Here is a 1,153,433-nt window from a genome sequence, read left to right as displayed (position 1 = left end):
TCTCTTGCTGTAACTTCACTAAACAATTTTTTAAAAATTTAATTACCAAGCAATTCCAAATTCTTAAGAATTATACTTTATATCTTATAAGAATCCTGCTGACAGTAATTATGCCTAATGACTTACTTGATAAAGACAATCACCTTATTAAATTATGCTCTTTTTAAAACGGTGGTAACAAATCAATGAACAAAATAAAATGACAGAATAACTAAGTTTAAGCTTACTTATGGGAAATATAAAACATTTTGCTGTTCATTAATTTTGAAGAAGGATCTCAGGAAAAATAGATGTGGTCCTTGTTATGAGTCCCTTGTATCCAAAGATCTAAAATATGTGGAAAATTATTCCCTTTTCTGTAATATGCTATTTTTTCTTTTAGATTGTATTCATTTCAACCTTTGAAAATAAGTTCCAAATATTCGACAAAAAATACAAACCTTGCTTTTCCAGGTAATCTGTGGATTATAGACAAAAGCTTTAAAAGAGAGGAAAAGGAAAAATATAATAGCATCCAACCTCTCTGTGTACTCAAGAGGCTGAGACATTATCATAATGCCTCTATTATGGCAATTGCTGAAATTAAATGCCTGCCGATTTGACCCTAAGGAGTATAGTGCAGTGTTTGCTATAATAAAACACTTACTGTAAATGCAGAACCTTGAATAGATTCTATATTAATACAAGTCAACAACAGCTATTTTGACAACTGTCACTATATATTTAATAAATAAGCCACATTGAAACATCCCATGTTACATTTTTGGTTATCTATCTTCCTTCCTCTTTGCAAGTGTGTTCTGCTTTACAGAATCTATAAGATTCCACATATACTATAAAAAATGGCATGGTGCTTAGTGATTATTCAAGTTTTAAAGAACTTAATAGAAAAAATTATTTGAGGAGCAGCATGTTTAAAAGTGCATGCAGGTACAGTTTCATAGATTATGTACAATTCAGAATGAAATTATATAATTGGCAGCACTTATCATATTATAGATTTATGCTGGTCTTTGCCATCACTTTGCCTTAGTGTTATCTCAGCTGCTTGCTCGTTAATAACCTTGTATTAAGTCATTATATTTAATTTACAGGTGACCATTAAAAAGATGTAAATATGCCTTTTCTTGCATTTGCAGAATAACTACAGTGGATAATGTGTCTATCTTGCAGTTTGAATTACATTTGAATTGTTGGCTAAATGGAAACTAGATGTCATCTGTTTTATTTCCTAAAATATCAAATTTAGACAACTACACATGTTTTCCAAAGCAATCGAAGAACTGAAGTCTTAGAAATAAATAATAAATTTCTACATATAAGTGTCATGTAAATTAAAGATAGGAAAGCAGAAGTGGTTGTAGTTCCTATTATCCAATGAGAATCCTTTATTTCCCAAGGTTGTTTTTATTTTCTAACTATTAGATGTAGCCATAGCTTTTGCTATTGTTGTTGTTGTTGTTGTTTATACTACATTAACTTCACTTTCTGATAATATAGCTTGAATTTTTTTTTAAATAGAAGCAATCTAGTACTATAATTCATGCTATTGATTTCAACACTGTCTCCACTTCTTTTTCTCCCTTTTACTCTATTGTCCATTAGTATACTTTCCTTCCTCATCAAGTCATTAAAATGACCCTCTTGAAGATCACAAATGGCAACCTAACTACTAATTCCAATGGATAATCTTTTATACATCTCACCGGCCTAGATTTCTCTTTCTGTCTCTCACTTGGTACTTTTAGTAAATCATAATATTGAGTTGAGTCTACTTTCTTCCTACTTTTAAAAGCATATCCCTCTCAGGCATAATAAACAATTATGTTACAGAAACAAATTCCAAATTACCACGGCTTAATACAATGGATATTTGTGGCTTGCACTCAGTGTTTGTTGTGGGTTGACAGGAGGCTCTGCTCATAGTAGTCACTCAAGGAACCAAACAATCATGTACCCAAGATACTGAATATTGCCCATCATTGTGCCAGAGGAACAGACAGCTTTAGAAAATGTTGCATCAGCAATTAAGGCTCAAGCCCAAAGATGACAAGCATCACAATTCATTGGCCAAAACTAGTCACTTGGCTCTACCAATCAGAGAGGATTGGAAAATGCAATCCTATCATGTCCCTGGAAAGAAAGTTAGGATATCTGTAAATATTTGAAGAATAGTACTTACTATAAAACACTAATGCTCAGAATTTTTCCAAGGTCATTACTGATGACAATATCAAATCTATTATCCTACGTATCAACTCTCCTCTCTCTCTGACCCCTTCCCTTCCCAATTCTCCTAAACCTGCCACTCAGAATTTGTGCTCTGGTAATGCTGACTTACTTGTAGTTTTTTAGGAAATGACATACTGTTATATGCATCCATGATTTTGTTCAGATTATTCCATCTGCTTCTCTTGTACCAGAAAACTATTCATCTTTCTCGTTTTATCTTAAAATGTGTCTTGCCTTTGAAGTCTTTTCTGACCCCACTCAAAAATGTTTTTACACTTTGTACATACTTTCCCTTCATTACAATACATGTTATTGAACAATCTATACTTCTTTACCCAATATACTATAAACAACAAAGTCAAAGAGTAAAGCATTTCAAATTTAGATCATTGGTATCTGACATAAAAGTGAAGGACAAGTGTAATGACCAAAGCCCACTTGACTTCTCTACCATTTAATCTATTTGATGACTATTTTAAAAATTATTTCAATTCTTGCCTTTTATGACACCAGTCTATTTGGATTTTCTTCTCATCCCTCTCATGGTCAGGTTCTTGAGAAATTTCACTGCTTCTTTTCAAGAGCTGAAATAATTCATCTCTTAAATGTTAATGTAGTGATAATAGGGATGCAGGGGTCTAACTTCGTGCTTCCTGGACAATCTGGTCAAAACCCAATGTCCTTAACTATCACCTGTATATAGAAGTGACTCCAAACTCTAACTCTTCAGTCTATCTTACTCCATACACAAAAATTAACTTAAAATGGATTAAACTCTTAAATGTAAAATTTATAGAGATTTGAAATGTATCTCCTGCAAGTGAAAATAATTCTATTTTCCTTCTAAAATGTAAGGGGTTTAATTTTTTAGAAACTTAAAGATATAAATGGTATCTACTATCACATTTCCAAATTCAATAATATTTTTTAAGTTCTTTGAACAAATTATACAAAAAAGTAAGCTGTGTATCGGTATCAAGATTGAAAAGTAGATAAGAGGAAGAGAATAGAGTTAGAAGTTGTCTCATAAATATATGGACAACTAATTTGAAAAAAAAAAGTGTAAAAACAAATTCAGTGGAACGATGAGTCTTTTATCATATGAATGCACAATTACATAAAGATATGCCAAAAATGAACTTTGATCTATAACTTACAGTATATGTAAAAATTAATTCATAATGGAATTTAGACCTAAATTTAACGTAAAAGAAAAATCATTATTTTGGGTTAGGCAAAGAATGATCCAAAGTAGGGGGGAAAAACACTGATCAAAATAAAAGATTTATGATTTTTGAAAGACACTGTTAAGATAATGAAAAAGACAAGCCTCAGGCCAGGATGAAATACTTGTAAAGCATATAGCTGGTAAAGTATTTGTATTCAGAATATAAGAATCTTCAAAGATCAATAATTAGAAAACAAACACAAATTTAAAATGAACAAAATCATTTCCACACTTCACCAAAAAGAAAAAAACACATGTACACATGAAAACATGCTCAACTGCATCGCCATATTAATACTCCTTTTTTCCCTATTAAAAAGAATATTTCATATAGAAAATGAAATACAAGTAAAATTACTCTTCACAAATATAATATGAATGGAATATCCTCTCTTTTAAAATCTTTTCTTTTTAAATATAATCTATAACATTCATGAAATCTATACTATGATCACACAGTGGTGGCATCGTTTTTGACTGAGAAGGTATAGCATGCATTACTTATTTTTTCTATAAGCAAGATGTTGAAAACATTTCAATATGGATTTAATTATAGTACAATTTAAAGAATATCCTCTATAAAGTGTATAAAGACTAATTCAGCTGTGTCTTAGAGAATATAATTTTTAAAAAAGGAATAATTATAATGATGATTAAATCCACAAAAATTGTCAATAACTGTGCCTTATGTCATATCTCATGGGGATACAAAAAAATAAAAATTGTTCCTACCAACATGAGCTTATGATCTAAGTGGAGAAATAAGAAATATCCCAGAACAGACATATTTCAGAGAAATACACATGACAATGCTAATAAAATCACAAAGGAAGTCACAGTGTCCTCTGGACTGCTAACCATGATTTTCTGCATGGCTTATTTGGCAATTAATCATGTAATGTCTTGTTAAATGGATAAGTCCTTTTCACTTATCTTCCTTTGTTTTAAACTGTTACTACATCACTTACTATATTTGAACTTTTCGTATATGTATAAAACATCAGCTCAGAGACCATGTTTTATGGCAAGTAATATGATGAAGAAATTCCATGTAACTGATTCAAAGAAATTGAGTTTTAATCTTTGCCATTGTACTAACAAAACTTCTTTGTACCTCCAAAAATGATGTCTTATAGTAACTCATAAGACCTGTGCTGTGATCTTTAAAGGGTGTGTGTGCAATCAATATGTATATGATTAATTAATTAATTTGTTTTGCTAATAAATAGAAATTAGTAGTGGTAGAGAACAGAAAACATAGAGATTAATTTGCCAACAGTAGGTAGAATGAATCTGTTCCCCAAAATGGGAAACAAAGCTCCTAAGCGACATGAACACTTAAAATGCATTCACAGGCAGACGCTACCAACCTAGTAATTCCAACATCACATGGATTTATACCTGCAAAATGGCTATAAACACTCCCAACACATAGAAATAATACTGAACAAACATAGCAGAGGTAATTTTTATTTTATGTTTCATATTTGTAGTAAAGCTTATGTACCTTCAAATAAAAACTAAAAAGATGTAAAAATATTGCAATTACCTGTTTAATAATAATACAAAACTATTATAAGTTTTATTTCTCGGGAAAATGTTGGGTACCAGGTACAATTTACTTTTTATTTACTACTTAGAGTAACAGTATTAGCTTCATTTTATAAATGACAAAACTAACATTCAAAAAAGAATTGATATATGATCATATGGGTTTATTTGTTTGTTTGTTTTTTAACAGAGGTATTATTTAAAACTAGGTTTGAATCATTTGACTATATCGGATTGCTTCCTGATAGTATTGCCAAACTTGATAACTCAATTAGGGTAATTGAATCAAATATTTATAATTATGGAGATAAATACAGGTAAGGTAATACTTGAAATTTATTGGAAATAAAATATGTAGTAAAATTTGCAATTCAATTAAGCATAAATAAGATCTATTAGGAAAAATGTTCTAATCAGATGTTCAGGGCCTGATGTCTTAAAACAACTGAAAAATAGGTATATTCTATAAGCAACAAGTATATATCTATTTTTTATTTGCTAGAAATAACTTTTTAAAAATTAAACATGTCATTCAGGGAAATCTCATATTAATTTAAATTTTTTAAACAATCCTTTAAACTTACTTAACTTCTTAATTACATACATATAACCTAAATCTTTATATGATATCTTTAATTTTATCCAAAGCAAAAAATAATAAAAATCTTAATAACATACAAATTATCATAGCTCATATCAAACTGCAATAGTATCAAATCATTAGTCTTAACCAGCCCTGGACACAGTATTTCTGTCATGTCAATCTTGCATTCTTCAGTGAGGGCCAAAGGAATTATAATGTATACTAGTATGACATACTTAGTACTCAAAGTATTAGAAAATCAGATGGTTTCTGGAAGTTGCCAAGACAGTGTCAGCATCTATGTATGTGGATTTATGGGTAGGCAAAATTAATCCTCAATAAAGCATGCTCTTTGTTTTATACAAAGCAAATAAGAACCAGAGGAAATCCGGAATAGCTAAGCACATTTCAGACAAAATAAAACTAAATTTTTATTAGAATTAGGATAGTAATTTCATTATAATAAAACTTTTAACTCATTAGTAGTATGTAAAATATATAGTTCTAAATTGTATGCACACAATTTAAAAACCCTCAAATATATACATCATAAACTGAGGAAAACAAAAGACAAAATTAGTAAATCAATAGCCTTGAAAGAGACACACAACTCTTTCAAATATCAATACGTTAATTAGACAAAATTAATAGTTATAGAAATTTATAACAATAAATTAGCAAAATTAATTTACTGAATATTACCAGACTGCAATCAACAATTAGAGAATATACATTCTTCTAAAGCACATGTAGAATATTAACAAATATTGACCATATCCTAGGTCAAAGAATAAGTTTCAAGAAATTTTAAATCATAGATCACCTTCACTGATCACAATGCAATTAGGTTATAAATTTATAATATTAATAAATATATTAAAATCTCATGGGTCAGAATATAATGGAGATTTTAAATACTTGAAACCAAAAAAAAAAGAATACTACACATGATAACTTGTAGAACATATTAAACTTAGCACCTAGAAGGATATTAATAACTTTACATGCTTACATTAGTCTTAAATAAGTTTTAGTAAACAATGTTGCATAAATTAATCCAAAAAATATTTTTAGTCTTCATGAGAAAAAGACACACACGCTTTGGAAATATGATTTGCTTTATGAAATAATATTAGTATGTTTTAATTTTTACCTATCATAAAATTTCTAAGAGTATATTTTAAACTTGTTACAGAAATTCTTCTAAAATATATTGTGATATTGCCAAAAAGTATATTCCACATACTTACAAATATATGGGATAGAGCTAATAAGCATGCTAAAGATATTTTCATTAGCACCAGAAAAAAAAATTGGTAAGTATTTATAAACAAGAAATCAAATGTTCAAATAGATAAAAAGACTCAATATACAGATGCCCTTTCATGTGGAAAATTCAGTGGAAAACCAAGAAAATTAATGAATCATTTCAGTCAAACATATTGGTATCAAATATCTGGTTGAATTTGACTGAAAATTGCTGTTGATATAAAAATTAAATTGTTATATCTTAAAGTATTTATTACTGAGTTATACAAAAATGTGACCTTGTGTTTGTGTGTAAAATTTGGCTAAGTCTGAAGATAGAATACTTTAAAATATTTTAAAGTCCAACAAGTTTCAGAAGGTCAAATATTGAATTTCTGTAGTGAGGACTGTAAAACTTCTTCCACGTCGTTATTGAAATATTTATGACTTTTACATATATCAACTTTTACAGAAGGTCTGATTCTATCCTTAATATTCTGTCACCATATGACAACCAAAATAGCACGGTCCTGCCCTCATTGCTTCTTCTTGCATAGCTACAGTAAGCATTATTTACATATATAAACTGTAATGAGAATAGGGCTACTAAGGTATGAAATATTGTGGCCCTATTGATAGTCAACTGTGCCAAAGCATAAGTATATCACTGCTTCAAAATTATAAATAAAACTAAAGCACATAGATTATAATAATAAACTTAAAAGATAGTTTCATCTAAGCCTAGATAAGTTACGATAGCACCATGTCATTTCTATAACTCAACTGGAAAATATTTTTTATATATCATATATTATTCTATTTTATGCTTCTTGTTTTAAATTAATGCCCCAAGTAGATAAAAGATCTGTACTTGAAAAATTATAAAACATTGGAGAAAAAAAAATGAAAAAGATACAAATAAAAGAAAACATACACTATGTTTATGGAGAGGAAAAATTAACATTGTAAAAATGTACATACTACCCAAAGCAATCTATACATTCAATGCCATCCTCCTGAAAATACCAATGGCATTTTTCACAGAACTAGAACAAATAATCCTAAAATTTACATGGAACCCCAAAAGACCCCAAATAGCTACAGCAATCTTGAGAAAGAACAAAGTTGGACACATCACAATATTTGATTACAAATTATACTACAAGGCTATATAGTAATGATTACTTCAAAACAGCATAAAAACAGACATACAGATCAATGTATAGAGTCTAGAAATAAACCCATGCCTATACAGTCACTTAATCTATGAAAAAGGAGTCAAGAATATACAATGAGATAAAGACTATTTCTTCATTAAATGGTATTAGAAAAAGTGGAAAAATCTGTGCAAAAAAATGAAACTAGTCCATATACAAGAATAAAATCAAAATAGATTAAAGACTTAAATATAAGACCCGAAACTAGAAAAAATATATAGGCAGTAAATTCTTTGACATTGCTCTTAGTAATATTTTTTTGGATATATCTTCTTGGGCAAGGGAAACAAAAAATAAATAAATAAACAAATGGAACTACATCAAACTAAAATGGTTTTCCATAGCAAGAGAAAACATTAACAAAACGAAAAGACAACCTATGTAATTGGAGAAGATATTTACTAATGATACATCCTATAAAGGGTTAATATCTAAAATATATAAAGAACTCATACAACTTAACACAAAAAAAAATAAACAATCTGATTAAAAAATGGGCAGAGGACATGAATAGATATTTCTTCAAAGAGCAGATGGTGAATAGACATATGAAAATATACTTAATGTCACTAATCACCAGAGAAATGCAAATTAATATCACTATGAGATATCACCTCATACCTGTCAGAATGGCTATCATAAATAAATCAACAAACAAGTACTGACAAGGATGTAGAGTAAAGGGAACCCTCATACACTATTGGCAGGATTGTAAATTGGCACAGTCACAATGTAAAGCAGTATAGAGTGTCTTCAAAAAATTAAAAATAGAACTACCTTATGAACTAGCAATTTCACTTCTGAGTATTCAACCAAAGAAATCCAAACCATTAATTCAAAAAAAAAAAAAATATGCACTCCTATGTTCACTGCAGAATTTACAATAGTCAAGATTTGGAAGCAACCTAAGTGACAACTTGTATGGACCTAGAGAATATTATGCTGTGAAATAAGTTACACAGAGAAAGACAGATACTATATGATTTCACTTATAATGAAATTTAAAGAACAAAATAAATGAACAAACAAAACAGAAGCAGACTCATAGATATAGAGAACAAACTGATGGTTGCCAGGGGAGAGAAGCAAGGGGTTGGGTAGTGATAAAGGTGAAGGGATTAAGTACAAAGTGTTAATTATAAAACAGTCACAGTGAAGTGAAGTATAGCATAAGGAATATAGTCAATAATACTGTAATATCTTTGTATGGTTCCAAGTGGGAACTAGACTTATTGGAGGGATCACTTCATAAATTATATAAATGTCTAAACAGTATGCTGTACACTTGAAACTAATATAATATTGAATATCAACTATAATTGAAAAATTAAAAATAAAGTAACAGTAATAAAAACAATAAATGTAATTTATTAAATATGGTACTAAAATTACAAAGATACAATTCCAAAAGATAGTCTTAATGTCAACACATAATAGTTTCAGTACAAAATAATTTTTCTATATTCAATTAAATACATGTTTTACAATAATTTAGTAAGGACTTTTTAATACCAAAAATTCAGTTACAGTGCTTATTTTCCTTATAGCTCCAGAAAAATATTTTCAAAAAAAAAGAATTCCTAAAGAATTTTCCAAAATTGCCAAAGAACTTTTAAATAAAATTCCCTAAATGCAAAAATATTTTGTTTTGTTTTGTAAACATACTAGCTACCCCACCAACCAGTGGCGCAGGCTACTTCCAGATTTCTATCTCATCATGTTAGAAACTAGCAAGTGACTAGGTGAAAATATTTCTCCATGAGTAAAATAATTCCACAGAGTATTTACTGAAAACCTAAGGGAAAAGTACCTCTTAAAGGATTCTTCTATAATAAAAAATGTATAGTGTAGGAATTTCAAGAAAGTGATCACTAGAATTTAAAAAGTTACCTCATATTTCAACATAGAAATCTTACTTGTGACATTAATCAAACTAGAATAGTATAAAAGGTCTTGACATGTTAAAAAAAGAAAAAGAAAAGAAAATTTAAGAGATATAACGTGAGATGAAACTCCTGAAACGATTAAATTTCTTATATTTACAACAGCAATATTCACAGTAGTCTAAAAGTAAATTTGCATCTTTTAAAAGCCAATATGCAAGGTTTATGGTGCTTGTAGGTCTATAATTTCACATAGGTCAATAATTTAAAAACTTGTATTTCCCTCAGGTAATGAAATGTAATTTGTAACATGTTTTGAACATCATTATTAATATTTGAACAAAATAAAAATACATGGCTTCAAAGATTGTCTTTATAATTATATGAACTATATAATTATATTTATAATTATAGATTGTTATAGAAGTAAAATATATTTCTGTAAAAAATTATAATTTCATCCAATTTATAAATCTTTGCTTTTCAAAATCACACTCTTAAAATAAGCTTCATAGATGCCATGCTCTCTTTAATATAAATTATTCTTTAAAGAAAAACCCATACAATTCTGTAAGTGATTTGTTATAAATTTAAAAATACAACAGTTCAAATTTGAAAACCAGATCAACATTTTCTAAAATTGCTTCTTCTTTTTCTTTTTAAACAGAGAGAATGTAGTCTTTTTCACTTGAGACACAGGAAAAAGTTTTTTACAATGAAAAGGAGCAGGGAAAAGAAAGGAGCTTGTTATCTATTTTTCTAATTATAGTACATATTTAAATAAGAAATGTTAATACTGAACTATAAAGAAAAATAACACAATTGCGAGGCACATTGCTAAAATTATGAGAAAATTGTGCATCAGTCTCCAAAAATAGTCCAAAACTTTTTCATATAAGTATAAAACATAACAACAGAGAGAGGATTCATTTGGGTGGTGAATCATTCCACTTTGTTCTGTAAACACTTTAACTTCGACTGCTAGAGACATTCCTTTTCCTGATACCTAAACTAAAATTGCTCATAATTCTATAATCTAATGACTTATCATCTTAAATCTGTGTTATATTGAGAGAAAACTTTATTGAACTATGGTTACCTGATGACAGAGAAGTTACACTATTAGAATTAAAGTGTAAAATGAGAGAGACAGAGAAAGTTCTGTGAAGAGTCTAGTAGGAGCCTGCAGTTGCTTGGGCTTAATAAGGTAGGAACTCTCCCTGGTTCCTTTTTTGTCCCTTGAGCTTCTTAGTTAATCATAAAAGTCAACGTCTTCCTCAAGAAATCTCCTATTCAATCATACTAATTATAGTATACAATCACACTATAGCTTTATTTTTTTAAGAAGGACAGTGTGCTTACTGATTAAAATGAGCTTTGAAGCCATAGATAATTAGCTTTAAATCCCATCTCTAAGTCTCAGTTTCTTTATCTGTAAAATAGTAATGGTTGTAGTTTCTATACCGTAGGTAATATTTAAGTAAGCTAATGTTATAAAACACTTGGCTGGACATAGTAAACCATGTGCCTGTAGTTATCTACATTCTCATAGCAGCAATCTTTGTAGTATTTAAGGAAGGAGGAAATGAAGGAAAGAAGGGAAGGATAGAGGGAGGGAGAAAAGAAGGAAGGGAGGGAGGGGAAAAAAGCTTCAATTAAATAAATTGTGTAAAATTTGTTCTATAGTATATCTATTAAATTGCAGCCATTAAGTTGTGTTGTAAAGAATACTTAATAATATAAAGATATTAAAAGCATATCATTAACTAAAAATAAGCTTAGAAAACCATGGAATGTGATAGCATTTTATTTATAGATAGAAAGGTTAACTAAGCATATGGATGGCAAAAAAAAGGTAGTTTTTCTTTATTTGTTCTTTTGTTTTCTAGAGGAAATATAAATATTTTTAAAGATATTTGTAAACGGGAGTTACATCCAATTGTAAAATTTGATTAACTATGTCAGCATAGATTTCTTTAAAGCACAAATAAAATTTATTTTTTATATAAAATATGACATGGAGAACGTTAACTAAATCAAAATGAGCAAATTTAGCAAGCAATTATTACTGTATTTAATGGCAGAGAATTACCTAACACTCATCTGACAGCAATACCTTTAAATGTACAGCAAATAAAAGAAAAAAAAAAAATTCCCCATTACTGAAAAGAATGTACCTGGAAAGCCCAGTCTGCTCATTTTCTGAATTAATCACAAGAAATGGAAAATGATTCTAATTCCAAACCACTTATATTCAATTTTTTTCAGGAACAGATGAAAGCAAAGGAAGAATTTATCTTCTTCTTCATGTACTACTTAAAGCAGTATGGAGTTAAGTGTGCGAGATGAAGACACACATCAAATTCAAGCAAAGCATTAAAACTCATTAAACCTAATTCTCACCTAAACATAAGTGGAATAAATTAAGACACAAAACTAAGTTTTCCATTTTCAAAACTTAATGACTACCTAAGCATTTCCACGAAGCATCATCAGGTGGTTATACTATCTTGCTTAGCTATTTTTCCTTACCATAAATTTGGGTACATTGTAGAGTGCATTCATTAAAGTCTATAATCCTTTTAAACAAAAGTATAGTTAGTCATAGCTTTAAATTCTGAGAAAACTATAGTCACCTCCAGTTTTCTTCTACATAAGTCATAAGGTCTTTTAGGGGTTTCATTAACCAAAAATACAATCTAGATTTGTTTTATTGTGTTTTCTTCCACATCCCACCACGCTGACTTATGCTTCCAATTATTATTACATGTGGCATATTACAACTTCAATTACGGTCATTTAAATGTATTTTTGTCTCCCTCCATCCTCAAAAGCTTTAAAATCTATGAAGACAAGGAACTTGCATTGTTTATTTGCATTTTTAACATCATCTATTCTAAACATAAAACTTAGTAAGCACTGAATAAAATAAAATTTAGGTCTCATGTAAAATCTGATATGTAAAACCTGTACTTGGAGACACAAAAGTCAGCTCTTTACTAAAGACATCACCTTCAACAAAACATAACTTCTCAAGATCATCCTCTGTGACACATGTATCATAGCTACCCACCCTGTCTCAATGAGTGCCTAGGAGAAAACTAAAGCTCAAAACATGAAACTTATCCAAGTATATATAATGTAGCAGTGGCAAAATTGAACCAAGCATCATGGATACCAAAGCCTATGTTTTCCCACTGTATCCTACTTTCAAAATAGAGTTCAGGCACCTCCCACTATATATGGCTCCTGAAAATCAGACATAAAAGAGCTAGGGAAATATCAGTATTTGTTATACATTAACCTCAACACAATAAATTTCAGAAAATACATTAAAATTCTAATTGGCAAACTATCATCTTAGGATATAAACTACTTAAACCTATGTTTCCTGATTACCAAGTGATCAATACAGTAGTTAGCAAACAGTTGATTTGGATGCAGTAGCATGGCCTCTCAGCATTATGCCACACTCAAGCACATCATTTAATGTTGACATGCAACATGTTTTCTGGAGAGGCTACAGCTAATTCAGACATTATAGTTCCTAAACACAGTCCTTCCTCAAACATTATTTTATGAAAAATCACATATTGAATTTAGATTAATAAATATAAAATTTCCCTCCATAAACACTGGCCAAAAAATGAATTTGAGGAATATGTAAAAGTCCACAGCATCTGAGAATACATTAGCTATACACTGACCTTACATTAACCTGGGAAATATTTTACAAGGAGCACCTTATATCATACATCAGTATAAACACTTGGTATCATTAAATAATACACTATAGAAAACTGGATGAACTTATTTTTATTTAAAGTCAAGGGCAGACTAAAAATATATTTACAGTGATATTCTGTCAAAAATGAACTGTGCAATGTTTAAAATACATACGCTATGGAAAATATTATTTGTCATGGTTTTTGTAGGCAATTCACATATAATAAATAAAAATATAGAGAACTGAACATTTATATTATCGTATGCATTTTATGATTATTTAAAATGTTGTAAAATATGAATTGAATTCTCTGGCTACAGAAGGTAAAAAAGTGAATGTCCGCCTCAGAAAGATGAACGACACAGTAAAATTTCCTGTTGAAACAAAATGCTCAATTGGACACACCATAAACATACTTTAAACACTTCTTATACCCCACAATTAAACACTTAATTGAATCTCTGTCATTATCCTGGATAACACAGATCAATGGTCAAAAGATAAAGACTTTGAGTGTCTTTTAAAAAAAAAGAAAGAAAAATTGCCTACTTAACAAAGGAGAAGAAGTATTTTGGTCAACAGAAAATAAGTCAGTGGCTTTAACTCAATCTTTTAAACTCTGTTGCAGGATGAAGTCATTAGTAAATTTTTTTTTTATGACAATATAAACAGAGTAAACCTAGGAGCAAGATCAGAACTTTGAGATCATCAAATGGGAAAATAGAATCACGTATAGGATTTTGGGAGGACCCAAAGTATGTGACAATTTTGAGGCAGATCTGGAGTTGCAATTAAGAAAGTCATGTACAATGGCAGTGAGGCCACGTACTTGGTGCACCTCATTCTGGTGGGTGAACACGCAAAGCTGTCTACATCAAACCTCAAATATTAAAGTTAAAAGCATTTATCCAAAATTGTAAACTAACAAGCATGACAATTAATTATGAATTCAGTTAGACCAAACATAAGATTTTTAACCTACTGGGAAAAATGTCAAAATTAGAAAAATCTGTCTTTTAACTTACCATATTTTATAAGTGAAGCTGGGCTGCAGATGTTCCTTGTCTCTGACCTGAAGCACTATTTTCATATTGCTGCTTAATAGTAGCAATCTGCCAAACTTTCATTATATTAATATAAAATACCACCCAATATGTTTTATAATTCCATTTTTAATAGAGAGAGCAAGGCTTTTGCTCTTGGGTCCTTAATAAATGTTTGCTCAGTGATTACAAAAAAAATTCAATCATCAGGAACACAGTATCTACTGGTCTCCCTTATATGAATTAACTATTTAATTTGACTGAATTATCTTGCTTTGAATTTCACAGTACATATGTCTTAAAATATTTATTCAAAAAAATTCTGTTATTAAAATCGTGTCCACAGAACTAGCAATGCTACTTACATAATTTCTATTCTAGAAGAATTCAGCAGGGCTGAGATTCATAAAAGTTTAAGTAATATTCACATTCCCACCCATTTCACTCTGTTTCAACATCATTCGTGCATTCTTATTTCCTAAAGATTTTTATAGACAGTGCAAAGGAACCCCAGGTGTTTAAAATCACTGTAATTAGTAATTATATTACATAAAATGTTTATTTACCTAGGAAAAATATCTAAAAGCTAGACCGGTATTAATTATAGGTAATCAGGATGATTTTCCTCTTACTTTTTATTTATAAAACCTATTTATAAACCTTTAACTTCTCTCATATATAATATTTGTGACTAGAAAATCTTTACTAGGTATTCACAAACCAGTTCCAATTTGTAGTGAATCATATTTATAGTCAAACTGTGTTTAAAAATGCACAATAAATTTAAAATGTACATTAGCAACTTAAATAAACTCTATTTATGACAATCCAATGATGGGTGTTAAAGGTATAGAAAATGAGAGGATTGAGTTGAGGAACAGAGAAAAGGGGCAATAAAGATGATAGGAGTCAGTACCCTTTCCTAAATTAGGAGATTTTTAATAACAGTTCAGTTCAGTAAAGACTCCAATTCTGTCCCGTTGGCAGTAACCCTAGATGGAGATATGAAAGTAGGAAAGAACCAAAGAATCTTAAGCTTCACTTACTCTCAACAGTTAAAAGCCTAAAAAGAGTTTTTTCTGCATTCCTTTTAAGTGCTTTTAGATTTTTCTCATTATTAATGAAATACATAACTATGTTAGGAAATCTGAAAATTATAGAATAGCATCAATGAAAATATTTAAATTGCCTATAATTCAAGAATCTAGAAAAAAATAATATCTGCAGTTTGGTGCATTTTCTTCCGGTCTTTTTTTTTATGCATATGTACATGACTTTTAATCTACTTTGTACTGTACCGTGAGTGCAATTTGCTATTTTGCTTTTTCACTTAACACACCAGACACTTCCTTATGGTATTTTAAGTACTCTTTAAAAACATCATGTTTAAGGAGTTACCGAATACTCTACCATACAGCTTCACCATAATTTAAAAGCATTCCCATTTCAGAAATTTAAGTTATTTCTAATTTCATATTTGCATACTTAATAATGAACATCATAATTTTGATTTGTGGTTTTAATTATACCTTCTTTAGAAGTTGTTTTCCTTCTTTAGAAGTTGTTCCTTCTTTAGAAGTTGTTTCTAAAAATAAATCTCTAGATCAGAGGTATCAACTTCTTATAGGCTGTTGATATATATTACCAAATTGCTTTCTTAAAAAATTATATATATTTATATTTAATTCCAGAGTTTATGAAAGTGGTTCCTTTTCCACTTCTAGTTTTACTCAAGAATGTGGTGGCATCAGCAAAGCACAAACTGGTGAGGCATTTTTAATTCCTTTGTAATTTACTACTCCAACATTTAGTTTAAATGCTATAAAATGAAAGTCTGAAGAGGGCATTTCAAAATGTTCTTACAATCATGTTAAGTCACTTTTAATCTGCAGTTTAAAGAGCTGTGACTATTTTCACCAAACTTTACAACAATGCCACTTAACTCCAAACTGTAGCTCCAGAATGGAAAAAATAAAATTATATGATGATATCTTAGAGTGTGAGATTTTGGGTCATATAAAACTGAATGAAAAAATATAATATTATACCTAATGACATGCATAACTTTGAAAAATTAACCTTATTTGATTCTGTTTCTTTATCACTAAAATGGGAGAAATATCTACTTTTCTGAGTTGTTACAAAACTTACATGTATATATATCATCAGATACTGAAAATGAAAAAGCTTGTTTCTTACCATTCCGTAGTGTAGCTCACCAGAAAACAAATCCCACATAAGTGTAATTATGTTTTTAGTGTTTCATTCTCAAAGTAAGCATTTAAGAATTATTAAACATATGAGAAATGCCTCTAACACTTACACACACACACACACAAACACACACACACACACACACACACACACACACACACATACACACACACACACACACTCACAGTAAAAGAAAGGGAATAAAAAAGGAACCAGGCATTAAAAGCTACACTTTTCTGAGAACAACAACAAAACCCATTTCCCTTCTGCCCCAAGAATACTTGCCAGGGGCACTTGTGGCTTCAGCATTTACACAGAGATAACTTGCCAGTTACAGTCCTAACTTAACCCCAAAAGTTTGCTGTGAAATATCTCACTTTTATTACTTTTTTCGCATCGCTCTAGTACACTGATAGTCTCTAAAAACAAATGACATCATTCTACTTATAGCATTTTGTTTTTAGTAGTAGTATTTCCATTAACAAAGTATAGTAATTATCGATAGCTGAAAATGTCAAATCCTAGAAAACACAGCATTCTCACATGTGATGTTAACATCATTTAGAACGGTTATTAGCTGAAGATTCACTTGATGAATTCGATTTTTCTGAAAGAGACAATTCTGATGATTTTTTTTGGATAATGCTTTGGAAAACTATATGGTCAGGTCTCCATCTGATTCAGAATCTGATGGAAATAGCCCTACGACAGCTGATTCGGGTCACACTCGGAAAAAGTCAGCTCGTGTCATGATTCCACATTAAAGGTATGAATTTACCAGCACACCAGGCAGAAAAGTTGACATCAGTGATACCACTGAGCCACTGCAGTCTTTCAAAATGTTCTTTACTGAGGAATTTATTTCAAAAATTGCCAGTGAAATGAATGCCCAAGCTGCCTTGTTGGCTTCAAAGCAACCTAGTCCAAAAAGATTCTTGTGAATGGATAAATAAAAAGATGCTAACAATGACAAACCGCAAGTCTTTTTTGCAATAATGTTACTGCAAGGTATTGCACAGAAATTGTCGGGAGCCATTTTGAGGAAAACAAGACTGTTTGTTAAGCAGGATGTTTTCGGGAAGTTGGCCAACTGTGCAGTCTGCTGACTCAGGAGGAAGTGCACCTGGTGTGGGGGCGGGAAACGGAATGTTTTTTGAATAGCTACGGAGTTTCCGTGATTGGTTGTTATTTAGAGGTGTTTTGCTGCTTACCCACTCTGTAGGGTATAAATACGTGATTCAAAAAAAACTCGAGGCCCCTCCGTATTGACTGCGGGCTCTCCCAAATCTCTCTCTTATCTCTGTCTTTTTCTCAATCCTCACTCCCCACCTCAGGTGCTGTTCGACCTAGGCTGGCTGGCTCCGGCAAGAAACCTGAGCTGGAGATGTTTGGTCGACAAGGCCTCTTTTGGATATACTTTATCTCAGGCAAATTACAACTGGTGAAAAGTTTTTACTTTGCTTCCTCACCTGCATTTTGACAACAATTCTTCCATATTCGTTGGCCAATCAAAGGCCCAGATTTCATTGCAGAAGATCAAATCTATGTTCAATATTCTTGCAAATAAGTTTTCAACTATTTATACTCCAAACATAAACACTGCAGTTGATGAATCACTGATGCTGTTAAAGGGGCGGTTAGTTATGAAGCAATATATCCCAACAAAATGAGCACAACTTGGTCTCAAGGTTTGTGTACTTTGTGAAAGTCAATCTGGTTACATGTGAAATGCACTTGTTGACACAGGGACCAGTATGAATTTGAAAGGTTCAGTTGATAGTCTGAAACAGTTGTGCATTATTCTTTTCTTGGTCAATGACTTTCTTGGCCAAAGATATTGTGTCTTCCTTGGTAACTTTTATACATCTACCATGCTTTTCAGAGAATTTCATCAAAACAGGACTGATGCAGTTGGGACAGCTCATTTGAATAGAAAACATATACCAAATGATCTGAAAAAAAAAAAAAAAAAGAAAAGAAAAGGATTGCAAAGGGGACAACTGTAGCCAGATTCTGTGGTGAACTTATGGCACTGAAATGGTGTGACAAGGTGACAATGTTGTCAACATTCCACAATGATACTGTGATTGACATAGACAACAGAAATAGAAAACTAACAAACCACATATTATTGTGGATTACAACGAGAATATGGGAGCAGTGGACTCAGTTGATCAAATGTTCACTTCTTATCTGAACGCAAAAGGCACAAATTTTGGTACAAGAAATTCTTTTGCCAACTTCTAAACATTACAGTGCTGAACTCCTACATCCTGTTCTAGAAGGACAATCTTGAGCACACGATCGGCCATGTGAACTTCAGACTGACAATGATTGAATGAAAGAATGCTGGAAAAGCACCACAGGCCAGGGCAGCAACGTCTCCGAGGTTGTCCATGCTCTGTTGATGTCGCACCTCTTCGCCTGTCTGGAAGACATTTCCCCAAGAGCAAACGGTAGCAGCAGGGAAACAGAATCCAACTGGTGGCTACAAAGTTTGCTGCCCGCACAACAAGGATGGCAAGAAGATCCAGAGAGGAACACAATATTTTTTTGTGAATGTGAAGTTCTGCTTTGTGTTGGTCTGTGCTTTGAAATTTACCACACACAAAAAAAAAATTATTAAATACTATCATATACATTTCTGTTACATTAGAATTAGAGCCACATTCTGTTTAGAAATAACTAAGAATAGTTTTATATTTTATTTTCACATTGAAAACCAGTCAGATTTGCTTCAGCCTCAAAGAGTGTGTTTATGTAAAATTAAATTAACACTGGCAGCAAGCTGCACCTTTTTTCTGAATGGGAAATGGATTAATAGATCTGTTCTAGAACATTTGAGAACAAATAGAAACAGATACGAAAAACTAAGCAAACAAAAAATAAAAGTGTTAATTACAGGAAAAATGTTTAAAAATATGAGAAACATTGATAATACATGTCTGAGTTTAGAAGTAAATAATATTCACTTAGTTACTATAAATACAAAAAACATTAAATTTTTGAACTGTGCTATAATTTTCTATTAAAATAAAAAGAGGATATGTGGGATGACTGGATATGAGATCTTAGGAAAATAAACTCTCAACCAAAAAGAAAAAAGAAGTCGATGGATAATATCAATAATTTATAAATTAAGAAATAACTATAAAAACATAGAGCTACCAGAAAAAAAAATTAAAACAGTTAAAAATGATTATCTGTTAGAGGCGCTACTGGGGAAATACATTAGAAGGTTGTTATATTTTTCATTTTAAGCCTACATGATTTTTAAACTCCATATAGATAATACTTATGTAAAGTGATGATTAATTTTTAAAAATAATTTACTAAAACTCATTTTAAAATTTTGTTCTTTCAGACAGGAAAGCTGAAAGGAGAGGACAGAAAAACAAAGAGCCAAGGGACATACACGGAAAGGGGAAGGATGAAGGAACAGCAAAAGAGAAACTATGGAGCGAGTAGACTACAAAACATCTTAGAAGGCAGCTTTTTAAAAATGTTTTCCATTAAATGAAAAGAGGTAATCAAAATGATTTAACCTGATTGCTAATTATGGTCTCTGGAATGTGTTAAATTTGTAAATAAGAAATAAGTATCAGCGAAATATATCTTAATTACTTATACTGGATTTCTTCATTCACTCACCCATCATCACCCTAATTCAACTACTCCTCTTGTGCATAGATAGATTCTCTCCTGGCCAACCATGCTGCCTCTAATCCGGCTCCTGCTCATTTTGCAGAAGATCCTATCTTCAAAATGGCCCTCCAGCTCAGAAACTTAACAACAGTCCATTGCTGAGGTTTAAGCTACTCTGCCTGGCTTTGAAGGCCTTGACTCTACTTAAGTTCTCAGGACAAATCCTCAGCCACTAACGTCTCCTTCTTGCACTGCCATTATCCTTGACATTACCTGTTTAAAACCACTGCCTTTATGGTTCATGATTTTTGGTTACCCCAGAAGAATACAATAGGATGTTTCCTTTCCACCTCTCTCATCTACCCAAATTCTCTCCATCTGGCATCATCCAGCTCAACCCATATTGGCTAAAATGCCTTCTCTAATAACTCTCACTGTTGTCTTCACCTCATAATTAGCATCTACTTGAATATGCTCCAATTTTCTATTTTTGCATTATTTTTTCACTATTTTGTTTTCCTATAATTGTGAACAGCTCTGTAACAGAAAACATACTGAACTCCTCTACATCGCTAAATAAATAAAATGATAAATAGAGCCCACTAATGCTTCTTGATTATTTTAAAGCATTTCATAACATCCAGTGCATTTCCATGCACATGCCACATACTCAGGATATGCTGAATGGTTGATTGTTTAACCCACTTTAAATTTGCTAAATAAACATGTATTTTTACAGCTGTCAAATCCTTTGACCATTAACCTTCATTCTATTTAACGACATCTTATCTTTCTGACCCGAATCTGTGCTTTTCCACATATCAAGCTATCTCGTCACACATTCCAATTTTTGAATTTAGAAGAAAATGAGTCAGTATGTAAAACTTTTATAAAAGATCATTCAAAAATATGATGAACAAAAATAATCTCTTACCAGGAATCTTCACTAAATGCTATTTATAATTTTATCTTAACTTCATTCCCAATTAAAATTAAATGGAATGTGAAATGTGGGAGGTATAATAGTTATTGAGAGGAAAGAATTTCTGAAAAGTTTTCTTTGAAATTCATTTCATCTGAATTTTTTTTATTTTAGGGATAAATATCTATTAAGAGTTTGGAGTTAAAGACAAGCGATATGTTAAGACTAAGAAATCTGAGAAAAGTTTGGTACTACTGTGTATTAAACCTTACTTCCAGTAGGATAAATATATCCCAAACTGAAACGTTTTATTCCAGTTTTGAGGGATGTTTTATTTTAATTCTCCACTTTCATCTCCATAGATGGACTGCAACTAGGAAGAGAAGAAAATTTTATAAAATTTTCTATAAAAAAATTCAAAATATTTAGCATTAAGAAAATCCACATGTAAATTCCCTAGTCTCCAGGCAACAAGTTGTCATAAGCCACACTGCAATTCTGGGAAAAGGCTTTGTCCTAATACACAAAACTGTTTTTGTCTCAGTTCCTAGAAAATGCACAGATATGTATGAAGAAAAAGAAAGCCAAACTGAGCATGTTAGCGTGAACAGACATTCAAAAATAGTAATGGAATGGAGGAGATTTACACCCCTTCGTCAAGACAATTAAAAACAATTAAAATTGTCCTTGTCAACAAGCCAGCTTCTAATGTCATGTGTAAAATTCACAAGAGGTCTTCCTGCTTTCATAAAAAAAAAAATTGTTTGGCTTTATCCTGCTTGCTTTGCAAGTTTTTCTTAACAATTGCCTTTGGTAACTAACTTAAGGAGAAAATTTGGCACAGAAAATCTGTCAAATGTACATTAAGCCTGCCTGCCAAGGTAATGGTACAGAGCAGGTGCTGTCAGAGCAAAAGAAGGAAATCAACAGGCTGCATAAGTGTAGAAAATGACCCTGAAACAAGGCATCCTGTGTTTCATACTGTTACCACCACATGGCACATCCCTCCATCACTTGTCCAGCTTGCGGTTGTTTACCCATCACACTGGCAGGCTTGGCCACATCTTCTGCCTTTTTTTCTCTCTCTCTTACTAGACTAATTCTATTTTGTGAACTTTTGATTCACTTCCCTAAGGAAATAATCATGTTTGTCTGATTTATTAAAAGTTTCTGTTTGTTTTTATATGATAAGGTGTTATGAATTTGAGGCTGATTTCTTTGGGTTCTTTTTTACATTAAAGAAAGTAATCAAGTTATTTTACTTATTAGAAATTCATACTTGCTGTTAAAGGCAGAGGGATTATGAATACATTCAGAATGACTTTGTGGTTCAATTTTCATCTTTTCATTTGTTAGTATGTTTCACCTGGACCAACTTACACTAGAGGCAGGGCTGTTAAATTAGTTTAGATCAAGCATAGACCTTGAAGGTAGGGGAAGCAAAGTACAGTAGGATCCTCTTACTAAATAATCTGAAAGTGAAATCCTTAGTGCTCAACATGACTATGAGTTATGAAATAAAAAACAGATAAAGAAAAACAAAAAGAAATTTATTAACATGTGCATTGGTCACACACATAGGTGCACTCGGAGATAAGTAACTCAGGGGGTAGTTAGAATTTGGGGTCTATATATCTAACATACTAGGAGAAAGGGAATGGGAAGAAAGGGCAGTTATGGAAAAGCAAATGACTTTCTGGAAAGATAAAAGGCCCTTGGGAGAATAGGTGGGGAATATGATAGTCTTGTGACAATGTTTACTTTCACGTGATAAGATCAGAAAAGCTATTCAGAAGGGGATTTAATGACTTTTGAGTTCTTTTTAAAGGCTCTGCTTTAACGCTGATAAGGCAGATGCCTTTAACTCAAATACTTCTTATGCCAAAGAGGTATATTTTGGGGTGGCATATCCGGATCCCTTACAACACCCCCAATTTTTTTCTGCCTCTTTTCTACTCTTTCATTAAGCTTTCTTAATTTTATTCTTAACCTTCATTTTGACTGATAGCAAGGCAGATAAATGTCCTTTATTTCAAAGCACCAAGGAGCATTTCTTTAAGAACGACTCCTCTTTACTATGCAAATGTTTAACATTACTCTATGGTTACAGGGTAATGATTGGTTACTCTAGGTGGTCAGATTCTATATGCAATGTGGTATCTTTACTGATCAAATTTTCTTTACTGATTAAATATTCTATATCATTAGGTTTCATATTTTTAGAAGTTATTTTCATTTTGGAAAAAATATTTCAAATGTCCTACCAAAATTACTAGGTTTATTGAAACTACCAGTTTACATCTCTTCATCATCAGGCCACTAAAAGACATGAGAGCTGAGATCCTACTCTGTGAAACCTTGGGTGACTATAATACTTCCAGAACTTCATGGGGCCACACCAAAAAAAAAAAAAAAAAAAAATCACAGAAATGCTCCACTTAACTCAAGGACAATCTGGCAGCAAGGTAACAGCACATTTTAAAGAAATAACCTCAGAGACGCCAGTCAAAGGAAAGTCTCTAGAATAAAGAATTTTACAATGATAACAAATACAGAATCTACTTTTATAACTGAACCCAAAGTGTTCAACTATATAATAACATATATTATTAAAGTCATGTTGTGATTTGTGAATTGCCATATTTTTTAAAGTCACCTCATTAAATTATTTTTCTTACAAGTGAAATGAATCTTCTTGATATTATTTCTTACAATATCTGACTAACAATTGTTATAGTTCCATCTCTCATTAAAAATGAAAGCTTTTATAATATATTGACTATACATTTTCTCAAGTTAAAATAAATAAAAATCATAAATATTGGCTATTTCCCTAAAAATTATTTTCTTCACTTAGTTTCCTCCAAATCTTTTTTAGGTTGTTTAAAGAGAATTTATTGACATATAATTGTTTTTCAATTAAAACATTGTTTATTTTAGAAATTGCATTTCATATAGATTTTCTTTGATGAAGCCTCTTAGATGATCTAAAAGTAAAGAGGAGATGTGGAGAAGAACATTCCCATTTGTGACAACTGATCAGAGAAAGAAGAGTATATATGGCCATAAGCAGTCATTCTTTGAGGGGAGCCTCTGTTGGGTCAACCTATCCATTTTCCAGATTTTTACATTTGATTCTGTCATCTCATACTATATATACTGAGAGCCTACTATTCATAAAGTACTACAATAGATCCTCGGGAAACAATGTGAATTAGTCCAGTCTTTACTGACAAAAATCTTATATTCTAGGAAATACACTCTACTTATATGGGTATAAAGGAGGAAGAATGGCCTACCTTCCTGTTTATTATATATAGTAAGTGGGCTCTGTGAATGTGTGACCACACATTTAATGAGAGTATTCAATACCAGATGAAGTCTTTCCAGTTTAACTGCCGCTGTCCACAATTATATCTGATTTCATAAATATGGTTCATGAGAACATTCATAATCTGCTCCTTCCTTAATTCTTTAGACATATCTATCTTAAACATTATATTTCAGACATCGTAAATTACTTTGCAATCAATATCCTACCAACTTCTATTACCACATCACTCCCTGAGAAACCATCCCTAGCCTGGCTTAGGTGATCACCTCATCTCCCATGCTTATCGATACTGTTTTCACTCATTACATTAGGTTGCACTTGCCTATTCTCTTGACTACTACCAGACTGTAAGCTCTTGAGAAGCAGATACATATTCTTCACCATCATGTCATCACTGTAAAGTAGCTGGTATTTAATGGGTGCTCGATAAATATTTGTTAAATGAATGAGTAAATTACTTTGACTTCTATTTTCCAAGAGAAACTGAATATTGCTTATTGGTCCATTCCATGATCTTTCAAGTAGAAAGCTAAATAATCTCAAATGGTAGCATGATCTATAAGTAATTATACTGATTAAAATCTCTTAAAATATAATTATATGAAGACTTTCTTTCCTTTAATTTAATATCTGTAATAAAAAAACTGCAACTAATTTCTAATTAGTTTCTTTTTTTCAAATCCATATTAATTTAGGATTCAAGTACCACTGTGATACATCTATGTAAGCTAATTCACATAATTGCTTAGCAGAGTGTATGGTTCAGAGTAAGACCTCAATAATGTTAGCACGATGGCAGTAGTGCAGGTGGACTGATTTATTGTGATGGCAATAATAAATGTGTATTAATGATGTTTTACATAAATTATATGACAGACTTATATATTCGAGATAAAATTATTTTAAAAAGAATGATAACATTTAGACACTTATTGAGTTCTTTTGAAAAACAGGAAAAGCATAACCAGATGTCATTACAAATAACATTGTTATTAGCTTTAGTATTAAATTAAGCATAATAATAACAAATCATCATACCAGGGATGAAAATGTGAAATATAATTGTATAATTTAACAGTGTTTTGTAATGTATGAAAATTATTTCCCCCAATGATCAAAAGTGTAGGTAAGCAATATCAACATCTGAATGCTTTTTGACAAAAAACAGAAAGAGGAAATGAGTTTTTATATTCTCAAACTGCTAGACGGTTTTACAAATATTTATAAAAGGTCACCAATAGAGGGCCTACCTGGGGTCAAATGAAAGAGACCTTAAACCATCAAAAGCTATGTCCAATGTCCAGCTGGGAGATCTAAAACAGAGAGTAAAAAAGACAGTTTGTGACAAAGCTGACACACAGTATTCTAGAAGGAGTGAAATCAATTGTGACATTTTTCATTTATTTGTAAATGCCTCTTTGGCAGTACACTCACTCAAAACGACAGTTGCTTCTTACAGAATAGGGGAGGTGATGGTAAAATAGAGGAATCCTGACAGTTGCTTTAATGAGATTTTGCATTAGGGCTGCTCTAACACTTTCCCCCAACAAAGAGCTTGCCCTTCATTTTCAATCTTATAACTCAGTAATTTGAAAAATGTTATCTCTATGAAAAACTTAACCAGCCAGTCCTTAATAGCCAGTGCCCAGTTTATTTACCTCTTATCTTTCAATTAGAAGAAAACATTCTAAAGAAGGTATCTAAATAAATATCAGCCATACTGACCAATTACCTCTTTTTATTAGAAGAGTATTATTTTTATTAAAAACAACATTATGGAGTAAGACTGAACAACTCAAGATATACTTTCCAGTAACTCATATTTATATGAAAATAACAGGAAATTCACTTCAAGCTAATCTTAAAAGGCTTTAAATTTTATTTTTTACTTTCCCAAGGAAAAGGAAATTATTGGCAAAATATAGTTTCACCAGTCCTTGTATTTTGAGCAATTCCAAATTAAACAGTCTAAAGATTCCACTTCATTAATTCATTCAGTTGTTCTTTTGATCATATGCTAGGTGTTTGCTGCAGTTGCAAAGCAACCATAAACCCACTGCAGAAAACACACAACTGTATATATAAATACATATATAAATTATATAATGAGCAGAACTTATCAGACCAGTACTTATCACCTATTAGTCATAGATACTTGCTGAACTGGTAAACTGCATAAAATAAAATCACTGTGCATGACAAAATAAAAAGAACATGCCTTTTGGCATTATATATGCCAGCACAACCATAGCATTATGGGTTCAAATTCTAGATCCCAGTGAAATGAATGAATTAAGAGATCTTAGTGAAGTAACACACTCTCTTGCTTCCAATTTCCTTATCTATAACGTAGAGTCAATAAAATTCACTGCATGTATTTAACGGTTTAAATGTTGGGGCTTTCTTCTGGAGCTCCAGGTTCCATTTCTGGTATCTTTTCCATTCTGTAAAACTTGGCAGCTTAAGTCATGGAATGGATCTACATACTCTAAAAAGTTATAGGTGCTCATATCTGTCTCCAATCCTCATCATCCAAAGACAGAGACCTGGCATCATCTCTGCATCACCCCTACTCTGAACGGGTTTAATAAATGGCTGGTGCATTGAACTAAATTATAAAGGAAGTACTAATTGTTTACTCTGTCTCTATACTGTAACTATCCTTAGATAATAATTTCATGTCTTTTGGGAAAAATATAACCATCAGGGTCCTACACTTGATTTCAGAAGTATATACATTAGTTTTAAAAGTTCCACAAGTTTTTAAGAAGAATTTAATATGTTTAAGTTTCTTTTTTTTTTTTTTTTTCTGGAAGCAAGCCATTATTTCTTGTGAATCCCATTTCATTCATAGAAATATATGAAATGTCTTAAGATCCATTGGTATTTCAAATGTAAATATTAAGGAAAGCTGCATTACAATGCAGACAAGTAATCCTGAGGCAGACTAGAGCAATAATGATTAACAATACCCTCTAGGGTATAAATTTTAATAGTATCACTCATAAAATCCATGTTTCAAAGGTTACAAAACAGAATCAAGTTTACCAGAAAGCAAATAAATCACCTTGCTTTGGGGTTTCTTCTTTTATCACTGCTTTTTAAATAATCGGCATCATCTCTCCAGAGTAGGTAAACGATACATATGTGCAAATGAATTACAGGAAGTTCTAAAATCCATAGAGAAGACTCTTGCTGGTTTCTGCTCCCAATGTTCATTCAAGTTTACTTTTAAAAACAGAAAGGAGACAGAGAGAGGTGGCCTTTGTCTGATGATAATTGTGATGCACAATGCCTCACACAAGATTACAAGGGTTAGAGAGTAATCCAACTATCGCTCTTGGACTGATGGGAGCTCTCTTTGAGTGCTGATCTCAATTCTGGACTACAAACCATAGAGAGAACTTAGAGAATCCAAAAATATATGCAGAGAATCATGAAAATAATGGCTAAAAAGCCTAGAACTAAATGAGCAAAAGCAAATGAGATGAAAATTGGCGAAAAACGTTAAGAAATATATCATACACACAAACACAAGAATAAATTCAAATATCAACAAATAGGTCATTTTTAATGATGCTAATAATGCTAATGATGATAGTTTTTTTCAGCTTTTTTTTAGCTTATTTTTTTAAGTTTATTGGTGTAACATTGGTTAATACAATTATATGATTTTCAGGTGTACATTACAATTTGACATCTATATATTCTATTGTGTGTTTACCACCCAAAGTCCAGTTTCCTTCAGCTACCATATATTTGATCCCCTTTATCCACTTCACCCTCCCCCGAACCCCTATATTTGACCCCTTTTAACAGTCTACCTATCCCTTCCTCCCCTACACTCTACCTTCTGGTAACCACCAATCTATAGTCCATGTCCACGAGTCTCTGTTTGTTTGTCCTGTTCATTTGTTGCTTTTAGGTTTATATCCCACATATAAGTGATATCATGTGATATTCAATCTTTTCTGTCTGGCTTATTTCACTTAGCATGATTATCTTGAGGTCCATCCGTGTTGTCGCAAATGGCAGTATTTAGTCTCTTCTTAAGGTGCAGTAATATTCTATTGTATACATGTACCACAGCTTCTTTAGCCAATCATCTATCGTAGGACACTTCGGTTGCTTCCATGTCCTGGCCACTGTGAATAATGCTGCAATGACACCGGTGTGCAAATATTTTTTTGGATATAGGTTTTCAAGTTTTGTGGGTAAATACCCAGTAGAGGGATTGCTAGATCATATAGTATAGGTCAATTCTTAGTTTTTTGAGGAACCTCCATACTGTTTTCCATAGTGGCCGTACCAATTTGCAGTCCCATCAGCAGTGTATGAGGGTTCCTTTTTCTCTGCATCCTCTCCAACACTTATTACTTGTCCTGTTGATTGTAGCTATTCTAACAGGTATGAGATAGTATCTCATTATGGTTTTCATTTGAAAAGCTAGTGATGCTGAGCATCTTTTCAAATATTCGTTGGCCATTTATATGTCCTCTAGGAAGAAGTGTCTGTTCTGGTCCACTGCTCATTTTTGATTGGATCATTTGCTTTTTTGTTGTTATTGAGTTGTATGAGTTCTTTGTATATTTTGGATATTAGGCCCTTATCGTAGGTGTTGCTTGCAAATATATTTTCCCATTCAGATGGTTGTCTCTTTACCTCGCTGATTTCTTTAGCTGAACAGAAGCATTTATTTTAGCTTTTACTTCCTTTGCTTTTAAGGTCAAATTCATACAATCCTCTCTAAGTCCAAGGTCCTTGAGTTTAGTTCTTATGTTTTCTTCTATGCTTTTTATTGTTTCAGGTCCTATATTCAGGTCCTTAATCCATTTTGAGTTAATCTTGGTATGTGGTGATAGACAACAATCTAGTTTCATTCTTTTGCAGGTAGCTTTCCAGTTTTCCCAGCATTATTTATTGAAAAGGGTTTCCTTTCTCCACTGTATGCTTTTGGCATTTTTGTCGAAAAGTATTTGTTCATATAAATATGAGTTTACTTCTGGACTCTTTGATTCTATTTCACTGGTTCCTGTGTCTGTTTTGCTGCCAATACCATATCATTTTGATTACTGTCACTTTGTAATATAATTTAAAGTTGGACAGAGTGATGCCTCCAGCCTCATTCTTTTGGTGTTGGCAATTCGAGGTCTTTTGTGCTTCCATACGAATCTGATGATTCTTTGTTTCATTTCTTTAAAAAATGTCGATGGGATTTTGATGGGGACTGCATTAAATCTGTATAATGCTTTAGGTAATAAGGTCATTTTACCTATGTTGATTCATCCAATCCAAGAACACAGAATATCTTTTCACTTCTTTGCATCTTCTTCAATTTTTCTTAATAGGGTCTTGTAATTTTCATTAAAAGGTCCTTCACGTTTTGTTAGATTTATTTCTAGATATTTTATTCTTTTTGTTGCAATTGCAAAAGGCATTTTTTTTCCACTTCTTGTTCTGATGCTTCATTATTTGAGTATAGGAACCCAATGGATTTTTGAACATTGATTTTGTATCCAGAAACTTTACTGTATTTGCTTATTGTTTCTAGTAGTGTTTTTGTGGAGTCTTTGGGGTTTTCTATATAGAGAATCATGTCATAAGCAAATAGTGAGAGTATGACTTCTTTGTTTCCTATTTGGATGCCTCTAATATCCTTCTCTTTTCTGACTGCACTCGCTAGGACCTAAAATGTTATGTTGAAAAACAGTGGCGATAGTGGACAGCCTTGCCTTGTTCCTGATCTTAGAGGGAAGGTTTTTAGACTTTCACCACTAAGTATAATACTGGCTGAGAGTTTATCATAGATGTCCTTTATTATGTTAAGGTACTTTCCTTCTATACCGGTTTTGTTAAGTGTTTTGATTATAAATGGATGCTGTATCTTGAAGTTTTTTTTCTGCATCTATTGATACAATCATATGATTTTTATTTTTTAATTTGTTTATGTGGTGTATCACATTAATCGATTTCCATATGTTGAACAATCCCTGTGCCTTTGAGATGAAGCCCACTTGATCATGGTGCATAATCTTTTCAGTATGTTGTTGCATTCGGTTCACTAGTATCTTATTTAGGATTTTTGCATCTGTATTCATGAGAGATATTGGTCTGTAGTTTTCTTTTTCTGTGTTATCTTTATGAAGTTTTGGTGTTGGAGTAATACTAGCATCATAAATTGAGTTGAGAAGTATTCCCTCCTCTGATTTTTTTGGAAGAGTTTGAAGATAATAGGTATTAAATCTTCTTTGAATGTTTGGTAGGATTCACTGGTGAAGCTATCTGGTCCTGGACTTTTACTTGTTGGTAGGTTTTTGATGATTGTTTCAATTTCCACACTGTTCATCCATCTATTTAGATTTTCCAGTTCTTCTTGATTCAGTCTAGGAGGTTGTATTTTTCTAAGTACTGATCCATTTCTTCTAGGTTATTAAATTTGGTGTTATATACTTTTTCATAGTATTCTTGTATGATCCTTTGTATTTCTGCAATGTCAGTAGTAATTTTCCCTCTTTCATCCCTGATTTTGTGTCCTTTCTCTTTTTTCTTTAATGAGTCTAGCCAGGGGTTTGTCAATTTTATTAACTTTCTCAAAGAACCAGCTCTTTATTGCATTTTTTTCTGTTGTTTTTGTTTTGTTTTGTTTTCAATTTCATTCCTTTTTGCTCTAATTTTGATGATTTGTTTCCTTCTGCTGACTTGAGGCTTCATTTGTTCTTCCTTTTCTAGTTTTTTAAGATGAAGCATTAGGTTGATTATTTGGGCTCATTCTTATTTTTGGAGAAAGGCCTGTAATGATATGAACTTTCCTCTTATGATCACGTTTGCCATATCCCAAAAGTTTTGATATGTTGTACTATCATTATCATTCATTTCTATGTATCTCTTGATCTCTCTTTTTATTTCTTCTCTGACCCAGTTATTCTTCAGTAGCATGTTGTTTAATCTCCATGTATTTGTGGTTCTTACTGATCTCTTTTTGGAGTTGAGCTCTAGTTTCAGAGCATTATGACCAAAGAATATGGTTGGTATGATTTCAATCCTCTTATATTTGTTGAGGCTATCTCTGTGTACCAGTATGTGGTCAATACTTGAGAATGTTCCATGTGCACTAGAGAAGAATGTATAAGCAGCTGTTTTGGGATGGAAGGCTCTGTAAATGACAATTATATCCAGCTGGTCTAATGTGTCATTTAAGGATGTTATTTCCTTATTGATTTTCTGTTTGGATGATCTGTCCATATCCAAGGGTATTTAGATCCCCTACTATGATAGTTTTGGTCTGTTTCTCCCTTTAGTTCTGTTAATAATTGCTTTATATATTTCTGAGATCCCTGATTGGGAGCATAGATATTAAGAAGTGGTATGCATGATTCTCTTTATCATCCTAAAGTGTCCCCAGTATCTTTCTCTACCTTTTTTATTTGGAACTCTCTTTCATCCAATATTAATACCACTACCACCAGTTTTCTCTGAATGTCATTTGCTTGAAATATCATTTTCCACCCTTTTACTTTGAATCTATATTTGTCTTTGGAACTGAGATGTGTATCCTGGAGATAGCATATGGTTGGGTTTTGTTTTTGATCAAATTTGCAACTCTGTGCCTTTTTATTGGTGAGTTTAGTCCATTTACAACTGGGGTGATTATGAGGTTTTCCTATAACAATTTTGTTTTGCTTTCTAGAAGCTCAGTGTTTCCATTGCTTCCTTGTCCTTCTGTATCTGTTTTATCGTTTGTTTTTTTGTTAGTTTGTTTGTTTTTGTTTTTTAGGTTGGCATTTGTGGCTTCTGCCTCTGGTTCTTCTTGTTTTATGTTATATACTTAAGTTCTGAATCTTCGGTGTGTGGTTACCATTACGTATATGTAAAGGATAGTTTTATACACACAAACACACACACACACATACATACACATATACAGTCGTCCATTTTCTTCTGCATGTGCCTTATCTTCATTCTCCTTTGAGAATTTGGATCTTTGAATCCTCTTCTTCTCAATCATTGTTATCTCAATTTGTCCCTGTGTATGTTGAACATTCATTACTCTCGTTATAACAATTCTCCTCTTATTATTTAAATGTATAACACCATGTTCTTAGTAAGGGTTGCATTCCTCTGCTTCTATTTGCCTGACAGTCACTTTATTCTTCATTTTGTTGTTGTTGTTATTTTTGTTTTTTTGTCATTTTGTTTTAGGTGAACTGAGCCCTTTCAGTATTTCTTGTAGTACAGGCCTCAGAGTGGAGAATTCCTTCAATTTTTGTATGTCTGAAACGGTTTAATTTCTCCTTCATATCTAAAAGAGAGCTTAGCTGGATACATTATCCAAGGCTGGTAGTTCCTTTCACTTAATAGTTTAAATATTTGATTTCATTCCTTTCTGGTTTGCACTGAGAAGCCCTTTATGAGTTACTTTTTCTTCTGCCTGGCTGCCCTAAGAATTCTGTCTTTGTCATTGATTTTTGATAATTTTAATACAATGTGTCTTGGTGAAGGCCTTTTTTGGGTTGAGATAATTGGGTGTTCTGTTGACTTCTTGAATTCCATGCTCCAGTTCATTCCTTAGATTTGGGAAATTCTCATCAATCATTTATCTGAAAATGCTTTCTAACTGCTTTCCTTTTCCTCGCCTTTGGTAATGCTCATTATTCTTATGTTTCCTCTCCTGATGGTAACAGCTAATTCTTATATTTCTCTTTCATTATTTTTCATTCTTCAATTTCTCTCTTCTTCCTTCTGATTTATTTCTAGATTTCTTTCTTCAATATCACTGCTCCTTTCCTCCATTTGGTCGACTCTATTTCCCAAGCTTGTTATTTCATTTTTCCAACTCTTGTAGTGTGTTTTTTATCTCCAGAACTTCTATTTGGTTCTTTTTGAGGGTTCCAATCTCCTTGCTGTGCTCATCTAGGTGTTTTTAAAAATCCTGAAATTCTTAATATGACTCGTTTCGGAATACACTAAGGTTTTTCAGAAGTACCATCCTGAATTCTCTGTCATTTAAGTGGCATATTTCTATTTCTGTAAGCTTATTTTCTCGAGATTTTTCTCTTTCTTTCCGAGATGCTTTCTCCCCTTGGTTTTCATGGTGTTTAATGGACTATTTCTCCATCTGGGCATTAATGGAAATGTATTCTGCTTTTTTTTTTCCAGAAAGATTTATTATATAAAGGTCTGTCTTTAGACTGCTGCAAAGAAGGTGCTTTTCTTTTGGTTTCCAGTCAGTGGCATCTAAGCCTCTTGGATCTCTGCTTTATATAAAGCCTTAGAAATGCCTTTTTATTTTCTTACAAATAATTAATAAAGCCACTCTCAGTTTCAGTCCCCATCAGTGTTAGCAACAGTTTCACTAGCATTTGCTTAGATTCCCGAGGCTCTGCAGTGTTTGTTCTTGGGGGGTATGAGGGAGGGGCCCTCTGGGTTGGGGGTTGGGGGCTGCGGCTCAGCCTCACTTTTGCAACCGCAGGTGGTAAAAATCAACTTTTGTTTCTGTGTCATCAGTTTCTCTGTCTTCTGCCCTGATGACAGGGAATTGCTGCCGGCCGCATAGGGTTCACGGAACTCTCAGGCAGGATTGTTCAGGAAAGTCGTGGCACCTTCACTCTCCTCCGCCACATGGAGTTCCGGGGGCTGAGAGAGGCAGCTTCTTTATTTCTTCCAATCCATCATCTGACACCCACCATTCTGACCTGTGGTAGCTCTTATGCACAGATCCCATGCTCAGATGTACAGTTTAGGTGTTTTTTGTTTAGTTTTAGATGTTCAGCTTATTGTCGTTTCGAGGGGAGAGCTCTGGATGTCTCTCACTCTGCATGTTTCCTCTACTCTTATTTCAGTGTTTTTTAATACTCATAATTTTATGCCTTTTTTCCAAGTCATATAGACTATGTTCTTTTTTTTTTTTTTTTTTTTTTTTTTGGTAAGTCAATGTTCTTTTCTCAGCAAAATGCTTCAACAAATTATTTGAGTTTCATAAAATAATGTGATCATATAAGAGATCAATCAGTTGTCCCATTCAATATTTTAAGTCACATTTCCTATTTTCTATTTTTGCAACATTTTATATTTTCTATCAGGATATTACTATACTGCTAAGCACGCTATGGGGGCCTATAGTCTAAATAAAAAGGAAAAGCGTAACATACAGGGAACATAAGCCATTTTTAATCACTATTGTTGATGTTCATAGCAAAATCTTATGGGGAGAGGTGATATTACTGGCAGAAAAAGTATGAAACATTAAGTTGAAGTAAGCTCTTATTTGTGAATATATTTGTTTACTCCAGGATTGGCAAACATATTTTTCTGTAAAGGTCCAGAAAGTAAATGTTTTGGGCTTTGTTGTCTATACGGTCTTTGTTACAAGTATTCAGTTTTGCTGACTCAGTATGAAGCAGCCATAGACAATATGTAAACAAATGAGCATGACTGTGTGACTCCCAATAAAACTTTATTTACAAATACCTATAGAGGGCCAGATGTGGCTATGGGGAACATAACTTGACAGTTCTTAGTAGAGTTAATCATTTTGAGAAGTAATGCATCCCATTTTCAATAGGAAATAGAAAGTAAGAAAAGGACTGGGCCTAGGTAGAATATTTGTAGATACACCCTGAAATCCAGAACATCAGAAACACTTATATTTGATTATAGTTCTTTTAAAGGTGATGGATTTTTTTATTGGTTATTATTTAATATTATCCCTGCAAATTCCTCTCACCATTGGGACAGATTCATTAAAACCCACCAACTAGGCAAAACTTTTCCTAAGTTTGCTATTATTGAATTTCCTTGGCAATTGAGATAGCTTTAATGCAACAGTCCACATATCAAATTTTGATAATTAAAAGCTTAATTACATTTTAAAAGACCTTTTTATTTCACTTAGATGTGCCTTAGTTTTCTACCTCTTTCCTAGAAATCCAAATATTGCACTACATCAGAAAGTGGAACAAAATTATTACAAGTAATCTTAAGCATCATGACAACGTCCTTCTTTCACTCCAGCCTCCATTATGTAATATATCACAATACGTTCAAAATTCTAAATATAAAATGTCAATGATTGTAATACTGCTCTCAAGTATTTCAGAGATAAACCACTAATAAAAATTTTCACTGTAAAAACACAATTGGTATTTTAAAATTCGAGTTAAGACTTAGTCTTTTCTAATGTTGTTTCCTATAGAAAAGTTATAAAATCGATCATGATCCACTTATCACAAATAATAATAGCTAACAAATATTAATTATTATATGTCTAGCAATATGTCAGATTTTATACATCTTTAAAATAATTTAATATTCCAAGCAATCCTATATAATGCAGGTACTATTGTTACTTTTATTATACAATGATGAGGAAACTGTGCCACAGAGAGATTATATAGCTTGTCCAAAGTCGCAGGGCTAATAAGTAGAAAATCTAGGATTTAAAAGCAGATGATCTAGGCTCTAAATGTAAATGAAGCCAAGACCATGATTCAGCGTCTGCATAAGAATGCTAGTCTACTGACATAGCTAGCATGCCCTATACTCTGCCTGGAAAAAGACATCACTGGCAAAGAGGATAATGAAACAAGAGCTGGAGGTATCTGTAGAGAAGTACAAGCCAAAAGTGGTTGATGAAGAGAGAGGGAAGCTTCTGAGGCTTATAACTGGGGATCTAAAAGTCATTTATTCAACAAAAGCTACAGGTCAGTGATTCTCATTAGACACAGCAAACACATTAACTTCGGGCTATAGAATCAGATCAGCCTTTTTAAATCCTAGTTCCACTGCTTAGTAGGTAATTTTTTGATTACTTAAATTTATGAAGCTCAGTTTTACCTTATACATATTGAGGATCATAATCAGGGTTGTTTTTCAATGATGGTATAAGAATTAAATGAGCTTATGTGAGCCAGATAAATAGCGAGTGCCCCGAATGGTAACTGCTATTATTATCTAGGATTTTGTTTGTTTATTTTTAATTGCAGAAGTGTCAAATAGTAGCTATGTTAACAAGTTAAACAATGCCAGATTTCAAGATAAAAAGTAAAAAAATTATCAAACTATTTGAATGCCTTGTCTATATAACTTTGAGCTTCTCAAAATTTACTGATTATCTATTATGTGCTAGAAACCCCATTTGGAAAAAAAAAACACACAATTGTCATTAATCTTAAAGATACTCTAGAAGATTGACTGATTTTTTTCACTTACATCTAAAGATATGAAATGCATAACACTAAGACATTACAATTCATAGAGCTTCCTACCTTATCTGTGGCTAAGCCCTTGGTAAGCCTTATGGGGTGAGGACTGAGACAGGTTGAACATCTCCCTTCACCCCAGTCAGCTTAACAATTTAAAGCAATTCCCTTCATCCATTTTTCCCAATGTGCCATACAAATATTTTCATTTTATTGCTCTCCTAGTGTGCCTTGATATACCAAAGATATAAAAGAATTATACTACTGAATGCAACTGATATATTCATCATTAAATGAGGAATCACATTTTAATGTTGCTAAATAATACTTCAGTAAAATTTTTAACATATGATAATTATGTAACATTGGGCAAAATCATAAAAAAGCAGATCAGATTATAAGAAGATTTTGTTAAGTAAAAAAAAAAAAAGATGAAGCAAAAAGATATGGGCAAAAAAGGAAGAAATAAAGAGAACAAACTTACTCATAGAAATACATTCCTTTTTTTCATAATTTTCTTTTCAGAGAATTGTCTGAACAAACATTTTTTTCTGAATTTCTAAATAGACATTTTCCAAAGAAGATATACAAAAGGTCAATGGGTATATGAAATAATGCTCAAAATCAATAATGATCAGAAAAATTCAAATCAAAATCATAATGAGAGATCATCTCACACTTGTTACAATGGCTACTATCAATAAAACAAGAGATGACAAGTGTTGGTGAGGGAATGCAACATAGTACAGCCACTATGGACAACAGTATGGAGGTTCCACAAAAATTAGAAATAAAACTACAATATGATCCACAAACTCTACTTCTCAATATTTATCCAAAGAAAACAAAAACACTTATTTGAAAAGCTATATGCACCATCATGTTAATTTCATTGTAGTATTATTTATAATAAACAAGACATGGAAATAATCTAAATACACATTGATGGTTATATGTATGTAACCATATATATAATACAAACACACATATAATGGAATGTTAAATATATATATATAATGGAATATTATTGAGCCATAAAATAGAATGATATTTTGCAACAACATAACAACATGGAAGGCCTTCAGGGCATTATGCTAAGTGAAACTAGTCAGACAGGAAAAGATAAATACCCCATGATCATACTGACATGTAGAATCTAAAAACAAAAACAAAACTGAGCTCATAAACGTGGAGAACAGACTGGTGGTTCCCTGAATAAGAGATGAATAAAATGGGTGAAAGGGCTTAAATAAAAAAAATTTCCAATTAACAAATTTCCATTTATTAATGAATAAGTCATGAGGATCTTATGTACAGCATAGTGACTATAGTAAATAATACTTCATTGCATATTTCAAGGTAGCTAGGAATGTAGATCTTAAAAGTGTTCATAAAAAAATATATATATATTAACTATGTATGCTGATGGATGTTAACAGGACTTATTGTGGTCATCATTTTACACTATATACACATATTGGATTTGTACATTTTACTCCTGACACTAATATAATGTTATGTCAATTACACCTCAATAAAAAAATAGAGAATGAAGTACCTATTGTACTTGTTCTACCTCATTCACAAACTAAATTTTAGAAAGAGGAAGAAGCAAAATAATGTTGCAGAATCATGTGATTATGATGGCTAAAATAATAAGGTGCATAATTATATTGTTATGTTTAAGAATAAGTTGGCAATGACCTAGCAATATAAGACTAGCAAAGTCATAAATAAGGAAAAAGACATTTTTTCACAGATGAGATAAACAGGCAACCTAAAGCCTCAGGTGGGTTAAAGTTAATGTGATTCATTCTGGCAGACAGCAAAATCCCATGCGACACAATGTATCTTTCATCTGTTTTCAATTCTTCCACCTAGTAATAAGCAGTTATTCTTTGTTTCACTCCATTATTGTCATCTTATTGTAGATTGTTTTCAAACTTAAAACCAACCTATTACATATCTTTGTTACAAGAAAGCTTAAACAGAATGAAATATTATGAAAGATTCAAGAGTACTTCATTAGATGACCATCACTGTTCTCTGTTTTTATAGAGCTTATTTTTGATGTGAATTAAGCCAAAATTACACTGAAATGATTGTAACTATGAAAATTTGAATTTATTAGATATAACCTTAATTTATGTATACAAATGATGTGTTTTCTTCATAAGAGACTCTACATTGATTTCAATGGTTCTGCCATTGTTTAAAAATTTTAATAAAACAAATGAGAATTTGTTAAACATCAGTCTTCTCACTTAATGAGGTTGTCTCCAAGTTCATGGTTAGTGTGATATGAATACCAAAACAGTCCATTCAACCATTGGCTGTATTAATCCCAGAATGAAGTAGAGGACATATGACAATCCCACTGTATTCTGGGACATATAGGAGGATAAGAAAAGAGCGATGAAAGAAAGACAGGAAGCATAGAGCCCCTCCACTCCCCCACAAAAATCCTTTCACTCATTTTAATAACTTTGCTGAGGACTAACTTTGCTCTTAATGTTGAAGCTTTTGAATGACTTTGTGTTTCAAAAAATCTATGAGAAAATTATTTTCTTTGAAAATGTTATACCCATGTTTAAGAATATAAAATCTATATATTGAACACACTCCTTAAATGTTAGTTTGAGCCATTACTATTAGTTCTAATAAAACTCTCATTAATAACACTTTTTGTTTGATGTAACATCTAGGTGTGTGTGTGTGTGTGTGTGTGTGTGTGTGTGTGTGTGTGAGAAAGAGAGATAGATACAAAGATGTAGAGAGATATCTTGCTGACTTAGAAAAATTAAAATATACCTTTATAATGTCAGAGTTTTTCCTACTCTGGATAATCCAAATAAGTAAGTTTTTGCCTTGAAAAACATCCAAAATACATAGAGACTTAAAATGTAAGTGTTATTATTTCTGCTGTCCTAAAAAGTTGACCAAGCTCTGGACTTCGAAAGGGCAGCTGGGACAATCATATACTCAGCAAAATTAGATCTAAACTTTTTTAATGATTTATCTATCCTATTCTTCACACATTAACTTGCTGCAGAATGGGTAATGGGAAGAGGCCTGAGCTAGAGGAACCACATTTATAAAGGCCTATAAATAAAAGAAAACATAAATGTTAAAGAAATTCAATCTGGCTACAGCATAGAATATGAAGAGGAATGGCAAGAGATGATGTTAGAAATGTAACCAAAGGCCTTGCAGATCATGTTAAGGTAATTAGTTTTTATTCTAAAGTTAATGAAGAAACCTTGAAAGATCTAAGCAGGGCTGTGATTTACTTTATTGTTATGTCATTCTTCGGACTCAAGTGTAAAGAATGGATATGGAAAGACCACAAGCAAAGAGAACAGTTAGGAAATGGTGACATTAATTAATTAATTAGATGAAAGATGATGGTGGACTCAACTAAAGAAGTTGAGATGGATGTGGAGATGGATGTCAAAGTGAATAGATATGAAAGTTATTAAGGAAGCAAAATTATATGGATTTGTTAAATAACTGATCTTGAGGAATAAGAACAGTACAACAAATCAGATGGAAACACAAGAAAGGAAATAGACTTGGAGATATTGAAGAGAAAGAGACAGTCCCTAACCAGCTTTTTGTCACCCAACTTATAAACCTTGGGCTCATTTATATTTAGATGGGTTTAAAAAATTGGGGAAATGTTTTAGATAATCACCATAAAAAGAACTATGCCTAAACGTTTAGTAGTTTGAAATTCTTATTTTTATAGATGAAACTTTAAATGAGATATCCTAAAGCAATTTATGGATAAGTAATTGATATGTCAGTATCCATCCATACAATGCTTTTTAAAATTATTTGCCAAATTTTAAAAACTAGGAAATTACACACATACACACACACACGCACACACACACACATACACTATTAGCTTCTCTATATACCTGGAATGTCTGAGACCTCTGGGCTATCCCACCCACATAGTAAAAACTGGCTGTAGCTATTCAGTGACTACTGCACTTAAAAAGCAGATACTCTCCAGTTTTCTAGTCTCCCCACTCCCTACTTTCTCACCAGCGTAGAGGCCTTATGTCAGTTACAAGAAATCATTCATCTATTTTAAGTGCATGTTATCCATAGACATTTGAGCTTCAGTCATTTTTTAAGTGACATTCTGGTTTCAGGGGGAAATATGTGTGACAGAAACATAATACACTAGATAGTTCTGCAAGAAACATGTGCAAGGACATGAGCAAATTAATAAGATAATAACCCACCATAGCATCAATTAAGGAGTTATCACAGGGCACTTATTTAGCTTGATCATATTTATCACTTGGTGCTACATTGGTCTTATAAACAGAATTAATATCTCCTCAAAGGAAAAAGAAAAAAATTTTTAAGTTCGACTTAAATTTAAAATGTTTCAAAACTAACTAAAAACAAAATCAGCTAAATACCTCGTCTAGATTTTCTTCAGATATTATTTTTTTAAAACTGGGGAAAAAAATGATATCCAAAATAAAAAACCAAAACATTTTCCATTTTATATTACCTACTAGACAAACATCCTAACACTATTTTCAATTAAATCTAAAGAAAAAACATAATTCCAAGAATAGGAAAAGAAACTGCTAGGATAATTATTTCATAAATACTACAACTAAAGACAAAGATAAATGCTTTCTTTTGCCCCCCCCCAAAAAAAATAAATGTTTCACAAGTACCAATAGTCCCTTGTATAAGATTTGAAAATCAGTAGATAACATGTAAATATCTACAACCATCTCCCCTCACCCCAAAAAAGCCCTATAAATTCAAGTCTTAATTAGAGTATGCAATTTTGTTCATTTTCTCATATAATATAGAAAATAAAATTGAAAATAAGTTTCACATTGAAAAAAATCACAGCACTATGTGCATTAAAAACATATGTATTTTACTACAGGAACACCACATTCATTTAAAATTAAATTTAAAAGTATATCAAGGGAGTGTTCTACAATCCCTAGTTAAAATCTAAATTTTTAAAATATATTTTTTAAAACCTAAGGAACGATTTAAAAGTTGCAGTAGTATTCTCAAACATTATGCTTTCAAATCCATTTCTTGATGTTTTCCCTTATTTAAATTTTTTTTTTCAAATTTCAAAAAGAAATTACTATTCTTTAGTTATATAACAGCATTTATAAAAATGACTTACGTCTGAATTTGTTTCCATTAAGCATAAAAACATGCTTTTAATAATCGCCCCCTAAATTTCATTGAGTGAAAAAATAATAAAAATTTTACAAAAGCAGAACTATATATCATAGAGATTGCTCCAAACTATACATGCTCATGGTTTTAAGCAAAGATAATATTAAAATAAACCATATTCATTAGACAATAGTGTACGGATCAATTTTTATCATCTTTGTTCAATGAGTAATTTCATAGAAAGCCTTTAAAATTAATCCAAATGAATTCTAACAATCTAACACATATATTCAATGAGGCGGTTTTTGTAGGGACACTATGAAACATGAGCTGTCAGTTCCAGTGAATTCATAAAGGCCCTCTTGAGCCCTTCAAAACTAACTCTTGGTTAGTAAAGTGAAATTATCAGGTAGAATTTAAGTGTCTGCAAATAGAAGGTGAGCTGCTGTGTATTAATGTCAAAATAGTAGTTTCCATGTCCTCTGCTCATTTTCTGATTGAATTGATTTTTTGTTTGTTATTGAGTTGTACAAGTTCCCCGTGTATTTTGGATACCAACTACTTATCGGTTATATGATTTGTGAATATATTCACCCATTCAGTAGGTTGTCTTTCTGTTTTGTAGATGGTTTCCTTTGCTGTGTAGAAGCTTTTTTATTTGAAGTCATCCCATTTGTTTATTTCTGATTTTGTTTCCCTTCTTTGAGGGAATATATAAATATATATATATATTTATATATTTATATTTATATTTATATATGGTCAAATAATTATTTCAAATAATTTGCTCCTTATATTTCCTTCTAGGAGTTTTATGGTTTCAGGCCTTACATTTCCATTTCTGGGTATTTATCTGAAAAAATAAAAACACTAATTTGAAAGATATATGCACCTCTATATTCACTGCAGCATTATTTACCATAGCCAAGATATGGAAGCAATCTAATTGTCCACTGATAGATGAATGGAAAAAGTGGTACACACACACACACACACACACACACACACACACACACACACAAACACACACACACACTCTAGAATATTATGCAGCAATAAAAAAATGAAATCTTACCATTTGCAACATCCACGGGCATTGAGGGTATTATGTTAAAGTGAAATAAGTCAGAAAAAGACAAATATTATATGGTTTCACTTATATGTGGAATCTAAAAAGAAACAAACAAAACAAAAACAGACTCATAGAAACAGAGACCAAAGGGGTGGTTGCTCGGGATTGGGTGAAAAGGGTGAAGGGAAATATAGTCAATATTGTGATAAGTTTGCATAGTGACAGATGACTACTAGAATTAGTAGGGTAATTACAGTATAAGGTATAAAAATGTCAAATCACTATATCATACACATGAAACTAATATAACTAATATATCAACTATATTTAAATAAAAACATGTTAAATGTAAAAGAAATAGAGAGAGATTTTTTTTCCCCCAAAGGGAAAAACGAAATAGTCTCCAGGTAGGTAGTTAACTCTTTTCATACATACAGAATTGGGTTAAATGGGTAAATGCATAACTTCTACCTGAATATAGACTATTTTTAAAATATAATGATTAAATGACGTCTGCTATCAGATTATTGACAAAAAGCAATGGGAAAGAAAATATGTCACTATTTTAGAGGTACTTGTTCCTGGAATGTAACATTTACATCTCCACTAAAACAAAGGGGCAGAGCATAGAACACATGAATCACTAAAATATATATATTTTAAAAATAAAGTGTGTGTGTGTGTGTGTGTGTGTGTGTGTGTGTAATTTTGGTAATGTTGCAGATTAGTGTCAAAATCGACAATAAATGTTCTGTGGCATCCTGGTAGCAAAAGAGTTACTTGGGTCAACCTGCCATTTTTCTTTCTATTCACATTTTAAGCTATTTCTTTTGCTCTCTCCTTCTACTCTACAATTTCTTTCTTCTCATCTATTTTCTCTTTTGCCCAGGTTTAATGTTTATTGTTATCTTAGACTAAAATTAGAATGTAAGAGGATTATTTCTTCTTTCCAGGCATCTCATTGAGACAGTTTTTAAACTTGCCTCAGACAATCTTGATCCACAGCTATCAATGATGTTCCCTAATCATAATTCCATTGATAAGCACAAATCTCTCAAATCTAAACTCTACTCCTCAGCCCTTTGTTTCCAGGTTTATTGATATATAATTGACATACGTTGATGAATAAGGTTAAGGTGTACAGCATTATAGTTTTAATTACATATTTTGTGAAATGATTACTGCAAGTTTAGTTAGCATACATCATCTCATACAGATAGAATAAAAAGAAATTTTTTGCTTTCTCTTTTTATTCTATCTGTATGAGATGATGTATATGTATATTTTTTTGCTTTGATGAAAACCCTTAGGATTCACTCTCTTAACTTTCATATAGATCATACAGCACTGTTAACTAGTTATTATGTTTACATCTCATCACTAGGACTTATCCATCATATAACTCAAAGTTTTTACCTTTTTCCAATTCTCTCACACCTGGTAACCACAACTCTGATCTCTTGTTTTATGAATAACAGGGTTTTTTAAATGTTTTATATTCCACATATGTGTAATTATACATTATTTGTCTTTTCTGATTTTCCTTAGAATATCTTCGAAGTCCATCCATGCTGTCACAAATAGCAGGATTGACTTGTTTTTTATGTCTGAATAATATTCCAGTATATAGATACCAAAACATCTTTATCCATTCATCCACAGATGGACATTTGGGTTGTTTCCATGTCTTGATTATTATAAATAATGTGGCTATAAACAGGGTGAGAGTAGGTATCTTTCAAGATAGTGTTTTCATTTCCTTTGGATATATTTCCATAAGTGGAATTGTTAGATTATATGATGATTATATTTTTAATTTTTCGAGGATCCTTCCTTGTGGCTGCATCAATTTATAATCACATAACAGTGCATAAGGGTTCCTTTCTCTCCCTGTCCTCTCCAACACTTTTTATTTCTTGACTTTTTGACAATAAACATTCTAACAGGCCTAAGGTGTATTTCTTTGAGAGTTTGAAATGCAGTTCCCTAATGACTAATGATATTGAGCATCTTTTTATGTGCTTGCTGTCCTTTGGTATATTTTCTTTGAAAAAAATGTCACTTCACGTTCCTTGCCCATTTTTAAATTATTTGGGTGTTTTTGTTTTTGATTTTTACTATTAAGTTATATGACTGCTTTATATATTTTGGATATTAGCCCATCAGATATATAATTTGCAAATTTCTCTTTCTTGTACGGTAGGTTTTTTACCACTTTGTTGATTGTTGTTTGCTGTGAAGACTTTTAGTTTGATGTAGCCCCACTTGTTTTTTATTTTGTTTGCTTGTGCTTTAGGTCTCATATGCAAAAATTCATTGCCAAGACCCATGTCAAGAAAATGTTTTGTTTTCTTCTAAGAATTTCATGGTTTCAGGTCTTATGTTTATATATTTAATCCATTTAAGTTCACTTTTGTGAGCAGTGTACGATAGGGGTCTAGTTTCATTCTTTTGCATGTGACTATGCAATTTTCTCAGCACCATTTATCCAAGAGACTTTCTTTTCTCCACTGTGTATTCATGCCTCCCTTGACAAATGTTATTTGACTATATATACTTGGGTTTATTATGAGCTCTCTATTCTGTTCCATTGATCTATATGTCTGTTTTTATGTCAATACTGTCCTGTTTTGATTATTATAGCTTTATAATATAGCTTGAAATCAGAAAATATAATGCCTCCCACTTTGTTCTTTCTCAGGATTATTTTTGTGGTCTTTTGTGGTCCTATATGAATCTCATGAGTATTTTTCTTTCTACTTTTATATTATATGAAATTAGAATCTTGATAGAAATTGTATTAAATCTATAGATGGCTTTGGGAAGTATGAACATTTTAAGAATATTAATTCTTCCAAACCATGAACACAAAATATTATTCTATTTATTTATGTCTTCTTCAAGTTTTTTTTTTTTTTATCAGTGTCATTTAGTTTTCAGAGTAGAGATATTTTGCCTCCTTAGTTGTTTATTCCTAAATATTTTATTGTTTTTGATGGTATTGTACATAGGATCATTTTATTTTGTTTCAAATTTGTTGTTAGTATTTGGAAATGCTACTGATTTTTGTATGTTAATTTTCTATCCTGCAAATTTACTGAATTCATTAATCAGATCACTTTTTGGATAGGGTTTTTAGAATTTTCATCTGCAAATAGTGATATTTTCATGTTTTCCTTTCCAATTTGGATGCCTTTTATTTATTTTTGTTGCCTGACTGCTCTGGCTAGGACTTCCAATACTATGTTGAATAAGACTGGTGAGAGTAGACACTCTTATCTTGCTCTTGATCTTATAGGCAAAATTTTCAACCTTGCAAGATTGAGTACAATAATAACTGTAGTCTTATCACATATAACCTTTATTATGTTGAGGTACATTCCTTCTATACCTAATTTGATAAGTTTTTATCATGAACAAATGTTGAATTTTGTCAAAAGCCTTTTCTACTGTGGTAATTTTTTTTCTTTCATTCTATTAAAGTGATGTATCACATTGATTTGAGTATGTACATTGAAACATCCTTGTTTCCTAGGTATAAATCCCACATTATTATGGTGAATGATCCCTTTAATATGCTGCTGAATTCAGTTTGCTAGTATTTGAGATTTCCTCTATATTCATCATGAATATTGGTCTGTAGTTGTTTTTACTTGTTTGTTTGTTTGTTTTTTCTGGTACTGTCCCTATCTGGCTTCAGTATGAGAGTAATGCTGGCCCTGTAAAAGTAATTTGGGAGTGTTCCCTCTCTGTTTGGAAGAGTTTGAGAAAGGCTGGTGTTAATTCTTCCTTAAATGTTTGGTAAAATTCACCAATGAAGCCATTTGGTCTCAGGTTTTCCTTCATTAGATTTCTGATTGCTAATTCAATCTCATTACTAGTAATTGTTCTATTCAGACTTCCTATTTCTTCCTGATTCAGGCTTGGTCATTCGTATGTTTCCATTTATTCTGTGTTGTCCAGTTTGTTGATGTATAGTGCTTCATAGTAGCATCTCATGATTCTTTTTATTTCTGTGGTATAAAATTAATGTCTCCTTTTTTTATTTATAATTCTGTTGATCTGGGTCTTCTCTCATTTTTTCTTCCTCTAGCTAGCTAGTTTTCTCAATGTTCTTTATCTTTTCAAAGTACTCTTAGTTTGGTTAATCTTTTCTATTGTTTTCCTATTCTCTATTTCACTTAATTCTGCTCTTTGTTATTTCTTTCCTTCTGCTAACTTTGGGCTCAGTTTCTTTTTCTAGTTCCTTAAGGCATAGAATGGGTCGTTTGAGATCTTTCTTCCTTAAAGTAGGCATTTATTGCTATGAACTTTCCTCTTAAAATTGCTTTTGCCACTTCCCCTAAGTTTTGGTACATTTTTTTCCATTTTCATTTGTCTCGAGATATTTCCCCTTTTTCTTCTTTCATCCAATGCTTGCTCAATAGAGTGTAAATTAACATGTATTCATTAGTTTTCCAGTTTTCTTACTGATTTCTAATTTCATGTGGTGAGAAACCATATTTGGTATAATTTCAGTTTTCTTAGACTTGCTAAGGCTTGTTTTGTGGCCTAACATATGGTTTATACTAGAAATTCCAAATTCACTTGAGAAGAATGTGCATTCTGTTGTTCTCAAATGGAATGTTCTGTATATGTCTGTTAGGTCCATTTGATCTAGTATGTTAAAATTCACTATTCTCGCATGACTGTCTGGATGATTTAAGAACTGTTGAGAGTGAGTTATTAACACCCCCAACTAATAATGTATTGTTATTTCTCCTTTTAGCTGTTAGTTTGTTTTATGTAATTAGGTACTTCAATATTGAGCACATTTACAATTGTTATGTCTTCTTAATATGTTGTATCTTCTTTATCCCTTTATCATTATATAATGACCTCCTTTGTCTCTTTTTACCATTTTTAGTTAAAATTTATTATGTCTGCTACAAGTATAGCTACACCAGCTTTTTTTTTTTTTTTTGGTTACCATTTGCTTGAAATACCTTTTTCAATCCCTTCAGTCTGTGTGTCTGAAGGGCTAAAATGAGTCTCTTGTAGGCAGCATATAATTGGATAGTGTTTGTCTGATTTTTTTATTCAGCCATTCTATGTCTTTTAATTGGAGAATTTAATTCATTTACACTTAAAGGAATTATTAATAAGTAATGACTTACTATTGTCATTTTGTTAATTGTTTTCTGGTTGTTTAGCAGATCCATTATTCCTCGTTTCTTATTTTGCTATCTTTTTTGATGTTTTGATGTCTTCTAGTATCAGTATGCTGTGAATTCTTTATGATATTCTTTTGTGTAATTACTGCAGATTTTCCCCTTGTGCTTAAAATGAGGTTTACATATCTTAAAATTATAACACCTTATTTTAAATTAACAGTAATTTAACTTCAATAGAATTCCTAAGCTTTACACTTTTACTTTTCTTCTCTCACACATTTTGTTATTGTTACAATTAATGTTTTTTATATTGTGTAACTAATAATAGATTATTGTGGTTATGGTTATTTTACTGTTTGTTTTTTTTTTTTAATTTTTAAAGTTGTACATGAAATATGCACCACCATTGTCATATTACAAAATTCTAATTTTTACTATACATTTAAATTATAGGTGAATTTTACATTGCCTTATGTTTTATGGTGTTAATTAACACCCTTCTATTTCCATTCCAAGAACTTCCTGTAGTGTTTCTTATAGCATATCCCTCCTTTATTTCTGAAGGACATAAACACTAGGCTAACAGTGTTTTTCTTTCAGTACTTTGAATATGTCATCCCCTTATCTTCTAGAATAAAAAGTTTCTGTTGAGATCTGTCATATAACTTCTGCATATAACTTCTCTCTCTGGATGCTTTTAAAATTCTTCATCTTTGGCTTTTGACAATTTAATTACAGTGTGTCTCAATGTAGCCCGATTCAGGTTCTACCTATTTGGGGCCCTTTGGGTCTCTTGAATTTGGACGTCTATCTCTCATCCCAGATTTGAAAAGTTTTTAAGCATTATTGCTTTAAATATACTTTGTGTCCCTTTCCCTTCTTTCTAGTGTTCCATATGTATATATTGTTTACATTGTGCCCCATAAGTCCCATAGGCTTTCTTCACTCTTTATTCTTTTAGTTGTTGTTCCTCTCATTAGATAATTTCAAATGTCCTATCTTCCATGTTGCTGATTCTTTCTTCTGAATGGTTTAGTCTGGTTTTGAAGCTCTCTACTGGATTCTTCAGTTCAATACTTTTTAGTGCCAGGACCTTTAGATCTTTTATGTTTTCTATTTCTTTGTCACACTTTTCATTTTGTTCACGCATTGTTTTCTTTATTTTGTTTGCCTGTCTGTGTGTTCTTGTAGTTCACTAAAGTACATTATCCTGAATTCTTTATAGGACAGTTCACAAATCTCCATTTTTTTTAGGATCAGTTATTACAGCTCCATTAGTTCCTTTGGTAGTATATTATTTACCTGATTTTTCATTCTCCTGATACCTTATGTTAACATCTGTGCATTTAAGTAAGTGCCCTCCTCTTTCAGACTTTGCAGGTTTGTTTTGGCGGAGACAATTCTTTGCCAGTCAGCTCAATTTGGTTTTCTCAATATACATCCTTAGGCAGATAGGGCCTGCTATTAGGGTCTATTTTAGAGTGAGGCAACTGTTCAAGCACTGAACTTGGGGTAAGGGATGTGTTATTGGCTGAGAACAGCTAGATAGCACCACTGGCTTGATTCCCTGCCCCAATGAAGCTGTAAGATGAACTTCATGGTTGTTTGGATTCTATGGTCAAGCTTTCTAGACAGTCAGGACTGGGTACTATACTCAACGGCAGGTGGAGCTATGAATTAGGTTCCTTGCCCTGGTGCAGCAGCAGGGCAAGACCCAAGACTTTCATTACATTGTTTGGGGACCCTAATCAGTTGAGAGTGTATACTAAATTTCCGGAGGCTACCAGTTTTGCTCAGAAAACATGGAAAGCCCTAGGCAGTGCTCTCTTTTTACATGCAAATAGAACTGTTAGGTGGGCTATGCAGATTCTTGTGGGCTCTGGTAACATTCTCTGGTCCAGGGAGCCGAAGGCTATATTTAGCAATAAGTGAAGCTACTAATTATTTTCCCTGCCTGGGCACAGCGGGAGAAGCAGCTCCAAAGCTATTAATGTTCTTTGTTTGTGGTCTTAAGGTGTCCCATGTCCCAAATTCTCTGAATGAGCAGGACCACTGGATTTACTCTGATGGTAATCCTGCTTGTCAGCCTTTCAACTCGAGTTGCTGGGTTTGGCAGCTTCCAGGTGTTCTTGTCAGCCCCTGTTAACCCCATAGGGCTGGGGGGAAAAGGTCACACTCTGAGCAGGTGAGGCTGACCCAGGTCCTGCCTGGGCAGCACTGGGATAACCCACTTCAGGCACCTCCTAAAATTTCCTGACAAAGTTTCCTGGACAGAAGTGGCCAAGAGATATGATCAGTAGTGTGTGGGGCTACGACTAGGCTCTTCTGCCTGGGCATGGGCAGACCAGCCTCAAGGGCCAGCAAAACTCACTTGGGGACCCAAATTAGGCAGACATGCACTCTACTGAGTCCCCTGGTGTGACTGCACACCTAAAAGGGTTCCACAGATGAGCAAAGCTGCTGGCTGGGACTACTACTTGGGCGCTGCAAGTTGGACGAGATCCATGTGCTGGTTGTTGCAGGCCTCTCCTCGCTTCTCTGTCAGTCAGATTCCCCTGTGGTCCCTGGGGGGATAAGCCAGAGTAGAGGCTCTCAGGAAGCAAACCACAATGCTGGGGAGGTGGGGCTGGATGTCATTCCTGGGCATTCTTTTCCCACCGGAGAAACTGTAGGCTGAGTAAACCTCTCGGCAAGGTGCTGCGCCAGCCTGGGGGAGAAGCGGTGTAGTCGGCATGCCGCCCTTCCCCTTCCCGTTCGCGTGGTTTGTCTTAGTCTCTGTGGTGCAAAGGACTGCTTCCACCTCATGCCCATGTTCTAGGATCCTTTCAGTGCTCCTGCCCATGAATAGTTGTTAGTTGTTTTCCCTCTAACAAGCAGCGGTCAAGAATTACCTATGTCGCTATCTTGGTGATGTTACTCCTCCCTACTGCTCAGTCTTTAAGATTTCCTTCTGATTATCATTTTTCTGATTTCAACCAGTTACTTCTCCAAAAGGCTTTTCTACTTTGGACAATTATTTGTTCTGTAAAAACTGATTTCATACCTATATTTGTCATTATAGTGCCTGATATATAAAAGTTTCCCCTTCGAAGAATTACAGCTTACCAGACTAATAAGCGCTGTAAAATGTGCTAAGTATTGCTTACAATGCAAATACATACAAAGAGCAATAATGTAACTTAGTACTTACTACTTGGCCAGCTCTGTACAAAAGATTATAGATGCATCATTTTATTTTATTCTCAAGGTAGGTTAATTTTGTCCCCCTACTTAAAGATGAAACAAATAAATAAAGCTCATTCAAGAATACATAGCAAGTATGTGGTAGAGCAGAATTTGAAGCAATACGTGGCTCCAAACCTACATTTTTAACAACTACAGGTTTTAAAAGAATGAGCCCAACAACAAAGCTATCCTTTGTACTTAGTATGACCATATCATCCTCAATGCTTTAATAAATTACATTCTTCTCCCTCTGATATTCCTTTCTAAAATACTGTTTTCCTTGCATTTGGCACTTACTCCAAATTCACCTCAAAATGCCTTCCTGATTAATACTGCTACACTCTGTTTGCTCCCTTAGAGTCTTTGCTTCATTTCTAAAATCTATTTAGAGTATTAAATTTGAACTCATTTGTAAACATTCTTTATAAGTAATTTCACAGGTGAATATTCTATGACCTCATCTAGCTATTAAGATCCTTGGAAGCAGGTATCAAACCAATATTTCTTTTGATAGCTTTGCGGTACCCAGTATAGTAATTTATAAATGATGATATACAAGCAATTCTTTTCAGAGAACAAACCAATAGAAAAGTAATATCACTCAATAAAAAGCAGTACTGTTATTTTCCAAATTGTCTTTATTCCTTTCAGTGATTAATAATAAAACATACATATAATCAAGGAAAAATATAAGAACATTTATAAAAGTTTAAGGAAACACAAAACCAAACATACTCTTAGAAAATAAGTATCCCAATGATATACAGATAATTTAACCTATTCATGTATACAGCCATTTTCATTTTCCTAAAAAAGATTATATAAAACTATTTAGTAATTAGTCAATCCTAATCACATTCAAAGAAGTAAAAATGTAGAAAATCTTCAATTAAATCAATGGGCATAAATGAATATATGCATTTAACTGTCTCCTGATTGGAGACAGTATATTCCAATTGGCTATATATTGTAGATATTTTCACATTGCTCTTCATGTGATTTTTTTAAATGAAACTTAGATAACAGTAATTTTTTGTTATTCTTACTCAAGACTACAGTTAAAGTCTCAGTATCTGGAATGTCACCACAGCCATCAAATCTCCAAGGAAAAATATACACCTTCAATTTTAAAACATTAAAATAGAATATAAAATGTAAAAATAGAGAGCATCATTTTACAAATGCAGTGGGTGAAAAATTCATTATATTAACAACAGGTACCAAAATTTAGGGGAAAAAAAATCAATGAGGATTCCCTGGGTGAAAGTAGGACCAGAGGATCTGTTACAGTTGGTTCTGATACAACTAAAGACAGCTAAACATTGGAAACGATCAGAGTTTTAAAGGTACATAAGAAAAAGAAAGCTGAGAAGAGATTCAGAAAAAAAGACATTAGCAATACTGAATTAGGCAAAGAAAGAGCACGGGGCTGAAGTAGTAAAATAAAAAAAATCTGATTTTGGGGTAACAAAAGAACTTTAAATACAGGAATGTATCATTTGATGTAAAATTGTAATACTACAATGCAGTGTATCTCTCCAAACCCAGATACTTAATAAAATGTAATCTCATAGGTCTTTTTGAATGGATTTTGTAAATCAAGATGAGTTTCACATCTGAGTCAACGGAGGAAACTAAGGAAGCACAAGATCACAAGAGGATCTCTAAATTGATTTTATTCAATAAAAGCAAGAGCTCAAAGAAAATAACAATACTGACAACAGGAAATACCTCATTCACCAACATTCCACCCACAAATGTTTTTGGACTTCCATAGGACATGATTTGGGGCTCCAGGTGACCTTATCAATACCTTTATTAAGAAAAGATATATCCTGAGGAATACTGGAAATTGACATAAAATTCAAAACATGCTAATTACACAATTTTAAAATTAACTATAATTGAAATATCTTCATTAAAATGGATTAAATAATTAAATTGGTGTGGCATTTTTTATTAGGAAGGAAGGGAAGGAGGAAGGGAGGAAAGAAGGAAGATACATGTAACTAAATTACTAATCTAGAAACAGATGTATATAAGACATCAGCATATCATTGGAATTCAAGCTTATATTTTGGCACTGGACATCTTTGTTCAAAAGAAAGTATAGACTTCCACTTCAATAAAAATGAAACAATAATAACCAAACCTTAATCGAAAAAAGCCAAAAAATATATATATAAAAACTCTGTTCTCAGACATTAAACAACAGGTAACACTCGACTGTGACTTCTGAGAGAAGGGAAATATGAAAGATGAGCCTTAAGATTGTCCCAGTTTGCTGCATGGAGGCAGTTTTCTTGGCTGCCTCATTGAGTTGAAGACAGAGACTGGAGTTTGAGGAGGTCAAGGCAGCTTCAATTTGTGGGAAAGAATAACATGGATACCTTGATGCAACACAGAGAAAACTCTAAAAATCTACATGGAGATCATTCCAGTGAATGGGTGGCTATTAATCTGCCCTATGCAAGTAGAAATCACCAGGGGAAGAATCACTGTGAAAGAGTAAAAATAAACAATTCTCAGAGCTCACCGTATTTGGGAGAAAATTTTCTGCCATTTAGAATGGCGATACATCAAAGAATACCAGGGATATTCAGAAGAGACTCCAGGGGGTCATGCCTTAGTGAAGACAGCCGGAGGAAAGATATTATTTAAAAAAAAACAAAGATAAGAATTGTATCCAACTTCTTATCATAAACTGAAAGGTAGAAGACAATGATGGACACTCTAAGCAGGGGTCCCCAACCTCTGGGCCACAAACTGGTACCAGTCTGTGGCCTATTAGGAACGGGCCACACAGCAGGAAATAAGCAGTGGGTGTGCTAGTGAAGCTGCATCTGTATTTGCAGCCGCTCCTGGCACTAGCATCACTGCCTCAGCTCCACCCCAGATCACTAGGCATTAGGTTCTCATAGGAGCACTGGACCCGAGTGATAAAAAGGTTGGGGACTGCTGCTCTAAAGCACTGAAACAAAACGATAACAACAAAAGAAAACATTAAAATCATGAATTTATAAATTTAAGCTCAACAACAACAAAAAAATTATAATTAAGGCAAATACTTTTTCAGATAAAAATTGAATTCTTTGCCAGCATATGAGATATATAAAAGAAGTTCTTGATGTACAAGTAAAATGATATAAATGAAAATGTGCTTTCACACAAAAAAATTATGAAAATGGTAAATACACAAGTAAATGTAGAGTATGTTATTCCTCATTTTAATCACTTCAAATGGTATCAAGGCAAAATTAACATGAATTACCGTGAGATTTATAATATATGAAGAGAAAAATAAAAGCGAGAAAACAAGGAAAGTAGGGGAAATGAAAGTATATTTTTTATAAGGTTTTCTATTTTTACACAAAGTGGCATATTATTTGATGGTGAACTATGATAAGTTAAAAATCATGTTGTAGACTTTGGAGTAACCACTAAACAAATAAAACAAAAAAGTACAGATGTTAAAAATAGTAAAAATAAAAGGAATAATAAAATATATTCACTTTTTCTTAAAGAAGGGAAAAGTAACAAAGGACAAGAGAAATAGAAAACATATCAAGATACCTGATTTAAACTCAAACATAGAAATAATCATATAGAATATAAATATAATGAACAATACAATTAAAAAGTAGAGACTGAATAAAGAACTTTATATTACTCAAACAAAACTACTTTGAATTTGAAGGAAAAGAACTGAGCTGAGAGTAAAACTATGTAAAAAGACATAACATGCAAACAATAATTAAAAGAAAGCTGTAGTGGCTATATTAATATTAGAAAAGATCAAAGAGCAATACAATCAGGATAAAAAGGTTAATTGCATAGTGATAAAGCAGTTGATTCGTCAGAGAACAGGTTTACACATTTAATAAAAGATCTTTAAAAACATCAAGTAAAAGCTGATACAGCCTACTTAGAACTAGAAAAATACAGTTGGAGATTTCAACATGTCTTTTTCAATAATTGATAGAACAAATACAGACAAAAAGTATGTAGATTTAGATGATACTGTCAACTAGTTTGAGCTAATTTACATTTGTAGACTATTCTACATTTTTTTCAAGTGCATGTGGAACGACCACCATGATCAACCACATTCTGAGTCATAAAGCAAATCTTGGTAAATTTAAAAGATTAAAATACTACAAAGAATGTTCTTTTTTTCACGACCATGGAGTTAAATGAGAAATCGGTAACAAAATATACCTGAAAAATCTCAAATATTAGAACCTCTCTCTCTCTCTCACTCTCCTCACACAGAGTGGGCCATGTAAGGACACGGCAAGAAAAGTGGCTGTCTACAAGCCAGGAGGAGAGTTGTCACCAGAAATCAATCCTGTTAGTATATCGATTTTGGACTTCTAGTTTCTAGATACATGAGAAAACAAATTTCTGTTGTTTAAGCCACCCAGTCCATAGTATGCTCACAGCCTGAGCATACTAATAAAGCATCTTTGAGAAAACTATATCATTCTTGTATAGTAAAATACTGAAAATACTGGATGCTTTCCCTCTAAGATTAGGAACAAGAAAGATGTCTGTTTTTACCATTTATATATTCAATATTTTACAAGGCATGTAAACTAGTTAAATAAGGGAAAAACAATTAAAAAGCATATAGCTTGGAAAAAAATGAAAACCTTTATTGTCATAAAAAAATGTTCTTACAGAAATCTACTCAAAGATGTAGGAATCTACTCAAAGCTATTAGCACTAATAAATGAATTTAACAAGTACATGGGATATAAAATCAATATACAAAAATTAATTATACTTTTTATACTAGCAACAATTAGAAATTTAAATTTTTTAAAGTGCCATTTCAAATGACATCAAAATATGATTTAGAAATTTTTTTAAATTCTGAAAAATTTGTACCCTGTAAACTATAATATTTTACTGAAACAAGTTAAAGAAGACTTGAATAAAAAGACATACCATGCTCATAAGCTGGAAGACTCAATATTATCATATGTTAGTCCCCAAATTGTTCCCGCCAAATTTATTAAACAAAATCTAAATTAAAATTTCAGAAGATCTTTTTGTATAAGTTGGCAAACTACTTCTATAATTTATATTACAACGCAAAACACATTAGACATTAAGGAAATGCAAGTTAAAACCACAGTGATATACCACTATTCACTATGACAACTAAAATTAAAGAGGCTGACAATACTAAGTATTGACAACTACGTAAAATGCCTAGAATTATCATACATTGCTAGTGGGAATACAAAAGGATACAGACATTTACGAAAACCATTTGACAGTTTCTTACGGAATTTTGTACACTAACCATTCAACACAGCAATCCCACTCTTAGGTGTTTGCCCTAAGAAAAATAAAAACAAATGTCTACCTGCCATGTATAAGATTTGTCATTGTAACTATATTCATGATACCAAAAAAACTCAGCTATATTCATGATGTCCAGATATCCATATGCGACTGGGTAAACAAATTGTGGAACGTCCACGTAAATGAATTTTACTCAGTAATAAAAAGCAACAAAGTACTTGAGCACGAACAACATGGATAAATGTCACAAGAATTATGCTGAGTAAAAAAGAGCCAGACCTAAGACTACCTGCTCTATTATTTCATTTATACAAACATTTAGAAAATTCTAAACAACAGTTCAGAAAGCAGATCATCAGTTTCCAGAGGCCAGCATTAGAGGAACAACAGGAAAGGCACAAAGGAGGTTGTGGTGGTGATGAAATGTTCTCTATTTTGAAGGTAGTGGTGACTATACAACTTCACTGACATATGTATTATACATGTATTTACTGTACTTCAATAAAGAGGATTGTGAAAAATCAAGAAAAAACTGCATATTTATAATTATATAGATGGTGATTTTTTGTGTTGATCATTTTACAATATATACAAATATTGAATCATTCTGTTTTATATCTGAAACTAAATGTTATATGTCAATTATAACTCACTTTAAAAAGAGAATGCATTAAATAAGTAAAAAGTGAACTGGAAAAATGTCACAGATGTTCCAATGGAAATATAAAGAATGTAAGAAAGGAACCTCAGTTATTTAGTTTACAGCTCTTGAACATCCCCTGAGAGCACATCATATAATGCCTAAATCTCCTCAGAACTCAGTTTGAAAACATCTATGATAACTGAGGAATGTGAAAGCCAATTGAACAGTTCGGGCTATGCATTAAGTGGTACTGTGTCAAAGGCTAGACATTTCAAAGTAAAGTAAGTTAGATTCTTGTCTCAAATCATATATAAGAATAAATCCTTCATGGATCAAACATTAAACATAAAAAGTTAACAGATGAAAAATGTAAATAATTAGTCATATAACTTTGTGTATGGCAAGCTCCCATAAGTATGACTCCACAACCAGAAATGATATGGAAAAGATTAACACAAATGTGGGGGAAAGATAAATATAATAATACAATATATGAACTTTTAGAAAATTCTAAATTTAAAAATTTAAAACATAGGTAAGAGATTAATATCCTTTAAAATACTGTTATTACTAAATAGCAATGACACACTAATAGAAAAGTGGGCAAGACATGAACAAGAAATTCAAAAAAGGCAGCGCAATTACCATCAAACACTTGAAAATTTACTGAGTATCACTAATAAATGAGAAAAAAACTGCTGAAATATCAAATTTCACTTACTTAATAAAATACCTTTGTTGTAAGAATGTGGCTCTGATAGAAATATATACTTATACCATATTTTGATAGGTACCAAAAGTATAAATGTCCCTTATTTTTAATTTTAAAATTTACTTTATAAGCTAATAGTTATCGAAACTTGTATTTATTTCAGAACTGTTTATATGGTGAAAAACTAAGTATTCTACATGCTCATCAATAACAGTTATGATGGATACAACCTGGAGCCATTAAACATGAGATTGTCAAACCAATAATTACTGACATAGAAAGATGTTCATGGCAAGTTGCTAGATGAAATATATCTTTAGTGTAAACTCATTTAAAAAATCCATCTTCCTCGTCTCTTTTCTCTACACATATATACATAGGCACATGCAGAGATACACACATGTGTATTTCTGGAAAGTACATGCTAAAAGATCTATAAAAGTTATCTGTGACTAGTAAAATTAAGGGAAAGCTTTGTTTTCTTTTTTAATCTGTCTATATTATCTGAATTATTTGTTTAAAAAAATACAATTATTGTTTAAAGGACTATTACAATATAATTTCAAATTGGGTAAGAGAAATAAAATTTCAAAGTTTTCTAGAAGTTTAAAAGTGAGCCATAGTCATCATAATCAATGTTTACACTAAATACGATCTACAGCGAATTTTTTTTTTAAGCACTAGACTAAAATTCTAGAAAAATTAACTTGAAGATTTCTTTTTCCACATGAAATACTCTTTAAAGACTTATTAAAGTGTCCTGCTATCCTCACCCCTGGTGTTTTATATTAGAACAATTTTGTTTCTCCAATAAAATAGAACACAGGCTTTAAGTGTCATTTCTTTGAAAACTGTTTTCTGCTAGGTCTTAAGAAAATAGAGTAGGAATGTAGTTTGTGTCTTATTTGAGAGTGACAGATAACCTTGAGTCTTAAACCTTCTCTGGTATTTTCTTGATCTTCACTAACCATGACCAAGGTAGAAAGGTCTCATCTGCAAATTACTAAAAATAATCAGCTCTGAGAAGTGACCTTGGATGAAGTAATGTTAAATTGGCCGGGAAATTTTTTTGAGGCATCACTGTTATTAACTCACAATTTTTTCATTTCACTCTGCCACTGATGCTTGGCAGGTTATAATTTTTCATTTTCGCACTTGGATGAAACTCAGTGAAGTAGAGATTATGGAGATAGTGGTAGAGAATTTTTACAAAGGGATTTCCCCCCTTTACTCCATAACATTAGGTTACAATATGGATCACTATTTAAGACAACTTATCAGTTGAAGACACATTATCAGACTGTTAGGGTAACAGTAATGACCTATTCATTATTTATTTTTTAAGTGCTGCCGTCTGTATATAGAATTGATGTTACAACCAATTTATATACTTGAAAATATTTTCAATAGTGGAGATGGTTTAGGCTGATTCTCCTTATGACAACTTCATGCCTTCATGGGATGGTTTGCTAAAATTAAAGAAAATGTGAAAACAAAAAAGTACTTCTTTATACAGAGAATTCCAATGATACAAATTGGAAATAAACTTGTAATACTCTTAATTGATGAAGTGCTAATCTTACTTAGATGACAAATATTTTGCATGCATCCTCCCTCCTTTTTCACCTCCATAAGACCAGTCCCAATGCCAGTAATCTTGTGATGTCCACTTACATTCATTTTCCTTCAGAATCTCTTTTCGGTTTGCTATTTACTAGACAGCTCATAACAGGCACTAAATAAGTGTAAATTGTCATTCACTTAAGTAAAAGAGTAAAGAAAACTCATTTAAAAATAAGGAATACTATAATAGAGATGACAGCAAATAAAATAAATGTGAATTTGGAAATTATTACCTAGAACAGAAAACAATGTGTAAATAGATATTTAAGATAGAAACTTGAGACTAGACTGAAAAGAACTAAGAAATGCCCACGTGAGTCACCAATTCCCTTATCTTGATTTGACTATTAACATCCAATTGCAACTTGGGTAATGTCACTACTTGCTAGAAACAACATTACGTTTTGTAACTTCCTTAAATTTTTGAACTACATCATCCCTAAGTGTCATCTTCATATTGTCTATCCCTTAAGGTAAATGTTGATTTTGGTAACTTCTTTTTGTTTATCACTAGTAAGGTAATAAAATGGGGGGGGGGTTAAGTTATAGTTAGGTTTTCTTAAGAAAAACAAAAATCAAGGACTATTTGTAACATCTGGAAAATCCTTATATAAATGCAGAAATACGGAAAATATTTTTTGTACTTTTATAGTACTGAAGCTCACTACCCGGGGTAGGATACAGTGCCTCATGTAGTGCATGTCCTCAGTGCCTTACAACTTTTATCTTCAACTTTCATAAATCTGATTGACTAAGTAGTCAAATATCTCTTCCTGTTTCTTCTGGTTCTAAATTGACCATCCACCCCTCTTGCACTGTCAAAATTTTCTGAACATAAGAAAAATGCCAAAATTGTTTTTCATATCAAGCCTATAATATGTACCTCAGAAACACCTTAAAAAGTACATCACAGAGAAAATGGAAAAAAAAATATTATTCTCCCCAATTAATAGTCTCCTCCACTTGAAACAGTGAAATGTAATATAAATACATGTCAAAAATAAACTTTAGGTATGAAAATGACTAATGAAAAATGTAGTTAAAAAAGATATGGGGTATTAATAACCATAAATAATGTGTATAATAAATGTATCAGTTTTATAGGCTATCACATTATATTAATTAAATGACTGTGACACCATTCAAGAAGTAGAAGTACTTCAAGTAATCAGGATAGCCGAAAAAGTTTTGTGCAGTTAAAAAAATAAAACTAAAAAGGAATCACAATAATGTAAATTTGACATCAATTATAACTACAAATAATTAATATTAATTTAGGCGAATGCTCTTTAAGCATGATACAATTAAAATAAAAGCATGTATACATCGCAAGTCAGAGAGGGAATCTCAGTTAACACATAGCTTGGTTAACTGAGTTTGGTGTTAAAGGAATAGAAGGAAAAAGATTGATCTAAAGCATGCATTAAATCATCTACGCTGCTCCAGCATCCCTGTTTTTCTTAAGCATCTTAAGTATTCCTGTTTTTCTTCTTAACCCATGAAATATAAAACTAAACCAAAATAAATTAATTAAACTCAACATTTCACAAAATACATCTTATGAATAATCTTTAATTCAAAAGTATAACACTTTCAAAAACAAAAGAGGAAAATAAAAATAATAAAGACTATAATAGAAATCAAAGATATTGAAAAAGTAGAAGTCAATGAAAAACTGATATTTTGAAATAATCATGGGGAAAATAAAAATAAAATTCTAGCCAGATTTATTAGAGAAAAAAGGAAAGCAAAGACACAGGAATCTGAGATATGGCATCACTCCAAATGTTACAGTTATTACAAAGATATTAAGAGAATATTATGAAAAACTTTAGGCCAAGAAATCCTACAATTTAGATGAAATGCAAAAAGATACCTTTAAAAACAACTGCCAAAACTCACTCAGAAGAAACAGATAGTCAATCATACTTTTGTACCTTTTAGGGAATTTAAGTTTGTAGTTAAAACGGTTCCCACAAATTAAAATCCAGATCCAGATGGCTACACCGGAAAATTCTCCTAAATACCTAAGGAAGAAATAATCTCGACACTGCACAGTATCTTGGAGAAAACTGAAGAAGAAGGAATATTTCCCAAGTCCGTCTATGAGACTATCACTACTATTATAGTGCAAGATAAAAATAATTGAGGCAAATATGCCTCATGTAAATAAGTGCAAAAATCCAAAAGAAAATTTTGCCAACAGAATCCAATAATATATAATGATCAAATGGGATTTATCCATATATTCATTTATCTATTTATTATGCAAGGTTGGCTTAACATTCAAACAATAATTAACATAATTCACCATAAGAACGAACTGAAAAAGAAAAAAAATGATAATTTCAATGGATGAAGAAAAATCATTTGACAAAATCTCTTTCCCAATCATGATAAAAGTTCTTAGCACACTAGAAATAGAAGGCAACTTCTTCACCCTGATAAAGAACATTTGCCAAAACCCTCTATTTAACATTATATTTAATGGCGAAACAAAGAATGTTTTCCTCCTAAGTTCAGAAGAAACATAAAGATGCCTGGTCTTATCACTTATACACAACAGTACTCCAGAAGTTCTAGCCAAAGCAGTTGTATGTATGTATCTATGTGTTTAGAAAAGGAGGTGTAAAATAATAAAAAACATTTATGCTGGGAAAGAAGAACTAAAACTGCCTTGGTAAGTGATCTTACAGGACACGAACAGCTACGGATAATGCAGTGGAATAAAAAAAAAAAAATGCTACTAGAAAGCAATGAACTTAGCCAGATCGTAAGAACCAAAATCAATATAAATATATGTCTCATTAATTATAATTCTATGTCTAGCAATAAATCAACAGAAATTCAAATTTAGAAAAATGCCATTTAAAATCATAAAATATTATATATTTAAGAATAATTCTGAAAAAATATTTGCAAGGCTTATGAAGTAAAACTACAAACCACTGCTTAAGAGAAATTAAAAGGATATATGAAAATAGAGGCATACCTTGTTTATAGGTCAGAACATGCAATAGTGTTAAGATGCCATTTCTCCCTAATTGATATATAGAATCAACATACCCAAAACAAAATTCCAACAAGCTTTTTGTAGAAATTTAAAAGTGATTCCAAAGCTCATGTAGACGTGCAAGGGAACAACAGGCACAAAGACTTCTGAAAAGAACAGTGTTATGGAGCTAACTCTACCTGGTTAAAAGTCATATAGCTAATAATTAAGAAAGTGTAGTGGGGGTTCATAGATAGGCAATACACCAATGGAACAAACGAGACTCTAAAAAGGGACACACGCATAAAAGGACAACTGATTTTTTTTTTACAAAGGATAAACACAATTCAGTAGAAAAGGATAGTCTTTTCAACAAATGATGTTGGAACAATTAAAAATCAGTATACAAAGAAAAAATTGACCCATTCCTTACTCTATACATAAAAATTACTCATAATGGATCACTCTTAAACTTTTAGAGCAATACATAAAAAAAAAAAACCCTTTATGACAAAGATTTTAGACTGTTTTCTTAGCTGTAATACCAAAAAAAAGCATCATTCCTAAAAGAACAAAGTAATACTGAAACTCCTGCTATTTAAAAGACACTGTTAAGTGAATAAAAGACAAATCAGACTAAAACGATGTATTTGCAAACCACATCTGATAAAGACCTTGTATCCTGACTCTATTAAGAACCCTCAAATCTCAATAGTACAAAGAACTCTCAAAACTCAACAGAAGTACAATTAAAAGTTTGGCAACAGATATGAAAAAATATTTCATCAAAGAATACATATGGGTGACAATCAGCAAATAAAAAGGTGCTCAACATCATTAGTCATCAATGTATATTAAAACCACAAAGATGTACCAGTATGCCCCTATTAGAATGGCTAAAATTTAAAAATCTGACTATAAAAGTGTTAGCAAGAATGTAAAGAGCATGGAACTTCTCCTACATTGCTGACTGAAATGTAAATGATACAATCACTTTGGAAAATTAATTTGATAGTTTCTTAAAAAATTAAACATATATCCATCATATAACCCAGCCATTCCACTCCCAGATTTTTCCCCACGAGAGATAAAAGCATGAGTCCATACGCAGTCTTTTATATCAATGTTCACAGCAACTTAATTTGTAAGAACCAAAAACTAGAAATTCTTACATGGTTATCAACAAAGGAATAAACAAATCGTAGCATATCCATAAAATCAAATGCTACTCAATGAAAAAAATAAAATAATCTACTACTACAAGTATCAATGTGGATGAGTCTCGAAACCATGCTTTAAAAAATAAAAAAAGAAAATACATACCATATGATTCCACTTACATAAAACATAGAAAATAAAAACTGACATATAATGACAAAAAGCAGACCAGTGGTTTCCTGGGAACTGAAAACAGAGACCAGGGTTAGGAAGATTATAGAGACATGAGGAAACCTTTGGGGCTGATGAATATGTTCACTATATTGTGATGATGGTTTCGTAGGTATATAGATATGTCAAAACTTCACAAACTGTATAGCTTAAATACTGCACTTTATTGTATGTCAATTGTACCTTAATAAAGCTATCAAAAATAAATAGAAAAAAATAAGACTTCTAAAATGTTAGAATTCACTGGTTTTCACATGACTCATTTAACATGTTTAGATTGAAAATGTTTATTTGTTTCATTCAAAAGATAGTATTCCTCGGGTTCATCTTTCAGTTTCATCATTAAAGACTCTAGCACTAGAAAACTTTAGAATTAAATATATTATCACACATTTCAGCCAAAGTTTTCTAATTTTCAAAATCACTACAAGTAATCAACAAGGAATGAAACTATCATTTATTCATTCAAAAATATTTGAGTGTTACAGTCTGTGCTAGGTAATGATATTTAAAAAATTAATAATTCCAACACTGAGTATTGAAGAGATCCCAGCATAAACAGATGGTCAAATAATCTTTTCCTTTACCCAATTCTACTGTGTATGTGTGTATAGAGGTAGAGCTATAGAGATAGACAGAGATAGAAATGATAAAGATAGAGATAGAGATAGAGATAGAGATAGAGATAGAGATAGAGATAGAGATAGAGATAGAGATAGACACAGAGATACAGAGATAGAGATACAGAGATAGAGATAGATACAGAGATAGAGATAAAGATAGAGATAGAGATTAGAGACAGATATAGTGTAGCTATATATATAAAATAAGCTGGCAACAGTGACTACATACCTTTAACAGAAGAGAATTCACTGTCCTACATTCTAGGTGAAGAAAAAATAAACACAACAATTTATGATCATAAAAACAGCCAAGAAATGAGTCAAATACATTATCAGCATCTCACATCAACATGAAGTCAAAGTGCTAATGGAAGTTATATTTTCTTCTTGGCATATTCAGCTCTTTGAGAAATATTAATGTTTTCATAGTACATCAAATGAGAAAAAATCAGGGTAGAAGAGACAGTATGTCTGAGAGACTGAGCTGAGAAATACTGAACTAATGCCTAAAGAAGTCATAGAACAAATCAGTGCAGCTGGCCTGCTAAGTGTTCATTAGCTGACCTGGAAGAGCCAGAGGTGTCTCACCTAGAGCAGCTGCCAATCCAAAAGAAAGCATCAGAGTTCGAGAGAGTCAACATCATACAATCAGAAAATTTTAGAGCTGGAAACGCTCTAAGAGGTCATATTAGTTCAGTGTCTACAAATCTGGAGATTGCTGCACTTCATCTATTCTATGAACTTCTTGAAATTATAAGCAAAGTTTTACATGTATGTGCTTAAGAACCATCGATCTAGTTCAATTATTTCATTTAACAAATGGGAAAACAGTCCCATTGAAATTGAATCTCAGCTCACTGGTACTAAATTGGAGGCAGGATCTCTTGAGTTCTGGCTATTGGTTTTTCCTATCATACCAAGTTGTCTCCTATTAAATACTAAAAATCTTAACTTCAGCAGAAAAAGACAGCTGGGATCCCAAATCCCTGATTCTCCAAAAGATTCAGCATCTTCTGTGTAATCACTCAATAAACTCTCTGTGAGTCCATTTATACTGCCCTTCCTTGTCAAAATGCCCAACATAACCTGGGTGACATCTGTGTTCCGGCAGCCCTTGCAACTGAAACATCTGACACAGTAGCTCCTCTCCTAGTGGCACCACAGAAGCCAATGAAGTCTGTCAAAATACTCGAGAGATGTGAGAAGAATATAAAAAGGTTTTGAGAATATAAGTGTTCAAGAGCAATGTTATGCAGTTACTTACATTGTATAGTTAATGTTCAATGTGTTGAAGTGAATTGAATTGGGGTATAAAGCATCTAACAAATAGTCACCCTGACCATTCTCAAAAGAGGAAGAATTCTTGCTCAAGAAACACCTCCCTTATGAATGCACTAAAGCTATTTAAACAAAACAAAAAAACAAACAACAAAAAACAATCTTTCCTTAAGCAACTCCAAACCTATTGATGAGTCTTTCGGTTACTCCAAAATGGCTCTGAATTTATAGATGCCGGGATGTTTATACATTCAAGAAATTAATGGAACTTTTGATGTTGCTGTTTACGTGTGTGTGTGTATACTTATATATGCATATCTGTATTTGTATATATTTATATATGTATTTTTTTTAATCTCTCCAGTAAGATAAAGAATCTTTCATCAAACTAGTAAGAATAAGTTCACTTACAGATGGCTTAATAGTGGTGTTTGAGGTCTAATAATATATTGCTAACTTGGGCAAGATGCCATTGGGCCGAATATCAATTTGTACTAAGTAAATTCTCTATCTCAATTTAAATGAAGTGTTTCCCCTGCAAAATCTGCTTCTTTCTATATACTGACTATTCTGATTAGTAGCATTATAATTTATCTAGTCCCTAATCTAAAATGTTTACTAAATTTCCCTCTCCCTTACCTCGAACATCTACTGAATAAGGATATCTAATCAAATATACCTTATAAACATCTATCAAATTCATGTCTTCCTTTTTCTCATGGCCATTACTTTGTTATAGGCTGTCATCATCTTGAGCCTGAATTCACAGTTCTTCCTACCTTAAACTGCTCCCATTCTAGTTTTTCCTTCATACGACATCAAAATTAATTTTCTAAAATGTACATATGATCATTTCTCATTCCTGCTTAAAACCTATCAGTGCCATCTACTATATTCAAGTAAACTCAGATTTTTACTTTAAAGTATATGGCTTTTGTAATTGAATCTTGTTGTCTTTCCTGTTCTTATCTCCAGCAACTGGTAACATCTCCCAGAGGCTCTTTAAACCTCCTGCTTAGATATCCTGTCAAGGTTCCCCATGCAATTGTTTTTCTTTATTCCTTTGACCTTTGGCATATACTATACCCACTCGATGAAACACTCTTTCTGACCGTTTTTCCATCTGGCAAAGAAACTAACCTTCCTTCAAGGCTTATGCCATATATGAAGTTAATTGTTTGCTCTACAATTTGCATTCTTTGTCCATATTTCTATCACTGCATTTTTAAGACAGTATTTTATGATTTGTTCAAGTGTTCATCTCTACCATTAGAATTTCTTTAAGAACACAAACTATACCAAATAAATTTGCGTGCCATAGAACCTAACAAAAAGTTTAAAAAGAAGTATAACTGTTTGATGAAGAATTAAATGAATGAGTTAATAAAAAATATAGAAGAACTAGGATCCCTATTCTGTTGTACACATAATTGGTTCAACTTTTTTTTTTTTTTTTTTAATTCTAGGATATTCAGACTATACTTGTTTCTACTTACCCTAGGTTCGATTAAATAAAACTCACTGTTTGCTAGGGCTGCCATAATAAAGAACTACAGATTAGGTGGCTTAAACAACATAAATTTATTTTCTCACAGCTTGGGAGGCTAGAAATCTGAGACCAAGAAAGAACATGAAAGGTTGGTTCCTTCCAAGGACTATGTGGAAGGAAGAATCTGTTCAATGTGTCTCTTCTTGGGTTATAGATGGCTATCTGCTGTGTCTTCACATGGTCTTCCCTCTTTCCATGTCTATATCCAAATTTCCTCATTTTAAAAGGACAACAGTGATACTGGATTAGGGCCCACTCTAATGTCCCCATTTTAAAATAATCACTTCTCTAAAAACCCTATTTCCAAATAAGGTTGAATTCTACAGTACGGGGGTTAATACTTCAACATGAATTTTTTTGAGGGGACACAATTCAGCCTATAACACCTATGCTCACACTTATTAAAAAAAGTTGAGCTATGGTTGTTTTTCGGTCTTTTCAGAATGTTTCTAAATAATTAGCAAGATTTTTAAGAATATTTTCTACTACCTTTAAATCATTTTCATTAAGAAAAAGTCCCTAAGGCCTCCAACAGTGGTTTTGAAACCCAACTGTTACACTGAAGTCAGCACCAGAGCTGAAGGAAGAACAACTGGATTGAAATTAATCCTAGCTGACCTTTTAACCATTGAGTTTTCCCTGGGCATAGTACTCAAACTGTGCCTTACTGTTTTACCTGGAAAGGAAAGTGGTTGGAATGAATTCCTCTGCAGTTCCACAAGCCCAACGACTGAGTCTACCTTGTCTTATTTTGCCAGGCAACTGGCACTGTGAGAGGTGACCTAGAAATAATACAAGAACACTTATTTAAATGAAGAGATTAATATAAATTCAGTTGAGTTTAGAAATGTTTACACAGCTGAAGACTATGAACCTTCCAGACTTCTTAGACAAATTTCATCCATTCTCTGAGGACAGACTGCTTTTGGAAATGTAAATGCACACAGATGTTGCCTTTAGCACATACATGAAAAAAAAAAATACCTATGATAGGTATCCCTCATGGCAGTTCTTATGCTACTTCAAAATTATTTTCATCGAGGTTGACTATTCCAGCAATATTCATTTTCTTGAAAATTAGTCCTAGAAAAATAGAACTTATCACAAAGTAGGTTAAAAGATTTTAGTTACATATTGATAAAAATTCTCTTGAATTCTGTGATGAAGTTCAAAGCATCTAAGTGTTCTCTTACTAAATGGTATCCAAGTGCTACTCTGAACTAACAAATTAAAAAAGAAAAGGAACACAACACTGTATCTATTTTATGATTATTTTATATTATACAGTACAATAGTCAGACATTTATGTATGACATGATCTCCCTGATTACTCTAGCACCCATCTGGCACTGCACACAGTCATTTTAATAATATTGACTATAATGCCTATGCTGTACTCTACATCACCCAGACTGTTTTGTAACTAATTCATACTTCGCCCCTTCACCTTTTTCACCCAGCCCACAAACCTCCTCCCATCAACCAATCACCAGTTTGCTCTCCGTGTCTATGAGTCTGTTTTCATCTAACTGTTGTTTCTTTTGTACCTTATATTCTGCATATAAATAAAATCACATGGTATTCATCTTTCTCTGACTTATTTCATTCATCATAACCTCGAGGTCCATCCACATCACTGCAAATGGTAAGATTTCATTTTTTAATGGCTAATATTCCATTGTATGTGGGTGTATGTATGTATTTATATGTATACATACACGCGCGAGTGCGCACACACACACACACTTCTTTATCTAATCATCTATTGATGGGCACTTAGGCTGCTTCCATATCCTAGTTAGGGTGAATAGCACTGCCATGAACATAGGGGCATGTAGATCTTTATGAACCAGCGTTTTGGTTTTCTTTGGATAAATACTCAGAAGTGAAATTGCTGGATCAAAAGGCAGTTCTGTTTTTAATTTTTTGAGGAACCTCCAACTGTTTTCCATAGTGGTGGTACCAGTGTACAAGGGTTCCCTTTTCTCTGCATCCTCACTAACACTTGTTGTTTTCTGATTTACTGATGAGAGCTATTCTGACAGGTATGAGGTGATATCTCGTTATGGTTTTAATTTATCTGATCATTCATGATCTTAAGCATTTTTCATATGTCCATTAGCCATCCGTATGTACTCTTTGGAGAAATACCTATTCAAGTCTTCTGCTCATTTACTTGGACTGGTTTTGTTGTTGTTGTTGTTGAATTGTATGAGTTCTTTATAAATTCTAGATATTAACCCCTTGTCAGATATATTACGAGCAAATATTTCCTATTCTATAGGTTGTTCCTTTTGTTGATGGTTTCCTTTAATGTGCAAAAACATTTTTAGTTTGAGGTAGTCCCATTTATTTTTATTTCTATTGCATGAAGAGATATATAAGAAAAAAATTACTAATGGCTATTCAGATTTTACTATGTTTTCTCCCAGGATTTTTATGGTTTTGGGTCTTACATTTAAGTCTTTAACTCACTTTGAGTTTATTATTGCATATGGTGTAAGAAGGTGGTCCAATTTCATTTTTTTTTGAATGATCTGTTCAGTTTTCCCAACACCATCTGTTGACAAGATTATCTTTACCCCACAGTACATTATTGTCTTTGTCACAGATTAAATGACCATATAGGCATGGATTTATTTCTGGGCTCTCTATTCTGTTCCATTGATCTAAGTATCCATTTTTATGCTGGTATCATGCTGTTTTGATTACTACAGTCCTGTAGTACAGTTTGATATCAGGAAATATGATACCTCCAGCTTCGTTCTTCTTTCTCAAGCTTGCCATGGCTATTAAGAGATCTTTTATGGTTCCATATAAACTTTAGGATTATTTGTTCTAGTTATGTGAAAAATGATATTTATATTTTGTTAGGGATTGCACCGACTCTACAGACTGCTTTGGGTAGTATGGACATTTTAATTGATTCTTGCTACTGATGAGCATGGTATATGCTTCCATTTATTTGTATCTTCTTCAATTTCTTTTTTTCAGTGACTTATAATTTTCTAAGAACTTACCTCCTTGTTTGATTCCTAAGTGTTTTATTGTTTTTTATATAATCATAAACACAATTTTCCTAATTTCTCTGATAGTTCATCATTGGTGTATAAAAAATGCAACTTGCCTCTGAATAGTAATTTTGTATCCTACTATTTTGCTGAATTATTTATCTTCTAACATTTTTGGTGGAATCTTTAGGGTTCTCTATAGATAGTATCATGTCATCTGAAAATAATGGCAATTTTAATTCCTCTTTTCCAATTTTGATGCCTTTTCTCTTTTCTTTCTTCTTTCTTTCTTTCTTTTCCTTTTTCTTTTCTTTCTTTCTTTTTTCTTTCTTCTTTCTTTCTCTTTCTCTCTCTCTCTCTCTCTCTCTCTCTCTCTCTCTTTCTTTCTTTCTTTCTGATTGATGTAGCTAGGACTTCCAAATTACGCTGAATAGAAGTGATAAAAGTAGACATCCTTGTCTTGTTCCCAATATTAAGAAAAAGACTTTTAGCTTTTCCCATTGAGTGTGATATTAGCTGGTTATCATATATGGAATCATCATATATGATCTTTATTATGTTGAGGTATGTCCCCTCCATTCTCACTTTGCTGAGAGTTTTTATCATAAATGGATGCTGCTTTATTTTTGTCAACTGCTTTTTCTATATCAATTAATGTGATCATATGATTTTTGTCTTTCAATTTGTCAATGTGTTGTATAACATTACTTGATTTGAAGATATTAAACCAGCTTTGCATACAACAAATAAACCCAACTTGATTAGGGCATAGATGTTTTCAATGTGTTGCTGAATTAGGTTTGCTAATTTTTCATTGAGAATTTTTGCATCCATGTTCATCAGGGATATTGGTCTACAGATTTTTTTTTTTTTTTTGGTAGTATCTGCTTTTGGAAATAATAAATGGTAGCCTTGGAAAAAGAGTTAGGGAGCCTTCCTTCCTCAATTTTTTTGGAATAGTTTGAGAAAAATAGTGTTACTTCTTTAAAATGTTTGGTAAAATTTACCTATGAAATCATCCAGTTCAGGCCTTTTGGTTTTTTGTAATTTTTTTGAATACTGATTTGATTTTGTTGGTGGTAATCAGTCAGTTCATATATCTACTTTTAAATACAACAAATAACAACAGCACACAATGAAATTATCTTTACTGACACAGAAAAACAAATATGTATTTGAAAGAGTTAAATTCTCTTGATAAATGTGCTTTCCTACATTTTGTAGAAAGTTTACTGATCAAAAGTTTTGGAAAAAAGTTTTGAAAGAGAATGACTCATAAACATTTAAGAAATAATGAAAATATTATAAACACAAAGCTGTAGGATATGAAAGGACAACTTGAAACAACATCAAATCTGGAAGGAAAAAATACATTCAGATTATTTAGGACACAAATAATTCCTTAAAAGGGATGTTTATGTTATATTAACCACCTGAGACTAATTCTTTATTTTTTTTTTGGGGGGAGGCTAATTCTTAAAGATACGAGGTATATATTTAACTGACATTAATTAATTTAAACATATATTTAATGCTGGAGAAGAACAGTGAGCTCACATCAAAAAAGAGCTATCTCAATATTCAACACTAGACAATATTAATGATAACAAATTATTTAAAGAGCATCACCAATATAAACTTTAAGATGCATATAGAATGTGGGTTTGGGTTTTTATTACAACTATGTTAATGAACAATTTGACGGTGCTTTTAGTACTTGAAGTTTCTATGGATTTACGAATTTTGCTTGGACTACTGCTCTTCTGGATAGTCAAAAGATACTGTAGAGAGTGGGGCAGATGGCAATACAATCATGGCCTACAGCTATAAGATTCAGTAATTGATATAATGGTAAAAAAAAAAACGATACAGGGTTGCAAAAAGAACACCGTAAATATTTATGCAAGTTATCGTGATCTGAGGTTCATATGTACTTTAAGAGTATACTGATCACACAAATTTGATAAAATATTTCTTCCATTTAAAGAATACCTCATTCCACAAGTCATTTCTTCAAAGATACTGTGTCTCAAAGTTCTTACATGGTTGATTCACTTCTTATGGCTAAGTGCTCCTAGAGAATGTTTTATTCATTCTTGCTGATAGCTCTGGAAAATATAAGTAGTTTGCATACCCATATTTTTAAAGCACACATCTCTCCTTTTCCTTCTATGATGAAAAATCATTGCAAATTTTAATTAAGATTTGAGGTGGAACTAAATATTTATATGTGTGAGTCTAAAGTAGGAAGGGATTAACTGGCCAGAATATTTTGCTAACCATGAAAAAAAGGCCAACAAACTCCCACTTCACTAAGATATCCAAACACAGGTTCTCAAAGGTATGTTTCCTGAATATAAAGGTTTTTTCCATCTGAGGGGTAGGAGCTAACATTACTCCCTACTATTTAGTTCATTCCACTATTTTCAGTTTATCTAAGTTTTTCCTCCTTTATACTCTCCACATATTTTGAAAATTATAGGCTGCTCCTTTCCTCTAAACTTGAAACGAGGTGTTCTTGTTTTTAAAAAAAAAAAAAAAAAAAAAAAACCACCACTGAAATATAATTCACATACAATAAAATTCACCTATTTAAAGGGTATAATTCATTGGTTTTCAGTATTTCACGGAGTTGTGCAATAATCACAGTTAATTTTAGAACATTTTTATCCTTCCAAAAAGAAACCCCATACTGATTAGCAGTCACTCCTATTCCACTATCTCTCAGCCCTAGGAAACCAATAATCTACTTTCTGTTTCTATAGAATTACCAATTCTAGACATTTCATATAAATGGAATCACACAGTATAGTCATGTGTTGCTTAACAATGGGAATACTTTCTGATAAATGCATTATTAGGCAATTTCATCACGTAAGAACATGACTGAGTTTAATTACACATAGATGGTATAGCCTACACATCACGCCTAGGCTATATAGTATAGCCTATTGTATTGCTCCTAGGCTACGAATCTATTGAGCATGTTATCGTACTTACACAGGCAACTGTAACCAAAGGGTATTTGTTTATCTCGACATATCTAAACATGGAAATGGTACAGTAAAAATATGGTACAAAAGATAAAAAAAAATGGTACACCTGGATAAGGCCCTTACCATATAACTGGAACTTGCAAGACTGGTAGTTGCTCTGGGTCAATCTGTGAGTGAGTGGTATGTGAATGTGAAGGCTTAGGAAATTACTGTATACTGCTATAGTCTTTATAAACATTATATGCTTAGGGTACACTAAATGTATTTTTAAATCGTATCTTTGAAAATTAATTAACCTTAGCCTACTGTAATTTTTATTTATTTTATTTTTTTTTTAAGTAAAAGAGACTTGTTTTATTCTGTACGGACTGTATACAAACAAACCACCCATTCTGAAAACAGCAGAGTCTCTGGGAAGCGGTTCCTTCCTAAGAGAGAGGAGTGAGAAAGGAGTGAGAGAGGAGAAAATTTTTTGATTCCATGGGATTTGGCTAGCCTCATCTGCAGCCACACACCCCTCCTTGCCTTAAACCTTGGTTCCAGCTTCTCAGGTCCAGGAGGAAGCCTCAGCCTGGGCAGGTTTAAACCAGTCACTCAACCTCCATCTTATTTTTCTGCAAAGAATCAATGAGGGCTTGCCATTCTGCTGAGAAAAACGCTTATAGACTTTGATCTTATTTCGAATTGGTTTCGAGTTGTCTTGATAGTAATTCTTCTCATCCTGGGCCATTGCCTTGTAGTCCTCCCCATGGTTCTCTACCATGTAGGGTACATACATGAGGTCCCAAGACACTGTATATCCTTTCTTTTCTGGGAGGCTGGCTTCTGTCTCCAAGTCATTTAGCACATAGGGCTTCTGCATAAGTTCCTGAGGCCACTCCACTCTGTCCACCCCCATGGCCTTGACCTTTTTCTTTTGGAGGGGTCCTGCCTTGTTGCGGTCCATTGACAACCCCATCTCAGCCGGGTTCTACCACACAAATTTAATGTGGTCCCAGGCATGCCGAATGTGGGAGCATTCGATCCAGGGCACTGCCTTCTGTTAAGCATTCCAGTTAAGACACTTTTGGTTAACACTGTAACCGATCTTCTGCCTCTGGGTCTTTCCCTTGGCCTTGGGCATCATGCTGACCACCACACAGGTAACTCAAGAGTCTGTGCTCTCACTCCTGTAATTTTTTTTTACTTACAAACTTTAACTTTGTAAAACTTTTCAACTCTTCTGATAACATTTAGCTTAAAACAAACACTGTACAGCTCAGCTGTACAAAAATGTTTTTTTCTTTATATTCTTATTCTTTATACTTTTATCAAGTATTATGTAATGTACATAATTGCATTTCTATACCTTATACAACTAGCTGCAGTTTTGTTTACACCAGCATTACCACAAACACCTGAGTAATATGCTATACTCTGACATTATGATGTCACTAGGCAATAGGAATTTTTCAGCTCCATCATAATCTTATACTATTATATACATATTCCATCATTGACCAAAATGTCATTATGTAGTACATATCTGGACCTGGTCTTTTGTGACTGGTTTCTTTGCCTTACCATGTGGTAGAATATACCAATACTTCATTCCTTTTCATTGCCAAATAATATTCCATTAAATAGATATATCAGATTTACTGATTCATTCATCAGTTGATGAACAGTTGGGTTGTTGCCACTGTTAGGCTATATTAAATAATGGCATTATGAGTATTCACGTACAAATGCTTAAGTAGACAAACATGTGTTTTCATTTCTCTTGGATATGTAGCTAGCAATGGAATTTGAAACATATAGAAAGTCTATGTTTAACAATTTAAGAAACTGTCAAACTGTTCTCTAAAACAACTACACCAGTTTATATTTCCTTCATCAGCAATGTATGAGGCTTCTAGTTTCTTTCTACCCACAACAGCACATACTATTATCTGATCAACTTTTTAGTTATCCTAGTGGGTGTAAAGTGGTATACTATTTATGGTTTTGATTTGTATTTTCCTAACATGTAATAATGTCAAGCATTTTCATGTGCTTATTGGCCATTTGTATATCTTCTTTGGAGAAATGTCTATTCAAACTCTTTGCCCATTTTTAATTTGGTTATTTGTTTTTATAGTACTGAGTTGTGAAAGTTCTTTACACATTCTAGATATATTATTTGTAAATATTTTCTTCCATGATATAGATTTTTTTTTACTTTTTGGTGGTAAAATTTATAACAAAAAAGTTTTAAATTTTGATGTAATATAATTTATTTTCATTTGTTCCTTGTGCTCTTAGTGTCATATATAAAAAATCACTGCAGAGCCCAAGATCATGAAGATTTCTTCGTGTTTGTTTGTTTGTTTGTTTTTTCTAAGAGTTCTATAGTTTTAGCTCTTATGTTTAGGTTTCTGGTCAATTTTAAATTGCTTGTATGTGTTGTGAGGTAAGGCTATCCAACTTCATTCTCTGCATGTGGATACCCAGTTGTCTAAGCCCCATTTGCTGAAGATTCTTTCCACATTGGATCTTTTTGGTACTCTTATCAAAAAGCAACTGGCCATAATTTTAAGTTTACGAATATAGTATTGAAGGAAAAAACTGACCTTAAATATTTCCATCAAATCTGATGAGATTTACTAACCAGCAATGTGGTAGAAAAATAGGTAGCCAGCATCTAGATGACAGATACAACATGGCAGCAAAATACAGACTCTCTATATATCAATATCAAAAACAAAGCCGATAATAAGCTAGAAGGAAAAAAAGGTGATATCATATGTTCATAAAGCCACAATAATGACCCAAGTCAAGTAGGTAGCTACAAAGAGATTTTATGTGATTCATCTAGATTAAAGATGTATGAGGAACAGCCAACTGTTTAACAAGCTGGTTCAGTATAGAGATTCAATGAAACAAGAAATGAAAATAGAACACAAGCCATGTAGACAAAATAAATAAGACACAAATTTGGGGAATGCCATGAGAATGTAAAGAAATAGACTAAGATTTAACCCAGATATACCAGATATGAAATTGAGAACAGTCTCCCCTCTTCAGTTAGAAATATACTTATCAAATACTGCATCCTTAGTAAGGCCTAGCTTATGGATTTGTAGAGACTTAGGGAGCACATCACTGCCTACGACTAAGAAGCATTTGTTGACTTCTAGCTAAATCCCAGGCATCTCTCAGTTGCTTTACATATATTATCTCACCTAATTCACATGAGTACCATAAGAGGTTAATCCTCTTATATTCATATTAGAGGTGACAAAACTGAGATTTTAAAAGGTTAAGTATCTTATCTAAGTCTCCCAGCTATAAAACAGCTGAGTCTTGATTTAAACCAGATCTCGCTGACTCCAAATTATATGGTCTTTTGATTATAGTGGTGAAGATTTTTTTAAAAACTTCATTTAGATAAAGCTTAGCCTTTCACTTAAAATAATATATGAGTGGTATGTGGCTTGGGTGCTAAAAGCTAGAGGTTGACAGGATTTCTAATATTCATGGGTTATTAATAGTGCCATCAAGCTAATCACTTATATTGGAAACTTATAAACTATCTCTGATTTCCTCTCCCAACATATCATTTATACGTGACATCCGTTTCCTCCTTTCCATTCTACTCTCTTAGATCTATTTCAGGTCATCATCACTCCTAAACTTGTTCACTGTAATATCTTCCAAACTAATATTCTATGTGTTGGCTCTGTTCACATAAATTCAGGTGATTCACTACTACAAAACTAATCCTGAAATGCAGCTCTGATCATGGCATATCTACACTAAAAAATATTAAATACTCTCCCCTCATGCTCACTAAATCAAATACAGCTAATTGATCTTCACATTCAAGACATCCATAATACAGCCATGACTTTCCATTCCTGCCTAGACAACTTAGCTGCCTACAGACAAACTGAATCATTTACTATTGTTGGAAATTACTAAATGCTTTCCAAACTTAATGCATTCTCTCCTCTAGGAAAGGAAAGCCTCCCTCATATGTCTGCACAATGAAATCCAATCCATCTCAAATGCCACCCCTTCCAGAAAAACTATCCCAAATCCTTCAACATGATGATTGTGCCCTCTTTTAATTAATTTTTCTTATATAGGTCATATGACGTAAAATTATTCTAGCTCTGTGGACTTACTTAATCTCCCTTTTTAAGCATCAAGTTCTAGACATGAAAGCAAAGCTTGTATATTCTTCTCTGAATTCCGTGAACGCTTAACAGATTCTCTGAAATTACAGGCATTAAAAACTAACCATTGGATTAAATTATTAAAGTTAAAAAATATAGTCTACGGCCATGCTACCCTGAAGAAGCCTGATCCCATGTGCTCTTTGAAGCTAAGCAGGGTCAGGCCTGGTTAGTACTTGGATGGGAGACCACCCAGGAAGACCAGGTGCTGTAGGAATAAAAAAATTAAAAAATAAGGGATTGCAAACTGGCAAGGTCCTTGTAATCTGTGAGGTCAACCAAGAGTTGCTTCACCTAAAAAATAATACTAATAAATAATAAATAAAAATTTAAAAAATAAAGTTAAAAATATAGTGACATATTAACCAGAACTACATTGGTTGTAAATGACATGTGCTTAGGCAAAAGAGAGAATTACTTTTGGCTCATATGAACAAACTATGGAAAAGGAATGATAGGATGGCTTCCAAATGACACAGATACAGACAGGACTTTGTTTCATGTCACTATGCCTCTCCTTTGGAGGTGGGGGGCAGCTGGGAGAAAGCGGCGAAGAGTTAAAGAAGTACAAATTAGTAGTTGATAGATGGTCATGGGAATGGGGAGTATGGCATAGGGAATGCAGTCAGCAGTAATGTAATAGCTATGTGTAGAGCCAGAGGAAAGAGTAATCACATATATGTGTCTAACCAATGTACTATATCCTTGAAACTAATAAAATCTAAAAATGAAAAAAAACTAAATGAGAAAAAAATGACCTCTAAGGCAGTGAGTCAAATGAATTATCCATTTATTCTTAGTCTTCTCATATGATATTAAAAGGTAATACATAGTGAGCATTTATTAGCATTCTCATTTATTCCGTTACTAAAATGTTTAAAATGCTCAAATGAAACCTCCCCGTGAAGACATATACATCTACTATAAGCATACTGCTATCTTTCTTTGAATTCCTACAGCTCTTATTTGTTGTCTGTTGCTTAATCACATGTAATCAGGCTTCCAGGAGCTTCTTTACTAATAGAAGTGAAACATCTACACAGTGGAGCAATGGAAAGAACTAACTTATTAGGAGATCCGGTCAGATTCAAATTCATGAACTGTGGGATCCTGGAAAAGGGAATTAAAAGGTCTGCTATGTACATCAGCGGGAATTCTTCAGCAGTAGTCAGCTGACAGAGAGACAACAGAAGGAAGCCAGGATTTAGTTGTCCTGGCAACTGTCAATTATCAATCTGTCAAAACAAAGGAGATAGATATGAGAACTAGAAGGGTAGTCCTAACAGGACCTACTATGAATAGATGTTAGTAGAAAGAAAAAGAAGAAATAAAAATGGATGCCAAGTTATGTGGCTAAAAGGTAAATTTCTAAAGAAAATATAATTGAGTGCTTAAAGCAAAAAATAATGCAGTGTGGATTCTACACATATATAAAAGGAAAATCTATGAAAAAAGAGCCCGAGTGAAATAATAAGGGAAATGAAGATATGCTTTATTTTGTAGCAAATGAAAGGAAAGAAACCCCACCTTAAGAGTTAAGAAGAAAAACAGTAGAAAACAAATAAATAATACTACAAAGATGAAAAGGACAAGGTCTGAGGTAAAAAATATACCAGATCAGTTTTTCAGTAGATTATGTGAACCAGAAAAACACAAACAAACAAAAAAAAGGGTGGTGAATTTGAAAACATAGCAATGGAGACTGTGAAAAAAGAAACAGAGAAGGAAGTAAACAAGTCAGTATAGGGAAAGGGAGAGATGGAGGGGAAAAAGAAGAAAAAAGAAGATATTGTAGGAAATATAATACGTATGTAAATAAAATATTTGATAACAACAGCATAAAGGATGGGAGAAGAGAAATATTAGAATATTACTGTAAAGTTTTTTATATTATATATATATATATGAAGTGGAATAATATCACTTGAAGGTAAAATCTGGCAAATTAAAAAATGCATGCTATAAGTTCTAAAGCAACCACTAAAGTAACAAAATGAAGAATTACAGCTAATAATAATAAACTGAGATAATATGAAACTATTCTAAAAAGTACTCAATCCAAAAGGAGGGAGATAAAGAGGGGAGGAGATCAAAATAAAGATAAAATAGAAAACTAAAAGCAAAATGATAAGCTTAAACCTCATATCAATAATCGCACAATATGTAAACTGTTTATAAACACAGCAATTAGAAGGCAAATATCATAAAACTGAATTAAAAAAAGATCTAACTGTGCACTACATGTACAAAACACACTTTAGGTATAAAAAAATAAAAAGGTTAAAAATAAAAGGACAATAAATATATACCATGCTAACACTAGTCAAAAGAAAGCTAGAATGACTATATTAATATTTAAAAAATTATATTTCAGAGCAAAGAATAATACTGGGAATAAGAGGTTTTCATAAAAGTAATAATTCATCAAGAAAACATAGCAATCCTAAAGATTTATGCATCTAATAAAGGAATGTCAAAATACATAAAGCAAAAATTGATAGAACGGGCAGAAATCAATAAATACATATAGTCAGAAATCATAGTTGGAGCAGAAAACATCAAAATAGAAATGTAAAACAATGATAATCAATAAAATCAGCTGATTCTGAGAAAAACAGAGTAGATACAAATTAACAATATCTGATGAAACAGAAAACCTCCCAAGAAGACAGCACATAGGAGAGTTCATTCAAGAAAAATAGGAAACCCTATATAGACCTGTATCTACTGAAATGACTGAATTTGTAGCTAAAAAAACCTTCTCACAAAGAAAATAAGATTAGAGAATAACTAAATAAATGCAGAGATATTCCATGTTCCTTGACAGAGAGACTTAATGTTGTCAAGATGTTAGTTATTCTTAACTTGATCTATAGATGCAATAAAATTCCAATCAAAATCCCAGCAAATAATTTTACAAATATCAACAAACTAATTCAAAAGTTTATATGGAGAGGCGAAAGATCCAGAATAGCTAACACAATATTGAGGACTGACACCACCTAACTTCAAGACTTACTGTAAAACTACAGTAATAAAGAGTGAGCTTATTGGTGAAAGAATGGACCAATGGAACGAAATAAAGAGCCCATAATAAGACCCACATAAATATAGTCAACTTATCTTTTATGAATGGACAAAGGCAAAAGAATGGAGCGAGACAGTCTCTTAAACAAAGGGTACTAAACCAACTGAACATTCATATGCCGAAAAAAGAAAAAAAAAAGAAAGAAAAAATCTAGGAACAGACCGTACAGCCTTCATAAAAAATGACTCAAAATGGATCACAGATCTAAATATAAAATGCAAAACTCTAAAACCATAGAAGATAACAGGAGAAAACCAAAGAAAAATAAATAAATAAAATAAGCAGTTTGGCTGGATCCCAGCTGCTAATGGAGTTTAGCCCACATTTCTGTTTGGCTATAATATGGAGCTTCCAACCTGATAGTTACCAAGTAAAGTTCTTAGGACGCAAAATTTTTAGTTTGTCTTTAGTAAGATTTTGCATTCTTATCCTTTTCCTTTTCTTCTTAAATGCAGAACAATTGTACCTCCAATGTACTGATTTATTTTTTTTTTACAGTATCTGCAAATATCTGAAGGCAAAACAGCAATCAGAGTGGACTTTGTTTTTTTTCTAACTTTTGTCCTTCCATCTTATTAAGGAAGTCTTAATGGTTAGCCATTGTAACAATATGACAGCTCCCCTCTCCCATTTTTTCTTTTTTTCAATTTGAAGTTTTTCCAATTCAAAGGATCCATTGGCTAGCCACTGAGGAGCAACACCTAGTCATCTCAATAGCGCCTCAAACCAAAGAACCCTTTTATGGCTTAACCAAAAATGCAAGCACTAAATCCAGAAAATTCACTCCCAGAGTTAGCTTAAGAAAGATGAGGGGCCTCTTTTAGCTAAATAGCCATTTTAAATCAAAGGGAATCACATGTTTCCTCCTTTGGAACAAAATAAGGTGACTTATCAAGCCAAGAGTTCTTCCATTTTTTCATTTCCTAAACTAGGATCCACAGATTACTTGGCTACCCAGGAGATGGATATGCATCCTCTAGCTAGCAGAAAATCCATCTCTGGGAAGAAAAGTATTAACAAAATCCATGAGCACTCACACCAAATAACCAAGAATCACTATACCCAAGCAACTACTAATTCCACAAATAATTTTTTTTTCTGCTAATTTAAATATAGGGGGAAAAAAAAAAAACAGACTGTCACCACTCTGCTTCCACTGAACTCTTCAAGTAGAGATCCAGAAGTATGACTTGGCAAGAATGCTTATTTTTGATGGAAAACCTACCCACTATGCTAACTGTTGAGGAGGAAAAATTGTGTACACTGCCCCTCTGGTTCCTTCGACTGATCTAATTACATCAACATGAGACCACTTAAAAGGAAAAAATAATCAAATTTAATTACATACGTACAGAAACCCCACATACATTCAGTTAGAGACTGAAAAATAAAATAAAGTATATATGACATCCCAAGCTAAGGAATGGGATAAGGTATCTAGGGCTTCAGGAGGGAGGAGGGTAATTCCCAGGACAATAAGAAGAGCATATGTTTAGTTATTAGATATTTGCCCTGCTATATAGATAAATCATAAAAAGTTATTTCCAGCAATAACTATAGCAAAGGTCCCCAAACTTAAATTCTTTAAGGGAGAGATAAAAGTTTGTCATGAGCTCTCAGAGTCTCTACTGCCCTCAGCTCAAAATAATCCACATGCCAAAGTAACACATCTTGGGGAGTCCTATTCTGAACCCCTTCACAAAACATATAAAAAATGTTCTAAACTAAATAAGAAAACACAGCCCCAATTAAAAATTTGGCATAAGAGTTGAACGGATACTTCACAAAAGAAGATATGCAGACAACAAATAAGCAAATGAAAAAATCTCATTTTTATGTCATTTTATGATATATCATTTTAATGATATAAAAATGTCATCATTCATCATTAGGGTAATACAACTTAAAATCATTGTGATACCACCACTCCAACCCTATTGGAACGACTAAAGTTTAAAAGACTAACCATACCAAGGGTTCGCAAGAATGTGGAGGAACTGGAACTTGCATAGTGGCACACGCTGCTTATTAGAATGTGATATGGTCAATCACTTTGGAAACTAGTTTGACGGATTCTTAAAAATTTAAACGCACACCTACCATATGTCCAACCATTTCAATTCTAGTTATTTACGCAAGATAAAAGAAAGCACATAACCATACAAAGATTTATACACTAATGTTCATAGAGCTTTACTTGGGAGAGCAAAAATCTCAAAACAACCAAAAGACTAGGACATAAATAGAATTGTAACTATCATCATAAATAACAAGACTGAATCTCAAAACTGCCTTGGGTGAAAGAAAAGAGAAGATACTACATATTTCATTTATATAAAACATTATAAAATGCAGAGTAATATTCAGTTACTGAAAGCTGAGCAGTAGTTACTTGGTGCTGCAAGGAAAGGGGTCAAGTGGGAGTAATTACCGAGGGGCATTGGAAAAGGCCAGTGAACGATGGATACGTTTACTATCTTGATTGTGGTGATGTCTGACAATGTATAAACAAATTCAAATTTATCAAACTGTATATTTTAAGTAGGTAGTATATATTGCATGTCAATTATATCTCAAAAAAATGTTAAAATAGAGAAGCATCCTTCATTCATCAAAGGATATGTGACAGAAACATTTTTAAAGAGCTCTCTCTCGATTACCAATGTAAATGTCAAGTCTAAAACAAATGGCCCATAATTTTCTCCATGTAATCCATTCTTTATCAGAATCCCTAACATAAACAGCAGTAAAACAATATTTAAAATGTTAAAATAAGACTAAAGGTCATCTGAGTCATGAAAATGGAAAAATTTTCTCATGGAATCTCCCCAATATTGAACAATATAAATAAAAAAACAGGTTCTCCATCTGAATCAATGATATAACAGTTTCTGAAACATTCTTACTTCTATTTGTTCAAATTGTCTCCCAAGCCTGGAATTCTTGCTCCTTATTGCTTCTGTCGCATCCAAACGATAGGAAGCCTATCATTCCTTCATCACATCCCAAATGCCATTTCTTCTATTGAAATGCTCCTTGAGGAATATAATTCCTTATTCCAGGAGTGGACAAATGACAGTCTTGGCCTGCTCCCCGTTTTTGTAAATCGTTTTACTGGAATTCAGCCATAAGTATCCATTTGAGAACAGTCTATGGCCACTTTCATACCATGGCAGAGTTGTGCAGTAATGCCAGAGACCGTGTAGCCCACAAAACCAGATATTTAGTATCCAGCCCTTTATAGACAAAGTTTCCCAATTTCAGTTTAATTCTTTTTAATCCCTACACTTCATATCTCTCTTTAGCAGCATTCATTAAAATATTCATCTTAACTTACACTGTAAAATCCTTAAGGACAGGGACTCAACTTTATAAGCAATACACAGTGCTTTGTGATTACTCGGTACTCAATAAAAACCTGTTAAGTAAGATTAAGTACAATTTATGACTGCCAAAGAATTAAATCAATAGCAAACACTAACGAGAATGAGCTCTGTAATTGTGAAATAATAAGAGTGCACTGCTTTCATCAGGTTAAACTGTGATACTGCAGTAATCTTTGCCTGCGGTTCAAAGAGTGTGAGAGTTGTAATAGGTTTTAGAGGTCATCACATCCAAACCATTGCTTTTTAAATGAAAAAGCTGGGGGCCTGACACTTTAAAGTAGCAAAAGATAAAATAAATGATTAGTGTTTTAAACCCTAACGATCATAACTATGAGAGATAATGGAACCAGGTAGGTCCATGGGCAGGTTTCAAGAGATATGCTAACCTCCTTAAACCGGATAGCATACAGAACCATGCCTATGTAAACATGTAAACATCTTCTTGCGAAGCGTTTTATATTTTCATTAGAGTCCAAAAGGAATTCATAATCCCAAAATAATTAAGGAAAATCAAAACTTTTGGAGGAATCACTGATTCTATCATCTAATAAATAAAAATCCATGAGCAGCCCACAGATCTAATTATCGTCTCTATGTTCTTCATTATATGCAAGACAGTAGTAATACATATTCTGCCAGCGTAAAGAACCAATGTGAATAGCTCTTCAAACAATCCAGGCATCCCTCTTTATTTGCCCCTTAAGATCCCACAATATATAAGTATTTTAGCAGTACTAATCAAATGAATCAAACCAAGAATACCTGTGTATGGTGAGGAGATAGGCGGTAGTTAATGTGAATTGAAAAAGCTGTGCATTTCCTATTTTTATTATTCCAAGGAGGTTATAGGATATGGGGGAAGAAAAATAATCTAAGGAATAGATGTCAAATACTTTACTGGTGATACTTCTCATTTTATTTTTACAAGATCTCTTCACTCAAAAAAAAATCTTCCAATAAAATGATTCAATGAGACTCATGATGAAATACAAGTACATACTCAGTGTGACATGAAGCTTCTAGAGATAATAATGGGCGATCCTTTCATGTATTCTAAATCCTAACGTGCACTGCCTCCAAATAATAGCATCACTCTTACCAAACTTATGAGGCCACACTTAAAACTTAAAAACCTGTAAAAGTTATAACACTTAAAAAAACAAAACACTAACTTGAAAGTTCTAGTGGAAGGAAATTACTAGACTGAAAATTGGTTAAAGAGGTTAAAAACAATATAAATATACAAATATTTCACTCATGATCCTCGAAAAAGAATAAAATACTTAGGACTATTTTCACCAAGAATGGTCACAAAACCTTTATAAAAAAAAAAAAAAAAAAAAAAAAAAAAAACACTAAAATCTTATTAGAGGATATAAAGACATTCCCCAACATGGAAAAATAATACTTTTAAGTCAGAACTCTTATTATTAAAAATATTGTCTCTCAATATTACTATGTATATTTAATGAATTCCCAATGAGAAACCTAATTTTAGTCCTTAATCTGATACGATTATCTTAAATTTATATGAAAGAGTAGATGCCCGAAATTTGAAAAAAAAATCTAGAAAGGACACGTACATATCAGAACTTACTGAAAAAGCCTCTATTATTAAATAATGGAATTAACATAAGAACAAAGAGCAAGAGATAATATGATTATTATCAGATAGATAATCTCCAAAAAAATGAGACCAATGGAAAGAAAAGGTGAATGGCTTAATATGTGGTACTGGCAAAATTAAATATACATCTGGAAGAAAATTAAATAGGATGACTATTTTATATCATATCTTTAAACATTTAGGATTAAAGACTTGAATATAAAAGAATAGAACAAAAAAGTGCCTGTTAGCAAATACAGCCTGTTATGTGTATAATGTAAAGTTCTGGAAGACTTTCATGGTCAAGGTAAATATATTATAAAATTATAAAGAGAAAAGATATATTTGACTATACGAAGTTTTAAAATTTTCATATGGCAAAGACAATATGAATAAACTCAATAAACAAAGTATAAATTTGGGGAAAATATGAAATAAAGAGAGAGATTAAACTCTATGGTATAAAAGTGTTCTTAAAACTTGATAAGACAGGTATAAACAACCTAACAGAAAATGTGCAATTAAGCGGCAATTTATGTAAGAAAAAATTAAAATTGGGGATGGGACATTAAACAAAAGCTCAAATTCAGAGATTTACAAATTAAAGTAACAATGAACTATCAGTTCACATCTACAGAACTATAAATATTTAAAAGACAGATTCCCACTATCATTAGTGCAGATAAGCCAAAAAGTGTATTCTCAGATATTTCTGGCATAAAAAGACTATATTTTTAAAAAAATCTTATATATAGTTAAAACATTTCTTGGTAGTTACTCATGAATACCAATAAATAGCTTTTCGACTGATGTCTAATTACATTAATATATTTTAATGAGGTTATTTATGAGGACTATGATTTTATTGAATTAGAGGGAGAAAAAATTTCCCAAATTATACCTGATTTCTAAAACTGACTCATTTTTAAAAGTGATATTATGAACATTTATATATATACTGTGAATAGTTTTAAATGATACTCTCAATAGACTCTAGATATTTGTGGAACTGCACAATACATAAGATAGTATTCTTTTTCAAATTCTTAAATTCCCAGAAACATTGTTAGAGATTGTCACTAGGGTGAAGTCTTGTTTTCCAGAGGCTAAAATTAAATTGCCATTAACAGTACAATTGCACATTTCTATAAATAAAAATATATCAGGAGATATAATTCAAAACACAAAATTTTCCTTTCTAAATCAGTCATAAGTTTCTGAAAACACAATCCATCCTTGTGAAATGTATTAAAAGTAATTTAAAATTTTGCATCATATACAGATCATAAAGTTTCCTTATGTAAAATGGAAAATAAGCCATATTTCACTTTAAACAACTAATAATTTAGATAAATGGGCATTCTGTTTTCTGCTAAATGTAGTAACTTTTCAATTCCTCATTATAATCTTCCTGCACAGATAAAGCCAATGACTTTTCTCCATTCATCCATTAAACTCTTTTACCAACTTCATAGTACAATTGTTCCTTGACAATTTCCACAGAAATACTCATGGATAAGTGAAAGAATAATACTTTCTGTAGTTCCTTACAATTATTCACCTATTCAATAATGTTTATAAACCAAGAATGTTAAGTCTCTTTAGGTTGCTGACTTCCCAGTTTTAATCCTCCCCCAAAGGAAATCTATGTGTGGGTAATTTTTGCTACAAGGCACTTGCTCCTGATAATAAGAACTGAACAGCTAAGCTATTGCATACGAATTCTTGCTCTGGGAAGCATATATTTTTTTTTGTAAATTAACATTGTAACTGTGATTATTTCAAAAACAAAGTAAACAGGGGAGTTCTGTAGAAAGCCAATTAACCAATTTAGACAGCGACTTAATGCAAATCACTGCCCTTTACTTTCTCTCAACAAGATGTTTGATGATTGTAAGATGTCAATTTCTAAGTGTATAACTATAGCAAGTAACTGTTTAAAAGTGACTATACAAGCATTCCACTGAGACACATACATTAAGTACCAGTTTTGATTTATTTCCACTTCCTACCTTTGTCACATGGTTTTGTTCTTTCAATGCTCTATTATAAACAAAATCGGAAAAATGTGTAGAAAGAGCACAGAGCTAAGAATCACCAGAATGAGATTCCAACCCCAGCTGTGTATCAAGGAATTATGAAATCACTTCAGTCAATGCATAAACATGAGCCCAGTGATCAATGGGGGAGGGGGGGGAGGGAGACACAATGCAATAGATAAATATTGACACTGACAAGCAGGTAATGGTTTATAAGACTCTATTTCTGAGCATTTATTTACTACTAATTTTAAAAAATTAACCTCACTCTTCTATAACATTTCAAAGTTTATATAGCACTCAAATATTTTAAGGATCATACTCATTTTGGGGTATTTATATACCTAAAAAATTTTAAGTGTAAAAATGAATGGACCTCTTGAATAAACTTCGAGAAAATTAAGACATTCTAATGAAACATAAGAGATTGCAGTAACTATAAAGTGGAAATAAAACTAAAGAAAGAAGACTGAAAATGAGAAAAATGAAACGTGATGGGACAAATAAAAAGCAAATATTAAACAAAAAAATGCATAACTGATCTCTGTAAAGTTTTTGTCTATTGTCCTCCTCTCTTGCTGTACACAGTTCATTCTATCTGTAATATTTGCGTCCTTTATGTCAAAAAGAAGACTGTTCTGCTTTTGTATTTTTAACCATTAGCAAATCATAAGGACAGATACTTGTCAAAATTGACTTATACATTATTAAAATGCATGAGGTAATTCACAAGCAATGATGTTCTCACAAGGATTTGATTATTTCATTAAGCATTACCTTAGAAAGAAAAATATCTTGTGTTAAGAGTGTAGAATCGAATAAATAAAATGCATTAATATTTTGGTGTCAATTTTTAAGATCTACACAGTGCTATGTTTCTCCTCAGGGAGCCAGAGATATCTATTCTTTGGAATAACTTCTATCTCTGGTATCGCTTAACCACCATTTCCTCTGCCCACCCACTTGACTAAAACACCTTAATGACAGTTTCATTTTTTATCTTAATATTCCTATACCTATTATAAGGCCCTAGGCCTTCTAGGGACTCATTAAATCTATTTTGGGGATGGACAGATGAGTGGATGGATTGATGAACTAGCCTTACGAAAGAGAGGAAGAAATGGGGAAGTGTTCCATCCCTAAGCTTTCCTTCAGAAATAGCTCTTTATTATTCGTATTTATCATTTTAGCAGTTAGTATGGTATCTGGAACATATTAAATCTTCAAATAATGTTTGTAGAATAAATGAGTGCCTGATTTATGTTGGCATTTCCCATAGCATATGATTCTTCCAGTGTAACAGTTTGTATCATTAATTAGAAACTCAGTCAAACCTTTCATAAATTACTCTTTTCTGTCCTAAATTTAGTCCCCATAACAAATTTCCTATGACAATAAAAGAAACAAATTATACAAACATATAAATAAGACTCATGTTTATGATCATCCTTTAATCTTATTCATTCAGTAATTTAATATTTTCTCTGCAAATAGTTCATTTTCTTTCCTTCTTATTTTACATAACTAACTTTAATTTAAATCAGACTATCTTTTCATTAATTACATGTTTCTTTGCTTTCAGACTGAAATTCTTTTCTCTTCCAGATGATTGATACTAATTTTACTATTTCTAACTTATGACCAGCTTGATTTTTTTTTAATTTTACTATTATCCACTTGGAACTTATTTTGTTATGAACTGTTAGGTGAAAATCTAAATATTTTCCTAATTCCTAAGAAAAAGTCCAAACATCATTAATTATTCTTTCCTCACAAATTTGAGTTGTCTCCGGACAATGTCTTATATTCTTACATAGATTCAAGTTTTATTTGAACAGCAATGTCTATATCAGATTGTGAATGACTAAAAGACAAAAATCATGAGTCTGCTGAACGCAATACAACAGAAAAAACTGCTAGGTACTTAGTTAATAAATGCTTTCTATTAACAAAATAACAAAATTCTCAATTATTTTACCTGCTTTGAGATTTAAATATAATAATGAAAATGAATATGTAGTCCTTCTGTAGCATACTAGAAGACCCTTGAAAGCAAAATACCTGTCTCACTCATTTTCAGATCCAATATGTTTAGTATAGTACCTGACACAGACATTCAACAAGCATTTGACAAATGAACATAATTATGACAAGACTGAAAGAGAGTTCCCTGAGAAGTTAAAATGCAAAATGCAAGAAGGTAGAAGATTTTTTCCAAGTAAATAAAAAGTGGTAGCAGGAGAATTTAACTAGAAACACACCTGCCTATTCACATCAATTACTGTATAAATATTATTGATTTTCAAATAACTCCCTTTTTATAGATTAAGTTAGGCTGGTTCTCGCTTACACTGACAAAAATTACTCTGGCAAAATACACTCTAACTCTCATTCCTCATTAACTACTACATACTAATTATTCAGGCAAAAATTCTTATTTCTAATATGATTTGAGAATGTTTCATTCATAAATGGAAATTGTGACCCTAATTTTAAAGCTCTGAATCCTCATGACTATATTCAGTGTTTTTAAAATAATCTGAATTTCAACTTTGTTAATTAAAATTTGTGAATCAATGGCCTGAGGAAATTTTCACTAGAAATGTTAAATTTAGTGAAGCGTTATTTAGAGAATGTATGCAATTTCCCTTAAGCTGAGTTGTGGAGGATAAGATGCATTTTATACCAGCCACAAAATATCAATTTATCAGAAAAACATTCTTCGCTTCAGATAATATCTACTGTAATTAAATAGTGCATTCCAAAACAAACAGACATATTTCATCTTTCTTAAACCAAGGTTATTATTACCACCACATCACTCCTCTCTACCCCGCACTCTCTCCACCCTCCACTAAAACAAACAAAAACAAAAAACAAAAAAGAAAATATCCTTTTATATCATTTTCATGAGGTACGGTAATCTCTTAATAACAAATTTAACTTAAAATGGCTTTTAAATATGTTGGCACATTATTGTATTTCCAGTAAGAACAACTGCTTGGCAAGTAAACAGAGTAATCGTGAAAGAGTAAGAATCTGATTCTCTAACTTTGAAACTGAATTCCATTGACATATAAAATAAGGAGAGTTTACAGGAAGGAAAAAGGTTCATTAAGAAGGTTAGCTGACTCTTAATAGCCAGAGGAAGAAGAAACATATGATGATGGCTCCTGACACTGGAAAGTGAGTATAGAGATGAATGCTCTTCTGTAGATTTGACTTCAATTAAGCAGAAAGTGGTGTTTTCTTAGGGAAGATCACCTGAGACTGCCTGAAAGCCTTTCACAATTTAACAATCCTATAGCCTCTCGATCTTCTGGCTAAGATCCAAGGCAGTAACAGTCCTCAATCATTAACCAGATCTACTGATTCAAGTTGGCAGACAGGGCAAATAGTATGAGATAACTAACTGTCACCCAGATAAGTATTATTAGCCCCATTCTGTAAATCTTGAAATTCAGGTTTGAAGCTTTTAAGAAACAGGAAAAATCACACTGCTAATTGGAGAAAGTGTCAGGGTTTGAACACAAGTTTCTCTCTAATTCCAAAGACTATGCATTGTACACTGAACCACATTTATGATTATGAGGAAAAAAAAATCTACACAGATAAAAAATTATAGGCCATTGAAGCCTAGGTTATATTTTCCTCTCTCCTACTCATTGAAGGTAGTGATACAAGAAAATGAACACAAATATGCAAAAGGAATAGTTGGTTATACAGATGGCTTTAAAAGAGCAACACCTGGTTCTGAACAACACTTGGGATTCATTCCACTGAGATGCAACTTAACGCCTAGTGGTATAGACAGACCATTACAGTTGGCAAGGAACAATGAGTTTGTCCTCAAGCTTAATGAAATAATAAATACAGTAAAGAACAGACATCTTGAAATTTAAAATGAGAAATGTTATAAATAGAATTTTGTGATCTCTCCTCTTTCACTGATACCAGTTCCTCCCTAAGCACCAGAGCAATTCTGTATACTTAGTTGTTCCATAAACACTCGCTGAATGAATGGAAACCAATGATAGAAAAAGTGAAACTATTCGATTCCAACTTAGCTCTATCAAAGAGAATGATCTTCAAACTAGAACAGGTATAATAAACATTATTAAGAACTAACAGAAGGCTAAGATCGAGGCAGAGACAATAAGAATACTTGTCTTGCATGAATGATTCCAACTTCTCAGACTCTGACAAATTCTTAGAATTTTCTCATGAACTACAGATATGATTTCTGACCGTGCCAGAAGATTGAGACTAGAAAATAAATTCTGATTCCCAAAATGAGTATAAGATAAAACTATAGAGAATGGAGATAGTCGTATAATCCCTAGCAAACTTTTAGGCTATATCTTATAAAAATAATTATTTAATAAATGATCTGTGAGCTCTTATCAAAGGAAGCACTGATCACGAAGAGCTATCATGAGTTAAGAGGCCATGCCAGATTTTAATTTTCTTTTTTTATTAAAATTACCTAAAAAATTATAGACACCAAAGTTATTAACAGGAATATCAACACTCATCAAACACTTACTTTATGCCAAGCATTGACAATAACCATATGAGAAAAGATACTATCATTGCCATTTTAAGGATGAGGAAACTGAGTCATACAGAGATAAAGCAACATACTCAAGGTCATAGAGTTAGTCAATTATGGGTATATGATTCAAACACAGAACACTCTACTTCTGAAGCTTCCTTCTTACAACCACTATGCATGTTACCTCACATAAGATATCTAGAAAAAAAAAACTGATAAAATATCACATGGACTCTTATGAAAAAGATAGAAAACTGGGATGGCTGAACATTTGCCCAGGATTATGACTCATTAGTAGATCTTTATCAATGTAGATAAAATGTTTCTAGTATTATGCCTTGTGATTCTAATTTTGCACTCAACCTATTTACAATATTGTGATCAGTGAACTTGATGATGATATAATAGGCTTATGAATAATACATTTAACAGATAGAGTAAATCTTGAAATTATAACGCATCTTTTAGGAGACATAAAGAGTAATTTAAAAGGACTCGAAGGACTTTAAGGGAAAGCTTATACTTATACATTGAAATGTTAAAGAAATAAACATAAGGTCTTACCTCAAAATACAAACCAACTGAAAATATAAAATGAAAGACAATACTTATCATTTTAAGCTATCTAATTGGTAGGCTCTGCAGATAAGAGTACTGCTGGAAGGCATTTGGGATTTTTTTTATAAAAGATTTGAAAATTATGCCTGTCTTCTGACCCACCAATCCTATTTCTAAACATTATTCATAAGAAAAAAAATAAGTATGAAGACATTCGGCTGATTTATTTTAAATTGTTAAACAAATTTATTTAAAAGTGTTAAAAACAGAAACAACCAAAATGTCCAACGAAAAGGAAGAGTTAAAACAAATTACAAAATCAGTCAATGATGGGGCCATCTACATCATGGAATACTCTTTAGTCATTTAAAATGCCTCTAGAGACAAATGCTTGACATAGCCAGTTGTTCAAAACACAGTTGAATGAATTAGTCATTAAAAACAGCATGCAAAACAGGAATTCATTTTTATAAAAAAATAAAAGGAAAGAGAGAAAGGAAGGGAGAAAGTAAAAGAGGAGGAATGAGGACAGAGAGAGGGAAAGGAAAAAAAGAGAAAATCAATCCTCTAACTTTTTCAGTGATCGTTCTTATAAATACCTTGTACATCTTGGTCCACCGCACACATACATACATACATACATAAAAGTATTTAACTAACATGGAACTTTCATAGAACGATACTTACTCTTTCTGTATACAACGTTATACAATAATTTCCATTTTACACTAGTGTGTGTGTGTGTGTGTGTGTTTTTTAATGCTAGCTGTAATTCACTAACTTGACTTAACAGCTGACTAATGGGTATCATCCAGCAGCCTGCAAGGATACGCAGAGAAGTATTAATAGAGGCTACAACTGAGTATAACTTGGAATCTCCTTTCGCTTTTCAATTTTTTTCTTTTTCTATAATGAACAAAGGAGAAACATAAGAATATTTTATGTAAGAAATAAAAAATACTGTAGACACAGCAATTGTAGAGACCATCATTAGTAGTGGCTCATATAAAAAGTATATGGGTACTCTAACAGCCCTCGAACTCAAAATGAGACAACAAATGTACCTCAGGTGCCAAAAGAACTAATATGTTCTTAGTTAGCAGTCACACAGACACACACACACACACACAAGCTCAATCTCAAACAAGACAGGTGCAAGATCTAATATCATTTGTATTTTTAGATACTGTCTAGAAAGTTGTATTCACTTCTGTATGCCACATTTCCATTGAAGAATATCCAGAACAGAAGACGTTAGCATCTGGAAATAGACTATGATGAACCATCAAAGGAATAAAGGTTCTTTGGCCTGGTGCCTCTTTTACTAAAAGAATAATATCTAAAAGGCTGTTAAATACGTCACAGGACAGAATTAAGATCTAATGCATGTAAGTCATGGAAGAGGTTAATCTGGGTAGATTTTATCATCATATAAAGAAGAATTCTAACACTGTTTAATGGGATGCACTGCCTCAAGTAGGAACAATGGGCCCTCTTTACAACATTTCTCATGGCAATTGGACCACTTATTTCAAGAAACCATTTTGAACATTTCAGTTCTTCTAGGCTAGTAATATCTAGTTCCCAGATCTGTCCTACCCTAGACAGATCTTCTTTGAGCTTTCTCACTATAATTAAATCAACAAAACTAGCTATTGTAGAAAGGTAATCAAGCCTCTATAATGTCAGTGTTTAAACACATCAAGGACAACTAATTAGTAAGGATACTGTGAAGAGAATTTCTGCATCAAAGAGAGTTGGACTAGCTAATCAATAGTTATTTTTATAAAATGAATATTGTAATTTTTATCATCATGAAGAAAAATTCCCTTTACTACACTAAAACAGACAATTTCATACAGATAAGACTAGGAATCCTAAGAGAAAACTTTATAGTGTAACTCCTAAATGAAAATATTTTGTTTCTACCATATGCATTTCTAATTCTGTAGGAGATATTTTCTGTGCTTACAAGCATATATGAATATATACTATTTTATTCCCTTTTTACAAAGGAGTCTTATCGCATGTTTTTCTATAGTGTTTTTCACATAATAAATCATAGTTTTTTCATTTCAGTATTTAATTTAAACTGCTTCATCATTTTATATAGCTGTATAGTATTCCATTTTATGGATGTACCATTATTTATTTAACCAGTCTCTAACCCACAGTTATTCAAGATGTTTTTAACCTTTGGTATTACAAATAACCTTATAAATACATCATGTCTCATGTGTAAGTATACCTATAGAAACAGAAATGCTGTATTAAAAGGTATGTGTATTAATAATTTTCATAAATATTAACCAATTCTTCTCTAAATGATAATTTAGACTCCCACCAGTAATATATGAATCCCTGAGTTTCCTGAGCTTCCACAATGTTTTAATGTGAAAAGCCTTACGGCCCAAGATAGAATACATAAATCATAAACAAAAAAATGTTCTAATAAATCCTGCATTTCATTAACCTAAGACTGTGCAGACAGTGGACAATACATGAAAAGCATCGATGGGAATTATAACTTCACCAAAGTGCTAATAAAGAAAATGAAGGAAATTACAGCTGTAACATTAACATTAAAAGGAATGTTTAACAATATGTACACAATCTCCCTTAATAAAACTCCTCAAACCCAAATTCTATTACAGTTGATACTTAAGGGAAAGTCCTTCCATGGGGTCACCTAGGCGTTAAGTCCTACTAATTATGCTTAACACACCATGCTGCTAGATCAGAACAGACACATTCCACAAAAATGAGAATACTCTATCCTTCCCTGGATCTCTTCCTTAATTGCCTCAGGGGACAAATGAAAGAAGACCACCAACCAGCACGATACTATTTAAATGCATTCTGGCAACTAGTAGTGGTCACCTAAATCCATTTTTCCCTTCTTTCATAGTAATAGAGTTTTAGCTGAATGAATGTCCACCTATGAGGACATTGTACTTCCCAGCTTCCCTTGGAGTCATATGTACCCATATGACAAGGTTCTAACCAATGAAATGTCAAAAATGTTGGCCACTTGCTTAAAAGGAAATTGCTTGCCTTCTACCTCTACTTTTCCCTTTCTCAAACTAAAATGCAGACATGGCAGTAACCCAGATATAACCTTTGACCCAAACTCAACTTCTTAAGACACTGCAGAGCAATCAGATACAATGAATTTGGGGCTGGTAATCTTATGAAACTAATGGCTTTGACAATCTGAACTACCCTACTCTTGTTTCATGAATAAGCTTCTATCTTATTCAAGCCAATGTAAATGTTGAATGTCTTTGTTATAGCTACTTAACGTCTATAACTACACAAATGCATGCAAATACATACATACACTAAATACTGGGCAATGGAGGTATTACGAAAAGTTAAAAACTTGAAGTAAAAATAAATTTTAAAAAGTGCATATATATTTAGCTATCAGAGTAAAAGACTACAAGTAATAAATGAAAATGAGTACAAATTAATAAACAGAAGGACAATATTAGAGAACTGACCAAAATGAGGCTGGTGTCAGAAAACAGATATTTTCTATGCTCAAAAAATTGCTATAACATTGCAAGAGCATTAGAAAGAAAAACACATTGTAGTAGTTCAGATAGCTGATTTTTAATTTAATGACTACTTACAGCAGAAAAGCACAGTAATTTAAATATAATTAACAACTATATTTGGAAACATTTAAATTTATTTGAACTTTCAATGGATCATATAATAGTTATCTTAGCTTAATTAAACAGTGACAAAAACTTTACAAGATGCTGAAACTCATTCAATAAACATTACTGAGTATGTACTTAACTAGACACACTTGTGCTAGAATCGGGGATTCAGAGGTTAATGAAAGACAGTCCCTGTTTAAGAAAGGATCACTACCAAATTTCTTTGCATTGATATATAATGATAAAAGTTGTTCAATTCAATTGTGTCAAATTACTTTTTTAAATATCGATTGCTTGAACAAGTCTTTTTAAAAACACATGCACAGAGAATCATTCATATATAATCTCTCTAATATAAGAATCCTAAAAAAAAATTTTTTTCTTGTGCATAAAAATGAATTTTCAGGTCAAAACAATCAAAACTCACATTACTTATACTCTAAATTTACCAGTACCTTTTAATCATTAAAGCAGTGTTCCTGAAGTAAGACACTAACATTTCTTAGATCTTTATATACATATGATCCGCTCAATAAATGCTAAATGCTTACAAATCACAACATGGTCACCAACTTCTTTACAGTCATTAGTTTATTCTAATTATTACAGGAAGAAAAATATCAGCAACACTGAGATTTCATTTAACATATTCACCTGAAAAGTGACTCATAATCGAATATTTACAGTGTTAGCAACTTGAAAATAATTGATGTATGTTAATCCAATGAAAAACAATCTATACATTAATCTAATTTAATATTCACTTGGAATTTTGTCAAAATCAAATATTTGTTTAACTCACTTTAATGCATTAAAATCCTGGAGCAACTGGCTATTATATTAGACAAATTCCATCAAATGAAAACATAACTGCAACAATTTTATTTATTTTCAAAAACTGTTTGAAACTTCAAACCACCCGGTTATGTGAAGGAGAAATAAGATCGTTCCTTATTCAAGACAATGTAAATGGTTTAATAAGACAACACTCCTCTCCCTTTGAAAAATGTCAAAAATTACAATAAGTAAATATAATAAACTAAGGTAAAATAATACAAAAAAATGAATCTAACAAATTAAAATGAAGATTGCAGGGTTCAACTTATAAAGTTTTTCTACTATAAAACCTATTACTTTTAACTTGATAAAAAAAATGTTACAGATAAAGGTTAAAATAAGGTACTACAATCTCATATACATTACTTCTTTAAATATAAAACACTTTAAAAGGATTTGAATATTAGTTGTGGAATCAGCCTACCAACTAAAGACAGTAAGGTCTAAATCAAGAAAAGAATAAAGATTAAAATCAAGAAATATTGTAGCTCAGAAATATGAGGTTTTCTGGAATTCCTTATTTTTCTTATTGTTAGGTAGCTAGTCTGACGTGAGTGACAGGGGTACAAAGAAATTGGGGCCCAGCTCTGTAATCATAGAAACTTCCCTTGAAGACCTTCCTTAATGAACTCCCCAAAACACCTCCCTTTTAGGGTTATAAATTACTCCAAATCCTAGAGCATGAAAACCATAAGAGCTGCTAGCCTTAACCAGCTACAAACGCATGCGCAGAAAATACTGCCGATCACATAGCCTCATTATACCATCATGAGTATAATATCATGACTATATCTGGAAGTTCATGAGTCTAATTATAGCAGACTGAATTATGAGGACATATGTGAGCAGTAGGCAAAGTTATTGCCTAGTGTCAATCAGATGTCAGTCAAAATGACCTCACTTGCCTTTGGAACCACCCATCACAGCCCAAATAGGAGCTAGACTTTCCTACTTCTGGGTCCTTTGTGCCCTTCGGGGCTCTCCTCCCTTTTTGGTGACCTTTTGGCCCTTTTGTAGCCATTTTGGCCCCTTTGTGTTGGTTATAGCACTGAGAACATGGGCCTCCTTGGGGCATTCTTTGCCTTCCTAAAATAAACTTTTAATAAAATTATTAAATCTCAATGACCTGTGATTCTTCATGGCTTCATTTGAGGAAGAACCAAGGAAAAATGCTAACTACATGTCTGTGCTGTCTTATCCCTCTCCCTCTCCCCTACCCTTAGGGCAACCAAACTCCATTGGCCCCAACGGTGACACTACCAATACATATTATCAGCTTCCTAATTTCTAAATTAGCCTTCTAACCTCTAGTGATTACTTGTAAATTTATTTCTTACTCAACTTTGGATTCTTCCGTCACTTCTACTTAAGAAAAAGGTGCTTCAGAGACAAAGTAAATTTAAAAACCTGACTACAAATAGAAAAAATAGGAGGATGTTAAACTACAGCATTAAATTTAGGATTCACACAAGAAGACTTCAGATATATCTACAAATCAGGTATCTTAACCTAATTTTTCCTCTTCCAATTTGATAGCTATTTCTTAAAAAGTGTATGCAAAATCATCTCAGCTTATCAAATCGCCCTTCAACTTGACTGCCAGTCTTCTTGTCAAGCTTGGCTATAAAGGTCCTCCTCATGTAACTGATATTTTTCATTATTTTTATTCTTTTCTTTCAGTGTTTTAATACTGTTACGGTTTCCAGCAAGTAGAAGGCTTTTTACTTAGTAGGACAAAAGCATACAGAGCACAGACAGTTGAGAACCATAAGCAATCCTGCTGGTTCTTCCCCACAGGAGATAATGTGCTATAATGCAGATTTTGCTTGACTCTCCGCAGGATCTCACAAAATCTGCAAATCCCTCCCAGCAACTTAACTGTATTTTCCTGTCTCCTCTGTACAATGTTTTGTTTTACGTAGCATTCTTCTAAGGGAGGTGATTCACTGTGCTCAAGTTATCGGAGGCTGAGCAATTACTTTCACTTTAAAATTCTGCAGGTTCTCATGGCTAATTAAAGCCCAGAGATATATAGACTGTTCACAAGTATCTTTGTAATATGACAGAACACTGACAACAAAACAAATGGGATTACTGAGTTACCATTTTTATAAACTGGATTCTACCAGCACCTCTACACTATAAATCAAAGAAAACAAAAAAATTTTGTAGGACCCTTTCCTATTCTAACTCTGTAATATGAATTAGCTTATTTTAGCGAACTTCATTGTGTGTTGTTCTGTCTTCACCTTTATTACTTTCACTTCAAGAGTGTGCAGTGAAATCTATCATCTCCTAACTGAAAGATGAGTATCCTGACACCTTTCTACAAACACTTGACTTCATTCTCTAAATTATCTCAGAAATGTCAGTTTTGAATCCAGATTTATTTTTACTTTTCAGAGCATCAGTCATTTTATTAAATGAAGAGATATATAATACTAAATTTTTTTTCAATTCATCTTGGCAACTTTTCATTGATTTTCATAGTACTTCTACGTTTTTACTCCTAAAGACATCTTTTTAAATGGTCCATAGTATTCTCAGTAAATGTTTGTTAAATATTTTGAGAATTACTCTATTAAATTAACTAAAACAATACAGAAGAAATTTGAATTCTGATTTCAGTACATTTGTGAAAACAAAATATCTTTCCATTTGGAAAGATAGTGAATGCATCATTTTATTCAATTATTCATTAAAGCTGTACTGTGCTGAGTTCTGAAGGATTTTGCAACAACCAAGGATAAATCCTCTAACAGCCATTCGTTTCTGGAAATACAGAATAACATTTAAAAAGAAATATTTAAAGAAAAATGTTTTAAAACAAAAATCAGGACTCTTCTAGGGGCAAATTAATATTTTTCCAATGCCTTCCATGTAGAACAGTGGTATTAAATGAATAAAATATTAAATATTTGCAATAAAAAACAAAAAAAATGATAAATTGTATCTTGTTATATGACAAATTTCTAAAACAGTCTAAGTGGAATATTACCATAGAACACACAATTTATTATTTCAACTTCAAATTATTATTTTAATGATATATAAAATTCATAGTACATAATGGCAGATAAGCTATTCTTTAAAGTAATTTGAACATGTAGATATTAGAAAAATAAACCCTTACATACACACAAGCATGCACACACATACACACAGAGCACTGTCTTAAAATTCTTTAAAATATATAAGAGAAATGTAATTTAGAAAGCCTAATACCATAAAAAATTATCTTTTAAATGAAACAGTAGACCTTGGTTTATAATCATATTTTGTGACTACTACCAGAAATAAGTTTAACATTCAATTAAATTTTATTTCACAGCCTTATTTAAAAAATAAATTATTATAATGTTTGAGAAAAGAAGTGTTTAGAAAAGTTTTCATTTGAATATTAATCTACTCGTGCACAAAGTGGCAGATTTTTCCAATATAAATACAAAGATCTTAAACCAGGGAAGGATCCACATAGCCTTATCACGGAATCTATAAATCAAAAATTTTGTTCAATAATCTTGTCCACAACATTATCCATCTTTTCCTACAAAATGATAAAATGTATTGAAAAGACTATAATTATTAAACTCAGATATGACCTAAGTAGTCATCAGATTGTTTATAATACAAACTGTTGCTGTACTTCTGAAATCAATAAAAAATAAATTATACATAAAAAATCAATAATTCATGCAGTCATCAGTATTAATATTGGCATAAAACACTTCATTTTTGCATACAACTGAGGTAAATGCTTGATACTAGCAAAAAAATTAAACTATACAGTGAATAAGTAGTATTTCACTCCTTACATTCAATTAGGCATCTTTGTATATATTCTAAGTATTTTTATGGCTCTCAAGCTGCATAAGAACCTGTGGTTGAGGTTCCTAGTAACTTAAGAGGAGTCATATGTACTTTGTACAACTGCAATACATTCATTACAACTAAGCTAAAGCTGTCATATCGGTAGTGGAGAACAAACTTTTCAGATTACAAAGGACAGGGAGAAAAATTCTAGGAATTAGCTAGCAAGTAATTGAAAGGATGAAAGAAAGAAAAATGGAATCAAAAAGTTTTTTTTTTTTTCAATAACCTTACTCAATTGAAGAGAAAAGCCTCAACAAAACAAACTTGTGTTAAGGATTTAATATTCCTACAAGCAACTTAATATCCAACAAAAGAGAGAAATAGATTTATTACCACCAAGTGAGATGATGTACCATGCAGTCATCAACAGTTACATTTGCAAAGTTTAAAATAATATTTTAAACACTCTATAAATGTTAGGTTGTAAAAGCAAAACATTAAAATTTCTAGTATGATCTCAAAAATGTAAGAAAAAAAAACAAAATAGAAAAAAAATCAGAAGAAAAAAATGCTGAGATTTTAAAGAACATCTCTGGGTAACAAATTTTTCTATTTCCTTATACATTTCTAGGCTTTCTGAATATTCTGCAATGATTCTATTACTTTGATTAGAAAAAAATGTTAATGTTAGTTTTTCAAAGAAAATATTCTCTGAAAGTCAATCTGAAGTAAATGTAATAAACCAGAGTAATAATGTATGTTTGAATAACTGTGCTTTGCTATCAGAAAATAAGTAAATAAATGCATGATCTGTATCACTTGGATCTTCCCATCCAATCTTCTTCAAATGGGATTAAATGCTAAATGTGTCCATTTTCCTAACACTTTTTTAATACATGAACTAAAAAGCTAACCGAACACAAAATTGATCTTTGAATTCTTTCTCTTTCTGATCCAAGAGGAAAATACATTTAAGGCTTTGATGATATGAAGAAGAAAAAAATAATAATAAATAGTTCTTAGTATGCTTTATTCTATGTTTGATTCCAGGTGTCATAATTCTTAATGCACTAGAACATGCTCTTATTTGTTGAGGATTATTTATGAGTGTTATTGGCAAGGGGAGTGTTTCTGCTTTTGCTTTTTCATTTTGCTTTAGCAGCATGCATTTATGTTCCTATAAAGTCAGAACATCTGTAAGCAGGTTTTGCTTTTAATCTTAGTAATGTTGCCAGTATCCTATTAACATGTTAAGGCAACTTTCCAAAAAAATTAAGTAATTTTTTCACATCACTTCATAATTACAGAGCACATACAATATGACATGCACATGGTTTGGAAACATGAATAAAGGGCAAGATTGCTGTCATTAGGAATACTAACACCACTCTGTAAAGCTTCAGTTGAATCTCATTTCAAAGTGGAGTAACTGTATCCAAGTGAGCAAACTGTCTTTGAAGTTTTCAATGGTACACTTCATTTGAGAATCCCAAATCGCTTTAAAAATCAGCATTTTAATTCCCATTTTAAGGGTGAAGCACTCAGCAATTCTATAACTGAGCTAAAATTACCAAAGAAAATCAGTGCAGACACCCAGAATTCCAAATAAGCATTCTTCCAAGCCACTGTCCACTGCATGTTCTTCCTATGCAAGTAACACCAACCCTGAGAAAACCAACTAAACAACAGCCTTCATTTTCATTTTCCCCACTTCCCCATTATCTTCAAAGCTGACATTTCCTCCATTTAAAAACACACCAGTCTCTTTCCATCTTTCTCATACCAGGCATCTAGTACTTCGCTATGAGCCAGTCTTCTATTAAGAAGCCTCGTCTGGGTCTTTTCTCCCTAAATAGCATGACAGATTTCTGAATGAGTCTTTTGGATTTCATCACCCATAAACTAAAAACAAAACAAAAAATTACAGATTGATACTAGGTTAGCAACTTTGTATTTTGTCAATAACATTATTCAATATAGTAGGACAGATATAATTACACAATAAAAGAGTGAAAAAATTCGCCTGCATAATCCTTATTTTCTTTTTGTCAAAGACCAGTGGAAATTTTCTAAAGACCTTGGGAACCACTCCTCTAGACCATCCCTTCCCTCCAACCCACCTCCCCTCAACTCTCCTGCTCATTCCTTCAGGTTTTCCTCTGCCCTGGAAGAATGCTAGCTTGATTGATATTCTGGTTTTCTTTGTAGACCCAAGAAACATAAGAGAGGCTTGAAGAAAATATTAACTAAGAAGCGGTCCTGAGTAGTTTAATAGTTCCATCAAAATAATGTGAAATAACATAAATTCACTGAAAGTACAACTGCACAATACAATGGGAAAAAAATGGTAAAGCCTTTACTTGTACCAAAGCTTCTTAAAAAAAAAACAAAACAAAACAAAACAAAACAAAACAAAAATAATAAAAATGCCAATGCATGGACTTAGATAATAGCAGAGACCTGGACTGCGAGCCAGGACATCAATTTCTAGTCATAGCTTGGTCTCTTTTGAGTCAGACCTATGTGAACCTGAGCAGGTCATTTAATACAACTTTATAAATGAAAAGAGCGAAACTAGATGATCTTTGAAAGTAACTTATAACCTCTAATATAAGAATCATGTTCTAAGAGAGTAACAATTAATTAAATGTAAAATAGTGTTGATTTTTGTATCCTAACACCTTTGTTTATTTATTAGTTTTAATTTACTTTATCAGTCACATGTTTCTAAGAAGAATGTGGTACAGCTTCTAATAGAGGACACATAAAATTAAAATGTTATAACAAAAAGTAGATATTCTAAAAATATTACATTTTTTCAAGTTTAACTAACCTCAGTTTTCACTCACGTGTTCAGTCATAAGAAAAAACAAAGCCAGAGCAAGCTGAAAAGAGAGTAGGCATAATAAATTTTTGAAAAAGCAAATCCTACATATGTGTTATAAGCTACTGCTATCTAATAATATCAGTATCTAACCATCATCTCCCTAGTTTACCTTCATTACAACCCTTTCTTACCTTTTAGTGACTGTTTTAGTCTCTCATTCCTCCAATGATAACATAAGCTCTTGTGAAGGGCAAATCAGGGCATCCTTTGTTTCTCTCAGCAAAAACAGCCCTCAGTGTTTATTGACTTTACTAAATGCAATGTCCAAATGATCTCCAGCTATCTATTATCACTATAAAAACCCCTGATTTCTTAGATCTGTCCACAAACCATGTTTCTAACAACATATCCAAATAAATATTCATTCTGGGAAAAATATGGTCAAGCTGATTTAATCTTTCCTTTTCTCTGTTTCCCTATGCCATCCCTGTTACGCAGTGTAACCTAGTACCTTTAAGCGTCCCAAAAAGTGAACACAAGCCCAGTGGATGGCATTTTTATGACCTGCATGTGACCCATTCACAATTACATTCAACTCCAATTCTATTACTAACCATCACTCATTCCTCTCAGTTTAACTACATGCTTAATATAACTCTTAAACATAGTTTATATTCTCAAGCTTCCTGCTTCTTTCCTCACAAAGTTCTCTTTACCTATTTACTTCAAGTGTCCTTGGGAACTGTTGAGAAACAAACTTCCCTGTAGAAACATAGGATTTGTCATTGTCTTCATTCCTGCCCAGCTTACCCACACATCTGTACACCATCATGCCCTAACACACATACTCCTTTGTAAGCTTGCAACGGGGCAAAACCTGGCCCTACTGACTATTCTCAGACACTTTCAAGTAAAGGAAATCCTCAATTCCTATCTGTTAATCCATTTTCTTTTAAAGTACACCAGCTTTGTGTAAGCAGCAAAAGACAGTGAAATAATACAAAGTTGTATCTTCAACCACTAATCCTACCTGATGTTAGCCTAAACCACCGTGGTGCGCCTGGCAAGGCTAAGGAGAGTACAGTTATTAGATTATGATCCACTTGGGGGAGGACAACTTTACATTGAGGGTCAAGGTGGAATCTGGGAGTAGCTTTGGTTTGAATGGCTATATTACAGGTTACTTAGATTTTGTCATGAAAATCAATTCATTTAATCAGTTTAATAAGCACACTCTGGTCACTGTGCCCATGTTGCAAACAGAACATGGGGAAAATGGAGAATGAAAATATATTGAAAACTGTGCTAATAAAAGTAGCCATGTATACAAGGAAACATAGGACAACAGTAAAGAGAGTGTGACTGTCTCTGGGGTTAGAGAGGGCATTTACAAAAAGATATATTTTAACTGGGTCTTGCTGGATAAAGAGGTATCTGTCATTTAGAGAAGAAGGGAGAAAGCAGAGTGTCCACATGTGTGCAAAGACAAGAGACTAAAAAGAGAATTATATTCAGGATGGGCGTGAGAGAATTATATCAAAAAGTATGTTTAGGATAAGGGATAGGAGATGAAGGTGAAGCCTTTAATGAAGGCCAGATTACAATGGGCCTTGTTCAGTGGGCTACGAAATTTAACTTCATCCCGAAGTTAGTGAGAAGCCACAAGAGATTTTTAAGCAGAGTGACAGTTACATGACCAGATATCAGACAACTGTTGAATGACAGGTTGTAAAATCTATCCAGTCTTTCTTTCACCCATAAGGAAACCCCATCACTAACCTCAATGAAGAATTTCCTTTGGGAAAGAAAAGCCCCTTTCTTGGTGCCTTTGGCAAAGAACAGAGAATGAAATGGTTTCATCCTAGTACACATTGATCTTACCAGGTCCCTATCCTCAAGACTGTAGAAAATGAGAAAATGCTGAAAGGGGGAAGGGAAGGAAAAGGGAAATGACATTTATTAAGTATTAGGTGCCAGTCAATGTATTGGTGTTTCATATACATTTATCATGTTTAACTTCAAAATAATCTGAGGCAGGTAAAACCATTACTATTTTAGAGAGGAGAATATAGAGGCCAACCAAGTACTCAAGAATCACGGAGTAATGGAATACTAAGATAGAAAACTATGATTTAAACCGAGTCAAATAACCCCAAAGATACTCATGTATGTAGATTATAGTTTCCTCAGCATGCCACCTTAACTTATTCTCACAATAATCCCTGTATAGTGGACTATTAGTATCACTTCATAAATTTTAAAAATTAAAAATCTGAAACATCGGTCAAGAAGAGTGAGGTGCAAGAGAAACACAAAGCAGATGTCCTAGAAGGATGTATAACTGCTTAAAAGCAAGCTACCAAAATACATATACCAAAGTGACAAGGCCCTTCCTTCACCACTCTGCTAACCTTAGCACTTCATTAATGACTAATGTTTTATTGGTTTCAAGGCAATTTTGTTTTTACATTAAAGTGAAGGAACAGCTACATAGCCAAAATGTGTTGTGAAAAAGGTAAAGACTTTTTCGCCTACCCCCCAAAAAATACATAAACCAAAAAGAAGATATGAGCAGTAGAGTAATTCCTTAATGGCAAATCTTTTTTTATCAAACATTAATGTACAGGTTTTGTAACTACTTTGTCCTGAACACACTGTGATGGGTTTTTTAAATCATAAAAAATGCTTAGAGGAATTCAGATTGGATATATACTAAGAAAATGTCTAGATTATAATACAAACACATCAAGCTTCTATTATGTAGTTTTCGACTTGCTTTAAAATTTAATTCTTGGTAACAATGACATGAAAAAAATCACACAATTAGATTTTTATATTTGATACTGAACATATAAATGAATGGCTGCTCTTTTATAAATAGACACCAGGCAGCAATGAAGTCAAAAGCAACTTTTTCCATTGAGGGGAAGAACTGGTGATGAGGAGTCATTTTAATCTCTCTGATATCATTGTCTCTAATATTGGCAATAAATTAAACCACCAGTAATAGCAGTATCCACAACAACATTCCCAAACTGAGATTGATAGAGGTTAGAGACAGATGGCAGCATACCATGTTATCCTTGGTAAAAGTAAAAACTATCTGTACATGCGCAATATCAGGGTTTGGTTTTTTTTTTTTTAATTAACTTAAAAAAAATGTTCAACATTTAATAACCATTAAAATAAATTTATTTTTTCATTCTGAGTGAAATTAAAGATTTTGGAAAAAATCATTTTCAAGCAGTAGAACAGAATAAATATATTTGAGAAGATGAACATCTCACTCTCTGCCTTGCCATTCCTATGCACCCAATTTAAAATTAATAAAGAAAACGAAAAAAATATGTTTATATATATATTTGTCTTAACCTTGGAAAACTGATTAGGTACATAATAAAGCAACAATGATATGTACCTAATATTTAAATATCACAACAGCAACAATATTATGAGAAACATTTAGACTACTGAGTAAACTGAAGAGACAGGAATTCTTTGTTTTATTCAAATAACCTAAAAAGAAGGAGAAAAGGCTAATGGAGAAGCAGCTATCATTATTAGAGTACGAAATGTCAAGAGTATCTCCAAAATTCCAAAAAGTTATTACCTGTACAGCTAAAAGCCAGACAGAAGGTACCTAGTTAATATATTGAAAATCATAAATTTTCAAATAAAGCTAAAAATATCTTGTAAGCTATTAAAACTAAGATATATGAAATCTGTACTTTAACAATACCTTTACACTGTCAATATGACAGTATATGAGACTAAAATCCCAGATCATGATTGCTGGGAAATACTTCTGAGAAAATCTATCAAGAAAACCTTCAGAGAACCCTAGTAACAGAATAATTATCCTCCCAATATTGGTTAAATGAAATAAAGTGAGTGATCTTGATGCAGTTGTAGACATTAACACCTATCAAATGATCTTGATGCAGTTGTAGACATTAACACCTATGTAGACACCTATGTAGGAACAACGTCATTTAACAGTGATTTTGGTAATGTTATTTTCCTCCAACTCTGGGTTCCACAGCAAGATAAAGGTTGCTTAAGTACAAAACCCCTCTATTTGCTTTCCCATTTTCTCTTCTAAGTTATTTTCTGGGATTTCAGCATACATATAAGGATTACTAATAGAGATGAACACTGATATCATCTAGTCCCTATCTCCAAACATATGAATGTCTAACATTCTAAAAAGTTTTCAAAGGCAACTTGAGATTGAGCCTTCAAAAATTTCTTTCACAGATAACTTTATCCATAATAAATATTTTTACTAATTAAGTTTTCTTCCTCTTACATGGCCAAAACTACTAAATGATCTAGTATTTGTATAAAAACATTTCAAAAATTAGATGGGAGCAAGTGATTAATTCCTTTACTAGATTAAACGTCTGATTCTTTTAGTATCTCTTATGTCAGATGCTGTAAGAGAGATCTGTGTTGTGATGGAAGAGTTTTATATCTTGATTGTGGTGGTAACTATGATTCTACATGAAATAAAATGGTATAGAACTATACACACAAATTGTACCAATGTCCATTTCCTGGTTTTGATACAGTACTTTAGTCATGCAAGATATAACCAATGGGGAAAACTTAGTTAAAGGAAACACAAGACCTCTCTGTACAGCCTTTGCAAATTCCTGTATTTCTATAGTTTCAAAAAGAAAGTGAAAAAGGGAAAGGAACCTTATTACAGAAATCATATCTCAATCTCAGGAGTATGGGAGAAATATAAAAACAGTAAAGAGAAACATTATTCCCACAGACCTAAGAGATCAGTATGGATAAATACTAGGAAAGCAAGTAAACCAAAGCAGGTAAACAGTAATACTCTGAATATTTGATAGTTAAAAAATAAGCTCAACGTGACTAAAAATAATGTGAATATGACAACCAAACTGCCTACCTGTATCAACATGTGTCCCTTCCTGGGGTCTGAAAATATATTCTATAGAGATCTACCAAAAGCAAGAAATTATTTTTAAGTCTCATCTTTTATTTTTAAAATCATGCATTTTGCATTGGATATCATATTTGCATTCACTTATGTTTTTAATTTACCAGTTAAATTACTTAACTACTTAACTACCAGTTAATTACTTAACTACTTTTCCAAAAAGAATTTTTACTAAATCTGAAATTCCAAGAAGATAGCCATGTTTATCTGTGGCCTCGAGTCCTCCAACATAGCTCACAAGACCCCTGTTAGAGAATCATCATCTTTAGGTGACATACAAATCATTCAGGCTGGCCTATTCTGAGGTAGCCACTAGAATCCTGGTGACTAGGCTACCTTTGGAGAAATTCTTAGAAGAGGGATAATTTCTTGCACTGTATGAATTCAGTTATGACTTACTAGAAAGGGGCTTATACTAGGAACCATGTAGCTCCTGTAAACAGAGCCTCCCTCAGAAACATCACTAACACACTGTCACATCTCAAAAGAAGCAGTAAAGCCTTGAGGCGTTTTCACAAACACACACTAGACTAGGCCTCCTACATAATTAGCAGCCATTTTGCTTGAAAATACTTTCTTATTTTGAAAGTTTTCTGGGAATTTAGCAAAATTAAATTTAGGGAAATGGTACAGGACTGTAAGACTTCTTAATTTGTTCCCAATCAGATTCATATCATTTGAGAAAGTTAAAAAAAGGATACTTTTATCACCTAATTGTAATTAAAAATTTAAAGCTGATTTCTATGACCAGAATTTCTTAAGTGTTGAAATGCACCAGACTGTATTTACTTTAGTTTCAGTACATTCTTAAAGTTCTGAAGCCTAGAGGAGACTGTTTCAGTTTGGTTCAAAAAACTTACATGGTACCCCTGGGAGCTAACTAGGATGTAAGTGCTGCTTAGAACTACGAGATGCCCCAAGAAGTTGTCAAGTTACTGAGTAGTGCGTTAAATTAAAAATCAAGGAGAAAAAATATAAATATATATATATGTTAATATATATATATTATTCACAGAGATTATTATTTGTTTAAAAGTGTTTCTGTTTTGTTTTTTTACTCCAGTTTCTAAGTGTAAAAGGATAAGGAGACCCAAAGTACATTTAGGAATGCATTTGAGGGTTTTTTTTTTATCACCAATGATAATTAGACAATGCACAGGAATGAGAAAGCACAGGCTATGCAGAGTAATAAATTTATCAAAAGATAAGGCTGGAAGAATATAAGTTCTAAATCTAAAGAAGTTCATAAATAATTTTACATGTCAAGGTTATAAAAAAGCAAAAAGCCACCTGTAATATAAAAACACTCATATGTTGTATTATATACAATGAAAATAAGTCAAAAGTGTAAAATTTTCATTATGTTTTTAAAGGATTCATAGCTCTTCTTTTCATGACTGAATATCTAAAAAATAAAATATCTATAACATATTCCTATCAAATCATACTTTGGTAAATAATACTGAAAGCATAAATTCCCATTATGATTAAAACTCAACTTTTTAAAAATTGAAATATTTATAAATAAGTAGTTAGAGAAAAATCCTGTTCGGCTCAAAATACTAGGTTTCTATGCAAGATAAACCAACTTTCTAATCTGAACCACTCAGATCAAAATGTCAAAACAATTAAATTACAATTGTGTCTGACATCAATATACCATGTAAAAGTATAAACAGGCAACCCTGATATCAGACATAGTTTGCTTTTAAATGACAAACAAATTGAGCAACGAATCAAATTTTGCTAAAGAAAATATGCGACAATGTCAGATCACAGAGGTCAAGGAATTCATCAAGACTTACTTTCCACAAAACTGTATGTTTTTGTTTTCGTATTTTTTTTGGGGGGGGGGGGATCTATTCCCTCGTACTAATACAAAAACACACAAATATAAGAACAGATGTTTACCTACACACCAAATGTAACTATAAATCACAATGATTTGTTATAGCATATGTACAGGTTAATATTTGTTTATACATATCTGTATATATGTTTATGTGTGTATAGAGAGAAAAAAGGGGAGCTTAAATTTTTGCCTTAACAAACCTGGTTCTTCCACAGTTACCTCAACTATTTCTTTGAACGTGCCATGTAAAAATTTACACAATCATATTTTTGAGCTATAGGAAGCCCCAAATAATCTTGAGCTATCTTCTTGTTTTTCAGTAAAAAAAAAAAAAAAAAACTGAAAGCCAGAGAAGGCCTGGGCACAAAAGCTAGCTGGGTCAGGACTTTGATTAGAACTTGTCATATATTAGAGATGGACCCCAAACAACTGACAAATACTGTCACAAGAAACAATATTTAGGCTCCTATTGTTATATCATTTTATATTTACTCACTTTTTAAGTAAAGCATCCTGCTTTCAAAAATCCACTAAAGCTACATGAGAAAATGATGATGTACTAGAATTTTCTATCCACGCATATCTGAATTTCATACACTTTTCAACTGTAATATACTTTCAGGATTAGTTGGCATCTTAAAACCTTTACATCTGTAACCACAATATAGGACTTTACTTAAGTGCAAATCATTGATTTATGAATTAATTTTCATTTTTGACTAAAATTCTTTTCATATGTATTTGCTCTATGTATCTAAAGAAAATGTCACATTATAGTTAAGGATACAGATGCTGAAACAGGACTGCCTGGGTCCACTACTTACTACTATGTAACCTTGGGCAAGTTACTTACCCACCTTACGCCTGTTTTATTTGAGAAATAACAGAACCTACCTGATAGGGTTTTGAGGAAGATTAAATGAATTAGCACATACAAACCAAAATAACACTGGCTCTTAGTAAATGCTCAAGAAAAATTAGCTATTATCCCTAATTTTTAGTCTGTTATTTAACAGATTAACATATTTGAGCTAACGGAATCTCAGAGATCATATAGAATAGGATTTGGCAAGCATTTTGTAAAGGGCCAGACAGTAAATATTTTAGGCTTCTCTTGCCATACCATCTGTGTCTCAACTACTCAACTCTACAATCTACAGCAAATGCAGAAACAAACAATAAACTGATGTAGTTGTGTTCCAATAAAACATTAACACACAAAAAAAAGTGGCATACTGTATTTGGCCTGAGGCCTGTAGCTTGAAAGCCCACTGATATAGGTAGAGTAACCACTACATTCTACAGAGAAAGTAAAGAATAGAGAGATCAAGTGAGCAATAAAAAGTTACCCAAAAAGCCCCACAGGTACAGAACCAGAACCAAGAACTGTACAAGACACTTTAATGTTCTTTCTACCTCTCTTATATATGAGTTGCTTGATTAACTCTTCCTATCCTGATCTACAAATAGAAACAATCTCTCCCTTCTCTATTCTCCCATAACACACAAGATTAGGAGAAAAATGATACATTTTGAAAGGTGATGAGTACACTGGAGTTCATTATTCTATTTTTTTTTACTTTTGAGTGTCTGATAATTTCCATAATAATTTTTAAAAACTCTCAAAGCACTTAGAACTCTTCATAAGGCATTCATCAATTCTCTCTAAATATTTGTGTACATTTTCTTTTTTCTCTACTAGAAATGGTCATTTGAGGGCAAGGATCATGTCATTTCCATCTTGGCAGCACCATCCCTGACAAGATCTCATACAGAAATGTGTTTAATAATGAAGATTCAATAAACAAATGGTTCTTACATGACCGAGTCATCTCAAATAAAGTACTATTGCCAACTCCAACAATTCTCCCCATCTTGTCAAAGTGCTCAATATCCATGAGCAATGTTGTCAAAATATTATCTTTGCACTATACCCAATTTGTTGTCAATCCAGTCTTCATTACATCATTTTCAAAATGTAACCTGAAATCTATGCCCAGTTAACATCTCTTTAAAGAGTTATTAGACCTCTGGTATTGTCTCTCTATGAGGTTTACCATCAGCGACAATACTGTTCTCCATTGATCACGTGGTCTTTAAAGTACCTCTCTGATATAATAGTAATATTCTTAGAACTTTACTGTAGTTATACAACAGCACTGGAGTTAAGAGTTAATGTTTTACCCTCCTTATCACAATCTTTCCCTATGATCTTGCTTGACTTCCTCCTTTGCCTCTAGCTAACTTGTATTTTATAATCTCAACTTTCTTTCCAAGTCTTCTGCCAAACAGAACTTAAGGTAGAAATCCCTTCTCTTCTTTCCTTAATTAAACACTAAATTCCTTGCTTCCAGAAATTCTCAGAATCTCAAAGTAATCTCTCATCAGATATATCCTTGACCAAACTGGAAAAGATAACATTTCCTACAAATTTATCCAGGAACACAACTCCTCTGCCACTCTCCAAAGAGAACATCCATACCTTTCACCTGCACTTATGTTCACACAGTCTTCCTTCTCACTTTATACTATCAATAAATAGCCCATAATCCTAAACAACAGATAATCTCTCCTGTTGCATCCTCCTTCCCCTCTCCCCTGCATCAATTTTGCATCTTTACTCGCTTTTTCTCCTTAACATTCCCTTATTTTGCATTTTTAAACTCTTTATATCAAATCACCCTCCAACTAACGCTTCATTTCTCTCCCTCCTTTTTCAATAAAATTCTCTGAGGGATGTATGTGTGTGTGTGTGTATGTGTGTATATATATGTATTTATACACATATATACGTATATGTATGTGTGTGTGTGTGTTTATATGTGTGTGTAAATCATACTCTTCAATTTCTCTTCTACTCTGTCAAATATTCCAAACAAGCTTTCACTCACCACTCCATGGAAACTGCTACCATGAGAGTCATTAATCGAACAGTGATTTAGTAAATTAATTAAAACAGTTGACCAGTTCTTTACTTCTTCAACACTTCCTTTATCCAAATAAAGGGTTCTAGGATTCCACACTCTCCTGCTCTTCTTATTTAGCATACATCTCTTTTTCAGAATCCTTTGCTGGTTGCTCTCTATCTCATAATGTTGGAGTGCCTCAAGGCTCAGTTCTTGGTCTTCAGTTTTCTAATCTCACACGTTTTTAATGAATTTATCAAACTCTTAGCTTTTAAAACAAATTATATGCTGAAGAATTCTAAATGTATGTTAGCCTGGCCTTCAGACTGCATGACTGACATCCCTTCTTGGATATTTAAAATTTACCTAACCCTTAATATGTGCAAATCCAAATTCTTAATCTTCACTACCACATTCTGCTATCTTCCTCATCTCAGTAAAAAGAAATTCTGTCTTTTCAGTTGCTTAGAAAATTAAGTTCCCCTTAATTTGTTTTGCTCTCACACTCTATATCCAACAACAGCAAATCCTGTGGATTGTACCATCAACATACATCCAGAATGTGAACTTTTCACCAGCTCCACTGTTAATATTCTCTTCTAAGCCACCCTCATGTCACGTGGATTATCATAATAGCCTAGCCTGCTCCCCAGCTTCTGTCCCTGCCTTCCTGCAATCTTTACTCAACACGATAATCAGGCTAATGGTGTTAAACAGTTCTGTTAAACAGTTTTGATTAAAAACAAGCAAACAAAAAAAAACACTTCAAAGGCTTCCTATATCACTTCAAGTAAAACTAGAGTCATCATAATAGCTTACTAAACCATTAGAACTAACTAGCCTCTATTTTATTTAAGACCATATATCCTACTTTCCTCCTTCCTCAACTTCACTGCACCCACACTGGTTTCTTTGCTGATTCTTGAACACACCAATATGCAGAGCTTCTGCATTTTTCTATTCTATGCACCTGGAAAGCTCTTGCCCCAATCATCACATGGCTCACTCCCTCTCCTTCAAGTCTACTGAAATGTCACCTTCTCTGGAGTCTTTCCTTACAATCCTATTTTAAATTGCTAAATACACACAAACACAAACTCTTGCTTTATGTATCTCCAGAGCACTTATTACAGTATCAAATTATATTTTTCTCTTTCCTATAATGTCTTCCTCCACTGGAATGCATGCTCCAAGAGGGCAGTGTCAAGAACAATGCTTATAAGCAATTAAGAAATCTTTGACTAAATGAATAAATACTGAGCTCTCAACTTGAACCTGTAATATTTTATTCATGCAATTAAGAAACTGTATCATTTCACTCTTGTTGGTCCTATAATAAAAGTCTACAATAGTGTTTGTATGGTACCAAGAATACCATACATTAGATGGCCTTTGTGAAAAGGAGTTACTTTTATGTTTCCCAGAAGTTTTGAGATCAGGGATTACTGCCAGTTGTAAAGAAAAATCTCTGAATAGTTTGAAATGAAAGTACTGTTGAAAGATCTTTTTATTGAAACTTAGGGGGGAAAAATAGGGAAAATCTTACTCAAACATCAAAGCACAATACAAAAACCAACCCTTTCCTTAATTATTTTGTCAGCCATTCACCCAGAGCGATTTGTACCACTATCCCAGTACTCACTATGGTCCCTTCTCCTGGAAATGGAGTCTCTGGAAGACAGGAACTGAATCTCTTTTCTCTTTTAACCTGTCACCAGCTATCCGTGACTGATATTCAATGAACTGTTACTGGATTGAACTGAATGGAGTGAATACTACAGGAACCTATGACTGCTTGTGAAGATGCAGTCCATCAACAGAAAACAGGACCGTTGTATGTTTCCAAAGTCGGTTTCAAACAATCTCATGTCCTCCTGCTCTGCATGGCTAATTTAGGCAATAGGACAATCCAAAAACTTAGTCACTTGTACAGGTCCAGGATCCTTCACTCTGCTCCTCAGGATATACAATGCATAGTAAGCAGACTAACAGCTAAGAACTACAGAAAAGTAAAGGCTATTGTAGGTGTACTTGTTATTCGAACAGTGAGGAACAAAAGAACACAAGACACCAAAAAAATGAGCTACCCAAAAAGAAACAAATAGAAAGGGAAAAAAGTAAATAATGTGGAAAAAGAAGAGGGTGGGGACTAGAGCGATGGAAGGATGAGACCGTTGAGCAAATGTGGTAAACTAGACACTAGGACAGAAACCAGCGCAGGCACTCGTAACAGGCTGCTCTCCCAACAGCCTGTTGTCATAAACTTCCTCCGGCACCTCCTCTGGACAGGCAATGCACACGCGAGGGCGTCGCACCGGTCCGCAGCGCGGCTCGTTTTTACCTGCGTCCCGCTAGGGTGCCTCCTCGGGCAGCCAAATAGGCACGTGTGCATGAGTGGACATGTGAGAACGAGCACTCGGGAGCTGCTGGGCTCCGCTCTTAAAACGACCGGCTTGCGGAGGTGGCCGGGGGCCTTTAGGCGGCGATGGGGACTCCGTTTGGCAGCGCACGCACGGAGACGGCCGGAGCCAGGCGCCCCGCGCGCTTCCCCTCGGGGTCGCCCCCGCCCCGCCGCCGCCCAAGCGCCCCTCGGCCGCGGGACTCGGCGCCCAGGGACCCACGCAGGGGTGCGGTCGGAGCCACGGCCGCGCCGGTCGGGGCGGGAAGGAGGCCCGACAGCTCGGTCGAGACCGCGCTGCCTCCGAGCGCCGAGCTGGTTTTGGCAAAACTTTGAAAACAGAAGGACTCCAGTTACCTGAGCGGCGCGGGCGCGTCTGCGGTACGGCTGCCGGGCGCGGGCCGGGTTTTCAGCAGCCGTAAAGCGGGAGGAGCGCGCGCGAGCCGCGGCGCGAGCCCTCGCCCCCGAGCGGCGGCCCCGGCGCCTCCGCCGCGAGCGTCAGCCGCCTGGCAGGGAGCGGGCTGGGCTGAGTCATAATGAAAGACACGTTTGCCGAGCAAAGTGGGAAGAGGGGCCTCGAGGAATAGCGTTAAATGGCGAGAGGCCCAAAAATGGGAGAGTAGGGGGTTAAGTAGGCAAAACTGGAAAACTTGGCCCATGGCGAGAGAGAGATGAACTTCTTTTATAATTTGCATATATTTTACAAATATTCTTTGTATCTTTTAAAACTTTTTAAATATGTTTTTAAGTGCATTGCCTCTGGAGCCAGATGGCTGGGTATAACGCGCTGCGTCATCACTTCTAGCTCTAGGACCTTAGGCCAGTGACTTGAATTCTGTGCCATCTCATCTGTTGAACAGAATAATAAAGGTACCTCCCTCGAGAGAGAATGAGGGGAGAGTACTGCCTATCGCGCCTGCAGTTTGCACTCAGTAACCATTATTATAATTTAAAAATAAAGGGGTAAGTGAAGAGCCTAGATTAACCGCTTTAAAAGCAAGGAGACCGAAGGGGGACGAAGGGGATTTATTTTCAAGTGGGGTAAATTAGACAAATGTCTCAATAGAAGAAAAGAAATTGCAGCCTCCAAGGAACAAATGAGGCCAAGAGATGTAGTTGAGGTGAAAGAAAGAGACGGGAAAATAAAATTCATTAGCCAAAAGCTGAGGCATCTTAGCGGGAGGGAAGTATATGCTTATTCTCTTTAGAAAATCATGACATACTCCCTCTACTGAGGGAGAGTTTAAAAAATAAAGACTTTAAACAGATAAACAACTTTAAAAATGAGCCCCAAATGAGGAGCCTTCGCAGCAGTGAATGAGATTTGGCAGTTCTGCAAAATGAGGAAATTCTTCCCTGTGCTGCATCTTCAGGGGGTGAGTCATCAGACCCATAGCAAAAATTAGTGGGTTGGATTCCTGAAAGGCACGCCAGATGGATGCATTCTGCTTAATTTTAATAACTGTATGATGTTCCCTCTGTAGTGTCAATTTAGAAGAAAAATCTGAATAAAGATTTGAGATGTGAACTTGAAAAAAAAGGCAAGCTAGTTACTTAATATATGACTATCCACCCACAATAAGCATACAGTTAAAGATTCCCAAACAAGTAACAATTTCTCCTCCCATTCTTCCTCCCTTTTGTTTCTGCTTTCACTCTATTTCCTTTTTATTTACTTTTGTTATTTTTATACAATAGAACTGTATAAGGGAAAGGTGATTTTAAGAATGGAAGGAATTTTAGCTAGGCTTTTCTAAGTAGGGTCAAACTTTTTGAAAGAAAGTATTTTCACTTTAAGTTTTAATGAGAACAAGGGTAAATTGGCAGATGTGAAATCAAAAGTTGTTCTAGAAAAACAAAACAATAGTAAGACCAGTGTGGAAAAGAATTTAATAAAAATCAGAAACAGTTCTATTTCCTAATTACTGTAAGCACCAAATACTAGAGCAAAGTTTTCTCTAGCAGATGAAGAAAAATGAATGCCTTGCTCTACCAACCAACCTTTCAAATGGAAATGAAAAGGGATGGGGAAGGAAAAATCCTCTATCAGGATCTTCAAATGACTTACCCTTTCCTAGGAGGGCTCCTGCAGGGTAAAAGGCTTGAATGTGCCCCCCTCAGTGTTGGAACTACAAGCAAAATACTTGAGGGGATTAATCTTTACAGAATTGGGGAAAACCCTAAGTAGCATGAGAATCCCACTCTTTCTTTCAGTTTGCAAAGCCCTGGAGTTGAGGCAAACATTGTCATTAAATCTTTATTAATATGAAACAAAGAGGTAAAGCTTTAAATGTTGTGGAAACTCTTAAACTAGAAGGAGCAAGAAAACAAAAACAAAACCCAGAAAATAGAGAAATAATAGGAAGCTTTTCTAGGGGAAACTTTGAACTTTTGGCTGTGATAGAAATGCCGATGACTTGCTTTAGACAAATAGGCAATACAAACTAAAGCTGGGAACGATGATCTGGTAAGATCAGATTTAAAAAAAAAAAAAAAAAAAAAAACTTGCCCGAGATATTTTGGTCTGAGAGATAACTCTGTTTTCTGTTCATTTCCGTGGAGACAAAAACTCACTACCTGACTTTATACGAGCATTAACCTCTATCACCTGAGTCCACTTATATGCATTTTTTTAGTTGGACTCATAGCATTCTGTGAATGATGGGCCTTTGAGCACTTTGTGAACATACCCAAAGGTGGATTTTGCCTAATAAGCATTTGCTTTTACAGCTTTTAAATCCATCATTAATTAATGTTACTAATGTAAAGCAGAGAGAGAGATCTACTTCTCAAGTTGTTTTATGGATAGATTATAACAGTTATAATTAAATTAATTTGGTGACATTATACGTCCCTTTTACATAACTGAATTTATCTTTAGTGTGCTAATATGATTTTTATGTAAGATTTTTGTATAAGATGATTTTGGAAATGACTAATGATTTGGATTGCAAAAGGCTATATTCTTTCTAATTTGAAACTTCAGCATAGTGATGATTTCATGCCATTCTCCAAACACTGTTACACTACCTGTTGCTAAATCACTACTTAACAGAAGCAATAGTTAACTAGCCAGACAGCTTCAACAAATTCATAGTTTTGGAAACTAATTTCAGGAAGTGAGGTTCTCAAGCCAAATTTGAGCTTTAACTGAAAACTTTGTGTTCCCAATATTGCCAGCTAGTCCAGCTCAATAAGGGGAGACAATCTTAAAGATTAAAATCCTTATTCTTCTCTGTCAATACATATATTCACTTATGGAACATGTCGTGCATATTTTAGAAGAATATTCTAATTGAAACTATTCAAATGTAAATTTTCTGATCTTTTTACACATTTGAAGTAGGTTGAAGAATGGTCACTTTATGGTTTTGGTTTTTGGATATGACACATCTAGAAATTGTCTGGTAATTAAAATAAAATTTTCATTGAAAAATTAAACAACTGAAGAAATAGGTACGCTCATACATTTCTGATTGGAGTGGAAATCAATAAAACCCCAATGGAGAGAAATTTGGTAACAAAATTATATACACCAAAATTTTATTCCCCTGGAACCAGCAAATTACTTATGGGGATTGATTCAATAGAAATAATACATGTACAGCATTATTTATTACAATAACAAAAGTTTGGAAATAAGTCCATTTATAAGAGACTCGTTAAATTATAAAAATTATAGAATAATATACAACAGAATGTACTATATGCAACTGTAGGGGGCAAGAAAGAAAAAACTTCTGTAAGCAGTTAGGGAAATACAAAAAGACATAAATTTTAAGAAAGGTACAAAACAATGTGAAAAATATAAGACCTTTTTATAAAGAAGAGATGTTTACATTTACTTGTACATGCATTAAAAAATTCTTGAAGAAAACATAAACTAACTACAAGACTTATTTATAAATGGAGACGTCATATGCTCTGATTAAACAGGGAGAAGGGCAAAGGGGAATTTTTATTGCATACATTTTTGTTTCAGGGAGGCCATGCACATTATTTATTTGAAAAATTAGTTTTAAAGAATGTTAAATAGTTTTCATAAGGTGTAAACAGATAAAGCTGGAAAAGTTATTTTGAAGTTGAATAATCTTCCTGTCTTAACCCCAAAAGTATTGAAGTTTACTGTTAAGAATTCCCGCTAAGTAAACTATGAATTCTATGTACATCTGTTCTGACTATAAAGATTCCTAGTATGTGAAAATAGCAGATAAATCTTTATACACAGATAAAATGCATTTTTATTTCTTTCCTATTAAAGTTCGCAGTAATAAAGTATGCATAAAATAGTGTATCTTGTGCTAATTAATTACCCAGAGAGTCTACAATTTACTATTCTTTTGCTGATAATACTGCATAGTAACAAGTACTAAATTTTGATTCTATAATAACCAAAAGAAAATAATTCTTATATTAAAGTACCTCTGAAGCACAGACTTTATTGATAACTATATAAAATTCCTGATATTTCTAATGTTTCTTGAGAAATTAATAACCTCAATGTGAGGAACTCAATAAATAAGTAAATAAATAAACTCAAATCACTGTGCTTACAGAGTGTTTTGAGTTTTTGCTGAAATTTATTTGTGTAAAGAAAGTTACTTAGCTGAGAAAGTGATATCCAGGAGGTGTTGACAATGTGTGTATGACTCTTTGAAAATTAAGCAGTGAGGCAGAAACTGTTAGTCTCACTATTGTCTGCATTCTCTGTATAGTAGTCTGTCGGGAGCCATTAAGAGACACTGAAGAAGTCACGTAGCTGATAGCCATGAAGCTGCTGACTGCTTAACAATGGTTCAAGGAAGCAAGATGTTAACTTAAATGTTACTGACCCTGGTGGGGAGACTTGCATCATAAAGAAACCCTTTTAAGATACTGGAATGTTTTACAGCCCAGAAAAAGATGTTCTACCCTGAGGGAAGGATGTATAGGAATTTATGTAAATGTCAGCATTCCTATGGTAATGTACTTTGTGCTTTGCCATTGTACCCTGTACTTTACTATATTGTACCTTGTGCTTTGCTATGGTATCCAGAAACTTATATAAGGGCTGTGCTAAATAAACTCGGGGCTGCAGCAGTGACTGTATGCCCTCCCGAATTGCTTTCCTATCTTCTTTTTTCTTAGGCTTCACCCCCCTCTTTCAGGTACTGACCGATCTCTGCCGGCGGGCTCCGGCAGTAGTCCCCCCTTATCAATGGTTTAGCTTTTCAGTATTTCAGTCACCAGTGGTCAACCATAGTCCGAAAATACTAAATGGAAAATTCAAGAAACAAACAATTCATAAATTTTTCCATAAGTTTTTAATTGAGTGCAGTTCTGAGTCCCGTGATGAAATCTGCCATCTAGCTCCATCCTGCCCAAGACATGAATGATCCCTTTGTCCAGCAATATCCACACTGCGTGTGCTGCCCGCCCATTAGTCACTTAGCAGCCATCTCAGTTATCAGATCCACTACTACGGCATTTCGGTGCTTGTGTTCAAGTAACCCTTATTTCACTTAACAATGGCCCCAAGACACAAGAGTAGTGATGCTGCTAATTCAGATATGCCAAAGAGAAGCCATAAAGTGCTTCCTTTAAATGAAGAGGTATGTGTGTATAGAGGGAAAAAACATAGTATATTTAAGGTTTAGTACTATCTGCTCTTTCAGGCATCCACTGGGGGTCTTGGAACATATGCCCTGTGGATGGTGGTGGGTGGGTACTGTACATTTGTCACCTCTGTATTTGTAAGCAGAATGGTTGGAGAAACTCCAGCACAGGATTCTAAGTTAGGAAAAATAAACCACACTAGCTAAAGAGAGGAGATTGTATTCAGGGCGACGATTACGCAGGGTATAATCTGTGAAGCTGAAGAAGCACTCAGGTCACTCAGAGATAATTGTGGAAAACAGCTACCACTCATAGGGCTGAGTGTTGTCAAGAGCTTAGAAAATGGCCTGCATAACCTGCACCTCCTGCTACTCAAACCCTGTGCAAAACTTCCCTTTGAATATGGACTGGACCTGGTGATAATTCTAATAGGATAAAGTAGAATAAGATGTATCTTCCAAGATCAGGATATAAAGAGACTATGTCCTCTCTCTTAGTATGCTTTCTTTCACTCTCTCCTGGATCACTCTCACTTGGGGAAAACCAGCTGACAAGTCCTGAGACAGTCCTGTGGAGAGAAAGGCTAATGGGGCAAGGAACCTCAGCCCGCCAACAACCATATAAAAGAGCTTGGAAGCTGATTTCTCCTTCCAGTCAAGCCTTCAGATCAGTCTGCAGTGCTTACCAACAGTTCGAATGCAACCTCATGAGAGACTTTGATCCACAGGTACCCAGCTAAGCTATATCCACATTCCTCAAGCCTGGAGTCTTTAAATAATAAATGTGTGTTTTCGGGCACTAAGTTTTGAATAATTTATTATGCAGCAGTAACAACAAATACTTTAAGAAAACAAAAGGACAGGGATGAGTTACCAAAACCTAAGAACTCAGAGAGTGACTATATGTAATTTGGTTCTCAGTCCTCTGAGGAGGGACTGTTATTTTATGGTCACCTCACCAAAGTGGAATGGACTCCCAATTGTAGTAGGATATAGAGGCTGATGACACTCCACACACTGGGAAAATTTGAGAAAAATTTATTGCTCACACAAACGACTCCTGAGGAAAGAAGAGCTGGCACAAACAGGTCCATGCTGACTTGAGTGAGGCGGAGGGATTGGGTTGGGCCTTTATAGTCTCCTAGCCGCTACTGGGGAGTAGAACTGAGGATAAAATTTGAATTTCCCACTAGTACCAAAGGAGGAGGCACACTTGGGCTTATCAGCCTGTTCAGATGTGGGCCCAAACAGGAAAAGACAGATGGAACTTAAAAAGAAGTCAGAAGTCAAACGTCAAAAAAGAAAGTTAGACTCTTAAATACAAAGCATTCTCCCAACTACTGCTTGTACCTCGAGAGTTCAGAGGAGGGACCCCAGGATATGGAACTCCGACCTTTTCAAAGGGTCATTTGTCTGCAGCCGACACCTCAGAGAGCACAAAAGACAAGTTCTGAGAGTGGCAAAAGACAATTGAGACCATATCTAACTCTTGCTACTCAACTCATGCTGACAGAAAGAAAAGTCCCCTTTCTCCTTCTCCCTCTTCATGCCACCTGTTAGCAGAAATTAAACAATGTTTCAGAAATGTAACCTAGCCTAGCTCCGCATTTCAGAAGACACTAGGGAGGGTGGATTTGGAGCAGAGACAATAGGCAAATACCTAGCACGCTCCTCACCTTTGTCATCTCAGCATCTGTGCACATTCCTCCTCACATTTTTTTATAATTTTATAGCAACAACCGTATATGCCTGCATTTATTCAAACAAAAACACTCTCGCCCTCTCCCCCAAAAGGGGAGACACCAACATGAGTGTCAACATTGCCTTATTCTATCGGTTAGATTAGTTCCTCTATTTGTTCAGTTCTACCCCAACCTTGGACAATCTATGATGGAACATGAATGTAAAAACACTAACTACCATCACCAATTCTTATTTAAAATAATAATGACATAGGAGAAAAGTAAAAATACTATATGCAACATTGCTAAAGTACTTGTTTCTGTAATTAGTCTGAAGAAAGTTACTAATCATAACTTCTTTTATTACCCATTGCACATTCCTTTGATCTCAGCCAGTATCTCTGGCTGGTCATGTCTACTGAGCAGGTTGAGTAATTTAGATCTTTATTCTTGAAGAACCTGATGACTCAGTTATTCTGTCTTTATTGAGATTTTATATTTTTCCATTAATTTTTACTATTAAATATGAACATACTAAGATGTAACCCAGATAATCCACTAGGTTTGAGATATAGTCCTTTCTGTCCACATTGTGTAGCAAAGTCTAATCTCTTCAATCACTTAAGACAAGACAGTATCTCCCCTCTTTGATATTTAATTCAGTGATAGGAAATGCCCAAAATGGCCAGGTAGTAGTCTCAACTTCAGATTCAAGAGAACTGTGGTTGTTTCCATGGTGGAACATTCCTTAGTTCCTTAGGAACTGATAGCACTAAATCACAGAGTCCAAAATTTTAAGGGTTAAAAGAACACTTTTGCAAGTGAATAGTTAGATATAGTAGTGAGAGGAAACACTTATATTTCCCCCTCTTCATTCTCAGTCATACATTCTGACTTTGGGAGAAAGAGCACTATATGCTTTCAAAATATATGCTGTATGCTGCAGGAGAATATCTCAGTTGGTGACATAGCTGGAAAGACCAGTGAATGCTATTCTATCACATTTCTTTTGCTGTGAAACAATGTTGTATGGGATTTCAAGACGGTGAGTTTAGGTGTTGTGTAAGTCCAAGAGTGGTGCTACTGGCCAAAGCATTGCTGGCAGGTAAAGCAAATGTGCATTCCTGTGAGGTCAGATGCCTGTCCTCTCCATGGAAGAGCCACTAGATGAAAAGAGCCTGGGTCCTTGACTTCCTCCGTAGAGGAGAGCCATTAGGAGAGCCACAGAACCCAAAACATCTGCTTTGGACTCTGTATGCAAGTAATAAACTTTTATTGCATTAAGCCACTGAGATTTTGGTGTTGTCTGGAACTGCTTGTAGCCTACTTTGACTAATTCAAATGGAAAACTTCCCTTCAACAAGAAATAAAGGAATTCTAAAAATGTATCAAAGAATAAAGATAGTTATTATATACAAAATCTTTATTCTTGTAACATAATATTAAGAAATACACATATTTCTGTTTGATCTATGCATTGAGTTTTATATCTTTATTTGGAAATAATTGCCATGTCTAAAATGTGAGGATAAATTTAAATTTTTTTATTATTACTATTATTGTTTATTATTTTCATATTACTATTACCATTGATTGATTTTTTCAAAGTAACATTTCGAGTAGCTCAAAGTTTTCTTTTTCTGTCTTTATGAAAAGATATGTTTTATTTTAAAAATCAGAGAAAAACCACATGGAATCGAAATTTTAATTACTCAGAAAAAGTCCTTTTCTTTACCTCCATTCCTTTTTTCTTCTTATGCACAGTATAATCTACTTATTTTCTTATTATATTCTGGTATTCTCAAATGGTTTATTAACTAAAAGGATAACCGTGAGATGGTTAGTTTTATTTTTCATCATATTACAAACCATTAAATACGATTACATATTGAAAATCCATTTTTCACAAAAATTATTGATATGTGGCTAAACTGTAAGGTTGAAAAAGATTTGAGATTTTTTCTTTCCCTGTGTGTGAATATACCAAATGAACCAGAAAAAAAAAATGCAAATGATATATACTGCCCACACTTTGTTTATTGAATAGATGGCTTAGCATGAATATCTGTGAGAGTTTTCCACACTAAAGCATGTCTTACATAGTTATAACAAACAGTCCTAAATATGATTTAGTGTCTCCTTTGATATAGAAATAAAATGATTGTCTAATGATTAAGAAGGAAGATTACTAGAATGCAGAATGGTTTAAATGACTTAATGTCTTGTATAGGGAAAGACAGAATAACCCATCACAAATATTACATAACATTTTTCTTTTAATTTATTTATATAATATATATTTGATGTTTCCTCAATTCATTACTTACATTATTTTTTCTATTAAGTGTATGATTTTATCTATTAACATAACTTTTATCTCTTCCATTACTTCCCGATACCCCCCAACCCCACTGTATGTCTTTGTCTTTGGGAAAATTGTTTTCTTGCCATATAGATCTGATAAGGCTATTGAGAAAAGGGCCCTTCCTCTACCACCAGAGACAAATTCATGATCCAAAAGCATCAATTATTATTCATAGGGAAAAGAAAGTTGCAATTCTCTGGAAAGCTATACAAGATCCATTGAGTAACATTGGGCAAGCCCAGCACCACTCTGTTGTAAGATGGAAGTGGTATATAGATAGAGTTCGGAACTCAAATATGTCCAGAGAGCATACGTAAGCTGTAAGAACAGATGACACTGATCCCCATGTCATTTGCAACTGTTGCATTAGCAGCTCTCCTTTAGCCTCATGGTAGGGGATCTCAATTTCCAGCTAATGAAAAAAGAAAGTTTGAACTTGATCTATGAACGGATTATCTTGGTATATGACTGCAAGCTGAAAATAATCTTATATTTTTACTACACCCTCCTACTTAAGAATGTCTCTTAATCACAATGGTAAGGGTAATCCTCTCAATGAGCAAAGCATCAGCCAGTTCTTATGGTCACTTTGTGTAGAAAGAGAAGTGGTCCAAAGAGAGTACACCTGGGCTTTTAGACAGTGGTGAATGTTTCAGCTTTTTGGTCAGAACTCTGAAAGGAGCATGATTAGAGAGGACCAGGGTCCAGTAGGTCTAGGAAAGAGACATACATTTGGAGTGGGCATGCAATATGAGCATCTTAGTATTGCATGCTAATGACTCTCCTTAGACCCCTTTTCCCGTTTTTCTTTTCCATTTTTTTTTTTTTTGGATGGACATGCCCTCAGATTCCCTCACCTCTTTTATGCCATTTCTCATTAAAGTTACCAGATCAGTTGTGCTGCAGAATGTCTCACATTTTTCACTGAACTGATTATATCAGTATATTAATTAATATGGTCCTCCAAACCCATGTTTTTGCAGTAATCTAGCAGTAGACCCAGACTTGATTAGATTCAGCTTTGCTCCTCTTTCATTTTCTCTCCCAGGAACAATAAACCACAGAGAGGTGATATGATGTGTACTTCCTATTGCATCTCATCAAGAAAAACATATGCTTGTCTCACTTTTATTTAGGTTAAGATGGTCAAATACTATCAAGCCATTAAAAATTTTTTTATAACTTTTCATTTAATAGTTTAAGCATTTATTATTTTACTATGCACTACAAAATGGTGATGTTCTAATTCTAATGTTCCTCTTGAATTTACTAACTATTTGTCTTCTATAAAAAGAACTTTCATCATTGGAGGCAGTATATTCTGAAATACAGTCTGAATAAAAAAGGCAGAATAAATAAATACTTTCTTTTTAATTTTATTATTATAATAATGAGTTTCTTTTTTAGCAACCATCAAAGCCGACCCATGAGTTTCATTTTAAATATAATTATAAAGTTCAGGGGATACACACACACACACACACACACACACACACACACACACACATATGTAAATCATAAATGAGACAGATTTTAATCTATTGCAATCATAATCTTTTTATTGCTCAACTTGTTTCATCTTTACAAATAGTGCTGAAAAGAATTTTTTTAGAAATAAAACATAAGTTCATTATTTGTTTTACTAATTTATTTGATTTTATATTTGCATCTCTTTTCTGTTGCTTTGAAAAAACTTGTTTCCTAATGATATAAATATAATTATTCACTTGTTTTATCAATGTGTACCTATATAATGTATGTATAATGTATACAATAATGTCTATAGTAATTAAAAATAATACCAGTATATCAAATACTAAAATAACGATTCCAAAATTACTAACTTCAAGGCCACTGAACACAATTTCAGTGTTTTTGGTTTTGTTTGTTTTCCTTAGGAAATATCCATTAGGAACATGGAGTCAAAATAGTATGTTTTAAAGATATTTGGAATAATCCGTGGCCATGCAATTATGGTACCAACCACATATACACTTAGGTTGATTTGTTTCATTTTGTTTCCCAATCTGGGGCACAGTTAGTCTGTCACCCTTTGATTTATTACTTAAAAAAAAAATTCTAAATTCAAAACTAGCATCCATCCTGGGCTGGCTCTTCTATTCTCTTTGTCTTTGTATAGGTAAACCATTTTTATTTGTTTTTGGCCTTCTATCGTTTTGGATTTTGAATTTAAACCCAGGTAATCTGATTTCTTAGTCTATGGTCTTAAACAAAATGCTAGACTGAAACTGCTTCATCAGAAATTACCAAATCATTTTTGGGGGAGGTGGCGGAGGGGAGGGCAGTTGAAAATTACATATATCTGGAGCTAGTTCTTAAGATGTAAACTTGGAAAATATCATTCTATGGCTCTCCATAAGTCCCACCCCCACCTTTGCCCTCCAAATTTAAAACCACCTAGCAGCAACTAAAAGCCTCTTTTATGGCTTTTTGTGTTCCAAAAGCTTATAGCCTTAACCCAGATACCTACTTTATAAATTCATAGCATGCAAGCTTTGCAGATATTCTTTTGAAGTTTGCATTTATAAGCCTTTGTGTACCAGCCTCTGTGAATTTTCATGTGACCTGTCTGAACTTCTTGAAGACAGAGTGTGAACAATCATTACAAGCTTTTTGTGAAAGAGAATGTAGCCTCCACATAAAAGATTTTTCCTAAATCCCATTATACCTCCTTTAACCATCCTTGTTCATTCTCAGAAAGTTTCGCTACCCTTCTTTACCGTAACATCTCTCCCTTCTCTGCTTTCGCTTCTATTCCTCCCAGCGTCTCTAACTCCAAAAAGTCCAGTCAGTTCACAAGGCCCACTCAGCATAATAAAAAGCTGGTAGTAGGTAGAATAGCTTTAGACAACAAAAGCACCAATAGCTTTAGACAACAAAATCACCAAAGCAACAAAAGTACCAAAGCCACTTTATAACCACTTATTCTTCTTTATGAATACCCCTGGGATTCCTCAGTTTATCCAGTTACACTTTAATTTTTTCATGACCTTTGACCTAGTAAGTCCTGGGAATCTAGCCCAATGGAGTAATGCAAACTAAAAAATACTCACAAAGATATTCATCACAAATATCATCTAATAATGAAAGTGTATTAGTACTTAAGTATCCAACAATAGGAGGATGATTAAATGATGATACTTGTTTATATTAGGCTATTAAAGATTAATTATATTATACTATAAAGACAGACATCTTAATAACATATACAAGCTCTAAGTGATAAAGTATGAGCAAAGTATTATCTGAAGAAATATTAACAATATTTAAAAAAATAATTAAATGTGATAAACAGCATTAATATATTTTCTAAATTTGAACAAGTGGAGATACATTACTTTTATTACTAGTGTATGCAAATACACACACAGGTACAAGCCTGTGAGCTGGAATGGTCACACTTTTTATGCCTATAAGAGACTGCTCTGAAGGACAATAGTCCACGGAGAAAAGATGGGGCTTATAGAGTATTATAGTTTGAAGATGTGAGCTTCAAAGGAGGACTACTGCCAAATGAGGACAAAGTCAAAATCTGGAATAGATAATGAGAGAATACATCTCCTGGCCTTTTGGTAGCTGGAATGTAAGAGATTAGCAGAGTACATACTAGCAAAAGTAACGGTGAAATTGGGGTTTTCAATAAAAAGTCTGGTTTTCATTACCACTTCTTAAACTTAAGGCATTCTGGATTTTTACCATTTCTACTTTCTACATACATTATTCTTTTCTCAATATTTTTCTTTAAATACTCATCATTTCTGTCTCTTTTTTTAATCAAAGGACTTCCTTTAATTTTAACCTAAGTGATAATGTATGTAAAAAAATTACTGAGATATATATTTTTCTAATCCATGTTAAAATAAAATGGAACTATTAAAATTTAATAGTTGTCCAATGAACAGCCTGAAATATCTTTGAGACATTACTTTAGAGCAAGGAAATAAAAGAGAACTTTCTCTTAACAGACTGAATATGCAGGGGAAAAAATGTTGACAGTGGAATAAAACTACAGAGAGTAAAGTGAAGGGGTTTGAAGAGCAGTCAACAAGAATACAGGAGGTGAGTTGGGATAGGTATAGTAGATCTTTAAATAAGAGAAAAGAGTAATATGCCAGGAGAATCTTCATTTTGGGTGATGCTTAAGTATTAAAGTTGAGGAGCACGAATTAATTATCTGTAAGCATTCACCTTTGACTAAAGTTATTTTGAAAATGCTAGGTCTAGAACAAGTAGTATGGACTCTGCAGGTATTGTGTCCTTACAGCAGGGTGGGAAATGCCTTTGTGGCCCAATGATACCAATTGACTATAGGTAATAAATAACTGAGCCCTGAGTTAGGTATCAATCTCAGACTGTTGGCTAAAATTTCTCTCTGGTTTCAGGAAGCTACTTCATATTTTTTCCCAAGTTATCAACAAAACCTTACTACCCTCTATAACATATACATCTAATTGTAAAAAGGAAGATTATACTTACCTTGAATGTGAGTCAATATGTCAGATATTTAACACAAATGCCTGAGAGGTTTTTGGCTTCCCATATCTGAGGTGCTATTTTACACTTGTGCACAAAAGATATGGGAAGAAGGAAGAAAGTGAAGAAAATTTGCCACATTAAATAAAAATTATCTTTAAAGTCATTAATGAGATTTGAGTCAGTGACCTAGATCACAATTTATCAGGGAGTAAATGATTTAATAGGTGTGCCCCTGCAGTCCATCAGTATGAGGGGATTAAAAAATCAATGAATATTATTGATAAGACACTAAAACAAAAAACAACAGAAATTCACACTTGTCCTTGGTGAAAGTCCTCAACAAGTAATTTCAAGGATTCTAATATTTCCCAAATCACTTCCACTCCTAACAAGGAACCAGTTTGGGTCTTATTATGCCTTTGATAAGAACATCTCTCTTTCTGTGAAATGATACAGGTAGTATCACATCTCTGTTCATCCCTTTTCTTCTAACCTGCTTTTTTCTCTTACAGTGGTTGTTGCTACTGAGTATTGCACTGAGCCCACAGACAAATTTCCTGCTCTAATGAAAAGTATGTTTCAGTAAGCAAAATAAAAAAAATAATATTTAGCGATATGAACAAAATAAAACAAAATAGTGCCTGTCAATGGTTAATAAAGCAGGTATTATTATAATTATAATTATTTTATTGCTGTATCTATTTAATGCCCTACTCTAATGCAGTTAATATTAATTTCAATATAGATGAGTAGACCCAAATATTAGGGACTAAGCCTATTTGACCTCGCCTATGTGTGAGATCATGTTTTTCTTCCCTATCTTCCTTACAGCTGAGCAATGACACATCTCTTGGTAACTAGAAGTTTGCTCTGCAAAGGTTACTCTGGGTTTAGTGCTTGCAATGTCTATCTCTGCTTGTTAGTTCTCCATGCATTAGACTATCCCTCTAGATCCTAGTGTTGCTTCTGTCGGTCAACACACTCCCTGTTTATAAACATATCTTGCACTGTGAGGTTGCCATTGTTTGGTCCAATTGTTCGAGATCCAAATTCTCCCTTCTCTCCATCACCTCCCAACATTTTTTTTTTCTTGTTTAAAACGCCCTCTTTTTAAAGGTGTTCCAGTGGAACACAATCACCAATCAGAAGCTTTCGAAGACATATTCTTAGAGCAGAGAATGAGGCAATCAGTGTTATAGTTTTTCCATGCTCCACTGATACGATTCCCTCGTTACTCTTTCCAGTGTTTTTCTCCGTGAAGCTGGTTATGGACTCTGACTGACTGGGTTCAAATTCCATATCTACCACTAGATAATATGTAAATTTGGATGATAAAATAAGTTTATCTTTTTAAACCTCACTTTCCTCACGTGTACAATGGGATATGAAAGTCTTAGAGGAATGCTGATAACTCCAAGCAGTAGTGAGTAAGTTTTTTTCCAATGGTAGTCTCTAACTAGAGAAGTATTTCTGAGTGAGAGAGGAGAGAGAAATAAAGGGATTAAGTATAGTGATGCCATGCTTTCTGGACAAGACCCCACGAGAGATCGCCTGCATTGTATTTCTAAACACTTGAAGCCTCCTAAAGGGTACTTACAAGGTAAACTTGACCCCTCATGACAAAGACACATGCATATTTTTCAGCACCTCCATAAGACAGAGAAATAGAACATGATTTTACCTGAGAAAGTCAAGTGGACAGGATTAAGACAGGGTGATGCCACCTCAGTAAACACTTGCATGAACATAAAATTCAAAGATGCCTTGGGATTTACCACTACCCTTCTGTGCATTAACCCATCAGTTGTGTATCGAACTTCCAGAAGTAGACTGGCTGGATTCGAATTTAAGATTCGTCATTTATTAGCTCTGCGCCTTAGGCAGGTAAGGTATTCCATTTGTGCCTCAGTTTTCTCATCTTTAAAATGGAAGTAATTACATTCTCTACTTCAAAGAGAGGTTTTGAGGAACAAAAGAATTAATATGCCTAAGTGCTCTGAACTGTGCCTGGACTGAGCTGTGCCTGGAATGTAGTTAGCACCTTACAAATGTTAGGTACTGTGTTGCGGGTCCCTCAGAGCTGGTGATTTGCTAGGAGTCACAGGACTCAAATCCATTATACTCACAGCTATAGTTTTATTTGTTTTCCAGTTTTAAAGAAATACAATTGACATAAAACATTGTGTAAATTTAAGGTGTACAACTTGATATTTGATACACTTAAATATGATTGCTACAGTAGTGCTAGTTAATACCTCCATCACCTCATGTAAATACCAGTTTTTGTGTGCATATGGTTACATTTAAGATCTACTCTTTCAGCAAATTTCAGGTATATAATATAATATATAGCTATAGTCATTATCTGTTACATTAGATCCCCAGAACTTTTCATCTTATGACTGGAATTTTATACCGTTTGACTAACATTTCCCCATTTCCCTACCTCCCCCAGCCCCTGGTAATTGTGCAAGAAGAAATTTTAAGCCATCACAATTTTTCATTGTATAAACCGGAGTATCTAGTTAATGAAAACAATGTTTCATTAACTTACATTTTTCTATATGTATATGTTGGCATAATACTAGTTATTACATTTCACTTGATATTTTAAATTTGAAATAAGGATGAAGAAGCAGGTAGTAGGTAGATATGAAAGAAATAAAATTAAGCCATAGAGAAAAAATTTGTCAAGCTTTTGTGTTCTCATCTTTTACAGCTCAGAATTCTTTTTACTCTTCACTTTTATTAGCAAATACAAAGAGATTTATCAGTGTCAATATTAATTTGTACCTAAATTTCCTCATTTATCCATTCCTTAATTTATCAAATTCCTGATAATTATGATATAATGTATAAGATATTACCAGGAATTCTTAACTGCGATTGTTTTATAATAAGAGAGAACATTTTCAGCTGAAGTGTCATATTTATAGTGAGTTTCTTTTCATTCGTATCTTCTAGGTATCTTCTAGGTGGGAATAAAGGACTGAATCACAATTGCACTCCAAGGTGACGTCTGTAGCACCTCCTTAAGATTCATATTATACAATGGAAGCTCTGTAGACAGAGCTCTGGCAAGGCAGAGGAGAAGCGATATGAGTTTGTTTTTAGAAATCAAGGATAAACACATCTACTCTTTGCTAAGAAATATCAATTTTTCTTGAAAATCGTAACAAAGAAGATCTTAAATTAAACAATTTTTCCATTAGTTTAAGTAGGAAATTTTATAATGTGTTCCATCTTAATTCAAGATAACCAAAAAATGTTCACAGATAGGAAGACATTTCAATAAAACAGCAAAAACAAGTTAATGTATGTAAGAACAAAAAATTGAAAGTAAATACAGTTTGTACTTAAAATGTAATGTAACTGCGGTTTATTGCACCTGCCAATAGAGGGAGAGAAAACTTGATAAAATATGATGAATAGTAGAGTGAAGAGAAAGGATGTAAGGAACTGATTCTTTAGAAGGTATATTCTCCTATTGTCACCATTTTGAAATCATTTCTTTTTCAATCCTTCTGAGGCTCATAGCTCATTTACATAAAACTTCCCTTAAGTTATAGCTCAAACAATTTTAGAATAAAGATGTGTGGGACAAAATAGAACCAAAAGGTAAGTGTTAGAAAATATTTGGAAATAGCTCAAGTTCACAATAGAGCAAAAATGAAAGACAATACTTCACCTTTGTTCTTTTTTGCATATATAAAACCATGGTGACAATTCAAATTCGTTCACATGATATTCTCTCACTAGAAAATCTTGTGAAAAATAGGTATGTTTTTCCCTGAAACCAGAATGTCAAAATATGATTTCATGTAGAAAATTTATTTAAAGTGTTTTTGAGTTTTTTTTTTAAATGTTGTACTGAGAGAAACTAATTGCCTGAAAAGTGCTATAACTTGTTAATGATGAAAGTAGTTAACCGAATAGTCACTCTGTATGATTAAGGCTGTAGTTTTCTATCAACCTTCTTTCCGGATTCCTATCTGGAGGTGAAGGACTAAGGAGAAACTTTATGAAGCCATTTCAGGGCTACTGAAGCATCTCTGCACAGATTCTTTACTTCTGGAAATACACACACACACACACACACACACACACACACACACACTATGAGTCATTCATTCATCCTGACTACTGAATAGAAATTCTACAAAGAAAAAAAATCAACAAGCAAAAACAGAAACCAGATTTTATAGTGGCAGCAATATCTTATGCCCCTATTTCATGTGATTGTAGACTCAACCACATCTCCTGATACTAAACCATGATTTAAGAAGACTCATCCTGCACTGATTTAATGTTTGTTTGTGTTAGATGTCTATATAATGTTGGCTCTTAGAGTAAAATCGAATTTCCCCAGATGAAAGCAGGACACTAGGAATTCATATTTGCAATTCTCTTTCATTTTAAAGAAATGTGATCCTGTGCCTAAATTTCTTCACCTGTAAAATGGAGATGGTAATATGTATTTCCTTCATAACAAGGATAAAATGAGGGAATGCATCAGAGTTTTTAGATCTGTACCTGATACAAATAATTATAGTCACACACCCCTCATGACCAAGAGGACAATTTATTTTACTATCTACCAGAAAATGTTACCCCTTTTCTTAATAGTTGAACAATTTAAATGTCTGAGTGAAACTGTGTTTAGCCTCTTCATATAAAACTTCATGATGGTTGATAATGGTAAGCAAGAGATGGGGCAAGAGATGAAAATTATTGGTGTTATTGCAAATATCTTCTTAGTACATACCTCAGAAACTTGGCAAACTAAAGTAATTGGAATCTTTTATGAGTAAGTAAGTGTCACTTCTGCCTTCTGGTCATCATTAAGAATTAGTTATGAAACTGGAAGGTGGTAATGGTCAGCCAAAAACATCACTTGGCATTCACTAAGCTGGAGTGAGTGGCTAGTCTACAAATTATACCAATGGTTCTCAACCTATTGTATCCAGTGGCTCCCTGTTTTTAACAAATATTTTAACACTCTATCATGTGACAGTTAAATTCGTAGTTAATATAACCTAATTACACAATAATAAAAATCAATCAATATGTTTAATGTAATATGAAAGAGGAATAAAAGGAATGTAATTTATAATAATATAGTATGTACTTCAATATGTAAATATCCATCACCTAATCACTAGAATATATAATAATGGACAATTATTTGTACCTGTACGTACGATTGCTGCTAATACTATAACTACTTATCTAGACTGATGAAACAAGTTTTAATGCCTAAAAAATTATTACAAATAGTACTGTCATTGTGAATTTCAGCAGTGAACACTCTTAACAAAGTCTTCCTTCAATTTACATAGTATATGGTTCGTCAACAAATTCAATTTGGTTAAACTTGTAAGAAATACATATTTCAACATATAAAATGAAGTTAGATTTTAGGTTTGATTGTTATAAAGAGATTTTTATCATTTGTGGAATATTTGGTGGAGCATTATATTGTCTTATGGGACATAGGACAAAACTTGGTTATATGAGATGTCAAGCAGCCCTGCTTCCACTCAATGAATAGCACTATTATCTACTAATCATTGTAATGAACAATATCACTTTTCCTCAAAATCTCCCACATTTACAAAACATCCCCCAGTGGGTAGTACTACTCTCATGGAAAACACTGATTTATATCCTGCAGATTTCAACTGCAAGTACCATTCAGGGGAGCAGCAATCAGATAGACATGAAATAGTCTCAGGAGAAAAGTGCCAAAACACCACAAGTACATTGCATGACTTAAAGGAGGTCCATTTTGTTCTCCCTGCCAAAAAGAAACAACAAGAAACACCCTACTCTGTACCTAAATGTCACCTTGGAGAGATATTTGAGAAGCTAGGAATTTGTACCTAAAGAAAATGCAACCTAATGCTGGGGCTTAAATTATTACTTTGGACTAAATTTTCCCTCATTTTACATTAGGTGAGGACTTACTATATTCCAGACAGCTTAGCTCTACCCAAGAAATAGTTATCAATTCTGAGAATTGCTTCAGGCAATGATGCAAATGCTAATTGCAATATCAAGACTTCTTGTGACCTTAAGGAAAACAATTTTCATGGAGTTCTGTGGCCATTAGAGATGTGCTTGGGAGATAAGGATATGGAACCAAGGAAGCCTGGCTATGAAAAGAAGAAAAATGTTTTTTTTTTTCTCTTGCTAATTTGTTTTTTCTCAGTTTAATTTGCAGGCCATAAATACTGAGTATAAGAGGGTATAGAAAAAGTATTTTTCTAGTGTACTAGCTAGAGGGAACTGAGAAACGAAAAGGATTTTTTTTTGGGGGGGGGAGTTGTTTTTGAAAGTGGAAGAAACTTAAACATATTTATATGCTAAGGGGAGGGGTTCAGCAGAGAGGAAATGGTTGACATAACAGAGAATAGAGCTGATCAATGAAAGATGCATTTCTTGAACACACAGCAAGATGAAATGGAAAAAAATGGGGGAAAAATTTTTCTTGGACTACAGGAGGGACCAGCTATGAGAGTCAAACCAAAATATTCATGGATTTAAAATCAATTAAAAGGAAAAGCTTGTGAATTATTGAGGTTTACCCAACGCATGAAATCATTTTATTTGAATTATATCTTGAGTAGATTTTCAGGAAATTTTTAACTTAGTTTTAATTAATTCTTTTGTTAACTTAATTATTTTATTAACTTTTTAAATAAATTATAACACATAAATAAAATTATACAAATCATAAAATTATAGCTCAACGAATTTTTACAAACTAAATAAAACCCCATAACCACCATCTAGATTGAAACACAGCATGTTACCAGCATCCTCAGAAGCACCCTCTTGCCCTCTTCCAATTACAATCTGCTCCCAAGTGTAACCACTAATCTAATTCTTAAACCATAGATTAGCTTTGCATGTTTTTTAACTTTATAAAAGATATGGAATCCCCTATCGCATACTCTTTTTTATCTCACTTCTTCCACTCAACATGTTTTTTGAGATTTATTGTGTGTTATATTGTGGTTATAGTTTTTTCATTCTCATTGCTGCATAATATTTCATTGTGTGTATATACCTCCAATGCATTTATTTATCTTACTCTTGGTTGGCATTTAGGTAGTTTCTAGATTTGGATATTGTGGATAGTGCCACTATGAACATTTGTGATCTGTTTTGTTTGTTTGTTTTACATATTTACATATTTATTGCATATATACTTAAGAATACAAATATAGAATAAATTAGGTTTTTCTAACTGCCAAAATTTGTTGCTCCATTTTACTAGCATGGAGAAACAGTGACATCTGGTGTGTAAAATAATGAATTTCATGTCAGTGTATATTTAATAAGGAATCTGTTTTTAAAGGTAGTCTGAAATCTTATAAGAATCTATATGTACACTGAGCTTACAGTTCTTGCTTCTAATATTAAAATTAATCTACAATGTATTCACTTTGAATACTTAGAAAATTTGAGAATAATGTTTAAACTCTTAAATAAAAGATAAAACAAAGTAATTAGATAAGATTAATAGATTTATGGAAGAAAGGCTATTTTGATATGTACTAATGACTACTTTCTAATGCAAATCACTATCCTTAAAGTTGCCTCACAGCAAAATATTTTTAGAGTTTAGGAAACACAAAATTGCCTTTATAACTTAAGCCAGTGAAATCTGAACAAAATAAAATGCAGATACACGCCATGACATGTTTATAAGGTACTATAAAAGTAAAATTAATTTATATATTGGAAAATTTTTAGACTTAAATTAAGGCAGCTCTCCTTCCCTTTGTAACTTTTCTACTGCTACTGGAAGAGCTAAATTTTTTTCTCCCATCACATCATATGATTAGGAAATATATATGCGCATTCTACTTTACTTTTATGTTTGTGTGTGAACTTTACCGCTACAAAATAGGTGGAGGGGTTAGGTATGTCCTTGAGACATTATTGGGATTTATATCTACAGTTCTAGAAGGGTGATATAGTTTTCTCCTTTGACATCATAAAGCTCATAAATCAAGATTTATCATTCTGAAATTTAACGCTTTCCAACATTTATTTCACAAATATTTGTCATAATCTTTTATTTGCCAAGCATATTAGCTGGTAGAGTCCTGGACAAGGTTCTTCTTTAACCCCCTGCCCTCTACGATTCCCTTATTTTTTTCTTTCTTTCCTTCCTTCCCTCTTTCTTTTCTCTTTCTTTAATATGAGAGAAATCTGACTAAAGTTAAATGCTGACAAAAAAACTTGATCTCTGGCAATGTTGAAGACACAGGACACTGCTGGAGTGATTGATGGAGTAGAGAAATAAGAAGTCAAGTATGGAGGCCATTAACATTATGAGAAAGAAATCCTTTTGAATTGCATCAGGGAAGAAGACAGAATGGGAAAATGTGAAATAACAATAGAGTGGCAAGAAGTTGAGAAAAATTTGGTTACTATTTTTGACGAGGTAATGTTTGAGATCATGTTCTGAAAGTGACATTGAAAGAGATATCTTGACAGTTTTAGTAAAGTGAAGAAAGTTTATGATAACAGTTGTTGGCAGCTGAGAAATTTGGAAGCAACTACAGGAAATACATAGGATTCCTGAGAAGCACCAGTTTACGCAAAAGATTTTGAATTTGTGATGATGTCAATCATCGGCAGTGCTCAGTAAGCAAAGTTTAGTCAGAGAAAAGGACAGGTGAAATGATTTTGATTGTTTTTTAAAGAATATATATAATGGAAGACAAAGGGCCAGAGAAAAAAAAATGTAAAGGATGATGGTAAAAACATTTCATGGAGTTGATGTGGGTCTAAAGACAAGAGGTGTATTATAGGTAGAGTGTAGATTTTGACAGAGAATGGTAATGATTCTTAAGTACTTGGCAACTAACAGAAGACAAACTATCATGGTAATAATGAAGTAGGAGAACTGCAAGGATGAGAGAGGTTAAGGTCAGAGGGAAATTGTGAATTTATAACTTTATGACTTTAAGAAGCATTTGCAGTGATAAGTGAGACAGGAAAGTATGGCAAATGTGAGTTGGAGATGAAAGTCATTGGAAGTGAGGAAGTAATAAAATGAGAGGCAAAGATATTAAATGGACATTGATAGATAATCAGAATAATTACAGACTTAAGCAAGTCTGAGTGACTTTACAAATCCTTAAATAAATGAGGGGCAGTGATCAGGATGTTAGTAGATGAGAGGTGAGAATCAAAAGTAAATGATTGAACCATATTAATAATTTTAATAGAAGAAAATTAACTGATTAAAAAGCCTGTGAAACAATGTCCAATTTATAATTAATAACTGTAAATTGAAAAAAATGAGAAACCATTTATTTTGTCTACGAAATTAGCAGAGATTAAAAAAATCATTGTCAAAGGTCTAATGAAATAGACACTTTTATAATGTGGATGTAAACTATTCAGACATTTAAAAAAGCAATTTAGCAATATTTGTTAAATATGTATCAATACCAACTAATTTCACTTCTAGGAAACTATTATAATCATTAGTGTGATTTAAAATAATCAAATTCGAAAATAATCTGAGCATTTAACAAGAGAGGAAATGCTTCTCATATAATGTTAATTAGAAAAGTATGTTATAATATTTTATACACAATACGATCAAATTGTTTAAAACAAAAATTGATACATATAAAAAGTGGTTGGAAGAAAATGTCCTTAGAAGAAAAAACATTAATGTTTTTTTCTCTTGTTTAAAAGTATTTTCCTTTGTGCTTTGCAAAATTTCCCTAGTGTTGTTTTATCATTTTTCGCTGGAAATATACAACCAAGTTTATTAAGAGTATAACCAACTCCCAACAACACTGCCATCAACAAAAATTATAATGGACTAAAAATGTAAAAGAAAATTAAAATTATATGCAAGACAAAAATAAGAAAATGATAACCTGAATTATAATTCTAATGGTATTTAAAAGCGGAATTTAGCTGATTCTAAAGTTATTCTTGAGGAGTAAATGAAATTGGAAAATACATACTGTAGAGTTTAATTTGGTAGAGCCTCTTCGTAAGTACTATAAAAAGTTTTATTGACACAGCAATTTCACTTCTGGATCTCAAACCTGTAAAATTGGTAGAATGAGTACAGAAGATGTTTATAAGGCTTTTTATCATAAAATTGTTTCTAATAGTAAAATCTTATAAGGAACTCAATTGCCTTTCACTGAAGAGTAAATAAATAAATTGTGTTATGCTCGTGTTATAGAATGCTATGGAGGTACCAAAAAGATTGATATGTGTTATGTAATATTAATATAAAAGATCTCTAAGGCATGTTGTAGGTTAAAAAAATCATAGGAGTTCTTGCTTCTATTCACAAGAGTGTCAGACTCACCTTTCTGATGCTAACAATGATAAATTCTGGAGAAAACATTAAAAACAAGATTGTTTAAAGGCAATCAAAATCAAATAGAAATTGTGGGGAGTGTTAATCTTGGAAGAAGGGGACCCCGTGAATACTGACAAAACTCATTCTCTGTGTATTTTTTTATTCTAAACTCTAAATCTTTGACACGTTGGACTCCAATCTCTATCTCATCAATTCAGTGAGATCATTGTACTCTATTTGGATGTTCCTTCCTAGTACTACCATCTGGGAATAACTTCCAGTCAGAGAGCCAAGGCAATGACAGAAGTCACCTCATTTGTTTTTCTTTTCTTAGAGATCACAGTCTTATGCTACCTATTTCCCACTACCTGAAAATAGTAGTTTTTTATAATTTTTCCATTTTCTAGTTGACAGCAAAAGGTATTTTCAGACCATCTTATTTTCTCATTGATTGTAAATGGAAGTCTCACCTAGAATTTTAGATCTAGAAAAAATATCTTTCAAAATGAAGGAAAAATAATAGATTTTTTAGAGAAATTACCATTTATTTGAGTAACTGAGAGAACTTGTTGCCAGCAGAATTTGCCACAGTACAAAAAATGCTAAGGGAATGTCTTCAGGCTGAAGAAATTGATGCCGGATGATAATTCAGATATGTAGGAAGGAATAAAGAATATTGGAAAGATTATATATATAAGTAAAGGTAAATCTTATCTTTCAGTTGTTTTCTTAAATTTTCTTTAAGTTATGGGCTACCTAAAACAAAAGTAATCACAATACATTTTGAAGTTTATAACACATGTAAATATATAACACAATATTGCAAAGGATAGGTGCAGTGCAAATTGAATTTTATCACTGTTTCTTATGAAGGGACATAATATTAATTCAAGAGGTTGTGATTGAGGATATATACTCTAGATGAAATATGCTAAAAACCAAAGAACAAAACAAAACAAAAATCCAAAACACTCCACAAAGCCATATTAGCTAAACAGCTAATAGAAGTGGTAGTATGAAATTTTAAAAATTGCATTAACCCAAAAGAAGACAGATAAGGAAGAAGAGAAAAATGAGGCACAAATAGCAAATAGCATGATGGAAATTTAATCTTGTTTATATCAATAATTTGGATTCAGAATTTATCAGACTGTGTAAAAAAGCAAACCCCAATGATTTGCTGCCTACAAGGAATCCACTGTAAACATAATGATAAAGATAGATAGAATGTAAAGGATGGAAAAAGATACACCATGCAAACACTATGCGTTTGAAAGCTGGTATGCTATTCAATGTTGGACATTAACTTCATGACGAGAAACATCATTAGACATAAAAATAGTCATTTTATAATCACGAAAGGGTCAATTCATCAAGAGGACAAAACAATCCTAAAGTGAATACATTTACTAATAATTTTTAAGATACATAAACCAAAAGTGGATGCAATTAAAGGGAGGAATGTGTAAATTCCCAAAGTTAGAGATTTTAATGCTTCTCTTAGTAATTGACACAATAAAGAGACAAAATGTTAGTACAGATCATCATAGACTATTTGAACAACACTATCAATCAACTTGAATTAAATGACATTTACAAAACACCATATCCAGCAACTGCAGAATAGTCATTCTTTTCAAGACACATGGAACATGCATTAAGATAAATGATATGCTAAACTATACGACAAATATTAACAAATTTCATCATTTTGAAATCATGTTGCCAATCCACAACCAAATTAAAATTTAAAAGGTTGTAGAACAATATGGATAGTATGATCCTATTTATGTTAAACAATATCCAACAAACAAATATACTGTCAATCTACAAAAATATGCATGTACATGTAAAAAGAAACTGGTAAAAAATAGATCAAAGATTATGTCTTAACAGGAAAATGAGGATGAAAAAGAGGATTAAAGAAGAACATTCATGCTTTATTTATATACATATTTCTTTATCGTTGGATTATTTTTATTCATTTATCACTTGTGTATTTAGGTTGATAAGTCTTATAACTAATAAATGAGAAAAGCTCATAAAAGTTTTGAAATAGAAGAGTAGTGAAGAAGAACCTGACCTATCTCCATCAAAGAGTTTTATATAGCTATGGTACTTGAGGTACAGTTACAAGAAGCAACAAAGACCTAAATGAAACAGAGTCCAATAACAGACTTATTGCATATGAGAATTAAGTAGACAATAAAGGTGGTGTTTAAGATTGTTGGGCAAAGGATGTAATCTTCAATAAATGGTGTTAGAAAAAATGACTAAATGTTGGTGGCAAATTAAACACAATTGTAGTCATAAGTGCTGTTCTTTCTATGCTTTTAGCTCTCTAACTTTGGTCACACGGTTGGCTTATATTTCCTCACCGTCTTTGAAGTTATGTGTGGCATTGTGATTTTTTTTGGCCACTTCCTTCCCTGTTGTCACAGTGATGACTGATGTGCATGTTGAGATAGCATCTCTTTAAGATTGGCTCTTTTGAGTGGCACAATGAGCAGAAAGCCTTCTTTCTGCCTGAATTAGATAAGAAGTGCAAGTGAGAAGTAAATTTTTATTGTGTTAAGTCACTAGATTTGGAATGGGTTTGCTACCACACATAAAATGATTAATGCAAAAATGGATATCTAAAATTTTAAAGGTATTGTGATTAAAAAAGATTTCTTGCATTGGCAAGGAAGCTAAGAAGCAGGTGGGAAGAAAATTATTACTGGAGGTTGGAATATTTCTTTGCAGTAGCAAATCTTAATGTAAAATTGTTACTTACAATGATGTGGATGACTAATTATGTATCTAATGAAATTTTGTCCTAAGGGGAAAAGATTGGAAAACAGAATGATAGTAGCAGGCATTGGCTAGCCTAAGTCTGGCAAAATACTACAAGAAGGGTTAGCTCAGATAGAAATTTCCAATTTGCAAGCAAAAAGGAACTATAATAGAATCTATGAATATGAATTTGTAAGGGACGGAAGAGGGAACTGCTTCTCAATCTCAAATAGTTAAATGTAAAAATGAAAAAAAATAATTCGAACAACAAAGGCAATGTAAAACTCCACCTTGGTTTATTTATAATTGCCCCAAACTAGAAATAACTAGATGCCCTTCGACTGGAAAATAGAGAACACACACAACTGGAAAATGCACTATGGTGTATCCATTCAGTTGAATATTACTTAAAAGGAACAAATGACAACAAAATGGGTATATTTCAAATGCATTATACAAAATAAAAGATGTTAGGCTTAAAAGGCTACATATTATATGATTCCATTTATATGACATGTTTGTACAGGCAAAACTATAGAGACAGAAAACAGATCAATGGTTGTAGAAGCTGGGGGCGAGAAGAAGACAGTGTAATTCTGGGGATATTTGAACTTTATTTTCATTGTGGTGATTATGTGACAGTGTTAAGGGTGGAAAATTTTTAAGCAAGCCAACTTCTGCTTCTGTAATCTGCTTGCTTTTTTTGATATTAACCAGGGTGTTGTAATCTGTTTAAAGATATGCTAACAGCCAATTTCTGCTCCTGTAATCTGCTTGCTTGTTTTTAACCAGGGTGTGGTTCTAGGCTTTATAAACTGCCTCTTTTGGGAGCTCGGAGCTGATCTCCTCTAACCCTGCGTGGTAGAGAGTCAGTCACAGACCAGCTAATAAAGGCTCACAATTCATCTCAATTGGCTCCGTGGGTCTTAGATTTGATCATGCCAAAACAACAGTATACATTTATAAAAAATTATAGAGTTGTACACTAAAAAGAGTATATCTGAACACATTTGTAAGCCCAAGAAAAAATTTATTTTCATGACAAAAAAGACACGCAAATGTGGAGGCCATTCGATGATCTTAGAGAAGTTGGGAGAAATTAACCTTGCTAAGGAAAAAAGATATTTTTTTCCTCAGAGATAAAAATAACATTAATTCAGCACCTATAATGTCTCAACTAGAGCCAATCTCTTAAGCACACTTATATAGAGAGATATACTTTATTTTGAATCTTTACATTACTATTCCAATTTTAAGGAAATTAGAGATCAAAGAGATGAAATCACTTGCACAAGGTTGCTTAGCGAGGAAGTAATGCAAATCTCTTTAACTTTTAAGTTCTGGCAGCTTCCTCTACATAATGTAGAATGTACAATGAGTGATGATGGAGATATTCAGATGGGAAAGAAAGTTGAGGAAATTATAATCAGGAGATTCTATTACAGTGACATTATAAGATTGGACCATCTGTTGGTAGTGAGGGGATTAATGGGGTAAAGTGAAGTTGAAGCCTTGAATAGAGTGGGGAAAACTGAAGGAGGTTGTGATAATTTTGACAATGTTTTTTCTAGCCTTTGTCCTCATACCATAGGGATGAGATAACCATTCCATTCTCAGTTACATTACAAGGAAGAAATCCTGCAGCTAGATGCAGAAGACTGGCAGTAGTATTCATTCAGTGCAGATTATCATAAGAATGTGCAACTTGAGAGCCTCTTATTTTGCAAAGACCAATTCTAATCCATTCCCCAAGTCCCATTCATTTCTGTATTCTGTTTACAGAGTATGTCATTGAAATTATAGTGTATTCCTGAGGGTGGGAGAGGAACTTTGAAGTATAAAAAGGAATTGTAATTTGTGGATGATTGTCACACTGATCTCTGCTGGATTGATTAACCTTGATTTCTCACAAAGTCTTTAGGATCTCAGAAAAAAACAAGAAAACATAAAGTATAAGATCATAACTGCAAACCCTGTACTCATGACATTAATGAAACCCAGACTGGGTTCAAAGAGATCTTTTCCATGAATATCATCACTCTGCTAAATTGTAAAGTTCATGTCAGCTTCCTTTTATAAAGGTGCATAGTATGAAGCTCTGGATATTTTCAAGGTCGATATGGTGAGTAACAGTCAGTGTTGAAAGTATTAGGAAATTTCATTTCACAAAGCAAAATTAAATTGATTTAAATAGTGGTAAATGGGAAGAAGTCTTAGAAATCATCCAGTTCAACTTCTTCATTTTGCCTGTAAGTAAAATAGTTTGGATTAAACAATTTTATCTTAGCTCATGAGAATTTGTTAACTATTTTCAGCATACCTTTAAAAAATTGTGTTACATTTACCTACTCCTTTATCATCCTTTCTTATATTGTGCCTACAAGGTGACAGAATCAACAACATAAAAAAGACAACATCATTCTGAATAGTAATAAATGAAGGTTTTTAAAAATACTGTTATAGGTATTATATTTTTTGTTCACCTTTAAGGCAGCACAACTGGAAAGAACACTGAATTAGCGATCTGTAGCCAGAGTTCTAATCCTGCTCACTCTCTTCTGGACTAAATTTCCTCATTTTATACCCATGGTTCCTCTAGAATATAAAAATATTTGATTTCTGAAAATATATTATTAAAATAAGTGAGGTTATTAAATGTTATTAAAATAAGTAAGGTTTTAGATATATAAATAGAAGCCCTTCTTATAAATTGGATGATTTTAAAACAACCTTAAAAATTATGGAATTTCTTCCTGGAATATGTTTATAAAGAAAACAAACAACCATTAGTCTTGAATGATACTGAGATATTTGGAGAAAAATGTGTAAATCTGACAGTCTCTAGAGGTTTCTTTTAGATATATAGTCTGATGATTATGTCCCCAGTGTAGTATGTGAAATATAGCTTAACACACAAATTCTCATCATTGCAGAATATGCTATCTATAGATTCATAAAATTTTACTGGATTACTATTGGTTTACATACATGCCATAGCAACCCAGAGGTGATATCAAAGCTGTAAATGGGTGATCTTTTGATCTTTTATAAGAAAATAATTCAAGTAGAACTGCATCAAGTAGCTGAAATTGAGTATTTCCTGTATAAAAGTTGGTGTATTGGTTAGAAGTAGATTCCTGAAATCACATTTAAAAATTTTCACAGATATCTTATGAAATAAAACAAACAAACAAACAAAACATCTTTAGACATAAAAGGGTTTTCCTTTACACAGAAATGATAATGACAACCCCACTGCTCTTTTACAGTCTCTCTGGGAGTTTTTCTTACCACAGCAGTTAAAAAAGAATGAAAGCTTCACGCCTCGGGAAGATGGCATTTTTATGTCTGGAGATTTTCCATTAGGTCACACTGTTAAAGGCACCGCTCCTTCCTCAGGAGACCTTTCCTGCTTCATCGCAGCCCCTTATATTCTGCCAGCAGCTGCTCTGTTTCCTTGGACTCCATGCAGACCAACCTTAGTAAAACAGGTTAAAAATGGTTCCTATGAAAAATGCCTCACTGTCGGCTTACCTAGTTATTATAAATGTAAAAAAATATAGTTTCGAGTTTTGGAAAAAAGAAACTGTCTTACAAGTTGTATTTGGACATCTCCAGGAACGAGCAGACATAATACTGCCAGTATTTGCACAGTGCATATGTTTGGCTTCCTCTATTATGGTCTAAAGAGAGGTACAGAGATGACTCTATACTCCCTGGAGGATAAGGAGGGAAAAACCCAATGTATAAAGTTCATTCTCATTTGCTGATCAATATGCCCAGCAATGTCAGGATCCTCCCAAAGAAGAAACAGGGAGTAGAGAATATAATATGGTGATTCTGCACTCTTTTCAATTACTTATATATATTTTTTCTTTTTTAGTTGTTCAGGACCCCAAGTTCTAAAATATTGTTACTGTTAGTGGCAGTCTGAAATCCGGCATTGCCCCAGTAACACTGGAGGTCCTCAATTCTTTTTACCAGTGCAGTAAAGAATTAGAGCTTATTGAAATTTTTAAAAAGTAAGATTTATTACAGTATGTTTCAAGAGAAAACTGGGGTATAGCAATGAGGGCTATTCCCGCACAAACAAAAGGTATAATTAAAGAATGCTCAAAGTGAGGGGTGGGTTACAGCTAAGAGCACTATAACCTTGTAGAAGTGGGGAGGTCTGCGTTATACTAGGGCCATGAAATTAAAAGAGTGGTCCTAGATGATTGGCACACGAGGTCATTTTGGTTGATATTTGGCTGTTATGTAACTCTGACTACAACTCATGTGGTTATCCATAATTCAGTCTGTTATAATTAGATTCATGAACTTTTAGGCATAGGCATCATATTATAATATGGTATAATGAGGCCAAGGTAAAAAGGTCAGTGTAGGACTGATTGTGCAACTGCTTGTGGCCAGATTTAACCAGCTATTGGTTTATGGCCCTTTATTCCTTTTGTTCTTCGGGATGTAAGGATGATTTCTAACCATAAAATGGGTGTTTCAGGGAGGTCTTTGGGTAGGGCCTTTATTCCTTTGTTCCTCTGTAGCTCATGTATACCTAACTACCCAACAATAAATATCATCTTAACTTTCTTTAGCGAAATGCCAAAGGGAGTTTCCTCTAATAAAGCTAACTCATTTTTCCCTTACAGCTGAGTGATGTAATTTCATCTGATCTTTCCTTTGTTTTTTTCTTCTGCTTAAAATATGGACATTTTATAAAAACATAGATCAAACTCACAGATATTAAACTTAAAAAAAGTATATATTTTTATTATCGTGAAAACTACTTTCTGATTCAAAAAATACAGTGGAGGCTTTATTTTCTTTTTTCTTTTTCTTTTTTTGTATTTGAAGATGAAAACTGGAGCATGTTTCTCAAATCCAAATCAACAGCAAACTACCTTTTCTGAGCCAAGCAGCTGTTGGACCAACTGACTGGGGCCTGGAGGGTATGAGGTAGGCCTCGACTCTTCCAAGAACAGATGGAGAGAAATGGAAGACCTTTTGTCCTTCTGGTCTTAGAATGCCTCTGGAGACAAATGATGAATTGCTATGAGATGCTGATGAAAATTATGAGAATCCTGGAGAGAAATTTTGCCCTACAGAGACCCACAAATCCCCAGAGGAAAGATGAGTGTCCCTGGAAAAACCTGCTGGTTTGCCCCAGGCAGCAGGGATAGCAAAACAGGTGGTGTGGGTCATTTCTAACACCAGAGCCTGGGAAACGATACCTTTTACACATGAGATGCTAGCAGAAAAAGTCTTTGTGGTGCTTCCTTTTGGGACTGGCGAAGTGCTCTCTTGTATGCACCAGTCCTTTGCTGTGCATAGTGTGGTCCTTGACCCCAAGAACGACTGTATCACTTTGTTTAATAAAAATTCAGAATCTCAGGCACAATCCCAGATCTACTGAATCTTTTAATAAGATTTCTAGATAATCTATAGGCACATTAAAGTTTGAGAAGCCTACAGATGCAGAGACAGCTGTAGCTCCCTTCACCTGTAGTATGAACACTAAGGTAGATTAGCAGTTGAACTGAAATCTCACTGAGAAACCTAAAATCCTGCCAGTGGTGTTCTTAGCCAAGTGCTGCTGGAGGGGTCTGATGTGCACAGTAGATGGATGGGATGTAGCAAATTTCATGTAGAATTGAGAGGAAAAGACAAATCAGACATCATTATAAAATCCTTGGATTTTAAAATTAAAAAGAGCATTTTACAAACTGAAGATTGAAAGAAAAAAGAAATGTTTACCAAATAAAAGAAATCAGATTGACTTTGAGCTCTTCATCATCAGGAAGCTAATAGAGTTATAGCCATAGACACCTGAAAGGTTAGAATTGCAATTGTCAGGAAGGACAAAAATTTTTGTCCTTCTAGGTTCTTTAGTTGGTTTAATAATTAAATTAATACAAGAGATTAACAGAAGAAAAAAAATAATTTTGTACTTATGAGGGCTCCATAAGAATATGAGGGCCCAAAGACAATCAGGCAATTGCGATGTGTATGTCATCCAGAGCTAAGGAGAAAGGGGTAGGAGTTTGGTACTTCAAAGGTAAGAAGGCAATTCATGTGGAGATGAAAAACAAATATTTAGTAAACAGATAGTTGCCATGAAGTGCAGAGACAATGGGACACAAAAGAATTTGAACGAGCAGTACTTGCTAAGTTTTCTCCAGTCTACCTACCACATTTTTTCTACTTATCTCTGGTGATAGCTGTCTTCCTGGAACAGACCCTCTGTAAATTCTTTTAAGAATATTAAGTGAGGGAGTAAAAGAACTCTTTTTAAACGTTTTGTTTCTTAAAAATAATTAGCCTGAAATAATCCTCGTACCAAACAGACATACTTTGGGTGGTAAAATCTTGTTGCCCTATGCAATGCAGCCTAGATGTCACCTGCCGGAGAGGAGGAATTATTTCTACAGAGCTACAGGAATTGAAAATGTACTTCCACTTTTCTCATGTGATGATCACAACTGAAAAAAAACACCACCTCAACAATAATGAATCAGAAGATAGTCCCTATGATAAAAGAAAGACAGTCGTAAGTAATGGATGGATGGATGGATGGATGGATGGATGGATGGATGGATGGATGGATAGATAGATAGATAGATTTCTTCTAAATAGAAATTTCTAGGAAAATCTTTCATAATCGTCTGATGCCAAAAGTATTAAACTATCTCAGTAAAAACTAAAGATTGGTTGGCTAGATGTGTGGTGGGAAGTACAATCATACTAAGTCTAATATATGTGATGGGAGGAGGAAGTTTTGAGTAATATGGCATTTTTGTTGAGGGGAATAAATAATTGGTATCTTGTTTTCAAATTTTAAGAGAGATATACCCTTGATTATGAACATCTTCAAAAATATGGAAATAATTGCTAAATAAATATAGAGAAGCAAAACAGAACTTTAATAAGAAGAAAGTAAAGAAAGAACAATAACTTAAAAACCAGAAAAAGAAAAAGCACTAGAACAAGTAGGCAGGGCACAAAATAAGATAAAGGGAATAAAATCAAATGTATTGGTTATTACCTACATGTGAATGGATTGAATTTTCTTATTTAAATATAGAAAGGACACTAAAATAACCCAGAAATTTCAGTTAAAAAATAAGCTATATATATGCTGTTTATAAGACACAATGTGATAAAGATGGTAAATGTGATAAAGAAAAAAAATAATTGAAGAGATACTAGGCAAATAAAAACTGAAAATAAGCAAGAGATACAATAACAATGTTAGTCAATCTGGAACGCAAGGTTAAAAGGGATGAAGAAAGGCATATTTTAGTGATTTAATGTACAGTAAACCACCATGCATCGAACAATGTAGCAGCAAAATAAATGGCCAAAAATATTTGAAATATAGTGAAGGCCCAATACAAGCAATTATAGTAGAAGAGTCTAACACACAGTTTTTTTCCAGAAATATATTTGACTAAGAGGATGTTGCATAGCCATTAGAAAAATTGAATCAGATAATCAACAAACTTTATAAATGTATATATGCATGCATATATATGTGTATATATATATGTATGTATGTATGTATTTGTATGTATGTCTATATACACTCTTTGGATGATTTAAGAGAAAAATGTCATATGTCCAAAAAAAAAAAATCACAAAAATTATCCCTCCTTGACCACAAAGGAAACTAAAATATTTTGCAGAGATTTTTACCATATATTACCATGTATTCTACAATATATAATCTGATAAAATTAGAAATAAATAATAGAAGCTTACTTTAAAACTCTTAATTGTTTGGAAATTAAGACATATACTCTTGAGTAATGCTAAATTCAGGGGTAAAATAAAAGCTTAATTATAAACTCTCCAGAAATAAAAGTTTAAAACCTTTGAAATAGTTCAAAAATACACCAGGGTATACATTAAGCCTTAAATGCTTTTGTAGTTAAAAATATTAAAAAAGGAACCTAGTATATGTCTCAATGTATTTTCGAAAACAGGAATAAAGAATGGCAACAATTACATTCCTATCGATAAGTACCTTAAATGGAAAAGAATTAAGTGCTCCAACCAAAATCAAGAAAAAATAGAAGGGAATGCATAAAGTTAAAAGCTGAAATTAATAAAATGGAAAAAATACAAAAAGGATAAATAAGTCTAAAAATTGATTTTTGAAAAGTTCAATAAAATAGGTAAATTCTTTAGAACCTTGATTAATCTATCTCTGATGCTTATACTTAATGGTTTAAAAAAGATTAAATAATACAAATTTGGAAGTCAACTTCGAAGACTAAATGTGTAACTTAGACTTCGAAAATTTTTAATCCAGATGAGAAACCCACAATATATTGAGAAAGATAGACATATTAACTTAATAAATATTAAGACATATTGCCTACAAAACTTGACAGGCAAATTATAAATACAACATATTTGAAACACATATGATAGATAAAAAGTTAATATCTATGACAAAAAGAACTCATAAATTAATAATAAGAAAATATATCCCAATAGAAAAATTATAAGAATATTAAAAATCAATTCACAAAGGAGTGCATTTAATTGACTGTTAAACACTAAAAATATGTTAAATATCTCTAATAGTAAGGAAAATGCATATTAAAGAAACAATGAGCTATATCGTTTTACATCAATCATATTGATGTATTGATATAAAGTTTAAAAGTAGTATTAATCTCAAATGTTGATAAGCATGAGAAGAAAAAGCTAGGTACATTGCTGATAGAAATGTAAAAGGTTACAGATCTTTTGTAAAGCAAGATGGCAATTGATTTTAAATTTAAAAAGGTATGCATGGCCTTTGATCTAGCAATTTCACTCTTGGAAATCTATTCTGTAGAACTAAAAGCATTAGTATGTAACATTCTATACATATCCAAGTGTATTATACAGCATATTTCTTATGCTAAAAAACCAGGCAAGTAAGTACTTATTGATAGGTGTATGTTTGAATAAATTTTTAAATAGAAAATGTTATATTAAGAAAAGATTTAAAGATATATAAAAGTGTACAGCATAATACAATGAATCTATAAACTTACGCAATAACATGAAAAATTATTAACGGTTTTTTCAATTTTATTTTATCTATCCACGCCTACACATTTTTTTTTTACTTTGAGTATGAAAACATATCCTATCATTACATCATTTCACTCATAAATACTTCAAACTATTGCAATATTATTTTACCTAGGAAAATTCATAGTAATTCTTTAATATCTAATACCCACTTGGTATTCAAATTTCTTCTTTGTTTTAAAATGCTTTTTATAGTTGATTTCCTTGAATAAGAATCCAAAGAGAATCTACACATAGCATTTTGCTGATATGTTTTTCAAGTCTCTCCCTTTTTCAAGTTTACTCACTTTTTTTTCATGCATTTTATTTGTTGAAGATACTTGGCCATTCGTTTCACAGCATTTTCTACATTCTAGATTTAGATTTACTCTTTATATCTTTTTGTTTTTATTTAGCATTCGCTAATTGATTCCTCATGTTTTCTTGCAAACCGGACAGTTATTAGACACTGAGGGTCTAGACGTCAGTTAAATTAGGTGGATAGGACTATTTCATAGATGGTACTAAATACTTCAAGTTACATCACATCTATAGGCATATCACGTCTAGTTGCCCTATTTTTCAATGTTAACATTAACTAATGGGTTCAGGTGTTATCTGTCTGATCACCAAACTACTCTTCATTCAAAAGTTTTAGCATCCATTGATGATCATTGCTTGCCTAGATCCTTATTTCACTAAAGGTTTTCTTTTTTTTTTTAATTTTAATTAGTTTCAAGTACACAGTACATTGTTTAGACATCTATATAGTTTATAGAATGATCTCCTGAATTGCTCCCTCCTTCCCCTAACCCTCCACCTACCCAACGTATTAATGCTAACTGCATTCCCTCTGCCATGCTCCCCGTGCCCAACTATCAACTACTAATTTGTACGTCTTTAATCCTTCATCCCATTCTCCCAGCCCTCAAGTCCCCCTCTCCTATGTCCATCACAAAATTGTCCACTATATTTATGAGTCTGTTTTTGATTAGTTTGTTTTTTTATTCCTTAGATTCCACATATAAGTGAAATCATATAGTGTTTATCTTTCTCTGTCTGACTTAAATACCTTCTAGGTCCATCAAAGCAATATCTTTTTCCATCTCTTCCTTTTCACATGTAGGAGCCTTGTTTTCTTATCCTTTCAACCACTCTATCTTTTGGTTGGAACACTTAATTCTTTTCCATTTGTATGCCAGATATTGTCATTTTTTGAAACTAGGCATTAAGCACTAGAAACTAGTGCTAGGCACTAGAGAGCAATAGAGATAGATCCTCATAATATGTCTTGGTGTGCTTTTTAAGTTAGCATATGTAGATGAATTTTATTTTTAAGAGCTACTTAGTATTTCATCACATGGATGTAATTTATCTAAGCATTTCTATGAATAAGAGATTAAGGCTGTTTTCACAATTTCACTTACTTTAAATACTTTAAATAAGACAAGAATGTAATATCCATAAGGGCAAAGACTTTTTCTCTTTTGCAATGCAGTTTAAAATAGCACTAGAAACTTAGGCAAAAAGAAAAAAATTGTAAGTGCGTTGAATGAATAGTGTCATAAATAGTGTCATCTTTGTATAAAACTCTACCTGTATTTCTGATTTTTTTTTTATATTTTAAAAGTGGAACTTTTTAACCAAATAATATGTGCTTTTTCTCCATTCCTTACCATACACACTTTCCAGTCTCTTTAACTGACTTTTAAAAAATTTATTTGAAAAAAAAAAAGTAATCATTCACATGGTAAAATATACAGAATGGTGCATCACTATATTCCTAAATATAACTAATTGTTTAAAGTTTCTTGTTTATACATGAAACTTTAAGAAGTCACGTACATGATTTATATGTATTTTAAAATTTTTTTGAAGAAAAATATTATAAGAAAATAGATGGAACATGCCAAAATTCAGAAGACCAAGACTCAACTAACAGAAATACCAGAAAGAGAAAAGATGAAACATATTAATGAGATAACAGAAACAAATCTACAAGTTTGAAGACCTCTATGATCTCTACTATCACTTTAAGGCTATCTGTCCCAATCTTGAAACAATATTTCCTCCTTTAAAGTCTGTTCAGTGTTTAGTTAATTCCTACGTTAGTGCCAGGGATGTATCTTAGTTACCTTCCTTGTACTACCTCAATCCTCTCCCTTTCACCATTTACCTCCCATTTCTGCTGCCATCTGACAAATGTGTTTTTCATCTCCTAGTTTGAGCCACTCTCCACCCTACCTGGAGATTGGAGATTGGTAAGCAAATTCAACTCAAGGATGTTACCTTAAATTTTTCACCCCATTCCAAGGATATCTGCTTCTATCATTGGCCATATTTCCCCATTGTATTATCTTTCTCTACCTAACAGTTGCTATTCTTGGTTTCTAGAGCTTATGTACTCAAGACCTATCCTAAGTAAAAGTCAGGATTAAACAGCAGACCACACTTATAGCTAATAGTTCTCAAATTTATATGCCCAGTTCTGAACTCTCCCCTAAATCCCAACCTCAAATATCCAATTGCTAACTGCTTATTAGGTATCTTGAACTTCACAGGTTTAATAACTGCAAACAAAATTATAGGCATCATCTCTCTACACCCTAGCCCTTTTTTGTACCCTTCCTGATTCATTACAGTTCTGCAATACTGGCCTTCTTTCTATTACTAAAAAACACCTAGCTTGTTCCAAACTTAGGGGCTTTCTACTGAATGTCCTTTCAGTCCTAAATAATCTTCCCTCAGATCTGTATGTACATCACTGGCTCCTTTACATCATTCAGGCCTCAGCTCTAATATCATGTCCTCGGAAGACTCTTTCCTGACTAAACTAAAGCAACCCTCTTCTCCATTGTTCTGACTATGTATTAGTTTATTTATACCACTTTCACTATTTGAATTATCACATTTATTTTTTTATTATGTGACCCTCTCCACTATTTACACATGCTTTTAGAGAGAGATATTATCTGTCTTCTTCACTTCGTATCTTTAGGCAAGAGGAAAATACTGTGTGGGGCATAGTAGCTGCACAGTTAGAATTTTTTCACAAATGATTGAATGATACTATGTTTAAATAAGTACAACAAAACCAGGATTTTTTGTTTGTTTGTTTGTTTGTTTGTTTGTTTTTACTGTAGAACATACCACTATTTCTTATGTTGAGCACTGAAGGAAATAGTTTGATTTGTTTAAAGACCGTGTTGTACAAGGAGTATGTGTCTTCAATCTCTAGCTTCAAGCTAAATAAAGGCGATAAAATATGGCACAGGGGATCTGAGAACCCATAAAGGAAAAAGCAGATTTATATTTTCTGTTTCATTCTCACTCTGTGGTTTCTTCAATTATAGTTTTAGCTTCACTTTAGTCTGCCCACCCTATAGATTTATTGAGACACCCAATTATAGAATTATCCCTGCTTTCCGATAGCACTAAATTCACAGCAAAGCTCTACTTCTTTGGACCCTCTCCAAAATCACTCAACCAAAATCCAGATTATTTTATAAATCCTTTCTGACACTCTCTTACTGAGACACCTGAGGATTCTCCATAATGCTTGTTTTCTCTTTAGGCAAACAGTAATAAACCCACTTGCTCAATTAAATGTGTTCCTGGATCTTTGGCTGGAGGGCATTGTTATACCTGAAGCTTGTTACATCTGGCGGCAACTGGTAAAATCTTACATATACCCAGGTAACCCCATATAAAGTCTACTCCTCCAGGATGTCTACAAAATTGCTGGTACTGGTACAGTCCCTGTAGGCTGGATTGGACAAGTCTATGGCAGGACACGATCCAGAGCTTCAAGCAGTGTGGTTTCCCTGGCATTGCTATTTTTACAGGTAACTTTCCATCCCTTGAACCAAGGCATGTGAGCACTTGGCTCTAGCATGTTGTCGCCATTCCAACCAGAAATTGGCACAAATGCTACTGTGTCAGAGTTGTAGCCAATTTTCCTAATGTGGATGCTGACTTCCTTAACAATTTCCTGTATCTCTACTGGTGGTAGGATGGCTCAGTGGAATTCATTTTGTTAATACCAACAATTAGTTGTTTCACACCACGTGCAAGCCAGAGGGAATGAATGCTCATGTGTCTGCCCATTCTTGGAGATACCTGCTTCAAATTCACCAACACCAGCAGCAACAATCAGGATAGCACAGTCAACCTGAGATGTGCCTGTAATCATGTTTTTGATAAAGTCTCTGTCTCCTGGGGCATCAATGATAGTCACATAATACTTGCTGGTCTCAAATTTTTACAGGGAGATATAAGTGGTGATACCATACTCACATTCAGTTTTCAATTTATTCAAGACTGACACATACTTGAAGGAGCACTGTTCAGTCTCAGCAGCCTCCTTCTCAAATTTTTAAATTATTCTTTTGTTGATTCTATCACATTTGTAGATCAGATGACCACTAGAGGTAGGCTTGCTAGAATCTATGTGTCCAATGACAACGATGTTGATATGAGTCTTTTACTTTCCTATTTTGGCTTAGATTTAGCAGTGGTTTTCATGACACTTGTGTTCTGGCAGGACACCCATCACAAAAAAGTGAGAAGCTAGTTTTTAAAGGACCTATGAGCTGCACACTTAAACTCTTACTCCTCAGATAAGCATCTATTTCCTCAGATGCTCAGACAACCACCTAATAGGTGAAATATGGGTTGAGTCCTGAAATTATAGACTTCTGCCTTTTCTTATTGTGAACAAAGGGTAGGAAAAACAGAAGCTTTGTGTTTAAATTAAAAGTGTGTACATATGTTTGTGTTCCTAATCTTTAGGCACAATCAAGAGCATAAAATATTTTAGATCGATTTATAACCAGGTTTGTTATTCACTGTCTTTGTTTGAATTCCCCCAGAAGTACACACTGAGAGATTTGAGAGTCAGCAGGGAAGTGGTCCTACGGAACACAGTAAGGTAGTAGGAAAGGGAAGCAAGAAAGAGAAGAAAGACAATAGAGAGTAAATTACACAACTGTGAGAAACTGAGCTTAGTTCCATCACGAAATTCCTGGGATATATGCATATTATATTTTAGAATTATCTCAAGAGAGAGATGTCTGTACTTCATTGGTTGAGTTCTGCTTCAAGGGAAATGAGCTATCACTTTGTTATTCCCTGATAGCTGGCGTATTGTGTTACCAAGCCAGAAAAAAAAAAAAAAAAAAAAAAGTAGCGAATAAGGAGTTACGCTTATTCATAGCAAGCAGCCTTCAGCTTAGAGGTGAGCATTGAGGAGATATGGGGGGCCATGGACAGCAACTACTTTTTGAGTAGCAGGGACCTTTGCTAACACACAGGCGAGAAGTAATTCACATATTAGCCTTAAGAAACTATAGATGTTTCTGATCAAGGAAGAATATGCCTGAAGCTAGTTCCTGTTACAAACAACTTTTCTATTGTGGGTTGACAGTAGGGCCTCCAGAGAGATCCTAAAGCATCATTCAAATGGTTAAAACTTTACTCTTCAGATAAAAGCTCTCTTTTCTTTATTCTCATCAACTATAAATGCTATCTGGTAGTAACCATTTTGCAAATCTAACAAGGTGAACTCTAGGTGTTCTCTATAAGAAGTCTATTGATCACTCTTAGTTCAGCAATTAACAGTATGTTAATTCACACACTCTCAATTTTTTTTCAGACTTTTTTATCACTATCACAATTGGGGAGGCATATGGACTATGATTCAGTAATGATCCTATTAACTAACAGTTTTTCAAATGATCCCTTAGGTCATTAATCTCCCACAAAGCAATCCTCCTAGATTGTTCTAGAAATGCCCATGAGTCATTGAACATGATGGTGTGCTGCTCCCCTTGGGCACATCTCACAGCTAGGCTTGTAGGGATTGACTTCGATTTTCACCTTAACCCCACCTTATGTTCAGATGCTAACGATACCACAAAGTGCAAGAAGATGAGGCTTGGTTCATGGATGTTTCTAGCACAAAGTTAGAGAGAAGGAAACAAGAGAACATTTTATTTACCCGCCTCCACATGCATTTAAAATATTGCGTATTAGACATATTTGGTTTGGCTAAATATTTCCTAGTGTTTAGCGCTAGCCATGGTGCTCCGCAAGCTATAGAGAGAGTTAACCCTCATCAGAGCCACCACTACCAAGCCCGGTAAAGCAGGACGTATCACACAGCTACTTATTATTTCTTCCACAGTCTCTTCAAAGGATTTCAAGATCATGATAATGCACCTTACAGGACTTGCTCATGGTACCCAAACCCGATCTTGGTTGGATCACATGTTAACTCTAGAAGCACTCGAGGATCATATTTATCCAGATTTATATGATGTGACTGTTCTTCCTCCTAATTTCTGGACATACTACATACAGTTCCTGAGGGTAGAGGTAGCAAAAATTAGTTGAGTCTATTCCTAGAAGGGTTCTTCCCTACTCTTCTCTTGTGCCATAGGGCTCTTCCAATACTGACCTGGTAACTTTTTGACTTGCCTTTTGTCATTGTTGTTTCCTAAATGTGACAGGATAGATTCCCTGGTGTATTCACTGATATTGACTTCACTGAAGTTTCCCTTTGTCTCTAGCAAAAAGAAAGGTTCAGAGTGATTTTCTAGGACTTGTTTCTTTCTTCTTGTAGGGAAATGTGAGAGAAAGAAGAGGAATTGGGTTGTATTTGAAGGAGAGGGAAGAACATCTAGTAACTCCCATTCTATAAATTGATCTAATCTCAGGATATAGATCCATACCTACAGCTCACCACCAAACCCAGGTTGGGTCACTGCTAATATTTCTTTAGTTTTATACTTGGTCCTTTAAACTTCTAAAAGTGTTGTTTTAGAAGTGTGTGCCTCCTCTGTGATAAAAATCATTAGTGAGAAATCAGGGAAAGAGGTTAATTCTTCAAGTGTCTCACATACTCTTAAGCTTTCAAAGGTTTCAAAACTCAGGTTAGAAAGCTTGTTTTTTGTTGCTCTAGATGAGATTAACTTGATAATTTTAACTCAAAAGAGAGGTTGTTTGTTTCCCTTTATAACAGTCTTTCCAACATGAAGATTGAACTAAAGATCTTTTTCCTCACACCTGGCATTGTTGTGAATTGAACTTTAGGTTCCTCTTAATAATATTCACTCATTTGGTTGACTTTGAACTAATCAGCTATAGTCCTAGACATTTCCATAAGGTGATCCCATTATGTAACACATTATATATGGAAACTGAGTCTTGGAAAATCCCTGCACCTCTTTCCATCTCCTTGTGCTGTGGGAGCAAGGATACTTCTTTCTGCTACTAGTGCTATTGTGGCTTCTCAATATCCATGAATGACCTGTTAGATGTCAGCTCCTGCACTAGATAGCTTTTCCTGCTTTGATACTTTCCCTCTTCCCATTCGGCTGTCTATGTAGAAGAGAGGGTGACCCAAAGAATTTCTTTTCCTCACCAAATACTGGTCATCAACCATTCTATTTGTTTTCAGTCTGCCACCTCCATCCAGTTTTCTGAGCAGATTTTGTTTCAGACATTTTCTTCACAAATGTAGGCATTGTTTATTGTTTATTTTTATTTTTATTATTTTTACATGTATAGCTGGCTCATGCTGTTTCTTACTCATCTACATCAATTAAGATCTATTGTTGTGTCTTCAAGAATATCTAGTTGTCTACCTTTTTCATCATACCTTTATTTATTCTTTGAAATTACTCTAATTCATCTCCTTCCTCAATTTAAAATGTTGAAACTAAGATAGTATTGGTAGAAAAAAAACATTAACAAACATTTAATGCAACTTCTTCTTTCCTAGATAAGGATACGGAGGCCCAGAAAAGTTGTGACTTAGCGAATAGCAAAGAGTTGTTTAGTAACAATACTAGGACCTGAATGCAACATATCAGAATAGTATCAAAAGATCTTTTCTCAAAGAGAGAAGCCCTGTAGGTTGTAAACACCTGACTTCCTGTCAACCTATAACACTAGTTACATTCTGCTATTTATCAATATTTGTTTCATTGTCATATTCCCTATTTGATTGTAAAATCTTCCTAGGCAGAGGTTATGTATCACTCATCTCTGTATTTCTTTTATTATTAAGCACAGCCCCTGCTCTGGGAAACAGTTGGTGCTCACTAAGTGTTTAACCAGTAAACAATGCATGAATGAATTAGTGAATGCTTTTTTTGCTAACAGTTATAAGGCAATAAAATTAAATTGAAGACTTAATGGCTCTGGTATGCCAGTTGTTTTGTGTGATGTTACCTTAACAGCTGGCTAATTTAAAAGTAATATGAGTCAAACCAATGTTTTGTCATCACATAGACAAAAATCGGCTCATTAACTGGATTGTTCACTTTCCAGTTTGTGGCTGTAAGATCATGTAGTTAGAAATTCATAGTGTTTTGTCTTTTTCCTAGATAAAGCGATGTTTAATTGGATAATCTTGACCAAGTAAATTAAAATCCCCCTGGGTTTTCTCCTCTCCATCTGCTAAACGGTTTAGTCAACTCTGCCCACTCATTGCTTCACAAGGAAATTGTCACGCCAACATTTTCTAAAGAGGATTTAATGGAAAGAAATAAAGGACCAAGTGGCCCAGTTCTTATCTCCCCCCGAAGAAGATTCTGTAACTGAATGGTTTTATTCTAACTCATCAACAGTGCTTTGTGTTAGAGCTATGACAATTTGTGAGGCACAAACTCCTCGACATCATCCTTATTTTCACATCCTCATTTTTTGGTTGATTTACTAAGTAATGTGATTACAAATAAAGACACTTATGGATTTTTTTTGGTTGCTTCGTTCTTGTGGTTCCTTGGACTATAAAACACACACACATATTGAAAGGAGAGATTTGCTTTTAAAGATCTTTAAGCTTTTTGGTTATTGAATTTGTTTTTTCTTTTTTACCAAGAAATAGACATATAAAGAAAAAAAATCACTTATTGACTTAAACTAACACATAATCTATTCTTGTGCATTTTCAAAAGGGAAAGTTCTAAGCTATAAAGAGGATCAACATGTGATCTAAAAATTTGACATATTTATATTTTATATACCTTTCTCCTTTCTTTTCATGCCTTCTACCAAATCTATTGAGTCTTAGTCTTCTTAAGCTTTCTCTGCCTGTGTTTCCTTCCTCCTCCAAATCATCATGTACATTACTAACAAATTCATCCTCAAAAAAGACATCTCTGACTAAATCCTTCTCAAGCACTTTCAGTCACTTATTATCATTGATGGCAGGAGTTGCAAACCATGGCATGAGGACCTAATACAATCTACTATCCGTTTTTATAAATGAAATTAACTTTAACACAGACATGCTTATTCACTTTCTTATTGCCTATGGCTGCTTTTCTACTGCAGCAGCTGAGTTGAGTAGTTGTCAGAGACACCACACAACCCAAAAAGCCTAGAATATACACTGCCTTCCCCTTTACAGAAAAAAAAAAAAAAGTTAGCTGACTTCTGAACAACAGGATAAAATAAAATTGTCTATATCCTGGCATTTATGGCCTTTCATAAATGGTAGTTAACAGGTGATCAATAAAAGCATAATCTAGGTAAAAATTTATGTTGGAAATAGTCTACACTATTAATTCCTAGCAAAGTCTCTGAGCTCTAGCAGTTTCCTGTCCTACTGGCAGCGAATTGTCTGGATACATATGTAGCCTGGGTTCAAGGTCAAACTTTGGCATTTACTAGTTGTGTGACTTTGACTTTTCCTTTTTGAACCCTGATTTCCTCATTCGTAGAATAACTTCATGGGAGTCTAAGAATAAAATGAAATAACACATTTAAAGTACCCAATACAATTCCTGAAATATAATAGTTCATACTCAAAAAAAGTTATTGTATAGTTTCTTGAGTAGTTCAGGAGTTAGAAGTGCCTGAAGGGTAGAGTATATTAGTTAGCTCTAGTTGCCATAACAAAGTATCACAGACTGGATGGCTTCAATAATAGAATTTATTTTCTCACAGTTCTGAAGGCTGGGCAGTGTAAGCTTAAGGTGTTGTGCAATTTGATTTCTGGTGAAGACTTTCTTCCTGGCTTGCAGATGGCTACTTTTCTTGCTGTGTTCTCACATGGTGGACAGAGAGCAAGCTCTCTGTTGTCTCATTTTATAAGGATACTAATCCTATGGGCTTAGGGATCCAACCTTAAGACCTCATTTAACCTTAATTATCTCTTTATAGGCCTTCAAATATAGTTACATTCAGTGTAACTATATTTGGGGTTAAATTCAGTGTAACTATATTTGGGGTTAAATTCAGTGTGTGAATTTGGAGGGACACAATTCAGTCCATAGCATGTGGCATACAGAGAGCAGTGGTTGAATGTGGATTAGCAGATGTTCAGTCCTGTGCAAAACAGCCATAGAGACATTTTGTCCACCATGTGAGAACACAGCGAGCCGAAAGGTCTTTGATAGTTGGTATTGTCAATACATCCACAGAGACACGTGGTCCACACTGATCCATCAGCCTAATTCTATGTGCCATTTTCAGCTGGGCTACTGAGTTAGAAGAGTAATTATTGGCAATCACAATGCAATTATTGGACCAATAAAACATGATAGCGTTTTTAATGTATTAATCCTGTAAAGCCAAAGTGTAAATAAACATTATGAACTATCTGAACTCATGGACAATTCTGAGAATAGATATTTGGGACAGGACCAATTATCAAAGACTTTTTGGCATAGACTGAATATCTTCGTGGATGTTTTGGACCAGACCAAATATCCTGCAAGTTTGTCTGTACTTGGTGTGTTGGTCATTTTATACCTCACAAAAAAGTTTCACATTTAAGTAAGGTGGGTATTTAGTTTTCAAACTTCAAAACCATGTCATCTTATTGTCATAACATTTATGTATATCATTAAGCTGCAAAAGCATATTGCAGAGCTACATAAGTAATGTGATTACATTTTTATGAAAATACACAGAAAAGAGATTGGCAGAATATATGCTCTCAGATTCACCGAGGTTGGTGATAGGTGATGCAATAATGGGTAATTTAAAAGTTATTTTTTTCTTTCCAGCTTTTTATATAATGAATATGAATTGCATATATAAAAATAAATAAATAAATAAGCACATAATTAAGCAAACGAAAAAATACATACCAAAAGCTATAAATTCAGACAGTGCCCATAACTTTTTAGTTATTTCATTTTTATTTATGTGAAATTTCCATAACATAAACATTTAAGAGTGTACAATTCAGTGACATTTAGTACATTCAAATGTGCAACCATCATTGCTATCTAGGTCCCTACCCGTAAGTTTTTAAAATAATTTTATTGAGATATAATTTACATATCATAAAATTTCTCCACTTAAAATTCACAATTCAAAGGTTTTATGTATTTTCAGAGTTATACAACTATTACCACAATTCAGTTTTAGAACATTTCTATCATCCGAATAAGGTGCCTTATGTTCATTTAGAATTAATTCCCATTCTTATTTCTAGCTCTAGGCAAATACTAATTGACTTTCTGTATACTTAGATTAGTCTTTTCTGGACATTTCACATGTATGAAATCGTACAATGTTATATTTTGGTTTTCTGGCTTCTTTTATTTTGCATAATATTTTTGAGTTTCATTAATGTAGCATGTATCAATATTTTATTACTTTTTTACTAAATAATATTTTATTGCATGGATGAATCACATTTTGGTTATCCATTCACTCATAGACATTTGATTTGTGTCAACATTTTTCCTATTATGAATAATTTTGTTATGAACATTCACATGTAAGTGTTTGTGTGGACATATGATTTCATTTTCTCCTAGGTAGGATCTTAAAAGTAGAATCACTGGGTTGTATTCTAAACTTATGTTTAACTTTTTATTAAACTGCCACACTTTTCTTCATAACTTGATAATTGATCTATACAAACATGAGATGAGAACAATTACATCTTTAACTTCCTTAAATTTTGTATCTTGGGGTCATTTTCTTATGGCCTCTATATCTGTTTCTACAAAAAGGAGGGAAACATGGAACTTAAGTCATGTAATTGTTGTAAGAATTAAAAGTATGATATATATATATAAAACACTTAGAACTGTGTTTAATATGTGTGAGTGTAAAGTTAAGTGTTAGCTGTTATTATGAAGTTTGTTCAGATGATTGCTATTCCAAGTCAAATTTCTAACATAAACTTAATACAAAGCCATAATAAAAACATAATATAAATACAATATAAATGATATAAAGTATTTATTATTTATAGATTTTACTGTAAAATAATTCTTGCAAACTTTTTCTAGATTTTTAGAAATTTTTCATCACATTTTTTTATTTCATAGGTCACTCCTTGTTTGATGATCTTTATTTAGTTCTTCCAAAACCATTCACTTAGTTTTCATGTAAACAAATTTTTATAGAAACATCGACTGTCACTCATTTTGCACTCGTATATTTATGTTTCACTATTTTATACAATCATATGTCTCAAGTGTTTGAAGCTGAGAGGCTTACTGAATGTTTGTTCATACGTTGAGACTATTAGCAAATTTTACAAAATAAGTGAACATGTCTAGAAAATATAGTAATTGAGAAGAACTTAGTAAAAATCTTTAATTTTTTATAACAATATCTAGAGACATTTCTACTAGTTGCAAAGTTTAAGAAAAGGACAATGCATACTTGCTCCACATTCTGCAAAATATGAAGCAGAATTTGGCATACCTATGTAAGCTACATCAATATTTGTGGGTAATTTTTTAAAACATGGGGAATAAGATATTAAGATTAAAAAGTTGAATACAAATAAGTCTTAAGGAAGAAACTGTGACTCTCAGTGATAGAATTATAGGTTAATATTTTTTTTCTGCCTGTATATACTTTATTTATTAAAACTTATGATGTGGATAGATTTGATAAAAAGATAAAAAAAATAAATAGAACTACTGATTTCAGTTCTAACATGTAAAAAGCTTAGAAGTCAGCAGTTTTATCCTTACAATAAGAAAAAGCTAAACAAATGGAAAATCAACAACTTTTGAACCCATCAGATAACTGAGGTCACAGGAGATACTGCCACCCAGAAATCTGTAGACAAGTAAATCCAGAGAGTCACTGGAGCCATAAACTGGTAGGAACGCTTACATGGTAATTTTAATGAATCTTAGTAGGCTGAGTGTAGATTCATAAATCCTGTGGATATTATATTAGCTTTATTATAGTAGCTTTATTCATAATCACCAAAAACTGGATATTATAGTAGCTTTATTCGTAATTACCAAAAACTGGAAAAAATAAGATGTTCTTCAATAGGTGGATAAATAAAATGTCTGTGGTACATTCATATAATGGAATATTATTCAACAATAAACAAAAGGGAAGAAACTATGAAAGCGCAAAAAAGACTTGAGTATGAATCTGAATTGTATTGCGCTAAGTTAAAGCAGCCCATCTGAAAAAGCTATATGCTTTATGAGTCCAACTATATGAGAGTTTGGAAAAGGCAAAACTATGGTGACAGTAAAATCAGTGTTTTCCAGGACTTTGGTGGTGGAGGGGAATAGGTGAATCACCGAGGATACTTGGAGGGCAGTAAAACTCTTTGGTATGATACATGACACTATGCATTTGCAAAACTCATAGAACTTTACAGCATAAAAGGTGAAGCTTAATGTACACAAATGTAATTTTTAAAAAATTTAGGGGGTTAGAATTTTCCAGGAAGGACACTGATGAGAGAAGTTATCCATACTATGAATGTATGAATTAACCTCACTGAATGGGGCAGGAGGGAAAGGTGCTTGCCTAAGTACTTTTGGAAATGAGTGATATCTGTAAAATGAACAGCAAAAGGAACTGCACATAAACACTGTTCATACTCTAGTTGACAATTTTTTTTTTTTATAATGAGGGGATAGGTTAATAATTCTGAAACTTCTATATGTGTATACTGGAATTGAATGATTAATTAAATGGTGGTGGATAGTGAGAGCCAGATGTCTAACTGTTGGAGTAGGAATATATGAATAAACGGTGAAGTTGTCTAGAATGATCCATGGGGTACTTAATGAATTAGAGACATCAATATAACCTCCTCTTTAGTTAGTAGAGATGCAGATGGTTGCAAGTAAGAATATTTACAACTCTGTGTGTGTGTGTGTGTGTGTGTGTGTGTATGGATTAGTATACACACATATTTCTTTGTTCTGTTAGCTGAGAGAACCTGGAAGCAATGATACACTTAACGCCCAGATCTTGGTTTCTAATACCATTTCTTATCAAAATGAACTAGAGCTCCTTGGAGAAATGTTTGATTCTAGTACTGGAGCAGAAAATACACAAGATGATCCTGGAGAATCTACTAGTGCCAAAAAGTAAGGAAGTATTTAAAAATGAAAAAATACAATAATGAGTATGTAGGACATAGGAGCCAATTGAGAGAGATTTCAGTGGCCAAAACTGGGAAAATTTGAGCATCAAAATAAGTAAAGTATGGGTTATAACTCAAAATGTAAAATAAATATCCATAAGACTATATTGTTCTAAAATTTAAAAGTAAATAGATGAAGTATTTGAAGTGAAAGAATAAATATGATAAAATCCATGGTAAAATTAGTAAAGAAAAAAAAAACATACTCTTCTTTTTAAAAATATTTTTAAAATTTTTCATTTACAGTTGATATACAATATTATATTAGTTTAGATGTATATCACACTGATTAGATATTTGTATGACCTGTGAAGTGATTACCCCAATAAATCCAATACCCATCTGACACCATACATAGTTATTACAATACTACTGATTATATTCCCCGGGCTATCCTCTACACTCTACATCCCCATGACTATTTCGTGACTACCAGTTCGTACCTCTTAATACCCTCCCCACTTCACTCATCTACCCTCTGCCTCCAACCCTCAATCCGACAACCATCAAAATGCTCTCTGTATCTATGAGTTTGTTTCTATTTTATTTGATCATTATCCTGTTCTTTAGATTCCAAATATAAATGAAATTATATGACGTTTATCTTTCTCTGACTCACTCTGCTCAGCACCTTCTACGTCCATTCATGTTGTTGCAGATGGCAAGATTTCATTCTTTTTTATCTTAAGTAATATTTCATTGTATATGTACCACCTCTTCTTTATTCATTCATCTTTTTATGGACATCCAAGTTGCCTCCATATCTTGGCTCTTTTACGTGCTCTTATAGATGGACTGCATATTTCTTCTGAGTATCCTCACAGTCAAAGCAAAGAATAAAGCAAGTTATAAGACTCCTAGTATATGTTAGCATATATATAAAAAAAATTTAAGGAGAAAGCCAGCTTCTCTTGAAAATGAGATTCAAGAGACATTTCACTAAAGATGAATTAATAGGTAATTTGTTTAATTTCTTGTGGTACATGTACAAGATAAGCTTTATAGATACTATAATCTGTACTTGTAGAAAACCTAAATCATCACTTGCTTCTAAAAGCTTTGATTTATTTGAATTATTGAAATCAGGTGGCAGAAACTGACAAAAATTAAAATATTTAAACATGACTTCAAATTTTATCAATTTTATGCTTTTTACTGATAATTAAGAAATTTACTTGTTAAAAATACATATTTCTAATTTTAATCCTGGCTTTTACAATATGTATTTTAGGAATAAGACTCCAGCTATTGACCTTAATTCCTCCTTTTAACATGATTGTATTGTGGCCATAAACCTCTGTCTATCTCCAGTTGTTCACACAGCTTCATCTAAAAGCCAGAATGGTTCCAGATTTATTTATAATAAGTTGCTTATGGGTCGAAAGGCAGATATTTTCATCTATTCTGAACTTTCTTTGTAAGGTTGGCTTGTCTTTCTAATTTACTGGAGTTGGAGAACAAAGCTGCGAGATCCCACTGAAAGTGGTCAATTGGTGCCCTGCAGTACTTTCTTCCTCAAGAAGATCTAGGAGCACTGTAGGGAAGGGGAGGAGGATGGTTTATACAACCTTAGGTCTAAATAGAAAACCAATCTATATTCCCCCATACTGAGGATTGAAACTAATTTTTTTCCAAGTGGGGAAGAAAGACTGCAGAATCCCTGCTTTAAACTGTGTGAATTCTTACCTTTTAACTCATCATGGAACTTCCCACAGAAGCTGACCTGGAATTGTTTTGAAATGAGACTACGAAGAAAAATGCTTGTGATGATACTCTGATCTAACTGTTTCCATCAGATGTCACATTTAAATTACACTGTGCTCTAATACTCAGTCAAGTAGAGTTTCTATAAACAGAGCTGCTGCTTAATTTGCAACACTTTTATTACTTCTAGTATTTAATCCAAAATAGGAAGCTATATCTAAGGAAGTGATTGGTAAGTTAACTGAGGCTCCTTTTCCTTATGTTAAAAGACCAAGACCTATATTCTTCTCTTCAGTGTACAACTGAGTAGCTTGGATTAGATGATTGGATTATCTTAGAGCCAGTTATTTTGTCAGGTATCAAATAAACTCCAGTAAAACTGAGCACTACCCTCATAGTGTTTGTTGATAGTGTGTTATTTAATATAAGAGAACTTTAGCAATCCACCTTTCAAAGCTTCAGCAGATACTTTACCTGAGAAACAAAATTTTAAAAGTATATCCTTCCCTCCATCAAACCTTTGTTGTGGTGTGTTTTAATTTCAGGAGGAATACATTTCTTCTAATAAAATTGTGCCTTTTAAAGTATGTTATAAAGTAATAAAATTATTTCCTTATTTAGCACCCAGGAATCTGAAGAGAACAAAATAAAAATACCAGCTTAATCAGGAGTACTTATATAAAACCTAAATGTTTACATTTAAAATATACTCTTTAAAAATTTTTATTGATGGATAATAGTAAACATTATGACACATTCATACACTAGAATGATAAAAGGCACTGCTATTACTTAGATAGATACTAGGTGAAACAAAACTTCAAATATAGAAGTGGTCACTAAGTAACTAGTGTGAAAAAAAAAAACAATAGCTGCAAAACTCTGAAAAGTTAATTGGGAAAAAAAGTTTCTATTGGGGGGATTCACTTTTACTTAAATTGTTATAGGATTCCAAATTTCATCTGTCTCTCCACTTTCAGCATGTTTATCTCACTCTCTTTCTTATATCTTCTATCTTTTTCTCACTCCTAGCTATTTTCACAAACATTCTTAAATAATCTCAATTCAAAAAATGACTTCCTTCAAACCATTTCCCTTCTGCCTATTGCATTTTAACTCTTCTTTCATTTACCTGTACACATGGTGAAACTTTACTTTGCTACCATTTATGTTCAATCACTTGCCAACTGTCACTATTAATTATCTTCATATTGTCAGATCTCTTTAAATCATCTTTTGACATGAACTCTGTTCCCTGTATGTACCCTGCTCCCACTTCCCACGTGAAATATATCCCCTATCTTGGCTTCTTGGGTAACACTTTATTTTTTTTTTCCTTACTAAACTTTTTCTTTCCACTGTGACTGCTTTTCGATCTCTTTCTTTGATGTCTTCTCTATGCCTCGCCTAAAATATTGGTTTGCTCTCCTTAGCCTTCTTCTAAACCTGTGGTCATGCTGAATGATCTCATCCATTACCAGGGCCACAGATACCACTAGTGTGCTGATGACTCCAAAATCTGAATGGATCAGACAATGGAAAGTTGGGCTATCTAAGAAGAAAAAGTGGACATTATGAGTAATAAAAACTGAAGGATAATTTTAGAATAGTTATGAAAGAATACTCAATATATTTGATTACAAAGTAGATTTACCGGCTCTAGCTATTAAAGAAAAAAAAAAATTGAACCCAAGATACTGAATTTGGAGGATGTGGACGATAATGGAATTGCTTAAATAAAGATCAAAGGGTCATTACAGTTTTTTTTAGATCTCAAAGATGCCCCTTCTTCTTTGCTGGATGGAGCAGAAATCTCTTGGCCTATCCCTATCGCTTCCAGGTAGCTTGTACTAAATAACAGAAAATGTCATGTGATAAAATTTTCTTGCTATGATTACAAGGTATGGATCTTGTGAATAGAGAGAACAAAAATAAAAACAAATAATAACAAACATTAGGATTTCTAAATCAGCCATGAAGTATTGTATTATCACATCTCAAAGTGACAAAATGAGATGAGTGGTAGACAGACAAATTAAGATATTACGGCTAAATGGCTCAGGACTGCTTTCCTGACTCATTGGGAGGTATACAATGCAATGTTGAAAGAACCTGAAAAAATTGCCTGAGCAAGAACTGGGTTTTGTGGGGCAGCAGTAGCATGTGGCACAAACAGTGCAGCTTAAGGAGATAGCCAGGGTTATATGAGGGAACCATACCGAGAATGGGGTAAATCTTCATATTTTAAAAGTGAAGAAAAAGGAGAGCTTCATTGATTAAGTAGCGTCACAACAAGGGTTTACTAACGGACATGGTATTGAAATTCAGATTTCTGTCTTGTGGGCCATTATACCAGGCAGCCTTTAAAAAATGAGGAGGGATTAGAGAAATTTAAAGACATTCTTTCTTTTTGAAAATCACTTTCACATGCTTTGCCCCAACCAAATAAACATCAACATTTCTTAAACAAAACACCTTAATTCACAGGGAAAATGGCAAGTTTTGAAGGGTAGCTGACAAATGTTTCATTGCTTCTTCTGCTGTTCTGCTCCCTGGAGCCTGTTCAGCATCGTTGACTACAGGGACAATTTGCCACTTCCAAAGTTCTCTAAATTTAGAGCTGAGATGCTCGGAAAATCATTCATCACACATAAATGAACAGCCTGATTGTTATTTCCAAAACACTGAAAATCTTGGAAAAGACAAAGAACACAAACTTCTTTGAAAAGGGTATTGTCTTTGCTGTGTGGGCCACACCAGTTTAAGAGGCTATTTGGCTTCTGTTTTAGACAACCCATACATAGCACATTCCTATTTGACAAATCAAGTGGATTTTTTTTTTTTACAGTGGGACTATTCTATTGCAGACTTTTCTTTCTCATTTGACTTGATTATTAACAATTTAGAAACATTTACAAATGTTGAAAATTGTCCAGTTTAATTAAAAATACAATATAGATGAGGTATATATTGAATGAGATTTTGTAATAAAGTAAAATCAATCTTTAAATGAGAAAGGCTCATTTCCTATAAAGCTCATGCACAAATTGAGCGCTATCTCTGTCGCTCCATCCTCCCAGCACAGAAAATCACTGCATGGGTGCTGTACAAAGGCTTGAAGCTTTAAGGGATGGGCCATGTTGATTGGGTTTTGGTAGTTGTTTTTAATTTTCTTTTTTTATGTTCCATGAAATTCCTACAATTAAAATATTTGAGCTCAAAACAAAGAGTACTCTGATAATAATGCCACATTTCTGGAAATAATAAATGGCTTTTAGGCATTTACACGTCAGTATGGACTCATTTAATCCAGTTATTTTCCTTGTAAACTCACCTGGTCTTTGGAAAAAGGAGTTTTGTTTGGAAAAAGGAAAACAAATAATTTGGAGACATAAAACACTCATGTTGTTGTGGATCTGATCTGGGTGGGCAATGCTGTTGGAAAGAAAAGATACCGAAAATAAGTTTGATGAATTAAAAGAAAATAGATTTTCTTAAAAAAAGTGTCCTCTGTTTTCTGTGTGGGTATGTGCATGTGCACGTGCCTGTGTGCCCCCCCCCCCCCCACACACAAACACGAACACTCTCAGAGGATATATTCAAGTTCTCTGTTTCATCAGGAAATAGAACTCAGGGAATATTGATAACACTATAAAGATTAGCTATTTCGTGGCTTAAATAGCTTTTATGAACCTCGCTAGAACATCTTCGTGAATTTCAAATTACAGACAAAAATAACAAAACTTTGCAATGTAATTGGACTATAAATTTTAGAAGTTCTAAATCAAAGGAGATTTTCTTGGGTAGTATTTTATATAATAAAATTATTTTTAGGGTTTAATACCCCCAAAGTGTTTTTCTATCTCAAAGAACTGAAGAGTTTCCTTTAAGTAGTTAATAATTTTATAACTATTTTGTTTTGATCTTTAATAAATCCAAATTTTAGGCCTAATCATATATACGAAACTGCTTATTTGTTGGCTTATATGCCACTCATTTCTTTTAATTATTTTGATTTTCAATTTCTAATTAAGCAACCTACTTATAAGTTGTTCTCTTTTTTTAAAATATAGTAACTAAGAGGAGGAAGAAACAGAATGCTATAATGAATGATGTGCTACAAGTTATACCTTGATTATCTCAGTTATTCCTTCCAACAACCTATGACATAGGTCCTAAACGAAGCTGGGTTCAAACAACTGAAGGGTAGTATTGATATTCAGACTTCAGTGCGTATAACCACTTTATTGAATAAGCAATATTCTGATAGGTACTAATAACAGGACACAACATTTTGTTTCTTCCATGCTTGCATTCCAAAAAGATCTTTTGTGTCTCCCCATCATTTGATCAAGAGATTGCAGTTTTTAAGTCACTTTCAGCATAAGGAAATTTTTGATTTTCAGATATTATCAAGCCTAATCGTTCTTAAAACAAATCTTCAAACGTCCATCTAATTCAAAGCTTTTCCTTTACCTCAGCTAAGGTCTGAGAAGGACATTCGAGATTGGAAGTGATAAAGCTTCTGTAGGCCTTTCATTCATTCTCTCCACTTATTCTGTACGTGGCTGCTTCAGAATCGGTATTGAGGGAAAGGGGACCTGGAGAGGGATGGAAGTAGAAGGAAAAAGTAATGTCTCTCTTGCATTAGGGCTCTAGTGATTCATCTGTTCGTGGCTTCTTTTATGGCAAGTTTACAAATGCTGGCTGACACACGGGATTCACTTTCCAGTGGACTTCTTAAAACTTCAAGTCCTCCACAGGAAGGCACATTTCCAGCTTCCTTCTATGGGATGACATTTTGCCTGGGGTCACCAATATGGTTTTTAGGTATCCATTTGACATGAGGAAATTCAAATTTCCTTGCTTCACAGAACAATATAAATGCTGTCTGCTGCCCGCTGCTGCCCTCTCTACTTACCTTGTTATTCAGATCAGTTTATCCATCCTCTCACTTTTACCACTTTCCAGGTGAGAGGCAAGGACCAATCTCCATGTTTGCATAGGTCCTGGAAATATGTCAGGTTCTCCCAATAGCTAGCTGGGGAGTGAGATTCTCAGTCTTTCCTTTTAGACATCTCTACTGTTTATGCCAATTCTCTTATTCCTTCTCATTTATCTTGAGGTCAGGGGGTGGGAGGGTGGCAGGTAGCATACCTCAACTTTACCTTGATTAACCTCTTTGATGAAATTGTTTTCTTCTATATAGCTAGGAAGTTGGAATCAGTTGCTGTACTGATTTTGCTATCTTACATTTGTCCCATATAGGTATATCTAACAGCTTTCTTTAGGATGTAGAAAGTGCCTATCATCCATTTTTCTCAGTCTTGGGGCTTTAGATGAAATTCAGAGGCAATACTATAAGCCCCATTTAATACCCTGTTATATTGCTTTTAGAGTTCATAGCCTTTTCACTGTAACATATTGTTTTCCCAAATTTACCTTAGGTGGATCTACTCACATTCTTCAAATGTCTTCTTTTAATCTAGAAGTACAATATAGTAATAAATGTATACATAATATATTAAGTACAGACTTATATTGTGAATCTCTTCTCTTCTTCTGTTGTCTGTTATGAATATTATACATATTTTCTGCTACACATATAATATTGAATAGCAGCTATGGATTTTCAAAATGTCAATATTTGACAAACCTTAAATTTTTTCTATGGAAATAATTGCAAGAAAGCATTAAGGACTTTATCACTTAATTCTGATTTCTTTTCAATATGACCACTAGTTGGACAGTCAAAAGTGCTCTGCAAAGAACTGCTATGTGAAAAAAAGGTGTAGGTATCATATTTGGCCTTTGTGTTACATAGCTATGTGGATTTGGCAATCACGTTAACCTCTCTTCCACTCAGGGTTCTCATAATTAAAGACTCTTACTTAGTAAACTTGATAGTCACAAAAGGTTAACCATGCACATAGCACTTAGATGAATCATTTCAATGAAGCACCAAAATCCTTCTAAATAAAGTCAGGGCCATTGAAGCTGCTAACTAGAAAATAACCCCTGACAGATAATATGTCTGGACAAGCCATTATCCAGGATGGGTTGCTTAGATTTCAGTAAAGTGAAGTGCTAATCTAAGCAGTTAGTTCTTTAGAGTTTCCAGAGACTAAAGAAGAGGCATACCAACAAAACAAGCACACTTACAGAGCATGCTATTTCTTAAACTCATAGGCAGTATGTTTTTGTGTGTTCACAAATTAATAAATAATGTTCTGACATTTCCACAAATAATAAACTAATTTTCATAAATAAATATATTTCAAAATACAAATGAATATCCATCTGTTCCAGGATAAAAATCAAACCCTTTGGCATAAATTACTAGGATCTCTATGACCTAGCCTCTGCTAATCTCTTTAGTCTTGCCTTTTACCTTGGCCTGACTCGAACTATCAGCTACTTTTTCTTGCTAGGAAATACCAGGATGTTTTAAACCTCCATAGTTTGTCTTAGGCTGCTCCCAGTGTCTACTGGTTCAGTTACCTACTGCTGTGTAATAAATCTGGCCAACACTTTGGATTTTAGCAGGGCTTAGCTAGATGGTTCTTGCTGAGTGAGATTTGTCATGTGGATGTGATCAGATCGTTGCTGGAACTGGAATTGTTTGAGATTTGCTAACTCATTTGTTTGGCTCTTGGGCTTGAATGGCTCAAAGAGCTGAAATCCGGAATAGCTGGCTCCGTGGGCACCTCTCTTTATGCAGTCTCTTGAAATGATCTCTTCGACATGGCAACTTTAGGGCAGTCAGACTTTTTATAGAGTAGGTCAGGCCTTCAAAAATACATGTCTCAATAGAACAAGAGAGTCATCTTTTATGACCAGCTCTGTTGCACTCTTCTCAGTAGAAGTGAGTAGCTAATAACAACTCATGTTCAAGCGAGGGGGACTTAGACTCTACTTCTTGGTGGAAGAGTGTCAAAAAATATGTGGACATGTTTTTGGATCAGCACACATACATAGGGAATACCTTTTATCTTTCAACACTCAACTCAAAAGTCTTCTCTATGAAGACCTTGGATCATATTCACATTCCACCTTACTCCTTTCTCTTTCTCAAATTGACCATTTGCTCCATTGAACCTCTAATCTTCCTTGCACCTGCTTCTATTACTACATATATGATATCTTTTTTGTGCCTATATTAGTTTATGTTTATCTGACCTATTAAAATACACATTTCTTAAAGATGGGAAATGTTTCTATATCATTTTCTTTAGCCTTATTATTTAGCCCAGTGCCTCAAAAATAAGAGATTTGTTAATTGAATAACTAATGAATTGAATAGAATATTGACTAAAAATATGAGGATATAGGTGAAGATTATAGACACCAGAAAATTTATTTACTATAAAAACAGATTTACTTTTTAAAATGATATTAAAGCATTTCTTCCAAGGTGAAAAACATTTAGCTTTGGGCATTATGAAAGTTTTTAATTTGCTCAGCACTTTTCTTTATTGAGCAACAGGTGATTGGAAATCCTTAAGTTTTTTTTTTCTTGCTAGAATTATAATCACTGAAAGCAAAGTGCCACAGCTCAGATTAAGAGCTCATCTTCTTTGTTTTGAGGCATTGAAAAAAAATTAAAGAATAATGTAGAATATATTCATCTTCTTTCTCCCAGAACTATAGATTACATGAATCTTGTAGATAATCCACACTGATTACAATGAGAGCCATCAAAGGTCCATAAAAGCCCAATACAATAATGGAAGAAGGAAATTTTCCAAGATGAATTTAAGATGTGATGGATTTGAAAAATATAATAGTTAACTTCTCGGCAATTATCTAAAGAATGAGAAGCAGAATTTAAGCAATGCACTTCTATTTGCTTTAGATTTATATGTTTGCCTTTTGGATGCATGCTGACCACTTAAATTGACAGCATTAATCTTTGGCATCTTCATTTTATCTCCTTTATAAAAGCTAGTTTAAAAAGATGTTCCAACTCTTACCCAAATTAGTGGAAGCAAAGCTATTTATATTTAATTTTCTCAAGAGGTAGACTTTTTACTTCCTATGCATTTCTGTATTAATATTAGCACTTTGTACATTGAGAATTTTTAAAAGTTAAATAGTTTACTGACATTTTGGCAACTCAAAATCTCTGCCACTTGCAATTGCAATTGCATAGGGAATGGGTAATTATTCTTTAATAGTAGAAGAATAGTAGGGATCACATTTGGCTCAGAGTCTTGGGTAGTGTTTTTATTAAATATCACCCTGGAGTCATTACTCATTGCACACTTTAGCAAGACAGCTGATGAGGAAGGATGATAGAACAGGCGCATTGCCATCAATAGGCAGAGCACGCACAGGCTCAAGAGTGTAATTTGGTTCGACTAGTACTTGGAGACACTTACTGTCACACTTTGCCGCCCTACAACTAAAAAGAGTTTAGGGAATAAAAACTATTGTTTAGGGAAAATGAGTGGTTGCTTGATGGCACACACTTCAAATTCTGTTCAAATAAAAGCTAAGACAAGTGAGAGAGTCCACCCATTCTATTGTGACTTCAATGAAATCTAGGACATTGAATCTACAATTTCATAATGTTTCCTTAGGCAATACATGTAATAGCATCCTTCATGCACGTCAAGTGATATGAAGTAAGACATGCTGCCCAATCATTATACTTAAAGCTTGAATATAGATGGAGGTAGAGGCAGGGCTCCTTTACTAAGTTTTTGATACCGTTAAACATAGTATAAAGAAAACTTTTACACTGATTCCCATCATTATCATTTTATATATTTTTAATTTTTCCACTTGAGAAATAGTCATAACTATGATTACTCATTAATTTTTAGACACTTCAATTCTAATCCTTTGCTTTGTTATTTTTGGTGTATTCATAAAGTGAAAAAACAAAACCAAGAATCTCAACAACCAAGGTACATGTAGTGTTTAGTATCAGTGCACATGGATGGCTTGAGAAGATTTATCTCCTCCATCGGTCACGCTTCTCTTCTTAAGCTTTTTCAAAAGGAAACACATGCTCCAAGAAATCGGTGAGCATGCATGGCCAGCACATCTCTCAGATGAGTCTCTGAACCTCTGATTCCTGCCAAATGATTACCTCCAAGTTCCTTCTATACAAAAATCTTGAAGTTGTCACTGGTTGCATTATTTTCATTGGCACACCTAGCTCCCATAAACACTTTATGCTTCTTCAAATGCTTGCAGAAAATGAGAAAAATAAGTCTGGATATGTATTATTTGTACTAGCTTATTACTTAAATTATGACAAAACAGTAAAGTTATAATTCTGTTAGTCCCCTAAGAGATCAGGAATAAAGACTATTGAAAGAGAGCAAAAGGATGGATAAGGTCTTTTGTATTAATAATAATACTTGAATTAAATTTATAGGGTTTTATAAACTTATTTTAGGGGGAAATTCTTTTACTTCGTGTTTCAAGTGTTTAGTAGATTATCTGTATGTTGAATGAGAGTAATCAATGTTGGTGTATGATGCTGGTCAATAGGGGCTTTCTCTCATTCATGAAATAAGAAAAAAGAATAGGAAAGAAAGCAAAAGATTCATATCAAAAGAGAGGTCATGATCTGAGAAATGACAGCCAACATAGACCGTGCCTGTCTCTTTGCCTCATCTGAGATTGTCTGTCATAATTCTTCTCTTCCTACCTATTGTTTTAAATTTGACTTCTGCCTTTTAGATGATCTTGTGGCTCTATGTAATCTCTTTTATTTTCTTTTTATTTTTTAAAATGGTGAGATATATAGTGCAAAAAATATAATGTAGTTTTAAAAATAATTATACACCCTGTATCCACCATTTACACCAAGAGCTGAATCATATTTACAATAAATTTACAATTTTAGTGGGAAAGAGAAAAAAGTAAGTGATTGTGGGTGCCAGATCCAAATAAATCCAAGGTCTGGCTGGTCCACGGTTTGGCAGTCCCAGGTTTGGCTGTGATCCAAGCCCGCGGCTAGGAATAGGACCCTGGATTTATAATGTTACATTAGTGTAGTAGGGCACCTGTGCCTAAAATATGTAAACATAATTCAGCTTTTGCATCACGCATGTGTGGCTTAATGCTACTATTGTACTCAGCTATGTGTAGAGCCATGTGGTCCCCTGAAGAGCAGAAGGGGCGCACAAGAAGGGGAGCAGTGAGTGTGCACAGTACTGCACTCCCTCCACTCTGTCCAATAGAACTGCACTTCTAGAAACAGAAGTGCGCTCTGCACAGTAAAGCTGGTGCCTGCCATTTCATTCTCATGCCTGCCCCTTGTGCATTCTTCCAACTGGGCATCTCACCATCAAACCTTCCCTTTTGGATCAGCTCAGCACTGACAGTGACTACGTATAATAAAATGTTATAAATATTTTTAAAAACGCATACATGCAGATAATGAGGACACTAACAACGGAACAAGAGCTGTTGATTAATTAATTGAATGTAGAGAGTAATGAAAGGAGGATAGAAAAATCAGCTGCAAGTTTTATTTTAAGTGATAGCACTTAGGTTGATTGTGATACCACTAGGTAAGATAGAAACTTTAGTAAAATGGCTCTTAAACATGAATGTTGTAGATATAATGGAATTTATGATTCATTCCAATTTTCCTTGCATCCCTAGTTCTCAAATAGGAAAGATACGAATGAGCAAAAGAAAAGGCAGGGGGAAGGATATGAGCAAGGAGTAATTGAGAAGTGAGTGCCTTATGATCTTTGAGATTTTCTCAATGAGTGTGTGGTTATTTACACTCAACTTATATTTCACTATCTTTACTTTTGTGCCTATTATAATTTTATAGCAAAATTTTAAAATTAACCTTGCAATAAAGTAACCTTGAATTTTAGCTAACACAGTTTTTTGAACCCCACATAAAGAATTTTTGTGAGATTCTACTGTATAGGAAAGAGATAGAATCAAAAATATAGAGTTGAGTTTTGCTATTGAGTTCAATAGTGCTTATATGCATGAGCATGAAACCCATTAAATAGGTATATAAACAAACATATTTGAATATCAAAACTGTTTGAGATGGAAATAAAGATTTGGTAGCCATTAGTATATATTGATACTTGAAATTATGATTATATTTCCTGAGGGAAACAGATATTTTAATTGTAGGCAGAAGAAGAGAAAACAGAAAAAATGATCATGATCAAAAATATTTCAGGTGATCAGATGAATACATCATCATGAAAATTGAAATAATACAAAGTTGTTTTGAGAAAAAACAAAATGAGGCAGTAACATAAAACTGGAAATTTTCTCTGCATTTGATAATTAGAAAGCAATTTGCACCCTTGGTTAGAGCCATTTTGGTAGCACTCTGTGGGTAGAGGGCAGACTGTAGGAAGATGAAAAATTAATGATGCTAACAAGGTGAGATGAGTGTATTCTTTTAAAATGTTTGAATAAGGAAAAGATCGAATTTGGAGGTAGTATTTCAATTATGTAGGGTCAGAAGGTTTTAAGATGGAAGAAACTTAGGGCTGTTTGTGGTGTCAGCAGCTGGAGAGAGATCTAAGACTCAGGAGAGAGAGAAGGTAGGTTATAGAGCCAATCTCTTAGATATTGATGAGAATTAGATCAAGTACCAGGATGGCAGATGTGGCCTTGAAAGGAGGAGGAACACCTTTTTTCTTAGATTAATCAAGAGAAAATTAGGGTAAATTTGTAGATCAGAAGCAATCAGAAGTAGATCCAAAGGGAACAGAAGTAAAAAGTGACCTTGGCTGATGGCTTCTATTCTATCAAGGAAATAGGGGGAAGGGTTGATGACAGACCATGTGGCTCTTGAATATAAACTAACAGAGATTCAAGGCTCATTAATGTGTGCTAGTGAGAAAACGACCCAAATGTACCAAAGTGCTTTATGCTTTCTTAAGTGATTTTATAAAAATACTTTATCGTTTTGATTACCAGAAAGAAGAAATGAGAAACACTTGCAAAAGAAGGAGCTCTAAAGTGAAAATCTGGAGACTGGCTTTTGATACCAGTCTTGCTATATTTCCAACTCCATCATGTTAGAGAAATCAATTTAACAGATTTCTCATCTGAAAAGGGAGAATTAAAATAAATGACCTCTAAATGTCCTTCCTGATACAAACCTAACTTTATTCATTTTAATTTTCATAAAGACAACTAAAAAGTATGGAGAAATGTTTAAGCCACACTATTTAATTTATATACCCATGCCATGCTGTAGACACCTGGTAGCAGGAGACTTAAACTATAGCTTCAGGTTTGGAGTAGAATTTTTAATTTATTTCAAAAATATTTACGGCATTTCTACTTTGAGTCAAACACTGTGCTAGGTGTTGTGTGAATAAAAAGATTTATTAGATGGATTTGAGTCCTCGGGCGAACTTACAAACTAGTGAAAGAGTGGAATATACATCTTTGAAATGGTGAAACTATAAAACTGAAGACATGAAGAGATAATAAACATTCCAGGACCAAGCATAACAACATAGATAGTCTTTGTTCCCAGGCTGTTTGTTAATTGCCACAGACATTTGCTGTTAATTGGCCAGGACATTTTCCAGTTCAGTTCATGTGATACGCTGCTAGTTCCCTCTTGTCTACTAAATCTGTTGCCACCATAGCCTGGAGAGATTCTAAAAGTACCACAGAAGACTACAGAAATGTTACCTCCCTGCAGAGGGAATTGGTTTGGGCATGAACCCATGAGCAGTTTAATGTCATTCAGCTGATGTCATGTGTTATCCTTGAGCTAACTAAACTCTGCCATCAGAATCAGAGTTGCAGCTTGGGGGCTGGGGATTGGGGGTTTCGAGGAACAATATTCTATCTATTAAACTTGGCATTAATTTCTTCTCTGCATATCTGCAAACCAAGTGAATTTCTAACACTCCTTTCCTCCTTTCTTCTCTCCCTCCCTACCTCTTTTCTTCACTCTCTTCTTTCCCCTCTCTCTCTTTCTCTTTCTCTCCTTGATTTCCCCATGCATATATAAATTTGTATTTATATAAATTTTTATTTTAATTTTACTGGGCCCTGTGCTGGATGATGCTGCAAAGATAAAAATATGATTTTTGTCATAGAGTTCATAGTCAGGGGAAGAATATAAATAAACTGTAATAAAACATCTTGATAACTGGTTTTTTTTTTTTTGGAGAGTATTGTTCAATAAAGCAAAAGAGGAGTGATACATCTGGAGAAGAGTAAAAGGGATAATAGTCAGGGAAGACATTCTGAGTTGAGTCTTAAAAGATAGATGTGTGTGCATATGTGTGTTTGCATTTGCTTTCTGGAGAAGTTATTGAATGTGCAGAAATCCTGAGGCAAGAAAGGGAGAGAGTTGATGGAGGTCTTAGCATTCTATTTCTTCTCCATATGCTGGAAGAAAATTTGGAAGAAGTCAGCAGAATCCTACTTCTGCTACTCACCTCCTTCTTTCTCTCCTATTACATCTTCTCTCCTCTTCAAATGACATTTCATCAAGGCACACCTCCTCTACACATAACCGTAGTTCCCAGGACCTTGTCTTAATCTATTTGAATGGCTCAAAAGAAAAAGAAGAAACGCCACTTTTGTTGTTGTTGTTGTAGAGTAAGTGTCTATGTGCTGTCACTCATTTTTACTAGTTAGGATGCTAATGAGAACAGGACAGGGTCGCAAGAGGAAGTTCCAGTGGACTGGATGGGGCTATAGGGTGCAAAAAAGAAAAGAGTACAAGGATTGAGATTGGAAAGGTAGACAGGGGTCAGACCTTGAAGTGCCTGGTATGAATCTTACCCTGAAGGTTATAAAGTAACAGAAGACTTTCGAAGAGGGAAAAGATGCAATCAGCCTTATATTTTATAATGAACATGATTAATCATCTTTCATAGTGTATAGTCAAGAATTTGGCATTGCCCAAAGAGAGTTCTGACCTTTACCTTCAGCTTCTGGGAGGTAATCTATGCCAAACCTGTCAGGAGTATCTTTGTTCAGGGTGGCAGATATCCACATCAAATCTAAACATGAGGCAAATCATACCTGATAATCTTATGGTAGAGATTGGTCATGCCAGAGAAAGCAACCCTGTGATTTATAGATTTCAGTGAGTTTTATGAGTCCTTTTGGTGAATTACTAAAAATAAGGGTGGCTTTGGGAATCTCCTTTCCCTAAACTTCAAATTGATGGCAAAATTGGTGTTCTGCTACCTTCCCTCGGCTTACCTGAGATTTAGCTGCAGCTGTGCTTTATCGTTCCCTGTGAACTCAGACTCACCTTGCCCTGGTAATAGTGTATATCATGTATCTCAAGAGTGTGCTGTGTATTTTTCCACTTTTTGCCCCTGGACTGTGGGAGTTTCTTAATCAGTGCAAATATGGCCCAGGGCCTGTCCTCTACCAAGTGGGACAGCAGCTGTAGCAAATGCCTGAAACTCTTATCTTTTGAAAGGCCATTTACTGGAGGCATTCTGTCCATCTCTCAGATATCCCAGCACCTGTTGCCTATAACAGCAACCATGATAATCTACCTTATATTAGCTCTTCCTCCCTATTCCCTACTACTTTCTACCAGACCTTTCTTATGTTCTATGTTAGAAGTTAAACTAAGACACTACCACATTCTTATACGAAGAGTAAGTGAGATACCATATTTACTTAAAAGAGATTTAGTTCTCAGTATATAAAGGCTGCCATTAGAAAAGGACCTAAATCAAGGCAATGTTTATAGAGATGGAGAGAAGGGTACTCATTTGAGAGCTTTAAGGGAATCACCTGAGTATTTTTTTAAGTTACTAGACAAGCATAACATATAGCTAGATGTACTAAAGGATAGTGAAGAATCCAAGATAACTCTCAGATTTCTGACTTTACCATTCTTAGAAAAAGAGACTATGAGGGAGAGGCAGGTTCACTGATGGAAAGTGCTAAATTTAATATTTGATATATAAAGCTTGATATTCCTGTGGGTAGGTATGCATAATTGTTTATTATGATGTTATTTCTACATATCTAGATCTAAAAATTCAGGTTGTCTAAGAAACAAGTTACCACTGATCCTAAGTTACTTTTGACATCATCAGAGATGTATGTAGAACAGGGGTTATAAACTGGACCTGTAAGTCAGACACATAAATGGCTTTTGTTTGGTCTGAATGGTGTTCCCTCAGTCAAAGATTTGCAATATTACAAATTCCCAGGCTCTACTATCCTCAGTATGAGTATTGTCCCATTTTTATCCAAAGAGTGGTTTTAGGATTTGTAAGGTGTGGTGCCTGTAAAAATGCCTCTCTCAGATCTCTAACTGTGAAGAATGTAATTCATGTATGTCCACAGCTGCTGCACTGCGAAGTCAACACCACAATCATGACAACTTAGCACTTTCTGGGGGCTGCTCCCATCCCATGACAGTGCAGTAAGCATACTAAGGGGAGCCCATTCCTTGAGAATGTGACACTTGTATGATGGGTAACTTTGGTCCGAGGACTCCCTGTTGACATTACTAGTCTTTTAGAAGTACCTGTAGTCTAAGACTTTCCTACCCGCCCTTCTTTCCTTCTCTGTTTATAAGAATTGGACTTACACTGCAATCTCTTGGCTCCTCCAAGCTCTTGTGGCTTCCTCCTCATTTTCCCTCCTAGGCACTCCTCCTGGTTAATCTTACTAATTCCACATTTAATTCTACTTTCCTGTCTATTTCTTGCAGACCTGGACTAACACATGAATGAAACTTCTCTCTAGGGCCCAAGGCACATGACATTGTCTCTTTCTCAGGTCTTTGCTTTCCTAGAAAGCATTTTGATAACAAATCCGCAGGATATTTAGAAATTTCTTATCCAAATCAATGAGTTCCAAAGATGAATGTTCTCCCATGTTTTTAGTTAATGTCATTTATTCTATCTTCTCACTCTTCCTACTTCTTATATTTCCCTCTCTTCCCTTCTGGTTCTCCCCACTGCCAGAGAAAGCAATGACCTCCACAATAGTTTTAAGCCATGAAATTTTGCCTGCATGCCTCCTTGTTTGAGGAAAATACAACACATCACTACCAGATGATGTGCATAGGACTAAAGTTTATTATTTAAAGTGTATGTGTATGTGAATGCACACATGTGTGTATAAAAAGATTTCTTGACACTCTAGAAATGGTAGCAATGAAAAAATATTAGATTTGATGTGGTCGAGGTGTCAGGTTCTTGAGCTCTAGTTCATATTCTGTTAATAGCATATGACCCCTGATAATTCTCAGTTTGAAATTTTTCTTCCTTTCTCCTTCATTCTTGGTTCCTTTCTCTTATACTCTTCAGGGGGTCTCACTTTTAAATCTTTCCCTCCCTCTCACATATGAGATCTACTGCCTCTCAAATGAGTTTTTCTCTGAAGCATATAAGCATTCTTAACTGCCTCCCATCTAAACAAACAAACAAACAAACAAACAAACAGATAAGACTCAAAAGAACATAACTTCTTTACCTACCTCACAGGAATATTATAGATGGGCATGAAGCTCATTTGATTGTAAACTTCATGCAAGCAGAGACTATGTCTACCTTCTTGCCTGTTACCTGGATCATGACAGAAAACAAACAAATGAATAAACAGTTATTGAATAGATGAATGGAATGAGATAATACATGTGCTTTTTGAAAGATAATACACATGCTTTGAAAATGATGTTCAATGCAAATATAAAGGCATATGTCAACTAATTTTTATTTTCTTTTTGAGTTAACTTTTACCGAACTATAAAACACATGCTGAAAAGTATACACATCATGGCACAACTCAATGGCTTTATAAAGTATCCATGCTTGTGTATCCATGACCAAAATTTAGAAATGGAATATTACTGATTCTAGGTACTCCAGAGTTCCCTTTCTACTTCACTTCCAGCTTTCTGGTATTCAGCTTCACCGAATCAATTTTTTGTTTGGGAATTTCATCCGTATTATTTTATGCAATTGATCATTCTCATGGCCATGTAATATTCTTTTAAATATATGTACTAAAATTTATTTATCAATTCTATTATTGATGGACATTAGGGTTATCTCTGGTTTTTGGCTACTATGAATAGTGCTTCTCCGAACATTTTTGAAAATGTGTTATGGTGGATTATATCTAGGAGCGAAATTGCTGGGTCATATAGTTGATCCTTTAAGGCTATGTATTAAAATGCTTCCTGTAAACACTCCTAAAACAACTAATAAGGAATAGAAACTCACTCAAGTAAAAAGGATTTTATTGAAAGGTACATTAATTATACAGAATTCAAAAAAAAGAAAAAAAGAAAGAAAACTATCAAAACCAGACATACGAATTCATAAAGCACAGCATTTGGGTTTAAACAATTCTATATATTTTAATAGATCTAGAAGCATTTTAAATTTTAGAATACCAAAGGATGGTCACAAGAGCAAATTAAATTGTCAGGGTTATACATTTTAGAAAAATTTCTATTAATAATTAAAATATAATTTGGATCTTAATAAGAAAAATATTTGTAACATAGGAGTATCTTCTACCCAAATCTTGCTTTATTAAGGAGTCTCAATTGCTGCTATTTTATTGAGAAGGAAAAAAATATTTTCTATAAGTGAAGAAAAATATAGTGGGGAACCCTTAAATGTACTTTTCAGCATATTTCAATTTCACATTTTCATATGCTTTAAATATATTTTATAAGACTAATATGTAGTAATCATTTAATAAATACATTGTTATAGTTATGAATTATATAATTATCTTACATATAATATACATTTTATAAAGTACAAGTAGAAAGACTTTTATTAAAATGTGTTGATTAAGAGCATATATGTATTACATACATTTTATATTCATCTATCTACATTATTAAAAGTTCTATTAGCCACACAGTTCCATCCAGGTGATGAATTTGTGCACTAATTTTTATTCTGATTTCCACAGTGATGGCCTACCTATACCATTAGGGAAGTAATTACTGTTTTCTCTAGGTGCTTATATAGGTGACCTAGTGCTTTGTTATTCAACCTTCATTGAAATGTGTCACAAAGTGTACGACTGTTATATTATTAGATAAGCATACCTGTCCCCTGGTTAGTTCAAAAGGACATTGTAAGAATTAATGAGATTATATCATTGAAGTACCTTTAAATACTGGAAAAATTCAAACTATGTAAATGGTTATGACTTTAAAGTGATCACCAAAGGTATATTTTGAGAGTTTGATTGTATTACATTCAAAAATTATTAAGTCAATAAATTAGCTTTATAATGTCATTTTTACTAAATTCCAAAGGTAGAGTCTTGAACTGATTTAACTTCTGTGAGAGACCTTTTCTATAAGGCAGGATTCTCTCAGTTGCAATCTAAAAACCCAGCCCTAAGGAGCTTAACTATTAAATGGAATTGATGGGCTCTAGTAATTGAAAAGGCTGGGTGGGGGTGGTATATCCTCAGGCATAGCTAAATGTAGTCTCAAAGGATAGAGTAACGTAATGGTCACGCTCTCTTCTCAGTTTTGCTTTCTCCTAGGTTATTGTCATTCTTGGACAGATTCTTCTATGTAAGAAAAAATTTCATCAATAGCAGACTTCAGAGGTTTCTCAATCTATTTGGACACTCCAGAGAAAAAGGATAGCCTATTTTTTCCAGCAGTTTTATGAAATTCTCCAGACTGTTATTTGCCCACAATGACGATGCTTTCCCCACCGTGGTCAGTGAGATGTGGCCTCCATTAGCCAAGACTGGATCAGTATTGTTAATATTCCCTGATCCATAGACAGAGGGGGAAAGGGCTGGCTGCCCAAAGGAATACCAGGTGCTGCTACTGGAGGGCAAGGCTCAAAGCAAAGTCGGCAAAGGACCAAGATTCCTTTCACCAGTGTGAAACGTGCAAATCAGAAAATCCACAAAGAGAAATTCTTCCACTAAACCCAATTTTGTTTTTAACATATCTTGAATATTGATAAAATATTTAACAGTTTGTATCTAAATATTCTGCCACTCTAAATTACCTCCTGGGCTTAGCAAAACTCCTTGTCAAAATCTTATTTATTCTGTGTTTCGGAGATTCACTGCCACATTTTTCCTCAGAGAGATCACAACTGTACATGTGTTAATCTGGATATTTGAGACCCATAACTGAACAATTAAAAAATGCATAAGGCAAATCAAATGACTCAGTCATGTTTGGACACATTAATTAGAAAGTTGTGAGGTTTCAGAGAGCAAGTAACACATTACAGTCTCCAATAGTTAGAGGAAAAACGGATTACCAATCAACCTGATTTTGTCAGTAGAAGAAATTCTTCACAAATAAATAATTAAAAAGGAATTTATAGCCTCGAGGGAAAAATTAAAGCTTTTGTAGGATAGCAGGAAAAAGTAACAAGGGCAAAGAAAGTCAAATTACAATAGATGTGCTTGTTGGTGGCTCATATGAATTTTGCTGGCGGGGTAATCCCAGCAGGAGGGGTAGTTTCACATCGTTTAGCAGAGGCCACAGCAGGGATAAGGAGTTCTAATCACTTTATTAGAATCCCAAAGTCATTAAAGGAGGCATGGGCATGGGGGAACTATTAATAGAAATATTCGATGAAATGCTTGTGTGACCACAAGAAATAATGGCAAGTAGATGTAGCTCGTGAACATATTAAGAGAAAAAAAAATTGATTTATTTTGGCTGAATAGATGGACTTATGAGATTCTGGTGAAAAAAAATTTGTACTGAGAATGAGGTCTTATGCTGGCAGCTTTAGGGCACAATCTTGGACCATCGACTCCAATTAAGTTCTTATGCCTCTTTGGTTATAGTGATTAAAATATTAATCTACCTTATAATGTTGACTGTAACAGATAAACTTGGACAGAGTTTTTAAAAATCACTTCTGATAGAGAAGTTTTGAACTATTTGGGATTCTGTTTTTCCCACAGATGATTTCTTACCGAATATTTTTAACCTGACACAACAGATCTTGGTGATTCTATAAACTTAAATTTGATATGTAAAATCTGCTGGTTCATAACACCAATCTCATTCATATGCATGGATGAGAGAAGTCAAAGTGTGAATCTGAATGGCCATGCTAAGATAACACCTATCAACCATAGGCCAGGTATACTTTTATATAAAGTGAGTATGTTTAGTTTTCTATTGCTGTGAAACAAATCAATATAAATATAGCAACTTAAAATAACACCCATTTGTTAGCCCACAGTTCTATAGTCCAGAAGTTCAGACATGGGATTGCTGAATTCTCTGCTTGGGGTTTTGTAGAGTTTAAAACAAAGTGTTGGCCAGTTGTATTTTTCATTTTCGGGCTATTTTCTGAGGGCTACTCTTTACTCCTGGAGTCTGCCAGCATACCTCGGCACAGGACCCCTTTAACCTGCAAATCCAGCAATGGAGATCTTGTCCAATCTCTCTAATGTGTTGAATCTTGGACTTCAGGAAGAGCCCAGTCCCCTTTAAGGTCTCACCTAATTAGATCTGGCTCACCCAGGATTATGTCTCTTAAAATCTACTGTCCATATACTATAACCTGATAATGGGAGGAAAATTCATCATAAACACAATTTCAGGGATTATGCAGGCTATGTACACCGGGGAGCAGGCATTTTGTGGGTCATCTTAGCATTCTACCTACTAGAGGTAGGGTAATATTTTTAACCTAAGTAGAGGTGGTTAAGTCTACAATGGTCTACAAAGAAATCATCACTCCAGTTTTCAACCCATTTCTATATATCTCTATCCCAGCCGTGAAAATTGTCAAACTGACACAATAGGCAGTGGTTCCCAATATTAAGTGTGCATAATCTCATGGGAAATTATTAAATTTGCAAACTTCTGGCTACCCCTCTTAAGAAATTCTGGCTCAATAGGTCTCAGAGAGAGAGCCTAGGAATATGCATTTTAATGTGATTCTGATGTATGCAATCACCAGAACACAGTTCAAGAAACACTATAGCTTCAGAACCCCTGTAGTGATCCTGGCATGGCCACATAGGCTGGTATGGCCACATAGGCTAATCATAGCCTGGTGTACATAGATAGCATTGTTCAAATTTGACAGCTGAGATTTTTGAAAATATTTAAGAACTAAATTTGAGATTTACTTTATTTAGTTTTTAAAAAATGGCAAATTTTTTAATGTAAAGGAACTTTGAATGTGAAACATAAAAAAGGAAAAAAAAGGCAAGTATTACAGAAGAATTACTTAAAGAGTTTTAATGTTGTTTCTTTGAAGGTCATTATTAAAATTGTCATCTTTTAAATCTGTCCTATGTTTTGTTGGATTTACATTAGTTACTCTTTATTAAGATGATGTGGTGTTAATATTGACTGCATTTTGCTTTTATTCATACATAATAAAAATCATGGAACAAAACATAAAAAAAGTCTTGCAGAATGCACCTGAGCTGAAATAAATGTTTTGGGAACATTAGTTGACTCTTAAATGCAGAGTCAAAGACTTGATTTATGAAGAAAAATGAAAAAATGAAATAAAAAACATTGTAATAAGGAACACACTCAAGAAAATATTTTTCTTTAGATAATTTTTAGAGTTATTCTGAAATAAGATTCTTTCATTTTTTTTAATTTCAGTGACTTCAGTTAATTCATATTTTATTTTGCAGACCTTTCTCCCATTATTAAATTAAAATCTTTTTGTCTCAGTAAAATATTAAACACTTTAAAGAAGAAATTTGTGCATTTCAGCTAAGTCATTTGCAATCAGGTATACAGTGAATTTCCCTCATGATTATGCTGCTCTGAAAAACAAAGTAATAGATACAAATTCAGATACTCTCTTTAAGAATTTTAATACATATACAATACTTACCTTGTCTTACTTGTGAGATGCAAATAAATCTTTTCAGTTGCCACTAGTAGCAATGATTATGGTAATAAATGAATATGAATATCCAGCTTCACTTTTGCTTGCCCAGTCACATAAACCAGTATAATATACATTTATCACATTTTCATGCCTGCTAATGCCATTAGGTAAAAATCTTGGATTTTTAAAAGCAGATTTTCATTTGCTATTGAAACATTTTTATGATAATGTTACTGAAAATTATTGATTTAAAAATATATGTGATGATTACATATGATGATTACCAATGCAAGTATTCTAGAACGTAATTCATCTAATATGTTGAAAATGTATATATCAGTGTTTTTTTGTTTTTTCTGTTTTTTTCTTACCACTGCCTTTTCATATACATTTTTCTTTCAGGAAATATTTTTTCTTTTTTTCTTTCTTTTAATTAGAAATTTATACCCTCCAAAGTCATCTCTCCATGAATTGAAAGGCAGTTTTTTCCCTCCCTCAAGTCCAGATCTTTCCTTAATATCTCCCTTTCTTTTCTATACTTTCTCCTCTTTTCCTTGTTTTGAATTCATATGATCTTGAATTATACTAATGTGTTGGAAGACAGAGGTGGTAATTTAAATAACTGGCATAATCTTCATCACCTTTCTCATCACCCTTATCACCTGAAGACATGGCATATGACCCTCCTCCTATTTTATTGAGTAAAATCTAAGTTCTCACACATAAACTCCTTCTGATTTCTTCTCTGAAATTCAAAGTGTATTCATATAGCGTCCCCTGCTTGCCTAACAGAAGAAATGCCTTATTGTATTAATACTAATTCATTTGTCTCTGTTCCAGACTCCAAATTATTATGTCTCTTATGAGAACTGTTTTATCACCACCTGTTTTTTTGTTTTCCAGTTTGATCACTAACTTTTTCTCTTTAGATACGTAAGGGAGGAAAAATAATTGTCATTCTAGATTCTTGGCTGAGAAACCCTTTAAAAAATAACAGATTAACAGGAGAAAAAATTTAATTACATATTTATGTACAGGAGACCTACAATGATATGAGACTCAAAAGGCAGCCAGATGATTTAGGCTTACCAAGCTGAGCTAAGAAAAGGAATAGGGGTCTATGGCTTCAAAGAGAAATGTTAAATCATGAAAAGGTGAGGAGAGGAAATATTTGGTAAACAAAAGTTGCCCTGCGATGCATATGTCTCTCAAGTAAAAAATAGTGTTCTCTAGTAATGGCTCTCTTCCTGGTACAGACCTCCTTTCTGATGTAAATTTCCCTTACAAAAGGGGGATTTCTACTCTTTTCAGGGCATCTTTATGTCTATGGTTTCTTAAAATAATCAGCTCAAAATAATCCTTTGCCAGCCAAAGACATATATTTTGGCGTGGCACATTCTGCTCCCCTTCAGCTTATAAACAACACATTCTAGTCTTTCTTAATTAACCTCACCTCCCCGCCCGCCCCCCACACAAAACAAAACAAACAAACAAAACCAAACATTATCTTGACCTGCTGACTATTCATTCCACCAATTATATTTTCTAATAGCGTAGTCTACATGAACTTTCTCTATTTCTGATCTTTAATTGACAGTCTCTTGTATTCTGGCTTTTCCTCTGTTAAACTCACATTTTCCTTCTGAAACATTTCTTTTTCTGGTCTTTTCTCTTTCTAGTCACTCTCTGTTTCTTTTGATTGATGACTTCAACTCTTTGAAAACTACTTTTATAAATTAATATCACTTCGATGATATTCTAGCATTTGGTTTCTATTATTTATATCTATCTCTATCACTAGTCTAACATAGTCTTCTTTATTTTTACAATGTATACTTATAAATATCACTGTTCTGGTTTTTGTCTCTGGGTGTTGCCTTTTAGTCTATTTTCTTTTTCTTCATGATTTCATATATGATGATAGCTGGAAAAATTACCCCTAACAAAATTTCTCTTAGCTTAACTTCTCTCTTAAATTTCAAAACCAATTTTTCAATTTTTTTTTTTTGTATATTTCACAAGAATGTCCTACCCGGATCATAATTTCAGCTTGTCCAGAACTGTCACCATTATCACACCGGTCATTTTTCAGAATGGTGCTCTTTTCTGTTCATCTTTATATCACTAGTATCTGGCATTGGGAAGGATTCGATTGTTAAACAAGACACTTGCAAGGCTGAAGGCTTTTCTGAAAGAAAGGGAGTCATATGCTAACCCAAAGAAGAAAAGACCAGGTCCTGGGGGCATATGATCTGAACCAATAGCAGAACAGCTAGTTAGTAGGGACAAATATGTCCTCCATACTGAAGCTGAGATTTTTTATGGAAATAGTTCTGGAATCAAAGATATTTGCTGTTTTGAAAGAATTTTATTGACTATAGGAATAGGAGGTAGGAGAAAGTGAAGCAAGACTGATCCTGGGATAGGTGCAATGTTGGTAAGGAAGAAGTGTTTGCTTCTTCGGACTGGTAATGGGCAACTGTCTGGAAAGTTCTTGTGGAAACAAGAAACAGAGGCTCCTGCTGGTCTATGGAACCTGGATATAGGTTTCAGCATACATTCAGAAATGTAAGCAGTCTTTTGTTGATTTTGCCCTGCAGTTGTTAACTAATTAACCTCTCTTGTCTCTTCCTTCTACCCTCTGGCCTGCTATAATCAATTTAGGACATCTTAGAATTTTCTCCTTTTTACAACATATGCTGAATAAGTTGTTCCATCTCTATCAATGGTCTTTCTGTTTTTTTTTCCTGTTACTTAGCTTTAAGGCCATAGAATTTTTTTTTTTTTTTGAAATTCTTTTTTTCCTTGACCATCAGTACCAAGAAGTCTCTGCCAAGTCAATCTTTACAATAACTATTGCTATCATAGCCTTTTTTCTCCCATTCCTTTTGTATTTGATTATTAAAATGTGAGTCACAAGAGGGCAAGGATATTAGACTGTTTTGTTCACAATTTTAGCCTAAGCACCAAGAAGAGTACTTGGTATATAGTCAGAGCTCAATAAATATTTATCAAATTGAATTGAATCAAGGATTCATTGGTTTTTTTGTTTGTTAGTTAGTTTTTTGTTTTTTGTTTTTGCATGGACTATTATGATAGACTTCCATTAGAATTCTCTGTGCCTGGTCATTTCTTTAATCTATCCTGCACATCACTGTCACCTATGTATTACCACTTCCTCTGTCTTGGTGTAAAAATTCTAACTTCTTTGAAGTATATACCATTCCATTCTGCCTCATAGCTATCATTGACCAATCTCCCAGTTATTCTCCAATATCTGTCCAAGCTTTGGATGCATGAAACACATTTTTCTTTTCCATTTCAAATTCTTCCATCACTGAGATTACTTTAGTATCTATGTATATGGCCATTTAACATCAAATATCACAATTTCTAGTTCACTGTAATCGCCATCCAGAAATTCTTGAAGATTCCTTAATTTGAAAGTATACAGTCTAGGCCTTTCCTGAGGTATCCCTGTATCTTTTAGTTGGTCTGATTTTTTTTTTTTCAAAGTTTCTACTTAATATCAGAAACTAGCTTTGATAGCTTGTAAGCTTTCATAATATACCTATAAGACTATGTCTCTACCTCTCTGGAAAAAGTGGGATGGGGTCAAGAAGCTCATTAAAATCAAATTAGAAATTACTAACATAATATATTGAGAAGATAGTATTCCATGCATGATACTTCTAGACAATGTAGAGACATCATGTTGTCTTCTTATGAGTAGTTCTCCCGAGAAAAATAAATTATTTTCTAAATCTGAGTTGCCAATCCGTTTATAGTATACTTTAATCAGATTAGCTAGATTATTTCTCATTTTAGTCTTTGCATTATACCTTTGCATTATATAATATTAATGTAAAACATTATTTTTTAATTGACTTTATAAATATTTGATTAGATGTTGACCTTTATGTTCTAGATCTGTGTTTGGAAAAGAAAGCATATAAAATGGACATCAATTTTTAGAGTCATGTTTCTGTATCTATTTCATTTCATTCTCATGGAACGGAATTTTTCCGTCAATTAAAAGATTATGTTTCTTAAACTCTCTCCCATATTTCAACTATAATTGCATGAAATTTGATTTCCCACACATTACAAAAAACCCAAAGACAATTTCTTTTACACATGGAGTTTAATAGTTTAATTGCAATTTTATAGTTTAAGGTATCACTTTGCCATTACCTGCAGTCATTTGCAGAAAGTTTGGATTAGAATATTATCAATAGATAGTTTTGCAAATTGAGCTCATACATCATTGACAGCCATCATCTGTATTACCACAGATGCAACAGTTTGCATGTTTTAACTCTGATTTGATACATTAACTACTACGATGAGTTACTTAACAATTTAGTTCAGAAAAAAAGTCAATAAAATTAAAAATAAGAGAGAATAAAAAGATAACGGGTTTATAATGAAAAACCTAATGAATGGATTATTTTCTGGAAAAGCATAAATTGCCAAATTTGATTCATGAATAATTTAAAAATATAATTAGAATAACAGGAAAATGGATAATAGTATAAAATAATTATTTCTAGAATACCTTTAGAGCAAGATGACTTGTTGGCTAATTATTTAACCTTCAAAAGACATATAACATGTTATACACCATAGCAAAAAGGACAAAACCATCAAAACTGATTTTTAAAACTAGAAAATCTCAATATCAAAACTTGACAAAAAACAAAACAAATTTTAGGTCAATATTATTTAGTAACAAAACTATAAATAAATATTAAATTATAAATAGGATATTAATATGTCTAATTATAAATTATAAATAAAAATAAATTATAAATAAATAGCATGTCAAATTTAATTTCACACTAAAAACTATCACCTATTATGACCAAGTAAGGTTTATTCCAGAAAAGTATAGATGATTCAATCCTAGAAAATCTATTAATATGATTCATTACTTCAAACCGTCAAGGCAGAAAAGTTTTAAAATACCAATCAAATCTAAATCAAATCCTGGGAATATCTCTAATAAAATTTAGAAAAAATGTTTGTTTAAAATCATAAATAATTTCTGTTTTGATAAATAGCTCATGTCATACTTAATGGTGAAACCTTAGAAGATTGCTTTTAAAAATTATGAACTAGATAAGAATGGATTCTGGTTGTCATTTCTAAAGGAAATGTAGTCAGGATCCCAAAATCTTCTAATCTCTTTCAATCATCAGTTGCTCATATAGCTATTCTTGCCTATCTTTAGTTTGTACACATAAAATATGATAGCTAAACTGACATCTTTTCTTTTGTGCTATAGCTTCAGTACATGCTATCAGGGAGGATACATGAATCTGAATAAGTTAGCCTGTTGTATGGTTTATCTATCAGTGAGAAAGAAGTCAGTCATGCAGGAATCCTATCAGTCTCAATGTTGTTAAGCCATCTACGTTACTGTCCAACACAAAGATCAAAACCAATCCTTCTTGGGGGCCCTCTAACCAGTGTATGAATAAAATCCACTGGGTGGGATGGGAAAAATAAGAAAAATGGACTGACTATTAATTTAATTATTTCTTACTTTAAGTAGCTGTGACCCTCCAGGTGTTACCAGGAAATTAATGTGAACTGTAAATACCAAATATATTTTATAATTTGTAGCTTGACCAGTACTATGTGCTTATAACCAAGCTATACGGAATGTCAACATTATCAGACAGTTGAGGTGATCCTAACTTAGAAAGAGGAATATAGTTACATAATATTAATTTATAGTAACAATATCACAAGAACAGCAGATACTACCTGTATTAATCTTGTGTAATTGCATAACAAATTGCCACAAATTCAGTGACTTAAAACAACACAAATCTATTATCTTACTGTTTCCATAGATCAGGAGTCTGCATATGGCTTAACTGGTTCTCTGCTTGGGATCTCACCATGATAAAATTATGATATCAGCCAGTTTCACCTGTAATTTGATGTGAGAATTTCCAGTCTCTCTGGTCGTTGGTAGAAGTTATTTCCATGCCTCTCTATGAAGTCCCATTTTCTTACTGGTTTTCAGCTGGGGACTACTCTCAGCAACTAAAGATCCTTGCCTATGGCCATCTCTTCTCACAAAATGGCAGTTTATTATGTCTTTGAAGTCAGCAAGAGAATCCTTCTAATCTTAAAAGACTCACTTGATTATGCTTGGCCTACTGAGGATAATTTCCTTTTTGATTAATTTTAGTCAACTGATTAGGACTCTTTACTTTTTTAAAATAATTCTTTTATTCTTCAATTATAGTTGGCATACAATATTATATTAGTTTTAGGTGTACAGCATAGTGATTAGATAAATTTATATAATTTACAAAGTGATTGCCCTGATAAATCTAGTACCCATCTGACACCATACACAGTTATTACAATATTATTGACTATATTCCTTATGCTACATTTTATATTCCCATGGTTATTTTGTAACTACCAATTTGTATTTCTTAATCACTTCCCCTTTTTCACTCACTCCCCTCAACACTTCTCCCATTTTGCAAACATCAAAACGTTCTTTGTATCTATGAGTTTGTTTCCGGTTAATTTGTTTGTTTATTTTGCTCTTTAGATTCCACATGTAAGTGAAATCATATGACATTTGTCTTTCTCTGTTTGACTTACTCTACTTAGCACAATACCCTCTAGGTCCATTCATGTTCTTGAAGATGGCAAGATTTCATTTAAAAAGCTTTTTTTACGGCTGAGTAATATTCCATGTATATATGTACCACCTCTTTTTTATTCATTCACCTGTTGATGGACACCAGGTTGCCTCCATATTTTGGTTATTATAAATAATGTTGCAATGAATGTACAGATGCACATGTCCCTTCAAAGCAGTGTTTTGGGTTTCTTCAAATAAATACCCAAATGTGGGATTACTGAGTCCTTCTTTGTCTCTTGTTGTAGTCTTTATTTTAAAGTCTATTTTGTCTAGTATAAATATTGCTAACACAGATTTTTATTTTCATTTTCATGAAATATATTTTCCTATTTCTTTTGTTTCAGTTTATGTATGTCTTTCAATCTGAAGTGAATCTCTTGTTGGAAGCATATCCAAGGGTCTTGTCTTTTTATCCATTCAGCCGCCCTATCTTTTGATTGAAGCATATAATCCTTTTTCATTTGAAGTATTTGTTGATAAATATGTAATTATTGCCATTTTATTATTAAAATTTTGATCTTTTTTTTTTCTTCCTAAAGAAGCCCCTTTAACATTTCTTGTAAGACTGGTTTGGTGTTGATGAACTCCTTTAGCTTTTTATTGTCTGAGAAGATCTTTGTCCTTCAATTCTAAATGATAGTTTTTCTGGGTAGAGTAATCATGGTTGTAGGTCCTTGCCTTTTATCACTTTGAATATTTTGTGTCACTCTCTGCTGGTTGGCAGTTTCTATTGAAAAATCAGCTGACAGTCTTATGGGACCTCCTTTGTAAGGTGACTAACTGTTTTTCTCCTGCTTTTAAGGTCGTCTTTAAACTTTGACCTTTTATTGTGATATGTCTTGGTGTGGGGCTCTTTGGGTTCATCTTGTTTGGGACTCTCTGTGCTTCCTGGGCTTGTATGGCATTTATTTTGCCAGGGAAGGGAAGTTTCTCATCATTTCTTCAAATAGGATTTCAACTCCTTGTTCTCTCTTCTTCTTCTGGTACCCCTATGATGCAAATTTTGGTGTTATTTCAGAGACTGCTTAAACTGTCCTAATTTTTATGGATTGTTTTCCTCTTTTTGCTCCTTAAATAAACATTTAAACCTAGTTTCCGATTGGGTGTTTTTTTGCTACCTTCTCTTTCAAACTGCTAATGTGATTCTCTGATTCATCTAATCTATTGTTGATTCCCTCTAATGTATTCTACTTCATTTCAGTTATTGTAGTCTCCATTTCTGACTGGTTCTTTTTTTAAGTTTTCTATCTCTATTTTTATATTTTCTATCTCTGTTTAAGTTCTCACTGAGTTTATCAACTCTTCCTCTAAGTTTATTGTACATCTTTATAACCAGTGTTTTGAACTCTGAATCTGGTAGATTCTTGTCTCCTGGGAGGGGCTCAGCCATAGGTCAACTTCAGCTGCAAACTGCGCCCTGCCTGGGGCCACCTGGCAAGAGTTACCAAGCAATTTGCAGGTAGCTGCCACTCATGCTGGCCTTAGAGGTGCTTCGAGAAGATAGGCTGTGAACTGAGGCTGCCGACACTAGTACTGGGCTTGGGGCTGCTCAGCATGAGGCACAGAGCATGCTGAGGCCAGATGCTGCTTGTTTGGGGTTTTGAAATTTTAGGTAAGTCTGCAGCATGTGCCAAAGAGCAACTGTTTATATGGAAAAGCCACTGGAGGTGGTTTGGATGGGCCTGCAAGTTGAGAGGGGCAGAATCTCAGGGAATAACCTGGGCAGGGTGATGTTAGCTGGGTTGTTGGAGACTCAGATATGGCAGCTGCCAGTATTTGCACACTGGGCAGGGGAGGGCTCAACAAAGAAACAGTGGATTCTGCCAGCATTTTGTGTGGGAAAAGGTTGCTTTTCTAGCATTTGCCCTTAAGCTAGATAATACAGTTCCTCCTCATATGTCCCTGGTGTTTTTTGAGCAGCTGCTCTAGCATTGGAACTCAGAGAAAGTGAGTCTGTCAGTAAGCCTGTGTGCTGGCCTTTTAAGAAAAATGTCTGCAAAACCCAGAGCCCTCTATCTCACTCAACCACAATCTCCGCTGGTTCTCACAGTCAGAAGTTGTGGGGCTTTTCTTCCTGGCACTGGAATCCTGGGCTGTGGAGTCCAATGTGGGGATGGGACCACTCATCCTTCTGGGGTGACCTCTGAAGCCAAGATATCCCTCCTGATTCTCAACCACCACATGCAGTTATGGGACTAACCCGTTTTGTGTTTCTGCCCCTCCTAGCAATCTCAAGGTGGCCAGAACTCAGGTAATTCCCAATGATAATTATTATGTAGTTATAATTTTTACATGGTCCAGAGTCTACCACTATGCCATCTTCACCAGAAGTCTCCAACTGTTTAGGAATCTTAAACATGGAAGTGATGCCCTATCATATTCACTGATTCTTGTCACACTCAGGGGAGGCGATTATATGGAGTGCGTACATAAGAGGAGGGACTCTTTGGAGCCATGTCTGAATTCAGATTACTACACTCATAATATTTATTGAGTGCATACTTTGTATTGGGCATTATGATAAGCATTTTATATTCCTTATTTCATTATTTTATTTCACAAAATCATGTGCAGTAATTACTATTAGTCTTACTTTAGAGATGAAAAAAATGAATGTCCCAGAACAACCCGCTTGTATTAGCACAAGCAGCAATTGCTGAGTCAGATTTGAACTCAGGTTTGAAGGACCCAAAATGCAAAGTTAGTTTGCTTCACTCTATACTACATTGTTTTTCCTTTTATTGCCATTACTGTTGTGTGTGCCTAGTATCACCACACTGGACATTGCTTGCATCTGTGCTGGGTGCTTTGTTTTTTCTTTATACATCGCTCATGACACATCTTCTTCTGAGGGATGTATTTTTCAAGGCTTTTTTTTGTTTGTTTGTTTGTTTTTGAGATTCAGGTGTTGCTAGTCCTAGAGCCATTCTGTTTTCCTGAGAAGGCTTCGGCTATGTCTGGTTCGGTCTATCAAATTTTAATATAACTTCCTGAAAGGCAGTTTATTTCATCATGCTCCAGGTATTCCCTATAGAGTTGTGGAAGTGGATATAAAAAAAAAAAAAAAAAAAAAAAAGACACTGAGTGCTGGTGAGTCTACTTCTAAAAAATTTTAGTTTTCCTTAAATGAGAGAAATATTACAGGCACTGTTCTCTGAGAGAGAAGAATGTTTTCTTCACTTGAGCTGCTGTTGTTTTTAATCAAAGGCTATGGAAATTTTAGTTTTGTAACATCTCCTGAGAGATATATCTTCTAAGTGTTATGAAGTTTACTTTTGTTAGTTTCTGAAAAACTGGCACAAAATGCCTGACATAAGCTGAAACTCAGAATTTGAAACCTTAGTTCTTTTTCTTTAATCATCTGTGTCATCTTCTGATTCACTTAATCACTAATTCTCTAATTTAGTATTCAGAATGGTGATTCTTAGGTTGAAAGGGAATACGTTTCGCCTAAAGTACATTTTTTCCAACTCTTTCCTCATAGTTACACATTTTAAGAGGGAATTTTCTTTGTTTACCCCTTACTCATCTCCATATCCTCAAATCACTGTTGCACTGAACCACTTTAGTGGTGGAAGATACTATCCTGTGGATATATTGATGTTGGAAAATTGTTTGAGAATAATGGCCCAGAAATTAAGAAAAGTTTTGGAATTTGTTACTCATAATTTAAAAAATTTTTTCTTTACTTATGTGTAATGATACTGCATCTTTTTAAAAAATTATTTTAAAGTTGAAAAACTTAGACATTTATACAATCCATAAAGTGATCTCTCCAATTGCTCTGGTACTATATACAACCATTACCATACTATTGACTATATACTTATGCTATATTTTGTTACTCAACTTTGGAATGAGAAATATTATTGTAAAGAGAAAAGTACATAGAGTAACAGCAGTTAAAGTTACTTTTGTTCTGAATCTGATTCTGTTTTTGAAAGTCTGTGGGTGTGCTGATACATATTCTTATGTGATTGGCTGGAAAACAGAAGGTCGATAAGGAAGTCTTGGAGCTGAAGTTATACACAATTTCGAAGGTTGTGGAAAAGTGTCTCAGCCATAGCTGCTGAATGAGAAATCCAGACTTAAACCAGTGACTCTCTGAGTAAGATTCAAGAGAATATGAAGAAAATTGGGAGCAGGTTGGCTTATGTACAGTTAGCTAACTGAAAAAGATACATTAGGTGGCTTAGCTGGATTGAATATTAGATAAGGTTTGAAGGTTTAAATTTTATGGAATGGTATAAATGTTGGGGAATTCTATATAGTATTACATTATTAGGTTACAGATGATATTACCTTTGAGGCAGAGATAGGGTAGAGGGGAACCATTCTCTTTTTGGAGTCAGACTGCATGGATTCTAATCCCTTCACTTACTGGATTAATTAACTGGAGTTATTTAACCTATATGTTTTCTAATTTATAAAATAAGAATAAAAGTAGCATCTGCTAAATAGGATTATATATAAGTATCAAATGGATTAATGTCTGTCAAAGTACTCAGCATAATGCCTGACACATAGCAGTTAATCATTGTTAGCTATAAAACAGTGTGCTATTAGTGTAGTAGGACAACAGAGCCAGGAATATTTTGAGAATTGGGAATAGTCTAGGTGTGGACTACTAGCTCAATATATAAGGTGGAATAAGAAGGTCACTTGAAATATTTCACTGGCTTCTGAAAAACACCAAACAGCATTTATAAATGACTTCAGGGCTAGGAGAAAAAAAATAAAAATAATTCTCATGAATGTGCAGGCAGTTTTTAGGAATAATCCTCAAAAGGGGAAAACAGCTAGGAAAGACTATAAATTTACAAATACATTGGGTTAACTCAAGGAAGAAAACATGATTGAGAATGAATGTCACAAGATTTAATCTCAAAAAGGGAGTTGAAATGTTCTCATTCCCTCTTACACTTTAGTCCTCGGAAAGACGACTGCAGAATTAAACTCTCAGTCATATAAAATTATGCCAATGGCTCAGAAGTTAATTTTCTGTGGGAGAGATGTACATATTACAAGTAAAACTCAATCTACCTTGAATACTTTCTGAAGCAAGTTGAGTAATAAACAAATATAAATGTATCAAATCTAGAACTAAATTAAATGGATTTATTTGATCTTTCTTTCAAGTACTAATGAGGTATTAGACCATCTGTCCTATCACCCTCAGAGTATAGCTGCAGACCATAAAATTACTTATCAGGAGTCTAGAACAGACTTCTCAGCAATAGGGTATCGTACAACTCATATTGCTGTCAACTAACACCTTTTTGTTTTGTGTCACCCATTTTGGTGTATAGGACGATTCAAGGAGTTGGCACTTTTAGCTATTCTTACTTTCACTGTAAATATAAGTAATAAACTCTCTGGATTTAATAGTGGCTCATTATATCTTTACTGACTGAGTCATTCAGACCTTGGCCTTTACCTTTCCTTGCCTTGGCTCTGCCCGATGTTTTGTGCCTAACAAATAATTCCCATGATTCCTTCAAGTGTCAACTTAACCCTCTCCTCACTCTGAAGATAATTCTGTCCCATAGGCTGTCTTAGGATAGAATATCCACTCCTCTACTTTCATTATATTCTGTATACACCTTTATTCTAACAAGACACTGTACTTACATCTGTCTGTACTGTTTAATATGGTAGCCACTAGCCAGACATGGCTATTGAGCCCTTAAAATGTGGCTAATGTAATTAAGAAGTAGCGAAGTGTAAAATAAACACTGAATTGCATACATTTAGTATGACCAAAGTGTAAAATTTTTAGATCAAATTTTAAGAATATTGATTCCATGTTAAAATAATATTTTGGATCTATTAAATTGAGCATATTATTAAAATTAATTTTACCAATTTTCTTTCTTTTTTAATAAATTTTATTTTTTTAGAGCCAGTATAGTTTTATAGAAAAATTTCTCAGAAAGTACAGATAGTTTTTTATAACTCATCTCCTTCCAGTTTCCTCTATTATGATTACCTTGCATTAGTGTGCTATATTTGTTACAACTGATGAACCAATATTAATTCATTATTATTAACTAAAGTTCATAGCTTACATTAAAATTTACTCTGTGCCGTACATTCTATGAGTTTTGACCAATGCATAATATCATGCGTCCATGATAACAGTAACATACAGAATACTTTCTCTGCTGTAAAAATTCTCTGTGTTCTATGTATTTATCCTTCCCTTCTCCCAACCCCTGGCAACCACTGATCTTTTAACACTCTCCATAGTTTTGCCTTTTTCAGAATGTCGTATAGTTAGAATCATAAAATATGTATGTAGCCTTTCAGACTGGCTTCTTTTATTTAACAATATGCATTTAACGTTCTTCCATGTCTTTATAGATTGATAGACCATTTCTTTTTAACTTCATCCCACTGTGATTAGAGAAGATATTTTGTATGATACTTTTTAAAATCTACTGTGACCTAGCATACGTTCTATCCTAGAAAATGTCCCAAATACACTTGACAAGAATGTGTCTGCCATTGTTGTTGGATAGAGTGTTCTATATGTCTGTTAGACTTGGTTTATTGTTTTAAGATCTCTATTTTCTTATCTTCTGATGGTAGTTCTATTATTAAGAGCAGGTAGTGAAGTCTCCATCTATTTTTTTAGAAATGTCTATTTCTCTCTTTGACCATGTATTGTTTCATATATTTGATATTCTGAATGTTTTGAACCTTTTACTAATATATATTGTCCTTCTTTGTCTCTTATAAACTTTTTAAATTTAGAGTCTATTTTTCTAATGTCATCCCTGCTATTTTTGGTTACTTTTTACATAGAATATTTTTTTCACTCTTTTACTTTAAATACATTTGTGTCTTTGATGTAAAGTGAGTCTCTTATTGACAGCATACAGTTAAATCATATGTTTTTATATGTTCTATCAATCTCTATCTTTTACCTTTAAGGTAATTACTGCTAAGGTAGTATTTACTTCTGTCATTTTGTTATTTGTTTTCTATTTGTCTTAATAACATTTTTGTTGCTCATTTTTTGCACTACTATCTTTTGTGTTTAGTTTAATTGAGTTTGTTTTGCAATAAAATGTTTAAATTCTTTCCTCATTTCCTTTTGCGTATATTCTATAACTTTTTTTTTTTTTTTTTTTTTTTTTTTTGCGGAGAGAGAGTATGTGTGGTACCATGTGGATTACATTTAACATCTTAAAGTTAAAACACTCTCGTTTGAATTTATACCAGCTTAACTTTAATAAAATAAACTTCAATAACTTGAGCTAAAACTTTAACAAAAACTATGCTTCTTTACAGCTCTATCTCAACCTCTTTTTGGTTGTTGATGTCACGAAATTACATATTTATACATTGCGTGCCTAAAAACATACACTAATCTTTCTTTTAAATGCATTAACCTCTGAAATTGTGTAGAAAATAAAATAAAATGCAGACTTACAAACCAAAGTTAAAATAACACTAGATTTAGACTATTTCTAAAAGATATATCAATCTCTTAAATTATGTAGAAAATAAAAAGTGGATTTATAAATATTGCTATGATAATACTAATTTTTATAACTGCTCTATAACCTGTAGTAAGGTTTTTATTTCATCAGATGGCTTTGAGTTACTGTTTAGTGTACTTTCATTTTATCCTTTCGCACTCCATTGAACATTTATTGCAGGGTAGTTTAGTGGCAAAGAACTCCCTCAATTTTTGTTTGCCTGAGAATGTTTTAATTTCTCTCTCACTTTTGAAGGATAGTTTTTCCAAATATGGGATTCTTGGTTACAAATTTTTCTTTTAGAACTTTGATTATAGAGGGCCACTGCCTTCTGGCCTCCAAAGTTTCCGACAAGAAATCTGCTGTTAAATGTATTTCATATGATGTCACTTTTCTTTTGCTGCTTTCATGAATCTCTTGTCTTTTGAAAGTTGGATTATAATGTATCTTGGTGTATGTCCTTTTGAGTTTATTCCTAGAGATTGTTGAGATCTTTGGATGATTCTATTCGTGTGTGTGTGTGTGTGTGTGTGTGTGTGTGTGTGTCAAATTCGCCAAAGTTTCAGGCATTATTTCTTTCTCTCTGCTCCTTCTGGGACTTTCACAAGACATATGTTGCTTTTCTCGATGGTGTCCCACAGGTCTCTTAGGTTCCATTTTTTCTGTCTCCAATCTTTTCTCTTTCTGTTTCACAGACTCAATACTTTCCATTGTCTTGTCTTCAAGTTTGTTAATTCTTTTATCTGTTCTTTTCATTGCAGTTATTATACATTTAGTTTCCAGATTTTTTAAAGGTTTTCTTTCTCTTTACTGATATTTCCATTTTGTTCAAGCATAATTTTCTTGACTTTTTCCATATCTTCCTTGAGTTCTTTAAGCATCTTTAAGACAGTTGCTTTAATGTTTTTGTTTAGTATATTTGTCATCAGACCTTTTTCAGGGACAGTTTCTGTAGAATTATTTATTTTTCCCTTTATGAGCCACACTTTCTTGTTTCTTTATATGCCTTTGATTTTTTTGATGAAAACCAAACATTTAATCTAATATGTGGCAAACTCTAGAAGTCAGATCCCCCACCCCTCTTTCTCATGGTTCATTTTTAAAATTTTTCATTTATAGTTTTTGTTGTTTGTATTGTTGTAGGTTGTTTCTGTGCCAAGAATTAGCTTCATGTATAAATTTAAGGTTTGCTCAGGTCTTTGCTGAGCCTTTCCCTGGGCATACACAGTCGCTTTATAATTTTTCTTGCATATATAGTTATTTTTAAATGTCCTGGTCTCTAATGTCTGGCTCCCAAAGAGAAAAATGAAGGGGGAAAAGAGTGTTGGCTTTTAAGATCCTCTGGAAGTCAGTTAGGCTAGAGGGCAAGGAGCTTTCAACAATAGAGGGAGTTGTGTTGGTAATGATCTCCTTCCTCTTTTTCTGCACTTCTGTGATTGGAAGCAGCAGGAATCATAGCATAGATCCAATATATTTGGAGGACAGAGTCCTTTTTGCCTACCTGGTTTCTGTAAGCTGTGTGCAGGTTGCTCTAGGAACATGTACACAGCTGCCTGCCATGGGTGGGCGATGGGTGGCTGCTATATTGTACTAAGAGATAAAATTTATGAAAATTAAGCCAGATGTACCATACAAGCTTTCCCACTGGAAGTTGTAAACCTTCAACACACTCCAGAGTTTCAAAATAATGACATAAATCAGATTCTACAAGGGAAATTTTTGTCTGAATGGGAAGACACATTCCTGGTGCTTTCTGCTCTACCATCTTCTTCATTAATTTCTTTTTATTTAATGAAGTTACTAGAAAATTTAAAAAAATTCCATGGCTATATTGAAACATCTTGCTTAGAAATCAAGAAAAAGTACCACGTAATTTGAATTTCTGCTCATATAATCCTAGAAGTCTTGATAGTCTAAAATATTTGTATCTTCAGTATGATGTAGACATAACACCTAGATAAATATCTGAAATTTAGACCTTCATTTTTCAAAATTGTATTTTATGTACTAAGAATAACTGATATGAGATTTACCTTCTTAAGAAATGTTTACATGGATAATACAGAATTTTAACCTATAGGTAAATATTTTACAGCAGCTCTCTAGAACTTATCTTATTTAACTGAAACTTTATGTCTTGTCGTGAAACTTTATGCCTTGTTGATTAGCAACTCTCTATTTTCCCTAGCCCCGGCACTTGGCAGGCATCATTCTACTCTTTGATTCTATGAACTTGACTATTTTAGATACCTTATATAAGTGGAATCATTCAATGTTTGTCCTTTTGTGAATGAGTTATTTCACTTAGCATTATGTTCTTAAGGTTCATTCGTGTTATCACATATTGCAAAAGTACCTTCTTTGTTAAGGCTGAATAATATTCCATTTTATATATATATAATATTCATACACACACACACATTCCTTTATCCTTTCATTCGTCAATAAAAATTTAGATTATTTCTACATAGAGCTACTTTCAATAGTGTAGCAATGAACATGAGTGTTTTAATATCTCTTTGAGATCTTGATTTCAATTCTTTTAGATAAATATCCAAAGTGGTTATCTAGTTATCTAGTGGTTCTGTTTTTAATTTTAAAGCAAATTTCATCCTGTCTTCCATAGCAGCTATACCATTTTGTATTCCCAGAAACAGAGTAAAGACTTCCAACTTCTCCACATCCTTGCCAACGCTGTTATCTTTCTTTTTTTTTTTTTTAATAGTAACAATCCTGACAGGTTTGAGGTGATATATCATTGTGATGTTGATTTTAATTTCCCAGATGAATAGTGGCTCAGAGCATCTTTTCATATACATGTGGTTATTTGCATGCATACCTTTAAAAAAAAATCTTTTTTTTTCCAGCTATTGAGTTACAGATATTCCTTAATAGTTTGGAAATTAACTCCTTATCGGATGTATAGTTTACAAATATTTTTTAACTTTCTGCAAATTGCCTTTTGAATCTTTTGTTTGTTTCCTTTGCTGTGTAGGCTTTTTAGTTAGTTGCAATATTATTGATGTATTTTTGTTTTTGCTTTTGGTGTCATGTCTATGATATCATTGCCGAGATCAATGTCATGAAGATTTTCCTCATTTTTTTCTAGAAGTTTTACAATTTGACATTTTGCATTTAAGTCCTTAATCCATTTGACTCAATCTTTGTGATGTTATTAAGATAAGAATTCAATCTCATTTATATGTGGATACGGAGTTTTCCCAACACCATTCGTTGGAGAAACTAACCTTTCTCCATGCGTATTCTTGGCACACTTGAAAATCAGTTGACCACATATGTTCAGATTTATTTTTAGGTTCTCTGTTTTGTTCTGTTGGTTTACATGTCTGTGTTTATGTCTGTGTTTACATGTCTGTGTTTATGTCTGTGTTTATGTCTGTTTTAATTACTATAGCATTATAATATATTTTGAAATCAGGAAGTGTGACATGTGCTTTTTTCTTCTTTAGACTTCGATTTGACTATTTGGGACCTTTTGTGGTTTCATATACATTTTAGAATATTTTTCTGTTCCTGTAAAAATTATTATTAGGATTTCAATAGGGATTGCATTGCATTTATAGCTTGCTTTGAAGTAGTATGAACATGTTTACAATATTAAATATTCCAAACTGTGAACATATAATGTCTCTCCATTTGTTTGTGTCTTCTTAATTTCTTTCATTAGCCCTATAGTTTTCAGTGTAAGTCTTTCACTTCCTTAGCTAAGTTTATTCCTTAATATTTTATTCTTTTTGGTGTTATTGTAAATAGGATTGTTTTCATAATTTCCAATTTAAATAGTTATTAATTTGTTGATGTATAATTATTCCTAATTTCCTCTCATGATCATTTTCCCTTCTGTAGCATCAATTATGTCTCCTTATTTATTTCTAATTTTATTTTTTTTCCTTAATAAGTCTAGTTAAAGGTTGTCAGTTTCATTGATTTTTTTTTCATTGTTTTTCTATTCCTTATTTCCTTTATTCCTGCTCTAATTTTTATTATTTTCTTTCTTCTGCTAACATGGAGTTAGATTGTTTTTCTTGTTTTATTTCCTTGAGGTATAAAGTTAGGTTCTTTATTTTTATTTTCTTTTTAATGTAGGTGTTTACTACTATAAACTTCCCTCTTAATACCACTTTTGCTGCATCTTGTAACTTTGAACATATTGTATTTTTATCTTTATTTGTCTCCAGATATTTCTAATTTTTCTTTTCATTTATTTTTTTTATCCACCAGTTATTTAAGAGTATGTTGTTTAATTTCCACATATTTGCAATAGACCTTTAAATAAAAAGTGTTGATGTGTATATGGCTTTCATGATAAGTTTTTGAAAAAATTATATGCCTATGTGACATGTAGCAACTTCTCTCTTCTCTGCAACATTCTGTAACTGTCTCTATTATTATGTATTTTATGTTCCATTCTAAGAGTTGATTATGCATTTGCACATAGCATACCATGCTGTAAGTACATTAAAGGTAAATTCTTATCTAGTGTTCAGAGTGCCTATTCAGTGTCTACTGGTTTATATGTGCAAGTAATTGAGTAAATGTTTGCTGAACCAGTGAATAAATCAATAGGTTGAAATATCTGTGGTGTCAGATGTGTTCTACCATCCCCCCAACCAATAAACATATGCACCAGGAATAATTATATGCAGTTAATATTGAATTCAGAAAGCCAGCACAATTTTAAGAAGCATGAGTTTTTGAAAGAGAGGGTGACATCCATGTCTTAACCCCAGGAGGCACAACAAGTAATCCTGTGTTTGAAGGCATGAGTAACACTTCATTACAAAAGTCAATTTCCTACTAGATCCCTGGAGCAGCTAACACAGGAATTGTCGGTTTTCAACTTATTTGCAACTGCTGTATTTTATTTTTCTCTTCAAGGACAATATGAGTTTTAGTAATTCTAGTACTCTAGAGAAGCAACACATTTGAGCACAAGCCTCTGTTCTAATAAAGAAGGTAGCTGACCCTTTAATTCTCTCAATGTTATATTGCAGTGTTGTTGTTTCCCTCAGAGAGATAAAAGACTAGAACAATTTTTAGAAAAAGTTTAGGAGAAGATAGTGAGCCAGAGGAAAAAAATAAAAGGAAGAAGTCTGAAAAATTCAAATATGTCAATCTCTCATTGATACTACTCAGTCTAGAGCAGTCAAAGCAGTTTTAAACTTGTAAAAACAATATGTACTATGTTTTTGATTTAATTCAAACAGATTTCAAAGATAATTTATTTTAATGTTAATTTTTAAGTTTTTGCACATTTCATCTAATATTTACATGCTAAAACTATCATAAATACATTTATATGAAAGAATTTATTTGTTTCCAAAAAAGTATTTTTTTGTCTATACTTCTATATTCTTTGCTTTACATTAAAGTTTAACATTTCTAACTTGGCAAGGCTTTAGTCCTGCTAATTATAAATAAAGATTCCAAGCTCTATCCATGGAATTTAAATTTATTTTGACTCTGATGTAACTGACACAAGTTGTTTTGGTGACAAATCATGCTGATAATTCTCTCTTGTTACTGATCAGAATTATAGCATATCTAATAATATAATAGAAGTTCATGGAGAAAACAATGGTTCTATAAAGTATCAAAAAAAAAAAAAGGCATTCTTTTAGCTCTTTATAAAAATTTTGTCTTTACAGTTTGTAAAATGATTTTACATGTGTTTTTCACATGTATTATTTAATCTTCAACTTCATATTATCATTCTCATCAGTCAGAGGTTCAGAGAAGTTAAACAACTTCTCTGACATTAACCATTTCAAGGGTGTGGCAGAAGTGCCAATTGAATGAGGTTATCAAAGGGCATATTTTACAGACAAACTGTTTAGAACACATCTGTTCATTGTCTGTTTTATGAAACATCTTATTTAGCTTTGAGTAGAAAAGCAAAAGTATTTTACTTCCTGGAATAAACCAACCAATTCCTAACAACAATAAACAAATATATCCATGCATAAACAAATTTTATTGCCAGTACTAAAGTAATTGGGACTTCAGTTTGCTCCAAATCTTGTAAAGCTTGTAACAGTAGCATTATAATGTTTCTGTTGACATTATATGGAGTCTACCTGCAGTAGCATTCTGTAATGGTACAAGATCAATTTCTTTTAAAACCCCCTGTTAATCGCTTTCAAAGAATCATCTACTCACCACAATGTCACTTCTGAAAGGTAGTTGTTTAATATTTATAGAGTTCTTGTATATATTAGATTCTGTTCAGAATATAAATAGCCTAAATCCTTATTCCCTGGACCAATAGTTTCCAACCTTATACACCACCAAAGGTGCTTTTTATAATTTAGCTATAATTTGTCTGATGGTTTGGACAAATATTATATCTTCTAAGCAAACAGTTTACAACAGTTTATTGTGGTCTTATCTTGGGGAAATAGAATTTTTTTTCCAAGAATTTTTCAAATATTTAAATTAGTTTGAGACTTCTGTGGCTGCCTCTTGGGTGTTTGGATTCCCAAAATTTAGGCTTCCTTGTGCGAATCCACACATCTACATATACAGAGCAACCAACACCTCCATAATGGGACTGAGACAACTACTCACCTGCCTGGTCACACTATCTACCCTAAAATCTCCACGTTTTCACTATTTTCTTGTGTAAACTGAATCTAAGCTCCAGAAAGATTTTATTTTTCAGACCAGAGGTAGCTCTGAATGAAAGAACACTAAACACAAGATGTTGGGGGTTAGGGGATTAAAAAAATGTCTTGAGCATAGAATTGGAGAAAATTGAGAGAAGTTGACTAAGAGAGGCCAGGATGGACTGAAGAGGCTGGGGAAGCTTGGCAACGGCCTGAAAACAGTGATCAAGTTAGATGTTTGGGAGATATTGCTAAGGTAGCGAGTAGTAACTAAGTGGTAACTTGCCATTGAGTAAAGTTTAGCTAATACAACATGGCTTCTATTTCATTTTAGTTACCTCCTACTTCAATTACAAATGTGACATTAATTTTTTTTCTCTGCTGCTTTCATCATTTTATGTTTCTTATTTGGTGTAATTTGGTGGATAGGATTTCCCTGGTGGCATCTGGGCTCAAATTTAAGAGTGTTAAGAGTTCTTATAATTCTATTGAACTGAACTTATGAATATTGATTATTAGCAACTGTTAGAGCCTAAAATTAAACAAATTATATAAATATTCAAATAGACATTATTTTAGGTTGTAATACGATGTGAGTATTACTTTTGGCCTCAAAATTCTACTAGCTTTGTAGTGACATATGAGTCACTTACGCTATTTAAGCTTTAGTTTGGCTCTGTTTTAGCGTGGGCTGAGGAGCACCTGAGGAGACTTCTAGAAGTAATACTATCTCATGTTTAGTGAGAAAACATTAAATATTCTTGGTAATTTAATTCAGAGACCTAATAGAAGACAACCTAACAGGGCTAATTAGGAAATGTGCGGTCAGATTTTAAAAGAATATAAAGCTGAGGAATGCTTTGGGATCTAATGCTATGCAAACCAAAAAGTTCTATCTGGAATATTAGCTGAAAGTGAGGTCCTCTAGATTTAACCAGATGCCAGAACTGTTGCTTCAGGTACATCTATACTGAAGAAATAAAGTGTACAAAAATGTGTGTGTATACATATATATATAAATATAAATATATAATATTTCTATATATATAATACTTTTAACCACGGAAATTCCTATTTGGAATTCTGGTTTAGTTCAAGTTCCAGATTGGTCAGAACCATGGTTAGCAAACCAGACATATGTTTATTTATTTCATTTAAACTTTTTAATTGTAAAATATAACATTTTAAAGGGCATATGACATAAATACGTAGCTTAATGAATTTACACAAACGCCTTAATGAATAAACACAAACGCCTGTGTAGCCACCACTCAATTCAAGAAGGAAAATGTTATCAGCACCCCGAAATCCTCCGGGGCACCACTTCCTTATTACAACTGTCTATCTCCTATTAAAAGTAACCACTAATCTAGTTCTTATGGAAATCACTTTTTTTTTGTTTTGCTTTATAATTATGACACAAAAGACTGCATTTCTAAGCAATAGAATTTAGTTTTGCTTGTTTATGACGACAATATATTTTTGGCTAGAAATTATTTGATGTATCCAGAAGCCCAGGTCACCACCACTCATTACTGATTAAGCACAGTCAACATGATCCAATCACAGCAGGAGGCAAAGTGTGTTTCCCCCAAACAGCCTAGTTATGCCTGTATTCATAAGAAGTTAATTGGTTTTTAAACTACATTTTCTTCCATTTAAGCTCTCATCCTCTTGATTTCTCCTTTTTAATATTCCTCCTGTTCCCTTAAAAATGTCACAGGATGTAAATGTTAAAACACAATTTTATAATACATTAAAAAATATCTTGGGCTATTTTTATATTCATGACTGTAGACTGTTCCAACTTTAAATTTAATTAAGCTAATTAACTACCATTTGCCTACACAACAGTATGATTGGTATTGATTAGTTCAGTCTTGCTGATGTCTATAAAGACTGCTGAGCCTTTTAAAAGAAAGTTGTGGCTTGGGCAGTTCTTAGTACCATTCTGCCATCTCCTGTGTAGACCAGTCTATTGATCTCATAAAACTTATGGATGTACTTCAAATTGTTTTACTTGTACAAACCAATCCAAGAAGAGTTTAGCCCTTTAAAAGGCAGTTGCCGGGCATACAGAGGCTAAGAGTTCAATGCCTCAGAGTATTTGAGACTAGCAGAAAAAAAAATGAAGTTATTTTTCTTCAGCTCAAAAAAGACTAAAGGGACAAAGACTCCAATACATTAATAAATGAGACATGACCCTTCCCACTGATCCCAGATATTAAAGCTGCTTTTCCAAAGTAAGAGTTTTATTTTTCAAGAGAGACAGGGTCATGCGGGAAAGAAAAAGATCAGAAAATGAAAGGTGATGTCACATCAGAGCAGTTATAATTAATAAGTGCTATTGGAAATGTTATGATAAATGTCAAGAAGGTAAAAAACATAATTTTAAGTGACTGTTGTAACTTAGAATGTTGTTTAAAAAATACTTGCAAATACAAATTTGTGTGCGTTTAATTGGATCAAGCTAAGTCACAATTAGATTAAATACCAGATGTAAACTAAATTATTTCAGGGCATGTAGAATCAATCTCTCTTAGTTCCTCATGTGCAAAATGATAAGTCAACCTATGCCCAATGGAAACAGTATATAACGGCATGTTTAAAAACTTTACAGTATGGGAAATTTAAAATATATATGAAACTAGGATAATAACTATGTTTCTATCATCCAGCTTCGGCAATGATTAACTCAGGATCAATGGTGCCCTACTTGGACACCATGACGTTTCATTAGTAAATAACATTTCAGCAATTATCTCCAAATACATGGACATTTATTGTTATTTTTACAGTTATCATTGTTTAATGTTTGTAAAATCTCTTCTCAAATAATTACTTTACTTTTTTCTTTTCCTTCATAATAGTTTTCAAACATTGGTGTGAGTGAAAATTATTAGGAGAGCACCTAAAATAGAGCTCAATAATGTGCATTTTGAACATGCATATTGGAAATTTTGATACTGTTGGTCTATGGAACACACTTTGAGAAATACAAGTGTAGAATTCCATACTAGAGCTTCAAAATAATTCAGTGAAATTAAAAGAATAACATTTCATGTGAAGACCACCTTTAAAGTTTTTTTTTCTCCATGTCCATTGTAAGTATTTAGAACTCATCATTATAACACTATTTGCTATTTCCATTATGATGATTTTATTTTTCGTTTTCTGTTTAAGTAAGTTTTAAGTAAGATTATATATTTGTTTTCTGTTTAAGTATGTTTAAATTTAAGTAAGTGAGTAAAATATAGATATTATACTGTTAAATACATTGGGATTTTATCACTTCTTTTAGGAGGTATTTAAATATTTAATTTTATAAATTGCACAGCTGAAGTTCTCTTTAGGAAGAAAGACATAAATTTGAATTTTTCTTAGAAATAAACAATAGCTAAATAAAAAATGGCATTCCTGTTATTAGTTTTAAAAAAGATAGAAAATCATTCTAGTGGAGCAAGCTTGGGATGCACTGATTTCTCTTTTTGACTCTGCCCATGAAAGCTAAGAATTGATCTACCATATGATACGGCAATCCCTCTACTGGGTATTTACCTCAGAGACGTGAAAACTCATACCCCAAAAGATATTTGCACACTGAATTTCATAGCAGCATTATTCACTGTGGCCAGGACATGGAAGCAACCAAAGTGTCCCACGATAGATGATTGGATAAAAAAGCTGTGGTACATATATGCAATGCAATATTACTCAGCCATAAGAAGAGATGAAATATAGCCATTTGTGACAACATGGATAGACCTTGAGAAAATCATGCTAAGCAAAATAAGCCAGAAAGAAAAAGTTGAAAAATCACATGATATCACTTATATGTGTGATATAAACCTAAAAGCGACAAATGAAAGGGACAAACAGAGACTCATAGACATGGGCAATAGACTAGTGATAAGAGAAGGTGGAGGAGAGGGGGAGGAGAGAGATAAATGTGGTAAAAGGAGTCAAATATGTGGTGGCAGAAAGAAATCTAACTATGGGAGGTGAACACACAATGCAATATATATACATATACCTTACTGTTGTATTGTACGCCTGAAACTTATTGGATTTCATTAACCAATGTCACTATAAAAATAATTTAAAAAATAATATTAAACAGAAAAATAAAGCATGAGTTGAGAGACTTAAAAGCCAAGCTAACTTTTGGCCAAAATTCTTGGAGTAGAAGGATCGTTGTGAGGAAAAGTTAATGATTGCTCTTTTATAAGTTGTCAGTAAGCAACGGTTCTCACTAGAGAGACAAAGAAAAACTTTCCATGTTAAAAAAAGTTTAGACATTGAAAAACACTTTCCTCAAACATTAATATAAATGATTTGTATCTCTCTTGGCCAAAAAGGTAAGTCTAACAAGAAGAGATATGTGGTCACCAAATATTTCAAAAGAAAAATGAAATTCAAAGATCAACTTTCCTGCCCATATAACACCCTTAAGGATTTGTCCTTGTTTTGGCTGCCCGAATAGGGCCTTTACACGGAGACTGAAATTTTCAACTTATTTTCCTAAACATCCAAAAAGTGCACATTTCATCTCTTACTCTTCTTGGTATCTTCTCTGGCCTCAGGCCAGATCCAGGTAAGTCCTTGTTTATGCCTCCAGTGAGGATGTATTTCAGATTTTTGGAATCATTATTCTGCAGGTCCTCTCTCCTGCTTTGATCCCTGAGTATGTAGAGAAAGGGGTGTTGAGAAAGCAGCTGGACCTCTGTCCCAGCAAGGAAAAGCTCAGGGTCCATAGGCTAGATCAAATGCCACATCCCCACATTCTTTCTCAGATGCAACAGAAGTCAGAATTCTTTGTGGAGTGTTTTAATCCCTTAAGAGATGTTCAAATTGTGGAGGGAAAGAGACTCTTACTACTGGGCCCTTAGGAATAACAGGTTGTAAAGAAGCACTGTTTTCTGTGTAACATATGTTGATTTCCTTTCTCGCATTATTTAATAGGGGCTCTAGAACCTGGAGAATAGGCATACTTATCAATGATGATATGAATATGCTGGTGGAAGAAGAGTTATTAAGAGAGAGACTGATAACTTCCATCATTTTCAGTTTCTTCTACTTTTAGGATAAAGGTAAGTGTGGATGTGGCAGAAAAGAACAAAGAGCATCTCACACCAGGGTCTGGTGCTGCTTACTTCAATTCTTGTACAGTTACAAAAATATTTGAAGTCCATCTAGGTCACCAGTTGTACAAATCAGCTGAATGTTATTAATAGATGTAAAAAGCAGATATGACTCTGAGGGTTGAAGTAAAGCAATGGAAATGGAATTCATAACTTTAATGTGAGAGAATATTATAGGTAAAGAAATGCAGGGAGTTAGATTAAAATTTTATGGTGTCCAGGTAAATGCACCAGGAATGTGCTAGTAGGCAATATAGAAATACAAACCCTCTAATGATCAATTGATATGTTCCACTGTGTCGTCAGTTTGATTTTTGAGTTGGGAATTTATAGCCTGTGAGTTCCTTAAATGGTGCCATCAAAAACTAGGAGACATTTGGGGAAGAATACCCTTATTTTAAACGATATGTGCTTAAGTATTTGGTTGTAAAGTGTCATACTATGTGTAATTTATATCCAAATAGTTTAGTCAAAAGAGAGAGAGAGGGATAAAACAAATGTAGCAAAATGTTAACACTTGGTGAATCTTAGTAGAAGGTATCATTCTTCCAATGCTTCTGAAGCTTTGAATATTTTGAAAAAAAAAATAGTTGGAAACTAAAAGAAACTGTACAAGTATATTTATAAATATAAAGGTAAATACCACATAAAATAATCAAAAGAGTTGAAATTGATTTCCTCTGGAGAGAAAAATCTGATACTAGTAGCTGACTACTTTTTTTCATTATGTGACTTTTAGAACTATTTGAGTCTTTAAACCCTATGAATGTATTACTTTGGTGGAAACTAAACACTGGCTTTAAAATAAAAAAAAATTAAATAGACAAACTGGGACATCATATTGTTATGTGCTTCATGGAATCAGAAAATTCAATGATAATATGCTGGAACAGTTTTATCTACAGGTATAAAGAAAAAGTGCACCATCTCTATGAAGACTACAGTCACCCCAGGAAGAAGATAGTATAGCCATATGAGGGAGCAAGTCAGAGATGAAATATAAGGAATCTGAGTGTCAGGAGAAGAGACAACATTCTCTATGCCCACTTAATTTAGTCTTTCTTAAGAAACGATACAAGATAATTTATTCATGAAGAATTACATGACCTTGGTCATTTCATAGATCGAATGGAATCACTAGATGCTTTTATTGTCTCACTACATCTCAAAAGTCATTGTCTATACCTCAGCTTCATGAGTAAGTTATAGGTGCCCTAGAAAACTAACTTACTAACTATGGGTTCTTGTTCAAGAGGTCAGAGATCATCGTGGGTAGAGGAATGCAAGTAGCTACTTCATATTTTATAATTGTAATGGGGAAAGAGCTCACCAACCCAATGTTTATGTTTTTATTTTATTTTGTTTGTTTAACAAGAACATCAAGATGCCTAAGGGGAGGGAGAACCTTGGTGATACTTCTGTGTTCCAACAAGAGATTTATGACTAAGATTTGGACCATGATGCTGTTCAATATTTCTGAATCTTGGCGCAGATTAACCTGTGCTGCCAGTCCTTTTTCTCTGCTCTGTTATTACATTTTTGTTCCTGGGTGAAGTGCAAGAACTGCACAGCTTCATTGGTAATTGATCTTGCCTCCTGTTTAAGTTGGTAAGTAACCTTTGTGGCTGTCTCATTATAGAATGTAAGAAGTTGCAACTCAGTGCTGAGCTGTCTTGGTGGCCATGTGATCCAAATGACTCTGCTGCATGATGGAAGAGAGATCCAGACCCACTTCAGTCTTTGTGCAATATGAGAAATAGCCTTTATTATGTTAGGCCAGAAATGATCATCCTCATTAAATGTAATATGATTTGGAGAAAGAACTGGAAGACCTCCAGTTCCACAGTGAATCAATACATTGGCATCAGGTACTTTAGAGGCATTCCTGGGATAAGAGTACTGAGTTCTAAAGTAAGAGAGTAGATTCCACATTTGTGATTAGATCATGGTTCCTGGTTGGCAGAATTAGGTGGAAGCTTTCAGCAGCTGCCATGAGTCAAGCTCTGTAGCAAATCTCAGCCGCTGCTTGGAGAGAAAAAAAAAAAAAAAAAACAAAAAACAGTCACTTAAGGAAACAGAGAGGCTAATGAAAAATATTAGTTCAAGGTATTCTTGTATGTTGGTCCCAGATGTCTTTTTGCAAACCCCTAGAGAGAGGGGTGTGAAATAATTATCTGTAGTTGTGTTGTAATTTTGATGTAGACATGAGAGGAAGCGAGCACAGTGTTTACCTGCTCTGCCATCTTGACTGGACTCTTTTTATCACCACTTTTGGTTTCACATCTCTTCAAACACCTTTGTAACTGTTCCCTATATTTAAGGTCCCTTTTGAACTACCCTGTCAGGGGCTTTGTTTTCCTTATTGGACCTAGCCGACTTGGGCTATAGACCTCACTGAGGTCACGGGAGCCAGGTCTGGATGAAGTAGTGCATAGGAATGGACCTATAGTTGTAAAAGATAGATGGTGATGCCTTTGGATTTGTGGGATGATTTGGAAAAGATTCTTGGCAGAATGGGACATTGAAGGAGGAAGGCATCTTTCGTGGGGTTCCTCTATTGGTGCTGTTAAGTAAAAAATGTGCATATTCTGCATCCCATTAGCCATGTTTTAGTCCTTCAGTTTTGAGTGGGCTTACTTAGGAAATCTAACTTTTCTCCTGCTAGCTCATTATCAGGACCTGAATCTGCATTTTTCTTCCAATGAATAACTACACTCACTATCTCTCCTGGTATCTGAGGGAAGACATAGACCTCAGTAATATAGACAAATTGTTTTTGAGATGTCGAAGCTGGTTTTCTTAGGTAAACTTTCTCTTCCATCTGGACGGTTTGCCTTTTGCAGGTGGTAAGGCCCTTATGTAGTTTCTGACTCACATGCTAGTACAGGTATCAAACTATGCCAATACTTTAAACTTGAAGTCAGGTTCACAAATATAATTAAAGTAAAAAATAGAAACTTAAAATAATTAAATTAATACTTTTTCCCAACACATCGAAATTTTATTTAAAAGTTAAATATAATTAACACTGCCAATTAATATACTAAAAGTTTATCAACTTAACTATCGATCAAACATAAAAATATGCTGTGTCCTGCCAATAGTACTTAGTTAGACTTAACTAATACTCCTTTATTTTTGAACTGTTTAGTTAGTGTTTCGGCATGCTTTTTGAGCAATCACTTAGGAACTAGTTTAATTGGATTCATTATATTTCTACTCAAGTCTTCTAATATTACTTATTATTGTTATTTTAAGTGGATGTATATGTTCATAAAAACTAATAATGCCATTAAATGTCCTTAAAAACATTCAAATATAAGTTCCCAGATTTTCTATTCATAAGTTCACTATTCACACTGAAATGTGAGAGAAGAAGAAAATAAAGGTGAACTGAAATGCCATTAACTTAAATTAGTTCTAAGCTTTTGGAGAGAAGCTATAAATTGCTAAGGAGGAACTTTAAAGACCAAATTGAAAAACACTCTATTTCTTTGTAACATGCTTCATTTCATGCTTTTTAAAACTTAACCAAGGTGATGTGTACTCATGGTGGCAGAGACGTTCCAGGATTGTTTGCACAATTCCACTCAGGCAAACTGGGTCAGGCAAGGAGGCATGATTGAAATGACAGATTATTCCAGTTCTCTTTCAATTCTTTCTCCTTTATATCTAGTCATCTCTAACCTGTCATTTAAGCCTAACTCAAATCCTTCTTCCTTTGTGTGGATTTTTTTATTTGGAAGCCCTCTGCTTATTCCTAACCTGTCTGGTTATATTGTTGGCTTTTATAATTAACACTTCACACAGGGGGAAATTTTATTCCTTTTTTTTGTAATGAGAAAACTGCACAACCTAATACTTTTTTTTTTTCTTTATATGTGACTTTTTTTTTTTTAATTAGAAAAATATCAGGAGAGCAGGCATTAAGAAAAACTCAAATAATACTAAATAGTTCTAGTTTAAAGGGCAAGTTTTTCCAGTTTTCTTCCCCAGGGCCATTTCCCTCCCAGATGTAACCACTTCATTCAACACTTTTTCACAAGTGCTTCTTCATGCTTCCGTGCCTTTGCCTGTCATTGTTTCTCAGCCTGGAATGTGTTCTCACATTCTCTGCCCATATTTCAAGACTCTTAGAAGTGACATGCTCTGTAAACTCTTACTTGATACTCTCAGTCAGCATTCGGCATTATGTTCTCTGTACTCCCTCAATATGATTCTTGTACTATTTGACATTCATTCATTCCGTCCTGTTTAGTAAAAAGCTCTTTATCTATAAGTTTCACTATAGTATGATATTCTTTCCTTAAGGGAAGGAGCACATTTATTCAACTTTGTTTCTCTTACAAACTCTAACCTAGCTACTCTTACTACATATTTACGTGATTGGATTAAATGTATATAATATAACATATTCATTATCCATTCTTTGAGGCTTTGTCACAGCCAGACTGTTAACATCTTTAGGGCAAAGGCTGAAGCTTTTTGCTTTTGTAATACAATAAAAATGACATTAATTAAAATATTATAATAGCAACTTTCTGTAATGCTTTGTTTTTTAAATAAAGTTCTTTAATTTACGAAAGTTTCTTTGAACTTCACAACATTCTATATTAGTAGGTTGCATTGGTCTAGGGAAAAACAATACACAGTCTTTTAAATGGTCTTTGGAATTAGATAGGCTTGAGTCTGAATTCCTTCTCAGCTATTTGTAGGCGTGAAATTTTTGGAAACTTCTTTAACTTCCATAAGCCTCAATTTTCTCATATGAAGACTAAAAGTTAGTCTTATAGAATTGTTGAGAGGAATGTGTGATATGTGATACATATTCGACATTAAACTTAAGTGAAGAAGCCCCCTTGCCACCCTCCTTAGGAAACAGAAACTTACATAGGCTAAATGATTGTCTAAGGCCATGTTGCTGGCAGAGTTGCAAATGCAAAGCTGGGACTAGCATCCAAGTCTTCCAAATCTATGCATATGTACATGCCTGTCCCTTGTGCCTAAACTCTGGGCTGATACTGAACATTCTGCAAGAAGCTGAAAACAACTTGCCTTTGCTATCATCCTGCTACCATGTATACTCCATTGCCTAAGATACCACTGAAGACTGTCGTCTCCTGGTGTGATGAGAAAACTGAGGTTTAGACCTTAAATGACTTGGTCAAGGTCAAATAGCTGTTTAGAGTCGTGTCCACCTTGTTGCCCTCACTCTTGCCCATGTGACTGAAACATTGTGGTTTAATCTGGATGGACCCTATGTGGCGACATCTACATCAACAGAAACAGCAGTATCAGGCTTGGCTCCAAAGCATCATGGAGAAAGACAACGACTTGGTATTTCTTTTCAAGACAGCCTCAGATATGATGGCATGAAAGAGGAGGATATGATAGCATGAAAGAGGAGGATGATTAAGATGCAAAAGATAGTGAAGTCTCAGAGGATGATGAGGACATGGAGGACATGGATGAGACACGTGATTATAGTGCATAGCCTGATGATGGAGAGGTCATTGAAGTAGACATTGAAGGCAATGAACAAGATCAGGACCGGTGGATAATGTAGTATAAGCCCTGACATTTGTTTATATTTTTTTCTTTAAATAATACTAGTGCCTAAGTTTGTTGCCAAGGCACTCATTTCAAAGAAGTGTTTACTTCAAAGACAGCTATCTACAACGAATACATTGCTAGCCACATGCCCAGATAAAGAGACAGGTCACCTCCCCAACTAATACTCCTTTTTTTTAGAGACCTTGGTTGATTTCAATGATTTACCACTGGGCTACTGGTTTGTGTTCTCTTCCCGTGCTTTAAATTCCTGCATTATGCTTTAAACTCACCAATATTGACTGAGCATGTGAAACCCTAGGCCCCCACCCTGAACTCCAATAAAAGCAGAACCCCAGGCCAATATGTGCCCTCTCTTTCTACCTTTGATCTCACTCTGTGACCTCAGATGTGCTGTGTAATTTCCAAACTTGTAAGTAACAGAGTTTTTGAAACTTTTCAGTTTCATCATGGTTACTGCTGAAGGGCATCTTACAATTATAAGAATCACAAGTCTTGTCCAGCCACAACATTGGTTATTGTTAGGCTGAGACCAGTACAAAACAGATAATTTAGGTAGACAGGCAAGGAGGCCTCAGGAAGATTCCAGGACAGCCCAACATGCTTTATACTCCCTGCAGAACCAGCTTTAGGAAAACAAAATCAAAACAGTAAGAAAGACTTCTTCTCACTTGGGCTACCCTTAAGAAAATGTCATATCCAACCCATCTCCAAGTAAGGAAATACAAATAGTAAAATTGTCAGTAATTTATTAAACTATGGAGGTTTATCTGTTACCCATGAATGAGTATCTAGTTAACATAAATTGGCTAAAATTATACATCCAGTAATTGAAATTACTACCCATGAAGTGGAACCAGGGAGAAATAGCTATTGAGCTATAATGAGTGAAACTCACATTCCCAACACATTCTTTCTGTCAATCGTGCTCCCTCTTCTTCCCTTACTAAGATTTCTACAAATTAAGTTGGAAAAAAAAATGTGGCATGCGCATAGTAAAGTAAGAAGGGTTTTTAACGAAAAGAATAAACCCTCACATGCATTCAACCACTATGCTTTAGTATAAGGAGCCTGACATCCTTTTATGAACTCATGGGAACTGATTAGAAGAAGTAAAAAGAAGGACTTGGCAACTAAATGTGAAAACTTAGAAGGACTTGGAGCTCCTGTGATATCACAATATCAAGTATTTGTTGGGAAGATTTTAAGAAATAAAATTAAACACAAATTCCGAAATTACTGAGCTCTAGATCAGAGGTTACCAAATTTGTAATGCGTAAATTAATTACCTGGTGAATGTGTGAAAATTCAGATTCTGACTCAGTAGGCCCCTTGGAGGTCTCTAGGTCTCTAACAAGCTTCCATGTGTGCTGAGGGACCATATACTGAGCAGTAAATCCTTTGACCATGTTGACCATTTCTGGGATGATGAAACACTGTGATTCCCTAAATAATTGCTCTAATGTTCACATTTTGAAAAAAATGCATTGCTGGCAGTAAACATGTTCAAAAATAGTAGCTTTATCTGAACTAATGAGGGTGGAAAGCCAAATCATGAGTCAAAAGTGAGCCCCAGGATGAGTTTGGGTCACAGTGAAATCAGCTTCAGAACCTGTTTTAATCCATATGAAGATAGGTCTACATTGTTTCTCAGGTTTGTAAGTACTGAATTATTCATATGAATGCTTCAGAGCAGCCTTCGATAAATCAAACAAAAAGAATTGAATTGGGAATTGTAATGGTGAGAGAGTTTGAGCTCCTAACCTGATTTACTTGGGCATTCTCTCAATTATTTTTCTCTTGTTCTGACCAAATCATTCCAGGTGATTTAACGGCACCTAAATATAGCCACAGAGGATCTTTCATTGCGGTATGTGATTTTTAAGCTCTGTGATTTTTAAAGCCTTGTTAAATGGATATTAGAGTCAAAACTGAAATCTCAAAGTGCCATGAGAGAGATCTAGAGAAAGTTTACAGTAGTTCATCCAAATGCTTTTTCTTGATTAACAATGTTGGACTAATAAAACTCATTCATAACAATGGCTAATTGTGATAAAATCACCTTGTCCAACTCATTTATAGGAATATTCTGTTATTGCATCTAATAATACAATGTTATTCCCTTTAGCCCTTAGGATAATTTGGCTTATATAAGAATCGAAATATTTTGTATAGAAGAATTCCATTCATATATTTTGATTTCTATTGATACAAAGACCTTAAATTACGGGCTGATAATAATACACTAATTAAAATAGTAAGAAGTTATGCTCATTGCAAATTATGTGTAAAGATTTTAAAATGAATTGAAATAATCATCAATATGATACAAGCAGTTTTATGGTAATTTTTTTAAAAGTTAGCTTTTGATAATGCTTCCTCTTACCTGCCTCACAAGATTGCTGAGGATTAAATAAAATAGTGTCTTTGAAAGTGATCTCTAAAGTTTAAATGGTATTGTTGTCTGTCTCCCCTCCTACCGCTATTTTACATAAGACAACCAGATTAATCTTCTTAAAGCCTCACTTTGATTACATTTTTTCTCAATTTAAGTATCTTAGATGCCCATCCCAACTTCTGATGAATTAGATTTGGCTTCCCTATTCATTTAAAAATTTCCTTCTGCCTTTCTAGCCTTATCTTTAGCTACTTTCCTAATCTAACCTCACATTCCAAAGTTGTTTGGTTACATGAGATCTACCTTGAGTTCCTGGATGAAATTTTCCACTGTCTTCTGGACATGTCCATCTGGTTGTTCATAGCCACCTGAAAACCAAACGTGACCAAAACTAATAGTATAAGTTTTATTTATATATTTCCTATTGCACAGTCAGCTACCTAAGCCAGAAAATGGAGAGTTATTGTTGTTTTGTTTTCTACCTCAAATCCAAATTCAGTTAGTAATGGGGAATTTTTCTTTACTAGCTCTTCTTCAGGCCCACCTTCAGCTGTTACTCATATTCATTTATTCTGTCAGATATGATTCAGGCCTAATATCCTGTGGTTCTTTTAGTAAGCAAATATTTATGAATCATCTGCCATGTGTTGACTATTTTATCAGTTTCATTTCATTGCTGTAATATATTACTATGAACTTAGTTGCTTAAAACAACAGGTTTACTATTTTATTCTTCTGGAAGCCACAAGTCCCAAAAAGATTTCACTGGGCTAAAAAGAAAATGCAGGCAGAGCTATGCTCCTTCTGCATGCTCCAGGGAGTAAGGACTCCATTTCCTTGCCTTTCCCAGCTTCTATAGGCTACTGGCATTCCTTGGCTTGTGACCGTCTCCCATATTCAAGGCTACTGATTGTATCCATCCAGCCTGTGCTTCTGTTGTCATATCTTCTCTGACTTTGACTCTCCTGCTTCTGTTTTCCACTTACAAGGATCCTAGCAATTACATTTAGGTTCTACCTGGATAATACAGAATGGTCTTTCCATTTCAAAATTCTTAACTTAGTCACATCTGCAAAGTCCCTTTTGACATATTAGGTAACATATGTATAGGTTCTAGGGATTAGGACATGGACATCTTTGGAGGAGGGACATTATTCTGTCTAGCTTCCTAAGCAGTATAAACAGAAAAATCAATATGATGATATGGCCCATTCCTCAAGGAAATCAAATGCAAAGCAGTTAAATAAGTGGGTGGCTATAATATGCTGAAATTACAATAAAAAACTATAAGAAATCTTTGGGGATCATAGATGTCTTTGGAAATAAGTGATATCTGAGATATATGATTAAAATTCTATTTGAGGTTCTTATTACATTTTAGAAGGGAGAATAATGGCACCAAGATAAGTTCGATATAGTAATTTAGGCTCTAATAACATCAATCAATCTGGTTTTTTCACATATACATTGGTAAGCAAATGGGTTTAATGTAGATATTAGTTCTGCTCCAAATATAGGCACTGTATGTACATACCCTGTTCATATACATATTCTTTATGTATATGTTATATACCATTTAACAAATAATATAAGTGATAGAACTAAAACATATGTGCAAGAAACTTTTCTCTGGGTAAAGGGGAATGCCAAAATCAGGCACAAATTCTGCTCTCTGGGAACTCACACTTTAGAATGAATATAAGAAATGAGCATAAATATTCACGAAAATATGAGGCAAAGAGAGATCATTGTCATTGAGAGATACAGATACTGTATTTTGTGTATAGAGGACTGGAAGGAAATATTTTCGGCTAGAGGAAGCAGGAAAGACTTCACAAATAATGTCTGATTTGAGCTGGGGTATCTCAATATGTATGATTGGGCTTTGGTCATGTTGGTGATAAGAGAAAATGTGAAAAAAGGGTGTATATTCTACATTGTTCTTAGGTAGAGGAGAAAAAAGTTTCTGTTGGAGGAAGATCTTTGAATCCTTGACACATTAGTTGAAGAAACGTGAGTTCTAATTACGATTTTACCTGTACCAAACAGAATTATTCATGTACTTCTATTGCTACCACCAAACCTTTGGAAGGATTTCTGCTACAGTTTGGTAAGAGAAATATTTAGAAATAAATCAGGTAGTTCCTAATTAGAATGAAAAAGATTAAGAAATTCATAAGTGGGAAAAGTGCTATTACTGAACATTTTCTAGAAAAGTTCATAGTTTTGGAAAATGATTTCACAATAATTCATTCAATACATGTTAAGTACTGACTCTCCGAAAAACACTGACAGATTATGTGGAAAATATGAACATTTCAAAACATAGTCCCTACTTTTAATCCACCTATTTTGGGAGAAAAAAATAGAGATCGAGTATACTACAAAACAGTGTGTGATTCATGTTACATGGTTTTAATACAGAGCAGATTAATTCTAGTGGGTCTGATCAGGAAATGTTCATGAGAGAGAACACCTGAGACTGACTTGGAAGAATAAGCAAAATTACAATAGACCAAGGCATGTACATAGGGCTGGAGGGAGGGAAAATTGGTAGGAATGAAATTCAGGCAAAAAAGAACATGTAGAAAATCACGGAGATAGAAAAGTAAGGGCATTTTTAGGAATTGTACATGCCATTCCTCCCCCCAACCCCCTGCAAAAAAAAAAAACAAAACAAAACAAAACAAAAAACCCTAACTGAGCAGTAAATACAGGGAGTACAACTGCAAATAAGATAGTCCTTCACTTTAAAAAGTTTATAGCCTTGAGGAGGGTACAAAGAAGCATACAACTAAAGTGTAATTTATGTTGTTGCAGAGATAAAACAGAGAACCCAGTTTTTACCTAGGCTAGAAGTCACAAAGACCAGGTGCCATTTGAGCTGAATCCTGAGGAATGACTTTGATTTGCCAAGAAAAGACAGGGAAGATGGAAGAATCTGTGCAAAGACCCAGAGCAGATACGCCAAGAGCACAGTGCATTCGAGGAACATCAGAAAGTTTATTTGTGGTTGAAATCTAGGCTATATGGAAAAAGAATAGGGAAGCTTATTGATTTAATAGCAACTGGGTCGTACAGAATTTTGGAGACTACGTAGGAGGCTGTTTTATCAATTAGATTATAGTTAAGGGTTAAAGCTATGAAAAGGCAGTGGGGACTAATAAAGAGAGTAAAAGTGAGATAGATATGAGATACATGAAAGGAGGTCCTTAGAAACTTACTTTAACTAGGAGGGGTTTTAACACAAGAAGTATCTATGCATGTACTGCTATAGAGATCTATGAGGAAAACACACTGAGGAGTCAAGTTGATGTGAGAAAGACCAGGTGCTCCATTCAGGGAAAAAGGACAAAAACAAGTTTGCAAATAAGAAAAGAAAATTTGGGGGTTATAGAGGGCAGGAGAAGTGGGGGAAGAATTAAGGATATTCAGGGTTTGCAATATGTTCTTTTTGTATACGGGTCACTATAGAAAAAACTTGGTGGAAGGTTGCCTTTGTAATATAATTACCTTAGCTGGGTAAATGCAACTTGATGGATCTTTTTACATAACGTACAGAAGAATGGTTAGATGATTTGGCCAAGATATTTAAAGCTGAATCCTCTTAAAACAACAACAACAACAACAACAACAACAACAACAACAAAAACAACCTCGTGGGTCTCAAATCACCTTTTCACTTCACCGTTTTGCTGGTTTACATAGCAAAGAGAAGACATAATATTTCCTGGTAGATGGAAGTAGTTACCTTCATGTTGAATGTATACAAATATATAGGTTTGTATTTCTTGTTTCTTGGTGAAAATAACTTTCTGATTTAGAAAAAGGAAAGAAAATATTTAACAGTGGATTTAAACTGTGGGAAAGTCAAAGGGAAATTGACAAGACTGACTCCTATTTATGAATATTATCTTGATGACTGCTTCTTCCTTCTATAAATAATGATTTCTTCAACTTCAAGTTCTTCAACTTCAAAGAACCTTTTCAGTTGCCAGAGGAGAAAAATGCTTATAGTTCTCCCTCTTTAACACATCTTTTCATGTGTATTGGACAGCCCAGTTCTTTTTTTCTTCCCTTTCTCACCTAATTCCCCACAAAATGTTTTATTTAAAACTGTGCACACATTGCTAAGCTCTTTTGTCTCCCAAAACTTTATGTACATATGTATAGAATGGCAACCTGATGTAGACATAGGATATATGAATAGTAAGGATACCAACCCTCAACTAAATGGGTTTTTTTTTTAGTCTTGCTCACTCACAACCAATTAACCTTTCATCACTTTCAAAAACATAGCTTTATGGCATGAGCTTATTCATCTTTGCTAAAAGACTTCATAGATATTTGAACAAAAGTAGTTTTCATTAAATATTCTTCAACTCTAATATGGAGCCTGCTATTGTTTCCTTTCAGTTTTCTTCCTTCCTTCCTTCCTTCCTTCCTTCCTTCCTTCCTTCCTTCCTTCCTTCCTGCCTGCCTTCCTTTCTTCCTTCCTTCCTCCCTTTTCCTCCTCCTCCTCTTTCTTCTCCTCCTCCTCCTTCTTCTTCTTTTTCTTTTAAATAATTGTTCTTAGACTTGTTAAAGCTTAGGGCTAAAAAGTCACGTAGTGAAGTGTGGGCCCTGAGAATCAACCTTAAAAAATGATGTCCAGAGAATCAGAGATGCAATAGTGCAATAGATACCTTGGGCAATGGGTGAAGAAATTAGGCAAATGAATAAATTAGATTTTTCTCAGTAGCAGGAAAAAAAGTGATCAGAAGATTATCTATTCTATTGTACAATTTGGGAAAAAACAAGACCACCAGTAGGGTATCTTAACGATGTCAAGACTATCACTATTGTCTTTAAAATGCTCTACTTGGTAGAAATCCCTAGCAATCCTTGGACAGCATGTATGAGGCATTTGATTTAGTCCAAGGGAAGGAGGAGGTATACTTTTTGTAGTTTTGCTCTTTCCTGACTCCAACCTAAATCAAAATATTTACCCATTACAGTTCTCTTTTTGTCATTGATTATCTTCTGATTTAATGGCTCAGTAAAATTGTTATACTTAAGCTATTTCATGTTGAGTTGCAATTAGAAAACATGGTTTGTAGATGTGAATATACTTCATAACCCAAAGCCCCATGACAACACCCATGTGTAGACTGGGGTCATAACCCAGAGGACCTTTCCTTTACTGGCTGGGTAGTTTTAAACTCTGGAAGTTTTCTATTTGAAAATCAGATGTCACATACTAAGGAAGTAGGCAGATTTCTGTCATAGGCATATAAGGAGAATCCAGAAGTAGTAACATCCACACGTGGTTTAGCTAGCATCTTGGTCTTCTACAGTCATGTAAATTTCAGTGGCTGAAAATAAAAGTTAGCTTTATAATAAAACACAATCCATTTTCCTCAAGTCTGAGAAGTTTAAAATTTTAATTTATCTAGGAAAAAGTAAAATCAAATTTCTCCTTACCTGTTATGTCAACGTATATTTCAGAAAGATCAATGATTTAACTGTAAACAATGAGGCTACAGAAGAAAATATGAGCAAATAAAAAAAAAATCTTGGAATAAGGAATGTCTTTCTACACGAGACACAAATTCCAGAAAACATAAAGGAAACACAGATACATTTAAATAATAAAATGCAAACATTTCATCCTAACATAAAATTGCATAAAATTAAAGGAAATATTGATTAAATTATTTACAACACACATGACAAACATTACTGGTTTTATTTGTCTAGAGAGCTCTTATAATTTCATAAGAAGAGATTTAATAAACGATTAGAAAAATATACAAAATAAAGGAAGGCATTTAATATAAAAAGAAATACAGTGGCTTGTTAGCATAAAAAGATGCTTTTCCTCAATTTAAAAATGCAAATTAACACAATGACATTCATTTATGTTAAAATGAAAAAGTTAAGAAATTTTTAAATGCATTTTTGGCCAGAGTGTAGGGAAATAGTTACTCTAATATACTGTTGGGGGGCGAGGGACACGGTAAATTTATATAACATCTTCGAAAATCAATCAGAAAAGAGTAAAAAAAAAAAAAAGAGAGAGAAAATATCCTTTGATCCAACATTTCTATTTGTAAGAATTATCAGTTAAGTGTACTTCCATTCACATGCCCAATTATACTTTCAAGGATTACATTCCATTTCTTACAGTAACTTTTGTTTTTCTCTGTATTTACGATGATCATTTCATTGCTTAGTTTTTTATATCCTTTCCAAATTCAGCAAAAGATTATAAAATCATACAAATAATACTTATTTTCACATGATAAAACACATTAGATACTCCTATAGTTTCAATTTTATGGTAGGGACATCTTTACCCAGGTTTCCAGAATCACAGTCTGAGCCAGGCTTATTGTACTCTGACCTTGTAGCAGCCGTCCTAGATTCCCTCGATTTTTCTCCTGGATCCATGCCTTCTTGGATTGATACACTACGCTAATATATTGTTTAGAAATAAAATTCTAGGTTAATCATAATTTCCTCTAAAAATGTGAAGGCATTTATTTGAGTCTTCTAGCTTCTGGGGCTGCTGTTGAGATGAGAACCCTTTTTCTTCCTTGCTTGAAGCTTTAAACACTGATATCCTGACAATTCATGCTGGTGTGCCTTGATGGGAAGCTTTTTCCATCCATTATACTAGACAGTTGGTAGGCTCTTTCAATTAATAAACCTGTATTTTTTAAGTCTGAAATCTTTTTATATATTCTCTTTTATTACATTTTCTTTTATTGTACAATATAACACAAGCCAAACCTCATGAAATATATGTTTGGTTTAATACATCATTGTAAGAGATATACCATGTAAAAAAAGAACACCAGTTTAAGAAATACAACCTCCCAAACCACCGCCAAAGTCTTCCACATGCTCCATCTCATTTACAACTTCTCTGCTCTCCTACAAATAATCATCATCTTGGGGGCTTGTTACCTACTAAGTGGTATTTCTTTAAAAAGCTTTTGTAAGTTTCTTTTAATCTTCATGTTATTTCACCATATTTTTCCTTGTAACATATTCATTGAAGAAACTAGGAAGTTTAATTAATAATATTTTCTGTAGTACAAATTTTGCTGCTTTCATCTCCATCATGTATTTTAACTTGCTTTTTTGCTAATTGGACCTACATATTTTGTGCCCATTGTTCGTCCTTATATCAATGTCACTTTTCTATTTGAAGGCCATTTTCTGATACTTTTCTTAGGAAGTGTTTATGGGAACAATATTCTCTGAGTTCTTCAATGTCAATAACATTTTGTCTATGACCTTCATACTTGTATCCTAAGTAAACTTAGTTTATAGCTGAATATAAAAATCAGTGGCTCGCATGCTCTTTCCTTCAGTATCTTGCATATGCTAGTCTATTTTCTTCTGGCATAAAGCATCACTTTTAAAAAGTCTGATGATAATCTAATTATATAATAAGAGGCTCCATCATAAGTGACTTGGTCTTTTTACCTAGGTGTAAATGACTAAAGATTTTTTCATTTATAGTCAATAATCTTACTAGAATATGTCAACATTTATCATTTTTTGACCAATATTCTCAGATAATCAGTCTGTCCTTTCAAAATGTAATTTCAAATTTTTTTCTATTATATTGAGAAAGTTTTCTTGAATTATAGTTTTTTTAATATTTATTCTGTTCTGTTTTAGTTTTCTTTTTTGAAGATACCATGTACACATATGTTGAGTCTTTGTCTCTCTTCCTTTTTCTTAAGTTTTGAATCCTTTTGCTCCCTTCTTCTTTTCTTTTTGCACTTTTCTTCCTTTTACTTTCTATTTCTCTTTAGGCGTGTGTGTGTGTGTGTGTGTGTGTGTGTGTGTGTGTGTAAAACATTCTTTGGTCTTGTGTTTCTTTTGGTGTAATCTTAAAATTAAAATCTTAATTTTTCAGTCATTGTTTTTAATTTGTAATTCTTTCTTGATTTTTTTCTAAAGCACCTCTACTTTTCTAATTCTAATTTACGTTATTATTTTTAGGTTGTATTATTTCCTCAGGACAATTTAGTTTATCCACTTTTTATCTTCCAAAATCTTTTTAGAATTCCTCATCTGTTATCTCTTCCTTTATTCTTGTTCTGATGGGTTTATGTATTTTTTACCTTTTTAATGTATTTTTCTTGTGAAGATTAGAGAAGAAAAAAAGATATTTTCAATCTGCAATATTTAATCAGCCTCATTTTTTTTCTCATGAGTTCTTTTCCTTATTGATTTATATCCTTTTTCTGTCCAATTTCTTAATTAATCTTTAATTACTTATGTGTATTGTAAATATTTACTTTATTATGTACTTGTCATCATTTTAAAAATCTTATCTAATACATTTAAATTTTTAAGTTCAATTTTTTATCCTTTCCTTCATGGTTTATATTTTGTCTTGATTAGTGAATTCCCTACTTCAAGTACATGACAGTGTTTTCCTATATGTTCTTCTAAAACATTAAAAATTTGCTTTTTACATTTATATTTTTAATTTATGTGATGTTAATGTTTGTGTGTAGTATGACACAGAGATAATTTTATTCTAAATAGATTGTTGTTTTTAGCTGAAGAGTTTCTTCTTTCTTCTGATTTATAATGTTACACTACCATACACCAAAGTTTATTTTCATAAGTCTGCTTGTGAGTTCAGTGTTATTTTCCATTAATTTCTTTCTGCATTGATACTATTACTGTTTTAATTACAAAATCTTAATAGTAACTCTTGAAATATGGCAGGTTACATAGTTGATCCTTATTGTTTTACTTCAAAATGATCTTGGCCATTCTTAATATTAACTTATCTAAGAACTAGAAACAAACAAGCAAATATATTCTGTTGCAATTTTAATTGGAATAGCTTTGGATTTATAAATCATTTTAAGACTTATTTTTATTTACTTCAATTTTCTCATAAAGCACATATAGTGTGCTTCCACAGAACATATCCAGATAAGTTAAAAAATATATACACATATAATGCCTCCCCACATATATACATAGATAATAAATATTTGCACATATTTTTATATGAATGGAATATTTGTAGAAATGTATACAAATTTTTAATTGTCAAATATTTTATCTTATCTGGATTTTCTTTTCTTTTTTTTACTTTGTACATGTTTTTCTTTTTCTATTAAGAAATCTCATTTGAAGACTATACTCGACTGGCCTACATCAACATCTTAATTATAATGAGTAATTGGTGCGAGACTTTGAGAAAATATCATAGTGGAAGAATCACATTTTTAAAACTGATTTCTTCTACTATTTAACATAAAGCACCAGCAATTGAGAAATCTCCATATAGAAAGCCTAAAGTAATTATCCCAATTTTCTTACTAAAGTTGACTATGCTGTCAAACATTTTAAATGGAAGAAAGTAGGTTTTTCAAATAAATCTGATAACACTTTTGTATATGCGTGTAGACAAGATGAAGAATTCATCAGTTTGTATCTAGTAATGGGAGAACAACTGCTACGTTTTATTTACTTTTTTATCACCAGTAGTTCAGTGACTCTCATATCATAAGTCCTTAATAAATATTTTTTAAAGAATGAATTACTGAATAAGTATGTTCAAAAGTATTGACAAGTACTTTAAGGGTGGTATGCAGTGGTATATTGTGAGATGTGATATAGAATCTAGGATATAGTAAGTGCTCAGTAAATGACAGCCATTGCTTTTCTCAATACTGTACATGCTATCTCTATTAATATTACCCCACAACTTTGTTTCAACCTGATTTTGAACAATATTTTTTGTAAACAATCTGAGTGAAGATAGAAGATATGTTTATCACTTTATTGGATTTCATAGCACTGGGAGGGATAGAAAGATATTCATAGGCTAGAACAAAGTGCTCAGTCTAATGAGGTAGAATATAATAGAATTCAATATATTGAAGATAAAGTAAAACTCAAATCATTAAGGACAGGATGAAGGCAGACTTTGCCTAAAAGCAGACATGTAGAAATTTTAAGGAGTTTTAATAGTAAGTAGGTCTCAATTGGAATTGCCAAAGTGCTGTAGCCACTAAAAAAAAAATGATACTACCAGAAGTAATATTAATACACTCTGCTATGAGGAATTTGTAGTAGTCTATATTAGGTAAAGATCCACCAATACTTAAAACATTTATTATATTCAATCCCAGACATCATCACACTTTCTAAGAAATTTAGGCTTGGGAAATTATATATATATATATATATATGTATATATATGTGTGTGTATATATATACATATCACAATGGTCAGAATGATGTAAAGATCAAACTGTTTTGTGATAAAAATAGGAAATTTTGCTATGAGAAGAAAATGACTCATAGAAGATATGATAGTTGTCTTCAAATATTCGAAAGGAAGTCATATGATGAAGACTTTATGATCTTTAGAAGAAAAAAAAATAGAACAGTATGTTAATACAAGAAAGGAATTCTAAATGGTCTCAAATATAGACACCATCTTTAGAATTCCAGACTCACGATGTTATGCAATGTTAGGGTTCATCACTACATATTTAGATAGAGGATTAAAGAATTAGTTAAGTGGTTAGATCGGATGACCTTTAAGATGGATATTTTATATTCCGTGATCTATTTTGGCATAGTACTGTGTAGCTTCAGATATGGCCATATTTATTATTGGGAAGGACTGCTTCACACCTGCCTTTATCGATAGACTTGCTCAATAGAATTCAATTAATATTGCTGTGAACTCAACAATAATGTTTTATACTTATAATTTTGAGTCATATAAGACAGATAAAACAAAGTGTTGTGTAATGATTTAGCACAGTGGGTAGCACAAAAGGTGCTTTGAATAGTTTGTGTTTAAACATATTTCTAGCTCGGCTATAGTTGTATGTTAATAGGTAATTTATAGAGTTGGCCCATGTATGTAACAGTCAATACATCATCTGGCAATAGTGGGCACCATTTGTTGAGTGAATGAATGACTAATTTCTATCATGGCTTGATTAATGTTCATTAGCTGCTACCACCCTGAATCACTACTTAATTACTTCCTCTTAAAACTTTTCCCACATATTCCATACCCTTGGAGGAAAAGGAAAAATTTTAATGGGAAAGGGCATAAAAATAGAAGTGGTGGTAGCTGGTGGGAAGATCTTCTCTAGAGCAGAGAAAGTCAGTTCTGAGAGTGAAATTATTTTCAGAAGAGAGATAGAAATGTTTTAAGGGGATATTTAAGTCCAGGATTGGGGTAGTCGGAAATACTTCAAATTATAGCACTCCACTGGAAAATATTGCTTTCAATGAACATTTACAGGATATATTTGAAACTTCTTTTTTTATGACAAAAAAATATACTGTAACCTGAAAAGAAATATAAAAATGTAGTAAAAAAAATGTAATTATATAAAACAACATTAAAACCCATAAAACATCAAAACTTTTTATGGAAAGTAACACTCTTGAAACATGTTTTTGAAATGTTTATTTTGTATTGATGTCTACATGCAGCCACAAAAACCTGCAAAACTATGTCAATTATTTTATTTAGCAATTTGGAAATATTGATCTGTAGGCCATGTATGGGGAAATTCTTTAATGTCCTTTTTTTTTTTTTTTTTTTTTTTGCTATATTCTTATCTTGGGCTATATTTAGATAAGAGTTGCCCATACTTTAGTGTTCTCTACCCAGATCATTACTGATTAGAGATAGTACAAGGTTAGAAATACATTACTCTAAAATTTTATTTTTATTTGTTTCCAGTAACGTATTTGACCAAAACTTGGATCAAGGATTAAATTTACTGTTTCTTCCTAAATATTCTTTATTTTGTTCTGCAAAGACAGTAGATTATGTTTTAAAGAGATTTATTGAAATCTGCTCTTTTAAAAACAAACTGTCAAGTCTCATTAAAAACAAACAAACAAACTCCTCAAAGGAAAAAATTCATTAATTTAAAATTGAGGTTTTTCCCCCTTTTTTCCTCTATCATTTTCTCACTCCATTTTACTCTTTCTTCTTTCTTTTACGACAAACTGTGTAACGACTGTATTGAAATTCCCAAACTTTACTTTCCAATTGTTTTCCCTGCATTCACCAAGAGATGAACATTGTTCCTATCAAATCAAAACTGTCAGCATGTGTGTGGGCAATACAAAGAAATTGCAAGACAACATTTATCTTGGAAATGTTTTTGTGTGTGTCAAACAGAGAAGTAATTATTTCTAAGTTTAAGAAAAGTCAACACAACTTGGAAAACACAGTAATATTTATTCATGATAATAAAAATGTTTTTAATGGAAGCCACGGATATCCAAATACAAACTGAATCGTGACAACCCAGTGGCCTTTTTTACAAAAACCATGACATATGTCCAATTAATGTGCTAAATGATATGAGTGCAAGAAAGTATGAATTAAAAAACACTGAAATGGTTTTAAACATACCTGGTCTAATATAGATATCAACCCTGGACATAGCATTCAAAAATAGTCCCTTTGCCTTAACTTAATCTGCTGAGTTTTTGTCACTGTACTTTTAACGATTTTCTTTAAAGCTCTAGTTGTTATAGTTCATTTCAACACAGGACTGCTAGCACTTTGGCTTGACTTTACAGAGAGGACTAAATTCTATGGTATTTGTACATATGTAGGAAGATACACAAAATTATTTGTAAATATATGATTCCGAAAAGACCATCATAAATATCCTATAAACCATATAATACTTAGAATATATATACCATGTGGTATATATAATGGTTGACTAGAAAAAATTATATGTCTAATTTGTGTTTGTCCCTAACAATTTGACTTATTTAAATTGATCTTACCTAGTATTTTAGAAGAAGTTAAAGTTTGTTAGAGATTTAAATTTTTACCCATAAGTACCAATAAATCAGATGTGTAAATAACTGTTGCTTTCCGAAAATTCACCTCACTCTTTTCCAGGAGTCATCTGGATCCATTTGGACCCATTTAATATTATACAAAAATCAAATTATATGTAAGAAAAGGCCTTTCTAAATAAAATTTTCTTAGTTGAAATTTAAAATATGGTCACCCTATTATACCTTTTAAATTGAATTATCAGGCTCTGCAAATTAAAAAAAAAAGATGACAAAATTTATAAATAAAATCCCAGGAAGAAAGGCACTTATGCTCTGCACACCGTTATTGCAGTCTGTATACTCCACGACACTTACCAAATGGAATTTATTTCTGGACTGCATACAAATACAGCAAAGTGCTAGGATAAAATCAAATCAGAATGCTTATGAAAAAGTTGGCTATCAAATGTTTTACATCAGTAGGAAATTTCTTTAGAGATTTCTGATGAAAATTTAAAGTGTATGTTGTTATATCAAGTACAGGAGAGGTATAAGGTTGTTGGAAAAATTCCCTTAATTTATTAACTAAAAAGCCAAACAATTGTCATTAACAGTAAATCTTGACAAAATAATTAATGAATGATAACAAAATCTCAGCAGAGAAGTGCCCATTAATTAAATTTATTTGAGAGCATGTTTCACAAGGATAACCAAATTATCTAATTTTCACTCATATTAAAAAGTGATAGTCTATAACAACTAATTACTAGAAATGAAGGAAAAGGCCAGTACTTTGAACCAATAAAATAGAAGAAAATTATCAAAGGACTGCCATTATATTTGACAGCTTCCTGAAAATTCCATTCATTATTTTGCCCTGTGAAATATTTCTGTGAAACTCACCAAAGAAAAGAATCCCAGTAATGTCTATATATTAGTGTTTTTAAAGTTGGAACACATTCACCACATTCTTTTTATCTTTTCATGATGTTAATATGTGTATCAGTATGAGTATGCCAACAGGTGAAATAACTGAGAAGGTTATGTTACATATATATCATATATATGTTATGTTACACACACACATATATATATAATATATATACATTTCGAATGAGTTTTGGCATTTCTTTTCTGTAAGAAAGTTAATGCCATTCTGTTTTCCTCTTTAGTGTTACATATAATTATTGATTTAAAAATTTTTTTGGCTGCTTCCATATTGTACAGATAACAAATCTAAATTAAAGCATTATTATAGTGAACTTTTAAATTTCAAATGAACGAAATGCTGTATACTTTACTTGGATTTTCCTCCTTGAGTTGCTAGCATGATCTTTCCAATTAAAATTGAGTATTTTTAATGCTTTAGCAAATGACTTTCTAATTCCCATGAAGGGAGGGATGGACCTCATGATACATCTGTAGTACTCAACTAGATTTCGTTCATAGTGAACATATTCGATAGAAATTTAAAACTATGAAATCTGCCACTTTATATTTTTAATTCCATATTCTAAAATAACATTAATCTGTTGATAACATTTGGCAATAATTTTAAAAAATAGTAAAATAGTTAAAGTCCATTTGGCTTAATGTTTGTATAAATTTTAAGCAGCCTGGACTATTTATAATTTAATCTGAGGCAGGAAAATCTGAATTAATAAGTTATGCCAAAAATATTTTTTAATTTTGTGACTCACATTTTTCTAAAGAAAATTATCGTCTAAATAATACATTTTAAACATATTGGTTAAAAATTGAAAATAATTTTCAAAATATTTCTTGCACTTAAAAATTATGTTTCAGCTTTAACAACAGTTCTTAATGTTTGTTTATTGTGGGACATCAGTTTACATTCAGAAAACTAGCTGCCGTAATTATAAAACTTCAATTAACACTCATTTGCAATGACTTTATCACAACAGTAATAAAACCTAGAACAGGTTTATCATCCACAAAGTTGATACTATATTAATTTAGAAAAAAAGGATATGGCTATGTTTTGTTTCCCTAAATAATTTCCCGAAATTAATATAGAATAGATGCCAGTTATGGTATAATTAGGTATATTGGTTGACAGATAAATTTAGAGTAACAAATAGGTAGATATAAATGTGGCTATCATTGAAATAGAATGTTTGATTTTGCCAAGTGAAGTAATGCATATGAAAGGTTTCATTCATATCTTATTTTGTTGTCATTTCTATTTTTATTTTGATTTTTTTGTTTAATCAATATAGTAAAAAAAAAGTTTTCTGGTTAAACAATATTTCAGATGCTAAACAATTCTTTTTATTGGTTTACATTGGCAGTTCACAGTTTAAAAGTACATCCACATCGGGCAAAAACTACATGTGGATTGTTCTGGATTTTGAAGACTTTTTGCTTCTATCAAATTTTTATTTCAAGTTATGGAGCAATATCTACATTTTACTGACAGTTAATAATTGAAAGGGGGAATTATAGGCAAAGGAATTCCTTGAAATAGAAGATTTTATCTTTTAGTATAAGCTTAATGCCTTGCTCAGCACTTTTAAATTCTCTTTGAAGGATAGCTTTCTCTCCATTACTTTATGATAGTTCAATCACCTTTACATTATGGCCCTCGCTATTCTCATTCCGTGAAATACAGCACATTTACTTCCAATGGATCTTTCGCTCAATGATCAGAATTGGAACTTGTGTTTGTAACTGAAAACAATTGACACATTTTATTTCTATAACACTTTCACATAAGAGGTATTTAAAAATACAAAATTGATATTTTTTCATGAGTTCCTGGGTTTATTAATTCATAACATTAAAGTTTCATCAGTTTCATCTTAGATGAGACTTGCCTATAAATACATAGTGTGTTTTCTGTAGAAGTTACCTATACGTCTTCAAAAATTCAATTGATCTAGAAAAATGACTCTGAGACAGTCATGTTTCTTTCTTTCTTTCTTTTTTAAAAAAAGACAAAACAGCAATAAACATTTTAGCTCTTTAATGAGCAAAGATCATGTCTCTTAGCATTGGACTAATAGTCATTATCCAGATTATCTTTATTTCACGCAATGACCAATGACATGGCCAAGATGTACAAAGTTGCTTCCATCAAGTAGTATACAATTTTTTTTTTGTATAATAAGCTTTCATTCTTGAAAAAGAGTAACTGAAAAGAAAGGTTTCTGTTACTGCAGTTAGTTTGTCAGAGAAAGTTCTTTGCATTATCTTACAAACTATCAAAATTGCTAGTCATCTGAAAAAATGTAAAAAAAAATCACATAACTTTAGTCTAATAGAAATATAGTACAGGTAAGAGAGAAAGTATTTATCAGGATGTGCTCTTTAAGTCCATCTCAATTTTTTTTTTAATATAAATGTACATCTGATTACATATACAAACATTTGGAAAGGTCTGTGATATACCATTACTGGTAAACAATAGGAGGATGAAGAGTTTCCTGTGGTCTTAGAATATTCATTTAAAATCACATATACGTGTAAGACTAAAATCCTCCAGATGTTGACTCTCCTTCTAGGTTCTGTATCTACGTTGTACTCTACTGAGATTGCATGAGTAAATTCCAGTGAATGAACCTCAGTGAGAAAGGTAAGTGATGTGACAAGGGACATAACTTTATATTGAAATATTATTAGTAAACATTTTGTCATGCAACATGAGTAAATTAATTAACTGAGAACTGTATTCAGAATGGTAATATGGGGCATCCTCATATCATAAAAGACTGTTGCAAGTAACTCTTTGGACACATTTCACCTTACCAAAAGGAACAAAATACAGAGTAACAAAAACCACAGCAAATTATAGATCCTGTAACACATGTCCAGTTAGGGTTATATTTCTACAAATTATTTAGATGGAAACAAAAAGAACATTAAAAACACAGAAAACTGTTTTTTTTTTTTTCTGGGATTCATATCAGTGAGTATTCACCACTATACCTATATTTTCTTCAAATACCTTTAATAACTAATTCCTGCTATTATCGAAACTACTGTGAATTATTTAATTGTAATTACTTTTGCCCCTTAAAATCTTCTTTAGGTTCTGCCAATTGATGGAGGAAGCTTCTATTAAAAATTCCAATGGGATGAGAAGAATTTTAATTACGGCTTAATCAGCAGCACAGCCACCAAGCATATAAATTATCATGCACATCGTGCTAAAAATATCCAGTTTCCTTTATCCCCACAACTTTATACTGACAGCACTTATGTGATAATGTTGTACCTGCCAGTCTTTAAACTTCTTTGTTTTACTGGCAAATTTCAGCGTGAGCCTCTGCTAAGGCCATTAACAGCATTGGTGCTTTGTGTACTTATCCAAATATGTAAATATGGTCTACGGAATAAAACAGCTCCAAATAAAAACTGGTGAAAATTATCTGACATTCCATTGGTGTGTCCCTTGTGCATATTCATGGTTGTTTTTTATTTTTATTTTTTATATTTCAGACATAGTTCTTTCCTGTTTGGTGTTCCACATGCCTACTTCCACTATGTAACATAAATCTTCAAAAAATTAATTCTTGAATGTGAATGAAAAAGTATCATTCAGAACAACTGCTTCAAGCAATTGAAATTCATTTTTAGAGTTGATTTGTGTATATATGTACAATTCAATTTTTCAAAACCCCCAAAGTTCTTGATATGTATATTCACATAATATTCCTCCTTATTTAAATAGTAAGAGTCTTGTAGGTTGAAAGCCAAGGGATCTTCAGTAATCTTTTACCATAATCCATCAAAAATAGAGTTTGTTTCTCTTGTCTGGCTATACCCTGGTTGTTGAATGTGAATGGGGGTGGGGATGGGGGTGGGGCAGAGTATTGTTCTGTCCTCCGGTAAATGTATTGAATGTGTGTAAGGGCTGGATCCCTGGTATAGTGTTGGGAATCATTGTAATGGTGTTGGGTGTCATTAAAGGAACATCATCAGGTGACCTCCTCATAGCTAGTGTGTAATCTGGGGGGCAGGCGGTCCGAAGAACCACCTCATGTGGATGGATGGACTCACATTCATGATCCAAATCAGTGTGCTTCATTTGGAGAGACATGATCTCCTCTTCTTGTGCATGGGTCAGATCGTTGGTAGTAGTACGCTGAGGGCTACATCTCCTATGAACGTCATGTCTCCTTTTATCCTTTTTGTAGTACAGGGCTGCAAAGGCCAAGATGTTCAGAAATAGCAGTGATGCTCCAACTGCTATAGTGACACTCAGCTCTGTTGAGTAGTCCCTTTGATCCACTGAAAATGGACTTGGTTGTTGTTTAGGATCATCTTGCTTGGCAGTGGGAAAGGCTGATGTGACAGGTACAGAATTTTTTCTTGTAGGTCTGAAAGTGATGTCAGTTGATGGCACTTTAGTTGTTGTCGAGGTATACTGAGAAATATCATTGAGATTATGCAGATGAGGTACCAGTTCCAACCAGAGGTTCACCTTATTGGCTCTATAATGTTCTTTAACTCTTGGTTTTAATCCAATATGGAGATAAAGTTGATCTTTCTGGGAATATCTGGTCCATGCTACTTCTTCAAAACGGTTGGGTTTGGTATGGATGAATTTTGTGTCTTGAGGGACGGGTTGATTTGGGTCACTAGAACAGAAAAAGGCAATTAAGACAACAAAGTTATTTTACTATTTTTCTTGATAGAAATAGTACTGGTTTAACATGTAATTGAAGAGATAATTCAGCAAGGCTTTAGGTTGTGTTTTAACAACTTGGGTCAAGTTAGAACTATAAATAGCATCACAGGCAGATTGTTAGATAGATGGCAACGTAATATGAGTAAGCCTTGTTCTCAACCTGTTTGGAGATGAGATACTATCTACAAAAGGCTTTGAAATTCATATACTCATGCATTGTCCTATAGGCAAATTGGCAGAAACATCATAGAATAGTGGAAAAGACAGGATTTAAAATAGACAGATGAGGATTTGAATCCTAGTACTGCTATATATTAGACATATTAATATGGGGTTCTCATAGCTTTAGGCCTCTCCTTCATAAAATGGGATTAATAGTGCTTGACCTGTCCACCTCACAAGGTAGTTGGGAGGATCAAAGGGCATGTAGTTTTAGAAATTGGAAAGCACTATGAAATAATATTCATCACTATTTAATAACAATAATAAGCCATGTGTAATTAAAACACCAAAATAAATGTAATTATCAAATAAAATAATAGAAATATAAGCCTTTCTTAATAAACTTCTAAAAAGTCAGAACTAATTAAGTAATGATTTTTGAAATATAATCACAATTAGCATTTTAGAAAAACAACAATATATAATTGCTGGTATTAATCTATTAAATTAAATCATTTGGGCACAGAATGTATATTATCTTTAAATGTTTAAAAGTATTTCTATTAAGTTATAGAAAACTTTATTCTTTAGGTACATACCCAGTTTTAGCAAAGTTTGTCCAGTATGTCATTACAACTGCACTCAGCATCACATCATTTTTGGAGAAATTGCAAGGAAATAGCTCTGTAGGCCCAATCATGGGGATTCCTAATACGTAGGGAACCTCATCTCCATGAGCTGCATCAGCCCAAGCTGGAACCTGATCAGTTTGGCAATGATGGTAAAAGGCATAGAAATATGTAGGTGAACCAAAGTTTGAGTGAAGATCTGCTGTTGCTACAGCTGGTGCCACCCACTGATGGTCTGTAAACAAAGCCAATAATGTCTTCCTCCGAGTTTCAGGGTTATGACGGTCAGCCCAGTCAGTGTACATAAATTTAATGGTTTCTCTCAAAACATCTTTTCCTTCAGGATAGCCATATAAATTATCAACAAAATTGGAAACAGCAAAGTCAAAATCACTAGCTGATATACCATCATCGCTATCTACTATATTTTCAACAAATTTTAATCCTTCCCCTTGGTTAACTCCTAACATTATATCATAGTTGAGAAACTCTCCTTGCTCCATTAATATCTGAGGGTCATCTGGTATTACATCACCATCAATCACAGGTCCAAAGGCTATGTGGTATCGCGCTGGTTGAATATCTTGATCAACAAGTTCTTTGTAAGGCTTCTTCTGTAGGCATTCCACTAACTCTACCGTATCTGAAACATTGCAACCAACTTTTGTGGCCAACATTCTAGCATATTTTGCAGGCTGGAAACTAACAGCCCAGCTGGAAAGGGCTGTTCCACTTTGAGCAATTGCTCGTTGAAAAAGGCCTATGGGAAAACAACAAGAGTTTCAGGTGACCTTTGAATAATGTTGTGATAAAACAATAACATTAGATATTTTAGATATGTATATAAAACCCAGATACAACTCGAGAAACAGGAAGATAGAGACATTTTTGCTTAAGGTACATAAAGTCATCCCCAGGGTATAATGCGTCAGAGAAGTGGATTAAGTCTTCTGCTTCAAGTGACAACCACTTTATGGATCAAGAGGCATAAATTGTGCCATGTCTCAAAGAGCCAGTAAGCAAGGAGAGAAAGAGAATGTGTAAATACTAGTGGTAAAAAGTCCCCAAAATGTTTTTGGTTTGCATGTCAATATCTATATTATTATCAAAGCTAACTAGATAGGGCCAACTCTTTCCACTTGAATACTTCATCAGATTCTGTGTTGTCTTTTGAGGATATTTCCTCCAATTTGGCTCCCTATATCTTCCTTCCTTCAAAATGGCTCTGTATGTTTGATTCGATGAGATTTTATTTGGAAAAGAATTGTTGAAAGCTCACACAAATACTGGGGCTGGGGATTTGCTCATACCCTGGGGATGGCCCCGAAGGCACACAAAACAGAATATCACTTTAGACATACTCTTTCCAGCTCTTCATGTCAGACATAGTATGCTGAATATTCATCTTTCAGAAGCAGACATAACATTTGAAGTGTTTTCACTAGGTTAAAGAAAAAACTATCAGCAGAAGGATTTAGTGGGGGTGATTTAACTTTTTTCCACTGTTAAATGTGCTCCGCTACATTTTTTTCATAAAAGATAAAAAGTACATGGTCCACTGCTTTTCACTAAATTGCATTTAAGAATTATAAATTATGGTCCAATATGTAGTTTGATTAGAGCTGCATGCCGTTCAAATTTACAAATGCATGTTATCTACCCATTAAGGTATTTTCAAATAAAATGCTTGTTTTAAAAATATAATTTATCTATTTTCTTTTGAAAATTACATTTGTTATCAATTTCCAAATATAGTTTTGTAGTTCAGTTATTTAAACACAGGCTCAATTATTCATGTTAATGTTATAAAAATGGTTTTTACAAAAATGAATATGTATTCAAACTTCAGTCTTCATGTGTTCTTGGATAATTCTAAAAATATTTAAAAAGTCAAACAATACTAATTAATTTGTTTTGGTTTCTTATATCTTTATGAACATATTTTTAGTTTGCAGGAGCAATGTATGCTAGAGTAAATGATATAAATATAGATAATTTTTTAATTATTATTGCTTATGCCTATAGCACCTAGTCTTCCTAAGTGGTCTCCCACCCAAGTACTAACCAGGCCTGACCCTGCTTAACTTCTAAGATCAGACATTGGGCTTGTTCAGAGTGGCCTGGCCGTAGACCACGGACCGTGGCTCCACTGGGGCGTGAACCCAGGACCTTTTGCATGTAAAGCGGATGTGCTAACTGCTACACTATGGAACCATGTTTGAAATATAGATAATTTAAAAAATTATATAAGCTATGTGTTTGTCAACATTTGCTCAGAAAAATATTTTACTAATTAAAATCTTAACAACTAAAATAAACCTGGTTATTTCTATAGTACGCTTTCTAATTTCAGGGGTTCGATGACATTAACTAAATATATGAGAAAAGATTTTAAAGAAAATACAAGTCAAATATAGTCTGAAATATGCCATCTAGATGGTGTTGGAAAAACCACATCATTAGTGAGAGTGCTTGCTTTGTGTATGAAAGCTGTGGTCGATTCCTAATGATACAGGCCTAATCGTTGCCCTGGATCCGAGAAGTTAACAAACATTAACGTTTTGCCTTACTGGAGATAGAATTGGCCTGATGACTTCAAGACATGTCCTAAGTATCTCCTGGTCAAATCAGGCAATTTTATTTGTGGAAATAAGCTTAGGACTAGAGCACACGTATGCCCATTTGTGTGGTCAGGACAGATTTCCTTAAAGAGGGCGATGAAATGCTATTTTTTGAACTGTTTGCATAGCCATTTGCCACTGTTTACCATATCATCGATTGATAAAAAGCAAAGCCAGCCAGTGAATTTATTAATTCATCTCTTTACTGAATGCTAGTTTTGGACTGGCTGAAATTGGCTTTGGTGCCCATTTTTGGTGCCCATTTTGTAAAAGAGGTCTGAACGAATTGTTTAATGTTAATCTACATAAATACTGGCATAACTATAGTCCTCAGGCTAGAATAATCTAATCTGTTCAATTAAAAAAGCATGAAAATTTGTCATTTTGAAATAAGCCATTTCATTAGAGACCAAAATCTCTGATAATTTTCTCAGGTGTAACATTTTATCGTCTAGAATCAATTGAACTCAACTAATTTAAATGCGCTGTTACAGAAACTATTTCCATAAATTATGTTTATAATAATATATATTTCTCTAAATATATATACTCATCTAATTAATGGCCATCCTTTTGAAATTCCACATTAATTTGTCTTTGATATCAAAAACAAATATTCTATTGGGTGCTTATATCATAAAACTCAGACAGTATACTTTCTTAATATATATGAAATAAAAATTAAAAAAGAAAAAATATAAGATGATCTATTTTGATGTCTATCCTCTATCTTCCTATCTTTTATGTATGTATAATGGAGAGAAAATATTTGCATTTACAGACTTCTCCAACAAAACACTTCTGTTCTTGTGTATATTTCAAGTTAATAAATACAATCGAATGAGTGACTAAACTCATGGTAAGGTCCATGAAAAAGAACAACTTGATAACTCTTGGGCAGGCACTTTGGAAAAAAGGTGTCATGGCCAGAAAATGGAGCTAGGAAAAATATCTTATGGGTTTAAGCCACCTCAGTGCTCCATGCTGATTTGCCAAGCTTTGAGAGGGGAAAATAACACTTTTAGAGTCGAAAATTGAAAAAAAAAGAAAGCACAATTTCAAACCTATTTTTCTTTTTAATCAAAAGCTCTACTAGTGACCTTGATGGTTTGACAATTTTGGATCATGCATGCAAAATAATCAAACATCCATTCTCTACTCACATAAGTGAAAATCTCATTTTCAGACAAACTAGCTTATAACTGCTTCCTTCTTTCTAGCAAAAGGTTTTAAATGTCTATTATCTTGAAAATAGATTATACACAAGCCTTGCATTAAAATAAACCTCGTTTTTGATTTTGGTTACTGAATAAACAGAGATGACAGAACTGTGAATGCCTTTGATTTTTCCAAAAATCACCCTCTAGAAGAATAAAAAGTAATGGTAATAATAACTATCCTAAAGTGTGCTTGAAAGGGCATACTTACTAAACTCCACAGGAGACAAAGAAAAGAGCTTGACAAAAATCTAAACATGCATACCAAAGCTAAAGAAACAACATTTCTAACAGTTATTAAATTCAACCTAAAACTCAGTTTGAACAGAGAAATATATACAGAGCATCACATACTACTGATGGTGGTGGCATGCAGACACCAAAATTGTCAAAATTTGCAACCCACATAATACCTTTGGTTGAATTGCTCCAACGGTTACCTTCAGAATAATGGGATAAAGTCAGCAGATTGACACATGAACCCCCAGCGCCAGATCCAAAAACAGTGATTCTTAAGGGGTCACCACCAAAGAATCCAATGTTCTCACTAGTCCATCTTAAAGCCTGTATAAGATCAAGGAGTCCATAGTTTCCTTTTGCAGCCTGATCTCCTGTACTCAAGAAACCTGGAAAATCGAAATGAAGAGATACCTTAGAACACTGTTTTGAGTTGACATGAATCAAATAGGCATTAAATTTAAATGCAACTGAAGCCTGTGTTCATCAAGATAAGAACAAATTTTTTAGTAAAAAATTATTTCCCATGAGAATAAATGGATTTCCTTTAGGATAATAGTAGAGACTAAATTCTGAAAAATGACCTTTGTCTTCCCTAAATTATCCAGGTAATAGGTTATAGGGGGCAGAGAAAGAGAATGAAAAACATTTTGAAAGTCCTCAAGGGAGACATTCTAGAGGCCAAGTTACTAGGTGAAGATATTTGAGATAGTGTCATATAGCATATGAGAATGCGATTTTGCCATAGAACAGTGTGTTGGTCCTCAAGTTGCCCGTTGTGTAACATGATTGGAATTTAAGGTATGTGTAGCAGAGAGGCAGGATGCAGTGGTGAAGAGCATGTGTATTTTTCTAAAACTTGTGCATAAAGTAATATACAACTCTTTGCATGTATATGTATAGATACATTTTTATTGATGGTGCATGGTTAAGAAAGAATCACTGTGTTAGAGGTAATCTGAGACCACATTTTGGAATACCTTAAATGCTAAACCGAGGAGATTTGTTCAATTAGAAAACCGTATAGAAGAACTGAAGATTTTTGAAAAGTTCTGACTCGTAGTTCTAGAATGTCTAAAGCTCTGCTTTGAAGTGAATCTGATAGATAATAAAGAGAAGCATATGTTGCACAATAGAAAGAATGGAAGTAGGGGAGAGGTTATAGGAATCTGAATTGACAGAGTGGCAAAGGCATTTGAAAAAAGGAAATAGAAAAAAAATGTGGCAGTAAGAGCTGAGTGACTTTATTACGCAGAAGGTTCTCAAATAACATTTCATGCAATGTCATTTCATCATAAGGAATAGATGCTGTAGGTACTGAACTCTTGTTTAAATCAATTAGCTTGATGTAAAATTGGTTTCAGTATATGTCATTTCTCTTGAAGTCGCAGAACCTATCAATGATGTTAAGTGAGGACTTAACCGTATTTGGAAGTTGTACAGAGAAGAGTCAAGTATATTACTTTAATAATACTTTGAACATATTTATTATTTACACTGGCAATAGATTTTATAATATGTTTATTACAACTTGTAAGACAAATGTTTACTTTAATATATTTCTGTAGTTGGTAGAAATAAAAAAAAGTAGAATGTATTTCATAAAATGTTTTATTTTATAGACAATTCATATATTATGTAAAATATTTATAACTATATTACATAAACATTAATTAATTATATTCAAGGATATAATTTCTGAACTCAATAAGTTTATGAACTATTTTTTTTTTAATTATATTATCTTCTACTGAAGACCCATTATAGAAACTCAATATAATGGGTCAATATTTGTCATTAAAATTATGTTATTTAATTTGTAAAAACATAATTTCACAAATTACATTTGTGAAAACTAAACTGTGATGACAATACCTATGAGTATATCAATCTATACCCAAAATGAAAATATGGACAAAAATTCTTTAGGATCATTATAGGAAGTAATAGATAAGGACAAATTTTCTTGAATAATTTTGAAAAACATGAAAAAATGCACATGATTAGTCCTTTTCCTACAAGAACAAAAAGAAACAAAAAGACTACTCCATTATGTGTGTATATGTGTGTGTGTATGTTTATATGTGTGTGTATAACTCTGAAAATATTAAATCATTTTTGAGATGAAAGTTAATTTTCAAAAATTAGGTTCCAAATAAACATATTTTTCCTATAAAAAAGAAAATTTTTATAGGATCTGCTTACCTAGAAACACTTTCAGATACTCAATAGTCAGATAAATAAGAGCATGTAAAAATACAAAACAAAAACATGGCAGGGAATTCTTTTTAACTTTATTTGCTATTAAGTACACTTTGGTATAAAACCTAACCATTAGCTTAAGTTCCTGAAGGAATTTGTTGCAAATGTTTTGACCTATATAAATAGACTGTTGGCTCAAACCCTGAAAACAACATTACAGAAAGATTACTGTGCATTAGATAGAAAGGCTCTTGAAAGATAAAGGAGGCATGAGTTAGGGAGTATGTGTGTATATGTGTGTGTTAGAGAGAAAGAAAAAGCGAGAATGAATGAAAGAATGAAAGCACACTCTAGGTAGTTTATTACATATATAATTCTATACCACAAATATATTCAAGTAGAAATTTGATTTCTGCATATAGCTTATACCACTCAGCCCAAAACCCAAGATTTGTATTTAATTCCTCTTGAAATAATATTGAATAACTCCAGTTAATATTCAAATGAATCTCTACATTTGTACAAAAATGACTCACTAACAAAATAATCATTCAATATAGAACATGTAGAGAATCACAGTAATAAAATTATTGCCTCCACATTAAATAAATAGTATCCCCTTTATAGTTCCAGTTTTAGTAGCATCATTTTAATTACTCTGGTAGATTGGTAAATAGTTTTGTGTTTACATAACAATATTGTAATTCCAAAAATTAGGGATCCGAAGAGGCCCACACCAAGACATATCATAATTAAAATGCTAAAAAAAAGAATATTAAAAGCAGCAAGAGAAAAAAAAATTACATATAAGGGAACACCCATATTACTGACAGCTGATTTCTCAAAAGAAACTATGCAGGACAGTAGGGCTTGGCAAAAAATATTCAAAAGGATGAAGATCCAGGATATACAACCAAGAATAATTTATCTAGCAAAGCTATCATTTAGAGTTGATTGACAGAAAAAGAGCTTCCCAGACAAAAATAAACTAAATGAATTTATCACCACTTAGCCAGTATTACAGGAAATGTTGGAGGGGATTCTTTAAGAAGAAAAAAAAAGCGTATCAAAAATAGGAATAAAGAATGGTAACAACTACATTACTATCAATAAGTAACTCAAATGGAAAAGAATTAAGCGCTCCAACCAAAAGATAGAGTAGCTGAAAGGAAAAGAAAACAAGCCCCCTACATATGAAAAGGAAGGGAATGCAAAAAGATATTGCTTTGATGAACCTAGAAAGTATTTAAGTCAGATAGAGAAAGATAAACACATTTATATGATTTCACTTGCATGCAGAATTTAAGGCTTACAAGAATAAACCAATTAAAAACAAACACAAATATAGTGGACAATTTGGTGACAGACAGAGGGGACGGGGGTGTTAGGGGTTGGGAGAATGCGGTGAAGAGTTAAAAAAGTACAAATTAGTAGCTGATGGATGGTCATGGGCATAGGGAGCACAGCATAGGGAATGCAGTTAGCATTAATATGTTGGCTAGGTGGAGGGTCAGGGGAGGGAGGGAGCAATTCAGGGAATCATTCTATAGACTATATAGATGTCTAACCAACGTACTGTGTACTTGAAACTAATTAAAATTTTAAAAAATAGAAAACATTAAAAAAAGTGTGAAGTTAGAAAAAAATACAATCTGTAGATAGAATATGTTTGTGAAAATAAGCAGAAAGATAAAAATATACACATATGTTTGCATATGCACAGTATATCTCTTGATGGACACTCAAAATTGATTGCAGTGGTTACTTCTAAGGTGGGCGACTGCAGGACTGAGGTTGGTGGGAAAGAACAATTTATTCTTCAGTGTATAACCTTTGATAGCTTTTGCATTTTATTACATGTGCATGTTTTATTAAAAGTATAAAAAGTTCAAATTTTGGAAAAAAACAAGTAACATGCTCTTCTTTTTAAAGGGAGATGGTGGTGTGTGTGTAGGGAAAGCAGCAGAATTTTTCAGAAAAAATCAACTGTTTAATTTAACTGACTCATAAATATAAAACATTGAAAAATTATTACATTCAATGTAAAGCAAACTTTAAAAATTTATTATTACTATTACGCCAAGAATTATTTCACAAGTGTTGGAAAGATTTGTAGAAAAGGGAACCCTCATACACTGTTGGTGTGTTTGCAAATTGGTATAGTCACTATGGAAAACAGTTTGCAGGTTCCTCAAAAAATTACAAATGGAACTACCTTTTGACCTGGCAATTGTACTCTTGGGTATTTAGCCAAAGAAAATCAAAACCCGAATTTGTAAAGATCTATATAGTGGCTTATGTGTCCACTACAATTAGTCTTCAACTATGTGATAGAATAATTTAATACCATTTTTCCCACCTAAAAATTCCTTCTATTAAAAAAAAAATCTCCAACTATTGTTCCTACATGCAACTACTAGTTCTACTGATCGTATTAAATTTACTGAGTAGGTTTGGTTTCAATTTGATGTTTACCTGATCTAGCAAGTAGGATTACTTTCAGGTGTTAGAGAGAACCCAGTCAATTTAACAAAGGTCCATAGGCCCTTAGAATGGAAAAATAAATTGGGTAAGGGGAAAAGAAATAAAGACAAATAAGTACTGTGACCAAAGTATTGGTTTAGGTTATTAACGTTTACAGAGCTCAAATAGCTCCCTGAAAGGCAGACCTGATGGTGTGTGAGAAGCTAAGCTGTCTGGTAGCACCCTCTGCAGTTTATTGGTTGACCCGGGTCTCCTACATACAACAATATAGGTATTGTCTTTAGAATGTAAAACAAAAGGAAAGCAGGGTGCTTCACCATAGGAAAACAAAAGATCTAAACATATTCAAGAAGGAAGTTGAACTAGGAAAAATGCAGACTGTTTATATTTATGGTGACACTGGAATGTTGGAGATTTAAGATGTCGGTGATTCTATACAGCAGTTGTGCTTTTTTTTTTTTTTTTTTTTGAAGGAGGGGGAAAATTTAAATGACTATGCTTATGATGTTTATTCTCTAGAAGTGTTACATAGGATCTATATATATTTAGAGTCCACAGTATGTAGTTCATGCTATAAAGAAGTAGAAGAGAACTCTTCTGTGTTTATCAATGTCGTTGCCTGGATACAGATTACTATAGTTGGCTTTTTGAGTCAAATTGGTAAGTACTTCAAAATAGAGACCGTACTGAGCATTAAAGAGCCAGCCTTGAGACTTTAAATGATAGCAAGACATTCTTCTAAGAATTTTAGGATATGAATCCAAAAAATAATTCATTAAGAATTTTGCATCTCAAAAGGATTTAAAACTTTGGGATTAATATTTCAAATCTTCCCAACTGAAAATGCAACTGGAAACCCCATGTGTTAGCTCTCCCTACCTTCTTAGTTGCCAAGTCATCAGTTTTACTTCTGCATTGTCTCTGCCTCCTGCTTTCCACTCATTTCACTAACTTACTTTAGGTCCTCCTCTTCTACTCTTAGACTCATAAAAATCTTTTCACTAGTCACTCAAGCTCCAAACCTCCAAGCTCCCAGCAAACAAGTATTCTGTCATCAGACTTGCTTTTGAAAAATACTCTGTTCTAATGGGGAGACGCAGTTGTATCAAAATAAAATTCTTATGTTAAAACATAATGGGATAGTTTTTCCTTTCTTTTTAAGTCAAAATTGTTTAAAATTTGACAGCTTAAAATCCCCCAATTGGAAAATATGGGATCTGCATAGGGAAAAAGAAGACACACAATACTGTTTAATTACCCATCACCTCTAGATAGTCTCCTTGTGTTCTCTTGAGAGCTACTGTCTAAATTCTTCTTAGAAAACAACAAAGAATAGCTTCAAAATAACTTTCTTTTTGCATATATCGTCTAGAAAAAAAGTTGCTCTGAAATGAGGCTGATTTCTTAATATCATGTATTGGTGGTATTTTCAAAATTTAATATTTTGATGCATTTATTTATTTGTTCGTTGTGAGATAATTTGATTTTTAGTGGCTCATCTTTGGGAAGATCAAAATGAATTACTGGCTAAGCCTTCTGATTCCTGACAGCTGGACACAGAAGCATAAAATAAGAAAGAAGGTGACTGCCAAAAGATGCCTGGAAAGAAAACACCTGAAGATGTTCATCTATTTTTCAGTCTTAAATGCCCAATACTTCCACCATCTTTAAGGTAAACAGCTGAGACTGATTCTTCTGTATAATATTTAGTTTTAACATGGAACTTCCAAATGGAAGTAAAATATTTATTTTAACCAGTTTATTCTGAATATAGATAGTAATGCAGAAGACCCTGATTTCCTTAGCTCTGATTTATGTATACTATTCCCATATCGAAATGGCCCAAAATACTGGGGCAAAAGGAACCCCCAGCCCCAGCTGTCTCGCCATCCCCTTTATTCTCTACCACAGCCTAAGGCTGTTAATGTTCACACTTGTTGGTTTGCATGTCAAAAGAAGCTCATCCAATACTCCCTGAAGCAAGCTGTTGTGTAGTGTAAGCCTGTTTGAATCTGGACAGCAAACCTGATATCAAAAATAATGAAATTGCCATGCTTTATGAATAACTGCTCTCACAAAGACATGAAAAAGGCTATTTAAAGAAATCACATTGTTCATTTCTAATTGTTCTTATTATGCAGGAATGTGTCTAATGATTTAAATTCATAATTTACAACAAAGCATGACATTGAGGGAGCCACAATGGCTAACATATAAGAAAAACTTTCAGGAACTATACAGTTTAGAACTATACTATATAGCATCAGGAACAATAATAACTATAAAACTTGCATAAATTTCTGTCTAATGCATGTTTTGGTCCCTTTTATGTGCTCCCCTTGTAATATGAGTGTGTGTCTGTGTGTGTGTATGTGTCTTGTAATTTATAAATTGTATTTATAATTTGTTCATATTCTTTATTTTCTCTGGACTATGTGTCTGCCCTTTTCATTTTTGCTGAGTGAAGGCAGGAATTAATATATTACAATTCTGTTACTGTGTGGGGACAAATAATTAAACTTTCCAAATAAAAAAAAAAGAAGGTCTATGTGTTTTTCTTTGTTGGCGGCAATGGAGTGGGAATTTAGGAGATAACCCACTCAGCAGCCAATCTGTGGGGAAAATGATCTTAGATACAGAGTGTGTCCCAGGAGCTTTAAAGGAAGAAAAATAGAACAGTATTGGGTAGACCCTACCTGAAGAAAGAATATGATGACATGTGGTCCTGCAGGCTAGCCCAGGTATTGGCCCAGGTTATAGGCCTGAAGGCGTGAATTTGAGAGGCATTTGAGATTATCTCAAAAATTAGTGTTGTGAATAGAGCATCAGGTTTAGCAGGACAACTTGAGTGTTAAAGCAAGTGACTGTGTGAGCCAGTAAGCCCCTATGAATCGCATTTTCCTAATAAACAATATTAATAGTAGTAGCTACCCTACAGAGTTATCTTATTAAAAGATAGCATTTTGGCACACAGGAAGGTTTAATGTATTTTGGGTAAAAATGCATTAATTAACTAAATTTGACTTTTTTTCTCATTATCACCTCCTTGTGAAATCTATTTTTATTAAAAAGAACTATACATTTCAGAAAAATTAGAAGAATAAAGATCAAATATTACAAAAAATGTTAAACATATGCATGTAGACAAGAGGTTAAATTTACCATAAAGTTGTTTAAATTGTTCTACAGACTGTAGTTGGCCAGGCAAATGAAAATGCATATGTTCTCTAAGTTCGCAGTCCCCAACCTTTTTGGCACCAGGGACTGATGCTCCTATGAGAATCTAATGCCTGATGATCTGAGATGGAGCTGAGGTGGTGATGCTAATGCTGGAGAGTGGTTGCAAATACAGATGAAGCTTTGGTAGCTCACCCACCCACTGCTCACCTCCTATTGTGCCGCCTGGTCCCTAACAGGCCATGGACCAGGACCGGTCCCTAGCTCAGGGTTGGGGACACTTGTTCAAAGGTTTAACTGAGCAGTAAGGGTATTTGTTATGATATAAACACATTTAAAGAATCCTATTAAGGGCAAAGGACAGATTTGTATTTACTGTGGGTATTTCCTTAGAGTTCAACTCAAACATTTAATTGGGTTATATTGAATGAGAACAGTTTTGATGATTAAATAGAAGACTTTGTGTCTTGCTTTGCTGATCGCTCATTTTAGAATAGTTAGCAAAATTACTAAAACATGTTAGTAGTACATATTTTTAGACAGTAAGAGAAAAACAGCAGAAAAAAGAAAAGACAAATAATATATGAGTAATTTTGACCATTATAATATAGTTAGTAGTAGTAAACTGGATAAAGCTGAGACTTGAGTGGGAAGAAGGGATATCGTGTTATTTAATTTCACACTAGCTGACCCCTGTGGAGACACAGTAAAAATAAGGGAAGAATAGAAGATAAGGTCTGAGTAATGAATAAATCTGACAAGACAACTAATTTCATATAAATATTGACTAAACCAGATTATTTTACTTATTTGTTTCTACAATTATAGGATTTTTTGAGAAAAAATCTCACCCTAAGGTATGAATAGTAAAATCTGGTATTCATCAAGTGCTGTTTTTATTATTCCTTCTCTATTAAAAGCAATTCAGGCTGATTTAGTGATTTAAAAACTTATATTAAAATAATTTTAGTATTACAGAAACATTTCAAAAATAAGACAAAAAATTATGAGTACCCTTCATGCAGATTTCCCACAAACTAAAATCTTCCTTTCTTTCTTCCTTCCTTCCTCTCTCTGAAATCACATATTGAATTTAGTTTTCTATTTAATCTGTTTAATTTTGAATATTTTATTGGTCTGTCCTTTATTTTTTCTTGACCTTGACCTTTTTTGAGGGCTACAGGTCAATTATTGTATAGAAAGTGTCTCAATTAGTATTTGTTATTTTCTCATGATTATATTTCCTCAGGTTATGAATTTTGGCAGAAAGATTTTAGAAGTAATAATGTGTTCATCTCAATGCATCATAGCAGGAGGTACACAATGTTAATTTGTCCCATGGCTACTTGGTTAATTTCAAGTGATAATTTTCCAGATTTCACTTATTAATTTACTATTTTTCTTTGTGGTTAATAAATACAACATGGTCAGACTATGCTGAGACTATGTAAATATCCTGCTTCTCATAACACATTCATCCACTAATTTTAGCATGTGTTCATGATTCTTCTGTGAAACAAATATTGATTTCATCATTTATTATTAATAGAAATTGGCAGTAAAAAAAAGCTTTCCCTTCTTTCTAGTTTGTATCCATTCATTTATTCACTCATTTGTTTATTCACATCATTATGAATTCATGGGTTCTTATTTTATTCTAGAGCTTATAATCTTTTACTGTCTTTTACTTTGGTGCTCAAATTGTCCCATATTTGGCCAGTGGGAGTCTCTCCATGAAGTCTTCTTTCTTATTTTCACATGTTCTCATCATCATTGAGCACATCCTTACTCCTCTTTGGCACAATAAAAATAGCATTTTTGCAAGAAACTTTTAACTTGTAATGTGGTCTTTCTTTGTCTTCCTTTTGGTTAAAATTTTTGAATAGTCTTTCATATACAAAGCACTTAAAAATTTTTTAACAATTAAAAATTAATTAGATTTACAAAGTAATTTAGTGAAAGTACATTAAGATTATAAAAAATAATTACAAAAGATTAGTAATTATGAAAAACAGAAATGAAGCTCATTCCTGTATTTTGGAATATAAGGATATCTCAGTGAAAAAGTAGCATTCAATGAGGTAAAAACACTAATCTGGAACAACACTAAATCTCACAAATACCACATATAGGTGTACCAACACTCCTCCACACACACACAAACACACATGCACACACCCAAAACAGATAGCAATAACAAATCTATAACTGACTCTAGCTAAAAATATTTTTAATGACAACGTCTGTGGATTGTGGAAAGATCACGGCAGTATGAGTAATCTAGACGATACCACTAGAATAAAATAAAAGTGAGGAGGAGGGCAGGGGAACAACTTCTTCCTTGTAAACAATAGGAAAGATGCACACAAGATTATTTAACACCCAGTCTCTGGGTTACCTCCATCTGAGCTCTTGCCACACTGTACTGTCATTGGTGTATCAGTTTATCTTCCTGAATAAACAGAGAACATCTTTGTGTTCCTGATACTTAATTTGATTATCATTGAATAATATTCCATATAGTATTCAATTAATAAAAAAACAAAAAAGTGAATGTCTTACTAGGAAATTCTATCACTATGCTGTCTTGTTTGATGGAACATGTAGCTAAATGAACTTGGTCTTTCCCTTGATTGTCAAATATTCTTTTTAAATCTCAAAATTCATCAAAATACTTTAGCCACTGCAGCGAGAGGAAGACTGGCTTTGATTTGATCACTTCATCACCTTCCTCTACTGATTCTTCTCTGCTGAAGACCGCTGCTCTTTAGTTTGTTTAAATGGTCAACTTCTATTCTATCTCCAAGGCTCAGCTCAAACGTTGCTGGAAGAACTGCAAACAAAGTTAATCCACTTCCTCTAAATGCTCAGTTTACTCTGGACATTCTTTTGTGAGTATGTATCAACATTGAATTGTAATTATTTGTTGGATTCTATCTCCAGATGGGGTACACTGCCACCCATACAGTAGGTATACAGTAAATGCTTACGGAGTTAAAGGTGACTATTTCTAGGTACTTTTGATTCCAGCAAAGGTGGTTAATATATATATGTGTATGTGTATATATATGTGTATATATATGTGGGTGTGTATATATATGTATATATATGTGTATATATATACACACATATATATACATATGTGTGTATATATATGTGGGTGTGTATATATATGTATATATATGTGTATATATATATACATATATATATGTATATATATGTGTATATATATATACACACCCACATATATATACACACATATATACACATACACACTAATATATATTAAAAATATATATAATAACATATATATCAAGAGAGAATTAGTTAATAATTTCTTTTTATGCACAGCCTAAATATACATATAATTAGACTATTCGGTGTTTACAAATACTGGAAAAATCTGGCACCATTTCTGACATTATATAGACATAATTACTAAGAGAAAGCTAAATGTCCACAAGATAAACCTAATGAAGGTAAAATGTTTATTTTTATCTAATACAATTATTCATGATTAAAGGCATAATAGTTATATGTAAAAGTGAAAACAAGAATGATGTAAGTATTCTACAAAAAATGGTTTAGGAACATACGTAGAAAGGGAAAAGTCTCAGATTAGAAGTAGTGAAAGCTGCAATCAAAAGAAAATTAAATTGAAGCTATTTCCCACTAATGAGATCTCAAATAAAACTGGAATGATGATCCACAAATCTCATTCCCCAAAATTTTAAATTATAAAGATATATTTTTTAAAAACTCAACTTTTCTTGGGAACTTTCAATTACTGATTCTTAAAAGACAAGCTTCTGAACCCTAGATTAGGGCCATATGGTAGGCATTATAGAGCAGCTGCTGGTGTCCGTAAATGTATTAGACTAGGGAGCCGCAATATCCTGAGGCAGTCCAGAGACCAACATAGCAGCACCAGCAGCTCGCCTCAGGTCATCTTATTTACTAATGCCAAAGGGATATAAGACAGGTCTTAATTAGATGTTAACAACAAATCCACCTAAATAATAAAAATTGGAATAATTTTTTTGCTTTTTGGATTTTACTCAAGCCTTGTGGCATTATTGGCCCTGCAACCCATCGAAAGTACTGCCGGAAGCCCCAGATTTACTGCTGTGTTAGCCAGTGAGGGCTCACCAAGGAGGACACTATTCATGTAACTTGGCCTTCATTTAGAGAGATTTTTCAAAAGTTTTCCTAGCACAGCAATTCCCACAGTCGCAAATATGGATCTTTAGCTCAGAGGGTCATGGAATGCTGTTCAATAGCGAAGGAAATATTGAAACAAGTAGAAGGTCAATTTAGAAGAAGCAGTGATCTGAATCTCCCCCAGGGTGCCCTCACATTAAGCTTGGATTTGTAATTGAAAATAAATCTTTCATGTGTGGGTGACAAGTCTGAGGTCCTGTCCTGGGTGCAGTTTTCACTAAGCATTATATTTTCCAGCTTGAAGTCGCTGTCCTTTTCAGCTGATTTGACCTGCAATGCCACAGTAGGGTGTTGGCTGCCAAGTGATTAGCTATTCAAGAAAAAGTGAAACTAATCTCTGTATTAATATACATGAGGTGAAATGAGAAAGAATCTGAAACTCAAAGGCACAGAGACTGATGTTACAAGCTGTGCAGCGAGGCATACTCCCCCAGATCCAGTAGCAGAATCAAACCCCAGAAAGGAAGGGTGACATTTGGCAGAGGTGGTGCAAGAGACAGCTGCTGTGGGTTGAAATGACAGCTTGATTTTCTAGTACTTAATATAAAGAGGTAGTCCTTTTCCAGAATAAAAAGAGCATCCTATTATTATGCCACTGTGTAAAAAGCATACAAGGGCTGAATTCAATTTTTTTTCTTTTGCATTGAGGATTTAAAGGGAGCTATAAAGAAGAGAAGATATACATATATATTTTAATTTGCTAACTTACAAACCACTTTACGTCAGTTTGTAGTTACTGAGGAATCTGAATATAGCCCACCTCCCTTCTGTTAGAAATGCCCGTTCCTTCTCTTAGAGCTTCAGATAATCATGAAGATAACTTAATATCGCAAATATGAATCTTTTGATAAAAATAATTCATTAAACCAGCATTTGCAGGGCATGTACTCTTTGCCATGCACTCTGCTAGTTACTCAATATACAGTCTAGTAAGACATGTTTCCTGTTCTTCAGAAAGTTAGGTTTTATTCGAATGTTTTTTGAATATATTCCTTGGCCTTCTGGCAATCTCATCAAGGAGAAATTCATTGAAAAAGAGGTTTTGGACTCTACCTATGGAATTAGAATGTCTGGGGGAGAGGCCCAGAATCCCTGGGGGTGGAATCTGAACTTTTAGCAAATTCCCAGGCAATTTTGATGTACACTAAAATTTTAGAGCTATGATGTCTTAAAGATAAAGAATGTAAGAAATTCCTACTAAAAATACGAGGACTGAAAAGAACTTTAGTAATTAGTGCAATCACATAATTTTACAGATGAGAAGACTGAGAATCAGAGAGTGAATAACAGTTGCCCCATGTCTCACCAGTGGTCAGAAACCCCCTTTTCCTGGCTTCTAAGTCCAGTACTAGTAAAGAGTAAAAAGTAGGTTGTGGAATTTTTTTTTACTCAAAAAATTCACTACATTGAACATGCTCCCCCTTCTTTTTGCTTTACATAACATCACCGAGAGTTATGTAACAGTGTTTTCTATGATAAAACTATAATGGCAAAAATTTGATATATGACACTATCTACTCTGTTAACCTTTTCTCCAGACTACCCTTTGTTCAGCCTTAGCTATTTTAGACAAGCAGGGGTATTTTCCCATGAAAAATACCAGTTCTCCCACAACAACAACAAAAAAAATGAATGTGTGAAGTCTATTCTATGTACCTTTATTAATTTTTCTCACATTTAAAAATACTGATTTTTTGTTTAAATCTACAAATTATCCTTATATTTCCAATGGAAATGAAAAACTGTATTTTAAAATGTAAGATAATAAAATCCTTAGTCTTACTTTTAAGATTCTATTTGCCGTGGGGGAAAGAGTTTTCTTATAGACTAATTTTATTATTCTCTTTGCAAGGAGATTATTTTCAAAGCTGAAATATCTATGTAGTTTAAGTTAGTTTCCTTTTGTTCTGTGTGCAGAGAAGATGGAAAACATCTGGCAGGTTCTTCTGGCAAGATATTCAAGGAAAATCTTTACTCATCAGGCAAAACTATCCAATTTTTTTTGTTTACATTGTATGGAACTTATTCTCCAACTCTTATATAAATAGATAAATATATAACGTCGATTGATATTTGTTGATCAGAGCCAAGTTATAGTAGTTTAATTTGCAATTTATTTGAATAATGTCAATTATAACAAAAGCAATGTTACAAATTCTACAGAAAAAGAAATATTATACAGCATGCTAAGAATTTTTCTTGAGCTTATGTAATAGAAAAGACCCACTGTTACCCTGTACTTGATCAGCATTGCTCAGGTGCTATACGGTTGCCCATAAACAGGGCCACCTCAGGGTGAAGAAATTGTTGTGGCACAAGGGAGTTGGCCTGTAGTAGGTTTTTGTTGTTGTTTGTTTGTTCGTTTGTTACTTACACGAAGGTATCATGAGTTAGTGACAACCAGTCCGAGAGGTTCACAACAAGCTTTCACCAATTGTTCAGCATAATGTTTGCATGTAAACAGTTTTAGATGCTGCCCAGATGTTGAGAGAAGTCCATCCAACCTTTCTTACATTGAAGAAAATACTACCAGTAAATTATATACTGTAAATTGGTTCCATATTAAACAAGTATTATTTGAAAAGTTTTCATTACTTAGTGACCAATTTTGTAGATAGTTTCCTTTTGTTTTTTCAAAATTAGAGTTGGTTAATATTGCTATCATTGAAGGTGAAAAATTAATTCCACCAAAGTATATGTCGTGGGCTGACTCATGAAAACTGGGCAGCACCGGTTATAGGAGCAAGTTTGGCAATAGAGCAAGCCTTGATATCCCACTGAAGTGAGCAGGTATAGTCATATTGTGCTCAATGGTAAAACTAAAAGTCCTTTCCTTTTTAAAAACAGCATATCAGATTCTGCCCAGGGAAACCTCATGCAAAGGAACAAGTGGAGCTCTGGGAGTAGAGGTGTGATCAGTATTTATCTATATACCCTAGGTCAGAGCTGCGCCTTTCCTCTAGCTGGGCCACAGTTCCTCTTACCTTATTGATGATCAGAATTAAAGAATGTTAACTTCTTAAACTCAGCCTCAAGGCCCCGAACCATCTCCACTAATATGACCTCCTTCTCCCTCTCTTTTCCTCAGCCTCTTTGATTTGGCCAGGGAAGACTTTTATTTATTTTTTTTCCCAGAGTCTTCCTCCAGGCTTTCAGTTATGCTAAGTTTCTCTGCAGGAGATTCTCACTCCTTTTTTTTATAACCCTTTCCCCTGAACATAAACTTTTTAATTCAAACCAAATTAAAACAAAAAAAATCCAGTATATATATGTGTGTGTATATATATATATATAGTCTTTCCAGAATATACTAATTTCATGACTTTAGTAGTGCTTATTCTATTATAAAGCAATTAATTATTATTAGTCCTATATAATACAACTGGAATTTGTTTAGAAACTTACACTATACTAGGCGCTTGGTTAATACTTTGCATACCATGTTTTATTTAATCTATATAATAACCCTGAATAGTAGATAAGAGATTGAGGTTACCTAGTGAGATAATGACAGAGGAAGACATGAAAACTTTGTTTTGAAAAAAAAAATGCTCTTAATATTTCGATAATGAAATGTGCCTTTATGTATGATCTTTTTAAGCAAAATATTCATCTGCTGTAGCAACCTGAGAGATGACTTTTCCTGGGCTTCTAAGCATCTATCTTCTGAACACTTAACTTTTTTTCTCCCTTAACAAATCATCTAGCCTACATAACCCTCTTTTCTCCTTTGATAATATAATCTCTCCTTTCCATAGGTCACACACTGGAACAAATGTATGATCCATTTGTGACAATGAAACACAGCAGCCTCCTTCTTAGAATACAAAGGCACAATCAGAGAGGAGAAAAATAACTCAGCGAAAAAGAAAAGTGGGAGAAAACTCCTCTGGTTTTAAACATAACTCAATAGAAAATTTGTCTTTCATCAAAAGTATTTCCAGGCTAATAACTTATGGTTTCTTCAGCCTTCGTTTAAGTAAATGGGGCTCGCTTTTCATAAAGTGGTAAGTGGATAAAGTACTCATTCAATTCTACATTAATTTTAAAGGGAATGTGAACTACCTTCACTTGATGAGAGCACTCATCTCAACAAAAGCTGGCTGTCAGTAAGGCTCCTGGGGACAGAACTAGTCTTATTTCAAGAAAGGGCCACATTCCTCAGTTGTGCAACTTAAAGAGACTGGCATTGGATCTTTGCCTGAATGTTCTATTCTTTATATCTTTTATCTAGTACTATATGGTTTTAAGAAAGGGGTAAAAGCTCTCATAATTACATTCAGAACATATCTTGTAGTTTGGTTCAGTAAAATATGTTTTGGAGCATGTGACAGAAACTGAGTTTAGAGAGGCATGGGAAATAAGTAACACATGAATTAGAACTATTGCAGCTCATTGCTATCTGTAAATGGAGCAGTGGTATAATATAAAAGGTGGGAAAAGGCATTACTTATACTAAATATGTTTTTTAACATTGAGAAAACAGAATTTTGTGGGTACATCATTTTATTCAGAGTCTAAAGCTGTACCATTAAGAGACAAATATATGGGTACTAATGCAATTGTTACATTTCCTTTATGGTTCTTTAAAACTCTTATCTGAAACTTTTTAATTGTATAAAGGGCCATCACAAATTTCCTGGGCATGGAGAAGCCACAGAGTAGGCAGCAGAGAAGCAAAGGTGAGAAAATGAGTGTGGAAGTGATACAGAGAGCTCTAATATAAAGATTGTAAACTGGATCATGTGTCCATTTTTGGTTATAATCTCCCACACTATAATCTAACACAGTCTTTACATTAGAATTCCGTATTATGTAATATGTCTCTATAATACTTCCTAGAAAATAGTAAGTAGTCAATAAAATGTTTGCTGAACTATACAAATTTATTGAAGATAATCTTTATAAATAGTTACTATGTGCATGACTCTTTTCCATATTAGACTATAAATATTGGAAGAACTTGAGGAAAGACAATGAGAATACATCTTTGTATCCTCTGCCAGCCTCTAGTACATAGTACACCATATGTAAAAATTTATAGAATGAAAGAATACATCAATAAATTTAGGCATCATTTTCCTAAGCTAAAAAGAGGTCTTGGCTCTGCTGTCCCTACTGCACATCCCTTCACTTGCCAAAGATCAAGCCGAGCTCCACTTGCAAATCTGAAGGTGGAGCTCGAAGTCTGGCACCTACAGCTTCCGCAGCTGAACTGATTGTGCAGTGATCCACATCACTCGCTAACACAGCCAATATGAGTGAATTAGTCAGATCTGGTCTCCTTATTTCTTGTGTACAGTCACGGACTAAAACATGTCCTGTGGATTTTTATTTTTTTAAGAATCTGTAATTTACACACATCGCACATCTGCAAATTTTCAGGCAGTTTTACAGATGCTCTCAGTCTTTATTCAGATGAGATCAAACATTGGAGCAAAGCAGAGCAGTGGACATTACCGTGAAGCTTAAAATGTCTAGTTTTTCACAGCCGGGGAGGTTTCCAGTTGAGATGGCTGTTAGTGGCTTCCTGAGATAGCTATAATGGACTGTTGGCTTAGGTTCTCTATCTCATCGTCAAGCTGGGCCTCTTGATTGGTGAATGATGAATGTAAGTTGGTTTAGCTGACAGCTGTCTACTACCAAGGGGCTATAGATAACTGTAAGTAAAGTTAGAAGATTGGAGAGACTTCTTGGCTGCACTGATAAAATCATCCAGATAAAAGGTCTGAATAAGAGATAGAGTTGTGAGAGAGAGCCAGGACAAGACCTGTCACAGAGCCCAGTTTAAGGATTTTTTAGAGATGGACTCTTAACAGAGAAATGAAGGTGGGTTTTTCTCTCAAAGACATCTGCCAGTTAAAGATGGAGAACCCATGTTAAGAACCAGCTGAGTGGCAAGCCTGTGGAGATCAAGATTTATTTTTACAGTATCTTTAGAGCTTGACACATAACAGACACTCAATAAATGTACATGGACTTGAACTGAAAATGGACACAGCTCTGTTAAGACCAGAAAATCACCTTTGATGTTGGTCTCTAACTAATGGCAGAAAACAATGATGACTCATAAATTTTATTGGCATTTTAAAGAGGCATGAGCAATCTTCCTTAATGTATGATTGATTTACAGCAATTTAGAGAATGCTTAAAATGTATCAGTCTTCAGAATTGGAAATGCTCCAATTAAATAGGTTCTTGTGCTACTGGTTCCTAAAAATTATTCTATTCTATTCCATGTGCGTACATGGCCCATAGTATAACAAGGTTAAGGATCAATGGGAACTGAAGTTGGAATAGCTCAATATACTAGTCACTGTCCTGCAGCAGACTATCTGTGATGCCTTTGGTTCCTACTAAAATTCCATCCATTTGTGTGGCCAGCTGCTGATTATCAAGAGCTATTTTTTCCCTCACTGCAAAGGACTTAACCACCCATTCATTCATGAATGTATTTCCTCTATGATCCAGAAAATAGCCTTATTAAAAATAGAACTAGGCTTATCCCCGTGGAAAGCTGCTTTTGCAATAATAACCAGTTGGATTTTGAGATAAGATCATATACAGAGCAACCAATATATTGAAAGGCCAATGATTTCATTTTCATTAAACTTGACTTGCAAAATTAGATAAGTAAGATTATGGTGGGAATATTGCCAATTCTGCATTTTTTTTAGATCTGTCTGCTTTCTTCTAGCCTCAGTGGGAATCTAATGCTATTCAGGGCCAGTGCTACCATCCTCATTCCTGAAATATTTGTTTTGGGACAAGCTAAATAATCTGATGAATGATTATTGAATGTGTAAGAGTCACTTAATGTGTATCCCTAAGGTTTGTCACATAATTGGAGCTCAATAAATATACAGTGAATTAAATTGAAAATAAGCATAATTCCATTAAGGCTATAGAATCACCTTTGATATTAGTCTCCAAGTTATGCCAGTCAGGTTCCATATTAGGTAATTTTTGGAGAAAAAATTCAGAGCTGGTTATGTCTTAAGAATGTGAAAAGTAATTGGGCAAAATATTTGAATCAAAACATAAATTAATTACCTCGATCATATAGAGAAATTATAAAACTTACTTTTAGCAAACACCTAGTGGTATAATCCTTTGTACCATTAACATTTACCCATAATGTTGAGAATTGGGAAGCAATTTGATTATCACTTTTACTCTTTGTCTAGTTAATTCTATCCATATCTATTTAGTCACTATAATTAAAGACCATATTTATTTTCTTTATGGTTTTTAATTCCAGGTAAAAACTGATAAACCAATAATACTTCTTCCTCAAATGATAACTAGTTAGGAAAAAACAGAGACTGTATTTTAAAATAAGTTACCTATTAATATTCAGCAGGTATTGGCATATGTCCTTCTAACAGTTTTTAAAATTGGTGAAATGAAATGCTTAGTATTTAGTTCATTCATGTTGACCTCCCACATATTCCAGACAAAAAGCTTAAGTCATGTTTTATATATTAAATAGCAGCTATGTAGGAGAATTAGTTTAAAAAATAATAGAGGTGGTTGCCTTTTGAATTAAAAATCACAGAGACTCTAAATGCCACTTTGAAAAAAATGAGTGCTATTAATCTACTCTTCCCAAATGGAATCTGGGGAGATTAAACTACTGCTGGCTGCACATCTGTTACACAAAACAGCTGCATCAGAGGATATAGATTAAAATAGAAATACATTGTATAGATGCTCTTTTGGCTCTAGAATATCCTTATGAAAGACCTAGTTGCACAGAGTCTCCCTCTAATTTTGTAGCAACAATTTAAATAAATACAAGATGTCAGACAATGGTGTTAGTTCAGGGAAAAAAGGGCTTCAGTTCTACCCTAGTTAATTGAGGCTAGAATCATTTCTGCAACATCTATGGCAATTTCACATTGGTGCACTTCAATTAAGGAATAATAAGAGTGCAAAGTAATTTATACCCATAGATTAGATGTCGTCTGTGAAAAATTACCGATTAACTCAAAGGCAGCCTCTGGAGTGCTCACAAAGCATTTTAATGGGGGTCTCTCTGTCACCTCTTGTCCTAATATCTGGTCAGAAACTAGCAACACTCTAAATTTGCCTTTTAAAAGAGACAATATACATGTTTTACACACCTAAGTCTTCCCCTTTTATAATTCTCTAAACCACAACCATTTTGCAGTAATACTCAATTTTAATCATCTCCTATTTTCTACTATTTCACCTCCAATTTTCCCCTTTTATTTCAATTCTTATTTTACTTAGCATTAAAGCATATTTTCTTCTATAATGTAACAATAAAAAGACATTGTTTCAGATAACATTGTTATTCAAATGTTCTGCATTGTATTTCCACCTCAATGAGCATACATAACTACTCTCAACTAGAAAATATAATGTTTGTAGTAGAGACCAGATTCTTAATTATTGTTTTCCCCAAACTAAAATTTTAAGTCTTAGTAGATGAGGATCATCATGGAGAAAATTTTGTGCATAATATTTGACCTTTATAAACTCTCCACAAATTAAACAGGAGGATTATCACTTGATTAACTGTTTTCAAATCAGTACTTTTTTTCTTAAGTGTCTAAAAAACATGGTTAAGAAATATTAAATTAAAATAAAAAGGCTAAAATTAGCATTATTAAAATCATTATTTCTCTTTTCCTCTTCAGTTATTATTTGAAGAAAACCAAACTGAAACTTAAAGAAAACTCACATTTATTATATTAGGGAAGAACATGATCTACCTTCAGTTATTAATAATTTATTCTTAGAGGTAAAAGACTGAAATTAAACGCAAGTGAAGTGAATTGACTTTTGTTCTTTTCCAGTGATGATGGAAGTGTCAGAGAGCTTGGACCTAATAATGAAAGTCAGAAAATCTGGGCCCTAAGGTGAGTTCTGTCACTTACGGTTGGTGTGAATTTTGAATGAACATTTTGACTTCCATGAAAGTGTTCTCTAAAAAATGAGGCAATATCTCAATTAGTTGTTGTGAGAACTAAACATATTAATGTGTGTTCACTCTGTGTACTCAGTTGTCATTTTCATACGGTACTTTTCAGAAAGAACACCAGAACTTTTGGAATGTTATTTCTATCTGTTACAATTTGTCCATGATCCTTTTTCTAAGAGTAAGGAATTACATATACTGTTATTAGTAAGAACCTGCAATATCACCAACCAAATATAACTTTCAGAGAACATATTAAGAAATTTAAAAAGGAATTGGAATAAAAAAGGGGTTACAGAGGGAAATTAAAGAGATTTCAAGAAAGAAAAGGTCCATGATAGGGACTTAGCTAATGTAATATCAGATAAAAATTTCTGAGCTTATAGTCATTAAAATGTGTTTCTGTGCTTGGTTTAGAAGTCTTGCTTTGTGGCAGCAGCTTATTTATATTTCTGACGCTGTTTATTTAAACTTGTCATTGCCATAGTGACTAAGTCTCCTGGCTGCTCGCCCACAAGCCTGAAAATCAAGTTAAGTCATTTTATTACCCCTAGATCGATGAAGACAGACATGTTTGAAAGGAGGAATTTAAATATGATATCTTACTTCCTTGAATCAAAGGGTTATCAAAGCAGGAGGCAAAGGGCATATTTTTTTTTGAATATGAGAAATATCTGTAAGTTAACATTTGAATACACCAGTGGCTTGGGCCTGTTTAGATATTCGGCATTGCAAGATTTAGGATTAAAAACGTTATGTGCTTGAACAACCCCAACATACCCTCTCTCAACTTTCTCTCAAATAATAAAAAAGATATAAAAAATTAAAAGCTTGAAATAGTGAAAATCAAAGCTGAGAGTTAAACTACAATAAGCATCTTGGAGGACTTGGAACTGATCATAAAGTTGATCAAGGTGGATTTTATTTATTTAACACTGAAGTTCATTTATGATGTATCAAACAGTCTGAGCAACTTACAAATGTTGACTCATTATGTCTTGATTAGCCAGTATTATATCCATCAGCTCAAAATCACACAGGTGTTTTTGAAGCTGGATGGTCTGACTCCAAAGTCCATGCTCAAAACCAGTATTCTCTGCTGCAGTGAGAAACTAGACTAAGAACTTCAGAGAACAGAGTTGCTGTGCTTTGTTAGCATATATCCAAATTGGCAAGGATAGGTAGGAGATTGGATTTATTGGTTTACTACCTGTCACCCTCCAAAACTGTAAAATGATAAAGGACAAGGACTATGATAATTTTGTTCTTTTATGTATGCTAAGTACTGGGAAGATGTTAATTTTTTTTATTTGTGAATAAGTATATGCCTGAACAATGGCTAGAAAACTGTATCTAAGAGGCCTGGCTCAGAAGTCCAAGGTCAAAACCTGGTCGGGCATCTGTCTCTGTACTGTGTGAAAACTGCTTTTTAAAATTTTTAATTGTCTATTTTTTTTTATGATGAAAGCAGTATACTAAAGAAAATTTGAAACCTAAAAAAGAAAACAAAAATTAAAATATAAACTAGAGAAAAATAAATTACTCAGTTTATGTTAGAAAGATAGAAAAATAGTGACTTAGGTTATGAAATTTTAAAAAGATATAGAGAGGTATGATCAAATTTCCTGGTGATTGAAATAATTATAATGTGACTTCATTTACCTCTGCTTTTCTAGGAGTGAAATAAAGGAGAAGAAGAATTACAAAGTGTTCTAAGGGACGTACAACTCTTGAAACTACATTTTGTCATTGCTAGCAAGTGCTGAACTAGGACGATACCTGTTATTTTAAGTGCTCATTAAATAAGTTCAGATAGGCTGTCTCAATTGTAAAATGGAAGATGTGGCACAAAGAATACATTCTGGAAACTGATGGGGAGGAAGAAAGATAAGAAGTAGCTCTATAAGAGCAAATAAAAAGTCAAAGATACAAAAGCAAAGAAAGAATAGAAATTAAAGATTGAGAAAATGGGTATGTAACCTTAGAGTTATAGATACATATTCCAGAGGAAAACATCATCAAGGCAACTGCAAAGTAGGCAACTGGCAACTACAAATTAGCAAAGCCAAAAGTCAAATACAGGAATGATACTTCTAGGAGTTTAAAAACAACACAAAACAAAATAACAGTATTGTAATGGTTAGTATGAAAAGATACAAATATATAGACATTTACTATAACAAAAATTTTGAATGACAAGGATAATTAATACATCCTACTATCATTTAGACAGGTTAAAAAGAAAGTTACCCACAAAGAAATAAAAGTCTGACTAATGACTGACTACTTTGAGATAAAATACCTGGAGATAATAGAAAAGGCGTTATAGAGTTTTCAGGGAAAGATATTAACATATGACTTAAAAAATTTATCCTAACATTTATTCATACATGAGAACAATGGAATGATAATTCAGATATGCTTGATTTGGAAAGTTATGTTTATTTTGCTGATATTACTACAAGATGCATTCCAGTTGACTGAATGATGAACTAAAACTCAGAATTTAAAAAATTGGAAAACTAAATCATTAAAGGACTGATGTGACATAAAATTGTTAAAATAGTTAATAAATATCTTAAGTAATTGTAGCTTAATAAATAAATACAAATAAATAAACAAATAGACAAATAAATATAAATAAAGTGTAAAACAATACTGAAATAGAAGCTATATAATCTATAAAAATTAATGTACACTTTTATATCCAAAATGTTGATTATATTAAGACTTTTATATGGGAGGGTAGTAAGTAAGAGTGAAGACAAAGTATTTTGTGAAATTTCTTACATTAAATTAGGACAGCAAAAAAAAAATTTAATTTTGACTTTATTAATGAATTGATTCTAACATAATAATTATTGTGATTTATTAAAAGCAACCCACTAAAATGAATGTTTCATGATTTTTGTTTTAATTACTGATATACCCCAACTGCCGAGAATAGTTTCCAGGATATAGTAAGTGCTCAATAAATATCAGTTGAATGAATTAATTAATGAATTTACTCAGAGTTAGAAACACAGTGTGAATATGTGTGTGCATTTATTTACTTTTATAGATTTGGAAATAGTTGTACTCACTGGGAAACAAAAAGTAAGCCCACAAATTCCATAAAATAAAAACTAAGAAAATAAAGATATCTGCCAGGAATTACAACAAAAATAAAGACTAAAAAAACTAAAGCAAAATTTAGTAAGATCAAACATAGTAGCAATTATAATCAATATAAATGGAATAAATTCTACTTTTAAAAGATGACGAATTTTTGACAGGTTAAGAAATAAAATCTAAATGCATGCTGATTGCAAGCAACACAATAAAAAAATGTAAAACTCAATGGATAGACAAACTTTACAAGGTAAACATAAGCTAAAAGCAAATGCCGAGAGCAGTATTAAATTTAGAAAGAGTATAAGTTAAGAAAAAATATTAAACAACTTATTTTTTTAGAGAGAATTTTTTTTTGATCAGAGTTACACCTGCAATAAAAATAGTCGTCATGAATTATTACATAACAAAGAGAATAACACTAAAATATGTAAAACAAACCTCTTACAAATATAACAATTTAAAGAATTAATAAGATAAATATTAGTAGAAGCCCAACTATTTTAGAAGACTTTTATGTAACTCTGAGGATTTTAGATATTACATGGGATATATATATATATTATATATATATATATATGAGAATTTCAATTACATGGTTTTAATTTTGTTGTTTGGATTATGCATTGAATTAATATGCCTGTATTAAATCACGAGCAACCTATAGAAATCATAAGTTCTTTTCAAGCACCTATGTCATATTTTTGCAAATTGATTATATACCAGTCCTCAAACCTTTATAGATTTCAAAAATATTAGTAATATTTAGTTAATCATTTATTTGTTATTATTTATTGATTCACTATGAGCCATCGCTCTTCTGAGGTAAAAAAGTGAATACCACAGATCAACTCCCTACCTTCTTGAAATTTAATACTAGGTGTTGGGGAAGATGGGAATAAACAAATAAGCCAGTTAATATATAGACTTAAGTAATGACGAGCAAGGGTAACCAGGGGGTGATGGTTTTGGAAGAGATTTTATTTTTTGCTTTTGGGAGGTCTTCTTTCTCAAACCTACTGGGAATTTGGACTATTCTTAGTTCTACTCTTTAAGAAAACATTGTTCTATTTAGAATTAGACTTTTTATAATTTTACATAAGCTATATGACAATAACACAGAGGGTAAATTAACAAATCCACACTTTTAATATAAAAGTAGCAACTATAACTCCTATTTATAAGCACAAAAAACACAAATTTATAAAATATCAAGCCTATAAAGGAGGACTTTCCATTTTTAATTAAACTAAAGTTCTTATTTTATTTTTTCTGGTTCTTAGGAATCTGAATTTATGATTCTTTTGACCAGGGTATTATAAGAGAATAATTTGGTAACATGTACTAGAAAAATTTTGTTAACCACTGAGTGAGACTCACATTATCTCACAAAGATACAGTACTGGAGTGTGAATAAGAAACTTTATTAAGAAGTATGTCCTCTCTGCTCTTCTCTTTTCCTCATGTCAACCTCACTGAAGTTAATCTCTCCCTTGGATTGAGGTCTCAACAGAAAGGTCAGGGAAAGAGAGATGGAAAGAGTGGATGTCAGATATTTTACATGTACTTAGGAGGGATGATTCTTATTTAATTCCCTATTTAACCAAATTAAATATTCTTAAGAGTAGATTTATAAATAAATCCTTAAAATTCAGATATATGAAATCTGAGTTTTCAGCCCAAGTCAGTGACAAGGTTGAGAAAATCCAGGTCAAATGTTCAATATGTTGATTCGAGACTGTGTTAAAACTATAAAAACGACCAACCAACCAACCACAAAACAAACAAACAAAAAACCACACATACATAAACCAAACAAATAGTAAACAAATAACAATTCTAGCCATCATAAGACTAGTGAGAGAAATGATTTACTTTTTTTTTTTTTACAAAGCCTAAAGGATGAGATATAAAAACATGTACCAAAGGGAAGAAATGTAAAGAGAAAGTATTTAAAAATTCAAGATACAAGATAATTTCAGAAAGATTTTCTTATGTATTTTTATATTGATGTAACAAACGTCAAGATTTTTATTTTACATTAGTTTGGTGCTAAAAGTTGAGTGGTTTAGTGTGAAATGACTAAATTTTATATTCTTTTATTCACACAGAATTAAAGTAGGTTACTAAAGAGAACTACAGAATATTAAATTTTAAATCCCCACATAAAGAATAAAAAGAAAATGAAAGTATATGTCCACATAATAGCCACAACCAAAAATAGTCTAGAAATTAGCATATAATGCTGAATATGATAAATGTTGAATTTCATTCTGATGCCCTCTACTTTTATTTTAGTGTCAACTTGCTGTCCAGCAGCAACACCCAAAAGAACAGCTGACCCATTTCTAGCTTTATACTGCTCAAACTCTAAGGAACATTGTGAAATCCTCTGCCACCTCAATCACAGCACAGCTAGGTTAACAGAATATCCCACCCCTGGAGTTCTGTCCCTCAAAGGAACTCAGAGAGAGTAAGGGGCCATCTGAAGGAAGCACAAACTAGAGCCATGGGGGAGTGCATGGTATTGAGAAATCACCTCAGTGCAAAGTTAGTTGTTGCTGTGAGTCTGGAAGCTTCTAAATGTTGGGTAGCTTTATATCTGATAGTAATAGCTGAAAAATTATGCACATCTTTCCCTTGTTTTCCAAAAAATGAGTTGAGTTAGGATTTAGCAGGCCAGTTCTGAAGAGCTGACCACTCATATCTTGGGCATTCTGAGACGTCTCTCTCTTTTCTACTTGCAAATGACCTGTCAGTGTATCACTAGTTTTGTAAAACTAATTTAAACAGGCTACCTAGAATAGTTCTGATTTATACTTCCTTTCTAGATATAATTGTTAATAGTGTCTCTTTTTGCTTTCAAAAAATGTCCTGGTTTGGTGAAGATGTAATCCATGCAAAAACACCTCAAAGAGTTACAGTTTAAACCATTATTTATTTGTTCCAAACCATCTACTATTTTCCTTTCTCATTATTATGGCTTTAGTTTTAGGTGACATCGTTCCACACTAAGAATAATCTTTTAGCTTTAAAATAAATTCCCTCCCTCCAGCCTTACACTTCTCCAACGTACCTTCTATATACCTCTGCCAAATTAATAGAAGATCCATATAACCGCTTTTTCCCCTCTTCACGTTAAAGACCTCCATTGATTTCCCATGGTGTAAGGTTAGAAGATAAGATTTTCAGTTTGGCACATATGATCTTTCATAATTTAGCTCCTACCAATGGAATAGAAAATACTCAATAAATGCTACTGTTTGTTATTATTATCCTGCAAAAAACAGCTGTATCATTTCTGCCAGGAAGCCTTACCTAGAATTTTTTGTGCTACCTCTGTTTGTACATCCCCTGTCAATTACTTTTCATACTATTTTTTATTCTATGTCTGTGTTCCATATTGACCTGTGAAGACTAGATCTTGTCTCTGTATTTCCAGAGTGCATGCCTAGGAGTAGGTGCTCAAAAATATGTATTTAGTTAAATAAAATTTAATTGTTAACTGATGTGTATCAGAGTCTTTCCTATGGATCAGCTCGCTGAGGACAGGTTTACAAAGCGGAATGGAGAAGATTTGGGCCTTAGGAGTCTAAGATGTGGACAACTAATTCATGAAAGAAATGCTGATAGTGGAAGTGATGGGGCATAAGTATTCTGGACAACAGACTTCACCATAGTTTTCCAAAGCAGTATGTCTACAATGTTTAAGATTGCAAGCTGCCAACAGGACTGGTATCAGACAAGTGGTAAAATAGATGAGCTCTGCCTTTCAAAGTTCTCATCTTCTCTGCAAGATAGCACTCTCTCTAATCTAGGTTTCTCCAGACTCTAGATTCCTGATCTCCAGGGCTCTCATGCCCTACTGTCAACCCAGAACCTTAACCATGGATGCCATTTATAAGTCAAGCTGGCCTGGCCAGTGTTGGCCTGCTCATACTTGTCTCTTTTCTCATCTCGGCTCCACTCCACAAAGTTCTTCTTCCTGGTAGTTATGTAGAGAAATGCCTCTGCCTTTCTAAGTCTGGGCTAATCCTCTCTAAAAATTATGAAATTGAACATTCCTTAACTTTATGGCATAATGATAGCTGAATTTTTAGTTGATTGTCCTCTTGAGTCAAAGAAATGATTTGCAAATGTGGAAACTTCAGCAAAGATAGCTGTGCACTGAAGATGGTATTTAGTGACTACCAAACACTGAAGAGTGGTGCCATTACCAACTTCAGATACAGAGCTACCCAATGTTTAGAAGTCTCCAGACTCACAGCAACGACTAACTTTGCATTGAGGTGATTTCTCAATACCATGCACTCCCCCATGGTTCTAGTTTGCGCTTCCTTCAGATGGCCCCTGATTCTCTCTGAGTTCCTTTGAGGGACAGAACTCCAGGGGCAGGATATTCTATTAACCTAGCTGTGCTGTGATTGAGATGGCAGAGGGTTTCACAATGCTCCTTAGAGTTTGAGCAGTATAAAGTTAGCAACAGGTTAGTTGTTTTGGATGTTGCTACTGGACAAGTAGTAAGTTGACACTGAAATAAAAAGAGAGAATATCAGATCTTCTGCATCAAGGACTAATTTTTTTTTTTTAATTCATTAGAAAACTTTCTAACATATGCATTAGGGATTAAATCAATTTCCATAAACCAATCATGTGCTAACATTTTAGAATCCTTTGCTGTATTTCATGTCATTCGTAATCATATTTGCGTAGTTTTAAAAGGCATTTAAGTGGCTGTACTTATGGTACATGTCACTGTTGAAGAATTTGGAAAAAAGAAAACTATGCAAATGAAAATAATTATCACCCATATTTTCTTCATCTGAATATCTATTGTTAAATGATAAGAGAATTTCTTACATTTCTGTACACAATATATACAACTTTCATTTGGCTTTCTCACTTAAAATTGTACCAGAAATAATTTTTTATACCATTAAAGGCACTTCAAAATATAATATGTAATAACAAGATAATATTTTGTCTTATAAATAAGCATAATCATATAGATTTAGATTGGTGCTAAATTTTACTGAACATTTAGTTTGGTGCTAAATTTTACTAAAACAAATAATGCTGAAGTGCACACCTTTGTGCATAAATCTTTTTTTCCTATATTCTGATCAATTGTATATTTTTAGTAGTGAAAACACTAAGGAAAATTTGATTCATATTTTAAAGTAGATATATATTAGAAATACCTTCAAACAAAGTTTATATTACTTGATACACCAGTAATAGTGAATGTTGAATCTATATCATTATATTACTCTTAACATTGGGTATTATTTTTGTAATTACCTCTGATAATTTCATGAGCGAAATGACATCTCATTTTCTTTTAATTTGTAAAATTAAATCTTTGTTTTTTTCAAGTGAGGCTGCAAGTTTTCTCATGTTTTTACAAATACATTTAAGCTTTCTTGATTGACATTTTCTCAAGAAAATACTCATCTTAATTCATAGTCATTTTTTGAAGTTAAATGTAGTGCTTTTTCAATTTCATATTCTTTATCCCATGACAAGGTCACATAAAATCCTTATGGAGGTGCTGTGTGTATAATGGGTGTTTAATATATATCAGGCTGAAAACCTTATTTGCACCTCACTACATTGCTAGGTATAGACATGTAAGGCCTTTGCTTGTAGAAAAATTTTCTAGAAAAATGTATCTGAAGACTATAGTAAAATGGAAAAAAAAATGTTTTGATGAGATGAAATTTAAGAATTTTTCTGACTTTTAATTTTTTAATTTGAGTTGAGTGTGTTTACTTTTCAAATTAATATCACAAGAATTGGAGGTTCAAGTATTTTTTGAAAAATACAAAAAGATAAAAAAGAATATTCTGACTAGATAGGAGTGGATAGATTCCCAATGCAGGCACTAAACAACAACAATAACAGATTTTTGTAAACTAGGCTTCAGAAATTATCATATCACAATTACAATGAAATGAAATTTTATTATATTATTTTGCTTTTTCTTATTAAAAACATCCTTAAATTAATTCACCAAAATTTTGTATTTTAAAGAGATTTAGTAAATCCTATAGATATATATCTGCAACATTTTTTTTTTAACCATCCATTGGGCAGAAGAACTTTGCCTAAGACAAAAACCTGAAAAAAGTGCATTATGCTTTAATAAAAGCTACTAAAACAAATATCATTCCAATTTTATTAATTTTGAAGTCATCTAATCTGATTTTGTTATAAGATTGTAACTGGGAGTTAGAAGAGAAGAGGAAATGGAACAGGGTGGGTGTGTATTACAAACCAGTCTTGATGTATAATCTCAGTCCTATTTTCAGATGAGGAAACTGAGACACAAATTTTAGAAAGATCACACAGTCAATAAAGGCAAGCTCATAATTACAACCTACTTCTGCCTGGCAGTAAAGCCCAAGTCCTTCTACGTCACTATCTGTCTCCCAGGTCCTCTTATAAATCCTATGGAAATAGTAACTAATTCAATTTTCTTGACGGGAACTACTATTACTCTTATTTTACTGTGGGGAAACTAAACCATAGGGAGAAAGAATTTGTCCAAGGTCACACAGCTAGTGAGTGGCAGAGCTAAGAATGAAATCCAGGCACCTTGACACTAGAGTCAGTACACTGAACCACGGCATCGCATTACCTACTGGCATGGTATGGAAATAGATGGAATAACTGATTTCGAGTGGGAATATTACTCTCCACCATAATTTCTGCAAGGTAGCACCCTCGAGAAAATTATTAATTGTCTGCTTTATAATAGAATAGTCTAATATAATACAATAATCTACATCATGATCCGTATTTGTACTATTTCTTGGTTCCTACAGAAAGCTGGCAAACTAGAAACACTATGTTATTATCTTGTCACTAATATGTGTATAAAAATGCTTATTTGATGACATGTCATACTGTAAAGGAGAGCTGTGGAAAGAAAGAGAATATTGTATGCTGTATTTTGAAATATAATGTTTTTCATCTGATGTAATGAAATTTTATTTGCAGGAGCATATCTTTATGGGATTAAACTGGCAACTATATAGTTACCCCTACACTGAATAACATTTATGGTTAATGTTCCCTCCCCCTTATATGCATAATGAAGGAACTATATCGATGTCTCTAGTTTTGTTTCCTTAGTCTCTACTATGTAGTAGATTTCCTGAAAATATGTGAAAGTAAATGAAGGTAAATGATTTATTTTAACAAAACCATGATTAGACTCATAATTGTGTCAAATCTCTGTTATGTAGAACTGCATACCATTTGATTTGCAGAATTGTTCCATCTGACTTTATAGAAGATATGCTGATGATGTATCATTTTAATTTCTTTCATGAGCACTCACTGGAAAAAAAAGTGGCAAATGACAAGGTTGTTTATTTGTTGTAGTAATGCTTCTTCAAAATCTAATGAAAAAAGGTAATCCTAATTTCATGAATCAATTACCAATCGAGAATTGATTTAAATATAAGAATGTAGAAATATAAAAACACAATAATTCTGAGTTAATAATAAACTTTCTCACCACCATCAAAAGCGATATAGGAACTTTCCTAAGTATATGTACAAATATATATAAAAGATCACTTAAGTATATATAACATGGATATTATGTCAGATTAGAATCTGTTATGTGTGCTCACTCATACAATGGCCAAATTTGAAGGCAACTAGCCAAATTATATTTTTAATACAATTAGTATATCTATAAGGCAAATAAATATTAGTTTATGCTGACATTATTTCTGCATCTCTGTACTTCGTATATAATTTCTCTTGAATTAATTAAATCATGTTGTTCAATAAATATTTTGAAAGACTTGGAACTCTAGGTTCTAACACCTGACACATTTGCCACCAGATATCTATTTGTCTGTAGGAAATTTTCTCTGTCTTTTTTGGTCGGAGTTTTCTCATCTGCAAAACAAACATGTTGAAATCTATACCTCTTAAAAATATGACTACAGTGATGAATTATGAAATAACTGCAAGTAAAAATAAAATAATTATATTAAGTGGTGTGACTACTTTATGTTATAGAAAAATCAAATAGAAATTAGGGGATTGAAGAGAATTTTGTGAATCTCTGAAAGTCTGATGAACTTTTTTGACCTTATTAATCTTTCTGAGCTTTAAATTCCTCATCTATAAAATAATGATAGTAAAAATCTTATTTTTTTCCTAATAAGTAACAATATGTTCCTAATATGTTTTAGTCTTACGATTTTATAGGAATTTGATTAATGTAACAAGTCTACAGTTTTTTAAAATTATCTAAATGTTCAATTAGCTAATTGCACAGGTAATAAACATGGCTTTCTGTTTTTCACATAAAGTCTACATGTACCTAGCAGGTAGGTACAATGATTGCTTGTTTCAATTTATAAATTCAAGTAAAGCCTATGCAGTTAATACTTATTGTTTTTATCAACTTGTTTATTACAAACCTTATTGGACCAGGCCTAGAATTATTTTTAATATTTGAATCGTTAAAAGTCAAGGATCTTTACTTGCTTTCATTTCTTGTACACCAGTAATAAATAACCAGGTCTTTAAGATATAACTTCATTAAAACATATTTGCTTCTTTATAGCTGGAACAAATGGAAAACGTCATCACTTCCAGAAGTGAGTAATTCCCTGAACTGCCAATTTGTATAAAATGGCCATAATCAGGCCGCCTGAGAAATGGGAAGAATACTCATAAAGGAATATTTCAGCAAGTCATTTCTTCCTTATAGAGTTTTGAAAAAATTTTAGTAGATGGTATATTGCCCTTTTTAATTGAGTAACAGACATATAGCACCTGGTTCTTGTGTCGTAAGATACTTTAAAAGTAGAGAAAGTAACAATAAAATTTGATGCCTCATGAGCTTAGTAAAAGCTGAGCTCTACAAAAACTAGATTAGATGAGTCTTGTATATTGTCTTTATACAGCAATATAGAAAGTCATATATGAACTGGAACTTAAAATTACCACTAATGTGTCATGTTAATTAAACAAGAAAAAAAAATCCCTGTTAAACCATGACCTGTTTAGTTCTTCACACTGAGCTAGGCCAGGGTCTTGGGTTGTATGAGATACAGAAGGTCACAGATATACCTAGATAACCCAGGGAAAGCAGCTAATGGTCCATCTCATCCTTCTATGATGCAGTATGTGCATTTAATTAGAAACCATATACTTTCTTGGCATCTATAATTATTTCCTAGCTGTGCTCATAAAGAACTTCAATGCTTCTTTCATAGCTGAGACAATTCCAGTCATCTGTCTTTTAATCATCTCTTTGAACAGATTTTGATGATAATTAAGTCTTGGTGGCCATTAATGAGTTTCAATTTTGTTTTGTATAAGAAACACGACATTCAATACAAAGGAGAAGACTATATGAAAATATATGAAAATTTGTCTTCTAATAAAATAAGATTTCTGTTCTTTTGCTATATTTTCTGTTGGTTCTTCTGCTCTAGAAATCTTTTTACTGACTTGTTTAATATGCCTTACTACTCCAGGGTTTAATTGTACTGATACAAAATAAAAACAATCCCCAAACCCCCTAAAGTGAAGATACTTATATTCCTAATTATAAACCTTGTTTTTCCCCATCCATATATTTATGACTTGCAAGAATAATTGAATAGTACAGGGATAAACCAACGGTGCATTGCATATTGTGTCCCTTTGGGTATTCATATTACCAGTTGGTTGGACCACATGTTGGTTGTTAAACTTTCTTCTCCCCTCACCCACCGTACAAAATAAATGTCCATTAGGTCCCAGGGCAGGGATTCTTTACATGGGATCCATGGATGCGTTTAGTGGGATCCCCAAGCCCTGAAAATTTCAGGTATATTTTTGTTTGTAGAAAAAGTATATATTTTTGTGTTAAAATTCTAAACAAGATTTAAAACTTCTATCTTGAGATATTTTGAGAATATTATATTATAACTAACATCTCAAACTGCACAGACAAACATTTCCGACCAGGCATGAAATTGACATACTTAGGACAGTTGACTTTTTGTTTTCTATGAGAGAAGATAAGGGCAGGAGAGACAAAGAAAGAGCCCATATCAAACCTAAAATAAAAAACAAAACAAAACAAACAAACAAACAAAAAAACATGAACTATATAACTTAGAAGGTTTGAATTTTCCTTTTGAGTTAACCCTTGGGAAGCTCTCTGAATTTGGACCTATCAATTTTTCCCTCTTGGTCTCAGATTCCTCATCTCTAAACAGAATGTGTTAGGCTACATCAGTGATGTTCGAAACATGTTCCTTGATGCCATACAGATTCTGAAAAGACAGTTCAATCACCATTCCAAGATGAAAGACTGGTAGGAAAAGGTTCTGTAAGCTTCATGCAGCTCCTAAAAAAAAAGGTAGCAGTGGAAGCTGCCAGGCAAATGTGTGGATTCACTTCTTCAAGATTGCAACTGTAAACTACGTTAGGTCATGTCTTCGGATTCCCACATCATTTCTTTTTTTTGAGGTGTTGACATTCTCATACTTTTAGGAGAACATTTTATATATAGTGCGGTGATTATAAGTTTACAATTCTTTTTCCTCCACTGAATTGTACATAACTCGGGAGAAGCATTATTTTTGTCCTTCTCTAGAACCTAGCAAGTTTGCTGCATGGAAAAGAAAGATAAGCAAATAGAAGGTGAAGGAAGATAATTTATGCAGCAGTGAATTTGAAGGTGAATTAAGTGTTCATGAGACAGATAAGAGACAGGTAGAACTATCAGGATTACCATACAATAATAGTCCATTCAGTGGGATGGAGATTTGGGGTTAAACTTGAGAGATATTTAAGAAGTAGAATGCTTATGACTTTGTGGCCAACTTGCTAAGACATATGGGGGTGGAGAGAGTCCAAAATAACTTTCAGATTTCTGTACTGGGATCACATTAACAAGGAGAGATAATACAGAAGGAGGAACAATCTGGGAGGTAATACTGATTTGTTAACATGATCATGTTCCTCGGGGCGACAAGTCATGTCTTCCTTTTGTGTGTTTAGCAATATCTGGTGATTTAAGATACAAAATGCATCTACTTCTGTGGGCAGCAGTCAACAAAGTTTAAAAAACATTTCTTAACAAAGTGCGCATGAGACGTTCAGTTGTTGACAAAGTACTGTCCCGGATCTAGAATTCATACTTAGAAGTCAGCAAGAGACAGCCGCCTGCACACACTGATTTGAGAGTTGCCGGTGGGCAGTTTAGTTGAAGACAGGTGAGTGGGTGAGATTAGGGAAAGGAAAAGTGAGAAAGAAGAAAGTCTGGAGAATGTCAATGTTCAGGGACAGACAGAGCAAAAGGAGACAGGAAAAGAGATTGAAAAAATCTTCTGAAAGCTAAGGGAGAAGACCACGCTTATTAGGAACTTCATTGTGTGTGATATTTTGGTGTAGTGCCAAGAAAATAACACACATTTGAGCTTTCCCTGTAGGAACCTGTCATCAAGGACCAAGACGACATTGACCACATTAACAACAAATACAAAAAGCAGAAGTGGCACACTGATTGCTCACAAAGGGAGAGTAAGCTAGGCAAAGCAAGAGTCGGAGGAGAGGTGGGAGGTGCTGAGAAGGATAAGAACAATGTAAAGTGGTCATCTCTCCTCTGATCGATGCTGAGAACCCTGTTAGGAGAAGGTAAAATATTCTCAGTGATTTACAGAAGAGATATATAAAGTATCTGAAGAGTCGAAACTGGCTGCTCCCCTCTCTGGTGGCACAAAACATGTAAGAATTGATTTTGAAAAAGTGAAAAAAATATTAGTTGTACACTTTCAAAAGTAAAGTAGAATCTTAGAATAGTAGATATATGAGGGGGAAAGTTATATTTTCAAATAAATAGTTCCACTTATATCAATTCAACAAATCCATATGGTAAAATAGATACAAACAGGCACTGGGATAGTCTAATCAACACTTAGGAAGCAATGGATGAAAGAAATGAACCAGCGGTGTGCGGAAGGGAGATTACATTTGCATGTGTCTTCTGAACCTGAAAAATGGAAGAGAATTGCAAATTCAGAGAAAAGAAAACATCACTTGCCCAAACAGGAATCTTATTTGGCCAGTTATATTTTCTGAACTCAATCTAATGAGTTCTTATGCCCATGCAAAATGGACCCTGAACCTAACCCAGGAAACTTATTCCAAAAATGATTAAGTGAGAGAGAAACATGTCGATTGTGAAATAATAAAATATTTGCTTGGCGAGCCACATATTACATCTATTTACTGTTTGAGATAATGTGTGCATTGAGTCTGGGCAAGGGAAAGGCTCTGATTTATCTGTTTCCTAAACTTTGAAATCAGATTATCTTGTGTCTATCAAGTCTCTATATAGAGCAAAAGAATGAATTTTTAACACTAGAAGTCTTTTGTTAGTTAATGTGTTTGCAAATAAAGTACAAGCAAGAATTATACAATTTTATGTTATTACAGCTAACTAAGAGGTTTTAAATAAAATGAATGTTTGCTGTGTAAGTTAACATACCAGAAAATCAAGCAGACTGTGTTGGTATATAATACATACATGCAATAACCCATTACTGAAAAGACTTATGATTCAAATTACTTAAACACTCATGTCTAGTCATCTCAAAATATTAAAAGATTTAGGACTATAAATTTAATTTTCCTACTGAACAAGGTTGAATAGTGTCTCCCCAAAATTTATGTTCACCTGGAACCTCAGAAGGTGAATTTATTTAGAAATACAGTCTCCACAGATATAATTAGTTACGATAAGACCATACAGGATTTGGATGGCCCTAATTCCAATGACTAGTGTCTTCATAAAAGAAAAGAGAGGGACATTTCAGACATGGACACACAGGGGAGCAGGCCATGTGATGTTGGAGGCAGAGACTGGAATGATGCCAGCATAAGCCAAGGAACACCAAAGATTGCTGGGGTCACAGAAGAGGCAAGTAAGGTTTTTCCCTAGAAATTTAAGAGGGTGCATGGCCTTGCTGACAACTTGATTTGGATTTCTAGCCTCCAGAACTTTGAGAGGATAATTTTCTCTTGTTTTAAATCACCCAGTTTGTGGTAATTTGTTGTGGCAGCCTGAGGAAACTAATATACCACTTTTTTTCTTTTAGAAAAGAAAATGTCTAAGAACGTTTATGTAAGTATTGCTTACCCAGGAATCTAGCTTCTGATGACATTTAAGGATTGCTCACAACACCAAGAAGTTGAGAGACTTGTCCAAGATCATTTGGTGAATTTGTCTTTGTCGTAATTGGAACCCAAGACCACCATTTATTACGAGTCTTTGCTCCAGTCACAGTCCCTTGCTGCCTCTGACTTTATGAGGATCATTCTGTAGAAAAATGACTCCTATAAATTCTGCTGTCAGTCAGTGGGAGCTGGCAAAATGCTCTCGCTGATGCCTTTCGTGATTAGAATACAGGGTAAACAGACCCACACTCTGGTTTATAAAACAAGCTTCAGTGTCGCCTGCTTCCTCACCTCATCATTTTTTGAATGGTACTTATCTTTCAAGCCACAAAACAGTGCTGACGCCAAGGCCATAAAAAGTATTATATGGCTCTGCCTGCCATCTTTTCAAGGTGGGCTAGCAAAGCAGAGGACCAAAGACAGAAAAATGGAGTAATAAAGTTTAAATAGTAGGCAATAATATTAATCTGCTGTGCTGCAGTGCCGATTAAGAGATTGAACCAACTCCCTGCAGTTCTAATTGGATTTTTTCTGTGTTTTCTACAACCCTTGGGGCTCTACACTGATAAATCCTATTTTTGTTTGCCATTTATTCCCCATGAATGATTCTACGTAATGGACTTCTCTGTTAAAACACAAAAATGCTTGTATTGCCATAGAATTTTTTTTGTGTGTGTGGTTTTCTTTGCAGGCCGTTACTTTCTAAAAAGCAAGCAATTAATACACTGAGTCACTAGGTTAATTGCTGTCTAAATATTTCATATACATAGTAAGATATAAGGCTATAACTCAGGTACTGGGAAAGTACAAGCATGGGTCAAGAGATACCCTGGAAAACTGTATTATGTTAAGACTAGGAAAATAAATTTATATATCGTTATGAATAATATTTGAGGTAATCAAATGTAAAATGAAAGAGAAGTAAAACTTTATGTATACACATGTCAGGTATATTTCTCAAGTCTCTTAGATCATTTTCACATGGTCAATTTGCTATTTGTAAAATAATGCTATCTTTGTATAAATTTGTCTTCAAGTATGTGTGTAGCTAAACAATCCTTTCATCGGGATATTCCATACATAAAGGTCTAATCACTGTTTGGTTATGATTCTAATAAGAACCAGGTTAGCTCTAGTTATACAAATTAATTATATATTCCTTGATCTAGATCAGAGATGGAGAGTGTCCCAATAGGTACAGCTCTGCAGAAGATCTCTATACTGATTTAGAACCAAAATTTTTGATTATGTAGGTCTACTCAATTTGTTTGATTTTATCGTAGAACTAGTGATGTTTCTGTTTCCTTTCAGTATAGTTTTAGTTTTGATTTCATCTGGTACCACCCCTGAAACTATCTACTTCTGGTGATTTGCTTATCAGAATTTCACTGCAAATTTCCCAAATCAGAGAGGAGCCCGTATTTTCTGCTTCAGACTCTAAAGGCAAAATCTGTTCTCCAGCTTGTGGTGCCTTGCCCTTCTTTCTTGACTTTGTTTGACACCTTGGTTCTGATTGCCAATGAGTTTGCATCATCTCCCTGCTTGATCTTTTCCTGCACAATATCCATTATCTTCCTAACTTTTTCCTTTCACTGCCTTTCTGATGGCTTCTACCTGTCTGAGACTTGGTGGCTGCCCTTTTGCTCTAATGCCGATATTTGGAAAAAATAAACTGCAGTCAGAAATCCTGCTTATTTCCTGATGTTATATCTTGCTTTTGTGCTGTTTCACTTGAACCAAAACTTCACTGATTCTCCTGGTCTTTGCTTTCAACTCTGGTGATTTCTAATCATCTACAAACATTTACTGAGTATCTGCCATGTGCCAAGGCACTGTACTATTGGGATTACAAGGGTGAACAGACACTATCCCTGTTTTTGAGGAGCTGATAATTTGTCCAGGGTAGATCTGTTTTTTTTTTTTTTTTTTGTACTCCTACTGCAAACCAGGTGGTTTACACTTAAATCTCACAGCTGTGGTTCTCTAGGGTTAGCAAGCGTGGTAGTCATCTGGGATGCTTGTTAAAATGACAGAGATCTGGGTTGCATTCCAGATTTATTAAATCAGAATCTTCAGGAATGGGGTGTAGGTATCTGCCTAAGCAAGCAATCCCTGTTATTATGTGATTATGCTGCAGATAATCTGAGGACCCTGCCTTGAGGTATAGTCTTATATCAACTCTATGGAGTAAGTTTAATAATCTCCATTTATAGGTAAAGATACTGAGGAGTGGAAAATTATGTAGCTGGATGAGATTTGCATTTGAATTGGTAGACTAAGAAGAGCATATTGCCCTCTCCAATGTGAGTGGGTCTTATCCAATCAACTGAAGACCAGTACAGAATAAAAAGGCTGAATGAGAAGGCCTGATTATTGAGCTCAGATGTTGGTCTTCTTTGGTCTTTGGACTTGGACTGAAACACCTTCCTGATCTTTGGTTTGCTGGTTTTTAGAGTGGAATTATATGTCAGCTTTCCTGGATTTCTAGCTTGCAGATTGAAGATCTTGGGACACATGAGTCAATTCTTTATAACAATATGTATCTCCATTATGTTGGTTCTGTTTCTCTGAAGAACCCCAACTAACATAACAGCATTTGTTAGCATTTTAGAAAATAGGGAATTTGTGGAGGGGGGGGCGGGATTCGAGGGGAGATATCCTGACAAGTTGCCTGAAATAAACTTGGATATTTTGTACTTATTTTAAAGAGGAAAGACTGAATATGAACAAATATGGCAGAAAATGATCTAGGTCAGGGTCAGAATGAATCATCAGCTGAACATAAACCAGGATTGTCTGTCAGAACTAGAGCATCATCCCAATTTCAATAAATGGCAGTAACAGCCTGGAGGCAATCTTTCCACTTTAGGCAACTGATGAAATATTTTCAAGTAATAGAAAATGGGTTGTCAGCTGGATCCCTGAACAGAGTAGGAAACTTAGAGAATGTCAAGAATCAAGAAACTGCAATTAAAATCAGCCCATGGAGGAAAACAAAGCTTAAGAAATGTAGGTTAATTATCTGATACAAAGCTTAATAAACAGCACCTCAGAGTGGTCTTATTCTGAAGGGTCATATTAGCCCCATCCAAGAGTTTTCCAAATATGAGGATACTTGTTCTGAAGAAGGTTCATAGTACAGACCTTGGCTGCAATACTATTACGAGGTAAGGACATAAGCACTGTTTATTAAAAAAGCAACTCTGTGCTAAGAGGCAAAGAAAAAGAGTATTTATGCTAGGAAAGATTTTGGTTAAACTAAGAAAAATTTATGACTGAGTGGAGTAAGGCAGCATTGCATTCAAACCATTTCTGATAATCTCCTTCCTATTCTTTAATCTCTCTCAAGGAAAGACGATGTAGCAATACTGAAAACCAACCAACCAACAAATACCCCCCCCCAAACAAAACAAAACAAAACAAAAACACCTGTATTGAGAGCATTTTTATTATCTGTCTTAAATCCTCCCTAATGCAATTTTATCTTTTTACTCTCAGGAAGGTAGGGGGTGGTCAATGAATGGCATTAGTCATAGTTTTCTTGGTAAGCTACTTTCCCCTGGTGGCAGATTCTATTATCATGAATATTCTCATTTTAACTTTGCTTGATTATTTAAAGAGAACTTAAGTGGTATGGATTCAACTTGTCTAAAGCATTTATTTTTCCCAGGAAAAAATGATGTAAGCCATATAAGAGCTGTGAGAGGACCAAAAACAATTTTCTAAGGAAATTATTCATTGACTTAATTTACTTTAAATTGTAAAACTCTGCTTTTAAATTTCCTTTATCTTCTGGCCCAGCCAAACTTATGAAGTAAGTAAAGTTTTTTTCCTCATCTCCCTTACTCCTTTAGCTGGCATAATCCTTTTGTGCCCCACTTTAATACTGAGTATCTGGTTTTCTGCTTGACCAAAAATTGCCTGTCTTTACACCTCATTTGAAACTGGCCTCATTCCATACTGCTTCACATTTCTTCCCAGCCCTCTCCCTCTCTCCCTTCTCTCCACCTTGTTTATACATTTTTTTCAGAGTTCTTGTTTTCTGTTAGATCTGACTAACCCTATAAGCAACTTCATGTGTTAATGGAAATTGTTATGATTTGAATTGTGTCCCCGGCAACAGATATTTTGAAGTCTTTACCCACTTTATCTCAGAATACAACCCTACTTGAAAATAAGGTCATTGCATAGGTATTTAGTTAACGAGGTCATGCTCGATTAGACCGGGTCCTAAATTCAGCATAACTGGGGTTCTAATAAGAAGTAGACACACAAGAAGAAAGCACCATGAGATGTCAGAGGTAGGAACTGGAGTTATGTTGCCACAAACTAAAGAATACCCAAAGCTACCAAGAGCCGGAAAAGGCAAGAAAGGATTCGCATCTGGAAGCTCTGGAAGGAGCATGATCTTGCCAGCCAACACCTTGTATTCAGATTCTAAACTCCAGAAATGTGAGATAATAAATTTTATTTCTAAATAATTTACTTATGTCTATTACAATAAGGCCTTCAGTAGACAATGACATAACACAAGCAATGCTACTAATGATGTGACTCAGGTACCTGAAAGGTCACTGAGAAAGGTATTTTGAGATGGAAAGGGATGTGTGGCATTTACCAACTACTCAAAATTGATTTCAGGGTTCTCTGGCAATCTGATATCTAAACTACCCTGTTTAGTTCCTAGAACTTCAGTTCCTAAATATTGCAAATACAGAGAGGGACATAGAAAAAGAGGGAGTTTTCATTGGTTGAGAGCCTAACGTATCAGGGACTTTGGTATATTCTTGCTCTTTCCCTGCAATTTTGTGACTCAAAGTTTTCTTATCAGTAAGGCGTGCTTCTATCTACCCAGTTGCTCAAGGCTAACATAACAAAGATGAAAGAACAGAAATTTTTTTCCCTTGAATCCTGAGTGCCTTGCATAGTGCATGGTGCATAACATGCGTTCAAAAACTATCCAAAAGAAAGGGTGAAATAATAATCAGTTTAGAAAGCCTGAACAAGCTTATCCTCATGATAGGAAGTCACTATTTGTTGTGGTTTCATGGGTGCTCTGCTGGCGGAGAATTATGCTCTTCTGTTTATTTCTTACACTGATTCCATGAAGCCTTTTTAAAAATCTTAGGATGCAAATCCATTTACCGATGATTAAAGGGCGTACAGAAGGAAGTATTAGAGAATCAGTGGGAGGAATCCAGATTCTAGCCTTAGCTCAGCTATTGACCAGACAACCCATACCTGAACAGGGTACAATTTAATGAAAATTATTAAAGAACATAGTAACGCAATTGAAAGTGGATTGGAAATCCACTAAAATTGGATTTCTAATCTCTGTACTGCCAAAAACTCACTTGTGGGGTTGTTATGAATCTCCTCTGGGTCATATTTTCTCCTCTGAATATTAAGGAGATTTGACTATTTAAAAGGAAGCAAGCATAAAACTATTTGGTGCTGTGGGGTGAGGGAGTGTGGAAGAGTGAAGGGAATAGAGGGAAGAAGGTTGTCACACTGGGAGGCTGCAGCAGAAAAGATAAAAACACCATTTTATTTAGAGCCAGTGATGAGTATAGAAATAGTTTTCTTTTACTGTCCTCAAGTATATTCATTGACAACACACTGCCCTTATGTTAGATTTCCATGGTTTTCTGTGACCTACATTTGCTGTGATGTTTTACTGACTCCTTCATTTGAATTATCTGCTTTTTTTACATGCCTCCAAATGCCATTATGAATCACTGAAGCTCAAGACCATCTATCACAGTTATAAGGCATATGAAGATGACAATCATCAGTCAAATATCCTCACTCTGCCTGAAACAAAATTTTCTCAGTACAAAATAAATACTTTCCCTCCTGCTGGATTAGCTAAGATTTATATTCCTAATATGCAAATAACCCTCAAAATTTTAGATGAATAAAAGCATTCAGTGTCTTGCCCCAATCATAGGCAGGAGATACAATTTTAAATAAGTATTTCTGCTTTAAGGCTTATCCACAGGCTTCTGAAAGTGTCACATTTTTTATTAGTGGGACAGTAAGTGGCAGTCTATGTGCTTAAATATTTCTCCAAAAAGTTCTTAATTTATGTCTTGAGCATACTGGAAGCCTACCTATTAGTTAAATCCAACCATAGTTTGTTTCTTAGGCCAAGAAAGAAATATTTTTAAAAGAAAAAAATGCAAATTGAAATATATTATAAAGTCATTGAATTTTTGAACTGAAAGAAACCTAAGATATATTTCCTGTTAAGTCAGATAATGATACAAAGTTCAAAGTTTAGGTAATTTAACCAGGGAAAACTCCTAATTAATAATAATTGGGCCTGAAATACAGAAGTCTTGGCTTTGATTTGAGCTCTCTGTCAATTCCATCAGATTCTAATAACTAATTTAAATAATTAATTAAGTGGCAGAAACTGCTCATTACCACTGAACATTCAGTTTTCCCTTCCTTTTCTGATTTTATCCCAGGCATCCTTGCACTCAACCAAAAGCTGCATTCCCCAGGTAAGTTTTGGACAAGGACATTTAAGTGCAAATATTTGGTGCAATTTCTCAGAAGCTGCCATTTATACTATAAGCTGACCTTTAAGGGGGAACCTAGGCAAAGATTACAACTCTGAACTCTTGGTACCTAATAATCATCAATTCACCTTACTTTTTGAACCTTTGGAATGTTTGAACTGGGCAAAAGAAACTTTGAACTGGCAATGTAGCAGACATTATGACTGAAAAAGACTGAAAATTAAAGACATCCTTTAGGATCAGTAAATAGCCACATATAGTCAAATAAGAACTTAGCTTATTGGCACCAATAGAGATTCCTTCCTTCTGTCATGTAATTATTTCCCTTTCTCAGTAAAACCTGTTGCTTTCATCCCATAATCAGGACATAATCTATGCCCCTAGATTGCAACTCTTTTTTTTAAGATCAGATAAACACTCATTGCTAATAGAATAACATCAAGAACAATACTGCTATTATTATTAAAACAGTGCTTCATGGATATTATCCTGATAATTTTTTTAAAAAAAACCCTTTAAGACAAATAATTGTAAATAAGATATGGTGAGACAGCATCACAAAGCCAGTGCTTCATCTTGAAATTTAAATCTAAGGGAGATAAACTTTCATCACCTAAAACTTAATAGTTTTCAAAAGTTCATTGTGACCTTAAAATTATGCATAACTTTTAAAAATTTTCTGAAGAAATTCATTCTAACTTGTTAGGAAAAATTATCCAAATCTTAGAAGTAAGTAGGAGAGTGACTGCAGTTCTTTTCAGTGTCATTGTTTTAACAGGTGCACCCAAGGACTAAAAAATTATCTAAGAGAATATACCTAGATATTTGATGACGGTGAAGAATCTGTGAAGTTAAATCTTCACTAGTAGATTTCTGTCCAGTAGAAAAAAATAACCTCAAAGTTTATAACTTGATGGTCCCATAAAATGTTAAACAGTTTTGTTTCTTAAAATTTAGTATTTCTTTTATTGATTATATACATCTCTTTTCCTCACATATTCCTTTGAACCAGTCTCACAATCATGGTTCCTTTATTAGTTAATAGGGTAAATAAATATTTGACAAGTGTTTACCTTAAACTTACATGAGAGTCCTATTTTTAGTGTTCAGAAAATTATACTTTAACAGAAAAATTAAATATAGATTTGAGCAATTATATCAGCAGAATTAGTCAACACCAAAAACTGTGTACAACTCAAAGGGATCCACATACCCCCAAATGTAAGTGATAATTATTTTGGAAGAAGGATACTTCAAAATTTTTGCTTCACATTCCTTCTTATAGGGTAAATAATGCACCCCAAAGATATCCACAGGTTATTCCCCAGAATTTGTGAACATGCTACCTTACACAGGGGAAATTTTCAGATGACATTAAAATGGCTAATTTTAGGACCTTAAAAAAAAAAGAACATTATCCTGAATTATGAAGGTTACCAGTGCAATTACAGGGTCCTTAAACATGGAAGAGGGAGGCAGAAGAAGGTCAGAGTGATGCAATGTGAGAGAGACTTGACCAGCCATCACTGCCTTCAAAGATGGAAGAAGGTACCATAACCTAGGAAACATGGTGGCTTCTGCAAACCAAAATGTCACGGAAATCAATTCCCCACCAGATCCTCCAGAAGGAAATGCCATCCTGCTGACACTTTAATTTTAAAGCAGGGACACCTGTATCAGATAACCTTGTGTTGTTTTCATCCACTGATGTAACTTGTTGCAACAGCTATGGATAACTGATAAACTTCTCTATTTTGAACAATGCCATTTTTAATAGAGCTACTAGGAGTGTACGGTCTGAAGGTAGGGGTTGGTAGGAAGAGGGAAAGCAATGCAAAGATTTTGGACTTAGTCTGTTATGCCAGTTATTAGCTGTGAAACCGAAGATCTTATTCTTTTTGGCCCGCGAGTCCTTTCCAGGTTTTAAATTTTACGACATTTTAGGGCCTCGGATGATTTAGTCATTAGAAAAAATATGCAATGATTCCTCCTATCACCTTTACATACCAATCACCTTCATTGATCCGGTCTACAATACTCTTTGAATGGTACAATAATTTATTCAACAAATATTCGTTGTATATCTATTGTGTGCTAGGTACTTCTCAAAGTGCTTGGAGATACAATAGTGGGCAATAAAGATGAGGTCCTAAATCTCATAAATCTTTTACAGTGGGAAAGGGATAAATACACAGAGAAAAATAAGAAAATAAATATGATATCTTTAGACAGTGATAGTAAAATAAAGAATATCAAACAAGGGAATGTGACAGGTAAAAACTGGTGCTAGTGGGTGTGGAAGTGGTTGGGGAATATAAATTACATGAATTCTATGTGATGATCTGCAAGAAGAATGTTCCAGGAAGGGGTAATAGAAAATACCTAAGATAAGAATGACCTCGTGAGTCTCGAAAGAGAGACAATGCCGAGTACCTGTGACATGCGATGTGGGTGAGGTTTGTGGGGGATAAAGGCAGACAAATGCCAAAGTAGCCAGTGGGGATGTACCAGTATGATGAGCATAACCATTTCTCCAGAGTGACAATATGACTATTCAAATAAACACATATTCATTCTCATTTGGCCTAACCACTTCATTAGGCATTTATCTGCAGGGATATGTCTACCATTGTGTGGAGGAAAGATCACTGGAAAATACAGAATCAATACTATTTTTATGTTGAGAAGTACTGAAAAACAACAAACTTTGTGATGTTCTTCCATACTCTGATCTAAAATATAAATAAAGCACAATACTAATGATTGCAATAAGAAAGAAATAGAGTAATGGTGCAGTCACAGGGAAGGATGGAGAAAGGGTTTAACAAATCATCAAAATAAAAGTAGCAACACCTCAGTCAAAAACATAGAATTCCTACTTGCCTATATCACCAGGCTAAGAGACACACATTGCTCCCTGCCACAAATATACTAAAAACCCTCACAAACACAGAAAAATAATAAAAAAAAAAGTATTCTGTTCTTTAAGGTTTGCAGTTGATTTCCTTTGGGCCTTTGCTGATTAAATTGAAGTTGTAAGCACTGTGCTTATTTTCTTGGCTCTCATGATTGATAAATTATCATTCTCTTTTTCCTCTGTAACAGCACTATCTTGCAATAATGGTACACCTTTGAAAGCAAAAAATGGATAGGCTGTCAGATTTATAAATGCAAGCTACTTAAGGCAAACTATGTGCCAGAATTCTAGAGAAGGTTAGAGAACTTTCAGTAAGGGCTTAGACTATATCTGATCCCAGACTTTGCTCTCTGAAGTAATACTGGTCAGATTTAAATTAGGTGTTGGAAATGAGGGTCACGTCAGCCACAGTAATGGTGAAGCATCTGTCTTGACCTACTGTTTGTTTCCTCTTGTCTGAACAAACTCACTGTTATGCTGTGGTAGCAAATTGGATCACTCCCACCCCTGCTCTTTGCTGCACAGATTTAGTGCAAGCTTTGCTAAGAGAAATAAAGTTTGACCTGACCAAATTCAACTGTCTCCTTACTTTCCTCAGAGTACTGTTTAAAATGAGAATGTAGTCATACTGCTGCTTTCCTTTGGTTGGTCATGCGGGAATCATAGAATTGAAAATGAATGATACTTTCATGATCTAAAAGTAATGGGGAAAGGACATCCTTTTTATATCATTCATTCATGTCCCCAAAAGACATGCTTAAAAAGTCTCTGTTAAAATAATTGATTTGCTTTTTGCTAAAGCTTTGTTTTATCAGGTGTCAAGGGATTTGAAAAATATAGACAATTTTCAAAGAATGCAAACACATGCAGTGTTTACATTATTTACCAATTAGAATTTGGCAAGCAGTTCTAATTTGCATAAATTTGAATTAAGAGAAATTCGTTTGCACTTTTCTAACAAGAATATTAATTCGATTTTCATTGAAGGCCAAGAATATGTGAATTTCTATGCTTGACACTATGAAGGGTTCAAAGAAAATAAAAGATTATAGTTTGGTGAGGCAGCAAGATATACACCTAAAGAGTTATTAATAGTTATGACAAAGTGTGAGCAAATATCTTTGAGGACAGTTATTTCTGACTATGTTACTTAAAGAATGGGATTTATAAAGTATCCTAGAGTACAAAAACATCCTTATAGTGCAAATTTCTCATAGCCTGTGACATCCACGTATAGGAGCCATATACATTTGAACTATAATAAAATCCATTCAATTCGCACATTTAGCTTGGCAAGACGATATGCATCAATTTCTTTGTAACAGAAAAAATATTCATTTTATTTCTAATTGAGCTGAAAACAGAACTGCAGACTGTCTATATCCTTGTATAGGTCCATTTGTTGGACAGATATGTACTGAGCCTTGTGCCCAGGCTAAAGAATCTGTTGGGATCTCATAGGTAGGATTTGGGCAGAGCCATTATACCAGGAGCTTTTATAGGGGGATAGACTGGCCAAGTATGTCATCTTCATTTCTTATTATCATTTTTTTTTGTTCCCAAATCTTACTTTTAATCATGGATGAACTTAGAAAAACTATGTAGAGTCCTCATGTACCCCATACATCTCTCAGCTCTAGATATTAACCTACCAGCCCTGAGCATCCAGATAGTTCTTTTTATTCTTCTTTCGACTTTTTTTCAGACCCCACTTAGTTACCCAAAGGTATAAACATAAGCACCTTTTAGTTTCAAAATCTCATCACTCTGGAAGAGAAAAGTATTGACATCTTTTTACTTGTCCCACAAAAGGCTAAACCAGCAGCACTTAGGACTGGGCAAAGTTGTCTTACCCATTTTGAGGCCCTGATATGTGTATTGTTGTAACTCTGAGAGGGTAAGGGAAGTAAGTACGCAGAAGATCATACTTCACATTCCCAAACAGAAATAGATTCTCTTGGATACTCTAGGAGGCTCATGCCAATTGACTATATATATATATATATATATTTTTTTTTTTGTGAGACCTAGTATTAGATCTTGCTGAGTAAATAAAAGCACATCTCGGCCTTCTAAAGTCTATCAATTTCAAAAGGATAGGAACATACAGTGCTGTCTGGGCTCTAATGATCTTCCTCCCATTCCACACAGGTCTTTAGAATGTCAGTTAAGATGAGAAGTACAGCAAGCAGCTCTCAGAAAAAATCTTTGTATGCATTATTTCACTAAGAACTGAAAAAAAAAAAAGCCTGGGAAATTCCAGGAGGTAACTTCTATAGAGTTCCAACAAGTTTCCAAAACAGTTGAAAATGAAGAGCAGTGAGGTGATGAGTCTAGAACACAAAGCACTCCTCCTTGTCTGGGAGTTGGGACCTTGGAGGTGAGGAATGAAAAATATTGAACAAATAAAGGTTTTGAGTCAGGGGAAGTGGTATGAGGTTAAAGAGGAGCTCTCCCTGGAAAAATGGAAACACAATTCACAATTTTGCCAAGGAGAGGCTTTGAATCCCTGATGCCTGATATTGCCTCTTTCACCTTGGTAGCTGAAAGCTAATGTGAGCCCTGAGCATACTACCCAATTTCTCTCTTTTCACTGGAGAGACAGAGGAAATCGAATGAAGAAAGGAACATGTTGCCTCTTCAAGGCTTTTGGAAGTTATTGCTCAGGAGATGATTTTTGATTATTTTGAGAGACCACATGCTACATTTTCTTAATTTGAAATCAAATCATATGTTTTTACTTTTGGTTTGGAACAAATATGGCCATCATAACTGGAGAGTTTGGGTAGATTTGTTTAGCCTTTAACCATTCAGGTGTTTGCTCAGTTGCTCCATTTGTTTTGGGGTTCTGGATTGACCAAATTAACTGCATGATTCCCAATCCACTTTATCTATATTGACTAAAATATTTAATAAAAACAATCATGGCCATTGACTATTGGATGCTGAGTACAGACACTGCGCTGAAGCATTTTACATGTAGTTACCTCAGTAATCCTCATAAGAACTTTCTAAGGTCAAACTTAGAAGTTTTGTAACACAATATTTAAAACAATAGTTTAGAATATATTGTAGAAAGACATTAAAATTAAAAGAACACGTTTTCTAATCATAATTTAAGTACTACTATATTTTTTATTAAAATATATAACTTATAGTCATCTATATCAGTATTTTCTTTTTAAAAGCAAAATCACAGAAATTAGAAAGAAAGGCATATTCTCAGGTGATTTAGTTCAATATTATGCTATTGTAAACTTAATTTTCAAATTTCTGTGTTAATTCAACTTAAAAAGAAATACAAAAGAACTTCACATATACAGATACTATAACTGTGAAACACATAAAAGTGCTAAATAGTTAAAAACTTTAAAAATGACTGCCATAAAAAACATTAAAATATTATTTCCAGTAATACAAATGCAGTTATTTTGATTTTTCAAAGTTAACTAAAGTTAAAACTTTTATTTATATTAAATTTGGAGTTGTACAAACAAATTGTTAAAGAAGTACTAAAGTGATAGCAAGCAATGGAATTCTAAACATCTCCATTTTTTTTTCACTTCTTTTTGAAAATTATAATGATATAAGATTTAGCTCTAACTTCAGGCTAATTGTATTTAGAAAATACATGACAAAATCAATGTTAAATCTTCAAGTTCTTTGTTTTGAATATGTTACTTTTCTTAAGAAGGAAATTCAGTGGATTCTTAAGGGTAAAATTATCACAGTTATATTTTAATGTCACTTGAGATATTTGTTGAATCTATAAAACTTTTGTTTTTAAATTTGAATCATAATGAGATTAATAAAAGTGTCACAATAATTTGCTAACTATTTGTGTTAAGCACAATGCCATAATTTCTGGATCAAGAAACTGCGACCACATGATCAGATGACTAGTTTTCTAAGTTCCATTACTTTCAACTCATTGCTGGCTATCACATTTAAATAGTATTTAATAAACCCTGCAGCCTAAGATATGATATCTTGAGGTGGATAACCCAGACGGATTCTCAAGTGGCATCTAAAAAACCTGTTTGAAGTTTAGTTAATAGGCATTTTAAGGTTTTACCTGCCTAGAAATTCAAAAGTTGGAAAGTTCTGGTAGATGATCTACTAAGCTGTCTTAGAATGAAACATTATTCATGTTAACAACCAAAGTCTTTGTCTATGAAGATTTTCTAGGGCGTTAGCCGTGGAAATGCCATAATTTTCTATAATCTACCATGCATAGATACAAATACTGCTAATCAGATTATAGTTTTGCTTTTTTGTGAGCTAATGCTGTCTTAGAACTTTCATCTCAAACTTCATTTTTAGGAAATGCAAAACAAAACAAAAACAAAAACAATGTTTAGTGTAGCAAATGCCAACAGAATTTGATACACTCCACTAACACTACAAGGACTTCAGTTACCATTCGTGGATGAGTTTATCTCATGAACTAATTCAGTGACCGATCAGCTGGAATGTTCAATGACGATTTCTTTACATTAGTGGAAACACAATTAATCCAAACTTTGGGTTAATTAAATTTTAGGTTAAAAATATTTTTAATATAGAAAAAATATGTTTCCCTCTGGAAACAAGTGTAGAGTGTTGTGGAGTGTTAAAATATATTCTGATTCATTGTCCTTTAAATAAAGCAAAATTATTCTGGCATTAGAGGTTATTAAAGATTTGAGCTAATGATATACTAATTTTATTTTTTTAAAAACTTACTTCTCTACTAAAAAATTAGATATTTGGAGAAATAATCCATATTTAATGAATACTTACTGTCTGATCTAATTCTACGTGTATTGATACAAGTCTTGTTTCTTATGTTTAATTGAAAGATATAAGAACCTTAATTTGGGCATGAGTTCCTTGCCCTAAAAATGTTAATGCATTGAGAACTGTACAATCATTGTAACTTTAAAATAACAACCCCAATACTACTTCTATGTTATCTGAATCAAATTATAATGTCTGCTCAAGAAATGTGTTTTGTGTCTGTGTTGCTATAGAAATGTTTTGTTTGTCTTTTTATAATAAGAAATGATTGGATTAAGTCTCCAAAAAGAACAGATTAGCCATGTCGCTAATAAGAACAGAATAGCCACAGCATTATCATTCAAGTCTAGAAATTCTGTAAATATACTTAGTAAAAAATCTGCTTCGTGAGGCACAATTTCACAACTCCTAGTCTTAATTCATGTAAGATGGCATCCTACGCTGGTGATGCTGGAAGAGAGATGATGGGGCAGTGTTTTCTGGTCTTTCATATATTTCCTTCAGATATCTAGGTACCCCAGATGTATCAGATCTATATCTGCCTTCTGCAGGTGAAACAACATGGTTGATGATGAAAATAGCTGTGCCATGAGCAAGAGAAGAATGTCCGAGACAAAACACCACAGGAAAGCATGTGTACAATGCCTTCTCTTTTTCTTAAGATCCATTCAATTCCAGTTGTTCAAGAACAAATGTTCAACCAACTAATCTGTAGGTGTTAATGTCTACATGCTCCCCCACTCTCTGCCCACTCCAAGATCTTCCAAAAAAAAAATTCTAAACATTTCTCAATAAAGGAAATCTTCAGTAGCAATTGAAATAGTAACCTTTGCTAGACTGTATGGGGACAGAAAATTACTCCTTTTGTCTAGGTCACTGCAGCATCAGGGAATTTCTGCTACTCAGAGATGTGAGATGGTGGGTAAACATGGCCAAGAACTCTAATAAGCAAAGAAGAGATCTTAAGTGTGTGCTTCAGTAAACAAGTACTTCATACAGACATAGCTGTTCAGTGACACGTTAAAATCTGTCAAAAAAAAAAAAACTTGTAAAGGAAGTGTTTTCTCTTTTATAAGAAAAAGAGGAAAGAATCCAGAACTTCTAACAAAAAATAAGGCAATTTACTCGACTGACGGGTTTCAGCATTCACCGAGGGCTAAAATCCACTCATGTGCAACTCACTGACTTTTGTGAGTGCTGACCTCTATTATTATCACTGCAGATATTTATTCTCGAATAACAGATTTTTGGATGAGTCACACTCAGATTCTCCTCTACTTCTTCCCCACAGTAACACCAGAAATCTTCATTTGCATCTCTGTTGCCATGGAAAAATGAACATTCAGAAATGCAGGCAGGATTATGAGTTTAAGGAAAAGTCCAATAGTAGGGAACAGAGAGAACATAGGTTGAAAACATATACACACCACAGCTAATATTACAGAAAAATGCCAACTTCAGTAACAGAAAGAAAAAGAAAGAAAGAAAGAAAGAAAGAAAGGATAAATAGAATTCCATTGAATCTCTGACCTTTTAGTTAATATACTTTGAGCTTCAAAATATTTTTCAGTTTGTTTTGTTTTGTTTTGTTTTAGTAGAAAAACACCCTGAAGCTTAGGAATGAAGTAGGCACACTATTTCACCACCTAGTATAACGCTGGCAGACACAAAGGACATTGTGCACCAAACAGCAGATAATTGGAATTCTATCTATGCTGTGAGCTGCTAGATCATTAGCAGTCTTTTCATTTGGAAATAGATGTGGCTATTTAAGAGGAGCAAGGGATAGGAAAGAAACACCAAGCCCTCTGTGTTTAACTTAGTAGGGCAAGAGAGTTTGTGTTTGGATGCAAGCTATTTTATTGCAAGTTCTGTGGTTATTGTGTACAGAAGACATGTTTCAAGGGAGAGAGAAAAGAAAAAAAGGAAGAGGGATATTGAGAGATAGGAACATGTCAAAATAGTAAGAAGAGAATAAAGAAGTAAATTGAGAGTATAAGAAAAAGGAAATAATAGAGAAATGGGATGAGAAAGAATCATAAGAAAAAAAGGGAATGATCAAAGAATAAGAAGCAGAGAGAGAGAGAGAGAGAGAGAGAGAGAGAGAGAGAGAGAGAGAGAGAGAGAGAGAGAGAAAATGAATAGAAAGAAATTTGAATGAAAAAGAGAACACAAAGTGAAAAAAATCTTCCAGTAACAAGAAACTTCACCTAAAATATCTGGGCAAATTAGGTAAAAGAGAACCATGGAAAGAAGCAAGTACAATGAAACATTTTCATCATCTTAGTCTCATTATCTTGTCCAGGGAAGTGAGGTTTCCTTTGGTCAAACCCTAAGCACAAACTTTAGTTGGAAGTGAATGACAGTCCGAGCTCTAAGAACTGGCGGATTTTTTTTAACATTTTGATACTTACTCCTGGTTGGACCTCATCCATTCAAGCTTGCAATCTCTGGATCTCCAGGATGCAATTTCTAACCTGCCAATCCATAGGGTGAGCAAACTGTCAGCAACCTGCTGTTACCGGGGAGAAGTGATGTGGTGCAGTAGAGGGAAGGCAGAACTGAGAGATGGAATACCTGGAATCAACCTTAGACGTGCCACGGAAAAAAAAAAAAAGATTTTAGAAGAGACGAGAACTAACGGGAGCTCATATCAGCCCTCAGGACACACTTGTAGATTCTAAGGATGTTACTTTTCTAGGTTGAGAAAAAAAGGTTATTGGTGCCTTGTACCCCATATAATTGGAATATTCGTGCCTGTTGGCCAAGAAAAATAATGAGAAGAGACTTAACTGGTATGTTTAGGGTCAAATAAGATAAAGTTGCCCAATGGCTAAGAGAGAGGTTCGAGTGAAATTTTAGTCCCAGATAAAAGTCTATCTAAAAGGAAAGGGTTGTTAATATTACTACTTTGTGCCCTTTATTAGTTGAAAGTAATCTTTCCTCAACATTTATAGCACTTCCTCTGAAATCTGTCCTATTGAAACATTTACAAGCATTTTACTATGTGTATGAATTGTTGATATTCACAGCTCATCTTATCTGCTAGACCAGCATAAAATAGCTATCCCCAACCTTTCTGACCCCAGACACTGGTACTCCAATGAGAATCGAATACCTGATAATCTGAGATGGAGCTGAGGCAATGATGCTAGTGCTGGGGAGTGGCTGCAAATACAGATGATGCCTCTTAGCTTGCCTACCGCTCACCTCACGCTGTGCTGCATGGTTCCCAACAGGCCATGGACTGGTACCAGTCCATAGCCAGAGGGTTGGAGACTCCTATGCTAAATCGTAAGGACTTTGAATGCAGAATCTGTGTCTGACTAACCGTAATGCCTCCCACAGTATCTAGATAGACTCTCATGCACAGTAATCACTCAGTTTACATTTAGTGTGTAAGTGACAAAAATAGTGAAGGAAGTCTGTTTCTGGATCAGGATATGAAGAATTAAACTTTGGGTTTATATGAGTGCTAATTTTGAGGCATTTAAGTTGAGAACACAGTGTTCAAAACTTACAAGTTGAGTAGCCAATGTCTGAGTTACTACTAATAGCTACAAATTATTTATGTGTTAGGAAATTTAAAGCAGTTACTTCTCCTTGTGTTAACACTGTAAGGTAGCTTTTGTTATCTCCATTTTACAGTTGAGGAAATGGAGAATTAAGTTATTTGTCCAAGGTGACACAATGAGTAAAAGGTGGAACAGGAGGACTGAATACAAAGTCAGGGCTGCTGGTGCATAAATATTAGCACCTAAGTCCCTGCTGGTTGACTGGAACTATAAAACTTCCCCTATTAAATCTGGTCTCCGGAGAGAGCTCTCCATGCCTAGATGTCCAGTAAAGGCTACTAGCAAGGAAAAAAGTTCCAGACTAACTTGACTGTAACTGTGGGCTTTGAGTAGTCATTAAATTTCTGCAGTGTTTTCTTGCTTCTCTTCGAATAATACTACTCTGTAAATAACAGTATGTTATTCACAGCTGTCGGGTATATTTTTGTGTTAGGTTGAAATGGGAAGTTTGAAAAATTAGAACAGTGCCTTGGCACATGGTAGGCACCTCAGTGAGTGTCATTTGAATCTGAATTTCTGCAGAAGGAGTAAAATGTTGATATTTCTGGTACTACAATGATAATGTGACATTTTCTTTCCATGAGTCTTTCAGAACACCTATTCGAGAGCTCTACCACCTCTGGCCCTGACTTCAAGGCAAATCTCATCTGTCATATGCATTCACTGATGCAGGTATCTTCCCATTGAGAGAATCATGCTGAATCAGACTCTCCTAGATTTGGAACTCTAGGACAACCCTGTCCAGACTTGTCTCCCTCTGCACCTTAGATCAGATCTCTCAGAATTAGAATACTATGCTTTTAAGAAAAGATAACCTTGACCGCACATCTATCCTCACTCTTTATACTATTACCGTTATGACTAATAGTAGCTAACATTTATGAACACTTAGAAGGAGTCACGCATTGTCCTAAGCCTTTTATGTCCTCCTTCACTTAATCCTCGCAAAAAAACCCTACAAGATGTGTACTATTCTTATCATCATCATTTTACAGATGAGGAACCTATAGTTTATATTCTTTGTCACAGTATTAGATAATTCAGTGTATCAAGGTTCGATTGACACCCACAAAGCTGATGTATAAAATCAGTATAAGAATGTGCAATCCAGCATAAGATCAAATTAGAAGAGATCTCATGAATATTACCTTTATCATTAAATAATACTTCAGGGGAGAAAAGTGTGGGGGGAACTAGATAAATGTGGCTCAGTGAATGTTACTTAATTAAAATTAAGATAAAAATAATTAGTGGAACTATAGCCAATCTCCTTATTAATTAAAAATACAGATGAAAGTAAGATCCCATTTGTTTAAATCTGAGCACATAAATAATAATGTCCAATGTTGGGAATAATGTTAACGAAATGCACATTTAGTATACTCATATAGGCAAACTGTATTAAGGGCTTTGCAAAATTTCACATTCTTTGATTTAATGATTCTCCATCTAAGAATTTATCTCAAATAAATAAGTTGTAAAAATATTTATATATAAGAATGTACATTATAATATACTTAATAATCACACAAAGCTGTAGCTAGCAACTAAAAACATAGGCTCAAAAAATTGTCTGGGTTTAAATTCCATCTCAGTAGTCATTAGATCTTTGACCCTTGGGAAGTTTCTCTCTTCAAGCTGTAGTTTCCACTTCCGTAAAATGGAGCTCTGCAGAATGTCTGACACAGAGTATATAATCAACAAATATTAGCTATTTTATGCTTATTTTCTTTATTATAATTATTACTTATTTACCTAAATGTACACTGTAGAATGGTTGCATTATATATGATAATCTATTAAATTGAATCATACATTTGAAGATTAATGATGTATAGAAATAATAATAATCAACTAAGTGACACATGTACAATTAAAAATTATAAGAATTACATTTTTTTGTATATAGTGGATAAATGCATTTATGTGTGTGTAACTATTTGTAGAAAGAAAAAAAGAAAGAAAAAACCAGAATGTTAATACTAGATAGTGCTTGAGATTACAGGTGACTTTTTGTGTTTTCTTCCAAATTTTCTATAGTAGATATGTGTTGACTTTTATAATCAGAAAAATATTTTAACAAAATATGATTTTAAAGCAGTTTTCACGACAGATTGCTTTTATCCACTCCCAAACACACTCAGAATGTTGTTATTATTTTAAAGCTTGCAACCATAGATATTCGTATAATTTTGATTGCACATATCTGTTTCTATTTTCTAATAGTAAGCTCAGTTGTCTTTAGGAAAAGTGTGTTGTCCTCACTGAACAACAGTCTAGCAAGATGATATTTAGTCCTCTCTTCTGGTCAAGGAAAAGTCATGTTGTTAAAGTCAGGTTAATTGGGTCCTACTTTATTAGAATTTGAATCTAAAATTTGCCTAGAACAGGAAACAGGTTGAAAATATTTATAATTCACCCATATTGGTGAATTAAATATTCTGTCGAAGAAAAAATTATTACATTAAGAGTATGTAAATTCTTACTACAGCTAGAATAAGATAATGTACATACACTTAACATTAAAGTTATACCAAATATAAATTTCTCTTTCTACAATGATTAGAAAGGCACTTTAGAACCTTGAAGTGCTCATCATCATGCACATAATTAGCATATAATAATATTTTTTAAATGTGAGTATTTGAACTTTTGGGCCATTTAGTTTCTGAATACAACCAACAAAACCTATAGTTCTCCCATCCTTCTCCACCAAGATGACTTGGTTCCTGCTAATTTCCAAGCTTGGTTCTCCAGCCTCCCCATGACTCCATATCTTCTGCTATGAGTCTTTGTTTTCTGTTGCTTACAATCAGAGATCACTTCACTTGTATTTCATCTCCAGTCTTGAAGAAATGGTTAAGTAACTTTATAGTATTGTCTTCAAAACATATAAAGTATTTTGGTTTATCATCAGAACACAACACACACTACATTATTCAAATTTATCTTTGTCCTTCATTCCTATGCTCTGTTTGTGAGTACTCAATACATAAAACCTTCTGTGGGCATGGCCTATCCAACATTTCAGCAATAATGATGGCTAAAAAGGGTAGTGATATATGTTTTTGGCATTCGTACATCCCCAAATAACAAGAAATGTTATGAAAGATTTTGTTCTTTTAAATAGACAGAATGACATTTTCATTAAGCACAGACATCTCTTTTAACCTAGATGAAACATGGGAATCAAGATGTGGCATGTCAGGAGTGAGGTATTGCTAGTTTACAGATAATTGGGCTGTCTTGTACAATGCGTGACTCCTAGAGATTTCCCTACACCCCAACTAAATCCAAGTCCAAATTCAGACCTTGAAATTTTTAAAAGCTCCATTTTCTGAAAAAGAGAGGTCATAAACTTTTTGTATACTCTATTTTAAACATAAAATCCCCCAAATTATTATATGTAATGGGAAGAGAAATAGTATAAAAGTCAAGACTTCTGTGTTTGGGCCAGCTGTGATTTGAATAAAAAACATGAATTTGAGTAGGTTACTAAAAATTTCTGGGCCTTATTTTCTTTATTTTTTGAATGAAAAGGTTGTACTTTTTTATCAAGATTCCTTTCAGTTCTAAAAGGTGATGCTATATCTGTTTATGTCTATATTTATATATGTATATCTATATCTATGTCAATGTATATAGTATCTATCTAATATTTTTTAAAAATAATTTAATTCTTTCTCTAAAAATGGCTTTGTGATTTTGTACATCTTGGTTTGCTTTAGCTCTGGCTATACTATGACTTAATTTAGCTGAAAGCATTGAAAATGGATAGATGAGCTATAAAAGAGAATAATAAAGATTGTTTCTCAAGTTTTAATTAAGAATCTGGGCTTTTGGTATTTTGGGAAAAGTTGTAGCGAGTGAATCTTACATCATATTAAGGGATATTGTTTCCTTTAGTAAAATAATAACAACAACAATAACAGAAGCAGAGAAGCATCATGATCCAATGAATAGAAACACCATTTAAAAATGACGGGGTATGGAGTCCCATGGGTAAATGTAAATAAAGAAAAATTATAAACAAAATAAAATTTATTTTAAACTCTGGGGTAACTTGGCTTTTTAATTATTTTTAAAAATAAATTGATAAAACAAATAGAAAATTTTATGAAATAATGCTATGCTAGGGAAGAATTTTTAATACACATTTTCTGAACCAAAGCTTTAAAAAAGTAATCTTATACAAGACAGCTCAGCAGTGCTACTTTTAGAAGTGAGAGATGGATAACCTTTTTGGTTTTCTCTTTATAAAGCAATTATTCATTCAGTCTCCCCATATGCCCATCTACACTATTTTTTCATGGCAGAATGGAATAACCTTAGTCATAACTTATTTCCCACATAATGGCAATTTCTCCATCTCTCATGAAAACCGCATCAAGAGGCACAGGACTGAGATCAGTGGAGTAGTAAGTAGTTTTTAGATTGTGTTATTGGATCTCTGAGAAAACTCCTACTACTCTTATTTCTCTTAGTGCTTGAAACCTCATAATTAAAAATCTACTTCTTTGGTTTAAAGTAATTTATCTCTCATTGGAATGTAAATACGTCTGGAAAGTATATCATCATTACACAATTGACCCCCTTCCCAACTGTAGTGTGGAACATTTTAAAGTGAGAGGCTTCTGAGAAGGATACTCTGGGGAATCGAAGAACAGAAAAGTCTAAAGAAAGGGAAGGAGTTAGAAGCAACCACAGATGGAATTATTCTACTTGCTAATTTAGCCAATGATGTCAATAACTGATTCTTAGGCAAAGTTTGAAATATACCCAACTCCCTTTTCATTATAATAAGCCATGTTGTTGCTTTGTATCAACTGTTATATGTTACTTTATGGATATTCATATGCAGCAGGATATTTTGACATAGTAATTTTAATAAGGATGTATCAAAATGCAAAATCAGCAATTTGCCAATAAATATCTCATGGATCTTATATCTCTCACTTTCTCACTAACCTCTACCCCATTACTGATTCTCACTTTACAAATGAACCTTCTTCCATCTCTCATCCTATCTGGCTGAGACAGGGGTATGGGCCAGGAATCATATATGGATGTTTATTTTATAGACCCTAGGTAAATTGAAAAAGCTGACATTTGTTTGTTTTTTTTGTTTACTAAATTGCTTCAAATGACCCTGGCATCAAAACAGCATGTGTCCCACAGTTGCTGGAAAATAACAAATGTTTAGTAAATATTTTTTAAAAATATAGAAAAATAACCGTGTGTGTCTCTCCAATTAAATTGAATTCAACTCATACTTTTGAATACCTATTAAGGATTAGGCATTCTCCTGGGCACTGTAGATAAAGATAAAAAAAAGATACTAAACTTCCAGTAGCTTAGTGAGATGGAAAGACAATTATACATTAATGAAAGTAAGTTTTAGGTGGAACCAATTTGTCTGGATTTTAAAGGAGGAGTTAAGTTTGTGAATAAAGGGGTACAGGACTTTTTTTTTTTTTTTAGCATGAGATTAGCAATAGCAAAGGCCTAGATATTTGGAAATACAAGTCAGTCTGAAGAAAAGTGAGCAGCTCTGTGCGGATAAACTTGCTGGCTGGGGAGAGAGGGTCAGAAAATGAATGAAGGAAGGTCATAACACATGTTTTTCATAAGCAAATAATAAAAAAATAGTTTAGTAATCACTTTTTCTGTGGAAGCACTCTGGGGAACACTTAAAACTGTATAGCTTTTCCCAAGACCTTATAAGCCAATGGGGAAAGCCAAGACCAAAACACATAAAATAATGTAGTTTAATGGCAGAAACTAGTGTCTGCACCTCTCTGGGAGCCTAGTTGAATGTTAAGCACAGAACAGACACTTAATGAATGGCCAATTCATACATAAATAAATATATTTGCCCTAGTAACAGGTTGAGAATAAAATTCATGAGTTATAACATCTACACAGTATCAGCGATTTCTATATGAATTTAATCTCTTAAATTGCATCTAGATAGAATATCAAAGCAACTAGTTGAAAAGGTAATGTCACCTGAAGAAATTATTAGTCATCAAGGAAGCAAGAAATCCTGGTTTTCTTGATCGAATTTAATATTTTCCAAAAACTAAGTTTAGAATAAACAAGGTTTCTGTTTAAGATTTTAAATTTTTTTTTAAATTTTTCAAATATGTTTCAGGAATTCTATTACAGCTTATTAACCAATGTAACCCAAATAATTATCATTTTAATTTAAAAATTTCTTAAGAAAGAATTCTATTATATCATATCTTTTGTAATCTTTTCAAATAAAATAATATATATATATTTTTTTACCCTCTGACATTATCAAGCAAGTATCTGCTCTGGGTATCCTGCTATATGGTCAACACAATGGCATTTCAGGGATTTAGGTACAATAGACTATTTGAAGTATAAGTATTATTGACTTTGAATAAGCCACAGTCATGTTTGTTTGTTTGCTTTAAGAAACTTCTGTCAAACTATGTAAGCGAGAAGTTCTAATAAATCTTACTGAAGAATTGAATAAGAAACTCTTTTTGAGGTAAATTTTATAAATAGGTACAATGCTCAAACACCCAGATTATTTTATTTGAAACACAATTTTAAAAGATCTGAAAGTGCATGTTCAAGCCCCAGAGCCTGTGATACAGCATCTAAGTATTCTTAATGGTTCCACTTCTTGAGGCTTGTTGCAATTGTAATTTTGCTAAGCAGACAACACCTGTCAGCACTCTCTTCATAGCTTGAATGAGATGGCCTGTTCAAACAAGTATATGAACACCATCAGACGAAATGTGATTTGTAGTTTCATTTTTGGCAAGTGACATGCTTTTCTTATAGAGAGGTCATAAAGTTGCAATCCACTCTCACTCTTTGATCTCTGTTAATAGCAAACTATGAAGCAAAAATACCTTTATTAATTTATCTTTTGCTTATTAGCTATATAATTTCTCTAATGACTTAAAGGAAAGCATAGTTGTAATACTCCACTATGTACTAGTAAATAACTATATACTGTACTTTGATTACTTCTTTTCACATGCATGTCATGAGCAATGATTGTGACAACAAATGCTATTTTCTAACAGCAGGTAAAATTTTGATAGAGTAAAAATATGTTAGAGAGATTACCATACAGGTCTGTTTATTTGCATAAAAAAATTCCTTTATAATAAACTTGTGGAGACCAACAAGTGGATCTCTAAGGAAGACGTGATCTGTGAATGGGCCAAACAAGCCTGGCAACTTTGGATTCCTTTCACGATGTATGCTATTTTTACCATGTGAAAAAGCCTCTGTTAACTGGAAGAATATTAATGTAATATATTGGATGTCTGAGGGAAAATAAAGGTTATATATATTAAAATATATATGTATATAAAACATATTATATATGTTATATTAATATATGAGTAATATACAAAATAATATACATATATAGTTTTTTATGTATATATACACACATACAACATACATATTATTGTCAACAGAAAAAGGAGAGAATAGAATAAAATCTCACTATTTCTGTCCCCAATCAAATCTTTAATATTTGCCTTTGGAAAAAAGGTTTCTGGAAAATCAGTTGCTTTTGGCTACATGAAGAGTCAAATATGACATTCCTGATGACTGTATGTAGAGCACAGCCTGTTTGGACACAAGGAAAAGGATTTTGGAAGTGTGCAGATAATATTGAAGTGATGAGAAACAAAGGTGGGATTTATTTAGGTAACAGTTATGTGTCATGAACAAATAAATTGTGTACACATGTGCAAACCAGCATCTATACAGAACCATAAAGAGATATCTTCTTAAACGTGTATGTATGCATAAATGAATATATTGATCGGAATAAATGATTTGGTTAACATAACCTACATTAAAAATTTCTGATGTTTTTATAATCAAAAATATTTTATTGTTAATGTCAAACAAATTGAATATATAGTTACAAAGGACAAATGTACTTTTCTGAGTTCCTTAAAATGTTACATGTTTTAGAAAAAAAGAAAATGAATGACACTTATTTGTCACTTTTTCTAATACTGCATATATTTACAATAGGGTCAGTGTCGGCTAATCAGTAGGTTCATTTTCTTTGCTTTTTAAATTGTACAAAATCTAGTAGATACTATTCTTGAACATGATATTTTTCTTTTTAAAAATATGGAACAAATATTGCATTTGAAATCATAAACAAAAATGTCTAAAGTTCTTATTCAGCATGCTACTCAAAAACAACTCAAAAGTAGAAAATGTTTTCTAAATCATATGATTCACTTTAAAAATCTGAATTGCAGCACAGTGCTTAAGTGTTGTACCCTTTCTACTCTTAAGCCCCAAATGGCATCATGTTCTCATTTAGTGAATACCCCTGATATTCAAGTCACCTAGCTGTAAGTTGGCTTCCTTCCCAGTCTAATAACTAAGAGGTTTTTTTTTGTAAAACAATCGTAGTATTAAAATTTAGACAAGAGATCCCAAAATGGCCTTAGAGGGTAGGCCTACACTTTCCCGATTCCCAGTTTTCTTATTCCCTCATTTTTTAAGTTTTGCAACATCAATTTTTATACTGTTGCTGTTTTATCCTCACCAAATGATCGTTGAATTTTAATGAACTGTCTCCCTTTGACAAATGAGTTATTGTTTGATATGTTACATTAGGGATATAGAGAATAAACTACTTAAGGATGCTAGATATTTGGATAAAACACATTTACATAATACTAGCCTATTAGTGTAATGAGTTCTAGCAGTTGTAAAAAAAATACTACACAGCAGTTTTTGAAACATGCTGAAGAATGATGGACATATACATAATCTAAATTCCAGTACCTCAAACAAAATAGCAAATATTTTTACATTATATAACTTGATTTTTTTCCCTAGTTATGATGCTAAAGAAAATTTTTCTTTCATGAAATAAATTTGAAGGATGGAGAATTATTTTTTGATTATTAACAATTACTCAAATAAGGTGGTAGTTGAATGCACTATTAATGAAATAAAATGTGTATTGAAGAGTAATTCAGAAAGTTGAACACACTGGAGCTATGCTCCCCTTCCCCCATAATACTTCCATTCCACCAGGGAAGGTGACATTTTTTCGCTCATCTGAGGATGTAGGGCTTGGATTAAAAGTGCCCTGTGCTCTGTGTCTTCCACTGAATTTGATTTCAAAATAATTTACCCAGATACTGTTACAGTAAAGGAAGATATATAATGTAAACTCACACCTTTTCAGAAACTCAATGGCCCAAAGGTTCAAATGCTCACATTTAAAAAAATATTATTATATGCTAATTATGTGCATGATGATGACCACTTCAAGATTCTAAAGTGCCTTTCTAATCATTGTAGAAAGAGAAATTTATATTTGGTAAAACTTTAATGTTAAGTGTATGTACATTATCTTATTCTAGCTATAGTAAGAATTCACATACTCTAAATGTAATAATTTTCTCCTCACCAGAATATTTAATTACTATTGGTATAAGGTGGCAGTTAAGAACCCTGCTGCCTCTTTAAAGTGAACTTGAGTCCATTCTCTATTCTATCATCGACTAGATTTGTAAACATGAGCAAGGAGCCAAGATTCTTTACGCCTCAGTTTTCTCATCTGGAAAACAGGATAACCAAACCTACAGGATAAATGATGCAATGAAGATCCAGTACAAAGAACATATGATGAGTGTACTAATAGTATTAGTTGTTGTTCTTAGTGTTGTTATTTAAGACTGAGGAGGCAGTTTAATTGGGTAGATAAGAGCATGGACTTTAGGGGCAGACAGACTTGGGTTCTAATCCTAGTCTTGCTCTTCCCCCACTATATGACCTTTGACATTCTTTCTCAGATTTCTAACTCTCAATGTCCTTCAGCATAGCAGGGAGTTTCCAGTAGTTCTTCCTTCACAGGATTGTTGTAAGACTTGAATGATGACACACAAAAAGTATTTTTTTCTACTGGCTGGCACATAGCAACGATTCAGTGAATGGTAGCATGTGTTTTTGTCATTATTGATATTATTTTTGTTATTATTGGCTATTATTTTATACTTTTTCACTTCTCCATACATCCTGGGTGAACAGAAACTTATTTTATATGAATTCAAATATTCCATATTTCATAACTATACCAAACAAAAAAACAGAAAACATATCCAAAGGAACTTTAGAAAAGCATAAAATGTGATGCTGTTATCATAAATGTTATTCTAATTATTAAAATATTTGACAGCTCTTAGTTCTGCCTTCAAAACTTTATTCTCTGTGATAAATGTCATCTAGATATGAATGTCCTAGAACTCAAATAGCTTTTTAAAAATATTATTTCACAAGTCTTTTTATTTCACTTTTGTATAAACACTAGAATATATTCATTCAATATGTTGATTGCTTGATTCAGTCCATAACTATGTAATGAATAACTATCACTGTGCTAAGAGCTGTGCTTAGTGTGAAGGATACAAAGGTAACTGAAGCACCATCACTGGCGTCCAGGAACTCACTGTCCCAGGAAACCTACAATATCACTTCTACCATGGAGAAAATCATGGTGGAGTTTAGAGATAGGGACTGATTCTCCCAGGAGTCCATGAAGTCAAGGTGGGCCTAGAAACAGTAATGTCATCATTCCTAACTTTTAGGAAGCAATGAGGTAGAGGCCCCCACCCTAAAGTCTGCAGGCTCTTTTGGGACTCCGTTGGATTAGGTTGACTCCTTGTTATGGTCGCCAATTTTCCTAATTTCCAAACTTCTGTGTTTACAAATCCCCAACCTTCTGGTCTGAGCTAGTAAGTATGTCACTAGGAAGGATTTAAAGTTGCTTTCTCTGGCCCCTACTATGGCTACTAGATGAGAATAAAATAATCAACCATTAACCACACTGTTTGAACAGTATTTAAGACAGGATCTATCATGAAGAAACTCACCTGATCTGGGATATCAAGGAGGGCTATGGCTACTTCCACACTTACCCTTTTCTGAGTACTTGTCCTGTTGTAGCCCCCTTTCTTTATAACTCTCATCATGACCTGTTTGTTTGTCCATATTTTCCCCTACTAGTTCAATTATTCCTGTGAGAGTGGGAACCATTCATATTTGTGTCATTCCTCCTCAAAGACACTTAGCATGATGCATCATATACTGTAGGCATTCAATATTTAGATAAATATAATTATTAAGAAAATTATTAATCTACACCAAATCTCCTGGCCTTTTGAATTATTGTGCATAGCTAATGTCCTTCTCACACTTTGCCTTTGCATTTTCTTCATTTAAATCTCACCAATCTTTCAGTCTCAAGTAAAATTCGAGTCATCATATAGCAAAAGCATTATTTCTCTAAGCTCTGAAAACATTATGCTTTGTGCCAGGTACTGGCTAAGAGTTTTATACGTGTGCCAGGCACAGAACAATGTTAAGGTATGCACGTGCTTGGTCTCTCTCATCCTCCCTCAGAGGAGTGGGTTTGGCTTTATTCAGATTATAGCTCAATAATTCAGAGATGAAAATAGTATTATTTGAGAAAATATTAAAGATGAGAAAATTAAAGCTCAGAGAGGTTACCATATCTTGTCTAATGTCACACAGCTCTTAATATGAGAGCCAAGATATAAATCCAAGGCAGTTTTTTTAGGGTTATTTTCTAAACCATTGTTCTAAACTTACCTATTTCTGCTTTGCAAGTACTATATACATATGTTATATTCCAGAAAAGACTATATCGTTTGAGGCCAGCTTCATGCATGACTTACATGTATATCCTTCAAAGCACTTAGAGTACAGTCTTGTATAGTAAGTGCTTAAAAAAATCTTTGAAATTAACATGTCTTTTCAAAGCATCAACAATCAAATCAAGATCTGATTTTTTTTTTCTTTAATTGATTCCTAAACTACATGAAGGAACAAAAGCTAAAGATGGTAACCCAATTTTGCACTTCTCAAGGGCAAAGTAAAAACAATCCCTCCTGACTTGTTAGGGCCAAAAACTATGCACTGGCTGGCAAATATAAACCAAACTTTAATCTATCAAAAATGATAAATGGGATATGCTAGGCAACATGTTAGTTCTGAAGCAGAAGCATTAGGCAAAACTCCTGCAATTTGTTCTGATTAGTCTTTGGTGACATTTTCATCCTTGCATACTCATAACCACCTACCACAAGAAAGCAAAGGAAACTCAATTCCACTCTCTTAAGGTCATGGAAATATTAAAAAAAATAATGAAAAGGCCAAAGAGGCTGAAACCAAATTTAAAACTAAAAGAAATGGGACTATATAGAACAGGAAGGGGATAGAAAGAATAAAACAATTGTGATTTTGTTTCAGAAAAAGTTATTTGAAATAGCACTTAAGGTTCATTAAGATATAAATGAATACATAAAGTAGATGTCGCACAGTGCTTTATAGATGATAGACAAAGCTTTTGCAATAGCTACCTTTCCTTCCTGAACGTCAACTCTGCTAATTTTATTAACATACTTTATTTACTGTTTTTTTTTACTTATCCAATAAACATTATTGAGTGCCTACTATGTTCTAGGCTTATGTTAGAAACTGGAGATACGGTGAGAACAAAAGTTCCTCTTCTCAAAGAGATCACAGCCTAGTGTATGAAGAATTAGATTTAATTGACAGTAAATTATAAGGGGGTAAATTAAGTATAAATAAATTAAGTATAAATATGTAAAAAATATAAAGCATCAGTATTACAGCAGAGTTTAGGGCTAATTTCTATTCTAGGCCACTAGTATCAGTAATTTTTTTTTTTTTTTTTTAGGTGAGGCAACACTTGGTTGACCTCACAGATTGCAAGGACCTTGTCAGCTTGCAATCCCTTATTTTTATTTATTTATTTTTTATTTATTTTTTACACCTACAGCACCTGGTCTTCCAAGGCGGTCTCCCATTCAAGTACTAACCAGGCCCAACCCTGCTTAGCTTCTGAGCTCAGATGAGTAATTTTTTAAAAGTAAACTTTATTCATGCCACATTATTTATTGTCTGTACTCGTTTTTCATTACTTATCTTGAAGTGCCATTAAAATTTGTAACTTTTTCATGGGTCTTTTATTTATATTCATCACTTCATCACATACACACTGGGATCCACTCAGATTTGACCATTCATTCATTCATTCATTCATTCAACAAAACTGTATTGAATATTGCATTGAATATGCTGAGGTATTTGGATGATAATATACAATTCTTTCCTTCAAGAAGCTCATAATCTAGAATTACATTGTCTGATACAGAAACCACTAGCCACATGTAGCTGGCTAAATTTTCATTTAAATTTATTAAAATTCAATAAAATAAAAAAAAGATCAGCTCCACTATAACATCAGCCACATTTCAACTGCTCAGTAGCCAATGTGGCTAGAAGCTCTTTTATTGGACATTGGAGATGTATTTTCATCATTACAGAAAGTTTTATTGGACAGTGCAGATTTATAATTTGTTTGGGAGGAGTAGTAGTGAAAGTTGATAGGATGATTGTATATAATGATGGCCTATGGAGAGAACTGTTAATAGATGTACAGAGTGTGATGGAAGGTTGAGGATCTAGAAAGGCTCTATAGAGGCAGTAACGTTTAGATCTCAAAGGATGGAATCAAGTGTGTTTAAGAAAGCTTTAAACAGCATAACATGTTCATAGAACTACAAAGCAGAGTCTTTTAATACAGCTGGGTAGGTTGTACATGTTGCAAATCTAAAGGGCTCCATTTATATCTTTATTGTGTGTGTACTATACTCATTCCTGCCCCTGGATCTATGATGATGTCCTTTCTTGGATCTGGAGGGCTTTCGATCTTTTCATATCTCTTCACTCTGGACTTCACTTCATGTCTAGTTACTTCTGAAGTCTTTTTGATCTTTCCCTCTCCAATCCATAAGACCATGCCTGAAATGTAGAATTTCTCAACACTGAATCCCAACAGCAATTTCATCCTGAGCTAATGATAGAGTTTGTATGCTGGTTTCCACGGTTCCTCACTGTTCCCATGGTTAGTATTGTCTTCTGATACATTTTAACACGAAGGAAGGTAGGCAAAGTCCATGTCCTCTGTTTCTTCAGTGTGATTCTCAGCATAAAAGTAGATGTGTCAATTGATTGATATTATAACTCATTTTTGTTTAACTTCAATATATATTAAACTTATAAACAGGTAGAAACTCTGAAGTTCTGGGTATAAAAAGATGAAAATGAAAGATGAAATATGAAAGTACTATAAGAATGTAAGAGGAAGGTTAAAATACATACATTTAATTACTACAGAAAAATTATTTGAAGTAACTCTGAGGTTAATCTTTATGTAACATTACACTATTCTTCACAATATGATTAATTGCCCATTGATATTTTTATTTACATTAATTTTTAGTTTAGTGCTTTTGTTTGGAGTGAGATGTACTGAATACTTCTAAATCATTTTACTCATTGCCAAGTTGCTTTTATATTATTGATGTAAGATTTCTTAGTAACAATAATTCTGATAATATAATTTATTCAGTATAAATGACAGATCATCTTTTAAACTTTTTATCTGCTTGATGGCTTATAATTTTGTCTAATGTTTTTGACTTTTATATTTTTCTATTGAGCAGTGGTCTAGAAAAGGTGCTAAAGATATCCTTTTTTTTTTTTTTTTTTTTTTACCAATATAATCATTTATGTGGTTTTCTCATGAGTTGCTATGGGGCATGATTTATTTTTATTCAGGATCATCTCTGAATTGCTTCCTAACTTTCAAGGTTGAGCTTTGCTTTCAACTGAAAAATAATCATTCACATACATTGTCTATAAGCACAGCCATGCCATCTATAAATAGGAGGTACACTGACCACGCTCACCATGAGACTTTTCATTTCCGTTCAATCCATTACTTGAGATATAACTTTCAGGACCTAGGCAAATAATGAAGTCACTTAAAAACACACTTTTCTGTCTTTTCTGCTGATTTCTGGAAATAGGCTACATTTGGTAGAATTTTAGGGCAGCTTTAATTATGAAAGTAGTGTGTGTGCACATGCACGCACACATGCATATGTGGAGGAGCAGAGACTTAACATGTAAGTAATAAATATCTGTTTTCCTCCCTCCTCATTGCAATGTTTCTTAGCATTTTCCTCTTCTATCTTCTCTTTCTCTTGCATTTTTACTTCAATGATTAGTTAATTCCTCATTATATTGAAATTTCATCACAATATGCATTGGTTTTGTTGATTAGTTAGATCTTAAATTATTTTCTAGTGCGTAGAAATATTTGAGGAACTAACTAGTTAGAATTTACTCATTCATTTATTCATTCTTTCAACCAATACTGACTGAAATATCTTTTATGTTTTGAAAATAGCCTTATGGGTAGAAGATGCAAAGAAAGATGAGATTCAGATCCTTCCAAATAGAGGCTCATATGTGAGTAGCGGCATAAATAAAAATAAATAGAAGAAGGTAATGTGTTACACACTATGGAAATAAAAGGAGCACTGAAATATCTAACTCTGTCTGGCCAGTCAAGGCAGGCCTTCGGAGGAGGGGAGTGTCCTCTGAAGAATGGGTACATTTTGCCTAATAGACAATGGGGACTGGGCTTTCCAGGCAGAGGCATCAGCCTGTGAAAGCAGAGGTAATAAAGAATATGGTGAAGCCCAGGTGAAGGTGGATTACATGTGGTGGAAGTGGTGGAAAGTGAGGCTGCAGAGCTGGGCAGGGCTGGATGGGAAGGGCCTTCAAATCTGGAATCTACATAGCAGGTGATAGAAAGACACGAATGGGCTTCGAGCCTAGGAATATCAAAGTCAGATTTGTGTTTTATAAAGATCTTTCTGAGCATACTTCAGTTAATGCATAAGAAGGGGGTTGGGAAAAAAAACAGAAGTGTAGTTATGCCAGGGAGATTCAAGAGGCCTTTAGAGGTGAGATGAGAAGTGAGTCATGTCTTAAAAACCGACTAGGAATAAGATATGGACTTATAGCCTCGCAGTTTACATTCTCCTATCAACATGGGGAGTTTTTTCTTTTTTTAATATCTCATACTGCCTCCATGAAGCCTTCCCTGCCCTTAGAATCTTCACTATGATGTCCCTCTATGGCACTTAGTGGGTTTTAATATCTTTCCATTCAAAGAGTGGACCACAGACCAGCAGTACCTCCATTACCTGGGAACTTTTAAAAACAAAATCTCAAATGTCACTTAAAATCTACTGAATTTGTATTTTAGTAAGATCGCCAGGTGATTTGTATGCACCATGCACTTTGAGAAGCACTTTTTCACAGTTCTCCATGCCTACATTATAGTGTTTTGGGTGGAGTAGTTGTTTCTATGCTCTGCTTCTTCCCACTCCCCCAATTAGCACATATTATAGGGGGGCAGCAGGTACTTGTGAGTTGATTTATTTTGAAAATAAAAAGTGTTACTTTAAACAATTCAACCATTTCAATTTAATAGACATTTACTGCAACTGGGAGACCAGTTACGAGTTTATTGCAATATTGTCTCGGTGAAAAATGAGGTACTGTATTAAGCAATGACAGTAGAGATAAAAAAGAGTGCAAAAGAAAAGAAATATTTAAAAGGGAAAATTAGTAGGTTCTGATAATTACAGACAATGATGGTGAAAGAAAGTACAGGGTATATGAGGATTATGAGGATTATGTTCATGGGCCAATTTCACTGGCCAACTGAAGTTTGGATGAGATTTCATGTTTATTTAGAGATGTTCATTCTACATTTTTTTACTTTTGTTTTTCTCAGTCAACAATATTTATTGAGCCACTACCTTCTATAGGGCAGGCTCTGTTCCAGGTGCAATAGATAAAAGGCTCATCTAATATTATTTGGACTTTGCCTCAAGGAATCTACAATCTAATGAAGGAGATAGAAAAACAAACTGGCAACTGAAACAGAATAAAGTGCTGTGATTAAGATAACATCAATGGGCTGTGTGGCCCTGAAGAGGAGTACATAATCAAGATTTGGGCTAGGTGGTTTCAGAAAATGCTTTTTAGAAGAGGGGCTCCCACAATAAGCCCTCAAGACTTAATAAATAGCTAGGTATATATGCATACAGTCAGTGGATAAGGAGGGAGGGTGGATGTGCTTCCAGGCTAAAAGATAACCATGTAGAAAAGGCCTAGGAGAATGAGCATAGATCGTTTATTCAGTAAATTTATGTTGTTCCATGTGGCAGTATGCAGTACCAATAAGTGGTTTGCTATATCAAAAAATACAAGTAAATGATGTTTTAAAGTGTTACTGATCTGGCTGGTTATTGAAGATCAAGGTACACAGCAATTTCTTGCCAACCTTGTCTCTCAAATGAAAAACAAACACGGCAACTTAGTGTTATCCTTGCTCCTTGCGTGCAATGAAGTAAATCAAATTTAAATGTTTTCTCTGCACTCCAATCACTTCTTAGAATCCTGCTGATCTTTCAAAATACCATCTAAATACCTCCCTCCCCCTTTTTAAAGACGCTAACTCATATTCTTTCTCTTTTTTATCTAAAAGTTTTTTATCCAAAGTTTTTTGTACCTTTCTTAGTCTTATAGTCTGAATCTTCTACTTGGTTGTGATCTCCAGGAAGTAAAGAATATTATCCTATTTATCTTTATAAACATCTCAGTAATTGATATCATGCTTAGTATAGAATAGTCACTCATGGAATAGATTTATCACCTCAAACGCATAAACTGAATTCTTAATTATTGAACTAGGTCGATAATTGATGATGCAGTAAAATTTACCATCTTTATAAGAATAAAATCAAAAGTGAGCTTTTCCCCAAATTTACCTTATATGTATAAATCATTCGTAACTTAAATACTAGGTTTTAACAGGGAAAAGATTAGCAAACTTCATCCCTTCATTAAAGCCATTTTTTTTCCTGTAAAATATTTCTGGACTCCACATTTGTTTTTGTTATATTTGCATGATATTTCTTTATAAACATCTCACAAATAAATTTGCATTTGTTAATTTTCTGTGTTAGCTAAATGCAGTCAGTCAGCTAGGTCACTTCCACACTGCAACACCTTGTGTAGCCACAGGAAAGAGATAAAAAGAGTAATAAAGCTACCAACTTTCCCTCAATCACTGGAGGTTTCTTTTTGTAAGGGACCCATTGCCAGTGATACTGGTGTCCTTGATATTTTACTCTCATCTCTCTAATGTATGCTAAAAGGCACTCTTATTTTGCATTGTGTTTAATTTTTCTTTCATCTCTAACTCTTCTGTGACTCTTTTGCCTCCTTATTAAATTGAAAGAAGGTGTTTCATTCTTTTCATATAGAAATGGCAGCAGGGGGCATAAATTGCGCTTGACAGCTCTTTTCTTTTATTTTATTAAAGAAAAATAGATGGTCTCACTGAATCAGCTTGTGATTCTATTACTATAATTCTATCGCTGTTTTGGAAAGAACATCCCTCCCAATGTAGGGCACCGTAAATGATTAACTATAAGCACAGATCAAAAGCTGTCACTGTTTGGGTCCTCCTCTATGGGAGGAGGACACAAGTTAAAGAAATGTATCACAAGGTGGCCTTGAGGACTTTACTCCTTAGAAATGAACTTCAAATTAAAACTTTGTTCTTAAACTATTAAGGCCCTTGTTAAAAAGCTGAGATCACATCTAAATGGCAGTCATTAGGGTAAAAGCCCTCAGAAATGTTCTGTTTCTCTAGAATTCAAATTTACTCATTTGACTCAAGCATGTATACTATTTTGATTTTACAATGGACTAACTCGTTCTTCTCAAGGGTAGATATGGTATTCTTTAAAAATCTACAACATAAGTGTCTTAAGTTAAAAATACATTTATATGATACTGAACCTTTTTCTTGCCAACATCTGAAAAATAATATTAAGATGGTGTGATCCTAGAAGGGGAGACTAAAAAAAAATCTACTTGATATTTGACCCTGGGTATGTATTCATCAGAAACTGTCTGGATACTGATGTTTTTCATTATGCTATTGCAACATACAATATATTTTCTCTCCTACTGCACTCATCACTTTCTCAAAGACACATATTCAATTTTTCTTAGCTCCTTTCCCTGCAATTTCTCATATTTCTAAATATTCTTGCAGGTACACATGGACCTTAAAATTTCTTTTTTTTTCTCCAAAATTAAGACAAGAAGGTAACCTGCTATGTAGCCAATAACTCAATTTAATCCTACCTAGACCTTAACTTAATAGTTTAAAATATTCTCTTTTGAGACAAGCAATTCATTTAAAAATATATACAACGTTTCTCATGTCACAATCTTGGCCTAGCAATTGTTGTATATTTGAAGATTCTAATGACAACCTTTGGTTTATCACTGTAATTATCATAAAATCTACTGGTAATAATAACTCATTGACAAAAAATAATCTGCAAAATAATGATGTGGTAGTTAAAATGAGTTGAATCACATATTCTTCATACACTTTCCAGATCCATCACAAAATGATTTTACAACCTCAGGAAAGTCACTGGACCTCTTTATACTTTTATTCTCAGCTCTTAAAAATAAAGATAATAACTTCACCTTATTATCTACTTCAGTGATGAAGGTGTTAAGGCTAATAACCAATAAAAAGCACATCAAGCTTTCTAGAAGCCAAGCAGTACAAATATAAGGTATTTATGAAAAACAGCACATGCAGAGTTTGTAAATAGAGTTTTAATAAAATGTCTTGGATGAAAATACATAGAACAAATAAATTATACGCTGATTTAATTTTCTGAGATACGCCTGTGTCCACCATATCGCCTGCATTGTTAGTTCAAATGAAAGACCTGAGGGAAATTTTATGTCATTGCATTTAACATTCAGCTATGGCTTTCTATTTCTAGGCAGTGAAATACTACTCATCTTCTACTTTAAGCACCGGATTTACTGCTCCTAATGGGAGATTTGCATTTGTTCTAAGATTACAAATAACAATTATGCCAAAGCAATTACTCTTAACCTCAATTTGTAGTTCTTGCTTGCAGCAGGGCACTTTCATCTGTTCCATTTATTTTCATTCTCATTTTGGCCTGGAGGTATTTCTAAATAAATCAATCACAGTAGATGTTGGAACAGGTCTGTTGGATAACACCTAGGCTGACTACACATACTGCGTAGAGAATGAAGAAAATTATAATTCAAGTAAAAAAAGAAAGCGTGCTTCTGGGGTCAGTTATCTGAATAAATCAAGAGAAAAAGCTTTTGCCCTAGATTAGCTAGCTTGTTCTCCTTTCCACTTTTTCTTGTGAGTACAGAGACAGCATTTTATGTGGCGAATATAAAGCAAATAATGCACCGCCTGCTTTAAAAATAATTTGTCAATACCCCGCACAGCATACATGTTTTCTTTTTCAACAACCATAATTTGTAGAAATCACTAATTATAACAATAATAATTGTTAATCTTCGTCACACATTTTCTGTCGTGGCATGCACTATTAAGCACTTTACCTTTTTTGTCCCCATTTTACAGGCAAAAAACAGGCAAGGAAGATTAAGGAACTTGCCCAAATTTATAAAGCTCATGAGTGACCAAGCTAAGAATTCAGCTTAGGCCTGACTCCTGAGCCTTCATTCTCTTCACTTCACTCCTACTTTCTCACAATGGGCCGAATGCATCATAGAGTAATATTGCTATCCAAGTTGTCATTACGTCATAGTTAAAGGCTGACTCCACCATGAAGAATATATTAAAAGTTTACTAATTGCAACTATGCTTTTACTCCCATTGTCAAAATAACTTATTTCTTGATTAAATAACACGGTGAAAGATCATGGGTAAATTATTATATTTTGACGAAATGAAAGTATAATTGAATTTTTAAAACCTTGCATTTTTCTTTATGTTGAGACTTGGTTAATCAAGTAATAATCTATTACTTGGTGTTGTTACTTTATATCAAATGATTATTCCTCTTTAGGATTGTAAGACTGAAAAGACTCTTGTTCCAAAAATTTCAATAACATTCTTCCTTATGAAGACACTGACTTGTAATTTGTTATTTATTTCAATTTATTATACATGATATATATATAACCAATAATATAGTTTGTAAACAAAGAAATCAAACAAAATTTTTCACCAATGTAGTCATTGCTTCTAATCAGAGTACTAATTAATATTGTTTTCAGTAAATATTATAATTTAATATTCTATTTACTGATTTTCTAAAGCAGCTTTTCAAAACCAAAAACTATAAAATATGCACCCAGTATAGAAAACTGGAGAAAAAATGTAAAAAGAAGGGAAACAATCACCTATAATATCCTCAGGTTGAGAAAACTAATGGGTAGGTATGTTTCCTTCCAAATTTTTTCCATGAAGATTTTAAGGAATCATTTGTTGTTAAAGTAGAATGTCTATACAGTCAAAAGTTGAAATAGTTTCCAAATTTTTAATATATTACATAGATAAGAGCACAGTAGAATTTTAATAGTATACTTTCTAAATTAACTCTTCTATAATAGCATTATTTTAAATTAAATATTTATAGCTTCTCACATTATAACTGTCTTCTCCTCTAGGCATAGCCAGACAACTCTTTATTTGGTGTGTTTCATGAAATTTAGCACTGCACAGTTAAGAGCCTGCATGGATTAATTTTGATAAGTCTCAGAGGTAACTTTTAGTTGAGGCAAGCTATACACATGACTAAAAACCCTCTTTTCTATCTATATGTAATATATATAAATTATGGCCAAATGGTATTAACTATGAGTATGTGTGAGCCTCTGTGTGGGTGTATGTACACACTTGCATTTAAAAATATATGCTTCTGGTCAATGGCCATGCTACCCTGAACAAGCTTGATCCCATCTGATCTCGGAAATTAAGCAGGGTTGGGCTGGTTAGGACTTGGATGGGAGACCTAGGAAGATGTAGTGCTGTAGGCATAAAAAAATAAAATAAAATAAATATGCATACTTTTGATTTTAGGTTCGACTAAATGATGTTACTGGCTTCTCTGCTTCTCTTTGGATAGAAATCTATATTACAAAGTCATTATTCACTGTTCCTTTACTGTTCTGCACTTGAGCACATAAAACAATTTATAATCTTTCTTAAAAAATAAAATTCAGAGTACTAAACTCTCCTGGCTCTCTCCTTCACAAAGAGGCAGTCTATTTAGTAGACAAAAGGACTCTTACACCCGATGGTCTACAGAATATTTGTACACTGTAAATGTAAAGTTCTATTGTTTTATACATCATGAGTGAGACTTTTAAAATGTTACTGGTGATTTATTTAATTTATATCTATGTACGACTAGAGTTAAGAAGTAAAGTTTTAAACATCATTTGAAGACTTTTACTGCAAAAATCTTGAATGTTTGTGTTACGTAAAAGAATTTGAGAGATTCTTAATTGACCATTTCCTATATTTAACTGATTCAAATAAATTTAATGAGGCTCCAATTGGGTATTCTAAAAAGTGAAAGATATTTTACACTAAAAAATAAACAATTATATGTTTTCATTTCCCAACATGACTTGTAAATTGTACAGTAAAATACAATATTTAATGAACTTAATTTCAGAACAAGAAATCTGACCTGAAAACAAAATTCATGGATGTGTGTTAAGTACAAAATCCTCCTAATAATGTGTATCTTGAACTGTTTGTAGATGTGGATGCAGAGTTAATATGAAAAACATATACTCAGTGATGAATAAGAAGAGCAAATCTATTATTTTCACCACAGGTGGGAGAAGAGAACTATCTCAAACACGTTCTTAATGGTGATTATGGCATTGTTAAGAAGCCATTGTGATATCTCTAGCATGGACCCACCAAGTATTGCTGTGGCATCTAACTATGTCTGGATACATTACTTGAGTAAGTCTTTTCACCTCCTCTGAGTCTTTTTTTCCTCACTCTGAAAATGATGAATAAAAATGTAGTACCTGAATACTTAAATATGAGACATTTTATGAATGCTACAGCCCCTTGCCCATGTGAGGTGGAAGGGTTAATAAATGCCATAGGGTTTTGGGAGTGGAATTTTAATAACTTTCCATGCACTATTGATGCCACTAAAGTAGCAGATTTTATAGGTCAGGAGAACTTCATAAGAAATTTTTGTCATGATAGAAAAAGCCTTAGGAAAAAACTCTTAGCATCCCAAAACCCGAAGATCGGAGTTTAAATCCTATCTGGGGATTACATTAAAACTTGAAGTTAGCAAATAAATTGAGGAGAAGATTATTATATTAAACAAAATGATGAATAATTTGCCTGAGAAATACAAATTGGGGGAAGAGTGAAAGAATTGAGTTATTGTTACTCAAGGTGGTGACTTTGACATATAGAACATGAGCTTCTTAAGGTAAAAAAATTTGGATGGAGAGGTAGAAAAATTGGTGATAAGGAGAGGGTCTTAGATTGTAAAAGAAGAGATCAATTGATGTAACTAAATGTTTCACAGTTTGGGAATAATGTAATACCTGAAAATTAAAAATCCCAAAGTATGATATGATTTGTGGTGCTGGTATTATGAGAGCTCTGTAAAAATGCTTATGAACTCATTTTACTCAATTTTATTAGTGGCCTCAGAAGGAAATTAAAGACTTTAATATCTAATTCTTCAACATAAAAGATCTTTTTTCGGCACTAAATGGGTTTTTAGATAAAGATAGAAACTCGTTTACAAGCTCACTCTAGAGCAGGATTCTCTTTGTGCACAGCATGGTGTCCCACTATTTATTTTTAACAAGCAAATTCTACCGTTGGAAAAAAAGATGCAGAGGGGGCGTATTCAGGATAATGGATATAACAGGCTTTGTCCTAAAATTCATTATGTTCATGATATTATTTAATTTAAGAATAAAGAACAACAGTGTAGGCACACTAATGTACACATTAAGTCTTGCAAAGCCCATGTTCTCTGTACAACTCTGACAACCAAAAAGACACCTACACCTGATTTTAAATTATTTTTCATAGAGTTATATAAAATGTTAATCTAATTTGCTCGCAAAAATATTTGGCTCGTTTTATGACTCTTAAAAACATATTACTGTACATTTCAAATGGATTTATTTAAGTAAGAAATTAACTTAGAGTTTATCATATATTTGTCTATTCGTTCAACAAACATTAAAATCCTACTAAATGTCAAGTATTGAGTAAATAAATAACAAGTTTTATGATTGGTTTTCTTTCATAAGAATGCAAATTTTTGTTTCACATTTTTGTGTACAAATAAGTAAATATGTATTATTAAATTCAGTGATAAATCTGTTATTCGATAAGAATACATAATATAGTGAGAAATTAATTAAACATTTGGGTGAATTGAGCAATAGCATACATATGTAAACATTTTTTGAAGAATCAAAATGCACATATTAGAAAACCTATGCTGATATCACTTAAGTATTTTCTTTAATTTATATGATTCTGATTATCTGTAAGATGTTGCCAAATATTGCAGTCATTGTTACACACATTAACTGGAATGATACATTCAAAATGAAAAGAAAAGTCTATTTTGTGAACCAAGAAAATCTGGTGACTGCTCTCAAATATATATAATTCATAGAGCTGAAAAGTATAGTGAGTTTTCCTAACTCATCCATACTGTTTCAAACCATTTTTTTTTCTTTCATTAGAACAAAAACAATTTATGAATGAGGCCTGTTTGAAGCACTTTCTTTCCTGTCAGCCCTTGGGCTGATGATGTAATACAACAATCTATCATGGAGCCAGGGAGCCTTGCTGATGGATTATGGCAGTGGCTGATCCACGTGCCGCTGTACTTGAAATATACTATTACCAGGGTACAAAAACAAAGTAGCCTTGAAAGAACTAAAAGTTCTAAGAAAAGTTCTATTTTGATTTTTTTCCCCCCAATTTAAAAGATGTTGTCAAATGTTGTGGAAGGTGAGAAATATCCTGGATTAATTGAGCAAAATTTAAAGGTGTCACAGAAGAGAAAATAGAAAGTTTTCTAGGTTCGGTTCTGAGTCATATGGAAATTTACTTTGTAATTAAAGGAACAACATAAATTTAACTAGAGAAATTAGGCTTAAAAATGCCCATGGGTAGTGAATGATGATCTCAAGAAAGGAGAGAAAAGAAAACATAACTTTCTAATCTACAAGAGAAGGTTCTTGCTTTTTCTTGCTGTCCTACCTAAAAAATATTCTAGTCTAGCAGATAGCAGTGTCCTGTAGTTAGTAACAACCTGAATATAAACATCATTTATTTATAAGAATTCTTTTTGTAAAGTTTAATCTCATCTGTTCTGTACTTTAAGATGAAGATTCAAGGAACATGCTTGTAATCCATGGCTAGCAAGTGGTGGATAAAAATGTGAGCCTAAATGTCTGGACTTTAAATTCGGTGTGGTAAAGCACAAAGAGAAACAGATCTGTGTGTGTTGTCCTCTTAGGATGACGGCATCTTGTAAATAAATAGTGAGAATTTGTACACCTAATCCTGTGCCTGACAAGGGACTAGCCACAGAAAAAAAGTGATTTTTTTCTTTCCTTTTCCTCATCCTCATTTAGCCAGATGTCTCTTTCTTTAATTATAGGCTATTATAGCATCCTAGATGTGAACTCATGGAGAGTTCATGAATTCACAAGATGGCAGAATAACCATAAGATTACCTTAAACTTGTCACATTTCTTAGTGCAAATCATTAGTCAGGATCCGTAGCCATTCTCTCATTGAGGGTAATTCAATAGTTTCTTTAGAAAATAACAAATTAAAATTTAGAAGAATAAACACAAAACCTCGTTTAAATTTAAGAAATCAATTACACAGTACAAAAATGGACATAATTCAGTTTATAATTGATATTAAAAAGCAGAACAAGAAATAATAGCTTTATTAATCATTTTCTTAATGAATGAAAAACTGTAAAGCAACAGCTCTCTAGAAGTTAAGCAAATGACAATAGTTTTTGATTAGAGTTTATTATTCCATCAAACTCAACCCATACCTAGATTACTACATGTCTTTTGAAATGTTTCACTTTGATAGAATAAATATTTATATTAGAGTCCAGAAACCATTCCGAGTTAGTAAGGCCCAGAAGAATCGACTAAATAGAGCTGACAAAGGGAAAAAAAAAACAACCTAGGGGGAACATGAGAATTCTTACTTCTATTTGTGCATGAGGGGTATGATGTTTACATTATCATGTTTATATTGCTCAAAAAGTCATAACTAGAACACATAAGCACAAGATACTCAGGGACCAGACTCTGCCTCAATTTAGACATTAAATTGTCCAGAAGTAGGTTTGGCTGATTTTTTTCTATGATTAGTGAGGGGTCAACTGTGAACATTTGTTGAACTAAATGCTGGAAGATTCCTATATTACATGGAGATTTGTATTGGCCATCTAAACGTCTTTCAACCCTAGAATTCCTGATTTTGTGGAAGCAGATGGAAGCTGAGGCTCACAATGAAGAATATCTTGAGTCACATCGAAATGGCTTTTTATACAAGCACATATAAGTACACATATTTATTGAGCACATAGTAGGTACTCAATATTTTCCTTCCTCGATTCCCTCTAGAAGTTTATGTAGATACTACCTAAGTGTATGTGCAGTCCAAATGAAGTAATCTTTTTCTTCCTGAGTAAATATTCTACTTCTGAGGTGTGAAACCCTGACAGTGACTAATGATTTTCAGGTCGATTCTTTGGGTTGTTATTGTATTTCTAAGTTATAATCTATTACCCTGAATATTATTCATATAGTTTTTCATCACAGATTCAGAGTTAATTTCACAATGTTTTACTCAATTGAGTAGATAAAAGGTAAAGAAAAGACAAATCTGCATTATCATGTTTTAAAAATTGGTCATTATTTTTCCATAGAAATGAAAGTGACTCTATATATAGTGTTACAATTAACATTTAGTTAGATTAACAATTTAAGAACACACTAATTTTCAGTGCTGCTACATTTATTCAACAATGGAATTATAGATAACACTAGAAAGAATTTTCTCCTAACAACTGATTAAAAATTAGATATGTTAAAGTTAAAATATAACAATAACATCTCACAGAAGACTTTATACTTTAGGATGAATGTTCATAAATATTCTTAACTAATGGATAGATTAAAAAAAGAGAGAAATATATCATAGACAGCAGGAGTATTGTGGCGTGAAAAAGCTGACGTAGGATGCTATTTTCAAATAGTGTTTGGAGATGGTGATCTGGTAATGAAATGGGAGGATGAGTTGGAACTAGAATACTAACACTACAGTAGAGACATGACGTGGTCCAGTCTAGTGGCAGTAAAGACAGGAAAAAGTACGAAGAGGAGAATAATTAGATGTATTTGCCTAGAGATAGAAGTAGAAATGCGGTGGAAGGGGAAATAGGGAAATTTGATGATCACTCTAAGAAATTAAACCTGTGTGGTTAAAATATGATATAACCATGGGAAATTAACAGGAAGAAAAGATGGTTTTGAAGAATATTTTGATGTAAAAAAATAATAGTAGGAGCTCTCATACAACATTTACTGCCTGGCAAACATTGTTCTTCAGTGCTTTACATTTATTAATGTACTCTATCTTCACAGAAGCCTCACGTGGTAGATATTCAGCTTGACATGACTTCAATAAAGTTAGCAATGCAAAGATTGCAATTACAGAATTTGATGTTAGCTGATGAAAATAAACCACTTTCAGTTCTTGTGATGCCTTTGTTAAAGTGCATATTACATTGACCCGTTTTAAAGTGAAAGAGCATTACACTATTTGTAGAGTCAAGCCTAGAGTTTAAGAAGGAGATGGGAATAAATAGTTAGAGGAAAAAGCAGTGTTCATTCTTAGTATTGTGCTTTGCAGTCATCTCGTCCAAAATACTTCACAAACATGTAAAAATAAATACGAAGAGATATCAGCAGCTAAAAAAACTGCTCTTGTGGAAAACAAAATGCTGAATTAAAAAGACATTCTTTAACCTCTACTTTTATTGTAAATAAGGCATTTAGTGGTGGAGAATATAAGTTTTAATAGTAGAAAAAATATTTTACCAATTGGTTATTATGGTTAAAAGTAAAAGAATTTCCTATTTTTTTTTAGATGGAGGGAAATACTGAATTATTTAGGAGCAAGGATCATCAGGATTTATAGGTTCACAACTTCCTCACACATGGCTTGGGAAAAAAATAAGAGAGTAAATTAAAATGTAAAATATTAACATTTGAAAAATCGTAGCTAAATTTTTTTGTATAATTCTTATAACTTCTGTATGTTTGAAATTATTTTAGAATACAAGCTAAAAAAGAAAAAAAGTAATGGGTACTGTTTGTTGAACCCACGTGTGTGTGTGTGTGCGCGCGCGTGAGCATGTGTGTGTGTTTTGGGTTCTGAGTTGGATGAAAGGAAAAAAAAATCTATGCCAAAAATCAGGGAACAGAGTACATCTTTTGCATGAAAAAGAAAATCCCATAAGAAATTGATTTCATCTGGCCCACTCCAAATACTTATGGCTCTAATACTACATTTAAGAGAAAGAGGCCTTCATGGCATCTTATTAAATGCCTACCGAAGGTTAAGATATAAGATATAAGAGTAGTTGAAGAGCAGTGACTAGTGGTAATTGCAGAAAAGCTCTTGGAATTTCAAAGAATAACAGCTGATAACTTACTTTGATGACGATAGTACAAATAAACTGTGAAATTGGACCAATCGCCTAACTCGATTAATACATCACCCTCACAGCCTAGGGCACTTGTCTTTTGTTGCCTTACTAATTTTTCTCCTACATGACCTTTTCTTTATAAGTATTTCTTGCCTCCCCATCTCTTTGAGAAACTCTTCTTTCTTTACTGGGCTTCTTTTTTCTCTCTCCCAACTTTTCACTATATTTTGTTTCTTTTTCTTATCCTTTCCTATCTGTATAATCAGAACAAATTGGATTTTATAAAACCAAGTTGTTGTATTTAGTGAATACGATGTGAGCCTTGCTATCTTATATTTTAGAGCTAAATTTTAAAAATGTTTCCCTTAATTAAAAAATATCCTTAAATTGCTATTTCCTTGGATTTGGCCCTTTATTGATTTTGTTAGTTTAGTGGTGGTTGAGCAACACCATTTTAAAAAATGTATCAAAATTTTACTATAGTCACATAGGAATAGAACCAAAGATTAAAACCTCTCAAATATCTTATTTCATACTTGCCATGAATTCAGAGAACTGCGGCTAAAGAATAAAAAAATCTTACTTCTTTGTAACAGCCATTCCCTAGGGAGCTAGTCAGGATATTTTACAACAGATACAATGGTATCGAGTGCATACTGAATGAATATCAGCCTGAGTATTCCTGAGTTGGCTCAGTGGTTACTCAGTAAAGAATTCTTCTCTACTATGAAGAAAGAAAATATCTTATCTTTCATGTGCACTATAAAGACCTCAGAAACAAGATTTTAGAAAGAGACTGAAAAAAAAAAGATGAAGACATCCATCCAGTAGTTGTGAGCAGCTGTTACTGTGGCCTGGATTAACATAGAAAGTGATGCGAGAAGCCTGAAGAATGAAGGTTGGTTTATAAGGTGGCAATCAGGAGCTCGGATGTGATGAGACTGGTATCTGTAAGTGATAATTGATATCTGTAAGTGAGCCTTGATAATTTGATTAATGCTTTTTCAGACCACAGTATTTATATCCTGCCCTGGTTCCTCTCATTCCCCTCCCATCTCCTCAGTCCCTTACCTTACAAAGTACATATACACCCACATAAGAAACACTGTTCTACATAAGTGTTTCTCAAATATTAATGTGCACACAAATCACTTGGGGATTTTGAAAATTCCGACTCAGTAGATATGAGATAGAGTCCGATACTTTACATTTATAACAAATATCTAAGCTGGGGCTTCTGGTCCATAGACCACGATTCAAGTCGCGAGACTTTATATCAAAATGACTCTCTGGTGAATGTTAATGACATTCTATTTTATATTGTATCTAAAGTTTATATAATTATAAATGTTATCTCCTTACCTCCCCAGACTATTTGGGATTTGGTTTCTACTTATATTTTATTCCCACACAATATATAGAGCTCCAGATACAGTAGGCATTCAAAGAAACACACTTGAATTCTATTTTAAATTGTATCACTTTACATAATCTTTGAATATAAATTTTATTTCACATGAGAGAAACTCATGTGCGAAATTTTGTTGGCTAGCACCCCAAAATAAGAGCAGAATAATTATTTGATATAACGAGAAAAAATACATTTAGCAAGGTAAGTAAACACAAAACTAACTGCTGTTCTTTTGACAATCTTAATGTCATCTAGACATAGCATTTTATTTATCACAGATATTCTCTCCCACATATGACCCTACAGAAGCTCCATAATAGATGAACTAATGGACTGGAAAATGTTCTTTCTACTTAGAGCAACGGCAAGGAAGCAATTTTAGTGAGTGGCGTTACAATCTTAGATTGTTATTTAAGGCTAAAAGGTAGTGAAAAAAATTATGTAGTAGTGAGTAAGAGGGTTCCAATGGGGAGAGAAAAAAAGGATGTGATATAGGAAAATATCTTACTAATGTTTATGATGTTTCTTCTAAAATATTTATTTCTTTCCTGTGCCCTTTCTGTTTTTAATCTCCTCGCAGAACTCTTTGCTTTCTCCTTGTGCTTGGAGAACAGATGACAGGAAATCATGACCAGGGAAATCTATTTCCTCAGTTGTGGAGGGGAGGAGTTTGAGTAGCAAGTAAAAGTTCTCAGGATCACTTAGAGGTTAAAGAGACATTTGCAATAATCTCGACCAAGAGTGCTAGTAGAAATATGTATAAACATGCAAGTAGAAATACATATACACACACACATATATATGTCATGACACTTTATAAAAGCTTGCTCTACTTTCATAAATACCTAACATTTATTGAGCACTGCCTATGTATCAGGCTTTTTGCCTCTTTTAATTTATTGATTTTTTTGGAGGGGAAGAAGGTTATATTAACTAATGCTTGCGGGAAAATTCAAAGCATATATTTTTAAAAGAATATCTAAGTTATCTAAATGTATTACCGATAGGGAAGAAATTAATGTTCATCAATTACATTTAGTAATATGACATAATACTTTTTAATAAGCAAAAGTATATGCATTATATAAAAATATACTACTTATTTTACTTAATACTCTACTGAACAACAATATGAAAGAGAAAAAGAAAAGTGTTTTAAAGTTACCAATTGCACTGGTTCCTTGTATCTATGTTTTTAGTTAAATAAGCAGCTCATTAAGGAACATCTTGAACATAAATGGTCTAAAATTCTTATTCACAGCACATTGGTCAGATTGGCTTTGGAGTAAAACATTCATTTCTCTTCAACACATTTCCAGATCTACCTCTCACCACTTGCTTTTTAAGTTCTTGTGTTAATGTAATGAGTAGTTAAAATAAAAATATAGGGCATTTCCATATCATTTATTAAATATATGTGTGTATATATTATATATATTTATTTTTTAAAAATTAAATGATTTAAAATAAATCCTTACAGATGATAGTGAGATATTTTCATTTATCATCTCAAGCGGTATTATAATGTAGAAATAGAGTGATATATAGTTTATAATTACTTAGTCAGCTAATAATTACATTTTTAAATGGTTCTTGTTTTAAATTTTGGCATTAATTGCAAATTCTGTGCAAAAATTAGCTTTATTAATATTATCAATATCATACTTTTTCAAATTTGCATATTATAAACTATATTTACCTCTTAAATAAGAAGACCTCCTTAAGTGTGGGACCCCTTATGCTTTAAATTTAACTATGTCTTAATTAAGATCATTCTTAAAATGATTACTTTTGATACACAGGTATCAAACCTATGTGACCTGTAACAAAATTGTAGAGAAAAACCTCACTTTTTCACTGACAGATAATTAAGTATATAAAGTCATTGAATAAAACGGATTTCTAAATATTTGATTCAAATTAGATCATCTTAATTTTATTCAGAAAACTAGGAGCATTAACAGAACAATACAAAACAAAACATGTCAAAAAGAAAATCTAGCTGCTATGTACTAAATTGTGTCATTTCCCCAAATGTTAAAATGTCAAATGTTCAAATGTTAAAGGCCTAACCCCCTGTGTGATGGACTTTGAGAGATAATCAGGTTAAGATGAGGTTATGAGGGTGGGGCCCTCATGATGGGATTAGTGTCTTTTAAGAAAGATCAGATAGCTTCTACCGGCTTCTTTATCTCCTTCTCCCTCTCTCCCTCCCACTTCACTTACTCCACTCCTCACCTCCCACTCCAACCTCCTCTATATACCCCTACCCCTATCCCTGTACACCTGACACGTGAGCATTGTAAGGAACACAGTAAGAAAATGGCCCGTCGCAAACCAGCAAGGGGGCCCACATCAGAAAACCACATCAGCCAGCAACTTGATCTTGAACTTCTTAGCCTTCAGAACTGTGGAAAATAAATGTCTGTTGTTTAACCTACCCAGTCCACGGTATTTGGTGATGGTAGCCCAAGCTGACTGAGATATAGGGCAATAAGATGAACGTATTTCTGGGAGCCCAGCTGGCCCTGATTGAAACATCTTCTAGTCAGATTTTCCCCAAAATATACTATTCTAGGAATAGCTGTCAGTTTAAAAGGTTTACTATAGTATTAAGGCAGCTGACTGGCTTAAATTGTATTATTAATGTCACTATCTAGCAAACAAGGAGTTTCAACTGCCTTTACCCCATATAGGTCATAGAGAAGAAAAGAAGTACAACATGATGTTATTTATTACAGAAAAACAACTTTTTTTTTCACCAAAGTTCCTACGACTGCTCTTCACGCCTTGACTTGTTAAAGCTGGTTAGTTTTCTTCTCACTGCCTATGTACCATGTTACTTAAAATAATCAATGTGCCTTAAATTTGGCTTCCTGCCGGTTTATGTTATCATGGAAAGGTGTTTCAACGTATTGTAGCTAGATTACAAATAAAGACAGAAACATTTTAAAAAAATAAATAAAGGAATATCTTTCTTTTCTGCAAGGCTTATAAAAGGAATTTTACTAAGAATTAGTTTGCTCTCCGGAAACACTGCAAGACTTCCTTTTCATTACAAAAAAAAAAAAAAAAAAAAAAAAAAAAAAAAGTTAAAAAACAAACACACACACTCCAGTTTTGCCACCCTATTTCTTTATTAATTTTGATACTTTCTTATTTACTATGAATATTTTTATTTCAAATTATGCTCTATACTACTTCAGTAATATAAAGCAAGTCTAGCCAAGGAGACATTTCTTTTGTCTGAAAATGAGAGCAAATTGGAAAAAAAAAAAAATTACACTCTTAGTAGCTATTTGGTTGACATATCATTGAAACCTGAAAAACATACCAGTAAGATTTTTCTATTTTGTCTAATGAAAAGTTTGCAAGCTTATTTTCACTATACATTGTTCACAAATGCTTCATTGTCCCCTGACAAATGGTCTGTAGCAAATCTTTAAAATCTTCTCTCACAGTACTACAGCTTAAAAGATTCATACCATCAAACACCATACCTCAAAGGCTAATGTCTACTCTCCAAATTTCAAATACCATAGCCTAATAAAAATTTAAAGTCTGAGCTCCTCTCCAGGGAGCAGCTGTCAAGCATCTCTTGAAAGAAAGAAACATAAACAGCCTCCACCTAGAGTACCAATGTCTTGTCTTTGAGAAAAGACATAGTAAGGGCAAGTTTTTTTTTTTTTTTAATAAAAAAATCCAAGTTATGCTATTTGATGTTAAAATGATAGACTTTTGATCTTTCAATAATTGAGGAACAAAAATGTTCCAAATATATAAGAAATATTTAGGAAGCAAAAATAAAAATCTTTCTACATATGTAAAGATATATCCACACACCAACACACACACTTATACACAAACATATACACACATATTCTATTTTGGGTACATTGTGGTTTTTTTAAAACTGCTTTCATTGTCAATATTCTATATAGAGTCTGATTTATTCTGTTCATAACTGTATTTCGTTAAATCATGGATGCCCTGGAGACAGAACAAAGTTCATTTTAGTTCAGCAGGATTTCACATTTTGCACTCTTTTCAACACACTTTCTCAATGATCCTTCATTTACACTTTCTGGTTCAGTAAAATTCTTTGTAGTAATAGTTCTTCATAAAAGCTTGATCTGAAAAATCCTATGTAGAAAAAAAGCAAACCACTTACTTTACATTACCTACAGAACAATTTATTTGAGAACGAAGAGCCCTAAATTAAGTGGGAAAGATTGCCACTTGCCACCACAGAAATGCAATTTCTTTTTTTTTCCATTACAGCATCTTAAATGTATTTATACTATCACTGTAAAGAAATTTGTTTAAAATCAGTTTAACATTAAATTTCTTTATAAAATGAAGCATAAACTATCTCTTTTGTGATTCATTTCCTTTCAGGATGCCTTCTGCTGACTTCTAGTTTGAGAAGAAAACAATGCCCATTTTAAAGATGAACGCTCAATGAATACTATGTGCAAGCCTAAATAGTATGTTTTTTAAAATAATATATTTTATAAGCAAAGTATCACTCATCTTTAAATTATTTTTTTGTTTCATTTAAATTGAGAACATCTTTTCTCTTTTCTTGGTGAAGAATCTATGCTAAATATGGTTCAGATGGTATATTTATTCATATAGGCAGACAAACAGACAGATAGGTAGGTTGATAGATATAAATATATAAACATATTATATATAATTTTTGCTATATGAATAGTATATGATACATTTGGGATAATCCTAGATGAAAAGTTTATTTCTACTCCCTCCTTTTTATATATTTTAGAGTTTTAGTTAATAATTTTTATTTCCCACCATTGTATTTTGCAATATAGAAAAATACAAAAATCACACCTATTCTTTGTTGGCTGCTTTTCTGTGATTTCTGATTAAAGCTTTTTTATAATGTTTCGATATGAGAAGTGATATACAGAGGTGTTTTTGTACTTGTATTTTTTTTCTCTCAGCCATTTTTCATTCTATTCACATTATGAGGTTCAAAAATGCTAATAAATGTTCAAGACTTTTTTTTTTCTCAGCTAACTTTTAACTTGGAAATAGGTTTTTGAAATAACTCTTTTGTCCATCTGTAGTGTGGGAATTAGTTAAAGAACAGAAGAGAAACTCTGGCTGTTCCAAAGGCTTGAAGAATATCTGAATCTCATATAATACACAAATGGATCAGGCAGCATATTTGGTCTAAGTCAGTCACTCAGTCCTTAATGCAAAAATCTTTATAGTACTAGGTTGAACAAAGGAAATTCATCAACATAACACAATGATCTGAATAAATCTATACGAAGCTGTGCTTGTTTTCTGAAGGCTATGTAATGGTTTACAAAGAACTATTCTAGAGATTCATAGGAACTTAGTCTGTCTGTGATAGTTCTTATGAGAATTTATTTGAGAACATAAATACATTTTCACTTAAAGGCCTGAGGACAATTCAACATTCCAGAGAAATGCAAACAAACACAAACTATGGCAGAGATGTCAGAAGAATGTTTTAAAAATTGTGTACATGACCAGCATGTTCAAATAACAGCAACTCTTTATAACACCCATAGAGGTTCTCAGGAGGTAATATGGGTAGAAAGTAAAATTTTTGAATATTAACAAGCATAGATCAATTGATCAATCACTAGAGAGCAACTTTCCTATTAATAATCATCATTTTCGAAGTTATAGTACAAAGCAGAGTTAAAAAAAACTTCTATAAGTGAGAGTGAAGAATTAACTTCTATTATATAACTCAGTGTTTCAAATAAAAATTGTTTTTATTTTCTATGTGTAAAGGCCACTACTTGTCAATGTATGATATTGCAGCCCTGCTCTGTTAGATAGAAAAGAAAAAGGGAATTATGTGAACTGTAAAGATGTTTCCAGACTTGGGGTAAAAAAAAAAAAAAATCTATGACCCAGGGAATTCAAAGACAGAGGAGAGTGCCTTCAATAGGGGACAATGTTGTTGGAGAAGAATGATCTTCTGCACCAAATCCTGCTAGTTTGAGAAGACTGTGTTTTATGACATAATTAATGGCCAGCATGTTACAGAATTAATTTTTGTTTTAGCATTTTTATTATCAAGAACTTAGTTCTTGATTATTTTATCTTTTCTTATGCCATCATAGTCTTCAATGTTCGAATTTTCTACTCTTCTGTCCCTACACTTTTCACTCCAAATAAAACTAGTGATTTACCAACTCTTCCTAATATACTCCTCATTCTCTTCTATCCTTTCACTATAGGGTCAATAGTAATTATATGAGGCTTCAGTATTCATATAGTATCACATTAGGTTATGTTGTGCAACTTTCCTATTTCTGGCTTATCTGCAGCCCTTGCTCCCAACATGACCCTGGGATTGGCTTTAGAATAGTGATTCTTAACTAGGAGCATTTTTACCCTATGGGAGACATTTGGCAATGCCTAGGGACATTTTTAGTTGTCATAACCGAGAAAGTGCAGAGGTCAGGAATGCTATTAAACACCCTGCAATGTACAAGACACTTCCCCCTCATTAGTGCTGAGGCTGAGGAGAAACTCAGTTCTAGGGACATTTGTGTATAATCGACTTTGTCGAAACACGTAGATTTTGATATAAAAAAGAGAAGGGGGCAGAATTCATTTTTGTAGATGTTAGTAAATATTTACTAACAAAATTTAACAATGCCCACTATATGGCCTGATTTCTGATATTTTAGAGAAATAACTAAGTTTCTTTTAGCTGAATTTTCCAGTCTTCCTATGGTTCAAGTTACCAGCTGTATTCCTTCTTCTATACTGTTAACTACATTGTGACCATTTGTCTAGTCTTCAATTACAGAATATAAGAAGAGAGGGAAAAATACTACTTTGGAGTTTTCCTTGACAAAATGAGTAAAAGAATAGAGATTATCTATCAACAAGGGTTGAAAATTACCCACGTATTGAACAATCATGTCTTAAGTTTATTTATAAGAAAATATATTTATAAGTCATATTTGAAAGAAAGCAACATCTGCATAATTTAACATGTTTTCCTTATTTTCATTGCTATTCAAAAGCTCTCTTACAAATTTATTACCCAACCTCAGGTTTCTTGTTACCTCTGTTACAATAGTATATGATCTCTTTCTATTATTTATCATAGGTTGGTCTAGTTTTGACTTGTAATCCACTTTAAATATTTTTAGAGATCTTTGGGTTAAAATTTTTAATGGTATTCAGTTTATCAAATATTTGTTCAGTACCTATATCAGTTTAAGAAAGTGATGAAAGTTTTGAAGGCCATAAAAGATAAGAACCGACTTTACATTCAAGGATGTTTACAATTTGATATGCAAATAAAGAGATGCATACTGATCAGTATCAAATAAAGCAGACAAAATTAGAGAAGATAAAGACAGACTAAATGTTCAAAACACAGGAGTCACTCCTTTTCATGAAGGAGAGGAGTAAGAAGGCTTTAGGATAAAGTTGGTTACTGAAATGTGGCTCTTAATAGGTAGAGATATCAGAGGAAGAAGATATTTCAAAGAAATGGTATGAGGGAAGATAAAGATTTAAAAAAGAATGGTTAAGTTGGAATTATAGTAAGTGTTTGTGATAGACATTATTGGTGGATTAGTCAATAGTTTAGCCTAGGACAAGACGGTGATCTGATTCTGACCAGTAGAACACTGGAAAACAGCAAGGTTGAAGTTAATGAAAGTTTTGCCTTCTTATTAAATATAAACATATGAGAGATAGATGAGGTCGTGACCCCTAGATGAAGGCAAATTTTCAGAAATTTCTTGTTCGCCAGATCCTTGAAAATAAGAATATTCCCATTGATGGTATAATCAGATGTAACTGAAATATTACACATAGAAAAAGAGTAGGGAATAATGTTCGAAAGAGATCATGTACTATTGTAACAGGTTTTGAATAGCATACCGTAGGAGCTTGTATTTCATTTGGTAAATCTCTAAAAGATCTAATAGCAGAATAATTGTGGAAATGTATAGTAAAGTAATAAATGCTTTATTGTTATATCACTCACACTTATATTAGTAAGTGCTAAGTAAATATTTGATGAACAAATGAATTAAACCATACAAATAGTTACTATAGAGTCTTCAATAATTATTAATAGCTTAATATCTTTGACCCTTATTTAATAAAACTACTTGGATTTATCACAAGTAAAATTTCTTAGAATGCATGTGTAAATATAAATGGTATCTATATCAAACAGATCTATATACTTAAGTGGGAGGACACAATTAAGTGCTGGTAAATCTAGTTATACTGCTGAGTATTAATTATATGCTACTAAAAATGGACTTAAAAGAATATAGGCAAGAGAGTCGGGAAGGAGAGAAAAAAATAAAATGCAACTATAGGAGTATAGTGATTTGGCATATATTTCTAAATTAGCAAGGGGAAGATGTTGCATATTTATGTTTATTTATGCACCTGTAAGTAATGAAAAATTACCTATCATTTAGGTATAATTACTTTTAACCTACCACTTCCACAGGTAATGTATAACTTGTGTAAGATTGTAATATCCAGTGCATATTATGTCACTTTTGAATGTCATCTAAACTAGCGAAACTGAACAACAACAAAAAAAACCCAACACATTTGTAAGTGGCACATTTTTCTAAGGCTTTCTTTCTTTCTTTTTTTTTTTTTTAACCAGAAAAATGTTGCAACATCTACAAGTGGGAAAACAACCAAATTCTTTAAACAAATTGAAGAATAGCTGATATTTGTCACTGACAAAATTAAAAATTCATTGTTCAGTTTAGTAGGTTGAAACCTTGTTATGTCACGTTCTTCATTGAATGACACATATTCTTTTGTAGAGTGTTCATCTGCTAAATGCACACCAGAATGTTGGTAATTGGGGCATGCAAATTTGTTCTGCAACTAAGAAAAAGAGGAGGATTTAGAAGCTATTTTAATGTGGTGGTACATTTATGTTTAAAGTACAATAATATTCATGTCATTATCATGTATTATTCATATGCAGTGTTTGAAGTTGAAGTCTTTCCAAATATATTAAGAAACTCTTATTCACAATAATCTAATTAATTCCCACACCCTCTCTTACTCTGGTTTCAGCAAGTGTGAATCTTCAGGATGAATTATATCACAGGCTATAAACTGGTACCTCTTGGGCCAGATCCAGGCAGCAATATGTTTTGTTTTGCCCACACAGTGTTTAATTTTTTTTAAAAAATTATTTGCCAGAATCTAAAAATAGGAAGCTATTACACAAAAATCCAGATTTTTGTAAAAACTCTTTTGTAAAAAATCAGAAGAGCTGGCAACAGGGAGCCTACACTTCTACATGGCAACAATTCGCTTCCTGGTTAGATATGTAGGTGGGGCTTTTATGCTCTGATTCCACTCGGGCACCACCACTCATGACTTGTCTTCCTGTGTTCTAAAGAGAACTCCTCCAGGCATTGAGAACGGTTATGATGTAATCTATAACATCCTTTTACACAACCCAATTCAGTTTGGTAGACTATGGCTTTAGCTGTAGTTTGGCATGAATAAAATATATTAGCTACAATTAGTATACTATTTCTACAATGGGATGAATGGCAAAGCCAAACTCAACTATTAGGGGAATTCACTGGGTGTCTACAGCTATAAACCATCTTGAAGAAAAAAGTTTTCAATTTTGTTTACATGGTGTTTTTCACCCTTGTTAAAGCAATTTTCAAGAACTGAATTTTTTTCTCATAATCCTGTTTTATGTAAACCTTATTAAGGAAATCGCTATACTACAGGTTACAGATTACTTTGTTAAGAATCCACTTTGTATTTCAGATTCGTATCAGCTCGTTTATAACAAATTTTATTTAAATGATCTATAAACAATCAAAAGTATTTGCTTTGACTTAAAGTTAAAACTACTAACACTTTTATTGTTACTTCACATTTATAGAGTAATTATTACTGCTGATAAAATTGTGTTGATTACTTTATATACATTAATATTTTATTTAATCTCAAAAAAGATATATGAACTTTGTGCTTTTGCTATTCCAATTTTACTGTTAAAATTTAGATAATGCTTCTAAGGTTGCAGAGTGGTGAAATCAAGTCTTGAGACCAGTTTCGTTTGATTTCAAAGTCATGGTCTTTATCACTATAACGGTGTGAAGGAAAGACAGGAAAGAATGAATAAAGCAAGGGAGGGAAGGAGGAAGGATGGAAGGATGAGAGGGAGGAAAGGAGAGAGGGAGGGAGAGAAGGAGGAAAAGAGTAGAGTAGAATAGATTAATACAATAAGTTATATCTAGGTATATAAATATTTTAATGGTAAATTTAGATTCCGAAAATTTTGATGTAGTTAAAAGGTTTGTGCATGTGTGTGTGCATGTGTGTACATACGTGCTAGGAGGAATGTAAAAGATTTTTCTTATTGTGAAATTCAATCAAAAAATTTAAAGCCACTGTACTACAGCATACTGACTTCTAATAGAGTTTAAGTATTTAGTAAAATTGTTAATACTTTAGGTAGATGTGAAGTTTAGATTTAAACATCTTTATAAAATACATTATGTTCCTTTAGCTTCACAATGCCAAAAAATACTAAAATGTATTATAATTTTACAAACTAAGAATTACAGGTGAATCTTAGACTATTCTTAGTCATTATATACTCTTAAAATGGAGAATGTTATTAGAATAGAATCAACTTGTCGCAAAATGAAAGTAGTAATATTGGAGATTTAAGACTAAAGACTCATTTTAAAAAAGCAATGCAGTATATGTTTCATCAATGACTTTTTCTGTTTTATCTTAAATACCTTATTTCTTCTGTGGATACAAGGTAGGCACATTAATTAATCAGGTGACACTGCTTTATTCACCTTTGTAAATGTTGTCTAATCAGTAATTAATTTCTGCTGTAAAGAGTTTGTTAATAAATGCTAAACATTTCTGATGGAGAAAAATAAACATATTGGATCCTGAAATAACTGACTGTAATTTCACATTTAAACTGTTTCTCTGTGATTATGACAAGGAGTATGTGATGGGAGAGGCTTTAGACCCCAATTCTTCATAAGCATTTGACAAAGTCAACCCTAAAAAAGAAAACTGAGTTTTAATCTAATACACACCTTTTCTGCTGGCTGCTTCTCAGCCGGGCTAATCAGCCAGGGGCCATTAGGAGCAGGGAGACTATTAGAGGTGACATCTTCAGGGAGATCAATTGCATCTTAAGTTGGAGGAATAATAATTGTAAAGATATGGTCAAACATCAATTGCAGCACCTTTACTTTCTGTAGTTCTCTTCATTTTGGTTACAAAACTTGGAGTTTTTCATAAAACACAAATTTCCTAGTTGCTAATGATGGCTCCAGTTGTCTCTCTGTTCTATATAGTCTATAATAGTCTGCACATTATATATATATATATATATATATATATATACACACACACACACATACACACACATATACATATATATAATTTTATTATTTTATGTATCTCTTATATAATAATATGTGTTATACATAATATAATATAATATGTATTTATATTTTATCATATTATTGATATAAAATAAATTTATATAAATTTGAAGGTTGAGAACAATTTGGTGTAGTGCATAAAATCATGTGCTCCTCATTCTACTCATTATTTCAAATGTCTTAAAAGACTCTAACTTTTAGACCTCTTGCTTTGTTTTAGCTTCTCGGCCCTTCTTTCTTTTCTTAGAACAACCAAGGGCCTTGCGCCTTAGGGCCTCTGCTTGTATTTCTCTTTGTATAGAACATTCTACTTCCAAATCATCGCATTTCTAGTGTGCATAGATATTACTTGAAAAAACAGAAAATGTATCAGAAAATTTAAACAGGAACATACCCTGTGACTCAGAAATTCCACATCTAGGCCCATACCATTAGAGAAACACATATGCATCAGAGTAAAAGTATGATAAAAAATGATTAGAGCTATGTTAGCTGTAATAGCAAACAAATGGAAAACAAAACACCCTGGAAACAATCCAATCGTCAATTGCAGACTGGATAAATACACTGTGATGAATTCATGGACTAGAATATTATACACAGCATTGGAAATGAATGAATATGCAGCATGAATGGCTAACAGAAACATAATGTAGACTCGAAAAGCCAGTCATCCAAAAAAGGCTATGATTTCCTTTATATAACATTTTAAACATGGAAAACTAAATAATTTTTTTCATGTACATATGTGTGTGATAAAATCATTAGGAAAACTAAAAATGGAGGCAAATTCTGGAGATAGGGGTAAGAGAGATGTTGAGATTACAAGCATGCGCAGATCTTCAAATATTTTATTTCTTAAGCTTGATTTTAAGAACCTATGTATTTTAGTTTTATATATTTGGCATACACATGGAATAACTAATATAAATAAAAGTATTAAAAAGTAACATATTTTTGCGTTTAATATTTTAAAATTAAAATAATAGACCATCAGTCCTGAATTCATCCTGTTTCATTTTCTTATAACTTATCACTATCTGCAATTATCATATTTATTTGTTGCTAATCTGTTTATTGTTCATTTCTCTCTCCTTCCACATGAAACTGCAGGGTTCACAAAAGTTGATACCTGGTTTAATGCTCAAAATTAGAAGAGTGCCTCAGACTTAGCAGGTACTAAATATACTATCTATTGATTTAATTAATCACCAGCAGATATGTATTACAATATACTAACTGTAGAATATTGGAAGGAGAACATTTTTATATGTATTGTTCTTATAGAGGCCTTTAATTTTAGTTGTATTTGTTCAATATTATATATCTTCAGGGAAGCAAATCAATTTCTTATCAGTTTCGTGTTCATGTACCCATTGCCCTTCCTTGAATAGCTGACCATCAACACGTGTAATTTTATTTTCTTCGCAGAGAGTATTTTGAATTTTGTCATTTAATAAATCCAAACTTGACAAGATAAAAAATTAGGAAACACTTCAGCAACCTCCTCTCATCTAGTTATCATTGGTTAGAAAAATTACTAGTAAATTTCCTAAAGGATGTAATCCTGTTCCTGCTAACTGCATGAAAAATAATTTGCTTATATTAAAGAAATGTCTTTTTCTTGCTAATTTCTTAACGAAAAACAGTGTAGAAACTATTACTTAAATGGCACGGAAAAGCCTGAAGTACTTAATTACTAAACGAAGACTAGAAAAATGTTAAGTGAAGTGTAACAACAATTATAAGAAGAGCCAAGAAGCCATTAAACAACATTTAACATACATATTTTATAATTTTGCTTTTACTCAAATTGTGCTATTTGGCTGTTTAATTATTTTAGAAATAATAAATGATAATACTTTAATGTAGAAATTAAATACAGATTCCAAATATCATTCCAAAGAATTGTCATTAGCCAATATAGTTTTTTTTTCTAATCACAGAGTTATAAAAAATCACTCAACTTTTAGCTATACATTTATCATTATGGCCACTTATGGAAAAAATACCCTAAGTGAAGTGATATTTTCTTGCTCAGCAATTTCCTCAAAATTTAATTTCTGAAAAACGGTCACTGATTTGTTTCTTAAAAAAAAAAAAAAAAGATTAATTTACGTGATAGAAAACTGAAGGAAATACTACCAACCAAGAGAAATCATGAATTTTAACATTTCAGGGAGGAGGAACATGACTTTCAGTAGTTAATAGATAATCCCAGGTTCCTGGACTAGATTGCTTGGGTTTGAACACTATTTCCACCACCGAGGAATAAGTCATATGACCTTCAGAAAGTTACTGTCTCTTTACATCATTACCTCATCCATAAAATGGGGATAATAATAATAGTCCCTGTCTCATAGGATTTATTGACTGAAATAATACATACGAAATACTTGGAACACCCTGAGAATATAGTATGTGTTTTACCACTGCTTATTTAAAATATGAAACTTTAAGTATGAAGATTAATTTATCTGACTAATTTCTATGTTAAAGAAATGATGGGTATTTTATAAAATATCTATTAAAGCCTAACTCTAGTCGATGAATATGTCTAAAATAAACTTAGAATATGTATTACAAAGAATCAAGTTAGCATATAAATTCATCTGGCCAAAAAAAATGGATCAATTCTATGTTTAAAGTCTTATAGTAAATTTTTGCTCATCTGAAATTACAAATCTCTTCAAAATTTGATAAAATAAATAATATGCGACAAATCATCTTAAAGGTATATATAGTATTTCCACGAGGGGGAGAGGGGCGAAATCAGTTCTAGTCAACAGAAGGAGAAGACAAGCCATAAACAGAGAAAATATTTGCAAAAGACATCAAATAAAGGACTGTTATCTGAATGTAAAAGAATTCTTAAAACTCAACAATAAGAAAATGAATAACAATTTACAAATGAACAAAAGTCCCGAACAGCCACCTCACTAAAGAAAATAATTCAGATGAAAAGTGATCTTATGAAAAGACTAGGAAATAGCAAATTGAATAATAATGAGATAACATTACATACCTATTGCAATGGTCCAAATCTAAAGCATTGACAAAACTTATTTTATTTACTTCATGTCAAATTCTTTATGTTTCATCTTAAGCATTATGTTACATTTTAGGGGACCCGAAACTTCCTAGTATTTGGAATGATGCCTTTAGATTAACAAACAGAATGGTTGGAAAACAGTGCCATTTCTAACTCTGAGTCAAACCTATTAGCAGTGCAACTGGAGTGAATAATTTTTTCTATGCTAATGGTGTCTAAGTCGAATGACAATCAATTGTTACCAGATAAATGGTTTCCAGATCAGTTTGGGCACTGTATGTACAAATAAAGCCAGTTTTAGTTTCTTTCTAGAAATCAAGAGCTAGATATTATTACCCCTTTATGCCCAATAAGACTAGAGGAAATATTTTAACTTTTCAATATTTATATTTCCCCCCATGTAAAAAAGCTGAAATAATACAGACCTATACATATTTTTTTTTACCCAAAGAAATGTCAAAATTAATGTGTGTATACTGATTCATTATGCATATTTACAGTGTTTTGTTATCTCAGAGCATTAAATGATACATAGTATTTCTGATAGAGCATGATAATAATCCTCCAATGCAACAGTTTTAAAGTTGTTTCATATCTTTGACCTTATTTAAGATTTCCAATGATCCAGCAAGCTTGCTAAAATAGATGTGAATATTCCTATAGAATGATGAAAAAAACTGAGGTTCAGAGTTGACATTGCTTTCACAAGGTAATATGACTACTAGGTTAGGTAGAGCCTATTGAAACCTAGGTTAGCGATTCCCAAACTAATACAACAACCTAAACTTTTCTTAACTACAGAATCATATCATTTTCATTTTTAACGTTAGAGTGTAATATTTAAACAGCCTTAGGAAACTATGTAGTTCATATTTACTTATAAATTTTTTTTTCTTGCTGATGTATTTCACTTTTTTTTTTTTTAAAGATTACACAGAAACATATTCCAGGAAAAATTGTTCAAGGAAATATAATTTATAGCAGTGTTTCTCAAACTGCATTCAATGTGACTGAAGTTAATAAATATTCCAGAAAAAAAAGTTTCCACAGTCAAATTAGTTTGGAAAATCTAGTATATTAGTAAGTTTTTAAATTAAAAAATATTTATTAAATTTATTGGAGGACATTGGTTAATAAAGCTATATAGGTCTCAAAAGTACAATTCTATAATATATATATTATAATATGTAATAATGCATTGTGTTTTCACCACCCAGAGTCTAATCTTATTCTGTCACTGTGTATTTGACTTCCTTTACCCTTTTCTACCCCCATACCCCCTTTCATTCTAGTAACCACTACACTGTTGTCTGTGTCTATGAGTTTTTGTTTGTTTGTTTTGCTCATTATTGCTTTCAGTTTTATATCACACATACAAGTGAAATCATATGGTTCTTGACTTTTTCCCTCTGACTTATTTTGCTTAGCATGATATTTTCAAAGTCCATCCATGCTGGGTAGTATTTCATCTTTTCCTGTGGCTGAGTAATATTCTATTATATGTGTACCACATCTCTTTATCCAATCATCTGTCGAAGGACATTTCAGTTGTTTCCATGTCTTGGCCACAGTGAATAGTGCTGCAGTGAGCATAGAGGTACTTATGTCATTACAAATAAATGTTTTCAAAAGTTTTGGATAGATACTCAGAAAAGAGATTGCTGGGTAATTTGGTAATTTCATTTTTAATTTTTTGAGGAATTTCTGTACTGCTTTTCATAGCAACTATACCAATTTACATTCTTACCAGCAGTGTATGAAAGTTCTTTTTCACCCACAACCTCTCCAATACTTATTATTTCTTGTCTTATTGATGATAGGCATTCTAACAGGTGTGAGGAGGTATCTTATTGTGGTTTTGACTTGCATTTCCCTTTTAACTAGTGAAATTGAGCAACTTTTTATATTTCTGTTGGCCTTTTGTATGTATTCTTAGGAGAAGTATCTGTTCAGGTCCTCTGCTCATTTTTAAATTGGATTATTTATTTTTTTTGTTGTTGAGTTTTATGATTTCTTTATATGTTTTAGATATTAACTCCTTACCGAAGCTGTTGTTTGCAAATATCTTCTCCCATTTCCTTGGTAGCTTCTTTGTTTTGTCGATGGTTTCTTTTGCCATGCAGAAGCTTTTTAGTTTTATGTAGTCCCATTCATTTATTTTTTCTTGACTTCTCTGCTTTTGAGGTCAAATTCATAAAATCCTCTCTAAGACTAAGGTCCATAAGTTTAGTACCTATGTTTTCTTCTATGAATTTTATTGTTTCAGGTCTTATACTTAGGTCTTTGTTCCATTCTGAGTTAATTTTTGTATATAGTGATAGCACTTTTTTCATTCTTTGCATATGGTTTTCTGATGTTTCCCGGCACCTTTTATTGAAGAGGGTTTCTTTTTTCCATTCTATGTTTTTCGCTACTTTGTTGAAAATCATTTGTCCATATATATGTGGTTTATTTCTCAGTTTTCAATTTCGTTCCATTGGTCTGTGTGTCTGTTTTTCTGCCAATACCATGTTGTTTTGATTATTGTTGCTTTGTAGTATAATTTGAAGTCAAGAAGTGTGATACTGCCAACTTTTTTTTTTTTTTTTTTCCCTGAAGGTTGCTTTGCTATTCTGGATCTTTTGTGGTTCCATACAAATCTGATGATAGCCAGAGAGACCCCGAATCATCAGATTTTTAGTAGCACCTTTTAACAGTTAGTGTGCTAAGTCCTGCAGTAAAGCTACATGTTTAACTTTGTTACATATCCCTTATGTACTTATGATATAACCTAAATTGATTTAATCATCAGCTCCTTTTCTCATGGAATAAATTAGTATATAACTGACCACAGAATAGTTTGTGAAATATTGTTTTGAAAAAAATATACTGAAAAATAAATTACTTCTAGTTTTTCTTTAATTTTACTTTTTCTAGTTAAAGCCTTAACTCTTCTCTAGGTTAAACAGTTAAATTACTGGTATTGTAAGAACTTAGTGGGCAGAGACTATATGTTACTCATCTTATCTCCTACTAACTAATAATTGCTAGGCACATAGTGGTAAGTTTTATATGAAAACAATCATCAGGCATTTATTGAGTTGTTATAAGTAAAATAATCAATTTGTAGTAGTTTTTCTAGTATTGAACAAATATGATGAAGAAAAAAGATTACACCTCTAACTTTGATATCTTTCTCCTCTTTTCAGAAGAGAATACAAATGCATCCACTCTGATAGAAGACAAAAAAAAAAAGTTGGGTGTTCCTCTGAGAACACTCAACTTGAAAGGGGGAAACTGATTTGACTGTAGACAGGATAAACCAGAATCTCTCTCTTTAGCATGTGCATGTACATGCACGCACACACACGCACACACACACACACACACACACACACTTTTTTAAGTAAGATAAATGCAAAAGATAACACAGCGTGGGGGTAATACATTTACTGAAGAATACTTTCATGACAGAAAGTGTGTGGACTTTCAAAAGTTGAATATAATACTCTTATCACCTTTAGCACGATGTTATGACAAAACTAACTCCCATGAAGGCAGAGACTGTATTTCCTTTACCACACAGTACCTGAAATTTGACTGAGAGCTGACATATGGTAGACATTTGCTGAATGAGTGCATGAATGAATGAGTATACAATTGATCCTACCCTTCTCGGTATAAACTGATTAATTTTCTCATTGAGCCAGAGAATTAGGAGTATCTTCATTTGAAAACTCCTACTATTTTCTTCTCACTGAATAAGATTGCAAGAAAATACCCTCTAACCAAGTTTTAAAAAGCAGTGACTTATACACAATAATGTGTATCTAATTAAATCTTTGGGCATGGAGTCGCATAGAAAGATAACTGCAGGATTAGATCACTACCAGCAATGTTAGGGGTTAAGTCTGGGCCATGGCCAAGAGGGCCTTTGTACTATTACAGTTACAAATGATCACTGTTCTTTGTAGTATCTGGCTCTAGAGAAAGCTTAGAAGCCTGGAGAGTTTGGCCTAATACTGGAACATACTCCCTTGTCCTAAAGTCTCTTGCAAAGCTGCTATCAGCAGACCTGCCTGAAACAGATATATTTTCAAATGGAATAGAGCTAGTTTACTTATGGTAAACTGAGTTGTTTCCCTGGAACCTAATGAAAAATGTCAAGAAAAGAAGAATATTTCTCTCCAGCTTCTAGTAGAATCCTCTCCCTAGCTTCCTCTTAATAATCAAGTGGTCTCTACTAGGTATCTTTTTCCTAAAAAATTATAGTTGGATAATTCTTACTGTCATAACAATGTTGCTTGTCCTCCTCAATAGGAATGAAATTTTCCCTATATCTAATTTGACTTCGTGGCCTTACAATTCAATGATCTAAGTCCAAATTTGATAATACCGAGACACACATATTTAGCATTAGGGTTCATGAAAACAGGCTTGAGTATTCATTTGACTTGGTACCTTCTTATAGTATGTATCTGAAAAGTGGAGGTAAGAAACACCAATAATAAGATACATATTGCTATGTGTCTTTTTATTTTCCTGTTCTGAATAGTAATATGAACATCCCACCAATACATCAAAAATTCTAGTTTGGGAAATTACAGACATCTGCTATATTCTATGAGCTGCAAAATATTCAGTAATTGAAGACTGTTCCAATTTTGCAATTTTGGACTTATTTCCAGATTGAGCAAAGATCGAAGCCCTCTACTACTGTGCGTATAGTTTTAAATATATTAGATTAAAAACTAAGCCATATTTAATAACATTTTAAAATTAAAAAACAATGATCTGCAAATAATAGCCACTTTTCACTTTCTTGAATGTTCATTTCCAATGTTTCTATTTCTTTATATCACCAGATTTGATCTAGGTCTGAAGATTAAAAATGGCTTTTTCAGAATTTGTCAATTTAAAATAATTAAGAATTACTTGGTCAATACAGTTTTTGATCTGTAAATTTTATGCTACATACTGAGCAAAAGATAAACATCATATGTCGAACCCGATAGATGTGTATATATATTATTCCATGGAAGATCTGCAAATGACAGGATGTATTGTTAGAAGTCACAACCGTTAGAGCATTAAACCCACTTACCTAGATTTAGAGTGAATAATAAAGATTGCTACTTTAGAGATATATTCAGATCATTAAAACCTTATGAGAGTTATAAAAATATTTTCTTTAAACAACAGATTCTCCAGGTAAATACAGCCCCCTCCAATCATATTTAACACCATTTACCTGGAAACATGTTATGCCTTCATGTCATCTGCCTATCATTAGGATACAACCAAAAACAATTCTGATGTACATTATAGCTAGCTACTCACAATTTTACTTGATGAAAAAAATAAAATTTTACCTCATCTATTTAGTCGGTATTTTCAGACAATTATCTAATAAACAATTTAAAATAAAGATTCTTGAAAACATAATCTTCATGAAATTGCCTAAAAGTGATTAACTTAGGAAACTGAATGTATGATTAAGATGCATTAGAAATCTTAAGAAACAATATTACATGTGGGATGATCAGAATGATAGCTATTATAATAAAGACATTAGGGAAATGGTTTTAATAATCTCAGGACTTTGGCAGAACATTAAATTGCCTTTTACTATATCAGAAGTAGCTACAATTGTTTCTGAAAAGAAAGCAGATTCTTGCAGGGAGAGAGCCAGCTCCTCCAGGACAGACACAGCCCTGCAACTCCCTTGCATACCCTTCTGAAAATATGCTTGATATCTGGGAAGGTAGGATTAGACTCTGTTCTTTGCTTTCATCTGAGCACCCAGCTGGACCTTCACTGGTCATGTAACATTTCACTGTGTATGATAAATCGATCCAGTCTTTGTTCCCCCAGTGACATGAGTTTCCTCAGAATTGCTGGGCCCACACTATCCAGCTTCAAGACATTTAGTGACAAACTGCAGGCTCCTTTGGGGTTATGAAGAAATATCAAGGATAAATCAGGTTTTTCTTACTGCTTTGCACGCCTCAGTCTCTTTACGTAATAGCACATTGGACACCCACCATGGGGCTGGTTTCTCAGCCTCTCAGTACAAAGTTAAAAAGGGACAATACATCTCAGACTCACAAAGGGATACAGAAAGTACCCTCAAAGCTTTAAACATAGATATAATTAAAATTATAATATTCCCCAAATAATTAATTTAATGTTTTGGCTAAGTAAATTGCTTTCTGTACATGAAAGTATTGAATTGATAATCAAACAAGATGAGTCATATTGCTTTCCCATTTTTCTCAGTTTCACCTTTAGACTTTGTAAAAGTACTGTTGGTTTTTAGTTCACCAATTCCTCATGATCTAGTCACTCCTTAGTGTTCTGCAAACTGTTCTTCCCATTCACCATTTTCTAAAATGGCCCTTTGATTTTCTTTTAAGTCCGCTGGCTACTTAGCCTGTTACTGTCCTATTTCTGTCCTTTAATCACAATCATTCCTTCTTAGTCTTATGGCTACAATAAAATATAATTTTTCCTCTTTCTTTACTTTCAAGATCAAAACTGAGGAGGAGTGAAGCCTTGCCTAGAAACCTATTAATTGTCTAAGTCCCTATTAATTGTGGCTTCAAACCTTTGTCTAGGTATTGGAATAACCATGAGAGTTTCCCAGGTGTGCTTCCAATTCTTAAAAAGCATCAAAAAAAAAAAAAAAAGGAAAAAAAAGAAATGTGTGTGTGTGTGTGTGTGTGTGTACATGTGTGATGTAGTGTGGGTATGGATACTATTATATGGGGAGATACAGTCAGGAAGAGATTTAAAAAATCACCACTTTCTGTGATAAAAAATATTTACTCCAGTGTGAGAAAGATGGCCTTGGTAATTAAGAAGACAGGTGGGAAAAGGTTTTATCTTGTGGGATTTGATAATCTGCTTCTCAAAAGTTACTGTTTCTCTTTGGGAAGAGTGTGGATTCACTTCTACAGTCATAGGTGGAATTAAGAAGGTCTTCTGCTCACACTGAGGAAAGACCTTCAAGTTGGCTCAATTGGGAGACCTTGTCTACAAAAGACTATGTAGCCTGACGGGGTGTGCCAAATCCTCTTTCCCCATTTTCCATCTCCTTTGCACCTAACCCTTCACCTGCTTCCCAACAAAAGTCAAAATCATGCTTGATTTAAAGGGCAAAAGCCCTCTGAAAATTAACTGGCAGATAACTCAGGCATTAATTCACACTGAATTTCTTACACTTGGACTTGAACTGTTGGGGAAAAAGGGCAATTGGTTCTGAAGAAGAGAATAAATGGATGGAGTTGCCTAAAAAAAGGTAGTCAAAAATTTAGATGTCAAAGATTAGAAAGACATTTTCCCAGCAAGACTAAAATCTGAGGACAAAGAAACAGGTTAGAATATGTTTTTTTTTGTTTTTTGTTTTTTGTTTTTTATGAGGGAATGGCCTATGAAGGTTTTAACTTTTTGGCTGCTATTTTCTTTGTCTTTACATCTCTTCCTTTCTTAAACATAATTAATGTTATTGATGACATGGCCTCTCACAATATTCTACTAAACACATAAAATCTGTGTTTTCACATGAAATTTAAGGAATGGGGCTGAACCGACATGGATAGAACAAAAACTGAATTAAAGTACTGACAGTAGGTGAGTGGAGTCTGAGATGACTAGGAGAATCAACAGTACCTAGAAATTCACAGCAACTATGGGGAAGGCACTAGACTTCCACAAATCATGGACTAGGCATTGAGTCTAATTTATCTCTGGCCAAAGGACAGAGTGATCCAAATAGATTCTTGGATTCTACACTTAGCAACCATTTCCTATGGCTCTCTTAACCTCTATGTCCTTTAAGCAAGCTCATTCACTCACTTGGCAGAGAACACTCTTATACCTGGGACATATTCAATCATTTGTTAGATTGAATTTCCTTGTTGAGATCACTTAAAATAATCTCATTACTGGATAAAGAACAGAATCATTTGCTGACACCCAAGGCAGTGACTGAGTCTACTCTGAACACTGTTAAGCCCACTGTGACTAGTAGAGAGCCTTGAACTCTGGGAAGTGCTTAGTAAATGTTTATTGATAATTAATCCAAAAGGTTCCAGAAGCTTTACAGGAGGTTATAAACAGACTGAAAAAAAATCCATAAATCTCTCAAGACAGGGCCAGTCTTACAAGAGTACTGAAACTGTTTTCTCTGAAGCAGTTTTCAAAGAAAAGATGCATGAAAAGAAAATTCTAGATATTCTATCTTTATGATACAGGTTTGCAACCCTATAAAAGGCTTGGATTTATTGGTTTAACTCTCCCTTCTTCCATTTTTTATTGTAAAATATTTCAAACAACAACAACAAACATAATAGAATAGTAAAATGAGTGTTCATATGCATATCATTTAAATTCAGAATTAATAATATTTTGCTATATTTACTTACTCTCTTTCTTGTTCCAAGAGGGATTATTTGAAAATAAAGTTTATATGTCTTTTTTTAAATAACTCATATTCATCTTCTAAAAATAAATATATTTTTTTATGTAGCCATATTATCATTGTGCTTAAAAATTTTAGTATTTCTGTACAGATATCCAATTCATATTCAAATATTCTCAATTATCCTGAAAATGTCTCTATAGCTATATTTTTCAAACCAAGATCCAATTAAGGTTCCCAAATTGCATTTGTTTGTTATGTCGAGGGCAGTCCCTGCCATATGCAGTCCCTCACTACATCGACCTTTTGAAGAGAGCAGGACAATTGTCTTGTAGAATGATCTACAATCTAAATTTCTCTGGTTATTTCTTTTTGGTATTAGTTAACTTATTCCTCTTTCCTCTGCATTTCTTGTGAACTGGAAGGTGGATCTAAAGCCTTGGTTAGATTTAAGTTGACAGTCTTGGAAAGAATACTCCATAAGTAATACTTTCTGCTTTATCTTACTTCAAATAAGAAGGTACACAATATGCCTGCTCTTAATGAAGTTAAATTTGACTTCTTGATTAAGGTTTTTCCCACCAAATTTGTTCACAGTAAAGGTCAATTTCCCTATTTTCAATTAAAAAGTGATCTGTAGAGTAATACTTTGAAACCTTGCAATTATTCTGTTACCCACCCAAAACTTTCACATATGGTTTTAACGTCCATTGGTGATTGATTTCTGAATTAATGTTTCACTGGGGGTTACTGAGAACTTTTTATTACTACCATATACACAAATTAAGTGATATCCTAAAGGAAGTGCAAAGAGGAAGCCAAACCATTAATATAAATGTTTTTGTCTTGAATTCATTTGGAAGTTTCTAGATCAGCATTAATAAACAGAGAGCAGATGAGATATGTTGACAACATAGCAGAACATATTTGTTCTATGGAACAGATATTTGAACAATAGCTAAAAGATTTAGGAAAGTTTCAAGAGGGTACGCTTTATAGTTTGTCGCTATGCACTATGATGGTCTTCATCAGTTATTGATTACCTATTTTAAGAGAATCTGGAACAGTTTGATAATAAGCATATTAGAACCATCTACCAAGAAACAAGACACATAAGAGGGGAAATAACATAAATAGTAAATACCTTTGAGGTCTGAATAATGAGATTCTAAAAGTACCTTAAATTAGAAAGACCAAAGGACATCTTTAAACATTGAAAGAATTCCTTGACTTCTCTAGTGCAGACCATTTCAACATTTTACCAAAATCAAGAATTGAATAAGTACAAAGAAATGGGAGTTTGCTGTTGAGTCATGAAGAAGCACAGCTCATCTGCAAACCTGTTTGCCAGTTAGAGTTACCCAAGTGGCTTTTGTCAGCCTGTGAGTTCACAAGCTTGTTTTTTAGTTCTATGATTTGAGATAGAATATAATTTTCTATTATTGCTTTTTCTTAGTATAAAGATTTGATATGTCATTAGCAGAAACATGCAAAATTATAAAAAGAAAAATAAGGATCACCACTAATTATGCCTTCCAGATATAATCTTTTCTAATATTTTGGTGTAAATCATTCAAGATGTTTTCTATATATATTTCAACAAAAATACGATTATACTATTACACGTTTTACTAATCTGCTTTTTCATCTAATGAACATTATGGATGTCTTTCTGCATCAGTAATATAGTTCTATATTATCATCATCAACATGGAAATTATTACATTGTACAGATATACCATAATTTATTAAATAATAAACTGTTGAAAGAAATAAGGTATTGCCAGTTTTTACTGTTGTGAACAATATAGCAATGGTCATTTCTATATTGTAATTTTTATGCATTCTGTAATTTTCTCATACAAAATTCCTAGAAGGAGAATTGAAATCTAGTTCTTGCTACATGTTTAACTGCCTGTTCAATTTTGTTTTGTTGAAATCTGACTAATTTTATTTTGTCTAAATCTAGTTTTTAGAACCTTTTTTATCGTATATTATTCTTTTTAGATTCTAAAAACTTACCAGAAAGGTAGATATAACATCACCCTCAATGGTCTGCTTCTCCTGTAAATATCTGTAGCCTCTGGAATCAGTGGAGTTCTGCAGCTCTCCAGGCTGCCAGGTGGTATATTACAGTAAAAGCAAATCTTACACCAAATTCTTTAACAAAGGTTGACTGGCAAGCAGACACAAACATTATCATACATCCTTTTCTTGTAAGTTCAAGGGAGCTCATACTCTTTGTACTGAGGAACTCTGAAAAAAGGTATGAATGAAAAACTCCTTTTCTTTTACATCCTAGGCAAATGCAACAAAGGTAGGGCCAGCTAATTTTTGAGCTGAGCCAGGCACCAATGTGTTCCATAACATGGGAATGACACAGTACCAAATGGAAGTCCAGACCTGAAACACATTTCTGAAGGCAATAGGCTATTGAGCCTTTTGTCTCCCTCACTCCTTGCATAAGAAAGGGAAGTGATGTCATTACCACCTTTCTAGGCAATGACAAATTTTAAACAAGTGTCATTTCACTATGTAGATATCTAACATCCCTTGTACTAATTGTCAAACTCTCTGACAGTTTTACTAATAAAGTTTGAACTGCTTACATAGCACCTTAAAATGTGGATTTCTGATTAGGGTTCTTCGAATGCTCAGTAATAGATTACAATTTATTTAAATGGACGCACAAACATATTATACTGTTTATACCAGTTTTAGAAAAATAAATTATCTTTAGATAATATAATAGGTGTTATTATTTATTATTATTGATGTTAATATTGTCACTATTATTCCCATTTTCCAGATGAAAGAACTGAAACTCAGAGAATTCAAATAATTTGCTCCAAATTATGAAAAAAAAACTTTATGGCTATGTAAATCAAAACCCAGCTTTGGATTTTCATCTTCTACTGTAAAAAGGTAAGTGGCTTATGTAGCTTTCTTATGGCTAATAGACGAACACGAGAACTAACAGGAACATATGTGAAAATTTTACATATATTGTTTTGGACAATACAGTTGTTATTAATAGTTTGACCAATGCAGAGATATTCCTTTGTATGATTATTTCCAACATTAGCCTTGAAAAAAGATAAAAGTGTCATGCTATCTACATGCAGAATTAAAATGCATGATGATGCTTAAAAGCTTCCTGGTGATATGGCTTAATATAGAGATGAAGCTTAACAAATGAATGATTAACATACTCATTGCACTATTTTTTTTTCTCTTCTTGGGAAGGGGACATGATGAATAAGAATCACATGAAGATATTTCACAATATATGCCTACATTGTCGTGACATTTTAAAAAAATGTTGTCTCGGTGAGCATTTGGCAGGGACCGAATGCCAGACACTACAAGAACATAATTTCTAGCAAGTCATTTCAGAATAGGGATTCTCTACTATTCACCAAAGGATGTTCTGCATGTTCTTAACTTTTAGTATAAAAATCAAATTTCTAAACCCAGTTTTTACTGTTTTTTCTCATTTTTCTTCCTCTGATACACTATGTTTCTGCTTTCATGAATGACTGCAACTCTGCTAATGCACTGTCCTGTCCTTTGCCTTTATTCTTGCTGCCTGCTTCACCTGACATGTTCTTACTGGACTGTCTTCTAGTCACCAGCTCCCAGCTTTTTCTGTTTTTTGACTTTGTGTCTCTTCCACACCACACTGCTTGACATGTCATAGGACTTCAAGACTATGTGGAATGAATAAAGGCATGCGGGAATATTTTTATATTAATTATATTATATTATACTTATTATATTATAATAGCCCATTTATAGTCCTCTGGATTCAGATCTTCCAGGCAAGGAACAGATTTTGGTTTGGAAACTGGAAAAAGATTTAGGGGCATGTGAGTTGATCTGCAACACGATGATTCGATCTCTGGGTAGTATTACTTGCCTGCTGCCCTGATGCCGCATCTCTTTCTTGGTATAAACTGCAGCTGCATTCTGTAGGCAAGCAGTAGATGGTCTCCTATAGATGCTGATGATTATAGTAGAAGTGTGGATTCAATGGCCAACACAGCATGATCGGTAATAAATCTAAAGATATCATTTACTTAAAAATTACACATGAACTTTGAATGGCAAATTGCTGAAACAGAGTGAAAAATTATACTTAGGACCCATTTAACATATTTATTTGGCATCTTATTCTATAAAGCACATTAGCTACTTTATCTTTGCATGCTTAAAAATTATTATTAAATGCAAATATTTCTTTGCATACATAGTGGTATGGACTGACATAGTTATCAGTATTACGCTTAAAGATAAAGCTATATTGTTTCATTGACTAGGGTATCCACCTGGCCAGCAGTACAGCTGTAGTCTGACCAGCTTAAATTTTTTAAAATGTCAAGTCCTTAAGCTATCAATCCCATCTTAACCCATGTCATATGCAACTTGACCACTAAATTCACCTTTGTGAAATTAGAAAAATTTCTTTTTTCCTAAGAATAGTGCCGGTTGTGGTTTCTGGATATTTTTAGCCTCACCTCACACTTTTTAGTAGATACAGTAGACTTAATAAATGCATGCATTTGTGTGTGTGTGTGTGTGTGTGTGTGTGTGTGTGTGTGTGTGTGTGTTGTGTATCCAGTGGGGGAAGTAGGAGGAACAGGTGATGTGTTGAGCACATTTCTTCACCCATTCCACACAAGCTGTATGGGATTCTTACTTCTTTAAATTCTGAATCCCAAAACTGATTATTTGAGCTCTAATGCTTCTACATCTTGAAGGAACAGGATCGAAAAATTCCCTGGCAGACCAAGACTTCTGAAACCAAATAAGTGCTTCACAAAAAGTACAATCATCCACTTTTACTACACAATACATACCTGCTGTTATTAGGTCTCCCATCTCCAGATTTGACAACAGGCTAACCATACATGTTTGGACATGTTTGAATTGAAGACTGTTACCCATAATGTCTAGGTAACGACCCCAAACAGATGCAGTGTTCTTGTGCTCTTCACAGTACAGGGACACACTCTGAAAATACACATGTCTCTAATTTCCTTTATTTTCCGTTCCTATTTTGATTTCCTGAGCCTGCTGTATTTGGCAGGCAGACACATTTTCCAGATGAGGCAGTGAGGAAGGCAACAATCAGGACGTGCTTTTTGATGTTCTTTTCAGGTTGTTTTATGCAGCACCATATCTAAAGAACCCAGCCTTCCTGAATGTCCAGGCAGGTGGCTCCTTTATGAAGCCCACTGAAATAGCTTGTCCCAAAATGGACAAGTTACAAGCTACCAACTGAGCAGGTAAAAGCATTGCTCTCTGGGTTCTCTAAGGTCAGTCAGTTTGACTAAACGTACAAAGACAAGAACTACATGACCTATGGAGCTGCTTTTAAAATGGGTCAATAAATAATCACCATTCAATCAGAACAGCAGTGAAGAGACTGGATGTATTCAAGGGCAGTAAAATGGAGGTGAAAGCTACTTTCTTTCGTTTTAACCAAGCCTGTTGTAAGGATCAAGTGAAAATCCAAATGATAATATTACAGAAAAAGTTAAATATAATTTCTATCTATCCTGTATACTATTTTTCTATTACTATTGTATAAACTTTCATGACTCTAGCTTAGGATAAGCTAGATGTAATTTTTGAATTATTAACCTTTATAAAATTATTAAAAATGAACTCCCTCTAGAAAATAAATAAAGGGTAGGTAGAAAATTACTGGCTCTCAGGTCTAGCTTGGTCTGTAGATGTATTTGGTCAGAACAGACTTCATTTTAATGGACTAGTCATCAAAATTAAAAACTGAGAGTGTATTCAACAACAGAGTTTGGAATTTTTCTTCTTTGTTGAGAAATTAGGAGATTTGTAAGCAATAGTCTTTAGCATTCATTTATTTAATTAACCAGTCACTTATTCAGCAATACTTACGGAGGTTCTGTTCTGTGCCAGGCCTATTTCTAGGCACTGAGAAAATGACAGAACAGTCTGGTAAAAATCAGCAAAAAGATCAGGGGCTGCTTTTATACACAAGTATATACTCCCTAGTTTTATCACAATTACCATGCTATGATAAAATATTATATTCTGACTGCCAGGTTCACCGTACTCATTTATTTTACTTGCCTGGTCTCTGTAAACATTTGTATTTGTGATGCCCACAACACACTTACAGTTTATACATATTTGCTCAATTTCCAGAAAAAGATATTTAATGGACCAAATTTATTAAATCTCTGCGGTGTCTGCAGAGATTAAAACGGTCATAAAACCAACTAAAGGCCCAGAGACTTTTCATGACACATAGGCACCATCGACTCTAATGACACCCCTGCAAAACGCAGCTGCTCTTTAGTTAGTCCGAGTTCTCTGAGCAACCCACATGCCAGTGATGCAGTCGGTCCTTCTTATTCCCAGGGGTTATGCTTCCCCAAATTGCTGGACATGTACTACATAGTATATGAGGAATTAAGTTGGGATGAAAATTGTTGACTATTACTAAACTCAGCTCAAGCCTTTATTGAGTACCTGCTATGTGGATTTTCTTTGAGAGGGTAATCTTGGAATTGAGCCTTGAAAAGAGCGGAATTTCCATAGTAGGGTACATGGGGGATACGTGACATTTAAGAGGAAGGTGATAGAACGGGAGTGTTTAAAAATGTTGAAAGGACCTGTTTGGCAGGAGTGTAGGATGAGGGAGGGAGCAGCATTATTTCATAGCACTACACATGATCCCAAAGGTGCTGATGCTATTGTCACTCTCTTCAAAGGAAATAGCTATCACAGGTAAACAGATCCTCCAGAAAATAACAGAAGGATAACATAGAATCAAGCAGTTTAAAGATATTATGTTTGTATAATGGCTAAACAATACAAAATGAACATACACTAGGATCATGTAGTTGTTACCATACTTGTAAAGCTCTGAAAACAGACAATTAAGGAATTTTTAAATGTTTGAATTATTTGGTCCCACATAAAATCCCACATACTTGGACATGATTAGATTTTAGGTAAGATTTCTCACACAATATAGTAAGCTTGATGAGTCATGATGGTAAAAATATTTATTAAGCCTTGACTTGAGTCTAGGAAACATTTTTAGTTTGTTCATGTGTCAAAGATAACCTCTGAAATTATTCTCATGATATTTTTGGAAAGGATGATAAGATATACCTTATTATGCATGACTATAAACTATACATAACTATATTACAAATGAAGTTTAGAGCAGTAGTTAAGAAGTTAGAATGCCATGTTAGCACCTGACATTTTGTAGTTCAGGAAAGAAAACTTTGAATGGTCTTTAGAGGCCAAGAAATCTCCTCCTTATCAACATCCATTTCTTTTTTTGTTTTATTTTAGTAAGTACTGTGTAAATATCATGTGCCTGGTGTTAGATTAGGTACAATGGAAATGGCAGCCTAGAGAAATCACCAAACTTGTCCTCAAAGAGCTCGTGATTTTCAGGGGTCTAGTTTTCCATTGTGGCATTTGCATAGGCTTAAGGAAAGGCAGAGTATCTCATTTTCTATTCTCTTCTTAGTCCCAGGGTAGGGAAAATTTTCATTATTGGGAATGGATTGACTTCTAAACTATATTAACAATTATGATGGGTACAATTAACTGATGAAGAGCTATTATCATTTACAGTATCCTAAGAATTAAATTTGATATTTATTTAATCTTACTCTGTAGAGCTCATTGGGCTGAAAGGAATACAAAGAAATAATAAATATCACAGTCATTCAACACATGGCTCATCTGTACCTGTCACTCCACTAGACACTTCATGGACATTATAATTTTTAAACTCTGACCCAAGTCTGTCAGGTTGCAAAGTCTATTTTCTTTCTCCTACACTACACTCTAATGCTATGCTCTGGTGCTTGCCTTTAGCGAACTCATAAATCTAGTGGGAGAGACAAGGCTACTACATGCACACAAAGCAATAAGAGAATAAACAGAATCTAGTTCTGTAGCCTTGATTTAAATTCCAGAATAAACAAAACAGCAACAAGAAAAACAACATAACCAGTTCAGAGAAGGGCGGAAGTGGCAGAGTAGGAATATAGGGCTCCAATATCATAGACCTGAATTTGAACACAAGATTCGCCCCCGCCCTTTCTAAATGTGTAACTTTGATCTCTGATGCTTGGTTTCTTCATCTGCCTGATGACAATAATACCTACTGACTATGAGAATTAAAGCTAGATGTAACACGCTTTGTATGGTGTCTGCCCTAAAGTAGAACTGTGTTATTAATTCCAACGGACATTTTCTACCTCACATTATATAACCTCAGTGATTTTTGACAAGGGAACTGTTAACTACTTTCCTGAAACATTCTCATTCCTTGTGGCCTGAGATTCTAGTCTTAAAGTTTTTCTCCTATATCTTTGGATACTTCTTGATTTTTTTAGGGCTCAATATTGGACCGTAGCATGCTACTTTTATCACTGTATACGCTCTTTCTGCACAACCTCATGTACAACCATGATGTGTGTGTGTGTGTGTGTATTCTGACAATCCTTAGGTGATGTTTCAGAGTTTGCTCTCTTTTGAGTCCCAAACTAGATTATAGAATTATTTATTCAACACTCCACTTGACTATCGACTTGATCACCATCCCAAGGGAAATATGTCCAAACCTGATCTCCCTGTATCACAGCAACACCTGCCAACCAACTCCACCTTCTCCATATTTCCTTGTCTTAGTAAACGGCACTATCACCTTCCTAGTTGTTGAGGCCAGACATCTAAGTCGTCTTTAATAATCCTCACTTCCTTGACCCATATTTAATCAATTATCAAATTTTTCATAATATTGAAACTTTGATTTTTAATCTTCCCTCATTGTACCCTAGCCAACTTTGCCTCCAGAGTAAACTATTAAACAAATCTTATTCTTTTCTTTTTGTGATTCAAGTTATCCTACAAACGGTCATCGAAAAGTTCTTTTAAAACTGAAGATCTACTCATAACATATTATTAGGTAGTTAATCAGGGATGAGTGACAGGAGCAAAGGCTCAGTTCTGTAACCATAGAAACTTCCCTTGAAGACCTTCCTTAAGGACCTCCCAGAAACATCTCCTTTTTAGGGTAAATTACCCCAAGTCCTAGAGCACAGAGGCCAAAATGAGCCTGGCTAAACCAGACACAAACACATGAACAGAGAGTACTACCTTCACCTGCCCACAACCTCATTCTCATTATACCATCATTACAATGTTATGACTATGCCTGAAAGTTCATAAATCTGATTATTACAGACTGAATTCTAGGTAAGCACATGCATAGTAGGTAAAGTGTAATGTAGCAGGCAACTGTCAGTCAAGGTAACCTCATATACACAGATCATCTAGGACCCTCCATCACTGCTCAAACATAAACAGACCTTCCCACTTCTGTGTAATTACAGCTCTCTTCACTGAAAGTCCTCTTCTTCCTTGGAATATATTCTGTCTTATCTTTGCACCTCCCAAATTCCACAGGGCTGCAGCCTTTCTTAGTGCAGCCCGTTTCCTTCTAAAATGTACTTTCAATAAATTTTACTTCTTCTAAGTCTCACTGACCTGTAATTCTCTGCGGCATTGGTGGGGAAAAATTGAGGGAAAACACATAACCTACCAAATGCTGTTTAAGCCCTTTGATGGCTTTCTGATGCGCTTAGAATAAAGATTAAAATCTTGATCTGTGCCTACAGTGTCACAATGTGATCTGCCAATTAGATGTTTATCCAGTTTTACCTCATGCCATTCTTCATCACACTCAGTAATCTTCAGCTAGACTGTCTTTTGTTAAATTCTCCAAGTGCCGCAAGTGTTTTCCGGGTCAGGGTATCTGTATCTGATGTCCCGTCTACCTTTTTCCCTGGTAAATTGTGGTCAAATTTTACTTTTTAGTTTAAACTTTCTCAGAGAAATCCCCAGGAACTTTTGGACTTCTGTTACATGCTTTCATAGAACTGTGCTTCTACTTGCCAGCACTTGGCACATATACATTATGTATTTGTTTTATTTCCATCTCCTCCTGAAGATTGCTCCATAGGACTGCAACATTGGCAGTTTTATTCACCAGTGCCAGTGTATTCAAAACTAGTAGAGCATCTTGTATAAAATATTTTTGTAATGGATTAATGTTTATCAAATGATAGCTGTTAATAGAACAGCAATTAAACTAGTAACAGTGTATATTAATTTCTTTAGGCTGTTATACAGATATCACAGACTGGGGGGCTTAAACAACAGAAATTAATTTTTCTTACAGTTTTAGAGGCTAGAAAGTCAAGATCAAGGTATTAGCTGATTTGGTTCTTGGCTTGCAGATGGCCACATTTACACTGTTTTCTCATGAAAGAGAGAGAGAAATAGAGAGAGAGCTTTTCTTATAAGGCCTCGATCCTATTGGATTAGGATCCTGCTTTTATAACCTCATTTAACTTTAATTACCTCCAATCCCTATCCCTAGATACAATCACATTGGGGGTTAGGTCGTTAACATATTAATTTGTGTGTGTGTGGGAGGAGGGTCCATAGACAATGTTTCATAACAGAAATACGACTTGAGATGGAACGAAGTATGTGGGAGGAGAAAGTGACTGAAGTATATAGTATATGTTCATAGAAGATTCTCAAAGCCAAACAAAGGTGTTGATTAGTGCAGGAGGCATTAGAAAACAATTGTAGATTCTTCAGCTTTGAGCAGTGACAGTAGAATGGATTAGATGAGTTCTGGCTCTGATATTCACCCATGCATTAGGCATGAAAGCAAGAACTTCAAAAATGGCAATGAGAATAGATAGAAAGGAATGATTCTAGAAAAATTCCATAGAAAAAGAGAACACCCTTATGATAGCTGGAAGTGAAAAATATATATTAATGACTCCATGAGGCAAGAAGGTGAAAAGAGCACTATAATAATAAGGCTTGAAGGGATTTTTTTTTTTTTTAAACTAGGAAAGAGACATCTTAGGCAGATTTTCAAACAAAACAAACAAAACAAAACAAAACAAAACAGCCATTTGACTACAAGCTCTGCGTTGATTACTCACAGGCAGAAGTCTTTGACCACCAAGCAACATCAATTCTCAGCTTTGTATCTCCTGTTATTCGCAAGCAACAAATCCCAATGTTCTGCCCACTTCACGTGACCATCATTTTTTCTGCCTTTTCTCACTGGATTTTATCTCACAAACATGTCTGAAAATGCTTCTCTCTCTCTGCCTTGGATTCCCAGTTATGAATCGTAACAAGTTGGTGTGGTATAAGAGATATAGTTGATCTTTGTTCCTGGTTCCTGGGACAGAGCTCTCACATCCTTTGAAATTTTTCAAGTCAGAGGGGTCTCTTTTGTTATTCATAAAAAGCTCCTTTAAAGCACATCTAATTTTATGCTAGAGGTCAGTTAGGGTGGGGTCCTTAGATAGCCTCAGGATGGGGCTTGACAACCAAAGGACCAAGATTTAGAAAATTAGAATTTTCAGCCTTACCCACTGGCCTCTGGGAAGGAGAGTGGGGCAGAGAAAGATGAAGATTTAGCTGTATTGTACTCTTGAACAATGAAGTTTGATGAACTTCTGGGTTAGTGAACACATGGAGGTGCTGGAAGGTCATTGTGTCCAGAGAGGACAGGGAAGCTCCACGGATCTTTTCTCTTACCTTGCCCAATGCATCTCCTCTAATTGGCTGTTTCTGAGTTGTATCATTTTACAATAAATCTGTAAATATAAGTATATGTTTCCCTGTCTGTGAGTCATTCTAACTAATTATCAAACCTGAGGAGGGAATCATGGAAATGTCAATTTATAGCAGATTGGTAAGAGGCATTGGTGCCAATCTGGACTTGCAGTGGGGGTCATTTTGTAGGACTTAGCCCTTAACCTGGAGATCTGATGCTATCTCCAGATAGATAGTCCAATAGTCATCTACTGAGAATTAGAGAATTGCTTATCGTGGGAAAATCCCCATCTATCTGATGTCAGAGTTTTGAGAACAGGGGAGAAAAATAGCTTTCCTTTACAGTTGGAATCTAGACCAGAGAGCCTCATGTTGGGTAAAATTAGATTAAGTATCTATGGTTCCACTTGCCGACTACCTAAATGCATAACTAGCAGTATTTGGCAACCCCAGCCTTAGTGGTTCCAAACCGTGCTCAAATATCAGTGGGTATTTGAATATATACTTACCGTCTTAAAAAGCTTTCTCCTTATCTCAGCCAAGGAATCGTCTATTTAGTTATTTGTTTATTTGTCAATTTTCTTATTTTTTAAATGACATGCTGCTGAAACAAATTTTCTTTGTATATCTCTGACTACTAGAGCTACCAAGTTATGCAGATATGGCAGATCAAGTTATATATATAAAGTGAAATCTGTCCTTTCCGTTATTTAAAAACTATAAAATAAGCAAGGCTAGGAGTGATGTTTTATGTGAGGGAGAAGCCAGAACAAGCAATCTTTGCTTTAGGAGATCTAGCTCTAGGTTTTGGTTTAAAAACAATGTCCTTGTTAAATCGGAAGGGCAAATATGCCACATGGTAATCACGGGGATATCATAAATTGCATTCTTTCCTTCTCCCTGAAGAGGTTATTATAGAACAAGAATTATTTTGAAAATGTCATCTGAGAGGTAGAAAAAAATAATCTCCCCCTCTAGGTAGAAGATAATAAAAGACTAAGGGATCCTGGTGGATTTTGAGCGAACAAAGGGCACAACCCTTCTCTCAGTTAAAGCAAGAAAGAATGCAGAAGGTTATATTTCCTTTGTACGACCCTTCTATTTTTATTTTATGGTTATTAAGCATTTCTTTCATGCGCAAGCTCTCATAGAACATGCAGAAAACCAATTTTAAAAATAGGTAAAAACTTCAGTTAAAAAAAATTTGCATACAAGCAGGTTACCTCTTAAAAGAGGAAAAAATAATTAGGTACAGGTGACATTAAATAATTTATAATGTTTTTATGGAGATTGAAAATAGGCAGTATGACTGAGCTTAGGAAATATGTTTACTCACTTTTTCTTTCATCTATTTCCTTAATTCCACAGGACATTTCAAGGCAGCATGATCAAGAGCCAGTCTAGAGGTGAAGAGCTTTCAAAGAGGGGAAAGAGAAGTCTTTACTTATGAAAAATGGGAAAATTTTTCACATATATAAAATAGGGTAAAAGAATAGATGGAAGAGAGTGTGGGTGTAAATTAGAAGCAGAAAAGTCTGCTTGATTTAAAGTAGAAAATGACAAGTATAAAAATAGTGAGTTCAGTTTCTCATATTTATATGCTCATGTAGTTCAGCTCTACAAAATAAAGAAATTAGAAACATATGTTCTGATAGTACATTCTAGTTTATGATTTTTATCTCCATAAAATCCTGTGTACCATAAATGATGTATTTTTTTTTTTAATACATGGGCATATAGTTCTCATTGTATAAGATCCTAGAGGTGTAGGGGTTTAAAAGTTAAAACAAGCTGTTTATATTTGATGAAAAATTCAGTGGTGAGGATTGGATATTTGAACATACAGAAATGAATCTATTCAGAACTAAATTTTAATCCCATAGCAATGGAGCAGAGTTTTTTTTCTTCTTCTTTTTCTGTGCTGAAAGCCTACCTTAGAAATAATTTCTAGGGTTACTCGAAGCTCATGCCCTAAGAGCTAATTTCATACACTTGCCAACTTGTCTAGAATACAAATGTGGACCAATGTGGCAGTATTGCCCTGTGCTCTAGACGCAGCTTTTTCACACGAAGCACTGGTCACCTTGCTGGGTGAAAATGTGTCTGGTCAGTGATCTCAAAATAAAATGCTGCTGTACACAATAGCACTCTCAGGTACACTCATTCCACTTAGGATCTATGGACAGAGTAGAGGTCTAGCAGAGTTAAAGAGATCAAGTGGCTCTTAGAATTGACTGCTTTTTTTCTTTCAAATGCTGTCACCAGTCATTGCTCCAAAATAGCAGAAGTAATGAGGGTGTGTGCTTGTCCTGAACCTTCAATGTTTTACCAACTGTAAGGCACATACAAGGCTACTCAGTTGACTCTAAAGGTATCCTTCAAGTTGAACTTGAATTTCCATGGCTCTAAGGTACTTCCTAGTGCATAAGTTACAGGAATTTGAAAGCCACAGACTATTAGGTTACTGAAGTGAAGAGCTAACATAATAAGGGCCATTGCTCTTGGTTCAGATATACTTCAGGTCAAATAATGACTATTTGGCCTTATTTTACCAAGAATCAGGAACACAGCCAGCATAGTGGTGTTCAGTGAAGGCTGGATTCAGAATTAAGTAGATCTAAATTTTAGTCTTGGTTCCAGCACTTTTAAGTTGTTATGCCTTGACCAAGAAAGTTTATATTTTTGAGGCTTAAAATTTTACTTTTTTTGGGGGGTGAGGATGGGGGTGGAGGGGGGAGGTTAACTTTCCTCTGACAATTCAACTTCTCTTCTGCTCAGAATGAGAGAGATAGATTTCTGTGAAACGCAAACATGACCATGTCATAGCCTGCTTTAGCATCTCCAGATGTTATTATTCAATGCCACAGCATAAAATTTAAATTCCTAAAGAAAACAAAGTGGAAAAAAATAGGAAAGTGTTAGGGCCACGAGAGGAATTTAGAGAAAATGTTTGCTGTTTCCTCCCCCTAAAAAAAAAAAAATCTGAAAAGTGATACATGATATTGACTCAAATAATTTATAAATTTTAAAAATAAAAATAAATTAAAAGATGAAAGAAAAATAACACTTTTAAAAGTAGATGAAAAGTTAATGTAAGTATTAATGATATGACCTTAGCAGAGAGAAAAAAAAAAAACCTCTACGTGAAGCAAATTTACTCTCTGCATATAAGATTTCTTTGTTCTCTTTGAAACCAGATTAAATTCAAGTCCTGAAATAAAATATTGGACTTCAGTGACTGTTAGGAATATAAATAATGTTAAATAAAGGAAATTATAAATGGGTAATACCAAAAAAAAATAATAATGTAAATGTAAATGAAAGTAATAGAGTTTTCTTCTACTCTGTGGCTAAATCAGTCATATGCTTTACGGGTCCAGAGCTTCTCAGCTAGTGGGCAGCAGCACAATGCTGTGGTGCAGAGATTGTAGGTGTATTAGATATTGACCTCTGGCAACCCCCATGCCCCATTCCTCACCAGCCATAAGCAGAATGGCTCATTTATCCCAGCGATTTTGCGTGTGCGTGTGCTATGATGTAAAAACTTGAGAAACATTGATCTACTGTTACTTGAAATCTTCATTCTTTCACATAAGCCAGCTTTTTGATAAATGTCTGTTATAGATTGTAATGTAATTGAAAGGAATGGCAACAAAACAAAATTGAATATAGAGTTTAAAATTTTTAATCATTAAAAATTTCAAATTATCTGTGCTCTTAAAGAAGTGGCTTAATTTCTTTTATCCTTAGTTTGCTTGTCTGTAAAATGGATAAAGTAATATCTGCTGAGATTGCTTTCATATGATTGCTATAAATATCAAATAAAATAATGGAGGTAAAAGTGGTTAGTATACTGTGTATTATTAAATTATAAGGTTGTCAATGCCAGCTTATACTTTCCCCGCCTCCATGGAACAAAAATCACTTTATATACATCATCCCTTTAATTCTTCTCAGAAATAAGAAAATATTATAAGTGAAAATCATTTAGGACTGAAATAAAATTTAACTGGAATACGGCTCATGTGCTTTCTATTTCAATTGTCATTATCTAAGAATATTTGAATTCTATACTTGCACCAAGTTAATATTGAAGTCCAACATCAATATTGAGTTTTTTGGTATGCAAGCATATGGTTTCCAAATGCTATTTTTGCCTGTGTTCCCAAAATATTACAAGTCTCAATTCGTAGTGCAGTAGTACATAGAACTGGTGTTCACATATGTAAGATGATGGTCATGTTGATTTTAATAATGATGACGATGGTAGTAGATCTGCTGGTGGTGATGACGATGTGGGTGGTGATGATAAAAATCTACATTTGACTAAAATGTATACCTTCGATGCCCTTTATTATCTAGCACAGCATTTATAAGCGTGATTATACAAGTTCCATGAAGGCTATTAATGTTGGGAATTTCTGGGGTTAATAATTTTCCATTTGTACTAAAGTTTCTAAAGATTTAATATTTCTAGAGGTTTTTATTGTATATTTTCAGAAGATGGATGGCATATGCAAGAATTTTCTATAGGAATATTTCATCTCTTTACCCCAAAACACCAAGAATATTAGATATTTAGTGGAATATATTTTATGATACTCTCATCTAATATATACACACATAGAACCTTGGTACTGGAGGTGATCACAGTCACATGTCATCTAGTTCCATATCTTCATTGAGCAGATAGAGATTTGAAGATCAAAGAAGGTAATAACATCTTTAAGGCTACATAGCAAATTAGCGGTACAGGAGAAATTGTAGTCCTGACTTCTAAACTTAGGGCTTTTTGAACTTAGGGCTTTTTGTTTTTCCTTACATCATCTAAGATGTAAAAATAGCCCCAGGTTTCCTTTATCTCTGCTCAGTCTCTAAGTTAACCCTGTCATCCTTTCATTATCACCTGTTTCTAGACTCACACCTATCCGTTCTTGGATCTGGGGTTCGAAAGTTATCTCTATGACTTCCAGAATCTCTGGGTTCAAGGACCTCTCCATGAATCATTTATACTTTAATATACCTATTTAACATATGAGGAAAGCAATATTCAGATGGATTTGTGCAAGGCCATGCAGCAGTTAGTGACATGCAGAATCAGGGTAAGAGCATAAATGATGCCTGATTTCTAATTCTCTGTCCCCACATGCTTAATAGTTACAAAATAATGGCTATTATTTATTGAACTTCAGTATCAGTCATTGTATTTAACTGAGAACTTTAGTTATATAATTCATGAGTAAACTTTGGGTGATTACATCACTTTCCAAGATTCCAGTACTAGCAAAGCAAGCAGTCTTAGAGGATTTGAATGCAAATCTAAGTTTAATGTACTGCTCCCCTGATTATACTCTGCTGACTTTGATTTCTAATTTGCAAATACGGAAAACCAAAATCATAATAAATCTTAAAGAAGCCAGTCCACAATCATAGAAACACTTAATTGTCAGTGTAGTAAATAAATAGTCCTTCGCTAACCGGGCAGCATGGACGTCCCTTTCTCAGTTTGGGAAACGTAGGTTCCTGTCCAACTTTTACTTTTTATTGCTTTGTAATCTTGAGCAAATCATTCCAAACCTCAGTCTCCTTGCCTTTAATAGGTAAATAATGATAACCACTATTGTATAAGAGAGTTCTGAGATTAAGGAATCTGTAGAGTCAGAGATGATTGAGACTTGGTAGACTCTATCCTCTGAGAGAGACCAACAAGCATTGCTAGGGACCACCTGCCTGTGGTGAAAAATGAGCTTTAGGGAGAGAGATGCATTTGCTGGGTATATCTGTGAGGTAGACAACGCTAACGACAACTTACTGATATGTAGAAGTGAATGTAAACTACCCAGCATGATATAAATGTGACAAACATAACTAGAAGCTATGTAAAGAAAATCACCAAATTCGTAATTTAGGAAGAAACTTATTTTAAAAGAAGGAAAGCATGTGTATACTTTTTTTGTCGTTTTTGACAGATTAATTATTTTTGTGCCTTGGTCTAGTTGAAACTGATAGCCTCATTGAGTGAGTTATCAAATAAAATAGTATGAAGCATCCATTTTACAATATTTAGAACACTCTTGGGAGTTTTGAAATTGTTTATAAGCCATTTTAAAATGGAAAATTATGCAAAACGAGAGAAGAGATCATTTTTACAACTTCAGTCATATTACTGGGGGCTTTACGTTGATATTCATAGATTGGTATTTTGATGACTTACATAAGTCTCCCTCTTAATATTTATGACATGTTTGTTACTGCAAGCTGCATTTCTAGGGACTTATAAATGCCTAAATACTTCTAATACCTTAAAAGCCACATGTGTGAAAACAGTCAAGGAATCCAAGCAGGTTGGATCACGTGGCATAAAAACCAAAACCCGTGCATGTACAACACTGAAAAATTAAAACTGGTACCTCAGCCTAAATAAATGTGATGCAGAAACATATTTCTGTTACACAAGAGTAGTTCCAATTTAACACATGTTGAATACTTATATCTAATCTTTGTACTGCTTAATCTAAAAATAAAGAAGGAAAGGGAGATAAAGTTAGAGAAGAAAGCTTCTGGCAAAATGAAAAATTATCTTTATTAGAATAGCATTGACCACTGCTGCATTGTAGTTAAGTTTTGTTCGAGCTTATGTTGTAAGTCCTGATTCCCAAAGATGTGTAGTGTGACTATAAAAGGGGCTCAAATTTTCAGCCTTTAAGATTTGAGTTGATTCATTCATATATATTTATCAATATTTAAGAACTTAAGAGCAAGCTTATTAAAATATCAGAAATATTTAAATTATTATTATATTATAAATATTAGGCACATAAAAATAATACAAGAACAACAGGAAGCATCTCCAGTTATTGTCCTTATGATAATAATTGTTGCAAAGTCCTCCGGACAAAATGGGGATTTAAATTCATTTTAGCTAGGGAGATGAAAATGATGGGAAAGTCATAGTGTCAAAAAGTTTAAATCACTTTTTACTGACACGTTTCCCTAACAAGTACCAGAGTAGAATTTGAATAGATAGTAAAAAATGTCTCATAAAACTTGGCCTCATTTTGCATTGCTTTCACTTTATTGTTTTTCTTCAGAAATATCTGGAGCTCGAAATCACTTTGTTACTGTTTGATTCTTTGAAGATCAATTTTTGAAAGCATTAAAATTAATATCCTAAATGACTGGCATGTGAAAATGTGACTTTTGGAGCTTATATACTGTTGATAAACAAATGCTCTTAGGAATGTTTATTCAAGTGAGGAAAAATGTCAAAGCGCTTACCCATGGTATAGGACATAAAGGCAAACATTAAAAATCTAGTATAACTGGTAGGATTATTTATGTTTTGACTAGTCTCATATTCCCCAATCTTATTGATATTCCATAAAAAATAGGATTGCAGGAATTATAGAGGATGCTACATGCGCGTAGACATGTGTTCATATACATATTCTATAAAAATAATGCATATATACATGCTTGTGCTTAGCTATAAAGGTGTAGTTTGTATCAAGTTGTTTTGAGAGTAAATTGAAGGAGAAAAAGGCCAAGCCATTAATTCATTTTCACTATTTATTGAGTGCCTACTATATACTAATCACTGTGCCAGATTCATGATCAATAAATAACAGGCCCCAAATAATGAATAAGTTATATTTACATTTTAATCTAAAATATCTTTTAAAATGTGATATTATAAATATTATAAATAAGGACTTTAAAACAATTTACTTTGGTTTCTTACTATTTGAATTCATCATTTTAATAGAGATGCAGGAATGATGAGTGGCATTTGAAAATGACTTTTCAAATTCTGCATCCAACCTAAGCAGTTAATCTATGTCATGGATCTATTGAACAGTGAGAAGAACAGAGTGGTATTAGCAAATATCACTGAAATGGCATTGAATCAAAAAAAGAGAGAACTAAGAATTGCAATGATCAGGTTAGAATAATAACAACAATAATACTGACATCTCTCACACTTATTTTAATGACTATGCATGCAGTTCAAATTAGATTTTCAGAATTAGTTCTTATATTCATAACAGTCTTCTGAGGTATAGGGGCTTTTAAAAAATGTATAGATATGGTAATGGAGTAAGAGAAAGTTTAAATTTATATCTATATATTGCAATATCCAGGTGACTATTTTTCTACTGAATAATTTGACTTTGTGAAATTCTTATATGTAAATTACCTATACATCAAATCTTAGCTCTTATATCTCATGTAGAAATCTTTCTAAGCCATTTGAGATGTCCCTAATTGATGATTTAGTGTCAATGGCTTATGTATTAATTTGGCAATTATTTTGACATTACTTTGTGACATTTCTTGAGTCATTTTATTAAACTTGTGTTTCTTACGTGTCAACATCTCACCCAAATAATCATCATCTTGCTAGCTGAGACATTCTCTTTGAGCGGAGGTTGAAAATTGAGCCTGGAACTGATAGATCTAACATGTACATGTGTTTAGCTTAGTCAAATATATATTTTTAATTAATTTCAATATGCACAGATTTTGACCCTTATTTCATGCCATACATTCCTTGTAATTTTATGTGTGGCTCTCATTTATTTAGTTCTCTTTTAATTAGTTATTTTTAAAATGTAATAGCACTCAGGAACCTCTTCACTCAAACCATAAGATAGGATCTTAAGTATAACCTTTATTTAATAATTCATTTTGGTCCTTCCTCCACCAAATATAATTCCATTCTGTGTTCTTTGTGTTCATTATTCTATTATTTTCCTTTTCCTTGAATTGTATTCCACAGGCATATATTCATTAAAAGTAGATTTTATAACTTTAAACTTTACAAAAAGGTAAAGAGTTTAAGTGAAATACTTGGGGACTCTTTTTCATTTAATATATTGTTAAACTGTAGTTGGCATATTTCTCTAATTTATTTGTTTTGATCACAGTTGGTTTAAATGCACATAAAATAATTGTCCCCATTTAAAGACTGAGAGAGAAGAGTTCACAAAAAAAGCTGAAGTTCTAGCTTCTCTTACATAATTTTAAGATCTGGAGATATTTGGTCTGCATTCTTACATATGATTAATCAAGGGTAAGAAGCAGCTTTAACAGACTACTTTCCAGTCCATATCTCTTCCAACTTCACTACCTCATTTGGCATACTATGGAATGTGAGTTGGTACCCTCTCTGTTAGATTGCTGATTAGAAATTAACAAAAATAATAGCTAAGTTAAGAAAATCACAACAATCTTGACTCTTCAAAATTTCTTTAAAAATTAGAACTATAATTTAAAAACTGATCTTTTTTGACTGATCTATCAGGACAGTGTTACAGCTGCTCAGTACCAGGTGGTACCCAAGCGTGTATAAGAAGGAATGACAATAAATATTTCTCAACGCTTGCCTTGGGTGCTTCTGAATGTGACCTTTAAAAAGCAGCAATAACTATTTACCAAAAGCCAGAAAAGGATTGTTCTCTAAAATAATATATTTTTTTGTGCAGTACTTTAAATTTGTTTAATCCATCTACATTTTACCTTGGTTTTCTGCCGGTTAAAAGAAAATACTGTAAGGCTCATGTTTACCTAGTCAAAATTCACTGAAAAATTGAGGCATTTATTCAAATAATTTAAGCAAAGAACCATGATATTAGGAAAATAATTCTCTGGTCAAAATGATATATTTTGACAGTCTATACCAAGCAATCATTCTTTATCGCTTATAATTATTCATTTGTTTATACACTGGAATGATCTTTGAGTACCTACTAAATGCCAGACATTGTCCTTAGGGTTTGTTTGTGTTATAATAACTAACCCCAATAATATTCATTCATTTTTACAAGGTACTTAAAGAACCAATTAGTAAGGAATAAAAACATTTGCTTTCCACTGGTTTCAGGTTTTTATGCTCTTTTACTGGATGTTGGATCCAAAGAACAACAGGAATAATATCTAACCTTACCTGAAGAAAAGCAAGAAAATAAATATCCCTTTAAAAACAGCTAGATTCAAGTAAAACCCAGACACAGTAATAATGCGAGAAACCCAAGTGAATACTGTGATTAGTTCATTTGGGAGGTAGGGATGTGGAAAAGAAAGTACAAATCTACAGGGAAATGTAGCACAGTACCTGATGGAATAGAGAATTAAATAACTACAAATCAGGGAAATGTTCACTAAGGAGAAGCCACCCAAGTGAACATCTGTACTTTCAAGCTTTAACAAGTCTGGGGAAGTATGTACTGGCAGAATGTTCACTTCTAAAAATGACAAATCAAGTGTATACCTCTCTGAAAACCAAAAAAAAAAAAAAAATTGTAGAATACGCCACAGCATTCAACGAAGGTAGTGCCTTAGGTTTTTGCAGTTCTTTAACGTGTCTTTAATTCACAAAAAGACCTTTCTTTGCATTTTCTCCCTTTTCAACTGACCAAGCGAGAAATGGTTTAGGAAATTATGGACAGCTTTTGATTTTACTTCAGACATAAATGCTACATCAGCAGACAAGAATTCTCATTTAAATTTCAAAGGATTTGTTCCTAGAGAATAATACCAACTGCAACTCTGGAAGGAAAACTTTAGATGCTTAAAATATCTTTACATCTTTGCTTATAAATATTCCAATAAGATACAACACCTTAATTGCTAATACTTTTTCTTCTCTGAATAAAAATTCAACTTAGCCAAAATAAAAAAGGATAAATATTTGTAATATCTTAGTTTTTTTTTATAGAGTCATAAAATCAGCAATGGAAAAAATACCATCAAAAGAAAAGGAAGAGAACCTTTTCGACAGTGTAGAAGACACTTGTTTTTAATTATATTATGTTATTAATTATTAAGAAGCCAGTTACTTCTGAAAGCTTAGCAAAAGAAAAAAACACAATAAGACAAAACAACATAAAGATTATTTAAATATTCAGTATGTAACTGTACAAACAGTTCTATTAAAAGTTACAGAGCATCTCTTGCTATAAATATATTGAATACTCACTTATAAAATATAGAGACTCATTTAATATTAAAGATGTTTACATTTTAGCATGCAAAAACATAGATATAGAAATAGATAGATATATGTACAATCACCTGAATGAATCTCCAGAGAGTTAAACTGAGTGAAAAATGCCAACCCCAAATCTTCCTTACTGCATGGTTTCATTTACATAATGTTCTTGAAATGTCAAAATTACAGAAACAAAGAACAGATTAGTGGTTGCCAAAGGGTTAATGAGAGGGTGGAGCTGGAGGGACCAGATGAGGCTCTAAAAGGGCAGACAGACAGCAGGAGAGAACCTTGTAATGGAAGCATTCTTTATCTTGGCTGTGTCAATATCAATATTTTGGTTGTGATCTGGTATATCATTTTGCAATATCACATCATTGTGGGAAACTGGGTAAAAGTAACACAGGATCACTCTATTTATTTTTTTATAACTATATGTATATCTACAATTATCTCAAATAAAATATTTTAAAAATATGGTGTTACAGAAAGTCATGGTTTTTTATTGCTTTACATAAGTGAAATGCAGTAAAATAATTCTCAAAATCGTAAATGACAAAAAGAGAACATTTTGTTGAGGAACCCTGAGTGTGGATGACTGGATGATTTTTGTACATTTGCTTGTAGATCAAGGAACATTGAGAGAAAAGATCAGATAGAAAAGCTCTAGCTTCCATTTATAATGGAAAAAATGTATCCAATCTTGAATTTTTGAGAAAATATTATTCACAAAGAATAAATCTAAGTTCTTGGAGGAAAAAAGCATATGTGAAAGAGCCCTTTATTCTCATCAAAGAGTTAACAATGTAGTTTATAAACTTTAAACTAGGACTAGATTCTAACATCAGTTAAAATCATTTCTCCCTGACTCTAGTTGTGAGACTTTGGCCAAATGATTTAACCTTTTTGAAATTTTAATATGTCTAGCTTGTAGTATATGTTATATTATTTGTTGAATTTTTAAAATAAATACAAAATACTCAAAGGCCAATTCTATGCCTTGTAGATTATCTTTGAATCCCCAGTATGCTCTGTGGTATTAGATACATGCAGAATACTCAGTTCTAAACAGTCAATAGATATTTTTTGAGTAAAAGAATGAATTACTGTACACATCAGTATCCCTGCATGAATTTACTCTAGTGTAATATATCTAATATGTGTTTAGTAGAAGCTATTTGAGTAAAATAGCTTTAGTGAAATATTATTATAATATTTCTAAAAGCTGATATGGTCAATTTGAGTAAAGCATTATTAAAATACTTTTGAAGCTCAAATAGCCAAAACATAACACATGGACAGAAGATAAATAACCAAACAACTGCAGAATGAATAAGGAAATAGCAAAGGCTAAAGAAAGATAGTTTGTAACACTGAAATGAGACGAGAAGCTATTGTTAAAGACTGGAAAATAGAAAATTGTATTAAATATATGAATAAACAAAAGATAAAGTGAAATATTACTGTATAAGATAGAAGAAACAGACAGATGACTGTTGTTTTTTTTTCCTTGCCTTTATACAAAAGATAAAGTAAGAAATGTTACCAAAAATCTATTTATGAGAAAAGGAAAATAATAAATATCAGTTGTGTGAAGTACATAGTGTTAAGCATCATGGAGAAATAATACAAAACAATAAGAAAACATTTTATATTCTAGCCATTTTCCCTCAAAATGTGAGAACAGGTTTATAGGAATTCAAAAGGTAAATGTAAAGCTATGTCATACAGTGCAAACTATATTCAAGGATATTGGTTCTCTGGGCTGTGAACAAACAATGCTATATATACAGCATTGTTTCATCTGTTTCTTCTATCTTATACAGTATATATATATATATATATATATATATATATATATATATATATGCTTTACTGTTGAATTGTACACTTGAAACTTACTGGATTTCATTAACCAATGTCATCATAATAAAGGATAAACAAAATAATTTTTAAAATATTGGTGGTAAGAGATGTAAGTGTGATTCTATTAGGTAGTAATGTCTTTGTTATGTTATATACGGCAGCTCACCATACCACTAGTACACTGCAACGTAGCAAAAGGCTCTGATTCTAAGGCATATTTTCTTATGAAGTACAGATAGATTATGTTATTTTACTACATTGCAGTAACATATGTAATAATTGTCCATTCACCAGAACACTTAACTGCCAATAAAAACGAACCCCCACCATTATATTTAAAATAAAATCTGATCCAGTTCTGAAAATTCAGATGAGAACATTCTCTATTTGTGATAGTGTTTCCCAATAGAAATTTTTAACTTGAGATGATATTCAGATAAGCAAGAATGAGCCTTTATCTATAAAATTAACTACTTTGAAATATTTTCAAAAAGATTTTTGAAATACAAACAGCAATGACTACTCTTTTGAATATTCCTTCTTTTCAATGAAAAAATTTTTGAGGAAATTGCTTCCTATCTCTAATCAATTTTATGCTTAATCAACATCTTTCTTGAAAGATTTCAACAAGGGTGACACACCAGGACCTTCCATGTAGAAAAATGAAAACCTGCTCACTATGACTAACTTCTAATGCAAATAAACAAAAAAGTCAAAACAATGTGAAAATTATAAGTACAACTTCAAGCTGAGAAAAAGATTTACAGTTCCTCCCAGTCCCCCATGTATTTTATAGCTGCCATATGAGATTTTATTTCTGGATGAAAAGTGCATTGATAAAGAGGTTTAATTGTCTGTCAGTGTGCCGTATGGTGAAGTTGCTTCATTTACTTCAAGCCTGAATCTCATTACCAATTCAATCCTCTAGGCTCCTCTCCATCTTAAGGTGGTGCTTAATTAGTGTAACCCTGGTGATGAAGGCAGCAAATGCAGCATACTTTCCTTTCCTCGTCTTCTCCTGACGAATCTAATAGACTATTGATTTTCCAACCTCAGAAAGATCAGGCACCATTCGATCATGATATTAGCTGTCCATTAACTTGAATCCCCCACTCTGATGGGCTGTCAACACCATGAAGGCCATCCCATCAACCAATCAACACCTAGGCACAGCTGCAGTTGGCGATTTCTTTGAAAACCGTACCTAAAATTCTGTTCTTTTGTTATTTTTTTCTCCAGAGGAGTCTCTATTCCTATTGTCATTTTTCTTATTTAGCATTTGAATAAGGTTTTCATTTCCTAACAACTATACTTGGAAAGAGGTGTTTGCTTTTGAAAGGTTGATTGTGTTATCTGCTGACAAACCATAATTTTACTCAAAACTAATTCTACCCCTTTTCCACATCTGTAATATTTTGAAAATAATCTGACACTATAAACAGTTAGTACTTGTCAAAGCAAATAGATCCTTCTAATTTTAGAAAAAAAGCTCTTTATTAATTTCAACTGCAGTTTTATGTGGTTATCATATTAAAAAGCAAAGGGGGAAAAAACGAACACTTCACTCTCCCCCACCACATACACATAAACATTCAACACTTAAACCAAGAGAAAACATAAAGCCTGACTATGATTTTTTAAAAATTACATATCAACATAAGACAAGTTACATTCAGCAATACCTCTGCCATTGGAAAAAAAATGACAACCATAAAGGTGTCTACAGAGGATGGAAAGCATGAACTTTTGCATTCAAATTTCGAGATGCTATTTATTTTTTAAAGTTATGGTACATATCCTTTTTACTAAGACAATCATTGTACAATAAAAATATGGTGATCATGCCCTTTGTCTGGAATGTCATTTATTTTCACATCTTTCTACATGTCATATTAAAGTACCATTTTCTTTGTGAATACTCTCTCATTGCCTCAATTGAAACAAGTGCAATTTCCTCACTGCTCCCATTATCTTTTATTTATTAGGGCACTTTTAGCATATAGCGTGGCTTATATGAAAAGTACTTTTCTTCTGTTGAAGACAGGTAATATGTCTTCATGCATTCATTTACTCAGTCAGTCAATCATTCTTCTAGTCATTTATCGATTTGAAAAACATTTATTACAAATCCTTAATATGGCAGCTACTGTGCTAGGTCTCAAGGAAAAATAGAAAAGACAAACACAAGTCTGTCTTTAAGAGGCTCAAGGTCCAGTGAAGGAGGTAACAAGTAATTACAATACAGTGCCATTATTAACTTAAAAAAATAAGCTGTAATTTATTGAGCCTACAATGTACCATGAACTAAACTATGTACTTTGCATGCATAATTGAATTTAAAATCACAAACCACCAGAAGTTAGTTATCATTTATGAATGAGGAAATTGAAGCTAAAAAAATGTTAGTAGCTGCCTATGTTCACATCTCACAGCTGACAGAAAGTAGAAGGCTTTGAAATCGGACCTGGCTGACTTCAAAACAGTCATGCTCTTGGCCCTTTACTTGCTGCATAAAGGCAGGTGGACGGCTTAGAAGTGTGACAGCCATGAAATATAGTACCCAAATTCTTGGGCCAATACATTATATTGTGAGGGAAAAGGTGTATTCATCAAATGTAAAGCAGGGATTTTAGAAAGTTTCTGGTAGGAGACGACTTCTGAATTGAAATTGAGAAATTTTGGAGAAATAACATAAAGTGGCTTTTTAGATATAAACTTCAGTTATGTAAAGAACTGGTAGCTTGGGAGAGGATAGTCAATTGGGGGAACCACTTTTAGAAATCAAAATGACTGCAAGCCAGAATACGAGAGTGAAGAAATTGGATTATAAATCAAGGTAGGTACAGCCAGATCATAAGGAATCTTGAATGCTACACTAAACAGGTTTGACTTTATTAAACAGTTTTTGACAGTAGAACCATTGTAGGACTTTAAACCAAAAGACAGCATTAGCCATGCACTTTTGGAAGATGATTTCAGCAATGGGGCAGAGCTTAATAAAAGTATGTTAAATTAAATTAATAGCAAAGTTCATACTTTAAGTTAAATAATAGAGAATAACTATAAATAAAATAAATCATTTTAACATAAAAATTTGTTGATTCATGCAAAATTTGAAACCATGTTGAAAGATTCCTAAGTTGTCTAGACTCCAGCATGGCAAATGGAAATAACGATAAGAATATGGGATTATATTGTGGGTTTTCATTTCAAGTAAAACCTTGGAAAACTCAAGGAAGATTTTTCTTCCTATTTTTTGCTCAACAAGGAACACAAACCCCATACTCAATGCAAAATCTGAAAAACTGATTTACGTAAACCTTCTATGGTCCACAGAAAGGTCTAAGATTCGCCATAGCAAAGTTTTAACGCACACCTTTAAAGATGATGTATCAATCTTGATCATTGCCTTGAGGAACTCTTGACTCAGCAAAACACATCAGAACTACATTCCATCCATAACTGAACATCTATAAACACTGAAACTTTTGGAACAAATGTTCATTGCTTAAGAGCATTAACTCCACAGATATTTTCACAGCTTATCTTTCTTTGAAATATATGCATCGACTGACATTTTCTTTTTATAAGAGTGCTTATTTCATGCAAGCAAATTCTTTTGAACTTTTGACTTCCAAGATTCATTAATTAAGCCTTCCTTCATATTTTTTTTGCCATGTTGTAATAAATGGTTAACATAATGACACATATAAAGTAAGTTAAAATAATCACTAACACCCACCACTAAATAAGTTTAAACCACTTTTGTAACTGTTTACCCAGTAACAAAATGGAACTCTATTCTCTCTAGTCCCAGAACTCCAGGGACAGACTTCAATAAGAACTATTATGTTACCACACGTTTAAATGGAATCTATGCCAAGGGAATCTTGAAGTTTATTTTCAGGTGAAACCAGGGCATTTAAAAAAATGCACAACCAAATAAAATTGACCATTTTTTCCCCTACATATGTTAAAAGCTAGAGATTATAAAACAAACTTACATACTGCAAAGTAGCATATGTACCAATTTGGACTATTTTATGGCCCGGTATCTATAGCAGAATATATATAATATTTGAAATTTAAAAATGTTTTATGTATAAGTTATAAATTATTTCAAAATGCATACATGTGGGTTATCATATTTAGATCTCACTACATTTTATGAGATTTAGGGTAGATGTTTATCATCTTCAATTTACAGATAAAGAAAGCTGTTTCCCAGAGCAGAGCTGGGACTAAAATGTCTGTTTAATAACTCCTAAAGTTTTCCCTTGGATATTTGTTTTTTGATTTATACAGTCATTTTTAAAGATAGCTTTTAGTTTTAATAGAAATGACCAATTTTAATAAAGCAATTTGTTTTTAATATGATTAACTATCAGAATTTCACAACAGGCAGCATAACTTGGTAGATATCTTTATTTTGCGGCATTTCTATTCATTTAATGAGATCTTATTTAAGTAAACAAACCTAAAACTTCCAATAAATGCATAACCAGCCTCTTATGTAATAAATTTTCTAAGGGTTTATATATTTTTAAGGCATTACTCACTTTTTATTTTTGGGGTTATAACATATCATTTGCTTAATATTTGTTTTTTTTTTAAACTGGAAGTGATTCTATCTATTAGTAGTTTAATAAACCATCCTCTTGCTACTCCAAGTGTGATCTACATGTGGACCAGTAGTATTTGTGGGATTTGGTTAGGAAGGCAGAGACTCAGGCCTCACATTAGACTGATTAATCACCGTCAGACTTCAACAAGATTCCCCGGGCGATCTGGATGGCATGAAACTCTGAGAAGTACTAGTCTGTACTCTAGTGTCTCACTCCTGAATAGGAATGGAGAAAGCTCAGACTACCGGATACCCAATGTTTATATATCTTCTTATTGTCTACCACATTTAAAAAACATTTGAAACAGTAGACTCTGAATTTGACAAAAATATTTTCCATTACTCCTTTTTTTACTTTCACCAAATAATCTATTAGATGGGTAGAGAGACAAAGGGACATAGACATATGTATATCATACGGAGAAAAAATTTGCCCTGTACATTATTAGTCTGAATTTTATTTTTTATTATAAGAACAAATTTTACAAATTTGCAAAAATTGTGAATTACCAGATGTGAAATATAATTAAGTATAGTAAGTACATAACCATAAATGAAGGAAAATTGTTTGGGGAGGTTAATGGAACTCTCAAGAGAAAGGGTCCCAATCCCAGATAATCTCATTAAGAGCTTTACTACAAGGAGTAACAAATTAGCAATTTTATGAAGGCGATTTGTAGTTAAATTAATTTTTTATTTTTCCTGTAAATGTTTGCTTTGGTCCAACATTTATGGAGAAATGCTTTGATTTTATCAGATGAATGTTAATACCGCCTCAGTGACATGCTGCAGAGAATGTGCTTGGAGGAAAGACGGATAAAGCAGCTAATCCAGACACATGCTTAGAGTACATTAGTTACATGGTGGGCAGTTACGCTGGTAACCATGCACCACTCGCCCCCTGACAATGAATCACGGCCTTATTAGGAGGAACTGTGGTGGAGTGAAAATGAGTGGGTATCCTCATTGCTAATTAGAGGCTGTGCCATACCTTTGACCACTTCCGTCAGGACTTGATCTCTCTATGAAACTCCAGGAGCTATTTCAGTTACTCTTGATAACTGCTTTCTTTGTAAACCCCAAGAAGAGATTTTTTTTTTCCATTATACACTATGTTTTTATTCACAGCTGGATACACTGACTCCAAAACTGTGCCCTGTATTCATATCAGTTGAAATAATTTTTGATTTAATGATTGACTATTCAAAAGATTGAGTGAGTGACTGCCAGTATTATCTGTTTTTAACACAAACTTGATAGAAATAACTCATATACATTATATTAATACATAAAAACAATTCTTTGCACATCTAAATCCAAACAATTTTAAAGGCTCCCTTTTGGTTCTGAGTACTTCCATTTGTCAATCTACACTGATCAAATAAATTGAACAACTGCCAAGTTTTCATTGCTTTTTGGTATGTTGACCATCCAGTTATTCACATCCATTCACTAAATTTTCCTCTGAGAGATAAATATGAATGGTTTCTAAAAGTGATTTGAGTTCTAGGCAGAGCTATACTTGAACTTTTGAATAGTGATAAAAATGAAATGATTAAGCCTTTGAAATTCCTTGCCATGAATGGAAATTTCCCATCTGCTTATTAAGAAAACATTCAGAAAATTGGATAATTATAATCATTTATATGTAGCTAGCATCTTTCTACAGTGGCACTCACAGACCTATTGTCTCATTAACCCTCAAATCATTCCCAGGGTAGAGAAATGGAAGCCCTTTAAATAATACTCAGTAATGGCAAAAGCCACAATTCATTGGTTAAAAAAATCACACACACACATTTATTTGTTTGTTTATATCTTCATTTATTTATTTACTTAGTTACACTCCAGGATGTTATTTCTAGAAACACATTTCTTTGCCTTTTAAGGTGACCTATGAAAGTTTCAGAGAGTTTTGAAATACTACTATCATGGTTTCTAAAAACGCAATTATGTTTTCAAAAAATTTGAATATTTTTAATTAAGAAGAGCAATATCCAGAGTGTCAACTAAAATCATATATTTCAATAAATTTTCTCAAAAATAGTCACTGCTAACAAAAACCTAAATAACAAAAAAAGTCAGGTGGTTTTCCATTGTGTTATGTTATTCAAAAAAATCACAAAATATTACTAGAAACCACATCTCAGTTAAATGTTCATCCTTATCTACATATTTATTTGGGGTTTTTCATATTTTAATTGTATCTATTTTCAAATTGATCTCCTATCTACTTTAGTAATCTGGCAGTAGGGATATAGTCATAGTCTCTTGCTATTGCCTCCCATTGGTTCCTAGCACTTCATTTAGTATTACTCTTGATTAAGACTTGCAGGTCATTTTTAAATGCATGTGTTCTCTGTAGGAATGAAAGAGACATAGGTATAAGCTGTTCTGTTGATATTAACACCTATTTATTAATCATCATGTATTAGTTTATCTTGAAGTCTGGATTATAAAAGAAAAAAGCAAATCTGTATAAATGAGTGTGATGGTAGGATGTATCAATGAAAAGAGCTCTGCCTTTCTTAAGAATGGTTTTCAGGGATAGAATGGAGAAACTGTGCCATCTGTTTCCCTGCCCGTCCATTAATATTTGAGGGTTTTATCTAATTAAAATCAGATGCATAAAGGACTGCTGCTACCTTGTTCCAAAAAGAATTTATTTACGTACTTATTTACCGAGAGTGCTATTTGTTGGCATAATTTGAGGTTATTCATTCATAAAATTAATGTGTTTATATTAATGTAAAATTGAGAGCCTCCAATGGACCAGGGGTTGTGCTAGATACTGAAGCTATGGTGACAATATGACATGGTCTGTCTTCAAAGAATCTGAACTTCACTGGGGACCCAGAAAAATACTGATGTAGCTCCTGGACCATGTGAAAAGCAGCATGATAAAGTATTAGGGGACAAAAGAAGAGAGGCAGCTGAACCAGTTTGGGAGAATTAGAGTTAGTAAAGAATTTAGCTGAAGAAGGGAGGCAGGGGAAGGGCACCTCATTGTAATAGTGTGGTCAGATGAGATTTCTGTACCTAACTGCAATTGCTTTACCATTTCTCAGCAAAGCAGAAAATAAGAAACCAAGTTTTTAGATCTTTGATGGTTCTTTAATGTCAGATGTTTTAATTTTTACTTAATTCTCATTCACATAGAGGACGAAGGAAAGTAGCATTTACAGTATCTGACTGATGACAAGTTTCTGTGAATAGGTTAAAAGAATTTCAGCCAACCTAATGAAGCTGCAACCAGCCACTCACTGCAACCACACCAGAAAAAAAGGTTAATAATATGTCAGGAGAAAATAGAGCAAATGCTTATCAATTTGAGAAGAGGTTTCTTTTTGTTGTTGTTGTTACTTCAAATGTGTTTCCCAAAATAGTTTCTAAATAATAGAAATTAATAGTAAGTGCTATGCAGAAAAAAATATTATCAACCTTCATATCTCCATTGATATTGATTTTGAAAAGTCACATTTATAATTTTTATTGATGATAATAATAAGCAGCCTTTGGCAATTTTTATCTTTGGGTTTACTTATTTTCCTGTCTACAACAATACTACATGGATACATACATAAGGTCTCTTTATTGGGAACCTAAAAGAGCGTACTGATAGTAGTCATTAAGACAAGAAATGAATCTCAGTTCTTAACAAAACCATCGACTTCTCCAATAGGCTTATAAAGCCACAATCTAGACCTCTTTCACCCACATGCATCTTTCATAAATTAATAATGAATCTGCACTAAGAAATTTTTCTCCATTGCCCACTTTTTTTTTTCAAATATGAGTATAATCTTCTATCCTGAAGCTGTGCCAAAGTGTGATCCTGGAAATCTTTAAGAAGAAAGCTAGTCTGGGTAGGAGATCGACTTGAGTAGTTCACCTTATGACTTCTTTCCCCTAGTCCTACATCGATATCTGAGCCAAAGAATCCTTTCTACACCTGGAACATGAAGCATAGAAGTAATCTATTTCACTCATTCTCTTTGAGAGTGGAGGTAATAAGAATGAATTTTGACTTTCCTCTAGAGTTCAAAGAGTTTGATGAGCTTTGCCATTTACATATTTAAGAATTAATAGAAGTTTACTTTGGTAAAATTTCCAAAGAACTAAATATATGAATATTTACAAAATACTTTAATCCAGCTAAATATATTGAGTAGCTTGAGAAAAATAGCATTCCCATGATTTGGTCTCTCGAGCCTTCTGATTTCAGATTATTCTCATCTAAGGTTTTTGTAAATGTACTGAAATCTTTCACAACACAAGTAATATTTTTTTGGGACCCCCTCATGCAGAGCTGCACATAGATGGAATACCTGCCATCCAAGGTCCAGGAAATGGAATTCTGATGCAAAATACAAAGAAACCACTTGATCTTTACTGCTCATGTCTTCCTAGGAAAATTTATGAGAATAAAGTCATAAGAGTCTCACTTTCTTCAACTTTATTTGACAAATTTTTCTCAAAGCCTTTCTGAATTCTATAACTTTTGTAAAAATATTTGTTTACTTTCTGATTTATTCCTACAAAAATAAGGTAAGAGATATTTCTTTACACAAGTAATTAATGCTCTATTAAATTATATTTTTATGTTTATATTGTTTAAGTGTGTTTTAGAAAGTTTTACACTATTAAAATGTATAGGCTGGGACCCAATTATCCTACTTCCAGGCATTTATCTGAAGAAACTCAAACCACTATTTTGAAGGGACATGTGAATCCATATGCTCATTGCAGTATTATTTACGGTAGTCAAGATATGGAGGCATCCTAGGTGTCCATCAATGGATGAATAGATAAAGAAGGGGTGATATATATACACGATGGAATATTACTCAGCCATAAAAAAGAATGCTATCTCGCCATCTGCAACTACATGAATGGACTTAAAGGGCATTGTGCTGAGTAGAATAAATCAGGCAGAGAAAGACAAATGTCATATGTGGAACCTGGAGAACAGGATAAACAAACACTAGAAGCAAGCTAATAGAAACAGAGAACATTTGATGGTTGTCAGATGGGGGTTGGGTGAAAGGTAGAGGGGTTTAAGAGGAGCTGGTAGATACAAATAGTCATGGGAATGTAGAGTATAGCATGGGAATATAGTATAGTCTTTAGTATTGTAATAATTATGTATGATGTCAAATGGGTGATCACTCATAAGTTATATAAATGTCTAATTACTGTGATGTACACTTGCAATTAATATAATATTGTATATTAACTATACTTAAAAATAAAAAAATTAAAATTTAAAATAAATAAATACATACGTGTGTGTATATACGTGTACACACACACACACACACACATACAGGCTGTATTTGTCCTTGATTGGATCAACTCAAGTTATGTGGAGGACCTTACAGGGGCCACATGGGAAGGCCAAATGCAGGGTTTGGAAATTGCTAGTAACTTTCCAGGAAGGTTATCTAAAAGATGTGTGAGGACTGCCCTTAATTTAATTTTCATTGGCTACCCATTTGTTACTATAATTAAATTTTCCTTCTTGAACTAAATACAGATTCATACACATGTAATTTATCTTTGACAAAACACTTATATGACTTACTTTTAAAATTTCTTTTGCAAGTTCAAGGTTTATTTGTCTATTTTTCAGACTGGATCAAGTGAACCTTGTATATTATCTTATGTCAGTCATGGTGACTCTGAAGAAATAACATGACAAGAGTACTGAGAGAGGAGAAGGCTTGTCCAGTCATAAATCCCTTCTTTTATCCCCCCACGAATGCCACAAAGTAGGTGTCTATAACATTTGATGATGGCCACATGCCTGACTGTCTTTGCCCCTTCCTAGGGAAGAGAGGAATGGTTAAGTGCTACTGGCCAGCCTTCTCCGATCAACCCGATCTGCCTCTTTCCACTTTGATTAGGCCTTTTACTTTTCAAAAGGAAAGATCACTGCTAGCCAAGTCTTAAAGCTGCTGAAATGAAAAACGTTAGAGCTTTTATGGCCGACTCACCATGCTTCTCTTTTCTAGCTGAAAATATATGCTCAACTCCTTTTCCCCCCCTGGTGCCAAGGAACGTTGTGCAGAAAAGCAATTTATTTTTCTTGGAAACAGAGAGGGAGAATATTTATCATGGTTTAATATCAAAGGAATCCTAAAGAGTAAATAATAGATACTATTGTTTATACCCTTAGGGCAGACTGCCTGAAAAAGAGGGAGAAATCAGGCTTTGGAGGTTTTACAGTGATATCGTTTGAATGATTATCAAATTAAAGCTAAATTATGAGACAAGGGATATGAAAGTATTTTGAAAAGTGACTTTAAAAGTATGTCATCATTATTACAAATTATAACTTGGTTCCACAAAGATACATAGAAACTATTGAATCTTAGAATAAGTCAATAAGCACCAACCAGGAATTGACAATATGTAGGTATAACTATGAAAACTGTGAGAACTAAGAAAATCCCTGCTCATATTATTTTTATAATTTAATAGGAGATATAATCATGTAGATAAAATGGAGGAACTGGGGACGTGGAGACTAGTCAGGAGTTAATGCAGATTTTCAGATATGAGACAAGTGAACACGGAATAATAAGGAATAAGGAGTCTTTCAGATAAGAAATCTATTGGGATGAATAAAGTGAAGAAGATGAAGGACTTAAATATAATCCCCAAGTTTCCTTTTGGACTAGGAGGAGGATGAAGCCATTACAAGAAATAGGCAGTGCAGAAGGATAAGTAGGCTTGATGGAAAGTACGGGAAAAAGAGAAATAATAATGAATTGAGCTTAAGGCATGTTGAGCTGAAATGTCAGCAACAGATCCACAAGGAGATGTTCAGTCAGTGATGAAAACCATCCAACCCAATCTTCTGAGACGGTGTCCCTGGACAAATTCTACTTTCACAAAGGCACTTAAAATTCTGTTTTTTTTTTTTTAGTTTATTTATTTTTTGTTTATTTTGCAATTCATTTAGTCAGTAAGTATTAATCGAGTGCCTTCTATGTACTAGTCACTCTTTAGATTCACAAAGAGGAACAAAATAGATATGCTAACCCTCTCTCATGAAGTTTGCAGTAAACTGGAGGAGACAAACAACAAATAAGTTGAAAAATAAGTTGATTAGTGCTATAACAATAATAACAATTAAGTAAAATAGGTGGGATGTATTTTAGAATCAGTAGTCAGAGACATTCTTTTGGATGACGTGACCACCTGAGACCTAAAAGAGGAGAAGGAGCTAGATAGTCAAAAATTTCTTTTAGGTAAAATGAACAGCATGCATATGGATGCTGAGGCCCACAAGAGCTTGTCAGTTTTAGGAATTCAAGACAGTGTAGTATGAGATGGAATAGGACATGTTAAGTTTACAATGATGGAGACCTCTAAATGGAGAGAGATGTAAAGTATGCATCAGATAAGAAGCCAGTTTCATCCGGTGACCCGAAAGAATAGGGATGTTTACCAAGAATAAAGGACTCCTTTGAAAGCATTTTTCTGATTTCTATGTAACATATCACTCTTTCCATTTAGAGGCATCTCAGTAAAATGAAGCAAAGCAAGAGTTTATTGAAGAAAATGCACTAATAATCCTTCATCGAAGTAGTTCTGTGCTATTGGGCAGGAAGGATGAAGTCCATATGAACTTTGCGGTTGAGAAGAAGGAAGTCATGTGTTTAGAAGTACTATCTAACAAGGAATGCACATTTTTATGATGGGTTATTTCAAAAGTGAGTACAAAATTTTCTTTGCTATTTACAACACAGAATAAAACTAGCAATAGCAATTTTCAGAGTGATATTATTGGTTAACATATATAGCACAACTTTACAATTTACAAAGAGTTATTATACCTTCATTTATTTCTTACAACAATCTGGTGAGATAGGTGTTATTATTATTAATTTTATTTTATTGAAGAAACTAAGACTCAGAAAGAAGACAATTGCCTAGGACATTACACTAGCAGATGGGTAAAGCCCCAGACATTCCTAAAATTCCACGTTTTCCAGGAGACAATTATGTTTCATAATAAAATTTTCAAATAGAATTTCTCACAGAGATTTATTGTGGATTAATATAAACTGTAACCTTTAAATTTGAGCCCAAACAAAATGAAACCCAATAAATACCTATTAACATTAATGGCAAATTGTGTAAGTAATAAGCATCATTTCATATATGGGGAAATTAAGGCAAACTGATATGAAAGGACTTGAGTTTCAAGCCATGTGAGCTTTGATCAGGTTGAAAGATGGTGACTTCACCTAGTAGCTATAGGTTCTTATTAGATAGGAGTTTTTAAAAATACAAATGTTTAACCATATTACATGGAAAACAAAAGGTAGGTGATCTTTTCATTTATGGTTTTAAATTATGCTATTTGCAGATGTAATTTACAAATTGCTTATTATATAATCGAATACTATATCAATGAAATGTAAAGTAATGAAAAAGTTTAATAAAATTTATAAAATCATCTGTTTCCCTAGGTTTGAATTAGGATCACTACTTCTTTGAATTTAGTCTATATTATACAGAACACTAGGATATAGATTTTTACTTTTTTGAATAATGTTCAGATTCACGCATTCATATAATAAAATCAAATTCCCTCAATTTCAAAAGAAAATTTGAATTTCCTTACTTAAAATTCAAAACCATAACACTGAATTTTATTATATTCTCCTCTTCAGGTATATGAGAATGTAGAGAAGAAAGGTAATTAGAGGAAAAGAATGGAAATTTATGAAACATTTCAGGATGGGTATATTTTGGGGGTGAGAAGAAAAGAAGCTCAATCTTTATATTTGTAATAGGTAGTGGATATTAACTGAATTATTCTGACTGGCTAAACAGATGGTCTAAATGTTAAAGGTATACTGGTAGAAAAAGTATACTAGTAGAAAAAACTATATCTGAGAAAAATTATATTTATTATAACACATTATATATAATTTGAAAACTATATCATAATTATATATAATTAAAATGTTATGTACATAAATTATAGATATATATATTTCACTATAAAGTCAAACTTGGGAAAGATGCAATCACAATCAAATTCATACCTTCAATAAATGTTTCCTGTGGTTTCATTTATATCAAATAGGCTAATGTGTAGCATTAACCTATTGCTAGGCATTAGCATTATTGATGAGTCTGTGTGTAACTATTAATCAGTTTGCTTCAGAGAGACAAACTGTGGTTCTAATTTGTTTTCTTAACTCTACTGAGATCTGCCTTTACTTTCTTTTTCTTAGAAATATCTTATGTACACCTGCGATATGTATTGTAACTGCTTAGCTCAAAGCCGTACCTCTAAAATACTGTTGTCTTCTAACAGACTAGGTGGGATCTTCCTTATTAATAAGAAAGCCGTATGCTGAAAACATGTATCTTTATTGCTTGCAGTTATTTAACCATAACTGGATTTTTGTATCTAGTTAAATTTATTTCAGATAGATATCTCAATTCTTCTTTTTCTTTCTCTCCTGCAAAATTGTGTTTGCTGAAAATGAGGATACATGTTGGCACAGTGCCTTTCTGGTTAATGCAAACAAATGGAAGATTGTATTCCTTTAGATTCCTGATATGCTGTCCAAGGTTAAAGTTTCATTCTCATAAGAAAACTAAGTTCTTTAAAGCCTTCCAGAGTTTGATATATTTTTTTGTATTCACTGTTGTTAGGTATGGCCCCTGGGACTGACTAGCTCAGGGAATAACAATGAACTATGGGGCTGCTCACTTCTAGAATCCAGGTACAAATCCAGTTCATTTTGATAATAGCTGGAAAATTTAAAGACTTGATGGATTAAAGATTGGGGGAAGAAAGATAGAGGACAGATTTAAGGTTCAAATCTATAGGCCATATTTGACTCGACAACTGTCCATAACTTTTATATTCTTTCTCTTTAGAAACACCATGACTGGACTAACTACATATTTTCATGAGATGACCAGAATTATCATGCATCAAAGTGCTTATGTGCCAACAGACCTGGGCTCCAGAGACCCACTTACCCTCTGAAGTGGAAAAGAAAAGGAGAGAAAAATGTTATGAAAATGTTACTTTTTTGGTGTTTCGAAAATGTGAAACATGGGATACTGTCATTGGTATTACTTTCATTCTTGTTTTTCTAAATTATCAAATGACAACTTACTTTGAAATAAACACAGCTCTTCGAGTGTCCATGTATAAATGAAATCTTCTGATGTACCAAAATTCTCATTTTATCTTCTACAAAATGTTCTTCTACAATTGCTAAAAAGACAACAAATCTTATCTGTTATACCATGGTAACTATCCTTCATGTTTTGTATGTGTGAAATTATTCTCTCTCTTTTTTCTATTATATTTGTATATTTTCCTTTGCATAGTCTCTTCCCTTTGTTTTTTTCTCATGTGTTTTTCCCAGCTAATAGTTTCTGCCTCTCATTTGACAGTCCACTACTGTCTTATAAGTTCTCTAGAGTCACTCGTTTTTGGTTTCTTCTCAGAACAGCTGCACTTTACAATACATATCCATGTGGCTATTAGGTACCTGAGGAAAGCTTTGCACGAATCATATTAATTTCATTTCTCTCTTCATACTTATTTATATTCAATGTACTTTTATTTATAATTATAATATAAATATATTCATCCATTATATGTTGAGAGATTTAAAAGCTCAGAGATAGTCAGACATTTATTTTTCATCTCATTTACTTCAGGATTTCCTCAGTACAGTATTCTTAGAATAGATTCAAATAATTTGTTTGCTCTTTACTTTGAGACTTGGCCATATTTGAGGAAGCTTAAAGCAGTAGTGATATTATCAAAGTCTGGATGGCAGAAAGAGGCAGAGGAACCTTAGTAATTAATGAATTAGAAAGTGGCTTTTAAGCACAGTTATAAATTTAACTGGAATTAAGTAGACTTCATAAAGTTCTATTATAATATCTTAAATGCAAAAGAAAAATCCCTCTAAACAAAATAAATGTATTACATTTAGAAAAATCAAATTTTTACAGTCATAAATATGTATTTTAGTTCCTAAGGAAAGAAAAAATAAATGATTCATGGAAAGATGTTAAAGAATGATATTTCTGAATTAAAAATGATAGTAATCACAGGATGATCCCTTTGTTAGTTTTAAAAAGAAAATCAAACAGTAGTTTTGGACGTAGCATGGTCCCTGGCTAGAGACTATACTGTACTAGCTAAAGAAAATATTTCTGCAACAGGCGAAGTTTGAAGGCAAGCTTATTATTAATTTGAATTTTTTCTTTTAAGTAATTGGAGAATATTTTCTATCATCAGGTGTAGTTCAGCATAAATCACCTAAAGGAATTTTTAAAAATTTACAGAGAAGAAATACTTTCTATAATTGTTGAATAAATATAGAGACCATATGAAGCGGTGGTGATTAAAATAGAAAGCTATAAACACAAATAGCTGCTTTAAAAGATTTAACCAGAGATGACCAGAATTGAAACCCTTGAATAATCCATTTGCCAGAATGATTAGAGATCACCACAAATCTCATTGGCTTCACAAGTTCAGGTTAATTTCCTTCAAGCACCAGGTCATCTAAGATCAATCATTGCTCTGGGTAGGTCAGAGCTGATCTGAAAAGAGAACTTCTACCTCATAGCTTCAACACTCTACCTTCTCAGGCGACACCGGCTTATGGCTAGCAGTGTTTCAATAATATTTATAATTGAGAAAATCTGAAGTGGGTAGCAGATATCTTCGAAGGCTAAACATTACTACTTTAACTTTAAAGGGATTAAGAATCACTTGGGTTGATCAGATTAGGACCAGAGATTGGAATTTATAACCAGCTCCCTAACGATGCCTATGCTACCGGTCTGAGGGCTACATTTTGAATATAGAAAGGGGCTAAAGATCCTTGAGCTTTCTAGAAGACTGTTATGACATTCTGAAAAAAATCTTTGTTTTCTTAAATCTCACTGTGGATTATGTACAGATATTGCCAGTCCTAGTAGATTTTCGATACTTACATGCCTCTGAAGTAAATGAATGCTGATCAGGCTCCAGTCCCTTGAACTATATGAGATCCACAAGTTTGGTTACAGAGCATGCCTTTTAGTTTGGTTCTCAAATGACCAACTCTCATACTGTCTCTGTATTTTCCTCTGAAATATCTTGGTGAGTCTTTCTAGAGCAATAAACAAATCCTTTCTTAAGCCATTCTCTATTTTTTTTTCTATTTAAAATTATAACATGAAATAATTTGCATTACATGAAAAAACATTTCATTGATTGTTATGCAGAAATCAAATGATTACACAGGAATGTGTGCTCATCTTTATAGCAGCCAAGTTGATTTCTCTCTACATCTCTGGTCTATATTATATGCATGGAATTTTTTTTTCTTTATATCTCACTTCAGAAATTAGTGCATTAAGTAGATGACTATGTTATGAGACAAATGGTGGCAGATCCTTAATGAAGAGCAAATATTTATTGAACTGTTTTTGGCCGATAATGAGTTAATGGGTTAAAGAAAAGTAATGATATATTTAGATACAGTGAATGTACCACCAAAAAAACCTAGGCCTGCCAAATATTATGTTTAAAAAATGGTCTGTTTATATAGTTTCTAAGGCAAATATTGCTTAGCATATTTTGCCCTCTTTATGCATTTTTGAATTTTCCATAAAAATTCTGGATGTCTATCAGTGAGAAAATTACTTCTTGAACTTAATTGGATTAAATGGATCTGTTGCACATTACATAAATACTGCAGAATTCTCTTGAATGATTTATTAGTGGCCTCACCCTTTATAAAAATGAAAGTGCAGCTGAAAGACCTTTTATATTAATATATATTAATTACTTTTTAATTTTTTTAAGTAGAGGTCTCTTTTACCCCAAAGACTCATAAACACAACGGGTAAGATATGTTTTTAGGTACTTGCAAAGACCGCTTACAAAACTGTGCATTCCTTTAAGTTTACAAAAGTCTAAATTTAATATATATACATTAATGTTTAATTTACTCTCTTACGTTTGAACAAAGCTGCTGTTTTTGTGGACTCTGGACTACATGTCTTTAAACCTGAGGCAGAAGCCACAAATTCATGATATTCTGCTCAAGTTCTAGTTAAAAAAAAAAAAAAAAAAAAGCAATAATAAAGAGCAGGCTAGAGGAAGAACTACATACTGAGATGGCTATGTAAGTTTCCATGGAAAGTATTTTAAGCAAATGATACCCAAGACAGGTTATACGTTTATTTATGGGACAAACTTCCACATCTTCCATTATACTCTGAAGTAAATGAATGCTGATCAGGCTCCAGTCCCTTGAACTATATGCATTTAAATTAAAAATATAGAAAGCACAACATACACTGAGGTGGGATCTATTGACTGTGTCAGTAATAGCAGCGTTTTCATTTTTCCTTTTGTAATAGAAGTCATTGTGTGTGTTCAGGATGGATTCTTGGTCTTTATTAATCTCAGCAGTGAGAGCATTTGGGATTTTAAAAGCTATTGATTTTTTAAAAAGAGATCGTATTACGACCTATTCTATAGAATCCTTCAACTTCTATTTCAAATCTGTCATAAGTGGGTATTTGGTGTGGAGGCTCCAGCACACGGTGATGCATTTCAGACACCTTCTTTAATGTGTCTTGAAAGATTTGGATATTTGTTTAATTTTAAGGAATAGAAAATATTCTTGTTTAATTGATGATTTTTCTTTATTTTTTTCTCCGCCCCTTTCTTTTAACAATTTGATAAACAAGTTCCTCGATTATGATAATAAAGGTTGCAAAATGGGCACTTTTAATGTGCCTTTTATTTGCATGCTCTCTCAAGGTGTTCTAAGTAATCAATTTCCCTTCTAGTCACTTGTTTATTTTCACTTGCCTCTGAATTTTATTGTCTTCTCTCTTGAAGTATTTAAAACTTTATTGGCCCCTGGAATAAATTGTTTACTTTTCTTTAAATTAAACATTAACTTATGCTCTTAATAGCAGTATAAAATGAATCTTGAAACAAAATAGATGGCTTTTTCTATTACTTTATGATATTGCTTTATTTTACATCATGACTCTGTAGTGAAAAGCACAAAAAGTAATGAATGCTAAACATAATGTAGTGAAACCTATTAAAACTTAGTTTGTATTCATAATGATTTAAAAGTCTCTGCCCTTTCCTGCCAACCCACACACACTGCAGAAATACAAAGCAAAAAGATGACAATAAAAAATCTTTTTTGAGATAAAAACTCATTTGTTTATTTCCTCCTGTTACGTAGTTTGAAATTAAGAGTATTGCATATGTCACCGCAATTCTCATTCAAAGAGAATGGGACAACGGATCCTTACAATCCATTGCAAAGCGTATTCTAGAAACATGGGCAAACATGACACATGAAAATTAATTTTATGGTGGCCACTCTAGCTGTGGCATAGAACTTTACATTTAAAGGCCCAGATGTACAGTTATAAAAAATCCTAGAGAATGAGCATATGCAAAGGTCTAAAATTCATATTTGGGTTTAGATTTTGAGAATGGGAGGATAGGGGAATATTTAGTAGTTAAATCACTTAAAACAGTATACTTTTTTCCTTTGATGCTATCTTTGTGAGTCAAGATAGTAAATGCATTTTATACTTTCAGTAATTTACTTATGTATTGGCAGCTTTGTAATTTTACATTTAACTACTGTAGTAACATTATCAGCTTGTTCTTATGCTAGGTATAAAACAAAGTGGCTATAAGGAGATAAATTCTTCAAACTACTGCATGCTTTTTTAAAAAATATAAAGAAACTAATGGTTTGTCTATAAAAAATAATATAATTCTTCAAAAAATTTTACATAATATTCTCAGACTAATTACATTTTGGATGCAAGAGATTCTGAATTTTACCTTTGGGGATCTATAACTAGAAAAAAAAACAATATTATAAAATATTAATTTATTTTTATAGATTTTGCTGTAATCTTTTGATATATAATAAGGAAAATGAATCCTGAATTATACATTATTTAACCATACATTTTTTCAAATATTTATTTCAAATAAAGTAATACTCTGAATATTTTGAAAAGTGTTGAAATTGTTGTGGGGCAATGAAGGGGGGGGAATCCTTGAATTACCACGGAGGTAGAAAGGCTATTAAATATTTTGAGTTTTCATTTCCAGTCATATTAAGTAAGTATGTGATTTATATAGTCATTTATATGATTAAAATTTTGCATTATTTTCTGAACTTAACATGATGTTGTATTCACTTCTATATATTTTTACTGAGGCTTTTTATCCTATCATTTTAAAGACTATAATGAATATTTTTACATATATGACTTTTTTCCTTAAGAGTGGATATTAAAGTTATTAATAATTAAATTAATGTCTCTAGATCAGAAAAATTACTTAACAATGACATAATAAATCCAAAATTGTATACATACATAAACATATGTATACATGCTTCATTAAACATTTACAAAAGGAAAAAGGAATTGTGGTTGAGGCAGAAAGTTGCTGAGATATTACATATATTTGTTCAGAAAAGAATAATTTTCTACTGTATGTATATTTTCATACTATTTGATTTTTTAAAAATTATGGATGAATATTAATGATTTTATCCAAAAACGCATTCATTTTATTACAAATCTATGGACAGTCATTATTGTAATGGAAATTAGAAAACTGTTTGTTAAGCAAAATGGTTTGTAGTGCCTGATGTGACTACTGCCATCTTAAGAAGCTAGTTGCTCTAAGTGACTACCACTTTACTTCCAGAGGTGTGGATCTGTATCACCTGAAAGGACTGTTATTACATATGTAAGTAAGCTCATTAAATTGTTTACTGTTTTGTAATATACAGTGCTTAATAAGCACTGTGCCACTGGACTAACAAGCCACTTGTATTCCTGCAGACTACATATATCAAGCCCCCCATCCCCTTTTGGATTCTACCCTCTTGCTACTGGCCAAGACAGCTTCTGTGCATAAGTTCCAGTAATAATCTATTTAATTCTGAACTTATCACTCTCTTTCTTTGGTTTCTTGGCCCAGTCTTCCTTTGGAGGTCAGTGCCAGTACACCCGGAGAAATTTTCTCCCAATTGTTCTATTCAAGGACTTTTTAAAACTATAGTAGGAGCTCAAAGAATATATATTAAAAATTATAGAATAAATAAATTTATTTTAAAAAGTTGAACTTACATTCAAATACATTTTAAAATCTATTTGCTGTCAACAAACTGGATATATTAGCTATTTCACTTTTCAATAAGTTGTTTAGCAATAAATAAAAATTAGAAATTTACCAATTAGATTTTTAATTCAAGGAATTTAAAACCATCCTTTTTCCTTTTTTCCTAAAGCTATCCTTTTCCACCCTATAATCCTCTGTTATGGAGGGTAAAATACAAATGATCTTCTCTCAAAATGTTAAGAAACATACACAATAACTACAATACAAGGTAAATATGAGGTATTATAGTGGAAGAGCTATGTGCTATGAAAATTATTCAGCATAAGGTTTGAGTACCAAGTTAGAAAGAAATTTGAACAAGATCTAATGGATAAGAGTGAGATCATTTATAGGGCCTATATTGCCCAATAAATGACTGATTCTCACTAGATTTATGAGGTACAACTTCATGAAAACATATTCATAAATGAGTAATGACAGCAATAATTCAGTGAAGTAATTGAAAGCCTAATAAATGCTATTTTTTTATAATTTCAATCAGGAGTTTTTAACTGTTCCATTCTAAGAAGCATATTTTTCCAAACATTTCATTTGAAAATTATTCAAATATACAGCAAAGTTAAAAGCATTCATATAACAACTACACCTAACATTTTATAATATTTGCTTCATTATTTATGAATCCATCTATCTATTCGTAAGGAGCAAATTTTAAGAGTTTTTACATTTTTGTAATTATAACATATGAAATTAAATCACATTACACAATCAATGTATATTTTAAATAAGACGGTAATGTTTTTCTTTCAAGGATTGTTTCTAACTTAGTGATGATCTTACAATCAAAGATATTTTGGAAATATAGTTTTAGTTTTGACATAAAAAATGAATTAACTTTCTATTAAATTTTTTAAGAGATATTTCACATTGTTCAAATATTTGGAGTTAACTTTAGCAAGATATCAAGACTGAAGCTCATCATTCCAGTATAAAAACATGAATCATGATTGAATTACAGAAGAATAACTTTAATGACATAAAAGAGTGGAACAAAAATTATAGGAAGAATTTAGAACATTTAATGTCAGGAACAGTATTTTCTCAGGGAAGTTATTAACAGGTTTTCATCACTGTTTATTTAGGCCAGATAATCCTTTTTCATCACCATTTTTTTTTTTTTTTGCTTTGGATACTAATAACTGCAACCATATCTCTCCCTTATTTTGGTTATCTAGATTCTTTTGTATTCTAAATTCTTATAGAACAAATAATACAAAAATATAATCTATATGTTCGATCTCTGTTAACGCCCCCACTTTCCTTACCATTAATAAATCTTCAAGAACTACTGTTAGTTAAATTAATTGACTGTAGCTGTAATGTAAGTGCCTTATGATTTTAGAAAAAAATATATGAGAAATTCAAAAGGAGAAAACTTAAAAAAAAAAACCCTGTGGTTTAGAATTTCTGTATTAGCACTTAATTATCTGAAATTGTTAAGGAATCAGCTATTTCGTGTAATTATTTCTTCCCACATCACATCCCACACAAAAGTACTAAATTAAAAACTTACCCTTCTAAAATGTGTGGGAAATTTTCCTACTTTATAAAACAGTGACATCTAATAGTAACTTCATGATAACAAGTTAGCAGAAGAATCATCTTTTTGTATTCAATGTACTGAAAAATATTAAATCATATTTTGCTCCCAGAACCTGTTCCTCCACGGAATAAATAGTTAGTAAACTTTTTTGTTTTTATAATACGCAGCTGTTATGTCTCTGTCCTTACTATCTGCCTATCTCTCTCTCTTATTCCTGTCAGAGATTCTGTTACTAATGTCCACTATATTTTTATCTATTCCTTTTCTTTGTGGTTATGGGGGGAAAATACAACTGGAGTATTAGTACTGAAAAATAAGGACAAAATCTCTGAGGGCTTGAGAATTTTTAAAGAATGAATTATGTGAGCTCAGTATATAAACATTTTGATATCTATTTTTTAAATATTCAAAGACTTAAAATCCACATTTTTAATATGTTCAAATTGTTTAAGAATTTAAGTAAATAATCAAAAAATGGGGTGCTACTGAAAATTATAAATTAAATTTCAGGTTTTAACTATATATTTTCAAAAAACACTGAATGCTAGTTTGTCCTTAATTTGTAATGTGTTTTTAATTACAAATTTAATCATAATAGCTAATGCATGTTGACTGTCTTCTATGTACCAGGCACTTTTTAAATTGCTTTATATACATTAACATGTCTGTTACTCACAACAGACCTATAAGTTTAAACTCTAAGTGTGCACAATTTATAGATACAGAAATGGAGGTAAAGAGAGTTGAAACAACTTGCTGAAGGGGAATTACTGTTTAGGCTCAACTAGTCTGGGTCCAGAATCTACATGCTTAACCACTCTGGATACCATATATTAATGCAACTTCACATTAATATATATTCATCTAAGTGCATGTTATTTTCTTTTAAGAACATAATCTTTGTTCATTAAAGAAAACTATAAATGGGAAAAAATTTTTAAATGACCAGAAATTTTACCACACACACATGAAAACAAACTGTTAATATTTTGACATATTTTCTTATTCTAGAAAAGTTTCATAGCTTTTTTAAAAAAGCTTTAATCATATTGTTATATATATTGCATTTGCTTTTATTCAGTTTACTATATAGCTTAAACTCTCTACAAACCATTATATAGTTCTTTTGATCATTACTTTTTAGTTACTGAAGAATATGCCATCAACTACTTACAAAATGGTCTTATTTTAAACTAAAAAACATAAAAAAAAATGATTGTTAAAGCTAGTATCAATAAGCCTGATAAAATATGTACCATCTCTCTTTAAAATTCTACTTAAAAAAAAAATTTCTCACTGGCTCATTGATCTAGATAAAGTCTTAAGTAATAGAAAGTTAGGATGTATATAAAAAGGGAGGGATAGGTAGTCATATTAAGAAAGTTTTGATAATATATATATACATCTTATATAAATATATGGTTTGCCTCATGAATAAATCTCTAAATTGAAGATTCAATTAAAATTGTTTGATATTTTTACTTTAATTGAGAAGCAGGTACAAAAGTATAATTTGAATAATGAAATCTATTCCTTAGACCTCATTTAATGTACATCACCTGTCAAGTAATAAATAATAGTACAATAGCCATTGTACATTCTTCTGTATCAGTCTTGCAGCCTAAGTAGCTCATATTAGAACCTTTGATTGCTCTCTGGTATTAGCTCAGCTGGGTAGTAAAAATGTCCTTAAATCTGATTAAATAATTCAAAGTAAGCTTCTGTAATTTAAGTATCCCTCTTTCCCCAAGTCATAAATAAATATGACATGAGCTTTTTTTCCTCTGATGCAAACCGACATGGAGCAATGCAGAATTTTTCTTGTCCAGTTAACAACTCGCGGTTAAGTACATAGCAGAGAAATGCAACCTACCAAATGATGAATATGATCTTCAGACCTGGCAGCCCAGGCAACACAACAACCAGATTTCTGACATTTAACTTCTATGAAAAAGGGTGAATTTATTCCATCTATTATGACTGAGCATCTCTGTCCCATTGGCTAAGATAGCAGGGTGGAAAGAATCATATATGGTAGATGAAGATCATGCATTCTTGAGCCAAAAGCACTAATACTGCTATCTGACAGATAAGTAGGAGAAAAATATTTTTTCATTTGCACACACATAGTTATATCATGCTATTTTGTTTCACTAAAATAATAAAGTATAATCTGAGTTTACAGATATCCAGCTAATTTTAAAGGAAAGATTCTTTAAATTTGTAGAGTGGTGGGGAGAGTTATGCAAGATATTCCCAGAGTAAGAAGGTGCAGAGCATGATTGAAATAAAGTTTCTCTTAAAATAACACATACAGTGTTACTTCTAATGGAAAACATCAGTAAACAAATTGCCAGCCCTTTTCTTTTTCAGAGACTTTCCATTAGACCATTTTCATGTTTTTTTTTTTAATATCCATATATTTTCATGGGAGGAAGAATCTTATAAATACATGAATAGGAAGACAAAATTAAGATAACATAAAATTTTGGAGTTGTAGAAGGCTTCAAGAAACCATATAGACTAAATTTCTGCCTGGAACCTTCAAACGGACAATTGATCACTGTTAATTATTTTAACAAATGCTATTGAACTCTTCCGCGTTTTCTCAACTGAGCAAAAATAGAGTGTTTTCAAACTTTTCTTCAAAAGGGGTAAATCCAACACATATGTTGGTTATCCTTCGATAACATTACATGCTATAAATCAATTAGCAAAATGACCTGTCTTACATATATTGCTCTCCTGGAAATCCTCACTAAATAATAGTTTTTTTTTTTCTAAAAATAATTACAGTTATCATAAAAATTAAAATTTGAAATATTCTACTTTAGAAGTTTTTAGCAATATTAAGTATTTATTTTTCCTCTACAGGCATAAAAAAGTATGTAGCATGTATAAATAAATATTTAACTATTCAGTTTTGTTCTTGCATCTCCTACTCCCATTGAAAAAAACTCTAGAAAAAAGGCTTAAAATTCATTACAGAGTCACTGCGCATCTGTGAGGTTTTTTTCCTGGATTTCATTCTCTCTAGAGCCCAATTTTTGAAATTTTGAGCTATATAAAAATGTGCCTCCCTTGTCTGATTAATGAGACAATTGAACAAAAAGATAAAGGTCTAAATATACTAACTTTCTTTATGTTATCTGAATATTTTCTGAGCATTTACTACTAGCTATACAATTAGTTTTACATTACTCATTCTATTATCACAATTTATAAACTAAACTACTTCCCTTGAATAAAACAAGTTTCACTTAAAAACCAAGTTAGTGAAACTATTTTACAGATTTCAATGTTGTAGTAGTACATACACTCCTGTAAAATTATGGTACCTTGGTTGATGCATTCAAATAAATCTTAATGAAGCAACACTTTAAATCAGTGTAATGCTTCATTTCCTCACACAAAATATACAACATAATCTTATTTTATAAGTGAAAATAAATATTTTTTTCTTGTAAAAAAATTCTAGTTTTTTCTGTAATTTGTCACTTGATGTGTCCATCAGAGTGCTGATTTATCACCAAAATAATGCATATATGACACATAAGGTAAACTCTTTTGAGAATCAGTTTAAAATGTTGTTATTTGAATAAATCAGCTTTATAAATAGCTGCAAAAATATTCTGTGGATTAATCTATGGCCATGCTACCCTGAAGAAGCCTGATTCCATGTGATCTCATAAGCTAAGCAGGGTCAGGCCTGTTTAGTACTTGAATGGGAGACCACCCAGAAAGACCAGGTATTGTAGGCGAAAAAAATAAAAAAATAAGGGATTGTAAATTGACAAGGTTCTTGCAATCTGTGAGGTCAACCAATGGTTGCCTCGCTTAAAAAAATAAAATTCCATAGATTAATTGTTCACAAGTTGGCATACCTGGATCTGCTTTAATTATCTAGGTGCCATTGTTGAGAATTTCCAAGGGCTCCATATAATCTCATGGCCTGCTCCAGTAAGTGGTGATGCTCTTTGGAAGCAGCAGATAGAACACATTAGCCTTCTCCTGTATCCAAAATGTACTGTTATCCAGACAGAGGAAATGTTATTAAACAAGAAGTCTCCTTGACTCACATGCTAGATAGTTTTGGTTTAAAATATTTTGTGGCTTCTGCCAGCTTTTAATCTGATGTTTTCTCAGTGGGTAAGTATCATGAGCTAAGAATGTCCATACCTTTCTTATCAAAATGGAATTTATTAGCCTTTCTTTATTGGATGAGATCAGAAGTGACCTGCTATTAAAGAGACCTGTTAAAGGTATATCAGCACCAAATTGAGACTTTCTTTAGAACTACGAAAGAGAAATGGGCAGAAACTATTTCCCAAATATTTTTTGCTGAGAGGATAAATAATCTTAATGACAGTTTTAGCATTTTTTGGTTACTATAGTATAGGGAAGGTTTTAAATATATCATCTCTAATTGTCTCCAAACTCTGCCAGGTAGAATCTATTATATATATGTCACATATGTAGAAATAAAGAATCAGAAACTTAACGTGGGACACAATCTCCCTAACACCAATGTGTTTGTTTCTTTTATACTACAATGTCTTTGTATTTGAGTCTCCAGAAACTTCACCTTGCAAAAATTACACATGAACAGAAAACAAGAAAAAAAAAATCAAGATATATGGTTCTCAAATGAGACTGCAGCAAGACCCACTGAGACCCTACTGAATGCAGCCTGAGTGCAAAACAACTGTGAGGCTTACTCACACGTTCAGTGGCATGTTCCCCTGCATATACTTTACAGCTTCGGAATTAGATGGTTTAGGTTTTGTGGGGCCAGAGTGTATACAACTTGAGGTGGCTTCTTCTTTTTTTTAAAAAAAAATATAAAGACTAATTTAAGTACAAAATAAATATTTATTTAGAATAAGAAAATAAAGCACAGCAAATATTGAAATCTTGGGCATTCAAATATCTTTCGAGATTTCTTTACTATAAATAAATAAGGGATCTTACAAGCAAATAGTTTATGATCTTGATTGCCCCCTCTAAACCTAGATCATTATATACCTTTCGTTAACTGCCAGTACTCACAGGGACCTATGCGAATAAGAGATCTTGAATATTGGGCTTCTTTAGCATCATGTAAATTGTTTTGAGTGTAGACGATTCAAATGTACTTTAGTAATATTACCCATTATTCCTGATAATGAATCTTTGGGTTACCCACTTTCAATCCACAACCACCAATAGTTTTAGAACAGACACACACACACACACACACACACACACACACACACACACACACTCACATATTTTATAGTCTTGGAGGAGGGAGAAACTAATCCTGGCAGCGTCAAGAAAGATTTCATGGGAGATATGACAACTTAATTGTTTTGGGAAGACGTATGGGAGTCTGTTAGGCAAAAAGAACACAGAGAAGCAATTCCAGTTGAGATGAAAGCTCCGCCCGAACACAATGAAAAGGTGTTTGGGTCTTCTCTGACCCATCCTGCATCTCTGTAATCTGGTGCAGATCTAGACCCATTGTGAGTGTTCAGGAAACCCCAATGAAGTTTGAATAGAGTGATGGGAAGAATGCTAAAGCTTTATCACTGCATGCCCACAAAGCAGCTAACCTAATAAAGGAAAACTGGGTCTAATGATTAAAGAGCAGAATTAAATATATTATAAAATTTAGAATTATGACATTGCCTGTATCACTTAAAAAATCAATTATTTAAAAAATTATAAAACATCTTAATTTAAAATTACTGGTCAAATTTTAGACACAAGATATACATATATACGACAAATAATATAATATATAATATAAATTATCATTTAATTGGGTTAGCAATTACAAACTAATTGAATGATACGGTGTGGGCAGAGATATGCCAAATAAAGTGCTGTAGCTTAGTTTAATTATGATCTCAGATGTTTTATACCCAGAGTGATTCTTCACACAACAATGTAAAGTGTATATTCATAATATTAAATAAGCTATTTCCATGCATCATTTAGTAGTGATAAAGTTAATTACAGCAATAAAATTAATATATTAATAGCTTATTTTCAGTTGCATGGAGACATATCTAAATAGTGATATCTACAAGCATCAATAATCTACCTATGGATTATTTCTGTGTCTTCTTTATTTTTCTTTTTAGCTCTAACAGTAAGAAATAAATATCTTCAAATAAATTTGATTTCCCCCCTAAGATATTCTTTAATACACAAATGCTTGCCAGGTTTAGTGATAAAAACTGAAGGAAGAGTCATTTTAATTTGCAGAAATGTCTACTCCTATGTGTCTCCATTCTGCCCTCAATTAGAATGTGTAATTCCAGGGCGAGTTATACTGCCAACATGAGTATCAGAAATAAATTTTGATTCATTTTGTGACATTTTCAATCATGTCTGGCATTTACTTTAAAGAACCACTTAATCAAAACTGTTCTAATTTAGAGGTTCTGATTATCATTTAAATTGATTCACTATTTATTGATTGATTAAGGGACACAATCAACCAATATTATGTGGTTTAAATTTTTCATGTAATGATTTATCTTGACAGTAATCTTCCTTAAAATAAATTATTGGGTGTATTCTAAAATTCCCCAGATCCTATGACATGGAAATAAATATTTTTTTCAAATATTAATGGAATCGTTTGTAATTATTTTTCAGATTAATTAAAAATTAAGTTAGATTATTATAAGAACACCCTTTAAACACCACTCAAATTGGGATAAAATTTTGTGGTAGATTCCATACTTCTTTGTTAAATAGTTCACATAACTGTTTAAGAGTCTGTTAACACCACTCCAAGAGATATCTGGGTAATTAAACCTTGCTCTGGTTCCATAGCACTAAATTCAGGAGTGTACTTCGTTCAAGTGGGGTGATGTTAGAAGAGCATGAGTAATAGATGAGAAGTTTGTTCAGAATTAAGTAAACAAGGTATTTACTATACAATAGTAATCTTATTGTTCATTGTACAAGCCCAAGATTGATTAGCAGCTCCTGGTTCATGTGTGGTGGTCACTAGCCTCTATCTGGGCAGGGCTGTGTCCCACTCTACTTAACTTGCATGTTTTTAAGGCTGGACTGAAGTGAACAGTTGAGTTTTCAGAAGGTCTGATGTGACCCTTACCCACTGAAAATGATCCACAACTGTTTCTGCTAGTGAGGTCTCACTAGGGAAGCCCAGAAGCTTATGTCAATATTTGTCATAGCATAATGTTGCTGATTTCTCCGCTGTCAACTGTGTGCTTCCTTCGCATCTATCCTTCAGAAAAGTAAACTTGTATAATTTGCTAAAGTTAAATCTGTGTCTAATCCTAAATATTATCACTTGCAATTTGTTCCAGATTTTCAATATGTTTTCAACAAGAAAATATGTAATACTCCATAAATTAAACTCACTCTTTTCATCTTTTAATTGGTTGTAAGTATGAAAAACAGCTTTGAATTAAATATTTCCTGGTTTATGTCTATGTTTCCACTGAAATAAACATTGTTTAAATTAGTATAAAATTATAATCACAAGCAACACCTAAACTGCAGAAGCTTAACCATATATATTAGCACATTATATCTTTGCCAATAGGAAATGGGCGATAATTCTGATTTATAATTTCTGTTTGAGAGACTTTATTTTCCTAGCTATTAAACAGAGTCAATCTTAAGCAAAAGCATATGAGTTATCATTTACACCCTGAATCCTCTATTTGGAAACAAACCTTTTACTTTGAGAAGCTTTTTTCTACACTGGACTCAAATAAGCTTATATTACAAACATTCCTATTAGAGTCCTGTTTATGACCTGATTTCAATTTGATTGAGATTGACACCTTTCCTGTATAGTGTATTAGTCTCTGTTTTCTGCTAGTGCTTTTGATAAAGCAACCTTTGCTTTTACATTGGGTAGGAACTAACAGTTTACTTATTATCTCAATCCAGGCAATATTTACATTTTAAGTCATTCCCCAGTGGTGGTTCTCATGCTTTTAACCTACAAAGGATTGCTTTGAGTATTCCCTTGTACATCTTGTTTTGAAAGATTTTGACTATCATTTTATATTTTTGTGAAAATAAGTGATCAAAATGGATGCTATGATGAACATATACTAGATTCACATAAGAGTGTCTGCTCTATCAACCACTTTCCAGGAGCCACAGTGATTTCACTAACAGATCATCTGAACGTGTAGAATTACTATACTTTTAACCAAATGTGAAGAAGCAAAATAAGGTTTTTCATAAGGATTTCCAAAATACTAAAAATTATCTTTTAAGCTTCACTACTACTTATGTGGACTTCTACATGGGTGGAAGAAAGAACTGAAGCAAAGAATCAGTGTCTTAATCCAAAAGAATGATTTCAAGGTCTAGAATTTTCTACCAGTGGAGGAAATGATTTTAGGTAAATCTCATCAGCTCTATGCTCAAAAGATGTTCTTAAACATTCATCCTGAAACTATTCAGATATTCTAAGGTGGCTTCCCCTTCTAAGAATTCCGAAATTCTATTTTTTATTTTTATTTATTTTTTTGAACTTTTATTTTTTAAAAAGTTATTAAAATATATGCAGCATAAACTCTTTGTTAATCTCAGTAAAATATAATACTAAAATATGTAAAAGTTGTATATACTTAATAATTGATTAGAATTTTTTTGGTATTAAAGGAATGCCCTCTGTAACCCTATTATAACTTTATTCTATTCATTTGAAGAAACCAAAGGGTTGAATTAAGTATTTTCTAGATCCAGCTCTCACAATCTATGCTTCTTGACTTAATTAAATCTAACATTTTATTTTTTTATTGATTCATTATTCTCTAGAGAATCTGATTTAATAGTTGAGTTATATAGTTTATATTAATACCATACAAACATAACCTATGGAATTATTTAAGTATCGAAGCCATTTGATACTTGGAAAAACTTTCACACAAGAAAGCATGTTTTATTCAAAGTCATTCACTTTATTAATAGAAGAACATGATACCCTTTACATTGGGAGCCACAATATGTCTTAATGTCCTCAATTTGAGTCCTTTATGTTTCAAATACACTGCACAGGTACAACAAACACTTATACCAGTAATGTTTCATCTGTCTATTCCCCAATCACTCATATATCATTAGCTTCCTCATAGCGACTCTGGCCATGAACTCATTTTAACTCTATGGTCAGTTTCTTCTGTGGTGCTCCCAAAGCAGTCCTTGATCCTTTGCCTATGCTAAAACAGCCACACCAATACCTTTCCCTAGGCCACCCACAGTGTCTGCTTTGTCTGTTCCTGCCCTGGACTGACAACATTGTGGGACGCAGTTAGCTTTACTGACACAGCCGGCCTCACATTCACGTTGCCCAGTTTCAATTCAGACCTCACCTTTGTACCACAGACCTCTATTTTGCCATCAGTGCCCTTGATGTGCTCCCTGCTTTCATAGTTTTATTATTATAAGTCATCGATTTATAACTTTTGAGAGTACATTTTCCAATCTTGATTTGGCTTTTCTACAGGCATCTGTTTCATAAAAATCTCAGAACGAACTCTTCACCATCAGGTCAAATTTAGTTTTCTGCTGGCTTTCTCTGGTCCCTACAGAACACCATTTTTCAGTTCTTTCAAGACTGAAACCACTTCTTCCTCCTTAATCCTCTTCCCCAACGATATAAAGTCTCTCTTTGGGATGGGGAATCTTCATATCACACTTTTGGTTAAGTGATTTTTGACAAATTAATGAATTCTCTAGTTCTCAAATTTATTTTATAGAATGAATAAAGTAAGCCACTGCTACTCAGTGTAATTGTGAGGCTTAAATAAAGTAATGAAAAGTGTTTTTCTTACCCTAGACTTAATGTCCAAAGTCTCTCCACTATATTTGCCCTTTTTGTCAGCCAAGTAGCCTAATTGTTTTTACTTCTCAGTTAGCAACAAAGCATCTCTTCCACCCATTTATTCATTCAGATCCCTCCCACATGGAATGTCTTCTAACCTCTGTTAAAATCTTTCTTTAGGCGTTGTCAAAATCACTTCCTTCAGGAGGGTTTCCTGATCCTGCAACTATATCTAACTTGTATGTAAGCTACTTGAAAGCAGAAAACTATCTCTGTATCCTTATAAATTCTTAGCATAGTTTCCCACAGAAAGTGTGTGCTTAATAAAGAATTGAATGGACTAAGAATATTTCTTATCTGCTCGCCAGACTCATATTTTTAAATGCCTACTTGACACTTTCTTAGGTGAGATAGCCTACTCTTGCCTCATATTCCACACAATAAAACTAAATTTTCATCACTTCCTCCTAAGTTGATTTTATTTCCCTACATACCTATGTCCTTCAATATTCAATCAACATTTCCTTATCTTACAGGATTAAACACTCAGTTATCTCTAAAACAAAATTGTGATAAAATAATACAATAATGAAAAACTGAAAGCTGCCTCAAATCCCTGTTATTTTTTCATGATTCACCAAGAAATGTAAAAGTTTTCCTATTTAGATTTTCACTTTTTAAAAAAATCTCATCTTAGCCATGCTCCTTATTCTTAATGAGTACAACAACTTCGTAGTAACTTATCAGCTTATATATTTAGCCATTCCTGACATCTAAATAAAAATAGTTTTAAAATTAATGTTCTGATATTTAATATATAAACTTTTATATTAAAATGTCAGGGATTATGAGGTGCATGTTATAAATTATCTGGCAAATGATAACAACTACTACGCATAGTTATAGTGCTTTTATCCTACATTTAATAGAAAATCTTAGGCAGGAACCTTTTTCCTAGGTTCTCTTTAATTCACCTTTGATAGTCAGCTTTTTCTAGAGTTGCAGAAAAAATATCATACTCCACATTGCTTCTAACCACCTCCCAAACCATCATTCTCTGCTCATTTATCCATATTATAACAGTGTCGTAATGATAACAACTAATATTTATATACTGATAAATTATTATATGTGAAACTCTACATTAGAAATTGTATGATAGCTGTTTCACTTAATCCTTACAATCACCCTATTATTGTTTCCATTTCACCGGGGAAGATAGTGAGATTTAGGAACGTTTAAGTCACCCAGCTCAGGTAATACAAGCAGTAAGTTTTAGAGCTGGATCTCAAAACCTGGTCTTTCTGCCTCCAAATCCTGTGGAGGTTCAGACTACTTTCCTGTCACTGATCTGAATACTGAGATAATTTCTTTATCTCTCTTGATCACCAGGCTAAAAGCTATCTAGACAGCTGCACAATCAATGAGCTCCCTGCACTGTTTCCTGTGTGGTCCAGTTTCACACCTCCATGCACTATTATCAACTCAATTGGTTGAATTTCTCCTCCCTCTAACTAAAAATATGTTTAAATAATATACATTTTAGTTTTACACATACTTAGGAGAAAAATGTGTGATACACATGCAGGTGGATATCTCAAGGGTATCATAACCCCCCCCCCCCCGCCTTCATGTGCCATATATATATAAACAGAAACTCTCATCCATGAGATATCCCTTCAAAATGACTCCCAGGATATTCCATATTCTTCATTCCTACTGTCATCATTTCTCTGGTCACTGCACTAACCTTCTAACTTGTTTCCATCATCTGGTCTCTTCCCTACAATCTTACCTATGCACAACCCTGATCAGAGTTACATTTCTAAAACCCCACTTTGATCATGGTAAACCCTTGCTCACAAACTGAAGGACACATTTCAATTATGTAGCCTAGCTTCCAAGGCAGTTAAGTTCCTTCTAAGTACTTTACCTGACTTCTCCATGAGGTTCTGCTATAGCTAACACACTACTTTTTCTATGCCTTAATGCGAAGTCACAGTTATTCTAACTTATATGTCATGAGGCTTCTCTGCTTTTCCAGAAACATTAAACCCCTTTCTTTATACCTCTCCAAAGCTTATGCCAGTCTCCTGTTTTCTAATATGAACCTCCTTTTTTTGAAACTGTTATCCCCCACAGTTTAGCACAGAATTACACACACACACACACGCACAGAATTACACACACACACCCCCACACACGTATAGCAATAACTCTTTTCTTCCCACCAACTCATTTCTCTTTATACCTGCATGTTATAGGTATAGTATCACCTTCTCCTCCCCCTTCCCCACACCCACTTTAATGTGGAATATACTTGCTGTTCAACAAAGTGTTTTCAGTTTGCATTTTTACATTAAAAATTCAAAATGTATTTTTACTGCACTTATTATCTTGAGAAGTGTCATATTAAGAGTTTAAAATGAAGCAGAATTAATGTCAATTAAAGGGAACTTGTGGCTTAGATAGTTTCTTTATAAAATATAACTTCTTCAGGACTATCAACATTTTCTAAACCCATAATACTTAAAGTCAAACTAAAAGCTTACAAATAAATTCAATCTACAGCGAATATTTCTGTTGAGCAAATTATGCTTTGCAAATTCTAAATGCAAAATAGACTTATTAGGCTCAAATCAAGTAAATGCAGGGTTTAGAGAAGAGAGACATTACAGGAGAAAATAGCTAACATACTAAGCTCATGGTAGCAGTCTGTGACAGACTTGAAGCTTTGCAACAGATGCCGATGTTTTTTCTACAATATATGCATTCAGTACATTTTTGCTGTGCTCCCTAACTTACCCTCAAGATAGGGCCCTAGAGTACTTAGAGCAGGCAGCCACTGTACAGCAAATTTAGAGAAGTTCTAAAGGGCCACCCTCAGCACCACTTTCCCTCTCAGCTATTTTCACAGTGCCTGAAATGCCAATTTCCAGTAGTTAAAGCAAGGAAGCCCAGTTAAAATGCAAATGAACATATATTGTTAGAAGGAATGACTCAAGGGGGATGAAAAGTACTCAAATCTCGCCTACTTCCCAGTTCTGCCTCAGGCCAGCCTGCTGAGAGGAAATCCTATATTGCTTCAAAGTAAATAACTTGGGTGTGCTGTTCAGGACTTTTGTGTCTTGATTCTCAAGACAATTTCTCTGTACTTGAACATTCCAAATTTACTTTCTTTAATATTTATGTCCTTTGGAAATTTCCTTCGAATGCCCCAAACTATTTTCTTCAAATAGATAAATTTGATCGCCCCATTTCTTAGAGGGTGTTTAAGTTTAGACATCCCTGGCACAAGGTGTAAAACATAACTTAAACTAGTCAACAAAGCTGGTCTGTATAGATTTATAACAATGTTGCCAATGAAATTTCTCTTTTAGAACACTGTGCCCCATTAAAGTAGAGGAAACTTGAGAACAATTACTTTTAGAGAAATCTACTCAGGTATACCCACCTCAATCCAACTAAAACTTCATCTAACTCAGTAACTATATTGAGAAGGAAAGTAACACTGACCTTTCCAGTAGACTTTTAAGATTTTCTAAACAAATGCATTATAAACCTCTTCTCTAATTTAAAACAGAAGAAAATCAATTCTAGAAATTAAATTTTCAATTATTGATTTACCATTTCTAAATACTCAGTAGAAGTTTCTACAGTTAGCACAGCCTCTATAGTCAGTAATAATACACCCCCAAAATATATTCTATTTTTACTAAATTAAATTCTCAGTTGCACTATAATTTAATAGGATTTTGGAGGTAGAAAGGAAAATTTATTAAGTTTATCTCGGTCTCTTAATAACAAAAAAGAAAAAAAAACATTCAAGATTTGCCAACTCTGACAGTTTTAAACACGGTGTTATTATTAACATATTTTACTGTGCGACGGTGTTTTAAATTTTTATTTTTTCCTTTATCTGAGGGAGTTACTTAAGGCAACTTCTTTCAGTAAAACAGTGAAATAGGTATAATTTTTATTAAGCAAAGAACTCAGAAATACCAGGAAAGAAAAGGATTTTAGATTAAATGTGTCAAATAAATTTTTCTGTTCAATTATTTTTATCACCAAGAACATCAGTCTGAGAAAAACATTAGTTTCAGTGAAAATATTTTAAGAATTTACTTGCTATCAAATCTCTCTTGTATCAAACACTAGGCCAAGTACTTAAACAAACTGTTGGTTCTGATCTATTGTGTATAAGTCATAATTTCCAACACGAAGAAGTCATTCAGATGAAAAATCCTGCCAAAACACACCTTGCCTCAAGCAAGGCTCAATTTAAGTTTAGCAATGGAAAAATAAAGAATGTCATGGAGATATGATTTTACCTCCAGATCACATAATACATCCTTGTTGACAGATCTTAGTTATACTTAGCTACAGTAGAACTATCAACCTAAAAACAACGAAAACATGAGATACATATACATATACTAGGATTTGATCCATAATCCATCTAAAAGTTGTATTTAGATGTAATGGAAATCTATCTGTGTCAATAGAAAAAGTTAAATAAGAAAAAAAGCTTTTATTAAAAGTAAACTCAACTTTGGAATAAGTTGACAGGTTACTTATATATATTTGAAATAATTTGACTAGATTTGACTAGATATTTATACCTTATCTTGACAAATAAAAACCAGTCCATTATTTTCAAGTCACATTAGTTACTAGATCATCTGTTCTAAATGAGGGGAAGAGAACAAAAAAGAATATAAACTACCTTGGCAAATTTGTATTAGTGAGACCTAAATTATTTAGTCTAAGAATTATTTATATAGTGATGTTGGCATTAAGTCTGTTGTAAAAACCCTTTTAAGATCTCAAAAATACCATTACCATATCTTGCGATTTAAATTTACTTTAAAAATCCACTTTTGTAAACCCAAATGTATTAGTTATCCAATGCTGTGCAACAAATTAGCCCCAAACTTCATGGCTTAAAACAATAATATTTATTATCTCACAGTTTCTGTGGGTCTCAAATTTGGGTGTTGCTTAGCAGAGTCCCCTGGTTCAGGGTTTCTGACAAGACTGCAGTCAATGTATGAGCCACGGCTGCTGTCGTCTTAAGGCTCAAATAGCGGATTGACATGCTCCCAAACTCATTCATGTGGTTCTTGGCAAGATTCAGTTCCTTGAGGATTGTTGAACTGAGGTCCTTCCTCATTTCTCTCTGGTCAGAGGCCACTCTCAGTTCCTTGCCTCATGGGCCTCTCCACAGGGGAGCTCATAATATTGCATCTGGATTCGTCATAACCAAGTAATTAAGAGCCAGAGGGAGAGAGAGTGTAAAAGGGCAAGACAGAAGTCACGTTGTTTTACAACCTAATCACATTAGACATATTCTATTCACTAGCAACAAGTCAGTAGGGACCTTGCTCACACCTGAGGAAAGGGGATTACACATAAGAAAGTATAAATACCAAGGAGCAGGGTCACTGCGAATAGCCCGCCACACTGCACAGGGAGATTCAAATTAATGTCTTAAAACGTTTAAATCTTGCTTGAATTATTCTTCATAAAGAGAATCTCTCTATTAGAAGTTAAGATTTGGTTATGTATTTTAAAGAATATTTTCCAAATATATTTCAGAAGATATGATAATGAAGAATTTATCATAAAAATATAAAAATATATTTTGTTTCAGGGCTATATATTGTATTTATCTATAAAATGATTAGATGCCTTATAAAATATGTACCTTTCTTCAAAAATATTTTAAAGTGTTTGATTATATAATATAATAAGAGCTAACATATCTATAGTACTTACAATGTGCCCACTATTGTTTTAAGTATTTTATTTATGTGTGTATATACATACATATGCTCAAAATAACTATACAGATAAGTAGGGTAATTAAACTAGTTCAAAACTCAGACATGGCACAATTAAGTAATATATCCAAGATTACACAGCTAGTAAGTAATGGAATCAAGATTTGAACTCACACTATAAATCTATCTCCTAAAATTATGTTTTTAATTACTATATTATATGTTCATATGAGTAAGATGACAGATTAATACTCAGAATTATCTCCCTTTTCTTCTCTCTACTCTCCCTTTTCTTGTTTCACTATTCATTAACTAATTAATCCAAAAATATTTTATACCTACTAAATTCCAGTCCTATATTAGTAATGAAGTGTTATTTTCATGCAGCTTCCAATATGTTTTTCTTAGGTTATTTCTCTGTTTATTTTTTTTAATACTAAAAAATATTTAGTTATTCATATTTTAGGATCTATTTCTTTTGCCTCTATTTTATCATTAATTTTTTTAATTTATAGAAAAATTGAAAGACTAATAAATAAATACCTATAAACTCTTTTCCTAAATTTACCAAATGTCAAAATTTACATTCCTTAATATAAATATAAATATAAATTTATATAAATATAAATCTACCTCTCTTATTATTGTTTTTGGTAAGCTATTTGATATCAAATTTTAGTACTTCATATAAAATATGGGAACCTCACAACAACATAATTTCATTTATCTTTCATACTCTGAGCTATCGTTGTCATATATTTTATGCCTATGGAATAAAACCTACAATACAGCACTATTATTTGAAACAAACAGAAATATTTTTAAAAATAAGAAAATGAAAAGTGATTACCTCCTCTATTTACTCCAAAATTTATCATTTCCAATGTCTTTCATTTTTTCTTGTAGATCAGTTTCCATTGGTGTTATTTCCCTCAGCATCAATAACTTTTAAAAAGCATATCTTGTAGAAAAGGTCTGTCAGTGATGAATTCTGTCAGCTGTCAGTCGTTATTTAATGCTTAATTTTGAAAGATATTTTCAATGGAAATAAAATCCTGAGTTATTTTTCCATTCTATCAACATTTTTAAAATGTCAATCTATCCTCATCCAAACTCCATTAATTCTGATGAGACATCAGCCGTTGTTCATATCATTGTTCCTATGTACGTAATGATGTTTTATATTCTTTGGTTGCTTTCAGGGTTTTCTCTTTAATGTTGGATTTTAGCAGTTTGACTGAATGTGATTCTCTTTCTATTTATCTTGACTGGTATTCCCTGAACTTGAATCCATAACTCGACATTTTTAAACAGGTTTGGTAAACTTTTAACTATTATTTCTTAAAAATTTTTCATCATTCTTTCTCTCCACTCTTTTTGGGACTCCTATTATATGTAACTGAAGTCACGACATCATCTCTCAAGTTATTCAGACTCCATTGTATTTCAAGCTTTGAAAGTATTCTTTGGACTGAGGACCTTCTATTCTGTCTTCAGTTTACCAATCTTTTCCTCTACAGTCTCTAAACTTCTTTTAAGTCTCATCATTAACTTTTAAAATTTCAGATATTATAACTTTTAGCTTTAAGGTTTTCATTTGTCTCTTTTTCATAATTTCTACAATATTGATGAGATTTCTCCATAGATTTAATGATGCACACTCCTTTTAAATTCTTAAATTAATTTATAATGGTTAAATTTCTTTTCTACCAGTTCTAAAATACAAATCATCCAAGCTCTGTTTCAGTAACTGCCATTTTATTGATTACGAGTCATATTTTTCTGTTTCTTTATGTATCTAACATATTTTAACTTTTTTTCTGCTGAAGGGAGCAGTAGGGATAATATATTTCTGGGACTTTATATTGTCAATATACACAATTTTGAACTTTTCTTTTTTAAATTCACAAAATGTCCTGGAAACTATTTTATATCTTCATATTGAGATATGTCTCATTATTTTTCATGGCTACATAGTATTCCATTACGTGAATATATGGCTTACTCACACTGTGTTTTCTATTATCTCATCAACATTATCTCATTTTTTTATTAAATTTTCAGAGAGTTAGGCAAAAGTAGTCTCATGGCTTTTAGTTTTTTTCTATCTGAAAATATAATAATGTATATGATATCTATTTTCTTTTTTCATTCTGCCCTTTTTTCTTGATCAAGGTAGATAATGGTTCATCTAATATGTTGATGTTTCAAAATGACAACCTTTTTATTTATTTATTATTTCTATTGCTTTCTCTTTTCTACTTAATTAAATTCAATCTCTTTATCATTTACTTTTTTCTTGTGTGTGTGTGTATGTGTGTGTGTACTTACCTTCCTGGGCCAAGAAATTCATTTATATCATTCTTTCATATATATTAATATAAATATTTAAGGTTATGAATTTTCCTCTGGTCCCTGCTTTATTTTCATTGCATATATTTGAATATGTGGTCTTTTAGTATTAATTTTTGAAATTAGGGCTCATATTTCATATTTCCCCTTTTTCTCAGAGTTGTTTAGTATAGAATTATAATATTTCCAGGCAGAAAAGTATTTTTAAATTATTTTCTAGTTTTGTTGTGTATTGATAAGAAACTGTTGCTATTGTAAAACTTTATATAACATAATAAGATTTTCTTTATAACCTTTACTTCTTTTATATTGATTTCATTTTGCCCTATCTTATAGTGATATAATAAAGTCTTCTTTTACTTCGCAATGGCATTTTACATTTTACATTTATAAATTAAAATAAAAGATATATGCCTTTCAGAAAAGTTTGCATGCTCATATTTAAAAATGTCATGGTGTTATCAACCTTATCTATCTCTTAGCTCATTCTGAGACAACTTCCCGAAATTCATACTCAAACACTGGACTCCCTTTCCATGCTTTTCAGAGCATCTAACTGGTATATTTTTAACTTCTGCTTCTTAGATTGACTTTACCCAGCCAACTTCAGTTCATCTGCCCAAGCTATTCTTGCTTCTTCCTTCACTCATCCCCTTTAGTGAAGTCTTTTCAATCCACTAAGGAAGCTAATTAGTCTCCTCTCTCCAGGTTGCCATGAGCATCATGTATTGTTTTAAGCATTTATCTTTCTGGATTGTAATGATTTTAATTCCTCTGTTCTTCTACTGCCTCCTCTACTTGGCAGTAACTTCTATGAAGGCCAGAAGCCTTCTTTACTTATACATTCAAAGAGTCCAATACAGTGGGTGGCACACAGTAGCTGGGGAAGCCTCAATAAATATTTGATAGACAGTGAACCAATTAACTCGATAACAACTCTGAATGCTTTCTGAATGCCAGGCCCTTAAATTATCTCACTTATTACCCAAAACCTCCCTGATTTCTATATATGACAAAGTACCCTTTTGGTAACTATTCTACTGCCCTACATATACTCATATACATATTACCATTATACATATTACCATCTGAATAGTAATTGTATTCCTACATATCTAGTTCTTTGCTAGATAATAGGCACTTATCTCAGAGGAAATTTTCTATAGCTTGGTAATACGATTGCTAAAGAATCACTTGTTGGATGAATGAATGAATAAATGAATGTATAAGTGAGACAAGTACCACTGGCAAGTCAAAGACTCTGGTTGCTATAATCAGCACCTAGCATAATGTTATACCTGGGAGACAACATAATAAAAGTAATTATTATATATAATTATCATACTTAATTCATTATTAAATTAGTAGTCAGAGTATTTTGAGTACATGTATTTTAATAAGAAGGTAGTTTCTAAAATGGTAAAGAAATAACATTAATAAGAGATTATGTTTCTGTCATCACAAAAGCAATGATTTCAATGATACTTATATTTTGGAGAAAAAAATTTAGGTAAAAAAATAGTTTTCTCCTCTGAAAAATAAGACTGTGAATGAATGATACATATGACATATACAGATCATTGTAGTTTTAAAAAGCTGTGATATAACATTCCAGTTCATACAATTACTGTTTTCTTTTCAAGAAGTACTTTCAAGCCACTGAATTATATTGTCTTTTTAGTTGATATTTTATCAGTTAGAATTTTTGGAAAACAAAAATTTAAGAATTAAGAAATGTTGTGGTTTTTGTTTGTGAACAACATTAGGAGATACTCAAACACCACTTGGCCCAAGGAGGTCCTTTAACAGGTGTTAATAAGGAAAAAAAAAGTCAATTTGTATCTAAAATAGAATACCGTAGATGAAAATAGAATGTAGGAATTTCTTCTATTTTATAAGCCTTGATACCTTAATATTTGATAATTACAAAGTAAGCTTTTGAATAAATTGTCAATAATTTTCTATTGTCTGTCACTTCTAAACTTTGAAAGCTTTTTAAAAAGTCATGTCTACTTTTCCAAAATTTTTATGTAATTTAGATCAATGGATCTGAATCAAGCTGAAACTACTAACAATAATATTGATTTTATAAAAAATGTATCTTAATTACTCTTATTCTTCTTTAGAAAAAGCATTTCTATCCCTCCTCTTTCACATAGACACATCTTAAAACTGGTATATAAGTTAAAGAAACACATTGAACTAGTCTTGTGAAATGTCTAGGCTTCCAATTATTTTCAACTAAAATTCAGACAGTTGACTTAAGTCAACAACAGATGGCTTGAGGCTTGTTTAAAGAAGAAATTATTTCACTTCACATGTAAGCTTCTGAGATGTGCAGTCAACTGCTGCGTTTTCGCACATAATTTCTAGAATCTCATTTTAAGAAAATGCATCCAAAGAAAATTCAACGAAGAACTGGCAACTTTTGAGTTTCTTCCCCTTTTAGAGCAGCTCGGACCTCATTAGCTTACCTTGCTGGTCCTTACTAAATAAATTGGATTGAAGGTGCTGCTGTTTGATGTTATTTTTATCTCAAATACTTTTAATTAATTCTCTAGATAGCTATTTTAAGCATTTTAATTAGCTATACTTACACCTATGGACCATTAAAGCTAAAGACAATTCTATATATCTTTTTAAGAAATTTCATATGAATTGACAATACTTCTCACAATGGTGACCAGGAAGGCTGAAGAAATACTTTATCCCTCTAGTTCTACTATTCTTTTTGGCTGGCCCATCCACAGAGCATTTACCAATTCCACTGGCTTTCCTCTGAATGTAATGACTTTCCTTGTACTCTGTTAAAAATATATCCCCACAAATCAAGAAGCAGCAGATTCAGACTAAGTGGCTGAGAAGATTTACATTCTATTGCTAACCCAGTTATTACTCTGCTGAAAACCCCATAGCATCAATATAATGAATCCCTCAACTTCTGCAGCAAGCGCAATTTTTCTTCCCAACCTCATTGGCTTCCAACTTTCTGCTTGACCTTTTACAATCTGTGTGCGGCAGAACTTCATTACAACCTTTTAATGATGCACAAATGGCACACAACACCAAGGTCACAGAAGATCCCAAGTGAAAACTTTTCAAACACCACCAGAATAAATATTGAGACCTAATTTAAGAGGCAAAATAACCTTATGGAGAAATCATACCTTAGGATTTAGTACATCTCCCAAAGGCTGATAATACAAAATATTGACAGTATGGTAAGTTGAATACACTCAATGCACCCTTTTTTAAGAAGAAAAGAATCTGATTTCTCAAGCTATAAATAGCTAAGGGATCCCGAATGGTTCCTTTGGTGTCCTATCTCAGTGCTAGAAGGATAATAGTTTTAAAATTCCAACCCAGACAGGTTTCATTACATAATTCAAAACATTGATATAAGCTCAAGAAGCCAACACTCATATATTTTTTCTTATCAGCTTGAGCCAGCAAAAAGCACTTCAAAATCCCACTGTAAAATAAGTTAAGAATGTGAGCAGCACAAAATTACAGCATGGATCTTCACATGATTGATTGACTGAAAGTGGAGGAATCTTGAAGGTGTAGGAGTAAGCAAGTTGAATTATAAGACAGGATGGTGTGTAGCAAGAAAGAGGAAGGGAGAGTTTGATTCTGATCAGCAATCTCCTTCAAAAAAAAAAAAAAAGAATATTTGCTTGGAGAGAGAGTAAAGGGAAAGAGACTCAAAGAAAAGTTTAGCTTCACTCATTTTTAATCTTACTGCTCAAGGAGAATAGAGAATAAAGGAGAACACATATGTGCTTCTTTTCACAGTTTTAAATCAGTTCCATGGTTGGTTCCCATTTTCTTTTTTCCTGTCCTTCCTCTTCTTCCTCTTTACTTTTTACAACTCAAAAAGTCCAACTTATGCATTGCTGAGGTTGTGTGATCTGCTAACACAGGAGCAGCCTGTTCAGGTTTGTTTAAAATAGGGGAAACATTCTAATTCATTGTTCCCTCTACCATTTTCATCTCCCAAATCAATTTTTTTATTATAAAGTACATACTGGATACCATGTGAAATACAAAAGGGAAAAACAAGTCCCTGATCTGAAGACTTGAGTCCAACAATTGTGGTCCCATGATGATCACCCTCAATGCCCTTTGAAAAGCTAAGTAATTACTATGGATGCCTGTACTCTAGCTCACATTCACCAGAAGTTTTAAAGAGGACAAAGATGAGAGTTCAAAAGCCACAGATATTGGTTCTAAATCTCTGAGGGCCTTGAGCCCTTAGATACAATGTGTACAATGGAATAAAAAGGTGGGTTATGCTGCCATAACACAGCCAGTTTCAAATATCCAGCCTAGGCATTTGATAGCTATGTAAATTCAGCAGAATTATCTAACTTCCCTGAGCCTCAGTTCTTTTTTGTCAGTTTGTAATACTATCTAACTTGTGGAGTTATTTTAAAAAATTAGAAGTAATTATACATATAAAGCTTCTTGCACAGAGGCTGCCACCTAATGGTGTCTCATTAAATGGCGATGGTGGTCATCATAAGGCATATGACTTGATTCAAATGTTGCCAGAAGTCATAGATATTCAATTTTACTAAGAAGAATCTCAATAACTATGAAAAATGGCTATTAGCTTAAATAACAAGTATGTTTTCCTAAGATTTTTGCAGAAAGGGGCGTTTGATTTAGTTTAGCACACTATTTAGTAGTGAGTGAAATCGGGAATAGAGGCTGGTGCATTGTATATCAGACCCACAAATTTGATTACTTCAATTTCCCCCACACTCTCTCCTAAATTTATAGTAGTTCCAATCTTGAGCAATTCCATCTCCTTAGCACTGAAAATACTGTTATATGGACTTCTAACATATTATCTTTTCCTGGCAAAGTTGACTTTGGGCCATGATAACCCATGGCTTTATTTCATAGTCCAAGTCAATGCTGGGGACAAAGCGATCCTTTTACTATATTAACTAGCTAGGCTAACTCAAGAAGAAATACTAGATTGGGCCATTTACCCTGTTAGGATCTCTGCCATAGGCTCCGGGGCCCACACAGTATGATAGCTGGCAGCTCTGGTAGTGGGCACATTGTGAAAGCTCAGAAAGGTATTAAACAGCAATGGAAAACTGTTCATATTCTCTGTAGATACAGCTGCTATACACATTTGTGAATATATTTGTAGATCAGATTACTCACATTTCCTCCTCGAGCCTGCAGGGTTGAAAGTGAAAGACCTGGCATTTGCTTTAAGAGTTCTCAATATCTTACCCAAGGAAATGTTGAACCTTTGGCAATAGAAGTTATCTATAAACAAAGAGGTTTCAGCAAATTTACTGCTTTATATATTTCTGCATAGAAATTTGCTGCTTTAAAATTTTAGAAAAATTGTATGGGTTATTTTAAGAAATAATTTTTTTTTAACAACAGCCATACAAAGCATATGTCTACTTCTAAATTATCCCTACATGTTCTGGCAGAGGTAAGTCAGGTAAAATTAATAATAAAAGATGCATCAATATTTTTATTAATATTTAAAATATATATGCAAGTGACTTATGATGTGAATTATCAAGTAGTTTTTGATTCTTATTCATCTATATACTTATGAATTCTTAAGCAAATATTTATCAGTATCTACCTATTGTGTTTCAGGCAATTTGATGAGCCCTGGGAAATGGCAAGAGAGAAACAAGATGAAATACATAATTCTCTCTATTAGTGCTACAACATGACACTCCTAATGATTTTTTCCAAAATCCGTAAAAGTGAGATTCATCTGCAGTGGGATGGGAACTGTGTCCAATTCATGCGCTTTTATCTAATTTAACTGAAACAGGTACTCTCCAGTAAAAATGCCTTACTTTGCCATAAAATTTCATTGTGTACAAACACATGGAATTAAAAAAGTGAAGTTTTCATAATTCTAAAAAGTCAACTGTGAAAATATAAACTGCCTCTCTGGCTAATTCCCCATGCACAGATCACTTATACATGAATAATGATATAAAAAGCTCTGAACTCATTCATTTGACAGAGGAGGCATAACAAATACTGGTAAATATAGTCTTACCTGCCTTGTTACAACTTGCTATCTGTATTGTTACTGCGTTCTGCAGTCACTTCACTGCAAATGCAAAGAAATTGTCTTAGCTATAATTCTTTCTTCTCTCATATCACCATCGATGCCCTGGGAGAATGCCAGTCCAAATCTTTTACCCTTCCTTCTATATCTGACTTTACAAGAACATCTCTTCAACATCTAAGACTACCTTCTTTCCATAGTAAAAGAGGTGAAAATTTATAGCTAATTAAAAGAAATTATTTCCCCCAACAAGTAAAGCTAGTTTTGTAATTATACCCAGGGAATTAAATACCTACAATACCTTTGATTGAAGATAATTTCTTCTCCATATTGAAAGTCATCTTTTTTGATTGAGCTTTGGGAGAGATGCTAATGAAGAAATGAGGGGGAAAGAATAGCCTACCTAGCAAGTCAGATGAACAGAAGCAACTCTGGAGAACAATGGGTGATAGATGTGGCAGCCAGATTGTTCTCCCATCAACATAACACCACGACGATTGTAGGATCAATGTCACCTTCAGCCAGAACTGGCTTCTGGTGGCAAGAATAATGTATATGAAAGATTAGAAGACTTTATCAGAGGATATTCCTCATATGCAGTTGCCAAGCAACTCGTTTCTATGCCCTGTGTCTTGGTGGATGGTTTTGTATGTATATTAAATTATACTTTTAACATTTCTGCCTGGCTATCCCCAGTCCTGGGCTGGACAGAAAATATGGAATGCCCAGGAGTTCTTGCTGCCAAATTGCAGCTCATCAGCATCTCCACAGGTGCGGACTTTTTTTTTGTGCTAAGCATTGCATTATGTGTAATTACTAGAAATTTCCCCCCATCCCAACCAAAAACAGTGCCCTGACAGATCAACACCTCTGTATTTTGTTGTGATACAAAACATCTCAGTTATGACTTACTTCTCTTCTCCTCTAATTACATTTCAAGGCCAATTTAAAACCAATTAAGTCCTTGGATTTTTTTCCCTCCAGTCTGCCACTAATAGGCCCTAAATTACAAGAATATAAGAAGGTGTGGAACATCAATCTACAGTCACAATAGTTTTAGTAGAGTTGTCATGAAATTACAGAAGGATAACGAAATGATTGGATGTAATTAGGTGAGAGGAAAACAGGACCGAACTCAAAATGTCGATCAGTGAATAATTAATCTTAATGTAGAAGAATGAAAATCTGTATACATACACATGGTTTAAAAGTCACATTATAAAAAACTGTATTCCCCACAGGGATGAAAGCATCCAAAGATAAATTAGAAGTCCTTTATTATTAATTGGATATAGTTCATATGTATCATAATAAATGACAAGGCTTCTCAATTTATTAAAATTGCCTGGAAAGAGAATGGTTTTCTTAAGTCTGAAATATAGCTCTTGAGCTAGTTTGCCAATGACATACAGAAATGTAATGTTTAATTAAATGGTTTATTACAGGAAAATAAAAACAGATATTGCCATTTTATTTTTGAAGAATGACTATAAACATCCCATTACGTGCACTTGTCTTAGAGAATTTCTTTGGTGAGAACTTCGAATTCTCCTTTATACTGAAAGAAAAACCTGCTCCAAAAAAAGATTTAAGGTTTAATATCTTTTAAGAATATTATAACCCTGAGTCAGCAGAAAAAAAAATACACCGTTAAAATGACATGTGAATGATAATTTCTATTACATCTATTTCAATAAAGAGAAAAATAATTGTTCCCAGAAGGAAAAGATTATTAAAGAAGAAAATCTTCAAACCCATCTTTGTGCCTATTCATTCAACCTGCTTTCAGAACCCCCAGAACTTGAATCTGAAAAAGAAGGAAAGAAAAACTATTCTGCCATTAGTAAGAAAGTGTGTTTGAAAGACTGTGAAGCATGAAGTATGAAAGAAAAGGCAGGCATGAGGACTCATCCAATACACTCATTACAATCATTAGAAAATACTTAAAATATGTTTCTTGATAGACTATATGATATCATAGATAAGAGTTTGATTTCTAGGGATAGACCTGTGCTCAAATTTCCTTGGACAAATTAGTTTCTTCATCTTTAAAGAGGATAATAAAAATATCTGCTTCTTAAAGTTGTGAGGATGAAATAGTAGAGAGGATGCATGTAAAGCCTGAGCACAATGCTTGGCACATAATTTGCTCTCAATACACACGACTCTTACCAGAAAGCACAATTTATACTTAGATTCTGTTGGGACACACATTGGCTGTAAACTACTTTTAAAAGTGGCAAACAAAACAAATCCTATGTCCTGTTTTATTGGATACATGTACTTGACATTAAGAATGTTGGGAATTTACTAATAATATTAAAGGAAAAGAAGTCAGGTACAGAGATGATTATTGCTAAAATTTATGGAGTGCTTGCAATGTGCCGAGTATTGTTTGAACTGTTTTATTCATGTTAGATTATTTAATCATCACCAAACATCTTGAGGTATATTCCATTGCTGCTTGTCCAGTTACTTCAGTAGCTGTTTGAGAATAAAGATTATGTTTTAGGGGCTGGACTAAACATACTACATGGCATTCAGTTGTTGCTTAGAAACTGAACACATGAATAAATCTTAACAAAATGTCCCAAATCTTTAATAATTTCACATATCCTACAAGTTCAAATGTCCCCCTTTCCAGATTTCTCTTCAGTTTTATCTTCCAGAGACCCAAAATTCAAGCCGCATTAGACAAGGCAGTTTCTTGATCACATCATGAACTCATGATCAGTATCTCTTTCTCTTTTTGCCATATCTGTGGGCTAAAATATGTTGCGTCTTCCTTATAACCAGTGTTTTGAACTTTTTATCTTATAGATTGCATGTCTCTGTTTCCTTTAGTTCTTGTCCTTTTCCTTCATTCTATTTGGAACATTTTTTTTTTATCTCTTCATTTTGGCTTTCTCTGTTTATATCTCTGAATTAGGTGAAACAGCAACTTTCTCCATCTCGAAAGAGTGGCCTTATGCAGAAGCTTCTTTGTGGAGTGCATGTGCCAGGTGTCTTTGGTAGAACAGTTGGAGCTGAAGGTGAAGTAGGCAAGGGCCATGAGAAGTCCCTGTGGCAAGCCTTGCTGGAAGCACCTTGGCAGGCCTCCTGGATCTGCAGTTGGAATGGGCAAGGCCTGTGGGGAGTCCGGGGGATGAGCCTCAGAGGTGGTTTGGGCCTAGGGCCTGGTGCTGTGCACTCTGAGGGTTTTTACTGGCTGACTAGAGTTCCTGAATTATGCTTCTGCCCTAGATAAAGGAGGTAGGGGATAGCCAAAAATGGCACTGTTTGATGCCTTCAACACAGAGAGAGTTCCTGCAGTTCCTCTTTCATTGGACAGATGCTCTAAGATTAGTGATTGGATTTTCTTCCTATATAGCCTAAGTGCCCTTTAAACCACTGTTTTTCACTGTGCCCCAGGGTGGGGCAAGTCTGCATGCAGGCCCTTCAGTGATCCCTCCCAGTCATTGGGGTTGGGGTTCCCATGTCACCCTGTCTCTGTCTCTCCTACCTGTTTCTATGCAGTCTCTCTCTAGTTTGTTGTGCAGAAGCTGTCAGTCAACCCTCTATTCTTTGGAGGAAATTTCTCTGTTTGTAGGTGTAAATTCAATTTGTTTATGGGAGGAGGCAAGTTGAGGATCTTCCTTCGATGCCATCTTGGACCAGAAGTCTATGTTGTTCCTTCCTATGCCTGCCTACTTCTTCTTCTTCCTCCCAGAATTAGTTCAAATACTGCTTCTTCTGTAAAATCTTCTCCAGTTACTTCAACCAGAATTAATGTCTCCCTATTCTGTGTTGCTTGAGCCATTCACATGCTTTTTGGTTCACTCAATGATTCACTTATTCACTAATTAGATATTAAATGTCCATGGTGACATTTAAGTTAAGTTATTACTTAAAACCATGACCCATCAATTCATTGGCAGATTGTCCACAAAGGGTAAGTTTAGAAATTGGGAATAAATGTGTAGAAACTTGTTCAGAAAGTTGCCCCTGCTGTGACATCAAAGCATTGATGGACTCATCGTTGCCTTGAGTATGGATTAGGTCAATTCTCATCTTCTGGAACGAGTGTAGCAAGTCATTGTGGCATGAGCAGTATCCTAGTCAAATGCACTAGGACCGTGTACTCCTCCATGGTGGATTAGAAATAAAACAAACAAAAGCAATTGGTCCTTCAACCCAGTTGAAGAAGCACTGATTTAGAACACCTGAAGCATAGGAAGGGGGTGCATGGCAAGAAACTGAGAGAGGAAATGAGGGGTCAAATTATGAGAGGTTATGTGAACCTATATACCACATTTTATTATAGAACTCACTTAATTCAATCCATCAATATATTAAACTCTTTGTCAGTGATTGATTTTATTTTAGACAGCTTTGTGTTCTTCACAACTGCTTATGTCTGTACTACCAAATGTGTTTTTAAATAAAATCGTGTGTGTGTATGTGTGTGTGTGAGTGTGTGTGTGTGTGGTTTGCTATACAGAAAGAGTTGGACTCCATGTAGCAATCGAGGCTTTCTTGATGTGTTAGCGCAACCTCAATACTATTTCAAAACAATAGCTTATGTTTATCAAATCTGTCAATTTTCCAATTTGCTTAGTTACTCAGAGCTCTAAGCTAGGTACTAGAAATATAGTTATGAATCAGACCCACTCTCTGCTGTCTAGTTGCTCACAAAGAAGTTATACTTTAAACAAATTAGCTTTTTTACAAGTTTGGTTAACTGTTGCATGTCCCTAAAAGTTTCAGTCATCTTTTTAAGACTATTGAAGTCTTGAGACCTGTTAAAATTTGTATTGGATATTAAAAAATATTCAAGAAATTTGCTATAAATATATACCTTATACATTAAAACTTCAGAATTTTCAATAATAAAGACAGGCAAAAGATTTAAACTAATCAATTTTAGGCAACTATGTATTTTCTTCTCTAATAACTAGCCACCCAAGGAGAAGGTAGCAAAATGAAGCAAAAAAAAAAAAAAAAAAAAAAAAAAAAATTAAAGAGTGAAATGTCAGAAAAAAGGAAGAGAATTAAGGAACAGAGAACAAACCAGGATGCCTCTAGAAATAAAAAAAAAGGAAAAGCAAGGAAGGAAGGGCCAAAGTCCAGAGGAAAACAGTTAAATGTTGACACCTAGACCTAATGATCATTAGCTATCGTTAGCTTCACTCACTCCGTTCTGTTCTTTTTCGAGACACCAATCCCTCAGAACAATGACTTCAAGTGTTTACAAAGTGTTTTTGTTTCAAACTAACAAAAATCAGTAAAACCAACTAAAAAAAGTACATTTAATTAGATATGATGTCGAAATTATATATAAATGTGATCAATATCAAATATTGATTTTATAGTTAATAAAATTGTAAGGCCACTAGAAGCAAATATTATTTAAATATAACAATGGTCATTTGTCTCTTGTCTCACAGTTTACAAAATACTTTCACTTTTATCATCATATTTAATTATCGACAGCACTGGGACCTGAGTAAAACAGAAAATAAATTCACTTCTAGGTTGTCAATGAGCACACTGAGACTCAGGGATATTGAGGAATTGGCCCCTAACTACACGATATTAAGTCTTAAAACCAAGAGAGACTCGACCAAGGTTTTTTTTTTGTTTTTTTTAGTACCATTTCAGAGAACTTTATTCAACAGTCCCCTATCCTCCTAATATTGCTCTGACACAATACAATAATTCTGATAAGTACTATACACGTGCTTTGGAACTAGTACAAGGACAAGCATGGAGTACAGATAACTTCACTCCAGAATGATTCTACTTGGATGAGGTGGCAATTAGTTAGCTATAAAACATTACTGCCACATCTTGTTAGAAGCATTTTTGATATAGAGAATATTGCTGCTACTTGAACAAAGCAGTTGGCACTGTAATTTGATAATCTCTACTGATTAAACCAAATTGGGAAGCCTCCTAAGAAGTCTATTGATTGTGAATTTTGTTGTCAAATTTGCAGTACTAAAAATCTTACAAATCTCTGCCATTAGTGTCAATGATTCTATTGCTAAAACTGTACACCCTCTAATAGAAGCATTCAATTATCTCACCTTTGTCCTAACGACTAATAAGATAAGAATTTAAATAAATGATACCATAAAATATTAGCCTCAAGGCTCCCTATCAAGTAAATTTGGTTAGTTATATTTGATTTTTATAACCATATTAAAATATGCCTGTATCTCATCCTATTTAAGGCCTTGAAACAAATGTTATACTAAGAAATATGGCCATTTGCTAAAATGTATATAAGCTAAAAACTGAACAGGTCTCAATGAACTTTGCCTATGGCTTTATAAAGTATTATGCTTATTTACTATAAATTATGCATTTTCAGATATATCTTTGCTTAATTTGAAGAAATCATTAATTCTCTTGTCTTTAATGAAATCTCCAGAGAAAATAATTAAGATTTTTATGAAAATAAAAGAAAAGTAGAACATGATCAACAGAGTAATATCAGAATATGTCTTAAACATGCACTACAGATTGGTGCACTGAGTAATTTTGTCCCTACCAAACACATGCTCTTCCTTTGCTCCAGATTGAAACAACAGCCTTGTTTTACATTTTCCACCTGACACATTCATCAACCAGTTTATAGAGGGAAAAACCCAGTGACATCTCAATACAAGTGTGAGGCTGCAAGTAAAAGGAGACATTAATATGTTACCGAAGAATTGTTTAAAATATGTGAGCCTCGAGGTAAGTGGTAGAACAGATTATGCTACATGAATAACTGAATTTCTCCACTGAGAGAAATGGGGTTTTTTGACACTTGAAAAACAGAGAACCCAAATGTATAGAGCTATTACTGTCAAACATATAAATCTACATTTCTTTTCAAAATTATTGCATTGTATTTTTATTCAGGCAAACAGGAAATTAGAGCAAAAGCATATGAGGTTTATCTCTCAGGGGTATACTTTTCACTTCCGGATGAGTGGGATAAAAATTTTAATAACACAAAGCATAATTCTAGTCTTTCTGAAGCTCTCACACAAGCTAATGTCATTTGCTCTCAAGAAACATCTCTTTTTATTAGTTTAATCCCATTCATTTTTTTCTCATAGCCCTGAGTACCATAATCACCCTCTTTCTTCAGTTTGTGTGATATGCCCTGGTATATAAGCTTTTCAATCCCATTCACGTCCTCCAATCCCTGAAGCATCCTCCAGGTGTCCATGTAGAGTTGAATGCCATACATAAGGGTAAGAAAAAGTCATAGCCATTCCAAACTAATCATAAGAAATCTGCCTTGCAGCAGATTGTAAGAAATTTGCTACAGCAAATGCCAGTTCACACAAAGCACATGAAAGCTCTCCTTGGTGTATGTGGCAGCTGACCAGTACACAAAAGTGAGATTGGAACAGTCTCATCAGTGAAATGCAGGGCTTGGCAACATGTCAGACATGCCAAATATTCATTTAGTCTGTCTCTTAAACTCAGGCTATAAAGTTAAGCCAACTTGGACTCTTCACACAAAGGCATGATGACACTGTGGGTAGCATCCTGGAATGGGGAGATCAGTGGGAGCTTGGGTGAGTCACTTTGACTCCCTAAATCTCAATTACTTATATTTTAAAAAGAAAACACTTTAAAGAGTAGAATTTCATTTCTCAATAGAATAATACCTGGAACTTCAGTGTGCAAAACAAGTAAAGGCAGAGTTGGTATGGTAGAACCACAGGAGAAAACCAGAGGGCCTCTTACTTGGTCTCTGCACACTCACCAAGTCCTAACTGCCAGTGAAATGCACCTACAGTTTTCAGTAATTATAATGATAACATTCTGAGAAGCAATGGTGAGGGCATCCCTCTACAATACTTTGCTAATTGTAAGATTCCAAAGTTAGCCAAGTCTTTTCCTAATATCTGATCTCTTATCCTAGTATTCTCTTTTCTCTGTAGCTGGAATCATCATGCTCAACAGACCAAATAGACAGAAGTGACACTTCTTACCCTCTGAGCAATATCTCTAGACCCCATTTCACCATAGCTTCCTTCTTATGATCCTAAAATATTCTTCAGTGTTCATCAGTTCAAGCTTTAAAGACACCCTTGGTGAGAATGGGTCCAAGTGTTGGGGGTGGTACGATTTCAACAGAGAGAAAGCTTACGAAACAAACATAATTAACTTAATATTTTAATCCGAAACAGAGCCTCCTCTCTGCATGCAGCCATACTATTAGTTATCAAACTGTAACGTATCTTATGATTAAATAATGCACTATTTTCTATCAGTTTATCGTAGACTTTTAATCTACGGAAAACATTTGTTCAGTCTGGTATTTAATCATGTTAGGAAGAAGCAAAAGAAAAAAAAAGTAACAGACATTTCAAAGCCCAAATTTTGATGAATTTTTTTTCCATGGTTATCGATATAGGTATGAGATATAAACATGATCCTAAAGTGGTTTTTTTGGACACTCCACATGTTTATCTCCCTAATATCAGTACCACAGTAACCTATAACAATGTCCATTCTTTTACACTCTAGTTATTTGAACTCTATAACTGTAATGAATGTCTTTGAAATAAAATATTATTCTATAACGCAGCTGTATATGGAAGCGTTTATCATCTTTGGTATAAAATTCAGAATGTAAATCTATCTGCATAACTATTCCCATTTCTTTCAATAGATGCTACCAATGCCCTCTAATTTTTATTTTAAACTTTTTTCTATTCTCTCTTAATATTGAACAGTGACCTAAAATACTCACTTTTTTTCTTGAAATTATTTAATGTAACATAGATCCCTTTCACCAATCTTAACTCCCAAATGCATTATCTCCTTCTATTTTCTTTTTATTTAGTATTCTTCTATCAATGTCTTTAGCCCTCCACATTAAACACCGTATTGATTATCTAGCTTCTTTCTCTCTCAATATCCTTAAATGGTTCTCTTGTGTTGGCTTGGCACATCCATCATTCTGTATTCCTCTTTTATACATAATGAATAATTGTATTTACATAATGGCCAGTTCCAAAGAATTAAAGCACTTTAGATTTCTTTGGGGAAATATGTGCAATCAATTCTGACAGCATCTCTGAGACAGGTGGAAACAAAACACCATAATCCATTTTTACTAAGTAAGAAAGATGGCACCAGAGATAGGGCATTAGCCTTAGGTCACGCTGTCATTTTTCAAAAGTTACAAATTGACATTCAATTGCTGGCCAAGTTTGCAACCTTCTCTGCACTCTTGTTTTCATTCCCACTGTAACTTCCTTACTTTAGGCCACTTACACAATTGCCATAATTAGACTTCCTACACTATTGCCATAATTAGACTTCTTTCTGAGACCTCCCATCCTAGAGGCTCCTTGTTCAAATCCTGCTTTGTCCTATCTCTTCCTGACAGATGTGTCTTCCTAAAGAACTTCTCTGATCGTGCCACTTACTGGTTCATAGACCTTCAATGGCTTCTTATCATTCAACAAGTTGAATATAACTTTTTGTACACCACCATTTAGTGTCTCAACTTAACTTTTCAAATATAACAAAAGCTACTGTCTCCAATACTCTATGTAACCAACATAGTTACTAACCATTCCCCTTAGACTCAAACTTTCCCACTTCTAAGTCTGTGCCCATGCTGCTTCTGATGCTTGAAAACACTTGTCTCCTCCCCTCTGTTCTAATTTTGTCATTTTGATTTTAGAGATTATTTTGAATTTTTCTACTTCTGTGAATTCCACCTTAGATCTGCTAGCCAGATGTAACCTATCTTTTTGAAAAGAACAAAAAATTTTACTTGTCTTTTAACATTTATGATAATTTAATTTATTTTTGTTTTACTTCATTGCCTTTCATAGAATATAATTTTTCATAAAAATTTTAGAACTGTTTTTCTAGTATTTTAAAAGACCTGTGTTATCTAATATCTATAATTACTCATCTAATAAAATTTATTTATGAATTTAATTTTTATTCATTAATTATATTTTATCATACTAGTATATCTTAATCTCAAGTACTTTTTAATTACAATTCATAAAATCATCATTTATCATTATATCCTCTTCAAATTCCTGAACTTTGTTTTTTTATATCATTCTTGTTGTCTCCTCTTTTTAACCTCTTAATTCTACCATTCCTTATGGAGTGGCACATTTATCCTTATGAATAGTTCATGTCTCATACATTCCTTCCAAGAGAAATTCTTTTTCTCATCGCTCTAATTCATGACACATGACACTAATCAACAATTTTTTTTCAGCCCTGATCAGTCCCTGTTGCCTGGTTTCAAACTGTCTCCCTAAGTTTCTACAAGGATGTCAACCAAACTCAGTAGCTCTCCCTCTGAGCCTATTCTGCCATCATTCATACCAGTGACTTCATCTCTCCTCGGCACATTAAGTTAAAAATCCTTCTCTAAATCATCTAATCAATCTAATCCTCTCAGTGCGCACATGAGGAAACTAAAGCTTTGAAAGGACTGGTCCAAAACTGCACAATGCCACTAATTTCCAGATCAAATTAATATTAAACCAGCAGTGCATCTGAAGGGATGTCTTTAAAAAATCCTGTGAAATCTGTTGTGTTTATAGCAATGATGTGTTGAGGACATCAACTCCCATATTCTCTTCTCAAAGATAAATAGAAAACATTTCTCTTCTTGCTAGGCCTTGAGAATAAATGGGTTGCTTCTTGTACAACTTAGACTTTTATTTATATCTCCTAAATGACAAACTTGATCAGATATCCATTCTAGTGCCTTCTGCAAAACTCATGCTAGTGCTTTTTTACCCACCCAAAGCATGTGTTTATATTTTAGAGCACCCGTCTTGAACCCTAATGTCCCTCTTGCTTTCGGATTACTTTTTTCTGCCAAAATATTTATTTTACATATATTTTTTTCAATTATCTTTGTCTTACAAAATAGCTTACTATTTTTGGATTATCTAGAAGATTTTTGGGAATAAAACAGAATAAAAATATTTAACTATGAAAATAAAATAGTGATAGATTTAGAAGCAGTTACAAAGTTTCTAGACTCCAGTAGCACACTATGTCTTTGCTGTTCTTTATATTTATTTGAAACATATTGCTATGTGTATCCTTGTGTATGTGTGTTTAAAATTTATTTTTCTTATCCCGTCTATCAGATTGTAAAATCCCCAATGACTGAAATTGTCTTAAAATTTTTTTGCAACTTTTCAAGCAAATATAATAGTACGTTCATATGGTAGCAACTCAATAAATGGATTTGGATGGTTCTCAATCTATCACTAAATCCTAATTCATATCTCAAATCTCAATCACCATCTCACTTATATATAGAATTTTCTATCTGACCTTGGCTAAAACTGTCATCTTCTACTTGATAGAATAGATATGTAATCTTAGGGTTTACTGTAAAATAAATTTCTGTTAACAGAATCTTGTCTTCTCACTAACTTGGAGGGAAAGAAAAAAGTGTGTATTTCATAAAAACACACATGTAATGCAGCTAGTATTTAAAATTAGGGTAATATGATAACATTTAAATACATATTAATTTCAGAATATCAGTAATATTATTTTGTGCTTAAGATAAGTTAAATATAACTTATTTTATATTTTATTTAATATTTTTATTTTATTTAACATTTATTTCAAGGTGAAAATAGAAATATTTACAATTCTAAAAATCCTATCTAATCATCATTGATCTCTTCCTTTATTTTTATTTATTTATTTTTTATGCCTATAGCACCTGGTATTCCTAGGTAGTCTCCCATCCAAGTACTAACCAGGCTTAACCCTGTTTAGCTTCTGAGATCAGACATCAGGATTGTTTAGTTCCTTTAAATTTTTTAAGGTAGATTTGCTTTTAACTCTTTAAAACCTTTAAAAAATCTTGTAAATATACTGTATCATTTTCATAGATATTCACTATCAGAGTCTGCAAAATTTGTTGAATGGATGATGCAACACTAAAAAAAGTTAAGGAATGAGAAAGTAATCTTTGTTTAGCAGTGGAATCTACCCCTAATACTTTACAAATATATAATCATTCAGAAATTCTGTTTGATCTTCACCTCAATTTTATAAAGTAGGCAGCATGAGTGTGGAGAGTCCCCTTATGAGACAGAAGTATGAATCATGGATCTATACTTCCTAAGATATAATTCTTAGGAAACAAATACTTACAAAGTTGCATCATTATTATTATTATTAGTCCATGTAAACACAGGCAATCATGTGTTTGTTGAACCTAGCAATGTAGGCTCAAACACAGGAACAGGAAGTAACTGAGGGGGGCTGGGCCTGTAAGAGCATGAGCAGATCCCAGAAATTCTATACAGTCCCATTTTCCTTCCACTAATATAGAGCTATAAGAGACATAAACAAACACAGAGGAAAAAAAGTCTGTTTGCTTCTATTCGAGGCGGCATGCCTGCTCTTAATAAAGCAGGGGGAAATATATTATTCTTCCAATGTTCAATTTCCTTTTATTATTTAAAGAACAAAACTCTTGTGTTAAGAGTCCATTTGAAGAAATACCATTGTCATCTTTCTATATATAAAAGCAATTTCAAGTCACTGCTAAATTATATATAAGAAAATATAGTATGAAGCCTCAATTTTTCACATGCTTTTGCAAAGCAATAGAGTTTTTACTAATATGCTTGCAATAAATTTTATATATATTGAGATAGAACCTTTTTCTTTAGGTTGTTGTTAAAATACTAAGAATATAATGACCAAATATTCCTTGAACAAATAGTTTTCAGTCTTGTAGTACTCTAAATCATAATTCTTTTTTTCAGACTTTCTGAAACTAAGAAAATCTGATTTGAGATCAGAATTCTTGTGATAGAAATTATTTCAGAAGATTAAAAAGACTGCTTTGTTTCAACTGATAAAAATAATTAAACAGCTTTCCATACTTACTCTCTGTGGCATTAGTTTTAATCACATTTATAAATACATTTATTCAAACACTGTCAGTACAATATAGAATAAAGGATAAAAACATGTCATTAAAGACATCGAGATACCATTTAAAGAAATATTGGTTTAAAAACTCTATTTTCTCAAGGTAGAGTGTGAATTCAAATATGCCTCTCTCTAGGTATTAGAAGCAATCTTAGCTAATGTTAAATCACTTTCCACCATATAAAATATATGATTGGCACATTAGTCTTCATTATGGGCAATATAGCCCACTGATTAGGAGAACAGTTTGCTGACTCAGATAGACCTTGTAGTTATTTTGATTTTGTCACTTATGAATTGTGCGACCTAAGCAAATTATTTCACCACTCTAAGTTTGTTTCTTTATCACTAAGTGGCCATAATAAAATGTTTATTTAATAGAGTCAATTTGAAAATTGAATGAAATAATCTATACTAAGAAACAGCAACAATGACTATTAAATTTGGCTATTTTTATTTGTATTATTTTTCATTAGCTACAATTTTGGAGGGGATGAACATAAATAGCATTTTTCAATCAAACATGAGTTTGGACTTTTGTTCCTTGACCTGCTACCTGTGAAATCTTGGGTAATTTACTTAAAGTCTCTGAGAAGAACCGAACCAATCAATAAAGAAAAGTCTTTTCAGTAAAGCGTACTAGAAAACTGGATATTCACATGAAAAAAAAAAAAAACAACAACACCTACCTTACACCATGCACAATAATTAATTTGAACTTTGACAGATCTGTAAAATCTAAAATAATAAAGATTTTAGAGAAAAATACGAGAGAATATCAGTATGACTTAGAGCTAGATAAAAATTTATTAGATTATAGAAAATAATAACTATAAAGAAAAATTAATAAATTAAATTACGTCAAAATTAAAATCTGTTCATCAAAACACACCATTAAGAAAATGCATAGGCAAGTCACAGAGTGGGAGAAAATATCTGTGAAACATATATGTAGGAAAGAACAGATATTCAGAATATAAGTGATTCTATAATTTAATAACAAAAGTCCAATAATCCAATTTTTAAAATGGGCTAAACATTTAAACAGGTCTTTTATTTAAAAATATATGAATGACCAATAAGGACATGAAAAAGTATTTCAAATCATTAGTCACCAGGAAATGAAAATTAAAATCACAATGGAATACCACTGTAAATCCTAGCAGATTGACTAGTATTAAAAGACTGACCACATCACTGTTGGTAAGGATGTGGAGCAATTGGAACTCACAAATATTGTTTGTGGGAATACAAAATGGTACAGTCACTTTAGAGAAATATCTCACAGCAATTTCATTCCTAGGTATTTACACAAGAAAGATGAGATTATATTTTCATAAAAAAGATTTGTATAATATTATAGAAATTTTATTTATAATAATCTAAAGCTGCAAACATCTTAGGTGTCCATTAACAGGCAAATGAATAACAGACTGTAGTATAATAATAAGGTAGGTGACTACTCAACAATAAAAAGGAAAAAAAAATACTGATATGCTAACAACATGGATAGATCTCAAGATAATAATGCCGAGTAAAAGAAGGCTCTAAGGAAAAAGGGCACACTCTTTGATTCCATTTATAAGACCCATCTAAACAGGCAAAATTGAACAATTGTAAAAAAAAATCAGAAGAGTGGTCCTTTTGTAGGACAAGTGGAGAAATGACTGTGATGGAGCATGATGGTGAAGCCAGTGTTCTATATCTTGGTCACAGTTACATAGGTGTATTTGCATTTGTCAAAACTCGGTGAATAAACATTTAAGATTTGTTCATTTCATTGTATGTATGTATGTGTACGTGTGTATGCCTTATATCAAAAGGAAAAGAACTATGAGCAAATATTGAATTCTAGTTAATGTTATGGATGCTGAGACATTTAGGGAGAAATGTGCTGATTTCTGAAATTTACTTTGAACTACATTAAAAAATAAGATGTAATGATGGATAGGTAAAAGAATGAACAGATGGATAAATATGAAAAATAAGTATAATAAAATGTTAATTATAGAATTTAGATGGTAGATATATGAATGGTGACTGTAAAATTCTTTCAACTTTATTGATGTTTAAAATTTTTCATTAAAAATGTGAAACAAATTAAAAATTTCTGATGTTGCTTTATCTTTTGGAAAATGGAAAATTATAATTCCTACCTAAAGGATTTATAGGAAAATAAGATAAAATGAGACAATGATGTCTCAGGTATGTTTTGCAAATATTTTTTCCCCACTCCGTGGATTTTTTTCACAAGTAAAAAGGCTTTTCACTGCCTATTTATTTCTTCATTGGTGTTCTTTAATAAGTAGAAGTTTTACATTTTGATGTAGTTTATCATTTTTTCCTTTTCTAATGAATAAGTGAGGTTGTCAGCACAAAATTGATCATCAATTGTTCATTCTTTTATCCTTTATTTCGCCTACACTCCCCTAGTGGAATCTGGAGTCCATTCAGATTTTGCTACCTAACTTTAACTCCTCATCCCTCTTGCACACAGACAGCAGTCAGTTGCTCAGAGTTTATTGTGAAAGGTGTCCTTGACCTCTCCTAGTCACAGATTTCCTTTCCCTCACTCCCCTTATAACACACAGACCTAATCAGAAGTAGATCTATGATGGCCATTTAACTTTCTTTAGCTCCCAACTCCCTTTCCTTGAAAAGAGAGGAGGAGTAAGAAAAAAAAAATGAGAGAGAGAGAGAGAGAGAGAGAGAGAAAATGGAAGAATGCATAATCCTATATGTCAAATTAGTGATCATCATGAATAGTGGTCAAATTCTATGAAAAGTCGAGGAGAATTAGGACAGAAAAAATGCCTTTGAGTTGTGAAAATTGACCTCAGAAAGATCATTTTCAGGAAAGTGGTTGGAACATCAGAGGATTGGCCTTATTTCTATTCTGGGCTTATCAGTAGCTCGACTTCAACAAACTTTCCAGCTACTGTTGCTGCAACATGAAGGTCTAACTATTTTACTTTAGTTTCTCACATTCTTAAGCAGAAAATTGTTACCTCTCAATGTTCCTTATCTTCCTAAGCACAGGCAGTCACAGACCTACAAAGGCACAGTGAACACAAACGATTCCGAACATACTGTCCTTTGCACCCTCACTGCCAGAAACCCTGACTGCATTTGTTGGCCCTGGAAATCACTCTATTGCAGTTTCATTTTTCAGGTGTATATATTTTGTCCTTTGCAAGGAGTGAGCTCCAATAGCTTCAATAACTTACTGAACCTTATCTTTCTTACCTGATGCCTTTGAATGTTTCATCCTCAAGGGAAAAAGAAAATCACTTGGAACCAATGAAAAGGCTTTGGAAATATGAAAATTAAACTGGGGATCTTGGATAGCCCTTCCATAAAATCACTTTTACTGAGGTAAAAAAAAAAAAAAAATGTCCTGGATCTGAAGGTAAAATGTATGAGGTACCAGAGACTGGATGCCTTCTTCCTAAATGACTGGCTCCTAAAGCAGCCTCTCTTATTTTTTAATGTTCAAAGGAGTCTTATACTATGTAAAAAAATCTTCAGTTGGATTAGAGCTAGCTAAGTGAATTATGTTTACATTCAACGAGCAATTTTTGATACTTAAGATTATGATAGGTTGTGTGGAGCATAGAAAAGGAAAATGCCACATGTCTTTTTCCTTAAGAGTTATGTATATGAAGCAATCAGGGAATACTTCAGAACAAAATAATCAAGCATCACTGACTACTGTGGTATGGAAGGAAAGGGATTAAGGGGGCTGGAATATATTTCTTTAGTCCTCCTTCAAAGATCCTAGAAAAGGAAAAGGAAAACAACTTCAAGAATGTGTAGGCTTTACGCAGGATTATATGGACACTCAGAAAAAGAAACAAAAGAGATTTTGGACTGCTCCAGATCCAGAACATGACTTTTTTTTTCCAAAGCAAAAGATGTTACCTCTTTTTACTTGTTGTTTTTCATTTTTTAGAAGGAAGAGTTTTCCTTAAATTAACCAGTGATGGATTCAGGAGGTGATTGTAGAGGAAACGTTCCATAAGATGCAGCACATACAGGGACATTCTGAATAGTACTTAAAGAGAAACGGTAAAGGAAGATGGTGTTAAACTTCATTTTTCAGTAACTTTTTACTAAAACTTTACTAACCTTCATCATTTAGTAGTTATGTGATGCCAAGACTACCCTTAGAAAAAGTCGTAGACATGGTTCACTGCTAAGATCTTTTTCTGAAAAGGTGTTGTAGGTAGAGTCCATATCCCACATTATACAAAGGGCAAAAGATACAGTTAAATTGTTCGTTGATGGAATGAATGAATTGAAAAACAAGCAAGAGATGGAATGTCTGACATCTCAATGCATCAGCTTGGTATACTGAGTGAAAAAGACTGTCTACTAGACACAGAGCAATTAGACGCTGCATAAACAACTTTACCTTTCACTAAAACCCAACAGTTCAGTAGTGCAGTGAAGTTCCATAACTTGCTCATAGAAGCTAAATGAGATTTACTGAGTTAAAACCTTGTTTTAGTTCTTATTCTTTGGGAGGCTTCATGCCTCATAACACTTTCAGAATCAGAAACATAATCTCCCATATTTGCAAAGGTATTTGCATCATAAAATTCATTCAATATATTTAATCGTTATTGGAGGCATTAATACCAGGCATCATCTCTGCCCTTACTTTTTGCATCAACACTTTTTTCTTCAACCTATTAAAACCACAGTTCTTATAGCAGCCTTCTTCACTAATGTTTCACCACACTGTTAATTGTACTTTGTTATTGTTGAAATCATCACCCAATTAATATGCTCAAAACCACTGCCTTATCCTTCATCTATGGCTATTAATTACTCTTGTGTGTTTACTTCAGAGGAAGCTAAAGGTGCTAAAACATGCAAAGTAGCATTAGTGACAGGTTTATCCTTTAAAAAGTCATTATCCAAAGTTAATCCACTACAAAATCAAATTTATCTTTAACTAGCAACCTTAGCTAATATCTAAATAGTTTGTTCCTATTTCCTCACCCGTGCTTATTAGTAAATAGTATTTTATGTGATGGCACTGTCTAAATATACTTGCTCCATGGAGCTCTCTGTTATTAAGCCTTTTCTCCGAGGGATCTTATATGGCTAGTGTTTTCATCAACATTGTGATCTCTAACACTGTGAGTTTTCTTAAGCTTAGTCCTGCATGTGGAATTTAGCTCACCTGACAGGAAGGTGGCACATTTGTTTGAGTTGCGTGTATCGAGAAAATATCACTAACAATACTTAGTTTTGAAACGTAAGCAGAGGTGAATGAACGCATGCCTGTATGATGCAAGTTAGTGCTGAAAACCTCTTCCCATAAATGCTAAGGGTCGCCAGATAAAATTTGTTTTGGTTTTGCTCCCTAAGTTTTCTTTCTAGGAATTCTCAGCTTCTGGATTTATAATTTGATGCAAACTTCCTTCTGCTTAATAAGGGTTGGGATTCTACTATTAGTTTTTATTTGCATGGAGAGACCCTGTTGAAAGAGCCGGCCAGAAAGTGAGGGAATAAGGCCGATATTAAAGGAAGTATCAAGGGTCTTTGCTTTTTACTCTTTGTCAGCGGTTTGGCCTACATCGGAATCACTCAAAGAACTTGTTATAACACATATTTCTGGGCCTCATCCTCAGGTTTCCGATTCAATAAGTTTGGTGTGGGTACTGAAAAATTGTATTTCTAAGAAGATCCTAGGTCATGTGAGGCCACGCACACCTTGAAGACTGTTGATAAACTCATCGTTTCCAGAGAATAACTTGCCGCCTTTCTAATCCATGGGACTATTTTCTCCATTATCCTCATCTCCAAATACTTTATGCTCTCATCGGTTCTCTCGCAGGCTGTGTATCTTCAGACTATGTTCATTTCCCCTTCTGGTCACCCAGTTCACTTATTCTTAAACCCAGTTGAAACATCATCTCCTCTGAGAATCTTCCTCCGTGCTTCTTTTCTCTGTGAGCCTCCAATAATTTTGACCTGTCTCTACCTCAGCACACTTCAACGTTTATCTTTCCCACTAGACTCAGCTTTTTAAAGAAAGAAAACTAGTCTCTGTCACTTTGTATTCCCAGAACATAGCCTTGGATGTAGTTACATAGCTAGTACCTGCTACATAGGTACTCAGAATCGTGTTCGCTGCCAGGATAAATAAATAAGCTTAAGAAAGATCAGCTTCATCCAGCTAGATGTTGTCAGGCAACTAAACAAACATAAATAAATAAATAAATGAGAGTATCAAACATGTCTGCTGTGAAGGAAAATGAAGAGCCATGCACTCACCCTTCAAAGACGAGGCACACAGAGGAAACAGGAAACCTGGATTGGAGACTCAGTTGGTCTGAATCCAGAAACTAGGGATTAGTTTCTGACTCCCAAAATAACACAGTTATTCCAGGATAAAAGAAAGACTAGAACTTCTCACTTCTGATCCTCAGCCTGTTGTCTGTTGCCTATACCAGGCTGCCTAGCTCATTTGATAGTTATTGTTGTTTTAAGTTTGACCAGTCGATGTGACTCTGGGCAGTGTAATTTTCATTAGATTTTTCCTCTTAATGATGTAAATTTCATTTGGCTTCTGTGAGCAAGTCGTTAAACTTCACCGTCCACTTAATTGTTAGTTTTGAGTCAAAAGTGAACTCCTTTATGCCTTGTCTAGTTCCTCTGCAATCAGTAAACATCTAGGGTGTCCTTATCATGATTTGTTAGGAGTAATGCATTTCCATAAAAGTAGGAATTTGGCTTGAAGTAATACTGAAATTTAGCAATGAGGATACACTGTTGTGTGTCAGGTAATATAACACAGAAGTAGTTTTAATACCAGGCTATGCAGCATCTTTGCCTGGTTAGACTCTCAGCTCTGTCACTTTCTAATTGTGTGACTTTTGCAATGTTTCTTAAGCTACTTGTGCTTCAGTTTCTTAATTAATAAAATGGAGGATAATAATAGTACCTAATTCATACAGTTGTAACAAGTACTAAATGATTTCATATTTGTAAAGTGCTTAAAAGGGAACCTGGAGTTTAATAATCACTATATATAAGAGTGTTAAATAAAACTAATATTTATAAAATGAACGCCTGAAGCCAGGAAGGAAGTCCGTGGCATTAATATCTAGGTCAAACTATTTGCTCGCATCATTATTTATTTATTTATTTATATATTTTCGATCTGGGTTTTACTTGTTAAGTTTCTCTGATTTAAAGAATAATATTTATAATATAGCATTAATGTTTTGGTTTCTTGTTTAATAAATTGCTATGTACACCTGATAAAATGATACCAACTATTGTAAAGATATCAAAAAACATGGCATTTTTCATATCAGAGTAAATTATAAATATATTATCTATTTTGTAAATAAAATGCATAAGGTTGGTGATCCAAAGGGTCGTTTAACTATAAATGAAGTCAGGGGCTTGAAATACTGATGTACAGTACAGGGATAATCAGATGTAGACTTGCCAGCATGTGACTTTCTCAGGCAATTTTGTCAATAACACCATCAGCTCTTTTTATCATTAAGTAAATTGCAGATCACTGTCAACAAGACCCTGGATTCCAGCCAGCCCAGCAACACTGAAGACACACTCCCTCCAGTTCTGCTCTGCGGGGTTAGGTGCTTGTGAGTGATAAATAGTAGCAGGACACCAAGGCAGGAGCTGTATTAAGTGGAATAAACAAACTTGGCAGGCAGATAAAACGTTCTAAGCACATACTGAACACAATATCAAACCATAGGGCAACGTTGTGAAACACTAGAAAGCAGTAGAAATTGCCACCAGGATTACATGTGACAGAGACTGCATGGAATCAGTATCCTATGAGACAAGATGACCACAGACCACACATGGCAAGATGACCACAGACCACAGGCTGGCATGAATGATTCTGTTGACCACAGATCTTCCTGAATCTCTTGCCTATCTGGGAGGAGTAATGGTGTGAGCAGTTTTGAATAGACTCATATGACCATAATCAATGTAACACAAGATTAACAAACATAATGGCATATTTAGTTCTTGTTTGCAATTTTCAAATGCCAGTTTTCTGTTTGCTATTTCAATGTAATTTAAATAAATTTTAAGTAAAAGGAAAGCAATGCAATGCCATTTTTTACATTTTATTAGTTTTTTTTATATATATTCGGATGTAGAATAAATGCCACTCACAAATTGAATTTTCATGAGAAATAAATGAGATAATGAAAGTGAATAAACACTGTCGTGATTTTAGACACACAGTAGGTGTTTTACATGTAATACTCCTCTTAATCTTTGGTAATTAATCTCCCTTGTTCTGAAATTGGCTATTTCAGAAGTTTACATTGTTAGTCCATCAGCTTTCTGATTAGGGTTAGTATGGCATATCTTTCTGCCTCCCTTAACTTTTAACCTATCTGAGTCTTCTCTTTTAAAGTAGATTTCTCATGGGCACATAGAGTCTTGCTTCTTTACCCACTCTTAGAATCTGTTCCTAATTGGTCTGTTTAGATTATTCACAATTGAAACAATTATTGATTTAATTGGATTAATATTTAGCTAGTTTGTAACTCTTTTCCATTTGTTATATTTGTTCTTTGTATCTCTTGACCCCCCCCCCCCCCCACTTTATGCCATCTCTGGTTTTAAACAGGCATTTTATATGATTCTATTTCATTTCCTCTTTTAATATGTCAATTATATTTCTTTAAAAAACTTTTAGTAGTTGTATTAGAGTTTACAATACACTTTTAAAACTAATCTCAATCTACAGGTAACATTTTACCACTTCACAAGTGGTTCAGGTGATTTACAAGAGAACTCTAATTCTTCCTTTTCACCTCTTATGACATTTATGGCATTCATTTTCACTTATCTGTATGTTAGCTGAATTTATTTACTATTAGTGCTTTAAACAGTTATCTTTTAGATAAATTAAGAATAGGAAAAATAAAAGATTCTATTTGTCTTCATTTATTTCTTCTCTGGTGTTTTTCCTCTATGTGTAGATTCAGGTTTCTAATGTATAGCATTTTCCTCTTGCATAAAGAACTTCTTTTAAGATTTCTTGTAAATTAAGTCTGTTGAAAATGAATTCCTTCAGTTCTTGCTTGTCTAAGAAAGTCTTTAATTATCTTTTACTTTTGAAGAATAATTTTGCTGGATATATAATTCTACAGTGGTGTTTTTTTTTTTTTTCTTTTTTAAAGCGTTTAAAATATTCCACTCCATTCTCTTCCTTCTTGCATGGTTCTGATAAGTTCTACATAATTTGTTTCCTTGTTCATCTATAGCTAAGTTGTTTTTCTCTGGTTTCTTTCAAGATTTTCTCTTTGTCTTTGATTTTCTGAAGTTTAAATGTGATATACTTATTGTAGATTTTTTATATTTGTTTGGTTGGTTGGTATTTATCCCATTTTACGGTCTTTGAATTTCCAGGATATGTTGTTTGGTGCCTGTTACTAACTTCAAAAAGTTCCACACCATTTTTATTTCCAAGATAACTTCTGCTCCATTCGCTCTTTCTTTTCTGATATTACAATTACACGTATGTTATACCCTTTGAAATGATTCCGCTGTTCTTAGATATTTTTTTTCTGCCTTTTTAATTATTTTCTTTAAGAGAATTCACTTTTCAGTTTGGGAAATTGCTATTCACTTATACTCAAGCCCATTGATTCTTTCCTCAGCCATGCCAACTCTATTAATATGGCCATCAAAGGTATTCATTCATCTTGAGTGGTTTGGATTTCTAGTTTTTCCTTTTTATTTTTTTTTTTAGAAATTTTGTTTCTCTGCTTCTATAGAGTTTTAACCAATATTTTCCCTTTAAATCTCATTCTTATCCTTGCTTCTAGGGATACCTAATTTGGTAATTTCTTAAGCTTTTTGAGGATTCTGAACCATAGTTTGGTTTCCTATTGGTTTAGAATTTAGTTTTCTTGGTATTCTTTAATTATTTACTATTTGTCCATCCACTTTTGAGTTTCCAAAATGTTATTGTTATCTTTCCTCTAACACCCTACCTCTCTCTTACCTACCCATGAAAAAAGCAGTTTTAAATATATCTTTGCTGTTATTTCAGTGAGGTTTCAGGAAGGAGAATAGGTAAATACATGTGTTTGATCTGTCATCACTGATCAGGGGTCAATTCTTTGAGGTTAAGAGTCAAAAGTATGGTATATGATTAAAAGCACATGCCTTGAGATGTTTTTAATCACATACCTTACATGGAAATTCAACTTGGGGCACAGAGTACCCAGATGTATATGGGCAAGGTACTGAGTATCACTGTCCTTCTCTATACAATTGGGGTAACAAGAATATCTAACTAAAGAGTAAATGTAAAATTAAATGCAATAATGCATGTCTATGGGGGCCATAAAAGTATATACTATTATTAACAATGATCAAGCCAATACCCATTATGTATTTATACAATGATCTATGAGTTTTATGCAAATAACTGATGATTACTATACTTAAAACTGATGTACAGGACAACATTCTTCCATTTCGATTTTGTAATTCAAAAGCAATAACAATTAAGCTTTTAAAAACTCATTTTATAGCAGAACTTGACCTGATCTAAATTTATTTAGGGATAAAACCTGACCTGAAGTGATATGAGTCTATCCCATGTAGTATGAATCTCTTATGTTTTGTTGCAGAAAAGATTCTGTAATTGCTACTGTATAGTGCAGCCCAGTCTCTTTAGTGGTCTTTCTTATAAACCATATTTACTCAAAAAACCTTAAATAGAATTCTGAAATGCATCTGATTCCACAGGGATGTGGCCCTGTTTAAGAATTTATAACTGTTTCCTCTGAATTAAGATAATGAGTAGTATTGCAGAGCTCAAAATGAGAAATAGGCGTATCTATGTTAGGAAGAGGAAAAACTAAACAACCCGAAAGCTGGAGAAGAGAGCGCTGGAGAAAAGGATTGGAGCTATTAAGAGAATCTAAGAAGAGGAATTTTGCAGAGAGTAGTTGTCCAGATGAATAGGAATTTGGGCAGATATCTGGGTAAATAACATTTTAAGGAATTTCTTCTGGATGTTGTACCATGCAGAAAATTCAGTACAGGCTTATACTGTTTTAAAGACTCGGTGAAGATCAATTTTTGTTTTTAATTCTTTTTCTCTTTCATTTTTTAAATAGAACTGAACCTAACTTAGCCAAGCTTTATTAGGATTATCATTCTAACCCTATTCTTCTTGAGCAACTAGGAAACCAATTCTCATACACAACTTTAGCTTAATGAATGTTTTGAATTAAATTATAACAATCCTTATAGCATGAATATTTTGTGGAAATATTTAGTATAAAAGTAGCACATAATTTAGAAAGAAGATAAAATTAGGAACAGAAAATTTTACAGCTCTGCTTTCAGTCCTGCCTTTGCTGTCAGTAGCTATTTAAGAGAAGGCGGGGGTAGGTTGATTGTTTCCTTATTGGATCATACATGCAGAATTTGGTTAACCATTTCTAACAGTTCATGCACATGGTCACGCTAAAGATTTTATTTATTTATTTATTTATTATTTATTTATTTATTTATTTATCCCTTTGATTCCTGACCCTCTCTTTTATCCAACCTCCTGCCTATTCTTACTCTACTATGTTTGTAAAATATGTAGTAGTGTTGTATGTTTGAATGTTTTCTTTTTTTATATACATGAGTACTATTTGTGATATAAGCTACATTTTAATTCTGTTTTGTTTTTAACATCACATTTAAGATTAGCCATATGGCTGTATGTACTTGTTGGGCATTAGGATTTTAAGTCAGCTATATTTTTAAAATTTATTTATCTAAAATAATTTATTAGCATAAAATATATTTAAGGCACGATAATGGACATAGACTTTGGCCTCTGGGAATAAAGAGATAAATAACTATATCTAAAAAATGTTTTCAATATTTTGACAAAATTTAAATTTCCAGTAAAGGGTTTGAACTACTGATAAAATAACTTCTTTGCCCTCTTATGTTGTAAGAAAACATTTCCCATGAAATACAAGTTATTGTTTCTTTGTGACTTTTTAAATATAGGAGTTTTGTACAGCTGAGTTCTCCTCTGAACCCGATGTTATACGGCAGTCTTATAAGTGCTTCTTCCCAGTGATAACCTTTTCTCCAGAAAGACTAATTCAGGTTATGCTCCTCTCAGCAGCACACAAATGTCGCCAGCTTCCCACACTGCAGCAATCCTAATAGTTACTCACTTTTCTAGTTTTTGCCAATATGATTGATATAAAATTACATCTAATTGTTTAACTTTGCATTTTGCTCCAGTTACTAGTGAATTCAAACATCTTTTTTATAGGCTCATTATCCATTTGGGCTTCTCTTTCTGCATCTTTCTTTTTCTAAATACTTTGCCCATTTTCTTTTGGAGTCCCTGACGTTGTTGATTTGAAAGTGTTCCTAGTATATTCTAGATAGCATCTCCTTTATCAATTTTAGATGCTAAATACATCTTCTGTTAAGCTGCCATCTTTATTCTAGCTTGTGTATAGAACAGAATATCTTAATTTTCTTGATTATGCTTTGTGTTTTTTGTTTGTGTTTTCTAAGTCATGTTTGTCATACTTTTGTAACTTTAAGTCAAAAAGATTACAGGCTCGTTACTTAATGATTCAAAAAAAAAAACCTATGTAATTTTATAATTAATCAGAACTGAGAATGTAGTTAAATGAAATAATATAAATAAAGTATCTCTAATTCCTAGCAGATATTATTACTATTAGAAGAGGTATTAGCCAGGAAGAGCTAGAAAAAGAACAGGGTGGACTCATGAAAAATAATGGGTGTGATTTAGAGGTGGTTATCTAATTTTTGTTTATCTCTTTCAATTACACATTGGTGAAATGGAATGTGTTTATTTTCTCTTTTAAAGATTTCTAAGTGAAGAATGTCACAAAATACAAATGGCATCACTATAGAGCCAACTATTTAACAATAGCTAGGTTGACAGTGCAGTGGTGATCTTATATTGTCAATAAGCAGGTGAAAGGTTTCAAGGAGTCATTGGTGATTATGAAAGACTTGATTCATGGTGTCCCTTTGGCGGGCACTCTGATTTTTACCAGCCTTTTCAATGCTTCTGATAGAAGACTTCAGTCTTCCACGGCTTTGAATGATGACTATTTTAAAATATTTTACTTTATTTTTTATTTTTTTGCCGGAAATGTCTTTGGGGGGGTCACATATAAATGATTGTCTTGTGTCCAAGGGGGACATTTTTTTCTCAGTGGGCTATAGAAAGTATAACATGGTGAGTTGTTATATACAGGCCATAAACCTAACGTATTTCCAATCCTAACTTGTTTTTATTTCTTAAAATCTAATTGATTCTACCTGATAGATAAACTATTTTCCTAAAGAGAGACATGATATTCCTATAGCCCTCATTGCCTGCACTACTCATTTAGCAGGCTAACATTTACTGGCAGGAATCCTGGGATCTCTCTCTTTCAGTCCCCTCAAATACTTAACACTTCAAGCCTTATACCCAATAGATACTCAGAAAACATCTGCTGACTTATGGATGATCTATGCTCTGCTATGACAGTTTAACTATGGTCAAGTCCATGTTATTATAGGGATCTTAGTAACACCAGGGAGCTATGGAATTCTGGATGTAGTGAACAAAGCCTTGGTGCTCTGTTTCAGTTCTTGCAATGGACTAGAGTTTTGTTTTTTCTACACTACCACCAAATATACTTACTTGCACCTTGCAATGTTACCAGTATATTTTATTTCCTAAGCTTCTACATGTGATGGCTGGTATAGAAGGGCTGGGGAAACACATGGAACAAAACTCCCCGAAGTGTTATTGGCAGTCAGCTCTTCCCATTTTCCAGATCAGTTTGCCCTTCACATAAAATCTGCAGCTGCTGACTACAGGGCCTGTCACCATTACCAGTTCTGCCTCTTCATCACATAGTCAGCATGACTTTTTTGCTCAATCAAACTTACCTCGATTCGGAAATGTTCCATTGGAGTGGTCTGGCTGCTGCCGCTGCTATTTCCCAGCTATTAACACAGACATTACAGCGCTCCAACCACTCAAAGACTGCAGCAACACAGTCATCCTGGACGGCAGCCACTTCAGGGAGATCTCAGACAGATGGCTGTTTGCAGAGGGCAGAGAATTTAACAGCAGTGCCTCTCCACACTGTGATGATGGATTTCTACCTCAAAGGAAGTAATGGGCATTAATCCTCTTGAGAATTCATGATACTCATTCTATGCCTTCCTACCCATATCCCATTCCTCACTCTTGCAAACAGCAAGCAGATGCCAGCATTTTGGATGCCTGAGAAGAGGGAGCTCCTATGATTCCCCAAAAGTACTGTATATATCCTGAAATCATATAACTTTACTGAATTCTTAGTTTTTCATCTGTAAAATGGATATGATAATATTTAAGTCACTAAGTGTTAGGGAGAACTAAACGAGGTGCTCTGGCACTTTCGTAAGTGCTTGATAAATGTGAGTGGCAGCAAGGGGAGCCATGCTGTGACAATGGCGTTCTGCCTCTTTTACCTCCATTTTTTTTTCCCGTTTTCTCTTTCTCTCCCAATGATTTCCTCTTCCAGTAATTTATGGATATACTTTTTCCAGTGATTTCTTTTTGTATGATAGAGCTTTTTAGCTTTTTTTCTTCTTAAGTAAAATCATATTTAAGTATACCATATGCAGAGAAAAGCATCCAAATCTTAAATATACAGCTTAATGAACTTTCAAAATGAACAAACCTGTGTAACACCCAGATCTAAAGGAGACTATCATTATCATCTACAGAAGCTCCTTTTTGACCCTTTCTAGGTCCTATAAAGTTTTGAAGGAAAATTGAGAGCCAGAATGTACTTAGTAGATTCAACATATCTTGAGAAACTTTGTACCAAAGACAAATGAAAATTGTATACAAATACATGTTCTTCCAGAAGAAAAAAGATAGAGCCATGACTTCAATCTGTGTCCAGCTCTGCCTCATTGCTCATGGATGGCAAGAATTCAAAAACTGAATTCAAAATCTTGAATCATTAGGATTTATTTGTGAAGACAACTCTGAGATTTTTTTATGTTGTGCAAACTCATGTTGGTACAACCCTAATTATACAGTTCAATTTAAGTTATTATCAATAAGTGATTGAAATTTTTGAACTTTTAAAATTACTACTACAGTCAATACATAATTACCAGTTTGTTGTCAAGAGAAGGAACTTGAGGATAAATTAGAATGTTCTAAAATTAGAATATTGATTGTTTGCATATATATGTAAATTTAAAGCACTTAAAAATTAGATATTATCTTAATAATCATGCTAATATTATTGATTTTCTCTGTAAAAAACATTTATTTCTGTTATGTGGTTAAAGATACATAAATTTACAATAAATTATTTGTATGACTTATTACAAATCATATATTTCTTGGATAATCATCATTTAATGGACCTTATTTAATGTAAATATGAAAACTACATATCATTAAAAGAGAATGAGAAAAGTTAGAAAAACGGAAATAAATACCAGATATTTTAGATAAGGATTTTCAAGCTATGATCTCATACAAGTACAGTTGACCCTTGAAGAACATGAGGCTTGGGAGCTCTCACTTCCCCATGCAGTTAAAAATTCCTGTATAACTTTGACTTCTCCAAAATTGAACTACTAATAGTCTAATGTTGACTGGAATCTGTACCAATAACACATACATATATACTGTATCCTTACAAAGGAGTAAGCCAATGAAAAGAACATATTAAGAAAATCTTCCTTAAAATGTTAAGGAAGAGAAAACACATTTACAGTACTATATTGTATTATCAATACCATAAGTTTATATTATCTGTTTACAAGATGGATCCTTTGTCTGTCAGCACATACATTAATATTATCTTAGGTAATATAAAACACTGTAAACATTATACATATTAGTAACACTAGACATCAAAAATTGAAAGATAAAGTGAAAAAAATCATATTTATTTACAGGTATAACAATTCATGTATTAACTAAGAAGCAGCAAAATGATTACTTTATGGTAGCCTAGTGTAATCAATACAATTGCTTCATAGTAGTAGGAAAATCTCCAATTTTCCAATACATTTACTGAAAAAAAATCTGCATATAGGTGGACCAACACAGTTCAAACCCATGTTGTTCAAGGATCAACTGTGTATGAAAAAATGTGTTGAAAAATCATACAAGTCCCAGTATCCTTCCTTGTTTTTGTACTTATAGCCTTTGAAAAATTCACTGCTCAGGTATTCCTTCTCACCTTGCAATTCTGGGATTTTTCTAGATCGTTTCATGCCACAGTAACAAACATTAAATTTCAGCTCAGAGCGAGAGCATGATGCTGTGTAAAGCTAACTGAATAAATAAAGAGAGCTGTTTTATTGGGGTTGAGGAGAGACCTTAGGGCTCTGCACCTGACTGCCAGAGAATGCTCTACATTAAAAAGAAGATTTATTTCAAGTGGTAATTAATCAAGCAAGAAACCTAGAGATAATGCAAGATCAGAAATTTGCCAAAGGTGACAGAGATTCCCACCACCTACTGGCCAGCTGCAGAACACCAAGTAACAGAGCCTAGAGATGGGAGAGGAAACAGCAGAGAGCCTCCTTGCAGGCTGAAGTTACCTAAACTGGGTTAAGATTCTCACGCCCATATCTGACTGCAGGCATTGTTCTTGAAAGAAAATGTTCAAGGGTCCCTCACAGGTAGCTGGAGATTGCCCTTTCCCAAAACTCCTTCACCTGAACAGGTGTATTTGCAAGTAACTAAAACCGAACTCAAACTATTCTGGGCAGAAAATGGAATGTATTATTTCATGTAACTAAAATTAAGGACAGAGCTGGACTCAGATTAGGAACCAAAAATGTGATGACCTCTGGATCTCTCTCTCTTCCCAAAACACTCTCTCCCTCTCTCTCCTTCTCTTTCTTGATTTTTTCTCTGATTTTCCACATACAGAATTATTCTCTCAAATCTGCTTTATTCATAAGGCTAAAACCATGGAGGCTGGCAGTTCTCAGGTGTGCATTTTCACCTGAATGCTGAAGGGAACTGCCTTTGTTCTTTTAGTTTCTACTAGGTTGTTTTCAAAATAATTGTGTTTTATAGAAAAGTAAAATTAAAATATTTTAAATTGTGTATATTTGGACAATCAAAACAGAATTTCTACCTTATTGCTTTCCAAAAAGAGATATAAAAAAAATCCAAACTTTTTCTATGAAAATCATTTTATTAAACAAAGGGACATTTTTAACTCAAAAAAGAGAGAGTTTTATAATCTCAAAAAAGGGCAGTTCTTTAAATTGAATATATTTAGTTTTACGAAAACTTTATTACATTGCCCTTATATTTTCCATTTCACCCATGAATGCATCATCACTGACCAGCACTAGTTCTTGTAAATCATTGTTTAAAGATACCTAGAGATACAAGACAACTGTTACAGGAACCTGCAGTATAAATTTATTTTTTCCTCACCCAATTTTGACTTTCTAATCTTTCCCATAGTCCAATCTTCTCAACCCATTAATTTACCAGAGATCAGAGGTAAGAAAGGTTCATCAAAAACAAGAAATCAAGAGAAAAGAGCAAGAAGAGAAAAAAAACAATTGAGTAAGATAAAATGGTAAAATCATTTATGGGAAAGGTGTGAAACTTGAAGGGGATCAGGATATGACACCTCAAAATAAACCACTTTGACATAAGATTTCTTTTCAGCTGAAGGCATTTGAGTTTCTGAAATCCTTTATCTGCCTAAAAGCAGAGCCTCCCAAGAGAACTCAGTTGTCATAAATCTCCTGCCCTAAAGCAGGTCCTAGAAACAGAAGGTGCTGAAAGGACTCTCTGACCTCCGCATTCTCCCCTGAAGCAAGTGACAAGACCCTCATGGGAGAGATGCCCTCTCTCTACTCTCAGGAAAGCAGCATCCTGTCTCCAAAGATGAAGACAGAGGGACGCCCAGAGGAATCTTAAAGAATGGCCCTTGTTGTTTGTTCCTCACCATTTACTGCCTTTTAGTACCTTTAGCTCATACCCTTTGTCCTGTCATGGTGTTCCATGACTTTCCACTCTTCATTAAATATAGAATAAAAATGCTCAGGTCAGGCTTAACCATTTCTTTGGGTCTTAATTTTCTCGTGAAGGCTCCCATGTCACATAAAACTGACATCAAATTTCTGTGCTTTTGTCCTGTTAATCTGTGTTGGTCAGTTTCATTTTCATACCCAACTAGGGAATTTATGATGAAAAGGTTGTCCTCTCTACAGACACCTCATCTCTTCTGGATTATGTACTTTGAAATCCTTTCTTCTTTCAATCTGCTACACGATATAATATAAAAACACATGGATGTGAACTGAAGCTTTGCTTTTAGCACCAATTAAAGGATACAATGTTACTTTTGAGTTCCAGATATTCACATAAGACTAAGCATGCTAATTTGCTGGTATTGTTTTCTAATTGCATTTTGCTCATTCCTCCTCAATATTCACAAACAATGAAATCTTGAAACTGAAAGTTTTTCTCCACCACTAAAGAGCACAACCCAAACCGCTTCACTGAAATATATCCATTCAACAACAAGCCAAGCTTTTAAATTAGCATTTGCATTAGTGAATGACTCAGATATAATATAAAATTAATCATTTATAAATTTCTACAGGCTTCCTCACACTGTTACTGTAATAGATTTTCTTATGAAAGCACATTTAATTACATCTTTTGGGGAGAGTAGTACATCAAGACCTAGAAATCAGTGTTTAAAAAAAATTAGGTAAAATTGAACTTCTAAAAACTAAAAACTAAAACAATACTAAAATGATCTACATAATTTTCAATCTTCAAAAGTAGCTGATAGAAATTCCCCTCAATTACTTGGAGTCATTTTTGATGGGGAAAAAAAAATCATCTTTCCTAGGTGATGCAGCTTTTGCTCAAACCTCAAGTTAAAATTTTTCTCTTTGACAAAAAAAAAAAAAATCACATCATATTCATGTCACTTTCTCAAGCATTTATTACAGAGAGAATCAATTAACAGTTAAGTTAATTACAAACTATAAAATTGCTAATTGAGACAAATTACACATGATAGCTTTGCAATTTGGGTAAATGACAGGTTCAGTTGAATATGTGACCTAGAAACTTATGTTATCCAAGGTATTTTTTTAACAAAAATCTCAAAAAAGACATGTGTGTAAAATTACACAAAGAGCAGAATATAGCACACTATATTTTAGCAAAAATACAATAACAGGAAGTCTCCAACCTATATGCTTTATTACTGAAAATTTTAAAGCAGGTCATTGTATATTGTTAAACTCATCAGATAATCTTGTGATATAAACCCTGAGAGCTGAGTTATAGTGAGCGTCAAGGTATATTGTTTAAATAGCTTCTATTGTGCTTGTTATTTGCCTATTATTATTATAGTTTAAAAGTCAGTCATTTGTCCTGGTGCATATCTATGCAAGAAGTTTAAACTAAATGCTAAAAGAAAATAAAGCTCTTTGGAGTTTTTCTTTGTGAAAGCTGATTTCTCCCTTTCTCCTAATATAAAGTGATACATACTCATTGTAGAAAACCTAGAGTAAGAAGAAAAATAAAAATCACTCATAATTCTACCATCCAGAGATACTCACTGTGAATATACTGATGGCTTTCTGTCTACCTATTTCTAGCTATATTTGCCTATATGAAAGTGTGTACTTGTAACAAAATAGTATCATATAATACATAGAATTTTATAATCTACTTTCAGATTATTTAGAGATATCAAGAACAATATATATTTTTATTACTGCTTTTATTTGGTGTTATTGAATACATGCTTTAATAGAACTCATTTTTTTATGACATTTGGAAGTTTCTGGTTTACTACTATAAACAGTGTTGTCGTCATCACATTTCCTGTTTACATTGGGAATATTTTTCAATTTTTCTTTCTTATATTCCAAAATAAATTTGCATGTTCATTAGATTGGTCTTATTTAAAAAAAAATGTTATAACAAAAGTAAAACACACACACACAATGCACATGTTATGAGATCTAAATTATACATAGGAGTATTTGGCTATGTTAATCCAAGGTAATACTTAATCCTGTACTTTCTTGTTTGACAATGAGGCTGCAGAGGAAAGAGAAAAGTAGGGAAAACAATCAGTATCACTTGACGGTTTAATAGACTTAAAAGGAGAATCCTCTGTGCGATGCCCTCTAAAGGCAATTGTAATTTTGTTTGAGAATGTTTCTAGATATGTCTCTGGAATATCACTGAATATGAAGTCATGTAGAACCTTCTCAATAAATCCATTCTAAAGAGACAAATCGTATGAATGGATCTCAACTAACTAGAATACTTTGAAAGGATGTCAAAGAATTGATTTATTATACACATTCCAGAGATTAAGGTATACAGATCTTTATTATAAACCTGGCCTGAAATAAAATGGTCATGAAGCAGCCATAGACTTCTGTTAAAGTCATAGGCGATGATATAGACATCTCTAGATCCAACATTAATCAAAAGAAGAGTGAGAAACAAGATAAATGTTATACTAGCTGTGTAAACTCATGATCTAGGGGTTTCATCTATTCTACTACATTCATCCTTCAAAAATTGAATACCTATAGTTTTTAAGGCCTCTAACAATAGAGTAGCAGATAATGGGGGTTCAGGACACATTGTCCCCAAATAGGGAAACTTAGCATATTGAATATTTTAAGCTGAAGGAATTTGAGAAATCAAATGTACAGAAGAGACTCTCCGACCTTCCCCTGAAACAGGTCATAAAACCCTGATGCGAGAGGAAAGGAACACACTTATCTCTAAAACATGAAGAGAAAGCTAAACAAAGAGGCCTTACTGTTTCCCCATTTACTATTCTTAGCTTACACGTCTTTTTGTCCTATCACGTTTTTCTATGACTCTACTACTCTTCATCAAAACTAACATAAAAAGGAGAGTTAACCACCTTTTTGGGTCTTCATTTTCTTATGAAGGTCCCTGTGTCATGTAAAACTTAAATATATTTGTATGTTTTTCTCTTGTTAATTGTGTTTTTTGTTTGTTTGTTTTGTTTTGTTACAGGGGCCCTGGCTAAAAACTTAGAAGGGTAAAGGAAAGTGGTTATTTTTCCTTCCTTATACAGCCTTATAAAAGTTAGTTACTTGTTGATTAGATTTTATTTCATGTACTGAGTCTTTCTCTAACATTAGCACACTCTTGAGAGTTGCAACTTTTGTTCCCCAGATCATATCGGCCATTTTCCCTATTCCTCATACTAAAATGAGTCATGCAATAATATTTTTCTGATTGCACCTTTCTTTATTTTTCCCTACTCTGCTTCCTTCCCAACCCAATTCAACGTCCTTAGCAAAATAAGACTTCAGTGATATTCCTCCCTAGCAGCTTGGGAATTTCTACTGTTAGGAAGTCATCTTGGCTGCCATATGGCCTCAGGTATTTCCCCTCTTGTTGAGGACTGCAATGGGGGATATACTTTGTAATTTTCAATGCCAAAACCAACAGCTCAATAGATACCCACAGAGAGTGCTTCTATTTATTTTGACATTCCCCCTGTCTGCTGATGCTCAGTATTGAGGGTGCTGCTGTCTATGCCAAGATCATCGGCTCTATCGTGGTTCCCAGCCCCAATGCTGTTAATGTCTTGTACCCTCAACGTCTCATGGTCATTTTAATGAAACGGCTTTTTCTGGTGCTTAGTCTTTTATCTCACAGTTCTGGAGGCTTGTAAGTCTAAGATCAAGGTACCAGCAGATTCAGTGTCTGGCAAGAGCTATTTCCTAGTTTGCTGATGGCTGCCTTCTAGCTAGCTCTCCTATCTAGTTTTCTTCTTATAAGGGCACTAATTCTATCATGAGGTCCTCATCCTTATGGGAGTAAGGCATGTTTTCATAGGGAATCTGCCCTAACATAATCTCATTTGTATCTGAACTTTTTCCTTTAAACTCTGTCCTGTATACTCTCAAGCTCTATTCTAAAGCTCTATAACTTTAGAATAAATTATAACCCAGAAGTTTCTCTGATTTTGACTTTAAACTTCCTCTGTCAAATTTACATTTCTAGGTTTCCAACCTCATCTCAATCTTAGCATAAACATAATTTAGGCTCAAATTAAAGCATCTGCTACCCATATGTTGTTGGTCATTATTCAGAACTCTTGGGAACATGCTATTGCAGCCCAATCCTATATGCTCTAATTCCTAAAATGTTAGGTATGCTGCTGCTTTATATAAAATTCTGTTTCATAGTCACATCTGCCATTCCTTCAAGGCTGCTTAGACTTCCAGACATTATTCTCTCCTGTTTTCCAATTTCTTGCTACCCCTTTGGCGATCATTCTCAGTCATTGTTTTTACTTCTTCTTCCAAAATTTTGTTCTCATTTTTTAAATTCTCATTATTCATGTGTTTTCTTAGTGGTTTATGAATATGTGTCACTTTATGTGTTACTTATATGATGAAAACACTAGATGAAGACTCAGACGACCTGAGTTCTAATTTCTTTTTATCTGTTAATTGGTGTAATGTTTTGGGCAAGCCATCTAACCTCTTCTGTCTTCTGTTTTCTCACTTGTATAATGAGAGACTTTGGATAAATGAAAACTAAATCCCCTTAAAATCTATAGTTATATTGCATCTATAATTAAATATTCAAATATTTTTATGTATAGCATATGGTTTAATAACAAATTCTATAAGAATATAATGTGTTATTTCTTAACTGATGACCATAAAATTATAATAATGGTTTAACATATTTTTATCTTAAAATCTATAGGAATAAATAGAGGCAAAATATAGTTTATAAAGATAAAATCACCACTTTGACACACAGAGTAAATAAGACTATGTTTTTGTCCATCTAAGAATCTCTAGTTATTCAGTTTGTTTGTCAGACCTGCCCCTAGTCATCATTTCCATTTTCAATGCTGCTCAGATAGACTTGGAAATAATCTCTCTTCCACTACCTTTTCTTCAAGAATAGTTATCACTATTTATTAAGCTCTACTCAGCGTTAGGTGCCATGCCAAGTGCTTTCCGTGGTCTCTCACTTGATTCCCATAACAATCTTGAGAGGTAGGTCATTACTCTCATTTTATAAATGAGCAAATGTAGGTTCAGAGAGCTTGAATGACTTATTCTAGAACATAACACTTGAGAACTCAGAGTCCTAATCCTATCTGGTTTGTCTGCCTCCAGAAACTCTCTTTTAAGACATGCCATTAGAAATTAGGGGAGGGAAACTAACAGTTTAATGAGTAAGAAATAGGCAAAGAGCAAAATGCAATCAAATGGAGAAATGATAATAAGTATTTAATAGAAATATGCACCAAATGGAGCAGGTGAAGGTGAGATGATTAATTCTTCCTAAAGTAGTAATATTTAAATAGGGCCTTGAAGAATTAGTAGACTGTTGACAGATGGCAGAAAGAGAGAGAACAAAACAGATGGGTTCAAGGATGAGCAATTGTTGGATGTGGCTTAAATTTAAGCAAAATATGAAGTAATTCTGAAATTGTAGATTAGGGTAATATAGAACAAAATTTAAAATGATATAGTAAGAAGTTTGATGCTTAATATGTAGGACAAAAGAAGGATAAAGCGAATGTTTATCATTTACATGGAATAATACAGTTTACCTATCTGGGATATTTAGAAGTTATTTGGTTATTTTGTCTTTTTGATCTTTTCTTTACATTTTCCAGAGGACTTGGGTTGTTTTCAATTTTGAGAACCTCTATTAACTATATTGTTAACTTTTCAACATTTGTAAGATCTTGGATAAAGTTTTAATTCACTTAAACCATGTAGCAATATTAACAGTACCTTTGTACTAATAGGATTTTTAGAAAACATCAGTTCAAGATAAGAATAAAAAAAGAGATTTTCCTTATGTTTTCTCTGGTTTAAGGAATATATTCGAAGTATCATAAATGCATGAATTCTGTGTTTCGGTCTGGAATTTTAAGTTCTATTAAATCACCAATAATTTTACATAATTGCTAGATGACCTTGTAGCTAATTAGAAGTTGATGCCATTGTATTAAATTTGATCTTCCCAAAGATAAACTCTCATTCACTGATGTAATTGCCTCTGACTTACTAAAATCCTATTATTTTACATTTTATTTTTTTTTTGATTTCAGATAATTATGAGCATATTTGCTTTAAACTCAATTGTGTTGTTATTTTGAGGGAGAAACAGTTATTTGCAAACCATGCAACATCAGAAACTTTCAAATTCTTTGTAACAAAATATTAACAGTGTGAGAACAGCTAGAAATAAAGACTTTGTTCAAGCACACTTGAAATCCCAAGTATCTATTATCTTTTCAAGAAAATACCCTTAATTAAGAATTAGACTCATTCAAAATGTACTTCCTTGTGATAAATATGGAGGAGTTATTTGAAAGACTTCGTCTATCATGGGTATCACAATTTAAAATTATTCTCAATTTGTATTTGCTATGCCCTCACATTTTTGCAGAAGCTTCTCTTTATATTCGAAGACAACAATTTTGATGCATTTATTGGCCATGTATAAATAGTAACGTAGCATCTGCTTTCTCCCTCCTCACTATCTGATTCACCTTTACTGCTCTATGCTTTCTCCCTGCTTTAGTAACTTAACATTGAAGGGTAGCAGATAATGCCACCCAAAATATGCCATTTTGGCATGTGGATTACTTTGAATTGAAAACAACCGAAAAGAAGTAGATATAAAAAAAAGTTGTTTGCTCTCCCTCTTTTGCCTAAAAGCAGGACATAAATTTACAAAGATGCCTCTTCTACCCTAACACGAAGGACAATGATTGATCTCTTGACAACTTTAGGCCCTATTAGCCTGGAGAAGGCACCAGAGGAATGTACATAACAAATTTCACTAACTAGCTTTTAGCTCTGCCATTGGAAGGCTAAAACTATTTTCTTCTGTCTTGTCATTTCTCCACAAATTTATTGTTCTTTATTGAAAATGCTATATAAACTGGAATTCTAAACTACCTCAGAGTCATTCATTTTTCCCTGGGTATTTCCCATGTATACATATATACTTGTTAATCAATTTTTCATTTTTTTCTTGTTTATCTGCTTTTATTACAGGGGTCTTAGCTAAGAACTCAGAAGGTAGAGGGTAAAATATTTTCCTCCCCTACAATATTGTATCAAAAATCCTCAAAGAAATAAAGAAGAGTTCTTGGTTAATTAGTATATCCAAATCTAGCATCTCTATAACATCCCTTGAAACTGGTATCCACAATCTCAACTTTATTACAAACAAACAAATAAACAAACAATAACAACAAAACCAGAAAACAGTGTATTATATGTGACAAAGAGAATACAGTCTTTCCAGGAGCAAAATCTGCAAAAAGAGTAGAGAGAGCATCTACTACTATCATTTTCAGGCTGAGCTACTAACAAAATTTGATTCTAGTTTTTTTGAAATTATAATCGTGAGAATGGAATTGTGACTCTTAAATTAGTTGGCTTCAAAACTAAGAAGCTGAGGCAAGGACAGTAAGAACTTATAGAATTTCTCCACTGGAAGAGAAATGGTAAAGAGGATCGGACTAAACGATAGGTACCTGGCAGTGTTAGTCAAGAATGAGAAATATTATATTATGCTAACTGTTCTATAAGAAGCTAAGGGTAAGGAAATGTGCCCTTTGAGTCAGAAATGGTATTTTCTCTGATGCCAGTGAGATTTATAGTCATTCATGCTAATATATCTATATCTACATCTACATCTACATCTATATAAAATCAAACTAAGGGATGAAAACCAAAAACTAGAGAAATGAGCTTTATCAAGAAAATGGAGTTGAGATTAATTCGTTTTCTGCCTATCAGGATAGTAGGGTAATGAGGACTTGGCATTCGTTGAGGCTGGGGTGCAGATTTAGGAGGGAGGTACTGTGAGGCACTTTACAGGCACAGGGCTTTGCCAAGCACAAATTCAGCAGCATGACTGTCATAGGGGCTGGAGGAGGGAGAGCCAGGCAAGTCTTGAGCAATTTTTCTGAGTTTGCACTAGAAGTCTCCTTGGGGGCTCTGAAAAGCACTGAATGATGTTTTGTTGAGAATCTCGGGTCCTACATCTATCAAAAAATTGGCATTTAAAAGAAAGTTCTTCTAATTTTATAGTCATAGGTTGGAAAGTTCTGGAAATAGTGAGCACCTGCTCTGTACCATAAAATTGCAGTTTGTTTTCTTATGTGAGAAAATATAAGCTCCAGGGGAGAAGAAATCTTTCTAGGTTTTGTTCACTGATATAATTTGTGCTTAGACAAATATCTAGCACAATATGAGCCTCAATGAATATTGATGAATATGTTATTTTATTTTACTCTTACAATAACTCTGAAAGGAACTTTTACTATCCCCATTTTACAGGTGAAAAAAATAAGACTTGGAGGAGTTAACAAAACTGCCAGGGCCCCACAATTTCAAGTCTACACTTGAACCTGGTCTCTTCATTACAATTATAGCTACAACTATTCCAGCATAGTGTGCATCCATAAAACATACACTGAAACTTTGACAATACACATATTTAAGCCCCAAAGCTAGTTTATATTTTGTGTTTATAGCTACTCTTCTGAACTAAAACTGTGAATAGAGATACTGTTTTCCCCTTCGAAATATCAAGGAAATTAAAATAAATGGGCAACATTCACTAATGTGAAATTAGAACCATTTTCCTTCCAGTCAGTTAAAAAATGAAGGCACATTATGCAATACAGCAAAGCAGGAAGACTGAAGGGAGGGGAAAAGCCAACAAATACTAAAGCCAATTTATTACTTCAATAAATGTCAAGGCAGTAATTGTGTGGGACATGGGGATTAATACCAAAAAGAATGGATATGTGTCATTCTTAAAATATAAATATAAATACTTTTGATCACAGAGTTAAAAAAAGTATATTGTCTACAGTAACTAGCAATTGATGTGAAACAGTTACCTTTCTGTTATCCTGTAAATGGAAGAAACAAAGCTTCCACTGAGGGGGCTATTCACACTTAAATTGTGTTTTATGGTTTCCTGTTAATGTGTTCTATTTTTATAATGAAAGTCTAGCTAAATTATAGGAGAGATTCTCTTAACTCCTTTATTGCTATCAAATTGAGCAGTAATTGAATCAGGCAAGAAATCCCTTTTGACCTTGAAGGCTGAGATTTAGATTTTACCTTCTTGTCCCACCATCAAATTTGACAGAGCCATGGTATTAATTTTTCTAGCCTTTTACATTTAAATGGTAACCTAATGGCACTAAATAAAATGCTTGGATTTGAAAATGGAATAAATCATCAACGAACTTTAATTTTCATACAGAGACAAAAAATTTTGATGAAGCTCAACTTTATTTCCCCAATTCAAGTTTCTCATTCAACACTACCTGCTATATAAAATTTAACTAATGAGCAATTCAGATGTTATGTGAAATCTGTCATAAGAAAAATTGTGACTATATGTAGAACAATCAAATCAGAAGGAAATATAGTATATGGGATAGACAATACTATGTTTAGATACTGTTAGGTCGGCAGGGAGGGAAGGGCAAGCCCGAGTCCTGCCTAGAGACTTCCCAGCTTGATAGCGGAATCCAGATCTTCCAGCCTGACATCAAAGTCCTGAGTCCAACTGATAAGGGCCCACCATAAAGCCCTGGTGCCACCACCCTAATCCAGATGCTCAACTAACATTCAATTAACACTTCCACATTCAATTAACACTCCCTCATTCTATACCCTACTCCCACATGACCCCATAAAAAATATACCCTTCCGCCCCAGGGAGGGACTTCTCTGACTCCTCTCCTCTCGGGACCAGTGAACCTTGTCTGGGAGAGCTCTCACAATAAAGGCTTGCTTTTAAAACTTCTCTCGGCATGTCACGCGTTTACCTTACAGATACCTTAGCAGAATTGTTTCTAAAGCATTTAAATAACATGTAATTCAACTGAAAAGTGTTTTATGTCTTTTTATTATTAGGTTGTGAATTATAAGAATCAAATCATAATTTGAAAAACAGAGTCAGTATTTGGGTTCAACGCTTTGAAAGGGTTATTCCTTTATATAACTTCAGTGACTTTCAGAAGAACATGATGTACATGCAATTGACAAATTACAAGCTACATTAGACAGATTCATACTCATTTTAAGGGAGTAAATGGCTAATTCCATTCATGATCATTTGAAATTTAGAGAGTGAATTGGTCTTAAGCATTACAGTTTGTCTTCAGAGGTATTATGTTTTGATTTATAAAAATTATTTTTAAAGCCTTATTATTAATCCATCCTTAAGCTGTCATTCCACATTCCCTAGAATACTCATAAAAAGTTGATACTGATTTACAGGGGAAGAAACCCTATACTGACTTTTTTATAAAAGTGTCCAAAACTTCAGTAGTATAGTCGCTAAGGTCCTTTGTGATCCTAAACTTCTCTAACCTCACTAGGTATCCTCTTCATGTAACATCCTCTCTGTACAGCCACATCCCTCTGACCTTGTTCAAGGTGCAAATGCCCTCTGCCTATGAAATGCCTGCTCATTCTTTATGCACAGCTTAACCACTGCCTTCTTGATTAAAGATTCTCATGGCCCCCTTCTGTTGCCTGTTAGAATCAAACACTTCCATTTTTTTTCTATTCGCCTATGGAACTCTGCTTACAAATATGTTTTGTTTTCTTTTTATTTAACTTAGATATTTAAAAATCGATACTTCAGATAATATGTTTCCAGAGGAGGCAAACTATGTATACTTGGTGGTTAAGAGTGTGAGCTCAAGTCAGAGACCATGATTCATACTCTAACTCTACCAATTTCTGGCTGAGCAAATGTGGCAAAGTTGTGTAGCCTCTCTAAACTTTTTATTTTTAATTTTACTATAAAATAACAGTATCTACTGCTTAGAGTTTTATAAAGATTTAAAGAAATAATGCCTTTGTAATGCATTTATCATGATGCCTGACACATAGTAAATACTCAACAAATGTAAGATATTTTACTTAATAGTTAGTATCTTTCATAGTGGAACAGAGAATATAACACAGGGCAGAGAATCAATACTGTTGGATGAATGACTAAATAAATGAATTAAATGAAGTTAATACAAAAGAAAACAAGGTTCCTATTTGAAAATGGGTTTTTAATATTTACCAAAAAACACTGTACATCCAAGATCTTGAGAAGACTCTAAGTTTTATGAAGAAATTTGCCTCCTCATTGGGTAGGTGATCATATAGGGAAGGATATCCTTGATCCCCTTGTCTTGCATTAATATGTGCTTCTCCTTAACTCTGCAGAGGACAAGCTATGTTGCAGAGTGAGGATCAGTACCTCGAACACCTTTAGGACGTGCTCTCCTCCTTCAGTGATGGATATATCCTACAAGCACACCGGAGTGGTTTCTTGAAAAGCCAAGAATGAATCAGCTGTTCTAGGGCTTAAGGCAAGAGAAAAGGTGAAAAACAAACTGAAGAGGAAAATGGAGATGAAAATGCTAGGGTGGGAAGCCATGGGAATTGAGGATTTTTCCCTATCTGCCTTAATTTTCATGTTTTTAAAAATTTTCAAAATTAAGCATTAATTTAGCTATCGATATAGAACCCTTCTCTGTGATGGAAATAGAATTCCCATCCTACTGACATCAGGCTTGGCCATGTGACATGCTTTGGTCAATGAGATGTGAGCAGTAGAAACACATGCCATGTCTGAGCAGAAGCTTTAGGAGATATTGTATGGTCTTTTCATTGTCCTTTTTCCTTTACCTGACATTTGCCTGGAAGAAATAAAGAGCAAATGAAACAGAGACATAGCTAAACTATAACCTTAATTGTTGCGAGAGTAGAGACTTGAGGAATTATTACCACAGCATAACCCAGAAAAAGCTGATTGACACAGAACCCTTCTGAGATTTATTCTTAAGGCCACTAAATCCTGCAAAACCTTTCAGCAGCTTCCCACACACTCTTGCCACACACCCTCCCCCCCCCCCCACACACACCCACACACAAATACCATGATTAGCCAAAAGTAGTCTGGGCCAACAAAATCAACGCACTCACCCTGGAGAACTCAGTAGTTAAACTACTGCACACTCCTGCTTTCTAGGACTTATAATATTGATGGGATTAATACATGAAACCCTGGGAACATGAAAAAGGAGTCCTTTTAGTGAGCATTTCATTACATTGTGTACTGGTTTGTTTCATATAGTGTGCTAAATATAGAGCAAGATGCATCAACTTCTTATTAGATGTGCTTTCTGTTAACAAGGAGATTACCTCCCAGCTGGGGATATAAATATGCACATGATCAGCTGCGACCTCTCCTAAGATATATAGTAGTAATATGTGCCATGAGGGAAGAAAAAACAAAGTGCTATGGGAGGTTACAGTCAGAAAATACTTCACAATGAAGTGGTTTTTGAGAAGATTGTTGATTGATTGATAGGAGAATGGGAGAAAGGCATGATCAAATAGAACAGAATGGGAAATAATAACTTGTTTTGGTTAAAGCATTGGGCCTGTGAAAGATGTATTAGATGTGTTTTAGTTTGCTAGGGCTGCCATAATGAAATATTACAGATTGAGTGATTTAAGCAACACAAATGTATTTCCTCACAGTTCTGGATTTTGGAAGTCTAAGATCAAGGTGTTGGCAAGTTTACTTTTTCCTGAGGCCTTTCTCTTGGCCTTCTCTTGTTTACCTTCCCCCTGTGTCCTCATATGGTCTTCTGTGCAAGCATAGCTATGTGTGTCTTTGTGTGTCCTAATCTTTTTTTTTTATATAAAGCCACCTGTTCTATTAAAGCCCCACCCTAACGGCCTCATTTTAACTTAATTACCTCTTTAAAATCCTGTCTTCCAAAACAGTCACATTCTGAGATACTTGGGGTTAGAGTTTCAACATATGAATTAGGAAGGGACACAATTCAGTCCATAACAAGGTGAATAGAGGAATTAAGGTAGAAGCTGACTGGCAACTGGAAAGAACAGAATTTTGAGATCAAGAGATGAACACACAATTAAAAGTGTGATTTAGATAGATTGTGTTTGTGTGTGAGGTGTATAGGACTAGGAGAGATACTGAACAGATCTTTTAAAATATAGGTGACTGATAACCTGATTAAAGAGAATGAGGATGGAGAGATGGGTATACATGTAAGAGAAAATGTGAGAGAATAAAGAATGAAAATGAAAATATAATGGATTTTATTTTTGTGATTGGATGACAATATACTGATGGCCAGAAAAAGGTAAAACTTTTGATTAGATTAGAAATAGGAGTCTTAAAACTAGAATACAGTCTAGAGAGGTAGAAAGAGATCCTGGAGTGAGCTATGAAGTTAGAGAAGGAAGATTTTACAAAGTCAGTGGGGTCTTTAAAAATGGTTTATGGGAAAAAACAAGAACAAGTTCCAAGAAAGGTCATTAGATTTAGCAACCAAGGAAATATTGATAATCTTATCAAACAGTTCAGGAGAGAATAAAGTGTAGGTTATGAGGAGATGAAGGTGAAAGCTGGAGAAGGAAGCCTGACTGCACAGTATAGGGGAGTATAAAAACAAGGTCTTAAATATAATAGAAAATATAATAAAGCTAACTTAGTAAACTTTTTGGTCATTTAGTTTTTACAAAACCCTGTAAGGTAGAAACTATCATACTCTTCACTATAGAGTTGAGGAAAATAAAATACAGATAAGGTGAAGTATTGTATTTAATGTTAAAAGCTAGTAAAGAACTAGATTTAACCTCAGGTGTCTCATTCGAGAATACATATTTAACTGCGTTTTTTTTTTGCTTCTCTGTGTAAATTTAGTTTGATGGTAAAATAAAATTTATTTAAGATAGCAAGAAAAGCATGAACAATATGAAATTGCCGAACAAGGCATGTGTTTTTGTGGGAAGGGTTGGGAGGCTGTGTACACTCGATTAGCACAAATGCAGCAGAGGGCTTATGTTGAGTACTCATCATAAGACGTAAAACAGGAGTAAGTTGATGGAAAAGTAAAGTTCATGTACCTGGACTTTGCAAATGAAGTCTTTTCCTAAATTAAGAGTCATATATATTACAGTCAATTGGTACATTCATTCAACAAATATTTATTATACCTACCACATTCTAGGCACTTATGCTAAAATCTAGAGATATGACGGGAAATAATACAGGTATGGTCCCAGAACATATGGATTTCCCAGCTAGTAACACTTAAAGGGATCATTAGCAATTTGATAAAGAATCAAGCTACCTATTTGATATAAGAGGTCATAGATTATAATAAAACTACCTTCATCATTAATAAGACATACAATTCAAGGAAAGTCATTACATTACGCCTTTGATATGTCAGCTTGTCTATCAATGAAACAGAGATCATATTATAAGACATTATACCCTTGAATAAAAGGTTCATTGGAAAGGTGAAGCAATATTAATAAATGAAGATAGCATATAATAATAAGAAATTTTCATTTTGTTTTTATTAGGGAAATATTAATTATTGGATTTGACTCAGGTAGTCTTGTTATTTTAAACACATTGAATAATCATTTTATCTAGAAGTAATTAAGCTATAATTTGTAAAATCAGAAGTTAATTAAATAAAAAAATCTTACAGTAAAATGATGTTATGATTGAGATTTAACATGAACATAATGTAAGACATTTTTATGATTCCCACAGTAACCGTACCTGGCCATACGTTGCCCTCTTCTCTGTAGACTTTTATCCATTTAAACAATAGATGCTAATGCTTGGACTGAGTTATTCTCTGACCAGATACTTTAAAGTATTTCTACATTTTGAAATTTTGATGACTATTACTCCATATTAAAGATAAAGTAAAAAAAAATTTCTTATTACTTATAAATGAGCACTTTTTCATTCAGAATGCCATGAACCAAACAGAAGGAACCAACATAGATTCACATAGAACCTTCGTTCAAACTCATCTCATTTTATTCAGTATAGTTACTATATCAGTAAATCAGAGACCAAGAATATCTTGATTTTAACAGAGTGGTCCTTAGGTTTAAGTATTTTTGTCATTTAGTTAAATAAGGATATAAAAGTTTATATAAAATTTACTGTTGACACATAAAACATGGAGGGATAGCTAATAAGCCAAGTGACAGAATCAAGATTCAAATTTATCTTGACCAATACTAATACACTAGTCCTAAATCTAAACAACTGATAATATAGCTGTTACATTTTTGCTTTTAAAAAAAATTAATTTTACAAGCCCACCTTAGTAGAGAACCTCCTTGGCAAGAACTCATGGGAAAGTGTCCTGATATTTTGGTTAACCAGAAATTTAAACAAATGGCTCTAAATAATATTAATAGAAATATATTAATAACAAAGCTAATCTTTGGCTACACAAATAATGTATAGTTTCTGGATAATAGGAAGTGATTATTGTTTGTGAATCTGGTGCTTGATTTAATTTTGAAAAACACATATCAAAACCTCATTCATAGACACAGAAAAGAATTACGGAATTGAATGTGAATTACTTTATTAGGTCATTTATAAGGTCTATTGCAGCATTAAAATTCTATGATTTCATGCAAAGTATGAACTATTGCAGATCATGCTTATATCAAACAAATCTCATTAAGTACTATACATATAATCTTTGACTTACTTCTGAAACTCGAGTTTACATCAAAAATTTTATTATCATAAGTGCAATTGTAAAACAATACCAGTTCTTACAATATTAACAAAGGGAAGACATCTAAATTATTTAAGCTTTACAGTTTTTTTAACAAATTCTTTTTTTAATTAAATTTCTTGGAGTGACATTGGTTAATGAAATTATATGGTTTCAAGTGTACAATTCAATAATACATCATATGCATATTACACTGCGTGTTCACTACTCAAAGGTAAAGTTTTTTCCATCACCTTACATTTGACCCCTTTTACCCTTATCTGACTCTTCACCTCCCCCTTTTCCCTAACTAATCCTATTTTTACATTGGAATTTATTTAAAGAGATATATTAGAGTTTAAAAATAATTTTTTTGTATTCTTATAGGAAAAAGCATCTATTAGATTTTAAAAAAACTTTTAAAATTATTTTCTGGTTAAGCATGACTTAGAATATGAAAGAAAGGATTTCCAAAAATTATTTTGTTTTAATATATATGCTCACTCAAGCTTGACTCCCAAATTTAGAGCAGTACTTCTCAAACTTTAATGTACCTACGATACACCTTCATATCTAAGTGGAACCTTAAATCATGCATTTCCGGCAAGCTTGTGGGTTATATTGTTGCAGCTGGTCCATGCACCACTCATTGTTTGGCAAGGATTTAAAGAACTCTCCTTCACTAATGCCATTGATTATTCTTAAGCAATTCCCACTAAATATATCACATAAAATAAAATGTTTTTTCAAAAGGGAAAAATAATCTTTGCAGTTTTCCTTGTAAGTTCTTAGCAACTCTGATGCTATTCCTCTGAATAATGTCACTATTATTTCTTTGACACACTAAGGCCTTTGTTCTACCTCCCACACCTCAAAAGGTGAGTCCCTTTTTCTCCAAAAGGATCATAAACTTGTCTCTCATTGAATCATTGCCACCCAGCCTCAATCCTCCTCAATTCTCTGCTACTTCCTTTTGATTTTATGCTATACCCATTTTCACAGGACTTTGAAGTTATGAGGAACTGAATGTTACTGTCTTATCAAAATTCATATGTTGAAACCTGACCCCACAATGTAATGATATTAGGAGGTAAAACCTTTGGGAGGCCATAAGGGTGAAGCTGTCACGAATGGAATTAGTCCCCTTGTAGAAGTCTCAAGACAGCTTGCTGCTTCTGCTCTGCTCTCCACTGCATGTGTCTGCAGCCCGGATGAGAGCCTTCACCAGAACCTCACACTGCTGGCACTCTCATCTTGGACTTCCACCTCCCAAATATAAATTTCTGTTGTTTATATGTCACCTAGTTTACGGTATTTTGTTATAGAAGCCTAGACTAAGAAAGAGGTCTTCTGTGTACTTCCCTAATTTCTTTTTACTGAAGTATTAACATTTTGTGGATAAATGAGTTATTTGAAAGGTTTTATCCCAACCTACCTTGAAATCCTAACTTACACGAGAACTTCTACTTGCTATGAATAGTCAAGATTCTGACCCTAACAAAGCCATGAATGGGAAAAATTGGGGCAGTCCCAATATATCTCCACTCCACATACTTCTACTGTTCTCCCAATTTTCTTTCTAATAAATGGCATAAAATGACTTCCTCACCGGGCATAACATTTTTCTAGAAATTCACTGTGGCCTTTAACATATATCTTCTTCCGGGGAACAAAGACTCCAGGCACAATTCATACAGCCTTCCATCTATTAGTGCTTTCATCTAGACCAGCAGTGCTCAACTTGTGGTGCCATTAAAACTAACAGGGAAGTGTTAAAACATATGGACTTCTGGCCCCCACCCTCCCCCTCAGAATACCAATCTATGTTTCTATTATCTTAACTTATCCCCCTTGCATCCTAAATACATTTATTTTTATCTCTATGGCATGTTTTTACTCATGTTATGGAATTTCTTTTTTCTCTTCATTTCTCAACCCCAGTAGTATGGACTTTAGGAACTGAATCATTATTAATTGTGGGGCTATTTTATACATTGTAAGATGTTTAACAGCACCGCTGACCTCTCTGAGTAGATGCCAGCATCACTTTTCCAGTTTTGACATTAAAGAAATGTTTTCAGACATTTACAGCTGTCCCCTGGCAAGCAAAGTCATGTTGAAAACCATTGCTTTACATCTTTATCATCATTGCATTTCCACCAACACCATCATATTAACTATGTCTTTCCATATGCCAGGCATCCAACCAATTGCTGTACACAGAAAATCTATCTCATTTCATCCTCAAAATATGGTTATGAGGTCAATGCATACTTTACTTAAGAGGAAACCAAAGCCTAAGAGATACAGACATGGTATAAAAATTGCCAAAGGTCCCCACTTGGAAACTGGCAGATGCAGAATACAAACTTACATCTGTGTGATTCAGACTTTAGTGTCTGAGCTCTTTGCACCTACAATGTATTTTAATTTTACTTCATAGACTCTTTAGTTGCTGATTTCCTTTTAAGACAGTAAGCTCTCTGGAAGCTTATCACATAATGATGTATCCTCAATTCCTGGCTCATAGTAAATATTAAATTACTATTTATCATATTAAATTGTTTCTAATAATGAGTTTATGTGTTTTATCCAAAGCATACCTCCATTCCCAATTTTCACAGGTATCCTTATTTGCTTCTCACTCTGAGTTGTATTTTATCCTCCCTTTTGCTGACCCTCTCAGTACTTATTTTGTCTTGGAAGCCTATCATCTTTCTACTCAACTCAGACCAAGCCCTTTCCAGTAGCTTTTTTAAAAAAATAGCATACTTTATTTTTTTACCGCAGTTTTAGGTTCACAGCAAAGTTGAGTGGAAAGCACAGAGAACTCTGATATATTCCCTGTCCCACATTCACAACTTTCCACACTATCAACATTCCTTACCACAGTGCTACAGTTATTATAATTAATGAACCTACATTTGACACATCATTTTCATCCCAAATACATAGTTTACATTCTACGGATTTGGACAGATATCATTGTGGTATGATATAGAGAAATTTTACTGTCCTAAAATTTTCTGTGTTCTGCCTAATCATCTCTTTCGCACCCTAATCTAACCTCTGATCTTTCTATTGTCTCAATAGTTGTGCCTTACCCAGAATGTCATATAGTTGGAATCATAGAGCATGTAACCTTTTCAGATTGGCTTCTTTTACTTAGTAATATGCATTTAAGTTTCTTCAATGTCTTTTTATAGCTTGATAGTTCATTTCTTTTTAGTGTTAATATTCCATTGTCTAAGTATTGCATAGTTTACTTATATACTCACCTACAAAGAACATCTTGGTTCCTTCCAAGTTTTGTCCATTATGAATAAAGCTGCTATAAATATCTGTACGCAAGTTTTTGTTCGAACTTAAGTTTTCATTTAATTTGGGCAAATACCAAGGAGTGTGATTGCTGGATCGTATGGTAAGATTATGTTTAATTTTGTAAGAAATCACCAGACTCTCTTCCAAAGTGGCTGTACTATTTTTCATTCCCATCAACCAGTTTCCACTGCTCCACACCATCACCAGCATTTGATGTTGCCAGCTGTAATAGGTGTATAGTAGTGTCTCACTGTTTTCATTTGCAATTCCCTGATGACACATGATGTCGAATATCTTTTCACATGCTTATTTACCATATGTATATCTTCTTTGTTGAATTGTCCAATCAGGTCTTTGGCCCAGGGTTTATTGGTTATCTATTTTCTTACTGCTGAGTCTTAAGAGTTCTCTGTGTATTTTAGAGTATAGTCTTTTATTAAATATGTCTTTTGAAAATATTTTCTCCCAGTCTATAGGTTGTCTTCTCATTCACTTGACATTGTCTTTTACAGTGCAGAAGATTTTGATTTTAATACTGTTATGAATCATGCCTTGGGCGTTGTATCTAAAAATTATTGCCATACCCCATTTCATCTAGGTTTTCTCCTATGTTATCTTCTTTTAATTTCACTATTTTGTGTTTTATGTTTAGGTCTATGATCCATTTTGATTAATTTTTGAAAGCATAAGGTCTGTCCAGAGTCTTTTTTGCCTTTTTGCTTGTGGATGTCCAGTTTTATCAGCATTATTTGTTGAAACATTTTATTTTCCACTGTACTACTTTTTGTTTCTTTGCTCAAGATGAGTTGGGTATATTTATATAGGTCTATTTCTGGGTTTTCTATTCCGTTAATTAATCAATTTGTCTATTCTCTCTCAATAGCATACTGTCTTGACTATAACAGTTTTATACGTCTTGAAGTCAATAGCGTCAATCTTCCAACTTTGTCCATCACTTTCAATACTGAGTTGGCTTTTTTTGATCATTTGCCTTCCCATATAAACTTTAGAATCAGCATGTCAATATTCACAAAAATAATTTGCTGGTGTTTTAAGTCGGCTTGTATTGTATCTGTAGATGTAGTTGGGAATAGCTGACATCTTGATAATATCGATCTTCCTATCTATAAACATGGACTCTCTCTCCATTTATTTAATTCTTCTTTGGATCTTTTATCAGAGTTTTGTAGTATTCCTCATATAGATCTTATCCATATTTTGTTAGATTTATATCTGTCATTTTTTTAAAGTTTAACTATGAATAATTATGTGCTTTTAAATTTCAGATTTTACTGTACACTGCTGGTTTGTAGAAAAGTGATTGAATTGTATATTAACCTTGTATCCTACAACCTTTCTAAAAATACTTATTAGTCTAGGAGTTTTCGTTAGTTCTTTCAGATTTTCTACACAGAGATCATGTCATCTTGAAATAAATAAAGAATTTTATTTCTTCTTTCCATATGCCTTTTCTTTTTTCTTTTCTTCTTGTTTTTCTCCTTCTTTCCTTCCTTCCTTCCTTCCTTCCTTCCTTCCTTCCTTCCTTCCTTCCTTCTTTCATTCTTTCCTTCCTTCCTTCCTTCCTTCCTTCCTTCCTTCCTTCCTTCCTTCCTTCCTTCCTTTTATTTTTTTCATGTTATTGCATCAGCAAGGACTTCCAATACAATATTGAATAGAAATAGTGACAAGGGACATCTTTGCCTTATTCTTGATCTTAGCTGAAAAACTTCTAGCTTTTCACAAGTAAGTGTGACATTAGGTTTAGATTTTTGTAGACATTCTTTGTCAAGTTGAAGAAATTCTCCTCTATTCTTAGTTTGCCAAAAGTTTTCATCTTGAATGAGTGCTGAATTTTGTCAAATGCTTTTTCTGCATCTATTGATATGATCATGTGATTTTTCTTTTTTAGTCTGTAATTGTGACGAATTACATTAATTGATTTTCAAATGTTGAACCAATCTTGCATATGTGGGATAAATACCACCTGGTAGAGGTGTGTAATTCTTTATATGCAATGTTATGTTTGACTTGCTAATATTTTGATAATGATTTTTGCATGTATGTTCATGAGAGACATTGATCTGTAGTTTTCTTGTAATGTTACTGTTTCCTTTTGATATTAGGATAATGCTGGCCTCACAGAATGAGATTGCAGAGAATTTGAATGATTTCTTCCTTAAATGTTTAGTAGAATTCACCAGTGAGCCCATCTATATCTGACGCTTTCTGTTTTGAAAGATTGTTGGTTACTGATTCAATTTTTTTGATAGATGTTGGTCTATTTAGATTGTCTACTCTAATAATCTGTTAATAGTTTTCTCTAGTTCCTATATTTTTTTCTTTAGACCCAGACTTTATTCTAAATAAAGATAAATCTTTTGAAAATATGGATTTTTAACTCATTAAAGAGTCAGTTAAAATCATTCCATTATGATTTTTATGGAGAAATATAAAAATTTTAGGCTGGCAGTTTGAAGCTTATTTTAATTTTGTCCCCATCTGCTTTTTCAAATTTATCTTCCATGGAAGATGTTGGATTATCATGCTTTACAAACATCTTTTTTTTTTTAATAAACATTTTTTGTTGATGAATCATCGGTATAATTAAATCTTGCATTTAAACCTGACAATGTGGAATTGAACTATATGTAGGGTGGGTGGGAGGGGAGGTTGACAGATAGCGTACATTAAGTTGTAGTACCACACAACAAACCCCATACGGGCAGTCCTTGGTTGAGCTCCCTGGATCTCTTGGAGTTCAGAAGAGCCCAAGGGAATATTAGTGACCATCACAGCACCCCTACTCAGAGTAATTTAATCCTGCCCCACTGCTGAACACACCTGACATATGTTTGGACTTGTACATGTTGCCACATTTATCCTTTCAGGTCAATTTTACCTCTTCTCTCCTTCACCTCAGTATTTAAATCAACCTGTCATTTAAGTTCCACTAATCTCATGAATTCTTCTCCCCCTCACTTAATGGGATCTCTCTCTCCTTTGCATCTGTGCCCTATGGGTACCCATTACTATCACATTGGGTGCTTAATGTATTTTACCTTTTATAAAATGCACAGATAATTTCTTAATTAATATAGTAAAATTTTATTAACTAACTTTGATTTATCCAACTCTGTGGATAATTAAGGCTCACTGTTAACTTTGTAAAATCTACTGACTGTTTTCTAACACCTATGGACCCTGGGAGGTAGTAGAATTCTCTCTGATTCAGCTACTTGTTTTTGTTTCCACAAGTGGAGTTATCTGTCTGCCAAAATTGTTCTTGACATTGTTTATGTCAGTTGAACTTGTTACATATATAAATTATTTTTATAAGGATGACAGTAAATTTAAATATAAAGAGTCATTGCTACAAAAACTAATATAAATGCATTGACAAGCTCAAATGGTAAATTAGGTGTGGAGGTGCAACAATTAAAAATAAAATAGTAAAAATTTAGAAATATTTTTTTTCTTATATTGATGAGTAATTTTCTTTAAGATTTTACTCCACTTTAAAGAAACAAAAGTTGGAAATCTGTAGTCAGGGTACTGTAGATGACAAAAAGTAAGAGGAATTCCCATCAGTGGAAGAGAACAAAAGTCTTATATCAAAACTTTGGCACAATAATGTGTATGTATATGTTTAGAGATAATAAAAGTTTTAAGGTATTCATGCACCTTCTTATTATGATTTTTCACTTTAATGGACTTTTAAAAAATCTAGTCATATTAGAAAATGTATTTCTTCAAATTAATAACTCTAGAAAGCCATGCAATTATCACACTATTTAAAATAAATTTTTATAACTTCTTTTGGAGATGCCATTGTATTTTAAAATGCTTTTCCCTGTGATATGTTTTCATTTTTCAAGGGTGGATTCAATTCTTTGGCTTAGCTAAATGTCAACTGAAGCACTTTTGTAAATAAAATAGTGATCATGCTGGTAATACCAGCTTTGGGCAGAAACAAGATATAACTAGAAATAAAATTAATTTCTTTGTCTTATATGTTAACTCGAAGAGCAAATGAAGAGGCATGTTCCCAAAATATTATTAGTATTTTAAAGTTTAAAGCGGTGGTAGGAGAATAAAGGTAATATTTAGCCAGAACTCTTAAAAAATTATATTAATTCTTTTAATCAGTGATTTCATTTTTTAAAAACATATTCTATGAAACTTCTATTATTTGAATCATCTTACTCTTAGTAATTTTTTTCTATTATTAGAGAATATACAGCTGAAATTGTGTTTCTGGCTACTTACAACATAAATTTGGAGATACCAAAGCTTAAATCATCTCCCAGAACTCCTCTAATGTTATTCATGACAAAGTACTTCAAATAAAATTAAGTCTTCAAATTTTTAAAACCTTGCTAGGTAAATATTGGTGGAAAAAAATGTCATCTAAAAACTTTCTTCAAAACTCCTGGAAATCTCTTTTGGGGCAGATTGTTCTTCTATTCTAGGAAAACTACCAAACAGAGTTTCTATTATGAGAATATCAAGCAGCTACCCTCTTCTGAAATGGATATGACTAGTCATTGACTCTCTATGGAGTTCAACTGTTCGGTAAAGTAACAAAGGTTATTTTATGGGGCATCTAGAGTTTCACTGCATCTGTGGAGATAATAGTGCCTATGGGGACAGTTTTCTAAGTACAGAGAAAGCATGCTCTATGTCTGAAGACTGCTGCTGGCCCTTACAGAAGTAGCATGCTTCTTTTACTGGTGTGTACAACTAGTAATAGGAGCTTAGTTGCTGAAGACTAGCAGCAGAAGAAATTGTTTGCAAGGGACCTTTCATAGACTGTGTAATGGGTAATAATGCTTTCAGACCCAGGTGATAACATTTAGCATGGAGTTGGAGGGCATATGTAAGTGACTAACATTCCTTTCACCTTTGTCCAGAGCCCAGAATTAGATTAATATCTCAGGGGTTGGCAGGTTTGAAATAACTAGAATTGGAACAACTATTGGTGTTCTCAAGAACAGCAGTGGTAGGACAGGCAGTAACTACCCAATGAGAATAAACAATGTAAATAAATTTAATCCTGAACACATGTCAGCGTTCCAGGGATTCCGAAATAACTGGCCTATTGGTCGCTAATCCCTAGTGAGCAGGGAAGGGAGAAATTATCACTATTTGGGCTTAATAAAAGTGATATATTTTATTTGATACACATAACCAAATGAAGCCTGACTTTGAGGTTACATTCTACCATTTCTTCTTAATATGTTTTAGTCACCTGCTAAAGAGAAGTAACATTATTATCTCCTTCACTTAAACACTCAGGGCGCATAGAAGTTTTCTACTCAAGGTGTAACAGTGTACCTTAAGCTTAGATAAATTATATATGAATGGGAAAGCTGCCTCTGAAGTGGGAATATTTCAAATTCAAAAGTAACATGAAAATGGAGTACCTGGCAAGTGAAATATCAATGGATGAGGTAAAAGGAATGAATGCTTTAGAGGCAGGTTATCTAGACTGTAAAGCCTGCCTGTGCTCCTTACTAAAAAGGTAACACAGGAAAAGTTATAAATTCCGATTGGACTTCACTTTTCTCCTAGGTAAAATACATATAATATGAGTACCTACCTGGAGGTTTTGCAGATCTTGAAAGCTAGCCATAGCTATCCCTTCAGCTAATCTCAAGTGTGGCTCAATTTGTATAGAAATTTGTACTGATGGTATTATGTTGCCCATCAGGACATTAGTTGTCAAAGTGTACTGACAATAGGCAAGATCTTGTTTGAATCCTTAATTAATGGGAATAACATTGAAACAACTGTGGACCTCAATTCTAGGCCTGGATCCACAACATGGAGCCTGGTTCTAGTAGTTTACTTCATTGAGTTATAAAAGTTTCCTCCTTAAATTAAGTGATTGGATTAGCTCAGGATTAAAAAAAAATAACTTCATTTGTTTCTTAATTTCAAAATTGGGTTTAGTCATACTATGAGATGTAGCTATAGTGTAACAGTTAAGAACACAATCTAGGATCTTGGGCAAGTTATTTAAACTCAATGTGCTTATTTCTTCAATTGAAAATTATGGATGATAATATCTCCATCCTCATAGCATAGATATGAAGAAGTACAGTGCTTGGAATACTGCTAGGATGATAGTAAGAATTTACAAATGCTTTTAACCCTAGAATCCATTCAATAAAGAGCTTTAATTGAAGTAGGATTAGGAAACCAAGAGCCCTACTCTCTTGGCCTCCATTTCACAATTCTTACCAGCTATTGAAACCTTAATACACTCTTAGGATTCCGTAAACATAGTTTAAAAGCCACTGTAATAGATGATTCTGGATGTCCCATCGAGCTCAAAATTGCTGTGACTCTTGAAATATTTGAAAGTTGCAAAATCCTAATCAATTAATATGAATCTCCTGTGCCTCCTCTATTAGATAACTGATTTCCAGTTTGACTATGAGATGGGAATATTGCTTCTCCATCATCATTATTTTGCACGGAAGTGCCCTGAAGCCCAATTCCAAGATAATTAAGTTTTCTTATCTTTTATATCTCACCTACTTCTAAAAGTGATTTAATGAAATTTATTGTAAATTTTTATAATAACTTTTAACGAAAGTTTCACTGTGTAATAATGAATAACCTTAGGTATAAGATACCCTCTGATATTTTCCATCCTACTTCATCCAAAAAATGATAGATATAATCCACTAAATTGATTTCATCATTCATTAACATGTCACAATTCACTATTTGAAAAATATTTTCCTGTACAAATTTGGAGTTTATAGTATGCTTTGTTAGGATTTTTTTTTTTTCTGAAGAAATTCCTAGAGGAAATTCTTGGGGACATACTCCAGACTTACTGAATTAGAAAACCTGGGTGCGAGGCTGAACAATCTGTGTTTCAACAAATTTTCCAGGTGATTCTGGTACACTGGAAAGTTTGAGAAGCACCAATTCAAGAAAAAAGCATTTCTCTGCTGCCACATATTATTGTAGAATAAGGAATAGAAATAGAAATAATTTAAAACATATGGATGGCAAGAAAGTACTACGTAAATAGTCGACGCTGAGCCACAGCTATTGAATAGAAGCACTAGTTTTCTATTTGACACCATTTGTGATTCTGTACTTTACTTTCGATCAAAAAAATGTCAAAACAAATGCACTAATGCTTAGACTGATGCTCTGCTCGTGGGCATTCAGTACATATTGGTTGATATTTTGGAACGAATTAAAGTCATCGTTTTGATTAAAAACAAAACACAAAACAGTTTATAATTAATCAGGAGTAATCAAAGTGTCTGATCAATTTACACTAATCTCTTCCTTAACTCCCACTTCATTCATGGCAGAAGGTCCTCTGCAGCCATGACTTACAATGGGATGTCATCTGAACACATTTGATTGGGTCAGGATGAGTACCTGACCTATTCTAGCTCAGAGTTTCTCTTGTAGAAATTTGGGAGCAGGATTCATAGAGATCTCTTCATTCTCTCTTTATGCAGTTGGACTTGAAGCATAAATTTTGGAGCTAAGAAGTAGCCAAGTTTTCTCCTATGTGTTTTTGAAAGAGAGAAAGCTGGTCTGCAGAAAGAATGGAGTAGGTGCACAGACAGAGTAGAAATTTCTATTGGGCTTTAAATTACTGGCTTCAAGTCCTTCCTTGGGATCAATGGCATGCTCCCCCTTGGGTTTATGACACATGAATAATCTTGAAATGAAATTTCCTTTTAGCTCAAGCCAGCTCTCATTAATTTCTCTCACATTCGACCAAACATTGCAAATGATAAACTGGTGGCTAGATGAATTATGTGGTCCAAGAAAATCCACAGAAGTGAGTATGTAATAATTAAGAGATAAAAGCAAACAGAAATTTTGCTTTTCACTTAAAAAAAAAATCTAGTATTGATCGGAAGTTTGGTGCCCACTATTATCTTTCATCTCCCTCCTTCTGTCTCCTCTTTGCAAGGGTGAAGTTTCAGACATTTACTCTGGAAAGCTACTGATGTTGGTCTAGCCTTCTGCTTGTATTAGTATAATTATTTGACATTTGTAAAGTGCTCATAGTGTTCCAATAACTGTTAAGAATTTTAAAAACAAAAAATACTCTGTCCCCTTTAGGCAAAACACATGTCCCCACTTCTAACCTAAAGCCAAGAAATTAGATGCTGGTAGAGAGAAATAAAGGATTAATGTTGTTACCTAATTTGACTGGGTCTTTTCTAAACAAAATGTTTCGCTACGAAAAAGGCATAAATCACATGTGAGATTAAAATTTTGCCATCAGATATAAGATAGAGAACTGAATTTTAACGGGATTTAACCTGGAGTTAATGCATTACTAATTAGGCTATTTTGCTTGTTCTCAATGTTAAATATGAAAATTTTCGCACAAAAGAAAATCTCACTAGGTAAAATATATCAATATATTATCTATGTGTTACACATTTTTTTAATGAAATATGAAACTTGCTTATTCTTTCTAATTTATTTAATTTTTTTTCATAAAAGTTAAACATGCAAAATCCTTTCTGGAAATCCACTTACATTGATTGATGTAAAATATGTCTATTATAACATGAGACAAAAAATCTGTTTGCTTTAATTTGATTTGTGTGTATATATGTGTGTATGTACAAACACATACATTCTTAAGATTAAATTACTGAATGTAAAAGCTGAGTTATCCTTTGCAGATAGAGAAAGATAAATACCATATGATTTCACTTACATGCAGAATCTAAGGAACAAAAAGAACCAACTAATCGAGAACTGACTCACAAATGTAGAGGACAATCTGGTGACGGACAAAGGCGATTGGGGTTTTGAGGCTGGGAGAATGGGGTAGAGGGTTAAAGAAGTACAAATTTGTAGTGGATAGACAGTCATGGAGGTGGGGAGTATGGCATAGGGAATGTAGTTAGCATTAATATATTGGCTAGGTGGAAAGCCAGAGGAGAGAAGGAGCAATCAGGGGGATCATTTTATAAACTATATAAATGTCTAAACAATGTACTGTTTGCTCGAAACTAATAAAATAAAATTTAAAAAAGCTGAGCTATTCTTAGTTGGCTCCTGTACAACTGTGTGTGTGTGTGCGTGTGTGTGTGTGTGTGTGTGTGTGTGTATTTTTTCTGTTTTGAATAAAGCCGAAGTCTAAAAAAAACATGTCTGGGACCGGCAACTCCATCTGCTGACCAAAAGTTACCATAGCATTCTTAGGGACACACACACACACACACCCCCACACACGCGTGCACACACACACACACACACACATACACACTTCTATCTCCTTTTTTCTCAATATTTTACCTATTTGACGTAACAACTTTTACAACTGGAATCTGCTCTGCAACAAGGAAAGTAAACCATATGTCCAAATTCAATCTGACATTATGTTGCAAATATAATTAGCACAAAATGGAGCATTTAGAGCACACATGGTATATCTTTTACGAACCACAAGTATCAACATGAATAACTAAATGAGTGAGTTGCCTTGGCCTCATACAAGTTAATTCATGAAGGATAGATCTTCAAGATGGTCTATGTGCTCCTATAACACATTTGACTATCTATAAAAATGTTTTATCGCTGAATATGGGATCTGTGAATGGACCACTCATTATGGGAGTAAACTGTGTCCTAGAGATATCAAAATAATGAAAATGTCTGTGAAGTGTCCTTCTTCTATTTATTTATATATTTTAACAAGAAACAAAAAGAATAATACATGATAATGAAGAACAATTTATCCCCCAGGGATTGAATAGTCTCTTATCCTATTATACCACACGATCATTAATTTTAATTGCTTCAGACTTATAACCCGCAAAGATAAAATTAAGATCTATTTCAACAGGAGAAAACAATAGACTAAAACTGCTATAAACAGAAATATCATCAGGCTATTTTTTAACAAAAACCACAAATATTGCTGCGTTATTTGGCTTACGGGGACATAATAAATAATTGGGCTCTTACAGTAAACAGAACTTTAGACTATATGTGTGCTATTAATATATTCTTGTCTTTTCATGGTCTATAAAAATGAAAGAATACATTAAAACTAACATAATATACCCCGAGAGTACATTAAAATTACTCATTTACTGTTCAGCATAAAAAGTCACCATGGTATCTATTTTTGGACAAATTCATCATCATATTTAAAAAGAAATAAGCTTTTTTACTTATGAAAATACTTTTTATATGGGACATTAATGTTCGATTTTTATGGCAGACAAAAATAAATATGTAGTTTATTTTTGAATCATTTAAAAGACAAAAAAAAGCCACTGGTGCATTTGTTGAATCAGAAAATTTTTAACCATGTGGGGGTGCAAATGGCTTAGTACATGTGAAACAGAAAAGTTTTCTGCACTTGCTGTCTCTGTACCTCTGAGGTCCTATGTGCAGCCTCAGGGCCTGAATAATGACTATCCAGCATGACAGTTTTTCATTTGAGTCCTGATATATCATTGAGTCACAACTCATTTCAATGGGTCACCACCAGATTTTTAAAAAATGAAATAAAGCACAATATAATTTAAATGATCAGAATTCATTGCACTAATAAAGGTAAATATGCTTTTGTGAAACATATATTTTGCATGTGCGTATACATATACTTTATATATATTTCTATATATTCATATATATTTGTATATATTTGTGAGTAGTATACAAACATATGTATATGCATATATATATGCATGCATACATGCATGTATATACACATGCATGCATACATGCATGTATATACACATGCATGCATATGTATATTTTTAATTTGTTTGCGTGTGTGTTCTGGGTAATGATAAATTTCTCACTATGAGTCGTGGACAAAAAAGCATAAATGTTTGAAAGTCATATTCAAGTGAGAGCAGTTGCTGATGCTGGTTCTTTCAGACAAGCTGGGAAAAGGATACAAGCAGAGCTTACAACAGTGTCTTTCAAAGCATGGCTCTCAGACCACTTGTATCAGAATCACTTAATCCTAAACTCAATTTAAAACTTTCTGATCAGGCATTCACTGGTGTTGAGGATCTTCATGTAAAATTGGTTCTCCAGGTAATTCTTCTGTATCCTGATATTTGGAATTCATTATTCTAGGGACCATCACCACACTAAGAGAGGGGCATCTAGAGTTTTCAATAATGTACAACAAAAGTATTCTTCACTTAACTTTATACTTCCTTCTGAATCTGGGATGCCAATGCAGTAGTCACTAGCCACATGTGGCTATTTAAATTTAAATTAATGAAATTGAACAAAATTGAGAAATCAATTCCCCAGTTACACTAACCACAGGTCACGTGCTCAACAGACACATGTGCTAGTAACTATTGGATGGTGCTTTTATAGAACACATCTGTTTTCACAAAAATTGTTATTGAACAGCTCTGCTCCAGAGGTTTTCAACAAATTATAGAATTAGGCACACTGTATTTTGACACTGAATAAATTTAGAATACCAAATCACAATTTCTAAAATGCATATGTCATATAGATGATATATTTTATTGATATTAAAAGCATTTATATTAGATCATATAAATTATTAGGTTTTTTAACATTTCAAAAAATAATATATGGGGTGGAGAGGAATAAGTAGGTAGCACATAGAGAATTGTTAGGCAGTGACACTATCCTGCATAATACTATAATGGTGAATATGTATTATGCATTTGCCCAAACCCATAGACTGTACAACACCAAGAGTGAACCTTAATGTAAACTCTGGACTCTAGATGAGAATGATGTGTTAATGTAGGTTCATCAATTGTAATAAATGTACTGTTATGATGAGGGATGTAGATAATTGGAGAGGCTATGCTTATGTGGGAGCTGGGAGTTTATAGAAAAATCTCTGTTCCTTCTGCTCAATTTTGTTATGAAGCTAAAACTGCTCTAAAAAAGAAAGTCTAATAAAAAAGAAATATATGCTTAGAAAAAAATATACTTAACTAGAAAATAAAACACAGACTCAAAAAGTAGTTTTTAGATTCTAGTATTCACCATTTTTTCTCAAGAAAAAATAAAATTAATGTATTAGGATAAAATGTTTATGAATATTCATTACTATACATGCACATTTCATATCCAACAGCTGTGAGTTGTTTACTAATTTTCCCTTTAAATTATAATGACATTATCTCATGAAGGCACATATTTCTCAAACTGCCATTATAATCAAGTTGCCAATAGAGTAAACAACTTTCATGACACTAGCTGCGTCAAATAATTTTCAAATGGATTTAGACCCTCTGAAAAATAAAACTTTAAAGAGATGAAGCATCGTTAGCTGGAATTTTTATGCAAGTCATGTAAAAATTTGCATGTTTATTTGCAAAGATTCTCAAACTAGCTGAAATCTTAAGTATGTTTGCATCAAACAAAATGTGTCTTTCTGTAAAGCTACTGTTGACCTATTCTTTTCTAAAACGTGTTCAACTAAGACAGAGAGAGTAAAAAGATAGTCAACAAACAGAGTCTGGATGAAAAAGAGAAAGGTAATGTAAGCAGAGAAAATTATGAGTTCACCTAGCACTCTAAGAACTTGGAGAAAAACAAGTCACATTTCCTTAAGACTATAACTCTATAATCACCTACTAGGGTGTGATGTGGCAATCGTTTTTATTTCTTGCTTGTTAAGAGAACCTCATCTCCCACTTCCATTTTGGGCACGTGCTCAGCTGTACAGGATGGATCATAATATTTTAAACCAGTTATACTACCTATTTTTCTGTACCAGTAGCTTGTCTAGAGAAGAGTGTGATCCAGGTCTGCTGAAAGAGAAGTATAGTAGGAAGGAGAGCTTGGAGGAGGTGACGTGTAGATATAGTTCCAATAAAAGAGTGCTCCAAGGTGAGATAGCTTTTTTGCCCCTTCCCTCCCTGCTTAGTTTGTGTACAGTTCTATATGTACCTGAAGGTATGTGAGTGATGAAGTGCAAAACCAAAACACTGCACAGAAAGAAAGGAAGGGTGAGAGAAGAAGGTCCTCAATGACATAGTTAAGCTGCTGGTACTACTTGCCCTGAAACTGCAAACTCTCAGCCTTCTTTTTAAATGTCTTTATAATTTTAGCCACTGTGAATGGGATTTTTAGGTCCATTTTGGCTGAACACATTCTAAGCATTAAAGAGGGTGAGACCAAAGATATGTAAAGTCATCTTAAAGTTACAGAAGACTATATTTGACTCAATGTATCACCATAATTTAAAAAAGAATGTGTCAATCCTATAGAAGTCTGCTCAGACATGGAAGTATAGAAAAAGAAACATCAGAGGAAAAAACAAACAAACAAAACGAACAAACAAACAAACAAAAACAAGAAAAAAAAAAAAAACCTGAATGGCCGTTCAAGTGCTGGAGAGGAGATTTTGCCCAGAGACTTGAAGTATTACAATCCTCTTGTCAAAGTCATCTTTTTAGCAGACAAGACTTTTCAAACTTCCTTAGCTGAGGATCATTTCTTAAGAAAAACGGACTCAGGTTGTTTTGAGGACAGCATGTGATTTCCTATGCAGATTTGCCTAAAACTAAGGAATGCGTATGTCATGCTGATGTTGTTACAGCAATCAATGTGATTGCTGGGTTTCTTATTCAAAGACAACAGAGCCTTACACCTTAGGTTCTGTGGGGTTAGTTAACAAGGGACAATCTATAAGAAATGTGACAGAATGAAGTTAACGGAGTCAAACTCTGGTGAATTCACCAAATTAAATGCCACCTCATGAAGATTTCTTGCCAATCAACTGGCTGGTTTCTTGTGCCTTATCTTTCCTTCAACATTCTAAGGGAGAAAAACAAAAGTGGATTGAGCCACAGAGGTGGACAGAGAATGAGAACAAAGATGAGAGGTGACTGAATAAGATGACAAAAAGCGTAGGTAGAAATGGTAGGGAGGTTAATAATGTGCTTGGAAGAGAACACTGGTAGTGAAGAAAAGGAAGGTGTGCAGTTAATAGGAAAACTAAAGTAGGATCGATTTGTTTAACTGAAGAAAGTACTAAATTATTTAGGAATAAATAAATTTCAAAACAGAACTATATGGAATTCAAGAGAGTTGAACAGAGAACAAGGAAAGTAGAGGAGAGAAAGTTAACTTCTGCCTGGACAGTTGTGCTTCCAGGAAGCATTATTAATATTTATTGGAACAAATCCTAGTATTGCTTTGAAGTTGTGATAGGTAGCCTTGTACCAAGAAGGTAAACCCCTTCCACCCTGGTTCTTCTAATTAAAGTCAGAGCAACCTTTTTTTTTCTTCATTCATCTTAGAACTGGTTAAAAATAGTGGCTATGGGAAGCTCTAATAAAACACAGCAGGTTATTATAAAGGATTGACAAACATAGTAGAGGAGAAAATAAAAACTTTGTATTTTCACCTACTTTTAGAGAATGAGCTTATCCCTAACTCACACAGACCTTTATCTTATACAAATAAAGAACATTTAAACTAGGTCCTGCCATTTGTTGTAAGTCTTTCTCCATAGAGAGAAATAAGCCGGATGAATTCTGGGCCCAGTCCCTGACAGAGCTATCAGACAAATCGATTATATTTTATGAACTTGTTCATGTTTATTCCAATATTTGTTCCCCCAAATCTCTTATATATTTGGAAACAAAATAAGAAATATACTCATGAGTACATAAAGCATATTTCAAAGTGGTCCTATTCAGTAATTGGGCATCTTTTTATTTGGGGTGGTAGAATTTTTTTTTCCCACAGTTCATCTTTATTCTTGTTCTAGTCATGTGAACAGAGTAGAAACTACTAGCTCTAATAAAATGAAAATACAATTTACAATATTGGTATTGATAAGGAAAGGGATTTGGAATATTTGACAATAAAGCGATGACTAATTGACAATCTCATTAATTCTCAAAGCAAGTGAGAATTAGGAAGGAAGACCTTCCTTACTGATAAAACCAAAAAGAATTATTAAGTCATATGCTAAGTCCAACTAAATCACAGAATGGACTATTCTCAATACAACAATATAACTATAAATAACTACAGGGCAAACCTGGGTCTCCTCATTCTTTGCACAACTTCAGGAGAATAAAGCACTGAATTATTGCTTTATTGGGGAAAATGAAGTTAACAGTGACAATGGTGATGTTGTAAACAATGATGTTTTTCAACAAAAGTAAGCTGAATGAACAGATATAGAAAAGAACTGTAAACAGAGGAGAAAACCATAGACAAAGCCATAGCAATTTTCAGACTTTGAATTCAAACCTTGATATTTTTCATATTATATTTCCATATTTGTCAGCCCGCTAGAAGTTAAACATCAGCACTAACTTTCTTTTTAAACTACAAAATACAAACGGCGATCTAATTTTCTCAACTGGTAGCATTCTCACAGTTGATTCACTTCGATTTGGATTTCTTGATTCAATAACAGGTCCAAAGTCAACTTTAAGTAACATCTGAACTAATTAGTGACAAGAGCAATTTGACTCTTCCCTTAGTGCCCTTTTAAAGCTCAGACCTGTGTTAGGCTGAAGAGGTAGAAAGTGCATTAGTCCAGTCTTCAAAAAACAGTGGAAATGGTATTAGTAATTTCAAAAAAGATCCACTTCAGTTTTCTATAGTACATATTTCTGACATCCACTTAAAAAATCCAGACGGTTTTTTCTCCAAATGGTTTTTAGTCAATCTTCTGGGATTGTACAAAGTATGTTTCAAAGTAATTTCATTGCCTTTTATCTTTCCAAATATTTTTTTTTTATAATCTTTCCCTATTATTGCTGAAGCAAAATACACTAGAACAGTGAAGGAAGGTTCACCAAAATGTCATTTAGAGTACTATCCTATGACATGAGCTAAACCAGCTATTCTAGGGCATAAGAACCAAAGAAGAAGATTGCTTGCTGATCTGCTCTGTTGTGCCCCAGGGTTACTTAGATATTTGATATTCTGGAGAGAGAAACTTGTCTAGGAATTGGATAAGTTTCTATATAGGACCAAGAAACTGGATTCCAAAATTTAGACCCTCTATTATTTCGTTAGGCCTGCTGAAACAAAGTGCTCAAAATTGGGTGACCTAAAGAACAAAAATGTAGTGTTTCACACATTGGAGGCTAGAAGTCTGAAATTAAGGTGCAGGCAAAGATGATTCCTCTTGAGGGCTGTGAGAAAGGAATGTAGTCCAGGGCTTTCTCTTTGACTTGCAACTTTATCCTGTATCTTTTCACACCATCTTCCCTCTGTGCATGTTTGCCTTGGTATCCAAATTTACCCTTTTTTTTTTTTTTTTTAAATGGCAGTCATATTGAATCAAGAGTCCACATTACTCCAGTACGACTTTAAACTTATCAACTTATATTTCAAGTAATTACATTAGCATTGGCCCTGTTTCAAAAACAGGTCACATTCTGAGGTGCTGATGGTTTGGAATTCTACATATGAATTCTGGGAGGGACACCATTCAAAGTATAACAGATCCAATAGTTTCTTTCTAAAGACAGCAAGTGTTGGTGAGGATGGGGAGATAAAGGAACTCTCTTGCAGTGTTGGTGGAATTGCAAATAGGTGTAGCCACTATGGAAAACACTGTGGAGGTTTCTCAAAAAAATTAAAAATAGAACTACCTTAGACCCAACAATTTCTCTTCTGTGTATTTCTATGGAAAAATCCAAAATGCTAATTCAAAAAATATATGCACCCATATGTACTTTGAAGTGTTATTTAAAATAGCCAAGATATGGAAGTAACCTAAGCGCCCATCAATAGATGATTAGATAAAGAAGATCTGATACATATATGTGATGAAATATTACTTGGCCATAAAATGAATGAAATTTTATTTGTGACAACATGGTTGGACCCAGAAGGTATTATGCTAAGTGAAATATGTCAGATAGAGAAAGACAAATGCAATATAATCTCATTTATATGTGGAATCTAAAGAATAAAATAAATGAATAAACAAAACAGAAACAGACTCATGGATGCAAAGAATATACTGGTGGTGATGGTTGCCAGATGGGAGGGGGTTGGGGGCTGAGTGAAAAGGCAAAGGGTTTAGGAAGTTCATATTAGTAGTTATAAAACAGTCATGGGGATGTTAAGTACAGCATAGGGAATATAGTTAATAATATTGTTATAACTATGGATAGTGCCAGGTGGGGACTAGATTAATTGGGAGGATCACTTCACACATTATATAAATGTCTCACCACTATGCTGTACACCTGAAACTAATATAAAATAATATTGAATGTCAACTGTAATTGAAAATGAAATAAAATAAAATGCATGACTTCAGAGATATATGAATTTTCTTGAGCAGAATCATTCAAACCATCTGAAGTATGGCAATATTGTGCTAATGACCATCAAAGAGAAATTTTTAAAACTCCTCGCTTTGTTTTTTAAATGCATATTTCCTACAGAAAAAGACAAAATGGTCTCTGTTAATCCATCGTCTGGCACAAAATTGAATTTCTGTCATCAGATTAAAGGTTCTCTTGACCTGAACCCTTTAATCTTTGCGTAGCTTCTGAGACTCAGAACTTGCCAAGATGGAGAAGGCCGCCTGCACACGCTCTAATAGAAGGCTGTTTCCCATCCAGGACTGCTCTAAGCCTTAAGAATGGTTTCAGCATTGGAAAGCAGAAAGGTGCCAATCACCATAGTTCTTTCTTTCCACAGATGTGTACCCTATCTCAGGGGGAGTGTAGAGCTTCTAGAGTGGATGGTGACTATGCATGAAATGTGACACCAATCTTGGACTGTATGAACCAGAAGATAGCTTTAAGGTCATCTAGTCCAGCATTTCTTATATTAAAATTGTGGAAAATTAGTTCATAGTTGTTGCAGGATCAAAAGAACGCTGTGATAAGTTTGATGAATGCTGGGTTAAATCAGTATGAACAGGTTTATTTCCTGAAGAATTTTCCGTATTTTAAAACTGTAAATGTGTGCTGTGAATCTCCAAGTGAGGTATATAGCAGCTCGAATTTCTTACTGTTTTTGACCATATAAGTTTTTGAAATTTCTTGCATTATTTTTAGTAAGAAGTCAATTTTTAGGTCTTAATGAAATAGCATTTTGTAGAATCCAGTATGGGTTACTAATCTAATCTCATTCTCTACTTTAACATATGTAGAAATTTAGGCCCTAAGAGATAAAACACTTCTACGAAGTTCCTAAAGTCTATAGACTTCAGTGGTTTGGCCTAATGAATTTATATAATAAACCAGCAGAGCCAGGGCCCAAAGTCAAGGTCTTGATCCCAGCCAATGAACTTTCAGACTGCACAGGGCTTCTCTATATACCCAAGTATTCCTGGAGGCTTCAGTTAGTTTGATTAGCCTCAGAGAAGACCTGCTTACCTAGAACAAATGAATCACCTGAGCCATCACATTGTTTTGTTTTTAATTGAGAAAAATATGCTAGTCCTGATGTATTCTCTAGCCCCATAGTATCAAATTTGAGGTGACAGTCACCTGAGGAGCTTGTTAAAAGTTTAGTCATTTATTCTACAAGCAAATATAAAAATGAACGAAGCAAAGAAAGTCTCTGTGCAAGTAGATTTTCAAATTTATCAGAATGAGACAGACACTAAGTATTAAAAATAAAGTAATAAGTAATATCTGACATTGCTAAATACTTTGACAAACACAAAACATATTAACGAGGCAGAACATCTTGTGGTGAGGGTGAGGGTTTACTTTGGGTAGTCAGTGCGCTCTGCTCTACAGAGGTAACAGTTAACGTGAGAGCTGAAGGAGCATAAGGAACCACTCAGGAGAAAGTTGAGAAATAAGAGATCTAGGCAGAGGAAAAGCTGTGCATAGGTTCTAGTGAAGACATACTTGGTATGAGTTAAAGACTAAAGGAGGCTGGACTACATGGACCAAGAGGTAGGTGGAGAGATGGGCATTAAGATCAGATTCCTGCCTGAGACCCAGCTTCAGAGATTTCTATTAAATAAGTCTGGGATAGACTCAGGGATCTGCCTTTTAAACAAAGATACAGGTGTTTCTGATTCAGGAGGCCCATGAAAAATGTTTAAGAAATTTCCACACTAATCCTTTGTGCATACACTGGACTCAAACTCGAAGTCCAGAAGCATCTCCTGAGAAGAGTGAGACCAATGCTCTCCACTTACACTTACAGCTATATATCTATAGCAACTTGGGAACCACTCAACAACTGATTTGAGAAAATTTAAGGAAAGGGTGCCCTGTGTTCATGCTATGCATAAAGTAACTTACTAGTTAATTCTATAGCACATGCCAATTGATAATGCCTCCTGATATACCCATGTAAGGCCAAGTAATGTGTTGCTCTTCACATGTAAAGGTGAAATTTTTAAAACTTGACAATTTTATGAGAAACATGTTAAGGAGCATATCCAACATAACAAAAAAAAAAAAAAAAGGAAGAAAGAAAAAAAAAGAAAACTAGAAGAAATAGATAATGTTATTTTAAGTTAAATTATTTGGTATTTATTTCCTTTTTTTTCTTCAGAGAGAAAGAATAGGTAAAAGGAAATACATGTTTTTAAGAGGAAAGTACTAGAACTCCAATAGTCTATCATTCTAACTCTATCCAATATCTTTATATAGTGATACACATTTTGCTCATTTGCCTAGTGATCTATGCCTTCGTTAAGATAGGTGCCAGGTATAGAGTTGCATCTTGATGTCATGCAACAAAGTAAAGTTTGTTTGTGACAAGGGAATGTAATGTATGTTCCTCAATTTGGAATATATATATTTTTAAGTATACTGTAATCAAAACTCAACTTGAAAAAGAGAGTCAGATTATTTACAACGTACTTAAATGTTTCAGATATATATCAGCACTGCCCTCACTAAAACTCACAGCAGCCATGGAGCTAAAAAACTGGATCACCCTTACTGATGTGACAGGCAGCAGTCTGACTTGGTAATTGATACAGGGTATGTCCGATCGAGGCCATCAATCAATTCATTCATGGTTTATCATTTCTAAACTTTCTTATTATTTAGAATAATCAATAATCCTTCACCCTATAGGTTAACTGCCCTTATTTTAAATTTGCTATCCATGACATTCTCTGGCTACTTATCTATGTGTTCTTTAGTTCTATGGACAAAGCATTAAGGATATGTGGTACAGTTAGAATGATAAAGAGGCTATTGCTGTTCTATTTTTTTCTCCTAAAAGCATTTTCTTTTTCCCCCATTAACCTTGTTCTTTCTTTCTCAAGGGGAAAAAAAGTATATAGAGAATAATTAAATATTAAAAATATAAATTATTCATTTCTTAGTTTTATTTTTTTAGATAAAGTTTCTTGGTGTGTTTCTCAGCAAAGTCATTGAATTTTTTTAAATCCTCAAAACCAGAGTGGCTCTCTCTCGGCATTTACATATATACCTAACCAAAGCATGACACCCATGAATGGTTAGAATAGAGCTAGTGGTTAGTTAGACACCTGGATTCTAGTCCTAGTTATTTCACCTTACATTCATATGACCGTACAAAATGTCAGTTATTGCCTTGGAGTCTTCATTTTCTCATCCTTCAATCAAAAACACTAATATTTATATTCACCTCACATGTTTGAGGTGAATATAAAAACTGACTTTTTAAAAATGTGACAATGAGGATGTTTTAAAAATCATAAAGATGGTACAAAAATGTCAGCTATTGAAGTCATTTTACTTGAAGCAAAGAGAAAGCAGCATGGCAGTTGATCTCTTTATTATGACACTCACGTGTGTGACTTAAGTAAAGCAACATTTATTAATCAAAGAGAAAATGAATGCTTGTAACATGTTTTGAAAATTATGAAGTGCTATGTAAATATGCATGCTATTGTTTTACTATATGCAAGAATATATGCTTGGTACCTTTTTGAATATGAAGAAGTATACAATGCAAAGAACAGACACTATTACATAGATATCAGTAAATTCTATTAAAAAAAAGAGACAACCCCAATAAAATAAACAGCACATCAAAATATGACTTTACATAGCAGTATGAAAAATAGATGACATATCTAGCCAATGTCATTGAACAGTAGATGTAATTCACTGAATGAAATGAGATCCATACTTAAATATAATATAGAAATTGTTGGAGTTATGTGGTGTATCAGTGATACCTGTGAGTAGTGAATTAGGCTTTCTAGCATTTTGAGCTAAGATAACTTCATATGGAAATATATTTGGTCAATATTCTCGCTAAACATTTAACCATCCCTGTATGAAGCCAGCCAAATACTATCAACAAAAAGATAATTAAAATGAAATAAAATACAATAAAATAAAATCAGTTCTTCTAACTTGCTTGACTGATATCTAAATCAGCAAATAGGCAAACTTCGTTAAACAGAATACTTAAGTACTTTATATTTAAGCCTCACACAACTGTTATGCTATAGTTATTATCCCCAGATGATAAATAATTGATATTTCTCAAAATATAAATGGGCTAATCTTATTACTCAAATATTGAAGGAATATTCACACAAATTTGAAATAACTCCCCCCCCAAGCAAATTCAAGCAAAGGTGCTATTTCATACATATTAAACTAACAAACATTTTTAAACTTGATGCTGACAAAGATGAGATGACTCTGGAACTCAGTGTGACATTGCAAAACCTTTTTCCGAAAGCATATCAACATTCACATGAACGTCTACCTTTGATCTAGTAATCCCACTCATAGTTACATATCTCAAGGAAATAATCCAATAAGAAAGAATATTATATTCCCAAAGATGTTCATTAAAGTATTGTAATGAGGATAAACACAAATAAACTAAATGTCAAACAAAAGGGGAATAACTTAGTAAATTATAAAGCATCGACCCAGTAGCATTTTGTGTGGCTATTAAAAATGATAAAGATAAAGACTATACAACAATATGGAATACTTTTATGATATAATGAAAAGTAAAATGAAATGTAATATTCTATAATACTATGATTAAATAATAGAAAACAGTCACAAAAGGTGAAAATAACAAGAAAAATTAAAAAGAGCGCATATTTTAGAATAATGTTATTTTACGTTCAATGCATTCCTTACCATATTGCTTTTTGTTTACTAGATATTTTAAATAAGGGGTTCATATGTTTACATTACAGAATAATTTTTCAAATTAATTTCCTATTATTTAAATTTGTCCAAGAGACATAACTGGCTGATACAACCCACTATATTTGTATTGAGGTTTGGATGAGGAACAACACTACACTACTTTTAAACCTTTACATCCTAAAAATATCAAATCTCAACCCGGAAGATGGGATGAAAGTTATTTTTATTGCTACTACCTGGAAGCTAAAGATCTACTTCAGAGATACAAATATACTGGTCATTAAGATGGCGAATGGGAAAGCTCACTGAATCTATTGGACACACTTATTGAGTATCTTTATATTCAGAAATCTTCGGTGTGCTTTAAGAGAAGATAGAAAGAAGTACTTCAGGAGCTCATAATCCAGACTTATCTGGACAGATACATAAACAATTAATAAAATGAGGTGGTGATAGGACTAGAATAGAACACAAAAAAATACCATGGTCATGCTGGAATGTAATGTGCCCCTTTGGTAACCTTGGGAAGACTTCTAATCCCATGGTTATCTTGGAAAATTCTGCACCGCGTTCCAGGTTGACCATAAACTAAGTTACAACAGAACTCTCTAGATATTGCTACTCGATTACGCTGATTACTTCTGTTGTTACTCTCATAGAAATCTCCACATCATTAGAACTTTTTATTTCTTATCCTAGTTTATCCTCACACCTTCCTTATTTAACCTAGTCTATAAGCTGTTATTTTCAATAAGCTCTCACATTTAATAACTCTCTGATCTTGCACTTTGTACATACCTTATAAAATCTGTGCTTTGAATTTCATCCCTTTTCATCTGTTGATATTCCCTTTATTTTATATATCTTTAATTTCTTGCTCTTTCTTGGATTACTCCTATCTACATTTAACATGTCCAGTTTTCTTTCACCAAGCAAACAAAATAACTGATCTGATCCCACTTTCTCCTTTAGCTATTGCTTCCTCTCTTTACAATTAATTCTGTGTTATCTACATTTATAGTTTGCCATCCTTCCTGTTTCTGTTTCCCCAAGCACTTTTTAATTCACTATAATCTGACTTAATCTTCCCCTCTCACCTGCCTTTATCTCTAGTTTATCAGTGAAACAAACATCTCTTGATGTCATCCATGTCCTTAGTCGTAAATTAAAATCGATGTTTTAGTGATCATTTTATTCATTCTCATTTTACTTGATCCTCAGGAGTGTCTGACAAAGGTAACCCATCTTTTTTTTTTTTTTTGAAAGTCTCTCTTCCTTTGGGTTCAATGACATCACACTTTTTTTTTCCTTCTTCCTTTCAATGTCAGATGCTATACCTTCTTCAATTTCTTTATTTGTCTTTTATAGGCAATTCCACATACTTTTGTAACTTCACTTACCACTTTCTTTTAATTTTAATTGCCCAGACTACATCTGCACTTAGATGCCTCACATATCTCTCAAACTCATCATGCCCTATAATTAAACTAAACTTTGCTCCAAACGGCTCGTCTTCTATATTATATATTTTAGTGAATAACACCAATATATAAACAGATGCACAAACCAGAGTTTGGGATCCATGTTTAATGTTTCCTTATCACTCACCCTTCCATCCAATGAATATAGGGAAGATAGGGCCAATGCCACAGAAGGCAGGAGGGGGAGAAATATTGTTCTTAATAGCATTGTCTGAATGAGGCTTTCATGAAGCTAGACCAATGTCAGGTATTAACTACAATTACCAGTCAATGAATACCATTTATTTGTTACTTGTAAAACAATAGAGTCATGACCCGTTATCCCTTGCTTGGTGTCTCGCAAACACTGACACTATTGATACTTTCCTTTCCCTTGACTTTCTCCTTGTTTTCATTCTTTTTCTTTGTCTCCCCTTTCTACTCTATTGGCATTCTCATCCTCCAATCCACAAAATGTTAACATTCTTCTAAGATTCTTAGCTCTCTCTCTCTTTTTCTTACTTGATACTTTCTCCCTGTGTGATCTCATCCATGCTCACAGATTCAATTATCGTCTAGTCACAATTGATTTACACAATTATATCTCTAGGCCATAATACTCTTCTGACTTCCAAATGTGTATAACCAACTGCCTACTTTACATCTCCTCCTGGGTATTTCAAGGACGTCTCAAATTCAACATAGCCAAAATTGAATACATAATTTTTCTTCTCTCCCTCTCCTAGAGTCTCACTCTGCCCATTGTTCCCAGACTCAGTACATATCACCATTAGACTTTTAGGAGCAAAAACCAGATCATTAAAGTCATCCATAGTAACTTCATTTTAAAACATAAAAAATTTAAGTTACTGGCTAAAAACTTTCAGTGGCTGCCTATTTCTTTTAGGGTTAATGAACTTCTTAATATGCTGTACATGATCCTACGTGATTCGACCTCTATCTACTTGTCAACACAGATAAAGTTTCCCTGCACTCAGCACTCTGATTACACTATTGCACTGTTCTTTTGTCTTTCCTTTGCCCTCATCCCCCCCATCACAGAATCAATCTTTGTGCATGCACCCTCTACTCAGCATCCCCATCTAAAACATATTTCCTTCCTTGATTTGCCTAATTATCATCTGATCATGCTTCAGATTTCAGCTTAAATATTATTTTCTCAGAGAAGCCTTCCCTGATCACCTTGGCAATGTTAAATAGTTGTATCATAGGTTCACGTAGCATGAGTATCTCTCTACTATAGCATTTATCACAAATATATGTGTATTACACTCTGTGTATATTACTCATTGGGGTTATACAGATTTATCACCACTTAACCCACTTCATATTGTAAATAGTCAGTTAGTAAATGATTATTGTGGAATTACCAATAGGATACTAGGTGTGGGGGAACAGTGATAATAATTAGATTTAGAAATAGCAGTGAACAAGATAGAGTATTATCCTCAGGAGACTTCATTTCTAGTGGAGGGAAACAATGAATAAACACACAAATGTGTGAAAATAAATCATAATGATATAAATATAGAAAAGGTCATAAAAAAGGAGATAAAGGGTAATGTGATAGGCAATGCCTGGGGTAGAAGAGAGTTGATAGGATGGTCAAGAAAGGCCTGAGCATTCAGCTTTAGAGTAAAAGGGGCACTGAGAAAGGAGGAATAAGATACTAACTCCAGATAATAACTCATATTACCTGTACGACCTTGAGGTAAGTCAGGTACCTTATAGGAATCTCTATTTTCTCATCTTTTCAATGAGAAATAAAATATCTCCTATATTTATTTTTCATATTTCAAAAAACTACAAAACTTTTAAGCTTTGGTATTTGAGTAATTCACCTTCTTTGAAAGTCAATTATATTTTTTGTTCTGCAATTAATATTATCCCAAAGGTTACATAGCACCAAACCATCACTTTCTTGTGATACAATAATTCTTTTGTTGTCATTCTTTTCCTTCCACAGTCTCTCTCTTCAGTCAACTACTCTTCACCGATTGAACTGGAAGACGGCAGATGGGGTGGAGGGACAGAGGAAGAGATTTGGAGAAATCCCCAGTGTTGAACTCCGCTCATCAAATATCCATGTAAACCCATTTCCTACTTTCCCGGGAATCCCAAAATTGATGAGACAAAGCCTAGATTCTTTTTAGCCCAAGGCATCTAGGAAGAAATAATGGATATACTTTAAAGCTAGCCGAAGAAGTAACTATACTCATTTTCTGAAACGAGCTCAGTCCATTTCCATGATGGTGACAACATCGAAAATCCTAGCCCTGGGAATGTCTAAGTCCCATCAACCAATGTTCTTTCTTTTTTTTTAGAGAAGTGTGAACTGAGCCACCACTGTATTTTGAGCTCATTAACCTAATATTAAATATTCAGAGTGGCATGTAAGAAGAGTATTAGTTTTTGAATCAAAATAAGAGTGGATAGCCTAACATTTGCAATTTATGGCCCATGCTTTGCTTCTAGTTTCAGTCATCTGAGGAATAAAACCATAAGACTATAAAATTAAATACATACTTTCAATTATAAAAAAAATACACATAAACTAACAAAATATAAAATAGGGCTCACCCTGTGGTTATTGTAAAACAAAATGGTCCTTTCTTTATCAATATGTCAGATTATTTAAACTTTTAACAATTAGGAAGCAATCGTAAAGTTTTCTCTTAAATCCTTGCAAAAGTAATCAATTCTTTCTAACTTTGCAAGTACTTCATCTCTACCTTTCTTAAAGGTTTTCTACTTTGTTCCACTGTGAATCAGAGATTTTTAAAAACACACTTGAGTTCTCCACTAAACTCAAATCTCAAAGGTTAGGATTTGTGACTGTTTAACCTCTCTTCAGGTAAGAGGTAGTGTTTCAACAATGTTTTATTTAGAGCCTTGCATCTAGTAAGTGCTTAATAATTACATCAGGTAAATAAATGAATCAGTCCAAAGACTCATTGAAATAAAAGTACGTGCATTTGTAAAAAAATATATATATATATATCAATGCAGTATAAAAAGTCTTAAATGTTTCTTAAGCAATGTTAAGAAAATGTATGCAATAATTCCCTCTTTTAAAAGTTCAATGATTATTCTAGAATACCAAAACATTTTTTACCCCCTTAGGAATAAAGTAAATCTTTCACCAAATACCCTCCTAAAACTTCGTGATTTTATCTTTCAGCCTCTCTTAATCCTAATCACGAAATAAAATTTTATTAACTCCAAATTGCTCTTTGATCAGACATTTGATTATTTACCCTGAGGCTACATTGTAGATTCCAAGTTGTTTTGCACAGTTGTAATTGCCATATGTTTTCATTAATCTAATTCTGTTAGCTAGCTGCTTACTGAGTGGTCTTAGTGTCAATCAATTATCCTGCTAGCCCATGCATCAAAGCAATTAGAATGGGGCTTCATTCTCAAGGTGTAGCCATTAGGTTATTTTATTACACATTTCCAGACTATTAGAGGGTAACCAGAAAAAGACAAATAGGAGATTTTCAAATGTAGTTTTCTCACTGATACTAAGTATAGATCCATGTGGCTAACATTATGATCAAAGGATACAGGTCTTGGAAAACATTATTAAACACAAAAAATAAAGTCATATAAATCTAAATAAATGGAAAAATAATCAATGCAAACTGACATTTTTTTAAATATACTAGAAATCAGACCTCTAATTAATAAAGAAATTATCTTTTGCCTGACCAGTATATTCGATACGGTCTCCTAGCAATGTTTTTTCAAAGAAATATTTAAAGTTTTACCAAAAATATTAAAAACAATTTTATTCCTTGAAATTATTTATCACATATTTGTTCAAAATTCCTAGAGAGTTTACCTAATTCTATATGCATTGCTCTGCACACATTATTTTGCTCCTTCCTCCATTTCTTCAATCAAATGGTCCCTGAGCACGCCTCGTGCTACTAAAGCCATTGCACACCCATGTGCGTACACACACACACACACACAGAGACACACACACACACACACACACACACACCACAGCTCCTGGGCTCAGAGTCTTGTGGCAAGGGACTAAAACAAAGAGTTCATGCCACTAAGGGGGCAAATGTCACAAAGTGTATCACTTTAGACTAATCAGAACTACCAAGCCTGAAGGGATATTTAGAATTTTATTACATTTTCCCTCAATAATAATAATTAACATCTGTTGAGCACTTTCAATATACAGGAGACCGTTCTAAAGACTAAAGATGTGTTGAGTCATATAAATTTTATAATACTCTGAGTTGGGTTCTATTAGATAGCCTTATATTACAGATGTAGAAAATGAGGTATGAGAGGCTGAATAATTTGCCAAAGGCACTCAATAAGTAGCAGTGTTACAATGTAAACAGAGATCCAACCTGTGCCTTTAAACCACTCTGCCAGGGTGGTTCTCAAACTTTATAGCATGCATGAGAGTCACCAGGTAAGCTTGTTAAAACGGATCATTAGGCATTTAATTCAGTAGGTCTGGTCAGGACCAATAATTTACATTTTTGACAAATTTCCAGGCACTCGCTGTCCAGAGACCACACTCTGAGAACGACTGCTCTTCTAGATTCCAAACTTCTATCATATCTTCGACCTTCCAGTCCACCTACCCGCTCACCACCGCCCAACTGTCAGCAGGGAAGCTTATCACCTCCCAGAGAAAATAGGACACAGCAATTCACTTTTCCCCCCAAATTATTTCTGTACTCTCAAACCCCTCATCTAACTAAGTCTTATTAGTATCTTCCTTCATTCTTTCTTCTTCCGCATCTATAAATCTTGTTTTTCAAGGTTAGTTTTTCCAAATGTGGACTCTTCCATTCACACTTCCTCAGGACCTTATTTAACAACATGTACCAGTATCCTTAATCAGTATGACTTGTATATTATCAAAACACAACTTTATTTTTGTGTTCTCTTATCCTTTTACATGTATTAGTAGAGGAGTCCCTCCCCTATATCACCACTACTATAAAAATCCAAACAGTCCATGACTTTTCTGGTCATTTGTGGCTAGTAGAGAACTAATCACTTTAAATCACAAATAGAGTATCTACTAAATCATAATCTAGTCCTAAATAATAATCACAACTGAATTCTTATCCAAGTCGAAGCTTCTGCTATTACAGGCAGGAGGCATCCTGTTGTCAAGGTAAGCAATGTGATAGTCTGTGTTTCTTACTCTCTCCTCTTCCACTAGGAGAAGGAAGATGGTACATTCTTACTTGACTACTGCTGTTGTAATATGCATTAGGCTCTCTAGTCCTGTTATATATATTTAAAGCTGACTCTTTATGGAGATGTTTGTGGGTTCTTCAGAAGCTCCTCAGCTGGGCAGTTTCTACTGTAGCTTTCATAATGTAACCAGTGAATTGCTCCTTTTTTGGATCCTGGCTGCCTGGAAGTCCACTCCTCATAGACCTCTAAACCTTATACCACCCCCAGGCAGTCTACTTGGGCAAGAGACAAAATGACTACATGCTGATTCTCAGTCATAACCATATCTGGTTCTGAGGGAAACCTCATACATCTTTGGCCCAGTGAAATTCTTGGGAGGCACTGTCTTTCTAGATGTGTACAAGGAGGTCTTAACTCTCTTGGAGTGAGCTGGGCACCAGTTCTAGGTGCCCTGTGACTGAAGGAACCTGTGTTGTGGTGCCAGGGAAGCCTGAGAATCTTAATTGATATCTCTGGTGCCTCACTTTAGAATTTCACATTTATTTTTTCTCAGTGCTTTGGGAAAATTTTTCAAACAAATTTCTGTTACAAAATTATTTACTATTTTTGTGTGTATTTATCCTCCATCATTTTTTTTCTCTGGGATGTAATAATCTATTTCAATTAAAACAAAATAAAACATTTGCATCCTTCTCTCTCAGATTCATACTTCTTTCTCTTTCTCTTTTCAGCCAAATCTCTATATCTGTTTCTTCATGTTTCAATCACTCTTCATCCCATTGAAATTTGATTTTAGCCCCTTTATCTCTATGAAAGTTGCCAGTGACTTCCTAGTTGCTCTTTTCTATGAATATTTCTCAACCTTTATCAAAGCTGACTTCTCATTGGCAATCCATAGTATAAACAATTCCCTTTCTAGAAACTTTTTTTTTCTCTGACTTTTGTAATATTACTTTCCCCTAGTCCTCTTTGTTGTTCTCTCTCTCTCACTTTGAGAATTCATTTTTTTCCAGACCATTCCTCAAATATTAGAAAGTGTATGCAGATTTTCATCTTTGATATCTTCTTGTCTATATCCTCTTTCTAAGCAATTTCATCATTCACATACAGTTTCAACAAATCGGCAATAACTCACAAACTGATTTCTACTTTCTTTAGATTTCCACTTTTCATCTCAATTTTCACATGTCTAAATCACCAAACTCCAAATCCACTCTTCTTATATGTCAATTCTTCAGTAGCACTGAATTTCTCCTTTACTTCTAGTATTCAGTCTTTAATTTCACTTTTTAAGAAGTGGAAGTAGCAACTAGCATCAGATGTAAAAACTACCACTTATTGCACAGTAACTATGTTTTGTAGATAAGGACATTTAGGTTTAGAGGTTAAATAACTTACCCAAGTCACAGAAATCTTAGTTGAAAAGGACAGGATTTAAAGCCAGATCTAGGCAGATCCTCTTAGTCACTATGCTATGTTGTATTCTTTGAGTAGCTCTGAAATATACTCTTCCTATAAATCTCTAGGCTTTAATTCTTGCTTTATAACTTTGGATAAAATCCAACTTTCCATTGCAAGCAAAGCCCTTAATTATCTGGCTCACACATTTCTTCCTACTTATTCTCTTCCTACTTACCCAAAAAACATCTAGACTGTAGCCACACTGAACTTCTTGCATTTGAATTCAACTCTTGTCAAAATGCTATTCCTTCTAGCTAGAATGGCTGTCACCCAACTAAGAACCAAATGGCCTTCAGGGTTCAGGCTGGTGAGGTGGCTTTCCTCTGGTCTCATAAAGCACCCTGGACATCTTCTCTCACCATACTTACCACAGAATACTACAAATATTTACTAACATTTACTTGTCTCATTCTCTAAACACAAGTGCTCTGTTGGGCTTTAGCAAAAAGGACTGTGCTTACCTTATTCTAGGTGCAGAATAGACTAGGGTACATTTTTTTTTATTAATCTGTATTTTAAAAAATACCAATCTTAATTACTCCTATTGATTTTAAATATCAATATCTATGAAAAGAGTTAAAAAGAAACTCTACTGTAGAAAATGTAACACATATATGAATTTATTAAATGCATTAACATAACTATAGTTCATTTAAAAATATCATAGTGATATAATAACAATAGGCCATTAAATGGTTTTATTTTATTGCTAAAGTTTTTAAGCACAAATATCCTCTCTGCTCTCTGTTAAGCATAACTCTGAGATTTCAAATTACTTGAGCCAAACTCTTTTTTGGTAATGATTTTGATTCTATCTGTAAATACCTCTCTGTGCAAAAGTGGTGAGAACACAAATCATGTTCTCAAATTTTCATAATAAATGTTAGTTCTACCACAGACTTATGTCATGTTTAAAGAATATAATTGCTATTGAATCAACAGTATAGAATATTGGCACTTCAAAGGCTCATCACAGAATCCAGCCCTGAACTAACTATAGTGTAATCCTAAAACAGACTCAATTAAATCCAGGATATTTGAGACAGACTGTTCAAGGGACAGACTAACGTTTGCTCTAGTTTTCTGTATGTTATCCATGTATTAATTTAAAATATAAATAATCTAAATTGCAGATAACCTCCAATGTATTTGCTAATGGTAGTTAATCCTTGGATTTTATAAATGGGTAATATAAGAATATATAAAGAAATTTTCCTCTTTTCTGCAAAATACATTGTTCTTATATTACTTTAAAATCTTTTTTAAAAATTTCATATTAAACTTAAAACTAGTATATAATCTCTCTCTCCAGATGAACCGGTATGTACTCTTTTATTAAATAATAAAGATCATATCACATGGTAAATTGTCCTTATAGCTTTGTCTTCAGGAAACTCAAAACTTCTTATAATTTATTTTTTATTCCCTTTGGTCACATTTTGATGTTGAAATTATCTTCTAATCTTTTTTGTTTAGACAATCAGAAGTATGTAAAAATAAGCAAAATGACAAATACATATCAACAAGTTGACAGTAACAAGGAAATTTGCTTTTTTAAAATCTGCTTGCATATTCATGTCTTATCTAATCTGTTAAAGATGATTTTTTCAGTAATTGTAGTGTTAGAGAAAGTGATAACTTTCCAAAAAGCTTAGGATTCAATAAAGCATTCATTGCGTATCCTCTGGCTATAAAGTTTTTTTTTTTTTTCTAGTTAACACTTTATTATAAGCTTCAGGCAGTATCGTGTCAAAGAAGTAAAAGTTGGCATTGACTTATTTTTTCAGTAGTGAATTTGTCCATAGCGCTATAGTTGTTTGAAAAAAAAAAAAAATATATATATATATACACACACACACACACACACACACACACACACACACACACATATACACAGATATAGATACGGGTATATGACATAATTAATTATTTAAAAAATAAGATTTAATTATATTCGAAATGCGAAAGTCTAATAACCATACAGATTGTGTAGCAGGTAAAATGGCAATTCGAAATTAACTCATTATTTTAAAAAATAGTTTTCTACAGAAGGAAAAGAACATTCTGATAGTAACTAATTAGAAAGTAGAAACTTGAGAATTGCATGCTATAAGTTATATGACTTGTTGTAAAATTATATAATTGAAAAACTGAGATGTTTTCAAGGATTGTGGGTTTTTCAAAATGCAATTTCACAATTTATTATAATTTATAGACAAACAAATACAAATATGAACCACTCAAGTTTTAAGGAACCAAGGTAAAGTTGAAAACTCCAGCAAGTTTCATATGATGACTGAGACACGTCACCTACCATCAAAGCTTGTGAGGCATTGAGCCCAGTCTTCTTAACAGTAGAAACTTGAATATGTTCTGATTAGCTTTACTGCTTTGAGAAGACTTCATGCTGGGGCTTAGACTTTATGTTAAATTTCTAAGGAAGAAAAATGAAGTGTTTAAAGAAATGCAAAGAGGATGAAATAAGATGATGCATATTTACTGAACATCCTTATTTTTTTCTTAGTACTTATGAAAGTAAGGATTCATGGGACTAACAATTTCGTAGACAGGCTAAGTCTGAAGGAAATGGAATGAAATTTTTTTTCGGAAGGATTGAGAAGAATACTAGACCTCTAAAGCAAGAAGTAAGGATCATATAGATTATCCTGAAAGAGACAGAAATTAAATAAATATTTCTAAGAAAGTGAATTATCTGGAATTATGAACACGTAAACAGAAGTTATAACGCAAGCTTGGGGTGGCTTACAAGTGAAAAAAAAGGCACCTGTCAGAATGACAAAAAATAGATTTGGACAAGAACTCCTTCTATTGAAAATATTAGTTGTTTTCAAATGAACACACTAACGATTTATGTATATTTAAACTATTTCAAAGAGAAAGTATGCCATTATACATCTCTATAGGGTCGCCATATTACAGTTCAGGCGAGAGTCCTGGAGTTTGCATAGCAGTCACTAGAAGGGAACCGTACGTGTTCTGACTGCTGTGTGCCAGCATGGTCTGTTAGCTGCTATCACTGGCCAGCAGTCGGGAGTTATGCCACATTGCTTAAAGGCCTTAGAGTACTTCTTCTACCTACTGTGCTTACAATCACTCCATTTCAGATAGTCTATCAGCCGCTTAGACACCCTGCTGTTATCCATCTCCCACACATGTCTGGCCCAGTAAATCTGAATTTCAGTGAGCTTGACTTCCATGCTGATGTCCCAGGATCCTGCTGTTGTTGACCTTGCTTTGCCATTAGATGTTAAGTATGACTTGTAGGCAAAGTTGATGAAATTGTCCCAGATATGGTATGATTTTTAAAAAAGATTTTAGACCCTTAATTCATTTACTGAAGATATTTTGTCACTGCCATCATTTAGTCCTAGATTTTTCTCTTTGGGTGAGGCTAGATGCTTGGTCCATGTCATAGTTCTATATACTTCACGTGCAAAATGTATTCTAGTCCATTAAACCACTTTCATGTGAGGTTTTACCAAGATCTACTACTAAGATTGTAGTACAAGACAGTGTCATTATTTTAAGAATACATTTCATCTATTTTCTATGGTGTTATATTCAACTTTTGTTTTTTTTTAATCTATCAGTATTTTCAAAGTTGATTCTGCTGAGCAAGCAATTGTCACAACTCATAAAATCTACTTATCACTAAGTAATATATGATAGATAGAGTCAGCGTATGGAATGTATCTATACTTTTAGTGATCAGCTATGGCATCTGAATATTCTTAAATTGGTAGCTACAGGTTTCCATGTTCTCTTATGTAATGTAAAAACATGGGTGGGACAAATAATTCACGTACTGTCTTCGTTTATTATTTAATTATATTTATGTCTTTTGTTTGATAACACAGATGAAAGTTTGTTTGTTAGCCCCTTGGCATCTTTAGTTTAACCATATGTTATATACTTTTTGAATTTAGGAAAATTGCCTAACAGGAGATTGTAATAAAGTGAGCTTTAAAAGGCAGAGCTGGGTCAGATTCTAAGCTCGGGAAGGAAGAATTCTAGGTAAGAGATTGTTGGCTCAATGATAATAGAAAGGGACAAGAAATCAAATCATGATAGAAATAACATTTATCTCAAATATCAGTTGATGCTATCCAAAGTTACAATCTTTAATTTTCATAAAGAAGACAAGGTAAATACTACTGAATTGTACAAAACTGAAGTATTCCCAAGATATGAATAAACCTGATTAAAGGTAGATATTTGTACTGATAACTCTATCCTGCAAAATCTGTACACACACACACATGAACATAATAAAAAAATAGTTAATATAACTACATATTTTAAAATTATTTTTTACAGTGTTAGTATCGATAGCATTTACATGAACTATAACAAAATATGTCACATTTTCTCTTTAGCTGTTTAGCTTAGTTCTTAAAGTGTAGCAAATGTACCTTTACTCAGGGGAGGATAAATAATTTGTATTCAAAGATACTTTAAAAACTTGGCTATTTAAATGTAAGATCCTAAGAAGAAGAAAAAAAAAAAACTAACCCAAGAAAAATTTCCCCCACTTGTAGGCTGCTTTTATCTTTGAGATGGTAATAGATGCTCCAGAAAGCAAAGCAAAGCAAAACAAAACAAAACAAAACAAAACAAAACAAAACAAAACAAATATCTGCTTTGTGGTCAAACAAATTTGGAAAACATGAATTCAATAAAGCTAATAGGGGTTCTTCACGCTAAGACTATTTAGGCCTTTAACTCTGAATTATACATTTTCACATAGGGGTAAGGGAGAAGTTATAGTAAAAGTATGGCATCATTTGAGCACAGACTTATTCATTTAAAGAATACCTATGAATAATTCAAGAAACACAATTTGAAAAACAGTGGCTGGAAATATAAACCAAGATACTAACATGCCACTCTTGATAGTTGTCCTAAGAACAGCTATGCAGCTCTCATCTCTAAACAGCAACCAAAAAATCCAAAATCTTCTCTAAATTTAATCTACGTGATTGTCGATCTAGCCTCATGTACTACCTGAAAATGTTTACTATAACTCAAACAATGTTCTTTTTTTAAGAAACCTTTACATAAATTCTCCCCATCCCTCCCAAAATAGTTATTTGGATTCAAGGACATAAATGTATAACACTATCATGAAAAATCAAACTGCTATATTCTTACCAGGCCTTCTTTCACTCATTTAAGGAGAACCATTATTAAAAATTAAAAGGTTAGAATTATGGCTGATTCACATAGCTTTCATGAGCAGGACCAGTTTAGAAAGCAAGAGGAAAGTATTCCCAGCCTATACATCGTATCAGGTGAATTCAAGACTCAGGATGCTGCGAAGAAGTGTTTTGATATTCTATCGCCAGAAGCATAGGCTTGAGTCTTCATTTCTTAGTTTAGTGGAAAGAACACTGACTCGAGAATCAGAAGCAGATCCCGGTCTTGGCTCTGCTCCTACCTAGCTACATGGCCCCTCATAGGGCCTGAATGTGCTCAAATTAACATTTCCAGGTTGTGGTAGATAAACTTGGGGTCCTTTTTTTGTCACCAACATTCTGTCATTTCAGTATGGTAATGAGATGAACTGTAGGATGTTGTGCTGTCACTCACTATTCAGAAGGACATAAAACAATGCTAGCCTAATGCTAAAATTTGGGCTGTTACTAGCAAAGCTTTGTACAAATTAGAAAAAGGCCATCTCTTTTGGGAGGATGAAGTGTAAAAGGTGTCCTTTCTGAGAAGACCAAATGGAAAAAGAAGCCCCATTTGGTGGGACAATTAACAAAAAAAGCTCCCTATTCTCTATCTGACATGGATTGGCAAGCAAGGCTCAGGCAAAATTTTGACATCCAGTCTCTCCGTCCAGTCTCAGTGCCTTACACAAATGTCTGGGGTTAGCCCTAATTAGGACATGCTGTTGAGGTCTATGTGCTGAACCTCCTTCAATACTTCATTTTGGTATCATCTATCTGGCCCACTTTCTATCTCCACTGATAAATGTGTTTAAGTCTTCCTAACAAAACACTTTTCTTGAATTCTAGCTACTGACCTCTTAGTCCACTTCTTTGCACACACTGGTTATCATAAAGTTTCCATTTACTTTCTCGCCTTGCCACCTACCATTCGCTCATGAATACATAGAGCACCGAGTTCTCAATGGTGACTACCTCAACTTGCTCATTCGCTAACTAATATAAGCAAACCCACTACATACATTTCAAGTCTTATCTTACTTGACCCCATAATTCAACATTTTTGGCTATTCTCTATATCATAAAATCTCTTTTAACTTTAGTGATAACCTTGTTTGGATGAATAATTTTCCTAATACCTTTAATTTTTACTGCTTTTTAAAATGTCAGTGTTTCCCAAACCCTATCTTTTGTCCTATTTTATTCTCAGTCTATGATGCTCTTTTAAAATATCTTCTTGGTATCTAAAACTTCAACTTTTATTATATACCGATGATTTTCAAAGCTATAACTCAGATCCCTTTTCTGAACTCTGGACCCCTATATCTGACTAATAGCCTTCTGAAATCTCACAAGCATGTTAAGTATAACATTTGTGAAATTAAATTGGTCATTTTAATTTCCTTCTGTGTTTTCCTTTATCTTTCCACAGTATTTAAGGCATTACTAAAGTAATTTATAAACCTACATTACAAAAGCAATTTATAAACCTGTAAAAATATTACCTATAAGATTTTTAAAAGTCCTTTAATAAACCCCATCTTCTAATTGCCTCTTTTACCCCACCACCGAACTCCCGGATCCCAAACCTGTCTTAGTTTAAACTGTCCTTTTTCTCACTTCAGTAGCTTTAACTGTAGAATTGAAATGATAACTTTCCAACACAGTCGTGGCATGACTCAGATGAGATAATGCATTTAAAAGTCCTGGAACACAGCAGGAGTGCAATAAATGGTAGAATATTATTATGTTGAAATCATTATTTTTATTACTAGTAGGGTTATGAAGTTCCATAAATTGCAACTCGACCATAACTACCACTAACTTTATTTGCTACAGTAATAATAGTTTAGGGTTGAGCTTGATCCGATTTACTAAATTAGCATTTTTTCAACTACATAGCAGTGGAAGAAAAGATTACAGACTAACTCAACATAAGAGATCCCAGATTAATTTAGAATCGCAGATAGATATGGTATACTGAGCATCAGCTTTCAAAATTTTAATTAGAAAGCACCCTTAGGCTATTCTGTATCAGAAGGATAACTTTGTAGTTAGTTACTGAGTCAAATCCAAGAATATGTTTGTTAGTTAATGGAACTATCATGTACCCTTGTAGTAATAATTTCCTAGTTTATTGAATAGTAAATTCTTTATCCTTTTACAACTTTAATATTTGGGACTAAATTTTACATTTGAAATAAAAAAATTAAACTATTTAGAAACTATCTGAACCATTTGACCATTTGTTTTAGAATTCTAAACTACTTTCAAGTGTGTTCAGGTTATAGGGAGAAATTAAATGTCCATGCTGAAAGCATTGACTAAAATGTGACTTTTCGCCAAGCGCACATTGGGTCTAAGTAAGCTCAGACTAAAAACAACGTTTGATTTAACACATTGTATTATAAAAGAGAGGGTGAAATTCTCTCTTCACTGGGCTTCCAGTTTAAGATGACATTTGACTAAGAAGCTTCATATTTGACCACTCCCTTCTAAGACCTCCAAAATGCTTCCAAAGATAAAAAAAAGTCATCTAAAATCCAATTACATCTAACAGACCAATTGCTGACCTATGGAAGAAAATCCTGCAAACTTTTGTTTGAAGTAAATAGGAACAAACAAAACACAACACAACACAACAAAACAAAACAAAACAAAACAAAAATATATATATATAATTATATATATATACACACGCACATAAATACACATATATATTCGTATACATATATACACATACATTTTTATAAACTCAGTGTTTTGTATTTGATTTTCAAAGTTTAACTTCATTTTTAAAAACTTTCTTTCCAGTAAAAACTGCTTATGAACTGAGTACAAAGGTTCAAGTCTTTTAAAATGTTTACTGGTTTTCTGCTTCTTTGTCACTTTCTACTCGGATCAGCAGGAGGCAGAAGAGACAGCTTGAGAAAGGTCTTCATGTGACAGAGCATCTAGGAGTCACTTTTGGGGCTCAGAGAGCTGAGTAAACAGTAGAGACAGCCTTAGTAAGGTTTAAGTGGTCACTGAAGCTTCTCTAACTTGGGGTACCTTGTATAAAGTTATTTTCCCAATTCTCTTCTCAAAGAAGATTCTTCAGAGACCTGAATCCTCAGACCTTCCATTCGTTGTGGAGTAGACCCTTCCCATCTACATATGGGGCACCATCCCCATCTGTGCTATACTCTGAGTCCTCTGTCTTCCCACATGATTTTTCTTTATTTACAAAAAATTGAATCCACCTTATATTTAACATGTATAACTACTGCCCTTGTCATCAACTTTAGTCTACATCGTATACTACTTATGTATGCACATATTCCAGCTATTACAAATGAATTGCCAATTTAAAAAATATCCCATATGAACAAACAATATTTTTATAGAATTACTAAATCAGCCCTAGGATGGAGGGAAATCAAACTCCAATATGCCGTGGTTAGTAAAGTTGGAAATAGATTAAAGTTTTTCCCAAACCTAAGATTAGCTACATATCTTTGGTGAACATTTTCACACTGATTTTTTGAGGCTCCCATTTATTATTTCTACCATATTATATTCATATCTTTATACAAAGGCAATAGCTCTCAGGAAAAAAAAATAGCAAGAATAAATGTGGCAGAACAACTGGAAAAGTATAAATACATAAATAGAAAAATAGATATAATTTATATTCTAGTTCATATAGGTAAGGAATGTAAAGTATATTTAGAAAACAAAAAACAATCACAAAAATAGAATGTAGGTTACCAAATTGTTTTACAAAACTAAATCCAAATGCCATCCATAAAACTACACCTAAAGAATGTGCCATAGGAAGATTAAAAATAAAAACACAGATAAGGATCAAGGTCCAAATTCATCGTGAAGACAAAGAACATATAATATAAATTAAAGTGTTATTTCAGACATTGATATTGTAATATTGATAATCTGTACAATATGTTTTAAAGATAGACTAAGCCTGAATATTTACAAAATTAATAACATTGTATTTAACATATAAAGAAAAATTTTTTATAACTTCAAGGGCAAAAGGACAGAAACATTAGAATGGAAGAAAAAATAACTCACCTCGTACCTTTTTTAACTCAAATATGTAGCAGATAAGTATGCTAAGGTTCTAAAAAATAATATCAATACATATATGTAATATACTTTTCTTTATAGTTTAAAATGTCTTTGTTTTAAAATTCCATGCAAATATATTAATTATCATATATAAGTACAAAATAAAACTGAATAAATCTCCAATAGCAGATATTCACATTCTCTGAACTCAATATTGTAAAAATTAAAATTAGTAATAAAATCATGACCCTTCTAAAACCCCTGAAATTTAAAAGAAAAGGACTTGGCAAAGTAACTGTTGGGGCAAAAAAGAGATAAAAATTATATTTGGATATTAGTAAAAAAAAAAAATGACAGTGAGAATGTCACATATCAAAAATGTGAGGACATGGTCTAAAGTTTAATTTGATATTAAAATCTTATCTGCACCATTACCAAAATGAAAAGCTAATTCATTGAATGGGGGAGATATTTGCAAATCATATACCTGAAGAAGGATATCCAAAATATATAAAGAACTCATATAACTCGACAAGAACAATAACGAAAGCTATTAAATGGGCAGATCATTTGAATAGGCATTTTTCCAAAGAAGACATACAATGGCCAGCAGACCCATGAAAAAATGTTTAACTTCGTTAATTATTAGGGAAATGTAAATCAAAACCACATTGAGATATCAACTCACAATTGTTAGAATGACTACGAAAAGACAAAAAACAAGTATTGGAGAGAATGTGGAGAAAAGGGAACCTTGGTACACTATTGGTGAGAACGTAAATTGGTGCAGCCACTATGGAAAACAGAATACATATTCTTAAAAAAATAAAGTAAAAAATAGAAATGCCATATGACTGTGCTATTCCAATGCTGGGTATTTACTCAAAGAATACAAAAACATCTATGAGAAAAGATATGTGCACGCCTATGTTCATTGCAGAATTATTTACAATAGCCAAGATAAGGAAACAACCTAAGTGTCCATTGATGGATGAGTGAATAAGAAAGATGTGGTATATACAGTAGAATATTACTTAGTCATAGGAAATAAATTTTACTGTTTGAGCCAACAAGGATGGATCTTAAAGGTGCAGTGCTAAGTCGAGTAGGTCAGAAGGAGAAAGGCAAATTCCATATAATTTCACTCATATGTAGAATCTAAAACAAACAAAACTCAACTAAAATACACCCATAGATACAGATAACAGATTGGTGGTTACTAGAGAGGAGAAGGGAATTGGGGGGTGGGTACAAGAGGTCAAAGGGATCAATGGTATGGTGAAGGAGGGTAACTAGACTTTTGGTGTGAGCACTTCATAGTATATATAGATTTTAAATTATAATGTGGTATACCTGAAACTTACATAATGTTATATAGAAATTTCACCTCAATTAGAACAATTTTTCTCTACAAATGCTTTAATTATTAAGCAAAAAAGAAAAACCTTACAAATAAATTAATGAATAAACTAATTCAATAAAATAAAAAAGCACAATAAAAAGGAAGAGATGGTTTTTATAGTAAGTTAATAAATTGTAAAGTAGAAACAAATCGGTGAAAGTTATTTGACTAAAGCAATAAAATAGACAAACTTCTGCCTTATATAATACTGAGAAACAGGAAAAAAAAATCCAAAAACACCATTAACAATGAGAAAGAAATCCAAAATCTGGGGAAAAATTTGAGAATGTGACATACAAATCTGTGTAATCCAATATACGAATCTCAGTGTAATGATAATTTTCTAGATGTATGTGCTTAACCAAAATCAATCCCCAAAAAAAACAATTCCAAAAAAATGAAAAACAGAGAAAGCCTTGAAATATTGATAATTATAAAAGAAACTGAAAAAGACAGGATTAAAATTGTTCAAAAGCAATTTCTTTCAAGCTTTCGAGTATTCCTCTGACATATAAACTATACATGAGTATAAAAATTATGAAAGATTCTGAAAATCAGCATAGAAATCTAACATTATTCTGATATCAAAACATTAACAAGAAGAAATTTATAGACTGATATTACTTTTTTTATGTGAATGTAAATAATCTAGGTAAAATAATAGCAAAATGAATTTATTGCAAACTCCAGTAAGTAGGTTTATTTTAAGAATGCCAAAGGTTTGTTCATTAAATATAGATTCAATATTCATGTAATTCCTCATATGATTATGTTAAGAAAAAAACTATATGTTCATCTCGATAGATAACACAATTTTATAAGTTAGGTTGTATAAAGCAAAAGTTTATTTCTTTCTCATGCATGAATATAAGCATTGTAAATCCAGGGTTTGTATGGTGGCTTTAATCATGGGTTACTCAGACTCCTTCACTCTTGTTATTTTGCCATCCCTAGGTGTTTCCTGCTTTTGACCAGAAAAAAGACTCACAACTACATGTACATTCATGAGGGAGACAGAAAGAAACTTCTATTTATGTCCCAGGAGACAGAGCTTATACACATGCCCATTTAAATGGGATTATTGATTAAGAATAGAAATACAGCCTTTAATCTGGGTTAAAAATCAGGTGCTCTGCTAGAAGACGAGATTAGATATTGAGAAAACACAGCAATATCTGCTTCAGAGCATATATTTCTCTTACATGTCGGTATTTGATTCTAACCCATAAGAACCAAAGAATAATATTTTAAAAGTTCCTAATAGTCTATAGCTATCTAAAATATAATGAGCTTTGATATTTATATATGCATTATAATCTACAGGGTTTGAGCATTATTTAGGAGAGAAAATTCTTATAATATTTCTTTTTGCATTAATGTAGACAACAATTAATTAGTGTTGATTAAACTTAAACAACTTGTCCACACAAATAAATATCACGTGTCTTTCAGAAAGACATAAATTTTTAATGCTAAGATATTTAAAACTTGTCTTATAGAGTATTTGATTCTCATTAAATCGCTATTTGATTCTCATTAAATAACTTTGCCCTCCAAATGTATTTTTTCCCCTGTAATTTTATAACACACATCTTATAGTTTTGCAGCTCTATCTCTAATATTGCTTAGTTATTGATAGCCTTTCACATAGATGCTTAAAATCATCATTTCATGCTGCTGACCATATTATCAACTCATTAAAAAAATTCTAACTCAGCAGGAGAGTTCTCTGAAGGAAAAAAAAATCTTCTATATGCTCAAATCAGTGGAAAAAAATAAATTTTAAAATCCCTATAGCAATCTGTGTATATTTAGGATTCATGGGAGAAAATATTATATTTTAAGTTAGTTATCAATGAGAAATTTCAATCATGAACAGTATCATCATGCTTTGTTCTAAATAAAACAAATACAACCGAATACAACTCTTTAAGTTTATTTAGTATGTCAGAAATATACCGAAATATTCAAATATACAGTCAGTACCACTGTGTAGGAATCAGTGTTTCATAAAATGTGATTTAATTGAGAACGCATAAAATATGTTTTTTTAAAGATAACAATAATGACAAATGGTGTTTAATTTTTTTTAAGTCATAACATTAATAACTTACAACTAGCTTACTAAAGAAGTGGGAGGAATGAGAGAGTGGAGTGGAGAAGAATGAGATGATGACAACAATGAAAGACCTTTTGGCTAATTTAAAATTTCATTTTATTTATTCAGTTCCCTAGCTAGCTTTCTCTTACTTCCTTTGGTTATAGAATATTGTAAGACAGAACACTCATTCTTGTCTTGATTTACCACTAATTTGCTGTGTAACGTTAAATTTGCATCTCTCTATTTAATATCCTGTTTCCAAAGGAAAGGGCTTGGTAACACCGCGTGATGCAGTGAAGCATTTAAACTCTGCTTCAACAAGTGACTATTCTGATAAATCGTTATTTACAAAAACAGGCAGTGAGTACACAGTACATAGGACATAGTTCGTTGACCCCTGTTCCAGATCTTAAGAAGAGTGACTGGTTGACAGATGATCATTTTTATTATAATGCTTTATAATTTTCAAGCATTCTAACATATCATATATCAGATAATATATTTTTTACGTAACTTTAAAAATCTATACCTTGGAACAATTTGTAAGGTTTGAATAAAATCTGTAGATTAGATAATTGTATTATATCAATGTTAAAAATTACTTAATCTTTGGGTGTTTTTTATTTTAATGCCACTTAAGATCCCTACAACTCACTCTTTCTTTGTAATTTTTATATTAAAAATAATTCACTAGTAAAAATATTACATTAATTATATATTTTGTTAATAATTGGCATCAGATTATAATTTACACTTTCATATGGTAAACCATGCTTATTCCTGAGCATTCTGTATGGTTTCTAATTGTATTAATAATATTTATATATGTAATAGAAATGTTTTCAAAATGAACTATTTGCCTAAACAATAAATTAAAGGATATCAAACATTTCCAAAGTTCTTTCCTCATTAGATCTTATATTGATGGTTATAGGGGAAACAATTTTAGGATAATTTCTAATACATTCATATATTAGTAATATTCTTCTTTAACTATTTTTACCTAAAGTTTAAGTCAAGCAATTATCGGTTTCCTGTTTATATTCCATATTCCAACCTATCAATCAAACTGTGATTATGCCCAGACACGATGTCATACCTATGTATAGCATTGTTTGGACTGGCAAGAAAGCTGGTTATACATAAAACTGACATCATATCTCTGCATAAAAAAACATTCTCTTGACAGTATATTTGTCATGGACTCTTTATGTAAAAACCAATTAGAAGCAGATGTTTTTATAGAATTTCTCTGGTGCTATAATAATTTATTTTCTAAGGGAAAAATATATAAAGCCTCTTTTTAGACATATTACATGTACCTTGAAGCACAGAAGCACATTTGGGAAAATTTGTTAAATGCCACACACAATTCTTAAATTTATTTATTTTTTTTTATAAAGCACAGCCTTAATGCTCTATGACAGAGGTCAGCAAACTATGGCTCACAGGCCAGATTCAGCCCATTACTTGTTTTCTGCGGCTTATAATTTAAGAATTTTTTTTTTGTATTTTAACAATCAAAACAATTCAAAAAAGAAATTTATTTAATGACTTATGATAATTATATGAAAATCAAATCTCACTGTCCATGAGTCAAGTTTTATTAGAGCATAGGCATCCTCATTATTAATGTTTTATCTATGGTTGCTTTTGTACTACAATGGCATAATCCAAATCACAGCCAAGATCATAGGGCCCATAAAGTCTAAAGCATTTACTATCTTGTCCTTTATTAAACAAGTTTGTCAATCACTTTTTTATGGTCTGTTGATACTGAAGGAAGTTTTCATAGATTCTGCAAATACTCAATATTATTTCAAGATTCAATGAATAATTGTCATATTCGTGAGCTAGTTCACTATTTCTGTATTTGTGTGTGTATGTATATACAGCTATATAAGGTAATAAAAATAAAATGATGAAAATATACTTAAAAGGAGAGTCCAGAAATAGAAGCCTTGGTTTTAATGTGTCCTGCGTTTGAACCCTAGTTTAATATGGCTTAATATGGATTATAAATTATAAATAATAAGTTGTAAATAATCAGCTGTTATTCTCTTTTTACTTTAGAAATAGATTGTGTTTCTACTAAAAGAATATACATGAAGAAGATGAGACATAAGAGCAAAAACAAATCAAAAGTGACGTTTAGAATATTTGACAGATGTAGTGAAAAGTTGATTCCACTTTAACCTAACAGTTTATTCATCTTCCAAAGCAAATTTTCTATAAATTTTAAATGTAGGTTTCCCAATGGCTATGGTTACACTTTGATGCACTTCAATGATGATAATAATAATATTGATAATATTAATAACATTTTAAATTTATCTCAAAATTTATAATTTAGAAAGATCTCCTTAGTGGTGAGTACTGATATAGATGATTAGTGAAGAATGTTCCATTTAGCATGAGTCTTGCTGTAGAATGCATTGACATAGATGAATCAGGTAATATATGTGAGTCAGACTTGATTCTTGTTTCTTAAGAATAGTTTGCTGAAGGTTAGCGAGTAGAGCAAAATTCGGCAATAAGCATATACCACATTTCTTTCATTCTTTTCTTTAATAAATATGGTAGTACAATGATGATAATATTTTAGATTTTATAAATTGTTTCCATATATACCATTTATAGTTATAAAATGTCTTCCAGATGCCTCATGTGTTGTCCAAGGCCTACGAGTTCATTGCCAAGACTTTTTCCCTTATTTTTTGTTTTAGGGTCTTTGGTGGCCATATCTGGGATGATCATATAATTTTTTTCCAAATTGGTATACTTTTGATAGTGAAATGAGGGACAGTTAATAATTATGTCAAGAAACTAGACATAAGTTGAAACAGACCTAGGCAATCTGGGACTGTCCACCATTAACCAGGATATCATACAAGTTTTGCATCCATTTGGATAACAATCAATTCTAACAGTGCATTTATTTTTTAGGACAGTCTTTCTGCAAGACAATTAATAAGTGGTATTTTCTGTTGTTGTTTAGAAAAGTTTGTCTTGTGGTACAACAATCTAAATAATGATAATAAAATTTGGATAAGTATGAGGTAGGAGAATCTAATACAATAACCTTTTTTATAAATGTCAGTTGTTTTTTTATTTCACAGTCAAATATATGATTAAGTATAATCACTCATTGAAAAATATGGAGGTTAAAAAATATGGAGGCTAAAGAGACTAAAAAATAAAATGAAGAAAAGCAGTAAATACTTATGTTTTTTTTTCTGATATAATAAACCTATGTGCTCTCTGTAACATAGTTCATGTGGTTATAAATATAAGCTTTGATTTCTGAAAAGGATGTCATGGAATATTTATTCTAGGCCCTTGTTTTGTAGTTGAAATAACTACAGTACAGATTATTATATCTATCAGTTATTACTATACTATCCTCTAGAAGTTACAAGTGGTATTAATCCAACTCAAACAGGCTTAAGCAAAAATAAGGTCATTTGTTAGCTGATGTAACTAAAAAGAATGCAGCGTAGTACTAGATTGAAATTGGACAGCATTCAGAAGTCAAAGGATTCACAAGAACTCTTCTTTGCAGGAGCTCTCCTCTTGTGAAATGTAAGCTCTGGGCTTACATTTCCACCTCAGTGACTCACTGAAAAGAGTTAGACCAGAATCTGGGACTTGAGACTGACTGGCTCTCATTAGGGCATATGTCCATTCTTAAACCTATCTCTGTGGAGTGAACTCAATTGATTGGTCATGTGTGGGTCCCATGCCTGTCTATGGGTCTGTAAAAAAGAGACTGCCGTGTTTAAAGTGTATGTATGGGCTGATGGAGTGGGAAAGAGGTGTTTTTCTAGTGTGTCCCCACTCCCCTGCAAAAATAGTGTCATTATGAAAAGAAAGGGAAATTGGGCCAGGAACAATATCAGGTGGGTGTGATACGAATTGTCCAGTATAGTAGGTATGACTTTGTTCACAGACATACTTTCCACTGCACTGTGCATGAATCAGCTTTGAAAGAATTATATAAAATGACTTAACATAAAACCATGGTGAAATCATGTGAATATATAAAGACATAAATTACGTTTTACAAAAATTCTATAATATAAGATACAGCCTATGAAGATAAGAATGATACTTGCTCTTAAAGAGGTTACATCTATTGGGAAGAGGATGAGATAAGACCAATTACGTGGTGGCTTCAGTATTATTAATATACTAATCAATACATACTGTTAAAAATGACAAGCAAAAGTCTTAGTCATAGTCTGATTTTATCATATAATATATGCATGTATTAAACTTTTAATAAACTAAAAAACTATCACAAATTTTTCAAAGAGAATGTTTTTAACATTTATTTTTTCTGTTAGATGAAATCTAGTTATATAATAACATCTTTATTTTTTATTATTTAGGACTTCTTAAGAGTAAGTTTGAATATGAGTTTATTTGTTTAAACTCTCCTTTGCCTGTAAACATATATTAAATAAGATTAAATTTACAGCATATACTTAAGCATTCTAATTCCAGATTCCTTTGTCACTACAAAAAATTTATACTTCCCAATAATCATATTTTTTTGTCAGCAAATGCTCACCTAATATTTATAGGAGAGATAAAACACATTTGACTAAAAGAATCTTACATTTACAGAGACAAATTTTCTAAGTACTTATCATTTTGTTCAATACAGTTTAAAAGTTAAGCATAAATTATTCTATTAATTATTTTTTGAAACATTTTATAGATAATAAAGAAAACCAATAATTTTACCAAATCCCCTTCATTTTCTTAGCTAAAAAAGAAGATGTTTGTTTAAGCCATAGCAACCATACAATAACTATTTGTATCTTTCAATTGCTAACGCTTAATAAGCACTCTGTTGAAGCAATTTTCAGGTCTATAAATGGAAATCTCTCTAGAAACAGATTGTTAAACATCCATCAAAATCAGAAGACAAAATTTATTAGAAGCCACAAAGGTAATTGATCCAGCAACGCAAGACATAATGATTTCCTTCTGACACCTTAAAGTCTAGCAACACTCTGGTAAATCTACCGTAATAAATCCTTATAATTTCCAGTTTTATTTAATTTTCACTTTAGGATTATTGCAATGTCATGCTTCACTTTCTGACATAACATTCTACATATATTTTTTAGTATTTTTTGAGTGAATATTTATAGGATGGCTTCATTTTTTAGGACTTGGTTTTACCAACTGAAGATTATTTAACAATTCACTATATTTAGTCTGAAAGCTGTAAAGAACAGATTTTAGAAGCACAATTCAGATACTTCTTTTACCTGAGTCTATAAAATGACATTTGTAGCATTTGCTATTAGGAAGATTTTGCTGAAAATCTAAATAAACAGAATAGAACTTGTAAAACGTCCCAAATCATATCGGTAGATAAATCTTTCTAATTATACTTTATTTATAGTTTACTGTTTTCTACTCTGTAGATTAAGAAGCCTTATATTTCTAAAATGTATCATTTCTGCTAGCGGAAAAGAATGAGGCAGCATTGTATATAAGGCCCTCTTCTTGGCAGTCCAATATTGAAATAATTAAGAATATATTCAGAAGGGGTATTTATACCTCAAGGATTTGCAACTATAAAAGAAGATATCTAAAAATACGTTATCCTTATGTAAAGGGAACTGCATTTCTGGAGAGAATGTGCTAGGAGTTATTTTTCCAAAAACTAATTTTGATTACTTAATTGTTTAGTTGTTTCTCTTTATAAGTACTATTTTTTACGTGGTTTGACGACAGTTAAAATAACAGTAAAAAGAGATGTCTGCTATAGGACAAACCTTTTCTGGGAGTATAAAATTATGATTTAAAAAATTAACAAATTATCTTCCATTTTTAAAAAAATGCCTTTGAAATGCATTCATTATAAATAAGTTACTCCAAATCCCCCCCCCCCCTTTTTTTTAGGTAGGGTGAGTTTATTGTTTATTACAATCAACTAAAACTTCTAGATCACTTTAAAATAAAACTTTAGGAAGAACCAGATGGAAAGCATTAGTTCATTAAATAATTCAAAAACACAGGTACTAGAGTTTCTGAGCAGTTTAAGATGAATACATAAATATTCATGCATCTATTTGCACCCATCTTCACCTTCTCTCTTGTTGTCATGGCTTAGACATCCCTCTGCCTATGTATGTAAGATTTTCTCTTTCTGTGTCCTAGGCTCTATTTTCTCCTACTTTTTCAAGCACACAATTCAACTAAATGTTAGTTAGTTGCCAGATAGGAGGAGATTGGAGGGATTGGGTAAAAATGGTGAAGGGCTTAAGAAGTACAAATCGGTAGTTACAAAATAGTCATAGGAATATAAAATACAGACGGCATAGGGAACATAGTCAATAATATTGTAATAACTATGTATAGTCCCAGATGGGTACTAGACTTATTGGGGGAATCACTTTGTAAATTATATAAATGCCAAACCACTATGTTGTATGCATGAAACTAATATAAAATAATAATGAATGTTAACTATATTTAGAAAAAAATCAAGCTATAATTTTTTTTAAATAAAACACAGTCACTCATCTTCACTTGAAGCCAAATGTCAGGCTATTGAGAAGCAAATGAACATAGTGAACGATATGACATTTTAGTTGCTTGATTTCATATAGTAGCAGATCCTATAATTGAGTAAAATGGAGAAATCGTTGCTTTTTTTTTTTTCACTATCCAGATAGACTACATCCATTGTTCCAATTCACTAGATAGCTGCTTGATTCTACTTCATTAAATCTATATATTCCCATTGTAGCAGTAAGAACACTGAATGTTGGCACTTGATATGTCAATAATAATTATATTACTTACTAACCTATTTCTTAAACATTCATTCTTTTCATACTTTTGTCTTACATGAAGCTGAAAACCAATTTTAAACTGCCACTCACAATATTTAACATCTATATTGGATATTTTAAAGCAATTTAATGTGGATGATTTGAAGGTGTTCTGATAACCATACTTTTCATCCATAACATTAGTATATATTTAGCACATACTGTAAAAATAAACATACTAATTTTAAAAATAACAGTTAATATTTATTCAGCATTTACTATGCAATAAGCATTGTATTAGATGCTTTGTATATAGCTTCATAATATAATAAAAAATTAACATGTATAAAGTGCTAAAGGTAGTACCTGATACATAGTAAGTACTATAGAGGTATTAATAATATGTTTATTGTTATTATTATATGTGGGAATATATTAATCCTAACAACTAAAGTGTGAGATAGTTACCACTATTGTCCACATTATATAAATAATTTAAGACAACTGTTCTAGGTCACATGACTTATGTGAATATTGTAGAGAACCAGGCCATCTGACTTTCAAAACCACACTCTCAAAAATGACACTAAGCTGCTACTTAAGTTGGGTTTTCCTTTCTAAATAAAACAACGATTAAACATTTGATAACTATTTAAGTTCACAAATGTAAATTAAAGAAAAGATTCCGTATTTCACCTGTCATATGGGCAATGATTAAAGATAATGAGAATCTCAGTGAGCGAGGCCAGTGCAGAGAAAAAGTCTTTCATTTTCTGCTAGGGGAAATATAAAAATAGTTAATCTTTTTGTAGGGCAATTTGTAGTAGATATAAAAGTTCCAACATATATATAGCCTTTGATCCAATAATTCCATGTCTAAGAAAATGTCCTAAAGATATTATCCAGGAAATGTACAGATAAAATTTATGCACAAACTAAGAAATGAGCTAAATGTCCATTAACAGGAGGATAGGTTAAGTAAATTATTGCATTGCCATATGGGAGGGTATACTAAAATTCATACTGTAAACAATACTTAGTGATATGGGAAATGTTCATAAACCGTTGCTAAATGAAAATGCATGCTACAAAAACATCACATAAAATGCTACTTTTCTGTGAAGGAAATAATACATATCTGTGTATAGATACACACATAAACGCACATATAAACATGTAGAAACCCTTACATAACCCTCAAAAGGACTTCACCAGAATATTAAATTTGTTATCTGCAGGGTGGATCGACAGATTATTTTGTTATTAGGTACATTTTTTATGAATTGCTTATGTTTCTTCAGATCGAATGCATGTTACTTCTATCAGAAAAGAAAATGTTATTTAAAAAAAAAATCTAATTTAACAAAAGGAAAAACATTCAGTGGGCTTTTTCCTATTATGTGAAAGTTGGTCTGTGTGGAAGAAGCTGATGACATCTCCAAGGAAAGGGACAGATGACATAGACACATAAATATGTACTCAGCATTGGTTTATGGCACTAGGCAAAAATCATATTGTATTTGCCTCAAAGTTCTGTTGCCACGGCCCACCCTGACAGCCCAGAGATGCTTTCCTTAAGAAGCACAGTCTGCTTTCTCAGGGAGACTCCAACTTAGCCTTGTCCTTTTCTTACAAATGCAACATAGAGAAAAGAAGATTGACAGCTTGTTAAAAGCTAATTAGGAAGAGTAGGCAAGAAGCAAGCCTTGTGCATCCAAGTGGGTACATTTTCCTCCCTCAATTATGCTGAAGACTAAACCTCTCATAAATGCAAGTGGGAAAAAGTACATTTATATATCGAATGTATCATGTAAATATGAGGTAAGAGTAGAAATTCTGGATTCAGAAAAATAATATATGTGTAAAATAAACAACTTTTTATTGGCATCAAAAATATGTGCATATTCCTTACAGGGGAAAATAGCATTCCAGCTCATTAAATTATGTCGAGAATCATAGCTAAAACTCAACACAGACTGTCACCAAGCATCACACAAATAATATGGCATGGGTTGGCAGCTGAATACTACAGACTGTGCAAATAATGACAAGGAAAGCTTTTATTCCCAAACCACTTAGTGAAGATTCTAGCCAGCTTTGTAAACTTCAGAAGCACTAACATTATGCAAAGGGAAATTAGGTTTACACCCACATCAAAAAGAAAATGTATTTGTTAGGATAGAGGTGTAGGAGAAAATACTGATAGCTGCACAGATGCAACTAACATTTCCAGAGAATGATTTCTGGTTTCTGTTCTCACCGCCCTCTCCAAAGGGAGTAGAAATATGATGGAAAACACCCATCTATTTCAGAATTTCCAAAAGACTCCATGAAATCAAGGCATAGATTAGAGTCCTTCTATTAGCTCATGTTATTGACTTTCAAATCAGGTCAAATGAAGCTCAGATTGGATGAAATCAACCCAATTAAATTTTTATTTAAGTCCAGGTAAAGGGGCTTATGGAACTAAATTATTCAGAAAGTGGCTTTCATCTCATTTTCTCTTCACCATCCAAGTTTGTCAAATATAAAATTACCCAGAGAACTCTCAGACAAAACAAATAGAAAACTTTGGTTAAAACTCTTATCTTTATCACATGTTCATTTACACAAATAATGATTACTGAATACCAACTCTGAAGAACTAATGTGTATCTGGCATAGACATTTCCTTCAAGGAGCTGTGAATCTAGGAGAGTGAATGAAGATACAAAACAGATGGTTAAAATACAGCGCATCAAACTGTCAGTCTAGAAAGCACTGAAAAGAAGCACGGGTGTCATCAACTAGCCTGGGGATTATGGAGCAAAGGTGAAAGACCTCCTTGAAAGGCAGTTTCACAATTTTCCAGCTGAATTTAAATTGATAATAGAAAAAGTCAATGAGACTGGATGGAGGCATCCTCCTTCCTAGCTCTAACCTCATCCCTCTTCCCTCTTAGCCTTGCTAGGCAGTGCACACTCTGGGCGTGGAAGAGAGATAACTTATTACTAACATTTTATCTCAATCAACTTCTACAGGACCAGAGAAGGCTACCCTCCAGTTTGTTTCTGAAGTCCAGCATAGAGCATCAGAGTGATGCTGCAGGGAGGGTTTCTACTGACTTCACGTTGCCTAAGTAAACAGCATTTCAGAGAGAAGTTCAGTTTTAGACCCTTTTTAATATGGTCTTTTTCTCCCATATGATCATTCATGATTTTCTAAAATTGCGCTCAATTTGGGATTATCATAAAATAAAATATAGACATATATTATCTTACAAGGTATAACTGCTTCTAAGAAAGAGGTGCAATGTTTCCTTCCTGGGGTATTTATTTTAATTCTCCTTGTACCGGGAGCAGAAACTTTGGGTAATATGAACTGGACATTTAAAATTAGGTTTTATTATAAGATGATGAAATGTTTCAGTTCCTTATTTTATATTTTGCTTTGTCTAATATTAGCTGGCACATTTATATGTCTGTCAAATTCTTGTTAATTATTTGCATTTCCTGTCACTTCTCTTGGAAAATAGAAGCAAACATATTTATTACTAATGATGTTAGGAAGAGATTGATTTTCCTCTGTTTTACTACATGGTGAATAATTCTTTAGCAGCTGCAAAACATTAAATGTTAAGTAGAAATACAGCATTGCTTCCTGAAGTGGTTCTGGAATAACAAAATGTCACAGCTTCGCACTTGGGAAGCCTTGTTGGGCTCCCTAAATGCTGTTCTCCCTTTTTAGGCAATAATAGTAGGAGATGAGAAAAATCAGATGGCAGTGAGGGAACATTGCCTGTAAAACACAAAAGCTCAAACCCACCAAACTAAATGAGTTGAATTCCTCTGGAAGCTTCAATTACTGGTTCATTTTCAATTATTAGAGTTCCCTCACAAAGCAGATGAAGAGAATGTTACTCAACCCAAGGAGGAGTACCTGAAGAAGAAAAAGAGCTCAGATGTAATTGATTGTGAATGGCCTTTCACTTAAGTTAACGTCTAGCCTTGGGTGCTCTCCTGAGCTGGCTTGTTTTCCTGGTGAGAAAGACAGGGGCTTTAAGAAAGCATAAAGAACTAAAGTCTGGTTCTGAAAATCCAAGAAAGAACGCATGGCTCAGCAAGAATTGCACTGTGATTGCAAGAAGTAGAGAAAAACTGAAGGTCCCTTTATAAAAGTAATTGATATGGAAGTCTTCCTCCCCCAAAAGTGTTTGAATATTTATGTCCTTTATTACTTTCAGGACTACTGATATCCTAAACTGTCAGTTCAAAAAGTGAATTAAGTAAAAAACAAACAAACAAAAACCTGCCATTATAATAATAGTTTTACTGCTAACCCCAGGTCTGTATATTTCCTAATTTTCAGGAATGTCGCTACTTTTGTGAAAGATTAAGTTATTCATGCAAGGTAATATTTGAAGCTATAATAAACTGTTAAATAAAAGGGAAATAAATGCAATTTTGTTCTCATAGGCATGAATGTTTTATCTCTTTTGATTGTAATTTGCCCTCAATGAATGAAAATAAAAATATTTTCTCCAAATTGAAATATATATATGTGTGTGTGTGTGTGTGGGGGTGTGTGCATGTGTGTATAAAGGCCTTGAAACTAAAGTTGAACTATAGAGCTTATGCAACTTTAAGTAATTGTTGGTGCTGTTCTGAGACCAGTATATGCTGGAAATAAAGTAAAATTTGAACCACATTATAATCATCTGAAACAGCCTGAGATGTCTCACCCTCACCCTATAATGGCAACTAGGCTAGTCCCATTGAATAATACACTTTAGGTTTACATTTTTTGATCCTACTTCAAAGCAACACTGTTAGAGTTTTCCTTCTGGGGTTACTTTCATGAGTTAATTAAGCAGATGTGACTCAAAACTGATTGACCATAGCTCTTAGCTCTAAAACTAGAACAGTCATTACAAGCTGCCGAAAATACTGACAGTGTGTGTGTGTGTGTGTGTGTGTGTGTGTGTGTATGTGTATACTGTAGTATATATAGTATGTATGTATGTATGTATACTATAAATATGATTTTATTAAAAAATGTAATATATATATTCCCCCTAATATTTTTAACCATGATGTTTCCCTGGAAAAATGTTCCAAACCCAAGAACTTACTTAGAAGTGGATAAATCAAAGTTCTGCCAATTGTGAAGAAGTGGGCAGTTCTCTTTATCAGTGTCAGTGTCTGGGAACAAAAAACCAGTGTCCCATAACATCTGTGTATGTTTGTTGTTCATAAGTAGATGATTTTAAGGTGGGCAACTCATGTATATTTGTGGCACGGTATCAATTAGCAATTGACAATAGCAACTAATGGACAGTGAAATAATCAAAATGGGAGAGGTGAACTCTAAACAATCAAATGCATAGTTAGCCCCTGAATAATCCAAAGATTACTGCAGACGATCAGTTCACTCTAACTCCATCTTGTTTTCCCTTAAAACAAACTAAAAAGAAACGCTTTGAGAGTCAAGGACAAACAAGCCCAAATAGATTTAATTTTTTAATGTATCATCTATAATCTATCTGTCTATCTTCTATCTATCTATCTATCTATCTATCTATCTATCTATCTATCTATCATCTATCATCTATCTAATTTATCATCTACCTACCATTATCTATCATCTACCTACCATTATCTATCATCTATCTATCTATCATCTATCTATCTACCTATCATCTATCTATCTATCTATCTATCTATCTATCTATCTATCTATCATACTAGTCATTGTCAACCATCCAGCTAGCTAGCTAGCTATCACTTATAGATCTACCTCTATCAATACATCTATCTAAACAAGCCCTCAAACGCCTTTGTTTTTGTTTATTTGAACATCCATCATAAAATACATTTTGATGTGCTTAATGTAGTGCGTGAAGTGGAAGTCATATCCAGTCAACCTTTTAAGCCAATTGTTTTGTTTTAGGCTTCAAACCATGGCAGTAGTGAGTAGGGGGGGAGTCCAATAGGATAATCCGAACTGTCACTCTAAAACATTTAGAGATGCCTGATTCTAATTAAGCGTATCAACTCTGATGCCTGACTTCAGTGAAACAAAGGGTGCCATCAATTTGATAAGACTCTGCTAAGCAGGGTTTAAAATTAATTCATAATTTCTTTTATGTTTGTCATGTGTTGTGAAAATGAACTGTCATTCAATTTTTCATAAGCCATGCACAGGCAGAAGATTTAATTTCAGGCAGTGTTCTGGAAGGCCTGGGTAGTTTGAGGAGCAAATTATGATTCCATACTGTGATCTTTTGTATAATTGGAGCAGCAAGCAAAACTCTCTGGCATGTAACTATTGACCTTCACTCTCAAAGTCTATACACATTTATACAATTAGGGAACTTCCTCTTTTTCTCTCCATAAGTAATCCTTGAAGTCTCCTCAAAAGCCCCTTTATCAAAATACAACAAGTGTAACATTTAAAACTTTTTAAATTTTCTATAATTTTGGAGGATGGAATAAGAATTTGAAATATTAGAAGCAGTGAAAGTTAATGGCAGCCATTAAAGCAATTTATAGTCAGTATTCATGTATGTAGTATAAATTGATATTTATTATTATAAATATATACTGATAAGCCAGTTTAAGAATATGCGGTTGAGAAATTCACATAATCTTAAACCATTTATGATAATTCTGTCACTATCAAATGTCACCTGGGGAGAAATTATATGGCTACTTTATGAAATAAGGAAATAACAAAATATGACTATGGAAAGACAGCAAGAAATTTTACATCAGATATTCTGTCTCCAAGTGTTCTAGATGGGTCAGTCTTCTCTATTCTTGTTGTTGTGAGTTGGAGTGGAAGCTTCGTTTTGGAATTTAATTTATTCAGATTGATTTTTCAGAATGGAGCATATCAAATCTATAGTTTTATATAAATGTTAAAAGTTTCAGGAAAAAATTTAGGAAAGGTAAACACATGCTGATTAATTTAATGGGCTCCATTATTTCCTTCAAGGAGAACTAGAATCTACAAGATATGATCATTAGAGTGTGAAATGTTTAAAGATGAGTTTTAATGTATCCATGACTTTATTTTCTGTTCCCAAACCAGTGCTTGAAAAATAAGTTTAATATATTTTAGTTGATTACACACAATGTGCTTTATGTTTAAGACCAAAAGATCATTTTTAATTGAAGATGCACCAAACAATTTTCAAGAACTCTAAGATACATATCATCCAACTTTTAGATGATAAAAATGGACCTGCCTGGATACTTTAGGCATTAGCTAGGCAAAAACAAGAGCAAAAACAACCCAATAATATTCTAAAGGTAACAAAAGGCATGTTTCATGATTATTTGGACAAAAATGCAATGCAAGAATCAAATTCTCCATTAAAACAATTTATTTATTTATTTTTTAGTTTTAGTTGTAGTATACTGAGGCAAGAAAAGTGGCTATGAAAGCCAAATGTTAAAAACATTTTTCTGCCAGCCGGAAATCCTTATGTCTGTTTTGACAATCCTATCACACATATACAGACTGTCACAAAGGAAAAATCTTTCAGTTTCCTCTCAGGAAGATCATTATGAGTTTTTTCTATTGATTGCTTCCTGTGGTATGTATAATCCTCTTTGTGGTTTTGTGCTATCCAGGGAACCTGTTGTGTGTAAACAACCCCAGGTGATTAGCAATCAATGAATGATTCTAACCTACTAGATAAATGCAATAGGACATGGACCTTCATGTTAAGGGCTGTTTAGTTTTCATTCCCTACAGATTTAACTTGATTCTTTTCAACTGAAGGGAGAAGAATATGGAAAATCGATGTTGCTGGTTGAGTCCAACACTGTTGAGCTCTCCACGCAAGAAATGTTAGATGAACATTTCCAGTTGAAATATTAAGCTACATTGTGGACAGTAATTTTTCTGGTATGTGCATATTTGGCATTTTGGAGTATGATTTTACAAACAATTCATTTATATAAGCTCATTTTGTATAACCCACACAATGTTTCTCTAATTTAGAGAAAAGTGAAGTAAGGCACAAAGATCCAAGGTCAAAGTTATTTAATTGTCAAGATTAAACAGATGGCAGTTATATGAAAAAAACAATAGGAATGTCTCAATTTTATAGTTTAGTTGGAGATATTTTAGAATCTAAAATGTGCATTCCCAAAGAATGTTATAGAACCCTTACTGCAGCAGTTTTCAAAATGGCTGACCATTGAAATTACCTAAACAGTTTTTTAAATGTAAATATACCTGGGGCTTTCTTCCAGATATACTTAATCAGAGCCTGTGTAGGCCTGATAATATGAATTTTAAAAGGTCTTCAACTAGAGATATATTAAGAAAAAGAGCAATGTGTAGTATAACTATCATATATAAATCTATTTTAGCAGAAATAAAACATTAAAAGCATGTACTGTATATATATATTTTTCCATGTACCATACAAATACATGTATATATTACATATTTCTGGGAGAATACAAAAACTACACTAATCCTTTCTTGAATTCTAACAGCCTAAGAGAGAAAAGAGATTTATGCTTTTTATCTTATAACCTTTTGATTTGTCTTACATTTTCCTTGTGTTATATATGGCCTAAAAAAAGAAATTTACCTTTTAAAATAGGCCCCTTGGGCTATTATGTTGACTAGCTAAGTTTGAGAAACACCGATTTAGTCATTCAACCTCCAAATTTTATCCCTGAATCAACTGAGAAGTGGAAAATTCTGTGGGGTATAGATTATCATCCCTAAATTTTGCTCTTGCCATCAAGGACATCAGTCATAAATCACTGAAACTAGGAGTGTCTAAGATGAAACTTTTTCTCAGTACCTCTCTCTGTAGAAGCTGATCCAAAGCAGAGAAAGAGGTCTAAAAGCCTACCCCAGTCTGGAAAGTGTTTGTTCTAGTTCACTGGTCAAGTGATAGCATTGGAGAAACCAAGCTTATGATTAGACATTTGATTCTATTTTTTACGAGCTAGAACAATATGCTGAGAACTTCCTTCTTTGTGTCTCCTTGACATTTTATGCATAATAGCAGTGTTATAGTAGAAGTTAAACTGCAGTAGCAAAGAACTCCAAAGTCTCAGTGGCTTAACACAACAAGTAAGTATTTCTTGGTTATTATGCATTCTAATGCAGATCACCAAAAGGCCTGCTCATCCGAGTAATTTGGCAACCAACGCTGAGGTTCCATGAGGAATACATACTGCAGTGCTCATACTGACAGTGAGGAGGTAAAGGATTGTGGTGAATCACAGTCTGGCTCTTAAGTGTTCTGCTATATAGTGACACTTTTGCTCACATTTAATCTGTTAAACTATTCAAATGGCCATACCTAACCTCAAGAGACTAGGGAGTGCAATTCTACTCTGAGTTTAGAAAGAGAATTGAAATTCTTGTGAATAGCACTAGTGACTACTTAACTATGTTCAAAATGCAATGCAATTTTTTTTTTTCCTTTTTCCCATGCTATAAAGTGAGCTCCTTGAGGACAAGCATCCTCTCTTAATCATCTTTGCATCTGCAATATTTGAAAATTTATAGACGCTCAATAAATATTTAACTTAATAACCAACTTATATTTGTTTTAAGTGCTATATTTACCTAATGTTAACCCTAGAAGCATTATTTTTAACATCAGAACAACTATAATATTGGGCCACATATTAAATTTCAAATTTTGAAATGTTAGAGCAACTAGCACTAACTTTGTAAAATGTAAACAATAATATATATCTTACTTAATTAACCAGAGTTTTTGATGAAAGACATTTGCCTCTATTATGCTATCTTGGGCTAATTACATTTGACAATATCCCAACATTTTACAGAAATATAAATAAAGAGTTATGGATGATATAAAATAACTCATTATGTATATAGAAATGATTAGTGGTTAATTTCTAACAATTGCTTTCTAGGCATAGGGCACAGATAAGAAAAGTCACAGATTATCTGTTTTCTCATACATATTGGCCCTGTCTCTTTTTTTCTTCTTTTTTCTTTTTAATTATTTTTTTTAAAGCTTACAAACTTTGGGTATTTAATTCTCAGTAGTAACGAATCACTTGCAATACAAAGATCTGATCAAGGTACACCTGTTTGAAATATCATCATTGGGATCTTCCACACTCAGTCACAGATCATGACTCCCAATTTGAGCTACTACTAAAGTTTGTCCTGAGTCAGAATTTTTGTTTTATCTGTACATATCTCAACATCTCTCATTGGTGGGTATTTTATAAGTTCAGTAACCTGAGAATCATTTTATTAATAAGAAAGAAACAAAGAAGGTACCTGAGCAGCTGATATAGTCATAAGTCCATTACCTGAAGTTTATACACTCATAACTAATATCTCATGCCCTTACTTAGAGCCAATGTATCCTAAATTTGGTCATATTTCTAACAACTTGATGGTCTAGTTGCTCATTAAATGGTCTGAAAGACACATTATGGAATCAGAAGAAGCAGATGGAAAAACAATTTTTAAAAATTATTAGTTTCATAATTTGAAATTTTGTATTACAAGTTAAGTCAGTAAACTTGCATTGTGTTTCTATGTATAAATCCCTGTGTTCATAGGAGTTTTGTCTTACATGATTTTACATGCTACTCTAATTAGAGGGAAAAACTCTTATTTTGTTTTATTTCTAAACAATGAAAATAAATGTATTAAACTAAGACAGATACAGTAAAACTAGAGTCACTTCAAAATCTTCTAATTTGTTAATATGCTCACTGACTAACATGTGATGGTGAATGCTGAAGCAAGAGTACCAATATCAGAGTGAAAAACTGAGACAAGAAAATCTTCCTTTTCAGGTTATAATGTTATAACCATTATGGTACAACAAAACAAGGCATATACCCTGAATTCTTAAAAGAATGATAGAATCAATATGCTAATTATGAAAACTTATGCAAATTATATCATTCTAAAGATCTTTCCTTCAGTCTTTTGGTACCCTTTCAACTGAGAATTTCAATTTAAAATTTGGGAAAATGCTTTAGTAAACTACGACAGTAATGTCCACGATTGCCATCTGCCACTGTAATCTTGGTCGTCCACACAGATTCACAAGAGTATCACAGTGCTTAGATGTTATTACCCTCATAGTGCCAGAATAAATGAGAGAAATAATTTTTATAGTGTTTATTAACCTGAAATTTCTAAACTCATGATGTAGGAACCTGAAATAATTCAAATTAAACACACTGTAATAAACATAAAATGCACAGTACTTATGAGAACATGTAGGAGGTAGACACCTATATGGCCATGCTTAGATTGAAAAATGGTAGCCTTAATGAGAAAGCAGATATAAAGACTGGATTTACAAACTATAAAACAAGAATAAATCTTTGAAACATATAAACGCAATACAGAATCCGACTGTTTATGCCTAGCTTATTTTGTGACAGCTATTATATAAAATTCTTGATTTAATTTTTGCCTTAAAACTTCAGACAGTCTATCCGGAATTTGAGTAGACAATAGATAAAGGGTTAGTATCCTCAAAACTTAATTTGTTACTATATTCATACTTCACAGCACACTTTGAGGTTGGCATAACTACCCCCATTCAATGTATATGACAGATTAAATATCTTACATAGGAATTTGAGTCAAAGTGCATATTCTTTTGATTATAACAAAAAGATTGAGAAAGAGCATTTTTTTTTCTTTAAAAATGAAATTTCCAGAAGCTTCCTTTCAACAGGTGTCTCTGTTTAGAAAATATATACTCTCAAGAAAATATTTTTTGTATTAATCATCTTGATGGCTGAAGTTACCAGCTTTATAGATGTAATGAATATGCTAGGCCTTGAGAGAGACACCTGATAAAAGTAAATCAAAGGAGTTTCCATACTTTGGCAAAAAGAGAAACAGATGTCTTCCACATTGGAGGCAGTTTTGGAAGACTTAAAAATCACTATCTTAGGTCAAAGTTTGGCAAATTTTTACTGTAATAGTCCAAATACAAAACATTTTTGGCTTCAAGGGTCGTAGGATATCTTTTCAACTACTTAATGCTGCCTTTATAGTACAAAAGCAGCCATAAACAATAATTAAATGAATAAACAGGGCTGTGTTCCAATAAAGGTTTATTTATGGACACTGAAATTTGAATTTCATATAATTTTTACATCTCGAAATATTCTTCTTTGATTTTTTTACAACCACATAAAAATGTAAAAAGCATTTTTTAGCTGTACAAAAATAGGCATCAAGCTCGATTTGGCCTCTGGGCTGTCATTTGCTAACTTTTGTCTCCAATGATCCTACTCTTAAAAACTATTTTGCTAGCAGCAAGTGAAAATAATGAATGTTTGAAAAAAGTAAAATTAACATAAAGAGTGGAAACCATTTATTTTAAATGGTTAATAATTATGTGAAATTCAACATTTTTTATGAAGTAAATTACAATTTTGCACAAAGAAATCCATGTTCATGAAAAATTTTGGCAACTAGTACAGTATTTTCCATGAGGTATTGCTCTTGAAACTATGCTTAAGAATATCTAACTAGCTCAGAACAGGATTTGCTGAAGGCTTTATACTGTCCATAGGTATTGATATGTCTTTGGAGTCTGAAAATATATATTAGTTTATACTTATTTTTATGGTACAATTCCACATTTCTTAAATTTACAAATTCAAATAATTTTTGTGTCCTGATTACTAGACAAAAAATTACTTCTCATGTCAAAAACTGGTTTAAAAGATTCAAAAACATTTACACAAAAATCACACAAAATTTCAGACAAACTAGTTAGTCTAGCCCAAATCTTGTTTCTGGTTTTAATGGATTTTTCTTTTGTCTGAATCAACATAATAGGAAGTTTGCATGTCTGTGTGTGTATGCGCACGCACATGTGTGTGCTTGCTATGTAGACTTCATATTCTCCTTACAAATGGAACCAGTCATTTGGAACTTCAAGGGACTGGAACTTGGCTGACTTTGCAGAGGAGTGGCATTATTGGATATTTTGTTTCTCCTGGGTTTCAATAAAACTAGCGTCTATTGACCTTCAGGGCAGATACAAAAATCAATAGTTTCATGTTGGTCTGCATGAAAGAAAAGTTTTAGATTATACTTTTGCTGTTGATTCTTGTTTCAGATTTTAACTAAGAATTGTATCTCTCATTCACTAAGTTGCAGCTAAATCCTATCTCCGATATTTTTTTTTATCTGTATAACCTTAGGCAAGTCTCTTAACTTCTATAAGCCTCATACAGTTTAACTGCAAAGTGGTAGACAAGGCCAAGATAATAAAATGCTTTGTATGATAGAGAACTAGTTGGATGTAATGGAAAATAATGAGGTAGCAGGATAAGAAGAGAAAGAATCCCAAATGCTCAGAATTTAAGAGCAATGGCTGGTCTAAAAATTTAGCTTTGCTTGTGAATATGAAAGCGGTCTAGGACCATCAGGATATAAAAGATAAGGGGAACATCTTAATTACCAGGAATAAACTACGATGATCTCTAGTGCAGAGAAGGACCAGGAAGCTAGCAGCCCAATGAGAAGTAGATAAATAGTTACACAAGTAATTCTTATCTTTTATTTTTTTTTTAAAAATCTTCACTTGAGTTTTATAATATAATGCAACTTGATGTTGGCATGTAATCAATGAAAATATCTGTTGATAATTTAAATGCAAACCTTTACTATTCACACTGCTATTCACTTTTTCTTGCAACCTCTTTATAAGACAACAAAGGTGAATGAGCAACTTAGATAGTCATTGTTTTATTTATCTGCCACAGAATGTAAACTGTGTGTCTTTTTTTCATGATTTTGGTAAAATAACAATTTAGATGTTATTCAGATGTTTTTTAAAATTGTTTATTTATTATAGCTCCTTTACTTGTGCATATGGTTTTTTTCTAATGATATTATAAAATCTTGGAAAGTGAACCAGTATCTTTTGTACTTTCAATGTTACTGAGAATCACTGCTGTGCATCGTTCAGGTGTTAAATACTTCTGCTTCAATGAATGAATTACTTGTTTATTTGATCATTATTCAATAAACATCTTTACTCAATTACTATATATATTTATAAAAAGGAATGTAATCTGACAAACATCTTAAGAAAAAGAAAATCTACCAAAACCGAACTAAGCCTTTGCGATTTGCCAAAACATATGAGATTAACATTTATAGCTGGCACTGAGAATCTACTTGATGTTATTCAGAGCACAGAAATAACTTAGTGGGATTTGTGTCTACATTAAGGAAAAGTAAATAAAATATCACAAGAAAGCTCAGTTGATTTATATGATACCCATTATCATCTCATCATATGTTTCTGAAAGAGGAAACAGAAAAGGCCAGCAGGAACAATGACTAATTATGTAAAAACTGACTCCTCCTAAAGTGCTTGGGGTCCCCTCAAACACCAGTGGGTCCGAGTTGCTTGTAATTTTTGTGGCAAGCTAAATAAACTGACTCAAATGTCTGCTATCTTTATTTGTCACTCAAGACAGCCATTTTTTCATCTCTTCTTATCACCTCTTTTCCAATGCACTCTTTAGAATCCCCATCTGTTGTCATCAAAGTACCATAAAACATGATTCCTTTTAACTTCTGACCTTACCTGAAATGTGGTTTATTGTGAAGTGTTCTTCAAGTGAAGGCTCATTTTTATCTTACTTGCAAGTTCAGTGTTAGGAAGCCCATCCCTTTTCTGCACAATGAGGCTTCCAAACCATGACGTCACTGTGCTCCTTTCTCTGCCGTTCACTGAATTTCTAGTCTCTCACATGCAGTACCATTAGTCACTAAAGACTTTGCCATCTGACTTATGGTCCTTCCTAATACAAGTTCTATAGTTGCCCTGGATGACTCTAATGTTCCTCTGAGTGTTTAATTTGTTTCCTTCTCATCTCTTTGACCCTTGATCCCTATTTTTCCCATTTATTTATTCAGTGACCCCCAAGATATCATTTTTATTCATCACTAGTACTCATCCCTAAGATTGCCTAAGCTTCTTTGCCGTCTGTCCTTTTCAAGATTTGATATTTTAAGACTTTCTGTGATTCCTTGAGCATCCTTCAAATAAATTCTACTCTTAGCCATTGCAGCAGCTACCATCATGCTTAAATTATCTTCCTTGATCTCAGGTGGCTTATACCAAAAGAACCTCTGCAGATACTCTCCCACTTACACATAAGCTAAGCTATAACAGAGCAGCTCCCTGAGGCAGCCAGTATCTGGGATGAGTCACATTTTCCTAAATGATCATGTCATGCACGTACATCAGTCATTCCCTGATCTTCAGCCAGTCACCCATACAGAAATCTTCAAGATTGCTAAACTCATTCATTGTCCTTAGCCTGTGTGAAATCTGATGAAACTATAACCCTAATCGAGATTAACAATAAAAAAAAATATTTTAGTTATTCTATCTGTTTAGTAGTTTAGGCCCCTACCTGCTGCCCCTGCATCCCCAAAGAATCTGTTCGCACACCCTAAGTTCAGTCACTGCACATATTATTATCTCAATAGTTCTCCAGAACAATAATATTGGAGCTAATTTTTTTATTTCTTTCTACTCTTCTAGATTTAATTCATAGAAAAATCCCATTACATCTTTTTTTAGTTTATTTATTTATTTGTTTGCTTATTTATTTTATAATAGGCACTTTCCTTTTTTCTCACAGACAAGATTTCTTAGTTGAGGATGGGTTCATTTTCTAACTAGATACAATTCTTTGCTCTCTATTATACTGGAATTAATCCTAACATCTGCATGTTTTCATATGTATCTAAAGTTTAGTAATAACTAACAAAAATTATATAGAACAATGAGGTAGTTATAGCCTAATTTGTTTCTTATGAATTAATTTTTAAAAAGTCATAGCTAAAGACTAACTTATTGCCACAATAGTATAAATCAATTTGAAATAGTACTAGATTTTTCTTGATAATGGTAGGAACAGGAAAACTCATTATAAATAACTGGATAAGTATAAGCAAGTAACTTGCCTATTATAGACCCTATGTACACACTTGCTAACCCAAATACAAATACACTAAAAAACAAAACAAAATAAAACAAAACTCTACCCTCAGTTAACAGACACCTAATTCTTCTATTTGCTGAGGTGAAAAACCTTAGAGTTATTCTTACTCCATTTTTTTGTCACATCTCTCATCCAAACTATGAATAAGTTATTTTGGCAGTATCTTTAAAAGACATCTAGAATCTTAGTACTTTTCACTACTCTCAGTGCTACTACCCTTTCCCAACGGACCATCTTTTCTCACTTGAATCACTGCAATATTCTCTTACTGGTCACCTAACTTCACACAGAAACCAGAATGATCCCATTAAAATATAGGTCAGATCACATGGTGTCTCAAAACTCTAGTGATTTCCTTTCTTCTACTCACGATCAGTAAAAGATAAAATTCCTCAATGGCCTAAAAGTCCCTATGATATCTGGCTTTCTACTCTCTGGCCCTATTTCTACCCACTCTTTTCCTCACTCACAATTTTCCAATCTCTTAGGAGTTACTGTTGTTCTTTGAATACCAAGAACATACTTTTGCCACAGGGCCTTGCTTTTGTTGTTTCCTTTCCCTGAAATCCTCTTTCCACGTTAGCCACAGGACTTGCTTCCTTACTTATTTCCATGTTGAAAGTTTCCACGATAAATCTATTTTTAAAATACTGTGCCTAGCCCCCTACACCCCTGCCAGCCTCCATACCTTTTATCCCATTTCCATGCTTTATTTTCCTCTCAAGCACTTCTCATCTACAACAAACGTAATTTGTTATATAGTTATTACATTAGCTTCTTGTTGACCTCCCCTAAATAGAGCATTGGCTCCATGCAAGTGCAATATATTATTTGTTTTGTTTATTGACTTATCCTGAGCGTCTAGAATGATGTTTGGAATATAATAGGTTATTAAATATTTATTAATAAAGTATGTGAATTTATTTATTACCTCATTTATTACAAGAGAAGAGAATAGAGGCAATGAATGTAAAAATGTTAGTATAACTAAGCAATCATAGTGATTGAAACTAGGTTCCACGTGTATACTAAAATTAAAATTAGGTAATTATAATAATCGATAATTGCATGTTGCTTCTTCATTTATAAAACACTGCTGCATACACGTACTCTCACTCTCTTTAACAAGACCTTATCAGTGAGGCTGTAAAGTTATTTTTTTTACGAGTAGAAAACAGCATCAGAGATCTCAGTGACTTACTAGAGGCCAGACAGATTTTAAGAAACAGGCCATTTGGCACGCTTGAATAATGCTATCTCTAGGAGACTATAATTTATTACCTCTTCTAAGAGAACTCTAGATCGTCAAACCACCTCCCAAATTCAGACAATGATAGGATAATAAAAAGCACTCTGTTTTCTTTTATTATGAAGATTGGGCATCAGAAGCACCAGGATAAAGACGACAATTCAATTAACTCTCCATTTTCTTAATTCATGGTTTGTGATACAGAAGGCATACTCTAAACTCTATCCTTTCTTAGATTATCTCATTCTATCCTGTTTCCTTAGCTGAGGTAGAATAGCTTTTCACCTACCTGTATTGCATTACCTTAAGTACTTAAATTTCATTTTCAATGAAACCCTGTTTAATGAATATTTATGAGTATGTCCCTGCAGTGTTCATTCAATGTGTAGACTTTACTTCACAGCAGGTTACAGTTTTACATTTTGCTTTTTATTGCTAAAATGTTAGCCATACAAATTGATGTTGCTTAGGAAATATGAAAATAACAGTTCCTCTTCTAACTGGAACATTTCCACTCTAGTCACCGGGTGTAGCACTGATGGTGCTAAAAAATAAATAATAATAATTAGAATAATTGGCCCCAACCCAGAGTAATATGTAATTTACATTTTTGATAGATGACATTAAAGTGTAATTCCCCAGTAGGTGCAGAGTTTCCTAGCTAAAACATTCATCATTTTCTACAAGCATCAAGTGCAGAGGCTGCGATTGATATTCTCTCCTCACCATGAATAGCATCTACTAAGTTTTTTGCCATCAGGTGTTAGCAAGAGGAGTTCTAGGAAGGAATTAAGTTAAAAGTTCTTATTGAATAGACATACCCTTAACTAAAGAGACTTGCAGTCCCAGAAAATATCTGGGAAACTTTAAGCTGCTCTTTTTTTCTTCTCCATTTGTGACAGTGATCATCTATAAAATATCCCATTATAACTACAGAATCAAAAGTCACATAATTTCTAACTCAGCAAACGTAACTCCAATTAAAACTCTTAGTGGGTGGTCTGACATCTGATATTGTGTGGGCAAATCTGACAGCCTGCCATATACTTTGAATTCCTTTAAGGTGAACATACAATTTAGCTGGTAATTTGCAAGGAAAAAAAGAATATGCAGGAATACAAAATAAGTGACACCAACCATATGGTGCTCAGATTGTAAATCCCTGATGACAAGATAGCTGATCATCCTGCAACTGTTACAAGTTTTTCTTCCATCTGAAGTCACTGTAAGCGATTGAATTATGCAAGGAACACTTTGCTCCTTTCAAATCAGGGAAAAGTAAGAACTTCATGTAACTTTTGTGCATGAAATGGATTAAACTGAATGCATCTAATTTGCCAAGATGATATAAAACCTCTGGATTGGGCATATAGAACCTGACTTTCACAAGAAAATTTAGAAGTTCTTTAATATAGAATTATATAAAAATGGGATTTCTAATAACAGATGTTTTCTCTTAAAAATTTAAACCTCTCAAAAGTTAACTATACATTGTCTATTTGATAGTAGCTCTAAATGTCCCTTTGTCGATGATACCAAAAAAATGAGAAAATTGATCAATTCACAAAATATCCAGAAATGTTGTGAGGAGTTCTTCAGTTATGGGGAGGAAAAAAAAAATGATTTGCTAGAGTTTATTAAAAAGGAAGATAGTAAGAAAGACTCAATTGGCATTTTGCTTATTTCCCACCAAAATGAAACCAGGCAGTCCAATAGTAATACAGCAACCTGACAGTTCGAAGGTAAATACTGAATTGCCTTAAGATTTGGTGACACTGGGTTAAGGCTTATGTTAAAGTTAATGCCCATAATAATGCATCATGTACTGCTTCCTCTGCCCCTCTGCCCCACTCAATCCAGTTTCTTAAAATTTCTAACATGAAGCTCATAGTCAAACATATGGAACACAAAAGACATTACAAGACCCAACAAATGATAGAGGGTAAAGAGAGTACTAGTAATAAAAACCTCATAGAATCAAAGAAATGAAATTTACCGTGCCTCTAGTCTAGAGAGGGAACAGTTTTAATAGGATAAAACCTGGTTGGGTGGTAGAGATTGACAGATGTGAGAATATATAAAACAGGTAGGTTCTATTGAAGTAGATTATCCTCAGAATGTAGTGGAAAATGAGATCGGGATCAGAGAGTAGTCCTTACAAAGCTGACTCAGGTGGACTTTATTCTCTAGGGACGCTATAAATTGTTTTTTAAGTCTTATGGTTAGAAAAGGAAAATGATGAAATAAAACAATACATCTAGGAAAACTAGAGTTGGGGACTTTAAATAAAATTTTACAGAATACTTAAAATTATTATTTTAAAAAATTTTCACAGAATACTTAAATTATGATTAGTAAAACTAAATAATTTCCAGAATGCAAAAGGTAACTCTGTTAGAGTTAGAATGGTGGTCTTTTATGACACAGTTTTTGTCTATTTTTTCATAGATAGTCAGAAAATAAGACAAAAAAAAAGAAGCCCATACTATTTAAAGAATAAAATTATACTTTAAGAAATATCTTTAGATGTAAAAATTTAGAAATATTTCATTGCACAGTCATTTTAATTTTTTTAATGGAATTATAGTAAGGTCCTTGATTTTTTAGTACACCATAAGTCTAATAAAAATGATAGCACTAGAATAAGAATGAATGACAGCAAAAGAAATTTTAAATAACACATATTTTTGAAAATCTTTGCATCCTAATCAGTGTAGGAGAAATCAAAACAATGAGATAGATGTTACTTTAAAATTAATACATTTTGTAAAAGTACTGTAATGTTGTATTCATTAATCTGGATGTGGATTTATTATTATGTAAACTATGAATACATATTTTTCACATGTGTAACTACAACATATTTTAAATAAAAATTATAAGAGAAATGTTTCAAACTAGACTTTTTAGAATATATTTACAAATATATATCTGTCAATAGATCCATTTTTTGAGGAAAACATTCAACATTCCCTTTCTCTATTCTGTAATTAAGCTTTGCTCTGAGAGCTGGCTCTTCTTATCTGTTGTGCCACATTCAGAAATGGAACTCTTAATTCCTCTAGGTCATGAGTTAGCAACAAGTAGCACAGTGGTTCTTTGAGTTAGGCAGCTAAAGAAAACATTTAGTTGATAATAAAGTTGTTACTACTCCACATTTGGTCCACGTAGATGTATTTTTAATTGTCCCGAATTGATAAAATAAAAAGTAGCTGTCTCGGAAATTTCTTTTCTCGTTTTCAATTGCGTTGGGCTGGTTTGTCAGTTGGAGAGTTCCTACCCTTTGAATTTTTAAAATAAACTGTGTTTTCTTTTTTTTTCAAAATGTTGTTATTCCAAAACTTGCATTAATATACCAACATCCCCCAAAGAACCTCAGTGATCTACTTTTATTGTCCTCGAACAGCTTTCTAAAATGTCACTTTTTAATTAATTACTTAAAATGGATTACAATTGTCCCTCCTTATCTGAGGGGAATGCTTTCCAAGACTCTTCGTGAATGCCTGAACACTACATATACTGTTTTTTCTTATACATACCAATGATAAAAGTATAATTTCTAAATTAGGCACAAGAAGAGATTAACAATAATTAATAATATGGAACAATTATAATGATATACTATAATAAAAAATTGTATGAATGTCTCTCAAAATATCTTATTGTACTGTACTCACCCCTCTTGATGTGAGATGATAAAATGTCTATGTGATAAGATGGAATGAGGTATTCGTATCAACACACAATTTAAACCTTATGAATTATTAATTTCTGGAATGTTGCATGTAATATTGTTGGATCATACTTGATCATGCATGATTGAAACCATGTAAAGTGAAATCTTGGATAAGAGGGAACTACTATATATTAATATCTACAAAATTGAAATTTGTGGTAATCTTAAATTTTGTCTTAATTACTATTCCCTGGTTTTCCTCTGGAAAAAAATCCCCAAACCTCAAAGGTCTGGTCCATTGTGTGTTTCTATGTGCAAGTACTCTTTTTTTTTTTTTTTTCAATTTTTAGGAAGAATATCAAGTTGCCAAAGAGAATTTCCACAAAGAAATAAAAAATATTGAAAATAGATTTTTACAGGTCATAACGCTAAATATTTTTAAAGAAATTCTTAATTCTCGATAAAATTTCAAATAAAATATTAAATTCACCAAGTAAAGATTATTTCATTTTCAAAATAATCATTTAATCTTAGAACCAGATGATTCCTTGAAATGTTTCACCAGTCAGTGGTTTGTAAGCCCTTTTGCTTATATACCTTCTAAAAGAATTTTAAAATTTTTGAAAATTATGCACTTTCATGCATTTAACATCTAAAATGTTTCCTCAAAAATTTAACATTTGAAAATATGTAATTCCCAATATACCCAAAATATTGGAAGATTAAAATAATTGTTCTTCTTTTTATTTGTATTTTAATTGATTCTAAATATCACATCAACTTAATAACCCCTATCATACATTACAAAATAGAGTACATCAACAAGCTTTGTTTAAACACTAAAAATATTTTGCATCATTTCTTTTTCTCCTCGAACTTTATTTTAATTCTCTGACAACATTGTATTGTAATGGAATAACTTTTTTACACTTGAAAGATCTCTACTGGTCACCCTCTTATAATTTTCTACTATAAAAATATGAATATAAATAGAAAGAAATGAAAAAATTTCTGTGATCATAATTTAATAGTTAATATTTTTCTTCCAGATTTAGCTATTAGTATAATTATTAGTAATATAATTAGTATTAGTATATAAGTGATCAAATCAAATAAATATAAAATTTGATAATTACTAAATATAAAAATAAAACCATTTTTGAAATTAATTTTTCAATGGGATGGATGGCCTTGTATCTCTAATCTGTAATGTTCTTGTATCTTCAATGTTCATATGTTAATGGCTGAATATTTTTATTGCTATAACAAAATAATATTAAGCATACATTTTATTGTTAGTCTTTATTTTTATACATGTCAGTACTGAGAAAAAATAATTTACATAAATAAGAAAATGAGAATAGAAGTTTTGTTATAGAAATGTCATTCACTTCTTTGAACTCCTTCCAAATTATGTGCCAGAAATCACATAGTAATCTATAATAAAAAATTACTGTTAATGATCTCAGCTGACAGCTCAATTAACATTGCCTTCAGTTTTGTTGAAAAGAAGAACTGAAAATTAACTGACTTGTAAAAGGATTTTTCACTCAGCCATTGTCTTTCTCAATACAATCACCAATATTCCAAAGTTTCTGTTTAGTGCTCTGAAGATTGTTTTGTTTTAATTCATTCATCAAATGTATACTGAAGATTTAATGAGCTAGAAGAGGGAGATTATATCATATATCGCTTAGAAAACTAAAAATATTTCCTCTAGGTTGCTTTACCTTGGAAGATGTTTAACCCACCCCTGAGATTTTTAAACTACAAGGATCAGTAATCTTTAAAAAATAGAGAGATGAATTTTATTCTTTGTGAAGTACACCTACAAAAGGAGAAGGAAAGGAGCACACAGTACAATAGCTCCATACCAGGCACACTGTCAGGCCAATCCATCTTTGAGTGGGTATGACTCTTTGGGATGCAAATGGATGTTGCTTTCTTCAGAAGTGCTGATTCTTAAAACTGGAAATTCTTGATGTTCCAGAGGTTTGCCAGTTTGGTTTGAAAAAAAGCAGTTACCATCCAACAGGACCCTATACTAAAGACTGTAATCTCTACTGCTTGTTTTCTGTCCTCTCTCACAGACCTCAGCAAAGATGGTTATGAATTGACTTTTTTCCATTCCCCAGCCTCCTATTTCCTCTTCACTTCTAAGATCTATGTGGTTAAATTTTAAAAATATATTCAAACGAGTCTTGAAAATATTGAATTAGCTTTTTAGGTAAGATTCTTATCAAAATAAAATATTTATGAAACCACAATTATAATGATGATGATGATAGCAAAAAATTACATAACACTCATTAAGTGCCAGTTATTGTAACAAAAGCTTTTCATAGAGCAAATTATTTAAATTTGAGAATAGCCTTATAAGGTGGGCACTATTACTCTTTCCAATTTGGAGGTGAGGAAATTGAGGAATGAAGAGGTTAAGCAACTTGCTCATGGTATCTAACTCAAGAAGGCTGCATGCTGCTACTGTACACCTACATCTATTTCATAAAAAAAAAATCATTCTATTAATCAATGAAATTGCCTTCCAGAGAAGATAAATAACATTAGGAAAAAAGACAATAATTGTCAGCTTCTTTTCCCAATTAATTTTACCTAAAATCTTCCATCTTCCCTATTCCGAGAAGATACTGCAGTTATTGAAGAAGTATGCAAAATTAGTATAAATAAACCAGCTTGGAAAAATTCAGCCAATTCTCACTTGGGAAAAAATTTTAAATAATTCTATAGAAGTATAATAGGATTTATAAAATATAATGATTAATATGTTTATCTATTTCCCAAGAATAACTTCTCAATTTCAGAATGTGAACAAATATGTTTGGATGCATACAGAGAAATGGCTTTTTAAAAAGTTTAAACTATATTTCCTAATAAAGTTAACATCATATATGAAAATTTATTGAAAATTAATTAGGCATAGTGATTAAATTGTGAGACTGGTTTTAAAGTGAATGACATATTTGTAATATTCCATTTTCTTATATATCTTAATTGAATTACATTATTACTTTTAATATTCATGTAGGAATTATAATTAGTTAAAAGTTACAAAAGGAAGATACTGTGATTTCATAGTTGTTAAACAAAGAAGTACATACAGCTCTTTAGCATTTACATAGCATTTTAATGTTGAAATTACTATTAAATATATAAAAATATATTGTGAATACAACTGCTTATGCAGTTATGATATGGCAACTCTGTGAGTCACTGCCTAACAAATATTATTTTAATGTAGTAATATCAGCTTTCATATACTCAAATCTTGGTTTCTTTAAATCATCATATCACATCATACAATTCTAAAAATCTGTAGAATATAGTTTGTAACGTGTTCATTGTTTAGAACTTTTTTCCGTACTCGTTTGCTTCTTTTTCTATGTTTTGTAGATTATTATCCATAAACAAAACCAGACATGATTTAAATAACTGGATAAAAATCCATACCATCATGATAAAATTTATTATGTGAAATTAGGTATGAATGAGCATTTGTCAGAAAACACAAGCTTTGTAATTTATTCATGTTTTGTCAGGTAAATCATATTGTATTTGTATTGAATCATATCCATAAGTTATCATAAAAGGAAAAAACAAAGTGAAATCAAAGAGGCAATAATAGATGCACAAAATCAGATTTTAAATATATAAAAATTTAGAATACTACACATGTAATTTTACATAATGGTTATTAAGATATACATTTACATCATCAAGATAAAAAAAATTATTTTATGCTCATAACACAAAAGGTCTCAAACACAAATGCCAGCAGTTGCCAGGAAGGCAATGTAAGTATGAAGTGCACCAGGTACAGAATGTGGAGGCTGCGGCTTTCATGCTGTCCAAAAGTGTTAGCCATTGACAAGCTACAGATATTCTTGCCAGAGATTCCCATCACTAAATGGAAGGTAGAAAGGTGGATCCTTTTAAAGTAAAATCTTCCATTTTTTTAACATTATACATTAACTCCATTTCTTTTGAAGGTAGCTGGCCCTAAAAACAGCTCATAATTCTGCTTCCTGGCTCTTGTTAAAAAGTCCAGGCTGCTCTGCTACAAAGAGTCGCCTCATAGAAAAACACAGAGGCATCTGACAATTGAGAGAAGAAGCCATTTGGATGTTAAGCCCACTCAAGTCTTCAGGTGACTAGAACCACCGAGACCATTTGAATGAAAGACCCAAATAAGAACCATGTTAAGCCTAGTCAAACATAGAACCATGAGATAGCCCAAAAATAAGTTGTTGTTTAAGCTACTGCACTTTCAGTTAATTTGTTATACAGCAATTAATAATCAGAATGGGAACTGTGTTGGCTATATAAACAAATGCCTGTGGGTCTCAAGTTTGTAACCTCTGCTCCACTGGCCTATGGCATATATCAGCTCAAGGTTGATTTACTATCTAGAAATTTTCATCAAAATGTCATTTTATTTGGGTGTTTGGAATGGTTTTATTATCTTGTTTATATTGTTTAAAGGGACAGTTCAGACAATAGATTTTATTTTTTAGTTTTCTCATATTAAGATGTTTTATCATTTGAGCTGTTATTGCACAAAAAATAAAATGCTTTATTCAAAAATGTTGCTGTAATTTTTTGGTCACTTGGTATACATTTCATTAGTACATGTTACCAATTCAATGTTTTTTGTTTTTGTTTTTGTTTTAGTCTGAAGACAACAACTTGTATTTAAATAATTGTCTCATTACTGAGTCATTCCAGATACCTTTCACAAACATATGTCTAATAACCCATCAATTCCTCCCCTGAGTGTGCAATTCCCTCACAGAATCTAAAATTATTATATTCTTCTGAGACAATTTCTTGCCATGTACCTTAAATCATTCATTTGAAAGTGCCATGCAAACAAATGATTAAATAATTCTCTTCGAATTTATCCTAGTAAACATGCAGCTAGAGGCATATTGCCTAAACTATATTTATATTTTTTTTCTTCTCTCATGCTTGGCAAATAACCTATGTTTGCCTGATCCTTTCCACTTGAAGTCTAAAGAGAGTTTATTAATGAACATTTATCAAAAATATAAAAAAACATAAATACTTATTTCTTTATAGAACATGATTTTTATTTCAAGTCAGAAAGAAAATCTATCTCTATATTCTCCAAAGATTTCTAGTTATAATAGCCTGGATCAATGTGGCTCTTTCCTTAAAACCTTAGTTTATGTGATAAATTTAGCAAAAATTCAAGGAAAAACACCACCGTCAATACATTAGATAAGACTTAGAAAGTATGTGGCATACCTGTCTGCTAAGATCCTGAACTTGGCAAAGTGTTCAGAATGGCATTAAGGAAAAATGTTCTGCTTAGGATAGAAAATATGCAGCAAATAAGAATAGTCATGTCCTAGGGGATGTTTCAGCCAATCAAATGATTCAAATTATCCCAACTACTACAATTAGGAGTAATTAACAGTAATCAACAGTATTTCATTCTTTATAATTCAATTTTGATATAGTAAGCCCTCACTTAATGTCCTTGATAGGTTCTGTGCATTTAAGTGAAGCAATGTATAATGAAATCAATTTTACCATAGGCTATTTGATATAAACAAGAGTTAAGTTCCTACGGCATCTCATCAACATTATAACAAGACAATGTTGAACAAAACAACATTATTCCAAGGCCTGCTGTACTTGTATTGTCAAAATTTTTATATACAAAAGGAACACCATGGTGAGAATACACAATAGTCATTAAGAGTCTTCAGCTTCCTTTCTCGTTTTGACAATCGTTTAGCATATGATTTGGGACAGGTCATAGAATTCATACACATTTTAATTACTTCCTTCAATGAAGATAATACAATCTAGTTGGAAAATTACCTTGATTATTTTAAATGAAGTGAAAACTCATTAAATTTGAGTTACTATAGAATAATTATTTTCCTAGGGCAAAATAAATGAGATTTGATCATAATCAAAACAAAACAAAAGACTAAGCCTTTAGACTGAGAGAAAACCCAAATGTCTTCAAATGAATTTCATAGTATCAACTGAACTTGAACAAAAATAAATAAATAAATCACTACAACCAAAACAACAGGTTACTAAAATCAACTGCATTATTTTCTACTATATATACATTAAGCATCAAATTGGAACGAAATCTGTTACTATGAACTCCATACAAATTCAAAGTTGCTTTGAAGGATTTTTTAGGTTTACTTCATTTAGATTCTCAAAACTTGAAGAAAGTGTCTTAGTTGAAAAAGAAGTCAACAATAGATCTTGAAACTGAAACACGTATGCTGAGTTCCAATTCATTTTTATATCATGTTGCTTGAATTTATAATTCAATATGTGAAACCATACTAATCTTAACCATGTTTATATGCTTGTCAACCTGGTACAAGGTGCTAGAACAGTAATATTCAAACATTTCTCCTTTCTTCGATGGACCCCTCTCTGTCTCTCTGTCTTTCTGTCTCTCTGTCTCTGCCTCTGCCTCTCTCTCTCTCTCTCTTCTCTTTTTCTTTCTCTCTCTTCCTCTCTCTCTCTCTCTCTCTATCTCTCTCTCTCAGCCAAAACAAACTAAGAACTTAAAAACTCTGATTGACAAAGGTTGGATGTATTCCCATAAGTTCAAATATGGCTGAAGATGAAAACCACCAAATTAATGGGTTGGATGTTATGGTAACTTCTTCAACCAGGAAAAACACACACCTGTTATATTAGGTAGACTTTCCACTACTCTGTGCCTTCTTTTGTTAATATGATAAGATACAATGCTTGGCCTGAATCTGAAGGAAGCAAAATGTTATAGTTTTCAACTCTAACTTAGATTAATCATACTTTTCATTATCATATGAGCACTCTCAATGATGCAATAACATATTTCCACTATCTTTCTAACACATCTGTTTTAGGAATTAATAAATGATTCAATCTAAAGGGCCATTTATTTGCTTTATTTTTAAAATACAAGTAGACTAAGTTACTATAGAGGTAAAGTAAAACACCTGATAACCATAAGTAATAAATCATATTTTATTTTCACTTCACTTTAATGCCTTAAGGTATTTGTATTTAGTCTTTTCAAACTGAAAGAACAATACTGTAACTGATAATTCATAAGATATAAGGTTTGCTCCTCTTTTCTCAATGTTTCACCCTTATTCAGAGAAGTTTGCAATCTGGGGTCCCTGTACTAAAACTTAAAAAATAAATGTCATCTTGATATGCTCATTTGATTAAATAAAGTTACAGAGCTCTTCGACATCCATATTAACATTTTCCATAGTGATTGCATATCTTCTAAGATTTATGGAAATCTTAGAAAAATATTACCTGTTATGAAAGCAAAGTTAGTCATTTTTCTAGCAAAGCTGTTCACATTTAATAGTCGTACGTGTAATAGATTAATAATTTCTGTTTGCATGTTTTTCATTTTCAGTTTAGCACAGGTATAAGCAATTAGCTATGCAAAGTGATATAGAAATCATTAAAAATTTTATTTATATATTAGAAATCCTTTTAAATTATTCTAGTTAAGATACAATGACTTACAGGCAGAACATGACCTCATTAAGAGTGTGAAATTTGGAACTGGCTCAGCTTGTTCCTAATTCTTGATTCTATGACTAGCTGAGTGACTTTGGACAAATTGTCCGAGGAACCCTGTTTCTTCTTCTGTGAAATAGGGTAAAGCAACCTACTTAATAAAATGAGTATGGCTTAGATAATTTAATGAAATTATGTAACATACCTTGCATCATTTTTATCACATGGTAAAATCTCAATAAAAGTTTCTTCTGCTATATCCCCTTTGATTTATATTTGTAAAGTAAAATATGAACAACATTAAACTGGAATCATTCCCTTACTATGCTCTCTATGACCTCAAGGAAATAGTTTTTTCTTTTAAATTTGCTGTGGTAGACAAAATAATGGTTTCCCAAAGATGTCTATGAGAAACTGGAGCAAAATTAAACTAATATTTAATGAATATTGATTTTGTAGCTGGCCTTATGCCAATTACCATCACATATTATATGTTATACCTATTAGTGTTCTCATTTTTACAAAAAAAGACCTAAGCCTCACAAAGTTTATCTAAAATTACAGTCAATTTAATTCCAGGTGTGACCGACTCCAACAGTCATGACAAAGTATCAATCCAGAGAAATAAAAATAGCCCAAAAGATTGTTATCACCTTGTAATTTTCCTTTGTGATTCTGCTAACCAGGACTTTAATTTCTAAATTCGGCCCTTGTATCTGTTCTGTAGATTCTCAAATTTCCTTTGGAGTGCACTTACTCAGATTTTCTTGCTAGAACTAATTTTTAAGGAATGTGTATCTCCTTTCTTTTCTAAGTCGTTCTCACTCAATTAAGTAGTGTGCTGGAAATCAGCTTATTCTGCATAGTAGTCTGAAGTTGGGAACAAAATACAAATCAAAACAAAACATCCACATTGACACAAAACAAGCCTGTTTCCCTGCTCTCTGCTTCTTTTCACAGTTTAGTCCAATCACGGGAAACTATCCAAAACATTTCATTTCCTCTTATCTTCCAAAATTATACTGATTAAAGTATTTTATATTTGTTCTCAGCATTCTTCGGGAGGCAGTGAGCCCTCAACCTCACAATACTAGGATATCCTATTAATGAACTAGAATTTTCATCTTATATTTCAACCTCATCTCCATTTTTCATACATTTTGTGTAGTCCTCACTATAAAATGTATCTATTTAGTCTTTGTGATAATTAAAATAGGATTAAAGGAGTCATTCTGTTGTAATTGCTGCCTTGAAAGTCACCAGTGATTAACTGGTTACCATATCTAATGGCTTTCATGCAATTCTTCATTGTCATTATTATGAAAACACAAAGAATTTTACAGGTATTCAATTATTTAATATTAAATATAATTAGTCTATTGTAATTATGTGTCTCCCTATATAGTTTCTTAAGTTAGAGCTTATTATGTTCTTCTTTCCAATGTCCTTACATCTATGTTGATCAATAAATGAATTAGTCAGTGAATGAACAAAATATTTCTAGCATGCCACAGATATGTTGTACTAATTGTATTTGGAGTGCCAAAATATAATAGATATATCTTTAAGATAATATAGATATCTTATAAAATGATTTATAATCATTTTAAAACATGTTATGTGAGATTATAGCTTTTTATTTAATGCTTCATGATGTGTTACAACATGAAATGACTTAGTTATCAGGTATCACCACAGCTATTTTTAGTTTGCTCACTAACCTCAGTAATCATGGCAAAACTTAAAAGAAATTGGACTCTGACTCTTCAATGTTTGATGGGCATAATAAGTAATCATAATCACACTAACTTACTATGTGCTACATACTTACAGTGCACTAGTTTATATAATGTGCTTACCTGATCTTATTCTCACAAGAAACCTAAGATAGAATGAATCATTACCTAAACTTTATGGATATGAAAATAGGCTCAAAGGAGTTAAAATGTGTTCATGACATCCATACTCTAAACTCTGTTGGATTTCTCGCACAATCTTGATTCTGTCTAAACCAATATTATAATCTAGAAAGGGATAAGAAAGACTAGGATAGTTGTCAAATATAAGCATTAACCTAAAAAGGAAAAAAAAAAAAAAAGAAAGCTATATGGACATTGCAAATAAAAGAAGACAAAAACATAAACATTCTGGTTCTAAATAAAAATTAAAAAGCTAGTCAAGATCTAAATAGAGAAGGAGCAGATAACAAGATACATGGGTACAGCTTTTAATGGCAGTTGCCCACTACTATTTCCAACACATTTACTAATTCTTTACTTTTAAAAACGGTGATTCCAATGGCAAAAAATAATTCTAGAATTTTTCTTGGTTAGTTGTAAGGTAAAAAATGAATTAGCAAGAGAGTATAGTTTGGTTCTCCTTCTCGAAAGATCTTATAGCATGTTGAAAAATTGAATTGAATATTATTCAAGAGCAGTAAATTTCCTGGTTGCAGATACAGACTTTTCAGTCTACTGATCTGTCAAGCATAAACAATATTTTTAATGTAAATTTGTTTTATCCCGGCATCTGTTTAGACAGCTACATTTGAAAATGAATGAATTAATTATGTTTTCCATATGCAAAGATGCTGGTTACTATGAGATGTAGGTCATAAAATTTGAGTTTTTTCCAATAGGAAATCAATTTCCATTGATTTGTTCACATGCTCTTACAAAATACCCCTTGAGACCAGAAGAATGCATTTAAAACTGGCATGCTAGGGTTAGAAGAATAATCTATAATTATGAAATGGAGTCAGGTTAGCCTGTCCCCAGGAAATTAATGCCTATGTTCTTGGCCCTGGTATGCTGCCCAAACTAGCTAATCTAAATGGCCAAAGTCAAACTGAAAGTGTGAATGATTTTTTAAAAAGTCCCGAATAATGCTATTAATAATTTTATCTATTATTTTTAAATGCACAATCAAAAATTATGTCATTCAAAATAAAATTGATTCCACATACAAATGCAGGTACATCATCAATAAACATCATCACACACTAGGTATGACATTCTTTTAGCTTAAAGGGAAGTCAAAATAACTAAGCTTGAAATAGCCATTGATTTACCAAACAGTGATCTCTAGAGCTGACCTAGCATCAGTGTGAAGGGCCTGTATCAGGGAACTCAAATTATTACTCCACTCAACCTCGTGATCTTGCCCTATTGATTCATCTTTGCTTTAGTCTCCCTGTCTCAATATCTCTACACCTCTGCTTTCACTTCACATAGCAACAACCACCTCCCCACCCCCCATCCCTACCCGCACCCAACCTGGCTCCCGTCCATAGTTTCTCTACTTTGTACTTTGTCCTGGACCATGAAGGTGTACATCTTAACAGATATTAAGTTTTTCTCTCCTTGTGTTTTCTCAATTCCTTACCATTATTCAAGCAGCCCCAGTGCTTCATTGACTCTGGAGATATGTAAGGCTGACCACAAACGAGGCACAGTCTGTAAGTCTTGCTGGTTTTTGTTTTGTGAAAGCCTAAAGCTTTTGAAGAGGACGAGGGAATGAGAGGGAATGAGTGGTTAAAGTAGAGCAGAAGTTGCCCTCTGGTTCAAAAGTGATTTCCACAGGGATTTAGGGGAGAGGTAAAGGCTATGGCTAACATAGCAAAGGGATCTTAGTTCGCCATGTGCCAGAGAGTGATGAGATCTCAAAGAGAGACGGCTCCGGGAATGACTAGGAAGGCAGGAGCACAGTCCAAAGATGTGACGCACACATCATAAGGAAGCACAGGACCACCAAATTTCAAGGGACCCCTTTGGCTTATCAATGAGAATGCCAGTGGTGTCCGTACTTGATTGGAGTATAATACGCTTTTCTCGTTTTGAGTATACCATATATATCTACTGGTGTGTGGTATGATTAGGGCCTAGAGAGGAAACTCTAACAATAAATGACACAGAACTTTAACTAAGACCAGTAGGATAGAGTTTTAGACTATATTTTTAATCCTTTCCAGTATATATTTTGTTTTAAAACAGCAACAATAAAATTTAACAGATTCCTCAGGTAAAATAAGAATCCCCTCACGGTTAAAAGCAGAGCAGTTTAGATAAGAATACTGTAAAAAAGCATCAAGCACTTTATTTTTGGCTGTTACTGAGTTCTTCTGCTTGACATACTTTTTGCATGAAGTAAAATGTGGCCTGTCCTTGCCAGAGTAGATAATAGCACCTGGACACTAGCCAGTGTAGCTAGAATGTTGAGAGTGAAGAGCATGTCAGCATTCACTGCGAGACTTACCCAGCTGCCTCTGTCAATGCCTACTTATCTGTCTTCCTCACTCCCTCCTGAGCTGTCAGCACTGAACCTGGCACTCAATGAACCGCTGCCACTTAAAAACTCTTAGCTAGAAAATCATGTGTCTCTTAGTTTCTGTGAATATCGGTTTGAGATTATAATGAACTTTTAGCCCTATGGAAAACACTAGAATGTGGACTTACATGCTGCTCTTCCCACATGTGTGGGTATCTAAGGTCTAAATGCTAAATTTGAAAGAAAATGCATTCCAAATGCAAAATGCACCTTTTAATCAACCTTGCAAATTGCTTTCGCTCTTCCTCTTCTACTTACTCTATCTCCTTGGTGCATAAAGAGAAATTCTTTCACACATGGATTCTTTCTTGTAAATTCTTTTCTGTTTCTCACTTGAAGCAGTACTACTCTGGGGACATAAGGGACATGTTCAAAAGTGTTAGCAGAACCGCATTTTAGTGCCTGTCGTGGAGCTTGGGTGAGTGGATATTCTTAAGTGAAAGAAAAAGAGACTTAAGGATTCATTCTAATTGCTGTAGGCCACAGAAGGTGCTCCCCTCCCCACCCAAACCTCACATTCTTATCTTTCTCTATATTTTTAAATAGAAAAGGTAGTAAATTGCCTTAAAGAAGGTAGTTTACATTAATTAGTAATTACTTATAACCATGTACTATTTTTGTGTGGCAAGTTACCTTCTCTCTATGTGTATATTTTATATCATGATAGTGTATTATAAAGCCCATAAGTCTACTTCTGCTATTTGTAATACTATTATTTTTATACTATATCATATAAGCTCTTCCAGTCATATTTATTAAAAAACTAAATTTTAAATGATTACATCATATTTAATTCTGTTAATACACTTAATTTACTAATATAGAATTTACTAACTTATATTTCTAATTCAGGGCATAGGAATTGTTTCCAAGGTTTTGCTTTACAGATGATGCTGTGCTGAGAAGTGCTGCATTCTGAGAGCTCTGAGAGATACATGGGGGACAGACCAGATACTTACACGTGATTTATAAGGTTCCCAATCACCATTCAGGGTGGATACTCTCAAGTCTATTTTACAAATGAGAGAACTTGAAGCTCATAGAGGTAAAATACTTGCCCAAGGGCATTCAGTGAGCAAATGACAGAACCAGGATTTGAAATTTATTATTTTTCTGATCCCAAATCTCTTTCTTCTGCCCTATGTCGTAGAACTCTTTCTTCAGTGGAATTCCCCCAAGATAAAACTCCAAGAGTGGAATTGTTGGATCAAAGAGCATGACTATTTCTGTGGCTCTTTTAACTTATGCATCAATGAAAATAACAGTGAAAAGGAAACAAGAAAAATTACTTGCAAACTTATTGCCTACCGTCCCTAAATATCTCAGGTTCTTACAGATCAAGAAGGGAATACTTTAAGCCTCCATTTTTATATTTGAGAAAATTATATGCAGGGAAACTTAGTTATTAGCTCATATTTTATGCAACCAGATTTCTTGTGGTTTTATAAAAAGTAATAGAAAAAATGCTATTTAAAATTTAGCACATTGAAAATAAAATTTTATTATTATGGAAGATTAAAATATTTGTTTGCAAGTCTATTGGCATAGATGGAATTTTCGGTAAACAGAGAAACACATATTTAATCTATGAATAAATAAGGGGCCTTTGTGTAACAAAAATTAGAGGAGTCCCTTTAGCCAGAATAAAAATAAACGTCAAGGAGACAAAGAAAGGCTTTCATGGGTTGAGATACACTATTATTATTATGCCTTTTCAACAAGTATCAATGCTCTCTCTTCCCTTTCACTGGAAACAGTGGAACCTTTGCTGAACTGACAGTCAGTTAGAGCCAGTCAACAGAAGCTTTGGGTCACATGGTACCAAGAACTGTTGTTGCCATCGCAACTGCACTATGATAAATTAGCCTGTCTCCACTAAGTATTTGGTTTGCCTACATGCCCTAGAAGGTGCCGTTTTGATATCCTTCTTGACAGTTTTGAGCTAATCTCTGATTCAACCTTTTCAGCAGGCTTGCTAACATTTACATATATTAGGTGAGAGTAAAAGGAAATTAATATTTTTGGCTCATTAGATACACGTGTCTGTGTTTTTGAATGATTATCGTATTTAAGCAGTATATTTGCATTCACACGAAGTTTGATCATTGTTTAAGAAGCCATTCTGTGTAAGGTTAATATGGATTTATTTCACCTCTTAAATACTTACATATAAGTGTTACTTAATAATTGAGATAAACTACTAGATTTAGCAAAGCTAGAGAAAAAATATGTTAGCTATAAAAGCACTGGAGCTTGTAATAACTTAAATAATTATTTCTCAAAAATTAGCACATTTTTATTGTTTGGGAGATTACTTTCTTAATAAATTCTGCATGGATATTATAACAAACAGTTTATTTTCTTTCTAGAGATACAGTGTGTTCAGGAGGTTTTTTTTCCCCCTTTCTTTTATTTTTTAATTTACTCTACCTCATACTTAAATTTAATGAGGTTCATAGATATTGGTATGTGGAATACAATAAAACATATTGTGATTTCATGGTACATGAAAACTTAATGAATAGTCGAATTTAGCCACTATGTAAAATACTTTGGGTTGGCACGGTATTTCACATAAATGTTCTCTTTTAATCTTCAATACTTCATACCCATTTTAAAGATGATGATGAATATGAATAATTGGAAGAGATAAGAAAATCTCCAGAGTTAAAGTAAAATTAAAACAGTCCAAGCTTAAAATCAAGTATCTGACCACCATATAGATCCTTAATGATACGCCATCACTAGAATAATTGTTTATTTTTGCCCCAAGAAAGCACATAAGTATTTACATAATTTATATGTTATATGAGAGCATTATATATTATTAATAAAAATTTAGTAATTAAAAATTTAAAATCCAGTGGAGAATATTTACACTGAAGTTGTATGCATATCTGCATACCTTATATAGAACCTTAATAAGAGATTACCAAAGAATCATGAACTCTATTAAGGAATTATCTATATTATTATTTCCTGTATGAAATAAGAAAAGAAGAAAGAAAAAGAGAATCTCTATAGAGCAGAATATCTCTATTGTAGCAAATTTCAAATTTTAGACTTGGATGGTCACTTGAATTACTGGCATGGAGAATGAAGGGTAATATTCAGTTTGTTGTAGGAAAAGGTTTCCTTTTTTCCTTTTCCATCATTCAGGGTTTGGCTCATTCTGTAGTCCTTGTTACTCCAAGTATAGTCCATAAATAAGCAATATGACCTGTACCCCTGGAGGGCATGTTATAACTGCAGAATGTGAAGTGTAACCCAGTTTACTGAACCAGCATCAGCCTTTTAGCAGGACCCAGGTAATTCACATGCATGTTAACATTTGAGAAGCACTGCAACCACTGGAACTGATAACAATCAGGAAGAAGAAAGAAACTGAACATTAACCCCAGTGGTTAAGTACCCGAATCAAGACTGCAATGACTTTAGAGTTTAAAAGTCAAAGGCCCATGGGTTAATAATCTGTCACCCATTGACCTCACTTGTCTTCATTGTGAGAGATTTTTTGGAGGACTGTGTAGGTATATGGAAGCTCTGCCTTGTAGAGTCCAGGGTTAAATGTAAATACTGATAAGTGAGACAACAATATAATCCACCAGCAACAGTTCAGGTGAATTGATTGTTCAGTAATGGAGAATGAACAAGAGAGTCTTGATACGATGAGGTTTTTAAGGTCTAGAATGCCGGGGTCTGTAGCTGGTAGAGCATGTGCGTGCATGTGAGCGCACACGCGCGCGCGCGCGCACACACACACACACACACAAAATCCCTGTTGAATTAAAACTGTGTTTAGGGAAAGGCTCAAAGGATGCAATGCTTCTGTTTGGGAAAAGTCCTATAATAAAGTATGATCTGCAATATAGGCCCCTGGGAGCAATTTATCGACAAGTTATTCCAAAAGGAACAGAAGATCAACACCTTACAAGCTTTGTTGACTAGTGAAGCCCAGAGTTCGTGTTGCTTTTTTTTCTCCAGGTGCCGAATGCTAGGTGTGTACACATTTCTATATCTTAACTGGGCCTTCCCACTCCCTCAATCAAACCTTTCTATCTTGAATCATTTAATAAGAACTTTCTGACTTAGTGACTAGCTAATATAATAAAATGTATACGCTAGTCATTTCTTAAAAATGAATAATATTAATCTTGGGAGACAATGCCCTAATTCAAATGTGTGAAGTAATGAAAGAATGATCTATTTTCCTGTCCCACTGGAAGGAAGAAATACCTTGTGAAAGTTGAGACAAATGGTGACTCTTAAGGCACTTTGTTTAAACAACTTGAGTCTGGCCAATTGAAGTTATTACATTTTAATCTTTAGATAAATTAATAAAGCTAAAAAAAATCTTTGGCTTGCCAATAGTTTCCATTAAAAATGTTTGTACAGACATTATAATTATGTTAACAGAATTCAAAATGAAAGAACAATAATTATTGCATAATTATGCTATTTCAACAAGCCAAATCATTTTCATTTCTCTCTATTACCTTCTGGTTATTTACAAGCAGTGTCTATTTTTTTAATATTATTTCAGCAGTGATGTCTATATTAATTGCCCTTGGCATTGCCAGCCCTACTACAGTCACAGATATCTACCACCAGTGGGTTGCATTCTGCCTGTTTCTTGAGCCAACTCTGTACTAGATAGGCTTCAAACCCAGCACAAGCAGGTGGTGTTATATTGTTGGGTGTGGGGTGAAAGAAATAAAAATTAATTATTTTCCATAAAATATTAGGTTATTTAAATTTTTATATGTTATAAATAACTGAACTTTTCTCATGTATTTTTTTCCTTATTTTGAATTATTTCTTTAGGGTAATTTACCACAAGCAAGATTATAAGGTTCGGAAATGTAGATATCTTTTGTAGCTCTTTAAATATTATAAAAATTACTTTTAAAAATTATGTTTAACTCTAGCCCTAGGGTAGGAGCAGAGGTCATATTGGCAAGTTGCAGAAAATTCCCACAGGGTTCTAATGCACAGCCCTGAGTTGAGAAGCACTATATGAGGGTGACGTTTTTATTGCAATCAAACTAGCCTATACATTTTCATTTAAACACTTTTTAAAAATACTTTGTTCTCTTCTAATTTAATAGATATAAATAGTGGCCATTCCCTTATAGTATTCTCTTACGTATGTTTATCTATATTTTTATAGAACATGCCCTGTTTTCTACTTTTGGCTCTATAGGAGGTTAAAAGGTGAAAGATAATTGAAGTAACTATAAGTTACACCTTCTCTAGTATATTCTTTTCTGTCATAGTCACTCTCACCTCTTTACATAAGATAAGAAAAAGAAAATGACTCAGCTCAAGGACAGAAATATAGGGACATGTGAAGGAGAGTGTTTGTCCTTGGTCTAAAGAAATCCTATGTTATCCCGAACTCTGGAAATTCGATGAATGGGCTGTTCTCCACCAACTAAAAGGGATGATAGATATTTTAAATTGTTCCTCACAGTCAGAAGGTATCAACTGATATAATATTTCAATCTGAATAATAGGGACTTGCTGGGGGAAAAAAAAAACTCTTACACTTAAATATCCTTTCAGATAGAGATGTGAGAAATGCTGGTGGTGGCATTTTTTTTTAATAATGAAGCAGAGCTAGAGGCCTTCCTGCTGAGTCTGACCAGTTATAAGTAGCTATTTCATACCACCAATTCTACTTCAGGTTTTAGTAATGACTCAGCCCAGATGCTGGTGAAGACCTTCGACTGTTCTTGGTGGGATGGGGGTATGTGGGGGGGAATTGCCAAAAGCTAAATGAGAAAGCAGTTTACAATTTGCTTAGTATTTGAGGTTTTCAAAGACCTTTTCAAGCAGATATTAATTAATCAAAGAGAGCCTTAGTCAGGTAGGCATTCTTAATATTTCATAAAAGAGAAAAAAAAGGAAAGAAATGTAATGTTACAGAAGAAGCAGATTTTAAATAGTACAAAGAATCAGCTGCCATTTTTCTCTGTGTTGGGAATTAAGGAAAATGTAGTTATAATTTTATCACGTGTTTGTTTATAGGTTGTTTAGATAGATGGCTGTGTGGCAATACTCTGCAATTTTTCAGGGCAGGGGTGATATCACTTTTATATCACAAAGTAGGTATACAATAGTTGTTAACGGCAGTAGGTCTTATCGACTATTAACACAAGTCATAAATTCATTTATCAGATGCTTACTAAGTGGAAAGAAGCAGATACCAAATTTCAGTAGAGCAAGATACACAGTAGGTGAACTGGACAGGGAGGAAGATAGGTGGTAAGAATGGTAATAAAACGGAACAATATGATCCCATGCAAAGGGCTTATAGGCTTAGAGATCAGATGAAGTCGAATTCAAATTCTGACTGTGATACTAACCTAGCTGTGTGATCTTAAACATGTTACTTAAATGCTCTACTTTCAAGTTTCTTAATCTAGAACACAGTTGATGCTAACTAGAATAAATACTAGTTTTCTTCTTCCTCATAATTGGTGAAGGTGCCTCAGTCTCTTCCACTAGAAAACAACAGAAGTGGAATTAATAATCTTAATGTCACTTGTCAATCCAGGAGTTCTTTAATTCTTCAATCTATTTGCATAGCAGAGCTCAGTTTCCTTAGTATACCACAGGGATACGTTCCCTGTGATTAAACTTCAAGGACCACTCACAATCTGAAGAATGAGATTTTTATTTCTAGTAGGACAAGAGTTTTCAGAACCCAACAGATCTTATCAGGTCAGTCACACCCATTTTGCCACAAGGAAAGACTACGCACAGACTTCTTTACAATCATAGAGGCAAATCTGCTAAATAAAGTGTTGCTGGATCCATGTCCTCTGTTATTTTTGCCAAACATTTCTGTGCTAGCTTTAAATATCCCAAATGATGTATAACTTATTATATCCATCATTACTGGAAGATCTGGTAAAATAACTCACAACCAGCATCCAAAAGACCTATGCTTGCCTCAGGGGAGCCACACAAGAGGTTTGTCTTCTCTCTAAAAGATTTAAGATAGTGCTAGACAAAAAATGGGAAATGTCAGGAAAGCATGCTCTTACTCCCCTCCCTAGTCTGTGGGATATATTCTTGATGGACTAGAATTCTCCTTCACTGAACCAGTGTGCAGTCTTAGAATCCTCCTTAATATGTTGCTCTAAGCAGTACAAATTAGGGTAGAAATGAGTATGAAATCTTTGGCTCTCCTTCTCCCAGAGTCATCGTAACAATAAGGCTGTAGCTGCAGATTCAAACTGTGCAAAACAAATACAAAGAAATAACCAAGAGATGTGCAGTGTCATTCAGCTGTAGAAAATTAATAGAATTCAGAATAGCTCTCAGCAGTCAAAGCCTCATCTTGCTATGGAGATGGTCCACCTGGGAAAGAGAGCATGAGCAAGTGCATAGGGAGATTCTAGCACTGTAACCAATTACTTGCACCAGGCAGGTAGCCAGAACTTGCTTTTATTGTCAGGAGGAGTCAAGGAGCCAAAACACTATGAGACTAAAAAAGAGAGCTTTCTAAAGTTCTTATAGAATCCTCATCATAAGAAGATGACAGAGACAGCAGTAGCAGGGTCTTTATGGAGCCTGGAAAGCCAGGGCAGCTTGGCCTTCTCCCCAGGATCACTGCAGTGTCTCCAGCTTTGTGTATACTTTATCCACCTGTGCAAAGCTCATTCTTGTTCTGCATCTGTTGGTATTTTTCTGTCAAATTTTATCACTATCACTTTGCTGATTGTCAAGCAGAGCCACAAATGCAAGTATACTTTCCATGGTTAGATCTGGTCCATGCCATTGCCTCTCAGAAGTAGGAGTGATCCAGAAGAAGAAAAGAAAGTGTGTACCATTCATATCTTCCCCTAACTGCCACAGTGAAGGTGAAAACATTCAGTAGGCCTGTATGTCACCTATCTATGCTTGCTTACTTGAAAACTAATTGAAAAAAAAAATGCTATATACTCACATATGTACAAAAGTGCAGGCCATTTATGAGAAAAAAAAAGCAGAAAAAAAAATAAGCAAGATAGAAAAAAAGGTGAAAGTTAAAAAGGGAGAAGCAGATAAGATTCTAATCACTTTGCAATAGGGATAACCTTTTTCTTTTTATGTTTTCAGGGCTTACACAATGCTTTAAATATATTAGCCCAATTATAAATATTTGTTGGACTGAAAATGAATAAAGAGAGAAATAAGGAGGCAGAAAAAAATGAGAAAGGGAGAGAGTTTTACACTATACCTCTTTCATTAAAAAAAAAAAAGAGAGAGAAATGTAATAATAAAGTAACATGTGGTGTCTAAAGGAACCTACAAGAATTTATATGTGAACTAAAAGCCTCAGTTAACTTGACTTTTCAAAAAATAAAATAAAATTGGCAGCCTAAAGTCACTAAAGTTGAATATACCACAAAGTTCTTAAAGTTCCAATTGTACTGTCATACACAAGACCTTCAAAATTTCTTGGAAAAGTAAATCTCTAGAATTTCTTCAAAAGTAAACTTTGTAGCTACTTGAAAATGAAAAAAAAAAGAGCCTTCTGTGTCTGTGCTGGGGGAAAAAAAGACTACAAGTATTTTAAAGCCAACTTCTAGAAGGCACATCAAGATTTGAAAGGATGTAATAAAAGATCCCCTTACAGCTCCCTGAAATATATGACAGTATTTCAAGGAATTTGGCTGAAACTGACACTAACTCTCATTTGAGACTTTAAAATAGAAGACAAACTATCCCAGCTTTCAACAACCACTTCATTGTTTCAGAAGGTATATACCCTCAGGTATAGTTCCTACCTTCTCTTCTATATCCTGCACCTGGAATACAACTAACTGCCTTGATGATGTAGGCCTGGCTTCACCGATAGATAATTTTCACTTTTTAATCACCTCTTTCCAATCTGCAGCTGCCATCTGTCCCTTCTAGTAAAGCAATATGAGAATGCATTAGTAGAGAGCTTCACTTGTTAAAGAATTCAAAGAAACATGATTATATTTTATATAAATGTTTTTTTCTAATTTTTTCTAAATAATAAAAACACAGAGATTAAATCATCTTTACCACACGTTTCTTTATTTTTTTAACATATGCACAGATATGTCCTAACCTAAATGCTTCATGATCTATCGAGGCCACAATTAATCTTTTAATATCTGATCATTATTTCTTTCAACAGACTAGAAAGCCCTACTCTTTTATTTATTTATTTATTTTTTAACCCTCATTGAGTTAAACATAGAATAGACATGGGATAGACATCATACGTTTTGGCTTGTTTCTGGGGCCCCCGAGAACACGACTGTGATTGTATTAGACTATAGCTATTTTGTGATGATACAGGGAGTATCCATTTAACAAATATGTATTTTTTGACTGCTGTGTGTGAAACACTGTTCAGGTGCTGAAAACAAAATGTAAATGAGGTTTAATTAACATTTCTAACTCATTCAGTCAGCAGCCAAGTCTTGTCTGGTCTGCTCCCTCTCTAAACCATCCTCTTCATTCCATTCAAACCTCTTTCCTTAGATCTAATCACTGGTTTCTCTCCTGGATTATTACAGATCTAATCTGATAAAGCTATAGTCCTCTTAAAAGCCCATCAGTGGTGTCCTTTTGTCCCCAGGAAAAATATAATAGACATGAAATGCCCTTCCTGACCTGGGCACTGTTTACTTCATTATTTTCTGTGCTAAGATTTGTGCTAAACTTTTCTAGACCTTTACACACATCATTCACTCTACTTAGAATGCCCTGATACATTAGAACTAATTCAGGTACAAACTCGAAGTTTCCTCTAGTATTTTTACAGTAACATGAATCACACAGTATTTTATTTGTGTTGATCAATTTTATCTTATGAAAGTTTTTTAATATAAGTACTGAGTCTCACTTATGTTTTGTTTTCAATACCTGAACAGTGTTTGGCACACAGTAGTCACAAAATACATATTCGTTAAATGGATACTCCCTGTATCATCTTTAGACTTGATGTCGTGAGCTAACAAAATAGTTATAGTCTAATACAATTATAATCGTGTTCTCAGGGGGCTCAGAAACAAGCCAAAATGCAAAATGCTAGATATCTATTCCGTGTATATTCTATACTTAACTCAATGGGGGTAAAAAAAAAAAAAAAAAAAAAAGTAAAGCTATCTAGTCTGTTGAAAGAACCAGGGAACAAATCTTAAAATGTATTTGCCAAAGCCTTTCCAAATTAAAAACTGGGTTGAGTTTGGTCACTCAAAGGTCATGTAAGAATAAATGCAATCTTAAATTATTCCATCTGTGAAAAGGAAGTCCATATAAGAATAACAAGTAGGAAACATTGCTGCTATAGGAAATCAAGTTGACCTGTAAATTTGGGATATCACATTTTTCTTTATTCTCATACGAACTCTCTCTCTTTTGTAAAGTTTAAATTAATAAATTTAATTTGTTCTTTAAATAAAATTTACACAGAACATAGGAAAACAAAACAAAAATAAAGGTTCTTGATAATATTTTATTTACTTAAGATACTAGTTACATCTAATTAAGATTAAACATGTGCAGTTTTTTCAAAATAAGATGAGTGAATCCCTGGAATAGAATAAATATATCAAAAGAGCACAGTTTATTAGTGTGATCCATTTTCAAAAATTTAATTTGAAAGGCAATAGATGGCTTTGAATATATAAATAAATTGCAAAAATGTATTTTGGATGAAAAAAGCAGGTTTGGAGATACAGGCATTACCATTATTAAGAAAAAATGTACTATACTGAAAAGAATGTACTATACTAAGAAGAAATGTAAAGTACACAGTAAAAAAAGTATAAAAATTGAACAGTTTAGAATTATATAGAAGACAACTACAAGTTCTATCCTTTCAACTTTCATGCTGCCTATCCAAATCCTAGGAGATATTTATTCTTCTAAAAATAAATATTACTACAGTCCTAAAGATAAAGGAAGACATATAGATATAACTCTACCATATCTACTGACAAAGATAATGATATATTTGTTCACACATATGTATGTAAATTCTATGTTCATCAAGTAAGAGCCACAGGCCATCATTTTGACAAAACTTGAATAAAACATTATAAAAAATTAAATTTACTGTTATATAATTGGTTATATATGTTAGATATATGAAACGTAAGAGTAAATTTGCTTTTCATATTTTCAACCTATTTTATATATAATCTCTGCAATAATACATAATTTACTTCATAGAGTTTTAAGTGAATAATTTCTATAATCCAGTATTCACTTGTTTGGCAAATTAAATAAATGTGAAAAGAATTCTTTACATACTGAAATATTTGTATAAAAAATATAAACAATGTGTGTAAACAATTGCCATCATTATTTTCTCTCTCAGGATTATTGCACAGTAAGTTTTCAAGTTCGGATTACTCTCTATTCTTTCTAATATATCACAATTATTTTCTAACTTCAAAATACACCATTGATGCTTGACATTATATGTATGAGTGATTGAGTGATAAAATAAGCTTAAAATTTTAGTCTTTGCAATTTTAATGAAGGGTCAACAAAATGTGGAAAGGACAACACCACAGGCAGAAGCTGAGACACCTAAGTGAATTGTCTCATGGGTCCTATCCAAGAGGAAAAGGAAAACTGTGGGATTTGGAAAAATTAAAGGAAAAGAATCCAAGCTTTGGGATTTGGGATATGGCAGATGGCAAAATTGGGGAAACTGGAAAGTTTTTTGAAAAAGCATGAATACTGATTAAGATAATCAAATAACATTTGGTCAAGGGCTATCTGTGTAAGGAATCGAATTTTGAATGCTAAGCAAAGCGCAAACTTGTCATAATAAAAATCTAAACCAGAAGGCCTGACCATTAGATTTTATACTAAGTTGTCATTAATGACTTAAATAAAAAGTTTCATTCTAGACAAGCAGAATGTATCTGAAGTTTCAATATATACTGTGTAATGTTGTGAGACAAATGGCTCCATCTCTGACACAGCAACTGCAAAACGTCCTTTCAATCTAGCTCAGGTTTCTTGAAGGGCAGTGCAGCAATTTTCAAAGCAAATCAATACAATTTCATAGCATTTTAGGGCCTCTTCTTTAAAAGAAATTAAGCCCCTTGTATAAATTCAGATCATTTCTCAATGTAGTTTGCAAAATGAAATGATCAAATCAAAATATCCTGAGTACTGTGAAGAGAGATCCCACCATTTCATACTTTAGTTTTGCGAAATAGAATCCTTTCTTACTTTGTAGGGAATCTTAGAAATAAGGATCTCATTTTCCTAAATTTTATATATGGAATATGTAAATCTTAACTAGAAAAATAAGAAATATTCTTTAGGGGGAAGTTAACAAATATAATAACTATAAATGAGATTGCAAACAAATTTAAGTATAATTTTATAATATTTAAGTCTAACACAATAGAGAGAAATGGCAAACTACTGCAAGAAAACGTATTTTTTTAAAAAAATCACGGAAGCAAAAACAAAAATATCATAATAGCTTTCAAATAATCTAACTGCCTTTTTCAGTTAGTGGTTTCAAAATCAAATCTATTATTAATTGTGCTTCTTTCTTGCTCCCTTCCCACACCATGGTGGGCCTCATATTATACATGCACGTCTTAAAGACAACACATATGTATAAATTCCTAATACATTCTTAGTCACAATGCTATGTTAAACACTGGAAAAGAGTTTTCTTGGAAACTGAGAAAAAATAAATTTATATGCTAGATTTTAATAGGCCAATGACATTAACTGAATATTTTTAAGTTAATTGGTCCATAAAGTCCTAACAGAGCATTCCTGGTGCTTTTCTAAAACTCTACATTGTTTGTTGCAAAGATATGGATTTGGAGTCATAAGACTTAGCCTAAAAAATGGGGCTATATTATTTATTGTTTTTGTGACCTTGAAATAGTCACTTAACAATTATCTAGTTTTCTCTGATGCAATATTGGAAATGTATCATTTGCTTCACTACCAGTATAAAATGCTAAGCAAATGATAATTAAGCCTGAATTGTTTTATTGATAAATTAGGGTTACTTTATCGGTTAAAATGAATGGTGCCCTGTCTCAGCACAAAGATTCAATCTCTGATCTTTGTAGTTTGCATATCTGCCTTTTTCTGAAAATTTTGAAGACCTCAAGATGGTTTGAATTTGGATAGATAATCCTAAGTAAACTCGACTCTCAAAAATGAGAAGTTAGATTCTATGAAAACCTACTCAGAACAGGTATGGAGACAGAGTTATTCAAACCTACATTTAGTAATATAAGGAAAGTAATAAAAAGGGGATTCATGGTCAGAAGTCTATGATTTTTTAAAACCTATTTTTGTCTATATTTGGGCAGCCTTAATCTGGAGATAATTACCTTTATTTTTCACCTGGTTGGTTACCTGCTTTGCATATAAGCAGGACAAATGACATTAGGGTATATTCACATCTACAATATAATAGATGCACCCAAAGGTATGTCAGACTTTGAGAAGGTCCAGACAATGTCAATCATTTGAGGCTCTTACTATTAAAAAATTGAAGTAATGTCAAAACAGGGTTTATGAAACTTTGGTGCACTTTAAAAGTATATGTTTGACAAATTAATGCTTTAGCATTCAGAAAAATAGAATACAATATACATGAGACCTCTTATTTTCTGTCTTGAGCATTATCTTTACTGACTTTTTAAAAAAATATTTCCAAAAAGTTTTGCCCTTTTATCCTCTGTGCTTTGGTGAAGAGAGAACATGAGTGGAAGATTTACTAGCTGCTCAAGAGCCTTTGGCTGGAGATGATTAAGAGAAAAGAAAAAATCTAAACAAATAACCCATTATGAACTTGGTGGACTGAATATGCGTTATTTTATTGTTCACATGTTTAATGATTAAATTATATAGCTTTAGTGTGCATATAAAGTTTTGAAATTGTTAATTTGATTCCAATCAAAGAAATGGAATTAAAACATCAAATAAAAAAAGAAGTGTACTTTAGTCCATGATTAAGCAAACTTCTTCTGTAAAAAGACATATAGTAAATATTTTTGGCTTTGCATGTCATATAATTTCCATTGCAACTACTCAAGTCTGTAGTTATGGCCTGATAGCATCAATAAGGACATATAACAGAATGGGCATGGCTATGTTTTAATAAAAATTTATTTACGGAAATTTGAATTTCTCATAATTTTTATGATACAAAATGTTCTTTTGATTTTTTCAAGTATTTAAAAATGTAAAAATCATACTTAGCTTAGGTACTGTATAAATCATGTGATAGACTACATTTGGCTTATCAGCCATAGTTCATCAAGCCCTGGTTTAAGCTAGCTAGTCTAGTTTAACTAGGAGCTATAAAGCAATGGCCAAGGTTCATTTATGTTCTCAGTTGTAGAGTTTTATAGAAGCAACATCTTTTAGCATTATTAAAATATTTTTGAAAAAATAAACAGCAAATAAATGTAGTCTACTAGTGCAATCTAATTTTCTTTTACTAGTTTGAAAAATTATCAATGTGTTAATTTCAATTTCAAAACTTATAATACAGATTCTATTTTGACTCTATATCAAGATGAGCAACATTGTGTTATCTGAGTCTAATCTTCAGGTTATTTAAGCTTAAGTGCCTCAAAACCTCTAAAGTATTTTTTGTTTTTGCTAAACTAATTGACAACCAGAATTTGATGGAAATTGTAATGGGGACACTGAAGATAAAGTAGAGGAAACAGAGTCAGCTTCCTGTCTATATTATTTTGCTAAAATGTTCAGAGATGTATACTGCTTATCATTCTCTCTTGAAATTGAATTATTTCCACTTAATATTTTCAAGTAATTCTATTCTTCTTGGAAACAAGTAACTCCTTAACACACTAATCAAACTTAATTTTTATTGCTACTATCATTTTCAATATTTTCTGAAAGCTCTGTCAGAATGACCCACAGGACAATCTGGTTTTCCTTGGACCTCTTTAAAAGTATGTTGATTCTGTGGCTGATGGTTTATTACAGTGACTATTTGTAGTTGGTGCGCTGTTGAAGGAGTGCACCCTACTAAAAAAGGATTCTCAGTTCATAGGAATGATTTTGCTACAGAAAAGGATAAATCCCTTGTTAACTGTAAAAAAAAAAAAAAAGAAAAAAGAAATAAAGAAAGTAAAAAGAAAAAAAGACAATAACAACAAAACAATTAATCAGTCTACTTGGTTCGTCGGATCTCACAGCTATCTATATATGTTGTTATAGGAGATTATATATATGCTAATAACAATGGTATGCCAGTTAATACTGAAAACCTGCTCTCTGGGGGAGAAAAGCCCTGATTTGTAGTATTTGCTGATTTCCATGGTGTGAATATTCCCACTGTGGCCCATTTTAAGCTACTAATGTGACAACTCTGAATGCAGAATTGGGAAGACATGGATGCTGTTGGCTCTTACAAGCCAGTGTGAGCTAGCTTCATCAAATCACTGCCTGATACTATACTAAGAAATTGTAATTTTTCTCCCCATGACTGAAAGAGGAACTGAAAAGCAAAACTCCTCCCTATGTTTGTTTACTTAAGTGAAATGTAAAGTAAAAATGCAGAGTGAAATATAATTGTATAAAATGTACAATAAAAATAAAATCCTCTAAATGATTAAAACATGGCAAAACATTGAACTAAAAACACATCTTCAGGACAACTTACAAAGAAAGTGTGGCATTTTACATCTTTCACTGAGGTTTAAAATTGGTACATGTAATAAAGAAGAGATCTAGCAGTTAAAATGATCATTTGTAAATGTCGGTGGAAGCTAATTTTTAAGACAAACTTTCATTAGGTATTTTTTCTCTTTCAAAACATGACAATTCAAGCTTAATCTCAAAATGCATTTCTCTTACATGTGGCTTTTGAAGTCTTTTTTCTTCCTCCAATGTTAACTTTTTACAGTACACCATGGCTTTTAAAAATGTAAATCTGATTGATTGCAATGACTTGTATAGTCTAAAGGGGGCAAGAACATCATGCTATTCTATTACTATTGATTTGTAACATGAGTAGTAGATGTTCATGGCAAGGAGAGAAGAAATCTATGCTTTCCTTGTAGAACTGAGTCCCTAAAGCGTATCTAATTCAGCGAACAAGACTTTCCTCTTGTAATATATCTATTGTTTACCTTGCTTTCACTAGTTAGAACACAAATATTTTACTTGTTTTACATTTAAATGAAGGTATTGGTTTCATATTATACTTAATACTGACATAATGAGATCAAAATGTAAACTGTCAAAGGTGTACACTCTAAATAAAATCTCGTATTAGGATGAGCCATGCCTGTTGGTGGCTGAAACTAAACTCAGTAGCTCCACAACTCATTCAAACTTAGTAGTTCAGATTTGGATTCTAATTTTAAAGTTCTACAAAGCTGCAATGGGCATCGGCAAGTATGTTTGTTAATGATAGATTTGTAGAAACTAAAGACCGCAGCAGTATAGTGAAATATATTTAGTAGTAGGTTTGAAAATCAAAGCAGTTTGGGTACACCAATTGATAGTCTAGTTCAAGGAAAGGGGGAAAGGGAGTGTGACAAGGAAGGAAGCATTTTCTTGAGTGAAATGAGAATTGAGAGTCAAAGTCCCTGAGGGAGAAAATGATTGGGGAGTGATGAAGGTTAAGAAGGCTGGATTAAGAGAGCTGAAGATTTCACAGCACCTTATATGAAGCATTCCAATGTTCATTAGGTGAATGGGAAATGTAATCAGAGGCTGGATTAAAAAAGAGAACAAAAAAGGCAGAGGTAATATCAGAGAATTCCTAAGAGAACATATACTAAATTTGCTCCAGATGCCTATATTTTGTAAATCAAACTAACACATACCAAATTAGATCCTAAATACTAGGGAAGTAAAACACTTTCTCAGTGCATGGGGAACTCACCTGCACAATCCCCAAACCTTGCTATTTTAGAGATGAAAGTCTATCCCTACTTCTTTCAGAAACCTTAAAAGAGGGTGTTCAAAAGATTCAATTAGAAGATGATATCCTGTTTCTCAGAATCAAAGAGACTTTTACTCCATATATCATTAATCTCCTAGTGCTCCAAAAGCCAAGGCTGACATTAATTATTGAGTTCCATGGCAGGCAAAATAATGTTCCCCCAAAATGAGTATGTCCTAATTCTAAGAACCCCTAAATTTGCTACCTTCTATGGCAAAAAGAATTTTTGTAGATGTGGTATCCAGAAGAGCCTAACCTAATCACATTAGTTCTTAAAACGACTGTGGTCAGGGAGAAACAAGATGAAAGCATAGGCAGGGGTGATTCGCAGTAAATCTGGGAGGCCTTTAGAGGCTAGGAATGGCCCTCAGCTGACAGCCTACTGAGAAACTGGACCCTAATCCTACCACTGCAAGAAACAATTTTGTCAACAACCTGACTAAATGAGGTAATAGATTTTACCCTAGAGCCTGCAGCAAGGAATACAGTTCTGCAGACACCTGATTTCATCTCAGTGAGGCCTGTTTCAGACTTCCTAATTTCTTCATTATAAATAATAACTATGTGTCATTTTAAGCCACTAAGTTTGTGATCATTTGTAAGGCAGCAATAAAAAACTAATATACTATGTGACTCAGAAGTATCTGGGACAGTTTAACTTATCAAAGAAAAATAAGAGCCAATTTATATAATCTTCCAGGAGCATGAATGACTTGGATATATCTTCTCCCACTTCAGGTGGTTGGAAAAACTGCCAGCTACCAAGGACTATACCATTCCTATAAACTTCCATCTCTAGAGATGAATTATGCTTGGCAACTAGCTTGAATGTCTTCCTTTTACCACTTGGTAAGCCACTATTCTCCACTGGTTCCCCAGGGCTTCGATTCAGGTTTCTGCTAGGTGGTATGGTCAATGTTGGCATCCAAGAGGACTAGACTAGCTATATAATAATCCTCCTCCTAATCATCATCATGACTATTATTACTGTTGCATTATGATTATTAATGTAATACACTGTGATAATGCTGTAATAGAAGTCTATAGCAAATGCAGCATGTTATAAAGGATAAAGCAACCATCTCACCCCGAGGGATTGGGAATGGTAAGAAAGAGGTACTTGATTGGATTTTAAATAGTTTATAGGAATTTGAAAGTTGAATAAATCAGCAGGACATCTCAAACATAAGCAAGGACACAAGTAAGGGCTTGAAGAGGTGAAATGACCTTGACTCCTTTTCATTCACATCCTGCATGAAAAGAAATAAAGGGTGTGAGTGGCAGAAGGCCAAGAATGTTGTTAAATATTCAGGGTACATGTCGTGCAAGACTTGCTATGACATAAAAAGGAGTTTAGGATTTATAAACAATAGGCAAACTACTATAGAATTTTAATCAGAGAAAAGCCAAAATATATTTATGCTTCTAAGATAACGTGAAGGACAAATGGAGGTGGGTGAAGCAAGAAGTAAAGAAATAGGTTCGTGGCTCATTCAATAATGATTACACGAAAAATAATTAGGCTTAAAGCAAAGTGATAATCATAAGGTAAAGATGTGAAAGTACTTAGAATATGCAGAATTTAGTGACCTTTCGTGAGCAATGAATGAGGAAAAGTCAAGGATTATCATTAATCATCATGGTTGTCACCATAGTTAATTTTTGCTGGGTTTTAATACATGCCTGTCACTATGTCAAGCACTGTATTTGGATTATATCATATGGCCTGCAGAGAATAGTATGATTGTTACATACATCTTATTGATGGAAAAACTAAAACTCAAAGAGGTAAAGTAACCTTTCAAAGTCCCACTTTCAGTGGGAGAGGTGATTTCCAAATCCTGGCAACTGACCTCAGAACGTTCTCCCTACAAAGGTATGCTCTTAACCACTCTGTCACTGCTTGGGTGGCTGGGTAGATAGGGGTTTTTCTGAACAGAAAAGTTAAAAAAAGAGAGAGAGAGAGAGAGATCCGAGGTTGATAACAGATTCACTTCAGGGCATGTGGAGTTTGAGATGCGAGGAGACGAAATGTCTAGGTGAGACGAAGGGCTCTTGGATTTCTTGATCTGATTTTTCGGAGAGGTATGGATGGCAGATACCTGTTTCCTGTCTGATTCTCATGCTATGTCAAAATTTAATGTAACCAGCCGGTATTTGAGAGGCGAGGGCCCAGGAAATACAAAACTGTAGCACAGATTAATATCAGGGATAAAAGAAAAAAAAAAAAAAGTTTTCCAAATTTCCAAGGTAGTACAATATCGCCACCTACTGCAATGGTCGTCAAGGAATATACCTTTGAAGTCAGCTTAAAACCTAATCTCCGGGTTATTGGCAATGCCCTGTTGGCACTCTTCACTTCTTTCTCCCCTCTACGTGCTGCAGTCATCTCCCTCTGTTTCCTCACATTTTTCTGCCCCATGGCTCCTGAACCATAATTAGGATGTAGTTCTGGGTAGGAACCCCGCAAGTGTCCAGTAATTGGAAATCATAGCAGGTGTTCCAATCTGCAGATGTTACAATGTAATCTTGTATTTCTCATTTCTTTACTGTCATTTTCGTTGTTTGCTTTGTCTTTTGCTGGTGCCTACACTTATTAGCCTGTGGGAAGCTGTATACTTTTTAATACTCAGTTTTCTCATCTGTAAACTGGGGCTACCATTATTTACCTAACAGCACTATTCTGAAGGTTTAAAGAAAATGATGTATAACAAACATAGGGAAATCTTAATAATGTTTTGTTCTTCCCATCCTTCATCTTACCAACTTCCACTTAGAAAGGTTACAACATATCTGAAAAATATAAGCTGCAAAAAATAAAAACAGAGAACAGAGATGGCAGGAACTATTGGAGGAAATGACACAGAGATCTTTAAAGTGGTCCACGTTCACAGACCCAAACAGAAATAGAGAACAATATGGAAATATGTAAAAATAAGAGAATCACAAAACAAGCATTTACATATGTGTAGCAAACGTATTGTCTCAGTGATTTAAAATGTACTTAAAAGAGGTAAATACTAATAAAGTAAAAATAGATACTCTCTCTCAAGTATCAAGCCTCCATGGTGAATAAAACCCTTTCATTTATGTGTTTAAGTAGAACAGTATTCAGGTGACCACTACTTTCATGAAGCCTGCTTCGAAAAAATGTAATGGCTCTGACCTTGGCTGTAGAATATGCATTTTGCCATTTAGTGCACTTTCCTGCATATTTATTCATTAAGTATTTATTACTCACTGCAAGGTGTGAGATAGTGTGCTAGAAGCAATTTTGTCTTTTCTACATGATGAGCATTATTGTGACTTGATTAGGACAGAGCTTGAATATGTTAGATTTGAGAATTGTCTCTAGGATGCCTCACTGAGGTCCACTCATACCCACTGTTCTGGCAAGTTTTGGAATTATGCTGGAAAGGTTGTCAGTTGGCCCTGGAGATTGGCCAGTAGCGAATCAGCCCCATCGGTCAAGGTTTGAGGACATTTTGGCTAGGAAATATTGGATTTGGGCATTTTAGAAGGAAAAATTAAGGTCAAACTAGATCTAGCAGATGAAGGATGTACTGGGCAAAAGGCATAACACACATAAAGAATAGAAAATATTTTAGGGCTGTTCTTTGACCAAATGAAATACTATGAAGAAATCAAAAATCTTTTGCTATATAAATATCTGAAATGATTTTCCGATTATTCAGATAACTTTAAAATAGAACAAAATACTACATCAAATTAAAAAGAATTCAGGGAGATATTATTACCCTGTAATACTCCCAGCTGAGGAGTGAGACATCAGAGTACTTTCTATTTTCTATTATTTAGGCCATTGCGCCTAATCAATAGCTGAAAGAATGAATAGAGTAGATTCTAACTATTGTGTCCAGAGTTCGTAGTGCTTTGCCGGCATTACCTGTCAACATTTCCAACATCTCTGTGTTATGTGGAACAAGTGGTACTGTATCATCCTATTTCATCACAGAATTAAACAAAGGAAGATAAATGCTTTGGTGGAAAAACAGCTATTTATCACTAAGGAATAAACAGAGGAAGAGGCCATGTTTGCTGAGCTCCACTACTCTCTTCTCCAGTCCACACATTCTTTCCTTTGAGATAAACACTCAATGATGAAAGATTCAATATTTAATTTCCTTCTAGTTTTTCCAAGATCATTTAATTGAACTCTCATTACAGGTGCAACCAATTCGGTTTCAATTTGTAGCTGAAAATTGCCGTAGCACACAGATTGCAACCATATTTTAATGAGGCCTTTTATTAGTGCAGTGCCTTCTATTGCCATGTGTGAAGGAGCTCTCAGAGTTTCTATTAAAGGCCAAGCTTTGGACGGGTTTATAACTTGGATGTAAACTTTTCCATCAGGTTGAAGTAGAACAAAAAAGGTTTTAGCCTTGAGAGTACTTTGTTATTTCATAATAATAAATCAATTTTCCTTCAAGATCAGAGTGCAATAACAATTTTCTTTCAATGCCATCTACTTGTATTTCTCCAGGCTTATATAAATGACCACCTATCACACATTTGTATCTCCAGAAAGCATTCATTTAAGGTCAGGAAAAGGAGTTAAGAATACGGCCGTTGAACAGTTTGTGCACAAGGCTAATGCAATACCCATAATGCCATGTAGATTATGATCTAAGAAGAATCTTGTACCACAGACACAGGCTGCATCTTAAATCCAGGAAGCCTTTTCACAAATGTATTCTGTCAATTGTCCGAGAACTAGACAAGCAGGTGTGGTTAGTTCTGACCAAACCTCTCTCCATTGTCTGAAAAAAAAGTGAGGAGATAGATTCCAGGAACGATAGTCTAAAAACAGGACAGATGGTCCTCTGTGAACTTGGTAATACCATCACTATTATAAGGGAATTTTATCTTATAGTCTAGGTTAATAGATGTAGAATCTTAAAGAGGATAGATTTTGATTGCAGATTACTACTCTATACTCTTTACAGCTAAGTAAAGTAACTAGAAATGATCCTTGGGTCAACAGAAAATGCTGCAAAGCCCAAATGAACTCCTGTAATTTACCTAATCAAATATACACATGCATATATAAATGCGCATCAGCACAGGAAACAGTAAGCCCTTTATTTTCAACAAAATCTTGACTAATTTCCACAATTTGACACATTTTTTCCATGTTATGAGCTTGAAGAATTAAAAAAATTTTTTTGAGTCATTCAGAATTGGAGTTGGTGATGGTGCTATCTAGAGTATAAATTTGAAACTATATCTCTTTGAAGGATGTGTATTTTATTGGATGCATCTGAATTAAACAGCTTTCTCAACCAGTACAACTAGTTCTTATTACTGCTGTTGGCAGCCAAACAACTATCATGGTTGTTGCCAGACCTTATGTTTGCTGTGTTCTTTTATTCCTTTTCATGTATCACTGTCTTTCAGTCTCAACCGTCCTAGCTACCTTCTTTAACATAAATTGGACAGAATTTTAAAACATCATTTAACAACAACAAAAAACCTTTTACTTCTTGACAACCTAGAGAAATGGATTCTTCTAAAAGGAAACGGATTGCTTTAAAAACGATATGTCACAACTAAATGGTTATGCCACCGAGCTTTATAATAAAAGGTATTAACCCCTTGGGATTCCTACACTGACCTCTATTTTACTCTCTTTGTCACAGTCTCCAGTAAAGCAGTGGCAGGTAGCTGGCTAGAGGCTGCAGTTATGCAGAAAGAAAGGGCAGAGAGGCAAAGTGGCTGCAAAGATGGGTAACCCACCTGTCAGCAAGTTTCATTCCTTCTCCCCCCAATAACTGTCTTGTCATGCTGCCTACAGGCAAAGCTCTTTTTGCTTATATGCAGCTCTGAAAATTATGCTTATTAATGCCATGATCTCAGAAAGGCAAATTATTATTATTATTCATTCCCACGGCCTACTTTCACACTGAACAATTATGACTTCAGATGAAAAATAACAGCTTCATATCAAAATGCTCGTACATTTATGGAAATACATAGCTGTCATTCTGCATAAAATTAGAAACCTTCAATTTTAGTTTCAAAATCATTCTACATGCAAATAATGAATACAAACAAAAATTTTCTACTGCTAGTTTGAAATGTAGTATTCTACCCTAACAACAGAAAGTTTTCAGCCAAAGTAGTTAATTACCAATAAATCATGTCTTATAAATGATGAGCTGTTAATAGGCCATATGCAAATGACGAAGAGGGTAACGAAATGAGGGCCTCTGAGCTTTGATTTTAATTAGGACACTGAAGAGTTTAAATACTCCTAAAATTCTTAATACTCTCTCAACACCTAAAAAAAGAAAAAAAATCACATAGGAACATAATGTGGGAGAAAAACATACTACACAAGAACTTTGTTGGAGCTATTATTTTAGGTAGAAGTCTGGAGAATCAAACATTTATATTAACAAAATTTCCTAATATAATATGCAGTCATTATCCATTCAAAAGATGAGCATACATTAAAATTAGCAAAACACAAAAATATATTCAATGTTATTTAGTTTATCTATAATGTTTATAAGTATTACAGAATCTTATTTTGCTTTAGGATGTATATTAAATAAATTCTTATTGGACTAGGAGATTCACAAATGCTTATAATTAAGAGTCCTGGAAATAAAATAAAGAAGGTATTGTGATTCACAAAGATTTTATTCCCTGCCTCATATATAAGGATGACATACAATACACCAACATGTTCACTATCATTTGCAATAAGTATTTCCTATTGGTACTAAATATCTACATTATTTTAAGGAATGGGATACAATTAAAATATCAGTTAAAAGTTACTTAGAAAATTTTAATTAAAGTTTATAAATTATTTCCTTGAAAATAACCCATATTTTATTAACAGTGGTTTTTAAAAGGTTGCTTTCATTTTAAATCTTCTGAGTGAAATTTTTATAACAATTGATTGGTAATTAAAAACAACAATTATTAAAATAATGATGAAAATAATGATGAATAAACTGTCATAGCGGGTTATTTTTAGATAGCAAAAAAATATGTTTTAATAGTTTATTTAGAAAATGATTGTGTTTCAAAACTAACCATGGAAGAACATATACCTTGCTCTTGGATAAAAAAAATTAACATCGTTATAATGTCCATACTATCTAAAACAATCTATAGATTCAATGCAATCCCTGTCAAAATACCAATGGCATTTTTCGGAGAGCTAGAACAAATAATCTTAAAATTTACACGCAACAACCACAAAAAGACCCTGAATAGTCAAGGCAATCTTGAGAAAGAAGAATAAAGTTTGAGGTATCACAATATCTGATATTAAACTATACTATAAGGCTATAGTAATCAAAACAATATTCTACTGACATTTAAACAGACATATAGATCAATAAAACAGAAGAGAGAGTCTAGAAATAAATCTAAGCTTCTAGAGTCACTTAATCTATGACAAAGGAGGCAAGAATGTACAGTGAGGTAAAGATAGTCTCTTCACTAAATGGAAAAACTGGACAGACACTGAAGTTGGACCACATTCTGACATCATTTACAAGAATAAACTTAAAATGGATTAGAGACTTAAATGTAAGACCCAAATCCATAAAACTTCTAGAAGAAAACATAAGCAGCAAACTCTCCGACATCGTTCTTAGTAATATTTTTTTCTGATGTATCTCCTTAGGCAAGGAAACAAACAAAATAAACAAATGGGACTACATCAAACTAAAAAGGAAACCATGGATGAAATGAAAAGACAGCCTACTGCATGGGAGAAGATACATCTGATAAGAGGTAAATATCCAAAATTTATAAATAACTCATACAACTCAAAAAAAAAATTAAAAAATGGACAGAAGGCCTGAATAGGCATTTCTCCAAAGAAGACATACAGATGGACAATAGACATATGAAAAGATGCTCAATGTCACTAATCATCAGAGAAATGGAAATTAAAACCACAATGAGATATCACCTCCTACCTAGCAGAGTGGTTAACCTTAATAAATCAAAAAAAAAGTGTTGCCAAGGTTGTGGAGAAAAGGGAACTGTTGTGCACTGTTGGTGGGATTGCAAATTGCTACAGACACTGTGGAAAACAGTTTGGAGTTTCCTCAAAAAATTATAAATAGAACTATCTATGACCCAGTAATTCCACTTCTGGGCATTTATCTAAATACATACATACATACATACATACATACATAAAAACACTAATTTGTGAAGATCTATACATCCCTATGCTCACGATAGCACTACTCAAACAGCCAAGATATGGAAGCAAACTAAGTGCCTATCAATAAATAACTGGATAAAGAAGAGTTGCTACATATATACAATGAAATATTAATCAGCCATAAAATAAATAAAATCTTACCATTTGTAAAACATAGAGGACCTAAAGCGTATTAGGCTAAGTGAAATAAGTCAGTCAGAGAGACAAATACCATATGATTTCACTTTTATGTGAAATCTAAAGAACAAAATAAACAAACTGGTGATTGCCAAATGGGAGAGGGTTTGAGGGTTGGGTGAAGAAGGTGAAAGAATTAAGAGGTACAAATTGGTAGTTACAAAATAGTCAAGGGGATGTGAAATACAGCATAGAGAATATAGCCAATAATACTGGAATAATCATGTATAATGCCAAGTGAGTACTGATTGAGGGGATCACTTTGCAAATTATATACACGTCTAACAATTATGCTGTAAATCTGAAACTAATATAAAATAATATTGAATGTCAACTATAATTGAAAATTGAAATAAATAAAACTAACCATCAAAAATTAGAATTAAAATGATCTTAAATAGCAAGACAAAGTATTAGATAGAGAACTGAATAAGAGTTGAGAGACTTGGGTTTTCTGTTAAAACTCTGCCTCTGAGTAGTAATTGCTATCCAACAAGTCACTTAAAGTTTTTAAAATATTAGTGAGGTGGAGAGCGAGAATTAGTTGACAGTGTTCAAGTCTTGTTCCAGCTATAAATATAAAACACTTATTAATATTTTAGACAAAATTTGCCAAATATTTTTTATTATGATCACTAAAAATGATAAGTTCATATTTGACTAGATTTTGTCTTTACAATTGAGTGTTTAGATGTAATGGTGAAAGAAAGAAGTCAAACAAAATTGAGAAAATACGTGTAAAATCTGATCTCTAAACTATTTAGTCTTCCAGAGCCACTGCTATCCAAGAAACAGAACTACAGTCCCCCAACTAAGTTTCTTAAACGTTACCAAATCCTGAGAATTATAAAGGTCCATATCTCCACTCATAAATGGTATCAATGAGCTTTTCAAAAGGAATATTGTTTAAAGATTATAAAGAAATGCACTTTGTCTCAGATTAGATAAACAATGCCTTAAAAAATGAGCGGCAACGGTGAATTTTGACTTTACAAATATTGATTTACATGCTGGAAGACGAACATCTCAAGACTGATTCTGCTGATGAAACTCTCCTATAATTAGCCTATTTTATAATATGAGGAGGATTATGATATAGCATGATTGCAAAGGCATGTGGGGTTGACAGTTATTTTTACTGGTTTCAGTGGTTTCTGGTTATGCACATACACTTCTTGTGGAGGTAGAAGGCTACTCTTTTTCCAGGAATTTCCTGGGTTGAAACAGCAGGGTGATATTAATGTAACTAAAGTATTTCATCAGTTATTTTGACTTTTACAATAATCATATCTTAGATTTTATTGGTAAAATGCATTATTAAAATATTTTTACTTTTAAAATATTTTGCCTAATATACTATTTAAGAGATCAGTTTATAATATAAGAGCTATAGAAATTCTGATAACCAGAGATACTTGCACTTGCCCCTTATTGAATACTGTCTTCATAAGAAAAGAAAAATAGTGATTGATAAAATTAACCAAACTATTAAATATGTAGAATACAGATTAGGGTATTTTTAGTATTAAAGATGTAATTTTTGTCATTAAAAAAATTTTATACCTTAATATTTATATTTACATTTAAAAAATAATATTTATATTACAGGAAATTTGAGAAGTAAAAGAGAACAAAAATAACTCATGGTTTTTCATAATGTATATAATCTTATAATTTTGAGGTATTTTTTTTCACTTTCTTTTCATGTGTCTTTCTTTTACATAACTATAATCATACTGTTTTGCCATTTCATATGCTAATATTTCATTTAATAGTACACGGGAAACATGCTGCCATGGCCTTAAAAGATCCAAGAGATCATTTTTTGTAATAGCTGCATAAAAGTCTGTGTAGATGTACCATAATTTGCCTAAATATTTATTAATTTGCATTTAAGTGGTGTGGAATATTTCTTCCTTGAGTAACACTGAAACGAACATCCTGTAGTGTGATATTTTTCTCATATTTAGAATTTTTTACTATCGACACATTCTTTATAAAGGAAATAACAAACACTTATCATGTATATGGTACCTGATACAAAATTTCAATTACTTTCTAAAAAATTTGAACAATCAAAATATAACTGATAGTATAAAAGGTATTATTATGTTTTTAAACAATTGTTAATTTGGGGATTAAAAATAGATCTTCAATGTCATTTTAATTTGCATTTCCTTAAATATAAGAGGAGTTAAATGTTTTTTGCAGATTTATTATATTTTTTATAATAATCACCTCATGTCTTTGTCCATTCATTTTCTAATATATTTTCCATATTTATGAATACTTTAGCTAATAAAGATTTGTATTATTTTTAATATTTGCTGAAAATGACATCAGATAATTTAAAATTTTTTCTTCTTTCCAGTTTATTTCTTCCCTATATTTTCTGTTTCCTGAATTTTGATGTTCAGCAGTTTAAAAATATTCAAGTGATTAAACCGAATATTTAGTAAATTGATAAGAGTGACATTATAAATTTTATTTCCTTTACATATTTATCCTTTACCCATTTACTTAATAATCTTCCTTTTTATTAATAATTTATAATTCATTTATCATATATTTAATACGGTACATATATCAATTCTTATATGTAACTATCTATTTCTAGGCTAAGCATATAACATTAAGTATTTCAGTTCTGCAATTTGTCCCTTGCCTTTAAATCTAACATGATAGTGATAATAAATGACTTAGCCATTTTTTTTCACTTCTCGATTCATCTATTGTATCTAGCACAAACACTTTGAATTTCATGTATATAAAGTGTTTCAAATGAGCTAGACAGATATAATGTATTTATGCAAAAAGTAACAGAATACAGTATACGAGTATTGTTCTAAATAGTATTGTTCTAAATTGCATGGGTAGTTGATTACAAAAACAACACTAAATAATAAAAGTCAAGACAGGAAAAAATGTATAACATAATTTCACAGTAAGATACTTGTTAGATTGCTCAGAGAAGATCTTCAGAATTCATGGATACTCTGATAATCTAGCTTAATCTTACTGTATTGGTAGATTATATATGTTTTTATCTGATTTTAATTCCTTTGAGACAAAAATAAGTATAGAATCCAGTTTCCTATGTATGTGCAGATGTAGAAGACTTCCTTTTATTTCCTCTGTGCACTATGCATAAGTGTGGGTGCACAATTTTCAACTCATTCCACAGGATGTAGGTCTTTAATAAGTAACCTAAATCAGTACTTCTCATCACTCTCTGTTAACAGTGTATTAGCAGATAGTACATAAAATGTTATAGTTACTTTTCTTACTTGGAGATCACTAGGAACAGATGTATGGCATATCATTAATCTGAAACCATCTCTATTCTACTGTGCCTTATTATAAATAGCCCATAAAAATAAAACTAAGACTAGGACAGGTGGTTTGAGCATGTCCAGGAAACGAAGTTGTAAATTGCAGTTGATCTTTTCTATATAATTTTTCTACCTTATTTTTCATTGTTTAAAGTATCTATTTATAATTTTCTCTCCTCAAGAGAATTCTTGTCAATTACAGAGCAGAGAATTTCTTGCAAAGGCAATGTAAATTTATTTTTTTATGTTGATCTGATCTCATGAGAAAAAAAACCTTTTTAGATGATCAAACACATTAATAGGTTTTAGAATGAGAAAGAAAAAAGTATATCTACATATAGGATATAGCTACAAAGTAATAATTTTTAAAAAAAGTCCAAAGCATTTATATGTACAGTAGTGATTAGTCTGCAAATATACTCTGATACTCAAAGCATTTTAAAATACACTTGAGAAATGCTTTCAGGGATCAGTTTACCAATCATGGCCAAGTGGCTCCTATTGGAACATCTGTCCCAAAAATGACAACTATAAATTCTGTAAAATACACAAAGCTATCTAAAGACACTGGACAACAACCACAAACAGGAAGATTCTGAGGGAGATATGCATACCTTTAGGAAAATATAACAGAATCTAAAGTCTCTACACTGTATCATTCATGATGTCCATGATATAGGCCAAATTACATTAAAAGTAATAGGAAAACATTATCCATACCCAATAAAGAGACAACTAGTGAAACTGATTCTAAAGTGACCCAGGTGTCAAGACTAGTAGACAAGGATTTTAAACAGCTGTTATAACTATGCTCAAGGATGTAAGTAAACTATACTCAGCCTTTCTGCAATAATAAGGCATGTCAGCTGATAAATATAAATTATTAAAAAATAAACTTTAGAACTGAAAAATACATCCAAAATAAAATTTCACTAGATAAGATTAACGTTAGATTAGAGCTAGCAGAAGAGTCGGGCAACTTAAAACTAGATTAACAGAAATTATCTAACTTAAAGAGTAAAGAGAGGAAAATATTAAAAAATCAGTTTACTAGGATTCTTTAAAACATTTCTGACAGGCTTGTAAATTGCCACAAATTTTTTAGGCAACAATGTGGTAGGTAGGTCAAAATGACACGGGAAATGTAAAGAAATATAAGATAGCTTCCCTGTCCCGGAGGAATTTTTCCAACCTCCTCAACCTGGAACACTACCTTACCAGCACTCGTTTACAGAAGACCACCAAGTATGTGGAAGTAACCGATGTATAAATCTATCTGTCTGCCCTTGTTCGGGGCTCAGACTCTGGAGAATGACTCCTCTGAGTCCGCCAGCATAAATAAACCTCCTTTGATTCTTAGTTTGCTGGGTCCTGCTTGGTTCTTCTGGATACACAGGCCAAGATCCACAACAAAAACAGGTAAACACGCATATAATTATTGACTCAACAATTTTATTTCTAGGAATTTATCCTAAAGAATATGAATTCCTTAAGAGCAAGAGATAACTTGTTTTGCTGTCTGCTGTATCTCTAACACCTAGAACAGTGTCCAGAAACTAGTAGGTAAAACTAAATAAATGTATTTGAATGAATAAATGAGTAAAAGAATGGATGAATGCCTAAGTGTGTAAATGAAAATAACAATACAAGAATGCAGATAAAGGGATCTTCATAGCAACATTGTTTCTAAAAGAATAAAACCAAATATCCCAACACAAATCCTTGTTAAAATGAAGTCTAATATATTCATAGGCTTAAATATTAAAAGTGATGCAGATGAGTAATGATAGCTAAGGAAAGATATTCATGATATAATGTTTAATCAAAACTGTAGATACATGTCATATTTTAATAGAGTAAGGTGATTAAAACCTTTCCTTTGAAATTTAAAAATAAAACCCATCATAAGACTAAAGACATGCTAGAGTCTTTACATGACTGCACCTTATTTTTTTATTTCAAACTACCTAATTTACTTGGCCCTAAATAATATAAAGACTTAGCACTTTCTCATAAGACAAACATTAACTAATATAAGAGATATTCAAAAGCATGTGCTACAAACTCTGAAATAAATTCCCAAGGTGTTTAAAGCAAAGGCAACATTATCATGGTAACCGTATTCTTTATAGGTAAGCCACTTATCTTGGAGACCATTATATAGAGACTAAAAGTACATATTCTAAAGTTAAAATTTTCTGTTGAAGTCCCACCTCCATCATCAACAAGAAGTATGACCTCAGGAAACTCTTATCTTCTCTTGGCCTCAGTTTTCTCATCTTTAAATTAGTGATGCTAATAGAAGCTAGATAATGTTGTAATCATTATAAAGTTAATATATGTAAAGAACTTAAAACAGTACCTGGAACATATTTCTATGTGTTAGTCATCACCCTATAATCATATATGTAAGTTTTATTATAATAACTATTTTTTTTAACTTTTTATGTTGCGATAACTAATAGGAGAGCTGCAAAAATAGTATAGTTCCCATATATCTTTCACACAGGTTCTCCTTATGTTAACATTTTACATAATCATAGAACATTTATCAAAATTAAGAAATTGATCTGGGTGCCATACTATTATCTAAAGTACAACACTTATTCAAGTTTCTCCAATTACTTTTACTGACATGTTTTTTCTTTTTTTCTGTCCCAATACCCAACCCAGAATCCTGCATTGCATTTAGTTATCACATCTCTTTAATCTCCTCCAATCTCTAACAGTTCTCCTCTTTTCTTATTTTTGATGAACTTGACACTTTTTAGAGGAAGGTTTTATTTCATAGACTCCTATGATTTGGGTTTGTGCGATGTTTTCTCATGATAGAGTGAGCTTGTGTACTTTTGAGAAAGATATCAGAGAGGTGATGTGCTCTTCTCAGTGCATCTTATCGATATGTATTACTGGTGACATTAACCCTGATCACTTGGTTAATGTAGTGTTTGTCAGGATTATCCACTGCAATGTTTTTATTTTTCCTTTTGTGATTACATAGTTGGGGAGGTGAATACTGTGAGACTATACGAATATCCAGTTTTTGTTTAAATTTTTACTCACCTATTTTATCATCCAGCAGTGGATGACTAAAGCGATTATTACTTTGATGTTCTAATAGTGGTTTTCTTATTTCTCTCATCCTTTCTGAATTTATTTGCTAGAATTCTTCTGTAAGAAGAGTTGTCACTTCAACCCCATTCACGTATTCATCCACTTATGCATTCGTGTCAATGTGGATTCATAAACATTTGTTTTAAGTTTTGGGTATAATCTAAAATTTATTTATTCAATTATTTTATGTATTTATTTATGCTACTTATTTCGTTGCTTAAGTTTTTCCATCTTTGGCAATTGGGAGCTCTTTCAGGTTAGCTATTATAACTCTTGGAAATGCTCCATTTTTGTTTGTTTGTTTGTTTGTTTGTTAGCACCTTTTATTTTCTGGTAATGCAATATGCCCCAGACTTAGCTTGTTTTTTCCTACTCCAGCTCTAGAATCATATAATAGTTTTTAAAATCACACTGTTTTTAGGAAGTTCCATAATTCCTTCACAGAAATGTAAACTAATAATATCCCTCTAAAAATCTACAATTATTGTTTAATTTTAGTATCTTCATTAATTATTCTAAATGAAAAGGTGTTTCCATTGGATGTATGCAAACAAAGTCCCTGAACATTATTTTAATTACTTAGAATTAATTAATTCTTGCTAAATTTTTAAAAATAAAGTAAAGCTTCTGAAACATTTTAAACTATGAGATACAGATATTTGGTGGTTGTGTTATGAAGATGAAAAAGCATTTTAGAAAAGAGATTTAACCTATTCTGAAGCACAACGACCAAAAATGTTCTGTCAAAATTACTCAGTTCCATAGCCGTCACAACCTACTGTTCAAAAATTATACACCTTGTTTCCTCTAAGAACCCCTACCAACTTGACATTTCTTAATATATTCCTACTTTCCAGGGGAATCGATTTGATTTTTCAGCTCTTTATCACTGCTACTATACTTAGAATGTTATCACATTCATCAATCACTATCTTAAGTTTTAAAATTTTCTTAGGGATTTTTTTTTTTTTTCCGAGAGGCTTTTAAGGCATGTATTAAGCTTTACAACTCTTATCTATCACAGCCCGACCTGCCCTAAACTCTTTGTAAGCATCTCTTAAGTTCTTACTGAGTAGTTAGATTTCATTTACAAAGTCATGTCTGAGGTTCTGCTTGCTAATCATATGAAAAATAAAATCTCTCATTAGGTAGATAAAATGTTCAGTTGAAATGTTGAACTCTTGTTAGAGTTTTAGAGAGTCAGAAGTTTCCTTATATCTAAGGACTACCTTATTTAATATTATAAAACTTACCGGAAGCATTACTCTATAAAAATGTAGGCCGGTATTAGGAATATTTTTGGACTAAACATTTAAAGTCAAAATGCTTTCTCATTTAAAAAATAGTGGTGGCTTTTCATTTAAAATTGTTTTAGATAAATAAAAGGTCTTGGCACATTAATTTTCATTTGCTTGTATTTGCATTGCATTTCACAACTTATGGTAAATGGCTTTTTTCATGTATTATTACGTCTGATGATTTAAACAGATCCTTTTAGAAGAGAGAACAGATATTTTGTTATACATATTTCATAAATGAACTAAGGCTGAAAGAAATTTAGTGTACAGTGCAGAGAACAGAACTTGTATACAGATCTTATGAATTAAGAGTCCAGACACGATTCTGCCTGCCAAGTGAGGCTTGGATGGAAGTAAGTGGTAGCTCAAAGTCACTATCACGTGTATAGCTAACAACTGCTACGAGTTCATGAACTCTTATACTGCCTGTATTGGTATATTTGGGCTGCTACAACAAAATACCACTGACTGGGTAGCTTATTAAGTGACAGAAATGTATTTCTCACAGTTCCAGAGGCTGGAAGTCTAAGATCAAGATGCCAGCATGGTCAGGTGAGGGCCCTCTTCTAGGTCTTACTTAGGCTTTTTATTTCTGTCCTTATGTGGTGGGTGGGGCTAGGGAGCCTTGTGGGGCCCCTTTTATAAGGATCAGAGTGCTACCCCAACAAAGCATACATTTCAGCAGTTACTACACAGTTTCTCTGCTAATTCTTAAAATCGTCATGTCCTAGATGGCAAAGTCTGAGAGGGAGTGAGGAAGCTTGTGAAAACATTGCTCGGCAACAGGAGTAACCTATGGGGACATGGTTTATCTTCCCAACACCGTGTTGCCTTTAAAAACCAAAAGCCTAGTGACCTGCTGAAGTTACTAAACACATCTAAGCACATGGCTTTAGTGCACATACTCCCTAAACACTTCACAATCCATTAATTAAAAAGGCCTTGGATTAGGTTTTCTTTATCTATAATCATCTTTCCATCATCTTTCAAAAAATACACTACTACTCACAAAACGGAAGGATCAAAAGTTGGAACAGAATTATGCAAATGTATTACTTGGAACACACATCCTATTAGGTAGTCTCAAATCTTTACCCTTTAATACAGTAGAAATAATACTCATATTCGTGCTTTATGACAGGGGTTCATAACTTTAATCTGTGAACTTGGATGAGAAAAAATATTACATGTCTATCATCACTAACCTATGACTGAAATTTTACATGGTGTTCCCTTTTGAATATAGGCAATAAACCACAGTAGAATTAGCAGTACTGTGACTTTGTCATCAATAGAAAGCGCAGATACTTTTACATCACATTCTAATTGTTACAGATATGCCAAAATATTATTTATGCTCATCACCATCTGGAAATGATGGTTGCTATTAGACCTACTTGCTATTATTGTTTACTGTGTTAATGCTCATGTAATCTTAAATCATACATTTAAAAATTATGTTTATATTTTGTAGTTTTATTAATTGTTTTTTTCAGTTTTACATATTTTATTTTATGCATTTAAAGCATTATTCTGAGAAGGCTCTATAAGATTCATCAGATTGCCAAAGGAGTTTATGGCACAAAAAGCGTTAAGAATCTCTTCTTAAAAGGAAAGGCTGACAGTATAGTCATCCTCCTGGAATGAAGGTAGGAAGTCCCTTGACGGATACCATAAAATTGTGGCTGTCCGAGGTCTGTTATCCAAGAGACAGGATGTATAACTGAAGGAAGAAAACACTATGTCTGAAGCCTGGTCATATAATTTAAAAAGACCAAACTTTTGCAGATAACTAGGCCATTCTAACTTGCAAGAAAGACCACTCTGAAAACCTTTACAAAATTTATAAGTATCTTTAACTAAGAAAAAAATTCCACAATGAAATGAAACAAGAATTTATATAATTTCTTGCTGCATATAGAGTGTAAAAGCATCTAGAATTACAAATGGCTTCTTTTAAATAGTTTATAGTTAAAACTTGGAGTAATTATAAGTTTATTTTCATCATAAAAATATTTAAAGTATCTTCTTAGCTTAAAAGTATATTTTTAAAATACATAATATATGCATTCTTGCATTTAGCAAGTAATAACTGAGTTCCCGCATGTTCTGGGCACTATTGACTTGGGGTTTTGAGGACATTGCACTGTGTGGGTGACATCATGTCAACACTCTAAGATCTAACTCATTTCCTCTTTCACCTACTTTTCCTATATCCTCTTTGTCTCCCTGTGTAATAAAGAACAAAAGACTAAAGATGCCAAAGGATGAGGGGAAGTTCCAGACAGTATTCAAATAAAAGCCCTTTGTCAGTGAAATCAACCGCAGATACTTAGTGAGATCACATGCTTTAAAACCCATATCAAAACTTTACATTTAAGAGAAGCCAAACAGAAACCGGAACACTAAAATCCTTTAAGTAAGCTAGCTGCAGGGACTCAGTGGGAAAAAGAAGCAGTCACTCTGATAGCCGCGAAGCCACTTGGGCTCACCCCAAACAGTAAAGAATTATATGGAGTGGGACATCTACCTAGCCTCAGGGAACTAAGGAGCTTCAGGAGGCAAACACACACACACACACACACACACACACACACACACACACACACACTCACTCACTCACTCACTCACTCACTCAGGTAGGGAAAATTTTTAAAGTAAAATTAGCAGAAAAAATTTCTCAAACAAACAAAACAACTTTATTTTGTCAAGACATCATTGAACAAATCTAATAGTCATTTAGACATTTTCCCAGAGCCCCTGTCTGCCTGCAGAGATAAAGGGAAGATGGCAGAGACAGTACAGAAGACATTTGTAAGTCTAGGTTTTTTACTTTCAGTTCAGACTACACTGCAGTCTAAATCACATTCACTCAATCACCAGCACAGGCCCGCACTGGAGACACATTAAAGACCCTCCCATTGCACATTTGCTCATTTTAGGCTAAATAGCTAGTCAGTCAGTCAGCAGCTAGTCAGAACAACCAGTTCTCCTGCCTGCTTAGAATCCCTTGGCTACTCCAGCCAAGGAGTCCATGAGACGGAAGCAACTTCCAATGCCCTTGCCCACATTATCAAACTCTCCTATCTCATTACCCAGCTACCCTCACCGCAGCGGGTACAGCCTCATTTTCTCATGGTGGATCATCCAATCGGTCTTTATTTATTTAATATATAGACCAAAGGTGGCATTCAGTAATTTATTTCTCATGAATTCCAGTTAACTGCCATGAGTGTTTGAAAATGAAAGGTCCTATGGGTAATAAATATTTCATATTTTAACTGAATGTCACCCATGTTTTAAAAATTGTATATCCTAAACAACATCCCAAAAGTTTCTGGCTGAATCAAGACAATGATTGGCATTTCACACATCACGTAAAGCAGCAACGAAGGCATGCATGCTCCTATGGCCCCTATCCAGACCATTCTTCTACCAGATGAAACGCAAGCAGTAACACACAGGCTTGGCCTAGTCGGGAACTTTTCCTGATACGATATCAAGACTGTGGTCCAGACACAGATCTATTGTACAATTTCTGAGTTTCAGGTATCACATACATGTGTAACTACTAGTTGGGCTATACTATCTTTGCAGAACTAAAACAGTGATCTATCTATAACTTGCTTTTTAATTGAGATTGTGATACTTCAATTCAAGCAACATTTATGAAGATCCTCTTATATGCCAGACATTTTTCTAAATCCTAGGGAAACAAAGATCAAAAAAGATCTTTCTTCCTCTGGTGGCTCCTGGATATAAAATCCTCACTGAGTAAACATGTACTTTCGACTCTCTCTTTTAATTGAAGGCTAATATAAGAAATGAAGACTGTTTCTGTCCCTTTCAAAAAACCGTATATTTTAACTATACTCCAGCTTTACATTTTCAAATTCAGAACCAGGTAAATTTCTCATTCCAAGTATTCTCTTTATTGGGCAGTTCGAGCAAAACCAAACCAATTCAATTTTTTTGCTGAAACTATCAGAAAACTCTGAGCTAAGATAAAGAAACACAAATGCTCATGATCTTGCTGACACGTGGAATCTAAAAAACAAAACAAAAATGAACAACCTCAGGTCACAGGTACAGAGTATAGATTGGTAGCTGCCAGAGATGAGAAGTTGGGGTTGGGCCAGACGTGTGAAAGGCGTCAAAAGGTACACTCTTCCCAATAACCATACATTAGACTAGTGGTGATCATTTTAAAATATATACAAATATTGAACATTATGTTGTATATCTGAAACTAATATCATGTTGTATGTCAATTTTCTTCAATAAAAAGTATTAACAAAAAAAGAAAACTCTAAGCTAAATTAAGTGCTAAATTTTACCTCAAAACAGCTCTCAGGTTTCTTTTGTTTTTCTAATTCTTTTTAATTTTCCGACTTGCCTCAAACTGAGCAAGTATTCATTCCTTGAACAAATAGTTGCCAACTAGGTGAGATGTATTTTATTAGGTTTTTGTAAAGATGTGGTTCCTAGGTTCATGAAATTTATAGTTTTTGGTTTTGAAGTCAGGAGCAGATATGCATAAATAACTTTTTTAGGACATGAATTTTAAATAAGATAAAAATAATGGCAAATATAATTATGCAACTTAATAATAACAGGCCTGAAAAGACACATCGTTACTTGATACAAAAGTGAGGCTCTCTACTAAAATCTAGGAGCACTTGCTTGAACAGACCTTCCAATAATCTTCATGCTTCACACACTAAAATGTATTTGTCCTGGTCAGCACTTCCTCTCTCCCAGTCTCTGGATCTATTGCTGAACATCACAGCTAGCAGTGAAGTCAGCCGTGTCTAGAATAAAAGACTTTCTTTCAAATGTGCGCTCAATTTATCTGAATCAGATGCCTCTGCCTGCTGGAATTCTTGATACAGACTGAAATTGTAATTTGTCCTCCGTGGAGCATCTGATACAAAGAGCAACAAAAATACCAGTCAAAGAGACAGTGAATTAGAGTCTCATTTGCATTATATATACATATGTATGTATATATATAATCCCAATGATGCCAGTAAAAAATGGGGGTAGAAATGGAGGAAAGTGCTCTTGTGCTGATTTGAGGGCTTCTTTTCCCACATCCAAGAGCCTGTGTTTTCATTGATATGATCAGGTCAGGTGCTGACCACCAGCAAACGTGGCTTCCAACAGTATTTTCATCCATTTTCTATTTTAAAAATCAAGGGTCCTCTTAAATGTAGATTCTGGGTGTGGATTTAAAGAGAACTTTCATGTTTTCTTACAAGAGAAAATGACAGGTTTCCGGAGTCCAAGGAATCAAACCAAACGTTTTCTACAGGCCGTTAGTTAGCATACATATGCAGTCCTAAATATGATCATCTTGCAAAGTTGAAGACTAGTTACATGTTCATTAAATTTTTTGGCTCTTCTTTAGCAGCATTTTATATGTAGAACTAGTTTTAAAGCATATGTTCATTTCCATGTTGAAAAAAGAGCTCATTTTTATCACAAATGAGCAAGTACTAATTGAAAGAAATTGCTTTTATTTCTTTCTAAATCTGATAGCAATTTCAATAGCAGTGCATGATTTGGCCATTTAAACTGCAAAGTTTTTATTTAATGCTATTCACTATTTATCAGCACTTTAAAAATAAAATATCATTGTAGACAAATGATATCCTCAGCAGTTGGAATTAACTTTTTCAGGTCTATTGCTATGTTCCTTAAAAGTTTGAAATATCACTCCATAAAAGTACAATCAGAGATATGAAAGGTGCTATTTAAGTCGAGAAAAGACAGTATCTTGTGCTCTTTGAGACTTTATTGATAACTTATGCCTTTCAGTCCAACTTAGGAAATTTCAAAGGTTTTCTCTTCTTTTCTCTCTTTTCTTTCTTCGTTCTCTCTCTCCCTCTCCTCTCTCCTTTTCTCTTCTCTCTTCTCCCCTCCGCTCTCTTTTCTCTTCTCTATCCCTCCATTTCTCCTTCTCTCTCTTCCCACCTTCCAAACACTTCATTCAAATAATATGGGTTTAAGCTCAAGTGGGGACTAGGGTACTTCAAAATTGGTTAATAGAACACCTGCCATAGATCACTCAAGATGCTTGTAAAAATGCAAATGTTATGTCGCACCACAACTATTGACTCAGTTCCTTTGGTGAGAGGGTCCTGCTAAGTTCAAATTTTTTACCAATGTTTGATATGCTTAGTGAAGATTGAGAGCCACTGCTGTAGACTTTCTTTATGTAAAACTAAGCAGTCAGATCCTGCCTGACTTCTGGTTGAATCCCTCCTTTTGCCATAACTGGAACCATTGTACTCTCACTCAAAATGTGGAAACCACAACAATAAGGGGCACAAGATGTCCAAGTGTGTTTTTATTCATTAATAAGAAAATAACTTTATCTTGTGATTTACTATATTCTAATTATTTGAAAATAACAATCCAATTAAATTCTGTAATGCCATATACACCAGAATCTCTGGGTAGCTAAAACATGGTATTTTTCAGCCTCTGAAAATGTTGATATAGACACAACTATTGATTAGACATATACAGACAAATCAATTAAAATATCACTGCCTTCGATATCTTCCCTTAACCTCTTGGGTGTCCAATCCCCATAGATTGCCATATTCACCTTCTCTGGTGCCCATACTTACCCATTTCACTTCTCCTATCCACTCAGTAATCAAACCAATAGGGTTATATAACTGCTCAAAAGTTTAGAACTCTCCTATTGTTTCACTTTCACTAAATATGTGTCAGTCATTGATGTGAAATAGAAAGCCATAGGTATGAATTGGGTGTTATTTCTGAATGTAAACAAGAAATATTAGAAAATTTGCGTTTTACAATCTACATTAAGATGCTAAAGTATATAGATCTGGACTAATGTCCGTTTGGTGTAGTAAGGCTTTTGGACAACATGTAACTTAAAAAAAAAAAAAAAAAAAGGCAATAAGCCACATGAAAACATTCCCCTGGGCTATATTTGCTAGAGCCAAAGCAAATCTAACTCCCAGTTCAAATAAGTAAAATCAGTGGCCTACCTTGGTACATATATACATGTATTCTTAATAACTGAATTTGAAATTTCTCAACCTATCACATGTTCCCATCACTCTGCCTCTTCGGGTGATTTTTCTAAGAGTCAAATGTGTCTATATTATTATAACTGAAAGAGTAATTGAAGTATCCTCTCAACCACCATCACATAATAATTTTTTCACAATGTTTATTAGTAGTAGTTGTCTTATAATATTAACTAACAATTTATCAATAAGCAATGAGGTAAGTGTACATGCCTAGATTTTATGTTTCTTTAAAAACTCTAATAGTTTGTCTAACTTCTTGAAAGTAGCTTTATAATATTTGTATTTAAAAATTATTATTAATAAAGTAAATACCATAAAAATCAATTTACCTACCAAAGGTAGACAAAAGTCAAAACCGTCCTATAAGTGACACAAATTTATAATGTCAAAGAACTCTAAATTAGCAACTACAGAAGAATACACTTTTTTTCCTATCTAATACAGCCTGTTTACTAGGTGTATGAACTCAAGCCTTTGAACAAGATTGCCTCTGCTTTCTGGTTTGATACAGGGTACACATTTGTTTCTAGGTTGAAATTAAATTTAGGAGAGCTGATTGACTGATTGCTATGTTGGATTCATCTTTGTAGATTTGGGTCAGGAGAGGGTTGCATTTTAAATTTTTATTTGACAATTTCTATATACAACAATTTTAAGAGTGCTTAATTGATCGAAAAATGATCCTTAATGTGCTGCTCAGATCTTCCTAGTAGTACAGACAGTCTATATTGCTGGAAGATAGTACTGTGCCTAAAACAGCATAAACATTCAAAACTTACAGTTATGAATGGTATCATTTGTCAAGTTTGAACTCTTCTCAATTTTTACCCTCCTCCCTTATAAAAACATTAGAAATGTCTCATATTTTTTTTGAGATAACTTAAGCCCTATAATATTTAGGAACGGGAGGCTGACTATGCCCCAAATGTTGCTATATAACCAAACTACCACTATATAAATCTCTACGGCCTCCCTAATAAATATTCTTAAATCAGAAAACATGGCTTTATCAAAAAACTGTTTATGTTTTAACACAGACACATCTTCCATGAGATTCCTTTTTGTCTGAAACCAACAAATCAATTGGATACTACTGAGGTTTTAAATTTTATATTGACTAAAACTTAGTTGAGAATATAAAATCAACTCTATGCAAGTCAGTTATCAAAAATTCAATTTCTAAAATAGTTTTACTCATAATATATGGTAGCAAAACACATGACCAATTTTTCAATTAAATATTATTTTCCTTCTCTCTCTAATTATCCATTCATTCATTTATTCACTCATTCATTCATGTACAGAGAAATATACATTAGTTCCTGTTAGTTATATCATGTAGAAAAATAATTACTATACATCTATTTACTGGCATTACTGTTTTCAAATGTCTGTCCCCCTGACCATGATCAGACATTAAAGTAATGAGCTGTCATATTACTTGTTTGCAGAGCAGTTCATAAAACTATTCCATACCCAGATCTTCTCAAACTACAAAATTACCCCAATGAAAGAACAAATGTCAGGCCCAAGGGAAAGAAGCAAATGTGGACATAGGTTATCTGGTTCCTTTAGGGGGCTCTCTCAACTGTGTAGGCCTAATACTGTTGAACTAGTCAACTGAAGAGGAAGCCTACCACCCTTACATCATATACTTCAGACTTACATAGCAAATACCACAGGACAGCTCTTACACATTTTTCTAATCAAAATTGTGATGTAAAGGGTCTTGTGTTTCTAAGATTCTAGCATCTCAGTTCTTTCCTCTCCAAAGAGCCATCTTTCTTCCAGTGTCAAATTTATGCCCATCAAAGTCTCCTTACCAATCATTCATTATGACATGAAATTAATCTCTAGTAACCCATTTAGGATCATCCTTCCAAGAAAGATCTGTATTTCAAAATATTAAAGCTCCATGTTTAAGACTCAGGGCAAAGTGTCTTGGAATCAAGATGCCTGTATTTAAACCTCACAATCCCACATCATGATTGGGTTACCTTGATGAAGTTTCTTCCTCTTTCTGTGCCTCGAGTTTTTACCTGTAAGTTTGAAAATATAACAGGACCTCTCTCATAGACATGTACTCAAGAATACATAATTTAATATAGATATAAAGCACTTAGAATGGTTTCTGCACATAATATATCCAGTAAATGTTGGCTATTATGATGTAAGCACGAGTACTAAGTGTTTAGATTGGAGCATTTTGGAGGTGAGAAAGTGTCTTTTCTAAAGATTCTGAAACAATAGTATATACATAATCATATAATCATATTGATTTTAAGACTTTAGGAGATTAAAGGGCTAATGGTGAGTTCAAAATTGAGGAAGTCAAGAATTAACACAACTGAGGTTATACTCATTTCATACTAAGTCTCTAAAAGAAAGCTGAAGATGTCACTTAATATGAAGTAGCATTTACTTTTGACAAATATCATACTAAACTCACAATCTTACTCTGGAGTTAGTACCAGCAAATTATATCATTATATTGACATTCCAATCAGCAATAATTCAAACAAAGTTTCATTAGTAAACATCATCTATATATGCTTTGTTATACTCCCAACAGAAGCTGATGGAAAGGTATTGCACATATAGTAGAAAATGTAATTTTCCAAAAAAAAAAAAAGGCATTTCAGATTTTCTTATTCTACTTTTTCTGTCTTTCTCATCCACAACCAACATTTCCAGAATTCCTCTGCAAATAACCCCTTCTTGCCAGTAGAACTATTTACTTTAACAGCACCTTTATAGGTTAAAGAGATGTATGTGCCCATGTTAAAACCATGGAGGTAACTCCTGCCTTCAGATCTGACTAAAATATTTTATAACCCCTTGCATTTAAGTTTCAGTTGTAAATATAACACACAGAAAACCTAAGTTCATGACATGGTTACAAAATTAATTGCAAAATAATTACATATTTAAGGTTAACAGACAAAACACAAATGTTTTGGGGAAGGCAAATGTGGAAATATCAGTCATCAAAAATAAAATTTTTATTATTTTTTTCAAGATACCAAGTATTCTGAAAATTCAAAAGTTGAATGATTCCTAATATATAGTTTTCTTCTCTATGTAACAGTTTTGGTAAAATTGTCTTATGATAAATAAAGATTTTGCTGAAGGGAAAGAAATTTGTCATCCATGATATAAATAGATTAAAGACAATGGAAGATCCCATTTTAATTTAAAAAGCGACAGTAAGTGATAATCTACTAAGCAAATTGCCAATATGTACATCTATTAGCTATCACATCCATGAACTAGGACACATTTATAATAGGTTAGTTATATCTCATTTCTACCATGCAGACAAGAGGTTATTTTTCCTATCATATTATGCTTGTGAAACTAAGGAGTATAATATTTCATGAACACTACACTAAATTCTTTCATTTAAGTAAGCTGTTCAATAGTCTATTACTAGATTGACAACTTTATTTATACCAAAACAAAATGGTAAATTTTTCCTTTCTGATCATAATTTTTCCATTTGAGACAGATCATTACTCTTTCAATTTTCCTCTCACTGCTGTCATCCAACTACCAGAAGCAGCTATGTCAGGTTGTACTTTGGATTTAAAGGGAGAATTAACTTTTTCTGTTGCAATAGACTAATAACTTTCCCTTTGTTGATGTAAAATGAATGCTCAATGACAGCCGACCAAGTTCTCTTCTGCCTGTACACTTCCAGACCTCATCTTCTAGGTTTCTACATTATGGTCACCATCACTCAACAGAGCAGTAGTCCTGCCAGTAACACAACTGATTTACCTAAAGCAAAGACAGAACAGGGAAATAACTCCAGTATCTTGAATTTTACTTTTGTTTTCAGCTTTAGGAAAACCCTGAAGGGAAATGGAAGCTAATGGGAAGTCACAGCCATCAAATGAGCCCACTTGTTTCCCTCCCTTTTCCTAACTTTGGTCATGACTGAGGCTTATTGTCCTTGAAAGATATTCAGAACGACTTCATTGACACAAGTTCTAGCATATTTAAATGAAATTCATTGAGGAAGTAAATGTCGTTATGCACTCTTGTACTCAACAGGATTTTATTGTAGATAGGACTTACCAAAAAAAGAAACATCACTCTGCTTAATAGAATCTGAAACTTAAAAGTAAGCAAAGATTTCTGCTGCTGGTTTGCTGATATGAAAGATAATAATGAAGAAGCTTAGGAAATACATTATCCATTTTGGAAAAATCTAGATTAAATATGAACCACAAAAACAGGCAGGTATATGCCATTGAGAGAAACAAAAAGGCGCAAATGAGAATATCCTATTTTTTATCTTGAGCCAAAATAATATGAAATTCACTTCTAAATAGTACTTTTTTAATTTTAAAATGAGATGTGTATAGAAATAGATCATTTAAAAACTACAGCTCGAAAAATAATAGAAAAAATAAAGTTTTCCATTAGCCATCACTCACATTGTTATTTTTTAAAAAATTTTATTTTGTATTTTAAAAAGTTAGACATTTATACAATTCATGAAGTGATCAACTCTAGTATCCATCTGGCACCACACACAACTATGACAATAATACTGACTATATTCCCTACGCTGTACTCCAAATTCTCATGACTACTTTGTAACTACTAATGTGTACTTCTTCATCCCTTCGCCTTTTCCCTGCAGCCCCACAATCCCTTTCCTCTCTAGCAATCACCAGTTCGTTCTCCGTATCTGTAAGTCTGTTTTTGTTTAGTTTAGTTCTTTTGTTCCTTAGATTCTGCATATAAGTAAAATCATATAGTATTTATCTTTCTCTATCTGATTTATTTCATTCAGCATAATATCCTCTAGGTCCATCCATGTCCTTGCAAATGTTATTTAATATGCCTTTACATTTCTATTTAAGTAATTTTTAATTTTAATTAACAAAAGCTATTAATTCTCACTAGTTCATATAGATTATTTTCTAAAGCAAGAGCTTTCATCTGTTGTGTAACTACTATATGCCACATATTACATTAAGAACTTTGCTTACATTTATTAATTTATTCTAAAAATATTTAAAGAGTTTCTATTTTGGATTTAGGGACCAATCTTGATTGACTGCCAGGATTAGAGCAGTGAGCAAGGCACAAGGAATTCTTGTACCCCTAAGGTACAAGTAGTCATGAGAATTTGGAGTACAGCATAGGGAATATAGTCAGTATTATTGTAATAGTTGTGTGTGGTGCCAGATGGATACTAGAGTTGATCACTTCATGAATTGTATAAATGTCTAACTTTTTAAAATACAAAATAAAATTTTTTAAAAATTGCACCTTTACCATTTATAAATACTCAGAATAAGTAATATATATATATATTACTTATATATAAGTAATATATATATATATATATCTAGTACGTATAAAGAAGTAGCTAATTATCTGAAAAGGAATTCTTTGCTTGAACTTGAACATTGGAGGCTCAGAGTAAATTAGGTTAAATTAGCTATCCTTCCAACTAAATTATCTAGGATCTCAATTTTTTTTTTTTACTATTAATATTTTATTGTGTAATCAATGCATTGTACTAGTAAAAAATTTATATAAATAATACAATGGAATACAAAATAAAACACTGCCCAAATAGTTACTGTTATTGGTTTGCTGCATTTCTTTTTGTATATTTTCCATGTATTGATTAAATACATATGCACCTTTACCATTTATAAATACTCAGAATAAGTAATATATATATATCTAGTACGTATAAAGAAGTAGCTAATTATTTATCTGAAAAGGGATTCTTTGCTTGAATTTTAATTATTAAATAAATTATTTAATTATTAAATAAATTATTTAATTATTAAATAAATTATTGTCATGCCTATGATTAAATATTATCAACCATAGAGAGGGGCATAAAATTAAAAGTTAAGAAACACACACAAAAACACATGCATCATAGTCCCTCATCTGCACTATCCAAAAGTTTTTATTATTAATTGTTCTATTGGTAATTATTTTCATTTTTATTATTAATTGTTAAATAATACTATTATCCTATTTATATAATTAAACTATTATGGTTGTAGATGTACAACTATATATACATATACATGCCAATTACTAGAATTACCAACTTCTAACAGTATCTATTAATTTACCAGTAAGAAAAATAAGAAATTTAGGAAATTAAACATTATCTTTCCTCTTTTCTTGATCTCTAAGCTCTGTTCTAGATTCTGCTATTTCTTTTATTTTATTATTTTAAAAAAGATGTCTAATGGTTGTCATAAGGAATTTAAAATTTATTGAACTTTCACTGTTTTTCTTGATTTACTAAGATAACACATCATTTATTGACTTTGCAGTACGAAAGACAAGAGAAAAATACTCATTTTCCTTCAAACTCTCATACATTTTCCACTATGCAATTTATGTTACTTTGTTATTATTATTATTATGTTGTCAAGGTTTAAAGCATATACTTTAATTTATGAGATATAATAAAGTCTTCTCTGACTTTATGACAGGCTAATTTTTAAAAAAAAACTAAAAACAGATAAATGGCATTATGACTATTAGTCATGTATTGTGTTTAAACTATAGAAAAGGAAATATAAATCTATGCTGTAAAAATCTTACTCACTTATAGAAGATGTCTAATACTCTTTGGCTACCCATCCATGTTTATGTCGACTAGTATAGGCAACTGCTATGGATTTCTTTGATGGTCTATATCATAGGTTTGTTCCTTGAATGTGCCCTCTTACTAAAACATGTGTACATTCAGGTCGCATTAACAGGTAACCTGTCCTTAATGATTTGAACAGAGCAAGCAGGCGACATAGTGGAATATTCTTCTTTAAGAACGAGATTATAATAAATTTAAATTATTTACATTTCATCTCCCTACATAGCAGTTTTCTTTAAAAGAGACTAGAAGGTTGGATGCAAATGTCCCTGCTTTCTGAAATCTTTAATAAGTCAGGTTGTTCAAGTTCAACCTGATCACATTGCTCACAAGGGTAGTTTCTTCGCTCTTTGAAATGTGTTTTAACTAATCTACCGATGACACTCATTTTCTTTTTGCTATAATTGTTATTCTATGTCTTAATTTACTAATTTTAGAAAGTATTTTTGACTCTCTAGTATGAAATGGATAATCTTTTTATGGGCCATAAAGGGAAATGTAAACATAAAAAATAATTGATAGTCTATAAACTGTGATCAGAAAAATCAATATAATTAGAAATTTAAAAATAGCCAAAAATTCTCAGAAATTAAAAAACTCAAAAATCACACATCTAAATAAAGCATGTTTCAAAGAAGATACTCTAAAGGAAACTTCTAAATATCTAGAATTGAATAAAATCAAGTATTACATATAAAAATATTTGAGATACATTTAAATGTTAGTGTTAATTAGTAAATAATAACAAACTTTAAACATTTAATTAAAAGTAAAATTAAAATTAATGAATTAAAGTGATACTAAAATGAATGAATTAAAAGTAAAATAAATCTTTCTAATGAAAAATTACAAAATATAACAAAGTAAGCTCCAAACAATAAAAAAGAATTTTAAAAAAAGCATAATATATAATGATAGAAAAACAAAGACAAAATAATGAGGATTAAGTAATACCAAATTTTGATCCTTTGAAAGATATATAAAATCAGCAAACTTCTGGAAGGAATGATAAAGAAAATGAAAGAGAAGCATAACTTTTTTAAAATTAGAAATAAAAAGGTTTAGGAGTGAGTGATACAGCTACTGACCTAGTTGAGATTTAGAAATATCATGAAAATACTGTGACCAACTTAATGCCAAAAATTTTTTAGTGTAGATTAAATGGATAATGCTTAGTGTAGGTGCTCTATATAACATTTTGAACAAGAATTTCAAGTGTATAAAAGCAGGGATCACATTTACACATTATTCGTTTCAAGTCTCTGAAAATACAAATGAGAAAACTGAGGTCTAGAGAAGAAAATTCAACATTTCAATGGGGAAAAAGCTGTTTAAGTTAACTTATTTTATTGACTGTATCAATGGATTCAAAAAACATTATCAAGTACCTTTTTTATTGTTCTTCTCTCTCATCGGTATCACATGACAGTAAAATATCCTAAAATAAGGGCTCTTTCCAAGACTCCCACCTGCATGGAGGTCTACCTCAGAATACACTGGGTTGGCTTGCTATTGGTACAAAGAGATAGACTAAGGAACAAACCAAAACAAATTTGCTGGGTCACAGTTGAATATGCCTGAGAGGCAGAAAAAAATAAAAGAGGCCCAAATGCAAACTTTTAGAATACAAACAGGAAGACAATTTTTTTGAAATATAACTATATCATAAGCTCTTTGAAAGCATGATATAGTTTTCATAATGTTACTTATTGGGAAGATGCTCAAAATACTTCATTATTTTACTGCCAAACTAGATAAAATGCCAAACCCCTTGAACTGGGAAGAGTTCCTTTCTTTTCTTTCTTTCCTTTTACTTTTTCTTTTGACTGAAGTATTTCAGGATATATTGTTATGCAAAGCAAGGCAACAACAAGTGAAATTAAACCATACTGAAATAGAATATTAAACATACATCTTTTTAATAAACAGAGAAACACCTTTAATTTATATTATTATTTTCTCTAATCTAAAAGCTTAGGAGGTTTTATTATAGACAAAAGTTGTACAGACATTTTTAAACTAAGACATGATCCATGATTTCAATTAACCACTGACATTACTAGTGTGCTTTCTATGACTGTGAAGACATGAATAAATGATTTGAAGATACTTTTCAGACCATTCTAGGGATTTTGCAGGAATGTTGTAGTAATAAAACATCCAGAGCTACCTGTATTAACTATACATGCAATTTAAATAAATAAAGAGTCCCGTATAAAAATTTTATTTGGGCTCAGTTCTTAAAGGTTTAAAACCAACATTCCAAATGAAATGAAAGCAAGTAATGTATAAGTAAGGAATTATTGTGAGAACCATCCACGCCGACTCCTTTTGACATTAAAGTTGTGTTTTACAATGGGATAACCAACGATAGAAATTTTGACCCATTTTTATCAACAACTCTGATGAATAAGAGAATTCAGAAACTGAAAACCTATCCAAATGTGTTTCCTGAATAAATCAAATCATAGCATTTTACATAGGCTCTGCATAGTCTTGATTACTAGATTATAATTTTAAAAAAGAAGGTAACTTTTTCCATACCTTGAAAAAGGTATCCGAATTAAACTTACCAGAACAGGAAATGACAAATCATTCTGTCCTTCTGTTTTGTCTGGTGTATGGATATAGGGAAAATATATGACTCAGTCCAAAGCAGAGAAATCTGGCAGAGCTCATTTTTCTTCATTCATGCATCTTTTAAAACCTAGCACAATATTGTCCTCTGAGAATTCAAAATGGAAGAGAAAAGGCTAGAAATCTCTTTCCAGGCTTCCCGTGCATGTGAAGATGATAACAGGTAATTGCAAAATGAGGTCACTGATATAGCAAAGTGAAAAATATATTTTTTATTTAGTTATTTATTTTTTTACAAAGAGAAATGTTTTTATACCTAGGGTAATGCTCTTTTAAACATTTTTTAATGCGGTATTCTTTCTATTATTAGCTCTTAGTCATTCTTGATTTACATTATATTAACATGCTTGATACAAAGAATAAAGGGATTATGGATTTTTGGGATAGTAAAATCAGAAAATAGTAACATCTAGAAGATGCTCAATGTAGCCCAATAAATGGAAACTATTTCGGAGGCTGCAGTCTGTAAATACTTCCCTCTTTTCCCCTCCCAAAGTGGAAACATGATTTTCAGTGATTTTTTTGTACTCGTGGGTTGGTTTTCAAAGCTTATTCAACATTGTTATCAGCAACTCCAAAGTATTCATTTTGTGTCTACTTTGTAGGTTTGAAAGGTTGAGAGTCAGAAAATCAGTCAGATCAGTTGGGAAAATTGGAAGTTGACTGGAGTTTTGAAAAATAAATTATAAAAATCTCAAAGAATGACATGAAAAGGAGTTTCAGGTAGAGAAGACTGTGTACAAATCATGAAATTGCAGATGTTAAGAGCATACAGGAAACACAAAGCAGTCTACTCTTTCAAAATTCTGATCACAAATAGTGTGTGAGTCCCAACAGGCCAGGCATCAGCAGTCAGTGAGTACGAATTGTCTCAACAGTAAAATATGTGCACAAATTATCATTGCTCTCACTTTCCATTTTCTGGACTTAAGGCCCCTCCACCCAAGGCCCACTCACTTGAAAACCTTTGGCAGTTATTCTTGCATGTTTCTAGAATGTTTGCGATTAATTCTTATATAAAAGTCCTCTTGTCCTTAAGAATGAGTTCTAAATAAGAGCATGAACCACATGAGGAATCTTGTTTTTCCAGTTTTTTGTTTTGTTTTGTTTTGTTTTGTTTTGTTTTAGATCTCATGCTAATTCACTCCACCCTCTAATTTTCTATCACTCCCTGGACCTCCATGTAAAGCCCAATTCTTATTTCCTTCAGACTTCCCGTGCAACAGTCTCCATATTATGAATTTATGCAAGTAGACTCTAGGAAGTGTCATCAAACTCTCAGTTTTTGCAAAGCTGGTTTTGAATCCCAGATTAGATCAAGCTGTCAAACTTGCAATATAACATATCTCTTCTATTTTTGCTGGACAATAGCTCCTGGCTACGGGGAAGTTCTTGCTGGCAAACACAGTTACCAGATTTCAAGTTTGTGATCCCTATATAGTCAGATAGTTTTTGCCTAAGAGAGGTCTGCCTTTTATAACTATTTTGACTACGTGATTTACGGAAAGTTTTTAAACCATTTTAAAGTTCCGTTATGCTTAGTTGAAAATTAGGAATAACACCACCTACATTACAGACCATTTTAAGGATTAGATGAAATAGCCTAAGCAAAGTGCACAGCACAATAGATAATGTGTAGTAAAAAAAAATTTTTTTTAAATGCTACTAAGTCCTGATTAATAATGTTACTATTACTACTACTATAATAAATTGAACATGTTGCAACAATACTACTTAGAGGTGAACAAGTTTTAGTAACATTCAGAAAGCAGCTTTGTGTTCTATAAACATTAAAATAAGAGGTATACACTTAACATAGTACCCCAAGAGGAATGCCTCAAGATCCTGATACTGGGTACAGCTAAGTCAAAGGACAGAAACAGCACCTTTGCTTTTTGCTCTTGATGGAAAAATAAGACCTGGTCATGAATATTTAGGGAGAGTAGATTCTGACCAGTATCATTCTTTCATCAAAAAGTAACTAACATGATGGGAGAATCTGAAATTGTTTCTTTTTTTAGAAGGATGGTAGTAATATGGAGTTATGTAGTCCCCAACCTACAGCCTGGGTGCCATAATGACATAAATCATGAAAGATTTGGCATATTTATTTATAGTATTGAATAAGGATGTTACCTTGCCTCCCCTGGGGGGTGACTGGCAATGTTCATAATTATTGGAATTTCATGTTAAAATTAGTTACAGTACTGCCTGAATTTCAAATCATGTACATTGAATAATAGAAATGTATTAAGTGTTAATACTAGCAATTTGAACAGTCATATCATCCTTTATTTTATTTGTAATGTCTCTTGGTTTGTGACTCTTAGGAAAGAAAGATTCCAAAATGTGCATATCTTGGAAGACAACAAGAATACATTATGTTGCCATAGAAGCAATCCAACTGGAATGGATGTCTCCAACTCATTCTTTATACTGTCAGATAATATCAAGAATTAAGTACTACCAAAAAGAAAAAAAAATAACTAAAGTACTAGAAGAAGCTATGTGTAAGCATGATTCTAATCACATGGTGACGAAGATCTAAGAATAACCCAGAAATCGCAACACAATGATTCTTAAGAAGGGTGAGAACTTGCCACTCAGGACCTATCAGGATCAACTTGGGTTATTATGTACGTTTTTATGACATCAGTAATAAGTGTAGTCATTACTATGGAATAATTTTCTTGTCATATTTTCAAATGTGTGTATATATATATGTACATATATACACATACTATATATAGATATACACATACACATATATTCATATATACATATATTCATATATACACATAAACACACACAAATATAGACATATCTCTATATGTAGATATAGATATAGAAACATACACACACATATGTATAAAATGCAGTTCATATAAAATTTTATACTGCCTTGGTATGTATTAATACAAGGACTGATATCTGGAAAGATATGTGCCAAACTATTTTTCAATGGATGGCGAGACAGCAGGGCTTTCTATAGTCTTCATTACATCTTTCTTCTGTATTATTTGCGTGTTTTTTTTTTTTTTACAGCAAGTAATCTATTTCATTTGAAAATATATAATTAAAACAAATACATTAATATAGGGAAAATATACTCAGATAAATATATTTTATTTTAGTGTACACAACTCTCTTACATTTGAGCTCAAATATACTTGGAGATATCAATGAATTATGAGTCACTTATACTTCTGAAAGAAAACATCTATTCATTAAATGGAGAATTTTCAGTCACTAGATCTAAGAATTATATCACAGTAGAAGAACATAGCAACCAGTCATAATTTTAGGTGTGAAGAAAGAGCCTCAGGTAGTTAAAATGGGTTATCTAAATCCACCCTAGTGGCTAAAGTTACAACAGGAATAACTTCCAATCAGTGTCTTGTACCACATCATGTTTTCTTACCATGTTCCCACCTCTGTCCCATGGTACTTGACGAGGGACACATAATTAGCATTGGTTGAAGTGGTATTTTAAGAAAGCGTAAAACTCATACCTGAATGATGCTTAATTACCAACCTAAAAAAGTGCTTAATATTTTTTATACCACAGATTTTATTAGTAAAATAGTATGAATTTTCAAACAAGCTTCTATTAACAGGTAAACCCTACTGTTTGTAAGTTGTTCAAATATATCTAGATGAAGGACCTAGTGTTACTTCGCAGTCTCTTGCTTTGTCTAATTTGTCTTACGATCCTTCAGATGACTGAGTGACACAGATGACTGAGGCCGGCTTTCTTGGCGAGTCAACTAGAAATTGAATTTGTCAAACATTCTATACTTTCATGTCTATAAAGTTTAGTTAGAGACTGAAAAGTGACTAATAGGAATTAAAATCAAGTAAAAATCTACCTGGTAACATATATAGAGTAATTCAAATAATAAAAACTATTAAGTTTTAGGAAAAAATACATTTCCCCATGTACAAAAACAATTTTATCTTCATTTTATGGTAGTTATAAATTTATTAGCTATAACCTATATCTCTGATGCATTTTAGAGTGTTATTTCCTATTCAAGTGGTTTCTCATTTCACATATAATTTTTCATCAACCCTAGAACCCCATGTACACACCTTATGTCTAGAAAATGATCTTTTAGTTCTTTATGAGTTTTATTTAAAAAGAAATCTATTGCAGCGAATTTTAGCTAATTTTTAACATCAATAGATAATTTTTAATTCTATAACATCTAGAAAATAAAATAGTTTACATCTTATTAAAACCCAAAAGAAGATGAAACAATTCACAAAGATTAAATGAAATATTTACTAAGAATAAAAGGAAAAATACCCAATAATATCAACAAGGTGTTTCAAATTGGAAGATGAATGTCTATACTTTAGTAAATGCAGGACAATTTTCTAGAAGGCCTATTGCTTATTTCAAATCTTCTTTTTCTCAGCTGCTCAGGGGGAAATGGAACTCTATTGTTTTAAATGCTAAAAGCAATGTAAGAGTAAAACATTTTAACATCAAAGATGACGTTTGTTGTAAAAAAAAAAAAATCGATCTAGTTTTATATTATACTACCTTGTGAGACAAAGGATTTCAAGATTTTTAAATGTTAAAATTAATTTAAAAACCAGTGTGAAGACCAGTGGCATTGGGAGTCTGGTGAGTTGATGTGGGATTTGCTTCATGGCTCTGCCCTCTCTAGAATACAGCCTGGAAGACTGACCTGACTTCTCTCAAATTCTCTGTCAGAAATTATGATACATATCTCATAGTTGTGAAATGAAAATCTGAGTTACAGATAGCCACTACTGATTTCACCTGTACTGTGTACCAAACTCTTCTAGACTCTTTACCCTTATCAATGTATTATTTTATTCATAAGTGCATTAGATACCATAATTATTACTATTTTACAGAAAATGAAAGAGGGGTTAAGCAACATGCTCAAGGTCTCACAGCTAGTAATTGTAGAATCTATAATTTAATCCAGGTAATATTGCTTGAGAAATCATGCTCTGCCATTAGCAATAGAGCTGGCACAGAGTAAATAAATGTTCAGTACAAGGAGACACGAAAGTACTTGTTTGTTACTAATTATTAGACTGTGAGCTTCATATGAGGAGAAAATTTCTGTCTATTGACTGTCTTTTATTCTTTGCTTTGACATTATATTCACCTAACCTGTTTCAAATCCTCAATAAATGCTTGAATTATATAAGTAAATAGCACTAAATGTAAGTTTTTCTCCTATTAACTTATTGGTTGAATGAAAATAACAGTTATTTTTAAAGGGGATAATTGATATGATTAACTTCTTTGTTATTTTTAAAAATGTGCTCATGTGGCCAAGGCTGAATTACAGAGATATAGGTAGAAAAAGATAAAACTAAATGAATTTTATAATATAATAGTTTTATCTTTTTCCCTACATACTTATAATTTTATAATGAATATAATTTTTATGAGTACCTAAAATAATACAATAATACAACTTTTTAAACTTTTCATTGGAATAAACCACTCACTTTAAAGCTAACATTTCTAATATAACTGGTAGCAAATCATTGGGAGAAACATATTTGAAGAATTAAGGACTTGGTCAAAATGTCTGTTTTCCCTTTGTATTTAATTTGCATTTGGTAAATGATATAAAAAGCCTGCCATTTTTTAAGATGTGAGGAAAATGCATTTAGAGATCGCAGTAGTTTATAAATAGTCTTTCTGGCCAAAAAGAAAAAAAGAGCAAAACAAAGTCATTCATCAGTTGTCATCTCAGAATGCAATTCCAAGATATCTTTTAAACAACCTTCTCATAGCAGTATATTTTTAAGCAAGAGTATATTTAACTGTCTTTTGCAAGTTCATCATTTCAAAATGTTGTTCTTTAAAGATCTAATCAGATAAAGGAAGATGTAAGAGAGGCACCTTTAATATATTTATTTAAGACAACTGCTTTGGAATACTATTAAGCCTAAAGGGCAATTCAACAATTTTCTTTCTTGTGCACTCATGGAACAATAGAAAAAAATAATTATGAAAGGCTTTAATTTTTTTTACCTATTTATACTTAATGGAGATATTTACTAGAGTGGCTCCTTGATTCATTTAGACATAAGGAAAATGTCCCCTATTCACATGGTTATTAAAGGAAAAGCTTCCATTCAATTTAGTAACTCATAGACAGCAAGGGATTATCTGAGTTCAGTGGTCCTAATTATGTGGAAAGAAGAGTGTCAGATTGGTATAATTCCGTGAGCACACGTGTTTCATTTTACTTGAGTAAATTGTCCCATGATTCAATTTATTCCTCAGGAAAGTAAAATATCATAATCTCAGGATGCTCTATGACTCAATTCAAGACATTTGTGTAAATGGGAAGGTCTACAGGCAGTGAAATCAAATTCTCCATCAGGTCAGAGTCCTGATTATAGCATCAAGAGAATTAAAAAAAACTTGTAATTTGATGAGATCTTAATGAATATTCCTCGGCTTGGGTCCATTCTATCCTCTTCTCACTGTCTCTCATCCCAAGGCTCCAGGTGATCTTTAGATCTCTTTTTAGCCTCCACCTGAATACTTGGGTGTGTGCACCTCAGAAATGTCCCTGAAATACCAGGACCCATTTACCTTATGCAAAAGCACTGAGCCCTGAGTAATGTTATTATCTACTGAGAGTGTACTCTGGTAGGCTAGAGAATTTAACAGAGGGGAGAGGTTCAAAGAGGCTTCATTTGGCAACAGTTGATAGATGTTTAAGTGGAGAATTTAGAATTTAGAATAGGTAGCTCATTCATACTAATTTTTTCAGACTACCTACTATGTTCTAGGAGTTATACTAGAGACACAAATAAGTAAAACATAGCCCATCAAGAAAATTACCATCATAGAAGTGAGTGTAAATAGATGAAAAAACAGATGGCTATAAGACCAAGTGTTGAGTACTGTGATATAAGGAATTTTTAAATTAAAATGTAATATATAAAGCTTTTTAAAAAACTAAACTATGAACTAAAAATTAATGAAAAAATAGGAAATCCCTATTTTTAGCTCTCACTTTTATTTTACCTCATCTCAATTTTTTTTTGCCTGTAAAGAAGAAACTGATCTAGATAAGTTCTATTTAAGTCCCTACCAGCTCTAATTTTCTATGTTTTCTATTATGTTGCTGCTGGAATAATTTGTCTGTCTGTCTATCTATCACCTATCATCTATCTATCATCTATCTATCTATCTATCTATCTATCTATCTATCTATCTATCTATCATCTATCTATCTAATGTGAATACTACTGAATCCTAAAGAAATGTTTGAAAAGATTGATTTACTTTATATAATCATAGAAATTTCTCATTAAAACATTAATATACTCCAGGTGTGCTTTTTGATTTTTGTTTAATAGAAGATCATTAACCTAAATGTTCTATAGTAAAATAAAAAAAAAAGTAGATGAAATTTGGCCTTATGCCTCACAGCACACAGAAGCTATTATTGAAAGTACAATAAAGCATGTCCTATTATGTATTGATGCTGTAATAAAATTGCAGGGTTTGATCACCAAGACACAGATTCATTGTACACATTACGAGATTACTTAAAATTATATTTGTTCCACCATATGTAGCCATATAAGCCTACCAATATATTAGAATCAGTTCAACTAATATCAGCAGGAATAGTGGGAGCATAAAACAAAATGAAGAGTGAGATACTATTTTATGGAAATCACTATTTTTTAAGATTACTGAAAAACCCTTTTCACATAATTCCGTGGTCTTTTCCCCAAACTTCTTTTCTCCCTAGAGATACTATCTTAAATGCATGGCATTTTACCAGTACAAAGAATTTTCCCATATATAAGGTAATATTTTCATCCTTAAGTCAGAATCTTTTCTGCATTATAACCGTTGATTATTCCAAACTCCTTGAATTCAGCAACTGTGTCATGTCTGTATGTGTGGGGGGAGGGGGTATAGTGGGTAAACCTTATTACAGGCTAAATGTCAAATGAGTGAGAATATTGATGAATAATCATGTAAAATAAGGCTAGTCCTATGCTTACTACATTAAACAAATAATTAAACAGTTAAAAATATTATCATTCATTGTCCTTCTTTCTAATAGTTACAAACTAAATCAAGAAATCTAAACATCTAAGCAGATTTCTTTTTAAGCAAGTTGAAAATTTTTCTTTCTCTGCCATTAAGTGTGAAGAAAATGTATTCTGAATTCAAGCCTGAGTATCTCAGTCTCTCCCTCATATTTCGGTAACTTGTTGTATCAATTATAAATTCCCTTATTAAACTTTCATTCTTCACTGTTTTTGTTTTCATTTTTTAATTTCCCTTAAGGGTAAGATCACCCCTCCAATACACCCACCTTCATGCAAATGAACTCACACACTCCACCAATAAAGAAAACCAAAATCAATCCAGCACTTTTCTTCCACTCTGATTTCTCCTCAAAACACCCTCTCTGTCTTATTCCCCCTTACTATCAATCTTCTTGATAGAGAACTCTATGATGGCTGGTCTTTCATCCTCGCTAAACATAAATTCCTTAATTGCTTACCATTTGAATTCTGGCCTTAACACTCTATTAAATCTATGTTCTCAAATGCATCCATGACTTCCAAAGCCACCAGTGTTTTCCATTGCCTCCTTGGAGGACCGACCACTCCTTTTTTTCATATTGTATCCCTTGGCTCTCCCTTTGGCCCTATATTTCTTCTTCTACTGATTCTCCTTTGCTGTGATTTTTTTCTACTTCTATAGGCTTTTTCAAAGTTTTCACCTTCAATGTATCTTGTTCTCAATATTTCTCCTTTAGTACTATTATTTGCACCCAAGACTTCAGCTATATCCTCTAAAGATACCATCTGAGTGTACATCTCCAACTAACAGCTCCCTCCAGAACTACAGATCAGTGTTTGTTATTGCTCATCTTGGCATGTCCACCTGACTATCTCATTATAAGCATAAATCGCTAAACATGGAAATGACTAACTCATCCTCTGTCCTATGTAGTTTGTGAATGAAGAGATAATTCTCCCCATTTCATCTACTTCAGGTGTTAGGTTGAAAACTTTTCCAAAGCTACCTTAGTTTAGAAAAAACAGCACAAAGTAATACTAGATGTTTTATATTTGGAAAAAATGTATAAAATAGCAATAATGATCTACTTATAACATCACAATATCAGTTTTATGGACTACCATGAAATTGTCACATCTGACTAGTATTTGGTTTAGAAGATGTAGATATAGCTATAAATATCCTTCTAAATATACTCACCTACTTGTAAACAAACCCACACATTCTAGATTAAAACAAAATCAATACAGCACTTTCTTCCACTCTGATTTCTCCTCAAAACACCTTCTCTGTGTTTTGATGTAAATATAGATATAAAGATAATTATTTGGTAAAGTTCTGAAATATTTTCAAAAACTTTAAAATTGCTTAAATACTGTAAAAAGTATGAAATAATCATTATAAAGCTGGGAGTTTCTATGCTCGCAATGCGAAATCATCTGTATTTTATAATTCTTAGAATGGGGTGACATCGACATATTTGCAGGACTGAGAGAAGAAATGAGCAGTACAGGTAAGTTAGTCATGTATGCAAGTATTAAAAACTAGGTAGGACATATCAAAAACATAGTTTCATCTTTGACTCCTCTTTTTTCCATCCATTCATGAAGTGTTTTTTAATATCTCTCACACACAATTCTCCTTCTTTTCATGCTCACATTTTTAGTGCAACCCCCTTTCGCTCCTGCGTAGTTAACGTGTATCCTCTGTATAGTTTCCCATCATTATGTACCTAGTTATTATCTGCCATTACTTTCTTAATCAGAGAATATCATTCTACCTCAAAAAACTGTCACTAGATTTCTGATCTTAATTTGTCTCTCAAATTAAACATAAGATATACTTTAACCAAGGTTTTAATTTGTAGAACAGTGTAGTACTTAGGCTGAATCTCTGCCTCAAGTTGTCTCTGGGTTCAAATGTCCACATCCATCACTTATCAACAGTGTGATATTTCAAATTACTCATTTTTTCTATGCCTCAGTTGCTTTATCTATTAAGTGAGGGACATAATAGTAAGGCTATTAGCTATAGTCATAGTAAGACATTTCCTGATGTGATGCAGTGGTTTTAGTTAGCCCATATAAAATTTTTTCTCACTGATGTTAATTTTGAGGTGATTTAAGCATTATCTAAATAGCCTTAAACATTTGTTAAGAGGGTAAGTATCATGTTAAATGTTCTTACTACGAAAAAAAAAAAGGTGCACGCTAGTTTTCAACGCCCTTCTGAGTGTCTTTGGAGCCTCATCAAGCTGATGACTAAGCTGATCATTAGGAAAAAATTCATTGTTTAACAATATGACAAATTTATATTCATGTAGACATTCTAAACTAACTTGAAACTTTTTTAAAAAGTAAAACAATAATAGGGCAATGACTATTGACTTACATGATTTAAATTTAAATCATGAATTAAGCAAAGATTGATGAATATTTTTTCCTATTCGCATTAACCAAAGGTAATATAACTGACTGGCTAAATCCATGTTTAATCTATCTATCTATCTATATATTTTTTAAAAGTAATCACCCAATTCAAAGAGTTAAAGAAATATCATTATGAAGTTTTTATTTTTCTTTTCAAAATTTGGTTCTTGATAATACAAAATTAAATTAAGAAAAAAAGGTTTGCTCAATAAAAAATAATTTATACACTGTAGCATCTTCAACTGAATGAATATATGCGGGAGAAAAAATACAGTTCAATAACAGTAAGACTTTTCATGTGAAGCATCAGTCAAACTAGACTGCTTGCACATCATATTTTTATTCGCATACTCTCAGGATTCCAAACATAGAGACAATTTCACTCTATGAGTATAGAATCCATTGCCTCAGCAATCATAAGCCCCAATTTTTTTCTCTCTCTAAGCAATTCAGATGTTCTTGGAAATATTCTGAAACTCTATCAACATAATTAGCCACTTTATTTTTTTTTTTACAAGTTTCATAGAAAAGCAGCCGTGGATCGTTCATTCATTTCTTGAGTGGCTCTCATGTGACAGGCAGGGATTTAAGGCTAGAAATCTAGCGTTAAATAAGAAAGACAAATATCCAGTTCATATTAAAAATACATTGTAATGGAACTGACTTTTAGACTAGAGCTTCTATTTTCAAAGGTACATAAAATTACTAAGCCAATTTTCACTTGATAAATGTCATAACCCAAATTAAGTGAACAAATCACTACATGAAGGCTAAAGGCTAACTTTCAAGATAAAATAGTTCAGGAAACTGCAATTGGTCAAACAAAATATGATAAATGTAAATTATTCTAATTTTGCAGGGCTATACATGTTTTACAAGGCTATACCCTTAGCCAAATCCAATGTTAAAACAGATAAAAATAAAATGTTATTTTTATATATGTCCTTCAAAATATGTTCTTCAGTTTTCCCTGTCGAAATAACAAGATGACCAGGAGGTATGCAATTTCAACTGTTCACACTAAGTAGAATGCTCAGGTTAACAGGCATTATGTAAAAAACAAGACTTGATGAAAGAATAAAAAAAACTGGTTCTAGACTCAATTATACCATCATTCCCTATCACTTACCTGAGTAGACCTGTTTCTCATTTTGTAAAGTTAGATTATAAAATATAAATGTGTGAGTATGACATCTGTAAAATTTCAAAAATATGAGTTTTTGTTGCAGCACTATTCATGATAGCCAAGTTATACAAAACAAAACTAAATGTCCATCGACAGACAGATGAATACAGAAAATACATATAATGAAATAAATATAATGGAATATTATTCAGCCTTTAAAAAGGATATCCTACCATTTTTGATAACATGGACGAACTTCGATGAAATCATGCTTAGTGAAATAAGCCAATCATAGAAGAACGAACACTACATGATTCCATTTATATGATGAATCTAAAACAGTCAAACTCATAGAAACAGAGAATAGAATGGTAGTTACCAGGGGCTACTGGGAGAGGGTAATAGGAGTTGTTTTTCAACTGCTATAGTTTCAGTTATGTAAGGTGAGTTAATTCTGGATATCTGTGGTAGAGTATAATGTCTAATATCAATGGTGCTGTATTATGCACTTAAACATTTATTAAGAGGTTCGATCTCATATTAAGTGTTCTTACCACAAAATGAAACAAACACAATAACAGTAATAACAAAGGCACATAAAGAAACTTTTGGAGGTATTGAATATGTCTATTACATTGATCATTGTGGTAGTTTCATGGGTGTATGCATATTTCTTAACTCATCAAATTATGTACTTTAAATATGTTTAGCTTTTAGTATCAATTATACGTCAATAAAGATGCTTAAAAATACAAGATAACAACAAAATTATGAAATTATATAAACATTTTAGATCAGGAATACTGACACATTAGCTGGAATTGTATACAGTCTCCAAACCTTTTCTCACCTCCTTTTTCTGCATAGAAACTCACCTTACACGCATACATTTTAGTTAGCTATTCTTTCATATTTTTCTGATTTGATTTGCAACGGTCGAAAAATAACAAATTTCTACTCTGCAGTAGAAAAAATTAATTAGCACTTTAATACATGGATACAAATGTAGAACACTTTATACAGTGAAATTTGAATTTAAATGTTCAAGAAGTCACTGAGTTTGCTTTTCCATGCTAAAGATTCAGAGAAGCAGACAGTCTACCTTTTTTGCTCAACATTTAGATTGCCTCATAAAAAATGGAGACTGGCCTATGTTTACTGTCCTAAAGTAGATTTTCCTCTATTCTGTAATTTCTATGATCAGTATATTTAAATATAAATACCTTTTTAAATTAATAGAAATGTTACACTAATGTATATGTATAATTTTACTTAATTTTATGTACTTTTAGAACAACAACAACAAAAATCCTTTTTTGTCTTTAAAAAGTAGCTATACATGAGCCTCAAGGAAGTAAACTAAGAATTAAGATGGAGTACTCCTAATTTCCTATTTCTTATTTTTATTTACTGTTTGGAGGAAAAAAAGATTTTTATTCAACATGCAATTTTACAATTATTTAGTGTATTATGTGAATACATAGAAAGGGTTCGAAAGTTCCAAAGGTGATAGTAACACCTATTAAGTAGATATATTTTAGATGATTTTCGTAATACACATCATGTTTTTTTTTTTTTTTCAAAAACGAATATCACATTACCCAATAGATCAATATGGGGCCTTTAGATAAATCTAGCAAGTAATTTCCGATATGAGTATTATAAATTTTGTTAGCTTTAGAAAACATCCAAACCAGAAATTACAATTTGAAGTTATATGAAATGCTATACTTTTGCTGCCACCAATGAGATTGTACCACATTGCCTGAGTTTAGAAAAAATATGGTACAGGGTTAGTGATAGGGGACTGAAAACGTTCCTTTCTCAGTAATGGAGGAGATGGAAGTTGAGTCTCAGAAGTTTAGGAAATTTTTCATAAATCATAATAGCACATTAAAGTGTTATATATAAATTAAATTTAATTTAAATGGCCTGGAATAAGTTGTAAAGAAAATTCCATAAAATGATATTTTTTTCTGCAAGTTTATTTTGTTTAATTTGTGAGAATACATTGTCAGGAACTTACACATTTCTCTTCAAAATTCAATTTATAAAATCCTCTGATTTGCATGTAAAGTCTATAAATCAATAAACTATTATTGTTATCCATAGTACTACAATTTTTACTATGACAATTAGTTATAATAGAAACAGAAGTAGTAATATGGTGCTAACACCAAAGAATAATCAACTTCATAATATGAATAACACTTTAAAATGCCAATATATATCTTACTAATAATGTTTTAAGACTCTTAAGTCATTATACAATTGTCCTAATGATTTAGACTTGATATATAAGGCATCATAAAGTTAGGACTGTACTCCAAAAAATTCTAGTGTCTTCAATGTCTCCAATAGTTATGATGGTATAGATTTATGTTATAGATTTATCTTACCATTTCGAAGTTACATTTTTATCCTAAGTGAGGATACCTGGTCGCAAGTTCTAGCTCTGGTATGTAACAACTATTAGTGAAGTTGCTAACATCACTGAGTCTCAGGTGTCCTACAAACAAAATGGAATTAACACTTACCTTGCTAACTTTACAGAGATGTTGTGAGCATCAAATGATATAAGAACTCTGAAAACAATTCATAATTGCCAAAGTGATATGTAAACAAATTTTTTCTAACTTCCTTAAGTTTATTAAATTATATATTCTCCTGTATTGAGCTATATTTGTTCTAAGTTTTACATTTTCAAGATTTAACAGATGATCATTTCTTTCCCTCCCAGAAGGAAACAGCTAATATTCTTGGATTGTAATTTGTGAGTTTAAATCAATATTTAAAACTTTTATGTTTTATGTATCTGTTGAATCCAAATATTATTTTATATCTTCTTGGCAATAGATAAAAGCATAGATGAGAGAAGTGTGTGTGTGTACAATATTAAATACATTATTACCTAAATATTATATATAATAACATTTTTATTCAATATATACTACATCTCTATTAAAATAACCCATTGACTGAGATTATTTTTAAAATTTTTTTGACTTAGATTATTGACAATAAAATGAGTTCCCAAAGAAAACATCTGAGCCTTAAATTTGTTGCAAATTTAAATTATGACTCCAGGAGTATTTTAACAAAGACAATTTTATCGAATATCAATTGCAAATTAAACAGATCTTTTATTGAGAAGCCTCTCCTTTTTATTTGTCTATGCACTGACACAATAACAGTGTATGAAAATGCATGGAATATTTTCAAACTGGTTTTCCAATAAAATACATACAATGTTTAGAGTCAACTACAAGAATCACTACTAACTTTGAGAAAAATTACAAAGGTACAAACACACAAGTGTAGTAGGGGAAAATTCTACATATTATTAATAAATACTTTCTCTTGTGATATATTTAGGAAGATTATTCGTTATAAGAAAATTTCAGTAAGCAAAGCATCCACTGGTAGAATTAGACAGCCCACATTGTTCTATAAACAATGAATGACCTTTATTCCAGTTTGCTTCTGGTGAAATGGAAAACATAGCAATGCACTTTTGCTCATGTGAAGTCTACAGGATACCTCTGTTAAGTTTCCTGCTCAGTTTGTAGATAAACTTTGCTTTTTTTCCATTGATAAGTCAGCGATCGAATAGAGATAAATATAGTGAGAGTATGAGCTTTAAATTCATGTCGATCTGGGTTCTATAATCAGTACTGCTGCAAACATATGTAAGTTAGTTAACTTCTCTGATGCTCAGTTTCCTCACTTATGTGATTACATGGTTCAAGAATTAAATGAGATAATATGTGTAAAGCTTGTAACATAGCATTTGGAAAAGACAGTGCTCCATAAGTGGTAATTGTTGCTGTTGTTGTTGTTTTTGTTGTTGTCGTTATTGTTGTTGTTGTTATAAAATTTAGAAAAGTATCAGATTATTTGTAAATATGAAAATTAGCTAAACAAAATAGCTTCATTTGAATGAATAGAAAACTATGTTTTCTATAGAATAATTTGCTGTGAAAGATGTTCTTCCTTAAGTAAATATGTAATGAAATCCCAATACTATATGATAAAATTTTATAACTAAAAGATCTGTTTCAAAAAATGCATGTAGGAAAAATAATACATGGAGGTTAGAATTTTTCTAAAAAATAAAGAGTAATACAGGGCAGGAATTACCCATTCCTCAAAACAAAAGGTATTATAAAGCTACATAAATAAGTTTGGTACGTGCATATGAATACATACAGCTAAACTAAGATGGAACAGAAAGTCCAGAATATGAATGTGTATGTAAATATAATAGAAATTTGGAATATAAAGATTTAGCATTTTAAATTAGTGAGAAATATATATAAATCAAAAATGATGTTGGGTTTGTCATTTGAAGAAAACATGGTTTTGAGGAGAAAAGTTTGATTTTTATTTTCTATATACCAAAGCAAATCTTATTTCCTACATGAAAAACTAAATCTTAGAACAATTATAAGTTTAATTAAAAAATAGTCTTTAAAAATAATGAGATTATTAAAAAATAGACTGATTAGAAAAGACCATATAATCTTGGTTTATAAAGCAATGCATAAAATGTTAAAGCCATTTAAAATACATACATTCGACTATGTAAAAATATATAAAGTTGACTGTAAAAAAATTTATAGTCTTATATAAGACTTAAAAGACTATGAAGGCTATGAATATGGGGTAAAAGGAAATTCTTTTCTATCTCTTTTCTAACCTTAATTTATTTAATTACTTTTATTGTACACATGTATTACTTTTTAAATAAAATATAGCTATAACAATATGTTTTTAATGTGGGCTAGAAATTAACTTTTATGACTTTACTAAACTAATAAAATTTAATAACAAGAAAATATTAGCTTTGATGATGAACATAGTCTTTTATATCTTAATAATCTTTCTGTTCTTTAAAAGGAGGCATTTCAACATGTCTTTTTGTTTTTAATGTTTAAACACACTTTCCTAGCAAACTGAGAGATTTATTTTTGCAGGGTAAAAATATAAGACTTGGCATAACTAATGAATAGCACATAATGTGGCACTATTATATGGTAGAAAATTTAGTAGTAATGATATAGCGAGATATAAAGAAAAAATAAATTGAATAAGCGATATATGTGTTTGAAGAAACATGAGAACTTTAATGATTCCTTGATCAGAATAAATCACTTTTTTAAAGAATAAAGTAGAATATAGGCAAAGCTGTATGAGAAACAATAATAATTAATGATTGGTTGGCTGTTCAACCTCGAAGGTGAATAAGAACAACAAAAAGAAAGAGGAATCCAAAATATTTCTGTCCAGGTTCTGTATGTATCACTGTTTAATTATAATAAATGATGTATGGCCACGGCATCCCTCAAGTACTTATAATGAGTCACCAAAAGTTCTAGATTGAGGGTTCTCAATTTAAAGGTTTAACAAATTTGCAAGTATATTTTTAACTGATATAAAGTAGGTTAGAGAGCTGTGCAGTGCATGGGACTATCATGCAAAATGAAAAATTGTCCTGTTTTCTCCATAACAATTAAAAACAACAGTTATGACACTTCGTACAAAGTACAAACATGGTACTTTGTTTTATTTGAAACTTTATTAAGAATTTTATATTAGTTCCAAAAATGACATCACCCAATAACAATACCACTAGTGGTGTCTGATCCACCAATATCACACACCAGTGTCCTTCAATCTGCCTTCATAGCTGTGCGTTCATGGTGTTACTACACACAGAGGAAAGCATCTGACTGTTTCTCTATGTCTTGTAGCACAGCGCTGGTACAAACCTTGCCTTTTGAAACACATATTTCTCTCAAAGTCATTTTCCTTTTATCTCCTGTTTTATTTTACAGACAGAAAATTTGATTGATATATTTAAACAATATATTGCCTAGGTAGGTAATACAATACTAAGCATATTTTTTTCTAGAATAATTTAATGTGATTACACATTATTGCTTTTAAAGGGGGATATTAGAGATGACCAAGTTGAGAACTATAACTCTAGACCAAAGCTGAAATGGTCTGTCTATGCTTATTAGAGAAGGCTGGTGGTCAAGTACATTCTTCGTTGATCTTACTCTGTACCAGTCTCCTTGAAAGTTCTGAACTTTCATTCTCATGTAGAACTTGGGTGGGTAAAACAGTGAAGGGGAAGACAGTCAATGATATTGTGGTAAGTTCTCACAGTGACAGATGATTACTAGGATTGGTGGGTTGTTCACATTGTAAGGTATAAAAATGTCAATCTCTATATCGTATACCTGAAACTAATATAACCAAACATAATATTGTATACCAACTATACTTAAATTTTTAAAGGAAGAGTAAATAAAGATTTTGGTTAGGAGGACAAGGTAAACATGGACTTGTTATTCATGTGATCCCTTCAGAGCATTTACTATACTGACCAATGTTTATAGCAAACACAGGCATATGACAGTTAATTCATCAGTATCATATCTCTATACAATGCAAATAATATATTAGCAATATGGGCATAGACTGCTTTCTATTCTAGAAAATTATATTTTATTATTTTTTCCTAAAGTGTAAAAAGCTAAATGTCACAACAGAAATTTTAAATATATATATGTGTTATGTTTGTTACATAGATTGGAGTACTTCAATATTTCTTAGCTATAGGGTGCCATCATATTTTAAAAAACAATAAAGTGACCACGTGTTCTAAATAGATGGATAATGCCAATTTATTTTGTTGAAAAGGACATAAAATGAGATTTATATTATAAGACCTAAATATTTTCAAGAAGCTTATTTCATAAATAACTTGGCTATTGTGCCTTGCAACTGTAGGCATACCAAGCACTAACCTATTGTTTATTATAGACCCATTTTGTCATTTTGATGGTACAGATTCAAGTATGGCAACCTTCTTTCCTTTCTCTGCTTCACTGCATACATGACTTCCCTTGGCTAAAACCATACCAAGACATACACGTGATTGTCATAAGTTCTAACAGCCTGGGATCTGAATGGAATTCTATTAACTCATCTACAAAATTAGAGAATTATAAATCTTGATGAGTATAGATTGGACTGTATGCAAAGCTTACTAAATTAAATAGGTATCTTTTTAATATGAGCAAATAAATCCAAGTAAACATAATTTAAACACATGGAAACATACTGATAAATTGATTGACTGTAAGAACTTTTAAATAAATATATATTTATTATATACTCTAGTAATTCTATAACCTACTACAACTCATCTGGAAAATAGTATTACTACTACATGGAGCATCTTGGGATCAATTAGCTATTTAGTGTAGGTAAGAAGAAAACATTATAGATGATATTTAAAACCATTAGATAGATAACTATGCTCAAGGATGAGTATTATATAAGAAGGGGCTGAACGTTGACTATTATAATACAAGAGGGTAGAAGAATAAATGGAAATATGAATGAAAGGGATTTAAGAAAACCAATCATGTAAACCGTGGCAAGGAATCCAAACGCTGAAATTCATAATTAGTTGGATTATGGAAACCCAATAATTTTCCAAAATTTTCTCTGTAGCCCAGACCTCTTTTCTGAACCCCAGACTTACATACTCAGTTATCAAGTATAAAGCTCTGTTTTGATACCTAATAGGCATTTCAAATTTGATATCCAAAACTAATCCCCTGCCTTCCTTCAGCAAATTGTTCCTCCCACCATCTTCTCCTTGGAATAAGGAAGCTCCCTCCTGGAGTGCCTAAGAACAAAAACCTTAGGACTATCCTTGACTCTTCTAATCTATTCCTTAAGTCCTGTCAGTTCTATCTTCAGAATATCCAGAAATCAAGCAATTTCCTACCACCTTTACATTTGCCACTCTAGTCTAAGCCACCATTATATTTTACCTGGTCTCCCTGTTTACATTCTTGTTCCCCTCTATTCTATTCTCAACACTGGAGCCAAAGGATGATAGTTATGGTCATGGCATTGTTGTTGAAAACTCTTCATTGCCTTTCCATATTACTCAGAAGAAAAAAATAGTCAAATTCCTTCCAAGGGCAGCTCTACGTTATCTGCCTCATCTCACTCTCCAGGACCTACCTAACACATCTGCAAGCCAAGCTGTTGTTTCTTGAACATACAAATTCCTCCTTCAACTCTTTTGCTTTTGTTTTTCCCTCAGCCTCTATAGAACACTCTTCTCCCTAATATCTATTGGTGTGGTCTCGATCAGGTTTTTGCTCAAAGCCTTCTCTGAATACCCTATCGAAATTCACCACTCCTTTTTCAAATATTCTATCTACCTTTTGTGATGTATTTTTTTCCTCAACAACCATCACTATTTAATATACCCTATATTTTACTTATTTGTCTTATTTATTGTCTTTCTCTTCTCATTAGAATGAGACACAACAGGGAATAGAATTTTGTCTCTTTTATTTGCTGCTGAAACAGTACCTAATATGGCTACTAGAATGGTAGAATATTCTGTGACTATTACTTGGATAAATGTTGAAGGATTCGTACTACCTGGGAATCACCTGTCTTAATCATGTTTAAAGAGATCCTCCCCCATTTCTGGATTTATACTCTTAGTCTTGTTTTTTAAAAATCTCATAAGCTTTTAAAGGGCCTACAAAATTTAACTTTTAAAAAACATGACAATATTCACATTTCAAAAAAAATCAGCAATGTCAAAATTAGTAAATGTTTCAACAAATGTCTATATGATATGACAGTAACTCAAATCACACTATTACATGTACATATAATGAATAAATTTTCATCATATGAATAAAATAGTTTTAGCAAACTCGAGATTACAAAAGTTATAAGAACATCCTTTAATTTCTTTAGGCAAGCCATATATTAATGGGGAAAATGATACAATTTTGTTTGACATTTTTATAGGGCACACACAAAAAAGAAGGGGATCTTTTAAAGTGCTGTCCTTTACTGTCCATGTCTTTAAATTCTTGGCACAGTCAGACATTACTTTATTGTTTTACTTTACTGTTCCCTTTCTCTCATTTTCAGCTCTAATAATAATGTACAGCTTAATGCTCCCTGCACGTGCTGACCCTCAACTCTACTGGGCCAGCTGACTCACATCCATTCTTTAAAATCCTGCTCAGGCATCCTCTCTTCCAAGCATTTTACTCATGAACCCCCTGCCCTGTTCTAAGAGAATAGAACCAATTTGACTCCATAAATAGATTATGCATATTTACATCTCTTCACTAGAATCCTTACTCAGCCTACAAATCTTACACAATCTAAATTTTGCCTCTGTCTCCAAATTAATTGCCTATCACTCTACTCCTGATATATTATGCTCCAGTGTCACTAATCTGCTTTTGTAATCTGACTAATTATAATTCAAGAAACTTAGTCCTTTCTGGTCTTTTCCCCTAGAATGCTGCATCACCATATCTTGGTATGGCTGGCTCCTCAGGTCTCAGCATGTATGGACCTTTTTCTGATCACCTAATCTAAAGTAGGTTTCCTGCTTCATCTTTGGACATCATAATGTATAATTTTCCCTAAAATACTTATCACTCTGTGATGTGACTTTTTGTTTGTTTATTTCCTATACACATTTCCTTACTCCCATCTAGAATATAATCACTATGAACCAGAAACTTTGTCCTGATACATATAATAGGACCTCATACATAATAGGTTGTGAACAAATACCTGCCAAAAAATTGAGAGAATTCATTTACCAGTAATATTTATAAGTTTATATGTTTTTTACACAAATTAGTAAGCTTCTAGGAAACAGAAAAACTATGTTCCGCTCCTCTTTTTTATCCCCAACGATATCGAACCTAGAATAAATTAACTTTTTAGTCATTGTTTTCAAATGAATGAATCATCATAAACATCCTCACCAGAAGCTTTTACTTTTGAGTCATTGCAACTGGATATTTCAAAAAAAAATATATTTAGGTGGAATCTCAGAATGAATCTCTGAGCAATCAGACACAGAGAGTTTGTGTTACCTTAAATGACTAAGGCATCATAGCTGAAGCACTAATGCTCATGACATATTGTATGCTTCCCTATATTTACCAGTCCTCATGCAGTTAGGTGGAGACAATGCCTGGCCAATGCTAACAGTAACTTTGAACTGAGGCAACACAAAGGCTGTGTGCAAATCTGTGATCTTTCCATGCCTCAGGAAAAATATTCACTTTAAGTCAGACTATTTCCATCAGAGCCCTAGCTCATATGCACTATGTTTTGCTCTACCAGAAGACAAATTTATAAACCAAAATCTCCATTTAGATTAGGCTCTCATAACGATTACAGAAAACCTTTCTTACAGTCAATTACTAATCTTTCACCTGAGAAACCTCAAACAGTATAGGATATGAAATAAAAATTCAAAATGAGGAGATGGGATTTCAATTTAGCATTCCTTACATCTCATCCTCGTAGATCTACTTCTCATTAGTGAAAAAGAGCGCATCGAGCAACATATAAATAAAGTCATGTTGAATAGAGATGAGCAACCAACTACTTGGCTGAGAAGTTCTTGAGCTTTTGAGAGCAGTGTGTAAACACTAATTTATTTTTGACAAATAAAAAGTCTTATATTTTGGGGAAAATAGAATAAAAGGGAAAACTTTAAATAACAGAATACATTTTTACTTATATTAGCCACTACAAATGTAACAAGACTGAGCAAATTACCCATACTATCAACATTTTAAAACATCCCTTTAAAAATGTTTTTGCTAAAAACTTTCTCTTTCTTTCAGTTGAGTATTATAGTCTGAAATGTAATAAAGCATAATTTGAATTCTTATGAAGTAATTGAAAATGAAGAATATTTTTAAAATAGAGATCTTAATTTCTCCACTCTTGCATTTGTTCTTTGGCACAATTTTCTGTGCTCTTCTCTTGAGCACAGTTTGAGGAGGCCTAAGTGGCGATTTGGCCCACTTTAAGGCTTCCAGATTGTTGGATGGAGTTTTTATATACTCACAAAGCTGAAAGAACCCATATAAAGATTCTGGTCTACTTTAAGAATATCACGAAGATTGTTAGTTAAAGAAAGATATTTCTAGTTACTTATATTAAATATATTGAAACTGTTCTCAATGATCAATTAAGAGAAAGGTCTTCAAACATAATATCGATATATAAATAATGTCACCAAATCATATTCCTGATAATAATGAACATTTTAACTTAGATCAGTAGTCTTCATAATGGTAAGTGCTTTCACAAGGGAATCACAATGTGATCTAAAAACGTGTAGGGAGAAAATAGTAAACATATGTTTATTTTATCTATCATAATAGAAAAAAGTAATTTAACTTTTCTAATAGATAGAATGACACCGAAGCCTTCTCTGGGTATGTAAATCAATCATGCCATTTAAATACACACGTCATATATACATATCATATGCAGTTCATGAAGACTCCTGAGGGCAGGGAGGACTTTGCCTAGCAGCCTGTTATACCCTTGATAACTTCATCGCTTTAAGGCATACGACATGATTGCATGAGCCCAGTTAGGTGGATTTATTATCGCTTATGTCATCTAATTTTAATAAAACTAGCATTCACAGGAGGTAATTGGCTTCAAAGGATTCTTACAAATAAATCACAGATTAAAGATGTTACAAGTACCAATAAACTACAAAAATGGCAAAGCTGACAGTTTTTGTTTGTTTGTTTGTTTGTTTAATTTCTGTTAAGAGTGACCTTGTAGCTATCTTCCAAAGGATAAATCATGACAATTTAATCCTGACAAGATTCAGCCTTCAGAATTATCACAAAGACTAGTGGATTTAAATATACTATGATTAACAATGCTCCTCAAATGTGGCACTTTTATGTTTTAAGCACTTAAAACTTGTACTACAGAAGAATTACATTTTTTAGTTTATATAATTTTAGTTGATTTAAAATTTTAAAATGAGGCAGTATCAAACACTTTTCTGTTAAACACAACTGTATTTTTTTTTTTTTGGTAAGAATATATTTTACATTAGCTGTTGGAAATACAGCATTTGATTTGAGATGTTCTGTAAGTATAAAAATACATATGCACCATACTTCAATGTAAAAAGATACAAAATGTTCCATTAATAATTTCATGTTGATTTCATCTAGAAATGGCAATATTTTAGTTGAATAAAATATTTGGTTGAATAAAATAAAATTTTTTAAATTAATTTTGCCTATTTATTTTGACTTTTTTTTCAGTGTGGTTACTACATAATTTAAAATTACATATGTGAATTACATTATATTTCTTTTAGACATCTGGTCCAGAAGCAGTAAGTGGTGGATAGGGAGATCTATAAAAGGAGAATTTAAGAAAATAGGTCTATAACTTTTGCAAGATTTAAGACAAGAATAATAGATCAATTTTTCTAACACATAAAATGTGTACTTATGCATAAAATTTTAAAATAACATGAAGATATTTTTAATTGGGATTTACTGAGCGCTATGCAACTACTATATATCATCTGAATTATACAGAAAAGCCGTATCGAGTTAACTGATATGACATTAAATTGTAATCACTCAAATTTAATTCTATTTCAGATAAATAGAAAGCTTTTTTTTTAAAAAAAAATTATTTTTATATAAAGTCTGGACCAAAAACAAAGGACATGAAAAAGAAGGATAACATAGCAAATTGATCTTTTTAAGAAAATAGGAAACAACAAATTTGGGTTCTTGATTATATGATAACATTTTTAAAAAAAGAAACCTAAGTAAGTAATTCTTTCCTCTTAAAGATAACAGATGAACTGGGCCAGCAACAGAGAAGCTCTCTTTCCTCCAAACCCACTGACTCAGTCTACCTGCACTAGTGAGTGAGCAAAGTAAATAATCAATCGTTTTCTCATACAAAGAAATATCGAATTAGAAAATTCACCTATAGAATACACACATAGCATAGAAATCCATCTCTCTCCATTGCTTTATTTTTAATCTTCCCTGCCCCTACCTGCTCTGTGTCTGAAAGATCCCTCTTCCTGGACTCCAGTAACACGTACAGAAAAGGAAACCCATGGAATAGATGATTGCAAGTAAATAGAGCACATTATAATATGGGGCATTAATAAGTTTGAACAATGGAGTTATCCCTGTTTCTTTTGTGAAGCATTTCACCATAGAATTCTATAATTGCCCCTTGAACATGAAATCCCACATGAGAAACTTCTTTTGAAAAAATTAATGCCTAGAATACCTTTAATTTCTCTAAAGACTTGTCATGTTTCACAGCCCTTCTGATATTAAGAAATAAATAAAACTTGGTAGTTTCCATCTCAGAGCCCAAGTCAGTTCTGAAAATCTTTTTAAAAAAAATTTTTTTTTTGTTTTTTTTTGTTTTTTTTTTTTTTGTTTGCCTTTCTGGGTCTTCGATTTTCTTTAGCCCTGATTACTTATATCTGAATGTAATTTTATTATATATACTCATGCAAGCTGTCACAAATACTTTCTAGAAAATGAAAGGGCAAAAAGATTGGCTCTAAAACAAAAAAGTCAAATATACACTCTGAAAAATAAATTTCTTATTGACTTTACAGAGATAAAATTGTGTTATTTTCAAGAAAAAAAACACCATCTAGTAAAGCCATCTTTTCATTTATGTCAAAATGGAAGAATCTGTATTTCTTAAGGCTTATTTTCATACTAGGTCAAAAAAAAACCTTAATTATAATACAATTAAATGACATAAAAATCATTACATTAAAAATTGCTGCTAATTCTAATTATATTAGCATAAGAATTCTTTTAAATAACTTATCTCTGTATGAGTATGATACACAGTCTCTAAAAGAATTGACTTTTCTAGAAAAGATATTGGTTTTCAAAGCTCAAATGCGAGGAGCCTGTAAATACCAGAACAGAAATTAATATTTCTTTTGGATATCTCTTATCTTAGAGATATGCCTTAGCTCTTTAGAAAGATTTCTAAATGGTGACTTTAATGTTATATAAATCGGTTGAGAAATAATAACTCATCTCATACTTGGAAAATTCTTCTAAGAACAATGGTTAAATTTATGGTCCTATCTGTACTGTTAGAGAAGATGGGTGGGTATGTGGCTAATAAACAGACAGTTTAAGATCTCTCATCTCAACCAACATCTGTCTGTCTGTAGCAATAGTTGGGCATCTGTAGTTCAATTCAAGATAGTGAAGGAGTAAAATGCAAAGTTAAAAAAATTGCAAATATTTTTCCCCCTTGGCTTTACAAAAGAAAAGCCTTAAGCTAAACTCAAAAACTTAAAGAATTCAGAGCCTGCTACACACACACACACACACACACACACACACACACACACACACACAGCAGGCAATAGTTACTTTTCTGCAATATTACATATATTTCAAAAAGAGAGGTATTTTGACAATATTTTCATGTTTATCTAATGCTCACGAGTACCAATCTTTTTACTCACATGCTAAGCAGGAAAGAAAATAATGCAAATATTAAATGCATGGCAAACGCAGAAATCACTAATTCATTTGAAATTAATTGTGGCTTTTGTACGTTATAGTTCCAGCATATCAGGCATTTTTCCAGAGGATCCATAGACTTTTCTTGACTGCCACTGGAGACAAAGTATTGCTTTTATCAGTAAGAACTCACTTCATATGTGGGACTAGACATGAGGCCTGGCATGCACATGGTTAGTACTCTTTACTACCCATTCCCTCTATTACCAGCCATTCTTTCTATCTACCCTGTATCCTAAGACATTATATCATATCCAGAGAAGAGGACAAAGAAAATTAATGTGTATGCTTATTGAGGACTTTTGAATTTTGTATGTAGAACACTCTGCCAGCCTTGAGGAAATTGGAAAGCCAGATAAGACACAGTATTTATTTTCTGGTTTGGATGGCAAGGCATCTACTATATTAAGCAGTTAATATACACAACGGTAACAAGTGGAGTTGACTTTATACATGGCAAAGTGAAGACTAGACCCCCTAAGACTAGCCTTGAGAAGAGATAGATCAAGCTGGCCTGAGATAATTTTGTAGACAAGTCAGGAGACAGCTGAGCTCTATGTGGATTGGGGAAGATGGGTTTTATGTGGCAAATAAGCAGTTGGAAAAGATTCTGGTAGTCAGTGAGGAGGTTAGCCTGGCTTGAGTGGTAACGGCTTTCAAAAACTAATAGAAAACACACTTTGCTAAGAAGAGGAGCAACAGGAAAAATTTGGAATTCATCCCAGAGATGATGAGAAACATTTAGAGATATAGAACAGAATAAAACTAAAGAAACTGGTATTCTGTTATATTTTTAAGGCTTATTTAAGGCAATCTGGCATGTAAGTTAGTGTCTGGAGGTTCAGGGATCAACTGGAAGATCTGGCAGCCCAAGGTGAGTAGGTAGGAATGATAGGAATAGAAAGGAGACAAATATAAGTGCTGAAAAAAAAAAAATTGAACTGTGCCAATTAAAAATAGAAAGACAAAGAAAAAGGAGTAATATCCAAATGTTTATGGAGTAAGTAGTTCAAGGAAGGACTTTAGAAAAAGAAAGATATTACAAGGTGTCCTGGCAGAATAAATTGCAGGGTATTTTTAAGTCAAAGTAGTAAAAGTGGGTGGAATATCAAGGATCATGGCACTAGGTCACAGGAAGTTGTGGGAGTAGCGCTTTGTTTTCTTATTGAGGAATCACCAGAGGAAGGAAAGAATCATAGAAAACAAACCAACCTAATAAAGCAAAATCCAAGCCCTCACCATTAGTTTAGAACAAAGAGGAAAACCGACATGAGGTGAAGAAAAGACCCATTATCTCCATTTAAAAAAACACTATACATTGCATGTTTTTTCTCAGGGTTATAGGGCAGGTGAGGGAGAATACCTTCAACATCTCTGAAAAGGCCTATAGTAACACTCTCATCCTATAGATCCAAATCTTAGATCTAGTCACTCTCCTGGGATCTTTTCCCTGTGTATTTGTATATCACAAACTCATTTTGCTCATTAAATTCAAATAGAGAAGTTGGTCTAGTTGTTTGTGTGTGATCTGTTTGGATTTTTGCATTTTTACCAAAGTTGTTTCCTTAAATGACTTATTTTGCTTCTAATTATCTTGCATCTTTTTAAATTATTTCAAAATATTTTATCTATTATTTAATATTTAGCTCTGCAAATGCATAGGAAACAAACAAACAAAACCTCCAAACTGCAGCTGTGCTAGTATGAGAGGTGTGAAGAGGCCTGTCCTGAAGACCTCAGTTTATATTTCACCTACACAAATAATTGTTTTTCTTAACACCCTGTTTTTTCTGAAAACACAACTTATCAAAATTTGAGTTAATAGTTTTGTTTCTTTGTTGAATGTCAATCCTCCTTACTCACTGCGAGGTACAGAAAGAAAAGACTGATATTTTTATAACACTGAACATGGATCCTCAATCTACCAGGAACCCATAGTGGACACTTAGCAAATGCTTATGGAATTAATGAATAAGTAAATGAATGCCTAAATGATCATAATGACCTCCATGAAAAGGAAAGCAAATAACTTTTTGCTTATGATTTGCTTATTGAAGTCCTTTGAGTACCTGGAAATAGTTGCTCACTTCTGGACCCGGAAGAACAACTTGGCCAGGAATGAGTGAAATTTCTATTCTATGTTCAAAGGTCCTATTTCAAATCACTGATCTTAATGACTCAAGAAACTAAAACACATACTATCAACTTTTTCCCAGAACTAATAAAAAATTTTCTCTTTTTTAGGACAACTAAGAGCTTAAACGAGGTCATATTAATAACATAGAAAGACCAATAAGGTGGCATCATAATATGGTACTTTATTACAATCTCTTATATTAGCCAAACTCTGGATTGGTACTGATCATATTGATTCACACTCCTTCAAAGAGGGAATTCAAGAGGTTTTCATAATTCTGGTTTGATTTATTCCATTGTAAAAATTTTAAAAAGGAGGAAAATTGGCAAAATCTCTGTTGCTTTTTGTATAAAGACAAATATCTATACTCATCAGAGTCAGCAAAGGTTGAGCCGGTCCCTTAGTCCTCTATGAGCAAAATATCAGTCTCATTCACTGACTTACAATGCATCTCATTTTAATGAGGCACAAGCCATGTTTTTTGTATTCATAGTAGAATGTCAGCTTTGATGAAGGTCTAGGATTACTCAGAACACTTTTTAAAATGCAAATCTAATCATGTCACTTATCTGCTTAATGTCCTATCATTGTTTTTCATTGTTCTTAGAAATCCTAAATCTTTAAAGACATGCTGCATGGCGTGCTGCCTAGTTTCAACTTAATTTGACAATGCTCACCTCCTACTCAAGGTGTCCAACTGGGTTTGCTCAGCTCCTTTAACATGCCAGCCTTCGCTCTCCCTTTTGCTTTCACCCAGACTTCCCTCTTTGTCTGAAACTTAGCCTCACACTCCACTCTATGACCACATCAGACCAACACCAATGGACTCTTCAGATAACTTTAAATTCATTCGACATATATTTTCTGAACAAATACCATGTGCCAGGGACTATTTTAAGCTTAGGAGAGCTAGACAGCAATAATAATAATTTTTTTAAAAAATTCAACTGTAAGTAGGAAAAGTGGATATGATCAATGGAATACAAAGAATTTTTAAAAGTAGATGACTTGTGAGGCGGTAGCAATTTTTAGAGTTGATAAATACAGATGGTCTCTGAGAAGAAGATATTCATACCAAGATCCAAAGAATAGAAACTAGTCTCACAAAGATCTGGGGCAGAGGGAAAAGAAAATATAAAATCTGTAAAATGAAAATGAGTTTGGTGTGCATGAAGAACAAAAGATGGCTGGAACAGGAAGAAAAGCAGATACGTGAAGTATAGGTACTAAGAGATATGGATACAGACTTATGCAAGGTTTTGTCAGGGCAGGGAAGGAGTTTGAATTTTATTCTAAGCGAATAATGGATAGCCACTGGAGAATATGAAGCAGAAAAATGAGCTGGTAAAATTTATGTTTTAAAAAGGTAATCTGATTTTGCTGTGTAGAGAATCGATTATGTATAGGAAAAGAACAAAAGTGAAAAAGGAAAATAATATGAGAAGTTCAAGGAGACTTGACTTAGTTTGGTAAAGGGGTAAATGGAAAAAAAGGAGACGGATCTGGGATGTATGTTGAAACAGTTCAGCAAGAGAAGCTGATCAATTGGATGTTAAACATAAAGAAGAGACAAGCTGGGGAGAGTCTATAGTGTTTTTCCTTGATCATCCAGATGGATGGCAGTGCCATCAGCATAGTTTCCTGTTGAAGACGAGACCACTTGGGTTAGATCCTGGCTCTACCACTTAATGCTGTTTGGCCTGTGTGACTGAATAAATTGCTTAGCCTGACTTCTCACTCGTTTCTGAATTTGTGAAACTTGAAAAATAACAATTCTACCTTATAGGTTTACTGTGGGAATTTAATAATGTAATTAATGTAAACTGCTTAAAACAGCTTTTGGAATATAGTACATCCTCAATGAATGCTGCTATTATTATTATTGTTATTGTTATAATTATTATAAGAAAGGTGTGGAAGAAAATGAAATACTCAGACCTGAGAAAATCTGCATATTTTAGCTATTAAATCTGAGATACTCATTAGACATCAATGGCAGAAACACATGAATCTGAAGTTCTGAGGAATAGTCAGTCCAGATGATGCAGTTTTAGAAGTCACTTCCATAGAGCTGGTATCTAGAGCCATGCATGAAATCCCCAAGGAAAACACTGTAGGGAAAAAAAGGGAAGCAACCCAAAACTTATGCTTAATTTCACTTCAGCATTTAGAGATCAGTGTAACATAGGAAGCGAGCAAAGGAGGCTGAGAAGGAACAGTCAGTGAGGGAGAAGGAAATCCTTGGGTGATGCCAAGAAATAAGCATTAAAAGAAGGGACAAGTTACCTGTGTCCTGTGCTATAGTCTCACGCATGATAAGAAAAGAGATGTAAACAATGGAAAGAACAATCTGGAGTTCCTTGGGAATCTTGTCAAGGCTTTTTCAGTAGAGTATAAGAAATCGGAACTTGAATGCCACCCCCTTCAGGAAAGCTTTTCTGAATGTCTAGAATAGATTAGTTCCTTTCTCATTGCACTTGTCATTTCTCTAGCACTTACCATATAGGTGATTGTAAAGAAAGTCAACTTTGCACTAAATCATTATCTATGTAAGATACATCATTTGTGTATTTATTCATTTTCTGTCTCTCCTGATTGCTGGTAATCTACTGAATAGTAGAGATCACATCTATCTTGTTTTCCACAGTATCCTCAATAACAAGCAGAATGCCTGATGCATAATATTGCTTAATTTATATTAAATGAATGGCTGAATAAATAAATTAATGAATGACCCTTCATGACTGTACCTAAAATGCACTTTTTAAAAAACTGACTTCTTCTAACTAATACCCACACTAATTAACACGATTGCTTTCAAGTTATTTATAAGTTTTTGGCATAACTATATAATTGCTTTTATTGAAGGCTACCTAAAATCATTTGGAAGTAGTAAGTAGAATAAAAACAGTAAACAGTCTACTTTTCACTTTATCTATCTAAAGTTTCTTTTTAAAAAGGACAAACAATATCTCTACTCCAGGAGCTCATTTTAGCACTCAATATAAAATTGATTACCACCCAGCCCTTATTAAAACCCAGTTAATACAACTGATATTTGAAAGAAGAAATCTATGGACCAAGTTAAGCATTCATTGCTCTAAATTGGTTTTTAGCTTTATCCTATTATAAGTGAAATGACCAAATATCTTACTTGAATTGTATTTGATTAGTTCTTTGTTAAAACAACATTACAGAAATTGTGGCCATATATTATTATTTCTTTGGCCTAAGGTTTTATATAAATAATCATATATTGTGAATATTTTTACAACTTCTAATGACTCCTAATGACCTATATGGTTTAGGGTTCCAAATAAAAACGAATCATATGAAACATTTCTTTGTAGTACAGAATAAACTTGGTAGTATAGAAAAACTTATAGTGTGAGAAAAAACTGTATAATTTTTTCTGATTAATATGTATGTTTCCTTTAGCTGATAATAACAATTATAAAATGCATTTCATTACCCTTCTTATGTTGCTTCTAGAAGAGTGGGATATAAACTTTTATTCAATTTCAGTAGATAGTAAATGCCTAAGTTTTGTATCTTTTCTCTACAATATAATCATAATTATTCAATATGATTTTAGCAACCTATTTATGCATACTCATGTCACAAATTATCTCTACTATTTTTGAAGAAGAAAGAGTATGAATAAATAAAAAGAGAAAGAATGTCCTCTTTTTCCTTCAGTTAATCCCAGTGATAAGCCACTCTTCTTGGTCTTGCTCAAATAAAACCAATTCTATGAAGACAGTTTTAACTCTGCAAGTATGGATTGACTCGCTCTCCTACATTCCAAGAACACATTTAAATTATAATCATAAAATTTAATGTCTGATTATATATTACTCTCAAATATGATGTGACATTGAGTTTTCTTGTTTGTTTTAGGATTTAGAATCAGAAACAAAATCAATTGCAAAAAAAAAAAGAAGAATGACAAAATATTGTTTCACTTCAGGAATTAATATGATTTTCTTTTTAAGTTATGAGCATTACCTAGACTTTACTCAAACTTCTTGCTACTAGGCTGCTCAGGTTCAAATATAAATTCCAATCACTGCATCCATATTGATTCATCTGATATTCTATGCTTCCTTTTTTGTTGTTCTGATTTTTATTCTTATATATCAAATGACTATATACACATAAATCAATTAATAAACTCAAATTATTATAAAATGTAAAGTAGAATATCATTATTATTCTCAACAATGTTTATGTCTCCCCTCAATGAGAATGAAAACTCTATCAAATAGACTATCTTGTTCTTACTTTTTATCCCTCATAGGAGATATTGCTAGAAATAAATGTTACGTTTGATCACTGACCATACAAAAGTTATATTTATTTGTCTGATTAAAACTGAAATATTCATATCAAGGTTTAAGTAACATTATATTTCCATCAAAAAAAATTCTTGTTTGCCTAAATGAGATCCCAACAGTGGTATAAAATTGTTTTTTCCTCTCTAAAATTAACATAAATTTATTCTAAATTAAGAGAGGTTGTTAAAACATATTTTTAACACTAAATTAGTTAATGTATATTATTCATTCTGGGGATTTGCAAATATATCATTTGGATTGTTTCTATCTTCAGAAACATTGCACAATATCTCGTCTTAATATTAAATGAGTTATTTCATTTTCTTTTACAATTCTTGTCCATGTACATATGTTTATCTTATTTACAATCATAATATTTAATGTTATTTTCCTCTTTTAAGAAAACATAATCGAAATATTTCTTCCTAAGTCTCCAATATGATAATTTTCATTAACTATGAATTAGAACATTAAAGCATAACTCTATTAACATTTATTTATTTAATATATTTTAAAGAACTATGTAATAATGCACTAAATAAGAGAGGACGAAGAATTCACACTGGGCGAGGACAGAGAATGTATGTAATCAAAATTAAAAGAAAGTCTAAACCGTCGCTAGAAGTGTGGGACTGAATGAGAGGTTACAGAGAGCTGTAAAATGAAACTGGAGAACTGAGGTTAGCATACAGAGCCCTGTAGCTTCCTGATGTTTTTCTCAACTTTATTAGCAGTTTTTCTTATCAATACCAATAACATTTCCCATCCAATAATAGTGACAGCCTATGTTTACCACTCCGAAGGAAACCACAAAAGGGTCTTGGTTGAGGAACTAACTCCAACCTCTTCCTAACTTCCTCAGAGCTGGCATCGGAGGTTTTTTTAGTTTTAAAGCTACTTCCTCTTTGCAATAAACAAAATATTTTTCTAAACATGAAATGCTTTAAACTGGAAACTTGGCTGGTAGATAGCTATATGAATTTTATGACTGAAACATTATCACATTTTTACTTATTGCTAAAACAAAGAAAAAAACTTGTAATAGTTCTCCTCTGGGAAGGCAAATTCAAATCGACACTAATTACATTGCCTGCTTCAGATGTCCTGATTTTTTCTGTCAATCATCTAAGAGCAATAGTGTTATAAATAGCCAGTTTGTACACTGGACCCCAAAATTCATTTCCTTCACACCAAAACATCCAAATTAAAACACAACTCAGGATTTCCTCTGATGAGGGATCAACTCTTATTTTTGAGTTGATTTCCAACATTCTCCCAAGTGCAAACTAAAGAGCAACACTTTTAAATCCATACCCAAGAAACCTTGGCTTACCTTGTTATTGTTAGGCAAATCATTAATGATAATAACATAAACCTACAGTCTTTGTTGTAGTACTCCAGTCAGAAGAGCTGCTGATCTGGTTGTGGTAAACCACATTTGCAAAGTGTGTTGAAACAAATGTTTTAATAAATTATTTTTCATTAATTAATTCATTTAAATAGATTTTGATGAGGCCCAGCTCATATTTTAGGGAGAAAGTGACCAGAATATATCTATTCTAGAACAAATGTTCCAGGATGTTCCTACAAGTGTATCACTAAAAGAGTTTTGTACTTTCCCATGTTGAGAGGAGGTCTATAAAGGACAGCTTATCCCTGGTACTGATTATTAGTGTATGATGTGTTTAAGAGAAACAAAGGAACCAGCTAAAAGTTAGATCCTAGACTGCAGTAGAGCCAGAATAAATATTTGACACTGGGAAAATCATCCATCAACACCAACACTGCTTGCCATTTTACAGACCAAACAAGTGATTGAATTCTTCATTTTTTACCTGGTTAATATGTTGTCCTGCAATACAATCATTCAGAGAAAGGATATGGGCATGAATATAGGATTCAGATTGGATCACAATCAAGTCCTCATCTGTTTAGCTTATATTAACATAACAACACAGTTCATTTTATGGAATCTTTATGTGAGTACAACCAATAACATAATGAGGCAATGTAAAAAATAACCAAAAAATTTAAGTGCATGTGCGTGTGTGTGTGTGTGACTTGAGTGGACAGTCAAGCCCTTAAGAACATTATTACCACAATTTAGAATTCCATTTTATATTTTCAATCAATAAATTGGCAATAGGATTTTTCGACTCCAGAAATTCAGGAAAATGAGAACAATAATAAAAATTGAGGTATAAACAAAACTATAATTAAAACTAAATGCAGTGGAGATATTCAAGATCTTCACATTAAAATGTTCCATAAGAAACAAATGACAATATTAAAATATTTAAGAATTAATATGACCATCTCTTTATACATCTTCTAAAATACAAAGTTTTCACTGGTGAAAAGACATTAAACCCTGTGCACTGAAATTACAAGAACATCTGAAGCAAAGCATGATTAGACAATATAGAGAAAGTAATGTGTACTTGAAGAAAGCTACAGAAATATTTTATACCTACATTCATACAGTATATCTATTATATTATCTACCATATTACAAATTAAAAATAGCAAACCTGGAAAAGATCAAGATTTCAAGTTTGCATTGCTAAAATATCTCCTTCAAGACGTATAAACTTAAATGACAAAAGATATTTTTTTTATATTTTGAGTTAGCATAAATATAGGATAATGATTATATAAAAGGAGTTAAAAGGATAATAACAGTAAAGAGGAAAAAACTGATCTCTCAATGACTAAAATATTTGATATTAACAATAATTATAAAAAAGAATATAATTTAAATAATTTTTTCCAAAATATTTTAAAGAATGAAAAAGGAAAGGGCCTCTTTGTGTCCAAATAGCATTATAAATTATACCTATTTAAGTATACCATACAAGATAAGACTTTGAGATCAACAAAGATTAAAAAAATAAAATATTTTGAAATAATTGTACTGTCACAGCAAATATTAAAATAGTACAGATAAAGGTGTTTTATTAAATGATATAGAAATTATACTCCTCAAATTATGATGCTATTAAAAATTAAATTTATATAAGTAGAATACCAAGTATGTCTCTTAAAAATTGATCATTTCATAAAACAATGTTACTTTGCAAATAATTTCTCTGCATATTTTTTCAAAACTAAGTATCTCCACTTTGATTTTGTTATATGTGTATATACATTATTGAATTAAATTCTTTGTCACTTTATGAAATCAATGTATGTTTTCAAGTCAAATTCCACTAAAATACATTTAGACACACTATTTCTATTTATTGTCTGACAGATAATAATTAAAAAGAAACCCAAACATACACTACTCTGGCAAATAATCATTTCACAAAGCCAGTCCACACACATATTCTTGAAGAGAAGGAAAACTTGTTTCTAAGCTCATGACAAACCTCAGAAAATTTTATAGCATTGTAAAAAAGAAAGGTAGAAGGAGGAAAACTGTGTCCAAGGACTAATTCTTCTTTAGAAAGGCCCTGCCATAGTTGCCTTTTATAGTTCTATAAAGCCAAACCAGAAAGAACATTCCTCAACAATGTGAATAATTTTATTACCTTTACTTTTAAATCTTAAAATGAACCCTAGCTGTCTTTCATCTAGTAATTTGTGAACGTATATACTATTGAAAATACCAAAAAATTGGATTCAAACAAAGTCAACAAGCATAGAACAATGGGCAAAACAAAGCAAAGCAAAACAAAACGAGTCAAAACAGAACTATCACATACTTCATGGATTAATGGTGAAAAAAAAAGAGACTTCTTACCAAGTACCCCCAGTCGATAGTTGACTGTGATGACGATCACATTGCCATAACTTGCCAAGACACTCCCATCATATAAATTTCCAGTACCTTCCATATATGAGCCACCATGGATATACACCATCACTGGTTTGGGACCCCCACTGTCCCGAATATCTGAAAAACAAATGGTTGGCAATTGTTCTTATCCTCAAAAAACACACGTAATGAGGCAGAGAATACATTTTTCATTTTGGGGACAGTGTATGATTTTTATATAGCTCTTTAAATTTCTGTTTTTGTTAAAGTGTTTCTTAAGCAACTCATATTGAGAGCTGTTGCAAAAAAGAGCAATAGATATTTATTGTTTACTGTCTAAAATTTTGTTTAATAGTATAAATTGAATTATAATACTTGGACAAATTAAAAGTCACTATGAATTTTAGTCCTTTTTTTGATTAATTACTGACATGACAGTAGAAACAAAAGAAATAATAAAATGATAATGATTCTTTGAACTACTTTTTAAAAATGTTGTAGACTTCATTCAGAAATTATGAACCATAAACTAAGGACAAAAGTAACACTACTATGGTAAATAAAATACTCTGTTTTTCCACTTTTTAATTACTGTATTTTGTTGAATGAATCTTAATTACAGTGAATAATTTATGCTCCTATTTGTGAATGCAATTATAACACTGTTATTCATGTTTCAATTTTTATTTCACTACTTAAGTACTGTCAGATGAATGTGTAAGCAGTAAAGCAATATAGACGCCTGTATTTTTGTTGCTGTATTTAGGGGACTGTCATTTAAAATTATGTCTTAGTTAAGGCCCACTTATCTGCTAATTTTACCTATTCCTACTCTTTTGAAATAGAAAACAGCCTAAATTATATTTTTCAACTTTTTTTGTAACTCTTATACTCTTCTCAGCCTCGCTTTGGTTCTATGATTTTGTCATGTAGACGTGAGACAGGATACAGCTAAGTCCAAGTGTAAAGTGCCACAATTTAGAATGATGATGAAGTAATCTCCATAGCTCTGAACTTTAATCAATTGTATTTACTTTTCTAAGATACTTCCCCCTGATTATGTAGCTTTCGACCAGAATTTTGAAATCATATATAAGGGAAATTGGATAATTTAATTGGTATAAAAATTGACTAATTTCTATAGAAAAATTCTAAACTGTAATTGGACAAACATGATTTTAACAATCATGTAGATTAAAAATTGCATAGTACATGTTATTATGATTATATACACATTTAAAACATTACTATTACATAATAGTCCATCATCTCTTCTACCTACAATTAAAATAAAATTACATCAAGCATATCATATTTTAAAATTCCAATATAAAAGTGTCATTTAAAAGTGTGGTTTTGTTCCTTTGCTTTTGACAGTTTTTATCAAACTTAAATATTTAAGATTGAGGGTTCAGTTTTCAGAATGGGCTAATATAAACTTTGAATAAACTGGTGAGTATTTAAAGGATGCTTTACATTTCCTATAAAAAAAGATTTTTTTTAAAATATAAATGCCTCAAATTTCTATTGTAATAATAAAGTAATTTCTTTAAAGGAAAAGTCATTTTAGGATCAATAATTGCAGCTCAACTGGTTTGTCCAGAATTTCTAGTTGGGAAACTAGCGCACTCCAGAACTGAGAGACTTTTTAAAAAACTATTTTAAGTTTGACTTAATTTAGCAGGAAAACCTAAATGTATTTTCTCTTTAAATCCCTGGGAGAACAATTGGTATTCGCTCATTTGTAAAGATTTGGGGGCTTGTGGAGATGTTAGGTTTACGCAGAGAAAATAATCCTTTTGAATTTTTTAAACTATCCTCCTTAAATGCCTATTTGCTGCATATAGTTTTAGCTCATTCTCCTACTATGGTTGGCACTGAAGAAGCAATAATAAATTATTAAACTGAAATCATTAACTGACTGTTCACAGCAGACACTGTACTCTGCTAATTGTATGCTTGGAGGTAGCACAGAAGGGGGCTGTTTCAGAATTCTTCTTTAATTAAAATTACATAGAATTACAAAGCACCAACTGTGAACAGTAATGAAATCTTGGTAGAACCATTCTGTTCACCTGAAAACAATACAGGCACACATTGAGAAGACCTGCCACAGTTTATATCTAATAATAAAATGGAGTGGACACTGTTAGAAAACACTGAAAATATGACGATAGATTCTAGGAACTATTTTGAGTGGTATCTATTTTTTTTTTAATTAGACTTGAAAAGATTACTGATAGTTTGGGCTGGTTCTAGTTTCCAATTTGTCTTTTCAAATTTCTCAAAGATTTTAGTCTTGCCTAAGAAATTAATATGTCTAACAATTCTTTTCCAGAAAGTTCTATAAAATTCTAATGATGTGTTCTGAACAATATTTATTTTTGCTTGAAATAACTCTGAAATTAATGCTGTATAGGGTATTAATTACCAGAGTAAGTAAAATTCTTGTATAAATACCGTTTATATCGCCAGTCGAATTTGGGAAAATGCTGTATTTCTATTACTGAGCAATTAGAGTTCTTTGATAGTGTTTTATCAGAGTGGGCCATCTTAGATTTATTTTGATAGTGTTTCATTACAGAGGTTTATCCTACACTTTACTTTTCTCCATAGTCTATGGGTGTTTTTGATTATAACAATAAATATAATTAGTTTAAACTGTATCTATATTTACTTTAATTTTGAAAAGAATCAGAATTTTAAAAAATGAAAATAATCAGACAGTCTACTATTAAAAACTATCTGCTAATGCCATGATTTTAATAATAAAATTTGGGGGACCCATTATGTCTTACTGCAAATATATTAGATGTACTTTACTAATTCATAATTTATGACAGCCAATGATTCCCTCTAAAACTTGTCTCATATCTTTTCCTGTATATAAGGTGGAATTCACCTAAGATTTCTGACTTTGCTTGAATAGTTGCTACTGACTTTACTAAAATCAAATGAACACACTCAGAGATGAAAACACTTGCTCTGATTCACTAAAATCACAAATGTTCATAATACATGTTTGTATTTTATGTTGTTGCCATTTTTTACAGCTTTGCTAGGCATCTAGGTGCCTGAAAAGAATGGGTTGTTAAGAGAGAAATACTGATGATTTTTCTTCTAAATTTTTGATAAGAAAGTAATGTAATCAAAATTTTAAGCCAAAGTATCAAGTATCACTAGATCTAGAGCAGTTAATGGGAATTTATTTATGCCTGACAACTAGTATTTGGATCACAATTCCTTTTAATCTTCCTAGTGGACAATTATTTGTCACACAACTCCTTAACTACGTTTACTGGTTTCTTTCTTATTTACAGACTCATGAAGTTTTTAATTGCTCATGTTTTAGAGTTTTTAGAATTTAACACTTTTTAAATTGTGGAATATTACTCAATAAAATCTTTCTCCAATGTATTTAGAGATATTTCAAGATATTTTTGTGCTCCCTACTCATTTTATGAACTTCAGTTATCATTTCAAACCAGCAAAATAATATGGTTGTCTGAATGTTTATTAAACAGTACTTAGAGGTATAATTTTTATTTTAAAAATACAAAAAAATCTACAAACTCTATGTAGAATATAAAATTGCATTTGAATATTGAAATATTAATATTAAAGTATTCTTAGCACAGTTAAAAATTGTTTAAATATCTCTTAAATTCCCAAATGAATTAATAAAAGTATTTATTGCTTTACCCATTTACCACTTTAGATTAGCCTTTTTGAAACTATAAAAATAGACTATAAAATATGAGGTTCTTTTGGTTATTATTAAACACAAATGAAAAGTGACACAATTGTGTTTGGCCTAAAGATGGCAAAAGAACAACGGCAAAAACATAGACGAGATTAGAAGTAAAGACTAGTGCTCCACTAAGAGGCTTGGATTAGTTTAAGTGACTGAAGGGCATGCCTCTGTGTCTCGGGTCATCTCTGAATGCTGTGGCTTAGAAAAGGACTTGGAAATCACGTATAGAATAGAGTTATCAGGAAATAATGGTGAATTCCATTTAAATAACCGGATAATTAGACTTCTGTCTATCTAAATAAGTGGTTTATCAAATAATTTATATTTGTCGTTTTATGTCCATTAATACTGATTCAAAATTTGGAACAAATTAAAGGTGAAAATTGGCCTTGATTTTTCAAGATCAGTCAGGAAAATATTGCAAAAGAAATTGAATAGAAGATGCTCAGACTTCTCTACAGAGGTTTTTATCCTGGAGGGTATTTAAATTTATCTTTCTTCTCTTCTAAACAATTATCAAAACAGCACCATGGAGGAAGAGACTAAACCTGAATCGACTGCTTTGGCATTCTACACTTCTGAGCATTCAGAAATATTTATTGATCTGATAACTTTTATGACTCACTGATTTATTGCTTTAACCGGAATACTGTCAATGTAAATAGGGTTTAAGATATTTTTAATGACTATTTAAAAATGTTACATATGCTTCAAAACAGGTCTTGAAATAGAGCCACATTTACAGGGCTTAGCTTTACTATAGTCACACAGAGGTAGGTATCTTTTGTGATGTCTCACTTGATGCTGTTTTATACTATAAGAAAAAATCACATTAAATCAGTAATAAAAATATTTTTTTAAATAGAATAATGAGGTATACTAATTCTATGAGTACTTTGAGAAATTTTGGAGTTTGCAAAGCTACACTCTAAGAAGTCCTTTATACTTAGATTAAAAAATGTCTAGGAGTTAAAGAATGTTTAACAAGTCCCAAAGCCCCCAAGTAGAAGCAGTCTTCTTTAGAGCACTGGAAACAGTAAATTGTGTCTTCAAAGTCAAAAAATTTCCTGAGTGTTTGAATATTTCAAATTTCTAACAGTGTTTTTTTTTAAAAAAAAAAATCACAATTTATATTTTGATAATATTTATTTTTATTTATTTAGCATTCAAAATTATAACTCTTGGTAGCTACAATGATTTATCTCAAATATTAATGATTGCTTTGTGTTTAATCTTTAATTCACTGTTGGGGTTCATAGTAAATAACTTTTTAATCAAAGGTCAAAAATTTCATGACAAAATAATTCTTAAATATTAGAAAATTATTAGCATCCAATTTAATTTTTATGCTTTCAATACTTCTATAATTTTTCTACTATGAAGTAGTTTATTTAATACATATCTCAATAAAAACAATTCAAATTGTTAGTAAGGATTTATTCATTCTTAATTGTACTTAATGGAACTAGCACTTCTGCTGGCCTGCTTGTAGATTATTTTATTTTGGAAAACCTTTCTTAGCATATTATTAACATCTTTATGAGATTTAGTTTCTAAAATTCTGAGAATTACTTTTAAACCTGGAATTACGCTAATCATTTCGTTAAGAATTATAACTAAGGTAGTATTAAAAAAAAAAAGGCTGGAATTAAAATCAAGATGAACTGAAAGAATCAATGGGCCTTTCTACACACTCCACTTAACACTAGGTAAAGTCCACATTGGAATAAGAAATGTCAAATCAATGTAGTGTGTACTTAGATTTACAGAGAAAATCAGAATTATGTCATAAGGAAGCTGAAAAGAGAAAAACCTGTTTTGATATTAATAAAGTAGGAAATGTTTTATTACTTATAGTTGGCAATGTTTTGGAAATCAGAATATTTTTATCTGCCAATCTAGAATTATGTGCCTTTGAAATGAAAAGATATTCATATAATCTTGTTTAGGTTTTACCCAAAATATGCACTATTTGGGGTCCAGAGTATTTTAGCTGTCATACAATGTTCACTACAGTTATCTCAATAGATGTGATCTTTTATCTATAAAATTTCACTTATTTATGTGAGATTTAAGCAAATCAACAAAAACTATTTTTTAAAACTAAACTTTATTGCTCAAGAAACACTTTATATCAGCTTTTATTTTTGTCCTGTTATTGTGTATGGGATTCTTTTTAAGCAAATAACAAATATAAAAATTAAATACATTTTAATATTGGGTAAGATATTTACATATATTAGAAAACATGCAGAATGGGTACAGAGAGACTACAAGGGGAGAGGTTGTTAGTTCAAAGAATATGGACAAATTTCAGTCAAAACGTGGGATGAAACATATCAAAAGTCAGTTCAAGAAAACAAAGAAAAATGCCCCTCTTTTTAAAACATTTTAATGGTTGGTATCAAAATGTAAAACTTAACATTCATTTTTTAAAAAATTAAAAATGTATATTTATATGTAACAACAAGCAAGAAGACAAAACACATCAAAAACGGGAATTAAAAACAACTTTGTAAAAAAAGACAAGAAGTAAAAAAATAGAAAGGGGTGGAAAAAGTGACTGAGGCCCTTGTCATGCAAATAGATTTGGTGGAAAAAAATACCTTCATCTTCAGCACCGTCATTATCACCTAAATCATCTGTCTGTTTCTTTGTAAGGGGACCTAGGATTGAGAACGGAGAAATGGAGGAAAAAAAAAAAAAGACAATTCAAGAATAAACAAGACTGAGGGGAAAAAAATAAATGTAAATACTAAAATTCTCAAGGATATTTTCAAAAAGAGTGGGGAAATGTTTAAGTCAAAGTTGATTATCTATTTTAAGAGAAAAATCCCCTTCCCCAAAATATCTCATAGAAGATTTGATTTGTGATTATTTCCATCATAAAAAAAAAATACATTCTGGTTTGCAAATCAAGTCATAAGCAAGAAAATGATTTTTTAAAATACCCATTGCATATAAAAAAAGTAAACAGTTTTATTAGCTGAAAGACCTTAACTTATTCAGTGTCCTTTCTAATTAAAATTGGTGATAACAGTAAAAAAAAAAAAGTAAGCTAAAGTCATTCTTTAATTTGGGACAATATATTAACATTGAGGAAAACAGAGATATGAACATTTTTAAGGTGTTTTTTTTTCTTTTTTCTCTGTTTTTTGTAAGAGCATTAACACTTGGGTTTAACGCATTTTTATATCATACATTATTCAAAACTGTGACTTTTTAAAATTACTTGTCATCACACAAATATTTCCCCATGTGTTTTGATTAAATATTAGCTATAGATTTAAAACATTTGCAAACTGCACAAATGTATGAACAGGTAATCTCATCACTCAGAAGAGCAAAGGTACCATCAATGGAAGTCACTGTTGAGCAATTAAGGTAGTTACAAAGTCAGGGCTTATATTTCATAATCAATTTAGGAATATAATGGAACCATGCCCTAGTGCAATTTCATGCCCAGTATAGTTATTTATAATGAGATCATGTCTTTGGAAAATAATTGTATTAAAACACTGTGAATGTTTAATAAATGTTTTATTGTACTTAACAATACTAATTTGCTAGAATACAGGAGCACACCAAAGGGGAAGTCGAAGGCCACATGAAAGTAATTTTAAGCGTCACATATTGACATATTCAGCACAAAAAATGCAAGTGAAGCCCCACATACCTTTTTGTTTTCACAACCACTTAATTTGTATGACATATCATAATCTTCATGCAAAAAGCAATCATTACAAACACAGGACACTCAAGTTAAAAGACAGCCAACCACATAGCAGTAAGCAAGAGAATTTGTCATGCATAAAAAAGTCGCAGAAAAAGAAAGGGAAAAAAAGACTGCAAGTCATGTGATTTCAGTAATGTAAAAAGTAAAGAAGCAGGCATTAATTCTAAGCACACTTCATAGGAAAAGATCGTTAAACATTTTTTAGAACGATTTCTAAGTCTATTCAGCAATTACTGTGCATTATGTTTATAATTCATAACTATACCTAATCTCATAACCCTCAAAGAATGAAAAACATTCCAGAAAACTGAAAAACATAAGATATAATACAGTTATGGTTCATCACCTTAGAGAGATTGCCTTGAAAAATAGCAAGAAGTGGCAAAGATCAAAAGATTGGAAATGGAGAAATTGATTACAGGACCTGTTGACTACTCAGTTGTAAGGTCATGGTTTCAAAGTCATTTCAAATACAGACAGAAGAGCTGTACACAGTCATTTAAATGACATACATTTATAATCACTCCCAAAAGTAATCATTCCATTTAGAGAAAATCTAGATAAAAGCAATAGTTTATGTTAATTGGCACTTAGTTACAAGTTCACAAAAATCTACATTTCTTCAATATAACCCTATTGGAACATAAAAAGAACCCTCATATTGTCTAATATTCATACAACAATGTTGCTATATTTCTGAAAAATAGAAAATTTTAACTTAAATTTTAAAATTGACGTTATTAGAATTATATTTGAAATATTTCCGATTTAAAAATGTAAAATATCAGACTTTGAAAACTGTATTTTCAAGCTTTTTATTTTTCTGTAATTACCTAAAGCAGTAAAGGAATAGAATTCAACAAATATATTTTCTTGCTCTTTTATTTTCAAGGACTTTACATAGCAGTTTGGTTTTTGGATTTATTTACTTGTTAACAATACAGATTAAGTATAGTGGTAATTGTTTATTACTGTCAAATCATTATCTACTTTCAAATTTCAGTTAAATTACTTAATTTGCTTTATTCTTGGCTGTATTAAGAAATCACTAATGTGAGTTCAATTTTTTTTTTTTTTTTTTTTTTTTTTTCTGAATCATCGCTTCACTAATATTTGGAGACATATAAAACCTACCACAATTAAATTAAGTCACTCTCTTCATTTTTTTCAGGGTTTTATAAGATATCTCTCTTGGAGATTTCAGATGAAAGTGTCCCCAAGTGTACCCAAGGCAATTTACATGACCTTTGGAAATCCTTCAGGTTCTACAACCATGAGCCAATAGTTTTATGCACTTTGCACACCCACAGAATTGCTAGTTCTTGGTCTACATGAGATGTGACAGTAAGAGAATTTTTATTAAAACATAATCTTCCACTTGTTTGAATGTGGGACATAGTTCTTTGTTGCATTTTGACTCTCAGTTTGTGCAAGGAGAGAAGCCATGTAAATAATACGATATACACAATGCGAATTTTTCCACGGAGAAATGGTTGAACCAGCTTTTTGCTATATATTTATTATCACCTTCCTTACTTAGGAAGCTTCATATCTCTTAACTTATGTGGGGTAGTGATTACATACATCTACTGCATGGGACATCTTTCACTGTAGTAAATCTGAAAGGTTAGAAACAGATATAGATAATGCTTCAGCATCATAAATAGATGGAGACATCATTATCCTAGAGAAGAATTAAGTCGAATTCTCCCAACTAAAGAATTTCATTTACTGAAGACTAAATAAAACATTATGATTAGATGATATTAAATTGTTCCCACAGTATGGGTTCTAACAATATTTGTGATTTCAGCATAACTGAGTTATTATCTTAATAATTTTTTACACATTTGATTTTTATAGGTTCTTTGGGAAAAAGAGGGCTAATTACAATTTTTTGGTGAAATTGACTTAAAAAAGAAGGAAAACATTTCTTTTATATCCTATGCCTAAAGCCACTGAGAATAATATCTGAGATATTTATATATGGTTTACATGATTGCAAATTGAGAAAGTCAACTTTGGTTTCTCTGAAGAAGCCTCAATAAAGTACATCTATACCAGTGGATTACAGAAACAGATTCCTACAGGATCATAAGATTCCTTATTCCCAGGCTGGAAACAAAACAGCCCATTGCCTTGCCTTGAACTTTCTCCTTTCTAGGATATCAGAAACTCTGGTTCATTTTCCTCCTTCATCCTAAACTGTTATAATTGATCGAAGTACTGACATTGAAAATTTAAATAGAAGGAAAATATCGTAAGATTTTTAAATAGAAGGAAATTATCGTAAGATTAATAGTCATAATTTTCTTATGACTATTAGGCAACCACATTTTAGTGGCCACAAATTCTTGCAAGTTGATCAACGTGAATTTTCCAAATGGTAAGACATTTATCCTTCAACAGAAATAACAATAAGTAACAACATTTCAACTCCGGCTTATGTCTGTTTTAAACGACAAATAGTGCATTTTCAATACCAGCAGTTTATATGGGTATCTTACAGCACCAAGATATAAAGCAAGAGAGTCTTCGAAAACCTAAGTGTAGAAGTGATTTATGCTACCTTGAAACTCTATAGGGTCTGTGCTCCTTGAAGAACGCACACATAACTCTCATTAGAGTTAATAGGAAAGTAGACCTCATGTCATTTTGAAAGGGAGTGAGAGTAATTACTATATTTTATATCTCCTATAGGCAATAAATAGATTCAGTGGTGAAACAACAGTACCAAGGAAGGTAAAGGGAACTTCTAACCATGAACTTTTAACTCAGTTAAATCCAAAATAGTTCTTTTGCAATTAACATAAGCATGATTCAAAGTATCAGCCTTTAAAAAGGACATTCTTACATTTCAGAATCTGACCATGAGCCTTAATTTTTTTAAAAAAGGAATAAAAATATCAGCATTTCTCCGTAGTTAACTGAAGAATAATTATGAGCTTCAAAATAATTATTATCCAGCCATATTAATGCTGCTTTTTATCATTCCCTTTGATGAAGGGTAATATAGTTTAGGTCTGAAATACATTAGAACAGATTATGCCTTCCTTCATTATGGGTTCAATTCAGCAGATATTATCTGTACTCTGTGTCACACATATCTGCAAGAGGCAAGTAGGTTGAAGATATTATTAGCTCCTGACTTAGAAAGTTGGCTATGAGAAATACATCTGTTTTTAACAGAACAAGTCTTTGAAATTTTTATGATTATTTAGAGCTCCAGGCTCCAGTGAGTCCCATCTTGATAGATGGAAATCTCTGGTGACCTTGCTCTCCTCTTTCCTCACACTCTTTACCAAGCACCCTTTGGGATAAATTGACTCTGAAGAATTCTTCAGAATGGGAGAATTTAAAGATGTGGCCATTGTTGTTCTGGAACAATTGAAAATAGGCTAAATATTTTCATGAAAGTTTTTAGGAGAAATTATAGTTTATAAAAATAGCATCAAGGATGGAAAAAAGATCTAACTATATCTGCTTCATATGGAGGACAATGCCAGAATTCAATACATTTTAAATAAAAATTACAGTATGCTGCCATATTTTTTTCCCAAATTGATGAACATTAAAATGCAATGAGTTTAAGAAATTAAACATCACAGCACTTGGTGTCATTGTAAAGCTATCAAATTTTTCCCATTGAAATTTAGTCAATTTTATATAACTATAATATATACCTCTTGAGAATACAGAAATGAGTGAAGGTGAATGATTTAGAATAATATTTATTATTTTGGTACTACTGTATTTAACTGAAAGTAATCACAATTCTTAAACTATGGATTATATGAACGGATATAAAGAAATCAAAGATGAAAAGTAATTTTCTTTCTTGAGATTTTTTTTCCATTAAAAAGATAACATTTTGGAGTAATGTCAAAAATCTGCATCATAATAGAATTAAAAAATAGTGCAAACTGCTGCAATGAGATATTGAAAATAAACTTTGGAACAACTGACAGTTTCAAAGGAATCCATATCTTTGCAAATTTTGAAGGCACTACTATGTCATTCATGATGTTTGAGTATCTTTCAGGTGAGCTGCATGCTTAGGCTAGTGGTTCATATGTATACGTGCTATGGAAGAGACCAGCTTCTAAGAGTATGAAAGCAGCAGGCATGCTCTATCTTTGTGTTGAAAGAAATGACCCACGCGCACACAAACATATTCCCTCAGTTCTTCAGAAGCAGAGCACAGCTTAAAACATGACTTTTGAGAAAAAGAGAATCTGATGTTAAAACAGGGAGAGATGGGAGAGAAGTCATTCCAGACCAAGTATATTGAGAAGAGCTTATTTATAATTATAATAAAGAAAATTCTTTTCTTTATAAAATTACTTTAACAACACTTTGAAGTTAAAAGCAATCCTATCTAGAATCAAAGTGATAAAATCTGGAGGAAAAAAATATGTAAATAAAAAGTAGAATAGGCTACTTACTACTTGCTAATCTGAGCATCACCACATTTGCACAAGCTTATTACTTCTTTAACACTATATTTGTTTGATTTATTAAAATGCTGATGCACTATTTTTATAGCATAGAGAATATCAGAATAATGTTTTTTTTTTTTTCCTCATCTGGGTCAATGTAACTATGTGTTCCATAAACTCTTTTATACTTTGTGAAGACATACTCACCATGGCTTTCCACACATTACTCTAAGATGCACCTGCATTATGGTTAGGACAAAAGTGCCACAGGATGCTCAGAGATGTATCAGCAAGGCTTGAGGACTGGGATAACATCAATAGTCCAACTTCCTTGGTATGGCTGCAGTATTCAGTCATCCAACCACTCAACAAATATATATTATGCAAGGTGCTCAGGATACGTGGTGAGGAAAACAGGCAAGACCCTTACCCTCATGCAGATTAGCTTTTTTTTTTTCAGAAAAAGAGACATTAAGCAAATAATCACACACATAAACATGTACCTACAAATTGTATTAAGAAAAAAGAATCTTAGTGATGAGAGGATTATACAAGGGGACCTAGCTGACCTTAAGAAGTCTTCACTAAATAAGCGCAGTGTGGCCTAAAGACTAAAGAAGAAGTCAATACCAAAGGGGCTGAGGATGGGTAGGTAGAATGAGAAGAAAATTCCAGCCAGAAGACTCAGCATGTGAAAAGGTCCTAAAATGAGGCGGAGCCTGGAAGTGAGTGTAGCTGAAATATAGGAACTAGAACAGAGAGTAGTAGTAGCTAGACAGGCATCAATCAGAGCCTACAGCTCATCTTGCCTGAAGTGTTTTGTCATAGTCCTAAAAGCAATAAGAAGCCATTTAAAGGGATTAAATATGCATTGGTAAACTCTGCCCTATCTGAATCTTAATCAAAAAATCAGAAAAAGGTAAAGTTGTTCTAAGAAATATGGCTGAGGATGTTTTATACAGAAGTCTGCATTTTGTTATCATCAGATAAGAATAGCCTTATTAGAAGAAATTAAATGATAGCAAAGGATTCTATAATGTCTTATGTTATTTCTGTTTGAAAATAAAATTAAAATCATGTAAAGTAAATCTAAGATTTCAGAACATCTAAAATTTTATAAATATTTTTAAAGTTTTTTTAAAATTTGTATTGAAAGTTAAATTTGCTTTGTCCAAGAATTAGCATACTGAGAATTAATGAATCCTAATTATTCTTACATTTACACAAAGATAGCTATTTCACAAGGCATTTCTGTTTGAATATCTCATCTCCAGTATAGTACAACAAGAATGACCATCATCACATCCACCTCAAAGCTAGTTTTACCTCCCAACACAAGTTTTGCTTACAGAGGTATAAACCCCTCCCTGTTTCCAAGCTCTAAATCCTCAAATAATCTTTAACTATTTCTTCTTCTTTTCTCTGGTCTTAGACACATTTCATCAATTTTTCAAAAAAAAATATGTATTCCTATCATTCTTTCCAATCTTTTTAGCCTATTATTTGTCTATATGTCTAACTTATGCAGCAGCGTCATGGTCATTTCCACTGCCATCCAGACTCTAGACTGTCTCCCAAACCATTTCATATACTATAGGTTTTTAAAGTAGTAGATTATAATGGTGGCAAACCCCAAAAGAGAAAGCTTTAAATAAATTATCATCAGCTAAAATGCATACATATTTGACTCTTTTTAAGACTAAAGTTGCAAGCATTCCAATAGAGCAGGCACTCAAAAGCGTATACAACAATCTTGTACTGTGAGTTTTAAAATAGCTATAACAAGACAGATGAAAACTATATTTTAGCACTCATTTTTATGTTTTAGAAATTCATGAGAAAAAATATTTTTTTATTCAAAATAGAAACAAATCTTTTAAAATATGTTTTTAAATGAAGTTCAGATTACTGTTCATTAAACACCACTTTCATTGTTTCACTACTCTGTTTAAAAGTCCTTCCAATCTCTTTATCATTTATTATTTTAGACTAAATACCCCAAACTGAACCATAAGATCCTCCTTACTCTTTCTAGATTTTATCTCTTCATTCCACTGCTTTCTAAAACACATATTTTTCTGAATTCTACCAAACAGTTAAGAAGAAATAGTACCCATCTGTCTCAAACTCTTTGAAAAAATAGAATCGAAGAGAGCACTCCCATACTCATTTTACAAGGCCAGGATTACCCTAATACCAAAGCCAGACTAGTACACCCCAATAAAGGAAAATGAGAGACCGATATCTCTGATGAACTGCAACAATCTACAATAAAATATAAGCAAACTGAATTCAATAATACATTAAAAGGATCATACACTTTGATGGAATGAAATTTATTCCAGGGATACAAGGATGGTTCAACATCCACAAATCAATCAATATGACTCCACAATAACAAAATGAAGGATACAAATCATACCATCATCTCAATAGATGCAAAAAAAAAAAAAAAAAAGAAAGAAAAAGAAAAAAAAAAGAAAAAGAATTTGACAAAATTCAACATCCTTTTGTGATAAAAACTCTCAACAAACAAAGAGGGAAAAGTATACAGCTAATGTCATATTCAGTTGTGAAATACTGAAAGCTTTTTCTCTAATATCAGTAACAAGGCAAGGATGTCCACTATCACCACTTCTATTCAGCATAGTACTAGATCTTCTCCAGAGAAATTGGGCAAAAAAAGAAAGAAAGAAAACGTATCCAAAAAAGAAAAGTAAAATTGTTTCTATTTGCTGATGAAATAACATTATACATGAAACCTTAAAGATGTCACTAAAAAAAATAAAATTAAATTAATAAATGATTTCAAGAAAGTTGCCTGGTACAATATCAATATACAAAAATCAATTGTGTTTCTATGTACCAATAATATAATATCTGAAAGACAAATGAAGTAAACAATTCCATACACAATAGCATTAAAAAGAATAAAATACTTAGGAATAAATTTAACCAAAGAGGCAAAAGATCTATGTGCTGCTGAAAACTATAAGACATTAATAAAAGAAATTGAGAGGATACAAATAAAGGAAAAGGTATTCCATGTTCATAGATTGCAAGAATTAATATTCTTAAAAATTTATATTCTTAATATTATTAAGAATATTAAAATGCATATTCTTAAATTCATATTACTCAAAGCAATCCACACATTCAATGCAATTCCTATTAAAACCCCCAATAACATTTTTCACAAAAATAGAACAAACAATTCTAAAGTTTGTATGGTACCACAAAAGATCCTAAATAGTCCAAGGAATCTTAAGGCAGAAGAACAAAGCTTCCTGATTTTAAATCCTACTACGAAGCTTTAGTAATCAAACCAGTATGGTTTTAGTATAAAAAACAAACACAGATCAAAGGAACATTCCAGAGACTGAGAATACACAATGGGAAAGAATAGCCTCTTCAATAAATACTGTTGGGAAAATTGGATATACAAAAGAATAAAACTGGACCACTATCTTACACCATAATCAAAATCAACTCGAAATGTACTAAAAAATTAAATATAAAACATGAAACCAGTATACTCATAGAAGAAAGCATTGGTGATGAGGTCCTTGACATTAGTCTTGCAAAGTTTTTATTTTTTATTTGACACACACAAAAAAATGCAACAAATGCAAAAATAAACAAGTGGGACTATATCAAACTGAAAAGCTTCTGCACAACAAAAGAAACCATCAATAAAATAAAAAGGCAACCTATAAAATGGGAGAAAACACTTACAAACCACCTATCTGAGAAGGGGTTAATATCCAAAATATACAAGGAACATACTTACTACTTAATAGCAAAATAATAACAATAATAATAAAATAACCCATTTAAAAATAGCTAAGGGACCTAAATAGACATTTTTCCAAAGAAGACCTGCAAATGGCCAATAGGTACAGGAAAAAGTACTCAACATCACTAATCACTAGGGAAATACAAAATAAAACCAAAATATCACTTCATATTTGTTAGGATGATGATTATCAAAAAACAAGAGATAACAAATGCTGGTGAGCATATGAAGAAAAGGGAACCCTGTGCTCTGTTGGAATCCTTGTGCATAGCCACAGTGAAGAACCATCTAGATGTTCCTCAAGAAATTAAAAATTGAACTACCATATGATCCAGCAATTCCACTTCCAAGTGTATATAGACAGGAAACAAAATTATTATCTCAAAGAGATATCTGTAGTCTTGTGTTCATTGTGGCATTATTCACAATAACCAAGGTACAAAAAAACCAATGTCTGTCAGAGGATGAATGGATAAAGAAAATAAGGTGGAGATGGATTAGGTAGGTATGTAGGTAGGTAGGTAGGTAGATAGATAGATGGATAGATAGATGATAGATAGATAGATAGATAGATAGATAGATAGATGATTGATAGATAGATGATAGATAGATAGATAGATAGATAGATAGATAGATAGATAGATAGATAGATAGATAGATAGATAGATAGATAGATAGATAATAGATAGATAGATAGTCGCTAGCTCGCTTAGCTAGCTCGATAGATATAGCTCGATGATCGCTCGCTAGCTGCTGCCTAGCTGATGTCGCTGCTGATGCTACTAGTAGCTCATCGCTGCTGATAGCTCGCTAGCTGCTCGTCGCTCGCTGCTCGCTCGCTCCTCGGCTCGCTCGCTCGCTCGCGCGCTCGCTCGCTCGCTCTCGCTGCTCTCTGCTCGCTTCCGCTCCTGCTCGGTCGCTCGCTCGCTGCTCGCTCGCTCGTCCCTCGCTTCGCTCGCTGCTCGCTATCGCTCGCATCGCTCGCTCGCTCGCTCGATATATAGATAGATAGACAGATAGATAATAAATAGAGGAATATTATTCAAAATGAAAATCTTTTCATTTTTGGTAACATGGATGGACTTGGAGAGCATTATGCTAAGTGAAATAAGCCAGAGAAACACAAATACAACATGGTATCATGTATATACGGACTCTTAAAAAAAAAAAGTCAAAAGTCAAACTTATAGAAACAAAGTAGAAAAATGATTGCCAGGGTCTGGGGATTGGAGAAAATAGAGAAAGTTTAGTAAAAAGGGTAAAACTTTCAGTTATAAGATAAGGTCTGAGAACCTCATATATAAAATGGTGCCTAGAATTGAAATTTTCTATATTGTAGTATATGACTGAAATTTTCTAAGAGAGAAGGAGTTAACTGTTTTCACCTGAATAAACAGAGTAAAAATGTGAGAAAAAAACAATAAACAAATTACGACTTCTTCCATTGTGACTCTTGTCACTGTTACACAAAAAAACTGACCTAACATCCACATCCTATGTATTTTACCCATAGAGTTGATTATTTCAAGTTAAAATCAATTCACTTTAAAGAGGAGGAAAGAGGGTGGATGAGCATAGAGAGTATCATCTAGAATATGTAAAATTTTTTCACATTGATAGAAAAGAGTACCAGTGTATATTTTGGCCTAAACTGCTGCCTTCGGGATATGAAATAGAGGTAGTTCCACATTGTTCAGCAGTAGATAGTGAAAATACTTTAGTTCTTGGACATTACTACGTTTTATCTCTATAGGCGAGATAAATGAACTGAATCAGTAACTAGTGAAATCTTATTCTCTGAGTGGATTGATTCTATTTTACCACACAAGCTGAAGTCTGTCCAAGACACAGTTTTGTATTCTCTCTCACTTGATAGAATAAATATTAAGTTTACACTAGACAATATAGAAACACTTGTGAATCAGGTAATTATGCATCCAGACTCACTGGACACTAGAGCTAAAACGTACCCTACTGAGTGACTATCAAACTCTGTCATTTCGTAGATCCTCAAGAAAACAAAAGTAGAGTGTTAACTGATTTTGCCCAGGCCACAAAGCTCATCTACATCTCATGTTTCTTATTACTCTATCCATACGGAAACACTAAGTAGAACAGGCTTAGCTTCATGGTGGCAAGGCAGTCTGGAAGAAGGTAGAAAACAGGGTCTATTCAAAGGAGAACATCAGATTTGACCCGAGTCTGTTACTTAGTTGCAGGAGTGTGGACTCCAAAGTGCCCTGGGGCCCAGAAGCTGTGTTACAGTGGCCCGCACTGTACCCAGAGCCCATAGTTGTATGTGATGAGTTCAAGTTCTCTGGTGAAAGTGACCAAAGTAATAACAAAAGGCCTGCGTTCTACTTTGAGCTCTGCCATTTAAATAGGTGATGCTCTCTATGACATTATTCAAGTCGCTTCATATCTGAGTCTTCTTTTTAGCTGTAAAAAGGAAGAGACATATCTTCTAATTACTTTGAGAGATCATTGTAGGATCAAATGAGATGGTGTTTTGTGAATGCACTGAAAAAGGGCTTCACACATAACGTGGAAGGTTTGTATTTTGGCATTAGGTGAGTTGGAAATAATGGGGACTACTAATTACAAAAGAAATTGTTATGACACAAAGGACTGGCTGTATCAAGTACTCAAATGGAAAGTATTTATGTTATCCAGAAGTAAAAAGTCCATATGTATTAACTTTTCAAAATTAAAATCCTCTTGCTTCCTTATGTTCCAATTAAGAACACAGATTCTAGGATCAGATTTCCTGATGTTTCTTCCTGGCTTCACTATCCTACCTGCTGTCTGACTTTTGGCAAGTTACTTGATAATCCTGGCCCTTAATTTAACCATCTGTAAATTGCAGATAGAAATAATACCAAGCTCATAACCTTATTTAAGAGATTAAAGGTGATTATGTAAGTGTAGGTCTTAAAACAGTAACTGGCATATTTTAAGGACACAATAAATATTAAGAATTATTATTAAAACACAGTAAATGAAATATTAACCAACTAGATTAACTGATACTAGTGCAATTGGAGGAGAAAAATACATATTTTGTGGTATCTTTAAAAAAGTGAAGATTTCAAATATATTTAACAAAACATTTACCCACCTAATATTTACTCATTATAGGTTTGAAATTGATTACCAGAAAATGAAGATTAAAAAAAAACAAAAACACTTTTTCTTTTGTGGTAAAATGTCAGGTCTGAGTTTACAGCATTTGAAAAAAAAAAGTGCAGAAAATTTAAAAGCAAAATGTCACAGCAATTCTTTACTTCCATTGTAATAATACTCACTAAGGGGAGAGTTGACAGGTTTGAGACAAGCTAGCATTCATTTCTAATACTTTTTCTAGTTAAAATGCCATTTTTTTGTGTGGAAAGGTAAAAATGATATTCTAAATTAAAATTATACTTTTAAATTATTTGAATAATGTATTTTTGCTAATTCTATTACTTATCACCTTCGATGTGCTAGCTTTATTTTCATAATTCCAGTGGTATTTAAAAGGTGTCTCTGTTTACTAGCACTGCAAGAAGCAATTACTTGGGGGTGACCCTACTCACAATGCACTTTAAAGCAGCTCAGTTTAAAAACAACTGCAATAGGAAACATGGCCACTGAAAGCCATGTTTTATCTTGTGTATGAAATGTGTTTTGGGAAACCCATGAGCAAAATTAAGGGATTTGATCTTCAAATATAAACATGCCATCTTAAAGAGGCTTACCACTCAAGTATTTAATGGTTGCTGGATTACAAGAATCAATATGAAATAAGAGGCCGAATGCTTTATTGATTTTTTCCTTCCCTGCATTTTTGTTCTTCCCTTTAAGCTATTAAAATGCTTAAAATCAAGCTTCTTTTTGTAAAACAGTCCAGAATAATAATATTTATCAAAGATAACATATTTAATACTAATATTTTGCTATTGGCTTTGAAGAAAAAAATCTTTACCAATATAAATAGAAATGCTTTTACATTAAACCTCCAGTATTTTTACAACAAAAGCACTTTATTCCAAAAAACATAGAAATCACATTTAATTTTGTGAAATATTTCACATTTAATAAACAGCCATGTCCTCAATATCACAGCATTTTTACTTTAATATAGTAAGCTAGAAACAGTATCAAATTTTAAGGCAATAAAAAATGTGCAATTGACTTTAGGCAAGATATATATTTCAAAAATTTGCACATGAATCAATGCTTATACATTTTAAACACACTAAGAGAGCCTGCAATGTTGGCACCCTGTAGTGAATTACTTGGATAAATCTCACTCATAAGAGAATGATCATCCCAATATGTGTTTTCGAAGTTACTATTCCTATGTATTTTCCTTCTGAATATGGTAAATCTGTATTGTTAGAATTAAAACTCACTTATTCTGATACATGTTAAGAAATTGTACCTAATGGTTTAATTGCATGTACTTAGGTTTCTTTTATCCTTTGTGACTAACCTAAAGATAACTTTTCACTGAGAATGAATGATTTTCAACATTAGTTTGTTGAAATGTGGTAGAAATTTGTTTCTGCAGGCAGCTTCATTATTCTAGGCATTATTTGTTAAGAAGGGCAGTAAGAAAACTCATAAGAGAACAGAAACCTAAAAAGACTTAAATGATTCAATATATATATAAAGAAAAAAGAAAGAAAACTGAGTAGATAAGGATATTCAGGATAATTTCAATGCACAAAATTCATAGCAGGAATAATTTTCTCACATTGACCTGCCCGTGTATTAGAACGTATTTTTCAGAATTAATCCCTGTAATAAAATCCATAAAATTTAGTTCTCTAGATTGTGCTTCTCCAATATGAGTGTGCATAAAAAAAATACCTAGAGAACTTATTAAAAATAACAATTTCTACCTCCTTTCCCCCTGACATTACTCAGGGTCAGCCTAGATTTTAGTGATTTAATGATGAATTAGGTCTTTTAAGTATACTTTGTGGAAAATTTTGGGTCTAGACTATTTTCCTACTTTGGGGATCTTGGCTTTTTCCCTATTTTAAATTTTACCAGGGAGTAAAATGAAAATATGTGCATAAATACATGAAATTGACCACACTGTGCATATGCTTAGCTATGATACACATCAGCTAGAAATGCTTATGTGATTGCAAGTTCAACTTGAATGGTTACTCCTCATTGAGAAGACAATACCCAGAAAAAAGTGGCATCCTATTCTCAAATAATGCTTTATTTTGTGAGAATACTTTAGATAGATGATAGATAGATAAATAGGTAAAAAGATACAGTTATATATATATATAGTTTTATATATATACGTATATCTATATGCACACACATATAGATACAAACATATCATATATAAAAACCCATGTACATACACATATATAATATATACATATATATGCCATTAAAAGTATTAAGTAGCTCTATTCCTTTGCTTTCATATTTAGAAATATAGTCAAGAAATCATTTTTATCTCAGAATATTTCATACCATATTGGTTTAAAATTTAATACTATCTATGATTCTTTGTGGTTCACATATTACCAAGAATACTTACCTTTCTATTTTATATAATATCATATCATGCTTTAGTAAAACTAAGGCTGACAGAAAGAAATCATATTTGGGCAAAGCAATGAGCCCAAACCTGAAGCATTTCAGATAATACTTTTAGGAAAACTAAGAAATATAATGTAAGGAAGATGCAAAATTTATCAAAAAAAAAAAAATCCCAGGGGAATAACTGTTTAAAAGTGAGAGAAATTTTCTCTCTAGAACACGACGAAATAAACAAAAATAGAAAAATACGATAAGAACATAGTATGGTGATCCAAGGGTGGTGGCACCATCTGTGGCCTGGGAAACAGGAATTTTTGGCCCCCTGCCTAGTGCAGGAGCCAGGAAACATGAAGGCTTTTGAACTATTATTTTAGTAAGAACTGAAGTCTCATTCTTTTTTGTCTTCAGGCTATGGCTATCCATATCTCTTCCCATGTTTGTATGCATCTATCTCCGTGTGTGCAGATGATGCATCTGCCTTTTTGTGTACTTCTTTATGTATGAATGTGTGTAAATTTTTCTGTCTAGTTAAGCATATGTTTCATTCTTGTGGAGTTACATGTCTTTCACTTTGTTTTGTATGTAAATGGCTCTGAATGTACAAGACTCCAATTTTGTCTTGCTGCTTGCTCGCATGCTTTGCTTTGCTTTGTGCATCTCTCTGACCAGGCACGTTTCCCCCACCCACCCAACCCCCATATGCTGTATATATCTTCCCGTGTCTCCATCTAAGTCTCTTTTTTTTTCTGCTGAATGTCTTTGACATCCTGTGTCTCATTCTATCTGATTTTTGTGTCTTTCTTTCTGTTTGCCTCTCTGCATCAGAGACTTTACAGTGACTGTCTCTGGATGTGTGTGTGTGTGTGTGTGTGGTGTGTGTGTGTGTGTGTGTGTGTGTTTTCTTTTTGTGCCTCCAGGTATGGCTTGTGTGTGTGTGTGTGTGTGTGTGTGTGTGTGTGTCTTTCTTGTTTGCTTGCTCCATTTATGTCGGCATCACTCAGTTTGTGTCTCAGTGTGTCCACTTTTCTCTTTGTCTCTCTGTTGAGCATGCCTGTGGGAGAGTAGGCAGACAAGAGAAGCTCCCATGATATATATCCCCTCTCAGACCCAGTATGTCAGTGAAAAGACTCAAGGAAATTATCTAATCCTTTATTGCCTCCAGACAAGGCTATAGCTAATATATTCCATAGAGAGACACTAATATCCATCTTCCTTACCTACCCTAATATATTCTGTTGACATTCAAGTTTTACACTTAAAACATCTACTCCATGATCTAAATGTCTCTAAGCCTTATTTCCTTGAGTGAAAATGAGGATAAAAGTAACTTCTGTAGGATTGGTGTGAAAATTATAGACAGATTGTTCCTAGTATACTACCTAGCATATAATTGATGCTCCATAAATTCTACTACTTTTATCATGTCATATTTCTAGGCTTAAAATTTTGTCACAAAGTTAAATTCTTTGAGGGAAATCTATTATATAGTCAAACATTTTAAAGAAATATTATTTCATACAATGTTCTTACCTTTAAAAAATACTGCTAGAGGAACATTATAAAACAGACCTCTTCAAAGAAGTATTATGGCAACTTTTTGGATGGAAAATATATTAGAACATATATTCCCATGCTTTCAGTGGCCTGTGGCACTAATCTAGTAACTCTAGATTAAACACAATCTTATATCAATTAAAATATAACTCAAAGTGGCACCTAGGGCATGAGAAAATCTACTGCAACCTCTTCATCTGGAGCCAGTGAGAACACTGAGGCCAGAGAGACTGAGTCTGATGACTTGTCCTAAATTACAGGCAACAATGGCAAATGTGCTACAAAATCCCCCTCCCTTCAGGCTTATAGTCTATACTGTTTCTAACACATTATGCTACCTACATTACAGATTAAAAGTGTTTTTTTTTCATTTGATGATATCTTTCAAAAATGTAATTTATTCACAAAGTAAAAAAATCAAATCAATACATAGCAACTTACATTGAAAAGTCATGGTACTGTCTCTACTATCCTTAGCTCCCCTGTTCCTGCCTCTTTCTCCCAATCCTATATCGGGAACCGTGCTTTGGTTTTGTGATTGTCCTTTCTGTATTCTCTATGCAAATTCAAGGAAATTTTTTATATAGACGCAATCAATTATAAACTAGATGTATTTTAATTTCTTCTCTTTCTTACATAAAGATAGTATTCTAAATTTACTGCTTTGTCCCTTGCTTTTTTTACTTAATATATATGGAGATCTTAATATATATGGGAGATCTTTATATGTCAGTATATGAAAAACTTCCTCATTTTTTTTATGTAGCTGCATAGTAATTTCAGATTGTTTAAAAAGAAATATAATTAGTCATGACTGCTTAAACCAAAGGATGGAAAAGTGAAGTGCAGTTACAAAATATAAAGCTATATTTGAAAAATTCCTATACCAATTTTAATTCATGGGTGATGAGGAATGATACAAAGAAAAGGGACTAGGAAAGCTTGACGAATACAATAAAAGCTGCCTGGTCACATGTGTTCGCTCTCCTGTTCTTTCAGGGGCTACATGAGGCATGAAACAGATAAAATACCTACAGTTGTTTTATTATTTACTACCAGGAGCAAAAGTCCATAAAATACAAATGTTCATAAAATAAAAGCTGGTATGAGGAAGTGAACTTTTTTGAAAACATGCAGCGCTCAGATCTATCATGTAAAATTTTCAGTTTATCAGAATACACACACACACACACACGCACACACGCACGCATGCAAGCACAAACTCAGTTTTTACTTAAAATATGTTTTTTATAGTTTTATACTAAAACAATATCTTGCTAAGGCCTTTTTTTTTTTTTTACTAAAATTCCATTACCCTTTGCCTTTACTACAATCCAATTAAATTGCTTATCTATATTATAATAGAGAATTAACACTAGAGTGCCTATGAGCCTGTCACGAATATATTAGGAGTTATATATACTTTATTCTATTGAGTTTTTCCAATATCCTATCTTCCTCAAGCATCTCATGGCAATACCATTCGATTTCATACCTAATTTGCATTACTCCTCCCCATCCACAATATACAGTAGACAAAGATAACTAAAAACTTCAGAAACATCTCTGACAGTAGGATTGCTTTTGTGGGGTTCATGAAGCCAGTTGTAATAATAGTAACTGTAGGAGCAAAGAAAGGCAGATTGATCTACTCCGCCTTACCTATTGCTTAGTGAAATCACAAACTTCTCTTAAATCTCATATCAAGTAAAGTCTAATAAAACAAACGATCTTACATTCTTTTTCCATGCAACATTCCCCAGGTTTTAGTTAATAGTTTATGATTGCACCAAAAGCATGGGTGTTGAATCTACTTTATGCTTAAAAATCATTTCATGTTTTTTAAACACTTCTACATATATTGTTTCACTATGTTTTCCTAAGCACCTTGTAAGTTAAGGGCTGATGTTCTTGTTTTACAAATGTAATCCATCTTATACATGTAATCACAGAAAGATTGGAAGTTCACCCCTCCTGTCTAAAGGTACATCACTAACTAGTGTTGGCATTTGTACTGCTTTTGTTGATTCATTATTTTTCATGGAGATCAGCCTAACCTACCCTCAGATCCAGAAATGAACATGTGGCTTTGATAACAATGTAGTCATTGAGTAGATTCCAAAATAAGAATGATAAAAAACCAAATTGAAAACTAAAATATCCATTAAAGTTTACCTCTACAGCAGTGAACCAATACAGTTTTCTGCATTTGTTAAAATGAATTAGATAGACCCACATATTCTGATATTAAAGTTATCTAACATATTATTAAGTGAAAAGGCACATTTCAAACAATACCAAAAACATCACTCCGTTTGTATAAAAAAAGGATTAAAACCACGTTTAATACACATAGGCATTCCCTCGATGGATATCCAATAAACTATTTTAAATTGTTTTCTCTAGGGAGTGTGCATAGTATGTGATATGGGGAAATAGGTCAGAGTTTTACTTTTTCACTTACACTCTCCTCAATGTTTGCATTTTTAAAATCATAAACATATTTTATTTTTATCACTTAAAATATCACATGGTCATAAATTTTAACTCCTGTTAAACCTGGGAAAAATCGAGCCATTTCTCTAGGTATACATGTAAATGTCTGCTTCCCTTAAAGTACTTTTTGCTCTATGGTGTTTTGATTTTGTTTGTGCCAAAATCTCTATTGACTCTTTAAATAAATATTTAATTTCTCCAATCAGTTTTAATTCTAGTGGGGAGCTTAAACTCTGCATGGGTAAATGTATTAAATTTTTACCTCATCAATAACATTCTGGTTGGGTTAGCAAGACTCATGTTATTGTCTTGATTACCAGGGCACATGACATTGAAGATGGCGATGGACAATTCCAAAATGTACATGTTTCATGCAATAGTCTCTGAGCCAATAAAGTTTTCCAGCTATCTGCACTTACCTTAGCAATTATTCAGTTGATAAGCTATTAAGTCTGTTTTTAAATTCACATTTTAGACATAGTGTAACATCTTGATATATTTATGATACCAATAAGCATATACATATACATATATGAATATGTTTATGTATCATACAAAGAGAAACATGTAACAGACTTCTTTGGATATAGGAACCAAGTGACAGCAGTAGCAATTACAGATTAATAATTCTTTAACTCATCAAAAGCATTATAGCATGAATTAAGGACAAAGTGTCAACTTTAAATATGAACTTTTCAAAGAACAATTGATGTATTTCATAGACAGCTGTCTAGAAAATGTATGCCTTTTTATGTATGTAATTTTGTAATCCTGTTTACGTATTTTAATTCTCTGATTCACAGAACTTGTAAGTAAATAGATGGTACTTTTTGGCCAGAAAAAAAAAAAATGACAGAAATGAAAAAAACAGTTAAAGGAAGTTGTAAAATGAAGAGTCAATTTATGAACATCTTATATAATCTTGTGAAAATAGTAGTTGATGAAGGGAAACTACTAAAACATTTTTCATTATTTTACTCCATATTCTGCTACATCTTTAAGGTCTGTTACCCAGTGCATAGAACCTATACAGCTGACAACTTCTCAAAATCTACTTAATGGAAATGCAATCAGCTTAATTTTATCAGTTTTTATAATATGCAGATTTATCTTATGTTCCATAATAGTTAGTTCAAACCTCATTAATCATCTCTGTCACACTGCTTTCAGTTGGTTTGATGCTTCTCTGGTTTCTCCAATACATTTTGAGCATCTTAAAGAAAGAGACCATGCTGAATTCAGCTTTATACCTGAAGTCATTGCCCAGGGTTTGATACATTTTGGAACTCAATAAAGGTTTGTTAAAAATAAAGGGGGAATAACAAATGTTAAGAGAACTTACTTGAACAAAAAAATAATACTTTGCCTAAACTGGATGCCATCTAAAGATTCACCCAACTCTCCACTACCTATATAGTTAAAGGTACCATATGGTGTAATAGTAATTGGTATTCAGAATCTTGATTCTCAGGTTTTTTAGATACCTAATATAAGGGGAAAAAATAAAACAAAACCAAAAAATGCAGTCTGTGTTTAACGGAGTACACTCACTAAGATAGAAAAATCAAGTAATATTTTCAAGAAAGATTATAAAAAAGTATTAAAATAAATTTTTGAAATAATATATAATTAACCAGAAAAGCCACATGCAAAGTTTTCCATTTTATCAAAATCTTGTTTTTATTTATTTCCGGAGAAATAAATTAAGTATAATTAACATCAAGTATTATTAACTCTTATTTAAAAGGAATATTCTTATTTAAAATACTTGATACGTTAATGAATAAAACATTAAATGTGACACTAACCCACTCATCTTAATTGTTTATTGTCCCAGGGATATGTTAGATATGCAAATTAAATTGCATAATTTTGTGTTTACTTTACTCCATGAGAACAATTTTACTATTGTAAATTATTAATTAAGCTATATCACAATATTTAATGGCATCGATTTATTTCCATATCTTTCTTTGTAATGTATAATCCTAAATTCTACTTTTGTTCCTATATGTAAAGTACATGATGTGATTTAAGTGGCTTATTGAAAAAACATCAACCACTAATTGAAATGATTTTTGTCATCCATCTTTAAAACATTAACTTCATTGTTTAGAAAGGAAAGACTGAGAGACAAAATCCACTCAATAGTGATATATTTTTCTATAAGAAATATAGAAGTTAAATATTATCTTTCTATAGCAACCTTAAGGCAGATACACAAAAGGAAACACATATTAGTGGAGAATGATGGCAAAAAAAAATATTTTTCAGAGCAATATGCCATACTACTCATATATTCTTAGGGGAAAGATGGCAGATTTATTGTCTTCCTTCTGCCCTTATCCTCTGCCAGCAAGAACCATCTGTAATAAGATGGAAACATTGGTGCACAAAAAAATTCACTTCTGTTTCCTAAAACTATTGCCTAATAAAGTCTGCTGCATATTTTCCAAGGGTCTAGACTTTTTCATTTTTTCTTACTTTTCAACAATGATAAGATAGAGAGTTACTTCTTTAGGGCAATTTATAGTCTAATTTCAAATTAAACAAGAGATTCCTAAAACTAGAAAAGATAAAGTGGACTCACATTAACAAGACATTCATAAACGTAAATGTAAATATAAATATAGTCACAGATTATTAAAAATTAATAAAAAATAGACATTAAAGAAATGTTTTGCTAATTTTAAATATGCTTTAACCCCAGCCTCTATATCAGGAATAGCCTTTCAGGGACCAAGGATGAACTTCTGCCAGTTGAAAAGTGAATTTGATTAATGCTTCATAGGATTATATTTCTTAGGATTGTATTATACCCACTGAAGCATTTGTTGTTTAATAAAATAATTATTCTCATTATCAGTCAGAAATGTGCTGATTTTTCATGTATAAAATAGATAGCTGCTACAGTTGTTTGAACCCTTTCAGACCAGCATGGAATTTGGAAAAGTGTAGTAAATGTTCTGAAAAAGCAGTCATTTCGGTGTTTAGGAAATAGAGCCTACTACTTAATTATAAAGATTCACTGAGAGAATCCATAAGAACACTCCTTTGGGTATATAAAATCCTCTCTTATGGTTATAATACAATCTAATAAAGCTAACATTTATCATCTATTGTATTCTGGGCACTGGGTAAATAACCTTGCATGAATGGCTTCATTTATTCTATGCAGTAACTCTATGAGGTAGGTACTATTATTAGCCCTATGTTATAGATGAGTAAACTGATGCCTCTAAAAAGATTAACTTGCCCAAGCCAATGTGTGGAGAACCTGTGGTTTTAATCACTACTATCCCTTTCCAAGTTATACAAATACTCTGTATGACTGAGTTTTATTTTTAAAAGTTTGAATTCATCAGGACCTATCTGTGTGGTCTATATAGTCTATCTAGTTTCCTGGCTTGGATGGTAAGATTGTGGCAGTAATGAAGTTAGAGTCAGAGGTTTGATTTGTGCTATTAATGTTGTCTTATGAACATCTATTTCATTGCTACCTAAACCCATGTGCCCATCCTATAAGAGTTATTTTTCAAAGAATCATGAAGATCAAAGTGATAACTGCATCTAGCTTGGCGGAATCATTTACTCTTGGTGAAGAATCACTGTAAGATCACCCTTATTATTTCTGTGTATGAGGAATATAAGTATGTAACAGCAAAGTCACTCACATGGCTTCCATAGGAATCTGATTTAACATCAGTAGTGATTACATATGAGACAATGCCCCTTAATCATTTTATTGGTTTCCATCTCTCACATTTAAAATACTGAAATGTGATACTTAATGGCAATTGCTGATGGACAGTCAACTAAATAGATTATCCCATACACATTGTTGGAGTAATCATGACTGTATTAGGTTGTCAACACTAGAGCAAATTGAACTTTATCATCAATTTCAACTGATTAAATTTGTTAACAGTAAGAAAACTAAATCTCTTTAAATAGTTAATATTGTTAAATACTGAAAATAAGAGAGGAACAAAGCCTCAAATATAATTTTAAATGAGCCGTGATTCTTCATTATATCTTATCAAACTCTTCATATAATCCATATTAATTAAATCCCATTTATTGTCATATTGGTTTTTTTTTTTTTTTTTTAGCTTAAGGGCTCCCTAAAACCAGTTGATATCGTTAAAAAACCACAGAATGTCATAAAACATGACAATTTCTAAGCAAGTATTATTATTTGGTATCTAAATATTTTCAGGAAATTGCAATTATTTAGAATCGCATTTATTTGAGGCTGATGGTCAAGGAAGAAATTTAGTTAAGAGTTTTTTGACATGGATGTTTTTGTAAAGAAGTGAAAGAGAGAACTTATAAAAATAATACAGGTTGAATAGACAAGCTGCTAGAAAGTGACTGTGATGCACAGGAAAAAACTTCAGCAAAAAAAAAAAAATCTAAAGTAGATAAGACAAGGGCTGATGTTTTCATATCTGGTACTAATTGTCTATAATGATTGTCCCCCTTGAGCCTCAGTGCTGTGTAGTCTTACTTCATGATTTCTGTCTCTTTTTTCTTTGTCTTTCTATGTATTCTCTAACATTGGAGGTGATGTATTTTCTGATGTCCTAAGTTAACGAAAGGCGTCACTCTAGTTATGTTTCTCACACTTTGGATATATAAAGCACTTTATTATTTGTATGATACTTCAGTGTCCACTCTCACTGTTAATTACCCCCCAAATCCTATGCTCTCAGAAATATTAAGTTACTTGTCTAATGTATATTTCTAATAAGTGCTGATGCCAGAATAGAAACCTAACATGGAATCAGTAAGAACAATGGTAAATGATGTTTATTGAGAACAAGGCATTGTAAAAAGAGCTTTAAATATGTTACAAATTTATACAACTCTATGCAGAAGATATGATCCCAACTTTATGATGGAAAAAAGAAGTATGAGAGAGATTAGTACTTTACCAAAGGTCACAGAGTGGCAAAACTAGGATTCAAATCCAGGTCTGTTCAAATCCAAAGACCAAAGTATTAAGGGATAGCAGCATATCCCATTAAAAGATTAAAAACACACAAGAAGAAACATATGTATTTTAAAACCAATAACATGAGAATAATGAAGACTGTGAAGTTATGAAATAATCTAAATTATTTAATAATGAATGTAATAATGAATTATATCTTAAAGATTTAGGTACTTGTGATTTTACTTTTTAATTATTGTAAGTTAAATACAGGTATAGTAAACCCAGAATTTCATATAATACTCAGAAAATATAAGCATATTAGATTGTTAATTTATATTTTAATAAAAATAAATGGGGAATTTATGAATTTAGGGGGAAAAACCTATTTTATTGATTTAAGATTTCCTGCATTAATATGATGCACTGATAAAAGTTTAAACATTTTCCATACCTGAGGAACACTCAACTACATGCCGAGTATCAAATGTTATTGAAGTATCAAAAGTATGTTAATGGATCAAATTTGAAAAAATTACAAAACTAGCAGATACATTAAAAGTACAGCTAATGAATTTAAATATTGTAGCAATAAGAAAAAGTCTTCTATGTTAAGTTAATATAAGATAAGCCTTTCCCAGTATGTATATGTGTGTGTGTGTATGTGTATGTGAGTGAGAGAGCGAGAGAGATGGGAGGTTGTATCAGAGGTGGTCGAGATCAAAACAGTTAATTAGACCAAAGCTAGAGTTTCTCTCACTCCCCACATACCTAGAAAATCCAGGAAAAAAGGGTAAATAAGACTACCAATGTACTCAGAAACATCAAAGAATCCCAGAAAGAAAGAGAACAAGATTGGATTCAATTACACACACACGCGCGCGCGCACGCGTGCGCGCGCTTTCAAAATGCTCACCAAAAAACTACCACAAAAGGTGGATTCAAGAAAGGACCAGAAGTAGAATAGAAAGTTAGCCAGAAAGGTCCAAGAGAGGACCAGAAGCAGAAAGGAGTCCAGAAAACTCACAGTATAGCTATTTGAAATCTCACAGTTGGGCAGTTGTGGAATCCTTTACATCTCCTCCTACATTTCTTTTGAGCCAGTCCAGAAAAAAGAGTTAATGTCTCTCAAAAGGACTTTGAATAAAGAGTTTGTGTTGAGAGCATAGGACGATGAGTAGTCAACAATTCAGAGGAAGACTAGGTAATGCCCATAGGCGGAAGATTGGTTATTGAGCATCTTATTTGGAAAGATGCCCTCTTCTTCCTCCCATACACATTTCATGTCCGTTTTCTCCACCTCTACTACTAGTAGCTTTATCTGAGCCTCTATATTTCTTGCTTTGCCTTATAACTAGGGTGACCACAGATCGAAGTTTGTAACAACTTCAGTTTGTACATTTAAGTCACTCTCCTTCATAAAACTCTTAATTTCTTCGAATTACTTTGAAAAAAATCCAGACTTTTTACCATGGCCCACATGCTCTGCTGCTTGAATGAATGTACCACTCTGCCTTTCTTGCTGTTCTCTATCTATACTGTATTTTCTGTTTCTTAGGCATGCAGTTACATCCAACCCTTATGACTGCATCTGTAACTTTCCCTGACTAGAATGTTCTCTTCTGTTTCTCACATGACTAACTCCATTTTATAATCCATCTTAAATGCCATTTCTATAGAGAAGCTTTTTTGTCCTAACTCATCTAATATGAGACACAGTCACTTTGTCACATTATCATGTTTTAGTATTTTATAGCACTTAATTTCTGAAATCATTGTATATATTTATATATGTAATTATCTGTATGTATTTTAAATTTATGACACCCCCACAACTGCAATGTGAGACAGAGACCTTTTCTTTTAACCATTATATCTCCATCATCAAAAAAGAGTATGTAATGCAAATAGGTACTCAATCTAATTAACACTTCAACAAATTTGAAGTAATGAAAGTTATCTACCCAATATTTATATAACAAACATCGTATTCAATGGTAACATGTTGCAAACAGATCAGTTAAAATGAGGAATGGCAAAAGATCTTTTTAAACAACATATTTATATGAATGTTTTCTTTCTTAGACAAGACCAAGAAAAAAAAGGATTCCAAGATGAACTTTTAGATCACCTGTGTAAATCTTGCAAGGGAGATGACCAAAAAGCTGGCTTGTGACTCCTACCCCAATACTGACTACATAGAAATAAAAGATTTGTAGAACAATGTGTTTTAGAGAGAATTTCTTTGGAAAAAGCAATCTGTTGATGTATTCCCCTCAACCATTGGAGAATGGAAAACGGAAGCTTTTCCTCATTTACAGTCCAGTATGAGGGTTTCGAAGAGTGAACTTGTAGAAGTTGGTATGCATGCTTCAGAGCTCCCTTGCACAGTGGGACAAAGGTATAGGCAAATGTTGACTGTTGTCGGCAGAGGGGCAGGATACTGTCTTGGTGCAATGACCGCACTTCCACAAAGAAGAGCATGGGTGACTTTCCAGGAGAATGAATGAGGGGCATTATGACCTGTTGGCTGAGGGAGAAGAAGCTGCAGTTGGAGGAGGCAGGCAGCCCACAAAAAAACACGAGAGTAGGGAAGGAGGGTCAGGGTCACCAAGGAGCAGGAAAGAGGAGAAGACTATCACACTCCATTATCTGGTTCAGGTTTCTGACCTAAAACAGTAGAAAGTTGGGGCAGAAGAGAAGCTTAACTTTGAATAAAATGTGGGGTTTTCATACTTAAAATGATCTAGGCATAAACGAAATGTTTATATAGGAAAAGAATAAACTACATTTTCAAAATCGATAGGAAATATGAGCATTTACATAGAGGACAATAAATGTCAAATTCTAAGAATGAGTTGAATAGGTGTGACATAAAAATTGAAAGCTTTCAAATATAACAATAATGAACAATTAGAAAATATTATAGGAATAAGAGTCCATTCAAAATGTTAACCAAAACTATAAAGTTAAAATTTTTAATGCATTAGAGATAGAACTATTAGCTTACTAAAGACTACAAATAACAAAAATAAATAAATAAATAATATATAAAAGGCAAAAAAAAAAGCTGCAGGATATGTATCTAAAATCTATTTTAAGATACACATAAAATGCTCTTGCAATGGTTATGACTAGCATGTAAATAGATAGGTAATAATGGAAGATATACTGATCACAGTGGTTTCTGGAAATGAAAAGGACATTAGATAAAAGTTAAGGGAAATTTTAACTTCAGTTTAGAGTGTTTACAATGATGATGTAATTATATTTTCTTTGAACTTATAAATTTGCAAAAATGAAATAAAATAATGGAAAGAAATCATGCAGTTGTGAATGCATTAAATTGTTAGAAAATAAATGAATTTAAATATATGACAATTTAATTTTGCATAAATTTGAAAACAATGATTATAATTTTGCTTTATTTTTTCCATATTCTGTTTTTCAAATGAACACCTAAAATTTTATTACTCAATATGAAAGAATGTGAACAAATTTGATTTTTACTTCGTTGTAACAAAAGGTGTTTTTTCAAATAAAAAAAATCTACACTATTTAAGGTGAGGATATAAATTAGTCAAAACTTTAACATTCACTTAAGGAAATATGGAAATGAGCTAATAATCTTTTAATCTCTTCACCTCTCCCTTTAAATAATTGAAAAACACATTTATGTGTCTAATAAAAATGTACCATGGATTTTATTCCCTCTCTGATCAACAGTAAAGATCGGTACAGTAATTTAAGGGAATTATAGAAATTTTAAAAATATGGTTACCCTTCTCTGTTTTTTGGTTAAATTTAAAACTGAAAAGACTGTAAATTAAAGTTAGAATGCTCAAATATTTGAAAATATATACAAAAGTATATAGATATGTATGCTTATATGTATATATTTATAATTATAATTTGTTTCCTCATCTTCTTTCCAAAAGAATTCTATTTTTACAATAGAACAAATGCAAATTAAGTTTGTTTAATAAATATCAAATTTTATTTTTAAATTAAAATTAGGTATAAACATTCTAATCAACAAATCTAATATTATTATCATATTTTAAAATATTAATTTTCAAATCTTAGAGTTCTGCTAAAGGCTCAATAAATATATTTAAAAAGCTGAATGGATAAATGAATAAAGCTCCAATCTTCTATGTTTACTAGCTATTATTTTTAAAATATAGCGTCACATAAAAACCCTATACAATTCAAGTTCTCAGTTTTTCCCTTGAATACTTACTCATCAAAGAAGTATTTCTTTAGCCTAAATTAAATATGAGTGAATTTATCATTGCTCTCCATTCAAGAAGATTACTTCCTCTACAGCTTTCTAGAATTATGATATTCTTCAATGTGCTCAGATACCTTAATCACCACATCTGCATTTCAGTTCATAGATTTGATTTTAAATGATAGCATATGATTTCAAAATTAAGATGAGTCAAAAAGATAATGAAGTTCTTCATTTTTCCATTCAGTTTAGTTCAACAGACACTTTTTTTTCAAGAACCTACTATGCACAAAATTGTGCTAACCATTCTCCATGTGTTCACAGATCTCATCTTATGGGAAGACAGACATAGAGACAATTTTAAAAATCAAGATGTTCTCTCTCTCTTTTTTTTTTTTGACAGATCTTTATTTTTAAAATTTTTCTATTTATTTATTTATTTATATTTAATTATTTTTTTATGATGACATTGGTCATTCAAAATAAGTGATATAAAAGTGATTTTTAAAAAAGCAACTATGGGAAAGGAAAGGGGAGATTAGCTGTCTGTGTGAGGTCTCAGTGATGGCTTTTTTGTGAAAGTGGATTTGAGATGAAACTTGAAAAATCATCAGAGGTAAAAGACAGGTGAAAGACAAATACAAGTTGGGGGAACAACTTGAGCAAAGAAGTGAGCAAAGGATTTCTACTTTATAAGCTGAAGGAACTTTGAGTTCACTTGTGAAAGGTTATGTCATTGGTAGTATGTTTTCTGATTGAAGCCGTACTATAAAGATTGAAGGGCTCTTCATGAAAAATTAAAAAAAAATAACAGACATTTTAAAAATTGTATTGAATGCTTACTATATGTTTATTGCATCACATGCAGTACCTTACTTAATTCCCTCAAACGCCACACGTAGGAGGAATACTGTCATGCCCATTTCATAGATGAGGAGACTGAGACTTAGTTCATTTAATTTGTCTGAAGTTGTTTTTCTTCTAAGTGATGAACTAGAGCTGTGATTCAAGTATCTCTCATTTAAAAGTCCATTTTCTGTGTCATTATACCATACTTTCTCTCATGGGAATTAGTTCATGAGCAACAACACTGAAGTAGGATTTCAGACATACTGTAGTAAACACTAACCTAATATTTTACTAACAGAAAATCAAAATAGAGACAATGATGAGATAATTAAAATATTCATGTTACTCTACAGTTTATAAAACTTTTAGAAACCAAAATTTTAGAAAGAGCAAAGGACAGAAGCTAATATAACTCATTTGTACCCTGAACTTTAGATTAACTACCAATAATCTGTGCATTCAATTTGGGCATATCAACTCACCTATGTGGGCCCAAATTCCATTTTACTTGTAAAAGTATCATATTACATGTCATTATTTCTAACTAAACTGTGAAGTTCCCAAAGAAAATCATGCTTACTCATTTTTGTCAAAGCACCAGGCATTTTCTTGGCATGTTCAAACATGAAATGGATGATGGATAAATAAGAAAATATTTCTTCATCTGTAAAATAATGACTTGCTCTAGATCTCTTAAGGTTCCTACCAGCTTAAGAATTCTCTCTATCAGGGTATGCTATTTTTCAGAATTCCAGGGAGAGAGCATAACTTCTAAATTGTGCTGCATCTTTGGGACACAGTAGAAATTAGGACCCTTCATTAATTGTCTTGAGCTTTGAAAATTATAAACTATATATGTGGAAAATATAAACAGCAAGGACAATGGATATTTTTCTAGTGTAATGTAGGGGAAACGTCACCTTTTACCAATGGGGTAGGTGAAATATCAGAAGCCACCTGACTCTGAGCTCTTCTTTTATGTAGCTCAAATCATCACCAGTAACATCCTCTTGTCCATGTATTTATTGGAATGAGAATAAAGGAAGTTAAGTAGAGGAACTCTACCTTTTTTCTTTCTTTCCAGTGTTTCTTCTGTTAGCCCAAAGCCCATCTCCAATCCTGCCCTCTATTATTTGTGTGTGGCACTGGATAGATCTCCATAAATACAAGATTCTCTGGGCACAGACTCACTGCTCAAAGAGTTAAGCACCTAGAAAGGCAAACAGCTGCATGCGTAGCATGTATTAATCTAGACACATACATGAGTTGCCAAGGGAGCACATGTTAAAAAATTCAAGAGTTTTCTGAGCTGAATGTTATTTTGTAAGGAGTATGACTAACAAGAAGAAAACACATGGCACTAGTACATGTGTTTGGGGAAAATTTTAGGAAGCAAAATGTGGATTGGGAGGCCAAATAGTTTAGAGTCACTTAAACATATACTATAACTCAAGCAATGGTGGAAAGTGAGAGGTGGGACAAGCTTTGGATGCCTCTGTGAACTATATTATATAGTTTAACCTTTCTCTTGGAAGAAATTGTGAACAAATGAAGGATTATGGCAAAGGAGTTTCATGGTAAATATGATATTCTGTCAGTTGTGGAGAAGATGGATCAAAGTGGGGAAAGGATAACTATTAATGCCTCCAAAACTATGCCTCCTAATTTGGACTTTCTAGGTTATAAAGAGTCTCAAAGTAATGGAGAGCTATCTAGGTCAATTAAAATGTTAATTTTGTTTTGTGGGTTGTTTGAGTATAATAATAATTTAGTATTTCTGGTTGGCTTTTGTATTTGTTTGATAAGTAAAAGTAGGACAATTAATTAAAACATAAATGTAGTTTGATGGAAAAAAATTTAATACACTATCTTACGAAGAGATAATTAAAAGGTCACCTTGAGGGATTATTTGGCATATGTAATATGTAAAGTGTAAACTGATAATAATAACCATTTTAAGAGTTTGAGCTTTTTTTTATCAGATTTTCACTTGAGATGAAAATCTTTTTTACAGTCCCGAGAAGCAAATCTGCACAGGATCACTCACTAAAAGTGAGAGAGAAAATTATTCATTCATTAATAAACTACTCAGTACATAAATCATGTCAGCAATTTTTCTCTCATTTCTTGTTGAATCAGCTTGAGAAATTGACAGCTGATGAGTAAATTTATCCTTGATCAGAACAGAAGAACTTCACAAAGAGGGTCTCTGCCCTTACCTAGCAAGAATTGGATATTCTCTAAAAACTTGATAATTCTCTAAAATACTTTCTGAATATTAACTCTAAACTTTTTGTATTTGCATGGCAAAATTCAGACATAAAAAAAAAATTTATTTTATTATATATTTTGACTACTTAATTTCCAACTTCTAATGTGGACAAATTTTCTAAGCATTTCATTAATTAATGCATATGAATTTGAGAGAAAATTTCAGGTAGAAAAAAATAAAAGTCAATATCAGGACCCTGTTTCTGAATAATAACTGTCTTTAGGTAATGTTGAACTAAGAAATTTATTAAAAAATATATTTTTAACATGTTGAAAAAACTTAAATATTACAATCCAAATTCTAAAATCGTAACTATTCTAGAGAAAACATTAAAATGATTATGCCTCTCCCACTTATAAATATCTTTCTACCTTCCTAGATTTTGGCTACCATTCCCTATATATAAAAGAACATACTTTTATGCTCAGTGCAAGTCAACTATCAGTCTATGTCATTCATCACTCATTTATGCACCAACATATATTGAATATTAGTTATATGCCAGTATGTGCCAGATTCTTCCTAGTGGTAAAAGCTATAAATATAATTTGGTCATCAAGAGTCAGAAATCTCTTTAGGCTAACAGTATTGCTTTAAATACTAATTTCACATTTTTGGTTCAGTATATATTATAAGACAAATATTCAATATTAAAGAAAACCATGCCAGCTTCTTCTCTTGTCTTTCTAGGTTATTAATTTATTTTTGCATTATAATTACACAATAAACATTTGTAGCCACTTATAAGTGAAGTTTTAAAGTACCCTCTTAAAATAAACTATAATTGCTATTTATTTTATCATTACCGATCTAGAAAATGAAGCACAAATGAAGAAGATAATTTCAAAGAAACATGCAGAAGATAACTTTTAATAAATTTGAAATCATTATTATCTAGACAAAAAATTCATAGTAATCATTTTTCAATTAACTTATGAGTTAGAGATATTGTTTATATAAGATTTTAGCTATAAAGTAACTCTTATTCCATATCCTGATTTATAAACTTTTTCTTAAATTATACAAGGGGAAATGTTTATTATTACTTACATATTTAAAACACATTTCCTTTATTATTGCAATATCTATGAGGTCAATTTTCCTAACTTTACAAATTGCGAATTTTTAGCCTCAATACTCAATACTCTGACTCCTGGAATAATTCAATGTCAGGAGTCCTGCTCTACTAACTTTGTGACTTAACCTTTTTTCCCTCTCTTTCCACTTCTATAAAATGGAGAAGTAATAAAGGTGTAGCAATATTTATAGGATTGTACAAATTATATATGATGATAAACGCACTTAACATAGTCCTCATCTAACATGCAAAAAATGCTACTGTTACTACTTAGCTACTAGTACAATTACTAATAGGCTACTACTAATAAAAATAAGAGAAGGAGGAAAGAAAATAGGTGAATGAAAAAAAATATGAAGGAAGAAGAATAGACAAAATATAACAAAGTATTTTTAAGTGTGTGTATGTAAAGTAAATATTATATATAATACATAATAATATGTATTCAGTGATTTAGAAAACACGAGACTTTATCCTCCAAGTGTTACTATGCCATCAAATCCCTGAGTATTACCTACCTCCAAAAGACATAAAGGATGAAACACAAAGATGATAGAAGATGACCTCTAACCAAATAGGTGTGTACTGGAATAAAAGGTTCTGGAAGAAAAATGGAAGTCATCCCATTTTTTCTTTTCTCACTGTAACACATACAAAAAGTGTGCAAAAACAACTTCTCTTGGTATTCTTACTGCATAATATAAGGTTAGGACTCTGCAAGTTATCAGTAGTCATTCCAAAACCCCAAGAATTAAAGGAAACTGGACAAAATTATTGATATAGACTGGACCAATGGTTGGAAAAGAGCATGTAAAATTCTATAGAGCAGGATGCCATCCCTACTAAAATGCTCACTGACTATTTTAGATTCTAGGAAACAAAAGAGAGCTCTAGGAAAAAAAGATTCCAATTTCAAAACAGGAAGACAAGAAATTCCAGTTCCTTTTTCTCCTCTAGTCTTAGTGGTAAAGTTCTTCTTTGCTTCTTTCATATCACTTTACGAGCTTCCCAGACACAGTATTGCTGGTTTTCCTCAACATGCTTAGGCCACAGTGAAGAAACTGCTCTTGTCTCTCTGGTCAATTAACTTTTATTATCAGCCCAATGAAACTTCCCTTTCACATTGTTTTGGATTCCGACAACACATTGTTCTGTATATTTTTTTTTATTAAAGTTTCTCTGTTGTCTCACATTTCTCCCCCCCCCCCCTTTTTAATCCTCACAAACCAGAAGGATTTCTGTGAGCCTGAAGGAATTTTATCCCTGAATAAACAACCTCCCCTATAAAAATGCATGCATACACACACCTACATGTGTGATTTCTGGCACATGCCTTCACTTATTCATCTTCGAGCTCCAGTAATAAAGATTTTTTTAAATGAATAAGATGAAAATTATTCAATGAGAAATATCAGATGGAATCATGTAGGGTTATAAAAATCATCCAAATGACTGATGTATTCATTGACATAAAGTATTTTTTCCAGGGAACTATACTAAGATATTTGTTAATAAACATATTTTTTGATAGACTGGAGAACTTTATATTTCTGTGTTCTATTCCTTTTCAGAAAATTGTGTTTTAGAATAGAAACGTAGCAATCCTTTCATTCAACTATCCACCTGATGTTGGAATTTTTTCCATGTTCTTACCAAGTAGTAATCTAGATATGTTAATCATTACTAATGGTCATTTACAGTAGCCCAATCTATTACTAATATCTGTAAGTATGAGAATACTCTCTAAAAAGTGAGCTGGCATATAATTCTTAAAGTCTTCCAACCTAACCCCTTGGGGTCACAGGAACAAACATACTTGTTCCACATGGCAGCCCTTTAGATAAGTGAAGGTAGCCATCCTGTTTCCTCTGGTTTTGTTCTTATCTTGCTTAATTTGCAGCCAAATCCCACAGGAGGCAGTTATTCACTCTCCTGGTCATGCCCTCAAAACAAAGTATGCATAGTCTGTTGACAGCCTTCTATGATAAATGTAAAACATATTTATGATAGGTCTGATTAGATAAAGTGTAATTATCACCTGCTTTCTGTAGATTATACTTTTATAATGCCACTTAAGATCATACATAGTTTCTTGATGATGACATCCCATTTTGAAAAAACTTTAAGATCTCTTTCTACTGCTGTCCCAAAGTCTTTTCCATCATGAGCTCTTGTTAAATTTCTCTGCATCCTGAACTGGAGTGGGCTTTGTTGTTGCTATCATTGCTTTGTGCTATTTGTTTGAAACTCATCTGTGAATATACAAAAATTTCACAGGTAACTTTAAACAGTGATCATGTCTAATAAAAAGCTTTAAAATCATAGAAGAATAGTGATCTATACTTTATTAAATGCAATCTCTCAGACATTTCTTAGATTATTAAACACAATAAAGGTTTTCTTGTAGATGTTTGGATGTAAATGCTTATCTCGTTTGGCCGCATTTGTGTGGGATAATAAATAAGAGTGAGTTTGTTTTTGTCTTTAATGTTATTGATTGTTTTCTCACTTTTAAATGTCTTTGTCTTCCTTTTACATACCCTTTTTTTCCATCTCACTTCTTTTCATTTTTTGTGTTATCTATTTTTTTTCTTCCTCATATTTCTCTTTATTTTTTGTATTTCTAAAATACAAGAGACAAGAGTCCACTGGGAAGAAGGTGAGGAAAAACAAAGTTGAAAGAATGGAACAGTTCTAGTCTTTACAACCTATCTTAAACTCTGTTAGCTATATCATTTATGCAAATTAAATGAGGAACTTCCTACTATCAAAAAACATGCTTCACAATTTCAGACAAAAATTCACAATGACAGAGAATAAGGTAATCTAAAAAATTGTAAATGCCCAATCAAGTAACAATTATATTTGTAATATAAAAATAAACCAAAACTATGAATTTCACTTAAGTGCTTTCCATTTTTATTTAAAAGGACATAGATATATATTTCAATTTTCCCCTAACCCTTGTGTATTATCTGTCACATAGTAGATACATGAATAAATATTTGATGATTAAAAAAATAAATTCAGTCAGATAAGGGAATATGTATTCTATACATTCTGGTAGAAGTTGGAACAAAAAATGAGGGGAGCTTCCCCATCATCATGTGCTAGTATAGCATTCCTTAAATAATTGTCTCTCTTAATTGTCTTTCTTCTTATTAGTATAAGAGGTACAGACAAATTTTCTGACCAAATAAATTGAACAGATTGTAAGAAAGAGAAAGAAGAAAGTTCCTCAAAACTTCTTTATTTTTCCAATCATTTATTTATTAGCAGTTATAGCAGGTACAAGAAGGCAGTCGGGAGAAATATAAAACCACATACCACATGTCTGTCAAAGATCTGTGTGTGTTATTAGAGACCTATTTTTCTATTGTTTGGACAATTTCAGGATAGTCATTAAAACTGATACCCTAGATAACCTAGAGTATTGTAAAATCAGTATTTAGTCTTTCTGTTTCCATAAGTTTGACTTTTTCCCATTTTCTTCCCTTTATGTTTCCTGACATGCTCTAAAGCGACCTCAAACTTCATCTTAGCCTTGGCATAATAAGAGTCAATGAACAAGCAGTCACTTTTTAATGTCTAAGCTCCTTTCTTGTAGTGAGCTAAGCACTAAAAGGGATCCATTAACTTTCAGGCCACTTGGGTACTACTCAGAGTAATGGTTTATAACAGTTAATAATGTATAACATAACTACAGAGTGCCTTAGGCAGGCTCATTGTGTAGTAAACACAATAAAACAGTTTCTTTTTAGTATCAATTGGAAGTACATTTTTTCCTCCATCAATAAGCCACAGTAAATGAAGAAAAAGATCTCATCATTTGCATATTTTATATAGTTCTAGTATATTTTCTCTCATTTAGATTTCAATCACTCAAATACTTTGCCATTACTTTCTTTTGCATTATCATTTTTTAAAGGTACAAATATTTGTTTGCATCATGATTTTTATGATGGACCCCATGTTTAGCAACCCACTGTTACAATAAACTGCTTTTCTTTTTATTAAAAAATTGAAATTGTGCTTCATTATCACGGATGGCAAGTTAAACCCCATATGTTTGCTAGTTAGAGAATATGACTCTCTGAAATCTACTTCAACATTGTCTTTCTCTATAAAGTATATTTCCCTTCTTGTTAAGTGAGTCACTTCTCTGCCTCTCTCCCCTAAGCTCAGAACCACCCAAACCACCCTTAGTTTATTTCTTGTTCTGGAGAAATAAATAAAATAATCAAAATTGAAGCAGAATGACCAATCAATATAGTTGGGCCTCTGTACCATGAGTTCTACATCCATGTACTCAACTGACCTCAGATCAAAAATGTTTGAAAAAAATGTTACGCTATTGCTGACATGTGCTATGTAGTTAGGCCTAAGATGGTTGCATCTGCACTGTACATATACGGACATTTTTCTTGTCATTATACCCTAAACAATATAGTATAACAACTGCTTACATAGCATTTACGTGGTATTAGGTATTACAAGTAACCTAAAGTAACTAAGTACAATAAGTAATTTAAAGTATTTGTGAAGATCTGAGTAGGTTATATACAAATACTACACTACTTTATATAAGGGACTTGAGCATTCACAGATTTTGGTGCAGGGGCAGGGGGAAGGGTCCTGAAACCAATATTCCATGGAAACTGAAGGATGACTGCATTATAAAATGGTACTAAAACCACCATTGTCAAAAGAATAACTTAAGAGTCTTGAACAAGCATCAGTGAACAAGCAGTCACATCAATGGAGGAGGCCATAAAAGCCTTTCACATGCAACCTCCTTTAACCCTTTAACTGCTTTCTTAAATTGTTTCTTTGCTTTGAACACTGAGAACTAAATGTCTCTGTTGGACTATTCCCAGAATTTAATCAAAGTCTTTAATATTAGACTGGTTATTCTTGGCTTATTTTTATTAGGTTGGCCTTCTGTCACCAATTTACTCCTGGTAGAAAGTCTTCATTACCTATCTCAATTGAAAAGATTAAATCAGAAAAAGTAAAGAAGACAAAAAAGAGCATACAATGCATACAGTGGTGGCCAAGACCTTGCTTGCTTGGTTTGCTAATTTTGGAGCCACCAGAACAGAAGAGACATTTCTGTAAGAAATGAAGCTCATAACAAAATACAAAGTCTATTAAAACATTAATGGAGGGCCCTTAATCTCAGAGTTGCCTAAAATGATCTAAAAACCTTATTTAAAAGGTAGTGATGTTCCATAAAACTTACCAATCAACCTACGCTATTACAACTCCTCAGCTTTTGCCCTGAAGCTGTTACAGTTTTGATTCACACTTGATTGTTGACAGTGGTTCCTTCACATCTCATCCCTTTCTCTGTATCTGTCTGTTAGTGCCACCAAGTGCACCTTTCTTCCTTGTTTGGAGCCCTCTGCCATCCTCTAGAGGGACAGCTTTTCTTTCTTCAACAGAAAACAATGGGCCACACCAGTGGGCATTGAGCACACTACCAGAACAAGCAAATTAGTTGGTTTTGCTTGTTTTGTTTTGTTTTTTAACACAAGGACTACCTCTCAGGATTATCATTACATGCTAATTTGAATATTAAAAATTATTACACACTGGCTTATACTCAGTTTATATGCTGAATATAAAGAGGAAAAAAGCATTATGTCAAAAAGGGCAACACTAAGTCAGCTTTCAGTGTTTCTTGGTGTACTGCACAAAATGGCTGAAGCTAAAGCAGAATTTCCTATTTTACTTTACCCTGAGGCTACCACAAACAGTTCCTTTACAATTGTTATAGGTCCAGAGTAAAGCTGCATGATCTTAGGTAGCTCGAGGTAAACATCTGTTAATTGCTCTATTTTACTGACTTGAATACCATGATTTGTGCTATGCCAACATATTAACGAATTCAAAATCTTAGTTGCTGTGATTTTCATTTATTATTGTATTACAGCAAATTTGGCATCTCAAAAGCTGCGATTAAGAAAAAATGGAATAAATCACCTTTTATCTATGGTTTGGTGTAATATTAAAGTTTCTCGAATCTTGAAGACATAAAGTTATCTATGTCATTGATAGCTTTGATAGGTAGAAAAAGGTGCTAAATAAAACTAAATTAAATTGATTACCTAATAAATTTACTATAGTACAATGAACTATGCATGAAGGAGTAGTCTGGATTTGTGTATCAATGAATACAACACTAAGAGATAACATAAATAAAATTTTTGATTTAACCGTTCACAATAGCAAGAAGTTCTGAAGTAAAATAAGAATAAAAACCTGTAGCGTCTTGGTCAGAATTGCCATCACTTTAGGTTTCTAAAACTATATGAAACTATTATAGTTTTTACAATTTGTGCTTAATCATTAGTATATTTATTCAGTAACTTTATGAGAAGTTTCTAAATTGTTCAAGAAACTGTGGAAGGTGCAAAGATAAATTAGATAAAGGCTTTCCCTTCAAGGATTCCACCGTGAGATAGCGGAGATATATATAAACAATGATAATTTCAGGTAGGAGGTGGTAATTGCCTTTAATAAAAATAAAGTGCTATGAGACCCAAGAGCAAGAAGACAGAACTTCCAACTATTGAGAGAGAAGATTTCATATGAGTGTAAAATTTTAAAGCCACTGGCAAAGAAGCACACATGCTCAGAAAGAGATCACAGTGTACTGTGGAATATAATGGATCACTAAGGAGGTATTTCAATTCATTTGAAAAGGATGGTCTAATTTAGTAAATGGATGTTACAACTGACTATCCATTAGAAGAAAATAAATTAGATCCCTGTCTCACTCGATTCTTGTTGATTAAAGATGTAATTATAAAACAATAAACATCTTAGGAGACAATTTAGATGATTATATTTATATATATATATATTAGATATTTGAGAGTTCATTAAAAAAAGACAGAAATCCTAGAAGCTATAAACAAAATATGAACATATTTACTAAATAAACATTTAAAATTTGTATGTGGTAAAACATTTTATGCAGTTAATAAATAATAGATTGCAAAACATGTACTTGTAATGCAGATAATGAAAAAGGGGTTTATATTTAATATACTAAAAGCTTTAAACCTTGAGGTTGATATCTCAGTAGAAAAATGAATCAAAGAATAAGAATAGACAACTTACAGAGCAAATCAAAATGACCGATAGATATGTAGAAGTATGATGAATTACCCCAGCGAGTAAGAAAAAATGAAAGTAATCCTGAGATATGACTATTTTCCCCAGTCAATGGCATATGGTTGAAAGCATGATAATGCCCAATATCTCCCCATGTACTTTCATATATTGCTTAAAGAAATGTTAACTCTCACAAACTTTTTGGAAAGCAATGTGGAAGCATGTGTTCAAATTAAAACACACATACCAGTGATTCTACTCCATAGAAGTAAAACCATTACTATATATAAGAATGTTCATTGATATACTGTGTTGGTGGCAAAACTAGAAAAGAAACTTAAATACTTATCCATAGGGAAATTGTTGAATAAATTGTGATTTATCTCTGCTGGGAAATATAGTTATTTTTTTAAATGAGTTAAATCTCTATCACCTGATGTGACAGGATTTCTGTAATGAGCTGTTAAGAAAAAGCAAGATGTGGAGAACTATAGCTGAAATATTCTTTGCAAACCAAAAAAAAAAAAAAAAAGACTTGAAACTTGTGTATGTGTGCATTTGTATAATTACACGAACTAAACTAATATAAAAGGACACTTAGAGGCAAGTTAAAATTGAAATCCTGGAGTGAGCATGAAAATGCAGCTAGTAGGAAAGGGGAAGAAAATATGAAAGGTAAAAGAAAATTAACAATATATATGAGCTGAACATTCTGCAAGTACATAAGTGCAAAACTAAGATCTCATCAATAAAGTTTTAGAAGCTAGGAGACATCCCTATACCAATGAGGCTCCCTGAGTAAGAACCATAAGAGAGGATCTACAGTTCTGTCAGAAATAATCTCATAGTGAGGCTGATTAGAGGTTATTACCAGTTCCTTAGGAAGGAAAAATTGAGGGCTGATATCAGAAACTAAACAGCCTTCATTTATTTAGCTGCATATAACTGGGTATAGTAACTGCTTAGTTATCATTTTTATTTTAATGTAAAATTGAGCTGAACTTGAAGAATCATTACAAATATAAATGGAGAGAGGGTATTTTTGACGATGTAGAAATTTCTTTTGGTTGAAGTATTAGGCTATTTTACAGAGAACAAGAAAACATTTCTGGAAATATTTTTTAGAGATTAATTACAGGAAAGACTGTTGCTGCAAAGGAGATTGGGTGGGATTTTTTGGAACGATTCCTAGGGGTTAGCAAAAGGTGATGGTATGTAGTATACCGATTGAGGGTTTGGCCTCTCTTGGAGTATAAGAGTAGAGATGGGGATAGATAGTAGGTAAGGGGAGGAGAGTAGACATTCTTTTTTAATTGCTTCTATGTTTTCACTGAAATAGGAAGCAAGGTAGTCAGCTGAAAGTGAAGTTTGGAGAGGACCTGTTAAAGACTTCAGGGCAGGAGAAGTCAACTAGGGAAGGAGGTAAGAGAATGAACAATAGAACTGTAATACAATTACTGGGCAGTCTGAGAGCCACTCGATGTTGGCAGTATATTTGGAGAGATGGGCCACTCAACATGATTGTCATGTTTACAAGAATGAGTGGAGAAGTAGACAATCAAGGTTTAGGAAGACAGAAGAGAAAGGAAATAAAGTATAGTTGTGGGTAAGAGATTCTTATCTGTAAAATAGGGAAGGAAAATTAACTTTAAAGGTGGTTGTGGGGCTAACATTAGATAATATATATAAAGCTCTCAGCATAGTGCCTGGAACAGTACTTAGTAACTATTATATTTTATTCACAAATCCCCTTAAATTTTTCCACTTCCATGATGTTGCTTCCATTGTTCTCTTTTAAGGATATACATCAGACCCTCACACACAGAGGCAACTTAGGTAAACCTGTTTGAATAGAATAAATAGATGTAAGATGGCTGTATTTGGGGAGAAGTGATAGCTATGTTGACATGCTTTTATTTTTACAAAAATATACAGTAAACAAAGATGAATTAAAGTAAAGCTACTTTGTTAAGGACTAGAAAAGAAATATTAATCAACAAATTCTGACTTTTATGTCTTAATTATATATGGGGGACAAGTGATGAATATACTATACATTTTTATGATCCTCTTTGGCAAGTAACAAGTAGAAATGTAGAACATTTATGCCATTCGAAATTTTTTGTCAGTTATTTCTTTATCAAAAAAACAAATGGTCTGTCTTTGCACAAAACATTATTATAACTAGTATAATCCTATTATAGGTATGCTCCTACTCTGGTCATCTTGGAAATATATTTTGAAATTCAAAGCTGTACTTCTATAGTTTATAACCAGAATTCACAGTTTCTAAAAACATATTTGCCACATGGTTGAAGATCCAGCTTTTTAGCTGTTTTTTAAACTATTATGTTTAATGTGATATTTTACCCAAACTGCCTTAGAATACTTCTAAAGCACTGTTTTTTCTCCAGGCAGTTGAGTTATGTGGAAATATTCTAATGATCCCAGGGTCAAGTGCATTACAAAGAACTTTTTTTGTCTTTGAATTTTCTTCAACACATCATAACTCTGTTGGAGTTTAGACCTCAGTATAAACTGCAGGATGACCAGCATTTGCATAAAGAAATTATGTACAATCTAAAGAGTTAACTACAGGGAAGTTGATTTATCTTTCTATCAAAAGAAACCTCTACTAACCACAATTTCTGGACTGTACTACAATAATTAGTGTGCATAATGATTCCTTTGAGGCACAGAAGTACATTCTGAATTCTCAATAGATATAAAATTAATTTGGTACATATCCACTACTACTTGTACCAAACTGTGTTCTAGTTCTTAGAAAATTAACAAATCCCATTCAGTCTGTAAGTTAATGTTTTGTTAAGTTTTGTCAAGTACAAAATATAATGCTCTGGCTATGCCAAGCAAATGAGTTTTCTATCTTAGTTCGGTAACCTCCAATTTGCAGAGGCAATTCAATACAGTGACATACTCTTACAAGAAACATCATTACTTGAGTTTAAAACAAACACGAGAAGCATAGGGGTATATTCTATGGCATGAGGAAAGTGTTGTTATGGTAATAAAATATCATTAAATATGGAACAAAGTCACAAAGCCTGGATAACATGAAATAGGCTTCAACAGACAGTCCAAAGTAATGAGCAGGGCTACAAGGGGTAGAGGAGAGAATGGGTAATCTTATGTAAAAGACAAGGAATAAGGAATAATGTTTTAGCACCGGGCAAATTAGGGCAGGGAATGCTCCACATTCCGGAAAAAGCCTCAGATGGGATGACAGAACTCAGTCTAGTTCTCCAGAGTTGTAGCTAGACAAATTTCTGTTCAAAGTAGAGGAAAGCATAGGGCAGGAAACTGGGGGACATACTTCATCAAATTTACTTAGTTTAGGCACTGTTGTCTTCAACTGACCATGAATAAACAAATGGTATAAAACTTTATCAGAAATACTTAATACAGTTTATGAAAATTTTATTGTAATATAGTTAACCTGTTACAAAGGTACTTAGTCCCGGAAAATCAGATAACAAAGGAACATGTCATTCTGTTCTTAGTTAATATATACCATTCAGCACAGTGCAGTAATAGTAATGTTTATTGGGTTATTATAATCTTTTATTGGAAGAGCAATGTTTTGAATATACACGTTACTGTCACTTAATTATTTTTTGGAATAGAAGCACAAGTTAAGGAAATGGTGTCTTAAAAGTGGAATAAGGATTACTGTTATTGTTTCAAACTGCTATTGTTTCAAAATAAAAGTTGTGCTTTCATTTTATAGACAGAGTCTAATTAATTAAATCAAAAGTTATGGTTTGCTTAATTGACATTGAAGTTATTTGTCTACATTAATTAAATTTGTCAACAACATGCCAAATTCTCAAGTCATATAATCCAGGATAAAATGTATGTTACAATTAGAAAGAATCCTAAGAGATAATCAGCTGAGACAACCTTCTCATTTAATAGATGAGGAAACTGAGGCCTAGAAAGACAAATTGACTCATCGAGGGCCAGTAGAGCTCCTAACACCTACCTGTTCAATAATCTTTTGACTAAACACTATTTGATGATAAAGAAAAATGACTTTGTAACTCTAGCAGACCATAAATTACCTTCTTACTTTGCACTTCATGTCAATTTTGCTATCTAAATTATAGCAAAAGCACACTTCGGTTAAAAAAAAAAGACTGAATGAGAAAAACATTTTTTGAAGATAAGCTGTATATTTAAGACAATTATAGTGTTCTCTATATTTTCACCTTCAGTTTTTAGTTTTTTGTAAACTAGAACAAATTAGGCATAAATAAAATATACCTAAAGATTTTTCATTCTCTGCTATAGAATTTTTAGTTCCCTAGAGAAGGAAATCAAATAGAAAAAATTTATATGCATAAAAGAAAATAGAAAAATGTAAAGAAAGCATGCCCAAGAGTATGACCAGGCAAAGATGACCAGGCATTCAGTTAGGTATCAAAACAGAGAATGCAGCCAGAGGGATTTAATCCATGGACTAGAACTTTTGAGTGCGCAAGTGTGATACCCAAGTACTCTATTCACCTATATATGATGGCATCAAGCACACAAAAGGTGCCACATTATATGCAGACAAGACATATGCATGCATTTGAACAGATCTGCTCTCTTTTTTTGTTTGCAACAACCATGATTATATATGTATATATATATGTATGTATATATATATGTATATATATACGTGCACACGTGCACACACACACACACACACACACGTGTGTGTGTGTGTGTATATGTAATAACTTCACACGTTTTGCAATCATGGGACCACAAACAACCTGGACTCTCTATACCTAGAGACAGAACCAAGGAGCAGCCACCATACTATCTCACCCTCTCTTTGTTATAATCCAAACTTCTCCAAATAAATAAGCAATCTTAATCAACAGTAGCCAAATGTACAAATATACCTTTCAAAGGTAAATACAAGTTTTCATTCTTCCAACTGCATTGGTACCAAGAAGCTTCTTTACAGAAACTTTGGAGCTTTTTCTGATCCTTCTTTATGAGAACTGCAGTCATAGTTTGGATCGCATTTATGGAGTAATATTTAGGAGCGAGTAACAAGACCTTTGGGCTAATTTGTAATGAACTTAAATTTGGAGTCTATGTGAGACTTCAGCCCCAATAATCCAATAAGCAATGCATTTATCTTAATAAAATGTAAACTGTTTTAAAGAATAGAATTAATGCACATATATAGTAAAGAATTTGGCCTCACCTAAAGAGAGGTTTGGTCTTCATCTTAGCTCCTTTAAAACCTTAGAATTCCCTGAGTGATAGGAGTGTCTTTGTATTACTCACGGTGCCCCACTCTTCATCTGATAATTTTTCCTAAGTGACTCATAGAGAGGTTTATGGATCATACCTGAGAGTTTTTGTTAACAAGGAGACTTAGTGTTGGGGGTCAGCCATAATAAAAAGACCAACCATTAGGTTATGAGCCACACATCTCTACACATCTCCAGGGAGAAGAGGGAAGCTGGAGACTGAATTCAATATTGTTGGCAATGATTGAATCAATAATGGACAGGTAATGAAGCCTCATTAAAATTCTGGACACAAAAGCCTCAGGTGAGCTTCCCGACAATAACTCTTTAAGTATCATCACACATCAGTGCAAGGAGAGTAACTCATATGTGAGGATGATGGAAGTTTCTCATTTAGAACTTTGCCAGACTTCACCTTATGTGTTTCTTCTTTCGACTAGCATATGTGATACAGCATAATATAGTAAGATACTGCAGTGGCCACTGTGGTGGCCTTACCCAGATTGCCTTAATCAGGCAAGTGTATTCTTCTTATTTGCTGAGAGTTTGCTGCTGCTGATCATAGTTTTGACTTTATTTAGAGAAATGTCTTTGGGCATGCATACAGAAGCCACCTTACCCGGGAGATTAAACATAACTCCTCTGACATACCCTTTTCCCATGATGGACATGATGCGCAAAAGGACAAGCCCCATATAAAGGTAGGACCAGCTCTGAGGGGTAATTTGTGTTCCGGGGCTACTCATGGGATCAGAATGAAGCTCAGGTCCCACTATGACTGCCTTGCTTGTTAGCTTTATCTCGTCTCCTATCTCGCTTCCCCTGTACCATTTTTTGCACGAGCATTCCCTCAGTCTTTATCTGTAAGAGAATTTTCTATCTCATACTCTGCTTCTAGCTAACTTGAGATACAATAGATAAGTTATCCAATACATGAGGAATTGTTATAAATAAATTTTATATCTTCAAATCTTCTAGCTCATATCTTAAGATTGTAACGCTATCCTTCTATTCACTACTGTTATAAGAATACTAGTTCCTTCCTTGCCTTTAAACAGAAGACAAGTAAATGCATTTTCATTTTGATTACTGGATGTGGATCACACACTATGCTGGGCACCACAGCACCATGTGTGTCATATACACATAATCATTTCATTTCTTCCATCATTCCATGAGACCAATTATCCTTATTTTATAGAAGTAGTAAAAGCTCCAAAAGGTCAGGTAATGTATGAGGAGACGGGTATCAGAGACAGTTCTGAATGCAAAGTTCATCATTTTTCAGAGGCAATGCTGCTCTTTTAGAGGCTGGTATAAATGTACTATGAGCTATAGCACTCTGAAAATATTGAAATATGTAAATAAGCCGAAATTCTGAAACTTTTCCAATACCACCTCTACTTTGCATACATCAATATTTATTTATTTATCTCTATTTATTTACTTATTTATATTCTACCTGACACTTATTTATATTTTTAAGCACATATTAATGCTTTTTAGGTATAGTTGCCACATTTCTCTTCATCTATGCAAGCGGAGTATATGTTTCAGCTACCTCCCTACCCCTAAACACTCACATGCAATAACCTAGAAATAGGTAACCCATATATGCCCAAGTAAAATCATTTTAAGAGTGATGGTTTCAACTTATAATTATTTAATTAAAATGTGAGTATTAAAAGCTAATAAAAAGTATTTCAAATTAAATATTAGAGACAAACCAAAGTATTATTAACTAGAGAGAAAATTATTACATTAGCACTTCACCTGTAACTTTTAAAGAATTTCCAAAGATTGGTAGATACTGATTGATGCCAATAATGTGAATTTCTAGCGGGGAGAGTATATGTGTATGTGTGCATGTACGTATACACACACACACATATATACACACATACATGTAAAATAATATTTTCATATATATATATGAAATGAATTACATGTATGTAAATGTGCCTTGAATACTAAGATGAATTGAACCAAATTAAGTTGTGTACACAAACTACATATTTCTAAGCCATATCGAAAGCCTTTATTACTAGTATAGCATTTCCAGCAAGATAGATGCTGGGGTTAATTAGGGGCAATTTTAGCAACAGCAGAATTTGAATGCACAATCTGTTTATATACTAAGTTTCGGAAATTATCTTCTATCTAGCTATATATTTAATGGACATGATTTAAATTTATTATACCCAGAGAATAAGATTGGGCATCTAAAAATCTGGATATGAGTCTCTAGTTTAGTGCTTATTAACTTTGTTACCTAGATCAAAATAACATTTTGATATTTATATCTACATTCTTTAAAGAATCATTGTGAGAATTCAATAAAACATTTTCAAAAACTCTTGATAAACTTTCAAAGGCAATTCAAATATAGGACAATATTGTTATAAATAATAATAGCAATTTATCTATCTATGATAAATTCATACAGAAAAGTTCTTTAATACCTGCATTGAGGAGAATTTGGAGCCACCATCAGAATTACTTCTCAAGCCAATATTCCAATGCTGTGTCGCCACTGCTTTTAAATGTGTTTTCCTGAGTTATGATATTATGGCCATGTTTATAGAAAAGTAGATATTTACATAGCTGAATACTTCAAATAAAAAGTAAAAAGTATAAAGTCATAGTCCAGCAGTTTTCATTTAATGGGTGGTTTTATGGAGAAAGATGATTCTTTTTTTTTTTTTTTTTTTTTTTACATCACATCTGGATGTTTTGATAATATATACACCTTCGGTCATTGTGAGGCATTACCTCACATTTATCCTTTCTCATTCTCCCTCCTTCATTTAGATATGAGGAGGTAAATATTCAAAGTTTGTACAGATATAAAACATCCATCCAGTTTCTTCTTACACATATTGGAGGATAACTCTGGGGGAGACCCACTCCAATATTGCATTTTTTCCCCAGAAACTGTCATCATGACTCAAAGATAATTCTACACATACTAGGTAGATAACATTTCCTTCATAAGAACTTCCACTTTTCTTATGTGACCAGATATAATGTTGTCTGTAAATCTAGGAAAGTTAACAGCAATGGTAAATTCAAGGTGTGAACTGTTTTCTCTTCTGAGCCTCAAATTGTTTAGTATTTGCTCCATTCTAGGTGGAATGTTTTCTGATTCTTAAAAAAAAAATAAAAAAGTAGAACAAAGCAGTTATTTTCAGATCAGTAATATATTAATGAATAATATGCCTTTAGGCTCTTAAATATGTTTTCAAGAGAAAGATTTTATGTCAGAGCCTTCTTATCATACCCCAATATTTCCACATATCCTACAAATATTCCCTAAATGACAAGACTATGAATTGCTTTGGAACAAAGGGTTTATTTTTTGTTTTTAGATACCCAGTCTTATTCAGCAGGTAACAGTAAATATGTATCAATGAATGAATAAGTGTACAAAGAAACATCTCCTAAAGGATTTGGAAGGGAAAAGAAGACATACCTTTGAGATTAGAATGGGACTCTCCCTTGATAATCAAGCAGAGCAAGGGCAAGTCATTTTTAGAGAAATTCATTAATTCCTTCGGATATTTACCAAATAATTGTTGAGGGCCTACTAAGTACCAGGTTCTGTTCTATATGCTAGGGGTTATATATTGAACAAAGAGATATGATTTCTGCTTTATGAAAATTACTTACCTTCAGGAAATAAAGACAAATATTGAGTAAATAATTATATTAAAATTATATTATTATATCTGTGACTAGAAAAAACCCGTTAAAAGATTCTATAAAAACATGTGATAAATTGGATTGAATGTAGACTAAATAGTCAGGAACAGTTTTCCTGAAGGGCATTTAGACTCACACTGAAAATGAAAACTAGCTAGTGTAGAGGCAACATCATGTTGGAGTCCTCAGAGGAGCTAGAGAGGAGCAAGGGTTTTGTGGCTGGAGCCCACTGAGTGGAGGCAAATATATTAGGAGCTGAGTCAGAATCGCTAGGAAGTGAAGGCTAGCTGTAAAAGGCCAGGTAGATTCTAGGTTAAGGATTTTAAAATTGACCTAGAGAAAAATGAGGAAAAAATTGAAGAATTTGAACAGAGTCCCTTAACCCGAGCTCTGCTTTTACTAGATGGATGAGTATAAACCCTCCATTCCCTCTGCCAGCTGGGAATCAGGAAAACGAGATGTCATTTCTCAGGGAGAAAATCCTTATAAGTAATCTTCATAACCTATCCTCTAGTAGAATGCCCCTCTAAAGAGAAGCATTCAGTGAATACTAGATGAGTTTTGATTAAGTCCAGTGCCCTGGTTACAAATCAGTTATACACCCTTGCGTAAGTGACTATAATGCTCTGATTCTCAGTTTGCCCATCTATGAAATGAATATGTATAATTAATAGTTATAAATAAATCAGTATACTTGCTCTGTCAAGAATTGCCTTTGTCAAAAGTAAATGAAGAAACAGAAATCTAACCTGTATTTCTGAATTAGCTGTTTTTTGCACTAGGCAACTGGGTTGCTACCAGCCATGTCACATTGTACCCAAGCATTTAACCTGATGCTTGGAGATTTCCATAAATGCCAGCCAGCCATGTGGCCTAGGGCAAGTCACACAATCTTATCTATAACCTATAACTGCAAGAGGTGTAGACTTGATGATCTTTAAAATTCCGTTTAGTCCTTAAATGACACATTATTTTCCTTTTTGTTCTTAACAATGATGCTACTTAGGCAGTTTTAGCTTCTTTTGAATTTTTGTCTGTGCAAAATAAATAATGAACTTCTGTGAAAAAGCTTTAGATATACATACATAAAAATAAGATCATCAATTTATTTAACTAAATTAGCCAATTACTAAATGTTAATCCAATTAAGCATAAACTAGGTAGGCTCTCCAAGGACCTACTACTTAAAAAATGATGTTTGGGAACATATTTGGATGAGTAAAGGAAACAAGAAAGAGAAAAAGAATGCTCATTCAATGCATGAGGAAAGCTGTCATCTGCTCCCAGTTTCCCTTTTTCTTTATTCAAAGTATAATGACATCAATCACAAGCAAAATATTTGCGAGCACAGAAAACATGGTAAATGCTGAATTATCAAGTCACTAAGTTCTACAGGCATTTCACAATAGGTGAAGAGAACAACTGCCATTGTGTGTGTTTGCCATAGTCTGCCCATACTCAGAGATCATCTGGCCTGGTTAGGAGCAAGCCATTAAGAATGCACAGTGCTGATCCAACTGTACCCTCTAGTTTAGTGCAAGGAAAGACAGGTGGCTTGATAACAATGCTGGGAACATCTGGAGTTGGTAATGTGGGCAAAGAGGGATCGATATGACTCTGCTGAAGGACAGAGAGATCTTTAATTGGTTGGATGGTATGTGCACTCGGGAATAAAGATCTATCAGCCTCATCCCAAGAGAGCAATGAAGAAGCCAATGATGAAAACAGCCTCTTCAGTACCACTACTGATCGGTGGCCTCCACAAGTGGACAGAGGCAGGGACACGCAAAGGAAAGATGGACGGAGACCCAAGGATGTGATGAATTACACATTTTGGGGGGGAGTGGGGATTTTACTTCTCTAAACGAATAAAAGAGACTCACGTTTGATAAAGGTGATGATAATGATGGCAATGATGATGATGATGGCAATGGTGATGATGATGATGATAATCATGATTCTTCACTCCCCACTTTACCTAATTAACTCCTACTTATCTTTCCAAACTAAGCTCAATTGTCACACCCTCATAGTAGTCTTCCTAGACCTTTGTGGCAGTTCAAATCCTTCTAAAATATGATCTCACCTGTCTCTCCCTTCTTGCAGCACCTGCACCTGTGAGAGTACTCCTCTCTTTGTATGACTGTTACTTCATCGTAGTTCTCTCCAGTCAGTCATAGGCTCCCTATGACCAGATACTACATCTGCTTGTTTTGCTTATCATAGTCTCCTTAGACCTAAGCATGATGTCTGCAGGCTCAATATATGTCTATTTAAAGAAAGAAGAAACAAGAAAGGCAAAAAGAGGAAAAAAACACTTTTTGTACACTCGTTGTGTAACATTCATTGTCCTGATATGTTATGTATTTCTCACGACAGCCCTTCAGGGTAAGTCCTATTATTTTTACTTCACTGAATCTAAGAGAATGAAGTCAATGGTCTTAGGTTCCACAATTAATGAGTAAAGCACAGGTACAAACCTTGATTAGTTCAACCCCAAATCCATGCATTTTCCATCATTGCTGTCTATATCATGCTGCTTCTTTATGTTACAGAAGTTTGACTTCCTAACTACTTTATTTTTTTTTAATGTCCCAGTATTTAGAAATCTGACACAGTTGACAACTGCTTCCTCTGACAGGTTTTTATTATGTTATTATGTTAAACATTATGTTAAACATTAAATTTATGACAAATGAAATGTGTCTCTCTCTGAACATTGGATTCGTCAGGCAAAGAAACTGGATGAGTTACACTTAACCCCAAAAGACAGAGAACCTGCCCAGAGAATCAGTTTTTGAATAATTCCCAGTCCCTCCCCACTAAACTGCCCAATGAGAGGCCAGCAACTTGCTGCATCTGTTATTTCATCCCTATAGTCTCAGCAAAGATAAAACATTTGCCCCTAAGATACAGAAAAGAGAATCTTAGCAATACTGTTTGAAAGCTGAAAAATAAATGAAGAGGAAATACTAAAAAAAAAAAAAAAAAAAAAAAAAAAAGTCCCATTTTTCTTCTCGAATTCCATGTAAAGGAGGCTACATTGTGAATACTTGCTATGATATATATTTGATAGTAAAAAGTACTGACACAAAGTAATATGAATAATATGAAGCAACTGTTCAAAGAAGCAAATATAACATGATAGAGTAAATGGTGTATTTGTCCCCGGAGCTGATGAGTACTTAGTCACTATGAAAACATTCTCACTGAGAACATAATTTAGAATACGCTCCAGAACAAGCTACTCAGGATTCTCTACATGTTATCACTCCTTGTTAGATATTTGTGTGATTTTAAATATTAAAGCCGTTATCAAATATTAATGATAATAAATTAAATTTAGACTGCAGAACTCAACTGTTCCCATATACTGTTGAAGTGTGAGTTTATTATGAGTTTTTAACAACAGAAAACTTTCATCTACAGATATGTCACAATAATCATGCTACACAAGTTTTGGTAGACATAGCACGTTGAAGGAACGAAAGAAGCCCTATATTGATCTACTGTAGCAAAGCTGCTGTTACTAAAACATAGGTCTAGACAGGCAATCTCGTCATTAAAGTTTTTTGGAAAAATATTTTTAAATACAAATATATGCAAATAATTATAGTTATAATACAAATAAGCCACCCCCAAATCTAGAGAAATAATTTATTCAATATAGCATTAAATATATTTTCTGCTTTTTCCATATCAAAAATGACCAGTGAGAATAGTTTCTTAAAACCTTAAATAAAATAAGCAAACCAGGAACCACTTGCATGTGAATAAAATCACAACTTTTTTCATTCTTGCAGAAAAATCTAGTACAAATCAAAAGTGAAGGAGAAATATATACTTGAAATCATTGCATCAGTATGTCATATAAAAACTAAAATTTTAATTTTATTATATGGTCAATAATATTTTATTAAAGAAAATATAAGGGTTAACGCTATATCCATAATATACCTAGTTGAGTTCTTAAAGAAATCTCTTAATCTTTCTGATGCTCAATTTCCTCGTATGTTAAATGAAATAGACTAACTACCTAAAAATATCACTGGAAAAATTAAATAACATTGTATATAAAATGTATGTAGCATGTATTAGTATATGTATATCATGTGGTAAGAGTTCGAAAAGTATTTCTCTAACTTTTTTCACAAAGGAAAACAGTATTTATGAAGAGGCATTAATTATAATTAATCAATTGGGACAAATAGAAAAATTCTACATTCACTACCTGGTACAGTGATATCGGGTCCTAATGTTAAAAGAGAATCTCAGTTCTTCTATATTTTCCATCTTTTCCCCCAGTGTCCTTGTTAATGATTGTTTGAGTGTTTAGTTTCACTAAAACTGTCAGCATCCTTTAAAGGGAAAACAGATACTCGGTTCATCCCTAAGAATAAGTAATATAGGTATCCTTAAAGAGAAGGAAGTAAAATGGGGTTCTGGAAAAGGAGAAAAGACAAAAAAAAAGTCAAATTACAGAAAGGAGAAAGAGCATCACAGAGTAAATTAAGACACCTCTGTGACCTGGCTGATGTAAGGGTTAAAGTGAGACTGGTTCTGTTTGTTCTTTAGAGAGGCCAGAAGGAGCAAGAGTGCTGGCTTCCATGAAGGGAGCGTAAATTAGAGAGATACAGTATATAAATACATAGTCGACTTCCTTGGGGATTGAAGCTTTCTCACTTTTCTCAGCCTTTGTACCTTGGAATGTCTTAGCTAGATCATGACTATGTTTTCATGAGTTGGAATGCTGTTACAATAACAGAGTAGATGCTAATTAGTTCATTTACACCATTTCAAAGACTATCAACCCCTTCAAACATCAGTGTGTCCCTTCTATCTGGCACATAGTAGGCATGTAAGAAATCTTTGCTTGGCGAAGGCTGATAATATCATCTGCTCTGTGAAGGCACTGGCTAGAACTTATTTATATATTAACTCCAAAAGTAACTATTGATTGCCTGCTGTGTGTCAGACACTGTTCTGGGAAGAAAAATACAGTTGGTATCATTTAATACAACTCAAAGAGCAAGTTAGTAGATTATGACTGTGTTGATTCTTATAATATTTAAGATGTAATACTTACATACTAATAACTATATTAGATTCTATTAATTTATAGAATATCGACTAAATCAAATTTCTGTGTATTTAGTCATTTTCATAACTGATTGCATATCTATATGCCAAGAGTTTTTATAAATCTATTAGCTTGCTTTTGGATGCTAATAGATACATACATATTGTAAGGTCAAAACTGTTTTTCCATTTGCCTTGAAAGTGTTGCAAAGATAATTTGACTCCTTTTTGATTTCACAACTCATTTACTTTCATGTGGTTCTTCTCTGTCAGTACTAGTCTTTAGCTCTTATCTCTTCGATCTTATGCACAGCTTTCCTAGTTTTTGAAAACAATTTTCTTTCTTTTCTCCTTCAATTGAAAAATCTGTCATTATCTAAGAATTAAACATATGGCTACTTCTCCCACCTATGAACTGTGCTATATATAAGGAAAAACAAGCACATTTTCATTTTAGACGCCATTGCCTGTCACATAACTTTTGTGTTCCAGAGTCTCAATTTCCTAAACTTCACTCTATTTTCTTACTTCTATCTCTGGGAGTGTTCTTTGTTTTTGTCTATAACTCATTTTCTTCTCTTTCCAATCAACATTTCTTGGAAATCAGGGAGATGCTGTGGCCAGCCGGAGCTAGGCCGAGATGCTGGTTTTATGTTGGCAGGTCCTGACTTCCTCAACAGAGTCATATTTATTCTGTGCTATCTGAAAAAGATGGTTCATTCTTTAACTGTTAAACTCACCTAAGAAGGTTATGAAAGTGGCCATCCAGTGTTAAAGAACAAAGAAGTTATAATTTTTCAATTACCTCTACTGTGTGATTAAGCCTGTATAGTACGAATCACTGAAATCCTTCCAACTACCTAGTGCAGTTGATGCCGAGCAATTTCAATTGTTTGGCTTCTACAGCAGCTCCCAGGGGTAGTACTGTGTGTTAATTTACCTACCTACATGTTTTATGTGTTTATCACAGTGAGTTGGACCCATCTGAAAGAATGAACTGCTTTTTGAGTCACAAAACACTCATACCAGACTATACAACTAAAAGCCAAAGTAGGTTTTGTTGTTGTTGTTAAATAAACCAACTAATTCAGGGAAAGCAGAGAAAGCAACTACAATTGTTTCATGCCTAATATATTTTAAACTGTCTGTTAGGAAACAAATCATTCTGTTCAATTTTCTCCTGACTATCAACCCAGAATGAAATAATCCCAACCAGAACTCAGGAATGTCCACCAGCATTATCAAGACAAGTAATGCTGAATTTTTTTACACAACCTTTGTTTTGTTAACAAATAGTTTATTCACAGAGGCTGCTTAATTGGAAGTCCCAAGCCACTAGTTAGAGAGTCAGCTTTTATTTAAGGTATAAAAATATTTTAACCAGACATTCATATTTTACCATTTTCCAAGTAGAGTCATTTTTTTTTCTTTGCCCTTGTCATGATGTGACATTTAATTATGGATTCCCCAGAAACCTTTCCCTGAGGTCTTTTACATCAGAAGTACCTTTTCCGGGAGGACTCCAGTGGTGTTTTTCATCATGACAGCAGTTCCCTATGGCTTAGCTTCCTATTAAATCCTGATTTAATATAAGCAAACCCTTCCATTGACAAGATAAACAATGTTTCCCTTTGTTTTCCAGAAGATCTACTAGGCTGGTTTTCAGAACATTTAGTAGGTAAAATATTTTTCATGGGTTAAAATCTTTACAGGTACATGTGCTTTCCATCTAACCACATTTTATAACCTTTGTTATAGTATATCCTCAATCAAAAGATTACAGTGGTTCTGCATTGCCTACTAAGTAAAGGCTAAACCCTGGAAAATGGCATTCCTCAATAAATATGATTTATTTTGTGGGAAGTTTAGATAGATAGATGATATAGATAATATAGATAATAGATATATGATGATAGATAGATAGATAGATAGATGATAGATAGATAGATGATAGATAAATAGATGAGAGATAGATGATAGAGAGAGAGAGAGAGAGATAGGTATATGATAGATTGATCTAAATCTATATTTCTTATTTTCTTACCTCACACTTTCTGGGACACCTAGATTCAGATTCAAAATTTTTTTTCTGACTATAACCTGGTGGCTAGAATTGGCATGATTTAGGTATCTCATATATTTCTTTAACCATACAATTAATATACTAGTGTACAAAAAATACTAAATCCTTTAAATTTGTATTTCTTCATTTTTGTTGCTGATGTCAAACATGTTGAATGAACTAAGCCTAGAGTGAATGTATAGTCTGTTTGTATCTGTCTTTCAGTTTGGTTTTTACAATGCTTTGCATTATAAAAGTGAGGATGCTCCTACACTAAACATCAGTAAACTATATCCAAGAATATATAAAAAGTATCATGCACCATGATGAAGTAAAATTTATCTCAAGAATTTGAGGTTGGTTTTATATTCAGTTAATGTAATACACCATAACAATAGAATAAAAGACAAAAATATTGCTTCAATATATCCAGAGAAAGCATTTGAAAAAACCCTAGGCCTCTTCATAATAAAAACACTCAACAAACTATAAATAGAAGAACTCCCTCAATCTATTACGGGACACCTACGTAATGTCCAGAGCTCATGTCATCATTTTAATGGTAAAATATTAAATGCTTTACTGGTAGGATAAGGAACAAGACAAGCATATCTACTCTCAATATAGCTATTCAACAGTGGACTGGGAGTTTTTGCCATAGTAATTAGGCAAGATATTAAAACAAAGGTCAACATATTACAAAAGAAGAGGTACAACTATATCTAATTGCAGATGATATATCTTGTTACAAGAAATTCTCAGAAATCCATTCAAAAACTATTAGAACTAATAAATGAGTTTTGCAATTTTGTAGTCTGCAAGATTAATATAAAAGTAAATTGTTTTTCTGTATAATATGAGTGAATAATCAGAAATGAATTAAGAAAACAATTCTTTTATAATAGCATTAAAAATAATGATAAAATATTTAGAATAAATTTAACAAAAAAAAGTGTATGACATATACTCTAAAAACTACAAAACATTATTGAAAGAAACTAAAGAAAATTTAAGTAGAAGGAAAGGCATCTCACATTAATGGGTTAAGATACTTAATATTATTCAGTTGGCAGTAATCTCCAAATTGATCTAAAGATTCAACACAATTCCTATAAAAATTTCAACTGAATATTTTGCATAAATTGACCAACTGGTCTTAAAATTTATATAGAAATTCAAGGATTGCAGAAAAGTCAAAATAATTTCCAAAAAGAACAGAGTTGGAAAACTACAATTCTCCCTCTCAAGCTTACAACCAAGCAAAATTGTGTAGTATGGGCTTAAGAATAGAAATATAGTTAAATGGAATGGGAGTAACAATCCAGAAAGAAATCCTCTCGTTTGTAGTGACTAATTTTTGACAAGGTTTCCAAATCAATGAGAGAAAGAATAGTTCTTTCGACAAATCTTACTGGGTCAACTGGATATCCAAATGTAAGAGAATGAAGTTGGTCCCTTTCCTCACACCACAAACAGTTCTAAGATAGGAATACAAAATGGTGGATCCAATTTGGAAAACAATCTGTCAGTATCATAAAAGGTTAAACACAGAGTTTTCATATGACTCAGCAATATACCTAAGAAAAATGAAAACAAGTATTTCATGCAAAATCTTGTACACAAATATTCATAGTAACATTATTTATAATAGTCAACAAGTAGAACTCAACTGTCCATCAACTGACATGTGTATATCCATACAATATAATTTTAATTGGCAATAAAAAATAGGTATTGATACTTGCTACAACATGGATGAATTCTGAAAAGATTATTTTAAATGAAGGCCAAAATATTACATACTGTTTCACTTCATTTATATGAAATATCCAGAACAGGAAAATCTATAGACACAAATTAAATTAGTGGTTACCTAGAACTGAGGGGATTGGGAGGAAATGGACAGTGATAGCTAATGGATTTGGAACTTCTTTTTGGGGCAATAAAAATGTTCTAAAGTTGATGGTGATGATTGCACAACTCTGTGGATGCATTAAAAACCATTGAATCATATGCTTTAAATAGATAAATCATATGGTACATGAATTATATTTCAATAAAACTATTATTTTTTTAAAGTGAAGTTACTATATATCAGTAATCACACTAAGTACAGATGATTATCTTCTATTGGCTAGTATAGAAACTCAGCTAACATGAGTCCACACTACTTTTCCAAGCAAATGTAATCTGCATTCCAAACAGATTCACAGCATATCTGGCTTTTGTACTTACCTTGTGATCTACTAATTCAAATTGGTTTGGTTTAGCAATATGGCTATGATTTAAAAGTCTTTATAAAAATTAAAAGCCATTTTAAAGTAGGCAAAATGAAATCATAAATAAGTCTTCCAATTTACTGCTAGGCATTGAAATTTCAGATGAGCTTTAAAATGAACTGTCTGCACTGATATTGTCCATTATTAAACAACAGGATTATATAAATGTTTATAGTGTTAGTTTGTTAATAATGAACATTTTCAGCCAATACTGGGGACATGTACATGGAATATACACAAGCGTATTTTTACTTTGAACTTAGAATTTTACTGTAGATGGAGTAAGTAAAAATTATAAACTTATAGTTTAATAAATAGTGAATTAGCACCTTTAAATATTTTATAGGTATGTTGATTTCTAAGTGAAAACTCATTTTGATAACTCTGATAGCTCCTTTCTCACACTGCAATCTTCGCTAAGCTCCCAAGCCTCCTTCTAAAAAGGGGAAAGTCTCCTGAGACACGACAAAGAAAACATTTTTCATCAGAAATAAAAATAAAAGGGAGGAGGCATAATCACATCTTATAACTATGTTCTGGCCCCTTTCTGTGTTTGCATTTTTTCCCCATTCCTTTGATACTGGGTCTTCACACCTGTCTGTAAATCATGTTCCCTTACGCTACAGAGCATATTACATACAAACTGTACAGAATGAATCTATATGCTTTTCCCAAGAGCACTGATCCTGTTTGCAGGGCCTTATAAGAAAGGATGGTGGGGGAAAGGACCAATTTCCATTTTTAACCACAGAAATCAATGAGCAATTTCACCTCCCTGGATGAGAAGGTGGAAAAAAGAAGGAAAGGCAAAAATAATTGAATGTAGGTAGAAGGTATTCTCATTTTCATATATTATATTAAACATCCTATATAAAGCCTAAAAATGAATCAAGCTGAATTCATTTTTACTCTATTCCCATAATCCTAGTATCTTATGTCTAACTTAGGGCATCCGCTTCCTTCAGTCTCTGCCTATCTTCCAAACACGAAGTCTTCCAACTTTTTTGTGCTTCCATCTGCTTGGTGTCTGCCTGAAAAAGAAGTATGTAAGAGCTAGCTACTCCAAAGATCAAAATCACCCTAAGGGTGAGTATGAGTATAGAAAATAATGATATATATACATATATATATGTATATATACACACATATATATATATATGTATTTTATAACATGTTTGAATGACACACCACAGAGAAAAAATTTTCCAATTATATTGGAAAAATATATTTATATGTCAAGTTATTTTTAAAAAATCATGTAGACAACACTATTCCCCTGTGCAGTGAGTCAACTTTGGACCTGGAAGCGGCAAGCCTAACTGAATTGTCAATCTTTAATGTTATTTCAAGACCCTAGATCAGAAAATTTTTACAGCCTCCTGTGAAAAAGGAATAACAAAAATAGCAGAAGCAAATTTTATCCCAAAGGGATTCTTTTCCATTCACAATTTATCTCTATGTAGATATTAGACAAAAGAGCTGGTCTGGTGTACAAGGAACCAGCCAGGTGACAATAAGCTAGAAGAATAAAAAGTGAAATATAATTTATGAATTGGTAAGAAATTTTTGTCCCTCCTATACATTGGTAAAAGGGATCTTTTTCCAAATCCTTTGATTTTGATTTCCAGCAGTCTGGGATGTGAGATGGAATTATTTTCTTAGTATTTTACCTTTTTTTTGTCTCTAAGTCTTCAATAAAGTCAATTGGACAAAGATGAACTAAAAAAGAAGAAATTTGTTTCACTAGTTTTGATGGGCAGAACTATAGAGAAAGGACATTAAAATAAGCTCACAGGTATAAAAATAACAATAAGCTATTTACTGTCTACTCAAGATAGTTAGGACTTTGGCTTTCGGTTATTATTTTTTCAATAGCAGTTGCATTTTGAATGAATCATCTTTTCATTTTGCATCTTATGTCCACTCACAATCATAAAATCCTGGAAACTGGAATAATAATATAATATGCAAAAATATAATATGCAAACCATTAGAGCTCACATGGGCAAATTGAAGTTCATTCCCTTCATCAAAGACCTAGGAGACCCCTATTTACATAGCGTGATTTATAATTGACACATATTGTATTAAAATCTTTGCAGAAAAGGATGAAAGTTCATGTTAATCATACATAAGGCAGTCTGTACATAATCTAAGGAAAAGTCTATTATTTTATTTGTTTTCCTCTACCATTGCTGATACCAATCAGTCTGACCAACTTGAATCAGAGCTGAGAAAGAAACCATTACAATAATTAGTTGAAGAAATTAACTGTGGCAGGGAAAATTCCTACTGAGGAAATATACAAGAAAATGGGCCTTTTTGAGGGGGTGAAAGATGATTTACTCAGATGGCTTGCTAAACTATTCACACAATTTAATTAATATAATTCACAAGGAGAGAGAGAGCACACCTATTATTTAAGGAACATATAAGGTAGTTATCACCCTAAACTAAACCATCAGAAATCCGATTGTCTGAATAAAATAGACTCTAAAATGATCAAAACTACAAAACAAAATGTTATTTAATAAAATAACCAATAGAGGTTCTCTAAAGTTAAGAAATGCAATATAAACTGTTCTCTGTCTAGAAAGAACATTTTTTATATTTTTTATATTTAATATTTAATAATTAAAATGTAATAGTAAAGTATACCTGATATGCCCATGGAAAGAAGTAACACTAGGCAACAAGCAGTATAGTGTTCTTTGTTATTTAGGTTCTATGTTCATTCCCTAGAGTTAGTACATCTAAATTGAAAACACATGATCTATTCAAAAGCAAGGATTTCTGATTTCTTCTTGAATTTAGCCAAATGGATGACTCTTTTCTGGAGAATTTAGTACATAAATACCATCCCTCCTACTGTGACAAATGCCAAAAGACATAACTTTGCTACCTTTCAGGCCACATGTATTTTGAGAACTTAAGAAAGTGAAGTCACAGTGAAGAGCTCTACATGTTAACAACCACAGGCAAAAAGAGGGATCAAGCACAGAAGAGTGAACTTGAAAAGTGGAGCTGTAAACAAACAAATTTTTAAGGTGAAGTGAGGGATCGCCTTGAATCTCTCCCAGGTAAGAAAGTGGTACATGTCCAGGCAACAAGCCTGAATCTCTCTCCATATGCCTGACTATAGAAAAAATATACTATCCCTCTCACTTCCCACCTCCCAGGTGCTCTGTTTTAGAAGAAAGATTTCATCCTTCCTCTCTAACAGTACAGCTGCTGAAAGCCACTGTAGAACAGGAAACAATGATTAGAGAAAAGGGGAAGTGAGAGAAGGAATGGAGAGGAATTAAGATTATGAGTTCCAGTGATGATTCAAAGCCCTAATTAAGACTTTCCCCTTTAAATTGTAATGACACCTATACAATAAACAAAAACAAGAGAGACTATTCCTGAAGGTTTTGTAAGATTTTTTTTTTTTTTTAATATCTGCTCTAAATGCACTTATAACTCAAGCACCACCTGCTGGTTCAGCACTGGATCTTCCTACTTATTCAACAATAATTCCAATTTGATTTGCATTCAAATCAGCCAAGAGACAATTCAATTTTTCAAAGGAATAAGAAAAGATACCTACTAATTTTTAAAACCAGCCCACTGAAAATTGTGCTAAGATTTAAAAGAAGCTTTGTATTTCTATTTTACATTTAAAGCCTAACAAACAATTTTTGGTGACATATTAAAAATGTACTATTATGGCAATTGAAAGATAACTTGTTAACACAAAAGATATAATAATCTATACACATAATGTTGAAATGTGTACATATTTCTGTGTTATACTCATTAGTTGCTAGGTTACAAACATTGCCTTGCTAATGTTTACTTTTATTATAAAAACACTTTAATAATATATATGGACCTTTCAACATCTAAATAAAAATAAACCATAGTATGTTTTTTGCCACACAGATGAAATAAAAATCTAACAATAAGAGATACTATCAAATGAAGAAGCTTATAGAAATGACTCCCTGTGATTTAGCTAGTTACCTTTTCCAGTACTTCAATAACAAAAATATTATATTCTTGGAGAATGTGTCTTAGAATTAGGTCACTGAATCAATTTTGCATTTGTTTTAAAAACAGTAACTTCTAGCGTCTTCCACAGAAAACGAAAGTAAAATAAAATAACTGTTTTCTAAATAACTATTCAAAAAATACATTTGGTTGTTTCATTAATCAAAATGTACCTCCCCAAAGTATCTCTGTTAAATTTTTCTGATTTATTAAAAAGCAGCTATGTGCAGCACTTCCAGGCATGGCCTCAAAGACTAACTGGGAACAGCATCTTAGGGCTACATTAACTGTGTATCCTAGGCAACCAAGTAGTGTCTAAAGCACCACAGTGTTTGTTTAAAACGTGATGTGGAAAGCAATCAGAAGAGCTTCAATTCTGGGGAAATTCTTTTTCAATGTAAGCCTCACACTGTATTAAAGTGGTTCTATTTGCACCATTATAATTAAGATTGTGTCACCATACTCATTACTTTCAGGGATTTGTAACTGAGCTGTAAAAAATTAGTCATAGTAATTAAAAGACAGAAAACAACTAGTTATGCTAAGATTTTCTTCTGAGGTATTTAGGATCTTAGTGAAGGGTTTTAACCAATTTAAATGACAGACAATATGTTATCTTAACTAGCTTAAAATACTATCCTAACCACTGATAAATTGGAGGTGTCCATAAGAATAAATGTAAATAATAATTTAGTCTGTACTTCCTTTGATAAAAATATACACCAGCGATTCTAAAATTATAATGATTATTCTTTTATGATTTTTGAGTTAATTCCTCAATAATTTTATCTTTTGATTAATATATTAACAAAGAGTAGCATGTTCATTTTTAAAAAATTATTTTTGATTTTTTGACTACAAGTAATCAGTCATGACACAGAAACCTAAATACATGTTATTTAGCACTTTTCACTTAAATATTTACACACATACATAAATTGTAGAAACAAGATTTTGTTCTTGATGTATTTTTTTTAAGTTTTCTTTTATTGGTTTCCTGAAATAGGAAAAAAATTTTTCATATGCTGTTTTTTCAAATTAAAGAAAAAAATGACTTTTTTTTTAACAGAGAAATAAGCTGTAATTGGGTTAAGGGAGAAAGACTAGCTAATCTTTACTAAGAGCCTCCTATAATACATAAACAATGTTATATATCACATATTTATTTCATTTAATCTTTTCAACATTTCTGATGTAGAGAAAGATTATTGCTCCTACTTCATATTGAGAAAATTCATAATCCTAATGGGACCCAGGATCCAAAGTCCATACATTTTTTAATACTATTTGTGCATCTTGGAAGTAAAAATTTTAAATTAAACATAGTCCATTCTATATTTAAATGATTCTACAAACACTAGAAACAAAATTATAAAGTAGCTCCATTTCTTTTTTTTCATTCTCCATAGTTTGCTGCCAAGTTTCATTGTCATGTTTAAATAACAAATGTATAAAACTCATTAGAACTACAAATTCATCAAGAATAAAATAAAACTAAGATAAAAAAAAACAACCTATTTCTTCTTAAAGCTGTATAGTAATAAAACAATTTAAATTATGCATAAAACAATACTAAGTTCTGTCAGAGAAAAAGAGACATCATTATCATTGTCTGAGACTCAAAGTGGTAAATAGCAGAATGAAAACAGTTAAAGGTTACACAGTAAAATTACTCTGCAGAGCTTCTTCAAGAGAAAGAACTTGCTAAGGATCTCTCAAGGTACATATCATGGCTTACTTGAAGCCTTTTCTGAATTTATACATGTTTGCTTTTTCTTTAAATTTCTAATCTTAAAAAAATATTATTTGCTCAATAATTTTCAAAGAGAATATATCAGAGATTTTATTGGCTACACCTGATATCCGAATCTGATATTCCTGTAATGTAAGCTCTGAATATTTTTAGCTTTATAATTTTAACAAGCCTTTTTAATAAATCCTGTATTTTACTTTTATATTGAAATTCTTGAGAAAATAATTGAATATAATTCTTTGCTTCTCCCCACTTTTTCATTTGCAAGATGTTAAGCAAAGAAAAAAAAGATATGAATTAACCAATGACTCCATTTCAAATGAAAAAGGCCAGGGAAAAAAATCAAGGTATTAGATAGGTGGTGTCAAACACAGCGGCCACTAGTCACTTGTGGCTGTTAAACTCCTGACACGTGGTTACTCCAAATTGAGACATATTGTATGTGTGAAATACCCATTGAATTTCAATGCTTAGTACATACGACATACACACACACACATCCAAATCTCATTAATAATTTTTACATTGATTACTTGTTATAATGATAATGTTTGGAAATACTGGGTTAAATAAAATATATTTTTACCATTTACTTCATCCATTTTTCTTTACTTTTTTTTTATATAGTTGCTAGAAAATTTTAAATTACATATATGGTTGAAATTCATAGCTCATATTACATTTCTTTGGGACAGAACTGTATTAGGTGATCAAAGTATGAGGCACTGCAGTTTGAATCCGAAGTCACTGATATTATTTACAAGATACTTCCTGAAACAATTTTGTTTTACCGTTTTACTTATATCCTAATATTTCCCATATAATTGATAAAATTATCTCATGCATACATAAACATACATACATATTTTCCTCTCCTGTTAAATGTTATATTTTCAATATCTAGAATAGCATCTGGCCAATAATAGGCACTCAATACACAATTGTTGACTGTATTTTGAACTAATGTGTTTTTCCAGCACTAATCACAATTCAGAAATGGAAGGCAAACAGAGGATAATCTGCCTCTCAGGCCCATTCAGAAATTCTAAGTCCCGTAAATAAAATATTTGAAACAAAGAGACATGCAAATGAAAAATAAGACTTATGAAGTATTTGCAATAATATAGAAATTGGCAATAAATAAAAACGTTAGATGATATCACAGTATCATACATTTATGACTCCAACAATGTATATACTTAAATGAGGGTAACCAGGAAATTTTAAAATGCACTTACTCTTAATATAAACAAGCATGGCTATAAGATATATTTTTAAAGTTTCTTATTTCGTGTTGGTGATATTTCTTCTTCAAAGGAAAAAGATTCACTTGCCAGTGAACATCTATAAACAGCAGAAACTAAAATTTGTATTCCATCAAAAGTATTATGAAACATTCAGAAGAATCATTAGAAAAATTTAAATATTTTGCATATAGCACCGCAGTGACTTCCAGTTAATGGAAGTGTGTATATTTTAAACCACTCATGTGATTCATGTTCGTGAGTGAAAAAAAAAAAAATTAAGGATTATAAAAAGCTTTAAATTGAAAGCCTGAAGAATTGGGAGAGGTGGAAACAAAATAAAGTTATTGTAATCCCCAAAGGTCCGAGGTCTGCAGAAGGCCCAAGAAGTCTAAACACAGGAATAAGATATCTGAGGTAGGAACCCTTGATCCATTGCTGAATCCAATTAGTCAACAGAAAATATTTTTCAGAAACCCTTGAACCTTAAAACATATGTATTTTCTAGGATTTTCTCAGAAGTCGAAAGAATAAAGAAAAGGCAATTCGCTTGGTGGGTCTTGAGCCCCACTGTCACTTTGGTCTTGGTTCCACCAGTTACCACCAGTGTGTCCTTGGGAAAAAGTCCTTCAAAGCCTAGGTTTCCTTTCTTAAAAAGGATTTTATAATTGTCCTTCCAACACAATTTTCCATGAACTCATTTGAATAAAGTACTAAGTACAATGTCTATAACAATTTACCACAGATTTGATGTTTTGAAATGAGAGAATTTTATCCTGTCATAGTTCTGGAGGCCCAGAGTCTGAAATCCAGCTCCTGGTAGGGCCATGCTCCCCTTGAAGAGTCCAGCGAAGAATCTTTCCTTGACTCACTCCTAGCCTCTGGTGGCTCTCAGCAATGCACGGTGTTCCTTGACTTGTAGCTACCTCCCTCTATCTTGACATGGCATTCTTTCTCATATGTTTATCTCTGTTCATTCTCTCCTTATCCTATATGGCCACCAGTCACTGGATAGAGGGCCCACCCAAATCCAGCCTGACTCAACTAACTAATTACATCCACAAAGACCCTATTTTAAAATAAGGTCATATTTTGAGGTTCTCAGTGGACATGAATTATAAAGGGGCACTATTCAATACTCTACAGATACTTAACTCTAAGGCTCATGCGGCTTTAAGTAAAATAAGAGAAAAGTAAAAAAACAAAACAAAAACATGGAATATAAAAGACATAGTCAACTCTGTTGTATACTGTTTTTATTTTTTTAATTTTTAATTTTTATTTTTTATTTTTGGTACATATATATAATGTCTACTTGGACCTGCAGTGCAAAAATATCATTTTTCCAGTTTCCAAAAACTTGGCTATAAGAGAGCTTCTACTAAAGTTTTTGTCTGCTTGCTTTTGTTTTGTGTTTCTTAAGACTTTCATAGACTACGTACATAGACTTATTCATTTGTCACTAACATCCTGTCACTAAGTCCAACCATTTTTCTCTACTACATATCTCACAGTCATTTTTATTTCTTACTTCTAACTATACCTAAACTTTACAGCTCACACCAACATCAATGTAGTCACCTTTAAACAATACCTGCCTCGAGACTTTTGAATCATAGGAGAAATGACTAGAGATTTATTTCCTAACTTTTTTTTTTCACATTTTCACATAATCACTAAACTATCATGTCTCCCCATTTCTTTGAGGTAGAAGCTAAGCTCCGCAGACCAGCTGTAAACACTTTTAAAATTTGACCCAACTCACTTACCCAAATATACTTTCTTTTACAAAGTCATCTGCAGTAAACTTGGATTCATTGTGTTTATTGCCCTCCTTTACTTCTTGCTTGCCAGAAAAAAAAAGTAATTACAGAAGTCTCTTCTCAGCAACATCAAAAAATGTATAGAAAAATTCTGCCTTCATCTCAAAAGACACTTTTAACCAATGTTCCAAGGTAGAAAGGATTCATAAATGCACCAGAATATCTCCCTTGAATGAAGGATAAAGAGGTCAAATACGTATTTGTTGTGGACTGGGCCCACAGCACATGCAAGGTGTTGATGCTCTTGTGAGGGGAAATGGGTCAGGCAAGAGCTAGAATGAAAGGTTAGAAATTAGCTTTTACCAAAGTGAATTTCAGTTGAAAGAAGAGTATTCATTTGGAAATATCCAGCAGATGGGAAAAGGCAAGTCTGGACTATGTCAATATCATTTCTAGAAGATCAATTAAGATGCTGAAAGGGCATAAACTTCTAGCACTAGATAGATCAGTCACAGGCATAAACATAAGATATTGGCAAAACCCATTTATTTTAAGTGAGTAGAATTGGAAGATGTATATAATGAAAGTTTTTCTATTTTTTAATAATGGAAAAATAGATATTGGTTTGCAAAAAAGAAAAAAAAAGAAAAAAATGTTTCTCTCCCGTGAAGTTAGCTCTGTGTATTACATAAGATTTCTGGGAATGGTCATCTAAGCTTGCCATTTCACCAACTGACATGGTCCCATGAAATACTTATGGTACTCTGATTTTGCTATGCCGTAATAAATCTGCTCTCTTCTTGATTTATCTTTTGCTTTCTCCTCGCAAATATGAATATGGGTCCTCTAAGAGTTGAGAAACCATAAAAATCAAGCCTATCCCCAATTCTGTTCTCAAGAGATGCTGAGTAGATAAGCTTCAAATTTCTATCTCTCTTTCCCCCCACCTCTCTCTCTTTCTCTCTCTCTCTCTCACATTCTTGTCTCTTTCTGTTTTTGACTCCCTTGATAACGCACCAGAAGGTTTCTGATTTTCTTTTTTAATAAGGACTTGGAAAGTGAGTTGATTCTGAAGCAAGGAACATAACTTTTATTATTCCTATTCCCTATTACTGACTGTTATTAATTTTAAACTTTTGTTGCATTTTTCGGGTAATAAAAAAAGCAATAACGGAGCCCTTTAGTACAAACTGTGCAACACTTGTGGTTTGGTTTAAAAATCAAACATACTTTGTAAAGGGAGGTAAAACTATCTACAGCTCCCAGGATAAACAAAACTGGTTATGAACCAAAGGAAGAAAAACATGCTTTATTCATTCAACAAATATTTGAGAGCTTGTTATGGACAAAGTTTAGAGCAAGGTAAAAGGTGAAAAGGATACATTATTGTATCCTCCCAAACAGCCAATGAAAGCTCAGAACCAGAATATAATCGTCATAATAAAGAATATTGTCACCACTTTATAGCTCACAATTCATTCTTACATAAATTATTTCATGTGATAGCCATAAGACTACTGTAATAATAATATAAAAAGTGTTGAAAAGACACTGCTATCACCATTTTAAAGATAGGAAAACTGAGGTTCTGAGAGATTAATCACCTTGCCATATTCACATGATAAAACTGAAAGAAATGCTAGTAGAGCTCCTATCTTGTCACCCTTAGTTTCTGTTCTCCTACTTTCTAATTAAGGTGAAGAACAGAAATTTTACTCTTTTCCACAAGTTCCAGGCTACGGTGAAAACAGAGGAGAAAGGGAGAAGGCAGGAGGGCATACACTAAGATGACCCTCGATAAGTCAGATCCTTATAGAATCCTCTCTCCTTGAGTGTGGGCAAAACAAATTACTAGCTTCTGACCAATCAAGTCTAACAAAAGTGATTTAGCTCCTTCAATTAAGTGACACTTTATGACTAAGGTGGTGGGTTGTCATTCTCATGATGATGTTATATTATATAAGACTCCATCTGAGCAGATCGGAACTTGAAAGATGCTCCTGTTGTCCTTTAAGAGGTAAGAGGACATGCTCTGAATTTTCTATGGAAAGGATCACATGGCAAGAAACAAGAAGTGGCATCTAGGAGATGAGATGGATCCTTTATCCAACAGCCAGCAAGTAAGTGGGAATCTCAGTCCTATATCAATAATGAGATGAATGCTGCCCATAATAAGAGGAGCTTTGAATTGAATCTTTCCCCATTGGAGCGTACATCCCTGGCTAACACTTAGAATGCAGCCTAGTGGGATCCTGAATAAGAGAACTCAGTTAAACTGTACTCAGGTTTCTGAATCATTGAAACTGACATAATAAATGTGTGTTAAGTCACTAAGTTTGAGGTGATTAGTTATGCACCATAGAAAACTAACACAATAACACAATACCTATTACTTTTGCTGTATGTTACCACCTGAGCACTCTAACTATGAAATTGGTTAAAACAAATCGAGAAATATTTGAGAGAGAAAGTCTACTTTTAATAATAAAAACTAATATTTTGAGGGGCACTTAATTTTTTGAGCTAGGTATCGTTGAAGATCTTTGCACATATTATATCAATTAGACTTCTAAATGTTGAAGAACTCCAAAGCTCAGCTCTTGGAACTCTCTATTTTCTATTCTCACTCTAGGTCTAGGCCAGTATTTCTCAATCTGAGGGACATATAGTAACTTCAGGTTTTTGAACAACCAAAGGAAAACAAAAGCAGAGACAAGAAAAACAAAATGTATCACACATAGTAAGATAAAGTTACATGAAACAATACATCTTTTCCAGTGTGTATATTGTATATATTTGTGATATAAACAAATTTTTAAGTGCTGATAGTAGCCAAAAATATTGAGAAACACTGTTCTAGGTGATGTCATCTTGTTCCATAGTACTAAACAGCATCTGTGCTTAGATAGAGTCAATCTTCTATCTCTAGACTATACCTCTTTTCCGAACTCGACTAATCTTTTTCTGACTACACAACATTTCTACTTCAGTGAGTAATAGGCCATTCAAATATACCATGTCCAAAATTAGACTTCTGACCTTCTCTGTGGATGCTAACCATTTCATCCACAGTCTTCCCCATCTCAAGCCAAAAACCTAGAAGCCATTCTAATGTCTTTCTTTCTCTCATTCTCCACGTTCAATTATCAGCAATCTTGTCAGTTCTATCTTCAAAATATATCAGAACCTGATCATGTCATACCACTTCTGAACTGCCACTTCGAGTCAAACCACTACCATCTGCCTGAACTACTGTTATTAAAATAAACCTCCTGATCACTATCTCCTACCACTTTTGCTCACCTTGCTTTATACTCTCCATGGGAGCAAGAATGATGCTTAAAGTAAATCATTACTTCTTCTTCAACACCTTCTTCTTACTATTGTATGCTCCATATTTAACTTATTATAATATATATTTATTTTTTACACATGAAATTAAAAGGTATCTAAGAGTCACTGTCAGCCAGGTGGCAGTGGACATTGCTTCAACTTAAACAAGCTTGTTCATAGCTATTCATTGTGTCACCAGTTCAGTTGCATTATAGGCACTGTTGGGACTATACTACTAATTTATACAATACGTTTCAACTACCGTTCAACACTGAAATGAGAAGTTACTGTGTATGTAAAAAGTCACAGTGGCAGACCAGCGTGGTATATAAAAGAATCTTGGTCTAAATAAGACTAAATGAATTCTTCAAATAAATACAAAATTAAAAGTACATTTGATTAGAAAGAACTGTGGCACTTTTTACATAAAAGGGTTTTTTATATATTTTTTATATTTTTATTTATAAATTTATATGTAAAAACATATAAATATATATTTTAGTCATACATGGAATAATGGTGAAGTTAACATTCAAACGTGTCAAATTTGATAGTATACAGAAAAAGCTAGTCATAATGTTTTATAAGACTCTTATACGCTTTTACCTTTCTCCCCTTATGAGAGTTATTAGCATTATCATGGATAATGATAATATCATTATTCTCATTGTACTGTTAAAGAAATTGAGGGACAGAGAGGTTAAGTAAGTTGGTCAACGTCACAAAGGTAGTACATAACAAACCCTGGATTTGGTGTGGCTACAGTGCCTAGACAATAAACCTTCCCTTATTTTTGTTTCTCATGGCTCAATATATTAGTGCAAGTCTGAGGCTATTTATGAAAGTAAAGAAAGAAAATCTTGTGCAGGGTAGTGACTTCCACAGAGTTTTCATAGAGCTTGCTACTGAGATAGCAAAGGCTACCAACCCAGTTTACAGATACTAAATTTGGGGAAATTTTACAATAAATCCTGTTGTGTTACTAATTACTCAAAGGTACTTTTGCTTAAGGTGTTTCTACATTCTGGGGCATTTACAGTTTTATAGCAAACTTCTGAAAAAAGCAGAAGACTCTATACCCTTAACAGCTAAATATATAACTCAGATCCACAGGGGCCCTTTATTGCCCAGCATATATTCATGATGTCTATCAAGTTAAAGAAGCTACTTACTCAGCACTAATGCATGCCTGATACTTTACCCTGGCCAAATGGGGGCTACTTTCCCAATCTGTTAAAATGATTAAATGGCTATGCAGAGTGAAGAACAAGTCATGCTTTATTGACTACTATATTGCAGAGATGATAAAAAATATTTTATTAGTCTTTTAGCAGCAATAAACATGTTTTTTACTTTTAAAATTATCTTCTATCTTCAGGCTTTCTGCAATAATCTGCATGAATAATTACATAAAATTTATATAGTGTGTTTTGGCTTTGAAAAACCTAAGTTTTTGTAAAGATGAAACAGTGTGATTCATAAACATATTATGAGTACTACCTGGCACAGAGTAAGCACCCTGAACTAATTATTATTATTGTTGTTGAAATTATTGTTATTATTATTATAAATTGTTACATACTTGTATTTTACTTTCAAGTTTAGTAACCAGAACTTAGAAATCTGGAAGCACAAATGATTATGTAGAACTAAAACTGTAGAGTTTACACAGAAAATGTAGGCTGTGCTACATATGAAAACTCAAAAAAATATATCTTCTAAGAATGAAAGGATAGATTTTCACTCATGTTGTATCTCTGCCTAAAATGTTCTGTCTGGCTCTTTGCTTGATCAACTATCTCCTGTTCCTTCTTCAAGACTGTAATTAAATATCATTTCTCAAGGCAGCCTTCCCTGACCTCCGAGACTGGATCAAACATTAGAGTCTACCTCTCAAATACTTCTCCCGATTACAATTGTACTTAGATGTTATTAAAAATTATTTCACAAATAGTGACCCCTTTGAATTATCAAAAGCTCCATGAGAACAGGTATTTTGTTTTTTCCTCCATTTTCAGATCTTAACACTATGGCTGCAATCTAGTAACCATTCGATAACATTTGTTTACCTCTGTTACCTTTGCTACTAGAGAGACTGAAATGGAAAAAAAATCTAAAGGTCTGGAATATCCAAAAGATAGAAATGTAAATAAAACACTTAGTTTTGTTGTATTTTCTCCTTAATGGAATTAACTTCCAACTAATGTATGGTATAAGGAAAGATATATATATTTTTTTCTAGAGCTGAAACAGGATTAAAAGATCATCTACTCCTATCCTCTCATTCAACATCTTTTTTTCTTCCCTAAACAAATTATCTATGGTATATTGGACACTAGCTCTGCCTGATATGGTGGTCGACTTTTGATAAGCCTTGACATGTAGTCTAGAATTCCCTGTAAGTTCTTATTGTCTAAACTTGGCTTTCATGTCACATGGTCCCAGTGCCCATTTATATGGCCAGAGGAAAAACAAGTACCCGTTGGGTCACCTGGACAAGGGGACATTAAAACTTATCTTCAAACAAGTTATCACTTTTCAACATAAAAAAATATTTAAAATTTAGGTCTTTAGCATGTGTGGGTATCACTCAAGAGTTTATTTAAAAATAAAGATTCCTGATTATTATGTTCAGATTTAATAGGTCAGAGTATAACTCAGAAATTGGCATTTTTTAAGAGTACCCAAAAATCCATAACCACCATTTAAAAAAAAACCTTATCCTAGACCATAGCAAGAAAAATAATTATGCATAAATCTTTTGATATTTTCAGGATTTCTCATTAACCTCTGTCTCCAATATAGTCTCAGTATTTCCAGAGGAAAGTTCAAGCATCAATTATGAAGGTATTTGTGAGACACTGACATAATATTCTCTCTAGCTTCCTCATATCTTTCTAACAGTGCTAGTAATTCCCCCATATAATAAGACACCTTCTTCCAAAAGGCTCTGGTTAAAAAGTAAATTTTCCTGGAAGCAGTTACACTATAAGCCATTAATGAGATATCTTCATTTCTTAACATGAATTAGTGTGTAACTAAATAGTCTGAGGAACCGGATTCTGAGCAGGTCAGTTTTGTGAGGAAAATGTGAAAATATCAAGGCCAGAGGCTTGGACAGGCAGGAGGGTACTCACAGAAAGGAGTTAAAGCAAAATAAGAGACTAGAATTATGCATTTACTAAGGGAATTAAGTCCTGGAAGGACTGAAAAAAAGGAAAACTAGAGATGAAAAGAAATTTTTTCTATTTCCAAGTTACCTAGAGCAAGTCTTACTAAAACAAACTCATTCATCCATTCATACATTCATTTATATTTATAGATTCAACAAATATCTAATGAGTGCCAACCTGGGCCTGGAATAATGCCTTGCTTTGCTTTGGGGAAAAATGCTCAATAGGGCTGAAAGACATGAATGGTCCTTGCCCTCATGAAGTTTCCATGCCAGCCTGGCCTACCTGGGGGCAGAGAAAATGACAGTGGTATGAAAAGTGGATCTCATTACATAAGTTACCTTCAATGGTGGCTCAGCAATATGAGAAATTATTTTATTTTAATGGTTCAAGGTAAGATTTTCACATTCAGTTCACCACTTATAATATTCACACATTATTGTACTATAACAGGAAAGTTTCAAGTATTTATATAAGTGTTTTTGGTGATTATTAGGAAACATTCTTTAAAAAATTCTTACCACTTATTTTAAAAACAATTTGCATCATATAGAGCTATACACTGAATGGGATCACGCAGGCAGATGATGCATCTATGAGTTTATTCAGCATATTAGTTTATTCAAACTTGAATCTGACATGAGGATCCTATCTACATACATTTTCTCATCAGAGTCATAGATTTTTACAGTTGAGAGGAACTTTTAGAAATTTATTGTACACCTCCCACCCTGCTTGTGTAACATGTGGTCTAGAGCAGCGTTTTACAAACTGAGACTCATTTATGGATTGTGAAATCGATTTAGTGATTTATGACTAGCATTTCTTTCTAACAAAATAGGGTAGAAATAGAGTCCATTGTCTGTATGAAGGGTATTATTCTGTGAATTTTTTTTTCTTTTTCAGTCTTTAACATAAACTGTGTATACCATGTCACCATGTAAAATATGTCAGATACTATGGATCACAGCCTAAACATTTTGGAAGCCATTGATCAAGAGCTGTTACATAGCAAGCTGGGACCAAGACCTCTAGTTTTCTACCTTTCATGTACTCCCAATATTGGCTGGCTTTATATACCTTTTTTGTAAAAATGGAAATGAGCAACTCTCAAGTCAATATACTTCCCTTAAGAGATCTCAAAAAAAAATAAATAAAAGCTATTTAACTTTATTATTTTTCATAAAATTTTCAATCATATTAAAGTCTGGCAGAAGATAAAATAATCAATTCAGACCAGATTATATCAAATTCTATTAAAGTCCAAGTTCACTCCCCAGATCTACTAAATCTAAGGATTGCTATGGCATCATCAAACTGAATTGTCTGGATGAAATTTATTTTATTAGATGTTTCTTTAATGAACTTCTCATGACAATGCAGTAAAAGAATGAGCTTAGAAGTGGTTAAAAGCCATCTGCTAAGGCTGGAGTCACTTAATAAAGAGTAACTTGTAATGGTTGCTGGAGGCAAAATCAAATACTAGAAATGAATTCAGGTGCTGGAATCAAAGGCGCAGCTTCATTGATTAATGTGTCAGGATAAACGGTCTGAGGCAGTCCCCTCTTTTCAGTGCATTCAATGTGTTGCTATGATATCTTCATAAAGATACATGGCAATTATACACCTTGGAACAGTGGGCAATAAATAACTATAGAAGAAGGGAAAAATCCTAATTAAAAGGCCAACTTATCAAATAATAATCTAAGCTGCATTATACTTCACCCTGATTGCGGCGTTCTCTCTCGGACTTACGGATACATTTAGCTCCCAGCAACACTAAAGCTCATTATAATCATCATTAAAATAACACTTTTCTCAAGCCAGCGGGAGTTGGGTGTCTTGCTGAAGCTGTGCGTTCAGCTGCCCTGAAAGGAGTATCAGGCAGTGAATCAAGTGACCCCTCAGGACAAACCTGAATGGGCTCTGATGAGCTCCAAAGGGGTGTGATCCCAAGGTCTTCGGGAGGCTAAGATTCTGCTGCCGCTATATATTAGCAGTACTGAGACTGCTGTAAGAGAGAAATTGGAGTTTAAATGAGTTACTGTCTTACATTATATCTATATGGTGCTTTAAATTGAAATGCAGACATCACGCTTATATGGTATATATTATACATATGTGAAAAGTCATCCTATTGACAAGCAGTCATGTATTTGGTTAAAATTAGTATATCTACCAAATATATGAGCAATTTTTTTCAGAAAATAAAAAATATTCTCTTTAAATTCAGAAATTAGAAATGTCTATAAAAATTAGCTCCTTTAAATCCGTTTTCTAAAACTTCAAATTTATTCTCTAATAGCCCTTGTATATAGCCAGTTTTGACAAGAAATCAATGAAGTTGTAGACTTGATCAATTTTATTTTGTGAAATAACTCAAAGCTTTTTATGTTAATGATAGAATTGTTTTATAAATATATCTAGCTACCGTAATATGTTTATTTATTAGGTACTTTTAAAATCTTTCAAATATATTTTAATATAATTTAAAATAGAATTCCTTTTATTTAAATGTTTTTTGTTCATGAGACAAAAAATTATAACCAAAATCTAAATAAAGAACTAAATGTTAAAAAAATAAGTCTGAAATCCTGGTTTTCTAGTATCATGGCATAAAAGACAGTGAACAGAACAAGGATTTTATTTTTTTCATTTAAATCATCAACCAAAGCAATATGGGGAATACTTTATATATTCTCAACTAATAAATTTCTATTTAAGTAATTTAGTTTTTCTCAGCAATGTAATATCAGGAATCATAATAAGAACTTCTATGTGGTGTTCAATAGGCAGAAAATGAATAAAAGGTATATGAAATCTTTCTCCTGACACAGAGAAATAGCTCACTTAGTCCCTTTTTGCTGCCTTTGTTCTTTAGCATTGCCAACCAAGACCCTCAAATGTTAAAGCTCTTTAATAAATGAGATTATTAAAAAGTGATCAAAAAATTACTCATCACTTATGGAACAAGGAGAAAAAAAGTAGCATATTTATTTTGCTTGTTATTCTCTTGGTGTTGGAGCCATGGACTTAAAAATTTCAAGTAGAAATATTCTATGTGACAGTTGTGAAATTATACACGACCAATGCATATATGAAGGGCATCAAACATGAGTGCTATAAATTCTTATTGGATAAAAACAAATTACAGTGTCCAGATTGATACTTAGAAAATAAATGAAAAATGGGCATAAAATAATCATTTAAGAGAAGGCTTGTATTCCATTTTTTAAAAGTGAGGAAGCATCAAGTTTTTTTTTTTTTATTCTACCTGAATAGAATCCACTCATTTCTCTCTCACCCTACTGTTGTGCACTTTTTGAGGGGTTACTCTGACCTCCTGACTCTATTTTAGGAAGTTCCTCCAAATGAACTGCCTGCCTCCAGAAACTGCCTTCCTCTGTCTGCTCTCTATGTTGTACCAAAGTGAAGAGTAGTCTTTTAAAGTTTAAATCTCATCATGTGAGTAGCCTATGGAATCCTTGGAAGTTGAACCTCCCTAACACTCATGACAAACCCCTTCTGATCTTACCCCTACTCGCTCTTCTCTTTATCTCCTATCAATTGTTCCACTCCCCTCAGCCTACTCCCACATTTTTCTCCAGCAATACTAAACAACTTGTACTTTCCCAAAAGTATTCTAGGAGCATGCAGTCCCCTTAACTATTGATTCCTTCCCTACTTGCTTCTCAGAATAAATCTCATTTTCTCAGAATCCAGTTCACAAATTGCTTTTTCCAGAAAGGCACCCTTTGTTCCCTAAAATGAATGAGTTCTCATTACTCTTTGTCTAGCAGCAACCTATAGGTACTTGTATCCACTGGAGAACAATTACCACACTGTATTATAAGAGCCTATTTACTCTATGGTCTCCTCCAAATAACCTGCAATCTGCTTCGGACCAAGAATGGCATCTTTCTCATCATTGACCCTCCTAGCCTAAAGATCAACATTGTATAATAATAGTTATAATTATAAAATGCAAACATGGTGTCAGACACAGTTCTCAGCTCTTTACTTGCATTAGTCCAATTAATTTCACAACTATCTTTGTGATAAACACTATCATTGGCCCCTTTTTTCAGATGAGGAAATCAAGAAACGTAAGGTTAACTAAGGTTGTAGCTATTAGTGATGAAAATAAATTTTTAAAATTGATTTGATTCCAGAGCTCATTTCCTTCAATGTTACTTTTTAAAACATGTTTAACAAAGATTTTATAAATAAGTGAATGAAAGTTTATATATCTAGAGTTATCAATAGTTGCATTCCTACTTCCAAGATATAGTAGGTTGAGCTGGCAATAAAACATGAAAAAGATAAGCATTTAAAAAGATATTGTTATAAACAATCATTATAACCAATTCAATGCCATAATTTAAATCTTAACAAGTTAGTATTATCAAAAGACATTATTTTTTAATAATGTGAAATAGTAAATATATTTCCATTATTTTTGCATTTAAACATTTATCCTTCCTTTTCTTAGTTTAGTTGTTCCTTCATCTTTCTTCTTTATCTCTGTATCCTTGACCCTTTCTAACTTGGTAGAAAGCAAAAAATAAAAAAGCAACTTTTGGGGAATAAAGGCATATAGAAGAAAAGTATCATTGAAGCATTTTTATAATATCTCGTGGGTACATATGTGACTTGTTTTATAGACAGTAAGCTAAATGATATAATCATGTACCTAATAGCTACTGCTGATAGTTAACATTAGCAGTGAGCTATTAGGTACATGAATAATGTCTTATGCCTATCTGTATTCAACATTATTGAATACAGATAGTAGACATAAGACATTATTCTAAATATTTTGCATATATTAATCCCACTTGAAAGATGAAAAGTACGGAAGGGTCAAATAATTGTCCAAAGTCAGCCACAGAGTAAGTGGTGAAGTTGGGATTCAGTGTCAGGCAATCTGGCCACAGACAACAAGGTTATTATAATTTTAAAAATAAAAATAACATTATTTTTTCCAAAAAGAAAGGAGAGCCATTATCAGTGGCTAGAGCACAACATTTGAAGATATAAAAAAGCTAACAGCTGTGCTACCTTTTCCCTTTCCTCAACCGTTCTACTCTTCCATTGCACTAACTCATTAACACTTTGCTCCCCTTGGATAAAGAAAAAATAAAGTTGATTTTAAAAACAAATCAAACCAAGTTATGAAGGTATGTGTCTCTGTAATTTGTAAATCCAAACAGGAGGATATTTTACCAAGTCAAGAGAACACTGATTGAGTATCTATTTTCTCAATTTTTATTTATTTGGGACCTATCTTCCGTTCTTTCTTCTGATTCCACAGTATCACAGAATTCCCAGTTGATACTATGGCAGCTATTTTTTGAAAAGCTTCATTTCAGACTCCAACTGAATAAATACAAGAGAGATATTTTGATGTCTGTCCAGAATTATGAAAATACAACCTTGTTTAAGGTAATAAATAGTTCCTTTGAAATTACAAGCTAATTGTAACTTGATGAACAGTCTCTTGAAATGTCTATTTGCCTCTTTGTCTTTAAGTGTATCATCGTCTCTAACCAGGCTGCTGCTGTGTATGTTTCTCACTATTTCTTCCTCTATGTCTATCTGTCTCTCTCTTTATCATTTTTGCCTTGTTATTCTATATTTCTCTCTCTCTTTTCTAACCTGTTTCAAGTGTTAAAATTAACTCTTTAAAAGATTAAATTTTAATACCTCAAGTTAAAACAATGTTTCAATTATGTATTTATAAGGCTATTGTTGAGTCCTTACTTGTGGGATTGGTGGTATTTAATAATAGTAATAGTACTAATAAAGATAGCACTAATGACTACTATTTATGGAGTATTCACTTGATCTAGGTACTATTTGGCCTGATCACTTTCAATGTATTAACTCATTTAATATTAATGATACCCCTAGGAATTAAATTCTATTAGTATTCTCATTTTATAGTAAGAAATCTTATGCTCAAAAAAAATTAAGTAACTCCTTCAAGGTCATACAAATAGTAGGTGGTGGAGCAGGATCTGAGCCGAGGTAGCTTGGCCTAGAGTCCAAATTTTAAGCATTGTGCTAAATGTTCAGACAAGCTTAGTGGTTAAGAATCTTAACCATAGCTAGCTCATTCATAGCTAATAAAGAATGGCTGACTTAGGTTTGTTGAGTGGTTAGCCGTCATCTCAGTGCCACTCCAAACCTGGAACAAATACTGTTGCTCCTCTGGGGAAATATAAAAGGCTGTTGCTCACTATGTTGGGTAGCATCCAGACAGACTCTTTGCTAGTCAGGCTCTAGGCTCTAAGTTTACCTCCTTGAGTAGCTAGGCTGCCATTTCATGGGACTCAACAATACCCTGGTAGGCCAATTCTAATAACAAGCATAAGAAGCCACCATACTTAGTGGGTACTCCTAAGTGCAGGTAAAAGTTAAGAATCATGGAGACCACCCACTCCCTTCCCACAAAGACAAGTCCCTTCAGCCTCCAATTTTCTTTTAACCCTTTGACTGACCTGAACCAAAAATAATATGAAAATAATGTGCCTTGCTGCCTTCTTATATTAGCAAAAGAGACATGAATTGCATGCAGTAAGTGGTAGCTTTAACAGTTTGTGTTTCATTGGGAGACATCTTTTCTTCATGCTCCATGTTTGACTTGGGAGATTGCCCTTTGCCTCCCTGACCTGAAAAGCAAGTGACACTCTGATTTTTCTCCCACTGTCATCAAAAAACAAACTAGCTAGCATACTGTTGACTCTTAGCCAGAAAACTTCTAAATTGTGATACCTGTGAAATATCCTGAATCATTTAAATTCAAAAGGATAGCCAGAATTAGCTAAACAAAAACTAGGTACCCATCATAAAATCAGCACTATTATCCCTCCTAAGAAAGCATGCATCTCTTGATTTTTCCTGTTTCCTCAATTTAGAATATGGTGCTCTATGGACCTCCTTGACTATTTATGTAAATGTTGAAAAACAAATATGTATAATATTGGATGATTTGGGTTCTAGAGTCTCAAACTCATAGCCAAATACTCAAATCTTACCCATGAAAGTGTTTCGTTTCACTGGCACAGTATTTTAAAACGGTCCTAACTTCAATGACTTTAAGAGGTATATTCACTCCCAGGTCAACGCAGGTCAACCACAAGTCCCTGTTTTCTTATGAACTAAACAATTAACCCTCTCATGATACTTGACTGGTTCTTGTTATACTTTTGATTTTGCTAAGCCTGTATTAGAGGACTCCAAGAGTATGTAATACCTCTAAAATGTCTCAGGTAAAAAGAGACTTCATCGTTAAAAGATCCTCAGCTAACAAAAAAAATTTACAGATGCAATTAAAAATTTAATATTGAGGTTTCATTAATTTAACAAAAGCCCTGCTATCAGAGATATTACACTTGTTTTTTTGTGGGGCATTCAATGGTCATTGCAGGCATAGACTCAGAGAATATTCATAAACAATGTTTTAGAAAATCAAATTACTTTTTAAACAATATGACTTAATAGGCAAAAATTGGAAATAATTCAGAAAAATTGCATATAAAACTTAGTTCAGATATTTAAATGCTTAAAAATTAGACTGTGCTAGACAGTTAAGTAAGAAACAAATCCATCACTCTTGGGAAATCCATGTAATTTTCTTTTTTTTTTCTTTTTCTTTCTTTCTTTCTTTTTTAATATGAGTAGAAATACAGCTAACAATAGAGTATTAAATGAAATGTCAAACATGGCAGTAGTGAGATTCTAGAACCTATATAGTTCTAAAGAAGTCAAGAAAGGAAAGCTGGGTACCTTGTTGGTTCTTTTATTTTTTATGTAAGGCTAATATCTGCTGTATCTTTTGGTATATTCATTTTAATTGTCTTCCAGTATCAGATTATATATATAGTCATTCATTAAATATTTGAAAAAAATCCATAATTAGTGTGTCTACTGAATTTCAAATTTAATTAAAGGTATGTCCATCACCAGTTTAGCATGGCATGAAAGTAAAATTAACGTTAGATGGACAATACTTTCAAATTAACATGTAAGTGTTATATTATGTATTTATACCTTTAAAGACTATTTAAAGACTTTAAAGACTATTGCATGGCCTTAGTTTTAAAAATATTACAAAAGACTGAAAACATACAAAAAGTTTTAAAAATGTAGACTCCATCCCCAATGAAACCATTGTTAATAATTTGGTACCTATGGTTCTAATGTTTCTTTTAATTTTGTACATTATACAGGATTAGTTATTTATCCTGAGAGACAAATACCTAGACTCATATTGGTGCATATACTCCTGGTTGTATCTATGTTTAAACTATTTAGTATGGTTTGTTTTTGACATGTAGAAACTAGTTTTCTCAACTACATGACCAACGAATATGTTAAAAAAGAAATAATACCACATCATAATAGAACTAACATTCTTGAGAAACTTCTTAAAAGAAAATTAATATACTGAATAATGCTTTGGCTTAATACAAAGCTTTGTTTTTTTCTAAAGTGTATATAATTTAAAATCAGTGTGTTTTGGTAGGTATTATGATTATTGAGATTTGTAGCATTATCTAATTAATATCTCTGAAATATATTCAAGTGCTACTGTATGATCATCAACACCCCTAGACCCACGTAAGGTGGGTTCCATAGCCTTGTAATTTACAAAGTCTCACTATGACTCCCTGTCATCCTGCACTCCTCAGAGAACAAAGAGTCTGCAGGGCCAAATGGATGGGCCCATCTTTAGTTTACAGTAACTTTTCTACACCATTCTCCAGGTATCCAAGACTCTGCCGTTTCCTGCCCTAATGATCCTGAGCCCATGCCAGGGCCTGTGCAGACCTCTTTCTTGATCTATCCTCCTGAAGGAAGAATACTATACTAGTATGTGTATCCCTAAATCGAGACCATAAAATTGGTCATGATATAGCCTTTTGAAGCTGGAAGATGGTATTGAGGGGCTTAGAAGTATGATTCACTAGAGGCAGAACACGAAATCCTTTATGTTGCAGTTCTGAGCTGGGGGTAGGAAGGTAATGAATCAGGCAACAAATGAAGGGCCTGTTCTTCAACCAAGATGTGATGTAAAAGTCCAAGAGTTGAAAAATTCTATATTCAAACCTGGACCTCTAGGTCATTATGATAGTGTATTTATCAATATATGATAGAAAAACATAATTCAGAGTTTAACTTATTTTACAATCTTTATATATTTGTCCACACCACACAAAACCTTAAGGGCAGGACTGTATATGATTAGTACTCTTAACCTCAGTATAAAACTGTGATGATCAAAATATAATTTCTTATATAATTGCTAATATAAATTCAATCTGACTGTAAGGAGATTTACCTGGCACTGTTAATTAGAACAGTGCTTTGTCACCTGTGATCCATTTAGTACAGAAAAAGTCATTAATTTTTGAACCAATAACGAACTATAAAATGTAATTGCTAGGGTTGTTTTATTCCTAAGTATAGGCAACAAAAATCACCTTAATATTCAACAGTGAGGTAATTTTTAAGTGTAACCATATTCCTATCTCACAGTCCATTGGGTTTAGTATTGGCAGCAGATATGTGATAATTTTTCAGTTTCTTAATTAGATTTAGTCATTAATTTAACTATTCTATCATATAGGAAAGAGAGTATAACCCTATTTGTGAGTTGATTTTTCTGTCTGCTTTTACTAAACAATTTCTGTTGGATACATATGGTCATAACATTTACACGTGGAATCCTGTTATCTACTCATATACTTGAGATTCACATCATTGGGTACTAATCAGAAAAAGGGGTGTCAGTCTTCTTATTTACTTTGTATTGAGATAAAATTTACATCTTTGCCATAATAATAATAAATGTTCTTAGAAAAATTTTAAAAGCACTCATCAAATTATTATCTTGTTTATTTATTACTATTTATAAAGTATGTTATTATCTTCATTTCACAAATGAATTAAACTCCAGTTCAGAGCAGATGAAGAACATCCTCAAAGTTATACAGCAATTAAGTGACAAATTCTCACTCTAAATCCCATGTTCTTTTCCAGAACACTATACTTCTCTAAAATCGTACCTTTTGTAATAGGCAACAATGGACATTCAGAAATATGCCATGCTGCTTATTACCTTTCCCAAATCAATAAATATTGCCAGATCAAAGGTATCTGTGGAGGATGAAAGATGAGTAAGAATAGCTCTTGCAACCAGAGAGCTTACCTACTAATTCTGAAGCTAAGATATGACTAAGTCAAATTAAAGAGAATAGGATAGGTGTCCCAGAGGAGTGCAAGTCACTTTAGACACTCTAAGGAGGCAAAAAAGATTTCTGAGAGGAGCAATCAAAAACAGCAATGGCTTAATATAGACAGTGGAATATGAACTCAGCTTTCTAGAATGAATCAGGTAAATAGGGAAAAATCAAAGTTTTCTTGTAGATGAAACCACATGAGCAAAGGTTTATGATAAGAAAAGTGCATGTGTGGGTGTGTGTTTGTGTGTGTGCGTGTGCACACATGCATAAGCTTTGTCTATATCTGCATCCATGTTTATAACTATAACTGTAACTATATCTCTAAGTATGTCTATATCTACCTCTATAGCTATATGACCCATCTCTATAGGTTTGGTAGTACCTGCTAAAGCTGAGAGCTGAAAAGAAGACTAACCTACTAATAACAAATGGCAGCAGATTTTTTTTTTTTAAATCAGATGTATTTTAAATTATCAGAGCATCACAGAACAAAAAGATCAAGAACAATGTTACTAAGAGATATAGAAACCCAGATTTTCATATGCTGATGGTGGGAGTGTAAAATAGTATTAGCTGCCTAAACACCTTGAAATCAGCAAATTTAACTCCAGGAGCCTCTATGAAGGAGATAATTAAACAACTCCGTAAAGATATACAAATAATAATATTTATTATGGTAGTGTTTCTAATAAAGAAAATTCGAAGAGTTCAAATCTTAACCTTATGGAATTGTTCAAATAAATTAGAGTATATCTATTGCTAAAAAAGTGATAAAGCTATATGTATTAACAAATCCTCATTATACTGTAAAGTGAAGAGAGTAAATGATGAACAGTAAATGCAGAATGCCTCCATTTAAGTACATAAAATACACTGACATATGCGTAAAGAGTATAGATCATAAGCAAACCATAAACCAAATCACAAACATAAACAATATTTATCTCTGAATATAGAATTACAAAGAATTTTTACATTTTATTTAACACTAAAACTATTTCAAGGTTTTCAAGTACTATGCAAATTATACCTGCTTAATTATTTTAAATTTAATTATCATAAGTTATTATAACTACTAACACATAATTCTGCCCAAACCCTATTGCACATAAGGGGTAAATTACTCAAATAATCTCAACTCTATTTAGAATGTTTTCCTTGGTTATGTTTGATCTTCCGGAGACCCCAAAAGAGCAGTATTACAACTGAATTTTATAAGCCCTAAGTACTTTGAATACAAGGGAGGTATTTTTCTGGCCAAAATGTCCAAAACGGCACAAACAGGTTTAAAGAATTATGCTCTCAGTGATAAATAGTCTCACATTTAAGGGAAAAAAAATGCACAAATATGCTGTTTTCCCTGTGACAACAAAATAATTATTGCATTTGTTTTTATGACCAAAAAAGTCAAATTATTTCAAGTAAAACTTTCTACCTGCTAAGGTTATTCTTGGGTTTCTATTTTCTTCATCTCTTTTAATTAATAAGAAACACAGCCTCAGATAATCTTTCAAAAGCATTTTATTAGCCAATTTCTTATACAACTTTAAACCCTTCTTAGGAGTTCAAAAATCTAAGATATGCTTCAAAGCAACAATATGTATTTTTACCTGTCTGAAATCTGTTACCCAAAATGAATCTTCCAGGTAATATAAAAGTGTTTTCCTGTTTCTTCCTTTAATCAGGGAGAGAATATTTTTAAAATTAGGAAATAAACATCTTAGTACCAGGGGTTACTATGAAAACATTTTCACAATGACCTATTTCTTAATATGAAAAATGGCAGGCCTATGCAAACTCCACCAGTTTATTTCACTGTATTCTGCAACTTCTTATGACATTTTTCAAATTTAGCTCAGGTTTGCCACTCACTTCTATTATTTAAGTAAAAAAAAAAATGTTTTCAAAGGATATTAGTTGAAAAATAATGTTGATTTGTGTATGCATATGTCTTAGGCTGTCAGTCCCTTTTGAGGTTGATAATTCATGACATTATAAATTCGAGTGAAGATGGCTTGTCAATTGGAATGATAAAAAGCCTATGCAGAATAATTGTTCACTAAAGTAAATTGTCAAAATTTAAAGTATGGTAGCAGGAGTAGAATTCTCTGAGCAAATGGTAACAAGCTAACATGTTGAAGATATAGAGAGGTCAAACACTGTTAAGTTGAGGTCAAATGAAATGGTATACACGTAGAGTTTACTGTCACTTAAAAGAGTTTTGGTAAGAGTGAATACGAACATGTTATCACTATTGGATAAATAATTCCAAAGTAACATGCAGTTTATAGGGCAATTCTAATATAGAAAAAAAGTGATTTTCATCATTAAATTATTAACAGTAATCTCATTGAGTGCTTCTGTGTCATACAGAAGGTAAATAGACAGTGACCAAAATAATTCAGCAAAATTTTCCACTATAACATGAATTTCTATAAAAGCTATTAAAACTTGCAATATTTTATATAATACTATCAGATCTTACCAGTGGAGTCTCTGACTCATCACACAAATTGAATTCTCTCAGAAATGAAATGATCGTTACAATTGTTATGAGCACTTTTGAAAAGTGTCCCTAATATTTACCTCACTGAGCAACAAATAATTCCCAGTTGACTATAGGAAGCAAAAAATTATTCTCATTTAACAAATTACATACTAAAAGACTATAGTTTGGCCAACTCTGACTATCTTTTTAAATAATGAAATTACTATTCACTTTAGAGAATGGATGAAGACTTGTTCTTCCACAATTGAAAACATAATTATTTCAGGGACTATGTCGGACATCAGGACACTGTCATGTGCCAGACTTATATAATTTGTTTCTCTCCCTAGTTTGTGACTCCCAAACCGAGTTTTTGCATTGGCTAATAATTATTCTATGTACTCATAAGTAATTGAAGCTTCTGCATCTGCTACTGCAGGTAAAAAATAAAAGGCAGGCAATAACACAATATGTGTGTGATTTAAGGAACAGTTTCACCACAGCCTCTAATTGCTCTCAGGATTTAAATTGGCAAAACCATAAGACATTCAACAAAAGCCTCTATGCAGGTAGGCCAATAAAACCTAATTATTTCTCACAAAGCAGACCATTCCATTTAAAATAAAAGAAAGCTATGAGCAATAAAGACCATGCCATTAACAATTAGTCTTCTGCACACATGATTAGACTGAGAGAGATAAAGAAGCCTCTAAATTTAATGACGAATCCCATATTTCTGGTGGGGTTCAATATTCTGTGCTAATTATGTTGAAAGACCTTGTGCTACTTAAAAGTACTTAAACTGCAAAGTATGACACTATCTCCATGGATTCACTGTTAACGCTTAACATTTAACTGATATTAAAATACACTTGAATGTATGAATTAAGGAGTGGGTTTTTTTTTTTTAAATGGTTTTAAGCTTTTGGCAACTGTAGTATTTACTGATATGTATGTAATTCAGTAGTTCGTAGAACTTAAAAAAAAAACAACCTTCGTGTGGGGCAGAGAACTCTATTTTAAGGAGAAATTAAAATGAATTAAAAGGTCCAACTAGTAAATAAAGCCAGTGTAAAAAGGGAAATCAGACCAAGGAATCCTGTCTGTTATTCACTAATTTTTTTTTTTTTTTAAGTATTTAAAACAAATGATGCAAAGGAAGAGGACAGGCCCATCAGGATCCAGGAAACAAACACTAATGTAGCATTTCTTTATTAGATAGAATTGCTATGCCTCTTCTAAGTAGAAAAGATTTGTTCTTTCCTTTCTATAGCTTTCTACTAATTTAGTTCTACAAAGGGTACTTTGCTACTAGCATGCAAATGTAACTCCAGTTAATACAAATGAAAGTTATCTACATGCCACAGCTGTGCAAAAGACCTAAGCTGAAGTTATTGGTAGTGTTTAATGTAAAAGTTATTTAAAAAAAAAAAAAAACTTCATATAATGCCCCAAAATTTAGATTTATAAGCCACACAGAGAAAACATTATCTTTGCCATTAGAATGGGGTGGTCAGGGAAGATCGTGTTTTCTGTTGGACAGTATTTAATTTGTAAATGTTCATAGTCTTTGTGAAATAAAAGAGAATTCTATTGGCATTTAAATTATATTGCTTAAAAAGAAAACCATTTTAATTTTATTTCTGAATGTGTGGAATAGGAAAATAAGGAAAAACAGTTTTAAAGCCACAGGGAAGCGGAGGAGTCTTTTCTTCCCCCTAACTGCACAATAGTTAGTGTCTCCATAGAAACTGATGGCATTGCAGTGAAGTGTCATCAACAAACCTGTGCTTCTAAAATCGACACAAGCACGCTTCCAAAGACATTGAAAAACACATGTATATATCCTTCCCCAAAATAAAAAATGATTATTAAATCTTTACAGAAAGAAAAACAGTTCAAAATCATATAATGATCTCTCTCGCTGAAACTAAATTCTTTTTTGGTCATCATCTTATTCAGAGACCATTAGATTTATGGAAAAATTTCCTGCATATTGTGATTGAAGACTTCTTTGCAGAACCTTGTTTCTTATAAGTAATTAATTAATTATAATTACATTTGTTTATATTTGGCTTCCTAACTTACAGGTATCAAGAGGGCAGGGGCCTTGGCTAATCATTTCGTGATTGCTTATCTTGGAATTTAGCAGGACTTAAATAAATTCTTATTCTGAAGTGAACTATGCCCTCACCCTCACACCCATTTTTAACTGAACTTCTTATCATAACATTTGAAAACACTGACCTTTTGCAGGGAAATATTTTTATACCGTAAAACAGAGCCAGTATGGTAGAAATTATGTATCAGTGGTCTAAGAGCCTTAGGAGCCACAAATTTAGTCTCATCTCTGTTGCTAACAAGCTGTGTTACCCTGAGCAGGTCACTTATCTCCTCTTACTTTAGGCTTGTATCACTAAGATATATTCTAGTTCTATTATTTGAAAAGGATGAAATGGCTCAAGGTTATGTCAAAATCATTGTGCTCTCATTTAAACCTCAGAATTCTGTATTCTAAAGTTAAAAAGTCAGATTAACAACTGTGCATCAGTTTTCTGTTAAGAAAATTACCACAAATTTTAGTGGTTTAAAAATGCCAGAAATGTATTATTTGATAGTGCTAGAGGTCAGAAGTTCTAAATCACTTTCCCTGGGATAAATTAAGGTGTTAGCAGGGTTGCATTCTTTCTGGAGGCTCTAGAAGTATCACTTCCTCGTCCCTTCCAGCTTTGAAATGCTACCCCTGTTACCTGGCTGAAGGATGCATCATTCTGCCTTCTACTTCCTTGTTACAGTTCCTTCTGCCTCTAACTCTCCTTCCTCCCTTTTATAAGAATGCTTGTGATTACACTGGCTCCACCCAGATAATCCAGCATAATCTCCCCACCTCAAGATAATTAATTTAATGACATCTGCAAAGTCTCCTTTGCCATATAATGTAACATATTCACAGATTTCAGATATTACGTCATGGACATCTTAGGGATGGGAGGCATTATTCTGCCTATGTGCTTTAGAAAAACTTTAGATAAACTTTAATGGGATTTTCTGGCACCTTTGTGAAGTCTGGTTTTTAAGATTTCTATTAACCACTCCCAAATACACGTTAACACTCTATCTATGTCTGGCTAATTCATAAGTGGTTTGCCCTGACATACATCAGTTATAGCACTTATAGAAAAATCTTTTGCATGCAAAAAATAAATGCGACAGAAATTTTGGAGAATATATTAGGTTTAGGCAACAGCTAGACACCAAAAACACAAATGTAGGTTTCTATCTAAAGAGGACTCATCAGAGAGGAGAAAACATATTTCATTATATAGAAAAATCTATGAAATCTTCATGAAAATATGACAGAAGTTTTGCCTTCAACATAAGAAACTCATTATGAAAACATAAATCGCTACCATTCAGCTTTGTTCATTCAGCTTTCTTAATGATGGTGGAATTTATTTCTTTCTACCTGTAGAGTCCTAAGTATATTACAATAATCCAGAGGTCTGGGTATATCTTTTCTCACCTTGTGAAAGTCACTAACCAGGGTTCACACTTATAATAAGGTGGTTTTTTTGTAAGGCTTAATTAAAATGAACTACTCTGGCTCTTTTGATTGCTTTTAAAATTACCTTGTATTTTTCCAAGAAATGGAATATTACAAAAAGTAAGGAATAATAGCACTTCTACAGTAGTGATTAACATGAGTGCATTTACAAGAATTTTTTAGATATACAATTAACAATAATATTTTAGTATATTTCCCAGGAGCCTGTGGTTTTTGGCATTTGGGGAATACATTTCATTTTGCTGATTTGCTCCATTGCCTATATCTTACCCAGTTATTTCCCAAAAGATGAATAACTAGCTATGCAGAGTTTTATCCTTTGGATGGGAAGAATGTAAATTTGCTCAGTTTGGTAGGTGAATTAGCTCTTTTTACCACAAAGGTCCATTTAATAAATTATGCTCCAGTGCACTAAATAGTACCTTTGTGACCTGCAAGTTCTTTTTTCTTTTTCTTTTCTTATCATCCTCTAACCTTCCAATGGTGGACAATTTTCTCCCCACTGCTGGGAGAACAGAGTTCATTATTATTTGTGAGGCACTTCACAGTGTCTCTATTAACTAGTCCTAAAAAAATTACCTGCTGCTACTCCAATACCTTTCTACACTACTTTTCCCCGAAAAACTTAGGACATAAAATACTCTCTATCATATTACAAATTCTCATTTTCAAGAATGAAAACCAAGAAGTCAAGGCCACAGAGGCTACATGGCAACTCAGTAAAGGAGACAAGGACTTGGATCTGTGACTTTAAACCTCTCATTCTGCTGCTCAGCCCACTGAGATAGTTAGTTATATTTATATTCACTGCAAGAGCAACATATTTCAAATAATCCATGAGAAAGCAGAACAGTTTTTACTGCTGCTCCAGAAAAATCAGGCCATCTGGCTGCCCTCATGACACATTTGAATAAGAATATCGGGTTAGAAATTTAGGTCAAAACAAACCCATAGAGAAAAGCCTGACAAGACTAAGCTAACATATTTAATGTCAGGTTGATTTTGGATTTGCCCTAAAATTTATGGATGTACATTTTCAAACTGCGTTGGTGACATTTAGTTTGGATTTGTTTATCTTATGCTCATGTTTGAAAAATCATCATGAATTTTGGGTTTTGAACTGGAAAAACAGGTAAGGTGGACAGAAGAAAGAATAAAATTAAGATGGAGGAGATACCTACTTTTAAATCTCTCCATTCTCTTAGAAAGCTAAAGAAAAACGTTTGTTCATATTTAGGGAAATAAAAACCAAATAAAAAACATGTATTATGAAAAATAAGTTATTGCAAATGTCTATGTATACACAACTGCATCATACAAAAATTGCCATTAAATTTCAGAGTTATACAAATATCTATATTGAGGTATGGCTTTGTAAAGTGCTTCTTAAAATGAGTGATCACATACTTTTAAGGCCATGTCCTGTTTTGAGAAGAAAAATATATTTATGTATCCAGATCATTATCAGTTTTGATTATAACTGTGAATGAAAGTATAAAGTCTAGAAGGGTACATATAAAAGCAAAACTAAAAACAGATGTGTTACCAGTTATAGTACTAAAGTCATAAGTGTTTAACAAATTATGAAATTTTAATCCAAATAAAAGAAAAATTAGATTGATTTTGGATTAATTCCCTTCAGTGATTATAAGAAGCATTATGACAAGTGATATAATAATTCATAATATTATTAAGCTAAGTATACATAGGACAACTGCAGTAATTCTACAATCCAAGTCAAAACATATATCTGTCAGTCTCACTGTATAATTAATTCACCTAAAATTATTATTTAGAACTGTATTAAACATGTGTTTCCCTTAATTTTCTCATTTTACACAATGAAACAATGAATAGACGTTCTTATGATTGGCTATTGCAAGGATTTAATCATGGCTTATGAGTATAGCCAAATAGATTAGTAATCTAAAAACTGGTTTTGCCATAATTAAAAGGGTGAAGAGTCCTAGTTTTTTGTTTTTAAAAATTCACTGTTTTCTAATTGCATGATGTTCAAAGCAAAGTCATTTTTTAAATTAATCTTTCATTCACTAGGGAAAACTCACCTTGTGTATGTGTGGAAAACAGAATCAGAATTTCAGATGTTTTTCCCTTTACTATAGAAAAAATTTATCTAGGTAAAGGAAAACAAAGAGGAAAGATGGTGAAGAGAAAAAAAAATGGAGTAAACAGATTTTTGCCTAAAACTTCTCTTCTATATTATAGAAACTTCATTCCCCTCCATTCTCACATACAGATGTCATACGACTCTCCATCTGAGTTCAGAAGAACTCCATTCTCAGGCCACAGATGATTGGTTCAACTGTGGGTCTACCACTGAATTAACAGGGTCCCTCAAAGCCCTTTCCCAAGATTTAAAGAACTGGAGATGAGAAAGTCTTGGAAACTAAAATAGACATTTTTTCACTATGCCATGGGAAAAGTTAGAATGCTCTGGTAGTCAGGGGAGTCAAGATCCAAAGACAAGCAGAAACAAAGGACCAAGAGAGAATGTTGTCAGCATTTAAATATTTGATTGTGGTTACTTCTGAGGGTTAGTTGCTCCTGTCTCATGACACTGTTATATTGTCCGATGTTTTCTTGAAATGTCTAATCTAATAGATTTCCATTTGTTGGTCAAGTAAATTGGAACTTAGTTTCCTCACAGGCAACTTAAAGAATTACATATAACTAGCTACCATATATTTAGTATCTCAGTATATGCTGGGCACTGTGTCAGGCACTTCATAAACTTTCTGATATCCTAACATATAGGTATTACTCTATATTTTACATATGGAGAAACAAAGTCAGAGAAATTAAATTGCCCAAGGTTTCACCACAAGAAGTGATGAAGACAAGGTTAAATTATGCTTGCAGACATGCTTCCTATGATACCAATTTAGAGAAAATCTATGGACTACTAACAGATAAAAGATTTAAAAAAAAAAACACCTTTTAGAGGTAGCATAGTAGTGGAAATGGCATTGAAAAGTAATAGGATTAAAAGATTCGAATATGAGGCCTAGTTTTACAACTAAAATTTTATCAATAACTCAGGACTATAAATGGGTGGTAATAAATCCCAAGTATTTATATGGATATATCCCCATAGATTGCACTGTTTGAGGAGGATTTTGTGGATGTGGGAACCTAACCACCATTTCCAATATAAAAGTGTATTTTTTATTTAAAAGCTATTGACTGACAAGTGAATGTCAGAACACAACTCCTTTGAAACTCAGGGGTTGACTGTGTTAATAATGTTTAGAATGACAAAATATTTAAAATTACAGAGCCATATTTTCAAAGTACTTCTAAATAGCAAAGATATTCTCTTTTTCTCTAGGCATTCTCTTTTTTCTCCTTGTAACCATGCAAATTATCACTTCCTTGAAATAATTTTTTCTCTTTCTCCGTGTTTCAAACTGGTCTCATATTCACTTTCTTCTTTTCTTTCTTTATCTTTCCACAATTGCACATACTGCATGACCACTCCCTTAATCATTAAGAACTTAGGCCATCAGATTCTGGTCAGCATCAGTCTTAGAAACAAAGCCTCAGTTTTGTTGATCACAGAAACAAAATTTTAGTCAAACTAAAGATAACATCTTGACTTCAGTTAAGTTTCAGCTCTAGATCTAAGAAGGTGAAACAACCATAGCAGCCATATGCCCTTCAAACCACACAGAATGACACCACGGCTGACATTAGAACCTGACGCAATAATCAACTGCCTCTTAATCTAGCCCTGACCCATCAGTAGAGCCCATGACCCTAACTTTCTTAGCTACCACAACTAATCATTTTTCCTCTATATAACCTATACTCTAGAGGCCATCAGGGAGGTCTTTGAGTGCTGGCTCACCTGTGTCTCCTGGTTTGGTGCCATTTTCTTAAATAACAAACCTTTACTATCTTTGCTACAAACCACTGTTTGTGTTTTATTTTGATCTGATGCACTCAGGCAAATTAACTCCCTTTAGTTTGGTAATACCCTGAAAAAGTAATTTACCTTGAAATCCATTTTTTAGCAACTTTATTTAGGCCATAAAATGTACATTTTTAAAAAATGACTAATTAAAAAACTAAATTAGGAGTTTTTACTCAACATGTGAACTAAAATTCTCTGAAAAAGTTCAAATGACAAATCTAAAAGTCTCAATACCATTAGTAAAAATGTGAGGCCAAATAAAGATAAATGTAGAATTTACTAGTAAAGTCTGATAAATCTGGATGTTTTCAACATCTCAATTGTCTATACTTTTGTGTAGGGCTGGCACTGGAATACACTTCTATTCTCCAGCTTTAGAATTCATTTACTGTTAAAATTCTTTGGAGCAATTGGTTATGTGAAGGCTGCATGTATGTTGTGTCACAGTAAATAAAAGTCAATACAAATTGCCCATGTGAGTAATCTTCTAATCAAGATTATTGCATAGATTATGTTGTGGGCCCTAGGTTAATAATCTTACTTTTCAATTTACAATCAAGGCTGGACTCTATGAGGTAAGTAATATTTTCAATCATGTTTATGCAACAATGGCATGTTTTGATTCTGGATACAAGAAACTATACACAAAAGCACATTCTATTTACCGAGCCACACACTCAGACAGACAAACAACTGTGCAATATTGCTTATTTTTGTAGCGCAAGACAATATGACAGCAAAGTATGTCCTGCTGAATTAATTCATACCTCAATTTAGATGAAGCTCTCTATTATGTACCCATCAATGTGTCCCAATGAATCCAAAACAATGAGGCTTTATATGAAGGCTTTATTGTTCAAAAGCCTTCAGCACCCCAGTTGGCCCTGAGGTGTCTAAACCATTTTCAGTATATAATGTTTTATTTGGTGGTTCATTTTGCCATATCTTATCCTACCTACCCCATGATGGATCATTGACTTAAATATATAGAAGAATAAGTATAATTGACAATTAATCTTATTTAATGCAGAGCAAAAAGAAAAGAATGCCTGAGTTTCACAGCAATCAATGCCAACCAACAGCAAATAACATACGTACCACAAAAATCACTAATAGTCAATCTCACAGCACTCTCTGTTGATATTTTAAGATTCTGTTACCTCTAGACTTGCCTCATCCTTTCCTGAAAGTTTTGTTCTCATATTATTTTCCTATCTTTCAATTATTGATAGTATGTTGTCCTTAAAGTGTGTTCTTTTACACTTTCTCTACAAATTCCATTCTACATCATGGATTAAACTAATATGTCCATATTAATAGTTTTCTAATTACTTTTGTTCTCCAATTTAGTATCTAAAACTTTCTCTAAAAATATTTTCTCTGGATATCCCAGAGACTGAAAAAAACAAAATCTTTTTTGGTAAATTCACCTCCTCCTTTTTTGTTCTGAACCACATTTTCCTTTTTTGTTATTGTTGTTGTTGTTCACTATTTTCTGTCATCTTCTTCCCCCAAACATTATTAGAAGAGGAAAAAAAATTCTTTAATTCATGGTACTAAATTTATGGGAGTAAAAATTAATATGGATTAAAGTTATAATAAAACACAAATATAACCAGGTTGTCAAGTGATACTTTGTAAGGGGAATTCTCTTCAATGAGCATATAATTTAATTTATTAATACCACATCAATATTTTAAATAACTTTTTAAGCTTTATTTGAAGTATTGGTAAAGTTTGAACTTAAGGTTTAGAATCTCCACTAAATATTATTTTCTAATTGTAGTCTTAATATTTCTGGTAAACCCTTAGACATATGTCAGAGGCTCAGTCTAACATCCTGCAGCCTGAAATTTGGCCTGCAGATGTTTGGGGTTTTTTGGCCCTACTATAAAGTATGAGTTGGATTTGAATACTTGGATATGGGTTATTTACTCTTAATTTTTCCATGTATTCCATTATTTTATATTGCTTTCTATTCTGAAAAGTTACATACTCAAGCTGCCTGCCTACCCTGGAAGGAATCTGCAACGATGCCACTTATTTTCTATAGTTGGTTGGTAAATTATATTTCAGTTCCTCCTTGAATTTCTCAATTAAAACATATCTCCTGTTATTAATTGGACTGACTTTACATATGACCCACTGTTCATCCAAAAATACTGCAAGATCCTCAGCATTTCACCTCATTCTACTTCAAGATATCAAAATCATTGGCTTTATTAATTTACTATAAAATTACCTTACAAAGATTCCTTAGCCGGCTTCTCATACCTCTAATTCTTAATGTATTCTTGAAGAAATCTTATATCAAAACTCTCTAGGTCACAAAACTGTATGACGTGAAACAGCAAGTATACTTGATTTGATTGAACCATCCCACTGGTGGAGAAGATATTTGCGTAATGAGCTCTTTCTGAAATCAGACATGTATTTTTGACTCTATACAGTAGCTGTTAATAGAAAAGTGACCTCTCCTTATTTCTAATGGCATTACTTCCAATGCATTTAACCTTGTTCACAGAGACCATCTTTACAGACATATTTTTTAAGATTAGAGGAAATGCAGCTAAAGATTTCTGAGAATCTTGTAAAAAAAGTTAGCTTTTAAGTATAAGGTATTATCATTTTAGTTCATATTAAATTCAAGCAGCTCATCTTTGCCTTCAGGGCTCTGTGGCATCTGTACACTTCCAAATCTCAGCTATCAAACACATTTCTAAAATACTCAATATAAAAGTTAAACTAGTATGTTACCAAGGAGTTTTGACACCCACTGCAGATATCTGATAAGTCCAATCTTACCTCTGTACTAGAGAAATGTGGTTGGAAAAGTCATACTTTGCATTTACATAGTATTTTATATTTTCAGACATAACTGATCACTTGCTTTAATATACAGTAGTCACATGGTATTTGAGGGCTGTAAAGATATTTATCAGTTAATTCTTATATCACAAATGTGAGTATATCATTGCTTTTTAAAAATGAATGAGTGAAAATGGACTTATGCCAGGCACAGAGAAGTGATAGTGGCCAAACGAGATTCATAGTTTAGTTCTATATATCTGAAATCACAGTGACTACTTAAGTAAATGATGTAATGGTGTCTACCACATTAATATGGGAACAATCTCCTTCTTTAAACATTAATGAGCTTAACAAAATGTTGTTTTGGAAGGAGAATTTCTATCTCTAGCATTTAAATATAAAGAAAATCATAATAATGCCAAGTTTTAGTATAATAAGTAGTTCTGTAAATTGTATTTATACATTTAATTTTATTTACTAGTTTTTGCTACCAAAAAAATAAATTTTCTACTAATTTCGGATATATTAAGTCCACAGTATGAAAGATATTGTGTGTACTCAAAGCAACAAAATTTTGCATTCAGTTATAAAATGATGCATTGTACTTGACAATCTTGGCTTTCAAATGACTAAAGTCCTTCCACAAATGGGAATTTAACTTGCATTTCAGTTACCAGCCAGAAACCAATAACCCTCTTTCAAAAATCTTCAATAGTGAAAACATTTCACCTAGAGGAAATAACTGTTGTTTCATTTTGTTTTTTTTTTGTTTTTTGGCAGCACACCAATATCATTTAGAACCAAATATGGTGAAACTAACACATGATCAAGCTAGATAATGCCAGTGAGGGGCAAAAATGCTATACAAAGCATTTACTAATTTCATATTTCATTCAAACACAAGCTCTGGAGAGGACTCTAAGTTCCCATCTAACCCTTAAACTTTTATTTATCCCTAAGTTGATATTTGGGCAACAGCTTCTCTCATTTCAAGTTAAAGATATGCATTAAACACCCACAAACCTAGATCTATGCTAGATAAAATATACAAGAACATAACATACAATCCCTGACCGCAGAGACATTATTTTTCATATCATCTACACAACCACCTCTGGACTACTGAATAAGACCACATAATATAATGAAAAAATAGTCTTTTAAGGAGTCAACTGGGAATTAAGAAAAATTAATGCAGGTGCTAATTTTGCAGTGAACACAATAAAAGTAGAGGATGTGGAGAAAGAATGAGAGAGAGACAGAGAAAGAGAGAGATCGCACATTGACTAGAATCATTAGAATAGCTTTAGAAATGGAGGGATTTGAAATAATCCTTGAAGGAAAATGGGCTAAAAAGAGGAGGAAGAAAAGGAAAAGAAATCTTCCAGATGGGAAAACAGCATGAGCAAAGGGCAGGAGTAGGAGTATTCCCTAAATGTTATTTCAAGTTCCCATTCTCAGAAGACAGCAATGGCTCTCAATTATCCCTTGAATATAATTAAGACTTCTAATCACAGGCTTCAAAGCTTCTATCTCTCTTACGCACTAGATTCTCCAGCTAATACTTTTGTCAGGCATATAAAATTAATATACTCTACACAGAACTTGTATTCACCCTCTACAACTTCTGCAATTTCTACAGCTTCTCCTAAGGCACTTTCCCTAAGGCACCAAACCTGTTCAGCCTATACTTCAAAATGGTTTAAATTCAAGCCTTTCTGCCTTTGGCTCTCTTCACTAGCCACACTTGGCTCTGATCTGCTTATATACAAAATTAGTCACGTATCTCTGTTTATGCTTCATTGTGCTTTTATTCTTGCATACATTTAATGTTGCTGTAAACAGAAGCAGAAACTATGTCTTTCATTAACTGTATTGCTTTATAAAGTACTTGAACCATTTATATACTAAGGATTTCTATGGAATCTAGGATCATAAGCTTTCATTACATACTTCAAGTGTTCATTCACCAAATGTTTACTGATAACTATGAGGAAAATACTATATAAATTTACAGCATTTAGTATTTGGACCACAAAAAAAAATTCAGTTTAGTGGGAAACCAAACGATAACTCAGACAGTATGCGAAAAATGTTACCTGAGGTAATTTTAAGAAATAAGAGCTTATTTCTAGAGGTGGTAATCAGAGTTGGATTTATGAATAAGGATGTGTCTGAGGTGGAAAAAAAACATTATAATGCCTAGAAGTGAGAGAAGATGACATTCTAGAAATGAGAAAAAAAAAGTGCAAATTTATGGCATATGTAAATCATGATGGGGTGGTGAGCAGCCTAGTTTAACTGCAGCAGAGGCCTTGTGAATATTTTATAGCATAATAGTTTATAAAAGCCAGTATGGCTTGGATGCATGCCAGAACTGTTATTTCATTTTTTTAAAGCATCACCTGTAAAATGGGTTTGCTCAATTTTTTTAATCTTCTCACTATTCTCTGCCTTAACATTCTGTTTACTTCTTTTGTAACACTAACTCCAATTTACTTTATTTGTTTTGTGCCCATTCTCAATTAACAGAATAAGGATCATGTCTATCTTCCTCTCCATCACTGTATTCCAAATTCTTACTAAGAATATATTTTTTTTACTAAGAATGTATTATTTTACTAAGAATATATATATTTTTAAATTATTAAAGTTCTTTTCTAGTGTGCATTTTTAAGAACAAGTATTTTATTATAGTTCACCTGAGGTACCTAATGAATGGGGCAAGGTAGAATAAAAAGATTAGGTAACAGATGGAATGCAAAAAGGAAAAAAAAATCAAGATAAAATTCATCTTTTGATTCAAAATATGATTTTGCAGCACATGCGAGCCTTGCAAACAAGGTCATTGTATTGGGAATTGTTAAAATTCTTTTGGCTTCTCCATTAGGGTTAGGAGGGTCAGACTTGGCAGGGCCAACATGGAAAGGTTGTGGGGCCAGATCCTACTCTCCCCTTACTTCCTCAGAGACTACAGGGAAGGATGAAAAAAATAAAAGAGTCATTCCAGCAGGTTGTGTCTCAACTTCCCCAGATTTTTTCAAGAGATAGGGGAGGGGCACCAGGTAGGTAGATTCATGAGCAAATTGGGGCTTGTATAACTGCAAGCTCCACTATAACTTTAGTCTCTATAAAGAAGCCACCTCATAGGCTTCCCCATACTGTTTCAAGACACAGTTAAATTTCATACCCTTGGAAACAGAAGTAGTCAAAGAGAGGCTTTTGGGTTTGCTTTTGCTGTGTTGCAAATTACCATCTCATATGGCCAAGACAGTTCGTTGAGAACCAGCAGACATGCTATGTGGTCCACCAGGGTAATATAGAGGAATCCAAAAGAGAGGTTGAAAGTGAATTGGGGCAGAAACTGGGGTGTGACTTTCTTGAAGCCAAATAGGGATGAGGGAGCCATTCAGAGCTGATCAATGTCTATCAGAGCAGGATATAATTTGAACTAGTTGTAGATGTCACTTAAAATAATTGGTATATTCAAAAGCAAGGTGCAGGGACTAAATGTGACAACAGGGTGTTGAAATGAGAAACTAACTTTGCCACAGTCTCATACATTACATCTACCCAAATACACCTTGACATCATTTTAGAGTGAGAAAGGGCAGTAGGAAAAGTTTATTTCAGAGATTAACAATTTTATCCATGAGATTTTGAAGACTAATTTTGAATGCTGACAATAAGACTGTTTAAAACAGATTGGACACTTACTTTTTAACCAGTAGAAGAAAACACAATCATTTTTCCTATACATCCAGTTAGAATAAGAGAGATCATATGACTTGCCTACAATATCTTTAATAATATAGTGGCTGCCATATGTTTAGTGCTCAATAAAAGACATTATTTTAATGACTGAAACAATTAAAGACTTTCTAAATAGCTATGATTCTTTGATTCCAGTGTATTGTTAAGATTAAAAAGAAAATGTAAGTGACCTTTTAGTCACTCTCCACTGCCCAGCCATGCAGCACTCAGAGGAATACAAAGTCCTAAGAAAACGGTATTGTTTCTGGGGCCAAAATTCAAAGTCTAAGGAATCATTAACTTTGTCTAAGCTTACTTAAACTTACTACCCCAGGAGAACAAATGAATTAAGAGATTCCAGTTGCCTTCTCAGGAGTCATTAACAAATCTTTGTGTCAGTATTCAAGGAAATCTCCCTAATAGAATTGTTAACATCCCTAGCTGTCTTAACGGTTTACAAAGTATGGTCATATGTACTTTGTTATGTAATGTCATTTAATTGTTGAAGAAAAGGGCCTTGAAAAGTCAAGGCACTTGGCCAGATACATCTCACTCAGACTTGGTCTAGGTCTACAACCCAAACAAATACATACATTTCTATTTATGAACTGCAGAACACCCATAATATCAGGCATCTTAGATGCCAGCATGTCTTATTATTACATTCCTTATGATTTTATTTGATTTTAGAACTTTCTTACAGAACTAATATTTTTGAAGTTTAACTGAGATTAAAATTTAGTATAGAGCAATAGTTCCCACCTACAGTGGTTGTGTCCTCCTGCTTGTTGTTGTTGTTGTTGTGTTGTGTTGTTTTTGTTTTTTAAATTTTGGAGGCTCTCACATTAATTTTCCAGCACTACTTGCTAGATGTTCTTCATTCAAGAAATATTCTGCAAAGTGAAGAATTATCCTATATGTCACATATCCTTCAAAATACCTTGCTGGACTTATATAAGTGAAAAAAACTATGTATATGTAGTGATCTGAGCACATAACTTAACTCCTTTTTACATTTTAATATTTAACTATTTTATTTTGGCCTCAGTTTAATATAAATGTGAATTCTCCCAAGATACAATAATTTTATAAATGCAAGAAAGTTTGTATTTTATTTTTTAGAGCATTATCAAGAGTCAGGAAACATTTAGGAATATCAGGTGACTGACAATAGAGCTGCTCACAGTATTTGTGTCTCTAACACAGCATAACTATCTGTCTGCATTTTAGCCTTCCCATTTTAGTAATTCTATATGTAGGCATAAGTATCCAACTACTTCATCTGTCTTCCGGCGAAGTTATATCCATACATTTACAGAATAAAATATATATCATCTTTTAATTAGTTTTAAAAATTGCATATGTAGGTAGAGAATATCATCTACTAGCTTAATTTCAGTATAAGTTAAAGTACATTACAAAAGATTTTATACAAATGAGTTGTTGAAGCCTGATCATATTGAGAACCAGTGTTTCAGGAGAGTCTGCCATGGTTCTACAAACATATATTTAAGTCCAAAATCTGAGCAAAACAACCCAAAAGTGGATTCATTTGGAGGTTTTTTTATGCAACCACAAAAAACACAACATGCATAAACTATCACTATCCAGTGCTACATCTTCCCACTCGTCAGAACCAATCCTTGAGTGTCTATTTACTTGCCAGGTTTTGGGGTGGGGTTATTGATCTTATCATATGTCTGGGAGAAGCATAAGTAAGCAACAGAATACCAATGATTAGGTTGGTAGAAATTTACACAGTGATGAAAACAAACAAAATTGTCCATCCTTAGGAAATCACCAGAAAACATAATTTTAACTCAAAAACTTTAAGGATATAGTAATCCTGACTTAAAAAAGAAGTGTAATGAAGCAAAAATAAAGTTAATACCAATTTTCGAAAATGAAAAAGGGAGAGGAACTCTCACTCATTAAACTGTGAACTTACATTGTTTTGTTTTTGTTTTATCTATTTTTATCCAAATACTTTGTGTTCACCTCCATATCACAGTATAATATTAAGAGAACTCTGAAATCAGCAACTCAAGAATAAGTTAAAATTCCTCTAGCTTCACAGTTATCTCAGTATTGCTCCAGAGTAATGCTATGAAAAATCAATCATGTACTGTGACCAAAAGAACAAGTTCTGGCCCTGGGTTTTAACTCAATAAAATGATTTAAAATTTGGAAGTAACTTGCTAGCCGTTAGCCACTTCCACAAGTGAACATGTTCAATGATTACTAGAATCTGCTGTGCTTCTTGTTCTTCCTCTTTCCTTTACTCTTCTCATAGCTGGATACAGTCCACTCTCCTCCTCTCCACACACACACCTCAAGTTAGGTTTTGATCCTCTCAACCAAGTGAGAAGAGTATTAATTTGATTTTAACTGTATGATCACATCTAAGGTTGAAGAAAAGTAAATGCTGTGTCCAAGCTCACAATTAACCCTCCAATCATGATCACCTTTTTGACATAGCATCTACAGAAAGTCCCAGTCCCTGCCATTGTGGCCCAAGTCTTTAGAGCTCATCATCTCAAATCGCTCACTTCTAACTTGCCTCTGATTACTGGATCCTATTATCCTCTTTTCTTCAGATTTCATGTCTGTCTGGTCTGTCTGGCATCTCCCGGTTCTATACAGGGGTTGATGGATGACCGAGTCTATTAACTTAAGGCCTCAAAAATCACCCAGCAATATTGTTTGGGTAGGAATCTTGAGAGCATTTTTACTGTCATGTTTAGGACATCTCAAATTATTGCATTTAAAACACGTTTAACACTTTATTTTCATAAGATATTAGTAACCTCTATCCATATAGCTCATAAAACCTGGGAACATGTCTTAACCATACATAAAAAATGAATCAAATCTGTTCTCTTCTTGTCCGCAGGGTTTTTAATGATTTTGTCTCATAATTAGTAATTACCAATAAGCTTCATTTTGTGTCTATTATAATATTGGGAGCAACTTATTTAAATTGATTTCCAACTTGAGCTACTACTAGGTATCCTGTAATTATCTTTTATGTAACACAAACTATACAGTATTAAATGAGTTCCCATTATTAAAGAGAAAGGCCCTTAGATGGTCCAATAATGAGGGCTAACATCATGGTAAGACTCAGCTGGTGCCATCCTGAGGCTCAGAGGATTAAAATGGCAATGGAAATTAAATTCTATCAGTATGAAATAATACATTATCTGCAATGCAAAAGAACTTTATTAAAAACAATAACTTCTGAATCATCAGATGTAGGGCAAGGATTATTTACCTTTAAAGGCTTTTGTAATAACATTCCACTGTTCATTTGGTTAAGTTTTAGAATAGCTTAGTTATGGTCTTAACTGTTATGGCCAGAAAAATACTAAACTGAGATGAATATATAGTCAATTAAAGTACATACAATTTTCAAATTTCAAGTATCTCCTCCATGACACACTTACTTCATGTAAATTCTCAGTATATAATTTTAAAACAAAGAAGCAAGCAATAACTGGATTCAGTGACAGTTACTTCCAATATGTCCTAAATTGGATATCACATGAGCTCAAGGATCTAATGGGACCATTTCAGCATATTTAAAAAATTTAGTTCTTTGAACATCATAAGCATATTTTCCTTTGGTCTAGTTCTTCAAAGCTCAGATGTGTAGAAAGCTAATGGCCTGCAAGTAAATTAGAGCAATAAACATCTTTTAAATCTTATTAGCCAGGTACATTTCAGATTTACACTATCATGAAGACATGGAAAGCACATTATATAAATCCTAACTCTTAACTTTCACATTTTTTTTTGTCAAATGTGTTTCATCTATTTCCTGAGCTCATAGTGAAAAGGCACTATAGGGGCACGTCAGATTATCTAAAACACATGTTTTAGATATAAAACATGTATATAAAATATTTGTATATAAATGAAGTCCTAAAAATCAAATTGTATCTTAATGGCACTAGAAATAAAATTTTATTTAAAAAGAAGCTATTGTGCCTTCAGAAGCAAAGAAATCTTTTGAAAAGTTAATAATTACTCTATATAATTTTTTTGTTTTAGTATGTTTGAATTTTACACACTGAATAAAATAAGGTACTTATATATAATTAAGTAGTAATAATATCTCATATTTGCATATTGTGATAAAAAAATAAAAACCACTAGCTTTGGATTCAGCTGGATCTTGGTGAAAATCAAACCCTAAACACTTAGCTCACACCCTTAGCCTATGTTTCTTCATCTGCAAAATGATGATAACATGCATCTCTTAGAGCTGAAATGATGATTAAACTTAAGCACTTTTGCAAAATACAAGCATACTACTTGACATGCGTCTCAACTTTCCAGCTTATTGTGAGCCTTTATATACATTATCTTGTTTGTTATGTTAACTGCCTGAAGAGAGTTACTTGTGTCTTAATTGAGGTCTAGTATGCATAAATAATTTGCTCAAAAGAAATGATTAATTGGAAATTAAGTCTTTATTTTTTTTATCACCATGAAAACGGAAGTGGAAAAAAATCATATTTGAGTTACTACTTCTAGGTTATCAAAACTTTTTATCTAATTTTTTATCTGTTACATGTCTCAGATCTATCAATGATAGCCCTATTTAAAGTCAATTCCACATCCGTAATTGTGACAGGCTGAGGAAAGTTTAGTGGGAAATTTCAACTTGATTTTCTAGGAAGGTAACATCGATACTCACTTAACGTAATGTTTTCAAACCCGCAGTGCATGAAACAGTATTAAAGTCTTGGGGAGAAGGGGAGAGGGAAAAAAGGGGTGACTTGAAATGTGTAGGAATGATCATTTCTACCACTGAGGACACAAAGTGCTAAAAACGAAAGAAAAACAAATCAAATAAAATCTCTGTATTTTAAAAGGAGTAAAAAATAGCTACTTATACATCATTTATAAATACATGTAAGCTGCATATTAATACCAAATGGAAGAAACATTTAAATTTATTTTTGTAACACCAACCACAAAAAATGCATGCTGTATACAGAATATCTTATCATGAAAAACACAGCTTTAATCTGTCAACAGTTGCAAGAAGATGTTATACAGGACGACAATTTAATAAAAGTCTGTAAATATTCTCTCATGCTGAGTAAAACTCCTTCAATTACAATAGTTTTGGTAGATTTCTTCAACTAAATAGATATCTAATTTTGATATGAACTTCAGGTTTCAACATCCACAACTTTCTAGTACGGAATTCATTGACACCAGAGGCAACAATTTAAAAGACTTGAGTTCTTAGATATGGAAAATCATGGCATATATAGTAATAGCTATTGTTTTATAGGTGGGAAGAGAAGATTTCCTAAAGGGAATCATTTAATAAAATTTTTCAAAATTATTTCTTGGATTAACTATGTTAGCCACTATGTGAGTTGTGCATATACATACACTCTTCCATCTAACACTTACAAAGCACTGTAAGGGGAATATTATTATTATAATTACCATTTTTTAAAATTTTTTCTTAAAAAAAGAGCAACTAAAGTTAAACAAATTGCCCACAAACAGCAGTACATTGCATAAGAGGTTCAAATCGTCTCAAACTTCACAACACATTTTCCTACTAAATAGGACTTATGTCATCTTTCAATTCTTAGTAAGTTCTTTTCACGAATCTCAGAATCCTTTACAAATGTTTTATTTTTAGTAATAAGAAAGTCGACTGGAATAGTTAAATGAATTTCCAAACATCATAGTAAGTGCAATACTGAGCATTTGTTGAGCACTCATTAGCACTATACTGAGGGCATTAGGTGCATATTCAACTTGACAACGTCCCTGGGAGGTAAGCTACTGTCTGTCAGTATTCCCATTCTCAGTGTATGAATCTGGTACAGAGAGCTTAAATAACTTGTCCTGATCATACATCAAGTGGGTAGTTACTGGCAGTCTGAGTCCAGAGCCCAGAGCCCAAGCACTTAATCAGAGAATTCAAATGCTTCTTACTTAGGGATTTCCTCATAAAAAAAAAAAAAAAAAAAAAAAAGCAGTTCCAGAAAAATTGTACAGATCTAGCCGTGAGAGGCAGCAAATACAGACATGCAAACCTCTAGTACATCGGTCAGAGAAGGTTGGAGAGGCCAAGGACGGATTCATCCTGCAGGCTCCAGAGGACTGACTGTCACAAAAATACCTACTTACAATTACTGATAACAGCTTGAGCCACAGAAATATATTATTTAGAATGACAGCAAGCAAGCATCAGTGCAAATTCATCCTTGCCTTTAGAAGAGTGAGAACAACTAAGAGTCAATTATTATCCATCAAAACATCAATCTTCTTCTATTTCTCTTTCATATACAAACACTGACCATAAAGTCATTTTGTTACCTTGGCTTGGAGCAAACATTTCATGTTTCTATTTCCTTACCATATTACAAAAAAAAAAAAAAAAAAAAAAACAGTGCACAGCATATAAAACAACCTCTGCTTAGCTTATCTCATTTCACGGGACAGAAAATGCTACATGTATTTTAAAGATAGAGTAGTCTGAACAGATACAAAGTTAACAGTTAATACTGTCACCACATATTTGATAGCCTAACAAATTTCAAATAAAACTATGTAGCTAAAATCCCTACTGGTAAACATTATTTTCTTGAAAAATACTACTTTAACATGAAGCAAATAAGCAATCTTTAAGATGAATTGTTTCAGGTTTTTTATTGTTCTTTTAAAGGTAAACTGCAGGAGAAAGAAAATCTGACCCAGTTTCCCATGACTCAAATTCCAATTCCAAGCCATGAAATTGCTTAAGCTGGAACCAGAAAGGGTGCATCTGTTTCAGTTCTTGATTCAGAACATTCTTAGACTATATATATTATATAATATGTATTAGTACATATATTTAACATGTATTATATATATCTATATGTCTATATATAAACACGCATAAATATATGTCCCATATATACATACACATATGAGGTCCAAGAATGTTCTGAACCAAGAACTGAAACAAATTATATATATATATATATATATATATATTTTTTTTTTTTTTTCAACCCCCAGTTACTTCAGTTTCCTTACATAGCCCTAAGAGATCTAACTGGATTGTCAATGAACTTCTCCTTCAATTACTTGCCATTAACACATCCCAAATGTAGGCTGGAATATCATCATTGTCACAAAACGGTATTACTGAGAAAACACAAGAACCATGACCTTGATTCATCTTGCCACTTGACATTCAGAAAATTAGAATTTAAAATGAACTTAGCTTAGATATTTAAAAATTTACCATCTTTATAACACAGGGAACATTGTTTTAAACATCAGTGATTGTATTTAAAATTGATTCAAAGATTACATTATTATCTTTCAACTTTTACTTTTTTTACTTTTAGAATTTCTAGAACTATGACAGTGGTGATTTATTCTTGCCAAAGTGATCATTTCGAAGTTAATATCTACCCACATCACTCTCCTGATTAAAAATAAAATAGTCATAAGTGGTTTTCATTTCTGGGAGAATGAAGACTAAACCCCTTAACTAGTGTATAAGTTTCTTTAAAATCTGGCCCCAGAATATCTCTCTAAGTCTCATCTTTAAACACTTCCTCAACTTCTTTATTCTGTAGTCGCTATAGCAACAATAAACTATTGTAACCCTGTGACCTCCACAGCATGGATCTGTTTGGAAAAAAACCCAGACTTTGTCCACCTGATAATTCCTACTATTTCTTCAATTTATAGGTAAAGCATCACCTCCTTTGTAAAGATGCCCAAGTTTCCCCACGACTTCATATTAACGAGGCAAAGGTAAGCTTTCCCTTCACTGTATAGCCAATGAACTTTTCTATTACCTCTAATGTTAACCACTCTGTATAGTTATTTCTTAAACATCTCTTCTACCAGCCTATGAGTACCATTAAAGCAGGTACCATGTCATATTCATTTTAGTTTTCTTAGTAAATAAAACAAGTACTAATAAACAGTAGGCATTTATTTTGTTTGTTGAATGACAATATCGGATGTCCTGTGAGAACTAATTAAAGGCATGTGGGCATTCACGTTGACTAGATGTATGGTATTTCAACTCAGAATTGTTTCAACTTGTTGATACTTTAATTGGTTCCACATATAGAAAAAAAAGGGACAAACTGAGGACATTACCCATATATGATCCCACTCACAGAACTGAACATACTTCAAAAAAAAAAAATGCACCAGAAACTATAGATAACTGAAAATCAAATTATTTACACTAGACTTTTATTTTTCTTTCTTTTCTTTCTTTCCTTCCTTCCTTCTTTCCTTCCTTCCTTCCTTCCTTCCTCCCTCCCTTCCTCTCTCTCTCTCTCTCTCTCTCTCTCTCTCTCTCTCTCTCTCGTCTGAAAACAACAACTTAGTGTCACAGAATAAACAGTGCTCTGGAGTCAGCCATCAAATATAATCTCATGTCAAGTATTTTTGCATGACTTTCAATCCATTACTTAATGTTTCCAAAGTATCATTTCTGTAACTACTAAATGTGGACTTTAATATGCAATGAAGGGTAATTATTAGGAAGATTATGTGAGTAGTGAGCACATAGTGCCTGGTGCCTGTCTTACTGAGAGCGAGGTAGTCCTTATGGTACTTCTTTTTGCCATGGATCTAAATATTTATATATCTATATCTTCATTTCTATCTATCTATTAATTTTTTTAAAGAATACATATTCAGAATGCCTAAGTCCCATATGTTGGTTATATAGTTAGCAAATGTATATGGCGGTCTCTGGGCAACAATATTTCCTTCCATCTGTGAAGAAACTGGGTTAAAAAAATGTTGCTAAGAAAGTCAAAATAACTTTTCTCAGTACTTTATAGGCAACTCGAATAAAAATAATAAATTGAGGCAAATTAAAATGAAGCAATGAAAGTAGACAAAAGAAATATAAGATCCATGGATTTGCATGCAATATGTTTAAATTTTGGACATATTTCTGGACTAGGCTGGATGTCAGAAATATATTTCAGCATCCAGTTCTGAGTAAATGCAAGATAACACTACCTTCAGGTCTGGTGGGAGATAACATTAAGTATAATTGGCTGGCTACCTATTTGTATCCCTAGGTATGAATCTTGGTCTCCAGATCATCCTTCTGGCCCAGATACTAGCTGCCTTTCACTCCACAGCTGCCTGGACATATGTACATTCTGCCCTGATCTCTTGACAAAGCACTCGTCTGATGGCTACAGAAGTATTATTTCTCTGGGTATCAGGCCCTTTAGTTCTGATTCTGTAGGCTTCTCTTTCCATGGAAATTTAATATTGCTCTGGAGAGTTATACATGCTATGTCACCAGACTTTTTCTCCTTACCATTCATTTTTAAATTATTTCAACATACATAAATTAAGCAACACTGTTTGCATAGTATTATGCTAGCCATTGGGGATCAGAGAAAAAGGAAGAAGAGAGACACAAACGAATGAATAAGAATTATTCCACAAGCTTAGAATTCAATGTCTAGACAGCAGAGAAACATGAAAACAAATAATTATAAATGAGCATAACAGTTGTTTTATTTGGAGTATGTTGAGATATGCAGTGAAAATTTAGGCATTCTTAAGTCTAAGGATGAATATTTACTTAATATTTCCAGTATTTAATGACTACATGTCTAAAATAAAAATCATATTTGAATTAAATGTATTTTCCAATACATAAATTTTTATGAAAAGTATATCAAAGGTATACACATAAAATCTGTTATGTATTTAACATATTACCTTTGTTAGGAAAAAAAGCACACAAAAACATATTATCTGGATAAGATAGCATGTGTATTTCTATATTTTAGCAATTTTGGGAGGCTGAATAGCCACTGTCAGGGCCCAAGAAAAATAGACTGGCTAAAATTCTTCACGTGAGATTTGCAATGATTTAGAATAAAGCAGGGTTCTGGCCCCATTGCCAGATCTGCTCGTTTATTCCGGTTTCCATTTGGACTTGTTAACATTCGGTCCTGCTGATCTCAGAATCCACAGTCTGTCAAAGGTGTCACTACCCCAGCTCTCCGGCAAAGTAGGAAGCAAGAAAGATTAGCAGGCCCCAAAGCTCACTGGAGGTTTTCCTTTCCATGCTCCTATTACAATCTTTTTGTAAAAATTAAATGTTATTTCAGACAAATGTAGATTCACATGCCATTGAAAGAAATATTGCAGAGATCCCCAGTTTTCCCAAATGGTAATATCTTGCAAAACTAGTATAATAGATATTGACATCGATACAATCCCCTGACCTTATGCAAATTTCCCCAGTTTACTTCTACTTCTATACAGATATGTATATACATGTGCATATGTGTATATGTGGATAGTGTTAGTGTATGTTTATATAGGTCTGTGCACTTCTATCACATGAGCAGTTTCATGTATTCAATACATGAATCAAGAAACAGAACAATGCCATCACCACAAACATCCCTTGTGTTGCCCTTTTATAGCAATACCCACTTCCCTCTTACCCCTGCCACATATGCTTCCTCTCCAACCTCTAGGAACCATTCATCTGTTCCTCATTTCTATAAATTTGTCATCTTAAGAATGTTACATGAATAATTTCACACAGGATTGCCCCCCCCCACTCAGCATAATACTCTTGAGGTTCACTCAACTTGTTGAATGTATCAATAATTCATTACTTTTTATTGCTAAGTAATATGACATATCATTGCTACATTTTTAGTACATTCCATTTAAAAATGGCTTAATAGAAGCAATCATGGACTTTTGCAGCAGGCAAGTTTGGGTCCAGTCCCAAGTTATGTGGCCTTGGACAAGTTACTCCAACTTTCCTTTCATGACTACACCAACCTCAAATGCTTTAGCACATTAAATTGGATGTTTACAAAATATCTAGCTTGGTTCTTGTCATCAATAAATGGTAGCTAATAAAGTAATAGCAGTCACCAAAAATAAAAAATTGGTTAAAACTATGAGGCAAAGTGATACTTTTCCTACCTATAGCCACTTTTTTTTTTTTTTTTATTTACCTATGGTTTGATTTTTCAGATGAGTTGTATGTAAGAATTTTTCAGAGTTGTTTTTGTTTATTTGTTCTAATGAATTTCTCAGTTTACGTCTGCTATCCAAACTCTTAAATGCATTAAAATGATCAGTTCTGGAGATTGAGCTGGCTGGTCAACTGAGAGATGTATGTGCAATGAAATGAGTCTGGGATTTTGATATCTTGAAAATCAATTACTTTGAAGATCAAAAAAAAAAAGTAAAATAATATTCTATTGACATTCATCTATGTTTGGATAATAACATTTTATTAAGAAAGAGCCATATGAATATCAGTGCAATCATTTCCAAACAATCAACAATGATTTCTTCCCTTTGATTACTTCTCTCTTACTTATACTAAATCCAAAACTTCACAGTCTTATGAATAACAAAGACCATTTATTAGTAATCAATGTATTTTATAAAGTAAAGGCTATAGTCGCCAATCAAAACTTCTAGTCAGCATGGGGAAAACAATGCTGCCATGCTGGTTGATGGAATTTGAATTAAAAAAAAAAAAAGAAATTCAGTTAACCTCATCACGTAATAACAAAGCAAAAAATAGGATTTATTTTTTTATGTAACAATAAAAAATATCTCAAATCCCTGTGGTTATTGTTACAGATTCCTGAGGGTAAGAAAAACTGGCTTAATCTGGATCATTGTCTCTAACTATGACTCTAAATTCTCTCGCCATGTCTTATCTACCACAAATTGGAAGAAAAAAATAACTCTAGAAAAGGTCTTTATGTTAGAAATTTTAAAAGCTACCCTAATAATTAATGGGCTTCAATCCTTAATATACTGTTATAGTAATTAACTCCTTAGTAATATTTTATGTATATATAGGGTCACTCATTCATTTATAAAAGGACAGTTGTTTATTTCTTTAACAAATTTTACTGTAGCTTTAAATAACATGTTCAAAACTTACCACTTTTTTTTTTTTTTTATCTAGAAGGCTTCCTCTTTAGCCCAAAAGATAACATAATAATTAACATAGTGCACAGACTTTAAAGCTATCCAGACATCAGTTCAAATCAGTTTTCCCAGTTAAGGCCTTATGAAAAATTTCTATTTTAATATTACTGCAAAAATTACAGCCAATAGATATGTTACCTTGACCAACCAGATCAATATTTCAAAAGGAATAAAACTGGTTATATTTTAATACCTCTTCTCTTAATGCATGTCCTAATGCTCTGATATCACTTTCAGAATAAATGCGCAGGGACTCTATCATAGCAAATGGGAAGACATTATATTATTCTATGTGGATGACATGACCACTTCATTATATATTAAGGATTGCATCAGGAGTTAACTAATACTGGTACCTAATTATTGCCAAAGGAATGACTCAACATGAATTATGCTCAAACTAAAATCACTGTCTTTGGAGACATTTTTCACAATTTGACTGGTCATTATGTCTTTTGGCAACTTAGCTTGTTTAATTACCTAGAGGTGCTTTTGATAGTATCAAGAAAATGCCATTTTAATCATGAACAATTATTCCACATTATTTATGAGGGAAAAATTGATATTGATAATGTAAACCTTTGAATTACCTATAAAATTTTCTAAAGTCTCCATTTCATCCTTAAAAATAAACAACACTTATCTATTACAAACCAGCTCCCTATTGTGGTTCTTAAAAATGTAACTGAGTCATTCCAAATTCATTTACTCTGAGAGATCAAGTGTTTATTGACAAGGTTGAAACCAGCAAAACTAAGTGAGCCCCCAAAGTTCTGTCTTCTTTTAAAATGTCTCCCAAATAATGAGCAATGTATAGTCATTTGTGCTATTGTAAACTGACACTGACCTCTATTTCTCAGCAAAGGGAATAAAATAATACAGTTGAAAGAGGTACTTAAACTTGAGAATAAAATTCTAAAATGCTACAAATACAGTAATGAGGTAAACAGCAACTAGATTTCACTAAAGTAACCTAGGCTAAAATAATTAAGTGTCTTAGGTGGTGGGAAGAGGAAAAAGAGAAAAAACTATCTTGAATGTGCCAGACCTCCCTTGGGCAATTGACATCTGCTTTCTCTTTTAATCCTTAGGTCAACTCTAGCCAAGAGGTATTACCAGTATTCCATTGTACTGATGAAGCACAGAGGCTCTCAAAGTTTTAATAACTTGTCCAAAGCCACTGAAAATTCAGCCAGGTTCTAAACTTCACCTGCCCAAGGATTTCTGCATCATCAGGTATCAGTCACTTAAGCATTCTGCTCAGCTTTCAACTACTGTAATAGCCTCCATCTGCTATTTCACAGGTATATATCAATAACATTTAAAAAATTTCTCTAATCTCTTTGGAAGAAAGGTAGCATATAAATCCCAAGTGTTACTCTGATAAAACCTTAAAGACCAATATAGCTTCATGACTACAAATAAACTATTTCTTTCTTTTTTGAACTCTGTTGAGCTCTAAATCCTTATTCTATATTTAAAATATTTTATCTACAACACTTGGTAATAGAGCACTGACCCAAATTCTAGTCTCAGGTCTTTCAAGCATTAGCCTGTGTTTGCCTTTGGGTCAGATACTAGAAATACCAGAAGCTCAGTTCCCTCGCCTCTCAAACGGGATTTCCTACCTACTCATCTGCATCATGGAAAGGAGCAAATGAGTAAATAATATGCAAAACTGTTGGAAAACAACAACAACAAAAAATGTAAAGTGGCAGGGGAAATATTGTTACATGTATAGTGAAGAATTGAGTCATTTTGTATCTAGGTCTTCCCTCTTACAATGTGGTTAACCATGTTAAGGTAAAATGAGCCAATCTGTTATCATTAGTGGTTTTATGCTGTCTCTTCCATTTGCTAAGAATTTTGTCAGAGAAGCGAAATTATATTTGCCCAAATCAGCATATTTATGGCCACATATGTATTTAAGAATGAATGGTAAATGTGTGAAGTGTGGACTAACAATACATTAACCCTCAGTCAATCAATGGTAATTAATTAAAAGCCAAAGCGAACCACTTTATAAGAATAAAATTAAGAAATCTTCCATTATATACTATAAAGCTATTTGCTACCTATGTCATTCTTAGCTACTGTAATTTGAGTACTTTTTAAGTATGTATTTTCTTTTTGTACATTGGGATTTACAGTACAGCTTTTAGCCTTTATTTTTATGTGAAAAACTTCTGATGTTTTAAGTCTCAACACTAATGATTAACATCTTTGCTTTAGGCCGAAAGCTAAAATCTAATAGGCCACTGCACATAGTGACATCTTTTCACAGTCACACACTTCAGCAGTTACTAATTTTCCGACCCAGTACCTGAAGAAGACATTTTGATAGATCTGCAAAGGACTTGCCAAACTATTTATTAGTTCAGTATATGAAAAAGTACGCTTTCAATAATGACATTTTGTTCCCAAAATAAATATATGTAGTGTGCTTATTTATTTATTTTTAAATTAAGCTACTTAAAGGAAATACCAATTTCTGAAAATATCAATAACATAAATAATAAATGGCACACTTGAATTTCTCATTTCATCACACTCAAAAGAACTGCATTTTTATCAAAGTCTAAAATTATTTTTTCAGAAAGAAAAACTGCCATGACACTTTATATTCCTCCTATAATTAAAAGACATGAACATCACTTTTTCATCCATATTCTAAGTTAAAATGAGGGTTATTTCTCTCAACATCAACAAATGGGCCAACAGTTAAAATAGAAATGGAATGGATGCAGTAAAACAATCCAGTGCTCTACTCGCTTTTGATGTCATATCTACAATGTAGTATGAATAATCACATCAAGATACCAAGCATTTATTAAACTACTTCTATGTGCTCAGAATATTAATGATAGTTTTTAAACTGAATGAAGATCAAGATCTAGGAGTATAAGCTATCAGTTTTAATAAATCAGCCGATGTTTTATAATTTATCTGCTTTCTAATTATTTATAAAAAAATAAACTTAAAAACAATTTTAGAAAAAAATCCTTATCTTATCATCATAATAAAACTAAAACTTATTTTTAGCATATTAAATATTAGGTGTTACATATTTCTTTCTTAATAATGCATTCATTTAGGGAATGTAAATCTGTGCATCCACTATGGAAAATAGTATAGAGGTAACTCAGAAAATTAAAAATAGAACTACCATAAATCCAGCAATCATACTTTGGGGTATATGTCCAAAACAAGATATGAAAGAGATATCTGCATTCCAGTGTTCACTGCAGTATTATTCATAGTAGCTAAGATGTGAGAACAACCCATATCCATCAACAGATGAATGGAGAAAGATATGGTACATTAGGTATTACATGAATATTCCTTATGTAGTTTTAATTATATAGACACCATCTCACACTGCCTAGTATTTAAATGGTGAGGTTGTTTTTGATTTGCACCAATGAGCAGAGGCAACAGGTTCTATTATAAAACTTACACTATAACTAAAGAGTAGTTATGTGTTTTTTCCACAGTGCTGGAGAATACCTAGAAAGGACCAACTGACCTTGAAATCAGAAAGAACAATGTTATGGGTTGAATTGTGTCCCTCTAAATTTATATGTTAAGTCTGAATCCCCAGTACCTCAGAATGTGACCTTATTTGGAAAGAGAGTCATTGTAGATTAATTAGTTAAAAGAAGGTCATACTGGAGTAGGATGGGCCCTTAATAAGCTATGACTGGTGTCCCCTTAAAAAGGAAGTCCTGTGAAGAGATATACAGTCACACAAGGAGAATGCCATAAGACCGATGTTACGCTGTCACAAACTAAAGAAATACTAGGAGCTCGATCTTTTCCTAGCACCATCAAATGGAGTATGGTCTTGTTGACACCTTGATTTTAGACTTCTGACTTCCAGAACAGTGAGAAAAAATTTTTCTGTTGTTCTATGCCACCCAGTTTATGGTACTTTGTTACAACATCCCTAGGAAAACGATACCACCGAATTTTAGGAGATCATACAGTACCGCCCTCTATACACTCAACAAAACATAACACCTTCCTAAGAAGTGTTTAGTCTCTTTAGTCCCTTCAAGTCATTCCTCAAAATACCACCAAACTGCTCTTTCTTAACTTAATAATGCATTCATTTAGGGAATGTAAATCTGTGCATCCACTATGGAAAATAGTATAGAGGTAACTCAGAAAATTAAAAATAGAACTACCATAAATACAGCAATCATACTTTGGGGTATATGTCCAAAACAAGATATGAAAGAGATATCTGCATTCCAGTGTTCACTGCAGTATTATTCATAATAGCTAAGATATGAGAACAACCCATATCCATCAACAGACGAATGGAGAAAGATGTGGTATAGATATAGTTACAATGGAATATTATTCAACCATGAGAAAGAAGGAATCCTGCCATTTGAGACAATATAAATAAAATTTGAGGAAATTATGCTAAGTGAAATAAACCAGACTGAGAAAGACAAGACTGCATGGTATTATTTATAAGCGGAATATTTTTTTTTAAAAAAAAAAATAAAATACATAGAAACAGAATAGAAAAGTGGTTGTCAGCGGCTAGAGGTGGGGGAATCAAGGAGAGGTTGGTAAAAGGGTACACAGTTTCAGCTATAAAATAAAGTCTGCGGATATAATCTATAACATGGTGACTATAGTTGATAAACATGCATTACACAATTGAAATTTGCTGAGAGTAGAACTTAAATGTTCTCATCAAAAAAAGAGGTAAATATGTGAGATGATGGAGAAAAGAAAACTCCAAAGAATATAATAATTTTATCAACTAAACTCAAAATTAAAAGTACTCCATCTCAGTTTTTTTTTTTTTAAGAATGTTATCATGTTTTACTCTTCTGCTTAAAATGACTGTAATGACTCCCTTGTCTATAGGAAAAAGTGAAACACAGTATAGAAGAAATATAACAATGGTAGATTTAATATTTATGATACCTATTATGGGCTATACATGGGGTTTAGCCATATTTGTTATAGCATTTCACTGATGAGTTATTAGTATTCCCATATTAAAGGTAAAAGAAAAAGTAAGGAAGTGAACTGTGCACACCACTAAAGAAGGACCAAGCCAGGGTTACACCCAAGGCTGTCTTCCTTCAAGGTACACAGTTAGCCATCATGTGAAAACTAAGATAACTGAAAATCTCTTCCACATACAGCTTCTATTTGTATTATACTTAAATATTATTTCTTCACTTCACACTAACCTTCCCACAACCCTACCTGTCTTCTCCTGCACCCATTTTAAATTATTTGCTTTATATTTTTGCTGGGTTTTTCCCTGCTCATTATTTTTGCTAATACTTTTTTTAACCCTTCCCCTTCAAAAGCCAAACCAAACTGACAAGTCTCATATTTAAGTGCTGGCAATCATGACTTCTCTGAAGTCTACTTAGTTTCTCCTTAAGAAAAATTTGATGATCATCATCTACTTTCTGAATTTATGATAATCTAGAATGATGCCAATTATAGCATTTAGACAATTGTATTACTGTTTAAAAGTTTATATCTTCCTTCTAGATTGTAAGATTCTTAAGATTCTTAAGAACATTGTGTCTATAGTACCTACACAGATGAGATACACTTGAGATTATATAAATGAATAAAAGATAAAACATTTGTTCAGCTTTATTTAGACATAACTGACAAATAACATTGTAAGATATTTAAAGAGTACACATGATGATTTGATATACTTCTATATTGTGAAAGGACTCCCTCCATCAAGTTAACACGTCCATCATCTCACTTATTTACCTTTTTTCACTTCTTGATGAGAATATAACAATGTTGTTAAGATGTTTTCATGGTTCCAAGTTTTTGCTATTATAAACCATGTTTCACTATTTGTACTAAAATGTACATCCTCTTTCTCTTTAATAGATCCTCTCTAAAGCAAAAGAATAGAACGTTCTCTGGCTCCATAGTAACTACTCAGTACACATGTTAAATAAATGTTGAATCTTAAGCATATTTCCTTACATGTATGGAATATTATATATTAGTTAAAATGAAAGACTAGATCTATGTGTGTCAACATTGTTAAATCTAGAAGACATAATATTAATGTTGACAGGTAAAAACTAAGTAGAGAGGAAGTATATGTAGTTTTATACCTGATATGGTTTAAATAAAAATTTGAAAGGCACATTTTATAGTGTTTTTGATCAAATATATATGCAATATGTAATTAAAAATCCATGTGATTAACAAGTGCCAACTTCCTAGAGCTGAAAGGAGACTGAAGGGATAAGATAAAGGAATTTAGCTATTTTCTGTCATGTTTCATTTCTAAAGAAATAGCAAAACAAAAAGTCACACACTGAAATAAGATATCTAAAATTAATGTGCCAAATCCTTATGTTAATTTTTTAATTCAGGTTGAGAAGTGCTTAGATATCTATTTGCTTTCCCGTTTTCTGAATTTTTTCATTTTTTGAAATATTTCATAGTTAAAAACAAATCATTTAAAATGTGTAATTTCCATGTAGAGGGAAATGAAACAGAAAAATCACCATCACTCAAAAGGAATAGTAATAATTGCTGCAGACGAGATTCATTCATAAATACTAAAATTAGTGGGCAAAAAGTGAGAAGAAATAGGATGTTTGCATAGTCTCAAAGTATCTCTTCCAAGGTACTTCTAACTACAAAGTTAAGTACAGCAACTTTACAGTGGAGAAACCTAGTAGACATCATGTTGAAGGTGGGTAACATCACCAGTAGAAAGATACATGACATCACAAAACACTAGATGCCATGCATTGTGAAGGAAGTGGAGTGATTTTTCTCATATTCTAGCCAAAAATGTGTAACTTCATTTGAATCACAGGAAAACATTAAACAAACCTAAATTGAAGAACATTCTACAAAACAAGTGACTTATTCTTCAAAAGTGTCAGAATCGTGAAGGTCAAGAAAAGACTGAGGGACAGTCACAGACTGGAACAGACTAAAGACAGATAACAACTAAATGCAATGTGGAAACCTATATAGGATTCTAGTACAGAAAAAAAAAAAAAAGACATAAAAGACATAGAGAAAACTGGGGAGATTTGCTTATAGTTTTGCAGTTTAGGTAATAGTCATACCAATATAATTTTCTGGTTTTGATCATTATACTATGGTTACACTACATGTTACCATTAAAGGAAGTTGGGTGAGCGATGTTGGGGAAAACTCTGTATTATTTTTGCCATGTCTCTGTGTATCTAAAATTAATTATTTTAAAAATGTTAAAAAAAAAAGTATGCATTTCAATTAACCACACAAATTTACCCATGGAAATTTATCACAAGAAAATAACCAAATAAACCCATGAAGCTATATATATATGCTTGCATGTGTGTGTGCGCGCGCGCGCACATGTGCATGTGCATGCGTTCTATTATGAAATTGCCTAAAAAATTAAAATGGAAATAACCTAAATGCTCAACAAATAATTGTGTTAAATCTACTACATGCAACCATTAAATTTATGATATTCCTTTAGATTTACTGACATATAGAGATGTTTGCAGTCTATAGTCAGGTAAAAAAAAAAAACATAAAATAAATATAAATGTAACTACTTTTTAATTCTTGTATTTTAGGTCCAAAAAATGTCTGTATTTGAATATATGCAAAGGAATTGATCTTAAGCAACATAGAATACAATACAATTTGCTTTTTATGTAAATTAGGATAATGAGTGCTTTGTATATAGATGTGTATTTGCAAGAGTTCTAATAGTGCAATCAAAAATTATGTTGTTTTTAGAATTCAAGATGTTTTGGTGATGGATACCATAAATGCTAATATTATAAATAAAGCTACTCATCTTTGTTATCATTTTAGTAGTATCCATGCAAATGTAGGCTTTTTTTTTTTTTTTTTTTAATTTGTCACTGGAGCAGAGTTTTCACCCTCAGGATAACAATGAATCTATGACACATCCAAAAAGAACTGGGATCATTTTCAAAGTAAGACAGCATCATCAAGAGAGTCCCTGTTAGGGAATGATTGATCTGTTAATCATATCTCTGTACAGGAGAAAAGATTCTTAAACTCTGACATCCTTTGATTTAAATGGAACTGTACTGTTTCTAACACAATTTTCCTTCAAAAACAAGAAACTCTTCAACATTAATATATCAGTCATGCTTTCAACTCCCTTCATAGTATAATTTTAACTCTTACTACATATAGTTCATTTCAAATGATACACGTTTTGGTCAGAGACTATGGTTTGGTCCAGAATTGCACTAGTGTGTCATATTAATAGCAAACTTAATTTTTATAAAGAGGATCCTTAGCTTATGTTTGTCCATGTCAATAGAATATGATTGTCAGAGGAAAAAAAAGGCTTTATATAACTATTGCAATGCTATGATTTACTTACCAGAAATTTAAAATTGAGAGACATTTAAGAGAAGATTTGGAGCTAAAGGTTCTAGTCTACGATGATACAAAGATAAATAGCTAGTCCCTGCCCTCTGAGTGTTATCGAGAAGTCAGGCATATAAACAAAACACTTAGGCAGCATTCCATTATAATAGCAATGGGGGCTAGAAACTAATAGCCATACAAATGCAAAAAAAAAAAAGCATGAATAATTATAACAAAACTCATATTATGGAAACGATTTACCAAAAAGATTTGGTCACTACTATTTACAGATTATATTTCCCCTTTGCATATTAGCAAATGCACACACCACATAGGTAAGTGTAAAGGCCTTCCTTTGAAATACATACATATTTTTATTTTTCCCATGCTGTTCTAGACAAAGACTATTTTGGACACATACATAAAGGATTTTTTTTTTGGTAAGGCGATTCAAGCAGATTGAAGTTAAGCGCTGTTCACAGATATTGGAGTCTTCGGTGTCAATTCTGTAAACCTTGTTGCTTCAGTAGAAACATAACTACACATTTATTTAACGCTGGTCTTCAGAATATCTAAATGTTTGACAGGTATGCCATCCTACCATCTTTGTTTGACAAATGGAGGAAGACGTACTTCAGGAATGTTTTCAATCTTGTCATCAATTTAACAAATATTTCTAAGGACCAACCATATGCCAGTCACTAATAGTGAATATTTAATGAGCCACTGAGATGCAAGTTGTGGCTCTCGCATTGAAAAATTCATCTAGCAGTGAAAATTTAAAGTGGTTGGAGAGAGTTTAAATAGAAACACACACATATATATATATATATAAAAAACAATAATGCAGTATAATATCTAGGGAAGAGCATTAAACTTTAGAGTCCATCACATTTGGAATTAGTATTCTCATTTATAAAATATACACAGTACAGTTACACTCACAATGCACGATGGGTCTGAGAATTCCATGAGAATACATGTGAAGGTGTCAGAAGAGGGCTTTACCTACAGTGAATATTCAAGGACTAGAAATTTCCTTACTTTTTGCCCTAAGATCACAGAGGAGGGAACTGCTAATCGTCTAGTGCTCATTTTTTAGACTTTTAATTGTTCCCTTACTCAAGCTGCTTATTTCTTTTTCATAAAGGAGATGATCTGGCCATAGTTATTTTAGAAGGGACTTCATACATTTTTATACTTCTAAAAATTAGATAATGATCCCATTTAAGTGTTCATTTCCAAAAAGCATCATCTTAGTAAAAAGATAAGAGATGGTGGATATAATCTATTCTAAATTAAAGATTTGGTGAGCATTCAGGAAATTATTAAAATTTTTCAAAAGTTCATTTTAGGTCCAACTGGGACAGTAGCCCTTAAAAATGTACTGATAAAGATTTTAAGTATTTTGTTTTTGCAAAAGATGTGATTTTTATTATTTATAAAATAGCATTCTCTTAGCTAAGATATGTGCATAATTCAATACGGACCCAGTTCAATTGTTTCATTTTCTGGAGAAGTACATTTTTTAACAATTCATATTGTTTTGGCACAGAAATAAATTACAGTGCTGAAAGGCCCAGAATAAATATAATGACAGCGTACCTCATGCTGAATACTGCTCCATCTTCCCAACAGTTTGCTACAGGGGAAAAACATCTAAGAAGTACTTCTACAGTTCTTTCAAACAATGCACTCCTACTCATTAAGCAGGATTCCTTTGGGAGAAAGACTGTTGATAATGAAGAACAGCGCTGATTTACACATTTTAAACTGATGATATTCAAAGAGCTAGGCTTTCAGGTGTCTGTGAATTCACTGTTCTATAGTTGACCATTTCCTGTTCTAGGTTACTGATCCTTATAGGACATATTAGGGAAGAAAAGATGGAATGTTTAGAAATGGAAAATGGTTCCCAGCTCAACTACCAATACGATACTAGTCATCTTTAGACTGTAGCTTTTTTCTGATTTATTTGTGGGTGGTGTTAACTAACATCTTTAGGAGCTTCTCTTGTTTGACACAGTTCTTTACACTATCTTCCCAATTTATTACTTTGGCACCAGTTTCTGTATATACAAGTACTTTCTCTTTTATAGCATATGAATTTTTTTCTGTATTCTTTTAATGGGGAAAAAACATTATTTAAAGTCATTTTTATCCTATTTTCTCATTTCAATAAACACCAGAAGCATATATCAATATTCCTTTTCTGCTGTAAAACCTTAATAAGTCAAATAATAGGTGCAAAGATAATTTTGATTCATTTTGATACTTTTTTTAGTAAATCAATTAACAAAACCATAGTATCCACTAAAATCATTGTTATCAATCATATCACATGTCAGTTTTAAACAGCTTTTAGTTATAAGCACTTAATGCTTAAATCTTATGACAATGATGGGAGACATAAATACCTTTTTCAGATAAGAGAACTGAGACTCAAAAAATAAAAATAAGTTGTTCAAAGTCATATAACCAACAAATGATAAATTCAGGATATGAACTTATGTCTGCCTACTCCAGAGCCTATCTACTACCATTTAACCCACTGCCTTTCAAATATTTCTTTTTCATAAAGGAGATGATCTTTGTAAAAACTGAAAATTATTATTTATAGCTCAATATTGCTCGATGCTTTTTAAATGCTTAATAAATTGATTTACACAGTTTCCTTGTAACATGCCTTATGATATTTGGTACAAATGGACTTCCAGACTAGTTCCTCTTCACTCTAAAGTACATGGTTAGTTTAGGATTTCTCAATCTTGGCACTGTTGACTTCTGAGCATGATAATTCTTTATTGGGGGTAGGAATCTGGACTGTGCCTTGTAAGATATAAAAGAGCATCTTTGGCCTCTACCTATTAGACACCTGTAGCATTCCTCAATTTGTGACAATCAAAAATGTCTGTAGACATTGCCAGATGTCTCCAGTTAAGAACTACTGATTGAGTTAAAAAATTAATGAAATTGTATGCTAAAGGCTAAAAAAGCTTCTAATTTCCTACAGAGAATCAAACATCTAATATTTTATAAGGAATAAGTCAAGATAGGAAAGAATGCAGGATAGGAAAGAATCCATCTTGAGAGAAATATATACCTTAAATGGATCAATTCTGAATCAGCACTTAAACTGCACAGATTATTCCAATAATTTAAGACTAATCATAGTTATATGAGCAAGTTTTAAGTTATCCTAGATGAAAGACATATTACATTATATAACCTCCTCAATTCATATGTGAGGAAACTGAGATAAAGTACCTTGGTCAAGGTTCATATTAAAAAAATAAAAGTGGTAGAATTATGCCTAGAAATAAATTATCTGAGTCTCAGTTCATTATTCCTTCCTCATGTATTAAGTTTGGGAGCTGCAAGGGCCTAATTGACAATGGAATTGGACAGCTTTAATATTTTAGTTCTTAAGCTCTCATAATGTCATAATGTTCTTTGTAATAAGTGCACATGAGCTAAAAGGAGTCTTCAGCAACCAATGAAAGATAGCTTGTTTATCTTTCAGTGGGAGGGTAACAGAATTATAATCCATACAGTGAAGAAAGAGTAAAATGATTAAGAAATTTACTATGTACAAACACTTGCACAGTCTTATTATTTAAGTTCTGACAGGCCATGCCTTCAGTAATCAACCCACAGCAATTTAATTAGTAAAAAAGCTGCTGTCGTCTGATTAGCCAGGATCCCAAATGCTATTGCACAGACTGCTTCATGCTCTGATTTGCCCTGTCACTATTCACATGACATAAGTTAGATCACTTTTTATATTAATTATATTGGTAAACTTTTTTAATCAATAAAATGGATATTCTAATGGCCTTCACTAAATAACCAAAAATACTGGATTATTCTATTTGCTTAATCATTCTAGACAATTTATAGTCATGAATGACAGCTGCATTAAGAGATAGCTAAAAATGAAGAATAGTATACATTTCTCTCACCACAACAAAGACTCGTGTCTGAAGAAACATGGTTCTAGGTAAATGCGTGCCAAATATCTAATCAAAGAAGAAATTCTCTTTCCAAATAGTTCAGGCAAACTCAGTATCCCAAGGGGAATCATTCATGCTCTACGCCATCATTACCACAATGTAATATAATAATAACCATGTACTTTTACCACAAAGTTTGGTATGGTACTTAATGATGGGACTTTGACTCTGAAATCAGACATACAGTCAAATCCAGATGTTCCCACTTATCAGCTATGTAATACTAGGCAAGGTATTTAAGTTCTCTGATTTCAATTTTGCCATCTGAAAAGCATAAACAGTATCACTCATCTTTTGTTAAGGCACATAATAGTAAATTTTAAATATTACTATAATTGTCATAGAGTTATCGACCAAATTTCTTCTCTTGGAATCCAATAGAAATTTCACTTTTTTTTTTTGATTTGTTACTCTACTTTTAACTCTTTTGATCCTATTCATAAAAATTCTTCTTTAGTCCATTTCCATCTCTGCTGCACAACACCTATGAAAGATATGATAATTTTCAAATGGACTATTATAATAGATCTTTAACTGGATACCACTCACTCATGTTTGCTCTCCAGCCTTGAAATGTTTCATAAGCACTCTCCTGTTTTACAGCTGAGGAAACTCAAGCTCAGAGGAGTTCATGAACCTAAGGCCACACAAAGAGTAACTGATTGAGTCTGAAACTGAGCCAAACTTCCTTCTAGCACTAATGATACCACCAAGTCTAATGTGAAGAGAGGATGGACTGAAAAGACTCAGGTAAAATATAAACCAGTATTTCTCTCACCAGTCAAAGGGACTTTAGGGTGGATAATATCAGATTTTGGGGTACTGATTCTTCATTTTAAACTAATAGTAAGGTTTTAGAATTTAATACTGTCTCAGATGAAAAATAATACATTAAAACAGTTATTGCCCCATGTTCGGTTTTACCTCTGGGTTATAAGGCTGAATTTTATATAAAATATCATGTTCCAAAGAACTTTACTCAAATGGCATTTTCATATTAATTAACTATAGTGGTTTTGCTCCTCAATTACCTAGGAAATTTAATAGTTTTGATAACTTTCCAGAGGTTATAATAATGCAAATATATTCAGAAACTTATAACACAACATTTGAAAGTTGGGGGAGATAAATTTCAAGACATACATTCAGAAAATCTCTTTAACAGACTCTCAAGTATGTTTTTCACTTACAAAGTAAAGGTATGATAGGTCCAGTGTGGTATTCTGTTTTTCTTTGATAACTGACTTTTGTCCCCAAAGCTGTGATATCTGAAACAAGTGATCTATGGATGTCAGTTGACTTTAATAAGTGACTTATTGTACAATGGAAACTACTTTAAATTCTCTCTAGATGCTTTCACTCTGTGAAAAAGATAAAGTTCCACGTAGGTTGGGATGACATAGTGGAACATAATTCATCAGTCTCTGCTGTCTCTACATCATCAAAATTTCTATAGAATGGCAAGAATAATCACTCATTTAACTGGACCATGTGCCACATTTTCCCTTGCTGCATTCTTAGGACAAGAGACCTACATAAACCAACAGATTAAAAAAAACAACAGAGGAGAAAACCTAATCATCCATCAGTTAAACACAAGAAGAAAGGAAATTCAGAAGAAAACATATAAGGCTTTCAGGCACCACACTTAGCCTTCCAGATCAGTACTGGGGTGGGGAGCTGCTGTGATAAAGAATTTTGACAATACAGAAATAAATACATATAACTCCTATCCAAAAACAGACATGCAAATGATGAAAGCAGTAAAGAACCCCTCGCCAGCCCCCTGACCCCCAAAAAGGCGCACAAAAAAAGCCCAGAGAGTCATAAATAAGTAGCAACAATACACACATCAGGATTTGAAGTTAGCAATGCTCTAAAATTTGTGAATCAGGGATTGAGGTATCACAATGTCCCTTCTATGTAATAAACCCAAAGTGTTAGCTGGCGAAGAAGACCCTATGGCCCAAGGCTATTTTTTGAACTGCTGCTCTGGAAGGTTCTAAGTGCTAAATGATTCTGGTCATACTTACTTGCCTTTTAAATGACTCCCACATGGTAAATATTTCTGACATACCCTTGTATACACCAGGTAGATGGTTATGTCATACAGCGATTTTCATTTCAGCTCTCACAGTGTCGACACTTCAGCAAAAAAGAGTCAGCAATAGAGCAGACTTAGAAATCACCACTTGCTTACTTGAAAAAATTACGATACAAATGCCTTTTCTTTAATACACTTTGTTTTTAACAGCTTATACATAACCATTAAATATAATACGAGAATACATATATCTTAATTTGGCACCATTCTGAATTCTAAAACTCCTCAATGTTTGTGTTTTATTTTCACTGGATAGTTTATTATTACTCGCACTAGTTATTGCTCACAATGACACTAATGGTAAGCCAAGATTCTTTACTTAAAATATAAAAATAGAGGGAATAGAAATTAAAGGACTCATTTGCCTAATGAGACAACTCTAGGCTTCTAGTTTCTGGTGTTACATTTCTCTGTAAAGAAGACAGGACTGCAATAATTGTGTCCTTGTCTTTGCAGAAGTGTCAAATGAGACTATTTGGGAAATGTATTACCTTTGAATAAATATCTTATTTTATAGGATAGTTTTACAAATATCTTGATGATACATCTCCCTTCTATGCATGTGTATAAATCATATAGATGTAGTACTTTAAGAATAAATTACAATGTACATTATATACAACACACAGATATTATGGTCCAATGGATCATTTCAGGCCTCCCTTTAGAGACAACTTTGGAATAGACATTATGCCTTCATGCCCTAGAATCGCAGCCCTGGGGAGGGTCTAGCAAGATTAATGCACAAGAAACTCTTAGTTTAGCAGCACTATTAGCATTGAAACAAAGCCAATTAACAAGAGAGTTTTGATCTTCTTCACCCTGACTGATTTTTCGCCAGTTCTGCTAGAGCATGTACAACTGAGACTGGACACATTAGAAGTCATCTGATTGAACAGGAAGGTTCTGTGCTATTTCCAAATTAAGGTGAGAGTCATAAATATGGTTTAATATCGACATTAGAAGTAGGATTATCCTCGTATGTAAAGGATTCAGATTACCATCTTTGTAGGTCAGTATCCTAGATTTTAACCTAAGAATCTGGATTGCTTTTCTTATTTCTCATCCATAGTTGTCTGTCCCAAGCTACTTCTCTTTTCTACAAAGTAATTAATGGAATTGCACCCAATAGAGAGTCAATGAAAGAGCTTATTATAGCTTCCTAATCACACACCTGGTAGCAATAGACCCAAGGAAAATGAGAAGCAGTGGGATCTGTGTCTGCAAAGGCCTAACATCCCCTAATTGCTAACAGGTGTATAATGTGGTGTCTTGAACTTATGGTATAAATATGTACACCCACAGCCATCTAATATATGACGGTCGCCGGGTCCATTAAGTTACTTTAACTTAAATATACAAGTTATGCCATTTTTCTTTCCTTAATTATCTATATTTTATTGATAGGATTAATAAAACATAATCTCTTCCTTTCCTGGGTTTTGGTTAAAGTGTCTATATACTTTGAAACTTAGGTTTATCAATCCCATAGTAATAACAGGCATAATCTGCTATCATATTTATTAGCTTTTATAAGAGAAAAAAACAAAGTAATAAGAAACTTTTGGGAAGAACATTGCCAAAGAGGATCACCATCCAGTACTTTTCAAAATTAACATTTTTCACTGTTCCCTCTCTCAGGAAGCCTTGGTGTATGTATGTATTCATGTGTATATGTACATATCTAATGTTACTAAGAATGAAGTGAATGGATCTGGAATTTTGCAGTGGGTGGGATAATTCCAAATTTTTCAGCTGAAGGCAAAATATACGTACCATATTTTAAAACATTCTAAAACAAGAGTGTGAATTGGGTTTCCAACTAATGATTTTAAAGTAAACTCATTTACACTTTAAAAGAATAAATTCAAAGCAAACACTTTGTATTAGATCTCAACACTCTCCAACGCACTTTAAAATGACAGCTTAGTGCCTTTGAAAGAGGCAACATTTCACTAACAAGAAAGAGTAGACAATAGTACTATTTTGGAAGCTACAATGTAGAAAAACAAGAAGTACTTAGCTTAGAAAGTTGATTCCTAAACTATCAGTAGAGAAGGTCAAAAACCAATCCAGTTTGTACTGCAGAATTCCAAATGTCCCAAGAATTGGCAGCACAATAGTTCCAAGGATGGTGAATGCAAACCTGAAAACTGCAAGATTGTTTGAAAATGTATTTAAAGCAGTATTTCCAGATTACCTCATTCCCATAATTTAAGGCATACCTGAGATACCATAGTGAATGGCACCCAGGGCTCAAACACACTGTGAGACCCCAAGGCTCCTTTGCTACACAACTTCTTTAGTATAGTTAAATTATTAAACCACATGTTTCCATGATAATATTTAAAATTTATACTCACTTTTTTTAACGGTTTTCAAAACATTTTATATCTATTATCTAATATAATCATCACAACCATTGTCTTCAGTAGGTAAAACAAAATAATATCTATTTTTACATGAGGAAGAAATTGAGGTAAAATTAATCAACTTACTAGTCATGAGACATTGGATAGTGGCATTGGAAAGTCTTCAAATCTCAAATTTGTTGTAGCTTAAATTGCACTTTGATCTATTCCCATAGGTCTACTTTTCCAGGTAAGTAATTTGCCCTCATTGGTGTTTTTAACAATCTCTTGAGAAACGTGATCAAAATAACCCAATCCCAAAGATTTTTATTGAGTAAGACTGAGGTTAGAAACTGAATAATTAACCATTTATTTCGGATGATTCTAATGCAGGTGGTGGGGGACCAATTTCTGAGAAATACTTCATTAAATATTCTAATCGTCACCAGAACATAAAGCAATCTCTCTGGACCACATTAGACAAGTCTCACCAAAAAGAAATGAACAAACAAAATAATCCTAACCCCAAAACAAACTTAACACTTAAACCGAATGACATTATCAAGGATGGCTGGATTATGAGGAACATATGCAGCTTTTGCAAAAGCTCTATAGGGGATATTTTTCCTGGATAGATAGAAACCATGCAAGAAATGCTTTTCATAATTCAGAACGAGAAAAAGCAAATAGTCATCAATTCCAATTAACTTTAGAATAGTCTCTATTTTAATCAATGTTTCTCTTGGTCACCAGGAAGTTGAAAATTAAATTTAATATAAACTACCAATTTAAAATAAACATTATAGACATATATACTTTTTCCCTAAGAATCTCACCCACACATACACTAACATATAAGTCTGAGCCAATTTTATTTTAATTGTCATATTATACATGAATTTTAAAAAGCTATCTTAAAATCATTTGGTAACTAGGCAGGGTATAAATTATAAATAAACACACCTGAGAAATAAGTAAACAAATTCATGCAGGAATAATTTCAACATGAAGAAAGAACAAGGAGCTAGAGATTTGCAGTGGTAGATTTTTTTTCAAAATGTAATTCTTTCAGGCACAGTTGGTAAATACACCTGTCATATATGCTTCCAAAAATGTAGCTCTAAATGATAACATATTGAGAGAAAAACAAATCTTGGGAATGCAAAATTCATTTGTTATACCCAGTTTTGCTTACACTCTCTCAAAATAGCCATCTGTACTAAAATGTGTACATAACAGAATGGCTTGCTGCAATACAAAAAGATTTGTATATATTTAGACCTTGGAACTTTCTAAGGGCTTGAAAACTTTTCAAAAGCACCTTTCTTACTTGCTACAGAGATGCTACACGTAAGGGAACAGGAGTTGATGTAAATGAAGAGCAGCTGCTTAAATAAATCCTATTATAATGTAAGTCCTATTTCTCTTTTCTTTTTTCCCCCTAAAGTACTTAGTTATTCCTCTCACTTCTGAGGTCCTCCATGCCTTTTATTTAACAGTTTCATGACACTAACTATATGCAGATATTTTCCTGTGTGCTTTGTAAATATTAGCTCATTTAAACTTCATAGCAAACTATAATGTAGGCAAAACTTTCCCAAATTCACAAAGCTACTGTGGAAGAACAGAGATCTAAACCCAAGCAGTCTGGTTTCAGCATCTATGATCACTGAATATGCTACTGACTCTATGCTATATATTTGACCAAAAAGGCAATGCCTAAACAGAGAAAACAGGGTTGTGCATTAATTTCTTACCTCCTATGCAAAGTGGGATAACGTCCATCTACATTTGCCATTTTAAACAAAATGCCTAAAGAATCTTCTTGCAAATATTAGACATCTATAAATGTTTACTTTATTTTGGGAAAAAAACATGTTTCAAAATGTGTACATGGTTCCTCAATTGTGAGATACTTCTTTGGGTTATTAATAGGTTTGGGGGAAGGAGAAACACCATATTAAACATATATGTCAATCATAAGGAGCATTCAACATGATATTCAAATGTTAATATTTTAGTGCATGTGAGAAGTTAAAATAATATCTATATAGTTTTAATTCTAAGGCAATCGCTCTGGCAAATCTATTACTATGTAATAAATTACACCAAATATCAGTGGCTTAAAACAATAATCACCTTTAGTAGTTATTTACTTTCTTTAAAAATCTGCAATTTGAGTAAGGTTTGGTGGGAATGGTTCATTTCTCCTCTGTACTGCATCAACTGGGGTAAGTCAGGAGGCTGGAGAACCAACTTGTAGAAGACTCACTTCAGTGGCTGGTTAGAGAGTAGTGGCTGTTGACTCAGTCAGGATTTGGACCAGAATCTTTTGTTCCTGTCTATGTGATCTCTCCATGGAACTGCTTCTGCTTCCTCATAGCATGGTTTCTGGGTCCCAAGAGGTACCAAGAGACATGGAAAGTATCCATAACACTTTCTCTGCCCTAGCCACTAGATCCAGAATGTCACTTCTGCTACATTCTGTTAGAAAATTAAGTTACTATGACCAGCTCAAACTAAAAGGAATGGGAATTAGATTCTATGACTTCATATCAGTAAAGAATTTTTGAATAGTAAAGAATTTTCAGCTATCTTCAACCAACCATATCAATATGTAACTTGAACATGACATCTATAAAAATGCTAAGTTTTGATTTTCTTGAGCTAAATAACTTGAAGCTAAAGTTAATACAAGAAAATAAACATGCCGTAGCTAAGAAATCCCTAGATTATATTAATTGGGTACTAGTCCTGCCAGATATGAAAAAATCTACAGCCTTCTCAATTTAAAACTATATGATGCTTTTCCAATAGAACAAAATAAAAGACCAGAGATATACTCAAAAATCTGTGAAAACTTTATTTTATGGTAAAGGTAGTATTCTAAATCAATGAGAAAAAGATAGATTTTTAAAATAAATTATGTTGAGACAAGTGGATAGTCATTTTCAAAACAAATCTGCTCTGCACTTAACATTACTCACCAGATTACGTTCCAAATGAAACAGATATTCAAGTGAAAAACATAAAATAAAATAAAATAAACCATATATATTAGAAGGAAATATGTGAAAAAATATTCTTTTATAAACTAATTGTGGGGAAAGCTTTCTTAATTATAACTGAATATCCAGAAACAATAAAAGTGTACGTTTAATTATGATTAATTTTTTTATGTTCTAAAACACCGTAAGGAAAAGCAGAAGACAAATTACTAACCAGAAAAAAATGTTTGTGACTTATGTCACAGAAGAAAGCTATTTCCTTAATATATAAAAAGACCCTAAAAACTCAGACCAGAGAGACAGAGGCTAAGAGAGACTGACAGAGAGATGAAAATACAATATAGAGAAAAAGAGATAGTGATTATCTTTGAACATATCAAAAGGTACTCAATCTCATTATCAGAAAGATACAAATTTAGCCTAAAATATAATATCACTCCTAACCCGTCAAGTAGATAAAACTTCAAAAGTTTGGCAACAAACACAAAGGCGAGGCTGTGGGGAAACAGCTAGTCTGTAGGTTGCTGCTAGGAACGTAAAGAGTAAAGGCGCATGGAGGAAACGCAGTATCTTCCACAGTCAAAGCAATTCCACTTCTAGGAATTCATTCTTAAGATAAATTTCCAATAATAAAAACCAATATGTGCAACAGGTTATTCATTGTGTCATTATTTGCAGAGTAAAATAGTGGAAACCATCTAGATGCCATCTGTAGGAAAATGATTTGAGTAAAGAATAATAAAAGAGAAGTATGTAGCTGAAGAGTCAAAGAAAATAGCAATAAACTGTTATATCAAAGTAAAAAAAAAAGAAAGAAAACTGTAAGAGAGTAAATAACTAGATATTGTGAGATATGCCACATTTTGAATAAGAAATCAGAAAAAATAATATGAGAAAACGTGTTTCTTTTTGCAAAAAAGAAATTAAGAAAGTAATTTCCTTTCTACACAGGTAATGGATATAGAGAGTGAAGGAAATTATACGAGAAAATTTGCATATATGTTTCTATAATTTTATCTTTTGGACCATATCAATATTCTACATATTCAAACATAAATTAATGAGGATGACGAGGCAAATCATAAAATTCAAGCCAAGCATAAACAAATATTTATGGACCACCTTTTCCTTATTAGGCACCAGAGATATAAGGATTGGACCTCTCTTGTTTTCTTTTGGTAACAGTAATACAGGTGTAATCCTAAAACATTCTCCCCTTCATGGTTGTCCTCTCTCTCTCTCTCTCTCTCTCCCCCCCCCCACTCCTTCCCCCTCTCATTCCTAAGACAAAACAATGACTATGTACTCTGATCTAGTTAGGAACCAGTTTTCACTATGAGTGGAGTGGGAGGCAAATACAAGTATAGAATGTGGAAAGTTGAGAAAGAATCCTATAGTATTACATTTGAATTTGAGATAGTGATGTGAATGTAACATTTGTTTAAAATGCTTTGTTGGGGTACAACTGACATATAATAAATAGCACATAGTTAAAATTTATAATTTGATAAGTTTTAATATATGATATGCCCATTAACTATCACTATAATGAAAATTGCATTCATACTTATCATTTCTCACTGTTCTCTCATATTCCTTTGCAATACCTGTTTTGTCCCTCCTGCCTAAAATCCACCCTACCCCTTGCAGTCACTTAAGTTCTTTCTGTAACTATAGATTAGCTTGCATTTTCTACAGTGTTATATAAATGGAATTATTTAGTACATACTCTTATTGGCAAAAAGAGAGCCTGACTTATTCCATTTAGCGCAACTGAGAGTCGCTCATGTTGTTGCTTGTTTAAATAGTCAATTATCTTCTCAAGAGATTTAGATAATAAGAAAAAAATTATATATTTGCAAATTGGTTACTATTTTCAATGCTCTTCATTTCTTTGTGTAGATCTATGTTTCTATCTGGTATTATATTTGTTTTGCTTCAAAGATTTCCTTTCTCATTTCTTACATTGCCTGTCTATTGAACATTAATTCTTTAAGCTACTATTTCATATGGTTTTTAAAATATATTTTGTTGAGTATAGGGAATTCATGGTTTACAGTTTTTAAGAAATATTTTGAAGTATTTTGTGCCCTATCTTTTTACTTTTATTGTTTCTGATAAAAATTCTGCTGATATCACTGTATATCTAATGTCTTCTTTTTCTCAGATGCTTTTCACATTTTCACATTAGCATTGGTTTTGAGCAATTTGATTATGATGTGCTTGTTATATTTTTAATGTTTCTTGTGATTGGGGCTCACTGAGCTTCTTGGATCTGTAGATTTATTATTTTCACCACCTTTGAAAATTTTTCAACAAATATTTTTTCAAATACTTTTTCTGTAGCTCCCTCTTTCTTCTCTATGTTAGTGATCCCGATTATTTGCATAGCAGGCCTTTCGAAGTTGTGCCACATATCACTTACATTCCGTTCATTTTTCTGCAATCTCTCTCTGTTTCATTTTGAATAGTTTCTATTCTTATATCTTCATGTTCATGACTTTTCTTCCGCAATGCTAATTTGTCATTATCTCATCAATGTATTTTTCATCTTACATATTGTAGCTTTCATGCTTAGAATTTAGATTTGAGCCCTTTTTCATATCCTCCATGTCTCTATTTAACTTTATTTAAACATCTGGAATAGGGTTATAATGACTCCTTCGCTGTCTTTCTCTGTTAATTCAAACATCTTTGTCAGTTTCAGTTTAGTGTCAGTTGACTTTTTCTCCCCATTAAGGGTCATGTTTCCCTTTTTCTTTCATGCCTGGTAACCTTTGATTGGATGCCAAACATTTTGAATACTTGTTGAGTACTAGATATATTTGTCTGTAGTGCTATAAATATCCTTGAGCTTTGTTCTGTATTTCTGTTAAGTCACCAAAACAAACAAACAAACAAACAAACAAACAAACAAACAAAACAGTTTGGCCTTTTAAGTCTTGCTTTAAGAAGTGTTAAGTAGGTGCAGAGTAGTGCTTAGTCTAGAGCTAATTATTTTCCCAACTACTGAGGCTTAGTTCTACCCTGTACCTCATGATTTATGAGTTTTCCCAGTTTGGCTGGTAGGAACATGCATTGATTCTAGTCCTGGGTGTGCATTGTGCACTATTCACTTTAATACTTTCAGATACATAATCCTTTCCCTGGCCTCTCCTTTTTATTCACATGCATGCTCGAATCATTGTGCTGAATATTTTAGGAAAGCCTCTGAAGATCTCTGGGCTTCTGTGTACAATTCTCTTACCTTTGTATGCTATAGCCCTCTTGATCTCTTAGATTTCATTTGTCCAACTCTGGGAATTGGTTCAATTCCATCTCGATTTCCCTTCCCTGTGCCGTGGTCTGGAAGCTCTCAAGGGATGGGTGAAGGGCTCACTTTGTTTCTGTTCCTCAGAGATTGTTCTCTTTCATTTTCATTTCCTGACATTAATTGTCTAAAACCACTGGTTTCATATGTTTTGTCTTGTTTTGTTTCATTTTTTATTTTAGGCAAGAGGTAAATCCAGTCTTTATTACTTCATTTAGTCAAATGAAAAGTGAACACATGACATTTAAAGAAATGTATTCCAAACAGCCCACTGAAAGCATCTAAATCAGAGATTGACACGCTTTTTTTTTTTTTCTATGAAGGGTCAAATAGCACATAGAGATCATAGCACATATGATCTCTCGTAACTACTTAATTTTGTCATTATAGTGTGAAAACAACAAAGATAACTCCTAAACAACTGAGAATAGGTGTTCCAATAAAATGTTATTTCCAAAGCAGAAATAAACTAGATTTGGCCCACAGGTCCTAGATTATCTATTTCTGGACCATTTCAATGCCACCTCGGTATCTCAGATATGATGGGAATTGTCTTAATCAAGTTTTTCAAACGCCGAGTATTACTGACAATAGGATATGCTTGCATTACTTGCCTCCCAACAGAAGTAAATAACATTACCTAAATAGCATTCTTGCCCAAAATGTTTAAACTGATCTAACTCTGATAAAATAACCAAACAAATACTGAATATGGGTTATTATGAAAAACACTTGGAGTGAGCCATTAAAAATATAATTGTTACAAAAAAAAATTAGAATGTGGGGCAACTAGATTAAGACATTAAACCAAGGTTTATGAATTTAGATTAAACCCTTGATGAAAATTCAAACACTGAAGTTATAAAAAAAATTATTGGAACAACTTGATAAATTTGAACATGGACTGGCTTTAGAGTCAATCTGATCACTAGATTGTTTCATTTAATAATTTTAGTAAGAAATAATTTTGGAAGTAATTAGCAATTCATTCTTTATATATAATATACTTGGTATATTATGCATATCATGCACTCTGTGGTCCTTGAAAAATGACACATCAAGCAAATAAAGAAAGTTAATTACAAAGGTTGTTTTCCCCAAGAATGGATTAGAATATCAGAATTATACCATTGCTAAAGCCACACATGAAAAGAGAAAGGCAAGCAAAGAAAGGCAAACAAAGAGAGAGTGAAAAAAAAGGTGGCAAAGAAAAAAAGGAGATGAAAGAAAAAGAGGAGAAAGAAAGAAGATAATACAAACAAGAAGAGGAAAAGGCAGGCAGATAGTTGCATAGTGAGCATTATAAAATGTGCATGACTCCCCAAGGGAAAGCCGCTTTCCTATGCAGAGCCTAGGCTGCCAATCTCACATTTGCCCAGCCCCAAATTCTGGCATCAGCCTTGATCTTTCTCTAAGTGATTTTCAGGATATCTAGTTCAGTAGCTCAGCAGACTCACTGTTAAGTCAAAGGAATTGCTAGTTCTGTTCTGATCACCTTAAAAATGGTCTAGCCACTACATTTCTGTACTTCATTTCCATTTTCAGTAACTAGATCTCCATGTCAATTGCCCATATGGAACCATGCCTTGTTCTGCCTTGACATCCATCAGTTTTCACAAGACCAGAGTGCTGAAGGGCCACCCAGTAGTACTGGCCCTCAGAGGTACCTCAAGAGCTTGTCTGCTTGCCACGTTGCTTGCTGCCAGACCAAGTCCTATAACCTTCACTCTACTTCTGACTCATTAGCTACCTGCCTAGTTGAAATTCCAGGACCGAATGACCCCAAATAACTACTTCGTCCCATTGGGTGGGTATGAGAGAGCTGCGTGACAGCTTTCTCTAGGATACAGTTCTACCTGAGCCAGAGAAAAACTGTTTATTGATTAGATTTCTATTCTCAATAATCAGTCCCATCCACATTTAGAGCCAGAAAGCAAGCATAATGAAATAAAATTTTAACTGGTTAAAGTATCTTATACCATTGACTCAATTTCAACAACACTATCTCCCCCATCCCTACAGCATTCCCAATCCCTTTAGTATTCCTGTTTAGTATACAAAACAGATAAAAATAATACAAAGGCATGATAATCACTCATTTGAAGGTTTCAATTTTTTTCTATTTTTCTATTATATGTGCTTCTCCCTTATTCAAAAAATAAAACCCCATAATTCATATTTTACATGAATGATTCACCTTTGGTAACACTAAATATGAATATGCTAGAATTTAAAAGTATGGGTGGTACCAAACCTAGAGTTAAGTTTGAACTTTTCCTTAAATTTTCTCTTCTTTGAGTTTTTAATATTATGAATATACATCTCCAAATTATGTAACATTTCCTTCAGTGTGTGGCAATACCTTCTTGTACTATATGCTTATATTCTATCAACTAGGAAAGCAATTACTGCCTATAATTAGTACATGCAAATTAATACATGAAAAGAATTTCTCTCTCCAAAGCTACTCTGGATAGTTCTCACAGTGTTCTTACAGGAGAAATTATCATATAGTCATGAGATTTAAATCATATTTTAAAAAACTATTATTTCCATAAAGAGGACTCCCTTCATAGAGGCTCCATCTCTGACAAAATAATCCATTACATGTAAGAGGTCTAGGATTAAAACTCACATTTTCTCATCTAACTGCTCCTTGAACAGTAGGTATCTACTCTTCAAAAGAGGAGCAAATATATCATAGAGATTAAGAGATCCAATATCACATATTCGATAGGAAGAAACTGTTAAAAAATAAAAATAGTATTTATAAGAATATTATCTTAAATTTTATTTTTAAATCTATGTATGTATTTCTTATAATAATGCTCCCAAACCTGCAACTTATTGTCTCTTTAATTTTATAACAATTTTTGTATAACCTTTTCCTATTAAAATGTAAAATCAGCATCTGTCTACCAAAGTTGACTGAACCATCGCTCATTTTACACCCACTTCATTTCGCAGCTACAATTACACTTTCTCACCCTGGAACATCAAAACAGAGACACAGCCAGGCTTTTTCACCTTTATGGCTACATAGAGAAATACACTAACAAATGCATTTTCCCATCTATTCATTAGTTGGAAAAAAAGAAAAAAAAATTCTACCAATGAATATGAAGTGGCATAAAACCAGTGTTTTATCCGGGTGAATAAGAAAAACATATCTCAAATTTTATCTCTCTGGAAGATCCAAGGAAAGTTAACATTTCTATTAAAATCTACCAATTTACTTGATAGTATATATCTTCAACTGCAGGGAGTGCTTTAACATCAAAGTTTCACACACTTTCCACTTCCAAATGTTGTAAGGTAAAAAATGAAATGAAACAACATCTCTGGTGATTTTTGTCTGAGTCCAGAGGACTAAATCCAAAACAAAGGTACAGAGAAGCACAAGCACTCATCGAAGTTTATATCCTACATGCGTACTATGGTCACCGAGGCACCCGAAAGAAACCAGTTTCATGGCTCCTTCTAATAGTATATATAACTGGTCAATGTAATTTCCCCATGGTCTTCTCACCCATAACTCACTGCTAAATGTTAAGGCATCATAGAAACTTTCCTGCACTTAGTTTCCAGAGAACAAACACCTTTGATATGTAGACATGCCTCATAATGTCACAATATCTAAGTATCCTAACCATTAAACAATGCTTGTGAAAGCTATAAAGGTCATAAAAATCAATTTCTGGTTGCATTGGGAGCCTTAAATAAATATACTGTTATTTGCACAGTTTTTAAATGTTACTTTGACTATTTCATGGTAACTAAAATAAAAGCATCTAAAAACTTACATATAAAGGAACAGTGGTAAAAATCATGTGGGTCACTCAATCCGAATATTATTTGAAGGCCAATTATGGACTATTCTGACTATTGTTTTCTTTATTTGTTATGATAACAGAACAAATGAAAAAACAAGAAGAAACTAAAATTATTCTTAATATTTTAGACTGAATATTCCCAAAGGTATCTGATAATAAATTATCTGTTAGATATAGTTATCTAATCACTCCATGTATAAAATGCTAAAAAGTCACATAGGCCTCTAATTATTTCCATTGCCTTTCATATTTTAGAGATAGGTGAGTCTCTACACAGCCAAGTTCTTTTCTTGGGAATAAAGTGTTCCATATCACCCAGTGTGTACTGTTCAGCCAAGGTAACAATTTTCTTATGAATTTTGCACAAAGTGATCTGGATTATATTATTCACTATTAGATTAACATATGGAGACAAAAAAAAAGTCCCCAAATTATCTTATTTCTATTTGTACTTTGAATCATAAATTAGCAACTGAAAATGTATTTTTTATACTTGTTTAGGCACAGAACTGTCAAAAGACACCCCAAAGTCCTCTATTGACCTCTGTTCACTAGAGGTCATTTTTGTCCTAATCCTTTATTTTAGATTTCTAATTTTATTTGTTATTATAATCTTATTTATTATATTTATTAATGGTCCCAATACTGGACAAATTCAAGATAAATATTACCTAGAAGACAACTATCCTTTCCTTCCTTAAAGTTGTATCAAGTTAGCATTAAATCCCCAATGAACTATTTCCTGGCTAGTTCCAGGAATAAGTAAAAGTTGAAAATAATCATGTTCTGAAATTCCAGATCATGAACTCAATTCATTTGGCTTACAAATTTATGGTTATAACTTACCATAGAATGTCCTAGTCTAAAGAGTTAAAAAAAAAAAATACACTAATAATGAGGAATGAGAAATATCATAGTTAATAATATAATATGAAAGGAAGGAAGGAAGGGGGGAAGGAAGGAGGAAGAGAGAAAGGGAGAAATCATAGTTGTATTTTACATATGCCATTTTTTACCCTCTTTTACCAACTAATTACATTCTACTAAACAACAATAAATGCCATTGTTGTTGTTTTCTTAAATTAAAATAATTTAGAAGCTGAGAATAAACCACTGCCATTCTTGATGTCTTTGCATGGCCAATAAGTAAACTACCATTTTCCTCTGCTTGGAATTGCACATCATAAGCCTGCTTAATGTTCTTGATTATTGCCATACCTATGTATTAATAGATCCACTAGTAAAAAATAATAATAATAAAAAAATTAAAAAAAGTAAAAATGTGGGTTTCATTTTACTGAACATAAAATTCAGTCTTTTTAAAAAGGTTTTATCAAATTAACTTAACTCCCCATAGACATAGCCTATAATAATTTTGAGGAAGAATGAATCTTATTTCAAGCTTTCATTGATATAAAAAAGTCTTCTAATTAATAACAGTGATGAAAAAATTAAGATAGTAAAAGAAACTTATTTCTGAGTATAGAAGGTACCCCAACAAAGGAAGAGAATTCACATTTTAGTCAGTTCCTCAAATGGCCTAGTGAGCATTTATTTCCAGAAAAGTGTCTTCTGAAATCATTTTCTTCAGAAAAATCTTGTATAATTCTATGAGAAATGCAGTTAAGATACTATAGATATTTGTAATTGTTTTTCTCTTTTAACAAATAGAAAAAATGAACCCAAACTTTCAATTCAAAACAGATTAGAGGAATAACATTATTTCAAAAATAGAGGGCTCTGCTACTCTTGCCATTATGCTTATTTCAAATTTATTAGATAACTAATGAGAATTAATATAGTAAACAGGAGCTCCCTTTTCTTTGTCCCCTACCTGCAAAAGAAGTATATCTGCGAAAATAATAACTCCCTATAAACGCAAATTACTTGATATCTCCATGCCACATAAAGAAAGTAAAATGGGTACTGCAGTGCCTCTTTCACAGGGAGATTCTAGATAATGAATGGTATGTGTATGAGAAGCAAACAGCAGATAGCAACATATAATATAAATAACCTGTAGATACTTTTGTTATTATTTGTGGTGTTATGTAACTATTAGTATTTGTAGGCAAAATAAGTGTTTGTGCCTGTAAAAATAAAGCAATTTTACTATCGATGACCTTATTTTTTGTGTGTTATATTTTAGAAGAGATCTAAAATTAAATTAACCTACCCATGTGTCACAGCGATAAAATTACTACATTGTGTAGCAAAGCACTTTCTTCTTGTCTTCTCCATGTTCACTTGGATGTTCTATTGTCATCTCAAGGGTGCCTCCCTGACTGTGCTTCCTCCATCTCTCAGCATTAGCCTTTTTTCTGCCCCATCCTGGTCTCTCTCCATCTCTGATCAGGATCAGCACGCAGAGAAAAAATATCTTACAGCTCTTCTTGTTTACTTTCTTTCCCAGTTCCAATTCTTCTTGCACACTGATGACTGAACAACCTTCCTAAAGCCGAATTCTCACTAAGAGTAATAAATAAGCTGAATTATAAATAAGCTAAATACAATAATGCTTAGTGTGCATTTTAAAATATATTTCCAAGGCAAGAATTATTAAATGAATCATGGTACATTCCCTCCTACTACATATATATTAAAAATTAGTGGAAAAGATATGTATTATTGATGTGGAAGGAGGTCTACAATTTATCGTTAATTTTTTTATAAAGCAAATTGCTGAATAAGATTTATTATGTCACTGTTTTGACAATGAGTAAATTATCTACTTATTCATATGATAGCTATTTGAAATATATGCGTAAAAATATATTACATGAGACTGTAATACATGTAAATATAAAAGATTATAAATTTGTATACAGTGATCATATCTATGAAATGGAATTGGGGGCCATGGAAGAGGAGATTTTATTTACTTAGTCATTTCTTTTATAAAGGTATAATAGGCATTTCATTTAACTTTTTTGTTTTTTAACCATATTTTTATATGCTTTTCAACAAATTACCTAGTAATACTGAAGAAGTCAATAGGGATGTTCACTTATTGTTTCAGCCAATACTATATTGTTTGCTTTTTAAAAAAACAAACAACATGTATTTCTTTAGTAATTCAAAAAAGTTTAAGGCCCAACATATTTTTAATTAAAAATACAAATTTAGGCAAGTTTACCTTTAATGGCAGATACAGCATTGAGTAGATTGTCTTTATTGTAGTAGGGAATTACCTAGACAAGTTGTCATTTATTACACCATCTCAGAATTCTGTTTAAATGGGCAACAGAACAATGCCCTGCAGTGTTGTTGTGAGTATAAGCTAATATAAGTGGATTATACCTAAGAGGTTTAACAAGCTATGGGGAAATCAGCAAGGGTTATGAGAAAAAAAAAAAAAATCCAGCCCAATACATTGCCTTTTCCTATAAATATTGTACTGCTGTATGAGAATTAGGAGATAAGGAGAATTGGGAACTTTCTTTTTGTCCTGGGCTCTAGAAGTCTCATTTTCTTTACCTGACAGACTTCACGAGAAACTTTTTTCTCAGAGGGTTTGCTTCTAATAGCTCAAAGGACTGACTTCCTCCACACTTGGCAATTCCCCTGCTTGTCTCAAGATGTGGCCACACAGAACTTGAGACTGTTTTTGAATGCAAAGGTTAAGTGTTTGAATTAGATACCTTTGAGGTTCCTTTCATGACTGAGCTCCTAGGCTACCAAATTTATCTTTCCAATAATTTATAATTAATCTGATAGGAATGACAGAGAGGAGAGAGAGAGAGAGAGAGAGCGAGAAAGAGAGGACCTTTGACTGTATAGCCCTTCCCTTCATATCAGTAAGTTATATGAAGGACATGTATATGTGGCTAACAGCATACAATAGGGGAAAATATCCTACTGAGGAGTACATTAGAAATGCTAAGAGAAGTGACCACAGGGTGAGTGTAGAACCAGATAAAGCTGGAAAAGTTAACAGAGGTCAAACCATGGAGGATATTATATGAAGAGCAACTGAACACCATAGAAGGGCTTTTAACTGGAGTCTCGAGAAGGATGATAAAATAATCATTCACATTAGTAAGATATTCATTCTGGCTGTAGTATTGAGAACAGATTGAAAGAGGCTAAAAAAAATCAGCTCATGTCAATCCTTGGCTCACACCCCGTCAGAGACTGCTCTTCTCCTAAAAGTTAGTCCTTAAAGTATCTTATTGATGTAGGGAAAAGGCATGAGGACTACACAAATTGACGAGTTGTATTCAGAGCCTGCAATCTGCTGGCAGATCATAGGAAACCTACAGAACAAAGGAAGATTCCTGCAGATATTACTCACCAACTATTCACCCATACACTGAAAGGAAAACAGAAAAACAAACACAACTATTCATCCCCTAAGGCCAGACCTCAAGAAATTACATAACAAAGTCTGAGATTACTAATACACCTTTAACACTGCATACCTATCTTTCTTATTGCATACCCAGACCATCAAAGGAAAAAAGGGGAAATAAAGGCTTTAAACTACAATTCATAGAAACTAAGAATCATACAAGAACTGAGTTCTTCAAACACTCAGTGTCTCTCTCATTCTGTCTTTAAGAGGAGACCATGTTCTGTCTATGGAGCATTATTTCTTCTCCAATAAACTTATTTTGTCTTTAACTCTGGTGTGCATTTGAATTCTTTCCTGAACACAGTCAAAGACTCTCTCTCTCTCTCTCTCTCTCTCTCTCTCTCTCTCTCTCTCTCTCTCTCTCTCTCTCCTCCTCCTCCTCCTCCTCCTCCTCCTCCTCCTCCTCCTCCTCCTCCTCTTCCTCCCCACTCCTCTATGTTACACTTGAGTCTCCACTTGGGATATGAGGATTCACCCCATCCTATATTACTCAGGCTTTCTATGATCTGGCTTCCTAGTTCTCAGATTTTGGCTCCTACTAATCTCTTTACATAATAAATCATTGTATCAAAAGTCAAAAATATTTTAAGAGCAAAATACAAACTTTTGGCCTGTGAAAAAATTTTCTTGAAGCAATTAGACCCACATTGCTCTGAGAGCAGGTACTAAAGTAATTTCATCTCATCTTCTCTAGAAGACAACAACTACTAAAACCACCCCTCAAGGCAAAAACCCTCTGTAGCTATCAAAAACCCCATCTGTATACCTATTGAACCTACAATGGTAGAGTAACACAAATGTCTGGTCTGTTTTCCTAGGCTCTTAATCTCAAGAGAGAAAGAATAGATAGATAGTAGGAGCTTGGTCAGCTGTAAGAAAATCCTGCCTCCCTGAGCTTCTCAGGATATGCAAATATCCAAGCACCCAGTAGGTCGTAAATATCTAATGATTAACTGGATTCCCTGACCTTCACCTGAACATAAAGCATAAAATGACAGCAATGAAAGTAAACCAGGACCATTTTGTTCTGCTGCATTTAGTTTATGTTTATTCTTTGACTGTGTATAAATAGACCATCAACCAAAGCATCCCTTCTGATAAATAATCTCACAGTGACTTCAGGCATTTTCTATAAGACTAGGATGCACCGAAATTTTTGAAAGGGAAACAAGATGAAATTTTTCTCTCTGTTCCTAGAAATTTTATAGCTATGTTTTCCAGATATTATGGGGGAAGAGGGAATGAAGCAGAGCAAATGTTTGCACAACCACCATTTGGGAAGCCCCATATTGTAACCAAAATATCTAACAAAATTCAAGAGTCACTAAGTGATTGTACAGCATACCAACCCCATTTTACACTGATGCTGCCCTCAGCAAATTTTTTTTTTCTCTAAGCGAAAGATACTTTAGTTCCTACAATCTGGAATGCTCAAGATAGACACTACAGATGCATCCGAAAAGAAACTTCTATGTTGTCAGCATATCATGAAGTTTGAAGACTGCCTCCTAGCACTGGTAGATTTAAAGTTTATGGCAGAATTTCTATTATAAACACTTTTCTTAAGGTTTAAAATCCAACTGTAAGAAAATCTGCTCCCAGATCAAATTATGTAGGTTTAAGAAAGAAGGAAAATATTAAAGTTCATTATGAAATAAAAAATATTTTAAACCTCATGTTGAAATTGTAAGTCACAAAAAATAAATAATAAGTAAATAAATAAGTAAATATTTTTCAAGGTTTTTGTGCTACAACTTAAAATGAATATATAATGCAAGTAAAATGGCCAGAAATTTATGGAATGAAAACCCATTTTCACCTATTTAGAATATATGTTGAAAAATAACTTCAAGTAAATAACTGTCATTCCAGAATAGATTTTACTCCTAGTTAGACTGGAATTACTCTTGTAACCATGGATATAAGTAACTATAAAAATCTATACTTACTGAGTTGTCAAAAGATATTATACTTCACAGCTCTGGGACAAAAACCAGTATTTCTGAAGTACAAAGATAGAAGTGAAATTCTTGCTTCCAGTAGCATCTCTTTATTTGACACACACATATGTATAAACTCACACAAATACCTTCCCCCAACACATACACATACATACACAAAGAAACACATAAGTGTCAAACACAAAGTCTTTAGTTGTTTTTTGGCCATTTGGGAGTAAAAACAAACAAACAAATAAAAAACTCTCCAAAAATTAAGAGGAAAGTTAAGCCCTAAAGATTAAAAACAAAACAAAACAAAAACCATACTCTTAGAAAAAGATGAAGACATAGTATCATAAATAGTCATTCTCAGAACAAAGAATCTGTATTCTCCACATGTGAGAATCTTCTACCTACTTGCTTAACAGAATACACATTGGTCATTTAACAGATAGTTGCTAATAATAATAATTCGAACATTTGATTTAAAATAATCACTTTAAGAATGGACTTGTCTCTCCCCAATTATTTAAGTCTAATGCTACCAACACAGTTAATGAGATCATTGAGAAGGCAAATCATCACCCCTCACACACCTTCCTGTCCTGAGAAGGCAACCTACTGGCTTTTATCTTGGAATTTTCCCTGAAGCCCCCCAGCTTAAACAACTACCACCAGACCACACCTCTTCTCTCTTTCATTTCTCTATTACACCTCTCAAGTCTCACCTCTCCGAAAAGTTCCCCTCCTTAACCTCCAATAACTCTAATAGATGTATACAATGGTAATTGGGATAACAAAGTCAAGAGGTTTATGGCACTTGAAAGAAATTTAAGCTGGTCATTATCAGAAAAATATTGTTTTACATTAGGGAAATATCTAAGAAAACATCTTTTAAAGAACACTGGTTCCCCATATGAGATGCCCTTGCAGAAATGATAAATAGACCTCACATTCTCTCTGTGGAAAAGAAGAAACTCTGAAGGATGATAATATTAAATAAAAGTAATAGGTACTGCCCCCCGCCAAAGGTGGGGTATTGAGAATCTAATTATAAAAGGTTTGTAGGATCTACCAGAAAGGAATATGCTAGACTTGATTATAACCTTAATTTTGGAGAAAATACAGAACATTGTCAGCCACGCATATTTTAATAAAGTTTTAATTTTTTCTTTTAGATTATACCTAGCTTTATTTTAAAATCACCTTTGGTTTTAACTCTTTAAATATAGCAGATATACTCCCAAATTAAAGAAAACTAGTTAAGAGTGTGAATAATTACAGTTAGGGATTCTAGAACTTGATATTTATTACTTAAAAATGTTACTCTTCACTGTTCATGATCCCAACAGGGGGAAACATTAACTCTGTGCTTTGAAAATCTTCCTCATACTTTGGAAAGAATATCAGCCATTTAAGCACTTCCTTGAAAATATTTTTTTCCTTGTCTGTGTAGACTTGGTAATATTTTCCAAAATAGCCTAGCTTTCCAATTACATTTGACTGGCTCTGCCTTTGTTCACTCTCCCAGGAATGGCTCATAAGTAACTGAGAAACATAATTTATTCTAAAGACATTTATATTTTTCTCTCTTTTCCTTTATCTGTAATAAAGAAAATCCTCTCGAAAAACTTGCCTTCTTTAACCTTCAGCATTTTTCAAGTTCTCCTGAATTTTGGGTATACGCTATGTGAAAGAAAATAATAAAATAAATTTAAAAATTTAAAAAGCCTTTTCTAAAAAAGAATTTATTGAATTTCGAAGGTGTTTTCAACTATAATTACACAAGTCTGATAAAGTCTGAAATGGACATTGATTTCTTCACTGTTTTAACACAGTCTTTTTTTTAGGCAATGAAGGTACAGATATTTAAGCCAGCGACATTAAGCAAGATGTGAAGGAGTTGGAAGTAAAGGGATTAGTTATGCATATATGAGTCCATGAGATATGTCTAATAGAAACTTGAAAAACAACTTGCTGAAAATCCTTCATCTAAGAATTTTCAACCTTCAAATAACCTTTCACTGGATATTTTACAAGCTGTTGTTACATGTTTCTTCCCTTAAATCTACTTATCATCCTTTTGTGATAAGTAAAGCAAAGTCTTTGAATAAAGAATTTTTAATTTGACAAGTATTCGTTAATTAAAAAGGTAATTGTCTATTGATTATTTTGCTATTCTTTAAGTCTAATTTTTAGGAATTTAGAGATGGTGTTTGCAAACCTAATTACATTATACCAACTCCAGTGTGAGAATATGGTCCATGCACAAGGAAATAATTAGATCCTCCTATTTAGAAGACTTATCAAAGTAACAACAACACACAAAATGTTCTTTCTACAACTCAGCTATGTCTCGTCATTGAGATTAAATTGAAGACTAAAAGGAAAAGAATTAAAGAAACGCTAAAATTGCTTATACAGTAATAATAATTATTTATGTAATGCTCTATAAAATGTTTTGACCTCATTATATAATTAAAATAGTGCATTCGGTTTCCTAGACAAAATTTTAAAGTTATATCAGGCCCCAAACAAGTTAATTTCTTTAAAAATAAAGAGGTAGCTAAAGAACCTCTAAGATTCTTTCCAGTTTTATAACTTACATTTTACATATTAATTGAACTTATATTTTAAACTTTTATTTGGAGTATGCTTAACTCCTTTCTTTATGTGCATATTTACACATATTTTTTCATATCTAAGATCACAATCACAAGCCAAAGTTGCTCTGCAAAGCTTGGATGTTCAGTGACTATTGTTAAAAGGCAAAACCTAAGGCATTATCATATGAATTTTAGCATTAAAAGCTTAGCAAGAAAAGAGTAAAAGAAAGGTTTAGTGTTTTTTCCCCCTAGCTGAGTGAACTCACCCTAAGGTTAATGCCACACTGCAATCACATTTGTAACAAGAACAAAAAACATTCTCCACTAAGAAAAGCTTGTTAGGAGCAAGGTTATCCAAGAGGTGAGAAATCCAAGCCCTTTCAAATGGCCTCAAGGCTTCAGGAAGCTTTCTTACCCATGTGGGCTAAGCTTAAGTCAGTAAGAAGTATTTTCACTGCCTAAAGTCTCAGCTATGCAAATGATAGAAAAATGAGAGTGATATGTGACAGGAAGGGAAGTGAGCATTCACATAAAAGAGAAAGATACAGAGATATAAAAGAGATATTCAATGGACAAATAGTGGAATCCGATATAACATCAACAAAAGCTTCACAAGAAGACAGCAGAAGGGTTCAGACACTGCTGAATGATTTCTCTTGGACAGGCATCAGATTAAAAATAAAAAGTCTCACCTAGATGAAATGTACAGCCAGCTGTTAGAATACGTTAAAGCAAGAGTCCTTTTGAGAAAAAAAAAAAATATATATATATATATATATATTCAAAATAAGCAACATGTAGCTTCCTAAAATTAGGAAAAAACTCAAACTGTTATAAATAAAATCATGAGTAAAAGAATAATGACATTGAAAGTAAGAAGTTTTGTCTCAAGGGCTGTTATGAATTTATTTGCTACAAACAAATAACCCAACAATACTGGTGAGATGATGCAATGATGAAAATACTAAGTACTTTGACTCTCAGGTCATATGCTAGAAAATCAGAAATTGCAGATGTTTCCATATAATGTGTTCGACTTAAGACCATGGCAGATCAGAGTAAAGAAAGAAGACATTACTTTTGAAGACATTGGTTTATTATAAGCCAGTTTTATAAGAGAAAATGTTTTTGTTTCCCAGTCAGTGACTTTCAAGAGATCCCAAGAGAAATCTACCTTTCTCTCCCACTGGGATAGTTTTGCCATTTTGGGCAACAGCCAGTTTTTGAAAAAGAATAGATTATGAATCATCAGCACAGTCTAAGAAAATAATTTGAAACATCAACAGTTATAATGGTCAATTTAGAATCTCTAGAAACAAACTGTGACAAGTTTCTAAGCTGAGAGTCATAAAAATAACTAATAAAAATATTTCCAAATGATTAAGTTATTTTTCAGGGACCAATTCTAGAATAGTTGGAGGTATGTGGCTGACACTAGTGTATATCGTTTGGAGAATATATGGTAAACATTAGTTTCAGAAATAAAAAATTTCTTAACTATGTATCTCACAGAAAAAAATATTACCAACAGGACCCGACATCATATAGCCCTTAATGTTATGGATTGTTCTGAATATCTTTTGTTTTATATTTGAAACATTGATGATTAACTTTATGAAAAAAAGAATCTGCAAAGAGGTAAAGAGAAATTTCAATGTCCCATTCTAAAAATGCCTGAAATTAAAAATAATTGTACTTGACATATTATATTTAAATAAGTTCATTTCTTGTAATAATTTCTAGCTATTATCTTCTAAATTCACAAATTTTCAAAATATAGACACTCAGTTTTCGCTCATATTTCATAATCTTAGATGATTTTTATCTTTCTTCTGGTGATCCTAATACTCATTCTCTAGCTGCACTGTTCCAAATGGTAGCTATTCATCAAAGAGAGCTATTTAAATTTTAATTTATATTAATAAAAATTAAATAAAATTAAATTGTTTCTCAGTCACATTAGCCATGTCTTCAGTGGTTAATAGTCACATGTAGCTATTGGCTACCATGTCAGTCAGTGCTGATATGAAACATTTCTATAACTGTAGAAAAGTTCTATTACCATGGATCTACAGGCTATAAACTGAGAAGGTACTTCATACTTTTGAATGTATTGTGATGTAAATGCTAAATTAAATTCAATTACCGAAGTCATATTTCTAGCTACAAGAAAAATTAATCACACTAACTTTCAAATATGTTTCTATTATCCTTTATATTATAATGAAGTCCATAGTCTTAATAGTAAGTTTAATTCAATTTTGTTCTGAGTTTTTCAAACTGGTAACTGTTAAAAGTCAATTGATTTGTGTCTATAGACTCCTTAAGGACTTCTTGTATTATGTTGGGAGCTGCGCCCTTGGTCTCTCAAGCCCTCAGGCTGTGAGAACCAAACCCATGATAAACAAGTCTTTCCGAGAAGCTGGCTGACCACCAAAGGTGCTGATAGGCTCCTGCTCTCCCCCCCACCTCGTACTTCCCCCTGTCCTTACCGCTCCCCACACCACCAGCTGAAGACCAATCATATTGCAACAGGTACCCTTTGCCTGCCCCCCTTTGTTCTTGCCGTATAAATATGTTTGTTATCCGAAAATAAAATTTGAGGCTTGATCAGAACACTGTCTTGCCTCCGCTCCTTTTTCTCCGCCCGTTTTTCTTTACAGGCTGGGTCTTCCTCGCCCCCACGAATAACAAGTCCCGCGGGTCGGGACAGTATTATATTAAACATTCCAAGATTTTCTAGACAGATTCAAGTAATATGGTCAGGCAAGTTGAGTAAATACTCTTTAATTACCTTATTATTAGTTAACACATTCTCTTAATATTGTTTCACTAACTGAAATAAAGACTTATTAACTAACCCATAAATGGTGTATGACAGGTTATTTATTAAATGGTTCATGACTTGTAGCTTGAAAAACATGTCTTTTGTGTCTTTTCACAAAGAGAAGAGAAAGAAGGAGAGTGTCCCAAATCATACCACACCCATATGAACATATTAATTGGGAGAAGAAGCAGAAGCTTAAGTAAACAGACATATGTATCCATTTAAACAAATTTACTAAAACCAATAAGTAAATGCAATTTAAAAAAAAATTATTATTATTCAACTGCAATCTGAGCAAAATATCAGGATGGTGGTCTTGGCGGTATATGTGTCTCTGGAAAGGTAGGATGAGTGAAAGAGGCACAATCTTTCCAAAATCTACACTTACAAAATACTTGTCCACATCTTAGAAAACTGTTCATATTAGCTTATCTCTAAAACCCATATTAAGGGTATTTTTCTAATTTATATAATGTCATTTCTTTACCTTAGTTTTTTTACCATTTTAATCTGTCCATTTTTTCTGAAAAATTACAAAAAAGGGGAATGACTCTTCTAAGAGTGGTATCCCCAGTCCCCTAATGACTCAAACTCAGTCTACTAAACACTGTTTAAACATAACAGAGTAAAGCCACAAACAGTTAATGACTGTCTCATCAGAATCAGGAAAATGGCAAGTGGGTAGAGTTGAGCATATTTGACTCAACAGCTCTCTACATCTCTCTGACCAAACTGGCATGGATGCCATTTCTGACAATTACTGTAGAGTTCAAGAAGATTCTCCCTGTAATACATATTAATTATGCTATCTTCACAAGCCTCCAGAAAAAAGAGAGAGAGAGAGAGAGAGAGAGAGAGAGAGAGAGAGAGAGAGAGAGAGAGAATAAAATATAAAAAAGAATCACTACCATATCATCTTCCTAGTGAAAAAAAAAAAAAAATGGACAGCCTGTGAGCTATAAATTTGTCTTGGAAATACTATTATTGGTTGCCTAATCATCTCTGTGTTCTGTTATAATTAATTAATTAATTAATTAATGGCAATAGCTTCTGTTTGTTCTTTTTGCATGTGGTATCTATATTGCATTCATGTTTTTAAAGTACTACACAGTACAGCCAGCTGATTTAAATTATTCCTGACAAATAAAACTACAATATACCAATATTATACCATAGTTAATTTATTTAAATTGGTATTCTAAGTCTTTTTAAATATAAGAAGAAAATGGATCGTTAATGTATCCTTAATTCATTGTAGTACATGGGAGCAGACATCTGCTACAGCTTAGCTTCTAGGAAACAAGAAAAAACAGCAACAGTAGCATGACAAGAAAACATTAAAGGTAGCATTTAAATTGTCATGGGAAATGAAATAAGCTCATGCTACGTTAAATCCATGCATGAAGTGAACTCATGCTTCTCCCTAGAATCCTTGGTAAGTCAGTGGAATAGGCAGAAGAAATACAGACAGATATGAACCCATTTATCCATTGCAATTCCTTTCGCGCCTATAAAAAATCCAAAAATGTGAAATATGGAAATGACTCTAGAGGTCATGGAGCCCAAAACCTCATGTCATACAAATGAAAACTGAAGTTCAAAGAGGTGATGTGACTTGTTCAAAGTCACACAGCAACACTTTGATGGGGCCAGACTAGAAAGTCATGAATCCAGCCAGAATTCTTTCCACAGCTGATGTGGAGGAGGTCAAAGGGCTCAGCCCCTTTCCCAGAGTGCAACTTTTCAACACTAGTTCTTCCAAAATACTTTTCCTTTTTTTTGAAAAAATAAAGGAGAAAAATAGCTAACAGTGCTCTTTATTGCCAATTCTTTGGAGCCTCTTAAACAGATATCAATGGGACTGTAAGAAAATTGAAATATTTATAACATTTTTAAATTACTAATCAACTATTTGTCAGATGGCACAATTATAAAAGCCTATTAACTATTTTTTTTTCAAGTTCCAGACTCTTGCAACATCTATCTAACCAAAGACAACTACCAAATTAATCTTCCTGAAACAGTTTTAATCATGTCACTCTCTTATGCACAAACATCTGGTGGCTCCCCTTTGCCTATCAAATTAAATGTAAAATCCTCATGCTGGCATTCAAAGTCCTTCACAAAAGTTCTAATCAATCTTTCCTTCTTGATAATCTTTACCTGTTTCCCAGCCCAACTCCAGCCACATGACAGTCACAGTCCTTGTTCTTTTCTGCCTCCATGCCTCCCTTCGCTCTTGCTATTCTCTCTTCTCGGCACACATTCTCTCCCTTCTAAATCGCCTTAAATCCTATCAGTTTCTTATTGTTCACTCTCAAACCTCATCCAAAACACATTCACAATTATATATCATCCCTTCTTCCTTTTAAAACTCCAAAGACTCAGGTTTTTCCTTTTTTTGTGAACATTATCGCACTCCCTTAAACCAACATTATATATGTACCTGTCCTACCTTCCTTTCCCATCAGATTGAGCTCTAGACAACACAGTCAATAGGCTCCCCGACTGCCAACATTCAATCAGTATAGTTAACTTCCATGCCAAAGGGTTTTAAGGACAGAATACACAGACTTATTTAACCTTCACTAAGGTTAGCTTGCACCGAAGTTTATGTGGAAGCCATGTAAGAGGCAGGCCGTGAGCATGGCAAACAAGGTGGACTGAGAAGAATAAAGATATGTTGCTGTAAAATACTGAAGAGACAGGATGCTGGCATTTTAGGTTTCAGAAATAGTCATTGTCTGATTCTTCATTCAGCTGAGCTTCCCTGGGACTCAACACTCCCTTGAGTGTAGAATGCATTTAGAAACTCTTTTAACTCTTTCAGCATAATTAGTGCACTGAAGAAGTCATTTGTTCAATGATCTGAAAGGCGGTGTGCAGCTCCCCTAAGGCCTGCATCTGTTATTGGGCAGAAAATATGGCAACTTGCTGTGTTTACTAATTGGGTCAGCTAGTAACTTTGTTCTCTTTTTTATTTTTCAGAAATCTCAAAAACTAAGTAAATTTCCTAATTAAATCATATTATGAAAAGTGATAAGTACGATTACTTGTCAAATGGGAACTTTCACTTTCTGAATCTCAAAATGAGTTTGAATTTCCCCCACCCCTCCTCTCTTTATCCTGGGACTATTTCTCTTCTTCTTTTAGCAGGTCAGCATCAAAAGGCAATCTGGGCATTCTATCATGCTCTGATCTTGCCAGATGTTCCTGCTGGTGCTTTAGATAATTTTCTACTTTATGTCCCACATTCTGTATTCTCAGGCTTTCTCTGAGGTTTATGTGGTTTTAATGATCTAGGTGTACAAGTCTCAGGGAAAAGCCTTACCAGTCTCATCTGTATTTCTCACAGCAAGACATGCAGCTTCACTGCTTTCAAGTTCTTAGGACCCATTATACTTCCATGCAAATAAACACAGTACTTGATGTGAACAGTTAAAGATCTGGAAAAACACACTGAATCTGGGCAATTGGTCTTGTATATATTCCTCAGTCTTGGCTTGTCAGTGAGAATTAAACTCAGACAGCCCATGGCAGTGGGTGGCCTTTTTTCTGAGAGAAGTATTATGTACCCTATTCATTTCTCTTTTGGAAATCTAACACTATACACAGTCGAGAAATGACAGAAATAAAGAAATTTTAGTGCAGAAGATGCATCATGTCCCCCCACCCCATTGGTAAAAAAAAAAAAAATGTAGGATTTTTTCAGAGCATTTCTTTACATTGATGAGGTTAATATTTTATTTGAACACACTACAAAGGCATAAGCAGGTTTTCTTATACCTTCATATTGATAAGAATAAAAAAAAAAGAATGGTAAATTCATTGACATGATCACTTTTGCTGAAAGTTGTACAAGCTCATCAATTCCTGGAGAAGATTTGGAAATATGATTTATTAACAACATCACCTTCCAATGGGTCATACAGTCTCCAGTCTGCTGCCAATCTTGCCAGTGGCTCCTTACTCACTGTCCACCTCCATATATTGGCAATCAATTTTCAATTCTGCTTTGAAATGTCTTTCAAATCCATTGTCTTTTTATTTCTACTGGTAGCCACTTTTTATATAAACTATAGGGCCATTATCTCTTATCTAGTCTCTTTTCCTACAATCTAATCAATTATCCACTCCCTATTCCTTGCCCACCTTCCTCTGAAACCACACTTTTGTTATTATAATCTCTTGCCCAAAATATCATTAATTTATACCAGTTGATAGCAAAACCACTCATCTTGGTCTTGTAGGCCTCCTGATATTTCACTACAACCAATATTTTATCACAATTTAATATTTTCTGTAATCTAAGTAACTGGTACTTATTTCCCCAGACTTTGCTCATCTCTGTGCCTTTCCTTTTCCTGCACAAAAGCCTTACATGTCTGCCTGCTGAGAGCCTACCTATCCTTCAAAGCGAATCTAAAATATTACTTTCTTTAAAGAACTTTTCCAGTTCATATCCAACTTGATGAGTTCTTGCATTCTCATAAGGACCTATAACATTTACCTCCCTTAATGACCTCTTTAGTTTTATAGAATATGTACTTGATTATTTATAATTTGCCTTCATACTAGATTTCAAGTACCTGAGTGTAGTGAGTGTATGAATGTCTGCCTGTGTTACTAATTTGTGCAGACTGGATTCGTGTTCTAATACCCAGCGTGAAGCAAGCCACATAGTCAATGATCTGAAATACATGTTGAATTCAATAAACATATATTTTCTGAGTTACCAGTGTTCTGAAAAATTATGTTCATTTTTGTTGTCATTAATACAAATCTACATAATTTATGAACCTGTCTGTTTTTCCTAGCAATTCACATTTAACTAAATGATTTAGTTTTCTTTCCAGCTGACAGTGTAGGATTTGCTGTCTATGCATATCTTGCTTCTCGTTTTCAAGCTTGCCCAAACCAAGAGTATGTTTCAGAGTTATGACTCCCTCCTCTATCTCGTTGCCACACTTCCTCATCATTTCTCCTTGCCTTGTTCTGACATACTCTTCTCTCCCTCAGGTTCTATTTTTAAAAATAACTCAGTAAAATATATGTGTGTGGTATTATTTTCAAGAGTTTACCTGACATCTGGCATATGGGAGATAAAAATTTGTTCAGTATTCCATTCCGTCCTTCTCTTTCTTTTCTGGAGCACCCCCACCCCCACCCCACCCCACCCTTGCTCTTCTCTTTCTCTTCTGCCACTGGAATTTTCTCTTTCTTCAAACTTCATTTTTTATTCTACCTCACTCTCCATTCTGTCAGCCCTGGTGAAGAAGTCATGTTGGAGGAAGCTGGTAGAGGTGGTAAGGGCAGCAGGCCAAGAGGCAAGGTTCTGGGCACTGGGAACTTCCAGAGCTACCCTGGGCTCTATCTCTTCCGCCCTCCCAACAACCAGTCAACCCCTCAGTCTTATCCTTCATCTTCTCCTTTCTACCACAGCCATTGGTAAGGCCCTCATGGTCACTGATACATTATTGCCATAATTTTCTACTCATCTCTACCGTGGTTTCCTATCCCTGGATTCTATCATTTATACTAATGTCAGAGAGGGTATTCTAAAGTACTCACTTGATTATGTCAAGACTTGGCTTAAAATTTTTAATGACTAGTTGTCACCCAGAGCAAATCTCCAAGCTCCTCAGAAACGAAGATCTGGGAGCTGCTTTATCTGGATTTATCATTCAAGGTACTTGCTGATCACATGCTGCTCTCTATCTAGCCAAGCCTTCCACCTCATCCAAGTACATCCTCTTCCTCAGCGGAGGGACAACTTGCTCATTTTGCATAGTCCATTTCAAGCAAGATTATTATGATAAAATCTTTTCTCATCAACTCCCATCAAAGATAGAACTGGCTATTCCCTCCTTTGGGCAGTTTAATACTATCTATAGCCTTTACTTACTTCCTTCATAGCACCACTAATATTTCTTATACTTAGTAGCAAAGGGTACAGTCAATGGAGTTAAGATGTTTGGTTTTGCAGCATGGGTATGCAGCATGGGAAAATGTCAGCAAAGACAGTAAGCAACACTGGCTACGTAATTTATGCAGTGCAGTGCCAAATGAAAATGCAGGATCCCATGTTCGATTATTATAAATTTCAAGATGGCAACAGTAGAGCACTTAACAAAGTGTAGAGCTGTTCTGAGCATAGATATCAATTTAATATCACTGATCACTCTTCTGTGAATACACCTTGCCAGGAACCTAACACCCTCTTCTCCATCAGCTTTGCAATGTTCTAAGACACTGATATAGTCTCTGTTACTGCCTGATTTTTATCTCACAACTAGATTGATAGACTCTAGGTCTGGAATGCTCTTACTATACCTCTCCACCCTGAATTTCCCAGAATCCAGCCTCTACCACCCACTAGAAAAGCCACTGGCCCCTCTCCATTTATCTCAGTAATCTAAGGTGCCCATTAGCTGTCTTGTTCAAAATGTTGCTTCATTTATCAACCATTTATTGGGCACCAACCATGTTCTCAAAACTCTGCCTATGGTACTGTACATACAAATAAGGTATCATTCTCTGGTTTGCCCTGTTTTATAAAGTGATTTGGCAGTTTCTGGGAAAGCTGGTAGTTGCTAATGTTGAAAAAAAGAAGAAAAGAGCAAAATAACCCTCTGGATGCATGTATATGTTAATGGTGATATGAAGCAACCAAAGGTTAAATCATAAGGAAGAAGATCCCCAGTAAAGGCCACTGGAGAGCTATTTCATGCTACGTAGAAAATCCCTTAAACAAATCTAGTACTCATCTAGGACTCAGGTTCTGCCTCATCACTAACCCAAATTGACATGTCTTAGTAGAAACAGTGGCAAGAAGCGCTATCACAGGGGTAGATGGTAGAACAAGGACAAAGAAAGTAAAATAATTACAGAGAAGATATATTAGTCACGGGAGGGAAACTAGGGTTGGGTACAAGGAAAAGGAAATTAAATTAGAAGGTGGGGAGGGAAAATGAAGCTTTTGGTCTAGAAAAGAAAAATCATTCTTCATGCTCCTATTACACAAATGCATTGTTGGCATCCTATATTAAAATATAAATTCAGTACAGAGGCAATAAGACTGGCGGTAACGTGCACAGGCAGAGAGCCAAGAGCCTCGGCTGTTGGCAGCCACTTGGCCCCGAGGGCCCCCGCAACAGAGTCCAGGTTATATTTATCAGACACTGAGCCACTGAACACTGTTATTTCTTAGTTAAGGGCTCTGATGTTGGCTTTGAAATTTTCTTCATTTTGGGAGTCATAAACAAATAATGATTGCATAGCAAAGAGGAAGAAATATATTCTTACTTGCTGTATCTGGTGAGGAATGATAGCAGGTGTGGTATTACTCAAAAAAATGCAGATGGTGGGAGATGAAGGCTGTCTCCAACGAAGTGTGTTGTTTCTGAAGGCTGTTTATGTTTTCAATGAATATTTATTGAGCCCCTTGTGAGTACTAAGGATATAGCAGTGAGGAAGAAAAATGTTCTTCTGGGGCAGAGACAGAGCACATATGTAAGCATATAAATGAATGAAATAATTTCATATAAAGATTAAAATATAATGAAAGAAGTAAACAAGGAGATGTAAAAGAATAACTAGAGGAAGAGGGTAGGTGAGGTTAGTTTAATAAAGTACTCAGCAAAGGCTGTTTTTGCAAAGTGGCACTTTGCCAAAACTTCGATTATAAGACTTAGAAAAAGAGGTAGACACTCTACATTCAAGGGAGAAGGAACAAGTGCAAAGGTCTCGAGGTAGGATAGAGATTGGCTATTCCATGATCATCAAGACTAGAATGTAGACAGCAAGGAAGTAATATCATGGAACGCGATTACAAGGTAGGTAGGAGTCATTATGTAAGATCTCATAGGCCATGGTCTTGAATCCTACATTTATTCTGAAAGGAACAGGAAATCTATGAGAAAATTAAAAAGGGGTCATATAATCTGATTTTAGACTTTAAAGCAAAGATCACTCTTGCTGCTATGTGTGGAACGGATTGCAGAAGCAGAAATGGACATAGGAAGAGCTGTTATAAGGCTATTGCAGTGGTTCAAACATGAAATGATGGAGGTTCCAAATTAAGATGAGCAAGTGGAGAAAGAAGGAAGGAAAAAGTACGCTGAGATGGCAGAATAATGTCTGCAGTGTCCTGAGTTTTGGGGGTAAGGGATGACCGCACATATCCCTGAGAGGTCACCTCCTGACAAAAGGTTTGGCATCTATAGCTTCACAATTAGTAAACACCTCACATATTTGGGAGTTACCTCTTTGAAAGCCTCAGTTATTTAAAATACATTAAAAAAAATTATCTTTAGAAAAGTCTGCATATTTCAGTTGCTATGGATGACTCATGGTAGAGAAGCTCATTTCAAGCCTATTTGATTTTGCAAACAAGTTTCTTGTTTATTTGTTTTATTTTGTTTAAAGTATGGTTGCTCAGTTTTTCAACCCATGTGAGAAAAGATCCAGCACCTCAGAAGTGGGGAGGTAGTGTCTCGAAGGTAACAGGAGAGCAGTAACAGGAGACAACTGCTATTCAGGCAAAGAAGGAAAAGACAGATACACTTATATACATAGTCACACACATAAATAAACAGCAAACAAGCATTTACATAAGCACTCAGAAATATTTGACTCCAGTTACTCAGTAAAATGATCCCCAGACCACACTAGCCTTTGAAGACATCAAGGGACTTCAATATTCATTGCTGAGTGTTCATATCAGGGACAACTTTCTGTCACAAAATGTCTGTAAACCATAGACACCTCTCCGTATGTGTTCCCATTATGCCCCTTATTTCCCTTCCTCAGGGCGCTTACCACCTTGTTGTTTTCTCCTTCTGTGTCTGCCACCCACAAAACAGTGAGTGAGGCTAGTTCTTTAATGCCATTTTTTTTTAATTTCTGTGACTCTGGGGTCTGCGTGAACACATACTCAACCAAAATGTGGAAGAAGCCACTGAGAGGCAGCTATTGATTTACCTCTAGAAGAGGCAGCCTATAGTCCAATAACTCAGCCACTATTGTATCACTAGCTAAAGCATTCCCAAGCTTTCAGAGATTTGTACAGGTACAACATAGGCTTTTCTTTTCTTTTTTTTTTTTTTTTTTAACAGATGGATATAAAGTTTTAAACCACTACTTCTTGGCAGAGCAACAAATGTAGGCTCAGGAAACAGGGATGATATAATTATAGTTTTGGTTATGCCTGATGTGTTTTATTCTGATGTACATATTTTGTGCTCCATACACATTTAAAGATTTAATTAAATGTTTTATTGTAAGAATCAGTGCCAAATATCAGCATCATTATCTTTTTTTTTTTTAATTGTTCACAGAAACAGCCATTCCCTCATTTTGTTTTGAGATTTTAATATAAATCAGGCTTACATTTACTTGGTAACAGTGACATGGAGACCAACAAAAATGTCCTATTTCTGAAAGAACTCAGAGATGCAGAGAACAAACTGATGGTTGCCAGATGATAAGGGAATTGGGGGTTGGGTGAGAAGGGTGAAGGGAATAAGAAGCAAAAATTGGCAGCTACAAAATAGTCATGGGATGTAAAGTTCAGCATAGGGAATATAGTCAACAATATTGTAATAACTGTGTATTATTCCAGTTGGGTACTACACTTTCGGGGGGAATCACCTTGTAAGTTATAAAAATGTCTAACTACTATGCTGTACACCTGAAATTAATAGAACATTGAATTCCAAATCTAATTGAAAAATAGTTTTTAATATTTTTAAAATGTCCTGCTTCTTGTTACCAGCAGACTGTCATTGCAACGTAAGTAAGGTCTACGAGGGCAAAAAATATATCCCACCCAACTTAGTCTCCAGTGGTGTTGGCCATGGGTGCTCTAGCTAAGAGAGAGCAGGAACAGCCATGTAGGAAATCAGAAGCAGTGCCTTTTGCACACAGAACACAAAACAAAACAAAGCAATATCAACACCAGAAAGAATAAAAAAGGAAAGAAGGAAAGGAGGGAGGAAAGAAGGGAGGAGGACAGGAGAGCACTTTGGTAATCAAATATTCCACTTAATCCCAGTAAACATTCTGTAAGAATTTTTTCCTCGTAAAACTCCCCTGTTAAACTGCACAGGTGGTTTAAAGGTCTTCATAAAATAAAAAAAAATAAATAAAAATAAAAATAAACAGAAAAACAAACAAACAAACCCTCACCCCTGGCCTTTCAGCATAATTTGGATACAAAATATTTTAAACAGTCATCACAGAAAATCTTTCCTCTTAACAATCAAAATTTATAAATATTTCAGTTTTCATTGAAATGAGGTTAATTCCCTAAATAATGACTTACTTTTGTTTTTGAAACAAAATTCCCTTTCCCTCTCCTATTTGCTTTTGCTTAAAGAAATCTTGGCACTGTAGGTGGACTCTCCCGGTTAAGTGTAAGGAATGAAAAGCCAAGCTGCCCTGGTAGTATCAGGTGTTGTGGGAGTGAGGATGTGGGGACTTTAGGGTAGGTCACAAGAGGCACCGGCAGGCTAATTGGATGCCTAGCTCATAGGCAGCTCGGAAACATCAGGCTTGTAAATTTCTATGCCAGAGGAACATATCAATTCTTTGTGATGAAAGTTTAGAGCTACAAACTGAAGCCACCTGCTCACTACTTGGAAAGATGGTGAACTGAGGAACATGGTGAGTGGGAACTTAGCAGGAATGGAGAGTTACCCCTAGCTATAGGCATTCCTATTTCCAGAGACCTCTTCATAAGGACATATGTATTCCTGCGAGGCCTAGGAATCCAAATCAGAAGGAGCCTATATGTTCTTAATCGCTCTCCCCAGAGCTCCCTCTTCCTTTGATGAGCAGCGGTATTTACAAATCTTCTTATCTACTTGGCAGGAATACATTTGTCCTCATGTCATATCTGTGCTGCATACATCCCTCTATCCCCTCTCTACCCTCTTCCACTTCCACTTTGAGGAACTTGAAAAGAAGATTCTAGAAGAAGAGCCCTGAGCTTTTAGGGGATAAAGAAAAAGAACTCTTTTGTGAGAAAAAGAGGAGAGAGGGAAGGTGTTTTTTTATTATCATCCTAAGATTAGGAGACAATGAGTTATTTTCTTTTGGAGTAACTGCTCCGAAGGTCTTGCCTCAAAGAAAAGGGACGAGGGAAGTGACGACTCCCTCCTTCAGTTCTGAAAGGAGGAATAGAAAATTAAGACCATTATTGATAAATCAAATTTTCTACTTTTGAAGATTATAATTATGGTTGCACTGACTTCAGCTTCCTTTATTAAGATTTCTTTTTGTCATTGTTTAAAGCTGATTTTTGCAACAGTTTGCATGTTTTAATGAAAATATAAGCTATAATTAAATTGCTCTAATGTTATTATTACATAGATACCAGATGAATAGGATTACAGTAAACAAAGAAATAGGTCTTAAATTAAAAAATTATTTTAAAAAGAACTTTGCCTAATTGCCTAAATATGACAAATATAACAGTATTGAAAATTAGTGCTACTACAATTTTACATTAGAAAGACCTTAATTTTATCTAAAATCATATTTGTGTATAAGCAACCATCTGGATAAAACATTTAAAATTCAGGGAAAATTTTAAACATCTGAATTATTTTGTCTATACAGAGTCAAACACTTGGATATTTAAAAGTATCCACACTAATATATAGTACTCTATTTTGACAAAAAAAAAAAAACAAAAACTTAAAGACAAATTTTAAAATTTTCTCAGGAGAGCAGAGAGAATCCATATCTATTACAGGAAATGAAAATCACATGAAATCTGAATTCTTATTTGAAAAGGAGCTCCAGTACTCCTAATTAGCAGCCGTATGACCTTGTGTAAGTTATTAATCCCAATAAGCAATAACTTTTCAACCTATAAAATGGGCATAATGATAGCACCATTTTGAAAGCTTTCTGGGGATTCAGTTTGAAAAAAGTGGAAGTGGAAGTGTGCTTACTGTTCCTCAAGAATGCATATCCAACCTCAGGATGTGACTAAATTGTGTCACCTCGCATTCATGTTTAAATTCTAACCCTGAGTACTTCAGAATGTGACCTTATTTAGAAATAGGATCTTTACAGAATAATTAGTTAAGATGAGCTCATTAGGGTGGGCCTTAACCCAGTATGATCGGTGTCCATATAAAAAGGGGTAATTTGAGCACAGACGTACATACAGGGAGAATGTGATGCACAGAGACGTAGGAAGAAGACAACCACCTATAAGCCAAGGAGAGAGACCTAGAACAGATTCTTTCACATAGCCCTCAGAAGGAACCAACTATGCTAACACCTTGATCTCAGACTTCCAGCCTCCAAAACTAGAAGACAAAAATTTCTACTTTTAAGCTATGCAGATTGTGGTACTTTGCTAGGGCAACCCTATCAAAGTATTACAATGACCTTATTTAGAAATAGGGTCTTTGCAAAGGTAACTAAGATGAGGTTATATGGATTGGGGTGGGCCATAAATCCTATGACTGGTGTTCTGGTAAGAAATTATATGTGAGAACACAGAGACACTACACTGAGAGACACACAGGGAAAAAAAAAGCCTGATGACAACAGAAGTAGAGACTAGAGCAATGCAATTATAAGCCAAGGAATGCGAAGGACTGTTGGCAACCACCAGAAGCTAGGAGAGAGGTGAGGAGATTCTCCATCAGAGTCTCCAGAAACATCAGCTCTGCCAACTCCTTGATTTTGGACTTCTCCACTCCAGAGCTGTAAGAATAAATCTCTGTTTTTGTTTTTGTTTTTGTTTTTAAGCCATGCAGTTTATGCCAATTAGTTACAGTAGCCCTAAGAAACTAATACAGAAGTATTATATATTCTGTCCACTAATAATAATCTCTGTAAAAATTTATGATTAGAAATTATGCTTCCACATCTAGTTGAGCATTTAAGATTATCAACTCCAGAATGAGTTTCTGTGATTATGACTACCATATTTATGTACTGGTGTGATTTTTAAGGTTGGTCATTTCCTAAACAACTTTAGCAGGTACCACTATGGGGAAAGGAAGAAGAGAATTCACAGGAGAAATACTAAAGGCCAAAATATTATCAACAAAATCTGTAATGGTAAGTAATGCAAGAGTAAATTTAACTAAAGGTTGCATCATAATTATTAAGCTAATAGTATATATTATAGTATATATTAGTTCATATATGAAAACAACACATAAAGGAACTGTGTTAGTAAAATGGATAAGAGAAAGGCAAGGGAAAGCTCTTTCTCCAAAGGATTTATGTTGTGGCATAACTCTTTTTGCTGATGGCATAAGTCTTAAATATTTTCAACTTCAACTCTAGTTTCTATACGAAAAAAGTGTTCATTTTCTAGAAAAACTGGACAGCTATAATGGTCTTTTAATCATTTGCTTTAGGAGATTCTCACTGCCTGTCAGTAAACAATGGAACAATTGATATCCTTTTAAAACTTTACAACCTCTTAGATCTTCTTCATTTCTGAGTTGCAACTTAAATTGTTTAGCTTTTAGATTATTTAACCATATCTGTCGAGAGCTAATAATTCAAATATAAAGCCAAATCTCTGGCTCAGTCTGGTTTCCCACTTATCTTCAAACTCCAAATGAATCAGATGTTATTAATCCACTATACAGTGATTTTTCTACTAGCAAATGGGCCTCCATTTTCTATGTGATCTGGATTCCCAAATAAACAGGATTCTTCTTGCTGCTGTTGTGTTATTTTGTTTTAGTCTCTCTCTAAAATAGTCTCCACAAAGAAATTATTGTTGACTACCAAAAATTTATATGTCATTGATCAAGACACTCAATCTTTTTGGTCATCCATTTCTGCATTTGTAAAGTGCAAATAAGAACCTCATTGGATTGTTGTGATATTAAGTAAAGTGATAAGGCTAAATGTCTAGAACATATTAAGAGTTCACCAATTTTAATCCTATCTCCATTTCTCTTATATTATAGATCCAATAACTAAAATAGAAGCAATCCTATGGGAATAGAACTCTGCTAACATTTCTCTGCCTAGCTACATGTTAATTTTAATCATTAATCATCTATCTATGCTCTTTTTATTCCAAAACCTTCGATTGTGCACCAGATCCCGTCTTTCTCTAAAAATATTGTTTTAGCAGTCTGTTATCTTTATTTCTTCCATCTTAACACAGCAACAAAAACAACTTCTATTGTCCCTGTGCTCCCATTTTTTTTTTCTGCTCCTTTTTATAGCAAAACTCATAATAGTTACTCATGCTCAGCAACTCCAAATTTTCTCCTGTTCTCTCTCAGACCCACAACAATGTGTCAGACCCACACCATTGCACAACAGGTTATTTGACAGAGCACATCACTGTGTTTATTTAGATGTTTATTTTATTTTCTTGATCTTCAATGAAAACAAAAGAAAACACTGATTCACTTCTTATCTCACACATACTTTCTCGGTCTTCACTATCTTTCCTTCTCTTCTCCCAGATCTCTTCATGTTGGAATATCCCATGGATCAGACTCTAGTGACTTTTTCTTTTCTCTATTTTCATTCAATCTCTTTTATTTTCATTCAGCCTTATGACTTTAAAGTTTTACTTTTCATATCACAATAACTCCAAAATTTATATCTCCATCTCCATCTCAATCCTGAACTTCAAACTGGTTCCTCAATGTCTACACTTGGGTGTCTAAGAGTTACGTGAAATTTAATATGTCTAAAACTAAACAGCATCTTTCCACTGTGGCTCCCATTCTACATTTTTTTTTTAATCTTAATTGATGTCAGCCTACTCTTACAACAGCCAGAATGATCTTTTTAATATAAATATAAAGTCAGATCATCTGAATCTCATTGCCTCTTTCTTTCTACACTTTACAGAAGTACTATACTATACTATTAGATATTCTTTAAGCACACAAGGCAGACTCTCATCTTAATGCCTTTACACTAGGACTTTGCTTTCCTCTTTCCCAAGATATCCACTTCATCTCCTTCAGGCCTTTGCTCAAGTGAGAACTATACTGATTATTGTATTTAAAATTATCTTCACCTTCTATGCCAGCACCCTTGATCCTTCATACCCTGTTTAATTCTCATCTTTTTATACCTTTTAAATTTAGTTGTTTATTGTCTACCATTTATCTCCACACACTAAGATGTAAACTCCAGAAAAGCAACATACATTTTTTGTTTTTTTTTGGTTTGTTCCTCTAATTACCTCTAGGATCTAGAGCGGCAATCTGATTGGCACAGATTAAAGACTCAATAAATATATGTTAAATGAATAAATAAATTAGAAATATATAAGCAAGAAGGAAGAACATTCTGAAATGTAGTCTCCTTTTAAAATCCTAAACATGTTGACAATGGTAGGATTCATTGTTATACATATTTAATTATGGAAAAAATCAGTCTTTGTTCAATAAACAACCAAATAAACCCTAAATTTGTAGAAAAGGTTTACAAATGAATTCAACAGTATCTCAGGTAAAGACTACTAAACAGAGTATGTAAAAGCAAAACATTTATGAAAGTCATGAATAAAATGTGCAAGGAGCCACGAATCATATCAGAGCCATGTATAAAGATTCTAATTTTCTGTACACTAAAAATTCTCTCACAGGAGAGAAACTTAGAGAAACAAAATGAAGCATAAGCAAATTAAAGCTACTGCTGATAGCAGCCAGGAGACTATGTTGGGCTGTTGGTCTGGACAGTATGAAAACACACATACTATTTAAAAATATTCACTAAAATGAGTATAGGAAATGTTTCCTGGAAATCAGTTGCCAACACTGGCTGACTGAATGCAATTAAGGTGAGCATTAAATCTGTCTTAAATAGAGTCAACTGAGAGAATAAAAAAATTACGATATATTGGAATGTGCAAAAATACTAAGAAGAAAGGGAGAGCAGAAGGATAAACAGCCTCTGCTATAGAATTTACCTACAGGAGGTAATTTAACATAATAAAAATGCATTTAATACAAGAAAGAATTAAGGCCAAACCTGACTCTACCACTTATAATGGTAGAAACTGAGTCAAAACACTAAACCCTCAGAACCTACTTTCTTATTTGTAAAATAAGAATAGCAATACTCTTTCTCATAATGTTTTTGTGATAAATTTTGTTTGTCCTCCACATCCAAATTCCAGTTTCTATCACATGCTATCTGCTTATTTGGCCAAGCATTGAGAGTCATCTCATCACCTCATTTTAAGCCTCATGCTTCCTTTCAATTTTGCAAGGAGAAATCCTGAAGAAATATCTAGAGAGTAATTAACATATGGCTAAAACTGTCATAGGGAATATACAAAGATAGATTAAAAAGTGCAACTGGGACCTATTTTAAACGAGAGGCAGCCTGTTGGCAAAATATATATGTATATATATATATATATATATATATATATATATATATATATATACACACATATATATATAATGTTTTTTTCTTCAAAAGCACAGGAAAATTTTATAAAAGTTCTATTTAAAAGTTATAGCAAGGTATCTCTGAAGGAGAAATAAGATTTTCTTGCTTTCACACAGACTAAAGTGCAAAAAAATGCTTTGTTCTTTGTAAGTTCACTTGAATGTAAGTTCTATAGGAAAAGAGATCTTTGTTTCATTACTAACTCCATTGAATAGCACATGACTTATAAATGGCAATTAAGAAACACTTTTGAATGATATAGTATGCACAGATTATAGTGTACTTGGCACAGGGGTGGGGTCCATTCGCCTCTGCAGATGACCACACACAATTTAAAAAGTAAGACATAAATAATAACAAGCCAGAATTTTTTTAGCACCTGGATAAAATGCAACACAACTATTCCTATAGTTCCTGAACCATCATTTACAAGCTTATGGAATTCTGTTGAAGAACTCATAGTTTATATGTAATATATGTTAGTATGTGCATAGAGATTAAATGCCTAATATTTTCTTCTACCAGGAAAATATAATTTCTTGAAGTGACCAGAATAGACCCTTCATGAGAGAGAAGAAAAAATTAAAAGTTTGGAAAACAAATTTCTATACTTATGCTTAAAATATCAAGCTCTAAACTTTAGTTTTGTTTATTTTAAAAGAACTATTTATGTAGAAAATTAAATTTAAGTTCTTTATTATTTAGACTGTGGAATACTATACAAACATCTATCAGCAGAAATTATTTAATATTAATAGGATATATTAAATATCAAAGCTAAATAATTTTTTAGAATGCTTGCTATAAAGACACTCTATAGATATGAGCTGTAAACCACACAGATCGAAGGAAGTAGCTATAGATTTTGTCCTTGGGGTAGTTATAAATTAGTTTAAAATTCGCTAAGTAAATAGCTCAGCCTATATACCTCTTTGCCAGCTCTCATAAAGCAGATAGAATGCACAATCCAAAAAACAATGAAAAAGAATTTTTTAATGAAACCATTCTTCTCTGAAGTTTTATGAGAAAAAGGTCACTTTCTCACTTATTAGCTTAACTTTTGGTGTCATTATTTTTTTGATTGTGGTATTTTTATGTATTATGCTCTGTTTATGCAATCTTCAATAGCATCTTTATTTATGACTTTGTGAATCAACATCTTTGTGATAGGAGGTGAAAGTCACTTAGCTAATTACACATGCTTGATATGCTGCATAATAATAACCACTGCAGTATTGTACATTAGTTGAAGGCATGTAAATTACTGCAGTTATTCTCATTTGAAGAAAAACAAGAGACTTTGATTTAGTTATTTCAAACACCTTTGTAGCCTCCATATCCACCTTCTTAAGTATATTATGGTTTTAACCCAAATCGTGGCATCAGTAATAAAATAAAAGTTAAACCCCATTCTACCAGTATGACCAAAGAAATAAGAACAAAAATAAAACAAAACAAAATTCAATTTAATGCAAATATTTCTGATGGAGAATTTTGTTATATGAAGCTTCTTACATAGAATGTGATCTTGATGAAACAGAACAGTTTAGTCACTCCCTACCCCACAAGGATGTTGTAATGAAATCTGACTTGGTCCAGCCAGGAGATTAGAAGTGCATAGAGAGATAGAATGTACAGCATTAGAATATTAATATGACTTCTGTATAAAGATTGGAAATTCTGCAAAGTTATGAATAAGGTCAAAGTAACGCTTAGATAATTTACTGCCATAGAAAATTATACTCTTCTATGAGTGATTTACTAGATGTTATACAAAAAAAAAAAAAAAAAAAAATGGAGTGTGGACAAGCTACATTCAGATGCAAGCTTGCAACTGTCAATGTCTACATTTGCTCAAACTGGCTAGAGGATGATTTGAAGGTTGATTTAATTATAGCTTCTGAATCATGTTCTTCCTTATGTTTTTAATTGTTTAACATAAATATTAAAAATGATGAAGTAATTTTAAGACTTAATATTCAGTATAAAAATATGAAAAATCTTGTTTACTTCTGGAAAAATAACTGAAAATGTAAAGACTGAGAAAAAGTACCATTACCCAATAACAGTAATTTCCCAAAAGTTATGTTAAATTTACCTTACATGAGAAAGTTCAATAGATGTTCTAAAGGAACTAAGACTAAATAAACAAAAGATTAAGCTTGTGACTGAATTTATCAATTCTAACAGAAATAGAAATCTATATCTCTAGATAAGTGTTCGCAAATCAAAATTGGCCAGTTGGGAAGGCAACCTTGTTTGGGTTCCTTGCAGACAACCTAATAGCCTAAGTATCATTTTCTGTATCCATAGACACAAAGCAGAGATTCAACTTCTGTTGATGCTACCAGCACCAAAACGCAAGGCTCCACCAATGAGTTTTGTGAGTGTTACTACTCAGCTAGAATTCTCTTTAATTATCTTTCTATTCCTTGACAGTCTTCATTTAATTCCACATATCACCTAATCATTCACTTCCAAGCATCAGCAAATCATCCTTAGGGAGAATATCTTGTTCTTCCTCTGCAAGCTTTTTCCCCCAGTTTTTATTTTCACTTTTATACATACCTCCTTTTCTACATATTTTCTTGCCGGGTTTTCTGGCACATTCCTTGGATATTCTTTTTACTGAAAAATGAATAGAAGACTAGAAAATAACATGGCGCTCCATCACAGACCGCCGGAACATGCAACACCACTATCTAACTTAATATGCTCCTGCATTTACTGAGTGCGAAAGATCCCCAATTTGTTGAGCCTGCACATGCAATGGAGAAATGTTGATGCATCTTCTCAGAAGTCATTTGGTAGGAAATGGAAATTAGGAACCCATTTCTACCTAAATATACGTGCTGTGGAGGAAAAAAAATGAGTAGGCACAGGAAAACAATAAGAACAGGTACACCAGCACACATAAACAAAAAGAGCTGCATGCACGCATGTAAAATGTCTACATGCTAACAGGAAAAGCCATGCATGCTACCAGTATACATGAATTAATATTGTTAGAGCTCACAATATAAAAGAAAAATATAAATATATCTCCCTGTTTTTCCTGCAGTAAACTCACCATCCTCAGTTGGGACATATATGTTTAAATATAGGCAGTCTTCACTCTGGTCTTGCACATATGATGAAACCACATCCAAGTTATTAGTAAACCATACAGGAAGCATGACTTCTGGCAATCTGCCATCAATGATATTCTGGGGACACACAGGAGCAAATTGAGTGGCATTCCTGATATCAGACCAGGAAGATGGTGGTTCTGGAGGCTGGAAACGATGTTCTCCTGTTGGTGGAGCTGCATATGGAACCCCAAGGAACTGAATAACAGGCCCCAGAATTTCATTGTTGAGTTCTTTCTTAATCCCTCTTATCTTGCCGAAGTTGGTGGTCACCAGCGGGTCTGCATCATCTAATTTTTGGGAGAGCACATGGGCAGCCTGAAGCAAACATCCCAACACACAGAGAGTCAGTGAGGCACCCAATCCCCTGTGTGCCAAGCATGCCATTACTGATCTCCAAACATAGTTTGGCCACGTGCATCTGGGTAGTGCCATGGTCCCACATTAGTTGTCTAGTTGCCTGTTTACAGTGAGGCAAAGATATTTGTATCCACTTTAGAAAGACCTTATAATGGTAGAATACGCCTCCAATCTTGTAAAGGTAAGCCTACTGAGAAAAGCTCGGAAAGCTCTTCCTGTAGCCAATGTCTCCCATTGATTTCACATGTATTGAAGTAGCATCTTCAATCATCACTATTTATCAGACCATATCCTATTGACCATTCTGTTTTCCATCGTAGCACTGTGGTGAGAATGGCCATTAACTGTAGATTTCCCTCTTATAAATCAAATCCAGTTAGTTGCAGGTCTATATCCTAGAAAAAATGAAAATAAATCATTAGTACAAACAAGCTAAAACAGACAGAATGATGATAACTAGACATTTTCCAAGCTACAGAAATACATGAATAGTAGCTTGAGTCAGGTAAAAAATTATGGTTTGATATGAGATGACAGGTGAAATAATTGATTATAAGATTGAGAAACTTGACTGCTGACTTTATACACATCTAAGTATAAGCAGGCCTTGTCCAAATATATAGTTTCAAGAGCATTCACAGTACAGTATTTTTCCAGTGAAGGTTATATGTGGAAATTCCTGTTTTTGATAGTCTTCAATTACTTTTAAAAACCACACAATCAGCAAACATGCTCAAAATTAGAACTCAATAGCAGAAACCTTTTTTAAAATATTGATAATAAATTACTGGAACATAAACAAATTTTTTAAGAATTATCGTTGCATTAAAAACAAACAAAAGGTAGTCCCCAATCCCATGCTATGTAGAATAAACAAAGCTAATGTTTAAACAAGAAAACTAGTATTAGTTCCATATGATCTTTTAAGTGCAAATACCTTATAAGGTAAAAATACTTGCTATTTCTCAAAAGTCATATAAAATCATTGGTTACAAGTTCCTCACCTTAAAGTCAAGTCCAAAAATTTGAAAAACAAAGTGACAGAAGTTGGCATCATTTTTTGCAGACAGTTTTTTTTTTTACCATCTAGCTATATAGTTTACATATCAGTAAATTTGCAATGTGAAAATTAATTTGAGTCAGTCAATATATTTTAAATTACAATCTTTGTTCTTGCTATCTGTTAGAGATCAGAAAAGAATAATAATAATAAAAAGACTGTTCAGTAATTTAAAAGAACAATCATTCCTAATCATGGCATCTTGCATATTAACGCTAATCAAACACCTACCACTGTTTACCCAGTTCAACTTAAAATGCATCAGAATAAAATGTAGCATTCAGTGTGGTGCAATTCACAGTATAATCTTACATTAACTTCAAAATAGCCTATAACTTGGTATATTTGTCTTTTCTGGCTCAAGCCACCTTTTAAAGTGCTTACTTTGAAAATAATAGTGTTGATATGTATTACAGATGGTTCTATCCTGTCATTTTATGGAAAGATTCTTGAAGAAGTGCTAGTCTGGCAGTGAGGCTGTCCTGATTTTGTGTTATTGAAAAGGAGATTGTAAAAACTATATAGGGCAGCAAGAGATTTGGTTCAGCCTGGTGTTCCTTTAGCTCTGAACAATCCATCACAGAAGGCAATAAGGAGATAAATGTCTTTCTTCAAATCTGTGTTAATTTGCATACCTTGGCTGTGAAAGCACATTAACATACAAAAGACAGGCTTAGACCCATCCCACTCTTGTCCCAGAATTTAGACTGAAGATTTAGCTACATAAACCCATTTCGGTTAAGAGTATGTTATGCTTATTCTTGTGCAGAATCCTGGTAGGCCACAGCATGGCTGAGTTTTTCCTAAAACATTTTGATGTTTAAAAACACCTTTATTACACCTAAAATAAAGGACCAGTGGTGAGGCCTTAAAAGTCTCCATCACTATTTTTTATTCAGCCTAATTTTCAAGTACAATACTTTCCAAAAACTTTTTACATACGTTGTATTTCATTAATAATAAAAAGTACTTGTTTGGTTATTAATAAAATAACATTTATTTTTGTATTTACAAATCCTTAGCTGTGTTAAAAATAATGGAGCTCCTGTTTCCCACTGATGTGCTACTCTAATACAATTAAATTGTGAAAGATTCAAATCCTGCACACCATGGTAAATTTTCACATTCTAATAATGTTTAGCTTCTGAGGTTACAAAAATATGCCATTTCTCATGGGCTTACCTGTACAGAGAACTATAGCATTGACCCCAAAGATTTTTCAGAAGTTGCTACTATAATACCAATAGCCAAGTGTAATGAAAAAAAAATGGTTTGTTTAAATTATTAAAATTTCAAATATATGGATATCTATTTTATTATCTATAATAATAATATATATTATATATATTACATATATATTTATTATATATCTATACCTAACTATAAAGACTTGAATTTTTGGCAAGTTTTTTTTTCCTATTTATTGGTGCTTCCTTAGTATATTCTAAACCCTTAGCTTTTATGCATATACATCTCATTTACAACAACCCTATAATACAGATTCATCAGTTATCCTCTGTTTACAGATGAGGAACTAAGAGTTAAAGAGGTTAAATACCTTGGCCAAGGTCTTTCAGTTAATCAATAACAGATTCAGGAGCCCACTGACATCTGATTTAAAGGCCATCCTCTAGATTATTGTACATGATGTACTCTTTCACTCCACAATTAATACTTAAAAAAAATTGATCCTAGTACATTTAAAATTGAATTGTGAAAGTGTTTTATGTTCCTTCAGAACATAGAGTCTAGGTAAATACTCTGACAGTTTCATAGAAACATGAAATTTAAATGGTACACCCTGTTAATATTGAAAGTTTAGACTTTATTTTATTACATTTTTTAACCTTTTTAAAAAATTTTACATTGAATGCAATGATTGATTGTTTATGTTAAAATAATAATAGGTAACAAAAAACAACCTTATTTCATAATAGCCTAAATGTCCACTAATCGATATTGACGAATTATGATATAGTCACATTTTAGAATTCTATACTTCAGTGCAAATAAAGAACCTAAAATAATATATAAACATAGATAAATATCAAAATTTTTAAATAGATCAAGTTGCAGAAGATTATGTAAAATACTATTTAAATGAAGCTTAAAATATGTAAAATAATACTACAAATTCTTCACAGACACATAAATATGTATTAACAGGACATTACAATCCCTGGGTAAGAAGGAAAGAGAATGAACTTAAGTTCTAACTATTATTAATTAATTGGCACCTAAGATAGATAACTTGTGGTGAGGCCTTAAAAGACCAGTAGTTAATTAACTACAGCAAGTTTTACAAATCTTAGTATTTGACAGTGTTGGGTTATACACAAACACACAGACTCATATGCACACACACATCTTTTTATGGAATTCTCTGTATTTTCCTGTATGTGCAAAATATCTTATGATAAAAACATTAAAATAGGTCAGAAAAGCCTTACTTAGCAGACCAGGCAGTTAGGTGATCCTATCAACCCACACACAACTAGCTTCGTCTGACTTTGAAGTTAGTGGAGATACAACCTCACAAATTCCTCTATTATTCCTCCCTTTGGGTTAAAGCATTTGTTATCCCACTGAGAGAAATAAAATAGAAAATAAATAACATTTAAAAAGACATCATAAATGAGAATATATTATCTCACTTGCATTAATTCATCATAATAGCTGGTTTATCAACTAGTTTGTTCCTGAGTGACTCAGCCCAAAGAAACGATTATGAAGAAAGTAAAGAGACTGTCTGAGACATTAGATAATCACAGTGAGTGGCCACATTCATCAATCTTTCATTAGCTTAACAAGCCTTTACTGGTATCTATAATGTATAAGCCGTTGTGTTCAATGTTTTGAGGATTTAAAGACAAGTATAATCCAGTCATTGTTCCCAAACAGCTACAATATTGTTTTGTAGAAATGAATTGTTTTCTTTTTGTTTTTGCTTTATTTTTTAACTACCCCTCCCCATAAATTTCTTATTCAAGGGCAAGGATTTTGTGTTTTGTTTTGTTTTTAAATAATATCTTATATCCATCAAAAAATCCATGTGAAAACGCTTTACAGAGTGTAGGGATTGGTAAATCTCATCTGATCTAGATAGAATGCATACTTATCACCGAGCTGCAGAGAGTTTGGCAAATATAATCAATTGCCGTTATTTATTGTAGCTATGCTCTATACAGTCATTGCAAACACTGAATTGGGGAACACGGATTCATTGCCCCTAGGGATATATATAAATATACACACACACACACACACACACACACACACACACACGCACACACGTGTTTAACATAATTCTGTTATCATCTTAAACCTTAAAAACACTTCATGCTAGTAGATTCTATTTTCTTTACAAGAGAGAAAACAAGATTCAGAAGTGCCTTGTCTGAGGCCATCCCACTAACAGGGCCAGAGTTAGGACTCCAACCCCCTCTAACCGGCTCAGAGCTTGAGTTTCTTGCATTATTCTACTTTACCTCTCTCCTGATCCTCTGTTCAGCTCTGTATGAGAGCTGAAACAAGAAGGCAGAGCATCACCTTGATCAACCTCAGCTGGAAACATGCTCATAGGGCAGCTCAAAGTTTTTTTCTGCTTTGCTTATGTCTGTGAATGACAGTGAAAGCACCATGAGTATTGATTTTGGAGTTACAAATAAATTGTAATGAATAAGCAAGTTTGCAAATATAGATCCAGGAATAATGAAGACTGACTATATTAATTAAAGCAAAGTAATGTTTTGTACCTATGAGTTTCTGAGTTGAGTACAGGATATATCAGCCTGTCAACAGTACTTAGTAATAATATTTGATTTAAAAATTGGACTTAGTAATGATAATTTAATAATACTTGTATTTAATAATAACTGGTTTCTATGGAGTGTGGTGATTTCCAATGGCCAAGTCTGGCGGTATAACTGGAATGTATCTATGTGACCACTTTACTGTAAGAAAACTTGACCACCAACAGATTTGGGGCTTCCTATACCAATATGTTTCACATGCACACTGGTGGCAAGACCTAGAGACAAGAGCTACCCTGTATGATCCAGCAGTGGGACAACAAAAACGCCTGAATCTGAGATTTCTGGACCCTATGCAGTATATACCCTTTTCCTGTTGTTTCTCAATTGTATTTGTTGCCTGTAATAAAGCTGTCCAATGAGTATAAATGATTTGAGTCCCGTGAGTCCTTTCTGTAACTGAACACTTAAAGTAACTAATGGGTAATTAATTCACATAGTAAGTACATAAAAACAAGATGAATAAGCAAATGAATACAATCGACAAAATGTTGTTAGGCTTTACAAAGAAGAAACAAGGCTACCTTGAGTTAGTAGATTAGGAAAGAATTCATAAATCAGGGAGAATTTGAGCTGGGTCTCAAATAATGAAGAGGGCTGGAACAAACACTGATGGTCATGGAAGAGATTCAGGCAAAGGGTGCATTCCAGGAACAGTGGAAACGATATGTAGTAGGTACTGCCATGCTCAACCTCCCAGGAGCTAGCTCACATCCCAATCACTGGTCCACACCCATGGAGAAAGGCCTAGCCTTTTTGTCTCAATGCAGACCAGATCCAAAGGACCACCTCAGCTCCAAGGCTCTGTGGAAAGGGGCAGAGGGAGGAGTTGATTGTGATTCTCTCACTCCCTCCCCCGTACTTTTTTCCAATGGCATGCTCCAGTAAACTTTTTGATGGCAAACTTCCATCCCAGAGTCTTTATTTCTTCCCTGGGAAATCTAACCTATGGCAGAAAGGAAGAAACAGCTACAGCTGAGGAGCACACAGTTTAGTTTGGCCAGAACACAGAGTAAATGAAGTTGAGCATTGAATGAGACTGAAAAGGCAGGTTACAGCCAAATCAAGCAAGCCTTTCATTAAAAGGCTAAAGAGCTTAGACTTTATTCACTGGGTGATGAAAAGCCATTAAATATTCCTAGTAAGGGAAGAGTATTATTAAATTTATTCACAAGAAAATTAAACTGGCAGTACTGTGGAGCAGGAATCTCCAAAGTACTGTGTTCATATGCCACCACAAAATGACCAGGAGAAAAGGGAACTTCTACGTATCACAATATTTTATGTAAAACAAAAATAGAAAGAAATTAATCTTTGCTAATATGAATTAATGGTTTAATACAAGTGTCTTCACATGGTTGTGTAATTCACATAGCGCTAGAAATGTTAAGAGGGTGTAAAATTCTATATAACCCAGTAGGTTTACCAGCAGTGGCATTTTATTGTTGTTTTGTTTCTTTTTTAATGCATAGTGATGTGTGAGAGTTTACATCATTGGATAAGTAAATTTATACATTTTTTCATCATGTTTTAATTGAAGTAACTATCACAAAACAGACTGCTGAATCATTTCCCACAATGTATATGTGGATTAAAGAAAATACTAGCAATACAACCACAAGAACAAGAAATGAGCAGAAATGAAACTTCTCCAACCAATAGTACAAGTTTTTCATCAGCTAAATTGCAAAACTAAAAACAATAGCTATTTAATCATATATAATAATAAGTTAAGCAAACATCAAGAAGACAACTTGAAATACTGATTTATATCTATCTTATTAGCTATAAGTATACCCTAAGAATCTCTATGCCTTGAGGTATTAATGGATGCTGGAATGAAGACTTCCAGATTTATAACATATTTAAAAAATACTGGTTTTATCTTTCTTATCTTTTAATGTCTATTTTTCTGTATGTTTTTCAATCTGATGATAGAGATATTTGTGTAGGAGTATATGTATATATTTTATACTTTTTATGGTTTGGTTATCAAAAACTCAAAATTATATGATCACAAAGGTTTGGGGACCATTACCTTAGTGAATGAATTCGTGATAAAGAAACTAGAAACAATTTCATTTTCATGATCAGTTTGAAGTATAGCTTAGAATATATCCACACTTATCTAAAAATGACCATGAAAAAAACTAATGTATAGATCATCAACCACTTGCCAAGCTTTTGTAGTAATCCTTCTAATTATTTCTTTTTCTAAATGTACCTTTCTGGTACTGCATATCTTCCTATCCAAATTTAAGTACTCTGTTCAACCCTAGAATTATCATTTCTGATGATCTTTGCTCCTTGAAATTTTACCATTCTTGCCTTGCTTATCCCCAGTCCTAACTTCTACCATTTATGCTCTGCTTCAGATCATAGAATGTTGCTGGAAAAAGTTTCAATACCACCCTGTTTGTAGCTGCTCCAAATTACATGGTTCATGTTATTTAATCCTCACAACAAACTTATAAGCCAAGTACTCTTGTGTGAGATGAGAAAAATGATGATTTAGTTAGTTATAGTTATACAGCTTTCTTAAGACCACAAAGCTCAGAAAAGGCAGATCCAAGAAACAAACCTAACTCCAAAGAACATGCTCTTTCTTAATCTTTATGATACCCAATGTTTTGCTTTGCTCCCCAGTGAGACTAACTCAAAGAAATCATATGCTCAGTTTGAGGGTTTGAGGAGAGTGAAACACACAGGACATCAACAGGAAGGAAATGAAAAGATTGTTGATCTGCTTGCTGGGGTTAATCAATAGGCATAATTTGGAGCAGCTGCAAAGGGTCTCCTCTAAGATGGGAATATCAAAGTTTTATATGCTGATTACGTAGAAGTTCAAGAAATGCCATGGCCCACATCATGGCCATACCAAAATGTAGCTACGGAGAACTAATGTGGTGACAAATATATACTTCCATGACCATTATGAATTAATCACTAGATTAATGGCTAGCACCAACTGAGCACAGACTGGGGCCAAACAGTGAGCTAACTGCATCACCTCATTTAATTGTCTTCATAAAGTAGAGATCATTATCATCAAAGTAACAGATAATTAAATTGAAGATCTGAAATACAAAGCCACTGAAATACTTTTCAATAAAAAAGAAAATGGTTCTGTGAATATAGTGAATCCCCACACACAGAAAGAGATAAGGCAGAAGAATTAATAGACTCTACAGATAAACGCTGCCTCCTTCTCAATTTTGTCCAGAGCCTCCCTCTAGGAGTTAAGGTAGGCAAGTCTCAATAGTTTTCCAGAGTTACAGAAAAAATAAGCAATTCTACTTGTTCTCTTTCTCGTTGGGCTACTTCCACTCTAAAATGAACCTTTCCAATCATGTGAGAAAATGCAATGTTAAAGAGAAAAGGAAAATTAAAATTTGGCAGTAATAGGAAAAAAAGTTTTAGCAAGTAAATATTTTAAGGACAATAAGGATACAAATCATGAGTATGTTGCAGAGGTATGTTGCAGCTCTCTTTGTGAAAAAAAATTAAAATATATATATATATATACACATGTATATGTATATATATGTGTGTGTGTATGTACATATATATATGTAATCTCTCAAAGCCTAGCTCAAAAGTCTGTACTTCCTTCCCAGATCCTTCCAGCCAGAAAAACACTCTGTTTCCTCAACTCTCAAAGCACTTGTTTCTTTTCTTGTGATTGAACCCACAGTAGTTTTTATCACAGTAATTTATAAACTCAGCTTCTCTCTTCATTCTTACATTACTTAGCGTGAGGCACTGGAGAGGCCAACATGAACAAGAGGGAAATAGTGCTGATTCTCTACAAGATTGCAGTTCAATGGGGAAGACAAACTTTATGTAAATCAATTACACAGATAACTATTTAGTCATAAATGCTTTGCCAAAGAGGATAATGCAGAAGCTCTCAGGGGAGATTTAATGAGTCTTTGAGTGGAAAAGATGATTTTATTCAAGAAGTGATCTGTAAACTGAGTTCTGAAAGATGAGTAGGACTTGGCAGGTAAGGACCAGAAGTTGTTAGACAGGCAAGAGGAGATCCAAATGCTGTGAAGCCTGAGGCTTTCCAAGAACTAAGAGATCAGTGTTACTTGAAAGAAGGGTAGACAGCAGGCTGGAGAGGAGCTGACAATTCAAGAATTTCTAGGCCATTTTAAGAATGTAAGATCTTATCCCAAGATGATGAGAAGAATTATAATCACAAAAATAACATGATCAGATTTGCCTTACTCTTCAAAAATAGAGGCTATAGCTTTTGAATTGTTGATTTTTAGTAACCATTCCCCAAAACAATTTATTACATTGTAGGTCATCAGAAAATATTTCTTGAATGAATAACTCATTCATTCATTATATTATATTATTTTTCATCAATTAACCCTATCTCAGTTTTTCTTTATCTCTGTGATGATTGACCTCTGTGAAGGCATTATCTCAATTAGAGTTGCAACAAGGGAGGTAAAACAGAAAAGAGGTAGAAACAAATTAAAGTACAATGAAAATCCTCATTATCCAGTATGTGCATGGGTAACCATATAGACTGGTAGCTAATTCCATTATTATTTGGCAAAAAAAAAAAAAAAAAAAAGGTTCTAAGATGCCATACCAGCTTTTCTGGCAACACAAAGCAAAAAATATCAAAATGATAGCCTTTCCTTCTGCATTTCACAACTAAATATTTCTTCTATGACCATCACTACAACAAATGGCTAAATATTAGAGTTTCTTGTTAGCAACAGATATTGTTAAATCTAGAATCTACTTAGAAGTCCTGACTTCCAAATAAATAGGAAGGTAAAGTTGGGTGAGTGGGGCAGGAAATGATAAGACAGGGGAAAAAACAAAACGAAACAAACAAACAAACAAAAAACCATGAACAACAATTTTAATGTAAATGTAAAATACTACAGGATACATTTGAAAACCAATTGATAACTCTGTGATCCCCCATAAGAAAATGAGTAATCACTCAAGAGCTCAGGAGAGACAGCCAGGTAGAGCTGATTACTTCTCTTGATATTAAATTGATGCTTTTTTTCTGAAAGGGGCCACCTTTAGGTCACGAGTCATTGCTTCCAGAAGCAACTTAATTACGCTGCCAGTATCTTTATAGAGAAGATAGCACACTCTATCATCAATGCTATACTCTGAATTCACTATTTAAGCTTATTTTCATATCCAGTGAACTGATGTGCCTGGGAATAGTGGAGAATTGCCATTCCTGGTGCCGTACTTAATTAAAGTCTTCTGAAAAAAAAAAAAAAAAAAGTCTTGTTGCCAGAGAATAGCTACAACTTTGGCAGAGGCAATGCTAAGTTTCTCAGCATGGCCCTGTGCCAAGGTTTGTCAATCTTGACCCCTTAGAGGATGATTAGCAGAGATGAGGAAGTTAAACCTTTGTGTCCATTTACTCCCAGGCTTCTGCTGGAATTGGCAATTACTATGGTGACTATTGTTTAAGAAGTAACTGTCTACTAGGAACTGGACTAAGACCACCAACTCCTTTCATGAAGGCACCAAACAACAGTAATGGTTTCCTGTCACTCTTGACCTGGCTTAGAATGCAGCCAGTGGCCCAAAGAGGAAAGAATATTACACTTGCAATCTTCCTCAGATACCCACATCTTTTATTTTCTCTTCACATTACAGTTTTATTAGTACTAATAATAAGCTTCAAAACAACATTCTGAACATCAGTGTAATAGAATATCAATGTTCTGTTAACATTGTATAACAGAACATGATTCGTGTAATAGAACATCAATGAACAGATAGTCACAAGAATTTAATATACGCTCGGAATATAAGTTGCTAAATGAAGTTACTGTTTATATAAAATTGAATAATAGGCAACTAAGAATCAAAAAGTATTTTAAAAAATGGAAAAGTACTTAAATAATGACTGAAATGTCAAAACTTCATTATATTTTGGATCTTATTATCCAAGTTCTAAGTGTTTGAAATAATAATCAGTGCTTCCAAATTTCCTTGAGATATCACATTTTCTTCATGGCAGAAAATAACTCTAATGTACATTTTGGTAAATTATCCTATTTCATGTGCAAGCCTTGATAAATAACATATCAACATAGAGTTAATAAACTATATACAAAAATCATTAAAAGTCATTCTTCTAACTAGATCCCTTTTTGCTTTTGGAATTTCGCACATGCCTTCAAAATATCTATCAATTCAAATAACAAATGATTTATTTAAAAAAAAAAAACAAAAATGAAGAGACCAATTTTAAGCAAAGTTACATATGAAGCTAGAGCCCGGTCTCTTATTCATTTAACAAGTATTTAATAGTCACCAGTAATGTGTCAGGCACTGTTTTGGTTGCTGGGGAGAAATGCACATAGCTTTAAAAAAGCAGACAGAAATCCCTGCCGATCATCACAGGTACAATACTGTTTCATTACATACAATGTTTTACTTCTGTATATTCAGTAACTCCTCTGATGTTATTACTAAAGACCACAGCTCTAAATACTAGGAACTTGGACATCAGTCTCATAGTACAACATGCATTGGAACACTTGGCAGTTAAAGAGGAAATGAAACTGGTGGTGTTTTTTTTTGTTTTTTTTTTGTTTTCCATAAGAAAAAGAATAGATAACATTGTCACTTGTGTGTAAAGTTTTAGACAGCTAAGTAATATAGATTTAAATTAAAAATGACAGGTGCACTTATTTGAAACATAATGGTCACTGAAGTGAATCTTTATTCCTTCTAGTGTTGTGGTTAACTATTAAACAGCTCGAGTAGTATTTTCGGGTGCAAGTATTGTGACAACTGTTAATCAATGTCATATGTAATAATCACTGTTTTCCTGGTTAATTCTGTCATACAAAAAGTGGTTGTCCTATGAGGAAAATGTATACTACTAATAGTCCCATTAGTTTTTAGCAAATCGATATCATCATAGATTTCATATGTAACATTGTTAAATTTCCAAGCATAGTGAATATTCCATATGACAGTATAAAAGTATTCACCATAACTATTTTTTAAAAGGCAACAAGAATTTTCAATTTACTTTGAAACATTACAATTAATCTCTTTTTTCTTCTGAAGACTCAACATTCATTGGGTATGACAAAGAACAAAAAACTACTGTTGTACATAAGTGATGTTCAACATCTATATAAATAAATTAGGATGTCAGTTGGATGTTTCCAAGAAGGCAGTTGTTGAGAAAGATATATAAGACCCCCATTTTATGGTCTGACTTCTTCACTCTTTCCAGATTGTACTTCTGTTATTTAGATACAGACAAAATGGAAGAAAACCACATTCTAAGGCAATATTTGCTAGACATTCCACCTCCTCTTCAATTTCTGGCCCTCAATACGCTATAACTACAAAATAAATAAGTAAGCAAACAAATAAATAAAACTATGTATTTTTTCTATTATGCCAAAAGTTAAACAGAATTATAGGTGCAGGTAAATGTATAGATACATAAGCAGTTTTCTTATTGAAGAACCACTTACAGCACTCGCAAAGGGGTGGCATGGGCTCTAGCTGCAGGCATATGTGGTATTAAAGAAGCAGACTACAGAAAAAGAAAAGATTGCTATGTGGCCTATCTTAAGGGAATTAGTATTATGTACAAAAAGTGTAGCTAGATATACAGTTAAAATACTAAACAAAAATTGCTACGGAAACCAGAGAAAAGGGAAAATACTGTAAAAAAGTATTTATTTTCTTATTTCATAAGTCAGACCCAAGCTCAGCAACTTAAAGGCAGATCCTAAGATGTCAACTGCATTAAGTAGGTCTAAGTCTCAGCCTGAAAGTTTATTTCCTGTGATGTACCACTGTGGTTTTTGATTTTACATCTGTAACAGTAACTTAAATTGCATTTGTTCCAAAATGAATTTCATGCTCAACTTGTTTTTCTTAATTAAACTTCCTTTAGCAGTCCCTAATATGTGTATTATTAAAACTCATTAGTCCCATTCACGGTTGCCTGTCATTTTTTTTTTTAATTTTTTTGGCTACACATTCATATATTGAAGTGCTCTGTTGCTATATATAGAAGGAAAATTAAATAATAAATATGAGACTTGAACGTTTTATGAGTGTCAGAATGAGAGAGTGCCTGCAAGGCCCATAAGGTTTCACACAAAAGAGGCATTACTACTAAAGCTAACATGCTGACACATCTCTGATCTATAAAGTCTGCAGTAATGGCAGCAGTAAAGTGTTTTGCCATTGACTAGAATTTCTCTATACGTGAAACGGAAAGAGGCACAGAAGAGATTATACTGTCTGTTATAAAAAAATTAATATAAAATCCCCCCAAAGTTTAATTCCTAATAATTTCTAATGCCTGGATTGATTTATTAGCTTTCTCTGACTTCAGTTAAGCTTAGAGTTGGCAGTCTTTCTCTTTCACACAGTTTTGCTATCAAAAATGAGTGTGTTTTTGCTTTGGTGGTGGGAGGGAGGGGTAGTTCTTCAAAGCAGAGATAATTCATGGAATTGTAGCAACAATTGACATTGCCAAAATCTGTTACTGTAAAGAACTCGTTCTTAGAAACAGTGGATAATGTTGTTATCCCACAAGGTTAAGCAGTTAACTACCTCAAAATATTTTAAATTATCTTTTAAAAGGTATTGAAAATGACATACTAGATTCATCACAAGTGTTCGTTACTTTTTAAAATTTTTATGGGCTTTGCAAATTTGAGATATTAAAAATAGAAATTTTAAATTAACTGAAAGTCCAGTTTTGTTTTTTATTTCTTAGTAAAGTTAAAGAGATGAAAGATTTGTATTTTGGGATTCCATTTATTAAATTTCTACAAATCACTAAAAAAGGATTGCCCTTCTTACTTTGCTTTCGATTGAGTGCATAGTAATTTAATTTTAAAAAATCAGTTCATATAGAATAACATTTAACTGTATTTAATCTTCCCAAAGTCAAAGGAAGCAGCAGCAAATGTGTTGTCTCCCCCTTCAATGTTAGGCCCCTTAGAGCACATGTGAGGCTTTCAAGGGACAGGTGCAGCTGTCAAGCAAAGGTCCAGTTTTCCCATAGGGAGGAGTTTTGGGGAATCCAGTGCTATTTCTTGTCATGTACATTAGGAACTGTGCTTGAAATTTTTAGCTTCCATTCCTTCACCCCAAATTATTTCACTTTATGATATTCTGTAACAAAACTGGAACTGATAGGAGCCACCATGTTTTTTTTTTTAAATAATCATGACCAAAAATACGTATTTGGAAAAGGTAGAGCAAAATGTAATTAATTTTTTAAGTGAACTCATCAGGTTTTCCCATAGCTCTTAATGTGATCCACTATATCCATGGAGAACATTTACGTAACTGGGTACTTGCCTTGTTCTTCATTTACTGGCTACAGTTTTAAATTGTTTTAAGGTATGTACTTTTATTTCTTTTATTCAGATCATTATTTACTTTCCAAAGTGAATTGACCACCTACAAAGTTTACCAAAGCTTTCTGTAGAAACTGCTTGTGGAAACCAGAGTAGGCCAAAGTTTCCCTTTTCTCATTCCCTCCGCCAAAGAGAATAGAATGAGGGACTAGAAAGTACTGATTATCCTTAACAGAGAAAAATACTGTTCAAACAAGACAAAGGCATGTTAAGCTGAGTTTCCTGCTTTAGCACTATGAACATGCCATGACCACTGGTTCAAAGACTGCAAAAGATGCAAGTAAACTTTTTCACGTTCCATCTACTTTTTATATTTTTAATCTACTTTTATGTCAACACTATATTCCCTTCTAAACTAAAAAGAGAAATCCTAGCCTACCTCACATTCACCTTCATTATTTATTTAATATATTATTCTCTGTCTTCTTTCATTGGTTTATTCTTTTAAATATATTAAATTTTACTGGACTTTGTAGCTAGGACTAGTGGTTAGAATGTACCAATACATAGAGCATCCATTTCTCTAGTTTGCACTACATGTGAACCATGTGACTTAAAGTTATGTAAAACAAAAGGTAAACCTAGACTCTCAGATATCATCTTAAAATTAAAAATTGAGCTTCTAGAAACTATTTCTTGCTATTTCTATCATTTTGAGACACACAGAGTCTGCAGAAATAAAAACTATCTAACTTTTCACTATAGAATCCTTGGGAGTCAAAGTTTTATACTTTGCTAGTTCATCTCTTTTTAAAAAAAGGCATGTGCTTGTTTCAAAACTTAGTTTTAAAAAACACATGTACACAGACATCCAGGAAGAAAGTTTGGTGAAGCTCCTCTTTTAATACCAAGATGTCTGATGTATCTCAAATTCCTGAAATAAGTGAGCACTGAGAAGATGAATTCCTGAAATAAGTGAGCAAATTCCTGAAATAAGTGAGCAATGTCAGATGACATTGAAGAGTAGCCTTTCAAGAAGAAATAATGAAGAAGTGTCAATGTTAAAACCATAAAGCTATCTACATACATTTCATAATCTGTGAACATAAACCCCTGAAAAAATTTTTTGATGCTTTTCTTCAAAAGATTAAACTGTACCAAATACATCATCTTATAATTTATTGATTATCTATTTCCATTTTATTCTAATGTGTTTGAATGTGGAAAGGTTTGAAATTGAACAAAACGGCCTTAAATAGAAAAAAAAGCCAACTAAAATATGATGCTGAGGAGTCAGAAGAACGGGAGGGGGTCATTAACTTATTAACATATCCATATTTATCTACGTACACATTTTAAATGAATCATTTCTTTATCTGTTATTGTTCTGAGCCTATGTGGATGCCAAAACTCTTTCAGAATATGCTTTTTTGGATTCCAAAGCAACTTTTAGCTTCCTAAGTCAATTAATATTCACTCATTTGAGCGATTATTTTAATTATATCTGCTGAAATTGATTTTCTTTCTGTAAATGATAAGCTTTCCTTGAGAGCCACTATATATATATACACATATTTTTTTTTTCAAAGGGAAAAAAAAATTCCCTGAATTCAGCTGCAAGAAAATGTCTGGGAACGCGCGCGCTCCGCTCAGTCGGAAAGAAAAGCCAGTAAGTGGCGAGGCAGCCAGGGTTGGGATGCATCAGAAACGCAGCCCGCTGCCTGGCGCACTCGCCAGCCAGGGCCCTGAGCAGAAAGGCTGCAACGCCTTCCTGGACTCTTCCAACTCGAAGAAAGTTACCTCGGACTGTATTATGCAAAGTCGTGCAAGTGAATTACAAGACAGTGAATGTGGCCACTCACTTCTGTCTCGACCCGATGCAGTCACCCTGTAACCCTTTAGCAATCGGCTGAGAGAAGGGGGAGGAGGGGAAAAGGGAGAATGGGGGTGGGGTTGGAGAATGAGACAATATGAAAACGGCCAATTGCCCCTGAAAAATTCCGGGAGAAGCCGACCGCAGCCGAAACCGCTGCCAAGGCAGCCGCGATTTTTACTTGGTCCCTCCCCACCCACATGCAGGTTTTCCAAGGTATCACTGCTTCCTCTCCGTAAAGTATCAGTAGGAGAAAGCGCTGGATCCAAAGAGATCTCCCAAGCAGGAGATTTTCAATGCAAACCTGAGAGCTTGGAGGATGTCTTGGCTTCCCCACAGACGCCACAAAATAAGGTTTTTAAGCTAGGTCTAGGTAGCTCCCCAGCGATCCATCCGGAGATGCGCGAGGTGGTTTTGCATCCCCCCCTTCTCTTTCCATCTCACAGGCACCGCGTCCGCAGTACCTTCCGCGCAGCGAGCGGCACACAAACCTCGGCAACCCCCTCCCAGTAAAAGAACCCCAAACTTACCCTCAGTAAGATAAATCCACAGATGAAGACCCCTCATCTTCCCCCAGTTCCCTTCCAATAATTCAAGGAGACAGTTTCTACACTTCGCCGTCAAATTCAAGCTCAATTGGTCAAAGTATTTACCAGTTTCTAGAGGCTTTTCGGAATCTTGAGCACTCGGTAATTCTTGTTTCAGATTTCAAGATCCTTCCTTTATTATTTTTTCTTCTTTAAGCAGCCGCAACCCCAGTTTTGCGCCCCCTCCTTTTTTCTTTTCTTTTTTTCTCTTTCCTTTTCTTTTTTTAAAAAAAATTATTTTTTCCTTTTTTTTTTTTTATTCACCCATGGACACTTACTTCCAAAACGTGTCGATTGATCCTTTTTTCTCTCCAGCTACAACCACAATCCAGAATCCTGGGGACCCAAAGCCACCTCCATGTAAATCCGACCATCAGGCAAGAAATCCAAATGATCAAACAACGTTACTTCTTTCAGCTGCAATCAGATAATCCTACTAATCCAATAGATTTATCTCGATTGGAAATTGACCTCAAAACTGAATCCTCGGCGCTGATATCCAGTAGAGCAATTTCGTAGTCCTGTTCGAGTGACCAAAATAACTGTAGTTTTTTTCTTTCGTTCCTTCCTTCTTTTTCTTCTTCTTCTTTTTTCTTTTTTCTTTTTTCAATCTTTTTGGATTCTGGGTGCACTGCTCGTAAAAATGCCGAGGACCCTGGTTTTCCCCTAATATAGGTTTCTACTCCAAATCGGTGCAGGACGAAAAATGGTACAAAGGTACCCCTAGTGGCTCGAGGTAATATTGCAGAGATCTCACTTTTTTCCCCCCCCCCAATCCCCTCGCCTCACCTTTTTTTTTTCTTTCTCCCTGTACTTAACCGGCCTCTACAGTAGTTGAGCAAGAAGGCTGAATGGAGATTACCATGAATAGAATATGATTGCTTGAAAAAACCGTGCGCTCTTTCCTTTTTGTTTTAAAGACTGAATCTTCTAGGCTTCTGCCTCCCGCAGCACTCATCTTTCTACAGAATTTTCCCCAATGGCATTTAGTAGCTAAAATGACAATTTCGGGCAACTAGTAATTTCAAAGCAAGTGTACTTGTTTCCTGAATAACTATAAATATCAAAAGTTTCGGTCTTCCTCAAATATGCTGCTTTTAGAAAAACCCTTAACATTTTTTTCTTTTAAAGGAATATATGTGTGTGTATGTATGTATGTATGTATGTGTGTGTGTGTGTGTGTGTGTGTGTATATATATACACACACACACATACACACACACAAATGCTCCAAATGATATATATATATATATATCATTTGGAGCATTTGATGTTCATTCAGAAAAGCAGAGGATGGCTGCTGTGAGCCTGTTGTCAAAGAGCATGACCTAAGTGCCATTACATGGGCTTCAATGTTGCTTACCTGAATCCTTTGCAATTCAATGACTTCAAGATTACTACTTGCATTTTTGATAGGCTTTAGAAAAAAAGAGCCAATATAATAAATTTTAGAATTCTCTTTTTGTATGTAATACTTCAAAAATTTACCGTGCCTATCAATTATTCAGGAATCTTAAAAATGAGAACTGAGATTCTGTAGGACCAGAGAAGGAATGAGATACTGTGTGTCTAACAAGCCCTCGACCATACTCTGATTATCAAGGTCCCAGTAAACTTGGGAAGTTGGATTCACTTTCATGCTGGTGATTGCAGAAGCTGCAAGGACTCAAAGATCATTTTCTTAGCTGGCTAAATAATTAACCCTTTTTAGTTTAGGAGCTGTTAAGAAGTCAAAAGATTTTTCTTCTACCATTGGTTTTTCTATTAGCTGGCTATATGACTTTGAGAAGTCACATTTTGGCCCATAGTTAATATAGCTATTAAAATTAGAAGGTAAACGCAAATGAATTAACAAATACCTGTCACTAGATGAGAGACTCGATATTGTAAATTAATCTATAAAATTTATACGATTAGTATTTTTTTAAAAACTCACTATAGTTTTTCATGAAACTTGAAAAGTAAATTCGAAAATGTGTTTGCAAGAGTAACAGGTCAAAACTTGTTGATACAATTTTAAAGAAGAAAGTATGGGGAATTTCCATATGAACTTATTAAGGCTTAATATAAAATGACAGTAATTGAGGCAATGGAGCTTTGGTTCAGGAAGAGAAATAAATTCAATAGAATAGAGGGTTCAGAAATATGTTGATAGATTTATAAAAACTTAATAAATAGGTGGCATTAGAAAGCAGTGAAAACATGAATTATTTGGACAATAGATTAGGCATATGAAAAAAATTATAATAATAGCTCTCAAATTCACACCTAAAGATGTATTTAAGGTAGGATAAAGACAAAGATGCAAAGCAAAGCTTAAAACTTTTAGGAAAAGATAGCTTTATTATAGAGAAGGGTTTATTAAACATTAAGATATAAAGTGAAATCTATAAAGAAAAAAATGTTAAATTTGATACATTAAAATTAAAAACTCATGTACATCAAAAAAGTCAAGGCATAGACTAAGAAGATATTTGCTATGCATATAACCAAAGAAGGATTAGTATCCAAGTATATAAAGATTTTTTATAAATCTATAAAGATAAAAAATATAATAAGAAAAAATGAACCAAGAAGATGAAAACAGTTAATTGACAGAAGATTCTCAATGTCTGGTAGACAAATGAAAACAGTACTCAATTTCCCTAGTCATTAGAGAAATGCAAGTTAAAATGACAGAATATCATTTCACACCTATGTAATTGGTAAAAATATATAAGTCCGGCAATATAAAATATTGATGAGGATATGGAACAACCATGGAGAGTATATAATGCAGCAATGACTTCAGAAAGCAATTTAGTGATAGTTGAAGATTTGCATATCTTAAAATCTAGTCTCTCTGCTCCTGTGTACTTCTTTCTCCACACATGTACAAAAAATACTCAATACAGAATTACCTGAATGGCAAAAGAAAAAAAAGGGAGGGAGAGGTATAATCTAAATATTAAGATATAAATATGAATAAATGGACAAGTAATTTATAGACTATTTATATACTGCAATATTGTAGTAGTTGCAGCAAAAAAAAAAAAAGAATGCACTATAGCTATTTGAGTTACCCTGAATTTATCTTAGAAATGCAATGCGTAGCAGCAACAAAAAAGTGGTTTGCAGAAAGATACTTGTGGGATGGTACCATTTATAAATCAAGTTTAAAAACATGCAAAATAATTATATCTATCATTTTTGAGCACATCCATATGTAGCTAAAGTATATATACATGCATAGTAATGATAAACATGAAATTCAGAATAGCAGTTATCTTTGGGAAGAATGGAGGTTAATTAGGAAGGCATCATAGTGAGCTTCAGCTGAATCGTCAATGTTTTATTTTTCAGGCTGAATCTTGAGTACCCAGGTGTTTATAATGTTACATATAAAATGTTAGTATGCCTGAACTATTTCAGTAAAATTAAATATTTAAACTAGATGATTTTTCCATAAACCCTTACAGTATTAGGAATATTTTTAATTGGAATAAGTATATGTAGAAGTGAAAAAAAATAGCACGTGAATTCAAAATTTCATGACATGTTTCTATATAGAGATTTTAAATATCTGTAGTACTTTTATTTCTAAGTGGAAATAGATAGATACTTATTTCTATAATGCATATGAAAATTTCCAGCTAGCAAGCAAAAATCACCATCTAAATGAGAAAAATGTAGTTGAAACAGGGGAAAATATAAAACTTCCAACTAGTTCTTTCTTGTATTTTCCTTTGATCTCAAATATAACACCTCATATCTAGTAACAGGGCCTCTGGAATTGTGAAATAGGCAAACAATCAATCATGTTCAGTTCTGACCAGTTACCTGGAAACCACCAAAACCAGAGTAGCCCTAAGCCAAATGACAACACGAAAGATAATTTCTCCAGAATATTTAAAATACATATGTGAATTCAAATAGGGAGGCTGTATTGATATGAAATATGAGAACTTGAAATCTCTTTTCAAAGTCATTAAATGACATTTTTCATAACACATGAAAAAATAGTAGATACCACATTTTAGGAAATCATTTTTTTTTAGAGCTCAATCTTAGGAATAAAATAGTTAGATTAATAGTTAATATCACTTAACTCAGGCTGAACTCAGGAAAAATGCCTGAACAAATTATCAATTTTCAACCACTCAGAAGTGTTCCCAAGCAATAACCAAAGTAACTTTGAGATGAATAAATAGTGAAAGGACGATTTAATTTCTTTCGATGATAGAACAGACAAGGGGGAAGAAGTAAATGTAATATTCTGAAATTTGGAGAAGGTGACATGTTATTTCAACAAGCACTTATTAAAAACTATCTCCTGCATACTGGGCACAGTACAAAGCATTTCGCAGGCAAGTTGACTGGAAAACAAACAACCACTACCAACTCTTACTTTGTTATTAAAAATTAATTTGGTTATAAATGGTTAGTAGTTATTTTTAATTAATATTTCACCATCCATACTGAAAAATGAGAGGTATCAATATAGAACTGAAGGTTCATTTTCAGTGTGATTAAGTGTAAACTGGTTTGAAGGTTAAGGTAGTCAGTGAAGGAGGAAGAGTAAATGAAAGAAAAGTAGAATGAAGATAAAATATGAATCAAATTCATATATCCCCCTGGTGATTTACTTTACAAAAGGTGTAGAAGCTTACATAATCTTTGTGTTTCTGAGTGCAAATGATTATTGAATGAATAATTTAATAGATTAAAGGGTGAACCTAGTTGGTACATAAAAGAAACAAATTTATGCTCTATATTGGATGGGCTTGCTAATTTCTCTTCAGAGAGGGAATAAAGGAAAGAAGTAAAAAAATGGTATGACTTACAATAATAAGAAATGAAGAATCGGGATTGGCAAACTTGAGTGCCAATTAAAATATGGAATTTAATTTGATTATATCACTAAAATTTCAGCTGGTTAAACTCCATGGTAGGATTGCTCATCTCATTTTGGTTTCTATACTTTAAATAAATAAAAAATGATTAATACCAAAAGGATCATGTAAAGGAATGGCGTGCTTCTAATAAAAAAAAATACATGAGAAAGTATTTAATTGCTGCTTTTAATACAGGAGTCATTATGAAAAGAAAGTTATGAGTTTTGGGGGGGAGATAACTAATATAAAAGCATGTCTTTTGTGACCAGGTCAAATCAATTAAGTTCTGCCTAGCAGAAAATATTTTAGGATGTTATGAAAGATTGGTGTTTTATGCCTGAAAAAAATAAATAACATAAAATACTTTAAAAGAGATTTCTAAAACAAGTCTTGGAAAAAAATTTTCCTCTACCATCTTCAGAACTCCCCTTATGTAACCTCATTTTAAGAGGTCAGACCTGAATCTAAATGAATGGCAATTGGTAATTATGAAAGGCATAATAATAAAAAGCACTGCAACATTACAAGGCCTAACTACTGCAAAGGTGGTTGTTTATGAGGAGGTTCTTTCTGCAGGCAAGAATCTGCTCACACAATCCTCCTTAATTAGAAAAGACTACTTAAAACACTTGACTGATCTTGAATATTTCAGGTATGTATTGCGAGAACACACCTGCTTAAATGCTAAATTTACACATGCATCTTTATATTTCATGGTTTAAAGACTTGTAATGGAAACCAAGGAAGTAATGATGAAGACTAGATATTTTAGGATAAGACTGTCGCTTAGAGAAATGTAGCTTATTCATCAAGGTTGGTTTCAGATACCGAAACATATTTTTAGAGTTCAGGGGCGTAAGTCAGAAACGAATTCAGATTTTCAAAATAAATTAAATCATTTTGAACTGTTAAAAACTTCAAAATAATGGTGCCATTATGCTAATAATACTGTTTTTTTTCCTTTTTGAAGGAGCTCTTTTTTTAAATCTATAATTTACAGCTAAATTTAATTGGTACAATTATTCTTTACTTAAAATATACAAATATTTGACTAAAAAGATTTTAGCTATTCATAGTTAAATATATTATTTTATGAAATATATTATTTATTTTGAAATATAAATTTTTATATATTTGTGAGATCGAATAGTATTTTTACTATTAATATCACCCAGGATTCTCATGATATTTTAGCTGCTTTGACTCCATCATACCACAATTAATTTTAGTTCATTGCAGTATAATTTAGAATGAGCTAAATTACCTAAAATTATCTTAAATATTCTTTTAGTACTGAATAAATACAAATAGAAGATCATCCTATTTTACTTCATCCACTATAGTTTATTTTATAATATCTGTTTGAGTCTTTCTAGTATTGTCAAAATTTACTGTAAAATTTCATTCAATTATGGAAAAGCTCCATGAAAATTAGTGTTCTATAGTTCAATCTAGAAAAGGAAATGTTTGGCTATATCCCAAAGGCATTGCCACCTTACTGACTTTATAGATGCAGGTTGGATATTCTTCCTTTTCCTATTCTCCCTTTACAAATTAAACAATTAAAAGTAAACACTAGCCTGGATTTTTATTATTGTTCAATTAGTGATTTAATGAGCATCATCTACCTGTTCAAAAATATTTAGTTCCATAAGAGCCTAAATATTAAGTAAAAGAGAACTTTAAATGAAAAGGAATGGTTCTCTCTCTCTTCTCTGCCTCTGTGTGTGTGTCTTCCTCTCTTTTTCTCTGCCACTGTCTCTATCTTTGTCTCTCTTTCTCTCAAGATTTCTGAATATATAAGTCTGTCTCTTTAGTTAATTTTTGATTATTTATATCAAGTTGGGAATTACTTCACAAATGTTTGAAAAAAATGAATTTTCTTAAAAGTACTTGTATTTGCTTTCAGAGCTTACTTTTTTATTGCATGTGAATAAAATTATTTCTGATAATCTGGAAAGAAACAATAGAATGATATAATAAAATAGAATGATAAAACCATATCACAGTCAATGAATAAGTTGTTCGGCCTTCCAACCATCCATTATAAATATCATGACCCTCAGCTTTTTTCTCTAAAAACTTCCTAAGCCTCCCTAGAGAAAAACAAGCTAATAAATGGTATTTTATTATTTAAAAAAATAAAATAAAATCTTGACACTTTATTTCCAATTCTTACTAGGAGGAAGTGAGAGAGAGAAAGAGAAAAATAGTAATTTTAAAAAAATAGTTGCTTAAGTAAGTTATGCAGAAAAGTTAATGTCAAAAATGTTCAGGGCAAAATTTGTTATAAGTCGAAGTTGATAGACTACCAGAGTAAATAATTTATGTGTCAACAGAAGGTTTACCTACTGTATGATGGAACGAAAGTATACTTCTTTGCTATCTGCAATACATTAAACCAATTCACAATTCATATCCTCATCTTCAACATTCACGAGTTTGAAAACAGATGGAAAATACTTTATAGCTGAACTTCATTTTTACCGGGACTCAAACTAATCATTAAAACAGAGTACATTTTACTATGACCCCAAAATTACAGCTTTATAATCTTGTATAAACTCCAAAGATCTTCTTTTGCTAAATAGAAAAATAAAAATAAAAAGCAATAAGGTATATGACTGACTTAACTAAGGTCACACTGAGTTCAGTGGCATCACTAGATGAGAGGTTATTGTATGTACCACGCCACTTCAGACTTGTTGCTTTTTATGTTTGGCTATTGGTATTAAAGTGTCACTCTTCTTAAAGTATTTGACTACAACCAAATTGTAAAATTTATAATTAACAGATTAAGAAAGGAAAACTCTAAATATCCTTAGTATAGTAAGCAGAATAAGAGCCCTCCAAAAATGCCTACATTTTAATCTCTAGAATTTGTATATGTTACCTTACATGACACGGGGTCTTGGTTGGTGTGATTAAATTAAGCATGTTGAGATGGGACCGATGTAATCACAAGGGTCCTTCTCCTGATCAAAGGAAGGCAGAGGAGTATGAATCAGAATAAGAGATGTGCAAACAAAACCAGAGATCAGAAAGAGAAAAAGAGAGAGATCTTAAGATGCTACACTACTGGCTTAGAATGTAAGAAAGAGTCATAAGCCAAGGAATGCAGGTGGCCTCTAGAAGTTGGAAAGGCAAAAAAAAAAAAAAAATGGATTCCCCCATAGCACCTCCAAAAACAATGCAGCCCTTGCCAGCCCACTTTAGATTTGGAAAATACTTTATAGCTGAACTTCCTTTATAGCTGACTTCCTGAACTTCAAATTCATAAATTTGCATTGTTTTAAGCTATTAAATTTGTGATCATTTATTATAGTAGCAACAGGAAGCTAATACACAATTAAAAATATTAAAAGTATTCTGGGGATAATTGGTGTTGTCCAATAGAAACATAATGTGTGCTACATAAGCAATTTAAAATTTTCTAGAAAACATTTTAAGAAGAGTCAGGTGAGATTAACTTTAATAATATATTTATTTAATCCCAAACATAAAAATACTATCATTGAGACATGTAATCACTATCAAAAATTAATGATATTTTATAATTTTTTGCACAACTCTTCAAAAATCTAATGTATATACTGGATATCTAGGTGTCTAAAATACATCTTAATTTGGACTAATTTTATTACAACAGCTCAATAGCCACAGATGGCTAGCAATTGCCATATTGTATAGTGCAACTGTAATCTATAAGAAACAAATTAAAAAGAAAAATTTATATATTTTGTATTGACGATTCTAGTATTCTTTTATCTGTAACAACCTAGATTAAAAATCATAAAGATACCTAAAAAAATCAGGATGGTTGTATGGCCAATATTCTGCTAATTTTGTATTTGAATAGTGCATCTGAAAAGTTCAGAAAAGGAACAACAAAAAAAAATAATATGAAGAATGGGCTGATTACCTAATGATACTAAGTTGTCTGATATTTGTGAAAAATGCTAAGGATAATAGAAAAGAAATTTCTCTGGTATTTTCAAATAACCAAGGATAGGATAATAATGGCATTGCTTGGGGTCGACTGTATAATATGAGCAAATGACCAACAGAAAAGCAGAACTATTAAACCTTAGTTACCATTTCTCCATAGAGAAGGATGATGTTTAAACTGGAAAAGAATATGATGATAGGAAATAGTAAGAAAGCTTAAAGGTGATTTAAATCAGTTTTAAGATTCCAGGTCCAAATCCATTACCTAAAAAAATGCTAAAAATACTTGAACATGTGTTCTTGAAACTAGTTCCTATTATCTTTGAGTCATCATGGGAAAATGCTATGAAAATTGTTAGCTATCCAGGTTTTCAAACAGGATTCCAGCAACTGAAGTTTACTATTCTTGACATTAATGGAAATTCTAAAACCTAAGTTTACACGTGTTTACTAAGTATATGTCAAATCAAAATAAATTTTTTTGGTTAGAGCTGCTGGAGTGGCAGATAGAAAATGTGTTTCGAATTGTTTATCTTGACTTCATCCAAGGCCACTCATAATTTTCTTCTGGACAAACTTATGAAGTATGGGGTGAATGATGATAGAGTTGAGTAGATCTTTCAAAAATTGGATAATCATTTTTCTGTAGCACTCAATGAATGTTCTTTGATGCCCTCTTCTTTTCTCTCTTTTTTGAGGTTTAAATTTTCTAAGGGAATACGTTTTGTAAGTAGGCCTGTCCATTGTGCAAATTAGTCTAATGCTGAGTATGAATGAGAAGCTTTCATAGGAGCCTGCCTTAGATCATAGATTTTTAAATAGATTATTTAAAATCATGACCTGTTTTTGGAATTAGGTTTTTCAATGATGCTTTTTATAACTATTTGTTAAGTAGTTTGATATAAATTATTTATATATTAAATTTTAAATTGAATTTTAATTCGATTTAATCATATTTTGACTTCTAGCTTCTCTCTGGGTCCTCTATTGCAAAATGGAGATAAAGATCTCCTGATTTTTGGTTTACTCACTGATATAATATAAACATTTCTATTTAATTAATATCTGTATTTTTATCAAAAGGCATTTCTTATTAATAGTATTTAATTGAATTAAAAAGAACTTTTGGTTGTAAATAGAGTAATTTTAATAATGGCTTCCCAATTCACATTTAAAACAAATCAAATAAAATACAACGAATTAATCTTAATTTTGGCTGCATACATTTCAAACAAACTTTTATAATATAATGGCTATGCTCTTTTATCTTTTTTGACCCCCTAATATGGGAAAAATATTTTATATCCCCTCTCTCCCCAAATATATCAAGGGGTAGATCAGGAAGAAATATAACAGACAAAATTATAATAATAGTAGTGACAACAAAAATGAAAATAGAGTCTCAATATAACCTATCTTCTTCCTTTTCTCATACTCTCTCTTTTCCTCTCCTCTTCTACCTCAGTTATTTTTAATATGTAATACAATATATATACTATTATAAATATATTTAACTACATTAATATATTTAATATACATGAAATGCAATATAAATAGTATACATATGAGGATATACATATTTCTATGTAGCCATTGCAGAGACTAAAATTTGTACCTACTTTGTTGCTCTCTCAACTTTCTTGAAATCATACAGATTTAATAGTTAAAATAACAAAAATAATATCAACTGTCATTGGTAATTCATCCTCTGTACTTATGTGTATCTTTCAAGGGTACATTTGAAAGATATATTTAATTTTTCTTCTTTTTACAGGTCAGAAAACCAAAACCCAATAACACTAAACAATTTGCTGCTACTAACAGATTAAACTGAGATTGTATTCAAATTTCCATCCAAGCCTCTTGTACTTCCCATTCATTGTGAAGGATGATGAACTCAGAGCTAAAAGGATAGATACCGAAGGAATGACTTAGTGCTAGGAGTTAATATTAAATGGAATGGTCAGTTGGGATGTTCCTCAAAAGAGAGGGGATCACCTTTGGGTAATGAAATGTTCAATCTACTTCTCAAGAAGCAAGGTTAATGTTACAATCGATTAAGTCAGCTTTGGTCGCCCTGTCTCACTTAGGGACAATGCTGCTGACTGTTTTGAAGAGCGATAGAGGGTGAGGGTGTCCTCTGTAGTGAAACATGTTGATTTCAACCCTCAGGAAAGCTAAACTCTGTACTGAAGTGACGCACTACATCAGGAGGGCATTGCCAAGCATTCAACTTGAGATTAGTTTGCAAAATCTTCTATCAATATCACTCATATGAGAGGAGACACCCAGGCTGCCCCAGCCAACACTTTGGGCTGCTGGCAAAAGCATTGGTTTTCCAGATGAGGCTGTCTAGAAACCACAGACAGAACCAACAATGAAAGATGTAGCCAAATGCATCAGGGAAGAGTGATCGGGGTAGACTATGACACTAGTAGAGTCAAATAGGGTTAGGGAGAGAGATCACAGAGGGCCTGTTAATGACAAGATTCTTTATCCAGGACTTGCAAGTGGCACTAGAATTCTTAACATAGATCCACATTGCTTCATGGCTGCATGGCTATGCCACCCTCTTCACTGACCTCCCTCTCCTTATCTAATTTTCCTTTAGGAGATTGATCAAGCTCATGCCAAAATAAGCTTTTTATAAAATAAATCTGATTAGATCCCTTCTATGTTTAATTATAAGAATTGGTGGTTTTCACCATAGTTGCCTATTAGAATCCCTTGATGGGGAAGGTGAATCTTTTCCTGTGTAAGAAAAAAAAAAATGCAGCTTGCTGCCAGTGTTCATTTAACATCACGGGTATGATTGCTACATTTCCCAGGATTTGACGTTTTCAGTGACCAAACTACTAAAATCAGAATGTTATAAATAGAATGATGTCATTTGTTTCCAAAGACTATTAATATACTAGAGCTATGTGAAGATAATAATAAAAGTGAGATATTTCATGGCAGACTTTGGGGGTAAGGTTAGGACTGTACCCGCAAATTATCTTGGGGTAAATGCTGCAGCCACTAGCACCTCAGCAAGTATTCTCAGGGCAAACAGTTAAAAGGTTAAAAATACCAATGCTTGGACTTGCCTATCCATCCCCACAAATCAATTAAACCAGAACCTCTGGAATTAAGGATAAGTCACCAACATTTTTAAGACACTTCCAAACAATTTTTATGTGTAGCCAGAGTTAAGAATGCTGACCCAGAGGGTACATTTTAGACTTCATAGAATACTAATAATGTTTTCTTAAACTGGACCCTACTAGCACAGGGTGGTGTGCACAGAATTTGCTATCAGATGGACCTGGGTTCAGTTCCTAAGTTTTTTATTTGCTAGTGACACTTTATTCCCTCTGAGCTTCTCTTTCTCATCTGCAGTATGGGAATTGATACAATGTTTGGAGAAAGGCAAAATTATTTATTCTCCTCAAACTTTAGTCTTCTCCTGTTCGGTTTCGAATTAATAGTAAAATTGTATATGATTCATACACTCCACCCCGATACCAAATGGGGGTTCTTGAAATCAATGAATGTGCCATCTCTAATTTACCTTATCATACAGAACGTGATCATTTTAATGTAGCAATAGAAATTTACATGTTTACCACTTTATAATTTCTGGAGTACACACACACAATTATTCAACTTTCTTAACCACGAAGCAAGGTTAAAATAGATAAGAAAACTAGTTATTATAGGTGTTATAATCCTTTTTTTTAACAGATAATCATAAAGGGTTAAATGAATTTCTTAAGGTCCCGTAGGAATATAGATTGTAATTCATTTCCGCTCCTTTCTTGACCATTAGTGCCATTTCATAACATCATTTGATATGAGAATAATTCATTATATACTTAACTTATAGAGAATAAATATTTTTTTACATTTTCATAACAGAAAAATTCTTTACATTTCATTTGTTCATTACCTTTTGTTAATGCCATAAAAATTTGAAATTACACCATTTACCAGGCAATGTACCAGGTCCTAGAGATGCCTAGATACAGTTCATCCTTAAAAGATTTGCAGTCTACAAAGGGAGACATGCACGATGCATGAAATTTGTGGGTCAGTTAACCCATTTGCTAACCGGATATGCTGACAGAATTTTTAAGCTCTCTTTAGACTAATTTGAAATAATAAAGAACTATTGTGTAATAACTGCCTGACATCAGCCACTCTGAGTGCCATTAATTATAGGCTTACATCTCTCTATTATACCTCGCTCCTTATAGGTCATTCTTTATATAATCCTACTACACTTGGCAACACTTCTTTCTCTGTGAATAATTCTGTTTGCTTTGAGTTTGAGGAGGCTAAACATTGTGAGGGATTAAATCTGTATTCAATTTAATAGAAAAATCAGTTTAATACACTAAATTATAATATGCCTAAAACAGCTTTAATTTGTATTATTTTCTTGCATTCAAAGATAATGCTCATCAATATATACATCTATAGTTTTAATAAAGTTCTCATTGTAACATCTGCTTCTTCTCACATCGATTAATTCTAATGAATTTGAAATCGTCAGGTTTGTCAGAACATTTCTTCCTGTCAAAGCACCTTCATGGTAGCATAAATCAGTTTATCTATATGTGGTCATTTATTTAACCAGACATCCTGAGAGCCATGTCTCAAAATCATGCTTCTGCAACTGCTCTGCTCCCTCTTTCTCTGTGTGGCAGATATCTTGCAACTTCCTTCTTTTTTCCTATGCAAAGAGAAAAATAAACCTATCTCTCTAGAGTACTGCCTGAATTTCTTCCACCATCTTTAAGTATTTATACGCTTTCCTGAGCCCACAGATTGCTAGAAGTAGGCACCAGCTTTGTGAATGCAAGCTAGCTCTTTTCCTAGCCTCAGCAAAGTAAAATGATTGGGAATTCAGCAGCCCAGGTCCCAGGATTTTGTAGAGTTTGGAAAATATGATTTTGTTGCTCATGGCCCAAATCTTAGTCACTTTCAGATGATCTCCTGTTTCCCACTCCTATACTGCCCCACTGCAAAATGCTTGCTCTCACTGTCACACGCACTTCATCCTCTATCTATCTATAAGGCAGCCTGTCTTGTTTACTCAATCTGAATAAACCTGGAGGTGGCTACTCTCTCTATTCTTCACTGGATTTCTGTCCTCTTAAATGGGCAAACAGCATAGCTAAAAACATTCCATATGGCCAAAGTAAGTTTCATGGTGACACTCAAACTTCAAGATGGCATGGAAGTATAATCTTCCCATGGCCTTGGTTGCAGAAGAGAACTTGAACTATTGAGAAGAACTAGTCATTTTTGCACAGTTAATAACAAAATATGATATCCTTAAACATTTACTTCTCAGTATGATCATTATGGTTCTTCTTGAATGTCTTTTTACCAAAACAAGAAGGATGAATAGAAATCGGTATTGGTCATTAATCCCACACCACTATAGTTTTCTCTTACTCGGATCTATAAAGAGCAGAGAGAAAAATACAGTGGACTTTAACAGAAATCTGTGCCTACCATAGGTGGAAGTTGTGATTTAAAAAAAAAAAAAAAAAAACTTATTCTGGGGATAAAACACTCTAGGCAGATGGAGTAGTGAGCATCTGGTATTCCCGGTATGTTCACAGAGGAGGGACGAGGCCAGTGTGGGAGCATGAAGAAAGGGAATAAAAATAGGCGATGAGGTCAGACAGGTAATAAGGGCCAGGTCAGGGATGGTCTTGTTTACCATTAGGGTTTTGGCTACTATCCTGGGAGAATGGAAGCTTCTTGCAGCATGTTGAACGTAAGAGTAGAAGAGTAAGTTTTATTCTGAAAAATTCAGTCTGCTGCCATGTTGAAGATGTACGTGGAGGTGCAAGCGTAGAAACAGGAAGACCAGTGAGAAGCCCATTGCAGAAATCTAAATGAGAGATTTTGATGGCCCTAACTGGTGTTATAGCAATTGAGGCTGGGAGAAAGGCGTGAGTTTTTTTTTTTTTAATTAATTTGACATGTAATATTGTATAAATTTAAGAAGTGCAATGTGTTGCTTTGATAGATTCATATATTATAACATGATTGCTGATGTAGTGATATTTATCACATTACAAAATTATAGTACAATATTATTGCCTATATTCATTATACTCTGCATTAGGTCTCTAAAGCTTATTTGCTACTCCTTACAAGTTTGTTCCCTTAAACACCATCATTCTTATTTCACTCTGCCCCTCCCTTGGTAACAACCATTTTTCTCTGTGTTTTAAAGGTTTGTCTCTTTTAGATTCCATAGAGAGGCAGAATACAGTACTTGTCTTTCTCTGTCTAACCCATTATGCTAGCATAACGGCTTCAAGGTCCATTCATGTCACAAATGGGAGGATATCTTTTTCATGGCTGAATAACATTCTATTGTGGATGTGTACCACATTTTTTTTTCTGTTCAAGGAGTGAGATTCCTATATAATTTAAAGGTAGATCCTAAAAATTTTCCTAAATATATAACGATGTGAGAGTAAAAAATGATCCAAGAAAGACTCCAAGTTCAGTGACTTTATTATCTAACTTTATCACATTTGTAAAGATCCCAGTAAAATGTAAATTTCTGTGAGAGCAAACAAGATACAAGCCGATTGGAGAGAATCAGGAATCCTAGCAGTGCTGGAAGTTCCTAATTAGATTAAACTGTTGATTTTTAAAATCTTTTCAGCAATACGTTTAACTTTACTACTTGAAGTAACTTGATGTAAATAAATGTCTCTTGATGGTAAGATAAATCAATCCTTGACTTTGGGCGCAGATTCACCTACATTTAACTTCCCTTAGCTTTTACTACAGATTTGTTTATTTATTCTGAGTTTCTCAAGAAATGAAAGGATGGGACATCTCTAAAAGGCCCCATTGATGTTTTTTAAAAATGTCATTTGCAAATGAATTTTTATCTAACAATAATTCACTTTGAGCAGGCAAAGTGTGTTCTCATTATGCAAAGTTTGATCACTGCAGAGCTTCACACTTGCGCTATGGCCAGGTCATGTCTTCAGATGACCCTGATTGGAAGCAAGCTTTTCTGCCACAGTAACATGCCATACTACAAGCCTGTCATCAGAAAGATATAACAATTGACTATGTATACACCTAGTAAATGAACTTCAAAATTTATTTTGGGGAGCAGTAAACACATTCATCTTTAGGTTTGGGGAATTAATCACTTCCCTCTCAATAACTGATAGAAAAAGTAGATTTAAAAAATCAATAAGTCTATAGAAAATTTGAATAAAACTGTCAACTGTCTTGACCTAATGGGCATAGATATTACAACAAAACTATAAATGCACATGGTACATTTACATAGATATACATATGCTGAGGCAAAACATAGGTTTGAAGATCTTTAAACACTAAAATCATAAAAATACTTTCTCTGACCACAGGAGAATTAAGTTAGAAATCAAAAGCCAAAAAAAAAAAAAAAAAATCTTAAAAACACATTTATTTAGAAATGAAAGATAACCTCCTAAAATACATTGTCCGAAGAAGAATTCTAAAATAATTCAGAAAATATTTTAACTACTATTAATAAAAAATATAAAATATAAAAAATTGTGAGATACAGCTAAAGTAGTGTTTAAAGAGAAATTTACAGTTTTAAATTAATAAGCTAAAAAAAAAGCACAAATAAACCCAATAAAAAATGTGTATATTTACAAAGAAATAATTAAAAGCACCAACAAAAACAAAGGTTGCCTTTCAGTAAAGATCAATAACATTGAAAAACACCTAGGAAGACTGGGTAAGAAAAAAAAAAGAGGATGCAAATTATAATATCATGAATCAAAGAGGAACAGTCGATAAAAAATCTTTCAGAAAATAGAAGAAAAATGTTAGAATATCATGAACTTTATACCAATAAATTTCACAACTTAGATAAAATAGACAAACTGCTTGAAATTTACAACTTACCAGTGATTGAGGAAATAGAAAATCTGAATAGCCCAATATCTATTTTCAAAAAATAATTAAGAATCAAGAATAGATCTTTGCATGGGCAACCAAAATGGCATAAATAACAGAGCCTCCATTCATTCCTCTGGCACCCCAATCAAAATTGTGACAGAAACAAGGAGTAGCAACAAAGAAAAATCATCTGGGATCTAGAGGAACAAGCCATACAACTAGAGAGAAATCCAAGAAAGTAACCTGCAATGGCAAAAGGAAAGACTGGGTGAGAATGTAGGGCTGCCCTGTCCCCAGCGGCTGAGTAAGACAGAGGCTGCGGCAGTGCCAGAAGCCTCTTAAAGGGGCCACGTCCATGAGGGGATATTTTTGCGGTGACAGACCTGCTCTCTCTGAGCACCAGTACCCATTCAGCTGAGCACAGGGGGCACCAGGGACTTACAGGGAGAAATTGTTGGAGTGAGGGCCGAGGCAAGACTCAACTTGTGCAGAAGTGCCAGCGGTATCCATTGTTCCCTGTTGAGCCCTCCCCACTCCCAGTGCTCAGACACAGCACTGCCATTGACGTGAGGTCATCAGACTGGATAACAGAGGTCACTCCGCCCAGAAGATTCCCTGAAATCCTGCCTGCCTCAACTTATGGCCCCACCCAAGCCACATCCAGGTTTATCCTCAGCAAGTCAGGTGCTCCTTGCTGAGCAGCACTTACACTAACACTGGAGGCAGCAGGCCTTGGTTTCTGGCACGGCCTTTCGAAGTAACTATAAGCACAGCATCTGTGGATTGCTTGCTGAATCTTAACAGATGGCCCTGGAGGGGCAGAGGATCGAGTTAAATTTGTCCTGTAGCTGAGCCCCTCTCAGGACTGTGCCACTGGACATCTACTTCACAAATCCACACAAGTAAGACTGGGAGACTTAGGAGTTTTTCTTAGTACATAGAAACAGACATAGAAAGGCAGCCAAAATAGGAAGACAAAGAAACAGAAACCATATGAGAGAACAGAACAGAGATCCCAATATAATGGAGTCAAGTAATCTAACAGATGCAGAGTTCAAAACACTGGTTATAAAGATGCTCAATGAACTTTTGGTTAAATTCAGTGAGAACTTCAACAAAGAGACCAAAAAAAAAAAAAAAAACAAACATAAAATGGAAATGGAAATTATAACAGAGAACCAGTCTGAAATGAAGAACACATTACCTGAGATGAGAAATATATTAAATGGAATAAACAAAGGAATAAACAGAGTGAATAAAGAAAAGGATCAAATGCCCTATATATAGGATGGGAAAGTCAAGGACATGCAATCAGAATGGCAAGAGATAAGATGCCAAGACTATAAAAATAATTTAAGGAGCATATGGGACACTATTAAGGGTCCAAATATCCGTCTGATTGGCATAACTGAAGAAAATCAAGATGTTGAACAGCTGTTTGAAAAAAATAATGATGGAAAACTTCCCTAACCTGCTGAAGGAAATGAACATAAAACCCCAGGAAGCTCGTAGAATTCCAAAAATCAGAGATCCAAAAGGCCCACACCAAGACACATCATAATTAAAATGCTAAAGGTTAAATACAAAGAAAGAATATCAAAAGCAGCAAGAGAAAAACAGATAGTTACTTATAAGGGAAAACCATAAGAATGGCAGCTAATTTCTCAAAAAATAAACTATGCAGGATAAAGGGCTTGGCAAAAAATATTTAACAGGATGAAGACCCAGGATCTACAACCAATAATAATTTATCCAGCAAAGTTATCATTTAAAGTTGAAGGACAGATAAAGAGTTTTCCAGACAAAAATAAGCTGAAAGAATTTATCACTACCAAGTCTGTATTACAGCAAATGTTGGAGGGACTTTAAGAAGAAAAATCATGTATCAAAAACAGGAATAAAGAATGATAACAACTAAATTCCTATCAATAAGTACCTCAAATGGGAAAGAATTAAATGCTCCAACTAAAAGAGTGGATGAATGGAAAGGAAAACAAGACCCCTATATGTTGCCTATAAGAGAATCACTTCAGATGAAAAGACACAGATTAAAAGGAAGGGGATAGAAAAACATATTGCTTTGACGGACCTAGAAGGTATTTAAGTCAGAGAAAGATAAACACTATATGATTTCACTTATATGCAGAATCTAATAAAAAGAATATACTAATCAAAAATAGACTCACAAATATAATGGACAATTTGGTGATCGATGGAGGGGAGGGAAGATTGTAGGGCTGGGAGAATGGGGTAAAGGGTTAAAGAAATACAAGTTAGTAGCCAATGGATGGACACGGGGATGAGGAGCACAGCATAGGGACTGCAATTAGAAAGAATTCGTTGTGTAGGTGGAGGGTCAGGGGAGGGAGGGAGCAAATGTGGGGGCGGGGAATGTTTTACAAACTATATAGCTGTCTAACCAATGTACTGTATACTTGAAACTAATCAAAATAAATTTTAAAAATTAATTAATTAATTAAGTAATAATTAAAAATATTTCTAAAAGAAAACTACAGGCCTAGAAGTGTCACTGTTGAATTTTATCAAACATTTAAGGAATAAATAATGTCAACCTTTTAAAAACTCTTTCAGATAATAGAAAAATATGGAACATTTCCCAATTAATTTTATGATTTCTACACAATCCTGACACCAAAATCTGACAAGGATATTGCAAGGACTATATATATATATATATATATATATATATATATATATATATATATATATATATAAAATCCTTCTGAACATAGAAACAACAGGCCTTAAAAATAATAGCAAATGAATCCAAATGAATATATAGAAAAAATTTAATATGTAGGGTTCATCCCAGGAATTCAAGGGAGGCTTAACATTCAAAAAATTATCCCATATAATTCATCAATCAAAGGTTAAAAATCATATAAATATCTGAATTATGGAGAAAAATAATTTATAGAATTCTATACCCATTTATGATTTACAAATATATATCAGCAAACCAACAATAACTGGGATTTTTCTTGATCTGATAAAAGACATATTCTGACTATTCTAAGAAATCAACACTAAATAGGTAAGTAGTACAATGAAGATGGCCAAATATTTTAACAAACCACTCACTAAAGAAGACATATGATAGCCAATTAGCAAAAAAGGTACAGGGATACCTCAGAGATACTGTGGGTTTGGAGCCAGACCACTGTAATAAACTGAGTGTCACAATAATGAAAGTCCTAATCTTTTTGAACATAGACGGTCTTGCCTTCAGTTTGTAAAATAAATGTAACACTCATGAAGTGCAATGAAAGCAAAGCACAATAAAACAAGATATTCCTTATTTGACATCATTAGTCATTAGAGTAATGCAAGTAAAAACCACAATGAAATGCAATTAACACTTCGTAAAAAGCTAAAAGTAAAAAGACCAAAACACCAAATGTTGGCAAAGATGTGGAGCAATTGTAACTCTCATACATTGCTTATGGAAATGTTGAAAGATTCAACTATTATGAAAAACAGTTTGGAAATTTTTTTATAGTTACACATTCAACCAAAAAGCCAGAGTCCTACTCTTATTTATACAAGAGAAATAAAAAATACATAGCAGCCAAAAACTTAAAACAAGCTAAATGACTTTCATCAAGAGAACTAATAAATTGTGAAATACTATTTATTGGAATACTATTCATCAATTAAAATAAACAAACTATTAAGTTAACCTGGCTAAATCTTTCAAACCCAAAGACGCTGATACAAGTCATGTTTTTGAAGTTCAAGAACAGGCAATACTAGCTTGTGATGATTAAAATGTGACTAAATTCAAAAGAATAATTTCCTGGGTGTGTGCAGGTGTTGGAGATTGACTGGGAAAAAAGCACAATAGGAATTTTGGGGGATGATGGAAATATTCCATATTGGGACTTTTCCCCTTACCATGTTCTGCCATGTCCTGAAAATCATAGTGAAATAACCTTCATTGGTGATTCAGTCTTAAATAAATCTACTTCTATAAACATTGAAACAAGGGAAAAAACTTTAGATAGCTTTGTTTTTCTTCTAAACTGATTCTGAATTGTCTTTCATTTTTAGATTAGGAAACTGCTTTTAATTATACTTTTTAAACCTTTATAGAATTATAAACCTCAGCATAGTTTTTTAAAATAAAGTTGATGTAAATATTAAGAAATAGATAAAAGTTATTTGCTAGTGTCACCATGTGGCAGCAATTGAATAAACTATTACAAATATAATCAAAAATAAATTTCTAATAGTCAAATTTCAATTCTTATAAGCCATCTTAACCAACTTACCCCTGCTCTTTCTCACTATCTCTCTTTCATATAAAAATACCAACATTATGGAAGGGAGGAGAGAACACATAGGACGTTTAGTCTCCTTTCTTATCCAAAAACATCGCTGCCCTGTATATCAACCAGCAGAGGGCTTAATAAGAGAATTTCCAAGTCCTCACAAAATAGCTAAGAGTACCTCTGTTAGTTGCCTTTGTTAAACATGTAATTTGCCTCTTAAATCTGCACAGGCAGTGTAGCTGATTATTCTTATTAGTTGTTAAACCTAACCACTACTTATGTTCATTCACAGTTCTCTTTTCACTTGTCACATATAACCAATTATTCACAAGCATTTTTAGTACCCGAGTGGACAAATCCTAGAATTTTAGAGTTGAAAGTCGCCTCTGAGGTCATTCTTCTGAGGCCTTTCAATTTAAACCTTTTACCTAAGAGACTCTTTTAATAGTGCTCCTGACAGATAATTGGGTAACCTCTGCTTGTGGTAGAAAGATAAATAGATATTTATAAGAGAATGCACTGCACATATGCACAGTTCAATTATCTGGCACCCAAATCGTTTTTCCCATACATTCTATTTGTTAGTCCCAGTAATTCTCTCTGTTCGTACGGGGGGTAATTTCGATCCCTATTCTAGAGGACAGCCATTCAAAAACTTAGAGACTCTTGTCCTTTCTTTGGATTTGGTATCAGCCTTGGTAAACAATATAATTGTTTATATACATATCTATATGCAGTTAGTGTTTATATACATATCTACATGCAGTTAGTTCTCCTTTTATTTAGATTTATTTTTTAATGAACTAGTTAATTGTAGTGATCCCTATCACTTTGGAAATTTGAATCCGTAAATCTAATCCTCCAAATACTTATAATTTGAGAGTATAAGGACCTCCAAAGTCAAGAATAGGCTTGTGATCTAACCCAATACCTTTTAAACATTAATGTGCATTTAATTACCTGCAATCTTACTAAAACGCAACATCTGATTCAGTAGTTCTGATGCAGAACCTTGGAGTATGCATTTTTAACAAGCTTCCTTGCTGCTGGTCCATACATCACAGTGAGTGACAGGGTCTAAATAGAATCCTTTATACAGATTTTATTAAATTTCAAATACGTGGCATGCTTTTCTACACTATTTAATGTTATATAAACACATAATTAAAGCAATACATTAAAACTAACGCAATATACAAACAAGTAATGCTGTTTTATTCAAAAACCTCAAATTTGCAGAGAAAATGAGACTATTTACACCAGTTTTCCATTGGTAACAATTATTATCTGATATATAGATACTCCGGGCTAGGAAAAAAATACTGTCTCAGATTATCTGAAATTATTTAGAGGTCAATAATTGCTCAAAACTTGCATTATGATTAAAACCACTATAACTTTCCTGATGTTGTACCTGTTAATTAAGAGTCTAATTTCTATAGAGCACTTTCCTCCCTGGTGGTCAGCTCTCACTTTTGCCATCAAAAAGACTTTTCCATGTTTTCACAAAGGTGAAAATAAATTTCCTGTCCAGGGGATTAGGCACACATACAACAGCAAATTTCTCATGTTACCACATGAATTTTCCACAGCTAGTTTCTTTCAATATGGAATAAGTAATTTTCTCTAAGGAAAGAATCATTCATTGCTGAACAGTCATCATCTCAAGGCTGGCTTACAAAGAATATTCTCTATCATTCTGGATATATTTGTTTTACTTAGTTTTTTTACTAATTTACTAATAGGAATTACTATAATTTATGACTATATAAATTATAATTACTGCTCATTTACTATAGTGTCTAGGAACTTTATAAGAGCTTTTATTAATAACAATGAAACAGCTACTACTACCATTTAAGTGCCTATCTCCTGCACAATACTGTCATTGTTCATGCTTACAGAATTCTGAATAAGTAAGTATAATTGGTGCCATTATATTGAGGAAGAAACGGAAGTTCATGGGTGTGAAATAGCTTGGTTGGGGTCACTTGAGTAATAAATGTTAAGCTGGATTTGGAGCCAGATGACTTTGGCATCATGATCACCATGCAACTCTGCCTGCCTTTGGAAAGGATATCATATTAATACATAAAAGGTTTTCTGTTTAAGAAATTATAATAAACTTTAAAATGAGAGATTACATCAAACTAGATGCAAAGAACTTGTAAAGACAAAAGGATCGTTTTAAATATGGCATATCCTCAGGGCATTAATATAAATCTTCTTAGGATGATTAAAAAGAACTTATGTCAAACATAGTACTTTTAAAAACACAAAACAATTACTCCATCATTTAAACTATTTAAATCTCACATATTAACTAAATGACAAGGAGTATCCAACCAATTTAATGAATCGATAATATAGACATTAGCTGAACTAACAGCTCATGTGTTTAGTTTAAATAAGCACTCAGCTGGCTTAGCTTGGTGCTTTGTTTTCCAATATATGATGATCCTCAATTTCAATTCCCTCAATTTTTACTTCTTTTTTTGTAAAAACTTTTGGTAAGAACTTGAAAATTGCACTACCTATCACTAATATTCTTGTACTTTCTGTAGTTATCTCCTTGTCTCATGTCCACAACTCCAGCCCAACTCAGTCTGTAACTTCTCAGGTTTAAAATTTATTGATGAGGGTAAGACACAAGTAGAGGTGATTAGAACCAGAATGAAATTTTCAGATAAATTGATAGTAAAGAAATCTGAATAGATCTATAGAAATATTGGAGATGAGATAAGAAAAGATGTCATATGTGTAGGGAGAAAAAATTGGAAGAATGTCAGGGAATTTAAATAAAAATATATTATTTATAGGATATAAGCTGTAAGTGACTAAATCGTGATGCATATTTTAATGAGTCAGATCCTCTCAATGTCTAAGATGTTTTATGATAGTATTCTAGTTTTTATTCTACTGTTAAAGTCACTAGTCTACTAGTATTGTTTATATTAGTAAAATTAACTCCAATAAGTAGTAGTATAATGGCCTCACAAAGATATTGCAGGTTACAAATGTGATTTTATGAATCCTGAGAATTTAGGAAATACTTTCAATACTCTGTCAGTAGTTTTAGAAAATATACTTAATATCAAGTGGCCCTACGTTGACTATGATGACACCCAGGTCATTTGCAAATTTTGTATGATGAGTGTGTTGAAGGTAAATGTTAAATAAATATCTAACATAATTCTTATTGTTGAACTCATTTAGGTTTCTTGCTTTACTCTCTTGCTTTCCCTAAACTTTAGTCCTTCGTGAATACTGAGGAAGGATATAATAACAGCAGAAGATTCCTCCTTAAAACCATTAATGTGTGCCTGCCTAAACATGCTATTTATCAAAACACAGCATGTATTGGATCCCATATTCAATCAAGGGAAGAAGAGAACATTATGACTAATTGCTCTAGACTTCTGCATATATTTATTAAAAACAAAAATTTCTCCATTTCAATTGTTTAAATACAATTCTCATTCACATTTTACTTAGAAACAATCTACAAGATCGCTAAAGAAATATTTACAATAAACTGCAATACTCCATTTCATATCATATACATATATACAAATATATATATTTACATATTTATTTATGTATATGCACACTGGGTATGTTTTCGTGTACTAGATTTTATTATAAAATAATACATATTTTTGTAGGCAAAATAAATAGATAATAAGTCCTATTGAGATGCTAAAAGACAAATCTTGACTGAACTAACAACAGGATTCATGACTTTTCTGGCTTTCACAGTCTAACTCAACTGACATAGCTCCTCATAATCTCCTATCACCTTCTGTATTTTGAAAACCATGATCTGCCAGTGACCTGTAGAATTAATCATTGAGGTAGAAGATAAGGTTATGTCACCAATAACAGCCCACTGAGAAAGGTTAGTTTTTAGAAGATACTATGTGACTGACTTTAATAATAGAATAAACAGTGTTCAATGACTTGCAAGCATAGGAAATATTAACATAATTTACAAAAGATTGGTTTATCCTCCAAATCCTAAGGGTTAACATTGTCAGCTGGCTAAATTTGGTTCAGAAATACGCACAGTCACCTTCCATCGATAATATAAGCATCTTAAAAACTGGTTCAAACATTTTTATAACAAGCATTGCATGATTTAGCATCCGTCCTGTAAATAATATCATCTAATAAAAAAAAGAAAAGCATTGTTTTTACTCAGGGAGCAAGTAAATTTTAGTATAAAATGAGAGGCAACATTTTTATTGACACAGGAGAATGGACTAGCAAATGGGAAAAACCTGTTTGGCTCACTGAAATTATATTAAAATAGATATACAATATGAAAGATATTATATAATCATTTTATTTGCTTAACCAAAATTTGAAATGTTTTTGTTTGTCTCCTCCTAAAGAATGTTTAGAGCTTGTAAATATGCCAGAATAATATTCTAGGAAGCAGTCTTTAATTTCTTAAGGGAATAGATAAGTATGAGTGTAAAGAAATATCTTGATACTTTCTTTAAACACATAGTTTATCTGAATTTACTATCTAGTTGTGTGAAAAGGTGATAGTTACAGATTATTTTGATCCACAATGATAGTGAACATATTTATAGTGTTTACTCATTAAGTGTGCTACCTTCAATATAACAAAAATCCAGAGTTAGTGGTTAAAAAACACCCCCAGTGCATAAACATATGTTGTCACAAATCTTTTTCTGAAATGAAAGTGATTGTGTTAGGAAGAACATAATACAAAAATGTATACTCACAATTCTCAAGGGATGACAATATATTAGTGTTTTTCAAACTGCATTGTATGACCCATTCATTGGGCATGAAATTAATCTAATGGGACATAAGCAGGTATTTTTTAATGGTAGACAGTAGAATAGAAGAGAATACGATATACTGGAGGACACTGTACATGGTAAAGTAAATATTCAATAAAATCTCCATTTCATACCATATACATATATACAAATTTATATATTTACATATTTATTTATGTATATACATATATACACGCTGGGTATATTTTTTGTGTACTAGGTTTTATTATAAAATAATACATATTTTTGTAGGCCCTAGTAAAAAAAATAGAAAACTATTTCAATAAATAATAGCAAAACCCAGTCTTTATCACCAAACAAATCATATATTATACTTTCCTTAGAAAATTATCTTAAAATTAACTGACCACCATTGGCTCTATAGACTGATCATTTTATATAATGAATACTATTTCTTTAACCACTACAGAAGCATCATATAATCGAGAAAAAAAGTCTAGGTACTGGCCTCACATGAACATTGTGGTTTTCAAACAGTTTCTAGTTTACTCTAATTTCTTCAATGCTTTTCTTTCACCTTTTTATTACATTAAGGTATGAAAAATTTTAAAGTTCAGCTGAATTTTTGTATCTTAATTTGACTTAGTCAAATTTCCATAAAGCTTCCTTGATATATTGACCAGTAATTAATTTTAGAGAAGTAGGATAGCCTGACAGCCCCCATTTGGCAAGGTCAGAAGCTATAAGGTCCAGAGAAATATCGGTAATAAGGTGGCTGCAGAAGTTAAGTGAGAGGCTAAAGATGTTTTGGGTGGGTATTGGTTTGAAACGAGGAAAATAGGAACAATCTCAAAAAACTTTTTGAGCTTTTTTTGAGTGTTAGAGAAAGCAGTAAATGAGCAAGTTAATACATTAAAAAATTATCGTAGTAGAGGGAATGATCGGGGGGAGAGAATAAAACTTTTTATCACTACTCAAGGGAAAGAGCATTGGGGTAAAAAATTAGAACATGTACAGGTTTTGTTTTTATAAATCATTCAAAAGAACCATCTGGTCTCCTTACCAATGCTTCTATTTTTGCCCTCTGTAATAGAAATCAAGCTCTTTCTTCCTGGCCTGGAATTATAATCAGACCACCTTCGTTTTATATAACCCCAAGAGAGTATTAACAACTTTTGATTACTGACAGTCTGGAAAGAATTCTAACTACTAATCTATTGTCTATAAGTATTTTATTCTTATACCAATGCCATAAACAATCCAATTCTGTAAAAGCTGACACATAATACCTAGTATGAAGAGAAGAACTTATGTTTAGTAGCAACCTGAGGAAAAATAAGTACATAAAATCAACAATGAAGCATCAGTGTGGTTCACTGGCGATCTGGGACTGCATATCTGGATATAATATTGGATAAATTGAGAAAATTAGGGCAATCATGGATCAAAAGTTGTAACACAGCATTTTTGTGCATCACAGAGACCCTTCAGGGAAACCCCAGCTCAGCAATGAGTTCATTTATCACAGGGATAATGACCCAAAAAACATTCTTCTAGAGACAGTGTGGAAACTATTTCCTTTTTACAAGAAAGGCACCCGTGGAACTAATTAGGATGAAGTACTTCTTTCAAAGTATGGGCTATAATCCTGTTGAGTGAATAAAAGATTTACAAGACTATAGTTCAGAATGAGAGAGAAAACTCAAATGACAGCTGATGGTGGCTTTTGGTATGAAAATAAGGAGATTTGGAGAGATTCAGACAGTTGCAAGAGAAAGCAGTAATTGCACCCAAGAACAATTTAAATAATGCAAGCCACTGTAGCCCCAAATTCAATTAACAAGTGCCCTAAAGTGGATAAGCCTCCCCTGAAATGCATATCCTACTTATAGAGTCTAGTAAAAGTAATGGAAAGGTGGTTCCCTCCAGGGAGTAAGCCAGGAGCTTACGATAAGAGATTACATTTTAATTTTATGCCTTTTAATTTTGCACTGTTGGCTTTTTTAAAAAGCATATGTATGGATTAATTTAAAAATAATATTGAAAAAGAGAGTATTGCTCATCATATTAGCGAATGTTAGCTATTTATTTTCTCCTTCACTTGAGATGCAGAATAATTTTTATTTGTAGATTTGTGTATATGCTCAATTTATGTGTATAAGGAATGTATGTAAATGTATAATATCGAACATTTGTTATTGTTTCATTGTCAGCTGAACAATAACACAGAGATTTGAGAGTACAACCTAACTGCCAAGGCTTATCATACCCATGCATAACAAAGAGAGAAAATATAATGAAATCTTAGAATCAAAGAATCAGGGCCTTGGAGAGCTAGGAAAATCTAATTCATATGCATTTTTTTCTTTTATTTTTACTCTAATGTAAAAGTCTCAAATTTTACTTAAAATTAACCTATTTATCAACCTAGCTTAATCAATCACTATTCTTTCCTGACAGGGCTTCGAAGAAAGCCAATTTCACATACTTTCTTAAAATTATAAGTTTTCTGGAATGTACATTTATTTCTATCTCTGCCTCTACCTCTGAGGCTGCAGTTCATCTTTGACAAAAATTTTGTGTTGTCATCAATGTCTTTGTAGGTAAATCTAACACATAATTTATACTCTTTTTCATATATTGACTTGTCAGTATCTTTTCACATTCTTGATTACTCTGTCTTTCTTTTCCTAGTACTGTGATGTCACTCCTTCCTGTTCTCTCTCATAATTCTAGGGCCTTCTTAGTCTTCTATCTCTTCAACGTTGTGGTTCCTCAGTTTTCTCTTGTGGACCATTTCCATTTTCATCCTAGTTTCTTTCTGGATTGTGCCATGAACTCTATGGCTTTGTTTGCCCCTAAATACTGAAAACTTCAAAATCTATATATCTAGGTCAAATCTTTTTTTTAAACTAATTTTTCTAACTACTTACTGCCTACCTCTATTTAGAAGTTCCACAAGAACTTCATACTTAATATATCTAAAACTTGTTTCAATGGATTTCTTCAAACCCAATCCTTTCCATACATTCCTTTACTTGGAAAATGATACTGATAACCACTTAGTTGCCCAAGTTAGAATCATGGTGCTCCCTGAGTCTTTTTTTTTTTCTCATTTAATATATCCAATGTCTTACTTGAATATACAAATGCTATAACGCCTACTCTTCTCTGTTCTTGTTGCCACTTCTTTATCTCTTACACCAACAAATGCATAGCCCTTTGCCTTTCTGCCCTTTTGTGCTGCTTCTTGCTAAACCATTCTTCACATAGCAGCCAGAGCAACACACACACACACACACACACACACACACACACACACACATACACACAAAATCATAGTGTTTCCTACTTAAAATAAAATAAGGGTCCCCTATTACTTTTAGAATAAAGGCAACATCCTTATTATGACTTAGCACGACATATGACTTACCATCTTATTCTACTCTCACACCTAATTCAACACAATACTTCAGTCACTCAAAATATAATTCTGTTTCTCAATCATATCATGTTCCTACCCATGTCTCAGAATTTTCCACATGCTTTTTCTCTAAAACATACAACAAAGGCCTGGTTAACTTCTATATATCACTTAGATTTCAGCTAAGACATTATTCCCACTGGGAAGATTTCCCTGACCTCCACCCCTCCATCAAAGCCTTTGTTTGCTGTCTCTCATCTATATTCTCATGACAAATAATATATTGTTGGACTTATCACATTATATTACAATTCTCTCTTTACATGTCTTTATGTTTCATTAGGGTAAAGACTGCATCTATTTTTTCTACCGGTTTATTTCTAGTTTCTACCATAACGACTCGTAGAGATTTTGAGTTCAGTAAACATTCTTAATTGAATATATAAATGAAAGAATCATCATCATCAATCTTATCAATGTCTCTTCTCAGAAATCCAAGGGTCTTTAACTACTCTTACAAGAATTTCATATATGATATCTGACTTTATTTAATCTATTTTAGTGATGTTTCAGAACACAAGATAATATTAGGATATACTTGCTGTCTTCTGATAAACTTTCCACTCAATGGACACTGTCAAAGTCATCAAAAATCTACAAGATGATTATTCAAGAACTGGTTTTATCCTAATGGATATGCTCATAAGTATACATCAAGAATTTATGTATCACTTTGAAAAGGCAGAATAGCATTGGGAATGAATTATTGTCTTGAAGAAGCTCAAAGTTCTTTACTAAGTTGTGCCAGGGAAGCCTCATATCCAAGTGACAGATTTCATTAGTAGTACATCCGTTTTGCTATCTTATAGAACATTGTTAAGTGCTATGTTTATAGACAAAAAAGTGGAAAATCAGAACATATGGTATGAAATTAGCTATATAAGCAACAATTTTCTTTTTTCTGGATGAAGAGTTCTGGTTCAAAGACACAGTTTCTAACATTTTAGTGTGAAAAAAAACAATAATGGATGTTTCAAACAGAATTAAGAAATTGAACATAATTAAGTTAGTAGTATGCTCATCTGAGTATGGTAAAACCAAGGTAACAACAGAATTAGATAAAATGCTATAAATAAATACTGAATTTTCCTCCACTACATTTTACTAGACCACCTACTGCAAACTAAGAGTTGAAGACAGGCAATTTAAACATGAGGGGGTAGAAGATTTAAAAGAAATGTTCAGAACACTAGAAACAAATAGCAGCTACAACTATTTAAACAAAAGGATATATTCCATAGTTATTGGAATGGAATGGGCAATAGACATGTAGCATGTATTTTCACTCTTAGAGTAATAAACACCTGCAGAAATCACAATGTTAAATATAAAGGACAATTGTATAGGATAGCACTAGATTGAGAGATAAGACGTGAAACTACAAAATAGCGGGGGTGGCGGGTGAATTAAATGAAAGTTTCTGAGTAGAAGTCCTGATCCAGCAAAACACCTAGCAGTCTGTTACTTATCCCAGGTCAAAAACAAAAACAAAAGAGGGTTCTTCTCTAAAGAAAATATAAAGGCTGGCTCATTACTTATAACCATAGAGAAAAAAAGCTAATGATCCACAACTAAAAAGCTTCTAGGAAATATTTACTTACCTTATTTCTAACCATTAAAGGTAAAAAAAAAAAAATAATAAGTTAATAGTAATTTAAAGAAAATAAGCAAGGTGGAGAAAAATAAAAAGTCAAAATAAGCAAACAAGAAAGTCAACTCCAAAAGAGACAAAAAATTAGAGTACAGAATAAGACTTTTAAAAATGTTTTTGTTACTATCTGGCAATAAGATCTAGGAAGACGTTGCATTCATAGAAAAGAAAAAAGTGGATGGAACAAAAATGGAACAAAAAAAAAGCAAGGATGAACTCTTACAAAAGGCAAATAAATTTTCCAAAATTGAAATTTAACACAAAAAAACCAAGTCACATTTAAGGAAATATTCTCAAATAAAAAGATATTTAAAAGGTAAAATAAATAAAAGAAAAAATGTATTGCAGGAAAGCAAACAAGGAAGTCTGTTATCTGATTAACCAGAATACAAGAATGAGAGAATAGGGAAAACATTATTAGAGAAATATTAGAGAAGAATTTCCCTAGGTGGAGAGATATGACTTTTCAATTGAAAGAGTCCAGCAAGTGTCAACAAAAATAATAAAAAGAAAAAACATACATCTAGATGCATATTTATAAAAATTAACAAGTTTAAAAATGAGATTACAGATTCTTTTAAAGAGAAAAGGGATGGGTCACCAATGAAGGAACAAGGATCAGACTGAATTCTAGTTTATACTCAAAGTATGGAAACAAATAGAGCGAAAATTTCAAAGTAATGGACTATAAACAAAGTTTCCTATGTAAAATGAAACCATCAACTGAGTATGAAGGCATAATAAAAACATTTTAAATATGCAAAGAATCAGAAAGTTTACCACTCCTTTTTCCTTTCTCAGAAAGTTATTCTTCCCATCTACATTTAATTAAATCATTATCATCAATTCTCCCATTGATACCTTTGCAATTTCAAACAGCATAGCTAAACCTCTATTTCAAACATCATGAATCACAGACAATATGTACTGACTCCCATTTTACAGAATCAGAAAGGATATTAATGCTCCCACTCTCTCCTCATCCTCTTTTTTGCTCTACCCCAAGCTTTGACAGCCTTAAATTTACTTTCATATTTATATAGGTTTGTTCAAAAATTTCAAACCTAATAAATGTTATTACTATAATAATGATGTTCAAAGTGTAGTTTGTTACAACCTTCAGTCATATGCAAGGATTATATTTCATCCCCTGTAAGTCTAATACCCCTATTCTTCTTTAAGGAAAAAAACTTTTTGAGTCATTTAGAATAAATTCTCATTTTTTAATACTCTACCAAGTGTCTTTACCGTATTCTTAATTTAGTACAAGTTGTTAATCATTCTTTATATTTTACAGAGTCCTATTTCCCAGAGTGTTCCATCCAAACTCTTTTGTTCTCTTACTGGTCTCTAAGCAGCTGTCCTAGTGAGATAGCACATTGCTGTGCTTCTCAGTTAAACCCACGCTCTCCTTGATATCATGCACTCACCTTTCTTAGTATACCCTCTTCTTACTACAGTGTATCTTCAGTTAACTTCCTAAAAAGGCAAGATAGTGAAGGGAAGGGGCAGGAAACAGAGAGAAGGTTTATGGAGTGAATGAACTAAACTCTTCAATCAGAGCAGAAAGTCAACGAATAATGTATAAGTAGATTTAAAAAGAAGAAATATCAAAATATTTTAAAATATGCATCAGAAGATCTAAACACAGAAACAGAAGTGGTTGGAGAAGGAGCCTGGGAGGAGAGAGTTTAACAATAAGGACTTACTTTTCAATATAACTGGTAATAATTAATGCTATTTACCAAATAGTCCCAGTTCTTTGCCCCCTGAGAAAATGGCAGGACTGCACTTCCTGATCCTGGTAAGATTGCATGGAGCTATATTACTCGTCATTGTCAATGACTTGTGAGTTAAAGTGACCTGTGTCACTTCGAGGTAGAGACTTTAAGAGCCAGTGTATAATTCACCACCCTCTTTTTCTCTGTAACATTAATCAGAAACTTTGGTGGCTGATTATTAGCCTGAGTCCTAGAATAAGAATACATGTTTCAGAGCTAGTCTCCAGACAACTTGTGATAGATATACAGTGTGAGCTAGAAATAAGCCTTTGCTATTATGAGCCACTGCAATTTTTGGAGTGCCTTTTCGCTGCAGCAAAAGTTAGCTGAAGAATGCTATTTGATTTTTTTTTTCAGTGTTCATGATTTGCTTTGATAATAAGACATTTTAAAACATCAAAAGGAATATCAAGCGTCTAATTTGTCATAAGTAATATAAATATCATGTTTTTGTTAAAGGATGAGAATGCCAAATTTATAAACTCAATAAAATGACTTTAATTTTCCTTCTTAATTAGGTTCCTCCTATGAACCTCAGAAAACAGAAAATCGAGTGATTATTTTCTCCATTATTCCAACGTTGGTACATGACTAGTATCATAGTAGAGGCATAAGAAAAAAGCTAATTCATTACATATAACAGATGTCTTAAGTCATTAATTTCTTGTGGAACCCCAGTTTAGAAGTCTTCTTGGACTGTAGTCCCCATAAGAAGTTAGTATGGTGACTCAAGGAACTATAGCTGGCCATTCTTTAAAATTGTTATATCAAAGTAAAATGTTAAATAATTAAAACCATAAAGATTAAGTAAGAATTACTTTTCACTATGCTAGTTTATATAAGGTACTAGTTCTCAAGTATCTGTGAGTCTGGCATGGGAGCCAGAAGTTTGCATTTTAACAAGTACATGAAGATACTCTAATATGGGTGGTCCTTAGACACATCTTGAGACTACTGCCTTGATATTTTAGTGTTTACACATCAAAGTTCAAAAGATTGTTTACCCCCGCCACTCCCCCACCTCCCGCTAGTATTAATGAGTGATTAACTTCTCATGGTTCAAAGTAATGAAAATAGAAACTGAGAGGAAGTCAAAATTACAATTAAAATAAAATTAACTCCTCATCATCAGGAAGAGTAACCTTACCAAGTATTGACTGTGATTAAGACATAGCAGGAACCTGAGAGTTGTGTCTGTTCACCTCTCAGAAGGAGTCCGTGATTGGCAAGAGGCCAGCTGGACCAATGGCTATCTTTCTATCCCCATAGACACATTCAGGAAAGACAGACAGATGGGGATCAAGGAATAAAGGATTCGCCAAGTCGGTCAAATTTTCTGAGGTCCCAGTACCACTTAAAAAGGGCACTCCAGGAGGCAACTTGGTTACTATTTGCAACCTTGTGGGGGAACCACCTCCTGCTGCTGCTTAGTCATAATACCTTGCTCTGTAAAAATTCTGAGACACAGGCAACTCTTTTTTTCACTTATTTTTATTTTTCTGCCACATGACTCTGCAATCAGTTCATCAGTTCAGGTCATGATTCAGATCATGACAGCTGACCTGATGACTGTGACTATATTTTCAGTTCTGTCAAAGCTCATCTGTGCATGCCCTTGGCTATATTTAAATCTCATTTTCTACTTTAAAATTTAAAATGTCATAACCATGTGACCTTCTGTTTTTCTTGGTTTTTTTTGACAACAGAAAACCAAAGGCTAGCAATGATTGTTAAAGAAAACAATATTGAAATGTAAGCAAGTATTAAAAATCTATAAAATTATTATTGAAAACAGGCCTTGTCAATATCTGTGGTCACTATTTACATTGGTTTGAAAATCTCGCTCCAGCTTTGGAGTCTGATAATTTTGGTGCCACTTGTAGCCTAAGTAAAATGTTACTTACATTTTTCCTCTTCATTTTATATATTTTAAAGACTCAAAGTGCCCTCTTCAGTCCTGCCACTTGCAACCTGATGTCCAAATGTATCAGAGAATAAAATGGGCATTAGGTAGAAAGATAGAATGCAGTTTAATAAGTCAGTAGTGTTGTGCTACTGTGTCACAAATCAAAACTTATCAAGTAGCCATGGAAATGTGTATAATACAGAATATTTTTCACTACACCAAAATGTGCCTGCATATGTTAAATTTTAGTTGGACAAGCCATCTTTTCCATATGAGGAACACTAAACTTCACACCTGATTATATACTCATTTTACTTTGGTGTTAAGAAGATCATCAGCATTAAATTTGCAATCTTTTCCTACTCACTCCCTAGGGTCTTAGGATTTCCACCCTTGTGAGCAAGTCCTACCCCTGGTATTTGGTTTTTCTACTCCTGTTTTTCTTTACTCCATTTTTTCATCTATTCATTGTTATTCTGTTAAAAAAAATTTTTTTTTTCTTTATGAGCTACCTCAAAACACAGCCAGGCTAAAAAAGTATAATAAGTAGGTAACAGATGAAGAGAGGGAGAAAGATACATGCAGATACATAGATGAGCCATGCACTGTGAGGGAAACTCAACACTTGGCACTGAATCTTAGAAGTTAGCTCCTGCCCAGCTGAAATAGGCCCTCTCAGCAAGTTCTGTAATTAGTCTTTTTTCACTAAGATAATGGCAAACTGAGGTATTACTTCCTGTAGCTCTTAGATTATTAATGCTTTTCATCCTTTCAGTTTTTATGAACATATAATTGCCTACTAATAAGAATAATAATTAAGAAAATTTGAATTTATTTATTAATTGAATAAAAGTATGAATCAAGTCATTGCGCTGACTATTGTGAGAGGTGGAGAGTTCCACAAGGGTTGGGCAGAGGTGGGGGCAGGAAATATGGGCAGTAGTTTAGAACTTCAGTTTTAGATAGAGGCCAACTTGGATTTCAATCTTTTTCATTTATGTTATCTCTGGTACTTATTTATTGTATTAGCCTCAATTTCCCTTAACCTATAAAACAGGAACAACATAGCATCTACCTTTTCATGTCCTTTAGAAATTTAAATTGAGATAAAGGCATTAGAGAACTTAGTGCAGAATGTTTTCCACTCAGTTTTAGTTGTTCCTTAATATGATAGTTCTTTCCCTAAAAAGCTTAATATTTATAGAGCAAAAAGTCATATATATAGACTATAGTTGAAGGACATATGTAATAAATGCCATGAAAGTTTCATAAGCAAAGTAGTATGGGGAGAGGGCGCAGAGAAAAAAAATGACCGGTCAGAGACCTGGATGTGGGGCCAGCTTGAAGAACAAAGGGCTACTTAGGGTGTTTGAGAACACATAGTGAAGGTACATCGAGACTCAATGTTGAAGGACAAATTGGAACAGACTGTACAATTTCAAAGTGAAATGAAAAAAAGCTATCAAGAAGAAACTAATAATGAGAATATTTCTTTTGCAAAAGGAATCCATCTCTGAAAGGTAGTAATATGCTCTTTATGTTGCCACCAATTAGGATATGAAGCTACATTACAGCTCTTCTCATAACAAGTAGCAATTACTGTAGAATTAATACGTGACAGAAATCAGTTAGACACATAGCAATCCTACAAAGTAAGAACTATTCCCATTTTCTAGAGCAGATGAGGCTTAATAAGTTTAAATGCTTTGATTAAAGTCACTTAGCAAATGGTGGAGTGAAGATGCATCCTGGCTACAAAGTCCATGTTCCAAAGCCTGTGATCTTTTCACTATTATCCTTTGCCTTTCTGCATAAGTGCATCTTATGGGATCTTTTAGGATGATTGTGTCAAAAATGTGGTTTGGTTGTTCTTCTGGAGACTGGGCCCCTCATATAGGATTTTAAATTGCCACTCTGAAGGAGGCATTAGGTAAACTTAAATAAATAAGATTACGAGCTTTATATTCCAGAAGAAACAGGCAACACCGATACCAGCAACATCTCACAGAAAAATTAGTTGCCCCTACACTTATGAGTTAAAAAATAACTCAATATTTTCTGTACTTTTAGTGGTTATAACCCATGACAGTATTAATTTCTATAAAGTCTCTGCTAAACTGAAAACACAACTATGTAGCATTCTGAAGAATACATACAAAGTCCTTCAGTTGGGGAGAAAAAGCATGGAGGAAGTAATACATAGGCAAAAAGAATAAGTGATGACCTTCCAATGTTTGTTTTTCCAAATTTGCTTATAGATATTTAATTTGAACTTTAAAAGTTGTGTGCTGCTTGTCCAATAATGACTAAGCTCTAATCAGAAATTGAAAGTAATTTAAGGCACCTCTAAAGATTTTCTTACAATTTTCATTAAGCTATAAAAAATGGTATGATTGCCAAGTATCATTTCTAACTAGCCAACTATAGGAAAATAGACAATTGAGGCCATTTTACATTAAAAGCACTATAATCAATGGAGAAAAAAATCAGAAAGGACTTTCCAAAAGACCACATAGTATTTGTGTCATTTGCCATATAGTTTTGTCTCTCTACCTTCTGGACACCTTATAGTGTTATACTTCCTGATATTCTTGTGGCTACGTTGGACCACATGATGACTTATGTTGGTCAATGAATCAAGAATAGAGGTATAAAGTGAGTCACTTTCAGGCCAAAGCATTTCTGTATTTATTAAAGTCCCCTAGGGTTCTCTTTCCCTCTATGCTACTGACAGGCAGACTTGAGAGAGTGGCTGCTCCATCAACTCGGGATCTGGCGTAAGGAGATAGAGGCATAAATTTTAGTCGACATGCAAAAGATATGTAGCATAATGGAGAATTAAACCATTGTAACTGTGAGTCACTAAGAGTTTGCTGCTGTGACTGGAGCATAACCTCGCCCAGTACTGTTGAATAAAATGAAATAGAAACCACATATGTAATTTTAAGTTTTCTAGTAGTCACATTTAAAAATGCAAAAGAAAAAAAAAAGGTGAATTTAATTTTACTAATATTTTATTTAATCCAATAGATACAAAGTATATCATTTGCATCTAAAAAATGAAAAAGAAACATAAATTCAATCACTGTCATACTTTCACTTTTCAATAGCCACGTGTGGCTAAGCGACTACTATATCGGACATAGAAAACTTTGCTTATTATGGTAATATGGATAATATATATTATCTAATTAATCAGGTTTTCTCAAGGAAGACACATGTACACAGTAGAACAAATGGCTTAGAAATTGGAAAGAGTCAGTAAATTCTGGTTTGCTTTAAGATGACAATAGGTATGTCTTCTGGTCAGTGTGAAACGACAGAGCAAAGAAAGTGTAGAACTTTAGGAATACAAATGTAGTTCCAATTATCCTTCATTTTGCTGGTTCCTGAAAATAGAATAGTAGAAGACTCAGCTGTACCTTGAAATATTCACAGTTGGTCCTCAAGAGACCAAATAATATAGATGATTTTTTTTAAGTTTGAAAGACATATCTGAAAGAGATGACATCAAACATCTACTACTCATTGGGGCTAAGGGGGAAAAAAAGCAACAAAGAGAGCTTTAAATATGTCTAAAATAATCAAGAGTAAAATAAATGCAAGAACAGAGTGAACGCTTTAAGTTTTTCACAAGAAATGATTATTAGTGACATTTGAAAGTATAGCTTTGGTGAATTCATGAGTTAAGGGACCAAATTAGAGGAAATTTAAAAGAAATCTAGTGAAGAGGAAATTGAAGCAATAAGTGAAAGGAAATAGTAATAGTAAGAGCAGAAATGCACTTTTATAAAATAGAGCTCCATTTTAGCTGAAGAGCCCAGGGAAACTTAATAAGAGAAAAACAGCCATTTGTGCATCTATGTGAAGCTAATCATGAAATGTGGGATTTTACAAGGAGATGAGCGACATCAGGGGAAAAAAGAACAGAGGACTTAGATAAGGATCAAATACCCTATCAGGAGGCTTAAAGGAATAAAAAGTAAGGTAGAGCTTTAGATTGGCTGTCAATCAAAGGTGAAATATTTGATCTATTGAGAATTACATGTTTAAATAATTGGTTACCTTGACTTTGAATAAAAAGAAGCATGGGATTTACACACAGTTGGCAGTTTAGCTGATATAAAGAAAATGAGAACTTGACTGAGTAAAAACATGATTTCTATAGAAATGTATATGTATTTTTTATACAGGTAAAATTAAATATTTTAGAAAAAATAAAGATAAATCAAATTCAAGTCCATCATATAAATTAGAAATAGCTTAAGAAGAAAAAATTTTAAAGAAAAATTGAATTTTGTCATAAAACTGAATATTTTATGAAATAAAGACATGCTTTTAAAAATCCTAGAGAATATGCAATAATATTTCAGAAAAGTTTTTGCAATACTTATCACAGTGATGTGTTATTTTGCTTATATACTATCTTTTCTAAAATCAAGGTCTCCAAGTACTATACCTCTATATATTCTCACTTCTCTTCCCAGATATATCTTGACCTCAGGTATTTGGAAAAATAACCATAGCACTGACAAAATAATGAAGCAAAATATAATAATTCTCTTATACTTAAACATAAAATTTATGGAATATATGTTCTTTTTAAGAAAATTAAATGTCACAATAGATTAACATATAAATTTTCTAACATAGTAATAGTATATATTAAAAGTGAAGAGCAGTATATGTCACGATATACCAAAAACAACAGCAAGGATTTTGGAAGAAAAAAAAGATATTTTAAAGGTTCAAAAAAGTTGAAAAATTGGAAAGTTATGTCAGTTAAACCAAAGCCCAAGACAATAAAAAATACTTAATAAAGTGATTATTTAAACAGATTAGGCAGTTAAGAAATTTTAACTAAAACTAAAGAATGTTTTAAATACAATTGTATACAAAGCAACTGACAAAAGTGATGAAGTATGAAGAACTAGTCTACAAAGTAATTTAGACTCTATCTTCAGAATTAAAGAAAAGAAGAGGCATTTGATTAGCATCAAACTAGATTTATGAGTAGAAAGGTGGGGAATTAAAGAGCCACTAGATTAACAACTTAAGTGACAACTCAATAATGTTTTCTCTGCTGATGAGAGACCAATGCCAGCAGCTCTCAGTCAAAAATACTAAAATCAAGTAAAGATAATGGAAATTCTGAATTCAGATCACTAAATATATGGAGATAATCCAACTAAACTCACCTCTGGAAATTACCCTCGCAAATAGCTTTTGTGTGTGTTGGTAATATCTACTACTGTCCAGGAGAGAATATTTCTTACTTAGGTGAGTTTAGCTTCTGTTCCATTCATCTCCCTACTATCTCTTCTTATCATCCAGGATAACAACACACTGAACCCATCAGTATCTTTTATTCTTTCCCCTATCTCATGGAACATCATAGATGAGTAGGGCTACTTCAGAATTGAGTGTAGGCTCCAGCCATAAGTGGAATGAGATAGCCTGGGCTTTGAAGTGAAATAAGCCTTGGCTTAAATTACTTTAGATCTACCACCTACTAGCAAGCATGATGCTTACTTTCCTCATTTACCAAATGGGGATAATAATACCTACCTAGAGCTAACAGTGCAGGTAAAGCACCTACTGTATCTTGGCACATAGAAAGTGTTTAACAAGTTAATTTTATTGTTAAGACCTGAGTCCAAATCCTGCTCTGTCATTAGAAGTTCTGTGACTCAATTCTTGATGATACGGTACCTACTTCATAGTAATGCTGTGAAGATTCAATAAGTTATAATATGTAAAGTGCTTATAACAGCATCGAGTAAATAATAATTGTTACATAAGTATTTCTTCCTCCTCCTCCTCCTTCTCCTTTCTTCCTTTCACCTCCTCCTCCTTCCCCTTCTTCTTATTACTAGGCTCAGAATTCCTAAGTGAGCTGGGAGGTTCTAGAAATAACAAAGACCTAATGTTTAGGGCTTTGTATATAAAGTAGAGAGGTCAAATTTCTGATGAGAGCAGAATTGGTAACTTTAAACATTAGTGAAGAACAAGTAAGTACAATGCTGATTTTAGGCTTTCCACTCTTTTAGAGCCATTACCACATGCCAATGTTCAACACTTGTAGGCACATGGTGGCCACAAGAATGAGAACTGGGGTTTCACAAGATATGGTTTATAGGGATGGAAGGCTAGTCTCCCCGGAATCTTACATATTGCTCCTGGTTTATCTCTGTCATGGTTATACACAGGACTGTGACATCACAAGGTAGGACTTTAGGTTTGCAGTGTTGTGCTTGATGCTACTGTTCTCTCACTATACTCCAGAAACAGGCAGATATAGGTTCTAATCCTAGCTCTGTCATTTACCAGCTTTGTGACCTAAATTCATTCTATAGTGTATGTGATCCTTCATTTAGGAAATACTTATTTCTTAGGGTTGCTCTGAAGTTTTAGAATAGCATATATACCATGTCTGGCATGTTTTTGGCAGGTGGTTGTTAACACTAGCTACATAGTCTCATATCTGATTTCTTTCTTTGTCTCACATTATCAAAATGTGCTTATTCTCAATGCCTCTCTTTTAAATAGTGGAGTATTTCTCACCTCTCTCTTGGCTAAATGCCCATGACACCCTAGAACCTGCTGATGCTCTTGCACACATATATTTCTATCATTTTTTGTTACACCTTGTTGCTTCTAGTACCATCTCTCTACTCTTACTCTCAGGTTCGAGAAAGGTGCCATCAACCAAGGTGGCTGGATAAATAAAATGAGTTCAGTTTCCTTTCAGCCTTTATATTCAATAATTCTAGTTGTTAACTTAGCTCTATGAAAGTATGTGTTTTTAATTCAAGGTGGTACTTCTTTCTATGTATGGGTTGCTCAAAGCCACCTGTTTTGTTGCATAACAAACTATACCCAGTTGTTCCTCACATCAAGCTTTCAGTCTCCAGCATGTCATCGGGACCACTGGATTCCCATGTGTCACCCTCTCCTTTGCATTTCTTTCCCTCTACTTCCCGTGGCAAACTTAAACTCGGACTTCCAAACCAGATCATATGTTACCACCTATGATGCCCTCCCCAACTCCCCCGAACATTCCAGGTTGTCCTGGCCCTGAATTTCCATGGTTGCTATCACTGTAAAAGGATTGACCACTTTGTTGAATGTTTTCCAGACTCGCTTGGCTATGTGTTTGTTTCTGAAAATAAAAATAATGTTCTCTCCATCTTCTTAACACCAGTGCCAAGCACATTAGTGTGGGGTTTTAAAATGTTTAGTAATTAGATTATCACTTCTCTTCAGTGCAATGACCAAGGTTATTAATATTAAGCTTCTATACTTGCTAATTCCCATCCCAACATGATTTTGCATTTTTTTTCCTAGCATATCAGTCTGAGTACAAACAGAATTCTACAGCATATTAAAAGACCAAGTAGAATTTTTTCTTAGAAGAGTGAGGAAATCTAAACATTAAGAAATCTATTAGAAATGTACAATTCACCATAATAACAGATCTAAAGTGAAAAAAATATGTAAAAGAATTTGTTTCATAGTATACTAGATTTTATTTAATCAATATCTGTTACTAATAATAATTACAATTCTTAATGACAAGGAATAAAGAATTATTTTATTAATATAATGAAATATATTTCCCTAAGCTTACACTGGAAACATCTTCATTAATGTCAGAAACAAGATATTGATACCTACTGCCATACTTTATATTTTTTTTATCATAGGTAGAGAAGTATTATCTAATGTAGTTAGATAGAGAAAAGAAATGTGAATTAGAAAGAAGGTGGTGAATATATCAGTTGATATCGATATAATTATTTTATCTGGAAACCTAAAGATAATTAATGACTGTGAAAAATTAATATGCAGAAATCCATAGTTTTCATATATGCACAGAAATCAGTTATGCTGAATAATGAAAGAAAATACTCCACTTAAATAGCAAAAAAATATCAGAGATCTAGGAATAAATTAATAAGAAATGTGCAAACTCTATATAATGAAAAAAAATTAAAGCCTCTGAGGGACAAAGAACACTAAAACAAATAGGAAGCATATTCTTGCCGAGGAGGATAGAAAATCATTAAGTTGTTATTATTCTGTAAATTAATCTATTTAATTAATAGGCTTTAATAAAAATACACAACAGAATTTTTAAAACTACACTGACTATTCTAAATAACACATAGAATAAAAAGCAATTGAAGGCTAGCTAGTAAAAAATAAAAAATAAGGAAAAAGGACTATCTTTACTAGATAGCAAAATATATTATAAAGCTATGATAATTAAAAGACTGTTGTCCTGGTGGAGAGATAAAATGAGAGCGTAATCAAACTGAATTGAATTCAAAACCTAAAAATAAATCACATTTGAAAACGTAGCTAATGGTCAGTGGCATATATGAAAAGAATAATATTTCTAGTTGGTGAAGAAAAGATGTATCATACAATGAATAGCATTTTGTGACAATCTGAAAAAGTATCTGAAAAAAAGTTAGATATAACCTCATATTTTTTAACAAAATATGTTCTGCTGAATTAAAGATTTAGATGAATAAATAAATAAAATTACTCAAAGAAAACAGAAGAGAATTTTTAAAATGTAATTTAGAATGAGGAATGACTTTCTAAATTACACAAAACTCAGAAGCAATGAAAGAAAAACTAATAAATCTGACTACAGAGAGTTAAAAGATTCTCCAAAGGGAGAAAATCTCCATGAACAAAGTTAGGAGATAATGTTTAAATAGGGAAAATATTTTCAACTCATATCACATACACACACACACACACACACACACACACACACCTTTGTGATATGTAACTATATATGTAACTATATGTACATGTATTAATTACATTTATAATTGTATATATTTAAATATAATAATTATGTGTCATAGATAAATATTTATAACAATATATACATTTCAAACAAATTCTCACAAGACCCACAGGGTATATTTTAGCTTATGTTAATAAACAAAAGATCTATTTTAAATATTTAAATATTTAAATATTATCCCTTCTCTCCAATACTTTTCCTCCTACTTCTTTCCTAAGAAGCATCCTCTTGCTGCTCCTCAACCTCGGTGTCCTTCCAAAGATATTCACACATAGTCTTTCCTTTCTCTCTGTTTAGATACCAGAAATTTTTGTGGGAAATAACTGCAAAAATGTAAACAAACATTTCTGTAATTATTCATATTATTTCCTGTCTGCTGTCTTAGTTCTTATTCCTCCACTAAGAAAAATATTTTAACTCCCTATTCTATGCCAAATGCTGTGTAAGATTTCAGGGATATAATAGTGAAAAGGACCGAGGTCTGTGCTCTCATGGAGCTGGCATTCTAATGAAAGAGACAACTAATCAAGCAGTAAGTGAACAGTGTGATAAGTCTTATACCACAGAGTATACAGGACAGTGTGAAAGTTTATAGAAAGGGTGCCCTGAATACACTTTGGATGTCCATAAAATGATTTCCAGAGAAAGTGACATTTAAGCTACCCAAGAAAGATGAATAGGAGAGAGTTGGTCATGAGAATTGAGTTCCATTCAAAGAAAACAATCTGAGTATAAACTTAGACAGGAGAGAGAAACCATTGCCCTTTTCAAAAAAAGTTTAAAGTAGTCAAAACATCAACAAGGGCTTATAATGGATGATAATGATAAAAGATGAATACTGGAAGTATAAAGACTGGAGAGAGGAAAACCAATTAGGAGATAACAACAGAAATTCAATTCAAATATGACATATAATAAATGGATTTGAAAAGATGGAAGAATTTGAACATATTCAAGAGATTTTGAAGAGTTCAAATATATAAGATTGTGTGACTGATTGGACACTGGAGATGAGAAAGAGAAAGAGTTAAGAAAATTATCCCAAATTTCTCTGCTACAGAAAATCTTTGAGTTTGGGATTCTATACATAGAGTTTAGAGTGTCTGAAAGATTTCCCAGTGGAGCTGTCCAGTAAGAACTTGAATATGCTGGTCTGCAGTTTATGAGATTGACCTAAACTGGAGGTACAGATGTGGGGGTCATAACTATAAAAGTTGAAATTTAAGCCATTGAAATGGATGTGATTGCTCCAGGAAAGTACACAGAGGGAGAAGAGAGGAGGCTTTAAGGTAATGTCAAAAAAGGAACCATGGTTTACGGGGCAAGAGAAGATGAAATATCAGAAAGAGAGAAGAACAGAAACAGAAGTTAGAGAATACGATTGTAGTATCACAGCAAGTAAGGAAGAGGCTATTTCAAAAGTAAGGAGTAATCTGTATGTGTCAAATGCAATTGAGGGAACAAATAAGGTAAAGACAGAAATTTAGTTCATTGGATGTGGAACAAGCAATGTCATCAACGAGTTGTGTCTGCAGAATTCATAACTGCACTTGGCTGAAGAATAAGTGAGAGTTTGTTCCTTCTTTCTCTAACTAAAGCCGTCATTATTCTCCTATGCTAATTCTTTATCCTCTCATTACTTCATTTAAGCACTGCAAGCTCACAGTGGAAGAACAAGGAAAATTATAAGAGATAAAGAGGGGTCATACATAATGATAAAGGGTTCACTATTTCAGGAAGACATATTCTTAATGTATATGTATATCTCAAATGAAAGAATGTCAAAATATGTGAGGTAAACATGGATGGATGGATAAGAAAAACAAAAGAATCAACTGTTTTAGTTGGAGACTCTAACACCCTTCTACCAGAAATGGACAGATTTAGCAGGCAGATACTTAGTGAGTATATAGTTATACTCAACAGCACCACTAATCAACTGAATATAATTCACATATATAGACTAGCTCATTCAGTAACAGCATATTACACATTCTACTCAAGATTACACGAAACATTCACCAAGACAGACTACACTCTGTGTCGTAAAATGTACCTTTATTTAAAAAAAATTATATAATGTCTGCTCTCAGACAATGGAATTAAATTGGAAATCAATAAGAGAAAGATATCTGGAAAATTCCCAAAATACTTGGAGGTTAAGCAATACATTTCTAGATAACACATACACCAAAGAAATAAAAACCAAGACAAATTTGAACTAAATGAATATAAAAATATAATTTGTCAAAATTGGTGGGATACAGAAGCAGTGCTTAGAGGGAAAATTTTAACAGTGGATACATATATCTAAAATGAAGAAAAATCTAAAATCTAAACTTCCCCAGGAGGACTTAAAAAGAAAGAACAAATTAAGTTCAAGTATGCAGAAGAAAATAAATAATAATAATTAGAGCAAAAATCAAAGACACTTAAAAAGAAAATCAATAGAGGAAATTAACACAACCCCAAACTGGTTATTAAAAGATAAAAAATTAATAAGCTTCTAATGAGGCTGAGAACAATGACAACACCAAATGCGAACAAGGATGTGGACTAACAGGAACTCTCATTCATGGCTGGAGGAAATGCAAAATGATACAGTCACTTCACAAGACAGTGGCAGTTTCTTATAAAACTAAACACACTCTTACCATATGATCCACAATTGTGCTCCTTGGTATTTACCCAAAGGAGCTAAAAACGTATGTCACGCAAAAACTTGCACATGGATGTTTATAGCAGCTTTATTCATACTTGCTAAAACTTGGAAGCAACCAAGATGTCCTTTAGTAGGTGAATGAAAAAATTAACTGTGGTATACCCAGACAATGAGAAATGAGCTGTCAAGTCTGAAAAAGACATGGAGGAAACTTAAATGCATATTACTGATTAAAAGAAGCTAATTTGAAAAGCTTACATATTGTGTGATTCCAGCTACATTACACTCTGGAAAAGGCAAAACTATGAAGATAATAAAAAGATTAGTGGTTGGGGTGGGGAGAGGAAAGTATGAATAGGCAGAGCACCGACAATTTAGGTCAATGAAACTATTCTTTTTGCTACTATACTGTTGAATACATGTCATTATGCATCTGTTCAGACACACAGAATGCACACACTAAGAGTGAGCCTTAATGTAACTATAGGTTTTGGGTGATAATGATGTATTAGCATATGTTTGATTGTAGCAAATGCAGCACTGTGGTGTGAGGCTATGCACGTGTGGGAACAGGTTATATGGGAACTCTTCGTACTTTGTGCTCAACTTGTCTGCGAACCTAAAACTGCTCTAAAAAAAATTAAGCTGGCTCATTAATATTAAAAAAAAAAAACAGCAGAATGATTTATCTTATTGTAGGCTTTGACACCTTTTTTTTTTTTAGAGGAAACAGTGGTTTTAAGGAATAACAGCTTTTTCTCTTCAGTACACAGTGATATGCTTTGATACCAAATGTTTCAATAAATCTGTCATAAACTAGTAGAAAATCATAAAATTATTGATATTATTTTAGCTTCATTAAAATATCAAGCTTTTCCTTTATTTCCATAGAACATAGAGATATTTACTCCTGTAAATTTGTAATCTATCATATATCAAGTAGTGGTAACAATAAAAGTTTTATGCTTTGTCCTGGGTTCTTTCCACATTTATTTTTAGACAAGACCCATAGCATACATCCTACATATGATTTGTGAAAGGAAAAACCCTCTGTGCTCTCTCTAGGGCCTTCTCATCTCCTGCCAGGCCAGTGAACAAGATGAGTTTCTTTTTATAACGACAAGGCACAGAGATAATTCATCAACTGGAGAGCACAAACAATCCTTTATTCAGCAGAATGACAAAAGGTTATTTAGCTTCTGGCATCTACTATAGTTCTTGCAAGAACCAAGCCCAAAAGCCAATATGATAATTAATAAATTTCCAACATCTGGGCAGTAAAACAATTTTTTATGAATGTTAAACAATGCCAGTGCCAAATTAAAACCTCTCTTTCTTATATTTATCTATCCGAAACCTTCACAATAGAGCCAAATTTGCCAGTGTCCTGGCTATAAAATGGGAATAGTGATGACATAGTAGGAAGATATTACACAATTTGGGAAATCCATATTACTAAGTATCATTTAATCATATGGACAGTGATGATATCACCCACTGAGCCTAATGGAGAATAAACTCTTGCCAAGAGTAGAGTATCAAGTTAAATGACAGATGAGTGATATCAATCACGACACTGAAGAAAGGAGACAAATCTAAAGGAAGAACTGGAGTCTTAGTTTCTCTAATTGTCCTCCAGCAGCCTTGTTGCATTTTCATTTTTAAAAAAATAGAAAAATAATTTTGATTATGTGGTTATTTCTTGCATAAGTTAAGAAAGGTAACTTTCAAGTCCTAGAAGCCTTCAAAAACTAAGAAACACCAAATCTTAGAATCCAAATTAGCAGATCATTCAGTTCAAGCCTCTATCCTTTTTTTAGATTTTCCAACAAAAGTGGTATATAATTATGACTGTGGTTGTGTGAATTAGACAATACATGCTATTAGAATCTTTAAGGAGAAATAAATGTAGGCTAAAATACTAAAGACATTTTATGAGACAGTATAAACTGTATAAATCATAAACCCTATGTAGACTATATTGCTATTTATGAAAGATTCAATAGATATAAATTGAAAACAACATTATCTGGAATAAAAAGTAGTTATATTCACTTGAATTAAAACAGATTTACAAAAGAGGAAATTTGCTTTAAGGCATAAAGTTTACTTTTGTTGTTTAATTAATGTATCTGTCCATGAGAAATGTCCCTTTCTCCACTTGGATCAGAATCCATCATTACATCTCCACACAGAAGTTATATTTTTGAACAAAATTATTCAGAAAAATTATTAATTTTAAAGTTCAGTTATAATAAACTTGTAACTGTCTGAATCAAAAATCTTGACAGTAAATGGTATTTTCCAAAATGGAATAGGCACACCCCATGAGATAGATGGATGATGCACAAGATTGCAAGACTATCTTAGTATAGTATTAAAATATATGCATATGTCATAATATTCATACATATTTGGATGTATCCTTTCAAACATGGTTTACTAATGGGAGGATGTAATCAAAAGAGCTTGGAGCAACAAGTCTCAGTAAGGTGCACTAACCAGTGAAAGTTCTGAGTTATATGATAAAAACCCATAGACTACAAGTTGGAAGAATAATTCATTCACTCATTTCTACATTCATTCAACAAATTTAGATTGAACCATTTGATATTACTAGTATTTGATCATTTCTGACTCTAGATAAACAGCAATTTATGACGTTCATCTGATAGTTACTGTCTTTTACATTCAAGAACATTGTTATCTGTGGCAAGAAGCAGAGATATTGCTCTGCCTCCAAAAGAGAATGTAAAAGACATTTACAAAATTTGGACAAAAGTAAATATAGTATGCTAAGTTCTATAGTATTGAGGAGAACAAGATAGAATATTAAAGAATGGCATTAATCTTATATTATTTGTTGCTTTCTTTTCTGTATGTAGCCACATAACATATCATTTTGAAGACAATTAATACTTAGCACTAAGACCCAATGATTAAAATAGGGAAATGGGGGCCTTATTTAAGTTCCACCATCACAAAACCAGCTTTGGTAACTGAGCTAATGAATATACGGGAGTTTTAGACAAATACTATGAAATGTGGCTTTATTAAAACCTTTTATCTGTTTGAGTTCTAAATATGCTCTTGATAAGCTCATAAAACACTCTGAACAGAAAAATAAGCTATATAATAAATATGTGTCTTTTCTGAAGCCATTCAAAACCTGTTGGACTTTTTCTCATAAGTAAATGAATGAATGAATGAATGAATGAATGAATGAAACCACTTGCATCAGTTTTGTCCAAAATGCAAACACAGTGGTAAAAAAAAAAAGGGGGAGGGGGAATTATGAAGTGTTTATCTGTGTCTAGCAATGTAAAACGATGTTTCTGTTGACTAGATATGTTGCCTACAAGTTAAACACGGTCATTGGAATGAAATCTATATTTATTTGAAGTAATTATCTAGTTTTAATTTGAATGCTAGTGATTCCTACAAGAACCCTTCATATAAAGCCACTTCCCTGTTCTATGACTTGACTTCATATTGCTCAAATGTGACATGAATGCTTTCATGCATTTTTAACCAGTCGCCACCTTTAAATTTTAAATTTTTTCACCTGTCATTCTTGAATACAAAGAAAAACATCTCTACTAACAATCTGTATTATTGACAAGCTATTAATCGAATGCAAGGTCCAGCAACCAAAAATCCCAACACCCCTTTTTCACAAATCTGCACATGAAATACATATTTCTCTCTATACCCAATTTGATATCACCCCTCTCCATACTTGCCACAGCTTGTGTTTCTCTTTGCTCTGCATGAGTAAGTTGTCTGTATGTCTCCTTGCCCTAATAAGTTAGGAGCTAGTACAAATTCATACCTTATTCATTTCTGTCACTCCATAGAACCTGACAAAGCTTTTTTCCAGATTTGGCATGGAATAAAAGTCTGTCGAATGAAACTGTAAAACATTAATGAAGAAATAAACAGCGTACAGCAAATAATAGCAAAAACAAATTAATAAACACCAAAAAGAAACCAATGAAAACTCTCTTTCACATAAAGGCACAAAATAAACAATAACAGCAAAGCATAATAAAATAACACTATAATCATAATGCAGCAAACCTAGAAGCTATTTCATTCTGCTTTATATTTTGATTCCTTAAGCGAAGAATTTACCCTGCTACATTGTGCCAAATGTAAATTCCTATTATAGCTAAATATGATTTCTATCAAATCTATTCCTATGATTAATAACTCTGTTCCATATATCAAAGCCTAATTCTATGTGCTTATCTCCTTCACATCATGGGACCCTTGAACATTGAAGATAGATGTTTCCCACAGTCCTTTTAAAGCAAATCCATTCTCCTAAGTTTAATTTATTAATGAAAAACACATCAACACAATCAATTCATGAGTTCAGAGAAAAAGAAATTATACAATAATATTTTTAAAATTAAAAAAGTACTATGTGAACTTATATTTTTACTTGAGGTATAATTTCTAATGTTCGCAACTTTACCTAAAAATTTTAGAACTTCCTTACACAGTTATAATGTGCTGTTGGACATTCTAACGTATTATTTGTTAATGAAAAGAAAAATGTAAAAAAATCCATGAATACAGACATGTTATTTATAACTTAAATACAGTTTTGATAGCAAAAATTAGACTAAAAATAAAAGGAAATAAATAAAGATAGGCTAATAGGAGCAGTGTATAGCAAAAGCTTCAAATGGAATGAAAATAACTTTTAAAGTCTCTTTTCAAAATATTTAAATGTTGAAAACTTATTTTTGTAACAGTGTGTGTTGGCTCAGCCGGAACTGAAGGTTATATTAAAATTTTACTTTGTGCCTTGCTAGATATAGAGGAGAGGAGAGGAAGAAAACCTTCTAACTATTAGAGAATATTTGATTAACTTTCTGTCTCTAAATAGTCTTAAACATGAGCCCTGTGGGAAAAAATTTTGAACCTATTCCAGAAGCACCATCTTTCCAATAGACTTGAGATGATGAAACTATGAAGTGAGAATGTCAAGGAAAACTGTGAGAAAATGAATGATAAGACATCTAGTGGAGATGGGCTGGTTAAGCTGGAGCAGAAAGGTCGGGTGTTAGAATGTGCAAGCAATGCAAGCATAGTGTTGAGGCTGGGCTCAACCCCATCAGGACCCAATTGCTTCCATCGTCCTTGCCTATGACTTTCTGCCCTTGAGAGGAGAGTTTGATATGATTAGAGAGCTGTGTTCCTGGGGGAGCAAACTGAAGAGGTGTGGATTTCTCTCATAGTGAATAGGACAAAAACAGTAAGTTGCACGACTCAGGTGACAGATGTCCCACAGCTCCAGCACACAGAGGAGGAGAGGAAAAGTAGGACTAGTTTGCTCCAGAAGAGAGGAACTGTACAGCTTAAAGGCAATTCTGCAAGAAAGACCATGTACCCCTACACAACTTCTACCATTCCTAAAGGTATAATGATGTCTCCTTAGAGGAACGACCTGGAGTGCATTAAAGATTACACAAAAAACAGCCCTGGATTACATTTATTTGTTCATGATAGTTCCCATAATCTCAAAAGAGACCAAACAAAAGAGAAAAAAGAAGAGCTTCCGAACAACATAAAATCACCCAAGAGACAATAGGATCTGTGAGAAAAACGTAACCATATGCACCATATGATTATTTAGTTCACTGATCAAATAGAAGCATGTGCATTGGCTAGCTCTGTCTATAAAAAGAAAGAATTGCCAATCATAACTAAAAATTATGAACCAAAATTACAGAGAGGAAGAAAAAGCCAAGGCAAAAATGTAGGGGTGGGGAGGGAGGAAGCTACGGGGTACAAATAATCTTTCAGTAGTGATAGCCTAGCACTAAAAGAAGACAAAAGAACACCAGAGCAGACCTTTCATATAGTAAAAAACAAAGTATTCAGTTGTCCTGAAGGTAGAATTTTACAACACACTAGTTCTGTCACTACACTTGCCAGGTACCACATATGTACCTCTTAAGGTACATCTACTATTTTGTTCAGTTAATGAGGTAGTATTAACACCCTCATTTTTCAGTTGAGTAAACTGAGTTGTGGATAAATAAATTGCCCATGGTTGCAAAACTGCATGTTGAACAGAAGAGCCAGAAATCAAGCCCAGATGTCTTGCTTCAAAGCCAATGTCCTTCCCAGTAACAACACTTATGCTCATTAGTGGTAAAATGAAAATGTCAGGAAAGTGGATTATAATTAACAGAATGCAATATTTATAGGCACAATTAATTCATTTTTAGAATGCAGAAAAGAAAACTATGTGTGTGTGTGTGTGTATAAAATACACACTGTTTAAGAAAGCAAGGAAAGATACAACACATTCAGAAATAATTTCATTAATAAAACATATGAAACAAAATTTCTACATTTGCAAAAATAATCAACAATTACCCAGAAAATTCACTAAAACAAATGGTTAATTGCTAGTTTGCTTAAGGCCATTATACCATGGTGGAAATACTGAGTGAAAATATGTTTTCAATAGCAATCATAGAATTCAAATATATTATCATTTATTGGAGGGTAGTAATGACCATAAGAAATAAAAAATTCAGTTCCAACAATAACAAAATCTAGTTAAAAAAAGAAAAGTAACTGTGCTTTCATTTTTTTCATTTTAATTGAATGGATTTGATTGTCCCTTATCAACCATGAAAAGGTTCCTCAACCCACTCCTCCACTCTCAGTGTGACAAAATGATAAGGATGTTTCTTGCACCCTCCTTCCATTCAGAAGCATAGATTTGTATAGCCCAGAAATAGAGCGAGCCTGAGGTTAATTCTTTCTCATCAGCAGCAAACATGTATTCATTCCCTACAGTGGGAGTAAAAAATGTTAAGCAAAAAGAATTACTTCCCTGCAGAGAAGTGTGAAGTAGCATGTGTTCAAGGACCCAACTGTACTTCAAAACCTCAGTTTTGAAGTACGGCCTGAAGTGAGTTCAGTTTGGGTACAAAGCAGAATAGGGATGGAAAAGAATATTGTATTGTATTGTATTGCTAAAGCAAAAAACTTACAAAACAATTTAAAAACCCAAGGTCTTAACAACTGAATTTGAATGTAGGACCTGTGGCATTCTTTTTCATTTTAACCCTTCTTTTGAAGACTGAAGTCTCTTCCCTAAAGAGTCTTTTTGAATGACACAACTAAAAAATAGTATAATTCAGGAGTTCTTACTTTTGTGGTACAGAACCCTTGGCAATCTGCTAAAATTTAATGTTCTCTTCCCAGAATAATGTTTTAAAACTCATTTTAAACACTCATAGAATTCCAAAGAAACCAATCATACAGTCATCAGTATTTTAAATAAATCTAATTTGTAATACAGCATATTATGTGCCTATTAAGCATATTAATTAACAAACTATAGTATCAGGTCAAATAACTACCATACATTCAAAATAGAGATTACTTAAAATGATATTTTGAGATACCTGTAACAACTACAATATATGAAAAATCTTTGAATGTTGATAGGTAATGAAGTCACAATTACAGTTAGTACTAATATGTGTTGTCTAAATTCATAATTAAAGGAAATATTATAGTTTAGCAGAGGATAATGAATTTATCCATGAACTCTTAAAAATTAAAAATAAATTCTGTAATATCACAAAATCAGTTAAGCCTAAGAGTTGCAGAAAATATTATTAAATTTCATTTTGTTACAATCTGAAATATGTAGACTCTGACAGGAAGAAATGTCCAAGATATAAAATGATAACTATCGGCTTTAGTATGTTGATGTCCAAGCGTTCCAAGTTGTCTCATCTGAAAGTATGCTTTCAAGAGGATAAAAAATTCCCTTTGCCAAAGCAAAAGATAACAAATGTCATTTTGATAATAAAAGGTATAATTAATCTGGTCAGGGTTCAATGGAAGGAGCATTCTTCATTTAAGCAAAAAAAAAAAAAATGTATCTTTTGATTATATTCATGGACTTATTTATAAACATTTATTAAGTGCTTACTATGTGTTAGTGGTTTTAGAAATACCTAGCATTAATTATCATTTAAATTGTTACTTGTTCATTTGATCATTCATTACGTACAAATACATAAAATTGCTTTCATGGGCAAGCTATTTGCTGGCTGTTGTGCATCAGAAAACAATATAAATAAGGCTGTTTATTCCATGAAGCCTGTATAATATCAGGCAAGAAAGATTTCAAACAAATAGTTGTTTTAACTGTTATTTAATAACTGTGCTAATTTCAACAACAGAGGAACTGACTGTCAATGAGACGTTATACCAAGAGTATTCTCAAGGGTCAGAGAAGGCTTTTGACAAACTGACATTTTCATTGAGCTTTTAAGAATATGTAGTTATTCGCTGGCTGAAGGGAGACAGAATAGGATTCAGTGGGTGCAGAGAGCTTTCAATATGGAGGGAATGGAGTGTACCAAAGTCCTGAGACAGAAAGGAGCTCGTTATATTAAAAGACACCTAAGAAGAGAATGGCATAAATAAAGCTAGAAAGGTAGAAGTGATTAAATTCTGTAAGTCATTATGGACTACAATAAACACTTGATCATTTTCTGAAGAATTATAGGAAGCCAACATAAAGTTTTAAGTAAAGCAGTAACATCATAAACCTATGTTCTTAAAATTCACTTTGGTTGCAACATAGCAGCTAGATTAGATGTCAGGAGCTCAGTGAAGATCTGCCAGTACAGATTCTAACCCAGACAAGAGATGAAAGTGACTCGAACTCAGGTTATGGCACTGGAAACTCAATATTTGAACCACAAAATATTTACTTTGCAAACTCTCATTTTCCTCATTTTAGGTTATATTTTGAATTATTAAAGCTGATGAAAAAAAAGTTTAAATAATGTGATATAAAGGAAATCAAAACATTAACTATTTCTAGAAATACTGAAGCACACATATGAGCTATAAGTTTAAGAATCTCGAAATGTATACCACCTATTTTTTCAGAAATTCACCAAATTCTGTAAGTCATTATGGAATGAAGCTTGATATGTATGTCTTGTGTAGTGTACAAATAGGCAAATCGATAACTAGAAATGACATTCCCTATAATCTACAGATAAAATTCTGAAGTAAAAAGATGTGCCCATAGTAGTCTAATGAAACAAAAGCAAAGTTAGAAACTGTTCAACCACTGATGGTTGTCAAGATCTTCTGGAAAGAGGAATTATTGGTAACTAAAGTTGACTATATTTTTTATGATCAAGATTAATTGGCAGTTTGCGACACATATGTGCTATTATAGACCTCCTAACTACCACATTTTTGATGTTGCTGTTTTTCTATTTTGTTGCCAATAACTCATGTGTGTTATTTCTTCTCTTCAGTGAGAAAAGGAAACAAAATATCTTCAGTAGGGAATAATAAGTGAAGGAGAAAGAATCCCAGTCAGGGCTCTCTTGGATATGCACTCAGAATTTTCCATGAAAGATATCATAAAGTGAAAATTACCAAGTATCAGATTTACAGTGCTGTTCTCCATAGCACCTTTGGAAATAGCATTAAAATGTCTTTCAAAATAATTAGAGACTGGTAAACCAACAAATTAATAAACTATCCCCAGGTGGCCTCAAAAAGATAATGTGGTTCCTACAAAGTGACAAGCATTCCCAGGGAGAACAGCGGGCACTAGGAATGTCTGGTTCTATAACAGCTTAGTAAGCTAAATTGATCAACAATCTTAAAATATAAGTGAAAACAAATGGTTTAATTCAAAAGGTAAAATCTTTCACAAATGATTTTTTATAAAACATATTTATAGAAATATTTCTCACAGACAATTTTGCTTTTGTAAATTATCAGATGACAAGAATAAGCCTTTGCACATTATCTCATGCTGTTCAGTATTTGGCTTGAAGCCCAGGAGAGGGTCATGCCTTTATAATGATGGAAAATCCAACTATAAAGCAGCCAAGGGGTTCAGAAAGTGCTACTAAGGAATGAGAAAATGAGGTGCCTGTACTGCTTTGCACACAGTAGGTACTCAGCAAATATTTGGTAATGGATTTGTTCTATATTTGTCACCATATTGCTTAATTCCTATATATTTACTTAGCAGGCTTTAACCAAGATTCTAAGTATCCAAGTCGTATATGGAACTTAATATCTGTGAGGCTTCAGAATAGTTATTTGATGTCTTTAACTGTCAATTTCCTCACTTGTAAAATAGGGTTAATTATTCATATAATATATACATTAGATATATATAATTATGTAGATATATACACATATCTTCCAGTATATTAATTGTGGGAGAAAAAGAGATACTCTACATGATAAGCTTTCATAAGTTGTAAACGTCTAAAAAATTATATGTAATTCACAATTATAACATAATTCATATGTAATTCAGTTTATGCAACTACAATAAACAGTAATTCAAGTATACATAGGCTCTAAGACTTGGGAATGCCTTTTTAGCTTCTACTCTTAGCCTGATCATTGCTTCTTCTAAATGTTTTAACATGAAACCCCCTTGCGAAGGTCATAGAGAAACATATTAGTATAAGTACTGCCAGGGGACAAAGTGTCGATTAAAATTCTGTGATGTGTGCCATTTGCTATTTCTCATTCCCAGTTGTTCTACATTTAGTATTTACATACTGCAACAATTATTAATGCCTCTTCTGTAGGTGCCTGATTTCGTAGAAAAAAAAATTCTACATATACTTTTCAGTATAACAAAATCAACTGAAATGTTAGGCAAAACACACAAGCACACACCTATAATAAACTAGAAATGTGTGTATATGAAAAAACATTAGCTAGAAAAGTATGTAGTCCTCTCGTGAAAAACTGCAAATTGTGGCAATGATACACTAGTAGTATATATTCTCTGGGAACATTTATTAAATACATGACTTAACATGACACAAACCTCAAATCAACTTAATTTGTGTCATCTAAGAGTTCACACGAATAAAGATATATCATTTTATTGAAATAACTCCTTTAGACCCAGAGATTTATTTATATACTTTAGAGATTTTGCAACATAATATCCTCTCTTCCCAAGTCTCTAGGAAAATTGCCAAGCACCAAAGTTTAATGTTTATAGCCAAAAAAATTAATAATCACTTCTAACCCTGAAGAATAGAAATCCACTTTTGATAACAGAGTTTCATTGCTGTCAAAATAAACTATATACCACTTAAAATATTTAAACTTTACAAAAATATTTGTGGGTAAATTTATTATAGTATGAGTTACAACATAAAGTTGCAGCCACCTGAAAGACTAGGTCATGACAGGTACTACTAATCAAATCAAGTACAAGTGAGAGGATTAGGATTTGGCACTGACTTACAATGTGTGGGTACTCAGATACACTGTCTTATTATTATAGGGCCATGACTGTTCTAAGGTATATGGGTGCTGTGGGTAGACTAACAGTTTAGAACTTAAATGACCGTTTAGCATTTATTTAGCAAGCCATGCAGAAACCTCCTTTCTTTTGATAAAATATTTAAATATATATCTATTCTTTACCTTATGAGATTTTTAAAAAATATACACTGAACATGAAAATAAAAATTAATATATTTTGAATTATCTTCCATTTTATATTTTTCCATTCCTCAAAACTGGACAAAATCTGTCACAATCACTAGTAACAGTGTAACATAAATGGTACGTAGTAAACAGAACTATTGTAGTATGACAAAGAGGATTTTTAAGTAAGAAGTAGGTAGGAAAGTCTCTTCCAGTTTTGGACTTTAGGTTTTGTTTTTGTTTATTTCTTTACTTATTTGTAAATATTTTCTAGTAATAAAAAATTATTACTAGAACCTGTAAGTCTGACAGCTAGGCCTTCAGTGGTCATCCACTTTCCTGTTTGCAACTCTGAAATATCTTATTGGAAAAGTTAAGTAATTCTGGAGGATGTCAGCTTGGAAGATACAGATACATAGCCATTAAATGACCATTGAAAACCAGCAGTATTTTCTTTAGCGTCTACCATGTACTAAGCTTCATATTTGGTGCTAAGGAAAACAAACAAACAAACAAACAAACACCTGATTCAGGTCTTATCGAAGCTCAAAATACAGTAAGAAATAGAGACGATTGGTTAAGGGATACTACTACATGTGCTGAGTGCTATGATTAGGAAAGTAAAAGCCTAAGATGTCATGAGAGCTAGTAGCAAAGGGATTAACACCACATGTTGGGAAGTTATAGAAGGCTTCTCCATGAAAATGAAGCTATTTAAAGTAATTATCCCACTTGGTTTTGGGATAGGGTTTAGGAAAACTGTCATATACAACCTTGCCACACAGACACAACACAGAAACTCAATAAAGGATTGACTGATAGATTTAAAGTGATAAAGACATTGTCTACATTCTGAAAGTTGAGTGATGAAGAGGGAATGAAATCCTATTAGGAAGAAACATAAGAAATGACACAGAGGTATGCAAATCCAAGTATAATTGGTAGCACAAAATCCATATAAGTTGAGAGGAGATGAGAACAAGAGCACAGAGAGATTAGCCGTACCAAAAGAAAAAAAAAAGAGTGTAAAATTGTAAACTTTGAAAGGTAGAAGGAAAAAATTAATTTTGCAGCCAGAATCTGTAATATAAGGAAATAACAAAATGGCAGAAAAATATGAATAAGTAATGAAATCGAATTGTATTTGAATGAATTGAAAATCATGGGGGGGGGTGAGTGGGGGGAGGATGTAGTAAAGAGAAAAATGAAAAGAGCAAAAGGAAAAGAGAAAGAATGAATAGGACTGAATAAATACCAAATTGTGACATGGAAAGACATTTAGAAAGAAAGATAAGGGTACCTACACAAATGTCCTAAACAATGTAGATGGTGCAAGGAAAATGGATAAAACATTTATTGGCTAACATCCGAAGACAGGGAAGAGTTTGACCTTTGCATTCAGGAAAAGTTAATTGCACAGTTAAGTTACATAGCTAGCAAAATAGACTCCACGACCAAGAAAATTTGTGTGTGTGTGTGTGTATTTTACCAAGTACAATATTTTTAGAATTGTACCAAATAAGAACTGAAATCTCAAGTATTACTTTATGTCAGAGATAGCTTTGCTAACAATAATAGAGTGGAATTAGATTTGATATAGGATTCTGATTATTCAGAGTATCATGTAACACCCTTGCAATTAAATTATATTCTGATGGTGTAGAGTAGCCATTTAAACAGACATAGAAACAACTGTCAATCCACCAATCTATTAGCAGAGTCTCAGAAAGCAAGGTACAATTTTAGATACCATACGAGATACAAAGAAAAGGGAGCTTATGACAAGGTCTCAATATTTCACTCTCACCATTTCTAGTTGAGTAATTATAAAAGGAACTGGGTTTCACCAGTAAATATCCAGATAATGATTCTTCTTATTTAGTTGTCACTTGATAACCTGAGTATAAAGGGAGAAAACAATTTTTACTCTACATTCAAAAAGAAAACCTTTAATAAAATCCATAGTAGTCACTTCCTTTAATTCACATATAATCATTTATTAAACATTTATAATTTATTATTGATGTTGTTGTTATACCTAAAGCTTGGGGAAGGGCTGGGATCTCAGGTTACAATTTCATGTTCATATTTAGAAGAATGAGAAAGGGGTGGCATACACAGAATTCATTGTACCCAAAAGTGTCTGTAGTTTGAATCCAACCAAGTTAGTTGATAAAAACAAAATAATACTTTGCAGGATACTAATAAAAGTCAAAGTCTCTACAACGTAATATTCACAATGTCCAGAATAAGATCGAAAATTGCTCTGCATATGAAAGATAAATGCACTCAAATAAAAACTAAAGAATTCTCAGAAATAAGAAAATATTGAATATAACTAATACAAAATATGGAATTGAAAAATAAAATATTTGAAATAAAACAGTTCCTTGCATAGCAGATTGGAAACAACAGAGAAAACAGTAGGTGAATTTGAAGATAGAATAATAGAAGTTACATGATTTGAAGAACAGACAGCAAAGTATTTTTAAAGCGTTAACAGAACTTTGCAGTGGCAACACTTTATATGAATAAGATTGTGTACAAATGCCTATGGTATTCATTACAGTAATATGTTGTATAGGTTTGTAGCCTAGAAGGTATAAGGGAACACACATTGTCACATCAAAATATATCTTTTGGCACTGGATTATTTTAGGCTGGTTAATTTTCAGAAAAAGCAGACTTGGGAGAAGTTGTGAAAACTAAGTAGATGTTACCCTTTATAAAAGGATATTTACATTCCTAAGGTAAATCTGTGTTTGTAAGGGGTTCTCCCTCACTGTACCAGGAATATCTTATCTTTAGAAACTCTTATCAAAGCAGAAAGCCAGGACTTTCTACATAAAGCCCTTTTCTTGGTAATCCTCCATAACTGACTCACCCCATCCCCAACACCTTCTTTTGTTCACAGCTGTAAATGTCATTTAAGATGGTAAATTCAGCCATTTTGGAAAGTTACTAAGTTTTTCTGGATCTTTTCCATGTATGGAGGAGGTATACATGTTACTACACTTTTGTTTTTCTTCTGTTAATCTGTCTTTCACTACAGAGATGCTTCAGCCAAGAATGCAGAGGGTAGAGGGAAATTTATTTTTCTTCCCCTACAAAGCAACAGGCTATACCACATTTCCTGTGTATAGTAGTCTTTACCATTTAGGTTTATTTAAGTACATTCTATGATGTTCGCACAATGACAAAACTGCCTAATATGCATTTCTCAGAATGTATCCCCATTGTTAATGGCACATGATTGTATATGTAACATAAACAAAAACTATAACTAAAAGACAGGAGTGTGTAAGAGTAGTAAAACCTATATAGAGTCAAGATTTCAATATTTTTTCTGTGAAGTGAGAAGATATTAATTGTAAGCAGACTATAATATGTTAAGAAGGCATATATTGAAATCCCTAGAGCAAGTCCTAGAAATGCAAAAAGGTATAGTCAAAAATTAATAAACAAATTAAATAAAAATTCTAAAAGTATTTTAAATAATCTAGAAAGCTATAAAGAAAAAAAAAGATAGAGAGAGAGAGAGAGAGAGAGAGGGACAAAGAGAAAAATAATAAAATAGTATGCACAGATTCAATCATCTGAATAATTACATTAAATGATAATGGACTAAACGCCTCAATTGATAATGGACTAAACACTCTAATTAAAGGCAGAGTTTCTCAAAATGCATAAAAAAGAGACCTTACTATATGCTAGCCACAAGAGATATACTTTAAATATAAAGATATAGTTTAAAGTAAAATGATATAAAAAAGATATACCATGCAAAGAATAAGCATAATGGTGATTATCTACATTAATATAAAATAAATAGACCTCAAGACAAAAAATATTGTCATGGATACACTGATGATAAATAAGTTGCTTTATAAAGAAAACAAAATATTTAAAAATATATTTGGGCCTAATAAATCTTCAAAATACATGGAACGAAATGAACAGAATTAGAGAAGCATAAAGACTTTTACATAATGACAACTGAAAATTTTGATATCTATTTCTAAGAATATGTAAAAAAATTGACAGAAATTGAGTAAGCTCATAGATGATCAGAACAACACTAGTAACCCTCTAGACTCAACAGAGCATGTAGCAATTGCAGAAGAAACATTCTTTTCAAATTAATATGGTACCTTCACCATGGTAAGACCATGTGCTTGGCCATTAAAAACAAAATTACAATAACTTTAAAAACATTTAAATTATACAGATAATGTTGTCTGACAAGAACTAAATTAAATTGAGAATCAATAACAAAATATTTTTTAAAATACAAGTATTTGCAAATTAAATAATAAACTTTCAAGAATCTATAGGTCAAAGAAATCACTTGAGCTATTAGAAAATATTTTGAACTAAATGTTAAAAGCTACAATACACAAAATACAAACAAAAAATGAATGAAGAAGTACTTTGAGTCAAATTTACACTTTTAAATGTCTTTACTAGAAAATATCTATCTATTGTCTATCTTAAGAAAATAGAAAAAAAAAATAAGAAAACAAATTGAACCAAGAGTAAGTAGAAAACGGAAATCATGAGGTAAGTGCAGAAATCAGTGAAATTTTAAATGGAAAAGCAAAGGAAAATCAGTGAAAAGAAGCTGATTCTTTGAAAAGGTCACTCAATCAATAAATGCACAGTCATTGTGTATTTAGAAATATGGATATATGGAGAGAAACACTAATAATATTAAGATATGCAAGAAGGAATATCACTTAGGTACCATAGACATTAAAAGGGTAATAAGGAAATTATATTAATAACTTAATGCCAGTACATTTGACAACTTAGATAAAATGGACATGTTCCTTAAAAGACACAATCTATAGAGGCCACTCAAGAATAGTTAAACTGAGATTGATTAATTGAGAAATGTTCCCATAAATAAGTCTAGTCCCAGAAGTTGTCACTCATGAATTCTAATAAACAATTACAGAAAAAGTAATACCAATCTTACAAAAACACTTTCAGAAAACAGAAAAGAGGGAAATCTTTACAACTTATGGGGTCATCTTTACTGAGACATCAAAACCAGAAAAAGACATAGTAAGAAAGGAAAACTACAGACCAATATCTCTTACGAACCTATATGCAAAATAATTCTTATCAAAATATTAGCTAATTGAAATCAGCAGTTCATAAAGATAATAACACGTCTTGAGCAAATGATGCAAATCTGGGAAATTATTAATAATTGAAATTCAATGTGTAAATATAATCATATTAACTATGGCGATTGAGAAAGTAAGGCAATAAAACTTTCTCAATAAATATTTTTTAAAAACCATTTCATAAAATTAAATATGTCTTTATGACTTAAAATATAATCTCAGCAAATTAGTAGTAGAAGGAAATTTCCTAAAACTAATAAAGGGCATTTATTTAAATACATAAATAAATAAATAAATAAATAAATAAGGCGTCTGGCTGAAAACAAGATGAAAATGAATGTGTACTAATATCCTCTGTGACATCTTTTAGATTTCTAAGAAAATAAGTATTAAAATGAATGTATATTGATGATGGCTCTGGCAAAGTCACCTAGCTAAACGAATACAAGTAGAAACATAGCCCCAGATAGGTTTGTTACGTAAAAAATGATAAACTCACACATGATTTGATTCCTTTAAAAACAGGAATAACTTTGTCTAATAACCTACTTAATTGTGAAAGACTAGATGTTATTTTTGAAATTTGAAACAAATCAAGAAAATTTGTTTTTAATATTTTCATGCAAGTTTGTGCTGGAAGTCCTAGTCAGTGAATTAAAGCAAGAAAAATTAATATAACCAGATATATCGGAAAAGAGGAAATAAATAAACACATATTACTCATGGATAACATGATTATCTGCACAGAAAACCATAAATCACCTATCGAAAAGCTACTAAACTAAAAAATGATTTTTAAAAAGTAGCAGGCTACATGTTCAATATAAAAATTACATTGATATAGACTAATGGCAAACTGGATAGTAAAATTAAATGTAATTCCATTTTTGATAGCATTGCTATATGAAATACTAAGAGATAAATTGAACAAAAGATGTGGAAGATCTATGTAAGATAATGCAAACCACAAAACATTGCTGACAGAAATTAGTCATAAAATGAATGGAGCAATATGCCTTGTTCATGAATTAAAAAATATATCTATTCTACCAAATTAATCTATAGATTCAATACAATCAGTAATAAATTCCCTGCAGCCCCCCCCCTTTTTTTGTAGAAATAGACAAGCAGATTATAAAATTTACATGTATGAGGATTTAGGATAGCCAAAACCAATTATCAAGATGCTTATAAAACTTAAATGAAGATGCAAAAGATGTAGAACAGTCAGAGCAATTTAATAAAAAATAACATTGTTAGAGGATTTACACTATCTAACTCTAAGAGTTAGTATAATGCTACAGTAATCAAGACTATATGATACTGGCATAATTGACAAACAGATCAGTGTAACAGAATAACAAGATCAGAAATAAATTCCTACTTATTTAGTTACTCCATATTTGACAAATACGTAGAAGTGATCAAGCGATAGCAAGAAAGTCTTCAAGCAAATGGTCCTGGAATTACTTGTTATTCATAAAAAGAAAAAAAAACCTGTCAGCTCCTATCTCATATCATATACTAAAATAATTCAAATTACATGTTTAAACATAAAATCTAAAATAAAAGTCTGTTTGAGAAACACACAGAATGTCTATATAATTTGACAGTAGTCAAAAATTTCTTAGGTAGGTCACAGAAAGCAAACCCAAAGAGAAAATATGTATTATTTACATTTATATTTACATTCATATTTATACTTATATTTTTATACTTACACTTACATTTATATTTACATTTATATATCTATTAGAACTTCATCAAATCAAAAAGTTCTGCTCATTAAAAAAAATCTATTAAAAAAATAAATAGGAAAACAACAGACTATGTTCACGGCAGTGCTATTCACAATAGCCAATAGATATGTAAGCAACCTAAGTACTCATCAATAGATGATTGGATAAAGAAGTTATAGCATGTATAGAAAATGAAATATTAGCCATAAAAAATAAAATCTTACCATTTGCAACATGGATGGACCTAGAGGGTATTATATGCTGAGTAAAATAAGTCAGACAGAGAAAGATAAATACTATATGATTTCTCTTATATACAGAATCTAAAGAACAAGAGAAACAAATTAAACAAAAATAGACTCGCAGATACAGAGAACAAAATGGTGATTACGGGAGGGGAGCGGGGTTAGGAGTCTTGGTTAAAAAGGTGAGGGAGTGAAGAAGTACAAATTAGCAGCTACGAAATAGTCACAGAGATGTAGAGTACAGCATAGCATATATAGTAAATATTATTGTAATGCTGTGTGTAGTGCCAGATAGGTGCTAGAGTAATCAGGGGGATCACTTTATAAATTATAAAAATGTTTAACTATACTGTACAAGTGAAGCTAATATAAAAGAATTTTAAAATGTTGAAAAAAAAAGACTAAAGAAAATGAATAGAAAAACAACAGAATGAGAAAAATATTTGTAAAACATATATCTGGCACAGGATTAGTATCCAGGATATATTACAGAAAACTTATAATTCAATAATAAAAAGATAAATAACCAATATAACAAATAAGCAAAAGATCTGAAAAAAAAATAAAAACACTTCATTAAAGAAGAAATACAAATGGCCGATAAGCACATGTTAAATTGCACTACATCTTCAGTCAGGAGACAAATTCAAATCAAAATCACAATAAGATACCACTGTAACTATACAATGACTAGCTATAACTAAACAAAACAACAACAAAATATGACACACACACATACCCACAAAAATAGAAACACTAAATGTTGGCAAAGACATAGAAAAACAGAGGATTGACAAACAAGCTAAAGAAAACCACAAGGAACCAAACAGACAAATATGAATTATAGAACATTTTACAGAAAAATCTATCATTTTGAAATGGAAACATTAATTGATGAATCTGGGCAGTGACTATCTAGAAGTTTATTATTGTTTTCCTTCAACTTTTATAAATCTTTCAAAAAAATTTTTATAAAACTTTCAAAAATCTTTTAAAACAGAATATGAACTCTGAGAAAATACTGTTTTAAATATATTTGAATTGAACAATTCATCATGTATTTTAAATCTTTTTCTATGTCTAATTGTTTTGTAGAGTAGTGGTCCAGTAACTAAATTTTTGTGTTTCACTGCCTCAGTGCTAATTTTTAGTTTTCCACTTACTAGTTGTGTTGACCTGGACTAGAAAATTAATCTTACTGTGCCTCAATTTCCTCACCTGTAAAATATAAGTGATAAATATACCATTTTTGAATAGTTGTTGCAAGCATTGAAAGATTTTATGCATGTGAAGCACTTGTAATTTTGCCTGGCACAAGGTAAATACTTTAAAAAGTATGCTATAACAATATTATTAAATACATACATTACATGTACATCATCTACTCCATATAGATTTGCAACAGACAAGAGTACACACTGAAATCAGTGAGTAAGTGGTTCCATTTTTATTAGTAGTTTCAACTGATTAACAAAAACTGCAGGTTATTACTAGATGCTGAAATGATGCCATTTTATATTCTTTGAACCATGTAAAAATGAATCTCCTTCACTACTCAGGTTAAATATGGCACAGATCCAGAAGGCAGAGACTGGTTCATACCTCATAAACGTGTCTGGATTGAATTCTCAGACAAGTGACTCAATAATTGTGTGACCTGGGGCATGATATCTAATGTTGCTGAACTACATTTCTTCATTTGTAAAATGAAGTTGATAATACCCCATAGGCATATATTGGGGAATAAATAAAATTGACTACATGTAAAACTTTAGTAAGGAGTATGACATATAATATAAACTCAATAAATGGAGCTCTCATTTTTTTGCTATTTGAGAAATATTTATTGAAATATAATAATAACATGTCTCAGGAACCTCTAACAAGATCCAAGCTAAAAGATCTAAAAAGTACCTCCTGCCAGTATTCTTAGGAAAATACTAATATTTGTCATGTTAGAACATCAGTATTCCAAATTTTAAGACCAAAGCAGAGGGTCACACTAGCAAAATTAAATTTCCAGATATGAAAAATATTCTTTGTATTTTTACTGAGTTATTTTTATAAAACAAATAAAAAGACTAAGTAATTTAATTGACAGAGAAAATATATAGAATAATTGAAAAAAAATCCCTGAAAATTATGGAAGGATTTTGCTTAGAACTCTATAGTTTATATCAATATTGTTTCAATACTCTATTACTTTGAGTTAATATCATCTTCTTATATAATTTTTTGTCTATCCAGAATTTTAAAATGAAGTATATTTATCTTAAGAGTCATGAGCATATTGTTTTTAAATGCCATGTATTTTACTACCAACAGCAAATTCAGAAAGATATCATTCTCATAGTCTAGCTGCTCAATGCCTTAAAAACAATGGATATTCATATTATCATGTTCTTTAATAATTCAGTGCAAATAATTGAATCAAAGGATACTGTTTCTTTTATCCTTCTTTGATGTTTTCCCAACCTCTCCTACTTTTCTACCGGCCCTCTGATGCAGTGAATTATTGTATTTGCAATGGATTCTGAATTAATATGTTTAAAAATACCTTTAATGCTAATTATATCTATTATGTAATTACAGCTAATTCATTACTATATTCTAATCTCTTTATGATTTAATAATTTTAATAGACAAATGAACCACATATATGCAAGCTAATTTTAACCTTGCCTAGAAAACATCCAAATCTACAGGAAAGCCTAAGGTAAAAAATACTATCATTTATAATCTTCACCCTTCTCTACATTCAAATATTGTTTAATTGATTCCTATGAAGTATACATGTACCAAAACAAGTTGAAATCTTGAAACTAGTTGAAACCATAACATAAAATGGTGAGGTAGCAGTGATTAAAGTTAAATAGTATTCTAGGATTCTTCTATTGTTAGAAAGAAAGATACAGTTATTGTTTAATGTTAGGCACTGTTTTGAAAAGAATGTATAAAAATTTAATACTGAAAAATAGGAACAGAATATATAACATATAAAGTAAAACAAAGAAAATGTCGTCAAACAGAAAGAAAAAAATGAAAAACAAAAAAACTCAAAATCAGTGACAACAAAATAAAACAAAACTAGTAATTATGAAGCACATAAGATAAAAATGAAGAAATTCAAATGGATTAGTAACCATAATGAATATACATTAAATAAACTTACCTGTTCAGAGACAGAAACTCTCAGAATACATTAAAAATGATATCTGTATGCTGTTTTAAAAAAACAATTAAAACATAATAACAATGAAAATGTTTTAAAAATGAAAAAGTAGAAATAAGGCAAATACTAAGAACAACTGGTGTTGTTATACTGATTTCAGAGAAAATATACTTTATGGAAGAAGAAATATTAGAGGTAAAACAGGTAATTACAGTGATAAAAAAGGAAAATTCACTGGGAAGACATAATAATATTTCAACAGTACGTTCCCAATAGCATTGCTACAAAACATATTTAAAAATCTCAAAAGAATTATAAGGAGAAATTTACACAAGCAAAAATTGAATTTCACAATTTTAAATAGTTAAAATTTAGCATACTAACAAATTAATTACAATAGAGATGATAAATCAGGCAAAAGTTGATTGCCTGAAAAGAAAATGAGAAAAAAGAAACTCTAAAACTGAAGAGGAGGCTAACAAGCTTTATGAAGTCTTTTATCCACAACTTTTGCTCCAAGTCCCTAGACTGATAATTACTATATAAGGTTCTTAGCTTTTGTGTGTGTGTGCCATGAACCTCTGTGACAGTCTGATAGAACCTATAAATCTCATCTCAAAATATTTGTGAATACATTAAATAAAACACAGCATTACAAAGAAGTCAAATTGAAATTCAACTATCAAATATTTTAAAAACTCATGATATAATATTATGTGTACATTTTAAAAATAAAACATTAAATGTGATATGCAAGACAAAATAATAATAAGCAGAAATAATATTTGAGATATCTACAACTATTAAATGGCATGGAAACATTTGTGATAGCTAACATTGACAACATCTGTGATGTGTACTGTGATAATGTCTATACGTATTATTTAAAGAAACACTAAAATGCAGTTAAGTAATAATAAAAATAAAGGTGCGATTTTTTTTTTTTTTTATATACATTCATAGGCCCTCTGATGTGATGTTTTCTCCTAATACTGCTTCTCCTCAGGATCAGAGAGTGAAGCCTTGACCTGAGGATTTATTCTGTGGAGCAAGACAAACTTTCTACAATTTTGTGTGGTTTGGGTCCCACTCTATGGCCTACCCACTCCCTTGCTTGCCAGCTCATTAGAGCTAACAGAAGCTATCATCTAAGCTGTCCCCATAAGGACTGCCTGATAGGATTAGTTATATTCCCAGTGAAAAAAGAATAGGGGGAAAGGTTGTGGGAGGAAGAAGGAGGGAGAAAAATAGTGACCTCCCTGACCACTCTACCTAAAATAGCCTCATAGAGAAACATTAAAAACCTATAGTTCTCATTCAAAATACCAAGGGAGTAAATCAATTTTTAAACTGAAATCCCTATGTGATATTTTGAGGAAAGAAAAAAATGTTCCTCTATTTCATTTAGAAAGAAAAACCTATACAAATATCTAGGAAATTTTTGATAGGGTACTGGAAGTATGGAGACAAGAGAGATGATGGTTAGGAATACAACAGATTAAACTAGGAGAGACAGGCAGATCCATGTGGGAGTAAAAAAAAATCAAGTACTGTATATTAAAACATTTGTATTGCATGTTAAATTAGTAATTTCAAAAGTACTTTGGAAAGAAATGTGAGCTGTTCACACTTTATAGAAAAGATAAATTCAAGTGTATCGAAGTTTAATTATAAAAATGAAACTAGAAAAGCACTAAAAATTTATACAAATTAATATAATCTAAGAGTGAAAAAGACATTTCCAATTATGTCATCAAAATTAAAAATAACACATAGAAGGCTGTTTGATTTGATTATATACAAGTGAAACATTATCAAATATCACCACAAACAAAATTGGAAGACCACAGACAATTTACGAACAGTGAAAAGGGATTTGGAAAACAAAGTCGCTACATGCACATTAATAAGAAAGAGATAAATAATAAAATAATTCAGCAATTGATAAAAGAAATAAAAATTACTAACAAACATAAAGTGTTGTCTTATTAATATAAAACAAATGAAAATTAAAGTCCCAATGAATATAATTTTGTCACTTATCAAAGTGCCAAATATTTTTAAAATAAAATATTCATGCTAATTTGGGTGTGATGAGATAGATACTTTTACACTTTGCTGTTGAGAATATAAACTGGAATAATAAATTTCCTAGAGAGCAATTTGAGAGTGTCTTTCAAAGAGCCTTATAAAACTTTATATATTTTAATTAAACAATTCAATATCAAATAACTACCTTTAATTTTTTTCAAAATGTATAACAACAATCATCACTGTTATTTAAGATAGTAAAATACTAGATTCACAAAGTATCTAGCAATAGAAGGCTTAATTAATATATCATGATATTCCCGTATGAAAATGTTATATCCAAAAACATACACGAATTGAAGAATATGTAGAAACATAGAAACATATATGGTTCTCATCAAATGTCAAACGAAAGAAGCAAAATATAAAGTGGTTTTTTAATTTGATTCAAATTTTGTAAAATAAAAATTAATATCTCAATAAAGACAGAAAGAATTAGACCAAATTGATAACTATTAGCCCTGCATGACAGTTTAAGTGTAATAGTTTCTTTTTATCTTTTCCATGATGATTTATGTTCATTATAGTCAGAAAAATAATAGATGTTGTTTTAAAATAGGAGGTACTCCACTACAAATATTTCCTTTGTTGTTATGAATCATTACTGAATGTTATCGATTCTGGAGAAAATAAAATTCTTAAAACAAGATCTCTCTAAATGGCATATATTGAGAGCATAATTATTGCACCACTGAAAGCATGGATTCTGGAGCCAGAGAGACTTTGTTTGAATGTCAGCTTTCTATGCCTCAATTTCCACATCTGAAAAATCAGAATATTACTACTAGACTAATAATAATAACACTGATACCTGTCTCAAGGTATGTTTGTGAAGATTTAAATGAGTTAACATATGTGAAGTATTTGAAAGAGTGTCTGACACATAATACATGGAAGGATTTATGTAGACATGCATACACACACACGCACACACACACAAGCTCATCATGCTCATGAAACACTAATTACTTAATACCCAAATGTTCTTACTTTATTCCTCTTGCACTGGACAAATGAAATAAATGGTTTAGAATCAGTTTGCAATCTAGGTAGTTTCAAAAACTATGGTTACTAAATTCATGTAACATTTACCAAAAGAGCTTAGAGAATCAGATAAGTGAGTGACTAATTAAGTAAAATAATTAAAAAGCAAGAACTATCATCTAGCCAAATTATCTAGATTTTCTATTGATAAATTAGGAAATTTACTACATTTGCTATCAATTTAATCAGACTAAATCCTGTTGATGTCCTTGATTGGGTAATTATGTAATGAGATATGGAAAGTAAGAGCTATAAATCTGTTTTAGTATCTATCCAGACGCCATGAATAACAGCTTGGGCCTATTCCTCTTCTTCTATTCTCCAGTGGTTTATTAAAATCTGAGTGGATGTGTGGAGAGCATCACCAATATAGCAGGTTCATCTTTAATATACTTCAAAACTGAAGAAAGGATAGTGGACTTTGGTTTATTTTACATGTTCTATTCAGTGAAAGTTAGATTTTAATTTCAAGTGAAAACCCATTCTTTTCCAAGAAGCAAGTCACACATTTGTCTTCTATATCACTTTAACATCGTTAATCTGATTCTGAGTCTGCAAATCCATCATGTAATATCTAGTCTGTGGTCAGTCCTGGGACTCATATGCTTTGCACACTTCAATTGTACACATGAAAAAAGAAAATAATAATAGAGGGTCAGAGAAGAGAAATTGCCTAAACTCACACAATATGTGGCAGTACTAGAACTTACTCCAGTCCCTCTAAACCAAATCTAGTATCTAGCTCTATGGAAGGCGGTTCAGGCCCCGAACTTTTTCGCTTGTGAAAGTTCGGGTTAGGATTTCAGAGTATGTGTCAGTTCTACTTCTTCTCTCTTTCTCTCTCCCTTTTCCTCCCTCCTTTATTTTCTTACTTCCTTCATCCTTACTCTTACCCAACCCTAGATATATAACCATCTCTATTCTGGATTTCATTTATTCTAGCTACTCAGGAACTTTTCACCAAATCATTTCACCGTAGTCTTTATTTTCTATGTCTTCAAAGGATGGCTTTCTATTAGTATTTTTTTTCTATTGGCAGGTAAACACAGTCTTTTTCATATAACAAACACAGACATCTTCTATGGCATGTTCTGCTATATATACCTCTTTCTCTTTCTACTTTCCTTTACAAGTAAGCTTTTAAAAGGATAGCCTACACTTGTTTCCTTTGCTTCCTCAATTTGGTTCAACCCTATTTGCTATGTTGAAATGCATTATGCAACAGTCAAAATTCACATACTATTTTCCAAATCCAATTTTCACTTTTCTGTCCTTGCTGTACTTGGCCTATCTCCAACACATAACATTGTTGATTACTAACTCCTTGAAACTTATTATTTCTTTGCCTTTCATGCTTTAACTCTCTGATTTTCCTCTTTCATTATTCGGTCTCAGGTCCCTTCAGGGGCTCCCTTTCCATGCTTATCATTACTTAGGGTTTCATTCTTGGCCTCATCTCGTTTTCACCTACCACTTACATTAAATGACACTCATGTCTAGTCCAGATCTCTCTCCTGAATTCCGATCAATAAATCTAACTGGTTGCCAATGCTCTTTCCACGTAGATGTTACACAGATACCTCAACCTCAACAGATCAAAACATAAATTTGACACACTCTCCTACAACCTGTTATTTCTCCTCCCTTCCTTATCTTGATCAACATCATTGCCATCCATTCAATTACTTCCACAACAACTCAGGTAACACCTTACCTTTCTCCTTCTTTCTCTAATTCATAGTCAATCCATAATCAATACTTATGTATTCTATTCTGCATGAAAATGAATATTCTACCTCTTCTATCATACTGAAATATTCTATTACTTGTCTCTCTATTTCCAGTAAAGCCCCATGCATTAACCCTCCATAGAGATATCAGAATGACCCTTCAAAATATAACTTTAATTTTTCACTCCATTTTAATGATAGATAAGGCACAGATTCTTTACTTTAGCACACAAGGACTTTTCATCTTCTGATCCTTCTTACTTCTTCAGTCTTCCTTCATTACCTCTGACATCTACTTATCACACAGTTCCCTAAACGCTCAACATTCTCTTATGTCTCTAGGCCTCTCCCCATCCCACTAATTCTTCCTGGAACCCTCCACTCCAGTGTCAAGCAGGCTCACATCCATCATGAATATCAGACATTTTTAGAGCAATTTCTCAAATAGATGATAGATTTATAATTATGTATGTAGTTATCTTACCTAAATTTTTTAACTTCTAAAAGCTACAATATTAAGCTTATCCAAACCTTTTTTCCATATACAGGTTAATAGAAGAAAAGTAATTTTTATATAGCTTATAATAAAATTTTGACTTTTTCTAACACCTCTCTAGAAACCTGTCTTTAACTTACAGCATGACTACCATCTCCAGAGGACAAAATTCCTGCTCAGGCTGAATCTGCTGGACAAAAGGAGACATCAGCTTGCTTCTGAGTTGAATTATGTCTTCCGGTTACATGGGGTTTTATTCTCTTCTTGGCCTTCTCCTTAGGTAATTCTCCAGCTTATCTGACTCTGCTCCCAAGTAATCAATATTTATGAGACACTGGAGGCAGAGAACTATAGTCATAAAACATCATAACACCATGTTGACTTCACTAATTTTTCAGAGAAGAAAATGACTCCCTTCCTTCCTTTCATCCCATTAGCTGGACTGAATGCCAATTCTTTTAAAGCACAATGCTTGTTTAGTTAATAAATGGATACCATTAACTAATTTCTAACAACATTTAGCAGTTGGTCTCTTTTAGAAACTGTTTCAGATGCAAATATTAAAGTATTTATATCACTTTAAAATTTTATAAATCTTGCTAAGAGAGTAATGTGCTTAGTCAAAAAGATGAAACATACACTTGAAGAATAATTAGTAATAATTGCTGTTCATTAAGTAAACCAATCATTCATTAATGCGTGCTACAAATATTTGTTAAATTCCCACCATCTATCAGTCATCATGTAAGATTCTGAGGATTCAATGTAGGTAGTACTTGCTCTGAAAAAGTTTTGTTCAAATATGCAGTCAGACCTGTAAGCATAAATTAGTATATTATATGAAATTTTTTCTTTTGGTCAGCTGATTTTAATTCTTACATTCTATTGGAGATTTGGAAATAAAAATAATGAACAGCTCCACATATATAGCTGTTATGTAAAAGAGCTGAGTAATCAAATGCTAAGTAATGAATATATATATATGTATGTAAACATGTGTGCAAATATATATACATATGTATACAAGCAGAGATTATAGTTATCTTAATAAAGCATTTGATTAATTAATAAGAAAACACAGAATAACTAATTTAGGAAAAAGTTTAAAGCAGTATGCATATGTACCTTGTTTGCATTGTCTGCACTAAAACAAATTATTGCATTAACATTACTTTGGAAACCACCATTTTTCACAAATTTTAGCAATTATATAAGTGATGACTTAAAAGTCAAAATTATTTAGTAATTACTGCCCAGTGCAAAAATAAAGCCATTATTTATCATACAATATTCCTATTTACAAAGAGACAATTGGAAGTGAGAAACTGAAGGGGAGGAGTGACAGAAAGAGAGTTTTCTGTAGTGAGACCATTTTGTATCACTACCTGAGAGGAGTGGAAATTATTTCACTAAAACTTCATATTTATAATGTTTTTCTCCCTGGAATTCAAGGCCTATACTTGAAGGTCAAAGCAGAGAAAGTTGAATTCATGCTAATTTTTCACAATGAGGAATAAATCCCTTCTTTTAATCCAATGGTCAATATTAAAAATAAACACAGAAAGCAATATCTTCTTTGAAGAGTTTAGGAAGGCCAGGTACTCTTGCTGGGGCAGAGCAGATTTTCAACTTGCAGTAATTATCAGTACAGCTATTCTTTATAGATCTTTTACTTTGTAATAACTTACATTCACAAATTTAGAAACATTTACATTTTTAATAGGAAACCTTAATATGAGGAAAGATATGAACTTTTCATGGATTTCTGTTGTGTGCTTACTGACTCTCTGGTTGTTGACAATTTTGAATACTCATTACATGAAAAATACCTCATACTATATACTTGAAAATTAGCTTTATATAGAATTGGCAGATTTGCTTCCTCAGTATAGCTGTTTTTTGTGTGTATGTGAAATAATACTAATCTTGAAGACACTGTTTTAGATGAAATTTATAATCCAGCATCATTTAATTATTCATGATCAGAGATTCGATGAAAACAAAAAATTCCTGAGAGAACAGGTAAAATCAACTTCCTATCCTATTTGGATCGGATACTCGGAGTTGAACAAAAATGCCTTAACACTGTATAAACAATAGATTTTGTTTACACTGACAATTGAAAAATGCTAAGAACAAGATACTGTAAACACAGGAATTAAATTCTCCAAGAATTTGTGTCCTTCTGACATTTTTTATGTGTTCACATTCCGAGTAAGACTATTCCTTTATTACTACTAATAAAAGAGCACAATATTAATTTTTAGCCAAAAAAATTGAATAGAGGATAATTTTAATAAGTCCAAGAAAGTTGGTAATATTAATACATTCCTTCTACTCTAGGCACAATGCTAGATATTGGGAGTTTCTCAAGGTTAACGCAAATACAATTTGCTAAAAGAAGCTATTCTCCATTTTAACTATATAATATAATTCCTAACTGCAAATTCTATTAATGAAATATCCTTTCTGGGTGAGGAATATCATTTCCTGTATGGCTCACATATAAACTTTCTACATAGAGTAAGATTTAAGGAGGTAAAACAATGAAATTATTCATAAAGACATAAATAAGGATGAAATATAGAAAAGATAGGGGAAATTTTTCTTTGTAGGAAAAAAAGGGAGGATAAAAAGAATGAGATAATTTTAACTTTATTGTCAAATTTTAAGAGATATACTATGGGCACAGTAAAAAGCTAAGCATTTTCAAATTTATCTTATACTATAAAGTAACTAGAATTCTGTTTCTGTGCTTAGGGACTGAGAATACTGTGTTCTTTATTTTGGACATAATTATCTTTTCTTAAGAGAACAATTACATGTTCCCTAAGTTCTATGATACTCACATAGTCCCTCTAAATATTTTACTTATGATGAGTTTTATATTAACTCCAAACACTTTTAAATTAATAATCAGATTTGAATTTCTGGAAGCTAGAATTCATTACCTTTTTTCTTCAAATGTCAACACTGCTAAAATTTGCAAGCCTGCCTGCTTCAGCAAAGTTCAGGTTCATGATCTCTAAGCAGTCGTAAACCTATTTAGATAGAAAATTTAACCAGTACATAAGAATACTGAGTATCATAGACACAATTTTAGAAACATTAAATGTGTTTACTCTTAGCACTTAAGTTCTGCAAAGCAAAATCAAAAACAATGTCATTAGAGGATGGGTAGAAGAACAAAATCACATTCATTGAAAATTCTGCTTTAAATAAACTTTTAACACATTCTCTAAAGTCTTATGTCACTCCAACATTTATATGTTGAAGTCCTAACCCACAATATCTCAAAATGTGACATTATTTGGAAGTAGGGGCTTTGCAGATGTAATTAGATAAAATCACACTAGAATAGTTTGGGATCTTAATCTAATATGATTTGTATCCTTATAAACAGGGGAATTTTAGACACAGACATGCACACAGGGAGAATGCCAAGTAAACATAAAGGCAAGGATCAGGGTAATGCCTCTATAAACCAAGGAGCACCAAAGATTGTCAGCAAACCACAAGAAGCTAGAAGAATGGCCTGGAATAGATTCCACCACACTTCCTTCGGAAAGAATCAACCCTGCTGACACATGGATGTCACACTTCCAGGCTCCAGAACTGTGAGACAATAAATTTCTGTCATATAAGCCACGCAGTTTGTAGTACCTAGCCCTAAAAATCTAATGTATCTGTGATAAATTTTGATCTTACTATCTGATTCTGAAGTACTATTCGCTTATTGTGAACTTTCATTCTAATGGATGTGTTTCTCTGTAGTCTGTCTCCTTCACATTCTGCCTCCTTCATTGTACTAGAATCATTTCCTGAAAATTACCTTTACTTACTTGAGGCTAATCTGAATCAATAGAAGCATCTCAAAGTGGAATGTCTTCCTTCAACAAATTTCTTAAATGACAACTACTTTTACTGTATGTTTTATCTGAAGATCAACTTATTCTTTCACTTGACTTTTTTCCTAGAAGAAAGTTGGAATTTTTATTTGTTCATTACAGATTACATAAACAGCTATAAGCTAAAGACTTCTCAGTGCAGATTTCACCTTTATTTTAGGTTGTGTCATTTTGAGATGCCTCTTGTAATCTACACTGTCTCAAGAAGGACATTACCTATAGAATTCGTAGTATTTGTTATTCAAAAGTAAATTCTATTGAAGAAGGGCTTCCAGATACAATGATGAATAAATAAGTGTTTTAATGACTAAGAAGTTCATAATCTGCCATGAAAAACTTATATAAGTAACTAATCAAAATATACTGAGCTGTATACTACAAAAACTGTAGTTAACAAGTTATTAAGTGCTTACTATTTTTCCATAGACTGTTTTAGGCACTTAGAAATATTTCATTTAATCCTATAACAGCTTCAGGAGGTAGGTAACATTATTCTTACAGCAACAGGAGAAAAGACAAAGAAATCAATTGAATTCATATGACTAAAAAGTGACAGAGCCAAGATTCAACCAGAAAAATCCATGTTCTCAGTCCCTATGTTAAAAATGCTATGTGTAATGTACATATTTAAGCTGAGTCATAGATGAATTTGACAAAGATAAAGAGGTGGCTATATATGGAGAAAGAACTCCCTAGAAAAATGATGCAAGACACAGGCAATCAGAAGCAGTTCGGCATGGGTACAGGTGATGACAGATTCGGGAATAGTGGCAGCAGAAAAAGTGGGACAGGAGGTTGAAGACAGAGTGTGGAGCACATTGCATGCCCTGCACAGAAGTTTGCAGATGACTCTGTGGAAAAAAAGGAGTCTTCACTGGGTTTTGAGCGTATGAGAGGTACAGCCATACTTCCATATTTGTGTTATAAGAGACACAGTCCTGGTGGCGCTTCTGGAAGAGGGCAAGTCAGTTTTAAAGCTGAATCTGTCCAGACTACACAGATGTCTGAGAGTCACCCTCGAAATGGTTCAAAAAAATAATTATACCTATATACGCATATAATTACATATAAATAAGTATATCTATATTAATGTATAGTTATAAAAATTTTATAGACAGAGAGGCAAAAGGAAAAAAAATGTTAAATAGGTGAATCTGGATAAAGCGTATATATGTCTTTTGCACTATTTTTATTTTGCAAATATCCATAAATTTGAAATTATTTCCAAATAAACTTTTAAAAAGCACAGAATTCATAATGGTGATTGCCGAGATCTGGGGAGAAGGGTGGATGAGGAGAAATTGCTTAATTGGTAAGAGGTTTTACTTCAGAGTAACAAAAATGTTTTAGAACTAGTTAGAAATGGTAGTTACATGGTATTGTGAATATACTAAATGCCACGAAATTTTTTTTTGAAGTTTTTAAAAAGTATATATATATATATCAACATTTTAAAGACTTAATTCTGCTTCAGAGATATCCCTCAAATGCCAGTCCCAATTCAACTACCCAAGGGATAGTCTCCTGAATACTTAAAGGTTGTGAGTACCAGTGCTAAAAGGCAATGAGCATTTCGAAATGATACAGTTATTAATCGGCCAACTAAATATAAAACAGCTGTGTAATGGGACTACTTCCCCAGGAATCATTAGAAAAGATGAGGCAACCATCAATGTATATGGGAGTAGAAGAACTAATTGATAACCTGTAAGGTATTGCTATACTTCAGTGGCCTTCTTGTGATCAAACACCTAGCTAGAAATTGAAAAAGTTGCTCTCTTCGAAGAGATATTTTAGTAGCTGTTTTAAAGGTGCATTATCTATTGTAGTATCAAAAGTAAATTATTGCAATTTTTGTGGATAACATTTAGAACAAATTTTTCTAGTTTTTTCAACCATAATACGAAATTGTGCTGATTGAATTCACTTATTGTAGGTGCATATACAGCATGGTAACTATAGTTAACAATACTGTATTTATATACTTAAAAGTTGCTAAGAGAGTAGATTTTAAATGTTCTTACCACATACACACAAAGTAATTACCTGAGATAATGAAGGTGTTAACTAACATTATTATGGTAATCATGTCACAATATATACATATATCAAATCATGTTATACACCTTAAACTTACAAAATGTTATAAGTCAACTATAGCTCAATAAAGCTGGAAAAAAGGGGGAAAAAGAAAGAAGAATTCTGAGTGAATCGACATCACCCTAAGAGATGGTAGAGCCAGTAGATAGAAGAAGCCTGGATCTCTGAATGAGTGCATGAAGCAGAACTCATTGATCCATACTGAAATGTGAATGAAAAATAAATCTTTCTTGTGTCAACCCACAACTGTGTACTATTGCAGCTATTTACTAAATAGTTACTGTGTGCCATGAAGTGTTTTGGGTACTTTCCCTACATAATTTGATTTATCTCACTTATACACATGATGACGACTGGATCACTATGACATACAGTACACAGTTTGAAAACAATGGCAAAGATGTTGATATCTGCTGATGTCAAGAACACAGAGAGATGGGGACTCTCATACATTTCTTATTAAAGTGTGAATTGTCATAATCTTTCTGAAGTCAAGGTTTGACCAATTTGTACTAAAATTTGACCAACTACACTAAACGTCTGAAACAATAACCTTATCATTTGACCCACTAACTCCACTTCCAGGAATTTATTGTTAGAAATGTCATAGATCTACACAGAGATATGAGATTGTACATTACCACATACTATAATTATGAAAAAAACTGAAACCTAAATGATTAAAAGTATCTATATATTTAATACAATACTAATATGTTCACTTGATGAAATATTATGCAGCCATCAAAAATCATGTGTTCCAAGAATAGTAAGTAATGTGAAAAAATGTTCATAAATAAATTTTTGTGACATATGCCAAATACAAAATATTTCAACTTTTTAAAACATGAATGCAAATAAGAAGATGGAAAGGAAATAAACCAAGATGTTAATATTAACTGTCTCTAGATGATGGAATTAGAAATAGACTTTTATTTTCTCTTTTATATGGCTCTATTTAAAAATGTTATATAATGATCTTGCATTATTTTTAAACTCAAAATATATGTTATAAAAATAAAGAAGGCGAGGAATTTTCTAATCCATTTTTGAAAAGTTTCCATATAAGCTTGTTTAAAATTAAAAACTGCTGGTGCTTAAATCTGTAAGTTCTATTTAATAGAAAAATTCACTTATGTGAAATAGCTCATTCCCTGATGATGTTAGATAAGTGAGGTGTTATTACAGTATTTCTAAAAGTTGTCTACCATCTGTGAGTTTATTTTTCCAATTGTCTGTTATTTTTCACATCTATTTTTAAAATTGTTTTCACATATAAATATCTATGACTTATGATGATTTTTTTTGATAGCTTGAATTGCGCCTGCATTTGGTTACATCAAAACTTTTAAACGATAAACTCTCTCTTCATGATAATTGAAAAACATTTCCTCCAATTTACAAATGAGTGAAGTAAAGGCAGACATACAGAACATACCTAGAACATAAACAAGACATGACAGGACAGTGGTGTGTTGGAGCAGGCTCTTACTGGCTCGAGGGGACCATTTTGCTGTCCCAACTCTGTATCAAGGGCGTTATGTCATAGCTAGAAATTGGCCATTGTGTAAATATTTACACATAGGAAGTCTTTAAATAATACATCAGGGTTTTTTAACTTTTTATTCTATTTTCTTTTCCAGTTAGCCAGTTTACTAGTACATCATCATATATATATAACAATATGATTCTTCTAGAGGGGCTTAATTAGCCCAAGGCCAGGTGCTTGTTAAGAATTCAAAAAAAAAAAAAAGATGTCAGGCTTCACAGGATAGAGATTTTGAGTTAAGTTGGTCACTGGTATATTCTAAGCAACTAGAACTGTGTTTGTATATCATAGGTGCTCAATGAATACGTTTTATATGTTTATTAGGCAACCTAAAGATGATGAAACTTTCATTTATGCATCATCCTAACTTTATGTATCAGTCTTCTCTAAAATCTTGTCTATTTTCATCTCTTTATTTATAATTGTTGTTTTTCTATTTATTCCTTAAGCAATCATCTTCTTTCTATTCTCATGTTACTTACAGACTCTAACTCCTACACCAACAATTCACAAGTCACCAATGACATTCTTATTAACACAATACTCTTTTTCTTTCTTTATTCCATATTCTTTGGAATATTCTTTCTTAAAAATTGAATATTCTTTCTTGAAAATTCTTTCTCACTAGACCTTGAAAGCACTTGCATATTCTACTACATTTTTTTGTTGTTGTTCCCATTTTTACCTAGTTTTTTCTCTTCATCTTTCAGTCTATGTAGAATTTTTACAAGGTTTAACAATCATCTCTTTAAGCTTATTTCTCTGCAATTTCCATTCAAAAAAAAAAAAAGAAGAAGAAGAAGAAGTATGGCTTCATATTTTACCTCCAGTCCAAAACATTCACTTCTATAAATTCCATCCTCTTTTCCTGAGCTCAGTCATAGATTTCTAACTGCCTAATTGATATTTCCCTTTGAAAGTCTAGCCTCTACATCAAATTTGACTAAAACTAAGTTTACTATCTTTCTTAAAAATTCCTTTTCTTAGATAATTCCTATGTTTTACTGTTGTCATTGTTTGTTTGTTTTTTAATGCTAGGTTGGGCTATTTCTCTTCTTCCTGCTGCACTGATAGGTCTCACCTACCAGAATCTTTCCCAGCACAAAGTTTATTTAAGGTTGCTACAAGATGAGTCAGTTGTCCTGTGGAGCTCCTTGCTTCAAGAATTTCCCAGGAAAAAATAAAATTGATTATTCATTTGTTTTGTTGTTCATTTTTCCCCCTGAGCATTATGTATTCATTGTTGGCTCAGTCTGTGAGAGCCAGCATCCTCTGTGTCAATTTCCTAAGGTGTAGGACATAGCACCCTGCAAGCATGGCAGCAGGCCAGGTAATTGAAAAAAGCTTAATTATGTGCTGATAACTTCGAAAATCTTAATGCTACTGCAGAGAAATAACTAAGCATATTATCAGGAATGGAATTATGAAATGTTTTCATATCAAGTCCAGTGTCCACAGGTGAATTAATATAGAATTAAGCTTTGAAGCTCAAGTACAAATTGAATGAACTGTGTTCATTCTTTGAAACCTAGTAATTTCAAAACCAATATCCCACTGTCTACAGGAGGCAATCCAGAACTGAAAATAATTTTTAAAAAAAATAGTTCTAAATACAAACAAGTCATTCGAAGATTAAACTTTTCCATTAAGGACTTCTGAAAAAGAGCTGTCCATATCTATTCAATAATCATTTTGTTCATTAACTACATGTGCATAGAATTGTAATTGAAGCCATAGGAGCTGGTTTTAAGAATAATATGTATTTATGAAAGATAGTGTGAAGAGTAAAGAGACACTAGGGATTTGGAGTCAATCTGTAGTCTGACTCTACTACTTAGTTTCTGGGAAAACTTAGGGAATTCCTAATTTCTCTCTAAAATTAGAATAAGAAAGTTAATTTACAGGGTTACAGTATAGATCAGAGATAATGTATGTAACATGCTTCTCTATAGTAGACTCTCAGTAAATGACATTTATTATTACTTATGAAGCTAGAGAGTATGAGCAGATATATAGTAAAAAATTCCCCTTATATTAATACCTAAAACAATTGTTCTCAAACTTTTTGGTCTCTGGATTTTTTAGACTCTTAAAAACCATGAAGTACTCCAAAGAGTTTTTCTATATTTAGGATATATCTATGGATATTTACCATAAAGGAATATTTAAAAGATTTATTGCTTCATCTTTAAGTAATAATAATGAATTAATTACATATTAATATTAACAATATATCTTATATAAAGTAATGATATTTTCAAAAACAAAACTATTCAGTGAAAAGAGTGGTGTTGGTTTATACTTTTACAAGTATCTTTAATGCTGAGCTTAATATAAGAAGGCTGGATTGCCATATGTTTCTGTATTTAATCTATTGTAATATGTTGTTTTGCTTGATATAGTAAAAGAAAGTCTGGCTACACACAGATATGTAGTTGAAAGAATATCAGGAACTAATATCTTTTGCCTAAAGTTAGTTAAGATAATTTCTCAGAGGAAATAAGTCATGTGTCAAGTCGATGACGATGAAGATGACGATAGTAATAATAATAACAATAATAAATGAATACTAATTGACAGAAAAGCTACAAGAGAATATCCTAGGCAATGGTAACATCTGTAATTAAGATTGGAATGTGAAACTGAATGTTTTTGTCTGTACAGAAGAAAGCTGAGAAAAAATTGGAGATAAAGTGGGTATCTAGAGGGTGGGAAAAATGTAAGATGTGAAAACTTATGAATGCAATTGAATATAAGCACCATTTGATTTTTATTTTCTATTGATTTGTTCTGAAATTGTTTAGAATGAATGATGTTCAACTGAGGTTTTTGAGCAAGATCATCCTTATTAGTGAAAGTAGAATTTTGATTATTCAGAATATTTAATAATATTGATGCCTGGAGTTATGTATAGAGTAACAGACAACTTTACAAAAATTCCAGCACTACTCAAGGATTTTCAGCCCATAGTTTTGGAACAACAGTTTTCTTCACAGAGCTAGATTTGAGCAAATAAAGTGTTTCAGAGGGATCAGGACAAGGTGGAGGTCATGCCTCTTTTATATAAAACAATTCAGCATGACCAGGTTTACAGACAACCTTCACAGAAGATATGAGGGATAAATGATGTATGAATGGGTAGGGAAGTTAAAAAGAGACAAAGTTTGAATTTTGAATAGAATAGCTAGGTAGAAGACTTATCACTGGAGTTAAAATAAACCTCAAGAGAAAATAAACATTTTTAAAAAAAATTTGCTTAGAAATACCAAGTTATCAACTCTTGATAGAAATTAAAAGAAAGTAAATGATGACAATTAAAATGGAGAGGTGATATTAAAATAGTGAACTACTGCATACAAAATAATTTAGAATAGAAAAAAAATGGCAGAGAGAGCAGTAAGAGGGTGTTGCAGAATTATCTGAACTGAAGACTGGCTATGGGAAGACAACAAACCAATGGAGGGGGCAATAGGGGCAGGGAGGAGGGATTTGGTGATGTGGTTTAGAAGGGACCTAATGAAATGCATGCAAAAAGAGAGAGCCTGAAGTTCAAGGGTTAAATTCTAAGGAACATTCGAAATCAGTTAGCAATAGCAATAAAGGTGCTGAAGCTAGAAAGCGGTAAAAACCTAAGGGAAAAAATAGGGAAAGAAAAGAATAGCTTGGAGGACAGACAGTTAAAAGGGCAAGAAAGGTATTAATTAACAGTGTCACCGATACCTTGCTTGTTTTCAACAGAAATGTAAATGCTCATTCAGCATTTAATATGTGTGAGGGACCCTTTTAAGGGCTTTACATCAGTGTTACTCAAAACAGGACCAGTGGACAACTGACATTCAGTGAACTATTCCCCACCAGTTTGTGATGAGACAAGTAGAGAAATGAAAGTCAGCATTGAGATTTATAGCAATTTGACATTGCTACATCATCTGCTGAACCTAATCATAAAATTTCTTTTGATTTTTCAATTAATTTTTCCTTCAGAAAAATGTTCCTATCAAAAATGGTCCTGCACCATAGTCTGAGCAGCACTTTACATGCTTTATCTGATTCATTTCTCACGGCTATGCCATAAACTACCACTCTTTTGCCCACTTTACAGGTGAAGAATTGAGCATTGAGCAAACTAACAAAACTAGTAAGTGGCAAGAAATTTAACCTGTATAGGTAAGGTAAACTTAAAACAGTGGATGAAGAGAAGTATCAGCAAGGAAAAAAAAAGATTTTTCATAAAATAATGCAAAGTACTTTCAAGGTATAAAGAAAACATCACATGGGAGAGAATTTGTCTAGTTTCTTTTGTGAGTGTCTGGTCCATGGTTTGATAATATTTGTGTACTAAAATCATAAATGAGCAGAGAACAATAATAAAATCTAACTGAATATTTAAAAAAATGGTATTAATGTTGACTTTTGAAATGTTATTCTACTCCTCAAATATGTAATGATGGCCTACTATGTGTATGACATGGTGTTATTCTAATAGGCAAGCAATGGGGTTATGAGATGTCCTACTTGGGTGAAATTAAGTAAGTTAGCTTTTGTAATCCTCAGTTTCCATTTTTACGTAATGATCATGATAATAAAATCTTCCCCATTTGAGAATTAAATGATGTGATCTGTGTAAAACTCAGCATAATGCCTGACTAATGCAAGGGCTGAAAAAATAAAAATAGAAATAAATGAGGTGGGAAAAACAAATGTACTCAGGAGCCTATATATTCTCAAGAGGACTGTATAACCATATGGTTAGCTAGAGAGTAAAATTCCCCAAGCGCTCACTAAAAGCTCTAACTGAATTTGGTACTTTACCACCCTTTTAATTCAGAATCATGGATTTCAGTCATGCATAGACAGTTCAATCTGTTTGATTGATTTCCTTACATCAAAGCTCATATAGGTGTTAATTGCTTAGAGTTGACTGAAAGATGTATCTGACTTGTTTGTAATGGACCTCCCTGGCACTCAATAATTTCTAGAGTAAACTCTTGTCTCTCCATTCTCCTGTCTTTCTCTCTGATTCATCTTCGTGTAAGATGCTGTCTAGATGTCTCTGAGGAAACAGCCTAACTCCCTGTCAAATCCAACTCTAAGATGATTGCAGGATAGACAGAACTGTGTTTTAGGTCTGGAGAGAGAGGATTCCTAGACAGTTCTTTACACCATGAGAACATCAGAGTCACCTGGAACAATGTCTGTCCCCACAGACAGTTTATCCCTGAAAACCTATCTATTATTATCATGTAGACACTAAATTAAAATCTCTTTACCTTTTGTAGATCCAACTTTTGTCTGTGCCAGGGAAATAGAAATTCTGCAATATAGACCACATCTACCTCTTGGCAAACAATAGCAATGCAAAGAATCTAATTGATTGCTCACCCTACTGATTGGTACTTCTACCCCTGCTGGTTCCCAGGAAAAAAATAAAATAAAATGTGCCTCGAGTTTTTGAGCTCTGAGGTAATATTTAGGTTACAACATCCAATATGTTAATAGTTCAAACTTAGCCGGTTGAACTACTACAGGAAGAAGGGATGCCAGTATTTGAAAAAAAAAAAGAAAAAAGACAGAATAGCTTCTTTTTACTATTCCAATTATTTATCATTTTATATATGTCTGTTCTCCTAAATAAGCACCAAGCTCCGTCAAGGCTTACAATTTGCTGGAGGCCATGTTGATTGTCTTAGTTATGAAACATGTTGGCTCATTTAATTTAATATTATTTCTGTCTTTCTTTCGGCCTGCTTTCAGCTATCTTAGGAGAATTTCACAAATAACTAAAAATACCTATAATACACTGTTATAAATCCAAAGGGCAATTACAGCCCATAAAAATTCCTATGTGATTTATAAAAATACATATTCTGAAACTTGCAATCGACTCTTATTACCACAGTGCCTACCCTGCATTAGTAGATCTCTAAATATGTGTTAATATGTTAGTTAATAAATATTGATTTTTTAAAATTACTGTTTAGGATATGTATCTAAGAATTCTCATTACAAAGAACTAATTCTGCATTGTCCACTTTCATTCACATTTCCTAGAAAAATAACTACTTCTCATTAATATATTTATTTTAAATAAAAGCTCAAAAATTCCCAGTAACCCTGGATAACAGCTTTCTAAATAAGGTCACTGATTATAATTTCTTTTTAAATAAACTAAAAATATGTATGTACTATCCTTACTGAATAAGCTATTATAGTGTTTAAATCCAAATTATTTAGGACTTTTCTTTCATTCAAACCTATTATAAAAGCTTTCTTGAGAAGGGCCTATGTATGGCTTATCATCATAGCATAAAATGATCATAAATACAATTATGGTAGTAGTTTTATTTTTTTCTTTAAGTGCAATCAGACATTAATTTCTTCAGATTATTTCAGTTATTAGAAAAAATGTGAGCACAGAAAAGTTTACCATAATATCTCATTAACTTATTATCAACAAGAAATTAAACAATATTCCATTGATCCAAAAGCCATCAATTTGTCAATCTCTGCTTACCATAACAAACTCAAGAATCAAAAAAATTAGCATGCAAGGCTTCTGATTAACCACATAAATGTCGCAGAGTCTGTGCATTAGTTATAAGAGAGTTCTCAGTCACTCTTTCCAAGACTATTTGCTATGATTTCCACATACACACATGGGCACGTGCATGCATGCATGCGCGCACGTGCACACAGACACACGCGCGCGCACGCACACACACATACACACTCCTATGAAAAAACTTGGAAATGTATTTAATCCTCAGTAAAGTAGTAATAGGAAGTTGGAATTGTGGGTATGACTAATTGGAAGGACACTTTGAAATTCATTCATTCACCTATTAAACAAGTACATTTTAATTAACAGAATTAAGCAATGAGCTGAATACTAAGAATAAAATGATGAACAAAACAGATACTGTTATAAGATCAAATAGTTTAGTCTAGTGGAGCAGACAGCCATTCATTGGTAATCAAATAAATATACAACCTCATTAATGCAACAAAGGAAAAGTATAGGAAACTACAGCATTTAAAGAGGGAGGCAGCATGAGGCAGGTCAGGCAGAGAGAATTAGAAAATAATATTCTGATGAAGTGACTTTTGAACTGAAATTGGAAGACCGACAGCCATAAACTAACTAAGGGATAGAAAGAACTCCAAGAGAAAACTCTGAAGAGCATGTAGGAAGTTCCAAAGGCAGGGAGCTCAGTTCAACTGTCTAAAAGCATATATGTGTGGCTGGAAGGTAGAAATCATTGGATAATGTGGAGCACGACAGAGTTGGCATGTCAGAAGATCTAGTCATGAAACATGCATAGGCTAGTTGGCTAGAACAGGGATTTCAGTCTATCCTAAGAATAATGAGAAGCCATTGAAGAGAAGAAGACATATGAGGAGGGAATCCAGAAGAGTGCGATGTCCCTGAATCCAAGAGAAAGAACATTTTTACAAAAGAAAGGATGTCAAGTGAAATAAGAACTGGAAACCACCATAGAGCTCTTATTGCAAGCTGACAGGAGAGCTTTTTGGTGGTGGGATCTGATGGAAACAATAATAGAGTAGTGTGGTAAAAAGTGTTCTACTGACTACCCAACAGCCATTCCCTCTTCTTTCTTGTTAACAGAGCCTGTGTCCCACTATTGAGACTAAAGATGTTAACTTTGCTTTACTAGACTCCCTTGCAGCTAGAGAATATGTTCTATATTGGCCAGTGGAACCTGACAGACCTCTGCTAGCAGTTTCTTGAAAAGTTTTTCTACCTTAATAAAATGTAGAAGAGTGAGAGATATGTTCTGTCTAAGGAAGTATGCTTAGAACTGCTGCAGCTGTCTTTTAACCATGAAGGGCAAATCAAGATTATAGAACATCAACATCCCTGAATTATTAAATTAAACATGCGGCCTTCTTCTTACATAGAAAAATAATCCTTATTTTAAAGTCACTTTTAGCTAAGCATTTAGTAACTCTTGACCAAAAGAATCACAACTCAAGTGAGTTAAAAACTGCCTAGGTGATAAAAAAAAAAAAAAATCTGAAAATAGAGACTTTAAACTGTTCTTGGTAATGACTAAAATATTGAAGAATGGAGAAATTGCTGGATCTGGAGTTTGGGAGAGATCTGTGGGTTTTTGTTTTGTTTGGGTTTGGGTTTACTTCTTTTCACTCGCCTATGCTATCTATACCTTTGTAGAATTTCTCAACACTGAGGTAAAACCAGGAGCTCAGTTCTTAATCCTCTTTTTTAACTATACTCTCTATAGCTTTAAATATCATCATTATGCTGATGGCACCTAAATGTATATTTCAGGCCTTAATTTACCACTGATGCTGGACTATCTCCTTAATACATCTATTGGCTTACCTCACAGACATGTCAGAACTCTTGATTCTGCAATTACCATGTATCACCTCCTCTATCACCGCCCTCAACACACACACACACACACACACACACACACACACACACATTTCCTACTCCCAGGCTTTAAATTTCGATAAATGCCAATCTACTTAGTTGCTTAGACCAAAGACTTGAAATCATCCTTGATTCCTCTATTTCCTTCATTCCAAACCTCCCACATATTCAATCAATCCAAAAGTCTTATTGACTGTACTTTCCGCATACCCATATTCAGTCTACTTTTGTCTCCATTACCTTCACTCTAGTCTAAGCCACCATTATCTCTCACTGAGACTACCGTGACAACTTTCCTGCTTCTATGCTTGCTCTGCCCACACTGAATCTCCAGGTAGCACTCAAAAGTTGTCTTTTAGAAATATAGATAAGACCAAGCTACTGTTTCATTTAAAATCCTCAAGGGCCTTCCTAGTATGTATAAAACAAGACTCAAACTCCTTAGCATGACCTATTAGAACCAGATAACCTAGCTCTGCCTATCTCTCCAGTTACATTTCTCCTTTAATTTCCTTTTTTCTTTCTTTTATTCAGACCACTCTCATCTCTCTGCTTTGTGAACAAAGCCTCTGTGAATACCAGCCCCTAGAGATATATAGTACAAACTCTGCACAACATGCAATAACCATGCTTCAGCCCACTGACACTTGCTGTTCTTTCTGGTACTATTTGCCCTAATCTATGAATGGCCTGACTTCTCAGCTCAAACATCACTTAATAATAATGACAATAATGATGGTGATGATGATGATGATGATAACGATAGCTGATTGCCTACTGTCTTCCCCAATTTATTCTCCACCCTTCACTTCTCTGTTCAATGGCTTGAAAAGATGACCTCCACCAACTGCCCCATCTAGACTCCCTTATCCCTGAATTTTGTTTGAGTAGACTGATAATAAGCACTGCCCCGAGACTAAAGGGTAACTTCGCAGTGGCCAGCTTTCTCCATTGCCACCACTCTTGTTGAGGAGGATCTGCCACCGCAGCTGCTGCTCCCTCCCACCTGGCTCTGGTTTATAATACCAGTCCTCCTCTTTGACCCTTCAGATTTCATGGTAGCAATGGCTTCCCACTGTTGCTATTACCTGGATGATTTTCTATCTCCTTCTGGTTTCCTTAGCAAAACCCACACATTTGTAAATGATCCCTTGCTTAAACACTCCTCAGTTGAACTCTTTTTAGTATGCTAATTTATCTTTGACAGATATAATAGCTATGATCATTGAATGTTTCCTATATTCCAGGCACTATTCTAAACACATTACATATATTGAATCTTCACATTAACCCTATTATAAAAGTCCTGTTAAGCTTCAACTTTACAAATGAGGAAACTCAGAAACAGGGAGTTTAAATAACTTGCTCAAGGTTACCCAGACTATAAGAGGTGAAACTGGATCTCAGTCAATGCTCTTAATCACCAAACTATATTGCTCCCCAAGAGGCATCTTACCTTGCCACCCTAGTAAATGCTGCTTTCTCTCACCCCAGTCACTATTTCATATCACTTGCCTATTGTCTTCCTAGAACTTATTTTTAAATTATCATTTGTTTATTTTTTACATAACTTTATTGTCTGTCTCTACTATAGAATGATAGTTCCATGAGACCAGAAAATAAGTTCGTCTTGTTCATATCTGTACATACAATGCCTAGAATAAAGTTTACATATTTTAAGTTTTTAACAAAATATGACTTTCATTTTAATGCAGCAATAAGAAAGTCTGAATGTGATGTTGGCAAGAAAGTTGACAGAATTTGTGTCTGATAGCTTTTATTTTCACTGTAAAGCAGAAGGAGGGGTCATCTGCTCACAGTAAGGGGAAGGTGGATGGATCAAATGTCTGCTAAAGGTTTCCAAAATCAGAGGAGGACAGTAGAATTGCTAGGCTATGCTGAGGGCTCAGCTGTGATTGGTCAGTGTGATTTAAAATGTTCCTAACTTCCCTGTTTTCTGATTTCCTCCAACAGTGCTCAGCTGCCCTGGTGCAAGCACAAAGAAAACAAACCCTACTGGAGTCAACCAAGAATGGGGAAGAAGGCTGCCGATCTATAAAAAGCACAATGGCTCCAAAGGTTTAGCAATCTGAAGCCATTTAGTGTGGAAAATAACTGTCCAACATACCTCAGCAGGTTCTAAAAGCATTCTTGTATCAGAGCAGAGGGCAACAACTGAGCTCACAACATGAGGAGGGCAACAAGCTCAAAAATGGAGTCAATTCCGCCATTTATCAGCAGTGTGATCATTCACAAATTATCTAATCTCTCCAAGTCTTAGGTTTTGCTTCTGTTATTTGAAACATGTATGTCTTTCTTGAAGACTTGTTTTGAGCCTGGGAATTAAGCTTCAATTAACCTAAGAATGTCATACATATGTAACAGATGATCCTACTATGATATCAGATGAAAGAAAAGGCATTGATGGACAAAAATGATGATGGTTTTTCACATGAGTAAGTTTTTTTTTATGTATTTCTTTATAGTTTGCATTTCTGAAGCAGCAGAACCAAACAACAAAGAAAACATTTTTAAATAATTTTAAAGAACTATAAAATATGTGTGTATATATGAAAAATGGACTAATCATCTCAGTATGATCCTACAGCCTCTAGTTGTGAATGTCTAGCCTTTGAAGCAAGGAGCATAAAATATAAACTAATATGATAAGGACATTTCTAAATTTTAACCTTTTTGATTATTACCCATTTTATTCAAGGCAACCAAATTGGAGGAAATAAAATATAGATATTTTTGGGCTTTTGGGTTTTCTTTTACAAAATGATGAAAATCAGAGCAGGTGGTTTTTAAAGATCAAAATCTATACATCTGTACTTAAATTAAACAGTTGTAATACCTAGATAATAAATCAACTATGCAAAAGTTACCCTGTCAAAATTGGAAGAAGAGAATGGCAGAAGTAAAGGTGGAATAAATGTATACTGAACTTGCATGAAATTACATCAGTGGCTCATTTAATTCAAGCAGAAGCCTAAGTTTTATCTTCCATTTTATGGAAATTAGAGCCTATCCATTTTGATAAGCAGCATTACCTGCTGTCCTTCTGCTATACAGTTAGGTAGCCACAGATATCTATCAATCATTTTTTTTCTAATTCTACAACATAATATCAAATATGGAGTAGATTTTATAATAACCTTTAAAAAAGCAGACATTGAACTTTCTGAAAGCATTTTTTAAATCATTCTATGAATAAGACTATAATTTTGAATTTCTATAATCTTAAAATTGTATTCAGAAATGTTGCCAAGACTTTTAAAAAGGTGCCCAGTACATGCTATACTTTTCAAACTGTATTTTTTGCTGTATTTTTTCAAGTTGAAATTCTATAGAGATAGATATCACCAGAAATAGAGTGGAACATAAATTATGAGCAAATAAGTACCAAAATGTCAATACAATCATATATAGCTTATTACCCAAGAAAGTATGTTCACTGGTCAGTTAAGTAAGTCATTATTTACAGAGTGGCACGCTGTCAGTGAATAAGTATGAGCAGGTACAAATGATCTATTTCAAAACTGCATTACCTTGAAAGAATTTAATCCCTTCTAGTTCTTCATAGCATTACAATTTCAATACTTAATGGTTATGGGTTTAACTTGCATAATAGTCTTTCTACGAAGAAAATACAATAAAATTATTCTCTAGAAAAAAAGTTCCATCTTAACAGTAACGTTTACACATTTTTCCTCCTAAAGCAATAGAAATTCATAAATCACCAAAAAAGCACTATTGCTGACAGTTGGGAATTAAGTATCCAAATTCCAAGTCAGAAAGTAAATTTAAAAGATCTCATGTGGGTCAGCAAATATATAGTGGTTCTCCAGAGTCAACCATGTTACCTGTAGAGACTTGAGGCAAATCTTCTCCCTATTGCCAATACAAATATGTGTTGTTTACCCCCTTCTTATTAAATGTTTTCTAAATTAGGAAACAATTTTTAGAAAACCTCAAGGCAACAGAAAAAATAATTGGTAACACTGTGTAAAACAATGTCTAGAGAAAAGTACACCACAAAAAAATAATTTAGTCACAAAATCTTTGATTTATACTTTTATAAATATAGGTTATCAAAGGGGAAAAAATTAAAATTTGGCATTCTATTTTAAATCTGTGTGTCCAGTTTAAAATATACAGCTAATTGCCTCCCTTAGAAAGATTAGTAATGCAAATGCTTTGTTACATCAATTGGCTTCAAACCACTCTGTTATTTCTTTTAAGCTGGTTACATAGTTATAAATTTTGTTAATACTGAAAGTTGCTTATTTAACTTTATATATGTAATATATATATATATCATTGTTTGACAAAGTTATATTATAATCAGAGAGTATAAGTTATAAAAGATTTGTAACTAGTACTAATAGCAGCCAAGTTATTAATATCCTTAAATTCAGGAACCCTATGTCATATTGCCTCCCATAATGCTTATCATGAAATCTTGCATGAATCAAGAACATTTCTAAAAGAATTTGATTTTTTTAAGTTTCAATATAGTCACAAAAATAAAATTTTATAGTTGTTTCTAGTCTAATGATAAGATTCATTAATTACTGAAAATATACAAGAAAACTAAAGTAAAATTTAGACCCTTTAACACAGATATCTGTACATGGTTATTTATGTGGTAACAAAGTAAAGTTATGAAAATTAGTCTGCAATAGTCTTTCTTTCCCCGGGGAATGGGGAGTATTAGACACTTTGAATTTACACATTATCTTAGTTGGATACAAGAAAAATGTGATTTACTTTATTTGAAGGAGGGACTAAACAAAGTTAACCCTAGAATGAAAATAATTAGAAAGAATTAGATGGGAAATGCGATTAGTATTTCAAAGGGGAAAAATAACCATTCAACACATTTTAAATACAACTATAAACTCAATACTCTTCACTCATTCAAAATATCTTCTAGTTCTCTATAGCATTACAATTTTCAATATTTAATGAGTTTAAAATCAAGAGTAAATTGACAATGTACTCAGCATAAATCATTGCATTTGGAGAACTAGGTAACAGAATTAAGCTCCCAAATGTTGTTGGCATTCTTCCAACCTATAAGGATACTTTCATTCCTCCAAATTTAAGTTAATTGCTGTTTTCACATATTTTGCATAATTTGAATGCAAGTGTCATAATTTTGAAGTTAAAAGGCTTATATGCACCTCGACTTTCTATAATAAATATTTCATGAAATGTATTTCAAAATACTAAAATTAGAATAATGCAGAAGGCATCTAGGCATTTACGTCATGGCCTGGTGGTTAATAATGTAAACATACACTTCATATATATTATTTTGTAGGTACATGGAGAGAGCTTTCAAATGTATAAAATAAACCTGTTTCTTTAAATATGTGAAACCAGCATATTTTCCCCTTGTGTTCTCCATCCTGGTACATATAATTCACGGGAATAGATGCATAAAACATTTAATCAACCTCAAGGTAATTCTTTGTATAGTTTCCTACATATATCGTATTTAATTCCCATTCACCATTTGGATTAAATTACACAAGATCACAATCATTTTTTAATATAATCTTAAAAGTCAACAGTGAGCCTCAACAGATTCGGAAATTCATTCTCCAGGTTTTAAATCAATGCTTTCTAAACAGGTGTTAAGAGAAAACTAAAGAATGTGATGTGTGCTATGGGGGTGGGGGCAGGGAACCTTCTCTTGTGCAAATAAACTTTGTTGACTAAGCATTAAACTACTTCAACAAGTTCTTTTCTTTCCAGGACTTCTCAGAGTCTGCATTATGTTAGTGCAAGTTGCTAATATCCAAGAAAGGTATATAATATGCAACATTTCCCAAGCATCTTTGACTAAGGAAATTTTAGAAAAATAAGAATCTCTGAAAAACTATGTTTCTACTGAAGGTAATTTATAAATGTTGAACAAATTTTCCAAGTAAGTCTATTTTTGAAGAACTTCGGAAAAGAGATTTCTAAAAATATTCACAAAGAATCTATGGTTTTTACTTTTCTTACTAACATGTACTACTGTTCCCTCTTCTTATATTCAAAGAAGAAAAAGGGACATTCAGTGTCCATTAAGCCCCTGAAGTCAATTGTACCTTCGTCTTTTCATTCTACTGACTAATTTTAATTCCTTTAAGCTTTCTTCAGAGGTCTCACTTTAAAACTCTAGAGTCACTTTTAATGCTCCCTAAATCTTTCATGGTTTGTCTATTACTTTCTTAAAAATTATAACCCTTTGAAAAGAAAACTATAAGCTTTGAAAAGAAAACTATAAAAATAAGTAAAAGCTTTTATCAATGATTCCTAATTATTAACAGACATCAGGATCATGTTAATTTTTTAAAAAAAGTTTTATATAATACGTTTTTTGGGAACTACTGCATAGTAGATCTCTGATACTAGCACTGGCAGTTTATCCCAAAATCTAGAGAAAATTTTCATAAGAAAGTTGGCAAGTTTCTTCATTTCTGTCATATATTTCCTTTATTTCAGTCATTTTCTCTTTATATAGTTTTAATAGTAAAGACAATGTAACATTCAGGTTTTCATCACCTTATTTAAACTTTACTCCTATCCTAACCAGAAAATTGGATTTCTGCTACAGAAACTTTATTGCATTCAACATATAAGATTTTCTCCATTGCCAAATGAATAAGGTGTTGGTTTGGAAATAGGATTCGAAGGAAGAAGTGTGTGTGTGGGGGTGGGGGGGGAACACTGTTTAAATGAAATTATCTCAAAATAATCAAATGATCAAAGGCATAATCCTATTTCCTCAGGATAAAAATATATTCGTGCATCTGCTATAAACCCTAAACTAATAAATTCTTGAGAACTAACCTTTCTTTACACTAAGTCTGAAGTGTTAAAAACAAAATCCAAAATACCAAATTTCATAATCTGTGGGAATTAGATATTTGAAGCTCAGTTTAAGGGCTTAAATAAAGAAGAAAACAGACTGTTAAATCGGCAGTTGGTAGAAATTACCAAGTTAGCAGTGGAGATGATGGTGGCAGTGGTTAAAGGTAACTGATATTATGGAAGGCAGAATGAGGGAAGGCAAAGATGGCAGACCATCTTTGTGATGGGAAGAGGGATGTGAATGGTAGTGGATGGTGGTCATCATAGTTTAAAGCATTAACAGAAGCCAAGCCAAGAGTATTGGTGACAGGAACAACACTGGAGGAAACAAAGATGTTAGTTCCTGCATGATACTTGGCATATTACAATCTGGAGATAGAACTTAAAGGGCATCAAAGTGGATAGTTGAATAAGAGGGAAGTCAGTCCAATAAGCTAAATAGAGAGTCAAGTCAGAGTAGGGAAAGTCAGCTATAAACTCAGTACCAAGGAGCACAACTCGGATTAGAGACATAATTTCCATCGAGGTTCCGTAGAAGGAGGAGTGCTGGATAAATTCCAATGCATGTTTTATTTCAGCTTCAACTGTCTTTTACTAATGTTCCTGTAAAAGCCTCATCTTCCCTTAACCCACTTTAAAAGGTTACTGATTACTGCAAATGATAGGCTCCTTGCAGTAGGAGTGAAGGTGAAAGCAGTAGTTATTACCTCAGCAGGCACAGTGGTGTTAGGGGTAGTAGGTAACGCCAGTAGCTGAGGAGCTGGTTGCAGTAACAGAGAAAGCTGGAGCTTCGTAGCAGTAGGGAGCACTAGTCACGCTATTTCAAATATAAACACCTTCCAGACAGATTATATCCTGAAGACCTACTTTAGGTTTTCCACTTTATTCCTATATCCAATAATGGAGTTTTGACAACCAAATGTGTTACGTAGTGTATCTTATTGCTATTATATGCTGTGTCAGTCATGCAAGAATCAGACTCGAACCCAAGGGATTTTAATCAAAGACAACAGAGTTGTAAGTAGGGTGAAGGGAACCAAAAAGGAATGTTGCAGCATCCAGAGAATAGCAACTGAAGAAAGTTATTTCATGGCCTAGGGCAAGAAAAAATAAACAGCCAACAGTATGACTGGGGTACAATAAATCTGGAGACATGGATGGACAAGGGGACATCCAGCCAGATTCGTAGTCATGGAAGGATAGAGTCACTGCTAGAAATCATGGACCAAAAAGGGAAAGAATGAGGAGATGAACAACTCAGATTTTCTCTCCTACTACCCTCTATTCTACTGCCATTGATGTACATCTGCCAGATTTAAACAGAAAGCCAGCTTTCAAAAAATCTAGATAAATGCAGCTCACAGAGGGCAAGAGACAGAAGGACACAACTTGGGTCTAGGTGGGCTGGGGTCACAAACAGGTAAGGATCAGTAGTTCTATTACAGCATTAATGAGATGCATAGTGAAAGCATGCATAGAAGTCAACTCTCCTTGCCACAAATACAGAATCTTCACCATTTAGCTTCCCTACAGCATGGGGTCCCCAGGTTATGAGAGTGGTAGGAAATTCAGAGTTATTAAAATATGTTCCAGAACTCCTATGTGTGCCATGCATTATTGGCCAAAGAACAGGAGCCACTAATAAGAGTAAACAGAAAATGCATGATTAACAGCAGTCTTTTGTTTGTTTCTAAATATTCTTAAATAATTTGAATATTAGGAAATATATCTAGATGTTTAATAGCATATTTGAATAATAACAATGAAAAATTATTTCTCTTTTAATGTCAGTCACTTATAACTGATACCTTAATATCTTAGCAAGGCTTTATAATAATCTCATCCATATTTTTGTTCATCAAGTGCTGGATTCGCTTACTATTTGATAAATTAATTTAAATTTTAGATATGCTCAAAAGTAAGAAAAATACTACTAGTGATGTAGATCACGTGTTGTTTGGTTTTGTACTTGTCTTTGTAGGTTAATCAGTTTCTGGGCATAGTCACAAAAAAAACAGAGTCAGTTTGGTACAGGTGTTTTTGTCAGACTCAAATGCCATTATTTCCTCCTCATTATATCCCTCTCTCATTAAAGGTTAGTCCTTTTTTTTTTTTTTTTTTTTTGACTGAATGCATGGCGTAGGCTATATTACATTTTTTCCTAAAAATGACTTCTTCTACTGAACTGATTCCATAACACCACAAAATAATGTTTCAGTGAACATGAGATTTTTATAGATATCTATACTATTAAAAGAGGATCTAACTTTATAACACAAAAACACCATACATATATTTAAAGTGAAAATAACAGCTTAAAAGGCTAAAGAAATTTTTAAAAATGAAATCAACTTTCCTACAGCAGATGATGGGAACAGAATGAGGAAGAATGTGAGAAACAGTGGCTACACTCAAAACAGTTAAAGGATTATGCCAATTTGTGAAAATCATACCATATATTATATGGAGAAAAATATTAAAATTATTCAACAAAAAAAAATCAATGGAACAAAAGAGGTAAGTCATTACTATGGAGGACAGTCAGAAAACAGAATTGCTGTTTTCCAGAGAGTCTTTGTTGCTACTTTCCTAACACTTTAATGGTTGAAAGGAAATCAAACTGTGAGAACTTACTGCCACTCCAATGAGCCCTGGGGGATTTGTCACAAAAGTGGCCTCAAGCTTCACAGCTCTGGTCCTCAGAGGTGACAAAAAGCAAAGGGACCAACAGATTAGAGCATTAGTTACATGAAACTGAACATCAACATATTTCAAATTGTTAGGCGAATTTCAGGCCAGCTTTCCGGTTTTACATTAGATCAAATGACCAAATAATTTCCTCCAAAACATGTGCCATACTTTGGAGTTTCTGAGCAACAACCATTATTTTGTGGCTATTCATAGATAATTCTGAACTTACCCTTACCTGGAAGAAAGCCTCTTAAACACTGAAAATTGGATAAATAACTAAAGACTAGAGTGGCTTTACAACTCCTGTTAGACTATTTCTTGTGGTGTCATTTTACAAAAAACCTAAGAAAGTATAAGAGAGTTCAAGGAACTTAACTCTTGGTCCCAGAGAGAGACGATGATCATCAATAGCCTATTTTGGAATAAGAGTATGCAGTTGACTCCAACTATACAATGCCCTCTGTTTCCTAAATTCTGATATCGTCACCAAAAACAATACTTTTGTTTGTTTCCACATGAAACAAAAGTATACCAGTTAAAACATTTATTTAAACATCATCTCACTCTAAATCAGTGTTTCTTAAGTACTGTCCATGGATCTGCATTCACCTGGAGTGTTTGATTAAAATGCAAACTCCCAACCCTCATATACAGATAATTCATATGTATATTACAATTTGAAAAACTCTACTTCAAAGACCTCATATATTATTTCATGAGTAAGAATAAGAAAATTACAATTTACCATACTATGCTTTTGATACCTTTAGGAGATTTCAGGTAATGAGTGGGAACTTGAGGGAAGATTATTTTGAGTAATGCAAGTAGATCTAAAAGTGTCTAATATAAACCACTCATTTTATAATTCCCCATCCCACCTGACCCTCACTTTCTAGTTAAGTATCTTGACTTAAAGTTGATTCTGGAATTCTGAGTAATCATGTAAATTCTGTTTTCATAGTCTAGAAGGAAAAGAATCTAATCTTAAAGTTCCATCAGTATGTTAGCTGATTCTTAAATATATTTAAAAAGCCTTCACCTTTTTGAATTTTATGATTTTATGTATCTTACTATAGTACATTAATCAGAATATGTCAGAAATAAATCTTAATACTAAGCAATAAATTTTATTTCTATAACTTTTTCCTACAAATTATACAACTAAAGCTAAGAGCTTCTCAGCTTCAAAGAACTTTTATCTATTTAAGAAAACATCCATTATGCATACAATGATATGAAAACTAATGTTATAGGAGAAGTCTGATTAAATAAACATAAGAAAGAAGCAAAACGATCACTATTTGAAGATGAAATTATGATTGCTAAATTGAAAATGATTAAATCTATATAAAATAGCTCAAAAACTTGGCTGGTTATAAACACTCAACATATAAATAAAACTTTCTTATATGCCAAAAATAAGGTGAAAATAGAAAAAAATATTCACAATACAAACAAAAATATTAGATGGCTAGGAAGCTAACAAGAAAACTAACAAGTATAAATTTTACCAAGGGATATAAAAGATATGGTTTTCTTCCTTCCCCCTTATGCCCTACTGAATAATTATTTCAAAGTAATTGAGTAAGGCAGAGTAAGGAAAGCATCCTCATAGAGTTGGGCGTGATCGTGATGGCTCAGAGCCAGACCTTGGCAGGGTAAGATATGTCACACTGAGGGCGCCCACTGTGGGAAGTGAGAGGGTTAGCAGGGTGAGGAGAGAATCTACAAAGGGACAAACCGTGACATAGCCCAAAAGGGATGAGGGGGGTGTTCACACAGGTGGACAGCCCAGGGAGGACTGTCAGAGCCCAAGTGGGGTGAGGAGGGCATCTATGCAGAGGAAGGGGCACTGGCAGTAATGGTAGATTGGGGAATTTATCAAATATTAATGCGGGAAGCCATGTTCCTCACTAATAGATAAACAATTTGCAAATACGGAAAGAAATCCAGAATAAATTCTGTTATGTTTGATTAGAATTTGAAGTATTAATATAAACTCATTGTTTTAAATAGATCAGTAGAAAGATAGAAATATTGATGTGAATGTTTGTGAACATATATTCTCCAGCTCTGTCTCCTGAGAGAGATTTTGAATGAATGACACTCTAATAGTAACACCTAGCAGCCAGATCTTGGCTTTTAAATATTATTTTCCTCTAAAAGGAAACAGTCACTCCTAGAAGATAACATAAGATAAAATCTAGATGGCCTTGGGCATAGCAATGACTTTTTAGATACAATACCAAAGGCGCAATCCCTGAAAGAAATAATGCATAAGCAGGACTTCATTAAATTTAAAAACTTCTCCTCTGCAAAAGACACTGTCAAGAGAATGAGAAGACAAGCTACAGACTGGGAGAAAATGGTTACAAAAGACATATCTGATCAAAGACTGAGATCTAAAATACACAAAGAACTCTTTAAAAAAGTATGAAAACAACAACAACAAAAAGTCACATTAAAAAACGGGTGAAAGACTTCAGTGGACACCTCACCAAAGACACACACATAGAAAATAAACACATGAAGAGATTACCCACTTCATATGTCATCAGGAAAGTACAAAGCAAAACAACGAGGTACCACTACACACCCATTAGGTTGGCCAAAATCACATTGGCAACATAAAATGCTGGAGAGGATACAAAACAACAGGAACTCTCATTCATTTGCTGGCTGGAACACAAAATGGTACAGCCACTTTGCAATACAGGTTAGTAGTTTCTTTCAAAACTAAACATATTCTTACCATATAAGCCAGGGACTGTGCTCCTTGGTATAAATCTGAAGAAATTGAAAACATGTCTACACAGAAACCTAACTATAGATGTTTATGGCAGCTTTATTTATAATTGTCAAAACTTGGAAGCAACCAAGATGTCCTTCAGTAGGTGAATGGATAAATAAACTGCTATATTCAGACATAGGAATATTATTCAGCGCTAAAAAGAAACAAGCTATCAAAACGTGGAGGAAACATAAACGCACATCACTAAGTGAAAAAAAGTCAATTAGAAAATGCTGCACACTGCGATTCCAACTAAATGACATTCTGAAAAAGGCAAAACTATTGAGACAATAAAAAGATTAGTGATTGTCGGAGGTTGGGGGCAGGAAAGAATCAATAAGCAGAGCACAGAGGATTTTTAGGGCAGTCTAACTACTCTGTACGACACTACAGTGATGAATACATCTCATTACACATTTGTCAAAATCCACTGAACGTACAACACTCAGAATTAACCACAATGTAAACTATGGACTTTTGGGGATAATGATGTGTTAATGTAGGTCCATTGATTTTAATAAATGTGCCACTCTGGTGGGGGATGTTGATAATAGAGGAAGCTACATATACGTGGGGCCAGAGGGCATATGGGAAATCTCTGTAGCTTCCACTTTATTTCGTGTTAAACCTGAAACTGCTCTAAAAATTTTTTTAAACTGTTTTTCACCCAGAAAAATCATGCTAAAAACATTAATCATCAAAATGAAAAATGCTTATAGATATTGACCTAATCAGATTTATCACTAAATATGTCCCACAAATAAAAAAAAAAACCATTTCAACATATATGAAATAAATACTTTGTATATTATACATTTTTGTTACATTTGATAAGAAAACTAGCATGACTAAAAATAGATATTGACTTTCTACTTGTTCAAAACTACCCTTTTCCCTAGAGAAACAAAATGAAGTGTAAATGACAAAGAAAATTTAAAAAGAAAGAAAAAAGGAAACAGAGCTCCTTAGAGAAATGCCTAGCTCCAGGATTTGAGAAGGGAAAGTACGAGATAAGCTTGAAACATCTTATTGTGCCAGAAAGTAAGACACCGCTCCAAGGATAATAGTGGCATGTGTAAAGGGTGCAAAATCCACCCTGAAGTGCTCTAATGGGTCAGATATGGGGAAATGAGAGCCGAAAAAGAAAAAAAAAAAAAAAAAGAGTATCTTATTGTAACCCATAAAATAAAATTGAAGAAAATGAGTCCATCATGATAAAAATTAATTAATTAATTAAAAGTTAGCTGGGAATGGGATATTTACAAGTATAAAGGTATCATCTTCAAAACAATTATTAATTACAAAGGAAAAAGGAATAACTTTATAGGGAAGAAGAATGGCAAACATCATCTTTATTAAGTACCACCTGAGAGGATGCAATGAGAAAAGTTTAGCATCACTTCCTTTAATACTCCTCCCAAGGATGCAAGCTTGAAAGCTAATGACAAAAAAAAAAAAAAAAGAAAAAGAAAAACATCAAACAAACACAAACTTAAAATGTCAAGGTTATGAAGTCAAAGAAAGATTGAGGAACTCTATCAGAATGAATGAACAAGGCTAAACAGACATAGAGACTAAATACAAAACACAACTTTAAACTGGAAAGAACAATATTGGAAAAGAACAGTATTGGAATACCTGACAAAAACTAACAGGACCTGAAAATTAGAGGAAGTAATATAGCAGCATTAATTTTCTGATTTTGATTGTTGTATTGTGATTAGGATGAAGAAGATCCTTATTTTTAGGACATGCACACTCAAGTATTTGAGGATGATGGACAACTCACTTTCAAATGGCTTAGGAGAAAAATAGGCACCTGTACTCTGCTTGGAACATTTTATAAATTGAAGGTTATTTCAAAACAAAAAGTGTAAATAAAAAATGCTTTGAAAAAAATTAATAGATTGGGATTCTAATTCTAAAATATCAGTCTATGGCCATGCAACCCTGAACAAGCCTAAAAAATAAATAAATAAATTGATTAATTAATCAATAATAATTAATAATAAACTTCAACAGTATAAAGATTATTTAAAATTTACTTTAAGTTAATAGAATTCTAATAATATTTTTAACTTAACAAATATCCTAGAATCCATCTGGAAGAAAGAGTGGATAAGATAGTAAGAAGATATTTGAAAAAAGATAGTAATACACACAAATTTTATTACTTAATACTATAAAATTATTAGAAATAGAAAGAAAATTAAAATAATATAGCATTTTCCCCCAAATAAACAGGTCAATGAAACTGAAGAAAAAGTCCAGAAAATGCAGGCACATGTAAATATTTTGTATATTTAAAATTACTGTGGAAAGATGGGTTCTTCAATACTGCTATTTAGAGACTTATACTTTGAAACAAAACGAGCTCTGGATGAAATCAAAATTGACTGTAAAAAACTCAAAACATAAAGGAATGTAAAAAAATATAGGTTAATATGTATATAATTTGGAGTCACAGAATCTAACCTTGATATCAAAGATAGAAACCAGAAAGGAGATCTATGTTCCCATAAACAAACGAAGGAGACAATAGATTAGAAAAATTAGATAAATTTTAAGAGGTAATTCAACTGGCAAATAGATATACTTTTAAATGTTTAAATTATTAATAACCAAAGTGTTGCCAATTTAGGCAATGACAAAGACAATTACACCTATTGGATTGACAAATATTAAAAAGTATGTAATGTCCAGTATTGAAGTGGACTCACAGAACCTTTGAAAGAGGGATTATATATACCACCATTAAAAAGATTGAAAATATGCATCTCTATCACCCAAAAATTTCCCCATCAAGAATTTACCTTAAGGAAATAACCAAATAAGGTTGCAAGTATAAGCAATGTTTGTTGTTTATAATAAGAACACAATAACAATAAAAAAATAATTGGGTGTTAAATTATGTCATTAAAACCATAAACTAATAATTATGTCATCTAATTTTTCACCTATAAATATGAGAAATAAATGCATGAAAGAGCATTAACAGATCACTTTTGTATTTAAAAGTGTGTGTGTCTGTACACATGCACACTTTCACATACAATATACACACACTCTCAGAGGAAGAGAATTAAAGAGGCAGAGAAAGAAAATAGATGGATAAAAGGAGTTATCTCAGAATGATAGGATTCCAGTGTTTTTCTTTCTATCTGCACAACTATTTCTTTTCTAATTATTATAAAATAAACATACATTTCTTATTTAAAAATAATAAAAGCTATAAAAAGTGAGGAAAACAATCTGAAAATAAGGAGGTATAAAATGTGCAAAAAAAGTTTTAAAAAGAGATAAAACATCTAAGAATATAGTTAACTTCATTTTTCATATTGTACATTCCCTTCATTTTGTATTACAATATTTGCTATCTGATTTACATGTAGCAGAACTATTAAGTTACAAAACAATTGTATAACTGATAGAGAGCCAACATTGTATCTTTAAAATTGCAAGTCATGTTGCAAGCAATTTGTTATCAATTTTCACATTTCTGTGTAGCATATGATATAAAACTAAGCATCTCAAAAGAAATAACACTTATATTTGATATATATTTTTAAGAATTATAAAATATGAATTACTAATTTTATAAAGAGAATGATTATTTCCATGAAATTAGAAATGCTTATATGATTCAAATAATTAAGCAAGATAAGAAAATTTTTTAAATGTAAATAGGTTACTGAGAGAATTGAGTTGAAATATCACATCAAGAACTATTAAATAATTTTAATTAGTAGACTTATAAATGATTGTCCAATTCTATAGTCTTAAAATAGAAAAAAAACATTTTTTTGAATCATCAGAAAAAATAGTTTTAATTTGTTTTCTACTTCCACAAACTCTCTTGGATATTTACAGGATATTTAAATTCAGTGATATGAATAACTAAAATAAATACAATTTGTGCAGCCACAGAGAATACTTTGTAACATAGAAGAATATTTCCAAAAATAATGCCTAACAGAAAAAGATAGGTTGTTTTCTATAAACAAGAAATAACACAAAGTACTAATTCTAAATAATGGATTCCCAAAGTCACCAGTTTGTACTGACAATAAGTTTTAATTTTACAATTATAAAAGCATATATTGATATTATTGGATATAAATGCTGAATTAAAATTGACAGGTGAAATGTTCAAGCCATAGTAACAAAAGGAATTATGCTATAAAAACTGCCAAAAACATAACTATAGACTTCAGAATAAACTCCTGAATTTTCTTCTATCTCTATTAAAATACATTAGACTCACTTCAACTATATATTTTAAAGAGATATAATTTTTGTGCTTGAACCATGCGAGCATCCATTTTATCCTATTAAATTTTAGAGAGTACAATTATTATTTGCAATCATATATCTTCCCACCTCTCATTTCCAATCTTGATTTTCACTTCTGAAATATTCAAGTGAGGAATGAACACATTGTTTTGCATTTAACTTTTTACAATGCTTTAATAGGCAAAGTATTATATTCGACATGGGTCTGCTTTGTGATCAAAGGCAATATTTTCTGTACTGAATCAGTCACTTAGAAATAGGAAAGCAAAAGAAATGTGAATTAAGGAAAACAATTCATGCAAGGAAAGAAGCTGCTCCTTAATGCTGTTTTTCCTTTGGTTTTTCAATGCCATCTCTGAAAAATGGATTTTCATTGAAAGAAAAGAATAAAATCAATCCAACGAGGTACTATGTAGCTTATATACACTATTTCATTTCATTCTCTTATACTCTGAGGGGTAAGGAGCATGCTTAAGGTTATAAAGTTTATAAGTTTGGGGACAGAATGCATATCTTGGCATTTATCTTTGCTTACCCCCTTGGTGATCAAATCCAGTTTCATGGCATAAATAACATCTGTATACCAACAACTCCAATATCTCTATCTCTGTCTCTATCTCTATCTCTATCTCTATCTCTATCCTCTATCTCTATCTCTATCTCTATCTCTATCTCTATCTCTATCTCTACCTCTATATCTATCATCTCTATCTCTGTCATCTCTCTCTGTCATCTCTCTCTGTCATCTCTCTCTGTTATCTCTCTCTCTCTCTCTCTCTCTCTCTCTCTCTCTCTCTCTCTCTCTCTCTCTCTCTCTCTCTCTCTCTCTCTCTCTCTCTCTCCCCCTTTCCCCGGACTCTGATTTCCTTTGCCCAACTGCCTATAAGATATCTCCACTTGGATTTCTAAAAGACTACTCAAACTCAACATATACAAAACTGAACTATTAATATTCGCCTCTTAAAACCTGATCCACCCTCAGTTTTATCCATTAAAGTGATGAAAACTTTAACCTTTAAATTGCTCATGTTAAAAAGCTTGGAGTTATCCAAGACTCAACTCGTAGATTCCACTTTCAATCCACAAGCAAATCCTGGAGGATCTATTGTCAAAATATTGCCAGAATTCATCCACTCTTTCTTACCACCTTCATATCCCCCTTCTGGTAAAAGACATTATTACTGTTAATTTGGATGATTGCAGTAGTGTTGTAACTGATCTCCTCACTTAAAAACCTGCTTTCTCTGTACTTTATTATCAATCCAACAATGAGAATTATCCTTTTACAATGTCAGATTATATCACTCCTCTGATCACAACACTTCAATGGACTCATCCTACTCAGAGTTGAAGCCAAAGTCCTTACAAGGGCCTGTAAGGTCCTATATGATCTGTATCACCCCCTCCCCCCTTAGGAGATGGCCTCATCTCCTAATATTCTCTCACCCTCTCCCCTCCCTCCAACTCCAGCCTTAGTTGCCTCCTTGATGTTTACACCAGAGATGCTCTCACTGTAAGAATTTTGCACTTATTGCTCCTTCCACCTGAAGAGTTCTCCCAGATACACATATGACTTGCTCCTTTAGCTCCTTCACGTTTATTCCAACTATCATCATCCTAGTTAGATTTACTCTGAATTGAAATCATACCTTCCATTTCCAACATCCCCCACACCGCTTCTCTGCTTTATTGTTTTCTCCAGGGTACTTATCATCTTTGAACACATTATACAAATTATTTATAGTCTATCTCCCCTAAAGTAGGATGTGAGTTCAATGAATACAGGGGTTATGGTTTGCTTAGTTTACTGTTGTAGCCCAAGAACCTCAAACTGAGTCTAACACTATAAATATCTTTGACAAAATGACTGAATCTAACTTTAAGGTCTAGTCAATTTTCACTTTTAATACTCTCTCACCAAACTTCTCCTTCTTTGTTTGTCTCTCACTAAGGAGGATTTTACCATTAGTTTAAATACTTCTGGATTAATTACCACAAATTCTATAAACATCTGATTGTTCACAGTTGCAACGGAAACTTTATAAAAACATGACATGTCTTAACAAATATGACTCATAACATGAAAATATGTTCATCCTCCACTGAACTTTTATCAGCCAATTTTCTAAAGATTCCCATCTTGATATCTATTTCCTTATAGTACTCTCAGGGAATAAAAATATATGACCAGAGGAATAAATTCAGCATAAGGAAAATAGTGAAGTATAAAAGAATCTGGTAAAATAATAGTAGAGTGAAGGATAAATGCAAAGACAAACAAGAAAAAATTTACAAAAGCTCATCAACAAAGATATATGCTCATGGAAATTAATGTTTCAAGATCTAAATCATGAACAAAAAAACTTTACAAAAGTATAGGGAATGAGGATAAAAATAGAGGGTAGCAGTCACCTGAAATGTTTAGCCTATCAAGCTGCTGGTTAAAGGCATCACACACTCTTCAAGAAAGTAAGTCAATATCTGTCCCAGAAAAGTTAAGAATGAAAGGCAATAAACCTTTATTGAGCTCATCCTACATCAACATATTGAGTACTTAGCAACATACTGATGCTCAAAAAGGTTAATTGAGTTCACAAAATGGGCAAAAACAGGGACTGGATTAGAACCCATTTCTAACTGATTCTAAAGCTCATGCAATTCAGAAAGGAATACTTTTTCTCTGCTATAAATCAAAGCAAAAGTTTTTAGAGCCAAATGGCAAAGATAACCTGGGTTAAAAAAGTGAAAAAGAGGATTGTCATACTGTCGTACCTACAGATTCAGAAAAAGCCATACCTTTATTTGTCTGAATACCCCATTCCAGGCCCCAAGTAAGTGGTAAACTCATCTTCTTTAGAGACTGAACTCAGGTACCTCTCTATGTCACAGCATCATTATCACCAGATAGCATTTACTACCCTGTCTACGCAAATCTACCAGCAGAGGTTGAGAGGAAGTCTCCTGTAAAATGGCAACGAACCACTGAGGAAGGCCATCGGAGTGGTCCATCAGTCTTCCCAACATTTACTGAGAACCCAGTAGAGCTAAACTCTCAATCTGCTTGATATTAGGAATACTGAACGGAGAGCCACAAGTTCTCCTGTTGTAGTCTCTTCAGGCCGCTATAACAAAATACCGTAGACTGGGTGGTTTATAAACAACAGGAATTTCTCACAGTCTGGAGTCTGAAAGCCTGAGATCAGGGTGCCAGACTGGTTTGGCAAGGTCCTCTTAGGAGTCACAGACTTTTCTTTGTATCCTCAGATGGCAGAAGAGGTCAGGGAGCTCTCTGGAGCCTCTTTTATAAAGGCACTAATCCCCTCCTCAAATCCCCACTTCCTAATGTTAACACATTAGGCTTTGAGATTTCAACATATGCATTTTTGAGGGGACACAAATATTCAGACCATAGCACTTCCTTTTCATGGAATTTAGAGAGAGTGAGGCAGACTGATGGTGATGAGCTGTAAAAGTATAGAGTGACATTCAAGAGTGAAGCCTTGGGCCTGAGGAAGGCAACAGGGCCAATAAAATAGCCAGTGCTAGGACAGACATAGTGATTGAGAAGCTAGAAGCATGTACCATCACACAGACAAAGAATTAGCTTGAGGGAGTGCTAAGAGCAGGTGGCAGAAGTCAGTCTCTCAGGAAAGGCTCAGGGGCACATCCCCTGTCAAAGTATCTATCTACAAGGAACCCAGCCAATGTTCATTTATCAACTAGAGAACAACAAAATAAGAATGGGCCTCAGAAGCCAAGCAGAAGTCAGATTAATTGTTGCATCCCCAAATCCCAGAGTTTTATAAGAATCTATTTTACATCATTTTGCGCTCAGGAAGTAAGGTAGAATCTTACTGTAGCTATCACCATGGCTATACCTATTGCTTCATTGATATTAGTTTTGAGATAGAACTGCAGAAGCTGGGAATTATGAAATTATGAGGGGCATCAAATATAAGAGTAAAAATTGTTTTTGCATTTATTATACTTCTAAGTATTTGTTTGCAAACCTGACAAGTCATAAACAACTGTAAGAAACTAACTGTCAGAATATTATAAGTATTCAAAATATATAAATAATAGTCATAACGGGTCTCGAAAGAAAATTATCTATGCTAATAAAAAAGAAAAAAGGAGACAAAATGGGAAGAATGTGCACAGGGCCAAGTAAAAGATCAAAAGGAGAAAGAAAAGAACAATAAATGGGATAATAACAGAGTAGGAAAAAAGAGACAAAGAGGAGAAAAAAGAAACACCTCTGCCCTCTCCTTTATGGCCATCTGTGAATCACTGGAGTTTTCTGCTTCAGGGCTTTAGTAAACAAGGCTGAGGTCAAAGGACAGGGAAAGGTGTTCTCAAGGTAACTTCACTGGCTAGATAGGCCTGTCCATTCAGCAGGATGTTCATTCATACAGCAGATGACTGTTGAAGGGTGGAGCAATTCACAAAACAGATAGATAAATAGATGATGATAAGTGGATAGATAAATAGATAGATAAATACAAAGATACATAGATACATACATAAATAGGCAAACAGAAAGATAGATATTTTATTTATACACCCTTCTGGGTCAGGCTATGGGCCAAGACTTTATATACATTTTCCTTTACTCTTCACAATACTCTAAAAGCAGAGCTATTTGTATTTTTCTTTATGAATAAGGAAAGTGAGATACAGAGAGGTTAAATAAATTGATATAAAACTGGAATTCACATATAGACCCCTCTGACCATAAGGCCTATGCTCTGAATCATTCCACTGCTTGATTTCGCTATAGGATGCTGCCTTCTGCTCTGTTATACTCAACAGTATCCTATATTCATGCAGAGCTCAATAATATATAAAATAACTTTTTACACTTTGACTCATTTGATCTTTACAACTACTCTGTGAAACAGGCAAGGATATTTGTCTTTCCCATTTTAAAGGTAAAAACATGGAGACTCAGCCAGGTTAAGAGGCTTCCAGCAATCATTAATTAACACATGACCAAGTTAGAACTTATATGTACACCACCCAACTTCAAATTCAGTGCACTATCTACTGCATCAAGCTCCTTTTCATCCTACTTCTAGAAATAAGCAAGATTTGTCTTCATACTGCTAAATTACTTGTTAAGGAATAAAAAAATAAGGATCAGAGAAAGAGATATAATACTCGTCAATTGCCTTAAATTATTGCCCTCTCCCACCCCCTGCCATCTCATTAGATTTAAATAGCAATCCCTATATAATAAAGAGCTGTAAATTTGCTCATTTTGCACTTGCCAAAGGAGGTTTTGCTGAATGCATTGCTCAAAGGTCCAGAATTTAACCATATACCACTGAGTTACTATAATTATTTGGAGGAATTTTAAATCTAAGTATTTGAAATCACCCTTTAATCACAATGAGCTTGAAAAACAAATGTGGTTTTTAAGATGCTCCAAATATTCCAATTTCACTTGATAAACATTGAACCAAAAACCAAGAAAAAGTTTTGGTCGCTTTGCAGTCTCCTTCTGCACCTTAGTGTGAGTTATTTCCGTTGATTTGTTTAGGGGTTCCAGATGGACTTCTTCTATGGAGCTATTTATATGTGGACGTCTTAGGTCATCTCCACTACTACATCCCAGAATCCCTGTCACGTCAGACTTCCTATTTCCTGTTGATTATTTTTTAGGCCCTGCACCCTCATACTTCTCAATACCACTCCCTCCACCCCTTGTGGTTCTGTTCCAACAAATCTGACTTTGAAGTGAGATGTTGGTCCCCAAAGCCTCCTTCCTTGCTCCCCTCAAAGAAAGAAACATGCAGGTCTTTTTCCTTTCAAGAGTTTCACTGCTAATCACAAGAGGAAAATAAAGAGGAGTTATACAACACACAGTGTCATTCTCACTTCATATCTAAAGCTCCTGATTTCCCTCTGAGGTGGCAAACCGAAGCTTCCTTGTGCCTCTGCTTAACAAAGTATAGCAGTAATTCAAGGAATAATACAAAAACAAAGGACTACTGATCTCTTAAATCCATTCCTAGTTGCCTGAGAATTCCTTCTTCTCCAGTCGAATTCAAATAGAGCTGTTAATCATTCCTTGGCAGGGGACTGGGTCTTCTACTTAGCCTGCCTTCTCCCACCCCTCCACACCCCTCCCATCCCAGCCCCACTCCCCCAACCCTGACCCAGCTTTATGTTTATTACCGACAAGAATACTGCTATGACTGAATGTTTGTGTTCCCCACACACACACACCCCAAATTCATGTGTTGCAATCTAATTCCCGGTGTGACGATATTTGGAGGCGGAACCTTTGGGAGGTGATAAGGTTATGAGTGTAGAGCCTTCATGAATGAGATTAGTGCCTTTATAAAAGCGACCTCAGGGAGGTTCCATTCCCCTTCTGCTGTGTCCTTACATGGGAAGAAGACAGTTGTCTATGAACCAGGAAGGAGGCCCTCAAGAGACACCTAATTTGTTGGTGACTTAATCCTGGTCTTCCCAGCCTCCAGAAGTATGAGGAAAAAAAATTGTTGATTAAGCTGCCCGTCTATGGTATTTTTGTTATAATAGCCTGAATGAACTGACAAGTACTATGTAATAAACGCCTCTTCTCACACTCAAATAAATGTTTAGGCATTTCTCTCTCTCTTAAGCCGGTGATACAGCTATCATGTTGCGGCCAGACATAGCTTGGAGACAACAAGGTATCAGCATGATCATTTCAGATCCTCCAAGGCCCTCTCTGGGTGTCCTGTCTCACATCCCAATGCAACCTAAATATGGAGATGCCACAGATGCACCTTCTGTGCAAAGCTCTTGCCCACCCCTCTGCCTTTGATGTGGCCTGCCACACCACTGCCACTGCTGCCTTCTCTCTCTTTCTCTTCCCAGAGAGAAAAGCTTTCTTTCTGTCTTCTTGCCCGTGTGGTGAGCAGATTATCTGATAGATATCTTTAGGTCCAGGGCTTCCCACCTACCCAACACCCTAGCCTAGAATTGCTCTAGACATCTGGGGGCCATGTTTCCCTGATAAAATATTAATCAGTGCTTGCCAGACTCCTGGCAGCTGGCAAAATTTCTATGTATCTTCTCCTCAGCAATGGTCCTTTTACCTAGACTGAGAAGTACTATTTTAAAAATTTAAACAGATACATGGATGGATAGGTGGATGGATAGATGAGACAGACAGAGACAGACAGACAAACAGGACGGCCAGAAATAGATCTGTGTTTCTTTGTCCCAGAGGCAAATTTGTATACCCAAATTTATATCCCACAGGCAGAATGCTACATCATCAGAGTCCTGTTACATTACCCCGACTACCCTCCTCCAAACACTTCATATCATAAATAGATTGGATATGGGCAGTTTGTCAGAGAAAGTCTGGCTGGGGTGGCAATGCAGGAAGAGAATGAAAGTCTGTTATAAAGAAAGAAGGATAAATACTGCCAGAAAGTCAAGTGTAACAATTCTTCACTCTCGTTTTCTCCTCTCCATCTGTGGCACGAACCACAAATAATCAAGTACTTTCTTGAAAAGAATGACTGTCACATGGAAAGGAATCTAAAAAAGCATTTGTCATCAACATTATGTACTGCAAATTTCATTGTCTTATTTTATTTATTATAGTCAGGTCAACAAAGTGACACTACCTGAGCCAGTAGATACCATTTTATTTTACAGAATTATTCTTTCCTTGTGATAGAGTGTAATGAAATTTACCTGATGCTGTCAAAGCTGGGGTGGGGGTTGAGAAGTATTAGAAATAAATTTCTTTTATTTAAAGAAGAACTACAGTAATTCTGCCTTTTCAATGTTTTATGATTTGGGTTAGAATTGCCAAAGATAAAATGACAGAAGACCTCGTCATGTTTACTAAACTTTGGCTCCAGAAACCTCCTCTCCAAGAAAAGATCTTTGGAATCAATACATTTTCCTGAAATATTTTGGCGGAGTAGTAATTAAGAGAGTATCCTCGAAACTATATGCATTTGACTGTTTCTTCATGAAAAATGTCAGGGTGATAATAAAGATCTGTGACTTCTATTTTTCTTTTAGTATACTGATTTTTCTCTACCATGGGATTCAAAGACAAGCTTATTTGATGTCCTCATGACAACACTGGTTTTACTCTTTTACAACAACATCACTAGTGCAAATATGCATTTGTGTGTGTGTATGTATTAGAGAGACAGAGAGAAAGAGATAGAGAGAGACAGAGGGACAGAGATAGGAGAAAGGGAGAGAGAACGTGTTCGAGGGCTAGCATGTACATCTAAAGGTTTTTATTCTTCATTTTTATTTTTGGTAACATCATTTACATTATAGAAACAGTAAACTGGCATAAATTTCAATCATACAAACTTGCTAATAGTATTTTAAAGAGAGACAATGGCAGGATCAGAGAGAATACTTCTTGCTCCAAATATAATTTTACATTTTGAAATATGATTTACTTTCTGGACAGTGGCCAGGCAATTACCATTCACAAATATTTCAAGTGGTAAAAATGAAGTGGTTGCTTCTAGTCCCATAATTTAGAATTGCTGCTAACAGATTTTACATACCAACTTTTCTGCCTTTATTTTTTGGAAAAATACAATAAAATTTTAATATTTCTGCATTTCAAGCCTTGTCAGCTTACTGATGCCTGAGACAAAACTGTGTAAGTGGCTCCCTCTGGTGCTGCTACTAGTATTGTTTTTTTGTTTTGTTTTGTTTTTTGTTTTTTGTTTTTCACAACCAAAGATATAAACCAGATTATCTAGGAAAGCTAAGTAGAAATTCTCAGGTCTGTATAACCAGAAGCATCTTTTGGGATAGAATTCCACTTGGAATAAAATTAGATGAGTGTGATTTTTTTTGTAATATGAGAATAGACATGAATTTATCCTTGGCCTTTTTCCTTAACTTCATGTATACCAAATGGAAATACAAAAGGTAAAAGAAAAGTCATGCTCACTAAACCTTGGTCATTCTTGTTGCTGAAAATGCTAATGCCCCTATAAACTACTTAAGTACTTCTTATGAACCTTCCCATGGCAATCAGACACTAGCCATAGACTCCACTTTGACCTGTGGCCTACACAGTAGTAATGAGAGTAAGAAGTGGGGTCCTAAAAAGTCTGTTTCAAGAGGCAACTGAAAGGTCCAGAATAGCATCTCTGGATAGCAGTGGGGAGAAAGCTGGCAAAATCTTCTTCATGGCTGAGATCCACAGTTGTCTCCAACGATCATTCTTTTTGTGTAAGTCCAATCCACAGACAGCCAATGCTTGAAATTCAAGCTCTGAGGACAGCCATCACAATGAAAAGCCACAGTGATTAGTCTGAGGCAATCTGCAGGCTCTCCCATGTTACTCTTGTCCTCCTTTCTGCCCAAGAGGCAGAACATCATCTCTGATGGATTTCTCTAAAGTACAGCATAGCCTCCACCACCAGCCAGAATGTTAATGCATTATCACTCTGTACACTGAGAAAACAAGTGACCATATGTAGCCTATGCCAATGGAGCTGTAACTGTGAAGAACAATGGCTCTGAGTCAACAACAGAATTAAACTACTCCCTCTTGTGAAGCTCTTCTGAATATTTTAAGTGTTGCCTTGAAAGTGTGGGATTATGTGCAAGCATAAACATTAGCTTAATGCAATTTTTTTGGTTTGAAATATGCCACAGTTTAAAAATCAGAATTGAAATGCAGAAAATAACTTTGGGATAAATTTAATTTTTTTCAAGTGTGATTAAAACATGATTGAAGAGGCATACTTTATGTATAATTAAAGTTGCTTTGTAATTAAGAGATTTAAGCATGTATAGAAAATGATACAGCTTAGTTTGGAGATTTTACAAAGGCGCCTATTAAACACTCACTCTCTAGCAAGCCTGTGACTCAAATGTTTTCACATTCTAATGCTGATAGAGTCCTTAAATTTTTTAAAGCTGCCAATTTCACCATTTCTAAATGCTTTATCCTTTCTTCGTGTGTTAGTGAAATAGAAACAGCCCTGTTTCCTGCATTCACCAAAACAGGAATATAGAACACTCTATCTCTTAATTTCAAAGGGTCCAGGAGAAGAAAAGATTCCCAGACTCTTTGAGACACAGTTTAACTTATCTTTGTCTTCTCTACTGGGTGTAGCACCATGTCTGACCAACTACTTAAAAACTGTGAGATAAATGGCTATTATTAAGTGAGCAGAGTGTGTTTGTGTATGAGTGCTCAAGGTTATCATAATAATAAGAACACTTTGGGACATTCTTTATATGCCATACAAAGGCGCTATGATACATTATTGTTCTTAATCCCAAAACAGCCCTAAGGCTGGCATTATCAACCCTATTGGACAGATACATACATAAACTAGATCAAAGAAAGGGTGAAGATTACACAGAATCACATGTTTTAATACTAACAGAGCAACAGGATCACTTTTGGGACTAAAGAAGGCGGCAGAATAAGCTTGTTTTCTCAGTCTTTTCACTTTTCAACCCCTTTCCCATACCCTGGTTCTTCAATTTCCACTACTCCCCCAGGATTGCCTCCTGGTTTCCCTTAATCTCACTGGCAATGGTTGAAACTAACCTTCCAGGCCGTCCCCCATCAAAACCTGTCTATTTTATGTTTCATTCATTTTACTTGAGTATCACATGGGGGGGGGAGGAAAAATTCATACAAATTCATACTAGTGTGTTGGTTGCTGACATTTATAGTTAGGAAGTTTTTGCAACAGTCTCATGGTGCAACAGAAAATTTTTAATTTGGGTTCTCGTTCTAGATAAAGAAAGAGAATCATGGAAGAGACTGCAGGGCTCAGGAGGAAAGAGCATGGGGCTAAAGAAATAATATTCATGAGTATAAGAAAAAAGTATTCTGGATTTATTTTTCCAGGGAGCACAAAACACATTTTCTAGTGTCTTTCCCCTTTCTCATCGAAACACTGTATGAAATATGAATACTTTTCTAAGTACTTGTTTCTTCTCATGCTTTCTCATATCTGGCATTTGCCTACAATTTTCAAATAATTCAGACAGATAGATGGATGAATGGATGGATAGATGGATAGATACACATACACATATATATTGCTGTTTTGCAAATTTGAGTATAGCAGGAAATGTAAAGGATATTGCAAACTTAAAGATACTCCTTATACTTGCAGTATCTCCCCAATAGACTTTCCATTCCAGTGACCATGCCTTCTTTCTGCCCTCTAGTATCATCACCTCACTCTCCTTTTCCTTTTGGAGTTGCATAGTAGAAAAAGGGCTCAATAAGGAAAGGTGGATCTATGAAGTCTTATGCTTCTTTAAATTTTCAGAGACGACTAGGGAGGGAGTGACATTCTAAATCAAATACCAGGACTATTCCCAGTGTATTTCTGACTGGCAGTGTAATAATAAACCAATTCGTGAGAAATTATGACCATGTTTATGGAGTTCCATAGAAAACATGCTGATGCTCTTCTGAGTTCTTCCCTGTTCTCCAGGTGCTGGTTATTCTAGCCACCGATTCCCAAAATGAGCTGCTATTTTTACGAGAGTGGATTCAAGGAGAGTTAGGAGGGACATATTGATTTCATGTGCAATTTAGTAGAAACAGAGGGATATATCTCACTTGAAATTGCACCTCTTACACCTTAAAAAATATTACAATTTTTTAAGTAATAAGGATGTTAAAAGACAGATTAGCACCAACTAGAGCCTTTCTCTCTTAAACAAATGAGACATTTTGATTATAAGTGTCCTGTATCAGCAGATCTGAAAGAATTGACTCAGATACTATATTGAAAGGGAGGATGGGGGAAACATGTTTTGAGAGGTAGAGTGTTTCTGGTACTTCCTAGGGAGAGGGTGTCCAGGTTAGAAAACAATATCTTGGCAGAAGAATCTCCTTGTTTGATGACAAACAATCAAATGATCTCAAACTGAGTTGCTATCAACCAGTTACATTAATAGACATATTCTCAGAAAGTTATATTTTCCATTTTAAATAACTTAACTTGTTTTCTAGTAGAAATGAGTTTTTTCTGAAATTGGAAAAAAAACTTGGAACTAGTTTTTCTAAGGACTTGTTTATCTCAAAGAAAATATATAATTGATATTTCTCATCTACAGAAGTCCTAAGCCAAACTACTCAATACAGAATGAGATGTGTGTTTTCAATAAGCACTCTTTTCTACAGTGGTATTTCTCAATGTGAGTTGTTTTGTTTATTATTTTCACTTTTAAAAAAGTCTAGAATGACCAATTACTTTTGTTACATGTTCTATTCTTAATTTTTATTGCTTTTGCTCAAGCTGTGCTTTGCTCCCTCTTCTCCATTTATTCATATCACAATCTCCTTCACACTTTCTTCACTAAACCTTCCAAAAAGTAAAATTTCATTCTTTATACATTCTAGCAATTACTACCTGTACTTCTAAACTAACAATTCTATAATCATAGCCATACATCATATATGATGCTCATATATTTTTACTGTCCTGTATATGAAATCGATACGTGAAAGCATTACATAAACAGTGGGATATTCAGGTCCAAGCTCTGTCATTGTATAAACCAAGCAAGTCATGACTTACCTCAGCCTCAGTTTTGTCACCTGCAAACTGAGGAGGCTGACCTATAATTTTGTAAAAAACCAGTATGACTCTTTCAACTTCTCAGCTGGAAATACCACTAGACACATATTGAAAAAAAAATTTTTAATGAAATAATCCTTTTTAGAACATGTTTTACAGATCATCTGGGATCAAAAATTGTGGTTTTCCCTTTTAGTCATAAAAATGTGACTGTAATGTGAATATAATCTCAACACCCTATTTAATGGTCTAAGTCTAAGCCATTATATAATATTCTTCATTTTAAATACTAGTATCTTGAATATTTTTCTTATGGACAAAGTGACCTAAATAGAGAATTAAAATAATAAATTATTCAATAAAATTCTACTTAGTTGCAGCAATATTATGCATTTTTATACTTGAATTGTATTAAAAGAGAGCTTAAGGATATATGGTCAAAGGAAAAAAAAGGGGTTTTCTTCATGATCTATAAATCAACTCTCTTTATGGCAAAATAGGTAGGTGAGAGGGAACACAGTGTTTTCTTTTTGGTGACTAGAGCTACAGTGAGAGAAAGGAGAGTGGTATATCTCTAGAGAGCTTGTTATTCATCAGAAAGTAAGTACCTAGCTTTCTGACCACTTAAGAGCAGTGGCAATTTTCAAATACAATACAGAGAAGAAACACTGTTGTCTGTGGAATTGCACAGTAAGAACTGTCAAGATATATCCACAAATAGTAGCATCTGACTGATCCAACCTGAGACTCCTCTTCCTTTTATTCATATTTTTTTTAAACCAGTGGTATGTGGTTGAATAATGATAAAACAAAAAAAGAAAACGTTTTATCAGCCTATTTTCTCTTGCTTTTTCTTGATGACTATCTTTTTTAAGCAGAACATTTATATATAGTGATAGTTAATTCCTTGTGGAAGTTTGCTTTGCACTTAATGGAAAATTCATTTTCTCTTTGCCTCTTCCCACTTTTGCATACTTTATTTGGCTTTGGTTTGTTCAGTAATCTTTCTCATCCAGTATATTTGAGGAGAAGCGTTCTAAATCCTAACTATTCTGTTGAATCTTCTGCATTGCTTACAGTTCTTTAAAGAACAAATAAAATAAGCCTCAAAAAACTGTAAAATCTCAAAGCTACACAATATATAATAAATCTTAAAGCTATATAATATATATCATATATCTTAGGTTACCATTTTAAAGTAATGTCTCTATTATTATATATTTATATAATACCAGTTCAACTATATATCATTATATGAACATTGTTTATTACTGATTACCTGAAACAGTTCTGACAGCTAAAAGATACATTTAATTTCAATTAATATGACCAAACATTTTAAACATGGAAACCAAGGCTCAGAGAAATGAAGTGAATTACAAGAAATGACATAGATGGTTTTTAGAAGAGTGCTCTACAAACCCAGTTCTCTTAATTACTGGTGTTGTGCCTTTTTCATTCCATCATAATCTACTTGGAAAACTAGCTACATTTTATATACTGTAAACTTGGAGGCAGAGTAGAGAATAAAAGGATGTAGGATTAGATTCTAATCATACTAAGAATTATGTAATAATCTCTCTTATACAAACATTTTGAGATTAAATAGTTAGTTAATAAATAACCATTACTGTATTAGCTTGTTTAAAAAATGAGGACACATGTATCATTAAAGTTACCATATCATTGATTTTGACAAACTTTTTTTTTTTAACATTTCACATCTCTTAAATCAGGATACATTTTATAACTCCTTATAAACACACAGTGGAGGCACAGTTGCCATGGCCTTTGTATGAAAAAGTTTGGTATAGTCCTCTCACCATGATCAGACAATGACCACTCTTAACATTTCAGAACAATTTAACAAAGGAATATGAGAACTGGATGCTGTCTGAAAATCTTCGACTGTCGCATTCTCGTAAGATCAACAAAACATCGACATCGAACCTTTCAGAAGGTATCAGCTACTTGGAATGAAATCCTGAAGACAGTCATGGTGCACTCTTAAGAAATGGTGCATCACCAACACACGCAGACCGCCGTCTGGAAAAACATATATATGCCTGGCTCTTACTCAAAAGAAAAATTATTTAGAAGAGTGAGAAACTGAATGGGACAAAGCTTTTTGAATTCTTAAACCAATGTATTTAATTAATATTATACTATTTATACATATACAAGACTGATCTATTATAAAAATCTACATCTATTTAAGTCGAAATGGCTTTTTATGAAAGCATAAAATAAAAATTCTAAGTGGTAGAAAGCATTGTGTAATGATTTAATTGGGATGTTTCTTTCTAAAGTGTACATTAAAAAATGATGTGTTCTGTACTCAGTGATTCCTTAGTTTGAGAGTAAATATGGTGTATTAAATATATAATTAAAGATTTTATTCTCTAAGAGAAGGTTCAGGAACTTGCAACACCTAGGGTCAATGTTGTGAATCATAATTGTTTCACAATGGATTTGTTGAAATACAAGATATTGCCCAGGTCCAGATGAGAGTAGTTCAGGGAGATGCTTAGAAAACATACTCCTCTGGCAGTCTTCAGTTGATACAAGAGTACCCACTAAAATGTGGACTTATTTAAAACCCAATTTCACTGCTTCCACTTTCAAATATATTATCTATTAAAACAAAAAAAGAAGTATCTGTTTTTGTCCCTAAACACATAGTTACTAATTACTATTTTAAGTTTGATTAAAAAATCAGTTCTCCTGGAGGCAAGAAGCCTAGGTCAGAGGTGGTTTCTGTGATGTAAACAGCTTCAGTCATGGAGCCCCCAAGAAGATCATCTGATACATGGAAAGATGCATGCTCTGAAAATGTGTTCTAAAATTATGATAGTAAACCAATGAGACAGTCAATGCCCATCACAAAATTTGCTTCGAAACAGAGAGAGAGCGTTGGTTTTAAAGCTTATTTGCCCCTTTATATCGGGGAGAAAGTTATTGGGTAGGAATGAGGTTACTGAAATTCTAAAGCTAGAGAGGAAAAAGAGTTGATAAACAATTGCTATCTGAGCATAGAACAAAATGTGTATAATGAATTCAGCTTATTTAAACTTTCTCTACCTTCCCTAACTTAGTTTCCCATCTGTCTGGAAATTATAACGTATATCTCCATGAAAATGACTCAAGCACCATTGGTATCTCCTTTCTCTGAAATCATGTTGTACATGTTAATGAGAGTGTAATTCAGCAGTTTATTGCACACAATATTGTCTAATTTCTGAACATATATTCATCCAGGAAAAACGACATGTATTGAGTGATATACGACAGCATTCATTTGTTTGTACATGCGTGTATATGTGTGTGTGTGTGTGTGTATTCTTCCTCCTTCCAAATGTAATTTGAAGCAGCTGATGATAAAAATACCAAATATAATCAAATCTTGAAGCAAATTTTAAGTTAAAAAATGGATTTGAATAATGAAGCATGGTGAAAGGAGATGAGTAAGGACCCCTTTTTCAGTTGAACACAAAATTGACTCTGTGCTTCCATGAAGTCAGACAAAAGAATGAAAATAAAGCCTTCCTTGTGTTTTTTTTTTAATGTTCAATGAAAGAGAGAATCACTGGCATGTGAGCTGAAAATTAGATCCTTCCCTTAGATCCTCCAAGTAAACAGTTATCAAAAGCAGTGGGGTTAATTTTAATTTGGACAGAACCAATATCAAGTCCTTCATGACAATAATTGGCAGAAAGGTTCAGTTATTCCTCACATTATTCCTGAATTATGAGTGTAAGATCATGTGACAAACACAGACGATCTCTTTAGTGTGGAGGACATGTTCTGGTTTAATTATGATTGTTACATGATATAGTTGAAAAGGTAGAATTTTGGATTTCAACATGTAATGTAGCATAATTTAGTATTTTTAATTATTCTCTCCTGGGCCCATTTTTACATTTTCTGATTTTCTAGGTATTATTAAAAAAGAAAAAAATCTCTGGAATATCATGAAAGCAGTCATTCTACATCAGAAACATGCAGCCTGGCATAGATACAGTTTATGTCCATGGATTCAAAGACTATTTAATTCTCATGTATGTGCATGTGCTTTTAACTCTAACACAGGCCTTCGATATTATAAGGAATTTGAGGAGGACAGGACATGATGTTTGTGGCACACCCTTCATGTACCCTAGGTTACAGCTAATGCTTCCTTCCTCCCAGTTAACAAAAGCTCTGATTTTGTTTAAGTGTGATATTGCCATGTCTACAGAGAAAGCGGACCTCTCCTCCAGCCCTGGGGAAGGATTGATCAAAAACAATCAGGCAATGCATTTTCTTTTTGCCAGTGATTAGTTTAGGAGTAGGAGGTGTCATAGGTTTAGTCAATCAAGTATAAAGGGAAGTCTGCTGACAGCTTCTGAAAAAATTTTCTTCGCATTTCCATAAGAAAAAGACTGACTCTCTTCTTTTTTGCTTTGAGTGGGACTATTATAAGAGGTGATTTGGGGCCTTGCAGTAGCCATATTGTTTCTGTTCTTTCCAAGATGGGAAGACAAGAGAATTTTAGCAAAGCTGTCCCAGGGCCCTGACATCCTTGAACTGCTGAATTAGCTGACCCTGAACCAGCATACCTCCAGAATCCTTGTTCCGCAAGATAATAAAAGTGTTCACTGTTTAGGCCTATAATTGTGTATTCTGTTATTTGCACACAAAAGTTTCTTAATAGTATATTTTACATTTCTATATTCTACACAGAACTGAGTAAAATTGGCAAATAACAAACATAAAGAAATGAAATACAAGGGTAAAAACTTAAAAACAAATCTTGGTAATCAACCAGACAAGATTATTGACCATTTGGCAATTTCGATATATCTTTGTAAAGTAGAATTCTTTATACTGGTATCTAACAGTACTTATTATTATTATTATTATTATTATTATTATTATTATTTTACCATACTGAGGCAAATAATTGAGCAACCTAATTTAAAGTTGCTATAGCTCATGCTAACATATCTGTACAAAGCACCATTATTGTACCTAATGTCAACACTAGCATGTGCACTTTTTAAATACAAGCATTAGAAAGTAGTATTAAAATAATGGATTTACACTTTTATCTCCTTTTGACATTTCTAATGATTGACCACTATCTAATTTATAGCTATGAATAGCAAATATTACTGCTTTATTCAGTAAACCAGAGGAGATGGGGTGCTGTCTCACACACACAAAAAAAAATTAAGAAGAACAAAATGCCCTCATTCTGCCCAGTTATTTTCCAAGTTAAATATCATCTAGAGAGAGAAAAAAATCAGAGTAGTAGCAGTTATTTCAATAATATTTAGCATGTGAAAAATTATATTAATTCTCTTTTATGACTATTTACTTCATCTCTTTTTTAAAGAACTTAGGTAAATTTTATATTATATTCATTTATTCAAGCATAGTGGCAAACATTTTTAGTTTTCAAAAGCAAATACATTTTCCCTTCTTTTCTTCACAGATTCTAATTTTCTCCAAGGTAGTGGTATGCCACACTAAAAATATATTTCCCAACTTCTCATGTACTTAGAAGTGGCCATCTGACAGGCTTCTGGAAGTGATATGAGAATAGAAGTCTATGAGGAGAATGTCTACATTACAAAAAAAAGAAAAAATGCTCAAAGAAAAGGCTTCTTTGGTTCGTCCCTGTTTCTTTTCTTCTTTTTTCTTTCTTTTTTTACTTTTTCAAGAAAACATTTTCATACAGTTTTCTATCATTTATTAAACAAAAAACGGACAGATCTTAACCACCACTGCAGTGCACAGAAAAAGAGGGAGGAGGAAACAGGGAATTGCCTTTTTTTCTGACTCTGGAGTAATTGGTGTCAATCCATGATGATCTAAGTGATATCTGGCAATGTCTGGAATATTCCTGACTGTCATAATTGGATAGGTGAATGGGGTGTGCTACTGGCATCTAGTGAGTAGAGGTGAGGCCAGAGGTAGTGCTAAGTGTCTTCCAATGTACAGGACACTCCCCTATGATAAAGACAAGACTTATCTGGCCCAATATGATGTTAATGCCTAAGCTGAGAAATCCTGACCTAGAATACTCTTTTTTATCTTTTTTGGGCCTAAAAGCACACATGATATCAGAGGCACAGCAGCAATCTTACAACCATGAGAAGAAAAGTACCAAGATAACAGAAGAAGCTTGATTCCTTGATTAAGTGTTTAAGCAAATGTTTTCTCCTGAGTTTTTATGATGTGAGATAAACTCTTAGTTGCTTAATCTACTGTTGGTCAAGTTTTCTGCTGCCTCATAACCAAAATATATTTCTAAATAATACATTTATTATTTATCATAATATATTGATTATGATCAGACATGGGACTAAGCATTCTAAATAAAAAGGATAAATCGGATATGGTTCTTGACCTCTGAGAACTTACTGTCCAGTGAGGGGAACCAACCATCTGCAAATGCGAAAGGCGGACTACTCCAAGCATGAATAATATATTTTGGGAGCTCAGAGTAAGGATACAGGAAAGAAGGAGGGTGATGGAAAAAAGAACATTCTAATGAAACAAAATGTGAACTCCTCTTACAATTGGTGTGGAGGTGGGGAGAGGAGAGGAAAGTAACCCTTGAAGAAATACTAGCATAAGCAAAGCATAGAAGCCTACAGTGGTATGTATTGTTGGGGAAAATAGTAAGAGTCTTATGAATGGAATAGTAAGGGAATTAGAGAGGAGTTCCAGGTTGAAGGTGTTTTAATATAAAAGGGAAAATTGGAGAATAAATTATGAAAAGAGTTCAATGTCATCAGTGTTCTGGACTTTAACATCCAAACTATAACCAAACTATAAAGAATCTTTGGCCATTGTTAATAAGAGATCTGCAAGGCCAGACCTGTGTTTCAGAAATAAATAAATAAATAAATAAATAAATAAATAAATAAATAAATAAGTTTAGTGAACTGGACTTGAGTAATTCCATTTACATATAATTAAAACATAACAGGAACCATAGGAATTCAAATAGGAATTATCCAATTTATAATCTAATAAGGCTGAAATAGACATCAAACTTCACTTCAAAATACTTCAAAATGTACCAAAAGTATATTATTGAACTGTTACGGTTTAAAACTTATTGTAAATTCCAATCGTGTTTTGATTACAAAAAGTACAAATTAGCATCTGTTAGGTAATTCATAAATTATTTTGTGTAAAAATTTTTAAAAATCTAGAAATAAACCATTACTATGTTTTGCTAAAAAAAGAAATCTTTTAAATTATTTGTTTTGACATAGCGAAACTCAAATAGTATTTATCAATCATATTTAAATCTGTACTAACATCAGACCCACAAAAAGTCATCAATAACATTAAAATAGATGTGGGAAATATATGTATAGAGTCATACCTGTATTCTCTAGTTATAGTTACTTATCCTTAAAAAAAAAATCCTAAATAACTGATTTAAGAAAATTTGAAGGAAGATGTAGATCCTGCCAGTGGGTAACCATGTAGAAATAATAAAAGTGGAATGAAATATGAGAAGTTCAGGGTTGAAAGAGACTTTCAATAAAATCAGGGAAGTCACCCTGCCATACGAAGAGTCATCAAGCCTTCAAACACTCTACTTGCAGCAAATGGGGTTCTTAGCCTACCTTCTGTGAGTTTATATTCAACCTTCAATTTCAAAACAATCCAGACATTTACATTTGAAAATATGTTATACCTCAATATAAAAGGAAATTTTCAAAAAATGAAACCCCACTGAAGGAATACAAATAAGATTGACACAAAATACTTTGCGAGTGGAAGGAGGCAGGCTTTGGAAAGGCCAGGAGCTAAAGAGAGCTTTCATTACCCCACACTGCAGGAACTGTAGTGTATAGGCTGCTGAAAGATTGACTCCTTCAATTTCTGCTTATGTTAAGAGGATTGGAAAGACTAACTGTAGAATAGCAGGCTTACAGAAAACAGTTACTTCTTTTAATCAAACCATGTAATCAGAAGGCCTGAGTAATGATTAACTTCTACTTTCTCTGTGAATCACTCAATCACTCAGCAGTGCAGATAGACTTAGATTCATTCTCTGCCAAGGGAACAGTAAACAATGTTTTTGTACTTAACATTTAATATTTTAAATACGTGCATGGCCCTTGATTCTAAGCACATTTCAAAAAGCTAGCGTTCTGCTAGGTCGTAATGGCTGATTGAAATGCCAAGGCATTTTATAGGTTTTACACTCAAACACATGTACCCGACACCCATGATCCTATTTATAATTAAGCACAATTACTTTTTGAGAAATATATTATGACCCTGTAATTTTCATGTACAGCATGAGAATTTATTAAAGTGAAAATAGTCTACTGTAGTTTCAGTATAAAAAGAAAAAAATGAGTATATTAAGTACCTGTAAAAATGCAGAGTAATAGATACAGGGTTGGCTGGCTATCAGAATTCATGTTCCCTAAGTCCTACATGTAATACTGTAGTCCTAGAAATGAAAATAAATAAATAAATGAAAAGATAGTATAATGCCTCGGTAGAGGCCAATTGCTCATGATTTAGAATAATAACAAATGAATCAAATTTTATACACATAACTTCCCCCATCTCTATAAGATGCTAACAACCTCTTCTGGAATAAATGATTTCCAATTTAAAAACCTCAACCTAAATCATTTTAAATTCACTGCGGGTGGTTTTTCATTTCTACTAACAAAGCCTTGTGTTTGGACAGACAGGAGCGAGTGGAGAGCGTTCTAAATGTTTGGACTACCTTCTCTTCCCAGGAGGGTTTATTGCCCAATAACGCATAATCTAGCCGCTGCTCATCGAGGGGCATCTCGGCAGTGACATTTTGACTTGAACCACGCAGATCTGAAAACCGCTTCTTAGGAAATATGCGGAAGAGCAACTTTCTTATCCCTGTCAAACTAAGAGGCGGAACCACCCCCCTGAACTAGCCGGAGGACCTGGGGAGAGCTGGAGGCTGAAGGCAGCTGGTCTGCGCTCCGCCTCGGCTTCAGGCAAGGTTTTCTGCTGGAGGCGGCATTGTTCTTCCATCTGCTCAGCCTCCGTATTTCCCAGGAAACCCTCCCCGCTCTCTTTTTTCCTGATTTCTTTGGTACCTCTCTGCCGGTGGCTCTGCTCGTGGTCTCGGTGGTCCCTGGGCACAGCTCTGGGGTGAAAAGCTGCAGTGACTGGGGCGCCGCTCTAAGGCGTAGGAGGTGACTGCACTCGTCAGCTCAAGCTCGGGCAGTGTGCGCGCCTCACTCTCGCTTTCTCCCTTTCCTCTGGGTCTCTGTGGCTCGGACGGGCTCTTTCGGCCTCCTGTCCCCGAATCCGACTCGCCTTTCCCGCGATCTCTTCTCACATCGCTCTGAGCGCTCAGCGTTGGTCGCTGGGTCGTCAGCGCAGGCGACACAACGAGCCCCCCCTCCACCCCCCGCCCGCAGGCCGGGACTAGGGATGGAAGGGTCAAGGCGTCGCGGAGAGGCGGGAGGAGGGGCGAGGAAAGCCGGGGCAGGTGGGGGGCGCGGGGAGCCGGGCGCTTAGAGGCGGGAGAGAAAGCCCAAGAAAAGAGAAGATGCATCTGCTCTAAAAGCGCCAATGGAGAGAGGACAGAGGGGGCAGGAGTGGAGATGAGCAGAAAAGACCCACAAGGAGAGGTGGGCAAAACCGGCAATTTGCAGACTGCCAGGGAGTGAGATGGTGAACAGAGGAGGAAGGAGGTTTGAGGAAGAGAAGAAAAAATAAGGGCAAGTTCCTACCTCTGCCCTAAAGGTCGAGTCTGAAAACCCGTCTGCTGAACAGGGAGTTAAACAGGGACGGGTCATGGTGTGAACGGTAGCTTTAAAAAAGAATTAAGTATCACGTAGTTTTCCCTACACTAGACTCAGTTCTATCTCGCTCAACTCTGGTTAATGACCCTCCAAGTAAAATGAATTGGCTTTATGCAGACACGGAAGCTGAATCTCCTCCACAGTGGATTCCTCCTGAGGTATTGGTTTGGTTTTAAATGAAAATAAGCATTTGGGAAGTTCCACGGCCCCCTGTGCTAAAGAAACCACCCAGTTCATTAAAGTTTATATTTTCGTTGCTTTTATTTTCACCAGAGGATAAAAGTGAGGGTTTGGCACCAAGAGATGTTTAAAACAACTACCTAGGTAGCGTTATCTCTCAAAAAGACAATATGGGCTTCCTAAAACGGCTAAAAGGGAATTGGGAAACTCAGTTAATCGGCTGGGAAAAGAGAAAGAGAAGCTTTTAAACTCTTAACAGACAATTAAACCTCCAGCAACCCCGTAAACCCCCCGTCACCACCACTACCACCACACACACACGCCGCCACCACCAAATTCGGAAGTGGAAAAGGGTAAAGCGCTCAGAAGAGAAGAGAGGAGGGCAGGGTAGGTGGAAGGTGGGAAGAGAGAAAGAGAGAGAGGGAGAGAGAGGGAGAGAGGGAGGGAGGGGGGGAGAGAGAGAGAGAGAGAGAGAGAGAGAGAGAGAGAGAGAGAGAGAGAGAGAGAGAGAGAGAGAGAGAGAGAGAAGCAGGCAGGGAGTGGGAAGTTCTCGGCAATCCCGGGATCAAGATAAACGCCGGAGCTTGGAGGACGCAGAAAGCTCCCTTACCTTTCTAAGCCCCGTTTGCACCTGATCTGCAACCATAAATACTTCGAGATGCTTAGTGTGCAGCCAAACGATGGCCGAATGTTAAACAATTCTTCATGCTCCCTCCCTTCTTTAAAAAACAGGCTCAGAAGAATGTTAATACTGTTCTCGTTATCCATCGGCTCCAAAACATTCCGCTTTGTCGGGAAGAGAGACGAAAACCAAGTGCTTGGGCACGCGTATATGTATTTATATGTTAAGCGGTCGGTACATAAACATATATACGTTTTCTGCATAGAAATCCAAAAAGAAAAGCACCACAGATGCCTCTGAAAGACGGAGGGGACGGGGAAAAGAAAAAACTTGGCAAGCCAAATGTATCCAAAGATTTCGTATCAGGAGCCACCTGCTTCAATATGCAGAATTCCCGAGATGTAGAGGAAGAAGAAAAAATATAAATGAAATAAAATACCAAAACGCACTTGAAACTGGAAGACGCCTAAGACGAGTAGAAATAGAAAGGATGAGAAGATCTCCCGAGGGTACAGATCCGTCAGCTAAGTGAGCAATCCCCTCCGAAAATCACAGGCGGGGAGGTGGCTGCAGATGCGTCCCCGCTCCGGTCCCAGCCGCCGCCGCTGCTACCTGTAGACACGCGCGCGCGCGCGCGCGCTCACACACACACACACACACACACACACACACACACACACACACGCACACGCGAGCGCACACACACACAGCACAACCTCCTCTCCTCCTCCTGCCTCTCCCCGTGCCGTTGCCGGGTGCAGGAGTCTGAATCAAGCTATCCTCATCCTTCAGATCCCATCCTGTCCCTTAGAGCCACAATTTCCTCCCCTGCCATCTCCTCCCCCAGGGTTGGAGCTGCTATCGCAGTGGGGGTGGGCTTTTGGGGGCGCGGGTCCAGAGTCGCAGACACGATGCTGGTGGTGGTCCCTCCCTTTACAAGTTCCGCCCTCCTCCCTTCCTCCCTCCTCCCACAGCGACCCAGCAACCTCGGCCCGCAGGCCGCAGCACCCCAGGCGGCAGAAGGGGTTAAGGGCCTTAGGGCGTCACGTGTGACGTTCACTAAACCCCTCCGAGTAGCATGTGAGTGAACCGACACGGCCGCCGAGCCTCGAGGCCTCGGACGCAATGAGTTTTCCTGTTATCGGCGTCATTATGCTCCCTTTCTGAGCGTTTTCGTCTTGGTGACTGCGAGCGCAGAGTTAGAGGCAATAGCCTTCTCTGTGCCTTTTCAGGTTTTATTTTATTTTATTTTATTTTATTTTATTTTTTTTCCTCCTTTGATAGATCTTTTGCCACCAAACTCTCCCCACTACTCTCCCCCACCAGCTAGAGAGAGAATAAGCTCCAAATTGTAGCTTCTTTTTTGGCCCTGTTAGTGGGGGTAGTGTAAATGCAACGCCACTGCCTTTGGCCTCTTCCCTCTGGCTGCGCCCACATCTGCCTCTGGATGGGTGATTTTTTTAAATTCAACATAGCTAATAAGTGTTAGCTTTTGTGATCGGTGTGACTCACTACACCACATTGTTTTCAGCTACCCACCTTCTACAAGCTTCTCTGTGTGAATTTTTAAATGCAAGTGAGTTGGGGGATCAGGTCATGCCAACACAATCATTAAATTAACTGATTGCAATGTGTAATAAAACAACATCAAAAATCCACCAGTAGGAAACCCTTAGGAGAAATCAGTGAGGGTCTAGAAAAGAGTTTCTTTCTTATTAACAGCTTGCTTCGCATTTGTTAATTACATGTATGCTTTAATCTATAAAATTCCAGAAAAAGAATTTTACGATAACCAATACTCGAAATGCAGTTACCCTGAAGTATCATTCTTAATAACAATAAATAAAGAAACCTAAGATTCCAATATATGTGATCTGATTTTTCAAAACAACTTAAATATGACCTGTCTTTCCTTCTTCTTAGAAGGAATTCAGTACCACATTTTCCTGTATAGTTTTGAAATTTGGTCTATTCATTTTTCCTTTTTAAAAAGTAATCTTTAGGTGGTGTGTTGACAAATAGTAGATTTCAATATTGCTCCCAGGAATTTTACTCAGCTAAGACATGTACAGATCTTTGGGGGATCAGTCCAAGACCCCTCCCCAGTGAATGCCAGAGACAGGAGATAGTACCAAACTCTATCTATACTATCTATTTTTTCCTATACATGTAAGTTTGATTCCTAAATTAGGCAGAGTAAGAGATTAATAATAACTAACAATAAAAATAGAACAATTATAACACTATACTATAATAAAAGTTATGTGAGTGTGGTATCTCTCCCTCTGAAAATAGTTTATTATACTGTACTTAACTTTTTACTTAAAAGAACCACTTTATATCTTCTCTTTGGCATATCTGAGTTGCCAAATCACTACTCTTGTACTTTGGGGCCATTATTAAGTAAAATAAGGTTACTTGAACACAAGTACTGTAATACTGCAATTGTCGACCTGATAAACTAGAGAGCTACTAAGTGACTAAGGGGTGAGTAGTATGTATATACAGTATGGAGAAGCTGAACAAAAGAATGAATCATGTTTTGGGCAGAATAAAGCAGGACAGCATGAGATTTTATCAAGCTACTCAAAAGAGCTAGCAATTTAAAAATTTATAAATTATTTTTGGAATTTTCCATTTAACATATTAGGACCACGATTGACTGAGGGTAACTGAAACTGCAGACAATGAAACCATGGATAAGGGGGACTACTGTATCTGATTCTTAGTGACAATTGTAGTTTGCCCAAGTTCGCCTAAATTCCAAATCCCATGAACGTTCTCTGGAATTTCTAAAATCTACTGAAATTGCCCAGGAAAGATAAGAACTCATCCCATATCATTTGATTCCAAAAGCAATTAAAAAGGAAGAAGTTATATTTTTTATTTATTTTTTTCTTTTGTTAGTATTAAAAGATGAGACTCTGGAATTAAGTTGCCTGTGTTTGAATCCTGGATTTTATTTCTTTTCCAAGAAATAAAAATAAAAAATATTGGAAAAGGAAGTTAGGCTTGAGGGTGAATATCATATTGTACTTTCAGACACCTCAGTCCAGTACTTTGTAGACTTAGTTTGCGTTTGGTCTAGAAAGTCATTAAAGGGGAAGATTCCCCTCTCCTCACAGCAATTATATATATAAAGAAAGTTAAATGGCATGTTCTTCTAAAGTAAAGAAAAAATGAAAACATTACTCATTCTTGGGAAAATCCCAAAGACTCATAGCAGAAGATTAGCACTTTTTTCTTTTCACTTCAGAAGAAAAAGTATTGATAGAATATTAGGCTTAGATGAAATTTTAGTGCAACTTGCCTCATAAATCATATGTATTTTACTTAAAATAGTTAAATATAAATAATATACTGAGAGAGTTTAAAGGATAAAATAGAGTTCATATTTCAGAAAGAAGTAAAAGATAGAGCTAAATAATCTGTCAAATTATGGCATTTGCCAAGTGTAACACCTGCACAGCTTCCTGGCAGTGTTTCATTATAACCTGGACAAAAGATATAGGTGTTATTATTACAGAAAAGACATAGCCTGACTTCAAGGATTACCAGCATAGTCCGGTAGTGTATAATATCCATTTGGCCGCAATCTACCTGGTCTCCAGATCTAGTCTGTCCACATACCACCTCTTCATCCCACACAGTCTGTGTAGCATGGCCTACTGTGAAATACAAACTTCTTTTCCTATGATCCAAATTCAGCGTGCTCTCAATTCCAGACATCTTTATTAAACTTTCTCATTACTCCTCTTCCTAATCTCTGTGTTTTCCTGAAAAATATAATTTGTTGGTCTCCAAGGACAATTATAATGATTTCTTCTCTTGGTTTATCCAAATCACCATCCTTACCTACTGAAAATTACCAAAAATACTATCTAAAAGATTCCCCTCTGCCAGAAATTATTTCTCTTTACTGTGAATGTAACTGATATGCACCCCCTATAATGCAACTGCACAGTCTATCTTGTGTTACCATCATTTCTGGGTCTTTTGTTTCCCTTAACTTGTTTACAGGCTACCAAAACTTCTCTCACCGCAGGACCTTTACACATGTCATTTCCTCTGCCTAAGCTCTCTTCATCCTGATGGGCATATGACTCCCTCCTGCATTCATGTAGGTCTCTGCTCAGAAGTCACTTTCAAAAGACGTTTTCACTGAGCACTAGTATCTAAAATAGCATTTTCCTCCCCTGCACTGTCTGTCTCCTTAACTTCTTATATTTGCTTCCGAGTACTTATTATAACCTAACCATATTTATTTCTTTATAATTTACTTCTCCTCACTAGAAAGAAGGTAAATGCCATGAAATCAAAGACTTAGTCTGTTTTGTTTATTGCTGTTTGCCAAGCACCTGGAATTATGCCTGACTCATTGTGGTTCTTTATACATAGTTGAATGAATGAATGAATGAATGAATGAATAAGATCAATTCGATTCACTAATAGTAATTTTGGAGGCATGATTACAGACTATCTCTGACTTTAAGCAACAATTGAACATAAAGGCTTAGGAATGTGCTCCGATGTTCTTGAAAGGCATTTCTTCAAAATAGATTTCTTACTTAAAATACATTAAAGCCATAATTATAGGACATAGGTCCCACTTTTTTGAGATAATGTTTAGTATGGGCATATATTAGCCCTAAATGTGTTCATAAAGCAATGATACCATACTTTCTAAGATATTTTGTTCATTTAAGAGCCAATGGCACTTTATTACGTATGACTTAGATTCTGCCTTTGTTCATTTCCCAGAGTTTTACTATTTTAAACAGTGTATCTAGGTGATGTTCTTTTTCTTAAGCTCTAAAAATTCATTTTTTATAATTATTTTAAAAACCTGAAATTTATAGAAGCAGTTATAAAAGTTCATAAGAAAGTCAAGATTGCTTTGTATTATTCATTAAATGACTTCTCACTCACCAATCCTTTGAGCTCTTGTCTGTACCTATTATCTCATTATTGAAAGATCAAAAGAACTATGAAACATAGTCCCTTTCCACTTGTACAATATCTCTCAGGTAAAATCATACCTAGACAATATGATGTCTTTGTGCACAATACAAAAAGACTTTCCAGAGAAGGACATTCCAAGCACAGGAGCAACACATGTAAAGACATGAGCTCATGGGCGTGCAAAATATGTTATTAAAGGCATGCAGCTCAGTTTAGCTGGAGCTTGGAGTGGCAAGAAATGAGTGAGAAGGGTCAGATAATGAGGGGACCTGAGTGTCAGGCAATGAAGTTTGGACCTAATCCCTAACCAAGGCCAGGGGAAGGCTTTCAGCAAAGAAGTAGTGTGATATATTTGCCTCTTAGAAAAATCTGTCTGTAGCAGCATTGAGAGGGGATTGAGAAGAGTTAAAATGAAATGCAGGGAAGCCAGTTATGAAATTATTGCAATTGTGCACAAAAGAGATGTAGGTGTCTAAACTACATAGCAACAACAACAACAAAGAAATTAGGAGTAGCGTGTTAATACAAGAAACACTTGGAAACTGATCGGCTACAGAACATGAGAGAATGTTTTAAAATATTTTTGGTTATTGAACAAGAGCAACTAGATGAATGATATTGTCAATCATATCACCTTTGCGAAGTAGGGATTTTAGTATATATATTTCTCAGATGGAGAAATTAAGACTCAGGGGTAAAAAGTCTAGAACCAAGGCATAACAATGTAAACTTAAAACTATGCCCTCTGACTCCAAATTTAATTAACTTACCGTTATCACACCCTATCCTCCTGAACATAAAAGGATTGAACAGGTATGAGAATATGGCTTTCAAATATTAGTTGGTTCAAGTTTATGTTTATAGGAGTTTAGGAGAAACTGAGTTGAAGATTACTGGTAAATGTCTGAAGTTTAGTTATTCTGTATTGCTAAACAAAAAGAAGTTAGTATGTTTTTGATGCCAAGGACTGTCTAAAACTTTAATAAGTATAAAAGAGGGGGAGGAAGGAGGAAAGTGGGAGAAAGAAAGAGGGAGGGAGAATGAGAGAGAGAGAGAGAGAGAGAGAGAGAGAGAGAGAGAGAGAACACCAATCCAAGGCAGCTAGAAAAATCTCATTTGAGGACTGAATTTCTAGTTAGGATCGATTTGACTAAAATATGTGGGCAAAAGGATAAAGAGCTAATGGCCTGAATAAATTTGTCTTCTAAATAAACACTATTATTTTTGAGAAATATGAAGGACTGGCTTCTGGTATTGGCTGAATAATCTCTTTTTAGACTGACCTTCACGAAGACAACAACTATAAACTCTGAGCATAACATTAAAAAGCAGCTACATAAAGGCACCTTAGAGTAAACAGAAACATGCAGATTCTTATAGGGAAACAAATACAAGGACGAGGGGTTGAACAGAGTAAATTCTCAATTTTTGCAGATGATAACCTGGGGCCCAGAGCAGTCAATGTGGCGGGGAAACCAGTGACTCCTTGGTTTGGGGAATCTGAAGATTTATCACAGAGGAAACTAAGAAAAAGGAAGATTCTCAAGGAAAACCAAATAAACAAACATGGAATGCTCAAATTCTGTCTGCTTGCATCTTTGGTTGACCTCTGAACCACACATATTTGCAACAGATCCATAACAGCATGGTTAAAGAACAGATCTGAATTAGTATTGGAGTCATTGCAGAAATACTTTGCAGCTAGAATCCAACCAAGATAATGTCCTGCTAAAATAAAAGAAATGATACTCTTTAGAGAAAATCAATAGAATTTAGAGTCTCCATAACGTAATATTCATACTGTTCAAGATATAATCTAAAATTACCTGACATACAATAATTCCAATAATTCAGGAAAATAGAATCTGTTCTTGAAAAAAAGAAAATCAACTGAGACCAAACCCTAGATTATTTATATGTTGGAATGAGCCAACCAAAAATTTAAAACAGCCAGTCAGTAAAAGAATGTATCCTTGCAATGAATTTTTTTTTTTAAAAAAGGAAATTTAAACTAAGAAATATATATAACAAAAAGAATCAAAGGACATCCTAAAACTGGAAAACAATATAAAACTGGAAATTTACTGGATGAGCTTAAACGTGAAATGATGTAATGACTGAATAATGACTCATGAACTTGAAAGTAAAACAATAGATATTACCCAATGTAAAGAACAGAGAAAATTGAAAGAAAATAAGCAGATAATATAAAATAGCCCTAAAAGGAGAACAAATACATGGCCAAAAAAATTTGAGAATAAATGGTAACATACCATCATATTGCTGGTGGTATGTAAAATGGTGCATTCACTCTAAAAAATAGTTTAATGATTTCTTATAACAATAAACATAGAACCTAGCAATCTCACTCTAAGTATTTACCACAACAAATGAATGTATAGGTCTACATGAAGATTTGATTGCAAATTTTCATAGCAATAGTTTTTCATAACAGCCCCAAACTCAAAACACACTAAATGTTTATTGACTCATGATTTGGATGAACAAATTATGCTACATCTATACTTTGAGATATTACTCATTAACACAAAAGAACATAATATTGAAAGATATACTATAAAAACAAATCTCAAATATTATGCTAAGTGAAAGAAGCCCAATACAAAAGATTGCTTGCTTCATGATTCCATTGATGCAAAATTTTAGAAAACACAAAACTCTAGTGATAGAATGAAGACTAGTGGTTGCCTAGGACCAGGGTTGGGTAGCCAATAATGGTAAAGGGATCATGAGGGAACTTTTGAGACTAGTGGACCTTATATGTTAACAATCGAAATGGAAAGAGGATATATCAAATATTTCAAAGGAAGAAACTAGTTATTTGGATATTATTCACTAATTTAAAAAAATTAAAAATACTGCACATGAATGTAAAAATAATATATGAAAGCATTCACCCAAAATATTTTATCAGTGTTTACCTATTGGGAGAAAACAAGAAATTATACTTGTTACCATTTAGCTACCACACAATAAACACTTTATTTCAGTCACTCTTTATTTATTATCTTTCTTAAACTTCACGACTAAACTATGAGGTAGGTTTACTAACCCCATTTTATAGATTAAGAAATTGAAGCTCCATGTTTGAATGAATTTTTTAAGATCCCCCAACTAAAACATGGTAAAGCTGAATCCAAACTAAAGTCTGGCACAAAGCTCATTCTGTTTACCCATATTGAAAGAATAAATTTTCAATTTCACACGCTGACACCAAAGAAAATACAAACTGAGAAAGAGCTGTTGAATCTGGCACCAAGTTAGCAGGAAAAAGTTTGAGTAGGATAAAGGGGGAAGACCATTGGATTTAAAAGGCTTATCAGAGAGTGGATGAATAGTAAAGTGATGTAACTTTGATTACCTAACACTTTTCTCAAAATCTTCAATGGTCTTCCATCTTTACAGTAGAAACACAGACTACCTTTTGACATCATTCGCTCTTTTTATAATGTAATGGATAGAAACTCAATCCAAGCCCAATTAAGTAAAACATGCAAACTCTTAAAAAGCAAAAACATAATTTATTGTGTTATGTAACTGAAAAGCTTAGGATGCGTTGAGCTCTCTCCATGACTGCATTCAGAGGCTTAACTAAGGTCATTAAGTTTTTTCTCTTTCCTTGTCTTCATCCTTGGGCTTATTTTGGCTTTATTTTCAGTCTGTCTTTCTTTATGTCTGGAGGTTGATGCTTTTCAGCAACTCCAGATATGCTTTTCAAATGGCATGCCCAGGGTAAATCACTTTGTTAACTCCAGAAAATAAATCCTATGAAGGACTTTAAATGATTTTGCTTGGATTGCACCATCCTTTCTGTGACTGGGAGTTAATTTGCTTTATCAAACCCATGACACATAATAAACCCCTACACCAGGTAAGAGGTCCCATCAAGATTTACATGTACAGGAGGCCAATGTCGTTTGAAAGTTTTGGATGGTTACCGGAAGAAGAGAGTTGAAAAAACTGCCCAAGCAGACTTAAACTACAGCCATAATTATAGTTTACCATATGCTGCTCCCAGTTTCTCTCCCATTCTCTTCTTTCCAGTTCCTTCTATGTAGCAAACATAGATTAGATATTGCAAAACCATGTCTTGTGCTTTCACTTCTCTGACTCTTTGTTCTAGAAACTAATGCATTGCATGTATTAGGTGCTCAATGAATGTTCATTAAAAGGAATTGTCTAAGTAGTTCATTAGACATTCAGGAGACAAAAAGAGACACAGGACACAGTCACTAACCTCAAAAAGCTTTCAATTAGAAGGTTAAAGAAAACATTATAATCAAAGTATATGAAACAAAACAATTCAAGTAAATAAAAAGAATAATAGTAATTCAGAGAAGGAATGGATCAAGGACTGAGGGGAGGGGGAAATGGACTTCAGAAAATGCTATTTGGCCTTAAAAGTGATTGAAATTCCGTGCATATTTGTTTTGAATGAACAGATGAACGAACGGATGAACTGATGTCAATGAACAAACAGATAAAGCATATGAAATTTAGATCACCCATAAAAAGAAAGCAGTTAGGCTTTTAACTCTGTAAGGTGGTGGGGTTAAAAAAAAAAGTAAGAACTGAGCATGTTTGAAGAAGAGAAATATTAAATGGGATATATTAAATTCATTAAGAAAAATTTGGCTAGATGTAAGATTTGGTCCAGAAAAAAAGTGAGATTGAGATGCAGAAAATCAATAGAGTCTTAATGCCAAATCTTTTAAGGAAAACAAAATCTTAAATAGATTTGAGAGTGTGGGGAAGAAATACTATAGAAAAGTGCCTTTCTTTAAACAATTGTCTTACATTTATAAGGGCAAAGATTAGTTCAGAGTAGATTTCGCTATTTGTAATGGGTAACTGTGTTTAAAAGATGCTTAATTATAATTTATGGACTACATTAAAGTAGCAAAATACTTCCTCATACAATATAGAATACCTATTTCTTAATATCCTACTTTAATCCAAAGTATAAAAGTATTCTTCCAGTCATTTATACATAGAGGTGTTAAGTATCCCTTACAGTATTAAGAAATTAATATAAATATTTAATGCAAAGGAAACAACAAATGATTTAAGTGTCTTCAGGTTGCAGTTGGAGATAATTGCCCTCTCACATTTTTTTTCTCATATTCTCTGTTTCAGAGAAATAAAAGTACTATATTTGATATATATAATAATAATTATAATTTTGAAATTCATGAGGCAGATTGCAAGCCTAAAGTATCTAGTGCTCTCACAATGGAAAATGTATTAGAATAACTCAATATTTGTGATATAAATAAAACCCAGATTCTTATATGCTAAGATTTCAGTTGATTTATCTAACAGCCACCTAGAGCTAACTATAACGTTTAATCACTAAAAGGTAGTAGGTATTTGATCCTACAGTTACAGGTAGGTAATGTAAAGCCTGATTCCTTTATAGAAATTTTCTTTTGTAAACATTGCATGTGGAGGGAAGAACCAGGAAACCTGTAACTCTAAAGTTATACTGGATAAATAAAATGCACTGAAGGGCCATTTCGTTATTTTGGGATATGCCTCGTTTTTGCAGAGATCTGAGGGATCTCTTTCCTCTTTCAATTTTGTAAGAATTTCATATGTAGCCCTTTCTATTTCTATATGTTCCTAATAAAATGCAATATACAGAAGGGGAAGGAGTGCAGGAAAAAATGCATTGCCATGAATTATGTTAAGCATTTATTTCTCAGCTTATCTTTTACTAAACACCCCCAAGAACCCTGCCTAGTAGCCAAAATCAATCATTTGCATTCATACACCCTACAGGTCTTACTTCTTTCTGTTTTCTCTTCCTGGAGCATTCCCTCTCCAAATACTTCCTTCCCTTTATCTTTTCCAGCCGAATAGTCTCTAGTCAAAAAATTCAGAGTTCAGCTCACTCTCTATTCCATGACACCTCTTCTCCTTTTCTCCTCAAAATGGACGTAGTACTTTTCTTCTGAACTTCTCTAGCACTTCTTTGCAATACCTTTTCTGCTGCCATGACTATTTGACTCAAAGTGATTTTTATGCATTTTTCACCTACCTATTTTAAAAGTGATTTATAGCATGTTTTTTTAAAAAAAATTTGTTAGAGTGCCTGGCACATGGGTAATCTTGCACATGTAAATACTCCATTAACATTTGTAAATAAATGAATGAATGAAAAATAAATACAGACATACCTCAGAGATATTGTGGGTTTGGTTCTAGACCACTGCAGCAAAATGAGTTGTAATCTTTTTGTTGGTGGAAGGTCTTGACTTCAATATGTAAGAAACGCAACATCGATAGAGTACAATAAAGCAAGGCGCAATAAAATGATGTGTGCCTGTTTGTTAGAAAGAAGAGCAGTTAAGAGGTTATTGCAGTCATTCAGTGGTGTTCACACCCTTCAAACCAGGATGCTGGTACTGTATATTAGGGCTGTGACAATGGAAATGGATGTAAGTGGGAAACTGTGAAAGCAATTCAGGTGATAGAATTGAAAGGGCAGGTAAACGAAGGTGAGGGAGAGGGAGTATTTGAGATTATTTCCAGATTTCCTGTTGAAAGAAATGAGCAGCTAGCCAATTGTACCATTTATTAAGACAGAAATTCTGAAGAAATCACAATTTGGGGGAGAAAAATAATTCATTTTATTTGGATCTGTCAAATTTTAAATGTCTTTGAGATCCAAGTAGGGAAAACCAACTCAGCAGGGATTGTGGACCTGAAGTACAGGAAACCAGTGTAAATATGTATTTTGGAATTGTCAGCAGATGAATGGTAATCAAAGCTGTATGAGTGACTAGGAGAGATCATTAAGGGCAATTGTAAACAGAGATGAGGACGGGCCTAGAATTAGAGGAACAACAACATTTTTGAATTTAGGTAAAAAAAAAAAAAGTTGGCGGTGGGGATCGGTGGTTGACTGAGTGGTGGCTGAGGGAAGGACCAGTGAAAAGCATCAAATGCTGGTGAGAAGGATCAACATGAGAACTGGACGGTGTCCAAGGGGAACATTGGTGACCTCAGTGAAAACATTTATTCTGGCATATTCAGAGCAGAAGCTAGGCTGAAGTGTGGTTAATCATTAGTGAAAGAAAGGAGAGGAAATAAAAACAGCAATTATGAAAAATTTATTCAAGAAATTCAATTGTAAAGAGATGCATAGAGAGATCTGTGCTGGGGAACTGGGTCAGGAGAGGTATTTTGTGTTTTGATTTTACTATTGGAGAGATTAATTTTGAAATGTTGATGGAGAGAAGCTAGTATAGAAGGCCAGATTAATGGTAACAGAGAGAAGGAAGAAGGATAAGGTTCTTGAGAATGTAGAAGGACCTGGAAACTAGAGCCGATAATAAGACTACTGCCCTTCTAACAAAGAGATAAGTGTAGATATAGGTAAACCTGTAGATTTGTTTGGGAAGTTTAAGGAGTTTCTGCCTGATAGTTTCTATTTGTTAGGTTACATAAGATTTAAAGCCATCTATAAATTGTGTGTCTAAGTATGCATTGTAGAGGGGTTATTGAAGACTTGAGATGACTAAACAATCAAATTTTAAACAGCATAAATATATATATTTAATAGTCATTAAAACTAAAAACTAAACATAATTTCATTAAAAACTAAACATATTTAAATTTTTCTTTGTATGTGTGTGTGTGTGTGAACAGACTTGACCATTTTATAGACTTAGGTTTCTAAGGCTGATGGGTAAGAGTCTAGTGCACAATGTTTGCAATCAAGACAGCTGATATAAAGAAATAAAGGTACAGGGCAAAAATGTACAAGGCTATGAATACTTAGGTCTCATTCCATGCTGTGCCCTAAGAATAAATAAGTGATTGCAAAGAAAGACATACATGCCATTTAACTGTGTATACACACATAAATACAAATAATAATAATAACATGAGACAACACCTATTAAGAGTTTTCTATATATCAGACATCACTCTAAGCTCTTTGTATGATCTTTACAGCAATCCTATAAAATAGGTACTATGTACTATCTCCATTACATAGCTGAGGAGATTGAGATATTGAGTTAAAAGAACTTGAAAAAATTTGAGGAGTCATAAACTACCAACGAGTGAGTAATTGCTGAAACTGGGATCTCTATCTCTATCTATCTATCTATCTATCTATCTATCTATCTATCTATCATCTATCTGTCTATCCATCTTCATTATCTTTGTGGTAAAATTCCATGCACTATTTACTGTGTACAATTATCTAAGGTGTAGTATTGGTTCAAGTATTTATTTGTGTTGTTAACCATATACCTTTTACTATGTACATTTATCCAAGTAGTATTACTAGATAACAGTGTAAACTTGATCTCACCTAGATTTCTGGTCAAAATGGCAGTGTGGATTTAATGTTTAAGTGCTTTTTCCCACACCAAACTTATATCAGTAACAAATAAAAAATTTAAAAATATTTTTTAATAAAAATAAACAAATAAAAAAAGTATTTGTCAATTTGACTGGGCCATGGGATACCCAGATATTTGGTTAAACATAAATCTGGGACGCAGGGATAGAGACTAATAAAATTGCTAGGGAAAGCTAATGAGCACGTGCGCGCGCGCGCGCGCGCGCGCGCACACACACACACACACACACACAGAAAAATCAACTACTCAAAAAAGGTGGGGCCTGAAAAATTAGTATTCCAAATAGTTGAAAAACTATTGAGAAAATTGATTAACAAAAATTACAATCAAAAAGACAAAATCACTCCCAATGAATTGAAAATAATAGAGCAATCTAAAAATCACTTTAACATAAATATATTAAATATCATCAAAGAGAGGAAGGAATGACATCCATAAAAAATAAACACTAGGAATCAAAAACAATCAGCTATAAATCAAGACCATAAAAATGAAAAATAACTAGTCTTGGATGAAACTTATAATTATAAAACAACTAAAAAATAAACTTTAGACTGGGTAAATTCAGAGATCATATTGAAGACCTTACCCACAACACAGCAGGAAAAGAGCAAGACGGTAACTATTAAAAGAAGCTACAAAGCCTTGTGCTTCTGACTAGGACATGGAAATAGGGAGAGTGTTGTTCCCACCTTGGAAACAAACAAAAAAAACTGATAAACTGCAAAATTATAACTTCTCTTGAACCCATCAGGAAGCCAAGTTCACGGGGCAACTAATAGCATGAACTCCAAGGAAAGAGTTCCCTCCAAACAGAGATGAGCATGCTTCACTTGTAGTTGAGAGTATAAGAGGAAGAGATAGATGCCAGGTACATACAAGCAAGTAAGAAGAATTCAGCTAAAATGTTTATAAATTGCTAAAGGCAATTATAAAAGAGAAGACACCCTGGGAGTCACAGAGGCAAAGGGAATCTGTACCCACTTACAGTCTCTTCCCTACAGGCTTCCAGTGGATGCTAATGAGAAAGATTGCTGACAGGGCTGGTAACTGGAGAAAGTCTCTCAGTGGTGCTGGCCTAGAAAAGGAAAGAGGTCTTTTCTGCAGGAAAAGCAGAAAGCTCCACCCAAACCCTAGATCCTGTGGAATAAAAGCCTTCAGTTACTAGAGAAAGAGCAGCAAACTATTACCTCCAGAGCACAGTTGAAGACTCATTGCATCTGGGAGATGGTTAGGAAAAAAAAAAAAAACCTCTACCCTACAGTGCAGATGATGCCAGATGCAAGTCTGACAACATACTTGCATTTTCCATTCTCTAATGTCATATTATACACACACACACACACACACACACACACACACACACATATTTTTTTTTTAATAAAGATATAGTAATGCATAAAGTTGAATGCCTTTTTTGGTGGTATAACTTCAATTCAGCTGTCAAATACAGAACCATACAAATCTTGCCGAGTAATGTTTTTTTATTTTTTTAATTTATTCTTCAGGCAATCACTTTCTTCACAGTTGCTGTATAATCCTTTAGGCTTTTACTATCATTATTTTTTTAATTCTCAATAATTTTAATATCAGCATCATGACAATCATATACCTCCTTATCAGACTGCATACTTATCCAAGTGTTTGTGTTCTGGGATGAATATAAAAATAAAATATTCCTAATTGTTTCAAAAATTTGTTAGTGTTTTGAGAAAAGTACATTCCTGAACCATCTTGATCACTCTCTGAAGAGGATGTTGTAGTACTGCTGACATGACAGCAGACCACACTTTTCTCCAGACTCTCCCTAAGTCTGACTTTAAGCAGAACTCCAGGCACCAGTGATTACCTCCTCAATGCCTTCTTCCTGTTGAGAACAGGTTTGGAATCCATGCAGGTCTCTCCTGCTGAAACAGTTATTTTAGCCTCATCATTCAAATGTGTTATGATAACTAAATTGCTGAATTGTTTGGGGTTAAATGAAATAATGAGGTAAGAATTCAGGATGGAACTAATACCCTACAATCACCCCTGAAGAATTGTAATTAAAGACTATTTTTATCCAAGTTCAATGTCCTCAGTGGTTTGTTCAGAGTATTGAGCAACTGGGATTACACCTGGAGGTTAAAAATCTCAAGAGTAAAATATTTTCCTACTATGGAGAATTCATTATTAAAAAATAACAAAAAATAAACAAAACAAAACAAAACAAAACAAAAAAACAACCACACCAAATCAAAACAGCAGACAAATTCAGGAAAATACTATCTGTATGCTGAATATAATAGCCTCATCTGTCTTTTTAAAATGACAGCCTCCAAGACTATCATTATAACTATGTTCCTTACCACTTTTATGCTTGGTCACTGAGCAAATGCAAGACACTATATAAACAACAACAACAACAACAACAAAAACATTTTGTCAATCCCACCATCCACACATAACTTTATGATTTTTTTCTTTTGGCTCTTTTTTTTCAAGTTGATTTTCCTATCAATCCATTCCAGTGCTCTTGAGAATCCTAGGCTAGTGGTAAACATATTTATCTACATCTTTTTCATTCAATGTTTCCTTAAACGTCTTACACTAACAAAACCAAGTTGGGGCATAGCTTCCCCTGAAGACCTGTTAAGTACTGACTATTTATACTCATATACCCGGTTCTGTTACCCCAGAGAGCAAAACGCACTTTGGAAATCTCTTAGCTCACCATTGCTAACTCCAGATATATTAATTTTTCTCTTGAGTGCAAAATATTTCCTCATTTAATGTGTAATATTTGGTACCACTCTTCTTTGCCTCTGTCAGCCATTGACCTTCTTCTGGTCATTTCCCTCTGTTGCTGAACATTTGATAAAATGACTCATAATTTTTCCTTTCAACACAATTCTTGTCATTATCATAGGGAACTTCGATTTTTTCATGAACAACCAATAAGATTCTCAAAACACTGCCATAATTGAAAGTTCTAGAACAATGATATTTTTCGAACAATTACCCATAAGCTTTAAGCTTATGGAATTTTGAAGCAATTATTACATACAAAGAGAGTCAATCTCCTTTTTTCTTTAATAGACCCTAACAGAGTGCTTTAGTCAGCATTGTAAAACTGCTCAGCAGTTGGACAAAGTACAGCACACTTAACAGAGAATAAGCTTTACTAAGGTAAAGCAGTTGGACAAAGTACAGCACACTTAACAGAGAATAAGCTTTACTAAGGTAGCCATTTATATGTACTTATATGAAGAAACAAAAGGATCAGTATACGATAATATGACACATGGCCTAAAAAAAAGAATACACAGTATTCAAAAAACTATTATGTATGAATGTATATCAAAAACCACAAATAATTACATTGTGCATGTGTACTCTTCTTGAAATCTCTTGGTGGGATGGAGGGAATTGGTGGCCTAAGGGAAGTAGATCTGTCTCAGGCCATTTGGATTTTCCCCCTCATCACCCAGGGCTGCCATCTGCTGACCTCTTCTGTATCCCACACTTTTTATGTCTCGTATTAGATCAGAGCTAAGGTTATTAATTTCAATAGAAAATTCTAGAACTCCCTTGATAGCGCTCCCTTACATTCAGAGGCTTTGGAGGCTTTATCTGTGGTATTGCTATAACCTGTAGATACTTCATTGTCTGCACAATTCTGGGATTTAAGAAGATTTACACTTCTTCTAAAAGCTCTGAAAAATGCCAATTTCAAACACTTAGTGCCTGGGAATGGCCTTTCTGCACACTCTTCGCTCTGTGCCTTCTGACTCTTTCTGGGCCCCTGTGAGCTGTGCTGTGGCTCTAAGAGGCCAGCTTATTAAGCTTATTGGCAGGAAAATGGCAGTTCGGTCCATTTCTGTTCAACAAAGCCTATTGGAACTTCCTGGTGGTTGAATCTAAACTCACAAAGAATCCCTCTCTGCACAGAAAACTGGAGTCCAGATTACTTGATTGCAACCTCGGTTACCAGGGTTGTATTGCGTAGCTGTTTGTGCTCATTTTCTGCAGGCTAAAAGCAGAAATGACTTCTGTGAAAAATACATACATACATACATATGTACATACATACATACATACATACATACATACATACGTACCAGAGTCTTAGAGTCATATTTTCCTGGATGATTTGGAAGAGCAAAACTTGACTTCTGAGTTATGTGCCTGTTTAAATAACTAAAGTATCCTTTCAAAATTTACATGCTTTTTAAAAAATCAACTATACATTTATTTTTTAAAAAAGAATGTGGTTCAGTCAACATAGGTCCATTAAAATATTTTACCTTTCCCGTGAGTTTGAGCCAGACTTTCAAATTTGTTCACAGAGAAATAGTAATATGGAGAGTAAAATTGGGACCAGTGTATCTCAAAGTATTGCCTGGGTCCCTCTTCATCAGACAGTTTCAGGACCCCACTCCTGATCCACTGATAAATGCTGTGGCGTTAGGCCTGGGAACCTGCATTTCCAGGGTGCTAAACAGGTGGTCCTTATGCATAAAGTTAAAAATCAACTGTGCACATGTAAGTTACATTAGCAGTTTGACCTTGGCTGTACATCGGCATTATCTGTAGAGCTTTTTAAAAAATAAAAATACCTGTTCACCATCCCAGACCTGTATTGACTCAGACTCTTCGGAGCTAAGGCTTTCCAAATGCTTCTGATACACAGCTAGAGTAAAGAACGTCTATATTAGGCAGTATAGATTTCATTGATTAACAATAACATCTTCCACTTATTATATACTTACTAAGCAAGGTACATGTTAACATATCTAATTCTAACAATGACACTATGAGATTGGTAATATTTTTAAGCATTTATTATCATTGGCATTTTCCAACAGCTTAGAGATCCTAAAGAAGTCTCATAACAAGGAAATTGTAGGACTGGGATTAGAACCAATTCTGTCTGACTCTATGTGCTGACCTGTTTTTGTTTTTTGTTTTTTTTTTCGCTGTCACAAGACTGACCATTGCCTTTTTCTATCACCTTTCTGCAGTTACCATTTTAAACATATGTACAGATTTTCTTTCCTTATTTTGCTTTTCTCCTTTTTTGGTTTCAACAGTAGCATAACCTTTTTATGTTTCTGCTGTTTATTTTTCTCTTTGTAATTGTTGATGTAAAATTAATTCTCCAAGACACCTAACTTATATGCTGCTTTTGCATGAAACATTTTATAAGGAAAAGAGGCTTACTATAATGCCTCATGGCTTAGCTTGTCACCAGAGAAATAGAGTCTTCACCTGCAACAGGATTCCTTCTTTGATTATTATTCCTAGCCCAGTGCATCAGTCAGGGTGCTCCACATGTGTGCTCTTTTAACAAGCTTTCTCAAACTGTGTCTTACTGTTACCTTGTGTTACTGGAATGATAAAGTTGGACTGTTCTACCAGATTGAGTTTCCAAAAGAAGGAGGCGGTGCCTCATTTCCGCATGCCCGAGACTGACACACGGAAGGCCTTTAGGACAATGTATTAAGAAGCAAATTGCTCTGTGCACTACACCACCCTCTACCATGTTTATGTGTACATCTGACACTTCATAAGTCTTAACTCCCTTATTTGTAACACAGGAATAATAATGTCTACCTCTTAGGCTTGCTGGGAATTAATGTTTACAAAGTATGTGGTACTGTTACATATACATAAAGAGTTGCAATTATAGTATGCAATAAAATGGACATTGATCCACTTATTCTCTGCTTGCCTACTGTATGTTCCAAATACTGTGCTAGATTTTAGTGATATAGAAATTATGAGCAATAGAGAACTCATAAGACTTGGTATGTGATACTACTGATATAAGAAAAATACATAATTTCTAATAAATTATACGTATGGAAAGAGAGGAAGAGAAGGGTGATTTCAATTATATAATAATATTAGATAAGCTTATTGAGGCAGGGCAGGGGGAAAGGGAGTACTGTGCAGAGTCACAGAAGCCATCCTGAGAAAGCCAAACTTGATCATCCTCTTTTCCTGGGTGAATTAGAAGGCAACATTGAGTCCCAGATAGAAAGGAGTGAAGAAGGGTTCATAAAATATAAATAATTAATGAAGAGGATGAAAAGTGAGCTGGCCAAAAAAATATAATAGAATTCCCAGGCAGTACTGAGGTATCAGTTCATGAGGAACATGAACAGCTAAACTACAGAACAATCACCATTGAGAATCACCTGAAGTCTAGACGAACAGAAGTCCTACAACTAAGGATATATAGAAGATACCACGTCAATACTGGTAGGAAGGGCTGAGATGCAGAAGGAGCTGGTCCCACACCCATGTGGGCCAGTTTAAAATTAGGAGAGATTATCTCAGCTGCAGAGGTCACCCTTGAGGAGAAAGGGGTCCCTAAACCACACCAGGCTCCCCACCACATGGTTCCAGTGCCAGGAAAAGAAGTCCCCATAATTTCTGACTCTGAAAACCAGTGTAGATTGTGTCTGAATGAAACAAAAGGCTGCAGGAGTCCCAGGAGTTCCTCTTAATGGGCCCATTTGAAAATTTACCCACTGATGGGCATACTTGCTCTGAGTTCCTGTGCTGGGCTAGCAGCTTGAACAGAACCAGGGACATACAGAGAAGAACTGAATTGTTTGACTTCAGGGTGAGGGCTGAAGGGGCAGCTTTCTCCCAGACAGAAGTGCTGGCAGAAGCTGCTGTTTCTTTGTTGAGCCCTCCTCCCAATGCAGCATGGAAATGCAGGCAGGTGCCATATCTGAGTCATCATCAACCTCGCTAACACCATTTGCCCTGCCCTGGTGATTCCCTGAAATGCCTTTTCACCTAGCTTCCAGGCCCAATCAAGCTGCTTTTAGTATCTTATCCATTTAAACAGCCTATGGCTCATGCTGAGGACTTTCTGAAAATCTCTCAAAGGTTCACAAGCTCCAAACAAGAAACACCTGGCCTCAGCGTGCCTCATACCTCTTACTAAGCAGTCCTAAGCCTGACACTAGCAGCAGCTGGCCTCAGTTCACAGCTTAGCCTTTTGTAGGAACCTCCAAGTCCAGGACAAGTGACAATCATCTGTATATTACTTTGTAGTTCATACTAAGCGGCTCTATGCAGAGCACAGGCAGCAACTGATCTTGGCCTGCAACAGAGCCCTTCCCAAGAGGCCCTAGAACCAACACACCCACTGGCCAGCTTTAGACTGTACTTAGAGAACCATCCAACCATCTCCACAAACAACACACCCAAAGGACAAACTTGGCAGGCACCAGAGTCCCACTAAAGTAAATACTGCTCAATAGGATCAGCCCTCGCACAACAGCTCCTTCAGTGTAGTTACAGCCAGTCCTCACAACCAATTAGCCCGAGAGTCAGTCTTTCCCATTGACATTCAAACAGTGACCAAGGCTCAAGTACAGTAGGAAGACATACACAGCCCATACAAGGGACACATCTAGAACACTCAGGTGACTAGGGACACTGCACCACTGGGCCCTACAAGACATATACTATATAAGGTCACCCTACTAAGACTGGGAGATGTAGCAGCTCTGCCTAATACACAGAAACAAACATAAGGAGGCAGCCAAAATGGAAATACAAAGAAACATGTTCCAAATGAAAGGACAAAACAAGCTTCAGAAAAATAACTAAATAAAATGGAGACAAGAAATCTACCAGAGCAGAGTTCAAAACACTAGTTATAAGATTGCTCAATGAGCTCAGTGAGAATTTCAACAAAGACATAGGAAACATAAAAATGGAAATAGAAAACTTTTAAAAGAGAACTAGGCAGAAATGAAGAATAAAACAACTGAAATAAAGAACACATTAAAGTGAATCGATAGTAGATTTGATGGAGCAGAGGGTCAAATCAGCAATTTGGAAGAGAAGGTAGCAATAAACATCCAATCAGAACAACAAAAAGAAAAAGAATCCCCCCAAAATGAGGGTAATTTAAGGGACCTCTCGGGCAACATCAAACATATCAACATCTGTATCATAGGGGTACCAGAAGGAGGAGAGAGCAAGGAATTGAAAACCTATTCAAGGAAGTAATGATGGAAAACTTCCCTAACCTGGTGAAGGAAATAGACATAGAAGCCCAGGAAGTGCAGAGAGTCCCAAACAAGATGAACCCAAAGAGGCTCACACCAAGACACGTCATAATTAAAATACCAAAGGTTAAAGATAAACAGAATCTGAAAAGCAGCAAGAGAAAAACAGTTATTTAGCTACAAGGAAGCTCCCATATGACTGTCAGTTGATTTCTCAACAGAAACTTTGTAGGCCAGAAGGGACTGGCCAAAAAAAGTGTTGAAAAACAAAGACCTACAACCAAGATTACTTTACCCAGCAAAGCTGTCATTTAGACTTGAAGGACAGATAAAGAACTTCCTGGACCAAAAAAAAAAAGCCTAAAGGAGTTCGTCACCACCAAACCAGTAACAAGAAATGTTAAAGGGGCTTCTTTAAGAAGAAGAAGAAAGAAAAGATTAAAAATATGAATAATAAAATAGCAATAACTATACACCTATCAACAATGACTTTCAATGTAAATAGATTAAATGCTTCAACCAAAAGACTTAGGGTGGCTAAATGGCTAAGAAAACAAGACCCATATATATGCTGCTGCCTACAAAAGATCTACTTCAAATTAAAAGGCACACACAGACCGAAAGTAAAGGAATGAAAAAAGATATTTCATAAAAATGGAAATAAACAAACAAAGCTGTGGTAGCAATATTTATACCAGACAAAGTAGACTTTAAAAAAAGTCTATCACAAGAGACAAAGAAGGGCTTGGTAATCCCATTTCTAGATATTTATTCAAAATAAAACCCAAAACACTACTCCAAAGGCACGTGTGCATCCATATGTTCATTGCAGCATGATTTACAATAGCCAAGATATGGAGGCAACCTAGGTGTCTATCAATGGGTGAATGAATAAAGAAGATGTGGTCCATATATACAATAGAATATTGCTCAGCCATAAAAGGAATGGAATCTTGCTATCTCCAATAATATGGATGAACCTAGAGCAGCAGTCCCCAACCTTTCTGGCACCAGGGACCTGTGCTCCTATGAGAATCTAAGCCTGATGATCTGAGGTAGAGCTGTGGCGGTGATGCTAGTGTTGGGACTGCAAATGCAGATGAAGCTTCATTCACTCTCCTGCCACAAAACCTCCTACTGTGCAGCCCAGATCCTGACGGGCCACAGACTGGTGCCAAACTGTGGCCTGGGGGTTGGGAACACCTGACCTATAGGGTATTCGTGCTGAGTGGAGTGAGACAGAAAAACACAAAAGTCATATAGTTTCACTTACATGTGGAATCTAGGGAACAGGACAAATGAACAAACAAAATAGAAACAAGCTCATAGATACAGAGAACAGAAAACATTTTGGTGATTGCCAAATCACCAAAAGGGAGGGTTGGGGGGATGGAAGAGATGTAAGGAATTAAGAGATACAAATGAGTAGTTACAAAATAGTTATGGGTATGTAGAGTACAGCATGAGGAATATAGTCAGTAGTATTTTAATAACTATTTTAGTGTCGAATTGGTACCAGATTTATCAGATGATCATTTCATAAGTTATATAAATGTCTAATCACTATGTTATACACCTGAAATTAATATAAATGTATATGTCAACTGTGATTGAAATACCATGGGATTCAGTATGGGTAATGACATGGTTGGAGTAGCTGGGGGAAAGTTAGACAGGCCTTGTGACCTTTCACAGTTAACAGGGCAGTGGTCTTACGCCATGGTTGCTGAACCTGTGATCTCACCCTTCATCAGGTCACTGGTGCATGTGATAGGTAGTTTCAACAGTTTAATGGAGAGATAGTAATTTTGAAGCAACTGGCAGTAAAGTGTCAGTGATGTCAGAAAGTTTGAAGTGTTGATCAACGGATACTGTTAATACACACACAATAATATGATATACCGTTAGGGAACAGACATTTAAGATTTAAGAAGTACTCAGTGTATTGTCTTCTTATTGTAGCTCTGATCACCACAGTTTCAGTATCTGCTGTTCACAGGCTTGAATTGCTTTATTAATGTGTAATTACCATTGTGGCTACAAGTAAACCCATCACCAACTCTTTAAAACTTATTTTACTCACCATTATAAAAACTTCCTTCAGACTCAAAAGAAAAACCCAAAGTGTTTCTAAGTTATAAGCAATCACACAGAACTCTTCTCTCCTTTACCTTAGACCTTGGTTTGCTGCTTCTATTCTACCTTGTTTTCTGGATCCAATACTTATAGCCATACTGATTTTGATCTTGGCCTCTAATATTTACAGATTGAGAGTTTTTCCTAATTCTCCACTCCACTCCAGCATCTAGACCTTTTCACTGCAGATTTCCTGGGTTAGCTCGCTCCCTGGCCTTACTATGTTGTTTTTAATTAGAAGCCCATGAGTCAAGTACTGCCTCTCCTTCTTCACCTTTATTTTTCCCAACATCGCTAACAGATGCTCTAAATTTCTGTTTTTCTATTCCTTCTTCTTTCTTCTCTCCCTTCTTATCTCTGTTTTCTTTTACATAATGCATACTACTCTTTCTCATACAAAAAATAAATCTCATTTTATCTATACTTTATGATTCCTTTTTTTTCTCTTGAAGAACTAAACAATGGCAACATGGGGCTATAACCTTGGAGTCTTTGTTTTATCCAGGCTTGTTTATTTGTTTATTTCAAGTGTCTACAGGAAACAAATCCCCATGATGAAAAGGAAATGGGAAGAGGTGATACTGTGTGTGCATGTTTTCTCCAGTTGTCTTCATATTTGGATCAAAGCCTGAGGTTTTAGGATGCCTGGTCTCCAGATAGTCAAGCTTTACTGTAATAAGCAAATTGTACATAGAGATTAACGCTAATAGCTACAATGGGAAATAACATTAACTCTGCAATTAAGACAAAAACTTTATATACACAAGGAAATGGAAGGGTTCTTTATGGAATCATAACCATTTTTAGAGCTGGATGGCACTGAAAGATCTTTCAGATAAATCTTGAGATGAGAAAAATTAAATATGTTCTTATCAATATATGCTATCACTTCCATGACTTGGAGGCATTTTACTACAAACTATATTGGAATGATAGAGATAAAATATTCATTAATTCATATGTGTCTGTTGAATGGCTTTAAAACAACATTTACATCTCTCTGCTTTATTTCCACGACATTTGCTTCACATCTTTATTATTTTGCTTCTTATACCAGGCATGTTTAGAGGTAAAAGAAATAAGACTCAGGGAAATAAGATTTTCCTCTGAAAAGTTAGAATATTTAAATAACACATAATTTGGGGAGATATGCCTCCCTGAAATAGTTTGTAGTTTAATCAGCAATAATAACTTGTATAAAGAAAACATTGACAAAGGGAAGAAATTTAACTTTGGGTGGTGAAGACACAATGAAATAGACATGTGATGTATTATTGAACTGTACATTTTAAATCTGTATAATTTTATTAACCAATGTGACCCTAATAAATTTAATAATAAAAAGACAGCATAAAAAGAAAGCATTTTTAAAATCCGTTTTCCCCAAAACTATTTAAACGACATAGCATAAAAGTTTTAAGTGTCAACTTTAGAACGATACTGGGTTCACATCTTGATTCTTTCATTTCCTGGCCATAAATTCAGCAAACTATTTGAACTTTCTGTGTCTCACTTTCCCTACTTGTAAAGTGAGAATGATATCTCCTGCCTCAAAAGCTTGTGATGAAGATTAAATGAGTAAACTATGTAATCCATAGTAAGCTTTATATAAATGACTGGTAATTCAAAAGGAGAGTGTGTTGGAAAGGGAATATGAACATTCTGATCATAGTAAAAGAACATTTTTAATGATTTATTCATTAGTGTTTAGGATTTAGTCATTGTTTCCTTGTTTGAGAGATTGATTGTTTCCCTTGACTGTAATGATAATTATCCAGTTTCTGAACCTACAGGATGACAAACAGACCCTGGACCATAGCAAGTTGTCCCATACAAACCTGTGAGTCCACTTGCCTGCTGACCCTGTCCATGCTAAAATTCTTCCATTTAACATGCATACACTCACACTACACTGTGTTTCTTATTCACTTATCAGACTTCTACATTAGATTCTGAGCTTCCCAGAACAGAGACTAAACTTATTTATGTTGGTGTCACCATTGGACAGGAGTACTATCCTTATATTTGAATAGAATTGGAATGCTGTGCAGGAATAGAAACATCTTGTAGGCAGGGTTTATACCTTATTAATATTTGCAGTGCTGGTTAGTAGTGTAATGCCCAGTTCATAGAAGACACTAAGTGCATGTTGGTTGAAACTAAGTAAATAAATGTTGAGGTTTTTTTAAATGATAAATCTAGACAAATTCTAAGATTTAGGTATATTCAGTTGTGTTCAGTTGATAAGGGCTCTTAGGCACAACTTATAGAAAGAAGCTAGATTAATCTTTTTAAAATAAAATTTAAAAAATTCACAGATATCAATCATTTCATTTTAAAAATTAAAAATATCAAAGTAAATATACTTTCATGATATTTTTAAGGATAAAGTTTCTCATTCTTTCCTCAGTTTCTATTATAATAAAATAGCTTTTACATGTCAATGATTCTTCATGAAAATAAAAATAGGGGTTAATAAAGTGACATTTTACAAACTTTAAGTGAAGCAAATGTTTGAGCTCCAAACATCCTGAAACAAGTTTTCCTTGTCTTATGTTTTCAATGCAGAAATGTATTTTTGTAAAGACAGAAAGCACAGGGAGAAAAGAGAGCTCTTTTCTAAAGTAATAGGTTTTATTACTCTGATAGCTCCCACCTCAAAATCTTCCACCTCAAGTTCTGTTTCTAATGCAAAATTTAGGAATGTCATCAAGGTTTCGGAACTCATCATTCTTTTTTTATGCACTATCTGGTAAAGACTGATGTCAACTCTGGTCAAGAACCGAACATATTTAAGAATCTCAGTCAACACCAGCTTTAATACGAACCACTGGGATGGATGTTTGAGAGGTTCAAAATGACCATTCAAGGATCATAATTAAGAAGGGATGGATTTCTTTCTTGAGCTTTGATTAGGTTTTAGAAGGTATGATAAAAGCAAGACCAAACTTCAGTCTTGTGCTTGCTGTGTGCCATTTGCTGGGCTGTGATGTCCCAGAAATTCCTGAGACACATGTAATATGGACTTGTATTTAGAATCCATGCCACAATGCATTCTCCTTTAATTTATGATGGCTCTGAAGCAGTTGTCATTGGTGAACAAAAAAGCATTAAAGACAGGAAAAAGCAAAACAATTTACTATGTGAAATTACTTGACTTGTATTCTCATTTTCAGTTACTTTATTTCAAACATTTGAAATAAGAAAAGAAGAGAATAAATCAGACAGAACTGGAATGATTTTTTGGAGCCAATTATAACTGAAAAGAATGTTGTTCATATTTTGTAATCTGTAAGCATTAATTTTCTCACAAATTTTACCACATAATTTTTAGGGACACATAATTTCAAATGAAGGACACTGTGATGGAATACTGGTCCCTCCAAGGATGTTCACATCTTCCTTTCTGAAACCTGTTCCCTTACATGGAAAAAGAGATTTTGCAGATGTGATTAAGTTAAGGATCTTGAGATGGAGAGACTATCCTGGAATATCCAGGTGGGTTCAATGTAATTACAAGAGTCCTTTTACAGGAGAGAGGGGAATAGGACAGTCAGAGAAGCAGACATGACAACAAAAGCTGAGGTCTGGGTGATGTAGCCATGAGCCTGTAGAAGCTGGAAAAGGCAATAACAGATTCTCCCCTAGTGCCTGTGGAAGGAATGCAATTCTAACATCTTGATATTAGCCACCTAAGACCTATTTCAAATTTCTGACCTCCAGAAGTGTAAATAATAAATTTGTGTTATTTTAGGCCTCCAATCTGTTATAGCAGCAATAGGAAATGGACACAGATATAATTAAAATTTATTTTTTGGTGAAAGTGTTTTCAGGTTGAAAAGACCCAGGCCATCCAGACAAAATTGGAATGCTGAAGTGATCACACTGATGTAATGGGCAACACAGGACAGTTCTAAAATCAAAGCTAATAAGAAACTAGGGAAGGTACTAAGGACACACAGTCCCCTAAAAGTAGTTCAAAGGGCACGTGTGAGAAAAGGGACATTAAATTTCAAAATTCACCCAAGTTTGATACTTGGCAACAATACATATACAAATTTTTTTTTAACAGAGAAAATTACTATCATCTAGTCTCTTTGACTTTATATCATATAATCTAACAAAAATACATTTCATATCTACCATTTGATTATTGCTCATCAATTTTTATCTTGATTAATTTGTCTCAAACAATGTATTCCTACTTTATCCTAAAATTACTATTTCCTGGTTTGATAAGGGTTCAAAATAAGCACATAAATAGAGCAAAATTATATGATTGGGATTCAGCAGGGAAATATCTCAGGGAAAACAACACAAAAGATCTCAAATTTTATTTTTAAAGAAACACAGATGAATATACCCAAATTATAATATATTAACCTGGTCTTATGTCCTTTGTTATTGACTTTTTAGATATAAGCATATTGAGCTTCGCCCCCCCCCCCTTTTCTATGTAAAATACAGTGGTTAAAATCACATCTTTGAGTCAGTCAACCTTGGGTTAACAACCCAGCTTTTCCACCTACCAATATCTTGCTTATCTGCCCTTAAAGTTACTTAACATCTCTATGCTTTAGTTTCATCTATAAAGTAGTGATAATAGTGGTATCCAGCTCATCGGTCTGTTGAAAAGATTTAACAGGAAAAAAAATATGTAAAATACTCAGTAGAGTTTAACATAAAGTTCAATTAAAAGTAGATAATATTAGCTTTATTATTATTAGGTATTTCATTAAAATCAAGAGAGCTAAATCACTGACTGTTCACTATATTCTAGTAATAAGTTACTAAAAAAAGTCTATAACACATTTTATCAAAGGAACTTAAGTTATAAATTGAGTTTTATGATACCAAGGTCTGCCATATATTTTTGGTCCTTAATCTAATTACCTGGCCAGGTGTGAATCAAAACAAAACAAAACAATATTTAGAGTGTCTCATGGTTTTTATCTTTGGAAACCATGTTTTGTTTGCTTGTTTGTTTTTAGTTTAAACATGTTTTCTTTCTATTCTTTTATCACAGTAATTTGGTGATTTGCCAATATGAACTGCATAAGGAATCCACCAAATAGGCTTATTTCCTGCCTGGTCTTCAGTTTAATGCCTTATTTTTCATACTTTTATTTTAATACTTTTAATAATATTTAAAGGTTTCTCTCCCCAATTAAACTATTTGCTGCATAAGAGAAGACATTGGCCTTTTATATCTTGAAATATCCTTTGTGTATTAAGTGCTCCAAAATGCTATATGATTAAATGAATGAGAATTATTTAAAAATTAGTTACTCTATTTTGAGCTCTATCTGCACCTAATTCCTGAATGGTAAATCTATGATTTGTACTTTCAGAACTAAACCAAATATAGATTCTGCATTTTCTCTGACTTTTCGTAAAGAATCTGTCAGGGGACTGACCATTGCTTGGGTCTAGACTAACATACCACTTATTGCAAGTAATATAGACAAATTAACTGAGAATTTAAACAAATAAAAAAAGCTCAGGAATTCTTATTTAATTTCTCTTATTAGGCAAATGTATATATTAAGACTATAGGCAACCAATATTTTAAGAATCTCCACTATAAAAATAAGTTAATAGGTTTTTCAGCAGTTTATTTTATCCCTATTCTCAAATACCTTATCCCCTATCACCCCACTAATCTTGACAGTCCAGATTTTTTAAAACAAATTTATTTAAATTAGTTTCAAGTATACAGTACATTGGTCAGGCATCTATATTGTTCATAAAATGATTCCCGCAATTGCTCCTTCCCTCCCTCCCGTGGCCTTCCACTTAGCCATCATATTAATGCTAACTGCATTCCCTCTGCCATGCTCCTCATCCCCATGCCCAACTATCAACAACTAATTTGTACTTCTTTAATCCTTCACTCTGTCTTCCTAGCTCCCAAGCCCCCTCCTCTCTGTCTATCACCAAATTGTCCACTATATTTTTGAGTCTATTTTTGATTTGTTTGTTCTTTTTGTTCCTTAGATGCCGCATATAAGTGAAATCATATGGTATTTATCTTTCTCTGTCTGACTTATTTCACTCAGCATAATAACCTCTAGGTCCATCTATGTCATTGCAAATAGAAGAATTTCATTTTTTTAATGGCTGAGTAATATTCCATTGTATACTGACAGCCCAGAGGTGCTGTTTATCAATCTGAATGGTGATACCCTTGCTTGGCAGAGAATAAATCATATGGTAAACCCGACAGACTCTCAATAAGCAACCCAACGAACAAAAGGATACATATTCAGTAATTACACTGTAAGATTGTTGAGCTATAGTATTCCAATGACATTACCTATGTAAGTAAATTTGTAAATATTATAAAGAAAATTAACCAAAAATACCTTTAGAGTTTACTATCTAATACATTTTAAAGCAGTCATAAAAAGCCTATGTACACTAATTTATCTTTACGTAATTTTGCAAAAAGCACTGGAGCCAATAATGTTTTTTTCTTCTAAATAGAGTCATCAATTACCAATAAGAGTCTGTTTTATTTAATCACCTTATCTGTAAATTGATGTGTTCAAGAATCAGCAAGCATGCAGCAAACTTGCTAAGCAGATAAAAACTGGAAAGTGAAAATTTTTGCATAAATATCTTTATTTTAATGCACATAAGAAAGAAATTATGATTGCTAAGGGCAAAATACATATAACTGCACGTGGTTGAATGTATAATAGACCTAAACAACACGAGCTATTTAAGTAACAACTTTGAAAACATTAAAGAGCAGCAGAAATAAAAAAAAAATTTAAAAATAAAACTGCTTTCCTCTGAAAAACTACCTAGATCACACTTTTCTTGTAAAAACCAGAGAGAGTGTGCTGCCAACTAAAATGAAAGCTTTGTTTCTTCTCTTTCACATATGGGCTCTCAATTGATATATAAAATATTTTGGAAAACAAAGCATAAGAATGTCAAAATTACCAGGTTGATTTTGTTCTTGAAAACAGTGTTTTTCTACTTTTTGTGTAGTCTGCCAAGCTGATCATACTTTGGCAGATATAATGCACCTCTTTTGAATCAGTCTCATGAAGCTGGTTGATGCCTCTAGCAGCCACTGTTACCTGGTAATATACATCAGAGGTTTTTATTATTGCTATTAATCAGTGAGGTGAACTGACATTTAGAATGTGCGTATAACAGGCCTGGCAACTTTCTCCCTATAATGATAATATTCTAAAGATATTTGGAAGATGTTCGAGGAGGACCCTGGTTTGTTGAAAGAGTCAAAGATTTGTAATACAAATGCCTTCATTGTTTCACTTATTAATTCAGAGATTGAAGAACTTTTTCTGTAAAGAGACAGACAATAAATTATTTCTTTTACCTTCAAGGTTTTTTATGTCCTCCTCCTATTCCTCCTTTACCTTTTCCTTATCCTTTCTTTCTCTCTTCTCTCTTCTCTCTTCTCTCTCTCTCTCTCTCTCTCTCTCTCTCTCTCTCTCTCATTTTAAAATTTAAAACCTCAGCTTGCAGTTGTCATTTTCTAAAACCTGAATTAATTTATTCAATAAGTATTTTTAAGCAATATGCCACTGCCTTCTTAAAACTTGTAGTCTGCTAGCAGAAATCAATGAATTTTAAAAAAGCGGTTATACCATAGTGTGTCTAGTGCCACGATGTAGTATAGTTTGCTATACTTAACACAGACTTCAAAGATGAGCCAATTTATAGGGAGAGAAAACAACCTATAAAAAGGCCCTAAAGAGAGTGTTTGGTATAATTGAAGAATCACAAAATTTTTAAATAGTTTATAATGCTGAGAAGAGAAGGGGAAAGGCCTTATAAGCCACGTTAAAGAGTTTACTCTTATAGATAATGAGAAGGCATTAAAGCAATTTAATAAAGGATATGAAGTGAGTGAATCTGGATTTTTAAAATATCGTTTTGGTTGCAAAGGGAGATTGAATTAGAGAAATTCTAAATAGGAGAGAGGTCACTATTTAGGAAGTAGTGGCAGGAAGATATAGAAAAGTAGCTAAATTTGAGTAGCTAAATGTGGAAGGACTAAAGTTGAAATCTCATTTCTAAAAATCACTTCTTTCGGCATTTACAAAATTGAACTAATGATATTTCCTCACTTATTTGTCTGTGAGGCTCATATGACATGATGTATATAAAATAACTTAGCAACTATGATGTGCTATGCACTTTTTATAAAAGTAACAATGGTCATTGTGGTCATTTAAAGCTATTAAGCACAATTGGCTTGATAAAATTATACTTTCAATACCATACAAGGAGGCAAATGGACATTTACTTTATTTCTTCACCTTAGATCTGGAGGCTCAGAATTTTCTCCAGTATAACTTCCTGGTAATTTTTTAAATTTTTTTAAATAAAATATATCAAGCCTCTTGTAATCTCCCTATATTTACTTTAGAATCAGAAAATTGGCAAATAAACGATCATCGTAAAATTAACCCTAGAATTGCTGGGGGAGAGAACTGCCTTTGTTTAGGTTAGAAGAAAAAATACCATAAGTGCTTAGTATAGAAGATCTCAAGGGTGTTCCAAACATTTTAGAGAAAAGGATGAAATTTATTGGGAGGGGGCAGAAAAGATTATTTTTCCCTTCAAAGAGGCAAGAGAAAAGGAAGATGAAGAGGAAATAGGGGACAGTGAAGAAAGAAACTTGGGAAGTACGTGCTGCACGAAGCGGAGAGCCAGCAGAGGAACCCATAGGAACACAGAAAAGAGATGTCTAATTTCTTTTTTCTTTTTTTGTTTGTTTTCCTTTTATTATTTTTTATTAAATATTATTTGGTTACATTGATTGACAAAATCAAATAAGTTTTGAGTATGTCATTCAAAAGAATGTCATATATATATATATTGCATTGTGTGTTCACCACCCAGAGTTAGATTTCTTTCCATCACCAAATAGTTAACCCCTTATACCTCCTTCAACCTGAAATGTCTAATTTCAATCTTAAGAGTATTTACTATATAAGAGACAGAGACTGTTTTACCTTTTCCCATTACTCAGGTTCTTTAGCACTTCAGGAAACTACTTTAGTTATGCCATAGTCATGGATATTTTGTGAAGAGTAAATGTTATAAATAATTGTTATGGTTGTGGGTAAAATGTGGCAAGAGTTGCATTTTGTAAGACAGTAGCATGTAGAAGCAGGAGATCCGAGTTATAGAAAAGGTCATAAGAATGTAAAACCTTGAAGTCTTATAGGGAATACATAGAACTCCAAGGAACAGAGGCCTCTCAGCTGACATGACAGTTGCAGGATCATCATGAATTCAGGATGGTTCAGAATGCAAGCCTTGTTTCAGGTGACCAAGGTTTAGCTAGAAAGTTTTAAACCTTCTATTGATGTGATGTGTTTAAAGATAACCAGTTAATAACACAACTGAATTTTGAGAATGTATTCTCCATACTTTATTTATTGTTAGTAATATGACCTATTAAACGCCTAGATAAACCTAAAGTTTTCTGTTAGTCATGTCTTGTTTTTGAAAATTATCTCTTTATCTCTTTCTTGATATATGAAAATATAAAATATTAGAAGTAGATGGAGTGCCTTTTACATGATCATTTCAAAACAAAATTACAAACAATAACAATATTTGTATGACTTCTGGGAAGATATTAGTTTATTTACTGTATGGATGGAGCAATGAAATGCATAAAATATTAAGTTAATGTAACGTAGCAATGTTCTAAGAAGTAGTAAACTTCGTAGCTCTTCCTTGCACACTGTAAATACAAACTATCTCTTAGCATGTAGAAAATGGAACACTGGATTAAATCCCCTTGGTTTAATTATCAGGTCTACCACTAGATAGCTCTGGGAACATTAATAATTCAATTCACTTCTCTAAGTCTCTGTTTGCTCATCTATACGATGAATTGTTGAGTGTAAAAATATTTGAATATTACAGTTCTAAAATTTCATTTCTTTTATGAATTGCAGTAAGAAGGCCAAAAAAATATGCTATGTACTTATACTGTTGTCTTAGTGACAGCCAGAAATTTCTATCAGCATCACAAATTCATAGTAATGTAGATGGAATTACTTATTAAACCATATAACTCTTAAGATCATAAAATATCATAGCTGAAGGGGTCTCTAAGTACATTCCAGCAACTTTCTACTTGGTGCAATATGATCAATATATTCCCAAAGTGTTCTCTCTTCTAGAACGTCTCCCATAACAGAAAATTCATTAACATATGACATCTATGTGCCTGTTTCCTATGACTTGTTTGAGACATTCATTTTGATGTCAGTTGCAGTTGATGATAACTGTTAGGAACTTTATTGTAAGACAATAAAAGAACCCCTCCTTCTCCTTGCTAGTTATTACAGATCCAAAACAAGGGCAGTTTTTTCTCTCTGATTCATCATGTACGCTATTATTTCCCTACTTTCCCAAACACATATACACACACAGAGATAGACAGAAAATATTGTGCAGTAAATAGGTCAGTAAGGTCATATAATGTGAACATGGAAGGTGCTGGCTTCTATCTATAACAACACATGACCGGTCAAAGCTAGCTTTACACATTTTATTTTTTGTCACTTCTAATGCAGTAGTAGATAGAAAACAGGTATAAGCATTTCCATTTTAAGATTAAAGTATTCCTTGAAACATCATATGCATTTATTTTAAGGAAGACTTGTAAATAGCATGTTCTTATCTTTACACAGATGATACCATTTCAAAATGCCAAGAAACCCTTTCTTGAGTACACTTTTGCAGGCTTCATTCTTGAAAATATTTCAATAATTGTAACTAATAAAAGGCTTGAAGCTGAGTTCTCTCTCTCTCTCTCTCTCTCTTCTCTCCATCCCCCCGCCCCCCCCCCACACACACATAAAGGAACACTTTGAGTAACCTTCATGTTGGAATTAAAAATGTGAATAATTTTTCCTTCACTTTTTACCCTGGAATCTAACAACGAAGACAGTCTTTGAACTTATGTTCCTTATTTCTTGTTCTTTTATCAAGGCAGAAAGAGGCAACAAGAGAACAGTCGAACAGCCTTTCAAGTCAGAAAGACCAGAGCTTGAATCCAAGCATCATTACTTTGCTTGTTATTTGATCCTTAATATCATGATCAGTTTAATTATATGATCAGTCTAAATTTTGTTTTTCTAATCTAGAAATTAGGTATTAAAATAATAATTATCATATAATGGCATTATGAGGATTAAACAAGAAAATTACCTGTAAATGGTATACTCTATGCCTATAAGAAGACATTCCTTGATAAATCATATCTATTATTGTTATTTGGATATATTGAATACATAGATTGAGCTCAAGTGTATACATTGAGGAACTGCTAAAACAAATAATTGACAGAACTCTTAACTTTTGGGTTTTCAAAATTTTCCTTCTATTTAAAAATATATGGATGAACAAATAACCCAAATCACTACATATTCAAAATTGAGTATTAAAATAAAAACATGTGTAAATCAAGACACTTCTGTATTTTCAGAACTATGCAGTTGTAGGATGGGTGAGTTTATCTTAAGTTACAAAGTCTTTAGATGCTTAGAGTAGAGAATGAAGCCAAAGGACTTAGCCCATTTTATTTATGAGAATAACTTTTCTTAAGTGGCTAAGATAAAAATCACACTGGTAATGTATGCTGGACATACTCTATTTGCCCCTTCAGATCTTCCCTCTGACCTGTACCTGGCTCTATGTCTCACAAGACCAACCTCAATTAGCTACATTAACTGGTTCTCTTGTCCTCTGAATTTGGCTTGACTTTAATTAACTGAAAGTATCAACAGGAGATAAAAAAGAAGCAGCAGAGATTTTACTCCTGGTCAAAATGAAGTAGCAGAAATCATATTTAACTCCCTCTTTAAAAAACTAATAAATTATACAAATATGTGAGATATGTTATTGGACATCAGGCAATGTGGAACAGTAATCACTAAGAGAGAGAAGACAAACAATGTGAGACCTGAAATTTCCCAGTGTACTGCTGGGAGTTTCCAGGTTGCAGTGCAGGAAGTGATAATCTGTGTTGAGAAGATGGAAGTGGGAAAGAAAGACGAAGGCAGCTGGAGAAGAAAGGTGTACAGAGATAGAGCTCTAGATATCTACAGAGGGTCCCCCCGGAGTCCTTATCTAAGTCTTAAATAGCATGCACAATCTGAGAAAATTATCTAAGGCCTGGGAAAGAAAGAAAGCAAGCAATAGGCAAAACACTCTTTGGCACTAACACAAGCCAGGAATAGGTTAGTTCCCACCAGACAGTAAAAAGCCTCAGAATTAATGGGGCATTAAGTAAAGCACTCAAAATGGCATTTATTCAGTAGTGGAACAAAATGAACCCTAAATGAAGGCTCTCTTGGTCCCATCTAACAAAGCTTAAAAGTAAGGATCAAACCATATCTTAATAATTTAGCTATTCCCCAGGGAGTGAAAAAAAAAAAAACCCTCAAAAATATTTATGGGAACATGAAAGTATCAAGTAATCAAGAAGGTAAAATCTGCAATGTCTGCCAAGATGGAAAATACAACTCACAATGAAAAGAATAATCAAGTAATAGAAATAGACCATGAAAATATCTTGATGATAAAATTCATAGACAAAGATATCAAAATACAATAGTTATTGTAACTATTTTTATATTTTCAAGAAGGTAGATAAGAATGAGCATCAGCAGATAGAGATGTTACATAGAGATATAAATAATATACATAATTATATACACACACAAACTGCCATAAATAAAGAATATAATGCCTGAGGTGAAAACTATACTGAATGGGATTAAAAATAGACACTAAAGGCAATAAGATTAATGAACTTGAGAAATAATAATAGAAACTATTCAAAATAAAATGCAGGGAGGAAAAAGTCTGAAAAAAAAAATGAACAGAGCAACTATGAGCTATGGGGCAACTTCCGGTGGCCTAATACATGGGTTACTGAAGTACCAAAACAGAAGAGAGAAAAAATATGTTTTAAAATGGTTTAATATTTTTATATTTGATAAAAACTGGATATTATAACCCATAAATCCAAAAATCTTAAACTTCAATCACAAAACAATAAAAATTATACCAGGGCATATCATAATTTCTAAAAACCAGTGTTAAAAAGAGAATCTTAAAGATTCCTAGAGGAAAAAGATTCATTATGTATAGAAGAGTAATAATACTACATGATAAAGAAGGTTTTATCCCAGAGTGAAAGGTTGGTTTAATCATTAAAAATTGAACAATATAAGTTATCCTATTAAAAGCATAATAGAGAGATCGTATGATCTTAATAAATGCTCAAAAAGTATTTGATGAAATTCAGTGTGCATTCATGAGAAAAACACATTTAACTAGAAATTGAAAGGAAATTCCTCAATCTGATGAAGCATACCTATAAAAAATTTCTAGCTAACATATTTAATGCTGAAAGTCTAAATTTTTCTCCTAAAATTGAGAATAATAAAGGATATTTTTTCATACCATTTCTATTGAACAGCGAATTAGAAATCTTAGTCATTGCAATAAGGCAAAATAAAAAGTAATATAATTATTTAGAAGTAAAAATATTGTTATTCGCAGAAAATGTGTCTATATGTAGAAAGCCTGCTGGAATTCCTCACCCAAAAATAAAGCACAAGTAGAATTAATAAGCAAAATTACCCATATTCCCAGACATAAATTCAATTTCAAAAAGTAAAATTTAATTTTTATAAGCTATAAATAACTTCTTGAGATTATACTTATAATAACATAAATGCCACTTATAATAGCATCCAAAAATGGGACCATATACATAAGCATAAATCTATAAAAACTGCGCAAGGCTAATAACCAAAACTAAAATACATGGGTGAAAATTATTCAACAAAACTTAAATAAATGAAGAGACATTTCATTCAAGTATAATCATGAGTTGCATAGTAATGTTTTGGCGGACAATGAACCACATATACAATGGTGGTCTCATTAGATTAGAATGAAGCTGAAACATTTATATTGCCTAGTGACATCACAGCCATCATAATGTGTTAGTGCAATCCATTACTCATGTGTTTGTGCTGATGCTGGTATAAACAAACCTAACTGTACAGTCGGTTCTATAAAAGTATAGCACATACAATTATATATAGCACATAATATTCGATGATACTAAACAACTATGTATTTATTATACTGTACTTTGTATTATTCTCGAGTGTACTTTTTGTACTTATAAAAAAGTTAACAGTAAAATAGTGTGCCATGTTATGCCAGCAGCAGCATCATACCTCTCGTATTTATGACGCCTCTTGATTTCATCATTTTCCCTTGTGCTTGATTTAATCTTGTGTTGTTTTGTTCTTCATAGCCCCTAAACATACAAAATCCACTGCTAATATTGCCCAGTAAGAGGCTGAGTTGAGTAATTGACATGGAAAAAAAATTAAAAGCAATTAAGGATTATAAAAGTAGAAAATTAATGACAGTTACTACTTCTCATTCAGCCTCAATTTGAAGAACAAGAAAAAAAGTGACAAAATCTAACAAAAGTTGTGCTTCAAAGAAGGCAACCAGACCAATAAAAATCTGAGAAAGACTCATACCTGATATGATAAGCTGCTAATGACCTGGAATTAAGACCAAACAGAAGCACATGCCTCTCATCACCATGAGGATCATGGTAAAAAACAAAAAGTTTGTTTGCTTGTGTTGCCGAAAGCAAAAGTTGGCCCCAACTACGACATTAAATTTACTGAGCAGTTTAAATGATTAAAAAATCTTTATACATTATATAATGTAAAAGTGAGTGGCGAGTCTGAGAGTGCTGATGTGAAGGCAGCTGAAGAATATTTGAAAACTCTAAATAAGCTGATTGATGACAAAATTACTTGTTGAAGAAAATATTAAACAGAGAAAACCTCCCTACTTTGGAAACAGATGCCTAAAAAGTGTCAGGTTTCAAAGCTCTTAAGGACATGATAACAGTCTTGTTTGCGGGCACTGTTGTATTTAATGAATTAAGACCCTTTGGGGTAGGGAATACAGCCTAGGGAATATACTTAACAGTAATGTAATGGCTATGTGTGGCGCCAGATTGGGCGATAGGATAATCAGGGTATCATTTCATAAACTATATGTCTAACCAATATACTGTATACTTCTAACTAATAATAAAATAAAATGCTCTAAAAAAAAGACCCTTTGAGGTCTGACACAGTGAGAACCCAGGCCTTTCAAATATATTAATAAGCACATACTGCCAGTGTACTAAAGGAGCAATAAGAAGTCCAGCTTGTCTTCCAAGATACCTCCTGAATTGATACATCAGTAAAATGGAGAAAGACTTTCTAGATAACAATATACCTTTAAAGATTTTGCTTGAAGTGGCAAACAACTTTAACCTGGGTATGGGTGAGGATGATATCAAGGAGCTTCTAAAGATGGTTCCTGAGCAGTTGACTAATAAGGACTTTTTGGAAGTGGAATAGGAATGCACAGCTGAAGAATAGGCAAGAGAAAAGGAAACTGCAGGAGAAGAAAAAGATGAACCCCTATGGAAAGTTACAGGAAGGGCTTACCAGAAGCTTTTGCAGACATCAATGAGTTTCTTAAAATTTCGAAAACATGGACCCCAACATCAAAAGGTTTTCATTAATAGAGAGGAATGTTCGAGATGCATTACCTGCTTACAAGCAAATCTATGATGAAGAAAAGTAACAAATGAAGTAAACCAACATGAATATATTTCTGAAAAGAGTGACACCTCCTCAAGAAAAGCCTCAGTCAGGTTCTTCAGGAGGTATTCCATAAAGAGGCATTGTTATCATAGGAGATGACAGTGTCATGCATTTTGTTGTTCCCAAAGACCTTCCAGGGGACAAGATGTAAAGATGGACAACAGTGATATTTACAATCCTGACCCTGTGTATGGTCATGCCTATGTCTATATCTTCATTTTCTTTTAAGTTTACAAAGTAAAAATAAATTAAAAATAGAAAAATGTTTGTAGAATAAGAATATAAAGAAAAATATTTTTGTGCAGCTATACAAAGTGTTTGTGTTTTAAGCTACTATTACAAAAAGTCAGGAAATTTAAAAATTTTAAAAGTCTATAATGTAAAAAAGTTACAGTAAGCTAAGAGTAATTTATTTTTGAGGAAAGAAAAACATTTTTTATAAATTTAATATAGCCTAGTGTACAATGTTTATAAAATTTACAGTAGTATAGAGTAAGTAATGTTTTAGGCCTTCACATTCACTTACCACTCACTCACTGACTCACCCAGAGCCACTTCCAGTCCTGCAAGCTCCCTTCACGGTAAGTGCCTTATACAGATGTACCATTTTTATCACTTATACTATATTTTTACTGTACCTTTTTAGGTTTAGATATATTTAAATATATAAATACCATTATGTTACAGTTTCCTGCAGTATTCAGTATAATAACATACTGTAGGTCTGTAGTCTAGGAGCAATAGGCTATACCATATAGCCTAGGTGTATAGTAGGCTACACCATCTAGCTTTGTGTAACTGCACTCTATTATGTTAACACAATGACAAAACTACCTAATGACTCATTTTTCAGAACACATCCCTGTCATTAAGAAATGCATGACTGTATTGGCAGACTTGTTATTACTAAGATAACAATTCTCTACAAATTGGTCTACAGATTTGGTGCAATCTAAATCAAAATTTTGGCATGAAATTTTATATAAATTGATAAACTCTGAAATTCATACGGAAACAAATGATCATATAAAGAATTAAAATTTGGAAGATTTATAAGTGTTGGTGTTAAAATATTTAATAGAGCTACAGTATAGAATTGGTATAAAGATAAAGATCAACTTACTAGAATAAGGAGTACAAAAAATATGTGTAAAATCCATACATTTACATGGTAAATTGAATTTTGCCAAGATATAAGTTACTTCTATTAGAAAAAGAGTTTTGTTTTAACAAATGGTCTTTGAACGATTGGAGATTTCTATGGAAAACAACATGAACTTCAACCTCTACTGCACTCTACATGTGAAAATTATTTTGATGAATCATAGACCTAAAGAAAATCTAGAATTATAAAGCTTCTACTAGAAATTATAGGATCATATCCTCATGAATAGAGATAGGCAAAAATTTCCTTTTTAAAAAAATTATGAATAGGTGTATTGATTTAGAATGAAAATAGAAAGCAAAATAAATGATAAATTTTAAAATGCCAGCAAATACCACAAGTATCATAAAATCCAAGAAAATAACATTAAATTGACTCATCATTAATTATCAGGTAGGCATGTTTCTATAATACTTTTCTCCAAATATTTTTAGCTGAAATCATTTTAATTGCCTTCTCAAATGACAATTATATAATATTTTTATACACTTCAAAGATAGTTTCATCTTTTCTCTAACATGATCAATGAAAAGATTTCACTTATTGACCTTTTACAAAACCTTCCTTTTCAGACTCACAATTTGTTATTGGTAATGTCACAAACATTTTCAGAATTGCTTATAAATCTGAGGAACGTCTCAGTCAGTTTCTTTTATTTAAGACCTGTAAGACTTCAGAACATTTCAAGTTTTCTTGTAAAATAACTAATCTTAAATATTATTTGAAATGATATCATATATTTACCATTTTGTTGTCAAAGTTCCACATAAAATAAAAATGTTGTGCTATCTTCACTTAAGTCATATTTTTAGAGATGTATAAAATACATGACTTGATTCAATATTTTTGTGAAAATGCATAAAACACACAACTTGGCATATAGAAGTACCAGCTATTTCTCATAACATTTAAGGTTTTTGTACTAAAAAACACAAGGTTTTAAAAAGATTTTTTCCCCAGCTTTACTAGGTATAATGGTATACGACGTTAAGGTGTATAATGTGATGATTCGATATAAATACACGTTGTGAAATAATTAGCACAATCGAGCTAATTAACATATTTATCAGCTCACATAGTTACTTTTATTTGTGTGGTAAGAATACTTAGGATTTACCCTCTTAGCATATTTCTAATATAAAATAGAGTATTGTTAACTATAGTCACCATGCTGTATATCATATCTTCAGAACTTATTCATATTGTAACTATAAGTTTGTACCCTTCGATCAATATCTTCCTAATTCCCACATCCTGACCATCTTCCCCATGCCAACTCCTGGCAACTGTTATTCTACTCTTTGATTCAATGAGTTTGATTTTTTTAAGATTCCACATATAATTGAGAGCATACAGTTTTTGTCTTTCTTAATCTAATTTATTTTACTTAACATAATATCCTCCGGATTCAATCTATGGGATTATACATGACAGGATTTTCTTTTTTAATAAAAAAAATCCATTTTTTAAATCCATTCATCCATCGACAAGCACTTAGGTTATTTCCATGTCTTGACTATGTGACCAATGCTGCAATAAACATGAAAATAAGATATTTCTTTGAAATAGTGATTTTGTTCTCCTTAGATATATGTGTACCCAGAAGTGGGATTGTTAGATCACACAGTAATTCTAATTTAGTATTTTTTAGGAACTTCCATGCTATTTTCCATATTATATTTTCCAAATACTATTTCCTATACAGTTTTCAACTTACATTTCCATCAACAATATACAAGGGTTCTTTCTTTTTTTAACATCCTTGCCAACATTTGTTATCTCTTGTCTTTTTTGATAATGGACATTTTAAGAGGTGTTTGGCAACATCTTTTTGTGATTTGATTTACATTTCTCTGATGATTAGGGATGTTGAACACCTTTTCATATATCTATTGACCATTTGTATGTCTTATTTGAAAAAAGGGTCTATTAAAGTCCTTTGCCCATTTTTTAATTATGATTTATTTTTTGTTTATTTAGTTGTTGTTTGGCTGTTATATGAGTTCCTTATACATTTTGGATATTAACCTTTTACCAGATATATGGTTTGCAAATATTTTCTCGCATTTCATCGGTTACCTTTTCATTTAGTTTAATGTAGTCCCATGCTTTCCCTTGGCTTTTGTTGCCTGTGCTTTTGGTGTCATATCCAAAAAGTCATTGCCACAACCAGTGTCACGATTTTCCCTTGTATTTTCTTCTAGGAGTTTTCAGTTTCAGGTCTTACATTTAAGTCTTCAATCCATTTCAAGTTAATTTTTCTGTATAGTGTAAGATATTGGTCCAACTTTGTTTCTTTGCATGTAAATATCCAGTATTCTCAAAACTATTTTTTCGAAGAAAATATCTTTTTCAATTTTGTATTCTTGGTGCTCTTGTCGAAGATTAGTTGACTATATATGTCTGGCTTTCTTTCTGGACTCTCTAGTTTGTTCCATTGGTCTATGTGTCTGTTTTTATGCCAGTACCACATGGTTTTGAACTATTGCTTTGTAATGCAGGTTGAAATCAGGAAACATGATGCTTCCAGCTTGTTTTTGCTCAAGACTGGTTGGTTATTTGAAGTCTTTTGTGTTTCTATATAAATTATAGGATTGTTTTTCTACTTCTGTGAAAAATGTCATTGGAATTTTTATAGAAATTTCATTGAATCTATAGATAGTTTTGGGTAAACAGATAAATTATGATATAGTCACAAAATAGAACACTCATTCCTTAAAAATAAATATGAAGAAAGCACTGAAAATTTCAACAACAGGAATAAATCTCGAAAATATTGTATTATTAAAAGAATCCAAATACAAAAGAGTACATACTTTTTGATTCTATTTATATGAAAGCTAAGAACAGGCATAACTAATGTCTGGTATTAGAAAAATACTTCTTGATTACCTCTTGAAGGTGATAAACTGGCTAAGAAGGGGCATGAAGGAGGTTTCTGGGGTGAAATTATCTCAATCTTTCCTCAAGCTATAGTTGCACAGATTTGAACAATTATCAAAACTCATCAATCTGGGGATGCTACTTTAATCAACCATGCCTCAAAAATGACAACTTGTTAAAGACAGGTAAATTTGAGAAAAACAAAATGATGCTAGAAATCAAGGAGACATAAGAGACTTAAGAGCAGGGAACCAAAACAAGATCAAACATTTTGTTGAAGGAAAGGAAGACACATGAAGAAAGAAGGGACAGTGAACATGAGATAACTTGTAAAATGAATAAAAATACCCACCGGATTAAAAACAAAATCTTAAAAGGCAATGAAATCTTGTCACTATTTATAATAAATAATAATTAGAAGAAATAAAGTAAAAGGTAGATAATAAAATCTGAGATATTTAGAAATATGAAACATGGGTATTATGAGAAAGTTTATACTATACAGAGGCATAATGAAGTTCTCAATAGCCACTTTCCTGACCAATTCTAGCTCCAACTGTAATACTGCTCTAGCTTTGTGTAATTTTGTCACTGAGAAAGAAAGAAAGAAAGAAAGAAAAAGAATCCTTTTCCTTAACCTTTTTCATGTTGTAAATTCTAAAATATATATTTTAATGTTCATAATTATTTTAAGAAAAAAAATGTATCTCCTTTTTTGTCACCCCAATAAGTCTCTATATGATTATTATGTTAACATGGATATGTTAATTTATCATTTGCATTGTTTATGATACTTTCCAGAAGGAGTCCAACATCTATACCTTTGACCTTCAGCAGCTAATAAGGAGGACAGCTTTATAATATTGTCATAATGTGTGCTAGAATCAATCGACAGGTATAAGAAAATTTATCTAAAAGATTTTTCTGCACTAAAACTCTGGTTGCTGTTTTGGTTTGGTTTTTCTTTTAATTACTTAGATTTTCCTTTGTCAGTCAATATATCACTGTGATGACTCCACATAAACCAAATATATTTATAACATTTATACATATATGCTCTTTGAGCTACCATAACTATTTGCATTAGCAATTATTTTTATACTACCAGTGATGTTTGCATTATCCATTAATATAGTCTTTGATTTCTGTACTTATTTTTTCTTCTTAAAAGTGTTTCTTTTATCTGATATTCTCTTCAATAAATTCGGTGTTAGTAACGATGATGACTTCCTTGCTTAAGGGTAGCTTGTGTATATTCACTCAGTCCTGACTACCTCAGGAAGATCAAATACCTTTCTACTCTGTTTCCACTGCATCTTGTATGATACAATGGCAAACATTACATTAAATTGAAATTAATTATATGTTAGTTTCTACTGTTAAACTGTCACTAATTTACTTAATCTACACAAATATATATTCTTAATACCATGTAGACATATGGTCATTTCTTCTAACATTCTCACCCCTTCTAAGTCTGCTTTTCATACTCAGGGTTATAATCCTTCTTTTCTCCTTATTCTTCATAGTCATATCCCATTTTATTACTACTACCTAACAGAGACATATTTATGGTTAAAAGGAGAGAGAAAATAAGATATGGAAAATGCCATCTAGAGCCTGAGTCCCCACATGGTGATATTGTTTTGCTCAATTCACTATAGTTTAGGAACTGGTCCACAGTGTTTTAGTTTCAGAAACTTTAGTTTTAGAAACCAGACATACCCCAATTGATATCTATATCCGTGTCGAAGCTACATTTACATGAATGAATATAATTGTTCTTATATCTAGAACAATGGAGTACAATACTATGGATAGAACAGATATTCTGACATTCTATTTGTGCACCTTTTTATACTGAGAACCCTGTAAAGCTAGACTCTCTTGAAGTTGCTACTACCAATTATAATAAAACAACCCTCAAAACTTGTCTAGCATTTTTACCTTGTGCCAGAAACTATTCTAAGCATATAACATTAATCCTCACAACAATGTGATATGATAAGCACTAATATTTTCTTTACAGATAATAAGACTGAAGCACAGAGAGGTGCAATATGGTAAAAGAGAAATGAAAACCCAGACAGTGTGGCTTTAAGTTCCATGTTCTTAATATTTTATTAAAAACACTTCTTAACAAAATATACAATTTTATGAATTGGATTCAGAAATGAGCCCACGGAATGAAAGACACACTGGACATGAGGAGCCCATTTTGAAGATATAGATTATGAGAAAGGCAGTTTGAAGTCTGTTTTTCTAGCCTTCTCAATTATACTGATAATCACCTGGTAATAAACCAATTTTTCTTGAAACAAACTAGAATAGTGTCTGTTTCAGCTCCTAGTATATAACCAATATGATAATTGGCACCAGAAGTGAGAAAAGCAATTGAAAGGAACAGCATTAGCAAGAGACAAGATAGGTGTTTTGCCACAAAAAAAAAAAATTCTGTGGGATTGCTAACAAAATTGTGACTACGGTGCTGCTTTCTAATCAATTTTTTTTCCTATAAAAGTAGCCACCTTTAAGTTAAAACAGGGGTTTTAGAAGAAAAAAAAGTGGAAATATTATATGAAATAATAATTTGCAAGACACTAGATATCAGACAATGAAGGACAATAATGTTTGACAAAGAGGAAAAAAAAGAGATGGGCTTTACAATTGCTCCAGCTTATTGTTTTGAAGCAATTTCAAGGCTGTTGCCCTGGGAAAGAAATTGAGTCAGAACCTGTTTGACTCCCTGAGTTGAGGAGATACAGTTGAGAGTCTGGGGAACCAGTAGACAGCTAGTATTACCAGGGAAGATTACTAGTGTGGAAAGAGGACACAATTAAAGAACTCTTGAGATCTTCAGAGGATCCCATCAAGAATCCAGCTAAGTATTAATCAGTGTACAAATGAGGAAACTACCAGTGACTAAAGATGGAACAACCAAAAGTTTTAAAAGTAATAGTGCCCAACAGGCCTACGGGGTTAGAAATAGTACTTGTTCCAACAGCCAGATTGGAAAACATCCTGAGTCACAGGACATTGCTTGGCGTACTCAGAATAATCTTGCCTTAATAATAGAAAATAGCTCTAGACAGCACAGCCTCAGTCCTGCCAAACAAATTTTAAAACTAAGATCCAATAACAACATAATTGCATCTCAGAAAAAAAAATTAAAGTATTCAGAAATTTTTGAAGACACCAATAAATAAAAAGATGTCTTGTTTTCATAATGAGAAGGGTTAATATTATTAAAATGTCTATATTACCCAAAGACATCTAAAGATGCAAAGCAATCCCGATAAAATTTCCAGTGGTATTTTTCACAAAACTAACAATCCTAAAATTCATATGGAATGACAAAAGATCCCAAATATCCAAAGCAAACTTGAGAAAGAATGAAACTGGAGGCATCATACTTTCTGATTTCAAACTTTATTAAAAGTTATTTTAATCAAAACATAGTGTAGTACTAGCATAAAAATAGGCACATACAAGATTGGAACAGGATCAAGAGCCTAGAAAAAAGCCCACATATATATGATCAATTAATTTGACAAGGAAGTCAAGAATTCTCAATAGGGAAAAATAGTCTCTTCAATAAATCATGCTGGGAAAACTGGACATCCACATACAGAAGACACAAATTGAGCCCCTATCTTACATCATTTTCAAAAATTAAGTTGAAGTGGATAGAGGACTTAAACATAGGACCTAAAATGATAAAACTCCAAAAAATTATAAGAAGAAAATTTCCTTGACATTGGTCTTGACAATGAATTTTTGGATATGATATCAAAAGCACAAGCAACGAGAGCAAAAGTCAATATGTGAGACTACATCAAACTAAAAAGCTTCTGCACAGCAAAAGAAATATTAAATAAATAAATAAATAGATAGATAAATAAATAAATAAATAAATAAATAAATAAATAAATAAAAGGCAAGCTCCACAAGAACACTACTAGAAACAATAAGTAAATACAGTAAAGTGTCTGGATACAAAAATCAACATTCAAAAATCTATAGCATTCCTGTACTCTCATAATGAAGTGTCAGAAAAAGAAGTGGTAAAATAATTCCTTTTGCAATTACAACAAAAAGAATAAAATGCCTAAGAATACATTTAACAAAACACATAAAGATCCTATATGATGAAAACTATAAGACCCTATTGAAAGAAATCCAAGGAGAATCAAAGAAATGGAAAGATTGAAGAATCAATGTAGTTAAAATGACCATATTACCTAAAGCATTATACAGATTTAATGCAATCCCCATCAAAATCCCATTGGCACTTTTTAAAGAAATAAAACAAAAATATCATCAGATTTGTATAGAAGCAAAAAAGACCCCGAATTGCCAAAGCCATCCCTAGAAAAAAGAATGAAACTGGAGGCATCACTCTGCCCTACTTCAACTTATACCACAAAGCTACCATAATAAAAACGGCATGGTATTGGCAGCAAAACAGACACACAGACCAGTGGAACAGAATCAAGAGTCCAGAAGTAAACTCATATTTATTTGGGCAAATAATTTTTTATAAAAAAGCCAAAAACATACAGTGGAAAAAAGAAAAACTCTTCAATAAATGGTGCTGGGAAAACTGGAAAGCTACCTGCAAAAGAATAAAACTAGACTCTTGTCTATCACCACATACCAATATTAACTCAAAATGGATTAAGGACCTGAATATAAGACCTGAAACAATAAAATGCATAGAAGCAAACATAGGAACTAAACTCAAGGACCTTGGACTTAGGATTTTGTGAATTTGACCTCAAAGGTAAGGGAAGTAAAAGCAAAAATAAATGAATGGGACTACATCAAACTAAAAAGCTTCTGCTCAGCAAAAGAAATTGTCAACAAGGTAAAGAGACAACCATCCGAATGGGAAAATATATTTGCAAGCAACACTTCTGACAAGGGCCTAATATCTAAAATATACAAAAAAAAACTCATACAACTGAATAACAACAAAAAAACAAATGATCCAATCAAAAATGGGCAGTGGACTTTAACAGACACGTCTCCTTAGAGGACATACAAATGGCCAACAAATATATAAAAATATATTCAACATCATTAGCTATTAGGGAAATGCAAATCAAAACCACAATGAGATACCATCTCATACCTGTTAGAATAGCTACAATCAATAGGACAAGTAATAACAAATGTTGGAGAGGATGCAGAGGAAAAGAAACCTTCATACACTGCTGGTAAGACTGCAAATGGTACAGCCACTATGGAAAACAGTATGGAGGTTACTCAAAAAACTAAGAATGGATCTACCATATGATCCAGTAATCCCTCTACTGGGTATTTACCCCAAAGACTTGAAAACCCATATCCGAAAAGATATTTGCACACCAATGTTCATAGCAGCACTATTCACAGTGGCCAGGACATGGAAGCAACCAAAGTGTCCTACAATAGATGATTGGCTAAAGAAGGTGTGGTACATATATACAATGGAATATTACTCAGCTATAAGAAAAGATGAAATACTGCCATTATGACAACATGAATGGACCTCAAGATAATCATGCTAAGCAAAATAAGCCAGATAGAAAAAGTTGAAAACCATATGATATCACTTATATGTGGGATATAAACCTAAAAGCGACAAATGACCAGGACAAACAAACAGTAAGTTAAATGAATGAATGAATGAATGAATGAATAATAAAAGACAATCTATGGAATAAGAGAAAATATTTTTAAGCCATTTATCTGATACACGGTTAACATCTAAAATATGTAAGAAACTCAACTCAATAGCAAAAAAAAAAATCCAATTAAAAATGGGCAGAGGATATGAATAGATATTTTTCAGAGAAGACATAGAAATAGCCATCAAATACATGAAAAATCACTAGAAAAATGTAAATCAAAATCACAGTGAGATGTCACTTCACTCCTGTTAGCATGGCTACTATGAAAAAAGACATAGATAATAAATACTGCTGAGGATGTGGAGAAAAGGAAATCTTGGTACACTGTGTATGGGAATATAAGTTGGTACAGCTACTGTGGAAAACAATATAAAAGTTTCTCAAAAAATTAAAAATAGAACTACTATAAGATCCAGCAATCCCACTTCTGGGTATATGCCTGAAGGAAATGAAATCACTGTCTTAAAAAGATATCTGCACTCCTTCATTTACTGCAGCATCATTCACAATAGCCAAGACACAGAAACAACCTTACTTTCCATTGACAGATGAATAAATAAAATGTGAGATTATCTGTCTATCTATCTATCTATCTATCTATCTATCTATCTACATACAGTGGAATCTTATTCAGTCATTATAAAGAAGAAAATCCTGTCATTTGCAACAACATGGATGAAACTTAAGGGTATTATGCTAAATGAAATAAATCAGAAAAATACAAATAATGTAAGATCTCACTTATATGTGGAATCTAAAAACAAATAAACAAACAAAAAAATAACTCAGATCAGGGAACAGATTGTTGGTTGCCCAGAGGCAGGGTGAGTGAGGTGGGTAAAATGGGTCAATAGGTACAATCTTCCAGTTATGAGGTAAATATGTCCTGGAGAGCTAATGTATAACATGGTGACTGTGGATAAGAATACTATATTGTGTACTTGAAAGTTACTATAGATTAAAGTTTTAATAATCTCACAACAACAACAACAAATGTTAATTATATGAGGCTAAGGATGTGTTAACTAAACTGTATTATAATAAACATTTCGCAATATGTACATGTATCAAATCACCACATTACACACCTTAAATTTCTACAATATTATATGTCAATTATATCTCAGTGAGAAGAAAAGAATATTTAGAGTAATATAAAAAGATCTAGGAACCAATATGGTAAACTTTGCTATGTCTGACATCCAAAAAGTATCAGTCATGCAATATAGCAGAAAACTATAACCCCAAAATAAGAAGAAAAGTTAATCAAAACCAAGCCACATCTGGTACATTTTTAAAAAATAGTATGTTAGGGGTTTTAAATAGTTATTATATTCCATATGTTCAAAAACTTATTGGAAACATTGAACATGTTAAGCAGAGACATGGAAGACATAAAAAAGATTGAAATTGGACTTCTAAAGATAAAAACCACAATGTCTGAAATTAAAACTACACTGTATAGGATTAATGACATATTAAACTAAACATTGTAGAAAAAAATTAAGTGAACTTGAAGACAAAATAATAGACACTGTCCAAAATTTTTTTTTTTAAAAAAAGACCATTTAAGAAATTAATGGAGCATAACTGAGTCGTAGGACAACTTCAAATCACTTATTAAATGTGTAATGGGAGTCCCTGAAGGAAATTGAGAGAGAGGCACAGAACAAATATTTGAAGAAATAATGCTCAAACTTTTTTGAAATATAAATGAAGACTAAAAACTTACAGATACAATAATTTCAACAATGCCAACACAAACAATATGAAGAAAACCACACCAAAGCATATTATAATCAAAGCCAATGATGAAAAGAAAAATTTTTAAATAGAGAAAAATAACACATTATGTATAAAGGAACAAAGATAAATAAGACATTTCTTGTTGGAAACAACACGAGCAGGAAAACAAGAGAGAAATATTTTTAAATCACTGAAAGAAATAAACTATTAATCTAGATTTATATAACCAATGAATATATTTTTTAAAAATGAAGGAATAATAACTTCTTCAGATGTACAAAACTGAATGAGTCATCAAAAGCAGACTCATACTACAAGAAACTTTAAGAGCAGTCTTTAGATAAAAGGAAAATGTTACTGGGTGGAAATCTAGATCTACACAATAAGTTAGAAGCATTGAAAGTAATAACTACATGCATAAATATGTAATTTTTTTTAGTTTGTGTAAATCTTTTTAAAGTAAAATTGCTTAAAGAAAAATAATAATGTAGTGAGTGTTTTACAACATATGTAAAACTAAAATATATGAAAACAGCATAAGGTCAGGAGGGAAGAAATGGAAGTATTGTAAGGTTTTAAAACTATATACTAAGTGATATAATGTCACTTGAAGATAGACTATGATAGGTTAAATCTGTATACTGTAAACCTTTTAAAAAAACCTCTAACATTAAAAGGCACCCAAAGAATTACAACTAATAATCCAACAAAGGAGATGAAATAGAATCATAAGAGTATGCAACTAATCTATAAAAAGACAGAAAATGAAGCCAAAGGAGATAAAGAACAGATGGTTCAAATATAAAACAATCACAAATGATAGATTTAAGACTAATAGCATCAATCAAATCTAAAGGCACATTATCTAAATACTCCAAATAAAAGAGATTGTCAGACTGAATATAAAGTAACTCTCAACTCTATATTGCCAACAAGAAATATATTTTTAAATATAAGAAAAAAATAGGTTAAAATTTAAAAGATGACAAAAAATAACCACACAAATGCTAAAAAGAAAAGAAATCTGGAGTGGTTATATTAATATTAAAGTATATTTAAAATAAAGAATAGCAAGGGCAAATAAGGTCATGTCATAATGATAAAGCTTTAAATTCTTCAAGAGTATTTAACAGTACTGACTGTATATACACAGTAACAGAGCTTCAAAATACACAAGGCAAAAACTGACACGACTGCAAGAAAAAATAAGTTCACAATTATAGTCAAATATTTCAATAACCATCTCACAATAATTAGTGGATTCATTAATGGAATCATTATACAGAAAATAAATAAGAATATAGAAGATTTCAGCAACACTATCGAACATCTTGACCAAATTGGCATTTGTAAAAAATTTACAGAAATACAGCAGCATACATATTTTTTTAAAATGCATATGTAAATTTTATGAAAACATACCATGCTCTGAGCAAAAAAAAGAGGTGTCAACATATTTGAAGGACTCAAGTCACACAAAGCATTTCTCTGACCAAAATCAAACTATTTTTATAATATACTTTAATACGTAAGCATTATTTGCTTTTTTTCTCTCATCCTCTCATGTATTTACAGCATTTTCCAGAATCTACATGATGTGTGATATTATGATAGATTGAATGCAGAAGCAGATTGAATGTGAAAGCAGAAAATTCAACTGTCTTTTATTAAACAATACCTTAAATATATCTTCAAAATTTAAAACAATACCACTCTAGTCACTAATATTTTTTTTGAAATGTGGTTATTTTTCCATAAAATACGTTGATTATGTTGATAGATGACTTTTTAATTATTTTTAATTATGTAATACTCATATTTAATTTCTAACATTATAAATTTGGAGAGCTATAACTCATTTAAAGAAAGGTCCTTTTTAGAGATTTCAATAATGTTTAAGCATGCAAAGGAATCCTGAGACCAAAATATGTGATAATCATTGCTTAAAAGCACATTTCAAACACTGCTACCATTTGATTCAAGATGAAAACATTAATGGTTTTTCATCTGAATATCTTTATCTTGATGTCTTATTCACATTCTAAGTTTAACATGTTCAATATCAAACTCTTCTCTTTCTCATCTTTCACCAAACCAGTTCTTTCTATGGACATGTCTATTTATGTTAATGTTTAGTTCTCTGAAGCAATGACACTCGAAACCTTGGAGCAAATATAATTTCTCCTCTTTCCCATTTTTTGAGCTCTTTATTACATGTTTTTGTTTTGTTAGTTTATTTGATATATCTACCCATTACATTCTAAGTTCTCTGAGGATAAAATTCATATATTTAAAAAAATCACTTTTTTTTATTTATCTTAATACTGATCCCATGCTCAAAAACAAGACTTATTAGTAGAATGGTTCACAATTGATTGTTTGAGAAAAATGGCAGCAAATAGCTACTGAAATTTAGTTAGTATTACAGAAACAATGTTACTTGCATAACCTGAAACTTTTATATTATTTTCTGGAATTAATTCATTATTTAATACAAAATTACAAGTCTGTTTATGAGCCTCTGGTTATAAATAAACATAACAATGTGATTTTAATTATCTTTGAATTAAAACCATCATAAAATACCAGTATGTTAGGTAATAAAAAAAAATCAATATGTTAGTATATGGAGACCTCAAGATCAGTTTAGAGCCATCCAGAGAGTGCACTAAGCAGAGGAGCTGCAATACTGCCAGATAGTTTAATTTTTGCATTTAGCTTTTTGAAACTAAATTTATGCCCTTGATTAAAATAGCCACAAGAGCCAAAAGCTGAGTAGAGCACGAATAAAGGCACCAGTGCCAAGGCCTGGCTTTGTTCAGAATATAGACATTTTTGACCACGTGATAATGTCGAAGAGTGTGAGTTGTAATAGTGTCATGGCAAGGAACTGAGGGGGAAGGTTGACAATATGGCTGCTGACTGACACCTGCTCTTACATGGTAAGGCATGCCGTGGGGGAAGTTCTTGTCCAGAGGTAAGAAAGCCAACAAATATAGGTATTTCACAGTGGGATAACATGTGAAAGCCAAGGTAAGTACAGTGTAATGGTGATGAAGACGTGATAGGAACTTGATTGCAAACCATCTCCTGTGGGAGTAGCTGACTGATGTGCAAGACTCCCTCTCTGAGTTGGCTGGATTGGAGACACTGCCTGGCTTGCTGGTGCCTTGCTTTAATTTTCTTTAATATAATTTTATTGACATTCAGAAAGGGTTATGTCATCTCGTTACATTGCCCCTAGACCACAGGAAGCTATATTACCAGGAGAAATTAACACAGTGGACAGCTAACACAACGAGGGGATCACTACTCATTAATCATCAAAACTGAGAGGTGAAGTAATATTCTATTAATTACAGTACTTTTAGAATGTAACTAATAGCTTTTACACTTTTGTTTCTAAACCAATTGCAAATTTGAGTTTAGACCTTAAACACCTAAGCTATCAGCTATACCTACAGTTACAATCAATTGTGCTATTTTGACTATATTTATTTTTACAAGGATATCATGTTAATTTAGGCCAGTCATCAATTTGATTTTGGCTAGTCAATTCAATTACAGTGAATTTTGGAGATAGTTTGAAACCATAAAAGTACAAGAACTTTTTTATTTCATTCACACAGGAGTAAATCAGTTCAAATTTCTGGACTAGAAAACCCAAGAAGGAAAATACAAGCACTCTATTTACTGAAATTTAGTAATCTTTTGGTGATCCCTTAAGTAAGTTTTTAATAGGTAGTATGGCAAGTTTGTAGATGGTTGAGAAATTGAATCAATCTTTCATTCTGTCGACAAACATTAATTGAGTGTCTAGTTACATGCCTGCCACCAATAAAGAAAATCACTACACAAAATATCCTAGTTTCTTTCATAGAATTAGGTGAAAGTTAATTCTGGAAAAAGTAAATGGTCGATATTCTAGAACAGGGGTCCCCAACCCCAGGTTGCAGACCAGTATAGATTGGTGGACTGTTAGAAACCAGGCCACACAGCAGGAGGTGAGTGGTGTGCGAGCTAGTGAATCTACATCTGTATTTGCAGTCGCTCCCCAGTGCTGCATCACCACCTCGGCTCCACCTCAGATCACCAGGCATTAGATTTTTATAGGAGCACCTGTCCCTTATGCCTAAAAGTTTAGGAACTACTGCTCTAGAATATAGGAAAGAACTTGAACCCAAGCATATTCATTTTTTTTTTTTTCATTTATAAAGAGAAATATTATTAGTTGCACCATGGTGGCAACCTTAAAATCAAATATCTATTTTAGCATTCTTAAACAAGAGCTTAGATAATGGATGATTCAAGAGTTCCTCAGTTGCTGAAGTATATTTAAATTATAATCAAATGAAGCAGCTAAATCTAATATACTCAATTCCATTACAAATATAGATTAGACAACTGTACAATTTTAAGTCTATTTTAACTATCATTCCTTCTACCCTAGAGATATGGGAACAGTTTTCTGGTCTGAAGACCAGGTCTTTGTCTCAGCCTATCTCTCCCCTTCTTGGTCCAACACTCCCACCTTAAGCCTAACACTGTCATTAATCTTGCCAACTAAAATGCCCATCTCCTATTGCAGTATTGTTTGCAGCAAAATGTACTCTCCCTCTGCAAGTTACTTAACCTTTAGGTAGACAGGAATTTCTAGTGTATACTGTTTCTTACTACATTTCTTTATTTTTCTATTTTTCTTCCTTTTCAGTTTATGTGCTGTTAAACTGTTCCGCTCTTGTGTAAGTCCACTGAACTGTTCATGCTCCCATTGCTTCCTTAACATCATTGTTTACCCATACAGCTGTTGACATGTCTCTATGCATAGGCCCTAAAACTGCTACCTAAGACTTTTTCTCTCTGATTTGCTTTTGCATTGATTACTTGAAAGATAAAAAGGGTTATTTATCTGCCACTTAGAAAATAGCATCATTCTAATTTGAAGCCTTAGGTCTGTGTCATAAGAAAGGTACTTGATACAAGGGGGATAACACACTGTTTCTGCAACGTGCCTCTTAGCCTTCATAATGAAGCACCTGCCATTTACCAGGCCTCCAGGTGAAATCAGAGACCCTGTAAAATCACCGCCTCTATGAATCTACTTTTAATTATTCATACTTCCTGGATAAATAAACATGTGATGTCACAAGATTTTGAGAAACACTAAACGATTTCCAAATAATTTCTAAGATCTTTTCCCTTCTAATTTTAACTCACCATGAATAGATGAGTATAGTCCTAAAAGTTCTGAGCATTTTTCTTTAGTATAAGCTAAGCCAGCATTTTCTGGAATTGATCTTGATTAAAGGCATCTGGTTTATAATCTCAACATTACAAAAAGGTTTTGAAACTCCAACTTGAGCTGGCAAATGAGTTTTAGCGAGTCGTGTCAGGAAAAACTTCTCCTTTTGAGACATCAAATCCTACAGGTTCTTTTAAAATTGAGTTGCTTTGTGAAAACCGCCACTGACATACTTCAAAGTTCCTTGAACTTCAAAATTCTAAGAACATGAAGGTGATCTGATAGTAATTTTTATCTATAGACTCAGAAAATTGATGAGAATCACTGTAAAATTCAGAAGTTTTACACAATAAATAAATCTTGGGTCATCATGGCACCCTATCTTATTTTAAAAAAATGGTCTCATTAACCATTCACCTGAAATTGGCAAATAGTGTTTATTTCAAGAAAAGTCTCTGCTCATTGCACATACACTTCTCTTTGTTCCAATGAGTCATTTTCATAGGCTATATGGTTTCAAATATCCACAGGACATGTTCTGCTTGATCCATTACAATTGTTTTCAAGTCCCCCTCCCCCACAGAAGTCTATTATACACATAAAAATGAAGTTGCCCAAGTTTAGAGAAAGGAGGAATGTAATGGACCCAATCTGCTTATCCTCCCTCCATTTTTTGTTCCAACCCCAGAAGCACCTCAGCAGAACCCCAATACCCTGTCAGCCTCAGATAAAATGCCAGATTACTAATCCAAAGCATCAAGTTTCTTAGCACTGAGTCCTGGGCACAACTCAGATTTTTAGTCTCTTATAAAGATATCATGGTAGTCTCATCATTTTGTAACCTTATCATTTAAGGTTTAGTAAAAATACAGGAATTTCTTATACATTTGCAGGAAGTATTTTTACTTGTTCTACATGTTCTCTCTGTATTTTTTATATTTTATTTTTTATAATTTTTTTATCACACGTTATACATATTAATGACAAAAGACCAGAAGTTAGAGCACAACAAAGACAGAGAGAAAAACAACTAATGTTTGTAGAACACTGTAGCTATGCCAGGCTCTGTTCTAAGTGTCTATATGTATAATACATAATTCATTTAAATCTCTCCAAAATTCTATGAGATTGTTATTATGATTATTTCTATTTTATAGTGATAAAACTAATGAAGAAAGGGGGCCAATACCTTTCCCAGTGCTATAGAGCTAAAAGAGATGGGCATCTGACTTTCTGTGTGAATAGACAGCCTTATAGCATCTTGTTATTTTCTCTTAACAATGTACGTTCATTTTAATAAATATGCTGGTCACTAGTGATTCCATATAGCTCCATATAAATTAGAGTCACTCAAAGAGGAGTCAACAAATATGTTCATTTCCTCTCTCTCAATCTTTCTCTCCCTGTAGACTCTTTTAGAGATAGGTGAAAAGATTAAAAGGGGAGCAGCTTTCTTTGTTTCATCTAGAATAATTTTAAATTGATCTATTTCAAATATTAGGATTCCATGTAAGATTTTGTTCAAACAAGTGGTTTTATAAATTTTTTTAAAAATGAAAATTTTAGTGTTATTCAATAGAGAAAATAGGAGCAGCTTATTATTAAGTTGCTTCCCAGTATTAACTAATGAATAACATCGTATAACCATATACAATGTCAGATGCCAAAAGATTATTGTCTTAGCAACAAGCAATATGTTTGAATTCCCGTGGTTGATTAAGGCTTGCTGATAAGCCAACAAAGAAATTTTTTGAATGAAAAGTAGCATTAGTCTGTTAGGTTAGAAGATTCTGTAAAATTAGGTATTATTATTAACTTAAAGCAGCAGCAAGCAGCTTCACTGCTGAGGTAAAATTTTAATGAAAAAAAAAGGGGGGGGCAAGGGAGTTGGGGTATGTGCTACACAGAGGGTACCATTATAATAATTCCATAAAAGTGAAAAATGAGTGACTAATCAGATAGGTATAGAAACAAAATACCTATATTGAGACATTGGAAAAACTTAATGGGGCTATCATCAGTACTCAAGTAATTAGAGTAAAAGAATAACATGATCCCATAAAGTAAATAATCAAATTAATGAATCAATTGAAAAATATTAATACATAATAAAAAAGATATGACTTGAAAAAAATTATTCCCAATAAATGTATCAAATTTCATTTCAAGAATTCTAGTAAATATGCTTTATTGAAATTAAATTTTCTTAAAGTGCTAGGCAGACAAGATTAGATTAGAAATGTTTTGTTTTCCAACATTTAAAATTAATATCCAGTTAATATGTTTGAAAACCAAATGACCACTAAGAAGGAAATAAAGTGACATTAAAAAGCATTAAACAAAAAAAATTAAATATACTAAATTTTATATATTTATCATAGAGAACTGCTTTTTGAAATTTCATTAATGTAAAAAGTTATGACTTTAGAACATAGTGTTTTTTAAATGTTTATGATGAAATACAATGTATGAATAATTTTTAAAAACACTACTTTCAGTTAATCAGTAAATTATGAAGTTTATATGTCTACTGCTAATAATATTTCTTTATCAATTCACTTAGAAACTTTTAATCTCATAATTCACATTTTATAATTCTCAACCACTGAAAGTACTTGTCATTGGAAGTTATTCAAGACTTATTATATGACTTATGAATGTTCCTATTACAGCCTTTATCCTGAGACATCCAGAAACATAAAGCAAAAAATGGGTAAAAAAAAAAAAACTACATTAAATATTTTGTTGACTTTTTCTCAACTTTATTGAGATGTAATTGACATATAATGCTGTGTAAGTTTAAGGTGCACAGCTTGTTGAAGGCATAAATTTATATATTGCAAAATGATTACCATAATACCATTAGTTAACACCTCCATCACCTCATATAATTATCTTTTTGTGTGTGTGTTGAGAACGTTTAAGACCCACTCTCTTAACAACTTTTAAGTATGTATTACAGTTATCTTAACAATAATCATCATGCTTTATATTTTGTTAACTTTTATGGTAAACAACAAATTATACTGTTGTGACGTTCATGAATATGGAAAATAAAATTTTCAAATATGTTGTGTACTCAACAGATGAAATAATTGAGCTATTTGATTTGTATATTATGATAAATTAACAATTAATGGCACTGCACAAGAGTGTGCATATTGTTTATTAAAAGTTTACTCATCAGTATAAAAGAATTCTCAAACTGTAGATCCATCTCTTTGGGTTCAATACAGTTTCATGTTTATACACTGAAGTCTATGGTAATATGGTTTTGGAAATTTTTATTTTGAGTAAGTAGAAGGAGTTAAAGTAGATTTATGTGTTTTTTTCTTCTTAGAAAAATTTACAATGCAATGCCACATTATGAGTTGGCGTATATTAATAGAGTGCTATACAACAAGATTTTGAATGGAATTTTTTAAATGAACAATTGAGTTTTTCTTTTGTTTTAATAATTTAAAAAGTGAACTGTGTACTGATGGACTAGGATCTAATCCCAAAAGAGGATCAATATACCAAAATAAATGTAGACTGTTTTGAGCCAATGAGCCTTTTCTCTATAGATTGCTGAATACTTATTCACCACCTAGATTTTTAATTTCTATGTATCATAATATTTATAGCATGTCCTATGTATTGGCAAATTTAATGTCAGTTAAAAATAAAGAAAATAAAAGGATTAGAAATATAAATTATAAAATTAGACAAGTAGCCCTTGTCTATTCATATTTTGTACGCTTCTGCTTTAAAATCATCAAAAAATTGCAAAGCAAGAATGTCCCCTCTTAGCATACTTTTTAAACATCATGCTGGAAGTTCTATGTAATGCAATTTAAGAAAAAGAAATAAAGGTATTCAGATTGGGAAGAAAAAAAAACTGTCTTTGTTCACGGATGACATGATTGTGTAAAAAATCTTAAAAAATCAACAATGAAAAAATTTTGAAACTAAGAAATGGTTATATTAAGGTTTTAAGATATATGGTTAATATATAAAAGTTAATTACTCTCTTATACACCAGCAATGAATAAGTGGAATTTGAAATTAGAAACATAATACCATTTACATCAGCATCCACCAAAATGGAAATACTTAGTTATAAACCTATCAAACTATGCACAGGAACTATGAGAGAAAAACTACAAAACCAATTTTAAAAATACCAAAAAGAGCTAAGTAAATAGATATTTCATGTATGGTTAGGAAGACTCAATATTGTCAAATATCAGGTCTCCCAATGTGATCTTAGGAATTATGTAATAAAAATCTCAGTAAGTTATTTTGTTGATATCAAAAGTTTATCTAAAATTGTGTGATCCTAAAGTTTAAATGGAGAGGCAAAAGAGCCAAAATAGCCAACACGATATTAAAAAAAGAACAGTGTTGGAGGACTGACATTACTCAACTTTGAAACTTACTTTAAAGCAAGAGTAATCAAGACACTGTAGTATTGACAAAGGAATAGATGATAAATAAATCAATGGAACAGAAAAGGTATCCAGAACAAATATACATAAATATAGTCAATTGATCTTTGACAAGGAGTAAAAGGAAATACAATGAGACAAAAATAGCTTTTAAAAATATATATATTGTTGTAATAACTGGATATTCACGTGCAATATATATATATATATATAAATATATATAAACACTTCACAAAAATTAGCTCAAAATGAATCATAGACCTAAATGTAAAATAAAAAACTATAAAACTCCTAGAAAATGACATAGGAGAAAATCTAGATGATCTTCGGTATAATGATGACTTTTTAGATAAGACACCAAATGATCCATGAAAGAAAGAATTGATCATCTGAACTTCATTAAAATTAAAAACTTCTGCTCTGCTAAAGACAATGTCAATACAGTGAAAAGGCATTAACAGAGTGGGAAAAATACTTGCAAAATACACATTCATAAAACACTATTGTTCAAAATATTTTTAAAAAACTCAATTAAAAAATGGGCCAAAGATCATAACAGTCACCTCATCAAAGAAGATATACAGATGGCAAATAAGCATATGAAAAGCTCCACATCATATGTCATCAGGGAAATGCAAATTAAAACAGTGAGATATCACTAAACACCTATTAAAATGGCCTAAACCTGAGTCACTAACATCAAATATCTCATTATACATTTGTTCAAACTAATTATATGTATAACACCAAGAGTGAACCCCAATGTAAAGTATGGATTTGGAGTGATAATGATTTGTTAATGTAAGTTCATCAAATATACCACTCTGGTAGGGAATGTTGATAATTAGGGAGGTTATGCATGAGTAGGGGAAAGGGGGTATATGGAAAATTCTTCAATTCCACTCATTTTGCTGTAAACCTAAAGCTGTTTTTGAAAAGTAGCCTATTTTAAAAAATGTAAAAAGATTTGCTTCAAACCATGATGAAGTAGTCTGTACTTAACTTCCTAGTAGAAACAACTAGAAAACTGGACAAAATTAAACACTTATTTTTGCATATTGGAAAATATACAGTATAAAACTGTAATCCCTGGGGAAAAAAAGGGTGAAATGATATAAATGAAACCTACAAGCACTGTGGTTCTTTTTCTAGAGGCACAATCAGAGCTAAAGTAGAAATGATACATAAGCAGGGCATGATGATCTCACTGGCTGAAGAAAATAATATTCAGTTTAGTGAGTGTTAGGTAACTAAAAGTTGAAAGGCCAAGTTCCAGATAAAAAAAAAAAAATTGTTTAAAAGCTCAGGAATCTACATAGTAGTCCTCTTGAGTCTGTTGCTTATACTAAACTATGTGCATACAACAAAACTCCATGAGGCCAGGCAAAAAATGACCAAGGTGTTGTAAACTGTAGAATTCCGAGAGCTCATCAGGGAAAGAAATCATTCATATTGACCAACTAGAGTAGTCAGTCCTTGACAATCACCAGGGCAGTCAGTAGAGACCCCGGAGAGCTATATCTGAGGAGTAGAACTAAATAATTCTTTGAGTAAAGTCTAGTCAGTTTCTAACCTGTCAAAATTTTCAAAAAAGCCTCAAAGTGTCAAAAGTACCTATAGTAATTAAACTATTTTCCAGAAAAGTTCAACAATCATAAAAGAAAGTAACAGAATCCAAGCACTCAACAACATAAAATTACAACATCCAGCAGCCAATTGAAAATAACTAGAGAGGTCGAGGAGCGAGAAATTGTGAGCAAAATAGTCCTAGAAATTCTCAGAAACTAGGACTAGAAAGTAATTTTATCAATAGCATCTGTAATTCTATGGCTAACATCTATTTCAGGTTGAAAATTAAATACTTTCCTCAAGCTTAGGAGCAAGAAAAGCATATCAACTCTCACCACTTCATTCAGCAATGAATAAAGAGCATGCATTTTGGAAAGGAAGAAGTGAATTTGCCTTAATCACAAATGACAGGATTATGTTATGTAGTAAACTCTAAGAAATCTTTTTGAAAACTATGCAAAATAGGTGACTTTAGCAAAGTTGCAAGATACAAAGTCAATATACAAATACTAATTTTCCTGTATTCTAACATAAACAATTGGAACTTGAAATTTAAAACATCATTTTTGGTATCAAAATATTATGTAAACCTATAAAATATTTAATAAAATTTGTGCAGAAAATTTGTGAGAGAAATTGAAGACCTAAATAAATGGTGAGAAGTAGTATATTCCATGAATTGAAAGTCTCAACAATGTTAATATGTTAATTCTCCCCCAATTGATCTATAGATTCAAAGCAATACCAATCAAATTCTTCCAAGTTTTTTTTGTAAAAGCCAACAAGCTGACTCTAATATTTACAAAATACAAAGGACATAAAAGAACTCAAACAACTTTGAAAAAGAAAAGCAAAGAAAAATTTAAAAATTTGCATAGACATAGCTCCAAAAAGAACATACAAATAGCTAGTAAGCAAATGAAAAGATACTTTACTTTACTAATCATTAAGGAAATGCAAACTGAAACCACAATAAAATACCTCTTCACACTCAGTAGGCTGGCTACTATCAAAACAACAGAAAATAACAAGTATTGGCAAGGATGTGGAGAAATTGGAATGCTTGTGCATCGTTGGTGGGAATGTAAAATGATACGGCCACCGTGGAAAATAAGACAGAGTTTTCTCAAAAAATAACTCAAAAGATTTGAAAGCGAGCTCTCAAAGGGATATTTGTACACCCATGTTCATAGCGGTATTATTCACAAGAGCTAAAATGTGGAAGTGGTCCAAGGGTTCATAGATGAATGAATAAGCAAAATGTGGCATATATGTGTAGGAATATACAATAGAATCTCATTCAGCCTAAAAAGAAAGAAATTCGGCAGTATGCCGAATCTTAAAGACATTAAGCTAAGTGAAATAAGCCAGCCACAAAAAGACAAGTATTGTAGAATTTAATTTATATAAGGTACTTAGAGAAGTCAAAACCATAGAGACAGAGAGTAAAATGGTGGTTGCTAGGGGCTGGGGAGAAAGAGAAATGGAGTTATTATTTGATGGATATAGAGCTTTAGTTTTACAAGATCAAAACAGTCCTAGGAATGAAATGTTGGTGATGGTTTCACAACCACCTGAATGTAATTAATATCACTGAACTATACACCTTAAAATGGTAACGATAGTATATTTTATGTTACGTGTATTTAAACACAATTTTAAAAATAAGAAAAAATCAATCAATACAATTTACCATATCAACAGTCTAAAGAAGAAAACTATATGATCATCTCAGTAAATATGGAAAAAACAATAGACAAAATTTGATATAAATTTCTCATAAGAAAAAACCCTCAGCAAACTAGAAATAGAAAGAACTTCTTAGATTTGGTTAAAGGGGGTCTACCAAAAATCTAACAAATAACATCACTCGTATGATGAAAAGTTGAATGCTTTCTCCATAAGACTGTGGAAACGGAAAGGACGTCTGCCCTCACCATTTGTATTCAACCTCATACTAGGGAGCACAGGTAGTAAAACACCTTTGGGTAACAATTTTAAAAATAATTCATTACTATAAGTTAAAAGAGAGAACTAATTATTATTAAAAATGTTTAATTTTAAAGAAAGGCAGACCTGAGAGAAGTTTATCTGTAGATGGGAATGGAGACAGTAGTTAGCAACAGGTGGAAGACAATGACTAAATGATTGCTGGGATGTGGGACTTACTTCTGAATTAGTGGCTCAGTTTATATAGTCTCTGAGTGTGCTAATCGGTTGTCACTTGAGAAAAGATGAGAAAGGACAAAAGGAAATCTCTTGCTTTCTCCCTTTGGCTTTGGTATCACTTTCTCACTCTCTCACTCTCTCTCTCTCTCTCTCTCTATATATATATATATGTGTATAATATATATACATATATACACATATATACATGTATACATATATGATCATATGTATACATGTAATGTATACATGTATACATATACATGTATATACATGTGTATATATATGTGTGTACACATATATATAAAATATATATATTATATCTAGTTATATAAATCTCTTTAAGTGAAAGGGATCTTTACTTTAAACTTTAGAATAATTTAAAACTTTAAAATGGGCATTTCTCAAAGCAGTAAAATGGAGAAAATGTGGCTCAATAATTGGCTTACAGAATCACAAAGGGCATAAGCTTGGGAAACTAGGGCAAAAATTTTAGCTTCGCATAGCTATACAGACTTGGACAAAATGCTTAACCTCTCTGCGCCTTTATTTTCTTCATCTGCAAAAGGAAAAAAATAATAATGTTGAACTTATAACTGTATGGATGAATATTTATTGAAATGATCTACAAGGAACAATGTAGTACAGTGTTTGTACATAATTGTTACATTATTAATTGAAGCAAAAAATTGTCAATTAAAGTTATTAACAAAAGGAAACCAAAATAAAAGCCTCATATGTTTTCAAAAAATTTTAATGTGATTCCAAAAGTAATCAGGAAGATATACACAAAACTCTCTTTAAAAAAAAAAAAAATGTCCTCGGGAAATCATTCATCGGTTCTATCATGCAATTATTCATGTTTTATTGCATAAATATTTATCTGACACATACTCTATGCCCAGCATTTCCTGATTGTTGGGATACAGTGGTGAATTAAGCTTCTGAAGCCCTTCAATCCTTCTAGCATTTTTTGACCTGGCACTGAGTTTAACTCCATATGACTGTTAAAGTTTCACATGCATAGAACAAGTAATCAACCCAGCTTCAGTTCTCAACTCTGTCCTTCCTTTAGGGAACTATCTTGGTTATTTTGAGAACAGATAACTGCTGACTCACATTGACTTTTCTGCATGACATATTTTTCTCTCTAATAGAATCTGTCATTTCCCTGATATTTCTTTAAAATTAAGCCCTGCCTTCTAATTCTCTATGGTCCTTCCTATGACGGGCATTTTATAAATACATTCCTGAATCAAGCTGATCATAGACTGATCATAGATAGCAACATATCTTAACTGTCTCAGCCTGTTGTCCATAGAAACGTCTGCACTAAGTTATGATTCAATGTTATGAACTGAGCTGTTATCAAAGGCTGATATAAGAAATGGCCATTTAAAAAATGTTACTCTATTTTCTATAAAACGTGGGTTGAAGACATTATACATCATTGTTACTCAACATCCACACAATAAATTTCCCTAGAATTTAAGGACAGGAAAGTATTTGTCTCACTAGATAAATTTTTATGTTTTCTATAATCTGATAAAAGTAGTATAGCACAGTAGTTAAGATGATGGCTAGAGAGTGAGATAGACTTGAATTTGAGGCCTAGTCCCAACTTTTTCTGATGGAGGGAATTTAACTTTTTTAAAGCTTGATTTTCTTATTTGTAAAAGGGGTCCCTGATTTTTGTTTTGTTTACGAGGTCAGTGGGATAATACATATAATGCACTTTACAGTATCTTGTATATAGTGAACATTCGATTAACATTATCTTTTATGTTTACTATGAGAAATATATAACCTCACAACTTGTCTTTACTGACTTAATCTGAAAATCTAACTTTTCTACTAAACTGCAATTAGTACCTTTCCCAGGATTTTGGATACAGTAATTTTTCTCAGTCTTTCTTCTAAATTTTTTGAATGATGCTTCATTTACATTTTCTGGATATACTTATTTTTAAAGAGGCCTAAATGTATTTTAAGGATATGGGTGTGAAAATATCTAAAGAATAGAGAACACTAAAAGAGATCTTACTCTGTAGAAAAATATATAATTAAGATGGCATTTTAAATAAATGAAAAATAGTTTTATTCAATAAATACGTGATGTAACCCCCCCAAAAATGTTAAGCCCCTACTTTGAATCTTATGTGTGTTTATATGTATGTGCATGTGGATGTATATATATACATTTTTCATCTTTGAGAAATCTCATTTAAAAATTATCAAATTATCCTACAGTTTAAAGTAAAAACCCCTTTAACTTAGGGCAATATATGTATAAATGCATGAGAGAGAAAGAGATACCAAGGCGAAGAATTGAGTCCAAGAGCTTTTGTTCTTTCTCCTCTTTCCTTGAGTGGCAATTAATTTATATGATATATGTATGATATATGTTTTACATGTATGTATATTATTATGTTATATACATATTACAAATATGTAATTTAACTTCCCCAAAATGTAGTATACATTCTAGTTGAATACTTAAAACTCCAGAAATTTAAATTTTTCTAAGCATAGAACAAAAGAAAAGAGTAATAAAAGATCAATGCCACAGAATTTTTAAAAATTTACAGTTTAGCAGCTAAATTTTTCTAAAATTAAATATTTAAAGGCAAAGTAGATACTGAGAAAAATTACAATAAAGGAGACATGTGTACACTTATAATTAGTTACTCTAAAACGTTAAAAAAATAAAAGGGGTTCTTATAAACCAATAAAAAATGAGAAAAGGGGACAAAAGATGGTGAATGATAAACTTCATAATGGTAATAATTGTAACAGATATGAGGTGATATATCATTGTGATTTTTATGTGCATTTTCCTGATGATTGGTAATGTTGAGCATCTTTTCATGTACCTATTGGCCATTTGAATGTCTTCTTTGGAAAAACGCCTTTTTAGTTCGTCTATCCATCATCAAGAAGACAAGGGATAACACGTGTTGCTGAAGATTTAGAGTAAAAGAAACCCTTGCACACTGTTGGTAAGAATGTGAATTGGTTCAACCACTATGGAAACAATATAGAATTCCTTGGAAATTTAAAAATAGAACAACCGTATGATCCAGCAATTCTGCTTTTGGATATAAACCCAAAGAAAATGAAAACAGGATATTTAAAAAACTATATGTGCCCTCCCACGTTTACTGTAACATTATTTATAATAGCCAAGATATGGAAACAATCCGTCCATCAACAGATGAATAAGGAAGGTATGGTATGTATACAATGAAATATTATTCAGCCATGAGAAAGAAGAAAATCCTGCCATTTGCGACAGCATGGATGGACTTTGAGGACATTATGCTAAGTAAGATAAATCAGACAAGGAAAGACAAATACTGTGTGATATCACTTATATGTGAAACCTAAAAAAGCCAAACTCATAAAAACAGAGTATAATGGTGATTACCAGGAGCTGGGAGGCTGGAGAATAGGAGAAATATTGTTTAAGGATACAATTAGTAGATAAATGATTCCTGGAGATCTAATGCACAGCATAGTGAATAGAGACAAAAATATTGTAATTATAATCATCAGACTTGCTAGGAGACTAGATCTTAATTATTTCCACCACAAAAAAGGAATGATAATTATGTGAAGTGATAGAAGAGTTACACTATAATGGCAACCACATTTCAATATTTAAATGGATTCAATCGACATGTTTTGGGACATAAATTTGCACTACATTTTATGTCAAATATACTTCGATAACAATCTAACAAAAGAAATAGACAGAAAATATTCAAAATGTCCATTTTAATAGCAATAAAATATTCAAATCAAACAAAAAACAATTTTTAAAACACCAAATTGGGACAACTTTAAAAATGATTATACCTGCCTATGTATGCTAAAATAGATATTCTCACATGTTATTGCTCAGTTCCAATTGCTATAAATTATCTGAAAGGAAATCCAATACTAGTATCAAAAAATTTTAAAATATGTTTTTAACCCAATAGCTCTTAATTTAATTTTAATCCAATAATTTCACTTTTAAGATTTCACTCAGAATATAACCATATTTTCATGTGAAAAATGTTAATGTAGAATTAATATGAGCAATGTAAATATAGATGTAATCAAGTTATCTTAAAATAAATGGGAAAATACAGCATATATATCCATCGGCTCAAATATTATATGGTCACTACAAATTACAGATATTTAAATATTTAATAATATGAGAAAATGCAATATTAAATAAAAGCAGAGCAAAACATAAAAATTTATACTGTGAACACACATATGTATTGAGTTTGATGAAAAGTCCTTATATATATTTATATATGTATGTATGTATGCCATAAATATATATGTAAAATTTATTCATATATATTTATGTAATTATATATAAAATATAAAATATACATTTAAAATTTATTCTACATATATTTAAATACATTATATATGTATATGTGTGTGTATGACTTAATCAGGAGTACTAGTAGTTAATCAAGTAATTTTAAAATGTTAAAGTGTCAATTCAAAAAAAAGAGTGATAAATGTCCTGCTTCTTGCTAAAATGGCAGATTAGCACAAATGCTGGCTCCCTCTCCTCAAATTCTTCTGGAAAATTATAAAAATGTAAGAGAAAACTACATTTCACAAATTATCAAAAATATGAGTTAACTTTGAGAAAACCAAAGTTATCATAAATTGTATGTGTGATAGAGTATGTAATTGAAGCCTGCTGTAGAGGCATCCAGAGTTGGCTTTTCTTACTTGTACTGTGAAAAATAACACACATAGAAAAGAATGGATAAAATCAATAGCTTAGATTATGGTTAAGGGAACATTAGATGATAATTACTCATGTCAAGATGTAGGACCCTATACCAGAAGCCTGAGTGCATCTCTTCCCAGTCAAAGCTTCCTATCTATCCTGCTCATCCCACCCATACAATCTAACCAAGATTCTGACGTTCGCGGTTATAAATTCTTGATCTTTCGTATCAAATTGTCAACTCTATGTCTCCTAAATTTTTATTTAACTTTTTAATGCACTATGGATTATATAATGAGCTTTTTCTGGTCCATTATTATCTATCGAAATTGTTTTCAATTATACACCTTCAGGAATTATATTGCTTTGAAGTTTTAATTTATTCCTATATTCATTAATCCATTTATTTTTACTAAACATGTGGAGATACAGTTTACAGTCAATAAAATGAGACCATTTTAAGTATAATGTGGGAAGCTTATACACTCATAGAATCATCACCAAAATATATAGAACATTTTTATCATCTCGAAAAAGCTCACTTGTCCCTTTGTCAGTTAATTCACTTCTCACTCTCATCATTAGCCCCAGAATACCATGAATTTGCTTTCTGTTAGATAGTATGTATGATGTTTCTGGACTATTGTGCAAATGGAATCATACAATGTATACTTCTTGTATCTGACTTCTTCATTAGTGTAATATTGCTGAGAGGTACCTGTGTAGTTATGTGTATCAACAGTTTATTACTTTTTATTGTATTTATGCATTGTTTAGGTATACCATTCACCTGTTAATGTACATTTATGATAGGTCCAAGTTTCAGCTACTATAAATAATTCTGCTCTAAACTTTCATGTCCCCTCTTTATATATGGTAACATACCTTCTGAAGTCTGCTTTGTGATGTTAATATAAACAATCCATCTTTTTTAATGCTTAATGTTTTCATTCCATCATTTTACTTTTAAATTATCTGCTTCTTTATATGGAAAATGAATTTCTTATACATTATAGATATTTGGTTTGTGTTTTATCAAGTCTGCTAATCTCTGTCTTTTAATTGGTGTTAAGACCATGTATATTTAATGTCATCAGTGACATTTTGGGGTTTAAATCTGCTAGCTTACTGTTTGTTTTCTGTTTGTTCTATGTGTTCTTTGATCCCCTCTTTTGGTCCTGCCTTCTTTTAGATTGAATATTTTTCCTATCTCATTTTATCTCTACTAATGGCTATTAGCTAACACTATTATGTAGCTGAGATTGTTATTCTCATAGGGTTTTCTTAAGGGTTTATAAGCTTAGCAGTATTTACCTTCAAATCATACTATAACATTTCACATATAAGAGGTTTACAACAATGTATTACCATTTTCCTCCCTGCCCTTTGTACTAATGTTTTCAAGCATTTACTGCTATAAATGTTATGAAAACCATAATAGATTACTTGTGTTTTTGCTTTACATAGTCGATTAGCTTTTATACAAATTTAAAAAGAAAAAAAAATTCATTTCTTTGCGTGTATTTAAGTTTTGTTCTTGTATTATAAAGAATCTCCTTTCATGTTTCATGTAACATGGGTATGCTGGCAGCAAGTTCTCTTATATTGTTTTCCTGAAAAAAAAAATTTAACTTACCCTTGTTTTTGTAATATATTTTCTCTGGATATGAAATTCTAGCTGTTTTTCACCCTTCAGCACTTTAACAATGTAATTTCTTTGGTTTCTCATTTGTGCAGTTTTTAAAGACAATTCTACAGTAGTCATTCCTATCATTGGTTTTATGCATTTGATGTAGCTTTTTCACCTGTCTGCTCTACAGTAATTTTTCTTATTGTTAGTAGTTACCAATTTGATTATCATCTGTTCCAATATGGAATTCATGTGTGTGGATTCATGGTTTATAGTTTTCATCTTTTTTTCAAAGTGAATTTTTTCAAATATTTTTTTCTTCCCCATACCGTTCTTTCTTCTGGAGTTCTAATTAAATGTATGTTATGTCATTTGATATTTCCCCCACAGGTAACTAAGCTTATGACCCTTTCTCTTGTAGTCTTTTCTTTTCTGCTTCATTTTAGATTGATGCTATTGTTATGGCTCCAAGTCCATTGATATCTTCTTCTGCAGCATCTAATCTGCTCTTGATCATTTCCAATAAAATTATTGTCTTTCTTATGTTGAATTTTCTAGTTTATGAACACTGTGTTTCTCCATTTATTTATTCTTTGATCACTAATCAAAATTTTGTAAGTTTCAGCATATAGATGCTTATATTTTTTTACATACATACATACGTAAGTATGTCATTTGGAGGAGCTATTATAAATAGTATTTTAAAAATTTGTTTCCTTTTATTCATTGCTAGAAAACAGATTTATAATTGATTTTTGTGTATTGATCTTGTATCTTGCAATATAGGAAACTCATGTATTAGTATTAGGAGCTATATTTTGTTTTGTTTTTCAGAATCCTTGGGATTCCAAATATAGACAATTACGTTATTTGTGAATAGGGAGACTTTTATTTCTTCTTTTCCAATTCATATACCGTTTCTTTCTTTTTTTCCCTCTTATTGCGCTGGCTAAGGATTCTTGTAAATTGCTGAATGGAAGTGGCAAGAGTAGGTTTCTTTGTCTTGTTCCTTAAGGGAAAAACCACGAAAAGATTTTAAGGGAAATGCTTCCATTGTTTCACCATTTAGTATTTTGTTAGCTTTAGCTTTTTTGTACATGCTTTTTATGAGGTTTATAAAGTGTCTTTTTGTTTCTAGTTTTCCAAGAAGAGAAGTTTTCATGTAGGGAAGTTGAATTTTGTTAAATGATTTCTCAGCATCAATTGATATAATCATGTGATTTTCTCAATATAGTCAATTCTCTTGATTGATTTTCCAACACTGAACCATCCTTACATTCATGAAATAAAACCCATTGAGTCTGATATAATTCCTCCCTAGAGAATTTGTATTTTATTCTGCCCTATAACATAGAATGCCATAGTGTGACATTTTTATGTTAATTTCTCAGCATGAGGTTTTCTATGTCAGAATATGTATATGTGTTATGTAAATTGATAATGTTAAAACCCAAACATGCATGAGCATTGGCCTTCAATTACTATTTATCGAGATAAGTTTTTTTTCACTTAAACTTTAAACCAAGTAGAGAAGTTTGTCTTCTTACTTTGTTGACTACTTTATTCTTTCACTAAAGTTAAAATTCATTTTAAAATTCACTTTAAATAACAAACTCAGTTCCAGTTCTCACATTACATGTAACCAAGAGCATCTCCTATTTCTGCATACTTACTAAAATGAAAATCTCTTTTTTTAGAAATCACATTATTCCCCCAGGAGTGTTACAGCTCTAGAATCAATTTATTCCACTGGATTTCATCCACTTTTATTGATGTGTGTGTGTGTGTGTGTGTGTGTGTGTGTGTGTATTCATTTTGTTTGTTCTTTGATTTATTGAGTTCTTAGATTTTTGGTGGTTTTACTTTATTTTGTTTTAAATTGGGTATTTTCAGTATATTTAATGACTAAATATAGGCCAAATGGGATTCTTTATCACTTTCATATTCATAAAAAAAACAATAAAATTTGTTTATCATTCACGCTCAGGATTCCATGCATTGCTGGGCTATTATCAGCTTGTTTACTGTTTTCTTTACTTGTTTTGGTTTATTTTTTTTTAAAATAAATAGTCCATGGAAACTTACAGGTATGTGTGGCAAACACATATCATACTGCAGTACCCGGATAAATTGATAACTTGAGATCATAGCTAACTATCACAGAGGCAATACAAGGTCATATCAAATGTGGACAGAATTTGTTTTAAAGAATTGATTCGTTGGCTATTAAATCCAACAAAGCAAAACAAAATAAAAATGGACACAACAACATAAAGTTCTAACCTAAGTAATGTGGTGAAGAGTTTAGGAGAAAATAAGAATTTAGGAGATGTTCCCTTTGGTCTAGAAATGCCCACTGGGACCTGGAAACTCTCATGAATCTGACCTTTCTCTACCTCTTTATTTCTCTGAGACACACACTTGTTTTCTGTCTCATGTCATTTCCTCAGGGTTCTGCTGTGTGTTAATGAGTTTTAATAGGATGGGAAAATGCATGCTATTGTGTTTGGGTAGCAAATGATTTACCCAGGAAATATAATGTCTTAACCTAATTAAATTGCTTGTCTCCACAAAGCCCTCAAGGGGCAATGTTAATGGTGAGATTTTCAGACATTGTGTCAGCTTCATGGGGATCCATTTTTCATTGTGAGGGAATTTGGCATCCTTCAAATTTTACTAACACTGAATGGAAGATCAAGTTATGCTTTTACCCTGTAGCCTAAGTACTCAGTTGATTTATAAGATCACATTTCATGAAAGTGAATAAAAGTTTACCATACATACACAATAAAATTTAATTTTTTAAAAATTTGGGAATATACTAATGGTAGTAAGAATAAAATAGTTAAAAATAAAATTCTGAGTGAACAAGTTTTTATTAAAATTTTATTTAATATTTAATATTTAATTTAGAAAATATCTTTTTACTTATTTTTGTATTTTTAAGTTATTGATTAAATTTTGAATAGATGATACATTTATATGGTTTAAAATCAAAACTGAGAATTATCATGTTCTATAATCTGGTATTCTAACTAAGAGAAAAAAATATTTTCCAATATTTTAGAGGATACATTAGGAAAAACAGAGCCTTCTTAGGTATAGAAATATTCAGCATAACAGAAACAAAAATAATAAAATTTCCGCCTTAAATTTTTACCATTGAACAATGTCAGACTGAGTCACTGAAAAGTTTTTGTATTTAAGAGTAAATGTTTTACTACAAGTACACAAATAGCTAGCTTATACTTGCACAAGAATGTCTTAGGAAGCAATAAAATCTGAACTGCCCACATAGAGAAGAAATCTTCAATAGAGAGATGTACTTGAGCTTTTCTATAAGAGAGAGTTCTCCTGTTTATCTCCCCCAGTTAAAGATTTTCACCAGTTTCCCATTAAGGAGGAATTAGAAATTTCTATTTACATATCACTGAAAAGTATATATATAAATATACATACACATAAAGTAAGGAGGAGAAATAACCGATTCGTTATAGAAAGATATTTGAACTTGTGCATCTTACCTATTACAAGCCCAAAATAGGATTTCCAGTTAAGCAAAACTATATCTAGAAGGTGCACTATTAAGACAAATTTCTTGCTATATGAACCACATATTATAAATAATAAGCTTACATTATTTATAGCATGATGTCATGCTTATAAAATGCTTTAAAACAAAAAGTATCCATCTATAGCTTAAATTTTCATATAAAAAGATTATAGAGGAGATCAGAGAATTATAAAACATTAGAGCTGGAAAGAACCTAATAACAACAGCTAAACTCAAATAATACTAATTATTGGATAGGTGCTGTTATTTGTACTTTTAATATATTGATTTATTTGATCGTGACAATACAGTACGTAAGTGCTATTATCACTCCCATTATATAGAGGTGGAAAGTGAGGCACAGAAAATTTAAGTCAATTACCCAAGGTCACAAAGGTTAATAATTTTTGAGTTGGAGTTTGAAACTCACTCCAGAGTCTGTGTTCTTAACCACTACAAATCTAAAGATCATTTCCAGGTAAGTGATGGTAGACAGTATTATAAATGAAGAGGAATTTTCCACCCAAATGGCTAACCTTGTAATCAGCAATTTGTTCTGCTTTTGTAGACCTGCTTGCTGTGTAGGCTGAAAGGCAGAGTGATCTCGAAATCAACTGAAGACTCACCCTCCTCTTTGATTGTTCTGTCTAGATAAAAGATGTATTGCCTTTGCTTGTTAAGAACAGATGTATTGCCTTTGCTTGTTAAGCCCTATAAAAGTAAGTCTCAGGGCCCAGATTTCAGAGTACTAGCTCTTCTGGGACCACCGGTATAACACACCTGAGTTCTCCAGCTCTCCGAGAGGTGTTTGGTTTCTCTCCAGTCTTGTTTCTTCAACATAATGGAGGTAAAAATATTGGGTTGGAATCACATGCATAATTTGTGACTATTAAAATGAATTTGTCATCCATAGTTTTAGTTCTGATTATTGCAATGCGACTGCACTTAAGAATTATGAATTTGGCTGGCCCTCTTGATTAGTCTAAGCAATTACATACTTTATCTAAAAAAGAAAATACTACAAAAGTCTATTAACTCAATATAACATAATAGGCCTCATATTTTTTATGGAAAGACAAAGGCTTGAGGCTGCCACTCTTAATCCTTAATAAATGTTTAAAACTTAAGACTATTTTCACTTGATACAAAATGATTTTATTAGAAATAATTGAAGTAATTACTCCCAAATTGATCTATGCTTCCCACTGCTTTAGATTTCTAATGTTTTTCTTTTGAGCTTTCAATGTCTCAGATGTAAAGTGCTTTGAGACTTTTGTAAAAAGATGCTTTTAAAAATACACACTGTCAAAGTGTTACCAGTTTCTGTAAAACTCAGTTATATCAGCCACTGTACATATTAAAATGTTGAAGTGACTCATTTTAGTTTCCCTATGTTGCTTATATGACCTACTCCACATATATATATAAATGATTTTAAAGTAGAAAACAAGAAAGTGTCATTTTTTTAGTAAGATGACCTTGAATAAATAAGTGAATTATATTCTCTGGTTCTTATTTATTTCTAACTGAAGAAAATACTTTCCCCTCTTTTCCCGCTCCCTCTCCCTTTCTTCCTCTCTCTCATTTCTCTCTTTTTCATCTTCACTTGAGATTCATAATATACATGGTACTCTGGAGGACTAAATGCTGATAAAATCTCAAAAAATGGTCTCAACCACTGCTACACAGATGCTATCTAGAATTCTCAAAACAAAAAATAAGAATTAGAAACCAATTTTTTAAAATTAAACAGAGTTTGTTTCTGAATATGATTATTATTTCTTCAAGTATTACTTAAAAAATTTTAGTAAATTTCAGCTAGCATTTTTTAAAGTGAGAAGCTTTGCAATGTTCAAAGAAAATATTGTATTATTTTGTAATTTACATTGTGTATATAAACATAATTTTCTTACATTGGTCCTTATGTATGAATCACAGAAGTTATATATGGCAGTCTCCTACTTGCCCTCCCCCAATACCTATTTTATTTCTTGATCCATATTAATGTGATTTTTAGCTGGATACATGGCTACTGTGAATGAAGATTACACTCCTTTGCAATTAGTTGTGGCACTGTGACTATGTTTGTTTAATGTGATGTTAAGAGATATGATGAGATTAGAATGTAAAGAGAAACATCTCATGAGAGCTTTTGGAAATATTCCTTAAAAGACAATGTAATTTTACCATTTGAAGCCCCCACCAACTTTTTCTATTAATTTTGTGGCACAGATGCTGATATCTTCAACCATGAGAGCAAGCTTCACATGGTAGAACCACACAAATTAATTCTGAATCCTCGACATTATAGTGTCACAGTAATTACTGATGGATGGGTATACTAACCTGGTCTGAAAATAAAGTAAATTTTCAATTCCTAGAGCAAATCTTAGACCTCAAATATGCACTACCAGGAAGTGGGCTACAAAGTTGAAAGTTGTATGCTCAACTTAGATCACCCTAGAATGGAGAATGAGTAAAGAGGACAGTACCAGAAACCATTACCAGGAAACACGAAGGTCAATGAACAATACAGTTCCACTGAGACAGTAGCACCTGCTAGGTAATCTAAGCAAGGAAATCCTTTTAATGATAGAGAAAACACTCTTTACTCTTCTTGTCTATTGTGATTTCATAAATTCTCGTGGTAGTAACACCAATTGTCTCCTTTCTTTGAATTGGAGCTTCTATTGTGGTATCAGCCTAAGTATAATCAAGAGAAAGAAAACATACAGTTATTTAATAGGGAAAGTTTGATAAAATGAATTATTAACTATAACAAAAGATTGGAGTAATAGGGAATTAGCTAATAATAGAGAGGTCTAAACAATATAAGAATAGCAGATGTAAAGAGCAACCACTACCTCTAGGACTGAGACAAAGCATCCAAGAAAGAGCCCCACCCTCACAGGGCTGCAATCCTTACCTTGTTGGAGAAGACATGGAATGGCACACTAGATGGCAGGCCTGTTGCTGTAGTGTCCTGCTACTGTACTTTGCAAAAAAACTTCCATCTAGAATTTGGCAAAAGTCCATTCTATAGTGTGTCAAGGAAAGTTGTTCATGGAGAGGAATCTCACCTGAGGCACTTTACTACAATATTTACCTGAGGAGCTTATTGATGGGGGTTAGGTGTTGGCCACAAGATGCTGTGCATTACAAGATCCTGGCACTGAAAAATCCAAGAGCGCAAGAGGAATTGGAGGCAATCCACTACAAAACCACCTGAGAGGAGTTCTGTGCACAGGAAACAGCAGGCTGCTGGCTGCTACTGGCCACTGTGCACCCAGGAGCTAGCCCCTGAAGAAACTGGTAGTGCTATAGGAGCCTGGTTATGGAAAAGACCATACATGCTTCAGGAGCCCACAGAGTTAGTGAGCACCAGAACCAAGAAAGAAAACTTCCTCCTGTAATGTCTCTCTAGTACCCTCTACTAACAAAGCATCAGTGACAGCTGGCAAAACAAAAATATTTGAAGGGCCCACATACATTTTCACCAGGCAAGCAAAAGGGGGAAATTTGGAGTGGAGAACTAATAAACTGGTAATTTGCACATATAAAACTGTATACTGAATATGTGGAGGCAAATAATCTACCTTTTAATTTTAATTCACTGGTCTCTGAAAAACCACAGCTACATAGAAAAAGCCACACATCACCAAGAAATATGGACTTTGAATTGGATATAGTAATTTGACAAGCTTTGGAGTCATTTTTCTCGTAGAGGGAGTTACTGTTGTTTTAAGTGTGGGAAAAACAATGTATACAACTATTTAAGTTCAAAAGAGACAAATGGTGGTAGTGATTGCCAGTCAACCCCCATAACTATCCTCACTCTCATTCCATAATATGATAATTCTTATCTTGGCACATTGCTGCCCCAGAGTTATTTTCCAGCCTGTATAGCCAAGAAGCACCGCTAATACCAGCTCATTTGTCAGACACAGTTCTGACGACTGAGCTAGAAGAAGTAGGTAATAGCTTTCAAGAACCCTCTTTGAGGAACTGTGCGTATTATTCCTTTACCCTCTTCTTCTTCCTTCCATCCATCCTCATTCATCTTGGATTGTAATTCTCTTCATCTTGGACTAGAGAATAAGACTAGGTACAGTGGAGTAAAAAGATAGGTGCCTGAATCTCCCCCATATGTGTCATACCATGCTAGCCCTGAAATATTTACTTTATCTTTTTTTTTTATGTGAAAGAAAATTACATTTTTACATTGCTCAAGCCACTGTTATTTGGCAGGTTTGTTACCACAATTGAATTTAAACATAATCCATTTTGCCTTTAAGTAACACCTATCAATCTCAATTATCTGCAGACAAACTACTCAAACTATTCACAATGCTGTTTTAACCAATTAGTTCATAAATAATAATTTTATAAGAGGAAATAGTTAATAAGTTGAAAGGTAAATCAGAATATATATGTGAAACATACTGCAAATCTAAATAAAGAATTTGGGGGATTTTAGCTATTGTGGATTATACAAATCATAAAGTGCATTTCTCATATGAAGATACAAATATTTCATAGATAATATATATTTTTATAAAATTCATGTGATAGTGTTTAATGCACCTACCTGTGCTATAGGTAAAGAAGTTAGTGAAGGAGATGTGAGAATGAGTCAGCTTACTTGATTCCTTTTTGCTGTCTAATTAACATGAAAACGTTGCCACTTCTTAGTAATACAAAACACAAACTACCACAACAGAGATAGGCAAAATTTGTCTTTCTAGTGCTTCCTAAATGAATACAAATAGATAAAAAATAGAAAATAATTGTAGATGATTCAGGGTTTGGTGTAGATTATTTTTTTTTAATGTTAACAAAGCCAGTTTTGAAACGTAACATAGCTCATATTTTAGCTTGGTTAAGCACCAAAATTCATATTTTTTTTATATTTGTAAAAAAAAAAAAATGGAGAAAACCCAGCTCTAAATTCATAAGTTGAAGCTCTAACTCCTAATGTAATTTGAAGAAAGGGGATCTAGGAGGTAATGAAGTTTTAATGCGGTCATTTGAGTGGAGCCCTAATTAAATAGGATTATAAGAGGTCCTTATAAAAAGAAGAAGATACATAAAAAATGTGTGTGCACAGAGAAAATGCTATGTAAGGGCACGATGAGATGGTAGAGAGAAAAGAAACCCAAGGAGAGATCTCTAGAAAAGTCAAACCCACCAATACCTTAATTTTGGACATCTAGCTTCCTAAATTGTGAGAAAATAAATGTCTGTTGTCAAAGCCACCCAGTCTGTGGTATTTTGCTTTGGCAACGCCAGCTGGCTAATAGAATCTTATAATATGGTCAAAAAAGCAATAAAATAAATGTGATTGATGAGCACCTATTATGTCCCATGGCCCTAATTCTTGGTTTATTTAGGCTAGATTCTACCTTTAAATGAGTCTCAAAATAGTCAAAATGTATTTGTCTATGTATGATGTCTTTCTTCTTTCCCCATATCTCCCATTTCATTAGTGACAATCAAGAACTTTTATAGTAATATTAGTTTGTGGCAGATCTCAGGACCTTAACTATAATCAACACACTTATTAGCAATCATTAAAAATGTTCAAGGAAAGCATAAGCACTAACATTAATACCACAAATGTGAACATAGACCATACATTCATAACAACATTTAGTGTCAACAAAGATGGGAAACTCATCAACAGACCAAAAATACGGCTAAATTTAATTGTCTTATAGCTGTATTCTCTAATGAATCAATTTATGGTTTTCCTTGTATGTCTTTTATAGCCTAGGGGATTTAAAGAAAAGATCATTTAGAAAAGTTATAGGATAACGAAACATCACAAGAGAAACATCAGATTCAGTAGTTTAAGTAGAAAACTCTCGCATCTTTTAAAAATTTTTGTATATTCATAGAATTATATTGGACAAAGATAACCACCTTAATTCATAACAATTTTATTGATTTAATGGTTGGTTTAAATAAATTCTACTTCGATCAGTAGTAAATGGAAGACATTGTTCAAATTGACTTATTACCTAACAAGGCCTAAAGTGTCATACTATTTTCTGTTCAGGACAATGTACCACTTAGCTGAATAACTTTGTTAAAATCATTTGACCACCCTGTGTCTTAATTACCTTATTTTTGGAAACAATGAGGTAAGGCCAAAAGGTTTCTGTGGAGGATGTTGGAAAATGGCCTCCAGTTTGTTCGAGCCCTCCTATATGTATGCTCTTGGGTAGCTCTTTCCACACTGACTTTGATTTAACTATATGCTTTGCTTTGGTCAGTGGGACAAAAGTAGATGTGATACAAGCAGATTTGAACAATGCCTTTCCATTTAGGCTTGTCCCTGACATGTGAGCAAGTCCAAGCTAGCCTACTGGAAAATCAGAGCCATGTGTGGCAATCACCTTCACACTCATTGTCCCAGTCAAGAGCCAGCCCATCACCAGATAACCTGGCTTTGGTTAGATCAGGTAGGACAGCCCATTACTTTGTCCAACTTGCTAACTAACTGGAAGAACAGAGCTGAGTCCAAATGACATTAACTAAGTCTAGCTCAGACTAGAACTTTCCAGGAGAATCCTGATTTAACTATGTAAATATTGTGAATACACTAAATTTTGAGTTGTTTGTAATATTAATAGTAATGAGAGCTTCTAAAGTCTTTAGTTCTGAAATGTTATGATTTTTTAAATTTTATATTATAAAACTGCAAAAGCACAGTCTTTACAGGCAAAGAACTTGTTCAAGTATTTCCATTTGGACAAATCTTTAAACCCTAGTTTCTCCTCTCATATATACAGTTTGACCATCTATCCTGATTGACCTGGGATAGTCCCAGTTTTCCTTTGTTGTACTAATGTAATTCTTAGTAGCACTCCCATTCACTCTCAGAAGTGTTTCTGTAAAGTCGATAAATTTTATAGTAATCTTAAAAATATATTCCCTAGGTTTGAAGTCAAGAAAAATGATATTAAAAATAATGTTGATTATTATTATAAGTTTTAATAAGCAATTCACATCTTTATTGAACACAAAATATGCATAACCCTACTGTAAAAGTCATGGAGATACAAAGATCAAGAAACATGGCCCATGACCTCGGAAGTTTACAATCTACCATTGCTATGAATGAAATTGTGTTCCCCAATAATTCATGTGCCGAAGCCCTAACCCACAATGTAATGGCATTTAGAAAGGAGGTCTTTGGGGAATGATAGGTTTAGATGAGATCAACAAGGTGAGGCCATCGTGATTGGATTATTCTTATAAGAAGAGAAAGCAGAGAGCTTGTTCTCTCCCTCTGCCATCTGAGGACACAGGGAGGAGATGAAAGAAAGAAAGAACCTCACAAGAAACCAATCATGCTGGTACCTTGATCTCTGACTTCTCAGCCTCTGAAATCGTGAGGAAGTAAATCTTTGTTGTTTAAGACACCCAGTTATGGCAACCTGAGCTAAGATGACCATATAATTTTTCTAAAATATATAAATTTTAAAAAGTCAAACACCCTATGTGTATGAAATAACTTGTATAGTGAACCTGTACATATGAATTTATTTGTCAATTGTGTGAGTATAATAGTTAAGAGGAAAGAGTTTGAAGCCAGGTTGCTTGTGGTGAACTTTTACATGAAGATTGACCTTCAGCAAGACACTTAGCCCTTGTGTACCTCAGGTTTTTCATCTCAAAAATTAGATGATAGTAATAACTCTTAATTTGTCATATTTTTGAAAATTAATTGTATATATACACATAACACAGTATTTAACACACAAGTGCTATATATGACATTATATGAAAAATAGTGAAACTACTTTATCTGACAACAAAAAAGGAAAATGCATTAATAGAATCTTGAAAATTATATATTTATATGCTGCATTACTTAAATATGAACTACCTTTGGACTGCAGTGGAGTCAGACCTTGGAGCTTACACTTAATGAGTGAAATATCAGGTCCTGACACTAAACATCTCTCTTTTTTTGAGTCACTATAGTTAATTTTTTCTAAATCTAATGCATGCATGATGCAATGTTTATACCTGTATTGTCCAAAAAAGCAATATTTTGTTTACTCAAACGATGAATTCTGTCATTAGTTGCTATTAGATGATTAAAATAGTACACGTTAAAATGTTGATATGATTATATCTACTGTTTGTTTTCCAAACACTTTAAATGTCTTTTGAGTTGCCAAAAGGACTTGTTTAGGACAGGAATAATTCTTACTGGTTAGATGAGTAACTCACTAGTTTAAGAGAAAATATGTCAATATAGAACAAAATTGGATATCTCAATAATGTCTGCTAGGTATATTATACACAGGAATACTGATATATACTTTAGGATTGTTAATGGTGCTCTTTATTACTTATAAGTGAGTATAAAGAATGATGCATATATTATGCACAATAGAAAACTCCTCTTGCATTTCATTACTATTTGTAATTCTTAATGTTGTCTCCAAAAATACATATACGTTCTTAACCAAGTCTTTCCTCAGCTCTGGCCTTTACACTAATGACTGATATGTACTATATATTTACCAGCTGCTATTGATTCCCCTGGGCCAGAGCAAGAACATGATTTTAATTGTGCTTTATGTTTAATGGTTCTTGCAGTTCTGAGTCAATATAGGCAATTTTTTAGATAATTTCAGTTGCCAAAACAATCTGACAAAACCTGGAAAGATCACAATCAATAAAAATGATTCCTTTCACTTGATTATTCCATTGACTTTTAAAATGTTAATTTTGTTTTGGTTGTATATATAAAGACCAAACCAGCATACATGAACATGACAGAATTATCCTTAAGTTGGGGCTTATAAAATTAATAATACAACTAGAAAGTGTGTAAGGTTTGAATAAGAGCTGTTTAATTATAAAAAGAGCAAAAACAAATAAAATACGTCACATACTTTCATCCATTTGAAACCCAGAATGAGAAAGCTTGTACTAAAACTTTAAAAGTTACATTTACTCGATAATAGTCACTGTTTTTAGGCCTGTCTTTACATAAATCTTAAAGTAAAACAGATAAAGTAAAAGAAATAAAGGTTCCTCAAAATTTATACTTGATAGAAATGCCAAAGAAGCTATAATTTTAGTTCAAACTAGGCATATATGCTAAGTAAAGGTACTCCTTCAAATGCATAGCACTTTTTATTTGTATTTCAGTGACCTCATTATAACTTTTCTTTAAAATTTTCTAACACCACAAAAAATCAAAATCTAAGGGATAAAAATTGAAAAAGCAATAAGTGAAAAATGAATAATTTTTTTTCCGTGACTCTAGCCTTCAGTATGGACACATAACTTGTAAGAGTTACTATATGAAAGTAGGAAAGATGATCTAATATCAATCAGATAATATTGCATAGCAATTTGTGACAGATTTTTGCTTGAGCATCTGACAAGTAGGGATAAGAGCTGTGCCTTAAAAATTATAAGTCATATAAAGGCTGAGGGGCAAACAGCACAATTAAAGGCAGCAATAAGTATGGCCAGCAAAAAGTCTAATAGTATTTTAGGCTTTTCTAATAGAGCCAGTGAAATGGCAATTCTTTTCTATTTTGTGCTGGACAATCATGATCAGTTATAGATGCCACACTTAACAAAATATATATCAACAAGACTGACTGGAAGAGAGTGACAGAGATGGTGAAAGAATTCAAAACAATATTCAGTTGAAAGACCTATAAATGCCATAAAGACACGGAGAAAAAAAGACTCTAAAGGTGAGAGGTACAGGTCATATTGGTAACCTTAAAAAGAAAGAAAGAGAGACTACACTTGTTTTATGAGCCCCTAATTTTGTCAGAGAGAAATTTTGTTTAATAAAAACTTTCTAATAGACCACCTCAAAAATTGATATTGTTCCTATTCACTAAAGTACTGATTCAGGCTACACAGATAGTTAGCAGAAATACTGTAAATTCAGTAACATAAGAATAATAGACCATATAATGTTTAAGGTTCCTTCCAAGCCAAAGGGCCCTTGATTCCAGGATGCTCAAACATACAATTGGCTAAAATAAAGTAAAAACTAATTGTTTTTATAATGCATGAGTACCATGAAAAAGGGTCCATTCAAGACATAACTTCAAAAATTTCAATGTCATAAATTCTGTATGCATTTTTTTCCCCAAAGTGAGAGGAATATACAGGTAGGTATAAGTCTATCTGACCAAAAAATGTCATTGTTTTCTTATCTGAGATTTATTTACAAAGAAACTCAAAGGTTTCAACTTGAAGTAAAGAAAAAGATGAAAGAAAGAAAGAAAGAAAGAAAGAAAGAAAGAAAGAAAGAAAGAAAGAAAGAAAGAAAGAAAGAAAGAAAGAAAGAAAGAAAGAAAGAAAAAGAAATAATAGGGACTCAAGCAAGGAAGATGACAGACTAGGTAAAAGCAGAATTTATCTCCTCCCAGGTCCACAACCAATTGAAATCACAACCAAATTATATAAGAATCGATGTGGAGAATCACCTAAAGTCCAGCTGATCATAACATATACTTCTGATACTATAAAGAAGGAACCACATGGAAGCCAGTATGAGGGGCAAAGTCATGAATAGGGTTGGACCCACACATAGAGGTGGTGGAGGATCACTTGGAGGGAAAGCAAGGCTGCAGATGCTCCCCTGAAAGAGAGGGGGTCCTAGCCTCATTTGGGGGCTCCCCAGCCCAGGGTCCCATCCCAGAGAAGAGCAGTTTCCAAAAACTCTGACTATAACCAGAGGAATTCTGGCCATCTGAGTGAGAAAGAAGGAGAAAGAAACCCTAGATTCCTTTTGAAGAACCCGTGCACAGGCTTTCTGACCTGTGGACACTCACCCAGGACACCAACAGTGGGACAGAGGCTCACACAAGATTCATACTGGGAAAGTCTGCATCATCTGGAACGAGGGTTGGATGGGCAGCCACCATTGTTCCTTAGCCAAGGCCCCCTACAAGAAAACCTACAGACTGCATCAGCTTGACTGTGCAAACACCTCTCACAGAGCTATTTGGAAGCCCTGGCCTGGGATCAGTCCCTCCCACCCACCCTGCATATTGCCTAGGGCTTTTGTTGCTGGATGGCTGCTGCGCCCTACACCTGTTGAGGGCCAAACTTTCACAGCTGGCAGCCAGCACTGTGAGAGCACATTTCGGAGACAGTTTCAGTAGATCACTGCTGCCAGGACTACTTGGGTGGACCTCCGGGATCTGTGGGCCAGTCCCAGACAGCAGCTGGTCTTGCTGTGATCTGAGATTTTCATGGGAACAGCAAATGGTTACCCAACATGCAGCAAGACTGAGGCTATATTGATCTGATTGACATTGTCTCCCTGAGACCCCTCCTCACCCAATCCAGTTTGCCCTAGGCGGCTCATTGACAGTCCACCACCACCACTGCCCTGCACTTTCCCCACACCAATCCATACTGGCAATAAACTTTGGCTAGTAGCAAAGGGTAGTCACTGCATGGAAATCAGTTGCAGGCAGACCTCTGCTGCCTGCAAGAGCTGCAGTATCACATAGGGGGATCACAGGGTTCTGTGGGACCACCCCAGACAGCAGCTGATCTCACTGTGATCTGTGACTACAGTGAGAATGCCTAGGCACAGAAGTGGCAGCAAAACTGAAGCTGTATTGGCCTAAAGGCTCTTGTCTCCCTGAGATGCCCCTTTCCCAAGCCACAGAGTACCTGCAACCCATTGACAGGCAGCCTACCTCGTCTGCTTTTCTCTGGGGTTGCGAATTCTGTGCAGGTAACAGACCTTGGCTAGTGCAGTGAGCACATTTCGGGGAAAATAGTTGTGGGCAGACCACTGTTGCCTGTACGAGCTGTGATATCTCTTAACTGGATTATAAACCTCTGTGGACCCATACCAGCATAAGATACAGTATCACTGGGCAGATTGCAGGGGTTTTGTGAGCTCATCACAGATAATAGTAGGATGTACAGTGATACCTGGCTTTGTTGGGAGCCGACAGTTCCAGAATTAGCAGCAAATCTGGTGCTGCAGTAGGCCTGATGGCCATGTGCTTCACTGAGATGATGCCCCACCTAACCCACAAATCACCTAAGGCAAGCCAGCTCCCAGGCAACCCAGTCCCATCCTCTGCTTTCCTTGGGTCAAAATTTGATAGCAAACAATAGCACTCAGTTCATGTGACCCATACAAAGCCCATTTATTCAGGAAAAGTATTCAGTGGCGAGTCACAAATTCACACCCACATGCTTCAGTAAGTCTTAAACAGAGCTTGGGTGTTTGAGATAGGCAGCATCTGACCTTACTACAATTGGAAACTTGTATAGGGAACCACAGAGAAAGCTCTGGCATGTAAACTGACACTGCAGTGGCAGAGAGAAATTTACTCCATAGGTTCAGGAGACTCCCGGGGTCCCTGCACCACTCAACATGCATATCACCCAGATGTGCTTCCAGTTTCAGAGACTTACGGGCAGCTGACAGGCAGTGTCAGGCCTGGAGGAGCACTGGTCCCTCTGCTAGAGGCCCCAGCACAGGTGATCAGGGAGACTGAACCACTGGGCCATCTGCCCAAGGCTGAGAGATGAAACAAACATTCTTGCCATATAGACATGAGAAAACAAAGAAACATGCCACAAATGAAACAACAGGAAGAAACAACAGGAGAAAACTCCAGAAAATAAACTAAATGAAATGGAGGTAAGCAGCCTATCAGAGACAGGGTTCAAAATCATGGTTATAAGGATACTCATCAAACTTATGGGGAGAATGGATAAGCACAATGAGAACCTCAACAGAGACAGTAAGCATAATAAAGGATATAGAATCCATAAAAAAGAACCATACGAAAAAAAAAGGAATACAATAACCGAAATAAAAATACACTTGACAGATTCAACAGTAGATCAACGAAGCAGAAGATCGAATCGGCAAACTGGAAGACAAGGTAACAGAATATACCTAATCAGAATAACACAAAGAAAAAAAAATTTTTAAATAAGGATAGTTTAAGAGATGTCTGAGACAACATGAAATGTAACTATATCCAGATCATAGGGGTACCTAAAAGAGAAAAGATGGAGCAAGGGATTGAAGTCTATTTGAAACAATAATGACAGAAAACTTCCCTAACCTGGCAAAGAAATTAGAATAGAAGTTCAGGAAGAACAAGAGGAATTCAAACAGACTCACACTGAAACACATCATAATTAAAATACCAAAGTTCAAAGACCAAGAGAGAATCTTAAAAGCAGCAAGAAAAAGGCAGCTAGTTACTTACAAGGGTATCCCCATAATGTCTGCTGATTTTTCAATGGAAACTTTGCAGGTCAGAGGGACTGGCGAGAAATATTCAAAGTTATCAAAAACAAGAATCTACAGCCACGAATACTCTACCCAACAAGGCTTTTGATTAAAATGGAAGGTGAGATAAAAGAGCTTCTCAGACAGGGAAAAGCTTAAGGAATTTATCACCAACAAGTCAGTATATCAAGAAATGTTAAAGGGACTTTTGTAAAAAAAAAAAAAAAAAAAAAGGAGTAAAAAAGAAAAAAGAAAAAGAAAGAACAAACATGAATAATAAAATGGCAGTAACTATGTATCTATCAGTAAATACTTTAAATGTAAATGAATTAAATGTTCTAATCAAAAGGTATAGGGTAACCAAATGGATAAGAAAATAAGACCCATGCATATGCTGTCTACAAGAGACCCACTTCAGATCAAATGACACTCACAGACTGAAAGTAAAGGAATAGAAAAAGATATTTTATGCAAATGAAAAAAAAAGCAGGGGTAGCAATACTTATATCAGATAAAATAGACTTTAAAACAAAGGCTATAATAAGAGATAAAGAAGGGCATTACATAATGATAAAGAGAACAATAAATCAAGAGGACATAACCATAGTAAACATATATGTACCCAATATAGGACCACCTACATACATAAAGAAATAATTGACTGACATAAAAGGAGAGAACTATAATATACTTATAGTAGATTTTAACACTCCATCGACACCAGTGGATAGATATTCCAGACAAAAAATCAACAAGGGCCTAAAAGACACACTAGACCAAATAGATTTAATAGATATTTTCAGAGCATTTTACCCCAAAGCAGCAAAATATACAGTCTTCTCAAGTGCACATGGAACATTTTCCAGGATAGATCACATGTTAGGACACAAAACAAGTCTCAACTAAGAAGATTGAAATCATATCAATCATCTTCTCCAATAACAAGATATGAAACTAGAAATCAACTACAAGAAAAAAACTGAAAACACACAAATACATGGAGGCTAAATAACATGTTACTAAACAATTAATGGGTTATCAATGAGATCAAGGAAGAAATCAAAAGATACCTAGAGATAAAAGAAAATGAAAACACGATGACTCAAAATCTATGGGACATAGTGAAAGCAGTTCTAAGAGGGAAATTCATAGTAATACAGGCCTACCTCAAGAAACATGAAAAAGCTCAAATAAACAATTTAAATTTACATTTAAAAGAACTAGAAAAAGAACAGCAAAAAAATTCCAAAGTGACTAGAAGGAAGGAAATAATAAAGATCAGAGGGAAATAAATGAAATAGAGTCTAGAAAAACAGTAGAAAAGATTAATGAAACCAAGAACTGGTAATGTGAAAGGATAAACAAAATAGACAGACCCTTAACCAGATTCATCAAGGAAAAAAAAGGAAAGGATTCAAATAAATAAAATCAGAAATGAAAGAGGAAAAATAAATAAGGACTCCACAGAAATACAAAGGAACATAAGAAAATTCTATGAGCAACTCTACACCATCAAATTGGACAACCTGGAAGAAATGGATATATTTCTAGAAACATACAATCTCCCACAACTGAGTCAAAAAGAAACAGAAAATCTGAACCAACCAATTACCACCAATGAAATCAAATTAATAATCAAAAACCTCCCAAAAAACAAAAGTCCTGCACCAAATGGCTTTATAGGTGAATTTTACCAAACATTCAAAACGTAATTAATACCTATTCTTCTCAAAGTATTTCATAAAATTTAAGAAGAGGAAAGGCTCCCTAACTCATTTTATGGGCCACCATTACCTAACTCCAAAACTAGACAAAGATATTACAAAAAAATAAATAAAAATACTATAGACCGATATCTCTTATGAATTGATCCAAAAGTCTTCAACAAAATATTTGCAAACCAAATTCAGCAATACATTAAAAATATTGTACACCATGATCAAGTTGGATTTATTACTGGGATGCGCATTTGGTATAATATCCTCAAATAAATTAATGTGATACACCACATTAACAAATCAAAAGAAAAAAAACATATGATTATATCAATAGATGCAGAAAAAGCAGTCAGAGAAATCCAGCATCCATTTATGATAAAAATTCTTAGCAAAGTGGGAATAGAGGGAATATACAATAACATAACAAAGGCCCTACATGACATCATACTCAATGGGGAAAGACTAAAAGTGTTTTCCTTAAGATCAGGAACAGGACAAGGATGCTCACTGTCACCACTTCTCTTCAACATTGTATTGGAAGTCCTAGCCACAGAAATAAGACAAGAAAGAGAAATAAAAGGTATCCAAATAGGAAAGGGAGAAGTAAAACTCTCATTATTTGCCAATGACATGATACTATATAGAGAGAACCCTATATATGCCACCAAAAGACTGTTAGAATTGATCAATTAATTTAGTAAAGTTGCAGGATACAAATCAACAAACAGAAGTCAGTGGCAATTTTATATACCAATGATGAACTTTCAGAAAGAGAAATTAAAAAATGATTCTATTTATAATTTCATTGAAAATAATAAGATAACTGGGAATCAAATTATCCAAGGAGATGAAAGTCCTATTCTCAGAAACTTATCTCTTTGAAAAAAGAAATTGAAGAAGATACAAATAAATGGAACCATATCTAATGCTCATAGGTAGGAAGAATCAACATCATTAAAATGGCCACACTACACTATCCAAAGCAATCTATAGATTCAATGTAATCCCTATCAAAATACCAATGGCATTTTTCAGACAGTTAGAACAAATAATCCTGAAATGTATATGGAACCATAAAAGACCCCAAATAACCATGACAATCTTGAAAAAGAGGAACAAATTTGGACGTATCACACTACCTGATATCAATCTATATTACAAACCTACAGTATTCAAAACAGCATAGTACTGGCATAAAAACAGAATAGAATAGAGAGCCCAGAAATAAATCCATGCCTGTATGCTCACTTAAGATATGACAAAGAAGGCAAGAACAAGAACATAAAATGGGGTAAAGACAATCTCTTCAATAAATGGTGCTGGGGAAATTGGACAGAGAGAGAGAGAGAGAGAGAGAGAGAGAGAGAGAGAGAGAGAGAGAGAGACTGGACCACCTTCTTATACCACACACAAGAATAGACTCAAAATGGATTATGGACTTAAACGTAAGACCTAAAACCATAGAAATTCTAGAAAAAAAACATAGGCAGTAAACTCTCTGATATTATTAACAGTAATTTCTTTTCAGATACATCTCTTTGGACAAGAGAAACAAAAGAAAAAATAAACAAATGAGACAAAACAAACTAAAAAGATTTTGTACAGCAAAGGAAACCATCAGCAAAACAAAAAGATAACCAACTGAATGGGAGAAGATATTCACCTATGATACATCTGATAAGAGGTTAATATCCAAAATATATAAAGAACTCGTACAACTCAAAAACAAACAAACAAAAAAACACAAACAATTCAATTTAAAAATGGACAGAAGACCTGAACAGATGTTTCTCCAAAGAGGAAATACAGATGGCCCATAGACATATGAAAATATGCTCAAGGTCACTAATAATCAGAGAAATGCAAATTATAACCACAATGAGATATCACCTTACACCTATCAGAATGGCTATCATCAATAAATCAGGGAACAACAAGTGTTGGTGAGGATGTGGAGGAAAGGGACCTCTCTTACACTGTTGGTGGGATTGCAAATTTATACAGCCACTATGGAAAACAGTCTGGAGGTTTCTCAAAAAATTATAAATGGGTATACTTTTTGACCCAAATATTGCACTTCTGGGTATTTACCTAAAGAAAACCAAAACAATAATCTGTAAAGTTTTATGCATTCCTATGTCCATGAAGGACAATTTACAAAAGCCAAGATATAGAAGCAACATAAATGCCCATCAACAGATGATTGGATAAAGAAGTTTTGGTTCACATGTACAATGGAATAGTACTCAGTTATAAGGAAAGATGAAATACTGACATTTTCAGCAACATAAATGGATCTTGAGATTATCAGGCTAAATGAAATAAGTCAGATGGAAAAAGTTGAGAACAGTATGATTTCACTCATATTTGGGATATAAATCTGGAAATAACAAATGAACAAGACAAACTAACAAAAACTCATAGACACAGACAACAGCATAGTGGTTACCACAGGGAAATCTAGGGAGAGGGGAGGTAGAAAAGAGTAAAGGGGGTCAAATATAGGGCGACAGAAGATTTAACTTTGGGTGGTTAACACAATGCAATATACAGGTAGTGTATTATAGAATGGTACACTTAAAACCTGTAATATTTTATTAATCATTGTCTCCTCAATGATTTTAATTTAATTTAAAAGTAGGCGAACGAACAAACAAATAAATAAATAAAGTGAGCATTAGGCCGTATTTCCAAAAAATGTTAAAAAAAAATTTAATGGACACCTCATGTAGGAGGAGAAAAAGAAATGTATGGCTTTTCTGTAAGGGAAAGCAGAATGGTCATAGAAAAAAGTTATACTCTCAGTCTTTTAAAACATCAATACCTCTATGTGCCTATAAGCTCTTAACCTGTGTCTTTTCTCATGGTTCCCCAACTCTAAAGGCCTTACCTCAGTATATTTTCACATACAACATTTTAGTTTTTAACCATTGCTTGCCTTGGTCTCCTGAAGTAAAGGTGGGTTTAATCTCTGACCTGCAGCTTCACAGGCTACAAAGTCTCTGACTTTCATTTGCTATTCCTTTATGACAACCCATTTTAGATTCCAAAGAGATGAGACTTATAACCCTCCTTATCTATATATTCCAGAAGGAGGATACAATGTCTGCATGTAATTTAAAACATATTCGAGAAGGATGTAATTCAATAAAAATTTATTTCCTGTCTTATTTCTCATAGATGTCCATGTTACACTGCAGAAAATCAATTTCGAATAATTTTGGTCATTTTGTAAAACCATCTTAGAAATTGTCCAAAGATGGTTCAAATTTACTCAACCCTAAGGGCCATCCTCATACTGTTCATAAAATACATACAAAAATTTCGTTGCCTTGGATAAAAGTACAAGACATGCCTTAGAACATTTACTGAATTTTAAGTTTCTCATGCTAAGAGGTCATTCTTTTTCACATTTAATAAACATCACAAAACAATTTCACTCAAGTGCTCAAAAATGCCACTGGATCTATGAATAGATTCACTTTATGTTTTACTGGATCAAAAGATGGGTATGGAAATCAGAACATTATTATTTTCATTATGTGGAGCTTAAGTAATTAACATTTAATCATGTTCAGAAATGGCCCAGAAATATTGAATCTTATCCTGAGACTGAAGAGCTCTCCATGTATAATCTGGGATCCAAGATAAGAGTTACTTTCATAGCATTCCTGATCAAGGGTGGTCTCAGCTAAGGTTGAATGAGTCTCTTCAATATGCCATGGATACATTTATTTACCTACATTGAAAGTACATTTTGAAGCAAACTCATGCTGACACACTCATCGAGTGCAGTTCTATTCATACTTTAAAGTTTGACAGAGACAACAGTAAGCTCCTTTTAGAGATGAGAGAGCTGATGAGTAATAGCTATTAACAAAATACCCAGGAAGAAATCATTTCTTTTATTCTTTTCAGAATGGTTTTCAGTGCATAACTCCAGAGTTTCCAAGAAACACTTGACAAAGAAATTGTGTACTTAAAAAAAAAAAAAAGGTTTTTGAGAAAAAAATTTTCCTAAATATATTTGTAGCAACCTACAGATAAATTGTTATGAATGTTTTTTCACAATACAGTTGCAATTAAGAATGCTTCTTCAACAATATAAACCATTGGCAAATCAGATGTGTCAGAAAATGCTATCACAACCTGAGACTACTAAAACCATAAGTGGAAAAATGGAATTTAAGAGAGTACAGTCAAAGAAAGAATTAATGAACACTCATATTTCTTTATTTTATTCTTATATTCATTGGATGTCCAGAAAGGAATGTCTCCAGAATATATCAGTTTAACTCCCTAAGGAAATACCTTCTGTTAATTACTTCTATACAGTACACTCTTAGTTTTAAGCATGATGCAAGGGGTTACCACTTGAAGTGGTTATTTATCTTCTGGAGATAACATGTGAAATTGCCTAATAAAATGTCAGATACAGGTTGTTAACTAATATTTAATTCCAGGTGAACTAAATCCTCTAAATTTGTATAGAAATTTCTTTCATGCAGGAATCCACATCTTCCACATATACGGTTAATCCTTTATGTTTAAATTCATAACTCTCCCTGTTTCTATTTTAAATTTATTCTAGTTTAGGTGAAATATTCTAACCTCCTAGAATAAGTTTAAGTATTAATTCTGAATTACCAAATTTACTATACTTTCTGGTGTCCTAAAAATTTAATAAGTATTCCTCCCATCTTTTCCCCTAACTGTGCAGAAAATAGTGACTTGCACAGGGCCAAGGACAAAATGCTATAATACTCAATGGATACCTTTTCAAGGACACAGATTTGTTCTTTGGGGAAAATGACAGCACAGTGATTTTATTCTATTCATTCTTAGAGCAAATGTGACCATTCAGCATAATTTCTTAATTATGATAAAAATGAAAATGTAAAAGAAATTATTTCAGACCAAAGTAAAGGCATATAGAGTGAAGATACTGTATAATCTACTTTATGTCCATGAGAGATTTGTATCTTTTATATTATATTAATTACATTTAATTCTTTGTACATCTCACCAACATCGTTTAAAGTCATAATTAGCACTAAATAGCAAGAGACAATCACCAACTCAGAGGTCATGGAATGAAGCCAGAGAACCGCCATTGGAGTCTACTAACATTATTTGCTTCAACAGACTCCACGAGTTGGATAAGTGCAAAGGATGGGCATACAGGCAGTGTCTATACAATGAAACGAAATGGAGCCAATATGCAGGAGAAACATTAAAACACATAGGCAGCTTAGACTGTGGTAACTACATGTGAAATGGTACATTTTGAGCAAAATGATTAAATTGCAAGGGGAGAAATAGAATGGCAATCTCTAAAGATGTCTGTGACTAGTGACTGCAGTTGTAAACCTATATGCAGCCTCAATGCATTAGGAAAGAAAAAACAGCCTTTTGAGTCATGGTCATAAATAGCAACTGCTTTTGTTTATATGTTTGAAGACAAGAAAGAGATCTCAAAGACACAGGATTAGCATTTCTACCTCAAATATGTGAAAATATGAAATTATGACCATTACTAGAAACTCAAAGAATGAAACAGCATTGTTTTTTTCTCTATGTCTAGACTGCCCCATCTCTGTATATGTATTAATATGGAGAAAAGATTGTGTAACATTTCAAATTATTTTTCCCATTACATGTTTCAATTATGAAAGTCAGTGGGAAACAATCTATCAAAAAGCAACCACTCTGAATTAACATGGCAGAATCAGCAACCCACAACAATGTCACATTTAAGTCCCCCTACATGCAAGAGGGATTGGTATTAAGCCCAGTAGGTAGGAATCACAAGGCGGCATAGTTATGAAAAGCACTTGGCAGAGTGGAAGATCTGGGCTTTGGGATCAGACAAGACAGATTGAATCCCTATACTGCCTCTTACTAGCTGTTCCAACTTGGGCAATCACTTAACCTCTTGGAAACTCAATTTCTTCACATATACAATGAGAATAAAAATATCTGTGATTCCTGTAAAAAGTACTGGGAAAATGTGATGTACACTAAGAGTAGTGGTAGTTGTGACCATCATTTCCCTAGACGTACTGTCCATTTGTTTGGACAAGACACATCAACAAAATCAAGAGGAAAAAATCATTCATTCAGGGGTACATAAGTATATTAGGTGACTTCTTTATTCTATAGGACTTTACTTTGGTCTGAAAGAAATGGTCTCAAAGAATTTAATCTGAAATAATTGAGGGTTTACCTATGATTTCAGCTTGAATCAGGAATATGGTAAATGGAAAGGGCTCATGTAGATAATAACACACCTTAGCCATTGATTTAAAATCAAGGTGGGTTACAACCAATTTGGGAAGTGGTTTGGCAGTATCTATTATACTATAGCTAAAGATATAACTTATGATCCAGCAATTCCACTCCTAGTTATATACTTAACAAATGCATACCCATGTTTACCAAAAAATATGTACTAGAATATTCATAGCAGCACTATTCATAATAGCTTCGAAAATACAAAAAAGATTGTCAACAGTTGACTAGATATAGTGTGATATATTCACACAAAGAAATACTATTTAACAATAAGAACAAATGGCATGCAACTAGAAGTAATAATACAAACTCTCACAAACATAATATTAAGCAAAAGAAGATAAACACAAAATAATACACATTGTGTGACTCTTTATATAAAGTATAAAACCAAAGAAACTAAACTATGCTATTAGAAATCAGAAGAGTGGTTCCCCTTGGGAGGTGGTGGTAGGGTGAATGGAAGAAAGCATGAGTGATTTCAAAGTCACTGGTAATTTTCTATTGTTGGACCTGTGTACAGTTATGCAGGTTTATTAAGTTTGTGAAAATGCATCAAGCTCTTTACTTATAGGCACATTTCTACATTTATATTATACTCACTAAAAAAGGTAAGAAATTAGGGTAGGCTTATATTCAGTGTTTGATTTCAGCATATTTATTGATCCTTTATCCCATGGCCTTCAGAAGGCATAAGTCCACCAGGCAAGAGAAAGTTCCCAGGAAGCTTTTGACCAACACAAGAGTGTTACTAAGTTATTGAATAAATGCCAGAAACACACTGTTGGATGCATTTTTAAAATTCATGCAATTTAAATGTTAATGTTTTAAGTACTACCTTATGCTAGGGGAAAAATTCTCTTTTTGCTATTTGTTTCTAATATGTAAATTTAAAATTTATATAACTATATTCTAATATTTTGCTTATAAAAAGTTGAATTAGTATAAGGAAAGTCTTTTCTATCTCCATGGCACATTTATATGTAACATCATCTGCCCCTTCAACTCATTTCTGGACATAATAAACAAATATATTGCCACCTGCTGGTGAATCCAAATGCAGGACGTGATATATGAAACTTCAAGAAGATAAATAGTGTAACCAGCATTATTTTACAACTCATATACCTTGTCATATAAAATCATATTCATATTTTAATATTAGCCCTTCAAATTTTTTCTTTAAATGAACGTTACTTCACATATTTTAATTCTACTTTACATATATAAAACATTACTTTATATGTGTGGCTTAATATTTATTGAGGTGGTTTGCTCCTCATCTGGGAAATAAACTCTTCTATTATCTATGTCTGCTGCACTAAAAATGATAGCAGTTTTAAAAGGGTAGTAAAACTTGGGTGTATGTGATCATTTTTTGATTAAATCAAACTCTGGGCTTGTTCAAACATGTCTTGCTATTTTTTGGAAAGCAGTTATTTTTATTTATAATTAAATTGTTTTAAATAAAAATATTTACTTTCATTAGATCAAATGTACTCAGTTTTATTTGTGAAAAGACAATCTCACAATACTCCCTAAAATCATTTGTTTTTATAACTTCCTTTAGTTGGTATTTAGATTTTAGTTTGCAAAAAAGTATGCTAATTGCCATAATGGATTAATTTCCTTGAGTAATTAACATATCAACTATACTTTTAGCTCTATCAATTTCCCCTTAAGCCAGGATACCAAAAAGATATTATTTTGGACTAAAACTGCATGCATAAATTTAGCATCAGGTTTAAGTCTCCCTAGGCCTTCTCCTTTTATTTTCTGCTGCTCTCTTGAACCTTGTGGAGGTACCATCCTGGCTCTGAAGAAGCCTCCTTCATAAAGAAGAATCCTGGACAGAGCTTCTCAAAGGAAAAAAAAATTCCTTTTTAAAATTTCACCATATTGTTTCATGCTATCACATATTCTTATGGGTCATTTATTGCTGGTGTTCCCTAATTGCTTTGTTGTTACCCATTTCTTACTCTGGAACATACCCTTCATGATAGTGATATATTTATCCACCTCCCTTTTTCTGTTCTCTATGCAACCCCCTGTTAGCTGCTAGTGACAAGGGCAGGATATAAGGGTGATTAAGAGGCAGTTTCTACCCTCAAAAAGCATACAATTTAATGGCCAGAATTGCTTTTTTTTTTTTTTTTAGAGATTTAGAGAATCAATAGCAAAGGCTATAACAGTTGATAAAATGAATATAATTTCCTGCCATTGATAAGGGTTAATTATGCTATGCGAGCTACCAATTCCCTCCAAAAACAATGCTCGATTATAAGGTTGTGTTATTTTCCCAATTTCACACTTGCTTGTAACTTGTTATTTAAGAATGAAGTTACTATGTGTGTTTGGATTGTGATCCTTAAATTTAATAACCATCTTACAGGATAAGGAAATCAGAGGAGTCAGAGAACAGATGAGGACTACATACAATGGGGCAGAGAGAGGCCTCTTCAAGTGCATCTGAAATCACCCTGTGAGGTACATAATGTCACCCAGACAGTCTATAGCTAGAAATAACATTAAGAATATAAAATGATTTTCCTGAATATTAGACTTAGATTTACAATAATGCAAAATACATATGTAGAAATGCTATTATTTCAACTGCAAATTAATTTATGAGTGGTACAGAATGTTAAATGACTTTACAGAAGAAAAATATTTTTTTCCTTATTCTCTGCTCTGTATTTTACATCTGTAGTCAAGTTGTTGCTGAGATACCTTGGCTTCCTGGAGATTTGTAAAAGCAGGAAAAAAATCTGTGAGCATTATTGGTATTGTATGCATGCTGTCTCAAGTTATTTGCCCCTACTGTTTGAGGCCAATGTTCATAAAATTCAGCCATGGTAGGCTATGTTTCTCTGTCCACATTATGTAAGGGTAATAATTACTATTAAAGAAGTGCTACAGAAAAATAGATAACTTTACCAAGTTATAAATATGAACATCCACCAAATACATAAGGAAATAACTTGTATAAAGTTATCGAACACATATATTTTAATGAAATATATATTCACTTAGGCAACATTTCTTTATTATCTACTATTTTCCCCATTTGAGGTTTTTGGAATTTAATATGAAATGGTTCTCTTCCTTAAGAGACTTATTCCTAAAAGTATAACAGACATACAAACACTCGCTGAGACAAGGATGGAAGAGAACATCTACCTCACTAATCATTACCTCTCAGTCTCTTTTGTTGGCTCCTCATCCTCTGATTTCTTTCTAAAATTGATGTTCTGTGGCATCCTTTTCTTCTCTCCTCAGTATGCATTATCCCTGAGCAAATTTCTTTCCCTATATGGGCTTCAATTATCCCACTATACTGGACAGTCTTAGACAGTCTTTTTAGTCTAGATGGCTCCCTTAATTCTCTCTATAGAGCCTACTCAACATCTCTACCCAGCTATCTCATGCTCATCTCAAAAACAATTTATCCAGAATAAAATGTACCATCTTTCCTTCTTTTCTCTATTTACCTATCTTCCTTTAAAAAAAAAAAAAAAAAAAGATATCATAATGATATTCTGTGGCCCAGCCAGATAGCTAGGCATTACTTAGATTCTGCCCTTTGTCTTTCTCTCACAATCCAGTCTGCCCACCCCTGTTGCCTGCCCCTTTGGCATACTTCACAACCTTGCAACTGAATGTGTTCTTTCCCACTGCCGCAGTTCAGGCTCTCATTCATCCAGCCATTCAGTCATTCATTTAGCAAATATTTCTGGAGCAGTATCTCCATTTCAGGTCCTCATTTTCTTATTGTAATAATCTTCTGTTTTGTGCTCTGATATTATTTCTGTAAAATATAGAAACTTTCTCATTTCTGCCAGAGTAATGATTCTAAAATGTATATCTGATCCTAATATTTCTACACTGAAATATCTCACTTGGCTTTTCATAGTCTTAAGACATAGTTTTCACATATTGTCAGGAAAGTGTTAAAATATTAATAATCTTTTTAACATCTTATCTCAAAGTAGCATTGATATAAAGCAGAAAATGTCAAATCTGCTCCCCTCCTTCTGTTTTCGACCAGAGCTTCATGTCAGAATAGCCTGTCCTCCAGCACCCACCAACTAATCGAGAAAAGATGAAGGAAATGTTTACCCTTATCTGGTATATATACTTAAGTTTTTAAAATTTTTATCAAGGGACAGTGAAGGTCTTGTGATTGCATATGTTAGATATCTAACTTCTTAGGACAAAAAGCAAAGGTAGTTGAATAGGCAGAATAGCCTCACCACCTTACCCTTTGAGAGTCTCTCCATCTTCCAATTGGCATCCCTCCCATTCCTGTTGATGTGAGTGGTTGAAATGGTGTGGTAAGGGAGTAATGAAATTGTCATAGAATAATATGGTAATGGTACACTTCCAACGGCTTTGTGAAAGCCTCTGTCAGACTTAGCCCTGTGACAATGTGGCACGAGGAATATAATTGGTCCCATAATATATTCTAAGAGACTTCAAGCCAAATGCTGCTCTGTCTTAATTCTCCCAAGAGTTTAGAGGACGTGGAGGTATAGATTCTGGAGCGTATTGACATAAAAACTTTCTAAATGGAAGTTCAATATGCCAAGGAGATAAAGTTGGAGTTTCTCCTCTTGAAGCCAGGTTGAGTATTGGAACGCTGCTTACCCCTCTTCCTGCCCATACCCCCAACAACACACACACACACACACACACACACCCCTTCCACTCTCCACCTACCTCAGGCTCTTCCAGCTGCTAGCTTCATCTTGGAGAACCTGATTTTAAACCAACTAGCCTGGAGATAAAGTCTGGACCCTTTATTAGGGTATACTAATCCTTTCAGAGTCCTCTTTCTGATTTTTTATTTTGATCTCTTACTTTGCACCACCCTCCCAGCCATCAATTTAGCCACCCCCCAAACTTCCATTCTACCCTTTGGTTATGTACCAGGTTGCTTTAAGAAAATGGTTCCTTCTTCATTCCCTGCCCCCTCCTGTCTCCATCCATCATGTCTCATTTTGTAAGGCTTGGCCAAGGGTTCACCATTCATTGGAAGCATTTCCTGGTCCCTCAATTAGAACTGACCACTTCCTAGTACCTTATCCTGCTGCACACTATATGTACTTCCAAGGCAGTGTTTATAAATTATATTGTTTTATGTTAATTATTAATTAGTTTCTATAATATGGTAAATTTAAAAAATACAGAGGAGTACAAAAAAAGGAAGGAATAAGCATCTATATTCCCTTCACCCACAATTTATCACTTCAAAATTTTATTTGTTAATATTTTCATTTTTTTGTCTTTTTAAAAAACATCACTTTTACTTTAAAATACATTCTGTTTATGGTAAACAATTAAAATAGTGCTGAAAATTAGGAAGATTAAAGTTTAAGAAAACTCAAAACTATCATCCAGAAATAAACTTTATTACCATCATATAATTACTGGTCAATTCATAATGGAAAGTAAATATTCAGAGAGGATGCGGAAGCCAGATTGGCTAACATTTTATTAAAAGGAAACATGCTATACATATTGTTTATGTGATTTTAATAAGAGAAAAAGAAACTAGAGAATATCTGAAGGAACTACTTAACCAATGAAATCTTCCCTCATAGTAACGAATATTATTTAAGACTCTTTCAAGTTTACAAAACACATTAAGATGTTGGATTCAGTCTGACTCCTTTTCCAAAATACATTGTTTGAGACAGTAGTAACTTCTTGCGATGAAACATAAAAACTTTAACTCCTTTATACTTCTGTATTTTCCTTTTACCTTTTTAAAACTATATCATTAGTTTTATATTGTTAAGGTTTTAATATTTACTTTGTTTTTTCAAAACACTTTTATTTTGATACCATTCCAAACCTACAGAAAAGTAGCAAAGCAGTACAAAGAATTCCCATTTATCCTATACCTAGACTCCTCAAATATTACATTTTACCATGCTTGTTTATGATTTTGTCTGTTTAGTTTTTTTCCTGAAATACTTCAAAGTAAGTTGCAGACATGATCCCTTTTAACTCTAAATTCTTGAGTGTGCATTTCCTAAAAGCAAGGATATTCTCTTATATAAATATTGCAATTATTAAAATCAGGAAATTAATGTGGTTGCGATAGTATTATCTAATCTCCAGATTTCATCCAGATGTGACCAATTGTCCTACTGCTGTCCTTTTTCTGACCTAGGATCAATCCAAGAGCATTCATTGAATTTAGTTGTTATGCCATTTTACTCTCCTTTAATCTTTAACAAATCCTCAGTCTTTGTCTTTGATGATTATAACCTCTTTGAAGCTCACAGGTCATTTATTTTGCAACCTGTCTCACAGTGATTCTGTATGTTAATGAGTACACACAAGATTATCCAAAGCTTCACCTTCCAGAGTCTTTTTTTTGATTCAGGGTGGCTGAATTTCCCTGAGTTCTCTCATCTGTTAAGCTAGCACCTTGGCTGTGTTTGGTTTTGGGGGGTTACATTTTCTTTCCTTGGACCACTGGTTCTCAATCCCAGCTATATGTTGATGTCACCTAGGTAGCTTTCAGGACTGGGAAATTCTCGTACCATCAACAATTTTGTAGCATGATGGTGGGGGAGGGAGGAGAGGGGGGACGAGGAATAGAGCTTAGCTGAGGTAGATTTGTACTCTGTAAGAATGCATCTTTTCTAAGAGTTGCTGTATTTACTGTATAACAGCTCACTCCAACTACTTGCATCGGAGAACATTCATTTTTTTTTTTGGATTATTTCTCCAACTGGGTGTGTAGTTGTGGAGCTTTATTTTCTTAAGAACTATCCAGCACATCCCGGTCTCTCAATTCTACTTGTTCCTCCCCGAATGCTGTTTTTACTACTCTTCAGTAAGAAGAATAAGAAGAAATAGATACTTATTTGCTTCTCTCCAATTTGGGGGATATTGTGAGAATCCATAATTCAGTACCTTGCTAGCCTACCTATATTGTTCAGGGCCTTAGTAAGTCTCCATGTCCCACTCCAGAATCTTATTTCTTTCCATGGGTGCCAATTTTTGAATTTATTGCTTCAGTTTATACTACTTTCCCTATTTAGTTGCTGTTGATTATTTTCTTATTATTGCAGTTTACATTTTTCCATATTGCAAGGTGTTGAAGATAGGGAGAAATTTTATGTTGCAATCTCAACCCATGGTCTTAACTCAGAACAGGACTTATTTTTGTATATATCTGTCTTTTTCTAATGAACTATAAGCCTCAGAAAGTCAGGTCTTTTAGTTTACTTAGGGTCTGGCAGAGGGACTGACATGTCATAAGCACTCAATAAATGCTTTTTGAGTGGATTAAAAAAAAAAACATATGAGAGAGCACAAAAATGTTATTCATTTTATCAAAATCTAGACTCTCCATTCAAGGTGTCTATTAGTAGGTGTTTGAACATCATGTATACAATACATAATTATATGCATTAATTCAATTATTTTTACCTCATTTCTACATTTACTGAATATCAGTAAAATCTTACTCTCTTCTAACCTCTTCCCCAACTATTTAGTTCTCAGGCCAATGAATAGAAAGTAGGACTCAGCAGAATCAATAATTTACCAAGCATCTCTTTTCTCTTACTTTGTTGGTAATTATAGGCACATCCTATTATACTTCCTGAAAGAGTCCTTAGAATTCAAACCATCACCACCTCCCAAAACAAATAGAAACACATTAAGTACCTGAAGATTATATTAAAACAGCCAACCCATTTATTTTTGTAAAAATTTCTTCCCTGACAAGGTAAAAACCAGGTATTCCGCTTCCTTTGGACCACAGTGTCCCTTTTTATACCGCAGTGTCCCTTTGTAAAGCATTACTCATTGTCATAGAATGTTCCACTGTGAATATAAAAAACTACTTATATTTTTCCTCTGTTGTTTTGTGGCAAAAAAAAAAAAAGTTGGTCTTAAGGTTTTATTAACAGGCATGCAGATGGCATATGATCCTGGAGCTGTACTCACCCCTGACTCAGTAGCTCACAAGGCCTTTGTCATTTGTTCTTCCTTGACTAGCTCACCAGTTCACAATCACCTCATGGCTTCCTACCATTCTGTCATTCTGGCAATATATTAGTTGAATTGTTTTTTTTTTTTTTTTTTTTTTTACTTACTTTTAATTTAGCTCTAGAACTCTTATACTTTCTCTCAGACAGTTTTTAAAGTTATTACTTATTTATATGCATTCAAAATCTTTTAACTGGGAGTCTCGTTAAAATTAATATATAAACATGAGGTCTCCAGAAAAAGGAGAGATAGATGCCAAATTATTAAAGGTAAATATTTTATACTATTTTTAAACTTAAAAAGAAGTCTATTTATTCAATTCTTGGCTATAGAAAATAGTTACAAGGAGGACAATGCAGTAAAGTGGAGGAAGCCTATTTAATTTTTTGGACCCTAATAATTACGTACAAATGGATGAACTGATTTAACTGTAATTAATTTACATTTTATAAAGCATATTTTATATTATTGTATTTATATACAATAATATTATTCAATAGGTGAAAATTAAGGATTGAAAAAGTTAGTGAAATAAAATACAAAACATAGGTTAGGATTTGTGATGGGCCAAATAATGGCCTGGCAAAGATGTCAATATTCTAACCCCCTGAACCTGTGAATATGTTACTTTATATGGCAGAACATAGTTGCAGATGAGCTTAAACTAAAGACTTTGAGATGAGAAACTTATTCTGTATTACCCTGATGTGCCCAGTATAATCCTAAGGGTTCTTTTAGTGGAAGGCAAGAGGATCAAAGTGAAAGAAGTTAATGTGATCAAAGCAGAGGTTGGAGTGATGCAGTCATGAGTGCAACTATGCTAGTTGATTCCAGAAGCTAGAAGAAGCAAAGAATGAATTCCCCACTAGATCCTGTAGGAACCAGCCACAGTGACCCCTTGAATTTATAGTTTAGCAAGGCCGAAAATTTTTTAACACATTCCATAAGGGCCTAAACAATATCCAGAAATAAACTGTGAAGGCTGCATGATAAAGCCAAAGGTGGAATGCTTTCTTCTGTTGCTTTTAAAAAATCTGTGATGAAATTATTGCTCATCATCATACGGTAAGATTTGGGTGGGTATCTAACTCTTAGAATTGTTTCTTATTTCTGTTTAAAGTTCTGTGTGTTGATTCACAAGTGTAAAATTCTCCATAGCCTGTTGCAACATAAATTAATTTTGTAGATTTTCTTTCAAAAACACTTCTGATGTAATTATACCTTATTGGATTTATGAAATAAAGTCCCCTAATTGTGAAAGCAGAGATGTTATTTGAAATGTTAGTCTCTGTGATCAAAATATTTTCTACATCAAGGAAAAGCTACCAATTCCCAGAGAGTTTTCACACTTGAAAATGAAACCAATTTGTTTTGCAAATCTATGTAATGCAAATTACAAAATCAATCACTAAATAGAGACCTTATTAACAAAGGATTTTCCAAGAAGATTAAAGATTTCCTACAGAGGTCAGTTCTTCAAATGTCCCTTAATACAAATAAGCACATTTAATAAATCTATGGTGAGACTAGTTAGTCAATAAATGTCACACAATAGAATATAACTTGGAATATTTGACTGACATGGGAGAACGCTCTGGACAATATCATATTATAATGGAATTTTTTTTCTTTCTTAAAAGAGTGTAGATTTCTTGTTTCTAGAATTCCTTGGGTACATGCCATGGTTAAGTATAAGGCCTCTGGAGCCAAACTACCTGGATTGAATTCCAGCTCTGCCACTTGTGACCTAAAGTTAATAACTTAATCTTTCTCTGCTTCATCAAGAAAATGATAATACCTACTTTATTTGGTTGTTTTTAAGGTTAATAAGTTAAAGCATGTAAAATGTTTATTGATAGAATGAGGCCTTATACCAGTAAGTTCTCAGTTGTTATTATTATTATTATTATTATTATTATTAAAGTCAGAAATATAAAATAAATTATGTAGTCAGTAAATATTTATTAGTGTCTCCTATGTTCTAGGCAGTAAAAGATCAGCATCATTTATTATAATCTCTCTCTTAGGCCTAGTTTATAATTTACGAGGAGCTCTCTAAGACCTCCTCAGACCTCCCTATATCTTGAACATATACAACATTATCAGTCATCAATACTTAACACAAAGAGGTTGAGAAGCAGGGCTAAAATAGGCTGAGAAGTATACCACGTCCCAAGAAAAGCAGGGTCTATCCTAAGCCTGACAGTGAGCTTACAAGCGTTAGAACTACAAAATCTTTTTCAGAGGATACAAGTGGGAATATTTTTAAAAGAGAGAAAGAGATGGTGAAAATCTCAGTAAAATAAATTAAGCAGGTTATAAACTAAGAGACAGAATTATAACTTTGTATATTCGATGTTCAGTGTATGGATAGTTGATGATTGAGCAAAACTTTTAGCAAAAATTCTGGCAGTTCTTTGAGAGTAGAACTCTTGGCAGTCAAAAAGAAGACACTTTTTTTACATAACTTTTTTTTCTTTTAACAAAGTTAGCCAAAAAGTCAACTTTTCAGTTACATTCACCTGCAGAGGATACTGCAAAAGATGTTCAATGAGAACATTGTGAAAAAAAACAAAAACAAAAACAAAGAAAAAACAAGAACATTGTGTTTCAATGCATGTGCTCAATATAATCAACCTCCCAAAGAAAACTTTGACCATTGTAATCGGTATTCATTCACAAGCAGGTTGCAAGGAAAAGTCTTTGTTGAAAGAAAACTTTTTGTGTATATATATATATATATCTCTCAACCTAAATTTGGTTTCATCACCCCAGCTGAGTTTCAGCATCAATCATTCCAAGGCATTTACTACCATCTCAGTCATGATTAGTTCCTAGGGTCTTCTACTCAGAGCCCTTTGTACTTCACACTATTTGCTGATAACTACTCATGATCCAAGCCAGAACTGTACATTAATATCTTCCGCTGCTTCCTTACTGTGCTTGGAGTGCAAGACCCTCTACCTGAGAATCCTCAAGCCTGGCATCGAGTCTGTATAGGTGGACCATTCCTTTTTGAGATACTATACATCTCTTCCTACTTTAATCATGTGTAGAAAGATACAAGAATCAGGAAGAAGATTGTGGCAGAGATTTCTGTCTCTTAATAAAAATTGCCTCCTCTTCCTTTCAGTGCTAGAACTCTCCATATTTAGCTAGCATGTATGCATGTTAGAGTTACAGTGTGTCTGTGTTACATTTTGACCAATAGGAAGTGAGAATTTATTTTCGCAACTTTTAGATATTAGCCTTAAAATAGAAGTTGTTTTTCCTTCCCTGTTACTTTACTGCTTTGCAATGCATGGGCATGATGATGGTGATCCACCGTAATAATGCATAGACAACACAACAGTGAATAGAGGCACAGTCAGCAAGGAGAAATCTAAGTTTCTAGATGATATTGGCACATAATCACCTACTTTGGATTATTTGTCTTCCTCTGGATTTAGGGAAATAATCATTATCTTGTTCATGCTAGTATATTCCTGGATCTTCACTAGCAGCTTAGCTTCTTCACTAACTAATATGAAAATTGGTGGCTAGGAGCAGGTTGCTATCACAATAAAACCTTAACGTACATGGGATTAGTTTACTAGTTGGGGAATAGGTGCCAAGAAAATAGAGATTGCAGGTTGGAAACTTGGTGACATTTGTTATGTCCTGGCAAAATATTTGACCAAATGTTTATTTTCAGTAACTCAGAAGACCAACCAACCCTGAATATATAGAGGGAACAGTGGAAAAGTTCAGGCTACTGATTAGTGTATTGACATACTTTACTACTTTTAGTAACAAATTGTAGGAAGTTGAAGTCAAGCAAGAATTAGCTGGTTGACAATCAGAGATAGAAGAGATAACAGTTCTACTTAGGGAGGCTCTTTTTGCCTGAGTCTGTTATCTAATTGACTGTGGGGTCCAATAGCTTGGGACCTCACTGGGTTTGAAAAACCAACTGCTTTTGAACCTGAAACAGCAGGAGACAATTGTCACTTTTAGCTAAATAGTTTGAGGCAACCCAGTTCCAAAAAATCAGATTAAGATTATTGCCTTATTACTTGTTTTATTGTTTTCTTTGTTTATTTTAAATACTACCATTAAAATAATTCAAAAGGAGACTAGCTGAGCTGACTACAAAGACCAGTAAATAAATGAGGATTGAAAGGCTTAAAATTCAGTGTTCAGATTAAATATTTGGTTTTGAGTACTCCTGGAACTTACTAGAAGCAAAATAAATAAATAAATAAATCTTCTTAAGGAATAGCCTTTTAAAAGAAACAACAGTTTGCCTGCTAAAGCCTGCAGATCTTTGGATTCTTGAATAAGTCTTAAGGCAAACCCTTAGTCTCCAAAACCTCACCAGCAGGGTGTGACCATATATTCCAAAATCTTAGGGAATCATGGAACAAGAAAGAGAGAATCTTCGTGTCTAGATGACATAGAAACAAGATACTTATGTTTTTCAGAGAAATAAAAATATTTCTAACTTGTGTGTGAGTAGCTGTATTTATTTCTATGAATTTTAATACGTGTATAGAGTTGCAAATTTTAATACAGGTTAGATTTGTAAAAGTACCACCACAATTAGGATGTAAACAGAATTCATTAGTAAAGCTACCTGGACCTGAAGATTTCTTTTTTGGAAGTTTTTCAAAACTATTAATCCAATTGTTTTAATAATTATAGGGCATTTTGTATTATCTATTTGATCTTGGGTGACAGCAGTTTTAATATTTGAGTAATTGGTCCATTTCATCTAAGTTATCAAATTTATATGTATCAAATTATTTGTAACAATCCTTTACTATCCTTCAGTGTGTTAGGGATAAGTAGTGATATCCCCGTTTTAATTCTTGATATTGGTAAATTGTATCTTCTCTTTATAATCTTTGGTAGTTTTGATCAAGTTTTACCAGTTTTATTGAAATTTTCAAAGATCTACCTTTAAACTGATTTTCTATATTTTTCTAATTTAAATGTCATTGACTTCTACTTTTTATTTTTTTTCCCTTCCTTTTGCTACTTTTGGGTTTATTTTGTTCTATTTCTTTTTAATTTTATAATGTGGAATATACATTATTGGTTTGATATTTTTTGATTTTTTAATGTAAGTACTTAATGTTATACATTTCCCTCTAAATACTAATGTAGCAATATCTAACACATCTTTATATATTGCACTTTCATTTTCCCTTAGTTCAAATTTTTTGCTACTTCTTTGAGATTTCTTCTTTGACTCTTGAATTATTTAGAAATTTGAAAATTTTTACTGATGTGTATGCAAATTCAGTGACTCCTCTGTTATTCCCATTCAACTTTTGAGCTTTTCAATTATTATAATTTTTAGATCTAAAATTTGTATCAAGTTCTTCTTTGTACTTTCTATTTATCTGTTGAGACATTCTACCTTTCCACTTATTTCAAGAGTGTTCACAATTGTTTACTGAAGCATATTATAATAGGCGCTTTAACATCTTAAATAATTTCAACATCTGTGTCATGTTAGAGTTGGCATCTGTTAATTGTTTTTTCACATATGAGCCAAAATATACCTGATTCTTTAAAGTTCGAGTAACTTTGTATTCTATCCTGGACATTTTGAATATTTAGTTTGACTTTGTGTCTTTTTTAAATCTTGTTAAATATGGAGAATGTTGATATTTTTGTTTTGATAAACAGTTAACCAAATTATGTTTAAGTCCCTCTATGGGCTGTGGTTTCAATATCAGTTTAATTCTAAAGCCATTCTAGTGCTATTCAGATCTACCCCATGTGCATAACACCTAGTTTCCAGTCTTGGACATAGGTAATATGCTATCCATTAGATCAGTTCTCAAAGTCTTTGGTATACTTGTTAGGATCAGTCAGATCAGCCCATGTGCACCTCGGAAGTGAGTCCAAGAGATCATAAAAAAATTTATGGAGTCACTTTTTCAAAGTCCTTTCACTTCACGATCTGCTGTACTTTCCAGAAGCTCCTCTTTTCTGAGCTCAATCTTGAAAGCGGGATGTTCAGTTATCCTGTTTTTTTGCACACTCCACTCCTGTGTTGGTATCTGAGGCCAAGCAGCGAGAGAACACGGAGAAGAACAGGGCAACAAAATTTCGCCCTAACCTCTAGGGACTATGGCTCTATCAATCAGAGTGAGAAGTTCCCCTTTCCAAAAGTTTTGACTTTCCCCAGATTCTATCCCTACCACAAAATTATAGATTACTTTTATTTTTTTCCTTTCATATAAATTTTCTATAATAAACATACAATTTTAACAATGATATATAAGCAAAGGAATTATTACTAAGAAGATAATCCTTCCCACAAAAAGCTCACAATCGAATGAGGAAAACAAAAGGCTAAATTTTAAAAGTGTAACCTTGAGCAGAGAAGCAGTGTATGCGACAGCAAAGAGAATGGAACACTCTGTTGGAATTGTAATATCTAGGAAGGTTTTACATCGAAGGGTTACTTTGGACTATGGGCATAGAGGCAGATAAATGGGAAAGGATATTTCAGGCTGGGGAAATCTTGAGCCAGGGTACAGAGAGATGAAATTCTTGGCACTACAAAAAAAAAGTCTCAAGAAATTAATATTATGTTTTTAGAATATAAAATTTTCATAATAAGAAACTGAGTTTCTCTTTGTAGATGCTAGGACTGATTTTTTACTATTTACTTGAATAGCAAATGATTAATAATCAGAATATCAAGTTGTGGACATATATACAATTATTTATTAGCCTTTATAGTTTGCAGCTGCCATATATTTAGAAAATCTCAAATTTTTAAAACAAGATGATTGGCCTTAAATAAAAATTGGGTATAATATTTTTTCTTTGGTGCTTCTCCAAGCACCTTTTTTCTAAAAGATTATTTTCCCTTCTACCCCTAAAGTCTATCTTGTGTCTCATTTCTTTTCTCGCCTTAGAGTTAATTAATTGTTAAGAAAACATTAGCATACTACATTTTAAGATGTTATTTCTCCTAGGAATAATTGCATTTGGTAAGTTTCTCTTGTAGGTTAAACCTTAAAGGCCCAAAGGAATAATCTCTAATGATGGAAATAACAAGTCAAAGGGTAAAGCATTGGGGACCTAGTTTAGCCTGTAAGTCCTCTGCGATCATCCCTTTGCGCACTTCACATAGAAATGAGGTAAAGGAGACAAGGGAAAACGCAAAGCTAAATACTAGCTACATAAGGTGTTTTTTGATATCCTTACTAAAAGTTATTACTCAAGCAATTTTACTTCCCTGTAAGTAGGGTAAAAGGTGAAACAATTTGCATATAATTTTTATTACTCCATTAACTATAACTTTAACAGTTTGAATTATAAAATAAGTGTGAATATTCTGGAAGAGTAAAGTATAAAAGAACGCATCTACATGTTTCTATCTACATTTATCATAATAACATTAATATAATCAACTAATTCTGTTTAATGTGAATATATTATATAATTTTCCTATACAGTAATTGGAAGATTAAATTTAATTATGGCCTTTTTACTAAAAAAATTACAGTACCTTGTAAAACTAGGGCCAAAATTAGATACATACATCTGCTAGAATGTATTACATTTTTAAAAATCACATGTTTGTATCACTTTAAATTCTGTGTAATAAATGTCTGTCTCTCTATATATAATATATATTCTTATGTATATATTCTCTATAAGATAAGATGGACTACACAAATATATTGTAGTACCTTTATTACAATTAAGATTTTTATCATAATTTCAGTTTATAGAGTTAATAAAAGCATACAGATTCACACAAAAAAATCTTCCACCTTAGTGCAAATTTTGGATTTCAATCTATCAAAACAAGATATGAACCTATTTACAAAATATAATTCGATCTGCGCACCTGTAATACCATGAACCAACCTCTCCAACATTTAATCATTGAATCATTACTATCCATAATCCTTACTCCTGTATAATTAGGCTTCGTTTTGTTTCATTCTCATCTCTGTCCTACTCCCATGGAATTTCTTTCACTGAGTTACATTTAGCTGCTACTGTGAACCTAGAGACTTTGCCTATACTTTTGACCATATCGTGGAAAAAAGAGGACATTAAATACTTGCTTAAGGTTTATCCGCATTTCTGATTCTGAGTCTCTTTGTATGAGCACATTTAAAAGAAAAATAATTTCCTCCTGTTCAATGAGAACCAAAGTCCTTAATCAGGTTAACCTATTTCACATACTAGACTAGGCAGCCTGACTTATTACGTGAGCCTCTCTGGCAGAAGTTATATTATAGTACCTGCCATACTGGAATTCTTTCTTTTCTTTTGTTAATGGTTCCCTTGCCCCTCCCTCTTCCTATAGAACCTTTTCATCTTGCATAACCTCTCAGAGCACCCTACTAGTAGCTAGATGAGATGCTGCCGGGTTCATGAATCACTTAATAAGGCCAATTAGCTCCTCAAATTTTACTTAGTTGAATTTTGTTTTTTTAACAATAGTAATCCACAAAATAACAATTTAATCTATGAAATCTAATTTACTGTTTAGTATCTCATTTGGGTCTGTGATTTAGGAGACACGAAATAAACATAAAACCTGGTTATTGCCGTCAATATATAGCTCATCACATGTGCCTTCCACAGGTAAATTATATATAGGAAATTTATTCTTTAAAAGTAACAGTGGAGATGCTTTAAATACACCATATTCTAGAATATATTTTGAAATTCTGGATCTCGGAGGAACTATGAGTTTTAGCCATAGCTATACATAGGAAAGAGAGAAAATTAGGGGCAATGAAATGGCCTGCATAGATGAGAAAAGACTATATAACGAATATTTTTTATTAGTCCCTCTTCGATATATTTACATAAGGGGGGAAAAACAAAATAAAGCAAAAACATTTGAAACAGCACAAAGGCCCTTGGCATATTAGTTTTTTAGAAGCTTGTTTTTAAAGAGGCCATAGTGTTCTGTTTGGAATACAGCCCCCAAACCATCACATTCCATTATAATTAACTGGGCTGCGTGTGACTATTCTACTGATGGCCTGATTTTGAGATGGAAATTTTGGAGGAATCACTTCAAATGCTGGAGAATGCACACACATTTGCTATAAAAGAATTGTAATTAAACTTCAGTCATCTTCTCCTACGGAGAACATTGAATTAGAGTCAAAATTGGTTTCTATTATGTTTAAGTCTATCAGAGGCACTGGGGGAAGATCATTAAGACACTAGAGCAAAGTGAAATCTGTGTGCAAAAGTTCTATTTATTATAAAGTGTGGGTGAATTCAAAGCTGTCTCCAGGGTGGATGCTGAGGGCAGCCTCCTGGAGGGATACAAATGTAGTCTACAATGATTCTTGCCAACATAACCCTGCCACAAGGGTAGGCACTCAATCATTTAGGTGAGAAAATCCTCCATGGAGTGCATAGCTCTCTATAGAACAGCCTATGGAGAATCAAGGAAAATAAGGAGTCTCTTTGGATTTGAATTTAAACTTGTGCTACCTTTCTTCCTTCTTCCCACTTAGATTGAAATTAGGTTATCAAAGCAACCCATGTTACTACTATTGAAGCGAAAAACCACAGGCCCAACATGGTATCTCTTGTACTAAAGCCTGGGATGCCAAACTTATATTTAATTACCTAATTACTTTTCAACCTCTCCCAGAAACTTAACCTTAATCAACCACTCTAGAATTTTCTGGTCAGCACTGATGAGGTAATCTGTCACATGAGCCCTCTCCATTCCTACCCTCAGCCCCTGAAAAAAAGAAGAGGAAATCTGCATGATGAAAACCCTTGCAGTTTCTTTTCCCTCAAAGAAGAACGTTCTAGTATAAAAAATGATCCTTTCTTTTCTTTTTATAATAGTTCCCTTGCCCTACCCCTTTTCCTATGAAAACTTTCCACTTTTGATTGCTAGATGGGAGTGATTCAGAAATCGCTTAGCAAAGCCAATTAGATCTTCAAATTTACTCAGCTCAACTTTGTTTTTTAACAATTACAAAAATTCCTTCCTTCTTATGCTCTCCGAGACGGAGTTTCTTGGGAAAGACAAAGAAAGCTATCTATCTAGTGCTGAATTAAAAGAATGAGACAATTTCTCTATTATCACAATTCGCTCTTATGAAACAGTATTAGCAGAGAAAAGAGATGAGTTAGACGTTTTCCTCTTTCAAACATAACTTTCACTCTGTCCTTTTGTGAATTCTATTCTTCTCCAAGGTTCACAATGTCTATTTCAACAGCATATATTCTGTACGTGTTGATTAAACAAGCGTAGAGTTATAATCACTCGATCAGTAAGTAAACAAGCAAGAAAACAAACAATCACGATGGTGGAGTAGGGAAAAACTGTGGTTGACTCCTCTCATGACCACATCATTATTCCAACTAAACTACAAAACCATCACTGAGAATTACCTGAAGTCTAAATGAATAGAAGTCCTATAAGTAAGGACACACAGTAGACGCCACATTGAGACTGGTAAGAGGGACAGAGATGCTGAACAGGCTGGTTTGACACCCATGTGTGGTGGTTAAAAATCAGGGGGATGTCTTAGCTGTGAAAGCCACCTAAGAAGCAACGGGACCCAGCCTCACACCAGGCTGCCTAGCTCAGGTCTCCAGTGCTAGGAAGAGAAGTTCTCATAACTTCTGGCTGTAAAAACCAATGGAGATTGTGGCTGAGTAACATGGAGGGCTGCTAGATTCCCAGGCATCCCTCTTAAAGGGCCCATTCTTGAACTTACTCACTGATGGACGAACTTGCTCTGAGCTTCAACACTGGGACAGCAGTTCGAAATCCTCCAGGGACATATGGAGAGATATTGAATTGTCTGGCTTCAGGGTAAGGGCTGGAAGGGCAGCTTTCTCCCAGACAGAAGTGCTGGCAGAAGCCATTATTCTTTTGTTGAGCTCTTCTCTCACTAGCACGTAAATGCAGGAGGACTCCATGTCTGTGTCTCCATCAACCTGGCTGACATTGGTCTCCCGGGTGATGAAACCCCACCTCACCCAACTTTCAGACCCACCCAATCCACTTCCAGTGGCTTTTCCATACAAATGGACTGTCTTGGTTCATGCTTGGGACTTTTCTAAAATCTCTCGAGGTTCACAAATCCCAAAGAAGCAGCATCTGGCCTCAGCATGTGCTGTACCTTTTGCTAAGCAGCCCCAAGGCTGACACAACAGCTGACCTCGTTTCATGTCCTACCCTCTCCCAGGCACCTCCAAACTCAGCACAAGTGAAAATCATCTGTGAATCACTTTGTAGCTCATACCAAGTGGCCCCGGCAGGCACAGGCAGCAGCGGAACTTGGCCTGTAACAGAGCCCTTCCCAAGATGCCCCAAAACCAACACACCTGGTAGCCAGCTTCAGATCATACCAGAGCACTACCCAACAACCTCCATAAAAGACATACCCAAAGGGCAGATTTAGCAAGCACCAGTCTGCTAAAGCAGATCCCGCTCTGCAGGGTCAGACCCTGCACAACAGCTCCTCCACTGTAGTCACTGCCCATCCTCACAACCAGTCGGCCTGAGGGTCAATCTCTCCCACTGCTGTGTGAACAGCAACTAAGGACCAATTACAACAGTAGAGCACACACAACCTACAAACAGACACCTGGAACACCTGGTGACCAGGGAGACATCACTGGGCCTCACAAGATGCCTACTACATAAGGCCACTCTACTAAGACTAGGAGACATAGTACCTCTATCTAATATATAGAAACAAACACAGAAAGGCAGTCAAAATGTGGACACAAAGAAACATATTCCAAATGAAAGAACAAAACCAAGCTCCAGAAAAAGAACTAAATAAAATGGAGACAGACAATCTACTAGATGCAGAGTTCAAAACACTGGGTATAAGCATGCTCAATGATTACAGGGAGAACTTCAACAAAGAGATAAGAAGCATAAAAATGGAGATAGAAAACATAAAAAAGATCTAGTCAGAATTGAAGAATACAATAATTAAAAGAATGTATTACAGGGAATCAACAGTATATTAGATGAAGCACATGACTAAATTAGTGATTTGTGAAAGAAGTAGCAGGAAAAAAAAAAAACATGATAAAAATAGTAAAGAGAAAAAAGAATCCAAAAAGAAAATGGGGATAGTTTAAGGGACCTCTGGGAGATCAAGTTTTCCAACATTTGCATAATAGGAGTATCAGAAGAAGAGAGAGAGAGCAAGAAATTTGAGCAAATAATGGAGAAAATCTTCCCTAACCTGGTGAAGGAAATATACACACATACCCAGGAAGTGCAGAGTCCCAAACAAGATGAACTTAAAGTTGCCCACACCAAGACACATCATAATTAAAATGCCAAAAGTTAAAGACAAAGAGAATCTTAAAAGCGGCAAGAGAAAGGCAGTTATCTACAAGGGAGCCCCCATAAAACTATAAGGTGATTTCTTAACAGAAGGCCAGAAGGGATTGGCATGAGATGTTCAAATTAATGAAAAGCAAAGATTTACAACCAAGATAATTCTATCCAAAAAAGCTATCATTTAGAATTGAAGGACAGGTAAAGAATTTCCCAGACAAGAAAAAGCTAAAGGAGTTCACTACCACCAAACCATTATTACAAGAAATGTTTAAGGGACTTCTTTAAGAAGATAAAAATATAAATAGAAATATGAATAATAAAATGGCAATAACTACATATTTATCAATAATTATCTTAAATGTAATCAGATTAAATCTTCAATTAAAAGATGTGTGGTGGCTGAATTGATTAAAAAAAAAATATGAGACCCATCCATATGCTATCTATGAGAGACTCACTCCAGATCAAAAGACACAGACTAAAAGGGATGGAAAAAATATTTCATAATAATGGATATGAAAAAGAAAAAGCTGTGGTAGCAATACTCATACCAGAAAAAGACTTTAAAACAAAGACTATAACAAGAGATAAAGAAGGACCCAGTAAGCCCACTCCGGGGTATTTATCTGAATAAACCCAAAACACTACTTCAAAGGAACATGTGCATTCATATGTTCATTGCAGCATTATTTACAATAGACAAGACATGGAGGCAACCTGGGTGTTCATCAGTAAATGAAATGATAAGAAGTGGTATATATAAAAAATGGAATATTACTCAGCCATAAAAAAGAATGAAATCTGGCCATCTGCAACAACGTAGATGGACCTAAAGGGTAATAGGGTAATGTGCTGAGCGAAATAAGTCAGACAGAGAAAGACAAATGCTATATGATTTCACTTATTTGTGGAATCTAAAGAGCAAAAACAAATAAACAAAACTAAAACAAACTCAAAGATACAGAGAATATCTTAATGGTTGCCAAATAGGAGGGGTATATTGGGGATGAGTGAAAAAGAGGAAGGGATTAAGAAGTACAAATTGGTGGTTATAAAATAGTTATAGGGATGTAAAGTAAAGCATATGGAATATAGTCAATAATATTTTAATAACTAAGTGCGGTGTTAGATGAGTACTAGACATATTGGGGTGATCACTTCATAAGTTATATAAATGTCTAATCACTATGTTGTATGCCTGAAACCAACATAGCATTTTACATCTATTGTAATTAAAAATTTAAAAAGTTATTTTTAAAAAAGTAAAAGGCTTCTGTTATCTTAGTTGTCATTATGTCACTAAATAAATACAACTGGGATGGTATCTAAGATTGACCCACCCAGTCTTAACTACTTGTAAATCAAACTTCTCTCTATGAAAGCCAAATGTACAGGCAATCTCTCATTTGCCATTGAGTGGTATTCTAAAATACACTTTGTAGGTGACTGTTTGGATGCATCTTGTCAGATTCACAGTGATTTCCATGGTGATGTATTCTCAGGTCAGCTAGAGAAATAAGTTTAACCCAAAATACACTACAGTTGTAAAACAAATTATAGGAAGTACATATAACAATAATTCTCTAGAAACTATAGTTATTGATTTTTTAAGCAATGTCAGGAACACACCCTATTTTGCTGTAGTGGAATAGGCAGTTTTCCTTCCAACTCCATCCCTGCTTACCTGGCAGTTAGAACAGAGAATCTATTGGTTTCAAGCTGATGCAGGAATTATGAGTTGGAGTTGAAGGGGAAACATTAGAACGGAAAATTGCTAATAACTGAGTCCCATTGGTGTCATGTGCTCTTGGAAACGCTTCAGCAGCCATTTGCCACATATCTTTTTTGTTTTGCTTGTCAGTCCCCAAAATGGATTAGGCTGTAAGATTTCTTAAAGGTAATGATAACATTAATTTCAAATTCTGACTTGTATTTGTTTCCTCTCAAGTCTATTTAGAATAGCATGGTTTTCCATTTTTACTACTATTTGACTTTTCCTAAAATAAACTCAAAAGGACTTTCCAAGGTGTTCATTTTCTTTATGTTTTATCTACTTAAATCAATTTTTACTGCTACTGACAATGTAGAAACAAACAAAATTTTCTATTATGAGCCTCTCGAGTTTTTCCTTTTATGTAGACTCAGTTGTCTTATTATGGTGTTACAGCCAGCTTGTTTGTTAGAATCAACTATGAGTGATGGAGCAAATATTTTTAATTAATAACAGTTTAATTATCAATGTTTCTATAAAATTTTTAAATAAATTATAATTAATTTAAGGTTAGGCTTATAATAAAGGTCCTCTTCCTTGCATTCTGGTGTGTTTTTATAAAATGGGAAAGAAAGTGATGGGATTACATACATATAAACCAAAAACCGAACAGCGACAATAATATACCTTATTGATGCAAAAAATATGGGTCACGTGCCCTGAGTGACAATGTACAAAAATGTTGAGAAACACCTCTGTTTTTGTAGATGGAAAGAACTGAGAAAAAAATTTTTTCCTGAGTTAAATAGTAATACCAGTTCTTTTGTTTTTTGAGACATTTGATCAGACGCTTTGAAATGTACTAATTGACATGTGCCCATATTTAGCACTGTGTTAAAGATGAAGGAGAAATGGAAAAGCACATGTTATTTTTTCACCGTTCAACCCTGAAATCCTGCTTCCTTGAAGTTCATCTTAGATCATATCAGTAGCAAGAGGAGAAACTGGATCTATTCATCTCCCAAGAATAGTTGAGAGGTTGGTTGGTCAAGTAAATATAGAAAGGGAGAAAGAACACAAAGAGTAGAAACATGAAGTGAAGTTAAAGAATTTTTCCATGTTCCCAATGACATGGGAGGCATATAAAATTTATAGCTTACCTTTTTATCTTGCTATTATTCAAAGTTAACTTGAGGGATTGGTGAGAATGTAGTACAATACACAAGTCAGCCTTTTTTCTTTTTTTTTTGTAAAGAACCAGATAGTAAATATTTTAAGGTTTACAGGTCATATGATCTCTGTGGCAACTACTCAGCTCTGCCATTGTAGCAAGAAAGCAGCCTTAAACAACATGTAAATGAATGGATGTGACTGTGTTCTAATGAAACTTTATTTATAAAAACAGTGAGCAGCGGGCTTCATTTGGCCTGAGGGTCACAGTTTGTAGACTCTTTCTATAATGGATAAAGCACTGGATTTAATTCAACTGTTAACTAACATATTCCATAACTTAAGTGAGTTTGCTTATTTCTCTTCAAGGCCTCTTTTTTTTTCAGGTTCTTCATGTATAAAGTGAGTACTAAACTAGCTCTGTAAAAACATATATATAATATTATGCATATATACTTTATAGAATACATATGATAAATTTATATTATATTTATCATCAGGGTAAATATTGGTATAACGAAATGAAAATTTATTTCTCACTCCCATGATGTCTTAAGCCAATACTGCTGGTGGATGGTTCTTGGGGCAGCCCACCTACAAGTTGTGCTTCAGGGACTCCAGATTCCACAAAGAAACATCAGTGGTATCCAGCCAGCAGTCTTGAGGGAATAAAACACACATTCCACTGGTTACAGGGATGCAGGAGAGAAAAGCTGAGAAAAGGAGTCAAGGGGCAGCCATTTTCCAGTAACAATTCTACACTACACCAGGAATGAACAAATTGTCAGTGGTCAGTCAGCAGGGTTTAATGCAATTATAAACACAAAATGTGAAAAAAAAAAAAAAGTATGCATATGTGAGGGAGTGTATGTCCTACAAAAATGCTCATTTTTAGGGCATTTGCAGATTCTTTCTAGAAATTTTAAGGAAAGTCCCTGTGGAAATTGGATAAGAAGAATAAATATATTAATTTTGTTAATAAAAGAACAGATACTTCAAAAATTTGACAAATTACTTAAATTTTCCACAGTTAATTGGTAGTAAAACTCAGGTTCAGGTCTTTGGGCTAAAACCACAGATTCAAAGTTTTTCTTTGTTTTATTTTATTTTTTTATGAACTCACATGTATAATGAATTCAAACTTCCACAAGCAGCTGGTGCTCACACCTACAAATGTATAACAATAACTGTTTCCTCTCAAAGTCCAAATGCAATTCTAGTTAGGCAAAGAAAGTTTCAGAGCTGGAGATGAGCCAAAGTAGAAGAATTAAGCATAGTTAAGCAGATTTTCTAACATAGAAAGCAGTTGAATTTCTTCTTAGGGATTCATAATTATAAGGAGATCATTAGAAGAAGATTTAAAACAGTATTGCTGCCTTGCCTTTGATGCTGCAAAACCATATATCGTTGATGCTTATGCTGTCCCTTATGCTCAGTCACTACAATTTAGTTTTAAGCACTGTTACAATCTAAGGGAAGCTATTCAACTGTTTACTCTTTTTCAGTACTGAACACAGCACATGCTTCTTTCTTAACAAAGAAATTATTTAAAAGTGAGATTATCATCAAGGCATCCTAAACAACTAAAACTCTTTGAAGAGGATTAATTCACTCAATATATATTTAGTGCTTCTAAATACCAAAGATGGTATTGGGACAGAATAGGCCCTGGCAACTAAAACCAATAACTAAAAGCCCTGCCCTCACAGAACTTAGAGTCTAGTAGGGAAGAGACAAATATATATTCAAAATACTAAACATAAGGAAGAAACAGGTAGAGAATACTACACAAAGGAATGATCCATTTGTAAAGGGTATGTGGGGACAGTCAAGAAGACCTTTAACCTGAGTCTTAAGGAAGAGAAAGAACTAACCAAGTGGAGCCCTGGTGAAAAGAATTTCAGGAAAACAAAGAAAAAATAAAAATAAAAACAAACAAACAAAAACCAGCAAGTGAAAAGGCTCTAAAGCAGCCAAAGCTTGACATATATGAAAACAGAAATGAAGCTCAAGGGGCTCCCCGTGGAGAGCTAAGAAAATGAGGCACTGCTGGAGATAAACAGGGGCCAGATTATGGAAGATCAGCAGTTACCATACATTCAAATTTTTCTTTTAAACTACGGGAAAGTCATGGGCCATTTTAAAGCAGATTCAAAATTTTTATCTGATTTCATAAAAGATCATTCTGGCTGAGTACAGAACATGTTAGTAATATCTGTGCAGAAGAGAAGGGAGAGGCAGAAAGAGAGGCCCCGAATCAAAAATTGATAAAACAAAAATCAGAATTAACTTTAATTTTTTTCTATTAAAAATGAGTAAATCTCAATTTTTTTTTGATATGAGACTATATAGCTATAAATGAAAATCAATAAGTTAAGTCAGAATGTTGGGAAAATATTTATACAAAAAATAGTATGCAAAAAACTTTCTTTGAAGTTGGTGTTGGTCTAGTTCTGAAGGAAATTTTTACGTATATAGATAAGTAATAAATTTCTTCCTCCCTCTCTTTAATTTCCCCTCCCCACCTCCACCCCGAACTATAGATGTTGTCTTTTCCCCTTAAGAACTGGATCTATGAAAGCGGGGAGTCTCCTCCCACACATGGGGTGTGCTCTGGGGCCTGGTGCAGCCAGGGCCTGGCACCCCGAGCACACTTGGGGGGCCTGGCACACCCGAGGTATGGTCCATGGCTCCACCTGGCGTGTGAACCCAGTACTGTCTGCATGTAAAGGAGACGTACTAACCGCTACACTATAAAGCCACCCTGAAGCTTTTAATATTTTATATCTCTATAGCACACACATCTCTCATACATATACATACGCACATACATACATAAGTACACAATTTAAAGCATTATACAACATGAAAGCTATTTCTTTAGAATGGTATTTCCAAAATTAAGGGATAGGAACTATATTGGTGGTAGGAACATGCCTTTAGGAATATATGACATTTGATAACAGAATTTAGTAAAAATAATGTTAACTCAAATAGCAAGAACATTATTTCCTTTTCTTTTAACCTAACAATGTCAAAGAGGAAATCTCATTTTAAGGCTAAAATTTATTTAACATCTCTCTAACATGAGCTAATCTTTATTGTTTCATAATAAAAATCAGATCTCAGGCTCCTACTCTTTTAGTAGATGGTGATGTCTGACTAGAATTTAATGATTTTCGTTTGCTTCTATTGAATTTGTTGTTACAGTAGATTTCTATAGATGATTATCTATAGAAAGAGATATTGCTTTTACATTTTAATAATAGGATTAAGATTCCTTAAATATAGTATTTAAGTGAAAGTGCAAATTGATCTTAAGAAAAATATCAAAACTATAGCGATTTTCAAGAGTTTGCAATCATAAAGGCAGTTCATAAATGACAAAAGTTTGAAAACCTCTGCTTAAAATAAAGTTTATTTCAAAGACAAAGAATACCTCAAAAAGTAAGAACAATTATGAAATTATCTAAACAAAAGACTAGAAAAAGTTTCCAGAACATTACAGACATCTCTGCAGCTTTTTAAATTGTTAACAAGCTCAGTGAGGGTCAAATTCAAGTGGCAGTTGTTTAAAGGCCATTCAAGTCAACATTCAGCCTCCTTTCTCAGACAAGGAGTTATTAAAATAATGAAGAAAATAACAATCTCATTCAATTTTCTATAACTTTTGTTGAAAGAATAAGGACTAAATAAGCAACATATATATAAAATTTATAAATGGGCAATTGCTTTGCAGATCTTTCTTTACAATCAAGTAAAAAGAAAGCACTGCAAAATCACCAACTAAATCTAATAGCCCTGTGGAGGTGTAGATGATTAAATCTTTATATGATGTCAGATATTTGACAGACAAGTAAAGGTATTTCCTCAAAGCAATTCAAAATCTTCAAAATTATTACATAGGACAAATCTGATTAGACTCTTATGTAATATCTTTCTGTTTATTAAACAAGAGTCATCCAAGAAGAAAATTTAATTTTATATGAAACAAAATGTCAAACTTTGTACAATAGTCCTCCCTTACCTGTGGGGGATCGATTCTAAGACCCCCAGTGGATGCCTTAAACCATAGATAGTTTTAAATCCTATATGTACTATTTTTTCTTATGCATACATAATTTATAAATTAGTCACAGTAAGAGAGTAACAATATTGATAATAAAATAAAACAATTATAACAATACACTGTAATAAAAGTTACATGAATGTGGTCTCTCTCACTCTTTTTAGTAATTTTATATTTCTGAGTCCAAACCTGTTCTTGAATCTGTGCAAACATTTCTTATTTTCAGTTAAATGACTTGCTGTCACCCCTTTCAGGGAATCCCTTGCTGAAGTTTCCTACAGACTCAAAATGCTTTCTGGTGCAACACATTGTCATCATTTTCTTTTCGTGTTCTCCACCCATGAATTTAATACCTTTTCCATCTTAACTCAGCACTTACCACGCACTGTGGGCATAACTTTTGCAGTTTGAGCTGTTACAGCAAAACATGTATGAATTTCTTTTTTCCTTCTTCACACTTTCATGGATAGAAAATTCCTTCTTACCATAGCAACCCCGGCATATGATTTTTTTTTTTTTCTTAAGAGGAGAACTTTCACCTTTTCACTTAACGTAAGCACTTTATGGCTTCTCTTTGGCAAATCTGAATTGCCAGCATCATTACTCTTGCACTATGGGATCATTATTAAGTAAAATAAGGGTTACCTGAACACAATCACTGTGATACCACAGGGGCTACTAAAAGACAGGTAATGTATATTTGGTGGATTTGCTGGAGAAAGGGATGAGTCACTTCTGGGAGAGATGAAACAGAATAGCGTGAGATTTCATCACACTATTTAGAACAGCACTCAATTTAAAATTTATAAATTGATTATTTCTAGAATTTTTTATTTAATATTTTTAGACTTCAGTGACTGAAACCATAGAAAGTGAAACCACAGACAAGAGAGGACGAGTGTATTTCATAAAATAAATAATTATTGGTTTTCTATTTAGACATTTAGACATTTACTTTCTTAAAAATACAGCAGGACCAGGTCATCTTCCCATCTAGCTCTGTTATTCAGTCACTCCATCAGTCAATTTACTTATTCACTGATTCTTTCAGCAAACATTCATTAACTGCTTATTTTATACCCAGCACAGTGCTTCATGTTGGAGAGAAAAAGAAAATAAAATAAGACCATGCCCTCAAAAACTTTAGCCTAATAGTGGGAAAGAACCATGTAAACTACTATGAGGAAGTATCAGAAATTTTACAAAATTTCTGATTTTTAAAGTTCTAATTTATGGTCTCTCTCCACTTGGGGCATGCTCTCAATGATTTCCCCAAACATAGTCATAGAAAGCCATGGATGGGGAAGGTCCTTCCAAGAATAAATCAAACTATCAGACCCAGCAAGTCAATCCTTTCCAAAGCAGTGATTCCTTGTTATTCTTTCCTAGAAGGATGTTATCTATTGTGTAAATCAGAGATGACCCCAGTGTTTTGTTTCCCACTTTCTTTTTATTACAGTAATCACATTCATTTTCATCATTTACATGAAGTGTTTGGAAACTAAAGTATATTTGTCAATTATCCATATGTAGAAAACCATGAGGATCTAAAATTAGGATTGACTTGGGAGACTTATGTACTATCCAAAAATTTTGAACTTATTGTTAGATAAGACTTCAATTGTCTCATTTTTTTTTTTTAGACAGAGGGAAGACATTTAGTATAGACATGATATAGACATGACCATAGATGAATATATATAGTAAATATAGAACAGTCACTTGGTCATGTAGTAATGGAAATACAGTCATGTATCATTTAACCAAAAAGTATATGTTCTGAAAAACGCTCCATTAGAAGATTTCATGATCGTGTGAATATTATGGAGTGCACTTATACAAATCTAGGTGACATAGCCAACTATTCACCTGGGTTATATGCCATAGGCTATTGCTCCTAGGCTACAAATGCATACAGCACGTACAGCATGTTACTGTGCTGAATATTGTAGACAACTGTAACACAACAGTAAGTCTTTATGTATCTAAACATAAAAAGATACAGTAAAAATGTGGTATAAAAGATAAAAAAAATGGTACACCTGTATGGGGCATTTATCATAAATGAAGCTCACAGGACTGGAAGTTGTTCTAGGTGAGTCATTCAGTAAGTGAGGAGTGAATGTGATAGCCTTGGGCATTTCTGTGCACTACTGTAGATTTTATAAACACTATCTCTCAAGTCTTCCCACTACTTCCTTCTGACATATTTGGAAGCAGAACATAGAAGCTATCAATGCTGCTCCATGAACAGGGATAAGGGCTGGATTAATTGAAAATATCGAGGAGAAACTGACTGGGTTAAGTGTAGATCATAATAGTGACTGTCAGGAGGAAGTGAAAGGTGGCCTGAGGATCAGTGGAAATAAGAAATCAAGATAGGAAGATAAAGAAACATAGGGGATTGTCGTGGCAATGTGTTTTTGGCTATTGCATGTCGGAGCAATGGTCAAATTAGGAAACTTGGTGGTACTCATAAAACAGGAAGCTTTTACTCAAGTGGAAGTGTCACGTAATACATCTTAAGAAAGCTCCTATAGATCTGTGTCCTTGAACAGGATCTTAGGTCCTCATCAAAAATTTTATAGCAATGTACTCTGAAGATCACCATTCAGATCGCCATTCAGATATGTGGTATCACCATTGTACATGTAGTCTGTCATTGATTGAAACATCACTCTGCCACACATAACTATATTTCAGAAAGAGGAAAAGTGAATCAAGGGGTCAAATTACAAAAAAAAAAGAGTAATAAAATTTGTAAAGATAAATGCAATAATTGATTAAACCATAATAATAACAATAACCATTTTAAGTGTTATCGACCAAGATGAAACTAAAAAATGACAAGTGACATGTAAGATTGGGAAAAATAAGAAATAATAATACAGAAATAAAGTGTTTTAAGATCTTTATGTGGTTATAGAAGTAAATAGAGATGCTGATAAATTTTATATTTTAAGTTTCCTGAGCATGCATGTTAAAATTTTAAGAGCAGTTATTAAAAGACTATAGTGTATATAAATTTCAAAACTTGCACAGGGAGGAAAAAGGAATGAAAACAAAACAAACTTGAAATATCAAAATACAGACAGTAAAGAGAAACAAAACACACAAAAAAGAAGGATAAATAAAAACCCTCAGTATATCAGTATTGACAGTGTGTGTAGAAACTAAAAGAATAGATTTTTTTAAATTTGCCTATAAGACATACGTGTAAAATTTAATGGCAAATAGGCTGCATTTAAAATGTTAAAAATTATACACAATGAAATTACCAGTAAAAAAGAAGCTAGGTACTTTATTGATGTTAGATAAAGCAGATACTGAGATCAAAAGACTTTTTATAAATACAGAGATTTATTTCATAATTTTAAAAGATGCATTTCACCAGGAATACCATATAATTGTAACTACACATTTAATAGTATTTCTCAAAACTATTAAAACAAAACAACAGAAATTTACAGAAGAAAAATTCATAATCATGTGTGAAAGTTTGATACACTTATTTGGGTTACTGAGAGCTAAAGAAAGAAAGGCGAGAAAGAGAGAGAAAGAGATTTGAACAATAAACAAACTCGATGTATTTAGTCTGCTCAGGCTGCCCTAATAAAATCTAGCACACTGGGTGCCTTAAGCTACAGAAACTTATTTCTCACAGTTCTGGAAACTGGAAAGTCCATGATCAAGGCGCCAACAGGTAGGTTTCATTGTGAGACTTTTTCTCTTGCTTTGTGGAAGCCCACCAACTCACAAATTGCTCACATGATCTCTTTTTGTGCATAGGGAAAGAGAAAGAGAAAGAAATCTCTTCTCTTCATCTTATGTTACTAGTCCTATGGGATTAGGGTCTCACTCACTGTTATGACCTCACTTAACCTTAATCACCTCCTAAGGACACTGTCTCCAAATGCAGTCACATTGGAAGTTAGATTTTCGACATGAATTTTGGAGGATCAAAATTCAGGCCATAGGTATTGATATATAAGACCTTGAATCCAGCAATTTGAGAACATGCAAGAACTTGAAAAACAGTTATAAAAATTGTCCAATGCATTCGGCCATTAGGCAACGCTCAATAAATTTAAGAAATCTATATTATTTCCACTCCATTTTCTAACCAAAGTACAATTAAATTAGAAACCAATAATTAATTAAGAACTTAAAAATTTTATACTTTTTGATATTAAATAACATGTTTTTGAATTACTCATGGGTCAAAATATAAATTACAAAGGAAATTAGGAAAGATTCTAACTTAAAAGAGAATGAAATAATAGGTGTTCTGGGTGTAATGTGGTATAGATATCTCCTATGAGACCTTGATTTCTGCAAAATCACCCACTAAAAATAACAGAAGGTATCAGAAGAAAGATAGGTCTAGGAGTAAAACACCTAAAATTTACATACTTTATAATTAAAGCACTGATGAAAAGAATAACAGTTCTAAAAAGTAATAAAAAACGCAGTTAAAGAAACATATTTAGTCTTACATAAATACTACACTAAATACAAAACTTGATTTTTTTAAATAGGAAACATAAGAGAATGTAAGGAAGCATAGAGGGTGCTAAATTATAGCAAGGGGGAAATGCTTCAAGATGAGGAAAAATCACACAATAAGAAGATCCAAGAGGAAGTACATGACTCAACTAGACCAACTAGGAAGAACACGGAATGAACAGGTACTGCTGCAGGTAGCAATACCCGACAGAGGGAATTGAACACTCAGACAACTTTGTTAGAGGAATGGGGAATTTATTGCTTGTGGAGAGTGTGAGGCTTAACAGCACCAAGCACGAGCTCTCTTGGGTTAGATTTCTTACAGCTTATATTCCCCTGCAGTGTCCATGCAAGGGACATGTGATTCCTTTGTCTGAGGTTCTACGTGTACCTCCTGACTCAGGATGGGGAGGAGGAGTTTCAAGTTGGGGGCTGCAAGGGAGAAGGAATTCTTTGACCATCGGTCCTATCTATTTACGGATTTCATCTTGTAGGTATGGCAAGAGTTTCCAGAAGGCCATTTAAAGATCTATATATAGAGTGTGGTTAATCTATAACCTGCTGAGTCAATCATTTCTGTAAGCCTGCCCCTTTGCATTTCTCAGATGCCTCCTCTCTTAGTAGCATGTATAGTACCATAGTCATCCACAGCTAACAGAATTCAGCAGGATTAGTGCACTTTCTATTTTACTGTACTTTGTGTTTTACTGCTATTACTTTGAGTAAGACAAAATATGAATACATTGGCTTTTTAAAAATGTATGAACAAAAGCAATGTTTGCATTTTACTGTCATTATTCTTATTTACTAATCACACATGAGCTAATTCATATTACAAAAACTCTTGTAGTAGAAGAAGAATCTTACTATACACAAAATCTCACTATTATAGGGAATCGATGGTCTTAAATGATTTTATTAGAAAACATGCTGAAATTTAGTTAGTATCTGTATAAGCTAGGTCCATTCAGGAGAAAGAAATTGGAGGATTTTGATATCACTTCGATTTAAAGAATTATTAATTATGATAGGCGAGTTACTATAAAGATAGAAAGAGAACCCTAATGAGAATGATCGTAGCCTGAGGGAGAGTGTCCAAAGAAGGACAAATGTGAAAGGGTCTTTCAAACTTTGTTGAAAAAGGTGTGGTTGCTGCCCATTAGATAACAAAGAATTTTGACAGATTGTTGAGTCAGAGCTGGGCCACACCTACCAGACAAGCAATAACAACTCTTTGGTACACAAATTGAGGCTGATGATGAACAGGTAGCAGATGAAGTTGCAGTCTCACTGTGGATTTAAGAAATAGATGCTATGCTCACCTCAGGAGGAATGGAGGAAATAAACCTTCAAGACAAAGCAAACTAGGCTGACAGGTAGTCACAGGGAGGTTAGGGGAAGGAAGTGCTGGTCAGTGTGGAAAGAGACGAACTACTTATGTTGCTACTGGAACCAGGAGCTAGAGAAGCCTCCTCTTCAGAAACCTAGTGCTCTTCTCATGTACATCTTGGAACTGGGTGGTTCTGGACTGCTGCTAAGGACAAAAGTTGGGCAGCAGTTCCACTAAATGATTGATGTATTGAAGCCCCCACATTGTGCCAGTAGGACTGATGGGAGGGTAATAGGAAGCAGGGATCTTGGCTAAGGAACCACCCCATGCTTTCATGGGCTCCTAGCTCTGTAGCTGCTGCCTAAGTTAAGAGCTAAAGAAAGCACACAAAAGCAAAATGATGGAGAAAGATGATCCTGATCCCTATGGGACCTAGCACTAGAGATTTTGTGCAGACCAAGCAGTGGATAAAGAAGCACATTCTCCAGGAGTCTAGTGCACAAAACACTTTGGAAGCAGGAATGCCCCTTAAGACTTCTCTGGCAGTCAAAGGAGGTATATTTATAAAGCTACGACCCTTTTTAAAGAGTGTGAATTTGGAGCTGAGAGATAAGAAGTCAATGGCCAATATAGCATCTATCTCGCAAAGCTAGAAAGAGATAAATAAGCCCTCAAAAAACAGAAGGAAGAAAATAATGAAGAAAGAAGGCAAATTTAAAGAAATGAAAAATATAATAAAAGAATCAACAAACTAATATAACACTGACAAAGAAACAAAACTCCGTCAGGATTGATCAAGAAAGAAATAGTGACGATGCATATTAAAAAATTAGGAGAGATAAGGAATATGTAGGTAGAATTACAACAGAGGCATAAAAATAGAATAACACTATAACTAAATTTAGGCCAATAAATTTGAAAACTTAGACAAAGAAAGTATCTTCAAGGGAGACATAGTTTACCAAAACTAACTTAACAAGAAAAAGAAAAATCCTAAAAACACCTATGATCATTAAACAAATTAAATCAGGAAATAAAAATCTACTTTCTAACCCACATAAATACAAAGAAAAATATCAAAAGGCCAAGGTCAAGTAATTCTACTGGCAAGCTACACCAAATTTCTGAAAAAGAAAAAGAGAAGGGAAAAAAACTTAAGTAATTTGGTAAGATCGTTATAATTTTGAGTCAAAATCAGAAAAGAATGCTATAAGAAACAACAATTATAAGTCAATTTTACTTTTAAAGCAGAATGAACCTATACCAAGAAGGTTTGATTTCAGTTTAAGGACTGCCAGGAATGATGCCTGAAATCTAATTCATGGTGACTTGCATTTCATTTTCCTGTTGAACTAGTAAACAGGTGAAACACAAAATATATGAGATAAAAACACAAGTGAGAAGGTAGATACAGCACCTCAGTTTTTTTTTTTAGTATCTCATAGAAGTACTTTCTAAGTTTGTTTTTAATGAAGAGAGGGCAGGATGAGATAAAAAACCTACCATATCAAAGGAGCCCTAGTCACTAGATTTCTTCTATTTATGCATTAGAAAAATGAACGAGGTCATATCATCATTCAAGGTCTTATCTGCTACTATATTTAGGGTGATTATTGAAATACGAGGTCTTCTTTTAGCCATTTTATCTTTTACTTTGTGGTAGCTCTTTGCTTCTTTGTGTTTCTGTTTTCTTTATTTTGGTTGGCTTTTGAGGGTTTTCCCTCTGGTTCTTTTTGTTTTCCGTTACATACTTCAGTTCTGAATCCTCTGTGTGTGTTTACCGTTATGAATAAGTAAAAGTTGTCCATTTTCTTCTATGCATGCCCTATCTCCATTCCCCTCTGCGAATCTGGATCTTTGAATCCTCCCCTTTTCAGTCATTGTTATCTCAATTTGTCCCTATGTATGCTGAAGGTTCATTACTATATTGCTATAGCAATTCTCTTATTATTTAAGCTTATAATGCCCTGTTCTTAGTTAAGGGTTGCACTCCTCTGCTTGTTTGTTGTTGTTGTTGTTGTTGTTGTTGTTGTTGTTGTTGTTGTTGTTGTTTTTGCCTGATGGTCACTTTACTCCTAATTATGTTTGGGTTTTTTTAAACTTTTTTTTTCTTTTTTCTTTTGTCATTTTGTTTAAGGCGAGCTGATCCCTTTCAGTAATCCTGTAGTGCAGACCTCATAGTGGAAAATTCCCTAAATTTTTGTATGTCTGGAAAGGTCTTTATTTCTCTTTCATATCTAAAGGTGAGCTTAGCTGGATACATTATTCTAGGCTGGTAGTTCCTTTCACTTAATAGTTTAAATATTTGCTTCCATTCCTTTCTGGCTTGTAAGGTCTGTGCTGAGAAGTCCAATGATAATCTAATGGGTTTTCCTTTATAGGTTACTGTTTTCTTCTCCCTGGCTGCCCTAAGAACTCTGTCTTTGTCGTTAATTTTTTATAATTTCTATACAATGTGTCTTGGTGAAGGACTTTTTGGGTTGAGATAATCGAGTGTTCTATTGACTTCTTGAATTCCAAGCTCCAGCTCATTCCTTAGATTTGGGAAATTCTCATCAACTATTTGTCTGAAATGCTTTCTAATTCCTGCTCCTTTTCCTTGCCTTTGATAATGTCCATTATTCTTATGCTTCCTCTCCTGATGGTATCAACTAGTTCTTGTATTTCTCTTTCATTATTTTTCATTCTTCGGCTTCTTTCTTCTTCCTTCTGATTTATATCTAGATTTCTATCTTTGATATCACTGATCCTTTCCTCTTTTTGGTTGACTCTCTTTCCCAAGCTTGCTATTTTATTTTTCAACTCTTGCAGTGTGTTTTTTTTCTTATCTCCAGAAGATCTATTCTGTTCTTTTTGAGGGTTTCAATCTCCTTGCTCTGTTCATCTAGTTGTTTTTTCAATTCCTGAAATTGTTGTTATGATTCATTTTGAAATTCACTGAGTTTTTTTTTCAGAAATATCATGCTGAATTCTCTGTCATTTAAATTGTATATTTCTATGTCTGTAACCTTGGTTGTTCATGGTTTTTAATGGACTATTTCTCTGCCTGGGCATTAATGGAAATGTATTCTACTGTTTTTCCAGAAAGATTTATTATATAAAGGTCTCTCTTTAGCCTGTTGCAGAGAAGGTGCTTTTGTTTTGGCTTCCAGTAGGTGGTGTCTAAGCCTCTTGGATCCCTGCTTTATATAAAGCTTTAAAAATGCCTTTTTATTTACTGATATTTAATCACACTCACTACCCTCAGTTTCAGTCCCTGCCAGTGTTAACAACAGTTTCGGTAACATTTGCTCAGATTCCCCTGGGTCTCTGCGGCATTCAGTCTGGGAGGATATGGGGGGAGAAGCCCTCTGGGTTGGGGGTTGGGGGCTGTGGTTCAGCCTTGGTTTTGCACACATGGCTGGTAAAAATCAACTGTTGTTTTTCTGCCATTCCACTTCTCTGCCTTCTGCGCTAATGACTGGGCCCTGCCACCAGCCAGCCACAGGGAGCTCACAGCTTTCCTAGGCACAGTTGTTCAGGGAACTTGCCACTCCTTCTCCCTTCTCCTTCCTCCTAAGGGTGCTCCAGTGGCTGCAAGAGGCAGCTTCTTTATTTCTCCCAGTCCACCACCCAACACCTGGGGTTCTGACCTGTGATGGCTATTATGCGCGGATTCCATGTTCAGACATGCTGGTGTGCAGTTTGGGTGTTTTTATGTTGAGTTTTAGATGTTCTACTTATTTTTGTTTCAAGGAGAGAGATCTGGGTGTGTATCTTACTTTGCCATGTTTCCAAACATCTCCTATCTGTTACTATATAAAGCAATTACTTTCTGTACTCTGATGACACAATTTTATGTCATTAATGTGTTGTGTTTTTATTGCATTAGTAAGCTCACAATAGGCTTAACCATAGCCTATTACACACATACACAAAACTTCTAAAAATGTGTATTTGCAATATATTTAAAAAGTAAATCATGACTAGTTTGGTTACATCTTAGAAGCATAGGAATGATGCAATATGTAATACAAACGTAATACAACACATTAATAGATTAAGGGACAAAGAGCATAATTTTGGTACATGCAAAAACATTATATTAAATCAATGTAATACAACACATTAATAGATTAAGGGACAAAGAGCATAATTTTGGTACATGCAAAAACATTATATTAAATCAATGTAATACAACACATTAATAGATTAAGGGACAAAGAGCATAATTTTGGTACATGCAAAAACATTATATTAAATCAATTTAAGATTTAAAAGAAAACTTATTAAATAAGAAAGAGAATGTCTTTAACCCAAATAAAATAAGTTGTAAAGACGCTATGGTTTGGTTAATCCAACACACAATTCTAATTACTCTTCCAATACTTGCTCTCATTATATAAGCCAGAAAGCTCAATGCTCTCTTTCCCAGTCTTTCTTGAAAGAATTCTAGCCTGGATGGCTGAACTTGCAGCAGCAATTTCGGAAACATGAGGAAAAGGTCTACTATACCTAAGCTTATTTTCACATGAGAAAAGATAACGTCTTTGTGTTCAAGACACTAGACTCGTCACATTTTCTGACACCTTACAAATGAACACATTCATAAGTGATCGAAATTGTCTGACAAAAGTCTACAATGATAACCATAATTAATGTTGAAATTCTAGAAACATTACCTTTCACAATTAAGATCAAGACAAGGATGCCTGCCATTACTGCATCTGTGTAGCAGCATATTGACTATTCTTGTCAGACCAGAATGACAAGAACAATAGCTAAAATCTGTGAGATTTGGGAGAGAAAAATTAAAACTGTGATTATCATAAAAAGCAGTAAAGGTATTTACAGGCAAATTATTACAATTAAGACCAGTTAGCAAAGATCCTGGATAGAAGATTAATATAAAAAAACTTAATTGAATTTCCATACTCCAGCGACAGTATAATGTGATTTTTAAAAGTAACAATAACTTAGTAACCTAGGAACTGAGGGGAATTTCTAAACTTGATAAAGAATATCAATAGAAATCATAATGCTAACATCATACTTAATGGAAAAAAACTTGAAGTATTCCCATTAAGATCAGGAGCAAAGCAAGAATGTCTTTTCTCACCATTGTTTTTGAACACTGAACTGAAAGATCTAGCTAATTCAATAAGACAAGAAAAGGAAATAAAAGATATACAGATTTAGAAGAAAGAAATAAACCTGTCTTTGCAGATGGTATAATTGTCTGTGTTGAAAATCAACAAAAAAATCAATGAAATAACCCCTGGAATTAACTCCTGCAATGACTATAGCAAGGTTGCATGATAAAAGGTGAATATACAAAACTCAATCATTTGTCTATATAACAGCAATGAACAAGTAGAATGTGAAATTAAGAACATGATATCATGTACATTAGCATCCTCCAAAATGAAATACTTAGGTTTCAACCTAACAAAATATGCACACCATGTATATGAGAACTACAAAACTGTGAAGAAATATCAAAGAAGAACTAAATAAATGGAGAGCTATTCCATGTTCATAGATAGGAAAACCCAATATTGTAAAGATTTCAGATCTTCCTTACTTGATCTATAGATTCAGTGCAATCCTAATTAAATCCCAGTGGCTACTTTGTGAATATTAACAAACTGATTATGAAGTTTATGTGTAGAGGAAAAAGACCAATAATAGCCAACATGATATTGAAGGAGAACTAAGTTGGAGGACTGACATTATCTGACTTCAAGACTCACTATAAAATTACAGTGTCTAGACAGTATGGTATTTGTGAAAGAATAGAAAAATAGATCAGTAGAATAGAATACAGAGTCCTGAAATAGACCCACATAAATATTGATCAACTCATCTTTACAAAGGAACAAAAAAAAATACAATGGATCGAAGACAGTTTTTTTTTTAACAAATGTTGTTGGAACAATTGGACATCCACATGCTAAAAAAAAATCTGGATACAGATATTATATTCTTCACACACACATACAAGCAAACCTCAAAATGGATTATAGACCTAAACGTAAAACAAGAACTATAAAAGTTCTATGAGACAACAAATGAGAAAAACTATATAACATTGAGTATGTTGATGACTTTATAGGTAAAACATCAAAGTCATGATTCATGGAAGAAATAATTGATAAGCTAGACTTCATTAACATCAAAGACTTCCATTTTGCTAAAGTCAATGTCAAAATAACAAGAACAGCCACAGAATGGGAGAAAATATTTGCAAAAGACATATCTAATAAAGCATCATTATTTAAAATATACAATGAATCTTTTAAACTCAACAATAAGAAAACAATCTGATTTTAAAATTAGCCAAAGATCTGAACAGACACCTCACCAAAGAATGTATGTATGTGAAAAATAAGTACACGAAGAGAGTCTCCTCATCATATGTTATCAGGGAAATCAAAATTAAAGCGAGATACCACTACACAACTATTATATCTAGAACACTGACACCAAACACTAGTGAGTCTATGGAGTAACAAGAACTCAGATTCGTTGCTGATGGGAATGCAGGATGGTACAGCCATGCTAGAAGACAATTCGGCAGTTTCATATAAAACTAAATATACTCTTATTATATGATCCATAGACCACACTCTTTGGTATTATCCAAAGGAGTTAGTTTGTGGTCTATACAAAAACCTGCACACAGATGTTACTAGAAGCTTTATTCATAATTGCCAAAAACTTGGAAGCAACCAATATGTCCTTCAATAGGAAATCGGATAGATAATAAACTGTCGTGCATCCCAACAAGGAAATACTATTGAACACTAAAAATAAATGAGCTATAAAACCATTCTGAAAAGGCTATATACTACATGATTCTAAATATATGGCATTCTGGAAAAGGTAAAACTATGAAGACAGTGGATCAGCAGTTGCTAGGGTTTAGTGGGGAGAAAGAAAGAAATAGGCAGACAGAAAGAATTTTGGGGACAGTGAAATTACTCTGTCTGAAGTTATAATGGTAGATACCTGCCATTATACATTTCTCCAAAACCATGGACTGTACAACACCAAGAGTGAACCCTAATGTAAATTATGAACTCTGAGTGATAATGATGCATCAATGGAGGCTCATCAATTGTAAGAAATGTAATCATTCTGGTGGGAGACGTTGATAACGAAGGAAGCTATGCATGTGTGGGGGCACAGGCATATGGGAAATATCTGCCCCTTTCACTAAATTTTGCTGTGAACCTAAAACTGCTCTAAAAATATGGTCTATTTTAAAAAAATATAACAATAAGTCTTGTGCTTCCAGCTATGATGGAGCAATAAGACTTAATCTGAGATTTACTCCCTACTGAAAACAACTAGAAAACTCAACAAATACACCAAAAACTCATTTTTAGATATTGGAAAATATACAGGGTAAAACAAATGTGATCTCTGAAAAAAGGGAAATGAGAGAAATGAGCCCTATAAGCACCATAGCTCTCCCGCTACAGGCGCAATCTGGATTAGAGTGGAATGAGGAAAACTAAAAGGCTGAGTATGTGTTCTCACTTACTGAAGAGAAAAATATTTCAGATCAGTGAGTCTAAGGTAGTTAGAAGTTGTAAGGAAGAGTTCTAGGTATAAGGAAACTATTCAAAAAAAAAAAAAAAAAACAACCCTCAGGAATCTGTATAGAAATCTCTTTAAGCCTGTTAAACTCTAAATTGTACATGCATACAATAAAACTCTGAGGCAATAATGCAGGGCGCTATAAATTACAGAATTCCCAGCACTCGCACAAGGAAGGAAGTCATATTTGATGATCAATGAGGCAGTCAGAAGAGACTGATTTATTCCTAAGTAAAGACTAGTCCATATTACTATGTCAAATTTTATAAACAAACCTAAGAAGGATCAAACTAATCCATAATAATTAAACTGTCTTCCAAAAATAGCACCTCTTTAAAGGACTATAACAAAATCTAGGCACTCAACAACATAAAATCACAATGTCTAGCAGCCAATCAAAAACAAAAACAAAACAAAACCTAAAAAGGACAAGAAGCAAGAAACTGTGACCAGTAAGCAAAACAGTTACAAAAATTCTCAGAAACTAAGATTAGAAAGTAATTTTAGCAACCTGATAATGAGCATCTATAAAATTCTACAACTAACAGCTACTTTAGTTTGAAAAACTGAATGCTTCCCTCAAGCCCAGAAACAAGAAAAAAATACTAACTCTCACCACATTATTCAACAATGTATGAAAAGGCATGCACTTTGGAAGAAAAGAGATACATTTGTCTCTAGTTCAAAAGTTCTTACAAACTGCCGCTGGAAGAGCAAGTTGGCACCAGAAAGTTTGGAGGTAAATTTATCAATATTTTACAGTTTTAAAAGCACGTAGTTTCTAAAATAGCAATATCACTAGAAAAGTGTTGCACATATGCACAGGGAGACATACGAAATGTTCATAGCTTTGTTTTCAATAGGAAACACTTGAAAACAATCACACATATTAACATGAAAATGCACACATAAATTATGGTGAAGACATGCCATGGAATATTATATAATAATGAAAAATGAACAGGAATTACATTTGGGAAAAATAATCAAAAGCATAATATTAAGTAGAAGTTAAGTTGCCAGGATATATACAGAGTATGATACAAAAATATGCAAAATTATACCATATGTTATTTAACAATACTCAATTGGTAAAAGCATGAAAACAAATAGAAAGCTAAACAACAAATTTATAATAGCAGTTAATTCCAGGCCTGATCTCACTTGATAAAATCATGGAGCTATACATGAAAGGGTTTCATCTGTATTTGTCATGCCTTCTTTGCTAAGCTACATAATAGATACAAGAGAAAATGATGTATTATTTTTATGTTTTTATAAACATGAAGTATATCATAACATAAATGAGTAAGCAAAATAAATAAAACACCATGAAACTATTCAGCCAGATAAGGGGAAATATGTATTGAACATTATTGCCTAAGGTAATTATGTTGGCTTAGTTAGAGCTTAGAAAAATAGATCTTAGAAGAACCAATAAAAAGTCTTTAAAGAATAAAGGAAAATGTTATTCTTCATTCATAAATATTTGCCTGTTCTTACTAACCTGGTAGAAGCTCTTCTCTGAAGACCATCAAACAGCTTATCAAAGGAGTATTTTCTCTCAGTTTCTGTATTGATTAAAATCATCTCTTAAGATACTTTCTTTTGTCCATGATAAAATGTAATTCATAGCCAAAGTAACACCTGTTCCATGTAAGACCAACCCGGTTTATAACATGCATTTTATAACATGTATATTTCATTATTAGCAACTGTCCTCTCTTCAAAATTGTGGAAAAGAAAAGAGTTGAAGCTTGAATATAAGGTTATTGCTTTCCTAGAAGGAATCCATCCCATGGAACAAGCATGCATTCATTCCCTTAATTTTTCTTTGGGGACTTTTGAAATAAAGAAGAATCTGCCACAGCAATGAGATAATGTATTCAAAAGAAAAAAGAAATACAGACCATAGCCAATAGAATGACCTGTTTCTGTGTCATGTTGTAAGAACATGTGTTCTTCAAGTTTAAAGAAAAAATCAGTGTGAGAAGAAATATGCAATTTTGTTTTAGAGATACATTTTAGCTACATTAAAGTGATCATCTAATACATAATTCCTATGATATATTCCCACTTTATGTGTACACATACATACACATAAAGTTCTAACTATAAAACAATATATCTAATGGTAAAGCCACACATTAAAAAAAATATCATGTGTATATGTGTATGTAAGAAGGTGGAAAAGAGAAGATATATAAACTGCCTTCTTTGATCCAACCTACGGAATTGTACATGACAAGATAATTTCAGAATTTCTATTCCCTAAAAGTGTTAGATGATACATGATCAAAAACAACCTAAACAATTAACTCCTACTCACTTTTCAAAATGAAGCTCAGATAAACTTCCCTTGAAAATTCATCTCTGGCACTTCCTTCTTTCCAGTGGTGAATGAGGCACCTCTTTCAGTAGCTCTACTGTCACCAGACTCTCTTCCATTATGCCAATAACACTAGAGCTCAGTAAAAGCCCTGTCTGTGTGTCTGTCTTCCCATTAGGGCAGGGGTTCCTGGGATCTCTTCTATTTCAGGGTCTCAGCCTAGCCTCATGCCTTGCACTTAATACTTACTCAATAAATGTTTGTTAGTTTAATCTTTTTTGTGTGATATGTATTCTGGATCTACATTCCTATGAATATAAATCTAATTAAGATCTTATTTTTAACTAAAAAAAAATGTTTCAAGCAAAGTTATGAGAAAAAAAAATGCCCATTTCATAGCAACATGTTACTATTTTCTCTTTTCATTATCCTCTCTTCTGCTTCTCTAGCAGAGGTGCCCCCTATGGCATAACCAGTGACAAACTGACATTTCTCTAATAGAAACAGCAGTTACTTTTCTACTTTCCAGAACACTGTGTTTAAAAATATACTTTAAAAGAAGTTAGTGAAATATGCCAATGATATAAGCTCACCTTGGTGTATGTATATCTTAGCAACAGAAAAGGTACTTGATTCAACATGCATTAAAATTTTATCTTGGATAATATTTGATATACTTTTCATAATATACCTGGATTCTTGTCACAGTATGTAGAGATATATGCAAGAACTCAGCATCTCAAAAAATGGAATAAAGGATACATTGAATTATGTATTATATGAAAAGAAGTGACAGATGGTATTATAGAGCATGCTGAAACACTGGTATTTATACAATAGCATTAAATACATTTCTCTAGATAAATGAGGTTATTTGCAGGTATGACGCACCTAACCCTCAAATAATGGTTTATTTTAGGTTTAAGTGCATCACACAGCTTATTTTAGAGGCTGCATCTGCCAGAATGAAACTGATGTGATGCAGAAATTTAAAAGATATCAAAAGAACTCTAAGTACACCTAGAAATGTGGGAATACGAAGAGAACATAAAACTAAAGCATGGATGTCCTTGATGGTGGAAACAGAATAAAATAAATAAACTTCAAAAAGAACTAAGGAAAAGGAATTTAAAGTCATGGATGTAAGTCATTTAAAAAGCCCTCTATAGATAGATAAAGACCTCCACCCTAGTACAAGAAGCCTAAATGACAATCGAGAATTTACAGTAATCCATTAATCAATTTGATTTACTTTAAGTATTAGAGACCAAAATAAATCTTTGGAGGATGCAAATGATTGATTCGACACACAAAATCACCGCTCTTTGCTTTGTATTTTGAAAACCCATTTTTTAAAAGAGCCAAGAAACATGAATGAAATCTTTTCATTATAATTTGTGTTATCTCATTTATTTCTCACTCCTGCTTTCAATTTTCCTCGTCATGGAGAAACTGAATTCTTATTTCTTCAAAAACAGTTTTTTATCATCCAGCAATGAAAAAAAATACCTCCAATTTAGACCAATGATCAACATTTTTCTTAAAATCGTCTAAATTTTATTTATGAATTCAGAGTTTATTTATATTTATAGGAAAAAATTCTATATTATAAAGAAATATAATGTTTTAATCATATTCTTTAAGTTTTTTTTTATTTGGGGAATTGTTTTCATTAACATAAGACTCATTCCCCGGACCCTTTGTGTAGCTATGCACTTGACTTCATTCCCAGGCTGAGTTTTGAGTGGGAGATTCTGCCATTCATCAATCACTTTTTGGTAGAGTAAAATTTACCCACTTCTTTAAAAATGGAAATAAAATTGATAAATTAAAAGGAAAATACTTACTTTGCATTCGTGAAAATTTTTGATGACACAGATTTGCAAGTATCACTGTTTTCTTTTAAATAATGACTTAAGCTTTATAAAACATGTTGTCAAATGCATCACTGATGACAAATATCTTCAGAACAAAAATAATTACTATATAAAAATCAACTGACATGTTGACAAAGAATAAAAAGCTTTTGTGCTTTCTCTCTGGTTATCCTACTTAAATATATGACACTAAATGCTACTCGTGGATACCAGGAACAACAAACCTCAAATAGAAAAAAAAAAATGAATGTACTGTAAAATCTATGTATATTAAGCTTTTAAAAATAAGATTATTAATGCACAGATCAAGCTTTCTCATTTTAATGTTTGTATTTTTGCTCATGATCCCACATAGAAAACAGAAAATCTTAGTTAAATTCAGTTATTTTCTACTTCTAATTTGCATTATTTTCTTCTCTGAGTAAAGATGAAGCATTAACTTTTTTGAGCAAAAATCTATATCACAAGAATCCTTTTCTGTTTTTTTTTTTAAATTTATTTTTCAATTATACTTGACATGCAATATTATATTAGTTTCAGTTGTACAACTTAGTGATCAGATATTTATATTCCTTACAAAGTGATCCCTCTGATAAGTCTAGTAACCATCTGACATCATACATAGATATTACAAAGCAAGCTATGTGAAAACAGTGCATGGACTAATTTATATGTTGGAAATCTACTAGAATTATTGATATGGGATCAATTACACATATATCAAATTGATGATCATAAAGCAGCTGATGGTAATTCTGGAGGACTTTTCCAATAGCGATATAAACTAAGGCAGACATAAGTGGGAGTAAAATTACAAACCACGAAACGTTCATCTTTACATTTTTAAAGAGATATGCTCTAAAACACTATGATTAATTTAGATTGGTCAGCATTATTTTAAAAAGGAATATTTTATATAAAAGTCTATATTTCTCATTGTTCTTGAAAAATCAAAATAGTGATTATACTGGGACTACACCCCCTATGGCAGTGGTTCTCAAAGTGTCTGGACCAGCAGTATCAGCATCTGGGAATTTGTTAGATGCTTGTCAAGATGCTCTGACCTCACAGCAGATGAACTGAATCAGAAATACTAGGAGTAGGGCAGAGCAAACTGTATTTTAACAAGCCCGCTACATAATTTGGATATAAACTGAAATTTGGGAACCAGAATCTTAGGGCAATAAAAGGCGGGGTTTTGCTTTGTTTTGTTTAGTATTTTAATGACAAAAAAAAAAAAAAAAAGGAGATGAGTTTTCTGCAATTTTTTTTTTTTATTTCTACGCTTCGAGATTATAGGGTTCTCTTTTAATCTGTTAAGTATGTGAACTCTTCTATTATTTTCTGTTAAACTTTTTCATACCTACTTGGTTATGTGAATAGTTTTCTAGTTTGGTTTGCTAATAATACTTTATTTGAATTTGACCTCTATGTTATTAAGTGAATTATCCAATATTTTCCCTTCCTTATCTAGTTTTGTTATCAAGCCTATAAATAAGGTAGGAAGCTTGTTCATTCTTTCTCTTCTCTAGAAGTTTATATAAGATGGAGAACATCGATTTCTTGAAAATTTATAAAACTTTTTTATGAAGAAAAACTAGGCTTTGTAATTTTTTAGATATAAAGTCAATCTTCATTATTAAAGGACTCTGTATCTCTGAATTTGCCTAAGTATTAAAATGTATTTGTAACCCCAAAATGAATTAACACAGTGCTCTTGCATGCGTTCACAGACATGCAAAGATGTTCGAAAACTCTGAGTCATCCAATGTCACTGTTCCTACCTGAGGTCAAACAAGGTGACATTGCTTTCTTGTTCCAGATCTCGTAATGTAAACAAGTATCCTTTTAGTGGTCAGTTATGACTCGTGTTTCACCTCTTCATATTTTCAGTTGGTGATTTTGCTGCTTAAATGACCTCAAAGTGTAGTGCCGAAGTTCTGTTTAGTATTCCTAAGTGCAGGAAGGCTGTGATGTGCCTTAGAGAGAAAATATGAGTTATATAAGTTTTGTTCAGCATGTTAATGCAATTGGCCATGAGTTCAATGTTAATAAATCAATTGTATATATTCTATACAGTGTCTTCAACAGAAACACACATAAAGCAGACTATGTAATTATCTCTCAGAAATCTAACTGCATTTTTCCCTGCCAGCAATGGCTCAGATTTTCTAATTTAGTGTTTACAGTGACTTTATAGAAATATCTAATGTGAATAATGAGATCTACTATGTTTTAAACTACTAATTCACTTTCTTTAATGGCTATTCATCTAATATCTTTTCTCTTTCTTTTTGAGTAAGTTATGTTAATTTAAATTTTGAATATTTCCATTTCATTAATTTTTTTTAGCCAATATCGAGATTTTTAAAATCTGTGGTTGTGCCTTTTAATCCATTCCTAAGATTGTTCAATTTTGCTCTGTTTATTTTCCTTGATCAGTTTTACAGATTATTTGCCTATTTTATTTTAAATCTTTTTTATTCTTTTTTAAAAACTCTCTATTTTCCCTTTGTCTTCTATTTTATTAACTCTTGTCTTTTATCTCTTTCTTTCTATCCATTTGGGTCCTCCTGAGTTTTTATTTTTTAAGCTTTTGAGCTGAATATCGCATTTCTTTTTCTTTTTTAACATATGAATTTAAATGAAAAAATGTTTATTATTTTATGAGATTTTATTTTTCTTGTTATTCAATAATTATTTCATAATTCACATTATAATTTCCTTTTGGGCTATGGATTTCGTAGAAAGAGTGTTTTTGTTTTGTTGTTTGTTTTACACTTCAAAATGTAGGAATTGAGTTTTTGCTCTAATTTCTAAATTCATTACCTCGAAGTTCTAAAATAAGGAATGCATAATAATAATTTCACTGATACTTATTTTGAGTTCTAATATTTGCTCAATTTTGGTAAATACTCTATGTGTGCTGAAAATAAGGGAGTACTTTCTATGTATGCAGGATTTTACATATATTCATCAAATCAGCTTATTAATTATGTTTTTGAATGTTTAATATCCTCAATTATTGTTTTTGTCTGCTTGGTTATTTATTGTCAGAAAGAAATGTGTCAAAATCAACCATTAAGATTAGGGAATCTGTTTATTTATCTTCTATCATTAAATTATATGTGTATAAATAAATATGAATATATATCTTTTTTGATTAATTTAATTCTATGTATATAATCATTGCATTTTTAATTTGGATATTTCTTCTATTAGGTTTTCTAACTAGTTTCTAACTAGTTCTAACTAGTTTGGTTTTATAATTGAATTTTATTGATTTCTGCATATTAAATTTGTACATAGTCATCTGCTAAATTTTAACTTGTCATAGTTTTTAAATTGATTCTTTTAGGTGTCTTAGGTAAACACTCACTTTGGCTGATAGCAATGATCCTTTTTATATTCTACTTTTATACCTCTTTCTTTGTTCTGTTGTCTAACTGCATTGGCCACTACTTCTATAACAATGTCAAATAATAAAGATGATAGCAGATATCCTTATCTAGTTCTGGTCTTTAGCACTAAAGACCAAAGCCAGTTTTGGATTGATACATTAGTCACAACTATGAAAGTCTCATTTGTTCCAATTTTAACATTTTGTGGAAATATCCATCTATTACTATTTTATTATAGTGTGAATATGTTTATTCATATTTTATGATATTATAGAAGCTTGCATTGATTTTTATTTTAGATATTAAGTGTTATCTATTACTTTTTGGTATCTATATAGATGATTATATTATTTTTCTCTTTTTATATGTTAATTTTAAATATTTGATAGAATATCCTTTCAACACAACCTAGTCTTAAGAGCCCGGGTTTGTGGAGGGCAGGTGGATGTGCGTTATTTGTCTCTGAAACTTCCTTTGTTTTCACTATGGCAATTAGTCTGCTTGGATTATGGAACTTTACTGGTGTTAGTTTTGTAATTTTTATGACTAACCCATATGCACTTTAAAAGGTAGTGTTTTCAGGGTAAAGATTTTTACATGTACCTTATCATTATGTTACTTAACTTATGTGTGGACAGTAGCATGTGAAATAAAGCTTCTTATTACTAATGTGTTTCTATTTCTCTTTGCATTTCTAGCAGGTTTTTTAAAACTATTGTTCTTTCCTCTTTAGAATGCTTTAAAATTCTTTTTCCCAGAGACCGTTTCACTTGTAAAGTGGAAGTAATATGACTACTGCAAGTGATGTATTCATAGAAATAAGACAAATTTTCTTTCAAAATCTCTGGAATTCCTGACATATGCAACATTAAGATGCAGACTGTAGTAGAGAAACTATTATTTCATAATTGTTCAATAACTGATTTTAAGGGCTTATCATGAATGTATTAAATTATTCTAAAGGGAAAGAAGAATTCCAAAGCCAAGAAATAACCATTATTTTCCTAGTCTTCCTAGAAATACAGGTAACTCTTTTGACAAATAGCTTATTCTTCATATTCGCCTTTGTTTTCTTCACTGGCCCATTCCTGAAACAGGATCAGATTCAGTCAACAAGAGTGTTTGACTGTGTAAAAAGACCTTAGTTGATTAGTATTTAAATGGAATATGTAGCCAACTAATTATTTGTCAGTCTTAACCAGGAGAATTAAACAAACACATGAGGAATTATTTGTTGTTAATAATCTATATTCAGTGTTGAACATAAATAGATTCGATTAACTTCCTAGACTGCCATATATAGTTACATTCAGTTTGGCCCAGAAATTACGTCAGTTGGCATCCTCCCTAGGCTTCTTATAATCACATCATCCATGTTCTGCTCTCTTAGTTCTTTATAGTGAGCCTTCGTGTTTGATGTTAAATCTTTCTTGACTTTTAAGAATGAGAAGTCGCCATCCTCTGTCAGCTTCCTGCGACCTCCCTACAATTGCCACATTATATGGGATCTACTTCATCCTAGACATACAGCTGTTACCCTCTTTTTCTTCAATGCCATTGTCTTCCCATAAATCAGCAAGCAGAAGGAACATGTATGACAAAAATTATGTCTTTCCTAAGCCCAACTGTACCAAATCGCTGATGCATTTAATTGTCACTGTATAAAAAAATAAACCCCACAATCTCTTGTCTGTCTCCTTCAGCTATGCCATCAAGCTGCCTCTCAACATATTTTCAGCCAGAAATTTACAGTATTTCTTGTGAAGATTTTTTTACATAAATATTTTCTTTACTAATTTCATGCCACATTTTCTTCTTCTTCTTTTTTTAAATGCTGTTTCTCAAACTGAAAAGCCCATTCTAGCTTGGCACATTAAAAACAATTCAACAGATGTTGCGCCCATCACTGTATGTTTTCTGTTTCTACACAAGAATAGAAAATTGGCTGAGAGAGCGGGTCTCTGTTGATCTTCATTTAATGTCAGTACCATCAATGTCCTCCTCAGAGTGCATCTTCCTGTTTGGGACTTTGCTGTAAGTCGTCTGTTATAAAGATACCAAATTATTTCATTTCATGTCCCTTTTATATACTTGCCCTATCCGGTCAAATTGTACAATAACTGTTCTGTTCTTTTTCAGTGTGACTGTGTGAAAATGTTGTCACTAGATTTTTTAACATTGTTTTATTTTTTTTCTATATTCTGTATTATTTTCCCCTAGAATCTTTCCTGAGTATATGACTTTTCTGAAAGAAAAAACACAATATCTGAAGAGAAACAATTCTTAAGATTTCCCCATATTAAACTTTTACAAAAACTTGATAATAATATTTATAATTCACTCTCTCCTTAGAATTTGTAAGACTATAATAATAGCTTATTTCAATTTGAGAGTATGTATAGAGTAACTGGACATCTACATAAACATAAATTCAACTTTGCAGATATTTTATCAGTTCAAGTCACTAAACTTCCACATGATTACATGAATTATTTCATATCACTCACATATTGATTCAGTTTCCATTATTTGACTTACACTTGAGTTAAATACTTAAAGAAAACAGAAAAACTATAAGATTCCTGCTCTTCTAGTGTCTGGCTTATATCAGTGAGACATAAGTGAATATATTGTAAACAAAGAAAGAATAGCATTACCTGTGAACATCTTTTACATGTGAAAGATTTTTGTTACAAGAAAGCAAAAAAAAAAAAATGTAATTTAGTTGCCCAAAGAGTTTATTATTTACCAGTTTTCAAACTAATGTGTCCTTTGATATAAAAACATAGTATAAAATGTCACTCTCCTTTGCTATTTTAGTACTATGTTTCCACATAATCAGTGCTCTAAATATTTTGAATGGATCAAAACTTGATTGAATCAATATTGTTATGATTTAGATATTATTCTACTAATGCTCTGTAAGAATTTGTGTAACTGCTATTCACAAAAACTTAAATATATGAATTTAAGTTTTCCTTTCATTGTTGTTTTGAATCATTCATTTAAGAACAGTGAAATATATTACTAATTTAAATAATTCATATAATCAGATTATCATAACCAAATGGCAGCCTTATCTTATAGCTAACTCAGTGATTTCAATTTAATAAAATTAATCTTAAACTAGTTCTGAAAGTTCAATAAAAATTATTCTCAAATCGAAATATAAGGAAATAGATCCCTTTGGTTTTCTTATGTGTGAACATATGGAAACTCCAAGATGAGAAAATTCATCTATCCTAGCTAAAGCTAAGAATGTTGGGAGGAAAAAAAGGCACATTCTATAAATTTTCAATATAATACTATAAAATGTAATTTTTTGTGTCATTAGATGAGTTTTCCTCATTTGTCTTGAATAATTTAAGAGCTTATGATATTAGTGATGGTTATAAAAATGTTGAAAAGAACATTTCCAGCAAAATATAAATGAACCTTGAAGAGTGAACAAGAGTCTGGCTGTGCTCTGGCTAAAGGCAAAGCTGGATGGAGCTGTTAGACTGTGAGAGAAAATTGTTAGGTTTCAGAACTTTTTAGAAATGAACCTTAAATACAAAAGGAGGTCTAGATTTTAATGAAACAAATTGTAACTTTTTGCCATATTGCCTGGCTGGAGCAATAGGGCTAGAAGACACATTTTTTTTTTTTCACTCAAAAGAAAAAGTATTTATAATTGAATTCTAATAACAGATAAAATGAAACCTGAACTATTTCCAGGCCCTGACTAGATGACTAGCTTCAGGGATGATAAGATTACTACCTGGGCCAGGTAGTAGACTTCTTGGATGCTTTCCAAGAGCCTATGGTAGTTGGGTAGCCTCCCTTTTCATTAGACTTTTCATTAGTCATATTTGCATGATTTCAAAACATTTCAATTTGAACAACGCCACTAGGTTTTTCAGGGGCTGAATGAATTGTCTGACCCTGTCAGAAAAGTCATGTGCCCTCATACTTAGAAATTTTCCCTATAACCAATTTTACTCTTAATCCAGGAAAACAGCCTTCAAATGTCTTCAGGTAAAGTTACCTCCACAAACACATGCCTACAGTATTGAAAAGCACTCCTGGTATGCTCTAGGACCACAATTTGGCCAGCATCTCTGGAACAAATGGAGCAAAATGGAGAACCGATACTAGAGAGTAATGAATTCAGAGATGCAACAGAAAACCAGGCCATGCCGGGTCTCGCATACCACTGAAAAGACTGCTGCTTTTACTCTAAGAGTAAAGGGAAGCCATTGTGAGGTTTAGATAAAAGGAATGACTTAATGTAATTTACCTTTTAAATGGTCTCTCTGGCTGCTGTGTACAAAGCTAGTTCATTAAAATATGTTTTAGTGAACACCAGTAAAAATTAATTTCAATGTCTTCCACCAAGCCCTCATTCATCCTTACCTCTTCATATCTCTAATCACATTTGAACATAGTCCAGAACTGGAAGGACACATGGCCAATTCAAACGGCATAGGTAATTGATGGGCATGTATTAAAGAGACTATTTACGAAGGGTGGTCAAGGTTAAATGAAACTAACAGTCACTAGTGAAATCACCCAGGGTTAGTAATAACAGGGAGCTGTGGTAACAGCTCCTAACTCTGAAGGGGAAAAGTAAGTGGTGGTTATCAGATCCCAGAAGTAATTTCTATAGCTGTAGAAGAGCAGACCAACCAGAGCCAGGTCCCTAAGCACAGAAATGCAGACGATCTGCAGCAACCTGCGGCAAAACTCTTGTTTTGAAAATGCAAATTTGTTCTAATGCAATTGATATATTAGGGAACAATTTGAGCATAACTGAATTTGGTGTTCACTTATGCACAATTTCACCCATGAGAAATACTAGGTGAACAGAGAAAACTGCATAGCAGAATGGTGCTGAGTAGCAATACACAAAATATACACGTGCACACACTTCAAATATCTACCAGCTACCTTAGTTCACTGTACATGTTATGAGCCACATCCATCCACATATGGTGCTACAACTTTCCTTCCAATTCCAAATAATCTTTCTTCTACCACTTAACAATAACTTGCATTCTGCATTTTTTTCAGTGCCCGCTTTCACAAGCAAACTTCAGGTCCTTTTCAAGGTAAAAAGTGCCATATTAATTTAATATGTATGTGTATTTCTAACCCATTTAACATGTGTAAAATTGTGCTACAAATTTTATTAAGTTCCCATCTATGTGTGTGTGTGTGCATATGTGTGCACATGTGTGTGCGTGTGTGACTAATGAAAATTTTGACTGCTCGGCCCCTCATCCCATTTGCCCCACAGCTCTGTGGTTTTAATTGCATGATTTTGCACAGTGTGGTAATTTTTAGGATTTCAAATGTTCTGTTAAAGCAAAATTGACCGTACATACTCAGATCTCATCACATCCCTCCTTCCAATTTTGGACAATTTCTCTTACTGACCCAAACCAACAGGAAATCAGAGCAAGGAAGCCCACTGGTGTACTCCATAAGAGTCAGCCTCCTGGAGCACAGAGCCAGGTGGAGAAGAGTGGAGAGTGAATCAGAAAAGGCACGCTGAAAGTATTTGCACAGAAACCTTTTGTTTAAACATTCTTCCTTTTGATTTCTAGTGCCTTGCTACTCAAAATACGGTTCAGGGATCAGTAGCTTCTGTTGATCTTCTGGGAGCATGTTAAGAATATGGAGTATTGGGCTTCTCCACAGAAGTACTGAATCAAAGTCTGCATTTTAACAAAATCTCTCAAGTGATTCGTATGCACATTAAATTTTCAGAAACACTATTCTCAAATCTTATATTGGTTCTTCTTATATCTCCAACTCATTTGCTACTGCCTTGCTATATCCTTTCCTGTGTCTCCTCTTCTTCCAACTCTATAAAATTTTCAAAGTTGTGATAAATTACAACTGGCTTGTAACCTGAAGGAACTTCAATGGTGGAGTGAACTTTGGCTTCAGGGAGATTATTTCCATTCTAGAGGTTAGCTCTGAGAATACTGCAAAAAGTTAAACAACATCTGTCTCCAAGAAAGCAGATCAAGACCATTAGAGTTAAGCTTAAGTATTTAAGTATTTCATGCTGACTCAAATGCCAAATATTGCCTATCAGCTTGCAAGAAAAATAACAAGAGACACCCAAGCTAATCAAAATTATAAATTGACAATTATATATACATACATATATATAAACTTTTAAAGTAACAAGGCCTAAGAAAGTTAGTTGGCTACAAATTCATTGATTATATTCAGTATATAAGTTTATCTTTATACTTTATTTTCAACTCCTGCCAACCGAAAGCAATGTAATCTTCATCTGTCCTTTCTTGCATCAGCTCTCCCAGAAGATTATCTTGGTCACCTATTCTCAAGTCCTTAGAATTATATTTGACTCATTTCCTTTTCTTGATCTCAATTCAGGAAGCAAAATAATCACTGAATCTTAATCCCTTTTTCTCAATGCCTTTTTCATCCTTTCTATTTCCATTTTCTGGTTCATATCTTATCACTACTTACATTGGGATACACAAAAAATCATCTTAGTAAGCTTTATAAATTTATTACTTTCTTACATCAGTAATTTTACCCACATTTCCAGGAGATCATCATTGACTCAAGAGTAAAATTCATGCCTACTCTAAAAATTCATGATTTCTCATAATTTGGTCCCAAACTAATACTCCAACTTTACATTGGAACCTTCATGGTGTCCTTCACAGCAGCATCACCAACCATAGATGAGGCCATAGGTCTCTGTAAGGGCATCCCGAACTCTAAATAAGAAAATTTTGGAGAACTCCACACCATTTGTCTATTGTGAGCCCACTTAAACTTGTCCCTTTTAACCCACTCTCCTTAATGGCAGTACATTTATTTCAGACATGGTTTTCTGGGATGACCGGTATGGTTTTTATTTGTTTCATCCTTGGGATTATTTTTCTTTTCAGATACCCCTTGATTCCATGCTTTAAAGTCACAGATCACACCTAAACTTCCTTCAGGACTCAACCCTGAGTAACCTCAGCTCAAGTCAGTACACCTAGACTCTCCTTTTGATTTAAAAAGAGATCTATAAGCTATATTTATAGTCTTTTATGCTTCTTTATTTCTCTAACTAAACTAGTTTCTTCAACAGACCTTGCCCCATTTTATTCTCCATGAATGGAGTATACTCTACTTTCTTCTCTGAATTCACAAATTGTATCCACCTTCCAAGAACATGCTGAATTACACTTCCTCCATAAAAGATTGAATTCTGCACCACTTCGGCCACACCAGTTATCCCTCCTTTGTTTATGTCTAGGTACTTTTTATTTTTTATACCAGTCTTTATTTTTAGTTAAGACTCCTATGGTTTTATGATACTGGGTAAATGTTTCCCGAATTGCTTAACTCATATGTATGCCTTACCTTCCTAACAAGGCCAGGGACAAAGTCTGACTTCTTCATATGCCTTAGAAGTTTTGCATGTGCTCAATAATATCTGTTGATTGAAGCCATAGTGATTTCTCTCATTTGTTTAATGGAAGAAAGGCTTTTTCGTTTTTGTTTTTTTAACCTTAATGGAAAAGAGAGAGCTCGGGCTCTGTGAAGGTACATGCAAATACTGTGAATACTACCCACATGCTGACAGATTAACAATGCTTTTAAAAGTTGCCATTAATGATCCAATTCAAGTGTACTTTTCATTAAATTTTAATCCAATAGCAATTTCCTTTCCCCATGTCCATTCTCGGTTACATTGTCTCCATGATGCTATTTAACTTTAACCATTAGAGAACAGGTTAAAACAAACCCATAATTAAATTGACATGGAAAAGTTATAATGCTGCTTTTGAGTGCAAAGCTTTTAATCTTAACTATAATAAATGTGTCATCACTTGTCTACATTAGCTAATTGTTCAAAACTTTATTCCACTGAAACTATCATTTAAATGTACATGCAAATATGTACATACTTTACATACATGTATATTTAGTTTTATATCCATTGGTAAAATAGAAAACCAATTGCTTCTAATAAGTTATAGTAAGTTTTAGTATAAGAAATGTTTTAAAAGAGTTTCTAATATTTAGGATATTAACTTTAAAACTTATAAAGTTTCAATGGACCTATAACATTAATAAAGTTTGTAACAAACAAGAAGTTTTTCTAATATAATTAAAAAATCTTATATAGTATATTGATACTCTTCAGATACTGTTCTACCTTTACAAATATTAACTCATTTAGTCCTCATAACAATGCATAAGCTAAGTATTATTTTCATTTCTGCTTTACAAATAGGAAATTAGGCATAGCTAGTTCATGCAAAGACAGGATACACGCACAGCCTGCGCGGCTCTTCTGGGCTCTTAACCATTACAGACTGCTGCTTCCCTCATGAAAGAACAAAATAATGTTATGGATATTTTGTGGCTAAGTTTAAAATATTGCTGTCTGTATTCAAAGTCATTTTTCTCTCGGTGTACCACCTCCTATCAGAGAATGTAAACTTGACACACTAAAACCGTGTAAACTCACCATCGTTTAAACTAGTGAATCACATTTTTTCTATTATAGTTCTTGGCAATCCTTTTTATTTAAATTTTAAATGTCGTTATCAATAATGACTTCTCCTTTATGAATTTGGGTACATTTTAATAATGGTCATACTTTAAATTTAATTTTTATGTGTAGTAAAGTGAGAAATGTACATAATTATAAAATCATGTTTAATAAGCATTTTAAATAAATGACCACTACCCTAAACCTTTTCATCCTTGATTTCCATTTCCCAGACACAACTATTTTTAGGTTTTTGTTTCCTCTGGTGTTTACCTCATTTTTAAAAGCGTGATAAACTATTATTTCTTTTTGCTTATTTGCTTTAGGTATTACCTGTTGACTACTATGATAGATGAGGAATTTCTGTACTTGAGGGCAGGCTTGGGGAATGACAGGCTTCACTGTGAGGTAATGGTGTGGGACTCAGTCATTTTATTGGAGGATTACTATGATTAGCATCTATAATATTTCCACCTTTCTATTTTGTTTCTCTAAGGAAACTCTAATCTTTTATGGGAGTGGAAAAAGTAGGGAGTAGAAAAAGGGTATAAGCCTGGATGGCCACTGAAGGAAAAGCAGTTGGACAGTGTTTTTTCTTTTACTAATTAGATTTTTATTGAATCCTTTCATTTTCAGTAGAGCGCCAAAACCTCATCTGCCCTAAGGACAAAAAATTCGGACTCCCTATTTTCCAGCCTACCCACTACATAAATCTCCAGCCCACTGACAATTATGAAGGAAGTGTTGAGTTGTGTTGAGAACCAACATGTCTTTGGAAAGAAATAAAAATTCCATCGCTTTTGAAATTCCATCACTTTTGAAATAAAATCCAAACTTCTCTTTATTAGGTGGTTTTCTAACTACCCAATCTATAATAGATCTGCATCTATCATAGTTCTTTTTTTTCCTTCTTTTCTACTTTCCTCCTTCCCTCCCTTCTTCCCTCCTTACCTCCTTCCTTCCTTCCCTACCCCACTCTTTCGTTGCCCTCCCTATTAGGATGTAAACTTGCTATGGCCTTATAAACCACTACAGTAACTGGAAAAACATTTGGTAGATAGTTTCCACTCAATAAAAACATTTTGAATGCTTATTGGTAGAAAGAAATCTCACAAATTGAACTCAAATTTCCTTTATCAATGCTCTATAGATAATCTCCATTCTTATCTGGGAGAATCAGCACATTTAATTGGTGATCTTTGGAAACCAAAGATCTAGCTTCCATCCAAATTCATAACTTATGGCTATGTGAATCTCTTGTCTATAACATAAAGATGATGGCACTAACACCAGCCTCACCGAGTTGTGGGAAGACTAAGTGCTATCATTTAGAATGCATTCCACAAGTGTCAGTGTCCTACACTATCTCTCTTGACCAGGAACAATGAACTTCAACTTCCTGATTATTTCTATGTATGTGTGAAATGTGAGTCTTCTCCCCTCTGCTTGCCAAAGAAGGTCCTGGCTTTACTTTCTCAGTTCTTGTTCCTCCACAGCCCTCAAAGGTAATTTCTGCAGTTGCCATATTAGTTTTTAGATTCCAGCACTGCAGAATTGAAAGAAAAGAACAAAGCATAGAGAAATTATAACTCTGCTGGTAGATTGTAGAGAGAAACACAGTAGGAGTAAAAGAGGAACCGTGCTCTGCAGTGGATTGTGATAGCGAAGGTGGAAGATGAGGACAAACTGGCTCAAGAAGAATTAAACTGGGAGAGGAAGTCTGTATTTAGTGGTGGAGAAGGAGATAAATGGAAGGGATAAAAAGTCATAGATGAGGGAAAGAGTCCTCTAAGCCAGAGGTCCCCAACCCCTGGGCCACAGACTGGTACCTGTCAGTAGTCCGTTGGGAACCAGGCTGCACAGTAAGAAGTGAGCAATGGGCCAGCGAGCAAAGCTTCATCTGTATTTGCAGCCACTCCCCAGCACTAGCATCGCCACCTCAGCTCCATCTCAGATTGTCAGGCATTAGATTCTCATAGGAACACCATTCTCTGGTGCCAAAAATGTTGGGGACCACTGCCAAGCAAATATTGAAAACTGCTAATGTTTATTGGATGCTTAAAATGAAGCAGTTTAATAAATATCACTTATTCCTCATAATAGACCTATGAAGTAAGTATACTAAAGATGTAGGATTTTAGATAATAGGCGACAATCTGTAATTTTTATAAGCTTTTCTATGAAACATGGCTCCTTCCTTAAATTCTATAGAAATGATGAAATTCTTGTTTAGACTATACATTTCTGAAAGAGATTTCTCTAGAATTGACTTATATAGTCACAACTTCAAAAGATGACAGAGGTAATCAATTTTACACAGATTTCTCATTCCTTAGTATTAGTTATGAATACAACAGACCTTCTCTTTGCTATCTAATTTTGGACATTTCTTTACTCTATAGGAGTGAAAGGCCTAATTGCAAAAGTTTCTCAAGACAAAAACATCCAGGAAGTTATCTCAAGTAAATTCTAAGAATTAAGCCATGGACATTCTCCATGGCGTATACAAAGATAAAAGAAAAAGAAAAAAGAAAAGCCAGTGTTTGTTTTTTTTCAGCGACTTTAGAGTATAATAATTAAATCTATGGGAAAGACTCCATATTTTAAAAGAGAGAATGTATATATATAAATTTAAAATATATATATTTTAAAATTCTGCCTTTGGAAGTAAATCAGTTTTCAATTAACATCTTTTATTCTTCTTTTTTGATTCTGAAGAAAATAAAACTTTATTGATTCTAGGTTTTCTTTGTGCCTAGATAATAGCATTAGTAAGAGAGTTTGCAATTCTATAAATGAATAGGTTTATACTTATTTCAGAGAAATAAAAACATACTTTAAAATATGTATATGTGTACTTATTTAGTTCTTTTGTGTTTTGACTATCCACAGATTGTCTTGTTTATATGCTTTGTTTTCTTTCTTTTCTTCAACTAAGAAGTTTAAGGAGATAGCTATACTTCAGGCCCATATGTTATCTTATTAGGTTTGGCTTGTAAGTGTGTTTAATCTTCATTTTCATTGCAAAAGCAAATATCTGTTTCCTTGAATCTCTAAAATTATGTGTCTGAATTATTTTAATTTATATAAGTATAAAAACCCTTTTCATTGTACCGTTTTCAGATTATTGAGTATTTTTCTGTGTTGCTTTTTTCAAATAATAACAAAAACAAAAGCATTGATTTGCATAACACTCATAGTTTCAAATAAATTTCACATACCTGGTCACGTTTTCTCCTTCCAAAGCTTTATGAGTTTTGGAAGCTGGTATTATTGTTCACACTTTATAGATAATGAAACAGGTACAGAGAGTTTAACATATATGCCCAAGGGCATAGAGCTAATAAATGATAAAATAGAGCTACCATGCAGGTCTTCTCTTTTCTGATCTATAAAATAATAAATCAAAAGTGTTTTTTCAAATCTTAATTCCTATTCTAACCAAGCTTTTACTGTTAGATTGGACCAAACATTTATACTGATGACTAAGAGTATATTCTTCTCATGGTGAGCCAAACTCTGGAGTTAGAGTTGCCTCAATTTTCTTGTTATAAAAGGAAGATAATGACAGAATCTAACTCACTGGGTTGTTGTGAGAATGAAATATGTTAACACAGAAAAGGATCTTCTGTGTGAACTAATTTGGGTTAAAATCTTAGCTCTTTTGTACTAGCTGTGCAAATCTGAGTAAGTTACCTCCCCTACCTGAATCTACAAAATAAAAAAAAAAACAGTCATGGTCACAGATTATTGAGATAATATATGCAAAGCTCCAATACAGTTTAACTATCAAATGAATGGTAGTTGCTGCTGCTGTTGTTTTCCTAAGTATTAGTCTTTGTCAATGTCACCATTTGTTTTATTTATCTGCTTGTTATTAAGTGCTGTGATTCAGGGTTTGACTCCATCATTTATTTCATTGGTCCACATTATTCGTTATTTGGGAGATAGCTGTCCAAATAGATTTAAAAAAAAAAAAAAAAAGTATTTAACTCCTTTCACCCACTTCTCCTTGCCCCATCTTGCCCACTGGATGTAGTGTGATATTTTCCAGAGGCCTTAATAAAAATAAACCTAGTTGTCTGCTCCATCCACTGGATCCCCACAGCACTTAGTTTGTACCTCTACAATAGCACTTACTTATGGTAAGTTTCTGTGTTTATTTCATTCACCTTGAATCAGATAACAACAGCAAGCTAAGTGGAACTATGGATCAAGCCAGCAGTGATCCAGGGAGCAGGACTCTGCCCATAATCAGGACTTTGTGCCCATGCTGGCAGCTAGAGAACCAAAGAACAGTTATCAGAAGCAGCCCCTTACATAGGCATATAGTCTACTATCTGATGAAAGGTAACTGAATAAAGTCAAATGGCGGAAACCGAGATTTTAATCAAAGTGGGTTGGGAATTGATGAATCAAGAATTGATAAAACATGATTTGATGAACTAGAAAATTTAAAGTTTATGTAAGGAAGGTGAAACAGGAAAAATTCTCTGAGCTAGAATTCAAGTAGTATCTAACTAGGTTTTTCATGTACCCTCTGGGAAACAGAGAACTGGTGCAAAGAAGAACTGATGCAGCCGTGTCCTACTCATTCTGGTTTTCCCCGTGCTCGTTGTGAAATGACAAGCCTCCTTTGCACTCATATCGAGTCTACCTGCAGCTGCCTCTGAACCCAGTCCAGGAAGGTTGTCATGTTAAGACTTTTCCTTCCAGGGTATTAAGAAGATTTTTTGCATTTGGTAGAGCCTGTGATTCTCCTGTGTATAAACGAGAACAGGACACGGTTTCTTTAAGTAGTACCCCCACACTCCAATGAGAATATCTTGTTAACTGGGTAGATTTTCCATATGTGAATTTTGTTGCTATTATTGTTTTCTTTTCCAGTTTTTATTTTAAGTTACAAACTTGCATTCACAAACCTCTTATCATTGATTTTCTCTGCTCCCATGCCTATCTGGCTTACTTCTTCCAACTGTCTAAGAACAAATCACCCTTTTAATAAAAGAACATTTACCAAAGGTTTTCTTTTACCTTTTCCTGTAGCATCGAGATGAACTTGCATTTGCAATACACATAGCCAATGATAATCCAAAGGAAAAATACATGCATAGCACATAAGCTCTAGATCACCGAAACAGATGCTGTCATGTTCAAATGTAATGGGTCTCAAGAGTAATTCTTTAGCTCCCCTGATATATTTCTCCCTATAAATTGTGTGGGAATTGCCTCTTTGCAGCTCCTGCTCCCAGAGGGAAGAGCTACTTATTACTTACTTAAGACTCATCCTCTCCTACTTGTTAACTTGAGAACCTGCTGTTAACTTTAAACAAGATTTCAACCCTGTCTCTAGTACCTTCACCCTCAGAGGATATAAAACAGAATCTGACAGCAGGAATTTACCCTCTCTCATGGGCATTTGGTCTTCACAGTAACACATACTGCTTTGCTTTCCTGCCTCCATAGCATTTCCTGCATCTCCTATGATACATGGAATTTGGGACTAGAAAAGACCATCAACATAAGTATAAATAGGTTACTCTTTTCTTGGGTAATTGCAGAGGATAAATAGATATGATGCAAGGATCTTATATGCATTAGGATGTGAGATTGAGAGAATGGTATTAAAATTAACTCCAAGGTTTTAAGTCAGAAAGTCCAAGAGTTTGCAGCCCACATTATATTAAATACCTAGACTATCCTGAAGCCATTTGAATATTATTTTAGCCATCTCAGATCTCTAGAGCCCCTAACACAAGCTGAGGAGTACTAGTTACAGGTAGGGAGTCCAGGAGTCTCACTCAGTGAACACTCAACCTGAGCAGCTAATTTTTCTGAGAGTATTTGGAGTACTTTATTCTTCAATTAATATTATATCATACTACAGAAATATCACAAGAACTACTGACTTATCAATTGGTATGTTGATTAATTGGCCTGTAGATTACAAATATAAATGTCGACAATCTCTGGCCACCTTGATTCCAGATGATAAAGAGCATAATCACCTCTGTTAATTTTTATACCTGTATTTTAATTCTCTTTGACTCTCAGCTTTCATATATATACATATATAGTGTATACGTGTATATGTATATATGTATATATTAATAGATATTTCTCTCTTATATATTGCTATCTCTAATACTAAAAATGATTGACATTATATATTATTTTAAAAATTAGAACATTTTCTCTTATTGTCTGCCATTTTTAAGTGACAGGCACCAGCATTTCTTTAGTTCTTTATATCTTCAGTTCTTTTCTTATTCTTCTTTCTTCCTTATTTCTTTCTTTTCCCACCTATCTTCACCCTTCTTCTGCTACCAACCACCTCAGTTCAACAGAACAATGTCTTCTCAATCACAAATATCAAGTGAGAGAATTCCACCGCTTCTGAACTTCACCATCTCCAAACCAGAAATTCCCACTTTCTTTTCAGGAATTTATGTAAGAAAAAAATAAAGATGTGCTTTTAACTAACACTATAATTAACTGTGTGCCCAGGAAAAAAAAAAAAAACTTTATAAACATTATAAACAAAATTTATTTCCATAAACTAAGGAAAACAACCACTTTTATAGCTAAACAATATTTTTATAATTCAAAACTAATGCTGCCTAATGCTATTAGGTAGTTAACAGCACTCAATATTCCTAGGTGGTCTCCCATCCAAATACTAACCAAGCCCAACCCTACTTAGCTTCCGAGATCAGACAAGATCGGGCACAGTGAAGGTGGCATGGCCATAGACCATAATTATCATCTGATTGAGTGCTTGTTCCATGTAAAACATTGTGTTAAGCAAAATACATTATTTTGTTTTATCTTCACTATGATGCTATAAAATTATTATTAGCAGTATTACCGTCCTTTCTAAAGTGAGGAGTTAGGATGGCTAACAATTTACTCACTGTCAAAAAACTAGTAAAAATGTAAAATGGAAACACAGATCATTTTAAAACACATGGTTTAAACCCCTGAATTCCGATGCCTTCAGAACTTTTTTTAAAGATTTTCAAAATATAGTTTGAGGTGAAGATGAAAATAAAATTACTGGTCAATAAAATAATAGACTTTTATTTTTTCCAAGCTCGAATTTACAGATGGAGCATATACCCAATCTTTTCTTTTGAAACAGAGTTCCATAGAGATAACAAAAACAAGAAAAATTACAATGATTTGTTTGTTCACATTTTAATGCAAACTTCTGACATTATATCATTTCAATCGTTAAGTGATTCCATAAGTATATCTATAAAATGTAGATACTTAATTACATACTGTTATTAAATCTGAGAAACTTAATGATGACTTTTAATACATAATAACAGGTCCATTTTAAATTGTTTTGAAATTAGAGGCAGTTCTACCCCTAACATTTATTAGCAGGACCAGAGGCCAAATGAGGCTCATATACTATAATTAAATATTTAAAATTTTACCACTAAATAATTAATAATTTAAAAACTTTATATCGTGCTAATAAATTATTAGACATATTACATTTATCCTTCTACCTTGACAAATATTCCTTTATATAATAACAAAACTTGTAAAACATGCATATAGCTATGGTTTTTTATGACTGAAAGTTTAAAAATATCAAAAGATGACTAAATTTAATTATTACTGCATATATCTGGTGTTCCCTTGGTTAGCTGGTAATGTGTGAATATAAAATAAAATACAAATAAACATAATTTTTAAGTTAGATAATTATTATATTATTTTTATTGATTTTATCTTAACAGAAATGATAATTTTTTAACATTCTGATTATGAATTAACATAATATGTTTTCTATTGATAGAAATGATTTAACTAAATCATGCCATTAATTCTCAAAAGTATACAAAATTTGAATACATTTTATCAAATGCTATCAAATTCTAAAATTAAAATTATTTTCATGCCTTCCAAACAATTATTTCTGTAAAATATTCTGTCAACTAATAAAATTATAAAACATATATTAAAATTAATGAATATTAAAATTTAAATTCATTACTTAAAGTCTAAAGTTTGTGTTTAATTTTTTGAAAATTTAATTAAGCCATTACTTTTTGATAAAACCACAACTATTCTCAATTCCTGTATTCAACGTTTATCTTGTTGCAAATGTAAAAAACTGGTCATACTTCACTGAAATTACCTCTAGATCTACTTATATCAAGTATCAGAGTAAATATCAGTGGTTTCTTATTATAAAAATTCTTCAGTCATCACATGCGACTGTTGTAAATTTCATTCTATTTCATTAGTACCTCCAGGATCATGAATTAGAACAGAGAAATAAGCAAAATAAAGGACTCTCATCACTGCTGAGAAACAATTCTTCATTATATTGCAAAATCTATTGCAGTCATGCTACCTGGAAGGAAGCATCTGACAAGTTAATTAATGTGTCTTTTCTGCCAATGAAGCACTTCTGCCTCTCAAATCTTTCCTGTACTATAAAGCAATGTCAATTTCCGATGTTCATTCAGATATAATTCTCAAAATTTCACCACATTTGAAGGCCGTGTCCTATGATTTTGGGATTTCAGATTAAAGACATAAAGAAGTTTTTTCCAGAGGCCAGAAAAGAGTTAGCCACAAGAACAGATATTGAGGACTACAGGCTCTGTTGTACCAGTGCTGCATGCCAGATCTCAGCTCTCAAGCCAGACCTTTGACTTTTTTTTGTCTGTGTTTTGTATTTTTGTATATATTTGTGTTATGCAGGAATATCTAACTTCCTGGTCTAAAGAACGGGACTCTTTTGTCCAGGTCAAGAGTTTAGGGGTCAGAGGTTATTATCATTGTCAGAGAAGCATCTGTTGAAGAAGCAGTTAATTCCAAAAGCTTGGAAAAGTCCCACCATGCTGTTTCGAGTTTAATCTAATCAAGACTTTCACATATGACTTATTTTTGTCCAATTTGTTTGGCAATGGTATGTAATATTTCAAACTCCATCTGTACTTAGCTAACCTGAAAGAGTAAATCAGCTGTGGAGTAGTGTCCACTGGGTCCCATCTAACACTGGACAATCAGACTAAAATATACTTGTAATATGAAAAAAAAGAAAAGAAGTTGTTCATCACTGCTTCTATGCAATTTTATTTTCCATTATACCAAGAAAATTCATCAATACAAAACCAATAAAAGAGATTCTAGGAATGGGAATTACTCTGAAGATTTTGCAAGCGAATGCTTAAAAAATAAATTAAAAAAGACACCATTTCCATTCCAAGAATGAGAGATTTATATTCACCAAAGGAAAACAAATGTGTGTCAAATTGCTACTTAATCCTTGTCCAGGCAGAATTCAATCAGGGCAAGGTGCCTAATCAAATTGCCATGATGATCTATCGAAGTTATAAATATGACAATTCTCACCACAAAAAGAAAAATGGGCTATCAATATATATGAGTATATGGATATTGAACGGAGAAAGAAGTTACAAAACTGTCTATTCTATTTCAGAGTCTACATTGTATTAATGTAACATGAAAAGCTTTATGTTGATACAGAAATTCTGTTAAAATGTGTGTATGCATAATAACATACATGTATTAACACGCATATATATGTATGTGTATACACATATATATTAACATACATGTATATATGTATATAACTATGTTTGGGTATGTTTGGATAAATGCACCAGAAATCTTTTATAAACAACCTGAATTGTATTTAAGTAATAGTGAAGGTAATTAAATAGATAAAGGCACTGATTTATAGGGAAAGACTTAAATATGTAAATATATATGAAGTTTGGAAATAAAAAGATTTATAGCATAATTACATAATGTAATATCTGAAAAAATTTTTTAGCCATGATTATGAAGACTTAATTTGTAAAGTAAAATAAGAGCAATATGTGAAATTACAGGTGGTCCTTAAATTATCAAAAATGTTTCTTGGAAGTTAGAAAACTTGGAAATAAAAGGCAGGGGAAAACCTTTGGAGAAATGAGCTAGAGACAATTAGTGTCTTATTTACACTATCATCCAATCAGAGGTGAGACTAATTGAAATAAACAAGAGTTAAGTTCTTACAACATATTTCTGGTAACATAAAAATCATCAAATTTCCAAATAAAAACCTGTAACGTTTCTAATGCTAAACATTGAAATAAATGCGAGCTACACATACATTTAAAAACAACTAATAAAAACAAGTAACATACTTATTCCAGTTCAGGGTGGTGGGTGGCCAGCACCTCTCCCAGCAGTTCCGGCTTCAAGGCAGGAACTCACCCTGGACAAGATACCCTTCCATAACAGGGTGCACTCACACACACCCACACACTCAATCAGACTAGGACAATTTAGAATGACAATTTACCTCACATGTACATCTTTCGGATGTGGGGAAAACTAGAGCACCCGGAGAAAACCACACAGACGTGGGGAGAACATACGAACCACATAGAAAGTGCCCTAGCTGGGAATCAATTTTTTTTCTCATCCATGTTGTAAGGAAACTAGGTTAAATAAAATATTATTTAAGGACCTGATGTACTATAAAATACAGTTTGCTAAATGTAGAGGAGAACAAAAACATCTAATCTCCTATTAGTATTTTCTAATGAGAATAAGAAGTTGTAATTTTTCGAGTCTACTGTTATAGATATTTGCACTTATATCAGTGATTCCGTGCATAACGAAGTCATTTCAAATTTAACATCATCAACATCATCATCATCATCATCATCATCCTTATATAGAGTATCTTTTTCAATCAGATAAGAAACTGACAAGAGACTGTTACTCTACCCTAACAATAACAAAAACAAAAGTTCAGCTAAACTGCAAAAATCATATTTTTATAACTCATTAAGGAGTTGAGGAAACTTAAACTAAAATCCAGAAAGTGCCCAATTCTTTATATAAGAGAAGAGACTCATGGCTGCTGAGGAAGAAAATATAAGAGTGAGATGGAGTGGAGTGGAGTGGGAGAAGTAAGTAGAAATTAGATACAAATTTAAAGAATTGTTAAGTCACAAGTAGGCTGGCATGGCAGATTAGAATTTGCAGGAACCCCACCCACAGACAAAACCTGCATCCACCTGCCAATTCTTTCTTATGAGTATTTACCAAGTGTAGGGAATAATCACTAAAAGCATGGAGACCAGTGTCAAAGAATAGGAGCTAAGAGATAGCCTCATTGAGGTGTGCAGGGCCTCTTCCAAGTACGAGTCTTCCTCAGAAGAGAAGTGATAGGAGAAGGAAGATGGGAGATGTCTGAGTTGCAAGAAACACACACACACACACACACACACACACACACACACACACACACACACATTACGATTTAGTTTTCAGTTACCAAAGATGAAGTGAAACCTCTTCAAGGCATTCTATGTCTTCATGAAGTACAGGGCCACAGCCCACAAAGGCTGGAAGAAGGCAAACAGGTCTTAAAAGATCTTTCAAAGGTTCATAAATCATGGAGCATATCACTTTTTGGCTTTTAGGTTAAGATCAAAAAGAGAAATTATGGGGCAGGACAAATAACTCTCCAAAGATCTAACAACCTAGCAACTAGGTTGTAAACTAGGGAGAGATATTCCACAGTTCCAAAAGTTGGCAGGTGGCTCAGCTTGGAAGCATAGGCAGGTCTCCGGATCTTGGCAGTACAATGATCCCAAGCCCAGCAAAAGGGAAATTCCTGATTGCATTTTTAAAACTTTTGAAGATAGTAGAAAACAAAATTAAACTAATGTTGAAACAAGTCCAGACTTAATCCAACTAGATCATATTGACTCAATTCCTACTCTAGTGGTCTGATTAAAAAGTGTACCCCTTTCTAATAATAAATATTATTTACTTCAGTTTCCTCTACTCTTTTATATAAAATGTCTGACAAACAATGAAAGACTATAAGACAAATAAAAAACCAATATATATAAATAACAGACAAGAAAGGAAATAGTTAATAAAAATGACCAGAGATAGCTCAAGTGTTGGAATTATTAAACAGAGGATTTAAAATAATTATTATTAAAAAAGTTAAAGAATATAATGAAAATGGAGGACAACAAGCATGAAGAATTGGCAAATTTCAGCAAAAACAATAATAATAAAAAAGATCTAAATAAAAATGTGAAAAATATGATAAAGACAGAATTCAAAGCAGACTGAACAAAGCAGATTATAATATCAATGAATGTGAAAGTAGCTCAATAATAATTTCCTAACAGACACAAAGAGAAAAAAAGTAAAAATAAGAATTAAAAGAACAGAATAACTGACATATGAAGTATAATATCAAACTGTGTTAAAAAGGTGAAAAAAAGAATGGGGCAGATAAACTACAAGAGATAATGGGATATAAAATGATACTACCACTTTGGAGAACTGTTTTGAACTTTTTATAATATGAACTTTTTATAATATGAACTTTTTATAATATGAACTTTTTATAATCCTATCATCCATATATTTCATTCCTAAATATAAGCTAAGAGAAATAAAAATATAAAATATAAAAATAAAAATATTCCTATATAAATTATTATAGTCACCTTGTTCATAATAGCCAAAAATTAGAAAGAAACACACAAGAAAATGAATAAATATACACTGGTATAATGATAGAATAGATTACTACTCAACAATAAAAAAAAAAAGAATAGTGATATATGTAAAAACATGGATGAGTCTTAAAATCATTGTACTGCCAGACACGGAAGTGTATATGTTGAATATTTACATTTGTAAGAAATACCAAAAAAGCAAAACTTACTATAGGTAATGAAATCAAAAGGTGACTTGTCAAAGAAAGTAGGATGGGAGGGATAGAATTGATTGGGAAACTTCCTATGAGTGATAAAAAAAGTTCTATACTTTGTTTTGATAGTAATTATGATGAAACCAATTATTAAAGTAATTGAACCAAACTATTATGGTACATTCATTTGATTGTATAATTATATCACAATAAAAAAAGATAAAGGAATATTTTTCCAGGAACATTATTATTATTAGTGAAACTGATTCTTGTAGAAGAGAAAATAATTTGACCAACGAATGAAAGGCTTTCAATTAGAATATTGTGAAACTATCTTTGATTGATGTTTATCAACTGACTGTATATCCATATTTTCAGCACTATAATAAAATTAAAAATAGGCTCGGCAGACACACAGAATTTGTGATTGTTCTATCATTCTTAGTGGCTAACATTTATTCAATAAATGCTTGTTAAGGGCATCTACACTAAAATAGGAAAGTATAAGCTTTACACTAAAACAGCTAGGGTTAAAATAATTCCAGCTTTTAGGGGGTTTTTAAAACCTCATTTTGCCAGCAGTCAAAATTTTAACTTCTATGTTTTCATTATGTCCATTTCCCTTTTCATATATTTTTAATGACTTTACAAAATGTGAAACAAAATTCTGAGTCGAGTGTCAATTTCTGTTGATCTCCCTTTCTCATAACTCAGAAAACAAAAGAACAGAAGGGAGCAACCAATACATTCTTCATTGGCCTGCCCTATTGACAGACTTACAGACTCTTGCCCACTTATGACTGAAGAGCACTCCTCATGGCTAGAAAATTACAATTTCTCCCCTAGAGTTCATCTTTAAGTGAGTCATTTGTGGAACAGTAAGAGAAGAAAAGGCCATCATACTCTACTGGAAAGGTAAAAAGAACTCTGTTGTCTTCACATTCAATAAATACTTCTTCACTAATTCGAAAACTATCTATAGAATACTACCCACTGAAAATCTGTTTCAATTTACGTTTATTTTCCATTTAGAACATAAATTCAGATCTCTCAGGTATTTAATCAAGAATGGAAAATCTCTTCCCTTCCCATGCTCATGGGAGACATCGGTATTAACCACCAGACTCCATCTTGCTGAGCCAGGTATGGCCTCAGAAATCTTTTTCATCATGGTTATTGAAATAACCACTACCATTCCTGTTTTGAATTTTCATTAGTGTGACCTTCCTTGATCAAGATTCTATAGCTATATAGTGAGGAATGTAATATTTATTATTTAAATCAAGGAGTCAGGAGTGCAGTACTAAATTCATTGTAGCATATTCTAGTTCAAATGACACAGGGACCATGTGAGTTAAAATGAATTGCTATTTGCTAGAATTTTTTAGTGCATTTGGTGAAATAGGCTGAATGTGAACAGTGATGCATTATTCTTTTCAAAAAGTGTTTATTTGCCCACCTGAAGCAAGCTGGGAAAAAAAGGCAGTTTCCTAAAATGATGAGTAATTCCGTAATTCTTTTGAAGATTTGGAATCAAATTAAAACAAATATCTTTGTTCATGATATTGAAAAATGACGTTTGTAAAAAATTACTTCCTAAGCACTATTTCTTCCTTGGAGATAGATCTTCTAATTTGCCCACCCTAAATTCAGAATGTTAGTATATATTGCTAATACAGAAATTTCAACTTTTAGAACAAAAATTATTTGTGCGATTGATTAATTTCCTCTAGTCTAATCCCTTACAATTTTAAAACTTAAATTCTCTTCTCTGAGGTGACTGATTTAGTAAGTTATAATAGCCCTCTGGTCTTCTCAACTAGAAACAATTCCTTGTTGCAGATCAATTACTCATGCCAATAAATGTGAAATAAAAATGTAAAAGTTGTCTATGTAGATAACAAGAATAGAGTCAGAGAAAGCAATAGTCAGAGGAAGGAAGAGTATGGCCACTTGCATACTTTAAAAAATTGTAGCAATGAACATCCAGGCAAAGAATGAATGAATTCTCTTCCTTAGGTTCTCTAACAAATATTAACAGAAGACTTTTTATTAGCTGAAAGTAAACAACCAATGAAACTTCAGGTAGAGAACTCAAATTTTAAGACATTGAAATGTGCTAATTAGAGAAATTATTTTTTCTAGACTTATTTCACTCCACTCGCTACAAAATGAATCATAACATAAACAATTCAACTCAAATGGAGGCTTTTATTTTTTATGGCCCAGTATTTTCTGCAAAATTAGTAAACTTATTAAAAATACACTAAAAATCTGTCAAATCTATTTAAAATGCAGGATATGTTAAACTCTTTTGATTTTGGCAGACTAAATCATATATTAAGAAGTTAGTTTATAGAAACCATCAGTAGTATTTGGTTCCTTTGAATAAGTATTCAGCAACTGACTTTAGAAATCCTCAACCTCTCCCTTTAATTTGGCTTTTCTTGGCTCATCATTAGTATTCTGCTCTGGGCAAACAACCCATATCGTATAGCCTCCTTGTAGTAAGTTTGAGCTAAGGTGTCCATCTATGACCTGTTCCTTTTCCCTGATCAGCTCTGCATTGCAGAGCACTGATCCCTGCAGCCTATCTTTCCCAGGCTTGCAAGTAGTGGCTTCAAGCTATATTTGGCAAATAAGATACTGGAGGAATATTACAGGTGGGAGAAAAGAAAGACCAGATGGCTACATTCATGCATAGCTCTGGATCCCAACCAGGCAGCCTCGCCATGATTTCAGCTTCCAGTATGTAATGACCTGGGTTCTGGTAACACTGCCTACTCCAACCAGAGATGTTTCGGTTTACTACTTTTGCTAATCCTTGAGGTGCCTTCTTGTTCCTTGATTGGCTTCTCAGATCTTTTATCACTTAAGTAATTTCCTGTATTAAATTTCTTATAACCAATTATTTATTTTGGATCTTTAGAGTAGTTTCTTTTTATCTGGTTGGAATCTGACTGATAACACCATATTTTTTGTGTTCTAGTCAAGGTATATGAGCAGATTTTCCATTAGAACTTCTCATATGTGATTCAACTCCTCTTCGCCTTCTTCTGCTGAATAGAAAGGGCTGGGAGGACTTGTAAGAGAATAGCTCTTACTCAACTGGCACACATTATATTTTGACAGGAACAAGAAATTTCCGAGCTTTCAGGGTACATCTCTTACAGTATCTAGCATTTACTTTAATACAGGTGCCTTTTTGTTTCTGTCATGCCCTATAATTCTTGGGTCATATACTCACAGACATAAATAATTATTTTTATACATTTTTCCTAACATCCAAAATTAGAGCTCAATAATATTTACCAGATAGTGTAATTTTTAGATTAATCCTCAATAACTATCTCTAGGAAAAATGATCAAAACGATGAAGTTAGACTTTGGTATCTCTCTTCTGTTCTTTAAGGTTAATCCTCCAAACTTTTGTGAAACTAAACTCATGCTAACACAGCAATCTTATTGTCTCTTTAAACACATTGTCCTAAACAAAATAAACTTTTTCCTTCATATGTCAATAAGTAGATGATCCAATGCTAGTAGGATGGGTCGGTGGTGTTAGGGCTTTCTTTTTTCTTTTTTAAATCTTATTTTGCAATCTTTGTTTTTTTGTCCTTGGGTTCATTGTCAAAGATGGCTCCTACCATATCCACACTCCAGGCTCAAGAGAGAAAGATGAAAGTAACAAGGAAAGCGATGGAAGAAATTCCTTTTATTCTAGATGCACAAACCAGAAATCAAATAAATCACTTCTGTTTGTATCACATGGGCAAAACCTAGTCATGTTGTCATAGCTGCAAGAGAGATTGGAAATGTATCCAGCCAAAACTTCTGTCACTCTTGAAAGGGGCGATAGATATGGGGGTGGGTGGGGTGAAACAGCTGCTGTTTACATCAGAGAGGCTTGTAAAGCAAATTCAATCAGGCTATTACAGGATTCTGTAAAAAAATAAAAATCAAGAAAAAAGTGATTCCCTATAACAAATACTAAAATAAGGAAGCTCAAAGATATTACTGAGAAGGTAAAAGCATATTATAGTTATGCACATTTTAAATTCATATTTCATTGCCTTTAAAAAGTTATCAATTAGATGACATGCTACTATCATAACCACTAGGAAAAATGTTATTAATTAAACTATGGAATGGTGTTTTCTTATCATTCAGAATTTTTATTTTATACTCATTTCAATGACTTCTAGATTTATTTATATAGACATTTTAGTGCATCTGCTACTGTTTCCTGTCTCTCTATGTCTATAACAACACTTTGTATTAATGTTGACTCAAAGTAAACTCTTCCTGATAATATTTTAAAAATCAATTAAATTCAATGTATGCAGTATCTACAATGTGAATCATTCAATTGAAATAATGATACTAAGACTAATTGTGGTCAAGTTTTCATTTGAACATTCAACAACTACTAGATCACTACTACTATCTGGTTAATAATGATTAAAAGGTTTCTCCCAACATAGAAATATTCAAATGTTAAAAACAAAAAATTATTCAAATAAATGAAACAGTAATTATCAAATACAATATATGCCCTCCCTCTGTCCCTCTCCCTACCTCCACTCATTTCTGTTTCCCATGTTTCTTTTTGGGTAGTACATGTTTTGTGAAGGAGGAGCACACTAACTCCTTTTAAAAAGTTCAAATTCACTTCTGTTTTGTGAAAATATTTACGTAATTTTGATTTTATGTATGTTAGCTATTGTTTCCATTTTTAGATGCCACTTATAAGCATAGAGAGGAAGACTGATATGTAGTAATGGAACAGAAGGTAAATAATAATACCCTTGACAGAAAAATAAAAAGATATGGTTAGCGATAATTGAGAATTAGATAGCACAAGGAAAAATAAAAGAATGTCTAAGGTCGCTAAATCCCTCAATTTACATAGTGACAACACTGTCTTACGTTGACAGATGATAAAGGGTTGCTATATTAAAGGAATCTTTTAACTTAATCAGGAGACCAAAAAAGAAAAGCATGAGTAGCAGAAATATAGCCATGGAGCAAAGAGAAAAGAAAAAGTATATACCGAGTGAACTGAAGTCTTCATCTTTAAGGATGAAGAATCAACATACACAGTGTAAAGTTATTCGTCCCAGGGATTAAGTATGGAAAGAGAAAAAGAGCTTTGTTTTGTTCATTGTATAATCTCTGTGATTTTGAACTTTTTTTACTTTTTAATGTCATTGATTACATTTTAAAGTTTTTTTTTTCATTCTCAAGAATAACTGATTATTTTTAATGATTACTTATTTTTTGATCATTTTATATTCTATTTTTTGTTTCTTCACAAATTCTATAAACATTTAACTTTGCACTTTATCTGATACTTTCAATCACTAAAGTCCTTGGAGATCTATATATAACTTACGGTTGCTTGTTTGTTTTTGTATGTTATTGGTTTTATTTTACTTGTGAGTTCATATTTTTTAATCTAAATTTTGGAGAAATTGTCCAAACGGCCTGAATTGGGCATACTTTTCAGCAGTGCTATTGACCTAGAATCTTTAGGTCCATTTAAGTTTTTTTCTGATTTCCAGTCTTGCAGTAAAATCTAGTCTTGGTCTTCTGTTTTCAGAAAAGGTCAGTATATATTCTAGGATAAAATTTCCATTCACAGGTTTCAGTTTATTTTATCCATGGAAATGTCTCTTATTTTCTGTGATTCTAGTGATTCAAGTAATACATTAAAAAGTATAGTTTAGCTTGAATTTTGTTGTATTATAGTGAGAGAATCTTTCATTGTATTCAGTCAGCTATACTAGTAGAGATAGAAGAATATTTAATTCTGTAGTGATTTATCAGTAAACTGTTACGGTGTTAACAATTTATCCCAAAACTTGGTGGCTTAAAACAACAAATATTTATTAGCTCACAGTTTCTATGGGTCAAGAATCTCAGATAGCTTCACTGGGTTCCTCTGGCTCAGGGTTTCTCACAAGGCTATAATCAAGGTGTTGGCTGGAGTTTCAGTTATTTCAAGGTTGGACTGAAGGAGGTTAGTCCTCTAGGCTCACTTACTACTGACTGAGGTTTTTGTTAGTTGTTGGCCAAGGTCATCAGTTCCTTGTCACATAGGCTTTTCCACAACATGACAGCTGGCTTTCCTCTGAGCAAATCAGAGAGAGAGAAGAGAGAGAGAAGAGAGAGAGGAGAGAGAGGGAGAGAGAGGGAGAGAGAGAGAGAGAGTGAGAGAGAGAGAGAGAGAGAGAGAGAGAGAGAGAGAGAGAGAGAGAGAGAAACAAAGATAAATGGGAACCACAATCTCTTTGTAACCTAATCTTGAAAGTGACATCCCATTCCTTTGGTTATAGTCTACTCATTCAAAGAGAGTCATTAAGTCTAGCCCACACTCAATGATTAAACAGATTTAGGAGAGAGAAGCTATTGAGGGCCATTTTATAAGCTACCTACCATGATGACAAAAACAAATAATTTTTAAGGGAGTAAATTTGGTATTTACATAAATTACTTGCCACTAGTATAGACCTATCTTTCCTTGAGTCCTTATTATCATTTCTCATCTGAATTGCTCTTCATGAATCTCTTTTGTATGGCTTTGAAATTGTCTTTCCTCTATAAATTGTATTTTCATCATTCAACTCCTCTGCCATAGATCATTTTTTGGCTCTTGATTTCTAATCTCTGTTATATTTCCCTGATTAGTCATACTTGCTCAACCTTATTTTCTCTTCTCTCTAAGAAGTATTTCCTCTTAAACTGGTCTGTTCCTTGCCACTTCCCTGCCTTTATTCAGGTTATTTCACATGCATGTTTAGTTTTTCTATTTCTTGCTTGGTAACAAATATTCTCCTGATCTTTCAAGATCTAGTTCATCCCAGTTCTTCTACCTAGGCTTTCTCTGCTTCCCAGTTCATAGAGTGATGTTTTATCACCTATATCACTCATTTGACAGTTAATCGCATACTATTTTGTGACAGCTCTTTCATGAATATTGCTTTCAACTCCCACTGATATTTCATGTAAATGTAATATTTCTTCATTAGGATCTCAAAAGCAAGAATTGGTGTTCCAGAATATTTATATCATTCAAAGTATACCTAGCATATAGATGTCATTCGGAAAAAATCATCTAAAACATTGACTTATACACAAATAAAATCAAAACTTTCACTTTTAAATCTATTTTAACCTACAACCATCTGAGGTTTAATCTACCCAACTTATTAATGGATCTTTTTTATATTCCAACAGACTTATATCTTACTGGATACTCAAAAATATGAAAAATTTGTATCAAAACCAAAATACCGATTAAAATCAATAATGAATAAAAATTAATGATAGCTATGTTGCAAAGTTCACGTGGAAGCAAAAAAGAAGCCCTAGGAAAATCAAATTTAACCTTTGTGATCTTAGTTTTCACTGCTGTGAGTGCCTAATTTTCTGAGATATTCCTAAAGCTATGAGGGGGAAAAGTGGGGCGGGGGGTGGCTGGTTAGTCATAAAGGACACGGAACATGAGTAAGAAAACAGCCATAGAGGATTCTAAATTATTAAATGATCTTAAAAGGCAAACCAAAATTTAAACCAATTTCTACTTACGAAGTAAAAATCAGGTTAAAATATTGATAATTAAGTTCTTTTCGTTGCACTGTAAGCCAGTGTTACAAGGGAGCCTGGGCAGTGGATGGTTTGCCTGTAACTTATTGTAGGATGACCCAAACAAGGCAATAGAAAAGAAAATGATACAATAGCCATACTTCAACTTTAAAGACTCCTTTTGAAGAAATCATCACAAAGTTTAAAAACCTTTCAATCTTATTTCTGTTACAAATTATGCTTGAAGAAGTCATAGCAGGACCCCAGGATCTCAAGTACTTTTAGAAAACAGAGAAAAAGCACAGTGAGGAAAAGTAAAGTTTTCTCTTTCCAAACAAAGTCTAGATTTTGAAAAAGGAAAATCTTACTAGGTTACAATGTGTTAAGTGAGTTGTCCAAGGACAGAGAATGACTCATGGTAAAGCTAAGAATAAAACATGGGTTTTACACCCTAGAAAACTTTTATTTAGAATAAAAAATTAAGACCTGTGGGTAATTTAAAAAGTGTTCTTATAAATTTCGAAGTGTTTCACTGAAAAGTTTTTTTTTCTCTTTAAATTTAAGGTAAGCATTTGCAAAGTGTTTGCTAAATAAAATGTCATTAATCTCAGGATATAGAAGCCTTAAATATAAATAACTGAAAGGAAAGGCAATGAAAGTGAGAGGAATTAAATGAATTTAACATTTATAATTTTGATACAATTGAACTACTCTAACAGGAATTTATTTGAAAGTACATTATCAGGTAATACAAAGAGTATAAGTTCTAGGATGAGAAAATACAAGTTAAAATGACTGTACTGCCCTATGAGAGCTGGGTAAATCACTTAGCCAGAGGTTCAAGGTCATTTTTAGGTATAATTAACCTATCATTATATTAGTTTCAGGTATACAGCATAATGATTCGCTATTTGTATATATTGCAAAATGATGACTGCAGTAAGTTCAGTTAACATCTGTCGCCATACGTAGTTACAAATTTTTTTTTCATGATGAAAACTTTCCAGATCCATTCTTTTGCTACTTTCAAATTTGAAATATAGTATACAAGCACCATGATATACATTACATCCCACGCCTTATTCATTTTATAACTGAAAATTTGTACCTTTTGAACCCCTTCAATCATTTCACCCAGCACCCCATCCCTGACCTCAGGTAACCATCAGTCTGTTTTCTACATCCGTGAGGTGTTTTCGTTGTTGTTTGTTGGGATTTTTGTTTTGTTTTCGACATATGAGAGCATGTGGTATTTGTCTTCATCTGTGTTACTTCATTTAGCATCATCCCTCAAGGTCCATTCATGTCACAAATGGCAATATTTTATTTTATTTTTTTATGGCTGAACCATATTATACCATAATTTTATTATTCATTCATCCATTGATGGACATTAAAGTTGTTTTCGTGTCTTGGCTATTGTAAATGAATTTTAAGGTCTTTATCTGCAATTTAGGTTAACTTGCAGCCAAATAGAGATATTATATGTAAAAATACTTTGTAAATTCTGAAGTCTACATAAATATTAAGCCAGGTTTGACACTAAGATTTTACATTTTTTTTCCATAATGCATAAAAAGATAGGAGATAGCGCTAGGCAAAACTGTAAAATAGGCCAAATTAGATTTCATCACTCCTCCACTTTCCATGTTTCACTCTTTTCATTATTTTTTACTCATGTCTGCTGTTACTATGAAAATTCAAATGTCTTTCCCCTTCTATCACTTCCTTTCTCCTGGTAGTAGTTTATTAATGGACTCCAAAGGTAGTGTACCCTTTGCATATCTCAGAAAATTTGCTCTGTGATGCTGATCATGGGCCGGGTGAAACAGAAGATATGTCACTATCACAGCAGAGCAGGAGCTATGGGGGAAAGTAAAAGTTTTCATAGCACTACTCACAGAATAGGACACCAACCACTATCACATGCCCTATATCTACTTTATATTTTATTTTTCTAAACTACTTTAAGATAATTTGGGGGTACATGGCTGCATTTGCAGGGCTCTAATTGATATTAATGGAATTAAACACTTGAACCACTAAGGTATTTATGAAACAAAGTTGCTCAATATGAACAATATTCATTTTTAAACACAGAACTCCTAGTGGTCTTAAACAGCAATGTGAATTAAAACATAGTCAGCCAGATTAATATCCAGCCAGATTTACATTCAGCCAGATTGGCATTCGAATGAATGCCAAGGTATTTTCTCATTTTTGTCCTGCAGATATTCTAAATGTATGAAAAGCAACTTTTTCTGCAATATGCAGAAAAAAATCTGTGACATAGTGAAAAGCGGCCCACTATAATCTGAAAGACTTGTCCTGGTGACACTGAGACTTAAGCAACTCCAGAGTCTCCAGTATTTTTCCGATTACCATTTAAAATGCATTTTAATAAGAATAATTACACACTCAAACTAAGACTTCTATACTGTTCTTGTATCAAGAAATTTAATATTAGCATTTACACAGACCCTAGAGGATCCAGAGATTTTTCCCTATCTCATATGTATTCCCAAAGTACTTGCTTCTAATCTGAAATAGCATAATTTTGACATTAGTAAAACTGCTTGAAAGGTGGATTGCTATTAATATCATCTATTTCAATACTGTCAATATATTTATTTTTTATGTATCATGTATAACCCAATTTTTTCCCACTCCACAGGTCCTAATAAATATGTGTGCTCAAAACTAAAGTTTATAAGAGACAAAGAACTTTATAAATACATGTGAATAATTGTAATTTGTTGACATTTAATAGTTACAGCAACTTTTAAAATCCATTTCCCATTGTTTGTAATATGTGCCCCTTCACTGGGAAAGTGTTACATCTATGTATTCCTAATGTATGTTTATGTATAAGCAATTCCCATTGACATTATGGCAATTTTCTTTTTCATGTAATATTTCAGCATTTTTCCAGAGTCATTAAATGTTTCAAAAATGATTAATTGTTAAAATTTATAATTAATTTATTTCTAGTTTTACAAATTTCATAAGAAAGCCTTGGCAAGCACCGGTCTTTGCAAACTAAAATTCTTATGTGGACATTTTACTTAGAGATATTAATTTCTTCTTCTCCATGTTCCTCAAACCTCAATCCTAAATTCTTCATGTCTTTCAGTCCTCAGTTCTTTACTCGAAGATCTGAAGTTTCTTATCACCATCTCCCTCAATTCCACCTCTATGGCCAGGAACCCTCTGCTATTCATCACTATGCCTGGTACACCCAGACTTGAATAAATTTCACTACCTGCTCTTTTAGCCTCTACATTAGCACTTCTGAGCTCTGATAGGGAAAATCACACAACTGCTCAGATAGATTCCAATTCCAATTTATGGCTTCCACATCCACTGGGTACTCACATCTGCTTGGCAAACCTTCTATATTTCCCTGGGTGCCCTCTTTCCCAGTCTTTAATTGGCAATTTCAAACATTTTCTCTCTTCTCTAACTTCCCATCCCACCCCTGATCTGTTGCTCTTAAACAAGACCTCTCCTTCTATTGAGAGAGAGAGAGAGAGAGAGAGAGAGAGAGAGAGAGAGAGAGAGAGAGAGAGAATCTTTACATCTTCCTTATTGCTAAGCTATTCCTCCTCCCTTTCCTGGCTTCCCATCCTATGGCCTGGACCCCAGACATCTGGTCTCCTCAGAGAATGTGCTCTCATACTCAGGCGCTCTCACTCCTGTTTTTCAACACCCCTCTTCCTCTTACCGGTTTCTTTCTCACCAGTACTTACCCTGGAATGATGATGGCATGAATTAAGCAAAAAGCAGTGAGCATTGAGAAAAAGTGACAGATTCAAGGTATACTGAGAAGGAAGAATTACACCAATTTTCTGTTTAATGTGAAATGATGTCATAAAAATTATATACATACATATTATATATGTGTGTGTGTGTGTGTGTATCACTCTTAATTTGTACATACATATGTTCTAACTTAAAAAACTGGGAAAAATTGAGATGACATTTATTAAGCCTGAGAAATTCACGGAGAACCAGCAGAAGGTAGATGGCTTTCAACAGGCCAGATGAGTACCTGATAGGTTATGCTTTGACCATGTGAAGTTCAGGACTCTATTGCACGCCCCAGTTATTTACGTGAGTCTGAGTTTCAGCAGAAAAACCTGGGCTATAATTCTGGAATTTAACAGCATATAGATGGTAAATGAGTCTGCTAGTCCATTAAATCATGCAGGGAAAATATTTAACATGAGAAGAAAAGCAAGTTGAGGGGGGAATCCTCATACTTTCCTTAAAGGGATAAGCAGAGCACCTTAATTGGAGACCAAGAAAAGACTGAATACTGGGGGAGGAAAATCAGAAGACTCATGTCAAAGGAGATGCAAAAGGGAAAACTTGGGGAAAGAAGGATGAATAAAAAGTATCACATGAATGTTAAACATCAAGGAAGAGTAGGATTAAGAAGCATTTACTAGCTCAACAAAAAGAAATCATTGGTGGATAGGCAAGGGCAGTTTTAGTAGTTTGAGAATGGGGTCAAATGCAAGAAATTGAGAAATATATGGGAGGAGATTAAGTGGGAGTAAGTAGTGTAGAAAAGGTCAAGAAAGTTTATTTTAATATGGGTTAGACTTGGGAAGGTGAGTGCTTGTGGGAAGGAAGCTGTAAGAGAAAGAGGAGTGTTGAAATGAAGAAGCAGGAGGGAGAGGACCTGAGTGTGAGCAAATTCTCTGAGGCCAGATGTCTAGGGTCCAGGAGACAGATAGGGCCAGCTAGGCGTGAAAGGAAGAACAGCTCAGGAGATAGGGAAGGAGATGTACGGAGAGGGGTGACTTTTGAAATTGCCAGTTAGAGGCCTTGAGAAGTGCTTCTTCCATATTCGTGACGTAGCACCTAGCTTGCCCCCTGCCTCCCACATGGTCCTTATATACCACATGCTACAGCCAGAGTAATTATTTTAAAACACAAATCTTTATTTTATTTTATTATTAGTTTCAAGTATACAGTTTTTATATAGTTTATGAAATGACCCCTGCCTACTCTATCATCCCTCTGGCTCTAACATAGCCATTACATTAGTGCTAACTGCATTTCCTATGCTGTGCTCCCCCATCCCCATGACCATCTATCAACTATTAATTTGTACCTTTAACTCTTCACCTCTTTCTCCCACCCTCAGCCCCCTTCCCTCCGGCTGTCACCAGATTGTTCTCTATATCTGTGAGTCTACTTCCAATTAATTTGTTCTTTTTGTTCCTTAGATTCCACATATAAGTTATATCATATGGTTTTTATCTTTGATTAATTGCACTTAGCAAGATAACCTCTAAATCCATCCATGTCATTGCAAATGGTAGGATTTAATTTTTTTAATGGCTTAGTAATATTCCATTGTATGTATGAATCATCACATCTTTATCTAGTTATTCGTCAATGGGCATTTATCTTGGCTATTGTAAATGGTGCTGCCATGAACATTGGGATGCATAGATCTTTATGAATTATTGTTTTGGTTTGCTTTGGATAAATACCCAGAAGTGCAATTGCTTGGTCAAAAGGTAGATCCATGTTTTTTTACCCCCACCCTCATTTTTAATTTGTTACGGCACCTCCAAACTGTTTTCCATAGTAACTGTACCAATTTGTAATTCCACCAACAGTGTTCTCTTTTCTCCACATCCTCGCCAACACTTGTTCTTTGATTTATTGACGATAGCCATTCTAACACAGGTGTTAGGTGATATCTCATTGTGATTTTAATTTGCATTTCTCTGATGGTTAGTGACCTTAAGCATCTTTTCTTATGTCTAATGGCCATCTGTATGTCCTCTTAGGAGAAATATCTAGTCAGGCCTTCTGCCCATTTTTTAAGTAGATTGTTTGTTTTTGTTATTGCTGTTGTTGCTGAGTTGTATAAATTCTTTATATTTTTTGGATAGTAATCCCTTACCAGATGTATCATAAGCAAATATCTTCTCCCATTCAGTAGATTGTCTTTTCATTTCATTGATGGTTTCCTTTGCTTTGTAAAATATTTTAGCCCCATTTGTTTATTTTTTTTCTTTTGTTTCCTTTGCCTGAGGAGATATATTCAAAAAGAAATTAACTAGTAGCAACATCAGAGAGATTACTGCCTATGTTTCTTCTAGAAGTTTTACAATTTCGGGTCTTACGTTTAAGTCTTTAATCTATTTTGAGTCTGCTCTGGTATATGGTGTAAAAAGGTGGTTTAGTTTCATTTTTTGCATATATCTGTCCAATTTTCCTAGCACCATTTATTGAACAGATTGTCTTTATCGCATCGTATATTCTTGCCTCTTTTGCCATATATTAAATGAGCTTATAGATGTAGATTTATTTCTGGGCTCTCTACTCTGTTCTGCTGATCGATGTATCTGTTTTTATGCCAGTACCATGCTATAAAACACAAATCTTCTTAAAAAATACTCCAGCCCCTTCCCACAGGTCTTAGGAATTTCCAGCCTCCTGACTATGACAACAAGGCCATCACGGCGTGGTCCCCTGCATTTCTTCCTTTGCCACTGCTAGGTCTGTCACCCACTATCCCAAATAAACTGAACTCGTTAAAATGCTCCAAAGGTGCTATGTTTTCTTTCTCAAGTTTTAGTACATGTAGATATCTCTGTCTAGAAAGCTGTGGCTACCTCCTCAGCCTGCCCTCTTCCTCTGTGTAATCCCTTCTCCTATTTTCCCAGTCTTCGTATGAAGTTACCACTTGCAGAAAACCTTTCTACTGCATTCCCTGCCATAGGTAGTTTCCTTCCACAGTGGCTCCTTGGTACCCCCATGCTTTACCCATTTATTAACACATACTATGTCATGATTTTCTGTAACTTGTTTTTTTCTCCCATTAGCATCATGGCAAGACCAAAGTAAGTGCTATGTTAACAGTTTTAAATAAATACATGCTGAAGTCATCCCAGACAGGTATTTGTTGTACCCATGTTTACACCTTATACATAATTAATTTTCAAAGAAATATAGAAGAGAAAGCAAAATTTTTGTCCTCCTTAGAAAAGTAGTACAGTATCCATTTTAAAACAGAGAATCAAAACATGTGATAATCTCTCAGTTTGAGAGGCAGACAGCATGTGTATGGAACCTGGATGTGCTTTAAAACTATGTTACTCAGACAGGTCAGGAGCTGGGGCACCTTTTGCTGCCATCAATAATAACACCTTCAAGCCAGTGGATTAACAATAGAAATGCCAGCTGTCACAATACACTAATGTGTGGCTCCTGTTATCTAATTCAAAGACTCTATCTACTAAAAAAACATTAGATTAATAAAGAGAACAATATGATAATCTTCTGCATAAATGCATGACCATGATTTTTGCAAGTAGTTTAAGATTAAAAATATACTGAAACATCACCTTAATTAAATGTTACATTTATTTAATACTAATACTTTTAAATTCTTCTATTACTTGTCTTCTCTCTCCATCTTAATATATAAACTACCAAGTTCTTCAACTGAATTTCTAAGCCAGACATAACGTTAGTCTTTTTGTTTTAAGCAAAAAGTCTAATAGCCTTTTATAGCCTTTTTTTCATCATTCTCTTCTTCTGGTAACTGACCTTTCCTATCTACAACTCTATGTAGAGTCTTTAGGTCTATTCAGGGATTAGCCTGGTGACTTCTTATGTCAGTATGAAAGTGTCACAGAGTTTGCTTTTTTTTAATCATAGAAGTGGTATTACAACCTGGGCAAAAAAAGAAAAAAATGACACCTTCCCTACCCCATGCTGCAGAGATACCAAATAACAGCTCAGTCTCTGTCTTTACAAGTTAATGTTCTAATTTTTGCTAAATTGCCCTACTTGTTGAGACAGAATAAGTTATTATCTACCATTATGTAGAATTGCCAAAGTACAGGAAACCAAATTAATTTAAATTTCAGATAAACAATGAATAATTTTTAGTGTAAGTATGTTCCGTGCAATTTTTCAAATATACTAAACATTATTTATTGATTATCTAAAATTCAAATTTAACTGGGAATCCTCAAATTTTATTTGCAACCCTAGCTGCGAAGACTGTAGCCAAGAAAAGATCATTTCAAAAATTGCTTTCTATTTCCTAGCCAGCCACATCCCACCCACTCTCATCACCATCTCATCTCCTTACCTGAAAACAAACTCACCATGAAAGTTAGCACACAGAGACGCAATAAGAAAGACATGGCTATCCAAGTCCAAGGCCAAGTCCAGCCTTATTTTCTGTAGAGGGAACAGAGGTTGAGAGTTCAGTGGCTTAAACAAGGACACACAGTAATGGGATAGCAGCTATGGGAGTAGTCTCAGTTTTGCCATTGTTGTTGTTGTTAGCTACAAGCCTTGGGTTCTAAAGGTCTTCTTAGTTTAAAACAATAAAAAGTCATTTTCTTCAGGATGCCACTAACAAAATGTAACTGAATTTGGTTAGGTGAGAGATGGTTATTGATCCTCTCTAAGAAAGTCTAAAGGTCATGTAAATATCCTCCTAATTGATTTTCACACAAGAGGGCATAGCATAGGGAGTTAGCAGCTAGAGGTATCCATATGTCCTTGAAGACAGAAAAGCCCCTGGAGACCCTGATGATTTCTCTTTAGAAATGCACAGGATACTTGTATCCCAGTAATGGGCTATGTATAACATAGCAGATCCTATCAATATACGGCCACATCAGAAAACAACCAACATAAAATGATACATGCACATCGAACACATTCAACTTATTTATGCTTGAAGACAACTGCCTCTCTGTAAGATCAAAGTCTGGGCCTATTCTTTCCATGAATTCTCACTCTACTTCCCTAAAGGTATAACATTCATCTATATGACATATGTTATATTTTCCTAATGTGTAACATAACTTTAATACTATAAAATTTCAAGCATATGATTCTCAAGATCACCTTCCCTTGCCCTGGGCTCCTGAAGAATATAGTCATCAAAGAAATCAATGGAAATAATACTCAAAGCAAAGAAAAGCCGCATCATTCATGAAGCTCAGTACCAGGCTGCTGTCTCTCCTACAAGCAGGCTAAAAAAGAGACAGCTCTCTTTAATCAGGAAGTGGGAATTTAGCAGGTAACCATGTGCTTTGAAGCAAAAAAGAATAGCAGCTTTACATTACACTAGTGGCTGGAATGATGTGATGTAGACAGGCACAAGAGAAAGGCAGTGTGCATAATCAGAAGGACCCAACGACCATGTAGACTATGCAGAAAACCTGGCTTGGAACTAACCAGCCAAGTGAAAAGAAGATCCTGTCCATTAATAAATGTAATTGATAAAAATTAAAGAAGATAGCTAGAAATGGATTATGCGTTAAGAGGCATAGAAACATCTAGGACTGACACTCAGAAGCCATCTGGAAAGACAAGCATATACAGTGTGCTGGAGCTAATTGTGTACCTCTTTTCCTAACATCATGTGCAGTGACAACGGTGATAACTCTAAAGTGGCCATGGTTTATACATGGAATTTGACAAACACAACTAATCATCGACTGTTTTCTTGAGAGTCAGTTTACGAGCATAGCATTGTCCACTACCTAGAAACCAGCAGAGGAAACATGACAAGGGCGGTACAGGACCAACAAGCCCAGGATGCTTTCAAAGAAAAATGACCTGAGTCTAGAGGATCTGTTCATTGGGGCAGAGAAGGCAAACCCAGACATAGAAATGGAAAGAAGAGTCTAGCATAATTCCTCCAGTCCTAGAAGCCCTACTTATTCAAATCTAATTAAGAATAGAAATCTTAGTTTATCTCAAATTATATTGACTCAGGGAAAAGAGAGAACATATAAACTTTCAATAAGATTTAGAAATCAATACTCTTTAAACATATGCACTTTGATTTTTATTTTGTTTGCTTCTTGAACTTTCTTTTGAAAAATTCAAATCCTGTTTTTTCTGTACTTAAGGGTATTGTTTCTAAACTTTAGCCTTGATAGTCCCAAATGAGCTTGCTGGAGTTGAAGCAGAGAATGAAAAAGAGATGTCAAAACAGCCAAGAAGGATGTAAAGTTAAACTTTGCCCATTTCCAAACAGAAACTAATAGCTATTTGACCAAGCACAGCTATACCTGGAATTTGCAAAACTGCCTGCAGAGGCTTCACAAGACACCCACACACTAGTGAAGACTCCAAATGAAATAACAAGGCCTCAGCCTACATCCTCAAGGATACACCTGGAATTTGCTCAACAATATCAAAATTACCCATTAATTTGCTTTTCCTACAACTTTAAGACAAGGACAAACCTTAAACAATCTGAGTTTGCATAGGTAAGCAGATAATTGCTTTTGCACTTTAGTAGAAAGTCCTTGCTAAGCCTATTCCAAAGAACAGGAAAGAAACACATTTCTTGTATTTTCTGTACCAAAGGGTTGCCAATACTGATAAAGAATATTAAAGACAACTGATTATGAAATTGCCATGTATATGTGATAGAGAGCATTCATCTCTTTGGCTTTGATAAATAATTTTATTTATTATTGCAATTATTATAGTCATTTTACAAAGGATATGTAAGTGAATGACTAGGAATAATATCAGAAATAAGTATATGGTATATATGTGTGTGTGAATGTGTATGTGTGTGTGTGTTGGTTTTTCTATTTTGAGCTTATATGAAAGCCTTTGATGTTTTTTAAAAAAATTTATACTTAAACTATAATTCAAGAAATCTCCATTTTAAAGTAAATATATATATAAACAGTTTTAGAGCAGAAAAAATTATCTTAGTAATCAATTAATTCAAAGTCTAAATCCAATAGATGAGAAAATTTAGCTAGTTTGCTAACAGAGAGCTCAAGTCCAGTCTTCTGGCTCTGAATCATTGTTCTATTTAGGACTGTCATATACTGCTTCTCTGAAAAGAAATAACCTAATACCTATTGACTGTGGTGTATAAAATATTAAAGTATATAATATATTTAACAATTCAAGTGGAGTGAGGGCAAAGCAAGTTAACCAAAAGCAAAACACTATGATGTCTGGATGATCTTGACTCCAATCTTCAGCAACCTAAGAGAGCCTCAACTGGAAGTTTCAATTAGGGCCTGAGTGATTTTGACCAAGTAAACACATTGGTAATTGAAAGACAAGGTGGTCTCTAAAATGGCTTCTATTGTGGTCACTTTTATCCATGTGAGTACTTTTCTATTCACTGACTCACCAGGTAACTAGCGTTAGAGAATATGTATTGCATTTGCCTGGCACTTATAAGAAAACGTCCAACTCTTTTGGTGTATGAGAGATCTTTATACATACCAACAGAAAAATGATTTAACCATATCTCTACAGTGACAACTTTGCTTTAAATTTCCTGCTCTTAATACTACTTTATGTTTTCTGGAACAATGACCCTAGGTGCATCAAATTTTTGTGTTAATTGTTTTGACAATTAAAAGCAAAATTTAACATCACTTATTTCATTTCTAGTTTATACTGATCTGTGCTTAAGAACCACTTGTTATTATAAAAATTAAATAAACACTGGGAAGTTGCTGTGTATGATAATGTAGGAGTGGCTCTACACAATTTCAAAGCATGTCATTCATATCCAAATGGAAGGGGATGGTGTCCTCTCTGGAGTCGTGTTATGCACAGCTCGCATGCCCATGTATGGTGGTATCATCTCCTAGGGGGCTCATTTGCCTATAATTATTTATAGAATATAAGAGGCAGTCTCGTGTGCTTTGCACTTTCCAGCAACTACTTACTCTTTTGCTCTATTCTGCACACTCTTGCTCTGTGTCTCAGATATACAGACTCCATAAAAAACAAAACTTTAACTATTTAATCTGTGATAACAGGAAAAACTCTCAGCTCAAGACTATCAAAGTAAACACCTAAGTAGGAAGATACAGGTTCAACTCCCTGTTTAGCAACCTGAACAAATTATTTATAGACTCAGCCTCATTTTCTTTAGCTGTAATATGAAAGTATTAGAACTTGACTTATCTCACTTAGTTACTGCTGGTAATAAAATTGAAATTATCCAACACAATCCTGCCACCTATGGGAGGGGCAGGGGTTTCAATGGGTATTAAAAAATCCTAAAGGGATTCTTATGATAGCCCTGAGATTTAGTCCACTTGTTGACTTAAGAACTACTATTCATTAATTCATGTTAACCTAAAGGACCCTAGCAGAGCAAGTTGCCTATTCATGGAGTAACCCATGTCAAACCTGAGGAGACTGGGAAAAAATATAAATAAATCATAATAAGAGAAATATAAATGAATAATAGGCATGCGTAATAAACCTTACTTGTAATCAAGAGAACGCAAATATATACATCAATAGGAAAACATTTTCCACCTATCAAATTAATGAAGATGAAAATAAATTTTAATGTTGAGGAAGTTGAAATGAGATTCCATCACATGCCACCAACAGGACTATATAAATTGGCATGACTTTTTAGTAAAGCAATATGACAGTGAGATACTGACCCATTAAAAAGTTAGTGCTCAATTTCAGTTAGATGGCACAGTAGGTAATCAATCTCTGTACTTTCCTTTCTCATGACCACAACATTACAACTAAACTACAGAACAATCATCACTGAGAACTGTCTGAAGTCTAGATGAAAAGAAGTCTATAACTAAGAATATACAAAAGCCACAACACTGGCAGGAGGGGTGGAGATGCAGAATGAGCTAGTCCCACACCTGCATGCGGCAGTTAAAAATTGGGAGAGAAATCTCAGCTGTAAAGGTCCACCCTGAGGAGTGAAAGGTCCCAGAACAACATCAGGCTCCCTAGCCCACGGTTCCAGTACTGGGAAGAGAAGTCCTCATAAGTTCTGGCTGTGAAAACCAGGGTAGATTGTGGCTGAGTGAAAGGGAGGGCTGCTAGACTCTCAGGCACTCCTCTTAAAGTGCCCATTTACAAACTTACCTGCTGATGGATTCACTCACTCTGAACTCCAGCACTGGGGCGGCAGCTTGAAAGGCATCAGGGACACATAGGGAGGAACAGAATTGTCTGGCTTCAGGGAGAGGACTGGACGGACAGCTTTATTC

General features: G+C 33.1%; 1 protein-coding gene, 1 long non-coding RNA gene and 5 pseudogenes across 18 annotated transcripts; 3 read left to right on the top strand and 4 right to left on the bottom strand.

Moving 5' to 3' along the window:
- Positions 1 to 67,646: 67,646 nt before the first annotated feature.
- Positions 67,647 to 116,891, bottom strand: LOC118601637. Its single transcript, XR_004950419.1, has 2 exons — positions 116,843 to 116,891; positions 67,647 to 68,556 (listed from the first exon to the last, which is right to left on the bottom strand). It is a non-coding gene; the product is annotated as an uncharacterized LOC118601637 (long non-coding RNA).
- LOC107516986 lies at positions 73,312 to 76,018 on the bottom strand (annotated as a pseudogene).
- LOC118602489 lies at positions 78,079 to 78,197 on the top strand (annotated as a pseudogene).
- Positions 116,892 to 132,294: 15,403 nt separating the features above from the next.
- On the top strand, positions 132,295 to 222,243 carry LOC107518665 (annotated as a pseudogene).
- Positions 222,244 to 236,543: 14,300 nt separating this feature from the next.
- NLGN1 (neuroligin 1) lies at positions 236,544 to 968,611 on the bottom strand. 17 transcript variants are annotated; one of them, XM_036219183.1, is made up of 10 exons: positions 966,430 to 967,747; positions 965,709 to 965,792; positions 898,303 to 898,392; positions 821,780 to 822,592; positions 821,278 to 821,337; positions 651,610 to 651,669; positions 645,235 to 645,387; positions 248,104 to 248,316; positions 243,823 to 244,612; positions 239,196 to 243,011 (listed from the first exon to the last, which is right to left on the bottom strand). In XM_036219183.1, the coding sequence occupies exons 4-10, from the start codon at positions 822,270 to 822,272 to the stop codon at positions 242,189 to 242,191; spliced, it is 2,592 nt and encodes an 863-aa protein (XP_036075076.1). In that variant the 5' UTR covers positions 822,273 to 822,592; positions 898,303 to 898,392; positions 965,709 to 965,792; positions 966,430 to 967,747; the 3' UTR covers positions 239,196 to 242,188. The 17 variants fall into 17 exon arrangements, with proteins under 17 accessions (XP_036075085.1, XP_036075084.1, XP_036075087.1 ...); XM_036219182.1 differs by lacking the exons at positions 965,709 to 965,792; positions 966,430 to 967,747 and adding an exon at positions 967,934 to 968,611; XM_036219186.1 differs by lacking the exons at positions 965,709 to 965,792; positions 966,430 to 967,747 and adding an exon at positions 968,395 to 968,611.
- On the top strand, positions 406,585 to 406,703 carry LOC118602092 (annotated as a pseudogene).
- Positions 968,612 to 1,126,732: 158,121 nt separating the features above from the next.
- On the bottom strand, positions 1,126,733 to 1,126,851 carry LOC118601795 (annotated as a pseudogene).
- Between the last annotated feature and the right edge of the window lie 26,582 nt (positions 1,126,852 to 1,153,433).

Source organism: Rousettus aegyptiacus, unplaced genomic scaffold (assembly GCF_014176215.1).
Source record: "Rousettus aegyptiacus isolate mRouAeg1 unplaced genomic scaffold, mRouAeg1.p scaffold_m13_p_4, whole genome shotgun sequence".
In the NCBI taxonomy this organism is placed as follows: Eukaryota; Metazoa; Chordata; class Mammalia; order Chiroptera; family Pteropodidae; genus Rousettus; species Rousettus aegyptiacus.
This window is presented reverse-complemented; position numbering and strand designations above follow the sequence as displayed.

What these genes read in the sequence shown, in the direction of transcription:
- NLGN1 (XM_036219182.1), bottom strand. Translation starts at nt 822,272, where the DNA reads ATGGCACTACCCAGATGCACGTGGCCAAACTATGTTTGGAGATCAGTA. An exon ending in ATATGTCCCAACTGAGGATG is followed by an intron (nt 821,338 to 821,779) that starts GTGAGTTTACTG and finishes TTCATTTTTCAG; the next exon opens with TAAAAAGAATATCCAAGGAA. An exon ending in TTGGAGCAATTCAACCAAAG is followed by an intron (nt 244,613 to 248,103) that starts GTATTATGTGGG and finishes GTTTTCCCATAG; the next exon opens with GCCTTTTTCAACGAGCAATT.